General features: G+C 41.8%; 5 protein-coding genes and 2 long non-coding RNA genes across 24 annotated transcripts in view; 5 read left to right on the forward strand and 2 right to left on the reverse strand.

Annotated features, from left to right (window-relative positions):
- plekha6 (pleckstrin homology domain containing, family A member 6) overlaps nt 1-102,336 on the forward strand; it is a 371,706-nt gene extending 269,370 nt beyond the window's left edge. For 6 of the 13 annotated variants that reach the window (XM_049569368.1, XM_049569285.1, XM_049569451.1 and 3 more), the window contains 20 exons: nt 16,497-16,678; nt 18,367-18,945; nt 24,604-25,090; nt 29,530-29,616; nt 31,480-31,533; nt 36,185-36,256; nt 36,670-36,750; nt 37,455-37,604; nt 42,129-42,224; nt 48,847-48,958; nt 49,076-49,215; nt 51,200-51,367; nt 75,283-75,358; nt 77,182-77,285; nt 77,776-77,934; nt 78,867-79,013; nt 87,469-87,602; nt 89,328-89,476; nt 95,573-95,680; nt 96,593-102,336. In XM_049569368.1, the coding sequence (XP_049425325.1) occupies nt 16,497-16,678; nt 18,367-18,945; nt 24,604-25,090; nt 29,530-29,616; nt 31,480-31,533; nt 36,185-36,256; nt 36,670-36,750; nt 37,455-37,604; nt 42,129-42,224; nt 48,847-48,958; nt 49,076-49,215; nt 51,200-51,367; nt 75,283-75,358; nt 77,182-77,285; nt 77,776-77,934; nt 78,867-79,013; nt 87,469-87,602; nt 89,328-89,476; nt 95,573-95,670 (3,075 nt within the window). In that variant the 3' untranslated portion in view covers nt 95,671-95,680; nt 96,593-102,336. The remainder of the gene's footprint in view (nt 1-16,496; nt 16,679-18,366; nt 18,946-24,603; nt 25,091-29,529; nt 29,617-31,479; nt 31,534-36,184; nt 36,257-36,669; nt 36,751-37,454; nt 37,605-42,128; nt 42,225-48,846; nt 48,959-49,075; nt 49,216-51,199; nt 51,368-75,282; nt 75,359-77,181; nt 77,286-77,775; nt 77,935-78,866; nt 79,014-87,468; nt 87,603-89,327; nt 89,477-95,572; nt 95,681-96,592) is intronic. The other 7 variants (XM_049569153.1, XM_049569800.1, XM_049569882.1 and 4 more) reach the window with 5 other exon arrangements.
- A 44,567-nt stretch (nt 102,337-146,903) lies between these two features.
- LOC125885493 (uncharacterized) lies at nt 146,904-231,447 on the forward strand. 5 transcript variants are annotated; one of them, XM_049571045.1, is made up of 8 exons: nt 146,904-147,073; nt 151,660-151,941; nt 180,875-181,810; nt 181,965-182,028; nt 182,159-182,259; nt 202,851-202,994; nt 205,778-205,815; nt 230,466-231,447. In XM_049571045.1, the coding sequence occupies exons 1-8, from the start codon at nt 147,025-147,027 to the stop codon at nt 230,814-230,816; spliced, it is 1,965 nt and encodes a 654-aa protein (XP_049427002.1). In that variant the 5' UTR covers nt 146,904-147,024; the 3' UTR covers nt 230,817-231,447. The 5 variants fall into 5 exon arrangements, with proteins under 5 accessions (XP_049427002.1, XP_049427021.1, XP_049427012.1 ...); XM_049571055.1 differs by lacking the exons at nt 146,904-147,073; nt 151,660-151,941 and adding an exon at nt 166,638-166,759; XM_049571064.1 differs by lacking the exons at nt 202,851-202,994; nt 205,778-205,815.
- Nucleotides 231,448-235,347: 3,900 nt separating this feature from the next.
- Nucleotides 235,348-777,890, reverse strand: LOC125886092 (dihydropyridine-sensitive L-type skeletal muscle calcium channel subunit alpha-1-like). The gene is made up of 42 exons (XM_049572040.1): nt 777,540-777,890; nt 777,129-777,234; nt 754,330-754,469; nt 715,840-715,982; nt 715,387-715,539; nt 711,916-712,121; nt 691,271-691,374; nt 690,952-691,097; nt 642,754-642,835; nt 634,982-635,142; nt 631,400-631,625; nt 612,164-612,371; nt 611,909-612,029; nt 611,634-611,748; nt 593,290-593,392; nt 593,119-593,188; nt 592,889-593,021; nt 540,860-540,989; nt 540,663-540,722; nt 534,462-534,568; nt 534,239-534,326; nt 534,044-534,151; nt 533,886-533,938; nt 519,729-519,875; nt 519,301-519,502; nt 483,361-483,519; nt 482,481-482,591; nt 446,696-446,779; nt 444,160-444,207; nt 437,291-437,317; nt 437,069-437,194; nt 436,918-436,983; nt 436,388-436,479; nt 434,337-434,496; nt 396,426-396,553; nt 384,306-384,402; nt 382,370-382,472; nt 325,137-325,238; nt 306,874-307,004; nt 256,880-257,005; nt 255,713-255,867; nt 235,348-236,269 (listed from the first exon to the last, which is right to left on the reverse strand). The coding sequence occupies exons 1-42, from the start codon at nt 777,725-777,727 to the stop codon at nt 236,260-236,262; spliced, it is 5,025 nt and encodes a 1,674-aa protein (XP_049427997.1). The 5' UTR covers nt 777,728-777,890; the 3' UTR covers nt 235,348-236,259.
- Nucleotides 359,840-361,749, reverse strand: LOC125885910 (uncharacterized). The gene is made up of 5 exons (XM_049571734.1): nt 361,569-361,749; nt 361,322-361,443; nt 360,945-361,173; nt 360,678-360,824; nt 359,840-360,226 (listed from the first exon to the last, which is right to left on the reverse strand). The coding sequence occupies exons 1-5, from the start codon at nt 361,624-361,626 to the stop codon at nt 360,024-360,026; spliced, it is 759 nt and encodes a 252-aa protein (XP_049427691.1). The 5' UTR covers nt 361,627-361,749; the 3' UTR covers nt 359,840-360,023.
- On the forward strand, nt 507,554-508,815 carry LOC125887259 (putative nuclease HARBI1). Its single transcript, XM_049573944.1, has 4 exons — nt 507,554-507,986; nt 508,040-508,155; nt 508,245-508,356; nt 508,460-508,815. The coding sequence occupies exons 1-4, from the start codon at nt 507,554-507,556 to the stop codon at nt 508,813-508,815; spliced, it is 1,017 nt and encodes a 338-aa protein (XP_049429901.1).
- On the forward strand, nt 722,020-722,714 carry LOC125886178 (uncharacterized). The gene is made up of 3 exons (XR_007449008.1): nt 722,020-722,258; nt 722,431-722,490; nt 722,599-722,714. It is a non-coding gene; the product is annotated as an uncharacterized LOC125886178 (long non-coding RNA).
- Nucleotides 777,891-794,228: 16,338 nt separating the features above from the next.
- LOC125886128 (uncharacterized) lies at nt 794,229-843,186 on the forward strand. 2 transcript variants are annotated; one of them, XR_007448985.1, is made up of 4 exons: nt 794,229-794,500; nt 816,701-816,828; nt 819,396-821,689; nt 821,806-823,210. It is a non-coding gene; the product is annotated as an uncharacterized LOC125886128 (long non-coding RNA). The 2 variants fall into 2 exon arrangements; XR_007448984.1 differs by lacking the exons at nt 819,396-821,689; nt 821,806-823,210 and adding an exon at nt 842,880-843,186.
- Nucleotides 843,187-881,012: the final 37,826 nt, after the last annotated feature.

Here is an 881,012-nt window from a genome sequence, read left to right on the forward strand (position 1 = left end):
GTGCGTGTGTCTGTTTATTTTGATATGGATAGGACTTCATACACACACACACACACACACACACACACACAGACACGTGTGCACACATGCACACACAGACACAGGTGAGCACCAGGGGTGGGGCTAGGGGGTGGCTACTTGGGCTCAATCCCCGGATGTTTTCTGAAAATCCCTGAATGTGAATTTTACTTTGGAAAAAAAAAAAAAAAAACGTCTGGTGAGTAACATGCAGTACGATTCAGCTCCTTCAAAATTTCGGCAGAGTGTAATGATGTGCATGAACTGTATGATCCCAATTTGTGGCCAGAGGGTGCTTTTGTTCGGTGCTTTTATGAGGTGCGTAAACCCAGGGCCACTGTGACTGTTGGCTCAGCTGGGGTCGTTGTGAATGAGCCTGGGGTGTCGGTCACAAAGTAAATATGACTGTGTTTATTTCTCATGAGAGTCGTCTCGGACATAATGCAGCGGACAAGGCACGGCGACTTGTCGTTGACAAACTCTTTGAGGAAACTGACATTCTTTGTATGCATGAAACTTTTCTTGCTAAACAAGATCTGGACAAGCTTAATTCTGTTAATAGTAACTTCTATGGGGTGGGGGAGTCTACCACAGATTTGAGCTTTGGGTTGGTTCATGGCAGAATACCTGGCGGTGTGGCCATAATGTGGCATAAAAAATATGACCCTCTGATCAGTGTGATTAGATTGAGTGTAGACTGGTGTATTGCAATAAAAGTGTCTTATAATAATAATGGGTTTATAATTTTAAATGTTTACACACCCTATGAATGCCCCAGTGAAGAGGACGCACAAAAGCTTGCTTTTATTGGCTCTTTTATTGAGGAAAATGAATGTACCTGTATTTATGTAATGGGTCATATGAATGCCGATATCTCTGATAGGAAGTCTGTGTTTGGCCAATACTAAATTGAGTTTTGTCATGATAATAAGCTTTTTTTAACTAGTAAGATCCTCTTGCTGACGGATAGCTATACATATGTCAGTGAGGCTTGGAATACAACATCTTGGCTAGATCATTGTATTAGTACAGCTGATGCCCACAAATGTGTAGATAAAGTTGAGATTTTGCATGGGCTTGCAACAACAGACCACATGCCTGTCTCCATTATGCTGAATGTAGAAAACATACCTACATTGACCACTAATGATAATCAGGTTAATCATGGTGAGAAAATTGAGTGGGCTAAACTCTCAGAGAATGACCTATTATATTATCATGACTTGACTGAGAAGAGCATAGGGAACATTGAAATTCCATATGATGCTATAATATGTGGTAATATTAACTGTGGTAAGTCAAATCACAAAGAAGAACAATGTGAACTGTATGACAGAATTGTGCAGGGTCTGAATGAGGCTAGTAAACCGTTCATTCAGAGAAGGGCAAAACAGCATAATTTCAGGCCAGGCTGGAATGAGTATGTGGATGAACTTCACTAGCAAGCCAGAGAAGCCTTTAAAAATTGGATTATTGCAGGAAAATCAAGGCATGGACCTGAGTGTGAAATTAAAAAGCAGGCTGTCACTCGGTTCAAATATGCAGTACGTTTTATTAAAAGGAATGAACTGACTGAGAGCAAATGCACTGGCTAGGAAGATGCAACAAAATGATGTTAAAGATTTCTGGAAAGAAGTCAAGATTATGAATCATAGTAAAATACCTTTGCCCTCTTGTATGGAGGGGGTAACTGGCAGTGTAAATATCGCAGAATTATGGAGAAGACACTATATGGAGCTTTTTAACTGTGTCAAGAGTGATTTTGTTGTGTTTTTATTGTTGGTGATGTTTCCCATGATAATGGGGTCATTAGGCCTGATGATGTCAGTTATGCCATCGGGAAATTGGCTTTAAATAAATCCTGTGGCCTTTATCAGATCTCTGCAGAACATTTGAAATTTTCATGTCACAGAGTTTCTGTATTACTTGCTTTGTGCTTCACGGCAATGCTGATGCATGGTATACTACCTGACTCCATGCTCTCAGTCCTGCTGGTGCCAGTAGTTAAAGACAAAACGGGGTAGATGTCCAGTACTGACAACTATAGGCCCATTGCTATGGCTAGTGTATTATCAAAAGTGATAGAAAGAACCTATCTATGGATAGGTTGGATGAATATATTGTCACCACAGATGATCAGAGGGGTATTCCAGATAGGAGGTTCAACAAACTCTGAGTCTAACCCTGAACTCTGAGTTGATTTACCCTGAGATGGGAAACTCTGAGTTACCGGTTCCAGAACAGCTGATCTGAGTTAGTTCAGTCAACTCTGAGTATGTTCACTCTGAGTTAAACCGACAATAAAAAGCCATCATCAATGGAGCTCCGACTCCACGATTCACCATGGCAACAGGTAAATAAAAGACAGCGCCTCCATTTTAATCCAGTGCATGTAGAGATATTAATGCATGTATAGCAGACGGTGCATGTTTATCTTTAAAAGAAGAGCCTGAGTCAGAGCGAGGAAAGTGTAAATAAGTTAACCATAAAGTTAATAAAAAAGTATATTCATCATTTATCAGACTTACTTAATGAAGATAAAGTGGTGGAATGTGACTGTGTATCAGGCTGTAGATACATTACATTATATTAATAATATATAATAATACACAGGAGGCAGAAGATTTAAAACATATAGGCTAGGCTATAGATCAAAGACATTAAGACATGACTGTAAACTCACAGTCTGACCCAGTAATAATATGTTTGGTGATTTGCACTTGAAAAGACGTTGAGGTTAAAATACAGTAGATTTTAAAATGTTTCACATCTACTTGTGTCTTGACTCAACAGCATTCAGTGACTTTATTTCAGATACAAATGTAGTAAATTTGAAGACACTGAAATGCTGCACCATTGCTCACTCAGAAATATTAACATATAATCCCCAATATTAGGCTATAGGAATTATGTTCCATCAGTGCAACCAATGACATCAGTGATAGAGATCATTAGTCATTGATACTACGTGTCTAAAGCTTATGTGCAATAAACATTTGGGAGCTGCTCTAACAGACTGACAGTCTGATCCTTGTGCACAGTGTTATAAAAAATAATACATATAAAAAGGACAGAGGTTTGATTCTGAGCTGAGGATGAATTCTCGCTGTGTAATATTTGAATGTAAAGACAAAAACCGATGTCCAAAGAAATGATTGATGTGCATAAATTCAGTAACTTAAGACAGTCCTGAGTAACAAACTAATATCCAGCAGGATTTAGACTGTGACAGACGGTAAATCTCCGCTAACGAATGCGCTTCGATACAAGCTTTGACACGGACTGAATGAATGAGGAAATGAAACAGCATGTCAGAGGGAGGAGACAGAGGAAAAACTCAGGGTTTCTTAAAGAAAACCTGCCGTCGAGCAGGTTATGTTCACAGAGTCTGTTACCATGGTGACTGATTCAGAGTTTCAGTTACCTCTCTTTCTGGAACGGATAACTCAGAGTTTCCCTTATCTCAGGGTTAACTTACTCTGAGTTTTCACATAACCCACTTTCTGGAATACCCCTCAGTTTGGATTTAAAAGTAAACATGGGGTAACACTTCATAGGTCAGCCCGCGTTTGACAGTGTACCTCTCGCCCACTTTCCTGGGAGTTAGCGTATAACTCCAGGGAACTTACATGTACTTTCCCAGGAGTTAGAGCATAATTCCTCCCAGTCACTTACCACATACTTCCCTGGGAGTTAGAGTATCCCTCGCGGTCACTTACCACATACTTTCCCAGGAGTTAGAGTATCCCTCGCAGTCACTTAGCACATACTTCCCTGGGAGTTAGAGTATCCCTCGCGGTCACTTAGCACATACTTTCCCGGGAGTTTCCCGAAACTTATGGTTTAATTTCCTCATATGAATCTGTATGAAGTGCAGTAAAAACAAATGCTTTTGCCCTTTGCTCATGGCAGTTGACTCAGTCACTTTTATGTAGCCATGTGTCATCAGGCAATTTCATCCACACTCCAGGGTTTTAACATTTATGTTTTGTTTACATTTCATTGAATGAGTCTGAATATGAATATGTCAAGAAATGGGTCTATATTCTGCGAATTGCCTAATTAATGGGCAGGCTGGATTACAAAGCAAACTTACCTCTCTCAAGTGCACATCTGTGGAAGTCTTGTAGTGCCATCCGAGGATGAAACACAAACAATACAGTCATGTAATAATATAGCCTACATATATCTTAAAATTATATAATGAGTCGTGAAAAGTTATAAAATGTTTTTATTTAATTACACAGAAACCACATGGTAGGTGCTGTTCTCACATCTACAGCGTACTTACACCAAAACTTAAAGGGAAACTAGCCAGTACTTTCCACCTAAGTAAATACTAACAAAAGAGACCGGGCTGGATTATGAAGTTTGCACTGTTTGCCTGTCCTTAGTCTGAAAGTACTAGGTAATTTCCCCAAAACTTACAGGGAAACTAGCCAGTACTTTCCACCTAAGTAAATACTAACAAAAGAGATCGGGCTGGATTATGAAGTCTGCACTGTTTGCCTGTCTTTAGTCTGAAAGTACTAGGTAATTTCCCCAAAACTTACAGGGAAACTAGGTAGGGATGCACCGAATATTTGGTAACCGAATATATTCGGCTGAATATTGCAAAAAAAACCACACATTCAGTATTCGGTGGAATAAGTTAAAAGCAAGGCCGAATAATAGCGGTGTGTTTTGATAACGCAATCAAACAGCGTGCCGTGATGGGCGGAGTGAAATGTGGGCAGTGTGGTGATCCATCTGTCACCACACTCGCATTTGCGACTAAAAATAGTTTTGAGCGAGCAAAATAGGCTTAAATCATTCAGCACGCTATGCAAGCAGCCTCAGATTTCAACCAGCAGCAGAAACGAAAGGCGAATCCCATCGGTTGTATTCCTGTCAAATACGGCGGCCATCGGCTTACCGGCAACGGGAAGTCGGCTCCAATAATATCATCTTCTTGGCGTCATGACTGCCCAAAAGTACCTGAACAGCCGAGCCAGCCGAACACAGGTATGTGATGTGTCAGAGGAAAAACGAGCCGTTCACGGCCCACAAACCTCACCGCACTTTAAGGACTGTTCTTTACTTATGAAGGGACTTGTCAGGGGAGGAGGGTGGCTAGTTGATTCTTATTTTATTTATGTATTTATTTATTTATTTTATCATTGATGTATTATAGAAAAGTGATTTATCTTTTGATAAATGACAAAAGGCACATCTGCCTCATTTTCATTGTGGTATCATGATACTACTTAGAACCATATTTTCATTGGTATCGCACAGTGGGTCCCAATATTGGTACCCTGACAACACTGATCTGGAGGGGGTTCATCTGCAAAAACTAATGAAAAACTAAACAACAATATTCGGTATTCAGTACTCGGTATTCGGCCAAGCATTTAATATTCTTCGTCTTTGGCTTCGGCCACAAATTTCTATTTTGGTGCATCCCTAAAACTAGGCAGTACTTTCCACCTAGCGGGCGCTGATATCATCTGCAGCACGAGCTAACATTGCTAGGTGTGTAAGCATTAACTCACCAAGACGTTGATAAACGCGGTAAAACTCCCATCGCACAGGTCCTCGGTTCCTCCCTCATGTCTCTTGCGAGTATCTAGGAGTGTTAGCTTTGTGTTTACATCAACATTTCTCACCATAGACATTGTGTAATTTCACTCGTTTCTCTTTATCGTCTGCTCATGTCATTCCTGGGCCTATGAGTACAAGCTCCTCGCTGAGAGGTGGGACTTTCTACCTTTAACCAATGGGAAGTGTGCACCTCCCTGTTTGACCAATGACAGCTGGTCTAAGCAGAGTGACTGTGATTGACACCTTGTTTGATCAATAAGACTATGCCAGAGCGATGTAGTTAGATTGACAGGTAAAAACAAACAAACTTCAAGCAACTTGCAAGCAACTTGCAGACAACTGAGGGATGATACAGGAATATTGTAAGAAATAAACTCTACGTACAGAGAAAGTATACTGCACTTTCTATTCAAACTCATTCAATGAAATGTAAACAAAACATAAATATTAAAACTCTGGAGTGTGGGTGAAATTGCCTGATGACACATAGGCTACATAAAAGTGACTGAATCAACTGCCATGAGCAAAGGGTAAAAGCATTTGTTTTTATTGCACTTAATACATATACACATTCATATGAGGAAATTAAACCATAAGTTTCGGGAAATTACATAAGTGACGAGTTATACTCTCCTGGGAAAGTATGTGGTAAGTGACCGTGAGGGATACTCTAACTCCCGGGGAAGTATGTGGTAAATGACCGCAAGGGGAAGTATGTGGTAAGTGACCAGGAGGAATTATGCTCTAACTCCCTGGAAAGTACATGTAAGTTCCCGGGAGTTATATGCTAACTCCCTGGGAAAGTGGGCAAGAGGTACAGTCTAAAACGCGGGCTGACTTATGAAGTGTTACCAAACATGGCACTGACGTGTATATATGCTCTGAAAGAGGCTGTCAGTAGCTATAGTAAACATAACTCTACCACGTTTATGTGCTTCTTGGACGCTTCTAAAGCCTTTGACTGCATTAATCATGGGAAATTGTTTAAAAAGTTACAAGAGCGAGGGGTCCCTTCTTATTTAATACGGATTCTACATTATTGGTACTCACATGAAACCATGAAAGTAAGATGGGGTAATGTCATATCTGAGCCCTTCCTGGTGACTAATGGGGTTAGGCAGGGTGGGATTCTTTCACCTATTCTTTTTAATCTATACATGGATGAGCTCTCTAAAAGGCTTAAAGGGTGTAGGACTAGCTGTACGTTAGGAGAAAAGTTTGTAAATCATTTACTGTATGCTGATTATTTGGTCATCATGTCTCCCTATTCTGCTGGTTTGCAGCAACTGCTTAGAGTCTGCTCAGATTATGGAAAGCAGTTTGATGTTACATTTAACTCTAAAAAGAGTGTGATCATGATTGTAAAGACTAAAGAGGACCAGATAAGAGCATTCCCTACTTTTTTCTTGGCAGACAGAGAGTTGAATGTTGTTGATAAGGTAAGATGATGTTAAAATTGCTTTGTTTAAAGCCTATTGTACTCCACTGTACACTGCCCACCTGTGGTGCAGCTACAGTAGGGCTAAATATCGTAAGCTACGGGTGGCATACAATGATGCACTTCGAATTTTACTGAAGGTCCCTCGGTGGACGAGTGCCAGTCAGCTGTTTGTATATAGTGGTGTTCCCGCCTTAGATGCTGTCCTCAGGAATTTTATGTTTAATTTTATGGCAAGGCTAAATGACTCTAAAAATGAAATTATTATGGCTTTAACCATGCCTAAAAAGAGCAGTACCAGATATTATTCTAGTTTCTGGAGACACTGGCAAGCGTCTTTGTATGTTTTTTAGGTGTGTTTTTTTAATCCTGTCTTGTATGTTGTGTGTATATCGTCTATTTTTTTATATTTTATATGGACCTATTTTTGAGTCTGAAATAAAGATTGATTGATCACACTAGAGCGCGGCAAGTCATCAAAGGCCAAATGGGCTGTGTTTCTGGGGTTTTTTTGGATGAAAAGAGCGCCCCCTGTCTCCTACTGGATGTGTGGTAGCATGTGTCTGCAGGTGCATATTTGAAGTTTAGTTGAAGAAGCTGTAGAGTAGAGCTGAGTTGAAAAAATCGATTTAATCACAAGTCACAAGGGTTATGAGTGTGTATTCTTCTTAAGGGTCCCCAGGGGTTAAAACTGTTTCAAACTTTAACTCAGGCCTCATTTACACTGCAAGTGATCCACAAGCGTTGTGGCAGCACCAAATTCACACCAAAACCGAACAGATGCGACGCAAAGCGGCTGCTGCCGTCCCGTCAAAATACAAACCACACCCGAACAGTTGATGGCAGTAGTGCACCGTGTTTGCAAATCTCGAATAAACCCCAAAGAAGAAGAAGTGAGTTTGGACCCAAAGCCCAGGGTGGACAGGTTTGCGTGCCAGTGAGAATTAATATTTAACACTACAAATGGATGAGTAGGCTACATGAAACATGTACCTGTCAGGTATCGGTTGGTCAAGGAGATGTCTACGGTGGCCGAGGTCACAACACACGCAAACGTGTTTTTTGTTGAATACCACGACCGTTTGCTCGCGACTCGTGCAAAAAAACAGCGTCTCTTCTATTTTCGAGCTTGCTCGCAAAAGCAGCGCAACTCGAGCAGCGCGTAGAACGGATGCGGTGTGAATGCTTTAGCCTGTTAACATGCTCGCCGAAATGAAAACGCGAGTTAACAGCGACCGTTTGCAAGCGGTGTAAATGAGACTCTCCACACACGACTCCTACTACCTGACTTTTCCACTAGCCGAGGTGTTGTGGCTCCAGCAGCACTTGCCATAACCATTGTTTCTAGCAAAGATGTTGGAGAACAGGCGTTCTTCTTCGGCGCTCGTCCTCGGCACCAACTGACGTGAATATACTGCTACCGTCAGTTCCAGGAGGAATTGACACGGCCCGCTGAGGGCAAAGTTGTATGACTTACGGTACCGAAAAAAAAAACAGGTACCGACGGCATCGACTTGGTACCAAAGTATCGGTTCTCATGACAACCCTAGCTCTTAGATCATCTGAGCTTAAATTACTGGACATCCCTTGAATCCACATTGAAACTCAGCCCTAATCTTTGGAACACTCGTCATTGTACCCATACAATATTTTTATGACCAGTTTAAAACATTGTCATTCAGACACGCTGAATAAATCATTAAATGCTTCTGAATAGCTAATAACCTGCTTTTTGTCTCTTTTCTTATTTAATTGCTGCCACAGTGTTTTATCTTGTCAGCCCTATGCTGTGTATTGTTTTTATCTTTTTTTTTTTTTTATTGTGTAATTTGTTCTAAGTACTTTTGTATCTATGAAAGGTGCTATACAAAAAAAAACTACCTACTTGCTTACAGATATGGATGGATGTTTACATGCTCTTAAAAATGGAGGCTGTAGATGCAGGTGGAAATCGAAGGTTACAACTGTAACTATGGTTCTATGAGTCCCGGATGACCGCCAGGCGGTGCTTTAAACACTGGATGTCTCCGCTCACGCAAGCATGTGTTGAGTAAAATAAAAACAATGTCACCTGTTTTATTTTGTCCATCAATGACTGCCAGGCGGTGCTTTAAGCACCATATTATTGCTCTAGCTTTTATGTCAGTTAAGCGTATAATTCTGATGAATTGGAAATCACACAAACCAAATTGCTTCAACATAGATAATTGGTTAAAAGACTTTCTGAATCTATTATCAATGGAACGGGCAGCTTCAACTCTTTTTGAATATGACCATGGTGGTGATGGACCCTGGATTTTTATAAGATCTTATCTAGGGAAAATGGTTGAAAACGGTGATTGAACTTTATGGTATCTGTTCTGCCCCCCCCCCCCCCTTATGTCCTGTTTGATTTTGTATTTTTGTATAGTATTGATAGTACTGTTGTTGTGTTATTGTCTAACAGTATGTATGTTATATGTGGTATGTCAGTATGTCGTCTTTTGTTATATGTCAAATCAAAATTATTAATTAAAAAAAAAAAAAAAAAAAAAAAGCACTGGATGACATATATCAGCAACGTCATGAAGAAGCCCAAGCACCTACTTCATTGACCAGAGGCAGAAGAACCTGGGAGCAGGACCACACCCAATGGGTGGGGAGTAGCGACGTTGATTCTGTAGAATCGGGAAAATGTGTCAAGTGATGTCCAGGAAGCCGCAGCACAGATGTCTTCTAAAGGTACTCCCTTCAGGGCAGCCCATGAGGCAGAGATGCTTCTGGTAGAGTGGCACCTCTTTCCCAAGGGTAAGGGGTGGCCACCGACCCTGTAGGCATGCTTGATGGTATCGACCACCCAGTGGGACAGGCGCTGTTTAGAAAGAGTACAACCTTGGTTAGGGCCACCATAACAAACAAAAAGCTGCTCCGATTGTCATACAGACACGGTAGCATCAATATAGGCAGCAAGAGCCCGAACTGGGCATAACAGGGTTGATTCACCCTCGTCTGATGGAGAGTTAAACTGGGCAAGCTGGATTGGCCGATTGACGTGCACGTGGCAGTACCTTGGGGAGGAATGCCATGTTCGGCCATAGTGTAACCTCTGAGCCATCCGGGTTCCGTCTTAGGCAGGACCCACTGACTGACAGGGCATGTAACTCCCCAACTCGCTTCGCCGATGAGAAAAGCCGCCTTCATTGACAGCCATTTCAGATCTGCCTCGGCCAAAGGCTCAAAGGGTGGAGCAGACAGGGCACCCAGCACCAGGGACAGATCCCATGCTGTTACCCTCGGGACACACAGGGGCCCACGCAGCCTCAAAGCCCCCTTGAGAAAGAGAGAAGCCAAGCGATGTGACCCCATGGAGCCATCCCCAACCAAGGCGTGGCATGATGAGATGGCTGCCATGTACACCTTCAAAGTGGAATGAACGCGGCCGCTATCTAGGGGGGACTGAAGGAACTCCAGGATCGTGGCCACGGGGCAGAGCACAGGATCCTCTGCCCTACCTGCACACCAGGCAGAGAACCATCTCCACTTGCATTCATACTGAAGGCAGGTGGATGATGCATGAGCATTCAGGATGGTAGTCCTAACTGGGTCAACACAGCTTGTCAGGAGTGGGTTGGGCCCTGCAGTGGCCAGACCCAGAGCTGAAGGCGGTGGGAGTCGGGATACCAAATCCGACCCCCCAACTGTGACAGAAGGTCCGTCCTTTTCGGGAGGCGCCATGGAGAGCTGCAACAGAGCCTCTGCAGCAGTGGAAACCAAGGCTTCCCTGGCCAAAAGGGGGCAACCAGAAGGAGCCCGTGGACCCACTGGAAGACCTTCTGTAATGCTGGCAGAATCAGAGGTAGCGGTGAAAATGCCTACAGGAGCTCGTTGGGCCACTCGTGCCCCAGGGCATCCTGTCCCAGAAGAGTGGTCCCTTCTGTCCAAGAGAACCAGAGGGGGCAATGAGCTGAGTCCTCCAAGACAAAGAGGTCCACCGCTGCTCTGCCGAAGTGGTCCCAAATCATTTCCATCACCTCCTCCGCGTCGGGTGGTGGGTGGGTGGGCCCTCCTGCTCCGCCTGTCGGGGGCGTGTCTCTGGCTGTCTGGGGGTGCCGGCCATTGCCGCCCCGGGTCCCTGGGCCTGCGTGGTGTCCTGCGGCCTCTGCGGCTCCCTGGTCTTGGGGTCTGGGCGCTCCTGCGGTCTTGGTGTGCCATACCGCCCCCCTTCCCCCGCAGGGCTGGCCCTGGACCCTGGTGTTGGTTTTCATAAACACATTGGGAGGGTTCAAATACACGCATGCATGTTTGATACTTCAGCTCCGTGACGCATCGCAAAGAACCGATGGGATCACTCCAAAGGGGCCCACTTGCGTCTCAAACCTACCACACCGCGCTGGCAGCTCTTCTCTACAATCGGGCTTTCCCCCTCCACCAAGACTCTCACATTTTTGGTGTTCAGTATAGACTTCTCTTTTGTTTTTGTTTTTCAGTACAGTATAGTAGACATGTATATGTTTATTTTTGATAATCTGCATGGAGCACAACCACCTCAAGGCCACAATACATCAGCTACACTGCCTGTTTCTCCCCTGCTTTTTTTGTTTGTTTGTTTATTTGTTTGTTTGTTTTTTCTCCTTCTTCTCCGCATGCACTGTCACTATACAACTCAGGACTTAAGCACCTGCCCCCTCCCCCTTGCTTGTTTCCTTACTTCCCCCTTGACACACTTTGGTGTATCACAGCCCTCTCTGACTCATATTAGGAAGTTTTTCCAATAAAGGCTGTTAGGCTAGTCTCCAGGGAGGGTGGGTGACGGTCACAACCACGCATTATGGGTATAAAATACTTGACTGCAAGATTAACAGTGCATCAATCTTCACAAGAAGCTTACACCCTTTTGTGGCGCTAAGCTATGAAGACCAATGCAGACAAGTAGGGGAAAAAAAAAAAAAAAAAAAAAGAAGGCACCGGGACACTGTTGACCTGGTGCCCCCCTGATGATTGACCTGGGAGACAGTATACATATTGTCAGACTGAACAAGCACATGTCTTCCCTGCAGGTGTGGTAAAAAATGCTGGAGTGCACAGCCCGAAGCTCCAAGACACTGATGTGGCTTGCACAGTCCCAAACAGACCACTGCCCCTGAGCAGGCCTGCCTCACCATACCGCATCCCACCCCCAAAGGAAGGCATCTGTAATGACAGTCTCCCAGAAGGATGAAATAGCTCCCAAGGACGTGCCCCCCAGCAGGCACGCCTTGTCCTTCCAGGGTGTCAAAGCACGAACACGTGCCTGTGACACCCTGACCAGCCTGCGCCTGTGTCTCTTGGCATCCAGGAGAAGGCTGTTCAGCCACACTTGCAGGGGGCATAGCGTCAGCAGGTCTAAGGGTATAACAGCTGAGGCAGCTGTCAGTTTGCCCAAGAGCTGCAGAACTTGATGTAAGGCAGCCACCTGCCCCTCCTGAAATGGGGGAGGAGCTGCAGAATGTCGCTCATGCGCCGTGGCGAGAGGCAGGCCTTCATGGCAACCGAGTCAAGCACCAACCCCAGGTAGGCGACCCGCTGGGAAGGAACCAGGCAGCTCTTTTCCGTGTTCACCATGAGGCCCAACCTGGCCACATGTGCCAGAGGCTGTATCCCGTACCACCTGATCGCGGGATGGCGCACATACCAGCCAGTCATCGAGGTATGGCAGAATCTTCATTCCCATAAGCGTCCTTGAGATCTATGGACATAAACCAGTCCCCCTGACTGACCACACGCAGCATGTCCGCCGTGGTCAGCATCCGAAAGGGCAGAACCTTCATATACCTGTTGAGGCCCCTCAGGTCCAAGATGGGTTGAAGTCCGCTGTCTTTCTTGCTGACAAGAAAGTAGGTCGAGTAGAACGCCCCGGGCTGTAGTAGAGGATCCACCGGCACAATGGCATCCTTGGCCAGGAGGATGGACAACTCCTGAGCCAGAGCAAGGGCTTTTGCCGGGTCGCTGATGATGGTCATTGTGACCCGGCCGGAGCAAGGGGGCCGGTGACGGAACTGCAGTTTGTACCCCTGGGTCATGGTGGAAATCACCCAGGGGTCCAACAAGTAAGCAGCCCAGTAATTGAGCTGCTGCTGAGAAAAGCAGCCGGCAACTGGCCCCATAGCCCTAACGCTGTCCCCCCCAGCCTTTAGAGGTGCCGGGGGGACGGCGGTCAGGCTCAGCACCCCAAAATAGATATGCAACAAAGCTGGGAGATGGGAGCGGACATGCTGCCTTCACCAGCAAAGTCACTATACAGGTAAAAAATAAAAATAAAAAACAACCACTTCAACACAGGTGGGAGAGGGGAGCAGACACGCTGCGCACACCAACAAGGTTAATATGCGAGAAAAAGAAACTCAACAATGGTGGGAGTGGACATGCTGCCTTCACCCCTTTTTTTTTTTTTTTTTTTTTTTTTAGAAAAAAGAAAGACAAAAGGGAACACAAAAAAATGTTTTCTTCTTGAAAAAACCTTAGTAGCTCTCCCCTCAGCTGTTGAACAATACTGGGGGGGGAGGGGCAAAACGCCGCTATCACCAGCAAAGCCCAAGCAGGACAGGTGAGCATCAAACATTAAATCAAATAACGCGCAGCCCACAGCCTCTCAGAGGACGAACAAATCGTTACTCCTACCGTGATGGCATGAGGCTGCACATGGCTGGCAAAAAGCAGTTGAGAGGCTACAGCTGTAGCTCATATTCAGTCCATGTACTCTTGGCGCGCGATCGCGAGAAGAAATGAGAAACCGAACACCTGCAGACGCCGGAAGATATAACCTCCCGGGGGTCATGCTGGGGTCACAGGTGACATTGCTGTCATTTGTACTCAACACACGCTTGCGCGAGTGGAGATATCCAGTGCTTAACGCACCGCCTGGCAGTCACTGAGGGAAGAAATATAAATGTTGTTACTCCTATTTGAGGTCCATAGGCAAAAAAACACTAGTTGTAGTAGAAGCAACAGTAGTAGTAGTTGTTGTAGTAGTATTAGTAGTAGTGGTAGTAGAAGGAGTAATAGTAACAGTAGCAGTAGTACACAATACAGTAGTTCACAGCAGTAGTACACATCCATAATAAGCTCAGAAAGGTCCTTAAATAGCAAAAAAGCAAACTGTGATGATCTACAAACTGTAAAAGACATCAAAAAGTGAATACATGGTTTATAGTTCTGCTGCTGAATGCAACAGCATTCACACTAACAAGTATGGCAAATATTAATCAATATCAATCAGTGTGTCTTTTGCTTGCATATTAGGCACACAGAAAATATGTAATTATTGTAGCATTCATTCCTGTTCAACTGTTATTCTTTGTAGGTTTTATTTAATTGATGTTATTTTTGAGCAATTAGAAACATGTCTATGGGTCTAGACATGACTTTCTAAACATACGTGATTTATTCCCCATTATGCACAAGAGTATTCATGGGGACATTTGCAATCTATTAACTGTCATTTGTTCATGTGGAGATTCTGATGGCAGAGACTGTATTTAAAAGCGGTGTGTCCCCCCCCACCCACCCCCCATGAGGTCTGCCGGTCCTTGCTGTCGACTGTCGTATAGAAAGTACAGTAGGTACAATGTTGATTCTTTTACCAACCTTATTTTTATGAACTGTCCTGTCTGTAAAGAATGCATGATTACATCTCTTGAACAGTACTGCAGGTCTGTCTAATGGTTGGATACCTAAGGATTCATGCATAACAATCTTCTCTTGTCCTATTTGGGTTGTTCATGTTTAGTTATTGACTGCATGTTAAATCTGCTGTTTAAAGTTACACCCTGTGATTTTGTTCATAAAACCACCACCACTTCTGCAAACCCTCTTATTGTTTTAAAACTCAACTGTTGAATTGTTTTTTGTGGTTTGGAACTGTAACAGAATCTGTGAGTGTAGCTTTAACACCAGAACAGTCCACTAGAGGATTGTGCATGGATGCTTTTAAAGCAAAGTTCTGGTTTATCACAACTTGGGTCTTATTTTACAAGTTGTGCCTAACAGTTTTTTAGCAGTAACTGTAATTATTACCCCAGTCTAGTCAAGTCAAGTCAATTTTATCAATCAATCAATCAATCAATCGTGTATTTGCCGCATGAAATCATACAAGGTACAACTCTGTTGAAATGCGACCCTGTCAGCTCCTTCAACATATGCATTGCAATTACCTCTTCCTACATGCTGCTGCTTTATAAATGTCCATGTTTCCGGGTGGTTCTGGTAATCCATTGTTTCTGGTTGTGGAATGACTGAACTGTTGTTTTAAGTTAAGATGCTTCTGTTGTTTTATAAATCAAATTCACCCACAGAATTAGTAAATTCATTGATCACCTGCCTCCACAGTCCAACACCAACCGCAAAAAGACCCCAAAACACTTGAAAAATAGACATTAGAGCAGAAATCTGGGGCAAATTTAAGGAAAATTGTGTGCAAATTTAGTGGAGCTAACAAAGAGGGAAACATCCACATCACATAAACAGCCTAATATAAATCACAAATTTGCTTCAAAGAGCTTTACAACTGTCCACTGTAAACATCCATCACAGTTAACAGACGCACCCTCTGTTTGAACTTTGATTTACTATAGGCTGCTTTACAGTAGTTGTACTCTCACCATTTTATTAAACAGTTGTACATCAGCTGGTCTAGTGCTGGAGTGCTTTTAGTGCTAGAGCAAAAGTCTGTAAGTCAGTGACTGAGTGACTGCTGCCACTTCCTATTACAAATTAAAAGCTGTTTCAATATATAAAAAAACCCCCTAGTGTTTCATAAAGAGTACAGCCATGTTCCTGGATCTGACGCATTCTTGTTTTTCCATGTTTTCAGTTATCGAATTGTTTTGAGTATTTTGAAAATACAAAATTAGTAAAGTTTTTTTTTTTTTTTTCAAGTTATAGAAAAAAATAGAAATTCTCAGAAGTAATTGAATTACATATTTCTAAAACAAGTACTGGAAAAGCTGCCCATCTTGATGATATCAGCTGTTGGCTTTTTCCTGCTCCAAGCTATCGTAATTAAATTGGCTTTTAAAATTCCAATATTGGTCAACCTCTAAAACAGATACAGATCCCACTGTTATGATTACAAGAGAGCAAATTTGTTATGCATATGATAGTGTATTATTTATACCATGACAGTTTTCCCTAAAATTAGATTTAAAACTATCTCAACATATCACCTTCGTTACAGTATATCTCACAATACAGTAAATCATAACCCCTGCGTTGTGATACATATCATATTGCCAGATTCAGCTTGACATCCAAATTAAGTGGTTTTCTAATTAAGATAGACCAGAATTACCTAGACATATTTGATATCATGCCTCTTCATTGCATGACAAGATGAATGCTGCTGATAAAGTTCATAAGCATGTTGATCATGACAATAACAGTGATCCGTCTAAAACTGTGTTATTTATGTGCTGTCTGTGCTGTGTTTTATCTCCCCCTGCAGGTGAGGTTGCACAAGGAGGAGGGTGAGGACGGGGAATTGAAGGGTCCTGTTGTGTTTTGCATGCAGGCGGAGCACACTGGTACCAGGACATACTACTTCAGCGCAGACAGTCGTGAGGAACAGGAAGAATGGATTAAAGCCATGAGCAGGGCTGCAGAGGTCCAAAGTCAGCCAGCGCAGAGGTGCTGTTCTCACACATGCACAAGGCCATTTTTGACATACAATACAGATGCAATGGCGGTCACATTTTCCTGATTCTGTTTGATTTGGCCTGTCCTTTATGTCCAGTCATGGCGATTTTGGTATCAACTGGTACTATTCATATCTCAAAGGTGGCATCAGAAAGGCAACAATACAAGCCACCATGAAACAAACTGTTTTATGGTACTTACACTTCCATGATGTCTTCCATTCATCATACAATCACATATAACAATACCTTCAATAAGCAAGGAATTTCCTCAAGTTGAAAAGTTGAACACCTGTGGGGAATTACTAGAATAAGAAACAAAGGATGTTAAAGTGATGGGGAAGAAATACACACTAAAAAAACTGAGGAACCAAAGCAGAATGCACTGGTAAAATCATCAATTGTCATCAAAATACACAAAAAAACATGACACAGGTACCAATCCAATCTGCATATAATCCTACATATATTAGAATATGAGTAAAAAGTAACATGTATGCAGTTGTACGTAACTAATGTGTGCATACTCTTATTACTGGCCCAGTTCAAGCACTGTATTACCCCTTTTTCACCAAGATGGAACTGGTTCCATTCTGGTTCTCACACCTTTTTCATACTGTTCAGAGCATTTTGACCAAAATTAATTTGGTTCAGAACCTGAAAAGTTGGTTCTCAGCTGTAACCACAAAAATAGCAGGTTTTCCTTGACCCAAAATGTGAACTGTGATGATGTCAGCAGGTGTGTCATGTTTTACAGATTGGAAAGAGAACGGACAAGGCAACCAGAAGTCAAGTCAGAAATCATCAGAGAGCGTGCAGTGATCTCATTAAAAGTTGGTCCATGCTAGTTTTTGGGGCAAAAACAAAGAACTGTGCCAACAAAAAAAAAGTTTGCAGTAGTAATCTGCAATTTTGCTAGTATTGTTTACTTCTGTAGTGCATCGTGCAACGCCCTCCATTTATGAGACATCCATGGTTCCAAAAATCATGAATGGAACCAGTTCAAGAACCAGAGCTGATTTTGTGTAAAAGGGGTATATGAGATGCAGATTTGTACAGCATGACCTGCAGTCAATCAGTGGAAGGGGATCTGCCTCCTAGTTCTGTGCTGCACTTATAACGGAGGGAGACTGTCATCAAAACTGGCCAGTGACCGAATTTCCTGCCCATTCATAAGACCTTATGTTTACACCTTCTGTAGTTCTGTAGTTACAAGTCAGTGTAAACACCAACCAGACTGAGGATAAAGAGGTAACAAAGGATCCTGGTGTGTGTTGGTCTGGCACAATTGGAGATTGCCATGAAAATAATGTTTAAGATTATTTTTTGAATGTTTTTGTGACCTTTATTGAAAAGACAGCCATAGAGAGGCAGGAAGGTTAGAGAGGTGGGATGACATGCCGCAGAAGGTCACGGGGCGGAATCGAACCTGGGCTGCTCTAAAGGACTGGGGCACTATATGTGGCACACCCCTGGTGAGCTAGAGGTTGCCACCATAAAAACACTATTAAAAGGAGAAATGTACAAAAGTCTTCACACAAAATGACCATTTTGAGGGATAGGTAATTGACCTGGTGTCAAGATTTGTTGGTCCACTTTCTGTGTCTATAATCTCTTTTTTGAAACAAAATAAAGCTGCCTATTTACGATCATGATTCCTTTTTCCTTCGAATTTCACAGAACAAACCCTGACACCACTGGGGATCTCAGCCACACCATGGTGACCAAGGCTCCTAACACACAAAAAGAACAGCATCCACACACACAAATACACAGTGAAACAGACAATGACCTCCCCCCTTTGACTAAGATCAACGGGGTCAACAACCTGAAAAAAAACCCACCCTCCATCCCTTGCTCTGATCAAGAGGGGAAAAACAGTGATGGAAGACAAGGTGAATTTGGAGGAGAAGGTAAAAATGAAGGAGGAGGACCTAGACCTGACCACACCTCTCACCCAAGTCACCATCCAAATGGCTGGGGCAACTATGGCCCTTGCAACAGCGTGCCACACAACAGCAATAGCAAACTCCCACCATCCAGGAGTCACAGTGGACCCCGAGCCCCTCAGGGATGCCCAGAGGGGGGTCTCAGCCCATCACATGACCCTAGGGAGCAGCAGGAAAATGTGGTGCTGAGGAGGGGTTTTGTTCCCAGGACAGCTCCAGAGAGGGTAGCCCAGAGGAAGAGCTCCATGGCCCAGCTGCAGCAGTGGGTCAACCAGCGGCGGGGCATGGCCTCCCAGGAGGACATCAACAGGTAGATCAAAGGAGAAGAGGAGGAATATGACACTGCTCTTTCTCTTCAAGTTTTCTTGTGTTGTTCACTGCAATGAGCTTCAGATGATGCTTCAGTGGTCATGGGGATACTACAAAGACACTGATGGTGCTGCTGTGCTGTAAGCCATTTACAATGACCTAAGTCATTACTCGGTGCATGCAGGTGCCCCTCCATTCGAACATCAATGAAGTTGCATGTTAAAAGTGTTGCCAGTGTCAGTAAATTTTGCTTTCTGTAGCCAAACACCCTTTAATCAGTAACCAACCACCATATTTTATTTTCTGTTGACAGACAGCCACCTAGCAGCACTAACATGCAGAAACATAGTGCCCACTGCCCAAGCTCCAGTCTTAACTGGTGAGCTAACATCAGCCTTTGCTGCTCCGCACTGCAAACCACCCTGGGTCAGGTGGGAGCTAGCTAGTGGCACCACTCATTCAACGAATACCGCGAGTAACGCTGTCCTGCTGGCAGGACAGCATTGCTATAGAAACATTGGCAGCCACCCTGCGGTCTCCACCTAGGTAGCCCTTGTGAGCAAGCAGCTTTATTTTGAGCTACATAATCCCTTTATCCTGTTAAATAACTTAGCACCACTAGCTGTGCAGACACTACTAACGGCACTAACACAGCTAACTGTGATACAAATATAGTGACATAGTGATAGTTTCAAAAAGAAAAATCATTGTGGCACCAATTTTCAATTGCCCAAATTTTCTTGAGACACAAATGCTATGTGACTAATTTGAAAGATGCTATAATTGCATTTTTATTTTTTATTTTTTTTACAGAAAGTGGTTTTGATATTCATTCCCACCAGAGTTTATTTTTGTAGCATTGATATTCAAGGACAGTGTCAGTCCAACTGGATTGGAAAGTTGGGGCTACTTAAAAATCCTGAGCACAAAGTTGTGTCTGTGCTCCAAATGTACCAGTGTTATCACACTATATCACATTTTAACTAACACTGTGAAGTGTTAACCCTTAAAAGTAAAGTTAACCCTTGAGGGTCTTGGGCTATTTTGGCCGTTTTGTATACTTTTGATTTTTGCCTTCATATACCACATAAAAAAATGTTTGTCATGCCAATGTTTGATATCTTTTTTTTCAGCACAACCTTAGCTATATGACCAGAAAATTATTTTTCCACTCTGACATACTATATTAACATACTAGACCCAAAAACACTCAAAAACACAAAATCGGATTTGAAAAATAAATCAGTTTCTTTACTATACAAAATTCAAACATGCTCAATGAAAAAATTCAAAGGCAGAAAATGTAAACATAAGTTGTAAATATGTACATACAAAAGTATAACTGAGATAAAATTAAGCTATATACAACTATTTCCAACAAAAAACAGGTGAAGACATAGGCTTTTTTTTTTCATTTTGGCCATGCCTCTCTTCAAAACAGTTTATGTACACAATTAGACAGAGAACTATATAACAGGCCTTCCATTCACAGACTGTGAGGGGTTCCTAAATAGTGCAAAAGTGACATATAAATGTCAAATTGAGATAAAATCAAACTATAAGCAACAATAACATAACTACACTGAACAAAAATATAAACGCACCACTTTTGTTTTTGCTCTCATTTTTCATGAGCTGAACTGAAAGATCTTAAACATTTTCTATACACACAAAAGACCATTTCCTCACAAATACTGTTCACAAATCTGTCTAAATCTGTGTTAGTGAGCACTTCTCCTTTGCCGCAATAATCCATCCCACCTCACAGGTGTGGCATATCAAGATGCTGATTAGACAGCATGAATATTGCACAGGTGTGCCTTAGGCTGGCCACAATAAAAGGCCACTCTGAAATGTGCAGTTTTATCACACCGCACAATGCCACAGATGTCGCAAGTTTTGAGGGAGCGTGCAATTGGCATGCTGATTGCAGGAATGTCCACCAGAGCTGTTGCCTGTGAATTGAATGTTCATTTCTCTACCATAAGCCGTCTCCAAAGGCGTTTCAGACAGTTTGGCAGTACATCCAACCGGCCTCACAACCACAGACCACGTGTAACCACACCAGCCCAGGACCTCCACATCCAGCATGTTCACCTCCAAGATCGTCTGAGACCAGCCACCCGGACAGCTGCTGCAACAATCGGTTTGCATAACCAAAGAATTTCTGCACAAACTGTCAGAAACCGTCTCAGGGAAGCTGATCTGCATGCTCGTCGTCCTCATCGGGTCTCGACCTGACTGCAGTTCGTTGTCGTAACCAACTTGAGTGGGCAAATGCTCACATTCGATGGCGTCTGGCACGTTGAAGAGGTGTTCTCTTCATGGATGAATCCCAGTTTTCACTGTTCAGGGCAGATGGCAGACAGCATGTGTGGCGGGGGGCGGTTTGCTGATGTCAACGCTGTGGATCGAGTGGCCCATGGTGGCGGTGGGGTTATGGTATGGGCAGGCGTATGTTATGGACAACGAACACAGGTGCATTTTATTGATGGCATTTTGAATGTACAGAGATATCGTGACGAGATCCTGAGGCCCATTGTTGTGCCATTCATCCACGACCATCACCTCATGTTGCAGCATGATAATGCATGGCCCCATGTTGCAAGGATCTGTACACAATTCCTGGAAGCTGAAAACATCCCAGTTCTTGCATGGCCAGCATACTCACCGGACATGTCACCCATTGAGCATGTTTGGGATGCTCTGGATCGGCGTATACGACAGCATGTTCCAGTTCCTGCCAATATCCAGCAACTGCGCGCAGCCATTGAAGAGGAGTGGACCAACATTCCACAGGCCACAATCAACAACCTGATCAACTCTATGTGAAGGAGATGCGTTGCACTGTGTGAGGCAAATGGTGGTCACACCAGATACTGACTGGTTTTCTGACCCCCCCCCCCCAATAAAGCAGTGTGGCCTTTTATTGTAGCCAGCCTAAGGCACACCTGTGCAATATTCATGCTGTCTAATCAGCATCTTGATATGCCACACCTGTGAGGTGGGATGGATTATCTTGGCAAAGGAGAAGTGCTCACTAACACAGATTTAGACAGATTTGTGAACAATCTTTGTGAGGAAATGGTCTTTAGTGTGGATAGAAAATGTTTTAGATCTTTGAGTTCAGCTCATGAAAAATGGGAGCAAAAACAAAAGTGGTGCGTTTATATTTTTGTTCAGTGTACTTACAACAAAAACCAGGTGAAGAACAGCTAAAACAGATCTTTCGGTGTGTATACCGAGTGCATGTCCACCTGGGCTCCTGGTGGTCTGTGGGGCATGAACCTACTGACTCCTGGAGCAGTATCAGGTTCACTCTCTGTTCTCCAGGCCTCAGGGCTGTGGTGTGGCTGGCATGACCGGTCACATGGAGATCTAGACCGGCCATCTTTTCTCCCTCCCATGCTGATGCCCCCTGCCTCTGCCTCTGCCTCTTGCTGGGGCTGTAGATGTCCCAGGCTGCTCATCATCTCTGTATATGCACATGACAATAACACAATGTAAAAAGTTGAGTTCAGTTCAATTTGCACAATTTAAAAAAATGTCAAATTGAGATAAAATCAAACTATAAACAACAGTAACATAACTATTTATAACAAAAACCAGGTGAAGACAGGTGTTTTTTTTTATTTTGGCCATGCCTCTCTTCAAAATAGTTTATGTACACGATTAGACAGAGAACTATATAACAGGCCTTTCATTCACAGACTGTGAGGGGTTCCTAAATAGTGCAAAAGTAACATATAAATGTCAAATTGAAAAAAACTAAAACAATAAAATAACAATTCTTGGGGAGGCCCTGTAGAAAACCCTGTAGGTTTATGTGAGACTACCACTAAAAACTACTGAATAGTCCCATGACATTTATTTCATCAACCTAAACTTTAGACTCAATCCACTTGCTAAATAGTCTATTTCGTTTTTCCCACAAACACAAACAGTTCAGTGCCAACCCAGTTCACTACCACAAAAAGACAGGCAACTCAATATTTGCTGCATGTTTTACTACTACCACTCGCGGTAAAATATATTTTATTTCCCGCGGTAAAATATATTTTACCGCGAGGTGTGTGTGTGTGTGTGTGTGTGTGTGTGTGTGTGTCACAAAATCACACAGCACACGTTTACAAAGAGAGTAATAAGAAAAACAAAAGCAATAAATGTTCATAAGAAGTTTGACTCACCTCTTGTCGTCCGTCACAAAGGACGGATCCTCAACTTCATCGTCACAGTCACTCTCCGACTCCGACGGTGAAATGCAGATTTCGCCCTCCTGCTCCTCCACTTCGAAAAACAAGTCCACGGCTTGTCTTACATTCAGTGTCCGCAACATCCTCTACCCCTCACGAATAAACTCTAAATCCTAAAACAACTCCAAATCTTCCAAAAAACTCTCTCAAACTATCGCTCACTACTGTGTCGCCTGCCTCTCTCATCCGCCTCACTCTCTCGCACTTCTCTTCCGCCACACTGCTCTGTTGGCCCTGCCCCCACGTCCCAAGAATGTGCAGCCTGTAGAGCAGAGTCGGCAGATTCAGACATTTTGATCCGTTTCGTAATATAACAAAAAACGACGAAAATATTCAAATAAATGCAACGCCTGCTCCAACACACCGTGCACACTTTGTGCATGCGTAAACATTATTTTTATTTCAACTTTAAACTATGATATTTCCGTTTTTACTTGGTGTATCAACATAAAACAAAAACTGTCATGGAGTTTCAAGTCCGCACTTTCCAGAGAAGTTGACGGTAGCGCTCTACGGGGGTTCGTTTTCGTGCAGTGACGTCATAAACTAGTCACGTGATTTGATCACGCCGGCGTGATCGTCGACCTCAGGTTAAGCTTACAGTGAAGTAAAACTTAAGTTGAGCTTCAGAGCCTCCTGGCAAAATTACTATAATTTACCTGAGCATAGGGTACAGCACAGCTCATGGACAGAAATATGAGGGGAAACATTGTGTCTAACATTATCTTACGACTAAATAGACTTGCATTTGTATAGCGCCTTTCTAGTCATCTAGTGACCACTCAAAGCGCTTTTTACACTACGAGTCACATTCACCCATTCACACACACATTCATACACGGGTGGCCGAGGCTACCATACAAGGTGCCACCTGCTACTCAGTTTTAACACACTCACACACCGATGGAACAGCCATCGGGAGCAATTTGGGGTTCAGTATCTTGCACTTCGACATGCAGCCTGGAGGAGCCCGGGATCGAACCACTGATCTTTTGATTGGTGGACGACCCGCTATATCACTGACCCGCAGCCGCCCTCAAATATGGAAATGTCTTTCTTTCACCATAAATATGCCTCATGTACAGTATTTGGTTAGTAAAGTTGCTTTTTTCAGGAATGTCCACAATTAATAAAAGGTTATGAAATGTGTCAAAAAAGTTTTATCAAAGTAGCATGAGACGTTTGTTGAAAAACAGCTGGCATACATGAAAAACATGTAATTTGAATCTTTATTTGAACCTAGCCTTTATTTTACACAATTGAGAGATTACTTTTTACACATAAAGTTTCTACTGCTGCTGGTTGACTCATCCACAAACTACAAGTCCCTGTCATTCAATCTTATTTTCATGACTTGACATGACATTTGATGAGGCAATAGTCTTTATCTCTTCCTGTCATTCCAGCCCATCTCGTTACTACCTAGTGAACCATGGGGTCTCAGGTGACTACTATGGCTACCCTGGTGGCCCCCAGATTATGGAGGAGTACCCTCTGTACCCACCGGGGGTCCGACCTGACAGTATCTGCTCTGTCTCTGCTGTGGGGGGATACGACCGACACTGGACTGTCGAGGAGAAACGTCACTCGCTAAGGGATAGACCCCACCACCTGCATGGACCTCCAATGTCCAGGGACCAATGGGGACCACCATACTATGGTGGAATAGAAACATCAATGAGACGTCTGTCCATCCAGCCCCGCTCCAGGTCTGTGCCCAGGTCGCCGTCCTCATCATCTGGGGGGCCCTACTCACCGGTGCCACCGAGCTTTGTCTCCCCGGCTCGATCGCCATCTGCCCGTTTTGACAGGTTCCCAGGACGGATGAGGGATGATGTGATCTATGCTGATCCATCTGTCTATAGCCTGAGGAGATCCCTCAGCTCACCCAAGGTAAAACGATGAGTGTGTGTGTTCACAGAATGTTACAGTGGATATAAAGGGTGACCACTACCCCAACTTGACAATTTGTTTTATAACAACAGGCCACAACTCACTTCTTCAACTTTTTCTGTTTTAAAATATTTGCCACTTACTTAGGGGATCAGATATTTTGATTTAATGGGAACAGGCTTTTATCTCATAAGGAAGTGCATTGCGTTCACTGGTTAAAAAAAAAAATTAGACACCTTATCTCGTAATTATCAGATCCTTATCTCGTAATTATGAAAAAAGATAAGGATCTCATAATTATGAGATCAGGATCTCATAATTACGAGATAAGGATCTCATAATTATGAGAAAAGATCTCGTAATTACGAGATAAGGATCTCATAATTATGAGATCAGGAAAGGTGCCACATTAGCCACTGCTTCGCTCAGAACCACATACTGCACATCCACGAAGGGGGGTCGGAACTACTGTAACCAGCTGCCACTCAGGTGGTGCCATCCTGACTATATCCCATATCTTTATTATAATGCGTATATATTGGAAATTACGACGGAGTATTAGGGCCACATTGAAGAAAAAAAAATTGAGATTTTGAGAATAAAGTCATAACTAAGAAAAAGTCATAATATTAGGCTACGAGAATAAAGTCAAATTATGAGATTAAAGTCGTTATTTAATGAGATTGAAGTCATAATATTACGAGAATAAAGTTGTAGTTTTTTAAGGAAATAACCAACATCAATCCGAATGCGTTCGTTTGGGGACAAGTTAGTGGTCACGTTACTCGTTCCACAGGCGAAGGACCCCGGACACATAACCTACAGTAAATACACCAGTTGTAAGTAACTTTTAACATAGCCTTCGTGAGTCTTTGTGACTCTTGACTCTTGTCCCCTAACTAACGCTTGTTTCTGTTTCACTAACAATATTTTCACACGATTAAGTCACATCCCGTTATTTCCTCTGAAAACCTAACATTATAGCAGCCTACAAGCATACTGTGTCAATAAATCAGCTCAGACACTGTTAGAAATGTAATATTTAGCCTAATAACAACATGCTACAGCAGTAATAACGTCAGCTTTAGTCAAATGGCTCTGGCTCTCCCGCTAAATGTCATAAACTCTGGACACATTTTCTCTGTATGTTGACATGATAATGGCCACGTTTCCCAGATCGCTCTTTGCTTAAGAAGATCTTTCACTAAGAAGGAGCTGTAAGATCGAGCTGACCCGCTCTTAACAGTCTTCTTAGCGACCAAACGCTCACAGATCCAGCCACGGCAGGCACATTAGTATTACACTGAGCAAGGAGATATTAAAACAGTGCGCGCCGTATATATTTTGATCTATTCTATACTTCAGATTTATATTGTTTGGCGTTAATTGGTGACAGAAAAATTATGAGATCAGGAAAGGTGCCACATTAGCCACTGCTTCGCTCAGAACCACATACTGCACATCCACGAAGGGGGGTCGGAACTACTGTAACCAGCTGCCACTCGGGTGGTGCCATCTTGACTATATCCCATATCTTTATTATAATGTGTATATATTGGAAATTAAGACGGAGTATTACACTAAGCAAGGACAACAGTGCACACCGTATATATTTTGATCTATTTCATACTTCAGATTTATATTGTTTGGCATTAACTGGTGACAGAAAAGAACAAATTTCATTCTGCAGGGAAACGTGTGTCCTTACTGTGCATATTGAATCTTGAATCTATGTTTTACGAAGACCCTGTGTGCGCTCAGAGCTGTGGCACAAGTTACGCACTGAAATCTGGCGGAAGAAAAATAAGACGAAAAATAAGTAGGCTGTGTGTGACTTACGCGCTGATGAAGTGGTGGGTGATCGATGCCTGACATAGATTGATTTAGTTTCAGCACCACGGTAGTGGCCAGCTCCTGTAAAAAGTTTCTTAAAGAGCGATCTCAAGTAAAATCTTAAATGGATGCAGACAGTGAAAAGAAAGCAATAGCCTAATTTAAAAAGTTGCCTCTATTGAAAATGCATTTAATCTCTGAATCAATTTCAGGGTTCAACGCTAAGGTTTTTTTTCACTTGCCCGGTCAGGCAAGTTGGTCAGAGATCTATTTGCCCGAAGTCAGTTTTTTCTTGCCCTATAAAAATTGTTTAATTTAAGTGGCTATCAATTAACAAAGACTGCAGTTATTTTTATGTTATGTAATCTTTATTCACACTGTATTTATTAATTAAAACAACACATGTCATGTATTGTAGCTTAATTCCTACACAAATATGACAATGCAGAGCTTAAAGTGAAAAATTTGTCAATCATTCTCCGTCTGTAATTTTGCGCCCTACTTGAGCCATGCCCACCTCTATTTATTTTCCCTCCCTCTCCAGTTCTGCTGTATTAACACCGGGTTTAATATATTTTGCTTCCATCTCTCTGCCCTGCTCTACTCTACTTCTCTCTCTACTCTACCAGTAGACTACCACATCCACGTGTTGCACAAAACGCACACAACAGTGTTTCCCCTAGGATGGAGTTGTAGCAGCGGAGGTGAAACACACGCATGAAAAATAATTTTCCCATGCGTGAAACTTTTTTGTATGCTTGTAAAGAACAGCCTGCTGGGATGTTTCTTTGTATCTACTGGTAGGCTACCAGAAGGGCTCTTTAGGGCTAAGTACATACAGTACATGTGTGCACAGTATGAGCAGGTGAAATGTCTGTCTAGCTTACATATGAGGTGTCTCAAGATTTAGGAACATACAATTGTATTGAATATAATAAATGTAAGAAGTCACTTGACATGCTGCTGTTTTGTGCTATGACCTATTTAAGTGCTTGAAGTTGTTATTTACATGACAACGCCTGAACTCAACACAAGCTCAGCATGAGTGCCATGCTCTGCGAGCAGCGTATTTGTCTGTGCGTAACAGCAGTCTGTTTATGGCTATTTACACACTGTCCATTTCAGTAACTTTGTCAGCTGACAAACTGCACTGGGCTTGGGGTCAGGTCTGGTCAGGAAAATGCGACCTGAGCCACCCTCTACCGTGCTCACCTGTGTGTGTGTGGCGGAACTCCGCCATGCGCAATACAGAGAGCAGAGGAGAATTGTTAACGCGTGACCATGTAGAGACAGAAATGACACAATGACATAATACCATAAATAGTACATTGTTATGTTATTATATGAAGTGTCCGTCGTGCAAAATAATATCAATGGGGGCTATGGGCAGGACATTGTTACACAGCATGTGCCTGTGACTTCAGGCAGAGAAACCGCTGCATCAGAGCCAAAGGAGCACGTTTTAAAATACATTTATTTTATCAATTAGTTATTAACTTTTACTATTTTTAGCAACTTGCCCAACTGGGCAAATGAGTTGTCAGTTTACATGCCCGACCTTGAGTTTTACTTGCCCCGGGCAATCGGACAATCGTTACTGTTGAGCCCCGAATTGAAAAGCTGTTTCTCAAGATAAGTTCTGTAATTACCTTGTCCGCTTTCATTCTGTTTATATCTTAACTGGAGCTGGCCACTACCGTGGTGCTGAAACTAAATCAATCGATGTCAGGCACATCGATCACCCACCACTTCATCAGCACATAAGTCACACACAGCCTACTCATTTTTTGTCTTATTATTATTTTTCTTCCGCCAGATTTCGGTGCGTAATTTGTGCCACAGCTCTGAGCGCACACAGGGTCTTCATAAAACATAGATTCAAGATTCAATATGCACAGTAAGGACAGGTGTTTCCCTGCAGAATGAAATTCATTCTTTTCTGTCACCAGTTAATGCCAAACAATATAAATCTGAAGTATGAAATAGATCAAAATATATACGGTGTGCACTGTTGTCCTTGCTTAGTGTAATACTCCGTCGTAATTTCCAATATATACACATTATAATAAAGATATGGGATATAGTCAAGATGGCACCACCCGAGTGGCAGCTGGTTACAGTAGTTCCGACCCCCCTTCGTGGATGTGCAGTATGTGGTTCTGAGCGAAGCAGTGGCTAATGTGGCACCTTTCCTGATCTCATAATTACGAGATCCTGATCTCGTAATTACATCTAATTTTTTGTCTATTTTTTTTTTTTTTATCCAGTGAATGCAATGTGCTTCCATAATCTCATGTTTTCCCTGATAATTAGATTAAATGCAGGTTTGATTATTGGTAAAAAAAAAAAAAAATAAAAATAAATAAATAAAAAATAAACAAAAAGTGTCATTGAGGTTTCAAGTGAAGTCTTGATAAGACGGAAACAACTGTAAATGACCTTTAGCAGTAGAGATTTGTAGAAACTCAACAGGAATTATGAGAGATTTATGTTTTGTTTTCATACGTTGTAATCATATTCATCTTACTCTAATCTAACAACTTGAATTAATTCTTGCCTCCATTCTGCCCTGACTCTTTCCTTATTACCTTCCCTCCCTCCTTCAGTATGACTATCCCGGTGATAGAAGGTCCTTAAGCCAAGGATTATTCCACTACAACTACCCTGTATCCCCTTCGTTCCACAACAAAATGGTATGTGCCACTAATGTGCAAAACATATCAATCTACTGGATAACATATAAAATCACACAATAAGTCATCTGATGGTAGGCACAGTCTACAGTAGCTGTGGCATTTAATGCAGTGCTATGTGTAGCTTTGCTTTGGGGTTTCTTCTGCACATCTGTCCTCTGTGTATTTGCACTAACTCTGCACGCATCACTCCCCGTCTGGACCTTTTTTTCTGACTCTCCTTTCTTCTACTCCCCTCTGCTCTCCTGTCCCTGACATGGTACAAGGACTGCTCTGGTGTGCATATGTGTAAAAGTCTATGTTTGTATGTGTGTTTTACACATGAAAGAAATATGACATAATTACAGAGAGAGCTAACTGCCATGGGCTCTACCAATGCAACTCATTATCAGTGTAAGACTTTCAAGCAGCCCCATGAAGTTTTGTAAGCATCAGGCCACCTGATTAAAGAGGAAATATGATAAATGTGATGTTGCATGTTTCATTTTGCCAGTAAACAAACAAACAAACAACCAAACAAAAACTATGGCCAGGCATTTCTTCCAGCTAATGGCAGTAATGTGCCAAGAAACACTGCAGTGCATCGGTGTAAAAGCAATAAAGAGAAAGCAGCCTAGGAGCCAAAAACCTGGGTCTGCCAGTGTTTTACTCAGTGCTTTTGTTAAGCATCAAGGACACACACATTTTCACCCAAAATCTATGGTGTGTTCAGTTGTCATCACATGACCAAAGTCACCTTATCCAACACAACATATAAAGGGAAACTCTCCCACACAGACCAATAATAGAGGGGGGTACAGAGGGTCAGACAGGCACTCTGGTCCAAAAGGTACAAAATAGATGATGATTGTCTTAAGACCTGACTGGACACAATGGACACTCCTTAATCAACAGAGACCATATGACCCTTGTGTGACTCTCAGAACATCTGAACAGAGTCTTCACGTCACAAGGAGTCAGCACAAACTTATAAACCAGTCAACACTTTAACATTTCTGCTGGTACACCTTAAAGGAAATGGCCACTTTTTAATGAAAATACAGACAATACTTACTGACCCTCATGCCGACAAGAAGTCCAGTGTAGTTTTTAATCCACAGAACTTGTTTGGGGTATCGGAGGATAACAGCTAGCTGGAATAACAAGACGTAATTTATTCCACTTTTATAGCATAATTTCTCAGTTAGCCTGCCCTGCAGGCTGCTGTGTTTACATGGCAACTTCCGATACCCCGAACGAGTTTTGTGGATTAAAAACTACACTGGACTTAATGTCGGCATGAGAGTCAGTAAGTACTTCTATAGTGGCCATTTCCTTTAAAGACAAAGTCTTTTTTATTGAGAAAAAGAACATTAACAGAAAAATAGGTCATTAATGATTAATAGCAGCACATATGAATAAGAAATTGAATTGAGTATGACAGAGGTGTTTCACCTACAGACAAGACTCTCTTGAAAGGAAGACGCAGTATGACATCATCATGACATCACATGTGACAGCCTTGGGGAACAGTACATCAGTGAAACAATAAACATGGTCATGAGACTGAAAAAAACAGCAAAAATAGCAAAACAACATCAGCCGTCTGTGAACACCTGAGCAAAACCTTTAAGGGAATCGTTGGAAGAGGTCAAAGGTCACTCATCTAAGAACAGTGAAATGAGCAGCTTTTAGTGCCAAGTGCCAGGACATTAACATCTATTTCATTCTGTTAAAAGTGTCACAGTTGATGACTGGCCAGGAGCTGCAGACCTTCAGTGTGTTTGGCAGACTGGCTGTGGTGCTTTGCTTTGCTGCTGACCTATCTGAAAGCCTTCTATCTGTTATGTGTCTGTGTGTTGCTGTTGCTGCTGCTTGGCTCAGGAGGACATAATAGACCTACAGCTCCAGCGCAACCTGAATTACTTAAACCAACAGGTAAGAGGACAAGCACACAATATTGTTTGTCATTACATATTTAAACACATCCAGTCAGTGCCTGAGGATTCTTTGCTCCCTTATTCCCTATTACAGTCTCATTCTTTCTTATTTCCTTCCAAAAGATGCTCTTTGTAAGTTTGCTTTAAAAAAAATAATTTAGCTCACTCTAACAGAGTTTCAGTTTTGATCCAATCAGACTGCTGTCTGGTCTCTGTAATCTGATCTGAATCTTCAGGCCTATTTTAAAAAGAGAAAAAAAAAAAAAAAAAAAAAATCAGCAAATCAATTTTACTTTTGTGATGGCTTTTCAAAGCAACATGGGATTGGATCACCCTGATCGAGTTACAGACTTTTTTAAGGTTACCAAATCTGGACAACCATGAGTTACAATGTGATATGTAGACTTATTTAGATAGGACTACACATCACATTGTAGGCTTCAGATTCAGAAATTCCATGTTTGCTTACCATCCTGGTTTTGCGCCCTTTTTTATAGCAACATTGGATTGGATCCCTCTGATCCAGATACAGCCTTTTCAAGGTTACCAGATGTGGATAACCAGTGCTCTAAACAGGATTACATTGTAGGCCTCTGCTATGTAAAGACGAACAGGGAGAATAGCTAGTGTAGGGTTACTTTAAGTGCTTGTTTTTTTTAAGCAGTGCACAAAACGTTAGGGATGCAATTGTTAGAAACTACTTTTAACTGTGCCATTAGAATCAATATGAATTGGGAAAGTAAAATAGAATGAAAATAATTAGCTCAAAAAGGTTGTTTAACTGAATGTCTGCTAAGTTACTATCTACCACCAAATAAAGTTACACAGTGGTGGCACCCTGATGAAGGTATTTGCAGGATTATTGTCTGGGTGGCTGTGGTGACATTCACACAAAATGGAGATTAGATATTGGGTTAGGGTTAGATATTGCAACTTTAAATGACATTTGTTAGATACTGACAGTTATTTGGGGATTATTTTATGGGAATAAAATTCTTTTTTTAAAAACTACTTTTAACTGTGCCATTGGAATTAACATGAAGTGATAAGTTAAAGTTAAAATAAAAACAATTACCTCAAAAAAATTATTTACATGACTGCTAAGTCATTATTTATCACCAAATGAGGTCACACAATGGTGGCCCACTGATGAAAGTATTTGCAGTATTACTCTCTGGGTGTCTGTGGCGACATTAACACACACCAAAACATAAATACATACATGCTGTGATATCCCTATCTATCTCACCAGCTGGAGGACTCATTAAACAAGGTGATATGAATAAATTCACCAGCCTGGTTTCAAGCCTTAGTCTGCCAACACACTGCAATTACAGTTTATCACCATGAGTGCCGCCAAAGAGAATGAAATGGTGATCCTCAAAATTGTAACTTGGAGTAAAACACGTACTGAACGTTTCTTCTGAGCAACTGGACCCAGTTCAGTCTCCATAAAATAATCCCATACATAGGTGTCAATATCAAACAGAACTCAATGGTGTCTCATTCCCAGGTCATCAAATACAGACCCTTTTGGCTTGTAGTTCAGTCCATATCCCAGAATGGTCTACTCCACCTGCAACTTTTGATTAATTATTTTAACTTTAATTCATCCCTTTATATTTATAACAATGGCACAGTTAAAAGTAATTTCTAACAACTGCATCCTCCATGCCATTTTCTGTCTCTTCAAATAAGTGATTGGATTGTTGATTGGATCATCCCAAACCAGAGACAAACTTTTCAAGAAGACCAAATCCGAATAAGTAGTGCTCTAAATGGGATGACCTATCTCAATATGGACTACTAGCTCTGTAGAGAACAACAGGTAGAATAGTCAGCATGGAGTCACTTAAGTGTTACATTTGAAGAGACAGAAAACAGCATGCAACAGGATGCAGTTGGTATAAACTCCTTTTGACTGTGTCATAATTAAGATAAAGTGATAAATTATAAATAAAATTTAAGTAATAAAAGTATCTGTTGTTAGATATTGACAGCTATTTGGGGTGTTATTTTATGGGGGCATAATCATGTATTCATTTATTTGTTTGTTAATTTTACTACTGTACTGAAAGGCTTACTGTAGGTAGCCTAATGTAGAACTTACTCACTGTAATAGTTCAACAAAGCAAGTGCAAAATATGAATAAATGTATAGATTTGACTAATTTAATGTTTTACTACATTCTAATCCTGAAAACCACCCTGAGTCCAGCCTTCTGCTGGGATCAGTAGAAGCCCGTTTTTGTTTGTTTGTTTGTTTGTTTGTTTGTTTGTTTGTTTGTTTGTTTAAAGATATTCCAATCCTACTACAAAGATTGAAAACACATACTAAAAGTTTGATTCAGATCAAAGCCAAAACTAGATTATGTGATCTAATCCAATTTCAGAATCCCTTCTATCTTTTGATCTACCCATTTTCAAGATTTGATCCAATCTGAAATTTGAAATCTGATCAGATTACCAACTGTCCAACTGGGCTCTGAAGTGCCTTTTTGAATTTGGAACTCATCTGGGGATTTCCAAGCCACTGTTGGTGCAGACACACCAAACCAACATCAAAGAACTAGCGGCGACAAAAGCCAACTGTTGCGTCATCTACGTCTCCTCACGTCACCCTGTGTCAGTTGCATTTGAACATACTACACTGACTACATCCAATGGCATGAGAGAGTGGAGTGAGAAAGCGGTACATCCTGACAGCCGAGGGGTTTCCCTATCTGTGTAGCCAAGCACCGCAGCATCTCCACCGCAGCATTGGTAGCTGTGAAAACTTGACTTAAGGGCTTCTGTACACTTCAAACAAACATCTAGCGTGCCATCAAAGCCTCCTTCTGGCTGCATCCCATTTTTGTTTGCATGCCTTTATGGTCTTACACAAGACAGTGGGCTCTAGTTTCCCGGCACGGTGCAGGGTGGTGCAGGGTGGCGAACCCCGCACAGAGCTAGTTTTGAGCAGCGCAACCCGAGGCACGCTCAGTTTGGTAGTTTGGCAGACCGAGGTGCACTGAGATGGGTGTAGTGGCGCAGCAGGGGGAGGTGTCGACAGATCCAGCTTGGCGCAGTGACAATTTCTTGCCAAAAGGCTTCGCCGAAGGTGTGCTAAAAGCTCGCCAGCTGAAACCAGGTCTACTGGGAGCGTAGGCGGAGCGCAGCCGGTGTAAGGGAAGTTTGGCTGACCGGCTGACGTCACCAGAACCTCACAGGCAGATTTCCAGAATGTCAGGCACATTAAGGATGCAATAAATACCCACAAAAAACACTATTCAATGCAACTATCTGCAATCAGCACATAAATGTATCTCTGTATCGACTGTCCCGTCACATCTGATGTCAGATCAAAGGGGATTGGCACCGTTTGGCACGCGTAATGGAAACCCAACCTGATTTGATTAACACAGCTGCACACTAATGAGTTCACATCCCTCTCAGCCAACCACAAACAGCCACAGCATCAGATAGGGAGTATATATTCAGCATCTGTCATCTTAGAAAAGTCAAAAGAAAAGAAACAGAGTGAGACTGCGAGAGAGAAAGAAAGAGCGTGCGCACGCATGAGAGAAATGCAACATTGATTTACAATTGTGGTGACCTCCTCCAAGGCTACCTTTGCAACATCAGCCCGTGGAGGTCTGCTCGCAGTTCCATATATTCGGACACTGTGAGCTTGGACCTCCTGGACCAAAACATCAGTTTCCTCCTAGGAGAAATTTGGCCGTCTGACACTACTGCTCTCTTCTGTCATGGCGAATTGAGTAAACTCTCATTATGCCTTCACGCGGCGCATTTAAGGGTGAGGAGAGAGGCTCATTTGATTGGTGTGATGTGTGTAAAACCCACTCCACGCCTTCTCTCCTCCCTCTTTCCGACTTGCGCAGGTAGGAGGGAGGAGGTGGGAAAGAGGAGTAGCTGCGCCAGCGCGCACAGTGTGCCAAACTTGCAAAATCCGCCTGGCCACACCTAGTTGGCGAAACACAGGTGCGCTGCGTCTCCGCCTCGCCCGGTCTGCGAAACCAGAGGCCATAGTCTCCTCAAAGGCAGTCCTGCATGCTTTTAGATCTCCTCCTGCTAAAACAAACTCACCTTTTCTTGTACAGTCTTGTTGACCTCTTTGAACTTACAGCATAGTTTTACATAGTTTTTCCAACCAATTTAGAACCCTCTTCAGGAGTTATACAACATTCTGTTCCCTTCATCTTGTTCTCATTCTGTCACAGATCTTAGGTGGACATGTTGTAAATGTAGATGTAATAATTATGGTGTGGTGGAAAGGTGCAGGGGTAGCTAGAGAGGGAACAGTTTTTCCCTGTTAAGTTATTTATAGCCACATTCCCAAGATTTAACATGACATATTTCAACTTAGTTCTTCATTCTGACACATAAACCAAAGAGCTTTTGTGAAGTTTACAAATTAGGGAATGTGCGGGTCTGCATTATCAGTATGCCAACATGTTTTTATCAGCCTAAAGAATTGCTTCATGGAGTTCTTCTGACTCCATCACAATTTCTGTGTGGCAGGAAAATCAGCATTTTCTCTACCAACAGATATATTGATCTTAATGACTTTCCAAATAAATGCTTTACATTCCTCAGAACAAAGAACAGAATGTAAAAGCCGAACCTTTGCTTTCCTGTTTGTTTTCACAGGTGCCTCCTTTCCATGATGTATACAGCAGAGAGCTACATCCCACACTGAAGCTCAATGAGATTGAAACCAGTGTAAGAGACACTGAATTTAACAAACATACAAACACACCCTTACACCCAGACAATTGACATTTTTTTTTTGTTTATTTTTTTTTTAATGCACTGCATGGCCAAAAGTATGTTAATTATGTTCAGCCCTCATCCATATTGAATGAACTATTCCGTCTGTTGGTCTTTTCATATCAGAAGCCTACAGTGTGATATGTAGTCCGGTTTAGAGCACTGGAAAGCAAACAGGGGATTTCCAAATCTGATTCATGGTGATCCAGATTTTCCAGATTTTTTGAACATCTTGGCCCTAGTGTTTATATACTTTTGGCCCTACACTCTAAGCATGTATTTACACACAAACTCTGTCTCACCCTTTTATGTTTTCTCCCTGTGTCTCCCTATGTGCCAACCACCCATTGCCCTGTCTGATACAGAAACTCTTGGGCCGGCTGTGTGAGCAGAACCAAATTTTGAAAGACCATGAGGCTGTTGTCCACAGACTAAGAATGGACAAGGTAGACCTGCATTGGTTTCACATTATTATACCATGTGTTGAAGAAATGTTTTGTATTGTGACGCTAACCAAATTTGTGCTGTTTTAATAAGTGAAGCTTTGACGTTATCCTAGCCTTTAACACTTTTCACCAGATGTAAAGATCTGTTATTTTGAAGAAAACCCATAAAGGGTATCTTACCATGTGTAAAGACATGAACTCATTGGCCAAAAAAATAAAAACTCCTAATAGTTAAATTTAATACAATGCATGAATTATTACAGCCTTACTCAAGGTGTTCAGTTTTTGTCAGGACATACAGTTAGTTTGTATGGTGACTGTTTTACAATCATTTTTTAGGCTATGTAAGATGACTTCTTTATATTGAAAGGTATTTTTAATTGCATTGCATTCCTGCTTTCTATTTTGCTGGTCACTCAGCGTATAGTGTAGCTTGTGTTAATATTCTCCCACTTTCATGTTAACATTCAAAATTAATGTACACCTTTGCACTTTTAATCCAGAAACCATGAGTAGCTATTTCTAAATAAAGGTGTTGTATGTCCTAACATCACATATAGTGTATAATGATAAAATCACAATTAGTTCTTTCCAATTGCAGCTTGAAGAATGAAAAGGAAAATGTCACTGAGACAAATTTAGAGAAAAGGGCAGTGAAGCTTATTACCCCTTCCTTTCCGGCTTGCCATGCTTGCTGTTTTCAGGACAGCTTAGAGGAAGCGTTGGTGGGAACACATCAGGAGATGGAGCTGTTCCATAACCAGCCTTTGGCCATGGAAAAGCTACGGTTCAAAAAGGAAACTCTGCAGAACCAGCTCATCAACATCAGAGGGGAGCTCTCCCAGGCCTCCAGTGTAAGACACTGCATGAAATTTCAGTACCCACTTAGGTGCAAGGTCTTACATTTATCAATCATAGTGTGTGTTTGATACGATGACTGATAACTTGCGGAGCCTTTGCACCTTACGCAAAATATGTGATAATATCATTTTTGGCTCATGCACCCTCTTGCCGCTTCAATGAGCATAAAGATATCTTTGTTAAGAGAAAGACCAGTGAGGCATTTTTAACAAAAAAAAAAAAAAAAATCAATTAATAAAAAGGAAAGAAAAGCCAAGATGACTGCAGCTGGTGTGGAACTTTCTGTTTAAGTGCTATTTCAAATTCTGATAGCAAAACTGCAACACTCATTTACAGACATATTAATGCAACACACTTAACTTAAATTAACATTTGTCTGTTGTTGAGTGTTTTGTCACATGCTATATGGAAATTAAAAATGAACTGACAGGTTCCAGACAAATTCACATTACTAAATTGGTTTGGTAATGTCAGGCTAATTAATCCTATCATTTACAATACAATTTTAGTCATTAAATCCCCACTTCAGCCAGTGGTACTTCAGTACTTTCAGTTAAGATTCTTTGTCAAACAGAGAATGGGGGTGTGTCTAATAGTTGAATGTAAGTCATTACCATGACATTCAGTTTGCCATTTCAAATTTTGGAGGTTTAACCCTCCAAATTGTTGGGAACTCAGGGTTCAAAGTATTAAAATGGCTCTCAAAATTAAGCAATGCAAAATATTTGTCTTTTTCTTGGAATGACTTTGTCGTGACATTGTCATTGACTGTGTTTACAAGGTCTTTAGTATCCCGGTTTTGAGGCTTATCCCGGCTTTGAGCATATCTGGGATATGATGTTTACATGGAACACAGAGATACCCGGTTATTCATATCCCTGTATACATGATAAATACCAGTAACCCGTTTTCTGATCACTGCATCCTATCTGCGCAGGCGTGTGTTTCGTCTTTTATGTCTTTTGTTTACAACAGATTGAGCGGGAAATGTGATATATTTATTATATTTAGAAGTAAGACAAAAATGAGACCTCTGTGGCTTCTAGCGGACTTAGCGTTAGTAAATACTCACGTCGCATTATGGCTATGGCTCATCCACTTCATCTTCAGCAATGGGAGGAGAGAGCGACAACAAATATTGAATATGTCACCAACTTTGATAGGTATTTGGCTGTCACTGCCACCACGCAGTACAAGGCAACAGTGGATGAAAATACGTAGCCGTGACTGGTGGGACAGGATCGTTCTCATGGAGTTTACAGATTCAAAGTGGAGAGAAAACTTCAGAATGAGTAGGGCATCCTTCAGCCGGCTGTGTGACGTAGTTGAACCATTCATGAAACCGGGATAAGGTGTATACATGCTCCAGTATCCCGGCTTCTATCGGAGTACTCCAGGTGGCAAAACCGGGTTTCTTGAAACCAGGAAAAGGGCATAACCCGGTTTCTGAATTCGGGATATGGTGTTTACATGCACAAAGACAAAATCGGGATACTTAAAAAACCCAATCAAAACCGGGATACTAAAGACCTTGTAAACACAGTCACTCATTTTCTGTAACCAATTCATTTGACCTGCATGTCTTTGGACTATGGAAGAAAGCCAGAGTTCCCAGGGAAAACCTGGTGCAGTGGTTTGATATGCCACTAATTGGCGGTGCAGTGGTTAGCATGGTGCTAACCACTGTGCCAACCATTTCCGCAACAGCGTGGCGAATTTTAATGTTTCAACATGACATAGGAAGCTTTTGTAACTTGAATTTACACAACCCAATGTGCCCCAAATTTCACATACAGAAGAGAAGTTTAGATGTTTATACCTTAAGATGTTTACATTCCTATATTGAATCATAGTCACAGTGCCACCCACTGACAACAGGATTGAGTTGTCTACAAATAATATACAGCAACATGAGGTATAATTAGTGTGGGTTTTCTCGTGCCACATATTTGACGCATGAACATGACGTAAGAAATTCTAACACGTTCTCATCCCTCGTTGTCACGTATTGGTGCTTTGTCAGTGGACTTTCATGTCTACATATTATGCAACAGGTATTCTTCTGCGTCTACTGTTGATGTGTTCTGGGATGGGACATCAACAAAAGCATGTGGTTAGGTTTCGAAAAAAAAACCATCATGGTTTGCCTCTGTGTTCATACAATAGCAAACACCAGTTTTCCAGGTGAAAGTCCAGAGTTTGTTGGACCACCCCTCCAAACCGCCCAAAAGGGACTTTCCAGCTCCTTATATTTTGTTGTTACTGGTACCATCCATCTTCGTACCATACTGCCACGACAGGTGCAATGCAGAAGACGGGCGATGTATCATAAAACTCCGGCTCATCTGGCCGCATTACAAACTTACATTGTCCGGCAGCGTACTATACTGCCACGACAGGTGCGGTCCAGCCAATTAGTGGCATATCAAAACACCACGAAAGGTTATGAATTACAAACTGATGCCGCCCAGCAGCATATCATACAGTTGCAAAAGGTAACTTTTGGCATTGGTCTCTGATGCCAAAATTACTGACAAAGCGGCAGTATTTGATGAATTTTTTAACATTTGTAATAGATCTTTTTCAGCGCCATGCACTCCAAGTAGGACAAACCCAATCTAAATCCTGTGCCCAGTCTATGACTTGCACGACCATATCGATCACAACCACTATTTATCTATCTGTCTGTACTGTACCAGCAGCTATATCAAAATAAATTTCAAGTTTTGACTAACCATTATACTTTGGTTTTATACAGACTTGTATTTTTGTTGTAGCCTACCCTCTGATGCTCAGTGTTAAAAACTACCAAAGTAATATTTTATGGTAATCTAAAGTTTTTAACTGCTCCTCTGTTCCCTCTTACTTTCCCTACCTCTTCCCTCCTACCTCCCCACACTTAATTTCAATTCTGTTCTACCAAAAGACAGATAATATCTTTTTTTTCCAAGCTAGTGGTTAGCTGTAGAAAAGTTGCAAGCTTGTGTTTTCAGACTGCGCTGGATTGTGATGGTTAGCTTGGTTGGCAATGGTTGTGTCCTGTTAACCAAAACAACCAAAAGAGTTGTTCATGATTCGATTTGCTAGTGGCCGGTGATTGAATGATATGTGATGTATGAAAGTGCTTCTGTCGGCTACACATACACACCTGTGTATGAGGGCTGATTGCAGTCTCTATTTCAACCATGTTATCTAAACATGTTGTTGTAGACAAGCAGTAGACAGTATTATTTACATTTTCATTTAACATGAATATTTGTTTTGTTAAAAAGTAAACTCCACACAGGCCGGCAGAACCCTCTTGCCATTGCTAACCACTGCATGGTGGTGCCTCACAGCAAGATTGCAACTGGCCAACACATAAGCCGTGAGCCTGCTTCGCCTCAAGCCTTTCCCAGCTGACCCAGAGCCGGTCACGGCGCATCATCAAGGCAGAAATACGCCCGCCGGGAGTCGTTCAGCACCGCAGAAAGCTCCCCACACAACCCAGACCCCAGAGTTAATAACAGGAGGTTATGGTGTTTCACTCTCTTCTCTCTATGGCACTTGTATCTCGACCAGTAGCCTACTTTTGTTGCGTTTGCTGATCCTCTATGGTACACAAATACAGTACAGCCTAGTATAATCACATATCGGAACAACGGGACGTTGGACTAATGGGATGTCGGACCAATGGGCTGTCGGACCAATGACATGGACCCGTGAATGTGAATGTGAATGGTTGCCTGTCTCGGGTCCATGTCATTGGTCCGACAGCCCATTGGTTCGACATCCCATTAGTCTGACTGTCCGCGGTGCTGAACGGCTCGCGGCGGGCGTATGGTGTGCCGTGACTGGCTCTGGGTCAGCTGGGAAAGGCTTGAGGCGGAGCAGGCTCATGGCTTATGTGTTTGTCACTTTCTTTTTCATTTTAACCCACACCATGATCTTTTCCTAACCCTAACCAAGTGGTTTTTGCGCCTAAACCTAACCAGACCTTAACCACAGGGCATCACAATGATTTTGGAACAGACTTTGGAACAATGGGATGTCGAACAAATGGGCTGTCGAACCAATGGGCAGTTCCCGTCTGTCTCTATGTGTTAGCCCTGTGAGAGTCTGGCGACCTGTCCTGGGTCTACCCTGCCTCTCACCCAACGATAACTGGGATAGACTCCAGCCCCCCACAGAAAATGAGTGAATAAATAAATGGATGAACTGTAATTAAACTGTCTGCCAGTGTTACCACATCTTCAGACGTAAGCAATGCATTTGATGACAAAAAATGTTTTGATAGCAGAGGAGAATAATGGCCCAAATACAAAAACAAGAGTAAGGTTGTAAGAGAAAGACCCATTTTCACTAAAACATTTTAATTTGGATCTTACATTTTCATTTATACTTAATTCATTATGAGATTCAAAGGCATTAATATCAGAGAGGCATAATTTTCTTTAAAAATCAGACATAATTTATCCAAACAACAGGTGTTAGAAACATTCTCTTAGAATAACTGCATTTATTTGTACCTCTCCTAGGCATTAACTACCACTCGTATGGAGTTTGAAGCATTAGAAGATGAGGCCAACGCCATTCATGGAGATCTATGGGAGCAGCTTAATGCAGGAGGACAGGTAAAGGGTCACACTTGTCATAATTCCCTATCCTTAAAGCAACACTTACCTTTCTGGAAATGTTATGCTTTTCTTTGTTTAGGTTAAAATGCTATTATTGCACTACACTAAAATGTAAGTGAATTCCACCAGAGATGCAAACTTAGAATTATACCATTCTCATATGGTTCTAAGAAAACACTGACCAATTATTGCATTCGGACCGAATGCAATGATAGGCCGAGCGTCCTGCCTGCCTTCCCCACGTGGAAGCCTCCAACTGACGTAACCACTCGTAACACGTTGTATTTGCTTGGAAAACGTGTTTAGTGTGACAGTTGTTTTGTCAGTGAATGTTGTGAGTTGTAATGGAGCCAAATTGAGTGCCGTTATCTTTGTTAAATGCTGCTGTTGTCCATGACTTTACATGAGAAGAGGGAAAGATCGCTTGTTACTAGGCTAATTTATACAATGTAAAATGCCATAGGCTTGTGCTAATATCGTTAGAATGTTGTATTTGCTTGGAAAACTTGTTTAGTATAAGACAGTTGTTTTGTCGGTGAATCTTGTGAGCTGTAATGGAGCCAAATTATGTGCCGTTATTTTTGTTAAATGTTGCTGTTGTCCCTTGTTTTATATGAGAAGAGGGAAAGATCGCTAGCCGCTAGGCTAATTTATACAATGTTAAATGCCATAGGCTTGTGCTAACGTTAGCATGTTGTATTTGTGTTTGTCTGTGAATGCTGCTAGTCATAGTGAGGCTGATTTGTGTACTTGTGTTTGAAATTGTCTCGATTAAGCCATGTTTAATGTGTGTTTAATGAGTGTTTTGAATCAACTAAACTTTACAGCACTTAACAGAAACCTCCACCGGAGAGTAAGTGTAACGTTACCATAATGAGGACGGGGGAGTAGGCCTTTGGAGGGAGGTGGAGTTGCAGGAGGAGGGGTTTGGGACTTTCGAGGGAGGCGGGAGCTGTGGATGTTCAAATTTTGTTGTGTTGAGTGAGATGCAAGAAAGGTAAGAGTTGCTTTAAATGAAAAATGTAAAGCTTGTTTACAAATTTGGAATATTTGGTTTACGATTCAGTGACAAATAAGGGTTGGCAAGAGGAGCAATTCAGAAATATCTTAAAAAATTGTTTTAAAAGCATGCATCAGATTTGTTAAAATGTACATTCTGTATTTTTGTTGGTTTTATGTCATTTGAAATGACGTTTGCACCATTTTTTATTAAAAGTTAGAGACTGAATGCTCCAGAAAATGTCAAATGGTGTAACCATGAAAGAATGATAAATATTAAATATTTTATCCACCTACAGTAGATTTACGTGTACTTATAAAAAAAATCTTTATTTTAAAAGCATTAAATTGAAATAAGATATTTTTGGAGTATTTCTATATTTAAATTTTAATGCATTTTGGCAATAATGAGCAGGACATAGGGCACCCCTTTTTTCTAAATAATGCTTGACAGATTATGTAAAATTTGTTAAAAAACGGTGTTGCACTGCAACAGTGGATTACATTTATTCCACATTTTACTCCACATTTATTTTCCTGTATATAATCATATTTTTCATGAAAAAATACCAGTTACACGAAATGACACTGGGTTTTGTCAATTCCTTCCTTCTACAACACCATGGTTTATTGAAGAAATGGACACTGAAAATCAAATATGACAGTCAACAAGGTTAAAGCTACTACAAGGAACTTTTAACTGGATGTGCAAAAGTCTCTCATTTCTGCTGATGTCTGTGCGTGACCTACAACAGCAAATGAGACCATCGGTGTGAAGATAAGCTATTTCTATATAGTGTATATCCATACCTTTAGGAAACTGTCTCCGGTCCGCCCCAGGTCGCTTTCAGGACGAAACGATTTACGGCACTCAGACGGCACACGTCATCTTACCTAGCTGCTTACATTTATAGTGACTCTTATAAATAGTCGCTATTCCTCCTCCTCGACCCAACGTCTGCGGGGAGTTAAAATAGCAGCAATCATCGGGTAGAAGTTCTGTAAATGCACTGGATTCACCCAGGCACGCCAGATTCATTTCAGAAGTGGGGGAGCCAAAAAGTGCTGTGTCTGGGGCTTGTCACCGTGTGGGCGTGGCTACCTGTGTAATCTCCAGTTAATAATAGGGACTAGTTAAAGGTGCGTAGTGATCAGGGATTGAAGTACAGCCTGAGTTGAGTGTGAGCTTGCGCAACAGCGGCAACAGTGTGTTTTTGTGAAAGCAGCAGTATCTCGCAGCAAGTTACAGCTCGTCCTCTCTCATTAAAAAGATGGTGAAGAAAGACAAAGAGTCAGATAATGTATTTAATCACAAACTTTATCTTGGGAGGAAAAAAGAAAACAGTTTATTTCTTAACAGTGTTTGCATGAAACCTGTACACTGAACCCTTTATGGATAGGGCTGTACCCAAATATTTGGATATTCGAATATTCGTTTCTATGGGTAGGTATTCGTTATGAAAATGTGGTATTCGATATTCTTTTTTTTTTTATTTTATTTTATTTACATATTTTTATATAGCTGTTTTTTCGTTATCTTTTGAATTTAATATGAATTATGAAACCATTTTTGTCAACGTTTGTTTCCCCCGTTTTGTACAATTAATTATTGTTTAAAGTTTCAACAAGTTTCTGGAGCGTGTGACACAAGTGTATTTTGAAAACGACCGCGGACTGTCACCTTCTCAACTCATCATCACCTTCGGATGCCGTGACAGTAGCCTAATGATTGTAATAATAATAATAGTGTCAAACTATCATTTACAGACCGATTTAACAGAGGATCACTGCTGCCCGACCCGCAGGTCCATTTGCGGTCCCGGGTTACGGGTCGACCCGCGCATCACTACTCAGCTCAGTCTATAAAGGCTGTACACGACAGTAAGGCTATAGACATTATATTCTATTCAGGCCGGCAGAACCAGCAGCGCATCGGCTCTACAGTGCACGGCACTGATTAACCATTTTATTGCAGCACAGAGTGTCTGCCAGCAACCAATTATTTGCAGAGGCTTCCTACAACTTCTTTCAACGGTTCCGATTTAATCAGAAGACAAATTAAATAGGATGGCTAGCCAGTGTGAAAATTAAAAGAAAGCATAGAATAATGTACTGAAGGAGACTGTTGTGCCATCACATTTTTTTGTGGTTTGAGAGCAAAGATCCGGTCGCCGCTGTGCAAAACTCGCAATACAATTCTCAAACTTGATTGAAAATCAATTTTGGAGTGGGGCTGGTTCGGAACGGCGGTGTTTCGGAATGGAGGGCTGTCCCCTGTTGGAACATTGTGCGCACACAACCCTTCACCACCTGGATCCTAAAATAAACACCTGTTTTATTACATAATCATGCTTCCGTGTTGTGCCATTCATTAAGATCCTATTTCTGTCATTCAAATAACAAGAATTGTGGTTTAATACCATCATAATTTAAATCCCGTCCCGGACATAACGCGCACGGGCTCGGGCCGGGTCGGGCTGGATTTTTTGGGCCCGATCTAAGCTCTATTAGCCGCTCTCGTTTCCCCTGAGCCGCCTCAAGAAGTACCTGCTCTCGCCCTGCAGCTACGCGGAGTCCCTCCTGATCAAAACGCCGCTCCACCTCTGTGCGCAGCAGGTCCAGGGCCTCTGTAGCCTATGTTGTCAGGCAGGCTGCATATCACATCAAAAGCATAGATCTATGCATTCATGATATTAAAGAGATAAATGTAAGTCAGACAAATTGAGTTTAAATTCAGATTCTTTATTTTTTGTTTTATGTTTGTGTACGAGGGGCATTGAGAAAAAAATAAAATACACCAGCGCTAGAAATGTTTGATTGTGAACCAGATAGGCCTACAATTTGGCTCGCTTTTTGATTTATTTCTATTTTTTATAACTGGGGAGTTCTTACAATACGGTGCCAGGGTTAGTGGGGATTACTGCTAGGTGCTGTTGGATAGAGCCAGACAGCTGAGAGTCTACCTGAAGCCTGCCGAGGATGCTCGAGGCTTTACCGGGCTGGTGAGGCAGTAACAGGTGTGCACAATTGAGTGCCTGCTGGAGGCTGTATCTTTCTCTCTATGGCCCCTCTCTGTATTTTACCTACCGTATGAGTGGAAGTGAAGAGTGAAAGTCTTTTTTACCATAAGTAATGTAATATAGGGACCTTTGATTCGGCTTAAAAATAATGTGGCAGGAGGGTAAAAGTGGGGGGGCCAGTGGCCCCCTGGCCCCCCCACTTTTACCGTTCGCCGTTGGACTCACCAACAGTCAGCCATGTCTCAGTCACAGAGAAAATCCAATCCTCCAGAATTCAAAAAATCCTTTATGATAAACGTTTTGTTCGCGAGCGATCTAGCATTTACCAGCCCAATCCTGGCAGGAACCGGCGGGTCCACGGCGTTAGCTGTCCGGGGAGCCACACACAGAGGCCGCAGGTTGCGCAGATTCACCCCGCGCCAGCGGGGACGAGGAGAGCAGGGGTCGCGGGGCTGGAACACCTCATCCGGGCCAACGACAGGTACCAGCCAGGCGTCTACAGGGTCCAGTGAGTGCCAAGAAATAAAGAGGCGAGGCACCGCTCCATACTCAGTCCAAGAAGCCGTGGAAGTGCTCGCCAAACAGGCCTTCAGCCATACCAGCCAACCGCTGCATTTACCCCACCGGCGGTGGTGCTTACGCCGGAGAGGTGGAACTGGGGCGCGGCAGAGGTGAGCTTGGATCCCCGATAGGAGCGGGGGCAAAGTTTTCCCGTCTTGTTGTTTCATTCATCCCCAAAAGAAACACATGTAAGTGTCTTTACGACAATACACGCTAGAGCTCATGGGAAATGTAGGCTTCATTCCGGCAAAACACTACCGCTTTTGTCCACAGGGTCGCCAAAATCAACTCAAAATTAAAGTTTCTTGTAGGGGCTTTAAGTGAACATTTTTTTTAAATGTTATTTCAGTTCAGAAAAGGAACATCTGACAACAGTCAGCTCATTTCTTCTACTGTAAATTCTTTGCTGAAAAAACATTTTACAATCATGTCTCATTTTAACCTCACAATGACTCATAAGGGTGAACTTAGAAAAAGTTCAGAAAAAGGAACATCTGACAACAATGAACTCATTTGTTCTACTGTAAATTCTTTGCCAACAACAATTATTTAATTTCAAAATTTAATTCGTGTTTTATGTTTTGTATTTTAAATTCTGATAAGGGAAAAAGTCACCTGACAACAACTTGTAAGGATGTAATTGGGCCTTGCTGCAGCATTAGCATTCATTAGCTTTCATTAGCGTTAGCACTCCACAATGAGCCACTTTTTCCTTGTTAGAAACTGGCATCTAATGGGGAAAACTGATTTTATTTATTCAGTTTGATTACTTTAGTTTTCTATAAATGTATCATATATTAGTAATGAAATAGCAGAAATGTAAATAATCGTATTTTACAGACAGAAATTTTAATATTTGTGTAACATTTCTACTTTAAATGAATTATTGGATTTTTAGGTATTTTAAAGTACTGTACAAGTTCAAAAGTAGTTTTTTTTTTTAAATAATACATCTTTAATTAGCATCATAAACTACTGATATCTAACAAATTACCATCATAAAGTGCTGATATTTGACATGATTGGCCTATAACAGAAAGGCTTTTAAAAGGAGTCAAATGGTGTAACTGGTTGCAGTTAAACATAATTTTTAAAGTAAATATTCATTTTTATGATTCTTATGAATTTGTAATGTTTTTCTAGGGTCATACCATTTGACATGTAAACTTACCAAACTTGACCAAAGCCTAAAACCGTTTATGAGTAATTTGAGAATTTATGTGTAATTATGAGATTCTAACCTTGTCATGCAGCAGTTGTGATCATCAGGGGTCCTTCTCTGTAATACCATTTCCTGTTACATGGCCTTCTTTACAATATTAACAAAATGGCCTCTTAAATGGTGGCTGTACAACTTGACACTTCATGTAGTTTACTTGACTTTCATTATTCCCTAAATTAAATTTCATATTTAGAACAATTGTATTCCATTACCTTCATTTAATATAAAAAAGTAATAATATAAGATCATGCCAAACTAGTTGATATGGTGTTTTATTGAGAATTTTGGTGTTTTTAAGCAAGTTTTAATATTTGGTGCAAAGTTTTTATGGTTACACCACTTAGGCATTTTTGCCCTAATCCTCTAATATTATTCTCTCAAAATGGATTAAAAGCAGATATTTTATACTGGATCCACAAAAAAAGAAGGTTTGTAAGTTAATCATACATTTATTTTCAAAATTTAACCCTTTTAAATTTTACTAAACCATATGGACACAAAAAAGTAGTGTCATGTCATTGACCCTTACAGCAATAAACATGAGCCTAACAAACTGACAGAGGAAATGTCACAGAACTTCACAGCCATTTATTAGTCATTGACTGTATAAAAGAACTACAATTAAGACAGAATTCTTCATCACTGAGTTATGAAATTTCATGATTAAAAAAACAAAAAAGAAACAGCAACATTTCCGCCAGAAACAATGTCACTTATTTTGAATAACCCTCAAAGATAGTCCACATACAGCACTTTCAATAGGGACTGTTTCTTCAATAGGAGAATATATTACTTTGTCTGTCCTGACTTTTTGCAGAGTGAACTGGTTCGTAGGCATATCCAGAAAGAGTTTTGGAGAGTCCAAGATGTATTAGAGGGACTGCACAAGAGTAACTTATCCAGAGGCACTGACACAACCAAGCACAGAGGTAACACACTGGTGCTGGAAAATAATCAAGTTTAGTAGAAATACCGGTGTCTCTACCATGTGTATTCTAACGACTCTATCTCTGTCACCCCCACCACCCTGTCTTTCTCTTCAACAGTGGCCAGCGGTGCATCAGGCTCCTTTAGCACCAATAGTCCAGCCAGTCCCTTGAGCTCAGTAAGCCTCACCAGTCCACTCAGCCCCTTCTCCCCAGTACTCGGCTCCCAGGCCTCCCCCACCAAACAGCTGGGCCCGGAGGTAAGCACTGGACACACCCAGCAAGGGACCAACCATAGTCCAAAACCTTGCACAGGCCCATGCTTCAGCTCTAGTACCAACCCTGAAGTGTGTAAAAGATCAAGTCCTAAACCCCGCCCCAAGTCATGTATAGTGCCTAATTTCAAAACTGACCCTAAGCCCAGGTATAGACCCAGAAGTTACAGGGAACCTGACATAAGCCTTCATGCAGAAAATATAAATTACTATGGTTGTGAGACCCATGAACCCACCTTTCCTCAGTTCTCCCTAGCTTTCCAAAACCCTGGGGAGTTCCTGGGCAGATTAGACCCTGTGATAGAAGAAACAGATCATAACATCAACTGTAGAACCATCTCAAACATTGACCAACCTATAAATCCAGCCAAAGCCAGAGCAGGGGAACAGATCCATTTTCTTCAACTAAAATGCCAGGACTCTAAATACATCAATCAGCATACAAACACAGTTCAAACCCACTCTGACTTTCAGGAACTTACTTGGTTTACCTCAAATGCTTGCAGCCAGAAAGTCAAGATCGGTCTCAGAAAAGATGTCTATCCAGACTCCCATCCATATCACTCTTCAGCAGGATACCATGTTGGCCTCAGAAACCTGTCCTCCAACAAACGCTTTTCTGTGCCTGAGTCCCAGATCCCTTTTCTCCAGGACTCCCATCTGACTGATGTTTTATCACTGCACTACAGCCCAGATTTTTATACATCTTCAGTCAGTTGTTTTAGAGGTGCTAGTCATGGAACCCAACTCCGTCATCAGCTAGCTTTTCAGTCATCACGTCATGCTGGCGCAGGTGCTAGGCCACTTACTTACCCCAACCATCAAGAGGTATTTAGCTCTGCACAAGTGAGTTGTGCTACAACACAGTCAGAGTCACCTAGTGATTCAGGTAAAGTGTTCATGCAGACCCATCTTTAAGTAAAAGGATATCCACCACGTCATAGTTGATTTAGATAATTCCACATTCCATCTGATTAGATTTTTAATGTTGTAAATACAATATTACAGATATTTTCTGCCATTGCTGAAAGTCATCATGACATCATTTTCATCCCCAGTTAGTTAATCTACAGGTGCTGTTAACTGCCTTTGCAGAGAGACCTTTATCTAACCTTTCAGTTGTCAGTACATATTCTTTAACTGCTCTACAGGAATATCATGGATGAAAAAAAAATTGCATGCAACCCTGACGCTTTTTCTCAATTAACACCCTTTGGCACCGTTGTGCTTTGGCCTGATTCAAATAAAGATTTGGGGATTGAATGCTATAGTCTTGAGATGAAAGCCTAAACATCTGGCCAAGGTTACAGTAATTTCAGGGTCTGCCGATGCTGCTACATAAAAACATAGATAAGGCATGTTCTCTTACTGATGTCAGTCTTTCTTAAAAACTTGTTATAGTATGAAACATGAATGTTACCAGCTGATCTGCTCACAACATTCACATTCAGAGTATCCTATCAACTAAATAAAATAAAGGAAAATATGAACTGAGCATTAAAATTAATTTTTACGTGTTGAAGTGAGTGCTGCAGTAACATGCAATGGCAGACTTTACCCTTTCAATACCATTTCCAGTATCTAATCTGTTTCTTAGCAAGGCAATGCTCTTAAATTGTTATATAGGATGTTGTACATTGGCTTTCTTCACAAGACTACTCTAGGTGACAAGTTATTTACACAGTGATGGTTGAAATGTCACGGCTGTTTCACAGAGTCTTTCACTGACTTTTTATGATATAAGAATTCATAGAAGTCTTCAGTCCAGGAATTTCATTGGCCCCCTGGAGATTTTCACTTCTAACTGCTTAACAAATGACAAAGACCCCATTCCCCAGAATAATTCTCATGAGTCCTTTCTGCCCTGCACTTTGCCTGGCTTATTATCATTCCTCTTGATGTGCAGCACTCTCTCTTCCACCTATCCTTTTTTCCTTCCTCTCTCTATCCTGCCCTTATGGTTATCTAGGAAAGTGTTCCCCCAAGGCCTCCCCTCCCCAAGTCCTATTACCCTCTAGAGCCCTCCCCTACCTTCCCTCCCTCCGTCCCTCCCCTGCCCTTTGACAGCACCACCTGGCTACACAGCTTGGGCACCGATGATGGTTTCCTTGATGGTGAAGATTCTCACATCAGAAAGGTATTTGGGTGTTTCTACCCTTGTCTTGCCCTTGCTTCACCCAGTTGTCCAATGTCATCTTTTAAAAATGAAATGACCAGAGACCATTCATATCTCCAAATTCCACATTCCTCCTCTTTACAAACCTTAATTTGTTCAAACACCCCACCCATTGGCTTTGATTATCCCTCTGGGCCCCCACATCAGCCTGCGGTTGACCTCTCAAAACACTTGTTCCATGAGTAGTTGCTGTCCCTTTGCTCTTTTTTTTCTTTCCTAAACATTTCATTTTTCAATTTAAAATGCAGTGTAAGTGTTGGTGAGGAGGCTGTCTCTTGTTAAGAACAGGTAGCACCACTTGGCACCCAGTATGAATTCTGGTGTTGAGTTTTTGGTAGCATTTTACATTTTAAAGCTCAGTAATAACATGACAATAGTGTAGTAATAGTTTGATAAGTAAGAGGTAATAAGTAATACCATGTAATTACTAAAGTACTAATCAGGGAATAGCTTGCTTTTAACAATAAATCAATAAATCAATCAATTATTGATTTGTCACATGGAAATCATACATGGTTGAACACCAGTGAAATGTGATCTCATTAGTTCCTCTAACTTGTGCACTGTATTTTTTTGTCTCCTTACATTATTGGCTGATGCCTGATGCCTGAATTGTTCATGTTTCTGGATGGTTGTGGTAATCCATGGCTTCTGGCTGTGGAATAACTTAACTGTCCACACATCCCAAACTCAACAAGAAGGCCACGTGGTCCCTTCTCCTGAACAGCAGCACTGCGCTGCAGCCTCCTCTGCACGGTGTCATGTTTTAGCAGTTACCTACATCAGGAGTGGGAGCGCCTAACATTCCCATGGACACACCAGTCTTTATTCACTGTACAGCACACTCCTCCTCTCCTTCTCTCACCAAAGTCCTCTGCTCTGTCAGATTGCCATATAGGGTACAATGGGTATGTCTGGGTAATAGTAGAGTGGACTAGACTTCTGGTTTGGGGAACATGTGAGTGGAAGCACAACCTCAGGCTCCCCTGCTAACTCTCTTAAATTCTGACTTTTTTCATCACTCCAGAGAGTTTTGAAGTGGATTTGCAAACAGTAAATCGTGTTTCAACTGTCTGGCACGATGTCAAAACAGTTCAAAACTTCCAAGAAAGCTGAACAAGACACCATGCTTGCAAGTTGCGGCACCCATGAGACGGGCAATTGTTGGTATGCTAGCAGACCTCATGGCAGAGATTAAAGCAAGTTTTGCAGCACTGGAGGTGAAACTGGACAATATACAGTCTGTGGTGTCAGAACATGGCCAACGCATTGATTCCTTGGAGTCCAATGCTAATCTCCAGGACCAGCATATTAGTAAATTAGAGGAAATGTTTGAGGCTCTGGCCGAGAGCAATGCTAAGCTAATGGCTAAAGCAATAGACCTGGAAGTACGGAACCGCAGGAACAACCTCAGAATTATTGGCCTCCCCGAATCTATAGAGGGACCAGGACCCACTGATTTTTTTTCGAAACTGTTGATCGAACTGCAGGGTGAACAAACTGTTGTGTCCCTTCTGGAGCTGGACCGAGCGCACAGGGTGCCTGTCACTAGGCTGCAGAATGGAGCGAGGCTGCAGCCTATGATAATACGCCTACATTGCTTCCAGATTAAAGATCAGATCATCAGGGAAGCTCGCAAACGACGAGGTTCAATACCATGGGTCTGCTGTACAGATTTTTGAAGATTATACCCCGGAGATACTGGAGCAGTGGGTGAAGTAACGAGACGTAATGTCAAAGCCGTATGGTCAAACCATCCTTGCTGTACCCAGCTCGCCTACAAATCACACTCCAAAGCAGGACTAGAAAATGGCTTGCCTCGCCAAAAGAAGCCAAAAGCTTTGCGGCTGACTACCAGCAAGACTGAAAAGCTAACTTGATTACCCACAAGGCTAGCCGACACTTTGCTACCATGTAGCTCCTCTGGGGAAGCAAACTTAAATGAAAACTGAACTTTCCGGAGATAACGCCGTGGATATTAAACACTGAGGAATGCTGATGAAGAAAGACTGAATAATGTTAGGTAATTTCTGTTTCCAAAACTTTTGGACATTGTTTCTTATTTTTGATTATCAGTTAAAGGGTGTCTTACTTCACGTAATTTACGGGAGACACATAATTGTAAGGGGCATACAAGGTAAATGCTGGCAGCATCGATTGATGTTTGATGTTTAATAAGTTAGTATAATTTACGACTGTTCTGGCTCATTAGACACCACTAGAAAGGTTTCTTTTTTCCCCGTTCTTTTACAACTATAAGTATTTATTTTTGTTTTTTACAATTCTGTAGTGCCATTACTCTGTGCGAACATCAGCTGTGCCTCTGAATTACTGCTGCTATACCTTTTCATCAGACCGAAAGCTCGCAGAAATAAATTGATGATTGCACAGAGTTGTGAGTGTGCGGTTGCTGTTTTTGTTTTTTCATATACCTTTTCATCTAAAAAATCTGCAATTTTATTTATTTATCTCTCTGATGTATCTAGGTTGCAGTGCATCTTTAATGTACATTGAACAAAAATATAAACGCAGCAGTTTTGTTTTTGCTCCAATTTTTCATGAGCCGAACTCAAAGATCTAAAACATTTTCTATACACACAAAAGACAATTTCCCTCAACTATTGTTCACATATCTGTATAAATCTGTGTTAGTGAGCACTTCTCCTTTGCCGAGATAATCCATCCCACCTCATAGGTGTGGCATATCAAGATGTTGATTAGACAGCATGATTATTGCACAGGTGTGCCTTAGGCTATAACTGTAACCGTGTGTGTTTGTGTCTGCATGTATGTGGGGATACACAGGTATAGTTAAAAGCACATGCACTGGATGACTACAATGCCCATACCAATACTAAAACATGCTGACTGATGTAGCCTACTTTTTTATTTTTTTTTTTATTTCTTTTTTTATTTTTTTTTTTTTTAGTAATTTACATTTTATCATTATTTGTAACATTACCAACAATATGAGGGGAAGGGGTGGGTGACCTATGGGCTATCAGCCCAACAGGTGGGAGATGGGATGATGTGGGGAAGTAGGAGTAAAGTGGGGATAGGGTTGGGACTTGTTAGGATTTTAACGATTCCGATTCCTTAGCGATTCCTTCTTAACGGTCCAATTCCTTACCGATTCCTCTTACCGATTCCTACATTATATTCATTATACTTGCTATACTGAAACAAGTATATAATAAACACAAATGCAATCATACAAATACAAAAACTTTATTCTAACTGTTGCCCAGTACAATTAGATGAAAATACACATTTGTGTGTGGTGTGTATTTCAGATTTAGAGCTTGTATCATCTCCCTGAGAATATATAACAGCAAAAAGTGATTCTCTGATTTCTACAGTTACACTATTACCTCAAATTAACCACAGCAATGTAATAAAAAATACTTATATGCATTCATGCTTGGGCACTGTTATTTACGTGACAACACCTGAACAGAACACACACAGACACACTGGCTGTTTGTTTCTACCGCTCCCCTCGCTGGAAGCCTCGGACCTCCCACCGCCAGCCTCTGCCTTGATTAAACGCTGAAAATTAAATAAAAGAGGGAGACAGGTGTCTCCTATTTTATCTTATTTTGTTATATTTCTCCCTCTCCCCTCGCTGGAAGGGTCGGACCTCCCGCCGCCCGCACCCGTCTCAAACACGGAGGTCTCCCTCTCCGGAGCACCCATGGTGCACGCCCAGCCTGTTAAATAGCCTGTAACCATGACAACTGTGTGACACAAACTCAGTGCTTTAGTGATTAGATAATGTCGGGCTCAGTCGGGTTCGGACAGAAATATGTGGCCCGTGCCGCACTCTAATGGAAATGCATGTGACAATCTAGGAACCGTTTGCAGGAACCGTTACGCCAAATGTGATGGAACCAGTTCCGGAACCGGAACTTTGGACCCGGTTCCAAAAAAGAACCGGATCCAGATCCCAACCCTAAGTGGGGAGAAGGACCCCTTCATATGTTTACTTTTTAGAGAGTACCATTTTGCTTATGTTGTTTATTTTTGCCTTAATGTTTTTAAATGTCTAAACTTTTCTGTGTCTTGTTTATTGCATCATGAGTCTAACTTGACGCTCCCGAGGTAGAGGATTGTACCATGGCAGGCATGAATGAGGCTGGTGGTGGGCAGGCAGTGAGGATCATCTCACTAAACGCTGATGGGTTAAATTCATCGATAAAACGTACAGAAATTATGAGACATATTAAAAATCAAAGTGCAGATATAATGTTTATTCAGGAGACACATTTACGTAACTGCGACCATCGGTTGTTGAATAGGCCTTGGATTGGACAGATCTTCCATTCAAAATTTAATCTGAAAACAAGGGGCACTATTATATTAATTAGGAAAAAAGTAAATTTACAAGTGTAATTACTGATCAAAATGGCCACTATGTCATAGTTTCTGGCATACTCTACCAGAAACCAGTTATCTTAATGTCGGTTTATGGCCCTAATTGGGATGACCACAGCTCCCATTTAAACTCCCATTTATTACTGTTAGGAGGAGACTTTAATTGTGTTAGAGATCCAACTTTGGACAGGTCCAGTGCGAGATCAATAGCACCGTCCAGAATGGCCCAGACTCTTTGTACTTTCATGGACCAATATGGTTACATCGACCCTTGGAGATTCCTGTATCCATCTGCTAGACAATATTCTTTTTTTTCCCCCCATGAACACTGCTCATTCTCATGGATAGATTACTTTATTGTAGATAAATCTTTCAGTCCATATTCGAAAGAGCGAATGTTTCCCTGTCAACCAATTAGCCACAGAGATCTTACAATCATCAATACCCTTTAGGTTATCTAGTTCAGGATTTAAATATTTGGGCATAGAAATTACAAGACCCACACATTATTTGGGCTAATAAACATGCAAGAGCAGGTAGAATGCTACTCCAGAGGGATAGGTCCCTGGGCGGACTAGGACTGCCCAGCCTCATAGGTTATTACTGGGCCGCTAACACCCATAAGATTATGCTTTGGTTTAACTCCACTCAAAGTAGCTGGTGTCAAATTGAAGCGAAATCATGTACCTCTTCTTCACTCCAGGCTCTTGCTTTTAGTACTCTGCCACTTTCTCCTTCACACTTCACTGCTAACCCCATTGTAAGCTCTCTTAGGATCTTGGCGCAGATCAGGCATCGTTTTGGTTGGTCTCACTTACCTCAAACAACCCTGGTTTGCAGCATTCACCTGTTCTTACTTGTCCCAAATGACTTTACTTTTGGAATTAATTTTTTAATACAATTTCAGAAATCTTGAACATGAAGATCTGTCCGTCCCCTCTCATAATGTAGCAATATTTGGGCCCAATCCCAAGTCCTATCTTAACCCTCAATCTTAACCCTCAGAGTGTTGAGTTGAGGGTCAAGAATAAGGGCTGTATGGCCCTCACTTTTAAGATTTTCCAGGACCACCCTTGGCAGTAAGTGCTATCCCAGAATCCTTTGCATATCATCCGCCGAGCTCTGCTGAACCCAGCCGAGTACAAGACGATTCAGTCAATGCAAGGTGGCGGCGACAAGCATGAGGAAGCGGAGTTATCAATGTGAGTATTTTCCTCGTTAATAGTTGTTTTAAAATTATGATAACCATTGCATTATCTTAGTTTAACGTCATTTTATGGACTTTAGACCTCTTTGTAGAGTAACACACATATTTTTGGTCGCGGGCGACGGCTTGCCTGCCCCGCCGCACATAACCCCGGTTCTCTGATAACCGAGTATGCTGTCATTCAGTTACAAAAGTCTTTTCTCAGTGATAATGTAGTTGTTAAGTTGTTTTAATGTACATGAAATGTTTGCATCAACATTCTTGTAAGATGACCGGATGGTGTCATCTCCTGTAGCCGTAGAGTCTGACTGCAGCTGGTAACGTTACAGCAGTAGGTTAACGTTAGTGATCATATTATGTGTTGACTTTCCGCTGAATAAGTTACGTCAGTTGTTGTGGTACAGGTTATTTGGTTGAATATCAACTTATAACAAAAAGAGTGAAATGTTAACGTGGATGAAAGTCACCAGATAACATGTGTGACTGGGTAAACAGCCTCACCAGTTCTGCTGGATGTTGACTACAGTATTCATTGTGATAATACTTGCAATACTACATGAAACTAAACTAATAACTTAACGAATATCTGACAGGTAGCCCAAAAAAGTAAAAACTAAAAGAAAGTAATGTTGTTATCTCTATTCCATTTCAGGGCCACCAGACAAAACACAAGCCCTGATCATTTCAGGGCCACCAATGAAGACAAGTTTACAAAAAGCAAGCAGGCTCCAAAAAAAACTATGGGAGTGAGTAATTTGTAACTTGTAAACTGTTCATATTCATAACATAATTCTCAGTCACAATGGCAACTGTTCCCCTAATGATCAAGCATTCTGTTTCAATATGAAATCAGCACAGCTGCAGACAGCAGTGTCGAAGATTGTTATTTAGTAACTGTACATTTGTTTTGCTGCACCTATACTGTCACTTTTTGGAAAGATTTTGTCGAGTATATTCATTGCAACATTTATGTTCTATTTTCACTACTGTACAAAGATGTGCTGTTTGGATTTTATGATGTCAGCATTTCAAAATAAAAACAATTCTATATCATTAATCTATCTATTATCTTAGTGAAATTCCATATTCATAAGAGAAAATTTTGTAACAGAAAACCCTTGTTCAAAATTTTTATGAATGAAATGCAGCAATACTTAGAAACCATTCAGCATGCCACAAACTCCAAAGCTATAAAGACTCTGAAAATATGTAAACAATTTAATTGTTTGAGCTGCTGAACTTTTTTATTTATTTATTTTATTTCTTTTTCTTTTCTCTTAACCCTGGCATATTTGTTCTGTTCATGTCTGTCACTGCTTGTTTTGTACAAGAATTGAAATAAAGTGTTGGGAAAAAAAACCTCATCACGTCTTTTTATTGACGACTACTGATGACATATATTTCTTCTTCTTTGAACTGACAGACTGGATGGAGTTTTGGCATATTGCTGCCCCTGACAGTCTTAAGACGTATTTGCCTTTGAGGGGTGTCCCAAGTCACAAGATATCCCTTAACACTTGGTTTTGAGGGCTAGTGAAATTGAGGGTTGAGCTTGAAAATTAAGATTGACGGTTAAGATAGAATTGGGATTGGGCCTTGGTATCCCTCCAGACAAAGATACTATGATGACTATTCATTGCCTTTGTCTCTTTAATTGCTTGTAGAAAAATTCTTCTTCTTTGGAAATCCTCTCAGCCACCTTTATTTAAAGTCTGGTTACAGGATGTTTTATTTCTGTTTAAATTAGAGAAAATAAAATTTACACTGAGAGGCTCTGTTGATAAATTTTATCTTCACTGGAAGCCACTGATTGAATTGTTTAATTTTTTTAATGTTAAATTTTATTTTATATACTTTATTAATGCCCCTGAGGGGAAATTGTTGACCGTCCTCGTCCTAGTAAGGTGGCACCGTAGAAATTGAGATCCCCACTACCTGCCCACCACCACCACACACACACACACACACACACACACACACACACACAGCCAGCTGCTACTTGATCTCGAGAAACCTTAGCAGGCCATTAAAGTGACTCTGATGCTGGTAAGTTTTTTCTTTTTTTTTTTTTAAATTTATTTTATTTATTTACTTATTTACATTTATTTAGTGGTTCAACTCACCTTGGAAAGGAGTCTATGGAACAGGGAGGGTTGGGTGGGTTGGGTTTAAATACGAAATACATTTAAAATACAATACAATAATACCATTACCATACGTTACGTATGCTGACGTTAGCAAGCTAGCAGTGTGACATTCAATCATTATGGACAGGCTATGTGACTCATTGTTATGCGGATGATACACAGTTATATTTATCTATGAAGCCAGAAGAAAGTAATCAATGAACTAAACTTCATAATTGCCTTAAAGACATAAAATCCTGGATGAGCACCAATTTCCTGATGTTAAATTCAGACAAAACTGAAGATATTGTTCTTGGCCCAACTCAACTCATAGACTTTTTATCTGATGACATAGTTTCTCTAGATGGCATTGCTCTGGCCTCTAGCACTACCGTAAGAAACCTCAGAGTAACATTTGATCAAGATTTGTCTTTTAATTCTCATTTAAAACAAACTTCACGGACTGCATTTTTTCATCTGTGTAATATTGTGAAAATTAGGACTATCCTGACCCGAAAAGATGCAGAAAAATTGGTCCACGCTTTTGTTACCTCAAGGCTGGATTACTGGGGTCCATGTCATTGGTTCGACAGCCCACTGGTTCGACATCCCATTAGTTCGACTGTCCGCGGTGCTGAACGGCTCACAGCGGGCGTATGGTGCACCGCGACCGGCTTGAGGTGGAGCAGGCTCACGGCTTATGTGTTTGTCACTTTCTTTTTCATTTTAACCCAGACCATGATCTTTTCCTGACCCTAACCAAGTGGTTTTTGTGCCTAAACCTAACCAGACCTTAACCACAGGGCATCATGATGATTTTTTGAATGGACTTTGGAACAATGAGTTTAATATGGTCGGAACAATGCGATGTCGAACCAATGGGCTGTCGAACCAATGAGCAGTTCCCGGATTACTGTAACTCTCTATTATCAGGTAGCTCTAGTAAGTCCTTAAAAACTCTCCAGCTAATTCAGAATGCAGCAGCACGTGTACTAACAGGAACTAAGAAACGTGATCATATTTCTCCTGTTTTAGCTTCTCTGCACTGGCTCCCTGTAAAATCCAGAACTGAATTTAAAATCCTACTATTGACTTATAAAGCTCTAAATGGTCAAGCTCCGTCATATCTTAGAGAGCTCATAGTGCCATATTATCCCACCAGAACACTGTGTTCTGAGAATGCAGGGTTACTCGTGGTCCCTAAAGTCTCCAAAAGTAGATCAGGAGCCAGAGCCTTCAGCTGTTAGGCTCCTCTCCTCTGGAATCATCTTCCTGTTACGGTCCGGGAGGCAGACACCGTCTCCACATTTAAGACTAGACTTAAGACTTTCCTCTTTGATAAAGCTTATAGTTAGGGCCAGCTCAGGCTTGCCTTGTACCAGCCCCTAGTTAGGCTGACTTAGGCCTAGTCTGCCGGAGGACCCCCTGTAATACACCGGGCACCTTCTCTCCTTCTCTCTCTCTCAATTCAATTCAATAATCTTTATTGGCATGACTGTAGATTAACAATATTGCCAAAGACATTAAAAATTTACAAATAAAGTACAATAATAAAAGTAAGTCAGAAAACTATAAAAAAAAGATTAAATATATGTTATATAATACAAAATACACCAATCTACAATACAATACACCAATATATAATATAGGGAAAAAAATGAATAAAGAAAAATGTAGATGGTGAGTTACAAGGACTGTAAATATAGACAGGTGTGTCAGGTGTTGTGATGGTTGTCCCTCAGGCTGTGGCATAACCTGACATATGTTGCTGCTAAGCTGCTGACTCTGTTCTCTCCAAGGCTGTGTTGCATTTTAGTTTGATCAGGCAGAGAATCAAAGTCAGTGACTTTATGTTTTATTTTTGAGAGGAAGTCGGCTCTGATGTGTTCATACTTGCTGCAGTGCAACAGGAAGTGTGTCTCTGTCTCCACTTGTCTGTGTGGACAGAGCTCACACAACCTGTCCTCTCTGGGCAGCCAGGTCTGCCTGTGTCTGCCCGTCTCTATGGCCAAGCTGTGGTCACTGAGTCTGTACATGGTCAAAGTCTTCCTCAGTTTCTCATCAGTCACGGTGCTCAGATATTCTGCCACCGTGTACTGTCTATTTAGAGCCAAATAACACTGAAGTTTGCTTTGCGTTTTGTGGTCGATGTCCAATAGTTAATGTAATGTTCTTTTTGTTTCTCTATAATTTGGTGGGTCCAGATTGTGTGAGGGCTGTGCTGAGGTCTTGTGTTGTTAGAGGAGCTGAGCCTCAGGACCAGCTGGCTGAGGGGGCTCTTCTCCATGTTCTCCTCTTGGCATTGCAGAGCTTTGTAGTGGTAGGAGTTGGGGTCACTTGTTTTAAGGTGTTTATAAAATTTGATGGCTCTTTTTTGAATTCTAATTAAATGGGGGAATTGGCCTAGCTCAACTCGGCACCAGTTGTTGGGGTGTTCCTGTGCACTCTCAGGATGCTCTTGCAAATCTCTGTATGCAGGATTTCGATGGGGTGTTTGTCCCATTTTTCAAAATCTTGATTTGCAAGAGGACCCCACACCTCACTACCATACAGAATAATTGGTTCAATTATAGATTTGAATATTTTGAGCCAGATTCTAATGGGTATATTAATGTTTGAAGATTTCTTTATAGCATAGAAAGCCCTTCTTCCCCTCTCTCTGAGATCATCAATAGCCAGGTTAAAGTTTCTCGTGGACGTGATGTGTAGTCCTAAGTATGTGTAGTCGTGTGTGCTCCACCTCATGAGAGCCCAGGAAAAACCTGGTTTGGTTTCCCTGACCCCTGGGTCGTTTCTGGAATATCATAATTTTGGTTTTGTCCAGATTAACTGTCAGGGCCCAGGTCTGACAGAAGGTTTGCAGGTGATCCAGTTGCTGTTGTAGTGCTTCATTTGATGGAGCCAGCAATATGAGATCATCTGCAAACAGTAGGCATTTAACCTGTGTGTCAGACAGAGTGAGACCAGGGATGTCAGATAGTTCTAATGATTTGGCCAATTCATCGATATAATTGTTGAAGAGGGTGGGACTGAGACTGCAGCCCTGTTTTACTCCTCTACTCTGGGGGAAGAAATCTGTTTCCATGTTGTTAATTTTAACAGCACATTTCATATGACTGTACATGGTTTTGATGATGTCATAGACCTTCCCCCCTACACCCTTCTCAATTAATTTTAAGAACAGTCCATCATGCCAAATTGAGTCGAATGCTTTTTTGAAGTCTACAAAACAAGAGAAGATTTTCCTCTTGTTTTGGTGGACGTCTTTATTAATGAGGGTGTGAAGGGTGTAGATATGGTCTGTTGTTCTATGTTTGGGTGTGAATCCTATCTGGCTCTTGCTCAGGACATCATGTTCTCTGAGGAAGTCTTGCAGTCGGCTGTTTAGGATGCTGCAGAACAACTTCCCCAGATTGCTGCTGACACAGATGCCTCGGTAATTGTTTGGGTCGAATTTGTTTCCACTTTTAAAGATTGGTGTGATGATTCCTTCACTCCAGAGGTCAGGGAAATGTCCAACACCCAGAATAAGGTTAAATAATTTTAATATGGCAATGTTAAATTTATGGTCATCAAATTTTAGCATTTCATTTAAAATGCCATCAGGACCGCTTTCTTTGGCTGCAGTGCCTGGATTTTAGCCAGCAGCTCTGCTTCAGTAATTTGGTAGTCTAGGGGGTTCTGGTTGTCTTTAATGACTGATTCTAAAATTTGTAATTTGTTGAGGAGATTGTTTTGGGCCGAATTCAGGGAACAGCAGTATACAGACTTTCAAAGTGATTTTTCCAGATGTCACCATTTTGAATAGCCAATTCTTCTTTTTGTGGTTTGCTGAAAGAGTGCCATTTCTTCCAGAAGTCACTAGAGTCAATGGACTCTTCAATTATTTGTAACTGATGCCTCACATGCTGTTCTTTTTTAGTTCTGAGTGTTTTTCTGTATACTCTCAGTGTTTCCCAGTACTGGAGGCGGAGCTCAGGGTTGTCATGTTGTCTGTGTTTTTGATTTGACACATTTCTGAGAGTTTTTCTCAGTTGTCTGCATTCTGTGTCAAACCACTCGTCATTGGTCGGGTCTTTTGGTCTGTGGTGCTGGCGCTTTTTCAGACTGGACAAGTCTGCCACATGGTCAAATATGTTGTAGATGTCCTGTACAGCCTGTCTGAGGCCGTCCTGATTGAGGGGATACGAGGTGGAAAGAAAACAGTCTAAATGGGATTGAAAGACTGGATTTTTGATTGCTGTCTGGTATTCGTCTTTGCTTTTGTTTGTCCATTTATAAGGTTGTTTTCTGTAGGTCAGATTGCAGGGTTCTACTGTGTGAGGGTTGTTTGTTGTCGTTTTAATGTAGAGTGTGATTTTACTATGGTCTGATAAGGGGGTTAAGGGGCTGACTGTAAATGCTCTCAGGTAGAAGGGGTCTAGGTCGGTGATGCCATAGTCTACTGTGCTGTTGCCAAGAGGAGAGCTATGAGTGTAAAGACCGAATGAGTCCCCTTGAAGCCGACCGTTAACCATGTACAGACCCAATGTTCGGCAGAGCTGTAACAGTTGCTGCCCACTTTTATTGACAGTTTTGTCAAAGTTGTTTCTGCGGGGGTGTGAAGGGAGGGGGATGCTGACTTGACCAGGTATATGTTTGTCTCCCTGTGTGCTGATAAAGTCTGGTTCTGTACCAGTCCTGGCATTCAGGTCTCCACAGATCAGTACACTTCCCTGGGCCTGGAAGTAACTAATCTCATCTTCGAGAATGGAGAAACTGTCTTCATTAAAATAAGGGGATTGTGATGGGGGGATATATGCTGCACACAGGAATACATCTTTATCTGTGGTGATAAGGTCTTTTTTGATTTTGAGCCAAATTGAAAATTCTCCTGTTTGATTAATTCAATGTATTGTACAAGGTTTGCCTTATACCAGATCAGCATTCCCCCTGAATCCCTTCCTTGTGTTACTCCCTTTAGTTTGGTGGACGGGGACATTATCTCTATGTAGCCTGAGGGACAACCAGTGGAGACATCTCCTCTACACCAAGTCTCTTGCAATATAAACACATCTGCATTTTCTAACTCTCTAATAAAGTCTGAGGTCCTGCTCTTAAGGCCAAGAGCAGAAGATCTCAGACCCTGAACATTCAAACAAGAGATGACAAAAGATTTAGATTTCATTTAAAACTCAAAAGGCTGCATTTGGTGATCAAAATGAGATAAACTACTAAGTCAAAGAAAATAATTTAAGAGTATCTACATGACATATTATAAAAGGTAACAAATCAATAACTGGTATATTAAATAATCAATACTTATGTACAGTGTAAATGTCCTTTTTTTTTTTTTTAAACTGTATGAGCACAAGAAATACTCTAATAATAATTCATACAGTGTCTATTGTGGTACCTGTCCAATCAGATGAGAGCAAAGCAGGCTGAGCATCTGCTGAATGTCCCTCAGTTCATTGTGTGGGGGGGTGGTTAAGGTTGGTTCTGCTGCTCTCCGGACCACCTGGGCATAACTCAGTGGGCTAGGGTGTGGCTCTTGTCGCTGTGGTTGGGGTGGGGCCCCTAGGGACAGGAGTGACTCTCTCTCTCTCTCTCTCTCTCATGTCCTATTACTGCATCTTGCTAACTCAGCTAATTCTCCGGAGTCTTTGTGCTCCGCTGTCTCTCAGGTTAACTCGTATTGCAGCGGTGCCTGGATAGTGTGATGTGTGTGGTTGTATTGCTGTCGTGGTCCTGCCAGATGCCTCCTGCTGCTGCTGTTATCATTAGTCATACTTCTACTGTTATTATACACATATGATTATTATCACATATGTATACTATCAGATATTAACACATACTTTCAACATATTGTACCACAGTAGCCAGAACTATAATTATAATATTATTACTTTAATTAATGTTAATGTTGTAAGCTACTGTCATTACCGTCTGTCCTGCATCTCTCTCTGTCTCTGTCTGTCTCTCTCTCTCTCTCTCTCTCTCTCTCTCTCTCTGTCTCTGTCTCTCTCTTTCTCTCTCTTTCTGTCTCATTGTGTCATACAGATTACTGTTAATTTATTATGCTGATCTGTTCTGTACGACATCTATTGCACGTCTGTCTGTCCTGGTAGAGGGATCCCTCCTCAGTTGCTCTTCCTGAGGTTTCTACTGTTTTTTTCCCCCGTTAAAGGTTTTTTTGGGGGGAGTTTTTCCTTATCTGCTGTGGGGGTCCTAAAGACAGAGGGATGTCGTATGCTGTAAAGCCTTGTGAGGCAAATTGTGATTTATGATATTGGGCTTTATAAATAACACTGAAATTGAAATTGAATTGAAATCACCCCACCCCCATCTGAGTAAGAAGTGTAAATTATACATGTTATTTGTTAAGCAATGAATAGGGCTGCTAGGTTAATTTATGCAATGTAAAAGTACCTAAGCTAATAATGGTGAGCAGCAAAAAACAGTTGTTAGGGACCTCGGCCTGAAAGGGTGAGGACCCTCTTGTTCTTGTAGTGTTTATTATTATTATTATTATTATTATTATTATTATTATTGTTTCTTTCTTTCTTTCAGCGTACACGACTTTCAACTGGAATTTGACCCCCTAAACATGCTCAAAAACTCACCAAAATTGGCACGCATGTCAGGACTGGCGAAAAATTTTATAACATGAAAAAATTCATCTGAAAAGTGCCAAAATGGGCTCTCTAGCGCCACCTATCTGTCTAGACAACTAAAATGGCCGCTGCAGCCAGTAGGAACGTCGTAGGAAGATCAAACCAAAACAGCCGTGTTCGTCTCATCAAGACCTACAAATCACGCACTCGCACCTTTGACCTAAATCCAACAGGAAGTGAGCTATTTCCTTTCAAAGTAAGATTTTTCCTCAAAAAAAGAAATTCCTTTAAAAAACATCTCCTCCTACACCGTTTATCGTATCGGCTTCAAACTCGCACAGATTATTCTTCGACGTGTCCTTATCAATTATTGTGCGTAACTTTTTCAATCCTCGACTGGTTTGGATATAATGGCGCGTTTCAGGTGATGTGCTCCAAAACCTCCTGACGATTTGTTGTGCCACCTCGACACACTAAAATGCCCGGTGCGACGGGTAGGAACCACTTAGAAAGACCAAACCAAAACTGTCTCGTTCGTCTCATAAAGACCTACAAATGTCGCGCTGCAACCCCTGACCTAACTCTGATACCTAACATATGATTAGTGTCACATATGTATACAATCAGATATTAATTCAACATATTGTACACACACTCCACTCCCTGCACCCTCCCTCTCTCTCTTTCTCTGTCTCTCTCTCTCTCCCCCCTCTGTCCTCTTTCTCCCTTTTCTCCCTTTCTGCATGTCTAACTCGGTCGTCTACGTCTGTGTGTGTTATACTTCTACTGTTATTATACACATATGATTAGTGTCACATATGTATACTATCAGATATTAATTCAACATATTGTACCACAATTGCTAGAATTATAATTTTAATATTATTCCTTTCATTAATGTTGTTGTAAGCTACTGTCATGATCATCTCTCCTGCATCTCTCTCTGTCTTCCCTTCTGTCTCATGGGGTCCTGAGGATAGAGGGATGTTGTATGCTGTAAAGCCCTGTGAGGCAAATTGTGATTTGTGATATTGATTGATTGATTGATCGATATTTCTTTCTTGACTCAACAGCATTCAGTGACAGTATTTCAGTTACAGATGTAGTAAATTTAAAGACTCTGCAATGTTGCACCATTGCTCACTCAGAAATATTAACAAATAATTTGCAATATTAGGCTATAGGAATTATGTTCCATCAGTGTGACTAATAACATCATTGATAGAGATTATTAGTCATTGATAGTACGTCTTTGAAGCGTCATAAAGATTTTTAAAATGTAAACAATAAGACCTACATATTATGAGCATTAAACATTTCAGAGCTGATCTGACAGACTGACAGTCTGGTCCTTGTGCACAGTGTTATTAAAACAAATAAATATAAAAACGACAGAGGTTTGATTTGATCATCACACATGTCAAAGTTTCATTAGGTCACATGGCTTATGTCTACAAATTGCAAAATATATGCTCACACCACCTTCATAAGAACCCTTTACAGTTTTTAAAACTGAGTTTGACTTATGATCTTGGCTATTGTGGTACAACATGTGGGAAGTATATATTAATATCTGATGGTATACATATGACAATGATCATATGTCTACAATAGCAGTAGAAGTATGGCACACACAGACAGACACAGACAGACACACACTCCACTCCCTGTTCTCTCTCTCTCTCTCTCTCTCTCTCTCTCTCTCTCTCTCTCTCTCTCTCTCTCTCTCTCTCTCTCTCCCCTCTGTCCTCTTTCTCCCTTCTCTCCCACCCAACACACTGTAAACCTGTGATTAAGGTGACATTTTTCAGTCCATAGACATACAAGCTTTATATTTTTGCCTTCAGAACAAATTTATCTATCTGGTGATGTTTTCAGATTGAAGATGGGACCCATGGTTTGGGATCTGGAAGGATTTGTTTGAGAAAGTTTCAAGCCTTTCTGCTCTGTGTGTGAGCTGCATGCAGTCCTTAATTAGTATAACAAAAAACTCGCACACATTATTCTTCAACGTGTCCTTATCAATTATTGTGCGTAATTTTTCAGTCCTCAAATGGTTTGGATATAATGGCGTGTTACAGGTGATGTGCTCCCAACCCTCCTGAGGATTTGTTGTGCCACCTGGACCCACGAAAATGCCCGCTGTGACGGGTAGGAACCACTTAGAAAGACCAAACCAAAACTGTCTCGTTCGTCTCATCAAGACCTACAAATGTCGCGCTGCAACCCCTGACCTAACTCCAACAGGAAGTGAGCTGTCGGTCTTTGAATGTAAGATGGCGTTTTTCACAAATTCTGTCGATCAAAAATTATTTGCTCCTACACCATTTATCATAACTGCTTCAAACTTGCACAAATTACAGCTCTACCCCTGCTGAACATTACTTGTGAAGGACTTTGTCATAACTTGAACGGTTTGGATTTAAGAAGCGTTAGAAGGTGCAGGACACAACTCCTCATGATGATCTCTGGAAGAAAAGATGAGGGCCAACACACTGTAAACTTGTGATTAAGGTGACATTTTTCAGGCCATAGACATACAAGCTTTATATGTTTGCGTTCAGAACAAATTTATCTATCTGGTGATGTTTTCAGATTGAAGATGGGACCCACGGTTTGGCATCTGGAAGGATTTGTTTGAGAAAGTTTCAAGCCATTCTGCTCTGTGTGTGAGCTGCATGCAGTCCTTAATTAGCATAACAAAGGCTTCACTCTGACAGTCTGTGTGTCAGAGTGAAGTGTCGTCACACACACATGAGGTTTTAAATTACTTTAAAAATGACCTTAAAAGTATTTCCATGTATTTTATCAATTTTATGTCTCTGAACCCAAGAGACTGACCTGGAGGGTTGCAGTAAATCACCTCATTTCAAGTACAAGTCAGTAACAGTGTTACAAACATCAGGAAAGAATATACATCTTTGAGGAAATGTTACATTCAACAACACAGTAGTCTCATCAAACACCTTTCTTTTGATGTAATTGACAGAAAAATTAAATGCTGTGTTTTTGATGCATACACCATTATGTATACTTCGTGCAATCTGTAACTTGTCTGCCACAAACAGGAAGTATGTGAACATGTGAGATATGACAATATGTCAGCAAACTCTCTCTCTCTCCCTCCCTGTCCCCCATCTCTCTCTCTCTCTCTCTCTCTCTCTCTCGTGTCCTGTTACTGCATGTCAGTAACTTGGCCTCTTCTCCAGAGCCTTTGTGCTCCACTGTCTTGCAGGTTAACTTCTATCACAAACTGTCAAAGTTTCATTAGGTCACATGGCTTATGTCTTCAACTTGCAAAATATACGCTCACACCACCTTCATAAGAACCCTTTACAGTTTTTAAAACTGAGTTTGACTTATGATTCTGGCTATTGTGGTACAACATGTGGGAAGTATGTATTAATATCTGATAGTATACATATGTGACAATAATCATATGTGTATAATAACAGTAGAAGTATGGCACACACAGACACACACAGACAAACACACACTCACACACACACACTCCACTCCTTATCCCCCCTCTCTCTCTCTATCTCTCTCTCTCTCTCTCTCTCTCTCCTCCCTCTGTCCACTTTCTCTCGTCTCTCCCTCTCTGCATGTTGAGAACTGGGCTGTCTATGTCTGTCTGTCTGTCTGTGTGTCATACTTCTAGTGTTATTATACAGTGTCACATATGTATACAATCAGATTTTAATTCAACATTTGTAGGTCTTAGTATATATTTGTGTCTGTTTGCTGCACTTAGATCCTCAAAGCAGCCAGTACACATCACTCAAGCTTTCACTAGGTCACATGATTTCAAATGAATATGGATGTGTTGTTTGATCATCACACATGTCAAAGTTTCATTAGGTCACATGGCTTGTGTCTACAAGTTTCAAATTATGAGCTCACACCACCTTCATAAGAACCTTGCATTTTCAACCCTGCGGGACATCTTATAAAAATCACACCTGTCCCCTTTGGAACGGTGTGGACAACTAAAAATATTAAATATTAATATATTTCTCTACATTTTTTTGCTTAAATCTTTTAACCAAGTTGTACTCAGATTATGCATATCAAATATTCATTTCTTTTGAGGATTTTCACAATTTATTTGCCATTTTATTTACATGAAGTCACTGTTACTTTAATGAAAAAAAAAACATGAATTAAGATTAACTATATAATAAATGTTGGATGGATTTTTTTATTTTATTTATCACAGTCTGTGATATGTGAATGATAAATAACAACACCAATTTTGATGCATTATCATTTTTGGGGGCAGTTTCTATTTTTCAATAAAAATAGACACTGTTCCCCTTCAGGACTTTTTTTTGTCTTTGTTGAAAAACAACCATAAAAATATAATTTTTTTTTTTTGATTTTTAACTCCTAGTCAGAGTATACATACCAAATATTCATTGTTGGTGTATGTATGAGAGAGAAAGACAGGGAGATATATTATATATATATATATATATATATATATATATATATATATATATATATGTAGAGAGAGAGAGAGAGAGAGACCTTAAAGCAACCTGCAGTTCATAATTTGCAAATTTTAGCGACACAATTACACTCACACACACACACACACACACACACACACACACACACACACACACACACACACACACACACACACTCCACTCCCTGTCCCCCCTCTCTCTCTCTCTCTCTGTCTCTCTTTCTCCCCCCTCTCCCCTCTCTCTCCCTTCTCTCTCTCTGCATGTCACTAACTCTGCCGTACTGCATGTCAGTAGTATACATACCAAATATTCGTTGTGCGTGTATGTATGAGAGAGAAAGACAGGGAGAGAGAGATAGACAGAGAGAGAGAGACAGAGAGAGAGAGAGAGAGAGAGAGACATGGAGAAAAAAATAATGTAACCTTAGAGCAACCTGCAGCTCATGATTTGCAAATTTTAGCGACACAATAACACTCACACACACACACACACAAACACTCCACTCCCTCCCCCCTCTCTCTCTGTCTCTCTTTCTCCCCCCTCTGTCCTCTCTCCCTTCTCTCCCTCTCTGCTCGTCACTACCTGCCGTACTGCATATCAGTAACTCGGCCTCTTCTCCAGAGCCTTTGTGTTCCACTGTCTTGCAGGTTAACTTCTATCACAGCGGTGCCTGGATAGTGTGGTGTGTGTGGTTGTGTTGCTGCTGTGGTGTCAAATGCATCCTGCTGATTCTGTTATCATTAGTCATTAGTCAAACTGAACTTGAAGTGCCTGTGCTGTCACCTAAGTACGTGGTCATTAATTAGCATAACAATGGCTTCACTCTGGCAGACACAGGCCTGTGTGTGTTTGTGTGTGTGTGTTGTTTGATCATCACACACGTCAAAGTTTCATTAGGTCACATGGCTTATGTACACAACTTGAGCTGGGGGATGACGGCGTGGAGGGATGACGGCGGGGGGCCGAGGTCCCTCCCAACGCTGCTTGCAGCTTTAATTTGTCTATGTTTCTTGACAGTTATTACTTAACTGAATTTGATACTATTGTTAAAAAAGAAAGGGGTTGCAGCTTCTACTGTATGTCATCATGTTTAACATAGACATATCATTGTCCAGAAAACAGATAAAATATCATATTGTGATTAAACTAGTGATTTACAGCTCCAAAAGCAACCTCTAAATCAGTAAATCAATTAAAAAGTCTCACCTTCCAGCTATACATTTTCTCAAAATGGATATTACAAGTTTTTGCTTGTAAAAATACCATGGCTGATTACTTTGGCAGAATTTGGATCATAAATAACACATAAATAGCAGCATTACTTTTCAGAAATGATCTGGGTGGGGAAATAGGCACAAGGTTGTGTTGGGAGTAAATACTGTAGCCTGTCATGAGCTGTGTAATCATGGTGAGTGGTTAGTAGGGGAGGGTTCGTGATGTGGCAGTGGTGACTACGGCAGCCGTGTGGTGATAGTCCTTACCAGAGAGAAGGCGGCTGCGGCGAGAGGCCTCAGCAGCCAGGGCACAGGAGATCTCAATGCGTTTCTCCTGCTCCTGCAACTGCTGCTGGGAGCTGACTGGAGTTCCCCCCTCTGCCGGGCCGTCCAGGATAGGAACCATATTCTGCAAGCTATCAATGAAAATAGACAGATAAACAGGAAGACAGGAAAATGGTGGTGGTTTTGTTAGTTATAGATTACCATAATGCTACATCTGACAATTATAACACATTATCCTCTTCATATAAGGACATTTTTATATGTTAATACTTATCTAATCTTGTTTTGCAAGCAAGAAGTTCTACTGCTGAAACAAGCTATAATGAATAAATTGGGCAACCATTCTCGGTTCCACTGCAATCAAAAAGTAATGGAACCATTTCCTAAGATGAAGGCTTTTATACTGGCATAAATCATTTGAATCCATTCTCTTGAATACATGGCCTGTTGTCTTTGCATATCTATCTACTCTATACTGTATATACTGCCTATTAGAGGTGCCTGTTTTGGTTTTTTTTATCAATTATAATAAATTATTTTAGGGAAAAAAATAAAAAGAAATAAGGAAAAAAAAAACATACAAAATGGCAGGGGTTTGGCAAGAGACATGGCACTGAATATTAAATCACTGACAATGTGACAATTGACAAAGTCCAATGTCAAACTCCTCATTAAGGCCTTTAGGGGCCAAAGGGCCCAGTGTATGTGTCTGAAAGACTTCACATTTTAGGAGCACAGAGTTAACGTCTCCCCCTCTCTGTGGATGTTTTATTACCTGAGAGTGAAAGTGTTGTGTTTTGCCTTGTAAAAGTGTACAGCTAATGGATGTTACATTGTTTCTGATAGTACCCTGCTGTTACGTGACGTACAGACGTTTGCCATCAATATGAGCATTTGACATTATGACATCATGATTATGATTATGGGCATTATATAAATGACATTAGCAGTCAAACATGTATTAAACCTTTACTGTTGTATTTCCTTCCTGTGTGGGGATGGTTGAGTGAGTCGTAGTCGTCGTTAGTATCTGTGTATATGCTTATTATAGTGTTGTTTCTTGCTAGTAGTTTCTGATGACAATTCGCATGGTATGTCACATGAGCTTGAATTTGCATTATGGGTGTTTCAGATGGTGACTGGTTATTTTTTTAAAAGTCTGGGGAAGAGCCTGGTGCTCCAAACTATACACAGAATCAAAATCCTTGTAATTGGAATTTCTAGGTGTACAGATCTATTTCTGTCAACTCTGCTAGAAATGTCTGTGATCCAGCACCCATCCTTGTGGGTACTGTAATGTGTGCGTCTTTTTAATCATGTTTTTGTAATGTCTTCGATCAAACCCACTTTGATTTGGCAATGAGGGTCTTGATCCGCTCCAGTTTCTTCTGCTTCTCCTTCTGTTCCTCTGGGCTAAGAGGAGTGTTATCCTCCTCGTCCACGTAGCGCTCCGGAATAAGAACCTTGTCAGGAGTCATCAGCTGTAACATATACACCTTTATAAATATGGATCCACACACATGTAGCCCACATGCATACAAATACACTGCGTCATATCTTAGAGAGCTCATAGTGCCATATTATCCCACCAGAACACTGTGCTCTGAGAATGCAGGGTTACTCATGGTCCCTAAAGTCTCCAAAAGTAGATCAGGAGCCAGAGCCTTCAGCTATTAGGCTCCTCTCCTCTGGAATCATCTTCCTGTTACGGTCCGGGAGGCAGACACCGTCTCCACATTTAAGACTAGACTTAAGACTTTCCTCTTTGATAAAGCTTATAGCTAGGGCCAGCTCAGGCTTGCCTTGTACCAGCCCCTAGTTAGGCTGACTTAGGCCTAGTCTGCCGGAGGACCCCCTGTAATACACCGGGCACCTTCTCTCTCTCTCTCTCTCTCTCTCTCTCTCTCTCTCTCTCTCTCTCGTGTCCTATTACTGCAGCTTGCTAACTTGGCCACTAACTCGGCTTGTTCTCCGGAGCCTTTGTGCTCCACTGTCTCTCAGGTTAACTCGTGTTGCAGCGGTACCTGGATAGTGTGACGTGTGTGGTTGTGCTGCTGCCGTGGTCCTGCCAGATGCTTCATGCTGCTGCTGTTATCATTAGTCATACTTCTACTGTTATTATGCACATACGATTATTGTCACATAGGTATACTATCAGATATTAATATATACTTTAACATATTGTACCACAGTAGCCAGAACTATAATTATAATATAATTACTTTCATTAATGTTGTTGTAAGCTACTGTTGTTACCGTCTGTCCTGCATCTCTCTCTGTCTCTGTGTCTCTGTCTCTGTGTCTCTCTCTCTCTCTCTCTCTCTCTTTCTATCTCTCTCTCTCTCTTTCTGTCTCATTGTGTCATATGGATTACTGTTAATTTATTATGCTGATCTGTTCTGTACGACATCTATTGCATGTCTGTCCATCCTGGAAGAGGGATCCTCCTCAGTTACTCTTCCTGAGGTTTCTACCGTTTTTTTCCCCCGTTAAAGGTTTTTTTGGGGGGGAGTTTTTCTTCTTTCTTATCCGTTGTGAGGGTCCTAAGGACAGAGGGATATCATATGCTGTAAAGCCCTGTGAGGCAAATTGTGATTTGTGATATTGGGCTTTATAAATAAAACTGATTGATTGATTGATTGATTGATCCTCGCTGCTCAGCTTCTGCTCCTAAGTCTGCATATCTAAGGTTTTTGTGTGTGCGCTTGCGCGAGACCGTGAGACATGGCCACCACCTTCATGTGTGTTGACGTGCTCACATGAGCTCAGTGTACACAGAAGCAGTTAGAGCTACAGGCTACAATGAGGCTAAAAACAGAGTTTAAATGAAGTTTTTCCAAACAACTTTTTATGTCAGGGCTTCAGGACACTTGGATCACTACGGATGAGCAGAATGGAGATATTCTTCATTCATTCATTCATTCATCTTCTAACCGCTTCATCCTCTTGAGGGTCGCGGGGGGGCTGGAGCCTATCCCAGCTGACATCGGGCGAGAGGGTACACCCTGGACAGGTCGCCAGACTATTGCAGGGCTGACACATAGAGACAAACAACCATTCACACCTATGGACAATTTAGAGTTACCAATTAACCTAGTCCCCAGTCTGCATGTCTTTGGACTGCGGGAGGAAGCCGCAGTCAATTATGTGTTTTTTGGACATTTTAATCTGGGGCGCCCAGCCTCCATTAGGTGGAGTTTTGTTGCTAGCCCCATCTCCGCAAGGGATGTGAGGACTCTAAAACTTCACCTGAGCCTCCCTCGGCATATAGGTGAATAAATAATGGCTGAATTTTAATTTTTGGGTGCACTATCCATATAATATGTCCTCCTGTCTACATATCTGTTCCATGACCAGCTTTCTTTTATCTTTGAGACCTGCTTTATTCCATACCGGTTTGCCTGAGCCAAGCCCCAGGCCTCCCCGGGCCAAACTGAACATTACCTACAAGAATTTTAACATGATCATGTTATCCCTCATCAATAATGCATTATCCAATGCATTCTGTGTAATCAGCAGCATTGGATGTGTGTTGGAATGTTTTACTATCTTTAAGTTTAACATGAATGCTTGACAAATAATATCAGTTCTCTGCCTTGCAGCCCAAGTTTGGAGAACAGAACAATGTCAGTGATGTGCAAGACCAGGTCCAGGACAGACAATCCGTCATGAATAAAGGTACAACAATCTAAGATCAAGTTTCCAACTTATAATGCTACTGAACTATTCTCAGCTGCTGATCATAGTCTAGCAATTTACTCCTGAGCTGGTACACCGAGCCTCATTGAGAATGTGATTACACTGATGACACTACTTCGAGTAAAGGTTTGTAAATTACAGATGAAATATACAAGTAATAATCCAGTCCAGAATTCAGTCTTTTGGGGTGTTATAGTATCATCCAATGAAGTGACGGCCAAAATACATTGGGCACGCACATGGAGCAACACATCTGCTGCAGCATGCCCGCAGCAGAGCAAGTCCATTATAATCAACTGAAGCTGCTACAGTGACCGCAGAATCCATGTTTGCCTGTGGATGCATCAAGTGGCTCTTTTCTATTTTCATGCAGCTGGTCTATTTCTTCTTCTCTGGCCTTCAAACTGGTAAAAACAACAAAGAACGGTGTGTTGTTTTTAAAATAATTAAATTAAACTAGTCCATACCTGGGGATGTGTTATGTATAGAGGAATAAGAACTCAAAAACAGTATATTAGAGGAGATGCAAAATGAGAGCACTGTAAATGCACTGTGTAATAACTATTAATGTAAGACAAACAATGCACACTGTATTTAGAAACATGCTTTATGGCAAAATACGTGGAGCATAGTTTTGGCTGATGGCACGGAGGCACGCATTTGTGTGGGGCCGTGCACGGGCACACAGGTACACACGCAACATGGAGAAAGAATGAAAGAAACAGTGCAAAGTGCACAGCGCAATGTTTAGTTTGTAATGTTTGTAGGCTAATGTCAGTAAAGTGAAAATACGTAATGGCTAGCTCACGCACACAGACACAGACGCGCGTTCGTCCAGTTAAATAATTACCTTAGTCTTCAGCAAGTGTTGGTGCTTGCAATTGCATGTCCCAGCCATAAACTGTGGTCCGAGTGCAGTTGTTCTCCGCGCATACACCGCTCGCACTGCTAATGGTGCTCACAGTATGAATGGGTAGTGGAAAAAAACGTGAATATAAACAGTAGAAATGTGGGAAAATTGCAAAAACGGCATTGTGGCTGTCTGCACATGACCAAGATGAAAGCCTATGTGCAAGTTCAGAGAATTAGGTCAAAGCAGTGAGGAGGAAAACGGATGATGACAGACGGAGGGACAGAGGTTTCTCCATTTAATAGTAGGATGCATAGGCGTTTCTAGCCCATTTTTGGACTAAATTGAATCCCAGCACCCCTAAAATTTGAGAGATTTTATTTTAATTTTGTTTTTTACTGTATGTCCTTTTTTAACAAGCTAGAAAAGTGTCAAAACCATACAGTACTTGGTTGAAACGTAATATTTTAACAACAAAAATACAGTAGCACCCCCCCCCCCGGTAGGATGAATACCTCATTGTACCAGAAGCAATGCAGAGCAACACTGTGTGTGTTTATTGTATTTCACATTAAAATAAATCCGTTAAATCAATGCATCAATTGGTGCTCAATAAATCAATCAAACCAATATATCCTGTAGTTAAAAACATCCAGTTAATGAATTTAGTACCAGTTAAAATAACCTGTAAGCTTCTAAACTTTGGATAACTGACTGCATATTCACTTGAAAAACTCAATAGGCACACAGTAAGTCGGGGGAACCACAGCTGCAGAGACGGAGTTTGTGTATCAGGTAAAAAAAATCCTGCTCTGCCTGTGTGACGCATCATGTCCGTGTCTCATGTATTTCGGAGCTGAGACTGTACATAAACAGTGCTTTATAATGTTAGCTTTGAGAGCTCTGTCATTTTTCCCATGGTTTTGAACTCCTCTGCTGTGTTCCTTTCCAGTTGGCATTGTCCCACCTAGAACAAAGTCCCCCACCGATGAATCACACAGCAACTCTGCTGGAGTTTCCTGCCCTCATGGCAGAGTGCCCGATGGAATCTCCAGGGTATGTCAACCTAAACTACATGCAAATAATACTTTTTTCTTTCTTTCTTTCTTTCTTTCTTTCGTTCTTTCTTTATTGCTTTCTTGCTTTCCTTTTTTCTTCGTTCCCTCTTACCTTTTGTATTTATGCTTACTTTCTATCCTAAATGGCCTCATGAGTGTAAGCCATGTTTCTAAGGGCCAAAATACATGGGTCGTGGACGTGAAGCGTCATGTCATCAGGTTTTTTTTTTTTTGTTGTTGTTTGTTTGTTTTTTTTACCAGCTTCACAGACTCTGTCTCTGTAACTTGTGGTTAATGACAGCTTCACTGTGTATATGGAGTTATGGAGCTTTGTTAAGTGATAATGCAGTTGGTTATGCAGGGTTTGGAAATGTAGGCTATGTTAACTGGTAAAGAATGAATTAACTGGATCATTTTAACAACAGGATGCATTGTTTTGATTGATTTATTTAATAAATGTATGTGTCTGTGCCACATCTTTGTGACAGGAGCGTCCAAAGAGTGCTGTATTTCCTGCAGAGGTGAAGTCAAAGATGAGCGTGGAGGAGCAGAATGAGCGAATCCGACGCAACAAGAGCAGCTCTGTGAGGGACAAGAGGCGGAGTCTAAACCTCTCAGGGGGCCAGTCTCCAGCCAATTACAAAGTGGTATGACCAACCATAGGATGATCAAACATTATAATACAGAGTGCAAGCAGAGTAAAACCAGTGTTCAGTCTTTATACTCTGCCAGCTATTTAATCTTTAAGATGACAGTAGTAAAGAACTAGGGTGCTTTCGACGGCACATTTAACACTTTCAAGGAAGAATTACTACTGTTCATGAAACTGTCATTTTGCACAAATTAAGCAGAATGTACCCACCATGACCTCCTCAGTGGTATGCTAGCAATGTTAATTGTTATCCACTACACTTATCTCTGTCTTACCAATCTGCCTTGGCCTGTTTGTGTCATGTGGTCGTGGTGATATAAACACAGCTCTCACTGCTGAAATATATACATACATACATACATATATATATATGTATATATATATATATATATATATATATATATATATATACATATAGATAGATAGATAGATAGATAGATAAATATGCTATCCTGCATGACGTGTGACATGACATGACAAGTATTGTTCCACTTCCCGTGTGGACCACACAACACAAACTGTGCATTCCAATACCTATACTATTATACTACTCAGTATGCCAGAAAAGGTTTCAGTATGTCCCAGTACATGGAATGTCAAATGTACTATGCCAAAAAATGCCAGGATGTTCCACAGCGTCTGGTCAGATTTTGTGATTTCAATAGGATTTACACTGCCTCCGATGCTTGGGCTTGAATAATCTCTACAAATCTTGGTTTGTACCCCCAGAGTGAACCTTTCAGCAGTAAAAGTATATCAATGTAGAAGTGTAAACTGGGGTGAAGGAAAAGCAGCAATCGCCACCAAATGTTTCATTCAAGTCATTCATCCTTGAGCCTGCAGATCATTTGATTTAGTGTGCATTTCTGTGTGTGTATGTGTGTGTGTGTGTGTGTTTGTGTGTGTGCGTGGACAACCTGTGGACAGATTCGTAGGCGTCTAACAGCTCACGAGATTGACATTAAAGACTTGGAGGCAGCGGTTCGAGGCCAGGGACAGGAGTCACCTCGGGAAGAAATCGCTCGCCTGAGACGGTTAAAGGTTGAACCCTATGACCTGGACATTAGCAAAGAGGTGAGAAAAGTCAGCTGATGCACCACTGTGCCTCATTCTCTCTCGCTCTCGCTCTCTCTCTCTCTCTCTCTCTCTCTCTCTCTCTCTCTCTCTCGCTCTCATTCTGTTCATGGCAGAATTTTTCCCACATCATGCATTTTCGGCTCTCCATGCACATTTGTCACGGCCGAGTCCATGTGAAAGACAGTGGATGGCAACAAGCAGACAAACAATGTGCCAGGCAAACAAAACACAGCAGGGCCCATGTCCAAAAGTGCAGGTAGGCTTCCAGAAACAAACCAAAGGTAACAGGCAAGGCTGCTAATACAAGCGCAATAGACCTGTGCCGTGTATACACAAGTGTGGGAGTCAGGTGATCGGGGAGATAGAGCAGGGTTATTGCAGAGCAGGTGAGAGTGTCAGGCTCTGGAATCAGAGGAGAGTTAGTGGCAGAGTAAGGAACAGCACAAATGTTATGAATTGTCAGATACTGTGACAACATGAATTTTATCAAGGGATTTTTCATGAAGAATAATTAACTATAAATACCTGTGGTGCTTGTGACAAAATATCAGCTGATGCAATACAAAACAAATCTATGAAAAAAGAAATGATTACTAAATAAGGGAGCCAGTACCCAAAGATGGCCGGTGACCACCCTTAACTACATGACTTCTGTGTTTAATCTAAAAGCAGAGGTGGAGAGTAACTATTACATTTACTCACGTTACTGTAATTGAGTATTTTTTGCGTAATTTGTATTTTTTTTCAGTAGTTTTTGAAATCTGTAATTTAACTTTTACTTAAATAAATTTTGACTGAAGTATTGTGCTTTGCTACATTTGAAATCTCATCCGTTACTAAGTTAAAACAAAAGTTTTTGGCTAAACAGAAACTAAAGGGGTGAATCAAGCTGTGTGCAAGCTGTGCCTGCCTGGTAAGACAGAATAATGCCCATCGACATTGCTCAAAAAGTTGCTCTGTGTATCATCAGTCTAACAGCTGTGTTGGTGAGTCAAATTGAATGAGGGCTGCGTGATATTAGACAAAATTGACAATGCGACGATTTTGTATACTGCGATATGTATTGCAATAACTTGAATAGCTCTATTTGTCATCATTTTAGAATTATTTTGGGATTTGGAAAGGCTGTATTTGCATGAAATATACATTTTACAATCAAACTGTCATGGAAATTGAGAACTTCACAACCTAAAGTGTTAACCAGCAAAATAGGTATAGCATATTGCCTTTGGCTAATATTATATTGATATGATGAACTTATACTGTGAATCTCACAATGTGACTATTGAACTGAATTCTATGGTTCATCATAGAATTCAATTCAATTGTATTTGACAGTGTTTTATTGTTTCATGTGATGGTCTGACTAAGTTGTACTGCCCAAAAGACACAGTAAGTGTTGTGTTGATATGTTTAATGTTATTATGCTCTTATATTTGTAAAGATTTTCCTTTAATGAAAAATAACCAGTTTTTGGATAGGATTTATGACCCCTGGATGTTTTTTGTACTGCATAGTAGTGACCCCTATCAAGTTGTCGGAAGTAACTAAGTAACTTCTACTTTAAGTACATTTTAAACAAACTACTTTTTACTTTTACTTGAGTAGATTTTTAAATGGGTAGCTTTACTTGTACTTAAGTAGAATTTCATCAAAGTAAAGGTACTTTTACTTGAGTAGAATTTTTCAGTACTTTTTCCACCTCTGTCTAAAAGTAATGTAATGTAATCTGGAATGTAACTAAATACACTTACTCGGGTAATGTTCTTAAGTACTAATTAAAGGTGCTTTTTCTTTTGCTGAGATTTTTAAATTGGGCCTGCTTCTGCTTCACAACAGTTCAGAGATGATAGCTGATGAAATATGATGCACTGCATAGTATATTTTGCTTACATTTGTGATAAATTACTTAACCTGAAGTGTAGTATTTCTATAGACCACACCATCACCACACAGTGGTGTTGTAATTAATGCGTAAGAATAGAAAAGCCATAAAAGTCTGCCATGATGGATTTTTTGGTAATTTGCATAATGTGATAAACAGTGCAACTACTGGACTTTACTTAATTTTGACTCTATCACCAAAACACCAAATCTCATAGCCTTATGGGACTGAGAGACACATTTCTATTATAAATGAGCAAGATGGGTTAAAAAAAAAAACATGGGCACCATTAATCGAAAACCTTCAAAAAGGGCGTGTCTTAGAGGGGAATAGGTCACAACTTGAATTTTCTTTGACCAGTCCTGATTAAACTCAGTGGACAGATCTGAACAGTGGACAGTGAACAGATGATGCATGGTGCATGTGAGCATGACATGGTTAGCGTTACATGCTATGTCATTGTTTAATTTACCGTAAGCTGGAATGAGTGAGAGAAATGAAACTTGGCACCATAACTAGAAATTATGTCCCAGTGCTTGACATCAATTTTAATCCCAGTCGTCCTGATGTTGATGCTACTATTTAAGGCCAAAACATCCACCTCTTGGACAATTAAAGGGATTACTGTTATTGTTTTTTCACTTATTTATTTTTTACATAATGCAGATTGGCAAAGAATCAATCATGGCAGCCTTAAAGGCTCTCTAAGTCTTCCTAAGCTTGAAAAGTTTTTGTCACATACAGCAAACATCTCCTCACGATCCGCTAGCTACATGTCCTCTGAATATGCTGTGAAAAAGTCCGGTCTCTGGAGGCAGCCCAGGCTCCGCAAATGGCGAGACCAGCAAAAGCAAGCACACACACATGAATGCGGTGCCCATGTCTCACGGTCTTGCGCAAGCGCACACACGTGAACGCGGTGCCCAGAGAGGCAGTTAGAGCTACAGGCTATAATGAGGCTAAAAGGCGAGCTAGCTCCATTGTGTTTGATAACATTGTTGATTGTAAACAGAAGTGAAGTGTTTTTGTTGCCATTTGCGGAGCCTGGGCTGCCGACAGAGACCAGACTTTTTCACAACATATTCAGAGGACATGTAGCTAGCGAATCGTGAGGAGATGTTTGCTGTAAGTGACACAAATTTTTCAAGCTTAGGAAGACTTAGAGAGCCTTTAAGGCTGTCATGATTGATTCTTTGCCAATCTGCATTATGTAAAAAATAATAAAATGAAAAAACAATAATAGTAATCCCTTTAATTGTCCAAGAGGTGGGTGTTTTGGCCTTAAATAGTAGTAGCATCAATAGTAGCAGCTCACACACCAGCCAAGCCATCGCAGATGCTTTCGATAGCATGCTTCAGACCTGGGGTATTCCGAAGACGTCTGTCCACGTAGTGCTCCAAGACAATGCAAGAAATATGAAAAAGGCCATGAATGATGCTGAACTCCCCAGCCTGACCTGTACTGCTCACACTCTCCAGCTGGTGGTTCACAAAGGTCTGTTGTCACAGAGGAGTGCTGCTGATGCAGTGGCAATCGGCCGCAAAATAGTTAATAGACATTTTAAACATTCTACTCTAGCCTACTCCCGCCTCGAAGACCTTCAATTAGAGATCAGCCGGCCTGCCAAGCGACTCCAGCAAGATGTACACACCGGCTGGAATGGTACATTTTACATGATACAGTCCTTGGTTGAGCAGAAACGGGCTTTGGGAATATTAGCGTCTGAATACGGACTCCCCGATATTCTGACGGCTCAACAGTGGACACTGCTGGAGAAGGTGCTATCTCTCCTGCGTCCGTTCGAGGAGTTGGCTCGAAAAAGCTAGCTCTGCATACGCCATTGCCGCAGACATCATTCCAGTGGTCAGTGTGCTGCACAGATTTCTAACGAAGGAGACCGATGAAGACCATGGGGTCAAAGGGATGAAGGGAACCTTGGCTGCAGCTGTCAGGAAGCGATTCTCTGATGAGAAGGAAAACCCACTCTACAGCATCGCAACGCTACTCGATCCCAGGTGAGTTTGTGAGTGTGCCTGTGTGTGTTTTAGTGTGTCTCTGGGTGTAGGATTGTGCCTGTGAGTGTGCCTGTGTGTGTTTTAGTGTGCCTGTGTGTGTTTTAGTGTGTCTGTGAGTGTGAGATTGTGCCTATGAGTGTGCCTGTGTGTGTTTTAGTGTGTCTGTGTGTGTGTGTTTTAGTGTGTCTGTGAGTGTGAGATTGTGCCTGTGAGTGTGCCTGTGTGTGCGTTAGTGTGCCTGTGAGTGTGAGATTGTGCCTATGAGTGTGCCTGTGTGTGTTTTAGTGTGCCTGTGTGTGTGTGTTTTAGTGTGTCTGTGAGTGTGAGATTGTGCCTGTGAGTGTGCCTGTGTGCGTTAGTGTGCCTGTGAGTGTGAGACTGCCTGAGTGTGCCTGTGTGAGTGACTGCTTGTGTGTGTGACTGTGAGTGAGTGCATGTGACTGAGTGTGTGAGTAAGAGAGTGAGGGAGTGAGAGACAGATGAAAAGTAAACAGGATGCCCCTATGTCATGCTAAAAGCTCATTTTCATATTTAACTTTAATTTAATCAATAAGTTGATCATTTTACTTCTATGGCCAAAATGGCAAGCATACCCATTGTCAGCTCAGTTTTCTCCCTCTCTGTTTCAGGTATAAAAATCACTTTTTCTCCAGCAACACCGCTGCTGCAAATGCGAAAGAGATGCTGACCCTTGAGCTGCTGAGGTTGCCTGGAGAGGTGGACAAGCAGGAGGATCTTGATCCAGCTGAAGCACCTGCAAGAAAACCATGCAGTGACCAGGCCAGCAGCAGTCTAGACAGCATATTTGATGAAATCGCAGATGAGAAGGCATCAGCATCCCTGGACATAGCAGCATTAGACTACTGCACAATTAGAGACATATCTTGGAGAGACCACAATTTCACGGCAAGACAAACCATTACAATTCTGGGTGGTTAACAAAGTGTGGTTCCCTACTCTGGCTAAACTGGCGTGCAGATACCTTTCAGCACCATGCAGCAGTGTTGACAGTGAAAGGCTGTTCAGCTCAGTGTCACATATTGTGAATGAAAGCAGAAACAGGCTCACAGCTGATCATGCAGAGATGATTTTGTTCATCAAAAAGAACCTACCTCTCACTTTCCCAAAAAAATGCTTACTTCAGACTAGACCACACCATTGTAAGCTGACTGAAAGTTTTATATTTACTTTGATTCAAATGTGGACACTCTGTAGTAGTTTAATTCATATTTTGTTTATCTGAAAGCTGTAGACAGTGCCAACTATTTTAGTTGATATTTTGTTTGATTGATTCAAACATGGACACTTAGCAAATTCATATGTTGTTTATCTGAAAGCTTGAGACAATGCCAAATAGTTTGATATTTTGTTTGACTGAAATGTGAAGTCTGTGCACTGATTTCACTGACATTTTTTGTTATTGAAAGCTGGAGACAGTACTTTATTAGGGGGCCAAGCCCAAGGGGCCAAGGGAACGCGTATGCAAGCAGATGCGTTTCCTAGGACCAACGGTGCTAGGAACCCTATTGTTTTTGTAAAGATTTTTATTTTTATTCTTCTGTAGGTAAAAGTGGTGCTGCAGGCTAAACCGTGCAAGGTAGGGCAGTGCAATTTGGAGGGGTCGTCCAGACCCATGTACATACCTCAGGCGCAAAAAACTATATATATCTGCCTGCAGGGGGCGCTATAACCTAGGCCAATGCGTTTTTGCCTATAGCTCCCACACCGTATGTCGCACATTCAAAAATCTTGTATCCTCAGCTTCCCTGAATAGAGCTGAATCCCTTTGCCATAGGCCACGCCCACTTGCTCCTAGGAAGTTTTTTCATAAAATCACTTTTTCGAACTTCTCCTTGGGATTTTGTCCAATCTGCGTGAAACTTGACATATACACTCTTCTACTGGACCTGATCTAAAGTTATCAAAAGAATTTTATTTGGTCAAAAAATGCGCAAATTATTAACAAACAAACTTCTATAGCTAGCTATAAAAATGCAAACTGTTGGATATCTCGGTCAAACTATTAACACCAAATTTGAGAGACTTGGTTGGCATAAGACTGTGAGAGTATGAGCTGAATTTGGCGAATTTTGGCAACTAGGGGGCGCTACAAATATGGTAAGTTTATATCTCTTGAATGGCTGCACCGACTTCTACGAAATTCAGTTGGTATGATGTAGGGCCAATTCTGAGGTCAAATCTTGAAGGTGGTCATGACTGGTCAATGTGGGCGTGGCTTATTACAAGATAAACAACAAACATTAATGTCAGCCAAACTATTATGCTGAGGGTTTTGAAATTTTAAGGGTACATATAAAATAGGACACAGATCTTCCGTACCAAAAATTGCACATGTACTCCACTAGGTGGTGCTATAACGGATGCAAACGCGTTTTTGCCTGCAACTTACACATTTTAAATGACACTTTCACAAACGTTATATCTATGTGTTCCCTGGATAGAGCTGGGTTGTCTGACACAGGCCCCGCCCACTTCTGCTGTACATTTTCTTTGCTAATTTGCCACATGTCCAAAACCTACTTTTTTGAACTCCTACATTTTCAGTGCCACCTGCCTGAAACTTTGCACATAGAATCTGCAGATGTGTCTGATGAAAAGTTATCAAAAGAATTTTGGCACTCCAAAAAATGCACTTGTTACAACCAAACAATCTTTTTTGCTAGCTAAAAAACACACATTGTTTCATATTTCGCTCAAAGTAGATGCTTTCAACATTAAACTTAAGTCACTCGTTCCTGAGGTCATCCAGAGCCTTTGTGCCAAATTCATCGCAAATCGGTCTATAGGTGGCGCTATAATGGATGCAAAGGCAGTTTTGCCTGTACCTTCCACATTTTAAATGACACATTCATAAACACGCGCTCACCCAGAGCCCGTCATCCTTCGGGGACGATTTCCATGGGCTCCGCGGGACGCGGGGACCGAGTCGCACGGGAGGGCTTAGCCCCCATTCATAACTGCTTGCAGTTCTAGTTTAAATTGATATTTTGTTTAATTCAGATTGGAGATCGTGCAATAGTTTCATTGATATATTAAGTTAACTGTGTTAACTGTACAATATGTTTTATTTAATTTGTCAACTGTCATAGATATTTTGTCAACTGTGAAGACAGTACCAATGTGGAGGCTTTTTGTTTAGACTTAAAAAGTTTCTTTTTTGTTTGAAATGTCAGTTATTTTTTACTCATTTTTATTTGTAGGCCTATTTAATTTATTATCATTTCTTTTAAGAAGCATAAAATAAAATAAAACCTGTCTTCCAATCCATTGCATTTTTAGCCTAATAGTTATTTTTGTAGTAGAAATATCGGTATCGGTACTCGGTATCGGCAAGTACACAAATGAAAATACTGGAAAAAAATGGTATCAGTGCATCCCTAATAAATATCATAAAAATATACACATTATAATGCATGACAAGAGATACACACAATTTACATGCTAAAAATAAATAAAAATTGTAAAGCGAGTGTGTGTCTAACGCTGGAAGTCCACTGGATCCGTTGCGTGCGCGATGCGGGTGGAATTGGTGGATCGTGAGATCATAATGTCACGCAATAATCTGTGGAAACCCTGGAGGTATAAAGACATCAACAAACAAAGAAAAGATTTCTCTGTCTGCCGGACATTGACCACTGTAGGCCATTTCTTGATTTTTCTCTTGATTTTGTGATGTTGATGTAGTGATGTGAAATATGATCCGGAGTTTTCATGGGTGCTTTATTTTGAAAAAATGCCTAAATTAGCAGAAGTTGCAGAGCAGGGAGCTTTCTTCCTGAAATCCAGGATTAACTCCTTCATCTTGTCAGTGTAGGGGACATAACAGTCAGCCCTCCCATGAACGAGCGCCTTATCCACCAGCTGCCTGTAGTCTGGTTTGTTGTCTCCCTCGATAAGTCCAAGGATGGTTGTATCATCTGAAAATTTTAAAATGTAGCTGAGTTTATGGGTGGACGAGACTGGGAAACTGGCTCTTAATTAATATTGCACCACATAAGTAGAATAATCTGCAGAGGCTTGTAAAATTAGTCAAGGTCAACTGAAATCCCTTTGGACTGAATTAGAGCCATGTTAATGGATGTGTTTTCTGTGAATTGATTTTGTCCCTTGTGATACATACTGCAACTTGCGTGTTGTTCTTGTTTTTTTAATTTGTTGATGTATACCATAACTTCTATGTGTTCCTTTTGGTTTTAATGTACTGCAATCAGTGCATCCTTGCTGTCAGTGGCCTTCCCTGTTTAAATAAAGAGAATAGCAAATAATGATAATAATTCCACTTCTTCTGAAGACTAAGAAAAACTGCTTGAAAAGAAACAGACTTTTTTTTTTTAAATTACCAAAATATAACTTTTTTTTTTATAAAATGACAAACACACAATAGGCAGATTTGAACATGCGGATAAAAGAACATGCTAGGTCACTGTTTCTATTTTATGAAAGGGATATTATGTTTGTTTATCAGTGTATTTGTATGCATGTGGGCTACATGTGTGTGGATCCATACTTATAAAGGTGTATATGTTCCAGCTGATGACTCCTGACAAGGTTCTTATTCCGGAGCGCTACGTGGACGAGGAGGATAACACTCCTCTTAGCCCAGAGGAACAGAAGGAGAAGCAGAAGAAACTGGAGCGGATCAAGACCCTCATTGCCAAATCAAAGTGGGTTTGATCGAAGACATTACAAAAACATGATTAAAAAGACGCACACATTACAGTACCCACAAGGATGGGTGCTGGATCACAGACATTTCTAGCAGAGTTGACAGAAATAGATCTGTACACCTAGAAATTCCAATTACAAGGATTTTGATTCTGTGTATAGTTTGGAGCACCAGGCTCTTCCCCAGACTTTTAAAAAAATAACCAGTCACCATCTGAAACACCCATAATGCAAATTCAAGCTCATGTGACATACCATGCGAATTGTCATCAGAAACTACTAGCAAGAAACAACACTATAATAAGCATATACACAGATACTAAGCCTAAAAATATACAAAAGGTGCAAATAAGAGGACTATGATATACAGTTGAAAAATACCAGTATGTATCCCCTGCCAACCCCCCATAGATAGGTGCTCCATAAAGGCCTTGGGCTAAATAGGGGTCATATATATTCAGTGTACATTACAAGCACTTGGGACATGCAAGAAAAAAGTCACTTCAGACAAAGAAGATATAAGGAGATACTGAATAAAAGTGCCTCATCAGGTTTTTCCAACCTGTCACAAACTGAATGCCCTGCTACAACTAACCCAGAGCAGATTGGTTGTGCTTTTCAGCATTTGTATATTTCCAAGGCTATAGGGAATGTTATGTAAGAACACTGGCATATTACTGGCACAGATCCAGTATTAACAAACTACATTTCTAAGTCCCCTTGTGTACTTTCCAAGAGACCCCCCTAACCTAGGTAAGATGTTGGTGAAAGCAGATCATCCCTCTTTCCCATCAGCCAGCCCAGTGAAAATGACATATGTGGTCATAGCCAACAATGCTATTTCACACATAAAATCGACTCACTCAACCATCCCCACACAGGAAGGAAATACAACAGTAAAGGTTTAATACATGTTTGACTGCTAATGTCATTTATATAATGCCCATAATCATAATCATGATGTCATAATGTCAAATGCTCATATTGATGGCAAACGTCTGTACGTCACATAACAGCAGGGTACTATCAGAAACAATGTAACATCCATTAGCTGTACACTTTTACAAGGCAAAACACAACACTTTCACTCTCAGGTAATAAAACATCCACAGAGAGGGGGAGACGTTAACTCTGTGCTCCTAAAATGTGAAGTCTTTCAGACACATACACTGGGCCCTTTGGCCCCTAAAGGCTTTAATGAGGAGTTTGACATTGGACTTTGTCAGTGATTTAATATTCAGTGCCATGTCTCTCGCCACACTCCTGCCATTTTGTATGTTTTTTTTTCCTTATTTCTTTTTAGTTTTTTCTCTAAAATAATTTATTATAATTGATAAAAAAAAAAAAAAAAACAGGCACCTCTAATAGGCAGTATATACAGTATAGAGTAGATAGATATGCAAAGACAACAGGCCATGTATTCAAGAGAATGGATTCAAATGATTTATGCCAGTATAAAAGCCTTCATCTTAGGAAATGGTTCCATTACTTTTGATTGCAGTGGAACCGAGAATGGTTGCCCAATTTATTCATTATAGCTTGTTTCAGCAGTAGAACTTCTTGCTTGCAAAACAAGATTAGATAAGTATTAACATATAAAAATGTCCTTATATGAAGAGGATAATGTGTTATAATTGTCAGATGTAGCATTATGGTAATCTATAACTAACAAAACCACCACCATTTTCCTGTCTTCCTGTTTATCTGTCTATTTTCATTGATAGCTTGCAGAATATGGTTCCTATCCTGGACGGCCCGGCAGAGGGGGGAACTCCAGTCAGCTCCCAGCAGCAGTTGCAGGAGCAGGAGAAACGCATTGAGATCTCCTGTGCCCTGGCTGCTGAGGCCTCTCGTCGCAGCCGCCTTCTCTCTGGTAAGGACTATCACCACACGGCTGCCGTAGTCACCACTGCCACATCACGAACCCTCCCCTACTAACCACTCACCATGATTACACAGCTCATGACAGGCTACAGTATTTACTCCCAACACAACCTTGTGCCTATTTCCCCACCCAGATCATTTCTGAAAAGTAATGCTGCTATTTATGTGTTATTTATGATCCAAATTCTGCCAAAGTAATCAGCCATGGTATTTTTACAAGCAAAAACTTGTAATATCCATTTTGAGAAAATGTATAGCTGGAAGGTGAGACTTTTTAATTGATTTACTGATTTAGAGGTTGCTTTCGGAGCTGTAAATCACTAGTTTAATCACAATATGATATTTTATCTGTTTTCTGGACAATGATATGTCTATGTTAAACATGATGACATACAGTAGAAGCTGCAACCCCTTTCTTTTTTAACAATAGTATCAAATTCAGTTAAGTAATAACTGTCAAGAAACATAGACAAACAACTGTTTTTTGCTGCTCACCATTATTAGCTTAGGTACTTTTACATTGCATAAATTAACCTAGCAGCCCTATTCATTGCTTAACAAATAACATGTATAATTTACACTTCTTACTCAGATGGGGGTGGGGTGATTTCAATTCAATTTCAATTTCAGTGTTATTTATAAAGCCCAATATCATAAATCACAATTTGCCTCACAAGGCTTTACAGCATACGACATCCCTCTGTCTTTAGGACCCCCACAGCAGATAAGGAAAAACTCCCCCCAAAAAAACCTTTAACGGGGGAAAAAAACAGTAGAAACCTCAGGAAGAGCAACTGAGGAGGGATCCCTCTACCAGGACAGACAGACGTGCAATAGATGTCGTACAGAACAGATCAGCATAATAAATTAACAGTAATCTGTATGACACAATGAGACAGAAAGAGAGAGAGAGAGAGACAGAGACAGAGAGAGATGCAGGACAGACGGTAATGACAGTAGCTTACAACATTAACATTAATTAAAGTAATAATATTATAATTATAGTTCTGGCTACTGTGGTACAATATGTTGAAAGTATATGTTAATATCTGATAGTATACATATGTAATAATAATCATATGTGTATAATAACAGTAGAAGTATGACTAATGATAACAGCAGCAGCAGGAGGCATCTGGCAGGACCACGACAGCAACACAACCACACACGTCACACTATCCAGGCACCGCTGCAATACGAGTTAACCTGAGAGACAGCGGAGCACAAAGGCTCCGGAGAATTAGCTGAGTTAGCAAGATGCAGTAATAGGACATGAGAGAGAGAGAGAGAGAGAGAGAGAGAGAAGGTGCCCGGTGTATTACAGGGGGTCCTCCGGCAGACTAGGCCTAAGTGAGCCTAACTAGGGGCTGGTACAAGGCAAGCCTGAGCCAGCCCTAGCTATAACCTTTATCAAAGAGGAAAGTCTAGTCTTAAATGTGGAGACGGTGTAACAGGAAGGAAGATAACAGGAAGATGATTCCACAGGAGAGAAGCCTGATAGCTGAAGGCTCTGGCTCCTGATCTACTTTTGGAGACTTTAGGGACCATGAGTAACCCTGCATTCTCCAAGCGCAGTGTTCTGGTGGGATAATATGCCACTATGAGCTCTCTAAGATATGACGGAGCTTGACCATTTAGAGCTTTATCAGTTAACAGTAGGATTTTAAATTCAATTCTGGATTTTACAGGGAGCCAGTGCAGAGAAGCTAAAACAGGAGAAATATGATCTCGTTTCTTAGTTCCTGTTAGTACACGTGCTGCTGCATTCTGAATTAACTGGAGAGGTTTTAAGGACTTACTAGAGCTACCTGATAATGGAGAGTTACAGTAATCCAGCCTTGAGGTAACAAAAGCGTGGGCCAATTTTTCTGCATCTTTTTGGGTCAGGATAGGCCTAATTTTCGCAATGTTACGCAGATGAAAAAATGCAGTCCGTGAGGTTTGTTTTAAATGAGAATTAAAAGACAAATCTTGATCAAATACCTAGGTTTCTTACGGTAGTGGTAGAGGCCAGAGCAATGCCATCTAGAGAAACTATGTCATCAGATAAAGAGTCTCTGAGTTGTTTGGGGCCAAGAACAATAACTTCAGTTTTGTCTGAATTTAACATAAGGAAATTGGTGCTCATCCAGGTTTATATGTCTAATGATGCATGTTTTATCAGGCTAACAATGTTAAAACAGAGCAGCTTATGGTGCCTGTCCTGGCAGGTACATTGTGTTTCTTGAGTACTTTATCTCAAAATGGCAGTGTTAACATACAGCTTGTGCTCTCTCTGTTGACCTGTATTTTCTTCCTGAAAACCAAAATTATTCCACACTGCTGATTTATTCCTGAGTAAAACATTATCCTAATCATCAACAGAGTTGGTTATAACACGTTACTTTGTAACGCGTTAGAGTACTTTGATTACTTTTTGCAGTAACGAGTAACCTAACCCGTTAGTTTGCTGTTTGAGTAATCAAATACTTAAGTACATTTTCAAACAAGACATCAGTTACTTCTGTTACTTTTAGAACGCTGGTCCTTCAGCTCAGAAAAAAGCAACGGCTGTTGTTTGGTTCTAATAACAGAGATAACGTTAAACCTATCAGTCTGAAAGAAGCCACAGAGCTTGTGGCTCGCTACGTGGTCGGAGAAATGCTGCCGTTGTCTACGGTGGAGTCTAAATAGGTGGAGTAGGACTCGCTATTTGAGACTCAGGACTTGCATTATGCCTGGTACGTGCTACACGCTGGTACCAGGCATAATGCACGTACCAGGCATTATGCAGAACTTGCATTATGCCTGGTACGTGCTACACGCTGGTACCAATTATCCCCGGTCGTCTTTCACGGCGTGTGTGATGTCATTGGGTTATTCTTGTCCTATTTTTATTACTTTCACTATTATTTGAGTCACTGCCAGAACTGTGTCTGTTCATGTGCCAGCCAACATGTTGTTATAGTCACCTAAAAAGCGTCAGCAGATGGCAGGAGCTACATTTGAAGTGCCATACGTAAACTATCAAGCTACTGTATCTTCCACAGGAAGTTTTGACAAATGTTTCAGAATAAAAGCCTATTTAGAAAATGGAGGGATTCTCTAGCTGAGGTTATAAGGGGCTTTTAATTTGAAACAAGTGTTGAGTTTGAAATGACGGTGCGATATGTTAACTTTATAAAGACAATGGAGCGGATAAAAAGTAAATATATAAACACACAGAGGGATTAATAAATAAGGGACTGTCTATAATGTAGTTTGTTTCAAATGAAGCTGGGAGCCTCTGCAGCTGTGGTGAGTAAAAGCCCCACTGCTATTTGTTAATGTTATTACTTTATGTCCGACCGTGAGGATGTACCATTGTTTGCTAGCTTGATGCCAATGACAGTAACGTTAACTCAGTGGGTTGACAAAGTGCCTCTGCTGTTTCACACCATCATTTCCCCCTTTAACTATGTGTGGTAACATCCCTAGAGGAAATATTAAAAATGCTGGGGTGTTGTTGTCATACAGTTGTCTACGGCAGCAGATCGTTCTGTGTTTCTACTGGTCAAAGTGGTGGCTGTGATGGGATAATTGGATCTCAGTGAAGGGCAAGTGGTCCATAACTTTAATTTTGGAGACAAAAAAATGTAGGCTTAGCGCCCTGTGGTCCATTGCCCAATAGGAAATGTAGAATACTCAAAAGTACTTTTAAAGTAATTGAGTTACTTTACTCAGGGAGTAACGCAGTAAAGTAACTGGTTCCTTTTTTAAAAAGTAACGCAGTAACGTACTTTTATTACTTTTGAAGTAACCCTTACCCAACACTGATCATCAATCATCAGAGTGTGACACACTGAGGAAGACTTTCTGTCGAAACGTCTGTGTACTGGTACTGCCATCCAAGCTGGTTTATTAAACTTACCAAAAGGACATTTGAGAGTGCTGGCGTTTTTTCCCTTTATCATTGATCACTGAATCATGATCAATGATTTATTAAGGCCCCCGTTGCTTTTGCTTCTTTACTATAGCCCACACCCCATTTCTTGGCTATACTTCCTATGCCAGTAGGAAGCAGTGAGTCTGTTTGATCACTGATGTGGTGTACGGTCATGGGTCTCACAGTGATAGGTTAGTACTGGCACTGAACTTTTTGGTGCACAGCAGGCATCCCACACAAGACACTGATTTCAGGTGCGCTCATTTTCAGGCCTTTTTGTCAAGTTCCTAGACCTCAGCAAGTTGGTTGGTAAGATGTTTTAATAACCAAAGTTGTAAGAAAAGGAAAAAAAATCTCTATGTCAGTACATATCAGTACTCATACACAGTATGATGTAATAACTGCTTAGGTCACAACTGTATCATATATAACAATTAGGGCTGTCAGCATTAATGCATTAACCATGATGTAATACAGGTCCAAACATAACGTGTTATATTGTTTTTAGATGTGTGCTATTTTGTCCCTTTGATGCACCCTTGTCAAGCAGCTGCAGCGGCATCCTGCTTCCTGCTGTATCAGTGAAGGAAAATAACGTCAGTAGCTCAGTCCATAGGGACCTGGGTTGGGAACCTGAGGGTTGCTTGTTCAAGTCCCCGTCCAGACCAAATATGGAGTGTGGACTGGTAGCTGGAGAGGTGCCAGTTCACCTCCTGGGCACTGCCGAGATGCCCTTGAGCAAGGGCCGCTCGGGGCGCCTGTCCATGGGCAGCCCCTCACTCTGACATCGCTCCACTTAGTGCATGTAAAGGTCCTCAGTGTGTATTTCGAACCTGTGTGTAATTGACAACGGAATGAAAAAACTGAATTTCCCCTCAGGGCGATATTAAAAAAAAATAATAATTAAAAAAAATAACAACACCACTGGGCTTTCGATTGGCTCATTTCACTCATCTCCCAGACAGCTCAGTTGATAAGTTAAAAGTTATATACACCTGTAGAGAAAAAAACTATTTGTGTCTCTCACTATTTGTGAAGGAGAGTACGCCAGCATTACCGTCAGTAAGTTTTTTGCACACACACACACACACACACACACACACAGAGCAGTTATACACTCAGTATTTCATTGCATACATCTTGAAGTCATGATGTCATCAGATATCACACATTAATGCATTAACCCATATCCCCTTAAACAACCGTATACTCTGAGAGAAGCAGTGTGTTTTTTGTTGTTTTTGCTTTTACTTTGTTTTCTCTCAGATGACTTTGTGTTTTTGTAGATCTGTATTGCTGTAATTTTTTATTAGGTAAATTTAGGAAAATATAGAGAGAGGCAGACACATATGTCAGGGGTGACCATGAAAAGTGTGTGGACGCCCATTCTAAGACCTCAGCAGTGATGAGGCAGATAGCCAAATTTTCATCATACAAAAAAAAAATCACGGTCCCCTAAGGATGAACCCTTATGTATTAGGCGATCTTTGGACCTGAACAAGGTTTTACTTATCCAGTGAAATATTTCAACATCTACATTTATGGTTCCCAGAAGAACAATTCTAAACGCTTTAGTGATCCCCTGACTTTTCGTGTAGCACCATAGTAAGATCTAACTTTCAATTTTACCAATATTCGACCTTATGACAAAATACCTGCAAAACTATTTACAGCTTCCATCAGCATCAGCTGTACTTTGACTTAAGTGCTAACTGACAGATGTTGCATGCTGGCACACTAAACTGAGAGGGTATATGTGGTAAACATGAACTGATTAACATCATTAGCATTACAGGTTTCATTTTGAGTCCAGCGTCCAAATCATCTTTCTCAGTAGATTCAAACAGACCTGTGCCCTTTATCCTGAAGCTCCTCTGACTTGATATGATACTTTTCAGTGTCTCAGATCAACTCATAATTCAGTAGTGCTGAGGACTTGAGGGGAGTCACACATGCAGAGCTGAGCCTAATCTAAATATGCATTTAAAAGATACATGGTGATCTAGAGACACCAGAGTTTCTTGTTTTCTTTACCCTAAAAAAAATCCAGAGATATCTCTTTATTTACAGTCAGACATCTGAAAGCACAGGTGTACTTCTCACCCTTTGATTGGTTCACTCGTTGTCTTTCTTTCCATTTTCCTGTGTTCACTCCTCCAACCTCCCTCCATCTCATTCCAGTCCAGTGCGCCCCCAGTCCCCCCATCTCCCCGACCAGCCTGGCCCCTCCCCCTTCCTCTGCTGACTTCCCCAACTCCGCCCACATCATGAAGGTGTGAGTCATACAAGGTGAGTCTCCGTTCACCACACCACTTCTGCCAGTTACCCTCTCCCATCCTGTTTAGACCCTGTGTTTGTTTCCCTCTCAGGACTGCTTTTGCAGGATTCTTCTGATTTCATTTTCTGGGGTTTTCAGTATAGTACATTGTGTTTGATCAAAATATGTTTTGAATAGAAATGCTCATGTTTATACATTGAAGCTGGTGATGAATAATTTTTGGTTGCTTCATATCATCCTCAAACTAGTAACATCATTAAATGCACATAGATTTCATTGGTCAAATGTTCATTTCTGACAGCCAAATTTCACCCCCCCAAAAATCTGTTTTTTTCCCCATTGCTTTTGTCTTTGTTTGCAAGAAGTGAGAGAGACAACAGAATTTAACTACCTGCTTAGCTGTGTACAAATATCTTGTACATAATCTGGACTTGGTGTGAAAAAAAAAAAACGTGTGAGCATTCTTTTTAAATTTTCTAGTATTTACATGAAGGTATATTCTTAAAATTGTCAACACAAGATCCAAGTATTGTTTCTGAACATTTTCAACATCTCACAACTCAGCTACACTATCCTCTACAAAAGGCTGAGGTGTAGTTGAAAGCTTCCGATAACAACTAAGTTGGACCTTGTCTTGAGAGTTTCTTTTCACTCTCAAGTTGACGCCGTCTGCTGTAGCTTAGAATATGTCGTGTTACTCAAGCTAGATGAGGACTTCTTAAAGTCTGTCCTTGCTGTATAAAAAAAAAAACATGTCCTGCTGTAGCAGTGTCTTACAAATTTCCCCTAAAATGGCTTACAAAATTAGAATTTCATTAGTCCCATGATAGCAAACATCACTCAGTACCCAATGGCACAGGTAATCTAAAATTTATCTTTGTATCTTACTTAAGCCATCTGTCTGTGCTTCTTTTTGTCTGTAGCTCAAGCCCTGGCTGCTGTCAAGTTTGATGGAGCATCTTTCTAAGGATTCAATGGACATACTGAATAATGAAGATGATCCCGGACAAGTGTTTTTTTTTTTAGCACCTTAAGGTGGTTCCTAGGAGGCAAGAGCAAATTTATAACCTAAATGGGAGCTATTATGACTTGTAAGTTTAACCGCCCCACTGCCCCCACCTCCAGTTCATCAACTCATTAATGTCTCCTGTTAAAGGCTCCAGATATCTTACCAGCTTCAAGGTGTATAATATTTCTACAACCCCAAATCCAAAAAAGTTGGGATGCTGAGTAAAACATTAATAAAAATTTAATGCAATGTTTGCAAATCTTTTTTTACACCTTTAATCAGTTGAATACAGTACAAATACAAGATATTCAATGTTCAAACTGATAAACTTTGTTTTTTATTTGTGAATTTACACTCATTCTGAATGAGTGATGGCTGCCACACATTTTTTTTAAACAACACTCAGTAAGTGTTTGGGAACTGAGGACACTAACTGTTAAGTTTTGAAAATGATTTTTTTTCCCATTCTTGCTTGAGTACGGGGTCTCTGTTGCCGTATTTTGTTTTTCATAATGCACCACACATTTTAAATAGGAGACAGGTCTGGACTGCAGGCAGGTCAGTCAAGTATCTGCACTCTTTTACTACAAAGCCATGCTGTTCTACCACGTGCAGTCTTATTGTCTTGCTGGAATAAGCAGGGATGTCCCTGAAAAAGATGTCCTCCTGATGGCAGCATATGTTGCTTTAAAACTTGTATGTACCTTTCAGCATACATAATGCTTTAACAGATTTGCAAGTTACCCATGATGCCATGGGCACTACACAAACCCATACCATCACAGATGCTGGCTTGGAACTTTCAGCAGGACAGAGTCTGTATGGTCCTTTTACTCTTTTCCTGGAGGACACGAAGTCCATGATTTTCAAAAAAAAAAAAAAAATTGCAATGTGGACTCTTCAGACCACAACACATTTTTCCACTTAGTGTCAGTCCATCTCAGATGAGCTCAGGTCCAGAGAAGTCTGCGGTGTTTCTGGATGTTGTTGATATATGGCTTTCACTTTGCATGGTAGAGTCTTAACTTCCTTTTTTAGATGCAGTGATGAACTGCGTTTACAGACAGTGGTTTTTCAAAGTGTTTCTGAGCCCATACAGTAATCTAATTTATGATTTTCAGCCCTGCCCAATAAGTGGAAAGATTTCTGTGGATTCTCTTCATCTTTTGATGATGTTATGGATTGTAGATGGTGAAATATGTAAATTTTGCAACTGTGCATTGAAAAAGATAAGACTATTTGCCCATACAGTTTTTCACAAAGTGGTAAAGCTCTGTCTGTTCTTGCTTGTGAATGACTGAGCCTTTCAAGAATGCAATCATACCCAATCGTGATACTTTGATCTGTTACTAAGTACCTGTTTACCTGTGGAATGTTCCAGGTGTTTTTTGAGCATTTCACAACTCTCTCAGTCTTTTGTTGCTACTCTCTCAACTTTTGTTTGACCTGTTGAGGGCATCAGTTTCAGAATGAGTATACATTTACAAAAAACATTTATATTTATTAGTTTGAACATTAAATATCTTGTCTTTATATTGTATTCACTTGAATATAGATCACAAAAGGATTTGCAAATCCTTGCATTCTGTTATTTATGTTCGACACAACATCTGACCTTTTGGGGATTGAGGTTGTATTTAATTTAGCTCAGGACATATTTTACAAAGTAGAGATTACTGATGAACTATGCTGATATCTCTCAAGTGAGGTTCAGTGTTAATTCACAAGGCAAAACTGCATATGAGAGGCCCACTCTGAAGATAAACAAGGAAAAGAGCTGCAAAGAGAAATCAAGAGAAAGAGTTTGGTGTTGGGCCATGTAAATGTCCCTGAGGTTGACTAGTAGACAAAAGTCTCACTAAAACCTACAGAGAGTCTTTGAACATGCTTCTGGACATTAAAAGCCAGGAGAATGTTCATTACCATCTGACCTCCATATCAGCCTTATAAAACCACCACATGTTTTCATGGCACAGTGAGGAGTGGGGCTCAGTGACAGACTGAGGATATTTGCCTACACTGACATGTTATGACACTTTAACAACCGACTGAAAAAAAGAGAGAAGCCTTTCAGCCTTTGTAAAAAGCTGAAGACTCCAAGGCCCCCATCCCCTACACTACTACCATCCTATCAACTTTGTTTGCTGTCAGTTACACTCATAAGCAACCATTAGGATAACATTGATGTGATTGGGTCAAACTAAATGGCACCTGAATTTCATTTTGCTACGATACATCACTCACTACACCCACACTACACAAGAGAACAGCACCAAGTTTAGTGCAAGGCAGAGCTGAAGATAAATAGCATTACAAAACCATGACCCATCACTTTATTTAAGTGTGGAAGCTAGTCAGATTGTAAAGATTAAATATTTAACTTATTACAGAGAGGAAGTGACATGCCTTCCCCCCATTTTGTGGGTCAAACATAAAAGAGTACATAACCAGATCATTCTCATTCCCAGGTTGTCATATACTGACACTTTGTCACACCCCCTCAGCTTCTCATACCGACACAAAAGGTATTCTTTAGCATCTGTCTGCACAACTGACTACCAGGTGAAACACATTGTAACACTTGGTTAACGTTGTTAATAGGGTTGGGATCCGGATCCGGTTCTTTTTTGGAACCGGGTCCAAAGTTCCGGTTCCGGAACCGGTTCCATCACATTTGGAGTAACAGTTCCTGCAAACGGTTCCTAGATTGTAAAAAAAAACAAACAAAAAACAAACAAACGTGCATTTCCATTAGAGTGCGGCATGGGCCCCATATTTCTGTCCGAACCCAACCAAGCCTGACATTATTTAATTACTAAAGCACTGAGTTTGTGTCACACAGTTGTTATGGTTACAGGCTATTTAACAGGCCGGGCGTGCGCCATGGGTGCTCAGCGGAGAGGGAGACCTCCGTGTTTGAGATGGGAGTGGGCGGCGGGAGGTCCGAGGTTTCCAGCGAGGGGAGAGGGAGAAATATAACAAAATAAGATAAAATAGGAAAAACCTGTCTCTCTCTTTTATTTAATTTTCAGCGTTTAATCAAGGCGGAGGTGGGCGGTAGAAACGAACAGCCAATGTGTGTGTGTTCTGTTCAGGTGTTGTCACGTAAATAACAGTGCCCAAGCATGAATGCATATAAGTATTTTTTATTACATTGCTGTAGTTAATTTGAGGTAATAGTGTAACTGTAGAAATCAGAGAATCACTTTTTGTTGTTATATATTCTCAGGGAGATGATACAAGCTCTAAATCTGAAATACCACACAAAAATGCGTATTTTCATCTAATTGTACTGTGCAACAGTTAGAATAAAGTTTTTGTATTTGTATGATTGCATTTGTGTTTATTATATACTTGTTTAAGTATAGCAAGTATAATGAATATAATGTAGGAATCGGTAAGGGATCGGACCGTTAAGAAGGAATTGGTATGGAATTGGAATCGTTAAAATCCTAACGAGTCCCAACCCTAGTTGTTAAAGATCATGGTTAGGTTTAGGTAACAAAACTATTTGATAAGGTGTAGAAAAAACATCAGTCTTTCCGGTTAAAACTACCTTTAGTATGTAACCTGATGTAAATATGTCAGGTGAGTGACTAAGTACGTTGCATACTTATGTAAGTTATGTAAACCTACTTTAAAACAACGCTGACTTTTGGTTTCACACAGGACACAAACAGCAGACTCCTGGACTGTGTTAACTTGACCCATCCTCCACCCCTCCTGCCCACCTCATGCAGAGTTTGTCTCTCTTTATACTACGTCTGTAGCTCTCAGCATCAGTTATTGCCACAGATGGGTTTACATTGGAGTAAGTTAGAGTAGAGATGCCAAAGAGTGCCGTTGGCTTAATTTCACACACTGAAGGGGCATAACAAAACATAAACGATGACCTGGAAATGAGAAAGGTCTAGCATAACACATGCATTGGATTATATACTTAAGAATACCTTGTCTATTAAACTTTTACAATAGATCATTCAAAGAAACAGCAGACTGTTTACAATCTGGATGTAAGGAAGCATCTATTTGAGGCAACAACAAAAACTAGAGGGAGAGATAGAACAGAGCTTAAAGACAGGCGAATATGAGTCCAGAAGCCTTTTTACCGATCGTCAATCCAGTATTCCTTCAACATGTGCTCAAGGCAACTACAGTGTGGTTAAAGTGCAGTTAGGTCTCTAACTTATTTAACCTTTAGACAAAAATAATGGTCATCTGGTGGTTAGTCGAGGAAAGCATTAGGATAGAAAACAAGTAGAAAATGGGATGAGTAACAGGGACTCATATGCAGCCATCCACCACCCTAACCTCCACACTGTCATTGTACATTGCTCTTTATGAACCTCACGTCTCAACTTTTTCAGCACTTATCGTTGGCAATGAGCAGAAATCTTGTATCCAGGGCAGATGATTATAAATGACATTCAACCTGCATCCTGAAGGGGCATGATCACCTCACCATAAACCACTTTGTGCAGTTTTGTTTTTTTGTTTTTTTTTTACATTTTGTTAAATACCTTTGCATTTAGAATCAAATTCAGTAGACTTTATCAGAGTGCTTCCCCAGTGACTGTCTACAAATATATAGGTAAAGTATGTTGGTTTTGCATTTAGGAATGGTACAGTGTATGTGAAAGTGAAAATAGAAGTGACCTTAGAAGAGTAACTGCTAGAAAAGCGATAGTCTGTGTGAAGAGGAGTTAGCTATTGATGCAGTCATTTAAGATGGACCATATACTGTAAAACATTGTCATGTAACATATCTGAACAACATTTCACCCAGTCATGACCATGTGTGCCATAAGTCTGAAACATTTCTCTGTGTTTTATATGTTGTGATGAATGGACATATTAATGACATGACTTATAAAGGAGTTTGAAGCTGGAAGAAATGCAATGACTCATTGTACCTACGGGGGTTGCCAAGGTTAGAAATGTCTACACATGGCTTTGAGGGGAGCTTTAAAATAGCCAATATTAAATAACTAGATAATACATTTTGAAATCAATATATTTTAGTACATAACCCATTCATTTCATAGTTTCATTTTGAAGACATTAAATGCATTAATTAACCAAACCTTTTGAAATAACTGAAATGTTAAATCTCAATTTATTATCATGATGTGTTATGTAATCATATTATATTAACAGTGTTTTAGTAGAGTTAATTTTTATTTGATCACAGAATACATTTTATTTAAAAACAGTTTTACAAAAGTATGTTTTTACTCCATAATTGCATTTGCCAATGACACTTTAATTTCATGTCATTAGACTATATTCACAAAACACTTTATGAAAATTTCTGTCTTCAGCTGTTTCAACTCTCTTCCTTTGGCAATGCCTCCTCATTGTAACTTCCCCCAGATTTGAACACTGTGACCACACACATATACATATACACATACACATACACAAACAACACACGTGCACAAACCTCCCCTTTCATATGTGTATATTATTTATGTTTTTTGCCATTACACACTTCAGTTTTCAAGTGACCTGCCTTTGTACAAAGCTATTTTATGTCCATACTCAGTCAGAGAAAATATGGCACAGAAAATTAAGAAAATTGACTTTTACATTGAAAGCAGATAACAGCTCTCACTGCAAACAAAACAAGAATTTAAGAGAATACTTTTTTTTTTTTTTGAAAGGCAATATGTTCAAAAGAGGCATTTCATATTTTTTAAATACATGGATATTCAATGACAAGTTGACAGTAGAAATATTTACACTCAGTTATGTTTTGCATTTTTAACAAAAAATACTTTTTTATTTTATTGCTCTTGAGGATTGTTTGAGGAGCAGAACATAGATATTTTTGGATTAATTGGAATCTGATGTGTAAAGAAATGACATCCAAAAGGCGGTGTCCAATATTTGATACTAGATGTAGCATTTGTGGATGATGAAAATAAAGAATATATACATTATATACATTGTTCAATGTATATAATCTGGATTTCAGTTACAGAATATCCTGTTATCACATGTAACCATTGCTATTTTCGGAGGAAATAGACAAACTGCTTGAACTATGCAAAAAAATAAAAATAAAAATAAAAATAAAGGACAAATAATATGCTTGCTTTCAGAAAATCTTGCAATAAAGTGAATGTATACAAATAATGTGTTCTCTAGATGCTTCTGAATTCATCGCAATATTTTGTATGATAAAACATGTCATGCTTCCTGGAATGATCTATTTACTGCTTTAATTTTAATCCACTTGTTGACGATAACGTTCACTGCCAAAAAGACTAGTGAGGTTTAACTGCCCAGACTCTTTACCAATAGGCTCCCTGATGATATTCTACAGTCTTTGTTATATCAAGCTGTATGTCTAAATGAATAAAGTTTGAAAACAAAGACAGACTGGATTCTTTCAAATCAAAACATAGACAGGGAGACTGACAGTCAGTCATTTATTAAAGACAGGTTATATCACCATAATTTACAATTTACACATAACCATTCAGAAAAAAAATCAAGGTGTATAAAACATATGAAAAACTAGCAGTGAGACATATTCTCTGTGGAACTCTACTGATAAAATGTACTTGAAAAATATGTTAAGTTCCAGTAATTTCAGTTAAGTTGAGTTGCTGTTGGCACACATACCCAAAGGCTGATGTAATACCAGAAACTCACTTGCCTCCATATTGTTACATCCTCCAGAAATCGTTTTTTGATAAGGGGTGATTTCAATGCCGTAAGGCTTTATGATACTGATTGAGCAGGCGTAACACAGAGCAGAGAACATGACTGGCATGCAGTTTAGCATTAAAGCTAGCTAGCTAGTTGTCTCACAAAGTGCATTTAGTCGCTCTCTGAACACTGTATCACTCAACAAGTATAACAACCCATGAGTAACTCACTCCAGTAACATTTACATTACTCACAGTGAATATGTGTTCATTTGGTGAACATACAGAGATAAATACACAATTTTTGTTCACAGTGCTATGCTCGACCACTCACCTCGGGCACATGTCTCATAGACTGACAATGATTTAGCGCCTGCAGTGGCACAAACTCTGTTAAATACCCCCCTGCCAAATTCCACTTGCACCCAAAACAAAAAGAACCAAACAAAACAACCAAGAGGGAGAGAGGGAAAAAACTACAACACATCAGGTACATTTACAATAGTACAACCAATGTCAATGTCAATTTTATTGACATAGCACAATTCATTACAAGTAAACTCAAAGTACTTTACATTAAAAAACAAAACAAAATATCACACAACATTAAAATCCAGAAAAACATCAACACAATAAGTCTTATAACAGGTTTCGACAGTCTGCCTACTCTGGTTCTAGGACGGTTCATAATGCGGTGTCCCTAACAGATGTGTCAGTCTTGTGCAAAGGTGCGCTGGCCATACTCTGGTCCGCTGCACACGCAATGGGGTTGAAGGGGTAATCAACAACAGGTACGTTGGTGATAGTCAGCAGACGTGTCACTTGTCTTTATGATTACTGCCATGACTGGATCAGGCTGGGATGAGTTATGAGGTAACTGGACAAGAACTGACTCAGGCAAGACAATGCCAGCAGAAGGAACAGGAGCCATGTCAAGCCGCTGACTATCCCCAGCATCTTCAGATGGACTGACATCATCCAGGTTCGCCCTGCTTGAAGTCTCAGACAGCAGGACAGACACCCACACCCGTGTTCTGTACTCTGCAGAGTCCACAGAGACATCACTTAAAGGTATGACTCTGGTCATTCTTCACAACTACAACATAGATCACGTTCCCCCAGCGGTCAGCGAGCTTCCTTTTGCCACGCACCCCTTTGTTGGCTAGCAACACACGGTCATCCACCTCCACTGGAGATCCTCGCACTTTCAAGTTGTACAGTTCAGTGTGTCGTTGCAGCTGCTTGGTTGCCATAGTTTGGGCTATGCCCATGGCCTCCAGTGACTGGATGTAGCGATCATTATCTGCAATCTCTGGGTCATCGAGGACAGAGCTGAAAATGATGTCGACAGGAAGTCTTGGCGATCTGCCAAACATGAGCAGAAATGGCGCATAGCCTGTTGTTTCATGCACCATACAGTTGTAAGCAAATGTGAGAGATTTCAAGGCTTCAGGCCATTGTGCTAGGAGGCAGTGCACGAATCATGTTTCCCAATGTTCTGTTCATTCTCTCACAGGAGCCATTACCCATGGGATGATAGGGCGTTGTATGGGATTTCTCAACACCTACCACTGTCAACAACTCAGCAATCAAAGCACTTTCAAAATTGGCCCCTTTGTCAGAGTGCAGACGGGTTGGGAAGCCATAGATGCCAAAATATCTATGCCACAATTGATGTGCAACTGATTTTGCAGATTGATTGGGACACAAGAAGGCATGCGCCATCTTTGTAAAGTGGTCTGTGATGACAAGTATATTAAGAGATCTGTTGGCGGAATCCTCAGCAGTCCAGAAGTCGACACACACCAACTCAAGTGGCTCCGATGTTCTGATGTTCTCCAAAGGTGTCTTGGCCTCAGGCTCTTGTGACTTGCTCACAACACAATGTCTGCAACATCTCACATACTCAGCCACGTCTTTACTTAGCCCCACCCAATGGAACCTCTGTCTTGCAAGATACAATGTCCGCATCATGGACACCCTTCAACACCCTGGAGCTTTCAAGTGTTCTGAGCCACTTGATACAGCACACCATTTCTTACTGTCAACTTTTCCCAGCCCTTCAGTAGCTTGATGGCTTCAACCAGTTCCTTAGCACGTTCCCTCCTTGATGGTTGTAGGGTGATCAAGCCTGTTTATTTTGGATTTAAACTAATGGACTTTTCCTCAGCATCCTGGTTTACAGGAACCCTCTCACAACCATAGCAAGGCCCGCATTAACTCAAGAGACATCAGAGAAGAATTGATGACCAACCACTGGGTCACTTCAAAGATAGACCTTCACTAAATAAGCTCTCAAAAACACCCACATCACCAGATGTGGCTGGAGAGTTTACGACATGTCACAAACTCTGGAAATGAACAAAGAGACAGACTCAGCCACATGGAAGAAGATTCAAGTTGAGATGCCACTCTGACACCATGACCCCTATGGTGCAGACATCTGTGTGTATGTTAATGTGATAACACCCACCTTTCCCTGCAGTTGTCTTTTCCTTAGGAGGACAGACAGAAATGCGGATTCCAGGAACCAACATGTGTTGATTGTAATTTTATGTTTCACCTTTCTTTCTATTTCAGTGTATATACATACACACGTATATATATATGATGTTATGACATGATCACCATGTATAACATTTAAATCTGAATTAGTAGTGTCTGTTGACCACTTATTTATAAGCTGGTAATATCCTGTTGCAGACAATGTGTTTTTTGGTACCATTCAGTAGCAGACAGCGCCACGTTGGTAAATATGGAAGCATTAGAAATGTTCCAAGCTTCATTAATTATCTAGGAAGCAATTGAAGTAAATTAAACTTTAAATTAGCAAAGGTACAGGAGGGGAGGAGTGAAATGTCCCGCCAGTGACAGTGAACTGCTCCTACTGGACATCAGCCTGAGACAGACAGCTGGCAAGGCCAATCACAGCTCAGAGGCCGGAGCCTACCTGCCAGTCTCAAGCCCTTTGAACAACTGTAAGATAAGTTAAAGAAATTTAAAAAAAAAAAAAAAGGAATGAAAGAATAGCAGAAGAAGAACTTTTGAGAAGCCGGTGGGCCATGCTGGGCCCCATCCAGCGGGCCCCGCCAGGCAATTTTATTGCATCCTGAGCAGAACTGAACATGCTAAAACCCAACAGAAAGAACTTTATGCCACAAAGTCTGCCTAACTCCTGTGTCCTGGACCAACAAGGTCAGGACTGAAGAAAGGCAGACTGCTGCATGCCCACACTGGGTTTGTGAAGAATGACCAACATGGAGAGCCAAGCTCACCCGAGCCAAAGTTGCCATGTGGGCTGAAGAACACCCAAAAGTGCCCAAAGGCTCTAAGAAGTTCGACCGAGGAGAAGAGAAGGACCAGCTGAGCAAGCTGCCCCATGGAACAGCACCAAGAGCGGTTCACACCAAGGAGCAGCGCTGCTTTTTCCTCTTCCCCCTACTGAGCGTCTTCTTTCTGGTCTGCTACAACTCAGGTGAAACAAGGTAATTTTCCTGTACTGGGGTTTGATGCGTAGTTTAATAAGTATGGTAGGGAGCATTAGATAAAACTAGAATTTCCCCTAAGTTTTCAGATATTTCCCTTTTTGCTTCCCATGCCGCTCAGCTGTTGAATGGTGCTTTTCACAGGTTCATGTTAAAGTTTCCTCTGATAATTATCTCACCATTGCTCACTGCTTCATTTGGTTCACTCTGTTCATTCGTTCATTCATTAGCATCGCTGTATTCATTTCATTCCACTCCTAGTTGCATTTACTCATTGTCTTGTCTGTTGTTAGTTGTATTGCGTCTTGGTCTTCTGTATCAGTAGTTTAGAATAAATGTTTGTCTATAAAGTTGTTGTCTTGGTTTTCTTTAGGATTACATTCAGTCACTTTACGGGTGCAAAGATTCTGGCTATTTGAGCTCTATTTGGATTGACAACTGATAATTAATAATTTCCCCAAAGTGCGTTAAACACTCTTGTGTGGTCTTATTAGTCTGACTATGAAATTATATCGCTGGACGAATAATTAAAGTGGTTATATTTAATAATTCTTATTAACATCACTTTTTCCTAATATTGAGCTAATCAAACCCTACAGTATTCATGGTGAAAAACGCAGGCACCTGAATAAACTGTTTATAATCAAACAAATCCTAAATATGTAATGGTGGAGAATGCAAACCCTAAATTAATCATATCAATCAAACTTTTCATACAAAATGGTGGAGAATGTCGGCGAGCATTCATTTAATAAATGCTGCCACAGAATAAATTATCAGTTATGTAACAATCAATATTTCCTACATGGTCTCTGTCCTCTATCCACAAAGAAGATGACCTAACTGAGCACATTGTCACATTGCTGCTTTTCCATCCACACATCATGTGAGAGCATGCCTGGGTAAGTGCACTCTTATGTCAGCACAGTCTGGGGAAACTGAGGCAATAAGACTGCATGGGGGTGCACTCTGGAGTCCTGCTGACATGTTTGGAGAACAGCTGCCACCTCGTTTGATGTCAAGGTGAGAGACTGAACGACTGCAGTGTATTGGCAAGCAATGGGCTGGCCACCTCCTGCTGTCGTGTCGACTGGGGGGGAAGACCAGCAGAAAGCCTCCTGCACACCATGTGTGCACATCGCTGCCACTTCCTCCAGAAGTTTGGTGTAGGGCACTCTCATCAACCGCTGTAATGTGCTGAGCCGCAAAAGGGCTCCCTGCTCAAAGCATCAGCGACCACATTTTTGGGTCCAGGAATGTGCTTGATATCAAACTGAAAGGCTGCAAACTTAGCAATCCGCCTCTGCTCACAATCATCCAGTCGAGCCTTAGACAGTATATAAGTCAGGGGATTATTGTCTGTCCACACAGTGAACTGATGACCCCTCCAGAACTCCAGCCTGTGTGCAGGGTATGTGAACTGTGCGTAACTGAGTGACTTACTGGTGTTGTGCCGTACAAGGATTTCTAACAAAGGCCTACACTTTATCCATAAACTTTTGGGCCTACATGTAACAATCAAAGCCTGAGACCACATGTTGGCGCCCAAAAGAACAAAGGAATCAGTCAACCCCCTTTCTCTGTGTGAATCAGCTGATTCAACCCCCAACACAGCACCCCAGCTGACCAGCAGAGGTCCCTTGAAATACACAGCTCCCATTGGGTGAAATCCGCCATGGCCAACCCCGCACCGATGACGTCACGCCGGGGTATATCATCACAAAGCGTACCTGAGGGAAACGCTTCTGGCTGTGATCCTCATAGCCAATAGAAGTACCCACAACTGTTCCTAAAGCTTAGCAACTCGTCCCACATGGCGAACGCTTTAGAAAGAGTTATTACTGTGCACAGTTAGACACATTTTAGGCCTATGGATTTCCCTCGCTGGTCAAGCTGATCTCCTCTCCTCTCCCTCACTCTGTGCGCCGAGGAACACAGAGTAGCCCGGTACGAGACCACGGATTGACCCTCTCACCCGGATGCCCACGGATGCGAAGTTTGGTAGATAACAAGGACTGCCTGCTTCAAGAAGAAGGACAAGGACCCCCTTCTTTCCCCGAGTGATTCCCCGCTACGAGCCGGAATTAACTTGCCTCGCCAGAGACTTGCCCCCTCGGCGAGGACCCGTTAGCTGCTGTGAGCCGCTAACCACTTCACCTCTGCCGCAACAAAGGACGCACGAGGAATGACCAACACATCACTCCACCTTCTGCAACAGTAAGAGGCTTTAGCTCTGGGCAGATATTAGTTAGTGTGTATTTTCTTTTTAAGTTTTGTAAGGGCTTGTTGATACGGACCACCGCGTCCGATTTTGGCTGCATTGATATTGTAAAAATATTGCCTGTGTTGCTGCTGTCTGTTATTCTTCTGCCCGTTTGTGTCTGCTTGTAATACGTAGTGATCCGACCTCGTCGGACTGCTATTGTGTTGCCCCGCACGCGGGACTGATCAGTACTTCGGCTGTGTTGGTTCAATGTCCAGATTCACGCCGCTCACCAGCTGAGCCAAGCGCGTCTCTGCGTAACACAGATGGGTTACTGCATCTCAATACCGCCTGCGTGATCACACTTCTGAGTGCTTCCCTTTCTCTCTTCCTCTCTTCCACTAACCTACACTTGGAGCCGAGCAATTTGAACTTCCCTCTCTACCGGCTCCCCTCCTTTTTTTGAGTCACGTGCTTTCTTGGCGAGCCGCCATTGCGTGACGTAGCTTGCAGCGTCACAGCCGCCATCTTGCTACACTCACACGCCTCTCTCTCTCTCACACACCCACTCGCTCAGACACACACACACACACACACACACACACACACACACACACACTCACTCACACATTCTCGCTCACTCACCCACTTTCTTCCACACCCTCTCTCACACACACACACACACACATACATACACATACACACACACACACACATTCTCGCTCACTCACCCACTTTCTCCCACACCCTCATACACACCCACACCCACACACACACACACACACACACACACACACACACACACACACCCTTCTTGATGCTTGCTGGTTGATTCGGTAATGTTTTATAGTTGATAGGGTTTATAGAGAAATGTTGATGTTGGTTGTAAATTAATGTCATCAGTGTGAATAAACCCTGTTATACTGCAAAGAGAGGTTGCTCTGGTTTTTCATTGTATACTGTGATGAAGCTGGTTGACAAAGTCAGTGCCTGAGCTCCACTCCTTCCTGTTCATCTTATAGTTGCTGATATCTCCCTAGAATTAGCTTCCTAAGTGAACACTCTTGAGACTGAATTTACGTCTGATCATTGGTCCGGGTTTTCCCGGTGGTGCCCCGCTGTAAGCTAATTTGATTATTATGCTTATGCAATAATTAATTAATTATTAATTAATTAATCAAATATTTTAATAATCCATAATTAATATTAATAATTATGAATTATTGCCAATGATCATATTTAGCTCCTCCTCTTCCCAACACTGGCAAAGGCAACTGGCCTAGCAGTTGACCCATCAGCAGGAACTTGTGATAGTACAGCACCAAGACCATTACTGGAAGCATCAGTTGAGACCAGGAGGGCCTCGCTGATGTTTGGGTGGGCCAAAGGTACCTGGTCCAACATGGCTTGTTTTAACAGCTGGAAAGCCTGCCTGCATTCATCTGTCCAGCCAGCAGCAGTTAGCTTCCTGTGAGCCTGTTGACGCTTTCTCCCCTTTCCCAGGGACCTTTGTTGCCAGATATAAGGTTGAACAGAGGTTTGGCTATTGACAAACAGCTTTCAATGAACTGCTGGTAGAACATCACCATCCCCAAGAACGACCTAATCTTTTGTTGTGAAGGAACTTTTGTGCCATCCTCCATTAGGTCTTACTCTGTCAAGGAAGTAACATAGTCCCTTCAGGATCTCGCAGCAAAAAACCTTGAATTTGTGGCCAAAAACCCTTGAAATTGCAGCCAATTTTGTCAAAAAATGTGATGAAAATTGTAGCATTTTTAGGTGATTTTTTTGTGGTAAATTATGGCAAATGACAAAAATTGCATCTAATGACAGAAGGAGAAAAAAAATGTTTTTGTTTTTTTTTAAATCACTACCTCCAAAAAAATAAGTCATGTAATCCCTTGCTATAATAATCACACTGAATATTACAAAAATAGCTGCAAATGTTTTTTATAGTTCTCTTCTTTAGTTTTATTTAATTAGTTTCAAAACATGGACTTCAATGATGTTGTAAAAAATCCTGAGTGAATATTGTAGCTCTCAAACCAGACAATGTAACTGTAAAACAACATGTAAGATACATCTTCTGTAAACATAACATTTCAATACTTTCAACACATATTGTATGCATTTAACCCTCCTCCGCCTAGTGTGTTGTCGACGACACATTTATGCAAGCACATTTTGCATTAACCATAATTCCACGACGGTTTGTCCTATCGGAAAAATTAAAACGGGTTTCTGAAAGCTGAGAAGTTGCATTTCACAGCCAACATGGGGTTATTACGGTAACTTCTTGGGTGCTGTTGCAGGAAGACCGTGAATCCGCCCCTTTGTTCTCAGCTCCACCCACACAGACGCGGTGTATACGCGGAACAACAACAGAGTGGAGAAACGGAGCAGAGCAGCAATTTTGTCAAGAGAGAAAGAAAGAAATGCCTGGAAGACGGTCCTCCCAGGTGATAAAACCACCACTGAGGTTCAGGGATGGATTGAGAAAGATGGAGCAGCTGAAGGAGCGATTTCTGGCGAAGAAAGCTAACGTTAGACCTGTTGAATTTCCGTGTTGAATGAAGCTCTCTGTAGCCGGAGAGAGCTTCATTCATCCAGAATGAGGCCTGGTAGTATCTAGTTTTTACTTTGTATAAGTTATTGTGTGTGTAAATCGACGTTTGTATTGTGTGGTCACCTTTAGAGCAGTGTTGTAAGTCAGTAAGTTTGTACAATGTATGTGTATTTTTTACTTCATGCGTAAATGTGCGCATGACAAAATATGGCACATTCATTTTATGTTTGGTGACTTTTTTAGTGTAGTGTTGGCTACCAAGTGTTGATTGTATGTATATGTATATCTTTGAACAATGTACCATGCCTTGTTTTTACTATAAAGTGTGTGAACAAGCTGAATATTTTTCTCCACTACTTTCAGTTTGTCTTGTGGTGAGGAGCAGCCATCCTCAAGTGAGAGACCTGGGAGAGGGAGAGGCAGAAGACACACTTAGGGCCATAGAGCCATTGTCCCCAAACGTGCCCCTGGGGTCCAGCCCCCCCTCAATATGGGAAACCCACCCCCAGGTGAAATTTTTGCACACTGTTTGGATGCTGCCATTCTCAAACTCCTGTGTCAAAACACCAACAAGAATGCAGCAGCAAACCTGGAAAAAGTTCCTCTGGACTGAAACAAAGAACACCTATATATAGTTTTCATTTTGGTCTGTTTTTGCACATTGAGAGACAAAGACTCAAAAAATTTCATTGTAAATATGTTTTATACTGTTCTAAAAAGAACACCTATATAAAGTTTTCATTTTATTCTGTTTTTGCACATTGAGAGACAAAGACTCAAAAAATTTCATTGTGAATGTTTTATACTGTTCTAAAAAGAACACCTATCTATAGTTTTCATTTTGTTCTGTTTTTGCACATTGAGAGACAAATACTCAAAAAACTTTATTGTAAATATGTTTTATACTGTTATAATATCAAAATTATTATGCAAAATCTGTTGTTCATGTACAATTGCAGTGTTTTTTTTAAATCTCTAAAACCAAATTCTGTTTTTTGGTTTTTCTTCATTTAAAACTGTTGTTACACTGTTGTTACATGCAGTAAATTGTAAATAACTGTCAGATATTGAAAGTTCAAAGTGTTCTGGAAAAAAAAGGCAAAATCACTTCCTCACAGAACATTTTCAGGCCCTTTTATAGTTAAAATAAGAAAAAAAGGCATTTTGAGGCTGAGGTGTTGTGCAAATTCTTATGTCAATACAGAGCGTTTCTCCATACTGCAGTGCCATCAGCGCATTTGATGATGCGTCTGAAGTTTCAAATGACGTCGCATGCGTGACGACTTCCAGTTGGCCAGAAAATGCGGAAAAACGCGGAGAAATCGCAGGACTTTTGAAAAATGGCAAGCCCCCGCAAATATTGCGGACTTTCGTTGAATTTGCGTTAATTATTGCGATCGCACTGACAATGTGTCCCAGAAACCTCACTGATCTCTACAGGAAATGCCATTTCTTTGGGGCAAGTTTGAGGTTCTGAGCCTTGAGCCGCTGGAAGACCATCTCTAGCCATTCCAGTGCCAAAGCCTCTGTGGGAGCGAACACCAGAACATCATCCAGATAGCACAGCAGGCTGAGGAAGTTTTGATCACCAAAAATACTTAGCATCATCCTCACGAATGTTGCTGGACTATTACAAAGTCCCTGAGGCATCCGATTGTATTCGTACAATCCGAATGGACGTGTGAAAGCTGTGTGCTTCCGATCCTCTTCATGTACCTCCACGTTTTAGTACCGTGATGGAAAATTCTGGTATTTAAACACCTTTAATCTATAATGTGTTGTATAAGGTTACTTGTTTTGATGAAACTGAACTTCTAACCTAATGATGTGTCTCGCTCATTTAACCCCTACTGTGACAGCAGTGAGAGACACCAAAGTCACGAGCCAGGGAGACACCAAGATTATGAGCCAGGGAGGACAACAAGTGTCCTTGTTAGTCTGAAGAGATGCTATGTTTTAGGAATGTCAAGGTGCCACATATTTTGACTGTTGATGTGCATGTGTTATGGGAACTATAAAGATAGCAGGGCGAGAAGACTTGCTAGGCACTCTTACTGACTGACTGTTCATGCGGTTGTATGTGTGAGTGTCTCCATTCATGAATGCTAATTAAAACTCAAGAAAGACAGCCGACGTGTGAAGACTTTTTCTTTAAACTGTTAGTAGTTGGATGAGGGAAGCCAAGCATAGGCAGGGCCCCAAAGGTTTCCCAGTGCAGTGTTCGAAGCTGGATTCGGACCTCGACTCAGCTCCACCTGAACGGCCTCCACCGTATGTTGAACACCACGAACCACGAACACCACGGGAGCAACTGGCCTCTCTGAATCAGCGCTGCTTACAGAGACATTGTTCTTCGGCTAATGACAAGATTGAAAACGGAGTTCCCTGTTCGTTTGGACTGGGAAAAGTGGTGGCGGTTAAGCAGGATGCAAATGAAACTATCTCTGCTTATCTATACCGCCTGAGACAAGCAGCGATGCAGTATGGTGGACTGACCGAACTTGAGGAAAGTCAAAAGGAGGACACAAAGACAATGACCGTTGTTTCAAGTGCGGCAGAAAGAGACATTGGGCAAGAAACTGCCGTAAAGGGGAAACAACAAGAAAAAAAATGGGGCAGATGAGTCAGATTGACTATGTGATGAGAGCAGGAGGACAGACAAATCTGGTGACGACACTGGCCTGGAAAACCAACCAACACTTCAGACACGTGAGAACACTGACACTAACACAAATACAGAAACACACAACACACACATCACGACTGATACAGAGAGTGAGCTTGTTTCTGGCGCGATTCTGCACCTTGAATCTAAACAGAGAGAGAGTGAGCATAGCAATATGCTGGCTGATTTCTCAGCGGAGGCATACAAACAGATGCCTCGATACACAGTCAGTTAAAGGTGTTGAACTCTCTTTTTTGGTGGATTCCGGGGCCACAGAATCAGTCGTAAGACATTGTGATTTTCATCTGAAGGCTAACCCTAAACTGAGTGGGAGATATTAGAAAACAATTGGATTACAGGAGTAGCGATTACTGAAAAATACACTGCTCCGCTGAATTGTTTTGATTCTGAGACAGGGAAATCTTTCAAACACTCATTGTTGTATTCTGACAAATGCCCCATCAATCTGATGGGACGAGATCTCGCGTAGATTGGGGATTGTTTTGATTTGTACACCTGACGGCAGTCAGGTGAGGAGAGTGAATGAAATAAAGGAAAGTTCTACTTTTTTTCCAAAATGCTGAGGGACAGTTTGTGTGTGAGTGGAAGATAAATCTCCCTCCCTCTGTTTTGCTGCAGCTCTCAGACACACACACATACACACACACACACACACACACACACACACACACACACACACACATATGCTGACGTCACATGCCTGCACTGCTCGGCACACATGGTTCCTATGTCACACACTGACCGTGGTTATGAGGACATCTGGTGTATTTACAGCTAGATTACAGCTAGATTGGTTGTATTGGAATGACGTTAATTGTGCTGTCTCGGTGAAACTTCCCGATTGATTGCATGAGTTGATTTTGTCACAAAACTCTGATCCACACATCTCACTGGTAAATCCCAACTGTGCAGACCTGGGTCTGTGGGGGTGAGAGCTAAACGCCACTCCATGCTGGAAGTCTACAACTGATCCTCATATTGATTTTAATGAGGAAATGAGGGTGTACAGAAAGAAACTAAATTGTGCCATTGAGACTTCCCGTTCAGTCGTGTTTGCAGACAAGACTGGGTTTTGATACTGACATGTGCACGGTTAAATCTGTTGCATACATCCCAGAGCTACAGCAGGTTCCCGCTTATCTCTGGGCCAAAAGTAAACATGATGTGCCCTGTGAGGCAAATTGTGATTTGTGATATTGGGCTTTACAAATAAAATAGACTAACTGGTTGATGTTGGTCTGATAAAACAACTGCGAGCCTGTGATAATAATACCTAAATCAGACAACAGACCCTGTCGTAATCAATATCCTCTCAGACGTGAAGCAGTTGAAGGCATTAAACCTGTGTTTGCTGATCTGTTGAAAGCAGGCGTGATTGTTCCATGTGCAGACTCTCCTGTGAGAATGCCCATATTTCCTATGTGTAAAATATGACTTGATGGCGAATCTGCAGAGTGGAGGTTTGTGCAAAACCTGTAAGCTGTAAATGCTGCTGTGCAGGCCAGGGTGCCTACGGTCCCAAATCCACATACAATTCTGTCCCAAGTTCCAGCTGATAGCAAATGGTTTTCAGTTATTAAACTGTCAAATGTTTTTTTTGACTGTTCCAGTACACCAAGAGTCAATTCTAGTTTGCATTTTGATTTGAAATTCTGCTTTGAGAGATAGTTTGGAAACTCTTGTGCTGCCCAAAGGAAGTGCTTTGTTGCAGTATGTTGATGACATTTTGGTTGTGAGTGAAACCAGAGAGGGCTGTGTTAAAGACACCCTCGCCTTGCTGACTCATTTGGTTGAACAGGGCCATAAAGCCAGCCTGTCAAAGCTACAATTTGTTGTACGAGAGGTCACATTCCTGGGTCACGTGATCTCTCCTGAGGGAAAGACCCTCACATCCAAGCGCATTGAAGCCATTCAAAAGATCCCAAAAACCTGAGAAAAAATTGGAGCTGAAAAAAACGAGTCATGTCATTTTTAGGGATAACAGGCTACTGCAGGCAATAATTATGCTGAAATTGAGGCACCATTAGCAGCAATTGCTCATGGGAAAGGCCTGAAACCATCTGATTGTGTCATTTGGACTCCTGAAGCAGAGAAATCTTTTGTTGATTTGAAACTTTCTTTGCAAAAACACCTCCTACTCTTGGACTGCCTGACTGTACATGACCATTTACCCAGACTGTTGACGAAAAGGGTGGGTACATGACTTCTGTACTGTTACAAGAACACGGGGGGAAACAACGACCTGTAGCTTATTTTTCATTTAAACTTGATAGTGTTGCTGCGGTTGACACACATGAGCTATGTAGCTGTGATAAATTCTGCTTGCTCTCCCAAGCCAGATTTGAGAGACACACCGATTGCCAACACTGATTTGAATCATTGTAGATGGACCCGCTTCGAGAGACCCCAGCACTGGTAAAAATGTTTCAGGTTTTGTCATCACAACACTGCAGGAGACAGTGATCGCACATCCTTTGTCATCCTCACATTCAGCTAAAGCGGCTGAATTGGTGGCTCTGACGGAGGCACGTCAACTGGCAGAGGGCAAATCTATTAACATTTACACAGACAGCAGATATGCTTGGGGTGGGGTTCATGATTTTGGACAAATTTGGAAGAATAGGGATTTCTTAACTTCAACAGGGGAAACTATTGCTCATCATGTGCTGCCATTGTCTTTAGCCTTGCATGCTACCTCACTAACACCTGCTTCTACTCCTACAGTCATGGCTATGGCTGAGATAACAGACCTGCAGATAAGGGTCTCTCCGGCAGAGAAAGCTGTTTGGAAAAAAGCAGGATGTACTGTGGATGTTAAAGTGTGGACGGGCCCTGATGGCCTGCCCTGTCTCCCTCACTATCTTTTCCATTTCTTTGCTAAATTGACACATGGTTTGGACCACGTGTCAAAGGGGGGAATGGTTGATGAGATACGTAGATACTGGTTTACAAGAGGGTTTTCCAGTTATGCCACAGAGTTTTGCAAAAGAAGTGTGATCTGTGCTACAAACAATGTGGACAGGCTGCTCATCCACCTCCAGAGAGACTTTTTGATCACTTGCAAATGGATTTCATTGAACTAACACCAAGCAAAGGGGAAAAAAAGTCTGTTTTGGTGATTGTGTGCATGTTTTCAAAATGGGTTGAAGCTTTTCCCACAGCTAAACAGGATGCAGCAGCAGTGGCAAAGGCTTTGATGACTCTGATAATTCCCAGGTGGGAAATTCCAATTGGTGAGTTGGTAAGTATTGATCTGAGACACCATTGTGCATATCACCCAGCCTCTGGAGGGGTTTGTGAGAGAGAAAACACAACTTTTAAAAACAAACTTGTCAAAGTGTGTGAGGAGACTAAGATGTCATGGACAAAAGCTCTTCCTATTGTGTTGATGCACATGAGGGCTAGAAGGAGGAGCAGAAATGGATTCAGTCCATTTGAGATCTTATTTGGCAGACCTCTCAATACCGGGATTGGGCCTGTTAAAAGGCAGTTGCCAGACACTGGTCAACAGGTGAAAGCTGCCCTGCCCAAACCTGCAGAAAGGAAGCTGCATGATCTCAATGCAGGCGACTATGTTGTGGTGAGAGATCTGAGATGAAATAACTGGAAAGCTCGCAGGTGGAACGATTCGTTCTAAGTGCTTTTGGTGACGGAGATGGCTTACTGACTTACTGATGGGTATGGATCGCTCAGACAACACGTTTGGGTGTGTGGCAAACATGTTCAACAGGCCCTTCAGCCTGGATGGTGTGGCAGGTGCTACTTGGCTAAGTTGCTGTCTGCTGTGACTATTGTTCCTGATTTGACTCATTTTCACACAGACTATGATCACTACTACCCACCGCACAGAGCAAGACGAGCTGTGGTAAGGGTGGCCCCTGTGGAGAAGGGTTTTGGGGGTTTCCTGCCATGGTGGGGGAACAGTAAACAATACACGCAAGATTGATGCTGTAGCTGTGGACTTGGAAAATCTCACAGGTAACGTGGCTACAGGATTCGGCTCACTCACACCAGCAGTACAGGGCCTCAGAAATGTGGCTCTGCAGAACAGGATGGCTATGGATTTAGTCCTGGCTAGCCAAGGGGGGTTTGTCATATTGTAGGTACTGATTGCAGTACATACATACATACATACATACATCACTGATAACATGACACATGTGGTTGCTCATCTTAATGACCAAGAGACGTGACACTGAGTTCGGAGCAGGTGTGGACCTGTGGTCCTGGTTTTCTTTGAGTGGTTGGAAAGCGTCATTAATGTCGTAGTGATCCTGCTGATGTTATGCATTTTTATGTGTTGCATCGTTCCCTGTGTGAGATCTTTGATTACATCAAGGGTATCATCTGCTGTAGGGCGCTACGTGCAGATGGATCTGTGGACTCCTCCTTACAACTCACAGGAGTCATTCGTTTAAGTTTTATTCTGATTCACATTTATGTGTTTTAGTTTAGAAATGTTTTGATCATTAAAGTTGATTCATTAGTTGTTTGATTAGCATATCACATTTAATCACACTTAGCAATTACATTTTTACATTACACTACTTCACACTGACTACACACAATTATTTCATTATTCATCTTCATTTGCTTTATATGAATGTTTGCATGACAGTCAGAGTTCCCTTAATTGATTTCTTACTATTGTGTATTCTCATTTAAGACATTTTTCATTTATGCTTATCTTGCCTTAGCTTAAAGTGTGGTATAAGGATTTTTTGCCCTCATCATATAGAGGTTTTACCCTTATTAGTTAGTTAGTTATTAGGTAGTGTAGTTAGACGGACAAGTCTTTTACCTTCTCCTTCGCCATATAGGGAGGGGGATGTTTGGCTTGCCTGTGCTTGTGGCCTGTGACTTCTGCCTGGGTTTTTGTCTCACATGTTGGAGGCTGGTGGTACTGGCGTTTGGCTGGTACGGGTGGAACTCGTAGGACATAAGGTCGTAAGATAATTTTCCATGCTTATGGTTTAGCATGAGAGTGCTAAAAAAGGTGGAATGTGATGGAAAATTCTGGTATTTAAACACCTTTAATCTATAATGTGTTGTATAAGGTTACTTGTTTTGATGAAACTGAACTTCTAACCTAATGATGTGTGTCGCTCATTTAACCCCTACTGTGACAGCAGTGAGAGACACCAAGGTCATGAGCCAGGGAGGCTCAGACACCAAGATTATGAGCCAGGGAGGACAACAAGTGTTCTTGTTAGTCTGAAGAGATGTTGTGTTTTAGGAATGTCAAAGCGCCACATATTTTGACTGTTGATGTGCATGTGTTATGGGAACTATAAAGATAGCAGGGCGAGAAGACTTGCTAGGCACTCTTACTGACTGACTGTTCATGCGGTTGTATGTGTGAGTGTCTCCATTCATGAATGCTAATTAAAACTCAACAAAGACAGCCAACATGTGAAGACTTTTTCTTTAAACTGTTCATTAAATAGTAGTTTTGCCACCACAGTACCCAGAAGTGGGTCCATTGTGGAGAAAAAGGAGTGTCCGCCCAGAGCAGCCAGAGCATCAGCTGGATGGGGAAGCGGATGAGCATCCTTGATTGTCCGAGCATTGAGCCAGCGGAAATCATTACAGATTCTCATGTCACCTGACTTCTTCCAAACCACCACCAAGGGTGATGCAAACTGACTGCAGGATTTTCTGATGACTTCTCATTTCTTGCTTGGTGTACCAGATGTTCAGTTATGCATCTGCCTCCTTTAGCGACAGTGGTAAATGTAACAAGTGTAGTTTATTTGCTGCGTTGGAGGCGAGGCTTAGTGACTTGGAAGCGCGGCTCCGCACCATGGAAAATCGCTCTGTAGCTGCGGTAGTTAGCCAGCCCCCTGTAGCCGGCGCAGAGCCACTTAGCATAGCCTCTGCTAGCGGTCCCCCAGTAACCCCCCTGCAGGCTGGGTAACTGTCCGGGAGAAGCGTAGTACCAAGCTGAAGCCCACTGTTCACCACCAGCCTGTTCATGTTTCCAACTGTTTTTCCCCACTCAGCGACACACCCGCTGAGGAGAAAACTCTGGTCATTGACAGCTGTATTTTGAGAAACGTGAAGTTAGCAACACCAGCGGCCATAGTCAAATGTATCCCTGGGGCCAGAGCGGGCGACACTGAGTCAAATTCAAAACTGCTGGCTAAGGCTAAACGTAGATTTAATAAGATTGTTATTTACATCAGCAGCAATGACACTCGGTTACGCCAATCGGAGGTCACAAAAATTAATGTTGCCTCGGTGTGTGAATATGATAAAACTATGTTGGACTCAGTAGTTTTCTATGGACCTCTCCCAAATCGGACCACTGATGAGATGTTTAGCAGCATGTCATCATTTAATTGCTGGCTGTCCAGGTGGTGTCCAGCAAACGATGTGGGTTTTGTTGATCATTGGCAAACTTTCCGGGGAAAACCTAGTCTGATTAGGAGAGACGGCATTCATCCCACTTTGGATGTAGCTGCTCTCATATCTAGAAACCTGGCCACGTTTATTAGTGATTCAAAACCCTGACAACCCAGAGCTGAGACCAAGAACCAGTCGCAGTCTTACACACTTCTCTGAGCTTCTAGTGCAGTTACCCACCCATAGTTTTATACAAACGGTGTCTGTCCCCCGACCAGCTAAATTATCTAAATCTACAACTTAACAAAGAGGAGTTGTACATTAGCGTGGTGAAACCATCCTGATCTCACAAGCTCATATTCTATTTCGCTCCACAGATCAGTCTGGCCATGGGGTCATAAACGTGAATTCTGGCATTGGTTTTGGCTTACCGGGCCAGTCACAACTGTTTATTACTTTGGGGCGGGTTATTACATCATCAGAATAGGAGGGACAAGGAGCGGAGTGGATGCATTTTGTAAACAACCAACATGGCTACTGATTTTGAAACTGCTATGGTAAATGTGTTGAACGAACTGGAATGTATATTTTCTTTAAAAGCAGAACAAACGGCTGCACTGAAAGCTTTTATTGAAAAAAAGGATGTGTTTGCCGTCCTTCCTATGGGGTTTGGTAAAAGTTTAATTTACCAACTGGCTCTGTTGATCAGGAAAAAAATGGGACTCAGTGAAAACCCAGTGGCTATTGTTGTTTCTCTGCTAGTTGCTCTCATGGAGGAACAGTCAGGGAAACAACCAAGCTGGGAATCACAGCCATGCAACTCGGAGTCCACAATGTGGAGGAAATCCGCAAAGACGGCAACACTCTTTCCCAAACATCATCACAGCTCATCTCCGCTGCACGCTGCACTTGCTTGCTTGTCTGTTTACAGTGGCGTTGTGCTAGCCTACGTCACATGTTAAATTTACTCTGATTGGTTTTCCGTCTTTCCAATTGTTTGAAGGGGCACTCTGAGTGACAGCCATTGATACCACCCCTCGGGACTTGAGGAAATGTACAGTCCGTGTCCAGACCCATTCGCGTTTTGCGAATTGGGTCTGGCAACGCCAGGCCAGTTGTGCATAACAACCTAATAAAAATTAAAACCTCCTCTGTGACAGAAAGACAAAACAGGAGAATTAAATGTGGACTGTTAATTATCAGGTCTCTATCATCCAAAGCAGTGTTAGTAAACACATTAATATCAGATAATCATATTGATTTACTCAGCCTCACTGAAACCTGGCTGTGTCCAGATGAATATGTCAGTCTAAATGAATCCACTCCTCCCAGTCATAATAATACCCATGTTCTTCAAGGCAGCAGACGAGGAGGGGGAGTTGCAGCCATTTTTAACTCTAGTCTGTTAATCAGCCCTAAACCTAAACTAGATTATAATTCCTTTGAAAGCCTTGTTCTTAGTCTTTTACATCCGACCTGGAAAACCTCACAGCCACTTTTATTTGTTATAGTCTACTGTGCTCCTGGCCCATATTCTGAATTTGTATCTGAATTCTCAGAGTTTTTATCCAGTTTAGTTCTTAAATCAGATAAAGTTTTTATTGTAGGTGATTTTAACATTCATGTTGATGCTGATAATGACTCCCTGGCTACTGTGTTTAACTCATTATTAGACTCCATTGGCTTTAGTCAGGGTGTACATAAACCCACTCACTGTTTTAACCATACCCTTGATCTAGTTCTGAACACATGGAATTGAAATTGATAACCTAACAGTCTTTCCACAGAATCCCTCTCTATCAGATCATTATTTAATAACTTTTGATTTCTTTTTACTCGATTACACGCCACTCAGCAACAGTTACTATACTAGATGTTAATCAGATAGTGCTGTCACAAAATCTAAAGCAAAGATTCCATCTACGTTGAATTTAATACCATGTCCTTCTGTAACAGAGGTTTCCCATACCGACTTTAAACTCTCCCGAACTCATCTTGTCAATAGCGCTGTGGGCTCGCTGAGAACAACACTTGACTCTGTAGCACCTCTTAAAAAGAAGTGAACAAAGCAAAGAAAGTTTGCTCCTTGGTACAACTCTCAAACCCGAAAATTAAAACAAATGTCGTGAAAGTTTGAAAGGAATTGGCAATTAACCAAACTAGAAGAGTCTTGTTTAGTCTGGGAACAAAGTCTCAAAAAGAGGGGCCTCCACCATGCTAGAGCAAACTATTACTCAGCATTAATACAAGAAAATAAGAACAACCCCAGGTTTCTTTTCAGCACTGTAGCCAGGCTGACTGAGAGTCACAGCTCTATTGAGCCTTCTATTCCTTTAGCCCGTAGCAGTAATTATTTTATGAGTTCATAAAATAACTCATAAATGAGTTCATAAATGAGAAACACAGCTGTTAGCCCTAATATATATTTAGATAGCTTCTCCCCAATTTCTCTTCAACAATTGACCGCACTGACTTCTTCATATAAATCATCAACGTGTCTCTTAGACCCCATCCCAACTAGGCCACTTAAGGAAGTCTTACCTTTAGTTAACACTCATATTAGGCATGATCAATATATCTTTATTAACAGGCTATGTACCACAGTCCTTTAAGGTAGCTGTAATTAAACCTCTTCTGAAACAGCTCACCCTGGATCCAGAGGTGTTAGCCGACTATAGACCAATATTTGTGTTGTGTCTGTGTTACCATGGTTATTAATGAGGACCAACTGAGAGAGCACAGAGAAGAGGGACATACAAAACAGACAGGGGAAAGCAGTTTTAGTGAGATCACACTTCTCAAAACAACTTCTTGTTATACCCAAACTGTTGGTCCAGTCATCAAAATAATATGCTGTCCAGAGAGATAAGCTTCTCCCGAATGCATAGGTGTTTTGGTGTTTGAGTCAAAAATGTGATCTTGGTCGCAGGTTAGACAACTGGTGCTCCCAGCTGTTTTCCAGAAATGTCTCTTCTCAGTTTACATAGGAGTGAATGAGGGAAAATTTGGCTGTACCTGTGCTTGGAAGCTCAGTGAGCTAAATATGTAAATATGAGTGATTTCATAAGGACATGTCTGCTACCAGCACAGATTTTTCTACATTCTGTGTATAAATTGTATATGTAGAGTGAAAACTGTGGCCATGCCAGTTAGTTTTAGAGAATTTTTTTAATACGATTTTAGAGCCCCTCTACACTCTAGCGGTGATGTCAGGCACTCTAGCTCTGTCCCATAGAGACTCATTATAAAACCTGTGGAGGGCATTTTTTCCATGCTCTGAACAATTCTGAATATTTCAAAAGGTATGAATGGGATATGAATGTTGAGTTCAAGTAAGAATGTAGAGAAGATGAGGAACATTTTACTGTTGGAATGCCGTTTCTACGTGAAAGTATGAATGAAGAGTTGGGAATTCAAAATGCCTTAAGAAAACTTGAAGTTGTGTCAAGTTTGAAGATGCGGCCACCCACTTGTATGGGGTAAAATTTCCCAAAAAACTTTAAATATTTCCGAAAATATGAAAGTAAAAAATACAAGCAGTCTATTCCTAATGGAGCTGAATATTTTTGCATTTGAATTGTTTTAATATGTTGAAGTATGTTGAAGAAGCAAGATGACGAAAAATGTGGCAGAATAATAATAAAGATTGAGAGGACCATAGGTTGTAAAGTCGAGACCTCTGCTTCAACCCCTGCCTGTGGTCATCCCTGCTGAGACATTAGCTTCATTTGCAGATGACAACAATATCTCACTGGCGTCTGGTACATCAGCATCCTGCAGAAAACCGCCACTGCTACACTGGGACTTGACCATCTGCAGTGGCCATGTTGGGCTCACAGAAGTGTGATCATTCTTAACCTGTGGCAACACAGCACTGGTGCCACCGGGTCTGGACCCATGCTAGACGTCAGCTGTTAAAGGCTGCTGCCAGAAACAAGGAGGCTGCAGACACACAGTGGATTCTTCCTTCCTATTGTCCAGATCAGAGGGTTTGGCAGTCAGCCCAGGATCTTCCACTCGTGTCAAGCCCATCAAAGAAAGTCCATTGGTTCCCTCCTTCACCCTGGGTCTTTAATGGAGCCCTTCAGAGTCAAGTGGCTCCTGGCTGTGCACTGTAAAGGACCGTGCTGACAGTATCTTGTTTACTGGGAGGGCTATGGGCCTGAAGAGAGGTCATGGTTGTCATCCCATGACAATCTGGATCCTTCCCTCATGACAGAATTTAATAACTGGTGCAAGTCTTCCTTCCTTGATATTAACGTATCTAAAACCAAGGAGATGGCAGTATAGACTTTAGAAAGAGTCTGACTGTCATGTCTCCTGTTTTTATCAATGATCAGGCTGTTGAGGCTGTGCAGCAGTGTAAGTATCTTGGCAACATGTACAATAAAGCTCATCAGTCCATGTATTCTTACCGCAAACTCCGATGTTTTAATGCTGAAGGCACTTTCATGAAGATGTTTGATCCCCGTTTTATTGAATCAGCTCTCGTTTTTTTCTTTTATCTGCTGGTATGGGGCACTTAACTTAAAGCACAAAAACAGGTTGCTGGGCATTGTAATGGTTTGCAGCAAAACTGCAGGTACAGCCTTTAACAATATGAATTGATGTGTACATGGAGAGAATGCTAAAGAAGGGCCAGTCATTCTTAGCTGATCCCAGTCACCCCTTATTCAATGAGTTTAGGTTGCTTCCATCTGGCTGTAGATATAAACTGCTGGCTTACAGGACAAAAAAAAAAGTCATTTGTCCCAAAAGCTTGTCCCACTTCCGGTGTGTGGCTCAGCAGCTGCACCGCGTCACAGCATGGCTCCATTTGCCTTAAAGGGCCAGTGTGTAAAATGGGTTGAAAACAGTGACATCAGTGGCCAAATTCTAGATTGCAGGGCTCACTCGCTCACCCCTCCCGTTGGGTAAATGACGGTGGCCTCGTAGGGACAAAAAGCCTTGCGCACGAGTTTTTCAGGAGTAGGTCTATCTAGCGACGAGTTGTATGTTTATTTAAAAATCTAAGCCATGTTACGATATTGTAATGAATCCCTCATGAGCAGGAGACCAGAGGAGTGTTCGGGAAAAAGGCCTGTTTATTTGAGCACTCCAGAAACTCCGGTAACACTCCACGGGGTAAAAGACTCCCAAACTCTGACTCTTCTAGCGTAACAGACACACTTCATAACTTTACACACACACTCGTTTACCATACCGAGTGGGGACCCCCCTCCCCTCTCTGCTCAATCTCCAGCTCGCACACTGACTGACAGCGTGGCCGGTAAACAGAGCTCAGCTGTTTATTTAGCCTAGTGATATCTCCAGACTATAGTCGCTGCAATGGACGACTATGAACGCGATTTTGAAGGCAGTCAGCCCAGGACACAGACCCAGAGCCATACCTGTTTGAGCCGGAGCATACAGATGAGGAACTCCATGTGTTTGATGCTGAGCGGGCGAGAAGAGAGGTTGAATGCACAGAATGGGATTCGGTGCTACTGCTACCATTGTTGGGGAGATATATCACCAGGAGGAAAAGCGCCGCAGAGAGTGCATCACAAGGAGTGAAGTTGCATCTTCTTTTCCTCACAGATGACGGTTCGGATTCATTCTCTCCTGTTGCGTGGTAAGTGTGGTCCATTCACAAACTTTATAACTAAAAAAACTTTTCACTACTCTCTATCGATGAACTATTAACACTCTCTGCTGTTTCCTCCTCCTTCTTCCTTCCTTCCGCTGTCTTCGTTGGTTCATTTATACACGCGAAATGCATTCTCTGGCTGGCTGGATTGTCCGCTCGGTCTGCCGTACATACATGGTGGTGCAAGATGGCGACCTCTCTAAAGCAAGGCCCTTGCTATATATATATATATATATAAAAGCATAACTATAAGGCTATGAAAACCAAACGAATTTTATTTTATAGCGATTATACACTTGTGTAAACATATTAATGGGTAGAAGATTCAGATTCAGATTCAGATTGACAATAAACCATGCCAAATATTACACACTGGCCCTTTAATATTTCATTTTGCTCTTTATGTCCAGGGTCTATGTGCTGTCAGATTTGCAAAATGAGTATCCTGAAATTCATGCTTATAGTCCTGTGGATCATTGACTTCTGTGGACTGTGCCAGTCGGAGGAATTTCTGAACCAGCTCAACCACAACAGACTGGTGGCGTGGAGAACCACCAAGGCTTCTCTGCTCATATAGCTGGGAAGCCCTACTGACCTCATGGCCGGAACCAAATGCAATAAGCCCAAGCCACCTGTACCATCCAGCGTTCGATAACATACCGGCTAAGTTGATCAGAAACAAGAGGAGAACGAAAGAGGAAAACGAGGGGGAATTCGCAAGCGCCTGAGGAAGAGATCCACCTGGCCACCACTCCCCTCTATAGTTTTATCCAACCTGCGATCCCTAAGCAACAAAGTCAACACAATAAGGACATATGCAAGGTACTGTAATGAATTCCGCATGGAGAGCTGCTTAGTAACATCAAAGCCTGACTGACTCTATGACATCCCCAGATTCACGCTTGTGAGACTTGACAGGATCAGAATCAGAATCAGAATCAGAAATATTTTATTGATCCCCGAGGGGAAATTATTTGCGTTACAGGTGCTCCTTGCAAGAGTGGAAAGACAATTGAAAATATAAGAAATTTAACATTATTTACAAATATATAGTTCAAATAAACAGGATTATTAACAAAAAAATAAAAGTAAAAAAATAAAATGAAAATAAATATCTATCTATCTATCTTTATATCTATATCTATATCTATCTATCTATCTATCTATCTATATATATATATATATAGTAACCTAAACAAGATTATTTACACAAAATATATAGTAACCTAAATAGATAATACACAGAATATATACAGTCAAGGTGAAATGGGGTTATTGCACAAGTTAAATTATTGCACATGTTGACAGTGGGTGAAATAGTCCTAGGGCCGCTCAGAGGAAGTTGTACAGTTTGATAGCCACAGGCAGGAATGATTTTCTGTGGCGCTCAGTGGTACTGGATGATAACAAAAGCACGTGGAGGCTGTGTTTGTGTGTACATACAGGATCAGTGGTGCCGTAATTATTCAATTAAAGTCAACATCTGTGATGATCCCAATGTAGAAATTCTCGGCATGACATTAAGACCTATTATTTGCCCCATGAATTTGGGTTCTTCTACTGTTTGTAGTTTATGTGCCCCCCAGCGGGAAAGCGTCACAGTCGGACCAAGATCATTGCGGACCGTGTACATGAACTTCCAGAGGCATCGACAATCGTGCTTGGAGACCTCAATCACTGTTATTTGGACACTGTGTTGCCAGGATTTAAACAATATATCAAGGATGGAACCAGGAAAAATAATATTTTGGACAAGTTTTTAAGTCAATATTACAGATGCATATGTATCCAAGGTTGGGCCCCCTATACTGAACTCTGGTCATAATGTTGTGCATATGATCCCTGTTTATAAGACCAAACTCAAGAGAAGTAAACCAGAAAGAAAGAAATAAGAAAATAGACAGATGAAGGTAGGGAAAAATTGAAAGCATGTTTTGACTGTACAGATTGGGAAATTTTTTAGAAAAGGCTCATTAGATGAAACCACTATAGAAAAAATGATGACATCAACTTCTGTGTAGACATGTGTGTCCCTAAAAAGGAAATCATAATCTACCCAAATAATAAATCTAATGTGACTAGGGACATAAAAGAAGTTATAAATGCAAGGAAAGAGGCATTGATAAATAAAGATCTTAGTGTACTCAAATAAACTGAAAAAAAAAAAGAAAAAGCTAAAAGCTAGCCTGAGGGAGGCAAAGTCAGTACGTAAACAGCATTTAGAAGATACATTTAAAGCTAATAATCATAAAAGGATGTGGGACACTATGAAAACTATGACAGGAATGTCATCCTCATCCAAACCTATTGTGGTAGATAATGAACTTCAATTTTACAAATGGTTTTGAATACGTTCTTTACTAGATATGAATCCTTAGATAATTCAAATAAATGTGCAGAAATCCTAGAGAATGTTATACCTGCTCCCTCAGGCAGAATTACCATCACTACAGAGGAGGTCAGGAAAACATTCCAAAGTACCAACCCTAGGAAAGCTAATGGGCCAGATGAGTGTAGTGCCTTTTCTCCTGAAAAACTTGCTAGCTGAGCTAGCACCTGTGTGGCAACCTATCTTCCAAGCCTCTATATATACATACACTGTCCCCCTGGTGTGGAAAACCTCACACATAAAACCACTACCCAAAATCCCCTGTCCACAAGAACAAAAGGACTACAGACCCATAGCTCTTACTTAAGTGGTTATGAAATCACTTGAAAGACTATTACTCGAACATCTTGTCAGTATTACTAAAGACAAGCTTTACCCCTGTCAGTTTGCCTATAAAAAGGTTAGTGGTACAGAAGACGCGGTTGTCACACTAGTCCATCTAATTACAAAACACCTGGACAAATCCAACAAAAACTATGCAAGAGTGCTATTCTCAGACGATTCATCAGCTTTCAATACAATACAGTCGGATATTTGTTCTCACTAACAGAGTACAAAGGGTGAAGGTGAACAGAACCCTCTCGTCTGAACTGACAACTGATGTTGGTTACCCCCAGGGTGGTATGCTATTAATAAGCTGATGGCACACAAATATGTAAGTGAATTCCACCAGAAATAAAAACTCATAATTATACCAATCTTATATGGTTCTAAGAAAACTCTGACCAATCATTGCATTCGGACCGAATGCAATGATTGGTCAGAGTTTACTCCTGTCCTGTCTGTCCTGTCTGTCTTCCCCACGTCAAATAAAGTAAGCGCTCACGTAACATACCCCCCACACCCCCACCACCGAGTCTGTGAGACAACAAATAATACGCTAGTAACAGGGACTCTTGTGGATATAAACTAGTAACAGGGTCGCTTGTGGATATAAACTTTTCTCCGTAACAATGGCAGACAAATGCAGACCACCGCGTCCACCTCCAGCTGCTCCAGCAGGGATATCAGTTGGCAAAAGAAAGAATATTGCATAAGAAGCTAACACTAAGAGAGAACTTGATGCTGCAAGAGCCAAAACTCGGGTCAACATCGGCTCTGCTTTCGAGCGATGGCAAAGACTGATGCAGCTTCATCCTGAGCTAAAAAGGGACGAGATGGTTGCAGAGTTTCTGCTGGACAGGTATTTTTAGTTTGCCTATAAGTTTGAATCAACATGGTGGCAGCCTCTGCGTACACCGGCCGGCGAAGTAAACACAGTGCAACAAGAAATAAATTCTTCAGTGCAATACAGTCGTGACTTTCTAACAGACATTAGAAACCACTGCAGAGATCTAACGCTACGACCGAAAGAGCTCAGGATGTGAAGCAAGCTTGGCCTGCTACGTCAAGCTAGCCCTGAGATGACCATGGTTTCACCTGGAGCTGTCCCGACAGGGAGACACCGGCAGCGCTGTGACAGGATGCGGAGGTGGGGGAAGCACAGAGGGGTTAGCTCTAGGCTAAGAGCCAACCCCATCAAACCAGCTGTTCCCAGCGTCCTTCTGGCGAATGTCCGCTCGCTGGACACGAAAGTGGATTACATCCGACTGTGGAGATCCACTCACCGAGGAATGAGGGACTGCTGCGTCCTTGTGTTCACTGAGACATGGATGAATGGTAACATATCAGACTCCGGTGTTGAGCTAACGGGGCTAACACTTTCATAGAGCAGACAGGGAGGCTGCGTCATCTGGTAGGCACCGAGGTGGTGGTCTGGCGACGAAAGCCAACTGTTGCGTCGTCTACCTCGCCTCACGTCGCCCTGTGTCAGTTGCATTTGAACACACTAAACGGACTACATCAGATGTTCTGTGCCCGCGTGAGAGAGAGCGGAGTGAGAGAGTAGTACATCCTGACAACCGAGGTGTTACCTATCTGTGCAGCCAAGCACCGCAGCACCTCCACGGACTATTACATTCAGACGGTCCCAGTGTTTCCTCCGCAGGCTCCACTTCACTCAGCTTCACTCAGCTGCCCCATAAACCTGCTGCTTCTTCCCACTTTAACCTGAATAACAAACTAGGGCTCGGTGCTCCAGTTGGATCCAAACGAAGAACTGGGGCTAGCTCAGAGACTAGCGGAGGCCAACTGGCTGTGCTTCTCTCCGGTCATGCTGCGGCTAACGCTCCACTAGCCTCATAGCTAGCTCCGATTTGTTATTCAGGTTAAAGTGGGAAGAAGCAGCTGGACTGTGGGCAGCTGAGTGAAGTGGAGCCTGAGGAGGAAGCACCGGTTAGCCCTGGTTTCACTACAGGCAGATTCACTCGCTACAGGGACAAGGGAATAAAACCTAAACAGCCAATCAGAGTGATCTCTTTCACCGACTAGCTCCGCCGCCAACGCCGAAGGGCCGACGGTGCGGGACACACTGCAAAAACTAGGCCAACAGACGCTCACCGACAGCCTGACTTTGGTCGATGGCCGACCGTCGGCTTGGTGTGTCAGGGCCTTTACACTTGCTCTCCTCTTCCGTGTATCTAACATTGCCTTGCCAATGCCTACTTCTATCATAGACGTAATGAGGATGTAATGGAGGAGTTGCAGATGGAGGGGGATGGGACTTTGGAGGGAGGCAGGAGTTGTGGATGTTCCAATCTTTTCTAAGTGCTGTGTGAAATGCAAGAAAGGTAAGAGTTGCTTAAATACACCAGACCAGTACGTTTGAATGTACTCTGATGACACAGCTTTAATATCTATTAATTCTAGCGACCCTGGATTGCACCAAGGCAGGGTGGACAAAGAGGTTGAGTGGAGCAACAACGCTCTATTGATAAATACAAAAAAGAGGTAGTGTTTGGTGTACCACCAGAATCACATTTTTATTTTTTATTTTTATTTTTATTGTTTACTTTTACAGGGACAGCGCACAATTAAAAGTAATTACACCAGAGTTAGCTGGCAGCTAATTTACATCTGTTGTCCCTGGGCAGGTAGACAAAAAACAACAACCTCAAAACAACAAATACATTAATACATAAAAACAAAACATACATGAAAATCCATCAGTGTGAGAAAAAATCAGTAGGATAAATACAATAAATTCATACAAGGCAATCATTGGTGGTGAAATTTTTGTTCTGACTTTAGCCAAAGCTTGAGGCTGGTCTTAAACACTGCAAGGCATCCTGAGTCACTGATGTTTGTGGGTATGGAATTTCACTTCCTTATTACTTTAACCAAGAAAGCTGATTGACCAAAAGCTGTCCTTCTGAACTGCGGCACCCAGTCACCCCAAGTGGATGCTCTAGTCCTGCTGGCACTGCAACTGCTGGGGTAGGACAGGCATCCTCTATGGGGAGGGGGTGCGAGATTATGAATAACTTTAAACATCAGGCATGTGTCAGAGTAAAATAAGAAGTTAACAAAGTCAAGGAAATTATATTTTTTCAGGATATTACAGTGATGATAATCCTTTGGCTTTTTATCTAGTACTTGTAGGATTCATTTATAAAGTGAGTACATGGGCTTCAGTGTAGTCACACCGGCCTGTGACCAAGTTGTTATGCAGTAAAACAGATGGGGAAAGATCATAGGCTGTACAAAAAGTTTTGCAGTGGACGGAGACAATCTGACACCTTGCTGATTGCAGCTGTCAGCTTGGCTGCAGCATCCTCTTTAGATCTTGCACAGGTGAAAATAAAAATAAAAAATATGAATTTGTTATTGATAAATTTATCAGATGAGTTAAAGGCTTACACAGTATTGATTTTTTTTAAAGAACCGTGCATCAATATCAAAGACATCCTTAGACTTGGATGCTTTTAACCGTTTATGACCTACCATAGAACAAGTCTGCCAGAGTGCTGTAGTGACATTTTTTGGAGTATTTTAATATGCTATACATCAATACAACCCTTAAATCCCAAAATTTTAATATTTTTCATAACTTAATTTTTGAGATACACAAATTTTTATAAAATGTGACAAAAACTAAAGTTCACTACCAAGGACCACGCCACAACGATATGCAGTTTAAAGATTTAATAAAGATGTGATTGTCAGAGAAATGGTTATGAATGGGGTGGTGATGAATGGGGGATTTGCAGGTGAATGAACGGGATGGAGATGACGTCATCGGAGGGTCGGACTGGGTGAGGTGTAGATGTGGGCGGAGAGACTCAGTGTGGGGGTTCCGTCTCGTGTTCTGATAAGCCCGTGCTGTTAGGAAGCCCCCAAAAGAGTCTGATTAAGTGAGGCTTAGTCTGTCGTGTGCTAGACAGAGATCATTGAGGTTATTGTGGATGTAGGTTTGATATGCTTGTGAAGACCAGCGGCCGAGGACCTGAATGACTTGGTCTGAAATTCCTGATCTGGCGGCTGAGGAGGCAGCGCAGATGCGGAACGAATGGCAAGAGTAATGATCAGATGAAATTCCAGAGAGACAGATGATATTATGGAAGTGTTTCTGGAACCAGAAACGGGTGGCCATCCTCCCTGTTTCGGTGAGGAAGAGGGGAACTTGTAGTGAAGCGCGGGCGGAATACCGGGTGTGGATGTATCTGGTCAGTGGCTCGTGCGGGCTGAGAAAGGAGTTGAGGCGAAAGATGTAGATGGGAAAGGATACTCCTAACTGATCAGTTTTACTCTTGCGGAGTGTGTATATGAACAAGTCGGAAGTGTGAGTGGTGATGTCGGATCGACTGGGATGACGGGAAGGATCGTAGACAGATGATGTTGGAGTGAATTCAGAGCACCTCAGGAATCCAAAGAAAGCGAGTAGAAACATTGATTCCAGTGTTAAGTCGACTGTGGGAGAAATGTAACCGGAGCGCAGAGTGCGTATGCAGCGGCAGAGCAGATCGGAGGTGAGAGGAAGGCGTCTGGCTGTCAGCGCTGGTTCGTGCTTTCATAAGCCTTTGATTAGCATGGTGACGTGAGCGTGCGAGATTGACTGACAAGGGAGGCCAGTGGATAATTTATGGAATAAACTGATACCAGCCAGATATGTTTTTATGCTGGAGGCCCGGATCTTTGTTACAGTATGACAGTGTGTGATGAAGTTGCACATGGACATGGCGTCCAGAGAGGGAAATGGTAGATCGTAAGTGGCGTGGTAATTCTTGAAAGAATTCCAGCCGGTGAGGTAAGCAGATAGCGTGCTTGGTGCTAAACTGTTAAGGATGATTTCTTGGGAGGTGCAAGTGAGATTTGCCAGATGAGGATTTGATTGAATATGGTCGCTGAAAACGGTGGGATTGGTGTGGGATGGACATCTGAGTCTGGAGCCAAGCATCTGAATTTCTGGAAAGAGAAGCGGGAAAGTGAGTCAGCGATGGCGTTGTGGTGACCGGGAATGTGAGATGCACGGAGGATGACTTGATGCTGAGCGGAGATGAGAGTGAGTCTGCGGGTGAATGGCATGATAGCTGGGGAACAGGAACGGCCTTTATTGATGATATCTACTACTGCTGTGTTGTCAGAGTGAATAGTAATGCATTTCTTAGACCATTCTTGCCCCCAAATTAGAGTGGCGATGATCATGGGGTACAGCTCGTACAGAGCAGTTGAGGGAGAGCGTGACTCTGCGTCGAGGGACTCGAACTCGGAGGGCCAAGCAGCAGCAAACCACCTCTCCCCGTAATACCCGCTGAAACCTACAGAGGGAGCTGCGTCCGTGTAGAGTTGAATGTCCTTGGGATGGGTGATGAAGTCATCGTACAAGAATGAGATGCCGTTCCAGGATGACAGAAATTGCTGCCACATGCGCATTTCCATTTTACAAGTGTCGTCCAGAACCACGCGGTCGTGGAGAGAGGGAATGGATGCAGCTTTGGTCAGCAGTTGAGAAAGAAAAGATTTTTCCTGTGGAATTATGCGGATGGCATAATTGAGGTACCCGAGGAGAGCGAGCAGCTGGTGTTTGGTGCACCTGTCTGTCAGGAGATAATTAGACAAGAGCAGCAAGATGCGCTGCACTTTCTCCAAGGGCAGTGAAGCCTGGAATGACAGTGAGTTCAGAGTGATGCCCAGAAACTCGATGGACATGCCAGGTCCTTAAGTTTTTTCTTCAGACAGAGGGACGCCGAGGTCGGAAAATGCGGTGTTTCGATATATCTGAAAGTTACATGCTGTGGTGTGTATTCGATGTATAAAAACATGATGTATAATTAGTGCACACTCCAACTCCCCATAGTGGAAAGAGGTAGTGATACAAAATGTGAAATATGTCATTCCAGCACTGTAACAAGGATAGGCCAAGTTGCTCCTGCATGCGATGTCTAACTTGGACAGAAATGAACTGACGCATCAGAAGGCGTCCTGCCAGTCCCCCCCCCCCGAGTGGCGTGAAGGTGCTCGGGCCCATTCATCGCTGCTTGCAGCTTTAATTAGGGCCCGGGCACCTAGCGGTGCGGGGACTCTATTGAAATGCAAGGATTTTTAGGGCCCGAGTGACGACGAAGTCATCCATGAGGACCCTATTGTAATCGCGCTGTTTATTAGGGCTCGAGCGACAACGAAGTCGTCCGAGGACCCTGTTGAAATCGTGCTGTTTATTATTATTAGGGCCCGAGCGACGACAAAGCCGTCCGAGGACCCTACTGAAATCGTGCTGTTTATTAGGCCCCGAGCGACGACAAAGTCGTCCGTGAGGACCCTATTGTAATCGTGCTGTTTATTAGGGCCCGAGCGACGACGAAGTCGTCCGTAGGACCCTATTGTAATTGCGCTGTTTATTATTATTATTAGGGCCCGAGTGACGACGAAGTCGTCCGAGGACCCTATTGAAATCGCGCTGTTTATTATTATTATTAGGGCCCAAGTGTCGACGAAGTCGTCCGTGAGGACCCTATTGTAATCTCGCTGTTTATTATTATTATTTTTTTTTATTATTTATTATTATTACTTTTATTATTATTATTATTATTATTATTATTCTTACGAACCTTTAATCCCCAATTTGGCCCCTTTCCCAAATTCAAAAACTCACCAAAATTGGCACATGCGTTTGGTCTGGTGAAAAATTTGATATTATGGCAGTGTTCTAATGCATGCAGAACAAGTTGGTGAAGCTACCTTATGAACGCTGTGAAGCTACGTCTAATGGTGTCCATGTGGCGGCGTGGCGACTATCAATCCCTTGCCAGCAAATACGTTTGACTTTTTGATGGCTTCAGCGATCTCATATTCTCATGAAAATTGATACACAGGTCAAGAACGGCAAGCTCTTGCAAACATGAGAGCAGCTGACAAATGCAAGATAACGGCTTACCGGCGACACACAAACCCGTCTCCAGGTCCAGTAATTTCCTCTTTGGTTGGTGTCATGACTGCCCAGTAGTACCAGGACAACCGAGCAGTGGCGGAACACAGGTATGTGGCGTGTCCGAGGAGAAACGAGCCATTCACATTTCTCTCTTTGTGTCAGTAACGGCCCACAAACATCACCGCACTTTAGAGACTGTTCGTTACTTGTCAGGGAAGGGTGGCTGGTTGATTTTTATTTTATTTTTTGATTTTATTTTGATCCCCCCTACCCTATGGACCTGAACAACATATAGTGCGTCCAAATTCACACCTGTTCTTCTTTATTGATTTTCTCCACAACCGTGCGTCATAGCGAGAAGCCATGCATATCATGCGAAACATCGGAATTGTAGCTTTCCGACAAGGCCAAGCACTTGTTGGTAGTCCAATGTTTTCACAGCGAAAAAAAATGATGTATAGCAGAGCTTTCACAGAGCTCTGCACACACATTACTCTTGGATGCAGGGGCAGAAATCCCGGGGGGGACAGGGGGGACATGACTCCCCCTTCAATAAGGCTGTACTCCCCTAGAATAATTTGAGACACAATTAATAATTTTTGAACAATGCAGTAGTATTTATTAAAAGCACAATGTCAGCGGTGCTCATTTTAAAAGCGCAATAATTCATTCATTCATTCATTCATCTTCTAACCGCTTCATCCTCTTGAGGGTCGCGGGGGGGCTGGAGCCTATCCCAGCTGACATTGGGCGAGAGGCAGGGTACACCCTGGCTGACACATAGAGACAAACAACCATTCACGCTCACATTCACACCTACAGACAATTTAGAGTCACCAATTAACCTAGTCCCCAGTCTGCATATCTTTGGACTGTGGGAGGAAGCCGGAGTGCCCGGAGAGAACCCACGCTGACACGGGGAGAACATGCAAACTCCACACAGAAGGGCTCCCACGCCCGGGATCGAACCGGCAACCCTCTTGCTGTGAGGCGAGAGTGCTAACCACCACACCACCGTGCCGCCAGAGCGCAATAATGTGCTATTTAAATCTTTAAAGATTTAGTCTCCCCCTCTAAAATGAACAGGAAGCCAGTGTAAGGACATCAGAACAGGTGTAATATGGTCCCGCTTCTTGGTGCCAGTCAGGAGGCGAGCCGCTGCATTTTGGACTAGCTGCAGGCGACGAAGGGAGCACTGATCTAAACCAACATAAAGAGAATTACAGTAATCAAGTCTTGATGATATGAAGGCATGAATGACCCTCTCCAAATCCTTGGAAGACAAATAGGGCTTAATTTTAGCTAGCAATCGAAGCTGATGAAAAGAACCTTTCACAACCGTGCCAATTTGTCTTTTAAGATTTAGATCAGTGTCCAGAGTCACACCAAGGCTTTTGATCGACCCGCTGATATTTCTGGTGAGGGTGTTCAAATTATGAAAAGAGTAAGTAGAACATTCTGCATATCCAAAGACAATAACCTCAGTTTTTGTATCATTCAAATTAAGGTGGCTTTTGCTCATCCAAAGCTTGATGTCAGTCAGACAGGCTAATAAGGGATTCAGCGAGTGCTCACAGTTCATTTTTAGAGGGAGATAGATCTGTACATTGTCTGCATAACAATGAAATGATATATTATGCTTACGAAAAATGGACCCAAGAGGAAGCATATACAAAGTAAACAACAACAGTCCCAAAATAGACCCCTGAGGCACCCCACAAGTTAGAGGAGCCATGCTAGAGGAGAATTTACCCAACATTACAGAGAAAGTCCTGTCAGCCAAATAGGACTGAAGCAGCATGAGGGCCAACCCCCTGATCCCCACATACTGATGTAGACGCGACAACAGGGTCCTGTGATCAACAGTATCAAATGCTGCAGTCAGATCTAAGGTCACCAAGACAGCAGCACATCCTGAATCTACAGTTAAAATGATATCATTAAAAACCCTTAGAAGGGCTGATTCAGTGCTATGGCGGGGCCTGAAGCCAGACTGAAACTTCTCAAAAATATCATTTTTCTGAAGATAAGCTAACAGCTGATTAGCCATTACCTTCTCCAGCACTTTTGATAGAAATGACAATTTAGAAGGGGGAGGGGGGAGGTCACGAGCAGCAACCGGTGAAGTTGACCGCAAAGTAGAAATTTTTTCCACAAAAAAGTTTAAGAAGTCATTGCAACGAGTAGGTGTGGGTATAATTGGGTGAGTATTGCCAGGGTTAACAAGAGAATCTAGAACATTAAATAAAACCTTGGGCCTGTTGATGTTATTGGAGACAAGCTTTGAAAGGTAGTTGGCTTTAGCAGCTTTCACCGCATTCTGATACTCTAGTAAGCAGTCACGCAAAATATCAAATGACACCTGTAGCTTGTCTTTCTTCCATTTTCTCTCAGCACGCCTACAGGAGCGCCTGAGAGCACGGATAGAGTCATTGATCCATGGTTCAGAGGGAGCCTTGGAGCATTTGCTCCGAAAGGGAGCAATAGCATCCAAAATGCTAGTGCACTTAGATTCAAAGAAAGCTACAAGATCCTCAGGACAAAAAACACAAAACTCAGTAGTGTACGATACTAGTATATTCAGTACTTCAGTACTAGTATATTCGTAGTAGTGGTATATCCCACACTCTTTCCATTGGGCGGGCCTAGCAGCCGTTAGTACTTGGCAGCAGTTGCAGCGTGTGGCTGGACCCGGCTGCCCACATTGCGCGGGGTAAGATGGACACTAACTTACACAAGTTCCAACACATCCCATTTACTGTTACAACAAGCCCCAGGCCCAGGCTGATAATATAAACTGTCTGAAACATTTCTCCTGCATTGTTCAAAAGCCAGAGTTTAGTGATAGTCAGAGAGGACAGGAGAGAAAGAAGAAGGAGAGGACAAGACAAGAGCAGTCAGTGACGGAGCGGCTCGTAGTTAATATCTGTAGGCTCTCCACCTGTCAGTGAGACAAACATGACAGACGTGCAGTTTAACTGACGAGGAGCGGCCATGACGCGCGATTATTATGCACAGTTTTGAGGTGCGCAGCGGCAGATCTCACAACACACTGTTTATAAACCAGTTCACCAGTTTAATTGCAGGAAATGTTTATCTCACTGCCAATAAAAAAAACGAAAAAAAAACCAAAACGGTTTGCTCCTGCAGCCAGCCAGAGACGATGGATCTATTCCACACACCTGAGCCAGATGAAAAAGAGGGAGAGAAGGAGAGAGATCGAGTTTCGGTCTTTGATGAATGAAGCCTTATTGTTTTGCTACTATTAAACAATGAGAGACATGTTTTCTCGGTTTACTTAATAGCATAAATATTCACACTACTGCGCACGGGGAGACAGAGACCTACTCTGCTCCAGACACACTCAGCACCTTGGACAGCACGGCGCACCTGACTGTTGTCAATGTGTACATGTTAATTTGATTTCAGTCATTTTGTTTTAAATCTGGACATGTGCAGGTGGACTCAGCCAGTACTAAGAAAGGTCCTATGCCTGCCTGTTGGAGAGATAGAGAGAAGATTAAAGCGTCAAATTGTGGTAAAAGATGTTGTATAAAAGACAGGCTACAACTTTTTTTCCTTGTCCCCCCCTGGAATTATTCTCTAAAATTTTACTGTTTATTGTCCCCCCCAACTATGAAATGGGATTTTCGCACCTGCTTGGATGGAGTACTCGCGAATGCAGGCTCGCACAGAAATGCCACGCATATCACCTAAAAGCGCAGGAGCAGAGCTTTCCAGTGATACCACATATCATTGTGCTGTCATCCCATCATGCTATAAATACAGATTAATTGTCTACAAAATAAAAACCTGACGAATTTCTTTTCAATCCATTATACAGATCTTGTTATCAGTCACTTCATATAGTGAGGAATATCGTATCTTACCACGTCTTAGGCTTGCATGTGTTTCTCCCTGTCTATCCACATTTGCAGTCCAGCTTTCAAGATGCAAATATCTCCACATTGTCCAGCTGACACTCCATCAAACTTTGTATGACAAGACCAGCCACTTCACCTTTGCGCACCCAGACAACAGTAGCCTAATTATGCATGCATGACAAGGCCGTAGTCACCATATACATTGAGGGGGACACGTGCCCTCCCCCAATGCCCGAATTTTTTTTTACTGCAAACAAAGTGGCAAATATTATCTTGGAGGACATCACTGCACTTGGTTGACTATTTTTCTATGATCTTAGATGTAAATATTGCATGTTTCTTTCAGGTAAAACACATTTTTGACTTGTGAATGAGTCAATGGAATTTCTTGCAATAATGAAAAAATACTGGCAATCATGTCCGCCTGGTACAAACCACATGTTTTGGACAGCTGTGAAGTGACAGAGTGTCCCACCATCATGGTTCTCATATTGCCAGATTCCAGAGAGTCTCCCCTCTTCAGACAAAGCAGAATATGTCATTTTCCAAGTTGCTATGCTGATATACACATAAAAATGTAAGAATTTAGTAACACAGATTTGTTTTTTCATTGATATTTTTAAAATTAATTTGTGGCATGTTGTCTTGAAAGGTGTGTGGCATCACGGTGGCTGCAGATGGGACAGAGGATGAGATGATTTACTGATTCAAGGCAGGACAACTAGTACACTGTGGTGTAGTAAATAGTAAATAGTGGTGATTTACAAAAACACCAACAACTATTTTTACTGTTAAAGTAAAGTTTGTTCCTGTAAATAATACAGTACTTTATTTGTAATACTAGAAAAAAAAAATTTTTACTGTAAAGACAAATTTCCATAAATATTTCTGCTGTTTCAATTAAAAAAAATACAGTATTTGTATTTTCAAATTTGGCTGTGATTTTTTTTTTCTTTTCTTAAAAGCCTCCTTCAAACAGTAGCCTGCCCCTATTGTAGCCTGGTCCCAAATTATTTTTTTGTTAATATTGGCCCCGGCTACTATTTGAGGAAATACTGTATGTATGTAACATACAGTCACTGGCCACTTTGTGTACACCTGTCTAATCTGATGCAATCCAGTAGAATGACTATACCATGATCTTTTTCCCTGAAGCTTATGAATTTTTGGTTACTGTTGACATCGTCTAGAAAGTGGTGATTCTAATTTGTTTATTATTGAGGTCATAGTGAATGGTGGTGGGGTACTGGGGTGGCCTCCTAATTTTGTCTAATTGAGGGGGACAAATATTAGGAACACTTTTAAATATATTGCACTCCAGTACACCAACACCACCCACTACGATCTCAATAATAAAGTAGATTAATCACCTTTCTGACAAAAGCTGAAAATGTAAAAGCTTTGTAAACGTAGAATGTGTGGCAGAGCTGTTGTATTGGATTGTATTAGATTGCACAGGTGTACCTAATAAAGTGGCCAGTAAGCCCCACATTTACACCACCAATCCATGCCTGCTCTGGGTCTCCCCGCAGCCCCTGGTTGCTCAGCAGCCTCAGCCCCTGAGACCATGCTGATTAAAAGTTATTAAAAGCTTTTCTCTATGTCAAAGGGTGTGGTGGCTATGACGCCGCCCTCGCCACCAAATCAGTTGGCTTTTTGATGGCTTCAGCGACCTCATATCCTCACGAAATTGATACACAGGTCAAGAATGGTGAGCTCTTACATCTGATAGGGCCGTTGCCCATTGGGGGGGCAAAATGCCTCTATAGTCCCCCTTGAAATTTTCAAAAACCCTCCCCATAGGGATTTTCTTGGAGTACGAAGATGAAACATCACACCACGTCAGGGTTAAGTTACTCTGAGTGTCAGTGATGTGTGCTGCTGGCCCCCCGTGATAGCGCGGGAGAGCGAGGGCCCGGTCACAGCTGCTTGCAGCTTTAAAGGGAAATTTCAGTTTATTTCAACCCGTCTCCTATCGTCCTAAATTTGTTTCAAGTCACTAGTGACATAGAAATAATAGTTAGCATGTTAGCCGTTAGCCTAGATACAGCTGTAGTGTCAGACCTCTTAAAACTTAATTGAACGGGCATCCTTTCAAGTGCAAAGTTAGTCCACTAAACAAACTTTTTCTCTACAAAGACCGCCTCATATCGTTAGGATAAATGTCAGAGAACATATACAAAACGACATGTAAACGTGTTGTCTTACCTTATGTTTTAACAGGTCTGACGCTACGGCTGTATCTAAGCTAACAGCTAACATGCTAACTATTATTTCTATGTCACTAGTGACTTGAAACAAATTTTGGACGATAGGAGACGGGTTGAAATAAACCGAAATTTCCCTTTAATTAGGGACCGTGACTAGAGGCAGAGGACTGCTCACAGAGCAGTCCTCACCTGTTTATTCTTTCTTTCTCCTGCCGCCTCTTTGAACTGGAATTTGACCCCCTAAACATGCTCAAAAACTCACCAAAACTGGCACGCATGTCAGGACTGGCAAAAAATTTTATGAAATGAAAAAATGAATCCAAAAAGTGCCAAAATGGCCTGTCTAGCGCCACCTAGCAGTTTAGGCACACTAAAATGCCCGCTGCGACCCGTACGAATGTCGTAGAAAGACAAAACCAAAACTGGCTTGTTTCTCTCATCAAGACCTACAAATCATGCACTGCAACCCCTGACCTAAATCCAACAGGAAGTGAGCTATTTGCCCTTTCATAGTAAGATGTCATTTTTCAAAAATTCTCTCACTAAAAAAATATTTCCCCCTACACCATTTATCGTATCGACTTCAAACATGCACACATGACAGACCAAGCCCTGGTTAACAATTCCTCTTAACAACTTTGTCATTACTCAAACGGTTTGGATTTTATGCCCTCTTAAAGGTGATATGTCACAAAACCTTGACAATTTTTGCACCACCTAGACACACTAAAATGGCTGTTGCGCCCTGTAGGAATGATGTAGAAAGATCAAAACTGGCTTCTTTGTCTCCTCGAGACCTACAAATCACTCATTGACACCACTGACCTAAATCCAGGTGCCTCTGAAAGTAACATGAGCAAATGTGTCAGCTGTGAGCTAGACATTGTAAACTTGCAACTAAGATTGTTTTTTTTTTTACTCCATAAACATGAAAGCTATATATGTCTGCATTCAGAACGAGTGTATCTCTCTGGTGATATCTTCAGATTGACAATCGGACCCACGGTTTGGGAAGAGGAAGGGCTAGTTCGAGAAATTTGAAAGCCATCTTCAAGTTCTTGGGCTGTCCCCCTTCTAGGTGGCTAGGTGGCGCTAGAGAGGCCATTTTGGCACTTTTTGGATTCATTTTTTCATTTCAGAAATTTTTCTTTTTTTTTCAGAAGCCATCAAAGTTCTACTCCTAAGCCATGGGTTCATTGCCAAAAATTACCTTGCGTTCTATTGACATTGCTTGCTTTATCGACATTTTTGACTCTTACGAATAGGCTAATTCACACTGTCTATGTGAGCTGGAGGCCGACAGCGAGAGTCCGAGGTCCCGAACAATGCTGCTTGCAGCTTTAATTGTTTTGTTTTTTTTGCACTGTTTAAATGTTTCTTGGTCAGAAATCGATCCTGTGTAAAGTGTTGATGCAGATAAAATGGAACCATGTGGATCAACAGTCTAAAAGAGACTTGAGTATGTTGGTAAACTTGCAGTTCGAATAAATCTATTTTTGCAGTAACAGTGAGCCTCTTAAATCAAAAAACATGCAGTATAAAATTGAAAAGGTTATAGGAAAACCTGTTTGGTAGTTGTCAGGCATGTTTTCTGGTATGCTGTCCCTGTTTGGACAGACAGATGACCTAGCCTGTCATACATGAATTCCGTCCAAGAATTTAAGTGCCAGCATTTTGTACATCAATCTGAAATTTGAAAGCTCGCTCTTTCAGGTCAAAGTTTTGTCTGAGTTTCATAAGCAAGTAGGAGCTCTTGAGGAAAAGGCATCTGGTGAATTGTACTACTACTACCAAGTTATTGGACAGATGGAGATAACAAGGATGCAATTGTGTGACCCTTTTTTTTTTAAAAGTGTAACAATAACTGTCACCTGGAGTGCATTGATTTTGATGCACAAATGTGGAAAAACATAAAACTAAACTAGAATGGTTCTTTTTTTTCTATTTCCTTCCAGCCCTATGTAGTTAGACGAATAACTGTCACAAAAACACACATATCCACTTAAGTGACTGTTGTGCCCTCTTCTGTAGGGGTATCCTTGCTGTCTCAATGTCTGTATAAACACCTTGTAGATCACTCCTGACTCTGTAAAAGTGATATGTGGCATGTTATGCATTTAATTGTTTATTTAACACCGTGTTAGACATCTCATGTGTTTGACTGCAAAAAATTACTTTATTGAAAAATGTGGTGTGTTACCACTTAATAATTTATTTAACGTTGTATTAGACATCTTGTGAATCTGTTCAGTCAAAACTGAAATCACGATTATGCAAACGATTATGCGGCGCACGTGATGACTTATATTGCTCACGCGACGGCATGTCATTTCTGTCTCTACATCGTCGCACGTTTACAGTTCTCCTCTGCTCTCTGTATTGCACACAGCGGAGTTCGGCCCCGATGCGCGCGCACACACACACACACACACACACACACACACACACACACACACACACACACACATGCGCACACACACAGACCAACCTCTCTTGCTCTCCCTCTGCCACTTTCCGCATGCTGTTTTTGAAATCTTCCGCAATCACCTGCCCCTTGCATTATTCGTAGTTCACCTACTTGACTGGCTCGTGGAGTGAAAAGAGGCGAGGAGGGGAGGGGGCGGTATTGCGTATGCCCAGCTTCCGTAGAAGACAAATTAACATCTCCAGGCGTCTGTGACCAAAAATCGTTTACCCTCAATTTCATTAATTCTGAAATTGTTTGACCTCAAAATCGTGATCAGATGATTAATTATCAGCCTGATGTGTGATGTTTTTTCAGGAGCAGCAGGTAAATTGGTGTGAATATTGTAACTTTTGTGACCTCTCTCTCCCTCTGCCTTCTGCTTTTGAGGCTGGTTTGGCTTTCTGGCCTTGGAGCTGGTGGGCGGGGTTAGACAGGTTGTCAGGAAACTACCCGTGCCTGGGTAGATCTTGTGGGTTTTTTTCCGATTTGCTGTGAACTGTTGTGGTTTAAATATTGACATGCCATATCCTCCACTACTTCATTAATTTTCAAACTGAAATCCCCAATCTCCCCAATTAGACAAATCTTAAATATCCAATATTCAACTCAAGTAAAAAAAAAAAATAAAATTTCATTCAATTTATAATTCACCCTGTCAAATCCTACTCTGACCTGCAACATTCGTCTGTTTCCTCAGTAGCTGAGTGGTAGGATTGTTGACTAGTAATGAAAGGTTAAGAGCTCCAATCCTGCTCTTGCCATCCTGCAGATGGTGTGAATCTTTGCATTTTCCAGGATAACTTTTTACGCCTTTCACATAGTAGCACTAATTGTGTATAAACTAATAGACGTGGGATGCATTCCAGATCTTGAATGAAATAAAAATTTCAGTGCAAATGTAGTCAAGCAAAACACATTTCAGCTGAACGCAACATGAAATGTTTTGCTTCTTGTCAGTTAAGAGAACGCTTTTGAAACTTAAGGACTGTGTTTGTGTAAAATTTAATAAAATATGTTAAAGCCCAAGGGCTTTTTTTTTCTTCAGAAATAATTTTGCAAATTTGTGTGAGATTGTAAATCACAGACACATGACATTTTCACCAATGAAAGTTGCATGCAAATGCTGCTCAAAAAATATGGTGCCAAATGGAGGCTCTAAAATTAAGGCCGAAAATTCAGCATTGGAAACGCCCACACCCTTAACGCTGTAAATCAGATTGAAATTTGAAATTTGAGATTTGACAAAAACGTCCAGCTCAATGTGCTCTAAAGCCCTAGGAACCGTTTAGGTCTCCCTTAGATTTTCTGCAATTTTAAATTAGTTGGAAAACACATTTTTGACATGCCCTCCTGAATTGTAGGCCTGATTAGTACCAAATGTTCTGTGGATCATCATTACTTATCAAAAAATTTCAAAAACGTGTTTATCTCATTGCGTTTTGAAGATATTAACTAGGGAATTTTAGAGAGGGCAGGGCTCAGCACATAAATAGGTGTACCTTCATAACTGTTGAGCTGGGCGCTTTGTCCAAAGATCGCTAAGCTCTTTGGGTATTTTTAACAAAGCAACTGAAATATGTCCCCAAAATGTTTCTGCCATTTGAATAATGGAGGGTTACAGCAATACTGCAGAAGTGTGTGGCCTGGCAGAGATTTGGTTATAAATTAATAAATGTTTGTCCGAGTATTATAAAACCCGTTATCTTTAAAGTAGATGCACAAAAAGAAAAATAATAAAAACTTTTGTGTTGTTATTTTTATATGTCTATAATACACTGATGTATACCGCTTTTGATCTGGGAACTTTTTGGGGTCAGACAAAATTGTCTGGTGAGAGTAAATAGAAGAAATGCTAGCATACTTCTTTTATTTTTGTGGGTTTAGAGCTGTCTGAATCCATTGAAATAACAGTTAGGCTTTGTTGGCTTTGTTTTATAAGTATACAGATCACTTAAATGGCAGAGATAAAGATCAATGTCAGGCTTAAATGCAGTGAATAATGCCATGAGTTTTCACACGGCCAATTCTATATAGCAGAACAGTTAAACCAAACCTTAATTACAGTGGCAGAATATCAGAAAAGTTTCATAAATCTCTAATGTAACTTTTAAAGATTTGTAAGAGTTTTGGAAGGTATTGACAATTATGTCAGTTTATGTCTGAACAAAAATATGAATTTGTATAATTCTAGAAGGCAATAACACACGACACATTTTTATCAATTTTTGTCTTGGACATGTGTTTTTGAGCATTTGCTAACATGATTGATACTTTTTAGGGAAGAGGATAGTCTCAGTCTGGAGGACTTTTTGTAGTATTTTTAGGCCTAATATGATTGCATCACTTCAAGTGAATTCTAACCTTCATGTCCTCCTTCATCTGTGTGGTTAACCACAACTTTCCACTTAGGCAACAAGTTTGACTGGGTTTCCTGCTCAACTCAGTAGCTGCATGGAGTGTTTACTTTTGAGAGGATGTAGATAATACTTAGACTTAAAAAGCACAAGAATCGCAAAGACTTTCCTTAATGCACTGAACTAAATATTGATCATTACAGAGTCTGGATTTGCAAGATACGAAATGAACAGCTGTGCTGTGAAACTCATTTTTCTGTTCCTTACTGTAGAGGGTAAGTAATTTTGAACTTACTTTTTCATTAAAACACTTTGGTGTCATCCATGTCATGGTAATTCTCAGTGCTATATTGTAGGCAACTGGACAAACTCAAGCAAGTCCAGTTATAGTATTTATTCTGTCACACTGCCACATCAATTCTGACATCCATGATAAAGGGACAATCTCAGTTTTCATTTTAAATGGGTTAGACAAATTCAGATGCTTCCGCTGAGGAGATAATCTCTTAATACCATTAGTACCTTTTTCTTGCTTCTTCCAGAGATATTGGATAGCAGAAAGGAAGCTTGTTTGCACTAAATGGAGATGCAAATTGTTCTAGATCCATGAATTAGTTTGCTGCTTCACAAATCTTCTTGTACTGTGACAGCTAGATTTTCTTTTCATGTCATGTATTCCACTGGCCATTATCACTCTGTCTCTTCCATATCACAAGATCTTAAACTTGTGTAATGTTTTTAACAATGTTATTTTGGGCCATATTATACTGAGCATTTTGAAGGAACGGCAACACATGATCTTACATGTCAGAGGCTATTTGTTAGGGTTTAGACCAGCATCATCCCTGCTATTTTGCAATTTTGCATATCTTAACTAAAATTATAGCCTGAAGCCAAGGGTTCAAGCCCTGTCAGCCAGCAGCAGGTAGCACCTCTGTTGGCTGCAACAAGCAGGTTTTCGACTTCACAAGGCTGATCAAAGTCACTTCAGCTGGGAAGCATTTGCAAATAATTTCCAGTTCATGGCATGAATGAATAAAAATGACAAACCAACTCAAAAACAGGGTTTAAACCCTTCAGGCTTGAACCCTAATTATCATACCGTAAACTAAGCTGATGTGCCAGTAAATGTGCCCAGGCTACCTATACATTAGTTTACACATACACTACACACTCTTTAATAATTTGCACACATTTACAGGCAGTAACGGAGTCTTTTCACTTTTGAGTTGTTAAAACACAGCATTTGTAATATTTTATCATTTCCTATTTGTCATTTTCTTTTAACCCAACTAAAATGCCACCAAAGAACATTTTCCTTGTTGTTCAGAACAGAGGCATTTACTATTTTATATTTCCCTGCCCAGCGCTGCTCTGCTTTCAACTGCTGTTGAATGACTCAAACCTAATATGTACATCAAGAATCATTGCCTTGCAATTATCCTCTTTTTTCTCATTACTTCCCACTCCTTGTCTCTATCCCGTGTCTTCAATAAATCTAATTTCTCACAGAACAGTATGACTATGTTTCTTCACTGTTCATGCAAAGCTTACACCACTGGGACTGTTTCCGTCTTTCTCTACTCCTCCCTCCCAGTGAGCATGTTGGTTTGTAACTTTAAGGCTGTTATCAGTTTTGACTGATCATTCTCAAATGTGACAACGCTGATGCCTTGTGGTTTAAGTGAACACCAATTGACATATTGTCTGCCTCTCCCTACATCTGTGGATGTGTAATTAAGATATATATTACTTAGGTTCAGCTGCTGTGTTATGTTTTCTGTCCATAAACAAGTTAACATGATTTCCATTTGTGAGGATAGGATTGCCTTTTAATGCCTCATTTTTTTATTTATTTGTTTTTGCGCCATATTCAATGACTAATCCGAGTTTATGGGTAAGCATAACAAATAAGTTAAGTTAAATTTTCAGTGTCCTGCACACATTGTCCTCTGTGCTCTGTGAACTTCCTCTGCATGCACTCTCTCGATTGAATATGACCTCTAAGAAAATGTTTTCTGCCAGTGACCTTGTGTCACAGCGTTTGACAGTGAAAGTGAAAGAGAGAAGAATGTGTCTGAGACGTAAGATAATGTTGAGGAGGAAAATCACATAGGAAAGAAGCAAGCACTCTCAAAATAAATCCACTCAACAGGTGCACGGCCAAAAGCAGCAGAAAAAAGAAAGAAAAGAAGCCAGCACTCACAAATGTCCTTTTGGTAAATTTAATAAACCAACTTGGGTGGCGTTACCAGAAACACAGACGTTATGAAGAAACGTCTGTGTTTCTGGTGACGCCACCCAAGAAACGTCTGTGTTTCTGGTGACGCCACCCAAGTTGGTTTATTAAATTTACCAAAAGGACATTTGTGAATGTTGAGGAGGACCATAATTATGAGGTATCCTCCTCTGATGAGAATACGACTTTTAGTACTGATCCTCCTGTTGTCTCTCAACCACCAGCAGACATGTTACCTTCCAAGAATGGGAAGTTATTATGGTCCCGCTCCCCACTTGAACGACAGAGGAGAGTTAGTAACGGACCTGGGAAATGGACCTGCACTTGTATAGCCTTTCTAGGCATCTGACCCCCCCAAAGTGCTTTTTACACTTTGAGTCACATTCACCCATTCACCCACACATTAACACACTGGTGGCCGAGGTCACCATACAAAGTGTCACCTGCTACTCAGTTTTTAACACACTCACACATTTGGGGTTCAGTATCTTGCTTAAGGATACTTCCACATGCAGACTGGAGGAGAATCCAACAGCTAATCTCCCGATTAGTGGACAGCCCACTCTACCTCTGAGTCACAGCCGCCCTTAGTGCTGCTAACTTATCAAAACAGTTCCAGGCCCCACAAGATATGCGGTCAGCCATGATAAAGACATGAAGTCAGCATTTGAGCTCTTTGTTACACCATCAATTAGTAAATTTTAAATGGACTTGCACCTACAGAGTGCCTTTCTAGTCTTCCGACTGCTCAAAGTGCTTTTACCCTATGAGTCACATTCGCCCATTCACACAGACATTCACACACTGGTGGCTGAGACTACCCTACAAGGTGCAAAGCACAAGGTTGATGTTCTGAGGATTTCAGTTAAATTACATTTTATTTATAAAGCCCAATATCACAAATCACAATTTGCCTCAGAAGGCTTTATAGCATACGATATCCCTCTGTCCTTCGGACCCTCACAGGGTCATAAGGAAAAACTCCCCCCCAAAAAACCCTTTAAATGTAGTAAAATTGTTTTCCTTTCCAAATGTTACAAATAACAAAAAAAAAAAAAGAAATAATAGAGACAATAATAATAATAATAATAATATAATAGATAAAATAGAAATATATTAATGTATTAATATAATAGAAATAATATAAATCCTTTAAAACCCGATGGAAATCTCTCTTTCCAATTTTAGGTCAATCGGTGAGATTATATGGGAATTTGTATATTTTTTCCATAGTCAAATAATGGGTATTCTGGATTTATAAGGAAGTGGATGGAGGGTTATGTTTTATGGCTTTTTAGGTAGTCAACAAATAAACATTGTGATGGAAAATATGGTATTTGACCTTATTTTTGTCTTGCTATGATGTATGATGTATATTGCTCAGTTTACCCCTACTGTGACAGCAGTGAGAAATACAACAGAGGCCTGATGGGAATAGGGTTAAAGGGAGGTTCCCACAACAAGTGTCCTTGCTAGCCTCAAGAGATGTTGTGTCTTAGGGATGTCAAACCACCTGAGCGCCATATATTTTGACTTTTGTGTTATGGGAATTATACAGGTAGCACTGACTCTTGAAACTGTTCATTTACTGTAATTTTGCCACCACAACATTAAGTACCTGAGTCATAACCTTGGGTAACAATTTTCAATAAAATCATTTTAAAATTGCTGGGGTCAAACTGACACCAAGGATAAACAATGTTAGTAAATTTGAGCATGAGGGTTAAAAATACCTTTCATGCAGTTTTTATGGAGTTATTACCCCATGAAGTTAGTTTGATCAAGTCCATTCCTCTATCTTGGCAGCTGGTGTAGCAGGCAGAGTCTGTGAAAAATGTGTATCTCTGTCACATTACTTCAATACAGTTGTAATTGAATCATATTAATACATGGGTACTTCAAATTTCTCGCTGCTGAGAGAGCTTAAAGTTGGCTGTGGAGACTTCCTCTTTGGTAGGGGTTTCAAGATACCACTCAGCTTTACTGGCAACAGTGAAGCTTTATGCCAGGGCCCCAACAGGTTAATCTGGCCATGACAAAGTCACTTGAAGCATGAGACAAAATGCATAATCAAGGCAGATATAATTTTTCCTCAAAACATATCTGACAAAGTAAATTAGAACCCAAATAAAATTTGTGGGAGACAGTATTGGTTATTGGTGGAGAGGCTCCTGTCAGTTGTGGTGCTCTTACTTGCTCCACTACCACATACCTACAAATTTTAATTCCCCATTGTATCTGATACCAGTACCCTTTGTAAATTAAGAAAGTTAAACATGCCTCCATTGCATAATCTTGCAAAGCACCGGTCGGTAAAGATAGAGTCATTAATCTTGTCATCCTCCTACATCTGATAAGGAATGGAAAGTTTTGAGTGCTACTGTTGTGTCAGACGTCAGGCTTTCCATGTCAGCTACAAGCCAGTACACTCAGCAGATAATGGAGAGAGAGCGTGGTAGTTTGATAAAAATGCTTTCCGAGCCTTTGGTAGAGAGCTGAAAAAAAGTGGGGTGAGCATGGAGGGCAAAGACAAACATATATGCAGACTAGAAGACATGAATTTCAAACTCAGACTATCATCTGTGTCCACAACAGTAATATCTATGTAACTTGTCATTCCAGGTACTTGGGGTTCAGAGCTAACCATCAATGCAAGGAAGAATGCTTCAGTAACACTTGTCTGTTCCAGCAGAGAGAACTTAGGGTTGTGTTACTGCCCTTCTTTCCCTCGGAATTGCCCAAAGTGTACAGATGTAATACCACTGGCCAGTTCTTTTAAAACCTATAAAGAAGAGAGATATTTTAAGATGTTTGGACTCAAGTGCAGTAACTCAGGACTGTATGCATGCTTCAGTTCATCAGGCCCAAGACTTGGAAAAAAGTACAGAATAAATGTGCTTGAAGGTAAGTCCTACATCACTAGATGCTATTACTGCACTGTTAGCACAGATGGTTTTCAGAATAAGTGATTTTGTTTGCAAGACAGAAGTTCTTTGATCACTCAGAGCCTTCAAACTAATTGATTGGTAACTTGAACTGCTCTGCCTGGAGCTGAAATAACATGCCCCCAGAGATACAGTGTCCTGCAATTTTAGGGCATGAGCGCCATGCGGTGCAGGGACCCTATTGAAATCCAAGGGATTTTTATTCTTCTTTCTCCAAATGACTCACATTTTGAGAGGCTTAGCATACTCAAAAACTCATAAAACTTTGCACACACATCACATCTGGTAAAATATTTGATATTTTTGGGGTCTTATGCTCAGGTGCAAAAAAATGGCTCAGTAGCAACCCCTATGAGGCAGCTTTCGAAGCTAGTTTCACCAACATGTAAGGAACTTGATAGTTACATGTAATTCCAGTATACATGGTCCAATCTGCCCCAAACTTCACGATTGATGACTGTCCCTCCCTTAACACATCTAATGCCATTAATTAGTCAATGTTATAGCGCCTCCTACGGGCAACAGGAAATGTTATGTTGTATATTTTGATGTACATCTCTTACAAAGTTGACCAGATCCACCTCAAATTTGGCCAAAACAGCCATAAGACCTTGATTGTGCTTTATTGTACAAACTGTGTGTTTTCATCAAAAGGCATTATTATTGGAACAAATTTTATGCATTGCCCTTTGATTCTTCAGCAACAGCAGTTTTCTTTATAACATCAGAGACACTGAACACATCAGCAAGGCAACAATTTGTCAGACTGTCAGAAAATGACTCTGTCTCTGAAAAGACTTGCCTTTTTTGTGATTTTCCCAAGGCATAAATCAGAAAGGATCATCAGATAGGAATTCCACAGAATGGCAGGTTTTGTGTTAACAAGAAATGAATCTATGTAGATACATTATGAAATGGTTTATGAATACTTTTCATATATTTAAAGATTAAGTAGTGTAATTGGCTGCATCCTCACACTGTTTAGCTGCTGCTGCCCTATTATTCTTTTTTTTCTGAAGACAGTTTGAAGTCCACATTTGCAGTCATTAAAATCTCCAATTCAGTAGGGGTGAAATAAGCGGCTCTGCTTTTAACTTCCCATTCTGCCATTAAAATCATGTCATCTGCATTCCATTGATGATGGCTTTTGGTGCTCACCAATACCCCAGGCTGAACATACTCAGAGTTGGTTGAGTTAATTCTGATCATAGTCCAGGGGCCAAGGGGGGTAATTTTCACAAATTGGTATCACTTAAAAGGGACCAAACAATTTTGGTATTTTTGACTTCCTCTATGTCTCTAGTTTACATTTTGGTATGATAGACCTGCCTATGTAGTAGCTTAATAAAAAATTTTGGATGATCTTTGGGTCCTCCCCAAAATTGAAAATAGTCAAAATTGAGGCTTCTCCAAAAGGGACAGTGTCTGCCTTATCACATGAATCTTGGGAAATAATTATCAGAATGTCACCAAATTTGGACTGAATGTTCACAGACAATTGTTGCACACAATGCAGCAAAGATTTTATCAGTACCTTGCTCCTTTTAAAAAATGTATACAGCTAAACACACATGAATCATAGGCGGACATGGAATAAGGAATGAAAAATCCAAAAGGCATGTATATATGTGTTTGCCATTATTAATGTAAATAAGCCAATCACCCCAAAATTGCATTTATATGTGCCAAAGAAGGCCATCTTATCATAAAAGTAGGTTATTAGATTATTCACCTCACCATCTGATGTCACCAGCCCCTGACAGGTAACTAGTGCAGCCAGAACTTCAAACAGACAAATAGAATGGGGCCCTATTAGTCCAGGGGCTAAAGGGATCATTTTCACAACTTGATAGGCTTCTATCACCCACGGGGACCAAACAATTTTGGCATTTTTTATCTCTCTACAGGTCTCTAGTTTATATTTTGGTATGATAGCCCTGCCTATCTAGTAGCTTAATTATAGTTATCACTCTGTGAACAAACTTACACCCGTGTAGGCAAAACACTACAAATAGGGTGACAAAATAACTAGATATCCCCATGTAACATGCCCAGTTGATCACTCATATTAAGACAAGTATTTTTTGTATTACAAATTTTCTGAAATATTTTATTTAAATATGTACCAATTTTGTTAATGACGACAATCACAAGGAGGGGAAATTGATTACGCAGTTACTGTGCTAACACTCAGTGTTAGTGCCTACTAGCACTCAGAGCTGCCCAGGTGCTATTTGACCCATAAGTAGGAGGCAAAGAGAGTGCTACCGCTTGCCTAAGGCGGACTCCCAGGCCAGCAGAGGGAAGGAGGTGCCTTATTTCTCCATTGTAGGCCGTCCTAAAATATGGGGGGGCCACGTGCTGCCCTCATCCTAACTAACACTACACTGAAATTGAATATCAGCGGAGAGCATGGAGACACAGCAATGGCAGACTTCAAATCAGGTGGAGAAAAGACAGGAGCTGTGGCTGGTGAGTCCTTAAAACAGAGGGAGAGATGGCATCAGGCAGAGCACAGAGATAATGTCAACACTAGGAACACTAATTAGAATTTAGACCAACTAGAGCCGTAATATAGTAGAGCATTTAACATCATTCTTCATCCACATCACTATCATTCAGCTCCGGAAAACATTCCAACTCATTTGCCTGGTTGCTACAGGTTTGTAGTTCACACATATCTGTGCAATGCAGACCACTTTGCAGGCATGGCCATTCTGAAAGTTTACATGTTCTTGAGCAGGAGCATGATAGTAGGTCCAATACAGCCTCTGGTGCAGACATACCTCGCATCCACTCAGTGGCCAGATCCCCATCATGGATCTTCCATCCATGATCCTTTGGATTTGGTACACTTGGTTTGCACTCCAGACTCCTCCGCCAGATAGCAGCCTGATAGTTTGCTCATAAGGCATGCATGTAGAGACAATCTTCACAAGGTGGAAGCTGACTGGAGTCTATTTCTCCACGCCTTGCACAAAATAGCTGGTAGCAAAGCGTGTTAACTTTAGTTCTGTTTGTGGAAGGCAGGTACATCTGACATGTGAAATAGGTCATCTGAGACCCCCCAGGAGCTTCCCAATTCTGAATGTGTCTTGGCAGGTCTTGTTAGTCTTCAGTTTTTCAAATATGGCTGACTTTCCATGGCCACTGAAAGTGCTAACTGTATAGGAAGCTGTTTGGGCACAACAATACAGACCAGTGAGCAGTGATAACTAACATGTCTTTGGGGTCATCAGGTGGGAACCTCCTTTCACCAAGAGGCTAGACGGTGATCTCTGGCATCCCAGAGACATTCCCCTAATGCCAGGTCTCACTGCTCCCCGCGCAAACCCAGCAACCTCCTTTACCTTACTTACACATGGCTTTTTCAGCCCAAACAGCACTGCCACCTTCAACAAACCCAGGCTCCGTACATGCGAACTCCAGGTAGAGACAGTGCTGATACTACCTATCCTAGCACATTCACCATACTCTGTTTCACACATTACATAGCATAACTCCAATATAACCTAAAGTTAAAGGAGATAGAGAAGATAAACTCCCAGGATCAGCAAACACACTCACCTTGTAGCATGGTCTCAAACAAAAAGGATTCAAATAGGCCACTCCCACACTTAAATAACCCTCTTCTTCCTGCATTTTCTCCTGAGAGGACTGATTGGTGGATCTCTCCACCTGATCTCAAGGAGTTATGTACCCTGCTTAGTAGTTTCCCCTGGTGGCCCCTAACTGACATTATCCCTCCTCATCCAAATCCTCTGACTAGCTCTGGCTGCTTCATCTGACATTTCCTTCACTGTCTTTCTCAAACTCTGTCCCCGCACTCCGAGTTCCCCCAGGAGCGAGACAGCTGATCTTGCTATGAATCCCCTACATCCCACTTCCACTGGACAAATCCTAGTTTTCCATCCTTGCTGCTCAGCTTTTTTCTTTCATAGACTTCTTCCACTGAGTCTTCCCAAGGAACTGTCAGCTCAATGAAATAAACTATACGTTGACTCACTGATCACAACACTATGTCAGGCCTCTGCTTGGTACAAACTATTTCCTGGGGAACAACAAGTATTCCCCCTAAATCTACTTGCATTTTCCAATCACAAGCACCTTCTAGGCGGCCACACTTTTGCCTCCTTACTAACTTATCCCTTCTGTATTTCTCCCCCTCACGGACAAACTGAATTGCTAAACTCCGATTCTTAAAACCCTCTGAATTTACCTGTCTTCATTTCCCTTTGATGCCTGCAGCTAAACTTTTCAACACCTGGTTATGTCGCCATGTATATCGGCCTTATGACAAGCTAACTTCACAGCCTGACAAAATATGCTTTAAGGTTGCGGTACCTGAACACAATGGGCATGACGGGTCCCCATTTACCCACAGTTTTAGGTTCTGGGGGGTTGGTAACACATTGTATGTAGCCCCTACCAGGAATCTAATACGATTCTCCACAGGTCCCTCCAACGAAGCTTCCTCTTCTCTACACTTTCCCAATTCAACCACTGTCCCTGCTTAGCCTGGGCCACTACCTTTGCACCCCTTAATATCTCCTCCTGTCTACATGTCTGTTCCACAACCAGCTTTCTTTTATATTTGAGACCTGCTTTATTCCATACCGGTTTGCCTGAGCCAAGCCCCAGGCCTCCCCGACCAAACTGAACATTACCTACAATCTCTGCATGCCTAAGAGCTGCCTGTGACTCCTGAACTGCCGATCTTGGGTTCCACTTCCTCCCCTTGGTTGGAGTTAGAACCACACTCCTAACTAGAAGTCTTGTCAGCTGTAATAAATAAAAAAACAAACATTATCTCTTACTTACATTTCCAGTGTACAGGTAGGCACCCAACCCACGTATGTATTTTTCCAAAAAGTAAAAGCTGAATACATGCCCAATAGTTCAAGGTCTTCTGACTCTTTAAAAGTTGACATGGTGTCTCTAGCTCAAAGTATGAGGGACAAGAAGAGGTTGAAAGCTGATGAGTTTTGAAGAGGATTTGAAGATTTTCCAATTTCCTTCCTTTCACACTAATTAGACTGCCACCAGAGCGCCACCTATTGGCCGATTTGCACCCAATTTTGCACAAACCCTCATCGGGCCATGGAACACAATCAGCAAAAGTGTTGTGGTAATCAGACTGTATTTGGTCAAGATATGAAAGACTGTCTGTTTTGAAAACAATGTGCAGGAATTTTTTGTTTTATATTTTGGCCGTTTTTTGGACGATCAAAATTCTTTTAACAAATTTTTGTCAGGAGGGTCCACAGATGCTACATGCAAAGTTTGGTGCAAATCGGTCAAATCGCCTAGGAGGAGTTCGAAAAAGTACGTTTTTCATTTGTCATGATTTAGCGAATGGTAAGTTACCGCGAAAGTGGGCGTGGCTTACACCACACAATTCAGCTGAATTTAGAGAACACGTAAATATAAGGTTTAACAATGTTCGACATATTATGTGGGAGTTATTAGCCAAAAACGCTTTTGCATTGAAAATAGCGCCACCTGCTGATCATTTTTGATGTGTGAGTTACAGGGGCCAGTCTATACCACCCCTATCAATTTTATTTCCATGAGTGTTATGGTGTTGGCACAGTGCCAAATATTAAATTAGACGGCCACCAGAGCGCCACCTAGTGGCGGATTGGTAAGTCCTTCATCAGATATCCTCAGGAGGGCATTGACAATAATTATACCAAGTTTAGTTTTAATCCGCCCAACCGATGTTGAGATATAAAATACTTCAATTTAAAGAGCGCCACCTTGTGGCCATCACCCAAAATTTTGCACAGAGCCTCAGGGGCTCATGATGAAGTAGGAAACTGAGTTTCATGTTATTCGTACGCACCAATGTGGAGATATGCAACACTTCCTGTTTAGAACAAAATCTGCAGGAAGTTGTTATTTAATAACTTGAGTATTCTTTGGAATATCAAAATTCTTTTAATAAATTTTTGTCAGAAGAGTCCACAGATGCTGTGTGCAAAGTTTCGTGCAAATCGGTGAAATTGCCTAGGAGGAGTTTGAAAAAGTAGGCTTGCAACATTTTGCGAATTTGCGAAGAAAAAACGGGAGGCGGAAATGGGCGTGGCCTATATCACGAGATTCAGCACAATTCACTGAATGCGTGGATATAAGGTTTTTGAATGTGTGACAAAGTGTATGGGAGTTATGAGCCAAAATGCACTTTCCTTAATAATAGCGCCACCTAGTGGTGGAAATTCAGGAGGACAATAGATTATAAATTTTTTTGCCAGGTGTGACTTATATTCCAAGCTTGGTGAGTTTTGGGGTATGTTCAGGCAGTGAAAAATGCTATCATATGGGTGGAAGAAAAAAAAAAACATATATATCTATTATATATATATATATATATATATATATATATATATATATAAATAATCGGGAGAAAAACAATAGGGACCTCGCAGGTCTCCTACTTGGGCCCTAACTACCACGTGCTTAATCCCAGATAACAAGAGCTCTGTCCTGACCTTGGTACATTTAAATTCCTCTGTTAAACTAGATACTGGCAGCTGAAGTATCCCTTTTCCACACGGTGCAACACTACTTAGGCACCTAGGAGCGCCCAACCACTTCCTAATATAGCTCTGATTTATCTATTCTATCCAATCCTGCAGCCACATCTTTCCTAAATTTCACCACCTGTTCCTCATCATTCAACTCCACATTGTACCACCTACCTAAGCTCTTTACTGACTTTTCCCTAATTGTTGGGATTCCTCATCATCTATGACAAACTTCCTGTCACTTAACTTCCCTCTACGTATTGAGATGCTTCTAGACTTACTAGGCTTGATCTTCATGCTGGCCCACTTGAGGTTCTTATTTACCTTCTCTAGTAGCCTCTTTGTACATGGCATTGTTGTGGTCATCAGTGTCATGTCATCCATGTAAGCCCTAACTGGTGGAAGATGCAACCCGTTCTGCCGTCTCTCCCCACCTACCACCCACTTAGAAGCCCTGATGATTACTTCCATCACCATAGCAAATGCTAATGGAGAAATTGTGCTCCCTGCCATGATGCCTATTTCTAGCCTCTGCCATCCTGTTGTGAAACCTGCCGTTCTTAGACACAACCTAATATCCTGAAAATATGCTTTCACTAAGTTAACAACTACCTGTGGCACTTTGAAGTAGTCAAACGCACTCCAAATGAGGCTACGCGGCATTGAACCAAACGCATTTGCGAGATCTAAAAATATTACATGCAGGTCCCTTTTTTTAATCTTCGCTGCCTGAATCTGGTGCCAGATCATGCTAGTATGCTCTAAACACCCTGCAAAACCTGGTATTCCTGCCTTCTGCACCATAGTATCTATTAAGCTAGTCCTTTCTAAGTAGCTAGCTAGTCTCTGCATTACTACACTAAAGAAAATCTTCCCCTCCACATTCAAGAGAGAAATCATCCGGAATTGGCTAAGGTCCACAGACTCCTTCTCCTTAGGAATGAGGACACCCCCTGCCCTACACCATGCTCTTCGGATAATTTGTTTCTCCCAAACTATTCTTAGCTGTTTCCACAACAATTTAAGGATATCAGGTGCACTTTTACAAACCCCACTAGGCCCTGGGGCCGAAGAAGCCTTTGCACGCCTGACCACCTCCTGAACTACCCTCCACCTAGGTGGCCTGACATCCATGTCATGTTGTATCCCTCCTAATGGAGGGATATCCGGTGGAAAACCTACTATCCTATTCTTCTCTAAATCTGAATATATATTTCTCAAATATTCTTCAACCTCTAGCCTTTCTGCTTTAAGCTACCCTCCCTTTTCCTGGCTAAACAATCCTTTAACAAACTTAAAAAGGTCCCTGAAAAAACCTGTCCTTACATGTTCCTTATTCCTCCTCTTTTTCCTGAGATGCTCTGCCCTTCTAAGACCTGCTGGCCTGCTTCTCAACTCCTCTTGCAACACATTAATTCCCTCCCTTTCTTCTTCTGTAGCCTTTTTCCACTGCTTTCTTAACTGTCTCCTTTCCTGAACTAACTTCTCTATTTCTCTTTGCCGCCTAGACTTACCTGACTGTACCCTCTCACCCCTCTTTCTCTCATGCACCCCAAACCTCTCTGCACCATATGAGTAAATTATATCTCCCATCTTTTTTAACTTTTCTATTGCATTTACTGACAAATCTCTATTAACTATCTCCCATTCTTTACTGTCATTTGCCCTAGGCCATCTAACTCTAACCTTTTGCTCCATGGTTCTCTCTCTGACTGGCATACTGACCTCAGTGTAATCCGCATCCTCTCTTACCACCCCCTCCTCCTCTTCCTCAGTGGCAGTGTTACTGATATCCTTCTACCTTTTGTTGAACTTCATCCAGCTGACTTCTTAGGAATTACTGATCAAGGATTAGGGCAGCAGGTGGGCCCCCCTATTTTAGGACGGCCTACAATGGAGAAATAAGGCACCTCCTTCCCTCTGTTAGCCTGGGAGTCTGCCTTAGGCAAGCGGTAGCACTCCCTTTGCCTCCTACTTATGGGTCAAATCGCAACTGGGCAGCTCTGAGTGCTAGTAGGCCTACTGTAGGCTACAGTAACACTGAGTGTTAGCACAGTAACTGCGTAAACAATTTCCCCTCCTTGTGATTGTCTTCATTAACAAAACTGATGCATATTTAAATAAAATATTTCAGAAAATTTGTAATACAAAAACAACTTGTCTTAATATGAGTGATCAACTGGGCAAGTTACATGGGGATATCTATTAGTTAATTTTTCACCCTATTTGTAGTGTTTTGCCTACACAGGTGTAAGTTTGTAAACAGAGTGATAACTATAATTAAGCTACTAGATAGGCAGGGCTATCATACCAAAATATAAACTAGAGACCTGCAGAGAGATAAAAATGCCAAAATTGTTTGGTCACCGTGGGTGATAGGGGCATACCAAGTTGTGAGCCCCTGGACTAATAGGGCCCCACTCTATTTGTCTGTTTGAAGTTCTGGCTGCACTAGTTACCTGTCAGGGGCTGGTGACATCAGATGGTGAGGTGAATAATCTAATAACCTACTTTTATGATAAGATGACATTCTTTGGCACATATAAATACAATTTTGGGGTGATTGGCTTATTTACATTAATAATGGCAAACATATATATGCAGGCCTTTTGGATTTTTGGGGCCCGAGCGACGACGAAGTCGTCCGTGAGGACCCGATTGTAATCACGCTGTTTACTATTATTAGGGCCCGAGCACTGACCGAAGGCCCGGGCGAAGGCCCTCTTGAAACTGAAGGAATTATTAGGGCCCGAGCACCTAGCGGTGCGAGGACCCTATTGAAATGCAAGGATTTATTATTATTATTATGATTATTAATATTATTCCTCCAAATGAATTGCCTTTTTGGGAGGCTTAACATACCTGAAAACTCATGAAACTTTGCACACATCTCAGAACTGGTGAAAAATTTGATATTTTAACGGTCTCGTGTGCGGGTTCCAAAAAATGGCTCAGTAGCGCCCCCTACAAAAGTTTGAGGAAACAGCCTCTGAAGCTAGTTTAACCTACATGTATGAAACTCAGCAGGGTTATGTAACACCCAGAGACATACAAAAAAGCCTCTTGGAGGCATGCTCTAAACCTAACAGGAAGTCGGCCATTTTGAATTTACTGTGCAATTTTGGTGCCATTTCCAGGGGTCATAAATGAACGAACTAGTCCTAGAGATTTCATCCGATTGACTTCAAACCTTGGTCTGTCCCATCCCAAGACCTTGAAGATGAAAAGTTATCAAAAGCTTGAGTTTTCGTCAATGCGTGTGACCGTGGGATGGCGTCAAAGTTAGGGGTCTTGCCACTAAATAGGAAGTAGTTTATAACTGCAGCATACATGGTCCAATTTTGGCCAAACTTCACAGGATTGATGACAGTCCCGCCCTGAACACATCTACATGTCAATAATTAGAGATAAACATAGCGCCCCCTACTGGCAATGGGAAATGTCATGTTTTAGACTTTAATGTACATCTCCTACAGACTTGACCAGATCCACTTCAAACTTGGTGAAAAAAGTCATAAGACATTGATGATGCTTTATTGTGGAAACTGTGAGTTTTTGTCAAAGGGCGTGGCCACAGCCTGGCGGCGAACTTTGATGTTTCACTGTGATGATAAATGTTGCTGTAACTTGACTCCACGTGGGAATATCTTGCCAAAACTTCACACATATGATGACAGTCCAGCCCTGAACACATCTACAGAGGAATTTTGAATCACCGCCATAGCGCCACCTTCTGGCAACAGAAAGCTACTTTATACATTCTTTGATGTCCCGCTTCTAGCAGGTTAATCAGACCCACCTCAAACTTGCTAGTCTAAGTCCTTAGACCTTGATGATGCTGAAAAATGAAGCTTTTGAGTTTTCATCAAACGCTGTCACCATGGCGCCACCTTGTTCGCCATCAAACACGATGTTGTTTTGACGGGACAAGGGATGCTTGAAAACTCACCAAATGTGGCATACACATCACAGGTCACAAGTCCTGTTGTCTGATGTGATTTTTGTGCTTTGATGCACCAAGATGGCTCAACAGCGCCCCCTAGAATATTTCAATTAAGCAGCCCCCAAAGCTGGTTTGACCTGCATGTATGAAACTTGGTAGGCACCTGTAACACTCTATTATGTACAAAAAAGTCTCTTGGAGCCATGCTCCAAACCCAACAGGAAGTCCGCCATTTTGAATTTACTTGTGCCACTTTTAATCATAGCGCCACCTAGTGTCGAAAGGAAGTACTTCTTATCAGACACTTATCTTTGGATTAACCTGAAATTTCAGTGCTGTGGTCTATATTTGATGTTTACAAACACGACATATCATTAGTGTCTACGTGTGCTGCAGAGGGTTTAATTTTGATGTCTCGCCATGAAACAGGAAATTGCTGTAAATTTGGAGTAAATGGTCCGTTGTCCACCAAACTTGACATGATTGATATTTGTCCCACCCTGAACACATTTATATGACAATATTCCATGATAGTCATAGCGCCACCTAGTGGTGAAAGGAAGTACTTCTTACCAGACACTTATCTTTGGATTCACCTGAAATTTCAGTGTTGCGGTCTATATTTGATGTACACAAACATGACATATCATTAGTGTCTACGCGCGCTGCAGAGGGTTTACTTTTGATGTCTTGCCATGAAACAGGAAATTGCTATAAATTTGGAGTAAATGGTCTGTTGTCCACCAAACTTGACATGATTCATATTTGTCCCACCCTGAACACATTAATATGACAATATTCCGTGATAGTCATAGAGCCACCTAGTGGTGAAATGAAGTACTTCTTACCAGACACTTATCTTTGGATTAACCTGAAATTTCAGTGCTGTGGTGTGTATTTGATGTACACAAACATGACATATCATTAGTGTCTATATGTGCTGCAGAGGGTTTAATTTTGAGGTCTCGCCATGAAACAGGAAATTGCTGTATTTTTGCCATTAATGTTCTGATCTCCATCAAACTTCAGATGATTCATATTAGTTCTGCCCTGAAAACATTTATATGGCCAAATTTCCTGATACTCATAGTGCCACCTAGTGGCGACAGGAAGTAGGTCGCATCTAACACTTATCTTTCCATTTATCTGAAAGTTACATGCTGTGGTGTATATTTGATGTACAAAAACATAATGTATAATTAGTGCGCTCTCCAACTCCCTCTAGTGGAAAGAGGAAGTGATACAAAATGTGAAATGTGTCATTCCAGCACTGTATCAAGGATATGCAGAGTCACTCCTGCATGCAATATCTAACTTTGACAGAAATGAACTGACATGTCAGAAGGCGTCCTGCCAGCCCCCCCGAGTTGCATGAAGGTGCGAGGGCCAGTTCATCGCTGCTTGCAGCTTTAATTATTATTATTATTTTTATTATTATTATTCTGTGCTTCCCAAATTCAAAACCTCACCAAATTTGGCACACGCGTTTGGTCTGGTGAAAAATTTTATACTCTATTGTCGTCCTGAATTTCCACCACTAGGTGGCGCTATAATGAAGGACAGTGCGTTTTGGGTCATAACTCCCATATACTTTGTCGCACATTCAAAAACCTTCTTTCCACGCGTTCAGTGAATTGTGCTGAATCTTGTGATATAGGCCACGCCCATTTCCGCCTAATTTTTTTTTATCGCAAATTCGCAAAATGTTGCAAACCTACTTTTTCAGACTCCTCCCAGGCACTGTCACCGATTGGCATGAAACTTTATCACGAAACTTGGTATAATTATTGTCAATGCCCTCCTGAGGATATCTGACGAAGGACGAACCGATCCACCACTAGGTGGCGCTCTGGTGGCCGTCTAATTTAATATTTGGCACTGTGCCAACACCATAACACTCATGGAAATAAAATTGATAGGGGTGGTATAGACTGGCCCCTGTAACTCACACACCAAAAATGACTATCAGGTGGCGCTATTTTCAATGCAAAAGCATTTTTGGCTAATAACTCCCACATAATATGTCGAACATTGTTAAACCTTCTGTTTACGTGTTCTCTGAATTCAGCTGAATTGTGTGGTGTAAGCCACGCCCACTTTTGCTCTCCATTCACTAAATCGCAAAAAATGAAAAACGTACTTTTTCGAACTCCTCCTAGGCGATTTGACTGATTTGCACCAAACTTTGCATGAAGCATCTGTGGACCCTCCTGACAAAAAGTTATTAAAATAATTTTGTTTGTCCAAAAAACACCCAAATTATAAAACAACAAATTCCTGCATATTGTTTTCAAAACAGACAGTCTTTCATATCTTGACCAAATACAGTCCGATTACCACAATACTTTTGCTGATTGTGTTCCATGGCCCGATGAGAGTTTGTGCAAAATTTGGTGCAAATCGGCCAATAGGTGGCGTTCTGGTGACAGTCAAATTAGTGTGAATGAACAAAAAATAAATAAACCATCACATCATCAAATTAATATTTAGTAGTCCTGCCACTGGCACGTAGTAGAGCTCTAATCCTGGCTGGCATGTTCCCCACGAGCCTGTCACACTGTTGAGGGGTAATCTTGTCCCATTCTTCTTGAATTACTGCTTTTAATTCTTCTAAATTCTTTGGTTTACGCTTTGAAACAGACCTTTTGATAATCCACCACAGATTTTCAATGGGGCTCATGTCCAGGGATTGAGCTGGCCACTCTAAGACCTGGATACTGTGCTCCTGCAGCCAAGTTCTACTGGCCTTGGTTGTGTGGCAAGGGGCATTATCTTGTTGAAACATCCAGTTTTTACCTCGACGGAACAGTGCATGCGCAGAAGGGAGCATGTGGGTTTCGAGAATGGTACAATACTTGGTAGAGTTCAATGTGCCATCAGAGACAGTGAGATGACCAACACCAGCAGCACTCATGCATCCCCAAACCATGACACTGCCTCCACCATGCTTGACAGTAGGTACTGTACATGCTGGAGATAATGCTTCGCCTGGCCTTCTGCGTACCCTCACATTAGTAGGAGGAAGATAAAGCTGGAAACTGGACTCATCTGACCACAAAATCTTCTTCCAATTCCTGGCTGTCCAGTTCTTGTGTGCCTGGGCCCAACGCGCCGGGCTAACCTCTGTCTCTCATTGATCAGGGGCTTCTTGATAGCCTTGTAGGACCTTAAGCCATAATCTAAAAGTTGGCCACGTACAGTGCGGGTGGAACACTGTACACCAGTTTGGTTTGACCACTGCTGCTGAAGCTCCTGTGATGTCATTCGGCGGTTTTGCCTGCACATGCGGATCAGGATGCGGTCATTTCTTGCTGAAGAAACCCTTGGACACCCAGATCTTGGTTTGTCTTCCAAGCTGTTGGTTCATCTGTATTTCTGCAGAGTGTATCCATCTGCTGAAGGACTGCATCTGCACTTCCTGGCTATCTGGCGGCAGCTGTACCCTTCCTGGCTGAGAATCTTTATCTTCAGGCGTGTTTCCTGCGTTAGGGTCCTTGTTTTAGCCATTTTTGTGTCTGAAGAACTTTCAAATGTGCTGGCTTTATGTAGACACGAAGCTTGGCAACAAAAATTGTGTCTTTTAATAAAAAGAACGACCTTCATCACTGGTACCAAAATGACCCAATACTCAAAATTTCTTATGTATTTTTATGGAACCAATCAATTTTAAGTTTTTAATGGCTTTTTTTTAGGATTTATTTAGTATTTTGGCTGTGACTGTACTAAAAGAAATTGCACTTGAAGACCTAAGAGTGATTCTTAATGCAATATTTCACAAATGTATGGGGTGTCTGAAAACTTTTTTCCACCACTAGAGACACTATGTCAACTTTTAAAGACTCAGAAGACCTTGAACGCATTAACTGTAGATAATTATCTATCTTTATCTTTATTTCGACCATGACCAATATTCTTTTGTTTATGAACACTGGTCGATAACTATCTTGACACCAGATGGTGTTTGGCTGCTCTGACGCTACCGTCATAGAAACAAGAGACCACACCTGCGCAGTTGCGCACTCTCAGCTGATTGTAAAAAGATAAGATGGCGACAAGTCGCAACTTCAGTGTTCATTTAAAGCTAGACGTTTTGAAATATTCCGAACAAATGTCAGTGGAATACGCCGCGGGGCATATGACGCCTGGTATGCAGAGGATGGCAACAAGACCTTCACAAAAGGAGGGAACATGAGAGCAGCTGACAAGCGCAAGATATTGGCTTTACCGTCTCCAGGTCCAGTAATTTCGTCTTTGGTTGGTGTCATGACTGCCCAGTATCTGGACAACCGAGCCGTTGCGGAACACAGGTATGTGGCGTGTCAGAAGAGAAACGAGCCCTTAACATTTCTCCTTGTGTTAGGTAACGTTAACGGTGTTATGCTGACCAAATGTTGTCTTTTGCCCGGACATGTCCACTTTTCAGGTCCCGTCCGGGGTGTCCGGGGCGTCCGGGTTTTTTGTATAAACTGATAATGTCCGGTTTTCCGTGTGTTTGTGTTTGTGTGTGTGTGTGTGTGTGTGTGTGTTAGAGTGCGGCACGGCCGTATATTTCTGTTCGAACCCGAACCGAGCCCAACATTATTTATAACCAAAGCACTGAGTTTGTGCCACACAGTTGTTATGGTTACAGGCTCTTTAACCCTATGGGCCCGAACGACGCATAGTCCGTCCAAATTCACAGCTGTTCTTCTCTGTGGATTTTCTCCGCGGCCGCTTCATAACGAAAAGCCACGCGTATCACGTGAAACAGTGATATCATTGCTTTCCGACAAGACCAAGCACTTGTTGGTACTCCAATGTTTTCACAGCGAAAAAAAATGATAAGGTTACACTAAAATTATGTATAACAGAGCTTTCATACAGCTCTGCACACACATTACTGTTGGATGGATTACTCGCGAATGCAGCATCGCACAGAAATGCCACGCATATCACATGAAAGCGCAGGAGCAGAGCTTTCCAATGATACCACACATCATTGTGCTGTCATCCCATGATGCTATAAATACAGATTAATTGTCTACAAAATAAAAAGCTGACGAATTTCTTTAAAATCCATTATACAGATCTTGTTATCAGTCACTTCATATAGTAAGGAATATCGTATCTTACCACATCTTATCATTTTTGACTTGTGAATGAGTTAATGGAATTTCTTGCAATAGTGAAAAAATACTGGCAATCACGCCTGGCACAAACCACATGTTTTGGACAGCTGTGAAGTGACAGAATGTCCCACCATCATGGTTCTTATAATGCCAGATTCCAGAGAGTCTCCCCTCTTCAGGTATGGCAAAATATGTCATTTTCCAACTTGCTATGCTGAGATACATGTAAAAATGTAAGAATTTAGTAACATGGATTTGTTTTTTTCATTGATATAAAAAATTATATAAAATACAGGCACATAGAAGGACATGAAATGATGGCAAATCTGGATAGCCCACATTGTCCTGAAAAAAAAAACCAAGATATAGCATGTGTATGTAGCCTTTATAATGACTGTGATATGAGGTTAAAAGTAAAGGCAGTAAAAATACCCCAAAAACTCCTAGGGCCCATAGGGTTAATCACTTATTGATGCTGTTTTTGAAGAATGAATAAGTCAATAAGTAATTTATTCCATTGAAATATCAGTAATGTATTATAGAAAAGTGATTTATCTTTTTATAAATGACAAAAGGCACATCTGCCTCATTCTTACTGTGGTTTTGTGATACTACTCAGAACCGTGATACTTTCATTGGTATCATACCGTGGGAGGTGGGGAGAGGTGGGGCGCTGGGGAGTTGGGGGGGAGGCGCCGAGGGATGGTTCGCCCAGGGCGTAAAACTAGCCAGGACTGCTTCTGGCACTGATATTTTTACCGTAACCATCTTTTTATCTGTGGAAGCCCATTTTCGCCAGTAATGGAAAAAAATCATCATCCTAATCAAAAATGTGAGATAAAAAGTCATAATTATGAATGTAGCCTAGTTTTCAAATTAATTTGTGGCATGTTGTCTTGTAAGGTGTGTGGCATCACGGTGGCTGCAGATTGGACAGAGGATGAGATGATTCACTGTTTCAAGGCAGGACAACTAGTACAAAATGTTGTAGTAAATAGTGGTGATTTACAAAAACACCAAAAACTATTTTTACTGTTAAAGTAAAGTTTGTTACTGTAAATAATACAGTACTTTAGTTGTAATACTAGAAAAATTTTTTTTTACTGTAAAGACAAGTTTACATAAATATTTCTGCTGTTTCAATTTTAAAAAAATACAGTATTTGTATTTTCAAATTTGGCTGTGATTTTTTTTCTTTTATTAAAAGCCTCCTTCAAACAGTAGCCTGCCCCTATTTGTAGCCTGGTCCCAAATTATTTTTTTGTTAATATTGGCCCTGGCTACTATTTGAGGAAATACAGTATGTATGTAACATACAGTCACTGACCACTTTGTGTACACCTGTCTAATCTAATGCAGTCCAGTAGAACGACTATACCATGATTTTTTTCCCAGAAGCTTATGAATTTTCGGTTACTGTTGACATCGTCTAGAAAGTGGTGATTCTACTTTGTTTATTATTGAGATCAAAGTGAATGGTGGTGGTGTACTGGGGGGGGGGCTCCTAATTTTGTCTAATTGAGGGGGACAAATATTAGGAACACTTTTAAATATATTGCACTCCAGTACACCAACACCACCCACTACGACCTCAATAATAAAGTAGAATAATCACCTTTCTGACAAAAGCTGAAAAAGTAAAAGCTTTGTAAACGTACAATGTGTGGCAGAGCTGTTGTATTGGATTGTATTAGATTGCACAGGTGTACCTAATAAAGTGGCCAGTAAGCCCCACATTTACACCACCAATCCATGCCTGCTCTGGATCTCCCCGCAGCCCCTGGTTGCTCGGCAGCCTCAGCCCCTGATACCATGCTGATCAAAAGTTATTAAAAGCTTTTCTCTATGTCAAGTGTTGACATATGACGCTGCCCTCGCCACCAAATCAGTTGGCTTTTTGATGGCTTCAGCGACCTCATATCCTCACGAAATTGATACACAGGTCAAGAATGGCGAGCTCTTACATCTGATAGGGCCGTTGCCCATGCCTCTATAGTCCCCCTTAAAATTTTCAAAAAACCCTCCCCATAGGGATTTTCTTGGAGTACGAAGATGAAACGTCACACCACGTCAGGGTTAAGTTACTCTGAGTTTTCACGTAACCGCTTCAGTGATGCGTGCTGCTGGCCCCCCGCGATAGCGCGGGAGAGCGAGGGCCCGGTCACAGCTGCTTGCAGCTTTAATTTATTCCTTATTCCATGTCCGCTTATAATTCATTTGTGTTTAGGTGTACACATTTTTTAAAAGGAGCAAGGTATTGAGGAAATCTTTGCTGCATTGTGTGCAGCAACTGTCTGTGAACATTCATTCCAAATTTAGTGACATTCTGATAATTATTTCCCGAGATTCATGTGATAAGGCAGACACTGTCCCTTTTGGAGAAGCCTTAATTTTGACTATTTTCAATTTTGGGGAGGACCCAAAGATCATCCAAAAAATTTTATTAAGCTACTACATAGGCAGGTCTATCATACCAAAATGTAAACTAGAGACATAGAGGAAGTCAAAAATACCAAAATTGTTTGGTCCCTTTTAAGTGATACCAATTTGTGAAAATTAGCCCACTTGGCCCCTGGACTATGATCAGAATTAACTCAATCAACTCTGAGTCTGTTCAGCCTGGGATAATGGTGAGCACCAAAAGCCATCATCAATGGAGTGCAGATGACATGATTTTAATGGCAGAAAGTGAAGTTAAAAGCAGAGCCACTTATTTCACCCCTGCAGTTTCCCAGCTCAGGCTCAAGCAACTCGGAGATCGGGATTAGGCTCAGATTTTCTTAAGCCTGCTTTCTGAAATAGGGCCCTGGTGTCTAGTTTGAGGATATGTTGAGGCCTTTACATACTCTGCAAGAACAGAGAAATTTGTTCTCTCTCGCAGGGCTGCAAGAAAAGAATGACGTCATTCTTTTATTGCAGCCCCGGTTTGGGAGTCCTTGCAGCTTGTTCTCGATACATCATCTGGGCAGAACTTTATTCTTGTGTGGTGTCCGAGAACTATTCTGTGATTGGTCAGAAATTAGAAGTGGGCGTGACCAATGCAGAAAAGCATGTGACGTATAAGGTAGTGGGAGGGGCCTATGAAGAACCAGGAGTTCTGCACTTTCTGGTGAAGTATGAAATGTCCTGGCCAGAGAGAACTTTGTTCTTGCCACCTCGTCTTCCCCGTCCTCTCCGTCTCGTCCTCCACAAAGTCCTGAGGCTGCAGACGGAAGTCCTTAAGGATTAAAAAACAAATGCAATCACTCTAGTGTCCATGGGTCATAAATAAGAGACACCCAGTCTAATAAGTCAGCCGTTGGTCAAATGGTAGTACTTCTTAGTCCACAACACACTCAGTTGCACACAGCAAATTAAGAACCACTTGGGTAATAAATTTAAGTTAAATATGTTCAATCCACCCACCCCACAGCACTTGGTGTCACCCACAAGCATGTTGTTTATAAGTTTTACAGACCAAGAATAACCAAGACTGGATAAAAACTATGGCCTCGATAGTGCAAGGTGTCTAGTTAAATGGTCTGAAGTGATTTCTATAAAAGCTCACTAAAAAAAGTCCCCCCAGTTAAAAAGACAATGCGTAGGCAAGTTAAAATGGTTAGTCAAATGAGTATGGAGGGTACTTAGCTGCAAGAGGGGTGCATCGCGACCACACCCCTCTATTATCCCACGTTGCTTCCCCTCCAATCCAGCCGACAGCGAGGCTTATTCTCCCCGGTCCTGTCGTCTCCCTTCCCGGCTCCCCTCGCCACTTCTCAGGCCTGGCACCGCGTCCCTGCTTAGCGTCCTGCTAGCTTCCTGGAGGTTCTCGTACAGCCCCTTTCCGCTGGCCTGCTCAGAGTCGCCTGCGTGGTATTCCTGTCGCTGCGTGGAGTGTCTCTGCGTGGTGTCTCTCCTGTTGTCTGCTCTGCTGCTGCTTAAACCATTTGTCAGAGGCTGCTGCACACCTGGCGTCAATGCTGCTGATTGTTGCTGGAGGGCGTGAGCAGTTCAGGGCCAGTTGGATAAAAACTACATATGTTTAAAACCCACTAAAAAACAATTACACAACAAAATTAAAAACAAACACACACATAAACACTGTGTTTGTTTTTTCAGTACAGACCTCAGCCAGTTTTACCCACAAAATGTCTTTCAATTATTTCCAAAATTATGTCCTAACATTTTGACATGTGATACACCATTACATTTTGTTGATATTTATCTTTAAAGTTGTACTGTTGTGGCCTATTTAACATCAAATGAAGTGAGGCCTGCAAGCTAATTCAAGCTGTCCTCTCAAATCATTTTTAATCACAGCAGTGTACATAAATGCCAATGCTCTCTACTTTTTTGCTGCCACACAACTCACCTGAAAACTATGCTAAAAATTGCTGCTACTGCTGCCAGAACCACTACTGCTGTACAAAGCTACAAATGCAGCCCAACAACCACCTGAAGGCTCGAGTCTATCTCAGCATAGTCTCTTTCCATAGGCATAGTTTTAGGTATGGACGGTATGGACATGTACCAAAGCCACGGAAACACAAATTGTCCCTACCAAAAATAATGCTGAGTGAAAACTGTAGCCTACTTAGCAAAATCACCATTTTAGAATTATCATTCACAGCTTGCGAAACCTTATCTGGCCTGGTTGACAGCTGTGTTCAGTAAGCTATCCAATCAACAGCCTACTTTTCCTCCCTCCCTCCCTCCCTCGCTTGGCGTCGATACTCGACCAACGTGCCTGTCACTGACAGGCTGTCATTGTCTCAAGGCGAGAGCTCCGCAGCTCAGAGTCAAAGCACAATTGATCTGCAACAGCGAGGATTTTGATTAGGCAGCAAGTTATGGGGTCAGATCAGTCTCATAATGAATGAACTCACGCAGGGTTTTTCACGCGAAATGGTGGGGTTTTCGAATGGAGGGTTGTCCCCAATATGGGGAATAGTGGGGGCTTTAGAAAAAATGGGAAACCCTGCCATTAAGAAGAATAGAGGTCAATTTTCAGAAAGGCGGGAAAGCTGTATTCATAGTTTATGTTCATTCAAACATGTTACTTGGCTAAGCAGAACGCTTCAACTGATTATAATTCAATAACATTGCATGATTTACAACGAGGGGATAATAAGATAAATGTGTTACTTACAGGTTGAGATTGATCCATGTCTCTTCCACCGTTTCAGTCTAGCGCGTCTTGTTTGAACACTGCAAACAGTAACTCAGTAGCTCTGCGATTGGTTTAAAAGTGTGGAGAAAATGTAAGGAGCCATACGATTGGCTGAAAGCGAACACGCCTGATTAACTGATGAATCTGTCAATCAGAATCATAAATTTGATTGACAGATTTATCAGCCAATGGTGACGTTCATTGACCTTGGACGTCAGGGGAGTCTCAGAATTCACCACACAGATTTCTCTCACAAATGTAGAGAGGTTCACAAATGAGAAGCAGTTTGTAAATGCATATTCAGCGATTCCAAGTGTGCCTCAAAATAATATTTCTGAAGCAGAGCGTGTGCACTTCTGAATTTATATTACAAGTTTGCATAAAAATTATATTTGTGAACCAGAGTGTGTGCATTTCCAAATTTATATTACAAGTTTGCATAAACATTATATTTGTGAACCAGAGCGTGTGCATTTGCAAAACAGATCGTGTGCATTAGTATGGAGCTTTATCCCTATCTTTATTCAAGAGAGTGGTCTATCAGTTTGAAAGCATTTTTTATTGATTTCACGTTCAAAAACCCTGCTCTTGCACTCAAATAGCCTCTGCTTGCACTTGGATCTATTCTGTTTCTGCTCAAACTGTGTGCTCACACTCAGATACCACGTTGCTCGCACAGATTTCCTGCTTGAGCTTCGGCTTTTCTCCTCGCGCTTAAACTATTTCTGTGCGCTCGTGGAATTTCTGCTGTCAGATTTCTGCCCTGTGCTTGGATTTTTTTGTGTAACAGCCTTATCAAAATCCCCCAACCAATAGAATGCCAGATTTACTGTTGACCAATGAAATGATCCCTGCCTCCTTGTGGGCGCGCTCGCTTTAGTTTTAGAGAGTCCCGTCTGGACGAGTACTCTTTAACCAGGTTCATCCACTCCCACCCTCTTCCCCTGTCAGGAGTTATTTTTCAACAGTCACCGGCTCACTATTATCCCTTACATATATGTAAATATTTAAGCAATATCTCACGAGAGGGAGTGATGTACTGTATATCGTCACGGCTGTGATTTGGTCATGGGCACTATGGCACGAGGCCGCAGGCCAAGTAGCTGAGTCAGGACAGGAGCACAGTGGCAGATGGACAAAGTTTGGAGATAAGTGAAAAACGGCCTCCCAAAAGAAAACGAGCTAATCTGTCTGAGGAGGCGAGAATGCACAAAAAGGAGAGTGATAAAAGAAGACAGGGTCCAATATTAACGGTTGCCCGAATGCCCGAGGCAAGTAAAAATAGCCGGCGGGCCAGCAGACCCTGCGCAGACATGCCCGATCGGGCAAGAAGCACCGACTCGGACACACACACATACCGGACAGCCTCTCAGTCCTTACCCGCTAATGTTAGCTCATGTACAACACAGGTACCACACAGAACCTTTTACAAAGGGTCATAATGTGCTTCTAGTGACCGTCAAATCGCCAGCGAAAGTTGTTTTAAATGTGGACACGGAGAACAGCTGCCTGCTCTCATGGGACAAAGATCCTCTGAGAAGAAAGACGGTTCACTCTGCTCTGTCACCAGGAACAAACTGGGAGGCAAAGATCCTCTCTGAGGAAGAGGGTTCACTTTGCTGCAGGTTTCACCAAAACGTTTTTTTGTTTTTTTTCTTTTAATAAATTGAACACACATTAAAGAACATACAAGATCCTGTGGAGAATTAATACATATAATACAATACAATAAACATTGTCAAATTAAATGAAGGAAGAGGATTTTTTAAAGGCAAATTAAATATTGGGGATTTATGTAAAAATATACATAGAGACATATAAATAATTATATAATTAAAGATATGTAGGCTATGTTAGGTTAATACTCCTGTCAGTGACCCTGACCACTGGCATTGGCAAAAGAACTAGAGTTGGTCCCTGGAGGCTGCACTGCGGCTGCCCACTGCTCCCAGTGTATACAGTAGGATGGGTCAAATGCAGAGGTCAAATGTATGTAATGTGCTGAGGAAGGACAATAAAGAATAACTAGGAGATAACAAAAGAATAAAGAGATTTCAGAGACTTAAAAAATAAGGGACATGAATCAAAACAACAAGAAACGAGATATATCCCCAGTCATGCACACCCAGTTTTAATAAACTCAGTACTGTTTTTCAACACATATATCATTTTGTGTTCGTTCAATGTAGTTAGCACATATTGTTATTGCGCCATTGGTTTTGGCCTTTGTGACCCACATTTAGGCCGTGATGCCCCAGTAAATTTGTATTTATCAAAGGCCAAAGTGGCCTTGCCCTAAAAATATCTTAAGTCCAGGCCTGTAGTTGTGTATTTCCTCTACTGTTTCTGTCCTCGGAGGGGCCAGTTGCAGTGTGCTGCTTTTTTATGTGCTGCTGCCTCCATTGGCTGAGCGTGTCTGCTGATGTAAGATATAAGTCATGAGCGAAAATATGCACCACACAGCCAGAAAAAGAACCTCTTAGGCAGGGCAAGTAAGAATTTAGATGGGGCAAGTAGATTTGAGAAGTACTTGCCCGGCAGGACAAGTAGGAAAAAACCTTAACGTCGGACCCTGGAAGAGGAAAAACAGTAAACCTCAGTCAGGCAAGAGATGGAGGGAGCTCCGTGACCAAAGAGGCTTCAACACTGATGTCCAGCTAGCTTTCTTTCTAATGGATCAGTAAGTAACACGGCTAAATGTTAGCTAGCTGAGAGAGGACTGTACTGTACTGGCTGCTAGTTCATTCCTAGTTGGCCAGCATCGCAAATCGCTGCAACCAGGGACCGGGTAGCAAGTGTTGGTTGGCTGACATCCTCGTTGCCATTCTACGGCAGCCCTTGGACAGTGACTCTGCTGTGCGTCGGGGTTCCATTCCTCTGTCAGGAGTTATTTTTCAACAGTCACCGGCTCACTATACATCATCCCTTATGTGTCTACTTTTGTTTGTAGTGATACTGTACATATTGGTATAATTTACTGTAAGTTGTTTGTACTGGTACTGTGCATTCTGGTATAATTATTTGCATTACTGTTTGTTTTTTTTTAATTTATTTATTTATTTTTTATTTTATTTCATTTATTTAGTATAGTGTCCACACACCTTCTCATTCTACATATACAGAGGTATACTGGTGTCTTTACAGCCTTCATTTTATTGATTATCTCTGATCCCCACGGTTAATTTGGTCTTTGCGACAGTGCGAGCAACACTGCTGACGCTAGGTGGCGCCAAGCTAAAACCTGAATCTTATCTGTTGCCTCTTTAAACAGCAATGCTGAGTAAGGAAATGTTAACAAAAGGTGATGAAATAAATCATAGACCACGGAACCGGGGGGGTCAGGGGGGCCATGGCCCAGGTAACTTTTGTACTCTGACATACAGGGCTGCATTGGGATTGGGTCCCGCTAGGTCCCGCGGGTCCCCATTAAACAGTAGAAGAAGAAGAAAAAGAAGAAGAAGAAGATGTAGCCTAGTGACAGGATGTCAACACAGGAACTTGGTACACATGCATGAGCGTTTCCACTCCATATTTATTCGTAAATGGATGAATATGCCCTGAACCAGCTTTCATACCAATTTGCCGCTTGCTCCACCTGTCTGTCTGTCTGTCTGTCTGTCTGTCTGTCTGTCTGTCAGCTCCATCTGTCATGAGACAAACATGAAAGAAGATGTGCAGTTTATTGTTTAGTGTTTCACCGGCGACGAGCTGTCATTACGCGCGACTATTACGCACCTCTGCGCGCTCTTTATAACTCACTGTGTGAACCTATGTTGCATAATAAAGACTTGCCCCCTCGTAATTTTTAACCGCCCCCTCAGTAACCTCATCCTGGCGCCGGGCTTGCCTTAACCTCAATCACTGCATGATTATATAAAGGTAGAAAAATAAATAAATACAGAGGAGGAGAATAGAATATGAAACAGCCTTTATTTCATTAAAAACTAAATGAAAACATGGAAATAGGAGCGCTATTCCTGACCAGTGCGTCAAAAGACATGCAGACCAGGGAAATGAAACAAACAACCCCATGAATCTCTTTATTAATAGCCTCTAAAATGACGTCTTTTCTCCTGCAGGACGGGAGAAGACACAAAATCAATGCATCTCTATTATTGTGCAGGCATAAATTCTCAGAGTTTTGCGGGAGCGGGCGGGAGTGGACATACACATCGCGGTTGCGGGCGGTAATGGTCAGAAATTCAGCGTTCAGGTTACTTTTCAGTAACTGCGCAGCTGCACTTGTTTTGTTGTTGGGTGTGTGTGTGTGTGCGGCTCTGCACATCAGTCTGATATGAGTGCTGACTTGTGATGTATATGATGTTGATTTAGATTCAAGGCAGCAAGATGAGTTTTGGTTGTGGCTGTGGACTGGATGTACTTTGTTGTTTGCTATAGTTTCATCTGTGCGTTTATGTGTAAATAGGCTTGGCCTGTTGTGTGTGAATGTTAGAGTGGGATCAGAGGGGTTAATCTGAGCAAGCATGTGTTTGTGTTCATGCGTGTACTGTAGATGTGACTGTGTGGCGTCAGAATAAAAAAAAGTGCTCCGCAACGTTATTTAATACATCAGTAATATTGTCTGTTTCAATGCATATGCCCCGCCACCACCTCTGTGTGACTTGAAATTATGGCCCTCCCTTGTTCAGATGCGTTCCGCAGTCCATGAAATAAATTATTTAAGTATGTTATGTAGCTTCGCGAAAACCCCCCAGTTCCCCCAGTCTGTTGGGGGCAACGCAGCACACACGCCAGAGCAATAGATAGATAGATGTTCTAACTCACAAGCTACTTTGTATTTACATTGATCTGCAACTGTGTAACTTCAACTTTGTCCAGTTCGGCTGATGAAACATTGGCAAACCTGGATGTTGGCACAGCCGGATTGAAACACACCTGGAAGTCTGCACATAAGAGTCCTGGCTTTCCTTTTCCTCGTCCTCTCCTGACGACCACTCATAATTTAATTCAGATGTAATTTTGGGGAAAATATCCATCTTCTTGGTGTAACGCTATAGTGTCAATTTGCGTCAATGTAGCAAGTGTGACAGTTGGTTAATTAACGGTTGTATTTATATTTATAACACCTGTGAGCGGAGTGATTTTACTGTTACATGTCCCAGTGATGTTATACTCTATATCAGCACTCATCCCAGATAGCACACCTGGCCGATGTCGGCCCGATTTATCAAGCTTAGATCGTTAAGATGTAGCATGGAGAGCGTTTGCTCATTGCCAAGACGTCAGCCTTTAATCGAAAATGACCACCACGCGACGTTCAAACGATCAATAAAAGAAGCTGCACTCAGTGGGCGCTCCTTCATTAATATTCATATGCTTGTTAACTACGACCTTATTCATTTAGGTCGGACCTTTCAAACTACAAATATTTCACCATTCAATGTGAGAAATCAGTGCTAACATTCAAAACTAGCTTGACTGTTACCATAGCCTATTTCTTGTGTAAGGGTGCACAAAGAGACAATTTGACAAACTTTATTTTCAAATTTCCACAAACAATATCTGATGGCCAGTCCGCTTCCCCTGGCAGCCTGCAAGAGACAGAAAAGACGATGAGCACATAACCTCAAGAAACAAATCCCAATGTCACCACTGTATTTTTTTTTGTTGGCATTTCAGCTGTATTTTAGTCGGATTGAAGGCTTTGGGTTCGTCACTCTGCTTCATTTAGTGTTGAAATGGTTAAATAACGGGATCCGTTAACTCTGTTAACTGTTAACAGCAGCTCAACAATCAGTCCTTCATCTCGGAAGAACAGTGGTTTCAAAACTGCGCTATTACCTGTAGCCACCGGGTCAGTTTGCTTTGCAGAGGAGGAGACCTCGACTGATAAATTGCCCATAAAATCACATTAACAACATTTCCAAGATGAAGGCATCCTTAAATCTCACTATTTAACCTCCGCGGTCCTCTCCGCTCCTCTCACCCACACTTGAGCACCCGTTCTGTGATACACAGTGTCGGCCTGCCCAGCCTGACCTCCGTGGTCCTCTCCGTTCCTCTCAGCCACACTTGAGCATCTGTCCAGGCCGCGGGGGTCAGGCCGGGGGCTGCGGAGGTAAGGCCCGGGCGAGACTATAGGTGAGTGGATCCCAAGTCTCGAGCCCTGCCCGGGACCACGGTTGGCAGCTCCAGGCACTTCCACTTTTAACCCAAAACGAGCGCTCACGATAACCAGATACGCAGATAACATCAACTAGGGAAAATAAAATGAAAACACGACAATTTTAGCCTGTTAGCTAACATGAGCTAAACTAGCTATCAGCTAATGAAAGATAACGTTAGCTGGTGGGGACATGTGCTATATACACCCAGTCGTGCCTCACCACTCACCAGGAACCTCTTTTAACGGTCACAGGATAAATAACATAGCTAATTTCTGCCAGTTTATTCCAGTTAGCATACCTGAAACCAACTGCGATGAGATGCTGTGTCCCGCGAGCTCAGTTTCAAACAAACACTGCAGAGATGAAATTCCGCCTTCAGTGGCGAATTCCATATGTGGGTGGGTATATTCTACGGCACTGGGCCGACCCAAAGCTGACGTAACAGAGACATTTGATGAGCTGGGACAAAAGAGTATTAAATTTATAGATATCATATATATATACGGCACACATGTGTAAATTAACAGTCCCTTTATTCCAAAAGTGGTAAAGAAAGCAAGGAAAGAACATTTAATTTACAGGGCTTTCCCTGGAGGGTGGGAGTGGATGAACCCGGCTAAAGAGTACCTGCCTGGATGGGACGCTCTAAAACTAAGGCGAGCGCGCCCACAAGGAGGCAGGGATCATTTCATTGGTTAACAGTAAATTTGGCATTCTATTGGTTGGGGGATTTTGACAGGGTTGTTACACAAAAAGCCAAAGCTCGAGCAGGAAATCTGTGCAGGCAACATGGTATCTGAGTGCAAGCAACATGGTATCTGAGTGCAAGCACACAGCAGGGATTTTGAACGTGAAATCAATAATTCATGCTCTCAAACTGATAGACCACTCTCTTGAATAAAGATAGGGATAAAGCTCCATACATTAGTGAGTTCCAGTGCTTAATTTGAGCTGGAACGTACTGGAACGCATACCAGGATTTTTTCAGAAAAGGCCCTAGTGCGTTCCAGACTAATTTGCATGGGTCTAGATCTTTTCACATCTAAAAACTACATATAGTATTGGCTGATGTCACTAGTGTTGCAGGGTGGAGTACCGTAGTACTACAGTGCCTCACATACCACTACTGTGGGATAAGTTCAAAGTCCATTCACAAGAGGGTGAGTGTCCATGCGCCGTCCAATAACGGCACATGGAAAAGATAAATCACTTTTCTATAATACATCAATGATATTTCAATGGAATAAATTACTTGATTGTGATTTATCACAATTTATCTTTTTATAAATGACAAAAGGCACATATGCGTCATTTTTGCTGTGGTATCGTGATACTACTCAGAACCGTGATACTTTCACTGGTATTGTACCGTGGGTCCCAATTTTGGTACCGTGACAACATTAGATGTCACAACCATTCCATTTGGAGTTGCGCAGTGGGGTGGCTCGGGTGCCGCTTAAAAAATTGTTCCCCCACTTTTGGGAGTGGGGGAACACTGCTCTCTCAGAGGCCCTGGAAAACAAACCACTACAGCAGCATATTGAATGCCAGGTGGCCAGCGCGCGCCGTTATTGACCAGCGTGCGCCGTTATTGGACGGCGCATGGACACTCACCCTCTTGCGATTGGACTTTGAACTTATCCCACAGTAGTGGTATGTGAGGCACTGTAGTACTACGGTACTCCACCCTGCAACACTAGTGACATCAGCCAATACTGTATGTAGTTTTTAGATGTGAAAAGTTCTAGACCCATGCAAATTAGTTCTGGAACGCACCAGGGCCTTTTCTGAAAAGATCCTGGTTTGCGTTCCAGTACGTTCCGGCTCAAATTAAGCACTGTTTATAAATTACCCTGCAAAAACAACCTACCTCACCTTTTCCTGTACTCACTCAAAAACCCGATAACTGAGTCTCTCTCTACTGTGGACTGTTTGCACACACTGGTGACACCAAAGTAAAAGTTCTAAAATGGATTTCAGTCATCCGTTAAGCTGTGCTGAGAGCCCACTAATTGTTTTTTCTTTTGATTTCATCAGATCAAGACCCAACTATTGTGATTGGGACTGTGGGACAATCCATAGTCATATCATGTGGTACTGAACTGGACATCATGGCTGCCTCAGAGAAACACTGGTGCCGCTTGGCCAACGCAAATTTGTGTCAACCAGACACAATCATGGGTCCTGAAAATAAAACCAGAGGCGATTTCAAGATCATAGACAGTCCTAGCTTATTTTCCTTAGAGAAACGTCAGCTAACACACAACGATTCAGGATTCTACAGATTCACACAGGTTTTTCAAAATCAGACAAAATTCCATGTAGTGGAACTCCAGGTTAAAGACAAACCCAATTTTTTGCAGATCAGTCCTGTTCAAGTCAAGCCAAGGACAGATAAGCTTTTTAAGATCACATGCCAGTATTCCCAAGACTTGCAAGAATTTTCAAAATTTTGGCTATGTGACAGTTCAGAGTGTCCTGAGACAGTGAGGAGTGTAGATGATAGATTCCAGTCTGCCCTAGTTTTGACTATTGATCATGTGGCTTGCTCAAATATTAAATATTTCCAGTGTGTGGTAAAGACATCAGGGAGCTCTGTTAATTCTATTGTTTATCGGAAACCTTCATACCAGAATCCTGTTGTAAACGTGGAGTTATCTTCTTATCTAAAGAACCGGAAAGTGCTGGTGAATTCTTACAGTCAGCTTAATCTTATTTGTTTAAAACCTGACAAATATAATCGGGAATATGACAGAATTAGTAGATGGGGTTCAAGGAATTATGACTATTATTATCATAGCCAACCTAAGTGGTGCAGAGTGAGTCACTCTGGGTGTTTGATTGTGAAAACCAATGTAAGAGAGACAATAAGCTCACTCATATTACAAATATGTGTCACACCGAACGATGATGGAACAAAATATCGCTGCTCAGTCAACACGGAGAATCCAGAGGTTGAGATTGCAGTCACTGGTATGTATGATATTTGCATACAGATTATACATTTATTAAAAGCAACAACAAAAATTATTAGAAAGCAGATCTATTTTGTTACACTGTTATAAAGTTTGTGATGACACTTTGTGACAATATTCAAATTTAAAAAAAAAGTTTAATTTCATTATAGCACCTCCTCCTCAACCAGTCACTCAAGCTGTGGGGCCCATAAAGCCAAGGACCACTTTACCAGAGTAGTATTACTCTTCATTGAATCATTTCACACATTTCATTATATTTTCTTTTTTTTCTGGTGTTAGAAAAGAACACCAGAATCTATTGCATGCACTGTAACTGACTGAAGTAAATATTCCTCTCTACTAGATCCAGCGGTGGTGTAGAACACAGTGTAGGCATCATAATAGTAGTGACCAGCATAATCCTTCTTATCATCATTTTGTCTGTTACTGTCACCAGATGCAATGGTAAGTACCACACAATGCATTCATAAAAACACTTGTTTATAATAAATAATAAGAATTGAGACTGTTACAGTGTGACAGATTTCACACAATACATCACCGATCATTTTAATTAGATCAGCACAATTTCATATAAAGGCGGTATGGTGGTGCAGTACTCATCTTTGTGTTGTGTTTGTTGGATTTGGCTTTTAAAGGGTCAGACTTAGGGGTTAGGGCCATACACATCTAATACATAGTTTCAGCAGGAAGCAGTGCAGTGCTCTGCAGTGTACGCCTATTTCTTTGTCACCTCATGGAGTTTTGCTTTTTAACAAACTTAACCAATTTTACAATAACAAAACTCACAAACTTTATTTTTACGTTCTATCATCTACATTTAAAATCAAACAAACAAAGTCAAACAAAGTTTTTTTCTTGTGTTGATGTTCAATTGATCTGTGGACAGCACACTGGCATACATTTTAAACAATGACTACAAGATTGTAATCTTTTAATCATGATTTGAAATACAATTTGTCTGTATATCTTTTATGAAGTTGTCAGAAAAATAAAAATAGATTTCAGTTGTAGGCAGAAACAGAATCAGTTTACAGGATACAGAAAATACTTCTCCTTTAAAACATTTAAAGGTAATATTAAAAAAAAGAAAAAATATTTAATACCTGAAGCTGCATACCATGATATAATATGATATGATATTTGATAACCATTTCAAACATGTTAAAAAAAGATGCAGACAGACAGAAAGAAGGTAATATTTACCTAGTTTGGAAGTCACCGCTCCTACTACCACGGGGACCACGTCAGCTTTGACCATCCACATCTATTCCAGCTGTTCTTTCAACCCTTGATACTTCTCCACCTTTTCTTGTCCCTTCTTTCTGATGTTGCTGTCGGCTGGTATCACCACATCTATCACCACTGCCCTCCTCTGGTGTTTGTCAACCACCACTATGTCCGGTTGGTTAGCCAGTAGCTGTTTGTTTGAGGTCCCACAGGAACTTAGCCCTGTTGTTTTCAATCACCTTTGGTGGTGTCTCCCATCGGGATTTGGGTACTTTGAGTCCATTATGGGTACAGATGCTCCTGTACACTCTCCCAGCCATGTGGTTGTGCCTCTCCATGTACCCTGATCCTGCTTGCATCTTACACCCTGCCACTGCGTGCTGGACTGTCTCAGGGGCATCTTTGCACAGCCTGCACCTTGGGTCTGATCTGCTGTGGTAGACCCTGGCCTCTATGGCCCTTGTTCCCTCTGTGCTGCCTGTCAGTCCAGCATTCTCCAGCCACTGGTAGGTCTTCTTGATATCAGCCACTTCCTCTATCTGATGGTGGTATGCACCATGTAGGGGTTTGTCCCTCCATGTTACTTGCTCATCCACCTCTTTGCTCTCATCAGGTTTCTGTTGTCTAAGGCATTTACTCAGCAGCTCGTCCTTGGGGGCCATCTTCTTGATGTATTCCCTGGATTTTGGATGTTTCATCCTGGATAGTGGCTCTGATGCTCACTAGTCCTCGGCCCCCTCTTTCCGCTTAATGTATAGCCTCAGGGTGCTGGACTTGGGGTGAAACCCTCCATGCATGGTTAGGAGCTTTCTTGTCTTGGTATCTGCGGCTTCTTTCTCCTCCTTTGGCTAGCTTATGATCCCAGTTTATGATCCCAGCTTATGATACATACATGTTGATGGCTCGGACCTTGATCTGACCATTAGCTGACTTCTCAGGACTTACCTTACTCTCTGGAGGTATTTGGTTGTGTTCAACTTCCTTGTGGCCTCCTCGTGATTTTCATTAGCCTGCGGGATCCAAAGGTACTCATAGCTGTCATGAATATCTCATGTTGCCCTCTGGTAGGTCAAGTCCCTCAGTTCTGATCATCTTGCCTCTCTTTGATACCATTCGACCACACTTGTCTAATCTGAATGACATCCCTTTGTCCTTGCTGTAGATCCTGGTGGTTTGGATCAGTGCGTTGATTTCTCACTCATTCTTGGTGTACACCTTGATGTCATCCATGTAGAGCAGGTGGCTGATTTTAACTCCACTTCAGAATTGGTATTCATAGCCAGTCTTCTTGGTGATATTACTGGGGGGATTCACGCCTATGCAGAATATCCCCGTCTCTTTGGTATATACCGCATTTGACTTGGGAAATCTGCTTTGAGTTGGCCTCTAGGGTCGTCTTCCACATACAGAGAATTTATATTGTAGTTTTGTTTTGTTTTTTTAACTACTGGGTACCTATTCTATTATAATAGGGTATGTGCGACCTACTGATCAATAATATGGAAGTTTGGGGGGAATTTAGAGAGAACTTATACAATAGGTATTTTTAATTACAGGATAGGCCTACTTATTCTATTATTACAGGGTACAGTATGACAATAAAACTGAAATATAGGAGAGAAGATGACTTCTGCAGCAAGTAATTTTATTTCAAAATGACCTAATTACAAACAAACAGGCAATCTACATTGTTCCTTTATATTTTTAGCGGGTAGCCTATACAACTACAGGGTACATCTGTGCGTTTACTTCAGAACAAAGGTCCAGGTGACAGTATGTTGTCATGGATACTGTTGGCACTCACCTCACCAGCATTACATTACTGGACGCTCGGTTATGGCTTTATGACTCTGCTTGCCGTCGGCAGACAGAATTCACCCACCCTAGATGTGGCTCACTTGTGTTTTGGTTTAAACACATTGACAATTTTGAAGTCATTAAAATGTTGAAGGTCTTCTCCCTGACAATTGTGTTTGTCTGGCATTACGCCTTTTTCCAGCTCTGTGCACGCTTCTCCTTTCATCCCAGGAAATAAATACAAATATAGCAAGATAAAACACAACGCATATGCTTGATATGCTTTACTGACAGCTTACTGTGCAGTTAATTTAGTTTGTTCTTCCATATTTTCCTACTCATAAATTATAACGTGGAAACATAATGTCAGTGGGAGATAAAATACATACATATATACAGTACAGGCCAAAAGTTTGGACACACCTTCTCATTCAATGCGTTTTCTTTATTTTCATGACTGTTTACATTGTAGATTCTCACTGAAGGCATCACAACTATGAATGAACACATGTGGAGTTATGTACTTAACAAAAAAAGGTGAAATAACTGAAAACATGTTTTATATTCTAGTTTCTTCAAAATAGCCACCCTTTGCCATCTCATCCGGTTTGCGTTTAGTTGGACGATCATTTATTTTTCAACAGGACAATGACCCCAAACACACCTCCAGGCTGTGTAAGGGCTATTTGACCAAGAAGGAGAGTGATGGAGTGCTGCGGCAGATGACCTAGCCTCCACAGTCACCGGACCTGAACCCAATTGAGATGGTTTGGGGTGAGCTGGACCGCAGAGAGAAGGCAAAGGGGCCAACAAGTGCTAAACACCTCTGGGAACTCCTTCAAGACTGTTGGAAAACCATTTCAGGTGACTACCTCTTGAAGCTCATCGAGAGAATGCCAAGAGTGTGCAAAGCAGTAATCAGAGCAAAGGGTGGCTATTTTGAAGAAACTAGAATATAAAACATGTTTTCAGTTATTTCACCTTTTTTTGTTAAGTACATAACTCCACATGTGTTCATTCATAGTTTTGATGCCTTCAGTGAGAATCTACAATGTAAATAGTCATGAAAATAAAGAAAACGCATTGAATGAGAAGGTGTGTCCAAACTTTTGGCCTGTACTGTACACTTAATATGAAAACAAATACCAATGACCAAAAAGTATCAATCAAATAAGTGGCAAAGTGTTTTGTTTTGGGATTTTTTCACCCCCTTCTTCCTCTTCTATGGAAGAAGGTGGAAAAGGACATTTTTCTATTTCTATATATTCTATTATATAACAACATTGTATAATTTAAATCTGTACTGCAAATACTGTCATTATTTATTTATTTATTTTAATTTATTGTATAATTTATTGTACGATGTATCACTGGGTGACACACTTACACACGTTATTTATGTATGTCAAAAATGTTTTGTCATCGTTACATAGGCTATATAACATGGGTTAAATCTATGAAATGCCATGATGACAATAAAATAAAGTATTAAAAAAAATAAGTGACACAGATTTGCTTAGGAAAAACGATAAAAAAGCAATGCCAATAAGGCATAATATATAATAATAAGGCAAGAGTACTCATGGATGTAATACTGTGTTGTTTTTTTTAATTAAACTTGTGACCTATAACCTTTGACATCAGCGTCATCAAAGTTCAGTGCGATTTGAATGGGTTCATTAATATCAAATGACAGCAGGGGGCGACAGTGTTGTCCATCCATCCTTCCTCCATCCATCCATCCATCCATCCATCCATTTTCATTTGCTTTTCTGGGGCCGGGTCGCGGGGGCAGCAGGCCAAGCAAAGCACCCCAGACTGCCCTCTCCCGGGCAACACTTTCCAGCTCCTCCTGGGGGACCCCAAGGTGTTCCCAGGCCAGACGAAGACGAGATGTTGTGTATAAGGAAATAGAAAAAGCTCTCCGCTCACCCACACTTTGGCGTACACTGGTGAGATGAGGCAGTGTACCTAATCTGTTTCCTGCTAACCAGAGAGATGTAGATGGCACCGCTGTTAACCTACTTAACAGCAAACATACGGTGGGTAAAAACTTGAATATATTTACTGGCACAAATAGTCTGGTTTGTGGCTCATGTCAAATGTAGCGTTAACTGAACAAATGAAAGGTGTTGTTGGAGTGTTACCTTGCTAATCATTTGTTAGCTACCGGACGTTCACATCCAAGCTAACGCTGTGCATTTAGCTGAAAGAGCAAAGTGTTAACGTTACCCTGCAGCTTTTACAAGCTGACACTTATGATTGCTCTAACAGAATTTAAAATGTCATTACATTCAATGCAATAGAATAAAATAGCTCAGTCCATAGGGACTTGGGTTGGGAACCGGAGGGTCACCTATTCAAGTCCCCGTCCGGACCAAAATATGGAGCGTGGACTGGTAGCTGGAGAGGTGCCAGTTCACCTCTTGGGCAGTGCCGAGGTGCCCCTGAGCAAGGCACTGAACCTCCCAACCACTCGGAGCGCCTGTCATGGGCAGCCCACTCTGACATCTCTCCACTTAGTGCATGCATAGGTCCAGTTTGTGCATGTGTGTGTTCGGACCTGTGTGTAATTGACAGAGTAAAAAATTGAATTTCCCCTCAGGGATTAATAAAGTATATAAAATTAAATTAAATTAAAATACATGTGGGTTTTGTCTTACAGACGTAGAAACATGTTCAGGTGACTTTATTCACATAGCAACTTTCAGTAAGCTAATCTGCTAACGTTACTGTCCTGTCGTGCACTACAACACTGAAGTTAGCTTGCGACTCATCGCATCCGATTCAGGATGAAAGGAAAAGTTTAGGGGAACATAAATGATGATATTTAGCGGCAGATTCTCCTTTTTTGCACCACGTATACTTATTAAAGTGTTAGTGTTAGACATTGTAGCAAAGGTCTTAACGCCACGGTCTTAAGAATTTTGAAACCTTTCTATTGCTTATGAAAAAAGGGTGATTTCACTGATATTTATAAATCAAAAACCACTAACGTTAGACTTGTCAAATCTAGACTAAATTACTAAGGACACTTACTAACCCTAACCCTAAAACACAAGTTTCAGATTTGTGAAACTTATTCTACTTGTGAAAACCAAACAAAGGGCAATTTCACTGACCAATCTACTGCTAAACCACATAAGGCCAAGTCCAGATTAAAAACCACTATACTTACACTTGTCAAGTATAGTGTTATTTGATCTGGACCTGGTCTAATGTGGTTGAGAAATATCAGTGAAATTGCCCTTTTACTGTTTTCATAACCAAAATAAAGATTTCACGATTTCACTTGACAACTTTCACTTAACTGAGAATTGGAAGCTACAAATCAGAAGCTAACTTTAGTGTTGTTACTACGCTGGCTAAACTTTAAATGCATCCTCCTTTGAACTTATATAAACTTATAATTGCTTTGCTGCCCATTAGCAGCATATCAAACATGTCCTATGCTGCATTAAGGTTTTGTCAGTAAAGTAAAATAATAGGGAAAGCTATTCATGCTTCTGGTTTCATGCCTTATTGCTAGATGACTACTGTTGTTGCAAGCTTGTTCCACACGATAATTGCAAATTAACTGCAACTTTTCCATTATTATTGTGCTACATATTTGTAATGGTCTGTTGACAAACTAGAAACTAGATGCTGATTTTAGTTAGCTATGCAGTATTTCTTGTATAGCCTTACGTAGACCATTAATATTGTATTTATTCTAAAGTGCCAGCGATGATGGCTTTGCAGCTGTGTGGCCAACAGTATGGCTTCTCACCAACTGGGAGACATCATGGCTGTCAGAAATCCAGATATCTCAGACCATAAATTATGGTCAAGAGACTGAAACTAACAGTTTTTCTCTATAGGTTCAACATATGGCCAAGGTGCACAAGCTTCTTTCCCCTCGTCTCAACCTCAACCCTGTCATCTTCATCAGGAGTGGAATTAAATGCTATCAGTTTACTTATTTTGAAATAAGAAGTATGTTATGTAAAGTCTTTAAGAATGTAATATTTTGTTTTTTATGTGATATACAATGTACAATTTACATTTAATATTACAGCCTGCATACCCTGTACTTACCCTGTAACTAAATGTAACTATGGGGGAACTAGTAGCGCTTTAGAATACAGCCCGCATACCTTGTACTTACCCTGTAACTAAATGTAACTACGGGGGAACTTGTAGTGCTTTAGATTACAGCCCGCATACCTTGTACTTACCCTGTAACTAAATGTAACTACGGGGGAACTTGTAGTGCTTTAGATTACAGCCCACATATCCTGTACTTACCCTGTAACTAAATGTAACTGACTAAATGAAATGACCAACACCAGCAGCACTCATGCATCCCCAAACCATGATACTGCCTCCACCATGCTTGACAGTAGGTACTGTACATGCTGGAGATAATGCTTCGCCTGGCCTTCTGCGTACCCTCACATTAGTAGGCGGAAGATAAAGCTGGAAACTGGACTCATCTGACCACAGAATCTTCTTCCAATTCCTGGCTGTCCAGTTCTTGTGTGCCTGGGCCCAACGACACCGCGCTAACCTCCGTCTCTCATTGATCAGGGTCTTCTTGACAGCCTTGCAGGACCTTAAGCCATGATCTAAAAGTCGGCCACGTACAGTGCGGGTGGAACACTGGACACCATTTTGGTTTGACCACTGCTGCTGAAGCTCCTGTGATGTCATTCGGCGGTTTTGCCTGCACGTGCGGATCAGGATGCGGCCATTTCTTGCTGAAGAAACCCTTGGATGCCCAGATCTTGGTTTGTCTTCCAAGCTGTTGGTTTGTCTGTATTTCTGCAGAGTGTATCCAACTGCTGAAGGACTGCATCTGCACTTCCTGGCTATCTGGCGGCAGCTGTACCCTTCCTGGCTGAGAATCTTTATCTTCAGGCGTGTTTCCTGCGTTAGGGTCCTTGTTTTAGCCATTTTTGTGTCTGAAGAACTTTCAAATGTGCTGGCTTTATGTAGACACGAAGCTTGGCAACAAAAATTGTGTCTTTTAATAAAAAGAACGACCTTCATCACTGGTACCAAAATGACCCAATACTCAAAATTTCTTATGTATTTTTATGGAACCAATCAATTTTAAGTTTTTAATGACTTTTTTTAGGATTTATTTAGTATTTTGGCTGTGACTGTATTAAAAGAAATTGCATTTGAAGACCAAAGAGTGATTCTTAATGCAATATTTCACAAATTGTATGGGGTGTCCGAAAACTTTTTTCCACCACTGTATATATATGTGTGTGTGTGTGTGTATATTGTATATATATATATATATATATATAACTTGTTCTGTAACTACAGAGAACAATGTGAGATGTTTACTTGCCTCAAAACATGGAAGAACAAACTAAATTAACTGCACAGTAAGCTGTCAGTAAAGCATATCAAATATATGCGTTGTGTTTTATCTTGCTATATTTGTATGTATTTCCTGGGATGAAAGGAGAGCGTGCACCGAGCTGGAAAAAGGTAAGCTTGCATGCTGAGGAGCCGTAATGCCGGATGAACACAATTGCAGGGGGGAAGACCTTCCACATTTTCATGACTTCAAAATTGTCAAAGTGTTTACACCAAAACACAAGTGAGTCACATCTAGGGTGGGTGAATTCTGTCTGCCGACGGCAAGCAGAGTCATAAAGTCATAAACGAGCGTCCAGTAATGTAATGCTGGTGAAGTGAGTGACAGCTGAGATGGTCTTCAGACGCCAACAGTATTCATGACAACATACTGTCATCTGGACCTTTGTTCCGAAGTAAACGCACATATGTAGCCTACCCTGTAGTTGTATAGGCTACCCGCTAAAAATTGGAACAATGTAGATTGCCTGTTTGTCTTCACTCCATCTTCTCTCCGATTTTTCAGTTTTATTGTCATACTGTACCCTGTAATGATAGAGTAAGTATCCTGTAATTAAAAATACCTATTGTATAAGTTCTCTCTAAATTCCCCCCAAACTTCCATATTATTGATCAGTAGGTCACGCATACCCTGTTATAATAGAATAGGTACCCAGTAGTTAAAATATAAATAATAATAAATATAAATTCTCTGTAAATTCACGAATTGTTAGCCCCTTACTCCATAACTTAATATCTTGTTCCCTTATACCTACATATATGTATTGGTACGTACTACACTGGTACACCGTTAGTACAACAGATTACACCGTAACTACTCGATAGTTACGGTGTAAATTGCCGGCTGTAATCTAAAGCGTTACTGAAGGCGGTTAGTGTCCTGTTGATCTTGTATAGTTCCAGACATTCCAGTATCCATGTGTGTGGCATTGAGTCGTAGGCTTTCTTGTAGTCAATCCAAGCGGAGCACAGGTTGGTCTTCGTGCTCTTGCAGCCTCGGGCGATTGCTCTGTTGACCAGTAGCTGGTGCTTGGCTCCTCTGGTGTCACTGCCAATTCTTTTCTGTGCCTCGCTCATGTATTGGCCTATATGCCTAGTTATCTTACCTGTTATGATGCCTGACAGGAGCTTTCCTGTTATGGAGGGACAGGTTACCGGTCTGTGGCTGGATGGGATGGTGGCCCTTCTGGGGGTCTTTCATGATCAGGACTGTCCTGCCCTGTGTCAACCATTCTTGGTGGGTGAGTCCCAGCCCTTAGCATCTGGGCCATCTGTGCTGCTAGGTGTTCATGGAGTGCAGTCAGCTTCTTCAGCCAGCATGTATGGATCATGTCAGGGCCTGGTGCTGTCCAGCTCTTCATTTTTGACACTCTTGCCTGGATGTCTGCCATTGAGATGGTTACTGGTTCTTGTTCAGGGAGGTAGCTGTGGCCAGCTCTTAGATCCACTAGCCCTTGGGCACTGGTGTTGTGTGCTGCTTCTCTTTCCCAAATGCCCTTCCAGTATGTTTCCATCTCAGCTCTTGGTGGGTCTGACCTGCTGTTATTTCCCTGCCACTGAGAGAACATCTTAGCCGGTTCAGTGGAGAACATCCTGTTTATTCTCCTGGCTTCTGCTTCTTTGGTGTATCTCTTCAGCTGGGTGGACAGAGCTGTTAGTCTGTGTTGGCAGTTTCGAGTGCCTCACGAATGGAGAGCTTGTTGTATTTCCTTGGTACCCCTTTATTCACCATGTTACCTCTGTGTAGCTCTGCTAGTTGGCTAACTTTTCTCTGTGTTGCCTTTATCTTGGCCTCCAACCATCTCTTCCATGGAGGGTACTGGTTCTTATGTACCATGTCCATCTTGTATCCAAGCATCTCCAGAATTACTGTTGCTTTTGTTGTACTGTGAATCAGCTTGTTGGTCTGAGTGATGGTCCTTGTAGGGATGGTGTTTTTGGTAGCATTTACATCTTCTAGCAGATCATCTGAAGGTACTTGGCAACTCAGCTGTGGGATTCGTCAGAGGCTCCAGGTTTCCAGTTTGCTCACGATTTTCCTTCTCATATCAGCTGCTCTTTCAGTGAGGTTGTTTGTATCTACTGGGGCTTGGCACCTAATCTCGGATTGTGGGGGTTATGATGACTTCCCCCTGCTGACCTGTCGTCCTGGCTCCCCCTTGCTGTAGCATTGTTGAAGTATTTCATTGATCTCTAGTTGTGATAGTAGTTGGCAGTTTTGGATGTTGGAACACTGTGCTAACGATGTTTCTTAGTTAGTCTTGATTGTGGGTTTAGAAGCAGCCATAGGTTCCACATTTTCTGCATCCCTTCTCTCTGGTATTGCTGGTTTAGTAGCAGTTCCCTAGCAACTGACGTGGACCTTGTTGACCCGGGTGACTTCCGAGCTGATATGACATTATCTGTATTGTAATCACTTATATCTGAGGTAGGCAGGTATAGCATTTTTGATTTGATTTGATTTATTCAGGCACACACACACAGACACATGCACACGCACACACACACACACACACACACACACACACACACACACACACACACACACAGGTGAATCAACATAAATGTCTTCATAAAGGCATGAAGTCAACAGCGTGTGTGAATCAGGTCTCCCAAGAAGCTATTGAAAGCTTTTAGAGGGAGCCTGGGTATTTTCAAAACAAAACAATATATAGTACATAGTAAACATAGGTAAAAAACATCATACATACCAACAAACACAGAGACATAAGCTTTCTCAGAGCACATGATTTTAGGACATTACAAAATAGTTAAATATATGAACTTAGTAGTTTGATTTTTAGCAGTAGCTCAGTCCATAGGGACTTGGGTTGGGAACCGAAGGGTCATTTGTTCAAGTCCCCGTCCGGACCAAAATATGGAGCGTGGACTGGTAGCTGGAGAGGTGCCAGTTCACCTCTTGGGCACTGCTGAGGTGCCCCTGAGCAAGGCACTGAACCCCCCAACCGCTCAGAGCGCCTGTCATGGGCAGCCCACTCTGACATCTCTCCACTTAGTGCATGTATAGGTCCAGTTTGTGCATGTGTGTGTTTGGACCTGTGTGTAATTGACAAACAGAGTGAAAAATTGAATTTCCCCTCAGGGATTAATAAACTATATAAAATTAAATTAAAAAAAAAAAAATCTTAAATGTGGAGATGGATTTCAACACGTTCAAGCCCTCATCGAGCTCGTTCCAGAGCAGCGGACCCCTGCAAGCAATGGACAAGCCAGTACTTTAATGTCTTCTCTTCTTCCCAGAGATGAGATGTTTTTCCTGGTGTCATAGCATGACCAGGACTGCAGACTGGGGCAAGCTCAGACAACCTTAAATTTGTTTTGTGGATTATCTGGAACATCATACATGCATTTTGATACACATTTATCTCTGTGAGCTGGAGGAGACCAAAACGATGGAAGAGAGGGCTTGTGGGGGCATTATATTTGGACAAAGAACACAGCTCGAATTATCTTTTTTTTGAAGACTTTCCAATTTTTTTTTAAATCACTGGGGAATGTATTGCTCCATTTAACATTACAGTATTTGATATATGGTTCAGAGTTTTGTACTAGCATTAGGGGTCTTGCCTAAGGACCCTTACTGGATGATGTTCGCCCAAGCCGGGATTCGCAAAAGTTTTAGGCAGGTTTGAAGAATTTCTGTAAAGTAAAAATGCTTTTAAAAATATAAAGCTTCATTGTGTTTTGTTTTATCAATTTACAAAATGCAAAGTGAGCTAACAGAAAAAAAATCTTAATCAAATCAATACATAGTGTGACCACCCTTTGCCTTCAAAACAGCATCAATTCTTCTAGGTACACTTGCACAAAGTCAGGGATTTTTTTGTAGGATCATAGTCAGGTGTATGATACTGCATGAACAAGGTGTCTCCCAGACAAAGATTTCAAAGGAGACTGGGGTTTCAAGATGTGCTGTTCAGGTTCTTTTGAAGAAGCATGAAGAAACAAGCAATGTTGAGGACCATAGATGCAGTGGTTGGCTAAGAAATTTTGGTGCAGCAGATTTCCCTTTGAAATTAAAGATGTCCAGCAGTGCCATCAACTCAGAACTAGCAGACACCAATGGGACCCAGGTACACCCATCTACTGTCCGAAGAAGTCTGGCTCGAAGTGGTCTTCATGGAGAAATTGCAGCCAAAAAGCCATACCATCGATGTGGAAATAAGGCCAAGCAACTCAACTATGCATGAAAACGTAGGGACTGGAGTGCAGAAAAATGGCAGCAGGTACTCTGGACGAATGATTCAAAATTTGAAATATCTGGCTGTAGCAGAAGGCAGTTTGTTCACCAAAGAGCTGGAGAGCGGTACTGATAAGCAGTAATCAGTACTGGTAATGAGTGTCTGCAGGCAACAGTGAAGCATGGTGGAGGTTCCTTGCAGGTTTGGGGCTGCATTTCTACAAATAGAGTTGGGATTTGGTTAAGGGTCAATGGTGTCCTCAATGCTGAGAAATGCAGGTAAATTCTTATCCATCATGCAATACCATCAGGGAGGCATCTGATTGGCCCAAAATTTATTCTGCAGCAGAACGACTCCAGACATACAGCCAAGGTCATTAGGTATCATCTTCAGCGTAAAGAAAAATGAGAAGCCCAGAAGTTATGGTATGGTCCCCACAGAGCCCTGATCTTAACTTTGTTGAGTCTGTCTGGGATTACATGAAGAGACAGAATGTTATGAGGCAGCATACATCCACAGAAGGTCTGTGGTTAGTTCTCCAAGATGTTTGGAACAACCTACCTGCTAAGTTCCTTCAAAAACTGTGTGCAAGTGTACCTCAATAAATTGATGTTGTTTTGAAGGGTGGTCACACCAAATATTGATTTGGTTTAGATTTTTCCTCTGTTCGCTCACTTTGCATTTTATAAATTGTTAAAAATAAACAGGTACATTTTATATTTTTGAAAACATTCTTACGTTACAACATTTTTTTCCACACCTGCCTAAAACCTTTGCAGTAATCCCTGTGAACAGCTGGTTAATTTCAAACCCACTCCTCAACACTTTACCTCCTGAATATCAGTCTTCATACCTTATTTTAAGTTGGTGCATGTTTGGACATTGCTTAAGCTCCACTTGCAAGCTGTTCCCTAACTTCATTCCACGTATGGAAATGCAAAACCTTTTCCTGGTTGTAGGGACACAATGAGTTGTGAAATGAAATAATCCTTTTAAATTATAACCACCCTCTCGGTTATTGAACAGTTTAATGTTTCCTGGTAGCAGGTTATTTCTTGCTTTAAACATTATTTGTGCAGTTTGAAAATCCACAGTATCAGAAAATTTTAATTACCTTCACTGTAAGAGTTATGAGTTAGTGTGATCCAGATACCCAGCATTATGAATTATCCATATTGCTGTTTTGCGGAGAATAGAAGTGAATACTACTGAACTTTTGTAAAGTTGCCCCAAAACTTATGCACAACAATTTAAATATGGTAAAACAGGTGAACAATAGAGAATGTGAAGTGATTTGTGGTCAAGAAACTGCTTTGCTTTGTTTCAAACTGAAATGCTTTTGACAGTTTAGTTTGTACTTCTTTGATGTGTCATTTCTCGCTGATTTTCTCATCTATTGTCACCCCAAGAAATTTGATTTCATTGGTATAGCCACTTAACATAACAGAAATTAAAAAGTAAATTTGGCAAGAACCCATGTCTATGTCATATGAAACACCAAAACATATTTAAATGTTAGCAAATCTAAACCATATGAATATGGTCAACCTTTGGAACCAAAAATACCCTTCAGACAATGGTACCTAGACCCTAGTGTTTCCACTGCAAACCGTACCTTTAAATGTGGTCATCAATGTTGTTGTCACTCACTGCTCCATCCAGCACTAACTGTATTTCCTCATTAGCTTTGACTAAGAGGAAAATCTGCACCCCGTTTATTGTCCACAGAATGGAGTTACATTCAGCATTTTCAGAACAAAATAGCTCAAAACAAAACAGGCTGCAGTGAGTGTCTCTGTCCATGGGGTATTTGATTAAAAATAGCGGGTTTGTGCATTTAGTCCTTCTAAGGCAAGCTTAGGGGTTTAGTGTTTCCTCTTTTCTCCGAGTGAGGATTAGAATATATTCCATTCACATAACCCTGCCGAAATTAATACATGTTAACGCTTGAAGATCCACTGATTACTAAAAGTGAATGTCCTATAAAAAAAAAAAGTAATGGTCAAAGTTGTCACATGGCATATTTAAGGTGTGGTGATTGATTCACGTCGTCAGCTCATGCATTGAGTAACATTACGAGTTAATGTTCCAACTAAAAAATCCCGACAGTCAGCACAGTGAATGAAGTAGATTTTTTTCTCTGAATCCAGCTGCTGCAAGAGGCAGCAAAACATCCTTTCACTGTATATTTAGAGTTTACTAATTAAACTTTCCATAATATGAACAGTGGCTTCTGCCTCATAACCAGTCACAGCTCAGCCATGAGCAGAGTAACCGTCCACTATTGACTAATCAACGGACTGCAGTGTTCACAGCTCCACCTTTTAAGTTTAAGTTTATAGTTTAAGTTTATTCACTTTATTAATCCCCCTGAGGAGAAATTCAATGTTTTCACTCTTGCTTGTCAATTACACAGAGGTCTGAAAGACACACACATGCACAAACAGGACCTATACATGCACAAAGTGGAGAGATGTCAGAGTCAATCAATCAATCAATCAATTTTATTTATAAAAAAAAACAAACATACTGACAGCTCAACACTGCAAGACAGGTTTCAAAGGAGAATAAGAGAGAGAGAGAGAGAGAGAGATCAAGTGGGCGTGTAAATAGCATAATAATAAGTTATCTGACTATGAGAAATCTGATAAACTTAGATTTTTGCCTGATAATTACTTTATTCATTGCATGTGTACATGTTAATTTCAATCAATCAATCAATCAATCAATCAATCAATCAATCAATTTTATTTATAAAGCCCAATATCACAAATCACAATTTGCCTCACAGGGCTTTACAGCATACGACATCCCTCTGTCCTTATGACCCTCGCAGCGGATAAGGAAAAACTCCCCAAAAAAACCCTTTAACGGGGGAAAAAAAAAACCTCAGGAAGAGCAGCTGAGGAGGGATCCCTCTTCCACCAAACAAATAACAAAATAACAGTAATCCACATGACACAATGAGACACACACAGAGAGAGAGAGAGAGAGAGAGAGAGATGCAGGTAATGACAGTAGCTTACAACAACATTGTTGAAAGTAATAATATTATAGTTATAGTTCTGGCTACTGTGGTACAAAATGTTGAAAGTATGTATTAATATCTGGCAGTATACATGTGTGACAATAGTCATATGTGTATAATAACAGTAAAAGTATGACTAATGACTAATGATGGCAGCAGCAGCAGGAGGCATCTGGCAGGACCACGGCAGGACCACGGCAGCAGCACAACCACACTCGTCACGCTGTCCAGGCACCGTTGCGATATGAGTTAATCTGAGAGACAGTGGAGCACAACGGCTCCGGAGAAGAAGTCGAGTTAGTGACATCCAGAATGGCCGAGTTAGCAAGATGGAGTAATAGAATACGAGAGAGAGAGAGTGAGAGAGAGAGAGAGAGAGAGAGAGAGAGAGAAGGAGAGAAGGTGCCCGGTGTATTATGGGGGGTCCTCCGGCAAACTAGGCCTAAGTCAGCCTAACTAGGGACTGGTACAGGGCAAGCCTGAGCCAGCCCTAACTATAAGCTTTATCAAAGAGGAAAGTCTTAAGTCTAGTCTTAAATGTGGAGACGGTGTCTGCCTCCCGGACCGTAACAGGAAGATGATTCCACAGGAGAGGAGCCTGATAGCTGAGGGCTCTGGCTCCTGATCTACTTTTGGAGACTTTAGGGACCATGAGTAACCCTGCGTTCTCAGAGCGCAGTGTTCTGGTGGGATAATATGACACTATGAGCTCTCTAAGATATGACGGAGCTTGACCATTTAGAGCTTTATAAGTTAACAGTAGGATTTTAAATTCAATTCTGGATTTTATAGGGAGCCAGTGCAGAGAAGCTAAAACGAGAGAGTTTGGAGAGTTTTTAAGGACTTACTAGAGCTACCTGATAATAGAGAGTTACAGTAATCCAGCCTTGAGGTTACAAAAGCGTGGACCAATTTTTCTGCATCTTTTCGGGTCAGGATAGGCCTAATTTTCGCAATATTACGCAGATGAAAAAATGCAGTCCGTGAGGTTTGTTTTAAATGAGAATTAAAAGACAAATCTTGGTCAAATATCACTCCGAGGTTTCTTACGGTAGTGCTAGAGGCCAGAGCAATGCCATCTAGAGAAACTATGTCATCAGATAAAGAGTCTCTGAGTTGTTTGGGGCCAAGAACAATAACTTCAGTTTTGTCTGAATTTAACATCAGGAAATTGGTGCTCATCCATGTTTTTGTCTTTAAGGCAGTTATGGAGTTTAGTTAATTGATTAGTTTCTTCTGGCTTCATCGATAAATACAACTGAGTATCATCCGCATAACAATAGAAATTTATAGAGTGATTTCTAATGAGGTTACCTAAAGGAAGCATATATAGAGTAAATAGGATTGGTCCGAGCACAGAACCTTGCGGAACTGCAAAACAAACTTTGGTACGTGAGGATGATTCATTATGAACGTCAACAAACTGAAAACGATCAGATAAATAAGATTTAAACCAGCTCAGTGCAGAACCTTTTAGGCCAATTAAGTGTTCCAGTCTCAGCAGTAGAATTTGATGGTCAATAGTGTCAAACGCTGCACTAAGATCTAATAAAACAAGTACAGAGACAAGTCCTTTGTCTGAAGCAATCAGAAGGTCATTTGTAATTTTGACTAGTGCTGTCTCAGTGCTATGATGCACTCTAAATCCTGACTGAAATTCCTCAAATAGATTATTATCATGGAGAAAATCACATAGCTGGTCTGCGACTACTTTCTCAAGGATCTTTGACATAAAGGGAAGATTAGATATTGGTCTATAGTTGGCTAACACCTCTGGATCCAGGGTGGGCTTTTTTAGTAGAGGTTTAATTACAGCTACCTTAAATTCTGTGGTACATAGCCTGTTAATAAGGATATATTGATTATATCTAATATATGAGTGTTAACTAAAGGAAAGACCTTCTTAAGTAGCCTAGTTGGGATGGGGTCTAAGAGACACGTTGATGATTTAGATGAAGAAATCACTGCGGCCAATTCTTGAAGAGAAATTGGGGAGAAGCAATCTAAATATATATTAGGTTTTACAGCTGTGTTTGAGGTTAGATAGGTACTATCTGAGGACAGGAGGTCATGAATTTTGCCTCTAACAGAATTTTGTCATTAAAAAAGCTCATAAAATCATTACTGCTAAGGGCTAAAGGAATACAAGGCTCAATAGAGTTTTGACTCTCAGTCAGCCTGGCTACAGTGCTGAAAAGAAACCTGGGGTTGTTCTTATTGTCTTCTATTAATGCTGAGTAATAGTTTGCTCTGGCATTGCGGAGGCCCCTCTTATAAGTTTTGAGACTGTCTGTCCAGATTAAACGAGATTCGTCCAGTTTCCAATCGCCAATTCCTTTCAAATTTTCGCGATATTTGTTTTAACTTAAGGGTTTGAGAGTTATACCAAGGAGAGAACTTTCTTTGCTTTTTTAACTTCTTTTTAAGAGGAGCTACAGAGTCAAGTGTTGTTCGCAGCGAGCCTACGGCGCTATCGACAAAATGATCAAAGTCGGTGCACGGAAACCTCTGTTACTGAGGACTTGGTATTGAATTTAACGACGGAGTAATCTTTTCCTTAAATTTTGCGACAGCACTATCTGATAAACATCTAGTATAGTAACTGTTGCTGAGTGGCGTGTAATCGAGTAAAAAGAAATCAAAAGTAATCAGATAATGATCCGATAGCGAGGGATTCTGTGGAAAGACTTTTAGATTATCAATTTCAATTCCATACGTGAGAACTAGATCAAGGGTATGGTTAAAACAATGAGTGGGTTCATGTACACCCTGACTGAAGCCAATGGAGTCTAATAATGAGATAAACGCGGTAGTCAGGGAGTCATTATCAACATCAACATGAATGTTAAAATCGCCTACAATAATAACATTATCTGATTTAAGAACTAAACTGGATAAAAATTCTGAGAATTCAGTTAAAAATTCAGAATACGGGCCAGGAGCACGGTGCACTATAACAAATAAAAGTGGCTGTGAGGTTTTCCAGGTCGGATGTAAAAGACTAAGAACGAGGCTTTCAAATGAATTAAAATCTAGTTTAGGTTTAGGGCTGATTAACAGACTAGAGTTAAAAATGGCTGCAACTCCCCCTCCTCGGCCGCTGCCTCGAGGAATGTGGGTATTACTATGACTGGGAGGAGCGGATTCATTTAGACTAACATATTCATCTGGACACAGCCAGGTTTCAGTGAGACTGAGTAAATCAATATGATTATCTGATATTAATTCATTTACTAACACTGCTTTAGACGATAGAGACCTGATATTTAACAGTCCGCATTTAATTCTCCTGTTTTGTCTTTCTGTCACAGAAGAGGTTTTAATTTTTATGAGGTTGTTATGCACAACTCCTCTTTGTTTAATTTTAGATTTGAATAATTTAGGTGGTCGGGGGACAGACACCGTTTGTATAAAACTATGAAAACTATGGCTGGGTAACTGAACTAGAAGCTCAGAGAGGTGTATAGGACTGCGACTCTGAGTCCTGGTCTCAACTCTGGGTTGTCAGGGATTTAAATTACTAATAAAGTTTGCCAGGTTCCTCGAAATGAGAGCAGCTCCATCCAAAGTGGGATGAATGCTGTCTCTCCTAATAAGACCAGGTTTTCCCCAGAAAGTTTGCCAATTATTAACGAAACCCACATTGTTTGCTGGACACCACCTGGACAGCCAGCGATTAAATGATGACATGCGGCTAAACATGTCATCACTGGTCAGATTTGGAAGGGGTCCAGAGAAAACTACGGAGTCCGACATCGTTTTGGCATATTCACACACCGAAGCAATATTAATTTTAGTGACCTCCGATTGGCGTAACCGGGTGTCATTGACGCCGACATGAATAACAATCTTACTGAATCTACGTTTAGCTTTAGCCAGCAGTTTAAAATTAGATTCAGTGTCGCCCGCTCTGGCCCCAGAGATACATTTGACTATGGCCGCTGGTGTTGCTAACTTCACGTTCCTCAGAATAGAGCTGCCAATAACCAGAGTTTTATCCTCAGCGGGTGTGTTGCTGAGTGGGGAAAAGCGGTTGGAAACATGAACAGGCTGGTGGTGAGCCGCGGGCTTCGGCTTGGAACTGTGCTTCTGGCGAACCGTAACCCAACCTCCCGGCTGAACGGGAGTTACCGGAGGACAGTTAGCAGAGGCTAAGGCTATGCTATGTGGCTCTGCACCGGCTACAGGGGGCTGGCAAACTACCGCAGCTACTGAATGGTTTTCCATGGTGCGGAGCCTTGCTTCTAATTCACTAAGCCTCGCCTCCAACGCAGTTAATAAGCTACACTTACTACAATTACCACTGTCGCTAAAGGAGGCAGAGGCATAACTGAACATTTGGCACACCGAGCAAGAAAGAGCAGAGGGAGAAGACATCGCTAGCTGTACAGCTAATGTAGCTACCAAGGCTAGTAATGTGCAAACAACAGCTAAGAGCTTAGCGAGAAAGTCGTAGAAAGGAGGAGAGTTATAAGTGCTTAAAGAGAACCAGTGTGGGTTAAGACTGGAAGTAGACGTTAAAGCAACTGAAGTGAGAAAACAGGCTACTAGAATTCACCAGAGCAGTACAGAGACGCTGTCACAGAAACACCGGAAATGACACAATTCGCCTACCGCAATACGTCAGCACGTCCACAGCACGTCCAAGAGTGAGGGGGCTGCCCTTGGTGAGGCGCCCCGAGCGGCTGGGGGGTTCAGTGCCTTGCTCAAGGGCACCTTGGCAGTGCCCAGGAGGTGAACTGGCACCTCTCCAGCCACCAGTCCACGCTCCATATTTTGGTCCGGACGGGGACTCGAACAGGCGACCCTCCGGTTCCCACCCAAGTCCCTGTGGGCTGAGCTACTGCCGTCCAAAAATGGTAAGGGTTAGGAACAGTTCCATTGGTACCTTCCGCAACTTTCTGAAGAGAAAACGGGAAAAAAACGTACCGAACAACTGGACCATACTGTGCTGTACTGCTTGGTGGAAACAGCTCTTAATATACGGACAGTATATACCAACAGGGTCTCTGTTTCTGTAAATGTTGCTCTTGAATATTTTGAATATATTGCAATTTAAATGACCTGACCTGTTAAGATTTTGAGCTCTTCACCTTTGAAATGCTACATCAGTGTCCACTTATTTGTTGTTTGAGGAACCAAATCTAAAGTGCAGCATTCCCAGCATAAACAGAGAGTCTGACCCGTTCTGCCTGTTCGGAATAAACAAACTTAGCAGCAACTGAGGTACCAAAATGTCTTACGTTTTTTCAAACCCTGATGTATTAGGTTTACTTTTTTGACAAGGAGACAAAAATATTGCTGAGTACACTGTATTGTTGTATTGCATTTTAAATATTTTTTCCCTTTGTATATGTTTTATTTGTTGCAAATATATAAAAACTAACTACAGTTCTATGCTCTAGGTCAAAAACTCAGTGACAGGTTATTTACAAGGAGAACACCATTGTCAGCAGTCGACTTCCATGCAAATATGTATGCCAACTCAGTCGCCCACTATTACAGTCATCATCGACGTCAAGTGCCCCCACCTGATGAACATAGTGAAGGTATGAATGATTTTTTTTCAGCTGCCTCCCATGTAGCCAACTATTTTTGCACAGCTACATATTAATGTCATACTAGTCAATATTTTGTACATCAACATTGGGCTATTATTAACCTTTATTTAACCAGGTAATAGACTCATTGAGATTAAAATCTGTTTTACAAGAGAGTCCTGGCCAAGAAAGGCAGCTATGCAGATTCCTGAAAAACAAGACATAACAAAAACATCAACAAGAGCAATAGCCACAACAATGACAACAAATGTTGACACAAATTAGCTCAGTGCAAAAATAAGTAAAAGTGTATAGGAGTATGGCTTTCAATTAAAACAATTACAAATGCTAATGGATTCACATTCTGTAGCCTTACAGCACATTTGAATTCATTTAGTGTGATTCTGTCCTGGAGTTTTAGTGTGTTTTGTAGAATATTCCATGTTGTGGGGGCAGAGTACATGAAAGCCTTTTTGCCCATTTCAGTCCGAACTCTCGGGACAGTCATGGTGATAATGTCCTGGGATCGCAACCCACGAGAGCTAAGTTTTTGGCATAGGTACTCACCAAAGTAACCGGGGAGTCTGTCCAAAATGGCTCTATAGATAAAGATATACCAGTGAGTTAGCCGTCGAACAGAAAGAGCAGGCCAATTAACTTTGCAGTACAGTGTACAATGATGAGTGAGGGATTCACAGCCAGTGACAAACCTTCCGACCTCTCATTAGTCCAACGTCCCATTGTTCCGATATGTGATTATTACTGTATTTGTGTACCATAGAGGATCAGCAACGCAACAAAAGTAGGCTACTGGTCAAGATACAAGTGTCATAGAGAGGAGAGAATGAAACACCATAACCTCCTGTTATTAACTCTGGGGTCCGGGTTGTGTGGGGAGCTTTCCGCGGTGCTGAATGGCTCCCAGTGGGCGTATTTCTGCCTTAATGGTGTGCCATGACCGGCTCTCGGTCAGCTGGGAAAGGCTTGAGGCGGAGCAGGCTCACGGCTTATGTGTTTGCCACTTTATTTTTCATTTTAACCCACACCATGATCATTTCCTAATCCTAACCAAGTGGTTTTTGTGCCTAAACCTAACCAGACCCTAACCACTGGGCATCATGATAATTTTGGAACAACGGGACTTCGGAACAATAGGTTTAATATGGCCAGAACAATGGGATGTCAGACCAATGGGCTGTCAGAAAAATGGGCAGACCCCAGTATTTAAACGTGGACACTGCCTCAGTGTATTGACCTTTAGTGGTAACAATGCTCTGATTTAAGTCTGGTGTCTTACTGTTAAGATCATTAGCTTGATTTTTTTCAGCATTGAGGATGAGCTTCAGGTGGGACAGTTGTGTTTGTACTCTGTTAAAAGCATGCTGTAGATACTCAAGGGCCTTACTGAGGGTAGGTGCACTGTTGTGATGGACTATCATCCATCACTAGTAGGCATCACTTGTTGTCTACCTCTAATTTGTAAGAGGTTACACAAAGGGGTTAACCCACAGAGACCTACTTGCCAACTCTGCAGTTTTCTTTGGTTCTAGAAAGCAGCATGGTGAAAATAATGGAACTTTATGCATCTAAAAAGCCAGCCTTTTCAATTTAGGAGTTGGTGGAGAACAAACTAGAGCTAAAAGTGATGGACTTACATCATCAAATGAACACAAAATCCAGTGGGATGGTAGTGTTGCTGTGTCTCCTGATTGTGAAAATGTTTGCTGATCCTGCCTGCATCTTACACCCTACCACTATGTGCTGGACTGCTCAGGGGCATCTTTGCACAGTCTGCACCTTGGGTCTGATCTGCTGTGGTAGACCCTGGCCTCTATGGCCCCTGAGCTTAGGGCCTGTTCTTGTGCTGCACTGATTAGTGCCTTTGTGCTGTCTGTCAGTCCAGCATTCTCCAGCCACTGGTAGGTCTATCTGACGATGGTATGCACAATGTAGGGTCCCTCCATGTTGTTTGCTCCTCCACTCCTTTGCCCTGTTGCTCCCCTTTTACAGGTGGGAAAGAAACTTGGTGTGTACAGTATGTTCGGGACCTAATGTAGGAAGTCTCCACTGGCATTAATTAGCATTGCTCTAAAATAGCTTCAGTTATGGCTTTTTTCCTGCTATGCCCTGCCCTTGGTGAAGACTTTTTGATTGATTGTGGCCATAATTTTTGACCAACCTTGTTCATTTGTAAAAGAATTGTGTCCTCCAAAGCTGCATACCAAATTTTGTATTGATACAGTCAATAAAAAAACAAATTAAAAAAAATGAAAATAGATGTCAAATTACTGTTTTTCACTTTAAGCAAATGAACAGAAAAAGACAATCCATCATGATGGACATTACAAAAAATGGATATAGCATCAAGTGACAATGCCAACGGGATAAAGTAGCTTAATTTCCAAAGTTCAAAAATAAAGCCTTTACAAAGCTAGTTTAGCTGATTTTATGTTGTCTAAAGGAATGAGACCAATCACATGTTTATTTCATCCTTACAGTGTATGCAGAGTTTCAATAACTGCATCTCAAAGTCATTTCACCACACTTTAACAGATGTGAATCAAACTTGGTGTGTATGTTCAGGATTTATTGTGAGGTCTGTCCACTTAGTTTAATCTAAACACAACTTCAAGTTATGGCTTGGTTGATTGACCATCATTTTTTAGACTCATGATGTAAGGGGTGTGGCCTATTGAAGTTTTCAGTTTTTCTGTTGTTAATATAGCTATAACAGCATGTAACAAGAAGACAGTTGAGACAAAGATGGAAAATGTTGCTGTCTGTCTTTGTAGGAAATGGCAAGGGGACCTCAAGCAGCTCAGATGAGGAGGTGAGTCCTACATCAGAAAATATTACCTGAAAAACAGAATACATTATTTTCAGTTGCTTTGCAATTTTTATTACTCTTCTTAAAACATAAAAGCAACATGTGAGCACTGTGACTCTTGCTTGTTTTGTCCATTTTTAATGGATTATTGACATCCTGTCCTGCAATTCATCTTGCCACAGTTCTGCCATTTGCTAGGGTGGTGTTAATAACTTCACACAGAGGTGTTTAACAGGGATGAAACTATGCTTTATTATAATGTAGGTTTAATTTTCATTTTTCTGTCCACAACATGATTGGCTTTGATAATACTGCACTCATCCAAGCAATTGCTGAAATTTTGGTATAGGGCAACATCACTGCAAAGAAGTCTGACATGATAAGAAACTTAAGTAATCAGATGACATGACAGGTGGTAAACAATTAACAGTTTATCCTGATTATCTAAACCACTTTATAATAATAATAATAATAATAATAATACATTTTATTTGTAAGTGCTTTTAACAAATGCTCAAATACACTACAGTTTTTTAAAAAATCATAAGTTAGAACAAAACTTGAAAACAGCAATAAAACTGTATAAAACACACAAACTTATACTTTAAAAGCTTATTTAAAAAAGTGAGTTTTGAGCATGGTCTTGAATGTTGGGAGGTGTGTGCAGACACGGATGGGTTTGGGGAGCGAGCTCCAGAGGGAGGGGGCAGTGATGGAGAAGGCCTTTTCCCCCCAGGTTCGGTGCTTGGTCTGTGCAGGTAGTGACAGGAGATTTCCTTTGAATGAGCGGAGTTCGCGGGAGGGGGTGTAGTGGTGGAGTAGGTGTGTGAGGTAGGAGGGGGCCTGGTTGTTGAGTGCTTTGTGTGTGAGGAGGAGGATTTTGAACTGTATGCGATGTATTGAAGTTTATTGAGAAGTTTGAATGATGAGCCATAGAGGATGCTATTGCAATAGTCCAGTCTGGATGTAATGCATGGATGAGGGTTTCTGCAGCAGAGAAGGTGAGTGAGGGGTGGAGATGGGCAATGTTCTTGAGGTGGAAGACGGCAGTCCTGGTGATGTGATTGATGGGGTGGTCAGACCTTAGCTGGCTGTCGAAGATAATTCCTAGGTTGTGGGTGTGTGGTCAGGGAGACAGATTGCAGTTATCGAAGTCAATCAATCAATCAGTTTTATTTATAAAGCCCAATATCACAAATCACAATTTGCCTCACAGGGCTTTACAGCATACGACATCCCTCTGTCCCTAGGACCCTTGCAGCGGATAAGGAAAAACTCCCCCAAAAAAAACCCTTTAACAGGAGTAAAAAACAGTAGAAACCTGAGGAAGAGCACCTGAGGAGGGATCCTTCTTCCAGGACGGACAGACATGCAATAGATGTTGTACAGAACAGAACAACATACACAATGAGACAGAAAGAGAGACAGAGAGAGATGCAGGACAGACGATAATGGTAATAGCTTACAACAACATTAATGGAAGTAATAATATTATAATTATAATCCTGGTTATTGTGGTATAATATGTTGAAAGTATATATTAATATTTGATAGTATACATATGTGACAATAATCATATGTGTAAAATAACAGTAGAAGTATGATTAATGATAACAGCAACAGCAGGAGGCATCTGGCAGGACCACGGCAGCAACACAACCACACACTATCCAGGCAACGCTGCGATACTAGTTAACCTGCAAGACAGTGGAGCACAAAGGCTCCAGAGAAGAAGCCGAGTTAGTATGCAGTATGGCCAAGTTAGCAAGATGCAGTAACAGGACGCGAGAGAGAGAGAGAAGAAGAGAAGGTGTCCGATGTATTATAGGAGGTCCCCCCGGCAGACTAGGCCTAAGTCAGCCTAACTAGGGGCTGGTACAAGGCAAGCCTGAGCCGGCCCTAACTATAAGCTTTATCAAAGACGAAAGTCTTAAGTCTAGTCTTAAATGTGGAGACCGTGTCTGCCTCCCGGACCGCAACAGGAAGATGATTCCACAGGAGAGGAGCCTGATAGCTGAGGGCTCTGGCTCCTGATCTACTCTGAAGTTGAGTCAGAGGTTGTGGGTGGCTTTGGTGCTGGATGTGGGGTCAATGATGATTATGTCAAATTTGTCACTGTTCAGTTGGAGATGCTTGGAGTTTGTTTGCATCCATGATTTTATTTCAGTGAGACAGTTGGTGAGTGTGGAGTGGGTGGTGTTGGTGGTGGATTTGGTGGAGATGTACAGTTGGATGTCGTTAGTGTAGCAATGGAACTGGAGGCCGTGACGACGGATGATCTTGCCAAGGGGGAGCTTGTAGAGGATGAAGAGTAGGGGACCAAGCACTGACCCCTGGGGGACACCTTGGGACAGGGGAGCGGTGGGGGAGGTGCAGTTGTTTATACTGATGAGCTGGTGTCGGTTGGTGAGGTAGGAGTGAATCCAGGAGAGTGCTGTGCCGGTGATGTGGAGAGATGATTCCAGTCGGGAGAGCAGGATGGAGTGATTGATGGTGTCAAAGGCTGCTGTGAGGCCAAGCAGGATAAGAATGTTGTGGTGTCCAGAGTCTAAGGAGAGGAGGAGGTGGTTGGTGACTTTCAGGAGGGCTGTTTTTGAATGGAAACCGGATTGGAAAGATTTAAACAGGTTATTGGAGGTGAGGTGGGTTCTGAGTTGTGAGGCAACAGCACGCTCCAGGATTTTTGACAGGAAGGGGAGATTGGAGATGGGGCGGAAGTTACTTGGATTGTCGGGCTTTAAACCGGGTTTTTTGATGATTTGTGTGATGGCAGCCAGTTTGAGGGTTTGGGGGACGGAACCAGAGCTGAGGGAGGCATTAATAATACCAGTAATGAGTGGGGAGATGACAGGGAGGCAGTCCTTAATGAGTTTGGATGGTATGGATCCAGAGTGCAGGTATAGGTTTTTTTTTCTGGTCATGATGGTTGTTAACTGTGCTGGGGATACTGGAGAGAAGTGGGACAGGGGCTGAATGGTGATGGGTGGTGAGGCAGGTGGGGAGATCAGAGGGATCCTGGAACTTGAGGTTACTGTAGATGATGTTTATTTTTGTTTGGAATTATGATAAGAAGGATTGGCACTTTTCAGTGGTGAATGATGAAGAGCTGTTGTCATATGGTTTGAGGAGGGAGATTATGGTGGAGAACAGAGCCTTGGGGTTGGTGGAGCCAGAGTGGATGAGATGAGAGTAGTGGGTGGACCAGGCAATGTTGAGTGCATCTTTGTATTGTTGTAGATGGTCGGTGTAGGCTAGGAGGTGAACTGATAAACCGGTTTTCTTGCAGAGTCTTTCAAGTTGTCGTTTCTGGGTCTTCATTTGGCAAAGTGCGGGAGTGTACCAGGGGGCAGAGTGAGTGAATGAGACGGTTTTTGTTTTGGTGGGGGCGAGCTGATCCAAGCAGGAGGAGAGCGTGTCGTTGTAGTAGTTCAGTTCAGCGGGGTCATCAGACGGCAGGGGAGGTGAGGCAGACAGACAATGGGTGAGTGAGGCTGAGAGAGCTGAGGGATATAAGATTTCTGAAAGTTATGGTCCGGTTGTGTTTTGTGGTGGGGATAGGGATGCCTGTGTCCATAGCGATAGCCAAGTGGTCAGAGATGTGTAGATTGTGGAATGTTGAGATTAGTGGAGCAGAACAAGTCCAGAATGTGACCATGGTTGTGTGTTGGGAAGTTCATGTGTTGGGTGAAGTTGAGTCAGTGTAGCAGTTCCAGAAATTCTGTGGCAGGTTTATTGTCTGTACTGTCAATGTGTAGATTGAAGTCACCCAGGAGGAGAACAGATGGTGAGATGGCAGATAACTGGGTCAGAAAGATCTCAGCAAGATCAGAGAGGAAGGAGGGATGTGGTTTGGGGGGGCCATAAATGATGGCTGTGACCAGAGGACAGGGACCAGAGAGTTTGAAGATGAGGTGTTCAAATGAGGGGGCAGGAGGGATGGAGACGGTGGATATTGTACTATTTTTCCTGAAGATGGCAGCAATGCCACCGCCCCAGCCTTCTGTACAGGGTTTGTCAATGTAAGCGTATCCTGTAGGTGTGGTTTGGTTCAATGACAAGTAGTCCAGAGGTTTTTGCCAGGTTTCAGTGAGACTGAGAAAGTCCAGGTTATTGTCCATTATGAATTCATTGAGAATGAGACTTTGGTTGTTGAGGGAGCGGGTGTTGAATATAGTCAATTTCAGCTGAAGTTGCTTTGTGTTTGGCTGTGAGGACCGGGTTAGTAGAGGGAGATTGACCAGATCAATATGTCTTGTGCTTTATGCAGTACAACTAGAAGTGAGCTCATCCTTAATAATCCTACTAGAGAATTAAATGTCAGTGGTGGCTGCATGGGGCTGTTTCCAAATGATTCCAAAGACATAATCGTTTGTTAAGTCCATGAACAAAACATTTAGTGAAATAAAGTAGATGTAAGCGCTTTTAAAATTCACAACATGTTTATGTTCAATGAAAAATCCAGTAACGTTTTCTATGAAAACCACATCTATAATGCATTATGAGGGCATTCATAGTGTATCATAATGCATTTTTAATGCTCTATGACTACACTCATAAACACACATAATGCTTTCTAATGCACTTTATCAACTGTCATAAAACATTATAGATGTGATTTATAATTTATGACAAACGTGAAGTGTCTTATGGCTGCTCTTGTCCAGTTATAAACTAAAGGTTGAGTGATAGGGCTTATAATGCGTTATGAATACCTATATAGTGTGTATAGCCTATTCATAATGCATTATAAACCCCATCAGTCCACCTCTAATTTATAACTGGTCAAGAGCAGCCATAAGACAGTTGATACTTTATGTGTGTTAATGAGTGTGAATTAAGAGCATTATGACTGCATCAGGATTAAGTATAAATGGGAAGCGTTTTATTTAAGGTCCTTGTAATAGGCGTTAGTTAATATGTAATAAGGTGCTTATAACTCCTTATCCACCTTATTTTCAAACACGGAAGTAAATAGTGATCAACTTCCGTTTTTTTGTGCGTGACTTCCGGTCAGCCGTTTTCCCTCATGCTTTCCCTTACCGAAGCTAACGGTGCAAGCTATGTTTTTTTCAATTTTTAGTTGTTTATGTTAGTCAATCAGTTAGTTAGTCTGTGTATTTTGTATAGATAACTGTGTCCACGTTTCCGTTATAACGGAAATTTATTCCCTCTAAACGCGAATAAATCGCACGTCAATCATAAACTATGAACCAAAAAAGCACAGTTTATCCCGAGTGAGACAAACTGCTTGACCCCCGTCTCCAGTGTACCAGCAGAGAACCTGCAGAACCGAATCAGCGAAAAAACACACCGGGCTAAGCCTCTCTACCTGAGCAGCTGAAGCTGCGGCTCGCACCCTCGACACATAGACGGTGCTTCTGCATGCCAGCCAAACGTACACGCAACTGTGAGAAATAAATATGTGAGGTGTACGCTGCTTTTCTATCTTTTTTTCCCTTTTCTTTCTTTCTTTCTTTCTTTCTTTCTGTCGGCGACATACACTCCTAACACAGGACGGGTTGTTTTAATTGACTGAGTTGATCATTAAGCCATAGTGATACGCGGATCGGCTCTGATAGCACCTGAATCAGCATGTACGCATCAACCATCCAGCCGTTACAACATGATTGAGCTAGCAAAGCAGTTTTGTGTTGCTATGTGTGGTATTTATTCAGTTTTGGGAAATCACGATGTCTAGAAAGCATCAGTGGCTGCAGCTGACAGGGACAGCTAACGTTAACACTAGCAGCAAAGCTAACATCAGGATCGCCATCCATTAAAAGCCTCCCGTTGTCGGATACGACATGAAACTACTCCAATTAGCTCAATCATGTTGTAACTAAGACATCCGCTGGAGAATTTTTTTTTTTCACGGGCCACTTTGTGAGTTTAGTGAGTTATTACAGACACGGCTAACGGCTAACAGCTAACGGTTAGCCCAGCTAATCTACTATAACCATGTTATTAATTACACACAGAGAAATGTATAATGTTTGTTCAGTCATTGTGTTTATAGACTTTACAAATATATATACATATATATAGCTAAACTCAGCAAGGTAAACAACAAGGTGATTCCCATTTACACAGTGGTAAGAGTGCTGGACCGGAAGTGTCGCACAAAAAAACGGAAGCTGGCTGCGTTCTGTTTTGCCTCCGTGTTTCCGTGAAAAATAAGGTGGATAAGATGCTTATTAACATTATTAAATGTTTAATAAGACAATATACGTGTAAATGATAACATTATAAACATATTAATTGTTAGATTGTAAGACATTTATGAGCACTTATAAGAAACTTGTTAACAGTGTATAGACTGCTTAAGAATGTTAAAAAAAGCCTTATGAGTTTCTTACAATTGTTTATAATAGCATTACAAACACATTTATTGTTAAACCTTTACTAAAAATTTTTTGTTGCTTTATTAAGATTAAAACATACTTTATTATGCATTTATTAACAGTTAACTATGCACTTATTAACAGTTAGCTATGCTTTTTTGCAGCTACCAGATCTAAAGCAAGAACAGTGCCTTATTAAGCTTAATAAATCCTTTATTATGCACTTATTAAAAGTTAACTATGCTTTTTTGCAGCTACCAGATCTAAAGCGAGAACAGTGCCTTATTAAGCTTAATAAACCCTTTATTATGCACTTATTAACAGTTAACTATGCTTTTTGCAGCTCTCCATTCTGGAATGAGCACTACATGTGGTCAAAGTTGATAAAATGTGAAGAAACAATTGCATAACAATATAATGTTTCAGCGGTGAAACACAAAAACACACTTTAACACAGCTCTTTTGAAAATTTGTTTTTTTTTAGTTGTCATTTTCATGCATGAATGGCAGCCACAAAGAGAACATTTTATAAAACATTGCCTAAAACAGGCTGTTGAAAATAAAAATATAAAAATACAATCATTGATACTTTCAACATTGAGGTACATTATATATTGTAAAACACATTCTTAAAATGTGATTTAAAACATCAGTAATCACATCCACAAAAAAAGTTTTAATTAAATTTTTTTTTAAATTAAAAAAAAAATTAATTAAAAAAAAAAGTGCAGTGTGCATTCATGAAAGACTGGATTGCATTTATTTAAAATAATAAAGAAAGAAAAATGACACAAAATAATTACACAAGTACTCCTTTCTAGCATAGACTGTAAAAAGTGGACGTAACTACCGTGACATCACCCATTGGTTTGTGGACTCCCGTTTTGAAGCCACGAGTTTGGTGATTTGGCTGCCGCCATCTTGGATTTTTGGAGCCAGAAGTGACCCACTCCTTTCCTGATCTGGGGTTGCAATATGTAATGTACGTTACCAGGGTTGCTGCAGTGGTAACCACACCCTAAAACATACCCTGCTTTTATCGTGTATTTTACTCTAAATGGGACCATAATTTACAAAATGAACATCATGCTGTATTGAAGACTTGATTCTAGCAATTGAGATCATAAACACACTAGGAAAATGTTTACTGAGGTAATAAATCAAGTGAGAAGTAGAGTCATTTTATGATAGACTTCTATACAAACGGACTTCTTTTTGGAGCAAGTGGAGTCGCCCTCTGCTGGCCATTAGAAAGAATGCAGGTTTAAGGCACTTCCGCATTGGCTTCACTTTTCAGACACGGAGCTACCCGCTTGTTTTCTGGCCTTCATTCTAGCCTACTCTGTACCTCTTAGTTACATCACGTAGTAGCCTACCAAGAGGACCATCTTTGTGTTTCCTGCCCAGCTATTCAGTCCACTCAACAAGACAAAGATGGTCAGACATTATGCGCTCGGTTTGATTGCCTCTTTGTCTCCAAACTTGCTCCTTAATGCTACACCAGGCTCTTTCTATGTGTTGTGTGTGGGCACCTGTTTGGGGATCTACATACCACCTTGTATGATTTACAGTCATGTGATTGTAGCCGAGCGCAGGTAGGACACGATAAGCACGCCATTTATCGCTAATGAAGGATGATCCTGTCCTGACATGGTGTGCAATGAGTGGGAGAAGGTCTTGTCGACCTCTTCTTTCTACAAGGCACAGCACTGGCTTTGCTCTCTTTTCCTCTGCTGCTGCACACCAAGCATGCCGAACACCCATTTCCATCTTCTCCAAGTGCCACCGATTCTTCCTCTCCCATACTGTTGTGATGATGAAAACCAATAAAGCAAAAAAAAAAGGAAACAGCTCATGTAGTGTAATTAACAACTTCCAGGCAAACATGCTTTTGAACTAAATTCAACTTAAGACACAGGATCCTTTCAAAGTATTTCAGTTTTTAGAATACTTTCTAATGGTATTGTCACTGTGATAATCTGCCAATTAATTGTTGTATGTTTGTATGTTACAAACCAATGGGTGATGTCATGGTAGTTACGTCCACTTTTTACAGTCTGTGCTAGAAAGGAGTACTTGTGTAATTGTTTTGTGTTATTTTTCTTTGTTTATTATTTTAAATAAATGCAATCCAGTCGTTCATGAATGCACACTGGAATCAATGTGGGGCAGCATGCTATATAGGTTAAGTAGCCTGGCAAATACCTACAGACTGGAATTGGAATCACGCAGTTTATTATTATTATTATTTATTAGGGCCCAAGCGACGACGAAGTCGTCCGCGGAGGACGCTATTGAAATCGCGCTGTTTATGATTATTATTCAACGTTACAATTCCGGCTTCTATTAAAGCGGATGGAGCAAAAACGGTTGGTTCGCTACTTGTTCCACAAACTTCAACCGATTGAAACCATTCAAACATGAAAACGTTCAGCTGAATTAGGACAATCACGGATCTATTCACTTTTTTCCTAACATTCATACTTTCTGAGATATTTCCGATTTTTCCCAAATCCTTTTCCCACTGGGAATGTATTACGGAATCCTCAAAAATCTAAACATTTCACCTTTTTTCAAACTGTGACTACCGATTCGTACTTTCAGCTAGAAACTCCATTCAAAATGGAAAATATTCATGATTTTGCTGACTTTTTACATATGATTCAACTTTTCAATCCCATTCAATCTTTCAAAAATATTCAGTGTTTTCTGAAACTTTGTTATAATGGAAGTCAATGAGAAAATCCTTCAAACTCACTCATCTTCACCCACACATCACGAATTCATACATTGACGTAGAAACTCCGTTCCAACTCTCAAACGTTGACGCTGCCGTCGACTTTCAGGAACTAATTCAAATTTTCAATATCTCTTTTAGTTTTTCTACAAAGTCAGTTTAAAATACATGAAGTTTTCAGCCCTTCTCAGACTTTATAATGGGTGTGTATTGCGTGAGCTAGAGTGGGTGATGTCATCACTAGAGTGGAGAGCAGCTGTAAACTCATCAAGAAATTTTCTCTTCAACTCGCTCATACGGCCACAATTTTCACTGAACATACACAATTTATACAAAAAAAAAACGTAGGAAAATTTGTCCTGGTCACAGAAATGGTGACGTGGAATCTGTCACATGTACACATTTTTGCTGAGCGGCTCCAAAGCGAAGGGAGTGCCGATTTTTTTCTCATTCACTCCCATGTAATCTGAGAGGAGAACTTTCTGGAAACAGCTGAGGTGCAACACATTTGTAACTCGCTCCTGTGACCACATTTTTGACTCTAGAAATATATAACATGACACGTGCGTTCACAAGAAGTGGCTCTCTCTCACAATCACTTTATTTTCATTATTGGACCAACGGTTTGGGTATGGGAAGAATTTGTTCGAGGAGTTCAAACCCATTATAAACAGCCTTGGCTGATCTGCTCTCTCATGAGCTCTCTGTGTGCCCCCAGGTGCAAGCAAGTCAGGAATCACCTTGACAACAGCAGCACACACACACATGCAACACAGCCCTCTACTCATACTTGAATTTTCTCTTCAACTCGGTCATACGGCCACAATTTTCACTGTACATACACAATTTATACCACAAAACGTAGGGAAATTTGTCCTGCTCACAGACGTGTTGACATGGAATCTCTCACACGTACACATTTTTGCTGAGTGGCTCCAAAGCGAAGGGAGTGCCGATTATTTTTTCTCATTCACTCCCATGTAAACTCAGAGGAGAAATTTCTGGAAACAGCTGGGGTGCAACACATTTTAAACTCGCTCCTATGACCACATTTTTGACTCTAGAAATATAAAACACCACACAGGCGTTCACGAGAAGTGGCTGTCTCTCACCATCACTTTATTTTCTTGATTGGACCAACGGTTTGGGTATGGGAAGAACTTGTTCGAGGAGTTAAAACCCATATTAAACAGCCTTTGCTGATCTGCTCTCTCATGAGCTCTGTGTGCACCTCAGGTGCAGGCAAGTCACTAATCGCCATGACAACGGCTGCACACACAGACAGGGCCACACACGGCTCTCTGTCTGTGTGTCTCACAATCTTTAAAGGACAGATTACAGCAGCAGAATCTTCATTTGAAACAGCAAATACACATTATTAACCCTTAAAGTGCCAAAATGGGCTCTCTAGCGCCACCTAGGTGCACTAAACTGGCCACTGTGGCCCATAGGAATGACGTAGAAATATCAAACCAAAACTGCCGTGTTCGACATACAAATCACACGCTGACACCCATGACCTAATTCCAACAGGAAGTGAGCTATTTGACCTTTCAAAGTAAGATTTCGCCTCAAACATGCTCTTAAAAAAAAACATCTCCTCCTGCACCGTTTATTGTATCGGCTTTAAAGACACACACATGCCACCTCAACTGCTGCTAAACAGATCTTCTGTATAACTTTATCAACTTGTTCGAGGAGGTAAATCTCCACTAAAACAGGTCTCTCTGTGTTCTGTCTCTGTCTGTCTCTGCTCTTCTGCCAGGTGCACATGGCAACCGCTGTCACACACAAACTCACAGAAACATGATGTGTGTGCGTGTCTACATCTCACATGCAGACATGACAGGGCCACATTCTCCATTTTAACCCTTTAGGTGCCAGAGTTTATTGAGGAAAATATTCCATTTTCATTTCAACATTTCAAAAGACTGTGGCTTGAAAGTGGTTACAGATAGAGGCATGCTGTAAATGAGAAAACTATTCATCATGACCCAAAGTTTGTCATGGGAGTAAATTAACTCATCTAATTTGCATATTGTGGCGTCACTAGGTGGCGGCCATATTGGATTTCATAAATCTCAGTAAAACAACATTTTGAACATATTGACACAGTAGATTTCTTTTGTTTTGTGCTGTTTTTGTCATCTCATCCTCAAAATAAAGGAAGATGAATCTGATGGGAAGAAATTTGCTCATCTAATTTGCATATTGTGACATCACTTGTACATACCTACAGCTACAGAAAGCATTCAAACATCAAAACGTTCAGCTCTGTAAGGATTTTCTGATGTTTGTGGCAATATGTTTGATATTTCTAAATAATTCACAGTGACAACATAAGCTGGGGGCCGAAACGGGCGCAAGTGCGAGGTCCCGCCCAACCCTGCTTGCAGCTTTAATTCGGGACCGAGCCTAGAGGCAGAGGACTGCTCACAGAGCAATAAAGTTTGAACAATCTGAATGTTTGAAAGTTTGTTTTTGGTGCGTTTATTATTATTATTTCTTTCTTTCTTCCGCCGCCTCTTTGAGCTGGAATTTGACCTAAACATGCTCAAAAACTCACCAAAATTGGCACGCATGTCAGACCTGTCGAAAAATTTTAGAAAATCAAAAAATTAACCCCTAAAGTGCCAAAATGGGCTCTGTAGTGCCATCTAGGCACACAAAAATGGCCGCTACAGCCTGCAGGAACGTCGTAGAAACATGAAACCAAAACTGCCGTGTTCGTCTCATGAAGACCTAAAAATCACGCGCTGACACCCCTGACCTAAATCCAACAGGAAGTGAGCTATTTGCCCTTTCAAAGTAAGATTTTGCCTTAAAACTGCCTTTCCTAAAAAATCTTCTTGTCATACAATTATTGTTTCTTTCTCCCGCCGCCACTTTAAACTGGAATTTGACCTCCTAAACATGCTCCAAAACTCACCAAAATTGGCATGCATGTCAGGGCTGGCGAAAACTTTTAGGAAATGACAAAATTAATCCAAAAAGTGCCAAAACGGCCTCTCTAGTGCCACCTAGCAGTCTAGGTACACAAAAATGGCCGCTACAGCCTGCAGGAACGTCGTAGAAACATGAAACCAAAACTGCCGTGTTCGTCTCATGAAGACCTAAAAATCACGCGCTGACACCCCTGACCTAAATCCAACAGGAAGTGAGCTATTTGCCCTTTCAAAGTAAGATTTTGCCTTAAAACTGCCTTTCCTAAAAAATCTTCTGTCATACAATTATTGTTTCTTTCTCCCGCCGCCACTTTAAACTGGAATTTGACCTCCTAAACATGCTCCAAAACTCACCAAAATTGGCACGCATGTCAGGGCTGGCGAAAACTTTTAGGAAATGACAAAATGAATCCAAAAAGTGCCAAAACGGCCTCTCTAGTGCCACCTAGCAGTCTAGGCACACTAAAACTGCCGTGTTCGTCTCATGAAGACCTAAAAATCACGCGCTGACACCCCTGACCTAAATCCAACAGGAAGTGAGCTATTTGCCCTTTCAAAGTAAGATTTTGCCTTAAAACTGCCTTTCCTAAAAAATCTTCTTGTCATACAATTATTGTTTCTTTCTCCCGCCGCCACTTTAAACTGGAATTTGACCTCCTAAACATGCTCCAAAACTCACCAAAATTGGCACGCATGTCAGGGCTGGCGAAAACTTTTAGGAAATGACAAAATTAATCCAAAAAGTGCCAAAACGGCCTCTCTAGTGCCACCTAGCAGTCTAGGCACACTAAAATGGCCGCTGTGGCTTGTAGGAGTGACCTAGACAGATCAAACCAAAACTGTCTTGTTCATCTCATCAAGACCTACAAATCACGCACTCACACCCATGACCTAAACACAAGAGGAAGTAAGCTTTTTCCCTTTCAAAGTAAGATTTTGCCTCAAAAATGCTCTTTTTCAAAATTTCTTCAAAAATCTACTCCTTCTACACCATTTATTGTATCAGCTTCAAACTCGCACACATGACAGATCAACTAGTCTTAATCAGATATTCTGTATAACTTTTTCATTACTTGAATGGTTTGGATTTTATGGCGTCTTAAAGGTGATGTCGTACAAACCTCGACGATTTTTGTGCCACCTAGACACACTAAAATGCCCGCTGCGACCGATAGGAATCCCGTAGAAAGACCAAACCAAACTGGCTCGTTCGTCTCATCAAGTCCTATAAATCTCACACTGCAACCCCTGACCTAAGTCCAACAGGAAGTGCGCTATTGCCCTTTCATTGTAAGATGACATTTTTCACAAATTCTCTCTCTCAAAAATATTTGCTCCTACAATGTTTATCATAACTGCTTCAAACTTGCACACATGACAGCTCCACCCCCGGTGAACATAACTTGTGAAGGACTTTGTCATTACTGGAACGGTTTGGATTTTAGAAGCGTTCAAAGGTGCAGGACACAACTCCTTATGATGATCTCTGTAAGAAAAGATGAGGGCCAACACATCGTAAACTTGTGACTAAGGTCACATTTTTGAGTCCATAGACATAAAAGCTATATATTTCTGTATTCAGAACAAGTTTATCTGTCTGATGATGCCTTCAGATTGAAGATCGGACCCACGGTTTGGGAACTGGAAGGACTCGTTTGAGAAATTTTCAACCCATTCTGCTCTCACCTAGTCTCTCTCTCAGCTGCAGCTGTCATTAATTAGCATAACAAAAGCTTCACTCTGACAGACACAAACCGGTCTGTGTGTGTGTGTGTGTGTGTGTGTGTGTGTGTGTTACAACAACATTAATGAAAGTAATAATATTATAATTATAATTCTGGCTATTGTGGTACAACATGTTGAAAGTATATATTAATATCTGATAGTATACATATGTGACAATAATCATATGCGTATAATAACAGTAGAAGTATGGCACACACACACACACACACACACACACACACACACAGTCAGACAAACACACACACACACAAATGCTTGTGTGTATTTTTTTTGCCTTGGTGCTATTTATTATTAGAAGCTAAATCATAGGCTGTTTGCAAAATTGTATCGCGCTTGATGTGAATTAAACAGGCAGTTACGTCGAAATTTTGCCTCTGGGCAAGCATGTCATCGTTGAAATGGATCATATAACGTTGTGGTGGTGACTTTAAAACTTACCTTACCTTCAAAATTACCACTTGCTTACCAAAGCCTCTCCTGCTCCATCTGAGTTCTGTGTCTCAATGTGAAATGATGTGAAAGCATGCACAGGCATCAGTGTTGATTGGCTATCACTTGTGCCGTGTAGCCAATCAGAGGGGGCTGTTGGCGGGTCATTGTTACAAAGCCCAGTGCAATGGGGACTGCAGGCAGGGAGTGAGATGTCTGTATCAGAGCCAAAGGAGCGAGTTTTAAAATACGTTTATTTGATCGGTCTCTATCTCTCTATGTCTCTCTCTCTCGCTCTCTCTCTATCTCTCTTTCTCTCCCCTCTCTCTCTATCTCTCTCCTCTCTCTCTCTCTCTCTCTCTCTCCCTCTCTCTCTCTCTCGTGTCCTGTTACTGCATGTCACTAACTCGGCCGTACTGCATGTCAGTAACTCGGCCTCTTCTCCAGAGCCTTTGTGCTCCACTGTCTCGCAGGTTAACTTCTATCACAACGGTGCCTGGATAGTGTGACGTGTGAGGTTGTGCTGCTGCTGTGGTGTCAAATGCCTCCTGCTGATTCTGTTATCATTAGTCAATAGTCAACTCATCTTGAAGTGCCTGGGCTGTCACCTAACTACTTGCAGTCATTAATTAGCATAACAATGGCTTCACTCTGACAGACACAAGCCTGTGTGTGTGTCTTTTTTTGGAGTAGGAAGATGAAAACTGGTACATATCTGTATGTTGCCCAGATGCACAAAAAAGTCTCTGACACCAATGGTCTACTCCAAACACAAAGTCGGCCATTTTGATTTCAACTTTTCATTTTGACGGCGATTTTGTGATTTCGACACCTTGTATTTTGACAAACTCCTCCTACAGATTTTGTCCAATCAACTTCAGATTTGGTACAGATCACCCTGAGACCATGCTGATCAAAAGTTATTAAAAGCTTTTCTCTATGTCAAGGGACGTGGCCGCTATGGCGCCGCCATCGCCATCAAATATGTTTGGCTTTTTGATGGCTTCAGTGGCCTCATATCCTCATGAAAATTGAAACACAGGTCAAGAATGGCGAACTCTTGCATCTGACGGGCATCGCCCATGGGGGGGACAAAATGCCTCTATAGTGCCCCCTTGAAATTTTCAAAAAACCCTCCCCATAGGGGTTTTTTTGGAGTAGGAAGTTGAAACGTCACAACACGTCAGGGTTAATTTACTCTGAGTTTTGCTGGCCCCCCACGGTGGCACAGGAGAGCAAGGGCCCCATCACAGCTGCTTGCAGCTTTGATTTTCTTTTATTATTGTTTTTTTTTTTTTTTTTTAATTAATTCAAATAAACACAAGAAGTTTGTGCTCTAGAGAAAGGATCAACACTCAGTGAATAACCTAAGCCCTATGATAAGCTAATATGGCAAGGCTTAACTATACAAACCAGTGAGCAGTGATAACTAGCATGTCTTTGGGGTCATCGGGTGGTAACCTCCTTTCACCAGTGTTTCGTGTAGTTGGTCCCACGACACCTCCAGGAGGCTAGACAGTGATCTCTGGCGTCCCAAAGACACTCCCCTAATGCCAGGTCTCACTGCTCCCCTCCCCGCACCAACCCAGTAACCTCCCTTACCTTACTTATGCATGGCTTTCTCAGCCCAAACAGCACTGCCACCTTCAACCAAACCCAGGCTCCGTACATGCAAGCTCCAGGTAGAAGCAGGGCTGATACTACCTTTCGTAGCACATTCACCATACTCTATTTCACACGCTACATAGCATAACTACAATATAAGCTAAAGTTAAATGAGCTAAATAAACTTAAAGGATCAGCAAACACACTCACCTTGCCGCATGGCCTCAAACAAAATGGATTCAAATAGGCCACTCCCACACTTAAATAACCTTCCTCTTCCTGGACTTCCTCCTTACTTACACATGGCTTTCTTAGCCCAAACAGCACTGCCATCTTCAACCAAACCCAGGCTCCATACATGCGAGCTCCAGGTAGAGACAGGGCTGATACTACCTTTCCTAGCACATTCACCATACTCTATTTCACATGCTACATAGCATAACTACAATATAAGCTACAGTTAAAGGAGCTCAATGAACTTACAGGATCAGTAAGCACACTCACCTTGCCGCATGGCCTCAGACAAAATGGATTCAAATAGGCAACTCCCACACTCAAATACTTCCTCTTCCTGGATTTCCTCCTGAGAGGAAGTGGATCTCTCCACCTGATCTCAAGGAATTATGTGCCCTACTTAGTAGTTCCCCCTGCTGGCCCCCAACTGACATTATTTCTTCTCTTATCGATCCACTGGCTACATTTAATTGCTTCATCTGACATTTCCCTCACTGTCTTCCTCAAACTCTATCCCCGCACTCCGAGTTCCCCCAGGAGCGAGACAGCTGATCTTGCTATGAATTCCCTACACCCCACTTCCACTGGACAAATCCTAGTCTTCCATCCTCGCTGCTCAGCTTCTGCTCCTAAGTCTGCATATCTAAGCTTTTTTCTTTCATAGGCTTCTTCCACTGAGTCTTCCCAAGGAACTGTCAGCTCAATGAAATAACCTATCCGTTGACTCACTGACCACAACACTAAGTCAGGCCTCCACCTGGTACAAACTATTTCCTGGGGAACAACAAGCTTTCCCCCTAAATCTACTTGCATTTCCCAATCACAAGCACCTTCTAGGCAGCCACACCGTTGCCTCCTCACTAACTTATCCCTTCTGTATTTCTCTCTCTCACGGACAAACTGAATTACTAAACTCCTATCCTTAACACCTTCTGAATTCACCTGTCTTAATTTCCCTTTGATGCCTGCAGCTAAACATTTCAACACCTGGTTATGTTGCCATGTATATCGGCCTTGTGACAAGCTAACTTTACAGCCTGACAAAATATGCTTTAAGGTTGTGGTACCTGAACACAATGGGCATGATGGGTCCTCATTTACCCACAGTTTTAGGTTCTGGGGGGTTGGTAACACATCGTATGTAGCCCCTACCAGGAATCTAATACGATTCTCCTCCATACTCCACAGGTCCCTCCAGCTAAGCTTCCTCTTCTCTACACTTTCCCAATTCAACCAGTGTCCCTGTTTAGCCTGGGCCACTACCTTTGCACCCCTTAACATCTCTTCCTGTCTACATATCTGTTCTACAACCAGCCTTCTTTTATCTTTTTAGACCTGCTTTATTCCATACCGGTTTGCCTGAGCGAAGCCCCAGGCCTCCCCGGCCAAACTGAACATTACCTACAATCTCTGCATGCCTAAGAGCTGCCTCTGCCTCCTGATCTGCAGATCTTGGGTTCTACTTCCTCCCCTTGGTTGGATTTGGAACCACACTCCACACACTAACTACCACGTCCTTACTCCCAGATAACAAGAGCTCTGTCCTGACCTTGGTACATTTAAATTCCTCCGTTAAACTCGATACTGGCAGCTGAAGTATCCCTTTTCCATACAATGCAACCCACCCCCATTAAAACCTACCTCAGTTTTTATGTTGCAGTTGCACTTTTTGTACACTGTGGATGTAATTACTGATGTTTTAAATCGCATTTTCAGAATGTGTTTTACAATATACAATGTACCTCAATGTTGAAAGTATTAATGATTGTACTTTTATATTTTTATTTTCAACAGCCTGTTTTAGGTAATGTTTTATAAAATGTTCTCTTTGTGGCTGCCATTCATGCATAAATGATAAAAAATATATGAAAAATTTTTTTCAACAGAGCTATGTTAAAGTGTGTTTTTGTGTTTCACCGCTGAAACATTATATTGTTATGCAATTGTTTCTTCACATTTTATCAACCTTGACCACATGTAGTGCTCATTCCAGAATGGGGAGCTGCAAAAAGCATAGTTAACTGTTAATAAGTGCATAATAAAGGATTTATTAAGCTTAATAAGGCACTGTTCTCTCTTTAGATCCGGTAGCTGCAAAAAAGCATAGTTAACTTTTAATAAGTGCATAATAAAAGATTTATTAAGCTTAATAAGGCACTGCTCTCGCTTTAGATCCAGTAGCTGCAAAAAAGCATAGAGGGTGTCAAGACTTTAGGGAGGAATGCCAAGTTCGGCCACAATGTAACACCAGACCCATCGGGGTTCCACCTCAAGCATGAGTGACTCACAGAGAGGGCATGGAGTTCTCCCACCCGTTTTGCAGAAGCAATGGCAAGGAGAAACTCCATCTTCATTAATAGCCACTTGAGCTCTACCTGGGCTAGAGGCTCAAAGGGGGGCCTGCACAATGCTTCCAGTACCAGGGGCAAGTCCCATGCTGGGGCCCCCTTAGCCTGGAGGACACAGTCCCAGGGCCCCCTTCAGAAACAGGGACACCAGTCTGTGGGATCCCACTGTGACCCTGTCGACTTTGGCGTGCTGACATGGGATGGCAGTTACGAACAGCGTTATGATGGAGTGGGAATGCCCACTACCCAAAAGGGACTGTAAAAAATCCAGGATGACCACCACAGGGCAGTGCACTGGGTCTGCCTGCCTGTCTGCACACCAATTAGAGAACATCCTCCATCTGTTCTCATACTGCACTCTAGTGGAAGGTGCCCTGGCATTAAGAATTGTGCCCTAAACGGCGTCACTACAGCCTAAGAGGAGTGGGCCGGGCCCTGCAAAGGCCAAACCCACAGGCGGAGGCAGCCAGGGTCGGGGTGCCAGATCCGGCCCCCCCAGCTGTGAGGGGAGATCCCTCCTGTTGGGAGGGGACCACGGCAAGCTGCGGCAGAGCCTGTGCAGCAGTGGAAACCAAGTCCTCCCTGACCAGAGGGGGCCTCCAGAAGAAGCCTGTGGCCATGCTGAAGGACCTTCTGAAGTGTTGGCAGAATCAGAGGCAGAGAGGGAAAGGCATCAAGCAGCACCTGCGGCCAGTCATGCACCAGGGCATCCTGCCCAAGCGGGCTGGTCTCTCCTGTCCAGGAGAATCAGAGGGGACAATGAGTTGACTCCTTGGAGGCAAAGAGGTCCACCTCCGCCTGTCTGAAAAGGTCCCAAATCCTGTCCACCACCTTGGGGGTACGTCGCCACTCCCCTGGTGGGGGCTTGTGCCAGGAGAGAAAATCTGCGATCGCGCTCTGCTCCCCCGGAAGGCACATGGTGGGGAGTTGCCCAAATCAAAAGGCTTGTGGTCACCCGGAGTAACTGTTCCGATCTTGTTTCTCCCTGATGGTTGACCTGGGCCACAGCAGATGTGTTGTCCGAGCGGACAAGAACGTGCTTCCCCTTCAGGTAAGGCATGAAGTGCTTGAGTGCCAGGTGTATGGCTTGCAGTTCCAGAACATTTATGTGTCGTGTGCTGTCCTGAACAGACCACCAACCTTGGGCAGTCCTCTTCTGCCAGACTGCACTCCATCCTGTGGGACAGGCGTCCACCATCACAACTTCCCTGGGTGAAGGAATGGAGCCCATGGGCAACGCTTGAGATAAAAACGGCCTCTCCCACCACGGGGACAGAGAGAGGACGCACTGCCGCGACACCCTGACCCTCCTGTGTCTGTGCCACCCGGCGTCCAGATGAAGGGCATTCAGCCATCTTTGCAGTGGGCATGTTACAAGTAAGCCCAGAGGGATCACAGATGAGGCTGCTGTTAGTTTGCCTGCAAGGCGCAGGAACTGTATGTAAGAGACCACTCTGCCCCTTCTGAAGGGAGACAGGGACTCGAGAATGTCGTCCACACGCTGGGACAACAGACTGGCCCTGATAGTGTTGGTGTCCAGCTCGATCCCCAGGAATGTCCTTTGCTGGGAAGGATCGAGGTGGCTCTTTTTTGCGTTCACCCTCAACCCCAGGCGGGCCACATGTGAGAGAAGCTGAGCCATATGGTGAGCCACTTGAGATCTGGACGTTGCACAAACCAGCCAATCGTCTAAGTACGGCAGAATTGTTGAGCCATCTGCCTGCAGAGGTGCAAGGGCCGCAGCCACGCATCAGGTGAACACCCTCGGGGAGAGGGACAGCCCGAAGGGAAGTACCCTGAACTGAGCTGCTGCTAGGAAAAAAATATGGCCGCAAGAGGAGCAGTAGCACCCACATCCCCTGCACCAGTCCTGGACTGGAGGGCTAGGAAGAGGGATTTCATCTGGTTAAGCTCCTCAGTTAACTGCTCCACCTTGGAGGAAAGTTTGGACTCTTTTGCCTTCTTCCTGGAGGAGGCGCCCTCAGTCTCAACAGCCTGACGTTTTGACCGGCTAGGTTGAGCTGGAGTCAACTGTTCTGGTGATGGAACATGGCCCAACAGTTATTCCACCTCAGCCAGTTTAGCAGCCCTCACTGCCCGAGGCATGAAACTGCAGTTCATGCATGCAGTTCATGAAAGGCCCTCCCTCAGATGCTTGAGACCAAGGCAGGAGGGCACATGTTATGGCCATCTTAAGGCTGCAGAGAAGCCATACAGGCCGAACAGCAGTGGTTGCCCAACATAGTGACAACCAGCAAAATTTAACCGAAAGAATAACAACAAATGCTGGGAGGGGGAGCGAACACACTACTGTCACCAACAGGGTTGCAACAAATATATATAAGTTAAGCTTAAGCATAAACACCTCAGCTAACTATAAAGTCAACATACCTATGCTGGGAGCGGGAGCGAGAGCACTGCCTTCACCAACAAAGGTTAGATTGCTGTGGCTATAAACACAAAAATTGGCACAGCCGAGTTGCCACCAAAATGTATAAATTAAAGCAGGCCGAGCAAAAACGCCGGTGATAACTATGAACTCAAAGCAAACACAGCTAACTCTTTCTATAGTTAATAATATACACCTATGCTGGGAGCGGGAGCAAGAGCACTGCCTTCACCAATGAAGGTTAGATTGCTGTGGCTATAAACACAAAAATTGGCACAACCGAGTTGCCACCAAGATGTATAAATTAAAGCAGGCTGAGCAAAAACGCTGGTGATAACTATGATAATAAAGCACGCACAGCTACAAGTTAGCTCAAGCGGGTACAATGCTAACCACTAAGACAAGTAAATAAAGTATGTTAAATAACACTACAAATGTTGGGAGAGGGAGCGAGTACACTGCCTTCACCATCAATTAGTTAGCGTTATACATAATAGCAAAAACTTAACAAAGTAAACTTATCACTAAGCTTGGTTAACCAGCTGTAGAGACCAACCGCTTCTAGGATGATGATCTGAAGGAGAGTCCACGGCAAACCGCAACAATCCTCTCATCAGAGCGTTAGCTCATTGCAGCTCTTGGAGGGCGAGCAGCTCGCAACTCTGACAAAGTTGTCACAAGGCTACCCGCGACGAACAGCAGTGAAGCACTACCCTTAGCCCTTTTGTCAGATGGGGCACTCTCAGCCTCTTCAGCTGGCCGCTTAGCCCTACCAGGCTGGCCTGCAGGAAGCGGGACCGTGTCTAGGGGAACACCCGTGACACTGGCCAAATGCACCACCTCCCTCAGTCTGGCGACTCGCAGGGACCAAGGCATGCAACTGCAGTTCATGCAAGCGTCTTCGGATAGACCTGCCTTCAGGTAGTCAATGCCCAGACAAGAAGGACAAAGGATCATGACCATCTTCCAACTCCAGATGGGTCATGCAATCCACACAAGAGTGGGACATAACTGCGCCACCCTTTGCGCAACACACACCGGGAGCGGGAGCGGGAGCGAGAGCACTGCCTTCACCGGGAAGTTGCCTCTAAAACAGCAAACAGCATTTCCTCACAAATATTGTTCACAAATCTGTCTAAATCTGTGTTAGTGAACACTTCTCCTTTGCCGAGATAATCCATCCCACCTCACAGGTGTGGCATATCAAGATGCTGATTAGACAGCATGAATATTGCACAGGTGTGCCTTAGGCTGGCTACAATAAAAGGTCACTCTGAAATGTGCAGTTTTGCTTTATTGGGGGGGGGGTCAGAAAACCAGTCAGTATCTGGTGTGACCACCATTTGCCTCACGCAGTGCAACGCATCTCCTTCGCATAGAGTTGATCAGGTTGTTGATTGTGGCCTGTGGAATGTTGGTCCACTCCTCTTCAATGGCTGCGCGAAGTTGCTGGATATTGGCAGGAACTGGAACATGCTGTCGTATACGCCGATCCAGAGCATCCCAAACATGCTCAGTGGGTGACATGTCCGGTGAGTATGCTGGCCATGCAAGAACTGGGATGTTTTCAGCTTCCAGGAATTGTGTACAGATACTTGCAACATGGGGCCGTGCATTATCATGCTGCAACATGAGGTGATAGTCGTGGATGAATGGCACAACAATGGGCCTCAGGATCTCATCACGATATCTCTGTACATTCAAAATGCCATCAATAAAATGCACCTTGTGTTCGTTGTCCATAACATACGCCTGCCCATACCATAACCCCACCGCCACCATGGGCCACTCGATCCACAGCGTTGACATCAGCAAACCACCCCCCCACACGACGCCTCACATGCTGTCTGCCATCTGCCCTGAACAGTGAAAACTGGGATTCATCCATGAAGAGAACACCTCTCCAACGTGCCAGACGCCATCGAATGTGAGCATTTGCCCACTCAAGTTGGTTACGACAACGAACTGCAGTCAGGTCGAGACCCTGATGAGGACGACGAGCATGCAGATCAGCTTCCCTGAGACGGTTTCTGACAGTTTGTGCAGAAATTCTTTGGTTATGCAAACCGATTGTTGCAGCAGCTGTCCGGGTGGCTGGTCTCAGACGATCTTGGAGGTGAACATGCTGGATGTGGAGGTCCTGGGCTGGTGTGGTTACACGTGGTCTGTGGTTGTGAGGCTGGTTGGATGTACTGCCAAACTGTCTGAAACGCCTTTGGAGATGGCTTATGGTAGAGAAATGAACATTCAATTCACAGGCAACAGCTCTGGTGGACATTCCTGCAATCAGCATGCCAATTGCACGCTCCCTCAAAACTTGCGACATCTGTGGCATTGTGCGGTGTGATAAAACTGCACATTTCAGAGTGGCCTTTTATTGTGGCCAGCCTAAGGCACACCTGTGCAATATTCATGCTGTCTAATCAGCATCTTGATATGCCACACCTGTGAGGTGGGATGGATTATTGCGGCAAAGGAGAAGTGCTCGCTAACACAGATTTAGACAGATTTGTGAACAATATTTGTGAGGAAATGGTCTTTTGTGTGTATAGAAAATGTTTTAGATCTTTGAGTTCAGGTCATGAAAAATGAGAGCAAAAACAAAAGTGGTGCGTTTATATTTTTGTTCAGTGTATTTTAAATTTTATCTTATTTCATTTATTTATTTATTTATTTATCTGTTTGGGGTTTTTTTTTTGTTTTGTTTTTTTTAACACCCGACGGCGTGAACACCACAGCCAGAAAAGTCAACACAAAACAACAGCACAAGCTGCAAACGGTAGAAGCTTACTGCAAAGGGATTAACGGAATACGAATACAGAAAATGTATATGGAGTATACAGCTCAAGATGCGACTATGGCGTTAGTGTGAGCACCGTAGCCAATAGCAGCAAAACAGAAAACAACAGCAACAAGCTGCACATAAATAATATTACTCAGTGGCGTGCGTGAACGCCACAGCCGGCAACACTAACAAAAAACAGCCAAAGCTGCAAACACAATGTCGAAAGATGACGTGAGCGTGAGCACCGCTGTCAACACAATCAACAAGTGTACTAACCGCTAGTTCCAGTTTGTTGTCTTTTCTTTCTGTTCCCATGAAGAAAGTCAGCGTGTCACAGCCCCTTGGAGGGCAAACGAAGCATCCGCATCACTATGATCACGAGACTGCCGGCGACAAACTGCTGAACAGAATAATTTCACACTGATTCAACAAGAAGCGGATGCAACCACTCGTGCAAGCGAGAAGATGAAAAGGAACAGATCCTCAGGTGACACCGGAACTTATAGTTTCTTGGGGTCACGTGAGGGTCACAGGTGACTTTGTTGGTAATTTACTCGACCCGTGCATGCGCAAGACGGAGATATTCAGTGCTTATGCACCACCTCTGGCGGTCATCCAGGATGAAATAAAAACAAAAATCTGTTTCAGCTCTAACACACTGGCCCCAGTTGTCAAATGCATGTGTAGTTTTACAATTACCACATACATTTAAAGAAGAGCCACTAAACTGAATTACAGTGATTCTAGAATTTTGTACGTTTTTGAGTCCAAAAGTCTTTTTGTTGTCTGTTTGTTGGGGCTAGTCTTTACCACTAACCCACTCTGACTGTTCATTTCAATTATTCAGTCAGCCTCTTATAGCAGCCATAACTTTGTTACTGGCCTGTCCAATACAGTTGACATACTAGACCTTGGGAGTTAGGAGGAGTCTTCAGGATACGAGACGTAATCCATGAGTTCCAAGGTGCAGGGTCATCTATAACCAAAACAGTGCCACCTGGCTGGAAATTTCTTTTCTGTCTTTCCTGGGGGTCTGGAAGATATTCTTCTGTTCACCATTTCAACCATTTTTTTTTTTTCATTTTGTTCCCCAGTTTGAGGAGTTGCCTGTTCGTCCAAAGATGCCCTCCACTGTCATGCCAGAGGAAACAGATTACATCAGGGTTAAACCAGGAGGAGCAGCTTGGTCTCAGAATGTCCCTGCTTTGCTCAGGGACAGAGACCAGTTTGGCACAGACGGGCTTCCACTGTGTAACGATGACAATGTACCAGGTTTAGGTAGAGAAAATAAGGTGGGTCACATGAGCAAGACAAACACAGACAACGTGGTGACAAAACAGTTTGAGGATGCGGCTCAGAGTAGCTCAGGGTGCAGTGACAAAGAGAATGATGATGAAGTCACTTACACTCATGTGATCATCAAACCCAAACACAGACTTAAGTAAGTGAATCATGGGCCTGATTTTCCAGCTATCCTGGCTGAATTTAGATTCAGTTTCACAAAAGCAGTGGCACATAAGTTACCATTAAGATTTATTCTGTAGAGCAGGCCTACTCAGGACCAGGCTAACAGCCAGGCTTGATTATTCCTGGTGCCTTATCTGTTGGACCAGTGTATTTTTTTTATTTATTTATTTATTTTTTTTTTTACAGTTATTCCATAATCTTATGTTTGTGTTTTAGCTGTATTAGCTTACATTAAAATACCACTGGTACATGTTAATACTGTTATTTTAACATTGCATGTTATAGACATTGTAACTGTTTGTGTTTATGAAGACTGCTATTCATGCTGTTGTTAGGTTGAGGTTTAATAAATATATTATTGCAGTTGTTTAGATGATTACAAATGGCTAATAAAGTTGCAAAGATGTTTTAAATGAAGTCAGATATGAGGACAATTTTTCAGCCTTTTAAAGTCCTGTTTCCAGAGCTTTCACCACCTGAGGGTCAGCACACACAGGGCCTGTGACATCATTGTTGCCTGCACTTTTTTTCTTTCAGGATGAAAGGGCTCCCAACATAGCCTTGGACATGAAAGGGGACAGTGCTGAAGAATTTCTTGATAACATCAATGGCAGACTGGTTAGAGATCAATACTTCAGTAATTATTTTAATTGATTTATTGTTATTTATTTTTGATATATTCTTTGACAATAAAGGATCATGTTACTCTTCCATATGTATTTTATTTGGCGTTGGTAGCACACAACTTATTAGGTTTAGGTTAGGTTATTAGGTTTCATAATTGTATAATCATCTCAAATGATGGTCACTGTACACTCATCAGACAACAGGGAGAGGACAGCGCTGTATTTTGTGACCTTTAGTTTTTTGGGATCACTTGTCTGCTGGGATCCCGGGAGAGAGAGAAACAAAATAAAAGCTCATTGTGTTACAGTAATGCATACAATGCGCATTGAAACTATATGGTCATAATACACAGGCCTCTAAGAGGTAGTAATTAATAGTTATGGTAAATTTCCTGAGTAACCACTAACTTCCACTGCTCAGTTTTACTTTGTGCGAATGACATGTAATTCCACAAATGGTATAAAATGATGGGTTCAGTTAAGTGATTAGTTAATGTATATTTTTTGGCTACTTATGCATTCAGTTTGTTGTTAAGGATTCACACTCCCTAAACAGGTAGAGCAAGCCTGGCTCTGTTTTGATGTTTATCCTAGAATTTGCCAGGGACACTCAACTAGCTATTTATTTGTTGTACACTCAGTTCCGTTTCCCCCAGCACTTCAGTGAACATCTTTGCAGCATTTTGAAATTAGACCAAGCTTCATACTCCATACATCAGAACTGCATTTGTCAGATAGCTAAGTAATCTTAAGAGCTGTATGTCTCCTGATGTCAGCTTGTTTCGGGGAGTTTGACCAGAGAACTCTACATATTAAGATTTCTTTTCCTAAACATTTTTGTAATTTTATTCATCTTACTTTAGCTTTTCATATATTATCTGTCAGTTTTTCAATATTTTGTAGTTCATTAATTTTATTGGCTATTCTAATATATATAATACTAATATATATTAAAGTCAAAAACAACAGAGAATTCAAGGCTGTACATGTGTGAAGCACTTTTATCCTTGTGTATACTCTAAGATCCAAAAACAAATGTCCCATATGAGTTGTAACTTCACAAACCTTGAACTTTTTTTTTTTTTTTTTTTTCTTGCCAGTTGCAAGTTTGGTAACACTATGAAGGTTATGTCTGCAAGGTCATGTCCTGCAACCTCTCCCCTGCTCTCTGTGTCAAGGCATGTGTTATCTTTTGTTTAAATTTGAATTTCAGTTATGTGGGCTATGGTCAAAGCACCAAAGTGTTTTTAAAAGAATTTAAAAACTGTGATTTTACAGTGTGCTGGATTCTGCCTTTGTCTTTCATTATTATGTGATTACTTAGGTATCCATCCATCCATCCATCTTCTAACCGCTTCATCCTCTTGAGGGTCGCGGGGGGGCTGGAGCCTATCCCAGCTGACATTGGGTGAGAGGCAGGGTACACCCTGGACAGGTCACCAGACTATTGCAGGGCTGACACATAGAGACAGACAACCATTCACGCTCACATTCACACCTACGGACAATTTAGAGGTATCAATTAACCTATTCCCCAATCTGCATGTCTTTGGACTGTGGGAGGAAGCCGGAGTGCCCGGAGGGAACCCACGCTGACACGGAGAGAACATGCAAACTCCGCACAGAAGGGCTCCCACACCCGGGATCGAAACAGGAACCCTCTTGCTGTGAGGCAAGAGTGCTAACCACCACACCACCGTGCCACCCTGCTACTTAGGTATAAGTAAAAATAAATCCTGCATGTTAGCATGAGTTTTTACATGCACATTTTTGGTTGGGCATTATTTTTTTTTTAATTTTCACTGAGTATTTAAAGCTATAGTTGCTAATGTTGGAGAGCTACCAAGATTTGAAAGCGGCACCTCCTCTAAGCTCCACCCCCTCCTCCCCCTCCCGTCAGTACTCCGTCCAAAGCCACGGCCCCACACAAACTTGAACACGTATCCTGCAGTAGGAGTCAGCAGGGCAGAGGAGAGCCGAGTAAGCGGTTAGAAGATGAATGAATGAATGAATGAATGGATGTGTTGTTTGATCATCACACATGTCAAAGTTTCACCAGGTCACATGGGTTATGTCTACAACGTTCAAAATATAAGCTCATACCACCTTCATAAGAACCTTTTACATTTAAAATTGAGCTTGACTCAAGCTTTCAACAGGTGAAGAGGTTTTAAAGTACTTTAAAAATGACCTTTAAAGTATTTCCATTAACCCTTACACCCAGCAAGGACTCAGTGAGTCCTCGCTTGTTCCTCTATTGAGCAGCATTTTGGCTGCAATCATGGTTTAGCAGAATGCTTTGGGGAAGTTTTGCCTTTATCTGTTAATGTTGAAATAAAAAAAATAAATAAAAGTTGTTTTTTTCATTGTGTAATTACATTTATAGCTCTCCCAGTAAGGACACATTGAGTCCTTGTGATGGTTGAAGTCATAACTTTGTAATGGTTTTATATTTAGAGTTTTTTTTTTTTTTTGGTTATGTTATTTCACTTATCTCTCACCATGACTGTTAAATTAAAAAAAATAAAGTTTGTTAATTAACCCTTTACAGGCCGGATTCTGTGATGCACCACTCATTTTTATACAAAAACACAGTCCAAAAATTAAATATTCTGTAGTCAGAGAGGGAATTTTTGAAATGATTACAACTGTCTGAGCTCAGGCAATGTTTCTGAGGAATATTAGTTTTTATGCATTTTTACTTTTTTGCAGTGTTAGACTGAAAACAAAATATGGATTTCACCCAATTAAGGACTTATTGATCCTCAGCCTAGTATATATTTGTGTCTGACTGTGTGTGTGTGTGTGTGTGTGTGTGTGTGTGTGTGTGGTCACACACACTTGACAGTATAACATTTACCAAACGGTCCAGCTCACATGGCTCATTCCTAAAACTTTTGAAATAAATGCCTGATACCAAAAACTTGTAAATACAAGATCTCCAGGTCAAACTCTTTTGCCTAACCCCTAACCCTAACCCACACATCCATATCAACACTAACATAGCATTTATTTTATTTTCTTTGCAACAATGGCTTGCAAACCTCAATAATGGAAAAGTAGGAGAAAAATACAGGTAATTTTACTGCTTATTATTTAGTGTGTGTTTGCTCTACTGGGGAAGCAGGAGAAAATAAAAATACTTCTACTGTTAATATTCTCTCTCTCTCTCTCTCACATGTCCTGTTACTGCATGTCACTAACTCGGCCGTACTGCATGTCAGTAACTCTTCTCCAGAGCCTTTGTGCTCCACTGTCTTGCAGGTTAACTTCTATCACAGCGGTGCCTGGATAGTGTGACGTGTGAGGTTGTGTTGCTGCTGTGGTGTCAAATGCCTCCTGCTGATTCTGTTATCATTAGTCATTAGTCAACTCATCAGATATTAATTCAACATACTGTACCACAATAGCTAGAATTATAATATTATTACTTTCATTAATGTTGTTGTAAGCTACTGTCATTATCATCTGTACTGCATCTCTCTCTGTCTCCCCTTCTGTGTCATTGGATCCTGAGGACAGAGGGATGTTGTATGCTGTAAAGCCCTGTGAGGCAAATAGTGAGTTGTGAGATTGATTGATTGATTGATTGATTGATTGATTGATTGATTGATGTCCTTGTCAGTAGTTTGGTTTTCAGAAGCCATCAAAGTTCTACTCCCAAGTCATGGGTTCATTGCCAAAAATGACCTTGCGTTATACTGACATAGCTTGTTTTATCAACATTTTGCCTCTCACAAATAATTCAAAATCTCTACGTGAGCTGGAAGCCGAAAAAGCGTGAAGCCAAGGTCCCGACAATGGTGCTCGCAGCTTTAATTATATGTGATGTGGCCTTTTCATCTTTTCAAATAACAACACCACAGGTGCAGATGCTGTTGCATTTAGACTTTATTCACACTTAAATCAAACACACCAAGACACCACACAATGTGAGGTTGACAACTACAGAAAAGCTTCATGTCTTAAACAAAGTTAATTGCTTTTCCTTTTAAAGCATGCAGCGATATACTAAAATCTGAATTAATCAATATTTCGATATGAAAGGGAGATTGTCTAAGTAATACATGTAGGTCTGTGTAACACATTAAACTTGAGCAAAAACAAAAAGCATTTGTGACATGCTTCAATTGTGATAAGAGTTCAGCAGGTTAAAGAGCCAATGGATAAAAAGGCCATGTCAACTTATGGATAGTTTTGTAACAAAGTTAGCAACCTGACAGAAAAGACAGTCAAAGTAATATATTTAATCAAAAAAGGCTTGTTTCCCCCTCATCTTTTCTCACACTACAGTGGGAATTTACTTAAATGTCTATATAAAAAATTGCATTCTTTCATTATGTGGCTTTTTTTAAAAAAAAAAATACTATACCCTTAAATCAACCCTCCTGTTATTATAGTTGTAGCAAAATAAGGGTAAGAAAAATATGGGACAGATTTTTAAAAAATTATTTAGAAATTCTGCGAAGACAGCATTAACAGTTCACACCAGACCAGTGTCTCTAGAAGAAATAACATCAAGGAAAGTCTTTCTGTAACAGGTAGCATTTCCTGGTATTACATGTCTTAGAACTCACTATTATGGTTAATGGTCAGCATTAAAGTTTTTGACACATTTAACACTGTTTTCAGGTTTGGATGGTAGGGTTGGCAGCCTTGGCAGTCCCTTTCATCAGTCCTTCTCTGCATCTGTTGAGAAGCTCCTGCCATTTCCATTTTGCCAAAGTCAAAGGTCATGGCACTGAAGTACTTGGGCAGACATCAGTAGTCAGAGGCCAATTCTTCCAAACTACTGTTAATAAAGACTGTTAAAACAAAGGGACAAGAATGAAACAGTCATGAAATGTCAGTTTTAGGCATACATTCAAACAAGCAACATATGGAGTAAATCACCATTACAATAAGGAATAGTGTACATGTGGTATAGGGATGGCTGAATGATATACAAACATAAGGTGCAACATCCCTGGTTCCATATTTGTTGCAAATCAATCTCTTCCCTATCACGTTCTATCTGTTTCTAGTGTACAATACATGCAGAAAGACAGAAGGACATAGAGATAAGTTTGGTTTCTGAATATGATGACATCATAACTTTTTGAATGGGAGCTAATATAATATTGATTTATTCAGAGCTCTATTTCACATGTCAATGTGATTTGCTTGTTCAAACTGGCTCAGCAGTCTGGAGGAAGTCAGCCTTTCTGATACTGCATGAGGAGAGAGTGATGTGTAAAATGTGGGAGTTGTGTTAGTAGTCTTGTCTTGTCATGACTTTTTCAGACTGTATGTAGAAACATGTATCATGACCAGATTTTCGGCAAATGTTGGGCCGTTTTGCAGGCAAGCTGCTAGCGTTTAGACACACAGAGCCGGATTGGCGAGTTGAGCTGAGGCGCCCAATTTTCCGCCACGTAGGGGTGAACATATTGGCGGAACTTTTTTGGTTTAAAAAGAACGAGGCGCCCTTCCACCACGGGAGGGGCTGTTTATGACTTATGGGAGGAGCTGTTGATGACACCGCACATGCGACCCACTGGTGGTGGACCAACAGAAACACCTGATAGCAGGAATGAACAGCTAGTAGCAAGAGGGAAACACAAACCTGAAAGACACTAAAGATGAGAAACTGGGGAGACAAGAAACTGCACGCCCTCCTTGCCCTCGCAAACGAAGAGGCCACCGTGGCTTCCCCTCAGAGTACATCACTGTTTATGTCACACACAGAGGTACACGTTTTGTTACTTGCTCACACCCCCCATTGCCCCAAAAAAGGCACATTCTGTATGAACAAAAGTAAGCAGGCAGCATTTCGCTGCACTCCCTGATTTTGTTTTTATACTGCCAATGCTGAACGAAGACTGATTGGGCTTTCCTGCAAATTTGCACAATTCCTATTTAAAAAGGGCTATAGTTGTGTGTGAGACAAACTTCCCAGAAACACAACAAACGCTGGTTTTGTGGACTATTGCAAAATTTCCCTAAAGTTTCCATTTGAAATTATAAATCCTATTACATGGTGACTGACACCAAGGTAGGGGCACATACTGTACTCCAATGGCTGTCCTGGGCTGAAAATACACAGCGAAGCTTGGGGATACCTTAAGTTTGTAGACCACAAGATAACAAAACTGAGCATACCCTACAGCAAGGTGCAGGAAGACAGGAATTATTGAACTGCCATCATGATGAGCAAGTTAGCGTACAGTTAGCAATGAACTTCACATAACAATATTCACAATTTGGATTAATTTTATGTAAAAACCCTTTTGGTTTGTTTGATCCGTGGACCCTTACGGGCTAAAGGAATATAAATGATGATTTGACACATATGAATTGAATTGAATTAATTCGCACACACAAAAGAAGTACAGGTTCTGTTTACATGATTCATTAGTAGCATGTGTGAATCAGGTCTCCCAGGAAGCTATTTAAAGCTTATTTTAGGGAGCCTGATGCATAAGGCCATCAAAAATAGTCAATCGGAATATCGGACATAACATACATGACAATACAGTAACATCCATCCATACCACAAATAACATAAAACAAATAACATAAAACACAAAAGACAAAAGCATTGCCCATTTACCGGTTTGGGTTTCAGTCCAGTGTTATTACGGCCCGAGCAGGAGACCTGCGAGGTCCCTATTGTTTTTCGAATGATTATTAGGGTCCAAGCGACGACGAAGTCGTCCGTGAGGACCCTATTGTAATTGTGCTGTTTATTAGGGCCCGAGCGACGACGAAGTTGTCCAAGGACCCTATTGAAATCGCGCTGTTTATTATTTTTAGGGTCCGAGTGACAACAAAGTCGTCCGTGAGGACCCTATTGTAATCGCGCTGTTTATTAGGGGGCCAAGTCTGAGGGGCCGAGGGAATGTGTATGCAAGCAGACGCGTTTCCTAGGACCAGCGGTGCTAGGAACCCTATTGTTTTTGTAAAGACTTTTATTTTTATTCTTCCATAGGTAAAAGTGGTGGTTTTTGCTTATAGCTCCCACACCGTATGTTGCACATTCAAAAATCTTGTATCCCCAGCTTCCCTGAATAGAGCTGAATCACTTTGCCATAGGTCACGCCCACTTGCGCCTAGGAAGTTTTTTCGCAAAATCGCAAAAACTGTAAAACCTACTTTTTCGAACTTCTCCATGGGATTTTGTCCAATCTGCGTGAAACTTGGCATATACACTCTTCTACTGGACCTGATCTAAAGTTATCAAAAGAATTTTATTTGGTCAAAAAATGCGCAAATTATTAACAAACTTCTACAGCTAGCTATACAAATGCAAACTGTTGGATATCTTGGTCAAACTAAATGCTATTAACACCAAATTTGAGATCATTGGTTGGCATAAGACTGTGAGGGTATGAGCCGTATTTGGTGAATTTTGGCAACTAGGAGGCACTACAAATATGGTAAGTTTAGATCTCTTGAACGGCTGCACCGATTTCTACGAAATTCGGTTGGTATGAAGTAGGGCCAATTCTGAGGTCATATCTTGAAGGTGGTCATGACTGGTCAATGTGGGCATGGCGTATTACAAGATAAACAACAAACATTAATTTCAGCCAAACTATTATGCTGAGGGCTTGGAAATTTTAAGGGTACATATAGAATAGGACACAGATCTTCCGTACCAAAAATTGCACATGTACTCCACTAGGTGGCGCTATAACGGATGCAAACGCGTTTTTGCCTGCAACTGACACATTTTAAATGACACTTTCACAAACATTGTATCCATGTGTTCCCTGGATAGAGCTGGGTTGTCTGACACAGGCCCCGCCCACTTCTGCTGCACATTCTCTTTGCTAATTTGCCACATGTCCAAAACCTACTTTTTCGAACTCCTCCTACATTTTCAGTGCCACCTGCCTGAAACTTTGCACATAGAATCTCCAGATGTGTCTGATGAAAAGTTATCAAAAGAATTTTGGCACTCCAAAAAATGCGCTTGTTACAACCAAACAATCTTTTTTGCTAGCTAAAAATCACACAGTTTCATATTTCGCTCAAAGTAGATGCTTTCAACATCAAACTTAAGTCACTCGTTCCCGAGGTCATCCAGAGGCTTTGTGCCAAATTCGTCGCAAATCGGTCTATAGGTGGCGCTATAACTGATGCAAATGCAGTTTTGCCTGTAACTTCCACATTTTAAATGACACATTCATAAACATGCGCTCGCCCAGAGCCCGTCGTCCTTCGGGGACAACTTCCATGGGCTCCGCGGGACGCGGGGACCGAGTCACACAGGGGGGCTTGGCCCCCGTTCATAACTGCTTGCAGTTCTAGTTATTATTAGGGACCGAGCCTAGAGGCAGAGGACTGCTCACAGCTCGCCAACCCTATTGTTTTTGGTGCGTTTATTAGGGACCGTGCCTAGAGGCAGAGGACTGCTCACAGAGCAATCCTCGCCAAAGGCGAAGACCCTCTTGTTTTTGCTGCATATATTAGGGACCGAGCCCAAAGGCAACATCTTACATTCAGACATGATAGGGGCAGCATCTCCATTTTAACCCTTTAGGTGCCAGAGTTTATTGAGGAAAATATTCCATTGTTCATTTCAAGATTTCAAAAGGCTGTGGCTTGAAAGTGTTGAGAGATAGAGGCAAACTGTAAATGACAAAACTATTCATCATGACCCAAAGTTTGTGATAGGAGTAAATTAACTCATCTAATTTGCATATTGTGGCATCACTAGCAGGCAGCCATATTGGATTTCATAAATCTCAGTAAAACAACATTTTGAACATATATTTACACAGTAGATTTATTTTGTGTTGTTTTTGTCATCTCATCCTCAAAATAAAGGAAGAGGAATCAAATGTGAGTAAATTAACTCATCTAATTTGCATATTGTGGCGTCACTAGGCGGCAGCCATATTGGATTTAATACATCTCAGTAAAACAACATTTTGAACATATTTACACAGTATATTTATTTTGTTTTGTCTTGTTTTTTTCATCTCATCCTGAAAAAAAATGGAGGGGAATCTGATGGGAGTAAATTAACTCATCTAATTTGCAGATTGTGGCATTACTAGGCGGCAGCCATATTGGATTTCATAAATATCAGTAAATACGCATTTTGAACATATTTACACAGTAGATTTCTTTTGTTTTGTGTTGTTTTTCTCATCTCATCCTCAAAGTAAAGGAACAGGAATCCGATGGGAGTAAATTCGCTCTTCTAATTTGCATATTGTGACATCACTTATGCATACCTACAGCTACAGAAAGTAGAAAGCATCAAACCGTTCAGCTCTGTGAGGATTTTCTGATGTTTGTGGCAATATGTTTTATTTAATATTTCTAAATAATTCACAATGATGACATATGCTGGGGGCCGAAACAGCCGCGAGTGCGAGGTCCCACCAAACGCTGCTTGCAGCTTTAATTAGGGACCGAGCCTAAAGGCAGAGGACTGCTCACAGAGCCAAAGGCGAGGACCCTATTGTTTTTGGTGCGTTTATTATTATTCTTTATTATTATTCTTATGAAGAATTTCTAGTTTGTAAAGGTGGCCAGGCTAAGTGTTACACCAAACAACGTTACAATAGGTTATTTGCGGTTCGAACAGGGTTTTGTAGATGGTGAGGAGAGCAGAAAGAGGTATAAAGTGTCTAACTTTATAAAAAAGACCAACATATTTGAACAGTTTATTTACCAAGCCATCTATATGGTGTTTAAAACTAAGTGATTCATCTATGATGACCCCCAGGAATTTCGTGGTACTTACTCTTTATAGTTCTTGACCATTGATTCTAATGCAGAATTTATTTGGATGTACTTTATGTTTTTTTGTGCAGAAGACAATGTAATTTGTCTTGGTAATGTTGAGAGATAGCTTATTGCACTTGAACCACGTATCTACTTTCGATAGTTCTGCGTCTAAGAATACTTGTAGTTCAGGTATATTATTGTGAGCCATGAAAAGATTTGTGTCATCCGCAAAGATTACTTTATGAAGTGATTTGGAGCAATGTTTGAAGTCGTTAATGTATATAATAAAGAGTAAAGGTCCCAAAATTGAGCCCTGGGGGCACACCATATTTGATGCCCTTTTTTTGTGAATCATTGTTGTTTATGTGAACAAATTGTTGTCTGTCATATAAGTAACTTTTAAACCAATTAAGAGCCAGTCCCCTGATGCCATAATGTTGTAATCTAGTACTATGTTAAAATCAATGGTATCAAAAGCTTTGGACAAGTCGAGGAAAACACCAACTCCACATTCACTCTGGTCGAGCGCATCATTGATTTTTCTGACTAAGTCGAGAATCGCCATGCTGGTGGTACTCTTTTTGCTGAAGCCATACTGGGCCTTAGTGAGAATATTTAGATGGTTAAGATACTCACTCAGTCTCTTGTACACCACTTTCTCAAATACTTTTGAGAGAGTGGGTAACACTGATATTGGGTGGTAGTTGGTCATACTGTTCTTATCACTCATCATCTTTTACATTCACTGGGACTATTCTGAGTAGGAGTGATAAGTTAATACAGTATGCCAGTGGACTGACAATTGTATTTGCTATAGGTTTTACAATTTTAGAGCAGATCCCATCTGCACTAACAGTGTGTGAGCTCTTTAGTGTCGATATGATATCGTGTAATTCATAAGGGTCAGTAGGCTTAAAAAAAAAAAAAAGAGTTTGAGTAGTTGCCTTTAAGGTAGTGTTGAAAGGCTGTACCTTGGGGTGGCAAGATTTTTTTGGCAAGGTCTTCACCAATGGAGACAAAGTAGTCATCAGTGAGATCTGATTGGCTGACACCTGTCTTGGCAGGGAGCACAGTTGGTTTGTGGTCTCTGTTTAATATATTAGTGACCAGGTGTTTTTAGAGTCCCCTTGTGCAAAAGATATTTGTTCACTGTAATACTTACATTTGCTCTTTCTTATTATTTGGGTAAGTTTATTTCTGTATTTATTATATTTATCTTTACTATTATTACTAGGATTTTTAATATGCTGTTTATACAATTTATTTTTATGATTAATCGAATTTATAATCCCTTTAGTAAGCCATGGATTGTGTTCACTTATACTGCGCATGACAGTCTTCTCAGGAATACTAAGCTGTATGGAATCAGTTTTTAATCTGGGAGGAGTATGTTTACAGGCTAAGTTAAAAAACAAAACAACAGGATAATGATTGGTTATATCAGAAAGTAGAACACGAGCCTCCAGATGGGTGTTTTGAATATTTGTGACAATATTATCAATAGTAGACTTAGAGCAGGATGTTACTCTGGTAGGCATATTTATGGTTGGAAAAAAAGAGGAAGTATATTAATAAAATGATATTTGGAACCATTGTGCTTGGAGATGTCAATATTAAAGTCCCCTAGGAGAATACAGTTGTTTTTATAATTAGCATGAAGGGTTACCTCAAGTTTACCCAGGAAGGTTTCCAAATTTGAATTTGGTGGACGATATATTATGCCAATGATCTGATTAGTACCACAGCTCATATCTATGTTTATCAATAGAGAGTCTGAACTGCCATCATCAACAGTAAGATTGGCAAACATTCACTTTAAATCTAGATTTCACATATAAGCAAACCCCTCCGCCAGTTCTACCAGGTCTATCCTTGTGATAGAGAGTATAACCTTCCAGGTTTAAATGATCAACATAGGATGTGTTGTTAAGCCAAGTTTCCCTGCAGCCAATAACATAAAAAAAACAGTCTGCAGTGGATAACAGAAAAATAAGATCCATATGTTTACTTAGGCTTCTAATGTTAAGATGCATCAAGGAAAAATTACATTTATTATTTAAACCTTTTAGGTGTTCAGGGTCATATTGTTTACAATTCACATTTCTATTATCTGTACAATATTGCAAATAATATCCCTCTTGGTTGTAATCATGGAAACCCATTTGAAATCTGGCGGATACCAGTAGTATAAGTCATAGGGGAATGCACACATATACATGGACATATAACCCAACACTCATTCGCTCAAACTCCCATTCCCCCACACCAAGAGCGTAGGTAGCCTCACACTCACATACACAGACACATGTATACAGATGAGCACACAGGTAGACACACACTCATACCAAACACACACAAAAAAGTTTAAGTGCTATTTCATGAGGGCTCCCTTCCCACAAGAAAAACAAAAACAAACAAATAATAAGTAATAGTAATGAAAATAATTAAAGCTGCAAGCAGCTGTGATCGGGCCCTCGCTCTACAAAGTTGTGGAAATCATAATCGCCACCAAAATGAAAAGTTTAAATCAAAATGGCTGACTTCCTGTTTGGAGTAGACCATTGGTGGCAGAGAATTTTTTGTGCGTCTGGGCAACATACGTACCAATTTTCATCTTCCTACTCCAAAACCAAAAAAAAAAAAACCCTATGGGGAGGGGTTTTTGAAAATTTCAAGGAGGCGCTATAGAGGCATTTTGTCCCCCCCATAGGCGACGCCCCTATCAGATGCAAGAGCTTGCCATTCTTGACCTGTGTACCAATTTTCATGAGGACATGAGGTCTTTGAAGCCATCAAAATGCCAAACGTATTTAGTGGCGAGGGATCGACAATCGCCACATGGACACCATTAGATGTAGCTTCACAGCGTTCATAAGGTAGCTTCACCAACTTGTTCTGCATGCATTAGAAGTGGAATGAAGTTGATGCGGTCAAGTTTGTGGCATCAGTATATGTTAAAGTAAAAACTGGTCACTTCCTTTTACCACCAGGGGACGCAATGAGTAAGATGGGATATTAACATATCCGGGCGTTCGGGACAGAGCCATCATCATGTCCAGCAAGTTTAAAGCTGCTGAGATCAAGTATGTGGGCGGGAGAGCCGTTTGAAATTTGATGGCAAGAAAACAAAAAGTTGCCAAAATTTGTCCCGCCCTAGCAGCCACGCCCCTTGACATAGAGAAAAGCGTTTTATAACTTTTGATCAGCATGTTCTCAGGATGGTCTGTAGCCAATTTGACATCGATCGGACGAAATTCCTAGGAGGAGTTCTTTCAAATTTAAGTTGTGGAAATTGCCATAATGAAAAAATTCAAAACAAAATGGCCGACTTCCTATTGGGATTTTACCATGACCTCAAGAGACTTTTTTGTGCGTCTGGGTATTTTACATGTGCGTACCAAATTTCGTTTGCCTACGACAAACTAACTCCAAGGGGAGGGGTTTTTGAAAATTTGTAGGGGGTGCTATTTCGACATTTCGTGTCAACCATGTGCAACCACCCAAAAATATCAAATTTCGGATCTGGCCAGATGAATGTGGAAAGTTAGAAGCATTTTGAAATGTGGGAAAGGGGCGAAATTGGGACACGAAATGTCGGAATAATAATAATTAAAGCAGCAAGCAGCGATGAACAGGCCCTCGCTCCCCCACGCAACCACGGGGGCTTGAGGCACATGGGGGCTGTGGCGCGACACGAGAAGGAAGAAAAACCTGGCAGGAGCGAAAAAATGCAGTGTTTTGTTCATCCACCAGGGGCACTGGGAGTGTAACTAAATGTGTGCAGGTGTGTCCAGGGGCGGACCCTCATCACACATGTGAAGTTTCAAGCAAATCGGACAATGTCAATGTATAATAGAGCATTTCCTTTTTCCACAAGGGGGCGGCAGGAGTAAGATTGTTTATGAGCAAATGGAGGCATTGAGGTCGGGGCTCTTATCATGTACAGAAATTTTGAAGCAGTTTGGATGAATTATGTGGGAGAGAGCTGCTTGAATATGCATGGCGATGGATCAAAAATGGCAGTGCCATAGCAGTCACACCCTTTTACCTACAGACATGCAGAGCACAGCTTTTGATCAGCATGGTCTCTGGAATATCTGTAAAAAATTTAAAGTCGATTGGATGAAATCCCTAGGACTAGTTCGTTAAAATACAACATGTGGAAATCATGCCAAAAGGGCAGAGCCATCATCATGTCCAGCAAGAGAGCTATTAACAATGGTAGAATAGAATAGAATAGAATAGAACAGAAATAACTTTATTAATCCCTGAAGGGAAATTCAGCATGGTAAGTATGTATGGTCCCCAGGAAGCAAAAAATGTCAACCGAGTGGCATTAATATAGTTTAATCAAGGATGTGTTGTCTCCACATTTTGTCTAGACCTCAGGAATAAACGGAAAGTCCAGATCATAAGACCCAAAGAAGTGTTTTCAGATAAAACTTATTACACACCACCTCGCGTTGGTTAATTATATCTTAATAGGGGTGGATTGTAATTTATGACTGCAGGCAATCTGGATGAGGTTGCTACCACTTATTGTAGATTTATGAACAGGGACACATTTCTCTGGCATGAGATTTGAGAATCAGAGAGCCAGGATCTGAATAACCAGTTTGAGTGGGGAGATGGATCGCCGAAAGTGTTCATGCCAGGGGAGGAAAATAGAGGGGGTGAGCAGAGGAAACAGTGACCTGAGATGAGACAGGAGAGGAAGAGAGGGGTTTCTGAGTGGGAGTGTGCCATGTAGAAAGTCATGCATGTGGAGACAAATGGACCACATGCTGAATTTAAACTGATGACATTGTCTGGGTGAGTTCTTTCTCTTTTTAAGAGAGAAACTTGATCCTAGAACAAGTCAAAATTGTCAATAAAATCCAAGTCCACAGCCAAGAGTGGGAATGAGGCTAGAAATAACAACAGACCTTCCACAGTCCTTTAAAATGTTAAAAAGGAGGATAAAATCTTTTTAAGGAGCTCTATTCTGTTGATTGAGCTCAGGAGTGAGGGCAGTAGATCCTGGAGATGTCGAAAATGATGGGGACTGCAGCACCAGGAAAACAGTGTGTGATTGTGTTTATGAAGCAGATGTTCCTGGTTATGGAATCTCCAAGAATTAAAGTAGTGGAGGGGATGAGATGATGTGTGTGTTTAAGCTACCTGGGCTAGACAGTGGACACTCAGTTACCTCTGTCTGTATTTTGTATACCACTTCAGGCTAGAGGGTTTTGGAAGGGAAGCTCTGCTGCATTGCCTAAAGAAGCTTAGAGCTGGAGAACATTGCTAGAAACAGCTGGAGACTAAACTGTAATGATGCAGAACGTTTTTCCCAGTGGCTGAAAATGTCGAAATCTTAAAGCCCCCTGCACTGCTAAAAAACAAAAAAACAAAACAAACAAACAAAATAGTGAAAAAATAAAAACAACCAGCCAAAGGGTAAAACTGGCAGAATTGGAAGGTGAACTGCATTTTTTGAAACTGAAAGCTAAACTTGAAGACTGTCAAAGAGTTAAAATTGATTGCCTGAAAAGGCTGAAATTTCAAATGAACTGACCCTTCGCTAAGTCCCACCCCTCAAATTCAGATTGGCTAATCATAGCAGAGCATTGGCTCGCTCAGACAAGGGTCAGACCACAACATGGCTGTGCAGCACAAACTTTCATGCAATCAATTCAGATTTCCTTCATTTCAGGCTGTTTTTTTGGATTTCGAGCTAAACATTGTGCCTAGAACACGTCATGTATTACTGATACTCGTTACCTGGAAAGACTGGACGGAGATATATGTTTCATCCCCATTCCAAAACCAAAGGCAAACCCGAAAAAGTGTAAGGTTAACTAGCAAACTACCAACGGTATAGCCTGCTGATCATACACATGCTGCTTATGCTTTTTAATGATTATAAAAGTGAATAAAGACCTACCCTGCTCCACAGGAACCAGTGATGGAAAGTAGGGAAACTTTGCCCATATTCAACCAGCTGTGTGTCATCAAAGTGTGTGCATACAAAGGTTGTTTGGCTTCCCCCAGAGCTCCCTACCCATCAACCAGCAGAGGTGCAGCATGCAGAGGTCCGTCAGTGGAGGTCCGGGTGCTGGCAGTGGCATGGGGGCAGCCAAACACCATTCTTCTGCACAGACAGTGATGACACACTCTCTGAAATTGCTTTTGCATTTTTCCTAAAATGTTATAATACTTCTTCAGGGAGTGCAGTCTGTGACAGTGTGGGCGCCATGCAATGTCCAACAGGTTGATGGACCATAGCAAAGGGGCAGGCCTAAGTGAGAGCTAAGTGAGGGGTCAACTACTGGCTGGCTGAAAAAACCTGGAACCTGAAATGTGAAACTGTCACAGCTGGAAGCTTAACTGCAGAGGTATATTGTTAAAAATGCTGGAAGCTAAACTGTAATACTGTCAGATGTTGTAATTGAAATTAATTGACTGAAAAGGCTTAAAGTTAGATGTTTTTAATGTTTTAACTTTATGTCATTTATGCTATACAAGCATAACATCAAGCCTACTCCAAGGAACTTCTTTACCTAAAAAAGCTAAGAGCTGAAATACATCGCTAGAAAAGCTAGAAGTTAAACTGACATACGCAGAAACTGAAATTTATTACTGAAAAAGGCTGAAAGTTTAAATGCATTGCACCACACTGCTGAAACCTTGAAGGTGAAATGTAAAATTAGTAGAGACGAGAGCTGAGCTGCATTACTCTAAAAACTGTGTCTGCTGCATACTTTTAAAAGCATAAACAGAAGAACAAAGTTGAGGCTACGCATAACATACAGCCCACTCAGGCTGGAGGTGTGTGTGTTAGTATGTCTCTGTGTGCCATTAGGGTTGTTGGAGACTGGGGTTGATGTAGGTATCAAAAAGCAGGTCTGAAGTTGAACAGCCTAATCTGCCTCAGCTAAACTGACTGGGGTTGGATGAGTGCATGTTAGCATGCTGACATTAACATTTAGCTCAAATTATTATTGTGCCCTTTGCACTGTGTGATTTACTATTTTTGAAGTCAGTACCAAAGACCTGCTGGGTGACTGGTTGTAAGATGGACAGGCTCATTATGCGTCCAGGCTTGGCCAGTTTAAAATACTTTACTCAAACACATCATCATGTTTTAAACTATCACTAAGGTAGTGGTATCATAAGACAACACAAGGCATGCTGAGGCCAATCAGATCAAGTATTCTGAAAATAACTAACATTAGATCACCAAAGAGGGCTTCAGAATTATCAAATGCCATGTTGGCCTCAATATGCTTTAATTGAAATGTAATTTAGAATTTAAAAATTAACCAATAAGGATTAAAAACCAAAGCTCACTCAAGATGCAGTTAACAGACCACAGAATACACATAACCTTTCCCCCAAACAAAACAATGGCAGCGATCTTGTGACATCAGGTTGACTTCAGTGTAAAGGACTGCACTTGTCTTTTTACACTAGTAAAAAAACACTGGCAGCAATGCTGAAAACTGCATGTTTTGCCAGATGCAATACATATTTTAAGGCACTCCATTTTAGAGCGGGAGGAGGTAATGGAAATCCCAGAATGCTCTCATTACAAAGTCATCAAACACCACTACTTCATCAGTGATTTCAGCATCAGCACCCAATGCCCAACTACTTTTTGTGAAAGTATGATACTACGCCTGGGTGGCATCACCTTGTAATGTGGCCAAATCAAACCTTTTGCTGTGTTATAATATGCCGCTGGTCAGCCAGAGAGCACCTGTTGTGGCAGTATGATACGCTGCTGGATGGTATCAGGTTGAAACATCCTCTAAAATGACACAACCTTTCCTAAAGTTATCAGTTTCAAATCACCTATGAAAGTATCATTGTGGGCAAACAGGGGCTTGCTTTTGATACTCATGTTGGTCATTCTTCTGATTGAGTCCCACAGTTTCGTTGTGTTGGATTTTGACAGTTCCTGTTCTGCCTGTTCCTTATGCTGCAACTGAACTGCTCTCATTTGCTGGTTGAGGTCTTTTTGTGCAGCCCTGACTCCTCCGGTATCTCGGGATTTGAAGGCCATTTTCTTCCTGCTGATACATTTCTTAATGTCTCTGTGATATACGGGTTGTTTGGATATCTCTTAGCAGTTATGTGTGGTATAGTAGAATCCACACAGAAGGAAATGTAGGCAGTAATTGATTCTTTGACCCCATCAATATCTGCATCCTGAAAGAAAATGTCTGAGTCCGTGCAGATAAAGCATCCTCTCTGCTCATGGACCACTTACAGTCTGAATTTCTGGCTTGCTTAACTTAAAACTGACCAATAAGTGGGGAGCAGATGGATTTCATTATGGTCAGAGTTGCTTGGGGGGGCTATCTCTACCTGTGCAGGCATCCTTAAAATTACCATAGCATTTGTCAAGAATGTTGTTTCTAGTGCTACACTTCAGATACTGATGAAAGCCAGGCAGGGATGTTTTCATACTGCAGTGGTTAAAGTCACCAAGAATCCGTATGGGTGTACCAGGTTTATTCTTGGTTTAGATGCTGGTGGACACAGTCTGTGATTTGACTAGCTGCTCTGGTGGCATTCCCACTAAGTGGGATATACATGACGACACATACAAAAATGTCAGTGAATTCCCTTGGCAGGTAGCGTGGTCGCAGGGTAACGCACAGCAGTTGGAGGTCGGCTTGCATATACTGTCTCTGACTGCAAAATTACAGCACCAGCTGTCTTTGACATAAACAAAAAACCCTCTTTCTCTTATTTAACTGGAGTTTTCATCTTTGTCAGAGTGTATGTGGTGAAAACCCATCCATTTGTATATTTGTATAAAGTTGCGTGGTACATCATTACTGAACCAAGTTTCTGTGAATACCATCAAGCCAGACTCAAGATCTTTATAGCTGGCTCAAACCTATGTGCACAGTTTGTCCAGCTTGTTTTTCAGGGAGCGAGGGCTGCAGAGCAGCAGGGGAGCAAATGGTAGCTCTGTGGCTCTCTGGATGTGCTGTTTGATGCCATGTTTCTGGCCTTCCTGGCTTGGCAAAGGCCCAGTCCAGACTGCCACAACAGCTCCCTGGCATGTTGTTCAGCAAACCTGGCAATGGTAACACTCCATAGTCCCATAAACCCAGAAGTTCAGTCTTTGTGCATTAGCTTACCAGTGCTTGTGGGCCTGTCTATGAAGTACTGAGCAACCTGGCTTGACAGGATTAGCCATGCTACTAAGCAGCTCCATTCACTGACGGTTACAGACCATAAATGGAGACATTACGAACAAACAAACAATTTGCAGCAGGAGCTTTCCTCCGTGTCACCAGCAGAGCAGTGCCATCTTTTAAACACTATGGGCTCTAGTTTCGCAGACCGGGCAAGGTGGGGGCGCAGCGCACTTGCGCTTCGCCAACTGGGTGTGGCCAGGTGGATTTTGCAAGTTTGGCACACCGTGCACCTGGTGCATCTACTCCTCTTTCCCACCTCCGTCCCTCCTACCCGCGCAAGTCGGAAAGAGGGAGGAGAAAATGCGTGGAGTGAGTTTTACACACATCACACCAATCAAATGAGCCCCTCTCCTTGCCCTTAAATGCGCTGCACGAAGGCATAATGAGAGTTTACTCAATTCGCCATGGCAGAAGAGAACAGCAGCGTCAGACGGCCAAACTTCTTCCAGGAGGAAACTGATGTTTTGGTCCGGGAGGTCCAAGCTCGCAGTGTCCGAATATACGGAACTGCGAGCAGACCTCCACGGGCTGATGATGCAAAGGTAGTCTGGGAGGCGGTCACCACAATTGTAAATCAATGTTGCGCTTCTCTCGTGCGCGCGCGCTCTCTCTTTCTCTCTCGCAGTCTCACTCTGTTTCTTTTCTTTTGACTTTTCTAAGATGACAGATGCTGAATATATACTCCCTATCTGATGCTGTGGCTGTTTGTGGTTGGCTGAGAGTGATGTGAACTCATTAGTTTGTAGCTGTGTTAATCAAATCAGGTTGGGTTTCCATTACGCATGCCAAACGTGCCAACAGTGCCAATCCCCTTTGATCTGACATCAGATGTGATGGGACAGTTGATATAGAGATACATTTATGTGCTGATTGCAGATTGTTGCATTGAATAGTGGTTTGGGTATTTATTGCATCGTTAATGTGCCTGATATTCTGGAAACCTGTCTGTGAGGTTTTGGTGACGTGTGCACACTGTCCGCCGGTCAGCCAAACTTCGGCTTACATTGGCTGCGCTTCGCCTGCGCTGACATGTAGACCTGGTTTCAGCTGGCGAGCTTTTAGCGCACCTTCGGCGAAGCCTTTTGGCACAAAACTGTCACTGTGCCAAGCTGGATCTGTTGACAGAGCCTTTTTGCTCCACTGTCTCTCAGATTAACTCATATCGCAGCGGTGCCTGGACAGCGTGACGTGCGTGGTTGTGCTGCTGCCGTGGTCCTGCCAGATGCCTCCTGCTGCTGCTGCCATCATTAGTCATTAGTCATACTTCTACTGTTATTATACACATATGATTATTGTCACACATGTATACTGCCAGATATTAATATATACTTTCAACATATTGTACCACAGTAGCCAGAACTATAACCATAATATTATTACTTTCAATAATGTTGTTGTAAGCTACTGTCATTACCGTCTGTCCTGCATCTCTCTCTCTCTCTCTCTCTCTCTCTCTCTCTCTTTCTTTCTGTCTCATTGTGTCATACGGATTACTGTTAATTTATTATGCTGATCTGTTCTGTACGACATCTATTGCACGTCTGTCCGTCCTGGAAGAGGGATCCCTCCTCAGTTGCTCTTCCTGAGGTTTCTACCATTTTTTTCCCCCGTTAAAGGGTTTTTTTGGGGGAGTTTTTCCTTATCCGCTGCGAGGGTCCTAAGGACAGAGGGATGTTGTATGCTGTAAAGCCCTGTGAGGCAAATTGTGATTTGTGATATTGGGCTTTATGAATAAAATTGATTGATTGATTGATTGATTGATTGATTGATTGATTGATTGACCTCCCCTTGCTGCGCCGCCACACCCATCTCAGCGCACCTCAGTCTGCCAAACTACCAAACTGAGCGCGCCTTGGGTTGCGCTGCTCGAAACTAGCTCTGCACAGGGTTCGCCACCCTGCACCACCCTTCGCTGCGCCGGGAAACTAGAGCCCTTAGCAGAGATGGGACCAAGTCACACATGTGCAAGTCTCAAGTAAGTCTCAAGTCTTAACCTTCAAGTCTCAAGTAAGTCCCAAGTCATTTTTTCTTGGTCAAGTCAAGTCAAGTCACAGGTTATGTCAAGTCAAGTCAAGTCCTGTAATAGGTCAAGTCATTATTGTAATTTTATCTGCAGAATCTGATCTTAATAAAGTGAAAAGAAAAGATATAAGTAACTGTCAGTAAACATTGACTTAATCGCTGCAATGTTTACTTTGCAGGGATGACCCCCATGCATGCACACACACACACACACACACACACACACACACACACACACACACACACACACACTAACCAAGGCAGCGGCCAAAATCACCCATTTAGCTCATTTAACCCTGTGTTGCTCGTTCATAAAACATACAGCCGGTCTTGTGATGAACTGGTCGGAATGTTCGCTCACGTTTTCTGGGGTTAATGTTAGCAAATAAATTAAAAAACAAGTTCCACCTAACCGTTCATAGAATGAATTTCCATAGAATTCTTTTCTCAAAGGCTCAAGGAGCCACTGGACATGGACTAAAGAGCCCCATGTGGCTCCGGAGCCACAGATTGCCTACCCCTGTTCTAACCGAAAACATGATGTGAATAACACTCAAGTCATTCAAGTCATTGTGTCTCAAGTCAAGTCCCGAGTCTTTAACTTCCAAGTCCGAGTCAAGTCTCAAGTCTTTTATTTTTTGTCAAGTCAAGTCACAAGTCATCAAAACAGCGACTCGAGTCAACTTGAGTCCAAGTCACAATGACTCAAGTCCCCATCTCTGGCCCTTAGTTTAATTTATCACTGCAAACTGACTGTTGCAGCAGATGGAACTGTGTCTGAAATTAAAGAGTAATGTTGGACAAACCATAATCTGACACAGGCCCACTGTCAGGGGAGGTCAAAGGGCACAGATGACCCCAGCTCAAGGGGAGCCCATGAAAAGTTCTATGGTTGACCCTTAAAGTTATATGTTATTTGTATTTACATGATAAATAAATGTGTTCTTATCATTAAAACACATTTAAGTGTACCATCTGATACTCCCACCCCAGCAGGTATTGTGAAATGGTGCAGTCAGGGGAGTCAGATGCATGATGCACAGAACTCACAGGCGTTGCTGATGTAAAAGTGAGCCAGCCTGCAGCCTGATTTGCTAAGTCAGAATGCCGCACCAAAACTCAGGGACTCCTAAAAAAACAAGCTAGGGTACAGAGAGAACAAAAAAATTAAAGGAAAAGAGAGATGATGACAAAATGTCTGGAAAAAATATAAAAAAGCAGCGGGTATTTCAGGCAGAGGTAAAAGTGAGGAGTTGGGCAGACTAATGTTAGCAAATACAGATGCAGCCACTTCAAATTTCCAAGGCCTTCCAAAAGCCTTCCGGAAGCCTGCCAACGCCTATTTATTCAATTACAAGGTGTCACCATGAGATGGCGCTTCCCTCACAGAAACACAAAAACTCTCAAAGATGTACAGGTGCTTGTACTTTACCTAGTAGTATTTCCATTCTTTGCTACATTATTAATCTACTCCACTGTCTCAGATGTGAATATTACACTTTTATTGCACTACTTGTATTTTAAAGACTTAGGTTGGCCTCTTAGTTACAGTACTTTTGTACAATAATATAAATTTGTTGCTAGGTTATATTATTACAGGTTATAATGAGCCACACAGCTATATTTAAGTTATTAAAATCAGTGTTATAAACACATTAGTTATTAAGGAAAACCTAAAATTTTGTTATAGTTGGCCCAGGTCTCCCCTCTCTAAAAATATTGACTTAGTCTCTCAGAATAATGAGAAACATTTTGAAAATAATTACTTAAATCATTTTGAAAAAGTTGCTCATTAAGAGACTTACATTTTTAAATAACATTAACATTAATTAAGAGACAAAATAATTTTTTTGGTTTATAATGTGAAGAATTGTAAAATGTCACTTTTATGAGGTAGCTCTCTCCCACGATTACAGTAATAAGAGGTCCAGTAAACCACTTCAGCTTACCCACTCATTGCTCCTTCTGGTGGATAGACAGACCATTGCAACTGGTTTCTACAAATGAAACTTAGGGGCGTTTCCAGTTGGCCCCACATTCTCTACGTCATTGTGGGGGATCTCATTAGAGCTACCAGCCCGGCCAGGTGACAACAGGGACCTGTCACGGATCGGTCAGCGTTCTACCACGGGCCAAACAGAAATTTGAAGTGGCTGCATCTGTAAAACCTGCTGTAGCGGGCTCAGTTTTAAAACTACAGGGAAGACACTGGTATCGTATTAAACTAGAGGACCTGAGGCATCCATTGGTACCAATCATTTTAAGATAGCATTTTGGAGAGGGGTATGACTGCCATATACTCTTTACACTATCTCTGTTCAGCACACAATATGACCAATATTTGATTAAAGTAGCCCTCATGATTGTATGAATAAATAAAAATATATATAAATATTTGTTCACTCATGATATGATGGTATAATATAATGCCTTGCAGTAATTTCTTCAATAAATATTTGATTTGACTTTTCTCTAATCATTCGTTGGAGGGCATTTTTCGGCCCAGGACAAACGTGACTACCTCTACTTTTCAAAATAAGAAAATAAGGTCTTAACAAAGAGTAGACACAAAATGCATGTGGAAATATGATTAACTGGATTACATTTGCAGGAATCTTTACTCTGCTGTCCATATTGACAGCTCACATGCATCAAAAGAGTGCATCAACAGGTATTGCAAGTGTCACTTTATGTAAATCAGATGACCTTGGCTCTGAATAAATACTCTCTAAATTAAAAAATAATGCAATTTTGGAGCCCCAAACAGTAATTTATCGCCCCTTAGTCTTTTTACATCAAGGACAGGTTTTGCTTTACTTTTACTGGGTATTGTGTTCAGTTCTAACAACACCAACACTGTACTATATTGTCTAATTTTGTGAAACAATATACAGAAATACATCTCTTTGGAGTGCACAATAAAAAAGGAAAAAAGAAAAAAAAAACAATGTGGTAAATGGAATGGATGGACCAGTCATTCAACCACTCAAAGTGCATTCACATTACTTGTCACATTCACCCATTCACACACTGGTGGCTGTGGCTGCTATACAAGATGCCAACTGCTACTCATTATAAACTTTCAAACACCAATTGAACAGCCATCTGGAGCTATTTGGGGCTCAGTATCTTGCTCAAGGATACTTAAGCACGCGGACTGGAGAAGCTGGGGATTGAACTGCCTGTCTTCTGATCAGTGGATGATCTGCTCTATCTGCTGAGCCACAGCTTCCCAATAATGCCATACACTTGAGGTTCCATCAAAATAAAGAGAATACACCCAAACATACACATGAGCAAACAGACCTGTGACTTGTGCTGCTGTTGGTGATATTTATGTTGTTGTTGATGACTCCTTCTGCCATTTGCAGAGGGCGCTGGTTCGTGGCTTGGTTGGCATTGGCCATCTCACTTTCCACAGAAAACGGGTCTGAGTGGTTTCCAAAGAGACTACCTTGTCTCTGTTTCAAAACAGAAAACAGCAGAGTTACTGCAGCCTATATATATAACTGACACATGCAGTATGTTAAATACGTCAATACAACATAATAGAAAAACATGACACCCTAGTATTGAGACTGTCAGTATGATGTATTTGAATTGTGAAGTGGTCACTTCTTGGCCAAATTCTCAAGGATTTTTTTGACTCTAGATTTTTGTATGCTTTTCCTGACTCTTTATTTTGTCGTCCTCTCAGTGCCCGGCCTGTTTTCGTCTTCCACGCTCAGCCCCAGCCTTTTCATCTGCTCGGATCTTCTCAACCTGGACATGCAACGACTCACTTGGCCCAGGTTTGAGTTCCACTCATCTACACTCCTGCTTTACTGCCGTTTTCTGGATAATAAACCAGTTAACTCTTACCCCTGTCTTCTGTCTGCATTATGGGTTCAGCTCCTGTTCCCATCGAAAGCTTAACAGGAGTTATGGCCAGGCTTTATTACAGCCTGAATAATGAGGTTAAGTAATCTCCTCCCATGGTCTGTACATCCACTGTTAGAACAAGGGATATACTTACCTGATGCAGACATCAGGGTAGTACAAATATACTCCCTTATCTTATATTTCCTTGATATACTGTATATATATTTTTTTATTATTATTATCTCCTAGACTACTGTTTGAGTGAAGACAGGGAAGGCTGTTTGTTAAACCCTAGCCTATATAAATGGACCTGCACTTGAATAGTGCCTTTCTTGTCATCTGAAATCTCAAAGCGCTTTTTATACTACGAATCACATTCAGCTATTCACACAAACATTCATACAATGGTGACCAAGGCTACTATACAAGATGCCACCTGCTATTCAGTTTTTTTTAAACACACTCACACCAATGGATCAGCCAGCGGAAGCAATTTGGGTTTCAGTGTCTTGCTCAAGAATACTTCTGCTCTTCTATGAGCCACAGTCCTTCCACATTTCCTTTCCTCACTCCCTCCACCTATCCATTCATCTTTTCATTCTGTCCTGTTACCCTGAAGATGCCCTCCACAGCAGCTTCTTCAATAGCTCGCTCCATCTCTTCTTCAGGCACAAGGTCTCCGGAGATGGCCCTGTGAAGCTCTGGAGCTGCCTCTTCCTCGATATTCCTCAACCCTGCCTAATATACATACAGAAAGTATTGGTTACTAAAGAAGAGAAGAAGTAGCAGTAGTTATCAGAAGAGAACAAAAAACTCATGAAGCACTTTTATATGTATTTTAGTTGTTCTACATCATGTGGATTATACCTTGACTTTTCACTCTCTTTCATTGTTGATCATTCAAAGTGTCTGAGTGAGGGATATTCTCAGTGAAAGGTAGGTAGCTGACAGTCTCAGGAAGATACACAGTGGGCCTGCTTCTACGGTAAATGGCAAATGGACTGTACTTGTATAGCACTGTTCTAGTTTTCCAACCACTCAAAGCACTTTTATACTACATGTCACACATTCACAGACACAATCACACACTGGTGGCCAAGGCTACCATACAAGGTGCCAGCTGCTACTCAAGTAACCATTCACTTGCACTCACACACTGATGGAACAGCCGTCGGGAGCCATTTGGGGTTCAGTATCTTGCCCAAGGATACTTTGACATGCAGACTGGAGGACCAGGGGATCAAACTGTCAGTCTTTTGATTAGTTTTTTAGTGGATTTTTTTTTGCGTTTGCCACCGTAGTTAGCAGCCCGTTTGTGATGAAGAACATTGATTTTCTTAACAAGAAATCGCTTTATTTAATCTTTTTCCCATTTTTGATTGCTAAGTCAGTTTGTTTTGGGGAGGGGGAGACCTCTGCAGATGGTTAAGCACCAGGGGAAAACCTCATAAATGTCTGGATCTTAAGTTATCAGAGAACCAAGATACGAGTTAACCTGCCAGACAGTGACAACCTAATAAAAATTAAAACTGCAAATAGGGGCGTCAGTGGCTTAGTGGTAGAGCAGGTGCCCCATGTACAAGGCTGTTGCCGCAGTGGCCTGGGTTTGAGTCCAGCCTGTGGCCCTTTGCTGCATGTCATCCCCTCTCAGCACGTGATTTGTAGGTCTCGATGAGACAAACAAGCCAGTTTTGATTTGATCTTTCTATGACATTCCTATGGGCTGTAGTGGCCATTATAGTGTGTCTAGGTGGTGCTAGAGAGCCCATTTGGGCACTTTTTTAATTTTAGCAATTTTTTTGCCAGTTCTGACATGCGTGTCAATTTTGGTGAGTTTTTGAGAATGTTTAGCGGGTCAAATTTTGTTTTTTTGAGCATCAATGGGGCCCCATGTCATGCAGTAGGTGCCCTTTTTTTCCTTTTCACCCCTGCCCTTCAAACATCCTGAGTCCATCACTGAGAGGGAGAGATGGAGGCAGATGGAGATGGCTTTAAAATGTTTCGAACTCTTCCCTGTTATTCCCAAACTGTGGGTCCAGTCGTCAATCTGACCATACCAGCAGAGAGATACACTTATCCTGAATGCAGACATATAGGTTTCATGTTTGTGGAGTCAAAAATGCGATCTTTGTCGCAAGTTTAAGATGTCTAGCTCACAACTGACACATTTGCTCATGTTACTTTCAGAGGCACTAACTCACTTCCTGTTGGATTTAGGTCAGGGGTGTCAGCGCGTGATTTGTAGGTCTTGAGACGAAGAAGCTGTTTTGATTTGATCTTTCTATGACATTCCTACGGGCCGCAGGGGCCACTGTAGTGTGTCTAGATGGCACGGAGATCGTGGGGAGGTTTTGTGGCACGTCACCTTTAAGAGCCCATAAAATCCAAACCGTTCGAGGTTTTGGGAGACGGTGGGAGAAAGAATAATAATAATTAAAGCTGCGAGCAGCATTGGACGGGACCTCGGACTCACGCCATTATGGCCTTCAGCTCACGTAGACAGTCATAGAACCCTCTCCAGGGGGGAGGCACTAGCTCACTTCCTGTTAGATTAAGGTCAGGGGTGTCAGCGCGTGATTTGTAGGTCTTCATGAGACAAACAAGCCAGTTTTGGTTTGATCTTTCTGCGACATTCCTACGGGCCGCAGTTAGTGTGTCTAGGTGGCGCTAGAGAGCCCATTTTGGCACTTTAGGGGTTAATTATTACATTTTATCAAATTTTTCGCCAGTCCTGACATGCATGTCAATTTTGGTGAGTTTTTGAGCATGTTTGGGAGTCAAATTGGGGTTCAAAGAGACGGCGGAAAAAAGCATAAAGAATAATTAAAGCTGCAAGCAACGATGAACTGGCCCTCCCACCTTCACATAACCCGGGGGGGCTGGCAGGATGCCTTCTGATGCGTCACTTAATTTCTGTCAAAGTTAGACATCACATGCAGGAGTGACTTTGCATATCCTTGATACAGTGCTGGAATGACATATTTCACATTTTGTATCACTTCCTCTTTCCACTAGAGGGAGTTGGAGAGTGCACTAATTATACATCATGTTTTTATACATCAAATATACACCACAGCATTTAACTTTCAGATAAATCAAAAGATAACTGTTTGATGAGACCTACTTCCTGTCGCCACTAGATGGCACTATGAGTATCAGGAAATATGGTCATATAAATGTCTTCAGGGAAGGACTAATATGAATAACGTCAAGTTTGGTGGAGATTGGACCATTTATGCCAAAGCTACAACAATTTAGTTTTTCATGGCGAGACCTCAAGAGTCAACGCTTGGCTGCGGGCGCGCCATTCAACACAGGGCAAATCCTGTGATAACTTTTGGTCACAACATAGTCACACTTACATACACCAAGTTTGGAGCCAATCTGATTAAATCTGTAAGACAAGTTTGTTAATTTACAAGCCCTGGAAATGGGCAAAAATGCACAAAAGTGGCACAAGTAAATTCAAAATGGCGGACTTCCTGTTGGGTTTGGAGCATGGCTCCAGGAGGCTTTTTTATACGTAATAGAGTGTTACAGGTGCCTACCAAGTTTCATACATGCAGGTCAAACCAGCTTTGGGGGCTGCTTAATTGAAATATTCTAGGGGGCGCTGTTGAGCCATCTTGGTGCATCAAAGCACAGAAATCACATCAGACAACAGGACGTGCGACCTGTCATGTGTATGCCACGCTTGGTGAGTTTTCAAGCATCCCTTGTCCCTTCAACACAACATCATGTTTAATGGCGAACAAGGCGGTGCCACGGTGACAGCGTTTGATGAAAATTCAAAAGCTTCATTTTTAAGCATCATCAAGGTCTAATGACTTAGATCAGCAAGTTTGAGGTGGGTCTGACTAACCTGCTAGAAGAGGGACATCAAAGAATGTATAAAGTAACTTTCTGTTGCCAGTAGGTAGCGCTATGGCAAAATTCCTCTATAGATGTGTTTAGGGCTGGACTGTCATCATAGACCCCCAAAAAGGCAATTCATTGGGGTTAAGAAAAGTAATAATAACTTGAACTGCAAGCAGTTGTGAACGGGGGCCAAGCCTCCCCACGCAACTTGGCCCTCGTGCCCCACAGAGCCCACGGAAGTCGCCCCCGAAGCACGACGGGCTTAGGGCGAGCGCAGGGACGCGGGCCAACATCTGAGCCGTGGTATTTGCTGTAATGGGAAATGCGCCCTAAGTGTGAAAGGCTGAATGTGTGGCAATTTGGATTTGTTGTAATAAATCATGCCCACTTTGACCAATCATTGCTTAACTTTATGTCCGGCCTCAGGAGTGACCCCATATCACACTCACCAAATTTTGTTCAAATCTTGTACTTGAGACTTGATGTTTGTGGGTTTTTAGCGCCCCCATTAGCCGATTTGCACCAAATTTTGCACACAGCCTCTGGATGATGTCCAGAACAAGTGAATTAAGTTTGATGTTAAAAGCATTTACTTTGACCAAAATATGAAACAATATGTGTTTTTTAGCTAGCAAAAAAGATTGTTTGGTTATAACTAGCGCATTATTTGGAGTGCCAAAATTCTTTTGATAACGTTTTTTTTTATACTTTATTGTCAGAGTGCCAAAGTTTACATGGTTTTACATTTACTTACATGATTTTGCTATTTACATCATTCTTACAATATTTATATATATATATTTTTGTGTGTGAGTGAAAATAATAATAATATTGCATGATGTATGGTAATGCAGGATAATGCTCATACATGCTCATCCACATACATCTACACCCATTTACCCCCCCCCCCCTCCCAAAAAAAAAACAAAACAAAAAAACAAAACAAAACAAAAAAAAAAAAACAAAGTTAAGGGCTGAGTCTTTTGATATTATTCAACTGTATCAATTGTAGCCATTATACTTAAACCATTTATTCCATCGTTTAAAATTTTCCAGTTCTTGATTCCTGATTCTATAAGTTATCCTTTCCATTTCTGAGATGTTGTCGACATTTATCTTCCAGCTGTTAAGTGAAGGTGGGGTGGATTTTAACCAGTTCCATGCTATCTGTTTCATAGCTGCAATTCTAAGTATCCTATATAAGTATCTGTCTATTTCTGATGTGAGTTCGGGTGGTGATATACCTAAAATAATACACCTTGATTTGAATGTCTGTTGAATTTGGAATGTTTTCATGACTGAAATTATAATTAATTGCCAGAACGTAGTATTAGGCAGGAAAAGAAGATATGTGAGTGATTTGCATTCTTTTCACCGCAGCTTCTCCAACAATCTGGTTTAATGGATATTGTAAATTTTGATTGCATTATTGGTGTGATAAAGAGTCTTGTATATATTTTCCATGCATACTCCCTCCAGCATCTAGAATTTGTTGTTTTATGTATTGCTTTGTATACATTTTCCCAATCTTCCTCTTTCATCTGTCCATGTAGTTCTGAGTTCCACTTTATTCTAATCATATCTTGTGTATCGATGTTGTCTTCTAGTATTTTATATATTTTAGAGAGGATGTTCTTGGTCTCTGTGTTATAGTTTTTTATCATAAATGTAATTAGGGGGTGCTGGTCTTGGTTACTCTCTCTTCTCTGAGAATTTTTGATATAGTTTCTAAGTTGTAGATATTTATAGAAATTGGACTGTGCTAAATCAAATTTATTTGATATAGCTTCAAAGGTATTAACAGTATTCTTGATTAATAATTGTGATTATATTTGAAGTCCCTTTGATGACCAGATTTTTAATATATTATCCATTCTGTTTGGTTTAAATTGGGTGTCTGATGCCATTTCCCTAAGATAAAACAAGTCATTTTGAATCCTTTGTTTTTTACAAATTTGTTTCCAGCTATATAGAGTGTTGTTAATCTATCTATTTTGTCCTTTCAATTGTGCCACATCTTTTTTATCTATAAAGGGTAAAGTCTTAATTGAGATCGGAGCCAGCTCCTTTTCTATCATAAACCATTTAGCTTTTGTGCCATCATTAGTCCATTTCATTATATTACTTATTTGTGTCGCATAGAAATAATTCTGTAAATCTGGGAGTGCTAATCCACCACGTTCTTTAGATTTTACTAATGTTTTGAGTTTGACCCCCTTTTTTTTGTTATTCCAAATAAAATTAGTTATCATTCCATTCCATCTCTTAAAACTTTGTGGAGAGATTGGAACTGGTAGAGCTTGAAAAAGGAAGAGGAACTGCGGGAGGACCATCATTTTTACTGTATCTATTCTACTAAAAATAGAATCTGGTATTGTTTTCCATCTGGTCAGGTCTTGTTTAATTTTTTTCTCTAAATTCTGATAATTAACTTCATAGATTTTATTTAGGTCGGAATGGATTGTTATTCCTAAGTATTTGGATCCACTTGAATTTGAGGTTTCCTTTCGAGTCATCTGTAACTATACATATAGACTCACATTTACGTTTGTTAATTTTATATCCTGAATGCTCACTATATTCTTTTATTGTTTTAGTAAGTTCTTGAAGTGAAGTTTCAGGTGTAGTCAGATAAAGTATAATGTCATCTGCATAAAGTGCTAGTTTATGACATTCCTGGCCTATAAGCAAACCCTTTATTTCATCTTGCTGTCTGATTGCTTCTGCAAGAGGTTCCATACATAGATTAAAAATTGATGCGGACAGTGGATCTCCTTGTCTGGTTCCTTTATGTATATGAAAGCGTCTTGATAGGGTGCCATTAACTCTTACTTGAGCAACTGGGTTTTTGTACATTGATTTTAACCATGAAATAAAGGTTGGATGGAAACCAAATGCTTTAAATGTTATTAAGATACATGGCCACAGGACTCTATCGAAAGCTTTTTCAGCATCAAGTGTCAGCAAAAGCAAGTCTTTTCTATTTTTTTGAGAATAATCAATCACATTTAAAGTGCGTCTTATATTATCAGTTATCTATTCAAGATAAAACTCGACTGATCTGTATCTATTATATCTGGGAGGATGTCTTTAAGTCTGTTTGCTAAAAATCGATGTTGGGGCCTTTCCTTTTTTTAGCTTTCTAATTTGTTGTTTTATTTCATCCATTGTTACTGGTTTAATAAGGTTAGCATTTTTGGATACTGAAACTTGTTTTAATTTAAGTTTCTCAAGATATATTTCTGTTCTTCTTATATCTATACTTTCAGCATCATCCCTGTATAATTCCTCGTAGTATTTTGCAATTTCAGTTTTGTCTGTTAGTATTTCTGATTTATCATCCTTTAACTTAGTAACATATGATTTACTTTTTTGCTTCTTGAGCTTATAAGCTAAAATTTTCATTGATCTTGGCCCCCCATTGTAATGCTCTTGTTTTGTAAATATTAATGATTTTTCCACTTCTTCTGTCCGCAGTCTGTCTAATTCAATGCGTTTTTTCTTCAGCTGTTTATTTAATTTTAGATTGTGTGATTTTTTTATGTTTGTCCTCTAGTACTTTTATTTGTAATTCGAGTTCCATCTTAATTTGTTCCTGTTGTCTTTTCTTTACTGATGAGTACTTCTACTAAAATTATATTGTTAATTTCCTCCGTATCATTTAGTTTCAGATATTCAGTAAAGGTTTTTTTGACTGTCTCTTTTAAACTTCTGTCTTGTAAGAGGGAATAATTCATCCTCCATACATAAATTCCTTTACTTGAGTTTAATCTTACTGTTAAGGTGACCGTAGCGTGATCTGATAGCGTTATTGTTCCGATAGTGCATTTTTTAATAGTTGCTATATCTTTACTAAAAATGAAATAGTCCAATCTATTATATGTTTAATGTCTATTAGAATAATATGTATAATTATGTGTTCTTGGATGCAGTGTTCTCCATACATCTAGCATCCCTAACTCTCTACATGCTTTCCTTAAGATATTTGCATTTTTTTCTGCTTTATGTTTATGTCCTGCCATTGAATCTATAGAATTTAAAACAAGATTCAAATCACCTCCAATAATAATTATTCCTTTTCCATGTGTCACTATTAAATCTAGAATTTGGTTCATAAGATCAGTGCCTTCGTCTGGTGGATAGTAAATTGAAAGTGTTAGACCTTTAGCATTAGACCTTGAAATTGAAGTGTTATTTCAATGTTTTCTATCCTGCCTATCACTGAAACAAACCTTCCTTCCTTATCCATTATGCTATTTATCTTCTGGATTGATATGTGGTTTTTTATAATGGTCACTACACCTCTCCTTGATGAGCTATATGAGGAGAAAAAAACCTGAGCGTTTGCGATTTTGCCCAACTTCTTATGTTCCTCTTGTATTAAATGTGTTTCTTGGAGAAACAGTATATCCCCCTTTTCTTTTTTCAGTTGTTGTAGAATCTTTTTTCTCTTAATGCAGTTATTAAGACCATTTACATTCTGAGAAATAATATTTAAGTCATCCATGATTTTCAGGAGATTTATACCTAAACCAAATTTAAGTATTCATTCTTACTAGAACTTGGGCAGGATCGCAGACCCTCTGTGCAGTTATTCAGCCCTGAAAAGTTTAAGCAAAACATAAAACAACAAAAAACAGTAAAACAACAATCCCACATGTGAAATATTATCATTAACATCCTATCAATGGTGCAGTCGGCTTCCTGATAAGCTACCTTAGAACCGAGGTAGCTGTTTTTTCTCCATGCGCATCTCATTGCGTGGATAGTCTGTGTTCTACTCATGAACACTAAAAAGAAAAAAGAATATATGTATGTTCCAAATTAGTAGGCAAATTCCTTTCCTCCCATTTCCTTTAAATGCTCTTCTTTCCTCTAAGCTAAGATGAAATATCTGCTTTTCTGATCTTATAAGCAAAAAAAAAACACTGACTCAGACAGACACACACACTCACAATAAATAAACCTCGAAAATTATCTTTTGTCTATTTCTCTTTTACTTCTCGATTAATCTAAAAATAAAAAAATAAGGTAAATAATACTTTTTATCTTTATTCAATACTTTTTCATTTCTTATCCCTAAAACAGAACAGGAGAAAGTAAAATAAAAATAGAAATCAAAATAAAAAATTTAAAAAAAGGGGGGGGGGGGGGGGGGGGGTTGCTCTTAAGAGGGGTTGCTCTCTTAAGAATTTAGTGCATCATATGACAAGTATTCTAAATTATCTATTAAACAGAAGTATAGAGGAAGAGAGGAAATAAGTTCATTTATAACTCCATAGCTTAACAGTAAATAATGTAATCTGCTCTCATTAAATTCACATTTCTTTAGTATTTCCATAGTCAATGCTCCTCTTCCCCTTCTCACCTTTCCCTTATACCTATATTCATCAAAGGTCACTCTCATTTAACTTTCATTCTGAAACTCTAGGCCTAGGCTATATTCCCCCTTATTTAGCTTTCCTTACTAGTATTCATATAGGATAATAGAAAACCAAACATAAAACAGACTAAACGCGACCTATATAGTCAAGTATTGAACTTGGGCTTAGTACCAAATAACAAAGAGATAAAAGCATTTAGCGCATTGAACTGAAAAGGAGAGAAAAAAAACAATATAGGCTACATTAATTAGATAGATCGGGAAGGATAGGGGTGAGGATGAGAGAGAGAGGGAGAGAGACAGAGAGAGAGAGAGAGAAAGAGTGACAGAAAGAGAGAAAGACCAGACCAAATTATCACATTATTTGATTTCATATTGTTCATATTTCAGTCCATTTGAGTTGGATGTGTCACTCACGTGTCCCTATATTCAGTCTTTCCTCATTGTCTCGGAGTGAAACAGTATCACCTAGACCTGCATGCAGTTTGTTTTATTTCTTCTGTCTGCCTTGTACAGTATTCCATCTATTTTCCTTTTGTGGGCTTGTGTGAGGTCTTGGTCCGTTGTATGCGATACCAAGTTCTTTTAAGGCCTTAGCTGCTGTCTCCGGGTTGTCATATGTTGTTGTCGATCCATCGTCATTAAAGATTTTCAGCTTTGCTGGGGCAATGATATGTGATTTAATATTTTTCTTCCTCAGTTGGTCCCTTATGGGTTTATACATAGCTCTCTGTTGTTTCACTCTTGTTGTAAAATCGTGGTTGAAGAAGATCCGTGTTTTCTCCAGGGCCACTTTCTTTGCCCATGCCGCTTGTAGTACTCTTTTCTTTGTATCATAATTCATAAAGTTTACAATAATCAGCCTGGCTTGTTCTGTATTATCTCTAATATTAAATTCTCCCGTCAATTTCAGTGTCTCTTTGAAAAAGTTAGTGAGAAAAGGTGTCATATCTTCCCCCTCTGTTTTCTCTGGCACATTGTACATGCAGATATTATTTTGTCTGGACTTACTTTCAAGGTAGTCCATCTGTGTCTCCATTACTTTAATCGTGGTTGTCAAGCACTCGTTTGTCTTTTGTCGGAATATTTGTTGGTCTTGCATTTCTCCTACTCTGTGTTCAATTTCGTGAACTCTGTTGTCCGTTCTCTCCAGTTTTTGCCGCAGCTCTGTAGTTTGTTCTATTATTTTCTTGATATCTCGCTCACAATGAGCTTTAAACTCTGATCGGAAGTCCTTAATCTCCATCATGATAGTGTCTTTTAGTTCGGAGATGAGCTCTTTTATTTCCTTCCCCTCTGCCATTTCGGATGCGACGTGGGTCAATTGTGTGGTCGTCTTTCCACGTTCCTTGTGCTCTGCTTTAACGAAATCTTTCTTTACTGCACCGGATCAGAGATTCATTCCATAGCCATATTGGTGAACATTTCATCCAGTTTTAGAGTACTTATTCAATCCCGATTGTTTAGTAATGATCAAAAGTCGGGAGCAAAGGAGATGCCATTGTTTTAATCTGCCGCCATCCCTCCGCGACCGGAAGCCCTAACTTTTGATCAGACACATCTGGAGATTCTATGTGCAAAGATGCACACAGATGGCGCTTAAACCGTAGGAGTAGTTCAAAAACGTAGGTTTTGGATATGTGGTGACTTAGCAAGGGAAAATTGCAGCAAAAGTGGGCAGGGCCTTTGTCAGAAAACCCAGCTCTATTCAGGGAACACATGGATATAATGTTTATGAATGTGTCATTTAAAATGTGGAATTTACGCGCAAAAAAGCGTTGGCATCCGTTATAGCACCACCTAGTGGAGCATATGCACAATTTTTAGTATGGAAGATCTGTGTCCTATTCTATATGTACAAATTTCACAGCCCTCAGCATAACAGTTCAGCTGTAGTAAATGTTTGTTGTTTATCCTATAATAAGCCAGGCCCACACTGACCAGTCATGACCACCTTCAATATATGGCCTCAGGAATGGCCCTACATCATACTGACCGAATTTCGTAGAAATGGGTGTAGCTGTTTAAGAGATATAAACTTCCCTAATTTGTAGGGCCTCCAAGTGGCCAACATTCGCCAAATTTGGCTCATACCTTCACAGTGTCATGCCAACTAAGGATCTGAGATTTGGTGTTGATAGCATTAAGTCTGACTGAGATATGCAACAGTTTACATTTTTATAGCTAGCTACACAGATTTGTTCATTAATAATTTGCGGAATTTTTGATGGAACAAAATTCTTTTGATAACTTTAGATCAGGTCCAGGTGAAGAGTGTACAGGCCAAGTTTCACGCATATCTGACAAAATCCCAAGGAGGAGTTCAAAAAAGTAGGTTTTCCAGTTTTTGCAATTTTGCGGGGGAAAAACATTATAGGCGGAAGTGGGCGTGGCCAAATGCAAAGTGATTCAGCTCTATTCAGGGAATCTGGGGATATAACGTTTTTGAATGTATGACATACGGTGTTGGAGTTATAGGCCAAAACGCGTTGGCCTTGGTTATAGCGTCCCCTGCAGGCGGACATATGTAGGTTTTTGCATCTGAGGTACGTGCAGGGGTCTGGACCAACCCTCCAAATTGCACCACCCTCCCTTGCACGGTTTAGTCTGCAGCACCACTTTGATCAATGGAAGAATAAAAATAGAGAAAAACTATAAAAATCTTTACAAAAACAATACGGTTCCTAGCACCGCTGGTCCTAGGAAACGCGTCTGCTTGCATATGCGTTCCCCGAGGCCCCTCGGGCTTGGCCCCCTAATAATTCCTTCGGTTTCAATAGGGCCTTCGCTCGGTCTTCGGTCGGTGCTCGGGCCCTAATAATAATAATAAAAAATCCTTGCATTTCAATAGGTTCCTCGCACCGCTAGGTGCTTGGGCCCTAATAATAATAATAATTCCTTCAATTTCAACAGGACCTTCGTCCGGCCTTTGGTCGGTGCTCGGGCCCTAATAATGATAATATTTGAAGCTGCAAGCAGCTGTGATCAGGCCCTCGCTCTCCCGTGCCACCGCGGGGGACCAGCAGCACGCATAACTGAAGCGGTTATGTGAAAACTCAGAGTAAGTTAACCCTGACGTGGTGTGACGTTTCATCTTCCTACTCCAAAAAAAACCCCTATGGGGAGGGGTTTTTGAAAATTTCAAGGGGGCGCTATAGAAGCATTTTGTCCCCCCTATGGGCAACGCCCCTATCAGATGTAAGAGCTCGCCATTTTTGACCTGTGTATCAGTTTTCATGAGGATGTGAGGTCGCTGAAGCCATCAAAAAGCCACACGTATCAGGTGGCGAGGGAGGCGCCATAGCAGCCACACCCCTTGACATTGACAAAAGCTTTTAATAAATTTTGATCAGCATGGTGTCAGGATGATCTGTACCAAATCTGAAGTTGATTGGACAAAATCTGTAGGAGGGGTCGTTAAAATACAAAGTTTTGGAAATCACAAAATCGCCACCAAAATGAGAAGTTTAAATCAAAATAGGCGACTTCCTGTTTGGAGTAGACCACTGGTGGCAGAGACTTTTTTGTGCGTCTGGGCAACATACACATATGTACCAATTTTCATCTTCCTACTCCAAAAAAACCCCTATGGGGAGGGGTTTTTGAAAATTTCAAGGGGGCGCTATAGAGGCATTTTGTCCCCCCCCCATGGGAGGCACCCCATCAGATGCAAGAGCTTGCCATTCTTGACCTGTGTATCGATTTTCATGGTAATATGAGATCATTGAAGCCATCACAAAGTCAAACGTATTTGCTGGCGAGAGATCGATAGTCGCCACGCCGCCACAGGGACACCAGTAGACGTAACTTCACAGCGTTCATAAGGTAGCTTCACCAACTTCTTCTGCATGCATTTGAAGTGGAATGAAGTTGATGCAGTCAAGTTTGTGTCAATGTTAAATTAAAAACTGGTCACTTCCTGTTACCACTGGGGGGCGCTTTGAGTAAGGTGGGATATTAATAGATCTGGCCATTCAGGGCGGAGCCATTATCATGTCCAGCAAGTTTGAAGCTGCTGAGATCAAGTATGTGGGTGTGAGGGTCGTTTCAAATTCGATGGCGAGAAAACGAAAAATCGCCAAAGTTTGTCACGCCCTAGCGGCCACGCCCCTTCATATAGAGGAAAGCTTTTAATAACTTTTGATCAACATGTTCTCAGGATGATCTGTAGCCAATTTGAAGTCGATCGGACGAAATCCCTAAGAGGAGTTTGTTCAAACATGTCAAAAATTCAAATCAAAATGGCCGACTTCCTGTTGGGTGTACGGCATGGGTCCAAGAGGATTTTTTGTGCGTCTTGGCATGTTCTATGAGCCCACCAATTTTCATGCGTGTAGGTGAAACTCACAGGAGTGGCTCGAGGCACAAAATTTTCTAGGGGGCACTATGTCGCCATTTGGCCCCGTCCACGTACAACACTGCCAAAATATCAAATTTTTCGCCAGACCAAAGGCGTGTGCCAAATTTGGTGCATTTTTTCATTTGGGAAAGGGGCCAAATTTGGGATTATATTCTCGTAACAATAATAAGAATAAATAATAATAAACACTGCGATTACAATAGGGTCCTCACGGACGACTTTGTCGTCGCTCGGGCCCTAATAATAAACAGCGCGATTACAATAGGGTCCTCACGGATGACTTTGTCGTCGCTCGGGCTATAATAAACAGCATGATTACAGTAGGGTCCTCACGGACGACTTGGTCGTCGCTTGGGCCCTAATAATAAAAATAATAATAATAAAAATAAACAGCACGATTACAATAGGTCCTACTAGGTCCTTCGTCATCACTCGGGCCCTAATAATAAACAGCACGATTACAATAGGGTCCTCATGGACGACTTTATCGTCGCTTGGCCCTAATAAAAATAATAATAATAATGATAAACAGGGCGATTACAATAGGGTGCTCACTGACGACTTCGTCGTCGCTCAGGCCCTAATAATAAACAGCACGATTACAATAGGGTCCTCACGGATGACTTCATCATCGCTCGGCCCTAATAAAAATAATAATAATGATAAACAGGGCAATTATAATGGGGTCCTCACGGACGACTTTGTCGTCACTCTGGCCCTAATAAACAGCGCGATTACAATAGGGTGCTCACTGACGGCTTCATCGTCGCTCAGGCCCTAATAATAAACAGCACGATTACAATAGGGTCCTCACGGACGACTTCGCCGTTGCTCGGGCCCTAATAAACAGCATGTTTACAAAAGAGTCCTACGTGGACGACTTCATCATCGCTCGGCCCTAATAAAAATAATAATAATAATGATAAACAGGGCGATTATAATGGGGTCCTCACGGACGACTTCGTCGTCGGTCAGGCCCTGATAATAAACAGCACGATTACAATAGGGTCCTCACGGATGACTTCGTCGTCGCTTGGGCCCTAATAATAATAATTCCTTCAGTTTCAATAGGGCCTTCGCCCAGCCTTCGGTCGGTGCTCGGGTCCTAATAATAAACAGCGCGATTACAATAGGGTCCTCACGGATGACTGCGTCGTTGCTCGGGCCCTACTAAACAGCACGATTACAATAGGGTCCCACAGACAACTTCGTCGTCACTCGGACCCTAATAAATAATAAGTAATAATAATAATAATAAACAGCATGATTACAATAGGGTCCTCACGGACGACTTTGTCGTCGCTCGGGCCCTAATAATAAATAATAATAAACAGCACCCTAAACGGGCCCTAATAATAAACGGAGCAGTTTTAATAGGGCCTTCGGTAGGGTGCTCGGGCCCTAATTAAAGCTGCAAGCAGCTGTGATCAGGCCCTCGCTCTCCCGCGCCACTGTTGGGGGCCAGCAGCACGTATCACCGAAGCTGTTATGTGAAAACTCAGAGTAAATTAACCCTGACGTGGTGTGACGTTTCATCTTCCTACTCTGGGTTTTTTTTTTTTTTTAATTTCAAGGGGGTGCTATAGAGGCATTCTGTCCCCCCCCATGGGCAACGCCCCTATCAGATGTTAGAGCTCGCCATTCTTGACCTGTGTATCAATTTTCATGAGGATATGAGGTCGCTGAAGCCATCAAGAAGCCAAATGTATTTGGTGGCGAAGGAGGTGCCAGAGCGGCCATGCCCCTTGACATAGAGAAAAGCTTTTAATAAATTTTGATCAGCATGGTGTCAGGATGATCTGTACCAAATCTGAAGTTGATTGGACAAAATCTGTAGGAGGACTTCGTTAAAATACATAGTTGTGGAAATCACAAAATCGCCACCAAAATTAAAATTTTAAATCAACATGGCTGACTTCCTATTTGGAGTAGACCACTGGTGGCAGAGACTTTTTTGTGCATCTGGGCAACTTACACATAAGAACAAATTTTCATATTCTTGTTCCAAAAAAATAACCCTATGGGGAGGGTTTTTTGAAAATTTCAAAGGGGCGCTATAGAGGCATTTTGCTGCTCTTGTGGGCGACACCCCTATTAGATGTAACAGCTTGCCATTCTTGACCTGTGTATCATATCAATTTTCATGAGGAGATGAGGTTGCTGAAGCCATCAAAAAGCCAAAGGTATTTTGTGGCGAGGGATCGATAGTTGCCACCAGGCCTGGAATTTCTTCATTTTAGGGGCAAGGCCACTTGGCCTTTCGTGTTGTCAATTTTTTGAGGGCACAAAGGCAAAAAGCCAGGGCAGCAAGGCCATAAAATAAAACAATGATTTTAAGTCTATGTCCATAATGAATTTAATTTAAGGACTAAGGATATATAACTATCTGTGAAATGAATAAATAAAACAAGCTCAAGTAATAATAATAATGAGTATAACAAGTAATAATATGATTTATTTATTTACTAGTACTAATAAACCCAATGTGTTTTAAATACAGAACAGCCATGTTTATGTATTTATATGCAAACAATCTTAAATATCAGGCCTAAATATTTTTTGAGTGTACATGATAAACTGATTCACTGAACAAGACTGGCTTACAATTATTTTAGATGTGTTGTTAGATAGCTAACAAACAAACAAACTACAGCAGGGCTATTCAATTACTATTTCCACTGGGCCGCATTTCAAAACCAGATAATGTCAATGGGCCACATTTTTAGCAGCGAGCATACATATATATATTTATATACATATACAGGCATGGCCCTCCTCAACATAATGCAGAAACAGAATAAAAAGGAGCTATCAATGCACAGAAGCATAGTAAGTGACATTAACAGTATCTAATAACACACACTATCTCTCTACCAGCATCTCCCTCTCCCCTCTCCTCCACACACATACATAGACACACCCCACCTCCTGATGCTTTCCTTATAGGTCAGTTACACAGGATGGCATATAGACCTTTTTGTTGCTACTCTGCTGCTAGGGCAACAGCTTTGGCCCCTGTTAACTTCCTGTCAGCCTCTGCATTAACAAACATCCCAACAGGAAATACAAAGGGACCCATGTAGAATGTTTATGTTGTCAAGTTTGAAAAGGTCCATAGTTTTATACAGTCCATGGCAGCAACAGTCATGTTTACAACAACAACGTCACTATTTAAAACCCAATAATATCTAACTGGAATATAAATATTCCTCCTGACATCACAATACTGAGTGAAGAAAGTCACGTTATTTCAGCATGAAGACAAACATCAGTATCAGTCATTCATCTTGCTCTCTGTCCCCCCAGTGGTCGGCCCCCTGAGGTCGGCTGCCTCATGTACATGTTCAGATAAATTGTTAGCCTACATACAGACAGCTTTCATTTTAGTTTGTCTTTAACAGTTTGCTGTTAGCACCGCGAGCGCAATGTGCTTGTGTCGACCGCAATCGTAAATCATATTATACAACAGTTAGTTCCGGCCCTGCAATCTGATTGGTCGAGAGACAGTAAAACCGTGATGATATTGGAGTACAACATCACAGTTATTTCACTGTGTATGTATCACTCCGCCTCACAGCTGATTGCAATCAATAATCAAATCAAAACTGACGGTTAGTGTTAGTTAGGTCAGCAGTTGCGTTGTAGGCTAATTAATTCATCCACTGTCAAACAGCCAAAAATATGGATTTATTTCCTAAAATAAGTTTTGAATTGAACTATGAATGGTCATCAGAGGAAGATGAGGGAGAGGAGAAGCTGAATCCATCTGAGCACACATCCAGGTTTGTCAGTGTTTCATCAGCGGAGCTCAATGACTTAGAGAAAAGCAACATACTGTCAGATCAGAAGGCAGAGTCGGCTGTGCCTGTGAAGCGTGCAGTCACCAGAAACGTGCAGATAAATGTGTATCAAGAGTAAGTGCCTGGCGCACCATGTCTGTGTTACATAGCAACGGTGACAGCGGAGTCCTGAGGGAACTATTTTTGTTGGCGGGAGACAAATAAAATGCTTAAATTATCTATTTTGTCCTCATTTTTCAACATTTCTTAATCAGCCTTGCTTATTTAACTGTTGAACTGTTGTATAAAAGCAATATCACACTTGAGCTCGTGATGTTGTACTGTGATATCGTCACGGCTGTGACATCACTCCCTCTCGTGTGATATTGCTTAATTAGCGCTGAATGAGAGAATCATATTTCAACGACAGAGCGGCTTGAAATATGGCTTTCTACATGCTGATCACATGTATTGATAAAGTATTGGCTTTTTACTGGCAGAGGTTTTATCGCACTTACTCACAGTAACAAGCGTAGTTGTTGTCAGCTAGAGTAATCATGAAGTTACATTCCCTCCATCTGCACAGCGGCCTCTCTGCTGATATTTGACTTCACTCTGTTTTGTGTGTGTGTGTGTGTGTGTGTGTGTGTGTGCGCGCGCGCGCTGTGAGGATTAGGTCAGCCCTGACATGCAGAAAGCAGGAGAGAGGCTGCAGAATGATGATACATGAAACCGAAACTTTAAAAAGTAACGCCGATAATGGCGGAGCTTACAATTATTACGGTCTTTATTATTACGGTCTTGAATAAACTTACCTTGGGTTGTTTAATACCGGGTCTTGGGTCCCTGCCTGGGCGTCTGATGAAGTCTCCTGGCTGGCCAGTGATAGATTGGTGTTAAACTGTTGTTATAGCCCGTCCAAGCGGTTCATGCCAGGCTCGAATCAAACCCACCACTGGTGTTGTACGCATCGTCTCATTTGATGTTGCCCAATAAGAATCCAGAATGTCATCAAAAGATGCATTTTTTTTCTCTCAAAAGACACAGGTGTCAAAGCCATGTGGACATAGACTCACAAGTCAGTCTTAAGACACTTTGTTAACTAAAGACTGATGTCTTTCTCCTTGATTTTGTGTTTAGATTGGCAGATACAATTTCAGAGTTTAAAAAAACTCCCTACGTTGCAGAACCAATAGTGAATCCATAGGGTGGTCCCCCGGTGGCTCGCTTAACTCTTGTGCTCGTAAACATAGTCTGACTGCATTAAAAGTTTTAAACAAAGTCGCTGTAAGTCCTTCATTTCCACAATCTTGTGGACTGAGCACGTTTGATAAAACGGAGTTAAATCTCGCATCCATTTTCAAGCTCTGTGTGTGTTTGTTTCCTTGCGGATGAGAAAAGGGGGAGCGCACATTTCTGGGAGGGCGTGTCCATCAAAATAAATACAACAGTGGTCAGAGACATGACATGTCATGGACGTGGCTTTCTCTGACCACTGTTGTATTTATTTTGATGTGTCTGTTTTTCCTGTACAACGAAATGGTTCTCAGACAATCAAAAAACGCATAATCAATAACAATACCATTGAAAGTTTTCAAAGGATTTTTTTGTGAGTTGTCATTGTCCATGGTACCTCCAGCTGGGGATCCTGTGGACAACTTCAGCACAAAAATACGGAGTATCTTTGAAAGTATTGCACCTGTTAAAACTAAATGTGATGTGTGGACAAACAAAAGGCTCCCTGGAGAAATTAAGTGGCGCTCAGACAAAAGTGTCGCCAGGCAGAGCGACAGTGGAGAAAAACCAAACTTCAGGTCCATCATGACATTTACAAGGATAAACTGAATGAATGTAACAAAGCAATCAAACAGGCTAGACAATCTTTCTTTTCTAAAATCATAAATGAAAATATTAATAATAGCAAAGTACTTTTTTCCACTATTGACAGACTTATTAAACCACCATCCACCATCCCATCAGAAATGCTGTCCACAGAACAGTGTGATCAATTTGCTCTATTCTTTAATAACAAAATCACAGCTATTAGACAAAACATTAGTGCCGGAAGAATAAAAAATGAACCCATCCGTCCTGTCCCTCCTTTCTCCAGGAACTCCACATGTGTGTTGTCACACTATGACTGTCTAAATTTGATAGAACTTGATAATATTGTTGTCAGCTCAGGACCTCTACTTGTTGCTTGGATCCTCTCCCAACTACATTTTTTAAATCTGTTTTTAATTGCTTAGCAGCTGAGGTTTTAGACATCATAAACTGGTCGCTTCAATCAGGCACATTTCCCACATCACTCAAAAAAGCTGTCATCAAATCACTCCTGAAGAAACATAATCTGGATCCAAGTGTCATTGCTAATTATGGGCCCATCTCTAATTTACCATTCCTCAGCAAAATACTTGAAAAAGCAGTTTACATTCAGCTCAAAAATTATCTTACCACAAATAGCATTCTTGATATTTATCAATCAGGTTTTCGTCCTCACCACAGCACAGAAACAGCACTTATCAAAGTTGTCAATGATCTACATATAAACACAGACTCCAGAAAAATATCCATCCTTGTACTACTCAATCTCAGTTTTGCGTTTGACACGGTTGATCATAACATTCTGCTAGACAGGCTTGAAAGATGGGTCGACCTATCTGGCTCAGTTTTAAATTGGTTCAGAACCTACCTACAAGACAGGAAGTTTTATGTATCACTTGGTCATTTCTCCTCCAACAAAACAAACATTACATATGGCGTCCCGCAAGGGTCAATTCTTGGTCCGCTTCTCTTCAAACTTTACATGCTTCCACTTTCACATGTCATACAGAGCCCTGATCAAGCAAGAAATGAAAGACAAGAGTAAGTGTTAAAAGAAGGAAAAACAGAAATGTAGGGCAAGAGGTAGGGCTCTACCTCCTCCATATGCTGTCTCCACTGCTACAGCTCCTCCTCAAGAGGCACATGGCCCTAATGCTGAGCAACTTGAAAAAGAGAGGGAGGGAGAAGATGCACCATTGTACCCTGACCTTTCTGCTCTCCATCTCACCTGAAGGCAGCAAAACCTAACCTTACTCCTTCCAGAAAGTGTGCTTCTCCACTAGGGCTGTCAGTGAATATTCTAAATTCGAATTTAAATTCGAATTTGAAAAAAAAATGGACATTCGAATGTGAAAATTGATATTCGATTGTGGAGAAAAAAAAAAACACAGCCGCAGCTGTCCTCTTTGCGAGTGGGCGTTGGCCTGGGCCACTGCACTGAACGCACTGCATAAGGGCACACTGCCCACAGAGGTGCTGCGAAGCGCAGCGCACCGAAATTCTCACACGAGCCGGAGCACTTCCGTTCACATCAGACGCGCATTTCTCCATGCTGGTCAACAAGCGGTTCTGCTCCCAACTGTTGAATGCGTCACCCGGCTTGACACATTCGCTCGCGGCTCGCACAGAAAATGGACCAGAGCCGGCCACGGAGCTGCGTGGCACGGCACAGCCAGTGTGGATGACGCAATCGGTTAACATGGCTTCTTCGCTTCTTGGCACTTCGAGGCTATTCACAGCGCTTCCGTGAGCGGTGTGGCCTGACGGGTCAGAGAGTGGGGGCGAGCGAGAGGTCCGCGGTCGTTTATAACGTAATGTTATAGATAATTGTTTTATGTGTTTTAATGTGTAGGTATGTAAATATTTTCAAAGACGTTTATATTGAAATAAAAATACCTACAAGTAGTTATATTTCCTTGTATTAATACATAAAGTATGTTTCCTTGTATTAGTTTGCCCTCTTGTGGACATAATGTGAAAAAAAAATCGAATGGTTCGAACCTATGAGTTATTTTTAGAAGGAATATTCAAACGTCATTTTTGAGCAATTTTGACAGCCCTGTTCTCCACTAGCAGCATCTTTTGACAATTGGTTGCGGAGCCAAGGGGACAAAGGGGGTGTTCACCAAATGCCCATGATGGTCTTTCTCAACCCCCAGCCACGACCAACAGGGGACCAAGCACACAGCCACTGGGAGTGTTTGTGTACAGACCATGGCAGCCACATGAGCTGAAGGAGGTTGCAGAGGAGCTGCCTGATCCACAAAAGACTGGAGGTGAGAAATGGGTCACAGCCATGCAACAATTATTGGCCATGTATAATCCAACCCTGCAAGAAGTGGAGGCTGTCTGTCTGTCCTAGATGTTTCAAGTTCTGATGCGTCAACATTCAACCTGCCAACTAGTCCACCAGCCCAGCAGTTGGATCAAAAGATTTCACCACGATGGACAGGTTGTATGATGCAGTGCGCACCAAGAAACGTACACACAGCCACAAATTGAGGTGCTACAGATGTGAAAGTTTTGGGCATATTTCAAGTGATTATACCACTTCTTGGACTGAGAAACATGAAGGATAAGATCAGAGGGACTCCTGGCCATATGCACCACCTCAGGGGCTCTCTGGTCATTCTCCAGGATTACCATTGATGCAGCCATAGGAGACAATGGAGGCAGGTCAGAGCACAGAGCAACACACACACACTCTTTTACACAATTATATTTATGTTATTGACTGATGAAGGGGAGGCAATAATATCAACAATGCCTGATAACTTGTGCACTGGAAACAAGTTTGATTTTGGGAATATACAGGGGACAACTCTGTTACTGTTTAGCCAAAATCAACTGTTAGACCATGTACAAAACATTATCCACTTAGCCCAGAGGCTATTCAAAGCATTGCTCCTGTCATTCAGTCACTCATAAATCAGATGCCATTGTGGAATGTCCTAATTCATCATGTAACACCCTCATCCTACCTGTAAAGAAACCAAATGGTGATTGGAGACCAGTCAAAGACCTCAGGGCAAAAAATGAGGCTTTGCAACACCCAACCCCCACTGTCCCAAATGTAGCAGCACTGCTTCCACAGATGCCAGCAGACTCCTGTTGGTTTTCTGTCATTGATTTGGTAAATGCATATTTTAGTATTCTTGTTCACCTTGACTCACAGTTTTGGTTTGCTTTCACTTTCAATGGTAAACGTTACACCATGGCAGCCAATGCATGGCAGCACACTTGTGCAGTATGGTGGGGATCACTTGGTGTGTTCCACCACACAGGAGAATTGTAAAGCTGACACAGTGTCTCTGCTCTGCTTTTAGGCTGACACTGGTCACAAAGTTTGAAAAGATAAGCTGCAGCTAGTGTACCATTCAGCACGTTATCTTGGCCATAATATCACTCTGGAGGGTTGTAAATTGGGTCTGGACTGCATCCAGAAGATTTTGGATGTTCCAAAGGTGTGCACAAAAAAAACAAAAAAAAACCAAAAAAACAAATGATGTCCTTTTTTGGGCTTAGTAGGCTATTGCCATCCATGGATTTGTGATTGTGTGGAGATCTCCCAATCCTTGTATTACATCACTCAGGGGGAAGACATTTGGCCATGACTGACATATTGACTTTGACTTCCACTGACAAAAACTGCTCACCTAACTACTGCAGGAGTACTACACTGGCAAGTATATTACTGACCATGTCTACTTAAAGCAGTGTCATTTCATTACCTAATCGACATTACTCCCAACAGCTTAGATGAAGAACCACATCCCAGTCTGGAACTGGTTGACAAGGCATCAAATCCCCCTGATGCATTGTCTGACGCTGTTGTGCAATTAACCATGTTTTTTGAAGTACATCTTTTCTAAGGTCAAAACTGCCCTTCCCAAGCCACAGCGGAACAACTTCAAAACTTCCAGCCAGGAGACTGGGTGGTGATCAAGGACCTCAGAAGACAACACTGGTAGCAGCCACAGTGGATTGAGCCAAACCAGGTGCTGTTGATGACTGTATCCGGATAGCTGAGCGAGACACCTGGATCCATGCATCCCAGTATTGTGACTGCGGGTTTCATTGTTGGCCTGGTAACCACAGCTGAGATTACCAGTGTCTGCAGCTCAGCAAGAAGGTGACAGGCATCTTGGCAAAGGTAAAGCCTGACAAGAGATGAGCTCACACCTGTTATGAAAGAACAAGTGATCAGAAACAAAAGACAGTTGAGTGGACAGAATGATTGGAAACCCTGGGAGTTTGATGCTGGTAACCTAATTGATAATTTCAGGCAACAAAAAAGCTGGTATTTTTTCATCCAGTGGTTAAAAACTAGAATGTATGGCCCCGATACTACTGTTTTAGCCATTGAAACTCCTCCAGCAAATTGGAATTCCTTATTCCAACTTGAGACAACTCACTGCTCCACTTCCTGGATGGCTGCATGCGTCAGCATTTGTTTGACTGCCTGAAAAGCTCTGTCACAAATTGACAATTTTATCCAGTTTTAACACATAATTTTACGAAAAGAGTTTTAGATTCTTGCTGTATTATCTACATGCTCTAACGGAGTTTTTAGCGATCGGACACTTGGATCGGGAGTAAATCGAGGCTGGCTGAACTCTCTCACTCACCGGAGTTTCATTCATCTCAGCAGGCCCAGTCTTTGGGCCGTGCCGGTCAGTTCCACTCCTTGGAGGAGCTATTGTAAGCCTGCTCCTACCTCAACGCACACTAAATCAACACCGTGGACTCCTGCCTGTGGAGTCCTCGCGTGTAAGTTTTTATCCTGTGACTCTGCAACCAGTAGCTAAAGCTAAAAACACTACCATAGCTAAGGCTATTTTAGCAGGACTTCAGCACGCTCAACACTCATACTGCCGTAGCTGTTTTCTCTGACCCAAACCATTGCCGAGCTGAAAGGACGTATCTACACTCTCCACAAAATCCGAGATGAAGAGGTATTCCTCGAGTCCCTGGTCACAGTGGACGCTCCTGTCACCTCTTCTGAGGTTGAACTGAACTCCACCATCCCTGCTGCCCAATCCCTTGCTGAGGACCGCTGGCAAATACAGGGAGCTAAGCCCAAAAAATCGGCTTCATTTTCATTCACTCCAAACCCGAAAATCCAGTCCTCCACTCCCAATCGGGATTGGACTATAGTCCACAGGAATAATAAGGGAAGGAATCCACCCCAGCATCCTTCTTCTTCTCCCCCCAGTGAACTTCATCTCTCCAACTGTTTCAGCATCCTTCAGGAGAAACAGCAGGAACAGAACTTTCCTCCGCTCACACGAGACCTCCATCCCATCTCCACCTACGCTCCGCTGCACTCCAGTGCTGTTGGGCTCCTCCTAAGGTTGATGCTGCACGTAAGGTCCATGATCCACCTGTTACTTCACAACCGATGCCTCTGTTTCCCCCCACCACTTTGATTGTGGGCGACAGTATTACACGGCACATCCGTTTCTTTAACGCCATCACTCGCTGTTACCCAGGAGCAAAAGTTAGGGACATTGTTGAAGTTCTTCCAGGCCTACTGAAGTCCATCCCTCCATCAATAACACGTCTGGTTGTCCATGTGGGTTGCAACAAGACAGCACGATGCCAGTCCGAACAGACTAAAAGAGACTTTAAAATCCTTTTCAAGCTACTGGCAGGCTGCGGTCTGGCGGTCTGGATCAGTGGCGTCCTGCCCGTGCTGTCGCACAGCGCTGAACACTTCTCCAGGCTAGTGGCTCTCAACTCCTGGCTTTACCTCGCCTGCAGTCAAACCAACTTCTGCTTCACTGATAACTTCAACTTATTCTGGAACCATTGGTCTTTTTTCTAGTCAGATGGAGTCCACCCCAACAAGCTGGGCAGCTCTGTGTTAGCTGCCAACATACAGTATGCCATCCACACTGCCCCACGTTGACTCGTGTTTACACCACACGCCCCCTCTCTTCCTCTACGCCCCCTCACCGCAATGAAGACCTCACTACCGCCCCCAACAGGCCACTGCCTACACTGCACACTACCTCCTCTTCTTCTATGTCCTCTCACTCTAATATTCCTTGCATACCTGTCACTATTCATTATGCCATTCATGTTAGAATTACCACCAGGGTAAATAAGGTTTCTAATAAGAGTAAGAGTAACCACTTAAACTTGCACCTGTAAAGCAATCTAGTGCCCCCTGCCAGCCATTACAGAAAGGAATTAAGGCCGCACTGCTCAACGTAAGGTCCTTAGCAAACAAATCTCTCCTGATTAATGATCTTATCACTCAGCATAAGATGGACTTCCTCCTCCTCACAGAGACCTGGCTTAATGTATTCAAATAAACACAAGAAGTTTGTGCTCTAGAAAAGGATCAGCACTCAGTGAATAACCTCCTAAGCCCTATGATAAGCTATAATGGCAAGGCTTAACTATACAGATCAGTGAGCAGTGATAACTAACATGTCTTTGGGGTCATCGGGTGGGAACCTCCTTTCACCAGTGTTTCGTCTAGATGGTCCCACGACACCTCCAGGAGGCTAGACAGTGATCTCTGGCGTCCCAGAGACACTACCCTAATGCCAGGTCTCACTGCTCCCCACACCAACCCAATAACCTCCTTTACCTTACTTACACATGGCTTTCTCAGCCCAAACAGCACTGCCACCTTCAACCAAACCCAGGCTCCATACATGCAAGCTCCAGGTAGAAGTAGTGCTGATACTACCTTTCCTAGCACATTCACCATACTCTATTTCACACACTACATTACTACCTTCAACATATACTACCTCTTCAACCTCTAGCCTTTTTGCTTTAAGCTGCCCTCCCTTTTCGTGACTGAACAATCCTTTAACAAACTTAAAAGGGTCCCTGAAAAAACCTGTCCTAGCATATTCCTTCTTCCTCCTCTTTTTCCTGAGATGCTCTGCCCTTCTAAGAACTGCTAGCCTGCTTGTCAACTCCTCTTGCAACACCTCAATTCCCTCCCTTTCTTCTTCTGTAGCCTTTTTCCACTGCTTTCTTAACTGTCTCTTTTCCTTGACTAACTTCTCTATTTCTCTTTACCGCCTAGACTTACTTGACTGTACCCTCTCACTCCTCTTTCTCTCATGCACCCCAAACCTCTCTACACCATATGAATACATTATATCTCCCATCTTTTCTAACCTTTCCATTGCATTTCCTCTAAGCCTACTCAAGATTACTGACAAATCTCTATTAACTATCTCCCATTCTTTACTGTCATTTGCCCTAGGCCATCTAACTCTATCATACCTTTTGCTCCATGGTTCTCTCTCTGACTGGCATACTGGCCTCAGTGTCACCTGCATCCTCTCTTACTACCCCCTCCTCCTCTTCCTCTGTGGCAGTGGAAACAATAGTGCAGTCGTTCTGCTAGAATCTGCTCCCCCTAATTTTAAATACTCCAAGAGAAAATAAAAAAGGGGGAGGAGTTGCCATTCTTTTTTCTGATAGTCTGGAGTACAAAAAAGTGAGCCTTGGAATGTTTTCCTCATTTGAATATCTTGCTGCTGTACTAAAAAACACACCCAATGTATTGTTTCTTGTTATATATAGACCACCAAAATACTCTTATACTGCTTAATACTGCTGCTTTCCTTGAGGAATTTGCAGAAATACTGTCTATTGTTTCTACGAATTATGACTGCTTGTCCATAGCAGGAGATTTCAATATTCATATAGATGTTTAGAATGACAGCCTTGCTAAAGGTTTTCTCAACCTACTTGACAATTTCGGCCTATGTCATCATGTATCTCATGTATCTCTCAGCCTACTCATGTCCATGGCCACACCTTGATGCATCATTTACAAAGGCCATTGACGTCACAATGTCAGACCACTCATGCATTTTCTTTGAGCTCAATCTCCTCTTGGGTATATCCAAGAAACTCTTTATTGGTGAAAGTACTAGCTCTAGGTTTATAGAAATCATGTTGTCCTCTCCCAGTCTCTTGCCTGCCTCATTAGGCAACCTCCTTTGTCATATTAGACACTATTGCACCTGTTAAAACCAAGTTAATGTCTGGTAAAGAAAGAGCTCCGTGGAGAAACACTGCCTCTGTCTTAGTGCTAAAAAGAGAGTGTCGCAAAGCTGAATGTCAATGGCGAAAATCCAAACTCCATGTTCATCTTAAGTTGTACAAAGAAAGATTACAATCTTACAATGTTGAGTTAAAAATGGCCAGAAAACTCAGAAACAATAAATAGGAATGCTCATGATGCATGCTCTCCTTTTGCCACTGTTGCTAAATTAACCTAATACCATGTAAGCAGCCTACTTTCATCTCCAAAACATTTCTAGAATTAAAGGCTACATGTCTAAGCATGATCTGGAGATTCTTATCCATGCTTTTATATCCAGTAGACTAGATTACTGTAACGGCCTGTTCTCTGGACTCTCCAAACAGGCACTCAGACAACTCCAACTCATTCAAAATTCTGCTGCTAGGGTCCTGACAAACACCAGGAAATCTGCTCATATCACTCCCATTCTTAAATCACTACGCTGGCTACCTGTTTCACATAGAATAGATTTTAAGATCCTGCTCCTAGTATACAAGACTCTTAATGGCATGGGACCAAAATATATTTCAGACATGCTAATATCTTACAAGCCCACTAGAGCTCTACAGTCGTTGGAGAGTGGCCTTTTAACTGTTCCCAGAGTCAAAAGTCGCCACAGCGAAGCTGCCTTTAGTTTTTATGCCTCCCAGAGCTGGAACAAGCTTCCCTATAATCTCAGACATGCTCCCACCACTATGTGTTTTAAATCTCAACTAAAAACATTTCTCTTTTCACACGCCTTTGATTAGATGTCACTCTGTACCACACCATTTGAACCATCCTGGAGCTATTTTATTGATTCCATATTCATGTATGTGTGTGTGTGTGTATATGCATGCATGCATGCATGTGTATATCTGTCTAGACATGTATGTTTGTGTATATTGATGTATGTGTGTATAAATATGCATGTATATTTGTACGTGTGCGTATGCCTACATTTGTTTTTTTACCTCTTATATTTTTTGTATCTTGTACCACTGTTTTAAAGGGTGTAGCACTTTAACCTGCTCTTTTGCACTTTGAACTGCATTCGCGAGACCGAAACTGTGAACCTGTAAAGCACTTTGAGTTACATTTACTTGTATGAGAAGGTGCTATATAAATAAACGTGGTTTGATTTAATTTATTCCAACTTGAGGTAAAAGATTGTCCGTGCTTAGATCCGGTTGTTAGTTTAGTTCAGTATTTTGCAGATAATCCATACATGAATGATGACACACGGAAATAATGTAAGTTTTCCCATCACATGTGGTATAATGCTACAAGGAATATATATAATCATACAACACAGCAATCAAAGGTATATTTGTCATGTTTAAACTAGTTCTGTGATCACATGCTTCCACAAAAAATCCCTTTCAACTCAGATACTGTAGAGCCAACTGAGGTCCCCATAGACAGAAGCATTTTACACCACATTTGTTTATGTTCAAATGGCACAGGTCAGTTTGTGGGGATGTCATATTGCCCAAACCCTGTTGTCAGTTTATTCAAATTCAAACCAACTTCTGACCCCACTAAGATCACTTTTAGAAATATAGAAACAATCACAGTTGATATGTTTCTTAATGCTCCTGCATATAAAGGCATAATTTTTATTGGTTTTGTGGCAATAACACATTGCTTTTTTTGCCTCCAAGATGGTCTGGTTGCTGTTATTTTGTTAATCTTAACATTACTAATCTGGCACTACTCCCTATAACTCTGACCCAAAATACCAAGCATGATCACATTCATAAAAGGGAAATAGCACAGTTTGCTAATCTTGAATCTTGCCACTGGCGCATTTCCTTAGGTGAAAAATGGGGTATTGGCTTGCTCCCTTGGTATGGTGTCACATTCCTGGCTGATCATGTAGATAACATTACGTATTCAATGTCTGCTTTTGCAAATGAAACGATAAAAGGTTTTCAGTACTTAGCTACAAATGATAAGTCACACAGATTAACTCTATTAAAACATGAGATGGCTCTTGATTATGTTTTGGCAAAAACTGGAGGTTTATGCATGACATTAAACTTAACAGGAGAGGCATGTGTGACGATCATTCCAGATAATTCAGATAACATTACCAATGTGATCACAGCACTTGACAAAATTCGCAATGCATTTGGTCCCTCTGAATCAGCAGGTTTTAGCTTCAACAAATGGTTAAATAACCACTTTGGCCCCTGGGGTACTCTGATCATTCATGTCCTGATCCCTGTTCTGATTGTTTTTGGTATCGCTCTATGTTTTTGTACCTGTGCACTTACTTGCCCTCATGTACATATGATAGGTGGAATAGTGGGAGGAGAAGAAAACATTGTATGTTAAAATACCTCTTGAGCAAACCACTGATAATGAACAGAATGTCTACTTAATGTCAAAATGAGCCCCAGGAAATCCTTTCAGTACCTGCGTTTACATGGAGCCATTTATTCCTTTTGCATTCGGGTTGGAAACCCTACCCAAATAGAAAGCTCCTTGTAAACACCTCAACCCTAATGAAAACAGCCAACCCGAAAGAAAATCTAATCGGGTGCACAGGGGTGGAATATTCCTTTTCAGAACCCAAATGGAAGAATTTTTCTGTCTTGTATACACCTCCTACCTGATTCCAGCCATTCCGTTTTTTCTGCGCATGCTCGTTTCCCTGCCCTTCTGGCGCAATGACGTAGCGCGCAGAACAACAGGCTGAGATAGAGGAGTCAGACTCGTTGCACTCACCGGTTTCCATTCGCCAAAGCACAGTCTTCTATCTCCCTTCTTCGACCTTCTACCTCCCTTCTCCTCCTCAACAGACGAAGCATTAGCAGAACAAGGTTGTTGTCACACTGCTGCTTCAAGAATATAAGCAAAACAAGCCTGAAAAAGGCACTAAGAACGGCGTCGTCAAGAATCTTGTCATCCGGAGCGAGGACTACAGTGTTTTCTTCCGGTAAACGTAAACACGTAACATCCGCCCCAGCCCCTATCCAATCAGAAACCTTCCCTGCCCCAAACCATGCGCAGACCCGAATAAAGGCGATTAAACTGATCTCCCATGTAAACCCTCATTCGGAATGAATATTTCCCATGTAAACTACCTGGAAAAACTTTAATTCCGAATGATTTCATTTAGATTTATTTCATTCTGAATGAGAAGCCATCATGTAACCACACCCAGTGATTCAGAGAATGAAATGGTATAATCACGTTTTTTAGTTTGCAAATTGTGTTTTAGTGTTTAATTTTTATGTTGTATAGTTTTGATATTCTTAAACAAACAATTGTGAGTTCAGTTTGAATCTTTTGTGTAACATTTTTGATTTTCTGAGGATCTGAGGTAATTCCCATTATAATATGCTGACACTTTGTGTCAAGAGGAGAGAATGTGGGAATTATTTAGAAATCTTTAGTGGGGGGCAGTTCTTCACACTGTGAGGTCATGACCTTACAGTTCTTATGGGGAAGTTTCCTGTTTTGCAAAACCTTTTATTAGGGGGGGCAATCTCCTTACGAGTGCAGTTGGTGGGTGCAACCTGGGTTCAGAGCTTTGGATTAAGTATAAAGGTCTGTATATTCTGAAAGTGTTCAGAGAACCCTGCTCTTCTCTCCATGCGCATGTATTAAAGAAACTTGATTCCTCACACCGAGTCCATCACTTCGTCAGAGAGGAGAATTTCCCTCACACATGCCACCGGTGTGTTCGGGCTCAAGTGGGCAGGATCAAGAAAAAAAGGTGGAGACTCAACAGAATCTTCACCAGCATAAAAGAAAGTGCTCAGAGAGTGAAACTTCAGTCTTGTTCTGGAGGTTGACTCATTAAATTGTATGCGTTGTTGCCTGCGACCACATTAAACTCGGTTGCACCTGATTCTATGTGTCTCCAGTGATTTTCTCAACATCATGGTATTTGACAACTTCCTCTCCTAAAGAACCTAACTATAATATGATAACTGTTTGAAAATTAGTAGAGCATTGAAACACAACTAACGTCACTGGAGACAGCTGAATCTAGTGCAATAAGTGTGACCATGGTGCAGAAAGAGTGAATGTGTGTGTGTGAAAGGCATAGCAAATTACTGTGGGAAGTACATAAGACAACAGAAAGTAACCTGTATGAGCTAAAGAGAGAGATAATTCATAAAAAGCTTCAGTGGATACCACTGTTAGTCTCGTAGCACCTCAGCCTAGAGAGCGGGGGTGCTACACCAGAGAACAGGTCTGCACAGCGCAGAACGCTGATAGGTGAATTGAAAAAGAAGTCGCTAGGAGCCTATAGGACTGCGACAGTAAAAAGGACAATAGCATCGCTAAGGGGCCTTACAGGACGGCGATCTGAGGAAGATAGAGTTACAGCGCACGCCGCTAAGGGGCCTTACGGGACGGCGGCAACGATCGATCCAAGTGTAAAAATTGTAAATACTATAGAGTGAGATACAAAATTGTTCTAAATACAATAAGAATGAATAAATCTAAAAATGTATAAAAACTGATAACAATAAACTAACGACATATCAGGAGGAGAATAGGAGACAGATAAAATAGAGGATAAACAACCAATAAAACAGGTATATGAGAACTAATATTAAAATAGAGAAATAAACATAAAATAAAGACGGGGAGGCAGTAGTGAAGACAAGACTTGGGCTGAGGAACATTGCACAACAGAGGGCTCTGTAGAAACCCAAGGTATAAGAACACACTTTTGGCTAGAAAGAACTTACATAGATGACGAGGGTGAGGAGCAGTGGCAAGACAAGCAACTGATTTGACTAAAGCTTTGGCTAATCACTAAAATCACAAATTTGAAGCAAGTACAGGAGGAATTTCCAGGCGTACCGTGGGAGACAGTTTTGCGCAGATTGTGGATTCCCTCTTCACTAGACCCACTACTGCAATATCTGTGTGACAATTATAGGCGTCGACCATTAACTTCACTTCCTCTGAACCAGGTAATATTGCAGAGTTTAGTAGACAGAGTGGGATTCACTCCACAGCTGCAAATTGCTGTCGTGCCCAGAAAGGTTGAGTGGGAAACAGGGAAATTTGGTTGTTTAACAAAAATCTCCCAAGGAGACGGGTCATGCAAATTACAATATAACCCATGAGAAAAGAAATATAAAACTGCTATCACAGTAGGGAAAATATTAGTGTTAATACGCACAAAAGAAACTGACAAACAGCCAGACATCCCAAGGGCTAGTTAAGTAAACAGGGTTTCATGGGTGCCAACCAGGGAAAGATGGAAAAAGTGGTCCTAACCCCGGCAGAGGTATTAAAGCTGCAGCACCCAAGTCGAAAGAACCGAATCCAGCACTGTGTGGTTAAATGGCACAAAAGAACATCAGGAAAAAATCGCTGGCCTAAAGAGGGTACCTTCAATCTGGCATGCTGTGATGAAGTGGAAACAAAATTAAGACATATTGAGGATAAAGACACAAAAGCCAGCTACAAAAAGAAAAACAAAAGGGCCAAGGAAAGGGAAATGTTGGGGTGGTTCAGACAAGCAGGGGGTAGGAAGCAAATGGTGCAGTTAGAGCATAGCAAGCACTCAGAGGAGCCACAGACACAGGGAGGTGTGGTACCAGCACCACCACCCCCATACCCACAGGACATACCACAGTCAGAGACAGGACAGTACCTGGTTAGGGAGGCAAAGGTAGTGGCAATGGAGGGCCAGTTAGAAGGGAAGTTTACAATGACATTGGCCAAGGCAACTAAGACTAAACCCAAAGGCAAGAGGCGGAGAGTGGCCCGGACCACGTAGAATACTGATGATGCAGTCACCACCCTGTACTGACGCAGAAACAGAAGAAGAAAAGTGGTCAAATGACAGCATACCTCCTCAAAAGATGACATAGGGGGCTCCGATGGGGAGCTGGAGTCTGAGCCATACCCACAGGACTCGTGCCGAGACGAGGAGAGTCAGCACGGACCACAAACAGAGGCGGAAGAGGCAGAGCCAGATAGCAGGGGGGTACAGCCGAGCCAGAGACCAGTGGAAAAGGGGTAAAGAGCCACACATGGAGGACGGAGAGCAGAGACAATCTCAGGCGGGCAGATCCAAGACCCCCAAATCATGCAAAGATATGAGCACCCCTACGGTAAGAGCATGAGACCCAGCTGTGTGGCACAGGAGAGAAAGAGAGGAGGAGGCGGAAACCCAAAGATTGCTGGCGCGACTAGAGGCAGACCTTGCCTACGAAATGCAGTGAGAGAAGGCCCTCACCGACCCACCGCTGACCAGGAACACGACAGACATCATACAGGTAGATGGCAAGGACTGCTGCCTGAGAGGCAGTGCCTCTGCATGGTCATTACCGGAAGAAGAAAGGCGAACAGAAATACTACGGAGATGGAAGGGAACTATAAAGAAATGCGATCATAGAATGCAACATATGGCTCAAGAGATAAACTAGCTGGAGGCGCACTTGAACAACTCCAGAGCTTCCCAGCAAGAAGGTAATGATCCCCCAGCTGGCGCCTCAAGAGAGCACGCAACAATACAGCTTCAAGGCACTCTAGAGACGAGCAAGGCGAAGCCGGCAGAGACAAAACCCGCCAGAAAAGGTTGTGAAGAGAGAAGGGACAAAGGGTACCAGAGCGAGCGGGGCAATAGGATGGTGCTGAGAGGAGTAAAAATAGTTGAAAGGCCTGCCCCTCGTGAGGAGGACAGCAACAATCCAGATTTCATATGCCCCCTCGTGACAAGAGCATCAGGACGAACCCAGTACGAACCATGGCCCTTCATGGACATGATAGGCCTGGCTGTCCTCACAGATGGGGCCGACAAGTAGATAATGGCACTGGAAGAGACCACAGCTGGCATGCGCCTAGCAATGGGGGACATCAAGGCTCTACTCACGTATGTGGCAGGAAAACAAACCACCCATGACATGCTCAACGAGGTTCATTTGGGCCATGTAGCCACTGGCAACACATTCGACGCTGCAGACTTTGGAGCACACCACAACAGGGTGTGGCAGCAGCTGAGAAAACAGTACCCAGAAAAAAGAGACCCATCCAAGTTGGAAGGAGAGACCCTGTCTGATGACGAGTGTCCCTCCAGGTTCCTACATAACTTCCAACGAAGGTGGAAGGAAGAGACAGGAGAAGAGTGGAATGCCAATAAAACAACCAAGAGCCTATTCAAAATTATGGCCCAGGGGAGGCACGGCAATTCGAGGGGGATGAAGAGGAGGCCCAAACTTCCAAGCAGGGCCCCAACCACCCCAACCACAAACCTACCAACAGGCTGCACCCTACCACCAACCAGGCCTCCAAGAAATGGGCGCGAGTTACCCAGGAGCAACTTCTCCTGCACCTGATAACCTGTGCTGGGGATGTGGCCAACCAGGCCACCGACGCAGGGAATGCTCTGTCAATCCATGGGCGGGCCCAGCAGAAAACTGGCCCAGTACGGAGCAAGGGCGCCCGTGGTAGGGCTGCCCAGAGAAGCCTGAGGGGGAACTAATGTCACCAGTCATCTTGCTGCAGCCACATAATGAACCAACCATACCCGTTGTCATCCACGAACGTGAGTACCCTTTTATGGTAGACACAGGGGCTGCGTATTCATGCATTGGGAAAGAAGGCTCCAGGTTCCCCTTCTCCAATTCGTCTATAAAGACAGTAGGCTTCTCTGGGAAATCGCAAGTCATACCATTAACGGAGCCCGTTCCAATGCTCATTGCAGGAAAAGTTATACTGGCACCCTTGCTCTATTCAGCCCACACTCCTGTGAACTTACTGGGAAGAGACATATTGTGTCCACTAAAGGCTAAAATCATGTGTACCCAAGATGGACTGTACTTGGACTTCCCTGAGGACCCTCCACAAAGCACGATGCCACAACTGTCCCAAGACGCAACAGAAACACAACAGGCACTGGTCTATTGGCTCCAGTTGACATCAGAGGAGTCTCATCTCAAACAGGCCTGGACCGAATGGGAGCCATGGGTCAAGCTACACTTCAACGCAGCAAACACACCCACTCTGCCACTGTACTGCACACTCATGTACGACGCAGATCAGACTCGTGTCGACTATCAAGAATGTTGGGATGCAGTGCTCAACAGAAAACCATGTCTAATCACAAGTGAAGACATGTACTTGGGACCACAGGGCTTAGCAGCAGCCGTCTGCCTCCCAGAAGAATTGTCTGTGTGGTTTCAGGTCCCAGATTCCGCACCACACGTCACACTGTTAGTGGCAGAGGGTTATGAGTCTCATCATCTGGGTCCTATGGTCAGGTGTGCACTGCAGGTGCGAGAATGGCTACCCACCAACAACAAATACATTCACATTTCAAGACAAACAGTACATCAGAATCTCATTCAAGGCAGGTGATGAAATAGTTGCAGACAAGATACTGGTAGACGGAAGCCCATCCACACATGGTAGTCGCAGGCAAACATGAGCAGTTAATAAGCCAAGTTCCACCACAGGTGTGGACAGCTCATAAGACAGATGTACATGCCACATGTTCCAGACCCACATACGTTGCTTTCAATCATACCACCAGATACACAGTGGTATACAGTCATTGATTTGTGTTCTGCTTTTTTCAGCGTGCCTCTACACCCTGATTCTCAATATCTGTTTGCATTCACCTACAAAGGTCAGCAATATACATATTCTCGTATTCCACAAGGATTTTCAGATTCCCCATCAATCTTTAATCGCGTGTTGACACAAGACCTAGCCCATTTGACAGTGTCAAGCACGGTGCTACAATATGTAGATGATTTGCTCGTCTGTAGCGCTACAAAAGAGCAGTGTCAACAAGACTCTATTGCAGTACTCACAGCATTGGCAGAAGGGGGACACAAGGTCTGTAAGGACAAATGGCAATTCTGCCAGCAGTCTGTAGAGTACTTGGGCAGAAAGTTAAGTGGGGATAAAAGATGTATTGCACCATCTCAGGTAGAAACAGTTATCAAGGCCCCACAACCGCAAACGGTGGGCCAGATGTTGTCTTTTTTGGGCACGACAGGATACAGCCGGCCGTGGATTTGTGACTATGCCATCAAAACTGCTCCACTTAGAGCTCTAATAAGAGCAGCAGGACAGACAAACAACACAACACAATTAGCTTGGACAGAGGAAGCAGAAGGTGCATTTCAAGCTTTAAAAGTAGACATGCAGTCCGCCCCAGCCCTAGGAACTCCTAACTATTCTAAGCCTTTTCATCTCTATGTGGCAGAGAAGTCTGGGTTTGCTTGCGCCGTGCTAATGCAAGACACACCCATGGGAAAACAACCATTAGCATATTACAGCACCAAGCTAGATAACATAGAGGCAGGCTTGCCTCCTTGCTATCAAGGGCTAGCAGCAGCTGTTTTTGCATTTCAAAAAGCGTCATCATTAACAATGGGACATCCCGTAACTCTGTATACCTCTCACCAGCTTCATGCCCCGTTGACCAGTCCCAGATTAGTTTTAACGCAAGCCAGACGCATGGGTTACGAGGTCATCTTGTCTGCCCCCCGAACTCAATATTCAACGATGCACCATCATTAACCCAGCCACAAAGATGGTGCTGCCCAAGGAAGGTATGCCACATGATTGTCTTCAGGACACAGAGAAATTTATGCAAGCTTGAAAAGACTTGCATAACCAACCAATTCCGGTTGACCTAACATTATTTGTCAACGGCTCCTGTTTTCAAGATGCCACAGGTAGCCATGCAGGCTACAGTGTTGTCCAACTCAACAACGCTGACCAAATTTTTATGACGATACAATCATGCAAACTTGCCCAGCCATGCTCAGCCCAACTCGCAGAGATAAAAGCTTTAACAGCAGCATGTAAATTGGCAGAGGGAAAGTCGCTGAATGTACACAGACTCAGCATATGCCTATGGTGTATACCATGTTCATGCTAACATTTGGAAGCAGAGAGGGTTCCGCAGAGCCGACGGCACTCCAGTCACTCATGGGGATGCCATCCTTGGCTTGCTAGAAGCCATGCTCCTTCCTACAGCCCTGGCTATAATTAAATGCCCAGCCCATCAAAAAACTGACTCCCTGGTAGCTAAAGGCAATAATTTAGCTGATGCAGCTGCCAAACAGGTGGCAGTGGGTACAGTAATTGCACCCATACTAACCATAGAAAACTGTGCTACCCTCACTACTCTGTCATCTCTCATAGCCACTCAAAATAGAGTTAATGAAGCAAAAAACACGGCTATGGGTTAAACGAGGAGCCATCAGAACAGCAACACAGGGCCCAGTAAATGGTGTCTGGAGAAGTAGTCATGGCCATTTTGTACTACCCACCCGGTTGTTAATACATGCCATAATTTGGGCACATGGTAGTGGCCATTGCGCACGGGGGGGAGATCCTACGACGATTGCAGGCACTATGATGGTCACCATTCATGGCTGCCACAGTAGAGAGAGTACTAAGCGAATGTGAACACTGCGCAAGGTACAATATCAGGAAAGTTTTCACAGCCCCACTGGCTCACATACCACCTCCAGACGGTCCATTCAGACACCTCATGTTAGACTACATAGACATGGGACCACAGCCTAGAGCAAGGGGAATGAGATATGTCTTGGTAGTCATATGCAGATACAGCAGATGGGTGCAAGCAACAGCCACTGCCCGATCGGATCACAGGACAGTGAAAAATTTCTTTGTCGAGAAGTTTTTCTGCGATTCAGGATGCCAGACACCATATCGTCAGACAATGGTAAACATTTTGTGTCTAATGTGATACAAGAGACATTGAAGCAATTGGGCATCAAACAAAACTTTGGCTGCGTTTACTACCCCCAATCACAGGGAGCAGTAGAGAGAGCGCCAATGGGATTTTGAAAACGAAAATAGCCAAAATAGTGGCAGATAGCAGGGAGAAGCTTAATTGAGTGGATGCTTTACCTCTCGCATTGATGTCTATGGGCTTACAAGCCAGCAGAATCATGCATCTAACACCGCATGAAATGCTTATGGGTCGACCCATGCCAATACCATATTTGAGGGGACCCTATGAAGGGCCCCCAATGGAGCAACTGCAAAATGAAATGTTTGATTACTTACGAAGTCTAACTCGTATCCACAGGGCCATATTCCAGCAGGTGAAAGGGGCCATGGAAGACAGAAAGATCGAGATCACAGAAAATCTTCAGAGAATACTCCCAGGAGAGTGGGCGTACATCAAGGTGTTCAAAAGAAAGTGGGACCAGCCAAGAAGGGAAGGTCCATACAAGGTTGTACTAGCAACCCCAACAGCCTTGAAAGTTGAAGGTAAGGACATTTGGTTCCATCGTAACCACTGCTGCAGAGCTAACAACCTGGAAGACCTACTCAACCCAGGGCCAGACGGAGAACAACTCCCTCTGGGCCTCAAGGGGAAGGGGAAGCCCCCCAAGGGGAAGAGGGGGTCAACCGGAAGGGGGAGGCGAGGCTAACAAGGGACTAGGTGATTCTTATGTTTGGCAGCCAGACAGGATCCGAACGGAGCCCAGAGTGACAGCAGTGGGTCGCTACCGGGGAGGGTATCACCAGAGAGTACCTCGGAAGGGAGCACCCCCTCCACAGTGGCTAGCAATGAGTCTCATGAGTCGTCACCTGACAGCCGTAGGGATGCTGATGAGAGCACAGGGGCAGCAAGAGCAGAGGAAGCTGAGGAAGCTGCAGAAGAAGAAGAAGAAGAAGAGGAAGAAAGCCATAGCTCAGACACAGGTGCGCCAGAAGGCCAAGAAAGCTCAGACTCAGACTCAGGAGACTCAAACCCAGGACGGGGACCTGCACCCTAGTAGGCCAAATAGCGAGGGAGCCCCAGAAGATCGCAGGTCTATGATGATGTATTGGTGGAGGGCCCAGGAAACATCAGGTTTCATGGCCGGCCTACAGGACCTTAATGTAGTGCAGAAGGGATGGTGACTGCAAGAGTCTGGTGTGACAAAAAAGGTTGCACCAACATAAACACTGGGCACATGATACCCCTAGAAATAGCTCAACAATGGCTCAAACTAAGTCTAGAACCTCACAGGAGACCCAGAAATGCGCCAGCCCAGGGCACGGAATTGATAAGAACTACCACTTGGAGATCCAATATTTTCTACCAGAGGCTAGAATACTCTGCCAAACAGGTAACCAACAGCTCATGCATAGCCTGTCACAGAAACCTGTTTTGCACAGTGTACCATGTGGATGGTGGCGGGGAAAGCAAATTACGTAAATAATCGCAAAATCTGGTGCTCCTGATCAAACCAAAAAAGAATTTCAAGTACCACCAGTAGTGCATTTGGCACGCGATACTGTATTTCCATTTTGTGTGGCACGGGGAGCCATAGAATATTGGCTAGAAAACTCCACCCTCAGTGACACCACTCACGAAGCGGAGGAGTTGATCCAGTGCAAGTGGGAAAATTTCACGCATGTTAAAACCAGTCGAACTTGGAACACAAAAACATGCCAAACTACAGAGAAAGCTAAGATTCAGTGTCATCAGGTGGTGAGCGGTACAGCGGCCACCTCACATGCCATGGGGCGTAACCATACCCACGCCACATGGATTTGGGTTTACAATCTCAGCAAAGGTACCGATCCACTGGCAGATATATTCTGGATGTGCGAAAAAAGATCGATAGGTATGAGCTGTGCTACCAGCCAATAGGACTGGAATTTGTGTGCCGGTTATGCTGACAGGGCCAATTACAATAATAAGTTTAGCTGATGATAGCCCAAAAAGAGCTCGTAGAGCAATTAAAAACCAAAAAAACTGGCTGAAGGATGATAGCATATACATTACATGGGACCAGGTGCCTCAAGGTGTCCCCAGGGAACATCAGGCCATAGGAGATGATTGGATAAAGAGAGGCAGAGGACTAGGGTCTATGCCATTCGTAGGATGCATAATGAACGCCCAGTACATAGCCTGCAATAGCCGTTGGGTAAATTATTTATGGTATAATCAACAAAGATTTGTAAATTGGACTATAGAAGCCTTGGAAGGAGTGAGTGAACAATTGCATGCTACCTCACTAATGACTGTGCAAAACAGGCTTGTCATCGAGAAAATGCTAGCTCAATATCAAGGTGTATGTGATGTGGTAGGAGAGGAATGCTGTATGGCCATCCCCATGCATACAGGAGAGGATGGCAACTTAACCAGAGCCTTAGAGAACATACGCATGCTCAAAGACCAACACGTGCAGCATTCCAATTGGAACACCAACACCCCATAATTTCTGGAGTGGCTGGAGAAACTGTCCATTGAGAAGATGTTGCAGACAATAGGGATAATATTTGGACTTCTTGTACTGACCATTCTCATAATAATCTGCTGTGTCTTTCCCCTAGTGCAAATAATGGTGAGAAGGGCCATGAAAACTGCCACAGGACAGTTTGTCGTGTTGATAAATCAACAGGCAAGGCTCCCCAAAGAAATAGAATTATTGGCACGAGACGATTCTCGAGTAAATTATTACCTATACGAGCCAGTGAATGGGAATGTGGAGGGGGAGTATGAGATCGCGTAAGGGGAGAACCAAAACGGGGCAAGGGATAATCACTAAATGCAACAGACATAGAAACTAACCAACTTGCACGATTTGTTTATACAGTTGAGCAGTTAGTGGAAAAAGGGAAAAAGAGAAAAATGAATTGTGTCCTTCACAACATGTAGATAGGTGCAGAGCATGGCCAGCAACTGGAGAACCCCATACCCATGCCATCAGAGCCCAGGGTGCCACCCCGGGCCAGCCTACCATCAGGAGCGCCCAGCTGTGCAGTATCGTCTAAACTTCCTCAACCAGTCTCCCAGGCTGATCAACAGACCTCCACCCCTGTATGTGCCCCGAGGAGGAGCCCCTATCGAAGCCTGCTGGTACCATTATGCCCCAGTGACCTCACCAATGACCTACACGCCTCCGCCCATGCAGCCACTACTGACCCAAACCCCGAACCAGACCCATTCAGCCCCGCTGACAACCCGCAATGTACTATGCCGGAGCCCCAGCCCCTGATTGAAACCCCAAGCCAAGGCATGGCCATGATGGGATGGGGATCGACAACTACAGGGGAGACATCAACCCTCAACCAACCCCCCCAGCACCATCGACTTATGTGACATAGCCAAACCAAGGCCAAGCCAAATGAGGAACCCCTGGGAGATGTGTCCAGGCAGCGTGGCACCTTCCTCATCTCGGTGCATGGCGCCGGCTGCACCTGAGACCCGGCCAACCTCCATGATGCAGAAGCAACCGCAATACGACACCCCTGAGTGCAACCAGTGGATTCCGCCACTGCCCGGGCCAGCCTCTGAGACATCCTCTTCCTCAGAGGAAGACCCCGAAACAGATGCAGAGGAGCAGGCGTCTGTACACGCATCCTGGTCTCCGACCAGCCCACCTGTCAGTGAGCCCCACTCAACGGATGACCCACCGGTCTGGGTTTCAACACCCATACCACAGAAACCACCGCCCCCAGCCACAAGAGCATTGCTGCAACAGGAGTACGAGGTATATCCTGAGGAGGTAGAGAAATACCTCCGTTACTTGCCTGATGGGAAGCCTACCTCGGAGAGACAGAAGCAGTTTGTGGATGATCTGCGAACCCTGCTTCATGGTGTCCCTAAGACCCCCTACCGCCGGCTGGTGCATAGCCTCCCTCCCGAGTTACAGCCAAAGCTGCGCAAACTGCAGGCCGGCTCCTACACGATTAGTAGAACAGAGAACCGCTGGGCCCTAAAGGAACAGCACCAACAGGATCGCCAGGAGATACTTAACCTGAGCGCACAAGTCAACTCCCTGACACAGGATAACCGTGACCTGCAGCGGCAGCTGGCAGCTTACCAGGAATTGCAGCAGGAGGTTGAGTTGCTACGGGATCAGGTTGCATCATATCGTCTTCTGCGAATGGCTGGTATGTCGGCCTATGCTCCTGATAACCAGTGACTGGACCATATTACCTGTTGTATGATCACTTGTGTGCCTTATTCGCTGTAATCATCATATAACTATGCATGCACTGGAATGGTAATATAGCCCACTGTGATATACCTCGTATGTTAGTGATATACCTCGTGTTAAAATAACACCTCTAAAAATCACAATTTGTAACCCTGAATATTATGATAAAGTATTACTATTGAGTGAATATCTTACTCTTAATGAACACAGATAGAACTATAACCACTAGAACTGGATCATGATTAATGTTTATTGTATTGTTGGCGTGTAGAATGGGCCTCTTGGGGCCTCTCAGCTATCTGTATGGCCTTGAACTTGGACACCAACGTATCTCACATCCAGGTGGCGTGAAAAGAATACACCAATAGAATTGGACTCACCCAAAAGGGAAAAAAACATGTGTTCTGGCTCAAGTGGGCAGGATTAAGGAAAAAAGGTGGAGATTCAACAGAATCTTCACCAGCATAAAAGAAAGCGCTCAGAGAGTGAAACTTCTTTGTTCCAGAGCTTGACTCATTGAGTTGTATGTGTTGTTGCCTGTGAACACATCAAACTCGGTTGCACCTGATTCTACGTGTCTCCAGTGATTTTCTCAACATCAACTAACTAACAGAGCCTTCAGCTATCAGGCTCCTCTCCTGTGGAATCATCTTCCTGTTGTGGTCCGAGAGGCAGACACCGCCTCCACATTTAAGACAAGACTTAAGACTTTCCTCTTTGATAAAGCTTATAGTTAGGGCTGGCTCAGGCTTGCCTTGTACCAGCCCCTAGTTAGGCTGACTTAGGCCTAGTCTGCTGGGGGACCTCCTATAATACACCGGGCACCATCTCTCCTTCTCTCTTCTTCTCTCTCATGTCCTGTTACTGCATCTTGCTAACTCGGCCGTACTGCATGTCACTAACTCGGCTTCTTCTCCAGAGCCTTTGTGCCTGTCTCGCAGGTTAACTTATATCACAGCGGTGCCTGGATGGTGTGACGTGTGTGGTTGCGCTGCCGTGGTCCTGCCAGATGCCTCCTGCTGCTGCTGTTATCATTAGTCACAATTCTACTGTAATTATACACATATCATTATTGTCACATATGCATACTATCAGATATTAATTTATACTTTCAACATATTGTACCACAATAGCCAGAATTATAACTATAATATTATTACTTTCATTAATGTTGTTGTAAGCTACTGTCATTACCGTCTGTCCTGCAACTCTCCCTGTCTCTGTCGTTCTGTCTCTGTCTCTCTTTCTGTATCATTGTGTCATATGGATTACTCTTAATTTATCATGATGATCTGTTCTGTACGACATCTATGGCACATCTGTCCATCCTGGAAGAGGGATCCCTCCTCAGTTGCTCTTCCTGTAGACTCACAAGTCAGTCTTTAGACATTTTGCTTAACTAAAGGCTGATGTCTTTCTCCCTGATTTTGTGTTTAAATTGGCGGATACAATTTCAGAGTTTAAAAAAACTCCCTACGTTGCAGAACCAATAGTAAATCTGCAGGGCGGTCCTTCAGTGGCTCGCTGAACTCTTGTGCTCGTAAACATAGTCCGACTGCGTTAAAAGTTTTAAACAAAGTTGCTGTAAGTGCTTCATTGTGGACTGAGCACATGTTTGATAAAACGGAGTTAAATCTCTCGGCATCCATTTACAAGCTCTCTGTGTGTTTGTTTCCTTGAGGACGAGAAAAGGGGGAGCGCACATTTCCAGGAGGGGGCATTGCTTTGTTGCCTGCCATTTTCTCCGGTGTGTTAAACACACTTTAGAAAGGAGTGTCCCCAGACTATCAGAAGGCAGAGATCTCTGATTGTCTGGTGGCGAGACTACTCTACCTGAGGTTTCTACCATTTTTTTCCCCCATTAAAGAGTTTTTTTGGGGGAGTTTTTCCTTATCTGCTGTGAGGGTCCTAAGGACAGAGGGATGTCGTATGCTGTAAAGCCCTGTGAGGCAAATTGTGATTTGTGATATTGGGCTTTACAAATAAAATTGACTGCATGGACTTAATGAAGAATTGAATTTTTCATGTTTTCTGTAAAACATCGGGTTACATCTCTAGGTGGTTAGTAATTTTATTTTATTATTATTAGTATTTATTTTATTTATTGTCATTATTATCATTTTATTTTATTTTATTTTATATATGTGTGTGTGTATATATATATATATATATATATATATATATATATATATATATACAGTACAGGCCAAAAGTTTGGACACACCTTCTCATTCAATGCGTTTTCTTTATTTTCATGACTATTTACATTGTAGATTCTCACTGAAGGCATCAAAACTATGAATGAACACATGTGGAGTTATGTACTTAACAAAAAAGGTGAAATAACTGAAAACATGTTTTATATTCTAGTTTCTTCAAAATAGCCACCCTTTGCTCTGATTACTGCTTTGCACACTCTTGGCATTCTCTCCATGAGCTTCAAGAGGTAGTCACCTGAAATGGTTTTCCAACAGTCTTGAAGGAGTTCCCAGAGGTGTTTAGCACTTGTTGGCCCCTTTGCCTTCACTCTGCGGTCCAGCTCACCCCAAACCATCTCGATTGGGTTCAGGTCCGGTGACTGTGGAGGCCAGGTCATCTGCTGCAGCACTCCATCACTCTCCTTCTTGGTCAAATAGCCCTTACACAGCCTGGAGGTGTGTTTGGGGTCATTGTCCTGTTGAAAAATAAATGATCGTCCAACTAAACGCAAACTGGATGGGATGGCATGTCGCTGCAGGATGCTGTGGTAGCCATGCTGGTTCAGTGTGCCTTCAATTTTGAATAAATCCCCAACAGTGTCACCAGCAAAACACCCCCACACCATCACACCTCCTCCTCCATGCTTCACAGTGGGAACCAGGCATGTGGAATCCATCCGTTCACCTTTTCTGCGTCTCACAAAGACACGGCGGTTGGAACCAAAGATCTCAAATTTGGACTCATCAGACCAAAGCACAGATTTCCACTGGTCTAATGTCCATTTCTTGTGTTTCTTGGCCCAAACAAATCTCTTCTGCTTGTTGCCTCTCCTTAGCAGTGGTTTCCTAGCAGTTATTTGACCATGAAGGCCTGATTCGCGCAGTCTCCTCTTAACAGTTGTTCTAGAGATGGGTCTGCTGCTAGAACTCTGTGTGGCATTCATCTGGTCTCTGATCTGAGCTGCTGTTAACTTGCGATTTCTGAGGCTGGTGACTCGGATGAACTTATCCTCAGAAGCAGAGGTGACTCTTGGTCTTCCTTTCCTGGGTCGGTCCTCATGTGTGCCAGTTTCGTTGTAGCGCTTGATGGTTTTTGCGACTCAACTTGGGGTCACATTTAAAGTTTTTGCAATTTTCCGGACTGACTGACCTTCATTTCTTAAAGTAATGATGGCCACTCGTTTTTCTTTAGTTAGCTGATTGGTTCTTGCCATAATATGAATTTTAACAGTCGGCTGTGTATTAACCTGACTTCTGCACAACACAACTGATGGTCCCAACCCCATTGATAAAGCAAGAAATTCCACTAATTAATAAGGCACACCTGTGAAGTGGAAACCATTTCAGGTGACTACCTCTTGAAGCTCATCGAGAGAATGCCAAGAGTGTGCAAAGCAGTAATCAGAGCAAAGGGTGGCTATTTTGAAGAAACTAGAATATAAAACATGTTTTCAGTTATTTAACCTATTTTTGTTAAGTACATAACTCCACATGTGTTCATTCATAATTTTGATGCCTTCAGTGAGAATCTACAATGTAAATAGTCATGAAAATAAAGAAAACGCATTGAATGAGAAGGTGTGTCCAAACTTTTGGCCTGTACTGTATATATATATATATAATTTATATATATATATATATATATATATATATATATATATTATTATTATTATTATTATTATTATTTATTTATTTATTTTCTCTCTTTTCTCGTTCTTTAGGATTATTATTATTATTTCTATATTTTATTTATTAAATATCATTATTATTATTATAATTATATATATTTTTCTTTGTTTCTTTTTTTTTCCTCTTATCTTCATCATTCTTAGGGGGAGTGTTTTCTCTTTATGGATTGCTGATTCTTTACACCCTGTTTTTGATGAGTGCCTGAACAGGATTGGTTAATTTCTCCCTCATCCTCATTTACCAATGAGATACTGTTTGAGTTTCAGGATGTGGGTATTTAACTGCCACTGTTCTACCAGTACCTGTTTGACTCTGAAGAAGACGCAGTAGCGTTGAAACGTCAGTCTGTTTGCACCTTATTAAAAGCTCTGCAATTTTATCGAGTGCTCCAGCCTCCTTTCATCTGGGTTCAGTCATTTTTTGAAGTGGCCCACTTGATGTACTGTCTACTATTTTGTCCTGTGTTGTGAGCACTGATCCAGTTTTATTTTTGGCTGAAGCGCAAGCGTGCCTTTCTTTGATATAACCTTGGAGATCTTCCAGGACGACCTCCCTCTCTGTGCAGCTCGCCATCTCTGAAGAACCATGAGTATATTTGCATCTATTAATGTGACCACTGAGACACGGTCAGAGACTTTATCATTCACCAATGAACAAGGTGCTAACATCATATTACCGCACTCATTATTTCAAGAAGCTCTGGAATCACCAGCGCCAAGCATTCTTTCCCTCGAGAGAGACCTGGAGGACTTAAGAGAGAGAGACACCCGCTTCCTCTGGCACTCTATCACCCTTTCAGAGTACTGGAGAGAAAAACGAATTCCTCGTGGGCTTCGCATGAACAAGGCCCCGTCCTTCGGCCGAGATGACACAGACTTTATGCACAAATGGGAACAGATTCTGAACAAATGCTCTCTAGACTTGATGTTGCTGATTACTGAAAAAACCAAGACAAAGAAAGAAATGACAAATGCAGAAATCAAATCGCTGGAATCGAAAATCAAGGCACAAGTTGACACAGAGACTTCAAATACAATCACCAGTAAGATCACGACTTCCCTGAGATCCTTTCAACAGGAGCTGCAAAGCTACAAAATTAAGAAATATGAAAGAGACACAAAGGATTATGCGGAAGGCAAAATCTATGAATGGAAAGATGGAAGGAGAAAATTTCAAAAAACCCGCCCATCTCGACAGCCACGTAACAATGAGAGACTCTCCACCTCGGCCAGCGAATGGGATTCCTCACCGACAAGTGACGTGGACAGCCAGCGCAGCACAAAGTCTTTTTTGGGCAACGCCAAACCTCGTCGTCAAGGGCAACGAGGAGGGGGATGAGGGGGCAGGGGAGGACCCGCTCCCGAACTGCTGCGTCACTCCCAACGCAACCGGAGCAGACAGCGATCAACATTTCTGGATGTAATCTGACTGCAGATGAGACTGGGATTTTGAGTAAGGGCTTGTCTTTTTGTCCCACTAATAATGTTGACCCATTCAAATTAAAAATTGACACATTCAAGTTCTTTCGATCTCTCCACCTTAAACATTTTTTCTCTCATAGACATAATGTCTTAACTAATAGTGATGTCATTTTGAGAAATTCTAATACAAACGAGACTTGTCTGCCCGTTAGAGAAGCTGCAACATTCAAAAACAAATCTTGTTTTGTTCCCCACTCTAATCTCAATCCTTCTATCATCACGTACAGCAACTTGGTAGAAAATGATTTATCCAAAATCTGTAAGAAGGCAAATCATAAGATGAATTTATCTAATGTTGAACTAAAATGTTTGAATGAACTAGAACAGAGAAAAGACATTGTGATTCGCTCTGCAGACAAAGGGGGTTCTATTGTAGTTATGAGTTTTGATCAATATAATAACAGCATCATGTCTCAACTCACAGATAAAAGCTGCTACACCCCCTTAACTCGAAATCCTGTAGAGCAATATAAAATTGAGATTGATGTGGTTTTGGAGTCAGGGTTTTCACGAGCATGGATCACTAAACAAGAAAAAGAATTCTTGACAGTAGTACATCCTATTTGTCCTGTGTTTTACGGGTTCCCTAAAATTCATAAATCTCTTATTAACCCCCCTCTTAGACCCATTGTATCAAGTATTGGTTGTCTTACAGAACCCCTTTCACAATATCTCGATTTTTTTCTCAAGAAACATGTTTCCCATCTCCCCTCTTATTTGGGAGATACTACAGACATTTTGAAATTGTTAGACTCTTTCAAGAGTGACCAGGAGTTCATTCTTGTAACCTGTGATGTCCAAAGTTTATAAACATGTATCCCTCATGATGCTGGCATTGAAGCACTGCTATTTTATCTCCAAACACGCCCCACTGAGGTATTGCCCCCCAGTGAATTTTTGGTGACACTTACTGAAATAATTCTTTCCAGAAATTATTTCCAATATGCAGGCTCCTATTATCTGCAAAGTCCATGGGTAAGCATGGGGAGTGCTTTTGCGCCATCGTATGCATGTTTATTGATGGGATATTGGGAACATAAGTTCATTCACAGTTCAGCCAACAACCCATTTAATTCTATGATCCTCCTATGGAAACAGTACATTGATGACATTTTGTTTTTGTGGACGGGCACCACTGATGAGCTTAATGATTTCCTCGATTTCATTAACTCTACCACGGAGTTTCTACGGTTTACAGTTGAACAATCCAAACAAAAAATCAATTTATTAGACTTGACCATTTACAAAAACAAACACGGGGGTTTGGACACTACAATCTATCACAAACCATTAAGTAGAAACACTCTCCTGAGAGCAGATAGCCATCATCCCAAGCAATTAATCAAAAATATTCCCACGGGACAGTTTCTGCGACTGAAAAGGAATTGCAGCACTGAGGAGGAGTTTGAGCACAAGGCAGTGGAAATGACGGAGCGCTTCCTGGAAAGAGGCTACGCTGAGAGGGATATATCGATAGCCTATCAGAGGGCAGCGCGCACTAACAGGTCCAGCCTTCTTGATAAATCCAAGCGCTCGTCTCTGCTTCTCCACCGAATTCTCTCCTATTGCGGGAGAAATTAAGAACATTATGAAAAAACACTGGCACATCTTACAAAGCGACCCTGCCCTCAAAAAGATCTGTGCTGAACCCCCTCTGATCTCTTTTAGAAGAGCGCGCTCATTAAGAGACAGACTGGTCCATACTGTCTTGAGTGTTCCCTCTCCCAGGTCTACGTGGTTACCCTCCCCACCTCTAGGTTTTTATAGATGTGGTCACTGTACCCACTGCTCCAACTCAACTGATTCTAAATATTTTTGTCATCCGCGTACGGGGAAAAAGTTCACAATTAACTCATTTATCAACTGCAGCACAACTCATGTTATTTACATACTGAAATGTCCATGCGGCAAGGTTTATGTGGGACAGACTAAACGCCCTCTTAAAGCCAGGATAGCTGAACATAAGGCTGCTATTTGCAATCACAACATGGATTATGCGAGTGCACGCCATTATGTTAAAGCTAATCATGGTTCTTGTGCTTTTCTCCGTTTTTATGGCATCGAAAAGGTTTCCCCCCCCACAGAGAGGTAGAGATATTGTCAACAAACTCCTCAGAAGAGAAGCTTATTGGATTCATACATTGAACACTGTTGAACCGCATGGACTTTTTTTTCTCTCATCTTCATCATTCTTAGGGGGAGTGTTTTCTGTTTATGGATTGCTGATTCTTTAAACCCTGTTTTTGATGAGTGCCTGAACATGATTGGTTAATTTCTCCCTCATCCTCATTTACCAGCGAGATACTGTTTGAGTTTCAGGATGTGGGTATTTAACTGCCACTGTTCTACCAGTACCTGTTTGACTCTGAAGAAGATGCAGTAGCGTCAAAACGTCAGTCTGTTTGCACCTTATTAAAAGCTCTGCAATTTTATCGGGTGCTCCAGCCTCCTTTCATTTGGGTTCAGTCATTTTTTGAAGTGGCACACTTGATGTACTGTCTACTATTTTGTCCTGTGCTGTGAGCACTGATCCAGTTTTATTTTTGGCTGAAGCGCAAGAGTGCCTTTCTTTAAATAAAATTGACTGATTGATTGATTGATTGATTGATTGATTCTAAGATACTTATTTGAGTAGAAGGCGAGTCCAACCAAATAGTTGAAGACAAGGTCGGGAGCCATCAGGCCCAGCTCCAGGCACCAATTCTGCTTCATCAAAATTAACAAGGTAAAAGCATAGAATAAGACAACAAATATGACGAGAAGACAAGGATGGTTGGCTATAGGTGGGTGAAAGCCTGCCTGTACAGGTGAGTCTTCAGCTGTTGTTTGAAAGTGCTCTCAGATGGGACTGAACGCAGGGCCAGGGGTAGGGCATTCCAGAGTCTTGGGGCCACTACCCCAAAGGCTCGTTCTCCTTTGGCCTTTAGTCTGGTCCTGGGGACCACCAGAAGCTCCTGGTCGGCAACATCCTTACTTTTACTATTTTGAGTGGCAATCACATGAATTACATAATTTGGATTGACCAAGATCAAAGAATAATCAAATCATTCCCTACAAATCCAATGAACTCCTTACCTGTATCTCATGAGTAGCACTTTTCTTGGTGAGTCCGTAGCCATAGTACTCTTCCTCTCTTTTCTTCAATTTCCTGAAATAATCCTGGATTAGGAAAGTGGCATAGAATTTTCCCACTGTCACCTCATCGTCTGTGAAAACAAAGACAGGCATGTAAAGCATAGTATGCTTTCGAACAACTATTGACATTTAAAAAGGGTTAACCCCCTGTATAGTAACCATTTTGAAACACCTTAGACTCACCAGGCTCTTCTTTACATTACTAAGTTGTACAAAGTGAGACAAAATAAATGTTATATCAAGAAGAATTACATTAGAAGTAAATTTTTAAAAAGGCAAATAGACGTTTGCAAATGCAATGAGGTATCTGCACAAGTTGAAACGATTTCAATTTGAGTGAAAATGTGCACTTATCACAGGTTTCATAAATTGACTGCATAAGGGATGAGAACCTGAGGGGTGTAACTGAAGTTTTGGGCCAAAAAAAGTTTTATCAAATGAAAGCTCTTTCCGCAACCCAAATGGTAGTTGTAAATTGTAAACCAATCCAGTCTCCATCTTTAAAAACCAGGGCTTAGTTGTTCAGAGGTAATCTGGTTGGATATTGAATTGGATTAAATCTTGAAAATGGGTGGTTCAGAAGGGAGAAAAAAAAATCTGAAAACAGATGAGAATATGTAATTCAATCCTGGTTTTGATCTAGATCAAGCCTTCAGTTTGTGTTTTTCAAAACGTTTTGGTCGTATCTGGATACCTTTGATCCAAAATATCAGGATTATCCTAATCCCTTTGTAGTTGTTCCCACACAGCTGGGGGGGAGGAAGGGGTCTGGTTTGGGGCCTCAGAATTGCATCTCTGCTTTAACGCAGATGATGTTGTTCTGTTGGCTTCATCACAGCATGACCTCCAGCAAGCAGTGGGGCGGTTTGCAGCCTAGTGTGAAGCGGATGGGATGAGAGTCAGTTCCTCCAAATCTGAGGCCATGGTTCTTTGCCAGAAAATGGTGGATTGCCCCCTCCGGGTTGGGGGAGAATTACTGCCTCAAGCAAGGGAGTTCAAGTATCTTGGGGTCTTCTTCATGAGTGAGGGTAGAATGGAGTGTGTGATGGATTAATAATAATAATAATAACTTTATTTATATAGCACCTTTCAAAAACGAGTTACAAGGTGCTGTACAACAGAGATAAAACATATCACATACAATACAATTGCCAACATAAAAAACCACCAAGAGAAATAAAATTAGCCTTGAAAAATTAACTTAAAAACACCCATCCCCAACAAAGTAAACATACAGTACAACAATAATAAAACAGGATTAAGAGAAGGCCAATTAATAAAAGTGAGTCTTTAGAAGAGATTTAAAATAATCCACTGAGCTGAGGATTGGCAGTTTGATGCAGCTTCTGCAGTGATGCAGGCGCTGCACTGGTCCGTCGTGGTGAAGAGAGAGCTAAGCCGTAAGGCGAAGCTATCGATTTACTGGTCCATCTACGTCCCAATCCTCACCTATGGTCATGACCTCTGGGAAGTGACTGAAAGAATGAGATCACAGATACAAGTGGATGAAATAAGTTTCCTCCGTGGGGTGGCTGGGCTCAGCCTTAGAGATAGGGTTAGGAGCTCGGACATCCAGAGGGAGCTCGGAGCAGAGCCGCTGCTCCTTCCCATCGAAAGGGGTCAGTTGAGGTGGTCCGGGCATCTGATCAGAATGCCTCCTAGGCGCCTCCCACTGGAGGTGTTTCGGGCATGTCCCACTGGTAGGATGGCCGGGGCCGACCCAGAATACGCTGGAGGGACTACACATCTCATCTGGCCTGGGTACACCTTGGGGTCCCCCAGGAGAAGCTGGAAAGTGTTGCTGAGAAGAGGGATGTTTGGGGTGCTTGGCTCGGTCTGCTGACCCCCATGACCCAGCCTCGGATAAGCAGATGAAAATGGATGGATGGATGGTTCTCTTTTTATGTATCGACATCCACTTTCTAATATTGCAAATGCAAGAGTAAGTCATTGGCTCATTTCCCACTGTGTGACCTCATTCAGTGATAGATAGTGCCTCAACAGACATTCATTTAAATCAAATTCTTTGAGATGATTACTTTAATTTTAACTTCATCACTTTGTATTAAAGTTGTTTCTAAGAACTGCATCCCCCATGGTGTTTTCTATATAATCAAATAAAACACTTAAAGTGACCCTACGCTGGCTTACTATCAGACTGGTACCAACAAAGAGAGGACTCAGTTGCAGGACTCAAACACAAGGTCTTTACTAAAGGTCGGTGCACAGAAAAAACAGTCCAAAAATACAAACAAACGTCTCCAAAGGCAAGGGGCTTAGCAGAATACAAAAAAAAAAAATCAGATCAAAAACCTAGAGAACACCAGGAAGAGATGGCTAGAACATGTGCTAAGACAACTGAGAACCAACTGGCACAGACAAAGGGCAGCAAGTGGACTAAATACACAAGAGAGGAGGGGTACTTTACTTTTCTGTAGTCTGTTAGAGAAGCAGCATCGGAGCCAGTGAGACCAACTTAAAAAACTCATTAAGAAGGCTGGCTCTGTGATTAGCTGCAAACCGTTTGAAGCAGTGTTGGAAAGGAGGACATTGAACAAACTGTTATCCATCATGGATAATCCTGACCATCCTCTTCACCACATACTAGACAGACAACGGAGCTCTTTCTCCAACCTCGCTTACAAGGACAGATACAGGAAATTAATACCTCCCTCTGTCTGACAGAGAGCACTCAGAGCTCTCTACAGCCTCTCCTCTATAGCTTAATAGTTACGTTACAACCATTTGTTTGCACTGCTGGTAATAACCAATTGCACACTTGAAGCTATTTTGCACAATTTTTTTCAACCTCTACCTCACTTCTGACTGTGTTGTGTATATAGTATGATCTTTTTACTCCTGCAATTTGATATTTTTATTTTATTTTATGCCTGTATATTTTAAATTTAAGCTTCAGAAGACCCTTCATGATGGATACAAACAAGGACACATGTACCCGGCCCGGAGGGTTACCGGCGCCCCGCCCTGGAGCCAGGCCTGGGGTTGGGGCCCGTGGGCGAGCACCTTGTGGTCGGGCCTTCGCCCATGGGGTCCGGCCGGGCCCAGCCCAAACCGGCTACATGGGCTCGTCCCCCTGCAGGCCCACCACCCGCAGAGGGATCCAGAAGGGTTCGGTGCAATGTGGATTGGGCAGCAGACCAAGGCGGGGGCCTTGGCAGTCCAATCCTCGATTACAGAAGTTGGCTCTTGGGACATAGAATGTCACCTCTCTGGCGGGGAAGGAGCCGGAGCTTGTGGAAGAGGTTGAGCGCTACCGGCTAGATATAATCGGCCTCACCTCGACACATAGTTCCAGCTCTGGAACCCTAGTCCTTGAGAGGGGTTGGACTCTCTCCTTTGCTGGAGTTGCTCCGGGTGAGAGGCGGAGGGCCGGGGTGGGCTTTCTGATAGCCCCCAGACTCTCTGCCTGTACGTTGGGGTTTACCCCGGTAGACGAAAGGGTTGCTTCCCTGCGCCTTCGGGTCGGGGAACAGGTCCTGACTGTTGTCTGTGCTTATGCACCGAACAACAGTTCAGAGTACCCACCCTTTTTGGAGTCCCTGGGACGGGTGCTGGACAGTGCCCCGACCAGGGACTCCATTGTTCTGTTGGGGGACTTCAACGCTCACGTGGGCAATGACAGCGGGACCTGGAGGGGCGTGACTGGGAGGAACGGCCTGCCCGATCTGAACCCGAGTGGTGTTCAGTTACTGGACTTCTGTGCGGGTCGCAGTTTGGCCATAACTAACACCATGTTAAAACATAAGGATGTCCATCGGTGCACGTGGCACCAGGACAGCCTAGGTCGCAGGTCAATGATCAACTTTGTAGTCGTATCATTTGACCTGCGGCCATATGTTCTGGACACTCGGGTGAAGAGAGGAGCAGAGCTGCCAACTGATCACCACCTGGTGGTGAGTTGGATCAGATGGTGGGGGAAGACGCCGCGCAGACCTGGCAGGCCCAAACGAACAGTGAGGGTCTGCTGGGAACGCCTGGTGGAAGAACCTGTCCAGATGATCTTCAACTCCCACCTCCGGGAGAGCTTCAACCGCGTCCCGAGGGCAGAGAGGGACATTGAGTCCGAATGGGCCTTGTTCCGCTCTGCCATTGTTGAGGCGGTGGTTGCGAGCTGTGGCCGCAAGGCCGCTGGGGCCAGTCGTGGCGGTAATCAGCCATCAGGCTGAAGAAGGAGGCCTACAGGGCATGGTTGGTCTGTGGGTCTCCGGAAGCAGCTGACGGGTACCAGCAGGCCAAGCGGAGCGCAGCGGCGGCAGTCGTGGAGGCAAAAGCTCGGGCGTGGGAGGAGTTTGGTGAGGCCATGGAGGAAGACTATCGATCGGCTCCAAAGAGGTTCTGGCAAACCGTCCGGTGCCTCAGGGGGGGAAGGCGGCAACTTGCTCACACTGTTTACAGTGGGGGCGGGGAGCTGCTGACGTCAACTGGGGACATTGTTGGGCGGTGGAAGGAATACTTTGAGGAGCTCCTCAATCCCACCAACACGTATTCCAGTGAGGAAACAGAGAAGGGGGTCTCGGGGGCGGGTCGTCCAATTTCTGGGGCAGAAGTTGCTAAGGTAGTGAAACAACTCCGAGGTGGCGGAGCCCCAGGGGTTGATGAGATTCGTCCTCGATATCTCAAGGCTCTGGATGTTGTAGGGCTGTCCTGGCTGACACGCCTCTGCAACATTGCGTGGACATCGGGGGCAGTGCCTCTGGAGTGGCAGACCGGGGTGGTGGTCCCCATTTTCAAGAAAGGGGACCAGAGGGTGTGTTCCAACTACAGGGGGATCACACTCCTCAGCCTACTCGGTAAGGTCTACTCCAGGGTGCTGGAGAAGAGGGTTCGGTCGATAGTTGAAGCTCAGATTGAGGAGGAGCAATGTGGTTTTCGTCCCGGTCGCGGAACCGTGGACCAGCTCTTTACCCTCGCCAGGGTGCTGGAGGGGGCATGGGAGTTTGCCCAACCAGTCCACATGTGTTTTGTGGATTTGGAGAAGGCTTACGACCATGTCCCCAGGGGCATCCTGTGGGGGGTGCTCCGGGAGTATGGGGTTGGTGGCCCCTTGCTAAAGGCCATCCAGTCCCTGTACCGAAGGAGCATGAGTCTGGTTCGCGTGGCTGGCAGTAAGTCGGACCTGTTCCCGGTGAGGGTTGGACTCCGCCAGGGCTGCCCTTTGTCACCGGTTCTGTTCATAACTTTTATGGACAGAATTTCTAGGTGCAGCCAAGTGGTGGAGGGTGTCAGGTTTGGTGACAGGAGGATCTCGTCCCTGCTTTTTGCGGATGACGTGGTCCTCCTAGCTTCATCGAACAGTGACCTCCAGCTCTCGCTGGGGCGGTTCGCAGCCGAGTGTGAAGCAGCTGGGATGAGAATCAGCACCTCCAAGTCTGAGGCCATGGTCCTCAGCCGGAAAAGGGTGGATTGCCCACTCCAGGTCAGGGGGGAGGTCCTTCCTCAGGTGGAGGAGTTTAAGTATCTCAGGGTCTTGTTCACGAGTGAGGGTAGGATGGAGCGGGAGATTGACAGGCAGATTGGGGTGGCGTCAGCAGTGATGCAGGCACTTAACCGGTCCGTTGTGGTGAAGAGGGAGCTTAGCCAGAAAGCGAAGCTCTCAATTTACCGGTCAATCTACGTTCCAACCCTCACCTATGGTCACGAGCTCTGGGTAGTGACCGAAAGAATGAGATCGCGAGTACAAGCAGCCGAAATGAGTTTCCTCCGCAGGGTGGCTGGGCTCAGCCTTAGAGATAGGGTAAGGAGCTCAGACATCCGGGAGGGACTCGGAGTAGAGCCGCTGCTCCTCCACATCGAGAGGAGCCAGTTGAGGTGATTCAGGCATTTGGTAAGGATGCCTTCCAGACGCCTCCCTTGGGTGGTGTTTCGGGCATGTCCAACCGGGAGGAGACCTCGGGGCCACCCCAGGACACGCTGGAGGGATTACATCACCCGGCTGGCCTGGGAACGCCTCGGGGTTCCTGCGGAAAAGCTGATGGAAGTGGCTGGGGAGAGGACTGTCTGGGCTTCTTCGCTGCTGCCCCCGCGACCCGGACCCGGATAAGCGGAGGACGACGAGTACGAGTACGAGTACGAGTATTTTAAATTTTAGTAGTACTCATTTTTACATACATAGTACATATTTCTATATTCTAATGTCCACACACTGTTTGATTACTTGCTGCTGTAACACAAGAATTTCCCAGTTTGGGATCAATGAAGTACTATCTATCTATCTATCTATCTATCTATCTATCTATCTAATGAGGAACAGGTGAAACCAATCAGGGTGGGGCAAGTAATCACACAGGAGGGAAACACACAGGGGCAGGAAGTAAAGTACCTGGAATGAGAGACGAGGGTAAGTATCAAAATAAAACAGAAAATACTAACAAAGACTGAAAACAAGGAAAGCAAGATCTTGATGGGGACCTCAGGGTGTTAACACTTTTTACCTGTTCTTTACATAGCCAATAGCCTACATTTTTGATATTGTTACGACTGCTGTCGTAATTTCTTTTTGTTTGTGTTTTGCTGCATGTGTTCTCTGTGCGTATTGTTTTCTGTATGCAAATAGGTGTGTGCCATAGCCCGGCGGTGATTGGTGGATTGGATCTGTCCTCGTTTGTGATTGGCTGCAGCTGAGGGCATTCGGTTTTTAAAGGACCAAGATGGCACCTGCTTCGAGCTAGCAGGCAGACCCCAACTTCCTCCTCTCCCAACCGGCCACAGCAGTTTATGTCAAAATCTTTATTGTGTAGCAGATGTAGGGGTGGACCGCCAGTTTTGTTACCCTTTTTTCTCCTGTTTATTTAGTTAGGGAGGTAAGCTTTTTGTCATTTGTTTTTTTTATTTGTTTGGTTAGGTTATTTACTTACTCCCTGGGCAGGATTGTTTTTGTTTGTTATTTTGGCCTTAGTCCACCCTGAAGCTATTATTTCAGTTAATTGTTATTTAAACATTGTAAATAAATTCGTACTATTGATCGTTCCGCACGACTTTTTCATTGTGGCTACTTGGGACTTGGGGAAGATGGGGGCCTTTCATGTCATGTCCCAGACACCCCTAGACTGGGCATAACAGATATGCAGTTCCTTATTTTGAGTTGAATAGATTTGTGTGACTAACACATGGCAAAATTTCAACTCCAAGCACACCTGCTATTGTAGTTCATTAAGTACAGTGGTGCTCAGTGTCAAGTGGATGGATGAAGTGATAATAAACTCTCAGCCATTCTCACTGCTTGTCTCACAGATGAACCCATTACAATAAAGCACAACAAAATAGCTCAACAAATGGAGAGAGCCTATCCAGGAAATCGGTGGTGACACATAAACACATGGCACCACAAATACATTTATAGCTGTGGTTATAATAATTGAAAGGTAAACTGCATGAAAAAGTCTGTGAAGTCTTTTTTTTATTTTTTATTTTTTTTATATACTTTATTACTTCCCCTGAGGGGAAATTCCATTTCTTCACTCTTTTTTGTAGGTCCGAAAGACACACACATGCACAGACAGGACCTATACATGCACAAAGTGGAGAGAAGTTTGCAGTCTGGAGTCTGCATTCTAATTAGCATCTGAACAGCACCACTTTTGAAAAGAAAAATCAATTGTGATTAGGCTCGTAGATATGTAAAACCCTCCCTCAAACTTATAATAATAATAATAATAATAATAATAATAATGATAACACCATTACATTTTAAGTTATGTGTATAACTAGTTAGCCTATATAAAAATTACTAAGACTATAATGTGATATGTTATATCTTGTATATTCATGTTATTGTTAACCCACAGACAACACTATTATCAGTGACATCAATATTCATTATTGGTGAAAGGAAAAAAATGCACTTGCAAGGAACATGATGATTGAAAGTACAAGCTTTATTGATGTGGATATGAAACTTACAATTTCAAGTTTTTTTCAAGCATTTTCAAGTCCTATCACTTCATTCATGCCTTCAAAAACTACATTCAAATTTTTGAATGTTCCCCATCTTCCCTTCATTCTTGCATTTGCATTTGCATTGGTCATCTTTCAAATCCCATTCATACATACAAATTTAAAGCAAAAATTTTATTATGAGTTTCTATGGGACAGAGCTCGAGTGGTGACATAATCGCTAGAGTGTAGAGCAGCTTTAAAATCTCTCTTTAACTCACTGTCATTGCCACAGTTTTCCCTCCACATACACAATTTATACATCAAAACGTAGGGAAAATGGTGCTGGTTCCAGACAAGTTCGTAATGAATCAAACATACTTACACATGGATGGTGTGACGTGTGTGGTTGTGCTGCTGCCGTGGTCCTGCCTGATGCCTCCTGCTGCTGTTATCATTAGTCATACTTCTACTGTTATTATACAAATATGATTATTGTCACATATGTACACTATCAGATATTAATATATACTTTCAACATAGTGTATCACAACAGCCAGAATTATAATTATAATATTATTACTTTCATTAATGTTGTTGTAAGCTACTGTCATTACCGTCTGTCCAGCATCTCTCTCTCTCTCTGTCTCTGTCTCACTCTGTCTCTCTTTCTGTCTCATTGCGACATACGGATTACTGTTAATTTATCATGTTGATCTGTTCTGTACAACATCTATTGCATGTCTGTCCGTCCTGGAAGAGGGATCCCTCCTCAGTTGCTCTTCCTGAGGTTTCTACTGTTTTTTTTCCCCCGTTAAAGGGGTTTTTTGGGGGAGTTTTTCCTTATCCACTGTGAGGGTCCTAAGGACAGAGGGATGTCATATGCTGTAAAGCCCTGTGGGGCAAACTGTGATTTCTATATTGGACTTTATAAATAAAATTGATTGATTGATTGATTGATTGACATTTAGCTCACTGAGCTTCCAAGCGAAGCAACATTTTTCCTCATTCGCTCCCATGTAAACTGAGATGACAAATTTCTTGAAAAGAGCTGAGGACAACAGTTTTCTAACCTGCGACCATGAACATACTTTTGACACCACAAACATAAAAAAAGACATCCACGAGTTTGGGAAAATCTCCTCTCTCTGTTGGTATCCATGTTTTGACGATTGGACTCATGGTTTTGGCGGGATTGGGAGGTGTTTTAGAGCTTTCAAATCCACTGCCTCAGGTATCCCTCATTAATAACCAAAGCAACGACCACTGACACAAACTCACAGACATGTTGGTGTATGTGTGTCTCTAAATCCCCAATACAAAGTGAATCCTATCCTATCATACGACTACTGATACTCAACTACTAGAAGTAGGAGTATACTATATGACTATGACAAATACTACTACTACTACTGCTGTTAATGTTTGAATCACAAATGTTAAATACATATTGTAACATGCTGCAAATACATAATACACTGCTCAAAAAACATAAAGGGAACACATCATCATCACAGTGTAACTCAAAGTTAATCAAACTCCTGGGTATCAACCTGTCCAGTTAAGAAGCAATACTGATTGTGAATCAATTTCACCTGCTGTTGTGCAAATTGGACAGACAACAGGTGGAAAGGAGAGGCATTTACCAAGACAACCCTTATTTAGGAATAGTTTTGCAGATGGTGACCACAGACCATTTCCCTCTCTGCATCCTTTCTGGTTGATTCTTGGCTACTTTTGCATTTTTCCAGTGCCCTCACCACTAGTGGTATCATAAGGCGGGCCAGTACTAAGTGGGGCTTACGCTCACAACCCAGCACCGTGCAGCCCGATTGACATTTGTGAGAGAACACCAAAATTGGCAGATTCGCCACTGGTGCCCTGTTCTTTTCACAGATGAGAGAAGGTTCACACTGAGCACATGTGACAGACATGACAGAGTCTGGAGACGCCATGGAGAACATTCTGCTGCATGCAACATCCTCCAGCATGACCGGATTGGTGGTGGGTCAGTGATGGTCTGGGGAGGCATATCCTTGGAGGGCCGCACAGACCTCCATGTGCTAGCCAAAGGGACCCTGACTGCTGTTGGGTACCGGAATGAGATCCTCAGACCCATTGTCAGGCCATATGCTGGTGCAGTGGGCCCTGTGTTCCTTCTGAAGCATGACAATGCCCGGCCTCATGTAGCTGGAGTGTGTCAGCAGTTCCTGGATGATGAAGGCATTGATGCTATTGACTGGCCCGCCCGTTCCCCAGACCTGAATCCAATCGAGCACCTTTGGGACATCATGTATCGTAGCATCCACCGCCGCCACATCGCACCACAGACTGCCCAGGAGCTGACTGACGCCCTGATCCAGGTCTGGGAGGAGATCCCCCAGGAGATCATCCATCGTCTCATCAGGAGCAAGCCCAGACGTTGTATGGAATGTATACAGGCACGTGGAGGCCATACACACTACTGAGCCACACTATGAGTTGTCCTATGGAAATTCACAGAAGTTGGATCAGCCTATGATCTGATTTTTCCACTTTGATTTTGGGGATGATTCTGAATCCAGTCCTAAATGAGTTAATGATTTTGGTTTCCATGGGTTGTTCTTACATTATTTTGTTCTCAATGAATTACACTATGTAATCAGTAAAGATTTTCATCTGGAGTATTTCATTCATCGAGATCTGGGATGTGTGATTTAAATGTTCCCTTTATTTTTTTGAGCAGTGTATATTGTACAAACATAGTATGCAGTAACTGTAGTATGTGTAGTTTACTACCTGCAGTGTTAGTACTGCATTATTGACTAACTGTAATTTGTAGTACACGTAATATGCAATTCTTGATGTGGGCACTACGTATCAATGACTCAGCTACTGCTATTACTAGTACTCGTTGGCAAAAGCAGGCATTTGTCAAAATTGCTTGCAGAATTTTTTAGTTTTAAGAAGTGTAAGATTGTGGCCAAAACGGTTACTGCACTCAAATTCAAAATACTGCGTCCGCCCCCCCTCCCCTACAGATTCAAGGTTCCTGGACAGCAGCACACTGGAGACTGATTTGTTTGCCCACGGGCGGCTGCCGTGGCAGGGCCGCGTCGCCGCGTCCTTGATCTTCGGTTTTCCAGCGGACCGTTCCAGCAAGTCCGGCTACTCTGCTGCTAACGCTGCCACCGCGATACAGCTGAGGAGGAGCTGGCTGCTAATGCTATGTACTGGGACACTGCTAACGCTGCTGCCGGGATACAGCTGAGGAGGAGCTGGCTGTTAATGCTATGTACTGGGACACTGCTAATGCTGCTTGCCGTGCTGCTGTAGCTCAGTCATAACTGTAACTGATGCTGAGACTCTACTGACTGTGTGACTGGCAGACGGCGGTGGGTAGCACAACAGGCCAAAACACAAATTCAAAACATAAACATGATTTGCGGACTGTGAAAATGTTTTTTTAAATGCGAACATTCTGGCTGTACTATTGTTGTCGGTGAGATCAGTATGTTATATGAACATTATTCCTTAGTCTCTGTGACATATTAGGATGGTTTTACGACTATTTGCTTTAGATTTCTTACATATAGCTCCTTTAAAGCTCTATATCCAAATCAGTTAAAGAATAGTGGGTAAATATTGACACACATTGAAGAGTTGATTTCAAACTCTGCTTATAGGTCTTTAAGGTCTTTCAACCTCCATGACTGTGTTTACAAGGTCTTTAGTATCCCGGTTTTGATTGGGTTTTTTAAGTATCCCGTTTTTGTGTTTGTGCATGTAAACACCATATCCCGAATTCAGAAACCGGGTTATGCCCTTTTCCCGGTTTCAAGAAACCCGGTTTTGCCACCTGGAGTACTCCGATAGAAGCCGGGATACTGGAGCATGTATACGCCTTATCCCGGTTTCATGAATGGTTCAACTACATCACACAGCCGGCTGAAGGATGCCCTACTCATTCTGAAGTTTTCTCTCTACTCTGAATCTGTAAACTCCATGAGAACGATCCTATCTCACCAGTCACAGCTACGTATTTTCATCCACTGTTGCCTTGTACTGCGTGGTGGCAGTGACAGCCGAATACTAGAGCTTGAGATTCTCTGCGCGAGCCCGAGCCCGGCCTAATAATGTCAAAATATTATTTACAGACTGATTTAACAGACGATCACTGCTGCCACGATCACTGGAAAGTCTGGGCGAGAGGCTTCCACAGAGGAGCGCCCAGTTTGCACCAATTTTTTTTACAATATTTATTCACAGCCCTTCACCACCTGGATCCTAAAATAAACACCTGTTTTATTACATAATCATGCTTCCGTGTTGCGCCATTCATTAAGATCCTATGTTTCTGTCATTCAAATAACAAGACTTGTGGTTTAATACTCTTAATTATAACAGCCAACTTATTGAAAAATGTCGGGTTTAAATCGGGCTCGGGTCCATAATTACAGTTAATTGGACGGGCCGGGCCGGTCCCGGACATAACGTGCACAACGTGCATAACGGGCTGGAATTTTTGGGCCTGATCTAAGCTCTACCAAATACCTATCAAAGTTGGTGACGTATTCAATATTTGTTGTCACTCTCTCCTCCCATTGCTGAAGATGAAGTGGATGAGCCATAGCTGTAATTAGTTTAGTTCATTATTATTTGCTTTAAGGATACAGGACCCAGACTTTAAGGATTAATCGTGAGTGAGTGCATTGTGTCTTATTTTTAAGTCATCAAATCTCATCAACCATTTACATAACAGACACAAAGAAGTGTGCAATGATTACCTGAAAGCTAATAAAAAAGAGGAGAGATTAACTGGACAAGAAAGCACAAACACCCAGCAGCAAGACTCAGTCCTTGATAACTACAGCATTTGAGAAAGGAAAAAAAATTCCCCACGGACAGCGCCAAAGCTAAAGGGATCACTAACTTGGTGATTGAGTTCACCATGTTAGATGACCAACCTTTCTCCATTGTGGAGGATGTGTGGTTTCAAAGCCTGATGTAGTATATGGAACCCCGCTACCCACTGCCCAGTCGTCAGTCGGGTTATGGGTGGGAGTTCAATTCGTGTATGGCTGTGGGGTAGAAGCTGTTCTTAAGTCTGGTGGTGCGGCACTTCAGCGCCCTGTAGCATCTTCAAGAGGGGAGCAGTGTGAAGAGATGGTGGCATGGGTGGGTATTGTCGGTTAATATCCTTCTTTCCTCCAGAAATTTAAAACTGGGGACCCTCCCCACCTCTTCTCCTCCTATTCTGAGTGGAGGGTGCTCGTGTTGCTGCCGTCTGAAGTCAATCAGAAGCTCCTTTGTATTCTTGATGTTGAGCAACAGGTTGTTCTCCATGCACCACATTGTAAATTTGTAGACTTCATCTCTGTAAGCTGTTTCATCATCATTGGAAATGAGTCCCACCATTGTGGTGTCATCTGGAAATTTTATGATTGTGTTCTGGGGGTGTGTGGGTGAACAGTCAGACAGTAGAGGGCAGGGCTGAGCACACAGTCTTGTGGCGCACCAGTACTGAGGTTCAGGCTTGGAGAGTTGTAATGTCCAAATCTCACTGTCTGCTGAACTACTGGCTTGTGACATCCTTGCCATCTGTTTTACAATTGATATATTGAGTTGGGATGTACTAAGCCTTACAGTGCATACTAAGCCTTACAGTGCAGTGGATTGATAAAGATTTTAACTTGATAAAAGCAGTGCTACACCCGGAGGAGTTCACAGGTTTCCCCCTCTGTTATCTCAGAGGCATCTGAAAAAAAGTCTGAAACATGGAAAATGGACAAATCCAAAGTGCATGCTGTAGTGACAGAAAAAGCCAGAAATATGGTAAAAGCTATGCCAGATAGTGGGCTGGCTAGTTTTGGCTGCATGAAACACACCATGCAGTTGGCTGTTCACAACGGCGTTCTGAGCCAGTGCGCCATCTTGGATGTGGTGACAGTAGGCGAAAAAATAGTTGGACACTTTAAACACTCACCACTTGCCTACCTGTGCCTGTAAGCTGTGCAGATCCAGTTGGTGATGAAACCAAAAAGGATGTAGCAATATGTTACCACTCTCTGGAATAGTACTTTATTCACAATGAAAAGCCTGATGGAGTTCATTTCACATAAGGGGATTTTTTAAAATTTGATATTCTTTTGATAGTTTAACTAAGTCCTTTAAAGCCCAACTTCAGCAACGGTGATATGTTCATGTCTGACAATTTATTCGCTGTTGAAGTTGAGTCTTATTTAACTTTTTGTAGCTCAGAAAAGCACTAGTGTCAGTCCCTCCATAATGAGTGCTACTTTTGTTGAATTAATATATATATTGTCATGGTCTTTGACAGTCTCTGCCTCTATATCCAATGTAGAGTTCATAGTTTTCAGTTACTGTAGTTAACATTAATGTGCCGAGCACTTACTTAGAGAGAGGATGCTTCTGAGGCAAATTTACATTTAAATTCTCTCAGTCAGGTTGCCCTTTTGTCCCTTTCATAGTTAACAGAGTAAACCAAGAATGTGTAACAATGAAAGACTTCAGAACAGCTTCTTATGCCAAACTGTGAGCCTGCAACATATATGCTGTCTCACATAAAAAGACTTATGATGAATATTGGGCTCCTGGACATTTTGCACTTTACCTCCATTACTTATGGACTGTTGCAATAGGTTTTCCAATGACTGTTGTACTGTTGTTTCTAAAAAATATTTATTTTTTTAAGAATTACACAAAAAATTAACTACCAGTTATTCTATTTTCACAGCGTGGTTCCCTTTTGAATTACAATAAAACACAAACACTTTGGTTAAAACATAGTGGATCACAATGAATCATGTACATGTACCAACTTGTCAAGACAGGTGCCTAAATGTCTGCTTCAGTTGTGGACTAAGGTTATTGTGTATGGACCTAAAGTATAAAGTGAATAAACTCCTGCTAATGTTACATAATAACAGCTATAGAATGTAATTGTAAAGCAGCAGCCTACAATGTAAAAGGTTAAAAAAAAAAAAAGACTCAATTACAATGCACAGATTGAAGGAACTGAGGAGATCTTATTTCACTGGAGTTGTACCTTTTATGATTCCATGTAACAAATGGCTGATTGATAACATTTTACTCACATATAAGTTACGTACCTAAACATTAGGTTAACCTGAACTATCATAATGTCCTCATGGACAGTTTTATTATGGTAATGCTAGCGCTGGCTAGCTATGTTCGTTAGCAAAGTGCATCTATAATTAACATTAAGTGGGATGCTTGTGCTAGTGAAAATCTGACTCAAAACAAAAATGCACTTTCCAGAAAATATGTACAGCTGACTCCTTAGTGTGTCTTACAGTACAAGAGACGACTAAACAAGACATTTTAGGCAACCTATCTTTAATGACCTGAAAATGCACTGTCAAGGGTCAAAGTTTAAAGGGACATTGTGTGACATTTTCAGTTGTTTATTGGCAAAAATTGATGTCTGCATTCATAAATATGTCATCACTGGTGTACTATTACCTCCACCAATAATCTGACTTATTCTCATGAAAGGAGAATTTTGGATTTGTTTGTACATTGTGCGGGTAAGTCGTCTGTGGGGTTCCATTACATTTCACCATCTGAGAATACACCCGCCAGCAAGGGACATACAGCACCGCCTTCGGCGTTTTCGTTGAGAGCCAGGCCAGCACTGCATGACTGAGGAGCCGAAGGAGAGGAGCAAGAGGCGCTTCGCTACTACCCTGGGAAATTTGAAACAAAGTCCCACTCTTTGAGCATAATGCAGGATCATGCATATGCAGCATCATGGGAGACGGAATCCTTGTCGCCAAGAAAGTGCAAAAGGGAATAGAAAAGGCAACGTGACCGGTGGATTAAAAAAACAAAGGCCCACATCGGGGTAGCCTTTCCCAGGTAGAGAGAGCTGCTGAGGGAGAATGGTAATGCAATCACAGGCCAGCGCCGCTGTTGGCTGTTAGCCGCTGTTAGCGGCCAGTCGCTAACAGCCTCATCCCTCTCCTCGCATCACTGCGCCGCTGTTAGCTGTTAGCCGCTGTTAGCGCTGGCCTGTGATTGTATTACCTTTCTCCTTCAGCAGCTCTCTCCACCTGGGAAAGGCAACCCCAATGCTGACCCTTGTTTTTTTAATTTGCCGGTCACACTGCCTTTTTGATTCCCTTTTGCACTTTCTTGGCGACGAGGATTCCGTCTCTCGTGATGCTGCATAATACATGATCCTGCATTATGCTCCAAGAGTGGGACTTTGTTATGCGGCACTAGTGCCGCTGGCCACTAACAGCTGTTAGCGGCGCAGTAATGCGAGGAGAGGGATGAGGTGTGTGAGGTTGAGCCACTTGTCAGTTGTCAAAGGACAAGATGTGATTGGTTTGTTTCAATTTACATCCGCCCCAACAGTCCTACGTTGTAAACACAGCCAGCATGGTGAGGAGGGGGTTTGTCAACTCGCGTCGCGTGTGTCTGTGTAGGAGCCTGAATGAATACTCCATGTAGTATCGGATGACATGGTTTCATCAGTGTTATCATAGCTTTTTGGTACACAGCGGCTACAGTTGTTGCAATACGTGTTTGAAACAGTGAGGTGCTAGAGTGCGCCATCTGTTTGAATGCAATATATGATTTCAACGTTAGATGGGAAAAATTCCTACACACTGTGGCTTTAAAGCAGAAAACACTGACACCAAACACAAGTTCACGGTAATGTGGACGGTGCCAGGGATAAGCATTGCTATGCCTCTTGACAGGTTGCCATGGTTGCAACTGGTCAGATTGAAGGTAGCAATGCCTCAAAGCATACCCCTGCTTTATCATGTATTTAATTTGAAATAGGGCCATTATTTACAAATGCACATCATGTTGTGTTGAAGAAGACTTAGAACTAGCAACAAGCCCATGAACTCCTGAGGAAAAGGTTTACAGAGTTAATAAATCAAATGAAAATTTGGGTCTTTTGTCATCAGACATTTTTTTGCAACCAGTGTAGTTACCCCCTCCTGGCCATTCGAAAGAATGCCGTAGGCACTTACACATTGGCTTCACTTTTCAAACCCCGGAGCTATGTCCACTGTTTTATACAGTCTACAGGGCTTAACAATGCTACAAAACTAGGCTCATTTATGCACAGGGTCCATAAACAGTCTTGAAAGTTCATAAATTAAGGCATTATAAGCACTGGATTTGGAAACAGTGATAAATTAACAGTAAATGTATGTGTTCACTAATGATTTGATTTTCTGATTTAATACTTGCAGTAATTTCAATGTTTGAGTTTACTATTCTCAAATAATTTATTGAAGGGAATTTTTTTCTCCTCATTTTGTTTTAGAGGAAAAAAAAGAAATAGAACTGTCACAGTCTAATTTGGAAGATTTTTTGTACCTATACCTTTTGTGCTCTGTAATTACATTAGGTATTTGTATGCAAAACAGAGCACATCCCAGATGTGTCTATAACACTGAATTCTGAGATGATTGTTAGAGACATTGTCCCGGAGCTTAATTGGTATTGCTTGTATTAGAGCTACAGGAGGATTGTTGGTGGTGGTGCTGGAGTGGGTGTTGATGAGGGGCCTAATTGGGAGGAATTTTTCCCATTGTCAATAACTTCAAATGGCTGGCCTGCATACTGCCATGATGTTATGATGTGACTCACCCATAGCTGGATTTAGAACAGAAAGGTCAGCATAAAGACTCAAGACTGTCCCAGTCAAGGGAAACAAATAACTAGCCATTGAAGGGTCAGTGCGTCTCGGGCTTGTAGACTGCCAGAAATAGCAACTCCACAGAAATTACTTACGGTTTCTCAAAGTTTTCTGTGCTGTCTTCAAATTCCTTTGAACAGTCATTTACCAGTACTTTCAGAGCAGTCACTTACTGACAAATATCCCAATTGTCATGCAGTGTCAGATCATGTCATTCAGCACTTTTGCCATAAATGTCAGAAGGAAAGCTGTGAGGAAATACTCATAGTGGACTTTTACATTTCAGAAAACACTGAACTATTGCAATACTTGATATAAACTCTATTTACTGTATGTAAGAACTTCATAATTCACTAAATCACTGTCTCCTTAAGACAAAATCTTTTTTTTCTTTCTTCTTTTTTTTTTAAAGAGCAAAATAAGTTCTAGCACTTTATGTATCGAATACCATTTGAAATGTCAAGTCCATACAGAAGAAAGAAGAATTGGCACAGGATAGCACTGTGCGTGTACATGTTTTGCTTTGTTTGTGCATATTATTGTTACCGAACACCTGCAAAAATGAATGGCTGTGCATTTTCCTCCTGATGATTGCCTTTTTTTCTTAGACCGCATGAAAGCTGACCTCCTATAGGTGGGATGACTTGATCCAGAAGTTTCATACTGGTACGCTTCCAAATCTTCTTGATAATTGCCCTCAGCTCCTCGTTGGCTTGTTCAAAATTACCTAAACAATTGAAAAAATATAAAACAATAGACATTACTGAAATTCAAGACAATCAAAATTTAGATTGGTATGTATATATGTAGTATGTCATTCAATCAGTTTCAAAACCCAAGCACACTGACTTTTGACACTTTGGAGGTGGTAATTGTTGGGAATAGAATGATTTTATGCATTTTACTATCAGTTGTGTTTCACTATATAAGTTTTAGATGTGTGAACAATGAGAATACTAAGATGATTTCAGCTGATCTGAATGTGTTTGCTTTGCAGAAGCGGAGAAGTACAGGAGAGGAAGAGACATGAAATCTGAGGAGCACATACCGCAATGCTTAGATAATTAGTTTCATATATGGTAAAAATAATAGAAAGTGATGTACAGATAGTAAGGTACAGCACGTGTAGGGAGTTGTGTTGTTCTCTTGTCTTTCAAAACAGGAACCACGCCCCCACTGTCAGCGGGAAGGAGTCAGATTAACACGAGGCAGGGGCGTGGTGTGGTGAAGGAGGAAGTGGAACTGCCAATGAGAAGAGGACAACGCCTTGCGTGCACAATGACACTCTGTTACGCTCAAATATACTGGGTCAGGGAAAGGACAGGAGGTCAGACTTCGTGAACTGACACACCTTTGTTGTTCGTCAGGGACTTGAAGTTGAGACCCAGAGCTCTGTAATTTTATTCCTTTACTGCTTAATAAACTACATTAACTGAGACCGAATATCTTCTCCTATTGCTTCATTAAAGAACATGCAGGACTGAGCTCACACATAGCACATTGGAGAGTAGGATGAGCCCCCAGTCCATCAATTGGTGACCCCGTGGCTGCTGGTTTTGAAAACATACCCATATTAGCTGCACTGTTTCCCATCACCCCTAACAAAAATGTGGACAGAATTAATTATGTGCATTACAATGTTCTTAGACTGGCCAACAGCACTAGGGACGCGGTTGGAGGACTCTCTGAACAACTGGCAGCTACCTCCCTGATGACAGTACAGAACCGAATTGCGTTAGACATGCTTTTGGCGGAGAAAGGGGGTGTCTGCTCTATGTTCCAGGGCCTCTGCTGCACCTTCATCCCAAACAACACAGCTCCAGACGGGTCAGTAACTAAGGCGCTAGAAGGGCTGCGCACGCTCTCTGAGGAAATGCATGAACACTCAGGCATTGATAAACCCCTGGGTGGTATCTTCGAGAAGTGGTTCGGTAAGTGGAAAGATTTAGTGGTATCGGTATTCTTGTCTCTGGTGGGAATGCTCGGTGTTAGCATTATGTGGTTGTTGTTGTATCCCATGTATCCGGTCCTCTGTGAAAGAATCATAGTGACAGCTGTGGAGAGAAAACATCCACAGCCCCACCATATCAGATGACTCAAATGGAGACGGCCACCCTGTTAGAGAGAGCCGCCTACTGATTCAGATTCGGACTCAGCCTCAGGAGAAGACAAGGTGTGATTGGTCGCATGTGTATGAGACCAACAGGGGGAGGTATAACTTTTAGTTTCAAAAGAAACAAAAAGTGCAGTAATCACAAGACCTAAAAAGGGGGACCTGGATACATTGGGACTTAAAAAAAAAAGTGGCCTCAGTCCTATGAGGCCAAAAGGGGGACTGTTGGGAATAGAATGATTTTATGCATTTTACTATCAGTTGTGTTTCACTATATAAGTTTTAGATGTGTGAACAATGAGAATACTAAGATGATTTCAGCTGATCTGAATGTGTTTGCTTTGCAGAAGCGGAGAAGTACAGGAGAGGAAGAGACATGAAATCTGAGGAGCACATACCGCAATGCTTAGATAATTAGTTTCATATATGGTAAAAATAATAGAAAGTGATGTACAGATAGTAAGGTACAGCACGTGTAGGGAGTTGTGTTGTTCTCTTGTCTTTCAAAACAGGAACCACGCCCCCACTGTCAGCGGGAAGGAGTCAGATTAACACGAGGCAGGGGCGTGGTGTGGTGAAGGAGGAAGTGGAACTGCCAATGAGAAGAGGACAACGCCTTGCGTGCACAATGACACTCTGTTACGCTCAAATATACTGGGTCAGGGAAAGGACAGGAGGTCAGACTTCGTGAACTGACACACCTTTGTTGTTCGTCAGGGACTTGAAGTTGAGACCCAGAGCTCTGTAATTTTATTCCTTTACTGCTTAATAAACTACATTAACTGAGACCGAATATCTTCTCCTATTGCTTCATTAAAGAACATGCAGGACTGAGCTCACACATAGCACATTGGAGAGTAGGATGAGCCCCCAGTCCATCATAATGCAATAGACAGTGGCTGATGTTTCAATGTCTCTGCTCCTTTGACAGGCCCTTTTCACAGTGTTGCCACTTTACTTATGCTTTTTGGCAAAGCAGTTCATGTTTATGTCTGTTTTATGCCTGTACTACTCATATTGAGGTCTTCACAACTCAAAATAATTTCAAGAGGTGAAGTTAAGACTTGTCGTTTTTTTTTGTAACATTAATTATCATTTCCAATCTACCATTCTGTGACTGCATTAGGTTGTCGGGAAAGCAGGCTAGCTAAGATAGCAGCAACTTTAGCTACTGGCATAACAATGGTATACACTGCTGCCTGCTAGTGCCATAATGAGTTTACTTGACCTTTATTTGAAGTCATTACTTTTATAATAACGTATAATTACTCACTAATTCCAACACTGTTGTTTAGAATAGCTTGATAGATACTGACTCTTAATCCAAGCTAAATGACAATTAAGCATTTCCATATGCTGATGTGATTTATAGTTTTGCTGTTTCCTATCGTCCTGTCTCCATCTCTCAGCAGCACCCCTTCCAATAAGCATGGCACAGACATCAACAAGATGCTATTGTACTGTTCAGATTTTGGTCTCTAGACACACAGCATATACGAAGCTTCACAAGAACACTTCACAACACTTCAAAGAGATGCTCTTGGATGTTGGGTCAAAAGACCTCAGAGGTTTATCAAATAAACTTGAAAATTGCCTGACGAGAGCATCAGGTATGGACCGTTATGTCATGCAGTAACAAGGAAAAAAGAAAATTATAGCACAGTAGATAAATTAGTGCATACAGTTTATATCCACAGTACACTCAGCACATTAGTAAACAAAGTAACTATGTGGCTGTGTATATAAACAACGTACAATACATATGAATTTATACATGCAGTCATACAGTTACTATGTTCACTAATGTGTTGAGTTGTGCTGAGTATTATCATCAGATTGCCTGCATGGATGTGCAATTCTTACATGATGGGGTTATGTAATATGTATGTATTTGTTTATCCAATATATTGTATAAATTCAATCCAAGGAAGCCTATTGTAACCCGTCAAGTGCTCTGTCAGGTAACCTGGGGTACGTCCCAAGTCCCTTAAAATTACTGCTAACCACCTAACCTAGCCACCTTACCTAACTGTTTAGTCCCTCCCACTTAGGAAAACATGCAAGGAGTCAGGTGTTAGGAGTGAGGAGCGAGGATTGCTGATTAAGAGACATGAGACGGCCTTACTCTGAAGTGTCACGTAAAGCGACGTCCTTTTCTGATGATGGCGGCACAGCTGGATCTGCTGCATAACGGAGCCAGCGTTTGGCGTACATCCCAAGTCACATTATATTCGCTGATCAAAGCCGTAACCCCCACCTCCCGCTGTCATGACTTTGGTCACACACTTTTGCATGTATTACCATTGTTATTGAGTCATTTGCCGAAGTTTGTCGCAATTAAAGAACGGTCTGTAGCCCTGCCACTGTCACTGTGATGAGAATCATTAACATTATTATTATTATCATCATCATTATTATCACTATTATTAAATCCACTCGCCATCATTCAACAAGTCAGCTGCTGAGTGACATCAGACCTGTGAGTCTACTGCAATCAATTCAATTGTATTTATAAAGCCCAATATCACAAATCACAATTTGCCTCACAGGGCTTTACAGCATATGACATCCATCTGTCCTTAGGACCCTCACAGCTGATCAGGAAAAACTCCCCCCCAAAAAAACCCTTTAACAGGGGAAAAAACGGTACAAACCTCAGGAACAGCAACTGAGGAGGGATCCCTCTTTCAGGACAGACAGATGTGCAATAGATGTCGTACAGAACAGATCAATGTAATAAATTAACAGTAATCCGTATGACACAATGAGACAGAGAGAGAGAGAGAGAGAGAGAGAGAGAGACAGAGAGAGATGCAGAGACAGAGACAGAAAGAGAGACAGAGAGAGAGAGATACAGAGACAGAGAGAGATGCAGGACAGACGGTAATGACAGTAGCTTACAACAAAATTAATTAAAATAATAATCTTCATTCATTCATCTTCTAACCGCTTCATCCTCTTGAGAGTCGTGGGGGGGCTGGAGCCTATCCCAGGTGACATCGGGCGAGAGGCAGGGTACACCCTGGACAGGTCGCCAGACTATCGCAGGGCTGACACATAGAGACAAACAACCATTCACGCTCACATTCACACCTACGGACAATTTAGAGTTATCAATTAGCCTAGTCCCCAATCTGCATATCTTTGGACTGTGGGAGGAAGCCAGAGTGCCCGGAGAGAACCCACGCTAACACGGGGAGAACATGCAAACTCTGCACAGAAGGGCTCCCACGCCCGGGATCTAACCAGCAACCCTCTTGCTGTGAGGCGACAGTGCTAACCACCACACCACCGTGCCGCCCTAATATTAATATTAATAATTAATATTACCTACAAGCTATTAAACATTATTCCACTCACATGACATGCAGGACAATAAATGATGGGCAAATGTGTTTGTGTGTGTGTGTGTGTGTGTGTGTGTGTGCACGTGGTGTTATATCAACACCTGTGGTTCTGGACATGAGGAGCTGCACATTTAACAGCCACACATCACCGACAGTCCGCTGAACAACGCAACGGGTTGTGAATGAAATAAACTTAATTACAACATGACAGTCTTGCACGAAATATCATCAACGTTACTCTTTGTAGTCACGTAGGCATGTGAATTACAGCATTTCATTGCAAAGAATGCATGTAACGGGTACACTTGTGCTGTTTATCCGCCAACTCGTTCAAATGAGCCAGACGTAGGGGGCGGGTATTTATACGTCAGGGCCTCAAGCTGAAAAAGACTTCCTGTTAGGAACCTCTCATGTTACCTTACTCATCGCGCCTAACAGATCCCTCCTAACTCCTAACCCTAACTCCTTACTGGCAGGAATAAGAGACATGAGACAGCCTTAAAGATGGGGGACTTTGAACGACTTCTGGTTCAAGTAAGGAGTTAGGAGCTAGCAGTATAAAATAAGAGACTTAGGACGTACCCCTGGTCTATTAGGTATTTCAAGGTCTGTCTCTTTATTGTAGTCTTTGTCTGAAGAAAAGCTTACTGCTTGAAAAGTCACTTGGAGGTATTTAAAAATGTAAATGGAAGCATTATTGTGGGAATTATTCAGGAATCTGTATTGGGGGCAATTCTCCACATCTTGAGGTCATAACCTTATAGTTCTTAGGGGGAAGTTTTCTGTTTTGCTAAACCTTTTGTTAGGGGGGGCAATCTCCTTTACGAGTGCAGCTGGTGGGTGTAACCTGGGTTCAACTCTTTGGTTTGGTATAAACGTCTGTAGATCCTGAAGGTTGTCAGAGAACCAGCTCAGTGGCCTAGTGGTAGAGTGTCCGCCCTGAGACTGGGAGGTCGTGGGTTCGATCCCTGGCCGGGTCATACCAAAGACTATAAAAATGGGATCAGCATCAAGGGTTGGAACTGGGGGGGTTAGATCACCTCATGATTCCCAAGCTCACCGAATTTCCCTCACATTTGATGATGAGGGATGGACATTCTGCTGATCAACGCCTGCCCTGACTGAGGGTTAAGTCAGGGAAAATTCCACTCTGATAAACAGAGGACAGGATCCCGCCTGAAGTCAGGAATGGCTGGCAGACAGCGGACGCTCCATCTACTTTTAAAAAGTGTGTGTGTGTGTTATTAATCAGTGTTATGAATCATTTTCACTGTAGTTATTTTGTAGTAAGGTACCTGTTTCCATGTAAATCCTAAAGAGGTTGGTGTAATTCCAGACAAGCGGTAGTGAAACTCAACTCATGAGCATATGTGTGTAGGCCTATCTCCATGGTATTCCCTTTGTGAGAGTGGAGCTCATTGGCATATAAATGCTTTGTGGTACTGTAGACCAGTTCTATGTAATTGGCAGGTTTGATGATTAAGCAAGAAATGAAAGATGAGAGTAAGTGTGAAAGGAAGGAAAAACAGAAACATAGGGCAAGGAAGCAAAACCTAATGTTACTCCTTCCAGAAAGTGTGCTTCTCCAGTAGCACCATCTTTCGACTATTGGCTGCGGAGCCAAGGGGACAAAGGGGGTGTTCACCAAATGCCCATGATGGTTTTTCCCAACCCCCAGCCACGACGAACAGGGGACCAAACGCACAGCCACTGGGATCCAGAAGTGCTTGTGTACAGGCCATGGCAGCCAGATCAGCTGAAGGAGGTTGCAGAGGAGCTGCCTGATCCACAAAAGACTAGAGGTGAGAAATGGGTCACAGCCATAGAACAATTATTGGCCATGTATAATCCAACCCTGCAGGAAGTGGAGGCTCTTAATTTAAATGAGACAAATAGAATAAAGTGATTTGAATAAATAAATATCCCTATTTTAAGACAAAAGCTATTCAATTCTGTCTTGTATTTCTAGACTTTATAAATACTTTTAAAAAACATACAAACACTTTATTTATCAATTATTCAAGTCATTTATGGAGAAATTTTGCTGAAGTGTGGATGGACAATGCTTTAAGAGATTTTTGATGGATTAACAATCTGGGCCCACTGCATCTACCACCATCCTGGGCCCACTGGGAGCGAGCAACAAGCAGCTTGAGCTTCAGCAGCAGCCATCCACCAACAGACTGAGCCCAGGCTTCTGCAGTAGCCATCCACCAACAGGCTGAGCCCAGGCTTCAGCAGCAGCCATCCACCAACAGGCTGAGCCCAGGCTTCAGCAGCAGCCATCCACCACCAGGCTGAGCCCAGGCTTCAGCAGCAGCCTTCAACCACCAGGCCAGGCCCAGGCTTCAACAGGAGCCATCCACCACCAGACTGAGCCCAGGCTCCAGCAGCAGCCATCCACCACCAGGCTGAGCCCAGGCTTCAACAGGAGCCATCTACCACCAGGCTGAGCCCAGGCTCCAGCAGCAGCCATCCACCACCAGGCTGAGCCCAGTCTTCTGCAGTGGCCATCCACCACCAGGCTGAGCCCAGGCTTCAGCAGCAGCCATCCACCATCAGGCCAGGCCCAAGCTTTAACAGGAGCCATACACCACCAGACTGAGCCCAGACTTCAGCAGGAGCCATCTACCACCAGGCTGAGCCCAGGCTCCAGCAGCAGCGACCACTCGGACCTGCTGCATCTTCCTACAGGTCAGCCACAAAAAAACGCGTAAGGTGCGTGGGTCACAATGGCTGTAAAGGATGAGAAGTTTGTCACCATGTCTGTGTTGCATGAAATGCTTGAGCAGCAAAAAACTTTCTACAAAGATCTTCTTGAGCAACAAGAAAAAAGCTACAAATCATGCTTTCAAGTGATTGTTGATTCTATGTTTGTCCGAATGGACAATCTTGTTAGAGATATTTTAAATATTTCAAAAGATATTCATGACCTAAAAGCAAGTCTTCAATTTTCCCAAGCTGACATAACTGAACTACTCCGCAACTCCACATGAAACGTAAAGAGCTACTACCTCAACTCCGAGAGCAGAGGATGAAGGGGAATACTGCATTCCTGAAATATGACCAGCTTGCTTTTTCACTTACGTAGTTTATCAAAAAAATTATGATCACTTAACCCAATATTTGTCTAGTTTAAACCATACATTTTCAGTGCTTGCTCTAACAGAAACTTGGCTAAGTAATGAATTGTTATCTCTTTATTCAGTTTTTCATTATAATGCTTTGCACTCATGTAGAAAAAACAAATTTAATTTTATTGAAAGAAAAGAGCTTAGCAGTAATTTTGATCAAACTGAGGTTGAATCTCTTTTTGTTGGACTACCTAGTCTCAGTGATTTTGGTGGTAAAAGTGTTGTGATTGACTGTATATATTGTCCCCCTCATACTGATACTGGTTCATTCAATGATGCATTGTCCTCCACTGTTGAGCTGATAAGTAGCAAGGGTAAGGTATGTATTCTCCTTGGCAACTTTAATATTCATCTTCTAAAAAATGAATCCAATTCTTCACATTTTCTTCATGCATGTTCCTTATATCCCCTCATCTTTAAAACTAGTAGAATAACGTTTTCCTCTATAACTTTAATTGACAATATATTTACAAATTACTTTGAACATGTAATCAATTCTGGATTATTATTTACTGATATTTCAGATCATTTTCCAATTTTTCAGTTTTTTTCTAATTAATAATTCAAATAAACCTAAAAAAAAAAACCTAGAAGAGAAAACATATTGTCGTAGAGAAATGAGAAATGAGAGAAATGAGAACTTGTTTAAAGCCTCAATAGATAAAGTTTCATGGGAAGATGTACTGAATGAACATAGTGCAGAATGTGCTTGTAGTACCTTCATGGACATATTTAGTTCTATATTTGATAAATGCTTTCCTTTTGTTCAAATCAATAGATAATATAAGTCTAAAAATTGTAAACCCTGGATTACTCCAGGTTTAAAGAAATCCTACATTATAAAAAATATATTGTTAGCCCCACCCTTTTTAACATTGAATTCCACAAAAAATACAAGAACCATTTCACTAAATCGATGCACATTGCAAAAAAAATCCTACTTCTCAATTAAATTTGAACAATCACGTAATGATATCAAATCAACATGGAAACTCGTCAATGAATTGTTGAATAAGAAGAAGGCCTCCACACCTATTCCATCCGTTTTATCCGATGGTGAGAAAAAAAAATCTCTACTCCTTCAGATATTGCACATGGTTTCAATGATTTCTTTCTTAATATTGGTCCTCCATTAGCCAACAAAATTGAGAATACGGATGGTCATCTTTTTGAGAACTTCAATAATCAATATCCTAGTTTAAGCATGTTCAACCCTCCTATTCCACAGGAGATTGAATTGAATCGAATTGAAAGAATCCTCTACAGGACATGATGAAACACAAGCCAGTCTTGTTAAGAGAATAGTTACTTCCATTATTCTGCCTCTAACACATATTTTAACTTTATCCATCAGGACAGGAGTTGTTCCAAGTGATCTTAAATTAGCCAAAATTATACCGCTATTCAAATCTAGTGATGCTAGTGTATACACAAATTATCGTCCTATGTCCATTTTACCAGTTTTTGTCCAAAATTCTTGAGAAATTGGTTTATTCAAGAGTAAAAATACACATGGATGAGAATAACATATTATACAGTCACCAATGTGGTTTTAGAAAAAAATTGTCAACAGAAATGGCTATTTCACAACTTGTTCATAATATTTCCACTGCTTTAGATAAAAAACACAGTCAATCACAATATACTTATTAAAAAATTACTTAAATACGGTTTCCAAGGTATTGCTTTGAAATGGCTGCTTAATTATTTAAAGGACAGAGAACAGTATGTTTCATTTAATGGGCATTCTTCACATAGAGCTAACACTTTGTGGTGTTCCCCAAGGCTCTATCCTTGGACCTCTCTTGTTCTTGATTTATATCAATGATTTGCCAATGGTTTGCAATTTTCTTTTACCTCTTTTATTTGCTGGTTGCATCACATAAAAATGTTGATACTCTGTTTCGAGAAGCTAATGAGGAATTGTCATCTATTTCAAATTGGTTTTGTATAAACAAACTCTCTCTTAATATAATTAAATCTAATTTTGTGCTCTTTTGCACTAAAAACAAAAAATACTCAAAAGAAAATGCCCAAATTATCTTAGACAACACGGAAATAACTCACTTTCCTCATATTAAATTCCTAGGAGTCATTGTTTATGAGTAAGTTAACATGGAAACTGTATGCAAAAAGACTGAAATCAATTGGTATCTTGAGCAGAGTTGGTTCACTAACCAATCATTCTTGTCATTTAACCTTGTACTACAGTTTAATCCTTCCTTATATTATGTATTGTAATTCTGTTTGGGGCGCTACATGCTCTACCTATCTTAATAAGATTTTATTAGTCCAAAAAAGATTTCTGAGAATGATTGGTCTTGTTAATAGATGTTACCCTTCAGCTTCTTTATTCAGAAGATACAAACTTGTATCTATCTATGATGTAAACAAATACCAGATTTCTGTATTTATGTATAAGTTCATACATTTAACTCATGACTTACCAAGTGTTTTTCAAAATTTTTCATTTTTTCCTCTGATATTCACTCATACTCCACTAGACAGTCCAAATACATTAATCGTCCTTTTTGTCGGATTTCCCTTGTTCAAGTCTCACTGAGTTATGGAGGACCATCTCTCTGAAACAACCTATCACCATCTCTTAAAGTATCATCTTCACTGGCAATCTTCAAAAATCAAATGAAAATGTATTTAATTAATCAACTTTAATGTGGAATTATTATTTTTTTTCTTTGTTTGGATTGTCCTTGTTTTTGATCTTATTATTTCTTAGTTGTTTGTGCATTATCAAACACGTAATCTTATATTGACTTTGTTCATTTTATTTGCTCTTGTTTTGTCTTGATTTTTTTCCCTCATTCCTCCTCCTTCTTGTCCTTCCGTTTTCCTTCCCCCTTTTTGTTTTTTTGTTGTTTTGTTTTGTTTATTTCTTATCCTTATTGTATGATTTAATTGAAGGGAGGTTCTTTGATAAGCCTTCAGTGGCTTCTAACCTCTCCGGCACAGTTCCTTTTTAATCTTGTAAATTTTATACAGTTTGATTTTAACATTATGTGCAAATAAAAGTAAACTAACTAAACTAAACTAAAGGCTGTTTGTCCCAGATATTTCAAGCTCCGATGGGCCAACATTCAACCTGCCAACAAGTCCACCAGCCCAGCAGTTGGATCAAAGGATTTCACCACAATGATGGACAGGTTGTATGATGCAGTGTACACCAAGAAACGTAACAGCAACACTGATGGCCACAAGTTGAGGTGCTACACACACACACACACACACACACACACACTAACGCAATTACATTTATGTCATTGACTGATGAAGGGGAAGCAATAATATCAACAATGCCTGATAACTTGTGTGGTGGAAGCAAGTTTGATTTTGGGAATATACAGGGGACAACTCTGTTATTGTTCAGCCAAAATCAACTGTTAGACCATGTAAGAGACATTATCCACTTCGCCCAGAGGCTATTCAAAGCATTGCTCCTGTTATTCAGTCACTCATAAATCAGATGCCATTGTGGAATGTCCTAATTCACCATGTAACACCCTCATCCTACACTCAAAAAAATCAACTAGGGCATGTGTTTGATTAGCAAACTAGAAATATGTTCACATTAAATTAATTAATCATATTTATGTTCATTAAATGATTCGTTCTTGTTTGTTGTACATGAATCAAAGAAAATTCATATGAATTAAATTCATTCATTTCAATCTGATGAGAATGAGATTCTTCAGGTCAATGACTCATTGCGTCCAGAAGGTGGCGGAATGCACCTAAAAGTTGCTTGCTAACCGCCAGTAAACCTACGAAGAAGACGAAGGATAGCTATTGCGCATGCTCCACACCGCTCCGCATGCAGAGAAGCGGGAGAGGACGATCGGTGAACATTAAACAGCACCTGCCTAACCCAATCTCACCATCATTCGGCATCCTTGCCAGGAAGGGTAAGTACTTCAGGTATATCTACATGAATCTATTTAACGTTACTTAAATAGCGTGAGTGATAAATAGTATTTATTAGACATTTGTGAGACATCTCAGTCACTCGTTTTTTCTCACAACGCTAGCTAAACTTTGCTATGGCTAAGTTAACGGTAAGTTGTTTTTCTTTTACACCCTGGGTCAGGGCCATGGTCAGGGCTCGATTTTAAGGACCTCTTGTCATTTTTGGGCCGATGAAAGAGTTGATAAATGGACAAAGTGCACATAAAGTGGCTACAACATGTTTTCTGTTCGAGTTTTCTAGCCTGTTAGCATGTGGGCGCGTGTGTGAGCTTGTGCACCCATGCTTTGGCTTGCTCTAAACAGCATGCATATCTGCAAAGGAGTCGCTTTGTTTTGAATCCGAACGCGTAACGTTAATGTGTATGACGTAACGGTATGTACGGGAGAAAGCGGGTGTGCGCGCGCGTGTGTGCCCGTGTGTGTGAGTGCTGGCGACCGGAGCAGTGAAGACGTCAAGTTATAGTGTAGCTGTGAAGTTGGTAGAACAGCGAATGTGCAGCTGGAGTTTTCTGTGGTGCAGTATGTCTCATCTTGATGAAGACGCATGCCCTTACCAAGCCATCTTGTAAGCTAGTTTGCACTGCATTTTATAGTTGAAATAGTAACAACAGGTAAGATAAAATCTTAATGTATAAAGTAAGTGCATGTGCTTTTTCTGCCTCAGTAATATCATATTAAATCATCAGTAGGATCTTTTCCTTGATATTTCGTCTTCATTGGTCAGTCATGGAAATTATATTTCACCCTTTTACAATTATTGAACTTAGAATCTATTTAATTAGATTAAATATTGCTGTGCGATATGACCAAAACCTCTTGCCCCACATAGGTCATTTCATATCCAGTAACGATACATGTCATGATATTGCACATTTCCTGTAAATTCAATGGATAAATAGTTACAAATTGGTCTGTATACTTCCAGCGTGCATGTGCGCACAGGAGCAGCCAAGCCACAGGAAAGTGCGTGATCAGAAATTACACCAAAATGCAAAGTGCATTTACACACTGAGCTGAAATAGTCTCTACTGCATTCTGCTGTCATTTATGGTCACTTTAGTTTCTTGTCTCCTCTCTTCTGCGCTCTGTTTCATCGCGGGTTGGGCTCAGCCCCTCCACACACAGAGCGGAGTAGAGACAGACACTGGTGGAGAATTGAGAAAATTGATTCAAGTCATGTTACTTCTAAGTGCAATAAAAGCTTTTGTCACTAAAAAGCCAATAAGAGGAATTTATTCACACAAAAGATGGACAGATTCCAAATTATGAAAAATATTGTATTGACTGTGACTTGCAGCACAACAAAATAAACAATACAGCATAATATGGAAGACATTTTTCTATCATCACATGATATATATTGTCACATCACATAGCCCTAGGTCGTCTACATTAAGGTCAAGTAATAGTCTTCACATTTCAATGTATGTTATTTTAAATATTGTAATACTTAGCCTATTCAATGCATTCAACATATTACTTGTATTGTATTAATTTTTTAAAACAATTTCTTTTTACCAGAAATACATCGCAAAACAACACAGTGTCCCCATGCTCTGAGGTGTATGCACCCTCTCAACAATACATGGTAAGTTAATATTCATCATATTGCTTGTTATCTAGTTGGCATGCAGCATGGCAGCAGGAGTGTATCCACTAAAGATGCGCGGAAGGGCTCTGGCGTCACTCGAATCCCCGTGTCAACATTAATCATCCATCCGCCATCTACCCGAATTAATTATTTTATAGGGATGCACCGATACCATTATTTAAAACTGACTACGATACAGAGTACCAATATTTCTACCACAAAAATATTTTTCATGCTAAAAATACAATGAATTTGCAAGACAGGTTTTATTTTCTTCTCTGCTTTTTACAACAAATTTATAATAATAATAATTATAATAATTAGATACAAATAAATATAAATAAAAATGAGTATGAAATAACTAACAGGCATTTCAAACAAAAAAATATGAGTGTCTCTCCTCTTACACTGCACCTTCCATGTCATTGTATGTCAATCTCTCTGTCTTTTTCTGCCTGCTTGTGTGTCTGTTCCTCTCTTTCTCTGTTTAGAGACAGGCACAGGGTGTTTTATTTTGAAAATTGACCGGATGCACTATGCTTGCCCGGCTCGGTCTGCCCTGTGCAGCTTGACACATCTCTCAGGTAGTTTTAGCAGAGTTTCATCATTTATAGTAGATTACAGTGTGTTTCAAGTCAGATTCGGTCAGATCAACTCGCGGCTCACAGAGCTCCATGCATATTTTGTATTTGAGCAAAGTGACATTGCAATTGCTGTCAAGCAAAAATTTCCAGATGAGACTGATGTCCATCAGTGTTTCCCACAGGACAGGAATCTATTCGTGGTGGTGTGGTCCTGGTGGGGGGGGTATTAAAAATATTTTTCAATACTCATTTGTGTGAAGAAGTGAGCATCCAACGTCAGAGTTAATTACTAACGAGCAGAACCACACGGCCGGGCTCCACCGGCTGCAAACCTACGTCACGTCAGCGTAGCGTCGCGGCGTATTCATTTGGGCTCCACTGACTGCGTACGGAAGCGACACGTAGAGACGCCAGCGGGGTTGTTTACTGTTTGCTGAGCCGAGAGGCTGCATGTAGGCTGCATGAAATGTTAAAGCATTTTCCACATAAGTTATTACATATATTTGAGTTATCTACAAGTTTACTGTACTGTTTGTCATCTACTCGCTTTCAAATGTCCGCCACGGACATTTACACAATGTCACGGATAAACATGGGTAAATGCATGGAAAAAATCATCACATATCACCTCTGATAATGGTTTATTCATTTAAAAACACATTGTGCTCCTTTAGCACACTATTTCATATAGTTTTTATCTGCTGGAAGGTCGCGTAGGGGAGCATAGCGCGACAAAAATAGAAGAGTCGCGTAAAATAGAGAGTTGTCCCGCGACAGACGGGGGTTGTCATGCCGCTCCCATTGTCAGTGGAGCCGCTGTAATTGATTAACAGGGTGGCGAGCTGCTACGGGACTCGCGCTGCAGTTAACACTACTAACAACGTGAGTTAATGTCTCTGCACATGTTGAGCTTCCAGCTATGTTAATACAGACACAGGCTAATAAAACAGCTAATATAACATGATGAGTTAGAGTTGTTTGGACCACTTTTGGACTTGTTTGCCCACATATTTGTACCGAGAGGTCTTTGGATCCGTTCTGCTACTACGTCTGCTTCTTCTTCTTCTGGTGGACCAGGTGCGTTAAGTGCGTCTTTACGATGCATACCGCCACCTATTGCACCGGAATTGTAACGACAAGCTACATTCACAGACACTGAGTCCCATTATAATGTGTTTGAGCGAGGTCGAACAGGTAGCGCCAAAAGCAGAAAAATCTATATGTGATAATTGTGAATATAAATAACATAAATATATATAAATAACATATAATATAAATCTCACATAAATATGTGAGATAATTTATTCGTGGCGCACCGCCACAGATAAATGAATGTATGGGAAACACTGTGTCCATATTACAAAAAGTGTGTCATACAATGGTATGAACTACAACAAAGGAATGATTGTCATCCATGGGCAATTATTTGGTCTTCCTGAGTTTGCTGAAATTCTGCAGATTTGTGTTTTGCAAGGCAAGGTACATTTTATTGTGAAAAAGTTCTCCGCTTGGTATAGAGAGCACTTTAGATCTTTTGAACTTGACATATCACATGTGAGAGAGGTGTCTCTGATTGAGCGTGGGGAACTACTTGATGACTACCCGTTAGCTGCCTATTCAGTGGGAGGCCTGCATCTGGTTACGCTGAAGAGACACATTAACTTACTGGGAAGACGGGAGTAATGTTTGTAAGTATTTTCCCCCACATCACATGGCACAGTTAGTCGTAAAATCATGCTTTGCAGCCCAATTTATGATTTTAATGATGAATTAATGTATTTATTATTTTTTAAGCAATCAGTTATAAAGACATACTATATAGGATTTGTCGGTTGGTGTTTGTAAGCAGCACTAGGGCTGCCACGATTAGTCGACTAATCGACAACTAATCGCCTATTAAAATAATCGGTGACTATTTTAGTAGTCGACTAATCGGTTTGAGTCATTTTTCATAGAAAAGTACTATAAAAGTACCCCAAAATAAAGCTGTGTAAAGTTGTCAGATATTGGCAGCTTCACACACTCTCCTGTGACAGTGAACTAAAACCCTTTGGCGTGAGTACGAAACAAGACATTAGATGACATAATTTTGGAGTTTGGGCGAGACAGACCGACATTTTTCAACATTTTAACACATTTTTCGATGAAATGATTTGTCGACAATGAAAATAATCGTTAGTGGCAGCCCTCAGCAACATTCAAGTTTGGCCCCTTCCATGAGACAGAGCGAGATAGAGACAGCATGTAACCTGCTTGCTACTATTTCCGACCGCACACCCTGCGCGCTGTTATTGGCTGGTGGATACACACCCACTGCCCAAAGGCTGACACCCAGAAATGTCCCAAGCACAGTAAAATAAGAAAATAAAGGCAGAGGGCAGAGTTTCTGTAGATGAATACACTGCTACACTGTTATAGTTATTTATGTTATTTTATTTTTTGGGTAAATAAAATAAAATTTGTCCTTTTCCTATCTTAATTTCCTAGAGCCCAAGATGATGCATTCAGATTGTTTTGTCCAATCAACAGTCCAAAACCAAAAGTTTTTTTTAATACTAATTTACATTATGAGACAGCAAATGATCACATTTGAGAAAGTGGGACCAGAGAATGTTCAGAATTTGTGTGATAATTTAATAGTGGTGAAAAAATTGTTGCAGTTTATTTTTCTGTCAATCAAGTACAGCTCTGCTTGGCACAATGTGTGTACAATCAAAGCCTGTACACTACCTTGGTACCTGTATTTTCATTTTGTATCATTTAAATTAGTTTAAGGTAAATTTAATGTTTTTGAGCTAAACTAGTTTACACATTGGCTTATGGCTCAAATATTTGGCCAGTTATAAATCAAATGGTACTTGAAGGAATGCTTTTTAAGATTGCAGTGAAGGTAATTTTTTCACTTGGTAGCGGCAGTAAACTAATTTTGTGGATAGGTTAAATCAGAATACCTGTAAAGCGGAGTAGTAAATATGTAAGATCCTAATTTTGATTAAAAATAAATAAATATCAGCACTAAGTGAAATCTACTGTTAAGTATATACTATATAAAAGTATCAAACAGGCATTAGACCATGTGTGTATACACACACAGACACACACACACCCACACACACGTCTAATTATTGTGAGGGCCTCTGTATTTTTTTTAATTGTGGTTTTATTTTATAATTTAGATCCACACAAGACTGAGGGTTATCCTTGGTGAAGATGATGCCAGGAAGCTAATTCTGCCAGCAGGGATACCAGACTCCATAGAGGAATTGTGCCAGACAATAAAGACAAGTTTTGGATTGCTACAAGATTTCAGGCTTCAGTATCAAGATGCTGATTTTGGAAATGAGTTCATAAATCTGTCGGTGACCTCTGAAATAAATGACAAAGCAACTATAAAGGTTGTATACTCCTCTACTCCAAACAATGATGAAATGACACTTCAACCTCTAGCAGTCCAAGGCCCAACAGATTCCTTATCAGTCTCCTCAAATGACACGGATGACACAGAGCCAGTTTCACCTTCAGGTTCATCGCCATCCACAAGGCAGTCGGTTTGGCCAAGTGTCTTCACAATCCCTAGTTTCAGCTATGAGGCTGAACTGCAACTTGAAAAGGCAAATGCTGAGTGCAGTGCCAGTGGAACTCATTTGAGCCCCTCACCAAAACTGAAATCCCTCATTTTGGAACGACTATCAGAAGAAATTCTGAAATTCAAAGCCTACCCAACTGATCTTGATCTGAATGATGTTGCAGAAGCCCTTGTGAAAAAGCATCCATGTCTGAGGGAACAGGGATCCTTCAGTGGCTGTTACGGGTGGAAGATTAGCCTCAAGTATAAAATGGCCAACTTCAGGACCAAACTAAGAGGCCCTGGATGTTACGAGGTGACCATAAATTCACTAAAGAACAAGGCCCAAGACAAAGCAGCCTTGAATGTGAAAAAGCCCAGAAGAGCTGAAGTCAATTACTGTCCGCAGCATCCACCAGGAGAAACCACAAACACTCTGGAAGACGAGAGAATTGCGCTGCTTTCAGAGATCAAGAAGAGAAACAATGGCCATATAGTGACCCTGAAAATGGAGAAGACTTTCTCATATAGAAGGCAAGAAGTTCTTCAAGGACAGCCCTTGATTGCAGACTTCAAAAGCAGATGGCCAGCTCTATTCTCTCAGAAAGAGGTGCATGTCCTATATTATAGTGTTGACCTTTTGTTTCTCTCCTCACTGATATTGATATACAATAATATCATGATCAAACGTCTAGTAATTCATTGTTCATCCTTCCTATTTTGCATATTGCTGTGATGTGCGGATAGGGTGAGTGACAAGTGCATTGTGTTTTTGTTTTTTTCAGATCGATAACGAGTTCATGCGCATTTCGACTGTACCTCTGCTTTCTACGTTCTTTGCTGAGCTCGACCGATGCTCTCCACACATGATGGAGATCTTTCAAAGCAAAGGTGGGGTGGCTGGAAGAAAAATGAGACATCTCATGGTGGCCATCTCAAAGGTTTGTATTAAAATGGGTTTGTAAAACCATTTCCTCTTCAGTAGATGTGTTGCCAGACAATTGAATTTCCCCCTTTGAGGATCAGTGAAGTGATTCTTATTCTTATAAAACATTTTTATGCCCCTGTCATGATAATTGCATGAGCATAAATCTCTATGTATGTATGTATGTATGTATATATATATGTATGTAAACAAAAATGACAAGATTTCGCTAACAACACTAGAGTTATTTTTTGAAAATGCAACTTAAAATGCAGAATATGGTCAAAATGGGTTTCATTTTTTCCTCAGGATGATACAATACATACAAGACGAGCATGCATCCTCAAGTCCTTGTGTATCTACTTGAACGAAGACCACGAGAAACTTGTGAAGGAATATATGGTGAGTTACGTATACTAGGTGTGATAAAGTAGCTGTAGGCCAGTTGGATAAAGCACATATTTACATGCTTGATCTGTTAACCCCTGTACCCTATTAAAAAAAGTTATGTTCTTCCTATTAAGGGACAAAAGTGTCCTCTTCAAAAACACCCTAAAAATATTATATGCTTATATTTTTTTCAACTTTTGTTCATAAATCTTTTAATCAACTTCAGTCCTGTGGAAAAAAGTATTAACATATGATGGGGCATTTTTGAAGAGGACAGTTTTGTCCCTTAATAGGAAGAGTGTGTATTTTGTTACACTGTAGAAAAGTGGAATATAGGATTTGTCTTTAAAATTCCTAAATAAGTAAAAAAAAATACACACCTTTGCCAAATATTATGGCTAAAAACATAATCACTGCAAAGTTATCAAGAAAATAAAACTTGTAAAGGACACTTTTGTCCTTAATAGGGTACAAGGGTTTCATTCACAGCAAAACTTAAGGGGGATAAATATTATATATTAAACAGCAAAATGTGAAAACCTGTACAACTAAAACACAATATGCTTTGTCTTTAAATTTCTGCAAGGTTGAAAACTAGAGACAGTATTTGCTAAACCTATGTTTTAAATGTCCAAAAACAACCAAGCAGGTGTCATAAGTAATTCATGCACACTAATAACAAACCAAATGAACTGAACACAGCATTAAGATAAAATAGGCCTTCATTTATCGCCAGTGGGGAAATTCAGGAACATATTGTTGACATTTTAACATTATATTTTTGATCATATTGTCAATGGTTTGGTAACGTAATGAGTCTGCTAACACCCTAACTAACACCTCTGGTTACTGTAGCAGCAGGAGTGTGTGTGTGTGTGTGTGTGTGTGTGTGTGTGTGTGTGTGTGTGTGTGTGTGTGTGTTTTAGCAGCAGACTAGCAGCTGTTTGTGTATTGAAGTGCCTACAAAATAGTTTAATTTCTTCATAAAATTGTCTCTTGCCACACTTTGTCTAGACTCGGATCAAATGTCATATTTTACTCCACAGAACACAGACACTGAGGCCAACACTTCCATGGAGCAAACTGTGATGGGAGTGTATGTCATTCAGAAGGAGGGTGCAGAGCCTGGAGATGCCCCAGAGGACATTGGTGTGCTGATCGAAGGAGTGGAGGTCCTCAGTCGTTTGGGGGACATTGCGATTGCCTGTGCTCTGTTATTTGGACTGATCTACTGTCTGAACCGAAGCTACCCACCAGAGCTCAAATGCACCTTTGAAGTCCTGCAGAAGATACTTCTAAACCTGGATGGACAGAGATTGTCATCCAAGGCACAGTTCCTCAAAAACAAGCTTATGGAGTGAATAAGCTTGAAGAAGATTGATACATGGGCATTTGTCCACATCCCTGCCAATGCAGATTTTTGTTTTGTTTTATTTTTTGTTTTGAAGGTTCAAAATGGACTCACGCATACTGGACTGAGACCAAGATTGTTGTCTCATATGTTGAAGTCTCCTACGTTTGTTGGTGGAGAAGAGAACTGTTTTGAACACACATCTACACTAATTTTACTACATTAACATTTGTAGCTGGAACAGTTGTATTCATACTGTTTTTCAAAAATTGTTTGAGTGGACCTGTTATACTCGCACACAAACATAGAATGGATACTTTCTCTTCTAAAGTTTAATTGAATTGTGGGTTATGGGAAGTTATGGGCTCCTTTTAAAGTACAGTATGTGTATTCACAAAGGTTTTCTGACAATTCTTTTACAGTAATTGTTCACTGTTTCATTTTCTTTTTTAAACTGTGCACATGTGTGGACTGTAATATTTCAGTGTTTAAAACAATGATAACATGCTTATTACCTTGATGTCATTTTTATGTTGAAGAAGTTGATTTGTTGCACTTATAATTTTAAAACTTGAAATGTCATCAGTCATGCACAAATCCTGAAAGATTGTTTTAACCTTCATATTGTCCTCCCGGGTCTATCTGTTTTGACTGTCTCCTCATTTCCTCCTTTCTTTCCTTCCTCCTTTCTTTCCTGCCTCCCTTCCTTCTTTCCGTCTGTCCCTCTTTCTTTCCCACCTCCATCCTTGCTTCTTTCCCTCTGTCCCTCTTTCCTCCTTCCTCTCTTTTCTTTCCTTCCTTCCTTCTTCCCCTCCTTTCCTCTTTCCTCCCTCCCTCCTTCCTCCTTTCCTTCCACCGTTTCTTCTTTTCTCCATCCTTTCTTCCTTCCTTCCTCTTCCTTTCTCCCACCCTCCCTCCTTTCCTTCCTTCTTCCCCTCTGTCCTTCCCTCGTCTTCCTTCCTTGACCCAAGGACAACAGGAGCACAAAGGCTTTTTTCTGTATATCGATTATTTTGTTGGTAAAACATTCTACATCCACTTGTTACAAAGGTTGAGAAAAATGTTGATTGTTAAAAACCTTTAAAGACTGTTTGAGACACCATTTTCTTGAAGCTTCTAGGACTTCAAAGTGAATTCAGCATTCCAAAATGCATGATATGGTAAATATTTGACACAAACAAAAGGTGAAAATTGGTTTAAGTAATGCATTGAGTGGTAGAAGGATTTAAGAGTTTTACTGTCACTGACATGGAGATGCAGGAAAAAAGACATAAGTATGGTAAAAATCTGGTGTAATTTTAGGTCTGCTGGACGTCAGTGTCTACATTTGTGTAATCTGCCACATTGTTTTGTGAACATGTTTTTATGCATTGCTGTTGGCAGTTCTGTGTTACAGCCAAATGTTAAATAAAATGTAAAATATTTTTTGCATGTTTTATGTATGTTATAGGACCTTTGGCAATTTAAGTAAGCATGATTATGATAATGAAAACAACAATTAATTAAAACAACAAGACTGACATTAGTATTACAGACAAAACCTATATTAGTTCATTCAACAAGATTGATGTTAGTGTAACAGACAAAACCTATACTAGTTCATTCAACAAGACAATGTTGTTGTACTAAAGTATTTGGTCATTGTCAACTGAACATAAATTAATTTGACTAGACTAAGTAGCTACAAACAATTTAATTCAATAAAAGGCAAATAAATTGAATGTAAATATTTACATGACTTTAGACTGACAAATCTAAGTGGTGTTCAAGTAACACACTCAAGATAGGCTGATATTACTTGATTTGTTTAGATGGAATATAGGTGGCATGATGAAATTACGTTCATCCAATGAATTATTTTTTTGAGTGTACCTGTAAAGAAACAATGGGGAATGGAGACCAGTCCAGGACCTCAGGGTAATAAATGAGGCTTTGCAACACCCAGCCCTCATTGTCCCAAATGTCACAAAACTACTTTCACAGGTGCCAGCAGACTCCTGTTGGTTTACTGTCACTGATTTGGTAAATGCATATTTTAGCATTTCTGTTCACCCTGACTCACAGTTTTGGTTTGCTTTCACTTTCAATGGTAAATGTGGCACCTGGACCAGAATGCTGCAGGGTTTCACCTCTAGCCCAACTTTGTTTTCTGTGGCTGTGGCAGAAAACCTCTCGCATTGGCAGCCAATGCATGGCAGCACACTTGTGCAGTGTGGTGGTGATCTCTTGGTGTGTTCCACCACAAAAGAAAACTGTAAAGCTGACACAGTGTCTCTTCTCTGCTATGGAAGCCCATTTCCGCCACTTGATGGAAAAAAATAAGATCTATTAAGTCAAAATAATGACATACAAAGTTAAAATAATGACTTGCTAAGTCAAAATAATGAGATACTAAGTCAAAATTAGGAGATACTAAGCCAAAATAATGAGATACTAAGTCAAAATTATGACTTACTAAGTCAAAACAATGAGATACTAAGTCAAAATTATGAGATACTAAGTCCAAATAATGAGATACTAAGTCAAAATTATGACTTACTAAGTCAAAATAATGAGATACTATGTCAGAATAATGAGATACTAAGTTAAAATAATGACTTGCTAAGTCAAAATAATGAGGTGAATGAGTACAGTTACAGCCTTCCACAATCCATACTCTTCATCTCTCAGTCACGATGGATAACATCATTGAGGGATACTAACTCAAAACAATGAGGTCATAACTCATGTACATCGGATATGCCACACACTACACTTTGATGTGACGTATGGGGTATATTTGGCTACTTAAGTAGTCTACAAATTACAAAATGTAGTAAAATACTGTTGATTTTAAGTGTTCTGTTTGGCTAAGACATAAAGTTAATTATACAACAGTTAGTTTAAGTTGCACTTAAATAGGTCAATAATATGCTCATCAATGAATATGAATGTTAGTGAATACAAGTGTTATTGAATCAAATTGTTCGCCACTCCTCCGCGAGTTATGAGTTATGTGAGTTACCATATATTTCCAAATAGTCGCCCGGTGACAAATAGCCGCCGGGGGTTTGACCCCATTTTGCGTATTAAACGCCGGTCCGATTAAACGCCCGGGCGATTATTTCCTCATTCATTGCCTCATGGCTGTCCCTCCTTGAGGGACTGTTTGCGCTTTTACGCACGGGTCGGTGGTGAAGTGGTGCACATGACTTGTGCTACAGATGGACGGATGGACGGGCGGACGGACGGACAGACAGCCACGTATCTAAAACAGGAAATACATCTGGTTACATCTTTCCCACATCAAATATCCGTGATCGCCTTGACCCACGTGCGTAAAAGCGCACACAATTCCGTGTCCTCTCACCGCGGATGCTGTGATTTGATGGCCCAGTACTCATTGTAGCTTACTCTTATGAGACCCAATAATAATAATAATAATAATAATAATAATAAGTTATTGTGGACCTGTATGTCATGCCTTTTAACAAAATTACCAGAAGAGTTCGCTGAAAAACAGGGAATGTCAGCCTGAATTACTCACGTACGTCCCCAGTGAAAATTGCTGACATGCATCAATCAATCAATCAATCAATTTTATTTATAAAGCCCAATATCACAAATCACAATTTGCCTCACAGGGCTTTACAGCATACGACATCCCTCTGTCCTTATGACCCTCACAGCGGATAAGGAAAAACTCCCCAAAAAAACCCCTTTGACGGGAAAAAAAAACGGTAGAAACCTCAGGAAGAGCAACTGAGGAGGGATCCCTCTTCCAGGACGGACAGACGTGCAATAGATGTCGTACAGAACAGATCAGCATAATAAATTAACAGTAATCCATATGACACAGAGAGAGAGAGAGAGAGAGAGAGAGAGAGATGCAGGTAATGACAGTAGCTTACAACAACATTAATGAAAGTAATAATATTATAGTTATGGTTCTGGTTACTGCGGTACAATATGTTGAAAGTATGTATTAATACCTGGCAGTATACATGTGTGACAATAATCATATGTGTATAATAACAGAAGAAGTATGACTAATGACTAATGATGGCAGCAGCAGCAGGAGGCATCTGGCAGGACCACGGCAGCAGCACAACCACACGTCACGCTGTCCAGGCACCACTGTGATATGAGTTAATCTGAGAGACAGTGGAGCACAAAGGCTCCGGAGAAGAAGCCGAGTTAGTGACATCCAGAATGGCCGAGTTAGCAAGATGCAGTAATAGAATACGAGAGAGAGAGTGAGAGAGACAGAGAGAGAGAGAGAGAGAGAGAGAGAGAGAGAGAGAAGGAGAGAAGGGGCCCGGTGTATTATAGGGGGGTCCTCCGGCAGACTAGGCCTAAGTCAGCCTAACTAGGGGCTGGTACAGGGCAAGCCTGAGCCAGCCCTAACTATAAGCTTTATCAAAGAGGAAAGTCTTAAGTCTAGTCTTAAATGTGGAGACGGTGTCTGCCTCCCGGACCGTAACAGGAAGATGATTCCACAGGAGAGGAGCCTGATAGCTAAAGGCTCTGGCTCCTGATCTACTTCTGGAGACTTTAGGGACCACGAGTAACCCTGCGTTCTCAGAGCGCAGTGTTCTGGTGGGATAATATGGCACTATGAGCTCTCTAAGATATGACGGAGCTTGACCATTTAGAGCTTTATAAGTTAACAGTAGGATTTTAAATTCAATTCTGGATTTTACAGGAGCCAGTGCAGAGAAGCTAAAACAGGAGAGATATGATCGCGTTTCTTAGTTCCTGTTAGTACACGTGCTGCTGCATTCTGAATTAGCTGGAGAGTTTTTAAGGACTTACTAGAGCTACCTGATAATAGAGAGTTACAGTAATCCAGCCTTGAGGTAACAAAAGCGTGGACCAATTTTTCTGCATCTTTCGGGTCAGGATAGGCCTAATTTTCGCAATATTACGCAGATGAAAAATGCAGTCCGTGAGGTTTGCTTTAAATGAGAATTAAAAGACAAATCTTGATCAAATATTACTCCGAGGTTTCTTACGGTAGTGGCAGGGGCCAGAGCAATGCCATCTAGAGAAACTATGTCATCAGATAAAGAGTCTCTGAGTTGTTTGGGGCCAAGAACAATAACTTCAGTTTTGTCTGAATTTAACATCAGGAAATTGGTGCTCATCCAAGTTTTTATGTCCTTAAGGCAATTATGGAGTTTAGTTAATTGATTGCTTTCTTCTGGCTTCATTGATAAATACAACTGAGTATCATCCGCATAACAATGGAAATTTATAGAGTGATTTCTAATGATGTTACCTAAAGGAAGCATATATAGAGTAAACAGGATTGGTCCGAGCACAGAACTCATGGAACTCCAAAACAAACTTTAGTACGTAAGGATGGTTCATTTAACGTCAACAAATTGAAAACGATCAGATAAATAAGATTTAAACCAGCTTAGTGCTGAACCTTTTAAGCCAATTAAGTGATCCAGTCTCTGCAGTAGAATTTGATGGTCAATTGTGTCAAACGCACTAAGATCTAATAAAACAAGTACAGAGACGAGTCCTTTGTCTGAAGCAATCAGAAGGTCATTTGTAATTTTAACTAGAGCTGTCTCAGTGCTATGATGCACTCTAAATCCTGACTGAAATTCCTCAAATAAATTATTATCCTGGAGAAAATCACACAGCTGGTCTGCGACTACTTTCTCAAGGATCTTTGACATAAAGGGAAGATTAGATATTGGTCTATAATTGGCTAACACCTCTGGATCCAGGGTGGGCTTTTTAGTAGAGGTTTAATTACAGCTACCTTAAAAGACTGTGGTACATAGCCTGTTAATAAGGATATATTGATCATATCTAATATATGAGTGTTAACTAAAGGAAAGACCTCCTTAAGTAGCCTAGTTGGGATGGGGTCTAAGAGACACGTTGATGATTTGGATGAAGAAATCACTGCAGTCAATTCTTGAAGAGAAATTGGAGAGAAGCAATCTAAATATATATTAGATTTTACAGCTGTGTTTGAGGTTAGATAGGTACTATCTGAGGGCAAGAGGTCATGAATTTTGCCTCTAATAGTTAGAATTTTGTCATTAAAAAAGCTCATAAAATCATTACTGCTAAGGGCTAAGGGAATACGAGGCTCAATAGAGCTTTGACTCTCAGTCAGCCTGGCTACAGTGCTGAAAAGAAACCTGGGGTTGTTCTTATTGTCTTCTATTAATGCTGAGTAATAGTTTGCTCTGGCATTGCGGAGGCACCTCTTATAAGTTTTGAGACTGTCTGTCCAGATTAAACGAGATTCTTCCAGTTTGGTTAATCGCCAATTCCTTTCAAATTTTCGCGATATTTGTTTTAACTTACGGGTTTGACAGTTATACCAAGGAGCGAACTTTCTTTGTTTTGTTAACTTCTTTTTAAGAGGAGCTACAGAGTCGAGCGTTGTTCGTAGCGAGCCTACGGTGCTATCAACAAAATGATCAATTCGGGAGAGGTTAAAGTCGGCACGGGAAACCTCTGTTACTGAAGGTATTGGTATTGAATTTAACGTGAAGTAATCTTTTCCTTAAATTTTGCGACAGCACTATCTGATAAACATCTAGTATAGTAACTGTTGCTAAGTGGCGTGTAATCGAGTCAAAAGAAAGCAAAAGTAATCAGATAATGCTCCGATCGCGAGGGCTTCTGTGGCAAGACTTTTAGGTTATCAATTTCAAGTCCATACGTCAGAACTAGATCGAGGGTATGGTTAAAACAGGGAGTGGGTTCATGTACACCCTGACTGAAGCCAATGGAGTCTAATAATGAGATAAACGCGCGGTAGCCAGGAGTCATTATCAACGCGTCGACATGAATGTTAAAATCGCCTACAATAATAACTTTATCTGATTTAAGAACTAAACTGGATAAAAACTCTGAGAATTCAGATAAAAATTCAGAATACGGGCCAGGAGCACGGTACACTATAACAAATAATAGTGGCTGCGAGGTTTTCCAGGTCGGATGTAAAAGACTAAGAACGAGGCTTTCAAATGAATTATAATCTAGTTTAGGTTTAGGATTGATTAACAGGCTAGAGTTAAAAATGGCTGCAACTCCTCGGCCGCTGCCTCGAGGAATGTGGGTATTATTATGACTGGGAGGAGTGGACTCATTTAGACTGACATATTCATCTTGACACAGCCAGGTTTCAGTGAGACTGAGTAAATCAATATGATTATCTGATATTAATTCGTTTACTAACACTGCTTTAGACGATAGAGACCTGATATTCAACAGTCCGCATTTAATTCTCCTGTTTTGTCTTTCTGTCACAGAAGAGGTTTTAATTTTTATGAGGTTGTTATGCACAACTCCTCTTTGTTTAATTTTAGATTTAGATAATTTAGGCAGTCGGGGGACAGACACCGTTTGTATAAAACTATTAAAACTATGGCTGGGTAACTGAACTAGAAGCTCAGAGAGGCGTTTAGGACTGCCTCCGAGTCCTGGTCTCAACTCTGGGTTGTCAGGGATTTAAATTACTAATAAAGTTTGCCAGGTTCCTAGAAATGAGAGCAGCTCCATCCAAAGTGGGATGAATGCCGTCTCTCCTAATAAGACCAGGTTTTCCCCAGAAAGTTTGCCAATTATTAACAAAACCCACATCGTTTGCTGGACACCACCTGGACAGCCAGCGGTTAAATGATGACATGCGGCTAAACATGTCATCACTGGTCAGATTTGGGAGGGGTCCAGAGAAAACTACGGAGTCCGACATCGTTTTTGCGTATTCACACACCGAAGCAATATTAATTTTAGTGACCTCCGATTGGCGTAACCGGGTGTCATTGCCGCCGACGTGAATAACAATTTTACTGAATCTACGTTTAGCTTTAGCCAGCAGCTTTAAATTTGATTCAATGTCGCCCGCTCTGGCCCCAGGGATACATTTGACTATGGCCGCTGGTGTTGCTAACTTCACGTTTCTCAGAATAGAGCTGCCAATAACCAGAGTTTTATCCTCAGCTCGCTGAGTGGGGAAAAGCGGTTGGAAACGTGAACAGGCTGGTGGTGAGCCGTGGGCTTCGGCTTGGAGCTGTGCTTCTGGCGGACCGTGACCCAACCTCCCGGCTGAACGGGAGTTACCGGAGGACAGTTAGCAGAGGCTAAGGCTATGCTATGTGGCTCCGCACCGGCTACAGGGGGCTGGCTAACTACCGCAGCTGCTGAATGGTTTTCCATGGTGCGGAGCCGCGCTTCTAATTCACTAAGCCTCGCCTCCAACGCAGCAAATAAGCTACACTTGTTACAATTACCACTGTCGCTAAAGGAGGCAGAGGCATAACTGAACATTTGACACACCGAGCAAGAAAGAGCAGGAGAAGGAGAAGCCATGGCTAAGCTAATGTAGCTAACAAGGCTAAGAGCGTGCAAACAACAGCTAAGAGATTAGCGAGAAAGTCGTAGAAAGGAGGAGAGCTATAGGTGCTTAAACAGAACCAGTGTGGGTTATGACTTGAAGTAGACGTAAAAGCAGCGTTAAAGCAACTGAGGTGAGAAAGCAGGCAAGTGGAATTCACCAGAGCAGTACAGAGACGCTGTCACAGAAACACCGGAAATGACAACTCGCTTACCGCAATACGTCAGCACGTCAGCACGACCAGCATGCATGGGGGAATACAGCTTCTACAGGCTCACCATAGCTTACTGTCAGGACTCAGGGACCAGAATTCGGAATGGCAGACCATCGGGATGCCGATATTTCGGTGTGGCGGCCTGTAACTGTTGGTTAAATGGCCCGTTCGGTTGGTATTCGGATAACTGAGGCTTTACTGGTATAATGCAATAGCACCACCCAGCGGTGAAACCCGTGTACATGAAAAAAAATGACCCACTCTAAATGTTTAGAGATTTTTGTACATGAACTTACCCCTACATTATACAGTATTTTTGCACTAAAAAACATACTGGACAGGAACTGTAACCAAATAATGGCCTGGTGCAGGTCGGTGCAAAAAAAAAAGAAAAAAAAAAGCCTTTAGCAAATAGCCCCTGGTTCTTTTAAACACCTGGGGTCAAAATTGATTTTGTGAAATAAATGCCCGGGCTACTATTTGGAAAAATACGGTATCTATGTGTTGTAAAAGCATTTTGCTCTGCTGCTGTAGACAGCCTGTCTAAATGATGTCTTGAAGCCTGTCTGATTGTATGTGGGTTTTTTTTCTTCATGTCGGCATGTTAAGCTTGTATTTTCAGTCTCTGGAGACACTCCAATAAATTCGCCTATACAGTATTGTACCAAATTGGACTTTGTTTTACTGTGTTTCATACACCGGACCCCTTGGTTATCTTCTAGAAATGAGCTCGTAATTAATTATTTTCTTTATTTTCTGTGAAGTTAAATAATGATAATTAAATGTCCGCTCGCTGTCCATGGTGCTGAAATATGCACTGAAATAGGTCCGATGTTTTCACTGCTCTCACCAAGTCGTGCATTACATGCAGACATGAGGCATTATGAATGTGAGAAACAGCTTCATGTCCTTTGAAACAGTTTTCAATAGCATAGTATGTACTTCTGACAGGTCAAAGACCAAAGTGAAGTTTTTGCTGAAACGACGCCCCTGCCTGGAGGTCTGCACAGAAGACTCCTGGCTCTCCTGACAACCACTCATAATTTAATTCAAATGTAATTTTGGGGAAAATATCCATCCTCTTGGTGTAACGCTAGTGTCAGTTTGTGTCACTGTCGCGAGTGTGACAGTTGGTTAATTAACGGTTGTGTTTATGTTTTTAACACCTGTGAGCAGAGTGATTTTACTGTTACAAGTGCCAGTGATGTTATAGTTTATATCAGCACTCACGGAATGCTTCTCGTCCAGTCAAATTACTTGGTCGGAACTAAATGTTGTATAATTAACTTTATGCCTTAGGGCAAACAAAACACTTAAAATCAACAGTATTTTACTACATTTTGTAATTTGTAGACTACTTAAGTAGCCAAACATACCCCATACGTCACATCATGTGTGGCATATCCGATGTACATGAGTTATTACCTCACTGTTTTGAGTTAGTATCCCTCAATGATGTTATCCATTGTGACAGAGATGAAGAGTATGGATTGTCGAAGGCTGAAACTGTACTCATTCACCTCATTATTGGACTTGCTATCTCATTATTTTGACTTAGTAAGTCATTATTTTGACTTAGTATCTCATTATTTTGAGTTAGTAAGTCATAATTTTGACTTAGTATCTCATTATTTTGACTTAGTAAGTCATTATTTTTGACTTAGTATCTCATTATTTTGACTTATTAGATATTATTTTTTTCCATCAAGTGGCGGAAATGGGCTTCCATACTCTGCTCTGCATTTTGGCTGAAACTGGTCACAAAAAAATAAGCTGCAGCTAGTGTACCATTCAGCGCGTCATCTTGGCCATAATATCACTATGGAGGGTCACAAATTGGGTCTGGTCTGCATCCAGGAGATCTTGAATGTTTCAAAACTGTGTAAAAAACAAAAAAAAAAAAAAAAAAGAGAGAGAGAGAGAGAGAGAAACAATGACCTTTTGGGCTTAAAAGGCTATTGTCATCCATGGATTTGTGATTTTGTGGAGATCTCCCAACCCCTGTATGACATCACTCAGGGGGAAGACATTTGGCCATGACTGACATATTGACTTTGACTTCTACTGACAAAAACTGCTCACCTGACTACTGCAGGACTACTATACTGGCAACTATGTCACTGACCATGTCCACTGTCACCTTAGAGCAGTGTCATTTCATTAACTAATCAACATTACTCCCAACAGCTGAAGATGAAGAACCACATCCCTGTCTGGAACTGGTTGACAAGGCATCAAATCCACCTGATGCATTGTTTGACAGTGTTGTGCAATTAACCATGTTTTTAAGTTCATCTTTTCTAAGGTCAAAACTGCCCTTCCTGAGCCACAGCGGAACAACTTCACAACTTGGGGACTGGGTGGTGATCAAGGACCTCATAAGGCAACACTGGTAGCAGCCACAGTAGATTGGGCCAGACCAGGTGCTGCTGATGCCTGCATCCGGATACCTGAGAGAGACACCTGGATCCATGCATCCCAGTATTGTGGCTGTGGTTTTCATCATTGGCCTGGTAACTACAGCTATGATTATCAGGGTATGTAGTTGAGCAGCAATGTGACACGCATCTCCACAGAGTTCAAGCCTGGCAAGAACTGGACTTAAAACAAAGTTACATATGCACAGTGGATCCATCAAAAACTCTTGGAAATGAGCTGATATTATCGAGAGCGCAAGAAGACACAGAGGAGAGACGTGGCATTGGCATGCCACCAACACAGAGTCAAGAGACCCCAAGAGGACAGTTGGTCAGAATCATAAGACTATAAAGTGATCAGAATGATGAGAAACTTTTAGAGTTTGATGATGGTGACAAATTATGTCATTTTGATGTGTGACTTCAAATTCACTGTTTTATATGAAATGTTTTGTTTTTCTTGAACTTGTATGTAATTCCCATCATGTTGTGTTGACACTTTGTGTGGAAAGGAGGGAATGTGGGAATTATTCAGGAATCTGTATCGGGGGGCAATTCTCCACATCTTGAGGTCATGACCTTACACTTCTTAGGGGCAAGTATTCTGTTTTGCTAAACCTTTTGTTAGGAGGGGCAATCTCCTTTACGAGTGCAGCTGGTGGGTGCAACCTGGGTTCAACTCTTTGGTTTGGTATAAAGGTCTGTAGATCCTGAAGGTTGTCAGAGAACTCTGCTCTTCTCTCCATGCTGCATGTATTAAAGAAAGTTGATTCCTCACATCGAGTCCATCAATTCTTCAGAGAGGAGAATTTGCCTCACAGTTATTAATGGAAATTACTTTTTCATTGCCATTTATGAAGTTAATGGTATGAAGCCTTCTGTAAAGTAGAATTACCACCCCACAGTTGTATGGCTCCGCGCACCAGTCAAGATTCTCATACAGTTTACATCCATGTCTGTGAAAATATGGATGTGTCAACCTTGTTTTTAGTTGTACTATGGTACATAGGGAGCAAAGACATAGAGACACTCCAAGCTCTCCCACTGAGTGGATAATCTCCCACCCCTAGATTGAATTTACAACATAACTTAAGACACTTCTGCAATCTGAAAAAGGTGTAGGCTGAAGCTACAGCTTATAACACCTACCATTTTAACAGCACATCATGTCAAGCAAACAACACCAAAACAAAACAAAACAGGCAGACAAAGCAAAATATCAACAACAAATATAAATTAAAGCTGCGAGCAGCTGTGATCGGGCCCTCGCTCTCCCGCGCCACCGCGGGGGGCCAGCAGCACACAACACTGAAGCGGTTATGTGAAAACTCAGAGTAAGTTAAAGGAATAGTTCACCCTAAAACAAAATGCAGTCATTATGGACTCACCTAATGCTGATGAGTAATCCAGTGTAGTTTTTTCTTCCTCAAAGTGCACCTGGAGACCCCGGTGCGCCAGTCCTGCAGCGAAAATCCTTACAATGGGTATCAATTGTGACCGACACGAAAAGGTCCATAAAACTACACAAAAACTTTGTAATATTCCTCCATACTGCTCGTCCGCGACAATCCAAGTGTCCTGAAGTGGCAACATCCAGAGTTTACTGGCAACAACGTCATTTAGTATATTTTAATACCATAAACAGTGGCTATGCTCTGTTTGCCTGGAGGCGCGCTCGCGCGTGCTCGCCCGTGCACGCCGTTCACTCTCTGGCCCGCTTGAAATACAGAAGCCACGCCAGACAAGATCAATGAGAATTCGCGATAGATACACCGGTATTTACATCCTGCTGTAAGCCACGAGAGCACAGAACGAAGTTTCTCCTGCTGTGAGCAACACACAAACACAAGAGGGATCTGCCTTCACTAGTGATCAGAAACTTGCCCTTTCTCTTTGAACCGGAGTACACAGATGAGGAACTCAGCGAGATGGAGGAAGCAGCCGCAGCTCGACCAGAGCCACAAACAGTGGCAGACTACAGACCTAGGGCATCGGAAACATGGTGGTGTAAATGTCAACCGAAGAGGAGAGTCTTTGCTGTACAGACTGGGATTTGTTGATGCCACCACTGGAGGATCTCAGTATCTCCACTGATGAGACTGAGAGCATTGGCCAAAGACAATATATCACTGAAAACCCGGATTATCCGCCATTACTGACCCGTGGGGTTCTCCAGATGTTTTTCCATGTGCCTAAAATCAACTGGAAAAAAAGGCCAAGACCCACAGGACCAAACGGCACGCTCTCAGTTGAGTAAGTTACATTGTACAGTATGCGTAATATGTCTTTTGTTTTGATGCTATTCGATTTTCAATATTGATGTATTTTGTGCTGTGCTCAGTGCTAAACTGTTTTTTTCCCCCTTTTTCCACAGTCAGTGCAGGTTAGAAGCATACCGGGTGGTATTGGAGTGGGTCCTGAAAGGTGACAATAGAAAAGTGTTACCAGCCTGTGTTGTTGCAAGCATCCGTGAGAGCTACCCTTCCCCCAGTAGAGTTTATACTGGATTCAAGGAGGCAGAAGAGGCTTTTGAACTGATCTGAAGATAATCAAATGATCAATAAATCAATCTAAACACATTCTCAATGACTCATTTTTATATTACCTCATAGTACATCATCTGGGACTTTTTCCATTACATCAAAATAAAATACTACCTCATTATGAATAATTATAACGTGCATGGAAACTATGCTGCTGCACATCTATATTTTTATTAGAAACTATATCGATAATTAATAAAGAAAGTGTGTAAAATGGAAAATATTTGAAAATGGTTATATAGGCTGTAATTGTTAACATTTTTTGGAGTATTGTGTGGTTTGTACAAGACAAAAACAGTAACCAACTACAAAACTAAGTTGCATTTAATACTCACTCCAAGGGAGACCATATTGCATGTGTTACACATTAGGAAAAATACAAAAATAAGTACTATAAATAGGTCAATATTTGGCTCATAAACATAAGCACACATCTTGCATATGACTGGATAGTTGGTAAGAATTTCTTTATGGAATGTGATGGTAAAGCTGCTCCTTTGACTGGAGATTGACTGGTGCAAACTGAAATACAGACATGCCACCAACTGATAAATGCCATGTTTTATTTATGTACAGATATAAGGGCCTCATTTTCAAACGGTAGCTGACTAGTAGGGTCTGCTTTGGTCGTTTCATAAACTGATGTAGTTCACCACTGATCAGAGTCTGTGTATCCAGGAACTCTGAAATAGGGTGAAATTATATGCCATCAGAAAGATTTTTCTGGTGGCTTAGTAATGGAAAATGAGGAGGTCATGAGTTTTAGTTAAAAACAAACAAACTTTATTTATTAAAAGAATTTTAGACCAACATCCCCTGATTTGGAAAAGAACAAAAAACACATGCAAGATAAATATTTACAAAAATAAAAAAAGGCATAAATAAGCATAGCATGTTTGTGTTTATCTGACTTGACATTTCACATGCAGTAACCGATTGTGCAGCCCTCATACTACCTGCTAAATCGTGAAGCATGTTTTAGTATGGCTTCCTCTTTTGCAGGTTTAGGTTTTTGTGCTATGTTTTTTGGTAGTGGTGGAATAGAAACATGACTGTGGATCTTTGAACTTGATGTTGGGGTCCAGGCGTCTCCGCAGAACTTGTACCACAAGAGTTTGCCGGAATGTTTGTGTTGTTGGCACATAGATCTTTTTGGCTACCCACTCTTTGGTTTGTTTTGGGTAAACCACATTAAATTTTGATTTTCCTGAAAAACAAAACAAAATAATTGGACACATAGAAAATGGTAATGATACAATATGTACATATTATCAACCATAGATTTTAAAAATATTTAACAAAGACATTATATCCACATAATTATGGGTAATGTCTCTTGAATTTTGTAATACTAGAATTTAAAGCACAAATTACTATATTAATAATGCAGACTGACATCAAAGTGCAGCGGGGCTGATTTGTTCAGACTCACATAAAACAGGTGTGCCTCCCATCAAAGGTCACACGTAATGTGTTGTTTTTGCCAGTAGAAGTCAGTAAGAGGACATGAATCAATAGGCTATATGACAGTGAGCAATTAACAAAAGTCCACTAGATTTGTAAAGATCTGCCACAAAAAAATATTATCCACATAATGTAGAGTCTTGCCTCGTACGTTTTTTGTGGGAAAAGTAGCTACATTTTTGCAGGTATATTGCCTGTGGTGGTGGAGGCCTGTTCACGCTGAACATTTTCGTTGTGGTCCATAATGGCAAGCTGGGTGCGCGCTTTCATTGTGGAGTAGTGGAAGTGGAGTCTCTTCTCTGTATACTTCAGCAGTAATGCGTGGAACACTTCAAGCTTTCCTGAGAAAACATAATATTGACATGTTCCCTAAATATTTATAATCATGAATTCATCATAATTACTTCTTTTTTTTAAATTGGAATAGGGCTATAAAAACATTCTCTTTTCATATTTCAAACCTGTGTGTTTGAAGAGGGCTATCTGCCTCAGGTCCTTCATTAGTCCTTTGTCCAGGGCAATACTAGTCAGGGTTCTGAAGGCAGGAGAGTCTTTCAGAATCCACCTCTTTCGCCTCTGTTGCTCTGCACTGAGGTCATCATGCACGCATTTCTTCTCCTGTCTACCTTCCTCCCAGCGGTGCACACCACAAATGTGATGAAGTAGTGCTTTCCACTTTTTTATCATATCCTAAGAATAAAATAAAAATAACCAAATATAGGAAAAATAAATTCACAAGCAAATGCAGTAAGTGGGCTGTATCCTTGTAATTATTATTATAATTATTTTGATTTTTAACGCACTAATCCCAAAATGTAAAGAATGTACTGTTACTCACATCTGGGTCACCTCCACAAGTAGAACAAGCGTACCACAAGTGGTTACAGATGGATTTTATCCACGGTTGGAGGTCTCGGTTGTCCTTTCTGTTGGACGCAGACAGGAGTTTCTTCATTAGCCCTAGCAAAAAACAGCCAAAAATTGATTACATATTTTATATTATTTTATTAATATGGTAATGCAGGTAGTCATTCTTTTACATTTTGTCATTTTAAAAAGTTATAATTTGTCTACCGCTGACTTACCCTTGACAACATGCCAGATGTCGAACTCGTGATGTATGTCTGGGTAGTCTTCGTGCATGACTTTTTTGAATTGATGGTGATCGGTCTGTGGTTACCACCTCCACCTCAACACCTTGCTCAAGAAGGTAATCAGGACCTCTCCTGAAGCCCACTGACTCTGTGGCTGCAGAGCTGGATGCCTCTGTCACCTATACCACAAAACAGAATATTCACATGTCCAATAAGTGACATGCATCTGTAATGTACAGTGCATGTCATAGTCAGATGGAAACACTGTTCGAGTAATATGTTGCACATATTACACCTACATGCCCAATAATTGTTCTCGTATTGTGTTAACATAAAATATGGAATTACTATTTCACTTGCCTGCACTAACTCAAAAAGGATGATCTCTTTCGTTGTGTCCTCCATGAAGCTGTATGTATTGTATTTTGCGGAGAAGCCCGGGCTGTAAAGAGTAAAGAATAAAGTATTTATCAAATCCAATATTACATCAATTATTATCTCTATAACCTTATATAATCATTAGTCTATTATTTGTAAATCAGTACAAATAATATATTTACCTGTCTGATAGACCATCTCCAGACACATGCACTCCCTTTTTAAGAACATACTGTGTCTGCAGTAGCTGTTCCATAATGGCCTTGTGCTGCTCATTGTATATAATGTCGATGACCGGGATTAGGTATGACGATTATATATGGTAATATGTTGTTTTTTTCGGTATTTGGAGATTGAGTAGACCAGCCCAATCAGCAATTGTTGTATATGTGGCACCAGTGAAGATAGTGGATCCTGCCATAAGGAGGTTGTTCTCTGGCATCCCTCTAACATCTGGATAGGAACTCCACTGACCACTATGTCCATTTAAACAGTCCCAGGATATTCTGATGAGGCTCCCACACGTGCTAATCATTATTTCTTTGATTCCCCCTCCACACTGATGGCAAGTCCTGAAAAGCTGCAATAATTTGGACTCGTTGACCAGCCATTTCTTTTCATTCCAGGTCACCAAGTCTTCGTTTTCCTCAGAGGTTGGAGTTGAGGTTGATGTTGAACTTGGAATGGCAAAACTGGTGTCTTTGGGATCCGGAGGGACAACAATTGAGGCCATGCTGACATCCAAACTTTCCTCAAAACCTTCCTCTGCAGGCTGTGCTTGTATATCCTACAATGAACAAAATAACTATTAGAATAACATACAAATTATATTTAGTTGCTTTCAGCCACTTACAGTCACATACTGTGACTACTAGATTGGCCATGGCAGCAAATCAATATGTTCATACAATATTTTGATATAATTTCTCTTATCAATATAAAATCTGAGTACACAGAAAAGTAATGTTATGAATGGTAACATAAACTTAGGCTAATAAAATTACATTAAAATTATATGTGAAAGTGTGTCAATTCACAACCACATCTCAGTATTCCTGTGTGGGTACTCTAACAGTTTGAGATGACCATGTCGGGGGGAAGGCATGGTAAATTCCAGATGTGGATGCACTTGTCCATTCTTTTATGGTTTCAGGACTTGTTAGGACCAGCTGCATTCTTGCATGTGGGTGCTCAGGTCGATCACTGGATGGGTTTGTCTTCACTGGTGTGGAGTGTAGCACACCAGCAAAATTAGCCTCAGTGTCAGCTGCCATGGTCTCTGATGAAGCAGGATGGAGTGAACTGTCCTGGAAACAGGCATTATATGAGGTTATTATTTCTGACACTAATTATGTTATAATTTTATAAGTGAATGTGTGATTCTGATATAACTACCCTGGGTAGTTATATAAATGTGAAGACCATGTGTGTGGTAATGTCTTTGTAGCTGAATTAAACAGTGATGTTATCTTTCCCCAAATATTATAACACATATGTGCAACCCCCAGGTGTTCTTTCACAGTTCCAAAGCAAAATGAACAGAACTAAAAAAAACTCGTGATAATAGTCCAAACTTATGTGAAAATGCATATTCAACTGTGTCAGAAACAAGGACAAAACTCTATAATAGTCCAAAATGATGTGGAAATGCATAGTTGTTAGTCATGTAACATCAAACACCCTGTAACGTTACCACGTTTGTGAAAAAGGTATATAAATATACCAACATATAAGTTATATAAAAAGTCTGTAAAGTACATACCTCTGTCCTTACTTGTGACAAGGTTGGCACAGCTGTAGTCTTCAACAAAGCTCTTCCTTTTGAATATTTGAAATCCTCCAGTGAAAAGTCTTCACTACAGACCCGGAGTGCATGGACGCTGATGGTGTTGATATTGCGACGAAGAGCAATCAGCCTTAGCTGTAGTCTTTCAGGGTCCTGAACTGGTAGCCTGTGGAAAGTCACGGATCTCCTGAACACACGGCTCTCCTGATTGAAGCATCAAGGAAAGGAACACACTCGAACCATCTTTTTATTTTAACTTCCCAGCGCTATTGAAAAAAGAGTAAACCTTTGAGTGACAAAGAAAATAACCAAAAATGTTGTTTTTCATCCAGCTCGGGGAGAAACTAACTTCGTTCTGTGCTCTCGTGGCTTACAGTAGGATGTAAATACCGGTGTATCTATCGCGAGTTCTCATTGATCTTGTCTGGCGCGGCTTCCGTAGTTCAAGTGGGCCAGAGAGTGAACGCCGTGCATGGGCGTGCATGGGCGAGCACGTGCGAGCGCGCCTCCGGGCAAACAGAGCATAGCCACTGTTTATGGTATTAAAATATACTAAATGACGTTGTTGCAAGTAAACTCTGGATTTTCCCACTTCAGGACACTTGGATTGACACCCATTGTAAGGATTTTCGCTGCAGGACTGGCTCACCGGGGGTCTCCAGGTGCACTTTGAGGAAGAAAAAACTACACCGGATTACTCATCAGCATGAGGGTGAGTCCATAATGACTGAATTTTTTTTTAGGGTGAACTATTCCTTTAACCCTGACGTGGTGTGACGTTTCATCTTCCGACTCCAAGAAAATCCCTATTCAGAGGGTTTTTTGAAAATTTCAAAGGGGCGCTATAGAGGCATTTTGTCCCCCTCATAGGCGACGCCCCTATCAGATGTAAGAGCTTGCCATTCTTGACCTGTGTATCAATTTCGTGAGGATATGAGGTCGCTGAAGCCATCAAAAAGCCAAATGTATTTGGTGGCGAGGGCGGCGTCATAGTGGCCACACCCCTTGACATAGAGAAAAGCTTTTAATAACAGTTGATCAGCATGGTCTCAGGGACTGAGGCTGCCGAGCAACCAGGAGCTGCGGGGAGACCCAGAGCAGGCATGGATTGGTGGTGTAAATGTGGGGCTTACTGGCCACTTTATTAGGTACACCTGTGCAATCTAATACAATCCAATATGTTGGTGTACTGGAGTGCAATATATTTAAAAGTGTTCCTAATATTTTGTCCCCCTCAATTAGACAAAATTAGGAGACCACCCCAGTACCCCACCACCATTCACTATGACCTCAATAATAAAGTAGAATCACCACTTTCTAGACTGTCAACAATAACCAAAAATTTAAAAACTTTGGGGAAAAAATCATGGTATAGTCGTTCTACTGGATTGTATTAGATTACACAGGTGTACACAAAGTGGCCAGTGACTGTATGTTACATACATACAGATTTCCTCAAATAGTAGCCGGGGCTACTATTAACAAAAAATAGTTTGGGACCAGGCTACAAATAGGGGCAGGCTACTATTTGAAGGAGGCTTTCAATAAAAGAAAGAAAAAAAAATCACAGCCAAATTTGAAAATACAAATACTGTACTTTTTTTAAAAATTCAAACAGCAAAAACATTTATGTAAACTTGTCTTTACAGTAAAAATGTATATTTTCTATACAGTATTACAACTAAAGTACTGTATTATTTACAGTAACAAACTTTACTTTAACAGTAAAAATAGTTTTTGGTGTTTTTGTAAATCACCACTACTTACTACAGCACAGTGTACTAGCTGTCCTGCCTTGAAACAGTGAATCATCTCATCCTCTGTCCCATCTGCAGTCACTGTGATGCCACACACCTTACAAGACAACATGCCACAAATTAATTTTAAAACTAGGCTACATTCATAATTGTGACTTTTTATCTCACAATTTTGATTAGGAATGGCGATTTTTTTTCCCATTACTGGCGAAAATGGGCTTCCATAGATAAAGATGGTTACGGTAAAAATATCAGTGCCAGAGGCGGTCCTGGCTAGTTTTACACCCTGGGCGAACCCTCCCTCGGCGCCCCCCCCAACCCCCCACCACTCCCCTACCCCCACGGTATGATACTAGTGAAAGTATCACGGTTCTGAGTAGTATCATGATACCGCAGCAAGAATGAGGCAGATGTGCCTTTTGTCATTTATAAAAAGATAAATCACTTTTCTATAATACATCACTGATATTTCAAAGGAATAAATTACTTATTGACTTATTCATACTTCAAAAACAGCATCAATAAGTGATCAACAGAGTGGGAATCAAAATAAAATAAAAAAATAAAATAAAAATCAACCAGCCACCCTCCTCCCCTGATAGTCCCTCCATAGAACAGTCCCTAAAGTGCGGTGAGGTTTGTACGTCGTTACTGACACAAACAGAGAAATGTGAACGGCTTGTTTCTCCTCTGACACGCACATACCTGTGTGCCGCCACAGCTCGGTTGTCCAGGTACTACTTGGCAGTCATGGCACCAACGAAAGAGGAAATTACTGGACCTGGAGTCGGACTTCTCTGTCGCTGGTAAGTCGATGCCCAGGCTGCTCAGACCCAGCTCACGATGGTGCTTTTGTCAGCTGCTCTCATGTTCCCTCGTTTTGTGAAGATCTTGTTGCCCTCGTCTTTCAACCAGGTGTCATATGCCTTGCAGCATATTCCCCCGACATTGATTCGGAATATTTCAAAACTTCTAGCTTTAAATTAACACTGAATTTGCGTCTTGTCGCCATCTTATCTGTTTACAATCAGCTGAGAGTGCGCAACTGCGCATATGCCTGGATAAGTGTTGACGTGTGTGTAGATGTGCTTTGCTCTGTGTCTGTGGACATGTGTAATCCGGGTCTAGCGCTCTATAAATGCCAAAAATGTCACATAAACACCACCAGTTTATAGAGGCCGGCGTTTATTTATTAAATTTTTTTAAGAGGCCAGCTGCTAATAGGGCCTGGTAACGTTAACGTTACAGCAGAAAGATGCTGAGCACAATTACACAACGATCACTTACCACGTCTGCTTGTTTTGTGATGCCGACAGATGATAAGACAGTATCTTTCAAGAAAAGCGTTTGAACCATTCCTGAGCTTCTGCGCTCCATCCTTTCACTGTAGTCCTCGTAAACAAACATTTTCCGGACCGTTTCCACAGGCGTGTTGGGATCGATGTCCAGCACAAATATTCATTGTTTCATCCTGTCCGTGTACGTCACTCTGCTCCACATCTTCGGCTTGTTACCGCAACCTTTTACAGTGCATGTGTAAACCATGATTTACAACAGCACTCTGTAAACTTTTCTCAAACTTTCTGCTGCGTCCAGCTGACATAGAGACATAGAGAAAAGCTTTTAATAACTTTTCATCAGGATGGTCTCTGGATGATCTGAAAGAAATTTGAAGTCGATTGGATGAAATCCCTAGGACTAGTTCGTTAAAATACAACATGTGGAAATCACGCCAAAATGACAAGTCAAAATCAAAATGGCTGATTTCCTGTTTGGAGTAGACCATTGGTGTCAGAGATTTTATGTGTGTGTGGACAACATACACACGTGTACCAATTTTCATGTTCCAACTCCAAAAACACCCTAAGGGGAGGGGTTTTTGAATATAGAGGCATTTTGTCCCCCCTATGGGCGACACCCCTATCAGATGTAAGAGCTTGCCATTCTTGACCTGTGTATCAATTTTCATGAGGATATGAGGTCAATGAAGCCATCAAAATGCCAAACGTATTTAGTGGCAAGGGATCGATAGTCGCCACACTGCCACACGGACGCCATTAGATGTAGCTTCACAGCATTCATAAAGTAGCTTCACCAACTTGTTCTGCATGCATTAGAAGTGGAATGAAGTTGATGCGGTCAAGTTTGTGGCATTAGTACATGTTAAAGTAAAAACTGGTCACTTCCTGTTACCACCGGGGGGCGCTATGAGTAAGGTGGGATATTAATATACTGGGGAATTCAGGGCGGAGCCGTCATCATGTCCAGCAAGTTTGAAGCTGCTGAGATCAAGTATGTGGGCGTGAGAGCCGTTCGAAATTCGATGTCAAGAAACTGAAACGTCACCAAAATTTGTCACACCCTAGCAGCCACGCTTTTTGACCTACAGACATGCAGAGCACAACTTTTGATCAGCATGGTCTCTGGATGATCTGTAGCCAATGTGAAGTCAATCGGACGAAATCCTTAGGACAAGTTCGTTCAAATTTAAGTTGTGGAAATCGCCGTAACAAAAAAATTCAAAACAAAATGGCCGGGAAAGGAGCGAAATTGGGACACGAAATGTTGGAATAATAATAATAATAATAATAATAATAATAATAATAATAATGATAATAGTAAACGGCGCGATTTCAATAGGGTCCTCTGCGGACGACTTCGTCGTCGCTCATGCCCTAATAATAATAATAATAATAATAATAAACAGCGCAATTTCAATAGGGTTCTCAGACAACTTTGTCGTCACTTGGGCCCTAATAATAATAATAATAATAATAATAATAATAATAAACAGCACGATTTCAATAGGATCCTCGGACGACTTTGTTGTCGCTCGGGCCCTTATAATAATTCCTTCAGTTTCCTGGCCGTCGGTCTGTGCTCGGGCCCTAATAATAAAAAATCCCTGCATTTCAATAGGGTCCTTGCACTGCTAGGTGCTCTGGCCCTAATAATAATAAACAGCGGGATTTCAATAGGGTCCTTGGACGACTTCGTCGTCGCTCGGGCCTAATAGTAAATAATAATAAACAGCGCGATTACAATAGGGTCCTCACGGACGACTTTGTCGTCGCTCGGGCCCTAATAATAAACAACGCGATTACAATAGCGTTCTCATGGACGAATTCGTCATCGTTCAGGCCCTAATAATAATAATAAACAGCACGATTACAATAGGGTCCTACGGACAACTTCGTCGTCGCTCGGACCCGAATAAACAGCGCGATTACAATAGGGTCCTCACGGACGAATTCGTCGTCGCTCGGACCCTAAAAGTAATAAACAGTACGATTACAATAGGGCCCTCACGGACAACTTTGTCGGCCCCTAATAAATAATAATTGAAGCTGCAAGCAGCTGTGATCGGGCCCTCACTCTCCCGCGCCACAGTGGGGGGCCAGCAGCACGCATAACTGAAGCCGTTATGTGAAAACTTAGAGTAAGTTAACCCTGACTTTTTGAATTTGGGAAAGGGGCAAAATTGGGGATTAAACAGTTGTAAGAATAATAAATAATAATAAACAGCGCGATTACAATAGGGTCCTCACGGACGACTTTGTCGTCGCTCGGGCCCTAAAAATCCTTGCATTTCAATAGGGTCCTTGCACCGCTAGGTGCTCGGGCCCTAATAATAAATATTACAAGATTACAATAGGGTCCTCGGATGACTTCGTTGTCCCTCAAGCCCTAATCAATAATAATAAACAGCGCGATTACAATAGGGTCCTCACAGACGACTTCGTCGTTGCTCGGGCCCTAATAATAATAAACAGCACGATTACAATAGGGTCCTCACGGACGACTTCATCGTTGCTCGGGCCCTAATAATAGACAGCGCGATTACAATAGGGTCCTCACGGACGATTTCGTTGTCGCTCGGGCCCTAATAATAATAATAAACAGCGCAATTACAATAGGGTCCTACGGACGACTTCATCGTCGCTTGGACCCTAATAATAATAATAAACAGCACGATTTCAATAGGGTCCTCCGCAGACGACGTCGTCGCTCGGGCCCTCAAAAATCCTTGTATTTCAATAGGGTCCTCACTCCACTAGGTGCTCGGGCCCTTATAGTAAATAATAATAATAAACAGCGTGATTACAGTAGGGTCCTCACAGACGACTTCGTTGTCGCTCGGGCCCTAATAATAATAATAAACAGCACGATTACAATAGGGTCCTCACGGACGACGAAGTCGCTTCTTTGTTCATCAAACAAGATAGTCAGACCCTTTGCAACACATATCACATTCACATAGACTGACTTACAAATTAGCTTTCAACACAGCTACACCCAAAGAGGCAGCTCAAAGTTCCTGATACTTTTCCTTTGTCTTTGTCCTGATCACACGGTCAAACAAACCTCCCCTGATCTGAAGCTATCTTTGATTTGGCCATCTTGTAGTTCCCTGTTGTCAGCCATTTTGTTTGGAGGACAAACGGCCCTTTGTTTCACACACCCACCTTTCTCTCTCTCTCTCTCTCTCTCTCTCTCTCTCTCTCTCTCTCCCTCTCACTTGCACACACACACCCATGCTTGTAAATAGTAAAATAGTTAGGATTAGTGTTAGGATTAGCCTTCTTTGTGAATAAATGTATTTGGGATCATACCTGCTGTCTGTTTATTATTGCACAAGAATGAATGAATAGTCAACCTCTGGTATGTCAAGAACTCCGAAATCCTTCATGCTTTACTATTAGACTTATTTTGATTATGGTTATTAATTTAATAATTACTCAAAATTCCAAGTTGATAGTTTACTGGACTCTATGAGACTGATATCATTAACTGGCTATAATCTTTCCCTTCTTGGGAATGGTGCCCTATGAAATGATTTCATGTAAATTAAGTCATATTATTTAACATATTTAATAATTATTAATTATTTCTGATAGCCATTTTTATACTTTCATTGGAGAGCTGTTATGAGGTAAGGCCCATGTTAAGGCATAGATCCCAACACTGAACTGTCTTGTTCACAATTCTTATAGCTCTCTTCAATCAATCAATTTTATTTATAAAGCCATCCATCTTCTAACCGCTTCATTCTCGTGAGGGTCGCGGGGGGGCTGGAGCCTGTCCCAGCTGACATTGGGCGAGAGGCGGGGTACACCCTGGACAGGTCGCCAGACTATCGCAGGGCTGACACATAGAGACAGAAAACCATTCACGCTCACATTCACACCTATGGACAATTTAGAGTTATCAATTAACCTAATCCCCAATCTGCATGTCTTTGGACTGTGGGAGGAAGCCAGAGTGCCCAGAGAGAACCCACGCTGACACGGGGAGAACATGCAAACTCCACCCAGAAGGGCTCCCACACCCGGGATCGAACCGGGAACCCTCTTGCTGTGAGGCGACAGTGCTAACCACCAGATCACCGTGCCGCCCATTTATAAAGCCCAATATCACAAATCACAATTTGCCTCACAGGGCTTTACAGCATACAACATCCCTCTGTCCTTTGGACCCTGACGGCGGATAAGGAAAAACTCCCCCCAAAAAAATCCTTAAACGGGGGGAAAAAAAGGGTAGAAACCTCAGGAAGAGCAACTGAGGAGGGATCCCTCTTCCAGGACAGACAGACATGCAACAGATGTCGTACTCTTCTGAAGTACAAAAATAAATTGGGTTTGTATTTGTTTTATATGTATTTTCCCACACTTCCACGCAATAAGTAACGTATGGCAGAATAAACGAACATAGTAAGGTGTATAACAAGGCTTTATTTAGAAGATCTTCATAACATTGCTCTTGACCTTGAAATTTTTGCTTTGATGTAATTTATGTGCAACTTCCAATGTAGTTTATTATCGATTACAAAAAAAAAGAAATTAAATTAAATTAAATTAAATTTCCAATGCGCTTTCAATTACAATTTTATTTATCACAAGTTTGCTGTTGACTACATGATTACCAAAAACAAAAAAATTGCTTATACTTAAGTGTTACCTTATTAGAATCTTACCATCTCTTGGCTGGTCTTGTGGATTTCAAGCTAGTCATGATTAAATATTGTGCCTGGGGACATGTAATAGTGATACACAAACCAGGAGAAGTTTCCCACCCCAAAAACCAACATCAGACCATGAGAAGTGTAGGGTTAGCTACCCAGCTATTGAAGGTATACTGAATGTATACACATGCTGCTTTTGTTTTTAATGATTGTAAAAAATAATATAATAAAGATTTACCTTGCTTTGCAAGGACAGTAGAGGGAAACAAGAAATGTTTGCCAATTTTCACCCAGCTACAGTTTGTGTCATGGCAGTGTCTCCAGATAAAGGGTGTTTGGCTTCTCCGGAGTTTCCTGTCTCTCCACCAGCAGATGATTGACTGATTGAATAACTGATTGATGACACTGCGATTACACATAACCGGTCTAATATCTGCAAATTTTCCCTTTAATTGCATTGTCCTCTGTCTTGATTGGCAGGTGATATGATGGTTTACTTTTACACTGTGATCTGTAGGCTTTAGCTTCTATTTTTACCTCTCTATCTGGCTGCTGAGTCAGTTTGATGTCCTATATGTGTAAATATATATAATAATGTTTAAATGCATATTGAAGACCCTTCTGTCTGCTTCTCTCTAAAATCATTTTTCGTTTTTCATAAATTTGATCATATTTATTCAGGGAGTGCAGTTTGACAGTGTGAAGTCAGTGCTATGTCCAACAGCTAGATGGACCTTCACAAAGGGGTGAAAGGCCAATTACTAAGAATGCTTAGGGAAAAAGAACTTCACAATCAAAATAAAATATGTCAGGGGCTTTTCAGTGCCAAAATAGGGCACATACTCTGCCCCCTTGAGTTACTAAAAATACTGAAATAACCATGCATATGTCAAAAAGCCCTAATTACCTGATCCTATCTAGGAAAAGGTGATGATTAGGTTTAAGTATTTCTTTTTTTTTACTTGAAGTAGTAAAAGGTTAATGTCTCTAGATTTAATTTTATTTTGACTGGGTCATCTCAGAGTTTCCCATGCATTGATTCATTTGTGATGGCCCGCCACAAATATTTAAATAGCTGATAGATGATCAGATTAGTTGATTAATGGAAAATCTTCTACTTTAGCTTCCCTTCAGCCGCTTCTCTGTCTGTTGTCACCACCCTGTAGGCTCACTCAGTGTCCTGCTCACAGCACTATCTGATTGGTTACACATCATAAATTACATGTCGGTAAAGATTCTCAGTCATCCAGGTCATGGTAAACATAAGTGCTATATCGTAGGCAACTGGACATGCTTGCGTTTCTTGAAGACGTTTCGACTCTCATCCAAGTACCTTCTTCAGTTCTAAATGACTGGTACAGAATTGCAATCTTTAAACCCTGTGTGGGTGTGAACCCTTACAGAGTCGTAGGGGTCACATGTGAGTTCTTAGTTTCAGAGTCATTAAGGTCACAGTGTGAGTGGTTGACCCACCTGGCCATTATGTGAGTCATTAGGGTCAGGTGGGACCAGGGTGAATGGGTGTAAAGTTGTCTGGGGAGGGATCCTGAGACTGCATTGTAGGTGGGTGATAATTGGTGTTGTGAGCCACCCCCTCTGTTTAACGATGGTCGTTCTAGCTTGACGTAGATGGCTTCTTTTACTCCTCTTTCAAACCATCTTTCTTCCCTGGCCAAGATGTGCACATTACTGTCCTCAAAGGAGTGTCCCTTCTCCTGTAGATGTAAGTGGACAGCTGAGTCTTGACCCGAGGAGCTCGCTCTCCTGTGCTGTGCCATGCGCTTGTGGGGTGGTGTTTCGTTTCCCCAGTAAATCTGTGCTTTCCTGGCTGCACCGAATTGCATACACTACATGACTCTAACTACATGGCTTATGTCTGGGTGTTTTGTCCTTGGGGTGGACAAGTATTTGTCTCTGTGTGTTGCTGGGTTTGAAGTGCACAGGGATGTGGTGTTTGTTGAAAATCCTCCTGAGTTTCTCAGACACTCCTGTGACATAGGGAATGACAGTGTTACATTTTTGTGTCCCTTCCTCTGTCTGCTCTGGGTCTTTTAGAGGTTTCTGCAAAAGCCCAGTTGGGGTAGTTACAGGTTTGAAGCGCTTCCCTAATGTGTTTCTGTTCCTTTATTTTCTCCTCAGTCCTAGTGGGCATGTTTTCGGCCCATTGATTCGGTGTCCTGATAACTCCCAACTTGTGCTCCAGTGGGTGGTGAGAGTCAAACAGCAGCTATCGGTATGTGTGTAGGTTTTCTGTACACCTCAATGTTTAGGTTCCTGTCCTATTCAATGTGTACTGCACAAGTCTAAGAAGGGTAGACGGTCTCCTCTGACATCCTCCCCTGTGAATTTAATGTTGGGGTCCACTGCATTATTGTATTCTGTGAAGGTTTCCACTTCCTCAGTTTTGATTTTGACCCAGGTGTCATCCACATGCCTGAACCAGTGGCTAGGAGCAGTTCCTGTAAAGGTGGTCAGAGCTCTCTTCTCCACATCTTCCATGTAAAGACTGGCCACTACAGGGGACACCAGTAAGCCCATAGCACAGCTGTGCTTTTTTCGGTAGAAACCCTTGCTGTACGTGTAGTAGGTGGTGGTCAAACAAAGATCCAGCAGGTCACAAATGTGGTCTGGGGTGAAATTGGTCCTGTCTGGAAGGGAGCTGTCTTGTAGCAGATGTTTCCACACTGTCTTAACTACTTCTTTGGTGGGAATGCAAGTGAAAAGTGAAGTGACGTCTTATGATACCATAGTTTCATCAGAGTCCATTGTTATCTCTCTGGTCTTGTTGATAAAATCCTGAGAGTTCCTTACATGGTGTGGAGTGTTACCAACCAGTTATAATACAGTGGTCTGTCAGTGATTTTGTCCTTTTCCAGTTCTTGTAGATAGTCTATGACCTTCTTTTTGTAGCCACTGGTGGGATCACGCCTACGTCAAGCTGGAATGACCATCGTTAAACAGAGGGCTTACAGGTGGCTTACAACACCACTGACCACCCACCTACAATGCAGTCTTGGGATCCCTCTCCAGACGACTTCACACCCATTCACCCCTGATCCCACCTGACCCTAACCACTCACATGGTGGCCAGGTGGGTCAACCACTCACACTGTGACCTTAACGACTCTGAAACCAAGAGCTCGCATGTGACCGTTACGACTCTGTAAGGGCTGACACCCACACAGGGTTTAAAGCCTGCAACTCCGTGCCAGTAATTTAGAAATGAAGAAGCTTCTTGGATGAGAGGCGAAACGTCTTCAAGAAACACAAGCAAGTCCAGTTGTCTATGATATAGCACTTATGATCATAAATTACAGTCACTCAACACTTAAGGCTACTGTGCCTGGGTCCCCAGCAAAGCTGCTCAGTCTTGCAGCAAATCTTTCCAAGAGGCTGCTGGTGGTGTGGCTCATCCCTGGAAGTGACGAGACGGCATACAGGGATGAGATCCAAAGGCAGTGGGGTGGTGTGCAGACAACAACTTTGTTCTCAAGGAACTAATCGTTGCAGCAGGAGGAGGGAGCCTGACCTGCAGCCCATCTGCATCAATGGGGAGGGTGTGGAAAGGGTGCCCAGCTTCAAGTTCCTAGGTGTGCACATGGACGCAGACCTCCAATGGAGCACTAACACCTTGGCAGTAGTGAAGAAGGCCAATGGCGGTTTTAGGCGGGGGCCAGCAGGGGCCAGTGCCCCCGTAACTCCGAGTCCGGCCCCCCCTGTGGCCCCCCCCACCGAGGAGTCAGAGGGGGAACGCGGAACTAAATCGTCTCAACAGGTTGCCGGTCGGACCACTTAAAGAGGCGCACCCAGTGAATCATGCAGAATACACCACAGAAGAAGGAAAAGGACCTGAGTTTTCTAGTGTTTAGTGTTTCCCATACATTGACTAATTTGCCCTGCCACAGTCTCCAAAAATTGGCCAGATATAAAATGCCTCCAGTAAATGAACGTCACTCTGTAGTGCACCGGCTGGAGCTCCTACTGGGAATTCTTCGGCTCCCCCCTCCCTCCCCCTCACCCTCCCCGGCCTCACCACAGACGTCGCTCTCCTAGTGCTAATGTGAGCCTGAGTTGATAGAGCAGACCGCATTTCTAAGCGGAATATTGAGGAATACTGACATCCACTTCGTGAGCATTCTTGAAAACACCCAGAACACATCAGTAGAGAATTGTGTGGCTGTATTTAAGACAACTCTGAGCCTGCACGGCAACATACAGCACCATTGAGGTAAGCTCTGAAAACTTTTTCCTTTTCATTTGACTCATGCCTGTCACATCATGTTTATGTAGTGATGTGAAATACAATCCGGAGTTTTCATGGGTCTTTTATTTTGAAAATCGACTGGATACTCTCGTCTTTTCTGCGCCTGACTTCCTGTTTGACTCATTTGGTCTGTGCAAATTGACGCGCCGTCAGAAATAGACCCGGCGCGTAATTTTAGCAGAACGGAGCGCCGAGCCGCTTCTAGGCCGCGGCTGATGGAGCAGCTTCTTGAATGGCTGCTATTAGCTCCAGCACCCGCGCCTCGGCCGGATCACGCACACCACGGATCCAGTGGGTTGCTATAAATGGGCCTGTCCCAGAGGCATTCAACTACCAGAGGGCTTTTGAAATGCTCTGATTCAGGGTGCTGTACTTGCAAATCGAGAGGGAGGGAGGAAAGCAGTAATTTGTGCCTGTTTGTGTGTAATTTATTTGAATCTCACCTTTTGTTTTCCTTTCGTTTTGCGTATTTTGTATTGTTTTGCGTATCTGGAACTGTACTTGTGAGTGTGAGAATTTTAAAAGAATATTTTGTCTGTACATGATTTTAAATATTAAAATAGCCCTCCAGAGGCAGATCAGTATGTCAGTCATTTTTCTTTTGATTACTGAAATGTTTAACCACTAATACTTAATACGTATTTTAAGTGTAACCCTTCACCATAACATACAACTAGTGTTTTTATCAGTAAAAATGGAACATTTTTCACACATAAAAAGCACAAAGATGTTGAAATCTAGGCATATTCTGCCATCATAACTTTGCTTTCAGAATTCACCAGATTGATGCCTTTAAATTAAATACAAAATTTTCTCCCGGGGGAGCATGCCCCCGGACCCCCTTACACATATATATATATCTTATTGTTCAGACTTAGATATTTGACCGTACTTGTATGTGTCCCTGTATCAAAAGGACTGGCCCTAGCTTGGCCCCCCCATTGAAACTGGCCTAGAACCGCCACTGAAGAAGGCCCAGCAGTTTCTCCATTTCCTGAGGATCCTCAGGAGGATGAACCTGAGGAGGGAGCTGCTGACTGTCTTCTACCGCTGCTCAGTTGAGAGTGTGCTGGCATACTGCATCTCTGTGTGGTTCTCCAGCCACACAATGGCGCACAAGATGGCATCACAAGGGGTCATTAACACCAGCCAGAAACTCATTGGCCACCCTCTCCCCTCCCTGGAAGACCTCTACAGTACCCGCTGTCTCAAGAGGGCAAGTAGCATCCTGAGAGACTGTACGCACCCAGGACACTGGGTGGTTGAGCTGCTCCCCTCTGGCAGGAGATTCAGGGCGCTGAAGTCATGGACAAATAGACTCAGGGATAGCTTTTGTAACGGGGCAATAGCACTAATCAATACAAACCTCATCTGATTTTTTTTTTCAACAATGGGCCATGTGCAATGAACAATAATCTGTTTGTCACCTGCACTTTATATTTTGTATATATGTTTCTACTCTTCATATATTTTATCTTGTTTTTTATTGTTGATACTATATGCCTTCTTTTGTACCGAAGTAGACTGTATCCCAATTTTGTTGTGCTGTGGTACACAAGTATGACTGTACAATGACAATAAAGATTTATCTATCAAAGAAATTTCCTATAACCCAAAAAGCAAAAACCACCATTTTAAAAGACATGTCTGTAAAAGTGTTAACAGGACACTTCAAACCTCAAACAATTTCAGTTTTGAATCTCTCTCCTCGGAATTTTTGAGCCATGGTGATTTAATATTTATAAAACTTCCCTGGAGCCAAGAAAAGTGATTTTACAATCTGTCACAATGTAAAGTCTATGAGCTGAGTGGGAATTTGTGGGCAGGGCCAGGGAGAGAGACACTACAGCACATGTTCAGTGAGCCACATATCACAGAGATAAAGCATGAAGCTAGAATTTTTTTTTTTTTTTTTGGCATCTGCACAAGGTGAGCAACTCCACTGGAATGAATAGGTGCCAACTTGCTGTCCGGTATCTAGTTGTTATTAAAATGTCACCTTTGCCCACTGAGCACAGTCCAGTGGGCAAAGGGGAATGCAAACTAAAGGTCTTCTAATGAGAAAGCGTTGTTGTGTGTTGCATGTTAGACAGCAGATATTACTGAAGTTGTCATAAAGATCACAATCCAATATGATAAGGTTGTAAAAACACTCGATGGGCAACGTTCTGCTGTTATTAACAGTAATTAGCAAGGCACTGAACCCTCCAGACACCTCTCTTTCAGCTCCGCAAAATTTATGCGAACATATTGTTTAAATTTATTTATAAATATCAGCCATACCTTTTGTGATTAATATTGGACAAAAATGATAACAAAGGACTTGTAGATACTCATCTGGATAAAGAAATCAACTAGGTCCTCCTCCTGCTGACTCTGGCAGATGGAGGTTTTCAAATGTAAACATCAGAGAAAACATCAAGGAAGGAGAAGGAAAGATGGGGTGTCGGTGGCTTTGTGTGTAGAGCAGGCGCCCCATGTACAAGGCTGTTGCCGCAGTGGCGCGGGTTCGAATCCAGCCTCTGGCCCGGTGCTGCATGTCATCCCCCTCTCTCTCTCCCCCCCTTTCATGCTTACCTGTCCTGTCCATTACAGGCAAAAAGCCCCAAAAAATATCTTTTTAAAAAAAAAGAAGTGGAAAAGATTAGCCCCAGCTACAATTACGACTGCATCGGCAAGCAAGACCACCTCTGCAGCCAACTTTGCTTCAGAGGAGCCACTGAGGCAATCATGAAGAGCTCAAACATCAGCTAAGATCCCAGCCATATAAATGTTTTCTGCGTGCATCCTGCTAGCCAACATACAGATGCTGGATAATAAACTGCACAATCTCTCTTTCCAGTGGGATCAAGTTTTGTTTCTCCAAAACTTGCTGAAATCCTGAAATATTGGACAGCACCATTCATCCAGGTTCTTCTATGTAACAAAGTAACATAACAGAGCACTCCAGGAAAAAAAGAAGAGAAGGTGTGTGCTTTATGGTGAATAACAGCTGGTTTGAAAGTAAAAATATTAAAAGGCTATCATGTTCCTGCTCACCTGATCTAGAGTTGGTGTCAACCAAATGCAGACCTCACTTTCTACCAAGGAAATTCATATTGGTCATTATCACAGCAATCTACACTCTATATATAGAGGCTGCCCTGTCGGATGTCTGCAAAGACTTGAACTGCTCATAGACTGGTAATCACGATGGTCTTTGTTGCTGGAGACTTCAATCATGCTTACCTTAAGAAGGTTACACCTGACTTCCATCAACATACTGACTGCATCACAAGAGGAATACGGACACTGGACTACTGCTGTACGCCATTCAGAGACAGATACGGAGCAGAATGACTTCCCCTGCTTGGCAAGAGCGACCATGCAGCCATCTGGTCGAGATCAAAGTATGTAAACAAACCACGGCACATTCCCAGGGTCAGGAAATAGTCCAATCAGAAGCCACCCTGCAGTGTGCACTACACAGTGCAGTCTGGACCAGGTTCCAGGACACCACTGCCAATATCACTGATGACATCAATGAACATCAATGAACTCACAATCCCTGAAGCATGTGCCAAGGTCTTTGAGAGACAGAGATACATCCACACCCCATTCTTTGACACATGCTGGTGATTCCTTGACCCACTTTGAGTCCATCAGTAGTCAACAAGTAAACACAGCTGAAGCAGAGTTTAATGCACCACTGACACCTGTCTCCCTTTCTGAGCATGATGTCAGGAGGACTTTCAAGCATTTGACCACCAAGAGAGCAGCAGGACCAGACAGTTAAAGTGGTCGGGTCCTCAAAATATGCGCAACGTAACTAGCACTGGTGTTCACAACGTTATTCAACCGGTCACAGGCTTAGTCTGTCATACCGCCCAGTGGCTCTCACTTCTGTAGTGATGAAGTGCCTTAAATGGCTGGTTAAGGATAACATCTGCTCCTCATTAACCAGCACACTAGATCCACAACAGTTTGCCTATCATCCTAACCAATTTACAGAAGATGCCATAGCACACATCCCGCACACCACTGTGTCTGACCTGGAAAAGAAAGGAAGCTACAGTATGTAAGACCATTGTTAACTAACTATAGTTCAGTGTTTAACACCATAGTTCCCTCCAGGCTGGTCACAGAGGACAAGGAGCTGGGATTAAACACCTCACTTTGCATATTGATCCTAGACTTTCTGACAGACAGACCCCAGGTGCTGAGAGTGGGTGGACACAACTCTTAATACAGTAGCACCCCGGGGCTGTGCTTTGAGTCCTCTGTTGTACTCCCTGTACACATATGACTGTGTAGCCACTCCAGACTCCAACACCATCACTGAATATACTGATGACACAGTTGTGTTGGGCCTGATCACAAATAACATTGAGTGTGATGAATAACCCATGTGTAAGGCTAATGCCATTTATGATCACATTTGGGACATGGTGTTTACATGAGGGGTCAGTCATATTCCCTGTATACATCCGGGTTTCTTTCAGAGTACTCCATTACAACAGAATATTTGTGTACCACATAAACGGGATGCTCTGAAAACCCATAACAACCCTTAAATAACCCATAGATCATAAAGGGTATTTATGTTCATTAAAATGCACTTAGTGAAAAGGCCCACTTGAAAGAGGTGCTCCTAAATGTCAGCAAAACTAAGGGGATAAGAGTGCACTTTGGGAAGGAGAAGGGAAGGAACTACACCCCCCTTATTATCAACCTGTCCTCAGATGAGAGGGTGGATAGCTTCAAATACTTTGGTGTCCACATCAGAGAGTCTGACCTGGGCACTGCACACTGACTCAATGGTGAGAAAAGCGAGGTAGACTTTGTTTTATAGTTATATTTTATAGGTTTATTTTAGGTATCCCCTCAAATACTGAGGAATTTCTACTCCTGAACCATCGAGTCCCTGCTAAGGGGTGTCCCAGTTAGGGATGGGAATTGATAAGATTTATACAATTCCGATTCCATTTTTGATTCTGCTTAACGATTCGGTTCTTTATCGATTCTCTTATCGATTCTCATTTGGGAAGAAAGGAGGACAAACACATCGATTAGCATCAACTTGGTTTTAAATCTTAAAATCTATATATCTAAAATATATAATGGGAATGAATGAAACAGAACTATTCTGGTTAGAGGAAAACACGCAACTTTGACATTCTCTGACTTACAATTGAACAAACTCACCTACCGAAAATCAGGGGCATCAACTGAGGCAAATGGGTGCAAGCCTTTCACCACAAACCTAGTCACCACTTGGTGACATTCGTCTATCCTGGCCTGCGTCATTTTACTCTTCCCTGCCTTGGTGAAAGGAGAAGCTAGAGGTGGACATGAGCCAGAGCGAGTACTGCCAGCCTCTGAGCCAGTCAGACTCTGTCTCTCATCATGGTCATCTAAATGTAATGCATGAGAAGGGATTCATGTAACTGTTAGTGATAGCAGGTTTTACAATGAAGCCAATGGCGCTAACATGATAGGCAGTTTTTAGATAGAGTTTTACCTTCAGTATAAACAGCAGAAGACGTGCTAACGTTAACGTTAGTAGTAATTCTGCTGCTGCTGCTGCTGGGTTGAGATTCACTCACATTACGGTCAGTCCGGAGCGGATCAAAAATGTGACATTCATGCAAAGTAATCGCATGCTGTGTGTACAAATGTTTCTGAATATTGCTAGTATTTCCCCCCTTTGATGAAATAGACACTTTGCAATCATTGCAAGTTGCCCAGTTGTCATCTTTTTTGTGAAATACAACCAAACTTTCAAGCGTTTCAGTCACCTGTGTGCCATGTTGCCTGTAGAATCAAAACAATGCCACGCTGCGTAGCTTCCGCAAGTTGCGGTGACACCATTCGCGCCCGCTGGAATTGTTAAGGGAATCATTTGCAAAATTGGCAAACGAGTCCAAGGAATCGAAACACTGGGAGCCGGTTCTCAACAAGAATCGGCTTTCGGTTCCCATCCCTAGTCCCAGTAGTGGTGCAGGCATAGGGTGCAGGTCCACCTTTCTGTTTTGACTGAAGAAGTGAAATTTGGGGTTACTTATATGGATATGCAAACCAGGAGAGGATTTATTACGAATGCAGTGAGGAGTAAACAGAGTAAAACTTGTGGTTTATGTTTTAAGGCAACATTAACATTATTAAGCAGCCTTGTGTTATAACCTGATCCTCTCACGGAAGAGGAAGCTCTTCATTTCCAAAATTTTACCCAAGTGCCAGCCAAATCTCGGTAGTGTCTCCACACCAAAGATAAACATTTATTGTGTACACCGGGAAGAAAATGGGCGCAGGATTGCAAAACCAAACTGGCACCACCAGCCACTGGTAAATGCGAAAAGTTCAAGTGGCACACAACTTTGACAGTGCATTGTTGTCGTGGTCCGACAACTTTATGGAGACAGTGATAGAGCACATATTTAGTGTGAAGATGTGTTTTGTGGGGTTTGTCAGCTCCAGCAACCTTAAAGTTCAGGCAGCTCTTTTCTTTTGCCACTGCTGTCTGACTCCATGGTAACAGGTCTTACCTCTAAGTTGTTGTTCTTTTTTTTTTGGTTCACAAAGCATAGGCAACTGGTTTTTGATATTGATCCTGGTTCTCTGTATCTCATCAAAACTCTCAAACATACTGTAAATGTTAACACAAACCTTCTGTCTTTATTTTCAGTGCAGTTCTAACCAGGGCAAACAGTGTGGCGTTGAAGGTGACTGTTCCATCACTGTTCAGAGGCATGTTCATGGAGACCAACCTCTGTAGAAACAAACACATGCAAGATAAGGTTGAAATGTTGATCATGTCTAGTTTTATAAATGACTTACAAACAAAAAGAAATGCTAAAACTTTTTCATATGCATTTTCATATTTTCAGTTTCTCAACATTTTCTCTTTCAGTTTTTTAAAAAATATTCCACACTCTTTTTCTGTGAAAAATTTAATGGCCAGTATAAACAGGGGGAATGAAAGAATAAATATTTCAATGTTTACATGGACACCTTGAAGACAGACTTGAAATATAACACGACACATTTCTTCAATATTTTAAGCAAGAATACATTTTTTCTCCAATCTTTTACAATTTCACAATAACAAAAAAGGAAAAGGACCTGAAGCAAATGTTTCGGCACCCTGCATGGTCAGTGCTTAGTGGCACCCCGTTTCAAAAGTACCAAGTGTCTGTGCTTTTCTTAAGCTTTTCATAACCAGTTAAGAGTCTTTTGATTCTTGTTTGGGGGATTTTCACCCATTCTTCCTGCAAAAGTTCTGTGAGATTCTTGTTTTGTCTTGCATGCACTGTTCATTTGAGTCTATCCACAGATTTTCCACTGATAAGAAAATGTAATGCTGCATTGTATCTTTGCATGTGTTATGTAAAGGTACCGAAGTACGTATGAAGTATTCTGACACTAGAAAAAACAGATAAGGCATCTGTCACGTGAGTTTTTTTTTATAATGTACATTTTAGTAAATACTTGAAGTGTATGTAAGATAGCAACTTTCACATATAAAGGTCAAAAAGTGCTTCACTGGAATAAAATTGTTAAAATCAGACCATAAAAACAGTTTTTAGTTTATTAACCATTATTCTATGCAGTATATAAGGCCGCTGAAATAAAAGTCATGAAGACTGACTGACATAAGATGTGCAATGTTGTTGGAAATATGTCCCATGATATACAGTTTGTAGAAGTGCATGATTTAACTATTTCCCACTGTCGAGTGTTAAAAATATTGATTGCTAAAAATAGCAATAAATCATTATATCAAATAGCAAAACTTGAATTGCAATACTTAAAAACTGCAATACACATTCAATTGATACCTAAGTATCATGACAATAATGAATCGGGAGATAAGCATACTGTTCTAGTCTTGCTTGGAAAGCTAATACTGAACTTGCAGATACTGATAGTAAACTAGTAGTTGTAGTACTGTGCAGCAGTTAGTGTTGAAATATGTCTCTTGTTTTCCTTTCCATTGGAGGATACATTGCAGACCAGTGTGTTACATTATAGCAGACTGTATCAAGAATGGCTGAAGAAAAATACATGTCTTTGCAGTCAAGGTGGATTTACTCCAGGTACTAACTATGTACTATACAAGTTTCGGGCTTCACAAAGCTGTGCAAAGTCACCTCAGCTAGTTTGATTCTGACTAGCAAAAAAGTGGGACCAATCACAGACTTACTCCACTATTTCTATGAGTGCAGCATTTGAATAACAGCACACTCAAAATTCCTGCCATTTGCTCTTCCTTTATTGTACTTGAATGGAACATGGTTTGTTCATTCAAATGTTAGAACTATTTAGTTAGTACTATAAAAATTGAAGAAGACATTGTCTTTCATAAAATGGATCATAATCTGTCCTGCTTTAAAACCCAAAGGCCTGCCTATGTTGTGATTTTATTCTGCCCTAAGGTAACTTGGGAAAAGTATTGAAGTGACAATTCACTGCTAACAACTGAACCGGTAGAACCACATAGAGGTGTCTTCCTTACTCGCCATCATCTAACTGAAGAGCAAAGTACATGATTGCATTAGGATTGCCATGTGACACCCTAAATAAGGCTGAACATTTTCCTCACCTTGCAGGCGACACGATGAGGACAAAACTTGCCAAAACCCAGAGGAGGAGGTATTCTTCGTAGAAGTGTCACCACGTCAAGATGCTTAATACGCCCCCTATAAGAAAGAATACAACATTTTAAATTTTAACTGTGTGGCCAATTGGGGGTCATATTTCTTGAGAAATATTTGTTATATTTGGTTTCATGTTTCCAGCCCATTACAGCTCACAGCAATATGAGCGGTGGCATAGGACGACAAATACTTAGTATAGCAAGTGGCAATCCTGAGTTCAAGCCCTGTCTCAGCCAACAGAAGGAATTGCCAAAATTCAAAGCCACAAGCGCCAGTAGTAGAGATTTGGGCCTCATAAAGCCAAGCAAAGTCACTGGTTGATTCTGGCTGCTTTGTTTGCATTGTCTGAAGAAGAAGTGAGGTGTATCACACACTTCTATCATCATTACAACGTATCCAACATTTCAATAATTGCAAACTCAAAGTCCCACCAATTTGCCTCCCTTTAAAGGATGTGAATGAAACTTATTGGGTAGGGTCAAGACTGGTGTTTCCAGTGAGTTTACTTGGGATTGTTCAAAGACAACTGAGTTGTGACCTATTTCCTGCTAAGCCCCACCCTTTGCAAAGTCTCTTAACTGATGGTGGACATGTTTTCTGACTAATCTTGCTCATTAATTAGTGCATGTGCCAGTTTCTGGGTTGACATTTAAGCAGTAAAAAAAATTGGTGGTTCTGCAGTTTGAGCAGGAAAAAGTAAGAATAAAGATGGACATGGAATGGCAAATTGAACCAGGAAAAGTTTGCAACAAACTAAAAAAATGGAGGAGTCTTTTTCTTCTGAAACTGTGCTGTCTTCTTTTAATGTTGGTACTAATTTACATCTGATGTCTCAGTACAATTATAGAGATTCTGACACTTTCTTTACTCTTTTCGAATACATTGCAGATGCAAATGATTGGCCAGATGTGGACAGGACTTAAATGCTTCAGTGCATCCTCACTGGTGGGGCTCAGGAAGCATATGCTAAGTCGCATTAAGGTTATAGCTGCTGTTTTGAAGGAGAAGAAGTTGATCCCTGAAGCTTATCAGAAGTTCAGGAACTGAGAAAAGGGCGATAAGCAGACTTACATCGAATCTGCTTGTGATTTGCTATGTCATTCTAACATCTACTGCTTTTGTTGATTGTTTTGGAGATCTGTCATTTTGTTTGTGCACTGTAACTTATCTGAGTGAACAGAAAGTAGCCACTGTACTTAAAGCAGCTGAGTTAGCAGATGATTTTGTCTGACTCACAAATTGGTCTTTGGGTGATGTCAGATGAATGGGTAACAATTATGAGAGCTCATGTTATGGTGACCAGTTTTCAGCAGCTGGTCGATCTCATGTCTTTAAGGCCTCACAGGTTAAAGATGATGATGGCAAGGTGTGTTATTACTGATGTTGGGATTCACTGGACCTCAGATGATTTGTCATTTGTACAGATCTAAACTGGACATGTGAAGGTTTTTCCTCTGGGCCTTGCCATCTGAAATGTTGGCTTAGACTGCATGTTCTTTGTTCACCAAACAAAGGAAATCACTCATCTCCACAGGATCATTGTCACACCCTAAGTGAGAGACCAGTCTTCAATCTTAATTGGATACTACTGCCACAGTGACATGTGACCCTGTGATGTCACAAACCAACTTAAGAAGAAGTTTCTGCTCTCCATCAGACTCTTGCTCCACTTTCTCCTGAGCTCCTAAACCTCTGAAGAGGTGGGATGCAGGCAGGAGGACCTGCTATGCCCTTCCCCCATTTTCTTACCTCTGCAAGCCCACAGCAGGAGCTGCGGTTTTGCTCTGAATGTGGCCTACTCTCAGCAGACACAGAACCTGGCAACCAGACAAGTTAGTGTGCCAAACGCAGGTTTGCAACCACCCTATCAAAAACAAGGAGGACAAAGTCAAGTTAGCACCAGACCTCTACCTCTGCAAGGACACCGAGCAGCCAGTCCCCTCGGATCTGCACCTTTGGAACGAGGGCACAACAAAGACGACATCTGGAACCATCAATCTTTCCAACCTTCCACTACCGGCTAACAAAAGCAGCACACCCACAGCATCTCCTTTCCCCTTCATCCATTCAAGGATTGGCAATGTAACAGCTGGCCATAGCACTATCACAGCTGTACAGGCTAAGCAAGACTGTCTGACATTGCTGATTGTGATTAATGCTGTTTACTTTCATTTCAGTTATTATTGTGATTGTTTGCAGGTTATTTGTTAGTTGGATTCACCAAAGCTAAGTAATGTTAGCAATTGCCAGCCATTTTGTTTTATAGGCCAGACTGCCCTTTGTTTCACACACATACCTTTTGTGTGTGTGTGTCTCTCTCTCTCTCTCTCTCTCTCTCTCTCACATACACACACACCCACACACACATACACACCTATGCTTGTATGAAGTTTTTTGCAAGATGGCGATCTCTCTAAAGCAAGGCCCTTGCTATATATATATATATATATATATATATATATATATATATATATAAAAAGCATAATTATAAGGCTACGAAAACCAAACGAATTTTATTTTATAGCGCAAGTGTATATATCATACACTTGTATAAACATATTAATGGGTAGAATATTCAGATTCAGATTCAGATTGACAATAAACCATGCCAAATATTACACACTGGCCCTTTAAGGCAAGGGTGGTTAGACCTTGTTTGGATGTCATATCATTCCGGAATAGTATCCATATAAAAGATACCATTTCCCCTCACACTCTATCATTTATCTTAACAATATTCTTAACCCAGACATATCAAATATCACACATCGCATTATCATTGGAGCAAATTTTATGCACTGCCCTTCCATTCTTTGGCAACAGCTGTTTTCTTTATAACATCAGAGATACTGAAGACAGCAAGGCAACGGTTTGTCAGGCGAAAGAATAGTGACTCTGGTTCTGAAAAGACTTTTGCCTGTTATTGTGGTTTTTGTGGCAGAAATCAGTGCAATGAAAAAACCATGATTTGTGAATACTTTTCATATATTTAAAGATTCAGCGGTGTAATTGGCTGCATTTGTGGGATTCACATCCCCATCATAATTCCATCCGAGAATAAAAGAAATTACATGAATCGGAAGTCATGTCACAGCAATTCAGTTAACCTCAGCCTAATATTGCAAGAATTAAGTAAGAATAAGCAGATTTCTTACCACTCTGTACAATAGTTTGTGTTTGATTTTGAGTTGCTGCCAAATGTGTTTGGGCCCCATCAGATTGCAGCTGAATAAGAGGATAAAGTCAGTTATATTAAAATACACAAACATTGTTCATATATAAAAATGTCTCTACATTTTCTGTACATTAGACACACATTAAACACATCATGTAATTCCATAACATCACGTCACATTACCTATAACCTACTGCAATCTTTAGCTGCAGATGCCCTATTAAACTGTTTTGTTTTTGTTTGTTTTTTTGAAGACATGTTCGACTCACATTCACAGTCACTGAAATCTCCAATTTCAGTTGGGGTGACATAAGTGGCTCCACTTTTATCTCTGCTTTCTGTCATTAAAATCATTTCATCTACACTCCATTGTTGATGGCTGAGCATACTCAGGGTTGATTGAGGTAATTCTGATCAGCTGTTCTGGTACTGAAAACTCAAGAGTTTCCCACCTCAGGCTTGAGGGCAGCTCAGAGGTAGATCGGGTCATCCACTAATAAGAAGATCAGGTCCTCCAGTCTGCATGTCGAAGTATCCTTGAGCAAGATACTGAACCCAAAATTGCTACCCATGCTACCTGTGTGTTAAAAACTGAGTCGCAGGTGGCACCCTATATGGTAGTCTCAGCCACCAGTGTGTAAACGCCAGAGCAAACTATTACTCAGCATTAATAAGAGAAAATAAGAAAAACCCCAGGTTTCTTTTCAGCACTGTAGACAGGCTGACAGAGAGTCACAGCTCTATTGAACCTTGTATTCCTTTAGCCCTTAGCAGTAATGATTTTATGAGCTTTTTTAATTACAAAATTCTAACTATAGGTCCTCCAGCAGACTAGGCCTATGATCATAATAATTAATAATATAATAATTTATTTGAGGAATTTCAGTCAGGATTTAGAGTGCATCATAGCACTGAGACAGCACTGGTAAAAATTACAAATGATCTTCTGACTGCCTTAGACAAAGCACTCATCTCTGTACTTGTTTTATTGGATGTTAGTACGGCTTTAGGCAACATCATTAGAAATCACTCCACAAATTTCCATTGTTATGCGGATGATACACAGTTGTATTTATCGATGAAGCCAGAAGAAAGTAATCAATTAACTAAACTCCATAACTGCCTTAAAGACATAAAAACCTGGATGAGCACCAATTTCCTGATGTTAAATTCAGACAAAACTGAAATTATTGTTCTTGGCCCCAAACACCTCAGAAACTCTATATCTGATGATATAGTCTCTCTGGATGGCATTGCTCTGGCCTCTAGCACTACCATAAGAAACCTCAGAGTAATATTTGATCAAGATTTGTCTTTTAACTCCCATTTACAACAAACTTCATGGACTGTGTTTTTTCATCTGTGTAATATTGCAAAAACTAGGCCTATCCTGTACCAAAAAGATGCAGAAAAATTGGTCCATGCTTTGTTACCTCTAGGCTGGATTACTGTAATTCCCTATTATCAGGTAGCTTTAGTCTTTAAAAACTCTCCAGCAGATCCAGAAAGCGGCGGCACATGTACTGACAGGAACTAAGAAATTAGATCACATTTCTCCTGTTTTGGCTTTTCTTCACTGGCTCCCTGTAAAATCCAGATTTGAATTTAAAATCCTTCTCCTAACTTACAACACTCTAAAAGGTCAGGCTCCATCATATCTTAGAGAGCTCATATTGCCCTATCATCCCACCAGAACCACCAGAACACTGCACTCTGAGAATGCAAGGTTACTCGTGATTCCTAAAGTCTCCAAAAGTAGAACAGGAGTCAGAGCCTTCAGCTTTCATGCTCCTTTTCTGTGAAATCATCTTCCTGTTTCAGTCCGGGAGGCAGACACCGTCTCCACATTTAAGACTAGACTTAAGACTTTCCTTTTTGATAAAGCTTATAATTAGGGCTGGCTCAGGCTTGCCTTGTACAAGCCCCTCGTTAAGCTGACGTAGGCCTAGTCTGCTGGAGGACCTCCTGTAATACACCGAGCCCCTTCTCTCCTTCTCTCTCTCTCTCTCCTTAGTTTCCGAAAAGTTGGTTAATCTTTGCTAATATTCATGTCCTGTTACTGCATCTCGCTAACTCGGCTCTACTGCATGTCACTACCTCGGCATCTTCTCCAGAGCCTTTGTGCTCCACTTCCTCGCAGGTTAACTCGTAGCTACGCGTAGCCTGGATGGTGTGTCGTGGTTGTGCTGCTGCCGTGGTCCTGCCTGATGCCTCCTACTGCTGCTGTTATTATTAGTCATACTTCTACTGCTATTATTCACATATGATTGTCACATACATATAATATCATATATTAATATATACTTACAACATATTGTACCACATTTACTGTCATTATTATTATAATATTATCACTTAAATTAATGTTGTAAGCAATTGTCATTACTGTCTGCCCTGCATCTCTCTCTGGCTCTGTCTCAATTTCTCTCTCTGTCTCTGTCTCTCTTTATGTATCATTTTGTCATATGGATGACTGCAAATTTATTATGTTGATCTGATGTGTACGACATCTATTACATGTCTGTTCACCATGGAAGTTTTTTTTTTTTCCTTATCCGTTGTGAGGGTCCAAAGGACAGAGGGACGTCATATGCTGAAAAGCCCTCTGAGGCAAATTGTGATTTGTGATATTGGGCTTTATAAATAAAATTGAAAATTGAATTGAATTGAATTGAAAATTGCTCACAGACCCTTTCTCCTGGACCACGACTTGCCCTCACTCATGGCAGGGAAACCTGAACCAGAGAAGTTAGAGGTGCAAACACAAGGAGAACCAAGTTGAGTTAGCACTCCAATGTCTAACTCTGCAAGGACCCCGAGCGACCGGCTTCCTCGGATCTGCACCTTTGAAACAAGGACACAACAAGGGCTGCTTCTGGAACCACAGCTCTTTCCAGCCTTCCTCTGCTGGCTAACAAAAGCAGCACACCTCAAATCAGCTCTCCCCTCCATCCATTCAAGGATCGGTAATGTGACAACTGGGCATAGCTTTATCACAGCTGTGATTTTATGCTGTTTATTGAGTCATCGTTGTGATTGTTTGCTGTTAGGTTATTCATTAGTTGGCTTCGCCAAAGCTCAGTGTTGTATTTTGCTAATGTTGCTCACAGACAACGTCTTGCATGCAACTAAACATCCTCTGCATTGATCCACACCCTTTGCAACACATATCGTGTTGGGAACATTACTTTAAAAGAGTAATTAGTTATAGTTACTTTCCCCAAAAAGTAACTGAGTTAGTAACTGAGTTATTGCACTATAAAAGTAACTAATTATCTGGAAAAGTAACTATAGTGTTACTTTTTTGTAAAATGCTCAAATATGTCAAATGGCTTGGACATCCCCCTTTAATGGAACTGTATGTCATGAAACTCAACTGTATCTAATGAAACTCAACATCGAATATAGTCCAGGGGCCAAGGCAGATTTTGGTATCACTTAAAGGGACCAAACAATTTTGGTATTTTTGACTTCATCTATGTCTCTAGTTAACATTTTGGTATGATAGACCTGCCTATCTAGTAGCTTAATAAAAAACTTTTGGATGATCTTTGGGTCCTCCCCAAAATTGAAAATAGTCAAAATTGAGGCTTCTCTAAAAGGGACGGTGTCTGCCTTATCACATGACTCTTGGGAATATAATAGTTGCTGCACACAATGCAGCCAAGATTTCATCAGTACCTTGCTCCTTTTAAAAAATGAATACACCTAAACACACATGAATTATAGGCAGACATGGAATAAGGAATAAAAAATCCAAAAGGCATGTATATAGTATGTGTTTGCCATTATTAATATAAATAAGCCAATCACCCCAAAATTGCATTTATATGTACCAAAGAATGTTATCTTATAAAAGTAGGTTATTAGATTATTCACCTCGCCATCTGATGTCAACAGTCCCTGATAGGTAACTAGTGCAGCCAGAACTTCAAACAGACAAATAGAATGGGGGCCTATTAGTCCAGGGGCTAAAGGGATAGTTTTCACAGCTTGGTAGACCTCTATCACCCACGGGGACCAAACATTTGACATTTCTATCTCTCTACAGGTCTCTAGTTTATATTTTGGTATGATAGCCCTGCCTATGTAGTAGCTTAATTATAGTTATCACTCTGTAAACAAACTTACACCTGTGTAGGCAAAACACTACAAATAGGATGGAAAATGAACTAATAGATATCCACATGAAACTTGCCCAGTTGATCACTCATATCAAGACAAGTATTTTTTGTATTGTATTTGTTATACTAATTTTCTGAAATATTTTATTTAAATATGCACCAATTTTGTTAATGAAGACAATCACAAGGAGTGGAAATTGATTACTCAGTTACTGTTGCTATTTGACCCATAACAAGGAGACAAAGGGAGTGCTACCACTTGCCTAAGGTGGACTCCCAGGCTAGCAGAGGGAAGGAGGTGCCTTATTTCTCCATTGTAGGCCATCCTAAAATAGGGGGGCCCACCTGCTGCCCTCATCCTAACTAACACTCAGAGCTGCAATACTGAAATTGAATGTAAGCGGAGAGCATGGAGAGACAGCAATGGCTTCGAATCAGGTGGAGAAGAGACAGGAGCTGTGGCTGGTGAGTCCTTGAAACAGAGTGAGAGATGGCATAAGGCAGAGCACAGAGATAATGGCCGCGTTTCCCAGTTAAGAGCAATCTTAGGACTTAAGGGCACAATTAAGAACGTCTTTGGTAAGAAGGTTAGCTAAGATAGGAGTGTTTCCCAGATGCCTTCCCTTCTTAGGATTGCTCTTAAGATCGCTCTTTAAGATGCTGCAGAACAGGAGCTGACCACTACTGCGGTGCTGAAACTAAATCAATCAATGTCAGGCACATCGATCACCTACTACTCCATCAGTGCATAAGTCACACACAGCGCTGCTACCTAACGCACTAATTCCCTGCTGCGCACGTGTGTAATTACAGGTGACAGGTGTATCCAAGTAGCAATTACATCCGTTTAGGCAGATATAAAATGACCTGTGGGTATAGGTGCACACATTAAGACAGAATGGCAGAAGCAGGGCATAAGCGGGCCAAGCGGTCACCTGCATTCACCTCAGAGGAGATGACCATCCTGGTGGATTGCCTCTGTGCACTGCCTGTTGGCACCTACGTCCTATCGGACTCAAACTTTGCTTTTGGGCACGTAATCATGTTTTCTTCTAACTAGATCTTGCTTTTGTTGTATTAACACTCAGATGTACATCGCTTTGGATTAAAGCGTCTGCTAAATGAAATTGTAACATTGTAAAGTGTGTGTAATGTGCATCTCAAGCATGACGCACGTGCCTCTTCCAGCCTGATGTGCACAGCACATACAGGAACACACTTGTTATTCCTCATACTTATTTTTATTATTATTTTTCTTCCACCAGATTTCGGTGCGTAACTTGTGCCACAGCTTTGAGCGCACACAGGGTCTTCATAAAACATATAGATTCAAGATTCAATATGCACAGTAAGGACACGCCTTTCTCTGCAGAATGAAATCTGTTCTTTTCTGCCACCACTGTGCGCACTGTTTTAACATCTCCTTGCTTAGTCTAATATTAATGTGCCTGCTGCGGCTGGTTCTGTGAGCATTTGGTCGCTAAGAAGGCTGTTAAGAGTGGGTCAGCTTGATCTTATATCTCCTTCTGACGGACTATTGGACTATTTCCACCAGATGCGTGTTGGTTGCGTCTCCACTCTGGCACGGCAGCGGAGCCAATAGGATTAAATTCTAGTCAATGTGTGTGTTCCCACCGGCTGCGGCTGTGCTGTGTTTCGGCTCCGTCTCAGGTCCGGCACTCCGGAGCCCTCCGGAAAAGATACGCAGGACTTGTATTTTTTCCGGACGCCGGAGCACAACACAACAATTTAGCACAGAGCAGATCGTGCGGCCAGGAAGTCGTGCACAGAAACAAAATAAAACATCTGGTTAATTTTCAAAATAAAATACACAGTGTTCATGGTGGATCGTATTTCCCTGCACTACACCTTGAAAACTACATAACGGGCAGAGGCAGGCCTGAAGTCAACAGGTCAGAGGTTTTCAGATGTCATTTCACCCCGTTGACACCATGGACGAGGAGATATTAATCATGGCAGTGCACCGAGATGTCTTCCAGCGGAGCTGCACCGCTCCGCACAGCAAATGCAGCTGGTGGGTATTGACGGATGGCGGAGTACGCAGCTGATAACCAGCGCTGCCATTCCGCAATGGACACGCATCCAGTGGAAATTCGGCGTTAGTGAAAGATCTTAGCGCTAAGAGCGGTCTGGGAAACACGGCCAATGTCAACACTGGGAACACGAATTAGAATTTAGACCATCTATAGTATAGCACTTACTCTGTCACATCATTTATTGTCCACATCACTATCATTCAGCTCCGGAAAACATTCCAGCTCATTAACCTGGTTGCTGCAGGTTTGTAGTTTACACATGTCTGTGCAATGCAGACCATTTTGCAGGCATGAGCATTCTGAAAGTTTACATGTTCGTGAGCAGGAACATGATAGTTGGTCCAATACAGCCTCTGGTGCAGGCGTACCTTGCATCCAGTCAGTGGCCAGATCCCCATATGGATCTTCCGTCCATGATCCTTTGGATTTGGTACACTTGGATTGCACTCCAGACTCCTCTGCCAGATACCAGCCTGATAGTTTGCTCATAAGGCATGCATGTAGAGACAATCTTCACAAGGTGGAAGCTGACTGGAGTTTATTTCTCCACGCCTTGCACAAAATAGCTGGTAGTTGCGGCTTCCTTACATGGATGAATCAAAATCAGGCAGGGGAGCTCCACTACCTAGAGGAAGCCCAGAGGTGTATTGAGAGCTTTAAAAGTGAGGTTTGCCAGGAAACATTTCAAAAAGTGCTGCAGACAGAGTCTCGCACACGTATCCATGAACAGTTCCTGGCATATCAGGAGTTCCTCAGAAATGCCACAAGTCTGTCTGCATTCTGGATGAGCTACCTGGATCCGGTGGAAATTATGCTGGCCCTAATCAGAGCCTCTAGACAAAATTGGTGCATATTTAAATAAAATATTTCAGAAAATTAGTAATACAAAAAATATTTGTCTTGATATGAGTGATCAACGGGGCAAGATTCACAGGGATATGTATTAGTTCATTTTTCACCCCATTTGTACTGTTTTGCCTACACGGGTGTAAGTTTGTTTACAGAGTGATAACTATAATTAAGCTACTAGATAGGCAGGGCTATCATACCAAAATATAAACTAGAGACCTGTAGAGGTCAGCCAGCTTTGATTCAGCTGTTTTGTAGTTCTCTGTTGTCAGCCATTTTGTTTTGTAGGCCAAATGGCCCTTTGATTATCACCTCTCTCTCTCTCTCTCTCTCTCTCTCTCTCTCTCTTCTCTCTCTCTCTCTCTCTCTCTCGCACATACACATACATTTGTGTGTTTGATTTTACTTTACTTACTCTATGAACAAATATAATTTTTTGGAATCATACCTGCTGTCTGTTTAATGTTGCACAAGAGTGAGTGAATAGTCAACCTCTCCTGCGTCAAGAACCCCGAAATCCTTCCTTTACTATTACATTTGGTTATTGTTATTAATTTAATTATAAATCAAAATTTCAAATTGATAGTTCAGTGAATTTTTTGAGTCTGATATCTTTAACTGGCTATCATTTTCCCTTTTCTGGAATGGTGCCCCACAGGGTGATTTAATATAACTTAAGACATCATTTAACATAACATGGAAACCATTTATTATTGCCACACAGTGCTAAGGCCTTTTACCTAGGTGGTGCTCTCACTACAACCCCCCCTCCTTTGAAAGCTTTCTTCATCTGTCAGTCTAACAATAGGTAGACTTATACACAGCAGAATGAAGGATGAACAAACTATCTTTGCTGAACATAAATTTTTCCCTCAGATTCCCCTTAATATGTTTTTAAAAATACAATACTGTTTATACTATGGTTTGGCTGAACACTTGGAAAATGTTTATTATTTACTGAGAGATGTGCTTCCAGTTGCAACTGGACATTAACTAAGAGAATAGGTAATCATTCCCTTGTTATGTGCTCCTATAAGGAGTACCATTATGCTCATATATGGTCTGGACAGGTCCCCACAGAGGTTGCTGCATATTGTGCATGCACATATGAAGCAAGATAAGCCTTGGCATGAGCACGTGCAGGTGCCCATCCAAATAACTGTAGTGTAATGTAATGTAATGGTTGCAGCTGCAGGTCTCAAAGATAAACACTCCTGTTAGAACCAGGTACATATACCCCTCCTTCATCAAAATAAGCACACTTATTTTGAACATGAAAAATCTTGCTAAAAACAGGTGACAGACTCCTCTCTCATCGCCAGTAGACCACAGCTGTGTACACAATATGCCTTTCTGTGTGTGGGGTTTTTTTTTTGTTTGTTTGTTTTGTTTTTGGTGTGTCACAGTCGATGTCAAGGACATGCCAGAAAACAGGTTAGTGAACAGTTTAAAGCAGCATGGAGGCCAGTGAAAGCTTTATGGTGCTTATTTCTTTTTATATATCTCTCAGTTATTTAGCTCCTTTTTTTAAACTCAGTGCTAACTAATTAAGAAGGTTGTTTAATGCTGCTTGAACAAAGATGGACAGTATTTTGTACCGGATAAGGGTCTAAAATTAGTGCATTTGCCCAGGTGTTGTGTTTCCATCAATGCTGTTTGGAGCTGGAGTCAATAAATACCCGTGACCCCAATATGAATACTCACTGTAATCTTTCCCAATACATTAAAAAGCCAAAAGTTTGTGGGTTTTAGCAGGCTTTTTCTGCAGGAAATGGGGCCATACACACACACACACACACACACACACACACACAAAAAAACAAAAACAAACAAACAAACAAACAAACAAAAAACACTTACGTGGCCTCTGGATCATATTCTGCCCATATTTTCTTGAACTCATCCAAGTGCTGGGGGCCAAGGATGGACCAATCACGTGTCAGGTAGTCGAAGTTATCCATGATGACAGCCACAAATAGGTTGATGATCTGTGAATGATAAAGGCAATCTGTTGTTGCTGTATGTTTGTCTGAGTATGTTTGTGGCATTGCACATGCACTTTTACTACAACATTACAATTTAAAACACATAAGTACATACAGTCTCATGCACAGCCAAGGCAGAATGCTTGTAGGCGGAACTGTGTTTTTGTGAAATTGCATGTGTGTAGGAAGTACTGACCATAAATGACATTTGGATAACACTGCAAAAGTTTTTGCATTCTTAGATGAATGAATGAAAAAATGAATGAATGAATTTTATTTCGAAAATGTGCAAAAAAAAACAAACAAACAAAACAAAACAAACAAAATTAAATTAAAAACATGCAAAAATGATCTTAAAGCACCATAAGCAATAAACCTAAACAATGTGTTACATGTCCGAAAAGGAGTAGGAAGAAGTTTACACTTACTAACTCCGACTCTATAATCATAATTCACATGTGCTACCCAATACAACACCAATATAAACACTATCCCTAATTTATATACATGCCAATGTCATATAAATATAAACAACTATCCCTATTTACAATCAGTATTTACAGCAATCCACATATAATGATATCCCTAATTATATTCATATAAATATAAACAGTTATCCCTACTTACAATCAATATTTACAACAATCCAAACATAATGCTATCCCTATTTATATACAACCCAGAACAATACAAAAATAATGACTATCCCAAGGTATATACAACCCCATATAACACAAATATAAACAATTTCACCTATCCTCCTCCATATATCTCTCTAGAAAAGTGTTTTTGTACCTCTTTTTGAACTGATTTATGTTTGTACTTCGTTTTAGCTCCAGCTCGAAACCATTCCACAAATTCACCCCACAGGCTGATATGCACATACTTTTCATTGTAGTTCGAATGCACATACTTTTCATTGTAGTTCGAGTTTTTTAAAAGTTAGTTCTCCTCTCAAATTATACACCCTTTCTCTTTATTTGAACATGTTCTGTATATTGTTTGGAAGTAGTTTATTTATTGTTTTATACATTACTTGTGCTGTTTTGAGTTTGACCAGATCTATAAACTTAAAGGTTTTCGACTTCAAAAACAGTGCGTTGGTGTGATCTCTGTATTCTACATTGGGTAACACTTTATATTAAGGTACTGTAATAAGCATTAATTAATGCTTAATAAGCACCACTTAATGCTAATGAGCACTTATAAGACAGAACAAGGTGTTTATTACCATTATTAAGACTATATGTGTTAATTATAGCATAATTAACAGTTATTATTGCATATAGGAGCATATTAAGCACTTAATAGAAACTTGATAACAGTTTATAAAGCTATCCTAAATATTAATTAATAAGATGTCTATTTACATCAATTACTAGAAATAATATATTAATTAGGGCGGCACGGTGGTGTGGTGGTTAGCACTGTCGCCTCACAGCAAGAGGGTTGCCGGTTCGTGTGGGAGCCCTTCTGTGCGGAGTTTGCATGTTCTCCCCGTGTCAGCGTGGGTTCTCTCCGGGCACTCCGGCTTCCTCCCACAGTCCAAAGACATGCAGATTGGGGACTAGGTTAATTGATAACTCTAAACTGTCCGCAGGTGTGAATGTGAGCGTGAATGGTTGTTTGTCTCTATGTGTCAGCCCTGTGATAGTCTGGCGAACTGTTCAGGGTGTACCCTGTCTCTCGCCCGATGTCAGCTGGGATAGGCTCCAGCCCCCCCGCGACCCTCAAGAGGATGAGCGGTTAATATTAATATATCTATTAATTATAGAACAATAACCACATTTATTACTGGTTTATAAGACACTATAAGACCCTATCAAATTAAATTAATAAGGTGTTATTAATAGTTAACAATGATCCTTTGCAGCTACTGGCTTTAAAGTGGGAACAGTGTCGTATAAAGGTTAATAAATTATTAATATGCTCTCAGGGCTCGAAACTAACGGTGTCCCGACGTCAGCAAAAAAAAAGTCAAAGCAATATCGAAATGGGTGTTATTTACAACGTCATTACATCTGTGTATCTGAATGTCGCTTTTGTCGCTTGAATAATTTCAATAAAAACTTATGAACAGCAAAAATACAGTGGCTTTTGCTGCACCTGATCTGGCTCCACATGCGCACGCATGCACACATACGGAACTCAACTCGCTGCATGACGGTCAAGCTGGGTGCCACTCGCCAGCTATGCTCGTCACTCCACATCAGAGCACAGAACTTAGCAATGCTGAGATGGTTGAAAAAACTGATGCAAGCTCCTCCAGTGCCGCTCCAGTGGAGTAGGATGTGACACTTGGCGTCGGGACTCCGAAGACGATGTTTCATCTGTTTCTGCCCCTGTGGTAAGTTAGTTTGTTAAAGTAGGCTATAGGCTAACATAAGCTTGTTGATTTTTAGCTAGTTCTAGTTCTTTGCGATAGCTAAGAAAGGGCGGCAGTAGCTCAGTCCATAGGGACTTGGGTTGGGAACCAGAGGGCCGCCTGTTCGAGTCCCCGTCCGGACCAAATATGGAGCATGGACTGGTGGCTGGAGAGGTGCCAGTTCACCTCCTGGGCACTGCCGAGGTGCCCTTGAGCAAGGCACCAAACCACCCAACCGCTCGGGGCGCCTGACCAAGGGCAGCCCCTCACTCTGACATCTCTCCACTTTGTGCATGTATAGGTCATGTTTGTGCATGTGTGTCTTTCGGACCTGTGTGTAATTGACAAGCAAGTGTGAAAACATTGAATTTCCCCTCAGGGGGATTAATAAAGTAAATAAACTTAAACTTAAACTTAACACTAACAACTCAGCTAATCATGTACATGATGGCCTTACAAAGTTGTAAAATGTGACTGTGTGTTCTAAATTTGGATGTTCATGATAATGACGGTAACGTTACAGTTAATCAGAAGAGGTGTACTCAGTTCATTCAGTCAGTAATAATTAGGCTAGCAACTTTAGCCTACGTGCGTGCATGCGTGTGTGTGTGTGTCGCAGCTCTTGGAGGGTGCTGCTAGAAATAGCTTCGGTAGCTAAGTGCATCGCTAATGACGTTCTGCGTGAGTTAAAGTGAGTTAAATGTGTGTGAAGATGCATATGGTTGAGATACAAGAGTGACAGTAAATGTGTGAAGCAAGATGAGCAGAGTGAATGTGTTAGGAGCATCGATGTTGTGTGTTGTATTATGTTGAGCAGGCTAATGGATATAGGCTGCGTCATGTTCATACTAACTCCTGCTGATTTGCTAACGCCATAGCCTGACTTCATTCCTCTCCATGGGGGCAATGGATCAGCGTTCTCGCCGCGCTCCCCGTCAGTACCCAGGCTCACCTGGGGAAGCCAATGATCCTTCCAGCAGACTAAATTCTTTCCCAAAGAATCCTAGTCACAGTCCCAAAGCCGAAAGCAGCAACAACGACCAGCCTCAAGAGCACATAGCTGTAGGACCTGCCCTCTTAACACAACTACAACTTAATGTTGAAGGCCTTTCCACAGCCAAGCGAAGGCTCATAAAACTCCTCGCCCACAAACACTCCACTTACGTTATATGCCTCCAAGAGACACACATTGGTACAGAGGAAGCAGGCCGGTACACCATCAATGGCTTCGACCTCCTTTGCTACGCTCCCCATACCAAGCATGGATGTGCCACCTATGTGCGCTCTGACATAGCTGAAGCAAACCATCTGACCACAACAACTTTCTCGGATACCATAACCATTGGTGGTTTCCACATAGCCAATGTGTACAAGCCACCTAGTGCCAAATGGGATCTGCAAGTCCTACCCACCCTACCCCACCCTGCCATCTATGTGGGGGACTTTAACAGCCATCACCCTGACTGGGGATACCCAGCAGCGGATAGTGATGGGGAGGCACTTTCAGAATGGGCATCCAGAAATGATCTTGGCCTGATACACGACCCCAGACAAAGAGGAATGTTTCATTCAGCCAGATGGAACAAGGATTATTCTCCTGACCTTTGCTGGGTCAGCTGCTTTAATGGAACCTCCTACCCTCCACAGATCCTCATTCTGGAAGATTTCCCACACAGCCAACACCGCCCCTCACTCCTACACATTGGCCTACAACTCCCAGTCATAAACAGCCCAAGGAAGATGCACTGGAACTTCCGCAAAGCCAACTGGAAGAAATACAGTGAAACCTTAGATCGGAGTGGTGTTACCATCCCACTCCACACCATCACTGTAGATGAAGCATACAACCGCTTCTGCAGCGCTGTCTACAAAGCCTCCCACACAGCAATCCCATGAGGCTACCGCCCCCTCTATGTCCCGTGCCTGGACGGAGAAAGCGCTGCCCTCCTGCAAGCCTACAGAACATCAGGGGACCCTGAGATGGCAGACCACCTCATTGAATCACTATCTACAGCCAGGCGGAAAAAATGGGAGGAGACAGTAGCTGAGCTGAACTTCACCCACTCTAGCAGGAAGTGTTGGAGCCTCATCCGCTGCCTAGGAGCTGCACAGAAACCCCCCGCCCAAAGCCGACCATCTGTCACACCCAGTCAAGTTGCATCCCACCTGGTGACCATTGCACAAGCAGCCCAAGACAAACAGACCAGAAGAGCAGTAACAACCGAACTAAAGACACTTCGGAGAACACCTGGAGAGGAAAGAAACCCTGAGCCCTTTGAGGTGGCTGAACTGGAGAAAGTCCTACAAGGCCTGAAATGTGGAAAGGCAGCAGGATATGACAACATTTCTCCAGAGTTCATGAAACATCTGGGCCCCCAAGCCCTAACCTGGCTGACCCAATTTTACACCAGGACCATACAGATGAAATCCATTCCAAAGACATGGCGGACAGCAAAAGTCATTGCCATACCAAAAACTGGCAAAGACCTCAAACTACCAGGAAGCTACCGACCAATCTCCCTACTCTGCGTCCCGTTCAAAATCCTGGAACGCCTTATACTGCAACGTATATCTCCAGGAGTAGAAGAGATTCTATGTGTGGATCACGCAGGTTTCCGCAAGAACCGCAGCACAGGAGAGCAAGTACTGGCCCAAACCACCTTCATCGAAAATGGCTTCCAGATTAAGTCAAAAACAGGGACAGTGTTTCTTGACCTCACCGCCGCCTATGATACTGTATGGCATAAAGGCCTCCTTCTGAAACTCACAAAAGCACTCCCTGCCTGGGCGACAGAAACCATCAAAACTCTGCTCTCCAACCGGAGGTTCAGAGTTCACCTCGGACAGAACAAGAGCGCTTGGAGAACACAGAAGAATGGGCTCCCGCAAGGGTCAGTTCTAGCACCAACCCTGTTTAATCTATACACAAACGACATCACCCATCACCAAATCCTGCACATTTATCTATGCAGATGACATCTGTCTGGCCTTCCAAGCACCAGACTTTGGTTCACTTGAGTGTGTGCTCAATGAGGACCTCGCCAAACTCGACCAGTACTGCAAAACCTGGCACCTAAAACCAAGCCCAGCAAAAACAGTCTCCAGTGTGTTCCACCTCCACAACGCTGAAGCTGCCAGAGAACTGAACATCCACCTAAGCGGACTTAAACTGAGGCACACCCCCACTCCAACTTACCTTGGAGTGACCCTTGACAGGACCCTGTCCTTCAAGGAACATCGTAAAGGGACGGCAGTTAAGGTGAAGTCCAGAAATAACCTGCTCTGCAAGCTTGCTGGCTCAAAATGGGGGCAGAAGCCCCCACACTGCGCACCTCAGCGCTGGCCCTGGCATACTCCTCAGCAGAATATTGCTGGTCCCTGGCACCAACCTCCCAAGGAGACAGTGGTCAACCCTAAACAGATTCAGGACTGGACATGGCCCCTGCCTGGCCAGCCTTCACAAGTGGGGCAGCAGCTCATGCTCACTTTGTGCTTGTGGAGAGGAGCAAACAATGCAACACATCACTGAAGCTTGCCCTCTACAAAGACTTGAAGGAGGCTTAGTCACCCTCCATACAGCAGATCAGACGGCAACTGTTTGGCTGAAGGACTTGCGTTCACTAAATAAATAAATTCCTCTCCATCAGTAAGGTTAAAGGAGTATTTCATACATTTTTGCTATTGAAATTTGTATCAGGCTCAGTGTGTGTTTTATTATCACTCTTGTGAAACCATTGTGAGAGTAATTCAGTACTAGGCTGTGGATTAAAAACAAGGGAAGTTAGATTAAATGTGTTTATGGGTTTAATACTGAATCTTCTCTTTCAGAGGGATGGGCTGACATTGCAGATGGTGTCTGCAGAAGACGACCCTGGCTCTTGTAGCCATGCAGGTAAACAAAATGAACTCCCTAGAGAGGAATTAATATGCTACGGTGTATGTTTAGCAATCGTGACAGTGAAAGTTTTTTTCTTCTGTATTTCAGACAGTCCCAGGTCAGCATCTGAAGCAGCTCCTGGATGAAGTGGGACCTTTTCCTGGAAACACCTTCTCTGGTGTAAAACCCAACAGGAAACAAGTGGATGATGATGACTTCCAAAAAGTGAAAGATAAACTACTCAATGGCTTCTGTGACAACCTCACCACGTGGTTTGACAACCTTGATGAGGGTGTCTTGAAGGCCGCTGCCACCATGTTTGACCTAAGCAACTGGCCTGAAGACATCACTGACCTGGCCACCTTTGGCCTGGCCGATGTTAAGACTTTTGTCACTCACTTTCAGAAAACTGACGGGTTACAGCGAGCTTTGTAGAACACTGTATTCACAAACAGCCAATCTAAGTAACAAAGCTTTTGAAAAAGCCATATGAACTCAGATCTGTCTTTTTTTTTTAACTCAACTAGGGGTTTCCAATCTTAGGGTACCTTAGGGTTTCCAATCCTTTTTTCCTGTTTTTGACAATAGCGGTTGCATTAAAAATCAATATGAAAAGGAAATATGTCCTTATGTTGTGTTTTCACCACCATTGGTAGGCTGAATTCTCAGAATAAAGCAGCTAATGCTGAATCAATCTGCTCACATTTTTACGTTCAAATAACTAGTTTGTCTTAGCATGCCATTTTGAGGAAATTAGATTCCCATGATCCTTTGCTAAAGAAAATAATAACATACTAGAGTGAAAAGAACACATCAGAATTCTTTAATGTTGAAATAATGATTGATATCTGGATGTTGCAATAGGTGCATAATTAACAGAATTATTATCTTCAGTGAGTGCATAATAAAGAGTTTATGAATCTCAACAACACACTGTTCCCACTTTAGATCCAGCAGCTGCAACGATGCATCATGAGCTGTTAGTAAGTGCATATTAATACATTTTTTAACCTTTATACAACACTGTTCCCACTTTAGATCCAGTAGCTGCAAAGATGCATTATGAGCAGATAAGAAGTGCATATTAATAGTTTATTAACCTTTATATGACACTGTTCCCACTTTAGATCCAGTAGCTGCAAAGAATCATTATTTACTATTAATAAGTGCATAATTAAGCATTTATTAACCACAATTTGGCATTTATATTAACTTCTTATAGTCTCATTAATGTTAATAAACACCTTATTAATTTAATCTTATAGGGTCTTCTAGTGTCTTATAAACCGTGGTTATTATTATATAATTAACCCATATAAATTATTATATAATTATAATTAATGTAAATAGACATCTTATTAATATTTAGTATAGGTTTATAAACCGTTACCAAAGTTTCTATCTATTTCTAAGTGCTTATAATGTTCCTAAAAGCAATTATAACTCAGTCAGTTATGCTGTAATAAACACTTAGTCTAGACTTATTAATGTTAATAAGCATCTTATACCATCCGAATGCTAGCGCCGCAGGGCCCACTAGCGCAGCGGCTGCCAGCGGCTGCCAGCGGTGCTGACGGCTCGGCGGGGGGGACCGAAGCGCCAAGAGATGAACACCGAGAAGGAGATCCACAGGGACTGCCACTTCTAACCGTGGAGAGGGCTACACCAGCAGCTGCCTCGGGTGTAATGATGCCTTCACCTGGGTCTCCAAAGTGGAGCCAAGTAGTGAAACGAGGGCAACGGAAGCGCACAGAGTCGGCCGATGCTAGACAGGGATTATACACCGGTAAATCGACAACGGGGCAGAAGAAAGCTGGTAAAACTATTGTGGGCACTGGAGCAGCTGGAGGGATCAAAGTTTTTGCCACTAAGTTCTCTCCAGAAATAGTCGCTGAAACTCTGCGTGCTCATCTTGAGGAGAAACTCTGTCGTGAGGTGTCATGTCAAAGAATTGTCACCATGAATAGCAGATACACTTCATTCAAAATATCCGCTGAATGCAAGGATGTAGGTGACATGTATAACCCGGAGATCTGGCCGGAGGGAGCGTATGTACGGCGCTTTTATGAACCTCGTAAAGCCGGATTTATTGGCGCTAATGTTAACGCTGTCGGTTTATCCGCTGGGGTTTTAAATGTGCCCGCTACTGGCATGACAGCCCAAGTCTGATGTTGCTATGGAGATAAGTGTCCTGTCTTACAACTGCCGTGGCCTGCGCTTGGGTCAGAATGCAGAGGATAAAGCGCATTGTTCTGGGTCAGTTGTTGGAGCACTGTGACATTCTGTGCTTACAGGAAACTTTTCTAGCTAAGCAGGATCTAAAAGGGCTAAACTCAATTAATGACAATTTCCATGGTGTTGGTGAGTCCACCACTGACCTCAGCATGGGCATAAAAAGGGGCAGAATACCAGGAGGTGTGGCAATTCTGTGGAACAAGAAACTGGACTCAGTGGTGAATGTCATCAGGCTTGGTGTGGACTGGTGTATTGCCATACACTTGACACAGCTTGATAAGGAATTTGTAATTTTAAATATTTATACCCCATATGAATGCCAGAATAATGAAGAAGACTATATGAATAAGCTGGCGTTTATTAGTTCTTTCTTAATAAATGAGCAATTTACTAGTGTCTTTATTGTCGGGGATATGAATGCAGATATTTCAGACAGCAGATCAGTATTTGCTAACCACCCGAATCATCTCTGTAGAGATAATAATCTAATACTGTCCAGCAGGGAGCTGTTGCCATCTGAAAGCTACACATATATAAGTGAGGCATGGCACACCACATCCTGGTTAGATCATTGTCTCTCAATAGCTGATGCTCACACTTCTTTGGCACATATGGAAATTTTATATAATGCATCTACCTCAGATCACATTCCTGTAAAGATGGTTCTTTGATGGGATAACATACCTGACACTGTAAAATGTGCAAACAGTTTTATTCCAGATCATGTGGACTGGCCCTCTCTTTTAGAGAAAGACATTGCTTCCTATTTTACTCACACTGATCAACTGTTGAGCAACATATATCTGCCAAGAGAGGCACTCATCTGTAAAAATACTAACTGTTCTAACATTAAACATAAAACGGATATCTCTGCAGTGTACATTGAGATTGTAACAGCTCTACTTAAAGCCAGTGAGCCTCTTCTTAAAAAAGAAGGGGAAAGCTAGACCTGGCTGGAACACGTATGTGGCTGAATTCTATACGGAAGCCTGTGAAGCTACTAAATCTTGGGCAATGGCTGGTAAACCAAGACAGGGACCTATCTATGAATACAAGAAGCATACAAACGCAAAATACACTGCCTGGCCAAAAAAAAAGTCACCACCAAAAAAAAAGGTCATACACTCTAATATTTCGTTGGACCGCCTTTAGCTTTGATTACGGCACACATTCGCTGTGGCATTGTTTCGATAAGCTTCTGCAATGTCACAAGATTTATTTCCATCCAGTGTTGCACCAAGATCTTGCATTGATGATGGTAGAGTCTGACCGCTGCGCAAAGCCTTCTCCAGCACATCCCAAAGATTCTCAATGGGGTTAAGGTCTGGACTCTGTGGTGGCCAATCCATGTGTGAAAATGATGTCTCATGCTCCCTGAACCAGTCTTTCACAATTTGAGCCCGATGAATCCTGGCATTGTCATCTTGGAATATGCCCGTGCCATCAGGGAAGAAAAAATCCATTGATGGAATAACCTGGTCATTCAGTATATTCAGGTAGTCAGCTGACCTCATTCTTTGAGCACATACTGTTGCTGAACCTAGACCTGACCAACTGCAGCAACCCCAGATCATAACACTGCTCCCACAGGCTTGTACAGTAGGCACTAGGCATGATGGGTGCATCACTTCATCTGCCTCTCTTCTTACCCTGATGCGCCCATCACTCTGGAACAGGGTAAATCTGGACTCATCAGACCACATGACCTTCTTCCATTGCTCCAGAGTCCAATCTTTATGCTCCCTAGGAAATTGAAGCCTTTTTTTCGGTTAGCCTCACTGATTAGTGGTTTTCTTAAGGCTACACAGCTGTTCAGTCCCAATCCCTTGAGTTCCCTTCGCATTGTGTGTGTGGAAATGCTCTTACTTTCACTATTAAACATAGCCCTGAGTTCTACTGTTGTTTTTCTTCGATTTGATCTCACCAAACGTTTAAGTGATCGCCGATCACGATCATTGAGGATTTTTTTCCGGCCACATTTCTTCCTCAAAGACGATGGGTCCCCACTATCCTTCCAGTTTTTAATAATGCGTTGGACAGTTCTTAACTCAATTTTAGTAGTTTCTGCAATCTCCTTAGATGTTTTCTCTGCTTGATGCATGCCAATGATTTGACCCTTCTCAAACAGACTAACATCTTTTCCACGACCACGGGATGTGTCTTTCGACATGGTTGTTTAGGAAATGAGAAGCAACTCATTGCACCAGTTGGGGTTAAATAACTTGTTGCCAGCTGAAAGATAATCGCCCATGCAGTAATTATCCAATAGGAGGCTCATACCTATTTGCTTAGTTAAATCCAGGTGGCGACTTTTTTTTTGGCCAGGCAGTGTATAAATATGCCATATGTTACATCAGTAAAAACGAGCAAACTTTGAGGGCTGACTCCATGGCCAAGAAACTTTTAGATAAAAACAGCAAAGCTTTCTGGAAAAAGGTAAAGTGTGTTAATAATTGCAAACCATCCTTACCATGTACAGTAGATGGAGTCTCTGATGCAAATGCTATTGCTGCACTCTGGCAACAGCATTATACTAAACTATTTAATTGTGTCCCGACTGAATGCTATCAAGTAGATAATGTTGAAGGTGTGAGTACAATTAAGACCCATGAGGTGTATCAAGTGATCAGTAACCTATCAGTCAATAAATCTACAGGTATGGATTCTATCTCTGCTGAACATCTCAAATTTGCCAGCTCAAGGTTAGCTCCGCTGCTTGCCCTGTGCTTCACTGCCTTCATGGTCCATGGCTGTCTTCCAGACTCTATGATGACAGTGCTGCTGGTCCCTGTTGTCAAGGATAAATCAGGAAAAGTATGCAGCTCAGACTCTTCTTGAAAGAGTCACTGCATTAATTATCTCTGCAGAAAATCAATTTGGCTTCAAATCTAAGCACAGTACGGATATGTGTATTTATGTTTTAAAAGAATTGTTGAGTAACTACAAAAGAAAAAACTCATCCATGTTTATATGTTTTTTAGATGCTTCCAAGGCATTTGACCGCGTGAACCATGGGAAGTTATTTAAAAAATTGAGCGAAGCAGGCGTCCCAAAATACAGTGGTGACAGTAGTGAGAATCCTGTCTTATTGGTATGCTCACCAAACTATGCTGGTGAAATGGGATAATTGTGTATCTGCTCCCTTTCAAGTCAGTAATGGAGACAGACAGGGGAGCATTCTATCTCCTATTTTATTTAATTTTTATATGAATAGTTTGTCAAAAGGGTTAAAAATGTGTAAAACTGGCTGTATGTTTGGCAGTACAGTGGTGAACCATCTCATGTACGCAGATGACTGTGTGCTACTGAGTCCGAGCTCAGCTGGTCTGCAGCAGCTCCTAAATGTGTGTTTCTTGTATGGAGAGCAACATGACATAAAATATAATGATGTAAAGAGTGTTATTATGATCTCCAGAACAAATGAGAATAAACATATGGTTTTCCCTGACTTTAAGCTGTCAGGTCATGTTTTAAAAACCTGTAGTCAGGTGAAATATCTTGGTCATGTGATCACAGACACACTGACTGATGATGAGGACATTCTGTGTCAGTCTCTCATGTTATATGTGCAAGCAAATGTACTGATACGGAAGTTCGGCTGTTGCTCTGATGGTGTGAAGCTGACTCTGTTTAAAGCTTATTGCACACCGCTATACACTGCACATCTGTGGTCAAATTATAAAAAAGCGAGCCTTCGGAGACTGCAAGTGGCATACAATGAGAATTTTGTTAAAACGACCCAGATGGACCAGCGCCACCGAAATGTTTGTGACTGCTCGAGTCAACACTCTCCAATCTGTCTTAAGAAACATCATGTTTAAGTTCATCTGCCGTCTGAATAACTCAGAAAATCAGATTGTTTTGGAAGTGACGAACATTGCATTTAGTGCCACACATTACACGTCACTGCTCTAGAAACACTGGTATAAGTATGTTGTTGTTGTTGTTGTCATTGTTGGTGTTGTTGTTGTTGTCATTGTCGTTGATGTTATTGCGGTTTGTACTGTTTTTTTTGTTTTGTTTTGGGGTTTTTTTGTTTTTTTTTTCCTTCTCTGTCTCTTTGTATTTGTTCTTAACTGGACCTAGAGTCTGCAATAAAAAGTATCTATCTATCTATCTATCTATCTATCTATCTATCTATCTATCTATCTATAAGTGCTCATTAACTGTTAATTTGTGCTTATTAAGCATTAATTAGCACTTATTACAGTACCTTAATATAAAGCGTTACCCTACATTCTTTATTGTCCATATGACTCTTTTTTGTAATCTGCATAATGGCAGTAGGGTGATTTTGTAGGTTTTTCCCCAGACCTCTACACAGTAACTTAAATATGGTAAAAGTAGAGAGCAGTACAAAGTGTGTAACGATTTGTGATCCAGAATGTGTTTTGACTTTCCCAGAACTGCAATGCAGATGGATATATGAATATAGTTTTGCTGTTGTTAAACGTGGTCCCTGTTTATTTCAATTATTGAAAAATGTTAGACTTTTTAGATTCTCTGTTCACCATGGAGGCATGCAAGGAAAACAATTTAATACAACACAGGGTGAGTAATTGAAATGCAAATGGTCACTTTGAGGGTGAAGTTTCTTTTATTAATTCTCTTCAAATAATAAAAGATGACAACCCAGGAGCAGTGATTTACCACAGTGTCCCAAAAAATGTCCATATAACATAAATTACTAAGTGTATATATGTGACTGGACATAGAAATGAGTGAACAGAATGCACAGCCACTGGGCAACACAGAGAATTTCTTTATACAAAAGAGCAAAGCAGGGTAGGAAGTTTATGATAGCTTGGCTATCATGTTTTTGTGAGGCGCAGACCTCTCCAGACACCTCACTCTCAGCTCAGCAAAATTTATGCTAACTTATACTATTTAAGTTATTTGAAAATATCGCCTATACCTTTGTGATTAATATTGGACAAGAATGATTATGTACAGCTTTGAGAAAGATCTCCTCCTGCTGACTCTGCTAACTGGCTGGTGAAAGTTTTCAAATGTAAACATTAGGGAAAAAAATCAAGGAAAAAGTGTAAAAGATGAGCTCCAGCTATAATCCTGACTGCATGGACAAACAAAAACCTCTCTGTGTCCTTATCTGCATCAGAGTCACAGAGGCAAACATGGAGGGATCAAACATCAGGTAAGATCTCTGCCATATAAATGTTCTCTACCGAGCATTTTGCAAGCCAACGTACAGGTGTTGGATAATAAAATAGACGATCCCTGTGCCTGCATCTCCCGCACCCTGGCAAGAGTAGGAGTGATCAGCTCTAGTCTGGGAGAGGCATACCGAAGGACATGCAACCACTCATCCGCCAGTGCACCCACCCCAATCGAAGTGCGCTGACTGACAAGAGAACAACAAGAGAACACTGAGCATTGTCCTCTGATGCAAAGAGGTCTGTCTCCTTTTGGCCATATTTCTCCCATATTCGAGCCACCACCTCTCTGTGGAATTTCCAGTTCTGCCTCTGTACAGTAAATCTGTCCCTTGGTTCAGTATAACCAGCACGTGTGTGGCTCTCAGCAGTAATAGGCATGAGCTGCTCCATACAATCAGCCTGTGTGCAAACATGTAATGATAACATGAGTGCAGCCCCCCTTGTCTGTTAAATCAATCAGTCAATCAATTTTATTTATAAAGCCCAATATCACAAATCAGGGCTTTACAGCATACGACATCCCTCTATCCTTTGGACCCTCGCAGCGGATAAGGAAGAAAAAAAAAAAAAACTTCAAGGATGAACAGACGTGTAATAAATGTTGTACACATCAGATCAACATAATAAATTTGCAGTCATCCATATGACAAAATGATACATAAAAAGAGACAGAGACATAGAGAGAAATTGAGACAGAGCCAGAGAGAGATGCAGGGCAAACAGTAATGACATTTGCTTACAACATTAATTTAAGTGATAATATTATAATAATAATAACAGTAACTGTGGTACAATATGTTGTAAGTATATATTAATATATGATATTATATGTATGTGACAATCATATGTGAATAATAGCAGTAGAAATATGACTAATGATAAAATGGTAGCGGAAGAGCAACTGAGGAGGGATCCCTCTTCCAGGATGGACAGATGTGCAATAGATGTCGTACAGAACAGATCAACATGATGATGATAAATTAACAGTAATCCGTATACAAAATAATAGAGAAAGAGAGACAAAGACAGAGAGAGATGCAGGACAGATGGTAATGACAGTAGCTTACAACAACATTAATTAAAGTAATAATATTATAATTCTAATTACGGCTATTGTGGTACAATATGTTGAAAGTATATATTAATATCTGATAGTATACATATGTGACAATAATCATATGCGTATAATAACAGTAGAAATATGACTAGCGATGGCTTCTCCCTCTGCTCTCTGTTGCTCGGTGTGCCAAATGTTCAGTTATGCCTCTGCCTCCTTTAGCGACAGTGGTAATTGTAATAAGTGTAGCTTATTTGCTGCGTTGGAGGCGAGGCTTAGTGAATTAGAAGCGCGGCTCCGCACCATGGAAAACCATTCAGTAGCTGCGGTAGTTAGCCAGCCCCCTGTAGCCGGTGCGGAGCCACATAGCATAGCCTTAGCCTCTGCTAACTGTCCTCCGGTAACTCCCGTTCAGCCGGGAGGTTGGGTTACAGTCCGCCAGAAGCACAGCTCCAAGCCGAAGCCCACGGCTCACCACCAGCCTGTTCACGTTTCCAACCGCTTTTCCCCACTCAGCGACACACCCGCTGAGGATAAAACTCTGGTTATTGGCAGCTCTATTCTGAGAAACGTGAAATTAGCAACACCAGCGACCATAGTCAAATGTATCCCTGGGGCCAGAGCGGGCGACATAGAATCAAATTTAAAACTGCTGGCTAAAGCTAAACGTAGATTCAGTAAGATTGTTATTCACGTCGGCGCAATGACACCCGTTACGCCAATCGGAGGTCACTAAAATTAATATTGCCTCGGTGTGTGAATACGCAAAAACGATGTCGGACTCCGTAGTTTTCTCTGGACCCCTCCCAAATCTGACCAGTGATGACATGTTTAGCCGCATGTCATCATTTAACCGCTGGCTGTCCAGGTGGTGTCCAACAAACGATGTGGGTTTCGTTAATAATTGGCAAACTTTCTGGGGAAAACCTGGTCTTATGAGGAGAGACGGCATTCATCCCACCTTGGATGGAGCTGCTCTCATTTCTAGGAACCTGGCAATCTTTATTAGTAATTTAAATCCCTGACAACCCAGAGTTGAGACCAGGACTCAGAGTCGCAGTCCTATACGCCTCTCTGAGCTTCTAGTTCAGTTACCCAGTCATAGTTTTCATAGTTTTATACAAACGGTGTCTGTCCCCCGACCACCTAAATTATTTAAATCTAAAATTAAACAAAGAGGAGTTGTGCATAACAACCTCATAAAAATTAAAACCTCTTCTGTGACAGAAAGACAAAACAGGAGAATTAAATGCGGACTGTTAAATATCAGGTCTCTATCGTCTAAAGCAGTGTTAGTAAACGAATTAATATCAGATAATCATATTGATTTACTCAGTCTCACTGAAACCTGGCTGTGTCCAGATGAATATGTTAGTCTAAATGAGTCCACTCCTCCCAGTCATAATAATACCCACATTCCTCGAGGCAGCGGCCGAGGAGGGGGAGTTGCAGCCATTTTTAACTCTGGTCTGTTAATCAGCCCTAAACCTAAACTAGATTATAATTCATTTGAAAGCCTCGTTCTTAGTCTTTTACATCCAACCTGGAAAACCTCGCAGCCACTTTTATTTGTTGTAATATACCGTGCTACTGGCCCGTATTCTGAATTTGTATCTGAATTCTCAGAGTTTTTATCCAGTTTAGTTCTTAAATCAGATAAAGTTATTATTGTAGGCGATTTTAACATTCATGTCGACGTTGATAATGACTCCCTGGCTACTGTGTTTATCTCATTATTAGACTCCATTGGCTTCAGTCAGGGTGTACATGAACCCACTCACTGTTTTAACCATACCCTCGATCTAGTTCTGACGTATGGAATTGAAATTGATAACCTAAAAGTCTTTCCACAGAATCCCTCACTATCGGATCATTATCTGATTACTTTTGATTTCTTTTTACTTGATCACACGCCACTCAGCAACAGTTACTATACTAGATGTTTATCAGATAGTGCTGTCGCAAAATTTAAGGAAAAGATTACTCCGTCATTAAATTCAATACCAAGTCCCTCAGTAACAGAGGTTTCCCGTACCGACTTTGATCATTTTGTCGATAGCACCGTAGGCTCGCTGCAAACAACACTTGACTCTGCAGCTCCTCTTAAAAAGAAGTTAAAAAAGCAAAGAAAGTTCGCTCCTTGGTATAACTCTCAAACCCGTAAATTAAAACAAATATCGCGAAGGTTGGAAAGGAATTGGCGATTAACCAAACTGGAAGAATCTCGTTTAATCTGGACAGACAGTCTCAAAACTTATAAGAGGGGCCTCCGCAATGCCAGAGCAAACTATTACTCAGCATTAATAGAAGACAATAAGAACAACCCCAGGTTTCTTTTCAGCACTGTAGCCAGGCTGACTGAAAGTCAAAGCTCTATTGAGCCTTGTATTCCTTTAGCCCTTAGCAGTAATGATTTTATGAGCTTTTTTAATGACAAAATTCTAACTATTAGAGGCAAAATTCATGACCTCCTGTCCTCAGATAGTACCTATCTAACCTCAAACACAGCTGTAAAACCTAATATATATTTAGATTGCTTCTCCTCAATTTCTCTTCAAGAATTGACTGTAGTGATTTCTTCATCCAAATCATCAACGTGTCTCTTAGACCCCATCCCAACTAGGCTACTTAAGGAGGTCTTTCCTTTAGTTAACACTCATATATTAGATATGATCAATATATCCTTATTAACAGGCTATGTACCACAGTCTTTTAAGGTAGCTGTAATTAAACCTCTCCTAAAAAAGCCCACCCTGGATCCAGAGGTGTTAGCCAACTATAGACCAATATCTAATCTTCCCTTTATGTCAAAGATCCTTGAGAAAGTAGTCGCAGACCAGCTGTGTGATTTTCTCCATGATAATAATTTATTTGAGGAATTTCAGTCAGGATTTAGAGTGCATCATAGCACTGAGACAGCACTAGTTAAAATTACAAATGACCTTCTGATTGCTTCGGACAAAGGATTTGTCTCTGTACTTGTTTTATTAGATCTTAGTGCGGCGTTTGACACAATTGACCATCAAATTCTGCTGCAGAGACTGGATCACTTAATTGGCCTAAAAGGTTCTGCACTAAGCTGGTTTAAATCTTATTTATCTGATTGTTTTCAGTTTGTTCACGTTCATAATGAATCGTCATTATGTACCAAAGTTTGTTTTGGAGTTCCATGAGTTCTGTGCTCGGACCAATCCTGTTTACTCTATATATGCTTCCTTTAGGTAACATCATTAGAAATCACTCTATAAATTTCCATTGTTATGCGGATGATACTCAGTTGTATTTATCGATGAAGCCAGAAGAAAGTAATCAATTAACTAAACTCCATAATTGCCTTAAGGACATAAAAACTTGGATGAGCACCAATTTCCTGATGTTAAATTCAGACAAAACTGAAGTTATTGTTCTTGGCCCCAAACAACTCAGAGACTCTTTATCTGATGACATAGTTTCTCTTGATGGCATTGCTCTGGCCTCTAGCACTACCGTAAGAAACCTCGGAGTAATATTTGATCAAGATTTGTCTTTTAATTCTCATTTAAAACAAACCTCACGGACTGCATTTTTTCATCTGCGTAATATTGCGAAAATTAGGCCTATCCTGACCCGAAAAGATGCAGAAAAATTGGTCCACGCTTTTGTTACCTCTAGGCTGGATTACTGTAACTCTCTGTTATCAGGTAGCTCTAGTAAGTCCTTAAAAACTCTCCAGCTAATTCAGAATGCAGCAGCACGTGTACTAACAGGAACTAAGAAACGAGATCATATTTCTCCTGTTTTAGCTTCACTGCACTGGCTCCCTGTAAAATCCAGAATTGAATTTAAAATCCTACTGTTAACTTATAAAGCTCTAAATGGTCAAGCTCCGTCATATCTTAGAGAGCTCAGAGTGCCTTATTATCCCACCAGAACACTGCGCTCTGAGAACGCAGGGTTACTCGTGGTCCCTAAAGTCTCCAAAAGTAGATCAGGAGCCAGAGCCTTCAGCTATCAGGCTCCTCTCCTGTGGAATCATCTTCCTGTTACGGTCCGGGAGGCAGACACCGTCTTCACATTTAAGACTAGACTTAAGACTTTCCTCTTTGATAAAGCTTATAGTTAGGGCTGGCTCAGGCTTGCCCTGTACCAGCCCCTAGTTAGGCTGACTTAGGCCTAGTCTGCCGGAGGACACCGGGCACCTTCTCTTCTTCTCTCTCTCTCTCTCTCTCTCTCTCTCGTATTCTATTACTGCATCTTGCTAACTCGGCCATTCTGGATGTCACTAACTTGGCTTCTTCTCCGGAGCCTTTGTGCTCCACTGTCTCTCAGATTAATTCATATCGCAGCGGTGCCTGGACAGCGTGACGTGTGTGGTTGTGCTGCTGCCGTGGTCCTGCCAGATGCCTCCTGCTGCTGCTGCCATCATGAGTCATTAGTCATACTTCTACTGTTATTATACACGACTATTGTCACACATGTATACTGCCAGATATTAATACATACTTTCAACATATTGTACCACAGTAGCCAGAACTATAACTATAATATTATTACTTTCAATAATGTTGTTGTAAGCTACTGTCATTACCTGCATCTCTCTCTCTCTCTCTCTCTCTCTCTCTCTCTCTCTGTCTCATTGTGTCATGTGGATTACTGTTAATTTGTTATGCTGATCTGTTCTGTACGACATCTATTGCACGTCTGTCCGTCCTGGAAGAGGGATCCCTCCTCAGTTACTCTTCCTGAGGTTTCTACTGGGTTTTTTTCCCCATTAAAGGGTTTTCTTTGGGGAGTTTTTCCTTATCCGCTGCGAGGGTCATAAGGACAGAGGGATGTCGTATGCTGTAAAGCCCTGTGAGGCAAATTGTGATTTGTGATATCGGGCTGTATAAATAAAATTGATTGAAATTGAATTGATGACTAATGATAACAGCAGCAGGAGGCATCAGGCAGGACCACGGCAGCAGCACAACCACACACGCCACACTATCCAGGCACCGCTGCGATATAAGTTAACCTGCGAGACAGTGGAGCACAAAGGCTCCAGGAAGAAGCCGAGTTAGTTGTAGTAACAGGACTTGAGTGTTAGCAAATGAGAGAGAGAGAGAGAGAGAGAGAGAGAGAGAGAGAGAGGGAGAGAGAGAAGGAGAGAAGGTGCCCGGTGTATTATAGGAGGTCCCCCGGCAGACTAGGCCTGAGTCAGCCTGCTGATATACGCCACTATTCTGTCCTTGCAGAGCATGATGCCCTCTTAGAAAGAGCAAAGCATTTTTCAGTGCCAGTGAGACAACAAGTTACACGTAGTGTACATGAACAAACTGCATCTGTGAGCTCAGCCTGAGACAAACTCTAAAGTTTAGCCATGCCCCCCTTTTGAAAGAGTGCAAGATTGAAAGGCTTTTATCCTTTCAACCAATAGACGTGCTTTGAACACAAGTAAAATTAAAGCTGCAAGCAGTGATGAATGGGACCTCGGGCTCTCGCTGTTGGCCTCCAGCTCACATAGATAGTGCGGATTATTCGTGTGTGTGTGTGTGTGTGTGTGTGTGTGTGTGTGTAGTTGTGTTATCAGGAAGCTCTGTTTATCATGGAGACCAAACTTGTTTTGAAATTTAGTTTACAGACCGGTTTTTTGAAGTTGTGCTTTATAGTGTGTGTGTGTATGTGTGTTTTGTAATGGGAGCCAATAATGACACATGCTGCTCAGGCTTGATTTGTCTGTTTATAAAGCACAATGAATTAGTTATTGTCCAATTATTTGTTTCATTTTTTGCATGTGTGTTTATGTGGGGGTGTGTGTGTGTGTGTGTGTGTTCAGGGAGGGGTGTCGGGGTGTGTGTGTGTGTGTGTGTGTGTGTGTGTGTGTAGTTGTGCTGTCAGGAAGCTCTGTTTATCATGGAGACAAAACATCTTTTGAAATTTTGTTTACAGACCTGTAGTTTGCATTTGGGGCCAAGTCAATGGTCAGGAGGACACATGATATCGTATGACAAAAAGGGCATAAAACATGAAAAAAAAATACAAAACTTAATATCTATGGTTAGTTCTGAAGTTGTTGAAAAGATCTGATGCAGTGAAAGTGGAAAAAAAAATTGTATATTGCAATTTTGTTACACTTTTATGAGAGGGACTGCTCTGGGTCCTTCGGTTAATACAGTAGGAGCCACTCAAAAGTTCCCCTGTTTCCATGACTGAACCTCAGCAGGTCCGCGGCAGGTCCGTGCCAGATCCGTGATTGCTCCATGCAAGCCTGCCGCCTGCTCTGTGGAGTTAATTTAATCCCCCACGATGACGTAGGAAATGCAGACCTGACTTGTAACGCCCCTAGAGTCCTGTGTGAAAACCAGTTGCAATGCTTCATTTGTCCATGGGGAGGAGTGATTATCACCAAAATACTGTAATATCTGCAGATTTGGGAAAGACGGCTTATCAGCTGGTCCATGGCTCCACAGAGCCACTGTTTACCCTAGTAGCATTTTATGACTAGGTCGAATTACAACTACTGTATGCAACCCATATTTTTTTAAATAATATTACCATGTGAAAAGCCAAGAGGACGCTCTCTTTTTATCTTTCAAAACCTACTTGTCCCTGTGTTTCCCGTTAATTAGGCTACTGCATCTCATTTACCGTGCTCTGTGTGACTTTTTTTGCCGTGTTATCATGATTCAAACTGAGGTATTTGGAGAAGATCCAAGAAATAAATACTGCATCTCATTTACCGTGCTCTGTGTGACTTTTTGCCGTGTTATCATGATTCAAACTGAGGTATTTGGAGAAGATCCAAGAAATAAATAACATCGATCCGTACGAGCTACCTGCAGCTGGAGCAGGGACCTAGACGCGTTGCCACCCTGTACCTACATGCAGTTGGTTCACTACTTAGTTTTCTTAGTTTTCGGCATTAGTTACTATACTATGCAGGAATTTAAAAGCCTGAAATCACTGGACAGTCCCACTAAGACATGTCATAATGGTAACTTATGTGTGTTCTGTGCGTAAAAGGCAGCCGTGGACCACACTTTGCCACGATGACACACACACACACTCACTCACTCACTCACAAGGTGAAAACAATACCAGGCGTCGCGGTGTGTCACAGCTGGTAAAAATGTTATTTAATAAGTTCACCAGCAATTTGTCTTTGTATAGAGTGTCCCTGGTACTTTGGATAATCCACAGATCTCACTGTCAAGATTTTTTGTCATAGGGACTTCAGCTGGGTCACTGTTTCTGAAAAGATGTGTTGCTTTTGAATCTGTTACATGTTTCCAATATTGTGAGCATCGCAAAATGAAATGCCTTCCACTGTATTGGAAGGTGGAGGCATCAATATCAGATATCTCAAAATAAATCCAAAATGATCCGCATGGCGAGGTAGCCGTGCATCAGCCAGGATGTGCATCTCCACTGTGTAGCCTCCTGCTCAGATGCAGGCAGCATATATTTCCCTCTCTGCACAGAGATTTATAGTAACCACGTTTTATAGTGAGCAGCATATACATGTCCTCTACAAATCCCAACCAAATTTGGATGAACGAGTCACATGCAATCTGACAGGAAACAAAGGCTGCTCATCGGTCCGTGCGCCGCTGTATGCAGGATGCATGGATTACATGAGAGGAGCGAAAGGATCCACGGTATAATTAACCACAAAACACATAAATAACTTCATATTACTGGCGTGTAACACTCATTAATGCTTAAGCTGAGTCCTCTACGAAATGAGAATGTCCATTTGAAATAATCTTCTCATGTTTAATGTCCGAAAATGAATTAAATTTGTTCAAGGCGTCAAACTGATCTTTGTGCATGATGATCTTAAACACACTTGACTGACTTATATTTTCGTTAGGCTATTATTTTTTTCGTTATTGTATAATTATTTTCAGTAAATCAGGCAAGCTTATTCTATTGGAATTTATATTTATTTTTGTATGACATTTTACACAGCTGCAATACGCAGCCGAGTGGTATTTCTCCAAAATGTAATAAGAAAGACAGTAGAGTTTTTTTTGCCATTTGCGTGTTTTTATTGACGGTGCAAACACAATTAGGCTACACAATCAATGAAAGCCCAGGCGCGGTGCTGAAATCCCCGCTGCTGCTGACAGCAGACCGGGGGAGAAAAAAGACGCTTCTTTGCTCTGTGCTTTCAGAAAATAACCATCATCCCTGCAGACAGGGGCAAAAGGATCAGTGCGCAGCCTCCGTTTCCTTTCTGATTGCGTCCGTCTCGTTCATTCAAACTTTGCAAACACGGTTGGGATTTGTAGGGGACATATGTATGCTGCTCACTATAAAATGTGTTTCCTATAAATAAATGCATCTCTGTGCAGAGAAGGCTTAAAATCTTGATGCCTGCAGAACCTCGCTCTGGTTAGACAGCGAGCCAGGAGTGCGCAAGACCACCTTTTATTTTTTATTTATTTTTTATTTTACCCATTATCAAACCTGAATTCAACTTATAATGACATGACAGTAAAAATATTGATTGGTTCTCTGTTGATTTTTAAGGCTTTACTGTAGGATACTATATAACCTGCATTGGTACCGCTGCCCACCGCTACGGTGGGCGGAGGAATTAATAAAATAAATTAAAAAAGAATCATTAAATAGGCTACAAACACATTTCTCCCAGTCAGAGCCAACATAAAAATTAGTTCAGTGAATTCCTGCTGTATGTTAGTGTGTTGGTTTTTTATCCATGAAAGCCAGGGACACTTGGCTCCAACACACATTAAAGAACTTCACGTCACGTCACTTCAAAAATTAAATATGTTTATTTTACAATATCAGAATAATTAAAGCAGCTGTGTGGAACTTTTTACCATTAATAAAACTGTCGCTAGTTCGTATCATCCCCCCTTGAAGATCTGCATATTTATTTGAACCCAACAGCGACAAAAAAGCCTTTCTCTATATAGCTATTTAGCGTAGCCTCGCTCAGGTTGGACGCACAGCGGAAGTCAGCAAACCAGAATACGGCACCCAAGGCAGAAGTGATTCTGCTCGCCCGCAGTGGCCTGCAGTGATTAAACCACAGAAGAAGGAGCCGTGTTTACAGTGTTCTCCAAGTAAGCAGTACGCAACGGGCATTGCTGAACACATAACACCTAACAGTTTTACCAGAGATGTATCTATGAGGACTTGGTTGTACTTTTGATGCCAGCACGGCAGCTGGCTGGCAGCCGGCTGGGATTTGGCTGGCATTTGGCTGGCAGCCAGCTGACAGCTGGCTGGGAAAGGGAACTTTTGAGTGGCTCCAACTGTAACTGTAATTTTGTAGAATAAACTCTCATAGTTCCAAAAATAATAACGCATCAAAATCAGTGTTGTTATCAGTTATTTACCTAGTCAAGACTGTAATAACCCCATCCCAAATAATCCACTTTGCACCTCATTTTTGTAAAATATTGGATATTTGATGTTTTTCACATTGAAAAAATCAGGGGTTCTTATGACAAAAAGAGCATAAAAACATAAAAAATTATTTAAAAAAAATTTAAAAAAACTTAATATCTATGGTTAGGTCTGAAATTGCTGAAAAGATCTAATGCAGTGAAAGTGAAAAAAATATTTATATATTGTATTTTTATTACACTTTTATGAGAGGGACCGTTTTTTTTTTAATAATTATAATTTTGTCGAATAAACTCTCATAGCTCCAAAAATAAAAATGCATCAAAATCAATGTTGTTATCAATTATTGACCTAATCAAGACTGTAATAACCTCATCCCAAATAATCCACTTTGCACCTCATTTTTGGATTTTTTGTAAAATATTGCATATTTTGTGTTTTTTACATTGAAAAAATTGGGGTTCTTATGACAAAAAGGGCATAGAAACATATAAAATAATGAAAAATAAGTAAAAACTTAATATCTATGGTTAGGTCTGAAGTTATTAAAAAGATCTGATGCGGTGAAAGTGGAAAAAAAAAATTATATTGGATTTTTATTACACTTTTATGGTTAAAAAGAGTATAGTCATTTTTAAGGTGCCCCAAGGGTTAAGTAAAATGTAGCTGTGATATGTCAGCTATGGAAACAAAATGTCTTCTCCAAAACATCCACATTGAAATGAAATACACTGTCATGATAAAGAAATTATATAATGTTAACAGCAACATGGTGTCTGTCATACTGTTAAGAATTGAAGTGTTCCCCATGTACTGTAAAAACCAAAGGTCTGTGGTGACAGTATTCCTGCTTTGTTGTGTAACACATTGTGATGTAAGTACATGAATATATAAATACATACATTTTAACAGGATAACAAATATTAACATGGACAAAACATGAATTATAAAGGAGAGTAGATCATAAAAGAAAACGATTTTTACAAAGACTAAAGTGGTGATTAAACAAAGGAGCTTGTAATTTTGGAGTGTAACATTTCCTCAAAGATGTGTATACTTTCCTGATGTAACAGCAGGCAGACACTAGTTAATTTCAGTGGAGAAACTGAGCAGGACTACATATATTTGATCGTGTACTGCTGCAGGACAGTTTTAGTTACAGATTTGACTCAGATTCTAAATGAGGCAAAAGAGTTTGATGTGGAAGTCTTGGATTTACATGTTTTTGCTATCAGGCATTTATTTAGGAAAATGTAGGAATTTGGTTATGTTATCCTGTCAGGTGTGTGTGACCACACATACACACACACACACACACACACACACACACACTCACACACAGGCTTGTGTCTGTCAGAGTGAAGCCATTGTTATGCTAATTAATGACACCATGTAGTTGAGTGAGAGGAAGGGGGAGAGCCCAAGCACTTGAAGATGGGTTTCAAATTTCTTGAACTAGTCCTTCCTGCTCCCAAACCATGGATCTGATCGTCAATCTGAAGATATCACTAGAGAGATATATTTGTTCCGAACGCAGACATATATAGCGTAACATAACATAAGTTGTTCAGAGGAATTGTTTAGCAGGGCTTGGTCTGTCATGTGTGCATGTTTGAAGTCGATACGATAAACGGTGTAGGAGGAAATATTTTTTGAGTAAGAGAATTTTTGAAAAATGACATCTTACATTGAAAGGGCAAATAGCTCACTTCCTGTTGGATTTAGGTCAGAGGTGTCAGTGCGTGATTTGTAGGTCTTGATGAGACGGACAAGCCAGTTTTGGTTTTGTCTTTCTACGACATTCGTACGGGTCGCAGCGAGCATTTTAGTGTGTCTAGGTGGTGTGAAAATCGTTGGGAGGTTTTGTAAGACATCACCTGTAAGAGGCCATAAAATCCAAACCATTCGAGTAATGACAAAGTTATACAGAAGATCTGATTAGGAGGAGTTGATCTGTCATGTGTACAAGTTTGAAGCCGATACGATAAACGGTGTAGGAGAAGATGATTTTTGAAGAAAGAGCGATTTTGAGGCGAAATCTTACTTTGAAAGGGCAAATAGCTCACTTGCTGTTGGATTTAGGTCGGGGGTATTTGTAGGTCTCGATGAGATGAACAAGCCAGTTTTGGTTTGATCTTTCTATGTCATTCCTACAAGCCGCAGCGGCCATTTTAGTGTGTCTAGGTGGTGCTAGAGAGCCCATTTTGGCACTTTAGGGATTGATTTTTTCATTGTATAAAATTTTTCACCAGGTCTGACATGCGTGCCAATTTTGGTGAGTTTTTGAGCATCTGTAGGGGGTCAAATTCCAGCTCAAAGAGGCGGCGGGAGAAAGAAAGAAAGAAAGAAAAAGAAAGAAAGAAAGAAAAAAAGAAAGAATAATAAACGCTACAAAAACAATAGGGTCCTCCCTAATAAATGTACCAAAAACAACAGGGACTTCGTCCTTCGGCCGAGGTCAAACTGTCGTTCACTAGCGTGACTCACCTGATCCAAACAATGGTCCAGTGAAACTCCACTAACGAAGTATTGTCTTATGAGGGTGGTGGGTGTACACCTCCACAGAGGTTAAAAACCTGAGTCTTACTCCACTGTTTGTCAGACTAGTGAGGACTAGTCAGACCGATGCGTTGAGAACTGATGAAGCCGCTTGGATAAGAGGCGAAACGTCTTCTAGACAAAATCAAAGTCCAGTTGCCTACGATTTAATTCTTGCCAGAATGGAATTGACCTGGATAAATGAGAATATCCACAGACTTATCACTGTACATTTTGGGATACCCTCAAAACACTGCGAGAGTATGAAAGGTTGGCTCGGAAAGTTGCGGATCACAGGAACCATCTACGGTTCTAAGGTGCAGACAAAGCAGGCTCATACCAACTAGTGTTCAACTACGGTCCATTGTGAAGGGGCACAAGGCCAGCATGATACTAGAGAAAGCTGAAAAACAGCTCTTAAACGAGAGGATCAGGAAGGTCCATCTCACCATAGTAAGGCTGAAGGAGAAAACTGACCACCTTCTCCAAAAACTCAAAACGGACTTACCAGGGGCGTTGTTTGAAAGAGTTGTAGACTTCACCATGAAAGCTCAACTATCCCAACACACAAAGACCAAAGAAAGGCAGATAAAGAAATTCCTACACCTCCAAAACAAGAACCTGAAGAAAATGAAAACAGGCAATGGGTGTCAAACAACGGATCATATTGCACAAGGTGAATTACAAAACAGATGGGTAAAGAACTTGTCAGACCAGGAACTTACTCAACCCGAGAAGGAGGTTTTAGCCAAGGGACTAAACTTTGTTGTAACACCAGAACAAGTTCCTATAGTTGAACTCATCACGGCGACAGAGTCAGCTATAAGGAAAAACAATCTAAACGAGACTGAAGCAGAGCAGCTCAGACTCAAAGTGTCGGCAAGTTTGTCCAGTGCTAAAGCCCCACCGTCGAACCTTACTATTCAAGAAAGAAAAGCTGTGGTGTCTCTTAGCAAAGACAATAACATCACTATCCTTCCAGCTGATAAAGGGCGATGCACGGTGATCATAAATACAACTGACTACCAAGCAAAAGTCTCCACACTACTCAATGATGCCAACGCCTACAAAATCCTGAAGCGAGACCCATCCAGCGGGTATAAAAAGAGGGTGATACAATGTCTACAGGCACTACAAAAAGATGGAACGTTTGACCAGCCTCAGTACGTCAGACTCTACCCACAAGACACCATCCCATGTCTATATGGACTCCCCAAGATCCATAAAGAAGGGGTCCCACTCAGACCCATTGTCAGTAGCATAAACTCAGTGACATACAATATTGCAAAGCATGTAGCTAACATTTTAGCTCCTCTGGTGGGTAAGGACAGAATGTTACCAGACACAACAAATCTCAATACAGAACAAATTTGCCAGTTACTGGAATTGTGCCTTAACACCACATACTTCCAGTTTAACGGTACTTTTTACAGACAGAAGCATGGCTGTGCTATGGGGTCACCAGTATCCCCCATTGTGGCAAACCTGTATATGGAAAGGGTAGAGCAAAAGGCACTGAACTCTTACAAGGGTACATCACCAAGCCACTGGTTCAGATATGTGGATGACACATGGGTGAAGATCAAATCCCAAGAACTAGAGGCTTTTACTGAGCACATCAACTCAGTGGACAAGAACATCAAGTTCACTAGAGAAGATGTTAATGATAACCACCTACCTTTCTTAGACTGTGATGTACACCTGGATGAGAACAGGAGCCTCCACAATGGGGTATATAGGAAACCCACACACACAGACCAATATCTTCTTTTCGACTCACACCACCCTCTGGAGCACAAACTGGGAGTTATCAGAACCTTACAGCACAGGGCTGATAATGTACCAAGCACCACTCAGGCAAAGGTACGGGAGCACAAACATTTGAGGAGAGCGTTGGAAACTTGTGGCTACCCTAGTTGGACGTTTAACAGAACAAAATGATCCAACAAGAACAATAACTCAGAGAGGGCTGAGAAAGGAAACAAGCGCAGGAACATTGTCATACCCTATGTGTCCGGGGTGTCTGAGAAACTCAGGAGAATTTTCAACCAACATCAAATTCCTGTGTGTTTCAAACCAAGTAACACACTCAGGCAAAAACTGGTACACCTCAAAGACAGGGTACCACACACTCAAAAAGCAACTTGGTATATGCTGTCCAATGCAGTGAGGAATGCAAGGACTCATACATTGGTGAAACCAAACAACCATTAAACAAGCGCATGGCTCAACACAGAAGGGCAAACTCCTCAGGTCCAGTTTCTGCTGTTTATTTACATCTAAAGGAGAAGGCTCACTCCTTTGAGGACAGCAATGTGAAAATCTTGGACAGAGAGGACAGATGGTTTGAAAGAGGGGTGAAAGAATCCATCTACGTTAAAACAGAGAAGCCGTCTCTAAACAGGGGAGGTGGCCTGAGACACCACCTATCCTCCATTTACAATGCGGCCCTTGCTGCTGTACCTAAGAGATTGAACAACAAAGACTGCCCGAAACTAACCTCAAGTGGCTCAAAGAAGCACAACGACAGTTGTTCACTGGTAACCACACATCATGCCTAACGACTGTTGCTCACCAGTGGCCCCACTCACTCCTAACGACTGTCGTTCACTAGTATGACTCACCTGATCCAAACAATGGTCCAGTGAAACTCCACTAACGAAGTATTGTCTTATGAGGGTGGTGGGTGTACACCTTCACAGAGGTTAAAAACCTGAGTCTTACTCCACTGTTTGTCAGACTAGTGAGGACTAGTCAGACCGATGCGTTGAGAACTGATGAAGCCGCTTGGATAAGAGGCGAAACGTCTTCTAGACAAACTCAAAGTCCAGTTGCCTACGATTTCTTGCAAAATATGAGCCTTTTCTCCCTAAGCCAGTGACTACAATATCCCAATGAAACAGCGTAGGGTGGATGCAAACTGGAGTCTGTGGCCCCTGTTTGCGGTCTCCATTATCCAATCTGATGCTCCACATACCTGCCTCTGCTGTGCACAAAATTGTCTCTTGGACCTATTGCCTTAATCCAACAGGAAGTCGGCCATTTTGAATTCCATGGTCAATTTTAGCATTTCCCACATGTATGTTGTATTTTAACAAACCAGTCCTAGAGATTTTATCCAAATGACTTCAAACTTTGGTCTGTCCCACTGGAAGATCTTGAAGAAGAAAAGTAATTATCAGCTTGAATTTTCGTCAATCCATGTGACCGTGGCAAGGTGTCAAACTTAGGTATACAGCCACAAAACAGAAAGTACTAACTAAAGCATACCTTTTCCAATCTTCCCCAAACTTCACAGGATTAGTGACAGTCCTGTCCAGACCACATCCATACGCCAATATCAGGCAACGGGAAGTACATCTTTTCAGACAACTATTTTTCATTAACCTAAAATCTACATGATGTGGTCGATATTTGGACAAAGACCCTATCGAAACTGTAGTAATTATTAGGGCCGCCACACCAAGCGGTGCGGGGACCCTATTGAAATGCAAGGTATTCTTATTCTTATCTGAAATAAATTGCCTTTGGGAGGGACTTAACATACTCAAAAACTCATGAAACTTTGCAGACATATCAGAAGTGGTGGAAAATTTGTTATTTTAGGGGTTGCATGCTTGGTTGCAAAAAATTGGCTCAGGAGTGCCCACTACAAAACAAAACAGCCCCTGTAGGTGGTTTAACCCACATGTAGGAAAATTGGATAGCACATGGAACACTCCAAGATGAAAAAAAAGGATCTTGGATGCATGCTCTAAACCCAACAGGAAGTTGGCTATTTGAAGTTACTGTGCAATTTTGGTGCATTTTTGGCCATTTCCAAGGGTCCTAAATTAACGAACGCTTCATTTCATTCGATCGACTTCAAACCTTGGTCTGTCCCACCGAAAGACCTTGATGAAGAAACTTTATCAGAAGCTTGAGTTGTCATCAAACACTGTGACCGTGGCAAGGCGTCAAACTTAGGGGTCTAGAGCATTTCTAGCGGTGCGAGGACCCTATTGAAATGCAAGGATTTATTATTAGGATCCGTGTTTTTTTTTTTCTTCCGCTCATATGATCGTGTTTTTCACTGTCTTAACATATCCCAAAACTCACCAAACTTGGAATATCAGTCCCACCTGGTGAAAAATTTTATAATCTATTGTTGTCCTGAATTTCCACCACTAGGTGGCGCTATTATTAAGGAAAGTGTGTTTTGGCTCATAACTCCCATATACTTTGTCGCACATTCAAAAACCTTATATCCACGCGTTCAGTGAATTGTGCTAAATCTTATGGTATAGGCCACGCCCATTTCCGCCTACCGTTTTTTTCCGCAAATTCGCAAAATGTCGCAAACCTACTTTTTCAAACTCCTCCCAGGCAATTTCACCGATTGGCATGAAACTTTGCACATAGCATCTGTGGACCCTCTCGACAAAAAGGTATTAAAAGAATTTCGATATTCCAAACAATACTCAAGTTATTACATTGCAACTTCCTGCAGATTTCATTCTAAACAGGAAGTGCTGCATATCTCCACATTGGTGTATCCGAATGACATGAAACTCAGTTTACCACTTCCCCATGAGCCCCTGAGGCTCTTTGCAAAATTTCAGGTGATGACCACAAGGTGGCGCTCTTTAAATTGAAGTATTTTATATCTCAACATTGGTTGGGCGGATTAACACGAAACTTGGTATAATTATTGTCAATGCCCTCCTGAGGATATCTGACGAAGGACTTACCGATCCACCACTAGGTGGCGCTCTGGTGGCCGTCTAATTTAATATTTAGCACTGTGCCAACATCATAACACTCATGGAAATAAAATTGATAGGGGTGCTATAGACTGGCCCCTGTAACTCACATACCAAAAATGACCAGCAGGTGGTGCTATTTTCAATGCAAAAGTGTTTTTGGCTAATAACTCCCACATAATATGTCGCACATTGTTAAACCTTCTATTTACGTGTTCTCTGAATTCCGCTGAATTGTCTGGTGTAAGCCATGCCCACATTTTTTGGAGTGAGAACATGAAAACTGATACACATGTGTATGTTGTAAGCATAAGAGTCTCTGGCAACAATTGTCTACTCCAAACAGGAAGTCGGCCATTTTGATTTTGACTTGTCATTTTGGCGTGATTTTCACGTTGTATTTTAACGAACTAGTCCTAGGGATTTCATCCAATGGACTTCAAATTTTTACAGCTCATCCAGAGACCATGCTGATCAAAAGTTATTATAAGCTTTTCTCTATGTTAAGGGGCGTGGCCTCCATGACACCACCATCTTTGATGCATCGCCATGCATATTCAAGCAGCTTTCTCTCCCACATACTTCATCCAATCTGCTTCAAAATTTCTGTACATGATAAGAGCCCCACCCTGAACACCTCCATATGCTCGTAGGCAATCTTGCTCATGCCACCCCCTTGTGGAAACAGGAAATGCCATATTATACGTTGACATTGTCCTATTTGCTCGAAACTTCATGTGTGATGACGGTCCACCACTGAACGCACCTGCCCACATCTGGTTACGCTCATAGCGCCACCTGGTGGATGAACAAAACATAGCGTTTTTCACTCCTGCCAGGTTTTTTCTCCCGTCTTGCTCTGCACCACAACACCCGCATGCCTCAGGCCCCTGCGGTTGCATGGGGGAGTGAGGGCCCGATCACAGCTGCTTGCAGCTTCAATTATTATTATTATTATTATTACTATTCTTTACCGGACTTTGTGTCCCAATTTCGACCCTTTCCCAAATTTCAAAATGCTTCTAACTTTCCACATTCGTCCGGCCACATCCAAAATTCGATATTTTCGGGCGGTTGCACATGGTCGATGCAAAATGCCGAAATAGCACCCCCTAGAAATTTTCAAAAACCCCTCCCCATTGGGGTTAGTTTGTCGTAGGCAAACAAAATTTGGTACACACGTGTATCATACCCAGACGCACAAAAATGTCTATAAACATCATGGTAAAATCCCAACAGGAAGTCGGCCATTTTGTTTTGAATTTTGTTGTTACGGCGATTTCCACAACTTAAATTTGAACGAACTCCTCCTAGGGATTTTGTCTGATCAACTTCAAAGTTGGTACAGATCATCCTGACAACATGCTGATCAAAAGTTATTAAAAGCTTTTCTCTAAGCCAAGGGGCGTGGCCGCTAGGGCATGACAAATTTTGGCGACTTTTCGTTTTCTTGCCATCAAATTTCAAATGGCTCTCCCGCCCACATACTTGATCTCAGCAGCTTCAAACTTGCTGGACGTGATGATGGCTCCACCCTGAATGCCCCAATATGTTAATATTCCACCTTACTCATAGCGTCCCCCGGTGGTAACAGGAAGTGATCAGTTTTACTTTAACATGTACTAATGCCACAAACTTAACCGCATCAACTTCATTCCACTTCTAATGCATGCAGAACAAGTTGGTGAAGCTACCTTATGAATGCTGTGAAGCTACGTCTAATGGTGTCAATGTGGCGGCGTGGCAACTGTCGATCCCTCGCCACTAAATACGTTTGGCATTTTGATGGCTTCAGCGACCTCATCTCCTCATGAAAATTGATACACAGGTCAAGAATGGTGAGCTCTTGCATCTGATAGGGGCGTTGCCCATGGGGGGGGACAAAATGCCTCTATAGCGCCCCCTTGAAATTTTCAAATGCCCCTCCCCATAGGGTTTTTTTTGGAGTTGGAACATGAAAATTGGTACACATGTGTATGTTGTCCAGACGCACATAAAAGTCTCTGGCCTTTCTGTTTGGTCTACTACAAACAGGAAGTCGGCCATTTTGAGTTTGACTTGTCATTTTGGCGTGATTTCCACGTTGTATTTTAATGAACTAGTCCTAGGGACTTCATCCAATCGACTTCAAATTTTTTACAGATCATCCAGAGACCATGCTGATCAAAAGTTAGTAAAAGCTTTTCTCTATGTCAAGGGGCATGGCCTCCATGGCACCACCATATTTGATGCATCGCCATGCATACTGAAACAGCTCTCTCTCCCACATACTTCATCCAAACTGCTTCAAAATTTCTGTACATGATAAGAGCCCCGCCCTCAACGCCTCCATGTGCTGGTAGGCAATCTTGCTCATGCCGCCCCCTTGTGGAAACAGGAAGTGCCCTATTATACATTGACATTGTCTGATATGCTCGAAACTTCACGTGTGATGACGGTCCATCCCTGACCGCACCTGCCCACATGTGATTACGCTCGTAGCGCCACCTGGTGGATGAACGAAACATTGCATTTTTCGCTCCTGCCAGGTTTTTTCTCCCTTCTCGCTCTGTGCCACAGCCCCTGCATGCCTCAGGCCCCCGCGGTTGCATGGGGGAGCGAGGGCCTGATCACAGCTGCTTGCAGCTTTAATTATTATTATTATTCTTCAGATTTTGTGTGCAAATGCTGCTCAAAAGATACAATTGCTAATAGCCAAGATGGGTGCACTATAATTAAGGTCAAGGCAAATTTGGTTTTGAAAGGCCACCACCCTCGCACCTTATATCAGATTGACATGAAACTCCATACATGGTCAGGTGAAGGGTTTCTACAAAAGCAATCAATATCCGAATGATCCGCCCACTAGAATGTCCATCATATTGAATTTCTTGAAAAACATCTTTTTTACATCTGCCTCCAAGGCGTAGGTCTGATTTGTACTAAACATTCTGTGAATCATCATGGGATGATTAAAAAAATATCCAATACTTTTTTATATATCATTGTATTTTGGTGATATTGACCAATGAAGGGGTCGTGGTTCAGCACATAAATTAATTTTACTCCTTCACCGCTGAGTCAATTGTCACAAACCTTATAGTAAATGTCTACAAATGTATCTGAATCATACGCTGAAAGTTTGATTTAAATCAACCAATACGGGGCACTACACAAGCAAAAACTTGATATCTGCCAGAGATGTTTGTATGAAACTTGGTTTGCATCATTTGGGGTCATGTCTCAGTTGATGCACAAAATTTTGAAATGATTGCTCAAAGGGGGTGTGGCTTATTACATTAAATCTAAATTTTAAGACATTTCACATTCTACACTTGCTAATGCTAATAAAACACTAATGTGTCCTGCAGAGCTGAGAACTTTTTTCAGCACATCCACTGAATTGTTACAAACTTTGCTGCGCTGCAACCTATAGTTGATTCAGTAGTCCATCACTCTATATTTTTAAAAAATATCCAAAATTAACCCTATGGGCCCTAGGCGTTTTGGGGGTATTTTTCTTGCCTTTACATTTAAGCTCATATCACAGTCATTATAAAGGCTACATATACATGCTATATCTTGTTTGTTTGTTTGTTTTTTTCAGGACAATGTGGGCTATCCAGATTTGCCATCATTTCATGTCCTCCTATGTGCCTGTATTTTATATTAATTTTTATATCAATGAAAAAAACCAAATCTGTGTAACTAAATTCGTATATATTTTTTATTTTGTTGACAATTAATCTGGATTCATAGCATGATGAGATGACAGCACAATGATGTGTGTGGTATATCTGGAAAGCTCTGCTCCTGCACTTTCATGTGCTATGTGTGGCATTTCTGTGCGTCCCTGCATTCACAAGTAATCCATCCAAGAGTAATTTGTGTGCAGAGCTGTATGAAAGCTTTGTTATACATCATTTTAGTGTAACTTTATCATTGTTTTTCGCTGTGAAAACATTGGATTACCGACAAGTGCTTGGCCTTGTCGGAAAGCTACAATTCCGCTGTTTCACGTGATATGCGTGGCTTCTCTATGATGCACGGTCATGGAGAAAATCAATAGAGAAGAACAGGTGTGAATTTGGACGCACTATGCGTCGTTCGGGCCCATAGGGTTAATTAACATCTATATCTCCAAAAGTCTTCACCTAAATGCAATCACCATTGCCACAAACATTTTTTGGATACTAGAGGTCACATGTTTTAAATGGTGTTCAGATCGATTTTTCTAGTTAGCTTACAGTGATATTCATTATCTTGTTGCGTGTACCTTGCAAGTGATTCCGTCAGAGGTACCAGGAACATATCCTGATAGTTTTATTAACATTGACCACTAGGGGGCACCACAAATGCAATAGGTGGGCATGCAATGACACAAATCAGACTAGTAATCAGAAACTGATTGTCCAATCATTTCAAAACTTGCAGGGTATGTTGAATAATAAATATGAACCATGTGTGTTAAATTATTTTGAAATTGGTCAATAGGAAGCACCACAAGTTCCAAACAAGTGAAATGGCATTTCGCAAAATTTTGCTATAAATCAATGAACAACAAACTCGGTTGACGCTGCCCTGTAAAAGATAACACCTAAACTGTCTGAACAGAAAAGGTGACATAACATTTGCCAGGGCAAATAAAACATGAGCCTGCAGATTTATCTGGCGCCTGTGCTGTTGTTTTTTTTGGTGTTTGTTTTGTTTTGTTTTGTTTTTTCGTTTGTTTGTTTTCATTGGAAAAAAATGTTGAATGTCCTTAAAATCAAAAGTAAAATTGTATGATTGATTTGGAGATTTATGACACTCCAACAATATAGTCACATTATTATAGTATTAACTAGGGGAGGGAATCTCTAGGCACCTCACAATTCAATTCAATTCAGTTCCGATTCCAAGGGCAATGATTTCGATTATAAAATGATTCTCGATACTAAAACGAGTCAATAAGAAAATTAACATTAGATATTGAATAACATTATTGTAATAAAGCTGGGAATACGTATCCAGTGCATACAAACTGTATTACTTACTGTGGTTGAGATGGCTACACTCCACCAGTCTCCTCCGGTCAATCCTCTTCATCCACAAATCTCAACGGGACTCCCCTGTCCCTTGTCGACCTCCTCGACATTTCTCCTCCACTAATTACAAAACTATAACTGACTATAACTATCTATGAACTATAAAAACACAAACTTTTGCAAAAAAGATGAACAATGGCAAAACTACAAACTATGGTGAAAACATGATGAAAACACTGCAAAAAACACTCAAAAACATCAAAACTCAAAAGCTCTCAAAAAAACACAAATACTATTATTTACCACACTAAATATTAACTACAAAGAAAACGCCACCCAAACTCCACTAAAACTTACCAAAGCTCCCCTAAAACACAGCTAAATCACTCCAACTTGCACTCTACTCGTCAGCTGTCACTCTGCTCCTGCTGTGCTCACTTCCCTCCCCTCCTCCACAGGTAATGACATCACTGGAAAGCTCTGCTTCTCAGCTTTCCGAATCCATTGGAATTACGTCGATAGCACGAATGGTTGAGGAGTTACGGTAATTTGAAAAATAAAAATAAATATAAAAATAAAATTTAAATCGATTATGAGTTTTCCACATCGATGCTCGCATCGTTCAAGACAGAATCTCGATGCATCTAAAAATCGATTTTTCCTCCCACCCCTAGTATTAGCTGATTCTGGTCCCAGCAAAGCAGTCTTTCAATTCAGAGCCAGCAATGAGCCAACACAATCAACACTGCCTGCCAAATATCATATTCCTTTTTTCCACTACTTTGGCTTTGATGCAGCTGCGTGTCTCTGTCTGCATTCACCACTCTGTAGTTTTGCTCGATCTCCTGCCCAAAGCACTACTGAGTGGTTTCATGTCATGAGTGATAGCCTATCAACACTGAAGACTGCCATGCCTCTGATAAGCAAAGACCAATGCAGACTGAAGCCGTTCCATTGAGCGGAGCTGTGTTTCAAATGTAAGACACAAGAAATTACTGAAACTGTAATAAACATCATAATCTAATACAATGCATTTTCAAAAACACCCAGCATTTCATTGCTGTCTGCCATCAGTAATAGCAATTACCAGACGTAACTGAAGTTGTCTGAGTACAACAACAGCTAGGAGAGAAGAAGCGAGTGAAACAGCACCTGCATGCAGTGAGAGATATAATCAGATGATCGTAATTTATAAAAATGCAGCACAGTGACAATACAGACATTTCATTCACCGAATATGTAGAACACAAACCTGCCGATGCACATTAAGCCTGCGATGGATCGTTCATATGAGTCAGCCATCCCATCACTCTGTTTATCACTGAGTACAGACTTTAGTCTGTTGTGCAGTTCATACCCTACACTGATAAATTCTGTGGGAAACTGTAAAGTGTTAAGATGCTCTTTACAGTGTGTTAAGAACATGCGAATGTGTGTGTTGCTTTACCAGAAAGGCACAGAGCATATAGAAACTCATGAAGTAGATTATGGCAAAGTTGGATCCACAGGTGTACTCTTCCCCAGGCAGGTAGTCCGACTTGGGGTCACACTTCCTCCCGTACATACATGCTAGCATCACTTCATGCCATGCCTCCCCTGTGGCACATCTGCACAACAGAGATAACAAAATATGTCCAATCACACTTTTAGTCTGATACACTGAAAGCCAGTTTGCAACCTTACTCATTACTTAGTCTTGCTTTCTTGTTAAAGGTTCAGTGTGTAGGATTTAGGGGCTATGTTGGCAGAAATTAAATATAACTTATAAGTATGTTTTCTTTGGTGTATAACCTGAAATCCTATCTGGAAGAAGGACTGGCAGACAGTGAACTGACCCCAGTTCATCTACCAGCCTCTGAGGGATAAGAAAGTGACCATTGCTACACACGCACACTTGAAGGCACACACGCACACCTATCCCTGTGGTAAAATCACAAATTGTCCTGTGAGCAGCTCCTTGGGAGAGCTGGCTATTAGCCTCCACACACACTTCTAAGCACGGCTACCTTGTTAGAGCATACAATGTGTTCAGCCCCGCTGGATGCTATATCTTGTGCATACTTTAAAGGAGCACATGGAGCTTTGTCACCACTGTCTTGCTCAAATCTTCCGCCTTAGTCTTATCAGTACCTGGGGTGATGTGTTTGGGTCTGCCATTTTAGGTCTGTGGTTGCTTGACCCTTGCAAGGTCATGTCTGCCATTTTGCCTCTCTTTCTCTCACCCCTCCCTTCACACACACACTCTCTCTATCACACTCACACACATGCACAGATAGACTAACATGGTTTAATTTACTGCTTCTAGTTAGTTGTTCATTAGTCCAGTGTGTTTATTAATTCAAGTGCGTGATTGGTTGTGCAATTATTGCCTTTATAAACATTTATGGCTTCACTAGAGTTGTCCTCTGTGTTTTTTTGTACACTGTTTGTTTTACAAGGACCTAGTCTTAACTTTAAGGGGAAATCTAAGAAAACGTCACAATTCTAAGAACTGTCTTTGAATTTCATCACTAGGAGCAACTCTTAGCACTAGGAAGCCCCTGATCCTTTTAGCTTAAAAGTTGCACTGTCTACAATTGAAATGTGGGGACTTTCTTCTTTTGTTCCCTCTCTCCTTGTCACAGCCTGCATTCTGCTCCCCTGCTCTCCCTGCGTTTTTTCCACTCTACCTGCCAGCCACACCCCCCTTATCAAGACAACTCCACTAACCTGTGCACACAGCTGCTTCTCATCAGCACTTCCTGCATGTAAGCAGCTGCTGCCTTTCCCTCAGTGTCAGACTGACTTCATGCGAGACTATTCCAGCATTCACTTTTGGCTTGATTCCCCGGTGCCGAGCCTGCTTGTTCCTGACCTGCTTCAATCGTCTCTGCCCTGGTAATTACCTCAGAGTCCTGCCTGCCCCCTTCGTGGTTCGGCTCTGTGGCTGCATGGTGCAACACCAGTCATGCATCCCTCAGTTCTCCTGGTTCTGTTAGCTATGTCTGACTTCACCCCACTACCAGCCTCATGAGAGACCCCCCCCTGCACTAACGATACAGTCCACAACTCTCAGACCGCTTTCAAGTATTGTCTGCCTGCTCTTGCCACATTCACACTCACCGCTGGAACTACAATCAAGCTAAACTCAAATACCCCTGAACTTTTGCATATCTGTGTAAGCAATAAAAGTCATTACCAACTGTCTGCCTGCCTCAGTGTGCTGCATTTGGGTACAATCACACCCTGTGGCACTCCTACTCTAATTATATATATTGTTCCGCAATCACAAATAACTACTCTTTTTTTGATCCAACAAAAACATGGACTCTTCTGTATGAGAGGCCACTGTGCCAGCACTTGCTAATGCACAAACACCCAGATAGACATGTGTTTAAGGCTATGTGGAATACAGAACCAGTACTGAACCACCAAACAGGCACTGCTCAAACTGTCCAGCTGTTATGTTACAGAGTAGTTTTATGGATTTCTGTATTCTAGAGAAAACAGACTACCAACCTGAATAACAGCAGCACAGCCTGTGGGAATGTCTGGAAGTTGTTGTTCCTGTTGATGTATGTGCCATCAACCAATGCAATTTTACCAAATATCTGAAGACAAAAGACAGTTATGTTAGCTAAAGTGACGTCTTGGCTCCCTTGCGATCAATTACAATCATGGAATGTGCAAACTTCAAGGGTATTTTGTGCTTATATCATGGCCTTTCGTAACAAAATGTCATATTTAATAAAAATGAATAAAATCCGCTTTTAATTTACATTTACAACTAATTTTGATCTCACCTTTTTGTTCATTAAGAACCTAAAATATATCATTAATTTGAGATATAGTTTTTGGGTGTCAGAATTTCAGTAGTTTGCATTGCTAACATCCAGCTAAACAGGACATGGTTCATAAGTGAAACTGCAACCTCATGCCTATGACCACATCTGTGCTGATATTCAGTACAACAGTACAGCCTCTCATGTGATATTGCTTAAAAAATGGTGTGTGTGCATGTGTGTGTGTGTGTGTGCGTGCATGTGTACCTGCATTCCAACCACAGCATATATAAAGAACAGCATGAGAATGAGCAGGGCCACATAGGGAAGAGCCTGCAACACAAAGACCAAAGACACTGTCACACAGACACAATAATTCTGCAGCACAGGCTGAATGATGCTGAAAGATGACACTGACCTGAAGGGATTTGATGAAGGTCCACAGAAGATTCCGTATTCCCTCGGAACGATTCAGAAGTTTCACCAGACGCATGACACGAAACAATCTGAAGAATGTGACCGATACGCTCATGTTCTCAGAAGACTTTGCAGATAGAGACAGAGCAGAAATTAAGCATCGCATAGTGCCAGCTCCTAAACTCTACAAAACTTGAATTAAAAACAAATGAATGCAACTCACTGCAATTGCTTGCATTGGATCCACTTCCTGTAGATACAAATACATATTTTCTACTGGCTTCAACAAACACACTTTTTGGTACATAGATCCAAGGTTTTAAACTATTGCTAACGTTGCAAATTTTGTGACTGCCAACACAATCACATCTGATCATTTCAGAAAGGATAAAGCAGCTTGTTCAAAGAAAAAAAGATATTCAACATGCTACTATTATTATTATTATTATTATTATTATTATTATTGTTGCTAAAATTAAGTAGATCAAGTGTCCAGTCAGTGAGAGGATAATACCAGTAAAATCCATGCAAAATTATGCCAAACTAAGGACAAGACTGTTGTATGAATTTGCTAATATATGGGCCTAAAAATGACTGTTATTATTACCACAACAAATCAGCCAGTCAAAATCATTCACAGTTGATATAAAAGATATTTCCAAAGGAAGACATTTAGTGCCTTTTATCAGTCAAGCAGGTATACCAGAGTAGAGTTATCCCAGAGTAAAGGTAAGATTTATTCTACAATATCATCTACAATAAAAACCACCTCGGAATCCCTCTCATAATCCTGGAACATAAGTGAAAAGGAAGGTCAAAATTCCTTAAACAATTCTGAAATTCATTTGATTAAATTTAATTAATTATTAGTTTTACTTAACAGTCTGTTAAACCAACAAAAAATAAAGACTTTCAATGTTGTTATCAATGTTTTCATTCAAATGAAGTTGTCAGTAGACAACCTGTATCCTGTATTAGTTTACAGTCCATTGTGTCACCATTCGCCATAAGACTAAGCATTACGAAACAGAAAGCTGAAATTTTTTTCAAGGTAAGGAACATCCCAGCAAAATATCAGATCTCAGCAGCTTCTGTACAAACATATAGATAACACCGCAGGGCCCCATTTCCTTATAATGATTGATCTTTAGAGTTAAGAGTGTTTTCTCAGAACACTCTTTTAATGTCAGCTGTGTGGAGATGAATTAACTTTTTAAGTAACTTTGCATACTGAACTGTCTCTAAGTCATGCTAAAAACACACCCATCACAAAGTGTGGTTTGAAGGACAAAATTGTTCAGTATGAAATTGTTGGCTATATTATGATGCATTTTCCAGCTGATCTTAAAGGGTTCCTTACGAGTTTATTTTGCTTAAGAAGAAGGAGATTTTTCTTAACATGTATAGGAACACTTCAACTGTTGGACGTGCTGACGTATTGCGGTAAGCGAGTTGTGTCATTTCCGGTGTTTCTGTGACAGCGTCTCTGTACTGCTCTGGTGAATTCCACTTGCCTGCTTTCTCACCTCAGTTGCTTTAACGCTGCTTTTACGTCTACTTCAAGTCATAACCCACACTGGTTCTGTTTAAGCACTTATAGCTCTCCTCCTTTCTACGACTTTCTCGCTAATCTCTTAGCTGTTGTTTGCACGCTCTTAGCCTTGTTAGCTACATTACCTTAGCCATGGCTTCTCCTTCTCCTGCTCTTTCTTGCCCGGTGTGTCAAATGTTCAGTTATGCCTCTGCCTCCTTTAGCGACAGTGGTAATTGTAACAAGTGTAGCTTATTTGCTGCGTTGGAGGCGAGGCTTAGTGAATTAGAAGCGCGGCTCCGCACCATGGAAAACCATTCAGCAGCTGCGGTAGTTAGCCAGTCCCCTGTAGCCGGTGCGGAGCCACATAGCATAGCCTTAGCCTCTGCTAACTGTCCTCCGGTAACTCCCGTTCAGCCGGGAGGTTGGGTCACGGTCCGCCAGAAGCACAGCTCCAAGCCGAAGCCCACGGCTCACCACCAGCCTGTTCACGTTTCCAACCGCTTTTCCCCACTCAGCGACACACCCGCTGAGGATAAAACTCTGGTTATTGGCAGCTCTATTCTGAGAAACGTGAAGTTTCACCAGCGGCCATAGTCAAATGTATCCCTGGGGCCAGAGCGGGCGACATTGAATCAAATTTAAAGCTGCTGGCTAAAGCTAAACGTAGATTCAGTAAGATTGTTATTCACGTCGGCGGCAATGACACCTGGTTACGCCAATCGGAGGTCACTAAAATTAATATTGCCTCGGTGTGTGAATACGCAAAAACGATGCCGGACTCCGTAGTTTTCTCTGGACCCCTCCCAAATCTGACCAGTGATGACATGTTTAGCCGCATGTCATCATTTAACCGCTGGCTGTCCAGGTGGTGTCCAGCAAACGATGTGGGTTTTAATAATTGGCAAACTTTCTGGGGAAAACCTGGTCTTATTAGGAGAGACGGCATTCATCCCACTTTGGATGGAGCTGCTCTCATTTCTAAGAACCTGGCAAATTTTATTAGTAATTTAAACCCCTGACAACCCAGAGTTGAGACCAGGACAGAGAGTTGCAGTCCTAAACGCCTCTCTGAGCTTCTGGTTCAGTTACCCAGCCATAGTTTTAATAGTTTTATACAAACGGTGTCTGTCCCCCGACCACCTAAATTATCTAAATCTAAAATTAAACAAAGAGGAGTTGTGCATAACAACCTCATAAAAATTAAAACCTCTTCTGTGACAGAAAGACAAAACAGGAGAATTAAATGCGGACTGTTAAATATCAGGTCTCTATCGACTAAAGCAGTGTTAGTAAATGAATTAATATCAGATAATCATATTGATTTACTCAGTCTCACTGAAACCTGGCTGTGTCAAGATGAATATGTCAGTCTAAATGAGTCCACTCCTCCCAGTCATAATAATACCCACATTCCTCGAGGCAGCGGCCAAGGAGGGGGAGTTGCAGCCATTTTTAACTCTAGCCTGTTAATCAGTCCTGAACTTAAACTAGATTATAATTCATTTGAAAGAAGTTAAAAAAGCAAAGAAAGTTCGCTCCTTGGTATAACTGTCAAACCCGTGAGTTAAAACAAATATCGCGAAAATTTGAAAGGAATTGGCGATTAACCAAACTGGAAGAATCTCGTTTAATCTGGACAGACAGTCTCAAAACTTATAAGAGGGGCCTCCGCAATGCCAGAGCAAACTATTACTCAGCTCTAATAGAAGACAATAAGAACAACCCCAGGTTTCTTTTCAGCACTGTAGCCAGGCTGACTGAAAGTCAAAGCTCTATTGAGCCTTGTATTCCCTTAGCCCTTAGCAGTAATGATTTTATGAGCTTTTTTAATGACAAAATTCTAACTATTAGAGGCAAAATTCATGACCTCCTGCCCTCAGATAGTACCTATCTAACCTCAAACACAGCTGTAAAATCTAATATATATTTAGATTGCTTCTCCCCAATTTGTCTTCAAGAATTGACTGCAGTGATTTCTTCATCCAAATCATCAACGTGTCTCTTAGACCCCATCCCAACTAGGCTACTTAAGGAGGTCTTTCCTTTAGTTAACACTCATATATTAGATATGATCAATATATCCTTATTAACAGGCTATGTACCACAGTCTTTTAAGGTAACTGTAATTAAACCTCTACTAAAAACGCCCACCCTGGATCCAGAGGTGTTAGCCAATTATAGACCAATATCTAATCTTCCCTTTATGTCAAAGATCCTTGAGAAAGTAGTCGCAGACCAGCTGTGTGATTTTCTCCAGGATAATAATTTATTTGAGGAATTTCAGTCAGGATTTAGAGTGCATCATAGCACTGAGACAGCTCTAGTTAAAATTACAAATGACCTTCTGATTGCTTCAGACAAAGGACTCGTCTCTGTACTTGTTTTATTAGATCTTAGTGCGGCGTTTGACACAATTGACCATCAAATTCTACTGCAGAGACTGGATCACTTAATTGGCTTAAAAGGTTCAGCACTAAGCTGGTTTAAATCTTATTTATCTGATCGTTTTCAATTTGTTGACGTGAACCATCCTTACGTACTAAAGTTTGTTTTGGAGTTCCGCAAGGTTCTGTGCTCGGACCAATCCTGTTTACTCTATATATGCTTCCTTTAGGTAACATCATTAGAAATCACTCTATAAATTTCCATTGTTATGCGGATGATACTCAGTTGTATTTATCAATGAAGCCAGAAGAAAGCAATCAATTAACTAAACTCCATAATTGCCTTAAAGACATAAAAACTTGGATGAGCACCAATTTCCTGATGTTAAATTCAGACAAAACTGAAGTTATTGTTCTTGGCCCCAAACAACTCAGAGACTCTTTATCTGATGACATAGTTTCTCTTGATGGCATTGCTCTGGCCTCTGCCACTACCGTAAGAAACCTCGGAGTAATATTTGATCAGGATTTGTCTTTTAATTCTCATTTAAAACAAACCTCATGGACTGCATTTTTTCATCTGCGTAATATTGCGAAAATTAGGCCTATCCTGACCCGAAAAGATGCAGAACAATTGGTCCACGCTTTTGTTACCTCAAGGCTGGATTACTGTAACTCTCTATTATCAGGTAGCTCTAGTAAGTCCTTAAAAACTCTCCAGCTAATTCAGAATGCAGCAGCACGTGTACTAACAGGAACTAAGAAACGCGATCATATCTCTCCTGTTTTAGCTTCTCTGCACTGGCTCCCTGTAAAATCCAGAATTGAATTTAAAATCCTACTGTTAACTTATAAAGCTCTAAATGGTCAAGCTCCATCATATCTTAGAGAGCTCATAGTGCCATATTATCCCACCAGAACACTGCGCTCTGAGAACGCAGGGTTACTCGTGGTCCCTAAAGTCTCCAAAAGTAGATCAGGAGCCAGAGCCTTTAGCTATCAGGCTCCTCTCCTGTGGAATCATCTTCCTGTTACGGTCCGGGAGGCAGACACCGTCTCCACATTTAAGACTAGACTTAAGACTTTCCTCTTTGATAAAGCTTATAGTTAGGGCTGGCTCAGGCTTGCCCTGTACCAGCCCTTAGTTAGGCTGACTTAGGCCTAGTCTGCCGGAGGACCCCTCTATAATACACCGGGCCCCTTCTTTCCTTCTCTCTCTCTCTCTCTCTCTCTCTTATCCTATAACTGAATCTATATAACACGGCCATTCTGGATGTCACTAACTCGGCTTCTTCTCCGGAGCCTTTGTGCTCCACTGTCTCCCAGATTAACTCATACCGCAGCGGTGCCTGGACAGCGTGACGTGTGTGGTTGTGCTGCTGCCGTGGTCCTGCCAGATGCCTCCTGCTGCTGCTGCCATCATTAGTCATTAGTCATACTTCTTCTGTTATTATACACATATGATTATTGTCACACATGTATACTGCCAGGTATTAATACATACTTTCAACATATTGTACCACAGTAGCCAGAACTATAACTATAATATTATTACTTTCATTAATGTTGTTGTAAGCTACTGTCATTACCTGCATCTCTCTCTCTCTCTCTCTCTCTCTCTCTCTCTCTCTCTCTCTCTGTCTGTCTCATTGTGTCATATGGATTACTGTTAATTTATTATGCTGATCTGTTCTGTACGACATCTATTGCACGTCTGTCCGTCCTGGAAGAGGGATCCCTCCTCAGTTGCTCTTCCTTAGGTTTCTACCGTTTTTTTTTTCCCCCGTTAAAGGGTTTTTTTGGGGAGTTTTTCCTTATCCGCTGTGAGGGTCTTAAGGACAGAGGGATGTCGTATGCTGTAAAGCACTGTGAGGCAAATTGTGATTTGTGATATTGGGCTTTATAAATAAAATTGATTGAAAATTGATTGATCCTTCAGTCTATCACAAACATTCAAACTCAACATATCTGGAGGTACATAGTTTTAACAAGCAGGAGGGGGACAGTCATTTGAACAGTAACTAAAACTTTCACATAAATGTCATGGAGAAATGTATGTGTATATCTTCATTGGATTGATAAGTGGTGTTAAGTTACTGTGCCTAAAACATACGTCACTTCTGCCTCCAAAGTGGTTGTTTGGAAAAAGAGCTGAATGCTGTCTGGCAGTGGACCTGAAGGCTTTGCCAAAGTGAACAATTTTGTGGTGGACATCAAACCAGCAGCAGCAAACAACTTGATGGGCATATTTTGGATTGCACATTCACACCTGTGCCTTTAATATTTCAATGTTAGAATCCATTGATTTACAACCCTTTACAACCCAAGGTTGAATTATTTGGGACCAATTTCACACCCCACTTCATATTACTAGCTGGATTGTTTCAGCCAATCATGATATTTGTCCTTCTCTACTGAGCCTGCATTGCTTGCTCGCTGTTTTTGGTTTCCTTTTTACCTCAGTGTAGCATTCAAACCTAAAGCTGGATAAACACATTTTTCTTCAAGGTTAAAAATGCAGATCACAGCCACAAAAGACATATTAACCCTCCAAGTAGAGTTTACGCTACCTATTGAACATGCAAACAAATATGGTCATTATTGTGGGATATTAAATACCAGTCAAATAAAACTTATAAACTGAAAAAAGAAAGACACACTCATTCATTCTGGCCTACATCAAATGTAATCACTCCTCTCTTTTGAAGGATCCGTTGGGACCCTGTTCAGTAACCATGGGGTCTGTGCAGGCATCCATTTGCACATACACACTCCAATATGAAGCACATACAGCCGGGCACACACCACTCACCCTCTTCCACACGCTCTTCTGCCCAAGTATAGTGCTATAACTTAAGCTATATAATTACCATCTGTGTCTTGTTTGCTTATTATATTTGAAATGCTTGATTCTGTAATACTTGTTATTATGTAGTCAATTCTTGTTTGCCCCTGTTGTTGTTACAGTATGATTTGAGCTCAGCCTTTGCCCATTAAACATATCATATGCTTGAGAAGGTTCATAAGATGGATTTTACATCCATCTAAACCCTATCATGCTTTCGGGAAAGGGGGCCCTGGCTTTTATAACACTTTTGTCAGTTTAATCCTTGTTCAGACAAATCTCATGCAACATGCGAATGCCATGCAAAACTTTGTCAAGTGAATAGTTACAGCGCAACCATGGAGACAGTAAAGTCCTCCCGAGGAGGCCAGTGCTGCCTGTGGGAGGGGAACATAAATTCAAGCAGTGATGTCAGAGAGGAAAGAAAGAGAGCTTCCACTTGTGGAGGTGTGTCTGCAGAAAGGAAAAACATTCAAAGTCACCATTCATAAAACAAAGGATGAACACATAAACTGCATATATTCTCAAGCTGTGTGCATACTGAAGATTGTAAAATCACATTTGTTACACGAGCAAGCCCATGTCCCCTGTCAGTTCAAGTTTTTGAGATTCTATTACAGCAGAAATACATCGGGCACAGAAGGGGCGTATCACGTAGGCAGAGCAGAGCGGGGTTTTCTACCTGCTACACAGACTCCATCTCTGCAGCGTATGGTTGCTGCCAGCTTCACTGCATGTGTACTTAGTTTTGCCAAGTGATAATGCAGTTGGTTGTAGAGGGTTTGAGAGCGTACAGACTGTATTAATGGGTATTGGATGAATTAACAGAATCATTTTAACAACAGTATGCATCGATTTGATTTATTTATTTTAATGTGAAATGTAAAAACACAGAGTTGCTCTGCTGCTTTACATTGCCTCTGTGTTTGGATGCCATTAAGCCTTTAGTTAAACACAAATTAGACAAAAGCTTTTGTTATTGTTCCTGGGGAGTATATTCCTGACATGAAGTAGTACATGTGGTCTCTGAGTGTTTGTGTCCAGCAAAACCTTGAAAATTTAGGTGTAATCCTTGATCCATCCTTGTCACTTGATAACCATGTCAGCCAGCTTATGCGTTAATTTCTTTTCAATGAAGGAACACTGCTAAATTAAGATCTGTGGTAACCAAGGTTAAGATGTGGATGATTGTTCCTGCTTTTATATCTTCTCATTTAGAGTATTGTAATGCTATTTTCATCTGTTTAAATCAAACTTTAAATCATCTACAAACTGTCCAAAATGCAGCTGCTAGGCTATTAACAAGAAACATATCATGTCAGTTTTATCTACTCGTCACTGGCTTCCCATTAAATTCTGCTCCCATTTTGAAATACTAGTGCTGACTTTTAGAGCATTGCATGGTCAAACACCCCAGTACATTGCTGACCTCCTCCTCCCCTGTCCCTTGTACCCGCTATAAAACCCGAGGTGACTGGACTTTTCAAACTTATGGAATACTTTCTCCTTACAGCTGTGATCCCTAGATTCCAGTGATAACTTCATGAAGCAGCTGAAAACATTTTTATTCAGGCAGGCTTTTTGTTAGAATACATAATCTGCATTATTTATTAGCTTTTATATGTTTTAATTCTTGTTTGTATATGTGTGTCTCTGCCCACATTTGGTTTGTTGGTGCTGTGATTTAACTTGTCAGCTCTGTGCTGTTTGTCACCCCAGTTTTATTTCTATTTTTATATCTATTTTATTGTATATTTTTTATTTAATGTAAAGTGCTTTGTGATTTTTTTTTTATCTGTGAAAGGTGGAAGACAAAAGAAATATACTTACTTACTATTAGAGGATTTTTTTGTCCCAATCTTCAACATTGTTAAATGTGATCTATGTACAAATTATATATCATCAAATATTTCTATACATATCCTTTTACTATTTTTTTTAAACTACGTGTTACCATTTGCTGAAACTGTGTTTTTTGGGGAGGTTTATCGAGAATGGACCATAACATATTTTAAAACATGGTGTTCACAAAAGAGTATATGTATGCTACATGCAATGACAATAAAGGCATTATATTCTACTTCCTGGCAGTTAAATATCAACATAACAAATGAGGAAATTCAAATAAATATAAAACACAGTATCTACAGAACTGAAGACATGATCACAAAATATCATGTATCCTTGAGAATTATTGTTTTGTCATGCATAAAATAAAGGAAAAGGAGGGAACTTCTGCATGTCATATTTTGTTTATATAATCAAAATAAACCACTGATTAGCAGAATGTAAACCTCATTTGATTTTTGTTCCAGGACCGGGTTACACCAGCCCCTCATAAACCACTTACTAAGCACTTATGTTAGAAGTAAGCTAAGTTTGAACTTACAAACAGCTGATACAACCAGCTGTTTGCTGGTCTTTAACAATGGCTTAAAAATGGCTGCTACAACATTTGTTGGACACTGACCACTAATTAACACGTGCTTACATTTTATTTCAAATGTCTTTCTGTCACAGGTCACACATGGGGAACATTTTCAGAAAAAGTAACCACTGCCATGGCTTGTCTAGCCAAATCGTCATTGCATTCATCATTGAAACAGCTTGTTAAAAGGGGGATAGATATGTACAGTTGATGACTTAAGTTAGGCTTAGCAGCAAGGTCTATGCAATGTCTCAAAATACCTCATAACCCAATGTAAGTGTTCAAATATATGAACGTATTATGAAAGTGTGTGTGTGTGTGTGTGTGTGTGTGTGTGTGTGTGTGTGTGTGTGTGAGAGAGAGAGAGAGAGAGAGAGAGAGAGAGAGAGGCAAAAAACAAAAAAGAAGATGAGAGAGAGCAAGGCATTGGTACTCACATCAATTTCGCTCAGGATCACATCCACAACACTTCCAATGACAATGACAAAATCAAAGACATTCCATGGGTCTCCAAAATAACCCTTTGAGAAAAAAAAAAAAGTTGAGTGTTGATGTGTTTGTCTTGGAATGTCACTTGCCTTTATATCTTACTCATCATAGCGCATACACAAATGTTCATTTGTGAACCTCTTTTTTAAATATATATGTATATATACAGTACAGGCCAGAAGTTTGGACACACCTTCTCATTCAATGCGTTTTCTTTATTTTCATGACTATTTACATTGTAGATTCTCACTGAAGGCATCAAAACTATGAATGAACACATGTGGAGTTATGTACTTAACAAAAAAAGGTGAAATAACTGAAAACATGTTTTATATTCTAGCCACCCTTTGCTCTGATTACTGCTTTGCACACTCTTGGCATTCTCTCCATGAGCTTCAAGAGGTAGTCACCTGAAATGGTTTCCACTTCACAGGTGTGCCTTATCAGGGTTAATTAGTGGAATTTCTTGCTTTATCAATGGGGTTGGGACCATCAGTTGTGTTGTGCAGAAGTCAGGTTAGCCGACAGCCCTATTGGACAACTGTTAAAATTCATATTATGGCAAGAACCAATCAGCTAACTAAAGAAAAACGAGTGGCCATCATTACTTTAAGAAATGAAGGTCAGTCAGTCCGGAAAATTGCCAAAACTTTAAATGTGTCCCCAAGTGGAGTCGCCAAAACCATCCAGCGCTCCAACGAAACTGGCACACATGAGGACCGACCAGGAAAGGAAGACCAAGAGTCACCTCTGCTTCTGAGGATAAGTTCATCCGAGTCACCAGCCTCAGAAATCGCAAGTTAACAGCAGCTCAGATCAGAGACCAGATGAATGCCACACAGAGTTCTAGCAGCAGACCCATCTCTAGAACAACTGTTAAGAGGAGACTGCGCGAATCAGGCCTTCATGGTCAAATAGCTGCTAGGAAACCACTGCTAAGGAGAGGCAACAAGCAGAAGAGATTTGTTTGGGCCAAGAAACACAAGGAATGGACATTAGACCAGTGGAAATCTGTGCTTTGGTCTGATGAGTCCAAATTTGAGATCTTTGGGTCCAACCGCCGTGTCTTTGTGAGGCGCAGAAAAGGTGAACGGATGGATTCCACATGCCTGGTTCCCACTGTGAAGCATGGAGGAGGAGGTGTGATGGTGTGGGGTGTTTTGCTGGTGACACTGTTGGGGATTTATTCAAAATTGAAGGCACACTGAACCAGCATGGCTACCACAGCATCCTGCAGCGACATGCCATCCCATCCGGTTTTGCGTTTAGTTGGACGATCATTTATTTTCAACAGGACAATGACCCCAAACACACCTCCAGGCTGTGTAAGGGCTATTTGACCAAGAAGGAGAGTGATGGAGTGCTGCGGCAGATGACCTGGCCTCCACAGTCACGGACCTGAACCCAATCGAGATGGTTTGGGGTGAGCTGGACCGCAGAGTGAAGGCAAAGGGGCCAACAAGTGCTAAACACCTCTGGGAACTCCTTCAAGACTGTTGGAAAACCATTTCAGGTGACTACCTCTTGAAGCTCATGGAGAGAATGCCAAGAGTGTGCAAAGCAGTAATCAGAGCAAAGGGTGGCTATTTTGAAGAAACTAGAATATAAAACATGTTTTCAGTTATTTCACCTTTTTTTGTTAAGTACATAACTCCACATGTGTTCATTCATAGTTTTGATGCCTTCAGTGAGAATCTACAATGTAAATAGTCATGAAAATAAAGAAAACGCATTGAATGAGAAGGTGTGTCCAAACTTTTGGCCTGTACTGTATATATATATATATATATATATATATATATATATATATATATGTATGTATATAAAGTGTGCCATGAAATCACTGGCAAAATCAGATCCCCATGCGATTCATGTCAGTCAGTAGAGTTGCTTGTTGAGCGAGTATTTGGTCTTTGTTGTAAAAGGTGTATATAGTGTAATGTAGATGCTCTGCTCTTTTACTTTGATGTTAGTTAATAGTATTGAACCTTCTAACAGCATTCAGTCTTCCCATGGACAACAGAAATCGTGTTTGGGACAAACAGGGGATGCCCTCAAATTGAAAGGATGCAGTAAACCCATTGTAGGGGCACACTGATAAGTCCATCCTCAGCAAGGCCAGATGTTTATTGCCCTGCCCCCGAACTGACCCCAGTCAGGAGAAAGACAGTCTGCCTGTCTCCAAAAGATTATGTCAGATGATTCAAATGACTTTGTAAGTCATTAAAGCCCCGTTATGTAGAAATCCAGTTCCGTTCGCTTTAGCGGCCACTAAAGGCCACTAGAGCAAGTACAAGCGCAACACCACTGTCGTAAAACACCACTGTCATAAAACACACAGAGCGCTGTTGCCAGCTGAGACATCACCTCCCACTCAGAAACACTGTGTATTTGTTTGCAACCTGAGGCTCTAAATACAAAGAGGAGCAATGTCGACCGACAAGGTACAGTAATATTACCGGATTTTGGCACAAATATGACTTTCCTAGCATTTTTAGCCTGTTATTAGCATACGGCATTTACATTAGAGAGGGTAATTTATTACTTGCTGGTTGACATATGTTTCTAAGGGTCAAAACTTGTAAGGGTTGGGCTACCTGTGGAAAGACAATTACAAAGCCAACTTTCTGGTGTAATATTTATTTATTTATTTATTTGTTTGTTTGTTTGTTTGTTTGTTTGTTTGTTTGTTTGATTGATTGATTGTAAACCAGTGACCAAAGTTGGATTAGATAACTCCCGTCATCCAGGAAATCTCGTAAACATGATACAATGATAACACAGATAGCTCTTGTTTACAACATACGCCGCTATGTGTTATGAATAATAATTTTTGGGAGACATCAATGAAGATGACCAAAGGAGGCTGCAGGACCTGCAGGAGAGAAGGACAGCTGACATGCAGGTTTGTTATTTGCACGAATTTTATATGAGTTAATACCAACTGCATATAGGTATGTACCCAGCTATTTATTTATTACATAAAATAAATGCTTTATGTTGTAGCCAAAACTCCAAACCCTGACTCCACCACAGATGGTCACGCTTCTGGAGCAGGTCATGACCAGACTGCCAGGCCTGATGTTTGATGTGATGGCGTTACTTGAGCGTCCAAGTCCAGGTGGTCCAGATGAGCCCCAGCTGCACTGGTGCATCTGCACAAACTGCAGAGATATGCCTACAGACCTGGAGAAGCTCTGCTGCCGTCAGGCACCTCCGAACTGTATTAGTAATATGGCACACATGCAATATTACATATTAGAAGAGGGGGTGTTGCGGCTGGCCCGGGCAGCCTGGAACGACATATTTGCCATCGATGACCACCAGGAGCCTGGAGTGGAGCAGAGACAGTTCCGGCATGCTGCGTATAGACAGTGAATTAAAGTTTATAGCCTGACTACACTTTCAATGTAAATAGTTTTTATTTTTATACCTTTTATTTTGTTATTTATTTATTTTTTCATTATGTTACATGACTTTTTTATATTGTTAATATTATGTACAAATCATAGAAATGTTGAGTTGTGTCCTTGTTTACAGAATAAAAATTTATTACTTTACAATCTGAATTATATTCATTGTGAAAAACAACAAATGCAGAGCATCTCCCAGAGGTTTTTAGTCAAGTGAGAAGTTATGAGAAAACAGGTTGTCATAACATAAAATAGAGATATAGGATAATTTGCAATTAGAGCAACATTTATTTATTTAGGGATTGTGACAAGATATGAACGAGAGATTATGTCCGTGAATTATATTATTCTGTCCTGGAAAAAATGCCATGGTTCTGGTGGGCCTGAGTCCTTAGACAGCTACAACAGGCAATCAAAGTTTTAGCTGTCATCACGAGGACCTGCATCTCCATGTGACACCTTAGTTTTGACCAGTTCAGGTGCCTTGGATCTCCAGGCCTCAGACTTTGTCTCCTGGGAAGGCCCATTCCACTCTGAAGCCTCTTTGAAAGAATGGCCTTCTGTAGTTCAGGGATGTAGCCGTAGTCTTTGTTCTCTTTTAGGGCATACACACTCCAACTCTTTGATTTTTTATTGTAGAACCGTCGGTAACTTGAAAAGAAAAAACAAAAACTTTGTATTAGAGCTGTTCCATAATTTCACAACAAGATAAGGCAACAGCGCTGAAAAGCTATTGAGGTGTCAGACAACTGTGATGTTAAAAAACTTAAATCTTGTGTCCATCACGGTTTCGTGCAGGAAGGCGGCGGTTGTGGTGGTTGTAATCAATCGCTGCAAGCAAGGTCCGAGCTTTGTATACAGGTGGGCTGAAGCCAAACTGCTTTCCTGCATACATAAGTATGTGATTTTGAAAGTTCTCCAAGTCTGAAGTTGTCCTGTTAGTTGAGAAAAAAAGAAGAAAACAACAGCTCTGTTACTGTCATATTACTCACTTTTACATTATACAGTGTTAAAAAAATATAAGATCTGCAGAAGCCTCCGATTAAAAATCAACTTTAGCAATATAGTAACTCTATGTACACTATAGTCATTTTTCTCATTTCAGGTATAGTCTGTTGTTGTTTTATATGACAAAGAAAAATGAAATGTAGAGGTGAAAAAATGCAAATTAGTCAGAAGACACATAGTAAATATGAGCATTTGCATGATTAGAGACACCTGAAGGTGATAAACTTTTTCACATCTTTCAACCAGCAGGACAATGGCTGTAAGTGCCTGGTGTGCCGCAGAACCTGTATTCACAAAACATCTTTCTAATTAGAGTGACAGGGTTCATTTGTAGCAACCGAACACACCCCATGCATGATAATTTGAATTACCTTGCTCTATCCAGGGCTTGTCCTGGCTCCTGTCATCCAAAGGTTCATGGTCACAGCTACCCATTGCCCACACATGCTTGTTTTGAACGTGATGCAACACACCAATCCACATCATCTATGAAGAGAAGAAAAAAATTATCAACAGTCCATACACACATAAAGTCTTGGAAACATGCAAACAAAATATGAGGTTTTGGTTTTGTGTGGCATTACACAAAGTTTCTAACAACATACCTTGAACTGCTCCTCGGTTACTGCTTGGTTGGAGCAATACCATAAGTGGTTCACTATATTAATCCAAATCAATATAGATGATTGGTCCTTCACTGTGCCAGCCTTATTAGAAGATAAAAAAATAATAATATTAAAGCACATGCTACTGTGCTACATTTTTCCTTATACAGTAATGTTTGAAATGGTAAAATCTTATCTTTAGGGGAAAAAATTGACAGAAGTTGCAATGTAAGATGACATACCCGTCGTAGCTTTTTGCCTAGATTCTTTGCAGTATGCCAGATGTCGAGGTAATTTTGCAGACCCCATTCTTTGTACCTGCCATGCTCCGGATCTGTAACAAACAGTGCAGCCATGTTAATTCAAATTATATTGTTTGGAGTGCAAGTAATATATGCTAAATAAAATGCTATCATGGGAGAAAGGTAGAAAGCAGAGAGGCTGAATCTTGTAGGTTGACAATCAAGTAGAGGAGCTGATGTGAAAAGAGAGCAGAGAGGAGCAATGGAGGGCAAGATGAAGCAAAAACAGCGGCTTATGCACAACTTGACAGTGAAGTTTTTGTGGCCAAATAAGTGTGATGAAATCAAAAATTAAAATTTTACATCGTCTTTACTTTCTGAGCAATGCTGTTATCTGTGACATCATACATCATTTTTTTCTACTTGATATACAAACAATAAGTAAAACATACCGTAAATGAAGAAGAGGAATATATTCCTCATCAGAGCTGTCCCCTTCTTCTCCTGAACCTCTCTGACCAGGATCATTGATGTCAATGCTGCACATGAGCATTCATAAACACAACAGATTGGAATTACACACCAGTAAAACAAAAGAAGACAAAATGACTCACTGACAGCCACTTACATTGTATTTCTCAAATCACTGATCTCCTCTTCATCATGTCAGTCATGCTGCTCCTCAGCAGTAATTTTCAGGGAATGCATGCTATAACCAGACCACAAACATACAATTTAGATTAGAATGTAAATATTTTGACAACACAAATTTGTCTTTGTCACAGATGCGATAAAAATTTACCTGGATTCTAAGACATTTTCTGCCTCCTCAGTCAGTGGCTGCACACCCTGTATGGCAAACTCTTCTCTCCTAATTCAGAAAACAATAAAATACTCACATCTGACCATGCAATGAAGTGTACTTGTTTAGAAGTGACAACTTTACTGAATGAAAACATACCTTTCACGGTCTGACTCCGTCAAGCTGGACAAGAACAGCAGTGGGGGTTCTGCATGTCCCTTGAATAGAGTTGATACAACTCGTCTATTTACAAAGCGGGAATAAATAAAGTCATTAGTTATGATTATGTTTACATAGAAGTCTCCAACAGCATTGAATTAAAACTATTTCCCTACAACAAAGTATGTGCAAGCACCGCTCCTAAAAGTAACGTTAGCAGACGTAGTAGCTATTGTAAACTCAACTCGGGAAAGATCAATAAAACGATGGTATAACGCCAGCGTATAAAACTGACATGGGCTGACTTTGCTTTCAAACAATAATCGCTAGTAAGTCAACAATTTTTCTCGCCGTGAAGCATAAAGTTTGCTATACATAACTCTGAAAAGGTGCATACTAACTCAGGCTGTGAAATGCTAACGCTACCTCGGCTAACCCTGTTTACATTATTTGAATGGGGTTATGGTTGAAACAGTAACGTGTTGGTAACTATATATAGTGACTGTGACTACACACGATAACAGAGCCAACAAAAACATTCATTCATTCATTCATTCATCTTCTAACCGCTTCATCCTCTTGAGGGTCGCGGGGGGGCTGGAGCCTATCCCAGCTACATCGGGCGAGAGGCGGGGTACACCCTGGACAGGTCACCAGACTATCGCAGGGCTGACACATAGAGACAAACAACCATTCACACTCACATTCACACCTACGGACAATTTAGAGTTACCAATTAACCTAGTCCCCAATCTGCATGTCTTTGGACTGTGGGAGGAAGCTGGAGTGCCCGGAGAGAACCCACGCTGACACGGGGAGAACATGCAAACTCCGCACAGAAGGGCTCCCACGCCCGGGATCGAACCGGCAACCCTCTTGCTGTGAGGCGAGAGTGCTAACCACCACACCACCGTGCCGCCCCCAACAAAAACAATGTGTGACAAATTAAAAAAGGCATGAAAACTCACCTCTCAATCAGCAACATAGCATCTCGGCGTCGGACTTGCAGCCCTCTTTTTCCATTCGCTCTGTCCAACGTGAAAAAGCTGGTCCTATATTACCCCTAGTTTTGTTCCATGCTCGGTCACTCTCTCTGTTTTTTATTCCTGGCATCCTCAGACATCGTCCTCTTGCGTCTCTTAGCCTCAGCCATATTTGTAAACACTAACTAGCCAGGCTAGAGGGCTTCGCTTTATCCAAAAGCTCCGTGTGTGCCATAAAGCCGAACGTACTTCTCGCAAGACAGCCGCATCCCGGTGCCAAAAGTTACATAGTCTAAATGCAGGCCACCGGGGCCGCTCTGTGGGAATGGGAGAGGTGCCATTCTCTCTGTAATAATCCAGCACACCAATAGATAGACTTTGAAACTGATATTTTAAGATGAAAATACTACACAGTATTGCTTTAACTTATAAAGGGGGTCCCCTTTTACACCCGGAGGTAACGCTTTGATTACCAGCTCTGCTTTGAAAAACAATGCACCCTTTGATGACCGCATCCTGCCACTTCATGTGACCCCAGGGGGGCCACAACGCTGCCAATCGCTGGACAAATGTGTCTTTGTGCTAAGACTGAAATGTATGTTGCAAGTAATTATTATTCTTGTTCCTCTTTGTTGACTGTTTGACATGTCCTGACTTGTACGTGCACATGATCATGTTTTTTTTCTTAATGGTACTTTGCTTCAAACCTGTTAAAAGCACCAGATTGATATGTGCAGAATTCAATATTAGTTTCAACTCTGTAACATGTAGCCATATTGCCATCTTGTGGCGGAGTTAAGAAAAGTTACCGTAAGGAAGTCAACTTTATATATTTTTGATGAAGATATAATTAGGTATTATTAATCAACTTGTTGCATGAATATGTACTCCTTCATTTTGTTTCTCATTATATATTGTCATTGAATTAATCAGTGTGTATTTGACGTAGCTAACTGATATCACGGCATAATAAGTGTATTCTGATTTAATGTTAATCTGTATGTTTAATTGGATGTTAAAGGACAACTTCTGTATTTTTCAACCTGGGCTCTATTTCCCCATGTGTATGTGTGCGTATGATTCATGGGTACCACTCGTTCTAAAATTAGTTCAGTATTGAGCCGTGAAACAAGCTAAAACGGTAATGGGGGCAAATGCGTCCAGTATAAAAGTGCTTTTTTCGCCACTGACCGGTTCAGATCGCCAGTGCTATCTCTGTAAATAGCATATGGTAGCAGCCCTGGGGCAGCGGTGACTGTGAATGAGTGGAGTCAGCTGTCAGTCAGTGTTGGAGCAGAAAGGCGGAAGTTGTCCCCACTTGGTAATGTAAATGAGTATGTGTGTGTGAAGTGTGTGTTACGGTAGAAGAGTCAGAGGATGGAGTCTTTTACGTGCTACCCCTTGGAGTGTTACCGGAGTTTTTGGAGTGCTCAAATAAACGGGCCTTTTTCCCGAACGCAAGAACAGGATGTTGCGCAGCACCCCATACAGCTTTCATAGGCTGCCTTTGTCTGATGGCGAGATGCTGAAGTTGTGGCTAGTTGTGCTACAAATGGATGCTAACACTCCTGTCCAGACACTGCGCCTTGCAAACCATCGGGTCTGCAGTGCTCACTTCTCCCAAGATGACTACTGCCAGCCGAAGAAGAGAAGACATCCAATCCCGAAACACCTCTCACCTCAAGAAAACGGCTGTCCCACGAGTAGAGAGAGCTACAGACACAGTGGAGCAGAGCTCGTGACATCACACAGCCCAGAGGTAAGGCAAAGGCTAAGTTAGCATGCTATTTACAGAGATAGCACTGGCGATCTGAACCAGTCAGTGGCGAAAAAACACACACTTCACACACACATACTCATTTAAATATTACTGTACTGTGAGTTCTGCCGTACTTATTCGCTTTTTACCTTTTTGTCATGTGTAAGTTCCTTTATTACACTTTTAACTCTTTTGTGCTCACGAGCAAAGTTATTTTGAACATTGAAATTTTATCGATCCAGTTTTCTTTTATCTCCAGTGTTTTCAACATTTTTACGCGTCATAGTAACTTTGACAGCAATATCGAACGGCCAGGAATATTGTCGTCACATTATTTTAAGGCTAGCCCACAGGCCTTCTGCAGCGTGAACCAGCCCATTGGGCACCCACAGGACATCACAAATTCAACCGCTCTCCCTGCTGTGAAACAGCCTGCCAGTCTGCTGAAAAACCCAGGAGCAGCGGAGCTTCAGTCCCGGGGCCCAAAAGGAGCTTCACCTGTGATCCCTGCTGTTGAAAGTAGGCCAAAACTTCCATAACTTGAGTTAGCCGCTGTGCGGTGAAGAGGGAGGTCAAACAGGAGGCTTAGTCAATTATCCCGATTTTAATTTAGATTTCATTAGGTCTAAGTGGATGGTTTTGCGCATTCCTGCAATCCCCTTTTATAATATAGGCTGTTTTAACATACTCTCTCACTATCGCCAAACTAAGTAAATCACACGAGTGTTACTTCTCATTTCATTTCATTTATATACTGTTAATTTTGTGCTGTGTCATATAATCATCATTTGCTATTCATTTATTCAGTGTTACCTATTTAGTTAAATAAATCTTCATTTATCGCCAAGTCGTTGTCTGTGATATATATCTTGTGGACCAGAGCTGAGATCACTGTCTAGAGAATTCATAACCCAGATATTGAGATTGATTCATTATTGATAAGCGTGCTGACGAATTAATGAGTAATTTACAAAGTTATTAATTTGATTAGTCACTTCCCTCGTTAGGAGGGTGGTGCCCCAAAATTTATTATTACGAGTGCAAATATTCTAAAAGAGGTATTTCCCCTACATATCTGGTGCCGTCCGTGTGAGGCTTTATCAAATCATTGTTCCTATAAACAGGTTATATAAGCAGACAAACCTTGGCGTTTTTAACGGCGATAGTGGAAATACATTTCTCTGATAGCCCCCGTAAGGCTTATCATATGAGCATATTCTGAGCAGGCTGTCCACTGGAGGATCGATCGTGTGTGTTTCACTCTTTGTACTTCTGATTGGTGTGTGAGCATTAATAACGGCAGTAAAGTATAACGTTTGGGTGGATGACACTAAACCCAAATGCCAGATGATTTAAATCCTCGCGTTCAGACCATGGTAAATGATATATTTGTGTTATAACACGGAACTTAAGAGCTAAACTATGGTAAGCCTTAATGTTTCAACTGTGGTGCTGTGACACCCGAATCTTTCAGAAATCTGCAAATGAAGCGTCCCGTACGCATTAAGAAAGGCCTATTTGACACACGGATTGCCGTGAAATGCGAAATCATAATTGTGTCCTGTTTTAATTAAGCTTTGCTACGATACTCCAGAAAGATGTAATTAACTCAGACCCTCTGTGTCCTCTGGTTTGATTAGCTACCTTGCCAAGACAGCTGCTTGACGGCAGCGAAGAGGTTGTTGTTACTGTTGTTGCTATGATAACCCTTGTGTCGGAACAGCACTGTCTGTTGCCGAGCTTTAAAGTGATTCACTGCTTTGGTAAGAGTGAATGAAATCGTCGCCAAACGATAAAGTGTTAGCTGATTGCCCTGCTGGGTAACTGTGCTAAGCGGGTGAAGCCGCCGTGCTCATCTGTGTGTGTGTTTAGTGAAATTCTAAACTGCTGCAATATGATTGCCAACGATGTTTTGCCCTGGGTGTTTTGAATGGCTGTGAGCTTCTGAAGCAAAAACAGGACAAGCCACTCAGTGGGCGGTGCTAAACCGTCACTTCCTGCCCTAATCTTCTTCTACTATTTAGTACTCCCTCAGAATAGCGCCCTCTTGGGCTATTCTACCCAATTACATTGAATTTAAAATTGAACAGCGCCCTCTTTAGGTTGCTGTGCCTCATTACATTGAATTTAAAGTTGAACAGCGCCCTCTTCGGTTGCTGTGCCTCATTACATTAAATTTACAAATTGAACAGCGCCCTCTCTGGTTGCTGTCCCTCATTACATCGAGTCTGCAAATTGAACAGCGCCCTCTCCTGGTTGTTTGGTTAACTGAATTTGGTTCACAAATTCAAACTGTGTACAATTGATGAGAGTCTGAAAGAACCAGCATTGATTTGATTTTGATTTGGTTAGCTTTGCCATCCCATTATCTTATATTCTTATCATTATACAAAACAATTTCTTTTAAATCTGAGTTAACCTATATAAAGCCTGATTTCATTGTAAAGGGTATTTAAACATACAGAGTTGTCTTACCATTCATAAATAAGTGGCTTTTTTTTGTGTGTTTTGATCTAAATTGTGATTAATTACAAACTGTGCTATGTGATTTTCTTTTTTTTTCCCTTCACCGGAAATTTTAAATAGACTAACCACTCTAGTTACTGAAAATTCACTAGTTACTATTGACTGTTTATGTGACTGTTAGCTACAGAAAGTTACTTTCTCAAAAGAAGAATAATTATTTTTCATCTCAAACGAAAAATTTTAATTTACCAATCTGACTTTCTATAACTACTAATTGCACTATTGATTTGTAAAGCTAACAAGCATACACATATCTATCGATCTATATATATATAGAGAGAGAAACCAATTTAAACAATTTTGATATCATGATAAAACTCAAATTAAAATAAAATAAAACTTAATAAACAAAATATTAACACACTCTACACATTTAAAAAATAAATAAATAAATAAATCCTTTTGGTTTTGTCTTTCTCATACTAAGTGATAGACTCTCTCAATTTGACACGCTTTGTGTTCCCACTGATCTGTACCTAAAGGTCAAAACTCTTTAACCAAACTCCTTGTACCTGAAGCCTAAGCTAAAGCCAACATGGCTACAGGTCACTTTCCTGAACCCTCAAGCCAGGGAGACCCCCTTGATGAACTCGAGCCAGTGTTGGTGGACATGACTAAAGACTTGATACCTAGCTTTGCAACTGACATCCAGAAAACTGAACCTTCAGAACTTGAAGCTATACTGTCACTACTGACAACCACAGCTTTAGTCACCCCACTAAAAGACCAGACACTAACTGTGATGTTAGGAAAAATGGCAGTTGTGATGGCAGCTGAGCGGAGAGCCTTCAAACAAACACTCGAGAGCACTCACCAGACTCTGGCCAAAGCAGAAAGAGACATTAGCGAGCTGAAAGCTCGGCCCAGTACTTCACAGGGGGACGCTGATGGTACAACTTCAAAAGATGAAGAGAATACTAAATTGCAAGGTAAGAACGCAGAGTTGGTCAGCCACCTCCATGACCGTGACATGGAACTATTTGCAACCACGCAAAGGCTCACAGTAGTAGTCGAAGAACATGATGAGGCCAAGAGCCTCCTGAAGAAAGGCTTCAAGGAAATAAGAGACTTGAAAGCCCAAGTCAAAGTCCAGTCCAAGTATAAAGATATTGATCAAGAGCAGATCAGCAATCTGCAACAACAACTGGCGGACGCCAAAGACAAAGTTGCTGAGTTGCAACGCCAACAGTTTATCAAAGAAGAAGAACTGGCAGATGCAAAGAGAGAGTTACAGTACTCCTTTGAACAGAGCCAAAGCCACAGAGCCTTTCTTGATGAACCTCCCCTTGAAGCCAAGAGAAATACCAAGTCTCTGAAATCATCTCAGGAAGACCTACTCTTGCAATCTTCTCCACTGTTCTCGCATGAACATGCCTCCTGTTCTCGGGACATCCGGCCCTAAGCTGATCAAACCGGGGGGGGCCTTCACTCGACATCCCGACCCAGCGACTAGTGCTCACCTTGCGCAGGGTCCCTCAAGCAGAGATCTGCCTGTTCGACCCGCCCCACTGTTTCCACCTGATCAGGTCTCCCATTCCCGGGACACCCGACCACCACTGAAACAGGTAAGTAACATTTACGCTCAACAGCCCCACGCGACTGTGGGTGCTCATTTTGCGCAGGGTCCCTCAGATAGACACCTCGATAAAATCGCACGCAACATAACTCGCTTTGAACCCAATCTTGGTGGTTCACCTCACACCAATCTCTACCTCAGAGATATCGACTTCTATCTACGGAAATTTCCAAATGCCACAGTCGACGACAAGATTTACCTTATCAAGGTGACCTCTAGTCGAGACTTCAGCGCTTTCGTTGACTGCCAGCCTGATTATATCAGGACTGACTACCCCTTCTTTGTCAAGCATTGCTTGAGGAATTCTCTGACTACCTTTCACAAACTGGTTTGACCTCTGCCATGACAGTCAAACAGGGAAGAAATGAATCTCCTCAGCAATACTATCATCGCCTGCGTCTCACCTACTTTGGTTCCAGAAATGAACCTGGGATGGAGGAGGACCTGCATTTCAAGGCTCTCTTTATCCAAAACCTCCATCCCACCACTAGTGTCCATCTTGGTGTCGCGGCATGTCCTTGTACTTTAACAAGTCGACACCTACGAGAACTCGCTTTAAAGGGTTTTACTAAACAAAAACAAAACGTGACTAAACACGGAGAACCCAATACAATCTTGAGTCTCGAAGCTACAACTTTGGAGTTGGAAGGGGTTTCTAACAGCAAACCATATGACCACTGCACAACCCCTCCCAAAACTCATCAGCCTGGACGGACAGAAAAACCACCTCCACCTAAACCAGCCCATCAAAGTAATGGCTACTCATGACCACCTTGGTCGAGTCAGAACCAGAAGCCAAAGTTTAAGGGGAATCACCATTTCCCCAACTACGGATCAAGTTTTCACCAAACCAACGGGAGAACCGTCCGGCCCGGGACCGCAAGGAAAGTGATTGACATAAGGTACAAGACACTTACCTCCAGGACAAACAACCGCTAAAGCAGGATCCGTCTGAAGAAAAAACAAAGAAGGACAATGACTCCAGAGGTAAGTCTACAAAAGTTGATCTTAGCGAGGAAGAACTCAACGCTAGAGCGAAAACTCAACGCGTAGAGAGAAAAAAGGATAAAGTCGACCTCTTTTCCATCACCTTTGCATGCTCTGAACCCTCCCCTCAGGCCGTTTTGACCCACTGACCTGAGGCAGAGGCTAAAGAAAGGTATTTGGACCCCTGTGAACCCGAGCCTGCACTGCTTTCAAACCGGGTCACGACAGTCCAGTCCAATTCTCCTGAACAAAACTTGTCTCAGTTAACACCTCCCAGTGCTGTCTTGGTGGTTCAGCTGGACTTAAAAGATGATTCTTCCAAGGAGAACTCCCTAACCATACAGGGTGAACCACCCTTCCAACAGTTCTTGTACCACCTCACCGAGAAAGGGGTCGCTCGTAAATTCTATCTATCCATGATGCTTGAAGACGAACTTGTGCATGAAGTACCCCTTGATACCGCCGCAGATATCACCTTGATGTCGGCGACCCTGTTCAATACACTGCGAGCAATAGCACTTCGCTCCAACAAGGAACTGAAACTGCAGACCTGCTCTTTCAAGGTCCAACCATACGGTCCGCATAGCACCACCTTGAAAGTCATGACACTGGTGCAGCTGACTGTCGGACCAATGACTCTTGTCCACCCCGTGTACGTGTCATCTCTCGACACCATTCCTCTTCTAGTCAGCAAGGATCTTCTCAATCGGTCTGAACCACTAATTGATTTCAAACGACTAAACATCTGGGCACAGGTTCGTCAACCTCTGCCTATCTCCCTTCCTCAACACGGTGCAGCTCAGTGCTGTGTTCTTGACACGAGTCAGTGTCACTCAAGGCCCAAGTCTACCCACCAGAGGGAAGACGGATATGCCAAGCACAACTTCTGAAACCTCGCCGACATCACCATGGCATCAAAACGAATGTTTTTCCTGCGATTTGCTGTCGTGGAAACACAATGGCCTCCCTCCAGGTTTCCCTCCAGTCTCTTGATCCTGCCATCAATAAAATGCTGCTTTTCTTGTCTGATCCTGCTGTCCATACTGTCTCCGGCAATGATCTTGAATCCATTACCGGCTTGTGGCACCTGTACAATGCGCTACGTGTCGTCAACGGCCTTCTGGTGCGTGTCTCTGATACACTCGCTTCACCTGCGTTTGTAGTGCCTCAGAGCCACAGGGGGGTAATGCTAATGCATGCCCATGACTCCCCATGCACAGAACACAAAGGAAGTAAAGCAACATATAAAGTTCTCCAGCAGGTGGCATACTGGCCACACATGCAGAAAGATGTGGCAGACTACATTAGAGGCTACCTGGTCTGCTGCCAGTTTCAACCATCAAGACTGCTCCACAGAGCTCCCTTACAGCGAAGAGGCATTGCTTTCTCATGGTCAGACTTGCAGATTGACTGGGTGGGGCCTCTAACCAAATCAACCCGAGGAAACAAATATTTCCTCACAGTCACTTGCGCTTTCACCAAATGGGTGGAGGGCCTGCCAGCCCCAAATGACACAGCCCAAACCACTTCATACTTACTGATGAACCACGTCTTCTCTCGGTTTGGTCTGCCCAGTCGCGTCGACTCAGACAGGGGGACACACTTCACCGCTGAAACCATGCAACATCTCTGGGAGATGTTGGGCGTGAAGGCCAACTTCCACGTCAGTCATCACCCTCAGGCTTCGGGACAGGTAGAGTGAGCGAACCGAACGATAGTCCAAATACTAAAGAAGTATGTGGCATCCAACCACAAAGATTGGGATGTAAAACTGCCTTTGGTCTTGATGGCCATCAGAGCCACTCCCCACCAAACAACAGGAGTTTCTCCCTTCCAAATGATGACGGGTCAACAAATGACCCTCCCCCTACACCTGCTTACCAGCCAGGTGAGGCTAACATCGCAACAGCATATACGACCCATCAGTATATGACTGACTTGAACAGACTCTTAAAGGCCACATTCGCCTTTGCTCAGAAAAATCTAGAAAACAGTGTGGAAGGACACAAGGCCTACTACAACCAAAAAGCGTCCTATGACAAACTCCAAGTGGGGAACAAAGTCTGGTACTACATCTTTGCCCAATCAACTGGAGCAAGCAACCACAGCTCAAGAAAACTCGCTCGCAAGCCTCACAAAACCCCCACGGGAAGTAACGGGCGACGCCAACGTCTCTGTTTAGTTTTTGAAAGGAGTAGTCAAACATTTGGGGTGACAATTACTAGTGGAAAATAAATCGTTAATTGCTAAACAATAAAACAGAGCGCCAGTATTATGTAACACCGGTATCAAAACTACCTTAAAGCCAGGTATCTCATACTTTAGTCTGACACCAAAAGCTTCACCAAGAGTTATTGTCTCTCCCTCTCTCCAACCCAATCTTATCATTTTGTTACAAGTGAGGGTGACACTATATTTCACCTGCTACTGACTCTTTAATCCAATCTACATAGCACAGTCCAAATTTCTCCCTAACCATGTACATTTCCCTCATCAGGATGATTTGGCTGCTCACCCTCTTGACCCTCGGCCTGATCACTGTACCAGTGCTCCCCAAGATCATAGAACCAGGACCTGACTCTGGGATTGTTCTGAAGGAATCCGGGCTGCTGATCACTGACTGTCGCCTATACACACAAAGGGTGTTTGTTAGGTTGAACCCCTTTGGGGTATGTAAGAAGAATGTCCCTGTCACAGCTCAGCTAACCAGTTGGGCTGGCACAAGCTGGAACAGGGAGGTTATAAGCTATGCCGAGGCAGACACGACCTACGTGTTGCAGCAGCTACAGAAGTTCACAATTACCCAGTCAGAACTAGGTGGACACAACAAGAGATCCAAACGGTTTATTGGTGGGCTGCTAACTGCAGCTGCCGATGTTGGCTCTCTTTTCAGCATTGGACTCTCCTCAGTCAATGCAGTAAGTCTGTCCACTGTTAAGCGCCACATAGGCGAACTCCAGGATGAAATCCCAGACATCAAAGCACAAATTAACCAGCAACAAAGCCAACTTCAAACCATAGGACAGACAGTGCGAGGCACCGTCCTAGTGGTAAACACCCACAGTGAGACATTAAACAAAACACTCCGTGCGGTTAAATCCCTCCTCTCTGTTGTGCAAGTTGATTATGCTCATACGCAACTCGTTAGTGCATTGACGTCAGACATGCTGCGAGATATTGGATCCTCCATGGACAGCTTAGCTATAGATAGGATTCCTCTGTATCTCGTCCCTCTTTCTCTGGTACAAAGGCTCCTGACTGCGGCTACTCTAGGTCTGGTCACTGACTTTCAAGCCCATTTGGCCTACACTTTAGGTAATGCAGTCCCAATCTACGTCAATCCTGAAGACAGAGAATTGGCTTTTATTATCAATCTGCCAATCACGGCCTCCAAAAACATCTGTCGACTAAAGGATGTAGTAAATGTCGGATTCTGGCAGGGGGATGTGCACGTTGAAGTGCAGACCCCTCCAGTCATCGCTTACCATGATAATAGCCCAGACCTAAACCTAGCCCCAAATTTGCGCATGTGCACCCTGACCAAAGATATCCATTATCTATGTCCCAGTAAGCCGTTTATCCGCGATAGCACGGATGGGATATGTGGCCTCAAGTCTATGGCACCGGATGCCCGATGCCCAACAACGGTAACATCCCGATCTCAGGTCACTAACGCTCAGGCTGAGATTGTAGGAAGCCGCTGGCTAGTCAACACTCCAGCTAGTACTGCTGTTCTAACATATGACCAACATGACACCGCTACCCGCATCGCACTGCCCGGCCAGACGCTGTGGATCACTGTACCAGAGAACGCCATTTTACATATAGAGGACTTAGCTCTCTACCATCTGAACCCCGATCAGTACGAGAGCGAGATAGAGGTATCCAAGTTCTTCAGCCAGCACACCTTGGAGTTAGATCCAGACACCGTAACTCAGGTACAATATAAAGGCACTCAAACAATTGATGTAACTCCGGTTGATGACGTGCTCAAGGAGATTGCCTCATCTAGCCAGGTCCCTAGTCCACCCATCAACCATGCATGGTTGACCCCCGACACCATACTTGCCGTCACAATAGCCCTAGGGTACTTCCTGACCTTCGGGATAGCTTTTTTCTATATTAAATGCTCCCAAGCTCTACAGTGCAAACTGGAAAAGTGTCACAGAGGTCTACAAACCTTAGCCAAATCCAGAAAGTCACGGAAAGACAATCAATCAACTGAACTGCAGGAGGTTGAGGAAGGCAGGGGCTACAATGGAGTTGGTACTCCCCTGGCCCCCGGCCATCCTGGACCTGGATTTCTAAGTAGTGAACCCTGTACAGGACTTGAGCATCGGCTCACGTGGTCTAACCCTCAATATGCACCACCTGGGCGATCCAAGGTTCCCAGGACAGTCAACATTGGAATCGAGTGGGGGAATGTAGGGGCATATTGATAAGTCCATCCTCAGCAAGGCCAGATGTTTATTGCCCTGCCCCCGAACTGACACCAGTCAGGTGAAAGACAGTCTGCCTGTCTCCAAGAAGATCATGTGAGATAATTCAAATGACTTTGTAAGTCATTAACTTATAAAGGGGGTCCCCTTTTACACCCGGAGGTAACGCTTTGATTACTAGCTCTGCTTTGAAAAACAATGCACCCTTTGATGACTGCATCCTGAAACTTCATGTGACCCCAGGGGGGCCACAGCGCTGCCGCTCGCTGGACAAATGTGTCTTTGTGCTAAGACTGAAATGTATGTTGCAAGTAATTATTATTCTTGTTCCTCTTTGTTGACCGTTTGAAATGTCCTGACTTGTACGTGCACATGATCATGTTTTTTTTCTTAATGGTACTTTGCTTCAACCCTGTAAAAAGCACCAGATTGATATGTGTAGAATTCAATATTAGTTTCAACTCTGTAACATGTAGCCATATTGCCATCTTGTGGCAGAGTTAAGAAGAGTTACCGTAAGGAAGTCAACTTTATATATTTTTAATGAAGATATAATTAGGTATTATTAATCAACTTGTTGCATGAATATGTGCTCCTTCATTTTATTTCTCATTATATATTGTCATTGAATTAATCAGAGTGTATGTATTTGACGTAGGCTAGCTGATATCACGGCATAATAAGTGTATTCTGATTTAATGTTAATCTGTATGTTTAATTGGATGTTAAGAATCAATGTTGACCATAGTGGGAAGAGTATGCGTCCCTCGCGCGTAACATATCAGAGTATACAACCTCGTATCAGGAAAGCATCAGAGTTTCCTCTGATTATATCTCATGGGGATATATATATATTCTTCATCACGAGGGAAACCCCCCTTATCAGGGCCGCCGCCCACTTTTTGGGCCAGTCAAATACCCGTGCGCTGGACGCAGCTCTCTCTCTACTCTACTCTCTTGTGTTCTCTTGTCTCTTGTGTCGCCTCTCTTGTTTTTCATGTCTTTTGTTAGTTATTCCCTATTACTGTACTGTGAGTTCTGCTGTACTTATTCGCTTTTTACCTTTTTGTCGTGCGTAGGGTTGGGATTTTCGAACCGGGTCCAAAGTTCCAGGTCCGGAACCAGTTCCATCACATTTGGCGTAACGGTTCCTGAAAATGGTTCCAAGATTGTAAAAAAAAAAAAAAAAAAAACATCACGTGCATTTCCATTAGAGTGCGGCACGGGCCGCATATTTTTGTCCGAACCCGACCGAACCTGACATTATCTAATCACGAAAGCACTGAGTTTGTGTCACACAGTTGTCATGGTTACAGGCTATTTAACAGGCCGGGTGTGCACCGTGGCTCAGCGGAGAGGGAGACCTCCGTGTTTGAGACGGGAGCGGGTGGCAGGAGCAGGTCCGACGCCTCCAGCGAAGGGAGAGGGAGAAATATAACAAAATAAGATAAAATAGGAGAAACCTGTCTCCCTCTTTTATTTAATTTTCAGCGTTTAATCAAGGCGGAGGCGGGCGGCGGGACAAACAGCCAATGTGTGTGTGTGTGTGTTCTGTTCAGGTGTTGTCACGTAAATAACAGTGCCCAAGCATGAATGCATATAAGTATTTTTTATTACATTGCTGTGGTTAATTTGAGGTAATAGTGTGACTGTAGAAATTAGAGAATCACTTTTTGTTATTATATATTCTCAGGGAGATGATACAAGCTCTAAATCTGAAATAGGCTACACACCACACACAAATGTGTATTTTCATCTAATTGTACTGGGCAACAGTTAGAATAAAGTTTTTGTATTTGTATGATTGCATTTGTATTTATTATATACTTGTATAAGTATAGCAAGTATAATGAATATAATGTAGGAATCAGTAAGAGGAATCGGTAAGGAATTGGACTGTTAAGAAGGAATCGGAATCGTTAAAATCCTAACGAGTCCCAACCCTAGTCGTGCGTGAGTTCCTTTATTACACTTTTAACTCTTTTGTGCTCACGAGCAAAGTTATTTTGAACTTTGACATTTTATTGATCCAGTTTTCTTTTTTCGCCAGTGTTTTCAACATTTTTACGCGTAATAGTAACTTTGACAGCAATATCAATAGCCAGCGGTATTGTCGTCACATTTTTATAAGCAAGTAACAAGAACAAAGGAGAACAGCACCTGCCGACCAACCTCTTCGCTCCAGAGTGTTACTTCTCATTTCATTCCATTTATATACTGCTGATTTTGTGTTGTGTCATATAATCATCATTTGCTATTCATTTATTCAGTGTTACCTTTTAGTTAAATAAATCTTTATTTATCGCCAAGTCGTTGTCTGTGATATATATCTTGTGGACGGGAGCTGAGATCACTGTCTAGAGAATTCATAACCCAGATATTGAGATTGATTCATTATTGATAAGCATGCTGACGAATTAATAAGTAATTTACAGAGTTATTAATTTGATTAGTCGCCTCCCTCTTAGGAGGGTGGTGCCCCAGAATGTATTATTAAAAGTGCAAATATTCTAAAAGAGGTACTTCCCTTACACCATTATTGGCATGTCAAGGGAACACACCCTATTTTGTCTTTAATAATGCTACATTGTAGCCTAAACAACAAAGCTGCTGTTGTATTGAATTTTTTTTTTCCTCCATCAAAAAGTGTTTTCATTTGCCTCCTGTAGCTCCTCCCTCTGTGGTTAGGGTTAGGGCTAAGGGTTTGGTGCAGGTTTAGGTATGGGGAAACACATACTGACAGGAAAACAGTCTTCGTCTCAGCACTGCAACCAGCAGCTAACGGAGGTTGCATTGAGCTGCATCATGATACATCCATGCTCTATTCAGTAAAAATGAGGATTGGGCAAAGATAAATTATAAAATTATTGTGATGTGCTCAAAGGGAATCTTGTAAAACGTGGTGAGAAACTTGAATGTTTGTCTTGATAAATGGCTGAAAAAGGATACAAATATTACAAAAATACACAAGAAAAATCTTAGAATTCGAGGAATTCTAAGATTTTTCTTAGAATGACGTCACTAAGAGCTACTTTTAGTCTTAGGATTCTTTGTGAATACGGGCCCAGAGCTTGCCTGAGAAGGACTAAATGCACAAAGTCGCTGTTTTTAAATATCCCATGGAGAGAGATTCTCACTGCACCCTGTTTTATTTTGTAATGAAAATGCTGGCGTGCAACTCCATTCTGTGGACAATAAACAAGGTGCAGACTTCTCTCTGTGTCATTGGTAATGAGAAAATACAGTGAGTGCAGGACGGAGCAGTGAGAGACAACAACCCCGCCCACATTTAAGAATACTGTTTGCTGTGGAAAGGCTAGGGTCTAGGTAGCATGTCTGAAGGGTTACTTTTGGTTCAAAAGGTACTATACCGAAAGTTTGTGGTGAAAACGGGGCTATTGTGGGCCGGTAGCAGTGTGCCCCTTTAAAAGTAGCTGTGTACAGCTAAGGGTAAGCTTGCAACACTCTTCCCACCCTGTTACCACCGCTGAGGGTGATGAAAGTGAGACAAAGGTATGCCGCTACATGTTGTACTTGCAGATATGTTTGTGCCAATATTAAAGTGTATGTTTATGACACATTTGCAGGTGCTGTTTGTAGTCAGGCTGGAGCTACTGAAAATAGCATTAGCTCTTCCTGAGATACCTGCATGAAGTATGGTTGTGCATGTGTATGTCAGATGATCCCCATGAGGGTTGATTGTTTGGCCACTGTAACTCGAGTCTCTAAGGTATGCCATTGTCATGTTTTGTTGATTATGGTCTCAATATATTTTGGCTATTAAAATGTGCCTTTTTTCTAGGAATGAAAGACAAGCTATGGTTTCCCTGCCTGATCTAGTTTTGCTGCACATTGTGAAGGTAATGCACGTAAGCAACATAATTAGTGTCTCCTCATTTATTGTCATTGTTGTAAACAATTCAAATTGTTACTATTTCATTCTGTTGCTTTATTAGGAAGGACACCTATGCCACTGCAGTTTTCATTCCTTAGTTTACAGTTTCCTTATCTAATTTCTTATAACCTACTTTTGATTACCTTCTGTTGTGTGATTCTGTTAATTAGTCACTTTTTTATTTCCAATAATTGTTGATTTTCTCTGGTCCCATTACTTTTCTGTTACAGTGGCTAAATCGCTTTGTAGGTCGTTGGTTGTAATGGGGGAGAGGGCCTTATTTCTGTAAACCAACCAACTTTGATTTTGTGGGCAAGTGTTAACAGGACTGGTCACTGGGTGGAGATTCTTTGGGGGTTTTTTCCTGGGGATTTGCTGCACGTTATCGCATTTTGAGTGACTTTCCTGTAGCTAACTGTGTGTAAGTGACTGCTTAATTGCATGGAACTTGGCTGTGGCATTAACTCCTGTGTGGTTCTTTTGTCTTGCAGTGAATATAGACAGCTTTGCTTGGTATTTCACATATGTCTGGGGGTGGTGAAGCACTTTCCATCCTCCCCTTCACTTTCATCTTCCTGTGGGTTTCAATGGCACCCTTCCCCCTGTACTAGTTGTTGGGATTCACAGGACCACAGATGATTTTTCATCTGGTAAAATCATAACTGGACATTTAAAAGCTTTTTCCCTCTGCATGCTCTTTGTCTTCAAACAAAGAGAGCTAGGTGGCACCCATCTTCACAGGAGGTCTCACCTCACACCTCAGTGAGACTCAAGTCCCAAAACTTGATTGGACAAGACCTTTTACAGTGACATGTGACTCTGTGATGTCACAGGCATCGGTACAAGGTCTGCTCCCTCCAAACCTTCTTTCTCTTCTTGCTCCTGGAGCTTCAACAGCTCACACCGCTCTCCGGCTGGGCTTGGAACAGCCCAGAGGCCTAGACCCTGGCTCCATAGCCCAAACCACTAAAGGGAGAGCAACTGATCACAGACTCTGGCAAACACAAGGTTTGCAACTGGCTTTCCAGCAACAAGGAACTAAGTGAGTTAGCACCCAGCGTCTAACTCTGCAAGGACCCCGAGCGACCAGCTTCCTCGGATCAGAACCTTTGGAACAAAGGACTCAACCAAGACTACACCTGGGACCATCTTCCCAGCCTTCTTCTGCCGGCTAACAACGCAGCACACCACCAAGTTACTCTTTCTTCCATCCATTCAAGGATCGGTAATGTAACAACTGGGCATAGCTTAGCTTTACAGGCTAAGCAAGACTGTTTAACTTGTTGTACGTGATTTGATGCTGTTTACTGAGTTATTGTTGTGATAGATTGCATTGATTAGTTGGCTTTGCCACAGCTAAGTGTTTATTTTGCTAATACTGTTCACAAACAGATTCTTGCATGCAACTAAACAATCTCTGCACTAATTCAGACCGTTTGCAACACACGTCACATTGACACAGACTCATTAACAAATAGACTTTCAACAGAGCCACATCCAAACAGGCATTTCAAAGTTCCTGCTTCTTTTCCTTTGTCTTTGTCCTGACCACACGGTCAGACGAACACCTCCCCCGACCGGAAGCAGCCTTGATTCAGCCATTTTGGTAGTTCTCTGTTGTCAGCCATTTTGTTTTGTAGGCAAAACAGCTACTTGATCACCACACCCGCCTTTGTCTTTCTCTTTTCTCTCATACACACACACACATATACACACCAAGCTTGTATATAGTTAGTTAGTTAGAATTTGTGTGTTTTGGTTTTCTTTGCTAATTTGTGAATAAATATAATTCTTTGGAATCATGCCTGCTGTCTGTTTAATGTTGCACAAGAGTGAATGAATAGTCAACCTCTGCTGCGTCAAGAACTCCGAAATCCTTCAGGCATTACCATTAATTTTGGTTGTTGTCATTAATTTAATTATTAATCTAAACTCCAAATTAATAGTTTAGCCTAATTTATGAGACTGATATCTTTAACTGTCTATCATTTTTCCCTTTATGGGAATGGTGCCCCACGAGGTGATTTAATGTTAATTAAGTCACATTATTTAACATATTTATTAATTATTAATAATAATTATTAATTATTTCCAATAGCCAATTTAACCCCAACATAGTTGGTGCCACCGTGTGAGGTAAATATATGTTGATTCCCAACATATTTGGTGCCACCGTGTGAGGTAAATATATGTTGATTCTCAACATAGTAATATAGTTATAGAAAAAAATATAGATTGATTCTTGCAATAAGATGTATCTATTTTTCTAACTTGGCTATGTTTTAGCTTTTATCAAACAGTGATTGCCATTTGTGCCTTTTAAATAAAAGTAATTCACTTTTGAAACTTGAAAGTCACTTCTCTGCTTCTTCTGTCTATAGTCATACATATAAGAACTTTGTGTGGCCTTGTTGGACCTCTGTATGCAGGGGCCTTTTTGTGCCCCAGTTGCATGTAGAATACTGCAGATGCAATCACAGGGGCCAGCCAGTCACCTGTCCATACGTTTTCCTGCTCCTCTCCTGTTACCCACGTCATGAAATCAACTCATCTCATCTGTTTCTAATTACACTCTACCACTATTAATACCCCAGCCTCACAGACTCTCATTGCCAGATTGTTCTTTGTCACGTCCATTCAAAACTCCCCAGCATTTAACCCTGGACTGATTCCTTGTTGCTGATCTTATCTGCCTGCCTGACTCTCCTGTTTCACCTGCTCCCTGGTAAACCACAGCTCTGCTTCCATGTTCCTGGTTTCTCTTCACCTGTTCCACATGGCTGTGTGGACAGACTGCCAGTCAGCTCTATAGTACGAGATGACCTGTTCTACTGCCTGTGACTTCTTGTGCTATGGATAACTTTGTCGTGTGGCTGCACATTCTGCCTTTGTGTTTGCTGGATCTGATCAACCTACAATTGGCTTCTCACAGATGTGTTGGCTTTCCTCATGTGTTCATCTGGTATTGGAAACCTCTGCTCATCTGATGTCTCCTCCTGTCTACACACGTTTGAACTGTTCCACCTGCTTTCTGCTTTGATGTGCTACGCTGAGTGCTTTGTGCTTAACCTATGTCTTGGAAGGCTCCAAGCCAAGAAATTGACTCTGACTGTTGTTTCACCTGCCTGCTCATTCTGTGTTTGACAAGCAGAATATCAAAGGTCATCACAAATCTTCCTGTCTGCCTGTGGTACTGTAATTGGGTTCAAACCCCACCCGTTACACCAAAGGACCTCAGTCTCCTCAGCAAGTTAAAGACAACTTTGGCCCTTTTTGTACAGGACGTCCATGTTGTTTGAGCAGTCTAGTTTATCGTTGAGGTGAACAACCAGGAATCTGTGTGTTCCCGCCATCTCAATATCCAAACCCTTGATCTTTACAGGTGTAGTCTGGGCATTTTGGTGCAGTTTGTTAAGCTTAGACCAGTTGACAAAGTCCGTGGTGATCTTCCTGTATTCCTGTTTGTTCCCTTCTAATACACATTTGACAATGGCTGTATCATCAGAGAACTTCTGGAGGTGACAATTGTTACATCGGAAGTTTGATGTCTATATGGTGAACAAAAAAGGAGACAGCACCGTACAATGTGAGGGCCTCGTGCTGCAAACTATCACATTAGATACGCAGTCATGAAGCATGATGCTGTGGTCTGTGGTGAGGTAGTTGGTGTTCCAGGTATCCAGGCAGCAATCTACTGTTGCTCCTTCTAGTCCTTCTTACTTCCCGGTCAGTGGTTTCAAAGCAGTCCCTCCTGTGCTGCTCACTGGCGTCCTCAGACTATCTCCCAACATTTTTTTTTCAGGTGGTGGGGGGGGGGGGGTTATCTGCCATAGATGCACTAGGTATTTATCTGATCATTTTCAGTTTGTTCACGTTCACAATTAATCATCCTTACATACTAAAGATTGTTTTGGAGTTCCGCAAGGTTCTGTGCTCAGACCAATCCTATTTACTCTATATATGCTTCCTTTAGGTAACATCATTTGAAATCACTCTGTAAATTTCCATTGTTATGCGGATGATACACAGTTGTATTTATCGATGAAGCCAGAAGAAAGTAATCAATTAACTAAACTTCATAACTGCCTTAAAGATATAAAAACCTGGATGAGCACCAATTTCCTTATGTTAAATTCAGACAGAACTGAAGTTATTGTTCTTGGCCCCAAACAACTCAGAGACTCTGTATCTGATGACATAGTTTCTCTAGATGGCATTGCTCTGGGCTCTAGCATTACCGTAAGAAACCTCGGAGTAATATTTGATCAAGATTTGTCTTTTAATTCTCATTTAAAACAAAGCTCACAGACTGCATTTTTTCATCTGTGTAATATTGCGAAAATTAGACCTATCCTGACCCGAATAGATGCAGAAAAATTGGTCCACGCTTTTGTTACCTGTAGGCTGGATTACTGTAACTCCCTACTATCAGGTAGCTCTTGTTAGTCTTTAAAAACTCTCCAGCTAATTCAGAATGCAGCAGCACGTATGCTGACAGGAACTAAGAAACAAGACCATATATCTCCTGATTTAGCTTCTCTGCACTGGCTCCCTGTAAAATCCAGAATTGAATTTAAAATCCTACTGTTAACTTATAAAGCTCTAAATGGTCAGGCTCCGTCATATCTTACAGAGCTCATAGTGTCATATTATCCCACCAGAACACTGCACTCTGAGAATGCGGGGTTACTCGTGGTCCCTAAAGTCTCCAAAAGTAGATCAGGAGACAGAGCCTTCAGCTATCAGGCTCCTCTCCTGTGGAATCATCTTTCTGTTGCAGTCCGAGAGGCAGACACCGTCTCCACATTTAAGACTGGACTTAAGACTTTCCTCTTTGATAAAGCTTATACACTGAACAAAAATATAAACGCACCACTTTTGTTTTTGCTCCCATTTTTCATGCAGATGAGCTTCCCTGAGACGCAGATGAGCTTCCCTGAGACGGTTTCTGACAGTTTGTGCAGAAATTCTTTGGTTATGCAAACCGATTGTTGCAGCAGCTGTCCGGGTGGCTGGTCTCAGACGATCTTGGAGGTGAACATGCTGGATGTGGAGGTCCTGGGCTGGTGTGGTTACACGTGGTCTGTGGTTGTGAGGCCGGTTGGATGTACTGCCAAACTGTCTGAAACGCCTTTGGAGATTGCTTATGGTAGAGAAATGAACATTCAATTCACAGGAAACAGCTCTGGTGGACATTCCTGCAATCAGCATGCCAATTGCACGCTCCCTCAAAACTTGCGACATCTGTGGCATTGTGCGGTGTGATAAAACTGCACATTTCAGAGTGGCCTTTTATTGTGGCCAGCCTAAGGCACACCTGTGCAATATTCATACTGTCTAATCAGCATCTTGATATGCCACACCTGTGAGGTGGGATGGATTATTGCGGCAAAGGAGAAGTGCTCACTAACACAGATTTAGACAGATTTGTGAACAATATTTGTGAGGAAATGGTCTTTTGTGTGTATAGAAAATGTTTAAGATCTTTGAGTTCAGCTCATGAAAAATGAGAGCAAAAACAAAAGTGGTGCGTTTATATTTTTGTTCAGTGTAGTTAGGCTGACTTAGGCCTAGTCTGCCGGGGGACCTCCTATAATACATCGGGCACCTTCTCTCCTTCCCTCTCTCTCATGTCCTGTTACTACATCTTGATAACTCGGCCGTACTGCATGTCACTAACTCGGCTTCTTCTCCGGAGCCTTTGTGCTCCACTGTCTCGCAGGTTAACTCATATCACAGCGGTGCCTGAATAGTGTGACATGCGTGGTTGTGCTGCTGCCGTGGTCTTGCCAGATGCCTCTTGCTGCTGCTGTTGTTATCATTGGTCATGCTTCTACTCTTATTATACACATATGATTATTGTCACATACATATCCTATCAGATATTAATATATACTTTCAACATATTGTACCACAATAGCCAGAATCATAATTATAATATTATTACTTTCAGTAATGTTGTCACTGTCATTACCGTCTGTCCTGCATCTCTCTCCGTCTCTGTCTCTCTTTCTCTGTCTCTCTTTCTGTCTCATTGTGTCATACGGATTACTGTTAATTTTATCATGTTGATCTGTTCTGTACGACATCTACAGTGGGTAAAATAAATATTGAACACGTCACCATTTTTCTCAGTAACTATATTTCTAAAGGTGCTATTGTCATGAAATTTTCCCCAGATGTCGGTAACAACCCATGCAATCCACACATGCAAAGAAATCAAACCATAGATGTCCATAAATTAAGTTATGTGTAATAATGTGAAATGACACAGGAAAAAAATATTGAACACATGACGAAAGGGAGGTGCAAAAAGGCATGGAAAGCCAAGACACCAGCTGAAATCTATCAGTAATTAGAAAGCAATCCTGCCACTTGTCAGTGCAAATTAATATCAGCTGGTTCAGTCCCAAATGATGGCCTATAAAAAGGTGTCTCATTACCAAGGTGTCACACAAGAAGCATCTCATGATGGGTAAAACCAAAGAGCTGTCTCAAGACCTTCACAACCTTATTGTTGCAAAGCATACTGATGGTATTGGTTACAGAAGGATTTCTAAACTTCTGAATGTTCCAGTGAGCACTGTTGGGGCGATAATCCGGAAGTGGAAAGAACATCATTTCACCATAAATCGGCCACGACCAGGTGCTCCTCACAAGATTTCTGACAGAGGAATGAAAAGAATTATCAGAAGAGTTGTCCAAGAGCCAAGGACCACTTGTGGAGAGCTTCAGAAAGACCTAGAATTAGCAGGTACAATTGTTTCAAAGAAAACAATAAGTAATGCATTCAGCCGCCATGGCCTGTATGCACGCTCACCACGCAAGACTCCATTGCTGAAGAAAAAGCATGTTGAAGCACGTTTAAAGTTTGCTGCACAACATTTAGACAAGCCTGTGAAATACTGGGAGAATATAGTCTGGTCAGATGAGACCAAAATTGAATTCTTGGATGCCATAATACACACCATGTTTGGAGGTCAAATGGCACTGCACATCACCCCAAAAACACCATACCAACAGTGAAGTTTGGAGGTGGGAACATCATGGTGTGGGGCTGTTTTTCAGCATACGGCACTGGCAAACTTCATATAATTGAAGGAAGGATGAATGGACCGAGACATTCTTGATAAAAATCTGCTGCCATCTACCAGGATGATGAAGATGAAACGAGGGTGGACATTTCAGCAAGACAATGATCCCAAACACACAGCCAAGGAAACACTCAACTGGTTTCAGAGAAAGAAAATAAAGCTGCTAGAATGGCCCAGCCAATCACCTGACTTGAATCCAATAGAAAATCTGTGGAAAGAACTAAAGATCAGAGTTCACAGAAGAGGCCCACGGAAACTTCAAGATTTGAAGACTGTTTGTGCGGAAGAATGGGCCAAAATCACACCTGAGCAATGTATGCGACTAGTTTCTCCATACAGGAGGCGTCTTGAAGCTGTCATTACCAACAAAGGCTTTTGTACGAAGTATTAAATAAATTTCAGTAAGCGTGTTCAATACTTTTTCCCTGTGTCATTCCATTTCATTACACATAACTTTAATTTCTGAAATTATTTATTTTGGTTTCTTTGCATGCGTGGATTGCATGGGTTGTTACCGACATCTGGTGAAAATTTCATGACAATAGCACCTTTAGAAATATATTTACTGAGAAAAATGGTGACGTGTTCAATATTTATTTTACCCGCTGTATTGCATGTCTGTCCGTCCTGGAAGAGGGATCCCTCCTCAGTTGCTCTTCCTGAGGTTTCTACCGTGTTTTTTTTCCCCATTAAAGGGTTTTTTGGGGGGGGAGTTTTTCCTTATCCGCTGCGAGGGTCATAAGGACAGAGGGATGTCGTATGCTGTAAAGCCCTGTGAGGCAAATTGTGATTTGTGATATTGGGCTTTATAAATAAAATTGATTGATTGATTGACGAGACAGAGGGGCAAATAGGCGTAGAGCAGCTTTCTTCACCATGACCCATGTGCAAACACATCTACCCTCAGAAGGGGGTCATCTTGTGGCACCAGGGAGAACCATAGTGGGCAGTGAGTGTGGCTTAACGTGAAGAGCCTTTAGAGACAACAGGTGATCTGAGACCCACGACCACAGGATCTCCACTATCCTTGACAGGGCAGTTGACCCAACTTCACCCTGCCTGTCGATGTAGGCCACTGAGGTGCATTTGTTGGTCTCACCAAAACACGATAAACTTGAATCAGCTTCCTCCATGAGTGTGCCTCTCAACTGCCTCACTGATAACATAAATAGTGCAATGCTAGAAACACTTGAGTCTTTCGCCCCTCTTAAAACCAGTAAAGGCATGCAAACGAAATCTGTGCCCTGGTTCTCAGACCACACTCGCTCACTAAAGTGGACTTGTCACAGACTTGAACACAGGTGGCGTGTTACTAAATCCGAATCCTCTCGCCTTGCCTGGTCCCACGGTTTTAAATGTTACAAACGTGCACTTTCTACTACTAGGGCAGCTTATTTTTCCAAGTTGATTGAGATGAATAAGAATAATCAACAGGTCCTGTTTAATACTGTGGCTAAGCTGACCCAGTTGTCCCATGTTTTAAGCTCGTCTTTTACTGCTGATGATTTTCTTAAGTTTTTCACTGATAAAATCTCTTTAATCAGAAATGAGATTATTAATCAGCACCCCTCTAGCAACATAGTTGATCTACGTCCTGTGACCCGGTTCACCAGCTCTCTTTCATAGTTTGAACCAATCTCCTCTGAGGCCTTAGCCTCACTGGTAGCAGCCTCTAAGCCCACTACGAGCACATCAGACCCTATCCCATCTGCCCTCTTTAAGGAACTCTTTCACATCTTAAATGGTCCTACACGCACCATCTTCAACATGTCTCTGTCCGAGGGGTCTGTCCCATTAGCATATAAATCTGCAATCATTAAACCGCTCCTCAAAAAACCCAACTCTGACCCACTGGTTCTTGCCAACTATCGACCTGTCTCCACTCTTCCTTTTTCATCTAAAATACTTGAGAGAATTGTTGCCAGTCAGCTGACTACTCGTTTTGCCACCAGTAATCTTTTTGATAAATTCCAATCTGGCTTCTGATCCTGTCATTCCACCGAAACTGCCCTGACCAGAGTTGTTAATGATCTGCTGATCACAGCAGATACTGGGTCTGCTTCCATACTTTTAATGCTTGATTTAAGTGCGGCATTTGACACCGTAGATCACACTATCCTCTTACATAGGCTAGAGCACTGCGTAGGAGTCCATGGGTCGGCACTTTCATCGTTCCACTCTTATTTATCCAACAGAACCCAATGTGTTAACTTCAATAATTCTCTGAATGCTCCAGTGTGAGCTCTGGTGTGCCCCAAGGTTCTGTCCTTGGCCCTCTTTTGTTTTGTATTCATTTGCTTCCTCTAGGAAGGATCATTTCAGAATGTGGCATCAAATATCAATGCTATGCGGATGACATCCAGCTGTACATGCCACTACAGCCTGATGACCCGTCTCAGACCCGCAATCTAGAGGCATGTGTATGTAAAATTAAACTGTGGATGAGTCAGAACCTTCTCATGTTAAACGCTGCCAAGACTGACCTAGTGGTGATCAAGCCCTCTAATTACAATCAGTTGTCTCTAAAGTTTTGTTGTAATGTTGATGGATGTATGATCACGGAGAGTTCGTGCATAAGAAACTTAGGAGTTGCCTTTGACCATACTTTGTCTTTTCAGCCTCATATCAGGGAGATCACCAAATCAACCTTTTTTCATCTCCATAACATTGCTAAAATCCGCCCTGTTTTGATAAGATAAGACAAGATAAGATACACCTTTACTGATGCCATAATTGAGAAATTCCAGTGTTACAGCAGTCAAGGGGAAAGAGTCAGATTAAAGATTTCAAAAATTTAAACTTAAAAACTTAAAACTTAAAAAACTAGGCATGCAAAATAAGTACAAAAATACAAGAAACCACAATAAATAACAATAACAATAATAATAATAACAATGAGAAGTGGATAATAATGAGCAGCAGTGAATGAAAATGAGCAGTGGATAAAGGGAGCACATCTAGTGCAAGTGATTGTATGTGCAAAACAGCAGAAAAGCTGTGGTGTCCATAAAGTGTTCATAGTGTCAAAAAAGTGTCCATGGTGCAGTTTACTGTGAGCAGTGCTGGTTATGTAGTCTGACAGCAGCAGGCAGGAAGGACCTGCAATAGCATTCCTTCACACACTTTGGGTGAATCAGTCTATCACTGAAGGAGCTCTCCAGAGCTTTTATCTCTTCCTGCAGAGGATGGGAGTCATTAGTCCTCAGAAATGACAGCTTGGCTGTCATCCTCCTTTCTCCCACCACCTGCACAGAGTCCAGAGAGCATCCCACGACAGAGCTGGCCTTCTTGATCAGCTTGTCCAGTCTCTTCCTACCTGCAGCCGAGACGCTGCTGCCCCAGCAGACCACTCCGTAAAAGATGGCTGATGCCACCATAGTTTCAAAGAAGGTATTCAGGAGCGCCTCCTGCACTCCAAAAGACCTGAGCCGCCTCAGCAGGTAGAGTCTGCTTTAGCCTTTCCTGTATAGTGCTGTTATGTGATTAGTCCAGTCCAGTTTATTGTTAAGATGAACACCCAGGTACTTATAAGATGTCACCATCTCAATGTCCTTTCCCTGGATGTTCACCGGTGTTGGGGGGAGGAGTCTGCGCCTGCGGAAATCCACCATCAGCTCTTTGATTTTACCCGCGTTGATCTGAAGGTGGTTCCTCAGGCACCAGTCCACAAAGTCCTGGTTCAGTTCTCTGTACTCCTTGTCGTCCCCATCTGTGATGAGGCTGACGATGGCAGAGTCGTCAGAGAAATTCTGCAGATGACAGGTGGGGGCGTCGCAATGCTGAAATCGTCCTCCATGCTCTTGTGTCTTCTAGATTAGACTATTGTAATGTTCTTTTCTCTGGCCTCCCTGCATCTGCTACCCATAGTCTTCAACTTGTGCAGAACACTGCCGCTAGAATTTTGACCTGAACCAGTAAATACAGTCATGTAACTCCTGTCTTAGCATCTCTGCACTGGTTGCCTGTCCAGGCCAGAGCTGATTTTAAGATCCTTCTTTTAACTTACAAGGCATTACATGGTCTGGCCCCATCCTACCTATCCAAATTACTCACACTCTATATTCCGCCTCGTCCCCTGCACTCTTTGAACTCTCACCTTCTGGCCATTCCCTCTGTAAATAAAAAATCAATTGGTTGCAGGGTCTTCTCCTACCGTGCACCTTACTTATGGAATCGCCTCCCGCTACATATTACTGAATCCACTTCCATTGCAATTTTGAAAACACTTCTTAAAACACACCTTTTACCCAATGTTTTGGAGAAATTTGAGTTTTCTAATCGTTATACCCTTGTCTGTTTTTCCTTTGTCTTTTTGTGTGTTTTTGCTTATTTGGCTGTCTACTCTTTCCCTTGATTGTTTTTATTGTAATTGATTCTGTGAAGTGTATTGAGACCATGTATCTACCATGGTGATTTTAAACTCTAAATAAACTGAAACTGAAACTGAAACATTGTGGTCCAGTCTCCTTTTTCCCTCTTGTGTATTGTTTGTAAAATGCTGTAACTGTAGTGTTTGGTATATGTGGCTGTAGTAATAGTAATAAACATGAATGCCACTGTAAGTAAACTTGTTGGTGTTTTTTTTTGTGTGTGTGTGTGCTTGCTTAGAACTCATTTTTACTTAAATTTCATATTTAAGTTGTGTAAATAGGTTCATTTTGTCTACTCAAATTAGATTCAGTGTAGAAAGGTTTCTTTTTTCAGACAATGAGTTTTTTAGGAGATGTAGTTTACCTTGACATGTTTCGACTGTCACTGCAGTCTTCTTCAGAAGCGTCATCTGATGTGCATCATGACGTGTCTTTATTAGCTGGTAGTATCCCGGAGGTGTGGCAAATCGGATTGCCAGGCTGGTCACGCCCCCCGCCGCCTGTGTCCTACAAAGAACACCGGGCGGCGGGGGGCGTGACCAGCACCTCCGGGATACTACCAGCTAATAAAGACATGTCAGATGACGCTTCTGAAGAAGACTGCAGTGACAGTCGAAATATGTCAAGATAAACTTCATCTCCTAAAAAACTCATTGTCTGAAAAAAGAAACCTTTCTACACTGAATCATATTTAAGTTGTGCACGATAATAAGATGATATAAGACTATCTAAGTGCACAAATTTCTACAGTGCACATTCACAACAAATACAAGACAATAACCTATGCCTAAATGTCAGCATAACAAAGGAGATGATAGTGGAGTTTAGAAAGAAACAAAAGAAGAAGCAGCCGAGGAACTGTGCTCCTCTCAGCGGGTCCTTGGGGGAGAGGAAGAATAGCTTCAAATACCTCGGTGTCTACATCACTGAGAGCCTGACCTGGGCACTACATACTGACTCAATGGTTAAAAAGACAAGGCAGAGACTGTTCAATCAGAGACAACTAAAGAAAATGTGGGTCTCCCTTCATTTTTTTCCCCGTTAAAGGTTTTTTTGGGGGGAGTTTTTCCTTATCTGCTGTGAGGGTCAGAGGGATGTCCTATACTGTAAAGCCCTCTAAGGCAAATTGTGATTTGTGATATTGGGCTTTATAAATAAAATTGATCGACTGATTGACTGAAAAACTGAGGAATTTCTATTCTTGCACCAGTGAGAGCATCTTGATGGGGAACATCACTACCTGGCACGGAACAGCACCGAACAAGAACACAAGGTCCCTCAAAGACTTATTTGTTCAGCTAAACTCAACGTAGGCACTGCTGCATACCAGAAGCTGCAAATATAAGGCCAGAAGATCCCAGCCACCCACATAACTGCCCTTTTACTCTGCTGAGGTCAGGAAGAAGGTACTGGTTACACCAGGCAGCACTGAGAGCTTCTGCCCTCAAGCCGCAAGGATCCTAAATGAAGATCCTGCTTTGTAAACATAGACATTTACTACCTCTACTAAATATTGAAGGAACTTTCAACTATTCATTTTACTGAAATTATATTTGTGATTCCACGCAACAAAAAAATTGAATTGAATTCTACATGTACTAAAAAGTATAAATGTGTGGCCTGAGTGACTCCTGTGTGTGTGTGTGTGTGTGCGTGTGCGTGCACGCGCGTGTGCGTGCGTGCATGCGTGTGTTTGTTGTTTTTTTTGGCTTACATATGTATTTGCTGATACTGCACTGTAGATTTGTGTTTAGTGGATCACAGCAGGCTTCTCTCTAACAAAGTTGAACCTTATTGGTACATATATTATCACTGAATCACAGTCAGTCCTTGTGAATCTCAAAAAATTTAATAATTTGATGAAGTTTGACCCACCTTGGCTTTGAAGGCCATGAGTTTAAGGATCATCTCCACAGTGAAGAGTACAGTGAAAATCACATTCAGCATGTCAGACAGGTGAGTAACATGGTCTGACTGGTTACAGTGCTGGGGGTTAAAGAGGTACAGATGACAGCAGCATAAATATCAAGACAGAGTGATTGAACTTGTATGTACTTTTCACACATTTGGTGAAATCATTTGGTAAAAGGTTCAGGACCACATGACTGACTCAGCTTTCCTGTTGCCCTGTTCACACACTTGACCTCAAGTGACATGTTCTTTGTTGCTTCTGACCAGCCTGAAGCTTATTGGAGTATTTAGCTAAGCATAGAATGTACATACTCAACTCCGACTGGACAGTTACTTTCTTTTCTTGCCACTATACAGGGCAATAGTGAAGCAGTCCTCATAACTGTGCATAAAACATATTATCAGTGTTTTTAAGACATTATTACATTTCAAAAACTCAGAATGTGTAGTCTGTTATCATACATTAGAGCAGTTCTCTTTGTGTCTTTACACCTGGCTAACGATACGGTAGTTATCATGTGCTGAGTCACATAGGACTCAGATTCTTCTTTTAAACAGCATTGTTACTTTGGTATGAAGGTATATTGCATTATGAATGCCTAACTTATAATACATTATGTCCACCACTTGTAATACTTTATGAGTCTTGGTATAAATTGTCATGCATAATGATGAACATTTATTAGGAGTTGCATAAAGCCTTATAAATGCACAATATATTATAATGCATACATTATAATGTCCTATGAATGTGCTTATAATGCATTAGAGATATGACAGACAGACAAAGACACAGAAAGATAAACAGTCTGCTTTATGCTTGTGATGTGTGTTGTATTCATACCTGCATTCCCAGACACATGGTGTTGAGCATAATAAGGAGGAACATCAGATACTCAAAGTAGCAGGAGGTGACGATGTACCACACCTGATACTGGTAGGGGTTTTTGGGAATATAACATCGCAGTGGTCGGGCCTTGAGAGCATACTGCACACACTGGCGCTAGAGAGTTAAAAAAGAAGGTGGAGGTAAAGGCTCTACACAAAACAAGTGTGTGATAAATCAGAATGATGGATTTTTGAGGCCAAAAGCAATAAGAGACACTTCAGAATTAAAATTAAATTTAACAACAATATATAAAATTATTTTGCCTCTGCTAGTTTAAAGTAGTGATCGTAACAGAAAAAACTACAACAAAGTGCCATACAAGTGAACATCCTTCCCCCAGTGATAGACAGATACCTCCAATATATATTTAAAGGACTTACTTTTAAAAAAAAAAAAAAAAAAAAAAAAATAGTTCAATTAATTGCATAAGGTTTCAGTCAGAGGATATATTTTCATCAATACATGCACAAGGTACCATAACAACTAACACATGTAGACTGAGTACTTACAAATGCATATGCCTATATTCAGAAACAAAGACAATGAGGAATTTATTACAGGTGTCATAAAAGAATAAAAAAAATATATTTTACAAATCATTAGAGATATTGTTTGTTATGTACCTCACCCATTTTTCCCATCTTTCTTTAAAAATATAAACTTGATTTCTAATTCTCATTGTTATTTTTTCCATTCCGTATATCTCATTTACAAGATCCTTCAATTTGGAATTACTTAAATTATCATCTTTTAACCAGTTTTTTGTAATTTGTTTGATTAATGCTACTCTTATTATTGAAAACAAATGAACATCATTCTTCCTGATGTTTTCTGGCAGTTTTCCAAGTAATAGAACTAATAGATTTTTATTAAAAGAGATGCCAAAAATATTTGACAATTCTCTAACAGAATTTTCCCAGAAACCACCTATAACTTTACATGACCAAAATACATGACTGTGGTGTGCTATTTGCTCCCTGCCTTTTCTCCAACAGCTTGAAGTTAAGTTACTTTATATTTTCTTTGAATTTGGGGTGTCCTAAAATATTGATTTATAATCTTCCATGCAAATTCTTTCCAGTAATTTGAGTTAGTTGTTTCATGTATGTTTTTACACATTTGTTCCCAATCTGCTGGTGAGATATTACAAAGAATTTCATTTTCCCATTTGTTTTTAACATTGAGAGACATTTGTTTATCTTGATGGTTAGCTTGTATTAGTTCAACTAATTTAGTTAAGAGTTTTGTTTCAGTACCACAATCATATATCTTAAGCATGTATTTTATCAAGGGGTTTATTTCTTGAATAGATTTCTTTTTTTTAAACATCAAAAAGTTAACTTCTCACTTGGAAGAATCGAAACAAATTAGACTTCGATAAACCATATTGCAACGATAACTGTTCAAAGGATTTAATTTCTTTATCCCCAAACATTTGTCCAAATTTACATAATCCTTTAGAAGCCCATATATTAAATGTCTGATCCATTTTATTTAGGAGAGAAGTCAGGATCACTCCCCATTTCTTTCAAAAAAAGTACATCTTCATTTAATTTTAAATTATGACTTCCCTCCAAACCTTAAGTGTAGCAACTACCCATCTATTGTCTAAGTTCTCAGTGTATGATTTTTTGTATTTGGAAAAAAAGAGAGCAGTTAATGGTATATCTCCACAGTTTACTTTCATCTCTCTCCATTTTATATGTGGACATTCTACCATCCACATTTTAACATTTCTTACTTGTGCTGCTTGATAATAAGCTTGCAAGTTTGGAAGGTCTAGGCCACCCATTTCTTTTGGCAGTTTAAGATAATTCATTTTTATTCTTGGTTTCCTGCCATCCCATATAAACTTCCTTATAATAGAATCCCACTGTTTGAAGATGTTAGAGACAATATATATGAGTAGAGCTTTAAAAAGAAACAGAAATCTTGGTTATATGTTCATCTGTATAATTTTGACTCTTTTCCATAAGGAAAATGGGATAATGGACCATCTGTTTAAGTCCTGTTTGATTTGGCTTATTAATTCATCAAAATTCTTTGCCAACAAGTAGTTCAAATTCTTTGTTATATTATTCCCAATATTTTTTATCCTTTCCACATCCCAATGAAATGTGTATTTGTGTTTTAGTTCATCACTAATTGTACCGCTCATAATCATTACTTCTGATTTATTAACATTCAATGTATAGCCTGAGATGGTTCCAAATTCTCCAATTATATTCATCAATGATTCAATTGACTGTTCATGCTCAGACAAGTAAATTATTATATTGTCTGCATACATCAACAATTTATGATTAACTCCTGCTATGTCCATAGGTGTTTCTAGCCCATTTTTGGGGGTACTGAAGCACCCTTAAATTGAATCCCAGCACCCCTAAAATTTGAGAGATTTTTTAAAATATTTTATTGTATGTCCCTTTTTAACAAACTACAAAAGTGTCAAAACCATACAGTTCTTGGTTGCAACGTAATATTTTAAATACAGCATATATTTATTTATGTATTTGTATTATATAATACAGACAAGAAGGAAAAAGGCAGAGACAAACATTGAAACAGTCAATTACTGTTAATGTGTTAATGTTGCATGTTGTGCATTGCATTTCAAATAAAAGTCCAAAAAAAAGGTCCACGGTCCATTTTTGGTATTTTTGGTACTCACTATAGGGGGCTGGTTTACTCCAGAAACATACATACTGTTTATGTGTATGATGAGGAGCTGCTGTATCAACATGAGTTATCTTCCCCCAGAAATTAGGGTTACGATATGTTTCTTTTATGATTCCAATCCATTCCTCTTTTGCTGTGGCTCAGCATTTAAATAACCTTTATCAGATTTGATGGTTTAGTCACAGACTTTCCCAAAAAGTGTCAGCTGTTGTCAAAGTGCATTCCAGCGCGTCACAAAGCCACATCTGTTTTGTTAAATGTTGATTTTGTTTCTAAACTTTTCACAGTAGATGGAATTAAAGAGTTGGCTGCTTGTCATGCTGCTGTAGCCTCTAAAATATTGATGATGAAACCAATTGATAAGCCATTTTCAGATAGGCTTATGTCTAGTGAACAATTGGAAGAAATTCCACATGGACTCATGTTACTGTGGAAGGATGCTGAAGGAGAAATAGAGCCTTTCATTTGTGCAATCACAAAGGATGAGATTGACAGTGATGTAATGCTTGATTCTTGTTATCAGTTTCTTAATATGATACCAAATGATGAAGAGAGAAATAAAAATTACATCGTTTGGGTGTATGAGGATTCCTCACATTTTTTCATCAAAACATTGCAGAATGATGTGAAGCCACAAATTCAGATAAAAGACAACACAGAGGTCTCAGTGAAACAGCCTTCAATTTTAGCCTCTGTACCATCACAACTGTGGGCCCAGCATGCAAATCATGTGGGACTATTAGACGTGGAGCCATATCAGGCAAAAATAAATTATGGTCAATACCCAGTGTATGTGAAGCAATATCCACTTTCAAAAGAGAAAGAGGAAGGGATTCGACCAGTGATTGAAAGTTTACTAGAACAAGGAGTGATTGTTCCATGTCAGTCACAAAATAATACTCCTACTGTATAAATCCAATTTTGAAATCCGGAACAAAGAAATACAGATTTACACAAGATTTGAGGAAAATTAATGAGGCAGTGTTTCCTCTAGCTCCAGTTGTGCCTGATGTGAACGCAATTTTGGTTGTGATACCAGCTGATTCTAAGTGGCACACTGTTGTGGATTTATGCTCAGCATATTATTCAATTCCAGTACATGAGAATACACAGGATTTGTTTGCATTCACATATTGTGGTAGCCAATATTGATTCACAAGATTAAGCATGGGATTTGTGGATAGTCCCACTGTCTATGCAGCAGCAGTGCAGAAACATTTATCTAACTTGGTTTTACCTGGTTCATCTGTGTTAGCGCAGTATGTGGATGACATTACTATTGCATCGTCATCAGAAGAAGACTGCATCAGAGACTCTCTCACTCTGCTGAGGTATCTTGCTGTGGGTAGCCATAGAGCATCACTGGCAAAACTTCAGTTTTGTCAAACCTCTGTTCATTATTTGGGATATGTACTGAAAGACGGCTGTCGTTATTTATCCCCTGAGAGGATCCAGGCGATCAAAGACATTCAAAGACCAAAGACAAAGAAAGAACTGCTTTCCATCCTCGGACTGGTGAATTATTGCAGAGCATGGTTGCCAGAATATGCAGCATATAATGCTGTTTTGAGGGCGGCGACACTGAAAGATACACCCCTGACTATTCAATGGACGGAAGAAATGAGGCATGCTTTCAGACATGTGAAGTACACGCTGTGTTCGGCTCCAGCTTTGGGCTTGCCAAATTACAAGATGAGCTTTCACCTATATGTGGCAGAGGATGGAAATGTGGCTGTTGCTGTGTTGGCTCAGATGCACGGGGAGAAACCAAGACCTGTAGTTTATTACAGTAAAACGCTGCCATTAATTGTAAAAGGCATGGTATCTTGCTTGTGTGCTGTGGCAGCAGCTGTGATGATGGTTGAGAAAGCACAAACGATTGTGCTCAGATATCCCATGATTCTTCATACCTCACATGCAGTTAACATAATCTTGCTCAACATCACAACACATGACCAGTCAAAGGAGAAGTAATTATGAACACATTTTGACTGGAACTCAAAATCTCACCATTTCAACAGCAGTACACTTGAATCCAGCTGTGTATTTGAAAACATTGTTGCAGGGCAAACAGGAGGAGGAAATGGAGATTGAGCATGATTGCATGGAATTAATTAACTCCACGTCTAGTATCAGAGCAGATTTGCAACAGACTATCTATCAGGTTATGCAGTGGTGGATGAAGAGGGTCGCTGTTTGGAGGCATATAAGCTGCCAGTGAAATCAGCGCAAGCAGCTGAATTGATTGCATTGACCAGAGCCTGTTTGTTAGCAGAAAATAAAGCAGTAACAATCTATACGCACTCAAAATATGCATTTTCAGCAGCACATGATTTTAGTAAAATATGGGAAAACAGGGGCTTTGTGACAACTGCTGGGAAGCCAATTCAACATGCAGCTCTGATTAAGGAGCTCTTAGCAGCTATGATGCTACCAGCACACATTGCAATAGTGAAGTGCGCAGGACATGCTAAGGTGGATTCAAAGGTTGCTAGAGGCAACAACTTAGCTGATGCATGTGCAAAAAATGTTGTATTGCAGGCAGACTTTCCTTCATGGATGAATGTTGTAATTGCGTCACAAGTATTAGGGCCTCCATTTACAATTAATGATCTCATTGCATTTCAAACGCAGGCATCTGAGGTTGAAATTAAATCGTGGAACTGAAAAAGAGGGGATGTTATCAGGATGCTGATCAACTGTGGAAATTTGGAGATGGAACAATAGCATTGCCAAAGATAGCATATGATCCACTGATTAACTATGTGCATGGCCTGACGCATGTAAATTGCAAGGGAATATCAGATTATATTTCTAAGCTTTTTTTTGCAACTGGAGTTGAACAACAGGCCAAAGAGTTTGTAAAGAGATGTTTGGTCTGTGCTAGGTGTAATCCGGACATGAACGCACCAAAGCATCAACATTTGCCCCCACCTAGCGGACCATTTCAGCAATTACAGATTGATTTTACGCATATGCCAAAATTTAAAGGTTATTCCTATCTTTTGGTTGTTGTTGATAGGTTTTCTAAGTGGCCTGAAACATTTCCAGCTCGGAAAGAAAATGCCCAAACTGTGGTTAAGTGTTTACTGGAACATATTATTATTAAGATTTGGCTTGCCTGTTGGAATTGACTCAGATAATGGCACACCTTTTACAACTAAGGTAACAAAGTTATTGTCTGCAGCGATAGGGATTACCTGGACTTGTCATGGGAACTGCCCATTAGTTCAACAGCCCATTGGTTCAACATCCCATTGTTCCGACCATATTAAACCCATTGTTCCGAAGTCCGTTCCGAAATCATCATGATGCCCTGTGGTTAAGGTCTGGTTAGGTTTAGGGACAAAAACCACTTGGTTAGGGTCAGGCAAAGATCATGGTGTGGGTTAAAATGAAAAAGAGCCGTGAGCCTGCTTTGCCTCAAGCCGGTCGCGGCGCACCATACGCCCACCGTGAAGCGTTCAGCACCGCGGACAGTCGGACTAATGGGATGTCGAACCAATGACATGGACCCCTTTTCATATCCCATATCACCCGCAAAGTTCTGCACAAGTGGAAAGAAGAAATGGAACAATTAAAGATAAACTGACGAAGCTATACCAATCAAAGAAAATGAATTGGTTAGAGGCATTGCCATTAGTACTAATGTCAATAAGGTCAATGCCAAATAAAACCACTGGTTTATCACCGCATGAGGTATTAATGGGACGTCCCTTTGCTTTGGGAGTTTTAATGAATGATAAGCCAGTGGTTGATTTAACACAATTGCAGGAATGTCAACAAGAATATGTCAAACACTTATACCACTTTGTTTCTGAGTATTCTACACAGGTGACTGATGCCCTTCCAGTGCTGGCGGAGGAAGCAACGCATTCTTTCCAGCCGGGGGACTACGTGCTGGTGAGGAGCCTGAAGGTGACCCCAGGAGAACCACGTTACGGACCACCGACGCAGGTTTTGTTGGTCACGAGAATGGCGGTTAAGGTCAAAGGCCAGCATACATGGATCCACGCCAGTCGAGTCAAGCGAGCTCCGGTCCCACCCGTACGGGACCTAAGAGAGGCAGCGAGAACCTCAGACACAGGATGACTGCACTGTAAAAAGGGATTTGGGGTTTTAGTCAGATGGACTAGTGTAATCATGCTGAGTGAACTCATTGTCCATTACAACAAAGCAAGATGAGTTACAACAACTTCAACTTAAAAATATACTTAGAAACTCATAGTAATCTGTTCAGTTAACTGCAAATACTATGTTAGCATCGTCATTTTATGTAACACGCATGCGCCGCCGTATGGCATGATGACGCGGGGGCATCATGACGGCGTTGCGTGATCACGCAAATCTGAAATTGAACAAAGAAGCTGGCTGACATCTTCTTCAGAGCTGGAACCGTGCGCCATCATCAAGTAAGTATATTTATATTTAAACTAGCAACTTTATCGTAGCCAATGCGAATTCATTTATTCATTCATTCGATGCATATTTCATGTTTTGTTCGTTTTGCTTATTGGGAATATGTTAGCATGTTAGCGAGCTAGCTAGCCGTTGGTTGGAAATTTTGCTGACAAATGGCATCAGTTCACTTCATTCTGCTTTCAATAGCGCCACACTCATTAAGCGGTAACGTTAACTAACCGATTAATTAGCGCAAAATGAAGTGAGTTACAAGAGGTGCATATTGTCCCCATATGTTCTCCCACTCGTCTGCCTCTCGACCGGGAGGAGGAGGAGGAGGGAGGAAGCTGTCGGGCCCGGCACCTGTTCATGTTCATGTTCGCGTCCATTAGGGAGTAACTTATCATTTTTTTCTTTTTGTTAGGGAGTTTAAGCAAGGCGATGGTCTTTTTAACTTCATTGCTACAGAAAAAGCGACGTCCTGCTTATAAAAAGCTTGACGGTATAAATTAATTAGATTATTATGTTATAAAGATCCGCTCTACGTGTGATTAAAGAGGAGCTGAGGGGCAGATTGACTTATTGTTCAGCGCAGATAAATGCGCTGGTGAACAGTGGGTCTGTTCAGGCTTCTCCCTCCTGTCTGAGCCCGCGGCGTCATGCATGTTACGCCTTTATGCCCGTGTTGTTTGGTTATGTGTTAAAAACAAAACGAAACAAAAGGCAGAATATAGAATAGTGTTCGTTGCGCTGATATTGCGCGATCTCTGTGTAAAAAGGGCCTCTTTCTCCTCTCCGTTGGCAGTGACAGTGGACAGGCAGGAGTGGAAGAGCTCTGAAACTTTCTTGCACTGAATAGTTCCATTATGTGATGAAATATATTAATAGTTTGTTTGATCATCACCTTCCCATCGTGCAATTGATTGATTAAAGCACATTTGTGATTGTTGATATGTTTTTTGGTTTTTTTTTAGAAACCAAGCTGCCCTCAACACACACACACCAGTAAAAGGTAAGGTAAAATTTAAATTTATCAGAGTTTTACTATCAACTTCACCTGTATTGGCCAGGCACCACAAATGGTACACTAACATGTGTCAGCCTAAATAGATTTGTAAGATTTGTTGGTGCACTATTTTTTGTATTTATTTAAAATACACAAGTAGCTGAAGATGATGTCTATTTACTGGAGGGGCTACTACCTTGCCGTTTCCGGCACTTGTTTTTTATGCTGTCCCTCAACTCACAGGTGCACAGGTGAGCTTAGGGCTGGATACATACTTGGCCAGTCCATCACCTTCACCTTCAGCTTCCTCAGCAAGGCAGTTGTCATCTGCTAGGTGTGTTTTGGGTCATTATCATGAGCTCGGTTCATTTAGGGAAACATGAATTCCAGGCAGAGTTTGATCGCCCCTCTTCGGAAACTGAGCCGCAATGCAGTTTTCCAACATGATAATGACCCAAAACACACCTAGTAGATGACAACTGCCTTGCTGAGGAAGCTGAAGGTGAAGGTGATGGACTGGCCAAGTATGTATCCAGCCCTAAATTCACCTGTGCACCTGTTGGGCATCCTTAAGCTGAAGGTGGAGGAGCGCAAGGTGTCTTCACATCCATCTGCTCCATGATGTCATCATGGAGCAGATGGAGAGGATTTCTGAAGCAACCTGTGAGCAACCTGTGCGCATAAAAAAATCAGCCAAAGCAGCCTATATTTTTGTCAATAAAAAAATATGATAATCTAACCGCAAATGTTGGAGGAACTCCAGCCGCCTTCCCTCTTCCCCGTGTGACATGGTTATAGGCGGTTTTCCAAGCCACTGTTGGCACAATGAATATAAGCCCCACTGTCGGCAGCGTGGAAATAAGTCAAAGTGTGGCGGAGACGTGGGACCAGGAAAAGTGGCGGACCTCCGGGGAAACCTGCTCCGTTCTCCCTGCAGTTAGGGACCGTTCGCCACGGTACCGCTGCTGGGCAGGGTGGAAATAAGTTCGGCAGAGTTTCAGAGGACCTGGAGAATGTTTTAGGATAGTAATAACATATAAGATAATCATATTGCAAAGATAATATATATATATATAAGATAATAACATTAAAGACAAAATTAAATTGCAATACTTTTTCAAAACTTGATGATTTTACCTTTCTGTACATTTTCATTAAATAATTGTGCTTGTAAATGTCTATTTGCATCACGTTTATTATGGAAAACACATTACTTGATGGATTGATTGAATTTACATTGTGCCCCTAAAGTTCTTTGTGCGCTCCTAACTTTTTCAACTTAGGAGCACATGTGCTACTTGGGAAAAAAGTCAAGCCCTGCCTACTATCTACTGAGGCTTTAGATTGTATATTTTCATTCAATTTTGTTAAAGTCACCAGAATGTCTTGTGGACTGAGGTTATATAATTTCAATAGCAACTGTATTTATATATCATGTGTTTTGGCAGGCATCGAACCAAAGGAAGAGGGCAGCAGCACTGAAGGGCCTACCATTGTACATGAGGGAGAATCCCTCTGCATTCATGAAAATGTGTGAGGTAAATGGTGTAATTTCATCCAAGATAATCCAAAGAAAACTAGTTCACAATGAGCAGGGGTGTATTACAGAAAGTGGGTTTAGTGAAAATTCTAAGTTTGTTGAGAGAAACTCTGGGTTTTTAGTTCCAGAAAGAGAGATAATTTAAACTCTGAGTCAGTTACCATGGTAACAGTTACCATGGTAACTGACTCTGTGAACCTAACCTTTGACAAACCCTGAGTTTCTCTCTGACTCCTCAGAGCCAGACATGCTGTTTTATTTTCTCATTGATTCAGTCCGTATCAAAGGAAGCATAAGGACGGAAAATCGAAGCATAATTCTTGTGTCAAAAGCATATTTTAATCCCCAACACCTTATTGTGTGACTTTGGTGTTTTAAAAGGTTATATCGTCACACAATAACAAAAACAAACCAACAGATTGGTAAACCAGTAACTCCAGTGTTCTGCGAGGTAAAATTACTGATTTTGCTACTGGAGTCTGGTTAAGGGAGAGAGAGCGATATTTGGCTTATATAACAGCAGTTTCCCTTTTCCTTTTTTTTTTTATTTATTTTTTTTTTTAAAGTGGCTTAAGTACGTTTTGCTGCTGACCCTGTCCACAGCAATACATTGCTCAGCTTCCATGCTTTTTGTCCTGTCTTCTTCTCTAAACTGGGGGTGTGTCAACCGGCATCTACTGTAGGTAATACTAGGGATGCACCGAATATTCGGTAACCGAATATATTCGGTCGAATACTGCAAAAAAACACGCATTCGGTATTCTGTGGAATAAGTGAAAAGCAAGGCCGAATAATAGCAGCGTGTTTTGATAACGCAATCAAACAGCGTGTGGTGACGGACGGAGTAAAATGTTGGCAATGTGGCGATATGTTACTCTGTCCGTCACTGCACTCGCATTTACGACTAAAAATAGTTTGGTGTGCGCAAAATAAATCATTCAGCACGCTGTGTGAGTACAAACTTCAACCAGCAGCAGAAACGTAAGGCGAATCCCGTCGGTTGTCAGTTGAACGGGGGTCAGAGACAGAGACAGGAATGTATTCCTGTCAAAAACAGCGGCGATAGTGCTTCGCGGTGCAAGATAAGGCTTACCGGTGACGGAGAAGTCCGGCTCCAATAATGTCCTCTTCTTGGCGTCATGACTGCCCAAAACTACCTGGACAGCCGAGCCGTGGCGGCATACAGGTATGTGACGTGTCATGGGACTGAGCTAGGGGGTGCGAGTGCGCCTGCGCCGAGGCCTCTACTGTAGCCTGGGGAGTCGATAATGGCAGACAATTTAGTCTCGAAGAAATCAAAGAATGCGCCACTATGGCAACACTTTGGCTTTGAGCCAGACGAAGGAGGCAACCCTTGTTTGCACTGATTGAGTAAGCTGCAAATTTTATTTGTAAGGAATAAAAGAAACAACGTGTTACTGTCATTCTGTTGTCCTAAGGTCGTTTTTTTATTTTAAATGAGTCAATTGTGCCCCCAAGTGGCGAAAATTTGGTATTGCCAAGTTGATACAGTTTTTCACAAAAACCGGACCGTTGTTTTTTTCTCATACCAACCCAACCCTAGCTCTGTCTTTTATTGACCTGTTGGTGTGCTGAATTGTAGTATATGACCTCCATTGATGATGGCTTTTTTAAATTCACCATGCACAGGATTAATCAGAGTGAAAACACTTGGAGTTGATGGAACTGACTCTGATCAACTGTTCTGGAACCAAAAACTCAGAGTTTCCTATCTCAGGGTTAATCAACTCAGAGCTCAGGGTTAGGCTCAAAGTTTTTAAACCTGCTTCCTGAAATAGAACCATGGGTTACACTTGTTTTTTTCCTGCATCCTGTGTGTATGCACTAAATGGCAATGCATCTCTAAAGCACAGACACCTTTGTTGTTATTTTTTCTTTGTTTTTGCATAAAGCCAACGGATTCTGAAGAAGATACCATCAGGAGAATGGTGATTGGAATCCTTTTCGTAGCTGAAGATGTAAAGGAACCCCTTCCAGTTTCCTACAACGATGTTGCTACCATGATCGAGGAAAAGATTGTCATGCGTCACCTGCGTGAGGTACCCAACGCTTTTGTGAACCTGATGGGACTGCTGTACATGCTGAACCTTGACTATCCAAAAGACTTAAAATACACCTTTGAGGTGATTCAGCGCCTGTTCATGGGAATTGGGTTGGAATCCTGCACTGCAAGAGTCCACATACTGAAGAACAAATTGGTCAGTTAGAGTGACGGGCATGTAAGATGTCTCTGTATTTGTCCCAAAGAATCCTATTTTTTTGTCATTTGTCCATTGCACTATGTAAGAGGGGAAAAAATGTTTTCATATTCTGACTGATCTCTATTACTCTATTCTCTGGAAATGTGTCTGTGAGACACTGCATTTATGTTGAACAGAGTGGACATTTGAGTAATGTTTGAATTACTTTTTTCCATGTTCTGACTGACATTTAACCAAGTTTCTCAGTTAGAAAGGCATTTTTTCTATGTTTGGTTGCATTTTACTGCAGCAACCCTCAACACTCACTCCCCCGACTGGAGTCTGTTGAACAAGTCACTTAGAATCTTTTTTTTTTTTTTTTTTTTTTCATTAAAGGAGGGTGTGTGAGAGGGCCTGAAGGCTTTTGTTTTGTCTACACACTGATTTTAGCAACACTGAACACTTGTGAGTGAATGGGTTGAAGTTGAAATACACTTTACATGAATAAAATTCTTGACTGAAATGTCTTTTCAGCTACTTTTTTTATGTGTTAATATTTAGGTTGGACTTGGTCAGTTCTCATGTAGATTTATAGTAGCTTCGTAAGTATTGTTTGTTTGTCCTGGTAAGTTTTAGAGTCTGTCAACTTGTGTAAACTTAAGTAACTTGGTAATGTAAGTTGAAAGAATTAAGTATTTCATGTTGAGCCAACTTGATTCACATTTATAAAAACCTGATAAAATGAGTTCAACCAACATCTTTTCAGTTCTCTTAACTAATGTTTTCTAATTCAAATTATTTGACACAGGAAGTTGAGTGAACAAACTGCATGTTGCATCAACTAATTTATTTAAGTGTGATAAACTTTACACATTACATTGACATAACTGAACTCAGAGAGTTAAGTCAACAAACTGCATATTGTATTAACTAATTTATTTAAGTGTAATGAACTTGGCACTTTTAAGTTTACCTAACTTAACTTAGTCAAAGCAACAAGATGACTTGACTAAGTCAAGTTGAGTCAACAAATCTTTTTTTACAGTGGGGAGGAGGCGAAATTGAACCTCTCCTTCATTACGTATGGTATTCTTTTTGTCCTGACGATAAGTGGAGGTTTGTGTTGGGTGACGATGTACACCCAAGCTATGACAGAAATGAATTCTGAAGTGAAGACATCAAGATTTATGACTGCTATGCCACCACTGAATGAAACCCAGAATCAAGAACAAGATCAAGACTTTTTACAGGCTGCATATGTTGCTGATGATGTTATTTTTCCGAACACCACTGTGATGAAGGCATGCAAGGATGTGAATGTGAGGTCAGAAAAGCATGTACCCGGACGGGGAGAAACGAACCGCATGAAGCAACATGTAGATCAATCTCTCACTATTGGTAGAATAGAGCATGTGCCCTTAACTGAAGCTGAAGTACAGTGCATGCTTATGCCTTTACGAACAACTGGTACTAAAACCTTCTATATTAACTTGATTAATTTCACTACTTTTGAGTCAGATGTAGTGCGTCTGACAGCAGAATATGATTCTCCGGTGAGTGAAGAAATTGAGCTAATTCCCAGAACATTGAAGGGACCAGAAGTTCCAGTGCCAGAGTTTTGTAATGAGTTATGGAAGAAAATGACTCCTAAATTTCTTGTCCAAAGAGATGTAGAGGTGTTATTGGATCCGGAGCAACCACGTGTAACAGCGGTAGACAAACACCCACCAGGGATTTGCAGTCAACCCTTAGGAGGGGCTAAAGTTCACAATTTAGGAATGACCATAGACTGTCCGAAGATGGTGTATGTGGACTCTGATCTGGCCATTCCGGTGACAGAATATATTATTTGCAGTGTTTCCCACAGGATTTTGGGAAACCATTGGGGGGGGGGGGGGGATTTGTATACAAAATGTACAGAAAGGTAAAATCATCAAGTTTTGAAAAAGTATTGCAATTTAATTTTGTCTTTAATGTTATTAAATCTTATATTATCTTTGTAATATGATTATTTTATATAATGTTATTACTATGCTAAAACATTCTCCAGGTCCTCTGAAACTCTGCAGGACTTATTTCCACCCTGCCCAGCAGCAGTACTGTGGCGAACGGTCCCTAACTGCGGGGAGAACGGAGCAGGCTTCCCCGGAGGTCCGCCGCTTTTCCCGGTCCCTCTTCTCCACACTTTGGGCTCTAGTTTCGCAGACTGGGTGAGGCGGGGGCGCAGCGCACCTGTGCTTCGCCAACTGGGTGTGGCCAGGTGGATTTTGCAAGTTTGGCACAACGTGCACGCTGGCGCAGCTACTCATCTGTCCCACCTCCGTCCCTCCTACCTGCGCAAGTCGGAAAGAGGGAAGAAAGAAGGCATGGAGTGGGTTTTACACACATCACACCAATCAAATGAGCCCCTCTCCTCGCCCTTAAATGTGCCGCATGAAGGCGTAATGAGAGTTTACTCAATTCGCCATGGCAGAAGAGAGCAGCAGCGTCAGACGACCAAACTTCTCCCAGGAGGAAACTTATGTTTTGGTCTGGGAGGTCTGCTCGCAGTGTCCGAATATACGGAACTGCGAGCAGACCTCCACGGGCTGATGATGCAAAGGTGGCCTGGGAGGAGGTCACCACAATTGTAAATCAATGTTGCGTTTCTCTCGTGCGCGCGCTCTCTCTTTCTCTCTCGCAGTTTCACTCTGTCTCTTTTCTTTTGACTTTTCTAAGATGGCAGATGCTGAATATATACTCCCTATCTAATGCTGTGGCTGTTTGTGGCTGAGAGGGATGTGAACTCACTAGTTTGCAGCTGTTTAATCAAATCAGATGTGATGGGACAGTCGGTATAGAGATACATTTATACATTTATCTGCAGATTGCAGATAGTTGCATTGAATAGTGGTTTTGTGGCTATTTATTGCATTGTTAATGTGCCTGATATTCTGGAAACCTGCCTGTGAGGTTTTGGTGACGTGTGCGCACTGTCCGCCGGTCAGCCAAACTTCGGCTTACACCGGCTGTGCTCCCCCTGCGCTGACAGTAGACCTGGTTTCAGATGGCGAGCTTTTAGCGCACCTTCGGCGAAGCCTTTTGGCACGAAACTGTCACTGCGCCAAGCTTGATCTGTTGACTCCTCCCCCTGCTGCGCCACCACACCCATCTCAGCGCATCTCGGTCTGCCAAACTACCAAACTGAGCGCACCTCGAGTTGCGCTGCTCGAAACTAGCTCTGCGCGGGGTTCGCCACCCTGCGCCACCCTGCGCTGCGCCGGGAAACTAGAGCCCTTTGACTTATTTCTACCCAGCCAACAGTGGGACTTAGATTGATTGTGCCGACAGTGGCTTGGAAAACCGCCCATAACTGTGTCACACAGGGAAGAGGGAAGGCGGCTGGAGTTCCTCCAACATTTGCGGTTAGATTATCATATTTTTTTATTGACAAAAATATAGGCTGCTTCGGCTGATTTTATTTTATGCGCACATGTGCCCCTGAATATTTTTTACAGTTCACACACACGTATTTTTAGTGGAGTGAAACACCCCCACTGTCAAGCGCTGGATCTGACAGCCTGAGCACATCGGCACAAAATCCTACGGCGTTCGAGATATTATTTATATCATGAGAAGTCAATACTTTCGGCAGCCTAAATCTTTTATTTAGAAACTATGGCGGGTCAAATTAAACTATGGCGGGCCGCCATAGTTTCGTTAATTAATGGGAAACACTGATTTGGGTATGTGGTCTGAATGTGTACACATACATTCCTGAGAGATGGCAAGGTGTGTGTGCCCCGTATTGGATTTCTGGAGTGGATACTTTTATTCCAGTTGTACAGGATGATGGTGATGATGTAGGAGGACAAGGTACTGATAATGCTGTAGGTATATTGACGTTTAAGGAAAATGATGAGGATTTACTTTATGAAACATTTGATTTGTCATTTCATGCAGATAATCCAAGTGTTTCTAATTTGTGGTATCAGTTTATGACAAGGAAAGTGAGAAAAATGACATCAAATTTCTGTTATGCATGTTCAGTAATGCCGCAGTCAACAAATCAGTTATTCCAGAATGTGGCTGTACCATTAAAATGTCCCAGAGGGATACCATCCCGCTGTTTTGTGATGTTTCACTTTGTCTTGCAGACACATCCTTTTGTGGGTGCACTTGCCCGAATGTCATTCACAGGGAACAGACCTGTCGTGATGATACGACAATTGTCTCTGAAGGATGTTGTCGAGGTTGGGATACAGAAGAGTGAAGGGGTATATCACAGAATGGGGAAGTATAAGATTTATTCACATATTACAGTGAGTCAAGGGAAAGGTAGAGAAGTTGATCATGAGTTTAATACCACATTTATAGTTTCTCTACGTGAATCATCATTAAAAGTGTGTGACATTTTATAAAAAGCATGTATTGAATCTTCCTATGGTAGAGCAGAGCAGAGTAGAGCAAAGTAGAGCACAGTAGAACAGAGTATAGAGTGCAGTAGAGTAGAGCAAAGTAGAGCAGAATATAGTAGAGTAGACCAGAGTAGAGCAGAACAGAGTATAGTAGAGAAGAGTATAGTAGAGCAGAGTAGAGCAGAGTAAAGTAGAGCAGAGCAGAGTAGTGCAAAGTAGAGCAGAGTAGAACAGAGCAGAGTAGAGTTTAGTATAGTACGGTAGAGCAGAGTAGAGAAAAGTAAAGTAGAACAAAGTAGAGCAGAGTAGAACCGAGCAGAGTAGAGCAGAATAGAGTAAAGCAGAGTAGAGCAAAGTATAGTAGAGTATAGTAGAGCAGAGTAGAGTAGAGTAGAGCAGAACAGAGCAGAGTAGAGCAGAGTAGAGTAAAGAAGAGTAGAGTATAGAGTAAAGCAGAGTAGAGTAGAGCACAGTAGAGCAGAAAAGAGCAAGACTTTGGACCACAAAATTATGGGTTTTAACTACTGACCATTCCATTTTGTCAGTACCGAAATGATCATGTCACTACCGAAACTTTACCATAGGTTTCGGTAGTGACTGTTTCGGTAGTGACATTCCTAGCTATTTTTCAGGATCACTAAAGAATGCTAGCAATCACATGGCTAACAAGGACATGTTTGAAGAGTTGTTCACACAGAAAAACATAATATTTTGCATAAACCCCCCAAATTTTTACATAATTGAAGAGAACATGTGTTCGGTAGTGACAGTTTTAAAAGTTACACACTGATTTTCAGACTTTGGAAGAAATTTATTTAAAAAATTATGGGAGTCAGCGACTTACCATGCAGCCATCTCGGACGGGGGTGCAGTACAACCCCCCTTTTCAGAAATTCAGGGGTGTGGCTAAAAACCAGACTCAACCAGTGCATTAAAACTCTTGTGTTTCAGTAGTGACATGAAAACAAGGGACACTATTTTTTTTTAGCATAGTTTCTTAATTTAAAAATTAATCCCACAATACATCTAAATCTTTCAACTTCTTCTTGTTTTAAATTACACTTTTGAAAAAAATATGAAAAATGTTTTAAGTGTTATTTACATGAATTGAATTTTAGAGGTCAGGGTTGGGGACAGCTACTTCCCAATAGAAAGTACCCTATAAATGGTGATTTTGTAGATATTTAGCTTATCACTTTTTCATTTAATGTCCTGGGTTTAAATAGGTCATAACATAATCTTTGTAAATATCTATGTCTAAATACTCAATTATATCATTTTTGTTGTTTTTTTGTTAAGGGACAGCACTTTGCACAAAATCGGTAGAATGCCCCATATATAGAGGTGTGTCCCCTACCAGTCTTTGTCTGATGAAGGGCGTGTAGCCTGAAACCTCACATTAGTGGTTATCTATTAAACAGCTATTGAAGCTATATCTGGTGTGTGGCCTCTTCATGTAATTTTTGGATTCATCTTTGTGTCCAGCACCCAGCTTTACCTGTATTTGGATGTGTGTGCTTTGATGAACCTTTTTGCATAAATTTTTACAAGCACAGCACTCCCCTTGTGATTCCTGATAAAGAGTATCTACAACTGTGCCACCTATCAACACAACCTACCTGAAGATCATGGAACCGAATGCTTCTGCCACGTTTGAATTCTCCTCAGAAGCCTACTCACGTATCATCTTACAAGACTCACTCTTCAGTGCCACTGGTAATGTCAGTGAACAAGCGGGGGTTTCTACCAGAAGTATGATGAGATTACAAGAAAGAGAGACACGTTTGTTCCTGCATGCTGTGACACGCAGTGATTACATGCAGGCAAAAAGGATCCCACAGGGTCTCAGGATCAATAAGGGCCCTATCTAGGAAAAGACAATGATGCATCCTGTGATCGCTGGAGTGAAGTACTGAATAAATGCTCCTTTGACCTGATGGCTCTCACCATCCAGGAAGTATTGGCCAACCTCGCGAGAGTGTGCGAGGAGATAACACAAATACAACAACAACTACAGGACGAGTCTACAGACCCCGTAAAACTCAAACAGCTCCTCGATGAGTATGAACACCACAAAAATGAACTGGTCAAAGAAATCACTGCTTCCAAGAGAGAGAGATGCTGCTGACTGCAACAGCGGTAGAATTTACCAGTGGAAAAACCCATCCCTGTGGAAAAAACGTGGATCCAGGGCGGTGAACAGAAATGCACGGGCAAGTAACTCAGCGCATAAAGACACCCTGCAGCTGACCAGCGACCTGGAGTATGACTCGGAATCCAGCGCCTTCTCCCAAAAGAGTGAATCTTTTTTAGAACATGGGAGAAGAAACAATCTCCTACCACCACGCAGTAGAAGAAAAAATTGCAGGCGGGGGAAGAGCACCTCCCGACAGAGAGCCATATCGGACCCGGCAGACACAGAAACTAAACAGGTACAAAAATGTGATAAACTTGTCCAGCAAAACATTATCCAACACTTGTTTGACCGCCTTATGTAAAGGACTTTCTTTTGCTCCCACCACACAATGCCGTGATTTTGATATAATGGTAGACTTTAACAAGTTTTTTCAGACTTTGTGGCTCAGAGAGTTATTCAGTAGCCATGCTAAGCCTCCATCTTATCCCTCCACTGCTGGGTTTGCAGGTACTGAGAATCGATGTAACTCACTTGAGGTGGCAGAACATGAGGTTGATATGAACTCCAGACTCCCTGCTGGACCCAGGAATCCGTTCAGAGGTAAAAGCACCTTCATTCCTCCTCAGAAAAGAAATGCATCTATTGACACATATTGCAGACTGGTTGAGAGGGATGTCTCTCTTCTGCTGGGCAAGAAGGGGGAATATAAGGTGGCCAATAATTTAGCTAGGGAGCAGAGGATGGAACTGAAAGCCCTACAAAAAGACAACACAGTAGTTATCCAAAGTGCCGACAAAGGAGGAGCTATCGTTATCATGGACCGTGCTGCATATGATGGAGAAATTCAGAGACAGTTGACCAACACCACCTTCTATAAAAAATTGGACCACAACCCCACACAAGAATTTATACAGCACATCAGAGAGAAATTAGGTTCTCTTCTGGACACGGGAGAAATTACCACACAAGAACACAGTTTCATGGCAGTTGATTTTCCCATAACTCCAGTTCTGTACACTCTCCCTAAAATCCATAAACCTTTCACTAATGTACCCCCGGGTTGGCCTATCGCGGCAGCTATTGGGTCCTTAACAGAGAACATATCAGCTTTGGTCATCTCTCTTCCATCCTATGTTAAAGACTCTGTGGAGTTTACTAAGATGATTCAATCTATTCAGTTAACAGATGATAATTGCCTCTTAGTGACCATGGACATTCAGTCACTGTATACAAATGTACCCTTTGATGGTGGACTACAGGCGGCAGAATTTTTCCTAAACAAATGGCCCAGTTGTACTCCCAGCACTGCCTGTATTGTGGATCTCATACAAACTGTTCTTACATCTAACTTCTTTCTTTGTGGCTCTGACTTTTATCTTCAGGTCTCAGGCACAAGCATGGGAGCCAAAATGGCCCCGAGTTTTGCTTCCTTGTACTGTGGACTTTTTGAAAAGGACACCATTCTGAATCATCTTCGCAACCCGCATCTACCCCTCATTTCCAACAGGAGGAGGTATATTCATGATATTTTCTTTATCTGGACGGGCTCTGAGACCCAGCTGAAGGAATTCCATAATTATGTCAACACCAACAGTCCCCATTTGAAATTCACCATGGAATACAACAAACATAAAATTAACTTTTTAGACTTACTTGTTTACAGAGACTAGGCACTGATTTATTCCGCAAAAGCACTGACAGAAACTCTATACTTCATGACCAATCATTCCATCCCATTCCATTGAAGAGGAGTTTGCCTATTTCCCAGTTCAGCTGCATTCGTCGCATTTTCAGCTCTGATGTGGACTTCCATGTCTAGGCTGCAGACCTGGAAAAATGTTTTCTACAAAGACAATACAAACAGGAATGGGTTGCGGAGGCGCGTACATGATTCAACAGCATAATACAATCTGAATGTTTAAGCAACACCAGACCCAGAACATCTGAGTCCATAATCAACTGTGTTATCCAATATTCACCTCTGGGCAGAGATTTCCAATCTATCATTCAAAAACACTGGTACATTATTGAGTCTGATTCTTCTTTCAAAAGTTTAACTACAGCACCCTGCATCGTCTCCAAAAGTAGATCAGGAGCCAGAGCCTTCAGCCATCAGTCTCCTCTCCTGTGGAATCATCTTCCTGTTGCGGTCCGGGAGGCAGACACCGTCTCCCTGTTCAAGACTAGACTTAAGACTTTCCTCTTTGATAAAGCTTATAGTTAGGGCCGGCTCAGGTTTGCCTTGTACCAGCCCCTAGTTAGGCTTACTTAGGCCTAGTCTGCCCGTGGACCTCCTATAATACAACAGGTACCTCCTCTCCTTCTCTCTCTTTTTTTCTATCTCGTCCGTTTAAATGTTATTAACCCTTTGTGACCTACCACAGAGCAAGTCCACCAGAACATATCTTTACAATTTTACCTGCTGTAGGGCCATTTTTGGAGTATTTTAATATGCTATACATCAATACAACCCTTAAATCCCAGAAATTGCTAAAAAGTGCAATAAACCACTAAAAAAATGAAAATAGTTTTTGATTGTACACACATTTTGAAATATCATGGCTGTATCCCTCAAAATTGTAAATGTAAAAAAGTTGCACAAAATCCTTTCAAACCACAGAAAATTTATTTTGAGTGTTTTCATAACTTAATTTTTGAGATACACTCATTTTTATGAAATGTGACAAAAACGAAAGTTAAATGCACATTGTGCACAATTAGCAAAAATACAATATGTACATCAAAATAAACTACTTACAATAGAACAACTAAAGTTCCAAGTTCAAAGTCAAACATTACTTTTCAATAGCACCAGGGGAGCTGTGATAGGTCTTGTGACAGTTCCTGTCCACGATGAGCAATATTTTTTGCTACATTTTTATTGGTGTTGGCACACAGTGTTTTGATGAAAGTACATCCTGAACAGCTCAGATGGAGAGGGATTGTCCACATACTGTGATAGAGGTGGCTGTACACCTGGCCTCCTTTTGGGCAGAAAATGTGGTAGGGGATGTGGCTCCTTTTTCGGTTCTCCAGCCAGCTGCATCACCAGGGAGTGTCTCTGACCTGGAGCCTCTGTTTGCTGGAGACTGACTCCTTCCTCCCCCTCTGCCTCCCTCCGGGGTGCAGGGCGAGGAGACCCCCACTTCCTCCTCCTCATCATCATCGTCAACTCTGCATACAGATGTTACACAGTGTGTTAGATGTGTTCAGCATGAGAGTAATACAATAATGGTGTGTATTTAGTGAAAAATGCTTTCAGTTGTGTTACATATATATTTTCTTTACTTTACTCTAACTCAAAAACAAACAATATTTCATGAATATATACATACATGTCATAGGGGGGATCTCTCCCTTGGATGAGGTTGGCGTCATCTCCACTGTCGGCAGAATCCGGACCAGATGAGTGGACTGAATCTTCATCCGACGCTGTAATTAGCTCGAAAGCTTCGCACCAGGAGAAAAGCCGTTTCGTGCGTCCGGGTTGTTGTGGTTCCATAAATATATGTGTGCAAGTGTGTGGTGAGTGTCTGGTGTGTGTGTGTGTGTGTGTGTGTGTGTGTGTCTAAGTGTTGTTGTGAAAGAGTAAAATACAAAACGAGAGCGAGAGCGAGGGTCCGTTTCACAAAAGTAGGATTCAGACATCCAGGATAAGTAAGTAAGCCTGGCTCAACCAATCCAAAACAACAGAGTTCAGGCTTAATTGGTTCCACAAACGCCAAGCCAGGATAAGTAGACACGGATTCATCAAGCCAGGTGAAACTAATCCTGGATAAGTTGCAGCACATGGCTCCTTAAATAGACCCTGTAATTGATCACAGATTCACTGATTCACCATGGCATCACGTGCAGCATACTTCTCCCCATCGGAGCAGGACATAATTATGGAGGCCTACGAAGAGGTAAAAGAACAAATTAAAAAGAAAGGAAACACTGCCACCGCCATCAAACAAAGAGAGAAAGCATGGCAAAGTATTGCAGACCGCCTGAATGCGTATGTATTGCACAAACACACACTCACTACTCTGCTGAATCCATCACAATTACAATCCAAATAGTTAATTAACATTCCCAAAAACGTAGTTATACTCTGATTATGAAACTGCGAGTGAAATGGACTGTAGATGTGAAATTATGTAAATGCAACTACATATTTGCTCCTCAGTTATTTCATTCACTATCTATGTGTGTGTGTGTGTTATTTATTTTGTCTTAATTAATTTATTATTCTTAGATTAAACATGACTGGGCCCAAACGAACTTGGCAACAAGTCAAGATCAAATATAAGAACATCCTGCAGAATGGTAAGTGACCTGACAAATACTATGCACGTGCGTACATTGTACCCAGAGGGTGCCTACTCACATATTGTCTGTACTTATAGCTGTTAAAAAAAAAACCCACAAGCAAGGCACGGGTGGTGGGTCACCACCAGCTGACCTCACCCCTGCAGAGGACAGAGCCCTGGAACTTAACAGAGGCAGGCCTGTGTTAGAGGGGATCCCTGGGGGGACAGACTCAAATATAAATCCCTCCCAGGAAGATGCCTCCCTCTTCATTAAAGGTACATTCTTCCATCTTTACATGGGACATAACCAACCATTCATATTGAATCCATTTGGACTATCTGACTCTGTTTTACCTTGCAGTATCTGGAAACACCATCTCACTGTTGGAGCCTCCAACAGTGGCGTCACCAATACCAGAGGATGATGATCCAGTGAGTCCTCCATCAAAGTCATACTGTAAGCCTGGCATGTCTCATCTGCTTGCTTTAATATGAATCCCTTTTAAATGTGATAGGTGAAGGCACCAGTGGAGCAGCAGGAGCAGCAGATGAAGTCGATGAGGAGACTGTGTCTCTTGATTCAAGAAGGTTTGAGGTATCATGTCAAATGAAAGTACTCATTCAGTCTACAATGGTGAGAAGTCATCATCATCTGGAGCCCACACAAAATGTCATTTCTGTAACAGGACCCAGATGCTCCACAGGATGAAAGCCAGCCTTGCAACATAGTGAGTATTTATGGAAGTACATTCCCATCATGCAAAATTCCTGCTGTGCTGATTATTATGTGTTTACAGAACTCACAAGCTATCAGGCAGCTGTATGCCACACATCTGAAATGGCAAATACAACTGGCCGATCTGGACATTGAATACAAAAGAAGACAGATGGCAGACCTCTCCGTGGAGTCCGAAATTAAAAGGAGGAAACTGAGGAAACTGAACCTTGAAATAAAAACTTGAGCGGGAGGTGAGTTTCACCTTCAGTGTACACTGTATGCTGACTGTAACACAGACAATCTATTAATTATTATTCTCCTTTCCTCACCCAGCTTCAAGAAGAAGAATCTTAAATAAAAGATCAAAAGACCTTCTGTGGTGTTTGCTTGTTTAATTTGTGCACAGTTAGGTGGGATTGCAGATTGTATTCCACAGTCTGACATAATGCCTAGTGTCATCTCTATGGTAGCCCCAAGTGCTTTGATTGGTTAGAAGTCACACACCAAAGACTGGCTGTATTAAGACAAAAAGAAATGCACATAATGTACCTGAAATGCTATTTCCCAGATATCAAAACACTTTATGGCAGAAGTTGAGCAGTGTGAAGGTCAAACAGGAGCATTTTAATCAATTATCTATTCTTTAAGGCAATAGGTATCCTGATAATTAGATAACCATTTGTAGCTTGTGAGAGTGCAAAGGTGTTCCTCATTAAATCTAGCGATCCAATAGCCTATATGAAGGCCCAAAATGGTGTGTTCCTTCCTGCTCAAACAATGGCGTGTCCATTCCTGCAAGAGGTTGTGGATGAAGAAGCTCTTGTGCTCAGGAGAGCCTTCAGGCAGGAGAGGGTCTTCAGGGACAGGGCAAACCCATTGGCCTTCCCTGATGACCACCTACACGAAAGATATAGGTTTTCTGCAGATGGCATCCGATATCTGTGCAGACTGCTGGGTCCCAGGATCCAACACCACACAGCACGGAGCCATGCGCTGAGTGTTGAGCAAATGGTGTGTGTGGCCTTGCGCTTCTTTGCAAGTGGGGGCTTCCTGTACTCAGTGGGGGATGCTGAAAACCTGGCCAAGGCCACAATTTGCCGTGTGGTGCGTAGTGTCTGTCTAGCCCTCAAATCACTATCAGGTGTCTTCATCTCCTTCCCTGGACACAGAAGACTCAGTGACATCAAAGAGGATTTTTATAGGATTGCAGGTAAGAGTACAAGTGTTAAGTCATAGTAGGATACTTATTGCTTTGTGTTGCAGGTTTCCCCAATGTCATTGGTGCACTTGACTGCACCCATATCAGAATAAAATCCCCCTCAGGTGCCCATGAGGCAGATTTTGTGAACAGGAAATCCTTTCACAGCATTAATGTTCAGGTGAACATGACTTTATGACATTAATGAACATTGTACATTGCTTGTGATGTGCATTGAATGGTTTAATAGTCTACATCTTATAATTTCAGATGGTCTGCAATGCTGACTACCTGATCAGCAATGTTGTGGCAAAGTGGCCTGGCTCAGTCCATGACTCACGAATCTTTCAGTCCTCTGCAGTCTATCGGCGCCTGTCACAAGGTGAGCCACATGACCTCAATTAATAACCACTTTTAAAATCAAGGCTATGTCAAGAATGTCCCTCTATTGATAAGGCTGTGATGATGACATTTTGTATTCACAGGTGAATTCTCTGGTGTGCTGCTGGGGGACAGAGGCTATGCCTGCGAGCCTTTTTGCCTCACACCCTACGCAGACCCTCAGGAAGCACAGCAGGCATATAACGATGCCCATGCCAGGACAAGGGCTCGGATCGAGATGACCTTTGGCCTCCTGAAGGCACGCTTCCAGTGTCTGCACCATCTGAGGGTCAGTCCAGACAGAGCATGCGATATTACTGTGGCCTGTGCTGTCCTCCACAATGTGGCCTGCCTGAGGAAGGAGAGGGCCCCCAGAGTGCCATCAGATGTGGACTGGGACAATCCGGCCATCTTCCCGGATGACGACAGTGGTCGGCTGATCAGGGACCAATACGGTTGAATTATTTCAGTTAAAATGCATTCTGCACATTTAAGTTGAATATGGCCTGCAATAGCAGAGGAATTTGTGTTATTTTATATTAATTTGGCTTATTGTGCTGTGTACTGTGTGTATACAGGCCTGACATTTGTTCATTTGTTAAGTATGGATTTGTCCTGCATTTATTCCAGTGTGCAGACATGCAGGGTGTTTTATATACAGACCTTTGAGAATGTGTATTTATTCTTGTGATGAATAATATGCTTTGATTCAGTGCTTTCTATCTTGTAGAGCACTGTGTGACGTCACTTTTGAAAGGAACTGATGGATTACTTGCTTTGATTTATCCTACTCAATAAAGGAACATCATGTCATCATGTTACTGTATGGTGTGTATTTTTTTAATCATTTATTTACAGTGTATATATATATATATATATATATATGAGAGAGATAGTCTAACTAAATTTTCTACTAAAATCATTTATCTAAAATGACTGCAATTAATGATCACAAATGTTTAAATAATGACAGTGGGTCTCGTTGAATGTGATAAGAATGTGTAGTGTGAAGTGGAATAAATATTAGTTTCCATTTGTGGTAGCTGCTAACTGAGATAAGGGATGAGATTAAATAAATCCTGGAATTTAGCCTGGTCTGGAGCAGGCTAGCTCCACAGAATAAATCTCCATGGTAACTTATGTCAAAACATATCCCACTTCCCCCTATCCTGCTTTTGTGAAACTGGATCAAGGATAAGTTGATCCAGGATAACCAAGATATCCCGGCTTAATCCCTTATCCTGGTTTTGTGAAACAGGCCCCGAGTGTGTGACAGCAAGCTGAGAGAAATATTTACCGCGGAAGAAAGAGAGGAATTTCCCGGGAAATGATGTCACTTCTTGTTGCCGCGGGTAGTGTCGCAAGAAAGACACATAAGAAAATAACGTGACAGTTCACGCTCACAACGTGATGACGTTTAGTCCAACATAGGAAGTGCTGTGAATACCCGCGATCAGGTTTATGTTTTTGTTCTTAGCGCTTTTAACTGTTTTTCTACAAACCTGTCAGTGCAAGGAAACAGTACTCTGGGACATGATGAATGCATGGTAAGTTAGAGTAACTCCTCCGGTTTTAAATGCAAAAAGAATTATTGCTCTATCTTATTTGGTTGCGCTTCCACTGGTATTAAAGGTTTAAGGTTTGAAATTGTGCATAATTAAGGGCGTGGTCACTTTGAGTGACAGGTGGCACCATCAAGGGTGGCTAACTAGCCGCTGGCTCCGCTGTGCGGAGCTGAGCTCAGACTCGGCCATCTGCTCGGCCTCATCTCAGCCAATTCGTGCCCATGTTCAAGGCATTGAACTTGTCCTCCCAGCCATGTTTGTTGCCTTTTGGATATTTTTTCAGGCAAATATTGGAGTAATATGGCTTGCTGTTCGATTAATTATACCAACAGACCGTCCAAGAAGTCTGTGCTCCAGGTTTTTCATTAAGTGAAAGTCGGAAATTCTAGTATTATTTTATTCATGTTTATATGTTAGCACTAATTAGCAGGTATCGGTGTCTGCGGTCACCACAGTCACCACCTAGCTTGTCAGCAGCGTGTATCGGTGTCTGTGGTCACCATCTAGCTTGTCAGCTTATTATTATTGTATTATTAAGCCTTTATTTAGGACATGTAAAATCACGTTGATACCAGAGGTCTCATTTTCAAGTGCGACCTGTATCACAGGAGCAACATCCACATCAAGTTACAGAGCCACAGCCAATACGATACAACACAAGCTTAGCTCGTTAACTAGCTAACCGGCCAGCTAACGGTTAGCCTTCGAGCAAGAGGCCAGTCCGGGGATGCATCTAAGTCAGAGCCTGACAGAGAAGTGTTAGGATTTAGGCATTTAGGGAGAGAATATTTTGAACAAAAGGCTGAGGCTGTGTGAGGTTTGAAAATAAAGGTCCACCACGTTAGTTAGCTAACGTGATGAAATGTTAACGTTGTCATATGAGCAGTGTAACGTTAACGTAACATTCAGACTATACTTGTGTATGTAAATTAAAAAGTGGCGAACTGTGTGAAATTACAACAAGGTGTGTAATGTAATTAAAAAAAAACTAATGTGACATTTGACTGTCACATATAAAATATTAAGATTAGTGTATGATATAGGCCTGTAGTTACACAACAACAGATAATGCACAGACAGAATATGAGGACTGTGATGGCCACCATCTTTTTGTTTTGCTAAAATAAATTGATTATGATCTGTTGAACATTGAAGTAATTTAAGTTGTATTGTTTGCATGTAAAGGTGTCTGTGAAGTAGGTAGCTAACACATATATTACTTTTAATATCTATTTGTCTGTGTAAAGTTTTCCTCTAGGTGACCCAGACAGACTGGACCAGTGGACACTCAACACGAGGAGACAGAACTGGACTCCAAACAAGACTTCCCATCTGTGCAGTGAACACTTTGAGTCATCACTTCAGCACTGACTCCAGGATAAAGACACCTTTTTTCATACAGTACCTCACAAAGAGTCAAGAAACTTATTAGTTTAAAATGATGAATTATTGTCCATAATACATTTAAATGCATTACATAAATTACAAATTGTCATACATTACTAAGTACTCAATTAGGGCACAGTTTGCTCTGTACTATTACTGATAAGGTGAAATTACTGACACACCAGTGCAGTTTAGTGTTCCCCTGATGCAAAAGGCCAAATGAAGATTTTATCAATCAAGGAACATGACATGTATTTAGCGACTTTTTAGTGCCTTTTATGCAAAGACCCTTTATCATAATGAGAATTACTACCTTTTTCCTCACACACAGTCTGTGAAGTACCAATGGAAAAAAATTATTCTTATAATGAGACAGCCGAACATAGCATGATACCACAGTGGCAGTGAGCTTTGAGAACAGTTCAGTTTCCTTTGTGATAGCAGCAATTATTTTAATGTGGATGAACTGCATACTGTACATTCATACTCCAGTTGTCTTGGTAGTATACTGTTAAATTTAAAATCACATTCAAATATAAAGTCAAATATCTACAGAACTTAAACACAAAACTATTTTATGAATGACAGCCACTTACTCAGCAATAAGATCATTTTGGTGGTGAGTGGGCTTTTTTTCTGGTTTTGTTTTAACAATTCTTTAAGACAAATGAAGAAATTTCACTGAGAAACTCTTCTTTTGTGAAAAACAAGGAAATATCTGCACACTGAATAGTTTTAAGTCCTATTGGAGGTATTATTTATTTGTGACGTGACATATGAGACGGTTCTGTGGGTATTGCTTGGTATTGAGGCTTATATAGTGAGGCCAAAAAAACGTGACACACAATTGGCTGGTTATGTTTCTGTTTGCCTCACTATAAAATGTCACAATACCTTTGCCTGAGGAAGACCCTCTCAGAGTTGGCAACATAGTGAACAAGTGATACCTCCTTGGGGGCTTCAAAACTATTGTGTCCAGCTAATTCTTTGTTTTTCACTTTGAGCCCTTTTATCCAGTCACATTCTTTTGTGTTGAAACTAGACTTCTAACAGAGCAGCAAACAAAGGTTACTCTCCAAAATCTTCTCAGGCTCTGCTGCTGGGTGTAAGGTGCTTAGTTATCTTCAAGTACAAAGTTAAAATAATCAGGCTCACACAGAAATGGACTGCTTAATTATTTGTCAATGACAATGTTAAACATTAATGCTTTATGTTTTATCTGTAGTGTATGACTTGTTTGCCCTTTCAATTGACAGTCAGATTTTATTGTGAAATACAACATTCAGTCAGTAACAAAGACAAAAGGAGTGCAAATGTAAATAGAATTTATTGAAATTTTAAACAAGTTATAGATGAATATTAAAAACTTAACATTAGCCATGACAGCCTGGGCTATGTTCAGGCCTAACAAAATGTGTCCTAAAGGCCAAATTCAAAAGCAGTGACACTGCCAACTGTAAGCAGTTCACTGCGTTTGGAGATGGTCTTTAAGACAATTAACTAATTTATTTAAAAACATATAATTTCTCCTAGATGTGAGATGAATGTGTCTGATGTGAGGGTGCTCAATTATGGCACCGTTTAAACTAGGAACAAATGTAGCCATAACACTGTTAACACATTTCCTGGCCTTGTCAATCTTTGCTGGATTGCCACCAGCCTCCCACCTGCACCTTTGGGCCAATGAAGAAAATATTATCTTAATGCCAGGATGCTGGAGGTGAAGCTGGTGCAGGTCCTCCTTCATCATGCTGACCAGCTTGACACTGCTGACCTTTTCTATGTCATTGCCGCCACAGTGGATGATGAGGACATCTGGTGCCGCTCTTCCTCGCAGGGAGTGAGAAAAGAAGGAGAAAAGGCCTCTCCACCCCAGCCAAACCAGCAGACACGGACGCCCGGCATGCTGAGGGTGCTTCCTAAGGTCTCTGCAACTCTCTGGACACCACGCCGGACATAGCTGTCACCAATGCTCCACACTGTGCATATGAAAGTAAAATGAGTGTAATAAATAACTAGTGTTATATATTTAAAAACGTTGAAGCATTTTTAAGATTGCGTAATCTCAATAACAGCTGAATCATTGTTTCAAGGTTTGATGTATAACGTTAGTTTCAGCTAAACTCAACTTACCTCAAGTTTCGTGAGGGAGCTGGCACCAAGCTGGAGCAGCCAACACCACAGGGCTAGCCAAAGTAGCGTAGCTTGTTAGCCTCGTAGCTTCTTAGCCTAGCTTGTTAGCCTTAGCTAACTTAGCAGCGCAGAGCGAGCTGGGCATGTTTAAGCAACCAGGCTTCCTTCGGCCCGCCTCTTTGCCCATTTTTGATTGTCTGGGAGTTGGGTGCAGTCAGGCACTGCCAAGATGGCAACGTCCATAGCTGAGTATTTTGAGCTTCAAACCCGCTCCTCAGAAACGGATGGGTGACGTCACGGTGACTACATCCATTATTTTTATACAGTCTATGGTCCGTCCTGAAAGAGGGATCCCTCCTCAGTTGCTCTTCCTGAGGTTTCTATCGTTTTTTTCCCACCTTAAAGGGTTTTTTTGGGGGAGTTTTTCCTTATCTGCTTATCTGTATGCTGTAAAGCCCTGTGAGGCAAATTGTGATTTGTTATTTTGGGCTTTATAAATAAAATTAATTGATTGATTGATTGATTGATTGATCGTTTATAAGAGAGCACCAAACCTCAGGAGCCTGTTGGTGAGAGCTCATCTTCCTCCCCGAACTCCACCCCATTTTTTACAGTCTGTTCCTGCTGGGAATTACAGATGTGGCCACTGCACCCAGTGTAATTTCACAAACAAAACCAGTACCTTCAATCATCCACGTACAGGTAAATTTTACGATATCAGGGGAGTGATCACATGTAACACCAAAAATGTCATCTATGCGCTCAAGTGCCCATGCGGTTTAGCATATGTGATTGCTATATCGTCTTTTAAATGAACTTTTCTTCTTGATATTACATGTCATGACGTTTCTTACCTGATGTTTAGACGTGTCATATCCCTGACACATGATGTAAATACTATTTTAGGTCTTGCTACCTACTTTGTGTCTTGTAGATGTTTATGTTGTATATCTCACAATGTTATCACATGACTTGTCAGGTGACCCCTTTGACATGTGTATATATAGAGGTGTTTCTCCTACCAGACTTTGTCTGATGAAAGGTGTGTAGCCCACATTAGTGGTTATCTATTAAACAGCTATTGGAGCTATATCTGGTGTGCGGCCTCTTCATGTAATTTTTGGATTCACCTTTGTGTCCAGCACCAGCTTTATCTGTATTTGGATGTGCATGCTGTGATGAACCTTTTTGCTACATCAAAGCTCCCAGACAAATGGTTAACATAAAAATCAGACAGAGGTTTTCTGGTACACATTAACCTTAAGCTGAAGTTGTTGAATACCCCGCTTTGTCAGTGATTTTGGCGTCTGACACTTTGACACCAAAAGCCACCTTTCGCGGCAGTATGTAACGCAGCTGGACATAACCTTTGGCATTGTTATGACATGCCTCTGGATGGCTGGATGGCACCTATCAGGGCAGTATGACATGCTGCTAGATACAGTCAGGCTGAAACGCTGCTGGTAACGATGTAATATAAGGAGTAGGAAAGTCTGTATAGGGTGGGGAGGAGGGGAGGTGGATGGGTCCAATGAACCCCGGACTTTCACCTGGGAGCCGAGTGTGCGAAACCTAACCACATGTTTTTGTTGCCTAAACCCAACCACATGCTTTAGTTGATGTCCCAGTGTTGGTAGCACGTCCTGGAATGTCAATAACAGATGGAGAAGGATACCTAGCACGTCATATGTCAATGTAAAAGCTTTTTAATATGTAAAGTAGTCACTGTAGAATGTGATAAAGTATTCTAATGGCAATGCTGGGGACTGCCAGTGACAGTTTTAAATGTTTTAATAACTGAGCTGGGGTATTTTGATGACTGCAATGGAGATTATGTTCATTTGGTCAATAAATGGCAGATACAACACATTATCCCACTGGTCACAATTATGACTGACCACAAAACACACTTTTCACCTACTTTTCCATGAAAATCTTTAAAAATAATGATTGATTTCCCTTGGAAGGTTTTTTTTTCTAGTCATAGTCTGTGTGTTTTAATGTCTAGAAATGAACTGTCAACAGAGTGCTGAAGTGCAGCAGTGTTGAACTATGGGGAGCCAGTTGGATGAGTGATGGGCTTCAAAAAAGGTCCCTCCATCCAACCCATTCCTTAATGTTTTTCGTTTGTATTGTTTTTACAACCTAAAGTATAATTTAACAAACGTTTCTTTAATCTTTTTGGTCTTGTCACTGTCTGGAGGGAATTTCTCTGTCCCTTTAACACAGTATTTTTCAGTGCTTTATTACAGTGGTGTGGTGACTGTGGCTGTCATTCACTCTTCACTGTCTGTCTCTGCCCAGAGCAGGACAGTGAAACACCAGGTGCCATAGATGATAAACAAGCAGTTTCTCACACTAACTGAAATAAAACCAGTGCTCATAACTCTCATTCTATATTTTGTTTTGTGGATGGTGTGTAGTGTTGCGCCACAGGTGGTGCACAGCCCCTGCTGAGAGAGAGAGAGTAGAGGAGCAGCCGAGAGCTGGGGAGTCAAAGACGGCTGCACTCATAGCATTATTGCGCATGAAAGCTTTACGAGTTAAAAAAAAAAGAAAGAAAACACCAGCTTACAAAAATAAAGGATCACATTCTCGATATAGTTAAATAAAGGTGATCCTGATCAGTTAAAAAAATTACCTTGATTGGTCCCCATCCCGATCTTTGAGATTGTATTGGGACATCCCTAATTTTCATGCAGAATATGAACAGGTTTTCAGTAATGTTTTGTAATTTAATTTCATAATAGTAAGCTATAACAAAAAGTGATGGTCTTATGCTCACATGGAATCAGGCAGACAGACAACACCTTCTGGATGGCACAGGATGAACAAATAGTCTGATAGTCAAATAGTGGCGGGAACAGTAAACAAAACACGTGTAACGATATGTTATGATGGTGCTGTTGTATTGATGGCAAAGAATGGAATAAAATATATTTATTCTTTTGTATCTGTTATTTTATGTAAATATTCTAGTAATGTCCAGTAATTATCCAGATCACACGTTTTCTTCTTGTGAGAGGGAGCCATGTCACATATGGTTAAAAATTCTGTTGCACAGAATGGCAAACAGTTAAAAAATGGATGTGGGTAGATTTGTAGGTGTGCTAAAAAGTCATTTAAATACACACATGTATGCCTATCAACTCTTGCAGTTCTGACTCTAGTCTCTACTCATAGGTAAGAATACTTACTTACTCACATCTTCAAAATCCCTACCCTTCTGGCAGTGCTGATAACAGCTAATTTTAACCGGCAGTCCTCCCAACAATTTCAATACAGATTTGTTGTTCATGATGTAGCATTATCAGGTACAAAATAGGGTGCATCCTGCAATGCAGCGGTGTCAAACATACGGCCCGCGGGCCAGAACCGGCTCGCTGAAGGGTCCAATCCGGCCCTCAGGATGACTTTGAAAAGTGTGAAAATTATAGAGGACATAGATTCCTTGTTTTTTTCAATAAAATGCACTGCTGTTCTTGTATTTGTCCACTAGGGGTCCCACTGTCCTAATAAAAGTAGGAAGCCCTAAGCTGGATATCTGTGAGTCACGTGACAACACAGTCAAGTGCTTACAGATATTACATGCAGGAGCGGCTGGTGAAAAATGTCTTCATCAAAGAGGAGAAAACTGGACAGAGAGTCTTGGATTTTCCAAGAAAAATGGATCAGTTTGTATTTATTCACACAGGTAAATGGGAAGCCAGTGTGCTTGGTGTGTTTGCAGCACCTTTCAGTGCTAAAGGAATATGATATTTGATGACACTATCAGACTAATCATAGCAAGAAATACAAGAACTTGCAAGGACAACTGAGAACAGAGAAGATAAATGAACTGCTGGCAGGTTTGAGGAAACAGCAGTCTGTTTTTAGTTGTAGCCGAGAGATCAGTGATGCAGCTGTTAAAGCTAGCTACTTTATTGCAAATGAAATAGCATCAGCATCAAAGCCGTACTCCGAGTGCAAGTTTGTGAAGACATGCATGCTGAAGGCGGCAGAAATTGTGTGCCCCGACAAGTGCCAGGCCTTTACCAACATCAGTCTGACAAGAAATTTAGTAGCAGAAAGGATTTCCGATCTTGCTGGAGATTTTGACAGTCAAATTAAGGACAAGGTTAAGTCATTTCCTGCATTCTCGGTTGCAGTTGATGAGACCACGAACATTACCGATGTTATTCAACTGGCCATATTCATTCGTGGTGGTGATGAGAGTTTGACTGTCACCAAGGAGTTCTTAAGTTGGTGACAATGACAGACACCACAACAGCAAATTACTGATGATTAACTACTAATGAATGAATTAACTCTCTTGTTGGAGCACTGGACAGGGTCAGGGTCGACAGGGCCCGCACTGTCAGCCTGGCTACCGACGACGCAACATCAAGAATTGGTAAAAAGTCAGGTGTTGTGACAAAATTCAGAGGAAAAGTGCAGGCTGCAAATGGAGAGCACAGTTTTTGGACTTTTCACTGTATTTCGCACCAGAAAGCATTGTGTTGCAAGTCGTTAAGAATGGATCACGTCTTTGAAGTGGCTGACTATATTATTAATTTCATCTAAGGCAGAGGTCTGAACCATCATCAGTTTGACAGCCTTCTTACTGAAAAACACATTACCCATAGCCTGCTGTACCACACCAAAGTACGATGGTTAAGCTGTGGAGCCGTGCTGATGCGTCTTTGATTTACAAGAGGAAATTGGACAATTTATGGAGCAAAAAGGAAAACCAGTGCCGGAGCTGAAGAATGTTGTATGGCTGCGGGACCTTGCATTTACGGTGGATATTACAGAGCACTTGAATATTCTGAACAAAATGATGCAAGGCCATAACAAAGTTGTCACACAGTATTATGACAGCATATGAGTGAGCCAGATCTCAGGCTGTTCATTATCTGTTTTGTAAATGCTGTGTTCATTAATTGTGAATGTTTTCAGAATGTTTTTGCACTAATGTTTTGTGCCTTTTTAGATCCTCTGTGATCTATAAATTGTAATGGACATGTAGACTAAAAGTGAACAATAGACTGATGGAATGTGGAAAAACTGAGACACACTGTTGAAATAGCAGTTATTTTTCTGAAGACATCTCAGGTTTTGTGAATAGATTGTTCATTAATTGTGTTTGTAATTCTTTACACTAAAAGAAAGGAAACAATTTGGAGGTATTGTTATTCATAAGATTATTACGCGGTAGTTTTACTAGTCTACTAGACTAGACTCTTCAAATCAAAGTGGGCTGTATGCAGCCCCCAACTGAAATGAGATTGACACCCCTGCTCACGCATCTATAGTGAGTATACTGTGTCCTTTTGCTCCAAAGGTGTCCTCTTTTCATCCCAAACACCTTTCCTGTTGTCTTCAGGATGACAGTGTGCTGATGGTCTAAGGCTCTGCTGTTTAGCCTGCGAAAAATGTATGTTACACAACAGAAAAACATCGGCCACTGTCATCTGTGATTCTCACCTTATTTGTAGATATGCCGATGGCAGTCAACAAGCAGAATATAGGCCAGTATTGTATTCCAGTATTTTTTAATAAGGACAAATTGTGGTTTGTGATATTGAGCTTTATAAATAAAATTGATTGATACTGATGTTTAGGGTCTGTTGCACTTGTGGCAATTAGCATTGTCATTGCAACTAGAGTAAAATTTGCTTGTGTTAGCATTTCATTCTCTCTGTCGTGGCCTCTGCTCTCAAGTTACATTACTGCCTGTTTGGCGTGTCTGTGTCAGTGACTGTGTGTGTGTGTGTGTGTGTGTGTGTGTGTGTGTGTGTGTGTGTTTGTGTGTGCTCAGCCCTGACTTTGACCTTGTGCAACAGTATTTTTATTTATCTTTCCAGTCACTTTTAACATACCTGATTTTTGTCTAGCTCACAGTTCTTATACTCCTGCTCTCCTTGCTCCTGGAAGGTGACGATGACGAAGCCCACAAATATATTCATCATGAAGAAGGCAATAAGGATAAGGTAGATGATAAAGAAGATTGAAATGGCCACTCGGTTGTTGTACACTGGGCCTTTGTCCTCTAAGTTTGAATCAATGGCTTTATATAGTAACCTAGGTAAAAATGCAAAAAAAAAGAAAAAGTCACACACAAATCCACATATATGCAATATGAAGACAGAAAAGAGAATCAACCCCAAATCGATAAAAAATGGATTGTGGATATATTTAATGCCACTGAGTAAACTGTTTAGAAGCTGCTTACAGCAGACATCTGTATGTCAATGCTGAAATTAATAGAAACCATCAAAGAATTAGCATAGTACAGATCATAACTCACTTTGGCCATCCTTCAAAGGTAGAAATGGTGAAAAGAGCCAGCATCCCATTGAGAATGTTGTCAAAGTTAAGTTCTGAGTTGATCCATTCCCTCTTGTGGACCTCCATTTCATGAAGTGCTCCTTCCTGGTACTTTATAAACCAGCCTCTGAGCCACAAAGTGGAAGGGAAAGACAAATAGGCAGGATCACCTTGATTAGTATTTTTACTAAAACTGGCACTTGCACATTATGAGACAATCAGTTTTCTTGCTCCTGTAGCCAGCAGTAATGACATAAGTTAGCCCCATTTCCGTATATCCCATCCATTGCATGACAATGACAGTACTAAACTTTTCTAAGAGAACCATCCAAGACTGTCCCTCATGCAGTGGATGAGGCAGTTCTGAACAGGGCTAGCTATGGGGTTGATTAAAAATACACAAATAAAGGACTGAACAGCAACAATCCAACTTCTCCCCCCAGCCTGTAGTCAGCCAGAATAACTGTTTATAGCTAATATTACTGCCTACAGCAAGCATAGAAACTATTTAGGATTTTTATGAATGCAATTTAAGACTTCTAAATACCTTATTTGGTCTGTACATGAGGAAACAGAATTCTGTGCTTCTGAAGACCTGTCAGGTCATGTAGATACCTTGTTAATGAAGTCCAAATATTGGTACAAGGGGGAGTATCTGGTTAATCTTAATCAAGATCCACTTTCTTTTTTCAGAGCTTTCAATCACATATTGCAGGCTTCAGAGGCGGAATGGTAACTCCTGTTTCTGTTCAAAGATGAAAGGTTTTCCATTCTACTAATCATGCCCTCTGTCCTCCAGTGTGAGACCAGAAAATTGCGGCAATGTCTCTGTAAAGCACTTTGAATTACCTTGTGTTGAATTGTGCTATACAAATAAACTTGCCTTGCCTTGCCTTGCCTTGCCTTTCTCCTGCATTGTTCAAAAGCCTACTCAATTATGAGTGCTGCTACGCTAAAAGCTAATGATTAAGCTCAGAGTTTAGTGATAGTCAGAGAGGACAGGAGAGAAAGAAGAGGAAGAGGACAGGACAAGAGCAGTCAGTGGCGGAGCAGCTTGTAGCTAATGGGTACCTGTCTGTAGGCTCTCCACCTGTCAGTGAGACAAACATGAAAAACGTGCAGTTTAACTGACGAGGAGCGGTCATTACGCTCGACTATTACGCACGGTTGTGAGGTGCGCAGTGGCAGATCTCACAGCACACTGTTTATAAACCAGTTTACCAGTTTAATTGCAGGAAATGTTTAGTTGTTAAGCCATTTCTCATAAATATAGACATTCACTGTATATCCACTTTTCTACATGTGGCTGCTGCTTGACTCTCTCGTTATCAACAACTTGCAAAGCTGAGATAAATGTTTAAAGTCCAAAAAAAGTAATTTATTACGAACAGGTCAATAAAACAGGTTTCAAAATTCAAAATACCTTGTAAACAAACAAAATATTCAGTATTACACATTTTCTTTGGTTACTTTTCTTTCAAACATTTTTTAAAGTTATGATCTCACTGCCGGTAAAAAAAAACAAACATACTGACAGCTCAACACTGCAAGACAGGTTTCAAAGGAGAATAAGAGAGAGAGAGAGAGAGAGAGAGAGAGAGAGAGATCAAGTGGGCGTGTAAATAGCATAATCTGAAAAAGGCAGTTATCTGACTATGAGAAATCTGATAAACTTAGATTTTTGCCTGATAATTACTTTATTCATTGCATGTGTACATGTTAATTTCAATCAATCAATCAATCAATCAAGCAATTTTATTTATAAAGCCCAATATCACAAATCACAATTTGCCTCACAGGGCTTTACAGCATACGACATCCCTCTGTCCTTATGACCCTCGCAGCGGATAAGGAAAAACTCCCCCAAAAAAACCCCTTTAACAGGGAAAAAAAAATGGTAGAAACCTCAGGAAGAGCAACTGTTCTGGCTACTGTGGTACAATATGTTTAAAGGGTGTATTAATATCTGGCAATATACATGTGTGACAATAGTCATATGTGTATAATAACAGTAGAAGTATGACTAATGACTAATGATAACAACAGCAGCAGCAAGAGGCATCTGGCAAGACCACAGCAGCAGCACAACCACACACGTCACGCTGTCCAGGCACCGCTGCGATATGTGTTAATCTGCGAGACAGTGGACACAAAGGCTCCAGATAAGAAGCCGAGTTAGTGACATCCAGAATGGCCGAGTTAGCAAGATCCAGTAATAGAATACGAGAGAGAGAGAGAGAGAGAGAGAGAGGGAGAGAGAGAAGGAGAGAAGGTGCCCGGTGTATTATAGGGGGGTTCTCCGGCAGACTAGGCCTAAATCAGCCTAACTAGGGGCTGGTACAGGGCAAGCCTGCGCCAGCCCTAACTATAAGCTTTATCAAAGAGGAAAGTCTTAAGTCTAGTCTTAAATGTGGAGACGGTGTCTGCCTCCTGGACCATAACAGGAAGATGATTCCACAGGAGAGGAGCCCGATAGCTGAAGGCTCTGGCTCCTGATCTACTTTTGGAGACTTTAGGGACCACGAGTAACCCTGCGTTATCAGAGCGCAGTGTTCTGGTGGGATAATATGGCACTATGAGCTCTCTAAGATATGACAGAGCTTGACCATTTAGAGCTTTATAAGTTAACAGCAGGATTTTAAATTCAATTCTGGATTTTACAGGGAGCCAGTGCAGCAAAGCTGAAACAGGAGACATATGATCTTGTTTCTTAGTTCCTGTTAGTACACGTGCTGCTGCATTCTGAATTAGCTGGAGAGTTTTTAAGGACTTACTAGAGCTACCTGATAATAGAGAGTAGAAATTGGTGCTCATCCAAGTTTTTTTGTCTTTAAGGCAGTTATGGAGTTTAGTTAATTGATTACTTTCTTCTGGCTTCATCGATAAATACAACTGTGTATCATCCGCATAACAATGGAAATTTACAGAGTGATTTCTAATTATGTTACCTAAAGGAAGCATATATAGAGTAAATAGGATTGGTCCGAGCACAGAACCTTGCGGAACTCCAAAACAAACTTTGGTACGTAAGGATGATTCATTATGAACGTCAGCAAACTGAAAACGATCAGATAAATAAGATTTAAACCAGCTCAGCGCAGAACCTTTTAGGCCAATTAAGTGATCCAGTTTCTGCAGTAGAATTTGATGGTCAATTGTGTCAAACGCCGCACTAAGATCTAATAAAACAAGTACAGAGACAAGTCCTTTGTCTGAAGCAATGAGAAGGTCATTTGTAATTTTAACTAGTGCTGTCTCAGTGCTATGATGCACTCTAAATCCTGACTGAAATTCCTCAAATAAATTATTATCATGGAGAAAATCACACAGCTGGTCTGCGACTACTTTCTCAAGGATCTTTGACAGAAAGGGAAGATTAGATATTGTGTCTATAGTTGGCTAACACCTCTGGATCCAGGGTGGGCTTTTTTAGTAGACGTTTAATTACAGCTACCTTAAAAGACTGTGGTACATAGCCTGTTAATAAGGATATATTGATCATATCTAATATATGAGTGTTAACTAAAGGAAAGACCTCCTTAAGTAGCCTAGTTTGGATGGGGTCTAAGAGACACATTGATGATTTAGATGAAGAAATCACTGCAGTCAATTCTTGAAGAGAAATTGGGGAGAAGCAATCTAAATATATATTAGGTTTTACAGCTGTGTTTGAGGTTAGATAGGTACTATCTGAGGACAGGAGGTCATGAATTTTGCCTCTAATAGTTAGAATTTTGTCATTAAAAAAGCTCATAAAATTATTACTGCTAAGGGCTAAAGGAATACAAGGCTCAATAGAGCTTTGACTCTCAGTCAGCCTGGCTACAGTGCTGAAAAGAAACCTGGGGTTGTTCTTATTGTCTTCTATTAATGCTGAGTAATAGTTTGCTCTGGCATTGCGGAGGCCCCTCTTATAAGTTTTGAGACTGTCTGTCCAGATTAAACGAGATTCTTCCAGTTTGGTTAATCGTCAATTCCTTTCAAATTTTCGCAATATTTGTTTCAACTTACGGGCTTAAGAGTTATACCAAGGAGCGAGCTTTCTTTGCTTTTTTAACTTCTTTTTAAGAGGAGCTACAGAGTCAAGTGTTGTTCGCAGCGAGCCTATGGCGCTATCGACAAAATGATCAAAGTCAGTACAGGAAACCTCTGTTACTGAGGGACTTGAATGAATGAATTTAACGACGGAGTAATCTGATTTCAATCATTTTGTTTTGAATTTGGACATGTGCAGCCAATGCTAAGAAAGGTCCTATGCCTGCCTGTTGGAGAGATAGAGAGAAGATTAAAGCGTCAAATTACGGTAAAAGATGCTGTATAAAAGACAGGCTACAACTTTTTTTCCTTGTCCCCCCCCTGGAATTATTCTCTAAAATCTTACTGTTTATTGTCCCCCCCAACTATGAAATGGGATTTTTTCCCCAAAAATTTTGAACGAAAATACATAAGGAACTGGTCTATACAAACAAGTTCAAGCTGTGAGCTTGATGTGAGACTCCCAGTCTCTGTGAAGCTGGCTGTTTCTGCTATATGCAAAGACACTTCCTGGTGATGTATTCCTCATTATAACTTTTCATGAAAGGTTGATAAAATCGTTCTCTTGCAAGGCTCAAAGCTCTCTCCACACCAACAGGTCCTTTGTTGTCATTTAGGTGAGTGAGGGGTGCCATTCTCCACATGCAGTTTACTCCTTTCTTGTGGAGATGTCCAATGTCCTGCATCTGTTCTCAGTCAGTTCTGTGTTATTCTCCTTTAACCAATGATGGCCAAGGATGGCCCACTGCATTCAGCTTAGCAGTGCTCATCACATAAGTCAAGAGATTGTTATCAGTATAGACAATGACAGTTGACCCACTTCAAGGCCAGAAACTCAAGCTTGCCACTGTGAAGATGGGAATTATGCTCTGCTGATGTTGATGTGCAGGACCCAAAGCCAATTATCTTAATTCTTCCATCGTGGCTTTGACAGAGGACCACTCCGAGGCCCTGTTGAGAGCCATCAGTGTGGAGTATGAAGAGATGGTTAACATCTGGGTTTGCTAACACTGGTGGGTTGGTTAGAATGTTTATGAGGTGCTCAAGAATCTGCTTGCTGGTGTTCACTGCTCCACTCCACAGGGGTGTATAAAGGCAAATGAGGGCCCCTTGTTTTTGTCCCCTTGTAGGCTTTGGTTGTGATGAACTGGACTTATACCTAGAACAGCTCATATAGCGGCCTCGCTATGCGTGAAGAATCTTGCAAATATGCTCTGCAATAGCTCAGGAAACATCTTCTACTATCTGTGGAGCATTTCTCTGTCAATACCCATACTGCCTCTACATCTCTTGGATCCACCCTTTACCCCGTCTGCCGACACCAGCTAAGCAATATACCTAAAGTCCTTGCAAAACAGTTCACACTTTTCTAGCCTACACTTAACCCTGTGGTCCTGCAGGGCTTGGGGTACATGGTGCTGCACCTAAACATGCCCTTCAAAGGGCCAGGAGAAGCAGAGGACATTGTCCAAATAAGGAACACCCCTCAGAGTGTCAAGCATTCCCTTTATGCTTCTTTGTAAGGCTGCTGGCAGGTTTGACAACCTGAAGAGGCTGTGAAGGCAGGCAGGTGCCGTGAACCCTTAGCAACCAACTGTAGCCCCCAATTAAGTCAGTCAACTCCTGTATGTGAGAAAGGGGGTGTCTGTTGGGCACAATCTTTTTTGTTCATCAGTAATACAAAGAAGTAGTAGACAAAGGTGCAATAATCTTTTTTTCCTCACACAAACAATAGGTCCGGCATATGCTGACTGAGACAACTCCTGGATGTACTCTTTTACTTCCGTGCTTGGGAATGGAGGCATAAGCCTTCTGAACAGGGTTTTTGTCTTTGAGCCTGATGACATCTGGAGAAACAGGATACATCCAATGTCACTGCTGTCCCAAGAGAACACCAAGACTCCTCATAGAGCACTTCCTTGACTATCTGTGGTTGTTCTAGATGTAGCAGTATGAGACTGTAGTCATGCTGTGCCTTAATTAGTGCTGCAGTATCAGCCTATCTCTGCTGGGGTGCAGTCTATAAAGGTGGGTGGTTGTGTACTGGGAGCCCTTTTGCCTTGAAGTTCCTGGGTGCCCTGCCTCCCCTGGTCGCCTCACCTGGTCGCCTCACTGCCGGATCGCTCGGCTTGCCGTTCTTAGGTATGTTGCAGTTGCTGCGTGGTTCTGTGTGCTTTTCTATATGTAGATATGTTGATCTGATAATGCCTGATCTGATAGTTATTGTTTAGCCTCTAATGTGCTTCTTTCTATGGCAGGGTTAACGTGTGTGTGGTGTGTGTAGGCCTACTCATTATGTTTGGGTTATTTTGCATATTTATTTGGGTTTAATTATTCTTATTTAGCTATTATTTTTGCTTGTTTTGGTTGCTTTGCATGTTTATGTGGTTTATCAGTTTTGATAAGTTCAAGATTACTTCTGATTATTTTTGTTTCTTTGCTGTGGGTTGTTTCCTTGATAGTTTTCCTTCGTTGCATTTGTTTGGTTTTTGTTAAGTTATGTGGGTTTAATTAATTTAACCCTGAGTTAAAAACCAATTCAGTTATTTGCCTTTCCTTGGCATATTTTGTGGGTTTGCCTTAGAATGTGTGTGTGTGTGTGTGTGTGTGTGTGTGTGTGTGTGTGTGTGTGTGTGTGTGAACTAAAGGTTTTATTGAAAAACTGTGTTAAAAATAATATATTGATGAATAAAATGAACTGAATCTGTACGCTGGACCCAGCCTCGAGCTTTCATTAGTAAACGAACTTGTGTGCTTTAACCACTGTATAAAGGGTTAACATAATTCTCCCGGTGAAATTCCTGGGGTGGCATTGTTGGCAACCGGTAATTAATTTTATAATACTAATTTCCTTACTAGCTGTTTGCTCACGCCTCCACGTTTGGACATGGTTGGCCTGATCAAAATTATCTTATAAGTAGTTAACTAAATTATCTCACTATTTTTCACCCTCCCCCGCTCACCACACAGATGAAGATGACTGAGGTCAACCACCTGGTCACCAAGGATCAGTCAAGGTGGTGCTAGAAGTACTGACTTTGTTGACTTCAGCAGTGAAGGTTGATGCCTCAACCTGTTGTGTCTCTGTGTTTCCCATCTCAATGACTTTGGCTATGTGCTAGATGGAGTCCAATGAGAATGACTTCATGTTTAGTGTGATCGGAAATGGGCATGCTAACAAATGGCCACCTGCTCTTGCTGATCTCTAAGATGCCCTCTCTGAAACTAATGGCTGTTCTAAGGTTGGGGGCTCATAAATAGGTGGTCACCCTGCACTGCATTGTTTTTTCCCAGTGGGATGCTCCGTACTCTTTAACCCCTCTGATTGTGGCCATTCTGTAGTTTGGTGTCTTTTAGACCTTTATGTTTACTCCTATTTATCTGACTGATTTCATTTCATTTACGTTCATGATGAATCATCTCTAAATACTGAAGTTTGTTTCGGAGTTCAATCAATCAATTTTATTTATAAAGCCCAATATCACAAATCACAATTTGCCTCACAGGGCTTTACAGCATACGACATCCCTCTGTCCTTAGGACCCTCAGAGCGGATAAGGAAAAACTCCCCCAAAAAAACCTTTTAATGGGGAAAAAACGGTAGAAACCTCAGGAAGAGCAACTGAGGAGGGATCCCTCTTCCAGGATGGACAGACTTGCAATAGATGTCGTACAGAACAGATCAACATAATAAATTAACAGTTATCCGTATGACACAATGAGACAGAAAGAGAGTCCTGATGCTTTGGCAACATAGTTCTCGTAACATTCATGCCAATAAAGCGAATTTGAATTTGAATTTGAGAGACAGAGAGAGAGATGCAGGACAGACAGTAAAGACAGTAGCTTACAACAACATTCATGACAGTAATGATATAATAATATTATAATTATAATTCTGGTTATTGTGGTACAATATGTTGAAAGTATATATAAATGTCTGATAGTATACATATGTGACAATACTCATATCTGTATAATAACAGTTGAAGTATGACAGCAGCAGCAGGAGGCATCTGGCAAAACCACGGCAGCAGCACAACCACACACGTCACACTATCCAGGCACCGTTGCGATATAAGTTAACCTTTGAGACAGTGGCTCGCAGACAAGGCTCCGGAGAAGAAGCCGAGTTAGTGACATGCAGTACGGCCGAGTTAGCAAAATGTAGTAACAGGACATGAAAGAGAGAGAGAGAGAGAGAGAGAGAGAGAGAGAGCCCATTGTATTATAGGAGGTCCCCCAGCAGACTAGGCCTAAGTCAGCCTAACTGGGGGCTGGTACAAAGTAAGCCTCAGCCGGCCCTAACTATAAGCTTTATCAAAGAGGAAAGTCTTAAGTCTAGTCTTAAATGTGAAGACGGTGTCTGCCTCCCGGACCATAACAGGAAGATGATTCCACAGGAGAGGAGCCTGATAGCTGAAGGCTCTGGCTCCTGATCTACTCTGCAAGGACCCCTCGGATCAGAACCTTTGGAACAAGGACACAGCAAAGAATGCAGCTGGAACCACAGCTCTTCCCAGCCTTCTTCTGCCGGCTAACAAAGCAGTACACCACCAAGTGACTCTTTCTCCCATCCACTCAAGGATCGGTAAAGTAACAACTGGGCATAGCTTTATCACAGCTTTACAGGCTAAGCAAGACTATTTAACTTGTTGTATGTGATTTAATGCTGTCATTGAGTTATTGCTGTGATTGTTTGCAGTTAGGTCATTGATTAGTTGGTTTCGCCAAAGCTAAGTGTTTAGTTTGCTAATACTGTTCACAAACAGATTCTTGCACACTAAACAATCTCTGCACTAATCCAGACCATTTGCAACATTGACATAGACTCATTAACAAATAGGCTTTCAACAGAGCTACACCCAAACAGGCATCTCAAAGTTCCCACATCTTTTCCTTTGTCTTTGTCTTCACCACACGGTCAGACAAACACCTCCCCCGATCTGAAGCCTGCTTTGATTTGGCCTTCTTGTAGTTTTCTGTTGTCAGCCATTTTGTTTGCCATTTTGTAGGCCAAACGGCTCTTTGATCACCACACCCGCCTTTGTCTTTCTCTCTCGCTCTGTCACACTCACACACACACATGCACACACACACACAAACCAAGCTTGTATATAGTTAGTTAGAATGTGTATGTTTTGGTTTGCTTTGCTAGTTTGTGAATAAATATAATTCTTTGGAATCATATCTGCTGTCTGTTTAATGTTGCACAAGAGTGAATGAATAGTCAACCTCTGCTGCATCATAACTCCGAAATCCTTCAGGCTTTACTGTTAATTTTGTTTATTGTCATTAATTTAATTATTAATCAAAACTCCAAATTAATAGTTTAGCATATTTTATGAGACTGATATCTTTAATTGGCTATCATTTTCCCTTTACGGGAATGGTGCCCCACGAGGTGATTTAATATTAATTAAGTCATATGATTTAACATAATTATTAATTATTATTAGTAATTATTAATTATTTCTGATAGCCAACTGACCCCAACATATTTGATGCCTCCGTGTGAAGCCCGAATTTAAATCCCTACATATTTGGTGTCCCTTGGTGAGGCCTAATATGTTGATCACTACATATTTGGTGCCACCCGTGTGAGACCTAAAAATATGTTCTTAACAGATTTGTGTGATATTGGACTTTATAAATAAAACTGAATTGAATTAAATTGAATATAAAAATAATCAGTGCTCAATGGCAGACATAACAGTGAGCAAATGACATAAGCAGCTAAAATGATGGAGTTTGTTTGTGTGTAGGCTGCAGGTCATGTGTGTTCAGTTTTGATTTAACTACAGGACAGGAATGCTTATGCTGTTTGTTACTATATTGCTTTTGGCTGTAATCCTGGGCTCTATTTCAGGAAGCAGGCTCAACAAACTCTGAGCCTAATCCCAATCTCCGGGTTGACTGAGCCTGAGCTGAGAAACTCTGAGTTTTCGGTTCCAGAACAGCTGATCAGAATCAGTTCAATCAACTCTGAGTATGTTCAGACTGAGAGAGGCACGTTCACAGCGAGCACCAAAAGACATCATCAGTGGAGTGCAGATAAAGTGATATCCAGTGGCCGAAAGCAGAAAGCCGCTTGTTTCAGCTCAACAGCGTGAGGTGTGATAGGAACAGACTGCAGAGTGTGTTAGTAGGTAATGTGTTATGCAATGTGATGTGTTAATGTGTCTAATATACAGAAAATACAGAAACATTACACAGAGTTCAAATATTTTAATATAATTTGCTCTATCATCTTATTCAGCTGTAATCTGATGGAGCCCAAACACACTGGGCAGCAACTCAAAATCAAACACAAAGATATTGTACAGACTGGTAAAAGTTTTGCTTATACTTTCTTCATTCTGTCAATATTAAGCTGAGGTTAATTGAATTGCTGAACTGCTGTGAAATGACTTCTGATTCACGTAATCCCCTTTATGCTCAGATGGAGCTATTATGGGATGTTAAGTCCCGTAAATGAGCCAGTTACACCGTGGAATCTTTAAATATATGAAAAGTATTCATGATTCATTGCATCATGTAACGTAGATTCATTTCTGATTAACACTGACAAACCTGCAGTTCTTTGGAATTCCTCTTTTTTAAGATTATTTTCAGAGCTTTTGTTGCCTCTAAAAAACAAAACAGTTTAATGTTGAGGGAGAGAGGGAATGAAACGCAGCAAGAGGCTGCAGGCTGGGCTTGAACCCGCAGCGGCTGCATCAGGTGCTGGCCGTCTGATCACGGGGTGTCTGCTCCATCCACTAAGCCACCGATGCTCCGTTGCAAATACTTTGATAATTGATTCTGATTCACGTCCAAGGAAAACCACAAAAAAACGGTCAAAAGTCTTTTCAGAGCCAGAGTCACTTTTCTTACGGCCCGACAAACCGCTGTCTCGCTGATGTGTTCAGTGTGTCTGATGTTATAATGAAAACTGCTGCTGCCTCAGAATCACAGGACAATGCATAAAATTTGCTCCGATGATAATGTAAATCCACAATGTGTAATATTTGATATATCTGTGTGGAACAGATTGTTAGATAAATGAAAGACTGTGAGGTCAAACAGTAGGCTATCTTTCATACAGACACTCCTCCAGGGAGAAATCCAAACAGGGTCTAATCACCTTCTCCTTATGCAGCAGCCGCTGTATAAACTGTGCCCCCCAACATCCACAACTTCATTCACTAAAGGACACACCATGTCTCTCCTACCTGCGACATGCTCAGCCTCAGCATGTCGCATGTCGCACACAAAACAGTCAAGATAGCAGCACAGAGAGCTGATACTCACCCAAGACTGTTTTCCTGTTCTATTTGCAGTGTTTGCAGTGTGTACAATAACATCTACTAATCAGTGGTTTGCTGATGTATGACCACAGTGTCAAAGTGTCATCTATGATAGAACCCTTCTTCTACTGCTCTAATGCAATGTATTCGAATGGTACAGCTTGTCTTCTGTGGGGTAAACATTGGTAAAGGAAACAAATCCTGTTTTTTTTTGTGAAAATGAAGTTAACATCAATATCATTAACAAAGGGTAGTATTTAATTGCATTTATTAATAGATTTACAAGGCGTCTTACCTGCTTCTCAGCAGTAACGCGTTATTAGTAACGGCACTGGTTTTGGCAGTAACTAATACTCTAACGTGTTAGTTTTTAAATTCAGTAACTCAGTTACCATTACCAAACACTGCGTTACTCTGTTATTTTTGGCCAGGTTTTAAAACGGCACACAGCATGCAGTATTCCTTCATAAACTTCAGTTCCCTTTCACTAAAACATTTTAGCCCTAAACAATAAAAGATAGTTAAGTCAGATAGAGGTATTTGAACAATTCTTATCAGAGCATCTTAATGAAACATGTCTCTCACCATCTCTGAAGTCACTGTTGACCTGCTGGCCTCACCACAGTGCTGTAACATTACATAAAGCAGTAGTGCTTCAGTATATTTTTAGTCCCAGTAACGTTATATCCAGTGACATGATATCCATTGTTATCCCGAGGAAGCTTTTGTTGCAGACAGACAATGTCTGCGGTGGGTGACAGACACGACACCATCATGTAGCTCTTCAAATGTTCTCTTTAGCTTATTTTCCATATTTGTATCTAAGTAACATTACCGTAGTTGTAAAACGTGTAAAACGCAGGAGACGGTTGCATGTTTCCTATACCGTTCAATTGTTTTGTCAAGTTGTAGTCTAACAGTCCCTTGGTTAAACTCCATCCGCTGTTGCTTAGGCGATGTAGCTACGGGCCAATACAGTTAAGATATGTTTTGGGCTGCAGGGCTGAGTTTCCCAAAACATGATCTTTCTTAGCAACGCTGTCTTCTTTGTGGCTTAGAAAAACTACACTGCAAAAAAGAAAAGCACCTAGTGCCCTCTAGTGTCCCCACTCAGTCATCTACAGCCAGGACATACTCAGAGTACAGATGACACTAGTGTGCATGCGTCAAGGTCATGGTGTGACAAGAGTCCTAAAATTTAGTTTTTTTGGGAGGGGGAAGTAACTAAAAAGTTACTTTTCTCAGTAACGCATTACTTTTTGGTTTAAGTAACTGAGTTACTAACTGAGTTACTTTTTAATGAAGTAACTAGTAACGGTAACTAGTTACTATTTTTCAGTAACTAGCACAACACTGCTTCTCAGTGATGGGTTAAATAAATGTTTAAACAGCTCATATTTCAGGCTTTTAAAATAAAGTGAATAATAATATGATAAAATGGAAATGCTCTTTGTCCTAGTTTGAATTACAGATATATCAGTCAATCAATCAATCAATCAGTCAATCAATCAATCAATCAATCGTCACATTAAATCATAAAATGGTGATGTCAGTGAAATACAGTTGTCAGTTCCATCAGCTGGTATACTCAAACTAGTTCAGTTCATCTTTTATAGGTTTTATATAGGCCATATTATCCCACCAGAACACTGCTCACTCTCTCACTCTCTCTCTCTCTCTCTCTCTCTCTCTCTCTCACTCTCTCTCTCTCTCTCTGTACTGCATGTCCCTAACTTAGCTTCTTCTCCGGAGCCTTTGTGCTCCACTGTCTCCCAGGTTAACTTACATCGCAGTGGTGCCTGGGTATTGTGACGATTCCTCGTGGCTTACGGAATGATGCAAAAACTATGGTTGCAGATCACAAGCCGTCCAGGGCGCTTGGCGCTATGCACAGTGTCAACAGCCCACTCGGTTAACATTGGCACTGAAAGCAGGTGGGCAGCACTTCATGGAAACACACTTTCCAACATTGGGTTGTGAAAAATAGGGAGATTTTTTTCAGCAGTTTATCGGCCCAAGGAACAAGGTTCTTGGGCCATCTGATGTGAACAGAAGTGCTCTGGCTCACACGAGAATTTCGGTGCGCTGCGCTTCGCAGCACTTCCGTGGACGGTGTGGCCCTGGCATCAGGTGTCTCTCTTTCTCTATCCATCTCTGTCTGGGCACTGAACTGAGCGGAAGACAGAAACCAGCAAATGATTACTTCTTCTTCTTCTTCTTCTTCTTCTTCTTCGGCAGTATCAACGCTACTTGGCGTATCACTGCCTCCAGCGAGTGACTGAGTCACGTCACCGGCTTGCCTCTTACGCGCAGGCAGGCCAGGGTTGCCAGATACTGCGACAAATATCCCCCATAATATTACTTGTTTCCTTCACTGTAAAATCGGGAGATTAGCGGGAGAAATTACTGACCTGGAGCATCGCAGGAGATAGGGTTAAAAATCGGGAGTCTCCCGCGTGAATCGGGAGAGTTGGCAAGTATGTGGAAAATCAGTGTGCTTCACACTGCTTCTGCATCCAGTGTGAACCTGGCATTAGGCCCACAGCTGTCACACCTGATGTAACACACCAATTTAGTCTTGTGCCAAAGTAATGACAACTGGGCAATCTCCATGAAAACTTGAGAATAAAATCCCTGGAAAAAGGTAGCAAGTGGACCTGTTAAATGTGCCTTTTTTACTGCAGGTTCTTTCTAATTTCCAAGTTAAGCACTTTGGATTACATTTGCCTTTGAATAATTTTGTGCAGAGCTTGTGAATCCTAGAATAAGAATGTGCAGTGTCACTGTTATAACAAACAGAACAAAGTCCTTACTTGCATGTTTCCTCAGTCATTTTGTCAGGATCTGTGCAAGCATAGAACTTGCCCTGGGAAGGCAACAAAAGTGTATTTATGAGAAGGCAGATAGATAATGGTTAGCATTACTAAATATAGTATTACGGAACACTTTGCATTGTATTTTCTTCTCTCACTTTGAAAAGTTGGACTCCAATGCAGGCAAACATGAAGTCCAGCAGCATCGTGACCAGTACAATATTTCCAATGGTCTTGACAGCAACAAATACACACTGGACAACATGCTATAGAGACAAGAGATATTACATATGATGAATCAGGTGAGTTTTAGGCCATTTAAAACAGCAGGTATATTGATAGATATCTCATACCTTGAGTCCCTTGGCTCTATTGATGGCCCGCAGGGGCCGGAGTACCCTTAACACCCTTAGAATCTTTACAACTGAGATGGCACTGGATCTAGATGTTACAAACAAAGGCACACCCTTTTTACTGGTGTATTGTTTTACTAGAAAGCAATATGTTGTTGTTTGCTCTCTTGGTGTGATAGCACACGGCACTGCTTTATCCAATACATTTCAAGACTCCACTTACTCCATGCCCATTGAGAGGAGAGATACACTGACGACCAGAAGATCCAAAATGTTGAAAGAGTTCCGACAGAAAGACCCTTTGTGAAGAATAGCACCATATGTTGTCATCTAAAAAAAATAAAAACAGCAACAAAAACAAATATGTATATATATATATATATATATATATATATATATTATCCATTATGACACCATGACTGTATAAAAGAACAATCTGCTGTAGGCATAACACACGGCTAATAAAAAACAAACAAAATTGCAGAATGACAAACAAAAAAATATTGTTGCATCTCAAAACTATTAACATTGTCTTTGAATTCATAGGACAGGTAAGTAAAAGGAGGGGAAAAAAACTAAAAAAGAAAGAAATGTTATCATTGACCAAGACAAACCTTTAATGTCTGTTAATTACAGCTTTACCATAACTCATTTAAGTCATTTTTTGACTGCAGTGTGAAATACAATTTTATATATTTTTAAATGACCAATAAGTGATGAAGCCCTGAGAACTATTTTGTTGTTGTTTTTTGTTTGTTTTGTTCTGCAGAAAGTGATGGCCAAAACCTAAATTTAACTCATAAGCAGGGGATATTATGTACAATATACAAACAAGATAAACTTTTAGGCTTAATTAGGCTTTTTAAGAGTGAGAAACCTGTGCAAAATGAAGTGCTTAGTGCATGATACAAAAGGCACTGAGAGTTCAGCCAAATGGAGCTTCACTACCAAGGACCACGCCACAACAATATGTCTTCTGTTTAACTGTAATTCAGGAGGTGTTAGTTGTTGAGGAATGGTGAATGGATGTAGGTTAGTCTGGGAGGATGAACTGGGGATTGGGCAAAGGGAGTGTTGGTCATCTCACTGTCTGTGATGGCACATTGAACTCTACCAAGTATTGTACCATTCTCGAAACCCACATGCTCCCTTCTGCGCGTGCACTGTTCCGTTGAGGTAAAAACTGGATGTTTCAACAAGATAATGCCCCTTGCCACACATCCAAGGCCAGTAGAACTTGGCTGCAGGAGCACAGTATCCAGGTCCTAGAGTGGCCACCTCAATCCCCGGACATGAGCCCTATTGAAAATCTGTGGTGGATTATCAAAAGGTCTGTTTCAAAGCATAAACCAAAGAATTTAGAAGAATTAAAAGCAGTAGTTCAAGAAGAATGGGACAAGATTACCCCTCAACAGTGTGAAAGGCTCGTGGGGAACATGCCAGCCAGGATTAGAGCTCTACCACATGCCAGTGGCAGGACTACTAAGTATTAATTTGATGATGTGATGGTTTATTTATTTTTTGTTCAGTTTTGAACACATTCTCTGTTATTTGTTGACTTTGATACCGACAATGTTGAGAACTGACATATTGAAACTGTCAAGAATTTAGTTTTGTTAGTTTTTCTTGTATACAATAAACAAAAAAAATATAATTTGTATTTGTTTGTATCTGTCTAATGCAGCCACACCTTTTGAAACACAAAAAAGATTTTTCCACAAATATTTCATGATAATATTTGAGATTGTGTAAAATTTTAAGGGTGTCCGAAAACTTTTTTCCACCACTGTATACAGTCAAGGTAAAATGGGGTTATTGTACAAGTTAAATTAAATTATTGCACATGTTGACAGTGGGTGAAATAGTCTTAGGGCCACTCAGAGGGAGGAGTTGTACAGTTTGATGGCCACAGGCAGGAATAATTTCCTGTGGCGCTCAGTGGTACATTTAGGTGATATGAGTCTCTCACTGACAGTACTCTTGTGCCTGACCAGCACATGGTGGAGTGGGTGTAAGACATTGTCAAGATAGTTTAGACAGCATCCTCCTCTCTGACACCACCATCAGAGAGTCACACTCCGTTCCGACGTCACTGGCCTTGCGGATCAGCTTGTTGAGTCTGTTAGTGTCCGCCACCCTCAGCCTGCTGCCCCAGCACACAACAGCATAGAGGATAGCACTGGCCACCACAGACTCATAGAAAATCCTGAGCATAGTCCGGCAGATGTTGAAGGACCTCAGTCACCTCAGAAAATAGAGACGACTCTGGCCCTTCCTGTAGAGAGCGTCAGTGTTCTCAGCCCAGTCCAGTTTATTGTCCATGTGTACCCCCAGGTACTTACAGCTCTTCACAATGTCCACACTGACCCCCTGGATGGAAACAGGGGTCACCAGAGTCTTGGTCCTCCTCAGATCCACAGCCAGTTCCTTTATCTTTGCCACGTTGAGCTGCAGATGGTTCTGCTCACACCATGTGACAAAGTTATCCAAAACAGCCCTGTGCTCATCCTCATCATCCTTGGTGATACATCCAACTATAGCAGAGTCATCAGAAAACTTCTGAAGATGGCAGGTCTCAGTGCAATAGCTGAAGTCTGTGGTGTAGAGGGTGAAGAGGAAGGGAGAGAGGACAGTCCCCTGCGGGGCCCCGGTATTGCTGACCACTCTGTCTGACACACAGTGTTGCAAGCGCACATACTGTGGGCTACCAGTCAAGTAGTCTACAATCCAGGACACCAGGGGGGCATCCACCTGCATTGCTGTCAGCTTGTCACTGTCAGTAGAGCTGGACGGATGGTGTTGAACGCACTAGAGAAGTCAAAAAACATGACCCTCACAGTGCTTGCCGGCTTGTCCAGGTGGACGTAGACGCAGTTGAGCAGGTAGATGATGGCGTCCTCAACTCCAAGTCGGGCTGAGAGGCGAACTGAAGGAGGTCCAAAAGTGGCTTGACCATGGGCCGGAGCTGCTCCAAGATGAGTCTCTCCAGGGTCTTCATGATGTGGGAGGTCAGTGCCACAGGTCTGTAGTCCTTGGAGCCACTGGGCGCAACGTCTTTGGCACAGGAACGAGGCAGGATCTCTTCCACAGCATGGGGACCCTCTGGAGACTCAGGCTCATGTTGAAGACATGCTGAAGTACTCCACAAAGCTGGGGGGCACAGACTTTGAGCACCCTGGGGCTGACACCATCAGGGCCTGCAGCCTTATTTGAGTGAAGTCTCATCAGCTGTCTTCTCACACGGTCAGCAGTGAAGCACATTGTGGAGGTGATGACACGTGAGGGAGGGGTGTAGTCCTCATGATGGAGAATACAGTCAGTCTGGCCACGGGGGGAGGAGGTGTGAGGAGGGCTCAGGCAGGAGGCTGTTGGGGTGTGAGAGGGAGGAGTGGGGGAGGAGGGTGAAGTGGGTGATGGTTGTCCAAGACAGACGGCAGAAGAGTCAGAGGGGGGATGGACAGGGCCAGCAGTGTCAAATCTGTTAAAAAACAGATTCAGTTCATTGGCCCTGTCCACACTGCCTTCAACTCTTCTGTTGTTGTTGGTCCTGAAGCCAGTGATGGTCCTCATTCCACTCCAGACCTCTCTCATATTGTTCTGCTGGAGTTTCCACTCCAGCTTCCTCCTGTACCTCTCCTTAGCCTCCCTGATCTTCATCTTCAGTTCCCCCTGTATTGTTCTCACCTCCTCCCTGTTACCAGCTCTGAAGGCCTTCTTCTTTGCGTTGAGAAAAAACAAGCACAAATACCTAACTTAATAAAGCAAAAAAGTAGGAAAACTAAGAAAACAAGCAGGAGCGACTGCAACAGGCTGAACGCGTAGACACATGTGCACATGACGTCCAGAGAGGGAAATGACAGCTGGTAAGTGATGTGATATGCCTTGAAGCATTTCCAGCCAGATAAGTAGGCTGAGAGAGTACTTGAGGTGAGGCTGTTGTGAAGCGTTATGAAGATTTTGTAGCTAAGGAGCTAGTTGAATGTTGTGGCTGAAAATGGTGGGACTGGTGTGGGGTGGAGATCAGATTCTGGGGCCAAGTGCCGGAATTTCTGGAATGGGAGATGAGACAGTGAATCAGCAATGCTGTTGTGGTAACCAGGAGTGTGGGCTGCCCTGAGAATGAACTGGTGTTGAGCTGAGATTAATGTGAGTCTGCGCATGATATTCATGATGGCTGAGGAACAAGATCGCTCTTTGCTTAGGATCTCTACAACTGCAGTGTTGTCAGAGTGTATTAGTATGGACTTCCTAGACCAATCATGCCTCCAAAGAATGGCAGCTATGATGATGGAATAAAGCTTATGAAGCGGATGAGGGAGAATGGGACTCTGAGTCAAGGGCTTTGAATTCTGTGGGCCATGCAGAAGTGAACCATTTTCCTCCGTGGTAACCACTGAAACCTACGGAAGGAGCTGCATCCATTTAAAGTTGAATTTCCTGGGGTTGTGTGATGAAGTCGTCATAAAAGAAAGAAATGCTGCAACTTTGATTAAAAGACAGGACGGGAATGATTTGGCTTGTTGAATTATGTGAATGGCATAATTAATTAATTAATTAATTAATTAATTGATAAGCTTGTGGTGGGGCCCCTTGAGTTACTGGATGGTGCTCTTGTGGTGCAGTGTTGGCTATGATGGAAAATGAGGGAGCAGGAGCTGTGTGACGTCCAGAGAGGGAAATGGCATGTGGCTGAAGGAAGTTTAGAGGAAGGGATGATGGGATGAAAGGATGTATGTGCACAGGGATTTTGTGAAGCCTGAGAACACAGGGATTAGAAGAAAGCTGAGAAAATATGGGAAAAGTCAGACACAGAGGGAGCAGACACGGGGTAATACGATCTGGCCCCCACTAGGTGGGGTGATGATATGGGTTGTGGCCCTGAAGGCCACAGAACCCAGGTGACAACATTGAGATGACACTGGCGGTGATTGGCTCTGGTGCAGTGATTGTTGCTGCCGGAGTTCTGATGGAAGCTGAGTAGAGTTTGAACAAAGTTGAGAATCGTTGAAGGTGGGCGATGGTCCATTCTCTGACGCTGGCTCTGTATGTGGACGTGGAGACAGCTGCATTGAAGTGGAGGGCTTGCTGCGAGTGCGCTGTCATGGATAACCGGGGGCTGTACCAGAAGAAGATTGCTGGTGTTACTTTTGTCTGTGTGCGTTGCTATGTTCGGCCCCCATGGAAGGAGGAAAGAAGCCCGGAGACCGATCAGGAGTTGGAGGGATCTCATTAAGTGACACTGACCGGAGATGCTGGCTTGACCTTGGTCTGTCATGGCTGGAGGATCATCTGCTTCGAACAGATCATTGTGCAAATAATCCTCTGAATCAGATGGGTTGATTTGTAATTCAGGATCCATGGTAAGTTGATTCTTTTGAAACCTAAGTTTTGGCGTTGTCTAAGTTTGATAATGTGTTCAGAGGTCTTGAGAAATCTGAGACAAACAGAGCAGGATGGGTTCACCAGGTATAGCAGGCTTGGCAGGTAATCAGGGGTGTGGTTGAGGTGTGGCCCTGCTCCTGAACCTAAGTTAACAAATTAATTTCATTTAAACAAAAAGTTTTACCTTCTCAGTTAACTTATCGATTGTAAAACTTTATAGAACTACACAGAGGCACCAGCAGGATTCTATGTCATATGCACCACAGCCACCTGCCAGCAACGTCTAGGTTCCCAAGCATGTACCTATCAGCAGTCTACGTAGGCAGCGAATGAGTGAGCAACAGAATGAATTACTAACATGACAGTCTGATTGGAGTTCCATTGCCTATCCTTTATCCAAATACCAAAGGAGGCTAAAGTGGTAAAATGAAATAAAATACATCACCAAATTAGAATGTTATCATGTATTACCATAAGAATGTGGTTTGCCCATTTTTCAGATGGCTCATAAGAAGTCCCAATAGCTTTCTCACTCTCAAAATAGTCAATTTAATTCCTGGAAGTTTATTTCCTAGGAGATAACAGTTTGTAAGTAGAAGGTAATATCTCCTACATATTAAATAAACTGCAACATTGTCTGCAGGATTTTTGTTTTCACCTTGTCTCTCAGGGCTTCTGTAGTTCAATAGTGACAAACAAAAGGAAAACCCAACATGCAATGTCCAAAAAAGATGTTCCATAATGTGTCTTGAAAAGCTTCACCACCCCTTGGTGCAGATTCTTAGAGTGTGTGAAACTTTATTGGAGGGGTGAAAACCATTCTTCTAAACAAGCAGCTTCTCTATCTTTTGCATTAAGATCCAGTTAGAGTAAAGGCCATAGCGTATGAGTCACATAATTTGGTCAGAATTGAACTATTACGTAAGCCTTTATTACCTCTGAGGATGCATCAGGATTCACTGTTTCTCCAGGTCTTTTCAGGTTTTTCTTTGGTTTGTCACTCATATGTATCAACAATATTAACTGTGGTGCCTGTCATTACCTTGAGCACAATTTCCGCTGTGAACACTGAAGTGAAGACTATATCAGCGTAGGCCAACACCTGAAAGTGTCACATTTGTTTGTATTGTCAACAATGATACAATATCTGTACTAAATGCTGACTGTGATTGAAACCTGCAATTTATTCAATGAAACTTTAACATTTAAATTACAGTTGTACAGGCAAGCACTTGTCACCTGGTTTCTAAAGGACATGGGGTCAATGGGATCCTCAGCAGCTAAAGAAATAGATGACAGCAGGATGAAGAGGAGGATGATGTTGGTGAAAGTAGTTGCATTGATAATGCGATGGCAGAGCCTCCGGAACCTGAAATGGTTAAGAGACATCTTCATGTCAGTTTTGTAATAACTTGTGAAATTCAGAAAGGTATACATTTCAAAAAGTTCATCTGGAACCAAAAGTTAAGTGAACATAGTTAATTGTGGCAAAACATATTTACCGGACTGCGAAGTCTGTACCATGTAGGTGAATACATTTCCTTTGCTAATTAACTGACACTCAGTGTTGAAAGGTGCATGCAGTTTGATAGCAATCCAGTGGGCACCCTTTTAAAAACATAATGAGACTGTTTTCAATGCAAGAGCCAGACGACCAAAGGAACCAGAGTCTTAATTTAATTCCTGAGTTATAATTCCTGGTGCCATAAAACTCCCTGCCCTAAAACTATTACTTTTCAATGGCCTGGTAGATAGCTGGGCAGAGTGTGCAGCCCCAAGGGGGCACAAGCCAGTGTTCTCATTGGGCCGATCCCAAGCCTGGATAAATGCAGAGGGTTGTGTCAGGAAGGGCATCCGACATAAAATCTATGCCAAATAAAACGCGTGAATCACGACGATCATGACTTCCATACTGGATCAGTCGAGGCCCAGGTTAACAACAACTGCCATCGGTGCTGTTAACCTACAGGGAGCCGGTGGAAATTGGACTACTGTCAGTCAAAAAAGGAGAGGAGGAAGGCGTGTCCATAGGCAGAGAGAGAAGAGGAAAGGCAAGAGTCTAGAACCAAGAGTAGGGACTTTGAATGTTGAGACTATGACAGGGAAAGCTCGAGAGATGGCTGACATAATGCAGAGGAGGAGGGTGGATATACTGTGTGTTCAGGAGACCAGGTGAAAAGGTAGCAAGGCTAGAAGCTTAGGAGCAGGGTTCAAGCTGTTTTATCATGGTGTGAATGGGAAGAGAAATGGAGGAGGAATTATCCTGAAGGAGGAGTTTGTAAGGGATGTTTTGGAGGTGTAAAGAGTGTCAGATAGGATGATGAGTCTGAAACTAGAAATTGAAGGTGTGATGTTCAATGTTTTTAGTGGTTATGCCCCACAGGTAGGTTGTGAGTTAGAAGAGAACTGATCCTATCCCCCAGAGGTGAGAGAGTGGTGATTGGTGCAGACTTCAATGGACATATTGGGCAGGACAGAGCTGATGAGGAAGTGATGGGCAGGTTTGGTATCAAGGATAGGGATGCAGAAAGACAGATGGTGGTAGACTTTGCAGAAAGGATGGAAATGGTTATACTGAATACTTTCTTCCAGAAGAGGCAGGAACACAGGGTGACTTATAAGAGTGGAGGTAGGAGCACACAGGTGGACTACATCTTGTGTAGACGATGTAATCTGAAGGAGACCAGCGACTGATAAGTCGTGGTAGGTGAAAGTGTAACCAGACAGCATAGGATGGTGGTGTGTAGGATGACTTTGGTGGTGAGGAAGATGAAGAGGACAAAGGCAGAGCAGAGGATGAAGTGGAAGAGGGTTGTGTGGTTTTCAGGGAGGAGTTGAGACAGGCTCTGGGCGGCCAGAGGTGCTCCCAAATTACTGGACAACTACAGCTAATGTTATCAGAGAATATTTGGTGTGTCATCTGGAAGGAAAGGAGGAATGAAGGTTAGTCGTAGCAAGACGGAATACATGTGTGTGAATGAGAAGGACCTAAGTCTAAGTCTGGTTGACTGACATGCTGACGTATTGCAGTAAGCGAGTTGTGTCATTTCTGGTGTTTCTGTGACAGCGTCTCTGTGCTGCTCTGGTGAATTCTACTAACCTGCTTTCTGCTTTCTCACTTCAGTTGCTTTAACGTCTACTTCAAGTCTTAACCCACACTTGTTCTGTTTAAGCACTTATAGCTCTCGTCCTTTCTACGACTTTCTTGCTAATATCTTAGCTGTTGTTTGCACGTTACTAGCCTTGTTAACTACATTAGCTTTACAGTTAACGATGGTTTCTCCCTCTGCTCTTTCTTGCTCGGTGTGCCAAATGTTCAGTTATGCCTTTGCCTCCTTTAGCGACAGTGGCAATTGTAATAAGTGTAGCTTATTTGCTGCGTTGGAGGCGAGGCTCAGTGAATTAGAAGCGCGGCTCTGCACCATGGAAAACCATTCAGTAGCTGCGGTAGTTAGCCAGCCCCCTGTAGCCGGTGCGGAGCCACACAGCATAGCCTTAGCCTCTGCTAGCGGTCCTCCGGTAACGCCTGTTCAGCCGGGAGGTTGGGTAACCGTTCGCCAGAGGCATAGCTCCAAGCCGAAGCCCACTGCTCACCACCAGCCTGTTCACGTTTCCAACCGCTTTTCCCCACTCAGCGACACACCCGCTGAGGATAAAACTCTGGTTATTGTCAGCTCTATTCTGTGGAACGTGAAGTTAGCAACACCAGCGGCCATAGTCAAATGTATCCCTGGGGCCACAGCGGGCCACATAGAATCAAATTTAAAACTGCTGGCTAAAGCTAAACATAGACTCAGTAAGATTGTTATTCACGTCGGCGGCAATGACACCTGGTTACGCCGATCGGAGGTCACTAAAATTAATATTGCCTCGGTGTGTGAATACGCAAAAACCATGTCGGACTCCGTAGTTTTCTCTGAGTTGAGATCAGGACTCAGAGTCGCAGTCCTAAACGCCTCTCTGAGCTTCTAGTGCAGTTACCCAGCCATAGTTTTCATAGTTTTATACAAACGGCGTCTGTCCCCCGACCACCTAAATTATCTAAATCTAAAATTAAACAAAGAGGAGTTGTGCATAACAACCCAGGGTCCGAAGGTTTTTTCCTACTTGCCCTGCCGGGCAAGTACTTCTCAAATCTACTTGCCCCATCTAAATTCTTACTTGCCCTGCCTAAGAGGTTCTTTTTCTGGCTGTGTGGTGCATATTTTCGCTCATGACTCATATCTTACGTTAGTAGAGACGCTCAGCCAATGGAGGCAGCAGCACATAAAAAAGCAGCACACTGCAACTGGCCCCTCCGAGGACAGAAACAGGAGAGGAAATACATGATTACAGGCCTGGAGTTAAGATATTTTTAGGGCAAGGCCACTTTGGCCATGGATAAATACAAAATTTATTGGGGCATCACGGAACAAAATGTGGGTCACCAAGGCCAAAACCAATGGCGCAATAACAATATGTGCTAACTACACTGAAGGAAGACAAAACAATATATGTGTTGAAAAACAGTACTGAGTTTATTAAAACTGGGTGTGTATGACTATATCTCGTTTCTTGTTGTTTTGATTCATGTCCCTTATTTTTTAAGTCTTTGAAATCTCTTTATTCTGTTGTTATCTCCTAGTTATTAAGAAATTATTATTAGAAGAAGATTCCTTATTGTCCTTTCTCAGCACATTACAAAGATTTGACCTCTGCATTTGACCCATCCTACTGTATACACTAGGAGCAGTGGGCAGCCGCAGTGCAACGTCCGGGGACCAACCAGTTCTTTTGCCAATGCCAGTGGTCAGGGTCACTGACAGGAGTATTCACCTAACATAGCCTACGTATCTTATAATTATATATGTCTCTATGTATATTTATACATAAATCCCCAATATTTAATTTGCCTTTAAAAAAATCCTCTTCCTTCATTTAATTTGACAGTGTTTATTGTATTGTATTATATGTATTAATTCTCTACAGGATCTTGTATGTTCTTTAATGTGTGTTCAATTTATTAAAAGAAAAAAACAAAACAAAAAATGTTTTAGTGAAACCTGCAGCAAAGTGAGCCCTCTTCCTCAGAGAGGATCCTTGCTTCCCAGTTTGTTCCTGGCGACAGAGCAGAGTGAACCGTCTTTCTTTTCAGAGGATCTTTGTCCCATGAGAGCAGGCAGCTGTTCTCCGTGTCCGCATTTAAAACAACTTTCGCTGGCGGTTTGACAGTCACTAGAAGCACATTATGACCCTTTGTAAAAGTTTCTGTGTGGTACCTGTGTTGTACATGAGCTAACGTTGGCGGGTAAGGACTGAGAGGCTGTCTGGTATGTGTGTGTGTCCGAGTCAGTGCTGCTTGCCCGATCGGGCATGTCTGCGCAGGGTCTGCTGGCCCGCCGGCTATTTTTACTTGCCCCGGGCATTTGGGCAACCGTGAATGTCGGACCCTGCAACCTCATAAAAATTAAAACCTCTTCTGTGACAGAAAGACAAAACAGGAGAATTAAATGCGGACTGTTAAATATCAGGTCTCTATCGTCTAAAGCAGTGTTGGTAAACAAATTAATATCAGATAATCATATTGATTTACTCAGTCTCACATGGCTGTATCAAGATGAATACGTTAGTCTAAATGAGTCCACTCCTCCTAGTCATAATAATACCCACATACCCTGAGGCAGCAGCCGAGGAGGGGGAGTTGCAGCCATTTTTAACTCTAGCATGTTAATCAGCCCTAAACCTCAACTAGATTATAATTCATTTGAAAGCCTCGTTCTTAGTCTTTTACATCCAACCTGGAAAACCTTGCAGCCACTTTTATTTGTTATAGTGTACCGTGCTCCTGGCCCGTATTCTGAATTTGTATCTGAATTCACACGGTTTTTATCCAGTTTAGTTCTTAAATCAGATATTTTAACATTCATGTCGATGTTGATAATGACTCCCTGGCTACCGCGTTTATCTCATTATTAGACTCCATTGGCTTCAGTCAGGGTGTACATGAACCCACTCATTGTTTTAACCATACCCTCGATCCAGTTCTGAAGTATGGAATTGAAATCGATAACTTAACAGTCTTTCCACAGAATCCCTCACTATCGGATCATTATCTGATTACTTTTGATTTCTTTTTACTCGATTACACGCCACTCAGCAACAGTTACTATACTAGATGTTTATCAGATAATGCTGTCGCAAAATTTAAGGAAATGTTTACTCTTAAATTCAATACCAAGTTCTTCAGTAACAGAGGTTTCCCGTACCGACATTAACCTCTCCCGAATTGATCATTTTGTTGATAGCGCCGTAGGCTCGCTGCGAACACTCGACTCTGTAGATCCTCTTAAAAAGAAGTTAACAAAGCAAAGAAAGTTCGCTCCTTGGTATAACTCTCAAACCCTTAACTTAAAACAAATATCGCGAAAATCTGAAAGGAATTGGCGATTAACCAAACTGGAAGAATCTCGTTTAATCTGGACAGACAGTCTCAAAACTTATAAGAGGGGCCTCTGCAATGCCAGAGCAAACTATTACTCAGCATTAATAGAAGAAAACAAGAATAACCCCAGGTTTCTTTTCAGCACTGTAGCCAGGCTGACTGAGAGTCAAAGCTCGATTGAGCCTTGTATTCCTTTAGCCCTTAGCAGTAATGATTTTATGAGCTTTTTTAATGACAAAATTCTAACTATTAGAGGCAAAATTCATGACCTCCTGTCCTCAGATAGTACCTATCTAACCTCAAACACAGCTGTAAGACCTAATATATATTTAGATTGCTTCTCCCCAATTTCTCTTCAAAAATTGACCGCAGTGATTTCTTCATCTAAATCATCAACGTGTCTCTTAGACCCCATCCCAACTAGGCTACTTAAGGAGGTCTTTCCTTTAGTTAACACTCATATATTAGATATGATCAATATATCCTGATTAACGGGCTATGTACCACATTCTTTTAAGGTAGCTGTAATTAAACCTCTACTAAAAAAGCCCACCCTGGATCCAGAGATGTTAGCCAACTATAGACCAATATCTAATCTTCCCTTTCTGTCAAAGATCCTTGAGAAAGTAGTCGCAGACCAGCTGTGTGATTTTCTCCATGATAATAATTTATTTGAGGAATTTCAGTCTCAGTGCATCATAGCACTGAGACAGCACTAGTTAAAATTACAAATGACCTTCTGATCGCTTCAGACAAAGGACTCGTCTCTGTACTTGTTTTATTAGATCTTAGTGCATTGTTATGCGGATGATACACAGTTGTATTTATCAATGAAGCCAGAAGAAAGTAATCAATTAACTAAACTCCATAACTGCCTTAAAGACAAAAAAAAACCTGGATGAGCACCAATTTCCTGATGTTAAATTCAGACAAAACTGAAGTTACTGTTCTTGGCCCCAAACAACTCAGAGACTCTTTATCTGATGACATAGTTTCTCTAGATGGCATTGCTCTGGCCTCTACCACTACCGTAAGAAACCTCAGAGTAACATTTGATCAAGAATTGCCTTTTAATTCTCATTTAAAACAAACCCCACGGACTGCATTTTTTCATCTGCGTAATATTGCGAAAGTTAGGCCTATCCTGACCCGAAAAGATGCAGAAAATTGGTCCACGCTTTTGTAACCTCAAGGCTGGATTACTGTAACTCTCTATTATCAGGTAGCTCTAGTAAGTCCTTAAAAACTCTCCAGCTAATTCAGAATGCAGCAGCATGTGTACTGACAGGAACTAAGAAACGAGATCATATTTCTCCTGTTTTAGCTTCTCTGCACTGGCTCCCTGTAAAATCCAGAATTGAATTTAAAATCCTACTGTTCACTTATAAAGCTCTAAATGGTCAAGCTCCGTCATATCTTAGAGAGCTCATAGTGCCTTAGTATCCCATCAGAACACTGCGCTCTGAGAACGCAGGGTTACTTGTGGTCCCTAAGGTCTCCAAAAGTAGATCAGGAGCCAGAGCCTTCAGCTATCAGGCTCCTCTCCTGTGGAATCATCTTCCTGTTATGGTCCGGGAGGCAGACACCGTCTCCACATTTAAGACTAGACTTAAGACTTTCCTCTTTGATAAAGCTTATAGTTAGGGCTGGCTCAGGCTTGCCCTGTACCAGCCCCTAGTTAGGCTGACTTAGGCCTAGTCTGCCGGAGGACCCCCCTATAATACACTGGGCACCTTCTCTCCTTCTCTCTCTCTCTCTCTCTCTCTCTCTCTCTCTCTCTCTCGTATCCTATTACTGCATCTTGCTAACTCGGCCATTCTGGATGTCACTAACTTGGCTTCTTCTCCGGAGCCTTTGTGCTCCACTGTCTCTCAGATTAACACATATCAGTGCCTGGATAGCGTGACGTGTGTGGTTGTGCTGCTGCCGTGGTCCTGCCAGATGCCTCCTGCTGCTGCTGCCATCATTAGTCATTAGTCATACTTCTACTGTTATTATACACATACGATTATTGTCACACATGTATACTGCCAGATATATACTTTCAACATATTGTACCACAGAAGCCAGAACTACAACTATAATATTATTACTTTCATTATTGTTGTTGTAAGCTACTGTCATTACCGTTTGTCCTGCATCTCTCTCTCTCTCTCTCTCTCTCTCTCTCTTTCTCTGTCTCATTGTGTCATACGGATTACTGTTAATTTATTATGCTGATCTGTTCTGTACGACATCTATTGCACGTCTGTCCGTCCTGGAAGAGGGATCCCTCCTCAGTTGCTCTTCCTGAGGTTTCTACCATTTTTTTCTCCCGATAAAGGGTTTTTTGGGGGAGTTTTTCCTTATCTGCTGTGAAGGTCCAAAGGACAGAGGGATGTTGTATGCTGTGAGGCAAATTGTGATTTGTGATATTGGGCTTTATAAATAAAATTGATTGATTGATTGAAGTGGAACGGTGAGGTTACAGGGAGTAGAAATAAAGAAGGTGGAGGATTTTAAGTACTTAGGGTCAACAGTCCAGAGCAACAGAGAGTGTGGAAAAGAGGTGAAGAAACATGTGCAAGCATGTTCGAACGGATGGAGAAAATGTCAGGTATGATGTGTGATAGAACAGTACCAGCAAGTTTAAAAGGAAAGGCATACAAGACGGTGGTGAGACCAGCGATGTTGTTGCCATCCAGAGCAACTATATCTTTAGACAGAGAGAGTCTCTGAGGTGTTTATGGCCAAGAACAATAGCTTCAGTTTTATATGAATTAAACATAAGGAAATTGGAGCTTATCCAGGTTTTTATGTCTTTAAGTCATGTTTGAAGTTTAGTTACTTGATTGGTTTCTTCTGGCTTTATTGATAGGTATAATTGTGTAATAAGAAAAAATAAGAATAAGAATAACTTAATTCATCCCCAAGGGGAAATTCAATTATCTGTCCGCTCATCTATTATATGTCAAAGAATTATAAAGCCTGATGGCTGTTGGTATATAGGATCTTCTGTATCTCTCTGTCCTGCATCGAAGAGAGAGGAGCTGTCCACCACAGTTTTTTGGTCCACAAGGTGTTGTGGAGTGGATGATCTGAGTTGTTCATGATGGCCTTGAACATCTTCAGTGTGCATCTCTCCACTACCTCCTCCAGTGTGTCCAACCTGACTCCAATCACAGAGCCAGCTCTTTTGACTTATTTGTCCAGCCGCCTTGCATCTTTGTGTCTGATGCTTCCTCCCCAGCAGACTGCAGCATAAAACAACACACTTGCCACCACAGACTGATAAAACATATGCAGCATCTTACAACAGATGTCGAGAGATCTGAGCTTCCTCGAGAAAAAGAGGCAGCTCTGCCCCTTTTTGTAGAGAGCTTCTGTGTTTAGGGACTAGTCCAACTTATTATCCAGGTGTACACCTAGATACTTATAGCTTGACACCACCTCAATGTCCACCCCACAGGTATTCACTGACTGAAGAGGAGGCTTGGACCTGCGGAAATCTATGATCATTTCCTTGGTCTTTGAGGTGTTCAGGAGGAGACAGTTCTTGTGACTCCAGTCACTGAAGGCTTTTATCAGGTCCCTATATTCAGACTCCTGCCCATTCCTGACACACGCCACAATAGCAGTGTCGTCCGAGTATTTCTGGATGTGGCAGGACTCAGAGTTGTATTTGAAGTCCGCCGTGTACAGTGTGAACAGGAATGGAGCCAGGACAGTCCCTTGTGGAGCCCCCGTGCTGCTCATTAATGTCCCAGAAACACAGTTCCCCCACCTGACATACTGTGGCCTTCCTGTCAGGTAATCTGTGATCCAGGAGATAAAGGAAGGATCCACTGCCATCTCTATGAGCTTGTCTTTGAGTATGTTGGGTTGCATGGTGTTGAATGCGTTTGAAAAATCAAAGAACATGATTCTCACATAAGCGCCAGGTTCCTCCAGATGAGCGGACAGCATCGTTCACTCACATGTGTTGTTTGTATGCAAACTGCAGGGGGTCGAGTTCGTCTTTGACCTCAAATCTCAGTAGGCGTAGAATCAGCCGCTCCAAGGTCTTCATGATGTGCAAAGTGAGGGCTACTGGTCTGAAGTCATTAAGTTCAGCTGGACATGTCATTTTTGGTACCGGCACAACACAGGAAATCTTCCACAGTGCCGGCACCCGCCCCAACTGTAGACTGAGGTTGAAGATCTTACTCTTATCTGTACTATAACCAGGGCCATCGCAACCAGACAGGCAAACTGGGCAATTGCCTAGGGCCCTGAGCTGGAAGGGGGCCCCCAGAGATGGCTGACATTGGTCCATATCAATGACAATATGATGGAACCCCTATAGACACTGCAACAACGACAACACGTTGGAATCCCCCCTAATGGGGCCCCCTACTAGCTGCTGCTTGCGAGTGGCTAAGTAGGGTGACCAGCATTTCTGTCTCTTTTCACGTATCACGCAAATTGAGACCATGTCCCACATGATTGATTGCCACCCGCGCTAGCATTGTTGGAGTACCGTAGTACTACGGTACCTCACGGTACCACTACTGTGGGATAAGTTCAAAGTCCAATCGCAAGAGGGTGAGTGTCCATGCGCCGTCCAATAACGGCGCGCGCTGGCCACCTGGCACTCAATATGCTGCTTTCATAACGTGCATTTTTACATAGATTTGAGCACTTATGGTGGCTTCACCACACCTAACTAATAGTCCTGCAATTTTGTCTTTGTATGGATTCATGTCAGCATCATTTCCGGTAGCGCTCACAATTCTTAGATGGGGGAAATGAGCAGCTGATCCCCTCACAAAGCCAGCTTCAACTGGAAAGCTCCTATGCTGTCAAAATAATGTGTGACAACTTTGTTACGGCCTTGAATCATTTTGTTCAGAATATTCAAGTGCTCTGTAATATCCACCATAAATGCAAGGTGCCGCAGCCATACAGTAAGTAAGTAAAAGTAAGTAAATTTTATTTATAAAATAAAATTTAGTGCCAGAGCATTTTTCAGCTCTGGCACTGGTTTTCCTTTTCGCTCCATAAATTGTCCAATTTCCTCTCGTAAATCAAAGACACACATCTGCATGGCTCCTCTGCTTAACCACCCTACTTCGGTGTGGTACGGCAGGCCATGGGTAATGTGTTTATCAGTAAGAAAGCTGTCAAACTGACTGAAACTTCCTGGTGCAAAATACAAAAGTCCAAAGTCTGTGCCCTCTTTTTGCAGCCTGTACTTTTCCTCTGTATTTTGTCACAACACCTGCCTTTATACCAATCTTTGATGTTGCACTGTCTTTAGCCAAGCTGACAGCATGGGCATCGATCCCGACCCTGTCCCTGTCCAGCACTCTAACGAGAGAGTTAAAAATGTCATTCCCTGTTGTGGTGTCATTGGCACCAACTTAAGGAACTCCTCGATGTCAGACTCTCATCAACACCACAAATGACTATGGCCAGTTGAGCAACATCGGTTATGTCCATGCTCTCATCAACTGCAACTGTGAATGTAACAAATAACTTAACTTTGTCCTTAATTTGACTGTCAAAATCTCCAGCAAGATCGGAAATCCTTTCTCCAACAGAATTTCTTGTCAGACTGATGTAAGCAAAAGCCTGGTGCTTGTCCGGGCACACGATTTCTATCACCTTCAGCATGCATGTCTTCACAAACTTGCCCTCGGAGTAGGGCTTTGATGCTGATGCTATTTTGTTAGCAATAAGGTAGCTAGCTTTTACAGCTGTATAACTGATCTCTCGGCTACAACTAAGAGCAGACTGCTGTTTCCTCAAACCTGCCAGCATTTAATTAATCTTCTCTGTTCTCAGTTGTCTTTGCAAGTTCTAGTATTTTTCGCTATAATCAATCTGATAGCGTTGTCGAAAATTATATTCCTTGAGCACTGAAAGGTGCTGCGAACACACCAAGCACACTGGCTTCCCATTTACCTCTGTGAATAAATACAAATTGGTCCACTTTTCTTGGAAAATCCGACACTCTATGTCCACTTTTCTACTTTTTGATGAAGACATTTTTCACCGGCGGCTCCTGCATGTAACGTTTGTCAGTGCTTGACTGTGTTGTCACGTGACACACAGATCCACAACAGATATCCAACTTAGGGTTTACCACCTTTATTAGGACAGTCGACAGATAAAGGAATAGCAGTGCATTTTATTGTGTCAAATGTGGCACTCAGATCTAAGAAACCAAGTACAGAGAAAAGTCATTTGTCTGAAGCAATTAGAAGATCATTTGTAATTTTACTAGTGCTGTCTTTGTGCTATGATGCACTCTAAATCCTGACTGAAATACCTAGAAATAAATTACTGTCGTGGAGAAAGTCACACAGCTGGTTTGCGACTACTTTCTCAAGGATCTTTGAGAGAAAGGGAAGATTAGATATGGGTTCATAGCTGGCTAACACCTCTGGATGCTGGGTGGGCTTTTTTAGAAGAGGTTTCATTACAGCTACCAAGACTGTGGTCCATAGCCTGTTAGTAAGGACATATCGATCATGTCTAATACAGAAGTGTTAATTAAAGGTAAGGCTTCTTTAAATAGCCTAGTTGGGATGGGGTCTAAGAGACACGTTGATGATTTAGATGAAGAAATCATTGAGGTCAGTTGTTGAAGGGTAATCAGAGAGAAGCAAACCAAATATATATCAGGTCTTACAGCTGTGTTTAAGTTCCCTGTGTTTGAAGGCAGATTGGTACTGTCTAAGAGCATGAGGTCATGAATTTTGCCTCTAACATTTAGAATTTTGTCATTAAAAAAGCTCATGAAATCACTACTGCTGAGGGCTAAAGGAATACAAGGCTCAATAGAGCTGGGACTCTGTCAACCTGGCTACAATGCTGAAAAGAAACCTGGGGTTGTTCTTGTTTTCTTCTAGTAATGTTGAATAATAGTTCACTCTGGCATTGCGGATGGCTGTCCTGTACATTTTAAGACTGTCCTCCCAGACTAAATGAAATTCTTCCAGATTTATTAAACGCCAATTCCTTTCAAGTTTTTGTGATAGTTGTTTTAATAGTCAGGTTTGGGAGTTGTATCATGGAGCTGACTTCCTTTGTTTCGCTAACTTTGTTTTAAGAGGTGCTACAGAGTTGAGTGTTGTCTGCAGCGAGCCAGCAGCAAAATCAACAAGATAATCAATTTGGGAGAGTTTAAAGTCAGTACGGGAAACCTCTGTTACATGGTATTAAATTTAATGTCAATGGAATAATTTCCCTAAATTTTGCTACATCCCTTTTAGATAAACATCAAGTATAGAAGCTTTTGTTGAGTGGCGTGTAATCGAGTAGCAAGAAATCAAATGTTATTAAGAAATGTCTGATAAAGAGGTATTCTGTGGAAAGACTATTAAGTTTTCAATTTCAATTCCATTCGTCAGAACAAGATTAAGGGTGTGGTTAAAACAGTGAGTGGGTTTACGTACACACTGACTGAAGCCAATGAAGTCTAATAATAAGATAAAGGCAGTAGTGAGATGCTGAAAAAGCTTTTGATCGTCTGGAGTGGCCTTTCTTATTCAAAGTTTTAGAAAAATGTAATCTCCCAACCAAGACGATAAATTTTGTAAAATTATTATATAAAAATGTTACAGCTAAGATTTACACTGACAATTTACTCCCTGGAGAAATCAAATTAGAGAGGGGTACTAGACAGGGTTGCCCACTGTCTCCACTCACTAGAGAGATCCAAAGGTAACAGTTGTCACCATAGGTAAACAACAGTATAAACTTAATTTATTTGCAGATGATCTTTAGGTGTATTTAACGGGCATCAAAAAATCTATTCCTTTTTTGTTGAGAATTATTTCTGAATATTCAGGTTATAAAATTAATATGGAGAAAACAGAAATAATAGCAGTAGGGAAACAAAAAGACAGATCACAGGATTTACATAATTCAAGTGGACAACTTCTATTAAATACTTAGGATGTCTAATGAGTGAAAATAAGCAACAGATATATAGACAAAATTTTGTTACATTATTGAATAAAATGAGATCTGACATGACTAAGACCAATTCATTTAAAAATGACATGGCTTCCAAAATTCTTATTCCTGTTTTCAACAGTGCCAGTTGCCCCTCCAAAAACATTCTTTAAAAAAAGCATATTCTATTATTACCCACTTTGGTAACACTTTACTTGAAGGTATCTACATTAGGGTGACATGACCAGTGTTGGGCAGTAGCGTCACTACAGTAGCGGACATTTGTAGTTTAACTACATTTCTCAGTAGCTTGGTGGTGGCGTCGCTGTTTTCTGAATCAAGTAACTTCTCAGTAGTTAAGCTCTTTTATTGATCACTTAGCGCAGTAGCGTCCACACAAGCTACATTTCCAAAATCATTTCTGAAGCTCAAACGAGGCGGGGATTTCTGTTATGGACTGAAATAAAACTACCACACAGAGTCACTTCCGCATGAACCTGGCGGGGTACAGCCCTCCATTCCGAAACACCGCCGTTCTGAACGACCCCCACCCCGAAACTGATTTTCAAGTCCATATCAAGTTTCCTGCATCAAACACTGCCGCCTGCTCTCCGGCCGCACTCGCACAATTCTGAAATTCGTTGAACAACAAAAGCTTGAAATGAACGTTCAACTCATTGTTTTTTATTAAAAATATGTCACTGTCTTCATTTATTATGTATAATTTTGCTAGCAGCAAACACATTTAAAAGGAGACGCTTATCAAGTCTTTATACGCGCGCCGTCCGTGGTGCTGAAATCCCCGCTGTAGCCACCGCTCTCTGCTGACAGCAGACCAGGGGAGAAAAAAAAGACATTTCTTTGCTCTGTGCTTTCAGAAAATAACCAAGGTTAGGGTAAGAAAGACCAACGGTCTGTACAGCAGTCCCACTGTGTTTGCCAGGGCATATCAGGCTGTGTGATTCTGCACAAAAAATGGTTTAATGCACTGGAGCAATTTCATACAATTTCGGACATTTAACGTGATAAACTAATTTCAATTCAACATGATCATTTGCTTAGAGGATTCAGCTGAAGCATAATGAGTGTTATATGTCATTAAGATGAAGTATTTGCTTGTTTTGTGGTTAATTATGCACATAATCTATTTGACCCCATCATGAATGGGATTTTTATTCGTTCCTGCAGACAGAGGCAAAAGGATTAATGCGCAGCCTCCGTTTCCTTTGTGTCCGTCTCGTTCATTCAAACTTTGTAAACATGGTTGGGATTTGTAGGGGACATGTATCTGCTCACTATAAAATGTGTTTACTAAAATGTGTTTACTAGCCTCATTTCTAGTCAAAACAAATCTCTTTACACTTGTTTCAAGCAAATTTTCACTTGAAATAAGTATAAAAAAAAAATTTTTTTCTACTTATTTCAAGTGAAAATTTTCCTGAAACAAGTGAAAATTGTCTATAAACAAGTTACTTTTTAGGTGATGAGTCTTATTTCAATTGTAATGAGATTTGTTTTGACAGAAATAAATATTCTTGGTAAGATTTTGAGTTTTAGCAGTGTACATACACATACATACACGCATGTACGTTTTTGACCATATTGTGACTGTTTGAAGCAGGTCTTCATTCTTGCTGTTGTGGTTTGAGTCGTGTTGGGAGTTAGTGCAACTCACTGTTCAATAAACAATTGAACTTTTTTACCTGCCTAACTGTTTGACTGACTTGGCACGAAGTTCGTTCAATTTAGTAAAAAGCTTGGATGTAGTTGCACTAGTTACTTTCATTCAGCTGTAGCTTAGCTTGCTACATTTCTGAGGGTGATAGCTTTGATGTAGTGAAGCTTCATTTAATATTAGAGTAACTAGTAGATTAGCTCACTACACTTTCCAAGTAGCTTGCCCAACACTGGACATGACACTGTCATAACTATGAGCTGACACTGTCATGAACTTGTCATAAACATTATGTACATAATGTATGTCTTAACGTTTATGACTGCTGCCATTAAGTGTCATTCGGTTTTTGTAATGACAAGTTGACATTGTTTGGATTGTCTTGATTATGACAACTTGACATTAAATTTGTTTGGGATGTCCTCATTATGACAACTTGACATTAACTAGGATGACATTATCAGAAGATATCTTTCTCATAACAACTTGGCATTGACAAAAAAATGCACCTCTTTTTGTGTTTATGACAAGGTGACATAATGATTATTTTAATTAGATGTCCAAGGTTACAGACTGATTATAACAGTTGGTCAGATAGATGTCTGGCAGGATACGACACAAAACTGGCTGTCGTGACCAATGTTGGGGGTAACACGTTACAAAGTAAAGTAACAAAGTAATGCCTTACTGTAATCAGATTACATTTGTCTGTAATGCAGTAAGGTAATGCATTACTGTTGATAACTTGCAGGATATGACAAAAAACTGGCTGTCATGACCAGTGTTGGGGTAACACATTACAAAGTAAAGTTACAAAGTAATGCCTTACTGTAATGAGATTACATTTGTCTGTAATGCAGTGATGTAATGCATTACTGTTGATAACTTCAGTAATTGCATTACATATGCTAATCAAAAAATGATCTTGTTACTTGCATTACTTTAAATTATTAAACTATCTGCATAACAGGAGGACAGAAAAACAAGCCAAACGTTCCCTTTCATGCGTGCTTACGCAACACTCGTCTGACCTCACTCACGTGACCTGACTGTGACTCTGGCTGGAGTTCATGAAGGAGGAGACAGAGCGAAAAATGGCAGAGCCACTTAAGACGTCTTTTGAAGACAGCAAAGATGCTCTCCTTGCAGCTGTCACACTGCCAAAGTTTAAAGTGCTGTGGCTGAAAGACAGTGTCGGGCAGTAACGCCTTATTAGTAACGCGTTTTGGCACTAACTAATACTAATGTAACGCGATAGTTTTTAAATTGAGTAACTCAGTTACCATTACCAAACGGTGCGTTACTCCGTTATTTTTGGCCAGGTTTTAAAACGGCGCGCAGCATGCAGTATTCCTTCACAAACTGAAGTTCCCTTTCACTGGGTGGCAGTAGCTCAGTCCATAGGGACTTGGGTTGGGAACCGGAGGGTCACCTGTTCGAGTCCCCATCCGGACCAAATATGGAACGTGGACTGGTGGCTGGAGAGGCTCCTGGGCACTGCCGAAGTGCCCTTGAGCAAGGCAACGAACCCTCCAACCGCTCGGGGCGCCTGACAAAGGCAGCCCCCTCACTCTGACATCTCTCCACTTTGTGCATGTATAGGTCCTGTTTGTGCATGTGTGTGTCTTTCGGACCTGTGTGTTAATGACAAAAAGAGTGAAAAAAAATTGAATTTCCCCTCAAGGGGATAAATAAAAAAATAAATAAAATAAAAATAAAACATTTTAGCCCTAAGCAATAAAAGATAGTCAAGTCAGATCGAGGTATATGAACAGTTCTTACCAGAGCATATTAGTGAAACACGTCTCTCACCATCTCTGCAGTCACTGTCAACCTGCTGGCCTCACCACAGTGCTGTAACACTTCTGTAGATTTTTAGTCCCAGTAACATTATATCCAGTGACGTGATATCCACTATTATCCCGAGGAAGCTTTTGTTGTGGACAGAACTGCTGCGGTGGGTGACACACTGAATATCATCATGTAGCTCTTCGAATGTTCTCTTTCGCTCATTTTCCATATTTGTCTCCAAGTACCGTAGTTGTAAAATGTTTAGCTGCCTGACAGCGAGTGACCTGCAGGGCTGAGTTTCCCAAAACATGATCCTTCTTAGTAACGCTGTCTTCTTTGTGGCTTAGAAAAACTACATTGCCAAAAAGAAAAGCACCTAGCGCCCTCTAGCGTCCCCACTTAGTCATCTACAGCCAGGACGTACTCAGAGTATAGATGACACTAGTGCGCGTCCGTCAAGTTCATGGCAAGCCAAGACGAGAGCCCTAAGTTTTTTTGGGGGGGGAGTAACTAAAAGTTACTTTTCTCAGTAACACATTACTTTGGTTTAAGTTACTTTTTAATGAAGTAACTAGTAACAGTAACTGGTTACTATTTTTCAGTAACTAGGACAACACTGCTGAAAGAAGAGGAGAGGAGAGATGCTTTAAGGACAGTGCTAACCGAATGCCTTACCTCCCCCCACGATGAGCAGGATGTACGTACACCAAGGATCCCCACCTATTATGACCCCGACTATTTGAAGTCGGGGTCAGAGATGGAGATTCTGAACCGTTTCCCCACAATAAAGACTATATGTACGAAATTCAACACAGCGACACCCTCTAGTGCACCAGTGGAGAGGCTCTTTAGCCTGGACAGACTTGTGCTGACTCCGAGGAGGAACAGGTTGTCTGTCAAACAATTTGAGAGACTCCTCCTCATGAGGTATAACCACTTCTTTGACAACCATGTCCTGTAAGATGGAAAATGTGCTGTAAAGCCCTAGTTTGGTGAGTGAGCAACAGTGAGTTGAGTGTGTTTGGTCTGTTAAATGCACAGTTCAAATTACATTTCAAATGCAATGTTGTGTTCCTTTGAAGTCTCATCATCGTCTGATATGATGATGAAGGCCAGTACCAGAGCAAATGGACCAGGTGACTGGCTGCTAGGCGACCTCCCAGAAGATATTTCATTTGCATTTTGGTTATTTGTGTTATTTAGCCTGGACAGGTAATCAACTCATTCAGCTAGTTTTCAGCTAGCCTGTGGGCTTGAAAAACCTCTGCACACACACATCAAGCTAGCTTAGCTTGATGGCTGTACAACATCTATTGCACGTCTGTCCGTCCTAGAGAGGGATCCCTCCTCAATTGCTCTTCCTGAGGTTTCTACCGTTTTTTTTCCCCCTTAAAGGGTTTTTTGGGGGGAGTTTTTCCTTATCCGCTGTGAGGGTCCGAAGGACAGAGGGTTGTCGTATGCTGTAAAGCCCTGTGAGAGAAATTGTGATTTGTGATATTGAGCTTTATAAATAAAATTGATTGACTGATTGAATTGAAGCCATGACAGGTCTAGTTTCAGAGAGCACTTTGAAGGCCCAGTGTATAAAATTATTTTTATGTTTGTTTCTTTGCTTGCTTTTTTTCTTTTTTTTTTACTGTAGATAGTTAATAAATGAGTCATACTCAGAGAATACAATACTACTAAAAAGTAAAACCAATAATAATTAAAGCTGCAAGCAGCTGTGATCAGGTCCTTGCTCCCCCATGCAACCGAGGGGGCCTGAGGCACGTGGGGACTGTGGCGCGAAGCAAGAAGGGAGAAAAAACCTGGCAGGAGCGAAAAAATGCAATGTTTTGTTCATCCACCAGGGGCACTGGGGGGTGTAACTAAATGTGTGCAGGTCTGTGGATATTCTCATTTATCCAGGTCAATTCCATTTTGGCAACAATTAAATCGTAGGCAACTGGACTTTGATTTTGTCTAGAAGACGTTTCGCCTCTTATCCAAGCGGCTTCATCAGTTCTCAAAGCATCAGTCTCACTAGTCCTCACTAGTCTGACAAACAGTGGAGTAAGACTCAGGTTTTTAACCTCTGTGGAGGTGTACACCCACCACCCTCATAAGACAATACTTGAAACGGGCGTGTTGGTGAACCCAAATGCAGTACCAGGCTCGCAGGAATAGTTGGTAATGACTTTTATTAGCACCACAGCAAACAGGGAATGCAGCAGGCAGAATAAACACAGGATAAAGTTCGTTCTTCGGGCAAGTTGCCCTAACACAGTCTCTGAAGCACAGATAAGGGGGAGAGAAGCGGCTGGGCTCAGTCACGGAACCGAGGGGAAGCTCCAGAGCCCCCGGTTCCACACAGTTCAAAACTCTTTCACAGAGAGGAGAAGAGATGTAGCTTACGGCAGCCGAAGGTGGCGAGGCAGGCGCTCCGTAGGCTGAAACGCCGGCTGATCGAGCTGAGAAGCCGACGAGGAGTGAGCTGAGGCGAGGTCGGGAGCCGGTGTGGGGGTCGTAGCCAGAAGAGCCGTCAGCGAAGGCAGAAGCACCGTTGAGGAGCAGGCAGGAGAGTTGACGAGGCCGGGCGGAGGAGTCGAGACCAGACGAGCAGGCAGAAACCAGAGACGCTGAAGCAAAGCACGAGGTCGGGGACAGAAGGCAGGTGAGTTTACCGGGAGGCAGACGAGGAGAGCAGGTCGGGGACAGGCAGAGTTGGCACCGGGAGATCAGGCAGGAGAAGAACGCTGGAGAGTCTCGCATAATGCAGAAGAACAATCTGGCAGTGAGTGAAGGTGCTGGAGTGGCTTATATGCAGGCCTGATTGCAATGAGCTGCAGCTGTGAGGCAGGTGAGCAGAGTGGCCTGATGAAGTGGGCGTGGCTGGCAGGTACAGTGGAGCAGAGGGAGGGAGAGTGGAAAACTACTGCAGCAGTGTTGCAGGAGAGGACTGAGAGACAGGGATTGTGACAATACTTCGTTAGTGGAGTTTCACTGGACCATTGTTTGGGTCAGGTGAGTCACACTAGTGAACGACAGTCGTTAGGAGTGAGTGGGGCCACTGGTGAGCAACAGTCGTTAGGCATAATGTGTGGTTACCAGTGAACGACTGTCGTTGTGTTTCTTTGAGCCACTTGAGGTTAGTTTCGGGCAGTCTTTGTTGTTCAATCTCTTAGGTACAGCAGCAAGGGCCGCATTGTAAATGGGGGATAGGTGGTGTCTCAGGCCACCTCCCCTATTTATAGACGGCTTCTCTATTTTAACGTAGATGGATTCTTTCACCCCTCTTTCGAACCATCTGTCCTCTCTGTCCAAGATTTTCACATTGCTGTCCTCAAAGGAGTGAGCCTTCTCCTTTAGATGTAAATAAACAGCAGAAACTGGACCTGAGGAGTTTGCCCTTCTGTGTTGAGCCATGCGCTTGTTTAATGGTTGTTTGGTTTCACCAACGTATGAGTCCTTGCATTCTTCACTGCATTGGACAGCATATACCAAGTTGCTTTTTTGAGTGTGTGGTACCCTGTCTTTGGGGTGTACCAGTTTTTGCCTGAGTGTGTTACTTGGTTTGAAACACACAGGAATTTGATTTTCAACCAACATCAAATTCCTGTTTGTCAGACTAGTGAGGACTAGTCAGACCGATGCGTTGAGAACTGATGAAGCTGCTTGGATAAGAGGCGAAACGTCTTCTAGACAAAATCAAAGCCCAGTTGCCTACGATTTAATTGTTGCCAAAATAAATGTGTGCAGGTGTGTCCAGGGGCGGACCCTCATCACACATGTGAAGTTTCGAGCAAATCTGACAATGTCAATGTATAATAGGGCATTTCCTGTTTCCACAAGGGGGCGGCATGAGCAAGATTGCCTACGAGCATATAGAGGCGTTGAGGGTGGGGCTCTTATCATGTACAGAAATTTTGAAGCAGTTTGGATGAAGTATGTGGGAGAGAGAGCTGCTTCAATATGCATGGTGAGGCATCAAATATGGTGGTGCCATGGAGGCCACGCCCCTTGACATCGAGAAAAGCTTCCAATAACTTTTGATCAGCATGGTCTCTGGATGATCTGTAAAAAAAATTTGAAATCAATTGGATGAAATCCCTAGGTCTAGTTCGTTAAAATCCAACATGTGGAAATCACGCCAAAATGACAAGTCAAAATCAAAATGGCCGACTTCCTGTTTGGAGTAGACCATTGGTGCCAGAGACTTTTATGTGCGTCTGGGCAACTTACACATATGTACACATTTTCACCTTCCCACTCCAAAAAAAACCCTATGGGGAGGGTTTTTTTAAAATTTCAAGGGGGTGCTATAGAGGCATTTTGTCCCCCCCCCCACGGGCGACGCCCCTATCAGATGCAAGAGCTCGCCATTCTTGACCTGTGTATCAATTTTCATGAGGATATGAGGTCGGTGAAGCCATCAAAAAGCCAAACGCATTTGATGGCGAGGGCGGCGCCATAGCGGCCAGGCCCCTTGACATAGACAAAAGCTTTTAATAACTTTTGATCAGCATCGTCTCAGGGTGATCTGTACCAAATCTGAAGTTGATTGGACAAAATCTGTAGGAGTAGTTCGTCAAAATCCAAGGTGTCGAAATCACAAAATGACCACCAAAATGAAAAGTTTAAATAAAAATGGCCAACTTCCTGTTTAGAGTAGACCATTGGTGGCAGAGAATTTTTTGTGTGTCTGGGCAACATACACATATGGACCAATTTTCATCTTCCTACTCCAAAAAAACCCCTATGGGGAGGGGTTCTTGAAAATTTTAAGGGGGCGCTATAGACGCATTTAGTCCCCCCCATGGGCGATGCCCCTATCAGATGTAATAGCTCGCCATTCTTGACCTGTGTATCAATTTTCATGAGGATATGAGATCACTGAAGCCATCAAAATGCCAAACGTATTTCGTGGCGAGGGATCAATAGTCGCCATGCTGCCACATGGACACCATTAGATGTAGCTTCACAGCGTTCATAAGGTAGCTTCACCAACTTGTTCTGCATGCTTTAGAAGTTGAATGAAGTTGATGCAGTCAAGTTTGTGTCATCAGTACATGTTAATGTAAAGACTGGTCACTTCCTGTTACCACCAGGGGCACTATGAGTAAGGTGGGATATTAATATATCTGGCCGTTCAAGGCGGAGCCATCATCATGTCAAGCAAGTTTGAACGAAAAGTCGCTAAACTTTGTCACGCCCTAGCGGCCACGCCCCTTGACAAAGAGAAAAGCTTTTAATAACTTTTGATCAGTATGTTCTCAGGATGATCTGTACCAAATTTGAAGTTGATTGGACAAAATCCGTAGGAGGAGTTCGTTCAAACATGTCAAAAATTCAAATCAAAATGGCTGACTTCCTGTTGGGTTTATGGCATGGGTCCAAGAGGACTGTTTGTGCGTCTTGACATGTTCTATGGGCCTACCAATTTTCATGCGTGTAGGTGAAACTCCAAGGCGGGGCTCGAGGCACAAAATTTTCTAGGGGGCGCTATGTCGCCATTTGACCCCGTCCACATACAAAACTGCCGAAATATCAAATTTTTCGCCAGACCAAACGCATGTGCCAATTTCGGTGAGTTTTTGAAATTGGAAAAGGGGCCAAAGTGGAGATTACATGTTTGTAATAATAATAAAAATTAAAGCTGCAAGCAGCGATGAACGAGCCCTCGCAGTACACGCGCGTCGGGGCATGCTGCCGTCAGGGGGGCGTGCACTTAGAAGTCTTGTCAGCTGTAACAAATAAAAAAATAAACGTTATCTCTTACTTACATTTCCAGTATACAGGTAGGCACCCAACCCACGTATGTATTTTTCCAAAAAGTAGAAGCTGAATACATGCCCAATAGTTCAAAGTCTTCTGACTCTTTAAAAGTTGACATGGTGTCTCTAGCTCAAAGTATGAGGGACAAGAAGTTGAAAGTCGATGAGTTTTGAAGAGGATTTGAAGATTTTCCCATTTACTTCCATTCACACTAATTAGACTGGCACCAGAGCACCACCTATTAGCCAATTTGCACTGAATTTTGCACAAACCGTCATCGGGCCATGGAACACAATTAGCAAAAGTGTTGTCGTAATCGGACTGTCTTTGGTAAAGATATGAAAGACTGTCTGTTGTGAACACAATGTGGAGGAATTTGTTGTTTTATATTCTGGGCGTTTTTTGGACTATCAAAATTCTTTTGATAACTTTTTGTCAGGAGCGCTGACAGATGCTACATGCAAAGTTTGGTGCAAATCGGTCAAATCGCCTAGGAGGAGTTCCAAAAAAGTACGTCTTTCATTACCGCGAAAGCAGCCATGGCTTACACCACACAATTCAGCTGAATTCAGAGAAAAATAGAAGGTTTAACAATGTGCAACATATTATGTGGGAGTTATTAGCCAAAAATGCTTTTGCATTGAAAATAGCGCCACCTGCTGGTCATTTTTGATGTGTGAGTTACAGGGGCGAGTCTATACCACCCCTATCAATTTTATTTCCATGAGTGTTATGCTGTTGGCACAGTGCCAAATCTTAAATTAGATGGCCACCAGAGCGCCACTTAGTGGCAAATTGGTAAGTCCTTCATCAGATATCCTCAGGAGGGCATTGACAATAATTATACCAAGTTTCATGTTAATCCGCCCAACCAATGTTGAGATATAAAATACTTCAATTTAAAGAGCGCCACCTTGTGATCATCACCTGAAATTTTGCACAGAGCCTCAGGGGCTCATGGGGAAGTGGGAATCTGAGTTTCATGTCATTCGGATACACCAATATGGAGATATGCTGCACTTCCTGTTTTGTACCAAATCTGCAGGAAGCTGTTATTTAATAACTTCAGTATTCTTTGGAATATCAAAATTCTTTTAATAACTTTGTGTCAAAAAAGTCCACAGATGCTGTGTGCAAAGTTTTGTGCAAACTGGTGAAATTGCCTAGGAGGAGTTTGAAAAAGCAGGTTTGCGACATTTTGCAAATTTGCGAAAAAAAGGTAAGCGGAAATGGGCGGGGCCCTTATCACAAGATTCAGCTCAATTCACTGAATGTGTGGATATAAGGTTTTTGAATGTGCCACAAAGTATATGGGAGTTATGAGCCAAAATGCACTTGATTATAAACTCCTTGATTATAGCGGTGGAAATTCAGGACGACAATAGATTATAAAAATTTTTACCAGGTGTGACTTATATTCCAAGTTTCATGAGTTTTGGTATATGTTCAGGCAGTGAAAAATGCGATCCTTTTGGACAAAGAAAAAAAATAAAAATAATAATAATTAAAGCTGCAAGCAGCGATGAACGGGCCCTCGCACCTTCACGCGACTCGGGGGGGGGGGCTGGCAGGACGCCTTCTGACGCGTCGGATCATTTCTGTTAAAGTTAGACATCGCATGCACGAGTGACTTGACATATCCCTGATACAGTGCTGGAATGACATATTTCACATTTTGTATCACTTCCTCTTTCCACTAGAGGGAGTTGGAGAGCGCAGTAATGTGATAGTACATGATGTTTTTATACATCAACCACAGCATTTAACTTTCAGATAAATCAAAAGATAAGTGTTTGAGACCTACTTCCTGTCACCACTAGGTAGCACTATGCATATCAGGAAATATGGTCATATAAATGTTTTCAGGGCAGGACTAATATGAATCATCTTAAGTATGAAGGAGATCAGAACATTTACTGCAAAAATATAGCAATTTCCTGTTTCATGGCGAGACATCAAAATTAAACCCTCTGCAGCACGCATAGACACTAAAGATATGTCATGTTTGTGTACATCAAATACACACCACAGCACTGAAATTTCAGGTGAATCCAAAGATAAGTGTCTGGTAAGAAGTACTTCCTTTCACCACTAGGTGGCACTATGACTATCACGGAATATTGTCATATAAATGTGTTCAGGGTAGGACAAATATGAATCATGTCAAGTTTGGTGGACAACGGACCATTTACTCCAAATTTATAGCAATTTCCTGTTTCATGGCGGGACATCAAAATTAAACCCTCTGCAGCACACGTAGACACTAATGATATGTCATGTTTGTGAACATCAAATATAGACCACAGCATTGAAATTTCAGGTTAATCCAAAGATAAGTGTCTGATAAGAAGTACTTCCTTTCGACACTAGGTGGCGCTATGATTATCAGGCAATATGGTCATGAAAATGTGTTCAGGGCGGGACTAATATGAATCATGTGAAGTTTGGTGGAGATTGGACCATTTATGCCAGAGCTACAGCAATTTCGTTTTTCATGGCGAGACCTCAAGATTCAACGCTCGGCAGCGGGCGCGCCATTCAACATTGGGAAAATCCTGTGATAACCTTTGGTCACAACGTAGTCACGCTTACATACACCAAGTTTGGAGCCAATCTGATTAAATCTGTAGGACAAGTTCGTTAATTTAAAAGCCCTGGAAATGGCCAAAAATGCACCAAAATTACACAGTAAATTCAAAATGGCTGACTTCCTGTTGGGTTTAGAGCATGCCTCCAAGAGGCTGTTTTGTTCGTCTCTGGGCATTACATAGGCCTGCCAAGTTTCATACATGTAGGTTAAACTAGCTTCAGGGGCTGTTTCCTCAAACTTTTGTAGGGGGCGCTACTGAGCCATTTTTTGGAACCCGCACACGAGACCCTGAAAATATCAAATTTTTCACCAGTTCTGAGATGTGTGCAAAGTTTCATGAGTTTTTCGGGTATGTTAAGCCTCCCAAAAAGGCAATTGATTTGGAGGAATAATAATAATAATAATAATAATAAAAATCCTTGCATTTCAATAGGGTCCTTGCACCGCTAGGTGCTCGGGCCCTAATAATAAAAAATCCTTGCATTTCAATAGCGTCCTCGCACGGCTAGGTGCTCGGGCCCTAACTAGAACTGCAAGCAGTTATGAACGGGGGCCAAGTCCCCCCGTGCGACTCGGTCCCCGCGTCCCGCGGAGCCCATGGAAGTTGTCCCCGAAGGACGACGGGCTGTGGGCGAGCGCATGTTTATGAATGTGTCATTTAAAATGTGGAAGTTACAGGCAAAACTGCCTTTGCATCCGTTATAGCGCCACCTATAGACCGACAAATTTGGCACAAAGCCTCTGGATGACCTCGGGAACGAGTGACTTAAGTTTGATGTTGAAAGCATCTAATCTGAGCAAAATATGAAACAATGTGTGTTTTTTAGCTAGCAAAAAAGATTGTTTGGTTGTAACAAGCGCATTTTTTGGAGTGCCAAAATTCTTTTGATAACTTTTCATCAGACACATCTGGAGATTCTTTGTGCAAAGTTTCAGGCAGGTAGCACTTAAAATGTAGGAGGAGTTCGAAAAAGTAGGTTTTGGACATGTGGCGAATTAGCAAAGAGAATGTGCAGCAGAAGTGGGCGGGGCCTGTGTCAGAAAACCCAGCTCTATCCAGGGAACACATGGATATAATGTTTGTGAACGTGTCATTTAAAATGTATAAGTTGCAGGCAAAAATGCGTTTGCATCTGTTATAGTGCCACCTAGTGGAGTACATGTGCAATTTTTGGTACGGAAAGTCTGTGTCCTATTCTATATGTACCCTTAAAATTTCAAAGCCCTCAGCATAATAGTTTGGCTGAAATTAATGTTTGTTGTTTATCTTATAATAAGCCACGCCCACACTGACCAGTCATGACCACCTTCAAGATATGACCTCAGAATTGGCCCTACATCATACCAACCGAATTTCGTAGAAATTGGTGCAGCCGTTCAAGAGATATAAATGTACCATATTTGTAGCGCCCCCTCGTTGCCAAAATTCACCAAATTCGGCTCATACCCTCACAGTCTTATGCCGACCAATGATCTCAAATTTGGTGTTAATAGCATTTAGTTTGACTGAGATATCCAACAGTTTGCATTTTTATAGCTAGCTATAGAAGTTTGTTTGTGAATGATTTGCGCATTTTTTGACTGAATAAAATTATTTTGATAACTTTAGATCAGGTCCAGTAGAAGAGTGTATATGTCAAGTTTCACGCAGATTGGACAAAATGCCAAGGAGAGGTTTGAAAAAGTAGGTTTTCCAGTTTTCACGATTTTGTGAAAAAACTTCCTTGGCGCAAGTGGGCGTGGCCTATGGCAAAGTGATTCCGCTCTATTCAGGGAAGCTGGGGATACAAGATTTTTGAATGTGCGACATACAGTGTGGGAGCTATAGGCAAAAACGCATTGGCCTAGGTTATAGTACCCCCTGTAGGCAGATGTACATAGTTTTTTGCGTGTGAGGTACGTGCAGGAGTCTGGACCACCCCTCCAAATTGCACTGCCCTCCCTTGCACGGTTTAGCCTGCAGCACCACTTTTACCTACGGAAGAATAAAAATAAAACTGTTCACAAAAACAATAGGGGTCCTAGCACCGCTGGTCCTAGGAAAAGCGTCTGCTTGCATACGCGTTCCCTCGGCCCCTCGGGCTTGGCCCACTAATAATAATTAAAGCTGCTAGCAGCTGTGATCGGGCCCTCGCTCTCCCACGCCACCACGGGGGACCAGCAGCACGCATCACTGAAGCGGTTATGTGAAAACTCAGAGTAACTTAACCCTGACGTGGTGTGACGTTTCATCTTCGTACTTCAAGAAAATCCCTACGGGGAGGGGTTTTTGAAAATTTCAAGGGGGACCAGAGAGGCATTTTGTCCCCCCCCCCCCCCATGGGCGATGGCGCTGACATTGACCTGTGTGTCAATTTCGTGATATGAGGTCGCTGAAGCCATCAAAAAGCCAACTGATTTGGTGGCGAGGGCGGCGTCATAGCCGCCACACCCCTTGACATAGAGAGAAGCTTCTAATAACTTTTAATCAGCATGGTCTCAGGGGCTGAGGCTGCCGAGCAACCAGGGGCTGCGGGGAGACCCAGAGCAGGCATGGATTGGTGGTGTAAATGTGGGGCTTACTGGCCACTTTATTAGGTACACCTGTACAATCTAATACAATCCAATACAACAGCTCTGCCACACATTGTACGTTTAGAAAGCTTTTATATTTTCAGCTTTTGTCAGAAAGGTGATTATTCTACTTTACTGTTGAGGTCGTAGTGGGTGGTGTTGGTGTACTGGAGTGCTATATATTTAAAAGTATTCCTAATATTTGTCCCCCTCAATTAGACAAAATTAGGAGGCCACCCCAGTACCCCACCACCATTCACTATGACCTCAATAATAAACAAAGTAGAATCACCACTTTCTGGACGATATCAACAATCACCGAAAATTTATAAGCTTCGGAGAAAAAATCATGGTATAGTCGTTCTACTGGATTGCATTAGATTAGACAGGTGTACACAAAGTGGCCAGTGACTGTATGTTACATACATACAGTATTTTCTCAAATAGTAGCCGGGGCCACTATTCACAAAAAAATAATTTGGGACCAGGCTATAATAGGGGCAGGCTACTGTTTGAAGGAGGCTTTTAATAAAAGAAAAAAAAAATCACAGCCAAATTTGAAATTACAAATACTGTTTTTTTTTTTTTTTTAAATTGAAACAGCTGAAATATTTATGTAAACTTGTCTTTACAGTAAAAAAAAAAAAAAGTTTTTTCTAGTATTACAAATAAAGTACTGTATTATTTACAGTAAAACTTTAACAGTAAAAATAGTTTTTGGTGTTTTTGTAAATCACCACTATTTACTATTTACTACAGCACAGTGTACTACTTGTCCTGCCTTGAATCAGTGAATCATCTCATCCTCTGTCCCATCTGCAGCCACCGTGATGCCACACACTTTACGAGACAACATGCCACAAATTAATTTGAAAACTAGGCTACATTCATAATTATGGCTTTTTATCTCACATTTTTGATTAGGAATGGCGATTTTTTTCCATTACTGGCGAAAGTGGGCTTCCATACGTAAAAAATGGAAAAATGGTTATGGTAAAAATATCAGTGCCAGAGGCAGTCCTGGCTAGTTTTACACCCTGGGCAAACCCCCCCCCCCCACACACACACACACACACACCTCTCCCAACCCCCCACAGTACGATACCAGTGAAAGTATCACGGATCCTGAGTAGTATCACGAAACCACGGCAAGAATGAGGAAGATGTGCCTTTTGACATTTCTAAAAAGATAAATCACTTTTCTATAATACACCAATGATATTTCAATGGAATAAATTACTTATTGACTTATTCATACTTCAAAAACAGCATCAATAAGTGATTAACCCTATGGGCCCTAGGCGTTTTTGGGGTATTTTTACTGCCTTTGCGTTTAAGCTCATATCAAAGTCATTATAAAGGCTACATACACATGCAATATCTTGTTTTTTTTCAGGACAATGTGGGCTATCCAGATTTGCCATCATTTCATGTCCTTCTATGTGCCTGTATTTTATATAAATTTTTATATCAATGAAAAAAACAAATTTGTGTCACTAAATTTTTACATTTTTACATGTATCTTAGCATAGCAAGTTGGAAAATGGCATATTCTGCCATTTCCGAAGAGGGGAGACTCTCTGGAATCTGGCATTATAAGAATCATGATGGCGGGACATTGTGTCACTTCACAGCTGTCCAAAACATGTGGTTTGTGCCAGGTGGACATGATTGCCAGTATTTTTTCATTATTGCAAGAAATTCCATTGACTCATTCACACGTCAAAAGTGTGTTTTATCTGAAAGAAACATGCAATAGTTACATCTAAGATCATAAAAAAACCAAGTGCAATGATGCCCTCCAAGATAATATTCGCCACTTTGTTTGCAGTAAAAAAAAAAATTGGGCATGGGGGGGACACGTGTCCCCCTCATTGATATGGTGACTACGGCCCTGTCCTGCATGCATAATTAGGCTACTGTTGTCTGGGTGCACAAACGTGAAGTGGTTGGTCTTGTCATACAAAGTTTGATGGAGTGTCAACTGGACAATATGGAGATATTTGCATCTTGAAAACTGAACTACAAATGTCGATACAGGGAGAAACACATGCAAGCCTAAGACGTGGTAAGATACGATATTCCTCACTATATGAAGTGACTGATAACAAGATCTGTATAATGGATTGTAAAGAAATTCGTCAGGTTTTTATTTTGTAGACAATTAATCTGTATTTATAGCGTGATAGGATGACAGTACAATGATGTGTGTGGTATCACTGGAAAGCTCTGCTTTCATGTGATATGCGTGGCATTTCTGTGCGAGCCTGCATTCGCAAGTAATCCATCCAAGAGTAATGTGTGTGCAGAGCTGTATGAAAGCTCTGTTATACATAATTTTAGTGTAACTTTATAAATTTTTTTTCGCTGTGAAAACACTGGACTACCGACAAGTGCTTGCTCTTGTCGGAAAGCTACAATTCCGCTGTTTCGCGTGATATGCTTCTCGCTCAACCTGATCTCACAGAAATACGTGAAATGACCACGACCTCTTAACACCGCATTCCGTGGTGGCAGCACGTAATGGGTTGAAATTACGTGCTGCCACCACGAAAACAATGCCAATGTAAAGTCAATTCGGGTCCTCTCCCGTGGTGGACACACGGATTCCCTGATTCAATCACGTCACGTCAACCTCGTTTTCCTCAATGATATCTTTAACATTCCTGTACACACACAAAAACGCGGAAGTGTCCTTGATAACTCAACAATATGACAGGTTAATGTCAAGGCTATAAAATAAAATAAATGTATTTTGCCAGCTTTTGATAGCGTAGGGCTTTAAGAGCATTGCGCTGTGGGCGGATGGGGCGCGTTCCACTACTGTTTTGTAGCTGCTGTCCGCCGTCTGTGGGCTTAATGCCATTTCAGATTACCATCCGTCTGCCATAACTGAATCCAAACGCCACTAATAAATAAATAAATAAATAAATAAGAAGATAAAAAATAAGGCTGAGCACGGAAGAACCAGAGAGGAAACACCATCACATGGAGCCATCTGCCCCTGGCAACCCGGCCACCCTCCACTCCACCAGGGGAGAGCGGACCCCAAGCCAGCGCCACAGAACCAGCGGCTGCCCCCTGGTTATACCTCCGACCATGGCAGCTGTCACACAAACCGCTGCTGAAAATTATAGCCTACATTTTGATACAGGTAGGCTATATACATATTGCAAAACTCTGTAAGAGTACAAAAGCATATTTTCGTTTCCAAATATTTATTTGAAAACGAAACCATTCATACGGTCAATATAAAACATTTTGTTAGTAATAAAAAACAAATGGAATCTCAATGTGACCACGCCAGCCGGCGGGACTGTGGCTGAACCACTTCCAGTGTTCATTCATTCATTCATTCATTCATTCATTCATTCATTCATTCAATCGCGTGTTCAATGTGTGTGTGTGTGTGTGTGTGTGTGTGTGTGTGTGTGTGTGTGATCAATAAAAAAAAGTAATTATTTCGGTGTTTATTTCTTTTATTCTTCCATTTTTTTAATTAAAATGCGTAATATAGCCAACAATATTATAGACCAAATGTTAATCTAATTATTATTGTAGAATGTATTTAGCAAATCACCACTCTCAACTGGAGACAGCAGCAAAAAAAAAAAAAAAGGTATTATAAAAAGCCGACAAATAGTGTTAATTAATTGACGTGAGACATTGAAGAGGTTGTCTCCTATAGTCTGTAATTATCTATTTTTTTTATCATAACTTCTCGGAAATTACTCAAAAGTAGAACATGCTAAAAGTAAATACAATAATAGGCTAAATAGTATCTAAGCAATAATAAAGTGTCTAAACAATAATAAATATTATCTAAGTTATCTATTAGGCTACCATTCCACTCTGTAAATAGATTTTAAAATTTCAATATAATTTTAATATTATTTTTGCTTATTTCATGTTATTATTGGTTTTACTTTTTAGTAGTATTGTATTGTCTGAGGATGACTCATGTTAGTAACTATCTACAGTAAAAAAAGAAAAAACAAGCAAAGAAACAAACAAAACTCATTTTATACACTGGGCCTTCGAAGTGCTCTCTGAAACTACACCTGGCATGGCTTGTGTCCAAAAAATGAAAAAATCTAAACTTTGTTGTAGAGCTAAACCAAATACATCATTGGAAAGGTCTCAACCTGGAGAGTAACATATGTCAGTATGAAGATTCTACATGGCTCCTGCTTTCAGCCATTGACCTTTGAACCTTGACCTCAGTGCATGTTTGAGGGCTTATAACTCAGCAACTAAAGGGGGTACAGACATGGGACCAACTGTTATAGAGAGCTCTTGACCTCAGCTATCATGTGAGTGTAGTCAACAACTGAGGGTGCTGTCAGATATGGATAAAATATGGATAAAATTAATTTTCACCCATTTAGAAATTAGATATTTAAAATCTGATTACACAAGTGTGTTTACCATCCCCTTAAAGTCCACACTGTACTCTCAATTCAGTATTTACAACTTCCAAATCTGGGAAAAACACTTAGATTTTTAAAAAACTACAATTCCCTGGGACCGCACCATGCAGTTTGATACATATCAGCAACATAGTTGTAGTTCTTCTGATTTGCAAAGTAAGGCTCTAAATAGGGTTGTAAAAAGATATATCTACTGACTATATCTAATATCAAGTAAAGCCGAACTAGTTATTACACTCCACCTAGATGAAATATGGTAAGAAAAAGTAAAGATGTCGGCTAATTTTCACTAGAAACTGCGTTTTTGGGACAGGAGGTTCGTTTGCGGCTTGTAAAATAGGGTTGTAAAAAGATAGATCTACTGAATAAATCTAATATCTAGTAAAGCCGAAGTAGTTATTACACTGCATCTAGATGAACCATGTTAAGAAAAAAAGCAAGAATGTTGGCTAATCGTAGCTATTTTAGATAGTACTCTAAAACGGCGTTTTGGGACGGTAGGTTTTTTTGCAGCTTGTTGTAAAACAGGGTCGTAAAAAGATACATCTACTGAATATATCAAATGTCTAGTAAAGCTGAACTAGTAATGACACTGCACCTAGATGAAATATGTTAAGAAAAAGTAAGCATGATGGTTCATTTCAGATATTTTATCAAGTTCTCTAGAAACAGCGTTTTTGTGATTGAATATTTGAATAGGCTATAACAAATATCTAGAACAGCTGAACTATCACGTTATTACCATGATTATTATTATTGGTGGGAAATTATAACAGAGGAATGTATTTGCTGTTTTAATATCAAGGACACTTCCGCGTTTTTGTATGTATACAGGAATGTTAAAGATATCATTGAGGAAAACGAGGCTGACGTGACGTGACTGAATCAGGGAATCTGTGTGTCCACTACGGGAGAGGACCCGAATTGACTTTACATTGGCATTGTTTTCGTGGTAGCAGCATGTAATTTCAACCCATTACGTGCTGCCACCACGGAATGCGGTGTTAAGAGGTCGTGGTCATTTCATGTATTTCTGTGAGATCAGGTTGTTCTCGCTATGACTGACAGTCGCGGAGAAAATCAATAGACAAGAACAGGGGTGAATTTGGAAAGCACTATGCGTCGTTCGGGTTCATAGGGTAGGGGGGATCAAAATAAAATCAAAAACTAAAACAAAAATCAACCAGCCACCCTCCTCCCCTGACAAGTAATGAACAGTCCCTAAAGTGCGATGAGGTTTGTGGGCCGTTACTGACACAAAGACAGAAATGTGAATAGCTTGTTCCTCCTCTGACACGCCACAAACCTTTGTGCCGCCACTGCTCAGTTGTCCAGGTACTGGGCAGTCATGACACGAACGAAAGAGGAAATTACTGGACCTGGAGACGGGCTTGTGTGTCGCCGGTAAGCCGTTATCTTGCATTTGTCAGCTGCTCTCATGTTCCCTCCTTTTGTGAAGGTCTTGTTGCAGTCCTCTGCCAACCAGGCGTCATATGCCTCGCTGCGTATTCCCCCGACATTTGTTCGGAATATTTCAAAACTTCTAGCTTTAAATTAACACTGAAGTTGCGTATTGTCGCCATCTTATCTGTTTGCAATCAGCAAGAGTGCACAACTGTGCATGTGCCTGGATGAGGGTTGACATGTGTGGATGTGCCTCTGTGTCTGTGGATGTGTGTAATCCGGGTCTAGCACTCTATAAATGTCAAAAACGTCACATAAACACCACCAGTTTATAAAAGAGGCCGGCGTTTATTTATTAAATGTTTTATTAAGAGGCTGGCTGCTAATAGGGCCCAGTAACGTTAACGTTACAGCAGAGAGATGCTGCGCACAATTACACAACGATCACTTACCACGTCTGCTCGTTTTGTGATACCGACAGATGATAAGACAGTATCTTTCAAGAAAAGCATTTGAACCATTCCTGAGCTTCTGCGCTCCATCCTTTCACTGTAGTCCTCGTAAACAAACATTTTCCGGACCGTTTCCACAGGCGGGTTGGGATCGATGTCCAGCACAAATAGCAATTCTTTCATCCTGTCCGTATACGTCACTCTGCTCCACGTCTTTGGCTTGTTACCGCAACCTTTTACAATACATGATTAAACCATGATTAACAACAGCACTCTGTAAACTTTTCTCAAACTTTCTGCTGCGTCCAGCTGACGATACCGCAAATGCAAGGCTGCAAGCAATAACTACGGCACTGTCTCAGGTACGAACTGTGTCACTCCGCCCAGTGGTTTACTGAAGAAAGTAGTTCCGAGTATTTGCTTCCTGTGTCGTAATGTTACTTAATTATACAGTATTATTTCATAGCGTGGGGAATGCACAAGCCCTGTGTTTTCCACTAGAGCATTTTGGAGTCATTTGATGGTGTAATGGATTAGTTTTGAGGGAGAGAGGGGGCTGTATCACCTCCATTTCAGCTGGCAGCTCTGTCCCACTGATCTAAAAACAGCAGACACTGACATTTAAAGGTATCAGAATCAAGAGCTCGCTATTCTTGACCTGTGTATCAATTTTCATAAGGATATGACGTCGCTGAAGCCATCAGAAAGCCAAACATATTTGATTGTGAGGGCGGCGCCATAGTGGCCACGACCCTTGACATAGATAAAAGCTTTTAATAACTTTTGATCAGCATGGTCTAAGGGTGATCTGTACCAAATCTGAAGTTGATTGGACAAAATCTGTAGGAGGAGTTTGTCAAAATGCAAGGTGTCGAAATCACAAAATCACCACCAAAATGAAAAGTTTAAATCAAAATGGCCGACTTCCTGTTTGGAGTAGACCATTGGTGGCAGAGACTTTTTTGTGCGTCTGGGTGACATACACATATGTACCAATTTTCATCTTCCTACTCAGAAAAAGACCCTAATGGAAGGGTTTTTTGAATATTTCAAGGGGGCGCTATAGAGGCATTTTGTCCCCACCATGGGAGGCGCCCCTATCAGATGCAAGAGCTTGCCATTCTTGACCTGTGTATCAATTTTCATGGGAATATGAGATCACTGAAGCTATCAAAAAGTCAAAAATATTTGCTGGCGAGGGATCGATAGTCACCACGCCGTCACAGGGACATCATCAGACGTAGCTTCACAGCGTCCATAAGGTAGCTTCACCAACTGCTTCTGCATGCATTAGAAGTGGAATGAAGTTGATGCGGTCAACTTTGTATCATCAGTACATGTTAAAGTAAAAACTGGTCACTTCCTGTTTCCATCAGGGGGCGCTTTGAGTAAGGTGAGATAATATATCTGGCCATTCAGGGCGGAGCCATTATCATGTCCAGTCACACCCTAGCGGCCACGCTCCTTCATATAGAGAAAAGCTTTTAATAAGTTTTGATCAGTATGTTCTCAGGATGATCTGTAGCCAATTCGAAGTTGATCGGACGAAATCCCTAGGAGGAGTTCGTTCAAACATGTCAAAAATTGAAATCAAAATGGCCGACTTCCTGTTGGGTTTATGGCATGGGTCCAAGAGGATTTTTTGTGCGTCTTGGCATGTTCTATGAGCCCACCAATTTTCATGTGTGTAGGTGAAACTGCCGAAATATCAAATTTTTCGCCAGACCAAACGCGTGTGCCAAAATTGGTGCATTTTTTAATGTGGGAAAGGGGCCAAATTTGGGATTATATTCTCGTAAGAATAAGAATAATAATGAATAATAATAATAATAATAATAATGAACAGCGCAATTACAATAGGGTCCTCTTGGATGACTTTTGTCACTCAGGCCCTAATTAAAGCTGCAAGCAGCGATGAACGTTCCCTCGCAGTCCACGCACGTCGGGTCAAGATATGAACGACTGTCTGTTTTGAAAACAGTGTGCAGGAAGTTGTTGTTTTATATTTTGGGCGTTTTTTGGACAATCAAAATTCTTTTGATAACTTTTTGTCAGGAGGGTTGACAGATGCTACATGCAAAGTTTGGTGCAAATTGGTCAAATTGCCTAGGAGTTTGAAAAAGTATGTTATTCATTTGTTGCGATTTAACGAATGGAAAATTACCGCGGAAGTGGGCGTGGCTTACACCACACAATTCAGCTGAATTCAGAGAACATGTAAATAGAAGGTTTAACAATGTGCCCCATATTATGTGGGAGTCATTAGCCAAAAACGCTTTTCCATTGAAAATAGCGCCACCTGCTGATCATTTTTGGTGTGTGAGTTACAGGGGCCAGTCTATACCACCCCTATCAGTTTTATTTCCATGAGTGTTATGGTGTTGGCACAGTGCCAAATATTAAATTAGACAGACACCAGAGTGCCACCTAGTGGTGGATTGGTAAGTCCTTCATCAGATATCCTCAGGAGGGCAATGGCAATAATTATACCAAGTTTCGTGTTTATCCGCCCAACTGATGTTGAGATCTAAAATACTTCAATTTAAAGAACGCCACCTTGTGGTCATCACTGGAAATTTTGCACAGAGCCTCAGGGGCTCATGATGAAGTGGTAACCTGAGTTTCATGTCATTCGGATACACCAATGTGGAGATATGCAGCACTTCCTGTTTAGAACAAAATTTGCAGGAAGTTGTTATTTAATAACTTGAGTATTGTTTGTAATATCAAAGTTCTTTTAATGACTTTTTGTCGGGAGGGTCCACAGATGCTGTGTGCAAAGTTTCATGCCAATCGGTGAAATTGCCTCGGACGAGTTCGAAAAAGTAGGTTTGCGACATTTTGCGAATTTGCGAAAAAAAAAAGGTAAGCAGCAATGAGCGTGTCCTATACCACAAGATTCAGCACAATTCACTGAACATGTGGATATAAGGTTTTTGAATGTGCAACAAAGTATATGGGAGTTATGAGCCAAAACACACTTTTCTTAATAATAGCGCCATCTAATGGTGGAAATTCAGGAGGACAATAGATTATAAAATTTTTCGCCAGGTGTGACTTATATTTCAGGTTTGGTGAGTTTTGGGATATGTTCAAGCAGTGAAAAATGCGATCCTTTTCGACAAAGAAAAAAAATAAAAAAATAATAATCATTCGAAAAACAGTAGGGACCTCACAGGTCTGTGACCTGCTCGGGCCCTAATAATAAACAGCGCGATTTCAATAGGGTCCTCGGACGAGTTTGTTGTCACTCGGGCCCTAATAATAATAATAAACAGTGCAATTACAATAGATTCCTCACGGACGACTTCGCTGTCGCTCGGGCCCTAATAATAAACAGCACGATTTCAATGGGGTCCTCTGCTGACGTCGCTTGGGCCCTAATTAAAGCTGCAAGCAGCTGTGATCGGGCCTTCGCTCTCCCATGCAACCACGGGGGCCTGAGGCATACAGGGGCTATGGCGCAAAGCGAGAAGGGAGAAAAAACCTGGCAGGAGCAAAAAAACGCAACGTTTTGTTTATCCACCAGGGGCACTGGGAGTGTAACTAAATGTGTGCAGGTGTGTCCAGGGGCGGACCATCATCACACAGATGAACTTTCGAGCAAATCTGACAATGTCAATGCATAATAGGGCATTTCCTGTTTCCACAAGGGGGCGGCATGAGCAAGATTGCCTACGATCACATGGAGGCATTGAGGGTGGGCCTCTTATCATGTACAGAAATTTTGAAGCAGTTTGGATGAAGTATGTGGGAGAGAGAGCTACTTCATTATGCATGGAGATGCATCAAATATGGTGGTGCCATGGAGGCCACGCCCCTTGACATGGAGAAAAGCTTTTAATAACTTTTGTTCAGCATGGTCTCTGGATGATCTCTAAAAAATTTGAAGTCGATTGGATGAAATCCCTAGGACTCGTTTGTTAAAATACAACATATGGAAATCACGCCAAAATGACAAGTCAAATTCAAAATGGGCGACTTCCTGTTTGGAGTAGACCATTGGTGCTAGAGACTTTTATGTGCGTCTGGACAACATACACGTGTACCAATTTTCATCTTCCAACTCCAAAAAAACCCTATGGGGAGGGGTTTTTTTAGAATTTCAAGGGGGCACTATAGAGGCATTTTGTCCCCCCCATGGGCGATGCCCCTATCAGATGCAAGAGCTCGCCATTCTTGACCTGTGTATCAATTTTCATGAGGAGATGAGGTCGTTGAAGCCATCAAAATGCCAAACGTATTTGGTGGCGAGAGATCGATAGTCGCCACGCCGCGACATGGACACCATTAGACGTAGCTTCACAGCATTCATAAGGTAGCTTCACCAACTTGTTCTACATGCATTAGAAGTGGAATGAAGTTGATGCGGTCAAGTTTGTGGCATTAGTACATGTTAAAGTAAAAACTGGTCACTTCCTGTTGCCACCAGGGGGCACTATGAGTAAGGTCGGAATTTAACATATCGGGGCGTTCGGAGCGGAGCCATCATCATGTCCAGCAACTTTGAAGCTGCTGAGATCAAGTACGTGGGCGAGAGAGCCGTTCGAAATTCGATGGCAAGAAAACGAAACGTCGCCAAAATTTGTCACGCCATCGCGTCTGCGCCCCTTGACATTGTGATGGAAAATATGGTATTTGACCTCATTTTTGTATGATGTATATTACTCAGTTTACCCCTACTGTGACAGCAATGAGAAATACAACAGAGGCCTGATGAGAATAGGGTTAAAGGGAGGTTCCCACAACAAGTGTCCTTGATAGCCTCAAGAGATGTTGTGTCGTAGGGATGTCAAACCACCTGAGTGCCATATATTTTGACTTTTGTGTTATGGGAACTGTAAAGATAGCAGGGTGAGAGAACATCTCGAGGCACTCACTGGTTATGTGAACTATCAAGATAGAAGGGTGGGAGGACATTGTCCCTCACTCACTGACTGACTGTTCATGCGGTTGTATCTGGGTGTGTGAGTCCATTCATGAATGCTTAATAAAACCCAAGAAAGACAGATGACGTGTGAAGACTTTTTCTTTGAACTGTTCATTTACTGTAATTTTGCCACCACAAAGTTGGCGACCACGAAGGGACCTCATCTGTGAGCGGATTCTGGAATTCTGGACTGAAGGTGTGAAGACTGTGCACAGCAAGAGCCGAGGCTCTTACACCTCAAACTCCCCCACAAAGGAAGGTTGAGAGGAGGGCCTGACATCTGAGAACCAGGATTCCCTTCACCGCTGGGGTTCAACGAACCTGGTGGCTGTCAACACCTCGCTGTCTTTCCGGGTGACTTTTAGGACTGCGCAGGGGAAAATCTTTTCCACCTATTGAGATAGGTTGACAGACGTGCCAGGCACCGTGTCTGGGAAGCGGAGTGCAGGAAAAGTGGTGAGCTCGCTTTAGATCAGGGACCTAAAAGTAGTGTAGGTTAGGAACCTAACACGACACCTGATTAATTCAGCCGTTAAAAGCGGAAGAAAAGGTGGTGAGAAGCTGTCTGAGTTAGAGGAGAAATAGAGACACTTGCTATCAAAGTGGGACAGACAGAGTAAGTGAAGTGTTTGGGTTTTTTTAATTTTTCATTTCTTTTTTGTAAGTCGTACGTGTTTTAGGGTAAAAGAAAAAAAATTCCTTTAAAGTGATAAGTTTGTGCATTTTTTGAGATTGATTTTTGCTTCCACAAATTTGATTCACTTCTAATTCTAAAAGAAAAAACAGAGAGTTTAATTACAATGGGATCTGGACAGAGCAAATCCTCAAAGGGGAGAACTGAGCCTGATTATGGCGCTCCCAACGTGAGGTTCATGGAGATTAATTATGGGAAGGAGAGCGTGGCTCAGTTAGATCTGTGGGTCAGTAAGTTCTGTTTTCCAAGGACAGGCAGCCTGAGTGTTAAACAGCTCGAGGCTTTAGAGGTGAGATTAACAGACTTACAAAGAGGGGATTAGAAGGGAAGTTTGGGGGTAAGGTCAAGTTCCAGGCAGATTGGTCAGCTTTTGGTAATTGGATGAGGGAAGCCAAGCATAGGCAGGGCTCCAAAGGTTTCCCAGCGCAGTGTTCAAAGCTGGATTCAGACCTCGACTCGGCTCCACCTACACGTCCCCCACCGTATGTGGACCTACTCGAACTGGAGGAACTAGGCCTACCTGACCTGGAGGGAGCAGTCGGCTCCTCTGGATCAGCGCTGAAGGAAGAGAGAAAAGCAAAAAAAGAAAGCACCGAAAGGAAGCCACCTCACACAGATCCTACCTCCACGTCAGCCCTACGCAGCAGAAAAGTTTTCAAAGAAGGAGATGGGCAGGAGGAGGAAGAGGAATCGAAGGCGATGGTTGCTCCTATGATGGAGGTGGTAGGTGGGAATGGAGAAACACAACTCGTGTACAGACCATGGCTCATGAGTGACATGATGGAGGCCATGGCGACTCTGCCACTCATCATAGAGTGAGGAGAGAAATTTGGAGAGCAACTGCTGTTGTTGATTCAGCAGTACAGACCAACCATCAATGAACTGAAACGTATGTCTCTGCTTATCTATACTGCCTGAGACAAGCAGCGATGCAGTATGGTGGACTGACAGAAGAAGAAGTTGAGGGAAAAGAGGGTGAAAGACACACAACTGCATCTGATTTTCCTCAATGGACTAAAACCAGAGATTGTGGATATTGTTCGCCAGGTTTTCCTCACATGGCCAACAGCTGATCTCGCGGATATTGAGAAACACGCTGTGGGCGCAGAGGCTGAGCTTGTAGTGTCAAGAGTTAATCCCTAGTCAAGTAAAAGTGTTACACTGCATAAGTTGATTAAGAAACAAAGCCATATAACCATCATATAACCATGTTTTATGCATAAGTTCTGATAAAATTGAGTGAGATGCATCTATATGTGTTAAAACACTGTTATATATGTCAAAGTATTCACAATATAGAGTCATGAGCTGATATTGTATCCACACTAAAAGAACACACATATAACCTATCATGTTCTGTATAATGATAACACACACACACACACACATTCAAATGTCTGTATTACCTGATGCACATTAAAGGTTCATACTGCAGGAGAGCACATGAGAGCACAAGGGGCTGCATAAAGAAAGTCCCTAAAATTCACATTTTTTTTTTTTTTTTTTTAAATAAAGTGAAAGCGAATCCAGAGCTAAGGGTGGAAAACTTGGGGACTTCCAGGCTCAAAATGAAAGTGATACACCATTAAAAATGGGCCTGCTCATGATTGGACAAAAAGAAAAAGGTTTCCACCAATAGATTTGGATTAAAGTGGGATGGATTAGCAGAAAAAGGTGGAGACTCTACCCAGTCTCCACCAGCATAAAAGCAGACGTGCTGAGAAGCAGTTTTCAGTCCGGCTCCGGGGCTTGACTCGATGAGTTGTATGTGTTGAAGCTTGTGAACACATTAAACTCGATTGCATCGGACTCTGCCTGACTCCAGTGTTTCTGTGAGTATTACTTAGCTGAATCTAAGGTACCAGATCGACATCAGAGGACAACTGAGAAGCGACGTTGTGGACAAGGTCGGAAGCCTCTAGGCCCAAGCCCAGGCACCGATTTTGGCCACTCAAGCTCCAGTGTAAGAGGGATGAACTCCAGTGTCAGAGAGAGGAGGAAGCGGCAAAGAAACTGGAGAAAAGGGACCGCCTCACTGCTAAACTGCAGCTGGCTCAACTGCAGGACTTACAGGGAGGACAGAAAGGAAAGTCCAGAGAAGGAAAAAAAGACAATGATAAATGTTTCAACTGTGGCAAAAGAGGACATTGGGCGAGAAACTGCCGTACGGGGAAGAAAAACAAGGGAAAAGATGGGGCAGATGAGTCAGATTGACTATATGGTGAGAACACGAGGACGGATGAATCTGGTGATGACACTGACCTGGAAATCCAACCAATGTTTCAGACACGTGACAACACTGACACTAACACAAACACAGAAACATACAACATGCACATCATGACTGATGCAGAGTATGAGCTTGTTTCTGATGTGATTCTGCACCTTGAATCTAAACAGAAAGACAGTGAACATAGCAATGTGATGCCTGATTTTTCAGTGGAGGCATACAAAAAGATGCCTCGATACACATTGACAGTTAATTGTGTTGAGATCTCTTTCTTGGTGGATTCCGGGGCCACAGAATCAGTTGTAAGGAGTTGTGATTTTCGTGAGAAGGCTAAACCTAAACTGAGTTGGAGGTATCAGAAAACAATTGGGGTTACTGGAGTAGCGATGATTGAAAAATATACTGCTCCACTGAAATGTTTTGATTCTGACACGGGGAAATCTTTCAAACACTCATTCTTGTATTCTGACAAATGCCCTATCAATCTGATGGGACGAGATCTCATGTGTATGTTGGGAATTGTTTTGATTTGTACACCTGAAGGTGTTCAGGTGAGGAGAGTGAATGACATGAAGGAAAGTTTTGCTTTGGGCACACAGTTTGTGTGCGAGTGGAAGATAAATCTCCCCCCTTCTGTTTCACAGCAGCTCCCACAGACACACACACATGCTGACGTCACATGCCCTGCTCGGCACACATGGTTCCTATGTCACACACTGACCATGGGTATGAGAATATCTGGTGTAATACAGGACAAGACATGGATAAGTTACAGCTAGATTGGCTGTATTGGAATGACGTTAATTGTGCTGTCTCGGTGAAACTTCCTGATCGATTGCATGAGTTAATTTTGTTATAAAGCTCTGATCCACACATCTCACTGGTAAATCCTAACCACACAGACCTGAGTCTGTGGGTGCGGGAGCTGAACGCCTCTCCATGCTGGAAATCTACAACTGATCCTCATACTGATTTTAATGAGGAAATGGGGGTGTACAGAAAGAAACTAAATTGTGACATTGTGACTTCCCGTTCAGTTGTGTTTGCAAACAAAGCTGGTGTTGAGGCTGACATGTGCATGGTTAAATCCGTCGCAGACATCCCAGAGCTACAGCAGGTTCCCGCTTATCTCTGGGCCAAAAGTAAATATGATTTTGGTCTGATCAATAACTGTGAGCCTGTGATAATAACACCTAAATCAGACTACAGACCCTGTCGTAATCAATATCCTCTCAGATGGGAAGCAGTTGAAGGCATTTAACCAGTGTTTGATGCTCTGTTGAAAGCGGGTGTGATTGTTCCATGTCCTGATTCTCCTGTGAGAATGCCCATATTCCCTGTGCGTAAAATACGACCTGATGGCGAACCTGCAGAGTGGAGATTTGTGCAGGACCTACAAGCTGTAAATGCTGCTGTGCAGGCCAGAGCTCCTACAGTTCCAAATACAACAATCCAATCCACATACAATTCTGTCTCAAGTTCCAGCTGGTAGCAAATGGTTTTCAGTTGTTGATCTGTCAAATGCTTTTCTGTTCCAGTACACCCAGACAGTCAATATTGGTTTGCTTTTTGTTTTGAAGGTAAGATGACTTTCTCGAGACTTTCTCGAGGGTTTGTCAGGGATTTTCGGAGTCTCCCACTATTTACAATTCTGCTTTGAGGGACAGTTTGGAAACTCTTGTAAGGCCTGAAGGCAGTGCTTTGTTGCAGTATGTTGATGACCTATTGGTTGCGAGTGACACCAGAGAGGGCTGTATTGCAGACACCCTTGCCTTGTTGACTTATTTGGCTGAACAGGGCCATAAAGCCAGCCTGTCAAAGCTACAGTTTGTTTCACAAGAGGTCACGTTTTTGGGTCACGTGATCTCTCCTGAGGGAAAGACCCTCACATCCAAACGCATTGAAGCCATTCAAAAGATCCCGAAACCTGTAACCAAGAAACAGGTTATGGCATTTTTAGGAATGATAGGCTACTGCAGGCAATGGGCTCCTAATTATGCTGAGATTGAGGCACCATTAGCAGCAATTGCTCATGGGAAAGGCCTGAAAGCACCTGATCATGTCATTTGGACTCCTGACGCAGAGAAATCTTTTGTTGACTTGAAACTTTCTTTGAAAACACCCCCTACTCTTGGACTGCCTGACTGTACACGACCGTTTACCCAGACTGTTGACGAAAAGGGTGGGTACATGACTTCTGTACTGTTACAAGAACACGGGGGGAAAACAACGACCTGTAGCTTATTTTTCATCTAAACTTGATAGTGTTGCTGCAGGTCTGCCTCACTGTCTCAGAGCTGTGGCTGCTGCTGAGAGAGCAGTGATGGCATTATGTGGCATTGTGGGCTATGCTGATTTGACCTTGCTTGTCCCACATGCAGTATCTCTTATCCTGCTCGAGCAGAAAACTTCACATCTTTCTGCTGCAAGGTGGTTGCGTTACAGTGCTGTTCTGTTGGAATTGCCTAACGTTAAGATAAAGAGATGTACTGTCATTAATTCTGCTACTCTTCTTCCAACAGCTGTTGATGGAGAACCGCATGACTGTGTGGCTGTGATAACTTCTGCTTGCTCTCCCAGACCTGATTTGAGAGACACACCGATTAACAATGCTGATTTTGAATTCTTTGTTGATGGATCAGCTTCTAGAGACCCCAACACTGGTAAAAATGTTGCAGGATTTGCAGTCATAACACTGCAGGGGACAGTGATCGCATGTCCTTTGTCATCCTCACATTCAGCTCAAGCGGCTGAATTGGTGGCTCTGACAGAGGCATGTAAACTGGCAGAGGGCAAATCTATAAACATTTACACAGACAGCAGATATGCTTGGGGTGTGGTTCATGACTTGGGACAAATTTGGAAAAACAGGGATTTCTTAACTTCAACGGGGAAATCTATTGCTCATCATATGTTGGTGTCAGCTCTTTTGGATGCTGTGTTGTTGCCTAAACAAATTGCTGTGTGTAAATGTGATGCTCACACTAACAACACTGACCCCATCTATCTGGGTAATGCCAGAGCTGACGCAGCTGCAAAAGCAGCCTCAAAGCTGCCATTGTCTTCAGCTTTGCATGCCACCTCACTAACCCCTGCTTCTACCCCTACAGTCGTGGCTACGGCTGAGATAACAGACCTACAGATAAGGGCCTCTCCGACAGAGAAGGCCGTTTGGAAGAAAGCAGGATGTACTGTGATTGACAAAGTGTGGACAGGACCTGATGGCCTGCCTTGTCTCCCTCGCTACCTTTTTCATTTCTATGCTAAATTGACACATGGTTTGGACCACGTGTCAAAGGGGGGAATGGTTGAGGAGATACGGAGATACTGGTATACAAGAGGTTTTACCAGTTATGCCACAGAGTTTTGCAAAAGATGTGTGATCTGTGCTACAAACAATGTGGGGAGGGGTATCAAGATACCACAGGCTGCACATCCACCTCCAGAGAGACCTTTTGATCACTTGCAGATGGATTTCATTGAACTAATACCGAGCGAAAGGAAAAAGTTTGTTTTGGTGATTGTGTGCATGTTTTCAAAATGGGCTGAAGCTGCAGCAGTGGCAAAAGCTTTGATGACTCTGATAATTCCCAGGTGGGGAATTCCAACTAAAATCAGCTCAGATAATGGTACACCTTTTGTGAGCGCAGCCTTGAAAACTGTTGGTGAGTTCATGGGTAGTGATCTAAGACAACATTGTGCATATCACCCAGCCTCTGGGGGGGTATGTGAGAGGGAAAATGCAACTTTGAAAAACAAACTTGTGAAAGCGTGTGAGGAGACTAAGATCTCATGGATAAAAGCTCTTCCTTTTGTGTTGATGCACATGAGGGCCAGGAGGAGGAGCAGAAATGAATTCAGTCCATTTGAGATCTTATTTGGCAGACCTCTCAATACCGGGATTGGGCCCGCTAAAAGGCAGTTGCCAGACACTGGTCACTGCAAGGATGAAATGTTAAGATATTGTGCAACCTTGTCCTCTGTTTTGTCTGAAATCCACCAACAGGTAAAAGCTGCCCTGCCCAAACCTGCAGTAGGGAAACTGCATGATCTCAATCCAGGCAACTACTACTGCTGCTGGACGAGATCTACAGTCACGACGTCACCGAGCTGGATGTCAAAGACACTCTGGCACATCACTCACCTCACCGCCTGCCGAGATCTGCTGTGCCAGTTGGCAACATGACATCTAAGCTGGAGAACAACGTATGGTACAAAGCTATGCTGACGACTGCGAGAATGCTGACAAACAAGAGCTGTTATGTCTGCGCTGAACTTCCACATGAACTAGATAATTCTATGCCACTGAAACCTCATCCCCTGAATGTTTCAGAGACCCTGGGGGCGATGATTGTTTTCACCCAGGGGGTTCACTCACCCAACAGGACTATGTCCAACATCACTGATGCATTGCTGATGCTTAATGTCAGTGTGGTAAACTATGAGGGAAACAACCGTGAGGTTCTGGAATGTGACAAAGATGTCACAGCAAGGGATATACCAACCTGTCATGAGCACTAAACCCACGAGCCAGAAAGGAGTTGTTTGCTTCTCTACAGACTGTGCAGCGCCGGCGGATCACTTTCTGGGCACATCTGCCTGTGCACAGACAGTTGTGGCTACACGTAGGGTGATGTGGGATTACAACATGGACAACTGCAAAGGTGCAACACCACACGTTGCAACTTTAAATCTCAGGAACACTGTTAGTCTTAACCGACCAGGAATCGACAACCCCGCTGTCTATATGCCATCCAGTGATGGGTATGGATCACTCAGACAACACATCTGGGTGTGTGGCAGACATGTTTACCAGGCACTGCAGCCTGGATTTTGTGGCGGGTACTAGTTGGCTAAGTTACTGCCCGCTGTGACTATTGTTCCTGATTTCACTCATTTTCACACAGACTATGATCACTACTACCCACCGCACAAAGCAAGACGAGCTGTGGTAAGGGTGCCCCCTGTGGAGAAGGGTTTTGGGGGTTTCCTGCCATGGTGGGGAACAGTTAACAATGCACACAAGATTGATGCTGTATCTGTGGACTTGGAAAATCTCAAAGGCAACGTGGCTACAGGTTTAGCTCACAAAGACTTTTTCTTTGAACTGTTCATTTACTGTAATTTTGCCACCACAACAAAGAGAAAAGCTTTTAATAACTTTTGATCAGCATGTTCTCAGGATGACAACATGCTGGCCAATCTGAAGTCGATCGGATGAAATCCCTAGGAAGAGGAGTTCAAATTTAAGTTGTGGAAATCACCGTAATGAAAAAATTCAAAACAAAATGGCTGACTTCCTGTTGGGATTTTACCATGACGTCAAGAGACTTTTTTGTGCGTCTCGGTATGATACATGTGCGTACCAATTTTCGTTTGCCTACAGCAAACTAACCCCTGTGGGGAGGGGTTTTTGAAAATCTGTAGTGGGCGCTATTTCGGCATTTCGCGTTGACCATGTGCAACCACCCAAAAATATCGAATTTCAGATCCAGCCAGACGAATGTGGAAAGTTAGAAGCATTTTGAAATTTGGGAAAGGGGCGAAATTGGGACACAAAATGTCGGAATAATAATAATAATAATAATAATAATAATAATAATGATAATAATAATAATAATAATAATAAACAGCGCGATTTCAATAGGGTCCTCCGCGGATGACTTTGTCGTCACTCGGGCCCTAATAAACAGCTCGATTACAATAGGGTCCTCACGGACAACTTCGTCGTCGCTCGGGCCCTAATAAACAGCGCAATTACAATAGGGTCCTCATGAACGACTTCATCGTCACTCGGGCCCTAATAATAATGAAATAAGCAAAAATTATTTTAAAATTATATTGAAATTTTAAAATCTATTTACAGAGTGGAAAGTTAGCCTAATAGATAACTTAGATACAATTTATTATTGTTTAGACACTTTATTATTGCTTAGATACTATTTAGCCTATTATTGTATTTACTTTTAGCATGCTCTACTTTTATCTACTGTAGGCTCTATGTTTTAATTTATTTAATAATGAATTTATTTTATGTTAGCCCTATATCTTTATCTTTTATGTCATGTATCATAGTTTAGTTCTTAACTCCAGTGTTTCCTCAGTGGGAGCCGTCTGCATCAGGGGGCGGCCGTTGGTTCTGCCTGCTGGTGCTGGCTTGGGGTCCATTCGGGGGGCAGCGGCCGCCTCCCAATGCGGACAGCTCCATGTGATGGTGTTTCCTCTCTGGTTCTTCCGTGCTCAGCCTCATTTTTTCTTCTTATTTATTTATTTATTTATTTATTAGTGCCGTTTGGGTTCGGTTACGGCAGACGGACGGCAATTTGAAATGGAATGAAGCCCACAGATGGTAGACAGTAGCTACAAAACAGTAGTCGAACGCACCCCATCCAGCCACAGCACAATGCTCTTAAAGCCTTAAGCTATCAAAAGCTGGCAAAATAGATTTATTTTATTTTATGGCCTTGACGTTAACCTATCATATTGTTGAGTTATCAAGGACACTTTCGTGTTTTTGTGTGTATAGAGAAATGTTAAAGATATCATTGAGGAAATCAAGGTTGGCGTGACGTTGAATCAGGGAATCCGTGTGTCCGTGTGAAAATGAATCCTAATTGACTTTACATTGGCATTGTTTCCACGGTACCGGCATGTAATTTTAACTCATTACGTGCTGCCACCATGGAATGCGGTGTTAAGAGGTTGTGGTCATTTCACGTATTTCTGTGAGATCAGGTTGTCATAATCTGTGCCCAGTTTTCTAAAGCGGTATGTTAAATGTTGTGTGTTTGAAATGTTTGAAGTGTCCTCACTATGAAATATGTTATAATTTGCTTGCCCTGTGCTGCAGGAAAATGGCCCTCTCTGGGTTAGCTGCGGGGGCCTTAAGTGTTTGTGTTTGGTGCTGATGGCGACAAAATATATTTCTCGTTCTTGCTCTCGCTCCTGTTTGTCCTTCCACACTCTTGATTCTGAACACTTATCTGGTATCTTGTTTATTTCCATTTGTATTAGCTATATCTTTTGCTCTGCCGTTGTTTTTTGTTGAATTGTCAACTTTACAGTTGTTATTTTGTTTTGTTATGTGTCAGCATAATTGCACCAGAAAAACCCCATAAGGGATGGGCTGTGTTGAAACACCCAGACACAAATATAAATGATTCATTCATTCATTCATTCATATACTAGTAACACTTCATGTAGATAGTCCACCTATGGATAGTTCATAGAGTATTTGTAATTTATCAACAGCTTATGTTTAGCTTTAGAGTATGTGTGACATTTCACTCCACATTGTCAGAATAATTTAACAATTATCTATTTAGTCAACCTATGCTGCACAGGTTGAAATCAAGTTCAACTAAATCATTAAATGGATATGTATTATATGTAAAATATGTTCATTTATTGTTAGGCAATCTGTTTAACACGTATAGACAAAGCAAAACAGTTTAATTAACTAATAAACTGTTGAAATGTTGCAAATACTCCAGAAACTATGTGTATCCATTCAAATAAGGAAAAAATGTATGAAATGGTCAATCAGTGGACCATGTGCATCAATACATTATGTTGCATGGTAAAAAAAAAAATAATGACAGTGCAATTAAACCAACTAAAAAAAGAAGATGTCATGGTAAATGCCATGGACATTTATAAAGCAGCAGCCTACAATGTAAAAGGATCAGTAAAATAATTAGAGGGAGAAGTGAAACTACGATTCCAGGAAGGCAATCGTTGAGGCATGTGGCAAAGTCTCAGGAATATGACAGATTACAACCCCACAACCTCCTACTTGTCAAGTGTTGATGCATCCTTGGCATTTGAGGTTGTCAATTACTCTGCTCACTTTGAGGCCACTGGTAGTCAGCAATCAAAAACAGCTGAAACAGATATTAATGGACGAGTGGCGCACCTCTGACACCTGACACCATTCCTGAGCCTGACGTCAGGAGGGCTTTCAAGCATGTGAACACAAAAAAAGCAGCAGGACCAAGCAGTATAAGTGCTCAAACTATGCACGGGCAATGGTGTTTACAACAATATTCAACTGGCCGCTGGCTCAGTCTGTTATAGCCACATGCTGCATAAGTCCACTATCCTTCCTGTGCCCAAGAAAACAAAACCAACCTGCCTGAATGACGGGCACCCAGTGGCTCTCACCTCTGTAGTGATGAAGTGCTTTGAACAACAGGCTAAAGATTACATTTACAGGGCGCTGGTGGCTTAGTGGTTAGAGCAGGCACCCCATGTACAAGGCTGTTGCTGCAGAGGCCCGGGATCGACTCCAGCTTGTGGCCTTTTGCTGCATGTCATTCCCTCTCTCTCTCCCCCTTTCACGCTTACCTGTCCTGTCCATTAAAGGCAAAAATGCCCAAAAAATATCTTTAAAAAAACCCACTACAGTTTGCCTACTGTCCCTGCTGATCTACAGGAGACACATTAGCACACATCCTTCACATCACCCTGTTTCACCTGGAAAGAGGGGAGCTATGTGAAACTGTTCACTGACTAAAGTTCACTCATTGTGCATGTAGATCCTTGACTTCCTAACAGGCAGATCCCTGGTGGTGAGAGTAGGAGGACACACCTCGTCCACCCTTATCCTTCACGCAGGAGCCCTTCACAGGGCTGCATTTTGAGTCCCCTGCTGTACTTCCTGTACACAATACAGTGTGCCCACTTAAGACTCCAACACCATCATTAAGTTTGCTGACAACACAGCTGTGGTGGGCCAGATCACAGATAACACTGAAAAGGCCTACCTAAAAGAAGTACAGAATCTGACCCTGCTGTTAGGACAACAACCTACTGAAAGTGGCCTTTAGGAAGAAGCAGCCAAGGAATGGTGCTCCCCTTAATATTAACAGGTCCTCTGTGGAGTGGGCAGACAGCTTCAAAAACCTTGGTGTCCACATCACTGAGAGCCTGACCTAGGTGCCGCATACTGACTCAGTGGTGAGAAAACAAGGCAGAGAGTGTTTTAAGTGAGATGCCTTATGAAATTGCAGGTATTCCCTCAAATACTGAGAAATTTCTACTCCCGCACCATAAAGAGTGTCCTGACAGGAAACGGCACTGCCTAGTACAGAAAAAGCACCAAACAGGACCACAAGGTCCTGCAAAGAGTGGTTCATTCAGCTGCTCTACCCTGCAAAAGGAATGTTTATACCAGACGCTGCAAAAATAAGTCCAGGAGAGTCAATAAAGATCCCAGGCACCCAGATAAACCCTGCTGAGATCAGGAAGAAGGTACCGACTACACCAGGCAGCACTCAAAGTCTCAGGCAGAGCTTCTATCCTCAGGGCACTCAGCCCAAGGATACTGACTTATGACCTTGCCTTACCCTTAACAGTGACATTTTTTTTATTACTACCACTACTAAATATTGATGGATCTGATAGCTATTACATTTTATTGAAATCATATTTTATGATTTCATTTGACAAATAAATTAGTCTCGCTCACCAGACCTTTCTCAAGAAAAGAAAGGTCTGGCTGGGCCGACTCTCACTTTAAGATTGGAGAAAAAAAACGCCTCAGCTGCTTATATTTCTTTCAACCAATCACAATCATTCTTGGAGGTGCCACAGCAACAGTGCGCTTGCAAAAATATTGCAGGGGAGAAGCAGGTTTTGGTGTAACACGCCCACAAAAATATCGCCTGCAGGACACAAACCATGGCAGAAAAATGGCTACATCCCCGCAAGATCAAACACCGCAAAAGTTAGTAAAGGACGTGTTGAAAACTGCAACCAGAGGTGGTAGGGCGGGACTTCAGCGGGTGGCTCGTTCCGCCCAGTGAGAGGCTGATATTTGCAGCAAACTTCCACCCACTCACACTACAAATAAATTGATTAAAAACCAGTGATGGAGAGTGACGGAAGGAAATTGGGATTGCTGATCTTAACTGCATTCTAGATGGACTGGTTAGGTGCACCCACTTGCACCAGTACAATATCCCCTACAACTAAGACCTGGAGGGAGACACAAAACTCAAGCAGCTACTCAGGGCTCGACAAGACATGAACCTTCAGGTAGCCAGAGGACTGTCACACTCGCATCTTCTGACATCTGCCCTCTGACAAGTTCATGGTAGGTAAGACCCTGTTGAAATTTGGCTGCCAACTGAAATTGACAAATGATACATGAGCAAAGTGCTTGTATTAATTTAATACTAGTAAGTATAACAAACCTGTGCTTTGTGCTTGCATGCTGAATAAGCTGATAATTAACCTAATATAACCTAATATGCTTGTATTATGTAATCTTGATATCAATATTAAATATTATTTGACATTTATCAGAATAATCATTTTCTGTTATTCTTCCTTTTATTAATACCACCAGTAATCCCCACCCAACTTTATTATTACTACATCTTCATTACTATTAACCCCAACAATTGCCAGTATCGTACTTGTTCTGAGGTCCAAAGATAAAAAATGAGCTGGCCTCTGGCATGGGCACTGCTTCCTCCTTCAACTGCAGATCTGCCATTGGACGAGGTCTGGGGCTTTCTGGGATTTCAGGGTCCTCCTCCTCATCATCACCTAGCCAATAGAAAGAGCAGAGGATTAATAGAGGCGTTCTTACCTATAAATTTAAATGGTATGATTAACAATACAGTATGAAGGGATTGGGATTTACCAGGAAAGTCTGCTGGAGGAAAAGGGTCTTTGATCTCATTCACATTAGACTCAAACTCATCAATTTTGAGCTGCAGATTTGAAAATGAAATAGTTGAAAGGTAAGAAAGAGAAAAAAACACTACCACATAGTTGTATATTTATTGTTGATGAACGCTTTTGGATGCCTCACCTTGGCAGTTGTAGGGATGCCCTCTACACCCTTTGCCCTTTGCTCAGCCAACTTCTTTGCCAGATTTGCCTTCTCCTCTGACACCTTGTCAGGCATGTTGGCCCTATAAATTAACAGAATGATTCAACTTGTTGTTGGCTTGTGTTATTTAAAATTGCACGTATTTTACATCTTAAATCCTAATGTTGTTGTGATTAAATTGAATATACAATATGTTAAATCAGTCAACAGTCCCAAATGTATGAAAGTCTGCAGCTGGCATTCCTGTTTTTAAGACAGGAGAACCACCTGATGTGATGAACCATAGACCCATCAGTATCTACCCACAGTATCCAAGATTGCAGAGAAAGTTGTATCTGAACCACTAACTGACATTTTAAACTCATGACAAGCATAACTCCATCTCATGCAATTTGATTTTAGAACAAACTATTAATTGGAATGGCTGGCCACTTATTTATTAAAAAGCAAACAAATAAACAAACACAAAAAGGCCAAATTAAAACCAGACATACAATAAACCACAATCCTCTTTGTAATTTATCTGGAGATGCAATCAAATGGATGGAGTTACGTAAGGAGAAGATTGGAGGAGAGGAGTTGCCGGAATTGGAAACCATTTCCGTTAGTTGAAAAACTCCGGGCTGTGCCTCCAGAGGTAAAGGAAAAAAAAAACATTATTTTTTCTTTTTTTTTTTTTTGTTTTTACCGATGGATTTCCAGATTGGGGTCTCCCTGACACCTCGGTCGTTTCTGGAAGACCATAATTCTAGTCTTTTCTAGATTAACTGTCAGGGCCCAGGTCTGACAGAAGTTTTGCAGATGATCTAGTTGCTGTTGTAATGCCTCCTTAGATGGAGCTAACAATATTAGATCATCTGCAAAAAGTAGGCATTTAATTTCTGTGTCAGAGAGGGTGAGGCCAAGGATATCAGATTGTTCAAGTGATTTTGCCAATTCATCAAAATAAATGTTAAACAGGGTGGGGCTGAGACTGCAGCCCTGTTTCACCCCTCTACTTTGGGGTGAAGAAATCTGTTTCCATGTTGTCGATTTTCACAGCACATTTATTATTTGTGTACATCGTTTTAATTATGTCATAGATTTCCCCCCCCCCATACCTTTTTCAATTAATTTTAGGAACCACTATGCCAAATTGAGTGAAATGCTTTTTGGAAATCTACAAAACAAGAGAAAGTTTTGTTCTTGTTTTGATGAACATGTTTGTTAATGAGAGTGTGAAGGGTATAGATATGGTCTATAGTTCGGTGTTGTGGTGTAAATCCAATCTGACACTTGCTCAGGACATTATGTTCACTGAGGAAGTCTTGCAGTCGGTTGTTTAGGATGCTGCAGAATAACTTCCCCAGGTTGCTGCTGACACGTATGCCTCTGTAATTGTTTGGCTCAAATGTATTTCCATTTTTAAAGATTGGCGTTATAATTCCTCTGCTCCAGATGTCAGGGAAATGCCCAATGCTGAGGAAAAGGTTGAATTTCAATATGTCAATGTTAAATTTCATTATTTCATTAAAAATGCCATTGGGACCACTGGCCTTCCTTGATTGTAGGGCCTGGATTTAAGCTAGTAGCTCCCTTTCAGTAATTTGATAATCTAAAGGGTTCTGGTTGTCTTTAACGACTGATTCTAGAGTTTGTAATTTGTTGAGAAGCTCAATTTGGGCCAAATTCAGTGTAATAATACTATACAGGTTTTCGAAGTGTTGTTTCCACATTTCACCATTTTGAATAGCCAATTCTTCTTTGTGTGGTTTGCTGAATGTTTGCCATTTTTTTCCAGAAATTATTTGAGTCAATGGACTCTTCAATTTCATTTAGTTGGTGCTGCACATGCTGCATCTTTATAGTTCTGAGTGTTGTTCTGGATACTTTCAATGTTTCCCAGTATTGGATGCGACGCTTGGGGTTGTCAGGTTGTCTGTGTGTTTGATTTGATAAACTTCTGTTTCTTCTTTCATATCTCAATAGTCTGGGACCGAACTCTATCCCCCAAGATGACAACACTCGCCACCACAGATCGGGGTTTATTACCTCCAGAATTTGGGAGTGGAAAGGATGGAATGGCCTGCCAGCAGTCAACCTCAACCCCACTCAACACTGGTGGAATCAGCTTGGGCGTGCTGTTCAGGCCAGAGTGACCAACACAACCATGTTGCAGCAAAAAAAAGCTGCCAAATTTACACCTTCACATTGTTTCAATGTCCAAACCTAAACATTTAAGTTATTACAAGAAAAAGCAAGTCCTCACATTTGTCAAGCTGGATCCATAAAATGTTTCTGCATGAAAACTGAAATCTGTCAGTTCATGAATTGACTGATAGTCCCAGCTGTATTTGTACATTTTCATATGTTTTGTGTTTAAAAATCTTAATTTGTTAAGTAACTTGGATAAATATAGTGGTGTAAAAAGTACAGTATTTCCCTCTGAAATGTATTGGAGCAGAAGTGAAAAGTGGCATGGAAAGAAAAGACAGACTTGTACATGCAGTGCCTGAATAAATGTGTTTAGTTACATTCCACCACTGGGTTTATCACACTTTGTTATCTTGTTATATGTATGAGCATGTAAGTATGACTTGGATGATCGGCTCTAATTCCTCCTAGCTCTGGCCGACTGTCTGACATGCTGACGTATTGGAGTAAGCGAGTTGTGTCATTTCCGGTGTTTCTGTGACAGCGTCTCTGCACTGCTCTGGTGAATTCTACTAGCCTGCTTTCTGCTTTCTCACTTCAGTTGCTTTAACGTCTACTTCAAGTCTGAATCCACACTGGTTCTGTTTAAGCACTTACAGCTCTCCTCCTTTCTACGACTTTCTCGCTAATCTCTTAGATGTTGTTTGCACGTTACTAGCCTTGGTAGCTACATTAGCTCTACAGTTAGCGATGGCTTCTCCCTCTGCTCTTTCTTGCTCGGTGTGCCAAATGTTCAGTTATGCCTCTGCCTCCTTTAGCAACAGTGGTCACTGTAATAAGTGTAGCTTATTTGCTGCGTTGGAGGCGAGGCTTAGTGAATTAGAAGCACGGCTCCACACCATGGAAAACCATTCAGTAGCTGTGGTAGTTAGCTAGCCTCCTGTAGCCGGTGCGGAGCCACATAGCATAGCCTTAGCCTCTGCTAGCTGTCCTCCGGTAACTCCCGTTCAGCCGGGAGGTTGGGTTATGGTTCGCCAGAAGCACAGCTCCAAGCCAAAGCCCACGGCTCACCACCAGCCTGTTCACGTTTCCAACCGCTTTTCCCCACTCAGCGACACACCCGCTGAGGATAAAACTCTGGTTATTGGCAGCTCTATTCTGAGGAACGTGAAGTTAGCAACACCAGTGGCCATAGTCAAATGTATCCCTGGGGCCAGAGCGGGCGACATTGAATCTAATTTAAAACTGCTGGCTAAAGCAAAACGTAGATTCAGTAAGATTGTTATTCATGTCGGCGGCAATGACACCCGTTTACGCCAGTCAGAGATCACTAAAATTAATATTGCCTCGGTGTGTGAATATGCAAAAACGATGTCCGACTCCGTAGTTTTCTCTGGACCCCTCCCAAATCTGACCATCAATCAATCAATTCAATCAATTTTATTTATAAAGCCCAATATCACAAATCACAATTTGCCTCACAGGGCTGTACAGCATACGACATCCCTCTGTCCTTAAGACCCTCACAGCGGATAAGGAAAAACTCCCAAAAAAAACCCTTTAACGGGGAAAAAAAACGGTAGAAACCTCAGGAAGAGCAACTGAGGAGGGATCCCTCTTCCAGGATGGACAGACGTGCAATAGATGTCGTACAGAACAGATCAGCATAATAAATTAATAGTAATCCATATGACACAATGAGACAGAGAGAGAGAGAGAGAGAGAGAGAGAGAGAGATGCAGGTAATGACAGTAGCTTACAACAACATTATTGAAAGTAATAATATTATAGTTATAGTTCTGGCTACTGCGGTACAATATGTTGAAAGTATGTATTAATACCTGGCAGTATACATGTGTGACAATAATCATATGTGTATAATAACAGAAGAAGTATGACTAATGACTAACGATGGCAGCAGCAGCAGGAGGCATCTGGCGGGACCACGGCAGCAGCACAACCACACACGTTACGCTGTCCAGGCACCGCTGCGATGTGAGTTAATCTGAGAGACAGTGGAGCACAAAGGCTCCGGAGAAGAAGCCGAGTTAGTGACATCCAGAATGGCCGGGTTAGCAAGATGCAGTAATAGGATACGAGAGAGAGAGAGAGAGAGAGAAGGAGAGAAGGGGCCCGGTGTATTATAGAGGGGTCCTCCGGCAGACTAGGCCTAAGTCAGCCTAACTAGGGGCTGGTACAGGGCAAGCCTGAGCCAACCCTAACTATAAGCTTTATCAAAGAGGAAAGTCTTAAGTCTAGTCTTAAATGTGGAGACGGTGTCTGCCTCCCAGACCGTAACAGGAAGATGATTCCACAGGAGAGGAGCCTGATAGCTAAAGGCTCTGGCTCCTGATCTACTTTTGGAGACTTTAGGGACCACGAGTAACCCTGCGTTCTCAGAGCGCAGTGTTCTGGTGGGATAATATGGCACTATGAGCTCTCTAAGATATGACGGAGCTTGACCATTTAGAGCTTTATAAGTTAACAGTAGGGTTTTAAATTCAATTCTGGATTTTACAGGGAGCCAGTGCAGAGAAGCTAAAACAGGAGAGATATGATCGCGTTTCTTAGTTCCTGTTAGTACACGTGCTGCTGCATTCTGAATTAGCTGGAGAGTTTTTAAGGACTTACTAAAGCTACCTGATAACAGAGAGTTACAGTAATCCAGCCTTGAGGTAACAAAAGCGTGGACGAATTTTTCTGCATCTTTTTGGGTCAGGATAGGCCTAATTTTCGCAATATTATGCAGATGAAAAAATACAGTCCGTGAGGTTTCATTTAAATGAGAATTAAAAGACAAATCTTGATCAAATATTACTCCGAGGTTTCTTACGGTAGTGCTAGAGGCCAGAGCAATGCCATCTAGAGAAACTATGTCATCAGATAAAGAGTCTCTGAGTTGTTTGGGGCCAAGAACAATAACTTCAGTTTTGTCTGAATTTAACATCAGGAAATTGGTGCTCATCCAAGTTTTTATGTCTTTAAGGCAATTATGGAGTTTAGTTAATTGATTGCTTTCTTCTGGCTTCATTGATAAATACAACTGAGTATCATCTGCATAACAATGGAAATTTATAGAGTGATTTCTAATGATGTTACCTAAAGGAAGCATATATAGAGTAAACAGGATTGGTCCGAGCACAGAACCTTGCGGAACTCCAAAACAAACTTTAGTACGTAAGGATGGTTCATTGCGACGTCAACAAATTGAAAAGCGATCAGATAAATAAGATTTAAACCAGCTTAGTGCTGAACCTTTTAAGCCAATTAAGTGATCCAGTCTCTGCAGTAGAATTTGATGGTCAATTGTGTCAAACGCGCACTAAGATCTAATAAAACAAGTACAGAGACGAGTCCTTTGTCTGAAGCAATCAGAAGGTCATTTGTAATTTTAACTAGTGCTGTCTCAGTGCTATGATGCACTCTAAATCCTGACTGAAATTCCTCAAATAAATTATTATCATTGAGAAAATCACACAGCTGGTCTGCGACTACTTTCTCAAGGATCTTTGACATAAAGGGAAGATTAGATATTGGTCTATAATTGGCTAACACCTCTGGATCCAGGGTGGGCTTTTTTAGTAGAGGTTTAATTACAGCTACCTTAAAAGACTGTGGTACATAGCCTGTTAATAAGGATATATTGATCATATCTAATATATGAGTGTTAACTAAAGGAAAGACCTCCTTAAGTAGCCTAGTTGGGATGGGGTCTAAGAGACACGTTGATGATTTGGATGAAGAAATCACTGCAGTCAATTCTTGAAGAGAAATTGGGGAGAAGCAATCTAAATATATATTAGATTTTACAGCTGTGTTTGAGGTTAGATAGGTACTATCTGATGGCAGGAGGTCATGAATTTTGCCTCTAATAGTTAGAATTTTGTCATTAAAAAAGCTCATAAAATCATTACTGCTAAGGGCTAAGGGAATACAAGGCTCAATAGAGCTTTGACTCTCAGTCAGCCTGGCTACAGTGCTGAAAAGAAACCTGGGGTTGTTCTTATTGTCTTCTATTAATGCTGAGTAATAGTTTGCTCTGGCATTGCGGAGGCCCCTCTTATAAGTTTTGAGACTGTCTGTCCAGATTAAACGAGATTCTTCCAGTTTGGTTAATCGCCAATTCCTTTCAAATTTTCGCGATATTTGTTTTAACTTACGGGTTTGACAGTTATACCAAGGAGCGAACTTTCTTTGCTTTTTTAACTTCTTCTTAAGAGGAGCTACAGAGTCGAGCGTTGTTCGTAGCGAGCCTACGGTGCTATCAACAAAATGATCAATTCGGGAGAGGTTAAAGTCGGCACGGGAAACCTCTGTTACTGAAGGTATTGGTATTGAATTTAACGACGAAGTACTCTTTTCCTTAAGTTTTGCGACAGCACTATCTGATAAACATCTAGTATAGTACCTGTTGCTGAGTGGCGTGTAATCGAGTAAAAAGAAATCAAAAGTAATCAGATAATGATCCGATAGCGAGGGATTCTGTGAAAAGACTTTTAGGTTATCAATTTTAATTCCATACGTCAGAACTAGATCGAGGGTATGGTTAAAACAATGAGTAGGTTCATGTACACCCTGACTGAAGCCAATGGAGTCTAATAATGAGATAAACGCGGTAGCCAGGGAGTCATTATCAACGTCGACATGAATGTTAAAATCGCCTACAATAATAACTTTATCTGATTTAAGAACTAAACTGGATAAAAACTCTGAGAATTCAGATAAAAATTCAGAATACGGGCCAGGAGCACGGTACACTATAACAAATAAAAGTGGCTGCGAGGTTTTCCAGGTCGGATGTAAAAGACTAAGAACGAGGCTTTCAAATGAATTATAATCTAGTTTAGGTTTAGGGCTGATTAACAGACTAGAGTTAAAAATGGCTGCAACTCCCCCTCCTCGGCCGCTGCCGCGAGGAATATGATTATCTGATATTAATTCGTTGACTAACACTGCTTTAGACGATAGAGACCTGATATTTAACAGTCCGCATTTAATTCTCCTGTTTTGTCTTTCTGTCACAGAAGAGGTTCTAATTTTTATGAGGATGTTATGTACAACTCCTCTTTGTTTAATTTTAGATTTAGATAATTTAGGCGGTCGGGGGACAGACACCGTTTGTATAAAACTATTAAAACTATGGCTGGGTAACTGAACTAGAAGCTCAGAGAGGCGTTTAGGACTGTGTCTCTGAGTCCTGGTCTCAACTCTGGGTTGTCAGGGATTTAAATTACTAATAAAGTTTGCCAGGTTCCTAGAAATGAGAGCAGCTCCATCCAAAGTGGGATGAATGCCATCTCTCCTAATAAGACCAGGTTTTCCCCAGAAAGTTTGCCAATTATTAACAAAACCCACATCGTTTGCTGGACACCACCTGGACAGCCAGCGATTAAATGATGACATGCGGCTAAACATGTCATCACTGGTCAGGTGGGAGGGTCCAGAGAAAACTACGGAGTCCGACATCGTTTTTGCATATTCACACACGAGCAATATTAATTTTAGTGACCTCCGATTGGCGTAACCAGGTGTCATTGCCGCCGACGTGAATAACAATCTTACTGAATCTACGTTTAGCTTTAGCCAGCAGCTTTAAATTTGATTCAGTGTCGCCCGCTCTGGCCCCAGGGATACATTTGACTATGGCCGCTGGTGTTGCTAACTTCACATTTCTCAGAATAGAGCTGCCAATAACCAGAGTTTTATCCTCAGCGGGTGTGTCGCTGAGTGGGGAAAAGCAGTTGGAAACGTGAACAGGCTGGTGGTGAGCCGTGGGCTTGGAGCTGTGCTTCTGGCGGACCGTGACCCAACCTCCCGGCTGAACGGGAGTTACCGGAGGACAGTTAGCAGAGGCTAAGGCTATGCTATGTGGCTCCGCACCGGCTACAGGGGGCTGGCTAACTACCGCAGCTACTGAATGGTTTTCCATGGTGTGGAGCCGTGCTTCTAATTCACTAAGCCTCGCCTCCAACGCAGCAAATAAGCTACACTTATTACAATTACCACTGTCGCTAAAGGAGGCAGAGGCATAACTGAACATTTGACACACCGGGCAAGAAAGAGCAGGAGAAGGAGAAGCCATGGCTAAGCTAATGTAGCTGACAAGGCTAAGAGTGTGCAGCTAAGAGATTAGCGAGAAAGTCGTAGAAAGGAGGAGAGCTATAGGTGCTTAAACAGAACCAGTGTGGGTTATGACTTGAAGTAGACGTAAAAGCAGTGTTAAAGCAACTGAGGTGAGAAAGCAGGCAAGTGAAATTCACCAGAGCAGTACAGAGACGCTGTCACAGAAACACCGGAAATGACACAACTCGCTTACCGCAATACGTCAGCACGTCAGCTCATGTGACACGCACCAAATGAGCCTGAGGCTGAAAAGTCACATGCGGCTAAACATGTCATCAGACCACTGATGACATGTTTAGCCGCATGTCATCATTTAATCGCTGGCTGTCCAGGTGGTGTCCAGCAAACAATGTGGGTATCGTTAATAATTGGCAAACTTTCTGGGGAAAACCTGGTCTTATTAGGAGAGACGGCATTCATCCCACTTTGGATGGAGCTGCTCTCATTTCTCGGAACCTGGCAAATTTTATTAGTAATTTAAATCCCTGACAATCCAGAGTTAAGATCAGGACTCAGAGACACAGTCCTATACACCTCTCTGAGCTTCTAGTTCAGTTACCCAGCCATAGTTTTCATATTTTTATACAAATGGTGTCTGTCCCCCGACTACCTAAATTGTTTAAATCTAAAATTAAACAAAGAGGAGTTGTGCCTAACAACCTCATAAAAATTAAAACCTCTTCTGTGACAGAAAGACAAAACAGGAGAATTAAATGCGGACTGTTAAATATCAGGTCTCTATCGTCAAAAGCAGTGTTGGTAAATGAATTAATATCAGAAAATCATATTGATTTACTCAGTCTCACTGAAACCTGGCTGTGTCAAGATGAATATGTTAGTCTAAATGAATCCACTCCTCCCAGTTATAATAATACCCACATTCCTCGAGGCAGCGGCCCAGGAGGGGGAGTTGCAGCCATTTTTAACTCCAGTGTGTTAATCAGCCCTAAACCTAAACTAGATTATAATTCATTTGAAAGCCTCGTTCTTAGTCTTTTACATCCAACCTGGAAAACCTCGCAGCCACTTTTATTTGTTGTAATATACCGTGCTACTGGCCCGTATTCTGAATTTGTATCTGAATTTTAATCTGAAGTTTTTATCCAGTTCAGTTCTTAAATCAGATAAAGTTATTATTGTAGGCGATTTTAACATTCATGTCGACGCTGATAATGACTCCCTGGCTACCGCGTTTATCTCATTATTAGACTCCGTTGGCTCCAGTCAGGGTGTACATGAACCCACTCACTGTTTTAACCATACCCTCGATCTAGTTCTGACGTATGGAATTGAAATTGATAACCTAACAGTCTTTCCACAGAATCCCTCACTATCGGATCATTATTTGATTACTTTTGATTTCTTTTTACTTGATTACATGCCACTCATCAACAGTGACTATACTAGATGTTTATCAGATAGTGCTGTCGCAAAATTTAAGGAAATGATTACTCCGTCATTAAATTCAATACCAAGTCCTTCAGTAACAGAGGTTTCCCATACCGACTTTAACCTCTCCCGAATTGATCATTTTGTTGATAGCACCGTAGGCTCGCTGTGAACAACACTCAACTCTGTAGCTCCACTTAAAAAGAAGTTAACAAAGCAAAGAAAGTTTGCTCCTTGGTATAACTCTCAAACCCGTAGGTTAAAACAAATATCACGAAAGTTTGAAAGGAATTGGCGATTAACGAAACTGGAAGAATCTCGTTTAATCTGGGCAGACAGTCTCAAAACTTCTAAGAGGGGCCTCCGCAATGCCAGAGCAAACTATTACTCAGCTTCAATAGAAGAAAACAAGAATAACCCCAGGTTTCTTTTCAGCACTGTAGCCACGCTGACTGAGAGTCAAAGCTCTATTGAGGCTTGTATTCCTTTAGCCCTTAGCAATAATGATTTTATGAGCTTTTTTAATGACAAAATTCTAACTATTAGAGGCAAAATTCATGACCTCCTGTCCTCAGATAGTACCTATCTAACCTCAAACACAGCTGTAAGACTTAATATATATTTAGACTGCTTCTCCCCAATTTCTCTTCAAGAATTGACCCCAGTGATTTCTTCATCTAAATCATCAACGTGTCTCTTAGACCCCATCCCAACTAGGCTACTTAAGGAGGTCTTTCCTTTAGTTAACACTCATATATTAGATGTGATCAATATATCCTTATTAACAGGCTATGTACCACAGTCTTTTAAGGTAGCTGTAATTAAACCTCTACTAAAAAAGCCCACCCTGGATCCAGAGGTGTTAGCCAACTATAGACCAACATCTAATCTTCCCTTTCTGTCAAAGATCCTTGAAAAAGTAGTTGCAGACCAGCTGTGTGATTTTCTCAATGATAATAATTTATTTGAGGAATTTCAGTCAGGATTTAGAGTGCATCATAGCACTGAGACAGCACTAGTTAAAATTACAAATGACCTTCTGATTGCTTCAGACAAAGGACTCGTCTCTGTACTTGTTTTATTAGATCTTAGTGCGGCATTTGACACTATTGACCATCAAATTCTACTGCAGAGACTGGATCACTTAATTGGCCTAAAAGGTTCAGCACTAAGCTGGTTTAAATCTTATTTATCTGAACGTTTTCAGTTTGTTGACGTTCATAATGAATCATCCTTACGTACTAAAGTTTGTTTTGGAGTTCCGCAAGGTTCTCTGCTCGGACCAATCCTATTTATTCTATATATACTTCCTTTAGGCAACATCATTAGAAATCCCTCTATAAATTTCCATTGTTATGCGGATGATACACAGTTGTATTTATCGATGAAGCCAGAAGAAAGTAATCAATTAACTAAACTCCATAACTGCCTTAAAGACATAAAAATTGGATGAGCACCAATTTCCTGATGTTAAATTCAGACAAAACTGAAGTTATTGTTCTTGGCCCCAAACAACTCAGAGACTCTTTATCTGATGACATAGTTTCTCTAGATGGCATTGCTCTGGCCTCTAGCACTACCGTAAGAAACCTCGGAGTAATATTTGATCAAGATTTGTCTTTTAATTCTCATTTAAAACAAACCTCATGAACTGTATTTTTTCATCTGCATAATATTGCGAAAATTAGGCCTATCCTGACCCAAAAAGATGCAGAAAAATTGGTCCACGCTTTTGTTACCTCAAGGCTGGATTACTGTAACTCTCTATTATCAGGTAGCTCTAGTAAGTCCTTAAAAACTCTCCAGCTAATTCAGAATGCAGCAGCACGTGTACTAACAGGAACTAAGAAACGAGATCATATTTCTCCTGTTTTAGCTTCTCTGCACTGGCTCCCTGTAAAATCCAGAATTGAATTTAAAATCCTACTGTTAACTTATAAAGCTCTAAATGGTCAAGCTCCGTCATATCTTAAAGAGCTCATAGTGCCTTATTATCCCACCAGAATACTGCACTCTGAGAACGCAGGGTTACTCGTGGTCCCTAAAGTCTCCAAAAGTAGATCAGGAGCCAGAGCCTTCAGCTATCAGGCTCCTCTCCTGTGGAATCATCTTCCTGTTACGGTCCGGGAGGCAGACACCGTCTCCACATTTAAGACTAGACTTAAGACTTTCCTCTTTGATAAAGCTTATAGTTAGGGCTGGCTCAGGCTTGCCCTGTACCAGCCCCTAGCTAGGCTGACTTAGGCCTAGTCTGCCGGAGGACCCCCTATAATACACCGGGCACCTTCTCTCCTTCTCTCTCTCCCTCTCTCTCTCTCTCGCTCTCTCTCTCTCTCTCTCTCATATCCAATTACTGCGTCTTGCTAACTCGGCCATTCTGGATGTCACTAACTCAGCTTCTTCTCCGGAGCCTTTGTGCTCCACTGTCTCTCAGATTAACTCGTATTGCAGCGATGCCTGGATAGCGTGATGTGTGTGGTTGTGCTGCTGCCGTGGTCCTGCCAGATGCCTCCTGCTACTGCTGCCATCATTTGTCATTAGTCATACTTCTACTGTTATTATACACATGTGATTATTGTCACACATGTATACTGCCAGATATTAATATATACTTTCAACATATTGTACCACAGTAGCCAGAATTATAACTATAATATTATTACTTTAATTAATGTTGCTGTAAGCTACTGTCATTACCATCTGTCCTGCATCTCCCTCTCTCTCTTTCTCTCTGTCTCTCTTTCTGTCTCATTGTGTCATACGGATTACTGTTAATTTATTATGCTAATCTGTTCTGTACAACATCTATTGCACGTCTGTCCATCCTGGAAGAGGGATCCTTCTTCAGTTGCTCTTCCTGAGGTTTCTACTGTTTTTTTCCCCCGTTAAAGGGGTTTTTTGGGGAGTTTTTCCTTATCCGCTGTGAGGGTCCAAAGGACAGAGGGATGCTGTATGCTGTAAAGCCCTGTGAGGCAAATTGTGATTTGTGATATTGGGCTTTATAAATAAAATTGATTGATTCATTGATTGACTTGACTTAAAAAAGGAGAGGAGGAAGGTGTGTCTGTAGGCAGAGAGAGAAGAGGGAAGGCAAGAGTCTAGAACCAAGAGTAGGGACTTTGAATGTTGGGACTATGACAGGGAAAGCTAGAGAGGTGGCTGACATGATGCAGAGGAGGAGGGTGGATATACTGTGTGTTCAGGAGACCAGGTGGAAAGGTAGCAAGGCTAGAAGCTTAGGAGCAGGGTTCAAGCTGTTTTATCATGGTGTGGATAGGAAGAGAAATGGAGTGGGAGTTATCCTAAAGGGGGAGTTTGTTAGGAACTTTCTGGAGGTGAAAAGATTGTCATACAGGGTGATGAGTCTGAAGCTTGAAATTGAAGGTGTGATGTTCTGTGTTGTTAGTGGTTATGCCCTACAGGTAGGATGTGAGTTAGAAGAGAAGGAGGATGTCTGGAGTGAGTTAGATGAGGTGATGCAGAATATCCCTAGAGGTGAGAGAGTGGTGTTTGGTGCAGAGATCAATGGACATGTCGGGACAGGGAACAGAGGTGATGAGGAAGTGATGGGAAGGTTTGGTTTCCAGGATAGGAACACAGAAGGACAGATGGTGGTAGACTTTGCAGAAAGGATGGAAATGGCTGTAGTGAATACTTTCTTCCAGAAGAGGCAGGAACATAGGGTGACTTATAACAGAGGAGGTAGGAGCACACAGGTCGACTACATCATGTGTAGACGATGTAATCTGAAGGAGATCAGTGACTGCAAAATTCTGGTAGGTGAAGGTGTAGCCAGACAGCATAGGATAGTGGTGTGTAGTATGACTCTGGTGGTGAGGAAGATGAAGAGGACAAAGGCAGAGCAGAGGATGAAGTGGTAGAAGCTGAAAAAGGAAGAGGGTTGTGTGGTTTTCAGGGAAAAGTTGAGACGGGAGAGGTGGCAGAAGAGTTTTTGACTAGGTTTTTCAACAAGGTCTTAGAGAGTGAGAGGATGCCTGAGGAATGGAGGAGAGGTGTGCTGGTGCCGATTTTTAAGAATAAGGGAGATGTGCGGAGTTGTGGCAACTACAGAGGGATAAAGTTGATGAGCCATACAATGAAGCTACAGGAAAGAGTAGTGGAAGCTAGACTGAGATCAGAAGTGAGCATCTGTGAGTAGCAGTATGGTTTCATGCCAAGAAAAAGTATGACAGATGCAGTATTTGCTTTGACGATGTTGATGGAGAAGTACAGAGAACGTCAGAAGGAACTACATTGTGTCTTTGTAGATCTAGAGAAAACATATGACAGGGTGCAGAGAGAGGAGATGTGGTATTGTATGAGGATGTCTGGAGAGAAGTAGAAGAGAAGTATGTTAGAGTGGTGCAGGACATGTATGAGAGCTGTAGGACAGTGGTGAGGTGTGCTGTAGGTGTGACAGAGGAGTTTAAGGGGGAAGTGGGACTGCATCAAGGATCAGCTCTGAGCCCCTTCTTGTTTGCTATGGTGCTTGTTCTGTACGACATCTATTGCACGTCTGTCCGTCCTGGAAGAGGGATCCCTCCTCAGTTGCTCTTCCTGAGGTTTCTACCGTTTTTTTCCCCCCGTTAAAGGGTTTTTTTTGGGGAGTTTTTCCTTATCTGCTGTGAGGGTCCAAAGGACAGAGGGATGTCGTATGCTGTACAGCCCTGTGAGGCAAATTGTGATTTGTGAAATTGGGCTTTATAAATAAAATTGATTGATTGATTGATTGATTGATTGATTGATTGATTGATTGATGGACACGTTAGACAGGAATCTCCATGGACAATGATGTTTGCAGGTGGCGTGATCTGTAGTGAGAGCAGGGAGCAGGTGGAGGAAAATCAACAGATGTGGAGGTATGCTCTGGAAAGGAGAGGACTGAAGGTTAGTCGCAAGATGGGATATATGTGTGTGAATGAGAAGGACCCAAGTGGAACGGTGAGTTTACAGAGAGATGAAGATGTTGAGGTTCTCTTTGGGAGTGATGAGGATGGATAGGATCAGGAATGAGCACATCAGAGGGACGGGTCATGTTAGTTTTGGAGATAAAGTCAGAGAGGCCAGACTGAGTTGGTTGGATGTTGGACGTTCAGAGGAGGGATAGTGAATATATCAGTAGAAGGATGATGAGGTTGGAACTGCCAGGCAAGAGGCCTAGAGGAATGCCAAAAATGATATTTATGGATGTAGTGAAAGAGGACATGAAGTCAGTTGGTGTGAGAGAAGAGGATGCAGAGGAGAGTGTTAGATGGAGGCAGATGATTCACTGTGGCGACCCCTAAAGGGAACAGCTCAAAGAAGAAGAAGAAGTATGACTTGACTTGTGACTTGCTTCACCTGAATAATGACTTGACTTGCTTGACTTAAAGCAGGGATTCGACATGCTTGATTTTCACCACAGTGACTTGGGACTTGCTTGAGACTTGTTGGTTAAGACTTGTTACTTGCTTGTGACTTGCACGAGTGAACTTCTCCTCCCTCTGCAAAGTTGTGCGAGTAAAAGCAAGATGGGTGGCAATGTTTGTGCTAATTTTCTTAATTCCGGTAAGCTACGGTATGTGAAATGAATGCTCATTATTTGGTTCCATTTCAGAATGAGAGTTGGGGTGGAGCAAAGGACTTCTTATAAAGCAGATTGAGGCAGGTGTATGATTTTTTTTTTAAAGTGCCCTGAACCAATGTTCTCTTTACATTACTTTTGTAGCAGTAAGATAACATGAATTGTGGAGTGAGCTTTTCCTGACATCCTTCTAAAAATTCACAAAATTGACTGTAAATCTACATTTAAGGCTCTTCCTAGGGAGGCATGTCCTTGGGGCCCCCTTGGGGGTTTGCTGGGGGTTCAGCTGTGTTGCTTTTGTTGGGCAAAAAAACTTTACAAGCGAAACTGTCTTAGCTGCACAGCTCACGTAACTGGCCTACTACTACGCCTCTGCACTGTGCAAAAAATAATTTATTCTGAGAAAACTTGGAGGGCTTGTGGCTAAGATGCATACCATATAACTGCAAGGGGCTTTGCTCAATCCCAGCTAGGGATCTTTGTTGCATGTCACCCCCCTTTCTCATGTTTCCTGTTTTTCCCTTTACTGTCACTGTCCAATAAAGGCAAAATCATTTGTTCTCAGGAGAGAAGCTGAAATGGTGTTAAGCACACAACCACTGGACTATGGAGCAGTGGAAATGTGTTGTCTGGAGCGATTAATTTGGCTTTCCTATATGGGAGAGGCAAGGAGTATGCAACATGTCTGAACTTAACATGCCAACTGGTGATAGTCTGTAAATGATGGTCTGACCTGTTTTTCATTTGTACAAAGCATCTGCAGTTTGAAGAACTTGACTGACCTTCACAGAGCCCTGACCTTAACCCCGTCTGACACATCTGGGATAGACTGGAACACCAACTACTAACCAAGGCTTATCACCCAACAGTAGTAGTTGACCTCAGTAATGCTCTTGTGTTTGAATGGGAGCAAATCCCTGCAGCCAGGTTCCAACATCTACTGAGTTGTTGGGATTCACAGGACCACAGATGTTTTGTCATTTGGTTAAATCTAAACTGGAGATTTAAAGGCTTTTTCTTCTGCATGCTCTGTGTCTTCAAACAAAGAGAGCTAGGTGACACCCATCTCCACAGGAGGTCTCACCTCACACCTCAGTGAGACACAAGTCTCACAACTTGATTGGACAGGACTTTTACAGTGACATGTGACTCTGTGATGTCACAGGCCTGCAAAGATCTGCTCCCTTCCAACAGATCTCTCTCTCTCTTGCTCCAGCTGTTCAACAGCTGCACACCTCTTTCTGGCTGGGCCTGGACCAGCACAGAGGCCCAGAACCTTGCTCCTTGCCCCAAGCCACTAAAGGGAGGGCAATTGATCATGGACTCTCTTGCAAACACAAGGTTTGCAGCTAGCTTTCCAACACAAGGAACTAAATGAGTTAGCACCCAGTGTCTAACTCTGCGAAACCCTGAGCGACCAGCTTCCTCGGAGTTTCACCTTTGGAACAAAGGATGCAACAGAGACTGCACCTGGAACCATCTTCCCAGCCTTCTTCTGCCAGCTTACAAAGCAGTACACCACCAAGTGACTCTTTCTACCATCCATTCAAGGATCGGTAACGTAACAACTGCGCTTAGCTTATCACAGCTTTACAGGCTAAGCAAGACTGTTTAACTTCTTGTATGTGATTTCATGCTGTTTACTGAGTTACTGTTGTGATAGTTAGCAGTTAGGTCATTCATTAGTTGGCTTCGCCAAAGCTAAGTGTTTAGTTTGCTAATACTGTTCACAAACAGATTCTTGCACCCAACTAAACAATCTCTGCACTAATCCAGACCATTTGCAACACACGTCACATTGACATAGACTCATTAACAAATAGGCTTTCAACAGAGCTACACCCAAACAGGCATCTCAAAGTTCCTGCTTCTTTTCCTTTGTCTTTGTCCTGACCACACGGTCAGACAAACACCTCCCATGACCGGAAGCCAGCCTTGATTCGGCCATTTTGGTAGTTCTCTGTTGTCAGCCATTTTGTTTTGTAGGCCAAACGGCTCTTTGATCACCACACCCGCCTTTCTCTTTCTTTCTTTCTTTCTTTCTTTCTTTCTTTCTTTCTTTCTTTCTTTCTCTTCTTTCTCTCTCACAGACACACACAACACACATATACACACCAAGCTTGTATATAGTTAGTTAGAATTTGTGTGTTTTGGTTTGCTTTGCTAGTTTGTGAATAAATATAATTCTTTGGAATCATACCTGCTGTCTGTTTAATGTTGCACAAGAGTGAATGAATAGTCAACCTCTGCTGCATCAAGAACTCCGAAATCCTTCAGGCGTTACTGTTAGTTTTGGTTGTTGTCATTAATTTAATTATTAATCAAACTCCAAATTAATAGTTTAGCCTATTTTATGAGACTGATATCTTTAACTGGCTATCATTTTTCCCTTTACGGGAATGGTGCCCCACGACGTGAATTCATGTTAATTAAGTCACATTATTTAACATGATTATTAATTATTATTGATAATTATTAATTATTTCCGATAGCCAATTAAATCCCTACATATTTGGTGCCTCTTGGTGAGACCTAATATATTGATCCCAACATATTTAATGCCGCCATGTGAAGCCCGAATTTATGTTCCCAACAGAGTTGACGCTGTTATAACAGCCCATTAATGCCATGCTTTTGGAATGACATGCTCAACTATCACGTATTGCTGTAATGTCGGAGTGTCCACACATTTTTGGCTAAGTAGTGCAAAAGAGGGGCGGCTGTAGCTCAGAGGTAGAGCAGGTCAGCCACCAATCGAAAGGTCAGCAGATCGATCGCCGGCTCCTCCAGTCTGCATGTTGAAGTATCTTTAAGCAAGATACTGAACCCCAAATTGCTCCCGATGGCTGTTCCATCATTGTGTTAAAGTAGTAGGTGGCATCTTGTATGAATGTGTGTCTGAATGGGTGAATGTGACTCGTAGTGTAAAAAGCACTCTGAGTGATCGGATGACTCGAAAGCTACCAGGCTACCAGGTCAAAGATTTGCCCACAACGATTTGTAACATATGCTGTGGCTCATAGTTGTGAATGTGAATGCAAGTCAGTATAGAATATAAAAAGATGGGCTTTGATGAACCAAATATGTTTCATTTTTAACATTTAGGAAGACTTACCTGAGAGCTTTCTTGCGTTTTTTCTCCTCTGCTTTCTCTTTCTGTGCCAAAGTCAGAGACTCGGCCTCTGCCAAATTATCAACAGCGATGGCCAGGAAGACATTTAGAAGGATGACTGAATGAAAGGGGATTCAAAGATTATGACAGTGATTTGAACTGAACTGTGGCTGTCATGGTTGGAGTTCAGTGTCGGTTAAACACACAACACACACACACACACACACACACACACACACACACGCACGCACACACACACACACTCTCTGTAAGGATACAATTTCCACAGACAAATAGGATGATGAAGTAGATGCTGACCAGGATCCCAGGCATGCTGGGTCCTCCATGAGCCATGATGCCATCATACATGACTGCATTCCAGTCCTCACCTGTGAGGATCTGAAACACTTACAATTTAATAAAACTTAATAGTACTGTTACTGCAAATAACTGACATTTTTCAAAAATATTTCAACTTCTTTTTTGAGAAATCCATTTTTTCATTAATTTATGACTATTAGTTGTGATTGTACCTGGAACACAGTGATGAGGGCCTGAGGGAAGCTGTCAAAGGTGCTGCGGGGTTTGGGTTGGTTGGGAAAGTTAAACTTCCCTCCAAACACCTGCATACCCAGCAGGGAGAAGATTACAATGAAAAGAAAGAGGAGCAGCAGCAAGCAGGCAATGGAACGGACCGAGTTCAAGAGGGAGGCCACCAGATTACTGAGAGATGTCCAGTATCTAGAGCACAAAACATTAACTGAATAAGTCATCAGTTATTCCTCCTATTGTATTCAGTCATACTGTTAGGCTAAAACACAGGACTTGTAACTTATATTTGAATGTACTTTTGTTTTGAGATTACATTTCCAGTGGCACATGTGAAACATGTCTTGTCACTCTTTAATAATAAAAAATGAAGAGATCTTGTGTTTTCGTATAAAAAAAACCCCAACAACATCGGTCAGGCTATGTTTAAAATCACTTTAAAATCTAAATAGAATAAATCAATATAATGATCAACAAGGTTAACAATAAGAGCAGTTTAGTTTATTAGCAATCTGGAAATCCATAGGTAAAAAAAAGAGTTTAGCTATATATATCACATTTTTCACGTCACTATATCACCGTGTAGACTAATCTGATGTTTGTTAAGTCTATAAACACAATGATTGAACAAACGTTACTATTTCTGTGTGTTTTGTAATTAACATGGTTATCGTAGATTAGCTGGGCTAATCGTTAGCTGTTAACGTTAGCCGTTAGGTCTGTAATAACCATAGACTGTATAAAAATAAGGTAATAACTCAATAAACGGTCCATGAATAAAATATTTTTTCCAGCGGCTATCTTAGTTACAACATGATTACAAGCCTCTCGTTGCCGGATACGACATGAAACTACTCCAGTTTGTTCAATCATGTTGTAACTAAGACATCCACTGGAAAAAAAAAAAACATTTCACGTTGATGAGACGGCGTTTTGGGTGGAGCGGTCGCTATGGATGCGGAGCTTGCTGTTTCTGTAGGTACACATTTCCTGGGGACACCTGCACGTCTCGGCCACGCCCCCTCCATTGTGATTGGCTAAAGCACAGCATGTTCAAACTTCAAGCCCTGCCCTTCCCCCCTCTGTAGTCGTCTTTCACACAGGGCTGCTGACAGATTCTACAATGTAAATTGCAGAATCTGTCTTGAGAGATTAGTTTATTAGTGACTAAACCCAGAGCTACATAACAGGAAACAGAGAAACAAATTCATTTTCCTCTTTTGTAAGCTTGCTTGGGGTTTTTGGAGGCTTAACATAGAAATCAGCATAGCAAGGAAACCAGTGATCACAGCCACAGAGATATCACACAGAAAAGAGTTGATACAAAGACAACTGCAATGCCTGCATCCTACACTAAATTATACGTATATAACAGGTATCTGGGACTGTCATGGTGACCCTTGCTCTTTAAAATATACTCATTACCATACTCCTGGGTCTTGGTCTGATTTTAGATTTAGTGCCTGTCCATGAGATACTCTAAATGTAACATGAAGTTGTCAGAAAAGTTGATAGGCATCCAGAATTGAGGATCAAGGGTTCTTTGTTGTCATTCCAGCCATGCAAATACATGAAAAGAATAAAATGTAGAACCCAGGTCTTAGTGATCATTAAATAATAAACATTATAATAAAACACTATGTCAACAAATAAGTAATACATTAAAGACATGGCTGGAGTGACCACTGCAGTGTGCAGTCAACATTAAAATCATAAAATCTTTAAAACAGAGAAACATTATAGCCCTGTGCAATATAAAAAATAAAATATGATTCAAATTTTAAAATTACAACTAGAAAAAGCATTTCCTGTGGGAAATGCGTGTGGATGCTGAATGCTGAAATGAAAGAAAATGCTGAAAATGCAGAAATATCAAACAAATCGACACAAACATCCGAAAATCCTGACAGAGCTGAACGTTCTGACATTTGAATGGTTTCTTTAGCTGAAAGTATGTAGAAGAAGTAATTAATCAAAACATTTACAGGATAAGTAGTAGAAGTAGTAGAAGTATGGATGTCCTTAGTTTGGCAGACTGAGGTGCGCTGAGATGGGTGTGGCGGCGCAGCAGGAGGAGGTGTCGACATATCCAGCTTGGCGCAGGGACAGTTTCATGCCAAAAGGCTTCGCCAAAGGTGCGCTAAAAGCTCGCCAACTGAAACCAGGTCTACTGTCAGTGCAGGCGGAGCGCAGCCGGTGTAAGCCTAAGTTTGGCTGACCGGCGGACAGTGCGCACACGTCACCAAAACCTCGCAGGCTTCCAGAATGGCAGGCACATTAACGATGTAATAAATACCCAAAAAAAACACTATTCAATGCAACTATCTGCAATCACCACATAAATGTATCTCTATATCGACTGTCTCATCTCATCTGATGTCAGATCAAAGGGGATTGGCACCGTTTGGCACGTTTGGCATGTTTGGCAAAACCCAACCTGATTTGATTAACACAGCTGCAAACTGGTGAGTTCACATCCCTCTCAGCCAACCACAAACAGCCACAGCATCAGATAGGGAATATATATTCAGCATCTGTCATCTTAGAAAAGCCAAAAGAAAAGAAACAGAGTAAGACTGCGAGAGAGAAAGAGAGAGCGCATGCGCGCACGTGAGAAACGCAACATTGATTTACAATTGTGGTGACCTCCTCCCAGGCTACCTTTACATCATCAGCCCATAGAGGTCTGCTCGCAGTTCCGTATATTCGGACACTGCGAGCTTCGACCTCCCAGACCAAAACATCAGTTTCCTCCTGGGAGAAGTTTGGCCATCTGACGCTGCTGCTCTCTTCTGCCATGGCAAATTGAGTAAACTCTCATTACGCCTTCGCATGGTGCATTTAAGGGCGAGGAGAGGGGCTCATTTGATTGGTGTGATGTGTGTAAAACCCACTCCACGCCTTCTCTCCTCCCTCTTTCCGACTTGCGCAGGTAGGAGGGACGGAGTAGCTGCACCAGCACGCAAAATCCGCCTGGCCACACCCAGTTGGCAAAGCGCAGGTGCGCTGTGCCCCCACCTCGCCCGGTCTGCAAATGTAGAGCCCATGATGTTAACATGCTGTTTAAAATGGGGATTCTGCTGCTGTCCTCTCTGACACACGCATACACCATGGTCATCTGCAAACTTCACTATGTGGTTGCTCTTAAAGTGAGCTGTGCAGTCATAGGTCAACAGTATGTACATTAAAGGAGCTCAGGATGCATCCTTGTTGAGAATCAGTGTTGAGAATGATGCAGGAGGATGTGATGTTGTGGATTCTGACAGTCTGGGGCCTGTTTTTCAAGATGTTCAGAACCCAATTACATAAAGATGAGGTTATACTGAGGACTGGCAGTTTCTTACCCTGTGTTTGTGGAATGATAGTATTAAAAGCTTAGCTAAAGTTCAGGAAGCGCAGTCTCATATTAGAGTTTCTGTTTAAATATATACGGGTATATTACAATATACATATAAACAATATATTTTCCCTAACATGTGCCCTTTATTGCAGAATTCATTCCTCCATCTGTTATATTTTTCTGCTCTAATATTTTCCATTACTTCTGCTTCACCACACTGCATTCACAATTCACCATCATCTTTCCGCCTGCATTATTTCAGACTTATTTTCTGCAATTCACCTCCTCCCTATCTCCATCGTGACCTCCAGGATGTCCAGGGAGACTTAACTGAAAGATTTCATCAACCGCCCACAGGTGTTACTTCACCACCACTATGACAGTCTTTTCTGTTATCTTCACATGGGCCTCCACTTACTGGAGAAGCTTCACATCTATAGAGCCAAAGTAAGTCTAATCTAATACATTTCGTATTGAATTATCCTTCAATAGGAAGTCCATTGAACTAAAGTTGAAAAACAAGCTAAAGCCAAATGTACAACGCTATGGCATACACCACTGTTAAAGTTCTGGATTACTTGTTACTTTCATAGTCCAAACAAATTCATATAGCCTACTTTTTACAATTAGCTTGATATGGTTCTTATTACAGACTTAAGTGTTGTTTTGTCATACCTTGACAATTTCATCAGTTTCGAGTTTCATCTACAGGACACGTCACCACAACATCACGTTACTCTTCTAATGATGATGACAGACGCAGTTGTCGAAACTGTCAAGGTATGACAAAACAACACTTAAGCCTGTAATAAGAACCATATCAAGTTGTTACTTTCATGTTCTTCTTCTTTCCCTCAGTAATAGCTATTTTGATATGCATAAAAGGGCCGAGATAATCACTGGTTTTCCAGTTATCTATTCTACTGCACAAGAGAAATAAGGCCTGGGCAAAGGGTTGAAGGACCGGGTCTGAGGCAGGCTAGTGCCTCCAGTTTAGACAGCTAAGAAATTACAGTGCTTCATAAATCAAAGCCTCTTACTTTGATTATTAGTTACCACTGAAAATTTGAGCAATCCTAGAAAGTTCTAGAAAGCCATAAAATCTTTATCTTCCTGTGATAATGGCAATACGTTACCTCCTCGCATTACCACTGACTCTGGCATTGTATTGGATAGGTCTTCTATGCAAAACTGTTTTAATGAACATTTTGTTTTGTTGTCTGTTAGATTCTGTTCCCACCACTGAACACCACAGTTTGCGATACAGACTGAAATGGTATACATCAACCTTTCTGTTTCTGATAGTGAAGGATATGAAGCCTTTTTCAAGTTAAATAGACCTGCTGGTCCAGAAAACCTTGAATTGTTCTTTTTAGCTTCAGATTTTATTGCTCAACCCCTGACCTATATTTTCAACCTCTCTCAAAGCCAGGGGTGTACAACTCATTTCAGTTGGGGGGCCGCATTCTTTTCTTTTAGTGTAAAGAATTACAATAAACAATCTGTTTACAAAACAGATGATAAGCAACTTGAGATGTCTCCAGAAAAATAACTGCAAATTCAACAATGTGTCTCAGTTTTTCCACATTCTGTCAGTCTATTATTCTTTTAGCCTACATGTGCATTACAATTTACAGATCACAGTGGATCTAAAAAGGCACAAACATTACTGCAAAACAGTGATGGGATACTCGATTCCTTTTACTGACTCGAGTTTGTATGAGTCACTCACTAAAGTGAATCAGGTTTCCGAGTCCTTTGGGTCACTTGAGTCAGTCACCCAGAGTGAGCACACTACTCAGGTAAGGGAGGGGATCTCCAAGCAAGGAGAGATTGCGAGTGAGCTTTGTGCTGCCGGTGAGCTGGGAGTTGAAGCTACTGAGTGAGTGATTGAATCATTCGTTTTCTGTAGCCTCAGCCTGTGATACAGCTCAGCTCAGGGAAGGGAGGAGACGGGGGAGTTTAGTTGAATTAAGGACCAAAGCTATTGCTTCTCCAACTGGGCTAATACAGATTAACGCATTAACTTGATATATTTACACAAATGCAGTTAACAATTGCACAATAGTTACATGTTGTCTGGTCTCCTCTTAGCTTGCAGGAGCCGGAGCGAGTCAATGGATGAGTTAATGGAGATGATGACTTGCAACTCCTGAGTCAGTAAAAAGAATCTCGAAGAGTTTCGAACGATTTGTTCATGACTCGCACATCACTAGTGCAGAAACATTCTGAAAACACTCACAATTCTCAATTCTCTCATCATGGAGAAACATCAAAGTTCGCTGCCAGGCCGTGGCCACGCCCTTCGACGAAAACTCACAGCTTCCACAATAAAGCGTCATCAACGTCTTATGACTTTTTTCACCAAGTTTGAGATGGATCTGGTCAATTCTGTAGGAGATGTACATTAAAGTCTAAAACATGACATTTCCTGTTGCCAGTAGGGGTCGCTATATTTATCTCTAATTATTGACATGTAGATGTGTTCAGGACGGGACTGGCATCAATCCTGTGAAGTTTGGGCAAGATTGGACCATGTATGTTGGAGTTATAAACTACTTCCTGTTTAGTGGCGAGACCCCTAACTTTGACGCCATCCCACGGTCACACGCATTGACGAAAACTCAAGCCCAAGGTCTTGGGATGGGACAGACTAAGGTTTAAAGTCGATCGGATGAAATCTTCAGGACTAGTTTGTTCATTTATGACCCCTGGAAATGGCCAAAAATGCATCAAAATTGCACAGTAAATTCAAAATGGCTGACTTCCTGTTGGGTTTACAGCATGCTTCCAAGAGGCTTTTTTGTGGGTCTCTGAGCGTTACGTAAGCCTGCCAAGTTTCATACATGTAGGTTAAACTAGCTTCAGAGGCTGTTTCCTCAAACTTTTGTAGGGGTCGCTACTGAGCCATTTTTTGGAACCCGCGCACAAGACCCTTAAAATATCTAATTTTTCACCAGTTCTGAGATGTGTGCAAAGTTTCATGAGTTTTTGGGTATGTTAAGCCTCCCAAAAGGCAATTCATTTGGAGGAATAGTAATAATAATAATAATAATAATAATAATAAAAAATCCTTGCATTTCAATAGGGTCCTTGCACCGCTAGGTGTTCGGGCCCTAATAACAATAATAATAATAATAAAAAATGCTTGCATTTCAATAGGGTCCTTGCACTGCTAGGTGCTCGGGCCCTAAGAAAAAATCCTTGCATTTCAATAGGGTCCTCGCACCGCTAGGTGCTCGGGCCCTAATAATAATAATAAAAATTCGTTGCATTTCAATAGGGTCCTCGCACCGCTAGGTGCTCGGGCCCTTAACAATAATAAAAAAGCCTTGCATTTCAATAGGGTCCTCGCACCGCTAGGTGCTCAAGCCCTAATAATAATAAAAAATCCTTGCATTTCAATAGGGTCCTCACACCGCTAGGTGCTTGGGCCCGAATAATAATAAATCCTTGCATTTCAATAGGGTCCTCGCACCGCTAGGAGCTCGGGCCCTAACAATAATAATAATTAAAGCTGCAAGCAGCTGTGATCGGGCCCTCGCTCCCCCATGCAATTGCGGGGGCCTGAGGCACACGGGACCTGTGGTGCGAAGCGAGAAGGGAGGAAAAAACATGGCAGGAGCGAAAAAACGCAATGTTTTGTTCATCCACCAGGGGCACTGGGAGTGTAACTAAATGTGTGCAAGTGTGTCCAGGGGACCCTCATCACACATGTGAAGTTTCGCATTAATCGGTCAATGTCAATGCATAATAGGGCATTTCCTGTTTCCACAAGGGGGCGCCTTGAGCAATATTGCCTATGAGCATATGGAGGCGTTGAGGGCGGGGCTCTTATCATGTACAGAAATTTTGAAGCAGTTTGCATCAATTATGTGGGAGAGAGAGCTGCTTGAATATGCATAGTGATGGATCAAAGATGGCAGCACCATAGCAGCCATGCCCTTTGACCTACAGACATGCAGAGCACAACTTTTAATCAGCATGGTCTCTGGATGATCTGTAAAAAATTTGAAGTCGATTGGGTGAAATCCCTAGGACTAGTTCATTAAAATACAACATGTGGAAATCACGCCAAAATGACAAGTCAAAATCAAAATGGTCGACTTCCTGTTTGGAGTAGACCATTGGTGCCAGAGACTTTTATGTGCGTCTGGACAATATACACAGGTATACAAATTTTCACGTTCCAACTCCAAAAAAAATCCCTATGGGGAGGGGTTTTTGAAAATGTCAAACGGACGCTATAGAGGCATTTTGTCCCCCTCATGGGTGACACCCCTATCAGATGTAAGAGCTCAACATTCTTGACTTATGTATCAGTTTTCATGAGGAGATGAGGTTGCTGAAGCCATCACAATGCCAAACATATTTAGTGGCGAGGGATCGATAATTGCCACGCCGCCACATGGACACCATTAGACATAGCTTCACAGCGTTCATAAGGTAGCTTCACCAACTTGTTCTGCATGCATTAGAGGTGGAATGAAGTTGATGCGGTCAAGTTTGTGGCATTAGTACATGTTAAAGTAAAAACTGGTCACTTCCTGTTAAGACCGGGGGGCGCTATGGGTAAGGTAGGACATTAACATATCGGGGCGTTCGGGGCGGAGCCATCATCATGTCCAGCAAGTTTGAAGCTGCTGAGATCAAGTATGTGGGCGGGAGACCCGTTCGAAATTTGATGGCAAGAAAACGAAAAGTTGCCAAAATTTGTCATGCCCTAGCAGCCACACCCCTTCACATAGAGAAAAGCTTTAAATAACTTTTGATGAGCATGTTGTCAGGATGATCTGTAGCCAATTTGAAGTCAATCGGACGAAATCCCAAGGAGAAGTTTGCTCAAATTTAAGTTGTGGAAATCGCAGTAACGACAAAATTCAAAACAAAATGGCCAACTTCCTGTTATGACTTTACCATGACGTCAAGAGACTTTTTTTGTGCGTCTTGGTATGATACATGTGCGTGCCAAGTTTCTTTTGCCTGTGACAAACTAACCCCAATGGGGAGGGGTTTTTGAAAGTTTGGAGGGAGTGCTATTTCAGCATTTTGCGTCGAACATTTGCAACCGCCCCAAAAATATCGAATTTCAGATCGGAAAGTTAGAAGCATTTTGAAATTTGGGAAAGGGGCGAAATCGGGACACGAAATGTCGGAATAATGGTAATAATAATAATAATAATAATAATAATGATAATAATCAGCACGATTTCAATAGGGTCCTCCACGGAGGACTTCGTCGTCGCTTGGGCCCTAATTAAAGCTGCAAGCAGCAATGAACAGGCCCTCGCAGTCCACGAGCGTCAGGGCATGCTGCCGTCGGGGGGCATGCACCTAGATGTCTTGTCAGCTGTAATAAATAAAAAAATAAACGTTATCTCTTACTTACATTTCCAGTATACTGGTAGGCACCCAACCCACGTATGTATTTTTTCAAAAAGTAGAAGCTGAATACATGCCCAATAGTTCAAGGTCTTCTGACTCTTTGAAAGTTGACATGGTGTCTCTAGCTCAAAGTATGAGGGACAAGAAGAGGTTGAAAGTCGATGAGTTTTGAAGAGGATTTGAAGATTTTCCAAGATTTTCCAATTTACTTCCATTCACACTAATTGGACTGCCACCAGGGCACCACCTATTGGCCGATTTGCAACAAATTTTGCACAAACCGTCATCGGGCTATGGAACACAATTAGCAAAAGTGTTGTGGTAATCAGACTGTATTTGTTTTATCTGTATTTCCACACAGTAAGTCAAATAAGGAAGTATCAATGAACAGTAAATTAAATATAAACCGTTGTGATTTAGCATGTCTTTGGTTTTGTACATAATTGCAATTGATTTTGAGATTTTCCCTTTTACATACTCAACGTGTTTCTTCCAATTTAATTTGTGATCAATCACAACCCTGAGGAATTTGGTCTCCCAGACCCTTCCTATTTCAATGTTAGAGATTTTTAATTTACTATCACTTCCAGATTGGCTTCCAAATATCATAAATTTAGTTTTCTTTATATTAAGAGATAATTTATTGACATCAAACCAGGTTTTAAGCACTCCAAGCTCTTGTTCAACAGTGTGCAAAAGTTCTTCTAAGTTTCCCCCAGAGGAGTACAAATTTGTGTCATCAGCAAATATAATACATTTTAACTTAGAAACACAGCATATGTCATTAATAAAAAGAATAAACAATTTGGGGCCAATGATGGAGCCCTGAGGCAATCTGCAGGTGACCGGTTTAAGTTCAGACATTGTTTGGTTTATTTGAACATATTGCTGTCTATTTTCTAAATAACTTTTCAGCCATGCGTGAACTGTCCCTCTAAATCCATAGTATTCCATTTTTTCCAGTAAATAGTTATGATCGATAGTATCAAAAGCTTTACTTAAGTCTATGAAAATACCTACTGTATGAAGATCATTGTCGATGGCATTAGCTATTTCTTCAACCATCGTCATTACTGCATATGTAGTTGTTCTGTTCTTTCTAAATCCATATTGTTGTTCATTTAAAATATTATATTTTTCAATAAAGTTATCTAATTGTTTTATAAAGAGCTTTTCTAAAATTTTTGAAAATTGTGGCAGTAAAGCTACTGGCCTGTAATTGTCCATATTGTGTCTGTCACCGTTTTTAAAGATGGGTACTTCTTTGGCTAGTTTCATGTCTTGTGGGAAGATGCCTGTTTGGAAAGAAAGATTGCACATATAGGTTAGAGGTTTTACAATGCTATGGATGACCTCTTTAAGTGTACACATATCAATAAAGTTTACATCAGTTGATGTTTTGTTCTTGAACTTATTTACAACGTCAATGATATCCCTTTCTTCAATCCCACAAAGAAACATAGAATTTAAATTCCGTTTGATTAACCCATTAAAGAGTTCTTTTATTTGATTGTCCACAATCCAAATCATTGTCCAAATGATTGTTGTTTGCCAAAGTAGGTCCAACACTAACAAAATGATCATTAAAGTTGTTCGCAATTGTCTTTAAATGCTCAACTTTTGATCCACTGAAATTCCAAAAGAAATTTGGGAATTCAGTTTTTGTGGATTTATTTCTAATAATATGATTTATTACTTTCCAGGTTTTTTGTCTCGGGGTTTTACTAGCTTCTATCTTTTCTGAGTAGAATGTTTGCGTTTGTAGTCTTATGATTGTGGTCAATTTATTTTTATATAATTTGTATTTATGTTCACTTTCTTTGGTTCTTAATTGCAAAAATTGTTTATAAAGCATTTTTTTCTTTTGACATGACTTTTGGAGGCCTTTAGTCATCCAGGATGGTTCTTTATTTGAGTCTTTACCTTTTACTAAATACTTTTTTATAGGACAGTGCTTATCGTATACATTTAGAAATTTTATTAGAAAAGCCTCAAAAGCCTGATTTGGATTTTCCACATAAACCGTCTCCCAATTACAACTTTTGAGTTCTTCCTTTAAGGATTCTAGTCTTCCTGGTGTTCTTAACCGTCTTAACCTGAATAAAAGTTCACTATTCTGGGGTGCATTTAAGGACTCTGTACTGTGCATGATCATAAAAATAGGAAGGTGGTCACTTATATCATTTATGAGCAACCCGCATGTTGTTTGAACAATGGCAGTTGAAAAAATATTATCAATAAGTGTGGCAGTATCCTTAGTAATCCTACTAGGTTTATTTATAAGAGGCCAGAGGCCAAAACTGAACATTGTATTACAGAAATCAGTTGTTAACTTATGCTCTTTCCATTTTAATAAATCAATATTAAAGTCACCGCAAACAAAAAGCATTTTCTTATTTCCTATTTTTCTGATTAAGTCAACTACTGTAGTTGTGAATTGTTCAATACAAGATCCAGGTGTCCGGTAAATACAACTTAAAGTAATACTCTTGAATTGTACTGAAGCAATTTCAATTGTGAGACTTTCCATTAAATCATCTACCACTGTACAGTCAATTTGTTTGCACTGAAAGTCTGTTTGTACAAAAAAACCAACGCCACCACCTCGCTTATTCTTCCGATTTGCACTGAAAAAATCATAACCTTCCAGTTGAAAAGAATTATCGTACCTACAGTCTGAGATCCAAGTCTCACTTATGGCAATTATGTGAAAAGTGCGTTTTAATGATAGCACATAATCTTTTATTTTTTCAAAATTATTATAGAGGCTCCTACTATTGAAATGTAGCATTGAGAAACCCTCTAAATGAAGGCAATCTAACTGAGTTTCAGTATAATATTTAGCCTCATTCATCAAATCTTTGTAGAGATTTAACTCAGGATCCACATTATTTTCAAAACTAAATTGTTTGTGATCAGTCTCATTTAGAAAACTTAACTTAAATTTCTCATTTGAGCATATTTCAGGATCACTATCAGGATTTACTGTCCTATCTAAAATTAAAGTATTGTCTATGTTAAAGAGGAAAATAAAACAACAAACAAACAAAACAAGCTTGCAGTAAAGTCCATTTTACAACTGTCCGAGGCATAATTATCACTTGAATTGGTCCAGGTCTGTCATGTTATGTATCATGACAGTCTTTGCTTGCTCTGGTGACCCCTTTGACTTCACAAACACTTTGCCATTTCTTGTCCACGTTGACTGGATTTTCTTCTCCTTTCTGAGCACACGGCTCTGTCTGGCAATTTCTGCATTTTTCTTTGTTAAATGCTCATTAATGTAGACTCCAGTACCCTTCAGCTTTCTTGCTTGTTTCAACACTTCCACTTTATGCTTTCGGTTTGAAAACTGGACCACTGTTGTGGGTTTCACTTTATCCTTATTTGAAAGTGTGTGACATACTGAAATGTGTTTCTTCTCTATTGTGATGTTTTTATTGTTCAAAAATGCCACAACTTGATCCTCTAGTGTCTGTAATTCTTCAGGTGGTGCATCCTCACCTGCAGTATCTGAGGCTGTAGCCCGAGCGTAGCTGCGATGTTTGGTTTCCAATCCTGTAATTATAATATCTCCAGCACGAGTGAACTGCTCCAAATCATCCACTCTTTGCTCCAGCAGCTCAATCCTCTGATCCCTTTGTTTTATCATGACTCTCAACTCACGCACTTCCCCCATGAGGCTCATGAGTGTGGCCTGTTGTTTAACCACTTTGCTGATTTCCTCTGACATAAAGTTGAGAGATTTTTTAATCTCCTCTAATTCTTCTGCAAGCTTTTTTGTTGTGACTGACATCTTGCCCACAGTTTAAGTTTATCCAGCTTCTCAGCTCACTTCCTCCGGGGCCTTGCGACAGTACTGCTTTTCCAGGCCTTGAAAGTATGTCCCAAAAAATAGTCAAAGTTCCACTTACTTGGCTGCAATTCCCAACTGCATCATGAGAAAACATCTGTGTAGCCTTAACAGATTTTTAATCCTGGTTGGATGGCTCTATATTTTGCTGATTTTTGATGGATAGAATAACTCTGAGAGTAACTCTGAGCCCAGAGGGGCAGCAGCAGCCATCTTGAAAACAGCTTTTAATAACTTTTGATTAGCATGTTGTCAGGATGATCTGTAGCCAACTTTGAAGTTGATCAGACGAAATCCCCAGGAGGAGTTAGTTCAAATTTAAGTTGTGGAAATCGTCGTAATAACAAAATTCAAAACAAAATGGCCGACTTCCTGCTGGGATGACTATGACGTTAATAGACTTTTTTGTGCGTCTGGGTATGATACATTTGTGTACCAAATTTCGTTTGCCTACAACAAACTAACCCCAATGGGGAGGGTTTTTTGAAAATTTCTAGGGGGCGCTATTTCGGCATTTCGCGTCGACCATGTGCAACCGCCCAAAAATATTGAATTTCGAATGTGGCCAGATGAATGTGGAAAGTTAGAAACATTTTGAAATTTGGGAAAGGGGCGAAATTGGGACACAAAGTCAGGTAAAGAATAATAATAATAATAATAAACAGCGCGATTTCAATAGGGTCCTCAGATGACTTCGTCGTCACTCGGGCCCTAATGATTAAAGCTGTAAGCAGCGATGAACGGGCCCTCGCAGTCCACGCACGTCGTGGCATGCTGCTGTCGGGGGGCGTGCACCTAGATGTCTTGTCAGCTGTAATAAATTAAAAAATAAACCTTGTCTCTTACTTACATTTCCAGTATACAGGTAGGCACCCAACCCACGTATGTATTTTTCCAGAAAGTAGAAGCTGAATACATGCCCAGTAGTTCAAGGTCTTCTGACTCTTTGAAAGCTGACATGGTGTCTCTAGCTCAAAGTATGAGGGACAAGAAGAGGTTGAAAGTCGATGAGTTTTGAAGAGGATTTGAAGATTTTCCAATTTACTTCCATTCACACTAATTAGACTGCCACCAGAGCGCCACCTATTGGCCGATTTGCAACGAATTTTGCACAATCCCTCATCGGGCCATGGAACACAATTAGCAAAAGTGTTGTGGTAATCAGACTGTATTTGGTCAAGATATGAAAGACTGTCTGTTTTGAAAACAATGTGCAGGAATTTGTTGTTTTATATTTTGGCCGTTTTTGGACGATAGAAATTCTTTTAATAACTTTTAGTCAGGAGGGTCCACAGATGCTACATGCAAAGTTTGATGCACATTGGTGATATCGCCTAGGAGGACCTCGAAAAAGTATGTTTTTCATTTGTCGCAATTTAGCAAATGGAAAGTTACCGCGAAAGTGGGCGTGGCTTACACCACACAATTCAGCTGAACTCAGAGAACATGTAAATAGAAGGTTTAACAATGTGCCACATATTATGTGGGAGTCATTCACCAAAAACGCTTTTGCATTGAAAATAGCGCCACCTGCTGGTCATTTTTGGTGTGTGAGTTACAGGGGCCAGTCTATACCACCCCTATCAATTTTATTTCCATGAGTGTTATGGTGTTGGCATAGTGCCAAATATTAAATTAGACGGCCACCAGAGCGTCACCTAGTGGCGGGTCGGTAAGTACTTTGTCAGATATTATCAGGAGGGCATTGACAATAATTATGCCAAGTTTCGTGTTAATCCGCCCAACCGATGTTGAGATATAAAATACTTCAATTTAAAGAGTGCCACCTTGTGGTCATCACCTGAAATTTTGCACAGAGCCTCAGGGCCTCATGGGGAAAGGGTAATCTGAGTTTCATGGCATTCGGATACACCAATGTGGAGATATGCAGCACTTCCTGTTTAGAACAAAATCTGCATGAAGTTGCTATTTAATAACTTGAGTATTGTTTGGCATATCGAAATTCTTTTAATAACTTTTTGTCGGGAGGGTCCACAGATGCTGTGTGCTAAGTTTCATGCCAATGGGTGAAACTGCCTGGGAAGAGTTCGAAAAAAGTAGGTTTGCGACATTTTGCGAATTTGCGGGAAAAAACGGTCGGCGGAAATGGGCGTGGCCTATACCACAAGATTCAGCACCATTCACTGAACATGTGGATATAAGGTTTTTGAATGTGTGGCAAAGTATATGGGAGTTATGAGCCAAAAAGCGCTTTCCTTAATAATAATACCACCTAGTGGTGGAAATTCAGGACGACAATAGATTATAAAATTTTTCACCAGACCAAATGCGTGTGCCAAATTTGGTGAGTTTTTGAATTTGGGAAAGGAGCCATATTGGGGATTAAATGTTCCTAAAAATAATGATAATAATTAAAGCTGCAATTTTTCGCCAGGTGTGATTTATACTCCAAGTTTGGTGAGTTTTGGGGTATGTTCAGGCAGTGAAAAATGCGATCATATGGGCGGAAGAAAAAAAAAAAAAAAAAAATCAGGAGAAAAACAATAGGGACCTCGCAGGTCTGTGACCTGCTCGGGCCCTAATTAAAGCTGCAAGCAGCTGTGATCGGGCCCTCGCTCCCCCATGCAACTGCGGGGGCCTGAGGCATGCGGGGGCTGTGGCACGACACGAGAAGGGAGAAAAAACCTGGCAGGAGCAAAAAAACGAAATGTTTCGTTCTTCCACCAGATGGCGCTACGAGCATAATCAGATGTGGGCAGGTGTGTTCAGGGGTGGACCGTCATCACACATGTGAAGTTTCGAACAAATCGGAGAATATCAATGCATAATAGGGCATTTCCTGTTTCCACAAGGGGGCGGCATGAGCAAGATTTCCTACAAGCATATGGAGACATTGAGGGCGGGGCTCTTATCATATACAGCATTTTGAAGCAGTATTGACAAATATTGTGGGAGAGAGAGCTGCTTGAATATACATGGTGATGCATCAAAACTGGCAGCGCCATAGCAGCCACGCCATTTGACCTATAGACATGCAGAGCACAACTTTTAATCAGCATGGTCTCTGGATGATCTGTAAAAAATTTGAAGTCGATTGGATGAAATCCCTAGGACTAGGTTGTTAAAGTACAACATGTGGAAATCACGCCAAAATGACAAGTCAAAATCAAAATGGGCGACTTCCTGTTTGGAGTAGACCATTGGTGCCAGAGACTTTTATGTGCGTCTGGACAATATACACACGCATACAAATTTTCACGTTCCAACTCCAAAAAAATCCCTATGGGGAGGGGTTTTTGAAAATGTCAAACGGACGCTATAGAGGCATTTTGTCCCCCTCATGGGTGACACCCCTATCAGATGTAAGAGGTTGCCATTCTTCAATCAATCAATCAATCAATCAATCAATTTTATTTATAAAGCCCAATATCACAAATCACAATTTGCCTCACAGGGCTTTACAGCATACAACATCCCTCTGTTCTTTGGACCCTCACAGTGGACAAGGAAAAACTCCCCCCAAAAAACCCTTTAACGGGGGAAAAAAAACCGGTAGAAACCTCATGAAGAGCAACTGAGGAGGGATCCCTCTTCCAGGAAGGACAGACGTGCAATAGATGTCGTACAGAACAGATCACCATAATAAATTAACAGTAATCCGTATGACACAATGAGACAGAAAGACAGAGAGAGAGAGAGAGAGAGAGAGAGAGAGAGAGAGAGAGAGAGGGATGCAGGACAGACGGTAATGACAGTAGCTTACAACAACATTAATGAAAGTAATAATATTGTCGTTATAGTTCTGGCTACTGTCGTACAATATGTTGAAAGTACATGTTAGTATCTGGCAGTATACATGTGTGATAATAATCATATGTGTATAATAACAGTAGAAATATGACTAATGACTAATGATGGCAGCAGCAGCAGCAGGAGGCATCTGGCAGGACCACGGCAGCAGCACAACCACACACGTCATGCTATCCAGGCACCGCTGCGATATGAGTTAATCTGAGAGACAGTGGAGCACAAAGGCTCCAGAGAAGAAGCTGAGTTAGTGACATCCAGAATGGCCGAGTTAGCAAGATGCAGTAATAGGATATGAGAGAGAGAGAGAGAGAAGGAGAGAAGGTGCCCGGTATCAATTTTCATGAGGATATGAGGTCTCTGAAGTCATCAAAATGCCAAACGCATTTGATGGCGAGGGCGGCTCCATAGCAGCGATGCCCCTTGACATAGACAAAGGCTTTTAATAACTTTTGATCAGCATGGTCTCAGGGTGATCTGTACCAAATCTGAAGTTAATTGGACAAAATCTGTAGGAGGAGTTCGTCAAAATACAAGGTGTCGAAATCACAAAATCACCACAAAAATGAAAAGTTTAAATCAAAATGGCCGACTTCCTGTTTGAAGTAGACCAAGTAGACCATTGGTGCCAGAGACTTTTATGTGCATCTGGACAACATACACATGTGTACCAATTTTCATGTTCCAACTCCAAAAAAATCCCTATGGGGAGGGGTTCTTGAAAATTTCAAGGAGGCGCTGTAGAGGCATTTTGCCCCCCCCCCATGGGCGACACCCCTATCAGATGTAAGAGCTCGCCATTCTTGACCCGTGTATTAATTTTAATGAGGAGATGAAGTCGTTGAAGCCATCAAAAAGCCAAATGTATTGAGTGGTGAGGAATCGATAGTCGCCACGCTGCCACATGGACACCATTCGACGTAGCTTCACAGCGTTCATAAGGTAGCTTTACCAACTTGTTCTGCATGCATTAGAAATGGAATGAAGTTGATGCGGTCAAGTTTGTGGTATTAGTACATGTTAAAGTAAAACCTGATCACTTCCTGTTACCACCAGGGGGCGCTATGAGTAAGGTGGGATATTTGTTCATTCGGGGCGGAGCCATCATCATGTCCAGCAAGTCTGAAGCTGCTACGATCAAGTATGTGGGCGTGAGAGCTGAAATTCGATGGCGAGAAAATGAAACGTCACCAAAATTTGTCACGCCCTAGCAGCCACACCCTTTGACCTACAGACATGCAGAGCACAACTTTTGATCAGCATGGTCTCTGGATGATCTGTAGCCAATCTGAAGTCGATCGGGCAAAAGCCCTAGGACAAGTTCGTTCAAATGTAAGTTGTGGAAATCGCCGTAATGAAAAAATTCAAAACAAAATGGCCAACTTCCTGTTGGGTTTTTCCCGTGACGTTAAGAGACATTTTTGTGTGTCTGGGTATGATACAGGTCTGTGTACCAAATTTCGTTTGCCCACGACAAACTAATCCCAATGGGGAAGGTATATTGAAAATTTGTAGGGAGCGCTATTTCGGCATTTTGCGCCGACCATGTGCAACCGCCCAAAAATTCTGAATTTCGGATGTGGCCGGACGAATGTGGAAAGTTAGAAGCATTTTCAAATTTGGGAAAGGGGCGAAATTGGGACACGAAATGTCGGAATAATAATAATAATAATAATAATAATAATAATAAACAGCGCAATTTCAATAGGGTCCTCGGACGACTGTGTCGTCGCTCGGGCCCTAATAATAATAATAAACAGCACGATTTCAATAGGGTCCTCCGCGGATGACTTCATCGTCCCTCGGGCCCTAATAATAAACAGCGCGATTACAATAGGGTCCTCACGGACTTCGTTGTCGCTCAGGCCCTAATTAAAGCTGCAAGCAGCGTTGGTCGGGACCTCGCACTCCCGCCCGTTTTGGCCTCCAGCTTATGTCATCATTGTGAATTATTTAGAAATATCAAACATATTACCACAAACATCAGAAAATCCTTACAGAGCTGAACGTTTTGATGTTTGAATGTTTTCTGTAGCTGTAGGTATGTAGAAGTGATGTCACAATATGCAAATTACATGAGTGCATTTATTCCCATCAGATTCCTCTTCCTTTTTTTGAGAAAGAGACAAAAAAACCAGCACAAAACAAAAGAAATCTACTGTGTAAATATGTTCAAAATTCTGTTTTACTGAGATTTATGAAATCCAATATAGCCGCCGCCTAGTGACGCCACAATATACAAATTAGATGAGTTAATTTACTCCCGTTTGAGGCGAAATCTTACTTTGAAAGGGCAAATAGCTCACTTCCTGTTGGATTTAGGTCATGGGTGTCAGCGCGTGATTTGTAGGTCGAACACACCAGTTTTGGTTTGATCTGTCTACGACATTCCTACGGGCCGCAGTGGCCATTTTAGTGCGCCTAAGTGGCACTCGAGAGCCCATTTTGGCACTTTAGGGGTTAATTTTTTGATTTTCTAAAATTTTTCACCGGGTCTGACATGTGTGCCAATTTTGGTGAGTTTTTGAGCATGTTTAGGGGGTTAAATTCCAGCTCAAAGAGGCGGCAGAAGAATGAATTATAATAAACATACCAAAAACAATAGGGTCCTCGCCCTTCAACTGAGGTCCCTAATAATAATAATAAACGTATCAGAAACAATAGGGACTTCGTCCGTTTGCCGAGGTCCCTAATAATAAACACACCCTAATAAGATGATTTTTATCATTGAGGATGCAACACACAATTGTTAATAAGGAGTGAATGACAGACTAGTTGGGCTGGTAAGCAAGTTTTGTCATCATATAGTCTAAAGACACTACAACTCATTTCACATTGCACATAACAAATATGCTTTATCAAAGCTATTCTCACCTGGTGACTTTGAGCAGGCGAAGCAGGCGTATGCAACGCAGCACAGAAATGCCCATGACTGACATAACACCCATGTGGACAAGGAGGAGCTCCATAATGCCAGTTGACACCACAAAGCAGTCAAAGCGATTGAAGAGAGACATAAAGTAAGAGGGCAAGCCTAGGGCATACATCTTCATGAACATCTCCAGGGCAAACATAGACAGCAGTAGCTTATTGGCATTGTCTGTTGGGGCCAACAGGATGAAGAGACAGAATGAGAGGAAGAAAAAGACAAACATAGATAGTTATTTATAGATGATATCAGTAGTCAACAACATAGAAAATATGGAGTGTGCCACATTAATAATTTCATATATTTTTAGTGGCTGACTAATTATTTGTTAAATTTGAAAACTGTTTACAAAGTGATAAATTATGGTCATAGTCCAATAATAACATTTTACAGAAAAATAACACAGTATTCTTTTTTACTAAAATCCCAATTTAAAAACTTAAGCAATGAAGAAGTAAAGGGTTTGGCATTTTATCAGCACAAAAACCTCGTATTTAATCAATTTAGGTTACGCTTTCAATATTTGCATATCACCATAGCTATTAATAACTAAAACCCAAAAATCCAATTGAGGTCTGTAATCAGCTTTTGTTGACTGAAAAGGTAGATTATCCATAAAACTGTACTGTTTCCAATTAGTAATTAATACATTTAGTCATAAATAAAAATAAAAAAAAATCTTGCAAATGTTTATGTTGATAACCCTAGCAACAACCTGAAATTTACACCAGTAGCAAAAAATATGACATGCTGATTAAATGTATGACACTTTGAAATAACAGCTAAGGCTGGTTGAAATTATTGAAAATATATTCTGAATTCAAATTATTGCTTTTGCATTACTGTCAGCAAAGAAAAAAATTATTCTGGCATTACATATAAATTGAAGAAAATGTTTATTTTCATCTTGATCTTCCTTCCAATGCATGTTCCACGGCCCCTCAGCAGAATATAGGTGCTTTGCAATTGTTTCCTTCAAAACACAAGTACTATATTTTCTTCACACTGTGTCAATAAGTTCTTGTTTGGCAGACCAGCAGCCAAATTGGTTCTTGCACCCAGAGTTAGGAGAGATATGCATATCTCTCCTAACTCTGGATGCAAAAACCAATTTGGCTCAGAAGTGTAATTAAGCCCATTTACTGTCATTTAAATAACTTCTATTTGTCTTTCATAGCATCATGCAATTAGAATTTAACTTATCACATTGTAACTTGCATCAACTAATTGAATGTTTATTATTAACCACTGAAAAAAATTAGTTATTCTAGCGACACACTGGGTGGTTCATTTATTCTATATCAATATACATAAACAACAACATCAGTTATTAGCAGTGTTGTGCCCCCCCGAAAAAAAAACTCGACTTAGGACTCTCGTCTTGGCTTGCCATCACGCCATGACCTTGACGCACACGCACTAGTGTAATCTGTACTCTGAGTACGTCCTGGCTGTAGATGACTGAGGGCCGAACTCACAAAATTGTGTGGCTTTTGCGGCCGCTAAACCGGTAAAAATGGAGCAAACAGATACTGTCTAATTCACAAAGCACGCGCAGAGGGTGAAATGCTTCACTAACTGCGCTGCCAAGCAGATTGCGTCTCGGTGCTCCGGTGTTATTTGCACATATTTAAATGAGGTAATATGCATATATTTGGCGCAAAAATTGCCCCTTTCTATGCAAATGAGCCTCATTGATAAACAACATCTAATTCACAAACACCAGCGCTAATAGCCACACGCAGTTTGAGTGAAGTAAATAACGTCTTTAGAAAGCTGGTGCAAACTGGGCGCTCCTCTGTGGAAGCCTCTCGCCCAGACTTTCCAGTGATTGTGGCAGCAGTGATCGTCTGTTAAATCAGTCTGTAAATAATATTTTGACATTATTATTATAATCATTATTACTTTAATGGCATCCGAAGATACTGATGCGTTGAACAGGTGACAGTCTGTGGTCGTTCTCAAAACGCACTTCTGTCACGCATTTCAAAAGCAACTTTCAATAATTTATTTTACAAAACGGGGGAAACGAACGTGAACAAAAACGGTTCCATAATTCATATTAAATTCAAAAGATAATGAAAAAACAGCTACAAGTGAGAGGGAATAGTGATAAAGTGGTCAAACTTGGTCAAATCCACAGCCTCAACCCATCCGACACTGTTAGACTGACTCACCAGCAGACATCACTACATGAGGGTATACAGTATTCAGTACTTTGCCAAACAAAGTCTGCCATTGTTCTGCCATGGTGTTCTTGGCGCAAAGCCAGCATTTATACTTTGCCATGTGGCTAATTGCAATCAGGGGCAAACTGCACTCAGCTGCCAAACTTTGTGGACGTGTTTGCGCTGGTATATCATTAGCGCAATATCCTGTGTAAATCGGACGTTAAGACGGAGCAAACTGCGGGTGCAAGTGAAGTGCAATTCAAGGTTCTATCAGCGGCCGCAGTTCATTCTTTGTGAATTCGGCCCTGAGTGGGGAAGCTAGAGGGCACTAGGTGCTTTTCTTTTTTGCAGTGTAGTTTTTCTAAGCCACAAAGAAGACAATGTTGCTGAGAGGGATCATGTTTTGGGAAACACAGCACTGCAGCCCAAAACATTTCCTAACTGTATTGGCTCGTAGCTACATCGCCTAAGCGACAGCGGATTGAGTTTAACCAAGGGACTGTTAGACTACAACTTGACAAAACAATTTAACGGAAACATGCAACCATCTTCTACAGTGGAGTCATTCGCTGTCAGGCAGCTAAATGTTTTCCAACTACGGTACTTGGATACAAATATGGAAAATGAGCTAAAGAGAACATCTGAAGAGCTACATGATGATGTCGAGTCTGTCGCCCACCGTAGACATTGTCTGTCCACAACAAAAGCTTCCTCTGGATAACAATGGATATCACATCACTGGATATAACGTTACTGCGATTAATAATCTAACTTTACAGAATCACTACCACTTAATGTAACGTCACAGCACTGTGGTGAGGCCAGCAGAGATGGTGAAAGACGTGTTTCATTAAGATGCTCTGGTAAGAATTGTTCATATCCCTCTATGACTATCTTTTATTGTTTAGGGCTAAAATGTTTTAGTGAAAGGGAACTTCAGTTTATGAAGGAATACTGTATGATGCGCGTCGTTTTAAAACCTGGCCAAAAATAACGGAGTAAAGCACCGTTTGGTAATATTAACTGAGTTACTGAATTTAAATGTGAATTTAATGCGTTAGAGTATTAGTTACTGCCAAAACTAACGGTGTTACTGTAACACCTTACTAATAACGCGTTACTGCCTAACACTGGTTATTAGTGCATTGCTCTTAGAAATGTCTGCATTTGATCCCACCTGTAGTTCAAATTCCAAGAGAAGCTATAATGTATTGGATTTGTTATTATTCTTTCCAGAACAGATGGCTCCAGTATGATGTGTTTCTTTTGCTCTCACCGAAAGGAAGCTGATAAATTTAAACTGTTAAATGCTAAACAGAGAAAAATGCATGCATGTATGGTGTATACTGCTCTGACCTTGCCAGTTTGTGAGTCTCTGAGACTGCTTGTGATGTTCTGTTGCTATGGCCAGCGTATTTAGGAAGACGAGCATGATCACCCACCAGTAGAACAGTTTTGACTTCACATACACTCTGCATTTACGGCGTAACCAACGATTCCACTTGCGAGCCAGCTTACTGCATAAAAGGGGATGAAAGACAAGTTCAAATAAGAGAAATGGTGACTCCTCATAGTGTCCCTAAAGTAAGATATTGAAAGATAGATAGTTTATTTGTCCCCAATGGGGAAATTTGACTTGCGCCCCACAGTCATCAGAAGCACCAACACAATACAATACAAACAAAAAGCAACACATATCATCAAGCAACACAGCAACACATCTCATCAAGTATAGTGCCAGCATCATGAACACAATAGAGTTGTTAAGTCTGTCCTCTTTAAGTACTGATTTAATGAATTAACAGAAATTACATTTACACGCAGAGCTAAGGTGCTTGTTAGGGAGCGCGATACTAGTGGGGACAAATGACCTCTGCGCTCGGGTTTGTAGCTTTGGTACAGTAAACCGTCGTCCCGATCTCATAAGGTCATATTGATTGAATAGCGGATGCTTTACATTTCCAGTGATAGCCTTCCCTTTTTTCAGGACCCGGGGCTCGTACAGCAACGTCATGTTGTTAAATTGTTAAGTTAAGACTTTCCAAAGATGCTGATGACATCCCCCTTTACACGCCAAGCTTCTAGTGTTTTCCAGAGGCATTAAAGTACAAATCCTGCTATATTTCTATTACTTCTCTAGAAAATGTGTGAGTTTTCCTGAGTAGAATACATCTCTCGCCATCTAATGGTATTGGTAGTTCTTGTCATCTGAAGAAAAAAGGAGGGCAGTAGGGGTCAGGAAGATCACTGGAAGTAGTATAGTGCAGGAATTATTAAGCAAAATCACATTTACAAGTGCACATCAACCAAAGTCTGTCATGTCCCATATCAATTCAATACCACTAAATTTTATTTATAAAGCCTAATATCATAAATCACAATTTGCCTCAGAGGTCTTTACAGCATATGACATCCCTCTGTCCTCGGACCTTCACATAAGGAAAAACTCCCTCAAAAAAACCCTTTCACAAAAAAAAAAATGGTAGAAACCTCAGGAAGAGCAACTGAGAAGGGATTCCTCTTCCAGGACAGACAAATAGATGCAATATAGATTCAACAGATGTGTGTACAGATCAGATCAACATAATAAAAATCAAATGATAAACTGTGCAATTCATCGCTAAACTTTCGATTCTGCATTACTTTCAGTTTTTCGAAACACCTTTCTAAACTCTGTTGAAATTACACTTTAATCTGTCACCAGCATTTACTGAATATTAAATAAGAATTGCTCATGTAATAACCTGATTGCATCAGTTATTTTTGTATTCCTAAGAGCCATTTCTATAAAGTCTTAGTTTTCTATTATATTTTTGAGTCACTTTAACGCCCCACCTAACCTGGCATCTCGGGAACCTTTACTTAAGGGCAGGTGTGCTGATATGAGGTGGAGTGTGGAAGACGCCACAGGGTTACAGTGTTTAACCGCTGCCTGTTTGGTTAATCTTAGTTTTTATTGTTTGATGAAGTCGTTTAACACCCATTTGGGGATTTTGGTTTTAATTTTTTCAACGCAACAGTGAAGACAATCAGTTCATGGCATCATCCTGCAACACTCCATACATCCTACAAATCAATCAACTCTTTAACCATTAAAAGCACCCTGGATCATAAAATACTGAGTAAAATCTAAAAAAAAAATGGTAGAAACCTCAGGAAGAGCAACTGAGGAGGGATCCCTCTTCCAGGACGGACAGACGTGCAATAGATGTCGTACAGTACAGATCAACATAATAAATTAACAGTAATCCGTATACAAAACGATGATGACTCTCCTACTTTCTGTCCTCCTGCTGCCTCTTTTTTTCCAAAAAATCATCTAATATCCATACTTACTACAAGAAAAAAAAATGAAAATTGAAAATTGTAACAAGTTATAATTCTCACTGCCCATATATGGGCATATGCCATGTAAGATGGTGTGACAGTGAGTGTGCTGTGTGCTGCTGTGCTGAGTGCGCTGCTGTCTGTTGTGCTCCCGTGCTGTGTCTGTGCTGTGGACTTTAAGTTGGAAACAAGGTGCTTTATTCGTTAAAAAAAAAACAAAAAAAACAGAGGCTTAAAAGAACCGGGGCTGAGCCCAAAAGATCTGAGGCTATAGCCGTGAATGCTCAGGTCTAACAACGTCCATGGGCAGGACCATGGCAACAGCACACGTCACACCATCCAGGCACAGCTGCCATATAAACCTGCGAGACAGTGGAGCACAAAGGCTCCGTAGAAGAAGCCGAGTTAGTGACATGCAGTAGAGCCGAATTAGCGAGATGCAGTAACAGGACATGAGTGTTAGCAAAGTAGAGAGAGAGAGAAGGCGAGAAGGTGCTCGGTGTATAATAGGAGGTGTATTATAGCAGGTCCCCTGGCTCACTAGGACTATGTCAGCCTAACTAGAGGCTGGTACAAGGCAAGCCTTAGCTAGCCCTAACTATAAGCTTTATCAAAAAGGAAAGTCTTCAGTCTAGTCTTAAATGTGGAGATGGTGTCTGCCTCCCGGACGGCAACAGGAAGATGATTCCACAGAAGAGCAGCCTGATAGCTGAAGGCTCTGACTCCTGATCTACTTTTGGAGACTTTGGGGACCACGAGTAACCCTGCGTTCTCAGAGTGCAGTGTTCTGGTGGGATAATAAGGCACTATGAGCTCTCTAAGATATGATGGATCCTCACCATTTAACCCTATGGGCCCTAGGCCTTGTGGGGGTATTTTTACTGCCTTTACTTTTAAGCTCATATCACAGTCATTATAAAGGTTACATACACATGCTATATCTTGTTTTTTTTCAGGACAATATGGGCTATCCAGATTTGGACCGAAAGCAATGGTTGGTCAGAGTTTTCTCCTGTCTGCCTTCTCCACGTGGAGGCCTCCGACTGACATAACTGCTCGCATAACAGGAATGCTTGTGGATATAAACTAGTAACAGGAACACTTATGAATATAAACTAGTAACAGGGACACTTGTGAATATAAAAAAGGGACGAGATGGTCACAGAGTTTCTGCTGGACAGGTATTTTAAGTTTGCCTCTAAGTTTGAATCAACATGGCAGCTTGACCAATGCTTGCTGCAGCCTCTGCGTACAGCTCTGCGAAGTAAACACGGTGCAACAAGAAGTACATTCTTCAGTGCAATACAGTCATGAGTTTCTAACAGACATTAGAAACCGCTGCAGAGATCTAACGCTACAACCGAGAGAGCACAGGATGTGTAGCAAGCTTGGCCTGCTCTAGGCTAAGAGCTAACACCATCAAACCAGCTGTTCCCAGCGTCCTTCTGGCTTACAGCTCTGTTTGAGGGCGGACTGGTTCCGTTTGAGGAAAGGAGGTCGTGAATTTTGCCTCTAATAGTTAGAATTTTGTCATTAAAAAAGCTCATAAAAAGGGCTAAAGGAATACAAGGCTCAATAGAGCTGTGACTTTCAGTCAGCCTGGCTACAGTGCTGAAAAGAAACCTGGGACTTATTTTCTTCTATTAATGCTGAGTAATAGTTTGCTCTGCTACTATGGAGGGCCCTCTTATACATTTTGAGACTGTCTGTCCAGACTAAACGAGATTCTTACAGTTTGGTTAATTGCCAATCTTTCAAATTTTCGCGATATTTCACAAGGAGTGAACTTTCTTTGCTTCGTTAACTTCTTTTTAAGAGGTACTACAGAGGTGAGTGTTGTTCGCAGCGAGCCTGCAGTGCTATCGACTAGATAATCAGTTCGGGAGAGTTTAAAGTCGGTATGGGAATCCTGTTACAGAAGGACATGGTGTTAAATTTAACGTCGATGGAATAATTTCCTTAAATTTTGTGACACCACTATCTGATAAACACCTAGTATAGTAACTGTTGCTGAGTGGCGTGTAGTCGAGTAGAAAGAAATCAGAAGTTATTAAATAATGATCTGATAGAGAGGGATTCTGTGGAAATACTATTAGGTTATCAATTTCAATTCCATATGTCAGAACTAGATCGAGGGTGTTGTAGGGGCATATTGATAAGTCCATCCTCAGCAAAGTCAGATGTTTATTGCCCTGCCCCCGCACGCTACCCCTTGCTGAACAAATGCTTCTGTGTGATAAAATTGAAATGTATGTTGGAAGTGAGATTATTCTTTTTGTTCCTCTTTGTTGGCCGTTTGCCATGTCCTGACTTGTGTATGTACATAATCATGTTTTTATCCGAATGATACTTTGCTTTAACCCTGTTAAAACAAAGATTGATAAGGAAGGAAGGAAGGAAGGAAGGAAGTTTTATTGTCACTGTGCTTCTACAACGAAATTTAGTTGGTACACTCTAGAGCCCTGCGCTGGAGCCCGAGGCCTGAGGGGCCCGAAATCAAACAATAATAGTAAACTAATGATGTTAGATTGTACAGAGGGGTCAAGTTGTATCTGTACTTAATGTTGAAGCTGGCAATCCCGGTTAAAGAGTACCCGCCTGGACGGGACGCTCTAATACCAAAGCGAGCGCGCCCACAAGGAGGCAGGGATTGGTCAACAGAAAATCTGGCATTCTATTGGTTGGGGGATTTTGACAGGGTTGTTACACAAAAAAATCCAAGTGCAGGGCAGAAATCTGAGAGCAGAAATTCCGCGAGCACACAGAAACAGTTTGAGTGCGAGGAGAAAAGCCGAAGCTCAAGCAGGAAATCTGTGCAAGCAACATTGTATCTGAGTGCGAGCAACATGGTATCTGAGTGCAAGCACACACTTTGAGCAGAAACAGATTAGATCCAAGCGCAAGCAGAGACTATTTGAGTGCGAGGGCAGGGTTTTTGAGCGTGAAATCAATAAATAATCCTCTCAAACTTATAGACCACTCTCTTGAATAAAGATAGGGATAAAGCTCCATACGGCGCAACAGTCCAGGGGCCATAAGAGAAGCTTCACGTTTGATCTCCGCTGCTAAAAGTAGGCCAAAACTTCCATAACTCGAGTGAGCTGTTGTGCAGTGAAGAGTGAAGTCGAGCAGGAGGCTTAGTTAATTATCCTGATTTTAATTTAGGTTTCATTAGGCCTACGTGAATGGTTTTGCGCATTCCTGCGTTCCCCATTTATAATATAGGCTATTTTAATATACTCTCCCACTATCACCAAACTAATTAACTCACACGAGTGTTACTTCTCATTTCATTCCATTTATATACTGTTAATTTTGTGTTGTGTCATATAATCATCATTTGCTATTCATTTATTCAGTTGTTACCTATTTAGTTTAAATAAATCTTAATTTATCGCCAAGTCGTTGTCTGTGTATATATCTTTTGGACAGGAGCTGAGATCACTGTATAGAGAATTCATAACCCAGATATTGAGATTGATTCATTATTGATAAGTGTGCTGATGAATTAATAAGTGATTTACGGAGTTATTAATTTGATTAATTGCTTCCCTCATTAAGAGGGTGGTGACCCAAAATTTATTACAAGTGCAAATATTCTCAAAAAATTCTCAAAATATTTCCCCTACAGTGTGGTTAAAACAGTGAGTGGGTTTATGTACACCTTGACTGAAGCCAATGGAGTCTAAAAATGTGATAAACGCAGTAGCAAGAGAGTCATTATCAACATCAACATGAATGCTAAAATCACCTACAATAATAACTTTATCTGATTTAAGAACTAAACTGGATAAAAACTCTGAGAAATCAGATACAAATTCAGAATACGGGCAAGAAGCACGCTACACTATAACAAATAAAACCGAGCCCTCGCCAACATCGTAAAGGCATGGATATTCTTCCCAGTGTTGAATCAGATCTGCCTCCAGGGCCTGGGTCCAAACACTACACGCTCCCCGTGAACCTGTGGATGCCGCCATTGTTGTTGTTGCTTGCCGGCTTGTCAGTGTTAACAGATCTTGGGAGAGAAACAAGCAACCAGGGCTATGGAAACAAGCCCAATAGAAGTGACTATCATGCGTTTAAATAACTTATTAGATGGATATATATAGAGAAAGGTGACATTTAGAGAGCAAGCCCAGATAAGCAACTCCACTTTAGAAACAAGCCCAAAGTCGCGCCTAATAAGGAGACCTGGCAAGTGGCAACCCTGCGGCTTGTTCTCCTCAAATTGTTTCTGTCCTCCTGCAGGCTGACGTGGGACGTATCCCGTATGATGCTCTTTGTCAGTTGTATCACACTTCTCCAGTTTTATAGCATGCCAGATATCCAGTCCCAGTCACAGACGAGGGGGCGACTTGCTCTTAGGCTTGTTCACACATGAAGACTCGTCGTGGCAGACAATCTGCAGACTCACCTCCAACCCAAAGTGGATCTCAAGATCCTCTGCAACGTCAAAATTGCGGTGAAAATCGTGTAATGTGAGCTAGGCTTAAGCCTCGCCTCCAACGTAGAAAACAACTACATTTGTTACAATTACCACTGTCGCTAAAGGAGGCAGAGGAATGACTAAACATCTGGCACACCGAGCAAGAGAGAGCAGGAGAAGGAGAAGCCATCACTAACTGTTAATGTAGCTAATGTGGCTAACAAAGCTATAATGTGCGAACAACAGCTAAGATTAGCAAGAAAGTTGTGAAGAAGAGGAGAGCTTTAAGTGCAGAACTAGTGTGGGTTAAGACGTGAAGTAGATGTTAAGCAGCTGAAGTGAGAAAAAAACAGAGAACTAGCTGGTAGGAGTTCGCTAGAGCGGCACAGAGACGGTATCACTGAAACACTGGAAATGACACAACACAATTACCGCTGTAAGTCAGCACGTCATGCCTGAACTACTTATTTAATGTACTGTATGTTGGCAGTAATTATACTGAGTTATTAAAACCAGGATTATTTCCTTAGCCTCTTATTAGTTTTCAGAAAGAGCAAGAGTCATAGTAAACCCCAGACATTTTTTTTTTTACAATGAGATGTCTCTTTCACAATTTTACCAAATATTAGAGGCCGGAGGATAAAAAACGATACAGCATAGTATCGCAATAATGTTGTGTGGCAATATCGTATCGTCACACAGAGCCAAGTATTGATTTTTTATTGTTAAAACTTTTAGTATTAAACTACAAATTAAACTTGAGGTAGCCTTCTAGAATAATATAATCAACTGCTCTTTCAGTCCACCAGATACATTTTGCTGCAGCAAAAAAAAAAAAAAAAAATGGCGTAAGTGAGATTTAACAGACTGAAAACTTTATCATACTAGACAAAACAGATGTTGACAAACTTTTCCTTTGGGGACATAATTTACAGTTTTAGAAAAGGTAATAAATCGCAAAATATTTTATTGCAGTACTCAGCATATTGCAACATATTTACAATCGCAATAAAATTGTATCGTAACCTGAGTATCATGGTAATATATCGTTGATCCTCTGTTGATTCCTACCCCTACTAAGTATTGAAATTTAAAGGGGGGGTCTCAGATTGTATTAAGTATTTAATTCGCCTATTTCACAAGTCTAGTATGAAAGGGTTACACTCAAACTTTGATATTAACGCAAATATTTAACTTAAAAAAAACTAAAACTTAAAATATGAAATCAAAGAAAACATTTTAAATTTTGTCACTGACACATTACATACTGTATGTAGTATTTAACATGTAAATACATAAATAGCTCATAAACTTAATCCTTCGAAAAAAAAAAATAAATAAAGGCACGGTGTAATATAAGCATACTACTGACTAGTAAAAGATGATCAGCTGCATTGTGTCCATTTTGCCGACAGTTCCAGCCTCTGATCCTCCATTTTCAGTGGTGAGCAGGCCTGATGAAAAAAATGTGCATACACACACACAAACACACACACACACACACACACACACACACACACACACACACCATAGGTACAGTTTTATCAATGTTTGAAATCAGTGTACATATTCTGTGCTCACTTGTCACAAGATGTGTCAAAAGAAGATAAGCAAAGCAGATTGGATGAGATCTAGATCAGTTACAGATGCAGCCACTTCAAATTTCCGTTTGGTCCATGGTGGAGCCATGACCAATCCGTGACAGGTCCCTGTCGTCACCTGGCCGGGCTTGTAGCTTTTATGAGATCCCCCGCGATGACGTAGAGAATACAGGGTCGACTGGTAACGCCCCTAAATTTAATTTGTAGAAACCAGTTGCAATTGTGATGGCCTGCCCCTCTGCCTGCTCTCTGGCTTTCTCACTTCCCTGGGTGGAAGTTGTGGGCAGGTCATCAGGCCAATTTGCCTCACCTGTGTGTGTATGTGGACCAGGGTATTTAAGGGCTGTCTAAACTGGCATTCTCCTTCTTGCTGCTTTCAAACTTGGGCTTGGTTCTGGGTTTCCACCTGCCATGGGGAACTAAGTATTGTTTCCTCCTGCGTTCAACACTTTCACACAGCACACTCCACTCACCCATACACTGCATACATGACTGACACTTAACATTTAATCCCACTCATACTTTTTGGTTTATTTTGATCTAATTCCAACTTAAATGATTTAACAGTTATTTACTTTCAACTTAAATGATTTACTAATAAATTATATTTTGATTTGGTACTTCATGTGTGGACTCCCTTTTTGCCACTAACTGGCCCGGTTTGTGACAAAATGGGGGCTCGTCTGTTGTTTAAGTTAATTTGGTAAACAATTGAAAGTCTACTTAGTTTGGTAAAGGTTCATTTGTTAAAATTCAGTCTGGTTGGTCTGAGTATTGTTTTTGATGCTGGCATATGGTTTGTGTTCCTGTTAAGAATTGTAGTTTGGCCTTAGTGAGTTATTTGGTTTCAAAATGTTCATTGGCTTTTTGGTAGTAACTGCTGAAGCCAATTAGATAGTTGCCAGTGTTGGGAGTTCCACATATGATTCTTGTCTACCTGATTTCAGTTTTGAGGGAGGATTTGGTTGGTGGAGCTTGGAAGTAGTAGAGCATTTGTCCTTAAGTTTTGTTTTAACTTAAAGGTTTGTAATGTTTTGGTTGTAATAAATAAGATAAAGGTTGGAACTTTGAGGATTTTTTTTTGGTTTGCTTGGGACAGTCATTTAACATTGCAAGGAACCATGAATCCCCTATTAGAAGACTGGTTTCCATTAGGGGGGCTGGTCTTGGGGAATTTTAGTGTGGCTCCAAAAGTGGGTAGAGCAGTTGTCTTGGGGGCACATCCATGGTGCAAGAAAGGGTCGCTGGTAACAGTTGCTTTTTCTTCCCAGTGGGCTATAGTCCATAAATACCCCCCATCAGTATCGGCACAAAGATTAGGGAGGGAGTTAAGATAGTTATGGGGTCAGGGCTGGGGAGGTTCCATTTTGGTATGGCTGTCCCAGACTTTGTCAGTGGTTCCAGCACTCCACAGGATTGATTTGTTTTTTTGTTTTTGTTTTTTCTTCTCTCTTCTTCCTTTTTGGCAGTTTGTGTAGGCAGTGTAGCATGGCATCTATAGTGGACAAATTTGTTGACTTGCCGTCAGTAGCACTATTAGATCAGTGTACTAAGGACCAGTTTCTGCTAATTGCTGAGAAATATGAGCTTGAGATAGCAGATAGAAAATTAAAGGACTCTGTTAAGGTCGGGTTGAAAGCAGGTTTGTTGGAAAGGGGAATTCTTAAACCTGGTGTGGGGACTCAGTCTTCTTGTTCTGCAGCTACTGTTTTCAGTTTTGAGCAGCAAAAGGAACTTTTGTTGTTAAAGCAAAAGCATGAATTGCAGCTACAAGTAGAACTTGAAAAAAATGAAACAGCAAAAAGAATCGGCTTTGGAAGAGATGAAGCGAAAGACTGAGCTGGTTAAGCTTAATTCAAGAGGGTAAATTGCCAGGTTCGTCTGATGGCGAAGGCCCTGTGAATCAGTCTGGTGCACCAGTGGCATCTTTTGATGTAATCAGTAATTTGCGCCTGCTTCCTAAGTTCAATGAAAAAGACCCTGATTCATTCTTTTCATTATTTGAGCAAATAGCAGATTCCAGGAAATGGCCTGAGGGTGATCAAGCGTTTATGTTACAATGCGTCCTGACTGGTAAAGCCCAGAAGGTGTATGCCGCTTTGAGCACTGATGATTGTAAAGTCTACAAGCGAGTTAAGTCTGCAGTGCTTAAAGCATATGAGTTGGTGCCTGAGGTGTACCGCCAGCGGTTTCGCGGTTTGAAAAGAGGAGATAAACAGTCTCATGTTGAGTTTGTGCGAGACCTAACTGCCCATTTTGGTCGCTGGTGTGCAGCATCAGAGGTTGACATATTTGAGAAGCTGTGCGACTTGGTGGTATTAGAACAGTTTAAAAACTCGGTACCTAATAATGTGGCCACTTACATCACAGAGCATAAAGCAAATAATCCAGATCAGGCAGCAGTGTTGGCCGATGAGTATGTGTTAATTCACAAAAGCAATTTTAGTGCATCAGGTTCAGCGAAGGTGCACAGGGAGAGTTTTTCTCATCAAAAAGGTGCATCAGACTCTTATGCTAAAAGTGATCATGGTGTGCGAGATAGGCAGGCAGTAGGTAGGACGTGTAATTACTGTAAAGGTAATGGGCATTGGAAAAGTGATTGTCCAATCCTTAAATCAAAAAGTAAATTCTCCAGTGCACAGGTTAAACCAGCTGCTTTGGCATATTCGCTCAGCCCAGTTGCAGTGGGGGTGCAGCGGGTTGAACCCATGCAGCAGAAGAGCATGAAGGATTATGAACCATTTATTTCCGAGGGTTTGGTGTCTATGCTAGGTAGTGATGAACAGGTGCCAGTAAAGATACTGCGTGATACCGCTGCAGTTGGCTCATTTGTGCGCGAGTCTGTTTTACCCTTTTCATCTGAAACTGACACAGGAGATGTTGTGCTGGTCAGGGAATGGGGATGTTGGTGTTCCCAGTGCCCGTGCATAGCCTGAGTCTTTTCTCAGGTTTGGTGAATGGAGATGTCAAGATGGGGGTGCACCCTGAGTTGCCTGTGGATGGGGTGGACATAATTCTGGGGAATGGTCTTGCTGGGGTGCGGGTGTGGGCTGATGGTCCTCTTCTTAATATAGTTACTAAAAAAATGCCTAGTCAAGGTCAGTTGGAAAGTGTATCAGATGCTGTTGTTGTGTATCCGGCCTGTGCCGTTACACGTGCCATGACCATTGAGGGTGATGCGCAGAGTCCTACTACCATGGAGGCAAGTTGGAAACTGCCGAGGTTTGTGTAACTTTGCGTGATCAGTTTAAGTCTAAGTCACAAGCTGAGTTGATTACAGAGCAGAAAAATGATTCAAGCTTAAAGGAACTGTTTGACAAAGTGCTTCCACTTGGTGAGATCAGTAGCTCTGCTCACGGTTATTTTCTTCAGGGGGGCTTGTTGTTTAGAAAGTGGGTGCCTCATGGAAAAGCTCTTGTTGGGGAACCTATTTTTCAGTTTGTAGTGCCGAGTAAGTTTCGGGATTTGGTGTTGCAAACTTGTCATGATAATGTAGCTGGGCATCTGGGTGTAAAGCAAACATATTGCGGTGTTGCGGTACTGTTTTTGGCCCCGCCCGAAGCATGATATATCTGCATATATCAAAATGTGTTGCACATGTCAGTTAACCGGCAAGCCAAACCAGTCAATCAGACCGGCTCCACTTTGTCCATTTCCTGTGGTTGAGCAGCCGTTTGAACATTTGATTATCGACTGTGTTGGGCCGTTGCCTCATTCGAAACTGGGTCATAATTATTGACTGTTATGTGCCAAGTAACCAGGTATCCAGCGGCGTATCCACTCCGAACCATAACTACTAAGTTGGTGGTAAAAGTGTTGACACAGTTCATTTCTGTGTTTGGGATACCAAAAATCACTCAGAGCGATCAAGGCTCGAATTTCACGTCCTGTATGTTCGCAGAAGTTCTCCAGCAGCTTCACATTAAGCGCAGTAAAGCTTCGGCTTATCATGCGCAATCGCAAGGCGCCCTAGAGTGTTTTCATCAAACACTGAAATCTTTACTGCGCTCTTATTGTACTGAGCTGGGGTGTGACTGGGAGGAGGGGTTGCCATGGCTCCTGTTGGCAGCCAGAGAAGTGGTTCAGGAGAGCACAGGTTTTAGCCCCAATGATTTGGTGTCATAAGGTACGGGGTCCCATCGCTGTTTTGAGAGATAGATGGGAGATAACAGAACCTCCCCAAAATGTGCTTGACTATGTCAATGGGTTCAGGCATAGGCTGTTTTTTGGCAGTTGAGAGTGCAAAGGAGAAGTTGGTAAAATCACAACACAAAATGAAAACTCTCTATGACAGGTGTGCAGAGCCTAAGCAGTTTAAGACCTGAATTACATCATTGCCACTCCAAACTCTAGGAAATCCACTAGATTGTGTCATGTGAATTTGCTGAAACCCTTTTATGCACGTCAGACAGAGGGAAAAAGGGAAAGTGGGAGTGGTATGGCTAATGCTTCTGCTTGTTCATCTGCAGTTGTTTTGAGCTCATCTCCAACAGTCAGCCTGGAGGAGAGTTCAACTCCTGATGTGGTTTTGCAAGGGCGGTTGAAAAATTCAGAGTCGCTACAAAATTTGGATTGCATGTTGGCAAATTTGGATGACAAGAAACGTGCTGAGTTGATTGCCCTTATTAAAAGCTATCCTGCCCTGTTTTCCGATGTGCCTTTTAGCTCGCATCTTACTGAGCACGATGTGGATGTTGGTGACACGACACCAATAAAGCAGCGCTTTTATCGGGTTTCATCAGATAAGTGCAAACATTTAGATCAAGAGGTTCAATATATGTTGGACAATCATATTGGTGAGCTGTGTTCTTTGAGTTGGGCATCACCATGTCTGTTGGTTGGTAAACCAGACAAAACTTATAGACCATGTACTGACTTTCGTAAAGTTAATAACATTACAAAGCCAGATGTGTTTCCTCTTCCCCGCGTGGAAGATTGTATAGATCAAGTGGAGTCTGCCACTTATGTGAGTAAATTTGACCTCCTAAAAGGTTATTGGCAGGTCCCCCTGTCTAAGCATGCACAGGAAATTTGTGCGTTTATTACACCTTCTGGTCTGTACAAGTACACTGTTATGCCGTTTGGCCTGCGCAACGTCCCCCGGTTGGATGAGGTTTTTTCCCTGCAGGTGGATGCCTCTAATGTAGAGGCAGGGGCTGTACTTTTGCCGATCATAACCCACTGAATTTCCTGCAGTCACTTCAAAATCCAAATCAGAGGCTGATGCCGTGGGAATTGTTTTTACAGCCATACCACTTGGATATTCATCATATAAAGGGATCAGAGAATGTGATAGCAGATGCCCTTTCTCGGTTCCCCTAGTTGTGTTTGTGTTCTTACTGATTGTCTATTCTACTGTTTTACAGTTCTGCCTTCTCACTACTCTCTTAATTTGCTCCTAGGATCCAGGTTGCTGAGCGTGGCTGACAGGTGTAGAGTTGGAGGAACGGAAAGAAAGTGGTGGGACACCATTCTTTAGGAGGGGGGTGTGACGGCCTGCCCCTCTGCCTGCTCTCTGGCTTTCTCACTTCCCTGGGTGGAAGTTGTGGGCAGTTTGTCAGGCCAATTTGCCTCACCTGTGTGTGTATGTGGACCAGGGTATTTAAGGGCTGTCTAAACTGGCATTCTCCCTCTTGCTGCTTTCAGACTTGGGCTTGGTTCTGGGTTTCCACCTGCCATGGGGAACTAAGTATTGTTTCCTCCTGCATTCAACACTTTCACACAGCACACTCCACTCACCCATACACTGCATACATGACTGACACTTAACATTTAATCCCACTCATACTTTTTTGGTTGCCTGTGGGGCCTCTTCCACCAGAGGTGTTAGCCGGGGGGCTAGCACCGCTAAGTCCCGGCCCTGACATCCACAACACAGGTGCTGAACCGATGCCAGTCTGGCCTCCTTCACCAGCGGCATTAGCTGGGGGGGCTAGCGACGCTAGGTCACGGGCCTGATTTCCTTAAGACGGCTGCTGAACTGACGCCAGTGAGGCCTCCTCCACCAGCGGCGTTAGCCGGGGGGCTAGCGCCACTAGGTCACGGTCCTAGTGTCCTCGAGACGGCTGCTGGACCAACGGTGACGGGGCTTCTTCCACCAGCGGTGTTAGCCGGGGAGCTAGCTATATGTCAAAAACACCCTGAAGTGTAAACAAATTATTTGGCCCTCTGGTATTGATACTGAATGTGTTGGGGTAAGTATGGTACTTTCTCCGGAGATGTCATTTACTGTGTTATGCCTGTACAGAAAACCCACTGCTAAGAAGGATTTCTACGATCAATTTAAAGCCATCCTTAAAGCATGTGATCACAACAAAGAAATCATAATTCTCGGTGATTTTAACATAAACTGGGACAGTAAGACAGACAGGAAAAATCTAAAACAGTTAACTGAACATCTGAATTTATGTGGAAGCAAATCGTGACTAATATTTAAATTAAAATGTATTTGCAGAAATGCTTTTTCATTTTAAGAATGTGGCTGCATTATTTGACTCATAAATAAAATTAATCATCAATCATCCTATTTGCATTTTAATTTTCTTCTTCAAGACTGCTCATTCTTTTACTTAATTAAAATGAAGGAGAAAAAGTCATTTGAGATTTAATTTTCAAAATATGCCCCAGCAAATAGATACCAAAATTCAATTTGAAATGTAAAATTTGAAAATTAAAATGCATTTGCAGAAATGCTTTTTCATTTTAAGAATGTGGCTGCATTATTTCACTCATAAATAAAATGAATAATCAATCAACCTATTTGCATTTTCTTCGTCAAGACTTTTAACTCAATGAACAGACCATTATTCAGTTTTGGGAAATTACGATGTTTAGAAAGCACAATCTCAGGGAGCGCCATGATCTGTGATGCATCCATATATCAAATGTGCACACCGCCCCCTACTGTATTAGATGGGTAGCACCATGGTCAGCACGGAGCTGAAGAAGAGCGGCTACTGACGTCCCTGTCCTGCGCCGCTCAGATTGCCAAGTCATTTTCGAATTATGGGCACTATTTTGCAGGGCAGACCATGAAAATGAAACAGCAATCTTCTTTGTTTTAACTTATCCATACGACACTCAGGTTTTCCATCCTCTTGGAAGGTGGCCATAGTTAATCCCATCTTCAAGTCTGGAAGCAGGACAGACATGAATCTTACACACTCTGGTGTCTTCCTGGGAGGAGAGCAGCTTGAGCTAGTCAGTGAGTTCAAGTATCTAGGGGTCACCCTGGATTCAACCCTCACCTTCAAAAGCCACATTAAAAAGATCTCGAGAACAATCAAATTCAATCTTTCCAATTTCAAATTAATTAGGCCATCTCTGACAACAGCGGCAGCTAGGGTGTTGCATGCAATGGTCTTTTCTCACATCGAATATGGATTCACTAACTGGTCATTCACTACTAAAGCTGCACTCAATTAGATTGATTCTCTACAAAAGAGTGCTCAAAATAGTGGACAAAAAAAACGTATCACATCACCACTGCCACATACTCCAGAAATATAATCTTCTTAGTTCTGATAATTTCACAAAGTTCAAGTACGCCTGCGCAATATATAAAATCTTGAAAGGATTAGCACCGTCCCCAATGTCCATTTATGTTAAGCAGAATGAAAACATCAGCTACACAACCAGGGCCACTACAAGAGGGGACTGTGTAATCCCGCTCAGGCGTACCTCGTGTAGGCAGTCAGTACTTTGTTGGGAACATAAATTTGGGCTTCACACGGCGGCACCAAATGTGTTGGGGTCAACACATTAGGTCTCACCAAGGGGCACCAAATATGTTGGGGTTTAATTGGCTATCGTAAATAATTAATAATTATTAGTAATAATTAATAATTATGTTAAATAATGTGACTTAATTAACATTAAATCACCTCGTGGGGCACCATTCCCGTAAAGGGAAAAATGATAGCCAGTTAAAGATATCAGTCTCATAAAATAGGCTGAACTATTAATTTGGAGTTTGATTAATAATTAAATTAATTACAACGACCAAAACTAACAGTAACGCCTGAAGGATTTCGGAGTTCTTGACGCAGCAGAGGTTGACTATTCATTCACTCTTGTGCAACATTAAACAGACAGCAGGCATGATTCCAAAGAATTATATTTATTCACAAACTAGCAAAGCAAACCAAAACACACAAATTCTAACTAACTAACTATATACAAGTGTGGTGTGTATATGTGTGTTGTGTGTGTCTGTGAGAGAGAAAGAAGAGAAACAAAGACAAAGGCGGGTGTGGTGATCAAAGAGCCGTTTGGCCTACAAAACAAAATGGCTGACAACAGAGAACTACGAAAATGGCCGAATCAAGGCTGGCTTTGGGGGAGGTGTTTGTCTGACCGTGTGGTCAGGACAAAGACAAAGGAAAAGAAGCGGGAACTTTGAGATGCGGGTGGCACGGTGGTGTGGTGGTTAGCACTCTCGCCTCACAGAAAGAGGGTTGCCGGTTAGATCCCGGGCGTGGGAACCCTTCTGTGCGGAGTCTGCATGTTCTCCCCGTGTCAGCGTGGGTTCTCTCCGGGCACTCTGGCTTCCTCGCACAGTCCAAAGACATGCAGATTGGGGACTAGGTTAATTGGTGACTCTAAATTGTCCGTAGGTGTGAATGTGAGCGTGAATGGTTGTTTGTCTCCATGTGTCAGCCCTGCCATAGTCTGGTGACCTGTCCAGGGTGAACCCTGCCTCTCGCCCGAAGTCAGCTGGGATAGGCTCCAGCCCCCCCCGCGACCCTCAAGAGGATGAAGCGGTTAGAAGATGAATGAATGAATGAACTTTGAGATGCCTGTTTGGGTGTAGCTCTGTTGAAAGCCTATTTGTTAATGAGTCTGTGTCAATGTGAGGTATGTTGCAAACGGTCTGGATTAGTGCAGAGATTGTTTAGTTGTGTGCAAGAATCTGTTTGTGAACAGTATTAGCAAACTAAACACTTAGCTTTGGCGAAGCCAACTAATCAATGACTTAACTGCAATCTATCACAACAATACTCAGTAAACAGCATCAAATCACATACAACAAGTTAAACAGTCTTGCTTAGCCTGTGAAGCTGTGATAAGCTATGCCCAGTTGTTACGTTACCGATCCTTGAATGGATGGGAGAAAGAGTCACTTGGTGGTGTGCTGCTTTGTTAGCTGGCAGTAGAAGGCTGGGAAGATGGTTCCAGGTGCAGTCTTTGTTGGGTCCTTTGTTCCAAAGGTGAAACTCCGAGGAAGCTGGTCGCTCAGGGTTTCGCAGAGTTAGACGCTGGGTGCTAACTCACTTAGTTCCTTGTTGCTGGAAAGCTAGTTGCAAACCTTGTGTTTGCAAGAGAGTCTGTGATCAGTTGCCCTCCCTTTAGTGTTTTGGGGCTATGGAGCAAGGGTCTGGGCCTCTGCTGTTCCAGGCCCAGCCGAAAAGAGGTGTGCAGCTGTTGAACAGCTGGAGCAAGAGAGAGAGCTTGAAAGGAGCAAGACTTAGCTTAGAGTTTGGTGACATCACAGAGGGGCATCACTGTAACAGTACTGTCCAATCAAGTTGTGAGACTTGTGTCTCACTGAGGTGTGAGGTGAGACCTCCTGTGGAGATGGGTGTCACCTAGCTCTCTTTGTTTGAAGACAAAGAGCATGCAGAGGAAAAAGCCTTTAAATCAGTGATGATTTTACCAAATGATAAATCATCTGTGGTCCTGTGAATCCCAACAACTTTCAGTTGCAGGTAGCCACATCTGGAAGAGTACACCATCCATGATACGGGACTGTAACACATATGCCACATTCAAAACAAATCTAAAGAAGTGGCTAAAAAGTACACAACTTTGTAACCACAGTTAATGAGTTGTACAATATATGTCTTTTTTCTCTCTCTCCTATTTATTTATTTTTTTATGGTCTTTTCTTTCCTTCTTTCTGTGTTTAGTTACCATGCACTTCACAATATAACAGACTCCTACAATCAATTAATCACAACTACAACAAGAACTATGAACTGGACTTTGCATTGTTACAGTTTTACACTCCATCTACACACCCCAAACAGTCTCTTTTCCCCTGGCTGCTGTTTATTATTTATTTATCTTTTTTTTTTCCTGTCTCTACATCTACTACTGTCATCTATCACAACTGATCACAACTACAACAAGATCCATGTACTGGACTCTTCATTGCTACAGGCTTACACACTATCCGCACACCCCATACAGCCCCTTTTCCCCTGTCTGCTTGTTACTTGGTTGCATCCAGAAACAAGCCATAAAGCTTACACATACTTAAGGCACTGGAGACAACATGATGTGCGCAATATTACTGTTATATGTCGCTGGCCGACTCTATACTGCGACGATAAGACTGTTATGTGTTTTAATGTATCTTATATTGTAATTGCATATTCTATGTGTACTGTATTGATTTTTTTTGTTACTTTTTAGGAACTATGCTGACAACATCTGACAGGGGGACTACCAATGTAAATCAGCCCCTGGCTGCAATTGGGTGCATCTACATTTTCTTTTTTTTTTCTTTAAAAGGAATGTTCATTGATGTACACTGTCCCTTCTTAAACAAATAAACTATTAAATAAATAAAAAGATTGATGGATACAGAGAGAGAGAGAGAGAGAATGAGAATGTCGTTCAGTAGTTTCTAGCAAGATTAGTGCACTTGTGAAACAAATTGTATGTATTTTGTATTGTATTCAACCAGATCTGTGTGAGGGCAATGCAACTGGAAAAGATGGGACTGTGTGGAAGCGTATACAGACTACCTCTTGAAGCTCATCGAGAGAATGCCAAGAGTGTGCAAAGCAGTAATCAGAGCAAAGGGTGGCTATTTTGAAGAAACTAGAATATAAAACATGTTTTCAGTTATTTCACCTTTTTTTGTTAAGTACATAACTCCACATATGTTCATTCATAGTTTTGATGCCTTCAGTGAGAATCTACAATGTAAATAGTCATGAAAATAAAGAAAACGCATTGAATGAGAAGGTGTGTCCAAACTTTTGGCCTGTACTGTAGTTTCTCTAGATGGCATTTCTCTGGCCTCTAGCACTACCGTAAGAAACCTCAGAATAACATTTGATCAAGATTTGTCTTAATTCTCATTTACAACAAACCTCACAGACTGCATTTTTTCATCTGCGTAATATTGCGAAAATTAGGCCTATCCTGACCCGAAAACATGCAGAAAAATTAGTCCACGCTTGTTACCTCCAAGGCTGGATTACTGTAACTCTCTATTATCAGGTAGCTCTAGTAAGTGTAAGTAAAACTCTCCAGCTAATTCAGAATGCAGCAGCACGTGTACTAACAGGAACTAAGAAACAAGATCATATTTCTCCTGTTTTAGCTTCTCTGCACTGGCTCCCTGTAAAATCCAGAACTGAACTACTGTTAACTTATAAAGCTCTAAATGGTCAAGCTACATCATATCTTAGAGAGCTCATAGTGCCTTATTATCCCACCAGAACACTGTGCTCTGAGAACGCAGGGTTACTCGTGGTCCCTAAAGTCTCCAAAAGTAGATCAGGAGCCAGAGCCAGCTATCAGGCTCCTCTCCTGTGGAATCATCTTCCTGTTACAGTCCGGGAGGCAGACACCGTCTCCACATTTAAGACTAGACTTAAGACTTTCCTCTTTGATAAAGCTTATAGTTAGGGCTGGCTCAGGCTTGCCCTGTACCAGCCCCTAGTTAGGCTGACTTAGGCCTAGTCTGCTGGAGGACCCCCCTATAATACACCGGGCACCCACCCACCCACCCTCTCTCTCTCTCTCTCTCTCTCTCTCTCTGTGTCATTGTGTCATACGGATTACTGTTAATTTATAATGCTGATCTGTTCTGTACGACATCTATTGCTCGTCTGTCCGTCCTGGAAAAGGGATCCCTCCTCAGTTGCTCTTCCTGAGGTTTCTACCGTTTTTTTCCCCTGTTAAACGTTTTTTTGGGGGGAGTTTTTCCTTATCTGCTGTGAGGGTCCAAAGGACAGAGGGATGTTGTATGCTGTAAAGCCCTGTGAGGCAAATTGTGATTTGTGATATTGGGCTTTATAAATAAAATTGATTGATTGATGCTGAACTTTAGGGATGCACCGAAATGAAAATTTGTGGCCGAAGCCGAATAAAATTAAACGCTTGGCCGAATACTGAGTACCAAATACCGAATGCCGTTGTTTAGTTTTTCATTAGTTTTTGCAGATGAAACCCCTCCAGATTAGGGTTGTCACAGTACCAAAATTGGGACCCACGATATCAGTGAAAGTATCACGATACCACAGCGAAAATGAGGCAGATGTGCCTTTTGTCATTTATAAAAAGATGAATCACTTTTGTATAATACATCAATGATATTTCAATGGAATAAATTACTTATTGACTTATTCATATTTCAAAAACGGCATCAATAAGTGATTAACATAGCGGGGATCGAAAAAAATAAATAAATTAAATAAAAATCAACCGAAAATCAACCAGCCACCCACCTCCTCTGACAAGTTAAGAACAGTCCCTTAAGTGCGGTGAGGTTTGTGCACCTTCTTTGTGGAAAACAAATCACTGTAGCATATATAAACAAATCTAGCCTACAAGTAAAAAGAAAAAAAATAACTTTCACTGCTTACAGATACTCAGTAGCTCAGCTAATACCTGAAATGTCACTGCAGCAGCATGTTGAGTGCCAGGTGGCCAGCATGCGCTGTTATTGGACGGCGCATGGACACTCACCCTCTTGCGACTGGACTTTGAACTTATCCCACAGTAGTGGTACCTGAGGTACCGTAGTACTACGGTACTCCAACATTATGGTATCATATGTACAGTGGTGTTTTAGTACCGCGGCCTACCGTTGGTACCAGTATACTCTGCAACACTACTCAAGATAGTTCAGTATTACATTCTTTGCAAACCGCTTTTCTTCTATCACTCTCCAACACTTTGAAATATCGCCACACTGCCAGCATTTTACTCCGTCCGTCACCGCACGCTGTTTGATTGCGTATCAAAACATGCTGCTATTATTCGGCCTTGCTTTTCACTTATTCCACCAAATACCGAATGTGTGTGTTTTTTTGCAATATTCGACCGAATATATTCGGTGCATCCCTACTAAAATTGGCATTTCATTCCCACATGGAGCCGCAACGATGGTCAAGCCGCATGTAGCCTGCAGAGTTTAACTGAAAAGGAGTGGAGTGCTTTCACTAACGCGACATAATGTGGTCCTGTTTATTTTGGAAGGTGAGAGAGCTCAAACACATAATTAGCATTCCCATGAACCTTTTCATTCCCTCTGATTGGGTGAGTGTTTCCATTTGAATAGGTTTCCCAGTCACTCAGATCATCACACTGAGTGGGTTATACGAACTTGTGATGCAAACATTCAACAACACATCATCACTGTCGATTTCTGAACTACGTCATAAAAGGGACATTTTACAGTTCTTCACATTATAAACAACATGTTAGGTTTTCCTTAATAACTAATGTGTTTATAACACTGATGCTGCAGCAGCTTAAGGTCATTTTATGAACTTAAATACTGCTGGGTCGCTTATTGTTATGTGTAATAATATAATCTAGCAACAAATTTATATTATTGTACAAAAGTACTGTAACTAATAGGCCAAAATAAATCTTTTTTTTTTTAATCAGTTTGTTGTATTTATTTTTCAGTTCTAAAATTGACAACAGAAAAACAACATAATGATGTACAGTCAATGAACATATCGCAACATCATCTCCCTTCCCCCCTCCCAAACCAAACCCAGCAGGACCAAACAAACTGACAGGACAGAGAAAGAATAACATTACAAAAACTAAAAACAAAAACAAAAACAACAAAATAAATAAATAATAATAAATAAATAAATAAATAAATAATAACAATACATTTAAATAAAAGGACATATAGATTATAGCAGGTACCAAAATCACAATAGACGTTTCAGTGTTTCAGCTGAATGTGAGCCACATTCACTTCTGAGGCCCCATTTATTCAAGCTGTAGATAGCTCCATGTAAGTAACGTCCAGGAAAGTTAGAGTCCACTGTCTGATGGTCAGAGTTTGTGGATGCTTCCACCTTACCGCAATCATTTTCTTCATGGCTGTTAAGCCTGCAAGTACTATACGCTTCTGATATTTAGTAACCTGAAGTGAGGAAATATCATTCAGTAACAAAACTGGTATGGTCACAGGCACTGTTTCTGCTACGAGTGTCGACAGCTTGGTGGCCACATTCTGCCAGAATTGGGCAACAGGAGGACACTCCCACACCATATGGAGATATGTGCCGGGAGCATTTAATGTGCACAAGGTGCACGAGGGGTCAGTGATCATTTTCATAAGATATAATTTGCGAGGAGTTAGGTAAGTTCTGTGGACAAAGTTGTAATGAATCTGCTGGTGGTCTGGATTTCGAGAGGCTAATTTAATATTAACCCACACCCTACTCCAATCAAAATCCTGGGCCAGCCCAAGTGCATCTCCCCTCCATAGTCTGTCAAGTAGGAGTGTTTTATATGAAGCTTCAATAAAGTATTGGTATAAGATGGAAACCATACCCCGCATGCCTCTCTTTGTGACAATAAGCTCATGAAGAGAATGTGTGGGCAGCAGATGCTGCCAGGGTACACCATGCGCTTTGAGAGAGCTCCTCAACTGTAAATAAAAAAAAAAAAAAAAAAGGATTTGCTCTAGGCAATACATTCATTTTGATAATCGAGATTCATGCCTGTAGCGAACTGGGGAGAGCTGCCCATCTCTCCAAATCACTAAAAATCTTGTTTTAATGTCTCAGTGTAATTGTGTTAGTGTGATTCAACGAGGGGAACATTTCAATACCCAAATACCTGAAATGCTGAACTGTAGGAATATTAGCCGGCAGAACAGCGGTCCTAGCTGCTTCATTTAGCGGCAGAAGCGCTGACTTCGACCAATTTACCTTGAATCCAGATATGGCCCCAAACTCATCTAATATTGACAAAAGGTGGGGTGGGGACTGTGACGGATCTTCGAGAAAGACTAAAATATCGTCAGCATAAAGTGCCAGGTGGTGTTGTGTGTCTTGTACAGTAATGGGTCTAATTATGGACGTTTGCCAAATCATCTGAGCCAAGGGCTCAAGTGAAAGCACAAACAGACCGGGGCTTAATGGACAGCCCTGGCGAGAAGCTCTAGATACTGGGAATAAAGGGGAGCAAATATTGCCCGTAAGCACCATCGCTGAGGGGTTGGAATAAAGCAGCTTTATTAATTTTATAAAGTCCTCTCCAAACCCCATCTTGTTTAGAACCGACCAAAGGAAGGTCCACTCGAGACGGTCGAATGCCTTCATTGCGTCAAGAGATAAAACAGCTACAGGGGCTTTGATGTCCAATGCGGAATTGATTACGTGAAGCAGTCAACAGACATTGTCGGAGGCTAATCGCGATCAAATAAAGCCAGTCTGGTCACAATGAACTATAGTCTAGCAGCAAGTCCTCAAAAAAGGCTTTAGTTTTCGAGATACCACAAAACACAACAATGTTTTTTTAAATCTTCAGGGTCTCCCATTCATGAAATGGATTGTCTTCAACTTTTATTTTGGGGCAAAATTATTTTTGGGGGGCATTCTTTACAACTACCCCAATCTCTGAAAAAGGGACAAATCAGGCCAGTTCGGATAAGGGAAATATGACAAAAAAGCCAATTTCTTGAGAATGCTCACTCCTTTCCTCATAATATTTGCTGAAGTATAAAACAAGTGTCTGCCCTACATCACAAAAGAGTCAGAAAGTAATTCACTTTAAAAAATCCTGAAATATAACCCTGAAAACATGGCTTTAATTTAGGCGGAAATTGCATTTTTGTGATAATAAGAAAAGAGGGCTTCTTTACTTTTCTCTTATTTAACAGAAAATCATAAAGTCCTGTCAAATACACTGTTACTGTATTGTCTAAGGTGTTTTTGAAAAATAACCATTGGTTGTTTGGAGATACCTAGTACAGTTTTGTTGTAAATGAGGTTTCTATAGGTAAACCCCTTCTCTAAAAACAGCCAAATTAGGTCATTCCGAATGAGGAATGGGTGGCACAGCCTATAAATTAAGAATGCTTAATCTGATGGTCATCACACTTGGGGAAGAAAAGACCAGCTGATTGAAAGGTTGAGATGTGTATAATACAGTCCTGTCAAGACCTTAAACATGAGTTTTATCAGTGGCAAGTTATGGGAAGTTTTATCCAGGGAGAAGAGATTCATTCTTCCCAATAGGAGAAGGGCAACATAAAACCACGTCATTTATTAATGGAAATCTATTTTGATCAGATTTACAATTTCAGTAGTCAGAACAATCTGTTCTACACACTCAAACAGAAAGTGTATTAATAAATTAATTTAGCTGGGAATTATAAGGCTCTGAATACAGACAAGTGCTGCACACTTACAGTACACTTACAGTAAGTGTAACAGTAACAGTCAGTGTGGGGGCGGGGCTACTGATGGTCAGTTATTTTAAATCACAACATACAGCTCTGCTGAGGAGAAACATGAAATGCGCTGGAAACAAAAGGAACCACCAACCTAATGGCAAATAACAGGTAAGACAAATGTGCAAATGACATATTCCTTCATATTTTTAGATTAAAGAATAGTTTGTTTTATTTGCAAGATAGATTGGAAGTTGTAAGTCACTGGCAGGTGTTCTGATCTAGGCTGACAGAGGCTAGCATGAGTTAGCAGTTGTGTGTGTGTGTGAGTGTGTGTATGTTTATGATGGAGAGAGAGACTTGGGCCAAAAATTGGCCACATAAAACTACTGTATTTTCCATATTTTCCAGAGTTTACTGTAATAATGGAGCCAACAGAGCCAGCGCAGTCAGGAAGCCAGCCACATTCACAGACACTGGACGAAAAGCTGTGTTTAATATGTGAAAGTGCCCTACAAGGAGATAAGAATAATCCACACGTCAAGAACCCCACCTTGCAAGGACTCAAAACAATACTTAAGGCTGCTGAGGAACGAGGTGATGAGGTCCTGCGACTATCCCCACTCTGACGACATACTGTCCTTCAAGGTTAAGGTTTCATATCACAGATCATGTAGGGCCAGTTATTCCAATGCACATAACTATAAGCCTACGGCCAGTGAGCAAGAACCAGCCAAGGATCAGTACACAAGGAAACGACTGACCAGAGAAACTGGATTTGACATTCGCACCCAGTGTTTCATTTGCAGCCAGAAAGCCACAAAGGGAGAAGGCCTGACGCCTATAAGTACTGGTACAGGTGAAAGCACAAGGTCAAAGGTCCTCAGTGCAGCTTCAGAGAGGCATGATGAAAAAGTACATCATCGTATGCTCACCCATCCAGATTTATTTGCTTATGATGCCAAGTATCACAGAAGCTGTCTTGGACACTACATTTCAGAAAGAAACATTTCAGCAGCCAGAAATAAATATCTGTCAGAAAAGAAGTTAAACGAACATGAAAGAGCTTTCACTGAACTAACTGAAGAATTAACTAAGACAGTTTTTTCAAAGGATATGACTGTCACTGGCTTCCTGACTGTGCTGGCTCTGTTGGCTCCATTATTACAGTAAACTCTGGAAAATATGGAAAATACAGTAGTTTTATGTGGCCAATTTTTGGCCCAAGTCTCTCTCTCCATCATAAACATACCCCCACTCACACACACACAACTGCTAACTCATGCTAGCCTCTGTCAGCCTAGATCAGAACACCTGCCAGTGACTTACAACTTCCAATCTATCTTGCAAATAAAACAAACTATTCTTTAATCTAAAAATATGAAGGAATATGTCATTTGCACATTTGTCTTACCTGTTATTTGCCATTAGGTTGGTGGTTCCTTTTGTTTCCAGCGCATTTCATGTTTCTCCTCAGCAGAGCTGTATGTTGTGATTTAAAATAACTGACCATCAGTAGCCCCGCCCCCACACTGACTGTTACTGTTACACTTACTGTAAGTGTACTGTAAGTGTGCAGCACTTGTCTGTATTCAGAGCCTTATAATTCCCAGCTAAATTAATTTATTAATACACTTTCTGTTTGAGTGTGTAGAACAGATTGTTCTGACTACTGAAATTGTAAATCTGATCAAAATAGATTTCCATTAATAAATGACGTGGTTTTATGTTGCCCTTCCCCTATTCCGAAGAATGAATCTCTTCTCCCTGGATAAAACTTCCCATAACTTGCCACTGATAAAACTCATGTTTAAGGTCTTGACAGGACTGTATTATACACATCTCAACCTTTCAATCAGCTGGTCTTTTCTTCCCCAAGTGTGATGACCATCAGATTAAGCATTCTTAACTGATAGGCTATGCCACCCATTCCTCATTCGGAATGACCTAATTTGGCTGTTTTTAGAGAAGGGGTTTACCTATAGAAACCTCATTTACAACAAAACTGTACTAGGTATCTCCAAACAACCAATGGTTATTTTTCAAAACCACCTTAGACAATACAGTAACAGTGTATTTGACAGGACTTTATGATTTTCTGTTAAATAAGAGAAAAGTAAAGAAGCCCTCTTTTCTTATTATCACAAAAATGCAATTTCCGCCTAAATTAAAGCCATGTTTTCAGGGTTATATTTCAGGATTTTTTAAAGTGAATTACTTTCTGACTCTTTTGTGATGTAGGGCAGACACTTGTTTTATACTTCAGCAAATATTATGAGGAAAGGAGTGAGCATTCTCAAGAAATTGGCTTTTTTGTCATATTTCCCTTATCCGAACTGGCCTGATTTGTCCCTTTTTCAGAGATTGGGGTAGTTGTAAAGAATGCCCCCAAAAATAATTTTGCCCCAAAATAAAAGTTGAAGACAATCCATTTCATGAATGGGAGACCCTGAAGATTTAAAAAAACATTGTTGTGTTTTGTTCTACCTCGGGTAGGGGTACCTCAAAATCTGAGGGCCCCTGCTGCTAGACTACTAGCGATGACATATGAGTCTGTAGGCGGAGAGCAAGTAACTTGGCATAGATTTTAACATCAGCATTTAGCAGACTAAGGGGCCTATAATTACCGCACTCTGTTGGATTTTTGTCCTTTTTTAGTAGTAAGGAGATTACTGCGATATTTACGTCCCTGGACGTAAAAAATGGATCTACTGAAAAATGGATCATACTAAGGAGTAAAGGGCCGAGAATGTCCCAAAAGGCGATTTGTCCGATTTGTAAAGGTCCGAATAAAAATTCCAAAAGGTGTTGTTGATCTGTATTGGCTCAGTAGCAATAGCTCCTGTCTGTGATTTGATAGTCGAGATATTTGAGAATTGTTCGTTTGATCTGATTCTCATTGCCAGTAGGTGGCTGGGCCTTGATCCGTGGAAATAATATTTTTGCCTGGTTCTGTGAATTAAGAACTCTGATTGCTGTTTGAGAATAATATTAATTTCTTTTTTGACCACTTCACGTTGTAAAGCTATTTGTTCTGAATAGTTAGACGAGAGTGTGGATTCTAGTTTCTCAAGATCTTTTTCCAATTCTTGTAACTTAGATTGTCGCGTTTTATGTTGGTTAGAGGCGAATAATGTAGTGTTGCTTCTGATAAAACCTTTAATTGAGTCCCATAGCACTTAGGGTTGGGTACCGAAACTTGGTACTTTTTGTACTTGGTACCGATTCACGTCGGTACTACCGAGTACCGATTCACTTAAAATGAAACAGTGCCGAATTTCGGTACCTGAGGTGGAGGCGGAGCAAGAGTGCATGACTCGCACCGCAGACTCAACAACAATAGCGACAAAAACAATGTGCAGACAAAAGTGAACGTGCAGCACTGTTCCTAAATGTTCTTAATAAAATGTTGAAACTGAGAAGTTTAGACTATGGGCCCGAATGACGCATAGTGCGTCCAAATTCACACCCGTTCTTCTCTGTGGATTTTCTCCACAACCGTGCGTCATAGCGAGAAGCCACGCATATCAGCGGACACAGCAGAATTGTAGCTTTCCGACAAGGCCAAGCACTTGTCGGTAGTCCAATGTTTTCACAGCGAAAAAAAATTGATAAAATTACAATAAAATTATGTATAACAGAGCTTTCATACAGCTTTGCACACACATTACTCTTGGATGGATTACTTGTGAACGCAGGCTCGCACAGAAATGCCACGCATATCACATGAAAGCGCAGGACCACACACATCATTGTGCTGTCATCCCATCACGCTATAAATACAGATCAATTGTCTACAAAATAAAAACCTGACGAATTTCTTTATAATCCATGATACAGATCTTGTTGTCAGTCACTTCATATAGTGAGGAATATCGTATCTTACCACGTCTTAGGCTTGCATGAGTTTCTCCCTGTCTATCCACATTTGTAGTCCAGCTTTCAAGTATCAAACTTTGTATGACAAGACCAGCCACTTCACCTTTGCGCACCCAGACAACTGCAGCCTAATGCATGCTGACAGGGCCGTAGTCACCATATACATTGAGGGGGATGCGTGCGTGCGTGCCCGCCCCCCCCCCCAATGCCCAAAATGTCTCCCCAGTATATAACTGAAACTGAAAAACAAATATTATCTTGGAGGACATCATTGCACTTGGTTGACTATTTTTCTATGATCTTAGATGTACATATTGCATGTTTCTTTCAGATAAAACACATTTTTGACTTGTGAATGAGTCAATGGAATTTCTTGCAATAATGAAAAAATACTGGCAAACATGTCCGCCTGGCACAAACCACATGTTTTGGACAGCTGTGAAGTGACAGAATGTCCCACCATCATGGTTCTTATATTGCCAGATTTCAGAGAGTCTCCCCTCTTCAGATATGGCAGAATATGCCATTTTCCAACTTGCTATGGTGAGATACATGTAAAAATGTAAGAATTTAGGCACACAGATTTGTTTTTTTCATTGATATAAAAATTAATATAAAATACAGGCACATAGAAGAACATGAAATGATGGCAAATCTGGTTAGCCCACATTGTCCTGAAAAAAAAAAAACCAAGATATAGCATGTGCATGTAGCCTTTATAATAACTACGATACGGGCTTAAAAGTAAAGGCAGTAAAAATACCCCAAAAAGGCCTAGGGCCCATAGGGTTAAAAAGTACCGAAATAAGGTACCATTTGGTACCGGTACCGAATTCCGGATACCGATACCAGTACCGTATCTGTTCAATTATGAACAGTACCCAACCCTAATAGCACTCTAGGATCATCAACTGATCCAATATTAAACTCTAAGAATTCCTTAAGTTTAACTACGAACTGTGCTTTAAATTCCTCCTGTTTAAGCAGAGTATTGTTAAAGCGCCACCTTGGTGCACGAGAGGATACGCTACTAAACATCACTGTACACAGTACACCGGGCCATGGGAAACAGCACAACATTATGGATGCCTTGAAAAAATTTAGGGGTTGCAAAAATGTAATCAATTCTTGAAGATTTGTGTCGGGCAGAAAAAAAGTGTAATCTTTAACTGTTGGATTGGTTAATCGCCATAGATCTGTAAGCCCCATGCTATTTTCCCATTTCCGTAAAGCAGAAGATGGCAGTTTCTGGTCTCTCATCTCAAATTTGCCTGTCTTATCATCAGTTAAGTTCCAAACCGCATTAAAGTCTCCCCCCACTATAAACGAGTACTCACTCAATTCCAGCATAGTATTTGTCAAGCTGCAGTAAAAGCTTTTGTCAAAAACATTTGGTGCATATAAAGATATAAAGGCAATTTTCCTGCCACTAACCTCCACTTTGGCAATAGCCAGCCTGCCCACTGTATCCAACCACATGTCCTGGATCTTAAACTTAAGGTTACGTCTGGCTACAATAGCTACACCCCTGGTCTTTGTGCACGACGAAGAAGCTATTACATGATAGTTTTTATCTGCAAGGCGCCTCACATCACCAGCCAAAAGATGTGTCTCCTGCAATAATGCGATGTCAATTTTTCTCCTGCGTAATAAGCCCAGTGTGCTGACTCTTTTGTGTGGGATATTCTGACCCCCTGAGTTCCAACTCAAGATATTAAGCTCAGTCATAATCCAAAGCCTTGTTCTCAAAGGTGAAAGCCAGTAAAAACATATGCACAGTGCCCGTGACCACACCACAAAACACCCAGAAACAAACAATCACTAGCGTCCAATTAGGCTCTTTCCTCACAAACCAAAAAATAAGCTCACATATAAACTTGTCCTGCAAACTGTTCCACGTGATAAAACAAAAAGAAGCAATAACAGAGAAAAAAAAAATAACAAAAGGTCCCTGCCTTCCCACCCACCCATCCACCCACCCAAGAGAGCTAGAACAAGCCCTAACTGTTAAACCCTCCCTCTTACTAAGTTCGGTGACCATGGATGGAAATTGGTCAGCAGTAGATCAGTCATGACCCATTCCACCTCCCCAAGTTTAAGTCACAGTACAAAGCAATCCAGCATAGTTATCCCACCATTTCTTGATATTGCCTCAGTCATATGGGATGGTACCATAAAGAGCAAATATGAGGTAAGGTACCTAAATCTGCTTTATCATTAAAATGAACAAAAAACAATGGTGCACCAGTGCCGCACAAACCAAATCAGAGCGGTTCCTTGCCATATATGGTGTTAGCTGCCTCAGCAATACGATTAAAAATAAAGAAAATTAAAAAAAAATAAAAAATAAAAAAAATACATCACCCGGCTGGCCTGGGAACGCCTCGGAGTTCCCGCGGAAGAGCTGACGGAAGTGGCTGGGGAGAGGACTGTCTGGGCTTCTTTGCTGAGGCTGCTGCCCCGCGACCCGGACCCAGATAAGCGGAGGACGACGAGTATGAGTACGAGTACGAGTGAAAAATAAAAAATGCAATGTACATATAATTAAATAAAAATGATAGGCACCTGATATGTGTGATAGCTAATACAGTGCTTTAAGGAAAAAAAAGGGAGCAACCTATGCTCACATATTAACAAAACTTTGTCACACAGCACATATGAAGAAGCATACAGAGCAGGAAGTTTAAAACCACCATCCTATTGCGACATTAAACCAACCAACCAACTGAACCAATTTTATAACCAAGGACTGTCTGGAGGAGCCTGTAGAAATATGCAGAGGCCCGCAGTTTTCTAAAGAAAAAGAATTCATAACTAAAGTAAATAAATAAACAAAATAAGATTTAGGCTAAGTTTTTTTTAAAAAAGGAAAGAAAAGGCATTGTACTAATGACGCTGTACCCAACAACTCTGTCACACTAAGAATATAGAAGCGAAGTACCCAGTGCAAAACCAGTTAAATCACTCATCCCTCTAGCTGTAACATAAACAACAACTGTATGAATACACGGGACTTGTATACAGCACGTTAATAATTATACACTGGGATAAAATGGGGCAGTTGCGCCAACTCAACACTAGAAATAAAACAACGAAATTATCCATATGCATATTACCTTCACTCAGCGTCCATAAAACTCCCACAGCTTGAGCGGGCTTGTGCAACTGATGATGATAAAAAAGTGAATAGTTGGAAAGAAAAAGGTTCAGTCATCCGTCCCTCATATCATGCAGTTAAGAGCCCAACATTAAGCCGGGGCTGCGGCTACTATCTGGTGCAAAATCGGTGAGTGATAATTCCCGGTGAACCGGAAAAAGTCAGCTGGTTCGGAGTAGCCGAAGCCCACGAGCCAGCCTAAGGGCATGCAGTCTAATATCGATGAGTTATGATTGTAGACTCAAGTCTGGCCATCAGCCACAACACCAAGGTGATCCAACAGGCGGGCGAAATCAGTTATCCTCCGAAGCCGCTTGTGCAGCGTTTCCGCGGGTATGGCAGCTGACTGCCTCGCTGACCGGGGCCCGGAGAGGACGCTCCTGCGTCGCTATGGATAGGGAGTTGAGAAAATCCTCCGCCTCTCCGGGGCTGTTGAACAGTAGTAGTAGTAGTAGTAGTAGTAGTAGTCCGGTCCATCTTTGATCTTCAAACTCGCTGGGTAGAGAAGAAAAAACTCAATCCCCCTGTATCGTGCGGTGTCCATCGCCCGAGCAAAAGCTTGGCTGCATTTGACTGTATAGTTGCTGTAGTTGGCGGCGAATCTCACTCTCCTGCTGTCGATGGTGACTGGTTCCGTCCTTGTGGCCTGGAGGATGCCCTGGCCGGTTGTGTAACACAGGACATTGAATATGAGAGTGCGGTGCCTGTCCCCGATGGAGCGACCATTGAAGATACGGTGAGCCCGCATAATCTCTGGCGTCTCATCCTGGAGGGAAGGGAACCATTTCGGGAGTGACAGAGAGAGATACTGTCATAGGGTGACTAGGTGTGTGTGTGCGCGCGCTGATCGTCACCTTAATTGATGGGCACACCTCTCTCTCATTGCGCAGCTGGTGTGTAATTAAGACACAGGTGTGGGTAGTTGGGTCTTTTTTTTCCCTTTTTTCTCTCTCTCACAGAGAGATGGGGAGAAGAGCGGCAGACAGAGCAGTGGGGCTGACGGCAAGCGGGCGCACGGTGACAGACGCTGTAAAGGAGATCCTGGTCGTACGGCTGTTGCAGCACGGAGGCATCGTGTTCCAGGTTCGGGGGAACAGTGCAAGAGAGGCGAGTGCTACAGAGAACGTGTATACCTGCTACCGGACGGAGGAAGCCGCTGCCGCTGCACAGAGGGTCCGGTTGCCTGCACGCCAGTGAGAGGCCGGGATACATGGTGTGAGGGGAGAGCCGTGGATAAAAGCAGAAGGGTGGGGACGTGTTACACCCTTCCTCAGATAAGTACCCCTCTACTTCCATTACGACGAGTATTGAAGGAGAAATCACCTGTTAGCTGTTTGTGCAGATTGTTTTATTACAACTCTTATCCGAGACAAAGAAAAACAACACCACTTGGGCATCCTGCCATCGGTCTTCATTGGGACAATTTCATTAATTTGGCTTATTTTGAGTTGCAGTGAATTTATTCTTTGGAGTGATTTGTTTATTTATTTAGTTTCATTTGCGTTTGATTTTCAGGTTGCTGTGGTTTATATTTTCTCTTTCCCATCCAAATTTAGTGCTTTTGTTCAGAAAACTCCAACAATATAAGACTGATAGGGTAGTGATTACCCTGACGGATATTTTATCTTCTTTCTAAGGCTGTTGGCCCCCACGCTACAGGAGTCTGCAGCGGAGGACTCCCCCACCTACGATTTGTGGAGCCAGTGGACAGTTTGTGTAATAGCTTCTTTGGACTCTTTTCAGACTGCTCCTAGGAGCACCTGTATTTTAAATTATTTTAGCCATCTCTTGTAATAAAGTATTTTTTTATCAAATCCTCCCCTGGCATTGTTTGGTGTGCTCCTCAACAGAAAACGTGGTGTTACACACTGCCAGTCACACACTACCACTCGGTGACAATACTGCACAGCGTTAGACCCCTCAGCTCCTTCTTTCAAGCCGATGATGCGAATGTTGCAGCGTCTGCTCCTATCTTCCATGTCTGCCATTTTAATTTCCAGCGCCTGTAGTGCTGCGTCATGGCTGGCTACGACCGTCGAGTTGTCCTTCACAGTGCACTTCAGAGCCGAAACATCCGCTTTTATTATGCGAATACTCCCCAAAAGTGAGGCCAGTTCAGTCTGGATGGCGCTTAGCTTTCCGTCGGTGCATTTGGCCATTTCGTGGAGCTGAGCAAGCTGGGGTTCCAGATATTCCCGTTGCTTCTCCATTAGCATGTCTATGATAGCTTCAAGTTCAGCACCACGAGTCCCCTTGATAGACTTCGAGGGGGCTCCACTTGGGCCGAATTTCTTTCCAGAGTCAGTCATTTTTGCCTTAAAAGGTTAACAAAATACTTAGTGTGTCAAAAAAAGAGATTTGGTGGGATAAACTAGTCAAATATGGGGAGGGTAGGTCGAGAGCAAAAGGCCTAAGCCCCCATCTTGTCCAGCCGGTCACGTGGCCAAAATAAATCTTTAAGATTAAAGTAGTACAATAAAAGTGTATTATTCACATCTGAGACAGTGGAGTAGATATATAATGTAGCATAGAATGGAAATACTACTACTGTAGGTAAAGAACAAGCACCTCTAAACCTTTGTTAGTTTTGGTGTTTCTGTGAAGGAAGCGCCATCTCATTGTGACACCTTATAATTGAATAAATGGGTGTGTTACAATGGAATCTAGGCACACCCCCAGAAAGGTGGTGGGGGGGGGTGGTATTTGGCTGGAAGTTGGCTGGAAGTTGGCAGGCATCCGGAGGGCTTGCAGATGGCGTGGGAAATTTGAAGTGGCTGCATCTGTAACTGCATTTTTATTAACATCTGTAGTGTGCAGAGCGGCACAGTTGTTGGACCTGCAAATTCACCTTCACTCCCTTGCTTAATTACTGAGCCAGTTGACAAAAAGTTAATCACCAAATTTATTGATAGAGCCTAGGTATTGTTTATTTAATAATAAATAAGCTTGGTTGTATCCAGATGGTTAAATGCACTTGATAGAAGTAGCTTTTGTGGCTCTTTGTTATTATGATCATTACTATATTTTATTCTGGTTATTTTTAAGCAAACTACAAACATGGTTACATTGCTGAAATGTTAAGCATATTTAGAGGACTACTGTGTATTCCATTTCTCTGGTCTATGGGTGTGTGCGTAAAAACATCACCATCAAAAAAACATTGCATAACAGAGAAATCGTACTTGGTAGCAGGGCTGAAATTGTACCTTTTCAGGGGCAAAGCCATTTGGCCTGCAGCAAGGTAATCTTTTTAAGGGCACAAAGGCCACATGCCAGAGCATCAAGACCAGAAACTAAAAAAAAAAACAAACAAAAAAACAATTTGATTTCACTTAAGGAGACAAATCCATTTCTAAAAGCCCTAATGCGTTTTTAATAATAATAAAAAAAATTTAATAATTTTAATAATAAATTCTCTTCCTTGTTTGGAAGTAAAAGCAATTTTTGGAATGATACAGTATAGCTAGATTGCAGTTTAATTTATTAATTATTAAGTCAATATGTTGTTTGAAAGAGAGCATTGGCTCAATCCAGAGACCAAGATATTTAACCAAGATGTTCAAGGGATGATCCATCATTAAAAGAGATACACCAATTTGTAAAGTCACCAAGACCTGATCTACTACCAAACAACATACTGCAAGACTTGTTTTTGTTCAGTAGCAGTTTGTTGGATGACAACCACTTCTGAATAGAGGCAACTCCACATCGTAAAGATCTTTCAACTACAGTTCTGTTTACATTAGATGTATAAATTACAGTGTCATCAGCATATGGAAGTTGGAGTAACTTCTCGGAGGATCGTTAATAAAAATGGAGAAAAGGAGCAGACCTAGAGATGACCCTTGAGGTACTCCTTTCTCAACAATCAGATAATCAGATCGGCATCCACTGATACTGACATACTGGCGTCGATTATGAAGATATAAATGTAAGGATTTGCTAAAGGCAAGTTGGTTATTGATTATTAATTACCAATGGTAAATAGTTAAGAAATTAAATTATTAATATGTATTAATAATTCCGGGGCACCACCCTGGATTCAGGGATCAGTGACCAACCGGTTTTTAGACAAAAAGGGAAAAATCCTCATCTCAGTTTGCTAATATAGGTGAATATTAACAATCAAATAATTAGAAGGCGGGAACCCGAACACTGACCATCACAATCAGTTATTGATACAAAACAATGCACAAATCACCACAGAGGACTCCTATAGTAAAGTCACAAATGTTTATTAAACAATTATGATTCAACAATTACAAGCTGTTCACTTAATAAACATACTACACTAAACTGACTTTCCAGAAGCAACAAATCAAAGCATGCAAGTGTGTGTGTGTGTGTGTGTGTGTGTGTGTGTGTGTGTGTGTGTGTGTGTGTGTGTGAAGGAAGAGAGGTAGAGAGAAAGAGAATGGCTGTCCTCAAAGTTCACAAAATCACAGTTAAAGTCACTCTTAAGTCACACGCTATATATAAAGTCTCTGCCCAGACAGAAGCTCTCTTACTTGAGTCGCCAGCGCGACAACGTGTGTCCCATCTGTTGCTGTGGAATGAGTGCACGGGCCGCTGTAGCGTCCTACAGCGGAATGAAAGATGCTGTCCTCGGTGTGGCAGAAGAGGGATCAGCTGAGTCGACTCGGTTGAAGAAACGGGGCCTCGGTTACTCCATCTTCCTCGGGAGAAAAAAGGGGTTCTCCAAAATCTGCAGATGCTGAGGAACGGCGGGGTTGCGCAGCGTTCCTCTGGTGCTCCGTGGAGTGTTAAAAACAAAAGAAAAAGTGTCTTTCCTCGTCCAGCGAGTCAAAAAACAAAAGGGGCGGCCTAGGTCGGTTAAATTCAAACGTTTGAGGTGCTCCCTAGCAGTAACTTGCGCACAGAAAGCTTTGGCTTCCTTCCAGCAGCTTGTCACTCGGGGATCGCGAGGGGCGTCAGCGTGCAGCGGCAATTAAAGTCTCAGAGACGACATAGGGGGTTCCTTCTGACTCCACCTGAACCTGGTTGCTGTCGCCCAATAGAGAGCAAGAGTTTGAATTTCAAAAGTGATTTACACTTTTATAACTACCGGACCAATGGAAACTTGGCGCGTTTCCTTTGTCCTTAGACTGGCTGAGGTCCCTACACAAATTAAACCAAAGTAAAGTGTTTTGAGAGACACCAGTGTAGTAGAGTTTGTCCAGAAGTAAGTAATGATCAACAATGTCAAAGGCTTCAGATAAATCAAGAAAAATTGCACCAGTGAGTTTGCCATTTTCAGAAGCAGTAAGCACGTCATTTGTGAATTTCAAAATGGCTATAGTTGTTAAGAAATTAGGTTTGAAGCCAGACTGGCATGAAGATAAAATACTGCATTCTGCAACATAGTATGATGATTGATTGAAATTTAATTTCTCACAAATTTTGGCCACAGAGTTGATAATAGATATTGGACGATAGTTATTTATGTCATACTTGTCACCTCCCTTATGACGTGGAGTAACCATTTCCAGGCAGAAGGGAGGGCACAGGTTGATAATGAGAGATTAAATAAATCACAGAGTAGATACATTAAAATATGAGCAGCCAACTTAATAAATTTTTATCTCAATGCCATCTGGACAAGGTGCGCAGTCATGTTTAAGTGCAATAATTACATGTTGAACTTCAACAGGTAGTATTCTTTGAAAAGAGAAAGGGCTTCTACAGGTAGAGCTACTAAGAGAATCACTAGCATAAGTGAGTCGAACACAAGAGAGCAATCTACAGAGGAGAAGTGTTTGGTTTAAGGCGTTTGAAACAACGTGCGGGTCATGAATGATATTACTGGTGAGTGGAATCTGTGTATTGGTATTTTTGTTTGACTTAGTGAGAACAGTATTTATATTTTTCCAGAACTGTTTTGGACTATGGATATCTTCAGTGAGTTGTTTTTTTGTTTTTTTTTTCTAAAAATCTGATTTAGCATTATTTGTCTTTGTTTTGCATAAATTCCTTAAAGATCGATATTTGTATAGTCAGCGGGGTCCTTAGTTTTCCTATAAATCTTCCAAATTTTATCCTGTTGTTTAAAGAAGGTGGACAGGAGTTCTACAAATACTACAGATAAAAAGATGCTCATTTCCATGAACTTGTAACTTACAAAATGGGATTCAACAAGCTACAAACACAGCTCAAACAACAACTAAATAAACAACGACAAATCCAACTCCATACAGCACCAATATCCTGACCCACTCGGTATATTTCGGGCTCTAACTTGACAACATGTTATGCAAATGAAAGCAGAGACTCCGCTGTTTCCACACATAAGTGCCAAAGCATGCTACACCAAAGCATCAGAGAGATAGAGGCCAAAGAACAACAACAGAAATAGTTTCCCCGAGATATAGTTGTAATATTTCTCTTACCTTTGCTGTTTTTGCCTTGAAAAGCTCATTCTGCCGTTAAATCAATCCTCTGCAATGCCAGAGAAAACTATTACTCACCATTGATAGAAGAAAATAAGAACAACCCTAGGTTTCTTTTCAACACTGTAGCCAGGTTGACTGAGAGTCACAGCTCTATTGAGTCTTGTATTCCTTTTGCCCTTAGCAGAGATGATTTTATGAGCTTTTTTTAATGACAGAATTCTAACTATTAGAGGCAAAATTCACAACCTCCTGCCCTCAAACGGAACCAATCTGCCCTCAAACACAGCTGTAAGACCTAATGTATATTTAGATAGCTTCTCCCCGATTTCTCTTCAACAATTGACCGCAATGATTTCTTCTAAATCATCAACACGTCTCTTAGACCCCATCCCAACTAGGCTATTTAAGGAAGTCTTACCTTTAGTTAACAATCACATATTAGACATGATCAATATATCTTCATTAACAGGCTATGTACCACAGTCCTTTAAGGTAGCTGTTATTAAACCTCTTCTAAATGCCCACCCTGGATCCAGAGGTGTTCGCCAACTATAGACCAATATCTAATCTTCCCTTTCTTTAAAAGATCCTTGAGAAAGTAGTGGCAGACCAGCTGTGTGATTTTCTCCATGATAATAATTTATTTGAGGAATTTCAGTCAGAATTTAGAGTGCATCATAGCACTGAGACAGCACCAGTTAAAATTACAAATAATCTTCTGATTACTTCAGACAAAGGGCTTGTCTCTGTACTTGTTTTATTAGATCTTAGTGCGGCATTCGACACAATTGACCATCAAATTCTGCTACAGAGACTGGAACATTTAATTTGCCTAAAGGGTTTTGCACTAAGCTGGTTTAAATCTTATTTATCTGATCGTTTTCAGTTTGTTCATGAATCATCTCTATGTACTAAAGTTTGTTTTGGAGTTCCACAAGGTTCTGTGCTCGGACCAGTCCTATTTACTCTATATATGCTTCCCTTAGGTAACATCACTGGAAATCACTCTGTAAATTTCCATTGTTATGTGAATGATACACAATTGTATTTATTAATTAAGCCAGAAGAAACTGATCAATTAACTAAACTTCAAAAATCCCTTAGATAAATAAAAACCTGTGCATCCTCACTCTCGGGAATATACATTCTACTCGAAGGTACACAATTCTTATTCTAGAATTGATTATCTCCTATTATCCAACTCTCAGGTAGAAAAGGTTATCAACGCTGAATTATATAGTATAGTCATATCGGACCATGCTCCCCTAGCAATTATATTCTGTCTAAGTGCTATTGTCAATAAACCTAAACAATGGAGATTCAATAATGCACTTTTAAAAGATGATACGTTTATTTCCAACATTAAAACCAGAATAGAGGAATTTATATCTATAAACACAGCCTCTGTTTCCTCTATACAAACCGTTTGGGAGGCCTTTAAGGCCACCTGTCGAGGTTGGATAATCAGCTACGCATCAGCAAAGCACAGGGAAGCTGTGGCAAAGAAAGATAAATTATGTAATGAACTTAGATCATTGGAATTGCAACATATGCAAGACCCCACGAGCCAAATGTTAAAGAGGTCTGTCCTCTCAATAAGGGCCGACTTACAAGCAATAATACATGAAGAGACTGCATTTGCCCTCTACAGGCTTCGGAAGAAACACTTTGAGTGTGGGAATAAAGTGGCAATAAAGTGGGAAAGAAATGATGTGTAATCATGTAACACAGCTTTAAGTGAGAAACTTGAACAAATACAGCTGTTCGAAGGATAACTGTTGATGTTTTCACACACTATAAAATAGATATGAGGGAGGGAATTATGATATATCATATATGGTAAAAAGGACTTTTCAGTTTTTTAAAACAATATTTTTCATATGAAAAAAGATTATGTTGGGGCGGCACGGTGGTGTGGTGGTTAGCACTCTCGCCTCACAGCAAGAGGGTTGCCGGTTCGATCCCGGGCGTGGGAGCCCTTCTGTGCGGAGTATGCATGTTCTCCCCGTGTCAGCGTGGGTTCTCTCCGGGCACTCCGGCTTCCTCCCACAGTCCAAAGACATGCAGAACTCTAAATTGTCCGTAGGTGTGAATGTGAGTGTGAATGGTTGTTTGTCTCTATGTGTCAGCCCTGGTCTGGCGACCTGTCCAGGGTGTACCCTGCCTCTCGCCCGATGTCAGCTGGGATAGGCTCCAGCCCCCCCGCGACCCTCAAGAGGATGAAGCAGTTAGAAGATGAATGAATGAATGAATGAAAAAGATTATGTTGAAAGGTTGTTTCATAAATGTCGATTATGAATTTGTACTCAGTCAAAGGTAGTGTAATGAAGGACTGAATAAAACAGTTCATTTATTTTTTATAGTGTTTCTGTTTCTCCCTGGCACAAAAGAAGAATAAATAACAACAAAGAACAAAAGAAACACCAATTTAAAAACACTGGTATCAGCTATCAGGGAAATTGTTATTTTAAACAATGGTATCGGTATCAGCCCAGAATTTCAAAATCAAATCTAGTATCCTAGTTCATTTAGAAAGTTAATTTCTACATTTTACTCATTTTATTTCTTTTTCTTGTCATATATACTTTTATTTTTTATTCTTTTGAACAACTTAATTAGGGCTCGAGCACCGTCCGAAAGCCGGGCGAAGGCCCTATTGAAACTGAAGGAATTATTATTATTAGGGCCTGAGTGACAACAAAGTCGTCCGTGAGGACCCTATTGTAATCGTGCTGTTTATTATTATTTATTATTAGGGCCCGAGCGACGCCGAAGTCGCATTGTCCGATTTGCTCGAAATTTCACATGTGTGATGAGGGTCCACACCTGAACGCACCTGGTCACATCTGGTTACGCTCGTAGCGCCACCTGGTAAATGAATGACACATTGCGGGTTTTTTTTGCTCCTGCCAGGTTTTTACTCCCATCTCGCTTCACACCACGGCCCCCACGTGCCTCAGGCCCCCACGGTTGCATGGGAGAGCGAGGGCCCAATCACAGCTGCTTGCAGCTTTAATTATTATTATTATTATTCCAACATTTCATGTCCCAATTTCGCCCCTTTCCCAAACTTGAAAATGCTTCTAACTTTCCACATTCGTCTGGCCACATCCTAAATTTGATATTTTTGGGCAGTTGTGCATGGTCGGTGCGAAATGCCTAAACAGCACCCCCTACAAATTTTCAAAATATATATACAACACATATATATATAAATACCATCCCCATTGGGGTTAGTTTGTTGTAGGCAAACGAAATTTGGTACGCACATGTATCATACCAAGACGCACAAAAAGTCTCTTGACGTCATGGTAAAATCCCAACAGGAAGTCGGCCATTTTGTTTTGAATTTTTTCTTTACGGCGATTTCCACAACTTACATTTGAGCGAACTTGTCCTAGGGATTTTGTCCTATCGACTTCAAAGTTGGTACAGATCATCCTGAGCACATGCTGATCAAAAGTTATTGAAAGCGTTTCTCTATGTCAAGGGGCGTGGCCGCTAGGGCGTGACAAATTTTGGCGACTTTTCGTTTTCTCACCATCAAATTTCGAGTGGCTCTCCCACCGACATACTTGATCTCAGCAGCTTCAAACTTGCTGGACATGGTGACGGCTCCGCCCCGAACGCCCTGATATGTTAATATCCCACCTTACTCATAGAGCCCCCCGGTGGTGACAGGAAGTGACCAGTTTAAAAGAATTTTGATATTCCAAAGAATACTAAAGTTAATAAATAGCAGCTTCCTGCAGATTTGGTACAAAACAGGAAGTGTTGCATATCTCCACATTGGTGTGTCCAAATGACATGAAACTCAGTTTACTACTTCCCCATGAGCCCCTGAGGCTCTGTGCAAAATGTCAGGTGATGACTACCAGGTGGCACTCTTTAAATTGAAGTACTTTATATCTCCACATCGGTTGCTCGGATTAACACGAAACTTAGAACAATTATTGTCAATGCCCTCCTGAGGATAACTGACAAAGGAGTTACTGCTCTGCCACTAGGTGGTGCTCTGGTGGCAGTCTAATTTAATATTTGGCATTGTGCCAACACCATAACACTTATGGAAATGAAATTGATAGGGGTGGTAAAGACTGGTCCCTGTAACTCACACACCAAAAATGACCAGCAGGTGGTACTATTTTCAATGGAAAAGCGTTTTTGGCCCACAACTCCCACATAACATGTCGCACGTTTTGCAACTTTATATCTCAGTGTTCCCTGAATTCAGCTGAATTGTGTGATGAAAGGCACGCCCACTTTTGCATTAAAGTTCCATTTGCAAAATCGCAAACAATGAAAAACATACTATTTCGAACTCCTCCTAGGCGATTTGACTGATTTGCACCAAACTTTGCATGAAGCATCTGTGGACCCTCCTGACAGAAAGTTATTAAAAGAATTTTGATAGTCCAAAAAACGGCCAAAATACAAAACAGCAAATTCCTTCACATTGTTTTCAAAACAGTCTTTCATATCTTGACCAAATACAGTTGGATTACCACAAAACTTTTGCTAATTGTGTTCTATGGCCCGATGAGGGTTTGTACAAAATTCGGTGCAAATAGGCCAATAGGTGGCGCTCTGGTGGCAGTCTAATTAGTGTGAATGGAAGTAAATTGGAAAATCTTCAAATCCTCTTCAAAACACACACACATTCACCCTCATCCACGCACATGCACAGTTGTGCACTCTTAGCTGATTGTAAACAGATAGGATGGTGACAAGACGCAACGTCAGTGTTCATTTAAAGCTACAAGTTTTGAAATACTCCGAACAAATGTCGGGGGAATACGTCGTGGGGCATATGACGCCTGGTATGCAGAGGACGGCGACAAGACCTTCACAAAAGGAGGGAACATGAGAGCACCTGACAAACGCAATATAAAGGCTTACCGTCTCCAGGTCCAGTAATTTCCTCTTTCGTTGGTGTCATGACTGCCCAGTAGTACCTGGACAACCGAGCCGTGGCGGCACACAGGTACATGGCGTGTCAGAGGAGAAACGAGCTGTTAACATTTCTCTTTGTGTTAGGTAACGTTAACGGCATTAGGCTGACCAAACGTCCTCTTTTGCCCGGACCTGTCCACTTTTCACGTCCTGTCCGGGGCGTCCGGGTTTTTTTTATAAACTGATAATGTTTTTCTGTGTGTTTGTGTGTGTGTGTTAGAGTGCGGCACGTCCGCATATTTCTGTTCGAACCCGAACCGAGCCCGACATTATTTATCTGTGACTATGCAGTTAGTACATTACATGTTTGATTTGAACGTTTATGGAGACGTGAATCAGTCGAGACCGGGAACTCCCAAATGAAAAATGGGGTTCATTTTCAAGACGTTCATGCAATGAACGTATTAGTCCAAGGCTAGTGCAGTATGTAAACACAGGCCGTGTCTTCACATGTCCGCGCTGCCATCTCAAGACTGCTTCGCGCATGCTCCCAGAGCGCTGGGCTTTCTGGGAGATGTAGTCAATGTGGTTGCTTTGGATCTTCTGTGTTGTGTTTGACATTGTTAAATATGTAAATAATGTGTAGGGAGATTCATGTCATATGTATGGCAACAGTCTTGTTTAGAAAGATAGCTGATGGAGAAAATATTAACCAGCTTAAAGACTTATGTTCTATTTATTGTGTGGCAAGTGGAAACAGCTGGCATATGACGGCTGCTCAGGGTGTGTAACCATCTTTATCTATGGAAGCCCATTTTCGCCAGTAATGGAAAAGAAGAAATTGCTATTCCTAATCAAAATTATCAGATAAAAAGTCATTATTACGAATGTAGCCTACTTTTAAAAGTAATTTGTGGCATATTGTCTTGTAAGGTGTGTGGCATCACGGTGGCTGCAGATGGGACAGAGGATGAGATGATTCGCTGTTTCAAGGCAGGACAACTAGTACACTGTGGTGTAGTCAATAGTAAATATTGGTGATTTACAGAAACACCAAAAACTATTTTTACTGTTAATGTAAAGGTTGTTACTATAAATAATACAGTACTTTCTTTGTAATACTATATAGGAAATATTCATTTTTACTGTAAAGACAGGTTTACATAAATATTTCTGCTGTTTAAATTAAAAAAAAAATACAGTATTTGTATTTTCAAATTTGGCTGTGATTTAAAAAAAAAAAAAACCCATTTTTATTGAAAGCCTCCTTCAAACAGTAGCCTGCCCCTATTTGTAGCCTGGTCCCAAACTATTATTTTGTTAATAGTAGCCCCGGCTACTATTTGAGGAAATCTGTATGTATGTAACATACAGTCACTGGCCACTTTGTGTACACCTAATGCAATCCAGTAAAACAACTCTACCATGATTTTTTCCCTGAAGCTTATAAATTTTCGGTTATTGTTGACATCGTCTAGAAAGTGGTGACTCTACTTTGTTTATTATTGAGGTCATAGTGAATGGTGGTGGTGTACTGAGGTGGCCTCCTAATTTTGTCTAATTGAGGAGGACAAATATTAGGAACACTTTTAAATATATTGCACTCCAGTACACCAACACCACCCACTACGACCTCAATAATAAAGTAGAATAATCACCTTTCTGATAAAAGCTGAAAAAGTAAAAGCTATGTAAACGTACAATGTGTGGCAGAGCTGTTGTATTGGACTGTATTAGATTGCACAGGTGTACCTAATAAAGTGGCCAGTAAGCCCCACATTTACATCACCAATCCATGCCTGCTCTGGATCTCCCCGCAGCCCCTGGTTGCTCAACAGCCTCAGCCCCTGAGACCATGCTGATCAAAAGTTATTAAAAGCTTTTCTCTATGTCAAGGGCTGTGGCTACTATGACGTTGCCCTCGCCACCAAATATGTTTGGCTTTTTGATGGCTTAGGCGACATCTTATTCACATGAAATTGACACACAGGTCAAAAACGGCAAGCTCATACATCTGATAGGGGCATTGCCCATGGGGAGTGACAAAATGCCTCTATAGCGCCCCCTTAAAATTTTCAACATACCCTTCCCATAGGGTTTTTTTTGGAGTAGGCAGATGAAACGTCACACCACGTCAGAGTTAAGTTACTCTGAGTTTTCACATAACCGCTTCAGTGATGCGCGCTGCTGCCCCCCCGCCTAGACGCGGGAGAGTGAGGGCCCGGTCACAGCTGCTTGCAGTTTTAATTAGGGCCCGAGCACCTAGCGGTGCAAGGACCCTATTGAAATGCAAGGATTTTTTATTAGGGCCCGAGCACCTAGGTGTGAGGGCCCGTTCATCGCTGCTTGCTGTTTTAATTATTATTATTATTATTCTTCCTCCAAATGAATTGCCTTTTTGGGAGGCTTAACATACCTGAAAACTCATGAAACTTTGCACACATCTCAGAAGTCGTGAAAAATTTGATATTTTAAGGGTCTCGTGTGCGGGTTCCAAAAAATGGCTCAGTAGCGCCCCCTACAAAAGTTTGAGGAAACAGCCCCTGAAGCCAGTTTAACCTACATGTATGAAACTCGGCAGGCTTATGTAACGCCCAGAGATGTACAAAAAAGCCTCGTGGAGGCATGCTCTAAACCCAACAGGAAGTCAGCCATTTTGAATTTACTGTGCAATTTTGGTGCATTTTTGGCCATTTCCAGGGGTCATAAATGAACGAACTAGTCCTAGAGATTTCATCCGATCGACTTCAAACCTTGGTCTGTCCCATCCCAAGACCTTGAAGATGAAAAGTTATCAAAAGCTTGAGTTTTCGTCAATGCATGTGACCGTGGGATGGCGTCAAAGTTAGGGGTCTCGCTACTAAACAGGAAGTAGTTTATAACTCCAGCATAGATGGTCCAGTTTTGGCCAAGCTTCACAGGATTGATGACAGTCCCGCCCTGAACACATCTACATGTCAATAATTAGAAATAAACATAGCGCCCCCTACTGGCAACAGGAAATGTCATGTTTTAGACTTTAATGTACATCTCCTACAGAATTGACCAGATCCACCTCAAACTTGGTCAAAAAAGTCATAACACGTTGATGACGCTTTATTGTGGAAACTGTGAGTTTTCATCAAAGGGCGTGGCCATGGCCTGGCGGTGAACTTTGATGTTTCGCCGTGATGATAAACGTTGCTGTAACTTGACTCCACGTGGGAATATCTTGCCAAAACTTCACACATATGATGACAGTCCAGCCATGAACACATCTACAGAGGAATTTTGAATCACCGCCATAGCGCCACCTACTGGCAACAGAAAGTTACTTTATATATTCTTTGATGTCACTCTTCTAGCAGGTTAATCAGACCCACCTCAAACTTGCTGATCTAAAGCTGCGTTCACACCGGGCGCGAGTTTGGACGCTGGACCATTTTGTTAATTCGAGTTATTGCGTCATTCGCGCGAGTAGCGGGGAAGCCGGCTGTGCTAACTGGAGCTAAGCTAGTGCTAACGTTCATAGTACAAGCATTCTGCAAACTAATTACAGACACATATTTACAGAACTTACCAAGTAGACCAGTCTCCTCGGCGACTTTCACCCAAGCCTGCTCCTTTTTGTTGCGGTCTCTGTAGAGTAGACACGTAGTATCATATAGCTCTGGGTAGCCACACACCGCAATAAGTTTCTCCTCCATCTTGGCATCAACAACTAGACGTCAGGCTGAGATAACCACCATCGCTGCTTTGTACCTGCTCTGGAAGTCCCAGATGCGTCGGAGGGCCAAACGCCGTCGTTTTTGGGTTCACCCTATCCTGCAGAAGCGCATCCAGCTGGGCGAGTTTCACCACCTCCTCCAGGAACTCCATCTGGATGACAGCCGTTTTCAGCGGTACTTCAGGTTGACTGGGGCCCAGTTTTAGGACCTGTTGGCGAGGGTTGGCGCCAGGATCTCCTGGCAGGACACCAACTACAGGCGCTCCATTTCAGCTGCGGAGCGTCTGTCCATCTGTCTCTGGTGAGTAGCAGTTTATTGTTGTGAGATTCTCCCGACATCACACGCCACAATGTCCAGTTGTTGACACACGCCAGTGACGTCGGGAAAATCTCACGCGAATTCGCCTCAAATGTTCAATATTTTCAACTCGAGCGATGAAGCATTGGACGAGAATTTCACATCAATCGCGCCAATCGCACCGAGCTAAACACCTCTATCTACAAATTCACGTCTAATTGCATCTTTGCATTGACTTTGTATGTAATCTTGACCTGCAAATTTGCAAATTCGCGTTTGGTGTGACCACAGCTTTAGTCCTTAGACCTTGATAATACTTAAAAATGAAGCTTTTGAGTTTTCATCAAACGCTGTCACCGTGGCGCCGCCTTGTTCGCCATTAAACACAATGTTGCTTTGAAGGGACAAGGGATGCTTGAAAACTCACCAAACCTGGCATACACATCACGGGTCGCAAGTCCTGTTGTCTGATGTGATTTTTGTGCTTTGATGCACCAAGATGGCTCAACAGTGCCCCCTAGAATATTTCAATTAAGCAGCCCCCAAAGCTGGTTTGACCTGCATGTATGAAACTTGGTAGGCATCTGTAACACTCTATCACGTACAAAAAGCCTCCTGGAGCCATACTCCAAACCCAACAGGAAGTCTGCCATTTTGAATTTACTTGTGCCACTTTTGTGCATTTGTGCCCATTTCCAGGGCTTGTAAATGAATGAACTTGTCCTACAGATTTAATCAGATTGGCTCCAAACTTGGTGTATGTAAGCATGACTATGTTGTGACCAAAAGTTATCACAGGATTTGTCCAGTGTTGAATGGCGCGCCCACTGCTGAGCGTTGAATCTTGAGGTTAAAAAAGTTACATGCTGTGGTGTATATTTGATGTACAAAAACATGATGTATAATAAGTGCACTCTCTAACTCCCTCCAGTGGAAGTGGAAGTGATACAAAATGTGAAATATGTCATTCCAGCACTGTATCAAGGATATGCCAAGTCACTCCTGCATGCGATGTCCAACTTTGACAGAAATGAGCTGACGCGCTGGAAGGCCTCCTGCCAGCCCTCCGAGTTGTGTGAAGGTGTGAGGGCCCATTCATCACTGCTTGCAGCTTTAATTTATAATTCTTTTTTTTAAATTTTAATTTATTCTTTTAGCTAGGATCTATATTTCCATTTGGTAATAAACTTGAGGTACTTCAACCTCTTGCACTACACCCCCATTTTGTGGCGAAAATGCCTAAAATGACATACCCAAATTAAAATGACTGTAGCGTCTGAACCGCTCTGACTACATGCATGCATGAGGTCTTGCCAGAAAGAAAACCCCCTTAAGTTTCTTGTGAAAGTGAAGCCGAGAGCTTCCTGAATCCGGTGATACCAAACATCACATGGTTTGATGACGTAGTGCGCCTGTGAGATATCATTTAACAGAGGAGCAGGGGAGCACAGACGCCGGCGTCCGAGGGGAGTTCGAGAGGTTAACTGTTGAGGGGGAGGCTCTAAATGTACTAGGGCCGCCACTGGTCAAAGGATACAGATAACCCAAGCCCAAGGCCAAGGGGGTGGGGCCCATGATAATGTCTATGGTTGACCCATAAAAGGGATCAAATAAAACAATTTACTTACTGACTTGTATCACTGACAATACAATTTATATGTATTTACATAATAAATAAATATATCTTTATCATTAAAACACATTTCAACATGCCAGCTGATACTCTCACCACTCGTAGGTATCGTGAAATGGATCAGTCCATCTGACCTCTGTCAGGTACGCGGTGCTCAGAAATCACAAGTGCTGTTAATGCTAATATGTGAGAATCAGTCACAATGCCTCACCAAAAGAACCACTAAAGGAAAAGCCAGAGTACAGAGAGAACAATACAATGACAGAAGCAGAGAGACGATGAACAAATGTCTAGCAAAAAAGAAGCAGCAGGTATGACAGGCAGAGCTGAAGATGAGAAGTGAGGCAGACTATTGTTAGCAAATAAAACCAGCTGTGTTGGCTTCAGTTTTAAAGCTACAGTGTAGTCACTGTATCTAACCAGAGTAGAGGACCTAAGGCATCCATTGGTACCAACCATGTTAAGGTAGCTTGTTGGAAAGAGGGCCAAATAATGCCCCAAATTTACACTAAATTGAGTTGACAACAGAGTTGACAACCACATACTTTACACTCTCAGTTCGGCACACAATTTAACCAATATATGCTTAAAGCAGCCCTCAAGATTGAATGAATAAATGAGAAAAAAAGTTTGGGCTATTTGTTGAACTTTTGATTAAATACCGTGAAATAATTTCTTTATTCAATATTTGATTTGACTTTTGTCTAATCATTCATTGAATGGCATTTTTTTCAGCATGTGATTGCCTCTGCTTTTCATAATATGAGGTCTTAACACAGAGTAGATACAAAATACATGTGGAAATATGAGTAAATGGATTATATTCACAGGCACTGTAAAATTTTGCATAGTGGTATGGTGATTTTGCCTTTGGACTGAGCCTGTTTCTCTGAAGGCTCCGAGTCAAGCTATTGAGTATCCCAGTTGTTTCACCTGCCTGCTCATTCTTTGTTTATCAAAGACTCAAAACTCATTATAAATTGTCCTGCCTTGCCTTCAGTGGTGCTACTTTTGCATTCAAAACCCCCCTGTCACACACTGGTCAGAAATGGACTCAGCGCAGAGAGCTCGCCTACGAGGCACTGCAGAATTGGAGAAGAGGACTATGGAAGGCTCATCTTTCCAGGCTTTTCTGCTGAACTTCCCAGGGTTTACAGCGTGGGGGCTTTTGGAGCATACACAGGCTGAGGACGGAGGAGTCTGCACCAAGGAGATCAGACTATGGCTGACTGCTCTATAGACTTTTGTTCACAGGCCCATCAGAGTGATTGGAACTCTGCAGCCTTGTGTGACGCTTTTCTCCATGGGTTGGCAGATTACATTAAAGATGAACTGGTGTTCCATGATCCCCCATCCACATGGGACAGGTTGGTTAATCTGACCATCAGATTAAATCTCCGCATTGTAGAAAATATTGATTGTTACATAATTTATAATTTATTCTGTGGCAGCATTTATTAAATAAATGCTCGCCGACATTCTCCACCATTTTGTATGAAAAGTTTGATTGATAGGATTCATTTAGGGTTTGCATTCTCCACCAGTAAGATTTGTTTGATTATAAACAGTTTATTCAGGTGCCTACGTTTTTCACCATGAATACTGTAGGATTTGATTCGCTCAATATTAAGAAAAAGTGACGTTAATAAGAATTATTAAACATAACCACTTTAATTATTTGTCCAGCTATATAATTTCATAGTCAGACTAATAAAACCACACCTCTTGTTGATCAGACAAGAATGTTTAACGCACTTTGGGGAAATTATTAATTATCAATTGTCCATTCAAATAGAGCTCAAATAGCCAGGATCTTTGCACCTGTAAAGTGACTGAGTGTAATCCTACAGAAGACCAAGACAACAACTTTTTAGACAAACATTTATTCTAAACTACTGACACAGGAGACCAAGACGCAGTACAACTGACAACAGACAAAACAATGAGTAAATGCAACTATGAGTGGAATGAAATGAATACAGCGATGCTAATGAATGAATGAATGACCAGAGTGAACCAGATGAAGCAATGAGCAATGGTGAGATAATTATCAGAGGAAACTTTAACATGGACCTGTGAAAAGCACCATTCAACAGCTGAGTGGCATGGAAAGCAAAACGGGAAATATCTGAAAACTTAGGTGAAATCCTAGTTTTATCTAATGCTCCCTACCATACTTATTAAACTACGCATCAAACCCCAGTACAGGAAAATTATGTTGTTTCACCTGAGTTGTAGCAGACCAGAAAGAAGATGCTCTGGAGGGGGAAGAGGAAAAAGCAGCGCTGCTCTTTGGTGTGAACCTCTCCTGGTGCTGTCCCACAGGGCAGCCTGCTCAGCTGGTCCTTCTCTTCTCCTCAGTCGAACTTCTTGGAGCCCTTGGGCACTTTTGGGCATTCTTGAGCCCACATGGCAACTTTGGCTCGGGTGAGCTTGGCTCTCCATGTTGGTCATCTTCACACACCCAGTGTCAGCATGCAGGAGTCTGCCTTTCTTCAGTCCTGACCTTGTTGGTCTAGGACACAGGAGTTAGGCAGACCTTGTGGCATAAAGTTCTTTCTGTTGGGTTTTAGCATGTTCAGTTCTGCTCAGGATGCAATCAAATTGCCCAGCGGGGCCACACTGGATGGGGCCCAGCAGGGCCCGCCGGCTTCTCAAAAGTTCTTCTTCAGGTTCTTCTTTTTCTCTTTTAACTTCTTTAACTTATTTTTACTTAACAAGACAAAAAAGTCTCTTCTCATCTTATAGTTGTTCAAAGGGGTTGAGACTGGCAGACAGGCTCCGGCCTCTGCGCCGTGATTGGCCTTGCCAGCTGTCTGTCTCAGGCTGATGTCCAGTAGGAGCAGTTCACTGTCACTGGCGGGACATTTCACTCCTCCCCTCCAGTACCTTTGCTAATTTAAAGTTTAATTTTCTTTAATTGCTTCCTAGATAATTAATGAAGCTTGGAACATTTCTAATGCTTCCATATTTACCAACGTGGCGCTGTCTGCTATTGAATGGTACCAAACACACATTGTCTGCAACAGGATATTACCAACTTATAGTTGTCAACAGACACTACTAATTCAGATTTAAATGTTATACATGGTGATCATGTCATAACATCATATATATAAATATATACATGTGTATGTATATGCACTGAAATAGAACGAAAGGTGGAACATAAAATTAAAATCAACACATGTTGATTCCTAGAATCCGCATTTCTGTTTGTCCTCCTAAGGAACAGACAACTGCAGGGAAAGGTGGGTGTTATCACATTAACATACATACAGACGTCTGCACCATAGGGGTCATGGTGTCAGAGTGGCATCTCAACTTGAATCGTCTTCCTGGATAACACCAACATCAACATGTTAAATAATAAAGTTACGTTCTTCTCTTTAGTTTATTCAGTGATTTACATTTGAAACACATTTCAGACCATGTGGCTGAGTCTGTCTCTTTGTTCGTTTCCAGAGTTTGTGACATGTCGTAAGCTCTCAATAACCCCCACATCACCAGATGTGGCTGGAGAGTTTACGACATATCAGTTGAGTGACGGTCTATCTTTGAAGTGACCCAGTGGTTGGTCACCAATTATTCTCTGATGTCAGGATGCTGAATAAAAGTCCATTAGTTTAAATCCAAAATAACCAGGCTTGATCACCCTACAGCATCCAGGCGTGGAGATGCGAACAAATTCCGGGGGGCCCAGGAGCCTCAGCAGCCATCCCAAGCTCAAGGTCCAGCCACAGCAGCCTCGGTTCTTGAGATTGGGACGCAAGTCTTGCAGGTCAGGAGACCACACCTGGTTTCCGCTTCCTCCAGAGTCTCCCATCCACCACATCCTCTAAGAGTAAGCCATCATGCGTCTGAACATGCTGTGATTGCTGCTTTTTATACCCCCCCGTCAACTGATTGATTGAATGTGAAAAGGAAACCCCTGATTGTAAGGGGCAATTTTGGAACACGCGAGATAAATATTAATTATGATGATCATACACATTATTTGTTTACACTTTTTCTAACAGTGACACAGCGCTTTACAGTGACATACAACACATTTAATTCACAGTGATAAAACTAATTAAGCCATAAAACAAACACTTTATAAAACAAAATATATTGGCTCAACCATCTGTCCTAATGGTATACCCTAGTTGCTTGCTGATTCATGGTGACTGCAGTGGGGCTTCTCTCATTCCAAATGCCTCCTTAGATCACAAGAACATAAGGAGTTCATTCAGGTTGAGAGTGATATCATTGTATTTTTTTTTTTTTTTTTTTTTTTTTACCTCCACCTCATGAGAGGGACAAGGAGGCAAAAATGCATCTGCTCTGCCCACTTACATTGGCATGTTATGTTTACCTGCTTTTGGTCACCATAGCCTCCGCTATCTATCTATCTTGAACACATGGCCCTCATCAGATGCACTAAACAGCTGTTTATGTACTTTGGTGATGGTGTGGCTGGATAAGCCCTAACCAAAACACTCCTTGTGAGATGGCTTTGTGAGTGCATGTGAAGTTTCGGAGGCCTTGTTCAGCGAGGTGAGTGTCAAGGACGTATGTGCAGCACCGTATGTACTACGCCCTGCCTGTCTATTGCTTGTCTTTTGATCCTTCAAGGTCAGGCCACAGCTCCACCCATTTCAGTTGGTTACCACTAAAGGGCAGGCCTCAGGCTCAAAAGTCACCAACAGCTCAGAGCACGGGCCGGGCCGGGCCGGGCCTATGACATCTTTTTTGGCTAAGAGAGATCATGATATGTGGCTCTCTCCTCGATTGTCAAGCAGCTCCTGCAGCTCTGTGTAGACTGACTGGATTGACTGCAGCGTGAGGAAGACCGTGCTGAATCGGGTTTCTGCCATCGGTTTGAGAGAGTTGGGGAGCTGACATGCCAGGTTGAATGCTTGCTTTAAATATTTCACTACAGCCTTGGCTGCCAGCAGGGTTTCTGTTACTTCCAGGACCGAATCAGCAAGTTCAGCTGTGTCGAGAGTGTGCCGAAGGACAGTGGCATCATGTCTTTTTTTCTGGGCGAGTTCGTTTTGTGGGACAAATTGTTGACACTTTATTCTTGGAATAATTGTTTTTCCAATGTTGTTGGAATATAACCAATATGCTAAGGTAAGCAGCTTTTTTTTCCTTCACGGAGCTGTTCAGAAATTATTCTCATCTCTGTAATTTCTTTTTCTCCTTGTGTAGACATCTGAGTGATTTTGAACATTAATTAGGGCTCCAAATGGTTCCTGAGCGCGGCACTGCTGCTGCTCACCGCTCCCTCAGGGGATGGGTCAAATCCGGAGAACAAATTTCACACACTCAGGTGTGTGACAATCAGTGGAACTTTAACTTTAGGGCCATGGGCCTGTGTCTCTTCGCCTCTACTTGGGCTGGGCTGGGCCAAGGGCACACCACGGGCCTACTAGGGCCTCGGGCCTAGTTTTAGGCCCGAATCTGACCTTTACTTACCACCTTGGTTGGCTGGGGCCCCCTACTTCTCTGCATGGGTGGCCTAGGTTCTAAATAAGTAGGCGGGCTACAGCAACTAACCTTTAGCCGCTCAGGATCAGTGTGGCTGGGAAGAGGTTATGTCGTGTGACAGGGCATTCATTCATTAGGCTCCACTCACTGTTCATAAAGAGTCCATTAGAGGCCTGAGCCTGTGTGAAAATAGAACAAAGGTTACAATATTGTAACCCTAGCTCTATTAGAACAGGCAAACCCCTCTACCTAGGGGCCCTGTCATTTCTACACCCCTTGCCGAAGAGAGTGTAGGATGTCGGATGACAGGAATCCACCTGTTTCTATACTGTGATGTACAAGCATTTGGATAGGCACATCTTGATTGGCCGGTTACATTTAAGCTTTTCTTAGTGTGCAAATGCGTGCTTGTGATTAGAGGAGTATTACCCAAGGAGTCCCATAGACGGTTCCATCTGTGCTTATAGAATTTAGGGTAACAATATCATAACCTTCGATTCTGATTAAGTTTCTTGCTGAGTAGCCTACTACCCATTTAATCCTGAGCACATCCAGACACATTAGATAAATGGCAGATGGAGTATTTTCACCTTCACGTTGTTTTTTTTTTTGGTTTGTTTTCTGTTCTTTGGTTCTGTATACACTTAGAATGTTACTACTGTTGACTGTTACCTTCGTCCTGGTTTACTAGAACTCTTCTGTAACTCTTAATTACCATTGCTGGTATTTAATTTCCCTCTGCAACTCTGAACTACCATGGTTGGTACCTAAAAAGAAACTGTAAGATGTCAATATTGTCCTTTCACTGTAAACTTAATACTTTTCATCAGCACTTTACTGTTAAAAAAAAAAATCCATAGGCATTACATTGGCACTCTATGTAGGCAATATTGAATATTTAAAATAGGCTAAACAGCACTTTATCTAAGCACAATAGGTGCATTTTACCTCACTGTAAACTTAATACTTTCATCAGCACTATACTGTTTAAAGAAAATGGGAAAAAAAATCATAGGCATTGCATTGGCACTTTATGTAGGCAACACTGAATATTTATAATAGGCTAAACTGCACTTTATATGGGCACACTAGGTGCATTTTGCCCTGCACTTCACAGTAGGAATAATTTTTTATACTGTGTACATATGTATGTATGTATGACACTAGCTATGTTTCCATCCAAAAGTGATTCGAATCATTGGGAAATGTGCATTAAAAGAAATACGAATCCTGAGTGTTTCCATTAAATTTACGGACTTTGGTGAAAACTACTAACTCGCGCGAGTTTTCCGCAGAACCAGAAACAAAACAAGTCTCGCATTCTTCTTCTTCTACGTTTTCTGGCAGTTGGCAACCAGCTTGTAAATGCATTACCACCTTCCCGACCCAGAGTGTGGATATCACCATGGAGAGAGGTGCGCTACAGTCAGACTTAATTCGAACATAACTTTTTCCATCCCCCGTTTTGCAAATCAACATTTTTTCCAATCAACCAAAACCCGGCTAAAGTGAGCGTATTTTTGTTTGTGTGAATCAGGGGATTTTATTTCGAATTTTGGCATTTCCATCATAATTTTCCGATGCGGTACTTCTAGATGCGCATCTAAACAGGCTGATGGAAACATGACTCTTGTGTGGTGTGCTGTGCATGTTGAGTGGTATCATATGCCGTATAGCATTATGTGCCGTGCAGCGTGCGGGGCATACATGTGCATGTCACGTGAGACGTTATATATGTGTCTGTATATGATGTGTCTGTATCTGATGTTGTGTGCTCCTTTGTGTTAATTGTGGATTGTGTATTTTGTTGTGTTTCATGTTTTATGTTAGAGGACTACAGATGGAAATTAGCCTTTAGTTAAATCTGGTGCAAACATCTTATTGTTTTGTAAACAACTAATGTATGTGCACGTTGTCCTTTTTATAAACTAAATAAACTAAACTAAGCTTCCAGTGTTATAACTAAATATATTTGGAGATCAGAACTGCACTGTATAATATTGCTATAGATTACAGAGAAATAGAAACTGTCAGTATAGAAAAGTAAAGATTGGTTGACAATGTAAAAATGTATATATACATATATAAAAAAAGGAAAGTATTTTATTTTGTTCTGTTGAATTCAACAAGTAGTCTGTGTCTTGTATCTTACCCTGTCCCTCCTGCTCATTCTCCATGACCTCAGCCTGAGTAATCCACTCCATATAGCCCTTGAGGTCTTCATCCAGCTGCTGGGTTTCCCTCAGCTTCTGAAACTCTCCACGGGACTTGGCCTTCTCTCGCTCTTTTGTGAACTCACTAGAAGGGAAACAAGACACTGAATCTGAATTAAAAAGACAGAGCACACTAAGAGATAATGTGAAGAGCAGACAGAAAAGATCGCAGGGTGAAATGGACAAAGCAAAGAGTAAATCATGATTATGCAAAATAAATGTATGGAAGGGTAGTAGATAAATTTACGGTATTCCTACCCACTAAGAACACCCAAAACGAGGTTGAGCACGAAGAAGGAGCCAACCAGGATAAGTGTGGTAAAATAGATCCATGGCCATTCCATTCCTATGGCATCATTTACCTGTCACACAAAGCACACATTTTTGTCTTTATCAAATAACTAAAAACATGTAACTTACATTTTGTAATAACCAACAATTAAATGCCATATTTGCCAGAAAAAGTGGAGTTAAAGGCAAATACACTTTTATTGCTTGACTCTGTACACAGAGTTAGGCAAAATATCAGTATCCTACTACTATAACTGGAAAGTGGTTTGTGTGTAAAATTGTAAATAAAAACAATACAAAAATAGTCAGCATGTGTTATTAACCAAACATCAAGTTGTACATAGCTTTAAAATGAATTGCTTTCTTACACTGTAGGTAGTAGTTATCATTCAATCAATCATAATTTATTTAACTCATGAAAATAATAAATGGTACAACTCCAGTGAAATGGGATCCCATCAGCTCCTTTAACTTGTGCACTGTGATTTAGTGTTTTTTTTTTTAAGTCTTATTCCATGGATTCTGGTTGTGGAATGATAGCAAAAATCAATGTTACTCAACTTCTAACAATCTATGCATGAAAAGATACAGCAATTACTATATCCCACCATTAATTTTTTTCATAAATTTTTGTTGATCCAAAATTTGTTTACCCTTCAGTAGTCATCACACAAAAGACATTTACATACCACATCCCATGAAAAAACCATGACATTATAAATGATATGAGATAGCATAGGTCTTAATAATCCGAAGACTCACCTGTGGGCCCTGGTATGGTTTATTAAATGATTATGATATGTTGTGCTATATAAACAACTGCTGTGATGAAGTGGTTAACTCATACAACCTGTCATTAGAAAGCTACGCTTCTTGTGGTTTGATTGATGCCAGCAAATTGAAGATACAACCACCACAGCAGGCTCAATAAATGCTTCTGCCAGACAAACAACAAACAAATGGATTTAACTCACCTATCATGCTTCATAGTAGTGCACAGATCAAATAATATTCCAGCAAGAATAGTTCTCATACATTCACAAAGGTCTAGATGATCTAAATCCAGTGAAATATTTAGTACAAACATATTATTACATCCATAGATATCAACAGAATGTCATTGCATCATTTTAAATGTTAATATTTCTCTTCACTGTCTTCATAACTCCGTATTGCATGCAAATATGTTGACATCACCATACCAAAATGTTTGCTGAATTCCAAACTTTTGACTGACACCTCACTTGAGCCAACGTGAGCTTCCATGTCCTCTCCACAGCCTACAATAGCCAATGAGAGACTGTATTGAAAGGAAGGGCCTGCCTCACTTCTCAGGTTACAGAGGCAATTAATAGAAGGCCAACTGCTGAGTTATGATTCTTATAATCAATGACACTTCTGACCTTGACCGCTGTTTTCTACTCATTTTTGGCATCATAGACTGTTCTAAATGTACTTAAAGGATGGACAAATGGCTCCTCTGTTGTCTTAAGGGAAAAAAACAATATCAGTTTGGGTTTTCTAGAAGTGTTTTTCTGTACACTAAGCACTTAAATGGACATTTCTATTTTTTGTTGATTTGTTTTTCACTCTTAATCACAATATCCTCAACTGTAGAGCTGTTGAGCCACAGTTTTAGATTTGTGCAATAGCAAGTTCCAGAGCCACCGTTTTAGACATACGCATGTGCAAACTTGTCAGGGTATCTGTCAATTTCTTTTTTACTTTGGCCCATCAGAGGCCCACAATCCCATGTCAGTCAAAAATGTATCAATTTTTGAAGCCAATCACTTTACAGTAGTGGGACTAGTCAACATTTAATGTAGCTAGCTACACTAGCACTGCGTATCATCTCCCTGATTACCACAGAATATAGTAACTTCAACCACGACCATTTCACTTTCACTTTACTCATTTCAGGAGAACTACCACGAGAAAGTATGTTTTATTATTGGATAGTTAAGGGGCAATGGACCATAGCTGTTTGTTTCTGGCTGCCAGAGTTAGCTAGTGTAGTTAGCACACTAATTAAGTTAGCTGAAAAGTTGTCTATTTGTACATCAAAATGCTGATTAAAAATGTTGCTGTCAGTTCATACTTTGTCAAGGGATAATGTCCATACGGACAAGTGCACCTGTTTGGAGGGCAGGGGCACTAAACCCTTGGGAACAAGTATGGAGCTAGATTCTCAGCACAGTGGAGGTCGAGCTTTCTCAGGGAGCCCTTGTGACTAAGTCATTTTAAAATTCACAACTGTAAAATAACACATATGCTATGCATAATCAATCAATCAGTCAAAGAATTTTATTTATAAAGCCCAATATCACAAATCACAATTTGCCTCAGAGGGCTTTACAGCATATGACATCCCCCTGTCCTTAGGACCCTCGCAGCGGATAAGGAAAAACTCCCCCCAAAAAACCCTTTAACGGGGGAAAAAAATGGTAGAAACCTCAGGAAGAGCAACTGAGGACTAACACAACAGACTCCCCCAAACTTTAATTGAGACGTGGCGCCGTGCGCCCTGAGAAGTACAGGTAGCTGGCCGCCCCTCTCTTCCTTTCGCTTCCTCCTAGAGGCAACATTCAGGTTGGCGTGGCAGAGAAAATTGTTTGGTGCGGTCAAGAGTGTGGTGCACAAGCCTCCCCAAGCCTGAGCACTAGGGATGCGCAGAGATGTCATGATCTGTATCTGTATCTGTATCTGTATCTGTATTTGTATCTGTTCAACCAGCAAAATTATCTGTATCTGTATTTGGATAAAAACCAGAAGTCGGCGTGGCTTATACCAGAAGTTGTGTTACATTGTATTTTCTAACTTTATAATGCTATTTCTGAGCATTCAAAGCATTAAATAGATTTAATATTGGCATATAATAAGTTCTGAAATATATTTCCATATCCTCATACTTCACTTTTCAATAATAATAATGATAATAATAACTAGAACTGCAAGCAGTTATGAACGGGGTCCAAGCCTCCCCACACAACTCGGCCTACATGCCCCATGGAGCCCACGATAGTTTGCCCCAAAGGACGATGGGCTCGGGGCAAACGTCAGGACACAGGCCAACGTCTGAGCTGCAGTATTCACCGTAATGGGAAGTGCACTGGAAGTGCCAAAGGCTGAATGCGTTTGTTGTAATAAGTCAAGCCGACTTTGACCAATCATTACCAAATTTGGCAGCTGGCCTCAGGACTGACCCCACATCATCCTCACCAAATTTCACAGAAGTGGGTGTGGCCTATGTCAGCAATATATAAAGTTTATGGATATGTTGTGTTACACCTGCAAACATAATAACAACCCACAAGCGTAATAAACCACAAACGTAATACAAATCTGCAGCTTTGAATGAAATAATCCCACAAATGTAATAAATTTCCCACAAATGTAATAGCAGCTGCCTACTACAAACGTAACACACAATTTTCCGCAAATGTAATAACTATTACATTTGCAGGAAATTATTACATATGTGGGAAGGTTAAAATCTAAACTGTAATAACTTCCCACAAATGTAATATAAGACTGAATAATGGTCTTTGTGGTTGTTGTGGCCTACAGTACCTGTTCAGCACCTTGGACAGCGGAGCTGCGGGATGGGTTGGCTCTCATAGGGGGTCAGGTGCAGGTTGTAAGGTTTTAAAAACCATGGTTTACAATAACTTAATCCTCCTCCACTCAAAAATGTGTTTTCTTCTTGTTCCTACAGATGAATGTTTGAGCCTCACTATGCAGAATGATGTATGTGCAGAGCTTGACACTTGAAGGCTGTTTTCACATTTATCTGCTGAAAATGCTCATATGATTTTAAGGGCTAGGGCTATGAGCCTATGTTGGTGGCTTATGTAGCCAATGTTTGAACCATTTAATTAAAATATGTCTGCATATCAAAAGCCAAAAACTTGAATATGTCGTTCATTCTTTGAAGTAATGAAAACATTTTTCAAGATTTAAGACTGGTCCGTGTACTTTTTGATAGTAACATGGAGCAAGACAGCTCTGTTTGTGGGCGTGCATGTGTGTTTGAGTTATATTATTGTATGTGTGATTTTGTATATGTGTGTATATGTGTGTATATGTGGAAGAAATAATTAAAAGAAAAATCATAATAATAGTAATAATAATAATGGTTAAAATAATTGTGATTATCATCACAATTAAGTTATCTTTTTTTTGATGAAAATAAATGATAATTTAATCATTAAAGATTCCTTCAAGACATGTTTTAACGTATATAAATGTTTCTCCTTGAATAATCATGTATGATATTTTTTTCCACAAAAAAATCAGTTATCTTGTTAAAATCCTTAAAATGACATCTACACCTTCTCCCTCATTAAAAATGCTAGAATCTATCAATATGCCAATTTTATTCTTCATCCCAAAGGTTTCACTGTTAAGTCCATTCTCAATATATGTGCACTGGAGGCTTCAAGTTTCCACATCACACTTGTGTAAGTTGAACATTGGACCATGACTGGCTTCTAAAATATTTGTGATGTCACAAATCATGCTTGTAGCCCTTCCAAAGAATGAACGACATATTCAAGTTTTTGGCTTTTGATATGCAGACATATTTTAATTAAATAGTTCAAACATAGGCCACATAAGCCACCAACATAGGCTCGTAGCCCTAGCCCTTAAAATCATATGAGCATTTTCAGCAGATAAATGTGAAAACAGCCTTCGAGTGTCAAGCTTTGCACATACATCATTCTGCACAGTGAGGCTCAAACATTCATCTGTAGGAACAAGAAGAAAACACATTTTTGAGTGGAGGAGGATTAAGTTATTGTAAACCATGGTTTTTAAAACCTTACGACCTGCACCTGACCCCCTATGAGAGCCAACCTATCCCGCAGCGCTGCTGTCCAAGGTGCTGAACAGGTACTGTAGGCCAGATGCTGCAGAGAAATCCGTATTAACAAGAGGCAGAAGGAAATAAAATAAATCCAATTAAACGACATATTTGCTGCCACAGAGTAATTCTGTGAACTGACAAGGACTGACCAGTTTGTGTGTGTGTATGTGTGTGTTTCTGTAAGTTATTTCTAACTTACTCAGAACGCTGCTCTGTCACTTTCTGACCTGCCCCACCCAACCTGCGTGTTACTTGTCAACACACGCATCACTATTGGCAGGTGTATAAGTAAACAAAGAAACAACAACAACCACAAAGACCATTATTCAGTCTCATATTACAATTGTGGTAAGTTATTACAGTTTAGATTTTCACCTTCCCACACATGTAATAATTTCCTGCAAATGTAATAGTTATTACATTTGCGGAAAATTGTGTGTTACGTTTGTAATAGGCAGCTGCTATTACGTTTGTGGGAAATTTATTACATTTGCGGGATTATTATATTCAAAGCTGCAGATTTGTATTACGTTTGTGGTTTATTATGTTTGTGGGCTGTTATTACATTTGTGGGTGTAACAATGTGATTTAAAATTTGGAAGTAACAGGAAAAAACGCGTTTGCATCTGTTATAGCACCACCTAGTGGAGTATCTGCAAAATTTGTGTATGGTAGGTCTGTGTCCTATTCTACATGTACTCTATAAGTATCACAGCCCTCAGGACAATAGTTCAGCTGAAATAAAAGTTTATTTTGTTTATCTTGTAATAAGCGACGCCCACTTCCACCAGTCATGACCACCTTCAATATATGGCCTCAGGAATGGCCCTACATCATACCCACCAAATTTCATAAAAATCGGTGTAGCCATTGAGGAAATATAAACTTCCCATGTTTATAGCGCCCCCTAGTGGCCAATGTTCATTAACTTTAATTAACACCCTCACAGTCACATACATAAGGATCTCAGGTTTGGCTTTCATAGCTTTTAATTTGACAAAGATATGGAACAGTTTGCGTTTTCATAGCTAGCTACAAAAATTTGTTAGTCAATAATTCGTATATTTTTTTACCAGGCAAAATTCTTTTGATAACTTTAGATCAAGTCCATCTTGTGAGTCTAGGTGCCAAATTTCATGCAGTTTGGTCAAAATCTCTAGGAGGAGTTCGAAAAAGTAGATTTTGGAGTTTTTGGCATTTTTGGCAGGAAAAAGTTAGGCAGAAGAGAGTGGGGCCATGCACACGTGATGCAGCTCCATTCAGGGAATCCATGGATATAAGGCTTTTGAATGTGTGACATACGTTGTGGGAGTTACATGCCAAAACGCATTGGCCTTGATTGTAGCACCCCCTGCACCACCCTCGTGTGCACAATGTAGCCTGCAGCACCACTTTTACTTACGGAAAAATAATAATGAGATGTATAAGAACAATAATAATAATAATAATTAAAGCTGCAAGCAGCTGTGATCGGGCCCTTGCTCTCCCGTGCCACCGCGGGGGGCCAGGAGCATGCATGAGTGAAGCAGTTATATGAAAACTCAGAGAAAGTTAACCCTGACGTGGTGTGACGTTTTATTCCTACTCCAAAAAAAACCCTATGGGGAGGGTTTTTTGAAAATTCCCCCCCATGGGCGACGCCCCTATCAGATGTAAGAGCTCGCCATTCTTGATCTGTGTATCAATTTTCATGAGGATATGAGGCCGTTGAAGCCATCAAAAAGCCAAACGTATTTGGTGGTAAGCGAGATGCCATAGCGGCCACGCCCCTTGACATAGAGAAAAGCTTTTAATAACTTTTGATCAGCATGGTGTCAGAATGATCTGTACCAAATCTGAAGTTGACTGGACAAAATCTGTAGGAGGAGTTTGTTAAAATACAAAGTTGTGGAAATCATAAAATCGCCACCAAAATGAAAATAAAAATGGCCGACTTCCTGTTTGGAGTAGACCATTGATGGCAGAGAATTTTTTGTGCGTCTGGGCAACATACACATGTGTACTGATTTTGATGTTCCTACTCCCAAAAAAAACCCCAATGATGAGGGGTTTTTGAAAATTGAGGGGGCACTATAGACGCATTTTGTCCAACCTATGGGTGACGCCCCTATCAGATGTGTATCAATTTTAATGAGGAGATGAGGTTGTTGAAGCGATCAAAAAGCCAAACGTATTTGGTGGCGAGGGATCGATAGTCACCACGGCGCCACAGGAACACCATTAGACGTAGCTTCACAGCGTTCATAAGGTAGCTTCACCAACTTGTTCTGCATGCATTAGAAGTGGAATGAAGTTGATGCGGTTAAGTTTGTGGCATTAGTACCTGTTAAAGTAAAAAGTGATCACTTCCTGTTACCACCGGGGGGCACTATGAATAAGGTGGGATATTAACATATCGGGGCGTTTGGGGCGGAACCATCATCATGTCCAGCAAGTCTGAAGCTGCTGAGATCAAGTATGTGGGCGGGAGAACCGTTTGAAATTCAATGGCAAGAAAATGAAAAGTCGCCAAAATTTGTCACGTCCTAATGGCCACGCCCCTTGACATAGAGAAAAGCTTTTAATAACTTTTGATCAGCATGTTCTCAGGGTGATCTGTTGCCAATTTGAAGTCGATCGGACGAAATCCCTAGGAGTTCGTTCGTTCAAATTTAAGTTGTGGAAATCGCCGTAACGAAAAAATTCAAAACAAAATAGCCGACTTCCTGTTGGGATTTTACCATGACGTCAGGAGAGTTTTTGTATGATGGTACACACGTGTCATAGCAGCCACGCCCTTTGACCTACAGACATGCAGAGCACAACTTTTGATCAGCATGGTGTCTGGATGATGTCTAAAAAATTTGAAGTCGATTGGATGAAATCCCTAGGATTAGTTCGTTAAAACACAACATGTGGAAATCACGCCAAAATGGCAAGTCAAAATCAAAATGGCTGACTTCCTGTTTGGAGTAGACCATTGGTGCCAGAGACTTTTTTGTGCATCAATTGTGTATCAATTTTCATGAGGATATGAGGTCGCTGAAGCCATCAAAAAGCCAATCGCATTTGGTGGCGAGGGAGGTGCCATAGCGGCCATGCCCCTTGACATAGAGAAAAGCTTTTAATAACTTTTGATCAGCATGTTCTCAGGATGATCTGTTGCCAATTTGAAGTCGATCGGACAAAATCCCTAGGAGTTCGTTCGTTCAAATTTAAGTTGTGGAAATCGCCGTAACGAAAAAATTCAAAACAAAATGGCTGACTTCCTGTTGGGATTTTACCATGACGTCAGGAGAGTTTTTGTATGATGGTACGCATTTGTATCATAGCAGCCACGCCCCTTGACCTACAGACATGCAGAGCACAACTTTTGATCAGCATGGTGTCTGGATGATGTCTAAAAAATTTGAAGTCGATTGGATGAAATCCCTAGGACTAGTTCGTGAAAATAAAACGCGGAAATCACGGCAAAATGACAAGTCAAAATCAAAATGGCTGACTTCCTGTTTGGAGTAGAACATTGGTGCCAGAGACTTTTTTGTGTGACTGGGCAACATACACATATGTACAAATTTTCATGTTCCTACTCCAAAAAAAACCCTATGGGGAGGGGTTTTTGAAAATTTTAAGGGAGCGCTAAAGAGGCATTTTGTCCCCCCCATGGGCGACGCCCCTATCAGATGCAAGAGCTCGCCATTCTTGACCTGTGTATCAATTTTCATGAGGAGATGAGGTCGCTGAAGTCATCAAAAAGCCAAATGTATTTGGTGGCAAAGGATCGATAGTCGCCACGCTGCCACACGGATACTATTAGACATAGCTTCACAGCGTTCATAAGGTAGCTTCACCAACTTGTTCTGCATGCATTAGAAGTGGAATGAAGTTGATGCAGTCAAGTTTGTGTCATCAGTACATGTTAAAGTAAAAACTGGTCATTTCCTGTTACCACCGGGGAGTGCTATGAGTAAGGTAGGATATTGACATATCAGGGTGTTCGGGGCGGAGCCATCATCATCTCCAACAAGTTTGAAGCTGCTCAGATCAAGTATGTGGGTGTGAGGTCTGTTTGAAATTCGATGGCAAGAAAACGAAAAATCGCCAAAATTTGTCATTCCCTAGCGGCCACCATCATTGACATAGACAAAAGCGGCTAACGGGTCCTCGGCGAGGGGGCAAGTCTCTGGCGAGGCGAGTTAATTCCGGCTCGTAGCGGGGAATCACTCGGGGAAAGAAGGGGGTCCTTGTCCTTCTTCTTGAAGCAGGCAGTCCTTGTTATCTACCAAACTTCGCATCCGCGGGCATCCGGGTGAGAGGGTCAATCCGTGGTCTCGTACCGGGCTATTCTGTGTTCCTCAGCGCACAGAGTGAGGGAGAGGAGAGGAGATCAGCTCGACCAGCAAGGGAAATCCGTAGGCCTAAAACGCGTCTAACTGTGCACAGTAATAACTCTTTCTAAAGCGTTCGCCACGTGGGACGAGTTGCTAAGCTTTAGGAACAGTTGTGGGTACTTCTATTAGCTATGAGGATCACAGCCAGAAGCGTTTCCCTCAGGTACGCTCTGTGATGATATACCCCGGCGTGACGTCACCGGTGCGGGGTTGGCCGTGGCGGATTTCACCCAATGGGAGCTGTGTATTTCAGGGGACCTCTGCTGGTCAGCTGGGGTGCTGTGTTGGGGTTTGAATCAGCTGATTCACACAGAGAAAGGGGGTTGACTGATTCCTTTGTTCTTTTGGTTGCCAACATGTGGTCTCAGGCTTTGATTGTTACATGTAGGCCCAAAAGTTTATGGATAAAGTGTAGGCCTTTGTTATAAATCCTTGTCCGGCACAACAGGTCCTCACATCGCTAGGTGCTCGGGGCCTAATAAAAAATCCTTGCATTTCAATAGGGTCCTCGCACCGCTAGGTGCTCGGGCCCTAATAAAAAGTCCTTGCATGTCAATAGGGTCCTCGCACCGCTAGGTGCTCGGGCCCTAATTAAAGCTGCAAGCAGCGATGAACGGGCTCTTGCAGTCCACGTGCATCAGGGCATGCTGCCGTCGGGGGCGTGCACCTAGAAATCTTGTCAGCTGTAATAAATAAAAAAATAAACGTTATCTCTTACTTACATTATCAGTATACAGGTAGGCACCCAACCCACGTATGTATTTTTACAAAAAGTAGAAGCTGAATACACGCCCAATAGTTCAAGGTCTTCTGACTCTTTAAAAGTTGACATGGTGTCTCTAGCTCAAAGTAAGGGGACAAAGTGAGGGACAAGAAGACGTTGAAAGTCGATGAGTTTTGAAGAGGATTTGAAGAATTTCCAATTTACTTCCATACACACTAATTAGACTGCCACCAGAGCGCCACCTATTGGCCGATTTGCACCGAATTTTGGACAAACCCTCATGGGGCCATGGAACACAATTAGCAAAAGTGTTGTGGTAATCCGACTGTATTTGGTGAAAATATGAAAGACTGTCTGTTTTGAAAACAATGTGCAGGAATTTGTAGTTTTATATTTTGGCCATTTTTTGGACGATCAAAAGTCTTTTAATAACTTTTTGTCAAAAGAGTTGACAGATGCTACATGCAAAGTTTGGTGCAAATCGGTCAAATCGCCTAGGAAGAGTTAGAAAAAGTACGTTTTTCATTTGTTGCAATTTAGCAAATGGAAAGTTACTGCGAAAGTGGGCATGGCTTACACCACACAATTCAGCTCAATTCAGAGAACACGCAAATAGAAGGTTTAACAATGTGCAACATATAATGTGGGAGTTATTAGCCAAAAACGTTTTTGCATTGAAAATAGTGCCATCTGCTGGTCATTTTTGGTGTGTGAGTTACAGGGGCCAGTCTTTACCACCCTTATCAATTTTATTTCCATGAGTGTTATGGTGTTGGCACAGTGCCAAATATTAAATCAGACGGCCACCAGAGCGCCACCTAGTGGCGGATCGGTAAGTCCTTCGTCAGATAATCTCAGGAGGGCATTGACAATAATTATACCAAGTTTCGTGTTAATCCGCCTAACCGATGTTGAGATATAAAATACTTCAATTTAAAGAGCGCCACCTTGTGGTAATTTTGCACAGAGCCACAGGGGCTCATGGGAAATGGGTAAGCTGAGTTTCACATCATTTGGATACACCAATGTGGAGATATGCAGCATTTCCTGTTTAGAACAAAATGTGCAGGAAGTTGCTGTTTAATAACTTGAGTAATGTCTGGATTATCGACATTCTTTTAATAACTTTTTGTCAGGAGGGCCCACAGATGCTGTGTGCAAAGTTTCATGCCAATCGGTGAAATTGCCTGGGAGGAGTTCGAAAAAGTAGGTTTGCGACATTTTGCAAATTTGAGAAAAAAAAATGGTGGTGGTCATGTGCATGGCCTATAGCCCTAGATTCAGCACAATTCACTGAACGCGTGGATATAAGATTTTTGAATGTGCAATAAAGTATATGGGAGTTATGAGCCAAAACACACGTTCCTTAAGTATAGCGCCACCTAGTGGTGGAAATTCAGGAAAACAATAGATTATAAAATTTTTCGCCAGGTGTGACTTATATTCCAAGTTTGGTGAGTTTTGGGGTATGTTCAGGCAGTGAAAAATGCGATCATTTGCGACAAAGAAAAAAAAATCATTTGAAAAACAATAGGGACCTCGCAGGTCTGTGACCTGCTCAGGCCCTAATTAAAGCTGCAAGCAGCTGCGATCGGGCCCTTGTTCTCCCGCGTCAACGTGGGGGGGCAGCACGCATCACTGAAGCGGTTATGTGAAAACTCAGACTAAGTTAACCCTGACGTGGTGTGACGTTTCATCTTCCTACTCCAAGATTATCAAAATGGCCGACTTCCTGTTTGGAGTAGACCACTGGTGCCAGAGACTTTTTTGTGCGTCTGGGCAACATACACATATGTACCAATTTTCATCTTCCTACTCCAAAGAAACTCCTATGGGGAGGTGTTTTTGAAAATTTCAAGGGGGCGCTATGGAGGCATTTTGTTCCCCCCATGGGCGATGCCGCTATCAGATGTAAGAGTTCGCCATTCTTGACCTGTGTGTCAATTTTCATGAGCATATGAAGTCGCTGAAGCCATCAAAAAGCCAAACGTATTTGTTGGCGAGGGAGGCGCCATCACGGCCACGCCCCTTGACATCGAGAAAAGCTTTTAATAACTTTTGATCAGCATGGTCTCTGGATGATCTGTGAAAAATTTGAAGTCGATTGGATGAAATCCCTAGGACTAGTTTGTTAAAATACAACATTTGGAAATCACGGCAAAATGACAAGTCAAAATCAAAATGGCCGACTTCCTGTTTGGAGTAGACCATTGGTGCCAGAGACTTTTATGTGTGACTGGGCAACATACACATATGTACAAATTTTCATGTTCCAACTCCAAAAAAACCCTATGGGGAGGGGTTTTTGAAAATTTCAAGGGGGCGCTATAGAGGCATTTTGTCCCCCCCATGGGCAACGCCCCTATCAGATGCAAGAGCTCACCACTCTTGACCTGTGTATCAATTTTCATGAGGAGATGAAGTCACTGAAGCCATCAAAATGCCAAACGTATTTAGTGGCAAGGGATCGATAGTCGCCACACTGCCACATGGACACCATTACACGTAGCTTCACAGTGTTCATAAGGTAGCTTCACCAACTTGTTCTGCATGCATTAGAAGTAGAATGAAGTTGATGCGGTCAAGTTTGTGGCATCAGTACAAGTTAAAGTAAAAACTGGTCACTACCTGTTACCACCGGGGGGCTCTATGAGTAAGGTGGGATATTAACATATCAGGGCGTTCGGGGCGGAGCCATCATCATGTCCAGCAAGTTTGAAGCTGCTGAGATCAAGTATGTGGGCGGGAGAGCCATTCGAAATTCGATGGCAAGAAAACAAAAAGTCGCCAAAATTTGTCACGTCCTAGTGGCCACGCCCCTTGACATGGAGAAAAGCTTTTAATAACTTTGATCAGCATGGTCTCTGCATGTTCTGTAGCTAATTTGAAGTCGATCGGACGAAATCCCTAGGAGGAGTTTGTTCAAATTTAAATTGTGGAAATCGCCGTAACGAAAAAATTCAAAACAAAACAGCTGACTTTCCATTGGGATTTTACCATGACATCAAGAGACTTTTTTGTGCGTCTGGGTATGATACATGTGCGGACCAAATTTCGTTTGCCTACAACAAACTAACCCCAATGGGGAGGGTTTTTTGAAAATTTGTAGAGGGCGCTATTTCGGCATTTCGCGTCGACCATGTGCAACCGCCCAAAAATATCAAATTTCGGATGTGGCTGGACAGATGTGGAAAGTCAGAAGCATTTTGAAATTTGGGAAAGGGGCGAAATTGGGACACGAAATGTCGGAATAATAATAATAATAAACAGCACGATTTCAATCGGGTCCTCTGCGGACGACTTTGTCGTCGCTCTGGCCCTAATAATCATAATAAACAGGGGGATTTCAATCGGCTCCTCCGTGGACGACTTCGTCGTCGCTCGGGCCCTAATAAACAATGCAATTTCAATGGGGTCCTCCACGGACGACTTTGTTGTCGCTTGGACCCTAATTATAGCTGCTGCGCAGCGATGGGTCGGGTCCGGGCATTTTTAGGCAATTCTGAGCAACAGGCAGAAGAATTGGAAGACATTTAGGAATTTAGCAAAACAATCTACTTTTTGCATCAGCTGAGGCTTGAACTCATAATCTCTGAGACTAAGCATCAATTTCTATCTCACTGAGCTAATTAGCCAGCGACAGTTCATGTGTAGCTTCACAAATTGACTAAGCCAGACGTGCAGGTTTAGCAGCTGCCCATGCATGGAAAAGCAGATTTCAAACCACTGTAAAAAATTCAGTTGTCGAAACAAAAATCTGAAAATACACATACTGCATCTAGACAGCATGGAGATGCTGGTAATTTATTTGTAACAATGACTGATTTACTCCATCAGTGAAAAACTGATGTTTAAAATTGCCATTTTTACATTGACTCAAAATGTTGTCAAAAATTCAGTTTTTGAGATAAAATTCTGAAATTTGCCACACATCATCTACTATGAGAATAGGATAGAATTTTGTCATTTTTTCATGAACATTGCAGATTTATTTTGCGACAATTTGCATGTATATGTTTACAGTACCGTGTACAGTCAAACATTTTGATGCATTGTAGGCTCAGTTTTTGATAAATCAAAAATATGAGAAACGTAGTCTTTGTAGGACAGTCTGAAGATGCTCTGTATCAAGTTTAGTGTCAACTGAGCAAAAATTGTGGGAGGAGATTGGTTTAAGAAGTTTTAAAGTTTTTGAAAAAAAAACAGTGATGAACTTCATAATTTTTAATAGGTTTAAATGTACAAAAGTTTCTTCAGTATTGGGGCTACAGTTTGATGAAAGTTGTGAAGTTGTAGCACGTATGGTTGATTTGTTGTGAATTTTCAAAAATTTGAACTTTAGACGCTTGCTGTAGCGCCACCATCAGGACTACTGGCTTGAGTTTACAGCTGAGGATATCTGGCATGAGACTGGACCTTTGTGCAAAGTTTGGTGAGTTTTCACAAGGAGCAAGGAGCGGCAATTTTTTTTTTTTTTTTTTTAAGGTGGAGCGGAGCCTTACCTCTTGCTCCAATTTCGCTCCGGTCGCTTGTGCCCCACCCAGAATGCATCTTTGCATCTGCGCACACCCACACTATTTTCTTCCAAAACTATGGAGTTTACTGTGTACTTCAGAAAAGAAACTGAGAAGAGAAGCAGCGGTAGCTTGGAGAACAGTCCCTAACTGCGGGGAGAGGCAAGAGGGCTTCCCCGGAGGTCGGCCACTTAACCCGGTCCATCTCCTCCACACTTTGACTTATTTCCACCCTGCCGACAGCGGTACCGTGGAGAACGGTCCCTAACTGTGGGAAGAGGGGAGAGGGCTTCCCCGGAGAATCTACCAAGCTCATGTTTTATTACAGGTTAGGGTACTGCAACGCAGATTTTTTGAGCGGAGTGGTGAGCGAGTGGAGCGGGATAAAATTTATGAGGGAGTGGACCGGAGCAGAGCGAAGAATGCGCAGAACCGAGTGGACGAGCGGCACAAAGTGACAGGTCTGCGAGCAAGGAGTAGAAATTTTCACCCAGTCCGCTCCGCTCACATGCTGTTTTGTCTCTCTCTCTTTTCCTGCAGATACTCTTTCTTCAGAGTACCGTTTTGGCTTTCTTTTTGGCTCACCTGGTTAACACTGCTCATTAAGCAGACACCTTTTATTGTATTTACATTGTTTCATTTCTTTTCTCTTCTTTATCTGAGGTGGATTGATTCTGTGGCCTCAGTTCATTTGGTTAAGTCTTGGTGTATTTGGGTTTTGTTTATTTTGTGTATATATACTTTTTTTTTGGGGGGGGGGGGGGGTTATTTTGGCTCTGCTCAGGTAGTGTGATTTTAAGGTATTTTACTTCAACTGGTTTTGGTAACTATATGTCACGCTTATAGTAACTGTTTTCTTCTTTCTTTTGTTTAACAGGTGCTGGTGGCCGAAGCGAGCAGCAGCAGCCCAAATGCCCTGGTGGTGGCGTCCCTTCAGGATTCCTTTGTTGTTGGTGTGCTCTGTCACAGGTGGTGTTTAGTTTTTTTTGGATCTCTCTCCCTCTTGATTTTCTGCTCCCGCCAAGTGCACAGTGCACATCACTGTGCAAGGGGGGAAGTGTTAAAAAAGATAAGGCAGCAAGGATACGGGTCATCGTACATGCAAGCCATGGTTATTGAAGTACTAAATCAATGTGAGATCTGTGCTCAAAGCAACGTGCAAAAAAGCATTAAGACCCCCGTCTGACACTTTGTGGTCCAGGAAGGACTGTTTAAATATCTAGCTGTAGACTATGTTGACGAGATAAAATCTGTACAGGGGAAGTGCTATATGCTTGTTATCATAGATTGTTTCTCACACTGGGTAGAAGCAGTTCCATCAAAAGATCTTGGTTCAGAGACAGTCATTAAGTTTCTAACAAGAGAAGTCATTCCACGTTTTGGCATCCCGTCAGAGATAAATTCAGACAACAGCTCCACCTTTGCACATAAAGTAGACAAAGTGTTCTACAACAGCTGCAAATTAAACAAAGGCTTTCAGCTGTGTATCACCCAGAAAGTAATGGCATGGTGATGGTAGATGCTTTGCCTCTTGCACTGATGACTTAACACATGCAGACTCACAGAAGCATGCATCTAACACCGCATTAAACACTCACAGGTCAACCTATGCCTGCACCACATTTGCGAGGCCCCTACAAGGGACCCCCGCTTGAACAACTGCAGATTGACAAGACAAGACAATGTGAAACAACTAGCTGCTATTCATAGATTTATCTACAGGAAAAGAGGAGAGAACCAAGTCTCAACCGAGTGGGTGAGAAGCCAGTGGTGCCAGGTGATCAGGTGTACATCAAAGGTCGAAGGAAGCACAACATGGTATCACCTGAATCACTGCACGAAAGTTCAAGGAAAGAACAAGGGCGGTATTGAATTGAAAAACAATGATAAACAAAATGACTCTGTGGTGTGTTCTGGAGGTAATGTGCATTCTGATGTGAGTACCAACAGAAGTAGGAAAATGCTGGTTTGACCACCATTTGCCTCACGCAGTGCAACACATCTCCTTCACATAGAGTTGATCAGGTTGTTGATTGTGGCCTGTGGAATGTTGGTCCACTCCTCTTCAATGGCTGTGCGAAGTTGCTGGATACTGGCAGGAACTGGAACACGCACATGAGGTGATGGTCGTGGATGAATGGCACAACAATGGGCCTCAGGATCTCGTCACAGTATCTCTGTGCATTCAAAATGTCATCAATAAAATGCACCTATGTTCGTTGTCCATAACATACGCCTGCCCATACCATAACCCCACCGCCACCATGGGCCACTCGATCCACAACATTGACATCAGCAAACTGCTCACCCACACAACGCCACACACGCTGTCTGCCATCTGCCATCTGCCCTGAACAGTGAAAACCGGGATTCATCCGTGAAGAGAACACCTCTCCAACGTGCAAGACGCCATTGAATGTGAGCATTTGCCCACTCAAGTCGGTTACGACGACGAACTGCAGTCAGGTCGAGACCCCAGTGAGGACGATGAGCATGCAGATGAGCTTCCCTGAGACGGTTTCTGACAGTTTGTGCAGAAATTCTTTGGTTATGCAAACCCATTGTTGCAGCAGCTGTCCGGGTGGCTGGTCTCAGATGATCTTGGAGGTGAACATGCTGGATGTGGAGGTCCTGGGCTGGTGTGGTTACACATGGTCTGCGGTTGTGAGGCCTGTTGGATGTACTGCCAAATTGTCTGAAATGCCTTTAGAGACGGCTTATGGTAGAGAAATGAACATTCAATTCACGGGCAACAGCTCTGGTGGACATTCCTGCAGTCAGCATGCCAATTGCACGCTCCCTCAAAACTTGCGACATCTGTGGCATTGTGCTGTGTGATAAAACTGAACATTTTAGAGTGGCCTTTTATTGTGGCCAGCCTAAGGGACACCTGTGCAATAATCATGCTGTCTAATCAGCATCTTGATATGCCACACCTGTGAGGTGGGATGAATTATCTCGGCAAAGGAGAAGTGCTCACTAACACAGATTTAGTCAGATTTGTGAACAATATTTGAGGGAAATGGTCTTTTGTGTATATAGAAAATGTTTTAGATCTTTGAGTTCAGCTCATGAAAAATGGGAGCAAAAACAAAAGTGTTGCGTTTATATTTTTGTTCAGTGTATATATATGTGTATATATATATATATATATATATATATATATATATATATACACACACACACACACACACACACATATATATATATATATATATATATATTAGGGCTGTCAGTGTTAACGCGTTAATCGCGATTAGATTAATGCAATCCATAACGCGTTTATTTTTTTTTAAATCGCATTTTAATTTCGCAAGCCTTTTTGTCCCTTCTACTCACCCGTAGTCGGCTCCTCTAGCTGTAGCGTCATGCTTCGAAGCGGCTTCCTGCAGTAAACTTACCGCAGTGATGGAAAGAAAGAGTGCTACTGGACTTTTGAACGGCTTGTTTAACTTTAAAAAACTTCCAGACGGTTCAGTTGACAAGTCAAAAGTAAAATGCAACCTGTGTCAAACAGAGTTTAACTACCACCAGAGTATGTCGAGTTTGAGTTACCACCTCCACGATAAACACTCAGGTGCAGCCAGTGCACCCCAGCCAAGCGAGCCTCAGCTCCGCCAAAGTACCATTTTGGAGTGTGGGAGTCGCTGCAGACCCGTGGATGAAAGTACATCGAAGAAGTTAACAAAAGTGATCGCAAAATGGGTGGCAACTGACTTCAGACCAGTCAACATCGTAGAAGACTCAGGTCTAAGGGATGCTTTCAGGTTGGCATGTTCTGACCAGGCGTATACCTTACCGTCCTGGGGAACAATTGTTACACGCATATGGGAGTTCTGAATCTCATGTCTAATGAGTACAGTTTTTTTCATTTCACTTTACTGTCATTGGGACATTGTTTTTTTCACCCCTGTGCAGTATAGGTGAATTATGAGGGTTACATTCTTCATTTGAAACTTGTTACAAATATCCTACTGTGGCTGTCTATGTTTTGAACTGTTCTGTTTGTCATAAGCGAAGTACAAATTTCACACCAGTGTTACATATCACTTGATTGCTGTTATTTCAAGTTAGGATTAGTATGGTTGTTTTGCTAATGGTGCTATTTTTAGTTATTTTTGAAGTAGCATAAGAGAGTGACCTGATATATTGAATCTCTCAAAGTAAGTGTAACCCAGGTTATTTTCTGTAGATGCTGTAATTCCCGTCCCGTAATTCCCTAAACGCCTCTCATGTATAGCCTATTGGTAGATGCTGTAAATGTCCAGAGGTTCCCTGAACGCCTCACACACAGACACTATGGAGGAGTCTCTCGTCTTGTCTCTGCACGGCAACACGCAGCTAAGACAGGTGGTTTGTAGTTGGAAACAGCAAAATAAGATTTTAAGGTCAGAGTTACACGAACTAAAACTGTGTTAAACTGTTGAAGTTAGAGCTGGCGTGTCGCCAGAGAGAGGAAAAGAGGAGCTGTGGAGAGAAATCTTCAGGAAGAACTTCGGCGGTATTTCCCCCATTGTCCGGATTATCCTGGTGAGTTAGCCACACGAAGCTAGCTATTAGCATCGAGGGTTGTCTGCAACAGTTGAACTGTGTGTTATTTCATCTTAAGAGTGATTGTGAAACTAAAAACCAGTCAGGATATAAGGTTGTGTGACACAATGTGAACATGGCCGATGGTAAAAAGCTATTTTAGCTGCTCAATGTTGTTTGTTTAATTGGGGCCTGGAAGAGCATATTGGGCGATTGTGCATATTTAGTGTGCTTAAAAACTGATGTGTGTGTATTTAAAAAAAATGTTAAACGGGTCAGATATGTGTTTAAAAGCTGAAGTGTTATTTAAAAAATGTTAAAAGCCAAATATGTGCAGGTATTTACATTCAATTTAGTTCATGATTACGGTCGTAAGGGTTTACCTGGTGAAGATGCAAACACAATTTTTATTTCAAGTGATGGACAGTTAAAAGAGACAATTTATAGCATGTGATAAGCTAACTGCTCTGCACACTTGTGTGCAGGCTGGTTTTTTTTTGGAGGAACGATCCTGTTGTGACATCCGAGGAGCTGCTCATCTGTGGTCAAGGTCATCACTGCTGCTCGTGGACGTCTTCTTCGCGTCGGGACATTTGCTATTCTAGGAGGGTGGTAGGAAATCCAACTGAGGAGAACTTTATTTTTTTTTGGTGCTTTTTCTCCTGAGGTGTCAGGTTTTTGTTCTTGGGCCCAAGATAAACTACAAACTCAGAAAATTGACGTCATAAGGAAACTCAGGGTGGACAGACAAGGTTAAAGGAACATTCAAAGGAAACATGTGAAGTGGTACCACATTTATTATTGTTTTGGAGCACTGAGTGCCCATTTTCTTATTTCTGGTTTACTGATATTTTGGGCTACATTTATTTTGGGGATTTATATTGTTTTATTTTTGTGGTATATTTGAGTTATTTGTACCAAACAAGGAAATTTCTGTTAAAGGAATGTACTGAACGTAAAAAGGTACAAAGAATTTAAACTGAACATAATACCTATACAAAGAGGATTTGCTACTTTTCATAAGTTGGAGTCGTGTGTGGTTTGTGTGGGTTGGAGGTCTTTATTTACTCTCTCTCTGCAGAGCTGCTACTGCCAGTCTCCTTAAAAGAACCTAGTGAATATTTGATCTGGAAGTGAGCAAGCCTGTAATCATTCTGAACTGTAAGATCCTGGGTCAAAGATATTTGACAGGAACCTCAGACTTAGATACCGTAGATATTATACCCAGGGTCAGCAGCATAGATTTCTGTTACAAAGTGAAGGTTGCACTCACAGGTTACATAAGCACTTCGTTACTTTATTCCTCTTAATACTTGGAAGTTGTTTCCTATCTCTAAGTTGTGGTTTCATGACCACACTGTTGTAGCATTTTGTTTAAGATGTATTTTTGAAGTAGACAAGTGGGTCTACATAGCACTTTTTCTAATTTGAAAACTGTATTTGACGTGTTGTATACTTTTTTGAAAGAAAATACAAAAGGTCAAAAATGAAATTCTTTCTCTGTGTTCATTTGATTCCCAATTAAAACACTCTGGTAAGAAATGCTTTACATTATGGATTACTGTAAGAGCAAACCAGTTTGCTGTTAGATTAGACTAATATGTTACCCAGTAAAGGATGTCAGTCCATCCTTGTGTGGTGATACACTGGTAGACAGTCAGCATGGAAAATCCTAGGTTGTCAAAATGGCTGATTCCATGGTTTGGACCTGGCCAGCCAGCTCGACACTCTGTGCCATTGATGGTACAGCGCCGACCATTCCCTGCTTGAGCACATGGAGCTGGCTTCTCATTCTCCACTGTAGCAATGATATCTGAAAGCCAGAAGAGGGTATTGACGGTTAGGATAATGTAACCCTAGTTAGCACAAATGGAGCTCTCTACTTGACTCTATGGCTAATACTCTCCTCCAATCACAAGCACATATTTGCTCACTGAGATTTGAATTACACAGATGACAAATCAGGATGTGACTTGCGAAACCAAATGTATATAAGTGAGTACACGATGCTGTCCACCATCATATATCCTCTTCACCAAGTGGCGTAGGAGCAACAGGACCCCTAGGCAGAGGGCTCCGCCTGTGCTGATAGAACAAGGGTTACAATATCATAACCTTTGCTCCATCTCACACAGGGTCTGCCCTCTACTGGACTGTATAGGTGGAGCTCGATGCACGAATGCCGTGTCACAACATAACATCGACCCAGCCACACTGTTCCTGACCAGCTAATGGTTAGTCACTGTATCCCGCCTACTTTTTTATAACCTAGGCCACTAGACCTTGAAAAGGAGCCCAACATGTCTAAGAGATAGAACCGTAAGAACAGGCAGGGCGTAGACCAAGATACTGCCGTACATGTGTCTTTGACACTCATCCCTTTGAACAAGGCCACCAACATTGCCACACCACATGTAGAGTGTACGCAGATCACAGTGGGAAGGTCCCTGCCCACCTGTCTGTAGGCTTGGGAGATGAACTTGTGAAGCCATCTTACAAGGCATTTCTAGGATAGAGACTATACTCCATACCATCATCTAAGCAAACGAGCAGTTGTTCAGTGAGTCTGATGGGGGCTGTGCATTCAACATAACATGCCAGATGCAATTTTGCCTCTCTGTCCCCCTCATGCAGTGGAAGACAAAAAACATCAAACTGTCTCTCAACTTAACAAACTCCCTCAGAACAAAGGAGGAATTTGGTCCGACACTAGCCACACTGTGGTCACCACAAAGCAGCAAACGGCTGGGGTGCACACACAGGGCTCCTCAGTTTCCACACTCTTGTAACTGAGGTAAACTGAGGCAGCAAAATAGTCTTGAATGACATCACCTTCAGAGAGAAGCCCTCCAGAGGCTCAAAGGGATCATTTCACAAGGCCTCAAGCACCTAAGAATGCACCACACCTTGGCTCCTCAGACCACCTCTCTGTCATGGTAATCACTGCATACAAGCCCCTGACCAGAGGAAGGCCCTTTGTTAAGCAGGTGAGGGTTTGCATAGTATGGAGGCACTTCAGGACTGTTTTGAACACACAGACTTCATGTGTCTCCTTTCTTCTAGCCACTCTTCGCTGTGCTTTTATTATCATGGGCAGATTTAATAATCTGTTAAGGAATCTGCAACTTAATCAGGAATATTTATCCGTCAGGTAAAGGTAGTGGGACATAGTTTTCCTCTGACGTCAAAGTATACAGTTGCTTTCTATAAAGAAGTGCTTTTGGAGTACAATGAGTTAGAGTAGTTACATAATTCAATATTTTTCATACCTTACCATCACAATAGAGCTTTCACTCACTGTTTTGGTCCCTGTAGTTGGGCACTTAATTGTCAAGTCCACCCCGGATTGCTATGGTAATTCTTTGAATTAAGTTCTTTACATTCTATTCTATTCTAAAATGGCCATTTTAAGTTTTGAGAAGCAAGAGTCACCTTCTGCGATGTGCATTAAAATAATCCCTGATTTCAGATAATGTAGGCTAGGTTAAAAATTTGTAATTTGAACATTGATTAATTGACTACTCATTCCTTTATAACATGATACCTACACCAGCCTGTGGTGCCATTTAGAATGCACACCACTAGAACCTGTGTGAGATTGGAATTAGATGGTTACTGTGGAGCCATTTCATTCACCCAAATTGTTTCTACTTGTTTTCTAAATATAATTATAAACATGAAAAATTGTTCTTCTAACAATAATTTCCTGTCCTGGTCGACCCAATTATACTGTTCTTGATGCATTCTTTGTTGTCATAACAATCTCAATCTCAGTAATTTAGACTAGTGCAGGTGGTGTAGAAATGCATACAATTTGTTTTGAATTATATATATATATATATTTTTTTCACTCTAGGGAAAGATTGCTCCTCCATTTTAAAACATAATCAGGCGGCCATGAACACCAACATATAACAACGTTACAACCATGCACCTCAGCAATGAGTCGGGCACGGGGGGATCTGCGCCGTGGTACTGATTAGGTTCTCCATGCATGGAGAAAGCTGTTCAATGGGCAAATTGCTATCACTTAAGAGAAAAAGGATAATGGACAGTGCCTTACTGCCTTATATACTGCACAGTCCACACCTATTTGGGTAGGCAGCTGTGTTTATGCAAATCTCAGGTAGCTAACGCATGCTCATGATTGGAGGAGAGTATTACCCATGGAGTCCAGTAGAGAGTGGAGACTGCGTGAGTAGTGGTTATGTTGACCTGTGTGTGTGTGTGCGTGCATGTGCATATATTGTACACATGGTAGCCTCTTAATCGTTTTTTCCCTCCTAGTGCCAACTCCACCTAAATTCAGTACTGGTCAATATTGAGTATAAACCCCATACCTTTGCTCTTGGTTTCTCAAATGAAAATGCAAAAATCTAATTGTAATATAAGTGAGTGGGATCACGTCTTTGTTTGTAAGGTAACATCAAGCTCACTTCTTAACCTTCAAAAAACACGTTCATACACATTCTCGTTAGGCTAGTACCCATTTTCTACAATATTAATGTAATTGCATTACTACAATCTATCAACCTTAGCTATTTTTCACTACCATTCCTGACCACTACATCATCAGTTCAACTTGTCAACTTGTAAATTTAATTTAACACCCACAGTTCCTGATATTGTATTAATGGTGTTATGTAGAAATACAGACCTCACAAACAGCACTATGCTGCAGTTAGCAACAATGATCAGAAACAACACATCCCCTGTATGTCAACAGGAGAGCTAGACAGTGAGTACAAAGTTTCTGCATCTCTTCATCTAACTATGTCACTTGTGTGTGGCTTTAATAACTTAATAACTTAATAACTTTACATAATTTGAGATTAAGTAAATTGCTGTGTCAGACATGTAATGAAATCTATTGAGTAAAATCAATGTAAATAAAAAATGATGTCAAAGAAATGTTTCTGACAGCAAAGACACCAAGTTATAGGAAGACAAAAACTATTTTGTGCCAGTACATGATAAATAAGTTAATTATTGGCCCTAAATCCTGCCATAAATCCTGTTAGTGCACCAGCAGTACTACTGTCTTATGTAACCCTGTTGTGCTGCATTCTGTAGCCTACTTGTGCCAATGTAGTAGCAGGTCTTGTGCATTTTGCACTTGAAAAGCTCCAATCCCATGATCGAGTAAATGGTGACCATGAAAAGGACCAGTAGGGTGATGTGAAAAAGAGGCAGCATGGATTTTAGAATGGAGTTCATCACCACTTGCAGACCTAAGGGAGAAAACAAGAATAAATCAAACCACTGTTCCTTAAAATAATCTACACAATGTGCTGTCTATCAAAGCAAAAAATCATCCCCCTACAGTTAATAGCTGTTAATGAAATAAGCTAATGCCCCTAATGCTACCACTGACAGTAGATCACTGACATAAGTCTACGTTACTACTAATTATAAATATTACTACTAAGAATAACAATAATATTAAGATCAACTTTATTGGCTATAGCATGAGCAAATTCTGTAATTTAGTTGTACAAAGTATCTGATTTAATAGCAGACCAGTTACTCACTGGGGACTCCAGAGACCAGTCGAAGTGGCCGGAGGACTCTGAATGCTCGCAAAGCTTTCATGTCAAAGCCACCACCTTTCTCTCCTACTGGAGCCTCCACCCCACTGATGTGATTAATGGCATCCACAATCACAGTGAAGAGGCTAGAAAGATAAAAACAGAAAATATGTCTGGTCTTATATTGGGGTATTAGATTCTTGCCAAAATGGTTGTTTAGAACATTCAAAGTTCCAGAAATACACTGTAAGAAACAATGAGCATCTTCCCCGACTATGCTCATTGGTCAAACTCAGTTCCCTAATTGCATCCACATTTACCTGACTTGCATATTTTCTTTAAACCTATGTACTACCTACTGAGGATGTGAGTGAGAGATACAGGGAAAAAAAGCTAAAAGCAAGAGATTAAGGAAAAGCATTCTTAGTAAAATGGCATTTTCTTTTCTCTCAGGCATAATGTAAAGTGATAGTGATAGTTGGCCAAACAAATGGCCAGAAAAAAGGTGGGTATCAGAGGTCAACCAATAATGCATTTTTAAAGGCTGATTTGATTATGACAGTCTGAACCAAGAAAAGGAAACAGACACTTTATTGGTTGACAGCAGAAACAAACTGAACATCAAATTAACTGTAAAAAATTAGACAATCCAGGTCCTGTTCTGTTTATTCAATTGAGCAGTTCCTGTTAGAAATCTGCAACATGGGATCACACTTTTTTTTTTTTTTTCCCCAGAAAAGTTTTGAATCAGTAGGCGGCCAACAGAGAAGCGAAAACTAAACCACAGAGCTGCTTGATCCTAATTCTACAAGTACTTTTAAAATATTATTACCATGACAATTATCTTTACACTAGGAAGGCAGTGAGCAACTTGCATTTAGCATTGAGCCTTTCAAGTGGTTTTCTGTGCTCTGCTGTGGTTATGAGTAAGTTGTATTGCTCAATATTTCAAATGACATCTCATATGCAGCCCCAAAGTCTTTTGGCAGAAAATATTGTTTTAAGATGTACATAGTATCAGAACTTTGTTGTGTAAAGAAAACTGTTGACTTTAAGTGCAAATCAGAGTCCTGTCACATACTCTGACGATGCAGCTATTGTGGCTTGTGTCAGGAGCGATCAGGAGCTCGAGTACAGGGACCTTGTGGATGCCTTCAGGGACTCGTACAATAAGTACTGTCTCCACTTGAACACAACTAAAACCAAGGAGATGGTGGTGGATTTTAGAAGAAAGAGGTCACCCCATCAACCAGTCTCCATACAGGGGGAGGACATTGAGGTGGCGCACACCTACCAATATCTGGGGGTCCTCTTGGATGATAAGATGGACTGGTCCTCTAATACTGACACCCTCTACAGCAGGGGTGGCCAACCAGTCAGAGACCAAGAGCCACAGACATTACCGTGGTAGTACAAAGATCCACATCATACACGTACTTACAAACGCACTCCCTCTCTCACACAAACACGAAATGACATAAAATCAAAATCCATACATTTCCAATTTTCAAAGCCAGATTTATTTATCTCACACACAAATGAATAACCATGAATAGAGATACACAAACACAGTCTCTCCCTCTCATGCCAGGGCCACACCGCCCGCGGAAGCGCTGCGGATAGCCTCAAAGCGCAGCCAGTTTCCTTTTGGTGCCCATGTTAACCAGTTGTGTCATCCACACCGGCCACACCGCACAGCTCTGCCGCCGGCTCTGCAGCGATCATTTCGGCATCTGGTCTATTTACTGCGCGAGCCACGAGCGAATGTGTCAAGCTGGGCAGTTACCCATGATGGAAAAACAACAGCTGGGAGCAGAATCGCTTGTCGACCGGCGTGGAGAAATGCGCGTCTGATGTGAACAGAGGTGCTCCGGCGTGCGTGAGAATTTCGGTACGCTGCGCTTCGCGGGCAGTGTGGCCCTGGTGTCATACTGTCTTTCTCCATCCCCCCTCCACACCCACAGTCTCTCCCTCTCCCACTCTCTCCACACACATCCACACAGTCTCTCCCACTCTCATACACTCTCCAGATTAGTGTTGTCACGGTACCAAAATTGGGACCCACGGTATGACACCAGTGAAAGTATCATAGTTCTGAGTAGTATCAGTAAAATGAGGCAGATGTGCCTTTTGTCATTTATAAAAAGATAAATCACATTTCTATAATACATCACTGATATTTCAATGGAATAAATTACTTATTGACTTCATACTTAAAAAATAGCATCAGTAAGTGATTAACATAGGGGGGATCAAAATAAAATAAATAAATGAAATAAAAATCAACCAGCCACCCTCCTCCCCTGACAAGTAAAGAACAGTCCCTTCATAAGTAAAGAACAGTCCCTAAAGTGTGGTGAGGTTTGTGGGCCATTACCACCTGCCACAAAGAGAGAAATGTGAACGGCTCATTTCTCCTCCGACACGTCACATACCTGTGTGCCGCCACAGCTCAGCTGTTCAGGTATTTCTGGGCAGTCATGACGCCAATTTATTCACCTGGAGCCAAGCTTCTCGGTCGCCGGTAAGTCGTTATCTTGCGCCGCGGAGCAATATTGTTATTGGCCAGCGCAAGGACACTCACCCTCCTTTGACTGGACTTTGAACTCATCCCACAGTAGTGGTACCATGTCATGTACCGTGGTGTTTAAGTAGCAGCCTACCGCGGTCTACCATTGGTACCAGTATACCATGCAACACTACTCCACACACATCCACTCACAGTCTCTCCCTCTCTCATACTCTCTCTCTCACACACACACACACACACACACACACACACACAGACACGCATTTCTTCCCTGACATTTTTTGTTGTTCGATATCGCCTCCACACTGCAGTCCTGCATTCCTCCCAAACTCCACATCCTCTCACCTGCCCATGCGCACTCCTCTCTCTCTCACTCGCTCCACTTAAGCCTGTTACATTTCTTAAAGGGCCATACGCACTCATAAGAATAAATTGATTTTTTTATGACGGAAGAGCCGCACGCCAATGGTTTTAATTAATGGATTGACCATGTTCTATCACGCAGCCGTGGCAAGTGCACTTTTCTCCGCTGCAGTGTGCTGGGGAAGCAGCTTGACAGACAAATACACCAAGCCTTTGGACAAGCTGGTTAAAAAAGCTGGCTCAGTGTTCGGCAGGAGATTGGACCCACTATGTACTGTGGTGGAGAGGGGCACATTGAACAAACTGAAAGCTATAATGGACAATAGCAGACACCCTCTCCACAGCCTCCTGGAGCAACAGAGGAGCAGCTGCAGCAGTCGGCTCATCTCACTGTGTTGCAGAACAAAGCGTTACAGGAGATCCTTCATCCCCATGACAATAGGACTGTTTAACACCACCTGAATCCAGTCGCACACACACTTACACACACCATATTAGCCACAATTGGCTGGACTGTGAAATGGACAAATTTATTCTAATTTAATTTCTATTTGTGCGACGTGTGTGGTTGTGCTGCTGCCATGGTCCTGCCATATGCCCCCTGCTGCTGCTCTTATCATTAGTCATACTTCTACTGTTATTATACACATATGATTATTGTCACTATCAGATATTAATATATTATTATTAATTATAATATTATTACTTTCATTCATGTTGTTATAAGCTACTGTCATTACCGTCTGTCCTGCATCTCTCTCTGTCTCTGTCTCTGTCTCTGTCTGTCTCTCTCTCTCTCTCTCTCTCTCTCTCTCTGTGTGTCTCATTGTGTTATACAGTTTACTGTTAATTTATTATGTTGATCTGTTCTGTATGACATCTATTGCTCGTCTGTCCGTCCTGGAAGAGGGATCCCTCCTCAGTTGCTCTTCCTGAGGTTTCTACCGTTTTTTTTCCCTGTTAAAGGGGTTTTTTGGGGGAGGGAGTTTTTCCTTATCCGCTGTGAGGGTCCTAAGGACAGAGGGATGTCGTATGCTGTAAAGCCCTGTGAGGCAAACTGTGATTTGTGATATTGGGCTTTATAAATAAAATTGATTGACTGATTGATTGATTGATTGATTGATTGATTGATTGATTATTTTAACTTATTTTATGTTTATTTGAATACAACTGTGTTGTTGTGATGAGGGGAAGTGTGGTTGTTTTTTGTCTTTTATGAGCTGCTGGACATGAAGTTCTCTCTATTCTATTTTATTTGATTTTAGATTTTATGACATGTCATACAGTGGACAGTATGTAGGGGTGTGACACTATTACATGCTTGTTACTTTTTTCAGATATTGTATACAGACAGATGTATGCGTATATAAGAAAATTGTTTCTGGTATGTTTAGTAGGCAGCTCCTGCCGCCTCTTTGAGCTGGAATTTGACCCTCTAAACATGCTCAAAAACTCACCAAAATTGGCACGCTTGTCAGACCTGACGAAAAATTTTATAAAATGAACCCCTCAAGTGCCAAAATGGGCTCTCTAGCGCCACCTGGGCACACTAAAAATGGCCACTGCGGCACGTAGGAATGTCGTAGAAAGATCAAACCAAAACTGGCATGTTTGTCTCATCAAGACCTACAAATCACATGCTGACAACCCTGACCTAAATCCAACAGGAAGTGAGCTATTTGCCCTTTCAAAGTAAAATTTCGCCTCAAAAGTTCTCTTTTTCAAAAAACATCTCCTCCTACACTGTTTATCGTATCAGCTTCAAACATGCACACATGCCAGGCCAACTCCTGCTTCACAGATCTTTTGTATATAACTTTTTCATTACTCGAATGGTTTGGATTTTATGGGCTCCTAAAGGTGATGTGCAACAAAATGTCCTTCAAAAGCTGTCCCATAGGAAATGAATGGGAGCAGGGGGAGAGAGGGCCAGTCTTTGGGCTTTGTCTAGCCTATACAGCTTTTCCATACTTTCTGCTACAGGCTCCATTCCAACTCTGAAATGTTGCCACAGGTCTCATCTATTCACTCATGTTTTCATCTCTTTCATGTCTTTTACCATTTTTAATCTGTGCCTCTGAAAGTACCATGAGCAAATGTGGAGAAATTGTCAGTTTATAATGGGTGTGTATTGCACAGAATGCTGTGAGCTGGAGTGGAGAGGGTTCTAAAAATCATCTTAAACATTTGTCTTTAACTGGCTGCCAAGGCCACAATTTTCACTGTACATACACAATTTATACCTAAAAATGTAGGAAAATTTGTCCTGGTCGCAGTGGTGTCATCATGGATCACTCACACTTAGACATTTGGGTCAGTGAGCTCCCAGGCAAAGGAAGCGCCGATTTCTTTCTCATTTACTCCCATGTAAACTGAGAGGAGAAATCTCTGGAAAAAAGGTGAGGGCCAACACATCTTTAACTTGCAACACAAATCGCATTTTTTACTCCACAAGCATAAAAGCTACATGTCTGCATTCGGGACGAGTGTATCTCTCTGCTGGTATGTTCAGATTGACGACTGGACCTACAGTTTGGGAATAGGAAGGACTAGTTCGAGAAATTTTAAACCCATACTAATCAGCCTTTGCTGATCTGCTCTCTGATCTCCTCTCCCTCTGACTGCCCCTGCCAGCTGTGCTGCAGCTCATTAGTCACCATGACAACGGCTACACTCCCCCACAAACACATGCCTGTGTATGCGTGTTTTACAATCTCAAAGGCAGATCTTACAGGAGCAGAATCTCCATCACTGCATGAAAAGTGGGATTTTCGGCAATCATTGGCACTGTAAATTGCTTTGGAAGTTCAAGTTAACGACTGTTCGCAGGAATTTACAGTCAGCACAGAAAACTGCCGATAACTTCCTGGAATTGATGTGGATTTTCAATCCCTGGCACTTTCAAGGTGAGAAAGCCTTGGCAATTGACCCCCCCAGCCCCTTGGACTGTGTGAGGTTTTCACATGTAAATGAAAATGCTGTGAGCTATACAAATGCAAATCAGGATCGTGTGTTTGTGTGTGTGTGTGTGTGTGTGTGTGTGTGTGTGTGTGTGAGGGAGGAGGCATCCTATCACATGCGAAGTCGCGGTCACGTGGAAGGTCTCGCGAGACAAGAGCATATAAACACGGCATGTTTTCACAACAGTTTTACACTTTTTGAACACCAAAGAAGGGGAAGAACTTCTAACTTTACAATGGCTGGACGGCGTCTGCACTTCACTCCCGAAACTCCTGTGCGAGGACTGTCTGGACTGGCTGCAGAAAGACTGTCCGGAGTGGCTACAGAAAGACAGCTTCCACTAAGTCCCACCACAGACCTTGAGAAGACACTGCTGGGTGCCATCAGTGGGCTGTCTCGCCAGTTAAATCAACACATGACACAGTTCACGCAGTTTGCAGTTGAGGTGAGGCAGCAAATGGCTGACATCAATGCCAGACTGATTTCCCTGGAGGAGCACAGCCGAAACTGTTCTTCAGGAGAAGAGCCCACCAGGAAAAAAAGACGAGTGCACAATCCAAAAATTGCGGTAAGTAGATATTAAATTGTCTGCTATTTTTAAGAGAATTTCCGCTTTGCACAACTCTTGAGTAAATTAAAATTGATTGTGGAAAAATATTTAAGCCTGGATATATTTGTTCACCAAAGGGACTTTCATTTTGTCTTATTTATTTATACAATACTTATTTTGTATTTTATAGGAAACGGTCCGGCGCCTTCACAAGTGAAGGAAATAACAGGCGTTATGAACCGGAGCAAGGGTAAGATTTAAAGAAAAAATGTAGGTTTTATGTGTTTTGTTTGTTGTTTTTATTTAATTTCCTGTGGCTAGTTTTTATTCTTTCTAACATATATATTTTTTCTCCCAGCGGCCTGTAAGACATACTATGAGACTGTCCGGAGGAACTTCAGGTACAGTCAACCAGACCTTGCGAACCAGGCAGCAGCCATTAAGAGTTCAGCCCGCAGCAGACAGAGAAGGAAGAGGGTAAGATTTATAAGAATTTTACTATATTGTCATTGCACAGAGGACTTGTGTGTGTATGTGTGTGACACATACACACACAAGTCCATTTGAGGGACCAGTCCAAAAAATGTATATGAGTCAATGACAAATAAAGCTTCTTAACAGGTATTTTTAAAAAGTCTTTTCAAAATTGATGAAATGCATTTTATATATAAAATTATTTTGCACATAAACATTTAAATACAGAAAAATAATCATACAAATATGTAAATAAATGCATTAATCAAAAACTGGATAGAAGCAACTGGAATAGGCTGCAATGCAATAGACTGATAGGGTTCACTGTAATGTAACTGAAAATATATTCAAACTGAACAGGTTTTATAGTATATGGCATATATAGTCATATATGCCATGAATTGATTTAATTGATTTAAAAGGAAATATTGCACTCAGACACAAAAATATGCATGTCATGTCATTGACCCATATATCAGCAGAAATGTCTATTGTTATTGTGTCTACAGAGCAGTACTAATAGCACTACTTGTGTTTACAGCTGCTTGAAGCGAGAAGGAGTGTCTTGGCCACCACAGAGGAAGTGGACTTCTGGAGGGGCATCACCATAGACATGATGTCTGATGAAGAGGATCACTCCGTTGACGGGGAAGTTGGATGGATTGTCAGGCCTCCATCCTTCAGGAGCCACAAGCTCTCCGACCTATGTGGAAGACTTCAGGAGAGACTGGAGATGAACCCCAAATATGTGGCGACACACCACAAAAGACTTCATATTGGGTTACCTTCAGATAGACTGGCACTGACCCAATATGACCCCGATGCAGCAAAGCGACATTTGATGAGGCCTGAAGCATAGCCCTCGACCTGCGGGCCGACCGCTCCTCTGCTGTTGTCAACATGGGCCCAGTGTGTGACCCAGACCAGGGAACCACTGGTTGTTGAAAGTGTTGAGACTGAGTGTTTTCTGTTTTTTGTCATGTTTTTTAATAAACCATTACTTTTTTTCAACATGTTCCTGGCAAATGTGTTTTTTCTCAGTTAATATTGATTGCAGTGTAGTTTTCAGCAACATCATTATTAGCCTGCTATTATTATTATTATAATTATTTATATAATACAAATATAGTGTGTGTGTGTATATATATATAATTAATAAATATATATGTATATATATATATATATATATATATAGATATATATATATATATATATATATATACATATATATTAGTATTATAATTAGTATAACTATTATTATTATTATTATTATTATGGTAGGAGTATTAAATGGGAGGGGCATACAACACATGTATTATAATGACCCACATGTGACAAGTAGCAACAGATTTACTGTCCAATCACAAGTGATCTTTCCTTTCAAATGTCTGTGGTGTCATCCAATGGGTGTCTGTATAAGGCCAGCCAGGCCAGACGGCAGTAACATTCAAATGCTAATTACAGCCATTCATGAAGGTGTGACCCCCACATCCTCATCATTCCCCTCACCCCCCTCCACCCCCCACCCCTGGTGTTCCTTTCTGGCAGTTTAAGGCACAGGCAAACTTCTCTGTAAACTGGTGTGAATTGCCGGGAATCATGGAACTTGGCAGGAGTTTACAGGGTCGATAATCTGGTTTTTCATGCAGTGCATTTTAAACAGCATCAAAACATTATATATCAGTGTTTTCCATCTATCACATACTACTACAGCCTTTATTCTATGATTTAAATGGAGAAACCTCTGTCCCTCCATCTGTCTGTCATCATCCATTTTCCTCCTCACTGCTTTGACCTATTGCTCTGAACTTGCACTTAGGCTTTCATCTTGGTCATGTGCAGATAGCCACGATGCCATTTTTGCATTTTTCCCACATTTCTACTGTTTATTTTCACGTTGTTTCCACTACCCATTCATACTGTGAGCACCATTAGCAGCGCAAGCTACACATGCGCAGATACCACTTGGAAAACACCTACGCTGGAACCACAGTTTGGCTGGGAAGCCTTTATCTCCAACACTTGTGGATCGAAACCCCTTGGAAATCACCTGCGCTCGGACCACAGTTTATGGCTGGGACATGCAATTTCAAGCACCAACACTTGCTGAAGACTAAGGTAATTATTGTACTGAACGAATGAGCATCTGTATCTGTCTGTACGAGCAAGCCGTTCAGTATTTTCACTTTACTGACATTAGCCTACAAACATTACAAACTAAACATTGCGCTGTGAACTTCAATCATAATCAATCCTAGATTATCCAAGATGGCAGCACGTCTCTCTGTCTGTTTGTTTGTGCGTGACTGAATGATTGATATCTGTTTGTTTTTAGGATAATACCACAGTGTGAGCTTTTTTACAAATATACTACTAATTAGGGACCGAGCCCGAAGGCAGAGGACTGCTCACAGAGCAGAGGCGAGGCAAGGACCCTATTGTTTTTGCTGCGTTTATTCTTTCTCTCGCCGCCTCTTTGAGCTGGAATTTGACCCCCTAAACATGCTCAAAAAATCACCAAAAAAAAAGACCTTGCGAAAAATTTTAGAAAATCAAAAAATTAACCCCTCAAGTGCCAAAATGGGCTCTCTAGCGCCACCTAGGCACACTAAAATGGCCGCTGCGGCCCATAGGAATGTCCTAGAAAAATCAAACCAAAACTGCCGTGTTGGTCTCATCAAGTCCTACAAATCACGCGCTGACACCCCTGACCTAAATCCAACAGGAAGTGAGCTATTTGCCCTTTCAAAGTAAGATTTCACCTGTTCTTCCAAAAAAAAACATTTCCTACACTGTTTATTGTATCGGCTTCAAACTCGCACACATTACAGATCAACTTGTGCTAATCAGATCTTCGGTATAACTTTTTCATTACTCGAATGGTTTGGATTTTATGGGCTCCTTAAGATGACATGTCACAAAACGCCCTGACGATCTTCGAAAGCTGTCCCATAGGAAATGAATGGCAGCAAGGGGAGAAAGGGACCAATCTTTGGGCTTTTTCTAGCCTTTACAGCATCTCCATACTTTGTGCTACAGACTCCATTCCAACTCTCAAATGTTGCCACAGGTCTCATCTATTCACTCATGTTTTCATCTTTTTCATATCTTTTACCATTTTTAATCTGTGCCTCTCAAAGTACCATGAGCAAATGTGGAGAAATTGTCAGTTTATAATGGGTGTGTATTGCACGGAATGCTGTGAGCTAGAGTGGAGAGGGCTCTAAAAATCGTCTAAAACTTTTGTCTTTAACTCGCTGCCATGACCACAATTTTCACTGTACATACACAATTTATTCCAAAAAACGTAGGAAAATTTGTCCTGCTCACAGATATGTTGACATGGAATCTCTCACACATACACATTTTTGTTGAGTGGCTCCAAAGCGAAGGGAGCACCGATTTTTTTTGTCATTCACTCCCATGTAAACTTAGAGGAGAAATTTCTGGAAACAGCTGAGGTGCAACACATTACTCGTTCCTGTGACCACATTTTTGACTCTAGAAATATAAAACATGACACGTGCATTCACAAGAAGTGGCTCTCTCTCATCATCACTTTATTTTCTTGATTAGACCAATGGTTTGGGTATGGGAAGAACTTGTTGGAGGAGTTCAAACCCATTATAAACAGCCTTTGCTGATCTGCTCTCATGAGCTCTGTGTGTGCCCCTCAGGTGCAGGCAAGTCATTAATCGCCATGACAACGGCTGCACACACAGACATGGCCACACAGCTGTGTGTTTGTGTGTGTGTCTCACAATCTTTAAAGGACAGATTACAGCAGCAGAATCTTCATTTGAAACAGCAAATACACATTATTAACCCCTAAAGTGCCATAATGGGCTCTCTAGCGCCACCTAGGCGCACAAAAATGGCCACTGTGACCCGTAGGAATGTCGTAGAAATATCAAACCAAAACTGGCTTGTTCGACATACAAATCACGCGCTGACACCCATGACCTAAATCCAACAGGAAGTGAGCTATTTGCCCTTTCAAAGTAAGATTTCGCCTCAAACATGCTCTTAAAAAAACCATCTCCTCCTACACTGTTTATTGTATCGGCTTTAAAGACGCACACATGCCACCTCAACTGATGCTAAAGAGATCTTCTGTATAACTTTATCAACGGTTTTGGAATGGGAAGAACTTGTTCGAGGAGTTAAATCTCCACTAAAAAAGGGTCTCTGCTCTTCTGCCAGGTGCACATGGCAACCGCTGTCACACACAAACTCACAGAAACATGATGTGTGTACGTGTCTACATCTTACATGCAGACATGACAGGGGCACATTCTCCATTTTAACCCTTCAGGTGCCAGAGTTTATTGAGGAAAATATTCAGTTTTCATTTCAACATTTCAAAAGACTGTGGCTTGAAAGTGGTGAGAGATAAAGGAATACTGTAAATGAGAAAAATATTCATCATGACCCAAAGTTTGTCGTTGGAGTAAATTAATTCATCTAATTTGCATATTGTGGCGTCATTTGGCAGCAGCCATATTGGATTTCATAAATCTCATAAATCTAAAACAACATTTTGTACATATTTACACAGTAGATTTATTTTGTTTTGTGTTGTTTTTGTCATCTCTTCCTCAAAATAAAGGAAGAGGAATAAATTAACTCATCTAATTTCTTGATCAATATTTTTGGGTGGTTGCACATGGTCGGCGCGAAATGCCGAAATAGCACCCCCTACAAATTATTAAAATATCCTCCCCATTGGGGTTAGTTTGTCGTAGGCAAATGAAATTTGGTACACACATGTATCATACCCAGACACACAAAAAAGTCTCTTGACGCCATGGTAAAATCCCAACAGGAAGTCGGCCATTTTGTTTTGAATTTTTCCGTTACAGCGATTTCCACAACTTACTTTTGAACAAACTTGTCCTAGAGATTTCGTCCTATCGACTTCAAAGTTGGTACAGATCATCCTGAGAACATACTGATCAAAAGATATTAAAAGGTTTTCTCTATGTCAAGGGGCATGGCCACTAGGGCGTGACAAATTTTGGCGACTTTTCATTTTCTTGCCATCGAATTTCGAACGGCTCTCACACCCACATATTTGATCTCAGCAGCTTCAAACATGTACTAATGCCAGAAACTTGACCGCATCAACTTCATTCCACTTCTAATGCATGCAGAACAAGTTGGTGAAGCTACCTTATGAACGCTGTGAAGCTACGTCTAATGGTGTCCACGTGGCGGCGTGGCGACTATCAATCCCTCGCCAGTAAATACATTTGGCTTTTTGATGGCTTCAACGACCTCATCTTGTCATGAAAATTGATACACAGGTCAAGAATGGTGAGCTCTTGCATCTGATAGGGGCGTCGCCCATGGGGGGGACAAAATGCCTCTATAGCGCCCCCTTGAAATATTCAAAAACGCCTCCCCATAGGGGTTTTTTTGGAGTTGGAACATGAAAATTGGTACACATGTGTATGTTGTCCAGATGCACATAAAAGTCTCTGGCACCAATGGTCTACTCCAAACAGGAAGTCGGACATTTTGATGTTGACTTGTCATTTTGGCGTGATTTCCACATGTTGTATTTTAACAAACTAGTCCTAGGTATTTCATCCAATTGACTTCAATTTTTTTACAGATCATCTAGAGACCATGCTGATGGAAAATTATTAAAAGCTTTTCTCTATGTCAAGGGGCGTGGCCGCTATGGCGCCTCCCCCTCGCCACTAAATACGTTTGGCTTTTTGATGGCTTCAGCGACCTCATCTTGTCATGAAAATTGACACACACAGGTCAAGAATGGCGAGCTCTTGCATCTGATAGGGGCGTCGCCCATGGGGGGGTACAAAATGGCTCCTTAGCGCCCCCTTGAAATTTTCAAAAACCCCTCCCGATACATTGGGTTTTTTTGGAGTTGGAACATGACAATTGGTACACATATGTATGTTGTCCACACACACATAAAAGTCTCTAGCACCAATGGTCTACTCCAAACAGGAAGTCGGCCATTTTGATTTTGACTTGTCATTTTGGCATGATTTCCACATGTTGTATTTTAATGAACTAGTCCTAGGGATTTCATCCAATCGACTTCAATTTTTTTACAGATCATCCAGACACCATGCTGATCAAAAGTTGTGCTCTGCATGTCTGTAGGTCAAAGGGCGTGGCTGCTATGGCGCTGCCATTTTTGATCCATCGCCATCCATATTCAAGCAGCTCTCTCTCCCACATAATTCATCCAAACTGCTTCAAAATTTCTGTACATGATAAGAGCCCCACCCTCAACGCCTGGCCACATGTGGTCACGCTCGTAGAGCCACCTGGTGGATGAACGAAACATTGCTTTTTTTCGCTCCTGCCAGGTTTTTTCTCCCTTCTCGCTGCATGCCACAGCCCCCACGTCCCTCAGGCCTCCACGGTTGCATGGGGGAGCGAGGGCCCGATCACAGCTGCTTGCAGCTTTAATTATTATTATCATTATTCTTTACCCGACTTTGTGTCCCAATTCCGCCCCTTTCCCAAATTTCAAAATGCTTCTCACTTTCCACATTCGTCCGGCCACATCCGAAATTCGATATTTTTGGGCGGTTCCACATGGTCCTGAATTTCCACCACTAGGTGGCGCTATAATCGAGTGAATTGTGCTGAATCTTGTGGTATAGGCCACGCCCATTTCTGCCTACCATTTTTTTCCACAAATTCACAAAATGTCGCAAACCTATTTTTTCGAACTCCTCCCAGGCAATTTCACCGATTGGCATGAAACTCTGCACACAGCATCTGTGGACCCTCCCGACAAAAAGTTAGAAGAATTTCCATATTCCAAACAATACTCAAGTTATTAAATAGCAACTTCCTGCAGATTTTGTTCTAAACAGGAAGTGCTGCATATCTCCATATTGGTGTATCCAAATGACATGAAACTCAGCTTACCACTTCCCCATGAGCCCCTGAGGCTCTGTGCAAAATATCAGGTGATGACCACAAGGTGGCGCTCTTTAAATTGAAGCATTTTATATCTCAACATCGGTTGGGCGGATTAACTCGAAACTTGGTATAATTGTTGTCAATGTCCTCCTGAGTATATCTGACAAAGTACTTACTGATCCGCCACTAGGTGGCGCTCTGGTGGCCGTCTAATTTAATATTTGGTACTGTGCCAACACCATAACACTTATGGAAATAAAATTGATAGGGGTGGTATAGACTCGCCCCTGTAACTCACACACCAAAAATGACCAGCAGGTGGCGCTATTTTCAATGCAAAAGCGTTTTTGGCTAATAACGCCCACATATGTCGCACATTGTTAAATCTTCTATTTACGTGTTCTCTGAATTCAGCTGAATTGTGTGGTGTAAGCCACGCCCACTTTCGCCATAACTTTCCATTCGCGACAAATGAAAAACATACTTTTTTGAACTCCTCCTAGGCAATTTGACCGATTTGCACCACACTTTGCATGTAGCATCTGTCAACCCTCCTGACAAAAAGTTATTAAAAGAATTTTGATCGGCCAAAAATCGGCCAAAATATAAAACAATAAATTCCTGCACATTGTTTTCAAAACAGACAGTCTTTCATATCTTGACCAAATACAGTCGGATTACCACAACACTTTTGCTGATTGTGTTCCATGGCACAATGAGGGTTTGTGCAAAATTCGGTGCAAATCGGCCAATAGGTGGCGCTCTGGTGGCAGTCTAATTGGTATGAATGGAAGTAAATTGGAAAATCAAAACTCATCGACTTTCAACGTCTTCTTGTCCCTCATACTTTGAGCTAGAGACACAATGCCAACTTTCAAAGAGTCAGAAGACCTTGAACTATTGGGCATGTGTTCAGCTTCTACTTTTTGTAAAAATACATACGTGGGTTGGGTGCCTACCTGTATACTGGAAATGTAAGTAAGAGATAACGTTTATTTTTTAATTTATTACAGCTGACAAGACATCTAGGTGCACGCCCCCCAACGGCAGCATGCCCCGACGCGCGTGGACTGTGAGGGCCTGTTCATCGCTGCTTTAATTAGGGCCCGAGCACCTAGCGGTGCGAGGACCCTATTGAAATGCAAGGATTTTTTATTATTGTTATTAGGGCCCAAGCACCTAGCGGTGCGAGGACCCTACTGAAATGCAAGGATTTTTTATTATTTAGGGCCCGAGCACCTAGCAGTGCGAGGATCCTATTGAAATGCAAGGATTTTTTATTATTATTATTAGGGCCCGAGCACCTAGCGGTGCGAGGACCCTATTGAAATGCAAGGTTTTTTATAATTAGGGCCCGAGCACCTAGTGGTGCGAGGACCCTATTGAAATGCAAGGATTTTTAATTATTAGGGTGCCACGCCCGCGGGGCCTGGGAACCGCGAATGCAAGCATACGCGATTCCCAGGACCAGCAGTGCTGGGAACCCTATTGTTTTTGTTCGGGTTTTTATTATTATTATTATAGTTTTTCTCTATTTTTATTTTTCCGTTGGTAAAAGTGATGCTGCAGGCTAAACCGTGCAAGGGAGGGCGGTGCCATTTGGAGGGTTGGTCCAGACCCCTGCACGTACCTCAGCCACAAAAAATGACATAGGTCTGTCAGCAGGGGGCGCTATAACCAAGGTCAATGCATTTTGGGCTATAACTCCCACACTGTATGTCACACATTCAACAGCCTCATATCCCCAGATTCCCTGAATAGTGCTGAATCACCTGGGCTGGGCCACGCCCATTTCCGCCTAAATTTTTTTTTCACAAAATCATGAAAACTGGAAAACCTGCTTTTTTAAACTCCTCCTTGGGATTTTGTCCGATCGGCGTGAAACTTGGCACAGACAGTCGTCAGCTGGACCTGATCTAAAGTTATCAAAATAATTTTGTTCGGTACAAATATGCACAAATTATTAACAAATACATTTTGCTGGCCACCTATAAAAACGCGAACTGTTGCATATCTCAGTCAAAATAAATGCTAACAACACTAAATCTGAGATCCTTGCTTGGCATGTGGCTCTGAGGGTATGAGCCAAATTTGACTAATGTTGGCCACTAGGGGGCGCTGCAAATATGGGAAATTTTTATCTCTCAAATGGCAGCACCGATTTGTACGACATTTGGTGAGTATGATGCTGGGTCACTCCTGAGGCCATAACTTGAAGTTTATCACGACTGGTCAAAGTGGGCGTGACTTATTACAAGATCAACAACAAACATTTATTTTTATACTGAGGGCTTTGAAATTCACAGGGTATATATAGAATAGCACATAGACCACCCATACCAAAAGGTATGGGTGGTGGACCAAAAGGTGGTGGACCCAGACCAAAAGGTATGGGTGGTCTGTGTGCTATTCTATATATACCCTGTGAATTTCGTATATATTCTGTGTCTACTCCACAAGGTGGCGCTATAACGGAGGCAAACACGTTTTGGCCTGTAACTTCCACATTTTAAAACACATCTTCATGAACTTTATATCCACGTGTTCCCTAAATAGAGTTGCATCTTCTGACATAGGCCACGCCCACTCCCACTGCATATGTCTCTTAGTAAGTCACTACACATCAAAAACCTAATTTTTCAAACTCCTCCTAGCGTTTAAGCTCCATCTGCTTGAAACTTTGCACATACAATCTCCAGACTGGCCTCATCAAAAGTTATCAAAAGAATTTTGCTACTCCAAAAAATGCGGTACTTATAAATAAACATTTTTTTTTCTGCTAGCTAAAAAACACATACTGTTGCATATTTTTGTCAAAGTAAAAGCTATCAACGTCAAACTCAAGTCACTTGTTTCACACGTCAACCAGAGGCTCTGTGCCAAATTTGCCACAAATTAACCGGTAGGGGGCGCTATAAACAGAGAAACATCAAGTGACATGAGAGTTGATCAGATTCGCATGAAATTTGGTGAGCGTGATGAAGAGTCGCTCCTGAGGCCAGCCATAAAGCTTAGTGATGTTTGGTTGGGCCGACTTCCAAGGGCTCCGCAACACCTGGGCCCGAGTTGCGCAGGGAGGCTTGGCCCCCGTTCATAACTGCTTGCAGTTCTAGTTATTATTATTGCTATTCTTATTATTATTATTCCTCCAAATGAATTGCCTTTTTGGGAGGCTTAACATACCCAAAAACTCATGAAACTTTGCACACATCTCAGAACTGGTGAAAAATTTGATATTTTAAGGATCTCGTGTGCGGGTTCCAAAAAATGGCTCAGTAGCGCCCCCTACAAAAGTTTGAGGAAACAGCCCCTGAAGCTAGTTTAACCTACATGTATGAAACTCGGCAGGCTTATGTAACGCCCGGAGACGTACAAAAAAGCCTCTTGGAGGCATGTTCTAAACCCAACAGGAAGTCAGCCATTTTGAATTTACTGTGCAATTTTGGTGCATTTTTGGCCATTTCCAGGGGTCGTAAATGAACGAACTAGTCCTAGAGATTTCATCCGATTGACTTCAAACCTTGGTGTATCCCATCCCAAGACCTTGAAGATGAAAAGTTATCAAAAGCTTGAGTTTTTGTCAATGCGTGTGACCGTGGGATGGCGTCAAAGTTAGGATTGATGACAGTCCCGCCCTGAACACATCTACATGTCAATAATTAGAGATAAACATAGCGCCCCCTACTGGCAATGGGAAATGTCATGTTTTAGACTTTAATGTACATCTCCTACAGACTTGACCAGATCCACTTCAAACTTGGTGAAAAAAGTCATAAGACGTTGATGATGCTTTATTGTGGAAACTGTGAGTTTTCGTCAAAGGGCGTGGCCACGGCCTGGCAGCGAACTTTGATGTTTCGCCGTGATGATAAACGTTGCTGTAACTTGACTCCACGTGGGAATATCTTGCCAAAACTTCACACATATGATGACAGTCCAGCCCTGAACACATGTACAGAAGAATTTTGAATCACCGCCATAGCGCCACCTTCTGGCAACAGAAAGCTACTTTATACATTCTTTGATGTCGCGCTTCTAGCAGGTCAATCAGACCCACCTCAAACTTGCTGGTCTAAGTCCTTAGACCTTGATGATGCTTAAAAATGAAGCTTTTTAGTTTTCATCAAACGCTGTCACCGTGGCGCCGCCTTGTTCGCCATCAAACACGATGTTGTTTTGAAGGGACAAGGGATGCTTGAAAACTCACCAAACGTGGCATACACATCACAGGTCGCAAGTCCTGTTGTCTGATACGATTTTTGTGCTTTGATGCACCAAGATGGCTCAACAGTGCCCCCTAGAATATTTCAATTAAGCAGCCCCCAAAGCTGGTTTGACCTGCATGTATGAAACTTGGTAGGCACCTGTAACACTCTGTTACGTACAAAAAAGTCTCTTGGAGCCATACTCCAAACCCAACAGGAAGTCCGCCATTTTGAATTTACTTGTGCCACTTTTGTGCGTTTTTGCCCATTTCCAGGGCTTGTAAATTAACGAACTTGTCCTACAGATTTAATCAGATTGGCTCCAAACTACTGTATGTAAGCGTGACTATGTTGTGACCAAAAGTTATCACAGGATTTGCCCAATGTTGAATGGCGCGCCCACTGCCAAGCGTTGAATCTTGAGGTCTCGCCATGAAAAACGAAATTGCTGTAGCTTTGGCATAAATGGTCCAATCTCCACCAAACTTCACATGATTCATATTAGTTCCGCCCTGAACACATTTTTATTACCATATTTCCTGATAATCATAGCGCCACCTAGTGTCGAAAGGAAGTACTTCTTATCAGACACTTACCTTTGGATTAACCTGAAATTTCAGTGCTGTGGTCTGTATTTGATGTTCACAAACATGACATATCGTTAGTGTCTACGTGTGCTGCAGAGGGTTTAATTATGATGTCTCGCCATGAAACAGGAAATTGCTATAAATTTGGAGTAAATGATCCGTTGTCCACCAAACTTGACATGATCCATATTTGTCCCACCCTGAACACATTTATGTGACAATATTTCCTGATAGTCATAGCGCCACCTAGTGGTTAAAGGAAGTACTTCTTACCAGACACTTATCTTTGGATTAACCTGAAATTTCAGTGCTCTGGTCTATACTTGATGTACACAAACATGACGTATCATTAGTGTCTATGCGCGCTGCAGAGGGTTTACTTTTGATGTCTCGCCATGAAACAGGAAATTGCTATAAATTTGGAGTAAATGGTCTGTTGTCCACCAAACTTAACATGATTCATATTTGTCCCACCCTGAACACATTTATATGACAATATTCCATGATAGTCATAGCGCCACCTAGTGGTGAAAGGAAGTACTTCTTTCCAGACACTTATCTTTGGATTCACCTGAAATTTCAGTGCTGTGGTGTGTATTTGATGTACACAAATATGATATATCATTAGTGTCAATACGTGCTGCAGAGGGTTTAATTTTGAGGTCTCACCATGAAACAGGAAATTGCTATATTGTTGCCGTAAATGTTCTGATCTCCATCAAACTTCAGATGATTCATATTAGTTCTGCCCTGAAAACATTTATATGACCATATTTCCTGATACTCATAGTGTTAGCTAGTGGTGACAGGAAGTAGGTCTCAAACACTTATCTTTTGATTTATCTGAAAGTTAAATGCTGTGGTGTATATTTGATGTACAAAAACATGATGTATAATTACTGCGCTCTCCAACTCCCTCTGGTGGAAAGAGGAAGTGGTTCAAAATGTGAAATATGTCATTCCAGCACTGTATCAAAGATATGCAAAGTCACTCCTGCATGCAATGTCTAACTTTGACAGAAATGAACTGACACGTCAGAAGACGTCCTGCCAGCCCCCCCGAGTTGCGTGAAGGTGCGAGGGCCCGTTCATCGTGGTGTCCAGCGGTGCCTGGACAGCGTGACGTGTGTGGTTGTGCTGCTGCCGTGGTCCCGCCAGATGCCTCCTGCTGCTGCTGCCATCATTAGTCATTATACTTCTTCTGTTATTATACACATATGATTATTGTCACACATGTATACTGCCAGGTATTAATACATACTTTCAACATATTGTACCGCAGTAACCAGAACTATAACTATAATATTATTACTTTCATTAATGTTGTTGTAAGCTACTGTCATTACCTGCATCTCTCTCTCTCTCTCTCTCTCTCTCTCTCTCTCTCTCTGTGTCATAGGGATGTCTAACTTTGACAGAAATGAACTGACACGTCAGAAGACGTCCTGCCAGCCCCCCCGAGTTGCGTGAAGGTGCGAGGGCCCGTTCATCGCTGCTTGCAGCTTTAATTATTTTATTATTATTATTATTATTATGCGCACATACTCCCCAATTTGGCCCCTTTCCCAAATTCAAAAACTCACCAAATATGGCACACGCGTTAGGTCTGGCAAAAAATTTTATAATCTATTGTCGTCCTGAATTTCCACCACTAGGTGGCGCTATAATCTAGGACAGTGCGTTTTGGGTCATAACTCTTATATACTTTGTCGCACATTCAAAAACCTTATATCCACGCCTTCAGTGAATTCTGCTGAAACTCGTGATATAGGCCACGCCCATTTCCGCCAATAGTTTTTTTTCCGCAAATTGGCAAAATATCCCAAACCTACTTTTTTGAAGTCCTCCTCAGCAATTTCACCGATTTGCACGAAACTTTACACACAGCATTTGTGGACTCTTCTGACAAAAAGTTATTAAAAGAATTTTGATATTCCAAAGAATACTCAAGTTATGAAATGGCAGCTTCCTGCAGGTTTGGTATAAAACAGGAAGTGTTGCATATTTCCACATTGGTGTGTTTCAATGACATGAAACTCAGTTTACTACTTCTCCATGAGCCCCTGAGGCTCTGTGCAAAATGTCAGGTGATAACCACAAGGTGGCGCTCTTTAAATTGAAGTATTTTATATCTCCACATCAGTTGCTCAGATTAACACGAAACTTAGAACAATTATTGTCAATGCCCTCCTGAGGATATCTGACAAGGGATTTACCGGTCTGCCACTAGGTGGTGCTGTGGTGGCAGTCTAAATTAATATTTGACACTGTGCCAACACCATAACACTTATGGAAATGAAATGACAGGGGTGGTAAAGACTGGCCCCTGTAACTCACACACCAAAAATGACCAGCAGGTGGCATTATTTTCAATGCAAAAAACCATTTTTGGCCCATTAAATTTCCATTTGCAAAATCGCAAACAATGAAAAAACCTACTATTTCGAACTCCTCCTTGGCGATTTGACTGATTTGCACCAAACTTCGCACCTCCTGACAAAAAGTTGGGTCTAGGGGGTAATTGGCCATTTTTGACTACTTTTCATTTTACCTTTAAATTTCACCTTAAAAAACTCTTTACTTTGCCTTGTTTGGTATCATTCTTTTCAGCACAACTTCACCTGTGTGACTTTACAGTTATTTTTTCATTCTGACATACTGTATTAACATAGTGGACCTAAAATTACACAAAAAACATAAAATCTGAGTAGGAAAAAGTTTGATTTTTTACTGTGAAAACCACAAACATGTCTAACGAACCATTTTTGTAACTTAGAATAAAAATATAAATTGTAAACTTCAAAAACACATGTCCAAATTTAGCAAACAACAACGTTATACATAACTATTTACATTAAAATGCAAGCAATGCCTCAGGCGTTTTTGAACAACTAGCCTACTTACAAAACAATCAGATGCCACACAAATTATTTGTCAAAGGGAAAAATGCCAGCACTCACAAATGTCCTTTTGGTGAATTTAGTAAACCAACTTGGGTGGCAGTACCAGAAACACAGACGTTTCGACAAAAAGTCTTCTTCTGTCAAAACGTCTGTGTTTGTTGCTGTTTTTGGCCGTGCACCTTTCCAGGGGATTTATTTTGAGAGTGCTTGCTTTTCTCCTACATGATTTTACACAAATTATTTGTGCCACTCTGAAAAACAGTTCCACCACAACACACTACAGGAGGAGGACACAACCTCTTTTGCCCGGACATGTCCATTTTTCACGTCCCGTCCGAGGCGTCCGGGTTTTTTTTTATAAACTGATAATGTCCGGTTTTCTGTGTGTTTGTGTGTGTGTGTGTGTGTGTGTTAGAGTGCGGCACAGCCGCATATTTCTGTTTGAAGCCGAACCGAGCCCGACATTATTTATAACCAAAGCACTGAGTTTGTGCCACACAGTTGTTACGGCTGAATTATTAATAAATGGTTGTGTGTTGATGTTCACCACGCTATCCCGACGTGCTTTAGGTAACTTATAATTTGTTGTTTATTAGCGTTATAAGCGTTCAGCCTCTAATGTGTGTATAGCGCATCTCTCGCTAACTCCCGGGAGCATTCTCGGTGGTCGATGTTAGCCGAGACATGCTGGTGGTTGAACACTCGCTGAGCTAATGTGTACTAATGTTTGACTCCGAGGTCTGTTGTCGAGCATTGTGTTGTGTTTCGTGCATGTGCAGGTGTACGGGGGTTACCGTGTGTTTGTATATCCGTCATTGTTCAGTAAACATGCATTTTATCTCGGGATGTCTTGAAATTTTCTTCACCCCTTCTTCGTCCTGCAATGAATGAGTGCACCGGCTTTCTACTGCGCCACAGTGCCACTTTACCAGTTGGGAGGTGTATTGCACATTGGTAGTCAGTGTGAAATCTGTGACTATGCCCCCAAACAAAAACAGGGTTCGTTTTCAAGACGTTGATGCAATGAACGTATTAGTCCAAGGCTAGTGCAGTATGTAAACACAGGCCATATCTTCACATGTCCGTGCTGCCATCTCGAGACTGCTTCGCGCATGCTCCCAGAGCGCTGGGCTTTCTGGGAGATGTAGTCAATGTGGTTGCTTTGGGTCTTCTGTGTTGTGTTTGACATTGTTAAATATGTAAATAATGTGTAAGTAGATTCATGTTATATGTATGGCAACAGGGTTGTTTAGAATGATAGCTGATGGAGAAAATATTAACCAGCTTAAAGACTTATGTTCTATTTATTGTGTGGCAAGTGGAAACAGCTGGCATATGACGGCTGCTCAGGGTGTGTAACCATCTTTATCTATGGAAGCCCATTTTCGCCAGTAATGGAAAAAAAGAAATTGCTATTCCTAATCAAAATTGTGAGATAAAAAGTCATTCTTACGAATGTAGCCTAGTTTTAAAATTAATTTGTGGCATGTTATCTTGTAAAGTGTGTGACATCACGGTGGCTGCAGATGGGACAGAGGATGAGATGATTCGCTGTTTCAAGGCAGGACAACTAGTACACTGTGGTGTAGTCAATAGTAAATACTGGTGATTTACAAAAACACCAAAAAACTATTTTTACTGTTAATGTAAACATTGTTACTATAAATAATACAGTACTTTCCTTGTAATACTATATAGGAAATATTCATTTTCACTGTAAAGACAGGTTTACATAAATATTTCTGCTGTTTAAATTTAAAAAAAAAATACAGTATTTGTATTTTCAAATTTGGCTGTGATTTTTTTTTTTTTAATTTTTTTAATTGAAAGCCTCCTTCAAATAGTAGCCTGCACGTATTTGTAGCCTGGTCCCAAACTATTATTTTGTTAATAGTAGCCCCGGCTACTATTTGAGGAAATCTGTACGTATGTAACATACAGTCACTGGCCACTTTGTGTACACCTGTGTAATCTAATGCAATCCAGTAAAACGACTATACCATGATTTTTTCCCTGAAGCTTATAAATTTTCGGTTATTGTTGGCATCGTCTAGAAAGTGGTGACTCTGCTTTGTTTATTATTGAGGTCGTAGTGAATGGTGGTGGTGTACTGAGGTGGCCTCCTAATTTTGTCTAATTAAGGAGGACAAAATATTAGTCACACTTTTAAATATATTGCACTCCAATACACCAACACCACCCACTATGACCTCAATAATAAAGTAGAATAATCACCTTTCTGACAAAAGCTGAAAAAGTAAAAGCTTTGTAAATGCAGAATGTGTGGCAGAGCTGTTGTATTGACTTGTATTAGATTGCACAGGTGTATCTAATAAAGTGGCCAGTAAGCCCCACATTTACACCACCAATCCATGCCTGCTCTGGGTCTCCCCACAGCCCCTGGTTGCTCAACAGCCTCAGCCCCTGAGACCATGCTGATCAAAACTTATTAAAAGCTTTTCTCTATGTCAAGGGGTGTGGCTACTATGACATTGCCCTCGCCACCAAATATGTTTGGCTTTTTGATGGCTTCAGCGACATCATATTCACATGAAATTGATACACAGGTCAAAAATGGCGAGCTCATACATCTGATAGGGGCGTCGCCCATGGGGGGTGACAAAATGCCTCTATAGCACCCCCTTGAAATTTTCAACATACCCTTCCCATAGGGTTTTTTTTGGAGTAGGCAGATGAAACGTCACACCACGTCAGGGTTAAGTTACTCTGAGTTTTCACAAAACCGCTTCAGTGATTTGCGCTGCTGTCCCCCCGCGTAGACGCAGGAGAGCGAGGGCCCGGTCACAGCTGCTTGCAGCTTTAACCCTCTACAGTCCAGAACCGCGCTGGCACGTCAAAATCACGTTACCGATTTGAGACGACGTAGCAGCAAAACGCAGCCTCGCTGAGTCTCTGTTTCATTTTGTGTGGAAAGTGCAAACTTCAAACTTTGTACCACTTTTTAAATCATCTTGATAGGCCATATAAAACCGGACTTATGATAATTAATAAACGCCATGATTTTCCTGAATATTGTTGTCACATTTGAGCCGCGTTTGACACAGGAAGAAACAGTAAAAATGGGCCGTTCGGCCTGACGAAAGTGCTGAAGGCAACAACAACAGCCAAAAAACAAAAATGACACCCCCATTCCTATTGGTTGAAAAATGCACCATGTCAACCAATCACAAAATTGTATGGCAACACACATCATTTGTTGCTGGGGAAGAGGGGAAAGTCGTGGGAGTGACGGCAGCGAGAGAGACAGCAGCGAGAGAGACAGCAATCGTGATCACAGATAGAGTTGGGATTTGTGACGTTTAGCTTGTTTGGAGTGTATAGTTAGTGTGTGGTGTAGTGTGTTTTGGAAGAGGAGAGAGGAAAATGAGCCTCCGATGACCGCATTGAGCGGTACTCGGAGGTCCGCACACAGGAGCAGACGGTGTGGCAGGGCACGCCCACCAGGTCCGGATCTCCGTTTGCTCAGGCAGCAGAGCCACACAGTGTGTGTCACTCCTCCTGTTGTCCTCCTGTTGTCTTCCTGTTGTGTCCTCCTCCTGTAGTGTGTTGTGGTGAACAGGAACTGTTTTTCAGAGTGGCACAAATAATTTGTGTAAAATCACGTAGAAGAAAAGCAAGCACTCTCAAAATAAATCCCGTAGAAAGGTGCACGGCCAAAAACAGCGTCAAACACAGACGTTTCAACAGAAGAAGACTTTCTGTCGAAACGTCTGTGTTTCTGGTACTGCCACCCAAGTTGGTTTATTAAATTTACCAAAAGGACATTTGTGAGTGCTGGCATTTTTCCCTTTGACAAATAATTTGTGTGGCATCTTATTGTTTTGTAAATAGGCTAGTTGTTCAAAAACGCTTGAGGCATTGCTTGCATTTTAATGTAAATAGTTATATATAACGTTGTTGTTTGCTAAATTTGGACGTATGTTTTTGAAGTTTACACTTTATATTTTTATTCTAAGTTACAAAAATGGTTCGTTAGATATGTTTGTGGTTTTCACAGTAAAAAAGCAAACTTTTTCCTACTCAGATTTTATGTTTTTTTTGTGTGATTTTAGGTCCAGTGTGTTAATACAGTATGTCAAAATGAAAAAATAACTGTAAAGTCACACAGGTGAAGTTGCGCTGAAAAGAATGATACCAAACAAGGCAAGGTAAAGAGTTTTTTAAGGTGAAATTTAAAGGTAAAATGAAAAGTAGTCAAAAACGGCCAATTACCCCCTAGACCTCATATTAATTCTTATTATTATTCTTACGAACATTTCATCCCCAATTTGGCCCCTTTCCCAAATTCAAAAACTCACCCAATTTGGCACACGCGTTTGGTCTTGTGAAAAATTTGATATTTCGGCAGTGTTCTATGTGGACGGGGCCAAATGGCGACATAGCGCCCCCTGGAAAATTTTGTGCCTGGAGCCATGCCTGTGAGTTTCAGCTACAGGCCTTGAAATTGGTGGGCTCATAGAACATGCCAGGACACACAAAAAATCCTCTTGGACTGATGCCGTAAACCCAACAGGAAGTCGGCCATTTTGATTTGAATTTTTGACATGTTTGAACGAACTCCTCCTAGGGATTTCGTCCGATCGACTTCAAATTTGGTACAGATCATCCTGAGAGCATGCCGATCAAAAGTCATTAAAAGCTTTTCTCCATGTCAAGGGGCGTGGCCGCTAGGCCGTGACAAACTTTGGCGACTTTTCGTTTTCTCGCCATCCAATTTTGAACGGACCTCACGCCCACATACTTGATTTCAGCTGCTGCAAACTTGCTAGACATGATGATGGCTCTGCCCCCAATGGCCAGATATGTTAATATCCCACGTTACTCATAGCGCCACCCGGTGGTAAGAGAAAGTGACCAGTTTTTACTTTGACATGTATTGATGACACAAACCTGACAGCATCAACTTCATTCGACTTCTAATGCATGCAGAACAAGTTGGTGAAGCTACCTTATGAACGCTGTGAAGCTACGTCTAATGGTGTCCGTGTGGTGGCGTGGTGACTATCGATCCCTCGCCACTAAATACGTCTGGCTTTTTGATGGCTTTACTCGATTTGGCACAGATCATCCTGAGACCATGCTGATCAAAAGTTATTAAAAGCTTCTGTTTATGTCAAGGGGCGTGGCCAATATGGCACCTCCCTCGCCACCTGATACATGTGGCTTTTTGATGGCTTCAGTGACCTCACATCCTCATGAAAATTGATACACAGGTCAAGAATGGCGAGCTCTTGCATCTGATAGGGGCGTCGCACATGGAGGGGACAAAATGCCTCTATAATGCCCCCTTGAACTTTTCAAAAACCCCTCCCCATAGGATTTTTTTTTGGAGTAGGAAGATGAAACGTCACACCACGTCAGGATTAACTTACTCTGAGTTTTCACATAACCGCTTCAGTTATGCGGGCTGCTGGCCCCCCACGGTGGCGCGGGAGAGCGAGGGCCCGATCACAGCTGCTTGTAGCTTTAATTATAATTGTTATTGTCTAATACTGAATCTTGCCCACCTACACAAATGACAAATAAGAGTTAATACACTCACCGAAGCCTTCTGGTTTGCGTTAGAACTTCAACCTTTTCTTTGTTGGTGTCACATGACAAATGGAGCGTAACATGATTGGCTGGATGTAGGTTGGACTCGATCTACAATCGATTGCTCTTCCTTGGATAGCAGATTTGAAGTAAAATTATTGACACCAAATTTTGCATCTGAATTTGAGCACAACGAATTTGAGCATTTTTAAAATATATTTTTTGAATTTTGTCAGACTTGAATTTTTTTTTCTTCTGAATTTATGAACATTGAAAAACAAAGGTAAAAAAAATCAGGTACAAACTTTCAGTGCAAAAAAAATTACAGATAATTAGATACACAAATTCAATGCAAAATAAATCTGATACATTAATTCAGTGCAACAAGAAATTCAGTGTTATAAATTCAATGCACAAAAAATTAAGTGGGAAGGTGCCCGGTGTATTATAGGGGGTCCCCCGGCAGACTAGGCCTAAGTCAGCCTAACTCGGGGCTGGTACAGGGCAAGCCTGAGCCAGCCTTAACTATAAGCTTTATCAAAGAGAAAAGTCTTAAGTCTAGTCTTAAATGTGGAGACGGTGTCTGCCTCCCGGACCGCAACAGGAAGATGATTCCACAGGAGAGGAGCCTGATAGCTGAAGGCTCTGGCTCCTGATCTACTTTTGGAGACTTTAGGGACCACGAGTAACCCTGCATTCTCGGAGCGCAGTGTTCTGGTGGGATAATATGGCACTATGAGCTCTCTAAGATATGATGGAGCCTGACCATTTAGAGCTTTATAAGTGAACAGTAGGATTTTAAATTCAATTCTGGATTTTACAGGGAGCCAGTGCAGAGAAGCTTCAACAGGAGAAATATGATCTTGTTTCTTAGTTCCTGTTAGTACACATGCCGCTGCATTCTGAATTAGCTGGAGACTTACTAGAGCTACCTGATAATAGAGAGTTACAGTAATCCAGCCTAGAGGTAACAAAAGCGTGGACCAATTTTTCTGCATCTTTTCGGGTCAGGATAGGCCTAATTTTCACAATATTACGCAGATGAAAAAATGCAGTCCGTGAGGTTTGTTTTAAATGAGAATTAAAAGACAAATCTTGGTCAAATATCACTCCGAGGTTTCTTACGGTAGTGCTAGAGGCCAGAGCAATGCCATCTAGAGAAACTATGTCATCAGATAAAGAGTCTCTGAGTTGTTTGGGGCCAAGAACAATGACTTCAGTTTTGTCTGAATTTAACATAAGGAAATTGGTGCTCATCCAGGTTTTTATGTCTTTAAGGCAGTTATGAAGTTTAGTTTAGTACTTAACTAGTAAATTATTACATATTTATTCCGCAGTTCACTGCTGACTTAATACAATATTCCATGCAATAACTAACAGTTTTATTACTTGGTGCAATAATTTAACTTGTGCAATAACCCTGCTGTCATACATACATACATTTCTTTTTACACTTTCAATCAATCAATTTTATTGACTAACTCCGCGAGGATGCCGATGTTGACGCTCCCCTCCACCTCTGTTAAATGGTATCTCCTATTCCGTCATATCTTAGAGAGCTCATAGTGCCTTATTATCCCACTAGAACACTGTGCTCTGAAAATGCAGGGTTTCTCGTGGTCCCTAAAGTCTCCAAAAGTAGATCAGGAACCAGAGCCTTCAGCTATCAGGCTCCTCTCCTGTGGAATCATCTTCCTGTTACGGTCCGGGAGGCAGACACCATCTCCACATTTAAGACTAGACTTAAGACTTTCCTCTTTGATAAAGCTTATAGTTAGGGCTGGCTCAGGCTTGCCCTGTACCAGCCCCTAGTTAGGCTAACATAGGCCTAGTCTGCTGGAGGACCCCCCTATAATACACCGGGCACCTTCTCTCCTTCTCTACTCTTTCTCTCTCTCTCTCTCTCCCTCTCTCTCTCTCGTATCCTATTACTGCATCTTGCTAACTCAGCCATTCTGGATGTCACTAACTCGGCTTCTTCTCTAGAGCCTTTGTGCTCCACTGTCTCTCAGATTAACTCATATGGCAGCGGTGCCTGGATAGCGTGACGTGTGTGGTTGTGCTGCTGCTGTGGTCCTGCCAGATGGCTCCTGCTGCTGCTGCCATCATTAGTCATTAGTCATACTTCTACTGTTATTATACACATATGATTATTGTCACACATGTATACTGCCAGATATTAATATATACTTTCAACATATTGTACCACAGTAGCCAGAACTATAACTATAATATTATTACTTTCATTAATGTTGTTGTAAGCTACTGTCATTACCGTCTGTCCTGCATCTCTCTCTCTCTCTCTCTCTCTCTCTCTTTCCGTCTCATTGTGTCATACGGATTACTGTTAATTTATTATGATGATCTGTTCTGTACGACATCTATTGCACGTCTGTCCGTCCTGGAAGAGGGATCCCTCCTCAGTTGCTCTTCCTGAGGTTTCTACCGTTTTTTCCCCCCGTTAAAGGGTTTTTTGGGGGGGGAGTTTTTCCTGATCTCTGCTGTGAGGGTCCAAAGGACAGAGGGATGTTGTATGCTATAAAGCCCTGTGAGGCTAATTGTGATTTGTGATATTGGGCTTTATAAATAAAATTGATTGATTGATTTATTGATTGATTGTTGACAGTGGGTGAAATAGTCTCAGAGCCACTCAGAGAGAGGAGTTGTACAGTTTGATGGCCACAGGCAGGAATGATTTACGGTGGCATTCAGTGGTACTTTTTGGTGGTATGAGTCTCCCACTGAAAATACTCTTGTGCCTGACCAGCACATGGTGGAGCGGGTGTGAGACATTGTCCAAGATAGTTCGTAGCTTAGACAGCATCCTCCTCTCTGACACCACCATCAGAGAGTCACACTCCATTCCCACAATGTCACTTGTTGAGTCTGTTGGCATCCGCCACCCTCAGCCTGCTGCCCCAGCACACAACAGCATAGAGGATAGCACTGGCAACCACAGACAGACAGAAAATCCTGAGTATAGTCCGGCCGATGGTGAAGGACCTCAGTTGCCTCAGAAAATAGAGACGGTTCTTGCCCTTCCTGTAGAGAGCGTCAGTGTTCTTAGCACAGTCCAGTTTGTTGTCAGTGTGTACCCCCAGGTACTTATAGTCCTCTACAATATCCACACTGACCTCCTGGATGGAAACAGGGGTCACTGGTGTCTTGGTCCTCCTCAGATCCACAACCAGTTCCTTTGTCTTTGCCATGCTGAGCTGAAGATGGATCTGCTTACACCATGCCACAAAGTTATCCACAGCAGCCCTGTACTCATCCGCATCGCCCTTGCTGATACATCCAACTATAGCAGTTAAAATTCTGAAGATGGCAGGTCTCAGTGCAAGAGCTGAAGTCCGTGGTGTAGAGAGTGAAGAGGAAGGGAGAGAGGACAGTCCCTTGCGTGGCCCTGGTATTGCTGACCACTCTGTCTGACACACAGTGTTGCAAGTGCACATACTGTGGTCTGCCTGTCAGGGAGTCTACAATCTGTTAAAAAACAGATTCAGTTCACACTGAGTTCGACTCTCTTGTTGTTGGTCCTGAAGCCAGTGATGGTCCTCATTCCACTCCAGACCTCTCTCATGTTGTTCTGCTGGAGTTTCCACTCCAGCTTCTTCCTGTACCTCTCCTTTGCCTTCTTGATCTTCAGTTCCCCCTGTATTGTTCTCATCTCCTCCCTGTTACCAGCTCTGAAGGCCCTCTTCTTTGCGTTGAGGATAGCTTTGATGTCCTTTGTTACCCACGTTTTGTTATTTGGATAACAATGGACAGTCCTGGCTGGGACAGTAGAGTCCACACAGAAACTGATATACTCCGTGATGCACCCTGTGAGCCCATCATTGTCCTTCCTCACAGAGTGCCTACCAGTCTGTCACCTCTAAACAGCCTTGTAGTGTCTCATAAGCCTCCTCCGACCGTCTCCTCACTGTCCTCATGGTCGCAGGCTGGCTCCTAACTAGAGGTACATAGCAGGGGTAGAGGTGCACGAGGTTGTGGTCTGACCTACCCAGAGGGGCGGGGGGGAGCAGCTGTATGCATCCTTGGCATTTGCATACAGCAAGTCCAGGGTTCTCCCTTATCTTGTAGGACAGCTCACATACTGAGTAAAGTTTGGCAATGTTGTTGCAATGGTGACATGTTTGACGTCACCCAGATAGCTATGAAAACACTCGGGTGTCTGCAGATAGGCTATGGCGGAGTGAATGATGTCACATGCTGACGAAGGGGGGGGGTGTAAACAGTTACCAAAATGGCATGTGAAAACTCCCTGGGCAAATAATACGGCCTGAGTCCAACAGCAGACAGTTCAATGTCTGGGCAACAGATTCCTTCCTTGATAGTAATGTGGGCAGGCCTGCACCATCGGTTGTTGACTAGAACAGCAAGCCCCCCTCCTTTGCGCTTACTGCTCCCGGTGCAATTCCAGTCGGCCTGAACAGTCTGAAAGCCGCTGATGGAGACGTTGTCATCGGGTACATCCTGGTGCAGCCATGTTTCAGTAAAGCACATCCCTCTGACTGGTGGCGACTGCTGTTAGCTCATCCATCTTATTTGCCAGCGACCTCACGGTGCCCATGATGAGAGAGATGAGACACAGCTTATATCACCTCTTCTCCTTAAGCTTCCGTTGTCTCAACGCTGCTGTCTTTCTCCACTTTTTAAATCCGCCCCTGCATCCTCTATGTGTTTTTTCAGGGGGGATCCCTGATATTCTGGCCTCCAAGCCAGCCGGACTCAGCGCAATCAGCTGGTCTCTGGAGCAAACAATGCAGCCATATGTATGTGTGAGTTACAGTCACATCACTCCAGCCTGCTAATGGCAAACTGGCCCTGAATCTGCCTGTGTAATATTTATAACTCTTCCTAAGTGTGACCTGACCTCTGACTGGTGCTGAACCTCAGCAACAGAGTCAATATCACAGCATTTCACTTCCGCTAGTCCAAATACATCACATGCCTCCCTAAATACCTTTGACTGTCATACCTGGACCCACAGGGGGCTGTCAGACTGTTGCCTGGTCTTAGCAGAGAGTTCCTGAGACACCTTTAGGCTCTCAAGGTGGTAATGCTGCTTTTAGTCCAGTGTAAACTCAACTCAGCTAGAAACCTGTAGTCTTCAACAGGCAGCTGAGGGAACCCTGGAGCATTTGGGCGTTTCATAGTTCCACTTGTAGCCTCCAGGGGGCAGTGGTAAGACAAAATAGATGCAAACTGGTTCTGAACTGGTTTTGAATGACTTGATCTTAGAAACACAGAAGGTTAGATGGACCCTCATAGTCTTTAGGAGCTTGAGCTGGACTGCCAGTGACATCTTAGAGGTGGGGCCTACAAATCTTGATGCCAACTTACGTGACTCCAGGCATACAGTAGGGGAAGGTCTTAAGTGGAAAGTCAGACTCTCTGGCCAATCCTGTAGTGAGGAGTTTTAGTGACAGGAGGTGCATAGGAGCACTGTTCAGGCTCTTCTACTGGTGAGGTGACTGCAGTACACCAAGCAGATGGTACCACAACCTCCTCCTCAAGCTCTGAGAACAGGGGCGGCTGATACCCATGCACACACTGGAAGGGGGAGAGGCCTGCAGCTGAGACAGGGAGAGTTATGAACATACTCAATTCAAATAAAATGCTTGCTCCAAAAAGGAGGGATTTTGAGACACTGCACAGCAGAGTCCTGTCTCCAGCTCTTGGTTGTAACATTCTGTCTGGCTGTTACACTGGGGTTGGAATCCAGAAGATAGGCTGACTGTGGCCCTGATAAGCCTACAGATCTCATCCCAAAACCAAGAGGCAATGTGGGAACCCTGGTCTGACACATCATCCTGAGGGAGTCCAGATGAAATACATGAGATAACATAACCTCTGGTGTCTCTTTGGAAAAGGGGAGTTTAGACAGAGGGACAAAATTAACAATTTAAGAAAATGGATCCACAACGGTGAGTACAACTACGTTACCTTCAGACAGAGGCAGTCCAGCGACAAAATCTAAGGACGTGTGACCAGGGTGTAACAAACTGGGAGGCCACTGGTGGGACTTTTTTATTTTAGGCACAGGTGGAGCAGGCAACACTGAACTCCCGGACATCCTCCATTAATGCAGGCCACTAGAAACACTGCAGTAGGAGGCTGACAGTGTGCCAAATGTGTAATGACAGCTGAGGTTGGAGGAATGCCCCCACTGTAGGACTCAGGAATGTAGTGTAGACACAACATATAGCTGATTAACAGGGGCAGCCTTCAGGAATCTCCACTCCCTCAAATGCTCATCCAACCTCATCAGCAATGCCCAATGTCACAGTTCCAATGACACAAAAGGATGGCAGGTGAGCAGGGGGTGACCTCAGGCTCGAACTGACAGGAAAGGGCATGATATGACAAACTGAAATCAAATCTCAGCTCAGCCTTGTCCAGACAATGTCTCCATTCCTCAGGAGCCAGCTTGACGGCCAGTGGTTTTCAGTTGCCCACATCATAGTTTCTCTCAGCAGGGCAAACTTTCCTGGAAAAGAAAGCACAGGAGTGAACCTTGTTATCATTGGGAGAGCGTTAGGAGAGGTCTACCCTCACACCCATTTCAGAGACGTCGAAGAACCACTGCCTAAGTGACTGGAAGCCTCCTCAGCTTGAGGACTGCTGGTGTAATTTGCACTTTTCAGCTTTTACAAACAGCTGATTCTCCAGCAGGCACTGAAAAACATGCTGCACATGCCACATGGAGGGAACCCCCATCTGGTGAATCAATGACAAAGAATGAGTGCAACTCAGAGTGGTTACCTGCCATCCAGACTATTGGCCTCCCAAAGATATGAGAGAGGTTCCAGGATCAGCTGGAGCTGTTTAGCTCACCCACGGTCCATGAAGCGCTTAACAGCTTCCAAATCCACAATACAGCCAGTCCCAGGGGGACACTGGAGAGGTCAGACAAGCACAAGTTAGAGGTCTGGAGAGATTTAGAGAAATAGAGGTTCGGCTCACCAATAACCCTCTCCTTATTGATGAGCTCAGTCTTTTACTGAACGTGAAATCCTTCAGGCTCACTGTCATTCCACTTGAGAGAGGTGGGTGCACCCCAGCTGCATGGGTTCCTCCCATTTACTGGGAGGCACTGTGGTGCTGTTCGCCGGTGTTGCTGGACCAGAGGGAAGAACTGAAAACGACAATAGTGACTGCTCCCAGCGGCTTATTGGTCTTCTGATGACTCAAGCTCTCTCCATCTTCTTCTCATGGAGTTGATTGTCAGTCTTTATAGCTACAGCCACCACAGAATTGGGGCAGCACTAACTCAGTCCACAGGGACTTGGGTTGGGAACCGGAGGGTTGCCTGCTCAAATCCCTGTCCGGACCAAAATATGGAGTGTGGACTGGTAGCTGGAGAGGTGCCAGTTCACCTCCTGGGCACTGCCGAGGTGCCCTTGAGCAAGGCACCAAACCCCCCAACTGCTCGGAGCACCTGTCATGGGCAGCCCCACTCTGACATCTCTCCACTTAGTGCATGTATAGGTCCTGTTTGTGCATGTGTGTGTTCGGACCAGTGTGTAATTGACAACGGAGTGAAAAAATTTAATTTTCCCTTAGGGATTAATAAAGTATATAAAATTAAATTAAATTACATTGAATTGAATTAAATTTTTATCCTGCTCGCTCTCTGCTGCCAGGGTGCGGAAGCTGATAGCATGATCTGCCACTCAACAGCTTCCTTGCCCTGCCTCAAGACCAACAGCCCCTAGCTGCCTCTCTGCCTGAGGTCCAGCGGTTGAAGACCTTGCAAAACTTTTTGCCAAGTCACATGTGACAGATTGCCTGTCCCACTCTGCTGCCTACTCTCAAGCTCTTCCTGTTACGTGGGTTATCATAAATGTCACACAGGAGCTCTTGGATGGTAAGAGTGATGTTGCAGTTCAAAAGTCATAGAACACAGTGACAAGAAGGAGCAGCAAGTAGAAGGATCCCCGTCGGACCCCTTAATACTTGGAAGATGGGGCTCAGGGTGAAGAGAGGGTTGAGCCTCCCTTGGTTGAGGAGAAGGCTGAGCAGTTGCTGAGGCATTCAAGAGAGCAAGACTTTGCTACATCTGGGCGGATAGTTCTTGTAACTGGTCCATCATACCGATTTTGAAATTGTCCTGTCTGACATGCAGCTACTGCACACCCTCTAGAGAGGTCAGCTGCTGCTCATGATGTCTGAGCACGCAGCAGCCCCTCCCCCTCTCACGCATACGCTGCAGTCACACACTGAAAATGAGCGACATACAAGAGGGAGAAACGGTAGAGGATTTATGCCTGGTTCACTACATGACTTGGCCGACAGACATGACACACTAGACGATGGCACACACTAATTATCCCAGGTCATCTTTCGCGACGTGTGTGATGTCATCGGTTTATTCTTGTCCTATTTTTATTACTTTTACTATTATTTCAGTCACTGTGTCTGTTCATGTGCCAGAATGTTGTTGTAGTCACCTAAAATGCATCAGCAGATGGCAGGAGCTCTATTTGAAGTGCCGTATGTAAACATACAAGCTACTGTATCCTTCACAACAAGTTCCTAGAAATGTTTCACAATAAAAGCTTATTTAGATAATGGAGGGATTCTCTCAGCCAACGTTATAAGGGACTTTTAATTTGAAACAAGTTCAGGAACTGTTGAGTTTGAACAACATGCATTAACTTTATCAAGCCAACGGGAGTGGATATAAAGTAAAAATATAAAAATACAGAGGGATTAATTAATAACAGCCCGTTTATAATGTAGTCTGTTTCAAATGAAGCTCGTAGCCTCTGCAGTTGTGGTGAGTAAAAGCCCCGCCACTATAGTCATCTGGTGGAATTTTTTGTACTTGTTAATACAAGCCCTATTCTACTGTAGCCTTTAAAATGTCTTTTTTACCAAATTGTGTGGCTGCACTTTAACCTGTGTCTTGATCTGTGTCAAGACTGAATAATAATAATAATAATAATAAGAAGAAGCTTTATGGCATTAATTCTACTGTTATGTATTTATTTCTTAATATTTTACATAGAGTTTTAGGAGATAAGACATAAAACAATTCATATCCCATCCATTTTTATTTTACGTGTTGGTATCGGATCGGTACTCAGTATCGGCAGATACCTAAGGTTCAGGGATCGGACTCGGTATCGGGAAGGAAAAAGTGGTATTGGTACATCTCTAACAAGAAGCAAAGTCCATAAATCCAAACACAGTCAAAAACCAGGATGTCAAACCTGAGAGCATGAACGCACTAAGGCAACAATGACAATATGAAAAAATGAAAGTGGCTCGAAACGTCGTCACTATTAGGTGAAATAAATCTCACTGAATAGGAGCCCTGCAGTGTGTGAGTTCTTTTCATTTTTTTTAATTTCAGACATGTTTGGCTCAGCACCTGCACGATTTTGTTTGTGGATGTGAGTGTGTTTTCATAACAATGACAAAACACTGGGCATTAAACACACATGGGCTGTTTACTGACTACACACAGGTGAGTGGAACGAGACACAGGTGAAACACATGAGGTTATCAACCAAGCAGGGCTGCCCCTGACCAAATTGGGGCCCTAAGCAAAATTTTATTGCACTATTATTCTTATTCTTATTATTCTTATTCTTCTTCTTATTATTATTATTATTATCATTATTGTTGTATTATTATTATTATTATTATTATTATTATTATTACGTACAGACTACAGTCCTAAGAAAACATACTAATTCAGGATCAAACAGACTGATATTTCAAACTTTCCATTCAAGTTTAGTTCCCGCTGTCAACAAATGCATCAGTTACACACTCATTTCAATCAGTATTTCTCTGTCTCCTCAAAAGCTGACTGTTATGAATTAAATTCACCAACAGATGGTGACATTTACCACCATAAAATAGTCGAAAACTTATATTAACAACATAAATTGATAGGCTATAAACTTTAGCCAATATATATTGGCTAAACTTTATAGCCTATCAATATATACGACCACCAACTGGTCATTTTACCACTCCTTTTCATCAGAGGTGAATGCATAGGGCATTAACAAGACATTCAATAAATGTTAATCAGGGCCACTGGAAAAAAAAAATTCTCCAGTCTAGACAGAGACTGGAGACAGAGATTCCTATCTAATGAGTAGCAGCTTAGGTGTTTGTGCCACAAAGTTTAATTTCAACAACATACCCACCTTCAAGTGAAGCACAAGCTTCCGTTTTGCCTTTTTTTTTTACCCCTTGCTCGCTCCTGACTCGTGATGTCTTTTGGACGACATGTCGACAACTCTTCACCTGCTGCAGCTCTGCAAGCTCCTGCCAGCTCACCCCTCTGACTGGTCAGATGTTGAGTGCTGTCAATCATTGCAGCAACGCATGCATGTGTGATCAGATTACAGGTCTCTTCTCTCCTTCCTCGAGCTGATTCTACGCGCGCCTTACGGTAGTGCATATGTGCATCCATTGCGCATATGCCCATCCATTGCGCATATGCGCATCCATTGCGCAAATGTGTCCCCTCGCACAAAATGTGGCCCCCCATGGAAGATGAGGCCCTACGCACAGCGCGTGTTCTGCGTTTAGGGAGGGGCGGCCCTGCAACCAAGGCAGGAAAACTCAGGAAGTACAAGAAACACTAAACACAATGAGAGCACATTTCAAAATAAAACAGGAGCTGAACACAAAGCATAAACTTGACAGAATATATGCAATAAGCTAGCTAATGTTACATTCAACTAAGTCAGCTAAATAACTAGAAAGACAAGCTGACAGATGGACAGACCTACTGACAGATAAACAGATACACAAAGTACATAGAAATCCACAGAAGAATACAAGATAAGTTGACTAACTAGCTCATGACAATGTTGATGATATTTAAGACAGTGTACCTGCATAATCTTGGCATATAAATACACACACACACACACACACACACATATATATATATATATATATAGATGTATGTATGTATATGTATATATATATATATATAAACAAATACACTGGAAGAGGGCTTTAAAATGTATTTGATGGGTTCAACACAGTAAATAGTGACTTCCTATATTTATGGTTGAATGAAAACATTTCTGTCAGCATGCCATATCTGTTAGACTGCTACTTATATGACTGAGAACACCCTGGGGAGATCTTGTCTTGTAACTGCCTCATAACCTTGTTACTTTAAATCAAATAGCCTATATTTTGGGGACTGGGCTTCATCAGAGGACAGGCAAAACCTGAGCACTTGCTGGGAAACCATAGGGATGAGGGGACAACTTCCACAAGAGAATGGACCAGGGCCAAACATCTAACTCTGAACCCTCTTGGCATGTCAACTCATGCCAAGAGGTTATGCCTCTTGACCACTATCTTGATCACTATTTTACAAAGCAATGACACTACAAAACACTGCATATAGTTATATGGCCAGAACATTAAATTACTAAGTAGACTCAACACAATCTTATCAACTTACCCAACAGATACACAAACAAAGTCCAGAATGTTCCAGCAGTTTCTTAAGTATGCGTCTGCATGAAAAAGAAATCCATAGGCAACAATCTTCAGGAAACACTCTACAGAGAAGATGATGAGGAAGATGTACTCCAGGCTTTCCTGTAAAACAACAGCAGTTGTTACTCACATATACAAGTTAGTCTCAAATGTTTTTATTAGTATTGTTTTATGCAAGGTTTTGGTTTTAATATATTAAAAACAATGTAATATGTATATATAAAACATATCAGACTTTGTCAGGGATAGAGCTCAAGTTATTCAGTTAAGCATATTGTTGTACCTGTGCCTTACAGGTTTTACTGCTTTTTTGTGTTTGTTTTGTTTGTGTGTGTGTGTGTGTGTGTGTGTGTGTTTTATTCAACAGGCTTTGTGACTTTTTCTTGTTTCACTTGGGGCTTACACTGTTGGTTGAGGAGTGAAATGACCTCCTCTGCTCATGTTTCTTATGAGAGTTTAATGCTACACATCACACTAATCTATACACTAGTCTATTCATGTCACTTACAAACTCACACACCATTGGAATGTTTTATGCCCTCTCCCATTTCAGTGGAGGCATGCAGCGAATGTCTGTTTTAAATGCATACAGCACAGACTGCGCCTCCCAGGAGTGTTAAACTGATATATAAGCCTAAGATTGTCCTCGAGTCCTTGTCCTTGAATATAATCCAATTAAAATTAGTACATTTATTTAAATAAACTGATAAATCACCACAAGCCATAGATAAACAAAAAGATACATGCAGGATTTATGAGGCAAAAACCACAAATTAGTATGACAACATGATTTATGCTGGATCTTTCTTGTAAAGAAATTAGATCTATCTTTTAATTCAGCGTTTACATCCTTATGTCTTACAAACACGTTGAGTGCATTTCCTCCTCATCAAACAATTGCAAAGCTGATCATTTGTGATTTGTTTACTTCTTACTAGCAGTATTCCTACCTGAGTCTGATCTTCATAGTGGGCCCAGTTTTGGGACCATTTTGGTAGGTTCTGATCCTGTAAATATGTGAGCTGTACTTAGACCAGCTTACCCTGTCATCAAAGCATCTACAACATTATCACTTTAGAGTTGTTCTCCCTTCTCTTTTAGGCCTCTGTGATCTCCTTCTCCAGTGTGTCCGTCAGCTGATCGCAGTGACCATAGAGCCTTGTCATAAACTGACTTTCATCCAGTTTTATTACATTGTATGATGTACTTTTTGGGCTTGGGAATTTTAACAATACCTGTTAAATGGATACAGATTTCAGTCACTGAACAACTTGATTTTAAAATATCAAAGAAACAAGCTGTCAGACATGGCTGACTTTCCACCTTGCCTAAGGCTTGCCAACACATCCCTATCTGTATGTACCTTATTTCACCAGGCTGATGCAGCTCTGGCTCATCCTGACCTGGATCCCCCAAAAATGGCACCTACAAACATTGTGGCTTTCCCACCATTGGTGGCTATCAGTGTTCAAATGGTTTCCCAGTCCACTGTGAAGCCAAATCAACAGCCCTTATCTCATCTAATGACGTCCTCTTCCATTGTAGGCTCCTGAAAGAGGCTGTGATGAGACACTTTGGAAGCCTTTCTTGCTTTGAGCTGGCAGATATCTTTTCCTCTCCTTTCCTCTTTTGCCCTTCCCTGCCCCCAACACCTTTACCAGTTCTTCTCCACGTTTTGGTGAATTATACAGGATTCATAACAGTTTAAGTGACTATTACATGTATTGGGTCTATTGGGTCTATATTTCCATTTTCACAGAAAATGTACAGTTTCTGCTCCTAGCACGCATACAGTCTTGGTTGTCTGAAGTTTGGAAGAACCTGTTATGCCTATAAACAAGACAAGAAAACAGGACTCAAGGTGTGAGAAGGGAATCATTGTTGGCTACAGGAGAATAGCCCAGCTCACAGGGACTACTATCCTCACAGTGGGAAAGCGCAGAAGCACAGCCTAATAAAGTTTGTGACCATAGATTTATAGAGCAACAGACACATACTGACATGCCGCCCGATGATGACAACTTTGAAGTGCAGAATGGGGCTAGCAAGACCAGGCAAAATACTGATGGGAGTCCAGGATGGGCTTAGGAATAATGTGGAATGATTTCCCAAGTGCTACCTTTTGTTTGAAATCAAAGTTATTCATATTGACCTTGTACTTGCAGAATAAAAATTATTTAATCATGGGACTATATTTTCAGGCAGAGGCCTAAGAAAAAGGAGCAGCGAGTCCACTTTTAGTTGTTTAGCCATTGTAGGGCGACAGCCATCCTCGATGGCTGTAGAGAGCTCATCTTTGGTTGCAAAGGAAAGAGTCTTAATACTGCTACTTGGAACAACAATATTCTTGTTCATGTTTTCTTTTCTTCATCCATCTCCATCTTACTAATTATTTGATGAGCAACAACTTTATTTAATTCATAAATTGGTGCAAATTCTGTGTTCAGTTTGTTTGCATTAGCCTACCAAATATGTGCATGGATAGAAGGATTGAGTAGCTAGCTTGAATTTGAAAGTTGATTGCCAATTGACAACACAAGGAGCTCATTTTAATTCCTATATATCTTATTTATTGTGTGAACACATGCATTTTGTCAATGAATTCATGAAGCATATTAGTAGTCCTGGCAGGGTAAGACTGGTTATTTGGGAGTTATTCAGCAGTGCAGATTTATTTATTATTTTTTTTAACTTTTTATTTTTGTTCTCAGTTCAGACATCTTGTTCATTACACCTTTACATAACACATCACAAAATCTGACCACAATGAGGTGTATACAGCAATGAAGTATAGTAAGGAATTTAACACAACAGAAGTAACATATTTGTATCAGATATATGTTACATACTTGACTTAGTGATGAAAGAACAAACAGACAAATAAACAAATGAATAAATATGAAAACAGAGGAAAAGGGAAAAAAGGGGGAAAGGCATAAAGAAAATAATTTATTTTTAATGTAGAGAAAAAATACATAAAATTAAATAAATACTAAAAGGGGTGGAGGGGTAGGGGGGTAGGGTGGAGGGTTGTCACTGTATTGGTAGTTTCATCATAGGGCTCCATCTCTTGACAAAAATATTTTTTTGTAACCTCAAAGAATTATCTGCTCCATCATATAAATTTCCCAAATCCTTTGAATCCACTGGTTATATGTGGGTGGTTCAGTCTTCAGCCAGTTGATTGTCATACATTTTAATGCTGCAGTTAACAAAATCTGTAATAAATATTCTGCTGCTCTTCCCTCTATGAGTCCACCTTTGGGTTTCAGCCCGAGTAGGGCGGTTTGTGGGTCCTGAGGGAATAGAAGACCAGAATATGTGGAGATGGTTACCTGTATATCTGCCACAGTTTCACCAACATTTGTTACTGTGTGTTGGACTCATCTTTGCAGTTATCTGTGGTGTCTGAGTGTGTACCCCCAGGTACTTATAGCTCTCCACAATGTCCACACTGACCCCCTGGATGGAAACAGGGGTCACCGGTGTCTTGGTCCTCCTCAGATCCACTGCCAGGTCCTTTGTCTTTGCCACGTTGAGCTGCAGATGGTTCTGCTCACACCATGTGACAAAGTTATCCACAACAGCCCTGTACTCATCCTCATCACCCTTGGTGATACATCCAACTATAGCAGTGTCAAATCTGTTAAAAAACAGATTCAGTTCATTGGCCCTGTCCACGCTGCCTTCAACTCCTCCGTGGTTGTTGGTCCTGAAGCCAGTGATGGTCCTCATTCCACTCCAGACCTCTCTCATGTTGTTCTGCTGGAGTTTCCTCTCCAGCTTCCTCCTGTACCTCTCCTTAGCCTCCCTTATCTTCATCTTCAGCTCCCCCTGTATTGTTCTCACCTCCTCCCTGTTACCAGCTCTGAAGGCCCTCTTCTTTGCATTTAGGATGGCTTTGATGTCCTTTGTTACCCACGGTTTGTTATTTGGATAACAATGGACAGTCCTGGCTGGGACAGTGGAGTCCACACAGAAGCTGATGTAGTCCGTGATGCATTCTGTGAGCCCGTCGATGTCCTCCCCATGTGGCTCACAGAGTGCCTACCAGTCTGTCACACCAAAACAGCCCTGCAGTGTCTCATAAGCCTCCTCCGACCATCTCCTCACTGTCCTCATGGTCGCTGGCTGGCTCTTGACTAGTGGTACATAGCAGGGGTTGAGGTGCACCAGGTTGTGGTCTGACCTACCCAGAGGGGGGAGGGGAGAGCAGCTGTATGCATCCTTGGCGTTTGCATACAGCAAGTCCAGTGTCCTCTCCTCTCTGGTAGGGCAGCTCACATACTGTGTGAATGCGGGCAATGTTGTTGCCATGGTGACATGGTTGAAGTCACCCGAGATAGCTATGAAGGCACTCGGGTGTTTAGTCTGCAGGCGGGCTATGGCGGAGTGAATGACGTCACATGCCGATGTCGGGTTGGCAGAGGGGGGGATGTAAACAGTCACAATAATGGCATGTGAAAACTCCCTGGGCAAATAATACGGCCTGAGTCCAACAGCAAACAGTTCAATGTCCGGGCAACAGATTCGTTCTTTAATAGAAATATGGTCAGGACTGCACCAGCGGTTATTTACGAGAACAGCAAGCCCCCCTCCTTTGCGCTTACCACTCTCGGTGCAGTCCCGGTCGGCCCGAACAGTATGAAAGCCGCTGATGGAGACGTTGTTGTCGGGAATGTCCTGGTGAAGCCATGTCTCAGTGAAGCACATCAGACTACATTCCCGGTACTCCTTCTGACTTTTGGCGACCGCTGTCAGCTTGTCCATCTTATCTGCCAGTGACCTCACATTGCCCATGATGAGAGAGGGGAGACACGGGAGATAATGCACATCCCTACCTGCAACCGTGTTGTAGTGTGAAAGCTTTCGATTTATATCCATTTACTTTAACTGAAGCCTGTGGGCTTGAATATAGTGTTTGTATCCACTTTAAGAAATTGGGGCCAAATTAAAATTTTTTCAGTGTTTGAAGTAAGAATGACCCAGACACGCGGTCAAATGCTTCATTATCCATCGATAGTAGTTAAAATGCGAAGGTCTCTGTTCAGTAATGATATGGGTCAGTATGATTGGCATTCTGTGGGATTTTTGCCCTCTTTATGTATCACCACTATCGATGCGTCATTCCAGGAGGGGGCCATAGTATTCTAAAGTATTCATCATTCTAAAGCATGATGGTAGGCATTTAATAATAAGGGAGATATTATATCTTTATAAAACTCATTAACAAAGCCATCAGGGCCTGGGCTTTTATTGCTTTTCAATTTCAAAATTATTTCTTGTATCTCTCTTTAGAGTTGGGCGGTATCCAAATTTTGTTTCCGTTAAACCTTCCCCACATTTTCCCAGGGTATACGGTATTACCATGACTAATTAAAATCACTTTGAAGGGCTCAGAGGGAGTCGCCAAAATGTTTGCTTGTGCCTATACCGTTCAGAAACAGAATAGCAAACATTATATAGGCCTAAGAATACTGAAAAATAACAACAAAACATGTACAACATTAACAACTTTTATTAACAAATATTTAAAAAAGTGCAAATGCATCAGTCAGCCAAACAGAATGAAATAACAACAAATTGTCTGTGGGCTACAGTCCACACACAAATCAATTAAATTAATACACAGCCCTGTAGCATCCAATACTTATAGGCTTATCAAATAATAAAAAAGTAACAATAAATAACAACGGCAGTAATGATAATGTGTGCTATACAGCGTATCCTCAGACCGTAACGGGTAAAGTCCGCTGGTTTATTTTTAGAACCTATCAACATAAATAAAAGCACAGCTCTACAGCATCCAGTACTAGGGCTTATCAAATAAGAAAAACAGAACAGTAATTAACAAGGCATAACCAAAAATGGGCATATACAGTATAATCCTATCCTGAGCAGCAACGAGAAATACTGTTCGCTGGTTTATTTTTAGAGCCTACCTTTAGTTTGAAAAATTCACCCTCTCCAAGTCCCAACTGTTCTGTCCATTAGAACAGGCTACTCCTCATTGAAAATGACATACAAACAAACTATAATGATAACTATAGCAGCATCATATGCTTCAAAACTATTCAAGGTTTTTCGCCAGAAAAACCAGTGTGTTTACTTTTTCCAGCTAGAGCAGGGCACGTAATGGATTGACAACTTTGGACTCGGTGCTGAACACCCGCTCTGATGAAGAGCTTGTGGCACAAACGCACAGGTAATTTCAGGCAGCCCTCGACATCAGAGGAAATCGCCTGGCTCCATCACATTTCCACCAGAGAAGGGGTCTTCGTCTCCCTGAATAACAGGCTCGCGACAACAGGCCGTTATCTCTGCTCCTGCTGGCTCCTGCATGGTGCCGACCGGACCTGCCACCACATCGGCTCTTCTTTGAAGGAGACTGCCCAGAGTCACATGTTTTTCGGTGGTTCGTGTTACGCTTCTCCCTCCTCCATTCCAATGGTAACTGGATCTGCTGCTGTTGCTTGCAGAAGTTGTGAAGTTGTTTTTTATTTTTTTACAACCAACTCACTTGATGCGTGGCTTGCCATGTTTTCTTCTCTTTCTCACGTCCGAGCTGCCACGTGACGACGTCACATCCAAAAACTTTATCAAATGTCATCTCCCAACAACAGTTAAGGGCAGTTATAAGAGAAACATTATAGCCTACTATTAGTTTTAAAGTGTAATAGTATTAAATTGAAAACTCAACCACACATATATAGGTGCTGAACAAGCCCTCAATATTTAGGCATTAAATAAATTATATTTAATATTATATCAGGCTCCTATAGGCCTATATGAGCGGCAGATTTTTTTAATGACGGAAATGAAACTGATACCGTTGCTATTTTTAGATACCACGGGATACCTTATTACCGTATTATCGCCCAACCCTATCTCTCTTTCTTTTATGGGTTCATCTAATTCTTCCATCACTGAGTCTGATAATTCAGTTAATATAATGTCTGCCAGGTAGTTTATTATCTGTTCATCAGAGCAGGTGTCTGTGTTTTGGTAGAGGACTTCAGCGAATGAGTCCCCGATTTCATCCGGCTTCGTAAGAAATGTAGACTGGCCCTTTAATTTTTGAACGTTATTTGACGATTGCTGTTTCCTTAAATGAAACGCCAATAATCTGCTAGCCCTGTTACCGTGTTCATAATATTTTTGTCTTGTGAATCTTAGGTTACCCTCTACTTTATCGGAAAGCATACCATTGAGTTCCCTTCGTGCCCTTTTAAGAGGGATAAATAGGTCATTGGATGGTGTCTTTTTGTGTTTTTGTTCCAGTTGTTTAATTGTGTCCTCCAGTTCCTTTTGTCTAGCTTCCTTGTCCTTTTTTTTTTGGCACTCGAGAATGCGATAATACATTCTCTCAGGTAGGCTTTGGCACAGTCCCACAGAATGAGTGGCGACGTTTTGGGGTGGAATTTATGTCCAGGAAAAAGTTCAGTTCAGTCCTAACAAAAGCAGTTAATTTGTCATCACTCAGGAGAGAAGTATTCAATCTCCATTGTTTGGACAAAGGTCTATGTCCAAGATCCTATATCATCAGCAAAGGAGCATGGTCCGAAAGTGTGATTGGGAGTATTTCTATATTAGTTACTCTATGAATCTCCGATTTGGGGGTGAAAAAATAGTCGATTCTGGAGTAGGATAAGTGCCTACATGAATGATATGTGAAATCTCTCTGATTTGGCAGCTTATGTCTCCATACATCTATAAGGCCTGATTCTATGGATTGCCCCTTTAACATCATGCTCATCCTTGATAGTGGAGCCACAGGAGAAGGTTGCCTGTCTAGGGTCTGTGACATGACACAATTGAAGTCTCCTCTCAGTAACAGCATTCCGCTGCTGCGTTGCAACATGAAATTGAAGATAGTTTTAATCAAGGCTGGATCATCTTTGTTTGGAGCGTATACATTCATTAAAGATATGTCTATTCCATCAATGATCCCATTGACTCTTAAAATTATAGTGAAATTTTAAAATCTATTTACAGAGTGGAATGGTAGCCTAATAGATAACTTGGATACAATTTATTATTGTTTAGACACTTTATTATTGCTTAGATACCATTTAGCCTATTATTGCATTTACTTTTAGCATGCTCTACTTTTATATCTACTGTGGGCTATATGTTTTAATTTATTTAATAACGAATTTATTTTATGTTAGGCCTACATCAAAATTTTATGTCATTTATCATAGTTTAGTTCTTAACTGGGGGCGGCGGCCGCTGGTTCTGTGGCGCTGGCTTGGGGCGAGAGGCAATTATATCACTTATCCCAAAAGAGGGCAAAGATACAGAACAATGCAGTAACTTCAGACCAATCTCAATCCTAAATGTTGATTATAAAATGTATACTTCAATACTCTGTAGAAAATTTGAGACCTTCATACCAGATATCATTGATGAGGTCCAAACTGGTTTTATTAAAGGGCACCAAACCCAAGGTAATATTAGGAGAACACATTCTTATTCTCATTTTTATATCTAGTACTCAAAAAATTTGACTTGAACGAAAAATCAGTCCAGAACATTGAAACTATATATCAAGATCCAACTGCTAGGATTAAGGTAAATGGACAGCTATCAAAAAGGATAACATTAGAAAAGGGCACTAGACAAGGCTGTTGCTTGAGCCCTACAATCTTCACCCTTTATATCGAACCCTTAGCACAAGCAATTCGCCAGAATACTAACCTGGAGGGATTAGGAATAAAAAACATATAATTGGACTCTTTGCGGACGACGTGGTCATTTTCTTTAAAAAAACCCAGATAAAGGATTCCCCATGCTGATGAATTTTCTTAAGGTTTATGGTCACTATTCAGGGTATAAAATTAATACGGCAAAAACTCAGATACTTACATTTAACTACTCCCCACCACAAAAAATTCGGGATACATACAGCCTAAACTGGAACTGTAAAACCATGAAATATCTTGGAGTTACAGTAACAAAGAGACTTGACAAACTATATGAAGCCAACTATAATGTGATAGACCTAAACATTCAAAAAGATATGCAAAGGTGGTCGACTTTTCCCCTTGACTTTAGCTCCAGAATTAAGGTTGCTAAAATGAATATTGTACCAAGGTTGTTATACCTTTTTCAATCTTTACCAATAATGATACCTCAAGACAAATTTATCTCCTGGGACAAAAGCATATCAAGGTTCATTTGGAACGGCAAAAAACCCAGAACAAGATATAAAACTCTTCAACTCGCAAGGAGAAGGGGTGGAATGTCCTTGCCAAATTTGCAAGAATATTTTTATGCAGCACAGCTGAGACCTGTAGCATGTTGGTGCATACCTGAGTATGAAGCGAGGTGGAAAGATGTGGAAATGGAAGTTACAGATTTACAAATTCCAATTTTGTTGGGTAATAAAGAACAAAAGGAAATGATTAAAAGGACAATAGATCCAATAACAAATTTTTCTCTGGAAATTTGGGAAAAGATAATGAGGAAATACAAATTACAAGCAGAGAGAAAAATATTAAATTGGGTGGCGTATGATCAAAAGTTTCTACAAGGTCTGAATGACTCAAGGTTTAAACAATGGACAGAGAAAGGAATTACTGCACTGCAATCTCTGTACCATTTTTAAACAGGGGAAGTTTGAGTTTTCAATAATTAAAAGAGAAATTTGGATTAGAAAAACAAGATTTTTTCAGATATTTACAAATTTGAGATCACGTTATGAAAGAGATTAGAATTGATTCTAAAACCGAATTGAATGGCATTATTCAAATTATAGTGGATGCATATCATCAGGGTAAATCTAGGGTCATCTCAGCCTTTTATAAAGCCCTTCAGGATAATAGAGAAAACTCAACGCTAAACCTCAAAAGCAAATGGGAATCAGAGTTAAATATTGACATTTTGGACGATGATTGATACGAAATGTGCATGACACAATGCACTACCACCAGCTCACAAACATGGAGGGAATATGGTTGGAAGAACCTCACTAGGTTCTTCATAACACCCCAGATCAAGAGCAGATAATTAAAGACCCAACAACCATGCTGGAGGCTCTGTGGTAACCAAGAGGGGAACCATACACATGTCTTCTGGCGCTGCTGTAAATCAAAACCTTTTTGGAATATTGTAAATACAACTATTAATGACATATTGGATATGATATCCCAAATAACTGTGTTGTCATGTACCTGGGAAAAACTGATGATGCTGTGCAAAAAGAAGACAGGTATCTGGTTAAAATTTTACTTATTGCCAGCAAAAAGGCTATAACTAGGAACTGGTACAAAGTAGAAATACCAAACAAGGAGCAATGGTTTGAGATCATCCTGGATATTCACTCAATGGAAAAGCTGACTTACCAACTAAAACTCAAGGGACATATATTTGACAAAAACTGGAGGAAATGGACCACCTACATGGAAAGTGATGCTACCTACAATTAACTGGACTAATTGCAAAGAACTGAGAAGAAAAACCACACATGTTGGAGATGCCCCTCTGTATTCTTGTTTATGTGATTGTCAACAAAATTAAAAATAAAATAAAACAAAGTTTAGCAAAAAAGAAAACAAAAAGCTTTTTCAACCAGTAGCCTACTGCTTATGGTACTTCTCAATCTGAGACTTGAAAACTTGAAACTTATTTTTGTAGTGGCCAAACAGTGGAATTAAAACATCTGAGTTTACCATGTGATGCTACTGGGCCCCAAAAGACTTTTCCTCATATACTTAAATAGTGAAAGAGACGTCTGTAAATCAGTGGATACATTTTTTTGAATGTCACAACCCCCACAAAATAATTCCTTTTATTATGGTTGGATAACATTTGGGAAGTCTAGAAGATCTGCACATTTAAGTGATTTTAACTTATTGGAGCACTATGCCGTAAGTAGCGGGCTCAGCTGATGGACGTCTCCAGTGCTTTAGGGCCCAATGCAGAAGCAATGCCAAATATCCAGATAATTTTACTTGCAGCAGTTAACTGTTTTTGGCTTTATGCACAACTGAGTAACTTTCATAGGAATAAATGGGGTCCAGCCTCCAATGCTGTATCCTGGTCTCTTTAAACATCCATTGCCACCGTGGACACAAAGAGTATTCAAGCAGATAGACAGAGAGCCACCCTTTTCTGTCTTTCTCTCTCTGTCTCTCTGTCAGAGTGCATGCTGGGAGATTGGTGGTTGAGAGTGCGGTGAGTTTGAATGGTTTTCTTCTTTTTTCATCCTGTGTTTATTGTATGATTGTAGTTGTTTGTGGTAGTTGTTAGTGTAGTTTGGTCTGTGTCTGGTGGTTTTTTTGGCTGACGGTAAACAGTGTTTCTTGGCAGGGATGGCGTCTTCTGAGATGGTGTCCCTGTCTCTGAAGCATGGAGTAAGGGTGGTAGCGCGTCCCAACACCACGGTGGAGCATGTTCTGTTGGTGGTAGGTGAACAGGTGGGGCACAGAAACATCTCGTGTGCTTTGCGAATGAATAAAGCTGTGGTGGTGTTCCTGATGGAGCAGGGGTTTGTCCATCAGCTCATAGAGACAGGTCTAAATGTGAACAATGACTTCATACAGGTTTCCCCACTGGCGGTGCCTTCCACTCGGATCACCGTGTCCGGAGTCCCTCCGTTTATCTCCAATGAGGCGCTGTAAAAAGAGCTGAAGCGCTTCGGGAGGTTGGCGAGCGGGTTCCGGACGGTGAGTCTGGGCTGCAAGGACGCTAAGCTAAAACATGTTCAGTCTCTGCGGAGGCAAGTGTTTATGTTTCTGGAGTCTCCGACTCAAACACTGGATGTCTCTTTCCATGTCAAATATGAGGAGGGGTCCTACATAGTGTATGCAAGCTCTGGGAACATGAAGTGTTTCGAGTGAGGAGAAGTGGGTCACTAGCGGATCGCTTGTTCCTACAGACAGCACGCAGCGGGACCTGCTGTGCCTGACAGCGGTGAGGGGAGCAGCAGGCAGCGGCCTGCTGCCTCACCTGTATGGAGCGGGGCTGGCGGCTCTGTGCCCGGGGTCGCCGCTGCTGGTGGCTCCATGGTCGGACCAGCTGCTGGTGTTGGTGGCTCCGTGATCAGGCTGGCTGATGGTGCCAGTGGCTCCGTGATCGGGCCAGTTGCTGGTGTTGGTGGCTTCGTGTTCGGGCCGGCTGCTGGTGTTGGTGGCTCTGTGTTTGGGTCGGCTGCTGGTGTTGGTGGCTCCACGATCGGACTGACTGCTGGTGTCGGTGGATCCGAGGTCGGGGTCAGCGGTGTTGTTGGCTCGGTGTCTAAAGATAATGCACAAGAGGTTGAGGCTGAACCTGTAGTCCACACAGGGCAGAGTGAAGATGTTCAGGTGTTTGCTGTGAAGGATGCTGAGCTGCTGCAGGTCAGACTGGACAGGGAAGCAGAGGAGCAGGTGATGGAGTCTGCTGGATGTCCTGAGGATGATGAGGCTGATGTGGATTGTGAATCAGAATCAGATAATGTTTCTGTCACTGAAAGTGTTTCGCAAAATGTAGATCTGTATTCTCTAGAAGAGATAAATGTTTTTTTGGATGACACATTCGGTAAATCCATTCAAGTCAAAGATTATTTTCCTGATGTTGGAAAATTTATCAAATCAGTGACAAAACTTCAGAAGGTTGTTGGTTTGGACTTATTGGATGGCAGGAAATGTTACTGTCTCCGAAAACATGTGGCCTAAGAAAAGTTTTAAAAGTTAAAGGGGGAAAGAAAATGAAACTTAATTAAAGTACCATGATCATACAACACTGGGTGTCTTTTTTCTACTGTCTGTTTCTGTCTGGCTCTTTATTGTTCTGTCTCTTCTCCTCTTTTTATATGCAAGGTTTGAGGGTGGCATCCTTAAACATAAATGGGGGCAGAGATGCACAGAAGAGAGCTTTAATTGCAAAAGTCATCCAACAGAAAAGACTAGACATAGTTTTTCTACAAGAAACACACAGTGATGTAATGAATGAAATCGACTGGGGCTTATGGTGGGGAGGGCAACATGTCCTTTGCCATGGGACAAATTTTAGTGCAGGAGTTGCGATTTTATTGTCACCTACTTTAAAAGTTAACATCTTAACCAGCACAGAAATAGTGAAGGGCAGAGTCCTCATGGTGAAAGTTAAGATAGATGGTTTTGTTTTTACGTTGATCAATGTTTATGCACCTAACCAAGGCTCTGAGCGGGAAGGGCTTTTTAAAATAATTAAAGAAAAGTTAAGTGACATTGATCAAGGGGAGTGTATTGTAGTCGGTGGAGACTGGAATTGCTGCACTGATTTTACTTTAGATAGGACTGGAGAGGAGCCACACTTTCAGTCATCTGCTGTCTTATCTCATGTTCTAAAGAAAACAGATTTGGTTGATGTATGGAGGATGAAACATCCTTCAGTCAGACAGTACACATGGGTCAAAATAACAGATGGTAGAGTTAGTGCAGCTAGATTAGACAGGTTTTATGTGTCTGGTTCTTTTACTACTCGAGTTGTTAATTGTCAGATCCTCCCTGTTGTTTTTACAGACCATCATTAAATTGTAATGGAGCTGATTTTATCTCCCACTGGAAAACCAAAATCCTTTTGGCACTTTAATGTTAAATTATTACATGATAAAACATTTTGTGAAAAATTCAAATTATTTTGGGATTACTGGAGATCAAGGAAACATGATTTTACTTCCCTTTCCCAGTGGTGGGAAGGAGGAAAAGCTCAGATTAGGGTGTTTTGCCAGGAATATACATCTTATTCGACAGCTAACATTAAGAGAGCTGTGCAAAGGCTAGAAGAAGATAAGAGACCTGGAAAATCTTGCTGTCTCACAATCTGATCAGCACAATAACAATGTCTTACTTTCTAAACGACAAGAACTAAACTCTTTCATGCAAGAGAGCGCTAAAGGAGCTCTAGTTTGAGCCCGCTTCACTAAACTCCACGACATGGATGCACTGACAACCTTCTTCTTTAATTTAGAGAAGTCAGTTGGTGTAAGGAAACAAATGGTGTGTCTTCGTTTCCCTGATGGAAAGGTGACCACAGAGTCAGCGGAGATGATGAAACATGCAGTGGATTTTTATACGGACTTGTTCAGGGCGGATAGCTGTGATGTGGATGCTGCTGGGGAGCTTCTGCAGGGGCTTCCTCAGCTGAGTCCAGAGGATCAGGACACTTTAAGTTTGGACATAACACTGGATGAAATGAATGCTGCTGTGTCTCAGATGGCGTCAGGCAAGGCTCCTGGAATAGATGGCTTACCATCAGACTTTTTTAAACATTTCTGGAGTATTTTGGGACATGACCTTTTGGACATTTTTGTGTTTTGAAAAAGGGACACTTCCAGCTTCCTGTAGGCGTGCAGTTCTCTCTCTGCTGCCTAAGAAGGGAGACTTAGCCCTTTTAAAAAACTGGAGACCAGTAGCTCTCTTATGCACGGACTATAAGATTCTCTCCAAGGTTTTATCAAATAGACTGAAAATCTTCATTGAAATGTTAATTGGTGCTGATCAATCATACTGTGTTCCAGATAGGTCTGTGCTGGATAATTTATTCCTGATGAGAGATGTATTTGATATTTGTGAGTTATATGATATCAATGTTGGTATCATATCCATTGACCAAGAGAAGGCTTTTGACCGTGTTGATCATACTTTTCTTTTTTCTACATTGCAGGCTTTTGGGGTTGGGGAGGGATTCATGTCCTGGATAAAGCTTCTGTATAGTGGTGCTTGTTGTGTGGTAAAGGTGGGAGGAGGGCTGAGCTGCCCTGTGCCAGTGAGGAGAGGGATAAGACAAGGATGCCCCATCTCAGGGCAGCTTTATAGTTTTGCTATTGAACCTCTTCTCCGCAGATTGAGGAGCAAGCTGAGGGGTCTCTCTCTGCCAGAGCTAGTTCAAAGCCCTCCTGTTGTTGTATCAGCATACACGGATGATATAAATGTGTTTGTCCAGGATCAGGGAGACGTCCAAGCATTGAAAGAAAGCCTGGCTTTATACGCCAAAACTTCTTCAGCCAGGGTTAACTGGGGAAAAAGTGGAGCTTGTTTGGTGGGTAAGTGGAGCTTGGAGAGCATTCCTGGTCTTCCAGGGAATCTGAAGTGGGGAAAAGGGAGAGCTAAAATCTTAGGAGTATACTTAGGAACTGAGGATTTTCAGAGGCAGAACTGGGAGGGAGTGCTGGACAAGGTGGAAGCCAAGTTGTCTAAATGGAAATGGTTGCTACCTCACCTGTCCTACAGGGGGAGAGCTCTGATAGTTAATAACCTTGTTGCCTCATCTCTGTGACACAGACTCATTGTTTTAGTGCCACCGCCAGGACTTGTGAAGGAGGTGCAGTGGCTCCTTGTGAACTTTTTCTGGTCTGGTCAGCACTGGTTGAGGGCATCGGCCTTATATCTCCCTGTGGCAGAGGGAGGACAAGGACTCATAGACATTGTGTCCAGAACTGCAGCCTTCAGACTGCAGACAGCGCAGAGGCTGCTGTATGGCTGCAGTCACGGCTGGTTGGCTCCTGCTCGGCTGCTTCTCAGGAAAGCTGGGCGACTTGGGCTGGATAAACAATTGTTTCTGCTGAGACCTGAAGCTGACCTGACTGGGCTTACACCCTTCTACACCTCAGTGCTTGATGCCTGGAAGACGCTGAAGTTCACACAGACTCCTGACCCCAGACCAGGAATGTGGCTATTTGAGGAGCCACTGTTTTATAATGACTTCATTGTAAACACCATGTTTTCCACCAGTACATTTAGGACTAAGTTTGTTGAGGCTGGCATTATTAAACTGGGACATCTGGCAAAAGCTTCCATGGAAACACTTGGTGATATCACTAACATCAGATCATCAAGAGTGCTGAGGAGGATTGTGGAGGAAGTCTGGCCGTCCCTGTCTGTGCCACCATTGAGAGTGTTTGTAAAAAATCGTGCTCTGGTTGACCAGTGGAGTGAAGAAAAGTACATCTGCCCTTCCATGATTGTCAGTCCTGCAGTTGGAGAGTGGAGAGAGGAGAGTGGAAGACTTCTCTCTCTAAAAACACCAGTGCTGGGCAATTTCAGTTCTTGTGGGAAGAAGCTGCTATATCAACGTTGTGTGAAGGTGTTGAACCTTTGCTCTCTGGCTGAGGTAAAAGAGTCAAGGTGGAATGAGGTTTTTACTTCAGACTCTACCCCGAAAGGCAGGTGGAGGGTCCTGTATAAGCCTCCTGTTGAGAAACGGGTGGCTGACCTCCAATGGAGAATTATACATGGAGCAATAGCCACAAACAGACACAGAGCTCACCTGGATCCAAGCACTGGGGAGGGATGTCCGTTCTGTGCACAAAGTGAGACACTTGAGCACTTAGTGGTATCTTGTCCTCGGTTAGCGGGCTGATTTAGGGTACTGCAGGAATGGGTGGAGGCTTTGAGAGAGACTTTCTCTGTCCCCTGTTTTGTATTTGGGCCTAAATATGTATAATGTAAGAGATCAACTTTGGTTCTAATCAATTTTCTGTTTGGAACTGCAAAGTTAGCTATCTGGATGACCAGGAAGAACCAGATTAGGTCAGGGCTGGACCGATGTAGTGCAGAGTCTGAAGGGTCTGGTGGCGGCTTGTCTAAAAATAGAACACGCTTTCTATACACTGACCAGTAATCTGGACTCTTTCAAGGCTCTGTGGGGGATTAGACAGGCTTTATGTTCACTGACGGAAGATGGTTCACTGGTCCTTAATTTTTAACCCAATATTGTGTGTGTGTGTGTGTGTGTGTGTAGTGATGGAATTGTAGTACTTTATTGTTTTCAGTTTACCAGTTGAAGTAGATGAGAAAGAAACAGATTTTGTCCTTATAATATTATGTAAATAAACATTGTTTTAAAAGTTAGAGTCTCTCTCTCTCTCTCTCTCTCTCTCTCATGTGCAGGTGTGTACGGAGGAGTGTTCTTTCTGGTGAATAGGGACTGGTGTGCTGGTGGGCCCTGTTGTGGATCAGATTACACCATGCAGAAGTGGGAAAGGAAAGGCAACCATGCGGCTTTCTTTTGGAGGTCTGGATGACTGGACAGTTAAATCATTCCACAATCAGAAACTATGTATTACTGGAACCATCCAGAAGCATGGTCAATTTTGAAGCAGCAGAAGACACAATAAAGGTCTAAATTACAGTGTACAAGTTAAAGGAGCTAATGGGATCGCATTTCACTGGAGTTGTACCTTAAATAAATGATTGATTTAATTTGAAACGACTAAATGGCTAGGATTTGTACTCAGTGTCACAGTTCTGTGTTCATGGTGACCTGCTCTTTTCTGCATGCCCAGTCACCCAGCTCCCAGTCAGTCATTCTCCATTCACCCTGGTTTTCCCCGCCTCATCGGTCACATCCACCTCATAAAGTTCACCTGTTTCTCATTACTCACAGCCTGTATATAGCCCACCCTCACAGACATTTGTTGCTAGATTGTTCTTTGCCACTCATGCAAGACTCCTGAGCACTTTATTCCAGACGATGTTGCCGCCTCTGCCTCATCTGATTTTTGATAAATGCACCAGCCTTCTAGCTGCTGGCTTCTCAATCCTCTGCGTGGCCTCAACCTACCTTCTACCTGTCCCCTACTGGTTATTCTGCCTGAACTTTGTACTTATCTGGTTCCCCACTACATCTCCTGCCTGCTTCTACACAGTACCATTGCATGTTATTGAACTGAACTGTGTGTTTGGGCAAGCATTACTGCTCACTCACCTGTCTCCCAGCTCGGTTCAGCCGGACTTTGTGGAGTGTTGGAGTGTTGAATTGTAAACACATCTTTATCAACTGTTCCTGGTATCCAGAGACTGCATTTGGGTCCAAAGACAACCCATTACAGTACAATCGAGAGGCCTCTAGCCTCAAGAGTGTTGAAGACATCCTCCAGCAGCACAAGGCACTGCCAGCCAGTGCAGCCTCTGAGGCAAATCAGGTCGAACCACCCATGAGCATGCACTAGCTGCACTAGCCACCCAAGTCCAGCAGCTAGCAGGAACCCTGACCCAGCTGGCAATAACAGCTCCTCCTTCTGCTCAACACCTGCACCTCTGGGGACTGCACTGGAGCTGCAGGTGGGGAGCCCAGAGTGGAATGCTGAAGATCCTAAAGGCTGCAACCCATTTATCATGCACTGTTCCATCCTTTTCTCCCTGCAGCCCTACAACTCTTCCCCTAAGGAGACTAAGGAACTGCTGAATGGAAGGTTTTCAAGGTGGTTTCTTTGGGCCCTGATGCCAACGCGTGATTAATGAACCTAGCTAGCTCACTAATATTCTTGTTTATCAGCAAGTTTACTGATTAGCATTGCCAACCTAGTTAGCAGGACAACTCGCTAACCCTGCTGTTGCTCACAACGTTTTTGTTCAATGTTACTGTGGATTTTGTTCAATTGTATTAACTTTGATTTGGAAAACTAGCTCAGCTTTGAAGAAGTACAAAGGAATTTTGAAAGAAGCACAGGAGCAGCACACTGATGTCAGAGGGCTGTGATTGGTTGATTGCAATGTTGGTCCTGCAAAATCACGTCATCCAGCACAACACCTACCACTCGATCCAGGAGGGTAACAAGTGGAAGATGGCCATTCAACACCCCAACAGGACATAAATATGACATAAAAATTATACCTTTCGGCCTCACCAATGCCTCAGCCTTGTTCCAGGCCCTTGTCAATAATGTCAAAGGATGCGCATGTGCATCACTTCTATGTGATCATTTAGTACTTCCTAAAGAACTATTTGTTCATCAAAGCTGAGAAATACTCATCTGTCTTCGTCATGGGATACATCATGGGGCAGGGAAGCATGCAGATGGACCCTGCCAAGGGGTCAGTTGTTACATCCTGGCCTGTCCCAAACTCACATTAATAGCTGCAGTTCCTGGGGTTCACAAACTTCTATCTGAGATTCACCTGTGGCAAGAGCATTGTGGTTGCCCTGCTCACATTCCTTACCTCATTCAAGGTGCTGTTCCAGTAGTCCTCCTTGGCTGAAGAGGCCTTCCAGAACCTCAAGGTACAGTTAACATTGGCCCCGATCTTCCAAGTGCCTGACCCTGAAAGCAATTTATTGTGGAGGTGGATGCCTTCGATGTTGGAATGGGAGCCATCCTATTTCAGTGGGCTGCTAATGACCAGAAACTCCATTCCTGCCCCTGCTTTTCTAGGCAACTCTATCTGATGGAGAGAAACTACAACATGGGGAACCAAGAGCTACCCGCTGTTAAGCTGGCCCTGGTGGAGTGGTGCAACTGACTCGCATGATCACAAGATCCTTGAGTACATCCAGTCCGCCAAAACGCTTAACTCTTAGCAACCAAGATGATCCCTGTTTTTTACAAGGTTGAAATTCTCCTTCTTCTACCAAGCTGGTTCCTGCGACGCCCTGTCCCACCAGTTTGTGGAGCCACCCCTAGCCCCCCTGCTCCTGATTTAGTTGCCTCACTCACCTGGGAGGTAGAGGAGAAAGTAAATGGACCTGCATTTGTATAGCACCTTTCTGGTCATCTGTCCACTCAAAGCGCTTTTTACATTACGAGTCACATTCACCCATTCACACACACATTCACACACTGGTGGCTGAGGCTACCATATAAGGTGCCACCTACTCAGTTTTTAACACACTCACACACCAATGGAACAGCCATCGGGAGCAATTTGGGATTCAGTGTCTTGCTCAAGGATACTTCCACAGGAAGACTGGAGGAGATGGGCATCGAGCCGCTAATCTAATGGACAATCTAGTGGACAACTCACTCTACCTCTGAACCACAGCTGCCCCAAGTCTAGGCCATTCTGGAGAACCAGCTCCTGCCCTCCTGACCCCCTGTTCATTCCTCAGAGCTGGAGGTCCAACATCCTCTAATGGGCTTCTCTTTGGACTTCTGACACCATCCAATGGGCACACCACCATTCTGATGATTGTAGACTGATTCAGTCAGATGGCCCACTTCATGCACCTGCCCAAGCTCCCAGTGTGGTCTCCAGGGATCCTAGTTTACATCAGTATTCTGGAAGACGTTTTGCACTCTCATTAGGGTTGGGCGATAATACAGTAATAAGGTATCCTGCGGTATATAAAAATAGCAACGGTATCAGTTTCATTACCATCATTAAAAAAAATCTGCCGCTCATATAGGCCTAGAGGGGCCTGATATAATATTAAATGTAATTTATTTAATGTCTTAATAATGAGTGCTTGTCCATCACCTATGCATGTTTGGTTGAGTTTTCAGTTTAATACTAATTACAATTTAAAACTAATAGTAGGCTATAATGTTTCTCTTATAACTGCCCTTAACTGTTGTCGGGAGATGACATTTGATAAAGTTTTTGGATGTGACGTCGTCAGCTCGGACATGAGAAAGAGAAGAAAACATGGCAAGCCGCGCATCAAGCGAGTTGGTCCCAAAAAAACCCCACAACTTCAAAACTTCTGGAAGCAGCAGCAGCAGGTCCAGTGGCCATCAGAGTGGAGGGAGGAGAAGCGAAACCTGAACCACCCAAAAGAAGATGACTCTGGGCAGCATCTTTCAAAGAAAAGCCGACGCGGTGGCAGGTCCGGTCGGCACCATACAGGAGCCAGCAGGAGCAGAGATAACTGCTTGTTGCTGCGAGCCTGTTATTCAGGGAGACGGAGACCCCCTTCTCTGGTGGAAATGTGATGGAGTCAGGCATTTTCGTCTGATGTCAAGGGCTGCCTGAAAGCGGGTGTGGCTGTCAACCTGTGATCTACCATTGCAGGCAGAGTCCAAGAAGTTGACACCCAGGTTCAGTGGGCTCTATGGAAAAAAAGCTTCAAGAGCCAAAACAGTCTGCCTGACTAGATTTTTCTGCATTTTTCAATCTTTTGAAAAATAAAAAAATAATAAAATATATCAACATCTCCTCTTAAACCATAGGTTCATCTTGTACAATTTGTTTCTATAGAAAATGACTGGACTAAGCCTATATCAAGCTCTTAAAGTCCTGGAGATATCTCCTTGGGTTTTGAAGATATTGACCAATGAACTTTAAAATGGGTGTGGATCAGCAAATAAATAAATGTAAATCCATTACCGTTGGGCCAGTCATCACAAAACTTGCAAAATGTGTTCACATAATTACCTAAAACATACCCTGAAAGGTCCATTCAAAATAATTACTGGGGGATGCTACAAATGTAAATTACAAAATGGGTATGGCAAAACACAAACTGAAAATCAGAAATTGTTTGTCCAATCATTACAAAACTTGGTGGGAATTTTTAAGCTGTTGAAACATGACTCCAAATTGTTTTACCAACTGACCAGTAGCAGGTTATGGCGTTGCTGCAGAAGCATGTGACCAAGCTGTAAATGAATAAGCATCTTCCATTATCATAAAACTTATTAGTTAGGTCTTGATCCTTTTCAGCTTTCAATTTCTAACAGACCATGCTCGGTTGAACCCCAGACTTGCTGCTTCCCGCTACATTCATTAGGGGTACAATCCCTTAGGGCTGAGAACCTATTGTTTTTTTTTTTTGTTTTTGTTTTTCTTTAAAGATATTTTTTCGGGCATTTTTAAGCCTTTAATCGATAGGACAGATGAGCGTGAAGGGGGGAAAGAGAAAGGGAGTGCCTTGCAGCAAAGGGCCAGAGGCTGGAGTCAAACCTGGGCTGCTGCGGCAACAGCCTTGTACATAGGGCGCATGCTCTACCACTAAGCCACCAATGCCCCGAAAACGTATTGTTTTGTGTGAATTAATTTTAGAATTATTGTTTCATTTAGATTTTTTTTTCTTTTTTTTTTTTTTTGTTTTTGCAAATTCCCATGAGATAGTACATTACAGACACATGAAATTTTCACCAGTGATTGAAAGTTACGTGCAAATGCTCCTTAATACATATTACACCAATCAGCCAGATGGGGTTGCTAAAATTAGGACCCAAAAGTTCAGTTTTGGAAAGGCCACACCCCCCTCTTGAAATGCAAGATAAAGGTTCAGCTCAATGTGCTCTACAAAAAACCCTCAACAACCATTAAGGTCTGCCTGAGTAGAAACACATTTTTGACATCTCCATAATCATAGATCCGTTTTGTTAGTTTTTTAAATGTGGATTTACAATGCACCAAGCTTATCAAAAGTTATCAAAAAAGTTTTAACAGTGTCTCACAGTGAACTCTATTAGGGAGACCAGTCCCGAAATCCAAGCAGTTGTCCCGAATCCCGAATCCTGTCTTAATTGTCCCAAAAATTACACTCAAGCAGTGTCCAGAGTAGTTATTGCCTGATAAAGCATTAAAAAACTGATCATGGTGGTTCAGTTGTCCTGCAGCTCCCACCAGCTGCACATTGGCTGCAGCAGTTCCTACATGAATTATGGATGTTTTAGTTTTTAAATTGTGTACAGCAGTAGCGATGAAGTAGTAGATGAAGAGAGCGCAGGTTGCAGCCACAAGGAGTGATTTGCACGTTGCAGTGCAGCCTCTTGTTGTAACTATTCAAAATAGTTCTACAAAGTTGTTCTACAAACTGATACACCTGTAACGAATGTACCAGATGTCTTTTATTTTGTTAGCTTTTTTTTTAAATTGAGTTTAAAGGACAAGTGCACTTACATTGGTCACTTCCAATAAATTAAACGAGAAATTGAAAAAGAGGAAAAGATTGAAAAGATTGTTTTTACATCTATTGTTGCTTTGCAGCTGTGATTTTAAGCTGACATGTCATGACAGTCAAGTAATCCCCTCTAATTTGTAGTTTGTAGTTTTATGTGAATCATCAATAAGCTTTTTCCCCCCAATATCTTCAAAATGCAACGAGATGCCAAGCATACTGACGCACCAGGTTGCTGTTGGTGTTGTTGCTGTCTTCCTCAGGCATGGGCAAGTACACAGCCAGGGCCACACAGTTGGCAAAAATGGCCAGTAGGATTATGATTTCAAAAGGTCTGAAATTGATTTATAGGAAGCCAACATGCCATCCATAGTAGTTCAGATATAGACGTTCCCACATCACATAAATAAACTGCTGCAAACACCTCAATACACACACACACACACACACACACACACACACACACACACACACACACACAGCTACTACAATTTACATTTTACATTTAAAATTTAAAATACATTTAGCAGTTACTGAAAATAAATATTGTCTGCGGTAGCAGGAATCACATAAAATGTTAGCCTATGTTTGATCCAGCCAACCCTCTGCCCTATAGGACCCTTTACTACAGCAGGATACTTCCACTCCACAATACTGATGCATGCCTTGCGGAAGGGATTCCTCAGTGTTAAGAAGAGGAGAGAGCGTGCAGGCCTCGGGTTGCCTCCTGTAGCCATCAGCTTCTTTAGCTTCTCTTTTTGTTTTCTCTTCAGAGTTTCCTCATCCATGATGTAGGATGACAATGGGGGACTGCTGCCATCTGCCATTGCAGCTTCAAAAGGGTATTTGTACCAAGTTTGCTTTGAATTAGAGATGGTATTCCAAGAAGGTCTGTTGAAGACTTTTTCAAAATGCAGTAATTGTGTTGGCTACACCTGTCCACTCATTTGTAACCCGTATTAACTTATCTCAATAATTTGTGTCACACTGTCTCTCTCTGACTGGTTTTACTGAGCTCCCTCTCTTTCCCTGTCTCTATCTATGAAGTGGCAGCTGCCCCCTCTTCTTGTAAGGGATTGGTTTACCGAGCAGCTGTTGGGTCAAGAGAATAAATATAGACAATGAGCATGGCTGTTGTAGTATGGGGTGACAAAAGAGGACATTTACACACATACAGTCAGAGCACATCATTTTTTTTAAAAAAATTAGTGTGCTGGTGGAAGCATAAAAACTATTACAAATGGGATAAAATGATATTGCAATACAATATACCCTTGTATTTCATTTCCAGCACAGACTTTATAGTGTCTATCTTTATAATTTTATGAGGTGATGCATTGTAACGACACAATTACATGACCTTTTAACATTGAAATTAAAACTTGCACAAGTCTAAAAAAGATGCTGAACATTTCCACGCATTGTAGAGAATAACATTTGTTATCTTTTTTAATGAAGAATGACTTTACTGCCAGAGAGGTTTACAAATTTTGAATGTGGGCAAAAAAAAAAGGTAAGTGAGTTTGGTTCTTAGTATTATGGGAGACAAGGTTGGAATCACGCATCCTGGGTCAGCAGAGATCTTAGGTTGCTGAATAGTATGTAGTATTTACTGATTCCCTATGACAAATAATGATCTTACTAAATGTTTTATGTCCCATGAAGACACTTCTGGTGGCAGGGGCCTAGTGGACATGGGGTACATGTTTAGAATGCCTGTATTGTCTTCACACATAGTGCAACAAAATTCTAGTGCCACATCTGATCAGTACAAAGTAACATACCCTACCCACACTTAAGAAGAAACATATGAAATCACAGATCTAGTAAAAAGTACTTATACATATTTAGAGTTATAAAAAAGGTATTGCCTGAGGACACTGTGGTAAAATATTGCCCCTATTAGCTTATGTGAGGTGGCTCAGCTTAGCAGCATTCACAGTTCCAATGGCTTTCAGTGTAGCTTTCAAGACTTGCATGGCACCTTCCAGAGGGAAGCAGTGCAAAGAGTTTATTACCAGGACGGAAACTGTCCTTGATGATCCTCCTGGCTGTACTGTGGCACAGAGAGCTGGAAATGTCCTCCAGAGAGGGTAGGGGACAGCCGTTCACCTTTTCTGCTGTCCTGAAAGCCCTATGGAGGGCCTTCCTGTCTGCAGCAGGGCAGCCAGTTTATCACACAATGATGCAGTATGGCAGCACACTCTCAATAGTGGAGTGGTAGAAGGTCACCAACAGGTTGTCTTTTAGTCCGCTTTTACTGAGCAGTCTTAAGAAGTGTAGTCTCTGTTGGGCCTTCTTGACCTCTCTTGTGGTGGTTGCAGCCCAGGTAAAGTCCTGGTAGATGGGGATGTTGTGCCACCAGTTTTTCGAAGCACTTCATAACAACTGACATGAGGGCTATGGGTCTTTAGTCATTTAGACTGCTGATAGCTGGCTTTTTGGGAATGGGAATGATGACAATTTATTTTAACAAGTGTGAGCTTGTTTTCCAAGTTGTCCCTGAGTGGATGGGTAGGGTCCACACTTTCTGCTTCTTTTGTTGTCACCACAGCAGACAGGCATGCTCCCTCTGTAAATGCGAGTGGGGAGGATGTGCTGTATGTTAGAACAAAAATGTACAGCAAACAAACCACCAAGAGGCAGGAAACCCTGCACTCAATCTTTAGATCAGACCATGTACGTTGAGTTATGTGTTTTTTGATAACAGTTAGCTGACTTTAAATGATGCCAATTTAGCTCAGTTAAAAACAGGGTTGGACTGGCAAAATCATTCAGACCAGAAAAAAAGGGCAAAATACAGCCCCAGTCAGGCCACTTTGTAAGTGGGGGGTCTGGGGGTTCCCCACCAGGAAAGACTTCTTTTCCTGCATTCCGGTGAATTTTAGTGCATATGAATCATAAAAACTAATTAGCCAACAACTGCTTGGTAAAATACACAATTGTGAACCTCATATAATACCAAAGGTACATATAGTGAAGGAAAAAGATGACAAAAGGAGAAACCTTTGACCAATATTGATTAAAAATAATTTCTTATTTAATAACAATTATCAATATAAACTTAATTAAATATCTTACCTGCAGGTTGCTCTGAAACAGCAGGCTTCTTTTCCTCATTTCTTAATACTAGAGTGTCTCTTGCATTGCTACTGTCTCAACCTTCAAAAAGAAAATAGCAAGGGCAAAACACATTTTTTTTCAATGTATTTAATATAGTACAGATTTGTGCATCAGAACTTTTTTCCCATCTGCTCACATTAATTATCTGACAATCTCTCAGATTTATCTACAGACCATCTGAAGGGGCCAAACCCGTAGGTTGTGTAGTTTAGTTTAGTTTAGTTTAGTTTATTTACTTTATTAATCACCCTGAGGGGAAATTCATTGTTTTCACTCTTGCTTGTCAATTACACACAGGTCCGAAAGAGACACACATGCACAAACAGGACCTATACATGCACAAAGTGGAGAGATGTCAGAGTGAGGGGGCTGCCCTTGGTGAGGTGGTTGGGGGATTCAGTGCCTTGCTCAAGGGCACCTCAGCAGTGCCCAGGAGGTGAACTGGCACCTCTCCAGCCACCAGTCCACACTCCATATTTTGGTCCGGACGGGGACTCGAACAGACAACCCTCTGGTTCCCAACTCAAGTCCCTATGGACTGAGCTACTGCCGCCCCACTGTACCACTGGACTAAACTAGCAGACAGTTATATGTCATATCTAAGCACAAAAAGTAAGGAAATTTGTGTTTGGTAGATTATTTCTTTGTTGTAACGATGCTTCTTGGCAACAAATCTCATGCCATTGGGAAGCCTGTTTATTTCCCTTTTAAATGGTGCAGGGTTGGGCCTATGAACAATTTGTCAGATCTTCTCTGCCAATGCCAAACAGCTTTTTTTTTTTTGCTGTTGACTCTTGTTTGGTGTTGTTTGATGGATTGTATGATTGAAGTCTGAAGAAAGAAGACATTGGCTTTTAAATGGTGCCACATTTGTAAGGAACATGCATTTGTGGGATGAGCAGCAGAGCTGAGTGTGTGGGTTGCGCCCATGAAAAATTGGCCAGATCTTCTCTGTTAATGCCAAACAGCTTTTTTTTTGCTGTTGCTATTGACTCTTGGGCCTGTGCGAACTTCAAGCTGGTGTTCCGCAAAACCAAATTGCTGTATTATTTGGAGTGAGCCTTAGTACCAGGTCCTCTGACCTAACCTGAGGTCCTCTGACCCAGGCCTCCTCTCAATCCCCCGCACCAATAGGCGGACCTTTGGGGATAGAGCCTTCAGTGTGGCGTCCCCCACTCTCTGGAACTCTCTCCTTATGGAGATTTGCCATGCTCCATCTCTGAACACTTTCAAGTCTGCGCTGAAAAGACACTTATTCACACAGGCCTTTGGCAGCTAGTCTGTTTATCTTGCTCTGTCTTGTTTTGTTTTAGTGTCCTTGGATGTCTTGAAAGGCGCTATATAAATATAAACTATTATTATTATCTGCAAACTGAAGGCCAAGTTCCAAATAATGGGGGATGTCAGAGACAAGTGGGTGTCCCAAGAAGACTGCACCCTCATCCTGTCAGCACTCTGGAACTGTAGGTAGTCTTCTACAGATTTGCAGTCAAGGTTTGCAGGATGATATGGCTGATGGCTCTCTGTACAGACAATCTGGAACAGACTGAACGCAGCCAATCTCTGGTCTCATAGGGCTGCCAGGAGGCCTACCATGACTGCCCTTCACCGTCAGGCCCATTTGCGCTGGTGTTGGCAACACGTGCACTGTAACCTAAACATGTGGAGGAACGTTACGTTCGATGAGTCCAGATTCTGCCTCTGGCAGTTGGATCATAGGGTCAAAGTGTGGAGAAGACGCAGAGAACACTTTGTTGATTGCTGCACCGATAGAGTAACACCTTTTGGTGGAGGCAGTGTGATGGTGTGAACGCTCACCACCACAGAGTGAGGTTTATCAGAGACTACCTCCAGAATTTGGGAGTGGAGAGGATGGAATGGCCTGCCAGCAGTCCTGACCTAAACCTCACTGAACACTTGTGTGATTAGCTTGGGCGTGCTGTTCGTGCCAGAGTGACCAACACAACCACGCTGGCTGACTTCTGACAAATGCTGGTTGAAGAATGGGATGCCATCACACAGCCGTGTGTGACCAGGCTGGTGACCAGCATGAGGAGGTGCTGTTGTGGCTGTCTATGGATCGTCCACACTCTATTGAGGCTCCTGTTTGTTAAATGAATAAATTGTTAAATTGCCAATATGTCTTGTTTCTTCAAACTTCAATCATCCAATCCATCAAACAACAGCAAACAAGAGTCAACAGCAAAAAAATCTGTTTGGCATTGGCAGAGAAGATCTGACAATTTTTTCATGGGCCCAACCCCACACCATTTAAAAGGGAAATAAACAGGCATCCCAGTGGCATAAGAGTTATTGCCAAGAAGCATTGTTACAACAAGGAAATAACCTACCAAACACAAATTCCCTTACTTTTTGTGCTTAGTTTGTTATTATTAACCCTGTGGGCCCTAGGCGTTTTTGGGGTATTTTTACTGCCTTTACTTCAAAGCTCGTATCACAGTCATTATAAAGGCTACACACACATGCTATATCTTGTTTTTTTCAGGACAGTCCGGGCTAACCAGATTTGCCATCATTACACGTCATTCTATGTGCCTGTATTTTATATTAATTTTTATATCAATGAAAAAAACAAATCCGTGTGACTAAATTCTTACATTTTTACATGTATCTCACCATAGCAAGTTGGAAGTTGACATATTCTGCCACATATGAAGAGGGGAGACTCTCTGGAATCTGGCAATATAAGAACCATGATGCTGGGACATTCTGTCACTTCACAGCTGTCCAAAACATGTGGTTTGTGCCAGGCGGACATGATTGCCAGTATTTTTTCATTATTGCAAGAAATTCCATTGACTCATTCACAAGTCAAAAATGTGTTTTATCTGAAAGAAACATGCAATATTTACACCTAAGATCATAAAAAAATAGTCAACCAAGTGCAATGATGTCCTCCAAGATAATATTTGCCACTTTGTTTGCAGTAAACAAAGTTTGTTGTTGTTTCTCAGTTTCAGTTATATATTGGGGCATTTTGGGCATTGGGGGGAACACGTGTCCCCCTCAATGTATATGGTGACTACAGCCCTGTCAGCATGCATAATTAGGCTGCAGTTGTCTGGGTGCGCAAAGGTGAAGTGCCTGGTCTTGTCATACAAAGTTTGATGGACTGTCAACTGGACAATATGGAGATATTTGCATCTTGAAAGCCGGACTACAAATGTGGATAGACAGGGAGAAACACACGCAAGCCTGAGACGTGGTAAGATACGATATTCCTCACTATATGAAGTGACTGATAACAAGATCTGTATAATGGGTTGTAAAGAAATTCGTCAGGTTTTTGTTTTGTAGACAATTAATCTGGATTTATAGCATGATGGGATGAGAGCACAATGATGTGTGTGGTATCATTGGAAAGGTCTGCTCCTGCGCTTTCATGTGATATGCGTGGCATTTCTGTGTGAGCCTGCGTTCACGAGTAATCCATCCAAGAGTAATGTGTGTGCAAAGCTGTATGAAAGCTCTGTTATACATAATTTTAGTGTAACTTTATCCTTTTTTTTCGCTGTGAAAACATTGGACTACCGACAAGTGCTTGGCCTTATCGGAATGCTACAATTCCGCTGTTTCACGTGATATGCATGTCGCAGAGAAAATCAGTAGAGAAGAACAGGTGTGAATTTGGACGCACTATGCGTCGTTCAGGCCCATAGGGTTAACATATCAGTCAGAGGGATCAAACCACTACTTAACTCCAATACAATTACGACTGTTCTGTGCCTGTGTGTTTTGGGCCCGCCCTTTGTTTCTTTTCTTTTTTTTTTCTTTTTTTTTTTTAAAGTGCAGCTGATCCTCATCATTCCTCATCAGTAAGGGTTTAAATGAAAGGAGTAGTGCTTGTTGTGTATTAGATCAAGCACTCGGTGCTCGATAATGTTAGACTGTCAATGTCAACACTAGGGTGTGTGATTGATTATTCAGGCCTGTTGTATATTGTTGAGAAGAGCACCTGTAAAGACCAGTCTTGTACCGCAGCCTCGCCCGTGTGTGAATATCATTGAATATGTTAGTAACCCACAGACAGTGGTACTACAGTAGTCTACATAACATAAAGCCACAACATGGTATCAGAAGATGGTGTCACATAGTGAGCTGAGGACGGTGCTGTAAGTGAGCTAACTGAAGATTAGCTGATAGCTAACGGAGCCCTAGCACAGCTAGTAAATGGCACGAACACGGAGCAGTTAAAGCCTCTGTCACCGCTGATACTCACTGGCAACACTTTTGGCTGTATATTGTTGCTTTGGGTGTGCTGGACAAATAAGAGGCGGTAAAAGTAGTCATTCTGTTTCACACTGTCGGCGAGGAGGCACTAGAAGTTTATAGCACACTCACTATAGTCCCAGCCGGAGAAAATGTAACAATGGAGGAAGTTCTTACAGCATTTAAGGATTACTGCAGCCCAAAAAAGAACATTGTTTTTGAGCGTTCACTTCTGGTCACACACCATGTCAGCAGGAATAATGGTGGACAGATTCATTACAGAGCAGAAGAAGAGCAAAAACTGTGAGTTTGGCTGAAATAACCCAGACAGCAAAATATAACTGAACCCTGATCTAGAAGTGCTAAAAAGTTCGTACCGAATTGGTAAAATACATCGACACCAGTCCAGTATCTTTTTGGACAATGGGTCTGACCTGGTATGGACTCATTTGTCAGATCTGCAACAGCTTTGGACCAAAACTGGTCCAGGGCAGCAAAAAGCAAGTTAATATAAGCCCATAGAATAATATGCCCAAATAAGCAAACATGTGTTACCCAAAAATTACATTCTGATCAGCTCTGGACCAGATGTGGTCTAGATCTGTACTAAAACTGTTTCCAGTATTGAAATGTATCATACTTCAATGTGTCTAAATGGCAAATTAATTTTTTATCAATTAAAAAGAATAATGACAATACTTTTCATTAAGGTATCATTAAAGTGCCATTAATTAAGGGTAGCAGGGAGCAAAATTACACTGCACAAATTGTGACAATTAGTAGCATACTGTTGTATAAAGCCATGCTAAAATGTAACACTGTATACAACGAATCTGAAAAACACGTGGCTGCCATAGTAAGTATGCAAGTTTAAACTGTAAACATGAAAGTGGTGTAGGTTATACCTTTAGTTCGATTCTGAAATTGATGATCATTTCGCGAAATGCCGAAATAGCGTCCCCTACAAATTTTCAAAAACCCCTCTCCTTGGGGTTAGGTTGTTGTAGGCAAACGAAATTTGGTACACACATGTATCATACCGAGACGCACAAAAATGTCACTTGACATCATGGTAAAATCCCAACAGGAAGTCCACCATTTTGTTTTGAATTTTTTCGTTACGGCGATTTCCACAACTTAAATTTGAACGAACTCCTCCTAGGGATTTTGTCCGATCGACTTCAAATTGGCTACAGATCATCCTGAGAACATGCTGATCAAAAGCTTTTCTCTATGTCAAGGGGCGTGGCCGCTAGGGCGTGACCAGTTTTGGCGACTTTTCGTTTTCTTGCCATCAAATTTTGAATGGATCTCCCACCTACATACTTGATCTCAGCAGCTTCAAACTTGCTGGACATGATGATGGCTCCGCCCCAAATGCCCCAATATGTTAATATCCCACCTTACTCATAGCGCCCCCCTGTGGTAACAGGAAGTGACCACTTTTTACTTTAACATGTACTAATGCCACAAACTTGACCGCATCAACTTTATTCCACTTCTAATGCATGCAGAACAAGTTGGTGAAGCTACCTTATGAACGCTGTGAAGCTACGTCTGATGGTGTCCCTGTGGGGGCATGGTGATGATCAATCCCTCACCACTAAATACATTTGGCTTTTTGATGGCTTCAACGACCTCATCTCCTCATGAAAATTGATACACAGTTCAAGAATGGCAAGCTCTTGCATCTGATAGGGGCATTGCCCATTAGGGAGACAAAATGCCTCTATAGCGCCCCCGTGAAATTTTCGAAAACCCCTCCCCATAGGGTTTTTTTTTAGTTGGAACATGAAAATTGGTACACATGTGTATGTTGTCCAGACGCACAGAAAAGTCTTTGGCGCCAATGGTCTACTTCAAACAGGAAGTCGCACATTTTGATTTTGACTTGTAATTTTGGCGTGAGTTCCACATGTTATACTTTAACAAACTAGTCCTAGGGTTTTCATCCAAGTGACTTCAAATTTTTTACAGATCATCCAGAGACCATGCTGATTAAAAGTTGTGCTCTGCATGTCTGTAGGTCAAAGGGCATGGCTGCTATGGCACTGCCATTTTTGATGCATCGCCATCCATATTCAAGCAGCTCTCTTTCCCACATACTTCATCCAAACTGCTTCAAAATTTCTATGCATGATAAGAGCACTGCCCTCAATGCCTCCATATGCTTGTAGGCAATCTTGCTCATGCCGCCCCCTTGTGGAAACAGGAAATGCCCTGTTAAACATTGACATTGTCCGATTTGCTCGAAACTTCACATGTGTGATAACGGTCCACCCCTGAACGCACCTGCCCACATCTGGTTACGCTCGTAGCACCTGGTGGATGAACAAAACATTGCGTTTTTTTCACTCCTGCCAGGTTTTTTCTCCCTTCTTGCTTCGTGCTACAGCCCCCGTGTACCTCAGGCCCCCGCGGTTGCATAGGGGAGTGAGGGCCCAATCACAGCTGCTTGCAACTTTAATTAGGGCCCGAGCACCTAGCAGTGCGAGGACCCTATTGAAATGCAAGAATTTTTTATTATTATTATTAGGGCCCGAGCACCTAGCGGTGCGAGGACCACATTGAAATGCAAGAATTTTTTATTATTAGGGACCTCAGCTGAAGGGCGAGGACCCTCTTGTTTTTGGTACGTTTATTATTATTATTTATTATCATTATTATTATGATTCTTTCTTTCTTTTTTTCATCCGCCGCCAATTTAAACTGGAATTTGACCCCCAAAACATGTTCTAAAACTCACCAAAATTGGCACGCATGTCAGGACTGGCGAAAAATTTAAGGAAATGAACAAATTAATCTGAAAAGTGCCAAAATGGCCTCTCTAGTGCCACCTAGCAGTCTAGGCACACTAAAATGGCCGCTGTGGCTTGTAGGAATCACGTTGAAAGATGAACCAAAACTGTCTTGTTGGTTTCATTCAGACCTACAAGTCACGCTCTGTAACTACTGACCTAAATCCAACAGGAAGTGCGCTATTGCCCTTTCAAAGTAAGATTTCGCCTCAAAAATGCTCTTTTTAAAGACTTCTTAAAAAATCTACTCCTCCTACACCGTTTATCATAAGGGCTTCAAACTCGCACACATCACAGATCAACGCATCCTTATCAAATGTTCTGTATAACTTTTTCATTACTTGAATGGTTTGGATTTAATAGTGTCTTCCAGGTGATGGCTTACAAAACCTCCTGACCATTTTTTTGCCACCTAGACACACTAAAATGCCCGCTGCAACCGGTAGGAATCACTTAGAAAGACCAAACCAAAACTAGCTTGTTGCGTGTCATCAAGCCCTACAAATCTCGCACTGCAACCCCTGAGCTAAGTCCAACAGGAAGTGCGCTATTGCCCATTCAATGTAAGATGATGTTTTGCATAAATTCTGTCTCTCAAAAAATATTTGCTCCTACACCGTTTATCATAACTGCTTCAAACTTGCACACATTACAGCTCTACTCCTGGTGAACATTACTTGTGAAGGAATTTGTCATTACTGGAACGGTTTGGATTTTAGAAGTGTTCTAAGGTGCAGTACACAAATCCTCATGATGATCTCTGTAAGAAAAGATGAGGGCCAACACATCATAATCTTGTGACTAAGGTCACATTTTTGAGTCCATAGACATAAAAGCTTTATATTTCTGCACACACACACACACACACACACACACACCCTCTCTGAATACTTACACACACCACATATACGCATATGCAAAAAACTGAACACTATATTTCAAAACAAGTTTTTTCCCTATGATAAACATAGTTTCCTGACAACACACACACACACACACACACACACTCTCTGGCCCTGAACATTCAGACACCACATATACACACATGCAGAAAATGGAACAACACTAGATTTGCGTTCTCTTGACATTGCTTGTTTTATCGACATTTTGACTCTTACGAATAATTCGCACTGTCTATGTGAGCTGGAGGCCGACAGCGAGAGCCCGAGGTCCCGTTCATCGCTGCTTGCAGCTTTAATTATTAGGGCCTGAGCGATGATGAAGAATGTCCATGAGGACCCTATTATAACTGCGCTGTTTATTAGAGCCCGAGCGACGACGAAGTCGTCCGTGAGGACCCTATTGTAATCACGCTGTTTATTATTATTATTAGGGCCTGAGCGACGACGAAGTCGTCCGTAAGGACCCTATTGTAATCGCGCTGTTTATTAGGGCCCGAGCAAGGACCCTATTGAAATGCAAGGATTTATTATTATTATTATTATTATTATTAGGGCCCGAGCACCTAGCGGTGCGAGGACCCTATTGAAATGCAAGAATTTTTTATTATTATTATTAGGTACCAAGCACCTAGTGGTGCGAGGACCCTATTGAAATGCAAGGATTTTTTATTATTATTATTAGGGCCCAAGCACCTAGCGGTGCGAGGACCCTATTGAAATGCAAGGATTTTTTCTTAGGGCCTGAGCACCTAGCGATGCAAGGACCTTATTGAAATGCAAGCATTTTTTATTATTATTATTATTGTTATTAGGGCCCGAACAACTAGCGGTGCGAGAACCCTATTGAAATGCAAGGATTTATTATTATTATTATTATTATTATTATTATTATTGTTCCTCCAAATGAATTGCCTTTTGGGAGGCTTAACATACCCAAAAACTCATGAAACTTTGCACACATCTCAGAACTGGTGAAAAATTAGATATTTTAAGGGTCTCGTGTGTGGGTTCCAAAAAATGGCTCAGTAGCGCCCACTACAAAAGTTTGAAGAAACAGCCCCTGAAGCTAGTTTAACCTACATGTATGAAACTCGGCAAGCTTATGTAACGCCCAGAGACGTACAAAAAAGCCTCTTGGAGGCATGCTCTAAACCCAACAGGAAGTCAGCCATTTTGAATTTACTGTGCAGTTTTGGTGCATTTTTGGCCATTTCCAGGGGTCATAAATGAACGAACTAGTCCTAGAGATTTCATCCGATTGACTTCAAACCTTGGTCTGTCCCATCCCAAGACCTTGAAGATGAAAAGTTATCAAAAGCTTGAGTTTTCGTCAATGCGTGCGACCGTGGGATGGCGTCAAAGTTAGGGGTCTCGCTACTAAACAGGAAGTAGTTTATAACTCCAGCATACATGGTCCAATCTTGCCCAAACTTCACAGGATCGATACCAGTCCCGTCCTAAACACATCTACATGTCATTAATTAGAGATAAATATAGCGCCCCCTACTGGCAACAGGAAATGTCATGTTTTAGACTTTAATGTACATCTCCTACAGAATTGACCAGATCCATCTCAAACTTCGTGAAAAAAGTCATAAGACATTGATGACGCTTTCTTGTGGAAACTGTGAGTTTTCGTCGAAGGGCGTGGCCATGGCCTGGCGGCGAACTTTGATGTTTCGCCATGATGATAAACGTTGCTGTAACTTGACTCCATGTGGAAATATCTTGCCAAAACTTCACATATATGATGACAGTCCAGCCCTGAATACATGTACAGAGGAATTTTGAATCACCGCCATAGCGCCACCTACTGGCAACAGGAAGTTACTTTATACATTCTTTGATGTCCCTCTTCTAGCAGGTTAATCAGACCCACCTCAAACTTGCTGGTCTAAGTCCTTAGATCTTGATGATACTTAAAAATAAAGCTTTTGAGTTTTCATCAAACGCTGTCACCGTGGCGCCGCCTTGTTCGCCATCAAACACGATGTTGTTTTGAAGGGACAAGGGATGCTTGAAAACTCACCAAACGTGGCATACACATCACAGGTCGCAAGTCCTGTTGTCTGATGTGATTTTTGTGCTTTGATGCACCAAGATGGCTCAACAGCGTCCCCTAGAATATTTCAATTAAGCAGCCCCCAAACCTGGTTTGACCTGCATGTATGAAACTTGGTAAGCACCTGTAACACTCTATCATGTACAAAAAAGCCTCTTGGAGCCATGCTCCAAAACCAACAGGAAGTCCGCCATTTTGAATTTACTGTGCAATTTTGGTGCATTTTTGCCCATTTCCAGGGCTTGTAAATTAACTAATTTGTCCTACAGATTTAATCAGTTTGGCTCCAGACTTGGTGTATGTAAGCGTGACTACGTTGTGACCAAAAGTTATCACAGGATTTGCCCAATGTTGAATGGCGCGCCCGCTGCCGAGCGTTGAATCTTGAGGTCTCGCCATGAAACTTCTCATGATTCATATTAGTCCCGCCCTGAACACATTTTCATTACCATGTTTCCTGATTATCATAGCGCCACCTAGTGTTGAAAAGAAGAACTTCTTATCAGACACTTATCTTTGGATTAACCTGAAATTTCAATGCTGTGGTCTATATTTGATGTTCACAAACATGACATATCATTAGTGTCTACGTGTGCTGCAGAGGGTTTAATTTTGATGTCTTGCCATGAAACAGGAAATTGCTATAAATTTGGAGTAAATAGTCCGTTGTCCACCAAACTTGACATGATCCATATTTGTCCCACTCTGAACACATTTAAATGACAATATTCCGTGATAGTCATAGCGCCACCTAGTGGTGAAAGGAAGTACTTCTTACCAGACACTTATCTTTGGATTCACCTGAAATTTCAGTGCTCTGGTCTATATTTGATATACACAAACGTGACATATCATTAGTGTCTACGCGCGCTGCAGAGGGTTTACTTTTGATGTCTCGCCATGAAACAGGAAATTGCGATAAATTTGGAGTAAATGGTCCGTTGTCCACCAAACTTGACATGATTCATATTAGTCCCGCCCTGAACACATTTATATGACCATATTTCCTGATACTCATAGTGTTAGCTAGTGGTGACAGGAAGTAGATCTCAAACACTTATCCTTCAATTTATCTTAAAGTTACATGCTGTGGTGTATATTTGATGCACAAAAACATGATGTATAATTTGTGCTCTCTCCAACTCCCTCTAGTGGAAAGACGAAGTGACACAAAATGTGAAATATGTCATTCCAGCACTGTATCAAGGATATGCGGAGGCACATGCGATCCGAAGTATCTTCGACAAGGTAGTTTCTCTTCCCTCTCCCTTGCCTGCAGCTAAGCCCAAGGCAAAAAGAAAGTCAAAAAGGATGCGTATAGCATCCAGCAGTGACTCTGATGAGCCTGCGCCTCCGCCTGTGCCTCCACCTGCCACCGCACCTCATCCTGCACCTCAGCCTGGACCTTCATCTGCCACCGTACCTGTGGAGAAACTCCCAGATGTTGGTAAGCACTCTAGACTTACATATCCAGATTTATGAGGGACCCATCCATCATTTTTGCTCATTCCATTTAATTTTTCTCTTTTTAACAATAGGAAAGCAGGACATCAATCTGGACAGATGACCTAAAAAATGGCATCAGAAAAGCATTTGCCAATGTCTGGCAGGAGGTGATCACCAAGGACATGGTAAATATTGTGGTATTTACTATGAAAGCAGGCACTCAGAGATGGTTAGGGGCATCACAAACATCCCCTCTCCCTCTGGTTCTCGGTTGGTGTACTTTGGTCACCATGACTGAGTGCCGTGCATGAGCTAAAGTCTATAAATACAATTTCCAAAGCCGTAATTATAAGGACTTTTCTGTCCTTCTTGAGCAACAGGTCTGACGAACAGCGTGGGGGCCCCAGAGCACATGGGGTCCTTGCAAGAGACTGATTGGGGGCTGACGACTAAAGTCCATAAATACAAGAGTCAAAGCCGGAATTATAAGGACCTGAGTGATGTGTACATGGAGTTACCCAGGAATTAAGCACTTTCTGTGGGATCAATGGCTCCACATTCACCCCCTCTATCCCTGGAACTTTACACATGATTGGAGCGCTCTCTGTGGGATGAATAGCTCCACATTCACCCCCTCTATCCCTGGAACTTTACCCAGGATTGGAGCACTTTGTGTCGGGTACATGGCTCCACTTTCTCCCCCATCTATCCCTGGAACTTTACCCACGATTGGAGCACTCTCTGTGGGATAAATGGCTCCACATTCACCCCCCTCCCTCTGGTTTTCTGCTTATAATCCCGGCTTCCAAACTTGTATTCATTGACTCTGGCTCCCTACCAACAGCCCCTTAGAAGCCTCCAGCAAGCCCCAGAGGACCAGGCTGGATTCTTGGCACCCTTGATCCCAACCAGCCCCCTCCAGGGACCTTGCCCACCAGCCGGACCTGTGCATCCACTCTTAAGCACCCCTCCCCTGGCTACACACCAACAGCCGCACCGACCAGAGTTTCGTGCCCCTGGTACTCCATTTAAAGTTTCGTGCCCCTGGTACTCCATTCTGGGTCCACTGACTCTGAGTGAGAGTGAGGCTTGCTGGAGGCTGCTTGGGGGGGCTGTGGTACAGAAGCCAAAGTCGGTAAATACAAGTTTCAAAGCCGTAATTATTAGGAAATATGTATATATCTCCGGAAGTGAGCCATTATTTCTAGGTATCCCTTTCCAACAACCTTGCAATCATGTCTCATGGCTCTTGACTCCCCCTGCTGGTCAAACTGTAGAATGCAGCTTTTTGGAAAAGCCGTAATTAAAACTAGTAAAGGCGTGCAAATGCCTGACAACCTCTAATTAGGGTCATAACTCCCACATACTTTGTGGCACATTCAAAAACCTTATATCCACGCCTGTCGTGATATAGGCCCCGCCCATTTCCGCCTATAGTTTTTTTTCCCGCAAATTGGCAAAATGTCGCAAAATGTCGCAAACCTACTCTTTTGAACTCCTCCTAGGCAATTTCACCGACTTGCACAAAACTTTGCACACAGCATTTGTGGACTCTTCTGAAAAAAAGTTATTAAAAGAATTTTGATATTCCAAAGAATACTGAAGTTATTAAATAGCAGCTTCCTGCAGATTTGGTACAAAACAGGAAGTGTTGCATATCTCCACATTGGTGTGTTGGAATGACATGAAACTCAATTTGCTACTTCCCCATGAGCCCCTGGGGCTCTGTGCAAAATGTCAGGCGATGATCACAAGGTGGCACTCTTTAAATTGAAGTATTTTATATCTCCACATCGGTTGCTCGGATTAACACGAAACTTAGACCAATTATTGTCAATGCCGTCCTGAGGATATCTGACAAAGGAGTTACTGATCTGCCACTAGGTGGCGCTGTAGTGGCAGTCTAAATTAATATTTGGCACTGTGCCAACACCATAACACTTATGAAAATGAAATTGATAGGGGTGGTAAAGACTGGCCCCTGTAACTCACACACCAAAACTGACCAGCAGGTGGCACTCTTTTCAATGCCAAAGCGTTTTTGGCCCACAACTCCCACATAACATGTCGCAGGTTTTGAAACTTTATATCTCAGTGTTCCCTGAATTCAGCTGAATTGTGTGATGTAAGGCATGCCCACTTTTGCATTAAATTTCCATTTGCAAAATTGCGAACAATGACAAACCTACTTTTTGAGCTCCTCCTAGGCGATTTGACTGATTTGCACCAAACTTTGCATGAAGCCTCTGTGGACCCTCCTGACAAAAAGTTATTAAAAGAATTTTGTTTGTCCAAAAAAATGCCCAAAATATAAAACAACAAATTCCTCCATTTTGTTTTCAAAACAGACAGTCTTTCATATCCTGAACAAATAAAGTCGGATTACCACAACACTTTCGCTTATTGTGTTCCATGGCCCGATGAGGGTTTGTGCAAAATTCGGTGCAAATCGGCCAATAGGTGGCGCTCTGGTGGCAGTCTAATTAGTGTGAATCAAATTCTTCAAATCCTCTTCAAAACTCATTGACTTTCAACCTCCGTCTGTCATACTTTGAGCTAGAGACACCACGTCAACTTTTAAAGAGTCAGAAGACCTTGAACGCATTAACTGTACATAATCTATCTATCTTTATCTTTATTTCGGCCATGACCAATATTCTTTTGTTGATCAACACTGGTAGATAACTATCTTGCCACCGGGTGATCTTTGGCTGCTCCTGACGCTACCGTCATAAAAACAAGAGACCGCACATGCGCAGTTCTCAGCTCTCTCAGCTGATTGTAAACAGATAAGATGGCGACAAGACGCAACTTCAGTGTTCATTTAAAGCTAGACGTTTTGAAATATTCTGAACAAATGTCGGGGGAATATGCCGCGGGGCATATGACGCCTGGTATGCAGAGGACGGCAACAAGACCTTCACAAAAGGAGGGGGAACAGGAGAGCAGCTGACAAACGTCTCCAGGTCCAGTAATTTCCTCTTTGGTTGGTGTCATGACTGCCCAGTACCTGGACAACTGAGCCGTGGCAGTACACAGGTATGTGGTGTGTCAGAGGAGAAACGAGCCGTTAACATTTCTCTTTGTGTTAGGTAAGGTTAATGGCGTTAGGCTGACCAAATGTCCTGTTTTGCCCGGACATGTCCACTTTTCACATCCCGTCTGGGGCGCCCGGGTTTTTTTTTATAAACTGATAATGTCTGGTTTTCCGTGTGTTTGTGTGTGTGTGTTAGAGTGTGGCACAGCCGCATATTTCTGTTCGAACCCAAACCGAGCCCGACATTATTTATAACCAAAGCACTGAAGTTGTGCCACACAGTTGTTACAGCTGAATTATTAATAAATGGTTGTGTGTTGACGTTCACCACGCTATCCCGACGTCCTTTAGGTAACTTATAATTAGCGCATCTGACTTGGTTAGCACTCGGCTAACTCCCGGGTGCATTCTCGGTGGTCGATGTTAGCCAAGACATGCCGGTGGTTGAACACTCGCTGAGCTAAAGTGGACTAATGTTTGACTCTGTGGTCTGTTGCAGAGCATTGTGTTGTGTTTCGTGCACGTGCAGGTGTACGGGGGTTGTGTGAAATCTGTGACTATGTGGTTAGTACATTACGGGTTTGATTTGAACGTTTATGGAGAGGTGAATCGGTCGAGACCGGGAACCCCCAAACGAAAAAACGGGGTTCGTTTTCAAGACGTTCATGCAATGAACGTATTAGTCCAAGGCTAGTACAGTATGTAAACACAGGCCGTGTCTTCACATGTCCGCGCTGCCGTCTAGAGACTGCTTCGCGCAGGCTCCCAGAGCGCTGGGCTTTCTGGGAGATGTAGTCAATGTGGTTGCTTTGGGTCTTCTGTGTTGTGTTTGACATTGTTAAATGTGTAAATAAAGTGTAGGTAGATTCATGTTATATGTATGGCAACAGTCTTGTTTAGGATTATAGCTGATGGAGAAAATATTAACCAGCTTAAAGACTTATGTTCTATTTATTGTGTGGCAAGTGGAAACAGCTGGCATATGACGCCTGCTTAGGGTGTGTAACCATCTTTATCTATGGAAGCCCATTTTCGCCAGTAATGGAAAAAAAGAAATTGCTATTCCTAATCAAAATTGTAAGATAAAAAGTCATTATTACGAATGTAGCCTACTTTTAAAAGTAATTTGTGGCATGTTGTCTTGTAAGGTGTGTGGCATCATGGTGGCTGCAGATGGGACAGAGGATGAGATGATTCGCTGTTTCAAGGCAGGACAACCCTCTTCTAGCAGGTTAATCAGATCCACCTCAAATTTGCTGGTCTAAGTCCTTAGACCTTAATGATACTTAAAAATGAAGCTTTTGAGTTTTCATCAAGTGCTGTCACCATGGCACCGCCTTGTTCACCATCAAACACGATGTTGTTTTGAAGGGACAAGGGATGTTTGAAAACTCACCAAACGTGGCATACACATCACAGGTCGCAAGTCCTGTTGTCTGATGTGATTTTTGTGCTTTGATGCACCAAGATGGCTCAACAGCGCCCCCTAGAATATTCCAATTAAACAGCCCCCAAAGCTGGTTTGACCTGCATGTATGGAACTTGGTAGGCACCTGTAACACTCTGTCATGTACAAAAAAGCCTCTTGGAGCCATGCTCCAAACCTAACAGGAAATCCACCATTTTGAATTTACTTGTGCCACTTTTGTGCATTTTTGCCCATTTCCAGGGTTTGTAAATTAACGAACTTGTCCTACAGATTTAATCAGATTGGCTCCAAACTTGGTGTATGTAAGCATGACTGTGTTGTGACCAAAAGTTATCACAGGATTTGCCCAATGTTGAATGGCGCGCCCGCTGCCAAGCGAAATGCTGTGGTGTATATTTGATGTACAAAAACATGATGTATAATTAGTGCACTCTCCAACTCCCTCCAGTGGAAAGAGTAAGTGATACAAAATGTGAAATATGTCATTCCAGCACTGTCTCAAGGATATGCAGAGTAACTCCTGCATGCGATATCTAACTTTGACAGAAATGAACTGACGCATCAGAAGGCATCCTGCCAGCCCCCCCAAGTTGCGTGAAGGTGCGATGGCCTGTTCATCGCTGCTTGCGGCTTTAATTAGGGACCTCGGCTGAAGGGCGAGGACCCTCTTGTTCTTGTGAGGTTTATTATTCGGGACCTCGGCCTGAAAGGGCAAGGACCCTCTTGTTCTTGTAAAGTTTATTATTATTAGGGACCGAGCCCTGAGGCAGAGGACTGCTCACAGAGCAGAGCGTTTATTGTGGACCGACTCCAACAGTAGTGGACTACTCACAGGCCAGTCCTCGCCAAAGGTGAGATGTCAGAAAAACGTCCTGACGATCTTCGAAAGCTGTCCCATAGGAAATGAATGGCAGCAGGGGGAAGAAAGAGACCAATCTTAGGGCTTTTTCTAGCATTTACAGCGTCTCCATACTTTGTGCTACAGACTCCATTCCAACTCTCAAATGTTGCCACAGGTCTCATCTATTCACTCATGTTTTCATCTTCTTCATATCTTTTACCGTTTTTGATCTGTGCCTCTCAAAGTACCATGAGCAAAAGTGGAGAAATTGTCAGTTTACAATGGGTGTGTATTGCATGGAATGCTGTGAGCTACAGTGGAGAGGGCTCTAAAAATCGTCTAAAACTTTTGTCTTTAACTCGCTGCCATGGCCACAATTTTCACTGTACAGACACAATTTATACCACAAAACGTAGGAAAATTTGTCCTGCTCACAGATATGTTGACATGGAATCTCTCACACGTACACATTTTTGCTGAGTGGCTCCAAAGCAAAGGGAGCACCGATTTTTTTTCTCATTCACTCCCATGTAAACTCAGAGGAGAAATTTCTGGAAACAGCTTAGGTGCAACACATTTTAAACTCGCTCCCCTGACCACATTTTTGACTTGAGAACTATAAAACAAGACACGTGCATTCACGAGAAGTGGCTGTCTCTCACAATCACTTTATTTTCTTGATTGGACCAACAGTTTGGGTATGGGATGGACTTGTTTGAGGAGTTCAAACCCATATTAAACAGCCTTTGCTGATCTGCTCTCATGAGCTCTGTCTGTGTCCCTCAAGTGCAGGCAAGTCATTAATCGCCATGGCAACGGCTGCACACACAGACACAGCCACAGGGCTCTGTGTGTCTGTGTGTCTCACAATCTTTAAAGGACAGATTACAGCAGCAGAAACTTCATTTCAAACAGCAAATACACATTAGTAACCCCTAAAGTGCCAAAATGGGCTCTCTAGCGCCACCTAGGTGCACTAAACTGGCCATTGCAGGCCGTCGGAATGTCGTATCAAGATCAAACCAAAACTGGTGTGTTTGACCTACAAATCACGCATTGACACCCATGACCTGATTCCAACAGGAAGTGAGCTATTTGACCTTTCAAAGTAAGATTTCGCCTCAAACGTGGTCTCAAGAAAACACATCTCCTCCTACACCATTTATTTTATCAGTTTTAAAGATGCACACATGCCACCTCAACTGCTACTAAACAGATCTTCTGTATAACTTTATCTCTCTCATCATCACATTATTTTCATGATTGGACCAACAGTTTGGAAATGGGAAGAAGAGGAATTAAATCTCCACTAAAAGAGGTCTCTCTGTGTTCTGTCTGTCTCTCTCTGCTCTCCTGCCAGGTGCGCTTACTTAATTACCATGGCAACCGCTGTCACACACAAACTCACAGAAACATGATGTCTGTGCGTGTGTCTTAATCTTTCATTCAGGCATGACAGGGGCAGCATCTCCATTTTAACCCTTTAGGTGCCAGAGTTAATTGAGGAAAATATTCCATTTTCATTTCAACATTTCAAAAGGCTGTGACTTGAAAGTGGTGACAGATAAAGGCATACTGTAAATAAGAAAACTATTCATCATGACCCAAAGTTTGTGATAGGAGTAAATGAACTCATCTAATTTGCATATTGTGGCATCACCAGCAGGCAGCCATATTGGATTTCATAAATCTCAGTCAAAAAACATTTTGAACACATTTACACAGTAGATTTATTTTGTTTTGTGTTGTTTTTGTTGTCTCTTCCTCAAAATAAAGGAAGAGGAATCTGATGGGAAGAAATTCACTCATCTAATTTGCATAATGTGACATCACTTGTACATACCTACAGCTACAGAAAGCATTCAAACATCAAAACGTTCAGCTCTGTAAGGATTTTCTGATGTTTGTGGCAATATGTTTGACATTTCTAAATAATTCACAGTGACGACATAAGCTGGGGGCGGAAACGGGCGCGAGTGCGAGGTCCCGCCAAACGCTGCTTGCAGCTTTAATTATTAGGGACCTCGGCCTGAAAGGGCGAGGACCCTCTTGTTCTTGTAGTGTTTATTATTATTATTATTATTATTATTATATATTATTCAGCGTACGCGACTTTCAACTGGAATTTGACCCCCTAAATATGCTCCAAAACTCACCAAAATTGGCACGCATGTCAGGACTGGCGAAAAATTTTATAAAATGAAAAAATTAATCTGAAAAGTGCCAAAATGGGCTTTCTAGCGCCACCTAACAGTTCAGACCACTAAAATGGCCGCTGCAGCCAGTAGGAACGTCGTAGGAAGATCAAACCAAAACAGCCGTGTTCGTCTCATCAAGACCTACAAATCACGCACTCACACCTTTGACCTAAATCCAACAGGAAGTGAGCTATTTCCTTTCAAAGTAAGATTTTTCCTCAACAAAAGAAATTCCTTTAAAAAACATCTCCTCCTACACCGTTTATCGTATCGGCTTCAAACTCGCACACATTATTCTTCAACGTGTCCTTATCAATTATTGTGCGTAACTTTTTCAGTCCTCAAATGGTTTGGATATAATGGCGTGTTACAGGTGATGTGCTCCCAACCCTCCTGAGGATTTGTTGTGCCACCTGGACCCACGAAAATACCCGCTGTGACGGGTAGGAACCACTTAGAAAGACCAAACCAAAACTGTCTCGTTTGTCTCATAAAGACCTACAAATGTCGCGCTGCAACCCCTGACCTAACTCCAACAGGAAGTGAGCTGTCGGTCTTTGAATGTAAGATTTGGTATTTCACAAATTCTGTCGATCAAAAATTATTTGCTCCTACACCGTTTATCATAACTGCTTCAAACTTGCACAAATTACAGCTCTACCCCTGCTGAACATTACTTGTGAAGGACTTTGTCATAACTTGAACGGCTTGGATTTAAGAAGCGTTAGAAGGTGCAGGACACAACTCCTCATGATGATCTCTGGAAGAAAAGATGAGGGCCAACACACTGTAAACTTGTGATTAAGGTGACATTTTTCAGGCCATAGACATACAAGCTTTATATGTTTGCGTTCAGAACAAATTTATCTATCTGGTGATGTTTTCAGATTGAAGATGGGACCCACGGTTTGGCATCTGGAAGGATTTGTTTGAGAAAGTTTCAAGCCATTCTGCTCTGTGTCTGAGCTGCATGCAGTCCTTAATTAGCATAACAAAGGCTTCACTCTGACAGTCTGTGTGTCAGAGTGAAGTGTGTATGTGTGTGGTCACACACACATGAGGTTTTAAATTACTTTAAAAATTACCTTAAAAGTATTTCCATGTATTTTATCAATTTTATGTCTCTGAACCCAAGAGACTGACCTGGAGGGTTGCAGTAAATCACCTCATTTCAAGTACAAGTCAGTAACAGTGTTACAAACATCAGGAAAGAATATACATCTTTGAGGAAATGTTACATTCAACAACACAGTAGTCTCATCAAACACCTTTCTTTTGATGTAATTGACAGAAAAATTAAATGCTGTGTATTTGATGCATACAACATTATGTATACTTCGTGCAATCTGTAACTTTGTCTGCCACAAACAGGAAGTATGTGAACGTGTGAGATATGTCAATATGTCAGCAAACTCTCTCTCTCTCCCTCTCTCTCTCTCTCTCTCTCTCTCTCTCTCTCTCGTGTCCTGTTACTGCATGTCAGTAACTTGGCCTCTTCTCCAGAGCCTTTGTGCTCCACTGTCTTGCAGGTTAACTTCTATCACAAACTGTCAAAGTTTCATTAGGTCACATGGCTTATGTCTTCAACTTGCAAAATATACGCTCACACCACCTTCATAAGAACCCTTTACAGTTTTTAAAACTGAGTTTGACTTATGATTCTGGCTATTGTGGTACAACTTGTGGGAAGTATGTATTAATATCTGATAGTATACATATGTGACAATAATCATATGTGTATAATAACAGTAGAAGTATGGCACACACAGACACACACAGACAAACACACACACTCACACACACACACTCCACTCCTTATCCCCCCTCTCTCTCTCTCTCTCTCTCTCTCTCTCTCTCTCTCTCCTCCCTCTGTCCACTTTCTCTCGTCTCTCCCTCTCTGCATGTTGAGAACTGGGCCGTCTATGTCTGTCTGTCTGTGTGTGTCATACTTCTAGTGTTATTATACACATATTATTAGTGTCACATATGTATACAATCAGATTTTAATTCAACATTTGTAGGTCTTAGTATATATTTGTGTCTGTTTGCTGCACTTAGATCCTCAAAGCAGCCAGTACACATCACTCAAGCTTTCACTAGGTCACATGATTTCAAATGAATATGGATGTGTTGTTTGATCATCACACATGTCAAAGTTTCATTAGGTCACATGGCTTGTGTCTACAAGTTTCAAATTATGAGCTCACACCACCTTCATAAGAACCTTGCATTTTTAACCCTGCGGGACATCTTATAAAAAATCACACCTGTCCCCTTTGGAACGGTGTGGACAACTAAAAAATATTAAATATTAATATATTTCTCTACATTTTTTTGCTTAAATCTTTTAACCAAGTTGTACTCAGATTATGCATATCAAATATTCATTCCTTTTGAGGATTTTCACAATTTATTTGCCATTTTATTTACATGAAGTCACTGTTACTTTAATGAAAAAAAAAACATGAATTAAGATTAACTATATAATAAATGTTGGATGGATTTTTATTTTATTTACCACAGTCTGTGATATGTGAATGATAAAAAACAAACCCCAATTTTATGCCTTATCCTTTTTGGGGCAGTTTCTATTTTTCAATAAAAATACACACTGTTCCCCTCCAGGACTTTTTTTGTCTTTGTTGAAAAACAACCATAATTTTTTTTTTTTTTTGATTTTTAACTCCTAGTCCAAATACCAAATATTAATTGTGGGTGTATGTATGAGAGAGAAAGACAGGGAGAGAGAGATAGACAGAGAGAGAGAGAGAGAGAGAGAGAGAGAGAGAGAGACATGGAGAAAAAAAATAATGTAACCTTAGAGCAACCTGCAGCTCATAATTTGCAAATTTTAGCGACACAATAACACTCACACACACACACACACAAACACTCCACTCCCTCTCCCCGCGCTGTCGCTCGGTCTCTCTTGCTCCCCCGTGTCTCCTCTGTCTCCCTTCTCGCCCTCTCTGCTTGTCACTAACTGCCGTACTGCATATCAGTAACTCGGCCTCTTCTCCAGAGCCTTTGTGTTCCACTGTCTTGCAGGTTAACTTCTATCACAGCGGTGCCTGGATAGTGTGACATGTGTGGTTGTGTTGCTGCTGTGGTGTCAAATGCGTCCTGCTGATTCTGTTATCATTAGTCATTAGTCAAACTGAACTTGAAGTGCCTGTGCTGTCACCTAAGTACGTGGTCATTAATTAGCATAACAATGGCTTCACTCTGACAGACACAGGCCTGTGTGTGTTTGTGTGTGTGTGTTGTTTGATCATCGCACATGTCAAAGTTTCATTAGGTCACATGGCTCACGTCTGCAACTTGAGCTGGGGGACGACGGCGGGGGGCCGAGGTCCCTCCCAACGCTGCTTGCAGCTTTAATTATTATTATTATTATTTCTCCCACCGCCTCTTTGAACTGGAATTTGACCCCCTAAACATGCTCAAAAACTCACCAAAATTGGCACGCACATGAGAACCGGTGAAAAATTTTAGACAATCATGAAATTAACCCCTAAAGTGCCAAAAAGGGCTCTCTAGCGCCACCTAGGCACACTAAAATGGCAGGTGCAGCCAGTAGGAATATGTAGGAAGATCAAACCAAAACAGCTGTGTTCGTTTCATCAAGACCTACAAATCACGCACTCGCACCTATGACCTTTCTGCATCTTGCTAACTCGGCCATTCTGGATGTCACTAACTTGGCTTCTTCTCCGGAGCCTTTGTGCTCCACTGTCTCTCAGATTAACTCATATCGCAACGGTGCCTGGACAGCGTGACGTGTGTGGTTGTGCTGCTCCCATGGTCCTGCCGTGGTCCTGCCAGATGCCTCCTGCTGCTGCTGCCATCATTAGTCATTAGTCATACTTCTACTGTTATTATACACATATGACTATTGTCACACATGTATACTGCTAGATATTAATACATACTTTCAACATATTGTACCACAGTAGCCAGAACTATAACTATAATATTATTACTTTCAACAACGTTGTTGTAAGCTACTGTCATTACCTGCATCTCTCTCTCTCTCTCTCTCTCTCTCTCTCTCTCTCTCTCTGTGTGTGTCTCATTGTGTCATGTGGATTACTGTTAATTTGTTATGCTGATCTGTTCTGTACGACATCTATTGCACGTCTGTCCGTCCTGGAAGAGGGATCCCTCCTCAGTTGCTCTTCCTGAAGTTTCTACCGTTTTTTTTCCCCGTTAAAGGGTTTTTTTGGGGGAGTTTTTCCTTATCCGCTGCGAGGGTCATAAGGACAGAGGGATGTCGTATGCTGTAAAGCCCTGTGAGGCAAATTTTGATTTGTGATATTAGGCTTTATAAATAAAATTGATTGATTGATTGACCTAAATCCAACAGGAAGTGAGGTATTTCCCTTTCACAGTAAGAGTTTTCCTCAAAAAAAGAAATTCCTTAAAAAATCAACTAGTCCTACACCGTTTATCGTATCGGCTTCAAACTCGCACACATTATTGTTCAACGTGTCCTTATCAATTATTGTGCGTAACTTTTTCAATCCTCGAATGGTTTGGATTTTACGGCATCTTACAGGTGATGTGTTCCCAAACCTCCTGACGATTTGTTGTGCCAGCTAGACACACTAAAATGCCCGGTGTGACAGGTAGGAACCACTTAGAAAGACCAAACCAAAACTGTCTCGTTCGTCTCATAAAGACCTACAAATGTCGCGCTGCAACCCCTGACCTAACTCCAACAGGAAGTGCGCTGTTGTTGTTTGAATGTAAGATGACGTTTTTCACAAATTCTGTCGCTCAAAAATTATTTGCTCCTACACCGTTTATCATAACTGCTTCAAACTTGCACAAATTACAGCTCTACCCCTGGTGAACATTACTTTGGACTTTGTCATAACTTGAACGGTTTGGATTTTAGAAGCTTTAGAAGATGCAGGACACAACTCCTCATGATGATCTCTGGAAGAAAAGATGAGGGCCAACACACTGTAAACTTGTGATTAAGGTGACATTTTTCAGTCCATAGACATACAAGCTTTATATTTTTGTGTTCAGAACAAATTTATCTATCTGGTGATGTTTTCAGATTGAAGATGGGACCCACGGTTTGGGATCTGGAAGGATTTGTTTGAGAAAGTTTCAACCCATTCTGCTCTCTGTGTGAGCTGCAGCTCTCATTAATTAGCATAACAAAAGCTTCACTCTGACAGTCTGTGTGTCAGAGTGAAGTGTGTGTGTGTGTGTGTGTGTGTGTGTGTGTGTGGTCACACAGACATGACAGTATAACATTTACCAAACTCATTCCTAAAACTTTGAAAGAAATGCCTGATACCAAAAACCTGTAAGTACAAGATGTCCTGGTGAAACTCTTTTACCTCATGAAGAACTGGAATACATGTAGTCCTGCTCATTTTCTCCACTGACATTAACTAGTATATATTTGTGTCTGTTTGCTGCACTTGGATCCTCACAACAGCCGGTACACATCACTCAAGCTTTCACTAGGTCACATGATTTCAAATGAATATGGATGCATTGTTTGATCATCACACATGTCAAAGTTTCATTAGGTCACATGGCTTATGTCTACAACTTGAGCTGGGGGACAACGGAGAGGGGCCGAGGTCCCGCCCAACGCTGCTTCGCAGCTTTAATTATTATTATTATTATTACGACCATTTAATCCCCAATTTCGCCCCTTTCCCAAATTCAAAAACTCATTAAATTGGGCACACGCGTTTGGTTTGGTGAAAAATTTGATATTTCGGCAGTGTTCTATGTGGATGGGGCCAAATGGCAACATAGCGCCCCCTAGAATATTTCGTGCCTCAAGCCCTGCCTGTGAGTTTCACCTACACGCATGAAAATTGTTGGGCTCATAGAACATGCCAAGACCCACAAAAAATTCTTTTGGATCCATGCTGTAAACCCAACAGGAAGTCGGCCATTTTGATTTGAATTTTTGACATGTTTAAACAGACTCCTCCTAGGGATTTCGTCCGATCGACTTCAAATTTGGTACAGATCATCCTGAGAACATGCTGATCAAAATTTATTAAAAGCTTTTCTCTATGTCAAGGGGCGTGGCGTATAGGGCGTTACAAACTTTGGCAACTTTTTGTCGCCATCGAATTTCGAACGGACCTCACTCCCACATACTTGATCTCAGCAGCTTCAAACTGGCTGGACATGATGATGGCTCCACCCTGAATGGCCAGATATATTAATATCCCACCTTACTCACATTGCCCCCCGGTGGTAACAGGATGTGACCAGTTTTTACTTTAAAATGTACTGATGACACAAACTTGACCGCATCAACTTCATTCCACTTCTAATGCATGCAGAACAAGTTGGTAAAGCTACCTTATGAACGCTGTGAAGCTACATCTAATGGTGTCCATGTGGCGGCGTGGCGACTATCGATCCCTCACCACTAAATACGTTTGGCTTTTTGATGGCTTAAACGATCTCATATCTTCATGAAAATTGATACACAGGTCAAGAATGGCGAGTTTTTGCATCCGATAGGGGCGCCTCCCATGGGGGTGACAAAATGCGTCTATAGCGCCCCCTTGAAATTTTCAAAAGCCCCTCCTCATAGGGGTTTTTTTTGGAGTAGGAAGATGAAAATTGGTACATATGTGTATGTTGACCAGACGCACAAAAAAGTCTCTGCCACCAATGGTCTACTCCAAACAGGAAGTCGGTCATTTTTATTTAAACTTTTCATTTTGGTGGCGATTTTGTGATTTCGACACTTTGTATTTTGACGAACTGTTCATACAGATTTTGTCCAATCAACTTTAGATTTGGTACAGATCACCCTGAGACCATGCTTATCAAAAATTATTAAAAGCTTTTCTATATGTCAAGGGGCGTGGCCGCTATATCGCTGCCCTCGCCATCAAATACATTTGGCTTTTTGATGGCTTCATTGGCCTCATATCCTCATGAAAGTTGATACACAGGTTAAGAATGGCGAGCTCTTGCATCTGATAGGGGCGTTGCCCATGGGGGGGACAAAATGTCTCTATAGCGCCTCCTTGAAATTTTCAAAAAACCCTCCCCATAGGGGTTTCTTTGGAGTAGGAAGATGAAAATGTGTACATATGTTTAAGTTGTCCAGACGCACAAAAAAAGTCTCTGCCACCAGTGCTCTACTCCAAACAGGAAGTTGGCCATTTTGATTCAAACTTTTCATTTTGGCGTCGATTTTGTGATTTCCATACCTTGTCATTCAACGAACTCTACAGATACAAAAACAACAATCAGCAGTCCTTTATTTTTTGTAGTTTTGTCAACAACTCCCTTTCCATGTATGTGTTTCTAATTTGCTGCAACATTAAGGGTAACATTAATAGCCTCTAATGTAGGCCCTGGGGACCTGGGGGTGAGTGATGACCTGAGGCTCTGGTCATCCAGCGACACTGACTCAGGACCAGTTTCTCTGCCTTTTGTTAGATGTGGTGGAGGTAGAGGTTACCACCACCTGTACTTTTATCCACATGTTCATCTATTCAACAGGATGTTAGGAGACTAGATGTGTGGTAATCAGCATCTGTTGGTGGTAAAAGCTACTCAAGCTGAAATAGCGACTGAGTAAACTTTTACTTTCTTTAATATGTGGAATATGAATAAAACCAAAGTGAGGAGCAATCATGGGTCTGTTTTTAATTTTCATTTTCACCCAGATATTAAAAACACTGAACAACATTTAATGACTTTCTCAAAGGGTAAATATGAAAAGAAAGTGATGTTACATTTAAAGGGATAGTTTGACATTTTGGCAAATTCGGTACATACATTAGGTACATTACCTTTAATTGTCAGTGCCTGCTGTTCTGACATCGGTGGGGCAGAGCTGCCCGCTGAAATGGATAATTAAGTAACATTACGACACATGAGGCAAATACTCGGAACTTCTTTCTTGAGTAAATCACTGGGCGGAGTGGCAGAGTGCGTACCTGAGACAGTGCCGTAGTTATTGCTTGCAGCCTTGCATTTGTGGCATCGTCAGCTGGATGCACCAGAAAGTTTGAGAAAAGTTTACAGAGTGTTGTAGTAAATCATGGTTTACACATGTATTGTAAAAGGTTGCGGTAACAAGCCGAAGACATGGAGCAGAGAGAACTTTCAGGTAGTACCAACCAAAAATAGGGACAGGATGAAACAATGGCTATTTGTGCTGGACATCGATCCCAACACGCCTGTGGAAATGGTCCGGAAAATGTTTGTTAGCTCCAACCATTTTTTACCAGAGAACTACAGTGAAAGGATGGAGTGCAGAAGCTCAGGAATGTTTCAAAAGCTTTTGTTGAAAGATACTGCCATACCATCTGTCGGCATCACAAAACGAGCAGACATGGTAAGTGATCGTTGTGTATTTTGCTCAGCAATCTCTCTCCTGTAACGTTACCTCCATGTTGAGTAACATTAGCCTAAAAACCAAGCATGGTAAATAAGGCTACAAATGTTGTTGTGGTTTTATGGATAAGTGCTTGCCCAGAGCATATAGTGAAGTGACTGGCATTACTTCTCATTGTTGGTGTGACGGCCCCTCCCTTTACTCTGGAGGTGTGTGGGCTTGCTGGTTGCTGGTTGGTCTGCTTTGTCTTTCAGGAGGGACTGTCATCAGCTGATGCGCTGCACCTGGGGCCGGTGAAGCGGTTATATTCTGATACCAGCTGGCTCTCTGGCTCTCTGGCTCTCGGACTCGATCCACGCCGTACATGAGGGCACCGCGGTGCCGCCGTGCTTTTTCTGTTGCTTTTGTTTTGGCACGCTTACACATACACGCATCCACACACGCCTACACTACTGATTACTGACACTGATTCTCACGTATTTCTTAAGTTTATGTTAATAAACGCATTGATTAATTTGAACCTCGTCTTCCCTCCCGTTTTTTGTTGCAGCCTAAGAGCCAGGTTGTAACAAGTGGGGGCTCGTCCTTTGTTAGTTTTCGTACCACAGGTGAATCCTGTGGGCTGACTACCGGGTTTTTTTTTTTTTTTTTTGGTGAATGAAGTCCGTGTTGTGGGTAGCGTGATGTCAGTGCACAGCTGTTGCTGGTTTGGCTTGTGTGAATGGATGCTCAGCTGATTGCTCGGGAGTAGATGAGGGTAAGTGTTGTTTACATTTTGCCTAGTCGCTGCTTGGGGCGCAAGGTTAAGTGTATGCCTGTTTTGTTTTTGTTTATTTGTTTAGTTGAGGCAGCGAGTCCGGCAGCCAGCCACGGCCATCGTAAGTTGCCATTGTTTCTGTCCCTGCTAGGCTTAAGTGCGGACTCCCTTTGGTGTTCGTAATGGGGGGGGTTTCGTTAGGCAGTTAGAGGGACGGTACTGCGGTGACGCTCAGGCTGTGTGGCTGTGTCGGCTTGCAAGCCTTGTGTTTTTTTTAGGGCCAGGTAAGCAGTGGATTGCGTGAAGGGGAGTAATGGCGAGTGTGGAGGAGTTTTTGGCCGCGCCGTCCGAGCTGGTGCTAGATTGTTTTTTGCGTGAGCAATTGGTACGTGTTGCAGAGCATTTTGACCTGGATGTGGGTGATAAGAGGAAGAAAGAATACATGAAGAATATTATTAAAGTTAATTTGTCCGACAGAGGTGTTTTTGGACCTAAAGCACAGGCTGATGGTCAGGGGCTGAATAGTGTGGAAGTTAGTTAGAGGAACGCAGGTTGAATATGCAGCAGCAGCTGGAGCTAAAGAGGCTGGAGTTGGAGGAACGCCGGTTGACGTTACAGGCTGAAGGGGCCGCTCGTGCCTCTAATGCCACTGGTAGTTCCGGGTTGGCATTTGATGTTGCCGCCAATCTACGATTAGTCCCTCAGTTTAATGAGCGGGACCCCGATACATTTTTCTCTTTGATCGAGCGTGTAGCTGAGGCTAGGGGTTGGGCTGACCCTGATCAGACTCTACTATTGCAATGTGTGTTAACAGGTAAGGCTCAGGAAGCTTATTCAGCTCTGTCAGTGGCAGAAAGCAGGGTTTATGCGTCAGATAAAGGGGCCGTATTAAAAATCTATGAATTAGTTCCTGAGGCCTACCGTCAGAAATTCAGATCCTGGGAGAAGTCTGGCAAGCAGAGCCATGTTGAGTTCGCCAGGGACCTGGTTACCTTTTTTGGTCGGTGGCGTACTGCTGCAGGGGTTGACACTTTTGATGCCTTGTGTGATATGGTTGTTTTGGAGCAATTTAAAAATTCTATCCCCAGTCACATTGCAGTTTATATTAGTGAGCACAAAGTGAAGACTGCAGCTGAAGCCGCCTCATTGGCTGACGAATATGTGCTGACCCATAGGAGGGACTTCCGGATCTCTGAGAGTGCTGGTACGTATCATGCCCCAGCAAAGTGGGAGGAGAAACGTCACTCACGCCATGGTAGGTCTGAACTCACAACACGGGGACAGGTTCAGCCTGTGTTTTCAAACGTGTGTAACTTTTGTAAGGGAAAGGGACACTGGAAGGCTGAATGTCCCAAAGCTAATGCTCGATGGGAAAATAGCGGGGGACAGGGTAATTCTGGGGTTTGTGCTGTGTCTGTGGAGCCTGTCTCTTATGTCTCTCATCCTCAACAGCCCAGGAGGAAGAGAGAGCCTGATTTTTCAGTATTCATGTTGGAGGGCCGAGTGTCGCTGGATGGAGGTAACACCAGTGTACTGGTGAAAATTTTGAGGGACACTGCTGCTTATGACTCATATATTCTGAGCTCTGTGTTACCATTTTCTGTGGCTTCCGATACTGGAGATTTTGTGTTGATGCGGGGAATGGGATTGAATGTTGAGCCTCTTCCATTGCATTCTCTCTATATTGACTGTGGTTTGGTGCAGGGAGAGGTTTGCATGGGGGTCCGCCCTGAGCTACCAATAGAAGGTGTGGACATCATCCTGGGAAATGGCCTGGCTGGTAGCCGTGTCTGGGCAGGTCCACCACCCCCGATCGTGTCGTCTGTACCTGTGGTAATTGGTAATTTGGATGAAACTGCCCAGGATTTACCTTAAGTATTTACAGCTTGTGCTGTGACGCGAGCTATGAGCCGCGTAGAGCAGGAGGAGCCAGAGAAAAGTGAAGAGGTTGTTGTTAACATTCCAGTCTCATTGTTGTCCGTTTCTCACAGTGTTCTCGGGGCAGAGCAGAGAGCGTTTCTCACAGTGTTCTCGGGGCAGAGCAGAGAGCGGATCCATCCCTGGGACAGCTGTTTGAGGCTGTTCTTACCACTGAGGATGGCAGAAGCGCTGCTAGTGGTTACCTGCTGCAGGAGGTCCTTCTGGTGAGGAAATGGTCGCCACATGGGGAGAGGTTGGTTGGACAGCCAGTGGTTCAGATTGTAGTTCCCGAGAAGTTTCGCAACGAGGTCCTTAAAGCATCACATGACCAGCTGGGTCATCTCGGTGTTCGCAAAACGTATAATCACATTCTGCAGTATTTTTTTTGGCCTCGGTTGAAGAGGGATGTCTCATGCTTTGTAAAATCTTGCCACACTTATCAAATGACAGGTAAACCAAATCAGGTCATTAACCCTGTTCCACTTTGTCCCATACCGGCAACTGCACAGCCGTTTGAACATTTAATCATTGATTGTGTTGGTCCTCTCCCTAAGTCTAAATCAGGTAGTAACTACTTGCTAACAGTGATGTGCCAGAGTACACGTTATCCAGCTGCGTATCCTCTGTGGTCCATCACAGCAAAGGCGGTGGTGAAATCACTTACTCAGTTCATGTCCATTTTTGGAATACCAAAAGTTGTCCAGAGTGACCAGGGCTCAAATTTTTCATCACATCTTTTTGCCCAAGTATTGAAGCAGTTAAAAATCCGACATAGTATGTCGTCTGCGTACCATGCACAGAGTCAGGGAGTATTAGAGAGGTTCCATCAAACCCTTAAATCTCTGTTGCGTAGTTATTGTGTTGAGTTGAACCAGGACTGGGAGGAAGGGTTACCGTGGCTCCTGTTGGCAGCCCGAGAGGTAATTCAGGATAGCACCGGGTTTAGCCCCAATGATCTCGTCTTTGGCCATTCAGTGCGGGGGCCGCTAGCGTTGCTGTATGACGCTGTGGCACCACCATCATCAGATCCCCCACCAAAATTAATTGACTATGTGAACGGGTTGTAACATTGGGAATAAACAGACTGCTAGGGAACATTTTGGACTCTAGTTTCCCGGCGCGGTGCAGGGTGGCGAACCCCGTGCAGAGCTAGTTTCGAGCAGCGCAACCCGAGGAGCACTCAGTTTGGTAGTTTGGCAGACCGAAGTGCACCGAGATGGGTGTGGTGGCGCAGCAGGGGGAGGTGTATACAGATCCAGCTTGGTGCAGTGACAGTTTCGTGCCAAAAGGCTTCGCCGAAGGTGCGCTAAAAGCTAGCCAGCTGAAACCAGGTCTACTGTCAGCGCAGGTGGAGCACAGCCGGTGTAAGTGAAAGTTTGGCTGACCGGCAGACAGTGCGCACACAGGTCTCCAGTATGTCAGGCACATTAACGATGCAATAAATAGCCACAAAAACCACTATTCAATGCAACTATCTGCAATCAGCACATAAATGTATCTCTATATCGACTGCCCTGTCACATCTGATGTCAGATCAAAGGGGACTGGCACCATTTGGCACATTTGGTATGCGTAATGGAAACCCAACCTAATTTGATTAACACGGCTGCAAACTAATGAGTTCACATCCCTCACAGCCAACCACAAACAGCCACAGCATCAGATAGGGAGTATATATTCATCATCTGTCATCTTAGAAAAGTCAGAAGAAAAGAAACAGAGTGATAGTGCGAGAGAGAAAGAGGGAGCGTGCGCATTGATTTACGATTGTGGTGACCTCCTCCCAGGCTACCTTTGCATCATCAGCCCGTGGAGGTCTGCTCGCAGTTCTGTATATGCGGACACTGCAAGCTTGGACCTCCCAGACCAAAACATCAGTTTCCTCTTGGGAGAAGTTTGACCATCTGACGCTGCTGCTCTCTTCTGCCATGCTGAATTGAGTAAACTCTCATTACGCCTTCACGCAGCGCATTTAAGGGCGAGGAGAGGGGCTCATTTGATTGGTGTGTGTAAAACCTACTCCACACCTTCTCTCCTCCCTCTTTCCGACTTGCGCAGGTAGGAGAGACGGAGGTGGCAAAGAGGAGTAGCTGCGCCAGCGTGCATGGTGTGCCAAACTTGCAAAATCCGCCTGGCCACACCCAGTTGGCGAAGCGCAGGTGCACTGCGCCCCCGCCCGGTCTGCGAAACTAGAAGCCTTTATGTTATTATTCCCTCAGGAGTTGTGGTGATTTATGAGGAGTTAGCATGTTCTCCCCGTGTTCTGGTGGTTATTTTGAGGCGTACTCTCATCCCATCCCACCATCAACGTATGTAACATACAGTCACTGGCCACTTTGTTAGGTACACCTGTGTAATCTAATGCAATCCAGTAGAACGGCTATACCATGATTTTTTCCCTGAAGCTTATAAATTTTCGGTTATTGTTGACATTGTCTAGAAAGTGATGATTCTACTTTGTTTATTTTTGATGTCATAGTGAATGGTGGTAGTGTACTGGTTTGGCCTCCTAATTTTGTCTAATTAATGGGGGACTAAATATTAGCAACGCTTTACAATATATTGCACTCCAGTACACCAGCACCACCCACTATGACCTCAATAATAAAGTAGAATAATCACTTTTCTGACAATGTCAACAAAAACTGAAAATGTAAAAGCTTTGTAAACGTAGAATGTGTGGCATAGCTGCTGTATTAGATTGTATTAGATTGCACAGGTGTACCTAATAAAGTGGCCAGTAAGCCCCACATTTACACCACCAATCCATGCCGGCTCTGAGGGGAGCCTCAGCCCGTGGTTGCCTCTCTTCTTGCTCTCTCTTCTTCCAAAACCTGTAATTCTTCCTCTGTATATTCTGGCTTCTTCTCAACAAACTTGTTTTGATGAGGGGAGTAACTGCATTAAACATACACTGTTTGAAATCACTCCGCCCAGCAAGTAGTGCATGTCTGGAATGTAGTTCCGGCGGTGCATTTGGCTTCAAAACAACTCTGTCTCGTAATATTACTTCATTATTTCATAGCGTGGTGAATGTGTAAGCTACAAGTTGTCCACAAGAGGGTTTTGGAGTCATTTGATGGTGTATTTGATTAGTTTTGAGGGAGAGGGGGGGCTGTACCGTTCACCTCCATTTTGTGCGCCGAGCAGCAGACAGCTCTGCCCCACCGATCTCAGAACAGCCGGCACTGATGATTAAAGGTAATGTACCTACTCATATGACTATAGGGATTAAGGCAATAGGCGAATTTGCCAAAATATCGAACTATCCCTTTAAGTGTAGCTTTCGATACCATTCATCATAGCATCCTTCTAAACTGGCTCCGTACCAATCCAAACATTTAGACTCAGTTCTAACATGGTTCAAATCCTATCTGACAGGAAGTAACTATGTTGTGTCCCTGGGTGAGTCACTGTCTTACAAAATTGAAGTCAGTTGTGGTATCCCCCAGGGGTCCATCCTGGACCCACTCTTTTAAATCTGTATGATGCCGCTGGGAAATATTATTAGAGAGCATGAAATTGATTTCCAGTCCTATGCTGATGATACTCAGCTGTACATATCATTCTCTTCATATGATACAAGCCCAGTTGAAGAACACTCTTGCTGTATTAACCAAATTAATAATTATGTGTCCCAAAATTTCTTACAACTCAATAGGGACAAAACCAAGGTTCTATTCATTGGATCAAAGAGAAAGCAAGTTCAATTTAAAAGTCATTTACAAAAGTTGGCTGGGAACAAAAAGCATGAAGCAAAGAACCTTGGTGTCATCTTTGATTGTGACCTGTGTTCTGAAGTAAAAAACATCACCAAAAATGATTTTTTTTCTTCTTAGAAATATTGCCCGTTTACAACCTCTTTTATCTAAAGACATCAAAAACTTGTTCATGCTTTTATTTACAGCAGACTTAACTACTGTAATGTTGTAACATTTTCAGGCCTCTCGGAGAAGTCTTTAAACAAACTACAGACGGTCCAGAATGCAGCAATATGTCTTATCACCAAGACAAAACGTTGAGAACGCGTCTCCGGTTTGAAAGTCTCTACATTGGCTTCCCGTTCATTTCAATTTTAATTTGTGTGTGTGTGTGTGTGTGTGTGTGTGTGTGTGTGTGATCAAATCTTATCTTGTCTTTTATGTGTACTTTCACTTTTTATGTAAAGCACTTTGAGTTGCGCTTGCTGCATGAATATGGAAGCGAATCATGAAAATTATTTAAATTAAAATGCATTTGCAGAAATGCTTTTTCATTTTAAGAATGTGGCTGCATTATTTGACTCATAAATAAAATTAATCATCAATCATCTTATTTACGTTTTAATTTTCTTCTTCAAGACTGTTCATTCTTTCACTTACTTAAAATGAGTTGCACTTGCTGCATGAATATGGAAGCGAATCGTGACCATTATTTAAATTAAAATGCATTTGCAGAAATGCTTTTTCATTTTAAGATTGTGGCTGCATTATTTGACTCATAAATAAAATTAATCATCAATCATCCTATTTACATTTTAATTTTCAAATGTTTGTTTTGGGTATTAGTTGAATATTTCATGATTTAGTTAATGGCTCATTATTTGATAAATACATTATTTACATTTGTTGGAATGAGGAACTATAAGCTGCTTTGTAGTGTTTGTTTACATTGGGCGGAGTGATATGTGTCAATAAATAGTCAGTTGTCCTACTTTTCTAAATGGACATTAAAGTATTCACACGTTTTCCTCCAGAGAAGTTGTCCCCATGCTGTTATTACCCACGCTACCCTATATACCGTATTATACAGTTAATGCTACACCAGCATTACAATAGTTTTCTACGGCCTCGAAAGGGATGTTGATGGCTGGTCGTCCTCGTCCCCTTTGAGGCTCCACAGCATCCAGTCATTCCGGGACTGAAGAGAGGTTAACTAAGGCAACCTCATTAACGTCTGAATCTGTGATGGCAGAGTATGCAGCCAGGCTCTCTATGACCTGCTCAACTCGGTCACGGGCATCAGACTCAGATATAATATTAGAATCCACCTGGGCAGCTAACAGTGTTTGCACAATCTCAGGGAGCACCATGATCTGTGATGCGTCTGTATATCAAATGTGCACAACGCCCCCTACCGTATTAGATGGGTAACACGGTCAGCACGGAGCTGAAGAAGAGCGGCTACTGACATCACTCTCCTGCGATGCTCAGATTGCCAAATCATTTTCAAATTATGGGCACTATTTTGCGGGGCAGACCACGAAAATGAAATAGCAATGTCCTCTTTGTTTTCTTTTTGATTATGGCATAAAATGTGCAGTCTTGAAGAAGAAAATGAAAATGCAAATATGTTGCTTGATTATTAATTTTATTTATGAGTCAAATAATGCAGCCACATTCTTAAAATGAAATGCATTTTCTGCAAATGCATTTTAATTTTCAAATTTTACATTTCAAATTGAATTTTGGTATCTATTTGCTGGGGGATATTTTGAAAATTAAATCTCAAATGTCTTTTGCTTTTTCATTTTAATTAAGTGAAAGAATGAGCAGTCTTGAAGAAGAAAATTAAAATGTAAATAGGATGATTGATGATTAATTTTATTTATGAGTCAAATAATGCAGCCACATTCTTAAAATGAAAAAGCATTCCTGCAAATGCATTTTAATTTAAATAATGGTCATGATTCGCTTCCATACATGAACTGTGCTACACAAATAAAATGATTATAATTATGTATATAAATATTATTTTGATTTTTTTTTTTCTTCCCCCATTTGTGATGCCCCCTATGATTGCCTACGCCACACGCCTGCACTGGGTCCCCTGTGTCTAATCACCCTGCACTATTTGTGTATTTAGTCCTTGTACTCCCTTGTCTCCCCTTTGTCGCCACTGCTTGTGAGAAGTATTTCAGCATATTTCCAGATTTTTCCATTGTTTTAGTGTTCCTGCTTTCTTTTAAGTTTGGCTCTGTTGCCTGGCTGTTTTTGGACTACATGCTGTAAGTTTATTTTTTCAACATTAAATCATTGAATTTTACCTGCTGCCTCCTCATCAGTGTGTCTGTGTTTGGATCCAAACCTGCATTCCGAATTGTGACACGTGTTGACAAAGACAAGCATGGCCCAGAAATTTGACATAAGTGAATGAGCTGATCGTCTGTCTGATCATCATAAAAACTGTTGGTCATCTTCTCAAAGCAAGTGTTGTAAACTGTCAAAGGTCTTGATTCTTTGTAGCTTTCAGCTCCGAACAGTCCATGCTGGCTTGAGGCCTAATATGGACATTTGCGACTAGATTAGATAGATAGATTTTGTAGATAGTAGATTTTGAAAAGAAAAGATCTACTGCTTTTCTCCCATTCTAATTGGTATTTATTTATTTGACTACTAAAAAGGATTCTGAACTTATGAATATGAATTCTGAATATCGTGGATATGGTGAAATACCTGTGCTTGCATTTAGTTCTGGAGTGCACACTTTCTGTCTTCTTCTTGTGTTCCCCCTGTCTTATGTATAGAGTTGAAAAAAGGAAACACATCCTGTAATAGTCTTTCACTGATTTTTTATTATTATTATTATTTCAATTGAGCCTTAACAGTAACAGTGTTTCTTTCCCCTGTCTGAATGTAAAAATTATGTAAACTACAATCAATGAAAATATCAGATCTAACACAGAATAACAACAGACATCATGTTCCCTGTCATTTTCCATAACGTAGACCAAAGGAGTTGAGGTTGTATGAAGACACATCTTGATGTTTCTTGATGGTCTGAGGGAAGATCACCTTTGAGATCCACCATCCTGACCTGGGAAACTTTCCATCAGCTGAATGGACCCTGTCAGCAGGTAAATTCACGGAACTCTTTGCTGATGGTGGTATTGATGCATGGCTTAAATCTCTGAGAGCTTTGAGTACTCTCTGATCTGAAGAACAAACAAGACACAGATTTCACAGAACCTTTTTGACTAAGTTTATTCATAAATGCTTACATGACTAGGATTGTAAAGCTAATAAGTCAGAATGTAAATTGAGAGCAGAAAACAAATAGTACAGTAAGATAACTGAAATCAATACTTTCAGAGTAAATTGAAAGTGTAATTTTAAAAAAGGGAGAATAAAACTTTGCTTTCATTTATTGGCTCTTCAATAGTTTAAGCTCCTCAACCTTGCTACTCTTTCAGTTGTGGCACTTAACTTCTTTCAAAGGGCACTCTGCCAATTTTACACATGAATATTTGTGTATGAGAGTACAACACAACCTGTTAAACATCTGTAGGATGTCTTCTGTGCCTCTAAAAGACCTTAATCAAATCTGACAAAATAAACTCGATGAGTGATGTAATCAGAGTTGTCACACCTTAGGCATTTAGACTATCAATGTACCACAGAAAATCTGTCTGAAAAACTGGAGTTGTAGACTCTGAAAAATTAGTTTAATGATGTGATTTGACTTGAGAAGACTTAGTTAGTCTCATGAAGGACTGTATAAAGTGCATGATGGGAAGTGTAGGAACCAGTGTTTTTGGATGCTGTATTCTGACTGAGAAATGCCAGTCAGCTCATTAGGGGTTCAAGCACAAAGGCTGAAACGTGAAGCGACGTCAGAGGCAGCTGATCATGACTGGATCACCTGTCAGTTGGCTGTAAGAGCTGTAGAGACTTTTGATGGAGTTTATCAAAATAAAATATTATACATGTATGTAGACTAATTTGCACAGTTATCAGTGTCAGAGCAGCAGTGTTTCCTGTCTCTTTACCAAAAACCTGCACATGAAAAACCTGTGGTGTGTGTGTGTGTGTGTGTGTGTGTGTGTGTCTGTGTGGAGGGGGGTGTTCTTCCAACACTAAATTAATAAATACTAATACCATAAAGTATACGTCAATAAAATACAATAAAACCCTAATTATTCAGCAATAAATCACAAACTAAAAATCCAGTATGGTACTAACACAGCACCTGACCCTGATGGTATTCTGGGACCAGGGGCCTATTGCACAAAACTAGGATAAGGATTAAGCCGGGATATCTTGGTTATCCTGGCTCAACTTATCCGTGATCCGGTTGCACAAAAGCGGGATAGTGGAAGGCGAGATATGTTATGACATAAGTTACCAGGGAGATTTACTCTGTGGAGCTAGCCTGCTCCAGACCAGGCTAAGTTCCAGGATCTATTTAATCTCATCCCTTATCTTAGTCAGCAGTCACCACAAACGGAAACCAACAGTTATTCCACTGCCCACTGGACATTGTTATCACATTCAACCAGACCCACTGTCATTATTTAAACATTTGTGATCATTAATTGCAATCATTTTAGATAAATGATGATTTTAGATGATTTTGCAATCATTAGATAATTTACAGTTTCCCATAGACTACAGTATCTCACATAAGTGAGTACACCCCTCCCATTTTTGCAAATATTTCATTCTATCTTTTCGTGGGACAACACTATAGATATAACTTAAAGTAGTCAGTGTACAGCTTGAATAGTAGTATAGATTTACCCTCCTCTGAAAATTACTCAAAACACAGCCATCAACATCTAAACAGCTGGCAACATAAGTGAGTACACCCCACAGTGAACATGTCCAAATTGTCTTGGTGCTCTTACAGCATGTGTGGCACCTTGGTGAAGAGCATCAAGACAACTGTCCCTTGCCTACAGTCAAGTATAGTGGTGGCAGCATCATGGTTTGGGGCTGCATGAGTGCTGCCACCACTATACTTGACAGTTGTCTTGGTGCTCTTCACCAAGGTGTACACTGACTACTTTAAGTTATATCAAAGTGTCATTTCTATAGTGTTGTCCCATGAAAAGATAGAATGAAATATTTGCAAAAATGGGAGGGGTGTACTCACTTATGTGAGATACTGTATATATAAAGAACACATTCCATATAAATATAAATACACATCAAAGAGTAACATGATGTCCCTTTATTGAATAAGGATAAATCAAAGCAAGTAAACCATCAGCTCCTTTCAAAACTGAAGTCACACAGTGACTCTACAAGATAGAAAGCACGGAATCAAAGCAAATTATACAACACAAGAATAAATACACATTCAAAGGTCTGTATATGATACATCCCACATGTCTGCACACTGAAATAAATGCAGGACAAATCCATACACAACAAATGAACAGACAAATGAATGGACACAGTAGCCTCCCTGCAAGCTTGTATACACACAGTATGCAGCACAAACAACATAAGAGGCCAAATCGATTTAAATTGAATAAAAAAACACAAATTCCTCTGCCACTGCAGGACATATTTAACTGAAATTCACAGCATGCGTCTCTGCCACTGCAGGACATATTTTACTGAAATTTAAAGCGTGCATGGTAACTAAAATAATTGAACACATATTGGTCCCTGACCAGCTGACCACTGTCGTCATCAGGGAAGATGGCAGGATTGTCCCAGTCCATGTGTGATGGCACTCTGGGGGCCCTCTCCTTCCTCAGGCAGGCCACATTGTGGAGGACAGCACAGGCCACAGTGATGTCACATCCCCTCAAAGGGCTGACCCTTAAGTGGTTAAGACAGTGAAAGCGTGCCTTCAGGAAGCCAAAGGTCATTTTGATCCTGGCCCTTGTCCTGGCATGGGCAATGATTATAGGATTATAGCAGAGGAACATGGAGCATGAGGAGCAAAGATAAGATAAGGTAAGGTAAGACAAGATAAGATAAGATAAGATAAGATAAGATAAGATAAGAGCAACTTTATTTATCCCAAAGGGAAATTCAATTAAGTCAGTGAGCTCATCTATTTATCAAAGAGTTATACACTCTGATGGAGTTACATTTACACAATTTCACTCACATCTGCAGTCAATTTCACTTAGAATTTCAACTGATTCATAATCAGAGTACAACTACGTTTTCGTAGATGTTAATTAACTATTTGGATTGTAATTGTGATGGTATTTGTGCACTACTTACACAATCAGGCGGTCTGCAATACTTTGCCATGCTTTCTCTCGTTGTTTTACAACTGCGGCGGTGTTGCCTTTCTTTTTGATTTGATCCTTTACCTCTTCATAAGCCTCCATGAGGATTTCTGCCTCCGATGGGGAAAAGTACACCGCTCTTGTTGCCATGGTGAATCGGTGATTCTGTGATCAATGGCTACACCCTAATACACCGGGCACCAGGACGAGAGAGAGAGAATATCAAAAATAAAACATAAAGTCACTGACTTTGATTCTCTGCCTGATCAAACTAAAATGCAACACATCCTTGGAGAGAACAGAGTCAGCAGCTTAGCAGCAGCAACATATGTCAGGTTATGCCAAAGCCTGAGGGACAACCATCACAACACCTGACACACCTGTCTATATTTACAGTCCTTGTAACTCACAATCTACATTTTTCTTTATTCATTTTTTTTTCTATATTATATATTGGTGTATTGTATTGTAGATTGGTGTATTTTGTATTATATATCATATATTTAATCTTTTTTTTATAGTTTTCTGACTTACTTTTATTATTGTACTTTATTTGTAAATTTTAATGTCTTTGGCAATATTGTTAATCTACAGTCATGCCAATAAAGCTTATTGAATTGAGAGAGAGAGAGAGAGAGAGAGAGAGAGAGAAGGTGCCTGGTGTATTATTGGGAGCCCTCCGGCAGACTTTTAATGCACATTTCCCAATGATTCAAATCACATCTTGCTAACTCGGCCATTCTGGATGTCACTAACTCGGCTTCTTCTCCGGAGCCTTTGTGCTCCACTGTCTCTCAGGTTAACTCGTATTGCAGCAGTGCCTGGATAGTGTGACGTGTATGGTTGTGCTGCTGCCGTGGTCCTGCCAGATGCCTCCTGCTGCTGCTGTTATCATTAGTCATACTTCTATTGATATTATACACATATGATTATTGTCACATATGTATACTATCAGATTAACATACTTTCAGCATATTGTACCACAGTAGCCAGAACTATAATTATAATATTATTAGGAGATGCCTCCTGCTGCTGCTGTTATCATTAGTCACACTTCTACTAGGCCTAAGTCAGCCTAACTAGGGGCTGGTACAAGGCAAGCCTGAGCCAGCCCTAACTATAAGTTTTATCAAAGAGGAAAGTCTTAAGTCTAGTCTTAAATGTGGAGATGGTGTCTGCCTCCTGGACCGTAACAGGAAGATGATTCCACAGGAGAGGAGCCTGATAGCTGAAGGCTCTTGCTCCCGATCTACTTTTGGAGACTTTAGGGACCACGAGTAACCCTGTATTCTCCGAGCACAGTGTTCTGGTGGGATAATATGGCACTATGAGCTCTCTAAGATATGACAGTGTTGGGGTCAACATATATTTACCTTACACAGCAGCACCGAAAATGGGAACATAAATTCGGGCTTCACATGGAGGCACCAAATATGTTGGGATTTAATTGACTATCGGAAGTAATTAATGATTATTATTAATAATTAATAATTATGTTAAATAATGTGACTTAATTAACATTAAATCACCTCGTGGGGCACCATTCCCGTAAAGGGAAAAATGATAGCTAGCTAAAGATATCAGTCTCATAAAATACGCCAAACTATTAATTTGGAGTTTTGATTAATAATTAAATTAATGACAACAACCAAAATTAACAGTAACGCCTGAGGGATTTCGGAGTTCTTGACGCAGCAGAGGTTGACTATTCATTCACTCTTGTGCAACATTAAACAGACAGCAGGTATGATTCCAAAGAATTATATTTATTCACAAACTAGCAAAGCAAACCAAAACACACAAATTCTAACTAACTATATACAAGCTTGGTTTTTGACCTGTCATCTTTCTCTCATGTAGGACACTTGAGGAAAGTTACAACGCCTCGACCAATGTGATATTTACTCCACAGTAAAGAGGTTGTTTCACAAGAAATTAAGATTTTGCAAATTATGACACTGGGTCCTAATCCATAGGTTTTATAATTACTTTTGCAAATCTTTTCATTTATTTCATTTGTACTTTTTGTAACCTTTTAATATGGATGTTTTCATGAATGCAAGCTTTGACTTAATTTTGTTAAACTGTTTGTGTAATGGTTAGAATTTTTGTGATTAAAAAGTGGATCAGACAAAATTGACTTTAGAGTAAAAGCAAATTTTCTGAAAGCTGTCATTCATCAGTTTCCTGTGATGACTGGGAATATACCCAGCCAGCACACTCATGTGGGGCCCAGATGGGCTCCACCAGGGCTGATATGTGGGGCCCAGTCTGGCTGCCCATCTGGGGCCCAGCTAAATTTGTCCTCAGTTTCCATGGAGGCCCCACGTGTGTTAGCCCTGATGGGCTGATGATGGGCCCTTGCTGGGCTTCATGTGGGTCCCACATGGGCAGAACTGTTTTTCCCCATGTGGGTCCCACAGATTTTCCCTTACATGGGTTGATGACGGGCCCTTGTTGGGCTTCATACAGGTCCCACGTGGGCAAAACCAGTTTCTCCCATGTGGAGCCTATGGAGTTTTTCATGGGTTGGTGATAGGACACAACTCAGTTTTATGTAGTGTTTGTGTGGAACACAGCAGATGAATATGGACTAAATCACATTCACATGGATTCCTAATTACAAACATATATATATTATATATATATATATATATATGTATATGTTTCCATCCAGGGGGTCAGTGTGGACATTGTAGAGGACTATAAGTACCTGGGGGTACACACTGACAATATACTGGACTGGGTTAAGAACACTAATGCTCTCTACAGGAAGGGCCAGAGCCGTCTCTATTTTCTGAGGTGACTGAGGTCCTTCAACATCTGCCAGACTATGCTCAGGATTTTCTATGAGTCTGTGGTGGCCAGTACTATCCTCTATGCTGTTGTGTGCTGGGGCAGCAAGCTGAGGGTGGCGAACGCCAACAGACTCAACAAACTGATCCGCAAGGCCAGTGACGTTGTGGGAACAGAATGTGACTCTCTGATGGTGGTGTCAGAGAGGAGGATGCTGTCTAGGCTATGAACTATCTTGGACAATGTCTCACACCCACTCCACCATGTGCTGGTCAGGCACAAGAGTACTTTCAGTGGGAGACTCATACCACCAAGATGTACCACTGAGCACCACAGGAAATCATTCCTGCCTGTGGCCATCAAACTGTACAACTCCTCCCTCTGAGTGGCCCTGAGACTTTTTCACACACACTGCAAAAATCCAGTGTAACTTGTGCAATAACCCCATTTCACCCTGACTGTATATATTCTGTTTGTGTAAACTTACAATATATATATATATATATATATATATATATATATATATGTGTGTATATACACATTTATGTTTTTTAATAATTCCTGTTTATTAAACTATATATTTGTAAATACTACTGTTTAGATTTCTTATATTTTCACGTATCTTTCCTTTCTTGCAAGGAGCACCTGTAACATAAATAATTTCCCCTCGGGGATCAATAAAGTATTTCTGATTCTGATTCTGATTCTCTGGATTCTCTGAATCTTTTGATGATATTATGGAATGGTGAAGTTGAAATCCCCAAATTCTTTGCAAATGTGCATTGTGAATAGTTGTTCTCAAACACTAAGGCTGGCTTTACACTACCATGTCTTGATGCCCAATTCTGATTTGTTGCCTATATCCGATTTTTCCTGACTGCTGTTTTCATGTTCTATTCACCTTATTTTTCACAGAGACATGGAGGCAAAACAGAACGCAGCCAGCTTCCGTTTTTTCGTGCGACACTTCCGGTCCAGCACTCTTGACCACTGCGTAAATGTCCCATGGTATTTGCTACAGTGACATTACTGCGTGCATGGAAATGTTGACATTACTGAAAGCAATTTTTAGGACTAACTTTAAATATTTGAAGTTAATCGTTAAAGAATAAATCACCTTGAAAGCCGGCGCTGCTCCACATAATTTAAAAGGTAACTTAGCCTACACAGAGCGGTGGAAATGTCCGTGCAGCTGCAGATGGGTGCGGCTGAATGATTGATAGGTACATGCTGATTCGGGTGCTATCAGAGCCGATCCGCGCATTACTATGGCTTAATTATCAACTCAGTCAATAAAAACAACCCGTCCTGTGTTAGGAGTGTATGTTGTTGACAGAAAAAAAGATAGAAAAGCAGCGTACACCTCACATATTTATTTCTCACAGTCAGTGTTGTGTGTAAAGCGTTACTTTGTAACGCGTTACAGTAACTTAACTACTTTTATTGGGTAAAAAGTAGTGTAACGCGTTAGTACTGAAAATATGGTAACGGAACATAGTTACTTTGTCAGTCGGGCACAACGTTACTTTTCCTGGGGACAGATTTGATGGTGGCACTGCCTGTCTGCCTCAGCTGCGCACTAGGCAGGAACTGTGACAGTTGCCATGTCAACAGTACAGACAGGAGCGCCAAAATCAAGAATCGTATGAGGAATATGGAAGATACACACGCCTCCTCGGATTATTTTAACGGTTTGTCAACCGAAGACAGGTTAGCTTACTGTAATAAGCTAACAATTAGCAACGGAGTGAGGTTTCCTGACACGTACTTAATGTCGGGTCAGTGGGTCACCGACCCAACGAAATGGCCTAAGCTACAGTGGCCGGATATTTTTTTATTTCTTGTGGAGAAACCCAGTATTTATACACATGAAAAACTCAAGGCATATAAATCCCTTGATGTGTATAATTTTGTACTTTGCGGTCATGTCCAAGATATTGAATACCGGGATTTATCTGATGGTTTTTGTGCTCTACGGACCGAAGTACTGCCGAGCCAGCGACAAGGACACAAAACAGTAACGTTAACTAATGTACAAGACCTGGGCGATTCAAGTCGACCAACTACATACTGACAGCGAACTGCACTTGTATGGCTGGGTAAGTGTTGTTTAATGTAACGTTAACCTCGCTAGTCAGACCTCAGACATGGGCAACATACGACCCTGGAATCTCAAAGGAAATCAAAACGACCCCCAAAACATCAATAAAATGCAGCATTGTGTTGACAGAAAACAGAACAATCATAACCTGCCTACCTTCCTGGCGCTGTGTGAACGGCAGCCTGTTGCAGCAGCTCCTATTTTGTGTATTTTAAATTGCTGCTGTGACATTGAAATTTCCCCCCGAGGGGTTAATAAAGTACCTACCATACCATACCAGAAGAGAAAATGAATTAATTTATTCATGCAGGTCTGTAGCTCACTGCAAAGTATGAGTCTGTTACACAAACACAGTCTCACAGTTACACACGTAATAACAGAACAGAAAATGATTTATTCATGAATATGACACTATTTGTTCAAAGATAGTGTCTGTGAATATTAATATTTTCCTCATTCAGTGATGCAGCAGGTCTAGCAAATAGGCTATTAGTAGTAGTAATCTGTCATGTAACAAATTCATGTAGCCTCGTTAACACAAAATAACTCTCACTCTTTAATCTTTATTTTATCACCAAAGTGGTAAATACCAGTGGGAAACACAGATTTTTTGACATTTAGGAAATGAGATGGGGTTCTACCCAAAGTCAAGCACCATAAAAATATCGTAAAAGTAACGAGTAACGTAAAAAGTTACTTTTCACAGAGGGTAACTAAGTAAAGTAAGGGATTACTTTTTTTAAGAAGTAACAAGTAACGAGCAAACACTACTACTACGTCATCAAATGCGCTGTCATCGCATTATTCATGATGTACAACGTGGATTGCCAGGAAATATCTGATCTGTCTGTTTAAATTACAGACCTATTGGCAGATATCTGATTCATATCCGATATATTTCCACATATGAAGGAGGCCTGAATCTGATCTGATAATATCCGATATCATGCGTTTTTTTCCTGTTTACACGTTCATGTTACAGATCCGATCTGTGCCACTTGAGTGGAAAAAATCAGAATTGGGTCACTTGAACCATGTAGTGTAAAGTAGGTTTAAGACTGTTTACCTGCACAGTTTTTCAAAAAGTGAGCATCCTTGGTTGTGAACACCCGAGCCTTTTGAAGATGTCACTTTCATACCTATCAACAATACTATCATTTGTTACCAATATACCTTACCTGTGTGTTTTTTGAGCATTCAACAACATTCCCAGTCTTTTTTTGCCCCTAGCCCAACTTTTTTTGGAACGTGTTGAAGGCATCAAATTCAGAATAAGTGTAAATTTTACAAAAAAATGATCAAGTTTATCAGTTTAAACATTGAATATCTTGTTTTTGGGCTGTACTTTTTCGGAATTGGGGTTTTACTATTGAGAAAATTACACATCCAAAAAAAGGAGGTGGGTGGACTCCAAACCAGATTTTGAACTTCTCTTTCAAGAACTTCAACAATAAGAGGCCTTTAAGATAAAAAGGCAAGTAGATGTTTTTGATAAATTCCACATTAAGCGATGAGGCAGTATTTTGATCATATTACTTTTTCATTGTTTGTCCTAATTTTTTAATTTTTTTTTTAATAAAACTGTTCAAAAATAAAATATAGAACAGTATAAAACATATAAAACAATGTCCTTACCCTGCAAATTAATTGTTTGCCCAGTTTTTTCTCCTTATATAAAATTGAACATCTAACCAAAATGTACTGGTATACATATGATGAAACAAATGTCAGTGATGGAAGTACAAAAATATTCAATATAAGTCAGGATGTCTCCATGACCTTCTTTGCTGGATATATTTGATATAAGATAAGATAAGATAAGATAAGATACACCTTTATTGATCCCATAATTGAGAAATTCCAGTGTTACAGCAGTCAAGGGGAAAGGCTCAAAGGACAAAATACTTTTCTGATATAATTTCGAATAACTGTCACAAACCCTGTGTTCTATTTAGTACGATTAACAGCTTCCTTAACGTCCCCCAATCCAGTAATCGGGAGGCTTCCACTCAAACTTGTGAAGCTTTTCTCCAATTCTTTGTGGGCAAGGTTGCTTCTATTAGAGCAGGTATCTCACCTCCTTCTTATGACCCATCTGTCACCGCCACTTGCTCTGCTACTTTCTGTCACTTTGAGCCTGTGTCACCTTCTGCTTTGAAGGAAATTGTTGCTCAAATGAAACCCTCAGTTTGATGTTGTCCCTCCCCGCCTCTTTAAAGAAGTCTGGGACTCTATTACAGTCGATGTTTCTAGCATTATAAACAGCAGTCTGTCGAGTGGTATTGTGCCAATGTGTCTTAAACAGGCTGTGGTGCAGCCTTTGATTAAAAAACCCAACCTGGATACCTTAGTTTTAAATAATTTTAAACTCCCTTTTATCTCAAAAATACTAGAAAAAGCTGTACTTGTACAACTACAGTGCTTTTTAAATACACATGACATTCTTGAAACTTTTCAATCCAGTTTTAAGCCTGTTCATAGCACCGAAACTGCACTTTTAAGAGTTTTTAATGATTTGTTTTTAGCCACTTACAGTGGGGACCATGCTATTCTTGTACTTTTAGACCTCACAGCAGCATTTGATACAGTGGACCATAAGATCCTCATTTCTCACCTAGAGCACTGTGTGGGTATTCGTGGTACTGCTTTAGAGAAGTTTTTTGGTAAACCTTGGGGATTATAAATCATCATGTGCCCCTCTCCCTTATGGAGTCCCCCAGGGGTTCATTCTAGGGCCAATCCTCTTTTCTCTATATCTGCTCCCTTTAGGTGCTATTATTAAAAAACATGGCATCTCATTCCATTTTCATGCCAGTGACAGTCAAATCTACATGCCCCTGAAAGCCAATGACCCTAACTGTATAGAGCCCTTGTCTGAATCTCTAAAGGACATTAAAGCTTGAATGGCTCTGAACTTTTTAAATTTTAATGACAGTAAAACTGAGGTCATAATGTTTGGACCCAGTGGTGCCTCCAAAGCCCCTCTTGACCTGGGCTCTCTTGCTCCTTATGTGATAAACTGTGACAAATCTCCGGGTTAAAATCAATAATGGTTTTAAAATGGATCAGCAGATTACTTCAGTTGTAAAATCCAGCTTCTTTCAGTTAAGGATTTTATCAAGGTTAAGCCTTTCCTTTCTTTTAATAATTTTGAGAGGGTTATTCATGCATTTGTCTCCACCTGACTTGATTATTGTTATGTCCTCTATGTTGATGTTTCCCAGGCCTCCCTCTCTCATCTCCAGTTAGTCCAGAATGCCGCTGCTCGACTATTAACTGGAGCACGCAGGCGAGAGCACATTTCCCCCGTATTGGAGTCCCTCCACTGGCCTCCTGTGTATTTTAGAATCCAGTTTAAGATTTTATTGTTTACTTTTAAGGCGTTGAATGGGCTGGTCCCATCCTACCTTTCCGTTCTTTTGCAAAAATGTGTTTCAGCACGGTCATTGAGATCGGCGGCCAGATCACTCTTGTTGTCCCAAGAACAAGGTTAGCGCAGAGGGGAGACAGAGCCTTTGTGATTGTGGCCCCCAAACTCTGGAATGAGCTGCTCCTCCAGGTTAGACTGGCAGATACCCTCCCTGTTTATAAATCTCGTTTAAAAACCCACCTGTTTTCGTCTTTTTGGCCCCTGTATGAGAGTTGGCAGCCTTTTGTAGTCTTACTTTGTGTTTCCTTTTCTTGTGTTTTATTTATTGACTTTTTGTATATTATATTTGATGTAAAGCACTTTGGTCAACGCTGTTGTTTTTAAATGTGCTATATAAATAAATTTGTATTGTATTGTATTATCTTCCTCAGCTGATCTCTCACCTGACAGGAAGTGAAGGACAAGCTGGAGCAGGGGGGCTGTGTGCTGGGGGGTGGAGGTGACGAGGTGGGGGAAGGGGTGGGGGGTGGTGAGATGTCTGGGGGAGGTGTCAAAGCAGTGTGCCAGGAGTGTAGGTGAGGGGAAAGGTGAAGGTGAGGATGAGGGAGGTTGCAGCCGTGGTGTCTGGGCCAGGGGAGCGGCAGACTGATTAAATCTATTGAAGAACAGATTCAGATCATTCACCCACTGCTGGTCACCTCTGGCCTGGGAGTCTGGTTGTTTGTGTCCTGAGATTTTTTTTCAGACCTCTCCAGACTCCGCTGACGTCACTCTGCTGCAGCTGTTCCTGCATCTTCTTTTTATATCCTTCCTTTCCCCGCCTGATGTTTCTCCATAGCTCCTTCTGCACGGCCTTCAGCTCCTCCTTATTTCCAGAGTTAAAAGCTCTCCGCTTCTCCTTCAGAACATTTATATCTGAAGTAATCCAGGGTTTTGTGTTGGAGAAGCAGGGTACAGCCCTGGTGGGTACAGTGCTTTCCACACAGAAGTTTATGTAGTCTGTAATACATGATGTCAGACTGTCAATTTCCTCCCCATGGGAATCACTGAGTACCTCTCACACAGTGGTCTCGAAGCAGTCCTTCAGGGTTCAGGGCTCATCAGACCACCTCTTCACAGTGCGGGTGGTTGCTGGCTCTCTCTGCACCACAGGTCTGTAGACAGGTCTGTAGACAGCTCTTCCCGGTGGGGGGGGGGGGGATGAGTGGTATGTCTCCTTGGTGTTGGCATAAAATAAGTCTCTGGTGTGGCAGGAAACATACTGAGTAAAGGTGGGCAGCGTGGTGGATGGACAGGTGTGGTTGAAGTCCCCAGAGATCAGAAGGAGGGCCTGAGGGTGCTGTATTTGCAGCCTACTTGTAACAGAGTGGAGAATGTCACAAGCAGACTCAGCCTTTGCAGATGGGGGGGACATACACTGCTACCATAATGACATGAGAAAACTCCCTGGGTAGATAATATGGTCTCATGCCAACAGCCAGCAACTCAATATCCCTGCAGCAATGCTGTTCCTTGATAGTGATGTGCCCAGAGTTACACCATCTATCATTCACAAACACAGCCAGCCCTCCTCCTTTCCTCTTACTGCTGTCTGCTGTCTGATGAGCTAGAATCCGTCCAGTGCGGCGATCGTGTCCGGTACTTCTGTGTACTCCCTCTGATGGCGAGTCAGCGCCGACAGCTTTTCCATCTTGTTGGGGAGCGATCTTACGTTCCCCATAACGACGGACGGGAGGACGGGTTTGTGCCATCTCCTCTGTTGTTGGCACTGCACTCCAGCGCGACATCCACGTCTCCTCCGCGGCTCGCTGGGAATATCTTGCCTCTCCTCGGGCCACACCACGGTGTGTTGTAGCGCTAACAGCTGGTCCCGGGTGTAAACAGTGGAGCCACGACTGGGTGCTGGGTCCCCGCACACGATCGTATCCATAGAAAAATAGGAGAAAGACCGCTATAAAGAGAGCAGTCTTTGTCTCTATAACAAAACAGAACATAAGTGCTAGCTAGCTCCAAATAAGAAAGTTAAATGAAAAAGAAATTGAGAGAAGCTCAGCAGCGAGCAGGAGGTGCTGTAACAGGCGTCCACACCGGGGGTGCCATCTTGTAACAAAAAAAAAAAAAGAGAGACCTCTTTAAACTTATTATGACAAAAGTTGTCCCCAAGTAGCCAAACTTTCAGCCTATCAATTTTATCATAAAGTGAAGCCCAATTGAGTTACAGCTTGTATGTGATTCCTCATGTGTTTATTTGAACATGTATTCTTGGAAACTTCTGCCATGAATATACCTCTATTAGATGTGTCAGTGATTGAATTTTTGATTGTGAACCTCTCAGAAGCGACAGCACCCCCCTTAGCAAAGTATCAAAAACTACTGTATATTTTCTGGACAAAATGGGTGGTAAGCTGAAGAGAGGAATGTCATTATCTCCCCCTCAGTATTAACGAGTCATCAACCAATATAATGCCACTGTCAACCCATTTCCCAAAATAAAGAGATTCATTTTTATACTGAATATTTTTGTTGTTCCAAATACAGAATTTAGTTGGTAAAAATTATGTTTGTATATCAATTTCCAAGCCAACAGAGCTTGTTTATGAAATCTGCCAACTTTGTCAGCCAGGAAACTGCATAGGGGCAGAGCAGGAAGTTTCGGGTGGGTAGCCTGGGGGGTGGGGCAAATGGGCAGAGCGAAACTGGAGGTGGGCCAGGAGGCCGACATTACAGGCAGAGCGAAACTGGAGGTTGGGAAGGGGCCGTCATGACAGGCATAGCAGATCTTGGGGGCAACGTGATGGTCGTGGCAGATCTTGGGGGCACCCAGGAGGCCAATGTGATGGGCGGAGCAGATCTGAGGAGTGGCCAGAAGGCCAACGTGATGGGTGTGGCAGATCTGGGGGGTGGTTTGGAGCCTGAAGTGACGGGTGAAGCAGATCTGGGGGGCGGCTGGGAGGCTGATCAGATGGTCTGTGTTGTAGATGGAACCTCTCTTTAACATAATTCAGGACTTGAGACTTTTGTAGCCCAGCGGGAACAGGAACTGGATTGTACTGCAGCTCAGCAGGAACAGGATTGCCATCTGCTGGGACCCCTCGACACCGGAAAACAAATGACGTCTGCCGGGACCCCCATGGCTGGAAAAGGTGCTGCACCTGCCAGGATCCCTGACTCTGGAGACTCTGGTTCACTGGTGACCTGGGACTGGAATTTGTGCTGGTTTATGGTGACCTAGGACTTGAGCTGGTGCTGGTGACCTGGAATTTGGCAACCGAAAGTCCAAAATAACGATGAACAAAAACCAAACCAAAAACCAACCGGGAAAAACAGGATGAACTTGAATGAATGAATGAACCACATCAAGAACACAGGGATGAGCACTGGAATAACGCAGGGATGAATGAAGAATGAACGCAGGATGAAAACAGTTGGAACACAGGCAAGAATGCAGGAACAACCACAGATGAACTGACAAAGAACAAAGGGAAACACACCAGTATGTATACACAGAAAACTAATCACAAGAACGAGACACAACTGGAGATGCAGGTAGCTTATCATTTTTAGCAGAAATTTAATTAGTATTATTAAAGAGCTTAGTACCTCCACACCTTTGTTTCTTTTTAAGTTGCATTGAATAAATTTTTTAAAATAATGGCATCTTTTCCTCCAGCTGAAATTTAATAAAATCTTGTCTATTTTTTACACATTGCTATAAGCATTACTATTGACAAGGACACACAGACAGACCTGGAAATACCCTCAGTTTAAGATAACAGAACTATGCCATTTAATGAGAGATCTCTCATCAACCACATATTAATTTTTTTGTTATTTGTTCAATTGTTGGGCTAAAGGTTAAATTACTGCTGCCATTCTTGTCAGTGTAAACACCCAAATACGTAATTGTGTTCTTCACAAGGATACCATTCACTTCTAATAGATCACATTACTTGAGTAGTAAAAGAATAGATTTGTTCAACTTCCTCCCAGACCTGACACAGCAGAAAATTCCACAATGCATTTAATTGATTAATTCACCTTGTGCTTATTAGCTAGAAATATTGTCATATCATCTGCCAGTTTCTACCTAAGATCACTATAACTTGGAATCGTTTTTTTTTTTTTAAATATGTATGGCCATAATTTAATAAAAGGGGCCAAGTGGACAACTTTGCTTTCTCCATGACATCTATCAAATCTAGTAGTCGGTCACTGTGTTTGGGCAGATTTCAAAATTTGGTCCCTGAATTCAAAACATTTCATAACTTTAAACACAAACTGGTGCAATTGCATCAAAAGCTTTATAAAAATCAACAAATAAAATGAAGCTTTGGCCCAGTATATATTCATTGTAATCGGTCATATCCAGTATTAATCATATGTTATGTTGGTCTTCATCAGTGATATCATCAAACCCTAATTTAAATTTTTATCAAGGACTAATACAACTAGATTGGCATTGTTATTTAATATACCAATTGGTCTCCAATACCCAATACTTAATTTATCTATTTTTGGGTTTAGGGATCAATTTAATAAGACCTTGCTGAAGCTTTGGTGGCAATACTCCTCTTTCTATTGCTTATTCAAATATAGCTACTAAGAACAGGGATACTGATTTGATTAAGGCTTTGAAGAATTCACTTATCAGCCCATCATTCCTAGGAGATTTATTATCTTTGATAAACTCAGTACAATGTTGAACCTCTTCTTAATCATCTTAATTTGCTGGTCTGTTATTTTCTAATTATTTCAGATTCTTTTTCTTTGATTTCTTTAGCAATGTGTTCTCCAAATGATAAGGTTGTAGTTTAGATTTCAATAATTCCTAATGTTCTCCAAAATCATTTAGTAAATTTGCTTTTCTCCAATGTTAATTATTATTTGGGATCTATTTTTCATTCATTCATTCATTCATTCATTCATCTTCTAACCGCTTTATCCTCTTGAGGGTCGCGGGGGGGCTGGAGCCTATCCCAGCTGACATCGGGCGAGAGGCAGGGTACACCCTGGACAGGTCGCCAGACTATCGCAGGGCTGACACATAGAGACAGACAACCATTCACGCTCACATTCACACCTATGGACAATTTAGAGTTATCAATTAACCTAGTCCCCAATCTGCATGTCTTTGGACTGTGGGAGGAAGCCGGAGCGCCCGGAGAGAACCCACGCTGACACGGGGAGAACATGCAAACTCCGCACAGAAGGGCTCCCACGCCCGGGATCGAACTGGCAACCCTCTTGCTGTGAGGCGAGAGTGCTAACCACCACACCACCATGCCGCCCGGATTTATTTTTAAATGCATTATTTTGTAACAATGTTTTGTTTAATTTATAGTTATCTCTAGTTGCAGTTATGCCTAATTAGTCCCATATTTACTTTTTTTGCAACACCCTTATGGTAAGTAAAAATTGTGGGTTTTATTGTCACTGTATCCAACTTATCTTCTGCATATGAGGACATCAACCAGTCTATGCGGGATTGTTGAGCTCTGTCCAAGGATATCATTTTTGGTTTAGGTGTCTATTGCTCCATATATCAATTAAGGTCCATCCCACAACATATATTCCCTAGTTTACGTATTTACTTTATCCTCTATCCATGCTTTCATCCATCACTGTATCAAAGTCTCCTCCCCATAAAACTTTGTCTGTAGAAAACTTTTATAACAGCTGATTATATTTGCTCTCTATTGGTAAAAACAAAGTTACATTGTTTTGTTTATTGCAGCCATATATGTTTATAATAACAAACCATTAGAAGAGAATTATCCATCGACGATTGGGTAATTGATAATGTGACACTTATATTTCCCCTGTAGCACAGCGACCCCTGCTTACCTGTTACTACTAAAGGAAAACTACACATCTTTTCTCCACTGACTCTATAATGACGCATCTGTTTGTGAAGTATGTGATTCTTCTGGATATATAAAAATCTGCACCTTTGTTTTGACAATATACAAATAATTCTAATAATTGATCTAATAACCCTGGCATCAACATATAGAATAGATATTGACATTAAAAAGTTTTTAACGCTGGTTAATTCTTGGCAATACTACACTAATAATGAACATTGATTGCCTTGTCAATATATCGTGTGCTCCTTAAAATCAAAGCTTAACTAGCGTAATCCAGCCTATTTAGGGGCATAATAAGGTATTTATCTCTCAACTCTGTTTACTTGTAGTATTGTTTTCTGTCTATTATAATTTATTTCCTTTTTTCAAATGCCTTATTCACAATAACGTAAGCCTTGTCTCCTTGCAGCCTCCACAGCTGACCATAGATGACAATGGGTGTCTCTGTCAACTGAAGTGAGGTACTCTTTGAAGTGGAGGCAGTTGTTCTTCTGGTAGTTGTTTTTCTTGGATCCCCTCCTTAACATATCTCTAGCTGTCGTGGACACAAACCTGATGATTACTGGTTGCATTAACTGGTTGGAACCTCCATCTTTAAACTTGCTGATTCTGTTGCAGTAACGACCTACTTCGACAGATATGATGCAGACATCCTGGACTTGTGATTTAATGTTTTCTTTTTTCTCAGGAAAGAGGTATCTGAGGGGCGGCACGGTGGTGTGGTGGTTAACACTGTCGCCTCACAGCAAGAGGGTTGACGGTTCGATCCCGGGTGTGGGAGCCCTTCTGTGCGGAGTTTGCATGTTCTCCCCAGCGTGGATTCTCTCCGGGCACTCCAGCTTCCTCCCACAGTCCAAAGACATGCACACTGGGGACTAGGTTAATTGATAACTCTAAATTGTCCGTAGGTGTGAAGGTGAGTGTGAATGGTTGGTTGTCTCTATGTGTCAGTCCTGCGATAGTCTGGCGGCCTGTCCAGGGTGTACCCTGCCTCTCGCCCGATGTCAGCTGGGATAGGCTCCAGCCCCCCCGCGACCCCCAAGAGGATGAAGCGGTTAGAAGATGAAGTATCTGAAGATGAAGTATCTGAAGATTATGTCCTTGCTGTAATGATCCACCTCACTGACTTTTAGTTCTATCTCAGAGACTTTTTTCTGAAGCTGCTCGCATTTGTCTTTAAGAGCAACATTCTGCTTTTTTAAGTCTATGACCTCTTTGTGGCAGTAGTTCAGTGACCTTTTTAGACCTCCTATGTAATGATGATAATAATAATAACAATAATAATAATAATAATAATGTTTATAGGTGCCTTTCAGAGCACTCAAGGACACCTTACAAGACACAGTTGAAAAGAAAACAAGCAAAAAATCAAGCAGCAGAGTATCAATAGATCATAAAATCAAACTATTCAGTAATTTACAATTTTATAAATATTTTTAAAAAATTATAAATATTAGGCATAAAATCATCAACATAAATTCAACGTCAGTGCAGGTCACCACTAAATCAGACTAAATATGCCACCTTGAAAAGGTATGTTTTTAGATGGGATTTGAAAGTGGAAAGGGAGTCAATATTGTGAATGTCATGGGGGAGAGAGTTCCAAAGGCAGGGGGCAGAACGGCTAAAGGCTCTAAAACCCATGGTAGTCAAGCGGGCAGATGGTGATGTGAGTTGGATTGCAGAAGAGGATCTAAGAGTATGGCAGGGTGTGTAGACATGAAGAACTTCAGAAAGGTACAAAGGGGCTTGATTATGAAGGGCCTTAAAGGTGAGAAGTAGAATCTTGAAATCGATGTGATATTTAACAGGAAGCCAGTGAAGCTGCTGGAGAACAGGAGTTCTATGATCAATAGAGGGGGTTCTAGTAATGATACGGGCAGCTGAATTCTTGACCAATTCAAGTTTATGAAGACACTTGAGAGGGAGACCAAAGAGGACAGAACTGCAATTATCAATATGGACTGTAACAAAAGAATGAATGAGGATAGCAGTGCTCTGAAGTGTAAGTGACAGGCGAAGACAATTAATATTACGTAGATGAAAGCATGCAGACCAAGTTACATTATGGATTTGGGCCTCAAAGAACAATGCACTATCCAGGATGACACCTAGACTCTTAACCTGAAGGAACGGACAGACTTTGGAGTTGTCAATGGTTCGAGACAAACTATGTGGTTTAGCCGTAGCTTTAGTACCCACAGGGAGAACCTTAGTTTTATCACTATTAAGAGGAACTGAATATCAAATTTTCTGAGGATATGCCCAGGAGGTAGAGGGCAGATAATAAATAAAAGGGGACCTACAACAGAGGCCTGAGGAACACCACTAGTAACTGGAGAAGTGTTGAATCTGAAATTTCTAAGGGTTTAACAAAGTGAGTGTGGCCACTGAGATATGATTCAAACCAGTTGAGCGTAGCGCCAGTGATACCAATGATAGCTAGTTTCTCTAGATGGATCAAGGAGAATGAGAATAATAAAAGCCAGGCTGTATCAGTACTGTAAAAGGAGCTAAAACCAGACTTAAATTGTTCAAAAAGATTGTTGCGTGTAAGGTGAATATGGACCTAAGCTGCAGCTGTTTTTAGAGTGGAAAAGGTCATTTGAAATTGGTCAGAAATTGTTCTGGTTGTAAGGATCTGCACCAGGTTGCTTAAGTATTGGAGTTACAGCAGCACTTTTGAAAGATATGAGCACAAGACCAGAGGAGAGGGAGGGAGGACGAACTTTAATTGGGTGAGCTGAAAGGGGGTCTAACAGGCAGGTAGATGATTTGGATTCATGAATCACACCAGATATTTCAGCAACAGTTGGGAGTTTTAGACTGGATAGGGGAGACAACCGGGTAACACAGAAAAGGAAATCAGTGAACTGTATGTTGCATTGTTAGATGAGGTCAATTGCTGGTGAATATTTTAAGTTTTGGACAATTAGTCCTCTCTGTTAAAGGAGCAAAACAATGCAACTATCAACCAACTGAATTGAAAATGCCACCCAATTTTAATGTTTTTAATAGAGATGTATAAACATGGTTAAAGAGAAAAAACAGTACGGAGTGACTATTTGCACCCCAGTATAAATAGCCTTTGCCTTTCAGCAGGGCTATTTTCACCCCTGTATGACGTGTGACAACAAACTTTGTGCGTAAACCATTTCCCTCAGTGGAAACAAAGCTTTTATTTTCCCTTATTTCACAGATAAGAAACAATAAATTGTGAAGACAGTAAAGCCCCCACTAAAATTGCATTTTAAGTCTTGTGTGTTATTTATCCTTCGGGAATTTATACTTCGGGATTTATCCAAGTTTCATATGAAAAGAGGAAATCTCCGCTCATCGCTTGGCTGATTTATACAATGTGAAATGCCTTAGGCTTGTGCTAATAACATTAGCATTTTGTATTTGTTGTATCTGTTAGTTTGACAGTTGTTTTGTCTGTGAATCTTGTGAGTTGCAGTGGAGCAAAACTGTGTGCTGTTACCTTTGTTAAATGTTGCTGTTGTTCCTGGCTTTATATGAGAAGAGGGAAAGATCACTGGCTGCTAGGCTAATCTATACAATGTAAAATGCCATAGGTCTGTGCTAATAACGTTAGCATGTTGTATTTGTGGGGAAAATGTGTCCAGATTAACACAAGTGTTTGTCAGTGAATGCTGCGAGTTATAGTGAAGCTGATTTGTGTGCTTGTATTTGAAATCATCTCTATTAAGACATGTTTAATGTGTGTTTTGGGTGTGTTTTAAATCAACTAAACTATACAGAGCTTCACAGAAACCTCTGCCACCGTCAAGTTTTTTGGAGGTGTAACTGCAGAGTAACACAGACACACCACCGCAGAAGTAAAAATTCTCACAGCGATGTGAGCGACGTGCATAGGGTCTACACACAACCATAAATCTGCTTAAAGAAAAGACACTTCGCAAGGTTGCATTGTAATGGTAGGATAGTTAGCTATGTAGCTAACCTAGGTCCTGAGGGTTCAGATTGAGAAGATAATAGTTTAGCTGTACAAAATGAGGGTACAAATATTTGCACCAAAGTGGGTATAAACAGCACACACACTATAATCCAGGGCACGAATAGCATCCACTTCTAATTGTACAGGGGTGCATATAGCATACATTGCTATATACAGTACAGGCCAAAAGTTTGGACACACCTTCTCATTCAATGCGTTTTCTTTATTTTCATGACTATTTACATTGTAGATTCTCACTGAAGGCATCAAAACTATGAATGAACACATGTGGAGTTATGTACTTAACAAAAAAGGTGAAATAACTGAAAACATGTTTTATATTCTAGTTTCTTCAAAATAGCCACCCTTTGCTCTGATTACTGCTTTGCACACTCTTGGCATTCTCTCCATGAGCTTCAAGAGGTAGTCACCTGAAATGGTTTTCCAACAGTCTTGAAGGAGTTCCCAGAGGTGTTTAGCACTTGTTGGCCCCTTTGCCTTCACTCTGCGGTCCAGCTCACCCCAAACCATCTCGATTCAGGTCCGTGACTGTGGAGGCCAGGTCATCTGCCACAGCACTCCATCACTCTCCTTCTTGGTCAAATAGCCCTTACACAGCCTGGAGGTGTGTTTGGGGTCATTGTCCTGTTGAAAATAAATGATCATTCAACTAAACGCAAACCGGATGGGATGGCATGTCGCTGCAGGATGCTGTGGTAGCCATGCTGGTTCAGTGTGCCTTCAATTTTGAATAAATCCCCAACAGTGTCACCAGCAAAACACCCCACACCATCACACCTCCTCCTCCATGCTTCACAGTGGGAACCAGGCATGTGGAATCCATCCGCTCACCTTTTCATGCCTCACAAAGACACGGCGTGTTGGAACCAAAGATCTCAAATTTGGACTCATCAGACCAAAGCACAGATTTCCACTGGTCTAATGTCCATTCCTTGTGTTTCTTGGCCCAAACAAATCTCTTCTGCTTGTTGCCTCTCCTTAGCAGTGGTTTCCTAGCAGCTATTTGACAATGAAGGCCTGATTCGCGCAGTCTCCTCTTAACAGTTGTTCTAGAGATGGGTCTGCTGCTAGAACTCTGTGTGGCATTCATCTGGTCTCTGATCTGAGCTGCTGTTAACTTGCGATTTCTGAGGCTGGTGACTCGGATGGACTTATCCTCAGAAGCAGAGGTGACTCTTGGTCTTCCTTTCCTGGGTCGGTCCTCATGTGTGCCAGTTTCGTTGTAGCGCTTGATGGTTTTTGCGACTTCACTTGGGGACACATTTAATGTTTTTGCAATTTTCCGGACTGACTGACCTTCATTTCTTAAAGTAATGATGGCCACTCGTTTTTCTTTAGTTAGCTGATTGGTTCTTGCCATAATATGAATTTTAACAGTTGTCCAATAGGGCTGTCGGCTGTGTATTAACCTGACTTCTGCACAACACAACTGATGGTCCCAACCCCATTGATAAAGCAAGAAATTCCACTAATTAATCCTGATAAGGCACACCTGTGAAGTGGAAACCATTTCAGGTGACTACCTCTTGAAGCTCATGGAGAGAATGCCAAGAGTGTGCAAAGCAGTAATCAGAGCAAAGGGTGGCTATTTTGAAGAAACTAGAATATAAAACATGTTTTCAGTTATTTCACCTTTTTTTGTTAAGTACATAACTCCACATGTGTTCATTCATAGTTTTGATGCCTTCAGTGAGAATCTACAATGTAAATAGTCATGAAAATAAAGAAAACGCATTGAATGAGAAGGTGTGTCCAAACTTTTGGCCTGTACTGTACATCAGGGTACAAATAGCATCCGCTTCTAATTGTGCCCGGGTACAAATAGCAGTATGTTGATATTTGCACCAGGGTGAAAATAGCCCTTACCAAAACATTATTCTCAAGATTCAAGATTCAAGAGGTTTATTATCATGTACACAGCAAACGTAAAGGTGGTTATAGGCAATGGAATTCTTACTTTGCGAGTTGCCCTGACACCACAAAAAACACACTGACAAAACTAAAATAAATAAGAATAAATAATTAAAAAAAAAAAGAAAATATTATGTACAGTTAGATTTGTTGTGCAAATATTGTAGTGCAAATAATATCAAATATTGTCACATTGTCCAGTATGTATATGTACAGAGAGAGACGGATAATCACCGGTTTAGTAGTCTGATGGCTTGAGGATAGAAACTGTTTTTTAGTCTGGTTGTCCTTGCTTACGCTCTTCTGTTGCATCTGCCAGACTGCAGGAGTGTTAACAGTGCTGTGGGTGGGCGTGGTCCTTAATGATATTGAGTGCCCTTTTTGTGACCTGGATGTCGTAAATGTTCTATAATTTGGGGACGGGTGCTCCACAGACAAATTATTCCGTTTTAATGACACACTCGAGAGCCTTTTTGTCCTGAACACTGCAGTTCCCATACCACACTGTGATGGAGTTTGTCAGGATGCTCTACACTGTGCATCTGTAAAAGTTGCTGAGGAGTTTGGCAGATAGTCTAAATTTCCTCACCTTCCTCAAGAAGAAGAGTCTCTGTTGAGCGTTCTTGACGATCTGCTGTGTATTGTGAGTCCAGGTGAGATGGTCTCTGATGTGGGTGCCAAGGAGTTTGAAGGTTTTCACCCTGTCCACCTGTGTCCTGTTGATGTGTAGTGGGGCGTGTTGGTCTCTTCCTCTCTTCCTTGGGTCAATAATCATCTCCTTAGTCTTCTTAGTAATATAAACGCAACACTTTTGTTTTTGCTCCCATTTTTCATGAGCTGAACTCAAAGATCTAAAACATTTTCTATACACACAGAAGACCATTTCCCCTCAAATATTGTTCACAAATCTGTCTAAATCTGTGTTAGTGAGCACTTCTCCTTTGCTGAGATAATCCATCCCACCTCACAGGTGTGGCATATCAAGATCCTGATTAGACAGCATGAATATTGCACAGGTGTGCCTTAGTCTGGCCACAATAAAAGGCCATTCTGAAATGTGCAGTTTTGCTTTATTGGAGGGGTCTGGGGGGCCAGAAAACCAGTCAGTATCTGGTGTGACCACTATTTGCCTCACACAGTGTAACACATCTCCTTCACATAGAGTTGATCAGGTTGTTGATTGTGGCCTGTGGAATGTTGGAATGTAGAAAGTTGCTGGATATTGGCAGGAACTGGAACACGCTGTCGTATACGCCGATCCAGAGCATCCCAAACATGCTCAGTGGGTGACATGTCCGGTGAGTATGCTGGCCATGCAAGAACAGGGATGTTTTCAGCTTCCAGGAATTGTGTACAGATCCTTGCAGCATGTGGCCGTGCATTATCATGCTGCAACATGAGGTGATGGTCGTGGATGAATGGCACAACAATGGGCCTCAGGATCTCATCACGGTATCTCTGTGCATTCAAAATGCCATCAATAAAATGCACCTGTGTTCGCTGTCCATAACATACGCCTGCCCATATCATAACCCCACCGCCACCATGGGCCACTCGATCCACAATGTTGACATCAGTAAACCGCTCACCCACACGACGCCACACACGCTGTCTGCAATCTGCCCTGAACAGTGAAAACCGGGATTCATCCGTGAAGAGAATACCTCTCCAACATGCCAGACGCCATCGAATGTGAGCATTTGCCCACTCAAGCCGGTTATGACGACGAACTGCAGTCAGGTCGAGACCCCGATGAGGATGACGAGCATGCAGATGAGCTTCCCTGAGACGGTTTCTGACAGTTTGTGCAGAAATTCTTTGGTTATGCAAACTGATTGTTGCAGCAACTGTCTGGGTGGCTGGTCTCAGACGATCTTGGAGGTGAAAATGCTGGATGTGGAGGTCCTGGGCTGGTGTGGTTACACGTGGTGTGCGGTTGTGAGGCCGGTTGGATGTACTGCCAAATTGTCTGAAACGCCTTTGGAGACGGCTTATGGTAGAGAAATGAACATTCAATTCACGGGCAACAGCTCTGGTGGACATTCCTGCAGTCAGCATGCCAATTGCACACTCCCTCAAAACTTGCGACATCTGTGGCATTGTGCTGTGTGATAAAACTGAACATTTCAGAGTGGCCTTTTATTGTGGCCAGCCTAAGGCACACCTGTGCAATAATCATGCTGTCTAATCAGCATCTTTATAGGTCACACCTGTGAGGTGGGATGGATTATCTCGGCAAAGGAGAAGTGCTCACTAACACAGATTTAGACAGATTTGTGAACAGTATTTGAGGGGAAATGGTCTTTTGTGTGTATAGAAAATGTTTTAGATATTTGAGTTCAGCTCATGAAAAATGGGAGCAAAAACAAAAGTGTTGCATTTATATTTTTGTTTAGTGTATAATATATATATATATATATATATATATATATATATATATATATATATATATATATATATATATTATACACTAAACAAAAATATAAATGCAACATATATATATATATATATATATATATATAGCCCAGTAGATTTTGAGATACTGCATAGAGGTGCAGCCACAGTTAATGGAAATGTTGTGGTGGGCATGGACTTTTGGCTTTTATTTTATGAACATTTCCGGAGTCTACTTCCTGTGTGGGTTGTATGCTGCTGTGTTTACCTGTCTCCAGAGGCTTCTCCCCTCCCCTGCCCTGCACTGAGGCTGAGTGCGCACACCTGAGAGTCATCTGCAGTCAACGGGCTTTAAGACTGCCACCGACTCTAGCCTCAGCGTCAGAGTATTTGCGACTGCACGCAGTGGTATCTCGGCTCCTCTGATCCTCCAGTGATTTGAGTAATCTTACAAGTTTGATTGTGTTTTTTGCTCTTCGAGTGTTTAACTCTCGTTCTCCTACCTCTTTTTTCCAGTGTCTCCCTCCATGCCTCACAGCTGCCCACAGCCCAGCACTCTCACCTGGTTTTCTCACTTTGCACCTGGACTCCGGATCTCCTTTGTTCTCTGCATTATTCTGGCACAATAAAACTGTTAAACCTTTTCCCTCAGTCTGTCTGCATTTTGGGTCCATAACCTTGCTGCCACCACAAATGTGCCCAATAGATTTTGAGATATGTTGAGGCCTTGGAGTGTTTAACAAAAAGAAGGGTGGCTCTCTCAAGAGCCAATAACATCATTAAGGACAATACACATCCCAGCCACCACCTTTTCAAACTGTTACCCTCTAATGTCCATTCCTTGTGTTTCTTGGCCCACTACAAACATAGTTTAATATATTCAGTCTTCTTGTTGCCTCCTTAGCAGTGGTTTCTCATTAGCTATTTTACCATGAAGGCCTGATTTTAGCTGATTGGTTCTTGCCATAATATGAATTTTAACAGTTGTCCAATAGGGCTGTCTGTGTATTAACCTGACTTCTGCACAAACAACTGATGGTCCCAACCCCATTGATAAAGCAAGAAATTCCACTAATTAAACCCTGATAAGGCACACCTGTGAAGTGGAAACCATTTCAGCGACTACCTCTTGAAGCTCATGGAGAGAATGCCAAGAGTGTGCAAAGCAGTAATCAGAGCAAAGGGTGGCTATTTTGAAGAAACTAGAATATAAAACATGTTTTCAGTTATTTCACCTTTTTTTGTTGTAAAGTGTACTAATAGCACACCATAGTTTTGATGCCTTCAGTGAGAATGTACAATGTAAATAGTCATGAAAATGTGCTTGAATGAAGGTGTGTCCAAACTATATCACAACACCTCTCTATATGACAATTTTGAGATACTGCACCTTGCCACAGTGTATGGAAATGTGTGTGAACTGGACTTTGGCTTTTATTTCTGAACATTTCCAGATAACACTTCCTGTGTGGGTTGTATGCTGCTGTGTTTACCTGTCTCCAGAGTTTACCTCCTCCCATGCAAGCATCTGCACTGAGATGTAGAACTGTCACCTGAAGAGTCAGTGTAGCAGTCACTGACAGCTTTAAGACTGCAACTGCTCTAGCCTCATGTAGAGAGTATTTGCGACTGCATGCAGTGATCAGTAGTTGTTTCTCCTCTGATCCTCCAGTGATTTGAGTAATCTTACAAGTTTGATTGTGTTTTTTGCTCTTCGAGTGTTTAACTCTCGTTCTCCTACCTCTTTTTTCCAGTGTCTCCCTCCATGCCTCACAGCTGCATGATGACAGTCACCTGGTTTTCTCAAGCACCTGGAAATCTCCTTTGTGAGCAGACAGAAATGATTAAACCTTTTCCCTCAGTCTGTCTGCATTTTGGGTCCATAACCTTGCTGCACAAAGTTTTCATAGATTTTGAATATGTAAACATTTACTGTGGAAAGTGTTTCAACAAGAAAGTTTAACAGTCTCTCAAGAGCCAATAACATCATTAAGGACAATCCCAGAACCACCAGATTCACAAATAGCTTCTTCCCAAATGCAATAATTTCACTAAGCAAACATAGTTTAATATATTCAGTCTTCTCACTGCCACCTCTTTGGCGTCAATACCTGCACTTTATTTCATTATTGCTATTTTATTATTACTGTTTAGGTTGTATTCATTGTATTTATTGTATGCACCACGGCAGATTAGCACTAAATTCAATTATATAAGTATATATTTGATAAATATATAAAAAGTAAAACTGAAAGCATACTCTTTTTTTAGTGTAAAAGTGTACTAATAGCACACCTGCCTTAACTTATATTTTTGTAAAGGAATAGAGAAAATGTGCTCCTGTATCCCCATATTTAAACTATATCACAACACCTCTCTCTCCATGACAACTGGCAGTCACCTTGCCTTTAGTGTAGCTGTGTGAACTAACTAAAACACTTTAGATTTCTGAACCGTTCAGATAACACATCTAGTTTTGATCATGCACTTTTAGTTTACCTACAAGCATGCAAGCATCTGGACTGGATGTAGAACTGTCAGCTGAAGATGTTCAGTGTAGACACTGACAGCTGACTGCAACTGCTGTTGTTGTGCTGATATGTAGAGAGAGTGTAATCCAACTTTATGCAGTGATCATTTACCATTTACCATTTAATGCACATAAGTGGATTTCAAACTGCCAGTGGTGCAGACCTCTGTTGACAAAGCAGCCATCATCAGAGCAACAATGAGTCGTGGCATGATGACAGTCAGGATGTTCAAGCAGCTGAAATTCCTCTGTGAGCAGACAGAAATGATTAAATTGCCATTAATCCCAGTGTATCTTAGGTTGGAGGGTGTAGCAAAAGTTTTCATATTTTGAATCCTGTAAACATTTACTGTGGAAAGATTCAACACGGTAGAAAGTTTAACAGTCTGGGTTACTATTAAGTATGGATTTACCTACATTATTACCTACATAATTCACTGATTCTTTAGAGGTGGGACAAAACAATGTCCCACATAAAAACGTCTAATTTAAATGAAAAATCAAAAAAATCATCATGATTTACATACTTACAAAAGTTAAATCTGAAGGAACTGCGTATATTTTTATCACTCACTTTTAAGTGTTTTTTGACAAATTTGTTTAAATGTCTGGTCTGTAGTTAAAAGGTCCATGGTATTGTACTTGTCCTCAGCAAGAGGTCACAATGTTGACCCACCCAAAAAAACCTTTGAAAAATATACCATTGTGCAAATGCATATAAAGAATGGTTCTATATTTATAAAACAATGCCTAAAGTGAACATTAATCAATATTTTCCTTCAAAATCTGCCTATCAAAGTTGTGCCCTCAATTTCTGTCAACCCTATTTTTTCACTATTCTTAGTGTGAGTGTGTTAAAACTGAGTAGCAGGTGGCACTCTGTATGATAGCCTCGGCCACCAGCATGTGAATGGGTGAATGTGACCATTTACCATTTAATGCACATAAGTTTATTGTCAACACTGTCAGATGTACATTTTTGTTGATTTTAGTTCCTACTGCCTATGTAATAAAGGATTATCTAATCTACATCGTTGTTTGTCTTATTTATCGAAGGAAATTGTTTTTATGGTATTAAAATTAAAAACAAAAAAAATCCAGACATTAAGAAATGTGGGTATTCAGAATAGTGTGAAATCACATCACAAGTTTATAAATTGTATTTTATTACATGTCAGTATAACTAAACACTATTACAATGTATTTTCAGATCTTAGATTATTTTTGGAGTGGAAGAATTGAAACTGTAGACTTTGTAGTGGTTCTGAAGGAGTTGACATAGATCAAGTTCTGAAGTGAAACATGTTTTTTTTTTTTTTTTTTTTAAGTATTTTTATTTGGAACCTGTCCCTTTACATAGTTAAATAGTTAAGACTTTTCTCTACAGACATATCAAATTCCAATAAATATAGTGTGCATTTTAAAAAAAAAAGATTTTTAAAACCTGTTTTGTCTCTTATCTCAAGAATAAGTGAATTGTCAAAAAAAAAACAAAATATGTTAGCTCTTGCTTTCTATTGCTGTTGCTTTCCAACAACTTTAGTAAGTACAGTAATTGAAGTTGTAGTAATCCTTTATAAATACACTTTAGATTTTATTTAATCTGACTATGTCAATTCTTGGCATGTTTGTTTGAGAAAATAAACCAAAATACAGTAAAGCACCACAACTTTTTTTAGATACTGAAGCAGTACCCAAACACCTTTAGTAAAGGTAAGAATTACAGATAATTCTAACTGAAGATGACAAGGTAATTATGATTTGTTCTTTTTCAACAACAACAGGAGAAAGAACTGGTGACAAGAAAGTACTATCAATTTTGGCAAGTATTTCTGCAGTATAACTAAAAGAATGAGGGTATTTTAGGTCAAGGACATAAGCATTCCACATATGGTTCCAGTTAACATCACAAGTGGATACCATGGAGCAACTGTGGCTCAGATGGTAGAGTAAGTCATCCACTAATACAGGTTGGTGATTTCCCCACTCCACCTGTCCACATGTCGAAGTGTCACTGTACAAGACACTGAATCATAAATTGCTCCAGATGGGCAGGTCAGCATCTTGCAAGGCAGCTTTGTCATCAATAGTATGTGTGAATGTGTGTGAATAGTTGAATAAGAAGCTAATTGTAAAGTACTTTGTCCGTTAAGGTAGAAAAACACTATACAATATAAGTGTAGTCTATTTACCATCAAACAATACCACATCATTTGATGATACTGTAAGACAATCATCCTGTTGACATTTAAGTACGTAATCAAGCTTCGGCGCATCCCCCCAGCAATGGAAGAGGTCTGGGCAATCAGAAGCCGCTCTGCAGTTTGCACTACCTGATGCAGTGTGGAGCAAGTTCCAGGACACCACAGTCAACCTTACTGATGACATAAATCTGTGGTAGATTTAATCTAATCTAATTCTCATTAAAAACAATTACAGAAAGCCACTTCCAGCTGCTGTGGACGTGCTGACGTATTGCGGTAAGCGAATTGTGTCATTTCCGGTGTTTCTGTGACAGCGTCTCTGTATTGCTCTGGTGAATTCTAGTAGCCTGTTTTCTCACTTCAGTTGGTTTAACGTCTACTTCCAGTCTTAACCCACACTGGTTCTGTTTAAGCACTTATAGCTCTCCTCCTTTCTATGAGTTTCTCGCTAAGCTCTTAGCTGTTGTTTGCACATTACTAGCCTTGGTAGCTACATTAGCTTTACAGCTAGCGATGGCTTCTCCCTCTGCTCTTTCTTGCTCAGTGTGCCAAATGTTCAGTTATGCCTCTGCCTCCTTTAGCGACAGTGGTAATTGTAATAAGTGTAGCTTATTTGCTGCGTTGGAGGCGAGGCTTAGTGAATTAGAAGCAAGGCTCCGCACCATGGAAAACCATTCAGTAGCTGCGGTAGTTAGCCAGCCCCCTGTAGCTGGTGCGGAGCCACATAGCATAGCCTTAGCCTCTGCTAACTGTCCTCCGGTAACTCCCGTTCAGCCAGGAGGTTGGGTTACGGTTGCTCACCACCAGCCTGTTCACGCAGCTGAGGATATCTGAGGAACCATAGTCACTGAATCTAATTTAAAACTAAAATTAATATTGCCTCGTGTGTGAATATGCCAAAACGATGTCGGACTCGTAGTTTTCTGGACCCTCCTACTGACCAGTGATGACATGTTTAGCCGCATGTCATCATTTAATCGCTGGCTGTCCAGGTGGTGTCCAGCAAACAATGTGGGTTTCGTTAATAACTGGCAAACTTTCTGGGGAAAACCTGGTCTTATGAGGAGAGACGGCATTCATCCCACTTTGGATGGAGCTGCTCTCATTTCTAGGAACCTGGCAATCTTTATTAGTAATTTAAATCCCTGACAACCCAGAGTTGAGACCAGGACTCAGAGTCGCAGTCCTATACGCCTCTCTGAGCTTCTAGTTCAGTTACCCAGCCATAGTTTTCATAGTTTTATACAAACGGTGTCTGTCCCCCAACCACCTAAATTATTTAAATCTAAAATTAAACAAAGAGGAGCTGTGCATAACAACCTCATAAAAATTAAAACCTCTTCTGTGACAGAAAGACGAAACAGGAGAATTAAATGCGGACTGTTAAATATCAGGTCTCTATCGTCTAAAGCAGTGTTAGTAAATGAATTAATATCAGATAATCATATTGATTTACTCAGTCTCACTGAAAACTGGCCGTGTCCAGATGAATATGTTAGTCTAAATGAATCCACTCCTCCCAGTCATAGTAATACCCACATTCCTTGAGGCAGCAGCCGAGGAGGGGGAGTTGCAGCCATTTTTAACTCTAGTCTGTTAATCAGCCCTAAACCTAAACTAGATTTTAATTCATTTGAAAGCCTCGTTCTTAGTCTTTTACATCCGACCTGGAAAACCTCGCAGCCACTTTTATTTGTTATAGTGTACCGTGCTCCTGGCCCGTATTCTGAATTTGTATCTGAATTCTCAGAGTTTTTATCCAGTTCAGTTCTTAAATCAGATAAAGTTATTATTGTAGGCGATTTTAACATTCATGTTGACGTTGATAATGACTCCGTGGCTACCGCGTTTATCTCCTTATTAGACTCCATTGGCTTCAGTCAGGGTGTACATGAACCCACTCATTGTTTTAACCATACCCTTGATCTAGTTCTCTGGAATTGAAATTGATAACCTAAAAGTCTTTTCACAGAATCCCTCGCTATCGGATCATTATCTGATTACTTTTGATTTCTTTTTACTCGATTACACGCCACTCAGCAACAGTTACTATACTAGATGTTTATCAGATAGTGCTGTCGCAAAATTTAAGGAAAAGATTACTCTGTCGTTAAATTCAATACCAAGTCCCTCAGTAACAGAGGTTTCCCGTACTGACTTTGATCATTTTGTCGATAGCGCCATAGGCTCACTGCGAACAACACTTGACTCTGTAGCTCCTCTTAAAAAGAAGTTTAAAAAAGCAAAGAAAGTTCGCTCCTTGGTATAACTCTCAAACCCGTAAGTTAAAACAAATATCGCGAAAATTTGAAAGGAATTGGCGATTAACCAAACTGGACAAATCTCGTTTAATCTGGACAGACAGTCTCAAAACTTATAAGAGGGGCCTCCGCAATGCCAGAGCAAACTATTACTCAGCATTAATAGAAGACAATAAAAACAACCCCAGGTTTCTTTTCAGCACTGTAGCCAGGCTGACTGAGAGTCAAAACTCTATTGAGCCTTGTATTCCTTTAGCCCTTAGCAGTAATGATTTTATGAGCTTTTTTAATGACAAAATTCTAACTATTAGAGGCAAAATTCATGACCTCCTGTCCTCAGATAGTACCTTTCTAACCTCAAACACAGCTGTAAAACCTAATATATATTTAGATTGCTTCTCCCCAATTTCTCTTCAAGAATTGACCGCAGCGATTTCTTCATCTAAATCATCAACGTGTCTCTTAGACCCCATCCCAACTAGGCTACTTAAGGAGGTCTTTCCTTTAGTTAACACTCATATATTAGATATGATCAATATATCCTTATTAACAGGCTATGTACCACAGTCTTTTAAGGTAGCTGTAATTAAACCTCTACTAAAAAAGCCCACCCTGGATCCAGAGGTGTTAGCCAACTATAGACCAATATCTAATCTTCCCTTTATGTCAAAGATCCTTGTGAAAGTAGTCACAGACCAGCTATGTGATTTTCTCCATGATAATAATTTATTTGAGGAATTTCAGTCAGGATTTAGAGTGCATCATAGCACTGAGACAGCACTAGTCAAAATTACAAATGACCTTCTGATTGCTTCAGACAAAGGACTTGTCTCTGTACTTGTTTTATTAGATCTTAGTGCAGCGTTTGACACTACTGACCATCAAATTCTACTGCTGAGACTGGAACATTTCATTGGCTTAAAAGGTTCTGCACTGAGCTGGTTTAAATCTTATTTATCTGATCGTTTTCAGTTTGTTGACGTTCATAATGAATCATCCTCACGTACCAAAGTTTGTTTTGGAGTTCCATGAGTTCTGTGCTCGGACCAATCCTATTTACTCTATATATGCTTCCTTTAGGTAACATCATTAGAAATCACTCTATAAATTTCCATTGTTATGCGGATGATACTCAGTTGTATTTATCGATGAAGCCAGAAGAAACTAATCAATTAACTAAACTCCATAACTGCCTTAAAGACAAAAACATGGATGAGCACCAATTTCCTGATGTTAAATTCAGACAAAACTGAAGTTATTGTTCTTGGCCCCAAACAACACAGAGACTCTTTATCTGATGACATAGTTTCTCTAGATGGCATTGCTCTGGCCTCTAGCACTACCGTAAGAAACCTCGGAGTAATATTTGATCAAGATTTGTCTTTTAATTCTCATTTAAAACAAACCTCACGGACTGCATTTTTTCATCTGCGTAATATTGCAAAAATTAGGCCTATCCTGACCCGAAAAGATGCAGAAAATTGGTCCACGCTTTTGTAACCTCAAGGCTGGATTACTGTAACTCTCTATTATCAGGTAGCTCTAGTAAGTCCTTAAAAACTCTCCAGCTAATTCAGAATGCAGCAGCACGTGTACTAACAGGAACTAAGAAACGAGATCATATTTCTTCTGTTTTAGCTTCTCTGCTCTGGCTCCCTGTAAAATCCAGAATTTAATTTAAAATCCTACTGTTAACTTATAAAGCTCTAAATGGTCAAGCTCCGTCATATCTTAGAGAGCTCATAGTGTCATATTATCCCACCAGAACACTGCGCTCTGAGAATGCAGGGTTACTCGTGGTCCCTAAAGTCTCCAAAAGTAGATCAGGAGCCAGAGCCTTCAGCTATCAGGCTCCTCTCCTGTGGAATCATCTTCCTGTTACGGTCCGGGAGGCAGACACCGTCTCCACATTTAAGACTAGACTTAAGACTTTCCTCTTTGATAAAGCTTATAGTTAGGGCTGGCTCAGGCTTGCCCTGTACCAGCCCCTCGTTAGGCTGACTTAGGCCTAGTCTACTGGAGGACCTCCCTATAATACACCGGGCACCTTCTCTCCTTCTCTCTCTCTCTCTCTCTCTCTCTCTCTGAGTGTGTGCTGAGAGTGACAGGGTGAGTGCTTCGGAGAGCGTTTGTGATCGTGTGTAAGTTTTTTCAAACCCTTTTTTGCTTTCTCTCTTCCACTGACTGTTATCGGATGCTTTGGTGTAAACTTTCTCTGTCATCAGAGTTGGTTTGAGTCTTCCTTTGTGAAGTTTTTGTTGTTTGTTTGGCGGCTGCCGCCGCCGCCATTCGGCTCTGAATGCCGGTGCGTGGTGTCTCCAGGTTGGAGAAGCTGACTCGCCGTCATGCTGTCAAACTTTCTCCGGGTGCTGGTGTTTCAGTAGAGGAGTGTAGTTTGGCTGTGGGTGCCGTTGTTGGCTATGGCAGTGTTAAATCTGCCTCTCGTATGAATAGCGCTGTTGTTATTTTTGTTGACAGCATTGAAAAAGCTCATCAGCTGATTGAGAGTGGAGTCGTGATCCAGGGATCACTGACTCCGGTTTTTTCTTTGGTTAACCCCGCTAAAAAAGTTATTCAAATGTGCCCCCTTTTCTGAGGAATGAAATGATAGCGAAGGAGTTAGCCCGGCATGGGCAGCTAGTGTCCCCAATAAAAATGATCCCCCGCGGGTGTAAGTCACCACACCTGAAGCACGTCATGTCTTTCAGAAGACAAGTCTTTATGATTCTGAAAGACAATGAGCAGCTGAATTTAGCTTTCGTTTTTCGTATTGATGACTTTGATTATACTGTTCATGTCACGTCTGATGCTCTGAAATGTTTTGGTTGTGGGGCAGAGGGACATTTGGTCCGCTCGTGCCCGGAGAAAATGAATCACCGTCAGGGTGCTGCGTCAGCGGCAGAGCTGGCTGGCACAGCGGACGCACAGGACGCAGGACGCACTGACGCACAGAGGGCTGCATACACTGATACTCACGGGGCCACACAGAAAACACAGAAGGAGACAGAAAACATGCAGGATAAGACACAAAAAACACAGAAGGACACAGGAAACAACATACAAGACACGCAAAACACGCAAAATAACAGCTCACATAATGCTGATGCACAGAACAACATCCAGATGAACACAGACAGGGGTGAAAGTGGGACAGAAAATGATGAAAATGATTCCAGTGATAAAATGTTTGATGATGCTGATGATGTTCAGAGTCAGCAGGATGGAAAAGAACAGACTGGTCACACTGCAACCAGAGTGGCTGAGTCTGTTCTAGATGAAGAATCTGTGTTGGATGATGAGCTGCTGAAACTTGCTGTTAAAAGGAAAAGTTCAGAAACTAAAGAGAGCAGCGCTAAAACTACTAAAGTGTCGAAAACAGAACTGCAGTGTTCCTCCTCCCAGTTAGAGGAGAATACACAGAGTACACTGCAGAGTGATGATGATAATGATGATGATGATGATGATGATAATGATGAGAGCATGCAGGATGAAATCCAGAGTGGCTACTCTTTCCAGAGAGTTCGAGCCTTCCTGACTCAAACCAAAGGCAGTAGGGGTGTTAAAGTGGAGGATCATTTTCCTGATTTGCAGCTCTTTTATGATTCTGTCCGTTTTTATATGAAAAACACCAGAAACCTCGGGCAGCCTTCTTTCACTGATCCTGAAATCTTCCGGCTGAGGAAATTTCTGGTTAAAGTTCGGGACCAGATAGCTAGTGATGACTAAGAGCCTTCTCTGGTCCCTCTTCCTCTCTCTGTGCTGGTTAGGATTCAGCTTGATAATTATTATGTGTGAGATAAAGCTGGGCTCCTTAAACATTAACGGTGCCAGAGAAGACACTAAAAGAGCTTCTCTTTTCACTCTGATTAAGAGTAAAAACTTAAATGTCATCTTCCTGCAGGAGACACACAGTTCTCTTGATAATGAGTCTGACTGGAAGAGGGAATGGGGTGGGGAGGTTATTCTCAGCCATAAAAGTAACACTAGTGGAGGAGTGGGAATCCTCTTCTCTGCAGATTTCTTACCTTCTTCCTTCTCTGTAGAAGAAGTTGTTCCTGGTTGACTGTTAAAGCTCACAGCCGAATTTGAGGAAGTCAGAGTTGTATTTATAAATGTCTATGCTCCGAGTCTGAGCTCAGAGAGAATATTGTTTTTAGATGTGTTAAAAGATGTTCTCAGTAACTGTAGCAGTAAAGAGTACCTGTTTCTGGGGGGAGACTTCAATTGTACTGAAGACCCTGTTCTAGACAGGAACCATCCAGAGCCCCACGCTGCTTCTAGGAGCTGTCTCTCTAAAATGATTGAACATTTTGAACTTTGTGATGTTTGGAGATTTTTCCATAAACACCAGCGGCAGTATACCTGGTCTCACTGTAAAGATAATATGTTATCTTTAGCCAGACTTGATCGGGTGTATAGCTTTGAGCACCATGTTAGTGTATTTAAAGGTAGTTGCATTAATCCAGTAGGTATATCAGACCATGCTCTGGTTCAGTGCTCTATCTTAATTAAGAATATCAAATGTAAAAGTGCTTACTAGCATTTTAACAGCACCTTGTTGTCTGATAATATTTTTAAGAATGTGTTCAGGTCTTTTTGGAGTAACCACAGACTAACTAAACATGAGTACAGCTCCTTACAGCAGTGGTGGGACGTGGGGAAGGTCAAAATCAAACAGCTTTGCCTACAGTACACTCTCAATGTCACAAAGGACATGGCCAGATCTATGAGAGCTCTGGAGAGAGAAGTGGTGGAGCTGCAGGGTTTAGCAGACTCCACAGGAGATCGAGAATGGATTCAAGTTCTCAAAAGTAAAAAATCAGCTCTGTCTGACCTGCTGGGTATCTCTGCTCAGGGTGCACTTATTAGATCACGTTTTCAAAATGTTGTAAAGATGGATGCTCCCTCTCACTTCTTCTTCAGTCTTGAGTGTAAGAATGGTCAGAGGAGGCTGATTCACTCCCTCAGGTCTGACACTGGGCAGCTGCTGCAGGAGTCAGCGGACATTCGGCAGTGTGCTGTTGGTTTTTATGAGAACCTCTATAAGACAGAGTTCCAGGAGGACCCTGAGGTGGCTCAGTCCTTCTATGAAGGCCTTCCTCAGGTCTCTGAGGAGGACAACACTGAGCTGGAGGCGCTGCTCTCTGCTCAGGAGCTGCAGGAGGCCCTGCAGAGCATGCAGAGCGGGAAGGCCCCTGGGATAGACGGCCTCCCTGCAGACTTTTATAAAGTTTTCTGGCCTGTTATTGGTGATGATCTGTTGTTTGTTCTCAGAGACAGTCTGAGTAAAGGGAGGCTCCCTCTGAGCTGTAGGAGGGCTGTCCTCACCCTCCTCCCTAAGAAAGGAGACCTGCAGGACATCAAGAACTGGCGTCCTGTGTCCTTACTGTGCACTGACTACAAACTTCTATCCAAAGTGTTAGCCACTAGACTGAGGAAGGTGATGGAGCACGTCATCCATATAGACCAGACATACTGTGTACCCAGCAGGTTGATAACTGACAACATCGCTCTAATTCGGGACATTTTGGACCTCTCTGGTTCTTTGGGCAGTGAGCTTGGTCTGATTTCTCTGGATCAAGAAAAGGCTTTTGACCGGGTTGAACATCAGTACTTGTGGCAGACGCTGCAGGCATTTGGGTTCAGTTCTGGTCTCATAGCCCAGATTCGGGTCTTGTACAGTGGCATTGAGAGTGTACTGAAGGTTAACGGTGGTCTGAGTGCTCCTTTTAAGGTTCAGAGGGGTGTTAGGCAGGGCTGTTCTCTGTCAGGTATGCTGTACTCTCTGGCCATAGAGCCGTTCCTGCACAAACTAAGGTTACAGTTGTCTGGTTTCTCTTTTCCTGGATCTGTGAATAGTGTTAAATTGTCAGCTTATGCTGATGATCTTATTTGTATTGTTAAAAACCAACATGATATTAATGTTTTAAATGAAACTGTGTGTCATTTTGGTAAACTGTCCTCTGCCAAAGTGAACTGGGGGAAAAGTGAAGCCTTAGCCGTGGGTAAAGGACTGATTACTAGGCTGGTTCTACCTGGAGGCCTGGTGTGGAGGAGAGGAGGGTTTAAATATCTGGGAGTGTACCTGGGAGATGAGACCTTCCTGTCTAAAAACTGGGACAATGTCCTGGAGAAAGTCGAGGGTCGACTTAAAAAGTGGAAATGGATACTACCCAAGCTGTCTTTTAGAGGTCGAGTCCTGATTATTAATAATTTGGTGTCTTCTATGTTGTGGCACCGGCTGGCGTGTGTGGACCCTCCTCAGAACTTGCTGTCCCGAGTGCAAGCATGTTTGGTGGACTTCTTCTGGGACCGCCTGCACTGGGCCCCACAGAGCGTCCTCTTTCTGCCCAAGGAGGAGGGAGGACAAGGACTTGTCCACCTGGCGAGCAGAGGAGCTGCCTTCAGGCTCCAGTTTGTTCAAAGACTCCTAACTGGACCGGTGGACCTGGTCTGGAGGCCCGTTGCTTGTGCGTTACTGAAAATCTGTGGAGGGCTGGGTCTGGCAGAGTCCTGGTTTCTCATGGACCTGAGTGGATTTAAAGTGGATTATTTCCCCACCTTTTACAAGGGACTGTTTAAAGTGATGGGACTCTTCAGGAAGGAGAGGCTGAAGGACTGTTGCTCTTTGTTCTGGCTTCTTAAAGAACCAGTCGTGTACGGGACGCGTCTGCAGTGTGCGGCGGGGCCATCCCTGCTTCAGAGACTCTGTGAGGCTCACATCTTCACTCTGGGCCAGCTGATGGAGGTGTGTGGCCCTGATTTGGACAATGCTGCTGCTCTGGTCTCATACCTGGGGATCAGGTCTGTCAGGGTGGCCAGCCTCCTGCTGAGAGGCTGGAAACAGCAGCTCAGTCCTGAGCGGTCCCTGACTGCTGCCTTTAATCATGGACTGTTACAGCCTGATGGCTCTGATTCTTTCCCCCAGGTGAACATTGTTCCAGAGTTTATATGTGATGTTGGTTTTCTGCTCAAACTGAATCCAGGTGTTGACTATAAACTGAGTTCTATGGTAGGTAAAACAATGTATTATTTATGTGTCAAAGTGTTAAACCAGAACAAACTTAAAGATCGAGTAGACACTCCATGGAGAGCTCATTTAAACCTGACGGAGGCTCAGAAGCCTGAGTGGAGAGCACTGTACAAACCACTGTTAACTAGAAGGGCTGGGGATTTACAGTGGAGGCTTCTACATGGTATTGTCGCTGTTCATTCTTTTGTTTCTGTGATCAATCCAAATGTTGTTGACACCTGTCCCTTCTGCTCACAGAGAGAAACAGTCTTTCATTGCTTTTTAGAGTGCAGCAGACTGGTTTCTCTGTTCCAGTTTCTGGTCCAGGTGTTTGCTTTGTTTGGAGAGGTTTACTCTCAACAAATGTTCATCCTGGGTTACAGATACAGCAGGACAAACAGGACAAAATGTCAACTGTTTAACTTCCTGCTGGGTCAGGCAAAAATGTCTATTTATCTCAGCAGGAGAAACAAACTTGAGAGTTCTTCAGATGTTGATGCAAAGATCATTTTTGTTCGCATGATAAAGGTCAGACTAAAAACTGATTTCTGTTTCTTTAAACTGACAAACAGTGTGGAGGATTTCACAGACATGTGGGCTCTGAAAAAAGTTCTGTGCTCTGTGAAGAATGGTGATCTGGTGTTTGGTCAGATTTTGAATTGAAAACATTTTTATTGTCAACACTCAGACATGAGATGTCTGTTTTCATCATGTTGAACTTTTATTGAGAAAATAAAAGTGGTTTGCAAAATCAAAATCTCTCTCTCTCTCTCTCTCTCTCTCTCTCTCGTATTCTATTACTGCATCTTGCTAACTTGGCCATTCTGAATGTCATTAACTTGGCTTCTTCTCCGGAGCCTCCACTGTCTCTCAGATTAACTCATATCGCAACGGTGCCTGGACAGCGTGACGTGTGTGGTTGTGCTGCTCCCATGGTCCTGCCGTGGTCCTGCCAGATGCCTCCTGCTGCTGCTGCCATCATTAGTCATTAGTCATACTTCTACTGTTATTATACACATATGACTATTGTCACACATGTATACTGCCAGATATTAATACATACTTTCAGCATATTGTACCACAGTAGCCAGAACTATAACTATAATATTATTACTTTCAACAATGTTGTTGTAAGCTACTGTCATTACCTGCATCTCTCTCTCTCTCTCTCTCTCTCTCTGTCTCATTGTGTCATGTGGATTACTGTTAATTTATTATGATGATCTGTTCTGTACGACATCTATTGCACGTCTGTCCGTCCTGGAAGAGGGATCCCTCCTCAGTTGCTCTTCCTGAGGTTTCTACCGTTTTTTTTCCCCGTTAAAGGGTTTTTTTGGGGGAGTTTTTCCTTATCCGCTGCGAGGGTCATAAGGACAGAGGGATATCATATGCTGTAAAGCCCTGTGAGGCAAATTGTGATTTGTGATATTGGGCTTTATAAATAAAATTGATTGATTGATTGATTGATTGATTGATTGATTGATTGATTGAAACACTTGGGACCTCATAAAAGATCCTAACCACCCAGAAAACTGCCTTTTCACCCTTCTGAGGTCGAAAAGAAGGTATCAGTTACAACAGGCAGCACTGAGAAGCTCAAGAATACTGAATACTATGTACAGTTTATATATATATTATATAGACACACGTGTATATATATATATATATATATATTTCTCTCTATTCTTCCAGTGTTATTTCATTTTATAGTATTTATGTATATGTATATTTAACAGTGCTGTGTGTGATATGGAACTTCAATTTCCCTGAGGGAACCTCCCAAAGGGACTAATAAAGTCATGTCTAAGTCTAAGTCTAAGTCTAAGAGGAGCTTCTACCCTTAGGTAACGAGGATACTGAATGATGATCCTGCCTTATCTTAAACATTTATATTTATTTATTACATTATATTGAGGGAACTGACAACAACTAATTTTACTAAAATCACATTTATTTATTGTTGGGAATAGAATGATTTTATGTGTTTTACTATCAGTTGTGTTTCACTATATAAGTTTTAGATAGGTGAACAATGAGAATACTGAGATGATTTCAGCTGATCTGAATGTGTTTGCTTTGCAGAAGTGGAGAAGTACAGGAGAGGAAGAGACATGAAGTCTGAGGAGCACATATCGCAATGCTTAGATAATTAGTTTCATATATGGTAAAAAGAATAGAAAGTGATGTACAGATAGTAAGGTACAGCACGTGTAGGGAGTTGTGTTGTTCTCTTGTCTTTCAAAACAGGAACCACGCCCCCACCGCCAGCGGGAAGGAGTCAGATTAACACGAGGCAGGGGCGTGGTGTGGTGAAGGAGGAAGTGGAACTGCCAATGAGAAGAGGACAATGCCTTGCGTGCACAATGACACTCTGTTACGCTCAAATATACTGGGTCAGGGAAAGGACAGGAGGTCAGACTTCGTGAACTGACACACCTTTGTTGTTCGTCAGGGACGTGAAGTTGAGACCCAGAGCTCTGTAATTTTATTCCTTTACTGCTCCGAATATCTTCTCCTATTGCTTCATTAAAGAACACGCAGGACTGAGCTCACACATAGCACATTAGAGAGTAGGATGAGACTCCCAGTCCAACATTATCCTCCGAGAACCGTCACCTTATCGTGGTGGAGGAGTTTGAGTGCCCTAATGACCCTAGAAGCTATGCTGTCGGGGGCATTTTGCCCCTGATAGGGTTTCCGATGGCAGATTGGTTCTGGGTGAAGGGTCAGATGAAGAACCGTTCAAAAGACCCTTCATGATGGTTAAACAACAGGAGATTGTATACCCGACCCAGAGGGGTTACCGGGGCCCCGCCCTAGAGCCAGGCCTGGGGTTGGGGCCCGTGGACGAGCACCTGGTGCTTTGCCCATGGGGTCCAGCCGGGCCCAGCCCAAACCAGCTACATGGGCTTATCCCCCTGCAGGCCCACCACCCGCAGAGGGATCCGGAAGGGAGTGGTGCATTGTGGTTCGGGCAGCAGACCAAGGCAGGGGCCTTGGCGGTCGGATCCTCGGCTACGGAAGTTGGCTCTTGGGACATGGAATGTCACCTCTCCGGCGGGGAAGGAGCCGGAGCTTGTGGAAGAGGTGAGCGCTACCTGCTAGATATAGTCGGCCTCACCTCAATACAGAGTTCCGGCTCTGGAACCCAAGTCCTTGAGAGGGGTTGGACTCTCTCCTTTGCTGGAGTTGCTCCAGGTGAGAGGCCGGGGTGGGCTTTCTGATAGCCCCCAGACTCTCTGCCTGTACGTTGGGGTTCACCCCAGTAGACGAAAGGGTTGCTTCCCTGCGCCTTCGGGCCGGGGAACAGGTCCTGACTGTTGTTTGTGCTTATGCGCCGAACAGCAGTTCAGAGTACCCACCCTTTTTGGAGTCCCTGGGACGGGTGCTGGACAGTGCCCCAACCGGGGACTCCATTGTTCTGCTGGGGGACTTCAACACTCACGTGGGCAATGACAGCAGGACCTGGAGGGGCATGATCGGGAGGAATGGCCTGCCTGATCTGAACTTGCTGTTCAGTTATTGGACTTCTGTGCAGGTCACAGTTTGGCCATAACTAACACCATGTTCGAACATAAAGATGTCCATCGGTGCACGTGGCACCAGGACAGCCTAGGTCGCAGGTCAGTGATTGACTTTGTAGTCGTATCATTTGACCTGCGGCCATATGTTCTGGACACTCGGGTGACGAGAGGAGCAGAGCTGTCAACTGATCACCACCTGGTGGTGAGTTGGATCAGGTGGCAGAGAAGGATGCTGCACAGACCTGGCAGGCCCAAACGAGCAGTGAGGGTCTGCTGGGAACGCCTGGCGGAAGAATCTGTCTTCAACTCTCACCTCCGGGAGAGCTTCGACCACGTCCCGAGGGCAGAGGGAGACATTGAGTCCAAATGGGCCTTGTTCCACTCTGCCATTGTCAAGGTGGTGGTTGCAAGCTGTGGCTGCCAGTCGTAGCGGTAATTCAGCCATCAGGCTGAAGAAGGAGGCCTACAGGGCATGATTGGTCTGTGGGTCTCTGGAAGCAGCTGGCGGGTACCGGCGGGTACCGGCGGGCCAAGCGGAGCACAGTAGTGGCAGTTGCAGAGGCAAAAACTCGGGCGTAGGAGGAGTTCGGTGAGGCCATAGAGAAAGACTATCGATCGGCTCCAAAGAGGTTCTGGCAAACCGTCCGGTGCCTCAGGGGGGGAAGGCAGCAACTTGCTCATACTGTTTTACAGTGGGGGCGGGGAGCTGCTGATGACATTGTCGGGCGATGGAAGGAATACTTTGAGGAGCTCCTCAATCCCACCAACACATATTCCAGTGAGGAAACAGAGCCGGTCTCGGGGGCGGGTCGTCCAATTTCTGGGGCAGAAGTTGCCGAGGTAGTGAAACAACTCTGTGGCGTCGGAGCCCCGGGGGTGGATGAGATTAGCCCTGGATATCTCAAGGCTCTGGATGTTGTAGGGCTGTCCTAGTTGACACGCCTCTGCAACATTGCGTGGACATCGGGGGCAGTGCCTCTGGAGTGGCAGACTGGGGTGGTGGTCCCCATCTTCAAGAAAGGGGACCACAGGGTGTGTTCCAACTACAAGGGATCACACTCCTCAGCCTACCCGGTAAGGTCTATTCCAGGGTAGTCTCGCTCACCAGACCTTTCTCAAGAAAAGAAAGGTCTGGCTGGGCTGACTCTCACTTTGAGATTGGAGAAAAAAACACCTCGGCTGCTTGTACTTCTTTCAACCAATCACAGTCGTTCTGGGCGGTGCCACAGCAACGGTGTGCTTGCAAAAATATTGCCGGGGGGAAACAGGTTTTGATGTATCACACCCACAAAAATATCACCTACAGGACGCAAACCATGGCAGAAAAATGGCTACATCCCTGCAAGATCAAACACCGCAAAAGTTAGTAAAGGACGTGTTGAAAACGGTTGAAAACTGCTACACAACTGGAGGTGATAGGGCGGGACTTCAGCGGGTGGCTCGTTCCGCCCAATGAGAGGCTGATCTCTGCAGCAAACTTCCGCTCACTCAGACTAACTCCAGGGTGCTGGAGAAGAGGGTCCGGTCGATAGTTGAACCTCAGATTGAGGAGGAGCAATGTGGTTTTCGTCCCGGACGCGGAACCGTGGACCAGCTCTTTACCCTCGCCAGGGTGCTGCAGGGGGCATGGGAGTTCGCCCAACCAGTCCACATGTGTTTTGTGGATTTGGAGAAGGCTTACGACTGTGTCCCCAGGGGCATCCTGTGGGGGGGTGCTCCAGGAGTATGGGGTTGGTGGCCCCTTGCTAAGGGCCATCCAGTCCTTGTACCAAAGGAGCGCGAGTCTGGTTCACGTGGCCGGCAGTATGTCGGACCTGTTCCCGGTGAGAGTTGGACTCCGACAGGGCTGCCCTTTGTCACTGGTTCTGTTCATAACTTTCATGGACAGAATTTCTAGGCACAGCCAAGTGGTCGAGGGTGTCAGGTTCGGTGACGGGAGGATCTCGTCCCTGCTTTTTGCGGATGACGTGGTCCACCTAGCCCCATCGAACAGTGACCTCCGGGTCTTGCTGGGACGGTTCGCAGCCGAGTGTGAAGCGGCTGGAATGAGAATCAGCACCTCCAAGTCTGAGGCCATGGTCCTCAGCCGGAAAAGGGTGGATTGCGAGTGAGGGTAGGATGGAGTGGGAGATTGACAGGCGGATTGGGGCGGTGTCAGCAGTGATACAGGCGCTTAACTGGTCCATTGTGGTGAAGAGGGAACTTAGCCAGAAAGTGAAGCTCTCGATTTACCGGTCGATCTACGTTCCAACCCTCACCTTTGGTCACGAGGTCTGGGTAGTGACCAAAAGACCGAGATTGCGAGTACAAGCATCCAAAATGAGTTTCCTCCACAGGGTGGCTGGGCTCAGCCTTAGAGATAGGGTGAGGACCTCGGACATCCGGGAGGGACTTGGAGTAGAGCCCCTGCTCCTCCACATTGAGAGGAGCCAGTTGAGGTAGTTCGGGCATCTGGTGAGGATGCCTTCGGGCATGTCCAACCGGGAGGAGACCTCTGGGCTGTCCCAGGACAAGCTGGAGGGATTACATCGCCCGGCTGGCCTGGGAACGCCTTGGGGTTCCCTCGGAAGAGCTGACGGAAGTGGCTGGGAAGAGGACTGTCTGGGCTTCTTTGCTGAGGCTGCTGCCCCTGCGACCCGGACCCGGATAAGCGGAGGACGATGAGTACAACGAGTACATTTATGCTTTCATGTAGCAAATAAATCAAAATGAATTGAATTAAATTTTGATGATTAAATATTGATTATTTTGCATTAAATATATCTTTAACTGACCTGACATATTCTATTGTGTGATGATTTTGTATGACCTTATATAATTATTGAGGATTCCCGCTGTAGACTACTGGTTGTCTTTTGACATCATATGGTCATTTGATACATTGACAACATAATGACAGTGTAACTTGTTGTCACATGAAAACACCAGCTTATTAGCCACAATGTTTGTCATCAAATGGGATTGTCACACAGTACTGTGCATGACGTTTAATGTAAGACATCATGATAAAATCACAATAGGTACCTAGCATGCCTTTATATATAGGAGTAAGCAAGTTGATTAACTTTACCATTTTAACTTGCACTTCCCTTTTCTGTAGAGTGTGACAATTTTTAAGGATAGCTGTCTCATGCGTCATTTCACTGTCTATAGCAAAATAGATGCACTGTACAAGTAGACAAGCTGGCAGGGCTACCAAGAGTTAGCCTGCAAATGCCTTTGGTTATCTCCATTGGTTACATGGTCCTTGCCTTGCATCACATAGCTGTCTGTCAAGAGTCTCCCAGTTGCTGGATGACAAGGGTCCATGTCAGGAAAACATGCAAACAAAAATTTGTTTTAAATATTTTGAACAAACTTAAATTTTTCTTTGGATGAGAGTTTCAATTTAATTAAACTTAAAGCAGCCCTTTATTTGTCACAATCAAAAAGTTAGGAATTAAATGAGGCCTGTTCCTTTTCTGTAACATGGACCACTAGAGTCCTTTACACACAGGATGACTGAGAGCAGCTGGACACTGGTTGCTTGGGTAACGAGTCACTCTGACCTGGGCATCCAACATACCCTGCAGAGATGAAAAACGTACATTTTGATCTATAATTCATCATTGCCTGTTGTTTATGGCCATGCCCGGATTTGAAATGTACAGCTGTGTGTGTGTGTGTGTGTGTGTGTGTGTGTGTGTGTGTGTGTGTGTATCTGTGAGGCTTGTCTATTATTGTTAGTTTTGTCATTTACGATTTGTGTAAGTTGATTATGTTGATATGAAGTTCATTTTACAAGTTAAATTAAAGCTCCTCAAGAAAAGAATCATACTGTTCAAGTAGTAGGTCAGACCTTTATTTAGACTCCACCCTCTGGCCAATTATTGCCTTTACTTCAGCAGAATTACTTAGTATCAAAATCTAATTTGAACCTCAACTCAATAGTCTGGTTTCCTTGAATACTGCATCCATGCAGGGCTGCTTCTGTTAACTCTTACTCTTCTTTCAAATTGTTTTTTCTTTCATTCATTGAGTGAAGAAGACTCCTTGCCTCATTCCCCTGGACTCTCTTCCCATCCAGCTAAATCCAGCCACTCTTTCCTCATACTCTACCCATACTACTCTACCCTTACTACGCTGGTGGACTAAGTTCTGGTGGCTTACAAATCATGCACTTTCCATTATGACTGTTGACCCTTCCCAGCCCACCAAACCTCCATAGGCTATTGTCTGATTTAACCACTAAACTCTTACTGGCTTGGTGGTGACTGAAGCAAAGACTTCACATGAGAATGCTAATACATTTATTTTCTCTGTTTCACACAGAAACACACACACCGCTGTTGGGATTTTAGGAACCTTACAGTGACCCCAACCTCATATCAACAAACAAATACTTCCTGGATAAACAAACAGAACACGAGTGGATATAAAATGTGATGCCGTTATCTTACCTGTGTGCTGAATGCAAGCGCTGACTGAGACCCCCTTTGCCCCCCTCCAGGACCAGAGATCTCTTTTATAGGGTGACACCTCCTGCGTCATCATAAGTGATCACCAGTTGGTTGTGTGCTTGGTGCCATATAAGCACTAACATGCACACTGCACCTTTACTCTTCATTTCCTTCCTGTTCATCAACCTCCTCTTTTGAGATTTGGTCCTACAAAGATAACTAAAATTCCAAAATGCTGATTCCCATGTACTCACTCAGATCTAGTTTGGTTACTACTTTGGCCTTTCCATAATAGACCTAAAATGAGGTTTGTGGTCAAGACAAAGGCCTGGAGGTCATGACAATAATCACACAGGGAAAGTGAAGTGGACTATATAATAGAAACTAAAAATATACACCGGAAGGACATGCATTTTTTGTAACTAAGGAAACATATTTTTTGTCTTTTCTGTGCATATCCTTTTTTTTGTGAAATGTTAAACACTGAGAGACTTTCCATAATTTCAGTGAAAATATTAATCTGCCTTTTCCAAATCCTCCTGAAATAACATTAATAATATTGTCAGCTTGATGTAGTTGTTACATCCCCACCAGAGGTCGAGGGGATGGGAGGAGTAACACTGTGAAATGGAGGGAACTTTCAAAAAAGAAAAAGGCAAGCAAAACAAGTCGCCAGTTTAAAGTTAGGGTAACACGTTATATTAAGGTACTGTAATAAGCGCTAATTAATGCTTAATAAGCACAAATTAACAGTTAATGAGCACTCACAAGATGGTATAAGATGCTTATTAACATTAATAAGACTAGACTAAGTGTTTATTACAGCATAACTGACTGAGTTATTATTGCTTATAGGAGCATTATAAGCACTTAATAGAAACTTTGTTAACATTTTATAAACCTATACTAAATATTGATAAGATGTCTATTTACATTAATTATAATTTATAAGGGTTAATTATAGAATAATAACCACATTTATTATTGGTTTATAACACACTATAAAACCAATAAGATGAAATTAATGAGGTGTTTATTAACATTAAGGAGACTATAAGAAGTTAATATAAATGCCATATTACGGTTAATAACAAATATCCTAAAACTGTCTTGTTTGTCTCATCAAGATCTACAAATAACGTGTTCGCACCCCTGACCTAAACCCAACAGGAAGTGAGCTATTTCCCTTTCAAAGTAAGATTTCGCCTCAAAAATGCTATTTTTTTAAAAATTTATTAAAAAAATAAACTCCTCCTACACTGTTTATCGTATGGGCTTCAAACTCGCACACATGACAGATCAACTCGTCCTAATAAAATATTCTGTATAACTTGTTCATTACTTGAATGGTTTGGATTTTACGGCTTATTCCAGGTGATGTCTTACAAAACCTCCTGACGAGTTTTTTGTGCCACCGAGACATACTAAAATGCCCGCTGCAGCCGGTAGGAATCCCGTAGAACGACCAAACCAAAACTGGCTCGTTCGTCTCATCAAGCCCTACAAATCTTGAGATGCAACCCATGACCTAAATCCAACAGGCAGTGCGCTATTGCCCTTTGAATGTAAGATGACGTTTTTCACAAATTCTCTCTCTCAAAAAATATTTGCTACTACACCGTTTGTCATGAGTGCTTCAAACTCACACACATGACAGCTCTACCTCTGGTGAACATTACTTGTGAAGAACTTTCTCATTACTGGAATGGGTTGGATTTTAGAAGCGTTCTAAGGTGCAGGAAACAAATACTCATGATGATCTCTGTAAGAAAAGATTAGGGCCAACACATCGTAAACTTGTGACTAAGGTCACATTTTCCCTCAGTGGTTGGTCCAAAAACAGCATCATGTCACATTTTGTGTTGTCAGCCCCAGAAAAGCATTTTGAGAGCATGTTGTAACTTAAGCTGTTACTTTCAATCAGAGGCACTGAAGTGACAAAAATCGGTGCCTGAAGTTGGGCCAGATGGCTCCCGACCTTGTCCTTCTTATTTCTTCCAAAGTATCTTCTGATGTCTGTTCTGGGTCTAGGTTCGGCTGGCAGGTCTTTAGGAAATCACTGGAGACAAGCTGGATCTGGTGCAATCGAGTTTATTGTGTTCTCAGGCAATAACACAGACAAACTCATGAGTCAGGCTCCAGAGTATGACTAAAAAATTGCTTTCACTATCCTGGCTTATATGCTGGTGGAGGTCGGAAAGATCTCCGCCTATTTCTATTGTCCTTCCCCTTTCAACCCGTTTCTATTGGTAGCAGATTTCTTCTCTCTATTCCGGCTCAGCTATAATTTACCACCAGTATCTCCGGAGCTGCTCACATTTTATTTTTTAAAAAACACGTGAACCTGAGGGACTCTCATGCTACAATCCCTCGTGTTTCCATACAAAGTGATCCATTACACATATACTGGGTAATACAATCATTTGAGTGTGTGTGTGTGTGTGCTCCATACAATATAATCCATTACACATGTGCTAGGTAATACAATCCTTTGAATGTGTGTGTGTGTGTCTTTTTCCCCTGTCCATGAACCCTTTTGGTGCAGCAGGCAATAAATCAAGTGAGTGTGCTCCCCTCTTCATCCAGTGCTTAGTGTTGTGCTTGAGCTTACACACGTGTTATTATTCTTAGTAGAGTATATCACATCTTAACATCATATATGGCATGTATATGTGTATGTCTAACAGTTCCCTGAAAGTTCAGAACAGTATATAATGAAGTCTGTTGAAAGTTCAAAGCACCATATGAGAAAATCTGTTATGCATTCGCAGTAAATCTGAGGAGGCCCAGTGTTAGTTCACAGCTGAGATGTCACTGAGAGTTTACAACTTAGACGTCACCAAGAGTTCACAGCTAAGATGTCACTGAGAGTTCACATTTATGTCTACCCATTACCTTTAAATGCAGTATCTACTCTTTATAACAGTCTAAATATCTACTTTAATAGCAGTCTACACACAAACATGATTATACAATTGATTGATTCAGACCGGATACAATATAAGCCGGATAAAAATTACACTACAGCACCCAGAAACAAGTTTCCAAACCAGCAACATGTGATTGGATGAATTCTATAGTAGCAAGGCAGTTTCCCATAGTTTCCCTCAGTAGTTGGTAAGAAAAGAGTATAATGTCACATTTTATGTTTTCAGGGCCCGGAAAAACATTTTGAGAGCATGTTTTAAGTTACGCTGTTACTTTTGATAAGAAGCACTTAGAAAAAAGTTTCCAAGCCAGAAACATGTGGTTTGGAGAATGCTATAGTAGCAAGCCGCTTTCCGATAGTTTCCCTCAATAGTTTGGTCAGAAAACAGCATAATGTCACTTTTAGCGTTTTCAGGCCCCGAAAAGCATTTTTAGAGCATGTTGTCACTTAGGCTGTTACTTTTGACCAGAAGCACACAGAAACAAGTTTCCAAGCGAGAAACATGCAATTTGGAGAATTCTATAGCAGCAAGCCAGTTTCCTATAGTTTCCATCAGTAGTTGGTCAGAAAACACCATGTCACATTTTGCGTTTTCAGCCCGAGAAAAGCATATTGAGAGCATGTTGTAACTTATGCTGTTAGTTTTGATCAGAAGCACTCAGAAACAAATTTCCAAGCCAGAAACATGTATTTTGGAGAATGCCATAGTAGCAAGCCAGTTTCCTATAGTTTCCCGCAGTACTTGGTCAGAAAACAGCATAATGTCACTTTTTGCGTTTCCAGCCCGAGGAAAGCATTTTGAGAGCATGTTGTAACTTATGCTGTTACTTTTGATCAGAAGGACTTAGAAACAAGTTTCCAAGCCAGAAACATGTGGTCTGATGAATTCTATCGTAGCAAGGCAGTTTCTTGTGGTTTCCATCAGTAGTTGGTCAGAAAACTGCATGATGTCACTTTTAGTGTTTTCAGGCCCCGAAAAGCATTTTGACAGCATGTTGTCACTTAGGCTGTTACTTTTGACCAGGAGCTCTCAGAAACAAGATTCCAAGCCAGAAACATGTGGTTTGGTGGTTTGGTGAAGTCTATAGTAGCAAGGCAGTTTCCTGTGGTTTCCATCAGATGTTGGTCAGAAAACAGCATCATGTCAGTTTTAGTGTTTTCAGGGCCCAAAAAGCATTTTGAGAGCATGTTGTCACTTAGGCTGTTACTGTTGACCAGAAGCATTTAGAAACACGTTTCCAAGCCAGAAACATGTGGTTTGGTGAAGTCTATAGTAGCAAGGCAGTTTCCTCTGGTGTCCCTCAGTAGTTGGTCAGAAAACAGCACAATGTCACATTTTGCGCTTTCAGGCCCCGAACACCACTTTGAGAGCATGTTGTCACTTAGGCTGTTACTTTCGATCGGAAGCACTCAGAAACAAGTTTCCGAGCCAGAAACATGTGATTTGGAGAATTCTATAGCAGCAAGCCAGTTTCCTATAGTTTCCATCAGTAGTTGGTCAGAAAACACCATGTCACATTTTGCGTTTTCAGCCCGAGAAAAGCATTTTGAGAGCATGTTGTAACTTATGCTGTTAGTTTTGATCAGAAGCACTCAGAAACAAATTTCCAAGCCAGAAACATGTATTTTGGAGAATGCCATAGTAGCAAGCCAGTTTCCTATAGTTTCCCTCAGTACTTGGTCAGAAAACAGCATAATGTCACTTTTTGCGTTTCCAGCCCGAGAAAAGCATTTTGAGAGCATGTTGTCACTTAGGCTGTTACTTTTGATCAGAAGGACTTAGAAACAAGTTTCCAAGCCAGAAACATGTGGTTTGATGAATTCGATAGTAGAAAGGCAGTTTCCTCTGGTTCCAGTGACTACTTGGTCAGAAAACAGCAGGATGTCACTTTTAGTGTTTTTTAGGGCCCGAAAAGCATTTTGAGAGCATGCTGTCACTTAGGCTGTTACTTTTGACCAGAAGTACTCAGAAACAAGTTTCCAAGCCAGAAACATGTGGTTTGGTGAATTCTGCAGTAGCAAGGCAGTTTTCTCTGGTTTCCATCAGTAGTTGGACCGAAAACAGCAGGATGTCACTTTAGTGTTTTCAGGGCCCGAAAAGCATTTTGAGAGCATGTTGTCACTTAGGCTGTTACTTTTGACCAGAAGCACACAGAAACAAGTTTCCAAGCCAGAAACATGTGGTTTGGTGAATTCTGCAGTAGCAAGGCAGTTTTCTGTGGTTTCCATCAGTAGTTGGTCAGAAAACAGCAGGATGTCACTTTTAGTGTTTTCAGGGCCCGAAAAGCATTTTGAGAGCATGTTGTCACTTAGGCTGTTACTTTTGACCAGAAGCACACAGAAACAAGTTTCAAAGCCAGAAACATGTGGTTTGGTGAATTCTGCAGTAGCAAGGCAGTTTTCTGGTTTCCATCAGATGTTGGTCAGAAAACAGCAGGATGTCACTTTTAGTGTTTTCAGGGCCCGAAAAGCATTTTGAGAGCATGTTGTCACTTAGGCTGTTACTTTTGACCAGAAGCACACAGAAACAAGTTTCCAAGCCAGAAACATGTGGTTTGGTGAATTCTGCAGTAGCAAGGCAGTTTTCTTTGGTTTCCTTCAGATGTTGGTCAGAAAACAGCAGGATGTCACTTTTAGTGTTTTCAGGGCCCGAAAAGCATTTTGAGAGCATGTTGTCACTTAGGCTGTTACTTTTGACCAGAAGCACACAGAAACAAGTTTCCAAGCCAGAAACATGTGGTTTGGTGAATTCTGCAGTAGCAAGGCAGTTTTCTCTGGTTTCCATCAGTAGTTGGTCAGAAAACAGCAGGATGTCACTTTATTGTTTTCAGGGCCCGAAAAGCATTTTGAGAGCATGTTGTCACTTAGGCTGTTACTTTTGACCAGAAGCACACAGAAACAAGTTTCCAAGCCAGAAACATGTGGTTTGGTGAATTCTGCAGTAGCAAGGCAGTTTTCTCTGGTTTCCATCAGTAGTTGGACCGAAAACAGCAGGATGTCACTTTTAGTGTTTTCAGGGCCCGAAAAGCATTTTGAGAGCATGTTGTCACTTAGGCTGTTACTTTTGACCAGAAGCACACAGAAACAAGTTTCCAAGCCAGAAACATGTGGTTTGGTGAATTCTGCAGTAGCAAGGCAGTTTTCTGTGGTTTCCATCACTAGTTGGTCAGAAAACAGCAGGATGTCACTTTTAGTGTTTTCAGGGCCCGAAAAGCATTTTGAGAGCATGTTGTCACTTAGGCTGTTCCTTTTGACCAGAAGCACACAGAAACAAGTTTCCAAGCCAGAAACATGTGGTTTGGTGAATTCTGCAGTAGCAAGGCAGTTTTCCATGGTTTCCATCAGTAGTTGGTCAGAAAACAGCAGGATGTCACTTTTAGTGTTTTCAGGGCCCTAAAAGCATTTTGAGAGCATGTTGTCACTTAGGCTGTTACTTTTGACCAGAAGCACACAGAAACAAGTTTCCAAGCCAGAAACATGTGGTTTGGTGAATTCTGCAGTAGCAAGGCACTTTTCTCTGGTTTCCATCAGTAGTTGGCCAGAAAACAGCAGGATGTCACTTTTAGTGTTTTCAGGGCCCGAAAAGCATTTTGAGAGCATGTTGTCACTTAGGCTGTTACTTTTGACCAGAAGCACACAGAAACAAGTTTCCAAGCCAGAAACACGTGGTTTGGTGAATTCTGCAGTAGCAAGGCAGTTTTCTGTGGTTTCCATCAGTAGTTGGACCGAAAACAGCAGGATGTCACTTTTAGTGTTTTCAGGGCCCGAAAAGCATTTTGAGAGCATGTTGTCACTTAGGCTGTTACTTTTGACCAGAAGCACAGAAACAAGTTTCCAAGCCAGAAACATGTGGTTTGGTGAATTCAATAGCAGTAATGCAGTTTTCTCTGGTTTCCATCAGTAGTTGGACCGAAAACAGCAGGATGTCACTTTTAGTGTTTTCAGGGCCCGAAAAGCATTTTGAGAGCATGTTGTCACTTAGGCTGTTCCTTTTGACCAGAAGCACACAGAAACAAGTTTCCAAGCCAGAAACATGTGGTTTGGTGAATTCTGCAGTAGCAATGCAGTTTTCTCTGGTTTCCATCAGTAGTTGGTCAGAAAACAGCAGGATGTCACTTTAGTGTTTTCAGGGCCCGAAAAGCATTTTGAGAGCATGTTGTCACTTAGGCTGTTACTTTTGACCAGAAGCACACAGAAACAAGTTTCCAAGCCAGAAACATGTGGTTTGGTGAATTCTGCAGTAGCAATGCAGTTTTCTCTGGTTTCCATCAGTAGTTGGTCAGAAAACAGCAGGATGTCACTTTTAGTGTTTTCAGGGCCCGAAAAGCATTTTGAGACCATGTTGTCACTTAGGCTGTTACTTTTGACCAGAAGCACACAGAAACAAGTTTCCAAGTCAGAAACATGTGGTTTGGTGAATTCTGCAGTAGCAAGGCAGTTTTCTCTGGTTTCCATCAGTAGTTGGCCAGAAAACAGCAGGATGTCACTTTTAGTGTTTTCAGGGCCCGAAAAACATTTTGAGAGCATGTTGTCACTTAGGCTGTTACTTTTGACCAGAAGCACACAGAAACAAGTTTCCAAGCCAGAAACACGTGGTTTGGTGAATTCTGCAGTAGCAAGGCAGTTTTCTGTGGTTTCCATCAGTAGTTGGACCAAAACATTTGCAGGATGTCACTTTTAGTGTTTTCCTGGGCCGAAAAGCATTTTGAGAGCATGTTGTCACTTAGGCTGTTACTTTTGACCAGAAGCACACAGAAACAAGTTTCCAAGACAGAAACATGTGGTTTGGTGAATTCTGCAGTAGCAAGGCAGTTTTCTCTGGTTTCCATCAGTAGTTTGACCGAAAACAGCAGGATGTCACTTTTAGTGTTTTCAGGGCCCGAAAAGCATTTTGAGAGCATGTTGTCACTTAGGCTGTTACTTTTGACCAGAAGCACACAGAAACAAGTTTCCAAGCCAGAAACATGTGGTTTGGTGAATTCTGCAGTAGCAATGCAGTTTTCTAGTTTCCATCAGTAGTTGGTCAGAAAACAGCAGGATGTCACTTTTAGTGTTTTCAGGGCCCGAAAAGCATTTTGAGAGCATGTTGTCACTTAGGCTGTTCCTTTTGACCAGAAGCACACAGAAACAAGTTTCCAAGCCAGAAACATGTGGTTTGGTGAATTCTGCAGTAGCAATGCAGTTTTCTCTGGTTTCCATCAGTAGTTGGTCAGAAAACAGCAGGATGTCACTTTTAGTGTTTTCAGGGCCCCAAAAGCATTTTGAGAGCATGTTGACACTTAGGCTGTTACTTTTGACCAGAAGCACACAGAAACAAGTTTCCAAGCCAGAAACATGTGGTTTGGTGAATTCTGCAGTAGCAAGGCAGGTTTTCTGGTTTCCATCACTAGGTGGTCAGAAAACAGCAGGATGTCACTTTTAGTGTTTTCAGGGCCAAAAAGCATTTTGAGAGCATGTTGTCACTTAGGCTGTTACTTTTGACCAGAAGCACACAGAAACAAGTTTACAAGCCAGAAACATGTGGTTTGGTGAATTCTGCAGTAGCAAGGCAGTTTTCTCTGGTTTCCATCAGTAGTTGGTCCGAAAACAGCAGGATGTCACTTTTAGTGTTTTCAGGGCCCGAAAAGCATTTTGAGAGCATGTTGTCACTTAGGCTGTTACTTTTGACCAGAAGCACACAGAAACAAGTTTCCAAGCCAGAAACATGTGGTTTGGTGAATTCTGCAGTAGCAAGGCAGTTTTCTCTGGTTTCCATCAGTAGTTGGCCAGAAAACAGCAGGATGTCACTTTTAGTGTTTTCAGGGCCCGAAAAACATTTTGAGAGCATGTTGTCACTTAGGCTGTTACTTTTGACCAGAAGCACACAGAAACAAGTTTCCAAGCCAGAAACACGTGGTTTGGTGAATTCTGCAGTAGACTGGCAGTTTTCTGTGGTTTCCATCAGTAGTTGGACCGAAAACAGCAGGATGTCACTTTTAGTGTTTTCAGGGCCCGAAAAGCATTTTGAGAGCATGTTGTCACTTAGGCTGTTACTTTTGACCAGAAGCACACAGAAACAAGTTTCCAAGCCAGAAACACGTGGTTTGGTGAATTCTGCAGTAGCAAGGCAGTTTTCTCTGGTTTCCATCAGTAGTTGGACCGAAAACAGCAGGATGTCACTTTTAGTGTTTTCAGGGCCCGAAAAGCATTTTGAGAGCATGTTGTCACTTAGGCTGTTACTTTTGACCAGAAGCACACAGAAACAAGTTTCAAAGCCAGAAACATGTGGTTTGGTGAATTCTGCAGTAGCAATGCAGTTTTCTCTGGTTTCCATCAGTAGTTGGTCAGAAAACAGCAGGATGTCACTTTTAGTGTTTTCAGGGCCTAAAAGCATTTTGAGAGCATGTTGTCACTTAGGCTGTTACTTTTGACCAGAAGCACACAGAAACAAGTTTCCAAGCCAGAAACATGTGGTTTGGTGAATTCTGCAGTAGCAATGCAGTTTTCTCTGGTTTCCATCAGTAGTTGGTCAGAAAACAGCAGGATGTCACTTTTAGTGTTTTCAGGGCCGAAAAGCATTTTGAGAGCATGTTGTCACTTAGGCTGTTACTTTTGACCAGAAGCACACAGAAACAAGTTTCCAAGCCAGAAACACGTGGTTTGGTGAATTCTGCAGTAGCAAGGCAGTTTTCTCTGGTTTCCATCAGTAGTTGGACCGAAAACAGCAGGATGTCACTTTTAGTGTTTTCAGGGCCCGAAAAGCATTTTGAGAGCATGTTGTCACTTAGGCTGTTACTTTTGACCAGAAGCACACAGAAACAAGTTTGCAAGCCAGAAACATGTGGTTTGGTGAATTCTGCAGTAGCAAGGCAGTTTTCTCTGGTTTCCATCAGTAGTTGGACCGAAAACAGCAGGATGTCACTTTTAGTGTTTTCAGGGCCCGAAAAGCATTTTGAGAGCATGTTGTCACTTAGGCTGTTACTTTTGACCAGAAGCACACAGAAACAAGTTTCCAAGCCAGAAACATGTGGTTTGGTGAATTCTGCAGTAGCAATGCAGTTTTCTCTGGTTTCCATCAGTAGTTGGTCAGAAAACAGCAGGATGTCACTTTTAGTGTTTTCAGGGCCCGAAAAGCATTTTGAGAGCATGTTGTCACTTAGGCTGTTCCTTTTGACCAGAAGCACACAGAAACAAGTTTCCAAGCCAGAAACATGTGGTTTGGTGAATTCTGCAGTAGCAATGCAGTTTTCTCTGGTTTCCATCAGTAGTTGGTCAGAAAACAGCAGGATGTCACTTTTAGTGTTTTCAGGGCCCGAAAAGCATTTTGAGAGCATGTTGTCACTTAGGCTGTTACTTTTGACCAGAAGCACACAGAAACAAGTTTCCAAGCCAGAAACATGTGGTTTGGTGAATTCTGCAGTAGCAAGGCAGTTTTCTGGTTTCCATCACTAGTTGGTCAGAAAACAGCAGGATGTCACTTTTAGTGTTTTCAGGGCCCGAAAAGCATTTTGAGAGCATGTTGTCACTTAGGCTGTTACTTTTGACCAGAAGCACACAGAAACAAGTTTCCAAGCCAGAAACATGTGGTTTGGTGAATTCTGCAGTAGCAAGGCAGTTTTCTCTGGTTTCCATCAGTAGTTGGTCCGAAAACAGCAGGATGTCACTTTTAGTGTTTTCAGGGCCCGAAAAGCATTTTGAGAGCATGTTGTCACTTAGGCTGTTACTTTTGACCAGAAGCACACAGAAACAAGTTTCCAAGCCAGAAACACGTGGTTTGGTGAATTCTGCAGTAGCAAGGCAGTTTTCTCTGGTTTCCATCAGTAGTTGGACCGAAAACAGCAGGATGTCACTTTTAGTGTTTTCAGGGCCAGAAAAGCATTTTGAGAGCATGTTGTCACTTAGGCTGTTACTTTTGACCAGAAGCACACAGAAACAAGTTTCCAAGCCAGAAACATGTGGTTTGGTGAATTCTGCAGTAGCAAGGCAGTTTTCTCTGGTTTCCATCAGTAGTTGGACCGAAAACAGCAGGATGTCACTTTTAGTGTTTTCAGGGCCCAAAAAGCATTTTGAGAGCATGTTGTCACTTAGGCTGGTACTTTTGACCAGAAGCACACAGAAACAAGTTTACAAGCCAGAAACATGTGGTTTGGTGAATTCTGCAGTAGCAATGCAGTTTTCTCTGGTTTCCATCAGTAGTTGGTCAGAAAACAGCAGGATGTCACTTTTAGTGTTTTCAGGGCCCGAAAAGCATTTTGAGAGCATGTTGTCACTTAGGCTGTTACTTTTGACCAGAAGCACACAGAAACAAGTTTCCAAGCCAGAAACATGTGGTTTGGTGAATTCTGCAGTAGCAATGCAGTTTTCTCTGGTTTCCATCAGTAGTTGGTCAGAAAACAGCAGGATGTCACTTTTAGTGTTTTCAGGGCCTAAAAGCATTTTGAGAGCATGTTGTCACTTAGGCTGTTACTTTTGACCAGAAGCACACAGAAACAAGTTTCCAAGTCAGATACATGTGGTTCTGTGAAGTCTATAGTAGCAAGGCAGTTTTCTCTGGTCTCCATCAGTAGTTGGTCAGAAAACAGCAGGATGTCACTTTTAGTGTTTTCAGGGCCCTAAAAACATTTTGAGAGCATGTTGTCACTTAGGCTGTTACTTTTGACCAGAAGCACACAGAAACAAGTTTCCAAGCCAGAAACACGTGGTTTGGTGAATTCTGCAGTAGCAAGGCAGTTTTCTGTGGTTTCCATCAGTAGTTGGACCGAAAACAGCAGGATGTCACTTTTAGTGTTTTCAGGGCCCGAAAAGCATTTTGAGAGCATGTTGTCACTTAGGCTGTTACTTTTGACCAGAAGCACACAGAAACAAGTTTCCAAGCCAGAAACATGTGGTTTGATGAATTCTGCAGTAGCAATGCAGTTTTCTCTAGTTTCCATCAGTAGTTGGTCAGAAAACAGCAGGATGTCACTTTTAGTGTTTTCAGGGCCCGAAAAGCATTTTGAGAGCATGTTGTCACTTAGGCTGTTCCTTTTGACCAGAAGCACACAGAAACAAGTTTCCAAGCCAGAAACACGTGGTTTGGTGAATTCTGCAGTAGCAAGGCAGTTTTCTCTGGTTTCCATCAGTAGTTGGACCGAAAACAGCAGGATGTCACTTTTAGTGTTTTCAGGGCCGAAAAGCATTTTGAGAGCATGTTGTCACTTAGGCTGTTACTTTTGACCAGAAGCACACAGAAACAAGTTTCCAAGCCAGAAACATGTGGTTTGGTGAATTCTGCAGTAGCAATGCAGTTTTCTCTGGTTTCCATCAGTAGTTGGTCAGAAAACAGCAGGATGTCACTTTTAGTGTTTTCAGGGCCTAAAAGCATTTTGAGAGCATGTTGTCACTTAGGCTGTTCCTTTTGACCAGAAGCACACAGAAACAAGTTTCCAAGCCAGAAACATGTGGTTTGGTGAATTCTGCAGTAGCAATGCAGTTTTCTCTGGTTTCCATCAGTAGTTGGTCAGAAAACAGCAGGATGTCACTTTTAGTGTTTTCAGGGCCCGAAAAGCATTTTGAGAGCATGTTGTCACTTAGGCTGTTACTTTTGACCAGAAGCACACAGAAACAAGTTTCCAAGCCAGAAACATGTGGTTTGGTGAATTCTGCAGTAGCAAGGCAGTTTTCTCTGGTTTCCATCACTAGTTGGTCAGAAAACAGCAGGATGTCACTTTTAGTGTTTTCAGGGCCCGAAAAGCATTTTGAGAGCATGTTGTCACTTAGGCTGTTACTTTTGACCAGAAGCACACAGAAACAAGTTTCAAAGCCAGAAACATGTGGTTTGGTGAATTCTGCAGTAGCAATGCAGTTTTCTCTGGTTTCCATCAGTAGTTGGTCCGAAAACAGCAGGATGTCACTTTAGTGTTTTCAGGGCCCGAAAAGCATTTTGAGAGCATGTTGTCACTTAGGCTGTTACTTTTGACCAGAAGCACACAGAAACAAGTTTCCAAGCCAGAAACATGTGGTTTGGTGAATTCTGCAGTAGCAAGGCAGTTTTCTCTAGTTTCCATCAGTAGTTGGCCAGAAAACAGCAGGATGTCACTTTTAGTGTTTTCAGGGCCCGAAAACATTTTGAGAGCATGTTGTCACTTAGGCTGTTACTTTTGACCAGAAGCACACACAGAAACAAGTTTCCAAGCCAGAAACACGTGGTTTGGTGAATTCTGCAGTAGCAAGGCAGTTTTCTGTGGTTTCCATCAGTAGTTGGACCGAAAACAGCAGGATGTCACTTTTAGTGTTTTCAGGGCCCGAAAAGCATTTTGAGAGCATGTTGTCACTTAGGCTGTTACTTTTGACCAGAAGCACACAGAAACAAGTTTCCAAGCCAGAAACACGTGGTTTGGTGAATTCTGCAGTAGCAAGGCAGTTTTCTCTGGTTTCCATCAGTAGTTGGACCGAAAACAGCAGGATGTCACTTTTAGTGTTTTCAGGGCCCGAAAAGCATTTTGAGAGCATGTTGTCACTTAGGCTGTTACTTTTGACCAGAAGCACACAGAAACAAGTTTGCAAGCCAGAAACATGTGGTTTGGTGAATTCTGCAGTAGCAATGCAGTTTTCTCTGGTTTCCATCAGTAGTTGGTCAGAAAACAGCAGGATGTCACTTTTAGTGTTTTCAGGGCCCGAAAAGCATTTTGAGAGCATGTTGTCACTTAGGCTGTTACTTTTGACCAGAAGCACACAGAAACAAGTTTCCAAGCCAGAAACATGTGGTTTGGTGAATTCTGCAGTAGCAATGCAGTTTTCTCTGGTTTCCATCAGTAGTTGGTCAGAAAACAGCAGGATGTCACTTTTAGTGTTTTCAGGGCCCGAAAAGCATTTTGAGAGCATGTTGTCACTTAGGCTGTTACTTTTGACCAGAAGCACACAGAAACAAGTTTCCAAGCCAGAAACACGTGGTTTGGTGAATTCTGCAGTAGCAAGGCAGTTTTCTCTGGTTTCCATCAGTAGTTGGACCGAAAACAGCAGGATGTCACTTTTAGTGTTTTCAGGGCCCGAAAAACATTTTGAGAGCATGTTGTCACTTAGGCTGTTACTTTTGACCAGAAGCACACAGAAACAAGTTTCCAAGCCAGAAACATGTGGTTTGGTGAATTCTGCAGTAGCAAGGCAGTTTTCTCTGGTTTCCATCAGTAGTTGGACCAAAAACAGCAGGATGTCACTTTTAGTGTTTTCAGGGCCCGAAAAGCATTTTGAGAGCATGTTGTCACTTAGGCTGTTACTTTTGACCAGAAGCACACAGAAACAAGTTTCCAAGCCAGAAACATGTGGTTTGATGAATTCTGCAGTAGCAATGCAGTTTTCTCTAGTTTCCATGAGTAGTTGGTCAGAAAACAGCAGGATGTCACTTTTAGTGTTTTCAGGGCCCGAAAAGCATTTTGAGAGCATGTTGTCACTTAGGCTGTTCCTTTTGACCAGAAGCACAAAGCCAGAAACATGTGGTTTGGTGAATTCTGCAGTAGCAAGGCAGTTTTCTCTGGTTTCCATCACTAGTTGGTCAGAAAACAGCAGGATGTCACTTTTAGTGTTTTCAGGGCCCGAAAAGCATTTTGAGAGCATGTTGTCACTTAGGCTGTTACTTTTGACCAGAAGCACACAGAAACAAGTTTCCAAGCCAGAAACATGTGGTTTGGTGAATTCTGCAGTAGCAAGGCAGTTTTCTCTGGTTTCCATCAGTAGTTGGTCCGAAAACAGCAGGATGTCACTTTTAGTGTTTTCAGGGCCCGAAAAGCATTTTGAGAGCATGTTGTCACTTAGGCTGTTACTTTTGACCAGAAGCACACAGAAACAAGTTTCAAGCCAGAAACATGTGGTTTGGTGAATTCTGCAGTAGCAAGGCAGTTTTCTCTGGTTTCCATCAGTAGTTGGCCAGAAAACAGCAGGATGTCACTTTTAGTGTTTTCAGGGCCCGAAAAACATTTTGAGAGCATGTTGTCACTTAGGCTGTTACTTTTGACCAGAAGCACACAGAAACAAGTTTCCAAGCCAGAAACACGTGGTTTGGTGAATTCTGCAGTAGCAAGGCAGTTTTCTGTGGTTTCCATCAGTAGTTGGACCGAAAACAGCAGGATGTCACTTTTAGTGTTTTCAGGGCCCGAAAAGCATTTTGAGAGCATGTTGTCACTTAGGCTGTTACTTTTGACCAGAAGCACACAGAAACAAGTTTCCAAGCCAGAAACACGTGGTTTGGTGAATTCTGCAGTAGCAAGGCAGTTTTCTCTGGTTTCCATCAGTAGTTGGACCGAAAACAGCAGGATGTCACTTTTAGTGTTTTCAGGGCCCGAAAAACATTTTGAGAGCATGTTGTCACTTAGGCTGTTACTTTTGACCAGAAGCACACAGAAACAAGTTTCCAAGCCAGAAACATGTGGTTTGGTGAATTCTGCAGTAGCAATGCAGTTTTCTCTGGTTTCCATCAGTAGTTGGTCAGAAAACAGCAGGATGTCACTTTTAGTGTTTTCAGGGCCCGAAAAGCATTTTGAGAGCATGTTGTCACTTAGGCTGTTACTTTTGACCAGAAGCACACAGAAACAAGTTTCCAAGCCAGAAACATGTGGTTTGATGAATTCTGCAGTAGCAATGCAGTTTTCTCTAGTTTCCATGAGTAGTTGGTCAGAAAACAGCAGGATGTCACTTTTAGTGTTTTCAGGGCCCGAAAAGCATTTTGAGAGCATGTTGTCACTTAGGCTGTTACTTTTGACCAGAAGCACACAGAAACAAGTTTCCAAGCCAGAAACATGTGGTTTGGTGAATTCTGCAGTAGCAAGGCAGTTTTCTGGTTTCCATCAGTAGTTGGACCGAAAACAGCAGGATGTCACTTTTAGTGTTTTCAGGGCCCGAAAAGCATTTTGAGAGCATGTTGTCACTTAGGCTGTTACTTTTGACCAGAAGCACACAGAAACAAGTTTCCAAGCCAGAAACATGTGGTTTGGTGAATTCTGCAGTAGCAATGCAGTTTTCTCTGGTTTCCATCAGTAGTTGGTCAGAAAACAGCAGGATGTCACTTTTAGTGTTTTCAGGGCCTAAAAGCATTTTGAGAGCATGTTGTCACTTAGGCTGTTCCTTTTGACCAGAAGCACACAGAAACAAGTTTCTAAGCCAGAAACATGTGGTTTGGTGAATTCTGCAGTAGCAATGCAGTTTTCTCTGGTTTCCATCAGTAGTTGGTCAGAAAACAGCAGGATGTCACTTTTAGTGTTTTCAGGGCCCGAAAAGCATTTTGAGAGCATGTTGTCACTTAGGCTGTTACTTTTGACCAGAAGCACACAGAAACAAGTTTCAAGCCAGAAACATGTGGTTTGGTGAATTCTGCAGTAGCAAGGCAGTTTTCTCTGGTTTCCATCAGTAGTTGGTCAGAAAACAGCAGGATGTCACTTTTAGTGTTTTCAGGGCCCGAAAAGCATTTTGAGAGCATGTTGTCACTTAGGCTGTTACTTTTGACCAGAAGCACACAGAAACAAGTTTCCAAGCCAGAAACATGTGGTTTGGTGAATTCTGCAGTAGCAAGGCAGTTTTCTGTGGTTTCCATCAGTAGTTGGTCCGAAAACAGCAGGATGTCACTTTTAGTGTTTTCACGGCCCGAAAAGCATTTTGAGAGCATGTTGTCACTTAGGCTGTTACTTTTGACCAGAAGCACACAGAAACAAGTTTCCAAGCCAGAAACACGTGGTTTGGTCAATTCTGCAGTAGCAAGGCAGTTTTCTCTGGTTTCCATCAGTAGTTGGTCAGAAAACAGCAG

The sequence above is a fragment of the Epinephelus fuscoguttatus genome, linkage group LG1 (assembly GCF_011397635.1).
Source record: "Epinephelus fuscoguttatus linkage group LG1, E.fuscoguttatus.final_Chr_v1".
NCBI classification, from domain to species: domain Eukaryota; kingdom Metazoa; phylum Chordata; class Actinopteri; order Perciformes; family Serranidae; genus Epinephelus; species Epinephelus fuscoguttatus.

What these genes read in the sequence shown, in the direction of transcription:
- LOC125887259 (XM_049573944.1), top strand. Translation starts at nt 507,554, where the DNA reads ATGGCGTGTCCATTCCTGCAAGAGGTTGTGGATGAAGAAGCTCTTGTG. An exon ending in GGATTTTTATAGGATTGCAG is followed by an intron (nt 507,987 to 508,039) that starts GTAAGAGTACAA and finishes TTTGTGTTGCAG; the next exon opens with GTTTCCCCAATGTCATTGGT. An exon ending in TTCACAGCATTAATGTTCAG is followed by an intron (nt 508,156 to 508,244) that starts GTGAACATGACT and finishes TTATAATTTCAG; the next exon opens with ATGGTCTGCAATGCTGACTA.
- LOC125885910 (XM_049571734.1), bottom strand. Translation starts at nt 361,626, where the DNA reads ATGCACGAAGACTACCCAGACATACATCACGAGTTCGACATCTGGCAT. An exon ending in CATCTGGCATGTTGTCAAGG is followed by an intron (nt 361,444 to 361,568) that starts GTAAGTCAGCGG and finishes GTTTTTTGCTAG; the next exon opens with GGCTAATGAAGAAACTCCTG. An exon ending in CTTGTGGAGGTGACCCAGAT is followed by an intron (nt 361,174 to 361,321) that starts GTGAGTAACAGT and finishes TTTTATTCTTAG; the next exon opens with GATATGATAAAAAAGTGGAA.
- LOC125885493 (XM_049571045.1), top strand. Translation starts at nt 147,025, where the DNA reads ATGAACAGCTGTGCTGTGAAACTCATTTTTCTGTTCCTTACTGTAGAG. An exon ending in CCAAGGACCACTTTACCAGA is followed by an intron (nt 182,029 to 182,158) that starts GTAGTATTACTC and finishes CCTCTCTACTAG; the next exon opens with ATCCAGCGGTGGTGTAGAAC. An exon ending in ACCTGATGAACATAGTGAAG is followed by an intron (nt 202,995 to 205,777) that starts GTATGAATGATT and finishes CTGTCTTTGTAG; the next exon opens with GAAATGGCAAGGGGACCTCA.
- LOC125886092 (XM_049572040.1), bottom strand. Translation starts at nt 777,727, where the DNA reads ATGGCAGATGGCAGCAGTCCCCCATTGTCATCCTACATCATGGATGAG. An exon ending in CAGCGGAAATTGTGCTCAAG is followed by an intron (nt 534,569 to 540,662) that starts GTAATGACAGGC and finishes TATTTTTTTTAG; the next exon opens with ATGACAACATATGGTGCTAT. An exon ending in CTCCTCTCAATGGGCATGGA is followed by an intron (nt 534,327 to 534,461) that starts GTAAGTGGAGTC and finishes TGTAACATCTAG; the next exon opens with ATCCAGTGCCATCTCAGTTG.